The 1153433-nt window shown below is 43.9% G+C and overlaps 4 protein-coding genes, 3 long non-coding RNA genes and 2 other non-coding genes across 26 annotated transcripts; 6 read left to right on the top strand and 3 right to left on the bottom strand.

Annotated features, from left to right (window-relative positions):
• The first annotated feature begins 24949 nt into the window (after positions 1-24949).
• IGSF5 (immunoglobulin superfamily member 5) lies at positions 24950-84017 on the top strand. Of its 14 annotated transcripts, none has more exons than XM_073231320.1 (10): positions 26909-28207; positions 31512-31590; positions 43532-43849; positions 48395-48694; positions 56345-56485; positions 59271-59295; positions 72672-72754; positions 77372-77445; positions 78103-78245; positions 83623-84017. In XM_073231320.1, exons 2-9 carry the CDS (start codon positions 31533-31535, stop codon positions 78196-78198), a joined length of 1095 nt encoding a protein of 364 aa, XP_073087421.1. In that variant the 5' UTR covers positions 26909-28207; positions 31512-31532; the 3' UTR covers positions 78199-78245; positions 83623-84017. The 14 variants fall into 14 exon arrangements, 13 of the variants coding, with proteins under 13 accessions (XP_073087420.1, XP_036870712.2, XP_073087422.1 ...); XR_012129115.1 differs by lacking the exon at positions 78103-78245 and adding an exon at positions 73058-76267 and having other exon boundaries at positions 26910-28207; positions 83623-83681; XM_073231319.1 differs by lacking the exons at positions 26909-28207; positions 78103-78245 and adding an exon at positions 24950-25062.
• A 9131-nt stretch (positions 84018-93148) lies between these two features.
• Positions 93149-106395, top strand: LOC118971723 (uncharacterized). Of its 3 annotated transcripts, XR_012129114.1 has the most exons (8): positions 93149-93257; positions 94270-94344; positions 95289-95418; positions 95874-95977; positions 96355-98732; positions 99028-99460; positions 100210-100301; positions 100394-101542. It is a non-coding gene; the product is annotated as an uncharacterized lncRNA (long non-coding RNA). The 3 variants fall into 3 exon arrangements; XR_005060314.2 differs by lacking the exon at positions 100394-101542 and adding an exon at positions 103258-106395 and having other exon boundaries at positions 96355-99460; XR_005060313.2 differs by having other exon boundaries at positions 96355-99460.
• A 22606-nt stretch (positions 106396-129001) lies between these two features.
• On the top strand, positions 129002-184504 carry PCP4 (Purkinje cell protein 4). Of its 2 annotated transcripts, XM_037014781.2 has the most exons (4): positions 129090-129149; positions 144053-144191; positions 158341-158392; positions 184108-184504. In XM_037014781.2, exons 2-4 carry the CDS (start codon positions 144063-144065, stop codon positions 184233-184235), a joined length of 309 nt encoding a protein of 102 aa, XP_036870676.2. In that variant the 5' UTR covers positions 129090-129149; positions 144053-144062; the 3' UTR covers positions 184236-184504. The 2 variants fall into 2 exon arrangements, with proteins under 2 accessions (XP_036870677.1, XP_036870676.2); XM_037014782.2 differs by lacking the exon at positions 144053-144191 and having other exon boundaries at positions 129002-129149.
• Positions 184505-260641: 76137 nt separating this feature from the next.
• Positions 260642-978846, bottom strand: DSCAM (DS cell adhesion molecule). Of its 2 annotated transcripts, none has more exons than XM_073231316.1 (33): positions 978715-978846; positions 875158-875475; positions 860039-860185; positions 576382-576528; positions 568512-568790; positions 564787-565062; positions 556890-557186; positions 555881-556156; positions 521333-521611; positions 506628-506747; positions 493700-493873; positions 394471-394667; positions 393373-393469; positions 392669-392797; positions 383839-384006; positions 373490-373560; positions 356302-356542; positions 354666-354812; positions 349184-349339; positions 340186-340319; positions 324243-324396; positions 320465-320582; positions 319011-319174; positions 317381-317479; positions 314234-314422; positions 312834-313124; positions 309364-309540; positions 298849-298879; positions 292926-293041; positions 289418-289567; positions 281472-281669; positions 279815-280117; positions 260642-263035 (listed from the first exon to the last, which is right to left on the bottom strand). In XM_073231316.1, the coding sequence occupies exons 1-33, from the start codon at positions 978755-978757 to the stop codon at positions 262683-262685; spliced, it is 6039 nt and encodes a 2012-aa protein (XP_073087417.1). In that variant the 5' UTR covers positions 978758-978846; the 3' UTR covers positions 260642-262682. The 2 variants fall into 2 exon arrangements, with proteins under 2 accessions (XP_073087417.1, XP_073087418.1); XM_073231317.1 differs by lacking the exon at positions 260642-263035 and adding an exon at positions 277970-278096.
• Positions 667537-667667, top strand: LOC118971765 (small nucleolar RNA SNORA18). The gene has a single exon (XR_005060420.2). It is a non-coding gene; the product is annotated as a small nucleolar RNA SNORA18 (small nucleolar RNA).
• Positions 978847-999632: 20786 nt separating the features above from the next.
• On the top strand, positions 999633-1000643 carry LOC118971721 (2-iminobutanoate/2-iminopropanoate deaminase). Its single transcript, XM_037014602.2, has one exon. The coding sequence runs from the start codon at positions 999710-999712 to the stop codon at positions 1000121-1000123; it is 414 nt and encodes a 137-aa protein (XP_036870497.1). The 5' UTR covers positions 999633-999709; the 3' UTR covers positions 1000124-1000643.
• Positions 1000644-1038467: 37824 nt separating this feature from the next.
• On the top strand, positions 1038468-1041145 carry LOC118971752 (uncharacterized). Its single transcript, XR_005060390.2, has 3 exons — positions 1038468-1038491; positions 1039024-1039271; positions 1040740-1041145. It is a non-coding gene; the product is annotated as an uncharacterized lncRNA (long non-coding RNA).
• Positions 1041146-1079590: 38445 nt separating this feature from the next.
• LOC118971769 (U6 spliceosomal RNA) lies at positions 1079591-1079697 on the bottom strand. The gene has a single exon (XR_005060424.1). It is a non-coding gene; the product is annotated as a U6 spliceosomal RNA (small nuclear RNA).
• Positions 1079698-1081106: 1409 nt separating this feature from the next.
• LOC118971720 (uncharacterized) lies at positions 1081107-1136500 on the bottom strand. Its single transcript, XR_005060311.2, has 3 exons — positions 1136404-1136500; positions 1087930-1088111; positions 1081107-1081759 (listed from the first exon to the last, which is right to left on the bottom strand). It is a non-coding gene; the product is annotated as an uncharacterized lncRNA (long non-coding RNA).
• Positions 1136501-1153433: the final 16933 nt, after the last annotated feature.

Here is a 1153433-nt window from a genome sequence, read left to right as displayed (position 1 = left end):
TGACATAAACAAAGCAAATCTATAATTACCATCCATCTCCAGTGAAGCCAAGAAAACCATTTAGGCACCCTAGGCATTTGTGAAAATTTATCTATGATATGATGGATATTGTCCAACTGTACTTGAACCATCAGACAAATTAAAGCAGCCCATTTCTGGGATCTGTTCACATCCCATATGTTCTTTTAACCATAGATAGTCTATAGTCATGAGATTTTGGAGTGCTACAACTTGCACCCCTCCCAACTCCTGGTTGAGTTCCAACAGTACAGATCCGGTCAAATTCGTTGTCTCACTGTATGCACATGCCAGCCTAGACATCTCCCTCCTCATTCCTATGGCAAGTCCAGGAGATGGTGGGCTGGATGCAGCCACAACTGCAGCATCGTCTGGATCCCTGTGGAGGCTTTTTGATGATCATCCCCCGGCACAAGTCCTCCAGAGAGTGCTGATGCCGGAAGCTCCTCCTCATATCGTATCTTAGTTCATTTTCTGGGTATCCAAGCTAGGCCTTGATCTCCTGCATAGAAACAAACAGACCCTTTGCCCACACTTTGACATGCCCTCTATACCACTGTGCAGAACTCATTGGAGGTCAGCACACAGTAACTGCTTTTTTTTTTTTTTTTTTTTAATTAAGAGAAAGGAATATTATCAGAAAAGAGTACCTCCATAGCTGATCATCTGACACCCTTTAAGTGATCAACATTAAGGATATTTAAAGCATGCATTGATCTTTGATTTACCAATAGTTTTATCCTGTTAAGGAGTAATCCCCCTTTTCCTTCTTTCTTTCTTTCTTTTTTTTTTAAATTTTTAATCTACACTTACATGAAGAATACTATGTTTACTATGCTCTCCCCTATATCAGGTCCCCCCTAACAACCACATTACGGTTACTGTCCATCAGCTTAGCAAAATGTTGTAGAGTCACTATTTGTCCTCTCTGTGTTGTGTAGCCCACCCTCCCCTTGCTCCCTCCTCCCCATGCATGCTAATCTTAATAACCCCCTTTTTCTTCCCTCCCCTTATCCCTCCCTGCCCACCCATCCTCCCCAGTTCCTTTCCCTTTGGTACCTGTTAGTCCATTTTTAGGTTCTGTAATTCCACTGCTGTTTTGTTCCTTCAGTTTTTCCTTTGTTCCTATACTCCTCAGATGAGTGACATCATTTGGTATTTCTCTTTCTCCGCTTGGCTTATTTCACTGAGCATAATACTCTCCAGCTCCATCCATGTTGCTGCAAATGGTTGGATTTTTCCACTTCTTATGGCTGAGTAGTATTCCATTGTGTATATGTACCACATCTTCTTTATCCATTCATCTACCGATGGACATTTAGGTTGCTTCCAATTCTTGGCTATTGTAAATAGTGCTGCGATAAACATAGGGGTGCATCTGTCTTTCTCAAACTTGATTGCTGCGTTCTTAGGGTAAATTCCTAGGAGTGGGATTCCTGGGTCAAAAGGTAGGTCTGTTTTGAGCATTTTGATGAACCTCCAAACTGCTTTCCACAATGGTTGAACTAATTTACATTCCCACCAGCAGTGTAGGAGGGTTCCCCTTTCTCCACAGCCTCGCCAACATTTGTTGTTGTTTGTCTTTTGGATGGCAGCTATCCTTACTGGTGTGAGGTGATACCTCATTGTAGTTTTAATTTGCATTTCTCTGATAATTAGCGATGTGGAGCATCTTTTCATGTGTCTCTTGGCCATCTGTATTTCTTTTTTGGAGAACTGTCTGTTCAGTTCCTCTGCCCATTTTTTAATTGGGTTATTTGTTTTTTGTTTGTTGAGGTGTGTGAGCTCTTTATATATTCTGGACGTCAAGCCTTTATCGGATCTGTCATTTTCAAATATATTCTCCCATACTGTAGGGTTCCTTTTTGTTCTATTGATGGTGTCTTTCGCTGTACAGAAGCTTTTCAGCTTAATGTAGTCCCACTTGCTCATTTTTGCTGTTGTTTTCCTTGCCCGGGGAGATATGTTCAAGAAGAGATCACTCATGTTTATGTCTAAGAGGTTTTTGCCTATGTTTTTTTCCAAGAGTTTAATGGTTTCATGCCTTACATTCAGGTCTTTGATCCATTTTGAGTTTACCTTTGTATATGGGGTTAGACAATGGTCCAGTTTCATTCTCCTACATGTAGCTGTCCAGTTTTGCCAGCACCATCTGTTGAAGAGACTGTCATTTTGCCATTGTATGTCCATGGCTCCTTTATCAAATATTAATTGACCATATATGTTTGGGTTAATTTCTGGGGTCTCTAATCTGTTCCACTGGTCTGTGGCTCTGTTCTTGTGCCAGTACCAAATTGTCTTGATTACTATGGCTTTGTAGTAGAGCTTGAAGTTGGGGAGTGAGATCCCCCCTACTTTATTCTTCTTTTTCAGGATTGCTTTGGCTATTCGGGGTCTTTGGTGTTTCCATATGAATTTTTGAATTATTTGTTTCAGTTCGTTGAAGAATGTTGCTGGTAATTTGATAGGGATTGCATCAAATCTGTATATTGCTTTGGGCAGGATGGCCATTTTGACGATATTAATTCTTCCTAGCCATGAGCATGGGATGAGTTTCCATTTATTAGTGTCCCCTTTAATTTCTCTTAAGAGTGACTTGTAGTTTTCAGAGTATAAGTCTTTCACTTCCTTGGTTAGGTTTATTCCTAGGTATTTTATTCTTTTTGATGCAATGGTGAATGGAATTGTTTTCCTGATTTCTCTTTCTATTGATTCGTTGTTAGTGTATAGGAAAGCTACAGATTTCTGTGTGTTAATTTTGTATCCTGCAACTTTGCTGTATTCCGATATCAGTTCTAGTAGTTTTGGAGTGGAGTCTTTAGGGTTTTTTATGTACAGTATCATATCATCTGCAAATAGTGACAGTTTAACTTCTTCTTTACCAATCTGGATTCCTTGTATTTCTTTGTTTTGTCTGATTGCCGTGGCTAGGACCTCCAGTACTATGTTAAATAACAGTGGGGAGAGTGGGCATCCCTGTCTGGTTCCCGATCTCAGTGGAAATGCTTTCAGCTTCTCGCTGTTCAGTATAATGCTGGCTGTGGGTTTATCATATATGGCCTTTATTATGTTGAGGTACTTGCCCTCTATTCCCATTTTGCTGAGAGTTTTTATCATGAATGGATGTTGAATTTTGTCAAATGCTTTTTCAGCATCTATGGAGATGATCATGTGGTTTTTGTCTTTCTTTTTGTTGATGTGGTGGATGATGTTGATGGATTTTCGAATGTTGTACCATCCTTGCATCCCTGGGATGAACCCCACTTGGTCATGGTGTATGATCCTTTTGATATACTGTTGAATTCTGTTTGCTAATATTTTATTGAGTATTTTTGCATCTACATTCATCAGGGATATTGGTCTGTAATTTTCTTTTTTGGTGGGGTCTTTGCCTGGTTTTGGTATTAGGGTGATGTTGGCTTCATAGAATGAGTTTGGGAGTATTCCCTCTTCTTCTATTTTGTGGAACACTTTAAGGAGAATGGGTATTATGTCTTCTCTGTGTGTCTGATAAAATTCCGAGGTAAATCCGTCCGGCCCCGGGGTTTTGTTCTTGGGTAGTTTTTTGATTACTGTTTCAATTTCTTTGCTTGTAATTGGTTTGTTTAACTTTTGTGTTTCTTCCTTGGTCAGTCTTGGGAGGTTGTATTTTTCTAGGAAGTTGTCCATTTCTTCTAGGTTTTCCAGCTTGTTGGCATATAGGTTTTCATAGTAGTCTTTAATAATTCTTTGTATTTCTGTGGAGTCTGTCATGATTTTTCCATTCTCATTTCTGATTATGTTGATTTGTGTTGACTCTCTTTTTCTCTTAATAAGTTGGGCTAGAGGCTTATCTATTTTGTTTATTTTCTCAAAGAACCAGCTCTTGGTTTCGTTGATTTTTGCTATTGTTTTATTCTTCTCAATTTTGTTTATTTCTTCTCTGATCTTTATTATGTCCCTCCTTCTGCTGACTTTAGGCCTCATTTGTTCTTCTTTTTCCAGTTTTAATAATTGTGATGTTAGACTATTCATTTGGGATTGTTCTTCCTTCTTCAAGTGTGCCTGGATTGCTATATACTTTCCTCTTAAGACTGCTTTCGCTGCATCCCACAGAAGTTGGGGCTTAGTGTTGTTGTTGTCATTTGTTTCTATATATTCCTTGATCTCTATTTTGATTTGTTCATTGATCCATTGATTATTTAGTAGCATGTTGTTAAGCCTCCATGTGTTTGTGAGCCTTTTTGTTTTCTTTGTAGAATTTATTTCTACTTTCATACCTTTGTGGTCTGAAAAATTGGTTGGTAGAATTTCAATATTGTGGAATTTACTGAGGCTCTTTTTGTGAGCTAGTATGTGGTCTATTCTGGAGAATGTTCCATGTGCACTTGAGAAGAATGTATATCCTGTTGCATTTGGATGTAGAGTTCTATAGATGTCTATTAGGTCCATCTGTTCTAGTGTGTTGTTCAGTGCCTGTGTGTCTTTACTTATTTTCTGCCCGGTGGATCTATCCTTTGGGGTGAGTGGTGTGTTGAAGTCTCCTACAATGTATGCATTGCAGTCTATTTCCCTCTTTAGTTCTGTTAGTATTTGCTTCACATATGCTGGTGCTCCTGTATTAGGTGCATATATATTTAGAATGGTTATATCCTCTTGTTGGACTGAGCCCTTTATCATTATGTAGTGGCCTTCTTTATCTCTTGTTACTTTCTTTGTTTTGAAGTCTATTTTGTCTGATATTAGTACTGCAACTCCTGCTTTCTTCTCACTGTTGTTTGCCTGAAATATGTTTTTCCATCCCTTGACTTTTAGTCTATGCTTATCTTTGGGTTTAAGGTGAGTTTCTTGTAAGCAGCATATAGATGGGTCTTGCTTTTTTATCCATTCTATTACTCTATGTCTTTTGATTGGTGCATTAAGTCCATTTACATTTAGGGTGACTATTGAAAGATATGTACTTATTGCCATTGCAGGCTTTAGATTCGTGGTTACCAAAGGTTCAAGGTTAGCTTCTTTAGTATCTTACTGCCTAACTTAGCTCGCTTATTGAGCTGTTATATACACTGTCTGGAGATTCTTTTCTTCTCTCCCTTCTTATTCCTCCTCCTCCCTTCTTCATATGTTGTGTGTTTTGTTCTGTGCTCTTTTTAGGGGTGCTCCCATCTAGAGCAGTCCCTGTAGGATGCCCTGTAGAGGTGGTTTGTGGGAAGCAAATTCCCTCAGCTTTTGCTTGTCTGGGAATTGTTTGATCCCACCATCATATTTAAATGATAGTCGTGCTGGATACAGTATCCTTGGTTCAAGGCCCTTCTGTTTCATTGCATTAAGTATATCATGCCATTCTCTTCTGGCCTGTAGGGTTTCTGTTGAGAAGTCTGATGTTAGCCTGATTGGTTTTCCTTTATAGGTGACCTTTTTCTCTCTAGCTGCCTTTAAAACTCTTTCCTTGTCCTTGATCCTTGCCATTTTAATTATTATGTGTCTTGGTGTTGTCCTCCTTGGATCCTTTCTGTTGGGGGTTCTGTATAATTCCATGGTCTGTTCGATTATTTCCTCCCCCGGTTTGGGGAAATTTTCAGCAATTATTTCTTCAAAGACACTTTCTATCCCTTTTCCTCTTTCTTCCTCTTCTGGTATCCCTATAATACGAATGTTTTTCCTTTTGTATTGGTCACATATTTCTCTTAGTGTTGTTTCATTCCTGGAGATCCTTTTATCTCTCTCTATGTCAGCTTCTATACGTTCCTGTTCTCTGGCTTCTATTCCTTCAATGGCCTCTTGCATCTTATCCATTCTGCTTATAAATCCTTCCAGGGATTGTTTCACTTCTGTGATCTCTTTCCTGACATCTGTGATCTCCTTCCGGACTTCATCCCACTGCTCTTGCATTTTTCTCTGCATCTCATCCCACTGCTCTTGCATTTTTCTCTGCATCTCATCCCATTGCTCTTGCATTTTTTTTGCATCTCTGTCAGCATGTTCATGATTTTTATTTTGAATTCTTTTTCAGGAGGACTAGTTAGGTCTGTCTCCTTCTCAGGTGTTGTCTCTGTGATCTTTGTCTGCCTGTAGTTTTGCCTTTTCATGGTGATAGGGATAGTTTGCAGAGCTGGTACAAGTGACCGCTGGAAGAGCTTCCCTTCTTGTTGGTTTGTGGCCTTTTCCTGGGAGAATAGCGACCTCTAGTGGCTTGTGCGGGGCAGCTGTGCGCAGACAGGGCTTCTGCTTCCTGCCCAGTTGCTTTGGGGTTTATCTCCGCTGTTGCTGTGGGCTTGGCCTGGCTGGGGCTGTTCCTCCAAAATGGTGGAGCCCCGTTGGAGGGGGAGCGGCCAGGAGGCTATTTATCTCCGTAAGGGGCCTCTGTGCTCCCTGCTGCCCAGGGGGTTAGAGTGCCCAGAGATCCCCAGATTCCCTGCCTCTGGTCTAAGTGACCTGTCCTGCCCCTTTAAGACTTCCAAAAAGCACTCTCCAAACCAAAACAACAAGCAACAATGAGAGAGGGAACAGAGAGAATGGGAAAAAAAAAAAAAAAAAAAGGAAAAAGCAAGCGATTTTTTTTTTTTTTTTTTTTGTCCTCAGGTGCCGGTCCCAGGCACTCGCTCTCTGGTCCTGCTGCCCTGTCTCCCTAGCACCAGGGTCCCTGTCCTTTCAAGGCTTCCAAAAAGCACCCCCCCACCGGTCCCGCAGGGAAGGAACGCTCGATATTCTTTGTCCTCAGGCACTGGTCCCAGACACCCGCTCACCAGTCCCGCCGCCCTGCCTCCCTAGCACCGGGGTCCCTGTCCCTTCAAGGCTTCCAAAAAGCACTCGCCAAAAAGAGAGAAAAAAAGGGGAAAAACGCGCGATTTCTTCCGTCCTCAGGTGCCGTTCTCAGGCACCCACCCACCGGTCCCACAGGGAAAAACGCGGGATATTCTTTGTCCTCAGGTGCCGGTCCCAGGCACCCGTTCACCAGTCCCGCCGCCCTGCCTCCCTAGCACCGGGGTCCCTGTCCCTTTTAGGCTTCCAAAAAGCACTCGCAGAAAAGAGAAAAAAAAAGGGGAAAAACGCGCGATTTCCTCTGTCCTCAAGTGCCGGTCTCAGGCACCCGCCCACCGGTCCCGCAGGGAAAAACGTGGGATATTCTTTGTCCTCAGGCGCCGGTCCCAGGCACCCGCTCACCCGTCCCGCCACCCTGCCTCCCTAGCACTGGGGTCCCCGTCCCTTCAAGGCTTCCAAAAAGCGCTCGCCAAAAAGAGAAAAAAAAAAAAAAAAAAAGGGGAAAAACGCGCGACCTCCTCCGTCCTCAGGCACCGGTCTCAGGCACCCGCCCGCCGGTCCCGCAGGGAGAAAAGCGGGGTGTTCTTTGTCCTCCAGCGCCGTTCCCAGGCACCTGCTCACCGGTCCCGCCGCCCTGCCTCCCCAGCAACGGGGGCCCGTCCCTCTAAGGCTTCCAAAAAGCGCTCGCCAAGAAAAAAAAAAAAACCGCTCCGGTTTCTCTCCACCCGCCGGGAGCCGGGGGGAGGGGCGCTCGGGTCCCGCCGGGCCGGGGCTTGTATCTTACCCCCTTCGCAAGGCGCTGGTTCCTTGCAGGTATGGATGTGGTCTGGATGTTGTCCTGTGTCCTGTGGTCTCTATTTTAGGAAGATTTTTCTTTGTTATATTTTCATAGCTCTATGTGTTTTTGGGAGGAGATTTCCACTGCTCTACTCACACCGCCATCCTGGCTCCGCCCCAGGAGTACTGCCTTTTTGAACAAGCCCACCTACCACCTCAGAGAGACCTAGGTGTCATCTACTTAGGCTACAAGCATCCTCCAGAGGACACGTCAGTAAGCCACAAGCCCACCTTTCCCCTGACCCCTCCCCTCAAAGAGTCTGCCAAAAACCCTGACCATAAAAAGCTTCTTAGCCTGTAAGAGATGCCTTTGTTCTGCTGGCCAGAACAGGGAGGTCCCTCTCAGGTTCAGCAATAAACCTGCTGGGACTGTTGAGTTCGCACCCCCTTTTCTTTCAAGTCAAAGGGAGGAATAAAGTTTAAAACCCGTTTATTGCCTACACACTGCTGTCCAGGGCCGTGTCTCTCCTGCTCTGGCAGAAGCAAGTGAGGCCCCCCCTCGCAGCCTCTCAGGTTCAGATAAGGTCGCCCAGGCAATTACCCCTTGACACGGAGATGAGCTACTTCTCTCCCCACCTTGGAACGTCTGTTCATATGGCTATGCACTAAAGCCGGGTGAGAGATTCTGGACTACTACAATTTTACTCACACCTACCTATATTGTGTGTGCTGATGATAATGCCCCTTAATCCCCTTCTCCCTCCCTCCCGACGCACCCTCCCCAACCCTTACCCTTTGGTAACCGCTAGTCCCTTCTTGGAGTCTGTGATTCTGCTGCTGTTTTGTTCCTTCTGTTTTGCTTTGTTTTTATACTCCACAAGTGAAGGAAGTCATTTGGTATTTGTCTTTCTCTGCCTGGCTTATTTCACTGAGCATAATACCCTCTAGCTCCATCCATGTTGTTGCAAATGGTAAGATTGCTTTTCTTCTTATGGATGAATAATATTCCATTGTGTATATGTACCACATCTTCTTTATCCATTCATCTATTGATGGTTATTTAGGTTGCTTCCATATCTTGGCTACTGTAAATAGTGCAGTGATAAAGACAGGGGTACATATGTCTTTTTGAATCAGGGATCTTGTTTTCATTGGGTAAATTCCTAGGAGTGGAATTACTGGGTCAAGTTCTGTTTTCAGTTTTTTGAGGAACTTCCATATTGCTTTCCACAATGGTTGACCTAATTTACATTCCCACCAACAGTGTAGGAGGATTTCCCTTTTTCCAAACGCTCGCCAGCATTTATTGTTTAATATCTTGGTATTTGGAGGTGGGACTTTGGGAAATAATTAAGTTTAAGTGAGATCATGAGGGTGGGGTCCTTAGGTGGGATCAGTACCCTTACAAGAAGCAGATGAGAGAGTCTCCCCTCCCACCTCCCCAGCCCTGCGAGGACACAGCCAGAGGGTGGCATCTGCACGAGGCGAGAGAGCACTTGTCACACACACAGTCTGCCAGCACCTTGATCTTAGAATTTAAGCTTCCAGAACTGTGACACATTAATGCCTGTTGTTTTAAAAAAGAAACAGCAGGTCCCAAAAGGAGTCGTTTTCCCCCCCAGAACAGCAAACCAAGACTTAATTACAATTTTTGACCTTTCCCAGGAATGTGACCTTTTACCCGCCAAACTGAAGTTTCTTGATCTGTGCTGGTGATGTGGTCTGCATAATGAAAACCTGCTGTTCCGCCCACCCCCCTGAAAAGGAGAAGTCCCGGCCTAAAACAATCCCTTCTTTCTTTCGCTAATACCTTCTTGCCCCACCCTCCTTCCTCTAAAGGCCTTCATGTACTAAGCGAGTCCTGCATCCAGCAGCATTCACTCTAGCAAACAGGCATCTGCCTGTGGTTCTGGGAGGAATTGTTGATATGAACTCAGTGTTCTTTGTTCATAACAGGTTGTTTCCTTAGAAAGAGAAATTACTGGATAGAAGGTCACATTGGTTTTTGACATTCTGAATGTAAAGGTTGGAGATTAGCCCACTTGCTCTGTAAAGCACCAGATAGCAGATCTTCTCGGCTTTGTGGTCCATAGGTCTCTGCCACGGCTGCTCCTCTCTGCTGCTGAGGGGGGCTCTGTGCTCGAGGGGGCAGTAGCCAGACGGGGGCAGGGAGGACGGGGAGCTTCGGAGGTGCTCCTGTTTGACTGGTGTTTACCTTCAGCTAGTTGCTTGTTTACATTCTGAACATTCCATGTAAGCTGTTCTTGTGGGATGTGAGGAGCAAGACGATAGACGATAGACCCGCCCAAACTGGCTTGTTCCCCATAGAGAAGCTGGTCCTGACTTCACCTCAAAGCACATTATGCGCTCCTTGGCATTCAGAGGTCACAACCCTCAGCACCATGGCAGTTCAGAGGCGGAACATGTAAGGACAGAAAGAGGGCAAATCCCCTTGCGATTCCAAGAACACTGCATCTATTCCCATGAATATTCTGTCCCCTGCTTCAGCTCCAGCTGTCAGGCCACCAACCTGACCCCCCTGCACTGCTCCCCTCTGGAGCAGGCCCGTACCCCCTCCTTGGGTGTGTGCTCCTGCCTTTCTAAGCTACTCGTTACTTGTCCCCGCCCCTCCTGCCGGTGCAGTCCTTCTCCATCGGAGTCAAGAGCCCTCTCCCGGGCTGAGGTCTCACCTGTTGTGCAGGGAGACCTCCCTGGACTGCATCTCCTGACAACATGTGAGTAAATGAGCATGGCTGTACTCCAATAAAGCTTTATTTACAAAACCCAGTGATGGGCCGGACTTTGGCCTGACGTAGCCCAAGGAACAGGAATGTTTTTAGAAAACACTGGAAATGGAAAAGGAAGCTCAGAAGAGAAGCAGCTGAGGACAGGTGCGGAGGAAAGAGGCCGGGCGTGCGAGCAGGGCTGGGGAGACCGCGGCAGCCCCTGAGCTCCGGGGTGTGAGCGTGCTGTTCGCCAGATGTGCAGTCTTCCTCTTACAAGGCACATGAGCTTCCCTGCGTGTTTGACACTAGGTGTTGCTGTGTGGTTTTATTTTGACAGTGAAATGTAAGCAGAAATGATGTATTATTTATGGGATGGGCACTTTAAGAGCCAGCACATGATTTGCCACATTTTGTCCTGGTGCAGCCATTTTAAGGCGAAGTGTCCATTGACCCAGGTGTGAGTAAGCACCGTGAGCAGGATTCCCTTGCCCATGTTATGACAGTGAGATATAACTGGGGCTGTGTTAGTCCAAGATTTGGAGATTGTTTGTTACACCGACGAAGCCTGGCCTATCCTGACTGATATCCTAGCCTTATACACCGATACTCTGATAAGCTTTAATTGAAATAGTGTCCCCTGGTATAATCCTCTTTTGTACCCTACCTCCTTTGTGTTCATAATGCTTAGCACCACTCAACACACATTTATTTGTTCGTTTATTGATTGCCTGTTTCTCCCTCTAGAATATGAGCTTCCCTGAAGCACAGAATTTTGTGCTGTCCGCTGTCAAAACTCAGTATGTATTTATTATGTGAAATAATCAACATCCCTGAGAGCATTGACAATATAAAAAACACTTACTAAGCGTGGGGGATTCTACCAGGAGTTTATGTGCATATCTCATTTAGTCCTCACAAAGCTCTATGAGGTGGGTAATGCTGTTACCCTCACTTTCCCTTAGAGGTGAATTATTCTCCTTTTACTATAGGAAATGTATTTGTTAGTTATTGCTGTGTAATAAGCCGCTACAAAGCAGCTTGAAACAACATACATTTATTATTTCCTAGTTGCTGTGGGAAAGGAGTCCAGACACAATGTGCTGATTTCTCTATTCAGGGTCCCCACAGATTGCAGTCAAGGTGTTGGTTAGGGCTGGGGTCTCATCTGAAGGCTTGACTGGAGAAGGATCCACTTCCAAACTCACATGGCTGCCGGCAGGACTCAGTTTCTTGTGGGCTATTGTGGGCTATCAGTTCTAGCTGGCTACTGATTGGAGCCTCAGTCCCTTGCCACTGGTCCTTTCCAACATGACTGCTTGCTACATCAAAGTGTGCCAGCTGAGAAGGCAACAGAGAACATCTGTTAGCGAGATGGAAGTTGCAACTTAGGCAATCATAGCAATGACATCCCATCACCTTTGCTGGTCTAATATACTGGTTAGAAGCCACTCAGAAGTCCCTTTCACACTCAAAGGGAGGAAATTACACAAAGGCATGGATACCATGAGGCAGGGGTTATAATAGCCATCTGGATTCAGAGAGGTGAGGTCCCTTGCCCAAGCCACATAGCAGGTAAGTGGTAAAGAACATGCTCCCCAGAACTTAACTCACTGAGATGTTATTTGAGCCATAGGTGATTAATTATGGGTCAAAAAGTAGTTTGTATTTCCTGATGCAAGATACAAATACTACTTTTGTGTCTATTAGGGTCAGAATCAGGTCTCTAAACACACATCCTCTTCTTTTGTTTTTATGTGCAATCAGAAAACTCAGATTCACTTTAAGAAAGAGATCAGCTTTTAATGGCATGAAATGATGAAACAGTTTGCTTGAATCTAAAAGGACTTGTGTCTTTAGGTCATGTAATAAATTCCTATCTCTGCACCGATAATAGAGGTCAGTGGAACCATTTTCACTCATGCCTCTGTGTCCTAAGTCCTTTTTGGGGGCAACAATGCACCCAGCTAAGAGAATACCTTTCTCATCCTCCTCTATAGGCAGCGTGGACGTTTGACTCAATTCCAGTCATCACATTGCAGGGGGCTCCCTGGAAGGTGCCTGACAGTGGGGGGACTCAGCTGGCCAGCACATCCTCTTCCTGAGCCAGCCAGCAGCTGGGCAGTAGAGGAGGCTGAGAATCAAAGCTGCAGGCTGAGGGTGGAGAGAAGGAGGAAGGAAGGGCCCTGTGAATGGGTCCAGGACTGCTTTCCTCTGCCGTCCCTTTGTGAGAGAACAGTGCCTTCCATGCATGAGTCCCTGTTACTTAGGGTTTCTCTTCTACATATTTTAATCATATGTGGCTGCAACCAGTCCTGACTCAGTAGGGAGTGCTTACAACCTAAACAGCTGTACTAGAGAAACTATTTGTCATGTCCTCAGGTTGGGAACAAGGCAAGGTGCTCAGTAAGCCTGCGCTGGACACAGATTTTGTTCTTAGCTAAATGTTCCTGACTTACCCGTTGTGAAGTCCCACTCTTCCAAATGAAGAGATCAGCATTCCCTTGCCCCACAGCATAATTACAGAGCCCATTTTACCCATCTGGAGTGCAAAAGCCTGAGATGTACAACTCTACTTTGTGGGTACCAAGATGCTAACACATGTCTTAGATGCTTTTTGGAAAACCACCAAACATGGCTAATGTAGGAAATGGTAACATTTCATAAATACTTAGTGCTAATCACCTCAGAGGTAACTAGAGCTACTTAAAATGGGACCAGCATATTTTCCCTTTTCTAGTAGAAAATCAAGCCCATTTGTTCCCCTAACATTATAGAAACCCCCAGTGATTTTCAGCATCTTTTTCTTCTCTGCTGTGGTTAAAACAAAAGAGCTTCTGATTGTCCTCAAAATGTGAATGAAAAATGCTAGTTTAAAAAATGTCAGCAGGTCCAAAAGAAGACAGGTTTCCTCCTCCAGGGACAAAACAGGGCTAAATCTATAAAACATGAGTTTGGTCAGGTGACTATGTTTCCTACAGGTGGCTCACAAATGATTCTAGGAAGCACAAACAATTTTAATTTCAGTACTTATGAGTTTATTTTAGTGTGAATTGGGAAAAAACATTACATCATGTCCATAATTCCACAGATGTTAGGATTTAGGATGACACTATAGTAGGTAATTGTGTTTTCAGCTGGAAATCAAATTAAAGAAAACTATGCAGTGAATTTCAGTTGTTGGTGATGGCTGCAGTGTCAAAACGCTGGACTGGAAGGGGAAAAGGGGTAGAGATGGCAAGATGCCACAGCCTCAGGAGCCTGGACGCAGGGGCCCTGCAGACACCCACCAGGGAGGGCAGACAAGGGGGGCCCCAGGGAGTCGCTGAGGCTTTGCACCATCACTGCATCTGATTGATATGAGATGGGGTTGTGATTTTCCTCTACTGCATGCTGTCTGGCTCTTAACTCCCTGCCACTACTGTCCCTTTGAACTGTGTGTGTACATGCATGCACATGTGCACTCGTGTGTGGATATGCATGTTCAGCTACAGTGGGCAGGGGGCAGAAAGGGAGCTGGACCAGGAGAGATGATGTGGAAAGGCCTTGATTCATAGGTAGGAACTTTGAGAGAGTTTTCACCCTCATTTGATTGTGGATTGGAGCGATTCAAAAAATTAATGTTCAGGCATTGGATAGGGACCTCTAGTGGAGGCCTGCAAGAAGTGACTTGGGAGAGCAGAGACTAGGTGCTAGGGATGGAAATGTGTCCTCCCAGATTCCTGTGTTGGAGCCCTGACCCCCAGTGTGATGGTATCGGGGTGGGGCCTTTGCAGGTAATTAGGTTTGGATGAAGTCATAGGGGAGGGGTCCTTGTCATGGCATCAGTGCCATCGTAAGAGGAGACCAGAGCTAGGTGTCCCCCACACCGCTAACACATAGCCAGAAAGCACCTGCCTGCAAGCGGAAACAGGCTTCTCACCAGAACCCTGTGTCTCATGGTGATGTCCCCAAGAGCCTCTGTGCCTCTACAGCTGGGAAGATGGGGTGGCTGGGCTGGTGGCATCAGCGCCTGTGTCCTCAGTCGCCCCTGCAGTGGCCTGTGGGTGGAGCAGCCGAGCTGGCAGGGATGTGTGGGAGTCACCTGGCTCCTTTCCCAAGGTTGATCTCGCTCCCGACCTGCTGAATACCTGCTGTATTTGCCGTTCCCAGGTCTGGAGCGGAATGATTATGTTGGAGTCCTTCAATTGCACTGGGAGGTAAATTTTCCTTACTGGAACTGACACCTGTTCATATTACAGGTTTTCCTTCCCTGTCTCCTGTCCTGCCAGCACCACCATCTGGGGACCTCAGGATGAACAATTTATTAAATAGGAACCTGCAGCTCAAACTAAGAATCCATTTTTAGCCAAAGAAGCATGTCATGAGTGCATGACCATGGGATCCATTTTCTCTGCTGTATGTGTATTACCTGGACGCCAGCAGCCTCAACAAACGATGGGCAGGCCAGCAAAGGTGCAGCTAAGGTGCCAGCCAGGGCTGACGGCCCCTGGGGTTGGACACCGTCCTCTGGCACAGCCAGTGTGCGGTTCTGCAACAGTAGCCATCGGGGGGGCTGAACCCGCAGCCAGCACGTGACGCTTTGTCGGAGTATTCAGGTCAGGAAGCCAAACCTCAGAAGTGGGGGCTCTCTGCTCACTGCCGCTCCTGACAACTCTCTAATGGATAGATTGCCAGAAACCTTATGTTCTATAGGATTAGAGATCCTGGTTCCTGAGGGAAGGGAGCTTCCGCTCAGGTTCACAGTAAAGTTTCACGATTATCCCTGGTCACTTGGGGCCTCCCCATTTGAGGTCCAGCAGGCAAAGAAGGAAGTGACTCTCCCAGCAGGGGCTGTTAACCCTGGTCATCACTGCCACTCACCTCTCAGTGGTAGTGACCAGTGGCTGGGACCGGCGGAAGTGCTGACAGGCTGCGAGGGAAGTCTAGGACCAGTGGCGGAGGAGGGCGATGGCTCACTCCTCATGGGCCCGGGTGGCTGCGGGCTGCTGGCTCACCCACACCTCTCTGGAGTCGTCTGTACAGAGGGTGGCTGCTCACCTCTTGTGGACGTGGTGACAGGGGGGAATTAAGGAGAGCAGGAGCCATCTGAGAGGTGCTCAGCGTGTCGTGCAGCAGACGTGTGCCGCGCGGCTTCTTGCCCTCCTGGCCTGACCTCTCACTTCGGCAGCGGCCGGGACGCATTCTGCTCTGTGTTCCAGCCACCTCACGCTGATACTTGCTGACAGCACCCAGCATGGGCTACGGGTTTTACTTTCCACTCCGGGGTCCCTCTGATGCTCTGAATGGGAAGCTGACATGGGGAGCTAATCCCCTTGGAGGAAGCCCTCCACCTGCTGGGCAGAGGCTGCGGAGTAGGGCACACGTCTGTCCTGCAGGTGAAGTTCTAGGGGCAGTCTGAGCGCAGCTCAGGAGGTCCAAACAGGATGCAGTGCCATTGTTCACAGCGGTTTCCTCGGCAAGACCGTCCCTTCTCCCTTCCCTGTCTCCCTGCTGTGGGTTGACTGTGTCCCCCACAAGGTATATTCAAATTTCAACCTCTGCTACCCGTGGAAGGGACCTGATTCAGAAACAGTCTTTGCAGGATGTAATCTGGTTAAGACAAGGTCATTCTGGAGTCAGGTGGTCTTCATCCAGCAGGACAGTGTCTCTGTAAGATGATGTGAAGGTGGGGAGGGAAGGCGACTTGACAACAGAGACGGAGACTGGAGTGGTGTGGCCACAGCCAAGAACACCAAGAACTGACGGCAAACACCAGCAGCCGGGGAGAGGCATGGACAGATTCTCTCCTGCAGCTTTCAGTGCAAGCATGGCCCTGCTGACGTCTTGATTTCAGGTTTGCGGCCTCTGGACTGTGAGAGGGCAAATTTCTGTTGGATTAAGCCCCCAGCCTGTGGCTGCTGCAGGCTGGGAAGGCAATACACTCATTCTTTTTGTTTCTGCTCCCTGGGGTCACCTCCCAAATAAGCTACCTGCTCAGTAGCCCTTCTTCCCCAAGGTCTTCTTTTTTTAGAAACCTAGACCAGGAAATCCCTATGCTGTTTAAAGATGGATACACTAGTGTCTAAATGAGACAATTCTCTGAATGAACTCTTATTTGTATGTGAAATATTTAATTATAATGCTACTTATCATTTGCTGGCCACCTATTATGTGCTTGGCACTTTATAAACAAATCAAATTTAATCCAGCATAGCCCTGTGTGGTAGATATTAGTCTCCCTATTTTACAGAAGAAACTGAGTGTGGTTATGCATAAGTAACTTGCACCATTTGTGACTCCAAATCCATGTGTTTTCTCACTACTTAGGACCAAAACTTTGTCCGGTAAATCTTGAATTTCCCTAATGGTCTCTAGCTTTGATCTTTGAATCCTCTTGTATTAATCTGTATATAGGTTTGGCTGCTATAGAGACTGAAATAACAGTGACTTAAGCAAGGCAGACATTTATTTTTCCCTACAAAAGCCTACATGAGGGTCCGTCCTGCTCTTCAGAGCCCCTGAGGGCTCAGGATCCTTCTGCGTATTGGTACAGCCACCTCTGGGAGTGGTTTATGGTGGCTCATGAGCACTGGTGCTCTCCAGCCAGGAGGAAGGTGCAGAAAAGGAGCGAGGAGAAGACTTCTCTTTGAGGGCGGGATCCACTTACCCCCATTGACCAGAATTTAGGCACGTGGCCGTGCTTAGCTGCCAGGTGGGAGGAATGGGAAGGCAGTATGTGCCCAGCTAAAGAGGAGGATCTGTCGCCAAAGAATATGGAAAGATGGCTGTTGGGGCATGCCAGTGGGGCACCCATGTGTGGCAATGTATCAGGCTTTGTAGGGAATAGAACGATGGGCACACTGCAGTCCTTGAGTTCAGAAGAGGAAGACAGGAAAGGTAAGGCTCATCAGCAGGTAGAGGGAGCCGGGGTGGCCCGGGGAATGACTGGGGCGCAGTATGCGACTGTGAGTGGCCGGCAGGTCTTGGCCAGGAAAACGCACCGAATAAACAAGTAGAGAAATCAAGAAGAGATGAGAAAGGAAATATCCAGCTTAACACTTAAAATACAGGTCTCCTTGGTGCATTATGAACCCAACAACCCTCTGACCCTGACTTCAGCTTTTGAAGGAAATACACCAGGTGAATGAGGCAGAGTAGGGGGCCTGAGAAAGTGGGGGACTGGAGAGAGTTCACCGGACGGCGGTGTTTCCGATGGCTGGAGGAACACCTCTAGAGGACAGTGAGCTCAGCAAACGCTGCTGCCTTTCTGAGGGCTGCGGAACAAAGCCTCCCACGCTGAGTGGCCAAGAAGAACAGGTACTTCCTCTCTCAGTTCTGGGGGCCAGATATAAGAAACTGGGTGTCTGCAGGGCCACGCTCCATCTGAAACCTGTAGGGAGGACCCTTCCTGGCCTCTTCCAGCTTCTGTTAGACCCAAAGGTTCCTTGGCTAATGGCAGCATCATTTCAATCTTTGCCTCCGGGTCCGCGGGGCCTTCTCCCTGGGCGTAGTCACATCACCTTTCTTCTATCTCTTCTGTCTCTGTGTCTCCTTTTCTCCTTTTTATAAGGACACTGGCCATGCTAGGTTAGGCCCACCCTAATGACCTCATGCCAACGTGACTTCTCTATAGCAGATCGTGTCTCCCAGGAAGGTGCCATTCTGAGGTCCTGCATGTGTGGACTTCAACGCATCTTTTGTGGGAGACACGATTCAACCCATAATGGCTTGCTCAATGGGTGTTCATTCTGAAGTCAAAGTAATTTTACCTTTCATCTTCAGAGGCAGGAAGGACTCCACTACTGAAGTCACCACTGGCATCCAGGGAGTTTCATTTCCCAAGGCAGTGGTGGGCCCTTGGCAAGGGCTAATTCCCAGAAAAGGGCGATGCACTCATTTCTCAGCCACATGGGCCTGTGGTGTGTCCAGGCATTCTGACATGCCTAAGATGAGAATTCTGCAGTGAAAATAGAAGAAATCAGATGATGATGTTCCAAAGGTAATATACACTTTTCTGTGCTTTGGAATTCGTTTTCAAAACCACTTATTTGTCTTTGAAAATCTAAGTTTGCTGCAAGGGCCACTTTTATTTTGTTTTTTGTCCAACCTTTAGTGTGTGACCCATATTAGGGTATGCACAGGATAGTAAATCAGTGGGGAACTCCTGGCTGAGGACCAGGGTAGCAATAGAAGGCCCCCCAATTTAATGACTGCTTTGAAAAGATTTAGCACGTTTTAAAGTCTTCTCACCCATCAGCAAACACCACTCTTTGCTGAGCGACAAAACCAGATTGCAAGGTGCCTTGTCACCTGGGGGGACAGCTGACACCTGACACCTGAGGGAAGCCTGTTTGTTCAGGATGCCTCTGTAAATGCAGGTCATCCGCCCATCCCCTCATACCTTCTCCACACAGCCCACATGATTGGAAGATGCTGTGGTTTTAAAATATGACCCTCAACTTCTGATATTCCTTCTCTGAGGGATCTGAGTCCCCTCTCCTGATCTGGACTCTGTAACTTCTTGGCCAGAAGAAAGCATAGCAAGTATTCTAAAACCCTCAGGACCCCCATCTTTGTATGCTGCCGCCTCCCCTCTGAGTGTGGGTGGCACCTGTAACTGTGCTGTTTTCACTCCTGTGATTATGTTACAGGGCAAAAGGGAGATTATCCAAGTGGGCTTCAATCTAGTCACATGAGCCTTTTAAAAGTAGTTTTCTCCAGCGGGCAGTGCAAGGGGAAGCCAGACTGGAAGCAGGATGGGGATTCAATGCACCATTTTGGCTTAGGAGATGGAAGGGGCCATGTGCCCCGGAGTGTGCATGACCTTTAGGACCCGAGAATGGCCCTCAGCTGATCACCATCAAGGAAATGGGAACCTCTGTCCTGCAACCACAAGCAAATGAGCTCAGCTCACAAACTGAATGAACCTGGAAGTGGATCCAGCCTTCCAGATAAGGATGCAGGCCTGGCTGACCTCTTGATCTGTTGGAGAACACAGAAGAGTCAGCCCAGACTTCTGACACACAGAGCTCTGAGAAAATAGTTCTATTGTTTTAAGTCAATAAATACATGGTAGTCTGTTACCCAGTAACAGAAAACTAATACTGTGACACTGTGCCAGTTCTGTGGTCCAGGCTTTAAAAGACTAGCAGCTCCTATTTTCAGTCTAATGGAGTGTCTTGCCAAAAGGTTTCAGCTCTGGCAAGTTCACTATGGATCCAATGTGACCAAATAAATGACAGTAGTTCTTGGGGTGAAAGGGTTTTCTTATTCCCTTTATTTCCATGGTGGGAGGTCAAACACTAAAATATTGTTCACTTGGAGTGAGTGTGCATGCAGCAAGCCAGTCTCTGCCTCTGGGCCTCTCTACCTGCACAGCTGTCCTCTGGGCCTCTCTACCCACACAGCCATCCTCTGGGCCTCTGTCCTCGGTGCTGCCACCACTCCAGCCTCTGCTCTGCTCTCCTGCAGCCTTGTAGCCATGCCACCGTGCCTGCAGAGCACTGGGCAAGGGTCTTTATTTAGAGTCAATAATGACACATTGCTTACACGTGTGTAGTGAGCTAGCCAACCAGGGCCAGGTGAGAATCCTGACCACAGGAATCTTCATTTTATCCATGTGGAGCAGTTGCTCTTGGAACCCAATTGCCATGCTGCAAGGAAGCCTAAGCAGCCCAGAGAGGCCCCACAGAGAGGAAGGAAGACCCTTCTCCCAGCCAACAGCCAGGATGCCCAGCCACCCGAGAGATGGGGCCTCTAGCTTCAGTTGACCTGTCCTGGCTGACACTGTGGGAAGCAGGACAGGCCAGCTCCACTGGGCCCTGCCCAGGTGGCAAAGTAAGTCACTGTCCTTGTTTTAAGCCACTACGTTTTTGGGGTGGGATAAATGAAGGGTGGATTTCCTGCTGTTTGCTAATTACATCACCTGTGATATGATTGGTATTAAAGACAACTTAAAGCCTTAGCTACTTTAAGGGCACATTAATCTACGTGGCTTTCCTCATAGGATTTTGTGGATCCAGGAATAGACAAAGAGAATTTTGCAAATCCCTACTTATAGGGGGCTTATTAACTTTGAATTCCAGTTGACCCCACTCACAAGATTAACAATATTCAGTCACGTTGAGGCTGTGGTGAAATAAGTCAGCTCAAACACTGTGTGTGGGATCATACACTGCAGTACTTCTGAAACTCCTTTAACTTTGTCAGTACTTTTAAAGTGATTAATGTTTTGACATATGACTAATGAAGAGGCTAATGTAAGATACAGTACCCAATGCAATCCCCCCTGCCCACCACCCTCTATATAGATAAATCTCAGTATTACCTGCAATAATGAAATGCTGGAAACAACATAACATTTAACCACATGGGTATTCTTACGGTCTTATGATATATTTATATTTATAATGATATTGTATTATGTATCAAATGTAGCATATCATTATGAAGCCATTAAAACAGTGTTCATGAATGACTTTTAATGATATGGAACAATGCTTATAATGTGGTGTTAAATTACAGGATGTAAAATTGTATAGACAACATTATATTCTCCTACATAATACATGAAAGTACATATTGTTCAAGTAAAAGATTTCTAGTAGCTGAAATAGAGCTGCAAATGAATGTTTAATAATAAAAAATTCTTTAAACAGCCGATGGTACATCTATGAAGCAATACTTTTTAGCCACTTAAAATTATTTTATAGGAATACAGAAGTTTATGAAAAGATATTTAGGCCATTTTGGTTAAGTGGGTGTATTACTTTCCTACTCTTGCAAAGTACTGCAAATTAGGTGCCTTAAACCATCACACATTTAATTCTCTCTCAGTTCTGGAGGCTAGAAGCCTGAAATAAAAATGTGGGCAGGGCAGTGCTGCCTCTGAAGGCTCTGGGGCAGGAACCTCCCTGGCTGCTTCTAGTTTCTGGGGTTGCAGGCAATTCTTGGCGTCCTTGGCTTGCAGACATGTCCTTGCAGGTGCTGCCTGTGTCGTTCGTGGCCTTCTCCTGTGTGTCTTCCCGTCATCTTCCCTCTGTGTGTGTCTCTGAACAAATTTCTCTCTTATAAAGACACCAGTCATACTGGATTAAGGCCCTCTGTAATTCACTACAACCTCACCTTAATTTAACAAGTTACATCTGCAAAGACCTTATTTCCAAAGAAGGTCACATTCTGAGGTTCTGGGTAGACATGAATTTTGTGGGGATAGTATTCAACCAAGTGTAGTGGGTTAATTGAAAAATACAGATATCATGTATAATATTAAATATAACACTTTAATAAAAAGTTCAAAATTGTACATCACACACACATACACACTCAGACACATGGAGGCACGCACACACACACACAAGAATGGAAGGCTTTAACAAACACTCTAGTGGGTCTCTCTTTTGGGTTCTGCTTAATGATCTCTGTATTTTTCTGAATTTTCCACATTATCTAAATTGACAACACATTCATTTTATAATTAAAACAATAATTAATTAAAATTTTTTCCATTTAAATTGTTAAAAATACCACAGCTGATGGTATTGATCACATTGAATATTAGCTGTTAAGGACATTATAACTATTTCAGAGAGTCTTCTGCTAACCGAGGATATTTCAGACCTATGCACAGGTCTTCTGATCCAGTGATTGCATTTTTTGAAGAGATAGACCTCATTTTTAGATAAAGAAAACCATGTGCCCCACACCTGTATAGTCTCCCTCATTGTCAACATCTACCACTGGATGGTACTTCTGTTGCAGATGATGAGTTGACATTGACACCCCAAAGTCCATAGCTGACCTAGGGATTCGCATTCCATGGGTTTGGACAAACTTATAATGACATGTATCCACCATTATAGTATCATACCAAGAATCGTACAGCTTTAGAAGTGCTCTCTTCTCTGCCTATTTATCTCCAGCTCCCACCCCACCCCAGCAATCACCTGGCTTTGATTATCTCAGTAAGAGCAATTGCACTTCCTGGATTGCCCCTACAGCAGTCTTTAGGAGTAGCCTCTGGCGCTCAGCGTGATGGTGCCCACGGCCACCAGGCCTGTGCGTCCAGCAGTGGGCCCCTGCTTAGGCAAGGGATGCGCTCTTCAGCTGATGAAACTAGGCTTCGTCGTTAGAAATAATGGACTTACTGACTGTAAAGGGGGCAGAGGAGTGTAATACATTAAGTAAATAAAACCTGGTTACTAAACACTAGGTACAGTATGAACATTTCTTTATCAGTACATTCCATGCTGTAAACAGTGCTAGTCTCTGAGTGTTGGGCTGAAGAGCAATCTGTTTGAAAATGTTCATCCTTTTTGATTACTAGCATTTTCTAATTTTTTCATCATAAATATGTATCACTTTTGTAATAAGGAAAATAATAGAAGCTATTTGTTAAAAATTCATGATGCTTATCTATGGGTGATACTGAGGTTATCAAGGGTTTTTATTTTCTTACATTTGTTTGAATCTAATATAGAATTGCTGTTTCTGTAGGTGAAAAAGTTAAATGTGGATACTTATATGTGATTCGACCTAGTACTTTGACTATTTAAAAAATACTCTATAGAGATTATGCCACTTGTTCACTTAAATTCTTCAAAGTGCTCCTGTTGGGGAATTTAAAAGTGTGACTCTCATACAAATCTGAAAGGAGTGCGTGTCCAAGATTTTCTTTAGCTCACTAATTAATGAAGCAACAAGATATCCCAACAGATTCAATGGAGAATTAAAAATACACAGATATATATACTATCATGAATGTTGAAAAATTTACAAACATGCAAAACTGGCCAATATCTGAAGGGCAAAAATCAATTGTATCTTCACCAAAGTTCTAGAATCATTTATACTACTACCAGATTCTTACAACTTTGTGTTAGTCAGTGTTCTCTGGAAACAGAACCAATGGGATGCACACACACATTTATTTATTACAAGAAATTGGTTCATGCAATTACAGAGGCTGAGAAGGCCCATGATCTGCTCTCTGTAAGCTGGAAGCCCAGAAGAGCTGGCTGTGCAGTTCCAGTCCAAGTCTGTGGCGCTGAGAACTGAGGACCTGGGGTGTGAGTCCCAGTCTGAGTCCAAAGGCCTGAGAACTTGGAACACCAGTGTCTGAGGACAGGAGAAGATGGATGTTCTAGCCAAAACAGTCTGGCAGAGAGGGAAAAAATTTATTCTTTCTCCATCCACCTTTTTGTTCTATTTAGACCCTCAGCTGATTGGATGAGGCCCACCTCATGGGGGAGGACAGTCTGCTTCACTGGTCTACAAATTCAGATGCCAACATCTTCTGGAGACACACTCACAGACACACCCGGAAATAATGTTTAACCCGATATCTGAGCATCCCATTGATGCTGGGGTTCTTGTTTGCGGAGTTGAAGTATGAACTTAGCAAGCACCCAAGGAAGGAGAGCCAGGGCAGAGGCTTTTATTTAAAAATAAAGTGAGAGGAAAGAGCTCCTGGCTCACGCCAGGAGGGGACACGAGAGCCTGGGGTGGTGTATTGTCTAGGGGATTTATAGGCAGTTGAGGACTTTTGGGAACTGAGGGCTTAGGGTGTGGACTTGTACCACCTGCCCTGCCCTCAGGGTGGGCTGCGTTGTGTTTCCAGGGCTGTTTGCAGTGAAGTCACGGGTTCTGCTGAGATACCCTTGCAGAACACTCAAACATTCCAGGCTAAGTTGCTCCTGGCCTTTTGACCTTTAACTGATCTCACTGAAGATCTCTATATTCCTAGTCTGGTATCTTTCCCTAGAGAATTAGTGTGGCCTTGACTTTGCATAATGCTGAACACAGAGTTCCGATAGGGATTTTACATTGTTACATTGCTCTGACTGTAAATATCTTGCCTTGCTTTTCCCGGAGGCCCTCACCCTGCTCTGATCTAAGCCCACGGTCCCTGTTTCACCATGGCACAGACAAGGGGACATATAAAATTAACCATCACAAAGTTAGAGTTGTCAGCTCAGTGACAGCTCAAGTCCTATTAAATCAGATAATCCCAAAGTCTTCTTTGCCCATTTCAAAGTTTTTCACTGCTTTTCCTAAAATTCCTTTTTATATACTGAACTGTTTATGTAACTCTTGGTTTGGATCCTGCCTCCCCTTATCTAGGCCCATCTAAGGCCCCCCAAATCCGCCACTTCTTCACATTCAGGTCCCACAAGCCTATTTAATTTTCTCACACATACCAGGCCTCCTGCTACCCACCCTGCTGCCTGGACACATATTGCTCCCTCTCTTCCCTCCGGGTGGTCCTCCTGGAGCGCCACCTTCCTACCCAACTAACTCCTAACATGCCTGCCTTCCCTCTGAGCTCAAACTCAGCTTCCTCAGGGAGTGGTCCCCTCAAGCCCCTGCAGCTTTATCAAAGCCCTCTTCAGAGTCTGTGATATAACGAGTTACAAGAAATAGATATTTGGTCATTCAGATGACCAAAATATATTTCTCAGGTAGATTTGGTCTTCATCCACAGTTTTGGAAAATGCTTCAGAGCCACAAAGGTAAATGGGTGTCTTGCTATGTTAATGGAGTCTCTTGGACCCCACCCAAGGGTTGGGCTTCTTGTTAGGGGGACCAACCCTGTGATTAGAGGGTGGCAACTCCCAGTCCTCAGCCCTCAAGCCCCAGGAGGGGAGAGGGCATAGGGCAGAGGGCTGAAGGCTGATTCAGCCAGTGGCCAAGGATTTAGCCAATCATGATTATGCAAGGACGTCCTCCCAAAAACCTGTGAGAAGAGCACTTTGATCTCTCTTCTGCACCCTGCTTCTCTGTCAGAGAGGATCCGCATGCCTCCCAGCCAGGAGCCAACGAGGTTAGAAGCTCCTTTCTTTGGGACTTTGCCCTGTGTATCTCTTCATCTGGCTGTTGACTTGTATCATTTACAGTGTCCTTTATTAAACTGGTGAACGTAAGTGTCTTCCTGAGCTCTGTGAGCCACTGTAGCAAATTCACCGAACTTAAGGGGGAGGCTGTTGGAACCTCCAGATCTGTAGCCTGTTGGTCAGAAGCACAGGGAACAGCCTTTGGCTTGCAATTTGCATCCGAAGTAGGGAGTAGAGGGAAGCCTTATGGGATGGAGTCCTTAACCTGGGGATCTGGTGCTGTCTCCCAGCAGAGAGATCGGAATTGAGTTACGTTTCACACACCTGCTGGTGTTGGAAACTACTTGGTATTGTGTGTGGAAGCCTTCTCAGCCCTGCCTTCCCCTAACTCACACACAGTGCAGCTGGGTCCTGAAACTGAAGGGAGAGCTTTTACCACAATTTGAATTACAGCATGAATATGGTTTATGTAGATTTGAACTTTACGATTTTAAAATAGCATAGGCTAAAAACATTAGTAAATTCTCTCTTTATGTTTGAACTTTGAAATAATACAAACTTCCCAAATAAAAAATGAAAAAAATGAAAAAAAAAAACCCAACCCAAACAGTCCCTTTGGACCATACAGCTTCAGAGCTGCTCTTGTAATGACTGGTGTTTCCACTCTTGCCCTGGAGGGGCTGCTCCATAACTGGTAGACAGGGGCACCCAGGGCCCAGGCCAGCAGCTGCACTTTTATGGCACTTCTGAGAATGGTGTTACTGTTACATACGCATTTTGGTATGACACTGGTAGGAAATCAGAATGAGCCATCCCCAAATATGCCATTTTGCAGAGGATTGTTTTAAGCTTATTGATAAAAGCAGATACCAAAGATTATTGATAAAAGACACCCTCTGCCCTTCCCTCTTGTGCCAGAAAGGACAAATGATCTTAATGCCTGTGGAATTTAATCAGATTTCATGTAACAAACCTTACCAAACAGCCCTTATCTTCCACTAGTCTGCCCATGTATTTACGTTCCCACAGAGTTGCAGCCCTTAAGGCCTACATTCCTTTTCCTTTGTTTTGTCACTTCTCTCCAGATGTATTGTCTTGTTAAGACCCCTTTGCATTACTCAGCACCAAGTTTCTCCCATGTGTATGTGTGTGGCATGGGTTGACCTGTTCTTTTTAATCTCTTGCTATTCTCTTGTTAATCTGTCATCTGTCAGTTTAATTTTCAAGGCCCCAAACACAAAAAAGTGTTTTTTTCCTTCCTACACATTCACTGTTATTATAACTTAAACCTTTCTAGGAGCTCTAATAAAATATTCCAGTAACCGAGCTGGGCTGGGGCTTGGGCTGGGAATTTTGGTTGATACTGCGCTTTGTAGCCAAGTCCTCATGACTTATGATGTTCTAAACATTAGGACTGAAGCTGAGAATACAAGATATATTTTGGCCTTCTGGGACACTCATGGATAAGATGTTATGACCCTGTGTATGTTTGTGAAGTTATGTGACTCATATATTGACTCCCTGTGTCTATGTGTTTTGCTTACCATTTTTATGACCATCTTCTAGCACAGTGTCATAAGGGAGAGAACAACACTTTTTCTCTATGCTCTTATGTGAAGTCTCTGGGGCCTGTGAATTAAACTGACAAAAGACAGATTAACAGGAGTATAGGTTTATTCTGTATGTATATGGGAAACCAACAAAGGAAGTAGCAGTTTCACTAAATGGTCAGAGTTAATTGGTTATATACTGTATTTAGTAGAGGAAAGGTAAATGGGGAGAAAAGGCTTATAATGGAAAGAACAACTAGTTTTTTTTAGGAAGGACAAATAGATTTTTAGAAGAACAGGTAGGAGATAAGAAAGCTTTGGCAATGTTTGTCTTTGCAGGTATGAGTGGTGTTTCCATCTTATCCAAGGTCATACAGTCCCTGGCGAAGGGATGCGGAATAGGTTTTATTGATTTCTCCCTTCTGGGAGTAGATCCACCCTGGAGAAGAATTTATGGCAGCCGTATTTCCCAGAAGTCGCTGCTTTTAGTTAGAAAAGGGAAGCTCTGAGAAGGCCTTTTTTAGACCTACTAAATCTCAAACGTCTTTACTTCAAAATAATCTTTATGCCAAAATGGCATATTTTGGGGTGGCATATTCTGATCCCCTCCAGCTGTAAGGAGCAACATTCCCCTCTACTTATTTGCCTTAGGGTCTTCCTTTAAGTATATGTTCCACACCTTCTGTTGATGCGTCTTCTGTGCAGACATTCTAGATGCCGAGTCCCCTGACACGATGAAAATGTAGCAGGAGACAATCCCTGTATTCAGAAAGGACCATAAGAGCATAGTTCAACATGGTGCTGCGCATCAGGACTTGGGGAGATGGTCTTTTCCAGAAATTGCCACAGTGCTCTGAGGAGCCAGTTCCTGTTTACTGCTGAGGAGCTGGACGTGGGTGCTCAGCTGTTCTGCAAATGCCCACAGGAAGCTCACTTCACTCCGAAAGGTGGCCACATTCTGGAGGACTTCCCCAGTAGGACTTTTTTCTTTCACGAAAGAACCTGTTCTTGGGGATGTGGAGGTGCCTGGTTGGAGAAGGAACTGGCTTCACCTGCTCCTGGGCCAGAAGCCAGAAGGAGGCAAGGTTGGCCAGGCTGACCTCTACGCTGTGGCAGGCAGGGCCTGCCAGCCTCCAGCTGGTGGAAGCGGATGACCGGGCCGGCCGGCTCTGCAGGCCTTGAGAAAGGCTCTGAGGAGGATTGGAGGCTGGAGGCAGAGCAGCAGACCAGTGTTGGCCCTGAGGCCCCAGGCGGCATTCTCAGCTCTCACCTAGACTTCCCGAGCTGTGCTTTGGGGCCTGGCTAATGATTAACAGGAACTATGTTGCTCTGAGGTGCTCAAAGCTTCCGGGAGTGAGGGGCCTGTGGCAGGTGGAGGCCACCTCTGTATGTACGGCCCAGCCTGTGATGTGACAGAACCACTTGGTGAGGGACAGACTTCCTGTCACCTGGTGAGGGCGGATCAGAATTCTCCGGTGGCTGCACAGGTTTGTTCCTGCGTTTGTGCGGAGACAGGACAGAGGCCAAGAAGACTCCTGGGAACACCGACCCTTCCCTGGAGCCCTGCAGAGGCCAAGCTGCCGAGGTAGGAAAGCTGCAGGGAGTGGCTCCCCAGGGGCTCATCTGGGCCTTCCTCCCCTGGGCCCAGGGCCCCAGCTAAGAAGCAGGTCGCCAAGCCCGTGTAGGAACCTGTTGAACAGACACATATTCTTTTGTTTTCAGTTTCCACAAAGTTAAAGTTTAAAGGAGCAGCTGTTCTGACAGTTTGGGACCTGGAGATGATTTCTAATCAAGTGACTGCCCCTTTCACAGTGGCCTGTTCTCAGGGATGAGCTGAAAGCCGACACTTGGCTGGAATTCGGGAGGTCAGGATTAAAGTGCTGGAAAATCACTGTGGCCCATGTTGTTCGTTTGATGAACTTTAAATGCCATTTGCTCTCCCCGGCTGAGGAGGCCTGTGGAAGGGAGGAGGGCTCTGATGTCCCGAGGTCCTGAGGCTGCCCCGAGTCAGTAGGCAGTAGGCAGCGCCAGGGCCCCTCTGGGGTCGGCGCCCCGGGGCCGGGTGGAGCCCTTGTGCAGAAGCCTGGGTGCCTTGATGTTATCACGCTGAGGTTTACAGTGAGCCCCTTGCTCTCCTTGCAGCTGATGTTCCCTGGCCCTGAGGGGTACTGGCCCTTCTTTCCTTTGAGGTCTAGGCCTTGTGCTGCTGCCCGAAACAAGATATTTGCGGACACCTTTGGATTTTATGGTGTTGGGTTATTTCCAAGAATCCAGAAATAAGGGTGTGCTTATCCTGGGTGTGTGTGTGTGTGTATAATTAAGTGCTATTATCAAATTCAGCAGTTTTCTTCCTGGGATGACTAGCTGAGTGGGTCTACATAGATCTGAGTGTTTTTGCCTTGTCAGGAGGAAGGAATCAGTTGGCTTTTAAGTCCTATGTGTTTAATACAATTTAATAAGATTTAAGATTTGAAGAAGACTGGGGGATTTTGAACTCAAAGTAGGTAATTCAAGTCTTCCATAATGTCATGTATAACTATCAGGATCTACCAAAGTATTCCGTAAAGACATGAATGCACAAATTCTCTGGGTCCTCATTTAATTGAAGTGACCTGTCTGATTTCAGTTAAAGCTTGACAGCTCCTTCCAGCACACACCCTTCAAAGACCACCATCCCCTTACAAACCCAAGTCTGTGGTCAGCTTTCAGCTGGGTTCCTGTAGCTCTCAGGGTGTTCCGGGGGGTTCTGCCGGCCTCCTTGGAAATGGCATCATCCTCTCAAGCAGAGTAATCGAGAACGGTGTGCGTGGACGGTGGCAGAACAGAGCATTTAACAACGCGAGCAGTGTGGCCTCTGTCCGCGGCCTGACCCAACTTGGTCATCAGGGATAGAGGACTTCCTCGTGGGCCTCCAGCTCTTGCTGCAGCCTTGGTAATGCTGGGTCCAACTTTGTATTTGTTGCTTTTGATAAAATGAGTAACTTTTTGTAATTTGTGGGCTCCATTTCTCCTTCATCCTCGGCTGGGGTCCAGGGTTCTAGGTGACTGGTAGAGTGAGGGACTTGTCGGCTGTGTTCACTGAGCCCTGAACATTAGTAAATGATTTATTGGATGCTTTGATGGTTCATAATTTGGGATCTGGAATCAGTCTTGGAAGGCTGTGATGTCAGTTCAGTTTGTGTACAGCTGCTACTTATAACTTACTGGTAAGGCATATTTTTAGGGACCTGTGGAGTCTTATTTCCAGTTATTCCAAGAGGCAGGGTTTCACGTCCAGGTGGTACCACAGCACAGTTACCTGGGTCTCACATTGTGTGAGTGGCTGTAGTTTATTACACATGCTGAATTTTGCTTTCCATAGACACGATAGACACAGAGAGATGGAGACCCCATGTTCTTCTCATGAGCTGTGTGTACCCAGCAACCCAGTGGGGGTTTCGGGCCTGAGCACCTCTGCGATCCTTCACGCCATCACTCTGTTTTGTTCAGCAGCTTGTATGGGGCTTGTTCTGCAGCCTGAGGGGTGGCAGTTATTTATCTGTGCCTGGTTCAGTTCTTGTATTTCTGCCTGTGGGTTGACATGTTGTGAGGGCTGCTTCCTTCGGCCTGTAAGAGAAAAAGGAGGCCAGAGCCCTGGGTGGGCATGTCTGCTCATTACAAAAGCCAGTACAGGGTCTTTGGTGGAAACTGGCACCCCACATCTGGAGCGATGGGGTGGACCCCCCCAGCAGGGCTGGGATCTGTGCAGATGCCAAAGCCAAAGTGAGGACCGAGGTCAGGTCACTGAGCTCCGCAGATTGATGGTGCTGAAGAGTGTTTGAAACAAAGAGACCCTTTCCTGAGACTGAGGAGTGGACCATTCGTGATGCAGTCAGTGGTGATCTGTCCCTAAGTGCTCCAGGGGAACCAAGCAGTGTTGGTGACCTCAAGGGGTGGCCTGGGGCAGGGAAGAAGGAAAACTAACCAGGATAGAGAGTGAGCGAGATGGTTATCAAAGAAACAAGGGATTGGGAGGAAGGGCCAAGGGCTGTAGGGTCCCCATGTGATGCCAAAGGCCAGCCAGGCCTTACTTAGTCCACCCTGACCTTCCTGCCTCTGACCTCTGCCCCTTCCACTCACCCTCACTCTGACTCACCCAGCTCTTTAGTTTCTCAAATATGCCAGGCATGGCTCCGCCTCAGGGCCTTTGCACCTGCTGTTCTTCTGCCTGGAAAGCTCTTTGTCCAAGATCTACATGGCTGTCACCTCCCTGTCTTCACTGTTCATTGAGCACCTTTTAGGGGAGCTTTTCTCCAACCTTCCTATTTGAATCAATAGCTAGCCCACCCCATGCACATAGCTAGCCCACCCTTCCCCACGTGCTCCCCTTTTCTATTTCTCTCCATATCTCTTGCCACTTTCTGATAAGCTTACCATCCATTTCTTCATTTCCCCCTTGATAATGTAAACTTGTCATGTGAATGATTTTTTCCCTTCAGTGACTAAAGCATCATGGCTGACATGACTAGCAGAAAGCCCTCGCTCCTGCTCGTTGGCCCACCGTCCCGCAAGATGGGATACCATTTGCATCTTGTAATGTGTACATGGGCTTGGGCATCAGATCACTTAATACATAATTCTCTAAGTTGAGCACGTACCAGAACTGGTACACTGTTTGATTGTGTAGACAGGTTTTTGGTCTCGTCCTGGATTTTTCTGATCCAGTGGGTCTGGGGTGGGCTCAAGAGTTTACTTGTCTAACAAGATCCCAGGCGGGGCTGGTGCCAAGCACACTGAGAAGTGCTGGCTAATGTGCCCACAGATACATAGGCACTGGCAGGGGCTCTGGGTGCTTCTGGGTGGTAGACGCTCGTCAGTGATGGACTGTTTGCTCCCTGATGTTTCTCCAGGGCGAGGAAGACCATGAGGAGATGGAGGGCAGCTGGAAGGGCATCCTGGCTGTGCTGGTCGTCCTGGCTGGGCTGGCAGGTAGGGATCGTGTAAGCTTGGTGGGATGTTGGGGCGCATCCACTCGGAGTGGGTGCAGGAAACCCAGAGGCCGCTGCGCAGTGGGCTGCCGGAAGCTTCCCCTCAGACCCTTCCCCCTGCAGCCCCTCCCACAGTGGGCGGCTCTTCTCTTCTTTGGGTCCATTTCCTGCTGTGCCCACTTAGCTCCAGGGGGGTCCTTCAGGTGGGTCTGGCCCCGCTGTCCTCTTCATCCAGGTTCTTGCTGGACTCGCGCATCACCTGTTCTCTGAAGCCTCCCTGACCCTGTGGCATTTGGGGTGATGATCTCAGTGGCTGTTTAATGGCAGAGGGAGGGCCTGTTGCATGTGACACTTCCATTCCTCCCAAGAGCTCCTGTTGTCCCAGAATTTCCCAGGTATCTGCTGGGGTGGACTCCGGGTATCCCAGGCCAGAGTCTCCCAACCAGGCTGTGCTTCCCAGGAGATGGCGCATGCAGGCCCGGGTCCATAGGGCAGTGGGAGTTTGTACCCTGCTTTGGATTACATTGTGTCTAGATTTCATTGCTTCGGGCATGTTTGTCTTGTTTTCCCAACTAGGTCTTGGACTCCTCAGGGTTTCATCCTGGGTTAAATGCCAATTCTAAGGCATTGTTTTGTAGAATAATGTACATATAGAACAGTATACATAAAGGTGTTGCCTGAAGAATCTTTACAAACTGAACACCTTGTGTACCAACAAGGCCAAGAACATTCCACAAATGTCCCCTTCTAAGTCACTCCCCTCCCCCCGCCCTGAAGAGTGACTGCTATTCATATTTCTAACTGCATAGATATGCTCCATGTTTTGTTCTTCATACACATACGCAGTCTATTTCAGATGGCTTGTTAATGTTTTTTAATGTTTAAATGTTTAAAAACTCTGTCCATGACAAGCTCGCATTGCAAAGACATAGTAGAATAAAAAAGCGCAGGGATTATCAGAGTGTGTTATGTGCAACAAGGACTGTTTTGTAAATTTTGGTTTTGGGTAGGTTGACTCATAAGCCAAGGGGACCCGGCTGCGGTGGGAAATGTATTTGAGGGCAAAGGCATTTGGAAGCCCATGCCTGAGTACCCAGGGCAAAGCATTCAGTCAGTGCTTGCTAAGCGTTTGTTTGTGGAGTGGAGACCATCCTTGCTTGTGTGGAGCTTGGGGACTTGTGTGAGGCTAGCAATCCATGCTCAGCATTCATTTCAGGGTCATCTTCAACATGGCTATTTCAGCCATGGTTGCAAAAATCTCTTCCAACAGCTCAGTGGGAAGCTGATGATCCATGGGTGTGTGGCTTTTCTGAGACCCTTTTCCTAAAGTTCCATTTTGAAGGAAGGGATGGCTTTGGTTGATGTTATTCCAGGAGGGGATGGTATTGTGGACTAATTCTCATGTCCCCGGGGAAGTGGGATCCATTGTAGAAGACTGAGCCCTAGGATGCTTCCTGTTGGGAAGTCTTGGGGGTAGAGACACCTTCCTTTGCAGACCTGGCTCTGAATAGTTGAGGTCAACCTTCATGTGCACATAAAGGGCTCCTGCCAGTGAACTTTGCCCTCTTTTACCTTGCCTCCTGTGTGATAGATTATATAGAACCCACTCTTCTTATTTATTTGCTCACTGAGGACCTGCTAAATGCCATTTAGTTTCAGGCACTGGGATGCAACCAGGCATAGTGTCTGCTAACAAAGAGTTTACTGCCTAAGGGGGAATTAGGTGTCAAGTGATAAAATCTATAGAAAATGGAGGAGAAGATGATTTGGCTGGAAGCTGAGGAGTGAGACTGGCCATTGCTTGTGCAAAGGGCCTGGGGCTGGAAGGAGTTGGCGAAGTTGATAAATTAAAGATAGTCTGGTGGCCAGAGGGTGGAGTTTGGGGCAAAATGAAGTTGTGAGACTAAGTAGGGTCTTAAGATATAAGGTTAAGGGTTATTTGGTCTTTATCGAAAATGATGGAACTCTTTTGAGTAAAGTCTGGGGTATGAAGGTGGGAGGCTGGGGAGGAGGAGCTGGTTACATTGGTGGGCTGTCGCGTGGGTAGCGGTTTTGGGTGGGAGTGGGAATGGTGCTTCCTACCGTCCATCTCTGCAGGACTCAGCAGGCAGCTCAGACCTGCCTCAGGGACCCCATTGCCCACCTCTTGGTTTCCTTCTGAGGGTCCTGGCTGCTGATGCATTTTGCCTCCCATTTTCTCCTTTGGAATTCCCTCTGCACAGCAGTTCTGCTGCCATCCCCTCTATTTCTCTTTTTCCTTTCTGCTTTTGTCTGCTTTTCTATTCATTTCCAAAGTTAAGTAAGAGTTGGGAGAAGGTGAGAGGTCTACAGGGCATGGAGGGAAGCTGGAAGAGAGTGGAAAATAAAAGTGTCCATACCCCTGAGGCCATGGTGACAACCAGCTGCTATTCCAGGGAGGTGATAAAAGGCCCTTGCAGAAAAATGTCCTTATGTTTAGGGTCAGCTTATGGAGGACTGGTGGCCACTGAAGTTGGCAGACATGTGACTACGAGTGTATCAGTTTTGTGGACATTAGGTTGTAGCAAATAGAGAAAGAGAAGCTTTCCAGTCCTGGGGGCAGGCAGTTGATTGGGTGTAGATGCCTGGTGGATCAGGATGCACAGGACAGGAGGGAAAGCAGACGGGCAGGGCTGGAGGTACAGGTTTGGGAATGAGAGTGTGTTGCTGTAAACAATCTTTTTTTTTTATTAAGATGCTATTGATATACACTCTTATGAAGGTTTCACATGAAAAAGCAATGTGGTTACTACATTCATGCCTATTATCATGTTCCTCCCATACCCCATTGCAATCACTGCCCAACAGTATAGTAACATGCCACAGAGTCACTATTTCCCTTCTCTGTGTTACACTGTCTCCCCCATGATCCCCCCCACCATGTGTGCCAATCATAATACCCCTCAATCCCCTCCCCCCTCCCTCTCCACCCACCCTCCCCCTAACCCTCCCCTCTAGTAACCACTACTCCCTTCTTGGAGTCTGTGAGTCTGTTGCTGTTTTGTTCCTTCGGTTTTGCTTCATTGTTATACTCCACAAGTGAAGGAAATCATTTGGTACTTGTCTTTCTCTGCCTGGCTTATTTCACTGAGCATAATATCCTTCAGCTCCATCCATGTTGCTGCAATTTGTAGAATTTGTTTCTTTCTTATGGCTGAATAGTATTCCATGCATATATGTACAAGATCTTCTTTATCCATTCATCTACTGGGCACTTAGGTTGCTTCCATATCTTAACTATTGTAAATAGTGCTGCAATAAACACAGGGGTGAATATGTCTTTTTTTTTGGTATCATTAATCTATAATTACATGAGAAACATTATGTTTACTAGGCTCCCCCCTTCACCAAGTCCCCCCAACAATCCCCATTACAGTCACTGTCCATCAGTGTAGTAAGATGCTGTAGAATCACTACTTGTTTTCTCTGTGTGGCACAGCCCTCCCTGTGCCTCCCCCAACATTATACATGCTAATCGTAATGCCCCTTTTCTTTTCCCCCACTTTATCCCTCCCTTCCCACCCATCCTCCTCAGTCCCTTTCCCTTTGGTAACTGTTAGTCCATTCTTGGATTCTATGATTCTGCTGCTGTTTTGTTCCTTCAGTTTTTTCTTTGTTCTTATATTCCACATATGAATGAAATCATTTGGTACTTGTCTTTCTCTGCCTGGCTTATTTCACTAAACATAATACCCTCTAGCTCCATCTGTGTTGCAAATGGTAGGATTTGTTTTCCTCTTATGGCTGAATAATATTCCATTGTGTATATGTACCACATCTTCTTTATCCATTCATCTACTGATGGACACGTAGGTTGCTTCCATTTCTTGGCTATTGTAAATAGTGCTGCAATAAACATAGGGGTGCATATATCTTTTTCAAACTGGCTTGCTGTATTCTTAGGGTAAATTTCTATAAGTAGGATTCCTGGGTCAAATGGTATTTCTATTTTGAGCTTTTTGAGGAACCTCCATACTGCTTTCCACAATGGTTGAACTAATTTACATTCCCACCTGCAGTGTAGGAGGGTTCCCCTTTCTCCATAACCTCGCCAACATTTGTTGTTATTTGTCTTTTGGATGGTGGCGATCCTTACTGGTGTGAGGTGGTATCTCATTGTGGTTTTAATTTGCATTTCTCTGATGACAAGTGATGTGGAGCATCTTTTCATGTGTCTGTTGGCCATCTGAATTTCTTCTTTGGAGAAGTGTCTCTTCAGCTCCTCTGCCCATTTTTTAATTGGATTATTTGCTTTTTGCATGTTGAGGTATATGAGCTTTTTATATATTTTGGATGTCAACCATTTATCAGATCTGTCATTTATGAATATATTCCCCCATACTGTAGGATGCCTTTTTGTTCTGTTGATGGTGTCCTTTGCTGTACGGATGCTTTTTAGTTTGATGTAGTCCCATGTGTTCATTTTTGTTTTTATTTCCCTTGCCTGAGGAGATGCATTCAGAAAAAAGTTGCTCATGTTTATATTCAGGAGATTTTTGCCTATGTTTTTTTCTAAGAGTTCTATGGTTTCATGAGTTACATTCAGGTCTTTGATCCATTCTGAGTTTACTTTTGCGTATGGACCTAGACAATAATCCAGTTTCATTCTCTTGCATGTAGCTGTCCAGTTTTGCCAACACCAGCTGTTGAAGAGGCTGTCATTTCCCCATTGTATGTCCATGGCTCCTTTATCATATATTAATTGACCATAAATGCTTGGGTTTATATCAGGGCTGTCTAGTCTGTTCCATTGGCCTATGTATCTGTTCTTGTGCCAGTACTAAATTGACTTGATTACTGTGACATTGTAGTAGAGCTTGAAGTCGAGGAGTGCAATCACCCAGCTTTATTCTTCCTTTTCAGGATTGTTTTGGCTATTCTGGGTCTTTCGTGGTTCCATATGAATTTTGGAAGTATTTTCTCTAGTTCGTTGAAGAATACTCTTGGTATTTTGATAGGAATTGCATTGAATCTATAGATTTCTTTAGGCAGGATGTCCATTTTGACAATATCAATTCTTCCTATCCATGAGCACAGGATGTGTTTCCATTTATTGTTATCTTCTTTAATTTCTCTCATGAGTGTCTTGTAGTTTTCAGGGTATAGGTTTTTCACTTCCTTGGTTAGGTTTATTCCTAGGTGTTTTATTCTTTTTGATGCAATTGTGAATGGAATTGTTTTCCTTATTTCTCTTTCTGTTAGTTCATCATTAGTGTATAGGAGTGCAACAGATTTCTGTGTATTAATTTTGTATCCTGTAATGTTGCTGAATTCAGATATTAGATCTTGTAGTTTTGGAGTGGATTCTTTAGGGTTTTTTATGTACAGTATCATGTCATCTGCAAAGAGTGACAGTTTATCTTCTTTTTTACCAATCTGGATGCCTTTTATTTCTTTGTGTTGTCTGATTGCCATGGCTAGGACCTTCAGTACTATGTTAAATAAAAGTGGGGAGAGTGGGCATCCCTGTCTGTTCCCTATCTTAAAGGAAAAGCTTTCAGTTTCTTATTGTTAAGTATGATGTTGGCTGTGGGTTTGTCATATATGGCCTTTGTTATGTTGAGGTACTGGCCCTCTATTCCCATTTTGTTGAGAGTTTTTATCATGAATGGATGTTGAATTTTATCAAATGCTTTTTCAGCATTTATCCAGATGATCATGTGGTTTTTGTCCTTTTTGTTGATGTGATGGATGATATTGATGGATTTTCAAATATTGTACCATTCTTTCATCCCTGAAATAAATTGTACTTATTATGATGGATGATCTTTTTTATGTATTTTTGAATTTGGTTTGCAAATATTTTCTTGAGTATTTTTGCATCTATGTTCATCAGGGATATTTGTCTCTAATTTTCTTTTTTTGTTTTGTCTGCCTGGTTTTGGTATTAGGGTGATGCCGGCCTCATAGAATGAGTTTGGAAGTATTCCTTCCTCTTCTACCTTTTGGAAAACTTTAAGGAGATGGGTATTACATCTTCACTAAATGTTTGATAAAATTCAGTGGTGAAGCCATCTGGTACAGGGGTTTTGTTCTTAGGTAGTTTTTTGATTACCAATTCAATTTCATTGCTAGTAATTGTTCTGTTCAGATTTTCTGTTTCTTTCTGGGTCAGCCTTGGAAGGTTGTATTTTTCCAGAAAGTTATCCATTTCTTCTAGGTTATCCAGTTTGTTAGCATATAATTTTTCATAGTATTCTCTTATAATTCTTTGTATTTCTGTGGTGTCTGTAGTGATTTTTCCTTTCTCATTTCTGATTCTGTTTATGTGTAGTCTCTCTTTTTTTCTTGATAAGTCTGACTAGAGGTTTATCTATTTTGTTTATTTTCTCAAAGAACCAGCTCTTGCTTTCATTGATTCTTTCTATTGTTTTATTCTTTTCAATTTTATTTATTTCTTCTCTAATCTTTAGTATGTCCCTCCTTCTACTGACTTTGGGCCTCATTTGTTCTTCTTTTTCTAGTTTCATTAATTGTGAGTTTAGACTGCTCATACAGGATTGTTCTTCTTTCCTGAGGTAGGCCTGTATTGCAATATACTTCCATTTTAGCACTGCCTTTGCTGTGTACCACAGATTTTGTGGTGTTGAATTATTGTTGTCATTTGTCTCCATATTTTGCTTGATCTCTGTTTTTATTTCGTCATTGATCCATTGGTTATTTAGGAGCACATTGTTAAGCCTCCATGTGTTTGTGGGATTTTTCATTTTCTTTGCATAATTTATTTCTAGTTTTATACCCTTGTGGTCTGAGAAGCTGGTTGGTACAATTTCAATCTTTTTAAATTTACTGAGACTCTTTTTGTGGCCTAGTATATGATCTATTCTTGAAAATATTCCATGTGCACTTGAGAAGAATGTGTATCCTGCTGCTTTTGGGTGGAGAGTTCTGTAGATGTCTATTAGGTCTGTCTGGTCTAATGTGTTGTTCAATACCTCTGTTTCCTTACTTATTTTCTGTCTAGTTGAGCTGTCCCTTGGAGTGAATGGAGTGTTGAAGTCTCCTAGAATGAATGCATTGCAGTTTCCCCTTTTAATTCTGTTAGTATTTGTTTCACATATGTAGGTGCTCCTGTGTTGGGTGCATAGATATTTATAATAGTTATATCCTCTTGTTAGATTGACCTCTTTATCATTTTGTAATGTCCGTCTTTGTCTCTTGTGACTTTCTTTGTTTTAAAGTCTGTTTTGTGTGATACAAGTATTACACCACCTGCTTTTCTCTCCCTATTAGTTGCATGAAATATCTTTTTCCATCCCTTCACTTTTAGTCTGTGTATGTCTTTGGGTTTGAAGTGAGCCTCTTGTAGGCAGCATATAGTTGGGTCTTGTTTTTTTATCCATTCATTGACTCTATGTCTTTTGATTGGTGCATTCAGCCCATTTACATTTAGGGTGATTATCGGTAGGTATGCACTTATTGCCATTGCAGGCTTTGGATTCCTGGTTACCAAAGGTTCAAGGGAACTTCCTTTCTATCTAAGAGTCTAACTTAACTCACTTAGTATGCTGTTACAAACACAATCTAAAGGTTCTTTTTTCCCCCTCTCCTTTTTTCCCTCTTCCATTCTTTATATATTAGGTATCATATTCTGTACTCTTTGTCTATCCCTTTTTATTACCTCTGGTGACAGCTATTTAACCTTAACAACACTTCCATCTATAGTCCCTCCAAAATACACTGTAGAGATGGTTTGTGGGAGCTAAATTCTCTCAGCTTTTGCTTATCTGGGAATTGTTTAATCTCTCCTTCAAATTTAAATGATAATCTTGCTGGATGCAATATTCTAGGTTGAAGGCACTTCTGCTTCATTGCATTAAATACATCATGCCACTCCCTTCTAGCCTGTAAGGTTTCTGCTGAGAAATCTGATGATAGCCTGATGGGTTTTCCTTTGTATGTGATCTTATTTCTCTCTCTGGCTGCTTTTAATTGTCCTTATCCTCGATCTTTGTCATTTTAATTATTATATGTCTTGCTGTTATCCTCCTTGGGTCCCTTGTGTTGGTAAATCGGTGAATCTCCATGGCCTGAGAGACTATCTCCTTCCCCAGATTGGGAAAGTTTTCAGCAATTACTTCCTCAAAGACACTTTCTATCCTTTTTCTCTCTCTTCTTGTTCTGGTACCCCTATAATATGAATACTGTCCTGTTTGGATTGGTCACACAGTTCTCTCAGTATTCTTTCATTCCTAGATATCCTTTTTTCTCTCTGTGCCTCAGCTTCTTTGTATTCTCTTCCCTAATTTCTGTTTCATTTATCATCTTCTCCACCATTGAATCTGCTTTTAATACCCTCCATTGTGCTATTCAATGATTGGATCTCCATCGTAAATTCATTCCTGAGTTCTTGAATATTTTTCTGTACCTCCACGAGCATGTTTATGATTTTTAGTTTGAAATCTCTTTCAGGAAGATTTATTAATTCAGCCTCACTCAGTCCTTTCTCTGGTATTGAGATTTTGCTTTGAAACAGGTTCCTCTGACGTTTCATATTTGTATGTGGTGCCCTCTAGTGCCCAGAAGCTCTCCTCTCTGGAGCTGCTCAGCCCCTGGAGTGATGTTGGGGTTGCAGGGGAGCAGTGTTGGTGCCCTGTTCTATGAGGTCTACTCTGTTCTCCAGGTGTATGCAGTCTGGTGCACCCCTCTTTCCTGTTGCTCTTTCAGGATTAGTTGTATTAATTATATTTTCATATTATATGTGGTTTTAGGAGGAGGTCTCTGTCTGCTGTAAATAATCTTGCAAAGGGATAAACTCCTACAAGAGAGGAGAGCTGGTGTTGGGTGATCATTGTAGCTGGTGGGTGAGGGAGGTTCCTGGAAGGGTGACACTGATGTTTCCCATGACTCTGCCCCTAATTTGTCTTTGCTCTACAAAGTGAAATGGAGAGCAAAAGGGAGAAGGAGATTTTGTGTGGAGGTAGCTGATTGTTTGATTAAAAGTCTTATTTACAATTTTCTCATATTTGTTCTGTGTAGAGCAGGTTTGCACACATTGCCTACTGATAGCATACAGGCAAGAGAGGAATAAGATTCTAGGATCTCACATTATAAGAAATAATGTGGCAGCTTCTGAGTCACCAGGCAGAGTTGAAGGGGAGTTTACTTAGGTGCCAGCAAAGATCATAGGTAACACTGTCAGGGATATTTAGTGTTTAGGACTTGGGATCTCCTGTTTAATTTAAAGGTCAAGTTCAAATTGGAAGTTTCCATTTGGCACAGGTCCCTCCCTCCCTCAATCTTACCTCCTCAGTTGTAAAATCAGGTAAGTAGCCTTCATGTATTGTTGGTCACACATGCAGTCTGCAGGGTATTTGAAAACTGCCTTGGAGCAAATGGTGTTCTGCAGTGGAATGATCTCTCTACTTGCACCAGGCAGTGAAGGGCCTCTGGTTTTGGATGGGGTTGCTAAGCCCGTTGGGGTTGCTTAGACTGAGCTCCTTGCAGAGCAAGCTCGCATCTCACCCACACTTGCACACCAGACCCACCCAGCTGGGATCTGTATAGTTAACTCCCACTGGCCTGGGTCAGGAGTACGGTGAGAGTGTTGTCATCACAGTGTGGGGTATGAGGGCACATCTGAATTTTCTTCCCTGAGGCATGGATTTGGCAATTTCCTTTCTTTTTCTTTTCTTAAGATGCAATTCAGGGCTCATGGAAAGTACCACTTCGCACAGCAGCTGTGGCTTCTTTGGGGGATTATTTCTGACTTCCTTTCCTGAAGCTTTTTACTTTTTTTAAATCCCAGATTAAAGGGATCCTTGGATCAGGGAGACTTACCCAGGGGTGGGAGAATACGCAATTTGAGTTGCTATTTAGAGTCCCACTTTCTCTTCCTTTATCATGTCCAGAGACAAAACAGAATAATGATCATGTTTACCCAAGAAGGGGATTAGTGTTGGTTAATGCTGACCTTCCTTCTGTTCTGCCTCTTTGGAGCCAGCAGGCCCCACTTCCTTGACCCGGCCTGCCCGACCCTGCTCGCCTCTGTGCACCGGTTCCTTCTGTCCCATGAACCTGCACTGGGCCTGCATTCCTGCAGTGCATTCAGGGGCTCAGATGATGTGTTAATGTGCTAATGCATGCCCTGTAGTGTGGTGACCCCCAGAATGCTTTAGGGGGGCTGAGAATTTTTTAAAATGTGCCTTACAACTTGACTTTGTAAGGTTGGAAGGAAAGCACAGCTGCAGCTATGTGGGGGTACTCAGTGTATATGGCAGGCTGCCTGATGGATGTACAGGAATCACACACACCAGACACATAGGGACCCATCGTAGTCTTACTGAGAAGAAGCCAAGCTAGGTAATCTGTCCAGATCTTTTTGCTATAAATTTAGAATGAGGCCAGAGGGGAAGGAGGGAAAATTCAGAGCAGGAAGGTCTGAGTTTGTATCACCACTGTGATCACAAGTGGGATATTGCTGATCTTCATTTTTTCATCATTAAAAAGTAGGTGGTAAAATGATGAGAATAAGAGGTCTTGAAGACTCTTCATTGCTATTCAATTTATACTTCAAATTTTTATTACAAACATGGGAAAATCTAGGGAAACTCTGGCCACCAATTCACTCTTCTAGGATGATTAGAACATCAGTCCTAAGTGGCCAAGAGACTTCTTGAGTCCTTTAGGTGTAGAACACGTGCTGTCCAAAGTGATCATGACTGCATCCATGTGAGCTGGAGGGCCCTCGGGGCGCTTGTTGGAGGGCTGGTCAGAGCTGTCATCCAGCCTCAGCCAGGGTCAGGGGCATCTGGTGAGCTAAGGCTGGATTTTGTGAAAGGTATGAAAGAAAAAATTTTACTTTAATCTATGACTTTCTTGGCTTGTCTTGCAAGGTCAACCCATCCCTTCTTGTAGGTAAACCCATGCCTTCTTGTAGGTCAACGCATTCCTTCTTGTAGGTCAGGTAATAATGTCTGTTTACTGAGTCTTGAGGGTCCTATTAAGGTCTTTCCGTGTAGCATCACGTTTAGGTCTTGAAACAAGTCCCTGTAGTACTGGTGTCCCTGTTTTTCAGCTTTGGGGGGTGGGGTATTGAGAAGTTGAGAGAACTTGACCAGTGAGTTGGGACCCTCGCTCTGGAGAGTATGGTCTTGTGCCCTAAAATAGCTGCCCACCTTTTGCAGTTTGAAACTCAGCCCTAGATGTGGTGAGGTTCTTTATCAGATTGCCAGATGCATCCCTAAGCATCCTCATTAAGGATTCCCCCTCCCCTACACCCCTCTACCTATTCTCCCTCTCTCGGTATCTCCCCAAGTCTCTCGTAGAACTTAGGAGGAGAGGCGTGGCCTCAGTGACAGCACTGTCCTCTGGACACTCGGGGACTGACTTCCCTAGCTCTCCAACTTCTGTCTCTCTCCTCTCTCAACCCTGATCATCCTCCAGCCCCAGACACTGTCTTAAGCACCCCTTAGAGCTCTAAGAGAGCAGGGGTATGCAGTGGCCATGATCATAGCATGCTGGGCTCCCCACCCACTGGGCCTGGGGCTTTCCTGGGAGGCAGAAATCAAAGGTCTTTACCATTTCACTGGGAGGGAAACTTGTTTCATAGTAAGGCTGGAAAACTTGCCTGAAGTTACAAGCCAACCTGGGCTGGCGCTGGCTTTCTGGGCCAGGCTGGGGTCGGGTAATTATGGTAAAATCTCTCTGGAGGTGGAGGAGGAACATTGCTCCCTGTGCCCCCAGTCGTGCTGGAATCTGGGAATATGGAGGGAGGGCAGGGGGTAAAGAGGAAGGAGAGAGGTGGCTTCCTGTGCACTGGAAGCTCCAGTTCCACAGGGGGAGACACAGGACCTGTAAACCTGGAGTCTGAGCCATTGGTCACCCAAGGCTTACAGCTGGTAAACTACAGAGGGTTAAACTGTACAGAGTTGATTTATATAGACTCATTCACTTACCACCTTGAAAAATCGGTTGTCTTCCAGCTTCTGGATCCAGCTATCAAATCATAGAGGGTCCCAGGAATGCCACGGTGCTGGAGGGCTCGGAGGCCAGCTTCAATTGCACCATCTCGCCGGGCTGGAGCCTCATCATGTGGGCTCTCAACGGCACAGTGGTTCTGAGCATCACGCCCAAGGAGCCCATCATTACCAATAAGCGCTTCACCTCTGTGAGTTACGAGGAGGGTGGTAACTTCATCTCTGAGATGATAATCCACGATGTGCAACTCAGCGATGCAGGGCATATTAAATGCAGCCTCCAAAACAGTGACCGGGATGGATCTGCTTTCCTTTCAGTCCAAGGTGTGTATGTAGGGGCCTCCAAAGTGGAGCACATGGAGTACATTGGGTCAAATGTCAGAGGAATGGAAGGAACCTTTTGAAGTTCAGGTCACATATGATGACATATGGGTCTGCTTTCAGCTGGTGTTACGCTTAGATTTATTCTGAACTGATGAATGATGTGATGTGCCTTTATTTGTCACCTCTCTCCCTGCTTCCTTCCCTTCCCCCTGCTTTCCTATACGGTCTAGCCCTGAGTTGGTACGGTGCTTAGCATTGTTCTGAACTCACCCTTATTGCTCTGATTTAGCTCTCTCTTCTCTTGTCATTGATTCTACTTCCTTTGTTCCTGCTTCTCTCCTTCTCTCTTTTCCTCTTCCCTTTTTCTTTTATTAAGACTCTTAAAGACAGGTCTTACCACTTTCTCATCAAATCCATTCCAATACCTAATAGCTTTTCTGGACAAATATCTTGGAATTCTGGCCAGTTGCAGCTACTTTTCTTTCATTTAGAGATAGTTGACAATCATTGACATTTCTCTAGTTTTTCATATACTTGACTCTATATTTTGGCCTTACATCATTTACACAGTTTGAACCATGCTTTAATGTCTTCCTCTTTCTAGCTGAATTTCCTTAATGTATTACTCTTCTCTGTCCCTAGTGGTTCCTGCAGTCAAAGGTGTGCATTCACTGAACATACTAAGTCTTTTAGAGAAAAGAAAAGAATAAACAACATTTATAATAATAGAGAACTTATTTTTCACTTTTAAAGGTAATTTTGAGGTGCTGAAGATCATGTTACGTAGTGAAAAAAATAAAGGATGCTTTACAAGGACTCAGAACATCTTTATCAAAGTTTAATCACTTGACATGCCTTCAAAATATAATTATGTAGTTATAGATGTATTGGAGCCAGAAGATATCTGGATTTTTGTGGTAGCATTTGTTATAATAGATTACACCATGTCTTTGAAAATGTCCTAAAGTCTATTTATTTGCTTGTCAAGGAGAAATTTCCAAAGATCTGGTCTTTATTCGTATTTCATCAAATCAAACTTGATAACATTTGGTGGAGTTTCTCATCTACCTATTTCTACTTGTATTTTCCTATTTAGCCAGGTGGTTGTGTCTTTACTTTTATGTGTCTTTAATTTTGTGTGGTTTAATTAGGGGCATCATGATATTTTCTAAATAAGTGATTTTATGAGGCTACCTGGATTATTGGCCTAGTTTGCATGACCAGATTCTCATGATAATAATTTGTGGTATAAGGGAAAGAACACTGGGAAAGGAACCCAAGATATGAGTTCTGGTTTTGGTTTCATCAGTTGCCACCTTGGTGACCCCTGAGACGGCTCAATTTCTTCACCTGTAAAATGGGGGTAAGGCTCCCCTGCCCAGCCCCCAGGTTTACTGTGAGGATCAGATGGTTTGAAGACTCCACAGTCCTGTCCCACTCCATTTACTGCACATGAGGCTGGGATGCAGAGTGGCCAAGTGGTCTGTCATGCATACGTGGGTAGGCCCTGGCAGAGTAGGCCCTGGCTGCCAGGTTCAAGTTGCAGTTTTATCACTGACTGTGTGACCTTGGACATGATATTTAATGACCTTGTGCCCTAACTTCCTTCACTATAAGGCTGTTTACAGGATTAAATAAGTAGGTCTACGTAAAGCCCTTGAACAGCACCTGGCTCATAACAATCTCAATATAGTCATTTGCAATTATTTATTGCATTTCAATAGAAACACAATATTTGGCATATAAGGGGGACTCAAAGATGAACAGAATAAGACACAGCTCTGCCCTTAAGAACCTTACAAGGAGAGTGGATGGGCGAGTGCATGAATAACAATGGTGCAATTTAGATGCTGGCAAGTGTGATGGGAGGGAGACAAGCTCAGGTTCAAATTGGGAAGGGAAATGAGGGAATCAGCAAAGCCTTCAGGGATGACTCCTTTAAGTCACTTGAGATGTGCACCAAAGGTCTGTAGATGATAGGCAGAACTGGGAAGCAGGACTGGAGGAGAGCAGCCCTGAATCCAGGAAACAGGATTCAAAGGCCTAACTAACTATTGCTATGCTTACGGCATTCTGAATTCCTCAGTCCATGTGGTTTTATAGCATCTTTTTCCAAAGCTACATATCTGTAAGGTTGTCTAAACACCCCAACATGTAGACTTACATGTTGGTGATCACTGAGGCTTTGGGATTCAATGCAGATGGAAGAACGACTGTGTAGGGAAGCTACAGTCTTCCCCGAGGTCATGTGGAAGGAATGCACACAACTTGATATTTTTACCCTTATTTCATTGGTCTGAGTGGCTCTTTGTTCTTAGTGGAATAAAAGTTCTCTGAGCACTAGGGTCTCTTGAAAGGGAAAAAGAATCTTGAAAAAAAAGGAAGCATTCCATTGATTTTGAAAGTGAATCACCCAGAGATTGCTTTTCTAAAAAATGTACCCCTCCTGTATTAACAAGAAAAATAAAGAAAGCTTATCTAACTCCATATTGAGGCACCCAAAATCTATGTGAATATTCTAGTCACCACCCTTATGTAACTGTTTGTCATGCTACTGCATAACTTTCGTGAAAGTCAATGGTAAAAATTGAATTGTAATATATTCAGAAAAGGAAATGTTTCATATTGCTGCGTTTGTCCATTTATTGGCCAACCCACCAATCAATCACACTTAACTCTAGACCTCTTGTGTTCCAAGGGCCACTAGGACTTGAGTTTAGGGTTTTCTGTTATTAACTGAGACAATACTTGTCCTCCCAGTTCCTGTCATCTGAAAACTCTCCAGCAAACAAAAGAGTGAAAGAACAAAATAGAACTAACACAAAACCCTTTAGTCTTAAGAGACAAATCTGTTTTCCTCTTATTGTTGCATTTATAGTACAGTTGACCCTTGAGAAACATAGATTCAAACTGTGCAGTTCTACTTAGACACAGATTTCTTTCCCAATAAATATATTGGAAAATATTTTGGAGATTTGCATCCATTTGTAAAAATGTTTTCTTCTCTCAGCTTACTTTATTGTAAGAATGTAGTATGTTACACATGTAACTTATAAAATATGTGTTAATAACATAAACCATTTATGTTATTGGTAAAGCTTCTGGTCAACAGTAGGCTATTAGCAGTTACGTTTTTGGGAAATCAAAAGTTATACACAGATTTTCCACTGTGCAGGGGGTTGGCCCTGCATTGTTCAAGGATCAGCTGTAATCCTTGAATTAGCAAGGGTGCTTTACTTACTGTGAGAGTCTATTCAGGAAAGGAGCAATTGAAAATCTTAATTCCGGGTAAGAAGAGTTTCGGAGCGGATCAGTTCAGCCCAGTCTGGGAACTGCCAGGCATCCCCTAGACCCTGTCAGCATGGTCTGTGAGGTTGCAACTATTTTCATTATCATACTAAGCTGTTAGTTGCCTTTGCCAGTCCCTGTCTCATGAGTGCACAGGGAGTTTTCCACTGCACAAAACTCAGTGAACCAGCATTTTCTAGACTGTAATGGGTTATCACTGTTATTCTGAAAAAAATATTTAATTCTAATTTCAAACATGTAAATATTGATAGAGAAAACCCACGTAAACAAAAGGTCTTTGGAGTCCTCAGTGATTTTTAAGGCTGCAAAAAGGTACTGAAACCAAAATATTTGAAAACTTCTGATCTTGTCAAATCGTTTCATTTGGCACGGAGGAAAAACAGAGGTCCTGACCATGTCAGTGACTGCCCCAGGTGATGGGGATTCTGGGAGAAAGCCAAGGTAGAGAACAGAGGTGTTGACCCTCAACCTAGTGTTCTTTCCATTATATTACACAGCAGGGAATTTGAGGATATTTTAATTTGAACATCTCAGTGTTTACATATTTCACTATGGCGTTGTTTTTATCAGAGCCAGTCCTCAGGTGATGTTAGTACTATGGGCACACACCAGCATTATTTTCAGAAGAGTTATTTATGGTGTGAACACTGGCAATTATTTCTCTAATTAGATCAGATTAGATTTTGAGGTCATTTGTAACTAGAAAAATATATTAAGACAATACCATACAGCATTATTTTTAAAAATGCGTGACCCCCAAAATTATTAAAATGAATCTAACTGACCAAAGACCAGGAGAAACTTGATTCCTATGAGACAATGAGATGTATCCTCTTCACAGTGAGAGGAATGTAAGGTTATTTCCCTTTTTGCTCTGACTGCCGGGCAGCCCAGGGCAACTTTGCAACTCTCCATCAGGGATTGTGTAGCAGACTATGGCAAGCTCACCTGCTCTGTCTTCCCCATATTATTTATATTCCCTGGGATCCTGATTGTTATCTATTCATTTTCTCTGGAATTATGTTTCTCCTGGTGAGCAACCTCACCTTCTATGAATCTGGCAGGTGTAAATAAAGACACAGATAAAACTTGACTTAAGGCTCTTGATACAGATCCAGCCAATTTGGGTTTGGGAAGAAAACTGTCATGAAATGTGATTTGAAGGAAAAAATGAAAGAAAACACAGAACCAAGAGATATGACCATTGCTTCCGAATGTTTCTCTTTTCTTCTTCAGTCATGGGGGCGCTGCACATCCCTGGTGGCAGCCTTATAGTCACTGAGGATGAACCTTGTAATGTGAATTGCTGTGCAGTGGGCTGGTCCCCTCTCCCAGATATTTTCTGGGAGGTCGGTGTCCAGGCCAGCCATTCAAGCTATTATTCTGTTCCTGAGCCCGACGACCCTCAAAGTGCAGTGAGCATCCTGACCCTCACACCCCAGGGCAATGGGACTTTGACTTGCGTGGCTAACATGACGGGGCTGCACACCCACAAGTCCGTAACTGTAAATCTTACTGTGGTTCAGCCTCCCTTGGGTAAGTGAAGACCTTTTGCTTTATATCAAGTCATGATTACTGCATGCTTAGATTTTATGTGCTGTGCTACTTGATCAACAATGCCCAGGGAGATCCTTGGGTGACCTTGATTTCAGGTAGGGGTGGTAATTGAGGCAAATTACATGCAGCTACAGCCTAATGACCCTGCAATTTCACTTGCTTTTTAAATTCTGTCTTCAAGTATTTCTCTTTCCTACTTCCACACAAAGACCATTAAGAACCTTGACAATTATCATCACAAAACAGCATCAAGTTCAGAGATAAATACTTGAATTCAACATTTTCCCCTAGCTTTCACCCATTGTTCGGATTTGATCCCATCCCCTGGGCCAACAGGAAGCAACTTCTTCCAGTATTTGAGGAGGGTGTTCAGGTCCTTTTGGGTTTCTTCCAATCTTAGTGCAATTATGATGTTTCATTTTTTACCTAGTAAACCCACAGTGCTTTTGAAAATACCAAGTCTATATATTTTTAAAGAACTCAGCTAAATGATCTAAGTTTAAAGTTTAGATCACCAAGAATCTACTGTTGGGTCCTTGGCCAAAAAATGCTGAGCACACACCTTCCTAGGGCCCGCAGAGCCTGCTGGAGCCCCGGGTCAGCCTGGGCCGACTAGAAAACACGGGGTCAGGCACTGGAGATTCGCTTCAACACCTTCGTTTCACGTAAGAGGGAAGGACGGGGGTCGGTGGAAGTGCTGTGCTCTATTCCAGGTCGCACGGCTGGGCAAGGCAGAGCAGGGCCCAGGGGCCAGGACGGCTTCTCTCTTGGTGCCAAGTTCTGTCCATTATGAAAACACCTTTACTCAAGATTTTTTGAAGTTCAAAACAAAGCCACAACCAAAGCAAGATTAATAACAATAATGATAATGATGATGTTGAATAATAAAAAACAGCACTGTATTGCACTTGCTATGGAAAGACTGTTTCAGGTGCTTCTTGGATATTCACCAAATTAACTGGTGCCAGAGCACGATGAGTGGGTGCCGTTATTATTTCTGCTATAAAGGTGAGGTGACAGGGACACGGTGTGGTCTGGGATCTGCCCACGTCTGGAGCACTAGGAAACCATGGCAGCCCTGCTCGCCTCTCAGCTCTGCCCTCCACAGTGTGGGCGGCCACCTGGAGGGCGGAGGAGGGTCCGGGGCTGCCAGAACCGAGTGCCGCACAGTGGATGGTCTGAAACAGAAATGCATCCTCCCACGGTTCTGGGGGCTGGATGCCTGAGGCCAAGGTGTGGGCAGGGCTGGTTCCTTCCGAGCTGTGAGGGAAGAGGCTGCCCCAGGCTTTCTCCCAGCTCTGGTGGTAGGCTGGCGACCTTTGGTGTTTTCTCCGCCTGTGGAAGCACCCCCTGAACTCTGCCTTTGCTGTCACATGCTGTTCTTCACGTGTGCTTGCCTGCCTCCAAATTTCCCCAGTATAAGGACACTGGTCACATTAGATTAAGGACCTGCCTGATCTAGATAAGCTCTCAGACCTTACCTCAATTAAATTTACATCTACAATACTTTATTTCCAAGTAAGGTCACATTCTGTGGTATTGGGGGTTATTATTTTAACATAAGGATATTGGAGGATGCAATTCATCCCTCAGAGATGATGTCTGTGTGACCCTGCAAAGGCCTTTCAGAGCCTAACCTGTGGGCAGCAGCAATGACTCTGGGCTTTGCCCTGCAGGGATTGCCTTTGTGTCCAAGTCACATGCCCCCAGAGATCAGGCGGACAACAAAACGAAAGTGTGAGTGAATACCGTGTCAGGTGGAAGACGGGAGTGGAGGGGCCACCAGGAACCACACAGCACATCCCATCCACACAGAGCAGCCATACCAGCTCCTGCTGGTTGCTGCTACCAGGAATGGGACCCAGGACTGCCATATCTCTGATGTGGTTTTGGAAATATCAATGCTTTTGAGGGTAAAGGACAGAGAAATCTGTGTTTTTTGATTTTAAGTCAAGATTAATTTTTTTAGCTTATTAAACTCCAGGGAATTTAGCTTATTCCCTACCAAGACTATATAAGACGAAGCTAGAATTCAAACCTAGCTTGCTTTTCTTTCTCCATCTTATTATTATGAACAATTGAAAACCTTTAGAAAAATTGCAAGACTAGTACAACGAATGTCCATGCACCTTCACCCAGGTACAGTGAATGGTATCGTTCTGTCATCTTCGCCTCTCAGCATTTTTTTCCTGAAGTATTTGAGGGTTTGTTAGAGATGTTATGATACGTAAGCCCTAAATACCTCAGCATGTACATCATAAGAACAAAGGTGTTCGACCTAACCCTCTGTAGTTGGCAGTCAGGAAATTGAACATGGATGCAATAATGTTCCATAATATGCAGCCCATATTCAAGCTTTCCCAGTTTTCCTCTACAGCTATTTTTTCCCCAAACCAGTATCCAGTCAAAGGCCCTGCCTTGCCCATGGCTGTCAGATCTTTAGTCTCCTTTAATCTTCAGTGGTTCCTCCACCTTTTTTGTCTCACCTGAAATAAACATTTTGAAGTTCCAGACCATTTTTGCAGGATGCCCTTCAACTTGAATTTGTCAGAGTTTTTCCAACATACTTTGATTCAGACTAAATAATTCTGGCAAAGCATGGGTAATGTCATGTGGGCACGTGATGCCAATTTCTCTACTTTTGGTGGCAAGTGGTCATTGGTTAAAGGGCGGTCCCTGGATTTCTCCATAGTAAAGGTACCTTTTTGCCTTTGTAAATAATAGTTTGTTATCTATGGATACCATGTGAACATCTTGTTTCTTGAGCATCTTTTCCCTAATAACTTTTGAACTCATCAATAAATAATTGCCTGAATCAATTACTTCTATAGTGGTTGTAAAAGAATGATTTTTTTCCTATCATATTTTTTCTGTCACTGGTTCAGTCATTTTTCTATATTTATTAGTTGGCATTACTGTAAAGAAGAGACTTCCTCTCCTTTTCTCCCTTTTTTAAAATAACAATTTAGAATGGACTCATTATTATTCAGTACATTATACTTTGCTCCCATCATTATTCATTTTGATGCTCAGATTGCTCCCGATTTGGCCAGTGGGGAGTCCCTTCCAGCTGGCTCTGGTGTCCTTTTGACATATCCTATTAATTTTTGGGCATTTGGCCCAATACAATGTTCCAAAACCCTTTGTGTTTCTCCTGTTCTGGCCCAGAATCAGCCATTTCTCCAAGGCGCCAACCCAACTTGCTTTTAAGCTATTTAAAGATGATAAAGTATCGTCCAAGCTTTCAGAGGGAGGATGGAAAAAAGTTCCATTAGCACCAAATGGAATGAAATTGACTGTGGGAACCACACATCTTAACAAGGTAATGATGCAGCAAGGAGCTCTGGTCTGATTGATGGTGCCCGTATAAATGGATTAGAGAGATTCACTTGCCTGCAAAGTTTTTCTTTTGTAGGAGAAGGGCAAGGGGCACTTAATTTCCCTTGATCAGGTTTAATTCAGCTGAATGCTTCTTAGAGTAGGGCTAGTGAAGTGAGCGGCCTTAATTATGGCAGCTGGAGTTCCTACAGCCTCAAAGAGGAAAGCTCAGTGGGTGTGTTGCAATGAGTCTTACTTTATGGGACTCATTTGGAAAAGGGTAATTTGTTTCTCAATTATTCATCAAGATCCAGAGCAGCTGGTGGCTGGCTGAGTGTTGTGTGTGTTTTATGCAAGTTTTAGTAGCTGAAGACCTCATGTTAGCCTCGGGCTGGTGGCGCTGGTGGCTAGGTGGCTTCCAGGAGCACAGCCAGGTTTGCGGAGAGCCCAGGGCGAACGAAGCTCAGCCTATGCAGGCTCCTTCAGGAACCAGATAAACACCAGTCCTGCCACCCATTGCATAACAGTGCAAGGAACCTGTGTTCATTTCTGGAATAATCCCAGAAAGATGGATGACTATGGCAATTTAGGAAGCCTCATTATTTCAAGCCGAAAAGTTGGATAAAGCACTGACTGATTCTTGAAAGAAAAGCCTTTTGAAAGGGCTAATGCTAATATTTTTTAAAGAATCGATTTTCTTGATTCTGGAAATAATGCAAACTTCAGGCCTTGCAGACATACATTAGGGAAGACATACAGCTGGAAGCTGACAGCCCCTCTCATGCCCGCCTGGAGAAAAGCACCACCAACCCTCTGCGTGCCTGTCTGCATTGTGTCTGCATGCTGGTCACTAGGCTGTGAACTGTGATACCTTGCAATGTTTGTAGGGCATCTGAGTACCTTGCAGAATGTAGCGATTCCTGGTTATAGTCTTAGTTTTGTGAGAAGTGACAATTTTGCAGGCAGACAAGAGTGGTGGCAGTGACAGTCCTGGATCATAGAGCTGGCACTAGCTGTGTGACTTTGGGAAGTCACTGACCTTTGGGGCTCAGTTTTCTTGCTTGTGAAATGAGGGGGAGAAGAACAGGCAGATGGTCTCTCTCCTGGCTGCCTGCCAGTCTCCAGGAAGTTTTAACACATATGCTGATTCTCAGACCCTGACCCAGAGCCGATGGTTTAATTGATTTGTGTGGAGCCTGGGAACTGGTATTTTAAAAGAAAGTTCCCAAGTGACTCTGCTGGGCAGTGAGGACTGGGGACTGCTGAACTGGAAAATCTCAAAAGCCCTACCCCCTGACCCAACTACTATCCACACAGATCTGGACACCAGATGGACTGGGATCAGATCCCAGCTTGCCTACTTACTTGCTGTGTGACTTTGGGCCAGTGACTTAACCTCTCTGTGCCTCAGTTTTCCTATTTGTAAAACTGAGATAATAATAACACTTAAGTGCTATTATTGCTGTTAGTGTGAGAAGTAAGCATCTGAAAGGCCTAAAGCACTTCAGCATGTAAGACTTAAACAGGACAGGAGAGTGAATGATTATCATTTATTTCATTGGTTCAGAGAAGTCCTGGGTCCCTTCTAGCTGGCACCACTGGTGGTGACATTTTGTATCAGTCCAGCTGCTTTTGAGAACTTCTCTGTGCCCTTAGAAAACTGAGCATTCCTGAGAAAGCCTGGGGGGAAAATGATTTTCCTTTCCTTCACAGATGGAAAAAGAGCAGTCTTGAAGCTGAGATGGAAGTTACACAGTGAAGTCAGTAAGGCAGCCCTAATGTGCACACAGTGGTGTGAAGGAACGTAGAGAGGAGGCCGGTGGTGAACTTAGAGATGACCTTCCTTAGTCACTGTGTGGGGCCTGAGGCAGAGTTTCCTAGACACTTACCTCTCCAGCCGTGCTGCCCTTCACCTTGAGCCACCACGCCCACACCCCATGAAGGTGCACGACAGGGAGCACGTCCCCCTAGACTCTCTGTTTCCCATGAGACCTGGGCTGTATCATCCTCAGCAGGATTATTCTAGATTGGAGCAGCAGAGTGAGCAGACATGAGTCTGCGTGCCTGGGGTTTCCCTGTCCTGAGCACCCTTGTCTGGCTTATGGACGCCCTTTGTCCCAGGTGTCTTATCTGCATAATGAAGGGGTTAGATTATGGATGATCTCATTCCAGGATTCCATGCTTTCTGTTCACTGTTACTATTTTTTGATATATCAATATAGGACTATTAATTATTTTTCTTTCAATCCACTGTTAAGTGTACTCATTAAAAAATTTGCTTCATGCTAAGCAAAAATATCCATGGTATATATGCATGTGTGTATACGTATGTTGTATACATATGTACATCATAAATGATAAACATTCTTATTAAAATAAGAACGTTCTTCTATGCAGCTCCAGTACCAAATTATGCCTCTCCATACACGCCACATTTTCCTTTGGGCTGCACTGGAGTAGAGGTGGAGTGTAAATCCTTCCTAGGTGTGCAGCTCTGTGGGAGATGCACCCCCAGGGGAGTGTGGCCATAGTGACAAAGAATGACCCATGTGGTCCCTGGTGCGGTGCTGCGTTACTGTAAGTTTGGGGCTTTTGGTGAGTGCAGGCTTCAGTTTGATGAACTTGGTGGTTGAATTTAGGGATGAGAGAGCAAGATCATAATATCACTTGCTTTCTCTCTTGTTTTGGTTGCTAACCTAGCGAGGTGGCCCCTCCCTTCCTTTAAACAGGCCCTGCCTGGGGATGGGCAGCTGTTTCTCCGCTGATCAGAGGAGAGGTTGTCATGCCAACACTCTGTTGACAAAAGCTTGGCCTGCTGGTAGCAGCAGGAGATGCTCCTGATAGGGTCTGTTTGAGCAAGTGAATGTACTTGTTGACTTTTTCCAGTATGAATTTCAAGCCTATCTCTTGAATCTTGAGTCAGACCTTAATGTAACCCCAGCTGGCTCCCTTTTTATGAAAGCTTCTAATATTTGCAAACGTCAATTTGTGAAAAGTCCATCAGACTGAATTAGAGCCACCCCAGCCATCTCTAGCTCACAAGGCAGACTGGGCAGCCTTCTCAGCACTTCAGTAGGCATCTCCCGAGAGGCTGGGCCGTCTGCTGGGGCAGCATCCGTACTGATGAGCCAGAGGCCAAAGGGTACACAGGTAAACAGCGGCGGTGAGATTTCATGGTTCCACTGACATGAAGCCCCACGAGTCAGCGTCCAGGCGATGGATGATTGTAGACCCCAGAGTCTTAGCGATCGTCTCTAACCATTCCCACAACCTATTCTGAGCATTTAACTTTGACGCAGGAATAGCAGACTGTGATTTCAAGGTCATTTTTCAAGGAAAACCCTAAGTAAGCACTTCAGCATGGTTCAGTTGGGGGAAGTGAGTGCCGGCCGTGGGCCGTCTCTGGAAAGTCAGTGCAGGTCCCCTGAGCCTGTGGCCGGACAGCGCTGTCCAGCAGGACTTTCTGTGAGGAAGGCAACGTTCTACATCCGTGGCAGTTGAACACTTGAAATATGGCCAGTCTGACTGAAGCACTGAGTATTTAATTGTATGTAATTTTAATTAATTTAAATGTGAATTTAGATAACTGCATGAACTGTGTTGGACGGCTCTGGCCAAGACTTGGCTGTAAAAAAATAAAAACGGGTTATTCTTCTCTTCCCTCCCCTTCTTCCTGCCTGCTCCTTCCCTGCCTGTACTTCCTCCCTTTATTCTTTTCTCTCACCCCATGGCCACTGCACAGAACAAGAGGGCAAGGTGGGCCCTGAAGAGGCTTGTTTCCCAAGAGCCGTGGAAAAAGCAATTACTAGCTGTGGACTGACCTCTGTGGGCAGGGCCAGGGCAGCCCTGGAGTGAAGGGCTGCATGAAGCTCCCTAAAGTGACTCTGTTTCATTTTGCCCTGATTTCCTTTGGGCTCTGGACTTTCATTGGTGGCGGGGTCATGGACGTGAGAATGAAATGTCAGTCTTCAGTGTCACCCAGCAGTCACTGCCCAAGAAGTATTTGTCGACTAAATTCCTTGCCCAGAATGGCCTTATCTATCTCTCAGGAACAGTAGGGGCATTAACCGCGGAATACTTGGACTGTGTAACTAAGTGGGGATTTATCTGCTGCAATAAGAATTGTAATGCAAGATACTGTAGGCCTGAATATTTAAGCACACAGAAGGGAAGCCTAGCCAGAGCAGGCTGGATAGCTACAATATTATTGGAAAACATGTCTAATTTATAGTGTGGCAGGATCAGTGATTATGTGCCCCAGACAGTGGCAAGCATCACTAAATATTTTTTTTTCTCCTTTCAACCTTATAGGCAGTATTGATAAACCAGGTACATCCTTGCCTACCTGGGCCATTATTCTCCTTGCAGTATCCTTTTCATTGCTTTTCATCCTGATTATTGTTCTGATTATAATATTTTGCTGCTGTTGTGTCTCCGGGAGAGAGAATAAAGGTAATTTTTTTGCTCATATAGATCTCTATATATATTTGAACTTTGGGTACCAGTAATTGAAGTTCACTAGTTCAATAGCTCTTTCCAAAGATTTGCTGGCTTCTAGAATCCTTGAAAGGAGATGGATGAAATGCACAGGGAAGGAAAGGATTTCTTAGGAAGGAAGACACTCCTCTGGCATCTGATGTGCCCCCCCCACCCAGGACTCCTGAGAGCTTCACACTTTCTCACCAAAGACACTGACTACTTGGGTTCTGAGCTTATTTGCAAGGATGGAGGGCTATTGCAATCTGCCATTTAGCTGCTACTTTTTTTCTAGAATAATACCTACCTATCTGAGCCTGTAGAACAAACAAGGTCTTATGTCAACAAAAATAGTACAAAGAAAATTAATAAAAATAATTACAATTCCTTCTGAAAGAGGTCTTTGGAGATACTCCAAGATATATGAAAGTAGTCATCTTGTTTAGGGATCAGGCTAAACACTGGGGCTCATCAGCACTGGGGTGGGCTCGTCCCAGAGTCGGGCAGTCTGTGGCTTCAGGAGCCAGAGGGTCTTTGTCATGTGGGTGGCTCTCGACTTTCCAAGTGTCGGACGCCTGTGTCCATCCTTATCTTTTTCTCTTGTAAAATCTTCACTTACTCCTGTCTGAATAATTTCTACAGTTAAATTATTTTTCTTAAAAATCATTTAATTGCATTTTAAATTTTATTATTTCAAAGTGCCATTTGGTGAGCACTTTTTGTGTGTATGCCAGACATTATATTAACCAACTCTTTTACATGGACTGCTTTCTTAATGAGGTATCTCAAGCGGAGTGCGTGGTCAGGCCTTACCTAGGCTTTGGTCTAGCCTTAGCTCCTGTGTATTTAGTTTGGGATTGTGGAATTAATTCTGTGATATAGCTTTATTCCTTAGGAAACAGAAAATTAAAAGTAGTAAATTCCTGTTTGACCCAAAAAAATGGGATTTTTTTTTTACCTGAGAGTTACTCTATAATATTATAATTTTTTTGCTATAGGTGATTATAATTTTATGCTATAGATGATTACTCAAATAAAATACACTGGATTTTAAATGAAAAGCATTGGATAAGTTTAATTTTACTTCAGGAGCAACTGGGATTGTTTGGTGCCTTCAGATTATTATTTTCAACATTAGCTATTGTGGTATCATTTGAGAACATTCTGGTTATTAGGACTTTTGCTTCTCTTATGCTTTTGACTGGTCCACCCTATCCTGGTGAGAAGGTTTGGGATGGTTGGTGACCCAGGTAGGATGTGCAGCAGGTGATTCTCTGATCCTTAGCTTCCTCATTTACAACATGAGAGTAAGTATTGTCCTGTAGATTGGTTTGGAGAACTAAATACATTAACATAGTAAATATTTCTGTGATCTGTCCTATGTTTTATCCTTTATTTACCTTTGAGATGAAAAGCCCATGTAAGAGAGAGCTGTTTTTATTCCTCTGGTCTGTAACAGGTGCAGGTAAGGGCTGAACAGGGCTTGTGACAACCCATTTATGAAGACCACCTGCATCAGATATAACTCACAATGGACAAACACTTTTCCTCAACATAAATCTAAAGGATCCAGTCAAACCCTAGATCATGGTTCTTATTTCCATGCTTAAAAATATTAAACATGAAGCATCTTCAAAAGTATTTTCTGGTACTCTGCTTTGCTGGTGCATGGAGAATTCTCAGCTCTGACCATTACTGGAGACTGACTGAGGATCGCTGAGGACCCTGCTCAGCATGGCCTGGGGGCCTTAGGGTCCAGGCTGCTAGAGCAGAGGGTCCCAGAGACCATCTCCAGCAGCCCAGCCCTATGGGCATATGAGTGGCATTACCCTATTCCTGGAGGGAAACAAGACAGTCTCTCTCCTTCGATTCAGATAAGATTGCTTCCAAGGTTCAGTTTGGGGTATGAGTTGGCAGGTGTAATTACAACTGAAAATAAGTGAGGACATTGTCAAAAAAATAAGGAAAACAAGTATTTTTTAAAGATGTTAATGGATAGAAGGCCTAGACAGGAAAGCAGAGTTATAAAGAACACAGGCTTTTGAGACAGATGGTTGGGGACTCATATGTGCTGTTACCCCCTATTTTCAAGTTCTATATTTGCTCCAGTCTAAGAATCCATTGATTAGAAACATTGGCAACTTAATGACAGCTTTTAGGGGGTGGACACAACTCTATATGAGTTGATACAATTGGTACATATTAATTGAAAATGTATCTTACAATTAAGGAAATATGGTGCTTAAACAATATAATTTCTTATCTGTTAAAAATATGGTAGTAATAATAAAACAGTGTCTAGTTGTTAAAAAATATGACAACACTAACACCTACCTCTTGGATTGTTGAAATGATTAAATGAGATAATATGTTGCACAGTGCTGGCAGGATGCTGGCACATGGTAAGTACTGATGAGTGACAGGAGGGATTGGGAATGAAGGGTACTTGTTCATGTGAATATAGTCTTTATAATGTTGCTAGTCCAATTCCATATTCACTAAGTACTTACTGGGTATTTACCACATTTTGGATATGTAGGAGTTATTATTTTGAAGGTTAATAGTGACTTCTACATTCCTTATGCTTAGAAGTCATCTGATAATTTGATGTGGGAGAATTTAATATCCCATGGGTCACAAATACTCAGTAATGAGAGTATTTAAAATCAGGGGAGCTATATAAATCAATGAGATTTTATTTTCAGAATAATTATACTGATTTTGCTTATGTAATTTTGTTCCTTTTTTTTTTTTTTGGCAGAATCTAGTTATCAAAGTGAAGTAAGGTAAGTCTGAAATGACATCAGTTTTCTAAAGACAAAAGCAAACAAGTGAAAAACAACTGAAGAGCCACCCCACCACCACTACCACATACACAATGGGGATTTTAGGATTATGGTGCTCAAAATTAAATACCAGAAATGGACAACCCTGAAAAACACATATGCCAATCACAAACTCATATGGCAAAATTAGTTGTAGAATAAAATTAGTGGGTGAATACTGCCTATGTTTGCTTGCTCTGGTTCACTTAGAAAAATGGAGATTTTCTACTCCACTTTCTGGCATTTGCAACTCTTTCCACAAGAGGACACTATGCACCATGACATTGTCCCTCCTACTTTGAGTCAAAGCTGGGGACTGGAGGACCATTTCAAGGACATTAAAGAACCAGGCAGAGGTCCTGCTGGAATATCTGGGGTGATGGGGAACAGTGAGACCAGCTGGATGGCTTCAGGCACATGACACTGAGCAGGAAGGCAAATTAGGTAGCATTCGCGGCTTGTACCCCCGATAGGGGAGAGGCTGAGACATCCCTGTCATTCCCAGGGCCTTCCAGAAGTAGCTGCAAGCTCTTTTACGGTAACTATGTCAAGGACTTAAGATAATACAACGAACAGCTTTAATGTCTGCAATGTTTACATAGTTATACATGCATCAAAGGGAGGATTTTTAGACAGCTGTGGTTTTGTTGGGGGTGTTGTAGCAAATCCTCATCTAGTGTTCAGTATGTTATTAGATAATTTTAATTTGTGAAACACTGCAATTTGAAAATATGTTTAGGTCCCATGTGATGAATGAAGAGGTGTATAGACATCACGTAACAGATACTACCTGTTCTCCCTGTGACCCTGGCTACTCCCTGGTGGTGACATGGTTTTGGAGAGGCGGCTACATTTTCTCTGAGGACACCACAAAGCAGCAATCTGAAAATTTACCTCCTCTGGGGCCTGGCCGAGGGCAAGAGGAGAGGAAGGATACCTGACTGCGTCAATGATTTCGGCCTTTCTCTTGACTGCTGTCCCTAGCGAGGCGGCACCCTGAATCCCTCCGTTCGCCATTACTGACTATGCACGGCTTTCATTTCTATTCTTTGGGATCATAGGCAATGTCTGTAGGACAGTGACCAACAGCTATTCAGGGTGATAGGAAGAGAATCACCACAATGACGACAGCAGCAGTAATAGTTACTGCACACTCAGTGCTCACACACACAGTGGCCAGGAGAGTGCTGTACGTGTGCCAGGTACCGCTCTACACCTGGGACAGGTTGTCACCTTACTTAATTCTTGCAATTATTTCTTGAGGCTATTTTTCTGTGTTGTGGTTGAGGAATCTGAAGGTCACAGAGCAGTGAAGTAGGGTGCCCAGCACCTCATCCTTCATCTAGAGAGCGGATCTGCTCAGGGCCTGCACACCTGTCTATGTGCAGCTCTCACACTTAGATCCGAGTACCTCAGGTCCAGGGAGGAAAGACAGGCAACTCGCTGAGACCCTTGTATCCTGCTTTCCTCTCTCACAGTGCCAGCCGTGCTCATCCAGCTGCTCGGAGACTTCTGCATTAAAATAACACACGTTTTTTTTCTATAGAATTCATGTATATTTATTATAGAACAAATTAAAAATAAGGAGAGCTTTTAAAAGATGACTTTTAAATCACCTCAATAGTCCAGAGTAATTAGTGTTATCTAAGTAGGTATATACTATCACCATGTGTATTCACATAGATACACACAGAAGCACAGACATGAATTTTATGAAATTTGGATAAAATTGTTGTAGAGCTTCCTCTTCTCATTTGGCAATATTCTGAATATTATTTCTGTGAACAAATATTTGCCTACAACATTTTGCTGCATTTGCTTAGTAAATTATGTTATTGAAATACAACATTCAGTACAGAAAAGTACACAAATTGGAGGTGTGCAGCATGATTAATCTTCAGAAAGGTTATGTGCCTGGGAATTGATTGGCAATGTACAGAACTGGAAGGCCGCCAGCGCACCAAACTCCACCTCAGACCCCCGTTACGTCGTTGCCTGCCCCTTCTTCAAAGTTCACATCTATCCCCACGTCCCCAGAGATTTGATTCATATAAACCTTACGTAAATGGAACCATCGTGTATACCCACTTCTTCAGCTTCCCACTGTAAGACTGACCCAGATGTCGATTGTAGGCTTAGATGGCTTACTATTATGTAATGATACATTCTGGGCACATATGCAATTTATTTTTCCTTTAAATGGGCATTTGGATACTCTTTAGGTTGAGGTCATTATGAATGTCTTTGCACTAAGCAATCTATTATGTATCTTTTGGTGACATGTTCATAAATACTTATTCCTGTTTTGTATTCAGTTGGGTTTATGTCGACTAGTGAAAGCTGGGTCATAGTGTAGGCATATTTCAGCTTTAGATGACATTGCCGTACTTTTTTAAAGTGGCTGTAGCAGCTCACACTTCCACCATCAGTGCTTGAGAGTTCTCATCTGAAAAAATTTTTACAGGTGGTATGGAATTCCATTTTAGAGATGCATTATCATTTATTTTATTGGTCCCCTGTGGTTGGGTGCCTGGGTTGTTTGCAGCTTTTGCTGTTATAAACAGCTCATGGATGAACATTCTTTCACGTAAATCTTTGCACATACTTTTGACTATTTTCCTATAATAAATTTTTAGCAGTTGAGCATAAATATTTTTAAACCTTTAGATATCCATTGCCAAACTTCCTTCCCCTGGGAAGCTGCACCAATTTTTGTTTTATCTCAAGGGTTGGCATACTTTTCTGTCAAGGACCAGATAGTGAATACTTTTGGTTTTGCAGGCCACACGCTGTCTGTCACAACTCCTCAGCTCTGCTATCATAACATGAAAGCAGCCATAGACAATACGAGAGCTGACTGGTGTGGCTGTGTTCCAATAAAAATTCATTGGTAGAAACAGGTGGTGGGCGGGCTTGGCCGGCGGGTCAGAGTTTGCCAACACTGTCTTATTTGGTCACTGGTTTCTGAGCACTGAGTATATCTGGGGAATGGACTCCATGGAGTGTCCTGATCCAGTTCCATTGTGTCCCTGTCAAGAGAGTGTGTGAGCACGTAGTTGTGCCCATGGCCATGAGTGTCTGTCCTGAGAGGCCAGTGACCCAGCTGTGGCCTGTGGTAGGTTCAATGTATAAGAGCCCTCTGGGCAGAACACTGTGAACTGTGTTAGGGTCCAGGCTTCGGAGGCTTCTCCAGAGAACAAACTACACAGGCATAGAGATGTAAATTCAAGCAAAGTCTTTATTCAGCCAGCTAGCTGGGGTCCAAGTCAGCCCGACGCAGCGGGTCTCAACAAGGACCCCGAGCACTCAGAGCCAAGGGTTTATATAGCATTTTCAAAGCACTTAACTCATAGTAATTTTCCACAACTATACATTATTATTGCAAGACATACATCCTGGGGTTAAGCAAGGGCAGGGTAAGACTACTCCTCAATGGTTAGGGAGGTTCTGCACGATAAGCCTGGTATGTAAGATTAACTGACCAAGGTTAGCTGACCAAGGGTCACAGCTGCCCACCACCCGGTGCTCATGATTAACTTGTTTTTCAAGGCCTTACCCACGCCCAGGTTTTTTTGTTTTTTTTTTCTCTTCTTCCTGAGTCACACCCTCAGAAAATGGTTTCTAGGATTCTAAGATGGCTATGCTTATGCTAATTTACTAATCTTACTAATGCTTAGATTCTACATTTCCCCACTTTCCTTTGACCATTCCAATCATGGAATGTTTGTTTCTTCCTGCTGTGTGAGTGAATGATACTGTGGTCTCAGCATTAGCACCTGAACAGCACTCACTCTTTCCCTAACAAAGGCTATTAGCCGGTTTAAGATACAGGGACCTAAAGTGAGAAGCAGTATAAAAATAAGCAAGGGCCCTGCCAGGGTGGATATCAGGGTTATAAACCATGGGGATTTAGTAAACCAGGATTCAAATAGCCCTTGGCTGGCCTCTCGCTCTCTCTTCCTTTGATCTGGCCTCTCTCTAAGTTTAGACATTGAATCTCTTACTATTCCGGAATGGTCTGCTGTTAAGGTTTAGCTAAGTTTTATTAGTTCTTTTTCCTGACTCTTAATGCTCTCTGCACTCCTTTACATTTCCCCCCTTTTCTTGATTAGACTGTGGAATCTTCCACAGCGGCATCTGGGTCCTGATACCTTTGATGAAGGACTAAGAGTTGGACAGTGTCAATTCTTTCTTGCACAAACTTAACAAGTTTGTTAATTATGCACGGGCCAATCGTAAACAGCAACAGCAGGATGACGAGTGGCTCTGCAACTACCGAGAGAAGGGTAGCAAACTAAGGCTTGTATTTGAACTAAGACTCAAACCAGCCTTCGCTACTTTCATATTTTTTACGCCTCTTCTCTAAATCTTTTTTTAGTTTGTCTAAGGAATCTCTGACTGCACCTGTTTTGTCTACATAGAAACAGCACTCTTCTCTTAAGGCTGCACATAATTTACCTTCCTTTAAGAACAAGAGGTCCAGGCCTCTTCGGTTCTGTAGGACTACTTCGGACAAGGAGGTGAGGGATTGCTCTAGGTCTGATATTGTCTGTCGGAGTTGTTCTAGGTCTCTGTCGATTGCCAGCCTCAGGGCTGTGAGCCCCTTTTCTCAAGTTACAAGGGCTGCAACTCTTGTGCTTGCCCCTGCCATCTCTAGGGTGAAGAGGGTCTTAATGGTCAGGGCGGTAACAACTTCTCTTTTGTTCTGGTGGGGGCTCAGCCTTTCTTCCCAATAAGAAAGGAGAGATTCATGAGAATGATACATTAGGCGAGGTAGAAGGGCTACTAGCACACAAAACTCCCTGTTAGCATTGAACACAGAGGTGGATAGGGCCGGAGTGAGGCCTGTCTTTGAGCAGAGCCACCAGCCCGAGGAGGGTATAATCTACTTTCCCTGCTCTCACGTAGTGTTATTATAGGAGGAGCATAACTGGCTCTGGGTCGTCGGGACTGTGCCTACACAGTACCAACGACTGAGACTTGAGCGATTGTAAGTCCCCACGGTCTCCCATCCCAGTAAGTGGGATGGGAGTTGTTGATAGTGTAGGAGCCATTTATCTCGATTGCTTCATAGAAGGGGGGTGAACCTGGGTAGCATAGCCAACAGGGATCGGTGAGGGAGGAAGTGGTGTGGTTAAGAGTCTCTACAACTGCCTGCACTATTTCCCACATGGGATTATCTAACCCGGAGGGGGTGTGCTGGGCTCATAACTCAGAGGTCGATGGACTCTGTCCTCTCGTGGGCTCTGGAGCAAGCGTTCTGGTTGGCATTTTCTCATCTTTTTTGCTCAGGCCCTTGTCCTGGATTGAAGGTTTCTGGGGATTTATAACTGAGTTGGGACCTACGGCAGCAGTGGGAGTTGACATGGTTAATTTAATGATGAGGGTCGAGCTAGCATGCCCCCCATATTTATAATACACTATTCTCCACGCTAGTCTATTTATCTAGCACAATACTTCAGTGTTTTTGCCTGTCTTGGTGAATTGAACTCTTACCCAATCTTGGTCTGTTTTGTCACAAGCCTTGGTTTTGTAAAGGGTCATAGGCTGGTGACGAGGGATGCTCTTGTTGACATAAGTAAATTTGACAGAATCGATTTTTGTAACTGTCTATCTCTAATCTCTATCGTTCGAGGTTACACAGTCTCAGCTGGCACAAAAGAAGTCATGCCCCCCCCCCACAGTGCCTTGCTTTACCTGTTCCTGGGCAAGCATAAAACTCATGGGAGCGAGCTAAATTTGGAGGGATGGATCGGTAAATGGGGTTGATCTGTCGAAAGCAGAAATACAGGTCAGGCTACCAGGTTCCGATTGGCGCACTGTGTTGTGTGGAGTTGATGACTTCTCCATTGTCACTATCAATCAGCATCTAGGTCAGGTTCTTTGGTTGATGGGGGTTGGTGCCTCTGATCTCTACAGATGTGGCTCTCGTGAAGATTTATACTAAGGAGCTTATTAGCAGGATCTCTTTCATCTTCAGCTTAAGTGTAGTTTTAGGGGATTGGCAGGATGCTGCTGCACCTTCCACTTTTCCTTACGGGCCCTTGGGTCTTTATGAGGCAGGACTTTCCGAACGTGGGTGTGGTGTACCCAGGGAGCGATACCATCAACTTTGAGAGCAGTGGGGGTGGTAAACAATACAACATAAGGTCCTTTCTACTTGGGCTCGAGAGTCTTCACTTGATGTCTTTTGACCCATACTATATCTCCTGGGACTATGCCATGTTCCGGGCTTGGAATTTTCCCGCCCTTATAATATGCTCTGATCAAGGGCCAGATTTCTTGCTGCACTTTAGCAAGAACTTGCAACACATTCAGATAGTCAGGGGCCGGGTCCTCTGCATCGGGAAGCTGCACTCGTCGAGTTATAGGTGGAGGGGCCCTATACATTATCTCGAATGGAGTTAAACCATGTACATAGGGGGAGTTCCGAGCACGGAAGATGGCTAAGGGAAGGAGAGTCACCCAGTCCCCACTAGTCTCTAATACTAATTTAGAAAGGGTCTCTTTCAAGGTCTGATTCATTCTCTCTATCTGCTTAGAGCTTTGTGGGTTATAAGCACAATGTAACTTTAAATCTACTCTTAAAGCTAGGGCTAGTCTTTGCAGGACTTTGCTAACGAAAGCCGGGCCATTATCGGAACTTATTGCTTCAGGGACTTCATATCTGGGGATGATTTCTTCAATTAATCTTTTTGCTACTACTTGGCTAGTCTCATGCTTGGTTGGAAAGGCTTCTACTTACTTAGAGAAAGTATCTACTATAACTAGCAAATACTTGTATCTATACTTCCCTGGTTTTATTTCGGTGAAGTCTATTTCCTAATTCTTCCTTGGAGCCCTCCCCCTTTCTTGGGTACCTGCTGGGTGCAGCCCTCTTGGGGCTGGTCTTAGCATTGCACAACTACTGTATTCTTTTGTGATCTGGCGAGTTATCTCATTCTGGTGGGGAAACACCAACTGCGCAGACTGGAAAAGGCTGAGCAGTTTTTTTCCACCTAGATGGGTGGACTTATGCAGATTAGCAAGCAGGTACTGTCTTAATGCTTCTGGCAAGATCAATCTACTCTCTTGGTCCCTACCCCAATGTCCCTCTCCAAACACTTCTCCCGGGACTTGTTTCTTAATCTACTCAAGATCTTGAGGGGAATACTCAGGTTTGGGCGGCAGTGCGGGCAGTTCAGGTATGGGTATTTCGAGGGCTGCAAGCACAAGAGAGTTTGAGAGGGCTGCCCTCTTAGCTTCTGCATCTGCATGGCTGTTGCTGATGGCCTCGGGTGTCTTCTTTGATTGGTGGCCCGGTACATGTATAACTGCTACCGCTTTAGGTTTTTCAACAACAGCTAATAGTCTTCGGACTTCTTGCAGATTCCTCAGTCTTTTCCCTTCTGCGGAACGGAATCTTCTTTCTCGGTAGATGGCACCGTGGACATGGACAGTGCCAAAGGCGTATCTGCTATCTGTGTAAACGTTGGCCTGCTTTCTTTCTGCTCTTTCCAGGGCCTCAGCGAGAGCAATAAGTTCTGCCTTCTGTGCTGAGGTGCCAGGGGGCAGAGCTGTGCTCTAGACAACTTCCCTGTCGTGGGTTACTACTGCTGCCCCTGCTCTCCTGACCCCCTCTTGCACAAAGCTGCTCTCATTTGTATACTAATTTAGCTCACAGTTCAGTAACGGTGTGTCTTTCAGGTCTGCTCGCACCTGGATAATTTCGGAAAGGATATCTCTACAGTCATGGATGGGGGTCATCAGATCTGGGTCCGGCAGAAGGGTGGCAGGATTTAGGGTTACTGGGTCAGAGAAGGCGATTCGGGGAGAATCTAGTAGGAGCTCTTGATAGTGGGTGAGTCTTGCATTCGTCATCTATTTTCTCGGAGGATGCTTGAGGATCCCCTCCACGGTATGTGGGGCTGTTATTCTCAGATTTTGGCCAAAAGTCAGCTTGTCTGCCTCTTTTATCAGTAGAGCGATTGCTGCTAGGATACGCAGACAAGGTGGCCACCCGGAGGCCACTGGGTCTAGCCGCTTGGACAAATAAGCTACAGGTCTCTTCCACGGGCTCAGCTGCTGAGCCAGAACTTTTTTAGCTACTCTCTTCTTTTCATCTACAAACAGGATAAAGGGTTTTTCTGGGTCTGGCAGAGATAGGCCGGGGGCCCGGAGGAGAGCTTCTTTTAGTCTGTCAAACGCTTCTTGTTGTTCCTGCATCCATTGCCAGCCCGGCTCTTCTTTGGTTGCTTCATATAGTGGTCGGGCTATTTCTGCGTACCCTGGAATCCAGAGCCTGCAAAACCCGGCTGAGCCAAGAAATTCTCTCACTCCCCGGGGTGAGGAAGGGACGGGGATAGCCAGGACAGTTTGCTTCATGGCCTGTGTTAGCCACCTGGCCCCATTAGATATTTTGTACTCTAAGTAGACTACTGACCTCTGACAGATGTGGGCTTTCTTGGCGCTGGCTCGATATCTCAGTTCGCTTAGTTCAGCCAGCAAGTTCCCCGTGGCTTCTTCGCACTCTTCACGGGTTTCTGTGGCCAGCAACAGGTCATTTACATACTGCAACAACGTCACGTGGGGGTGGCTCCTGCAAAAGGGCTCCAAGTCCTGGCTTAGGGCTTCATTCAATAAGGTGGGAGAGTTCTTGAAGCCCTGAGGCAGTCTAGTCCAGGTAAGCTGCCCTTTTCTTCCTCCCCCGGCTCTTGCCACTCAAAGGCAAACAAAGGCTGACTAACTTCAGAGAGTGGAATACTAAAGAAGGCATCTTTCAGGTCCAGAGTAGTATACTACACATGCGTGGGTGGCAGGTGGCTGAGTAAGGTGTAAGGGTTAGGCACTGTAGGATGGATGTCTTCTACTTTCTCATTGACTTTCTGCAAGTCTTGCACTGGCCTATAATCTTTACTGCCAGGCTTCTTCACTGGAAGCAGAGGCGTATTCCATGCAGATTGGCAGGTCTTAAGGATTCTTGTCTTTAACAGTCTATGGATATGGGGTGCTATCCCTTTCCTAGCTTCTTCTGGCATTGGATATTGCCGGACTCGGATGGGTAGAGCTGCGGCTTTGAGTTGAACAATGACTGGGGATAGGTGTTTAGCGAGACCAATTCTTCCGGTCTCGGCCCATGCGGAAGGGAACTTCTGTACCCAAGAGTTTATCTCTCTCCGGCCCCCCTTTTCTTGATCTGCCTGAAACAGACGATGTTCATCGGCCAGGGAAAGAGTTAACACATGCGCCGGTTGTAGGAGCTGCCCTTCTTTGTCCATGATTTTTATCTCTTCGGGTTCAAAATGAATGCGAGCTCGGACTTTGGTTAATAAGTCTCTGCCCAGCAACGGTGCGGGGCTTTCGGGTATGACCAGGAATGAGTGACAGACCTGATGCCTTCCTAGGTCCACTTTTCTGTTAGTAGTTCAGGCACATTTCTTGGACCTTGTCGCTCTCTGGACTATACTTGTGCATCCTGAGTTTAGGGGGCCGTGGGCCTGGTTGAGAACTGAATACTGTGCTCCAGTATCTACCATAAACTCAATGGGAGTCCCCTCCACGCACAGGGTTACCCAGGACTCGGGGAGGGGTGCCGAGCCCGGTCCCCGTCAATCCTCCTCTCCTAGGTGCAGGGTCTTAACAGGGTTCCCTCTCCCTTGTTCTTTCCTTTGGGGGCACTCCCTCTTCTAATGTCCATATTTCTTACACAGGGTGCACTGATCTTGTCCTAGTCAGGATTGACGGGGTCCTGTTCCTCGAGGTGGCCTAGGGCCCTCCTTCACCCCGGCCAGGAATATCCTGGTCATCTCCTCCCTCTGCTTCTTGTTCTCCCTTTTCTGAAATTCTCTGTCTTCCTTCCTATTTTTCTCCTGCATTACCCATTTCTCTTTCTTCAGTTTTTCTTCTCTATCTTCCGGAGTTTCTCTAGCATTGAAGACTTTCTCCACCTGCTGCAGCAGTTCTCTAATAGAGATCTCCCCTAGGTCCTCCCGCTTGTGGAGTTTTCTCCGGATATTGGGGGCTGCCTGGTTGATGAATGAGAGGACTACAGCTGACCTATGTTCCTCTGCTTCCGGGTTTATGGGGGTGTACTGCCTGTAAGCGTCAAACAGCCTTTCCAGATATGCGGCTGGGCTTTCCATTTCTTCCTGAACAATAGTTTTTACCTTAGCCAAGTTAGTGGGCCGTCTGGCGGCCGCCCGGAGACCGGTCATCAGAGTCTGGCGGTAGACCCGGAGACGCTCCCTACTTTCTGCAGTTCTGAAGTCTTAATCTGGGCGCGTAAGTGGGAATGCTTCGTCGATGATGGGCTGGAGGGTAGTGGGTCTTCCATTTTCTCTGAGGACATTTTTCCTGGCTTCATTGAGGATACGCTCTCGTTCTTCCATTGTGAAGAGAGTGCGGAGTAATTGCTGGCAGTCGTCCCATGTGGGACAATGGGTAAACATAATGGACTCTACTAAACTTATAAGACACTTGGGGTCCTCTGAGAAGGGAGGATTCTGAGTCTTCCAATTATAAAGGTCACTAGATGAAAAGGGCCAATATTGATATTGCTGAGCAATGTCGGTACCGATGGCATACACAGGCAGAACTGGCACTGCTCCTTCTGAGGTGGAGGAGGGAGCCTCCCCTTCTTGTTCCCTGGCCCCTCGAGACCTTAGCTGCATTCTTCTAGTTCTACCTAGCGCCCAGCGTGGGGCCAGAGCGGGGGAGTGTGAGGAAGCTCTTTCCGGCTTCCCGCCTCCCTCTGCTGAAGAATCTGGGGAAGCTGCAGCTGCCTGGTTCCCGCTGGGTTCCCTAGCTGCATTTTCTATCCCCCCGGCAGCTTCACCCCTCTCCTCTGCATACGGGGGTGGCTGCTCAATCGGCGGGAGGGGGTAAAGAGGAGAACTGTCAGGGAGGACAGGTGGCGCACTTGGGCGCACAGGATTTCTGGCCCTGCGATCAGAGGGCTTTAATTTTTCCTGGGCAACTAGGATGGAGGTCTTTTGTGGGTCAGTATGAGGTTTCTCCACCAAAAAGGGCTCTAACTAGGAAGGGGGATTCTCGGCCGAATTTTCCCAGACAAGAATATAGGGAAGTTGGTCAGGGTGGCCCTCAGGACTTGGCCGGGAGATAATGGCTTTGATCTTGCCAATAAGATCTAAAGAAAGAGACCCCTGGGCCGGCCAGCCTACTCTGAAGGAAGGCCACTCGACTGAGCTAAAGATGTCGAGCTTACCCTTCTTGATGCCAAGGCTCATACTTAAGGCCTGTTCCTTGACCTTGGGGAAATGGGAGAGGATCAGACTCTTAGGAGTAGCCTGAGTCTGACCCATGGTGAGAAAGAAGAAGGAAAAAGAATATGAGGGAGACAAAGGCGAAGGATGGAGATGCCACTTCAAACAAAATGACTGTTGTATGTGCTTGTGAACGAGTGCCTGTCATTGCACAGTTTTTCTTCCATGGGGGACGCGAATTTATTTGGGATTCATGGCTGTGACCCCCTTATCCTGTCACGGGAGTCTTCTAGTGGTGGGCGCCCTAATGGCTCTTAATTGCCCAACCTGTGCCCGCAGGGAATGATGTAGTGGCAGAAAGGAGGAACGGACAAACAAAATGACTGTTGTATGTGCTTGTGAACGAGTGCCTGTCGTTGCAGTTTTTCTTCCGTGGGGGATGTGAATTTATCTGGGATTCGCGGCTGTGACCACCTTATCCTGTCATAGGAGTCTTCTAGTGGCGGGCGCCCTAATGGCTCTTAATTGCCCGACCCGTGCCCGCGGGGAATGATGTAGTGGCAGAAAGGAGGAACGGAGAGAGCAGGAGAACCTTAGAACAAGGAAACTTAAAATGAGAAGTGCAAAAAGAAATATAAACCAAAACCAAAACACAGTAAAACAATCAATGATAACACCAAGCACACACACCACATCTGATCACACTCGTTCGGACTGGTCCTTCTCTCACTCTGGTGCGCACCACACTCACCACTTTCAGGGTCCTCAAAAACTCTTGTAATTCTCCCAAAGGGCGTCCACTCGGACTGCCGCAGGGTGACGAGCTCGATCTTTTCCTCCTTGGGTGCCAGTTTTCTGCCGATAGGATTTGCTTCCTAAGGCCGAGTCACTCGGACCCTAGGGCCAGGATTGGTTACCTGGACTTTTACCCAGGGTCGCTAACCTGGGGGTCAGGACTACCAGCCCGGACTTCCTCACTCGGGACCACTAACCCGAGACCATACACGGGATGGCGACTCCCGCTTTATAATGGATTTATGCAGACACGAGGGGGCGACCCTTGAATTACACTGCCCTGTCCGGACAGTTAGACCTTGCCTCTAGCCGTCCTTTGTTCTCAGGGAAGCCGCTCGTATCCCGGACGAGCCCCCAAATGTTAGGGTCCAGGCTTCCGAGGCTTCTCCAGAGAACAAACTACACAGGCATAGAGATGTAAATTCAAGCAAAGTCTTTATTCAGCCAGCTAGCTGAGGTCCAAGTCAGCCCGACGCAGCGTGTCTCAACATGGACCCTGAGCACTCAGAGCCAAGGGTTTATATAGCATTTTCAAAGCACTTAACTCATAGTAATTTTCCACAACTATACATTATTCTTGCAAGACATACATCCTGGGGTTAAGCAAGAGCAGGGTAAGACTACTCCTCAATGGTTAAGGAGGTTCTGCACGATAAGCCTAGTATGTAAGATTAACTGACCAAGGTTAGCTGACCAAGGGTCACAGCTGCCCACCACCCGGTGCTCATGATTAACTTGTTTTTCAAGGCCTTACCCAGACCCAGGTTTTTTTGTTTTTTTTTCTCTTCTTCCTGAGTCACACCCTCAGAAAATAGTTTCTAAGGTTCTAAGATGGCTATGCTTATGCTAATTTACTAATCTTACTAATGCTTAGATTCTACATTTCCCCACTTTCCTTTGACCATTCCAATCATGGAATGTTTGTTTCTTCCTGCTGTGTGAGTGAATGATACTGTGGTCTCAGCATTAGCACCTGAACAGCACTCACTCTTTCCCTAACAAAGACTATTAGCCGGTTTAAGATACAGGGACCTAAAGTGAGAAGCAGTATAAAAATAAGCAAGGGCCCTGCCAGGGTGGATATCAGGGTTGTAAACCATGGGGATTTAGTAAACCAGGATTCAAATAGCCCTTGGCTGGCCTCTTGCTCTCTCTTCCTTTGATCTGGCCTCTCTCTAAGTTTAGACATTGAATCTCTTACTATTCCGGAATGGTCTGCTGTTAAGGTTTAGCTAAGTTTTATTAGTTCTTTTTCCTGACTCTTAATGCTCTCTGCACTCCTTTACACTGAGCATCCAATGCTGATGAACATTTGTTTTTTTTAAATTGGTCTGATTCTAGGAAATCTGCAAGTATGAAGACAGACAAAGAAGCTTTTGAGACAAAGTCAAAAAGTGGAAATGAAAACTATGGATATGTCTCAGGTGAGCCGAGAACCACTAGGGTGTGGATGGTGGGGCAGGAGAAAGTCCTGGAGAGAGGCTGTCAGGAGAGGGGGCACCAACCCATCTCCAGCTTCCCCAGGCAGACATTGGCCATAAGCGGTCATTACATTTTGGGTAATTTTTAGAAGAAGGAGAAATTCCAGAGCTAAAAATATTCTAGGAGTAGATTAACAGTAAAAATCTACCTATTTATCTAAAGTTTAAGATATTATGAGATGGAAATTTTAGAGTTTAAAAAATAATTTTTCTGTTTTTCTCCCCATGTTTTCTCTTTTGTGAAAGGTTTCTCTCTTAAAAGTGTGTGAGGAGGCATGTTAGTCCATTGAGGGTAACTTCCCCCAAAATTCAATTAAAACTGAAAAATTCAGTAGGAAACATGTTCTTAATTAACGTTGCAGGGTGAGGGAGAACGCTGAAAGATTAAACTCAGTTTTGAAAGTCTTTTTGTGGCACCTAATGTCTTACTTTTCGAGGATACTGTCGCGACCCTTCAGGGACCGAAGCAACACGCCCAAGGTCTTGATTCTTCTCTAGGCTTTATTGTCTAATCTCTCACGGTGGTTACAGCAGTTGTTGGGAAGCTCCTCTCCCTCCTGGCGGGCTCCCTTATATTCAGTCACCCAACCAATCCGGGACAGTATCATGCGTGACCTTTAAGTGGATAGGTGTCACACGCCACTCTAAGCGGGCAGCACGAGCTGTGCACGGGTACAGAAGTCTGCTGGGCCAATCCCCAACAGGGAAGAGGGGAAAGGGTGGTGAGCAGGAAGCAGGCGCCATCTTTAGGACGTTGTCCAGCTAGAGTGGGGCTCAGCCTCAGCCGTAGGCCGGGCCCCCACATCTCCCCCTTTATTGTTAACCAAAGGGCTGTCGGGATCATGCCTGTCTTAGATCGTCCAGAGTCTGCGGCATTCCTACCTGTCCTCAGGCAACAGACAGCTTAGGTCTGCGCCCTGTCTTACGTTGATACGCGCATCTTCCGATCTTACCCGTCCTTGACTACTGATCCAGCATATTAAGCCATACTCTAGGGGAGATGCCTTCCTCTAGCACTGCCATGGCCTGCAACAGGACCTTCTGTTCTCCCCGTTGCTGTTTTTGTATGGAACAGACTTTCCTCCCAAGCATGAGGAGGCCCACAATTAGCAATATTCCTATGACACCTACACCTGACCAGGCTTTGGTGGCGTTTAACACAGCTTCAGCTATTTGAGCTACGGAGCAAAATTTCTAACCATAGCTGAGTGGTGAGCTTGTCAAGCTCACTGGACCAATTTGTGGTTAACATCTTGCCTAACTGTCTGGACAAGTTGGCAGCTTTAGAATAATTATGAATGGATGCAGCCCACAGACAAAACCTCCCCCAAGAGGTCCAATTGTTCTTGAAGAAGGTTCATGCGTTGGTTGACCAAGGCCATCCCATTCTTAAAATGCCCGTTGATGACGTTCTGTGTTGTCATTGCTGAGGCAGTGGCCTGGGACAGACCATTCAGCATCTCTGCCATAGGAATGGTGATAGTCAGCGCGGCGGTGGCTGCAGCTGCAGCTCAGCTCCGCCGTCGCCTGCTGTAGGATCCATGGCAGGAGCAGAAGCAGTGCAATCTTGTACCTCTGCTCCGGGGTTTTCCACTCTGCGTCTGCTGGTCCTGTGGAAAAACACAAACCGAGCCTCGGGTCCAGATTATCACTGCGTCCGGGCCTTTCCATGTTCCTTCCAACACATCCTTCCACAAAACTTTAGGCATGTGTTTTGGATTGGATTGTTGGCCGTGCCACTCTGCTGCACTGCGGCCATTTTTGTCCAGTGTTCTAAAATCTTCTCCTATTCCCCTTTTTTGTTTATATAAGGCATTCTTGAGGGTGAGGTGGGTGTGTTCCACCATACCCTGACCCTGAGGGTTGTCTCTAGCTCCCTGCTGCTCTCATGACACAAAAGGATGTCATCCATATAATGATAGATGATTATCAGGGGAAACTGTTTCCTGACAGTTTTTAAGGCCTTCTTTACATACACATGGTGGGGCTATTAGCCATGCCCTGTGGCAATAAACCTTTGACAGTCTCTGGGGTGAAGCGGGATGGAGAAGAAACAGTCTTTGATATCTATCACTATTGAATTCCATCCTCTGGGCAGGGCCACAGGAGGAGGAAGGCCTAATTGTACAGGTCCCATAAGCTCCATCTGTCCGTTCACTGCCCTGAGATTCTGGAGTAATCTCCACTTGCCAGACTTTTTCCTAATTACAAAAATAGGTGTGTTCCATGGTGAGGTAGAGGGCTGGAGGTGACCAGCTGCTATCTGTTCTTGTACTAAAGTGTGGGCTGCTTCCTTCTTTTCTTTGGTGAGGGGCCACTGAGGAACCCACATGGGCCTTTTTGACTGCCATGTTATTTCTATAGGCTGTTTTCCCTCAGTGGCCCCGAAGAAAAACCCAATCCTGGTCCTTCGGGCCCTTTGGGCGGTCTCCCTGCTAAAAGGATTGGTTATTCTTTCCCTTGGAGATCCTTCCCTAGTCCTCTAGTGCCCGCGTACCCCTGTTTTTTCATTATGGCATTAGACTGCTCACTGTAAAAAGTCTCTGTGGTTAGTTTAACTCTGCTATTAAACCTGTTCTCTAGCTCGTCCCCCGAAAGTTCCCCGTCTTCATCCTCATCAGATGGCAGTCCCTGTTCAGATCCCCCTTCCGATGCCTTTGCGGAGGCATGCTCTTCTCGTACTTCCTCTAATATATCCTCCCCCTCTTGGATGGCCTCTCGGCAGCTTGGCTTCTGTCCCTTCAGGCAATTTTTTACTCGACCCCAAATAGGGATTGTCCCTGGTGGAAGGGGCTCCTTCTTGTCTGCCCGGCGTAGGTCATCCCCCAGCCTGTCCCATAAAGGGCTGGTGATTTTTCCTTCATCTAAGAACCATGGGGCATGATTCTCTATAGTGTTCAGGAATGCCCTGGCAGTCTTCATTTTCAAAGGGGTTCCATGAGCTCTAAGGAGCGCTTTCAGAGGTTCCTTGGCCCTAACCCTAGAGGCCTCCATCCCCATCCTCTCTCTAAAGGGGCAAGTATCCTAGTTATGATTTAGATGGACTATGTCGCTAATTCCGCGAACCTTTTGATTTCGTCGCCACTCTGCGAACCTTTTTATTTCATTGCCGCTCTGCGAACCTTCACTGGCGCCTCCTCATTCCATATATTATAATAAACAATGTCACAAACACAGGACACACACACTACACATAAACACCCACCGCAACTGCCTGCTGTCTGCCCTGCCACGTATACTTTCAGTTTGCTCGCTGATCCACTCACCCTCCTCGGTTCCCTCTCCCGGTCTGGCCAGCTGACCAAACGGCGTCCAGCGACGTTCCTGAAGAGTTACAAGCTCTACTTCATCGGCAGGCACCAGGGTCAGCGGATCAGGTCGTGACAAGGTTTAGCGATTCCCGGGTTTCGGCACCACTTGTCGCGACCCTTCAGGGACCGAAGCAACACGCCCAAGGTCTTGATTCTTCTTTAGGCTTTATTGTCTAATCTCTCACGGTGGTTACAGCAGTTGTCGGGAAGCTCCTCTCCCTCCCGGCGGGCTCCCTTATATTCAGTCACCCAACCAATCCGGGACAGTATCATGCGTGACCTTTAAGTGGATAGGTGTCACGCGCCACTCTAAGCGGGCAGCACGAGCTGTGCATGGGTACGGAAGTCTGCTGGGCCAATCCCCAACAGGGAAGAGGGGAAAGGGTGGTGAGCAGGAAGCAGGTGCCATCTTTAGGGCGTTGTCCAGCTAGAGTGGGGCTCAGCCTCGGCCGTAGGCCGGGCCCCCACAGATACAGTCCTGGGAGGGGGGTGATCTCTAGTTAGCAGCAGGGGTAGGATTTGAACTGAGATCCTTTTGTAAGGCAGAGGAGAGAGAAAGGTGTTCAAAAGACTCCTTAGCAGTTGGAGAGGGAGACATGGCCCTTGCAAGGTGCCTGGCAAAGCAAATTCCTTGGAAAGACCTTTTTTGTTAATCAATTCTTGCTGAAAGGCCTGAAACCTTTTTTTTCTCACCAGGACTGGGATTCTATTCCTGGCAGCCCCATTCTCCCATGTTACTCTGCTGCTTCCCATGTACATCGCAAAGTATATGTTTCAAAAAAAAAGTCCCCCAAAGCATTGACTGTTGCCTTTCATAATCTGACCACAGCTTGCAAAATTCCCTCTGAGCAAATATACATTCATCTGTGTTTAGAGCAATTAATCAAGTAGCTTGATCAAAATTGTGGCCAGAACCAAACCTCCCTGTCTCTTTTTTTCCCTATTCTGTGTTTATTTTCCTTGATTAGCATGAAGCCATAAAGCTTATGGATTTATCTTGTTTCTGGATTGGACTAATGTGTCAGGAAAGAAACTGATTTTCAGTTTGTTTGCTATATTTTTATTTCATTAGCAAGATGAAGTTCTGAAAGTCTGTAATCTCAAGGGAACTTGAAAAACAAGCCTGTTTATGGTTAAAGGGTTAAGGATGACCTTATGCCAGGAGTACCATGCATTCCTTTCTAAATCAGAACTGTTAGAATAAGTGGGTTGGTTTCTGCTACTTATTATATTCCAATTCTTCTTGCAGACATTGCTTCCCTCCCTCCAAGGTCCTCTGAAGCCAGTGTTCCAGAACAACGCAGCAGTAGGCAACCTCATCAGGTGATTTAGACCATTTTTCCCCTTTATGCCTTTTATTTTCTTCCCCATTTAAAACTCTTTGCCTTCCAGTAGGTGATTATAAAATAGGGCTTGTTTTAAGTTTGTGGTGGAAGGACATGGCCTTTGCTTGGCTCCACATGAACAGGTCAGCATGGAGGGGGCAGGGCCGGGACCTGTCGGAAGCAGCTCTTGGCCTGTGGAGTGGGCTTTGCAGGGAAAGATAAGAAGTGTAACTGGGGGCTTCTAGATCTTGAGGCATCTGTTAGGTGTCCACATCGAGATGTTGGGTGTAGTGGGGCATACAAGTCTGAGTTCTAGGGAAAAGCACAAATTGTAGACATTGTTAGTTGTTTGGCCAATTTTGACAGGCACACCCCCTTCCACAGAACATTAACTTCAAGAAACTAGTCCATTAGGAACTGTGAGGACATAATCTATTAATTTTCTGACACGGAGTCAGCACTGGTTGTCGCACATGAATGAGTTAGAGTTTATATGCAAAAAATGTGATTCTTTATATCTTAAGTCATAGTGGGCAAAATATACATAGCTGGCAGCCTTTTCTGGCCTGAACAAAGGCAACTTCAGATAAATATTCCTATGTGATTCTGTGACGGTGCCCCCATAAGTGTAAGTGTGGATGTTGTCACCTTTCAGCTTTTGGAACAGCCAGACTCACAGATGGGGTTCCTGATGGCACCTGGGATCAGATGGTCTTGGCCTTGTTCTACCCCGGGGTTGCTGTTGGCCTGAGGGGCTGTAGCTCAGATGTGTTCACAGCTCCATCATTCCTTCATGGGGTAGGTACTTGAGTTTCCAGGCAGCTCTGGGCTCTAATATTCCTCCTTACTGTGGGGATTCAGCTCAATCCATACATCTTGCCGGTGATGTGTGCCTCCCAGGCCTTTGAGGGCAAGAGGAACATTGACTGACGCTCAACTGTGTCTCGAGAGAATCTATGTGATGCTATTAGTGGCAACCAAGGTAGCCAGGCAGGAAGACATGCGAGCTCAGCAGCACAAAAGGTGGGCCTACGTGACAGATGGTGAGTTCCCAGTACAAGCTGCTTCCTAAGACTGGCTGGAAAGGCAGATGTCCTCCCCTCCAAGCTGCTCTCTTTGGCACGTGTATCTTTTGATGCATTTAATCTTGTTCTGCAAGGGATGGTGGTAGAGATGCAACAGGATTCCTTTGAAGAGCCAATCTCTTGACTAAGAGGTGGCCAGCAAAAGGGAGTAATGGCCAGGCTGTGAAGCGTGCTCCCTCTCAAACCTCCATGACTGGACCTGAGCAGGGGCCATGGCTGATGTAGGGGCTCTCTCCCACCCAGCACCAGGCCTGGTCTCCCAAGAACACATTTAAGGCAACCATTACATCTGAGCTTTTCTGTGCTCACCTTTTTCTGTCGGTCTCCTGTCTTTCCACCAAACCAGCCCAAGTGTTCACATCTGAGATGGGGAGACGGGGCAGGTGAGGAGGAGGTCAAGCAGAGGGTCATGTCAGATGATTCCCTGTGAAGTATGAATGAATGAATGAGGAACAAGGGGAGAATGACATTCAGAGCTCTGAGTGCATGCTTCTTAAGCTTGGAGTGTTTGAAAACCACACAGGGAGAGAAATTTAAGAAGTTTCTGCTACTTAAACATATAATCAGCTAAATAATCTGTTAGTGGAAAAGCACAGTGGCCTCAAGGTACTGGCAACACACCTGTGTTTCTGGCAGCGTCTGTGAGGCGCTGTGTGTGCCTGGGCAGCGTGTGTGCCGGCCCAGAGCAGGAGGCTCCCGAGGGAGCACATAAGCTGAAGGTGAGCTGTTTGTCCAGGGCTACAAACTGGTGAGGGGTTATTTAAATAGCTAGATTTTTCTACTTAGAGTGCAAGGGACTTTTGGACATACACAGTTTCAAAGGGTGCCGTTGTGGGTACGGGCCCAAGCACCAGCTGCAGCTGCCCATTTGGAGAGCCTGGATGTGAGGTGTGGCCCGGGCTATGCTTCCCGTGAAGCGCTTGCAGAAGGGAAGGACAGGTGGGCAGTGGAGGAGGGGACCAGGCCTGGGGGCATGGCAGCTCCCTCCCATGCTCCTGGCCCAAAGAGGACATAGCCTCTCTTAGGGTCCCCTGGCCTCTCAGGAGCCAAGTAGCCCAGCTACAGTTTGTAGAGGTAGGTCAAGGTGCCTGCCAGCACAGGCCCAGGAGAGGCCACTGAGAGCTGCACAGAGCCCTGTTACCTGCCCTTTCATCCTGTGCTTCTCTCCGCGTGCCTCAATGTGGCTGCAGTTTGTTGCAGAGCCATCCATGCTGCTGTGGGGCGTCCACATGGGCGCCAGCTTGTTAGTGTTCAGGGTTGTTGGCTACAGACAACACTATTTTGCAGAGTAGCCTGTAGATTAAACAGAGATTTCAAGCTGCAGGTCAGCAGCCTTCAGCAAGAGCCTTTTCCGTCTCACTGCTGTGGAGTTGGTCAGGCCGGATGCATGTCCTCCCCGCGGAGCCGTGGCATGTGCCACAGCAGCCAGAGTGGCCGTTCTGCATCAGCAGGTTAGAGCACAGTGATCTTGGTTTTGTCAACAGAACAGCGACTGCTGAGGACGTGCCTGTCTGTTTTCTTCATGCTGACCTCTTAACTACCCAGCCGGTGGTCTGTCTTTCCCTCAGCATTTTTGGAAGCTCTTAACTGGAGGCTGGCCACTGATGACACACATGGTCTAGCACAGTGTGACTGGGTGCTCATTAGCCAGTCATTCATTAAGGGGTGGAATCTTCAATTCCCAGTGCTGTGCTCGCACAATAAGGTGATTCAAGGGGCACGTGTACATGCAGACAGGGTCCCTTTGCTGGTCATCACAATCCAGTCATGACCAGATATACGAATAGACCAGAGGAGATGACTGTGAGACATAAAAATAACATATTTTGCATCATTGCAGAAAGGTGAACAAGCCCATGTCAAATTGCCATGTCACTCCTGTGTGTTCACGGGCACTTGGGTTTTCCTTAAGGTCTCCTAGGAGTTCAAACATGATCAAGGGTAGGAAAACCTGAAGGGCTAGGGGCTACATACATATGTCCGCATGGCCTTGGGGATGACCACATTCTTGGTCCCCACATATGGACCTCCTGGTTCAGAAGAGGTGGCTTGAGCATCTTGCCTTTTAGAACAAGTTGGGGTGGCTGTCTAGGCAGGTGGGCCTCAGGGCTATTGGCTATCTTAGCAAGATGGACGTGGGGGTTTACTGGAAGGAAAACACCCAATAATTATGATTTGTTCCATGTCTCAAGGCATTCATGGAACCTGTGCTGACTAACTGGGTGGGGGTTGCACAGGGCCCCTCTCAGGGGGTTGACGGCGCCTGGACTCTTGCTGAAACCGTGAGGTCTCCCCTGCGAGTAGAGGAGGGACCGGCCACGGAGCCCCGGAGTCTGTGAGCGCGCCTGGCTCATGGCGAGCACAGCGCTGTCTTCGAGGCCACGCCTCTGTTCTCATCCCTGCCTTCGATGCCACGACTTGCAGTCTCACTCGGAGTTCTGCAGTTCTGCGTCTCCGTCTCTGTCCCTGTCTCTGTCCCCTCTGCAAGTCACGTCTGCATCATGCTTCATCAAGCATGGTTTTAATTACATTCTACACTCAACAGTTACTAAAACAGGAAACTGGAATTTTCATACTTTATGAAGGGGTAGAAAACTGCTTTTCTGCTGTTGGCTGCTGCACCAGCCCCCGTAGCTCTTGCCCCTTTGATACCTTCTGATTAGGGCCAAGAATGCCAGAGTCCCACATGCACCATGGGAAAGATTAAGACGAAATGTTGGGGGGACCCTCTTTTTTCAGATCCCTGGTTTTCTTGTGATGTCTTCCTTGCTGACAGTCCTCAGGAAACTTCAGAAGGGGTTGGGCTCATCTCAGGGACAGTGTCGTTGGGGACAGGCTGTGGCCTGAAGGTTTGCCCCACAGAAGGCCAGCCACCGTGGTCAGAAGCTGCAGGGCAGTGATGGCTGACATGGGTCATGTCCGTCAGGTGATGCCGGGTTGTAAACTGTGGGAAGAGGCCCTAGTTGGCTGCCTGGAGCTCCCTCCCTTGCTCATTCCCACTGCAGCCAACTCCCCAGCCAGGGTCTCCTGAACACAGGACTCTACCAGGGGCTGAGAGATGGGGCCACCTTTTACCTGCCATCAACTGGCAGAAACAGGCGATGTGTTTCCTGTGGTTCAGATCCCAAAGAATGCTTGCTGAGCATGGAGGTGCCCCTGCACCGACGGGTATGTGCGTCCTGGCACCCTGCTGGTTTGGCATAGTTCTCAGTAGAGTGGTGTACCAGGAACACTTTGGGCGCTTGTTCGAATGCAAAGTCCTGAGCCTCTTCCAGGCTTTCTGGGTCAGGATCTCTGGGAAGCTGGGCCAAAGAGTGGGCATTTTTTACTATGTTCCTAGGTGATCTGCATTGAGGAAATAGTTTTGTGGTTTGGGGTGAAAACAATGGGCACATACAGCATTGCTTCTAAGGGAACGCCGTCTCTGAGTTCTGGGGATTTTCTTACAGCTGTGCATGGGGAATGAGCTGTACTTTCTGACCTCAATGCTCAGCCAGCCACAGAGCCCAGAGGAGAATCTGAGCTGCTCGTGGGGTGTTAGAATGAAGATCACATGGCAGAGTCTTGACCCTGAAATACTCCACAACCCACGCAGCACTGTAGTTGGGCAACACTTTAAACTTCCTGTGTTCTAGGTGGGCACGCTGCATTTACTATGAAGAAAATAGGATTTTAGGCTGTAGAGACCTCAGACCATGTGTTAAATTATAAGAAGGATCAGAAGGGAAAAAAAACCTGATTTTCAAAACTGATATATACTAAAACATGACACTTCTCTTCACTGATTATTTCACACTGGGATGAATTCACAGTTAGAATATATAATACTGACATAATTCTCTAGATAAGAGTTTCTGTTGGTAAAGTACAGCTAACTGAGGTATAAACTGCTCACAAAACACATTAGGACGACTAATAAATATATTCTTACTAAAAATTACAGTGAGAGGGAAGGCAAGCACTTCTTATTTTCCTGCGAAGCCAGAGGATTTGCAAATGTTTTTCATCTCCGTGAATATTTTTAAAAACATCCTCCTTTCTTCTCCTCTTTCCAAGCTTCAACTCACTGTCAGTCAACTTGGCTGGTTTATTTTGGGTAACTCTGTCTCTTTCCTGAGTCTGTCAATTTTGGAGGGTGAGCGTATGAACCGCTTGCAGTGTGAATCAAGTCTTCCCCACTGATTGATCTCTCCCCTTTTGAGATAAACAGAAATAAACTCTTGTAACTTTAGAAAACAGCAATGCACTTGGGGTGACCCAGAAGGGACAACAAAGAGCAAAGAACAAGAGGAAAGCTCTCACAGCAGAGGCACAGACTCTTCAGTGCATGGCTGAGGTAGCGCTCCCGGCCCTCCTGTCTTGCGTGACAGGGAGTCAACAAACTAAGACATAAGCCAGAGTGACTCTGTCCTCACGACTCCCTGACATTCCATTGCGTAAGTTATGCACGGTGCCCAGTTACATTATTGAAGATGTCCAGTACATCTACAGTGCCCTGGAATCTGAGCGGCAGTCTCAGGAGAGTCAGGAAAACACGCTGCAGCTGTTGTAATAGGGCGGTAGTCTCAGGCGGGCACTGGCCGCTCTGGAGGAGTGAGTGGTTTGCTGGGGACTACATTCCCCAACAGGAGCGGCAGTGTCTGCCTGCATTCCTGGCGGGCGGCAATGTGCATGCCCAAGGGGACAGATGGGTGGTCTATGTGGAGACACTTCCTCATGTTTACCCCTCTTCTTTGGAAGAAAGGTGTGTGATTTAATGAAGGTTAGAAGTAGGTTACATTTTTATATGAAAGCTGGCACTGCCATTGGAAAGTTAAAGAAACAAAACAAAATTGTGCATCTTTGTGGTCATTGTCTTCATACAAGCAAAGATTGGATTCTTCAAGTTGGATTACTCTTTAGGCCCTGAACTTTGGCAACTTGAGTGTATGTTTTTGGAAATAATGCAATAAAGGAAGGCCGTGTGTTGCCGTTTTTGTTCCTCGCTGGGCTCTCAGTTCACATCATCTGATGAATGGAGCTTTCTTCTCCAGTGTGTCTTTTGCACTGATCTCAAGGGATTAAATCAGCCCTTTTCCCTTTGTTTCCAGACACCTGATGACCACCAGCCAGGCCCAGCAAGTCGCCCGCAGGTTTCCTTCAATGTGGCCAGTCCTAGGAAGGTCAGGAATGTGACTTTAGTATAGTGAAGATGACTTGCATCTCGATGGCCTCATCTTCCTCTCCGTCTAAGGCTGGACCCCAGCTCTGCCAGCATCACCTGGAAGTAGCCACACTGGGGTCACCGGAACAGATAGTTTATGGTGAGATGGGGAATCGATTTCTCAGCTTCCAAAGTAGACTTTGTTTCTTCACATGTTTCCGGATTTCAGTGAATTCTACAAAGTTCCTGAATAAAAGCTGCAATCTCAACATGGCAATTGTTTGTTACTTGACACTCTTGGCTAATCCAATAAATATCAACATCCTACCATGACTTTAAAAATGTTTTTATTATCTTAAATCACATGAAGATGGTATTTATGTATGGGAGGCATTAGTGTATATTACCAGTGCCGAAAGAGCATAACAGTGAGGATCAATGAGAAATGTAAAATTGTCTGGAAAGTCAGAGCTCATAGGTTAAAAATAAGGTTAAGTTCTAAAGCTGACATGCACATTGTGAAATATCTCCTGACTGGATATTCACACGAAGACGTTGTCTTCCATCTGCTCCCTTAGCAGGCTTGCTCTGTGCCCTCACGTGAGTGAGGTGAGGATTACGCTCTGCTGGGGATGAGCCCCACAGGGCACAGACGCTGTGAAAAGCCTGGAAATGGGTATAGCATGTTCTTTAATAAATGAGAGAGGAAACACCAAGAAACTTGTATTGCCTTTCTTAATTCTTTATTACTTCGGTTGTAGTTTAAGGAATCTTAGTGTTTAGGAATTAGGCATTTTCTAAAAAGCAAATCAGGAGGAATCTGTAAAAAAAAATCACATCTTCATGTTAGTCTTTAACTGTTGTACATTTGCCCCATTTAAAGTTGATATGAATGTTGTTATTAAGAATGAAATTGCTGCCTATTCCAAATATTCTTCTTTTCTCATGTAGATATTCTCAGTTAATGTATTTCACCAGCCACCCCATCTCTTCATATTTAACCCAGAATTAACCAGTCTTAGTACAGGTTGCTGCCCTCGTTGGTGCAGGTTTCTATGATGGTTAGTAATTAGCAACTGCTCTGAGCCCCCCTGCTCAACCATGCTATTGGTAGATTAGAATTTGGCTTTTCAAGTGTAAGAGTTCAGTGAATTCCTCAAAGTTACTAAGTAAAAAGATGTAAATTCATCGTGGTGATGTTCTTCATCACACAACATTCCTGCTTGCAAATCCAATCCATGTGGACAAATTTTATCTTACCATGGTTTATAAGATATTTTTATGATCTTAAATCACATTTAGCCTCTCCCCTGGACCCCCTTCTATGAGTTAGCAGCTGACTCAGGGGTATTAGCCAGCACATGAGGGGCTGTGGCAAGTGTTCCTTCTGATGGGTAGGTGTCCACACAACATCTGTTCTGATTGGTTGGTGTGCATACAATATTCCAATTGGGTGGTGTCCACACAACATCTATTCTGATTGGTTGGTGTTCAGGCCTTACTCTCAAATAGTTTGAATTTCACCAATGCTTGGAAGATCCTGGAAAAAAATGTAATCTTTTCTAGGACTGTGTCTCTAAAGAGAAGGAATCGGCTGCCTATTTTCTTTAGAGTAGAACTACAAGGTGAAATTAAAAAACCCCAGGAATATTGCTCTATCACTTTTCTGAGTCCTTCTTATGAAAAAAAATTGTGAACTCAGTGCTTAATAATGAGACTTGTTTATTATCATAACTTCTCTACTCCTTGCCAGTGTGGTTCTATGTCCCATTACCATCCTTGAACAATGCAAGTCAAGGAGAAAGACAAGGTTCCTGAGCTGTTGAGTGAGTAAGCTCCATATTCTTCTCTTGCTGGTTTACTCTCTGCAAATGACCACAGGCCCCAGGCCCTGAGACACGGCAAATGACACGTCACTGATGCCTTTTGCAACCTTTACAGAACCTAGCATCCTGTGGGCATTTACTAAATTATTGGTATCAAACAGGTCAGTATTGAGAAAGACAGAACATCAAAACATAACGATTATTTGCCATCTTCCTGCTATAAAAATCATATTTCTGCTATTATTTTAGGAGTTGGGGGTTGCACGTAGACTATAATGGAACTTTATGTTTTGAACTCTGGAGAACAATGCCAAATGATTTCCGTAGAAATGTCTCCAACTTAGCATGTGCTTGTCAAATCATTCTCAAAAGATTTTTTCATTGATCAGATTCTGTGCAGTTTTCCTATGTTACTAATGAACAGGTTCTCAAAGTAGCTTATTCCAGGGGTTAGGTTTCCCAGAGGGATCCCCAGCCAGTTTTTATTTCAAAGGAAGTGAATAAGTTATTTGAACAGAACTGTCTAGAGCTATGCTGTTCCCCATCACAGCCACATGTGGCCATGTACAGCTAAATTATTTGAAATTAAATAAAATATAAGATTCCTTTCCTTAGTCCCACTGGCCACATGTCAAATGCTGACTAGCAACATGTGACTAGTGGCTACTTACTGGAGAGTGCAGATGGCAGGTTTCATTGCTGCATAAAGGTCTTTGGGTCAGGGATGACCTGGAGATGGCATCCTGGAAATGACCTTCATGTGTCACCGAGGGCTCTTTTACACAAACACGCCATCTGTGTTCTCTCTCAGTGTTATGTCTGTGTACTTGCCAGTTTCTGTTTAGGAATCCTGAAAACCCCAAGGCAGCCCTCAGCTGAAATGGTGTTCTGCTGATGTGGCCTCTCACTTCTGCAGGGCAGAGAGCTGAAGCAGCCTCGGGGGGAGGCGGTGAGAGTCAACCACAGCAGACACCAAGGCCAATGGTGTTCTTTGGAGGAGAGAAATGGCGCTCTGCTAATGAATGCTTGAAGAGGCTGCAGATTTAGTTAAACAACTATTCTCCAAACAGTTGTGTCATGAAATCCTAACCAGTGAAACCACACCTGCCCATCTTTCCCAATGTCCTTGAATTTGGTTACACTGCCAGATTCTATGCCTGTCGAAGATCTTCCATAGTTTAGAACTTCATAGCATGAAGATAATTAGCTTGAATAGAAGCATTTTCTTTGCTCTGTGCAGCCCTGACCTTGGAAAACTGTTAGGGATGCTGAAGTTGAGGAGCCAGTTCCTGGGAGTTTGTAACCTAAAAGGTGAATGGATGCAGCCAAGTATACAGGAGATGCGGTGTCAACACCTGAATCCTGCCACTTGAGTGCTGTTGATGTCACTGAGGAAGAACTCTCCATCCTGTGTAAAGAGGGAGTATAGTCCTCTCTGTAGAACAGCTGAGCACTTGGCATTGATGAGAGAATTAGGTGAGAGGCTATCAGAAAGGAGGGTCTGAGGGGAGGGTAGAAGGGGGTCGATGGTGGTCTCACAGGCCTGGGCAGGACCTGTGGGCCTGAGGGGCTGTTACCATCCATAGCACTGAAGGGGCAGGGAGAGGTGGGTCACCTGGACGGAGGGGCCCTGGCAGCTGCTGGGCCTTAGGAGGAGCATGGTCAAGCCACAGAGGCCGGGTGGCGAGGGAGTCAGGTGGCAGGCTCCATTCCCCACTCCCCTGCTCAGGCCTCCTACTGACCAAGCCTGATGGGAGCCAGGGGTCCAGGGAGTCCATTATCATCCACCTGGGATGGAGCAGGGTGGAAAGGGGTGTGGAGGGGTGGGCAGAAGACATCCAGCCAGGAGGATCTGGCAACATTTAGGAAACAGAAATTAGGCAATGGAGAATGTGTTTGTAAAGTCATGGGGAAAGACCTCTTGCCTGGGGACTCCACTTTTTCCTTGCCTTAAGGATGAATCCATTTACCAAGAGGAACCCACTTGTAGCAGAGGACTTTGGCTGCATTGAACTTGAGGAGGTCAGGTCTTTGGTGGTACATCATGAACGGTGGACCCCTGAAGTCCCTAGAGGTGTTTGCACACATGCACACACGCACCTGTGCCCTGTCTTCCTCTGCCATGGCCCGGCTGTTGGGACTGACATGCTGTCTACATGCAGGCATCACTCGTTCCTGCAGCATTAGAAGGGAGCAGCTTTCATCTGCAGATGATAAATATTTAATTCTCACTTAGCTCAGCGTGTAAATCACGCATGAGCCATGGCTTTGGGTGAGACTCACTCTCCCACATTTGTGAAACAGACGCTCAAACACCCCAGCCGGGACCTGGACAAAATTCAGAGTTGCAGGCAGCAGCCTGGGTCCTGAGCTGAAAGCAACCCCACAATTATCTTCCTTCTTTTGTTGGATAAGACATGTTATTTCTAAAAACACAATGAGATTCTGAACCTGTGGTCTGGTGGAAGATTTGCGAGAATTGTTGCCCAACCAGCGACTTCAGACAGAGGGATTCATGCCCAGCTTCACGATGATGCTGGGTTGAGAGAGCAGAAAATTTATGATTCCAGTAAAGACTAGGCGGGAAATGCAGCCCAGAATATATTGATTTCATTTCTTTTCAGAAACCTTAAGGATGTATGATATTTCATAAGGTGATTTAATTTGGGAACAATTGGTAATATTGTGTTTCAATTTCATGGCTAATAAAGCCTGAGGTAGTTCAAGTGATAGTGAATTACTGTCAATGTCAAGAACTAATTTAAAAAATTACAGTGATGTAGTTTTTTTCCACAGAAAGTGCAAATGGCCTGGACTAGGTGAAATACAGTCAGCCTGGAGGGTTGTATAGTGGTGGTAGCTGGTGATGAACAACGTGCCCCCCTCTGCCTTTTCCCTGTGGTGACATGTACGTGTGCGTGTGCATGTGCTTCTGTGTATGTCTGCATGTATTAGTGTGTGCCCGTGTGCCTAAGGAGTGGGGGAATGGGGCAAACATCTTCTCATGTCTACTGCAGGGGCAGCAAGCTGTAGCCCGTGAGTCAGATTCAGCCTGCTACTCGTATTTATGTGGCCTGCAAACTAAGAATGGGTTTGACATTTTTAAGTGGTCAAAAAGTAGTCAAAAGAAGATTAACATTTCATGAAATGAGAAACACATGAAATTCGAATTTCAGTGTCCATGAGTTTTATTGGATCCCAGCCAGTATTTACTTGCTGTCTTTGGCTATGTTCACACCACAGTGGCAGAGCTGAGCAGCTGTGCAGAGGCCCTGTGGCCCACAAACCTTTCGTGTTTACTATCTGGCCCCCTGCAGAAAGGGCGCAGCCTTGTCTCCACGATCTGACACTTTCAGGGGTTATGCCAGCGAATCCTCACTTGGTTCTCTGGTGCTCTGCTGTGTCCAGTGTACCAAGGGGCAAAGGGAGGACATGTTATGGGGCCACAGAGTGACACGCATGTCGTCTGACCCCAGGTCTTTTTGACAATGCTGGTGCTCTGTCTTCTTTGTGCGCTGGGGGGCCATCTGCCCTTGGACCTCCAGCCCTGTGGGGAAGGCCACCAGCTTCTACAGTCGCCCGTGTCACTGGAGTTGGGTGAGCTGAGAGAAAGGCAAGGGTCCCAGGCCCACATCTGATCACTGCTGATGAGCATGTCATGTCCAAAGTCCTTGCTGGCAGTGGTCACTGCAGACCATCCCGGGTGCAGGGTGGCAGCTGGCTGGCGACTTCCCATGAGCCTCCTTTCTCCTGGTGAGGGACTGTTTTCTCATCCCCTCTCCTTCCCCTGCTGGGCCTTTGCCTCCCCAGTATCTCCTGTGATGGTGTGTGGTGGAAATCCTGCGATGAGTCTCTTACTCTCTATCACTCAGACTATTTTGCTTCCCTGATGGGACGTTAACATATTCCCTGTTGGATTAATGCCTCAACCATATTCACACGTCATCTCAGACTCTTCCTTCATCATGCTGACTAATGATGTGATGTGTGTGGCACTAATTACTGACTGCCTCCTCTCCCGTTAAACTGTGAAGTGGGCAGGCCCCATGTCTGCCTCATTCCCCCTGGGCCCTGGCTCTACCCCACCAGGGCAGGCATGTTCCTCATGGCCAATAAATACACGTAGCATGGATTTATCCCCAAAGCAGTGAGGGGATATGGAAATCGGGCTGCTGTTAGGCAGTCGTCGGCATTGTTTTCAGCCCTAGGCTGTCCAGGCACATGGACCAAAGCGTGTTAGTGGCCACTTTCAGCCACGTGCACCACAGCATCTCAAGCCAAGGTGGGGACAAGCAGCCACCTGTGCTCAAAGACACACCTTTAAGGTGATCACCATGAGCCTCCCAGTCGGGAGTCATTGTAGAGTTGGATTTTCCTTTTCTGGAGTCTGGAGGCCTCAGAAGCACGGTGCAAAGGACAGGCCTGGTGGCAAGTGGCTGGAGCGTGGCCAGCATGCCGTGTGGCTCGGGGCACGTGCCTGGGCCGGGTCCTGCCTGCTGAAAGGGGCGGCTCTCCTCCCTGTGTGTGTGGTGAGGGTGCTTGAGTTTCCTAATGATTGACTGGTGCTGGTGAGTTTCAGCTGAGGGCAGGTTCCCAGATGTCCTGCCCCACTTGGGAAAAGTTGGCAAAACTTTCCAATGTCCCATCAGACGTTCATGTAAGTGTTATGTCTGTTTGTCTGGTATTTTCCACTGTAAATATTTCTCAATAGGTAAGATCATAAACAGGTTTATCGTGCATGTCAGATATACCAGGTTGTCCATAAATCCATCAGCCTTGAAAATCAGAGGAAGGTTGGAGTGGTTTTCTGAGGGCTTTGTCAAAAGTTGTGCGCTGTTTTGGAAAACTGCTTCACCAATAGCTGTGTCACTTGTGGTATTTGTGTTCTAATATGACACTCAGGGTCCTTCTAGATCTATGGCTGTGATATTCTGACCGACTCCTTCATGGGTCTTCTGGGGGAGTCCTGCTGGGCATGGCATTTGTGGTCTTATAGACAACTTCCCTTGTGTATCTCCTTTCTGTCATATGCAGGGCAGTCTGTTGGAGTCTTTGTATCTTGAAATTTAGGTATCTAGGTAAGTTATGTTATTGTGAATTTGATTTCGGACTAGCACAATGGACATTGCAGAAGAGTTGTTCAAAATGGTGTTGTCTTTGAAAGGGAAAGAGACCTGTGAGTGTCCTTTCAGCCTTAAAATACCTCTGCCTTTCCCCCATCCCCCTGTGCCATGCTTGACTTCTGAAGAAGGTTTGGCAAAGGGGAAAGAGAGGACTCCCCCAAAATAACATGTTTAGGTACCGATTTCTTCTCTTTCCATCTGCTATTCCTCCTAACTGGATGCTTATGTATTCCTTGAGAGTGCTGAGTGACAGAGAATTAACAGTGACTTCTGAGGTTCATGCTGTGCTTGCTGTGGTCTGGTTTGCAAAACAAGTTTCTGCCGGTGCTCAGTTCAGCCTTTACAGGCAACAGACTGGCCACTTAACATTGGATATGGGTTCTAATTCTGCCTAGAAAGTAGAAAGCTGGAAAGTATCCCTCAGACTCTAACGAGTAAAAGTCAGAGAAACCACAGACTCATAGCTGTTCCTGAGCTCATCAGAGTCAGAGAGCTGAGATCCCAGCGCAAATGAGCAGCCTGATGACCAAGGAGGCAGCGTTCCTCCCCCAGGAAAGGCAGGATGAACACTGACAGACACAGGGGGAAGTCACCTCTGCCAGAAAAGTGTCTCAAAGAAGTTGGCTAAAATTTGAACTAATTGCTATGGGCCCAGTGTGGACTGGCATGGCGGCAGAGAGACCCCAGGAGCTCCGGACATGAGGGGGAGTCATACCCACTCAGACTTTTCGGTGGGCCTCCACCAGGAACTCTCTAGAAGGCAGGGTGGGAGGCTGGAAGGAGCCTGTCAGTGGTGCAGGCCTGTTTGGTCCCATTACAGGGCTGGTGGGGAGCAGGGGGAGAAGCAGAGATCCCACCCTAATGTCTGAACCTCCACTCACAGCAACAGTGGGGAGGGAGACAGAGAGACACGTGGCCCCCAAGGTGCAGGTGCAGAGCCATTGTTGCTGAGGGAAGGAGGGGAGACAAAACCCCTATCTGGGAGAGGTGGAGAAGGCCATGGGCCCCCCGTCCTACCTGCAAGGGAAGAGCAAGAGCTCAGAGAAGCTCAGAGAGGCAGGCATTCAGGGCTGGGTGAAAGTGGAGGGTGGGCATGAGCAAGAGAGAAACCTTTCCACACTCCACACCCACCCCGAGCAGCAGGCCCAGCCTCTGGTTCCTCGGAGGTACCTGGACTGGTCTGTTCGCGCTGCGGTCACAAAGCACCACAGACTGGGGGGCTTACAGCAGATGCTTACTCTCTCTCAGCCCTGGAGGCTGGAAGTCCAAGATCAAGGTGTCAGCAGGGCTGGTTTTTCCCGAGGCCTCTCTCCTTGGCCTGTACACCCTGTTTCTCCCTGTGTCCTCGTGTGGTCCTTCCTCTGGGTGTGGCAGGTACTTACTGCTATAATAGAAGAAATTATTGCCTCTTCCTTTTCTTACAGGGACACTGGTCAGATTGGATTAGAGTCCACAATTATGACTTCATTTAAACTTACCTCTTTAAAGGCTCTATCTGCAAATACAGTCACATTCCAAGGCCCTGGGGGTTTAGGGCTTTAACAGGTGGAGTTTTAGGGGGAAACTTTTCAGACCAGAGTGGTAACAATAACTAAAACAACTCACATCCAGCTCAGTCCTAGAGCCCACCCATTCCGAAATTGCCCGTAGTGCACTCTAGGTGCATTCCACACTGCTGCACAGTTTCTTTGAGTGGGTCTGCCACTTTCACGTCCTTTCATGTTGCTGCACATTTTAGGTTAGTTTCTTTTTTTTTTTTTTTGCAAGGAAAAATCTTTAGGTGTATGTTTTTCTATAGCTTGGAATATCTCTTAGGATAGATCACATAGAACAGTGTGACCACTGTCATGGGGTCAAACTGTGCCCATCCCAGATTGATGTATTGAAGCTCCAACTCCCAGACAATGGTATTTGGAAATGGGTCATCAGGAGGAAATTAGGGTTAAGTGAGGTCATAGGGTAGGTCCCCAATCCTATGGGATTGGTGTTTTCTAAGAGCAGGAGGAAACGTGAAGCGCTGTGCCCCCATCTCTCTCCAGGCACGAGCCCACAGAAGGCAGGCCATGTGAGCACCCTGCAGGAAGGTGGCCTTCTGCGAGCCGGGAAGAGCTCACCAGGAATCGAATTCCACAACATTCTGATAGTGGACTTCCAGTCTCCAGACTGAGAAAATAAATTTCTGTGGTTTAAGCTACCCAATCTATGGTGTTTCGTACGGCAGTCTGAGCAGACTATTATAACCCCTTTTATACATGTGCATTAATTATCTATAAATGCCCTCGCCTGTATTAAAAGTCATCTGTCTTTTTTCTGGCTGTTTACATAAACTCCTTTATTCTGAATCCACTTTTCTGTCATCTGTCAACTTAACCTATTCAAATGCACACCGTTATTTAAATAATATATGAAGATACATGTCATATCCTAGCTGTGGTATCTCATAATTTGAAATTATGAATTTTATGTTTTTAGGCTTATCAGTAACAAAGCAGTACTCTAATTCTGGCATTTCTTTCTTTCCTTTTTTTAGAGCATCCCTTTTGGGTACCAGAAGACACACACAGGATCAAAGGGCCATGTGACCAAACCCCAAACCTGCAGACCCAACCTCAAAGGCCAAAAACATCCTAGAGGTATAGAAATTCCTGCCTCAGTCCTATAAATATTTTAATAGGGACATTTCCCAAAGTATGTTTTTATGTATCTTAATGCACACACAAGTGTTATTTAAATACTTACTGCTATGACATAATCTGTTAGTTTAAAAAGTAGGGAAACTTCAATAAAGCATTTTTCTGTTATGTGAGTCAGCACATACTGTGAATGAAAGTTATATAGAAATTAAACATGAGGAGAAGAGGAGAGATTTACTATTGTTGGGTGATGTAAGATAAGCCCTTGGTTCTCGCCAGGACACAGCCTCTTTCCGCCTGCAGAAGCATTGCGCTGCGGGAGGGCCCATTTGCTCTGGAACTTTTCCTCTCTTCAATCAAAGCCCAAGACTCAGTCAATAAACATTTACTGATTTTCCAAGATTCTTCTCTGCATAGACTTTTCAGGGCATTGGTTTTGTCGAAGTGCAGCTTTATGTGTGACAGCTGCTTGTGTGGGATTCCCGTGGGCTTGCCTTTGGGGCCTCACATGAGCTCATGTTGTCTGAAAGAGAGAAACAGCTTTGCTCCTGAGGTCTATCTACTTTCTATTTCTTCAAAGATTGTCTATATTGCGGCCCATATACAGATCAATATACAGGGCTTTTTGAGGAATTAAGAAAATTTTCAGATGATGCAAAATGATCACTTAACATTAAAATTGGCCCCCAAATTCTGTTACTTCCTCACCCAATTTCCTAAAATATGTATGTAGCAAAGCAGCTGGAGAGGAGGGTTTTAGCTCAGGTTTTCTTCCTGCCAGAAAGGTGATTCCAGGAAGCAGGAGTCCAGGGCGGGGAGCATGAGGCAGGGGAGGAGAAGCCAGTGGATGGGTATGGAAGTCATCGGTACACTGGATGAAGCCAGTAAGTGCTGCTGCTGTGACAGTGATGGCGCAAGGCTGGGGCACCTCCTGAAGGACGGCAGGCTGCAAGGCTTATCACCAGCCCCTTTCCCATTGACTGGGGACATTAGCTTCCTCTTCTCTCCCCAGTACCGAGGAGCCCCTGGGGCACAAATGGGGAGGACACACAGTGGCTGCCTGAGGCTGGATGCTGCGAGGTGCAAGGTGAGTCTGAGCTCAGCGTGAAACCTTCACCCCATCTGTGGATAGTGGGTCAAGGAGATGGTACCCTGGGCAGCAGACACATCTACCTTATGGAGCTTCATCTCCCTTTTCCTATTTGACTCCACAATCAGACAAGTAAAGATCAGGACAAGAGTAGAAGAGGAGGGCTTGAAGAATCTCAGATTTGGTAAACACAGCTTCTGGTACCCAGGGTTGAATACTTTAAGTCTCTCTGATATATTGGCAAACTGCTGAGAAATCAAGCAGAACTTGCAGCTGCTCTTTGATTAGGAGAATTATAAGGAAACCAATTAATGAAGAAGCCTGGGGGTATTGATGAGCATTCTTCCATTGCCAACTGATATGCAAGTGGTTCTCTTAAAGACCTATAGCAGTAACTATGCTTAAAAATTAATGAATGTGATATGCTTTACATTTCATTTATCTTTTCAGGGCAAATGTGGGCAAGTGCAATAACAGCCTGCAAAATGCAAAATTTGTCTCTGTTTTCTGGAAAATGCACAGCTCCGACCTTCAAAGATCAAGGGCAAATTATGGAGTATTGGTTATTGTTGACCATGTTTTAGGATAACAGAAGCATACCCCTGACTTTTTACTTCATAATTTAGATAAAAGTAATAACATCTGTCTGAATGTGACACTACATGATATAAAGCTGTGATTTACACCTTCTTAAAAGCTTAAGATATATACCACACTGCTGAGGTGAGAGATTAAATAATGAAGAGTCAACCATGAACACATTTAAGTGAATGTTCTAAAAAGTGAGCTATTAGCCTCATTACCAAGTAGGAAGACAATAAGCACAGTTATGAGATTTCATGCTTACTTAGGAGAGGGTGGGCTGGGAGATTTTGCTATTGTTTTCATGTAGCAGTGAGTTCTTTGGAAGAAATGGATTTCAAGGACTTCTTGTATTTAAGGAAGAGATAATGACAAGAGGATGGCTAGACTGGACCCCAAAGGTGACTTGGAGATGGGACTGTGCCCGAAAGGACATCAAGTACATTTCCCAGAGAAGAACACCTTCTTTAGAAAGAGTATTATTGGAAGGTGGGTTCTTAATAATGTAGAACGAATGAAAGAATAGACATGGTGAGTGATGCGAAGGAGCCCGGGAAAGGTTGGACGGATACTGTGAAGTGGCGGGTTTTGTAGTGATTCCCTGAGTGAGGAGGTGAGGGATCCCGGGCGAGAGGAGCCACTGGAAGAGGCAGGGACATCGCCGGGGAGCAAAGCATAGCCCGGGAGAAGCTCAAGCAGCAGATGGTGGCCTCCGGAGGAACAGGTTCGGTGAGGAGCAGGTGGAACCCAGAATGGAGATGCTCGAGATGTTCTGCAGGACCTGCCCCTAGACTGGGTCTTCCGTAATGTGTGGGTGATGGCTTCCTGAGGATCTTCTGGGGGAGAGGTTCTGAAAGACCAGATTCTCTTCAGAGAACTTTGGCTGTGAGCAGTCTTCCATTTGTAACCAAAGTGCCGATTTTCTTGGCCCATTCTCTTTGTAGTGAAAGGGAGCAGCGAGTGTCCTAAGCAGAGTCTATGTAGAAACGAATCTCCTGGTGAGAGTCACCTCAGCCCTGTCCAGGTGCAGCACCAGTGATGCCTGCAGGTGGGAGTGCCTCTCTCTGGCACATTGTCACACTGCGGCATTTAAGGGTGGGGGGTGCATAGGGCATAGTGCTCCCTGCAAGGCCTCCCCTCCCCCAGCTTCCTTGCCTCAGGATGTTATCAGAGTGCTTACTCACTTGTTTCTAGAAGACCCTGGGGAGTAATCTCATCACTCCGCATGTACATCTCAGTCTCCACCCCAGAGCACCATGCCTTTGAGATGGCTGTTTCCCACCTTGATTTGTGCCCTTTAAGGTGCTTTATATCTCCTAATGGAATTCAATTCCCAAGCCTTCCTTACTATTCAGAACCTCCCACTGTGTCCTCTGCAGCCATCTGTGATCAGCACAATCCCCTGTACCTTCAATCTTTTTGCAGAACTCTCCCTCAGAATGAGATCCACTCTTCCCGGAGGATACTGAGCCCTCCTGTGTGGGGGCTGTTTCTTCTTCCCGGTCCCCATGGAGCACAGGCCTGGGAGGTGGGATAGGAGTCTTTTTCATTTCTCATCGTGTCTTTCTGACCATTTCTTCCTGCCTTCCTCAAACATTCTGGCCTTTCGAGGTAAGTGCCATTCCCATATGTATTCATCTGGAGTCTCCAGACAACAGGACCGGTTTCCTGTACCCTATATATTATGTATGTGTCTTATATATTTTATATTTTTGTATTTACTATAAGCAATTGGCTTACATGACTAATGAGGCTGAGAAGTCTAAGATGGGCAGTTGGCAAACTGGGGACCCAGGAGGGCTGCGGGTACAGTTCCAGTGTGAATTCAAAGGCCTGACAACCAGGGAGCCAATCTGTGGGAGGTCCCGTCTGAATCCGAGTCTGAAGGTGGGAGGGGACCGATGTTGCAGCTCAAACACGGAGAGGCGGAAGGGAAGGCTTCTCTCCTTCTCTGCCTTTTGGTCAATGTTCTTTGCCTTCGGTGGGTTGGAGGAGGCCCACCCACACTGGGAAGGGCAATTTGCTTCACTAAGTGTGCAGATTCAAACATTGCTTTCATCTAGGAACACCTTCACAGAAACACCCAGAGAATGTTGGACCAAATATCTGGGCGCTCTGTGGCCCAGGCAAGTCAGTACCTATAATTAGGCATCACGCCATATTCATTTGTCACTGTCCTCTGCCTGTCTTCTGGTCACTTCCTGTTCTCTGAAGGTTTGGAAACTCACTTCATTCTTATTATCTGGGGAACTGTGGAGTTCCACTCAAAGCCTCCTCAAAACTTGGGACATGGGCTACAAGTGTGGTCAGAGAGTGAGAGACTTCCAGAGAGATGGCCCCTCTGGAAGGGTGGGCTTGCATTTCAAGGGGGAGGGTGCGACCCAGGGCCACTGCATGTTCCTGTGTTCTAAATCTGGAGACACTAATCATCTCTTCCTCTTAGGGTAATTTATGCACATTTCAAAGGGTGAGAATCCGGGATCCTTCCCAGGGAAGATTTATTTATACTAGGAAGCGACAACCTCCATCGCCGTCACCCTGTCAAATGCGCCGTCATCTCTTACTGCTGATGGTCTCCCAGTTCCTCCTACGTCACAGAATAATCAGTGATATTTTAAGATACAAATCAGATCGTATCATTCTCTGCTCTGAAACCCCTAAAGCTTCTCAACACATTTAGAAAAAGTACCCCCCTTTTTTTTGATCATGGCCCATAAGTCTCTACATGTCTGTATAACTTTATGATCCTGAATTCCTCCATACTCCTTCTCTCTCATTTTACTCCAACCTCATTGGTCTTGCAATTTCTGAAACACGCCAAGCCCGTGCCTGCCCCAGAGCTCCTATCCTTGTAGCACCTTCCCTTGAATCCTTGCTCTGTGCCCAGATCATCAGCAGGCTTGCTCCCTCAGGACAGGGCTAAACTGGCACCTCCATGGGCAGGACCTCTCTGTCAACCATACCTGTAATTGTCCCCTGCCCTCCTCCTGCCCCCTCTATCCCTTCACCTGCCCTATTATTCCTGGTAGTGTTTAGTAGTATTTAAAATCAGTATCATAGACTCATTCCTTTGTTAGCTTATTGTCTGTTTCTGCCAGAAAATGGGCATTACAAGGGGCCTTAAAAGTTTGTCTTGTCTGTTGATGTTTTGTGCATTACTGACCAGTACAGCTCCTGGCACATAAAAGGGCTCAATTTTTTTTGATGAATGGATGAGTGAAGGGCAGTATCTGAGCCTTTGATTCAATAAACCCATCTCTTCCACATCTTAAGTTCTTGGAGAGGGAATGAAAAGAGGTACACTTCCAGTTTTCTACATGATTCATTCTTTATCAGACAGATCAACACACCAGCAAGCGTACAGGGTGAAGGGTCTGTATGGAGCTATGGGAGACAGGGGTGCTGGGCCGGGCTGGCATGTTGCATGTTCCCCAACACAGCAGAATAAGAGCCCACAGGGCACATCATGCAGGGGGAGTATCTGATGGGCTGGTGGCTGCTGCATCATGGAGGTCATGGCCCTGTGCTTGTTCCTCTGGTTTTCTGCTGAACCCACATAGTTTTTGAATATAATGACAGCTGGAAGAGGGTTCTCCCCTCCTCCTGTTTACAAAATGAGCTGGTACCCTGCTGTTACAGTCTGCAGGAGAAGTCACCAAGCATGACCTTCCAATTAAATCATGTATCCAGCATCTCTCATTTCTGATGACATCTTTGAAGTGCTGAGACACCCCTGGGCATGTGATGTGAAAGAATACTGGTCCACAGAACAACTCCTTCATCCAGGGAGGAGGTTCTAGCAGGTGAGTCCCTGAATTTATGTGAAGAGCAGAATGGCCCCCTCTCATCCCCTACTTCCTCCCAGCCAGGCTTCAGGACCCAGTAGGTCCAGCAGGGCTCACGCTTCTGTAGCCTTTGTTTAACATCATGAGTTTTTTTGTAGCTTTGACCAAACATTTTTTTATGATTGCAAAATTGAAATTTACATTTATTATGTGTTAAAAAATAGTTACTTTGTCCTGGTCCGGTTCCTGCACTGGCACCCTGGGTGGAGTAGCATTTCGGAGTGCATGCTGACTTTATTGTTTCTACCTGCAGCAATTGACAGCCTTGGGGTCACATGGAGCTGCAAATTAGAGGTGCCTTATGGTGGATAATGATACGCGAGAGCATTTACCGGAGCTCCTATGTGCCAGGTCTGTGCCGAGGGCAGCACTTTGCATGCACACTCACTCCTCACCCACCCTCTTTTCATTCTGTCCCCAAGGCAGCAGGGAACCGGCTCATGTCAAGGTCACCAACGACTGCCATCTTGTGAAGGTCCAGGAAAGCTACCTCAGTTCCCTCATGCATTCTCTTGGAAGCGTCTGATTCCCGTGACTACTTCCTTCTTCTTCAGCTCCTGTGTTGTTTCATTGTCCTGATTTTCCTCCTCGCCCAGATTGCCGTCTCTGTTTTCACCAGATCACTTGCTGGAGAACCCCTCGTCTGTGGCCTTCGTCCTGTCTGTCTGTTTACATTTTTTCCTCAGGTGAGTTGGTACGGTCCCGGGACTTTAAAGACCATCTGTGTGCTGATGGCTTCCAAATTTATCTTCCTCCCTGACTTCTTTCTTGAGCTCTAGCTTCACATAGGCAACTTTCCACTTGGCATCTCTACTTAACGTCTTCTAGGCTTCTCAAACCAAAAAGCCCAGAACAGAACTTTTGATCCCCCACTACAAAATGAAAAAAATATGTAGAAATAATCCTTGATACATGTCTTTCCATTATTGCCACATCCAACTCCACCAGCACGTGCTGCCAGCTGCACCTCCACGATCGTCTCCCAGCCATCCACCCGGCTCATCCCACGGCGGCTGCCCTGGTCGGAGCTCCCACCGCCTCTTGCCTGGATGCCCGTCCTGGCCTCTTTCCTGGGCCCCTGGCTTTCACTCTAGCTCCAGTCCAAGCAGCAAGAAGACTTTAGAAAAAATATAAGTCAGATAATATCCATTCCTTTGTTAAAACTATCCAATGGCTTCTCATTATACATAAGGATAAAAATCCTCCAAGCTTTCTTAATGTGGCTGTACCTCACTGTTCTGACCTCGACTGGCATCCCCTGCCCCTACCCCACCCACCAATACACATATAAATGGAGTGCCACGCTGCAGACACCCTGGCCTTCTCTGTCTTCCCCACATTGGTTGATTTTTGTTTCCATCTCAAGACCTTTGTATTTGCTGATCCTCGGCGCTGAACACTGTTCTTATATATATCCATGTCATTTGGGTCTCAGATTTATGTCACCTCTTCAGAGAGGCCTTCCTTGCCTGATGGGGAAACCGAGACTCAGGGAAATCCAGTAACTTGTGTGAATCTCCTCTGCTGGTAAGTAACACGTGCAAGATCTGAGCCAGCTGGTCTGACTCCACATGCTGGGTTCTGGATACTCTTTTCTTTGTCTTTCTTCCTCGCAACAGAATTGAGAACACAGTGCCATGCAGGGCTTATAAAGGACCGCCCTGCAGAGGCTACAGGGGATAGAAGGAAGCAAAAGAGGTGGGTAAGGAGGAAGTGAGCCCATGAGCATCTTTGGCAACAGCCACAGAGCCCAGTCACGGAACAACTGGATGTTAAATAAAATGGGGAGTGAGCCTGCTAACTCCTCGGTACAGCCAAAAATACGACATTGCACTGTAAGCCATAGATCACAAAATCAGGACTGCAAAACTAACCTGCTGTCCCCACCAGAGGAATATTATTTATTTCTTAGGGAGGTAAAGTAGGCACATGACCCTCATTCATACCTGTATCTGTAGTTAGCACCTTATACTTAATTTAGCAACCTAGTTAATACTCAACAATTGTTTGCCCCTGATTATTCTCCATAAGCCCCCTAGTTTAACATTGCCATTAAAAAATCCCGGTGGGTATTGCTTGAAGTAGAAATATTTGAAACTGGTGACCAACATTGTTACAGGCTTGGAATTGGAAAGATTCCATTAAAAGCAAGAATGGATGTATTAACTCTTGTGTTAGGTCATTTAGGTGGTTCTGTTAGGTGCTTCTCTACCCAAACCTTCCTGGGAGAGAGAAAGACAGGAGATCCTTATGATGGGCCAAGAAAGAAGGTTATTGCATGAACAGACTCAGCTACCAGCATGTGCTAAGTTTAATAGTGTCCCCCAAATTCATGTCCATCTAGAACCTGTGAATGTGACTTTATTCAGAAATAGGGTCTTTGCTGATATTATCAAGTCAAGATGAAGCCATTAGGATAGGTCCTAAATCCAATACGACTAATGTCTTTATCAAAGGGGAAATTGGACCAGGAGATACAGACACGCAGGGAGAAGGCTGTGTGGAAGCAGAGGCAGAGACTGCAGTGATGCAGTGGTGAGCCTTAGGAGAGCCCAGGGGTCCCAGGGGGGCCGACCACCACCAGAGGTCGGGCAGGCACGAGAAAGGGTCCCCCGCTAGTCTTCAGACAGAGCATGGCCCTGCCGGTACTTGGATTCCCCGTGTCTGGCCCCCAGAACTGTGGGAGAATAAACCTGTTTTTATAAACCACATAGTCTGTGGTAATTTGTTACGGCAGCCCCAGGAAACTAATACAGTGCATCTAAATAATTGGCCACTATCAGATGCTCAATAAGTAAAAATCCCCCATAGTCACTTTTTTGTTGTTGCTGAAACAGCTTATTTTTATTAAAAAAAATATTTCCTAGTCATCTATGTGAACAGACATGTGTTTCTATAGCTCTTAAATAAAAAACAGGGAATATGTGAAGCGAATTCTTCCCCTGTTCCTGTTTCCCCTCTTCACAAACATTTTTTTCTTAGTTTTTGTGTGTTCTTCCAGGAGAATTTTGTGCATACATGCAATTCAAGGACATATTCTTCCCTCATTTTTAAAACAAAATATAGCATACCATACATTCTGCTTTACATCTCATTCTTTTTCACTCAGTAATTTATCTTGGAAAACTTCCTGTGAGTGTATGAAGAGCATCTTGATTCATTGTTACAGCTGCAAAGTTTTCCATTGCATGCTTGGAATGATAATTTCTTCAGCTGGTCCTCTCACGATGGCCGTTTAAATGGCATCCATTATTTTGGTATTAGGAACAATTTCTTAGAAAGCAACTTTATACATGTGTAATTTCATGTGTTTGTGATGATACGTGTAGGGTAAATTCCACAAAAGTGAAATAGCATTATCCTAAGGCCACGTACATATGTTTTTTTAAAAATATTTATTCTATTGCAGTAAAATTCACACGACATAAAATTTACTCTGTTAATAATTTTTCATTGGCCTTAAGTACAGTGACACCATGTTCAGGGTACAGTTCTGTGGCATTAAGGGTATTCGCAATGTTGTGCAACCATCACCAGCACCCCCATCTCCCGAACATTTTCATTTTCCCAAACTGAAACTCTGTCTCCGTTAAACCCCTTTCCTCTTCCCCCAGCTCCTGGCATTCCACTTCTTGCCTCTAGGAATTTGGCCACTAGGTATCTCATACAGGCAGAATTGTATAATAGTGACTTTTGGTGTTTGGTGGATTTCACATGGCATAATGTCTTCAAGGGTTTTTCGTGTTGGAGCAGGTGTCAGAATTTCCTTCCTTCTTAAAGCTGAAAAATGTTTCATTGCAGGAATGTATCACTGCAAAAATGTTTCATTGCATGTATGTAGCACATTTTGTTTATCCATGCATCCCTGAATGGACATTTGGGCTGTTTCCACCCTTTGGGCTTTGTGAATAGTGTTGCTGTGAACATTGGTACACAAGTACGTGTGAGTCCCTGCTTTCAGTTTTTGGGGTGTATACTCAGGAGCAGAATTGCTGGATCATATGATAATTCCATGTTTAATTTTGGGGAACTGCCATACTATTTCCCAAAGGCTGCACCAGTTTACACTCCCACCAGCAGTGCACAGGGTTTCCAATTTCTCCACATCCTCACCAAGACTTATTATTTTCTGTTTCTTTTCCCCTTATAATAGCCATCTACTAGGGTATGAAGTAATATCTCACTGTGGTTTTGATTTGTATTTCACTAATGATTAGTGATATTAACCATCTTTTCACTCACTTATTGGCCATTTGTATATCTTCTTCTTTGGAAAAATGTCCATTCAAGTTCTTATCCACTTTTTAATTGGGTTCTTTGTTTCTTTTGTTGTTGGTGTTGTTGAATCCCCCATAATTGTTTTTTATGTATTTAAACTTAATTTTGTGCTATTTTTGATAAAAATGTGTAATAGGCAGTAGTTATAATATAATTGTGTTTCTGCCTTACATTGAACAGAATTTATCTTTTTTTCCTAACTCAGGGTGTCTTGCCTCAGTTATTCTACTTTGCAGTATGAGAAAAACTTGAGATGTTGGCAATCATCCAAATATCCAGGCGCTGCTATGATTGAGCCAACATTTCCATCTCCTTGGTGTAAGATTTTCAGTTCATTTATTTAATTAACATTTAATAAGAACCTGCCATATAGGAAGCACGTTTCTTGGGGTTGATGAAACACAAAAGAATTAGGAATCATCACAGTATTTGCAGAACTTGCAGATGAATAAATAATGATTGTAACAGAGTGACAGGAAGGGCTGTATGTCATGGGGAACCCAGGGCATCTTCTTGAGCATCACTGAAATCAGGAATGTCTCAGGCTCTATTGCACGACTCAGAAGACTTAGCGGAGTGTGACTCCACCAGATAATAATAAACTAGAACTAGAACAAAGGCCTTTTGTAATGTCTCTATCCTAAAATCATCCTTCCCATGGATGCTTCAGCTACAACATGCTGCAGAAAGTGTGGCATGAATTCACTAAGTGAACATCACTAGGGTAGAGACTGAACAATCTAATTAAACTAAAGTAAATCTGTCCAATATTGTGCCAAGGCAGGGTCAGAAAATGCTTCTCTGGTCTTCTCTTCATCAGCCCTGTGGTCATATCCACCTCCTAGGATGGGACTGACAAAAATACGGCAGTTCTGACAGACACTGATTGGCAGTGCCTTTTCTAGCTTAGCCTGGAAGAGGCTCCTTAACCCATAGCTAAGAGATAAAAGGTGTTGGTGCTGGAGATCAGACCCATTTGCTATTTGGTTGCTGAAGGTCTCTGTGTGTAAGAACTGTAGGGGTCTCTATTAGCAGCTGCTGCTTGGAGAAGAGAGAAATTTGGTGCTGAAGGGAGTGAAATCCCAGAGACTGCTCCCCGCTGGGCCTGGATACGGGTGAGTCAAGGTTGCTAACTCTTTCTTTTTTCTTCCTAAGTTTATAATTTTCTCTTTTTTCCTACTGTGCTTTAAGAGTGAAAGCTTCAGTCTGCTTGCTCCTGAAAGGAAACAGTGTTGGTGGACTATGATTTGACTGATGTGTTCACACATTTGTTTGCAGCCAGTTTGTCTCCATATCCCAGCTTCTTCTATAGTTCTTGGGACATGATAGGGGCTGGATGAACGACTGAATTTACAGGAAGCAGAGTCCTGAGCCTGCCCACTTGGTTGAATAAAAGACCAGGTGGACTGTAGACTGATTACCAGGTAACCAATGTCCAAGCAAGGAGGAGATCGCTCCAATAAGATTGCTGCTTGGGTAGCTTGAATCCACTCATGTATTCAGGTATTCATATACTTGCTTATTCATCCAGAATATGTTTATCTGGGGTATTTAGCGATGTGTGGCACAGTGTCATGAACTTACATCTAGTTGAAGAAATGTACCTTAGACAAGTAAACCCATAACAACAAACTGACAAGTAGTAGGAAAGAGAGGGCGGGAGGAATGCAGTGTAGACTGGGTTTAAGGATTGGCCTGTGGAGGGGCAGGGTGGAGCTTGGCACTCGGTCGGTCACCCTGCAGTCCTGCAATCCTTGACACACTTCTTCAGTGGGAAGGGCCAGGGAGCACGCTCATCACCCGTTCTTGCTGCCGTAGAGGCCCTGAGTTCTTGGCGTGAACCACTCTCCTCCGTGAGCATGTGTTCTGTTCGCCAGCGCGCTCTGCGGGCGGAGCCAGCACCAGATGCAAGTGTGCTTTCTGACATCATTAAAATTTTAGCTGCTGAGACTTTGGTTCCAAAGAGGCAATAAACTAAATATTTCAGGGAGCCCAGAACTGAAATGGACAGATGGACCCAAAATAGTCTACTTTGTAATAATTCAAATTAGCATAATTTCCACTTCATAAAAAATGTACACTTCCAGGGTTTATTGGCTTACATAAATGTAAGCACTCAGAGCTTCAATTCTTCAAAGTCCTGTAAAAATAGTGACTTCATTCTGGTCTATTTAAAACTTTAATTTCTTTTCTGTATTTTACAAAATGATGGGCCAGATCCCAAATCCTGATAAGACTTTGGAATGCTTCATCTATTTGATTGGTTTCTTTTTTTTTTTTTTTAGTGTTCTCTCTCTGCAAGATACAGAATTGAACCCTAAAATAAAAACCTTAAAACCAAGCCCTGGAAAAAAAAAGAGTTAGAACCATCTTCTGTTTACCAACACAGTCCATGAAGTATTCTCGTCATCTCCAGGATGAGACAAAAGAGGCCACTGCAGAGGCCTGTCCCCCAGTAAGGGTGTCATAAGAAGCAAATGTTTACAGATAATTGTCAGTAGTTATCCTCACATGACGATCATATTGATTTCAAATAAGCCAATTTTTCATTCGTTATTGTACAACCAAGTCGGCCTGTTATCTGTGTCTCCTCCTCCCTGATGTCTAATATTTGAAGTGCACTCATTGCTTCACCTGCTTTGGACAATTTTTCTCATATGTTTCTCTCACTGTTGTCTCTGCAGCAGAAAGAGAAGCTGCATGTCCCTGAGGGTTTGAAGGATAACCCACAAAGGCTTACCCAAAGCCCCCAATTTTTGTGTGATGTCATATTTTGTGTGTTTTGTATTTTCCCTATGATTTGTATTTTTATCCTCCTCCTCCTAGTTTTGATATACAAATGTCTATTTCCCCAAACCTTTAAGTAACATGGATGCTCTGATGCTGTATTAAGCACATGTGCCCTGCAGTTGTGTGTCTGAGGAATGTGGGGGTACTTGGCCCAGATGAGCTCCACAATGTCTGCAGATGAGATTTATCACAAGGTCTGTCTATGCAGCAGGGCGAGAGCCAGGGCCTGCTCTACCCCTGCTGCTCCACTTGTGTGCACACTGCTACTTCCATGTCTCTGCTCACAGGTTTTCTACACAAGCCTGTGGGAAACTGGAGAAAGGAGTGTCCAGCCAGGGCTCCCTGCTTGGATTTTCTGGGAGTAGTTCTTTCTTAATATAAGGCACCAAATGCAGCTTTGCAATCTCCTTCCACATCTCCAAACACCATCTCCTTCTGAGATTTCCTTTATTACCCCAGTTAGAAATGGGATCTCCTCTCAATCAAATCCACCTGGTAAAAGCAAAACAGAGCTAAACAAAAGGAGGAGGCAGAAAAGATGGAAATAAAGGAATTGGAAGGTCATTATTTTGCAATTATTACTGTAACTGAGTCAGGTGGAAATCACGGGGTGAAAGCTGCTGGGGGACAGGATCATCACACTGCCTCAGAGGAACACTTCCAGGTTATTTATTAATTACAAGGGAAACATCCCTTCCCAGCCCAGCCATCTGCCAACATCTGAGTCAAAGGGGAAACTGACATCCCGGGCTCTAGCTCTCATGCAAGAAGGGCACAGTATCAAATATTTAGTATTCTGGCTCTAAGTGTTTACCCTGAATCTTACAATGAGGACATAATCAGACAAAATCAGACTGCAGGACATTCTACAAAACAACTGGCCTGGACCCTTAAAACTGTATTACAAATGAGTACATGAACAAACAAAAACATAGGCAAGGGATCTGTTCTAGGTAAGAGGGGATTGAAGAGACACAATGATTAAGTATGTTATGTGATCCTTGATAAGGTCCCAGATGACTGGGCAATTGGAATATGAACTGTGCTTTGGACAATATTAGCTATCAGTGTTAAATTTCTTGGGTGTGACAGTGATATTCAAATTATGTAGGAAAATTCCTTTTTTCTTAGAGGAAACATGGGGATGAAACAGAGATAGTGTTATGACTTCAACTTACTTTCGAATGATAGATAAGTAGACAGGTAGAGGTAGAGAGTGTTCATGCATGTACATGTTAAATTGGTGAACTGCGGTCAAAGGTATATACAGGTGTTGTAACCTTTGACTGTTTTTGGAGGTTTAAAGCTTTTCAAAACTTCTGTAGAAAAGAATGCACATAGCAATGTATCTATGTATAGCTGTCATTTGGCGATTTTAATCTTGTGGTGCAGTGTTTGTGGGTGCCCTGCTGTCCGGAATGGGATGTTGATTCTTCAAGGATGAGGTCCTATTGTCTGCATTCTACAAGCACCCAACAGGCTAACCTGTAATAATACATATTCACACAATATGTATTTGTAACTATTACCTGCATGAGTACTCATGTGCCTTGCACGGAAAATGGCGGAATGAGCCTGTCCTCCACCCTTCCTGGGGCAGCAAGACGGCTCCGGCTCTATCACACAGAGAAAGGCATTTCCACCTTCACGAGTCATGAGGATCACTGGAGTCCTTCCAGCTTGCAAGCCCCACACTGAGGATGTCAGTCTTCCTGGGCTTGCAGGCATGACCTTTATGTACAGGACGATGGGAATGCCGGCGTGGGTGGCTTATGTGAGGGAGCCGCTCAAATCAGTTGCAAGTCATAAAAAAATAAGGCTTTTACAATGGAGGAGGGACGACATTACAGATGATGTTTATGAAGTTATGTTTTAAGGATAAAGGACGTGACCCATTGGAAGGAAATGTACATTTAAGTTAAAGCAATCAAGTTTTTCAGAATTACATATTTATCCAAAGTTGAGGGACATTGTATATCTTTCTCATTTTCATTTGACTTGGGAAGCATCGGTTTATGTAATAAAGGGGCTCCCCCGATGGTGAGGAGGGTCCTTTAACTTCTGCATCAGATCCCCACAGAGTTTTTGCTACCCTTTTCTTAAGTACCTCATAGTTTATTGTTTCTATTAAGCCATCCTGGGTGGAGATGGAGCACACAGTTCCTTTGCTGAAGAGTCAGGTGGATTGTGGGGTGCCACTCCCCTCCCCGTAAGAGGCCTGGGTTTTTTCCACTGTGGTCCCTGCAGGAGGCCTGAATTCTGAGCACCTCCCAGGTGGGCTGGGCGCTGTCTGGGACTCCCCCTGCTGCTGAGGCCCCCGGGGGAGGGGTCAGTGCTCTTCCTAGAGGTGCCCAGGAAAGCAGACACCCCACCTGTTCCCCCAGACGGGCAGCTCACTGCCTTCATAGCCCACCTGCCACGTAGGCACACCTTGCCAAGGTGAGTGCTGCTTCCTCTTGGGGACAGCACAGTTGGTCTCACCCAGTGACAAGGATGTCGGTCCGGTGACACGACCTTGCTGTTGCCCTTGCTAAACAATGAACCCTGGCATCACTGAGCCCAGGAGTGTCCAGCTTCTTCCCAGGACCAGCTCCCATTACAGATGCCTTCCTGCTGGCTGTGCACGGGTCTTTCTTTGTCCTCAGGGAGGAAGGCATTGCTCCGACAGACTGTCTGTCTCAGACCTTCCCCAGTCATTGGAGCACTGGGGGGTCTTTCCCAACTCATGTGCCCGTCGGTTACTGGGGCTCCTATAAAGTAAGGCGACGGCTCCACACTGAATCCCATGGGCCACATGTTCTTTTGTTTTTCCATTTTGATTTTTGATTCTACTCTGGACCATGGAGAGATTCTCCCCTTCTTTTCCCCTTTCGTGGACCAGTGGACATGTATCCACGAGGCACACTGCTGTCTCTCTCATCCTGTGTCCCTTTGTGTTCCTATGATAGACCTGAATATTTAAATTTTACTTTGTATTGTTTGTTTGAACAGGAAACACATTTGCAAGACTTGAAGTTCAAAGCACTGCAGGAGGGGAACACAGCCATGCCCCTGCCCTCCGCAGCCCACCCTCCCCATGCTGTCACGCCTCAATGTCCCTGAAGTCCACTCTCTGCCCTCTCTGCCTGCTCAGCCCAGCCGGACCTCGGATGTTTAGCTGGGAGATGGCCAAGAGGCTTGGCAGGGCGCTGCAGCCTCCCTCCTCCTCATGGTTGGGGCTCTGGGCTCCTCTGTGGCCATAGGTGCTCCAGCACTCTGGCCTCCCTTCAGGGATCTGCCCCCGGGACTCAGGCCGGGCACGAGGGGGAGGAGCGGTGATGAGAACAGTTTCCTGAAGTCGTTGCTCAGGTGCTAACTTCCTCTGCTGCTCCCTGGTTCTGCCTACACTTGGGCGCAGTGTCTCTAGGGCTCGGCATCAAACTCTGTTCCATGAAACTGCTAATCTGAGCCGACCAACAGCCGTGGTCAGACCTGAGATGGTACGTCTGCCTTTCCTGCACCCTGGAGGGAACTGCGGGCACAGGTTTTCTCTGTGCAAATGTAAGATGTGGGTACATAGTGTCATCTCTCCCTTTCTTAGATCAATGTGGTGACACTGTGCCCAGGAGGTGCATCCTTATTAGTCCATTAAGACCCTCCCATCCTTCTCTTCCTCTCTCCCCTTTCTCACTCTCTCCTTTGTTCCTCTTTCTGTCTCTCCTGCTTCAGTTCTTCCTGAATTAATGAAGTTTCTGTTTGCACCTGTTGTGTGTGTGTGTGTGTTGGGGGAGAGTGGTTGCCTGTCCCCTGATGTGTTCCATGAATGGGACAAGGAATCTGTGGCTGGGTTTGGCTGTTCCCAAATCCACCGTCTTAAGGGATTCAGCACCAGGATACCTGGGAGCCAGAGAGGAGAAGAGATTGGCGAGTGGTGGGGAGGAGTGGGGCTGGGAGAGGGCAGGAGCAGAGGGGGACATGGTGGCGGATCGTCGAGGTCACAGGCTACGCTTTTGGGTGTCTCAGTGTCAGAGGTGCTGGAACGCAGAGAAACCCAGAACGTATCTCATATTAACCAGATGCCCAGGGTCTGGGTCAGATCAGGGACGTGTTTCATTTACTTACCTGAGTGAGTGGTCCTCTTCCCTGGCTACAAGCCTTGTGTTCTACTGAGTGAGAAAAGCAACAATTCTACCAGCTGTGCTTGCGGAGCCTGCAATGAAGGCAGGACGAACCGCAAGTTCCATGCAGTGTTCTGCCTTTGTCATTTTCTTGGAGACTTTGGTGTCCTGGAGATACTTTGGTGGGTTTGGGTGGGTTCATCAGCTCAGTCCCTGTAGATCTCAGAGCTCGGGCTGGGAGAGGAGGTGAGGCAGACACGTGCTCCCTGGCTCCTGGTGTGTGGGGAAGGGGAGCCATGCTTTCCAACCCTCTTCTCTCCACTGCCTTTCCTGTTGCTGGGGGAAACTGCTGGGGTCATGTGAGAGGATCCATGACTCTCCCAGAACACCAGCATTTTTGCTCCTGATTGGCTGAAGGGGAATAGAGCCAGGCTCAGAGAGGTCACTCAGCTTTCCACCAATCACACAGCTCACTCACAGAGCAGAGCCTGATACGAGCTGAATATTTGTGTCCCCCCCAACCCCAGACTCCTATGTTGAAGCCCTCACCCGCCGTGTGATCGTATTTGGAGGTGACTAGGTTTAGATGAGGTCATGACGGGGAACCGTCATGGTGGTGTTAGAGTCCTTATTTGGAAGAAGACACATGGGAGCCGGCTCCTCACCGAAGGCCGCGCGGGAACACCGGGAGGCAGCGCTACGCAAGCCAAGTTGAGCAAGGCACCGGGCAATCTGGGCACCCTGACCTCCCAGCTCCAGACCCGGGGGAAATAACGGTCTGTGGCAGAAGTGTCCAGCCTGTGGTCGTCTGTTGGGGCAGCCAGAGCTGACTGAGATGGGCCCCAAAGCCAGGAAGGGTGGGCAGGGCTGACCGGGCACCCCCCCTCCCGAGAGGGCACGGGGGTCTGCACCTGCTGGGGTAGCTCGGCCGTCTGGGAAGAAGCCCTCGGCCTGGTGACGACTGGTTGCGACTCCAGCCCCTCAGCAGGAGGCGCCGGCAGATTGTCCGAGGAGGTGGGGGGCGTGGGGGCAGGTTTGGAGGGCAGCAGGGGTGGGCGGGCCGCGGGCTGAGGGACCCGTGCGGGGGACAGAGGCATAGCTCTGGGTGGCACGCGTTTTCTTGGTTCTGGGCAGGAGGGTCTGGCCTCAGGGGTCTACGCTGTCTTCGCTTCTCTTTGCAAAGCTTCCTCCTCCGCCTTTTGGTCTGTAGGGCTTAAGCCCTGGGAGTCCTCAGTTCTGTGACCTCAAAACGTCCTAGTGGCCCAGTGAGAAGCTGAGAAGCAACCTGCCTTGGGATCTACCAAACGAAAACAATGTTTTCTTTAATTTATTCATGGGGTTGGCCCTCCAGCACTTTGCGCATCTGGCATTGCCTCCAAGGAGCTAAAAGCCTTTGATCCCAGCTTCTATTTTCCATTCTCAGGGGCTGACTTACTCTTATAGTTACCAGTCCAATTTCCCTTTCAAGGAAAGAAAGGAAGGTAAGAAAGTGCCCATTCTGGAAAAAAGTGGGAGACTTTCCTGGAAGGAGGTTTTATAGGGGGACAACCAGAAGGTATAGGGAACTCAACAAGGCCAGAAGGAAAGCATTGTTCTCCACCAGGGGTCTCTGCCAACATGACAGGACAGAAGCCCCTTGTATTCTTACCTGGGAATGTTTTTCTCTGGGCTCTAGCAATTTTTTGAGAGGGGAGAAAACCCATCTTGGCTTGGAGGTGAGCAGCATGAACCATCCACATCTCCATTCACTTAGAGGGCCAGGCTCTGGGGGAGGGCAAAGCAAGAATGAATTTAAGACGAGAACAACATGGAAACAGCCTTGAAACAGGACACCAAAGGCGACCAGCTTGCTTTTCTGCTGGGGTTCATTGCCGTCCTCCTCAAGTTATTCAGGACAACTGCGCCCTTAAATCTAGAGCTCTGGCAAACAGGTGTTGAGTATGGCCTGTTCATCAGGGTCTCCCAAACCCAGAAGGGAAGAGTGGGAGCAGAGGTATATTTTTATCATCACCGTTTTCTAAACTGTAAGAAATAATTATCAAGGCCTTTTTAAAAAACATTAATTCCCTTGTCTGAATAGAGAGAGAAATTTGTTAGCTGATAATTAATGTCTTTTTTACCTTTTAATTAAAATGTAACTGCCAGTGGAACATGCCAAGCAAAATTCTTGTGCTGTACCCAGGCGGTTAATGCTCTCTGTGCTTTCTTGACCATCCGCCAGCTGGAGGGCCAGAGGGGGGCATTTGTGAGCAAGCGACAGGTTAGGGACTTGGGAGCTCAACATAAAGTTGTTTATTTTATTGCAAAATTATGCCAAAGATAAGGCTGAAACAATTACAAATGAAAACCATTTCAACTCCATAACCCCTCAGCTACCAATCCCAGTCCCATTTCCTGCTTGCTGGAGAGGAGGGAAGGCTTTGTTGTATTTCTCAAGGATGTCTGATGAGTCATCGCAGATAATAGCTTTCTCAGCATCTTCCATAAGTGAAGGACAGCTGGTCACCAAGCTCTAAGACTCCGTTGGGGCCATACCTCCTCATTGCCCTTCTGATTGTCATGAACTGTCACATATCGTATTTAACTAAAATTTCCCCAAAGGATACTTTCTTCCCACTATTGTTTACACCTTTGTAGATGACAGGTACTATATTCTGTCCAAGGTTGGCGGGGGCAAGACACAATGTTCTTACCCAGGAATTTTTTTTATTGTATTTTGCACAATCTAAATTTAACTTGCATCCTTGTGGGATTCATATTTACCATTTATTGTTATTATATAAATTATTATTGCTCCCATGAACCAGGCACTGTGCTAAAGCCTGAAAACGTTGATTTAAACCCTATGAAATTGCAGATAGTCAACCATTTGATCTACAAAGTCAGACATTTCCTGTGGTTCAACCTAATACCCGATTTCACTTAATTCTCACAGTAAGTGTACGGAGGAGGTATCATTTAATTCATTATTTGGACAGTGAAGAACCATGGCTCAGGGAGGTTATGGTATTTGCTTACGGTCTCATGGCCAGTAGGTTGGTGGAGTCAGCTGTTTTATTCCAAATAGCTTGTGCTATTTTACATTGTGCTTTGGTGCTCAGGACACACATCTGTGTGTTTCCAAAAGCTTGGACGATAAGTCAGTGCTTTTCAATAGGATTCATTGCTGTGTTCTGTGGAGGCACTTAAAGTGGTCTGGTGTAGTGTCACAGTGAGGGAGACATGACTTCTGGCATTTACTGGGTAGGACAGGAGTGCTAAGTATCCTGGGGTGGTCCAGCCAACCATCAACCCTTCTGCTCCAAATGACAGTTTCTTTAGAAACATGACCCAAATGAACCTCAGGGTTCTTTGGGCAATAGAATCTGAGCCTTCAAAGACAGGAGTCCCTTTCTATGACCAGCTGACAGGCCCTCTGAGCAGCCACCTCCTGAGGATGTGCTGGACTGGCCATGCTCAGTGCTGGCTCCTGGGGCCATAATTCTGTTAGGTTACCATACCCCCCAGGCACAGTCAGTCCATCCAGGGGTGGCACGTTGCCAAGATGGGCTAATTTCTGGAAATCTGATCGCATGCCACATAGATACCCAAGTGGCAGGAACAGCATGTTAAACACAGACACCCTACATGGAAGTGAACTTGGATTTGTCGGTGGCCATCTTGCATCTACAAGTGGCCTGAGTTCACAAAGATGAGGGTGGAATTTATTGATTCTTCCAGGTTCCCTAGGGTCTCTGGGTCCCAAGTCCAGCCTTCTTTGCTGGTCATCTGCCCTCTTGTCCCTGGGTTCTAGGATGCAGCCTGCTTCCCTTCTCTTTGGCTAAAGCCAGTTGGAAACGCTTGATGTTTTTGGAAGCCAAAATAAGCCTAAACAAGAGAACTCTTATCTTCTCTACCTTTGCATACCCATCCCAGATCGAATGTGAAAGATGAGCTCTGCTTTGGACCCTGTTTTTAGAAAATAAAGTTAAACATCATGCAAACGTGAAGATGCTTATCTTAATTTGACTCTACAGGAAGTTAATATATTTAGAGTAGAAAATACAGCTTTCATTGTTTAAGGTGATTTTTTTCAACATTAAAAACGCAAATTACCTGTGAAACTATAAGCTCTTACTAGTTTAAACAAATTCCAAAAGAAATTTATTGGTTTCCCAACTTAGAAACATTTCTTCTTTCTTGAAATCCTTCTTTGAAATTGGTCTTATTATTTGTATGGAAATTTGTCCAATATTCACCTATTGTGCAGCTAATAAAATGGAAATGCATCATTATAATTGAACTACATTTTAAAGTAGTTCATGGTGCTTTTCACATCAAATAACTACCTCCTATGAATGTTTTTTGTCCTTTGGCCTTTTGTGGGCAGTAAGAGCAGCTATGTTCCTTATATTCTCACTGCTTATGTATCCCAGCTTAATAGTCTTCAAGAGTTTATCTTTACAGAAGTCACTGAACTACTTGGAAATAATAGTTTCAACATCAATCAATAGAATTATGCATGAAAAAACTCCACATTCAGATGCTGAAAGGAATGAAGAGAGCAGTAGACATCTACACTACTCTTCTTTTATGTTCATAATTATAAGCATTAGATCCCATTATTATGAAAAAAGAATACACTTAATTTATTATACAAAGTAGATTGTGCCTGTTGCACAATGGGAGTCCGAGTCTCAGCTCATCAGACACCTGGGGAAATTCTTTGACATGAGAGAATTTTCTGGAACTTTTTTGCCAGAGTTGACTTTCTGGGGGAATCATCAGCACCTTAGACAACTTCCAGTGTTTTGTAACTGTAACTCCTCCTGCAGAGGCCCTGGTTTTGCCTCAGGCCTTGGTCAGATTATTCAGGTCTGCATCCCATTGATTCATTTACCTTCTCTCACACCTTGGGAGACTGAGGGAAGGGCCTGTTAATAGAGTGGGGATTTCTCATGGTCTACAACCTCATGACAGCAGTGTGTGTGCGTGTGTATGTGTGTGCATGTGTGTGTGTGTGTGTGAGAGAGAGAGAAAGAGAGATAAAGAGAGAGAGAGCGGGAGAGTGGGAGAGAGGGACAGAGTGGATTTAAAGACGGGGGCTGGTGGGTGGGGGAATGGCCCCCTGTCTGCCCAGGAGCCCTGGTGCACACACGTCCATGCACTAGTCTTCTCTACTCAGGCATTTTAGCTGCTATTGTGGTGACCCTGCTTCTTTCATTTCTGACTTGTGGGATGGGGCTGTGTGGGCAGCAGAATGATGACAGCCACACACAGGTCCATGTCCTGATTCCAGGGATGTGTGAGTATGTTACCTCATATGACAAAAGGTGCTTTGTGATGTGATTAAGTTAAAGATTTGGAGATGGGAATGTTTTCCTGGATTATCCGTGTGGGCCCGCTGAGGTCACTAGAGTCCTCGAGAGGTGGGAGGAGGAGGCAGGAAGGTCGGAAAGGAGGAATGGCAGCAAAAGCAGAGGTCGGAGTGACGCAGGGCCAGTACCCACAGAACGGGCGGCCTCTGGGAGCTGGAAAAGGCAAGGACGTGGCTTCTCTCCTGGAACATCCAGAAGAAATCTGCTCCAGGGACCCAGTCAGAGTTCTGACATCCAGACTGTAAGATAATAGAATTGTGTTATCTGAAACCGCCCGTGTGTGGTGATTTGTTATAGCAGCGATAGGAAACTAATGCCAACAGGTCACTTCAGTCCTCTGAACTTGCTTTTTTTCATATTTAAATGGTCTAATTATTCTTAGATCATGGTGGAATTAAATGTCATAAGGTATGTGAACGTGCTTTGAAACTAAAATAAGGTGTTTGGCCACTAAAATCTTTCCAAAGTGATCTCTGTGATGCCAAGGGTCAGCAAGTGTAGCCATGGAGCCAAACATGAGCCAGTGACCCCTTGATTTCTGGTTTCCATGCTGATGCCCTCCCTTTGGTTTTGGGGGGCTTACTGACATTCAAAAAGCAGGCAGACAAGGACAAGGGAAACAAAGTCTACAGCAGCCGAGATGGGCTGGTGGCCCAGGCCCTTGTGTTCATGCAGAATCACACAGGGGTGAGCTGAGGCTTTGAGTGGGCTGCCTGGCAGTGAAAATCAGGACCTGCTAGTGTAGAGCCAGTTTTCTACCCTCCAGTGTGACTCAGATGCGGTGAGATGTAAATGAGATGACATGCAGGAGTGCTGAGTGCAGTCGGTCCTCTGGAAGCTGGCCACTTTTATCACCCACCCTGCAGTGCCTCTCTCTGCTCTGTGGAGCAACCTGCCATCCCTGCCTGGGCCCAGGCTTGTATGCACTCCACTTCCTCTCGACTCAACTTAACTCAAGGATGTGGGGGTGTCTGGGTAGGTGTGGGATGAAATAGCACCCTCATCTTCCTGAGGGAATGGTTATACTCTTAGTCATAGGTGTGAAAAGGAAATGCCTTCTACCCAAACAAACCGAAATAAAACCTGAAACCCCCCAGGACTGACACTGGGAGAATAAAGTCTTGTTCCTTTTTACAGAGGAGTGCGCGCTCCCTCACGATCTCTGGCTGACCCCACGGTCATCTCTGCTGCCTTCAGGGTGCACGTTCTCCCTTTACCATCTGCACACAAAGGACCCTTTCCTGTAATCTCTCATGCTTCAACAGGAAATTAATGTTCAAGAAGACTTTAGGCTGGTGGATATCACAATGAGAATGAACCCAGAGGGACCAGGAGTCTCTCTGATTCATGAGGTATTAAGTTCCCCAGCAATTATCTAAATCCCTACCCACCCTAGGCTGGAATTCTCACGTTTCTCTCATGGGCTCTGCTAATAGTTCAAGGGCCTCATGTAGATTCCGGTATTTCTGATGGCCCTAGAGACCTAAGGATGAATGGGACCTGGGAGAATTACATGTCCCCGTGGATCTTAATAAAGCATTACTCTTACTGTTAAGGGATATGTGCTTGAGGCAGAGTGGGCAGTGCACTGGTCTAACTTTAATATTTTGGGTAGCATTGTTGCTGTAATGGTGTTCTGGCCTTTGGATTGTTCAGACCAAAAGAGGGCCACTGAATAGCATGTTATCATCCAAGATATTTTTGACTTGCAGGTGGCTGGTTGCAAAAGCTATTTTTCAGATAAGGAATGAGGGTTTTTTTCTGGTTCATTTCTCTACACGATGAAAATGGCCTTGCCTTTTGGGATCCAAGTATATGATGACATTTACGCATTTTTAGCTTCATTCTCCACAATTATGCCTTAGTCAAAATACCTCACTTATGAGGCAAGTACGTCTGTGGCTGTTCTGGGGGGAACATGGTTCTTGCAATCCACCCCTCAGCTGCTTAATTAGGGAATTAAACTTGTCTAAAGACTTTTAATTCACTGAATTTAATTGAGATTTTTTTTTCTAATTTTACAATATTGGTAATAAGTTCCCCAGCATGATTTAGTATTTGAAATTATTTAAAGCAAGAATTCGTATTAAATGGAATGAGCATATCACTTTTTACCCTAACATTTTCCAGTCTTCCAGTAATTAAAATGACATGGAGGTTTTGAGGATCAATTTTGGACATCATTTTTGCTTTCATCTTGCAAGATGTTAGCACAGTTTCCCAGCATTCTATGGACACATGAGTGAGTCCCCAATAGTGGTAACCACATATAATTTTTCACTCATGACTCACTTAAGTGCTGTACAATTTCATGCAGTAGAAGTTTCCTCTTGGAATACACTTTGGTTCTTTACTTTCTGTCTACCCCTTTCTCCAGCCCCCACCCCAAATCTTTGTCCTGTGTGCTTGCCTAACATAACCTCTAATACAGAGCAAAGACTCTATTAAGGAGCATGAAAGAACCGTGGTATCCACCATATTAGTTATACTCAAAGAGAAACACCATCATCCAAATTTTATATTTTGTTGCTACATAAACTATTTTTCTTGAGAGAAAATTATTGCATTGTCTGAATTCAGGGAATTGAAAATTAATGTTGTGGGTGAGTAACAGCAGCTAATTCATCTGTTTCACTGGTGTTTTTATTTCCAGATCCCTTGGGGAGTCTCACATAGGCATTGTCTGAGGTGTACGACTCTCTCTTCCCACGTGACCCACGTTACCTTCCCCTGGATGTCCTTGGGGTCACGGACTGACCCCATATGTAGTATTTATGACTCCTACCAACCCTTTTACTCTGAATGGACATTTCTCTCGATACCGATGAATCTAGGCATATTATCATTATCATGCAGTCAAGCACACACATTTTGGAATCAGACTGCTTGTTACTAAAAGCAAGACTTCACAGTCACTAGCTCTGGGGCTTTGGGCAAATTAGTAGCTACTCTGAACCACATGTTCTTTATCTGAAAAAAACAAGGCTGATAAAATTACCCACATTATTCACTTTTGTGAGCACTAAGTGCAATAAGGCATCAGGGGGCTGCACAGGCAGGCTTGTCACGGGGCAGAAGCCACACCAGTTCTTGCCCTGACAGGAGTTAGTATACGAGCTGACAGTGAGGTTTAAAGATGTTGACCGGTTGACCAAAGGGACAGGAAGAGGACTCTAAGTGTCACAGAGGTAGCGATTGCAGGAAGCAGCTCCCACTGGATGATTATATGCCAGATCATTAAAATGTACAAGCTTAGAGGAAGGACCTCGGGGGCTGAAGTTCAGACCTCTGCGGAGGGTGCAGTTCAGCTGATGCTGGTGTCTCTGGGGGGAGAGGGTGACGCTGGTTCCGAGAATGTTGGAAAAACCACGAACTACTGGATTCTTTTAAAGTGTGTTGGGTCACTTACCTGGCATGTGATGAAGTAACCTGTGGATCAGTTTGAGTCTTCTGAGGCTTGCTGTTAGGTTTTGTTATGGCAAGCCAAGAGCAGCCTTTGTCCTGGGACTCATTTATCCTTACCACAGGCAGGGCCCGATGAGGCCTCCACCCAGGGCCTGGGTATTCCAGGGCTGCTCCACTGTGGCTGGTGGGAACAGGAATGATTTCCAGTTCTGCAGGAGTCATTCAGGGCTCTTTCCCCAGCATTGGGGAGTTTCCTCCATGCTGGCTTCAGGGATTGTTCTCCTGTAGGTCAGTATTTAGTCTGAGATCCAAGGGGACCCTCTGCAGGTCCGGGCAGCTCTCTCCCTGCAGTGACCTCCTTTCTTCTGCTCAGTCTTGCACACCTCGGTCTGCCTACTGCCCCTTGGTGCAGGTAGGGCCCTCATTGTGTTTTCGACTTGCAGGGTATATCCACTCTAGCCCTCTATCATACCTCAGTTGACATAAAATGGATTCTTGGTCCAAGGTGATGTTATGCAATATCCTGTGTGAGTGGGTCAAACACTCTTTAAACCCCTGGATAGTGGTGCTGGAATTGGGTAGATAGAGGCCTGTGGGCAGGGAAGGAAGCTCACACCAGAATATGTGCCAATTCCAGTTTGGGTGAATTACTGTCTCTTCCAGGGTGGAAAGGGTCTAAAGATGCCAACTTGCAACCAAGTTGCAAGGGCTGGCTGATCTCCTTGAGGGACAGTGTCATGTCAAGGTGTCACACCTCCTGATCCTCTTTCCTAATAATGAGGGAAGATGACACATTTTCAGGTCAGTGACCACATTCCATATTCCCAAGGCCACTCTAGCCTCCTCCAGCAGAGATGCCGTGTCTGGCACAGCGGTTGCAATGGGGCCGCTGCTGCGGTGCGTTTGCACTACTTCCCTGACATCCTCCGGGATCCGTTGGGCTTTTGCAGAGACCAGATTGGTGAATCGAATGAAGGTCAGTCGGGAGCCATTTCTCCAGCATCCTTTAGCTCTTTAAGGGCGACACTCATCTCTGTTCTTCTGTTGGATATGCTACTGTTTGTTGTTATCACTTGGCTGAGGTGGGGGTGAGATCTGTGTGGCCTTCCTTATTAGGAGAGCTCTATGCCACAGACCATGAATTGAATGTGGAGATACTGCCAGTTGCCAAATATGTCTATTTCCAGTGGACCCACTTTGTGTCGAATCTGTGCCAGACTCCGTTTGTACTCAGCTTCCGTCTGCCCTGACTCTTATGAAGAGAGGCTATCCTTTAAGTTCCAGTTTCCACTTGGACTATGTATTTAACTATCTTCTAAATATTTGGGTGTTATTTTTATTGTACAATTACTCAAGAAAGGGCCAAGAGTCCTTTTGAGGAATAGCAGGGAGGGTTTGTTCTATGTGCAGTGGTCTGGATGGTATGAGTCCTTTTCCTGGGGTCCTGGCCCCTATCAGTCCATTGCTTCTGAGTCTTAAAACGGGGTTGGACTGGGAAGGGTCTTCACTTTTTATTGGGATGGATGCCCTCAGCCTGTTGATTATCCATCTCTGGTTTCTTGTACAGATTTATATGTACAGGTCCTTGTCTAGATCAGGATTTCTCAGCACTATTGTTGTGGGAGAATGTGAGGAATATTGTAAGACATTTAGCAGCGTTCCTGTTCTCCACACACTTGGTGTCAGTAAGACCCTCCCTGACCCCAGGTTGAGACCATCAAAAAGACCTCCCAGGTATGACACGCAAAGTGTCTCTAAACATTTCCAATGTGCCCTGGCTGGAGGGGGTCCCCTTGCTCCTCCTTTGAGAACTACTAGTATAGGCTGGGCGCTGCCCTAGTTGGCTGCCTCTGTTTTGCTTGTGGGGGCGCTGTGTGCAGGTAACATCTATCAACATAGCGCTTTGCAGGTCAGGCCCACTGGCTAACATCAGGCCTCTGCACTCATGATTGTTGTACCCACCTTGTTTTTATGGTCGAATGTTGCCACTTGGCCTGTTATTTCTGCATCATCCCGTCCCCGTTGCTGTCAGGAAGCTTGGCTCTGCATTTCCGCATTGGCTTTGCCTACCACCAGCCCTGGCCTGGGGAGGGTAGACACCATGAGCCACTCACTCAGGGTTGCTGGAGCCCCTCATGCAGCTCATTCCTTATTGGCTGGTGAAGGCAATGCCCTCATCGCGATTCCCCAGAGCAACGGGGTACATCCACCCTAGGATGTCCTCATCTGTGAGCCTTTGGCCCCTTCCTCTTTTTCCCATACTGGCATTCCTACTTCATTCCGTGTGGGCCACCACTTTCTGCAAGGTCCCAGAGCCATCCTAGCAGCTGTAGGTATCACCCCTGGGGGCTTTCCTGGAATGTGATGTCCGTATCATAGGGTAGTTTTCCCATCTCAGTAAACTTTCTCTCCAACTGGATTTTCTGCCTCCACCTGTGCCTTTTGGCTTCAATCCAGCTCTCAGAACCCAGCTGACATGTTTTCATGGCATCTGCCAGTTGGCCAAGTCCTGCAGCTTCTTTGGGTTCCTTCCTTTACCAGGCACTGTGCTTCTCCTGCCAGTGGCCTAACTCTAGTTTGGTCAGGATGGAGGTGGCAGATCTGGAATAGGCGTGGTCTTTTCTGCAAGACAGATGCCTCGGTGTCATTCTCAGCCCCTGAGCGCCAGCCTTCAACAGGGCAAGGCTGTGCTGTGGGCCCAGAGTGTGCAGGGAGCCGGGAATGCAAGGTGTTCAAGTGCATCAACCCATGACTCAGGATCCTTCTCCCTCCCAAGCACACCCTGACTTTGGTGCAGGTGCCTGCCAGGCTGAGAACTGAGCCTTCTCAGGTGTGCTCCTACCTGAGGATGCATCTTGGGCCCATTCCTCGGCCTTTCCTGCCTGCAGCCCTGAGAGAGAATCTCTGTGTTCTGCTCAGGAGGCTGCCGGGTTTCACACTGTCTTCAGTTGCTGAGTCACCATCCTCAGCCTCGCCTCATTTTGCTCTGTAGCCCTGACCTCCCTGGCGGCCACCTCATCCCGCTGTCCTCGGCATTATCTTCCCACCTGTCTCTCAAATGTCTGACACCTGGCTCCCACCTGCGCATTAGCTTCCACAGGTGCACCCCTCTCTTTGCAGGGGTGAACGTGCTAACCACTGCCCACTGCTGCGGGTCTCCATGCTCCACCCTTGAGGGGCTCTCATGGCCAGGCAGGCCGCAGGTGAGCCAGCCCCAAACCCAGCAGGGCCTGCTTCCTCCCAGCACCCCTGGTATGGCCGTCAGGAGGCAGGCTCTGAGACGTCGGTTAGAATGCAGGACGATGTGGGGTCGTCATGCTCTGAGGGAGTGAAGGGGCAGGAGGGGCAGATGGGTAGTGGGCTGGGATTCGGGCAGAGTAAATGCCTCCAGTGATCCCACAAGCAGCTTTAGAGCTGGGGCAGGGGACCCTGCAGTTGTGCCAAACTGGGACAAAGGGGCCAGCACTGTGTGGGATGAGGATGTGTCCCCTGAAGGGCGTACTGGCTTTGGTGAGGCAGCTCCCCTTGGGCAAGAGCAGCCCCTGAGGGGACAGAATCAATAGCTGAGTCCATCACCAACACTCGGCCGCTGGGGAGAGAGCGCTTCAGGCCCGGGAGGCTGGGGCCTGGGGTCCTCTGTAGCATCTCCTCCAGAGAGAGCCTCAGCCCAGGTACAGATGCCTGGGTCTGCTTGGGCTGCCATGACCTCAGACCACAGCCTGGGCGGCTTCAACAGCAGGAATTCATTTCTCACAGCTCTGGGGGCTGCAAGCCCCAGACCGAGGTGCCTGTGGGCTGGGCTTCCGTGAGGCCCCTCTCTGCGGCGTGTGGCTGCAGCCTCCATCCTGGGCCCTCACTTGGCCCTTCCCCTGGGGTCTCCTCTCATCAGGACACCGGCCCTACTGGGTTAGGGCCCCCTCACCTGTATGACCTTATAACCTTAATTATCTCATGAAAGGCCCTATGCCCAAATAAAGTCACAGTGGGGGTTAACGCTTCAACATATGGATTTTGGGGTGGGGGGGACACAATTCAGCCTAGACACCCGGCAAGTGGGCTGGCTATGCAGAATCATTGCTTTGGGATTTGGAGAGTGGTTGCTGAAGAGGGTCTGGCAGGAGTTCCCTCGCGTGGGAAGGGAGCACAGGGAGAGTGATTAAGGACTCAATGAAGCACAGCTCTGAAAGCGGTCTGGCTGCAGAGGTGGGACAGCCCATCAGCGGCCCAGGGCGGGCCTTCAGCCGGCACCCCATGTGGACGCGGCGGGACAGGGGTGCTCTGCATACAGACACCCCCTCACCTCTTTAGAGAGAGAGAGAGCTGCCAGGGGTGACACTCGGGCCCTGCGAGCCATCTGCCAGTCCCCACTCCAGGACAGGTATGGACACTTACTGGGGCCGAAGGGACTGCGGGTTATTAGATGACCTTTTCACCCACAAACAGGGAGGCATTTAGGGCATAAGAGTAGGAGCAGCGTCAAGTAAGTAGGCAGCATTTTAAATCTGAAGATGAGACAAGACAGTCCCACAGAACATGGCAGACAGAGTCGCGCTGGCCACGTCTGCCTCTCCTGCTGGCTGGTGCCCTTAAAGGCGCAGTAACCACATGGAGGGTCAAGTGGAATGTAAACACAAGTTATTTTAGGTGAGGGTGGGAAGGGGAGAAGGAAAGAGAGGGAGAGAGAGGGAAGCAGCACCCAAGGATAACAAACATTCAGTCCTTCAAGAGATAATGAAATGGACCCTTGCAGCATCCAGAATGGCCAGATAAGGGTGACCCCCGGAGAAACATGTGGGTCACGTCAGGAATGAAGAGGCCAGGGCGGGGTGGCAGATGTGCAATATTACTTGCTAAATAAAACCTTGGAAGGCCACAGGTGACCATTTCTGTTAATCCATTTTTCTTTTAAAAAGGCAATAAAACACAGCTGTCTAGGTTTAAAGCAGGTCCGTTTCGCCAGAAAAAAATTTAGCATTTTACCTTTTCTCATTGTCAAAAGAGAAAATTCTTATATATTGACTTGGGAAGGTGAATCTAATTTCATAGGAAAAAAGAGCTTTCTTTATACAGAAGATTCACGTTTATTGACGACAGAATACTCATTTGTCAGGTGTAGCTTTAAGAGGGACCCAGTGTCAGGTATGGGCAACAGAAGAGAGAAATCAGTGGGTGGCCTCACCCTCTTTCAAGATGTTAAAGTCAAGGAGAGGAGAGACAAAACGTGTGTAAACAGGCACACACATGAATAAATCATTGCAATAAACAGACGCGTCCAGGGGAGGTTTGCAGAATGCCACCTTTCCACATCTGTGAATACAACATGGGTAGCCTCCTGGCTCTGTGCCATGTGACCTCTGGAGTTTGGCAGAGTTAGAATCTGTAGGAAGATTTACAATGCAAGGCAGCAGGAAACCAGGTGGGGGGTCAAGGCATGAGCCCACCAGGTTCATCCATTTGGGGGGAATGCTGAGCCCCAAGGGTGGGGCCTCAGCAGACTCACAAGGACTAGCAGGTTCTGGTAGGGGAGGCTGACAGGAGGGGGGTCGGAAGAGCCTGGCCACTGATGGTGGGCCATGAAGCCTCTCTTCTAGGCGTGTGACCACATGCTCTCTGTCCTGAAGCCTTCCATGTCAGGGGTTAGGACACCTTGAGGCTGCACCTGGTGGCAGAGAAGCAAAGGTGGGAAAATGGAACAGGAGGTGGGTTTTTTTTAAGTCCCCTGAAATCATATACAAATGATGCATCTGGTGTAAAAGTCTGATGAAAAGCCCTAGGCCATCAGTATGTAGTGTCCCTATAAATAATCTCAAAGGACGATTTTGAAAGATTGCCTAGTCCAGCTCTGCGTCTTCAGGCAGGATGCTTCCAAGAAGATGAAATAATCTATCCATATTATATATATATTTTTTCATAAATTATAGAACCACATGTCTGTATTTTAGTTCAGCAAGGTAGAAATATTCCCCAAGATCTGAAGCTGTAGATCTAATTCTCCTGAAGTTCCTTCAGAATTTATCCTGCAGCTCAATATATTTAGTGTATATATTTTTACATAGGTTGGCAGATGTGCAGTTTGAATATTTCTATATTACTAGTGCAGGAAATGAGACAATGAGCAATGGAGAGACTGCACCAGGGTCATATGGAAAACTGTTGCTCACGTCCAGGATTTAAGTCCTAAGCTTCTGTTCATGACTCCATCTACCACATGGCTGACATAAGACAAGTCGTATGATAGGGACGTATTGAAGCTGTTTAAATAGGATTGGTACATGTACCAGTCAACAATGGCCTTGCAGATCCTAAAAGGAGGGATGTGGTAGCTGGAGGCAGCAGGGAGGCTGAAGTTTTCAAGGAGTGAGTGATGTGTGTGTGTGTGTGCGTGTCCGTCCTATTGCTGCTTCTAGCAGTAATTTTCAAACCTGACTGCCTATAAGAACCACATGGAAGGTTTAAAGACCATCTATCCTGGTGTCTTGGGAGCTGAGATGAGGTCCAGGGAGTCTTTGCAATCCTTGGTCTGATGGCTGTTTGTTTAGGCACCACTGTCCCAGGAGAATGGATGGGTGTGGGAGCTGTGGTCCAGTGGCCCACACTGGGAGATGAAGGATGGAGCCTGCAGTGCCAGAGAGCCTGTGGAGCCGGCCAGGGGGCATACGTGGAACCATGTGGGGCACGCACTCTGATGTGGGGCACACCACACCATGTGCGGTGATGGGTACTGTAGGACACTGGCTGCTCCCTCTGTGGCCAGACTCAGCATTATCCTTTGTGTTCTCCCACGACTCTGTAGTGGGAGGAAACTATTCACCTAAGGCTACCCCGGGGCAGTTAATAGGGTCAGACTGCACGCCCCCTGGCAAACACGGATCCCACTCCCCATGAGATCCTGCTACTGTTTCCCTGAAAGTTTCCTCCAAGAGCTGCGGTGTCCCCTGTCTGAGCTCTGGCTGCCATAGTCAAGTGCCACAGACCAGGGCCCTTAAACAGCAGACATTTATTTTCCCACAGCTCTGGAGGCTGGGGGCTGGAAGTTTGAAGTTGCTTTGTCCTGAGGCCTCCCCCTGGTTTGTAGACAGCTATCCTCTCCCTGGGTCCTCACATGGTCTTCCTTCCATAATGTGTCCATGTCCAGGTTTCCCCCTCTTCTAAGGCCCCCAGTCCTGTTGGATTAGGCCTATCATATGACCTCATTTTACCTTAATTACCTCTTTAAGGACCCCATCTCCAAATACAGTCATATTCTGAGGTACAGAGTTACAACCTCAATATATGATTTTTGGGGGACACAATTCACCCCTTCACATCACCCACCCTCTCTCCATGGCCTTTGTGACCCCCTGATATGTCCTGAACAATTGTACTTTCCACTCAGCAAAGCACAGCCCAGCCTGAGCACCCCCAGTCCTGCCCCCTTCAGCAACTCCAGCAACTGTTCACTGCTCCTCAGGCCCGGAGCTTCTGCAAATGTGCGTCTGTTATGAGAAATTTTATGTCTGCACAGAGCCTGGCCACAGAGCACAGGCTGATTCTCTGTGTCCCCTCGACTTGTTCCCCTTGCCTGGGCACAGACTGCAAATCCACACCTGTCAGGGGCCCACCGGGAGACCTCATCTTCTACCTCCAAGAACTGGGTGCTCGACATCCCCTATCAGATGGGGTTTGGGGGGTGTGCTTTGCTCCTGCTGCTGAGAAGCCAGCCCTGCTCCCCTTCCCTAACTCTGCTGTCCATCTACAGACCCGCTTCTGTCCTGCTCCCACCTGCGAAGTCCTAAGGCCTCCTCCCATGTGAGGGATGGAGGGGACGGGCTGGGGGTGTGGGAAGATAAGGAGATGCTCTAGGGTGTGCTGGCAGGCACATGCTCTGCTAGTCTGCAAATTATTTGTGTGGTTGAGATATATAGATATGTGTAATTTATATAGAAAGAGTCCGTTATATAGAGAGAGTCCATTATATAAATATAGAAGGAGATAGAGTCCATTTCTGTCGCTCCATGGACTGTGAGTTGTTACACTGAATGTATACCTTCCCATTGAGAGGGGCCTTTCCATAGAAAAATTCCTGTGTAAAGTGGCTATAAATTTAGCAGACAGGTCCCCACGTGCCTTGGGAGGCCTGTGCTTGCTGCCGCCTGTTTGTGCGCAGTCATGTCCACGCAGCCCGGACGAGGGCTCTGACCAGGGCTCCTGGCCTCAGCCACTGCGGGAGGCCTGTGCTCCCTGGTGGGGATGTTGGCCTTCCCCTCACTCCATGAGCTGGACCTGAGGAGGGTGGCTGTGCTGGGTGTGGGGGCCCAGGCTGGAGGGCTGGAGGTCAAGGGGAGAAGGTCTTGTGCTGAGCAGGGCGGGAGGAGGGTTACCCGTGCGATGTGCCGCCCTTCTATGCCCAGGAGCACGGGGCTGGGGGAAACAGGGGCAGGAAGGTGTCAGGGGACACTCGAATCTTCTTGCTGGACCCATAATCCCCACTCCAGGACCAGCTGGGTAAGAGAACACAAAAGCTCTTTGGATCTCCCTCTCTGCCATCCCCCTTCTCTGCCTCCTGCAACCTTTGTTGAAAAGCTGTTGTTCATTGTCCCAGGGGTGAACCAGGTTCCCCAGAAAAACCCACACTGGGGGAATGTTTTCAAGTTTCAATCAAGGACTCACACTGTTGATTTTAAGTATCCATTCCTGGTTCTATCTTGAAATGTCCATCAGTGAGACTGTTCTACAAAGAACCACGTTCCTAGCCCCTGCTTCCATGGTACCCTAGGAGGGCTCGCCTTCTCTCCTTTTACCAGATTTCACTCTTTGGTATGAAGCTCATCAATGCTCTCCCAGGGATCAGGGAGCTGCCAGCAGGGCAGGGCCAGGGCACACAGTCTGGGGAGGCACAGGCTCGGCACCAGGCAGCAGCCGCCACCTGTGTGTGAGCCTTAGGTTGGCACCACTTCCTTCCTCCTCTTCCAAGCATGGATCCAGCTATTTGGCTTAAACAGCAGGTGACTCAGGTATTCACAGGTGTCCCGAGGGCATTTCTGTCCCAGGGCGGCTGTAGAGCCGAGACTGCAGGACTCTGCCCCCGACCCATTGCTTCCTGAGCCCTAATGAAAGAGCAAGGAGAGAAGTAGAGCTGTCTGATTGTAGGGGTGGAGAGGTGGGGGTGGCTGCTGGGAGCAGAAAGCCTGGGGGAGGTGGAGGGCCTGGGCGGGGCTGGAAACCACCTGCACGGGTGTGAGTGGGAACAGCTGGTGGAGGGGAGGCCCCAGTGATGGCCGCATTAAGCCATTGGGAGGACCTCCCTGGGACCACAGGTAGCTGCTGAGTGTCTCTGTGTTGAGGGATGGTGAGGCCCTAAGGGGCGTCTTAGGATTTGTACCAACTACCCAGTGTCTCATTCACGTATCCCCGGCAGGCAGCTTTTGCATCTTAGGAGGCCGCTGGCATTTGAGGAGTTACGTCACCATTTGGAGTCTCAGTACGACAACAGGGCAGCCTGTGCCCCCCTGTGTCCCTCAGGGGTCAGGGCCGCTGGGGCTGGCCTGCTGCAGGAGGTCGCCCGGCCAGTGACAGGCCAAGGAGACAGGCAGCCTCGTGCTGCTCAGCTCTGTGCATCGGCCACAGGCCCGGGCTGTAACGTCTCCCTGTGGAATTCAAGGGGCCACTTAGATGCTGTGAAGACTCTTCGGCTCTCATGAGTTTAGGAAGGGGTGAAAGGACTGAACTTCCTCACCGAAAGGTGTGACAGGCTGACGCAGAGGGCCTTTGGCAGATTCTGGGGCCGGAGCCGAGGCCTCCTCCCAGCGCTGGTGAGGTCGTGACAGCTGCAGGGAAGGCGGGGTGCTCCCTGCTCCATATCCATGTCCTGGCCCTGCTCACGTCCCCAGTCAGGGGATGGAGGGTCACGGGTCCGAGCAGGCTGGCAGATTTGGAAGCAGGAGGCAGGAGTGGAAAATGTCTAACTCCGAAGGCTGGGACTGTGCCGCACAGGCCAGGGGAAGGTGCACCGCCGGAGAGGACAAGGAGAGATGCTGACGGCACGCGCCGGTGTTTTCAGAACTGCACTACCTTGGGAAAACAAACCTTTCTGCTGATATTGAACATGTATTTTCCACGTGTCTAAATCCGTGAATTAGTGAACACTGGCAAACGTGTGATGATCTTGACTCCTCTGTCTCAGACTCGCTTTTGAACCTAGCAGACCCTCCCCTGCCTAGCAGAATTTGGAGCAGTGACCCAGCCCGCCTTCCTCCTTTGTTCCACTAGGTGGCCCTTTGTGCTCTCGGATGTCTGTGCAGTATTCAGACAGGTGAATGCATCCCATTGGCTTACGGGAGGCATGATGCCACAGGGCAGCCCTTTTTAAGAGAAAAGCCAGGCCTGGTGGAATAGCGGCCCCTGAGCGGTGTTCTTGGAGCTGAGCGGCAGGGATCCCGGAGCGGCCGTGATAAAGAAACATGAGCGAGGTGAGTGCAGCTCCCGCATGAGGGGGGCACTTGGAGCCGCCCAGCAGTCAGTGCCAGAGAACAGGAAGGTGTCCCAGGGCTCAGGAGAACTGACCTGCCCTGCCCTTAACTGCATTGAAGACCCACAGTACAGTACTATCTTGGTTAGAGTGGCAGATGCAGAAACTGGTGAAGTTTTTAAGTTTTTAAAAATTTGCCTTAGAAATAGAAAGGCATTAATTGTTTGCTTCTGATTTAATTGTGACTTTGGAAAGTGCTTTGGATTTTGGACCTGAGGAGAGAAAGCCAATTGTTTTAGTTTCTCACGGGAGGGGTGCCTCTTACAGCGTGTGTGCGCGTGTTTGTGTGGGTCTGGAAGCCTTTCAGAGTGTTAGCAGGCAGGCCATCTGGTGAAAGACAGCCTTGGAAGAGACGTGGGGAGAGGATTTCTCCACCTGGCTGTGGGGAGGCACCGCCTGTGTGGTGTACAGGGGCAGCTATAAGAGCACCCGGGCAAGAGCAGCCACCCTGGTGAACCCCGAGAAGCCCGTGTGCGTAGGGAGGGGCTCAGGCGCGGGCAGGCCCTGGCAGAAGGGGATCTCCGATTTTCCTCTGAAAGTCGCTTGTCTGAATAGGTTTACACAGAAGGTATTTTGTCGGGGCAAACTGATAGCTCATTTTATTTGTGAAAAGACCCTATTCTCTTTCTTTTAGAGGAGGCAGATCTGGGTTGGGACAGCACCACCCTCTAATTCAACGTGAAAACCCAGACAAGCCCATTTTCATTTCCTTTGTGTTGGCACTTAAATAATTACTTTCAAAGATCTTTTATATTCTCTTTTTTTTTTTTTGACAGATGGATGATCTTTTTTTGGAAGTCTAGAGTAAAATTAACAACTTCAGAAATAAAATGCCTCTTCACTGCTTTTAGCTCTGATGGATGACTTTTGATATAAACATAATATGATGAAGGAGTGGGCAAAGCTCATAAAAGACAGGAGGGGGTTTGGGATGGAGCAGAGGGCTGACGTGAGGAGGAGGGCAGGTGTGCGGAGGGGGACAGGAGGCTAGGAGCCTCCCGTCAGTGGCAGCACCAGTGACCGCACGCTGCACGCTTGCCCTGCCCTCCCAGTGCCCAGTACAGTGTCTAGGGCTCCCCTTGGGTTCCGTTGTTTGAGCCTCTCAATGACTCTGTGAGAGAGGGGCTATTATTATTGCCACTTGACAGATGAGGAAACAGAGGCACAGAGCAGTTCAAGGTCAACTGGTTCAAAGTCACTAGGTAGCGAGGGAGTCAGAACTTGGGCTGCAGAGCTGCGTGGCAGACCACCAGGTGGATCTTGATGCCCCAAGGCAAAGGGTGTCCTCAGAACAGTGGGTTTGGAGGGGGGGTTGGAGGCCAGGAGAAGGAAGTTGGGGCTGCGAACCAGAGACAGCGGTGAGCACCAGGGTGCCACGTCCTGCACGTTAGGTGGGGACTTCTGCTCCCCCGAGCTTTCAGAGCTTCTGTATTTGTGAAAGCTCACCTTACTTCCAAGGAGGGAGGTTGTGTGGGGTGCATTTTTAAAAAATATACAACTCAATGGTTTCATATAGAGGAACTTGGAAACGAGGAGAGCCCTGGGGTCCCCTCTCTTGGATGTGTGAGCTGCCCTGGGACTCTTGTGGTGTGGTGGCCCTCCTGCTGGCTCTCCCTGCGGGCTGTCACCCGTCTTCAGCTGGGGTCCTGTCTAGTGGGGTACTCATGAGCTTTCCAGAATGTCTTAGCTGTGTGGTTTCTGCCTGACTGTAGATGTCCCCAGCCCATCTCACCACTAGGTCACAACCTCTTTTACTGAGCGTGGCATGGGGGCATCTCTGTGGCTGTGGCTTTGCCCCAGTGGTCCATCAGACACATTCCCAGGCCCTCTGCCTTAGTTCCTTTAATGCTGATAAAATCTCACAATATGCACACCTCGCTTCTTTCTTCTTTGCCTCCCCTTCCTGCCTGCCAGATCTTTCCAGCTCCTGTCCCTTTCCTCCTGTCCCTCTGCACCCATGCCCCACTCATGTTGGGGGTATCCCCTGGCCTCTGGCCACCAGCTGGGGGACCAGCTCTTTGGCTGATCTCCAAGTTTCTGGGAATGTGTTCCTCAGAGAACAGGAATTTGTCCTTTGACTAAAACTTAAATCTGCTTAAAACATTTAATAAAATTGAACAGAAGCTCCTTTCTGGGTAGAGAACTGGATCTGTCCTGCCCCCACTAGCCCCAACCAAGCTTCTTTAATTGGATGACTTACATGTGGCTTCTAGTATTAATAACTCTCCGGCAGGGATGGATTTCAGATGGTCACTTACTGGTGTAACTAATCACTGCAGAGGACCACAGAAATGGGTGTGCATGTTCCTCTGACTTCGGGATTTTTTAAAAGTCATATAGTTTCTGCTCCAGCTGGCCAGGCTTAGTGCCTGCTGCAGAAAGGCCTCACATCTGCTCCCTTGGACCAGAGAGTGAGCCAGGCTGGGAGGAGAGGCCCCCAAAGGGCTAAATGCTCCCTAGGGTGGGCTCTGGTCTTCCAGATCTTTTAGCCTTTAAGGGGAAGGCAGTGGGAGGGGGTGCTTAGCCTACAGCTGGTTTTCAGTTGGACAACTTTACAGCACAGCATCTTCTTTATCCCTTGTGACAATGGTTTTTTGGGGGAATGGCATGTGATTGAAAAGAGCAATGCAAGTATGGGGAGGAAAGTAAAGTCCAAATTTAGGGCACTGTGAGAGAGTGGAGGTGGTGTGTGGGGGCGTCTAATTTACATGGCAGTATTAAAGTACGTCAGATGTGCCTGGAGCAATCTATGAGACGAGCTGGAAAATAATTGAGCAGGGATCAAAATGCAGGCTTAGGTGTCTTAGCTGGATCAGAAATCCTAACTGCCAGGGCTGGAGCGTATGAAATACATTTCTCTTCTCTCCCATCTGGACGCCTCACAAGAAGGAAAAGAAAAAAGACTCCTTTTGTTCAGCCACCTAATATGGATTGACAAAAAGGGCCCTAAGAAATGACACTCAGTCCCATTTTCTCATTCAGATGTCTGCTTTTAAGGTGCTTTTCAAAAGAACTGACTTAAGACAGCCAGGAGCAAGATTTTAATTGCAATACAAACCTTTGGAAGGCTGATTTGAAAAATGCCACCTACCATTACCCTGTTTGTTGAGGGGCTGGGGGAGGCCCCTGTTGTATAATGCATCAGTGGACAGCTATTAATTAGACTTGAGGCCCCTTTGGGAAGACATCTTCCTAACACTTGCTGACACTAACAGGAGACTGGCTGTCACGGGTCTCCTGTGTTGGCTCGGATGGGATGTTGCAACTGGACGCCAGGGCTACTGGCCTCCCTTCCACCCAGATGATGGCCACACACAACGGCTATGCCTGTCGGAGGCATGGTTCGAACGCCAAGAGGACATGTAAGGTTGAATCTCAGATTCACATGTTTGTCCTTAACCACATAGTCAGAAGCTACTAATTAAGCCTTAGATCTCTGAAGAAAGAAGAAAGCAGTGAATGGCAGTGTTCTAGACAGAGATTTGCAATGGGAGGGAGGGTATGTCCACCTACATCTAGGGCTGGGAGCCCAGCAAAGACATGATTTTTTTACCCCCCAAACGTAGCCATTGGTTAAAAAATATTATGCAATTCTGGCTTGGGGCTTACCAAGTCAGGCATCTGGGTAACCTGTTGGTGAGACAAATAGTAAGGTGAGACTGACCTGAAATGAGAATTATCATAGCTATGTGCTTCATGTGATGTAATACCGAACGGAAACAAATGCCAACAGATGGATGACTAGGCTTGTAAGGAACTGTGTATTTTAGAGCAGCTCAGCACTGAGGGTGTTCTGCATAGATTCTGAGGGTAACTGCTTAAAATGTGGATTTTGTCAGTGGTCTCAAAGGCCTATCAACAGAAGGCCAAATGGCAATTCCATTTCTTATGTAATTGTAACCCCATTCAGGGGTGTACCTGCAGGGAGATACGGAAAATCCAGCCAGATCCATACAGCTGGTTTTGCTGGATTGTACAGGGATAGGCTTTATTGTATCTGGAGACATTAGGTCCAGAGAGACACCAATTGTAACTGGCGTCGAAGTTCAACATTTCCTAAGTGGGAGAGCCACAGGTGAGCATGAAAATGTGCTGGGGGACTGACTACAATGGGTTGCCATGAAATGTGTTTCCCCCATCTTGCCTTTCATTAATGCCCTGGAATGAGAAAGTCTCATTGTTTTTCTCTTTTGAATTTAAGAATGACAGAATGCAAGATGTATTATTTTTCTGCAGAAAGAAAAATCCAGCAAGTGATTCACAATTGCTTTCATTAAAGGATTCGTGCCATGATGGGATCAAGGTGAAAAAGAAACATGGCGTTTGTAATGGAAAGTGCCCTGAATTTATGAGGAACCTATTCTCGGCATTCTTTTTCAAAATTCTAATTTCTGCCCTCAGTGCTTTCTGAGAGGCGTTGTCCTAGGTGTGAGGCACTCACACTTTGTCTGTGGTCTTTCTGTTCTCTGTCCGCTGGACGCATTGCACTCTTTCAACTCCTAAAGAACGTCAGGAGCACAAGCCCCAGGGCTTGTCATTGGTTTGGAGTGGCCTTCTGGGAAAGGCTTCATATGGGGGGAAAGGATTTCAGTATGCGTATGCACAGGCTTTTTATATTTGACTGATGGTTTTAGAAAACACAGCATTAAAGACCACAGTTTTTAAGTATTGTCTTAGTCTGTTTAGGCTACCATCATAATGTGCCACAGACCCAGAGGCTTATGGACAGAAATTTATTGCTCACGGTTCTGGAGGCTGAAAGTCCGAGATCGGGATGCCAGCATGGTGGGCTGAGAACCTCCGTACTGGTTCATAGATAACCGTCCCCTCGCTGTGACCTCACGTGGAGGAAGGGGCAAGGGAGCTCTCTGGGGTCTCTGTTATGAGGGCTCTGAGCCCACTCATGAGACTCCACCTTCAGGACCTAATCACTTCCCAAACACCCAGCCTTCTAATGCCACTACCTTTGCATGTTGGGGTTTCAGCATATGAGTTTTGGGGGAGCACAAATACCCAGACCCTAGCAAGGATTATGGATTGTATTTAATTTATCTGAATTGTCTTACCTACACTGTCAACTTCCTGAGGACAGTGATGTCTTTGGCACTTTGTGAGCTTCCGTTACTGGATGAATAAATGGATTTCAGGGTGTGAATTCAACAGTTAATACGATCCATGAGCCAGACGCCCTTCTTCTCCCTAAAAGTTAAGATTTGTGGTCCAGATGGGTTTGGAGAAGGAAAGTTCTATCTTTTGTTTTTCACTCCTGGTTTGAAACCTGTGTTTGCCATTTAAATCCTTGTGAGTTGGAAATGGATGCATTGTTATATATGCAAAATAAATGATTTTATGGCAGGCAAAGAAATGAGAAAAGCTGGGAAGAATCTTGACAGAAAGAACTCTTGACATTTGGAAAATGTCAAGGAAAATAGGGTAGCTGACAGGGTGGGGGTGAAAAGAATTCTAATATCCTGTAGTTCAGGGTTGTTTCTGCTGAGACTATTACACTTCAGATAAATTCTATGAAATTCAAACAGAAGGCACTGTAGCCATAAGAGCCGTGAATACCTTGAAAAACGGTTTGCTGTGCTGAAATAGGAAACCAATCTGACTGTGCCGAGAGATGAATAAGAAAGAGTCTAAACAGATCTTTGGTAAGATAGCACCTCATGCAGAATCATACTCGCCAAACTGCAAATGCTGGCATATTGTTGAAGGTAAAATATATCTAGCATACAGAAAGCAGATTGTTGATTTAAATATTTTAATTCATATTTAAAAGTCAACCATGGGTGTTAATATTAATTAAAAGAAATAGTTTAATTTGTAGTTGAATGTTTAAATATTTTAAAGTAATTTATATTTGAAATAAGGATATATGACAATTCCCATGCCAAGAGAGATTGATTTGCTTTTGTTCTCCTGGGACGTTAGACACTGAATTGTGACTCCATATGCCCTGTGCAATCTACCAGGGCTTGTCTCCACTTCCCTATTATCCCCAGGAATAAACTATTTATCACCCTTTTCCAATCTTTGGAAAGAAATGAGGCATGAATAATGTATAGAGAAACATTTTCCATTTGATTTGGTACAGGTGCCTTTTGGGTATGGATATGAGAAGGTCCTACAGGTCATTGTTTTATACCATAAGCCAAGCAAGCTTGCCATACCCATCAATAGCCCCAACCTATAAATCCAACATCTATTTCTGTGCTGTTTTACATGAACTATTCAACACAAGTTGTACATTCCTGGTATCAATCTGCTTGAATATTGTTTGTGCCTTGCAAATAGCCTGAAAATTATGCTTCAGAATCTCACTGAATTACTCCTCATTCCATTTCTAAAAGCGAATTGCTTGACCTTATTTATAACAGTGCCTGTGGAAAAATCAATCACCCACTAAATGCCATTATTTATATTTTACTCTTAAACTGCCACCTGATAAATAAAAGGAAGACAAATGAGAATCATAAAGCAGGAAGGTAATCACCCACAAATTGAAATCTCCCATGCAGAATATCTAAGGGGAAAGAAGCCAAAAAGTGTGAACTGACAGGACTCTTGAAATGAGGTAATTTTCATATTGTAATGGAACTAGAAGGGAGAACGGAGTGTCCGTTTCTCTGGAAGGTTTCTGCCCCCAGTTGAGGGCAGTCGTGGACTTTGCCAAGACTGAAATATCTCATCACCCATACTTCAGTCCTTCACCCAATGGTCTGGAATGTCTTCTGAATGTTAGTTTTGAAATACTTGTTTATGATTATTTGGTAGCTGAGATTGTATCTGGATTGACTTGAGATAATGCCTTTCCTGCTGTTATAATCCAAGAGCGGTACAACAAAAGACATGGTCATCCACCACACCTGTGGCCCCACCAAGGTTCTAGAGAGGAGACTAGTTATTTTTAATTTCATATGACATGTAAAAAGAGGACTCCAGAGGTTGGTGATACTCAGTAACATTTATCCTAACCAAACAAGAGAGTAAAATTATAACAAGGAAATGTGTTTTCTCTTTCCCCCAAGATTTCCCTTTCTTTTCTTTGTTTTTTAGCCAGTACACTTTTCTATTCAACATGTGGCTAAGTTTCTAAGATTTAAAAGCAAATTAAGAAATTGCACCTGTTTTAAAAGTTAAGCTTCCTAAGTATATAATTTCCTTATTAGGTAATATTTGCTGTTTCATTAAGGGTCCTTAGAAAAATATCACTTCTTTTCTTGAGCCTGGCAAAATGGCGAATCATCCCTAGGTTTTTCTTTTTCACATTTCCTCCCACTTGTTTGTTGTGCAGGAAGTCCGTGGGGCCATGAGTTCTCGTGTGTCTGAGAGTGGGTTGCCTTGAAGCATCCCTTGTGCTGGTCTCTTCCTCTCTCGGGGGGTGAGTGGTCCTCGTAGACCTCCTTTAAAAACTGCATCTGTTCCTGCGTTTCAAAGAGTTGTAAAGGGAGAGAGCAACAATCCAAGCATGCACCATTATGCCACAGTGTCATCTTCCCCCCCACACTATTCTGTCCATGTATTGAGCCCATGGCTATCCTGTTTTCTTCCCTTCTTTGACTCTCTCAATGAGCTGTCATTGTTCTAATAGTAATCATCAATGAGTCTTTAAAAACAAACATTCAAAGATTTTCAACTTTTTGGAAACTGTGTCTTCAGTCCTCCCACAGATCCAGGACAGAACAGTAGAACGGCATCCACAATGACCCCGTGAACCAGTCCTCTGGAATAGCGGTCTCCTGCGATTCTGATAGTGTGCTCTCTCAGGAAATGATTCTGAACTTGTATGCATAATACATTTTTTAATTTTAAAATTATGTATATATGCTAATGTGCTAGTATAGAAGTGCTCTTATGAAACATACACAAATGTAAAAAAGTAAAAGAATGAGAGAATGAATAAATAAATAAACCATACTTTTAGATATCTTGTTAATTGTGATGGCTTTATTAACCCTAGACAAAATTTGAAGGCACACTACGTATCTTGTGAAAGTTGATTGTTGATGGAAAAGTGTGGAAATCTATAATTCTATTTTGTAAATAAAATAGTCTTGCTAACCGGATTTCTTTTTGAGCCTAAATTGATGACTGTGGTTCTGAAACTCGGACTGACGTTCATGAAGATGTTCTAAGAGTAGAAGGACTAGTTAGCATTTGTATTGTTCCCTTGTTGTGTTTGCTGGCAGTATTACTATTTTTCCAATCTGTGAAAATTTTATGCAGGAATTCTTTCTTTATTGTGAGAAAACACATATCATAACATTTACCACTTCACCCATTTCTAAGTGTATAATTCAGTGGTATTATTTTACTTACTTTATTGTGAAGCAGGTCTCCAGATTTTTTTCATCTTGTGAAACTGAAATTTGAACCCCATTAAACATTCCCCTTCAGCCCTCCTGTTTTCCACCGGTAACTGCCTTTCTATTGCTATGAATTTGACTCCTGTAGGTACCTCATAGATATGGAATCATGCGGTATTTGTCTGTGACTGGCTTCTTGCACTTAGCATCATGTCCTTGAGGTTCATCCATGTTGTAGCCTGTGACAATACAGGACGTTTTGAAGGCACTTGCCCACTGTGGGGAGATTAGTTTAGTTAAAGGTAGGTAGTATAATCTGCATGTCGGCCCACCAGAGCCCTGGAACTGCAACGCAGCACGTGGCCATATTCTGAGAGAAAGTCAAGGGCGAAGGTGTCCTGGTTGGTCCTTGGCGGTGGGACTCTAATTCTTCCTGACCCACCAGGCAAAGATGGCAGGATCAGTCCAGATATTAGCTCTTGATAAAACCTTTTTCTTTGATATTACACCTAGATCCTAAACAGACAGAAATAGAAATTCTACAGTTCTCTTCACTTACAACCCTGGATACTCCATTCATACCATGATCTGTGTCAATGGCACCCCTGGGGTTGTGCTGTACACAACCTTTGCAGCTGAACATGGTGCTCTGTCCCTCTTTAGGGTGCAGTCAGTCTGCCTGAAGACCACTGCCCTAGAGGAAGACCATGGTTTGTATGGTCCTGCTTAGAATTCAGAGAATTAAAGAAGGCCATAGTTTTCATTTTGTTCAAGCAGTCATTTTAAAATAGGGATCTGAGTGCCCCAAGGCTAGTTTTGTTCATGATCACAGAGCTTCTTGAGGAAAAGCCAATCTAGGTTTCACTCGCACATTTCTTATCCTATTAACTTTCTTATTTCCTGTCATATCCTGGGTACGACCCAATTTCTTTTACACCTGCCCCAATTCCATTTAGGACTTGGCCATGGAATGTATTAAAAAATAATATTGTCCTGGATTTTTTCTATTAGTCTTGAGTGAAAAAAAGAACAACTACAGAAATCTTGACAAGTCATTCTGCCCTTCACCAGGTCTTCTACTGTTTATCTAGAGGTTCAGGCTTCCATTCTGACCCCCTCACCTCCCCATCGCACATGGAGAGGTTGGTATATGTCAGCATTGCTACTCCTATGAAATATCTCATTAGAATCTCTGTTGACAAAATGTTCTTCTGCCTTGCCTGGCAGAGTTTCCTTGACTTTGAGTTTACACCAGTCACCTTCATTCCTGGTCAAACCCTCTATGGCTGTTTGAATAAGAAAGAATATTCTGAACACTCCCCACCCCCACCATGAAACTCTCAGAAAATATTCACTCAGGGAATGGTGGCCCTTTCTGTACACATGTTGAATGTATGCTGGGCAATCTCATATTTGTTAGTCACATTTCTTTCTGCATTTTGGATTATGCAACTTTAAGACAGAGACTATGTCTTCCATACTTTTTCATCTCCCCAGTACATACCATCCAACCCCTACTGATGGAGAATCCATTATGTGTTGGACACTGTGTAGGGTGATGAAAAAGACATGGTCCCTATCCCACAAAGAGCTTATAGGCTAGAGCGGGAGACAGATCACATAGTATTAGCTGGACTACAGGATGCATACAGAGTATGAGTCCATTCGCTGTATAAGCCAAATGCCAGGGAAGCACTGGTCAATGTTGTTGTGCAGGCCTGGGAACGGGAAGAGGGAAGTATTCAGGAAAACCTTCCCTGTGGAGTCAATGCTTACATATCGACTGATGAATAACCACCACAGCAATGGTTAATCTTAAAAGTCGTAAACATTAAAACCACATAAGAGTTCAGCAATCTTCAAGCCCAATGAACAGATACATGTCTATTATACTATAGTTGACTTCTGACACCTGCTAGTGATATAAAAAATAGCTTTAAACATGTTGGACATCTTCTCACCTTTATCAGTGAATAGTTGGGTTCTACTGACTTGTCACATCTGCCTTTAAAAGTGTGAACTGAAAAGAAACTTGTTCAGTACACTGGAAGCAGACCACACAAGGTCAGTCAGGGAGACTTGGAATTGTGCTTATTATTTTGTTTTTAAAGTTCTGTGTTCTGTGAGAAGTGCTGAGTTTAGATGGATGCCTGTAATCTACCTTCTGTTGGGAGTATTAGCTTTCGTCCATGGTGGAATATCCTGCATACTTTGTATCTCAGAGCACCTGGTGGTTTCTTAGATATTATTGTTATTTCTTCTCTTTGGAGTTTATTCAAGGCATGGACTAATCCCTATATTTATAATTCTGTTCTCACATAAGCATAAGTCTTGTCAAAATATAGAGATAATACAGTGCCACATCACAGATATTATTTCTGGTGATGTTCTATACCTTAGAAATGTGGGCTATTTTACCTATTCTTGAAGATAGTTTCTTAAAATAGATGGAACAATTTGTCAAGTATGTCCACCAAATGCCTCCTGCAAGTTTATTGCTATTTTTTCATCTAAATCTTTCCTATCTTCAAGGTGGATTCCTTTCATTTTTGTGAATTTTGTGAATTTCTATGTCATCATTTTTTTGCTGAGTTCTTGTGGAGAGCCAGATTTAGCTGAAATTCATGTGAGAGCTCCCTAACTATTGAATCTTGGATGAGTATTTTGAATTCTCACATGACAAAAATACAAAGGCACTGTAATGTAAGTTTAGAGGTACAAGCAGTGCCCTCAGGGGACCCGCTCTCACTCTGCTGTCCCTTTAGTGTTACAAGGAAGCGGGGCAGGAACTCAAGAGTCAAGCAGATCTCATTAGAAATGAGACAATTTAAAAACAAGCAAGGGTTCTGTAATTGTTCACTCGTGTCCAACTCTGCAATAAATCTTGTGAGGTGATGGTAGCTCAGATAGAGTTGGGAAGACGGAGTGAGCTTGTGATTGGCTGATGGGGACAAGGACCAATGACACAATTTGTGGGGGCCAGTGAGAAACAGAAATGTGGTGCCCCATACTGGACATTGTTAAGAACTTCAAACAGTGATGACAGTGCATTAGCTCAAGCTTGGGGCCCTTCTGAGCCAAAGACCCCAGGTGACTGCATGGGTCACATGGGGTCCATGAGGCTGGCCCTGGGTAGGGGTGGGGAATGCCTTATTGTTTTTTAGGGAAAAAAAGAAAGGAAAAGAGTGAACTAATGAAACCCAATTCCTGCTCCGAGCAGAAAATTTAGAATGGCCAGCGCCTGACCACAGAAGCAGGTGGCTTGAGAATCTTACCCCCCAAATCAGATGGAGGGGCCAGGATGGCTCTGCGGAAGCTCACCGAGCAGAAAGCTTGAACAAGAAATTGGGCAATGCTGGGTGACTCGGCAGGACAGCTGTGAGGACAGAGCAGTACACTTGATTCAAAAACACGTGGAAAGTATATATTTTTAAAAGACCATATAGATGCTAAACTGTCACCCCAGTTCTGATTCCAAATGCCTTTACTAAATGTTGCCTGTTTATTCACATGAGGCTTTAGCAGCCTGCATTGTCCTGAGATCTTTTCTACACCTAAGTCCCCTGTCTTCGCCTTCTCTCCCTGAGGGTGTGATGGCAGGGGACTTGGTCAGCTAAAGAAACATTTTAGTGCTTGGGAGAGAAAGAGTTCTTACCAAAGTGAGAACCAGGGTCAGTATGTGCAGGTATGAAGCAATTTGATGGCGTGAGCCCCAGCCCTTTGTGACGACCCCATCCCTGGAAGGCAACCTTTCACTAAATTACAACTGCGTTTGTTTTTCAGCAAATGAAGTTGCTCTAGATTTCAGAGGGATTTGAAACTAAAATAGGGAGCCAGTATCCAGGATGAAGGAGGCAGGACCTTTACATTGAGGTGGTGGGTGGTGCTGGTAGCGACTGTCCGATGTATGCATTTCATTTTAAATGGGAAGATGGCTAGAACTGCCACCTCTCCAGGGAGCTTTTATGCTGTCCTCTGTTCTGTCTGAATGCACTTCTGGAGCTGTGGCAGCCGATTTAGGACAAAGCATTCCCCTTTCTTCCCGAAGTATACAACCTCAGACTTCTACCACATTCTGAAGCTATTTTCCTTTCAGTTGAGTGGAGGAAAAAACACGGCTGCTTCTTTATTACCAAAAAAGAAAGTCTCTAGCTTCTGAAGCCTCAAGACACCCCCTCTTGGAGGAGCACACTGAGTAGCTCACGGTGCCAAACCAACATCTGTGCTTCATCACCAGAAGTCATCGCGCGGGGACTGAGCTTTAGCTTAGAAGTGTGCGTACTGGAGTCTGTGAAGCTAGTTACAAGTGTGAAAAATAAATCAAGACACCCGGACAGAGTGAATTGCCAAGAAAGAGAGTTGTGTGCATGGCCCTGGGGCCCTGTTCTCACAGATGCGGGATGCATGCCTGCAGATTTGGCTTCCCAGTGGACTCTGAGTGCCCTGTGGTATATCGCCAGGGACCCCAACAACCTCATGTTCACCCGTCTTTCCTGAAACAGTCCACGCATTTTCACATGAAGAAGTTTGCATGATGTCATAGATTTTCTGCAGTTAGAAGGGTCTGGAAGCACGGTCCTCACTCTGCCACCAGATGGACTGGTGCCTAAAGTATCCGTGTCATTGATGGCAGAGGATCATCACAGGTTTCCCATCTTCCAATGTGTTTTCCTCTGGATGAGCAAGATGTGGCGAGGGCCTAACTTCCAGGCTAGGTGCAAACTCCGTCCTCTTCACTTAGCAGCTCCATGTCCTTGGGCATGTTACTAAGCCTCTCTGTGTCTCAAATTTTGTATCTATCAAACTGGAGGAATTGTTATATCTGCTCCATAGGGTTGTCGCCATGGAAGTGTTATGCTGTTGTTATCGAGAAAGTGTAGCTGCTTGTATTTGCAGACTGAGCCTCGTGCCTTGGGGCAAAGGAAGGAAAATGTCTTTGCCAAACTTGGAGACATCACCTTTCACTTGGCCCTAGATGTGCGCTTCTCTTGGCTAATGGTGGATTTGGCCTGCGTCCTTTCTTCTGTGTGCAGTTTTGTCCCCTTGATGAGGACGCTGAGTGCAGCAGGAGGTCATGATGGGCTCGACCTTGGTGGGACCGTGTGGCTGTGATGAGTGACTGTTCAGCGCCAGCAGGGAGGACGGTGCAGGTGCTGTTAGGGTAAGATTCTCCTGGCCACAGAGGCATTTTCATTCTGGGATGGTTGGCCACTCTTTGGCCTTTACTTGATTACACCCAGACGTGCATTTTACTAGCCATCTGGGGAAGGGATGGAAGAGTGGATGGGTGTTACTGTTTAAGAGCAAAGGCACAGTTTTCTGTGCCCAGTTTCATACCCTCGGGACACCATGTGTGGGTTTTCTGACCTCACATCAGCTTCTTTGGCCTTCGAAATAGAAAAGTGCCCCAAGTCACATGATTCTAGGAGAGACAGGCAGGTGTGGTGTTTTCACAGTGATACCATTTAGGTTTCATTTAGTTCTAGAAAACTGGCCTTGCTGGCTGGTTGGTGTCCCCCTCATCCTCTGCATAAGGAAGATTTGTCCTTAAATGAGTTGGGTTATAGGCACGTCTGTTTCCGCCTTCACATTATCTTTTGTGGACAGTTTTCTATCCTTTTTCCTTTTCTAGTCAGTCATAACTTCTAGGGACAGGGAGAGAAAGCAAATCTCTCTGTCCTTTGGTGCCGTGCTTGAATCTGGGGCCTTCTGTGTATGCTGTGAGAAATGACCAATGCTGGGGTTCTGTGTCTGGGAGCCCACTGTTGTCTTCTGTCCATCACAGCAGCTGCTCGAGAAGGCATGTGGTCTTTACATCAACATTTATTCTGCAGTAACCCGGAACCGACACACATTAGGAGGACAAAAAGGAAGTTGGGCAGATGGAACGGCATTTCTCAGAGTGCCGCCCAGATGCGGCTGGTGGATGGTGACACCCCCGCTCAGGGAGGGCCCAGCACCTCCAGTGTCGCGGGGCTTCCGGAGTGGCGGGACGCAGCTTGACTCGACATCGTTGGTAAAATGGAGCAGCTGTGAGCTGATTCACACGTCCTTGTCTCCAGGTTCATGGAGAGCCTGCAGAGTAGTGGACCGCGGGGCGCCCCCAGCCCTCTCACCCTCCTCCTGCATCTTCTCTTTCCAGAAAGAACATGAGTTGTGACTTGTATGAAACACACAAACTGCACCCATGCTGGGATCAGAGGCCCAGAAAGCTTCAAATGAACTGAATAATTTGATAACTGACCGGGAGAGGCGGCACACTTTAGGAAAAAGTGGTCACAGACACTAGTATTTTCTCTTTGGGTTCTCATGATAGTCATGTGAGATATGGGTTTATTTTATTTTATTTATTGTATTTTATCTTACTATTTTATTTTAATCCTTTATGAAAAAGGAACTGAACAGATGAAGCAGTCAAGGCCTGGGGAGGGAAGCCACTTGCTCAGGTCCTTGTGGCCACATGGAAGAGCTGGGGTTTCTCCAGGCCTTCAGATTGCTGAGCCCAGTGTACTTCTGATCCCTTACGTTACTGCAGGTTACATACGATGGAAAAGAGAGGGCGATACCTGCTTTGGAGCCTCTTTTACCATTACCTTTCAGTCCGATTCCTTCCAGGGACCATATCCATGCACTGTGACTGTTTCTATCTCATTGAATCCTCGCAGCCTGATGAGGTAGGTGGCTTGTCATTCCCATTTTACAGAAGCAGAAATGAGACTCAGAGAAGTTAAGTGACCTGCACAGGGTTGCACAGCTGCTAAGTGACAGGGCTGGGCAGTCTGGTCCAGGATACTCTTTCCTTCCTGTTCTTTCTTTTTTGGTCATGTTTATTAGGGTGTAATTTGTATAGAGTAAAAGTGACCCTTTATGTCGTATGGATGTTGACTTTTGACACATTTACTGTCTTGTGATGGAGATACAGACTACTCTGCCCAGAGGAAGTTCCTTGGTTTGCCTTGGAATCAGCCTGTGCCTCCACCCACAGGCCCAGAACTGATGATTTTCACTATGACACCCTAAATAAAAATAAACCCCATCCCTGAAATGCAGTATAGTGTTATGAGGGTAACTTGATCTCATGTGCTTGCCAATAAATTAAATAACATATTGCAACAATTTCCAATTGGTGATTTATAATTATGGCTAAAATCTTAGAAATGTAAGTGAATGACGCCAGGGGAGGACAGTTCTGTCCTGGCAATCAGTTCAAGGCAGCAGGGAGGGTGTTCGGTGAGTTGGACAGCCTCAGTCCCCCTTTAAATGGGTTTCTGTCCTGGTCCTTAAACTGACACTCCCTTCACCAGCTCCCATGTGGGGCCCAGGGCTGTGGCGGCTTCCGTTCCCCCACAGCAGCCAGGAAGGAGTCGCAGGTCACCAGGGGTCCTGTGGTGGTGGCTTTCTTCCTGCCACAGCCCCTCCCCCAGCCCATGCTGGCTCCAGGCTGTGGTGGTTCTGAGCCTGTGGTTGAAAGAGGACACTCCCCTGCCTTCTAGCAGGAGGCAGCATCCTGCTGCTTTGTGGTTTGGGTTCAGGAGAGAATCCAGTCCCTGCCCACGGCATCTCCCACACCTTGGGGAGTGGGGGCCCTGGGGACGTGGAGGAGGAGGCCCTCCTGTGGGCTGTCCTCTGAGACATGGGTTCTGGTTGCAGGGCGAGGCCAGCAGTGTAGATTTCTCTGAGTGCATCGTGTGTTCAGCCCACGTGGAGAAAACTGGGCTTTCATATATGGCTGCCGGCATTGCTGGCTTGCTGGGGCTGCCTTAACAGGGCACCACAGGCTCAAACGACAGAAGTGGATTCTCACCATTCTGGAGACTGGAAGTCTCATATCAATGAGCCAGCAGGGCTGGTTCCTTCCGAGGCCATGGGGGAGACCCTGCCACAGGCCTCTCTCCTTGGCTTGTAGCCACTGTCTTCTCCTTGTGTCTCTTCATGTTGCCTTCCCTGTAGGCATATCTGCATCCAATTTCCCCCTTTGTGTAAGGACACTAGTCATACTAACTTAGGGCCCATCCTAATGACCTCATTTTGATTTGATTACCTCTGTAAGCACCTGATCTCCTAATAAGGTCACTTTCTGAGGTCCTGGGGGTTAGGACTCCAGTGTTGGGGCATATAATTCAATGAGTAGCATGGCAAATATTGTGGCTTCCATCCAGTCTCAAAGATGGCTCAGAACCTTCCATGCCATTCATTTTCCAGGAAAACTGGTAGCAACGCACTTGTCACTGTGACTCGAGCTAAGTTGAATAAACAAAGCAAAGTCATTTTATTGGCATATTTGATATCTGTGGATTTAAAAATTTAGAGCTGTTTATAGTATATGATCTTCACAGGGTATGAACTTATCCTATGATAAACTCATAGGACACATGGTCAAATCTATAAAATTAGAGGATCCCACACAGAAGCCATTGAGTAGCAACTGTGCTTTAAGTTGCAATATATGTCTGATATGAAATTATGTGTGTGGTCCACAGCCATTTATATAAAACAGACACTATATTTATATAGTCCACACAGAAAAAAAGATGGTAAGGAAGGAAGTATTCTGGAATATTTCATGGAATATTAACATGGATTAACTCTAATCAGATTGGATTATACATAGTTTTTTGCTTTCCTCCATGTGCCTTTATTTTCCAGAATTTTTGTAATTTTTATAAGGAGAAACCTGTTATTTAAAAAAGAAAACTGGGACAAAGAAGGTTTTTTTTTTTTTGAGGAGAGGGCATCTCTCATATTTATTGATCAAATGGTTGTTAAGAACAATAAAATTCTGTACAGGGGACTCAATGCACAATCATTAATCAACCCCAAGCCTAATTCTCAACAGTCTCCAATCTTCTAAAGCATAATGAACAAGTTCTTACATGGTTAACAAGTTCTTACATAGTGAATAAGTTCTTACATGGTGAACAGTGCAAGGGCAGTCATATCACAGAAACTTTCGGTTTTGATCACGCATCATGAACTATAAACAATCAGGTCAAATATGATTATTTGTTTGATTTTTATACTTGATTTATATGTGAATCCCACATTTATCCCTTATTATTATTATACTTTTTAATAAAATGCTGAAGTGGTAGGTAGATGCAAGATAAAGGTAGAAAACATAATTTAGTGCTGTAAGAGGGCAAATGTAGATGATTAGGTGTGTGCCTATAGACTATGTGTTAATCCAAGCTAGACAAGGGCAACAAAACATCCACGGATGCAGAAGATTTCTCTCAAAACAGCGGGGGTGAGGTTCTAAGCCTCACCTCTGTTGATCCCCAATTTCTCACTTGATGGCCCCCCTGCAACTGTGCCTGTCTTAGGTTGTTCCTCCCTTGAGGAATCTTACCCATCTCTGGCTAACCAGTTATCTTCTGGGGCCATACAGGGAAGTGTAAAGTTGGTAAGTGAGAGAGAAGAAATATTCTTTGAAAAGGTTAGCTTTTTACTTCTTTGCAGATTTATGCCCTGTGGCTTCTATGCCCAGCATTTGTCTTGAGGTATCTTTCACTTGGAAGAATTATGATACTCGGTAATTTCGATATGAGGCACGAATTCTACTAAAGGGTTGTAATTAGGAAGGAAGAAGAAAAGCTATAGAAGTAGCAGACGGAAGAAAACATGGGAAGATTGATTATTTCTTTGACATATCTTCTTGTAGAGTAACATAAGCATGTAGAGGTTTTAAAGTACTAATTAAATTGTGTGCACACATTAACATAATAGGAATACAGCTACATAACCAAAGCAGACCTATAATTACCAGCCATCTCCAGTGAAACCAAGAAAACCAGTTAGGCACCCTAGGCATTTGTGAAAACTTATCAATGATATGATGGATATTGTCTAACTGAATTTGAATAGTTTGAGAAAAATCAGACAAATTAAAACAACACATTCCTGGGAACTGTTCACATCCCATATGTTCTTTTAACAGTAGATAGTCTATAGTCGCACAATTTTGGAGCGCTGCAACTTGCACTTCTCCTAATTCTTGGTTGAGTTCCAACAGTATAGATCCAGTCAAATTTGTTGTTTTACTGTATGCACAGGCCAGCTTAGATATCTCCTTCTTCATTCCCATGGCAAGTCCAGGAACCGGTGAGATGACTGCAGCTACAACTGCAGCAGCGCCAGGATCTTTGTTGAAGTTTTTTGATGATCATCTTCTGGAATGACTCTTCCAGAGGATGTTGATATTGGAAGTTCTTCTTCGTATCGTATCTTAATTCATTTTCTGGGTACCCAAATTAGGCTTTGATCCTCTGTATAAACACAAACAAACCCTTTGCCCACACTTTGATATGACCTTTATACCATTGTGAAGAACTTATTGGAGATCACCACACAGTAACTGCTTTTTTTTTTTTTCAGAGTAAGGAATATTATCAGAAAAATGTACTTCCATAGCTGATCATCTGACACCCTTTAAATGATCAAAATAAAGGATATGTAAAGCATACATTAATCGTTGATTTGCAGTTAGTTTTATCCCATCAGGGAGTAATCCCCCTTTTCTTTCTCTTTTTTTTGTTATCATTAATCTATAATTACATGAAGAATACTGTTTACTAGGCTCTCCCCTATACCAGGTCCCCCCCACAAACCCCATTACTGTCACTGTCCATCAGCATAGCAAAATGTTGTGGAATCACTACTTATCTTCTCTGTCTTGTACAGCCCTCCTCTTTCTCCCACCCCCCCATTATGCATGCTAATCATAATACCCCCTTTCTTCTTCCCCCCCTTATCCCTCCCTACCCACCCATCCTCCCCAGTCCCTTTCCCTTTGGTACCTGTTAGTCCATTCTTGGGTACTGTGATTCTGCTGCTGTTTTGTTCCTTCAGTTTTTCCTTTGTTCTTATACTCCACATATGAGTGAAATCATTTGTTATTTCTCTTTCTCCACTTGGCTTCTTTCACTGAGCATAATACCCTCTAGCTCCATCCATGTTGTTGCAAATGGTAGGATTTGTTTTCTTCTTATGGCTGAATAATATTCCATTGTGTATATGTACCACATCTTCTTTATCCATTCATCTACTGATGGACATTAGGTTGCTTCCAATTCTTGGCTATTGTAAATAGTGCTGCGATAAACATAGGGGTGCATCTGTCTTTTTCAAACTTGAGTGCTGCATTCTTAGGGTAAATTCCTAGGAATGGAATTCCTGGGTCAAATGGTAAGTCTATTTTGAGCATTTTGAGGAACCTCCATACTGCTTTCCACAATGGTTGAACTAATTTACATTCCCACCAGCAGTGTAGGAGGGTTCCCTTTCTCCACAACCTCGCCAACATTTGTTGTTGTTTGTCTTTTGGATAGTAGCCATCCTTACTGGTGTGAGGTGATACCTCATTGTGGTTTTAATTTGCATTTCTCTGATAATTAGTGATGTGGAGCATCTTTTCATGGTCTGTTGGCCATCTGAATTTCTTTTTTTGGAGAACTGTCTGTTCAGTTCCTCTGCCCATTTTTTAATTGGATTATTTGCTTTTTGTTTGTTGAGGTGGGTGAGCTCTTTATATATTTTAGATGTCAAGCCTTTATTGGATCTGTCATTTACAAATATATTCTCCCATACTGTAGGGTACCTTTTTGTTCTATTGATGGTGTCTTTTGCTGTACAGAAGCTTTTCATCTTAATATAGTCCCACTTGTTCATTTTTGTTTTTGTTTTCCTTGCCCGGGGAGATATGTTCAAGAAGAGGTCACTCATGTTTATGTCTAAGAGATTTTTGCCTATGTTTTTTTCTAAGAGTTTTATGGTTTCATGACTTACATTCAGGTCTTTGATCCATTTTGAATTTACTTTTGTGTATGGGGTTAGACAATGGTCCAGTTTCATTCTCTTACATGTAGCTGTCCAGTTTTGCCAGCACCATCTGTTGAAGAGCCTGTCATTTCCCCATTGTATGTCCATGGCTCCTTTATCAAACATTAATTGACCATGTACGTTTGGGTTAATGTCTGGATTCTCTAATCTGTTCCACTGGTCTGTGGCTCTGTTCTTGTGCCAGTACCAAATTGTCTTGATTACTATGGCTTTGTAGTAGAGCTTGAAGTTGGGGAGTGAGATCCCCCCCCACTTTATTCTTCTTTCTTAGGATTGCTTTGGCTATTCAGGGTCTTTGGTGTTTCCATATGAATTTTTGAACTATTTGTTTCAGTTCGTTGAAGAATGTTGCTGGTAATTTGATAGGGATTGCATCAAATCTGTATATTGCTTTGGGCAGGATGGCCATTTTGACGATATTAATTCTTCCTAGCCACGAGCATGGGATGAGTTTCCATTTGTTAGTGTCCCCTTAAAGAAGTTTTTTAAAGGTCAAAAATACTAATTAAAAAAATATGGCTATAGGCTAAATTATAAAGTGAATTTTAATAAGGCAAACCATGAATCCCTAAGTATGAGAGTTCTTTCACAAATGTTCTGCCTAAACTACAGCAATGCTAATTATCTCTGCTGCCATCAAGGTCAGAATAAAAATGCTAGGAGCAGAATATGGCCTCTGAGGTAGAATTTCAGACTCTGGGCCTTTCAGAGGAGAACAAGTGTTCAGAGGAAGAATTAGGGAGAATTATAAAGGTTAATGCACTTGTCCTTGAAGATCTTATTATTTTTTTTAACCAACTATGAAAAAAAACATTCTTCCAGCTGAAGTTCTCTTTTGACATTAGTTTCTATACCTTTAGGGATTAAATTAGTGGAGTTTTTAATGCTCAATTTTCAGAATGTTGCTAGGGGAATTATAGACAATTTAAAAATGTCAGTGGCAAGAAATTAAATCTATTCTGTCCTTATCACAAAATGGCATAAAAGTCTCTTCTGCTCTCCAGACAGATTCAGGGACTTTGATTTGGAGGAGGTTTTAATGGTGTGCTTTTGATGCTAGTGAGAAACCCCTCATTTAGTGATTTCGGTGGCTCCCAGCAGTCATCAGCTACCTGCTGGCTGGCCCAGCGGTTTACCCCTCTTTGCTGTGCAATCACCGCAGTTTCTCTCTTCTGTTCATTTAAGTCTGATATTTTATCAGGAGACTCACAATTCTTTGTCAATAAAACATTAAATACAAATCATAGGAACCTGACTTTCTGTTTTTTTAATAAACACAGGGATGAGAAGAAAGCACAAAAAACCCATTTAGGAGCTTGGGGGATCTTTGGGGACAGAGGACTGATGTCACTGGCAATCCTGATGGCTCTGTCTCAATGCAGGGTACTGATTCTGTGAAGAATATGTAATTTCCAAAACTTCATGGTCCCCAAGCACAATTACTGCCAAAGACGTGCACATTTGTGTTTTTCCTCTTATTATGACCCATATGAGGAACTGCTTGTCACGATGCTACCATTTCAGTCTCCCCCAAACCCTGAAACCATTAGAAATCTGCATATCAGGATGCAGCGGCCCAAAAGGAAGAGAGCACCATGGGGAAAAATAACGAAAGAGAAGACACAGCACCAGAGGATGGACGGCATTAGGTGGCACTTCCAACAAGAGCTTCCAAGCCACCATGGGAATGAGATGGAATTTTCTTACCTTCTTGTGCTAAAATCAAGTACTTGGTAGACAGAGTCCAACAGAGGCCAGGTGTTGGGCACAGAGAAAAAAAAGCTAAAAAGTGCCTTGAAACAAGTTCTTTTCCCTGTTTTGATATAGAGATGCTGTCCCCTTGATATCACTGAGTAATGCCTCTTCTGGTGAATGGAGAGGCAGGGAGAGCATCCTTGCTGGGGGCCAGGTCCCTGCATGTGGCCAGTAGGAGCCAGAGGCCATCATCTTTCCTTCTCAGAGGGCGGGAACAGAGACTCCAATAAGCCGTGTCCCCAGCACTGCACAGCTGGTGGGGGTGCAGTGACTCATACTCTTCCCTCAAGATGTGGAAACCCCCTTTGACCTCCACCCACCCTGGTGTGTTGGGGCCCCTCACATATCCCTGATCTTAGTCATCTTGGGGCCCAGCTCTTACCCACCATGATTGAGATGGTTGGTTTATTTTCAGTTCTTCCAGGTCATGAGCCAACCAAAGCCAGGGAATGTGCCCTTCCTTCTCCCGGGGACCTTCAGGGCTCCGCCCGGTCCCTCGTTCATAGATGGAGAAGTTAGTCCAGACCAGTCACCCTCTGGGGTTGAGCCTGGGCCTCTGACGCTGAATCCATGGCCTTCACTGCCCGAGGTTTTGCACATTGGTGAATATATTTATTTTTGATACTCTGCTTTTGAACAGAATCTTTTATTTCTTAGTCTTAGACCAAATCCTCCAACTGGAGAGTTTTGCTTCTGCAGCAGCCATGCGAGCTGACCCCAAACCAAGAGAAAGGCCTCTGTGAGCCGAAGGCTTGTGCAGGTCCCCTGCGGACCTGGCTCCCCCGGGGTGTTACCTCTTCTCCAGGACTGGAAAAGCACATGCACATGGAGAGCTCTTTCCTGTATTTGATGGCAAAGTGGTGGCTCTCTTGGGGACATGGGAGAGGAGGTGGTGCAGAGTCAGTGCAGAGTCCCAGGGGCTTTGGAGGCAGTGATCCTCTCACAAGTCGTATCTCACCAAGTTGAATACGAAGCCGTGTTCTTGGAGGGAAGACTGGTTTATTCACTTAAATGCCATAGGTACAGGTTTGGAAAATATTCCTGGAGTTCACTGGTACCCCAAATTTAGCCTGCTGGAATTCATCTCACGTTTCATTCACTTCAACCTTCTGGGATGAAAAATAAATATTGAATGGGAGCTTGTATTTTATCCTAAAGATGAAACAATAGGTACTGGTGAGTGAGTGTCCGGCTGGACCTCATCTGTCCAGCGTTCTCAGTTTGCCTTAATGAGGAAGCAGGTTTTGGTAATTCAGTTTCATACGTGACATGTGATCAGCAAAAACAATTTTATGGGTATTGACAGCAAAGTATGAGAGCTGGTTTCCTCCACTGCACCATTCTAGAAATCGTATAATAAAAACTCACCAAATGACAGCACGATACATAGCCTATAGTCATGGCCCATGAAAAAGCTGCAAATGAAAGCGCTCAAAGACTGAATTAGAACAATTTCTTAAATCCTTGAAATTACTCGACTGCTTGAATCTTTTTACTTCCTTTAGGGAAACATCCTGAGGTGGAGCCCCCCAGGGGCCCCAGACCTAGGGGAATATTGGTGGTATGGATTGATCCCGTCTTTATGTAAAATGTCGATATTATGTTTATCATGAGTTTATGCTATATTTTTGATTTATGAAAATACTGCATTAATATTTTTCTTTTTTCTAGCTTATTTGAAGTATAACTGACAAATAAAATTGTAACATACTTAAGATGTATAAATTGTGAAAGATTCCCACCATCAGGTTACGTCCCTCCATCTACCTTTTTTTTTGGTGAGAACACTTAAGTTCTACTGTCTTAGCAAATTTCAGTTATACAGCGCTGTACAATATATAGTTGATATGTTATCAACCATGGTCCCCAAGTTATACATTAGATCCTCAGGCCTGATCTTATAACTGAAAGTCTGTACCCTTCCACCAGCCTCCCCCTTTTTTCCCAACCCTCAGCCTCTGCTTCTATGAGGCTGACTCTTTTTTCCCTCCAAATTTCACCTATAAATGGTCCCGTGTGGTATTTGTCTTGATTGGTGAGTTTTTATTGTTCTCTTGAGTGCTTCACTCACCTCACTCAATGGTGGCGACTCCAGGAGCAGTCAGATTTCTGCAATAGATTTCACAAGGAGGAGCAGTAGACTGAGACGGCGTCGAGTCACTTTCAAAGGAAGGGTAGGTTTCATTACGAGCATGCCCTAAGGTTCTTTTTGAGTTCTTATGGTCAGGATGCCAGCACACCTTCTAGTCAAGACAGCAGTGCTTAGACGCAGGGGTTTATATGATTTTGTTTGAAAAGAGTCACCTAGCCAAATTCATGTGCTGACTCAGACACCTCTCATGTGTCACTTCAGACCCTAATGTGAGGATGTGTGAGGGTGGCTGGCTCAGCGTGGGTTCTGCAGTCTTCAGGCAGGTGTGAAGTGGCAGCATGTGTCACCTCCCACCTCCATCTCCTGCGCTAGGGCTTTCTCCCTGTCCCTGGCAGGTGCCAGGTGCATGACCCTGCCCAGTGGTGGCACATGTCTGGGACCAGGGGGGCACAAGAGCTGGTGAATAACTCACCTGCCTTCCCTTGCTGTCTGTCCTCAGTCGGCCCAGGTCTCGGAGGGGGCAGGGTCAGCATCTGGATGTGCCTGGCAGTGCCAGCTTGATGGGCAACCCCACTTCCTGTCCTTCCTCCCTGCTTCCTGGCAACCTCCCTCTGCTGGAGCATCAATTGCCCTGCTTTCTGGAATATCAAACCAAGACATATTCTTTGCTATTTTCCTGTAGCCCTTGGTGCAGTGAAGCACTCAGGAAAAATGATGTCAAGCATGTCTTTAAATTCCAGTCCTGCCTTGTTATGGATACTTGGCACCTATGAGATCATCAGAAGGAATGACGCATCCTCACTCATTAACTGGGGGCTCATTACATTCTGAAGCGCTGTCTTTTAATGTCGCCAAGGAGGGAGGCTCCCTTCTGGGACCCTGTGAGTTGCCTGGTGAGGGATCCGGGGCTGAGAGCCCAGAGGAGTCCTCTCTGGGCAGTGGCTCGGCCTTGTCCCCTGGATTCCCTCACTGCCCTCTGTGCACTCCCCAGTGTGCCTGCCAGCCGTCTGCGGTGCAGGGGAGACGGTCACCCCACTGCTGTCATGTCAACCTCCTGTGCTGCACCCTTAGATGGGTATGTAGCATTTCTTAATGGCAAGATTAGAATATTCAAAGAGGTTGTTTTGAGAAAAATGTGCTTGCATTGACGCGAGCTGAGTAGTTTTCTATTTGTGATCATAAAGACCAATGAGTGGAATACATTCCCTCAGGCTGGACCCTCTGTCCCCTAAAGAGGAGCTGCGAATGATGACAGGGACGCTGTCTTGATACATTTGAAGAGGGGAAGCCAGTGTGCCCGAGGAAGAGCTGGCTTGAGTAGCTGGGACGCTGGTTTCAGATGGCCAAGAAAGGGAGGAACTATATTCTTCTAGAGTCTTCTTTCTGTGATTTTCTAGACTTGGTAGAACATGGAAGATGGTGCTGGGTCTGTGGTGGGAGCAGGTGGTGGGCGGTCCTAAATAGGGGTGTTTTATGAATGTGAAGTCAGTAGGGTGAGAGTGGGTGGAGCTGACAGGGGGAGGACCTGGGTGAGGCCACTGGTGCCAAGTGCCATGGCAAGGGGCATCGGGGAGCAGCATTACCAGGAGATCTAATGGCTCTCTTGTTGGGATTGACGTTGATTTTCTTTTTGCCCTCACTAGCTCCTCTCTGCATCACCCCCCCAAAGACAAAATAAGCAAAAGTCCATGTATGTCAACTCTGCTGGTCTTAAGGGCCATGATAACACCTCTCTAGATGGGTTTGAAAACAGCCAAGCAAATTCCTGCTTACAGAAAAGTATTGAAAGCTGTAAGCAGGAATCTCTCAGTAAGTTGGTGGGTGGTCTCCTAGAAACTTTTGACGATATATTCAACACATTTGCATTAACCTGCTAATTATGGCTGTATATATTTGGTCAGGGAGGACTTCTCCTGCCTTCTGCATACCCTGACATATTAAGTTGTATTGATATGCAAACTGAACGAGGCTGGGGTGGTATTCATGGTATCAGTGAATCATTTCTGGGATTCCTAGGGCTTGTTCTGAAGACAGTTCACCATGCCCTTGTCCTTTAACACTTAATCTTATTTATTAGTCCAGTTAGAATAGATGGTATTCTTGAGGCAAGGTGACTTCAGTTCAGCAAGCAATGCAAGTTCTCAGGATGCTGAGCCCATGGTGGGGTCAATGGATGGAGGGTTTTCTTTTGTTGTGGGATGAGAGTGGGTAGGGGTACAACTTCTACCACCTCATGAAAAACAACTTTTCCTATTGAACATTTGGAGGATGACATTCACCTACCCACCCACCCATCCATCCATCCACCCACCCATCCATCTACCCATTTATTTCTAGCACAACCTAGCTCTGAGTTCTTGTGTTATTTAAACTTTAAAAAAGATCTCATGACTGACAACAGAGCCCTGGGCTATTGATTTGACTGCTTCTTCCCATAAGTCGAGTGTTCTCAAAACTCTCAGCCTGTGGATGGTGTTAATAGCATCACATTGACCTTCACCTGGGAATCTTCCCGCCTCATTACCCCCACCTGGGAAGCAGGCTCTCAGGAGGAATGCCACACACAATACCGACATATGCTCCGTCTCAGTGGTTCAAAGGGAGGACTCCAGACAACCTGTCTCTGCTTAGCTTAGAGATCTGGCTTAGCCAACTCCCAGTTGGGTGAACTTGAGCCAGTTCCTCTCTGTGCTTTAGGACACAATCTGCAAAGTGAGGCTGATGAAGGTAAGGATGGTATCTTCCTCAGCAGGGATGTTGTCAGCTGAGTCAGTGATGCCCGGAAGCACTTGGAGCACGTCTGGCCTTGGCGGGTGTGAGTTATACCACCCCGAACACTCAGACTGACCTAGACTCTTTGCATTTCAGGAAAATTTCAACTCCTCATCTGGTGATGATCCAATTATGTGTGATGACCACCATTTACCCCAGGAATAGGAAAGCTGTTGGGTAATTTCCCCATTGCTCTCAGCCTTCCCTTAAAAATGTCTCAGGGTCTCAGAGAATTTTGAAATGAGACGCTTCCAATGTGTAGCTTTTTGTCAGGATCATTTTCTGATCTGAGACACTATCTCCTTATGACATCCTTCCGCTTCACTTTGCTTCTATCAAGTAAGACCTGACACAATAACCCTGTCTTAGAAATCCTGAAAAAATGAAATCCTTTTCTCTCTGTGAACATTTCATTCTGGTTTTCCTCGGTTTCTAAAATGTGATCTTTTATAGAAAAAGGTATTCATGACATTTGAACGGCATCCATGCTTAAGGTATTTAAAGTTGGTGGGGCTGAGCGTGCACCTATTTTGCACTTGCATTACATTTAATTAGGCTTTATTCAATACAAAACACTCTCCTTTTCGTACATGGGATTTGCCTCTTTTTTCCTGAGCTGTCTATGAATTATGCAGAGAAGGATGGAGGATTTATATTCTGGAGTAGTGCCGCTGTCCAGGGCTGCTGTGCAGCAGCTTGGCCCTCCATTATGGTCAGATTTGCGTCAGCTGCGTCAACCTTACGGGCTTTGTGTTGGAAAAGAGGAGACATCAAAATAAGCACAGATAATGACGGATGACTCGGGAACCTCAGTGGACTTTGTTGAAGAACAATGATGTTTGGCTAAGAACTACAGGTTTTTCCTCCACGGGAGCACATGGGGTGGGTTTCCCGTTCTGAAAATTAAGATGTTGCAAATTAAATATGAAGAAGGGACTCAATTTATGTACCTGTTCCAATTTGCTTTTACTTCCGCTTCCTGTCAGAAAGTGGTGGTTTTTACTTTCAGAACCAGACAGAATAGCCCCTGACCTGGGTGGGCGCTTGCACTTCACGTGCCCTGGGACCGGGGGTGTGCACGCATGTGTGGAATGGCTGGTAGCACACAGGACACATGACTCTGCCTCTCCCTCGGGTATCAGCTGTGCAAGGTAGTAAGAGTACACAGGGGAGGTCAACTTTGTTACCTTGTCTTTATCATTCACCTATTTATTTATACTAATCAGAACCTGAAAGCAAGATTTTCCCAGATGCTCTCTCTACTTATTGTTAATCAAACGTTGACTAAGGATCTGGGAATTTCTCATGACAACATTGAATGCTGACAGGAACTGATTATTATTTTTATGATATTGTTTTTAGGCTGAAGTCCTGGACCCAAATATAAATTTTGAGGACACCTTTGTAGTTTTCGTCTTGTTCAGCTCTCTGTCTTTCCAGAGTCGCCTTCAGGTAGTTATGTAACAATGGCAGTTCTTGCAAGATTCTAACTTCTGGGCAGAGAAAGCCAGTCTCCAGTCTCGACTCTGCCATCAATTAGTTACATTACCTTGGACAAATCAGCCTCTCTACCTGGCTTCATTTTCTTACTCTGAAAGTTAAGGACCTTACAATCTCTTCAATTCTTTTCAACTCTGAGCATATTTTCTCATAACGGCCAGAAAAATTTGATTGGCAAAATACTTCTCCTTCCGTGGACTAGAACAATTCTAAACACCATGTTATTTAAAGACAGTAGCTGGGTAAGCCTTGAGGAAACATATTTATATGGTTACATACGTAATGCATTTCATATAATTCCTCAGACCTCACACCCAAAGAACCTTGCCCAAAGATTCAAGAGTAATCACAAAATATTCATACTTTTGGTCAACCTGATGAAATGAAAATGCACAGGATAGGCATATACCATGACAGAAAAATAACCCAACAACAGGAGAAACTCTATTGACATAACATTTTTGTAGTCGATTAAAATTTATTTGAAAATAAGAGTTGGGCATTGTGATTGGCATGAGGATATCGCAGTGTAATGGCCATTACTGACAACAGGGACAGTTCTGATCTTGCAGTTAGCACAAACCCTTGGCTGTTTCCCTAATATTTTAGATGAGGTTATGCTCCTGCAACAGTACTCTCCTACCTGGTGTCCCTTGGGTGTGGATGGGGAAGGCGGTCTTGCAACTTCAGGAGATCCTTCCTGGGGTTGACCCAGTCCTGGTCCCCTGAGTACCACATTTCCACCATTCGAGCTAAGGTAACATAGACTTGATGTAATGCAAGAGATATTTGAAACAACAGAGGGGACAAAAATAATCCTGAATATATCTGATAACAATGTTTTCTCCTTTTTTTCATGTCTTTAGCGACAAGGTGCTGGGGCGACCAATGGAAAAGACAAGACATCTGGCGAAAATGGTAAGATGATATGCAGAGTCTACCTACTTACTTTTTTTCCCATCTGCAGCCTGGGGCACGTGGCAGGGGCAGATCATGCCCTCCATCCACATCAGCTTACTGTATATGTCTGCCCTTCAGTGTTGAGTGGATTTTAGCAATTCACAGTGAGCATCACGGTCTCGTTCTCTAAAGAAAACAGAGTGAGCTAAACACAGTGATAAGAACAGTTTCCTTCCCAAAGGCGGACTCCCATTTTGGGCAACATGATAATTACAATACAAATATAGTTCTCTGCTTTCTTCATTAGGGCTGGTGAGAATAGCCCGAGTTGTTGTGAGGATAAAATGAAATCAAATGAGTTAAGTGCTCTGAAAACTGTGAAGCTCTCAGCTGCGGAAAGGAGGCTTTAAAGCCTGCTCCAGCCTTCCCTGGGGCAGAGCACAGCACTGGGCCCAGCAGGGCTGGGTCAATGAGTTAGCTGCAGCGACACACCAGCCAAGAGAAATCGTAATACACACCAGGGCCTTTGCATCCTCTGACTGCCATTCTCTACCTTGGCCTTAAAGAGGAATGATCATCCTATTTTATGGATGGGGAAACTGAGGCTTGGAGTGGGGGAGCTGGGTAGTGACCAGGAATAGGAAGAGTGTGGACTTCGGAGGAGACCAAGCTGGGTGGAAGCCACCTCCCCAGCTTTAGTGGTTGTGCTGGGAGAGGACTCATAATAATGAAAAAAATCACCAGTAAGCGCTGAGTACTGTCATTATGGTTCTGGTGGGTGTTCTTACTTTGTGTTTATAAAATGAACTCACCTTTGGTGGGAAACTCCTCCTGCTTCCTGCTGGGTGGCACCCACGCTGGTGCCTGCTCACCCGGCTGGGGATAATGCCAATCTTAGGTACCAGCTGTGAACCTTCCTAGGGGCCTGAAAGCCACTTTGGGACCTCCATCGTGAGTCGAAGCTGGGGCCTGAGCAGATTCAAGTGCTAGAATGCCCCTCGGTGCTGCGCTCCTCTGTGGCTTGTTGACCCACCCACCTGTTTTAGGCCAGGCAGGGTCAGTGTGAAAAGATCATTAAAGCAATAAATAGATTGGTGGCCAAGAATGTCCCAGTCAGAGCTGTGGGGGAGGGTGTGGAAGGAAATGAGCTCTCCCAGCGCTTCTCTGTGTGACTTGGGGTGGGTGTGGGATCCTGGCTGGGGGGTCAGAAAGCAGAGGAGGCACTGCTCAAACAAAGGGTTCCCTGCTGTTCAGGAGCTTCCTGCTGTGCTCAAAGGCTGCTTTCCCTCTGTTCACAGATCCCCGTCCATCTCCCCCTGGAGTTCACTGGTCCTTCACACCCTTAGAATCATGGGCTTGACAGCCCCCAGATTTCCCAGAGACCCTCTACCGCAGGCTTCTCAACCTTTTTGCTCTCAGCACTTCTTTCTCTTCAGGAAAATTCTCAGACCCAGAGAAGTTTTGGTTATGTGGGTTATGTCTGCTGACAGTTTCCTTATTAAAAATTAAAACAGAGGAACATAAAAAGGTTTTATTTATTAATTCTTTAAAAACAAACTGATAACCTATGACACGGTAACGTAAGTGGCATTTTAAAATGAAAAGCAATTATATTTTCCAAAGCAGAGAAATATTTAGTGAAAGAGTAGCAATGCTCTACATTTTCCACAAATCTCTTTAATGTCCAGATTAATAGACTACAATGGCGTCTGTACTCAGCCTGACAGGACTCATCATATAGCCTCTGGAAAATTCCACTGTGCCCTCAGGAGAGAATGAGATTTTTTTAAAAAGCAAATAATACTTCAATAGTGTAAAAAGTAATTTTGACCTTGAGGCCTCCCTCAAAGGAGGGAGGCATTCCCAGGGGAGCTGATCCGCCCTGGAGTCTGAAGATCGGGCAGAATGGTGGTCAGGACAGGACTAGGTCCCCGTGCTCAGCGCCTGTGCCGCTGCTTCAGCCTAAGGACTGTAGACCCTTCAGGGCGTGTCTGCATGCTCCGTGCTTGGCGCCAGGTGGAGTATCAGCTGTTGCAGAACACGATATTTTCCCCATTCTAAGGCATGGAATTTCTTTACAGCAAAATCAGTCCATTCTAGTGAAAACTGAGTATGTCTTTTCTGGAGATATAAAACTTAATTGAAAGGAAAAATTCAAGATGCCATGGATAAAGCTCTTCCTTATATAATTCTAGATGTTAGAGGATATTCAATTCTAAGTAGAAAAAGAGACACTTAGAAGTAGAGATTATTTCACAGTTACAGAATAATGGTGTGGTATAAATTCAAATTATTATTAATATGTGCACCTTAATTTCAGATAAAACTACTCATGTGATATATATCCATGGTATTTTATGATAATATTAAGTTGGTGCTTTTGCCTCTAAAAATGAACGAAGACAAAAGTTAATAACAGCCCAACCAAGATCAGGGTAAAGACTTCAAGAAGTCATCAAAAAGACATTTTCTTAAAAACTATGTTATTCAATTCCTTATTCTTAAACTTGAAAATATGAGATCATCTTGGAATTTCCATTTTAACCTAATATTACATTCCATGGAAATTCAAATTATTTTACTCTGTCACCACAGGTATCTGGAGAGATCTTTTATCTTAATGTGTATTTCCTATTAATAAAAATGGAGCTGTCCACACGGAGCAGGGACCCATGCGAATAGTGATACAAAGCACAGAACATCAGAATGCTATGAGGTTTGGGGAGTAGTCAATTAATCATAAAATGAACACTCTCAAATTTCACCAGTCATCTGTGGGCCAAAGTGTTCTTATCTCAAGTATTATAAACTTAGTGTAGGTCTCTGTTTAACACTTGAAGCGATGACGACTGTGGGAGTGAATTACGGGTGCCCTGAAATTCTAATTCACATCACAGAAGATACAAGTCAGGTCCATTTAAACTCCACAGGGATCTAAATTCTTGGGCTCTGATGGGATTTTGCTATATTAAATATTATCATAAGTGGGTCATTGGCTGGGAATCTGGATTCTTGTCATTCCGAGATTTGTTTTTGTTGTTCTTGTTGCCGCGGTATTCATTGATGTGAAATATGACATTTATCCACTCCAAACCCAGAATGCCCCTGAAATACTCCTCATAACCTCTGGATACAAAGCGCATTTACAGTATGGAGACAGGCTTTTTTTCCCCCCTCAGAAATATTAGGATTCTTCTTATTTTCTAATTAAAAAATGAATTCATTAGGATCTTAGTGGTTCAGAGATTTTCATTCCCAAATGAGCAAAGTACCTCCATTATTTGATTAGTTAGGCTGAGAACTTCATCTTGATGAGATGCCCTATTTGAATGAAACAATAGTTCACAGATCCAGTTCTATTCTAATTTATCTGCAGGGGTAAATCCAAACATGTTTATAAATGCAGATATAACCCTCTGAACCTAGATTATTCACCACCGATCACCAGTTTAGGCACAACTAAAATATTCTTTTGCGAGACAATAATTTTGCTGGCTATCTTGAGCTGTATCATAATACTTGTCATTTAGAGAGACTCCAAGAGTTAACATTTTTTATTGACATACAAAAGTAGGAAAATACTGGAAGGAGAGCGGCTGCCAAGAGACTTGCAATCTGAAGCAAAGATTTATGAATAATAAACCTGGCAGAGCTCACTTCCAGAGCTTGGAGGCTTACCCAAGCTAAATTGAATTTCTAAAACTGGAATGGATTTCTCTTGCCTTAGTGAACTGTGGTAGATTTGTTTCCAAATGCCTGTGTCTTTGGAGAGAAAAGGCATAGATGCACCTGATTTTAATAAAAAAATCCCTCCGATCCAGGTAAATGCCCAGATGGGGGGTACTATTCTGAACTCCCTGTGGGGTTCACAGCAGTTGTAGGTTCTTTGGGGTATGATCACCTGACAAAATCTCAGGTGTCATACTTGAGTAGGTATGCTCCTTCTTTGGGAAGGAGGTTGTGGCTTGAGAAATTTCTAGTAGGTGTGGGGATATGCCAGGAGCAAGTAAGATTTAGTTTGCTTTAATGTGATTATATGGTTGCAAACAATGAATAAGATTAAATGTTGTGTTGAACCACTGTGTTGTATATTTGAAACCAACATAAGATCGTATATCAATGATACTTTAATTCAAAAAAGATCAAATGTTGTTGTACTGAGGTACTCTCCTCTCCTTGTTTTGAACAAAACCCCAACCACAGAAATTTGAATTATCTTCTTTTTGGATTTGAAGGAGCAGGCACACACACACACACACACACACACACTCTGTAATTTTATTTTTCTGCTATCAAGGAGGTGGAGAGAGACAGAGAAGGACCTGCATTCACAGACAGATAGATAGATGCACTACCATGAATCTGATTTTTCAAATAAGAAGTGGATTTAAATATTCATTCCCAAATAATAAATATTTATTAAAAGATATTACTAAATATCTATTAATAAACAAATAAATAATACCCCTACTCAACCACCCCAGATCACACAGTAAATACAGAAAGTTTTTCTTTTGGTGGTTTTAGCATACAGTGATCATCTGATACCTACACGCTGACGTGGGCAGATTCTGCCTAGGGTATCTTTAATCCCTCCCCACTCCCTGATTTGTGGGAAGCGTGTGGAGTGACGTCTCAGGAGAGGTGAGGATGAGCTTGGAGTAAGAAGGAACTGACAACAAAAGGTGACGGGGTGTGCACTGTGGCACCCAAGACTGAAGGTCATTTCTGGCAGGAGGCTGGGCCTGGCTGATCTTGCTCCTGTGCATGGAAGTCTGGGGGGATGGCAAAGGAAGGAATGCAATTTCTAGAAAGGCTGCAGAGGGATCAAACCATGTGACTGCCTAAAGCAGTGATGTGATTCGATTCTGCTTCAAATATGGGATTTGACAGATAGGACCGTTAGAGAGGGGTCCCCAGCCTGCGTCTGGTTTCATGGTGTTCCTGTGGGCTGGCGTGTGCAGGCATCTGGAACCAGGGATTTGCAAAGCTCAACTCCACACAGAGGATCTAATGTGCCAGTTCTGCAGAATCTTGGTAGCAGTTTAGGTGGGAACTAACCACCCTAAGCATAGCCTCTTTGAAAAGGGAAAATGATAGCTTAAAATGTTGAGCTGCAACACTATTTTCACAGGCTTCCCCTGGCTGTGGAAAAAGCACCTCCCTAAAGTTATCAACCTCTAAGGCTGCAACGATTCCTGGCCAGAGAGCTCTAAATCTGTTTCCTGCTCATGTAATAAAACAGCAAGCTGCATGGAGCCTGGAATCCACCCATACAGATAGATCAAACGCTGCCATGAATACCAGATATTTGACGCTTTCAAGGTGAAAAATCAAATGCCTCTGGTCTCCATCTGGGTCTTTTGGCCCTTTTTCTCCTTTTGCTGTATTTGAAACAACCAGAAAAAACAATTCAAAACAAGAGTGGATGAAATACTACATGGTTTTCCAATACTACTAGTGTGATCCGTCCTTGGTGTCGTTCGCTCTGAGCACGCTAAGGAATCTATACTCCAGGAGGAAGGTACAGACACACAAGGTTGCTGCTGATATTGATCCAGCTGGGGAAAGAATGGAATTGGAGTTGCTTATTAAGGCAGGCCTTTAAGCCATCAGGGTCTCTATCCAGCCCTGGTCAATGGGTAGTATTGTTCAACAAGTGAGTCGCTTCTGTATGAAGGTTATTTTAGGGATTCATGCTGCAGGGAATTTATTATTGTCAATCTCAGTTATAAAAGTGATTTTTTTTGCCCTTCAGGTTGTACATTATAATAACTTCAATGTGCAAGTAATATCTTGGGTAAATGTGATGCTCTTAATCCACTGTCTTCTGAGTACACATGCTCGGAGGATTGTCCATAGGACTGGAGATCTGTACCTGCTCCTGGTTACAATGCACACCTTCAAATGCTCTCACCCACCTTCTTCTGTTTGATTTTGTGGCAGCCTTGGGAGGCAGGTAGAGAGGCCATTCAAGCAAAGTTCCTGTGAAGTCAGGTGACTTGTCCAAGGTCACATACATCTGAGAAGGAAAGTTTTGGTCATCTGGCTTGCAGTCTGAACACACCAGGCTGTCTCCCTGTACACTCTCTCCCAGTTCGCTCTTGACCACGAGTCTTGGTTGTAAACTGGTAACCAGGGTGGGCTGTGGTCTGAGCCCATGGGAGCAGAATGAGGTTAACAGACTGTCATGGTGGCCAAGCTGGAAATTGTCTTAACAGCACCATTATCTCACTAATTTAGTTAACTAACCTCTGCCAAATATGTGTGTGCTGAGACTAATTTTGGGGACTAATTATAGGCCACGTTAATTTTCAGAATTAAAACACTGAAGCAATAAACTAATTTGCAGGCTTATTCATATTTTTCCTCTCCCTCCCTTCCTCTTTCCCTTCCTTCTTTCTTTTTGAGATTGAATATTGGATAACTTCAGACCAACTGAAGATAGAATTTGCTCCCTATCATAAAGAGAAGGACCACACAGTTTAGTGAAAAATTGCAGTTATAAATTATGCTAAGACAATTGCCATTTAAGATCCTTTTAAGCCTGCGAACTCACTTGTACCAGGAAAATGGTGACCCTTCTAGACTTTGGAATCCTGCTCCTATCCAAGAGCTAGGAACATTTCATATGCTGCTTGTCAATTATTTGTATGGAAATAATATTTCTCAAGTGCTTGAAAACATTTTGCTTTTTTAAAAAGGTGAAACACTCATAATTTTATTTACAGAATTAATTTACACAGCAAGCAGTTTTTCAGAAGAGAGCACCAATTTGAATTTCAGCCTGGGCTGTACAATAAGATGGTTTACACCTGCAGGTTTCGTATTAGTGGGGTTCATCTGTGATTACAGGAGAGCGTAGAAATGCTAATGTTCCTTCTTGGGAAGTGTGCTCTTGGTAGATCAAATGGGCTGAACTGTTTTCAGAGTTGGCCCTCCCTCTTAGGCTGGTAACGTGTTGTGCAGGGCACAGGAAGCCTGGTGTGCAGATAAGCATCTCCCAGGGCATCCTTAGAGCTTCCACAGAACTTGCTTCAGCCCCCCCGGCAGATGTCTCCCTGTGTCTCACAAAAAAGTTCTCTGCGAGCCAACTTAGAACAGACCTTTGGAGGGGGCACCTGGGGCCCGTTGAGAGCTTGTGAAAACCCCACTCAATGCTATTGATTGGTTTCTCCCAGCATTCTTAATCAGTAATGCGTTGGGGTTTCTGATCAATACTAATTAATTGTGAAGATTTGGCCTACTTTGGACAATTCAATCAAGAAACAGTGCTATTTCAGTCCAAGTACAATTTTTATTTTCTCTTGAATGGGCTTCTCCTTGTTTGCAGGAAGTGACCGGTTGTCATTAACTTAGGGGTGCTGAGAATAGATTTGACTCTGAATCCTCTTTTGGAGCGTTACTTCAAAATGCAACAGTGGGTTTTTGGCCTTGTGCTAAAACCTAGTCTAGCAGATGGGCTGTGCCACCATGGCCAAGGGGAGGCACCTCCTGCACTCACTTACTTGGGTTCCTACCCCCTGCGTTCGTCTCAGTTTTGCCCAGTCATGCGCTCCAGAATGAAAGACCTAGAGAACTCAGTTACAGAGGTTCGCCCATCGCTGCCTCCTTTCCCTTTTTCCTCTCACCCGAGGCCAGGGCCAGCTGTATGGACTCTGCGTCCAGCTAAAAATGAAATCATGGATCCCTTGTTAAAAATTATTAAGCAGAGCATGAAATCAAGCCCAAGCCCTTCTGAGTGTGGGGCCCCACATACGTTGCCTGGCTGTGGAACCAGCTCGTGAAGGGGGCCAAATCCAAACTTCTATTTTAAAACAATGAAATGTGCTTCATTCATTTCACATTTCCTTTCTGGCACTTTCTAAACTGCTATCCCAGTTTAAGCACCATGGATAAATAATTTTAAACTTTTTAGTGTGAAAAATCAATCTGAATCTAAGTAATTTTCCAAATAAGGGGAATAAAACTTCCTGCTCTATATTTTCCTTACTTTTTAATGTACTTGGCAAATATTTCTGGATCACTTTGTATGTTGGCTGGCTGTAGTTCTGTCTGATTTCTGATTTGGGATCATACTTTGTAGAGGATTAAAGTTGGTTTCACAGTGTTTGGGCCATGGAGAGGGGTTCTGAGTCCCTCCTTTTGTGTGGAGACAAGTTGCAACTCCTTAGAACAACAGCAAGCAGGAAAGGGGAGAAGGGATGCATGGGAGTTCCTGGGCCAGGATCTTAGGCCACTCGCGGTTTCCATTTTTTACCTCTGGGAACCCTTGCCTTGGGAGCAGCCAGTTGCTCCCTGAGCAGGCTGACTATCTGAAACCATCGTGCTGTGAGGAAGCTGGAACTAGCTGCGTGGAGCCGCCGCTGGGAGAGATGCCCAGCCGGCCAGTGGCTGTGCCAGCTATGCCAGCCCTGACACTGGACATGTGAGTGAAAGTCCTCCTGGTGACTCCACACCAGGACCACTGGCTACAAACACATGGGACTCTCTAAGCTAGGAGTGCCCAGCTAAGCCCCCCAACTTACTGAACCAGGGGAAAGAATGACCTAAATGTAGGGGCCATTCATCCCACAGCAGTAGTCAACGAGAACATTCCTAACCCTCTTGCCTTCGCTAGCCTGTCGGTTGGTTTTCCTGCCACTCTACCCCTTCTTCAAGTACATCCTGAACTGTTTTCTGTCCTTTGTGATTGCAATATAACCTCTTCATGATGCAGACCTTTAAGGCCTTAATAACCAAAGAGGGATGTTGCAAAAGCAGTATGGACTCGAGCTTTGCTTTGCTCATTCATTCAAGAAGTATTTGCTAGACAGCTGCTATGTGCTAGACATTGTAATCAAGTTGTTGATGGGATATTTTAAAAGAGCAATGCTAGGAGAATAGGCTTGGAAGTCCATAGTGATGGATGTTATCAGTCATGGTCCTGGGAGGAAAGGGAGGCCACATTCCGCCAGAGTGACTTGAGGAGAGTTAACTACAAAGGGACTATTTGCACAGTTGTGTGCAAGGTTTAGAGGAACCCACAAAGCATACACTAGGAGCACCTCAGACTAGCAATGGCAGGGCCTGATTCGGGCAGGCACCAGAATCCAGAATGTGTCTCTGGAGGAGCAGCCTGATGGGGGCTGTGCTCTTCTGTCGATGGACATACCTGAGCTGCAGCAACTTTGCCGACTTGTAGGACTGCCAGAGTTAGCTAATAAAAATACAGGATGCCCAGTTAAATTTCTATGTCAGAGAAGCAAAAAATTGTTTAGTATAAATATTTCCCATGCAGTATTTGGGACATGTTCTAAACATTTTTCGTTGTTTATCTGAAGCTTGAGTTTAACTGGGCAGTCTACATGTTATCTGGCAACCCTTGCAGAGAAGGGGGCAAGAGAGTGAATACCTAGATCTCTCTCCTTCTGTCTTCTGATTGCCCCTAGTATCACCCGTTAGAGGAACCCAACTAAAGCCACAGAATGGTGTTAAGAAAAGCAGAAAGGGTGGAGAGTAAGTTGGGGTGAGCAGAGGATGAAAATGGCTTTGTATCTTGCCGAGATACTTCCCTCACTGAGCCCTTGACCCTGGGCCCTGTGTCCCTCTTGGTCTACCCTAATGACAAAATGAAGCTTGTGAAACTATAAATGACAGCAGCTTTACAAAGACAAAGCAGGCATGGTCTTTGGAAACTGACTCTGGATTGGTTTCAGAAAAAGGAAAGGAAGAAAGGAAAGCATCCTATCAATTTCATCCTCCTCTTCTGTGTGGTGTCATTAGTGGGCTTAATATTTTTAAAAGGAAGGAAAGCTGTTAGATCTGTTTTCGCAAGATGACATGTTTACCATTCTTAGAGCAATTAGGCCATCCCAAGAAGCCATGTGTGGTTGCAGCAGACAGTTTAAGCTCCCAGCGTGCCTCAGGTGTCACTCAAGAGCAAAGGGAGGTGGTTAAAGGTTGTGGGGGGTGTAATAATAGCAATGCAGTGGGTGATGGTGGGGGCACAGCTGTGCACATCTCAACCCAGTCGGAAGAGAAATCCCGAGGGACTGAGGCTGGGAAATGGGGGAAGGTGGAACAGGCATGGTCAACACCCTCCCAAGTCAGGTGTTTCAGAGTGGGAGGGAGAGGACGGCAGTTTCAGCCTCCTGAGGTTTGGGGCCACCAGGGACCAAATGGGTGGGTTGAGGCCAGGTACCACCTAGTGATCTGGGGCTGAGCACCACACACCTTGGGTTTTCAGAATAACTGCCTCCTGGGGGCCCAGTGTGTCTGTAGATAACCCGCTCAGCTGCCCTGGGCATTGGGAATGGTGGGGAGGAAGGGCTGCAGGTGACTGTAGGTGTCCCTGGAGGCCTGGAATAGTGGCTGCCAGACTGGGGCTGAGATGTTGATCTGGAACACTGCACAGCTGAGTTCTCCCAAGCCATATTTTCGACTGAGAGAGGCTCAACCCTGTCTCTGCAGTCCTAGAGAGGAATGAAGGCACAGATTTGTTTCATTGGGTTCCTCCTACATTCCTTAATTCAGAACCTTGAATGAAACTTCAAACTTATGACTGCAAGATCAGCTTTCTTTTAATTAAGGACAAACTGGAGCCAACATCGTCATCCTTTCCTTTCCCCTGCAACCAGGGGTGTTATCCGTTCAGGCATGTCGTGAAGATATCTCCCAAAGAAATGAGGATTTGAGTCCCTTTCAAATAAACCATACTCTGAAAGTTCAAGAGGGAAGGATAACCAAGACTGTGGGATCACTGAATTTAAAATGCAATTATTCATAAACTTTTCCCAGCATGGATTTAGAGGAGAATTATTATTATTGTTCTTTACAAAAATTGCCACTTGTCATGAGTGAGAAGGCTAATTATTTGCATATCGCTAGATTTAATTTAATGAGGAATTAAAAAATATATTTCCTGTGAAAGTTACATCCCTCCACTCAGAAAACTAAACAGTCTCTGCTTCTAATCAACCTTCTGGGATTGCTTTGGGTTCTTGCCATAGTTATCCTTCTCAGCAGCCACATTCCTTATTCCTGGGGGATCTGGAACCGAGTAGACCAATGACCAACTGAAATATGTATGAATTCCATAGACCCGGGGGTTGGGTGGGGACGGGAGGACTGCGATCCCCCTTTTCCATGTTTATGAGAACACGCCTTCCAGTAATTTGGGGTTGCGGGAAATGGAAGCTTGCTGCTATTTTTGTGCTTGGCAAATGGCTTCTTCAACATTTCTAAAATACATTTTTCTCTCTCTACTGGTCCACTGCCCCAGACCCTCTAGATCACTGAAAACTGAACTGTGCTCCAGCGTGCATTTGGAAAGCCGAGTCTCTTCGGATGTCAGAGAGAGGCTTTCATGGCTAGGCACTGATGTGAGCTAAGTAGTTTGCAGTTGTAATTAGCTCACAGACCCAGCTGCACCGGACTGACCCTTGTGCATGCTCCCCGCATCTCAGAACCACTAACTGTACTAATCACGAGATGAGTCTCTCACCTCTGACCTTTCTTAAGATTAGGGTTTCTGAGTTTCAATACAAATGTAAACCTTTTGGCAGTTTGAATCGATGTGTACTCACTGCAATTCAATTTCCCTCCAGTCCATAAAGAGTTTCTGTTGTTGGCTTTGAAAATGGGCTGGGTCATCAGAAATGGCTCAGGAAGAGGTCTGCTGTAGATTGTAAATTATTATCTGGCCATGAAAAGTGTTCTAAATGTTCCTCCCAGGTAGTTGCACTCAGCTGTTTTCCAGGAATTTCAGATAAAAATAGAGACGTGTTAAGAAGCGTGTTTTTGCTGGGTTTATCCGCGGTGTGGCTGCCACTGTGCTGCCTCCTCCCAGTGCTTCGGCACTTTGAGCGATGGCACTTGGCTTCTTTCCTTTTTAGCCACTGCCCTGATTGTGGCACCTCCAGGCCTGTCTGGCTTCATGGTCTGGCAAGAAAATCACTGTTTTGGCCATTTGCTGGTGGGTCACCTGCAGTGAATCATTACATCTCTTGGGTCCCAGTTCCTCACGGTGGGATGATGCTTCTTATTCAGTTTTGACACTTTATGACCCTGTGGCTTTCCCAGGATCCTCTAGGATGTTTGAGATTTTTTATTTAATTTTCTGTACGCAGGGAGGGAGTGTTGCCTGTGAGTCTGAAGTTGAAATCTGATGCTATTTCTTGGTGGAGACAGTAGAGGGGAAAGAAGGTACAATGGACAGAATCTGAATAGGATTGTCATCAGCTGTGAACATGTGATAACAAACAATATAACTATTTCAACAAAATGGGTGAAATGGGAAAATGTGTTCTTTTTATCTGAACAAATTGCATTTCCATCTAGCAGACCATGAAACATGGAAGGAGGGCTTATTTCCCTGGGCATTTCTGTGGGATGCATTCAGGCTTGCAAGGAGGCTGCCTGACCAGTGACTGGCCTCCAGGTGAGGACAGGTGTAGACAACACAGTCTACTCGCTGCAGGAACACACAGGACAGAGGTGGCCTCCTAAGGCCAAAACAGGCACATCTGCGCAGGAAAAGAGATTGCCGTCAGCCTTCCCATTACCATTTAAGGTAAATTGTTACTGCAACTTTATGGTCAGAAAGCATTCCAATTTTCTGGAAACTTTGTAACTATCTCACTTGTGGGTGTAGCACATGCTGCCTGCTGTCATGTGGTTTTGGGACCATGTGTGAGGTTGCTGGTGTGACCCTCTCCAGCCCCATGGCAACTGAATATTGAGTTGTAGCTATTTTTTGAAAACTACTCACTTGCATTTTCTATAAATCCAGGCCATTGACACTTCAAATTCTGGCAATGTGTGGAGGAGATGAACTGCAATTTGAAATTAGGAGTTAGATTATTTGGAATGCTAGAATAGGGTGTTTGAAGACACTGAGCTACCTGCAGATAAGATATACAGTCTCATTCTGTTCACAGGTCTCAAAAGTTGAACCAAACCACGACATCTTGCTAATTATGTATCTGGGATGGCAGTAGCCTATTAGGTCACCCTGGCCATTCACAGCTGGCAAAACATAACTCCCTGGTGTGCATTTCCTCAGTTCAGTTTAAAATGACTTTAGTGAAAGGTCAGATGCTACTGCTCTGGGGAGGGCTTCCATTCTCTAATAGACTGATGTTAGATGCTTCCCTCTCCCAACATTCTCTCTAAATTCATTTCCTCCATCAGTTTCTTGACATCAGCCTCTCTTAATGCTCCCTTGAGCTCCTGCAGCCAAAAATGGATAATCTATAACTGATTAAATTTATGATCTCGATGGAGATGCTTCTACTGCTTCTGTTGGTAATTTGAATGCTTCAAGGGATGAGATTTCCATGCTGGTCTTTTGAAAAATGATGTATTTTTGCAAACCATTTCAAAACTGAATAATTTTGGATCATGTTGCTTGACACTGGAAATTTCTGTTTTTGGAGTTCTTGATATAAAAATACTCTGCTTTATTTTTGGTCTGTAAGATGGGCAGAGTATCGCCCTCCTGTCATAGTGTCACATAAAAGGCTCTGGTCAAACTGTGATGATGGCTCATGGGACCAAGCCAGCCCACATGGCAATTCTTCCCTGGCCGTCACCCACAGGAGCCAGCAGGAGAGCTTCAGGACATTTCCACAACCTCGGAAAGCACTCTTATTCCATTTCTCCTTGAGAGTAGTTGTCAGAACATGATTATTACATAATGCTTAAAACTATAACCAAAACTCTTCTACTGGTAGCTAGTCCTTCTAAGTCTGGGGTAGTGTACGTGATTCAACCATCTACTTCAGAAACCCCGTAATTTATTTTTTCTTGGGTATTTGATTTTACACCCTTTTTGCAAATATCTGAACCCATCTTCCTGGTAAATGGATTAACAAAGCCCAGGACTTAAAATGACTTACCTCTTAAAAGCTATTTCCCACAAATCAGCAAGTGGTTGGTCATGAGCTCTTAAGAGAATGTCATTTTAAAAAAGCAAATAGAAGAGATGTGTCTTTACCTCAAATACATGAAAAAGGATGTGGAGGCTGTGGCATCCAGAAACCAGAGGGAATGGAGTTTAAACACACAGGCCTGTGGTTCCTGGAACCTCATGCACATCTTTGTTTATACATATATACAGTTTTAGGAAAGAGGCCTGTGGAAGACACATCCCTGTCCTTAGGACATTCTGAAATGGAATGCTTGGTCACGAATGTTTGAAGGGTGTCTTAAAATATGGGAACTTGGGGTGCATGTGGTCTCCTCTATTTTTGCTCCTCTTTTCCTTGTGGCACGTTGAACGTGCACAGTGAAGTGAAGCACATGAAACATCACTTGATGGGGAATCCCGGTTGGTGGCAGCCTCAGGTTTGAGATTTTGAGCACAATGGGCATTAATCAGCCTGGCCACAACTGGACCTGGCAGAAAGCTGGCCCTGGCTTTGCTTCACGGACCTCCTTTCAAGGTGTCACTCAGAGCTTTAGCCCCAGAGTCAATTCTATATACACAGCAGATGCATCTGCCCAATAGTCTCGTGCATTTAAGAAAGCTCGGAGTCCTTGACAGTCTGTGAAGGAGAATGCCTGTCCACCTGGATTAGAGGCACAGGGCTGAAGAGCCAGAGTGGGAATGTGTCTGGGGAGACAGTGCGGCCCCTTGGAGGAGCTGCCGGCGGGGCTTTAGGAAAAAAGCAGAACCAGCTGCCAGGGCTGCAGCTGGACACAGGCACACTGCTGCAGAGCAAAGGGAGGGGAAGAGGTTTGTGGTCTCTAAGCCTCAGAGCAGCTCCGGTCCGTCCCTTTCTGGTGTGCACAGATTTTTCAGTCCACAGTGCTGTTTGCTTGCCATGAGGCTCGTGAAGCTGACTGATCATTCCACCAGAGCCCTAGGGCTGGTCTGGCTTCAGTCTTATCAGCCTTTCTCCCCCCCCTGCACTGAGTCCTGGAAATCATTCATTTACTTTAGCTTCTACCTTTTCCTGTTAAAGTCATATTCTCCAAAATGATGTGGGCAGGGTAGTTAGACACTCCATAGCTGAAGCCAGGTTGTTATGTTAATGAGGCAAAGTAATGCTCCTTTGAGGCCACTTGAAGATGTCCTGTAGGTATGATTGCATTTGACTTTTTTTTTTTTAACTGGACAACTTCATAAAATTCACCATGGTGCTGACATTTTTCAGAGTTTAATCCTCTAAAACTGGTATTTTGAAGTTTAGGAGCTAAAAAGTGAGTCTAAGAGGGCTCTATTCTTCTGAAATGGTAAAACTAGGAGATAAAAGAAAGGAAATAAAAGAATGAAAGAAATAAAGGAAAAAATTCCTTACATTATTTGAAAATTCTGAAAGGAAGCAAAAAAAAATGGACCTGGAACAGAATGAAGGGAGTGACTAAAACCTGATCAGGGGAAAAGACTTCCAAGGAGCTATACATTCATTTCCTCTATTTTCAAGCACTGGAAAAGCTTTGTACTTTCCAAAAGCTGGAAGGGGAAGGTCATAGATGGGGAGGCTGATACCCTGTAAAGAGAAAAAGGATAATATGCGGCAGGGAAACCTGAGACTGATGGTTAGCAAAGGCTGCTGAATATGCAGGAAATTCTTCTGTAAAAAAAGTGAGGTTTTTAAAGTATGAAGTACTATAAAGAAATGGCCATCCATATCAGAAATTAGACCGCTGTATATGTCAGAAGAAAAATCAGGGAGTTAAGGAAGGAAAATGAAGCCATACTATGTACAGTGATGTGCATTTAAATTTCTGCTATCAGCTTGAACTGAAATGTTTTCAAATGAATTATACACTTATTATAACATAGGTGTAAGTAGATGAGGTTCATCTACAAGAAGTCGAAACCCTAAAATAACAACAGCTTAAATGATGGAATTTATTTATCTCTCACATAGGTATTTGAGGGCAGTTCAGGCAGTTTCACAGAGCTTCAAGCAACTGTATTAGTTTTGCTATCCTCAGCATAAGACTCCCAACTTATGGTCCAAAAGAGCTGTTTAAGCACCAGCCATTGCATCTGCATTCCAGCTAGTGAGAAGCAAGATCAAAACAAAAGGGAAAAGGGTGTCTATAAGCTTTTCTCTTTTTCAATCCATATCATGGCCAGAACCTAGTTATATAGCTACACCCAAGAGCAAGGAGGATGGAAACCTTCTTTTGGGTGATCATGTACTCAGCCCCAAATATAGCTAAGAGAAAAGGGTAAGTGGAGGCAAGGAATAGACTCAGCCATTATACATTTCTGCTCATGGAGTTTCTTGAGCATGTGCATGCAGGGTTGGTCTAAAGTGTTAGATGACTCATTCCTTCTCCATCCCACCAATCAGCTTGAAGTTTTTCTTGCTCGGAGTGTAAAGGAAGGCAAACTGTGGTTTTACTGTTTTGTTTTTATTTTGAGGGGTTTGCTGTTAGGGAAGTTATCTGCTATTTCCTGGGAAGGAATTTTTGTTCTATTCCTGTGCTTAGAAGAGGAAAGAAACATTTGATATGCTATCTTCACCTCTGAAAGGTTTTCCATTTACCTACTTTAAGTTATTCTCCTACTGGAGAATACTGGAGGACACCAGTAAGTAAATAATTTTCTATGCAATAAAACAAAAGCCTTCCAACTGATCCTGAAAACTACAGGGTCATCATATCCTTACAGAGCGTCCCTCTCCTTCTGCAGCCCCCATGGAAGCTAGGCATGGTGATGGTGCAGGAGAGGCCTGTCTCTCCATCTCCTGCAGGAGATGGTGGCGACACAACAGAATCCACTTTGGCTAGATTCTGTTGAAAGGGGTTTATTACAGCTAGCAGCACCTCACAGAATTTCTGGGAGACAGACAGCCCAGCCTGGACCATGCACAGCCAGGAACAATGCGTGTGGAAGCATGACCAAAGTGGCGGGTCTTTCTAGCAGAAGCTGCACTGTTGCTCTTGCTGCTGCCCCTGTGGCCACTGGGCACCGGATGGCGGATGTCCCTGCAGCTGCCCTGGAGAAACCCAAAGCCTCACCTTTGTGCAGCCAGAGGTGGGATCATCCTGTGTCTGGGTGCCACCCCCTGGCGTGTACGTCTGCCTTGTCACATCCTCCAAAGGCACCCCTACCTTTGGGCTTTAAACCTGGAGGTGGGGTCTCAGAATACTGCTCCCAGGATGTCTGGGGAGGGGTTTCCTCCAGCTTCCCAGTGTCTGTGGTGGAGGAAGAAGTGGGGGGAGAGGGTACTGCAGGGCCAGCCTGTATGCCACTGGCTCAGGTAATAATCCTGCATTTGTGATTGCTCTGCACACATTACAGAGCAGGCCAGGGTACACTCTTTCCTTATGCCTCTAAACATCTTGAGAGAAACAAGTCTCAATTAATTAATAATTCCCCATTTCAAACTCAGGGGAGGATCTGAACATCCGGAAAGACAATTGTGCCACACTCAACCAGTTGCAGCTTGAATCTGAGCCTCCTCTAGTGAGGCTGTTTCTAGCCCCATCTGCCCGCCTTAATTTTTCTCCTAGAAAATGCAGGCACTTTGAGTAGCGTTATGGGCTAAGTTGTGTCCGTGTTTTTAATGCGTGTGCTGGTGAACTGTGGTACTTCAGAATGTGACTGTATTTGGAGAGAGGGTCTTTAAAGAGGTAATTAAGGTCAAATGAAGTCTTTAGGGTGGGCCTTAGTTCAAGATGAGTGGTGTCCTTATAAGAGGCGAAGACACAGGTGTACAGAGGGACAGCCATGTGAGGACACGGGGAGCGGATGGCCATTCACATGCCTGGGAGACAGGCCTCCAAGGACACTTGTGAACACCTTGTTCTCAGACGTGCAGCCTCCAGGACTGTGAGGAACACACTTCTATTGTTCCAGACACCCGGTCTGTGGTGTTTTGTTCAGGCAACCCAACAGACTAATACAACTAGGAAACAATTGGCCTTTTCAATAGAAAAATTATTTTTTCCCATGATATTTATACCTTCTTTTTGTTCTCTTCCTAGGCTTAACTAATTGGGGGGAAAATCTGATGTCATCAGTGCCCATTCTTTTCATAGATTCCCACAGACATGCATTCAATGGATTTCCTAAATGCCACAGCTGGGTAGTCATTTCATATAAGCGAGGTGCATCCCGGCAGTGGCCAGAGAAACAGCTAGAGAAGTGGGAGGAAGCTGTCACTTTCAGTCCCCAAATTAGGCTTTGCGGTGACCACAGCCCAGTTCAAATGGTGGATTTTAGATTGCCTCTCTTTTAGGACAAGAGAGAATTTCTCTGTCTTGGAAGAAGCTTTAAGTACCAACAAGGTGCTAACCTGGTAAATGGAAAGTTAGAAGAAATGGGAAATGCATTTTTATTTGGTGTGAGAACACAATACGTGTAGAAAGGCCTGTGCTCACTGCTGCTAATGCCTAACCCTGCTCATTAATCTCTGCTGCTTAGCAAAGACCTGGAAAATTGCAATTCTCTGCACCAGCAGCCCCGGTTCAATAAATCCCAGCCAGCAGGAAGGGGGGAGAAATGGCCCCGGGCTGGGCGCTCGGAGCTGGCTTTGCTGGAGCTCCACACTCCTGCCTGGATGTGGGAGACCCCAAACTCAGACTCAACTGAACGAGGGGTACTGTGGCCCCTTTACGCTTCATTTCTGGCTCCTTAAGAACGTGTTGTCTTTCTCTTTCACTGGCATTTCATGAAGTGGATGCTCTATGCCAGCATTTTTATGAACTGGGTATATAAATGTATTTTTATTATCATTTTATTCTTGGGAGGAATTGACCTGTTCCCTAACACTAGAAGCCTTGTTCTCTGGGTGTATTTTGATCCAATTTGGGCCTCAAGGGATAAAAATTCCAATCCTTTCTTTTCTTGTCTCTTTGCTTCCCTTGCTGGAGGCCCTGAGTTTGGGTCCCAATAAAGGCAGCCACACTGGCTCTCCTTGGCCAATGGGTGGCCCTGGTGCAGGGGGGTGGGGGGAGTGACCCTTTACTTCAATTACCTTAAGTCTATCAAGGGTAATGCAACTAACATGTTAATTCTTTCGGAGTTAAGAGTTAATATTACACTTTGAAAGAAGGTAGGGCATTTTGTAAGAACCTTGGCATTATAATACCCCATTTGCAAGGCATACTTAAGTTAAATGACTGTTATTTCTTTATGGCATGCTAAAACTTAGGGCCTTTTATAGCAGCTCTGTGCTGCGCCTCCTAATCAAGGCAAACTCCTACTCAGGACAATTATATCCCAATTTACTGCTTATGCACAAATTTTTGATCTACAGGATTAGGCCATAGGAGGTAATTTGTTTCTATAAAATAAATCTTTACCTGTGTGTGTGTGTGTGTGTGTGTGTGTGTGTGTTTGTGTGCGCGTGTGTGCAAGGCCCTGTATGCATGACTTATTGGCAGTACCTCTAGGCAATGACTTTATATCACCAGAACTGAGAAACAAATAGATTTCAGAGCTCCCTTGATCAAGTCTAGGGGCAGGTATGTTTTTGAGTGATGCTGAGCTTCAAACTTTTTATCATCTCTCGGGCTATTACAGGATCCACGAATAGCTCTGTTGTGCCCTGGATGACTACATGTCTGCTAATTTCTAAATAATTTATGCTATAATTATTTCAAGTCTGCCACTTAGATTGTGAATGCATGGGTGAAGAATAATTTTTCAAGAAGTCTGCTTTCTCGTCAACAAAGGGCCCCTAGCTGCCCCTCCCTCCGGGGCAGATGGGTCTAGGCTGGCTTTGGGGAAGGACCTCCTCCCCCAGCCTGCCTCCCCCTCCACCCTTTCTTCTTCCCAGAGGCCTTCCTTCCCTACAACTTGAGTGCGTGCACACACATGCTCTCCCACTCAGCTGCTTCATTTTTGGAACTTCTGAAATTTCTTTCCTTACCTGAGCATTTACCTTTTTATTTCCTCTTTTCTCCAGGAGAGCTGAGCTCGGGTTTGTTCTTTGCTCTCTCCCAGCCATACTAGGCATTCATGGCCAGACTAGGCATTCCAGACCACTTGCTGAATGGTGGAATTTGATATAAATTCTCCTAAAATGCCTGGTAAATAAGCAGATGTTGCAAACATGTGGTAGGACCTGGACCAGTTAAGATTTTTTTTCCCATGAGCAACATTAACTAGTCCACAGAGAAGGCTTTCAGTGTGGCCCGTGTCTAAGGATCTGAAAGTAATACAACACTGCGGAAAAAAATCAAGATTTGGAGCAAGACCTGGATTCCAAATCAGCCCTTGGCGACACTCACCAGGCGATCTTGGGTGACACACGTCATGGTTTCTGTGCCTTTGTAAGATGGAGACAGTGGACGTTTCCTGCAGCTCTTAAACGGTTGCAGAAGCCAGACAAGACAGAGAATGCAAAGCTACTTTAAAACCTGCAGAGCCCAAAGTTAGGTGAGGTACTATTATGGATTGAAATACGTTTCTCCAAATTCATACTCTGAAGCCCTGAGGACTGGTGCTGTATTTGAACATATACCCCTTAAAGAGGTCATTAAGTTACAATGAGGTCATTGTGTTGTGGGGTCTTAATCCAGTTTGGTGTCCTCATAAGGAGAGGAAGAGACTCCAGACTGCAGGAGCCCTCAGCAAGGAGGTGGCCGTCTGCAGGCCAGGGAGAGAGGCCTCAGGAGAAACCAGGCCAGCCAGTGTGTTGATTTTGGACCCCCACTCTCTGGAGCCGCATGACAATAAACGTCTGTTGTTTAAGCTGCCAGGTCTGTGGCACTTTGTAATGGCGGCCCTACAGACTCATGCTTGGGGCTTGGTAAGAAACTCTTAATAGGCTGTAGGACTAATTTGGTAACCGTGTCTCTAGTTAGACTCTGTGTTTCACAGAATGGATGCATGCAAATGGGATTTTAGTGTGTGAAACCACTTTCCCCTTTGATGGATTTTCATGACAATATCAGATTCTCATAATGTTCATTTGGGATTACCTTCAAGTGGTAATAGTTCCTTCCTTTTATATTTATGATTCTCCATTTGACATTTGCCATCAAATGATCTGTAAAAGAAAATCCACTTAAGTCTATGAGGGAGGGTTATTTAATGCTCAATAAAGGACGGCTCTTATTACCATGGCATTTTTAAGAAGGGCTGCCTGAACATTTCTCTTATGACATAATAAAATGCAAAATAGCAGGGCCACTTCCTGTCTCAGTTTCTGCAAGGAAACGGCAGTATTTCGGGAAAACAGCATAAGAAATATCTGTAGTAGTACAATGTGTAATTTGAATAGGGCTGGGTTCCCTCCTGGTGGGGAGGTCCGGGCATTACACTGGGAACATCGGCAGAGCCCTGTGTTGTGTCTTGGTTGTTGGATGAAGGTTTTGCCCAGCAGGGAAGTCTAACTACCTGGGGCCATTTTGCTGCTGTGCTCTTTGTTCTGAGAGAAAATGGATGCATGGAGAGATGGGTGATGGGTAGGTGCACAGATAACGGTAGCAGATGATGGCAACTGCCCAGCCTGACGGACTTTGATCCTCACTCCCCCAGGCTGCCCCACGCCTCTGAGGCCAGACCTCCCCAGCCCGCCCAACCACGCAGGACTTTGCAGTTATGGTTGTGGGGGTCCTCGCACCTCCTGAGCTATTTGGCCAGGAAATCAGGTTTCCTCTCTTTTTCCAGGGAGTTGGCAATCATGATTATTTCACATCAAACTTTTACATACCTTTTTTTACATTAAAGAGGTATGAATAATCTCTTGACATTCTCCTGGTTGGCTTCAGAATTTTTTCATTTAGGGATACAGAGAAATGATAAAATTCCACAATCCTAGACACAACAGACACAAATAATGACTGTGCAGTCCTGGGCCATTTACAAAGTGTTCTGGTGAAACACTGCTCACCCAGGCTGACAAAAGCCACTGTCAGGAACTGGGGGTGCCTATGCATTTTGCCTACTAGCAGAATCCTGGATAAAAATGTCAGGTAAAGCTCACCCAGTCCAGACAGAAGCCTGCAGATATCTTTATGAAGCCACCAATGGAAGGATGGTGTGAATGGCTGCAGGGTGATTGGGAAGTGGGATGGGTGCTCATTTATATCTACTGTCCCTCCCAAGGAAGAAGCTGCAGAGGCCCCGCGCCTGCAGCACCTCCTGGTCATCGAGCCTGGGGACACTCTTCTTTTGTGCCTTCTCAGGTTATAACCACATGCCCCATGAGTCGGGGGCTGCACTGCCTTAGGTACAGTCTCTATGCCTTGTGCTGCTGAGCGGGGCTCACACCATCCAGTGACAAGGCCAGCAAATGCCACCTGCCAGCCAAGTGCCTGGGGAGGGCCTGATGCCTGGGCACCCCTGCCTCGCTGTGCTCGTCAGCCCCTCTGGAAAGCACCCCCTTGCCCTCTGCATCAGGGCCTACGCACCCGAGGCCTCACCACTCAGCAGATGCTGGGCCCCAGGGCTGGGGAGCCATGTGGCTGCCCCACACCCATTTGCAGCTCTGGCCATCTTGCCCAACACCGCTGGGCCTGCAGCTTAATTGACAGCATGGCCTTGATCTGATGTAACACCGGAAGCTATGAGGAGCAGGCTTTTTGGAAATGGTTTTAATTCTTCACTTTTGACATGAGCAAACAGACCCAGACAAGCTGTGAAACTCCCAGAGTCACAGAGCAGTCGAAGGCCCCCCAAATCCACTCTAATCTGGACCCACCCCCTGCTTCTGCAGCTGCCTGATGGGGAGGGGAAATGAGGGCTCGGAGGGAGGGAGGGAGTCAGCCTCATCTCCGAGGGGCTGACGGGCACTGCTGGCCAGGTCTTGGTGTGGGCACTGCTGTAGGCACACAGGGGCTCAGGAGCCCACGCAGAGCTCCCTGGCTCGAGAATCCATCAGTGGGGGCTCCCGAGGAGCTGCACACCTGGAGATGCCCACCCTGGATGGCCCCTTCTCTCTACCCCAGCCATGCCTGCAGCCCGCCCCATTACACAGCACCCCCTTACCTCATCCAGATGGGCTGCGTTTTCCATCAAGGACAGAGCCTCCCCTTCTTCATGTGTTGCCTGCAGAAGGTGCCCTTTGGTGGCCTCGTGGAGGCTTTGCCATGGCACCTCCTGGCCTCCCTGTGTAGAGGCCTGGGGGTGCAAGTGGGCTTCTCTCCCTGGGCTTCAGCAGCAGAAAGGGTCCCTGGTGCTGCTGGTGGGTGCCCTACCTCTGCCCGGTGGTTACGGAGAAGGGAGGTGCTCACGTGGCCACCTGCACCTGCTTGTGCCATCAGCCAGGTCATGGGAGGGGCCTTTGGCAGGCAGCTTGACTACTCGGATTTTAACACTCTTTTTTCAAACAAGGGAGGAATCTATAGATCACTTTTGGCTGAAGATATTTGTTTAAGATATAATTTGAAGTTTAGTCTTATGACCTGTCCTTACGGTTACATTATATATACCCTAAATATACATAATTTTCTGCATCTTCCTTTATCAGTTGTCAAAAAATAATAATGCTGTTTTTCTCCATTGTTATAAAAGGGAAAAGGTGAATCAGACTCTTCAAAAACTTCAGGTTGCAGCAACATTTTGAATCTAAAAGAGAAATCTACCATCTCGTTTGAATCAGGGCTAATTTTTTCCATTTGCCATCGCGACACAGTAAATGTAAAGGGGAAAGGATCTGGGATGCCGAAGACATCCTAAGACAATTCCTAGAGCTGAAGGGGCTGCTTACCTGCAGATGTTGCTGGTATTAACACGTGGGTGCCTGGGATTCCATGAGCTGCAGCCACTCCCGGTCAGGTGTGGCAGGGACGCTCCAGTCTTAGGTCCACCTGATAATGGGAAAATGAACGTGTTTAATGTATGGACTTGCACTTCAGGGAGCTCCCCGCTCCCAGTGGGACCACCCCTCAGCAGATCCCTGAAGAGGGGGTCCTGCCATGTAGGTTAGAATGTGAGCAGCTCCCTGATGCAGGAAGAGAAAATCCCACTCGTTCTTCCTGTCACCGGGGCTCATGGCTTAGAAACACAGTGCCAGGACATTGGTGCTCACTGTCCCTGCCTTTATGGGCATGGACAGCAACCCTGGGGTAGAGGAGAACAATTCTCCTGATTTAGGTCATGGACTGACCAGTCTGCTAAGGCTCCCAAAGCCAGCGTCCTTATCCTCTCCTCCCAGACGGAGGTGTGTTGGAGGCTCTGTGAGGAAACTGCTTGTCTCTAGGACTGAGAGGAGCCTGCCCCAGGGTCTGCAGAGGTAACGTCACACAGTGAGGGGCACCTGAAATATGGGCCAGGTCATATATGTGTGCGTGTATGTTCTCACCAATCCGTATCTATCTGTCATTTGTGTAGCTGTGTATCTGAGAGACAGAAAGCACGAGAGGGAGAGAGAGGAAGAGGGACAGAGAGAGAAAGAGAGAGGGAGGGAGGGAGGGATGGAGGGAGGGAAAGAGACTGAGGGAGAGAGAGAGACCAGGGCAGGCAGGAGAGAACAAGCTGCCTCACCTGCAAGTAAAAGAACCCCAGTGCTCTCCGCCCTCCTGGCTGTGGGCGCTGCCTGATTGTTATTAGCCAAAGTCACCGAAGAAGGGAATGAATGGACCACGTTTAGGTTAAATGATGAACTCAGGCTGCCTGGTGACAAAGTCAGGAATGGAACCCTGTCCCTGCTCCTGGGCTGGGGCTTTCTCTCCTGCCTCTAATGCCCCGACTCCCCCCTCCCAGGCTGGGCACGCACCTCCCCTGCCAGGCTCCGGGTGAAGCCCAGGTGGCAGTGACACTCTCAGCCCAAGAGCCAGGAGGTGGGTCCTGTTTCCCCGAAGCTAACTCCAGGGCCTAATTTTTTGCTTCATATGTACACCAAGTAGCTGGATCTCAATGCTGGCTGCATCTTAGAATCATCTGAGAACCTTTAAAAACACGGGACTATCTGGCCCTCCCCCCAGGATATTATCTATCTAACTTGGCCTTTCTCTTAGGACCCTTGCCTTTGCAGCGGTGCAAAGAAACAGCCCTGCGAGTAGAGTGGGGACCCATGCCTGAATTTCAAAAGAATGATGCCTTTGGTGATTCTGGTGATTAGCACTCACACTGGACTGAAGGCATTTTGAAGCTTCTATCCTTCTGTGACTACAGGATGTCATTTATTTATTTATGTTCAGTATTTGACTTGAAGCTGGCCATTGCTCAGTAAGGTTCACAGCACAAAGGGAAAATCAGCACAAATTTGACTTTGCTTTGGCTTAATCCTATTTTTAGCTATCATTACAGTTGACTTAGTTAAATCTTTCTGGTTTAGCAAACAAATTGCTAAGCCTACTCCAGGGAGCAAAATGGAAGACTTGTGAAAGTTCAGTCTGTGAATGTCAAATGGGGCGTCCGTTCATGACAATGATAAACGCAGAAGTCCTAATTCAATAAGCAAATCTCATTGGCAACAGAAGTGTACACAGAAACTCAATGACTGATACAACTCAGAGCTGTTGCGTCAGCCCCCATTGGGTCCCTATCTGTAGCCCCATTTAACTGTATCTACAGGAGGTATCAGGACAAAGGAACAGCGCAGTACTGTTAACATGTGAAATACGGCCTGAGAAATGGAAAATCACGTAGAGAAAATCTCTGAGATGTTGAGCCTGTTCTTGAGTTTCGCCGTCTCTCACAGTTGTGGAGTTGGGGCAGCCAGGAAACAGCTCCTAAGCTCTGAGGAGGGTCTGGACAGCTCCACTGGAAGTTAATTGTCGACGAGGTCTTGTGCTGAGGGTGGTGGTTGTGGGCGGCCTGGTGGACGGGTGGCTGTCTGCCTTCCTGCTTTCAGCTCAGTGACTGTGTCATGTTTGTGTATTTCTTGGTACAGACGGGCAGAAGAAAGTTCAAGAAGAATTTGACATTGACATGGATGCGCCAGAGACAGAACGTGCGGCGGTGGCCATTCAGTCCCAGTTCAGAAAATTCCAGAAAAAAAAGGCTGGATCCCAGTCCTAGCGGGAGAGCCCTTCCTAGTCTGCCAGAAGACACCAACTCCAGCTATCATCTATCAAGAAATTAAGAGAACAACACCTAGAGAAACATTATCTGCACACGATACACACATGCACAGCAGTCCTACAATGCATGTACAGAGACCCACGATATTTACTCCCTTACAGGAAGGTGTAGACAGTGCAACTGTGACTGGCTTAATCTCTATGTCTATTCCCAGTTTCATTCCTTCCTCACTTGATGTTGTAATAAAATGGAGTTAAGATGCGTGATTGGAGTGTGTCTCTCCATTTGTATTAATTTAACAGCTGTCACGGTTAAGATGACTCCGAGTCTTTTAGGTCTCCATCTGCCTCCTTTGTGAGTTAGAGCGGAAGCAAGATGCCTGCTGAGAAGGAGATGTCCTGTTTCAGCCAAGCCTGTCCCATTTGGAGAGCATTAACTGCCCACTTGCGATGGTAATACCTTTTCTTTGAATAGTGCCGGTATTGGAAAGCGGTGGGCAAAGATTCAGAAGTTTCACTGGGGAATTATGATTCATCCAGGAGAACAAGGCAGGGGAGCGCGTTTGGCGGGTGTCACCCAGGTTTACGCAGCAGGCGCCTTTCGGAGCTCGGAGGGTACGTGCCCACCGTCGAGGACAGATCTGCTGCTTACCTGCAGTTCTCTGCATCCGTGGGGCTCCCCGGGGAGGAGTCTCCCCAGAGTCCTGACTCCTTGCACTGTGACTTGCTACCCATTAGGCTTATTTACGGGCACTTTGGAGAAAGTGTCTGGCTCCTCTGCCTCCCACACCTCTTTACCTGCAACCCTCGCAGGTATATTGTTTGGCACACCCCCAAAAGGGCTCTGCAGGCAGCGGGACAGATCTGTCAGTGGAGGCGGCAGCTCCGAGGAGTCAAGACCTAGGGGGTTGGGTGTATGCCTGCTGGGCATATGCCTGACACCAAGTGTCAGGAAACCCCCCAGCCCCTGAATCTGGCAGCTGTTTGAGCTTTGTCAGGTGGTAACCTAATGTGGCATCGTCAGCATCCCCAGAGAATCCGTGACAGAGCAATGTGCCGCGTGGGGCATCGGCTCCTTTGCCAGCTCCTTAACCAGGGTCAGAGCAGCGCAGTGCGCACGCGCGCTCTCTCACACGGAGCCCGCTGTGCGGCTGTGCAGCACGGTGGGCGCCCCGGCGGTGGGGGAAGACCGAGGCGGGGCCAGGCACCCGTCCTGGGCCCTGTTTGCGGTCCAGCGGTACCGGCCTAGAGGGACTGGCACACTTGGGAGAATTAGCCCTCAAAAAATCCACCCAAAAGTGTTTATTGCCTAGTGTAAGGAGACCCCTTCTGCTGGACAGTTCTCTGGGGTCATCAGGGACAGGGCGGGGGACACCTTAGGGTTCCCCCAAAGGGTTTCCAGTTAGAGAAGCACTAGGATCATTTGGGCACCAGCAACCAGCCAGAGATCCTGGGGCTCCCTACGGCCTGAGGGCTCCTCTGACGACAGGATGGCTGGCTGGGGGACACTCCACGGGGAGCTCCCTGAACAGCAGAGATCAGACAGATTGTGATGTGGTCTTTGGAGGCCCCCATGGGACCGAGGTAAAGAAAGTTGGAACAAACCAACTGCATACACAATTCAGACGACCCATCTACACCCTGTCCTTCAGCACCCTACTGTCCCCTCCTCCCCCGAGCATTTCACACCAAGGAACCAGGCCCCTTACTGGTGTGTCTGGCCCTGATGGCCAGTGTGGTCCCCTTTGACTCTGATCCTTCTGGAAGCAAACCTGGTTTCATATTGAGGATGCCTTCCCTGTAGGAGGCTCCATGCAAAGCAGGAAATCCTGGGGTATTTGTTCTCCAGTGGGAAGGGACAGGAACCACCCCTGTGGCAATGCTGGCCCCTTGGTGCAGAAGTTGGCGAGAGGGCTGAGGGCCGGGATGTTGGAAACGGTTCTTCAACTGTCTCGACACACTCCCTCATCCAAATTACAGAAATTATAGAACAAATGTGCATCTGACTTACTTTGAGCCATGGGGATGAATTTAAGTTTTCATTTCCCAGGTAAATTCATCAAAGTGTAAAACTCCAGCTAAAAGCAAAGGGAAGACTCTGAGCACACCCCTTCTGCATTGGAATTAGGTGTGTGGAGTCCATGGCCTCATACGGCCAGAGGCCGAAGTGGCTCATGGCACCAGGCTTGGAGGGCCCTGGGTTCCCGTGGGCTGCAGTGCTCATCTCAGAGAGGAGGGAACTCCCCAGGGTACATCCGAGCGGGCTGCCAGGGTCAGCAAGCTGCAGCATTTCTAATTCAGTTTTGTTTCATGCATATTTCTTGAACTCCTACTATGTGTATGTACTTGGTGCTGTGGCCATCCCTTGTCAATGTGCCGGCAGGCTGGTGGAGAAGAGGCCTAGATAAGGAGATGGCAAAATGGAGAGATTTGTGCTGTGGTGGAACAGAGGGACAGCAGCTCAGCCAGGCTTGGAGAATCACTCAAATCTTCTGACAAGTTGCCACACCCAGCAGATATCAGAAAGATGATGGTAGTAGGTAACCAGGGGCAGGTGGTTGGCTGGTGGAGTATCTGGGCAGGACTCAGGAGGAGGTGTCCAGTTTTGTAGACCCAGAGGCATAGTTAATTAGCACATACCAGCCTGGGAGTCATGGCTGTGCAACACAAACTTGGGTGGGGCTGGAGGCAGGACCCCAACACTGGAGTCCAGGAACTGGATTCATTTTTGACTTAGAGTTGGCCACATAATTCAACTGGACTTAGAGTTGGCCAAGTAATTGCAGAGAAGTTGCCTACCTTGAACAGCCAGTTTCCTTACCATGAAGGTAGTGATAAAAATCTACTTGGCAAGGTGAATGGGAAAATGTTAAAAATTTGAAATGAGATAAAATACTTGAGTGCCAGGCTCAACGTAGGTGCCTGATAAATGGAAGCCATTAATACTTGTAGGACTATATGGTAAAGGATCAGTCATTGCCTCCATCACCAACACCCTCTTTAGGGCCTCAATCCAACCCAGAGTTCTGTGGGCCTCTGCTTCTCTTGGCTCAGCCAGCTGGGCCAGTGGTTGGTTGTGACCCAAGAGGTGGGATCAACCAGTCAGAATCCTTCTTTTGTGAATATGAGCTAATGATCAGAGGAACTGAGCCTGTTAATGGGAAGGAGAAGTTGAGTTGGGGCCAAAGCTGGTGTTGTGTCAGGATAAAGCTGCAGAAAAGCTTTTTGAAAAAGAGCAAAACAAACTTTTTTTTTTGCAAAAAGCTGCAAAAACCCATTTGGAGAGAGATGCAAGAAGATGCACGAGAGGATTTGAGACCCATGATATATAGCCCACAAGAGATGGAGGGTAGCCTAGGCTGAGTTAGTTATTTCGTGGCAATGAGCGAAAACCCACTCACATGAGCTAAAAAAAAGAGAATTATTCAGGTCTCACAGACACTTAAGAATAGAACATCTAAGATGTTGGAGAAAAGAATAGAACTCCATGGGAAGGCAAAATTACATTAAATTTATAAATAAACTGAGACACAGGGGGGAAGGATTGACATCTTTATGTGATTGTCTTTATGGGATTTCATGACTTTCAGTAAACTTGTATAGTTTTCTTCATATAGGTCTTTCTGTTCTATTTCTAAGTATGTCATGGTTTTTGTTGTCCTAAGTAGACTCTTTCCTTAAAGCACTCGAGTTGGTTTTCTGTTACTTATGACTACCTGTATCAGGATATTTAATTCTGTAACTACTCATTTTGCTGAACTATAGAATATCTGATCATTTCTCAATAAATTCTTTAGGGTTCCCAGATAACAGTCCTATCATCTGTAAATAACAATAATTTTGTCTCTTCTTTCCACTGTCTTCAGCGCCTTTCTTTTTTCTTGTCTTGTAATCCTTATATTCCATTCTCGTGTTTTGAGGGAGGCTTAGGGATTGTTTCAGTCTCAAGTGACAGTGACAGATCATCCCTAGCCCATCGGGAAATGAACCGAAGAGTTCCAGTTAGGTGGTTGTCTTGTCCAAAGCCAGGCTGAGATTTTGACTTGTGAGATGCATGGAAACACCTGGACCCAGGTGGAGTCATTCAGTGTTCACCTAGACTGGGAGGGGTCCATGCTTCCCTGATGTGTTTCATGTGAACCTTACTGATGTCAGAAATATCACCCTGAGGCCAAGGCCACTGGGGTCTCGTTCCTTTAACCAATCACTGTGCTTTGGAAGCCATCCATTGAGTGTGTCCCGCCCAACATAGGAGAGCCTGTGGCCCACTCGAAGTAGCGACTGGTCCAAAGACCTCAGGAGAGCTAATGACATTCTGCACCCATATTTTTCCACTGGGCATCTCTCTGATTTCTCCGTTTTGTATCCACTTTCCTCTTTTTAGTACATTTCTCTGTGGCAGCCAGACTCCTCTTTTAAGAATGTCATCTTTTCTATGGCTTCCTGCCCTCAAGCTTAACATCCTTCAATGGCTTCACTGTGCTCTTAAGATGAAGCCAGTTTCCTCGGTGTGGCCTGTGATGGTCTATGTGGGGTCGTCGCCTTTCACTTTATGGGTGTTTCAGTTCTTTGAATGCTCCCACATCAGCTCCTTTGAGTGCCCCTGTCTTTACTCGTGTTAACTGCCCTCATTCTTTAGTCCTGAGCTGACATGTTACTTCCTGGAGTAGTTGAGATGAAACTACTTACTGTGAAAGATAAACCCCCAAATCCTGGAGGCTGCACCCAACATAAGTGTATAATACAGAGTGTCTCTGATGACACAGGTGTTCTGAATCAAGGCCATCCTCCATGTGGAAGGTTTCTAACGGGCCAGACCGAGAAGTGACTTAACATCACTTGTATGAAGTGATATAAAGTGACTGTGTATCACTGGATGGCAGGCATGTGGCCATACTGATTTTCAAGGGAAGTTGGAAATGTGGTCCATCCGTGCATCATGAGGTAGAGATACAGGCTTTGGTGAACACACTATTGTTTCTGACACAACTCCTCCCCTCCCGCCCCCACTCCCCCACAAAATCCTGCTCTTCAGAGTACTTATTAGAGCTTAAATTTCACATGTACTTACGTGATTTTTTGATTAATGCTAGTCTCCTCCACTCGGCTCCATGAGGTTAGGGATATCAAATTTCTGGCCAGTTAGTTGCTTAGCCAATACTTGTATGAGAATGAAGACCCCACACATGCCCGTGTTTGCTGTTGGCACTTCAGAATGCATCCCTTCCATTGTATTTAGGGCAGGGGACATAAAGAGATGATGCTGGGCTCTCATTCAGTAAACAGCCAAGGAAGGCCCTGATTTGGCTAGAATTCAGTCAGCCTGTGTTCAGTTTTCCATTTTCCTTCCTGAAGAGGGTCTTTGAAAGTCAATGTGTTGTGGATTTCCTTGTCATCCCCATTCATAGTGCATAGATATACATTGGAAGGCAGGACAGACAGGCACCGTGGCACAGGTACCTTTCCAGGCCACCTCCTCCTAAAAAACAGAGTAAACAAGTCTCCATGCCTGGGGTGGCCTCAGGGACACCAGGTGCCCAAACCCTGCAAGCCCAGGATCCTGCACATCATAGCTTTGTCATGTCATTTCTTCTGTCTAGGATGCAGCCCCTCCTCTCCACCTGCCCTCCCTGGGGAGCAGACCGCCACGGATTGGAGGGCAGCAGAGCTAGGCTTTGACTTGGGCTTAGTTGCTGAGCCTGTGTTGCCCTGTGCAAACACCACGGCTGCCTCAGGCCTCAATCCCTGCACCCTCCTCTGTAAAGTGGGCACAGTAAAGCTCCCAGGGCAGGCAGGAGGGAATGCGCTCCTTTCTGCATGTCAGGCTGAAGCAAGCTGCTAGCTCTTTATGTGTATTATTCCATTTAATCTTAACAGTCTTATAAAGTGTATACTTTATCCCCATCTTACAGATGAGGAAGCTAAGGTCCAGCAGGGACAAGGACGCACTCAGGGTGGTGCAGCTGAGGAATGAGGTGGAATTTCTCTTCTAGTCTGATCTGAGACCTGCAGTCTTTGACATCCATTTTACCCAGTACAAGGCATTGACTACCAATGTACCTTGTAACTAACAGTATTTCTTATCCCCATAGGGTGCTGTGTGGGTCTGCAGTGACCCTTATGATGCCTCCCTCATCTTTCAAGTTCCTAGGGGTCTTCAAGCCCCTGAATTCTGAGACTGGTGGTGGTAGATAGAATCATGGCCCCAGTGTTATTTTAACCCCAGGAGCCAGTGACTAGGTTCCCTCATGTGGCAAAGGGACTTTGCAGAGGTGATTAACTGATGGATCTTGGATGGGGTTATGCTGGTTGTCTGGGGGCCCCAATGGGACCCCTTATAAGAGGAATGCAGGAGGATTGTGTCAGAAAAGATATGATGATGGAGCAGAGGTGGGAGTGAGGCTCTTTGAAGAAGGAGGCAGGGCTGTAAGCCAAAGGAGGCAGGTGTCCTCTCGAAACTGGAAAAAACAGGGACACACATCCTCCTGGAACCCCCAGAAGGAGCTCGGCCCTGCCAACACCTCCATCTCTGAAAAGCTCACTTGAGACTTCTGACCTCCAGACTGGGAATTCTGGGATGTTTTAGGCTACTGGGTGGCCGTGATTTGTGGCGGCAGAAAGAGGGAACTAACACAGTGGCTATCTTCTGTGCCATGTCCCTGGCACCTTCACACGCTGTGCGGTCTTGTGCCCTACGGTTCGGCATGCATTTTCACACCCCTCCCCCCACCCCGGTGGAAACTCCCTTGATGTGGGAGACCGCCATTTATCCCTCCCCATAAGGATGGTGCAGACACCAAGGAGGGGTAGAGTAAAAATCTGTTGGGGTGCAAAATCATGGCCTGGTGGTGGGGCCATTGGGATGGCTTGTGGATCACTGTCACCAGCCCCATCTCTGGGGGCCAAGCTGTACCACTTCATCACACACCCCATCTCCAGGGCTCTCCTCAGACAGGGGTGTGTTGATGGCTGAAGCCAGCCGGCAGCACCGTGGCATCTACTGCTTCCGAGACCAGACACTGTGGGCGAGCTCCACACATACACATGTCCTGCCTCGGAGGCGGGCCAGTGTGGGCTGTCACCACAGATTTTCCCATGCTTCAGGTATAGCTCAGGCTCTTCTGTGTGATTTGTTTGCAACCAATCCAGCAGCCTCTGCAGCACTGGGGCACTGAGCCAAGCCGATGAACACGGGGCTGCGGAATGTCTTTGCTGCCGCTGAGCTGTGAGCCTGGAGGGAGCGATGCAGGCTGCGTGCCGTCGGGTCGGTGATCTTCCTCCAGCACAGCCAACTCCCACGGCAGCCAGGCTCCAAGCACAGGAAGGTGCACATCACTGTCATCCTCTTGGTGTAGATGATAAGCAGGATGCAGGGCACTTTATGAGTTGGAGAGCCTTTTGGTGGGTGTGTGATGGTGAGGGGAGCACGTGGCCTTGGCAGAGCAGCTGGCATTCTGCGGCCCCCTGGTGGTCTGTCACCTCTCAACCCAGCTCTCATGTACTGGACCCTCTCACTCCCTCTCCTACCCCTTATGACCGTTATGCTCATACGTCAAACAGCGTTCTGCGCTTCAGGCTGCCAAGGGATCTCATCTACCCCTGCATTTTGTAAACACGTAAAGTAAGGCTCAGAGAAATGGAGTGCTTGTGCGTGGCTGCTGGCCCTGAGCCCTTCAGGGATGGTGTGTGCTGACGAAGCTTAACCCACAAACAGGGCTGATGCATCTCTTTGATTTTCCATCAGAGATGTGAGGCTGTGCTTCCCTGCGTTGCTGGCCAGGTGGCACAACTTTTTAGTGAAATTCCATAGGATTGGAAATGTAAGTAAGATGACAAGCAAACAAATAGTGGTCTTCTCCTGAGCTATTTTAGTCCAAATCTCAGAAGAGTGGAGGGGAGGAGGTGTGGCAGTCGGGATTTCAGCCCAGCTGCTTTAACCAACACCCCCAAGTAATAGTGCTCCAATACGGGGGCTGTCTCACCAGTCACAGTCTGGTGGAGGCCTTCCAGGGCTGAGAGCGCAGCTCCTGGTGTCTGAACAGTGTTTCTTCATCTCATCGTGCCACCATCTTTCATTTCTGTCCTTTCTTCCCTAGTTTAAGATGGGTTACCTTGGTGTCCGCATTCCAGGTCCAGGAAGAGGACAGGGGGATCACTGGGAGGATGGATATAGATGGATGGCACACAGTCTCTGCCACTTGGACCACCTTTGTGGCCATCACTATGGAGCTGGGCATGGATATGGCCCAAGTTTCCCAGGTGGTTGGCATCTGTCCACATTTCTTCGTGTGAGTGGCCTGGGGATGTGTGATTGATGTGAGGGTGAAGCAGATGCCCTACATGGCTGCCACATCTTCCCATGCTGGTCACTGCAGTTGATGCTGATGACCTCCTCCTGCCAGCTTCTGGGACACTCAGGGACTCCTCCCAGCCTACATGCAGGACGGCTGGGACTGCCCGCTGCTCAGTGCGGCCCCAGCCAAGGCCAAATGGTGTGGCTGGAGGAGGATTACCCAAGCTCCTTTGCTCCTCAGGCAAGATTGCTCTGAAGCTGTTCCATCCTGCTTCCCAGAGTTCCCTAGTGGGGCAGGTCCTGAACAGGCACCCAGTGACCTGCTCAGTGACTCTCTATTGGCTTTGCTCCTTCCTGTGTCATTGTCCCCTTCCCATGCTCCCTCAGGTAACCTCCCAGCTAAACCACTTACACTTAGATTCTTGCCTCAAAGATTGCTTCTGGAGGAACCCAGCCCAAGACATATGGCAAGGGAGATGTGTGGGCATTTTTTAGCTGAAAGTCTAGGTTCCAAGAATTCTGGACCATATGGACCATATGTTTTGTTTACATGATATTTTTCACAATCTCCTTTTGTTAAAATATCAGCCTCAGGATGAACACAGACAAGAATTGACTTAGTTCTTAATTCATCAAGAGTTGTTTTCTTCCTTTCCTTGAAGGAAAAACTTGCCTTTAAGTGTGAAGGCAGGCAGAGCAGGATGGCATGGACAATCTGCTTTGTGTCTGGCTCTGGCCAAGTCCTGTGGATAAGAAATGAGACCAGCACCTACTTCCCCTGTGAGGCTCAGTCCAATGGGAGATTTAAGGTGCAAGTATATGAGAAGGCAAATGAGAGCCCAGGAGAGCAGTGCAAGATGAGGCCCAGGGGCTCCCATGTTTATGGAAAACTGGGAGTATCCTTGAGAAGTGGAGAGGTCTCCTCGGGCCGCTGGGGGGCCAGAAGCTTCTAGAACTGGACAGGTAGAAGGGGGGAGAAGAGACAGCCCAAGACTGAGGGTTCCAATGTCCATAACAAGACCACCTGTTTCTGGACTAGTCTCACCTACTGAATCACAGGAATTTCGGTCACAAAAGCTTCCCTTCTGCTTCCTTGGGAATTGCGTGGGGACTTCCCTTCTGTGTTTTCAGGTTAGCAGGGCAGGAATTTCAGGTAGCTTCAGGGCCATTGCTCTCTTCCTTGCCTTGCTCTGACTTGGTGTTCAGGTCGCTGGGATATGCTTGGGTGCCTTCTGCAGCTCAGGTTAAACAGGCACGGTGTCAGTACACATGTCCACCCCACCACTGCCCCCAGCAACGTTGCCTACTCTCTGCTTCTTTCAGATGCCCATGTGCTTGTTATTTGTTGAAACTTTGGCCCCCTTAACCCTCCAGAATGTTTTCAAAATGGTCCTGACCCCCTAGAACAACTCCTTGTGTTGTCCAGTCTTATTTACCTCAAGGCTCTCCGCCTGAGAGGGAACTGCTTCCCAGGGGGCTCCGCAGTGCCTTGTGACAGTACTTCTCTGATGGACACAGCTCTCAAGAGAAGCCTGTCTCCTGGCACCTCTGCTGCTCTAGGTCCAGGAAAAGCTATTTCAATTAAATCAGTTCAGTTTGGGGTGAGACCGATTGCAATGTGGCCCCTCACAATGTCCTGAGTCCCATCTCTCCTCTTTTTCTACAGTTTCTAAGCCTCCAGACTAATTTCACACTTTTCTTAATGGCCACTCTAACAAGCTGAGTTACCTTTCAAATTATCTCACCTGTATCTTGCTTTAAATGGGTGCCTGACCTGGGTTGAATCAGTCTTGGGTATGCTCCTTGGTTTCCTCTAGCGTGGGACCACACTCATCCCCAGTTGGAGGCTTTCCTAGGAAACTAGTTCAGTGTCTCTCCATGAGGTCCATACACTTTACAACTCTGTTTTGCAGTAAGTGGTCTGACTTAGTCTGAGTCAACAGTAACTCTAGGATGTGTTCAAGGGAAGGTAGGACTAGCAGGGCCTGTGTGGGTCATTCTCCCTTGGACCCATATCCATAAGGGAGATGCAGAGCTTGATATTCCTGTGAGGACGAGCAGGTGGAGCTGCCTACCCCCTCTTCTTTCCACCTCTCCTGCCATTCAGAGTGTTGTCCAGATTCCTCCATTAGATCCCTAATAGTGATAGTTATATTCCTCAGGATAATCCGCACTGGGTGCTATAACCAACACTCCTCATCTCAATGGTTTAATGCCCAAGAAGCATGTTTCTCATCCTATAAAGTCTGATGAGCATTGTGTCGCTCTCCACCCAGGGGTGACTCAGGGATTCAGGTTCCATCTCTTGGGTGACTCTGCCATCTTTGAGTCATTTGCTCCTGAAAGAAAGAGCTTGAGTGATAACGATGTATATTAGTTTCCTAGGGTTTCTGTAAAAATGTCTACAAACTGGACAGCTTAAAACAGAAATTTATTTGTTTTAAATTTATTTATTTGACTTAAAACAAAATCAAGGTGTTGGCAGGGTTGGTTCCTTCTGAAATACTGAGAGATAATCTGTTCCAAGCCTCTATCCTAGAGTCTTGTGCTCCTGGGAGTCCTTGAGCTTCTTTTGCTTATAGACACATAACTCCACTCTCTGCCTCCATCTTCACTTGGACTTCTCTGTGTATCCATGAGTCTTCTCTTTCTCTCCTCTTAAAAGGACACCTGTCATTTGATTTAGGGCCTACCCTAAACCCAAGATTATCTCATCTTGAGATCTTTGACTTAATTGCCTCTTCAAAGACCCCTTTTCCCAGATAAGTTCACCTTCACAGGTTCTGGGAGTAAGAATTATATATATCTTTAGGGGGGGCCACTATTTGACCTAGTATACATAGTTTGTTTCATTGTCAGCCCTAGGCACACAAGTCCACCCATATTCCACTGGCCTGCACTAGTATGGCCCTAGTTGCAAGGGAGCCTGGGAAATACAGTCTCCTTATTTGTCCGGAGGGAGGAAATGGAGGTGGTGGCACTGGGCCTGTCTCCAAACAGGTAACACTCAAGGAGCATTCACTCTGTGCCAGATGCCCTGCTAAGGACTTCGCATGGATTAATCATGTTAATCCTTACAAGGAACCTCTGAGGTACATTCCTTGAACTATGCAACTTTCAGATAAGTAAACAGAGGCACAGAATCCTTTGAATAATTTCCCAAGCTCATTTGTAAATGGTGGTGCCACCATTTCCATCCGGGCAGACTGTTGTCTGAGCCTGTGCCTTTAGACCCTGTGTGTCGTGGCCTCTAACTGCACTGACTCCTGGCTGTTCACTCTTATGGGACACAGTCACCACTCTACATGTCCTCAGGCCTGTTCCCGGTCCTTCCTGCTCCTTGGGCGGGGCTGATCTGGTTGGAGCAAAGTGCCTTCTGGGTGCTGCCTTGCCCCTGAAATGTTCTCTCCATGCTGGGAAGTGTCAGCTTTCTTCTCCCCACTACAGTTTGTTCAAGGACACCTCAGTGGATGCTGATGAAATGGCCAACATTCTTACCTTCTAGTCCAGTAACAGGATGACACCCATTAACAGGAATGACAAGGCAGATGTTCCAAGTTGGTTGAAATAAATTTTGACAAGTTTGTCTGCCAAAGAAGAGAAGCTGGCTAGGAGAGCCTGACTAATGTTTGTACCCCAAGTACAGTTATTGACTTTTGAATGAGGGATGTTGCAAATGTATTTCTCTTTTGGCTACTCAAAGAGCTGCATTCAAGCAGCTCTAACATAATCTACATCTGGCTGCAAAACATCAGTTGGAAGTTTGTTTGAAGTTGGATGCAAACCACCTTGTCTGAATAGAGCAGCAATATCTGTAAGGAAGGAGGCCTTGGGCTCCTGCACGTGGGCAGGAGGAGGTCAGGGTTACTCTCCTCACTGCTGCCCCTTCTGTTCTGGAAAATTTTCTGCTGGCTTGCAGAAGTCCAGAGAGGGAAAAAGAGGTTTGTGTAATTTTGTACTTCATACTGATTATCGACCCAGATCTGTCTTGTACATTTTAAAGAAATAAAGTCCAGGAGAGGACTGAGGTTGGAGGAAGGATAGCAAGAAGGATGAAAAGAATCAAGAAAGGAAGATAGCCAGGAAGGGAGGAGAAAAGAGGAGTGAATAAGTAGGAGGAGAGAAAGTGATTTCCTTCTACCTTGGTTCTGAGGTAAGAGAAGACATTTGTCACTGTGCCCTTGACTAGTGCATAGTTAGGGGGGATATCCATGCCTGCTAACAGTTGTTAAGTCTCTCAGTTTCTGCAGATGCAGCAGGTTTCATTGTAGAAGCTGGAGGCCTGTTGTCAGTCCATGGATGGGGGACACCTGAGGGCATGGCTTGGCACTGGTTCACTGTATCTGTTGTGTATGGGGCATTGTATCAATTCCATAGGGATACAGAGCAAATGATGCAATTAGGCACAAATAGTCCTTGCAGTCTCCTTCAGTTAGGCTCAATGGTAAGACATGACCATCTGTCTTCAGGGAGCAGCTTTTGATGCCCAAAGGTAAGGTTAAAGTGCCAAGTTCTTTGCAAGACAGATGATGAATGGGAAAGGAGTGAGGTCGTGTTCAGTCAACAGAACACTCTATGGAACTGGCATGTGGAGATAGGGAAGGGACATTTCAGGAGGGCAGACACAGAGGCAAGAAAATACTAGTTTGGAGAATGGAGAATAGCAGCTACTCCAATTTGGGAAAAGCATAGGGAGCTTGGAGTGGGGAGGTGGAATTGAGGCCTGGAGAGGTAGGTGAAGGCCAGGCCAGATTTCAAATGGATGTTGTGGCAGGGATAGCTAGCTGGTCACCAGCCTGTCTTCTCCTTGTCTTGGGAACATAGCCAGGGTACACTTCCCAGCCTTCCTCACATTACATGTGGCCACTCTCACTACCATCACCACCACTACCATAACTATCTCCTCCACCACTGCCAGAACCGCCATCACCATCACCACCACCATTGCTACTACCATTACTGCTAACAGGAGTATCGAGTATACACACTATGCCAGGTATAGTTCTAAGTCTTTCATGTTTTAGCTCATTTGACCCTGACATTGACTCCAGGAGGTGAGCACTATGATTAGCACTATTTTTAAGATATATTTAAAGCCATTCGTTGCATTCTAGACTTCAGGGATTTTAGCCTATCTGTATTTTTGAAGTTCTTTGAAGTCAATTCTTCAATCACCATATTCAGATAATGGTTTAGGCTTTGTTTTCTTTATCATGTTAATCACAAGTCTTGTAGTATTTTAGTTAATCTTAATTAGTAGACCAGAGTGTTTAAAGATAAACACATTCATCTGCAGATAGAAGAGTGTCCAGCAAAGTGCTACAGCATATAAGTGTTTATTGTCATGTGATTCTTTAAACCTTGGGTAATAACAGCTGTTGCTTTGATAATGGTCCTTCATTAATATGACTTATTGTATTGGTAAAATTATATAGAATAGAATAAAAGGGACATATTGCTTGAGAAAAAAAATTAGGTGTTTTGAGACTTGACCTACAGAGGAAGAGAAAATGGATGAAATTGATGATGTTTTTCAAAACAAAATGTTCTGATATGAATGTCAGACACCTGTGCCACCTCTATTAATTCCTTTCACATCTCTACAATCACCACCATCTATTGACCTTGCTTTTTATCTATACCTCTGTCTCTCATCTCTCTATTCATTCCTTCCAACCATCTCCATTTTACCTTCACTTTCTTTTTAGCCTCTGGTTCTATCTCAGCTGTTTATCAGAGTACAGATTTCCCTTCCCTTCTTGATGCATTGCTTGCAATTTTTTGGTTAAATTTTTCTTTAAAAAATCTTTCATAGTTCTACAAGGCTTATAACAAAACAGCAATGCTCTATCTCATTCTTCCCAATTTCTAAAACATACTTACACAAGTCTTAAGATGTATCTCCTTTTTCATCTTCCCCTTCTTTTATTCTCTCAACATGATTATGTTTCAATCAATTTTGGTATTTTCATTTGGTCTGTGTTAGTAAAACCCAGAGCTGAGTCATTCAATATACTGTCATTGCATTTTCTTTCCCCAGAGTTAATAATTGCCTAATTTTTTCTTTGCTTGGGTTTTATGTCCTTACCACTATTTTAATCCCAAGTGTATCTCTTCTAAATATATTCAAACACTCAAGTAATCTGTCATTTCCTTCACTTTTTTTTCCTGACATGTTCCCTTATCCTCTTGCTCTAATAGGACTTCAGCATTAGGCTTTGTTTTCTTTTTCCTTAAAGCTTTCATCCTGGAGGATCTGTCTATGTATCCCTCAGACACTTAACCTGCCCCCTTTGTTGGAGTTCCTGTCTCCTGGTTCTCATATGTTCCTCTTTCTTGGTTAATTTCTTCATGTTGCTGGACCATATCTTTGGGTTCCTACTATGTGCTTGAAAGGTATTTTTTGAGACCATGCATTTCTGAAGACATGCTTTTCTTAACTCTTATAAGTGAATGATAATATGGCTAGGTATAAAATTCTAGGTTGTAAATAATTATGTTCAGATTTCTCATAACTTTTTGACCCCAGCTTTACTGATGTGTAATTTGCATACAATAAAATCTATTCATTAAAACTATATAGTTTTATGATTTTGATAATTATATATAATTGTGTAACCACCACTATAGTCAAGATATAGAACAGTTTTATCACTCTAAAAAGTTGCCCCTATACAATCAATCCTCAGGCAACCATTAGTCTGATTTGTGTCACTATAGTTTTGCCTTTTCCAAAATTTCATATAAATGGAATCGTACAGTTTATAGACTCTTGTGTTTGTCCTTCTCACTTAACATAATGTTTTTAGATTCATCCACATTGTTATATATATTAAAATATACATATTTTTTATGGATGAGAATTATCCCATTATATGAAAATACTACAATTTGTCCCTTCACCAACTGATGCATATTTGGCTTGTATCAGTTTTAGAATATTATTAATCATCCTGCAGCAAACATTTGCATACAACCCTTATGTGGACATATGTTTTTATTTCATTTCTTTCTCTATGAGTGGGTGAGATTTTTGGGCCATATGGTAAATTTATGTTTAGCTCAATAAGAAATGGACAAACTATCTTCCAAAGTGGCTAAGCCATTCTGCATTCACACCAGCACTGCATGGTGGTTCTACTAATTCAACTTCCTTGTCAACACTTGGTATAGCAAGAAAAAACTTCTTAAGGTTTTTGAAGGTGTTCTTTACCATGTCACAGGCTCCATCATTGCTAAAGAGAAATCAAATTCCATTCTGATTCCTATTCATCTGTCTGTGCCTCAGTTTTTGCTCTGGAATCTTTAGGTTTCTTCTCCTTATTCCAGTTTTCTGAGTATTTACAGTGATGTGCTTTGAGGTAAGTGTCTTTCATTCTCTTATGCTGGATGTTTAAAGCAAACTTTCCAACTGGAGCCTCATGTCCTTCAGTTCTTGGCAATTTTCTTTACTTATTTATTTGCTAATTTATTCACCTCTATTTTTCTCTGAACTCACTTTCTAAAACATCTGTTGTTTGGATGTTACCTTTCTAGAACAATCCTTTCATCTCATTTCTTTTTATCTCCTATTTTTTCATTTGTTTTGTCATTTTGTTTCACTAGCTGGAAGATTTTGTCAGTTTTGTCTTACAATACTTCTATTGTGTTTTCCATTCTGATCTGATATATTTAGTTTCCAAGGTCTATTTTTTTGTTGCTTGAATATAATTGCTTTTGATCATACTTTATTCTTATTTTGTTGAAAGAGTATCTACCCATATCTATCAGGATATTAATTGTAGTCCCCCCAACAAAAATATATTATTATTTTTCTGGGATTAGCCCTGTTTCTTTTTCTCTATTTGTTTATTTTAAAATTTGTCTTTCCTGCTAGATGAGTGATTTTCAACTTGGAGAGTTTGGGGGAGGAGGAGGAGAATTTTACTGTCAGGGGATATTTGACAATATCTGGAGATATTTTTGGTTGTCATACCTGGAGGTGGGTGCTAACTATCCCTTCCCATGGGTAGAGGCCAGGGATTTGGCTAAGTATTAAATAATGCACAGGATAGTCACCCTTGACCTCACAACAGGTTATCTGGCCCAAAATGTCAATAGTGAGGAGATTGGAAAACTCTGGGCTGCTAAATGATTTTGTCAAATGTCTGCTGGTCCTGTTAGTTCATATTTAAATGCAATGTATTAAAAAGTGTCTATCAGCAGAGCTTGTTGACTGGTGGATCCAACATAGATTTACTATTTGTAGGTCTTGTCAGAGCTGAAGAGAAATCCTAAACTCCTCTAGTGGGAATGTAAGAAGAAGAGTATAAGGGTGGAACCCACATGCTCCAAACTACAGAGGGAGGGAGCCCACGGGCCTCACCATTGAGTGTGAAAACTTTAATGGTTGTGTTTCATTCTATTCCCTGAGATCAGTTCTCTATACTCTGTCTCTGTTTCAGTCTGTCTAGAGAATAAACTTCAGCCTTCTGCTAGGTCAAGATCGATAACTCAGGATTTGATGCCCATACATGGATTTGCAGTCACTGGCCCTCTTTTCCAGGACATTCTGCCTCCCCACTGCTCAGTAAGCTCTAACCCTGGCCCATCCTCCCTGGGGCCCATTCCCTCTTTCAGAGTCAACTCTGCTTTTCCACAGCAGCTGCCACACACCCTTTAAACTCTCCTTGAACACCCATCCTACTGCCAGCTGTTCCCTAAACTCCTAGCAGATGATCTCATCTCCCATCTAACTTCTCAGACTGAAGCCATTCCAACAAAACCTCTGCCTCTCTTCCTCTTTGGACCACATTTCTTAGCTGGCACCTCTTTTTTCAGTCCTGCTTATGGAGAAATATCTATCCCCTTTCAAAAGTTCACCATCTCCCCTCGGTAAGATCAACTGCTTCTGGTCTCTTTAGGAAAAGTGCTCCACAATTTCCCTCTTTTTCTTGAATTGTTATTTTTCTCTCATCATAGCTTCTTTTTTCCCTGTAAAAATATGGTTAGGTCTACTGTCATTAGCAACAAAGTTATCCATGACCCTTGTATTTCCTAAGACTCCCACTTTTACCTTCATAGACAAATTTCTTTTTAAAAGTTGTCTATAGTTCTTGAAAGCATTTACCCACCCAGCATTTTTCCTTTCCATCCCCTGCATGTGCCCCTGGTGATAATTTGCCTTGCCCCTTCTTAGAGAGAGTCCCATGCCTCTCTGCCCTCTCATCACTGCCCCTTTTCCTTGCTGATTTCTTCTCTCTCTCTGCTGGATCTTCCTAGTGTTCCCACACTGACAAATGCAGAAATAGCGTAAGGCTTTACGCTGAACCTTTGTTTCTCCTCCTCAGGATAATCTTATTTATACCCATGGCTTCTATCAGCTGGCTCTCAAATCACCATCATGGCTTCCTGGTTTCAAATGCTCGAACTCCGTATAAGACATAGTTGAAAGAAATAACCCTTTGTTTTTAGATTGTGGGGGGAGAAAAAGATGGTAGCCAAAATATTACTGCAATGTCTAGATACATATGGGCAGCCAGCCTGCTGTCAACCAGCTGCAGCTTCACTGGTGGGCCCAGTCGTCCAGTGTGGAAAATAGTCTCCTCCACGTCAGCTAAAGATTCCATATCTCTGCTCTTCTCCCACACTAAATCCTTAGCCTACTCTGTCTTAATCTGGGATCTTTTTTACATCTAAACTATTCATACACTTCTGTTTCCCAAATTACTCTGAAATTGCATTTTGTAGTCTATCTGTAGCTAGACCAAAGAAATATGGTCTATTCTTTTTAAGCTAAAAATGAAAACAGTTTTGTTTATTCTGTGACTCAGAGCACAAAGGAGGGAGGCAAACCTTTTCTGAAACCCACGTTCTCTCAGGTCCTCATTAAGCTGCCTCTGATCAAGTCTGTGGCTTAGGTTCTTGGCCCTGGCCACAGTGTAATCACCTGGGGAGCCTTGGAAAAACGCTATTGTTCCGGTTCCACCCTAGACCAATTATGGGGCTTAGGCATCAGTGCTTTTATAAAGCTTTTCTTGTGATTCAAATGTTTTGCCAGAACTGAGAGCGACAGTCCCAGTTGGGTGTCCTCTTTGCCCAACTTTTATTTTGCTTTGGCCAAGACTCAAAACTTATTCCAGCAGTTCTCAAACTTTAGTGTATATTAGAATCTCCTGGAATTTCTGATTCTGTAGGTCTGGGGTGGGGCCCAATAATTTGCATTTCTAACACATTCTCAGGTGATGGTGATGATGGTCTGGGGACCTAACTCTGCTAATGGTGTTAGTCTTCTTTTGTCTGTTCTGCTTCTCAGAGTTAGGGAAACACCTACTCTTCATGTCAGCACTGAAACGCCCTGGTCTTGGGAAATCCCTCACTCCCAGGAAAACTGGGACAGTTGGTTACCAAGAAGATATGTGCAAGTCCTAACCCCCAGAACCTGTGAATATGATCTTATTTGGAAAATGAATCTTTGTAGATGTAATTAAGTAAGGATCCTGAGATGAGGTGAGCATACTGAATTAAAACTGGGCCCCCAAGTCAGTGACTTATATCTTTAAAAGGATCGGGTAAAGGGAAATTATCCAGGCAGAAGAGGAGAAGGCCATGTGGTCAGAAGCAGAGGGTGGAGCAATTCAGTTACATGCCAAGGAATGCCTGGGCCACCAGCCACTGGAAGAGACCAGGGATGGATTCTCTCCTAGCTTTCATTGTGAGTGTGGCCTGTGACACCTTGATTTGGACTTGTTCAGAACTGTGAAATAATGCATTTCTTTGCTTTTAAGCCACCAAGTTTATAGTAGTTTATTACAGCAGCCACAGGAAATTAATACATTCGCCCTAATGACTGCTCATCTGTTGGGGGTGTTTCTTGTCTCTTGTACCACTAAGATATTCTGAAAATGTACTGCCTCCACAAAGACTGACAGATTGAATAATGAGTTTATTAAAATGCTTTCCAGAGAGAACAGACTAGAAACCAATGGAGTATAGCTAATCTGATATATTAAAAGTTCTGAAGATTATCTACAGTAGGTCATTAAGCAGCAAATGATGTAAATAGAAAATCTATTAATATTAAATGTGCCACTTTTGTTATGCAGGATATGGCAGCCCAATAATTGTGGGTATCTTGCCAAAAATGATCTGTAGCAATTGTGCTCTGAGTATAAAATGGAGATGACCTGGAGAAACCTGGGCAGTGTTAGCAATGCTGACCCCTGGGAAGATACCTCAACCCTAGGGTTAGGTGTTGAAGGTTTTCTGTGTTCTGAAAAGGTGTATCGTTGGGCCACACAGAGACAGAGCCCAGGTGAAAGGGGTTGGGGCATGCCCAAGACACACCCTGTCCACTCCAGATCAACCCTAAGGCCTGTGGCCAAAATGCATGGAAGACGAAGGTTAAGAGTCACATGAAAAGCTCCAGAAATTCTAGGTTGTCCTGCAGTGGTCTTTGAATTCTATGTCCCAGGCTGGTTCTGTCCTGGAAAACCAGGTATGGATCTATTTGGCCTTCCCTGACTTACATATGCTGTCTTCTCCATTTCTTCCCAGTGTTCTACTGGCTGCTTCTGAGGAGTCTCTGGCTCCCACATTTTTGCCAATGTGTGAGTGATGGTTTTCCTGAGATTCAGCTTCTGGACTATTCTCTGAATGTACTACTATACAAACCATGTCAGCCAGGCTGCCCATGCTTAGCATTTGTTTGTGGATGGGCATATACTATGAGGTGTCTGTTTTTCCTTCTAATTTTTTTGGAGGTGTTCATTAATTGTCTGATGTACACTTTGTTGTACACTGAGATTGCTAATGATTTAAAGACAGGAATGAGGCCATCTGCTTTCTCTCACCTTCAAAACACCCAGTCCCAGCACCAGCCCTCAGTAGGATCTCATCTGGTACAGATGAATTCACAGTTACACCCATCATTTAAAAATTATTACTGAATCTAAATATTAATAAAAACCATCTGGTTCAGCTGTGAGATGAATGGGGGCAGGGTCCCTGGATGGGCTTCAAAAGCCAGTGAAATGTTCTAGAACATGAGGAGAAAGGATCAACATAGCAGACCTGGGGGAGGGTTGTGAGGCTATGTGCACAGCTCAATATCTGGAGACTTTGCAAATATGCAATGGATATTTCCTGAATAAATGTTGCCTGAGGGAATTTTCAGTGTCCAGCATCTTGTAATAGGACACTTTTTGGTGTTCTTGTACCACAGAAAAAATCTGTGTTAACGCTCAAGTTTTGCAGTGGCTGTTCTTATAGAACTTACTTAGCTTCTGAGTTCATGCAAGAGAAACTCGAAGGTTTATTTATGTCGTGTCCAGCCCAAGACAAGACCAACCCCAAGGCCCCAAATAGGTTTAAAAGATGGTGTTCTAGCATAAAAATCCACATGCATCCAGGTTCATTCCATTTTCAATTGTTTGCATTGTAAATTACCCACCCGAGAATGAAATCAGTCTTCAGGGAACAGTTAGCCGTGTGCGTTCTTTTGTTTCAGTCCTCTGAACCCCGGGTTCAGGGTCCTCATGCCCGCTTTCCAACGTATCTGGGGCAGAGTATAACTGTAAGGCATTATGTGAAAACAGTGATTTTAAAGAGGGAGTGATTAACATAACTTATAAAATGTAAAGATGTAAGATTTGATATTTAATTTACTTCTCCCAGCTAACCCACAATTAGCTGTGGAAGATGATCTCCGAGAAAGTTTCAAGTGCTTGTTGCTAAAAATAGAAGCCGCCTGTCAAGATGCAATCAAAGGCCTAGTGTTTCAGGCTCTGCAACCTTTTCCGTGTTAGGCTCACATGCTGCGGGATTTTATTTCACAGGTTTACTGTGGAAACTTAAAGTGGGAAAGCTAATGTAAAAAATTGCTTTGCTTGCCAAGCTATCAATACTTTAGATGATGATTTCTTTGGGATTTATTTACTGATTTTATGGGGACTTTGCAGTATTGGAAAGAGAAACCGTCTGTTTTTGAATATTGGGAGTCAGGCTATATACAAAGACTCTAAATTGGAGAAAGTAAAGCTTAAGGGGAAATACAAAAGATCTTGCATTGGTCACCTGGGTGCAAAATTAGAAAAACATTTATGTTGGTTCTTTATAAATTTCAGTAGGCATTGGTATGGCACTTTATCACTAAGTCCCAAATCTAGAGTGAATTTGTAAATGAGTTTATTTAGCTAAAACAGAAAAAAAAAAGTGTATCCAAGGAGAGTCAGGAGTGTTGCTGATAAAAACTGACCATGTTCTCTTAGTTACTGTTCTGGAGAACTATTTCCAGGAGCGTACTAATGTCTTTCAAACTTAGAAATGCAAGCTGATGTCATGAAAAAATCAAGCTTAAGAAAAACTAGTTTCTTTCTAGTTTTAGCACTCAATAAATGCTGCAAGCTTTTTAATAAGTAAGTTCTGACCTTGAGGAGTTATGGTACATGGCAAAATATAAACGAATATAAATAGTACTTCAAAAATTATGTAACTTTTATCAAGGACTGATAACTTGGTCATTGGATTTAAAGGTGGATATTGGCTTATAAGCACTCAATTTAAAGAAACTTGATGGTGAGAAACTAAGTTTCAGGAAAAGAGCTGGCACTTCTGAAGTTCTCAGAATTAAGTTTATGTGAGGCTGACGACATTCTGTGAATGTGTGATTAAATCATGGAGCCCCATTTTGAGAGGCATCTCACCTAAATTCTGTTACACAACTGTGTGTCCACAGAACACTTCAACACTTAAGTTTTCACAAATCAGCACCCTGACTCCGGAAGGTATAGATTACCATTAGGCAAACACCCAGCATTTTTAACTATTAAGTCATTCCTGTTGCATTTCCCAAGTCACCTTTTCTTGAACTTGTTTCAGCAACTTCCTTCTATCAGTGCTGATGTTTTATGGAAAAGCTGAGCTGCCAGGTTGAGTTAGATACTCTTACTTGCTGCTTTTTTTGAAACATGTTTACCTGATGGTTTCTATCTCAAATTTCCAGAGCCAGGTGGGTTTTTTTGGAAGTTCAAATTCTGTAAGTGGGTGTGTTATCTTTAGCTAGGGCTCAAAAAGAAAATAGGCAAGCCTTTCTAAAAGGGTGGCTTTTCCAAAAGTGCTATTTTCTCTTTATTTTCAACAGTTTGAGTAGACATGTACAAAGACTGCTTCAGGTCAGCCAGAGCTCACAGGATGAAACGTTTTTTTAAAAATTAGAACTTAACTTGAAATCCCAGAAAAAAAATACTGCATTTCAGTGAAGGTAGGAAGCTGAGGTGAGGAGAGGAAGCACAGGAGCATGGCTGCAACCGCTGGTCTCTTTCCCTGTCTCACTTGAACGTTCTTTTCCCCCCATCTGCCCAATAGTCTTGTAACTAGGAGAATAATTCCTGAGTCCAACTGTCTTCTCTCACCTTAGTTTCCCCACTTGGTCTGGATCAGACGACCAGCCATTTGAACTGTTCACTTACTAGCTTCCTAAGTTTCACTATCTGCCTGAATTCCCTCACTACTCATTTTGTTTTTGCTTAAGACTGATAAAATTCTTGTGTGGTGCATGTGAGTGTGTGTATGACTGTGTGTGTGTGTGTGCCTGTGAATATGCATGTGTGTTTACAGTCTCAATTTTGAGCCTTTATATCTTACTAGAGAAAGACACTCAATAATCCTTACTCTCACAAAATTATTTTATGTAACCTCAGCTGAGACCTCCTTGCTATTTGACATTTTAAATAATTTATTCTAGTTAATTCCCTAATGAGTTGTCCACATGGGCTCATCTATCCTTTTCCTATTGAAGTTTCAAACTTATTTCCTTAAACTGCCTCATTCTCTGACAGTGAACTTGTATTCTACTCCACTGAGAAAATGTGGCCGTGTAAATTCTCCCTCTCTCTTGGCTTCTTACACCTTGGTATCAGACTTCTTCATCCTCTACTCTTCTCTTTTGCTAATATTTTAGAAGATGAATGAACCCTCTTCTTTTTTCATTATTGGAACATTTTGAAGCTTTATCTCTTTGACCATTATCTATTACTTCTGTCCAATTTTCCCTCTTTCTTTTCATCTTTGGGACACCAGATATATGTGTGTTAAACCTTGTGAGACTGTTTCATATGTCATTTATGCTCTTAATAGTTTTTCCCAGTATTTTTTTTCTGTAATTTGGGTGGTTTCTTCTAGCTCTTCTTCCAATTTGTTGTGTTCTGTATGTCCAATCTGCTGTTAACTTATCCACCATTATCTCCAGATATTATATATTAAAAAAAATCTCAAATGGTCACTTGATTATTTATAAACAAGTTTTTGGCAAAATAATTCATCTTTTTGTCTATATTATTCTTTACCTTCATTTACAGAAAACATATTGTTAAAATTCCATTTTCTATCTCCATTCTCTAGCTAATCTGTGTTTCTACTTATATTGAATGTTTTTTCTACTGAATACTGTCATATGGTGTTCACTGTTTGCATATCTAATCTTTTTCTTTCATGTTATATGCATAAAAGAACAGTAGAGATTCGAGTTGATGGGATCTCTTCCACCGAAAAGACTTGTTCTTTCCCTTGTCAGGCAGAGAGGATAAGAGACTGATCACCTTAGGATGCAGAATTGAGCTGAGTTGGGTGTTGAGCTGCAATTTGCATAAGGCTCATTTACATCTGGTTCACTACTGTTTCAGGCTTTTGCTTGAGAGTCCAGCTGGTCTACCTCAGCCCTGAACGACCAGAAAGTTAAGTTCTGCCCTTCAGAGGTTTCCAGTTTTGTCCTTTAACTTCACATATGTGTTAATTATCTATTTCTGCATAACAAATTACCCCAAACTTAGAGGCTTATAAGAGCAAATATTATTATCTCAATTTCCGTGGGTCCAGAATTTGGAAGCATCTTAGCTAGGTGATGCCGCCAAGGATCTCTCATGAAGTTGGGTCAAGGTGTTGGCTGGGCCGCCATCAAGATGAAGATGGAGAAGCTGCTGGCAAGTTACCTGCTTGGCAGCTCACCTGTGGCCTTTTTTCCCTCGCTGGCTATTGGCCAGAGGTCTCATTTCCTCACCATGTGGGCTCTTTATAGGGCCCTTGTGTGTCCTCATGACATGGCAGGTGGCTTTCCCCAGAGCAAGTGATTCAAGTGAGCAAGGTAGTCACAGTTTCTTTTAGGACCTGGGTTCCAGTCATACACCTTCATGCCTGCCACATTCTAGTCCTTGGACAGGAGTCATAGAGGAGAGCCCATGCTCTAGGGCAGGGGAATTTGCTCCACTGAAGGAAAGAGTATCAAAGTGTCTGTGAACATATTTTAAACCACCACGCTTGCACACCCATCCTCAAAATCCGGCAGATGTGCTCAGGGAAGATCTGCCTTGTGTTAGAGGTCAACCCCCTGGTGGACCTTACTTGCTAAGCATGAAGAAATATGGGAGAATTGGTTTATAGTTGTTCAGAGCTCTTGGCCAGCCTCCCCATCTTTCTCAAGGCTGCAGAGCTCAGAGACTATCCCAAGGCCACTCTTATTTTGAGTCTGGCACAGCAGCTTCATTTGTTGCTAGAAGTTTTGCTGTCTCTTTCTCCCGGCAGAAACCCTCTGCTGTCCTGACCCCCAGCACCGACCAAGGCTGAAAGTCTCCAGGGCAAGAGGGGATGGCCATCATAATTTTATCTCAGGATGGCTTTCCCATATGTGGCGTCTGAGGTGACTCAACCCTTATTACTTCCACAGGTCTCTGATGCTTTAAAAACACAATTTTATAATTTATCCATTCTTTTTGTGGTTATTGCTGGAGAAGCATCTGTCTGTTGCAAAGACTGAAAATTCCCTGGCACAGCAGCTGTGACTCCTCTTCTCTCAAAAAGGAAGCATCCCCATTTGTTTTCTTGTTTCTGAGTCCTCTGAGGCGCTGCTCCATGAAATGCGTGCCCCTCCCTGGAACGCCCCGATGTTCCTGTCCTCATTCAGCTTGCAGACAGCTCTAGTCTTTGCTCTCCTTTGTTTCAGCCCTGACTCCTCTTTAAAACCACCTCCTGCTTTTTGAAATCCCTGTGAGGTCCTCAGTGACCCCTTGACAAAATCCAGAAGCTTCTCAGTGTTCCCCATGCTCAGATTTCCACTGTTTTTACTGTTAAAAACTCCCGCTCTTTTTTTTTCTTGAGGTACCCTTTTGGGGAACATCTTTTGCTGCTTGCTCTGTTATTTTGCCTCCTTACTGAGGTCCTCTCCTAATGTCACTAAAACCCAGGACCACAATGCAACGTCCATTTCTATTTGACTGACCCTAAAATTTGCATCTGTGGTTTTTTACTTTTCCCTTGGGCAACAAAGCAGATTTCCTGTGCTTATCAGACATCTCCATATGATTGGGTCATTATTGCCCTAAAAACAATATTTAGACCCAAAATTTCATTTTCATAGTCTCCATTTATTCTTCAGGCCTCAGGGTGTGTTGCCCTTCCACCTGACATCCATCTCTGGTCCCTCAGGCTGCCTGGTGTAGGACCGGGGGTGGGGGTGTTGGGGGGTGGTCTGTCCTCTCATCATGTCTTCCTCTGCTCTCCATTGCATCAGGCACTGTCTACCCTGCTGTCCTAGAGCAGCAACCCTCAGCTAGGGGGATTTGCACCCCCTGCCCAAGAGAATTGGGCAATGTTTGGAGACATTTTATGTCATGACTGTTGAGGGCTGCTACCAACACATAGTGAGTAGAGGCCAGAGATGCCTCTCTACACCTTATAAATACACAGGACAGCCCACACAGCCAAGAAAGGTCCAGGCTGAAATCCAGTTTCCAGTGCTGAGAAACTGCACTGGACTGTGAGCCTTAAGGAAAATAGGGGCACATTTTCCTAGTCTGTGACTCTACTGTGCTCAACTCACTACATGCTCTCCATACATGTCTGTGAGATGCCTGAAAGAAAAGAAACTCATTAAATACACTCTGTTGCCTTATCTTCTTTGCTAGATCCTGTAATACCTTCTTTCCGTTTTGTTTGCTGAAATAATATGTTCGTCATGGCCCAGCTCACTTGCTAGTAGCTGCCCACCAGACCTCCTGGCTTCTGCCGGAGCCCCCCTCTCCTGAGCACCCTCGCGGCAGTCTGGCAGTACCCCTCCTTCTGGAGAAGATGTTTACTTACTTCCCTGGTCACCTCCCTAAGGAATTCACAAGGACCCTGGGGTCACTGTCCCTCTTTTTCAAATGCTTCTCGGGCCCAGCACAGTTGCCTCAGGACAGCAGGTATATTTTTCATTGTTAATAAATTGACTCATGCTGCCAAATGGCTCTTAGTCCTTCCCCAGATCCAGAGTACTTTCTGTATACCAGGCTGATCCCCTAAAATAATGCAGAAACCGATGGATGATTTGAACTTCCTGTTTGGTGCTGTTTGTTATCTGCCGAGTGCATTGGAACCTAATTGAGAACTTCTGCTGGGCTGGTGATGCCCTGTAGCATTTGTTAAATAAATTCCAACAAAAGGACTTCCAAAAACATCTTGCTCAACAATAGCATCACTGGAATTAATACATCTCTTTCCATAATGATGGACAATTTTTATTTCAATGTATAAACACCTAGATGTTTGCCACAAAAAGTCAAGCATATCACTAAATAGACACAGTCAGCCCTGAAAGGTAGGAGAATGTGCTACTTTCACACATGGATCATTTTGAGCTCAAGTCAGAGCAGATACAAGAAAAGGTCTCTGCTCTCCCCCCATTTGTACAAAAAAGGACATACATTTTTAAAGGTGTCCATCTTCCCCTCACTAAAAGGAAGGACAGAATTTAACCCCCTGAGACAACTCTGGACCTTTAGCAGCCCAGAGCTGGCCCTGAGTAATCTATAATCCACATAACAAATCTTACTGGCTAGCCCTATCTTCCTTAGTTCCCCCATATATTTATTTTTTCAGAATTTTCCACCCCTAGAAGCTCCAAGTCCTTTCCCTGTATCTCATCACTTCTCTGAAAATGTGTTGTTCTTTTGTTAAGATGCTGTATATGCCCAAGTTCTGACCATCCATTCAGGCTTGTTAACCTGTCTTTCGTTGGCCTAATTTACGGGATTCCAGCCAATGAACCTAGGTGGGTAAAGGAAAAAAATCTTAAATTTCTCCTCCCCTCCAGCATACATACAAACTGTCATGAGCAAGTCTGGAAGTACGGCCAATTATTTAACATGCCCTATGGGTTGGCATGAGGCATATAGTGATAAACAAGTTCTTTCGAAGACAGGCCCATTCTTTTCACTGTTGGCAAATGCTTGCTTTTTGATGATAGATTTAAGTATTTGAAATTGTCAAAAATCTTTCAGAGCTGAAATAGTGAGTAAAGGTAATTAGCCACAGGCCTTCTCTGCAAGTTAAAAATGGGGTTTAAATAAGTAATTTAAGCCTATATATCTTGAATCACTTATAAACAAATTCCAACCTGGCTTTATATGTTTCAACATAACTGAAACAGCGTCTGGAGATTCATGCTACTACTCTGAGAGTGTCAAACTCATGTTGACATATGCATTCTCTCATAGTCTCATGATCTTTCATTCTTACCTTGTTTTGAAAGTGTGTTTAAACACGTTGTGAGGAGGCAAGGGTTCCCACTCTATTTGGAAAGGCTAGCATATTCAGAAGACCAGGTAAAAGAAGAATGCTCAACATCCTTCTTCTGAATGACCCATTAAGGTGCTTCTATTGCTTTAAGTCATGGCGCCTCTTTTCTGCCTCTGGCTAAGAATCTTCCAGGCATTTAGGTTTCTTGGGTTTCCAAGACAAGCATATCATTAGGGAGCTAATTTACATTTAGAAGCTGCATTTTTATTTTGATGATATATTGTTGATTGACTTTGCACTCAATTTAGTAGAATAATCTTCTTGCTCCTGGGTGGCTATAAAAGCTCAATGCCCTAGGCCATAAGCCAGAATCAGGATCCTGCTTAAGAAAGTTGTAAAGCTCTTTAATGGAGGGAAGAAAGATAACAGATTCTCTGCTCTACACCCTCCAGCCCCACCAGCTGTTTTGAATGCATTTTCATTTGCACTTCAAAATTAATGAATTGTCTTCTCCAAAATAGCAATATCAGTTTATACAAACTGATGTGCCCTACATGAACAAAATTGGGGTTTGTTTGGCAACAGGAAAGGGATGACTTCCAAGGTTATAATTTTAATGTTAGACATGTAGTCTCATTTTCCTTTTCAACACACACACACACACACACACACACACACACACACAGCAATTGCAATGAAAACATCTAGAACATCTAATTCTACAGTCTACATTACAGTTCTACATGGCTTCACAATTCACAGCACACATTTTTAGAAAAATTTATTTAACTTCTAAAACAATCACTAGAGGCGAAGTGATTCGCCAGAGATGAAAGAGTGGCCTACCCAAGACTTGAGAGCAAATCCTTTGACCCGGTTCTCCACTCTCTTCATTCCAAGAGTTCCTCTCAAGCTCAAGTACCGTAAAGATCCCTTGGCAAAGGAAAAAGCCTACTCCTCCTGATCACCTGGTCTAATAACGTCCAGAGGCAGACGTGAGTATCCAGGCTTTTAGAATATGCTCATGCTTTTAAAGGGGAATATCAAAGTGAAAACACACAATAGGAAAGATATATGTGATTATGGGACTTGAGGACTTCCTGTGAGTTCATGGACTCCAGACTAAAAAAGCACCATGACTTAAGACAAAGAATATTGTTTAATTTTACTGGGTGAAGACACAGAGCGTGCCATCTTAGTGCATAAGCTTCTGTAAGGAGCACGGGCCACAGTCCTCAGACCCAGCACCTGAAAGGCACCCTCGTGTTCATGCGTGTTGTCCACTCTTGTGAGCTGCTGAGATGCCCATGTCCTTGTTTAATCAGGGGCCACTGGTGCCCCCAGATCTTTCTACCAGCAGCCCTGGCACGCAGCTTGTCCTCCCCTTTGGCATCCACTGAGTGATTCTCAGCAAGGAAGGTGTCATGGTCAATTTTATGTGTCAACTTGAATGGGCTGAGGGATACCCAGACAGCTGTTAAAACATTATTTCTGGGTGTATCTGTGAGGGTGCTTCTGGAGGAGATTGGCAGTTGAGTCAGTGGATTGGGTAAGAAGATCTTCCCTCACCAATGTGAGTGGACATCACCCAATCCACTGGAGGCTCGAATAGAACAAAAAGGCAGAGGAACGGCAAAATCTCTCTTGTTTTGAGCTGGGACACCCACTGCCCTTGGACATCAGCTGCCTTGACTCTCCAGCATTTGGAGTCTGGGACTAACTCCACTCTCCCCTGGTCTGGTTCAGCCTTGGGCTGAATTACACCACCAGCTTTCCTGGTTCCCCAGCTTACAGACAGCAGACTGCAGGACTTTTCAGCCTCCATGACCACGTGAGCCAATTTCTATAATAAACCTCTTCTAATATTTATGTCTATATATCCTATTGGTTTTGTTTCTCTGGAAAACCCAATTACAGAAGGGACACTGTCTTGTGCGTCACTTCTTCTGCATCAAACCACTTGGGGTGGATGAAAAGCTGCAGATGTTGGTCCCTAGCTAAGAAATAAGGTGCCAGTCACCTCTGCTATTGGGTGTCCAAACTTCAGGTGCGGAGAGGACATCTCTCATTCCCCCCTTGCATTGGGTCAAAGAAACAACCAATCAGAACTCATGTATATATATATATATATATATATATATATATAGACAGAGAGAAAGAGGGAGAGAGATGGAGAGAGAGAGAGAGAGAGAGAGAGAGAGAGAGAGAGAGAGAGAGAGAGAGAGAGAGAGAGAGAAAGGGAGAGAGAGAAGGAAGGGAGAGAGAGAAATTTATTTTAAGGAACTGGTTCACATGGTTGTGTGATTGTGAGGACTGGCATGTCTGAAATCTGTAGGTCAGGCCAGCAGACAGGAAATTCAGGTGAGACTGGATGTTACAGTCCTGAGCTCACGCTGCAGAGAGCAGCTGGCTGGAATCTCAGGCAGGAGTTCTACATTGCAGTCTCAGGTCTGAATTTCTTCCTCTCCAAAAAGTTTTGCTCTTAAGGGCTTCAACTGACTGGATGAGGCCACATTATGGAGGGTCATCTTTATGCAAAGTCTACTGATTTCAGTGTTATTCATATTTCAAAATACCTTCACAGCAACATCTAAGCTTGTGTTTGACCGCACAGCTGGGCACTGTGGCCCACCCAGGTTAACACATCACATTGGCCCTCCCTGCCTGGCTCGTCTCCAGGGGACACACCGGCCTGGGTGTGGGTACCCTTCTCAGAACACTACTGACCCCTTGCCATCAGGCATCCTTTCTTGTGCTCCTTCACTTTAATCTGGGGGCATTTAAAAGCTCTCCCTTGGGTAGGAAAAACTGGCTTTTACTTTCTCCTATGTTCTTCCAAATCTGTTGTTTATGGCATAAAATGTATTTCCCTGTGTCCTTCAGGATTATGTTCCTTTGACTCAGATGGCTGTTCTTGTAAACTGTGGTTTCTCCAGTGAGTTGCAAGGGTTTTATTTTTAAATTCAGAAGCTGAGGGTTGATGCCCTAGTTCTGCTGTGCCCCGACAGCAGGAAGGGGATCCCACAGGAGAGGATCCTCTGATGTGCCAGCTGCTGGCTGACCCAGGGGAAGCAGCACAGGGCACAGAAAGAACCACCAGACATGGAAGAGCAGACCTCTGCAGACGGAGTGCGGCTGAGCATGGCCGAGATCCCGCCTGTGCCACGTGCGCCAGGACCGCAGCCTCCTCTGGGGCCACCTCTGCAGCTTCTTCATCTTGCACCTACCACATGGTGAGATTTCACTGAAAGGCATTTGAATGCAGTGGAAGGAAGCTGACCACCTGAGACAGGCTCAGTGATGCAGCAAGAAAAAATATGCTTAAATAAGACCTGGCGTTTCTTCATCCTCTCTGGCTGGCACTGTTCGTTAGGGAATTGAATGTTTCTGCAACCGCTGAGATGAAGGGCTTCATGAATTTGTACCTCTCTCGATAAAGCTTTTGCTATGCTTGGATTATAAAGCCAAAGCCCATTTATTTTGTCACTCACATCAATTATTATAATTATGTTTTGAAAAAGAAGACTTTTGAAGACAGAATAAGTGATCTAACTGCATCACTTTCAGTTAGTCCTCTGTGTCTTTGCATGAGATTCTCATTTGACTCAGAAAAAGCTGGTTCTGTGATACATGGCATATCTTTTAATTGCTGATTAAGACCTGCATAAATCTAAGGCTCTCTTTGTTCCAAGATATACCAGCTTACATAACTAGCATAGAGAAGACTCTCAGTATTATTTGTTGAATGAACGAATAGAAGTTAATAATATAGGTGTGCATGTATGCTGTAGACATGTGTCACTGCCCCACAAGAGGGATGCTCACTCATCCTTGTGGCTCAAACCACTTGGCATTCTTGGCCCAGTTATTACCACATCCATTTTCCAATCTTCAGGATTGTTTTGTCAGTGAGTGAGCCATCAAAACCTCTGTGTTTTGGATGAAGCAGAGAGGAATTCACCGGAAGCTTCCAGCAGTAAAGGGAAGACTAGAGAATCTGGCTCAGGAAGGGCAGGGGTGAGGTGGGCTCAGCAGCAGGGCTGGAGCCAAGGGTCCTCTAATCTGGACATCACTGATGGCTTGATGGCCATTCTTGGACACCTAATGCTAGTGCTGCCCTGTGAGCAGTGTTCTCCACCATCCTGGCATCCTTGGGTCAGCCTCCTGGATGCAGAGGCCGGGCAGGAGTCTCTCATGGGCTGAGCGGAAGTCACATGCCCATAGTAGTCAGGGTGGCTATCCAGCCTTGCGGCCTACCAGGAGTCACCCAGTGCAGCAGCATTCCTGCAGAGAACTGTGTTCTGAATCCCAGTGAGCAAAGCCTCCCGCGATGTCCACTGCCATGCTGTGACTGAGTCACCAGCTCACGTAGCTTCGCAGGAATGAGACCAGCGCGCTGTCAAGTAAACAACATTACATCTATGTGGCGCCGCTCAGCACCAGGGGGAGCTTGTGACAAACACTCAACAAACATTGAGTATTGTTGTTATTGTATTCTCATCATTTATGAGCAATATGGAATTGTCCAGATTCTTAAAATAGGAATTGTCCATGGGCTGGCCCTCAGTAAAACTGAAGCAGGGGAATTGTGTCCCAGACGTCAACACTCTCCCAACTGCCTCCTTTCAACCCCTGCTTCCTCTCCTGCGTTGCCCGTTCCCCTTTCTCGTGCCTTGGGGTCTTGTTCCCTGTGGTCAACTAATGTTCATGAAAACTGTGAAGGCTGAGAATGGCTTCAGCCCCAGCTCTGCAGGGCTGTTTGTCTACACCATGAGCTTGCCGAGATCTTAAGGTTTGCAAGACCAAATGAATGAGTCTTTAGCAGTGACACTTGATGCTGCCCGAGTAACTAGCATTTGCTAAATAAGCACCTACATGTTGGGCACTGAGCTAAATGCTTCGAATGATTATCTTCTGAGCACGAATGCATTTAATCCTCACAGCTCTTTGAGATGCTATTATTGTTACTATCCTGGTTTTCAGATGGAAAAATTGAGGTTTAGAGTTAAGGCTTGAGCCCAGCTTTGACTGCTCTGCAGCTCACACTGCGAGATATAGGACAAACCACCGCACCTTCAGCCTAATTTCCCGTGCTCCCAGTGCTGGTTCTCGACACTGCTGTTCACTCGAATGATAAAGAAAATAACATAAGGAACATCAAGAAGTCTGCGTTAGTCAGGGTTCTCCAGAGAACGGAACCTATAGGATCTAAATATACGTACATACACACACACACATATATATATCCTACAAAACCAGTAGGATATACACACACACACACACACACACACATAACACACACATAGATATATAAAATGAAGAGTCAGCTCATGCCATTGTGGAGTCTGAGAAGTCCTAAGATCTACAGTCAGCAAGCTGGAGACCAAGAGAACTGATGGTTTAGTTCTAGTGTGAGTCCTAATCTGAAGGCAGAAGATTGATGTCCCAGCTCTACAGTGAGGCAGAAATAAGTTCCCTTCTACCAGAATTTTTGTTCTTTTCAGGCCTTTACCTGATTGGATGAGACCCGCCCATGCTGGGGAAGGTAACCTGTTTTACTGGTCCAAAGGTAGACCTCACCCAGAAACATCCCCACTGACATGCCCAGAATGTTCGACCAAATGTCTGGGTACATGGGACCCAGTCAAGTTGACACATAAAATAACCATCACAAGTCCTAGTTTTCTAAAGTGCTTTGAATTCCTCGAGGCCAAGAACTAATAGTTTCTCTCTCTGACATTTTTTTGTTATTTGTGACTACGCAGCATCCAGCTAGTTGAGCTGACTACATGTAGCCCAGACTTGTTTCAGTGCGTGGTGACAGTCCCAGCAGCCCTCGGAAGGAATCTGTGCTCAGTGAGTCCAGGGCGGAAGGCCCAGAGGGTCTGGCTGCAAGACCCCCGTCTGCAACTAAGCAAGAGATTCGATGTCTGTAAGCCGGGAGATGACAATGCCTACTTCCTAGAGGTGCTGTGAAGATCAGAGAATTGGCAGCAGAAAGTGCTCAGTAGGCCTGACGTAAGCAGGTGCTGTTATATGTGAGAGAAGGAAACTGAAATCGACTTTCCTGGCCATGATCAAAGATGGAAACTTTTTACTGGTTGAGCCCAGAGCAATTTAGGGGAGAGGATCCTCCCCCCAAAGTCACTGTCCATCAACTGGCCATTTAAAGGTTTTCTTATAATCTATTCTGGATGGCTTCAGTTAAAAGACACCCAGCGTGTCTCCTTTTAAAAGATAAATCACTGAAAATATGACCTTTGTGTTCTAAAGTGGCTTTTTTTCTGGTGCAAACAAAATATTTGAAATGCTCAGAAAATCTTTTAAGTGGATATGTTTGCTGCAGACTGGCATAGCCAGGATAGATGGCCTATTAATTGATGGCGTACCAGGCTCTCAGAAGTCAAATTCAAAGTTAATTTGTCAAACAACACTCCTTTAAAAGTTTGGGAGCCATGATTTCTTTTTTTCTAATTACAGCATAGAGGTGTTAACTTTTTAGTGAAGTATTTGCCCCCTCTTTCAACATCCCCACCTCCCACCAGCATTTCTGGGTTTTGACAGAAAAGTTAATTCTCTGTGGGTTAGGGCCTCTGCTGAGGTAACCCAGGGAAATAGATCAGCTTCTGAGCCTCACAAAGACTTACAAAGAGTTCCTGAAGAGGCAGAAAGATAAATGATAGGTCTGACGTTGCAGGGCAGTGAAAATCCATTTTGGTATGATGATGCTATTGAGTCTTCCTGCTGAATTCCCCGTGCTGAGTCTTCATGGAATGCAACAGTAAATCAAGGCTGTCAGTGGGAATGCTTGCCCCCAGTCTTACCAAAGCAAACAGAATAATCACTTAGGAGGAGTGGGTTTCAAGGTATCTCATCAGATTTGAAACAGACATCAGCTTCCTCACTGACTGGGCAAGCCACCCATGTAACTGGATGTTCCTTCATTTTGTGGGTGTGCATTCAGTCTGAGCTCTCTGGCTACCTCAGCTCTTCTGCAGTCTGAGGGCTTATTTCCAAAATCCCATCCCTCTTAATGGGGAATTTTCTTTTCCTTTTAGTCGCCAATATTTATGCAAGAATTCAGATTTGTTTAGTTATTTAGAGTGTGCTTTTAAAAACCAATAGAATGTTTAACTGTATGGGTTTCTAGAATGTTTCATTTACAGATGAATTTATTACCTATGTCTGGTTTGTCTCTAAAACACCAAGGCAATGAGTACGGATGGTGTGAGGGTTGGCCAACAATCTTTCATCTATCCAAAGGCATGAACCTGGAATGTTTGCCCTTCAGGGCCGCCTCTAGCCTGGAGTCATCCTTTTAATAAGTTCCACATGCACATATTACCTGTTCCAGGAGAAGGTCAGGGTCTCTCTAGTCCTGCATCTCCCTCCCTCGGGTACCCACTGAGTCAGGGCACTCACTTGTTCTTGGGGCCCCTGTCCTCCACCCAAAGCACTCCTGCCCCAGATGGTTACCCCCCAGGGTCCTGTCTCCATTCTAAAGCTTGCACAGTTGACTTTAACAGGAAACTGTTTCAGCTCAATGTATTTTTGGCTCAAACTAGCTGAGAGCTATGAATGTTGATTTATTTCTTGATTTTTTTGTTTTTTGCCAGAAGCCCATAGCTGCCTCTTTAAATTATTTCAGCTAACTTCCGTTGATGGTCTGTGGATAAACAAAAGTGCCAGTTGAACTGAATTTGTGGGGTGGTTTCACATAGAAGAGGCATGCCATAAGTAGGAGATCTGTACTCCAGAGCATCTAATTAGGAAAACCTAACAACAGCCTCGGTAAATATCTCCCAGGGAGCTTGCATCTGGGCTCAATGCATCAATTGCATATTAAAGATTCAAAGCTTCTGTGAGTCATTAAAAGCTATGAAACAATCATAAAGGCACGTTGAGCTCTTGGGGAAAACGGAAGGTATGGTTTTGGGTTTAAAAGTCATTTGCTTTATTGTGTGCGTGTGTGTGTGTGTGTGTGTGTGTGTGTGTGTGTGTGTGTGTGTATGTGACACAAAGATGTTCGGTAGGTGTCCTTTATTTCACATGCCTCCTGTTTGTGCCTCTACCGGGCCCCTTGGCCTCTACCTCGAACTCTGTGTCTCCCCTACAGGCACTGACATGGGATTTCATGCCTACAGATTCTTGCTATTTTGCTAGCTCTCGTGTTTGGAAAATTAATATCCACTAAACTTTTTAACACTTAAAGGGAACACCGTTTAATAGGCAGCTTCTGAAAAAGGAAATCCTTCCAGGACTTTCAAGGATGCGTGTCAAATAGGGGCACGGAGGCTTCCCGAGGGGCTGGCGGAAGGCTGCTGCGGTCAGGGGTGTCTGCTCTTGCTCCGTTGAGCCTCCTGCAGTTGCCCTAACAAATCATCACAAACTGGGCAGCTTATAACTGCAGAAATAGATTCTCAATTCTGGAAAAGAAGTCCCAGACCAAGGGGTCAGCAGGGCCGTGCTCCCACTGCTGGCGCCCCGGGAGGGTCCTTCCGGACTCCTTCAGCCCCTGGTGCTCCTGGCGTCCTTGTGCTCGGGGCTGCGTCCCTCCAGCCTCTGCATCTCTGGCCACATGGCCTTCTCCTCTTCTGTCTGCAAAATCTCCCTCTGCCTTTCTTTTAAAAGGGCCCATGTCCTTGGATTTAGGCTCCATCGGGGTAATCCAGGGTGATCCCATATTGAGATCTGAATGTAATTACATCTGCAAAGACCTTTTTTCAAAATAAGCTCTCATTCACGGTTCCAAGTGGAAACAGCTTTTGAGGAGACACTAATCAACCCATTAGTCCTCTCCTCCCAAACTACCCAATAAAGAGAAAGGCCGCTCTGGTTGGAGCTTGGTGTCCAGGAGATGTTTGTCAGGAAGGCGAAGACCTACCCGCGGAAGCATCGCTCTGTGTCGACCCCACCGCCTCTCTTCCCTCCAGGATATCGTTTTGAAATTCCTGGACTGATTCTTAGAGGGTGTGAGATTTGGCAGAGTGCTGGAATGTTTAGTATTTGCACATAAAAATTGAGACTTGGGGGGAAATCCTTGAATGAGGTATTACTACTCAGCCAATCTCTCACTTAAAACAAGGTATCTTATGAGCAAAAATCCAACACAATCATTCTCCAATAATGGTATTTTTGCTCCCTCAAGAATTAGTGTGGGAGATCTTTGTGGTCAGAAGTGATTTCTCCTTGCTCCTCAAACCGCAACGCATGGACTTCCCACCATAGACCGGAGGGCGACCCTGTTATCGATTTTGGTAGGAGGGGAGGGACGGGCAGAGCAGCCCACATTCTCCCAATAAGACCGTCAAGGTTAGTGGGGGCAGCTGAGGGGAGGTGGGGCAGGAAGGAGACGGCAATGGCTACAGAACAAGGCAGGTGTGGAGGAGCCGAAGGACCAGGCTACAGCCCACAGGGAATGAGCCCAACTAAGGGGACAAGTGGGGAGAAGGAGCAAATGGAAGCTGGCAACAAAGCATGGAAAGCATGGTGAGGATGAAGCTGTTGGCGTGCACTGCGAATCCCGTGGCGTCCGCTAGGGGCCGCACTCGTCTTCCATGGCTAATTCTGGCCTTTGGAATCCTCACCCTGAGCCACGGAGCATATATGCAATAAATATGTGATGAATGAAGGAGTGAGGGGTGACCATCAGGCTTTGTTTGCCTGTATTTTATTCAAATATGCATCTTTGATTTGTTTTGAGCTCTTACTGCCTAGTCTTCCCTGGCGTTTTGATTGCCCCCTACTCATTCCATTGGTGAGGGACGGATCGTGTCTCCCTGCAGGGTCATGAAGAAGTGTAATCAGTTCACATTATCCATGGAGCTCACGTGTTAGAGGTTTACTCGCATGGGGGTCACCTTTCCTAGGGAGAAACGACCAAATAATAACACAATAATATCATTATTCTTTTCTTTTCTTTTTTCAGGACAGTATAATGTGCCAGGAAAAGAGACTCCTGTCTTTGGAGTGAGACTGAATGTAGTTCAAACACTGTTGAGTCATTTCCTCCTGTGCTTGACGTAGAGAACATCACTTGACTGCTTTTAGCCTCAGTTCTTCATCTGTGAAGCATGGAGTATAACATCTTTAATACAGATTAACTGTAAGGCAGCAGCAGGCACAAAACCCTGGGCGTACTAGGCACTCTGTGATCGTGATCATCGTAATCCCGACCCTGTGGCCGGTTCCTTTGAGAGGTTTTAGCATGAGACTTCAATGGCTATTCTTAAGAACACACTAGTTTACTTGCATGCATTTTAGAAGATGGAAAAGGCTGCTGGGGGTGGGGGAGCAGGTATCATGGCCACATGGTGAACTGTAAGGACTTGCTCCCTCACAGAAAGTTCTGAGCACTCCTCCTTCCTTCACAACTATGCACACCTTCGTAACTGCCTGGGGGTGGAAACTGAAGCCTCACACACTTTATCTGCCCATGTGTTGGCCACAACAGACTGGGCCAGCCCTCCCTACTGGGCCCCAGGGAGGAGCACATCGCGGCTAGTCCAGGCTGATTCTCTGGATGCCTCAGAGACCCTTTCCTTTCTTCTCCCTCCCCACCTGTCCTCAGCCAGCTCCCCCTAGAACAAGGCAGCCGTTAGTCAGGGCAGATAAAAAGAGCTCAGTGGTTACAGCTGGACAGCCCACTTGGGTAATCTGTGCCCTTTCTCCAGGTGTTTCCAAGTTCAGTTCTTTTTACTTAATCTTTTACACTCTGAACTTGCTGGCAGGCAATGAATTTCCTTCAAGGCTGTTGTAGCACAGAGCTTCTATTGGCAGAAGTAATTCGGAGCCATAAAAATCTTGACAGAATTCAAGAAACACACTGATAGTACCAGCCCATCAGTCCCAAGGGACCACTCTACTAAATTCCAGGAAATAAACAATTTGGTCCAGGCGTTGACTGCTATCATGCAGTTGGAATTTATGATACAGTTCAGAAGCCGAATGATCTTGGGAAATCAGGAAAAAATAAATAGAGCTTAAATTCCCAGCTCTACAGCATAACTCTTCCAGTGCATGGATACTATCTCTTAGTGTGAGCTTAAAAGACTGCCTTTGAAGATTTAGAAGTTTCTGTGGCTGTTGATGCTACTTCAAAGAGGTTGGTTCCAAAATTATCAAGTGCTCCGTTTGTAGAACAAATGGAGTTTTCATGGCCTGTGGTGCCATTTGAATATTCATGCTAATAGGTAAATACCATTTAGGAAATAAGTACATGGTAACCAAGAATTAATTCCCATGGCTGGCCATTGTTATAGGCAACTAATTTTACACTGATTCTTGACTAGAAGAAGCAAACTGCCACATTCATTAAGGAAGTTAAAGGAGACTACGTTTTTTCCTTCACCTGCACCAGCCAGCAGCCACCTTCCCGTACATCAGCTGGGCATCCAAACGCCTTACAACTGTGCTTACCTGTTTTATTCCAACCACGAAGTGCTGTTTTCCATTTACTGTTACTCAGTTAACAATAAGGGAACTCAACATGAAGAACAGATAAGTAAAAAGAGTGGAATACTTATAACACATTAACTAGGTCCTTCAAATAAGAATGAAGCCTTGGATTTGACACAGTACATCTTGTAGGTCACTACTGTATACATCAAAACTATTGTCACTAAGCCTAATTAATTATGCAGATTTCAAAATGTATAGAGCTGATTGGGGGAGAGAATAGATGTTCTTTATTGCATAATTAGACAAAGCAACAGCAAAGGATGCTCAAGAAAGAAAAGGATGGCCCTTCCAGTCTTCAATCAGGGTCACCAGAATCATGTCCAGACCCACCACACAGGTCACCTTGTGTTTAGATCCGGTTCTGCACTAACCCATTTGGGGAAATGCTGAAAGTTTTCTCAACATCCTTACACCTGCAGTATAGACACTGGACAGATCATTTTCGGGATCTATTTCTCTTTAATTCTGAGACAATGATACTCCCCATTAGTGAAAATTTGTACCACTGCCAAGCTGGAAAAGACACTTAAGGTGCTCTAACAAAAAAATAAAGCAGAAGAGCAAAGTTCTAGAATCTTAATGGGGAACTAGAATGTGGGGTGGGACATACACCCCACATGCTTTAATGCAGGCATTTCCCCTATTGTCTTCTCTATGTAAAATCCAGTTCTACAGAAAACCACCTCTTCATTCTGTGCCATATATGCACAGCCTTGGAATCAGTCCACACACATTTCTTCCAAGTTTTTACTCACAACACATCTGACACCAAATGTGTGGGGTTTGCCACACCCAGCAATTTGTTATTTTTCTGAAGGGAACCAATTCAATTCAATTCTGACACCAACCACTCAGAGTGAGGTGTCAGACCCCACAGTCCCATTTCAGACACCAATCCCAAGTCCAGACCACCTGCCCTTCTTATAGACCTGCTATACACTGGGGGTGCCCACAACCCCCTCCTTAGGTTTGTAATCAGCTAGAAGGGCTCGCAGAACTCAGGAAATCACTTTACTGATGTTTCCTCGTTTATTGTCAGGGGCACGACTCAGGAACAGTCAATCAGAAGAGACGCCCAGGGCCAGGCAGGGGAGGTCTGTAGGAGGTTCCATACCCTCTCCACTTCTCCAACCTTCCAGAACCTCACTGCGGATGTGCCCCCACCCAGAAGCTCATCAAGTCTTGTTGTCCAAGAGTTTTAAAGAGGTCAGCCTCCAGGCTTCCATTCCCTTTCTCCCAAGTCAGTGAGTGCATGGGGCTGACAGTCCAAACCTCCAGTCACCTGGCCCCATCAGAGGCCATCCTGGGCCCCGCCCACAGCTACCTCATTAGCATAAAGTCAGCAAAAGGGGCTTGTTATGAATATAAAAAGGCACTTGTGTCACGCAGAAAGTCCAAGGGTTTTAGGAGTTCTGTGCCAAACTTAGGGACAAAGACCAGATTCTTATTATACCACATCCACACTTCTCAGCTACAAAGTTGGGGATTCCTACAACCCCCTTCCTTTTCAGGTTCTATAATTTGCTAGGATGACTCACTGAATTCAGAAGGTGCTTTACTTGCTGTATTTTATATGGTTAAATATAAAAGATACTACTCAGAAAGCCAAAAGGAGAGATGTTTAGGGCAGCTGTGCAGATGGGGTACACGGAGCTTACAGGCCCTCTGGGCATGTTCTCTTCCCAGCATCTGATGTGCTCCTCAGCTTGGAAGTTCTCTGAACCCCATCGTTTAGGGGCTGTTAGGGAGCTTTCATTACATAGGCATGACTGATTAAAGAATTGGCCATTGATGATCACACTCAACCTCCAGACCTTCTCCCTTCTCTCTGATCATCTCTTAGTCTCCCTGGTGACCAGACCTGAAGCTATCAAGGACCCCCAATTACCAGTCGTTTCCCTTAGCACACAAAAGACCCTCATCACCCAGGAGATTCCAGGGGTTTTAGGAGCTGTGTGCCTGAAACTGGGGACAGAGACCAAATATTTATGTTTCATTATACCACACTACTCTCATGTTGTTTATGAGAAGACGTTTTCATGATCAGTGAAATAATTAGCCACGTTTAGGTTCTATTTCACGAATATATCTTCTCTCTATAATATGTGTATTGTGTGTATAGCCATTGTTCACTGCTAAAGACTCACTGCCTACACACGGTATATGTGTGCATACTTACATTATGGAATATGTAAGTAAATGAATGAATATTGTTTTTATGTGGGCCATGTGCTGTTGGGCATAAGATGTTTAACAGTGAAGCCCTGGACTGCCATTACTGGGGAGGGAGAAAGCATTATTCTCGATCTGTGACACAGAAACACATCCTTTTTCATCATGCATCCTAGACATAAGTCACTCTTCCAACCAAAGAGTGTCTAGAGCATCCCACCACTGCCACCCATGTCAGGGGGGGGCCAGTGCTAGTGACGCCTCCAAGGATGTCATGGAGGACAGGCCACTGGGGGGCTTTGTCTTCTCACATCTTTACTGTTTCCTAGTAACATAGGCAGCCTGGATATTGTGCAGCAAAGGAAAGAACTTGATAGGACTCAGTCAATGAGATTCAGAACTTAAGCATCATTCTTCCATGTACTTAATAGATTTTTAAAAATTTGTTTTGCACCAGGGACTATGTTGTATGCCAGGGGTGAGAACATGAGTAAGATAGGGTTCCTGTCCTTGAGGTTTTGGGGAGGCCCCTCATTACTCACCGTTGTTCACAGTGTCATGCCACAAATGTACAGCTACACTGTGGGAGTTTATCCTAAACTTCAGACTGAGGTTCAGGGCCTAAATTATTTTGTACTTAGTCATCAACATTGGTGATTTTCAACACCATGTCCCCTTCTGTGCCACTGGGGATCTGCAAAGAGTGATCAGCAGCTGTTGCCAGATTTTCTGCAAGGGAATATGGTACTTACCAGAACTGGCCAAGGGAAGATTTCTACTTAATGATGGTACTTGTTTCCATCACCAAATGATTCTTAACAAGTTCACTGGATAAAACATCAAAGAGAAAGAAGGGGGAAGCAGCAGATTTTGAAAACTCTGAATTTCCCATGAAAACACACAGAACAACTAGGATAACAAAACTAAAAACCCATGCATACCAAAAACCATGAGATTCGGTGGTAAGATAGCCCACAAATGCCAACATCTAAGCGAGTCAGAGGCTCATGGCAACAGATGCCATCACCACACCCCTTCTGCATCAGGTCCTCCTTGTGACCTCCACCATCTTTCTATTCCTTCCTTCTTTCCTTCCTGCCTCTCTCCCTCGCTTCTTTCCTTCCTATCTGCCTCCTTGCCCTTCTCCTTCCACCTGCTCTGTTCTCTGAAACTGAGATCAAAAGGAGGAAGAGAAACTAACATGTACTGGGCTGCTGCCCTCTGCCCACCAGGGGTACCCACTGGGATCTCCCCAAGCTTCCCCAAACATGTGTGAGACTTTCCAGAATCCCTGTGGTTTCACATAATTTTGCCCATTTCAATAAAATCAATTTGCTAAGAGGCCAAAATTAAATGCTATTTTTGTATGCTTCTAAAAGTCTCATAAATAAATTCATAAATCATAAAAATAATCTTATTTCTAAATGTGTACTGTGATTTTGGTTTGGGAAATACAATTTTTAGAGAGGACACAAAGGGACAAATGTAAATTGAACAGCTGGAGAAATAAGCTAGAAAAAAGATTCAGCCTCTAAATAAGACAGAAGGATTTGAAGGAGTGTAGTTGAATGAAATTTGAAATGATCACGTATAAGCTTCTTTTGTGTTGGCTTGTGTTCTAGAGGCACGACCTGGGGCCCTATGCAGTTCTCTGCTACTGGGGGCTGCTGCTTCACTTTGCTGACCCCCTGCCTCTCCCACTTGCCTGTGGAGTGCACGCTTCCTTCCATCTCAGCCCACAGGACTTCCCGCTCTTCCGCATTCCCTGGGACTGTCTTGTCTTCAGTTCTCACAAGTTTGCACAAAAATTTGGTGTTGACTCCCAAGTGTACATCTCTGGCTCTGACTAGTCTCTGGAATTCCAGACCCGTATTTCCAAATGCCTACAGTGGGAGCCCACTGTCGGCTCTAGGAGGTCCATGTGTGTTTTTCAGAGGTTGGGGGAGCACACAGATTTGATCACATTTTCAAAGTGGTCCCTGGTGCCTCTTCCCTCACCAGAGCCAATGTGCTGTGAATGGTTCCCTTGTGCTAGGCACTGTTCCTAGAGTTCCACTTGAATCATTTTGTGTAGTTGCCGCCATGCTCTTCTGAGGTATGATGTGCTAGTGTCTCCCCTTTCTGCATATGAGGAACAGGAAGATTAGTGAGACTGGTAAGCAGCCAAGGTTATAGGCAATGGATGTTAAAAGTAACTTCCAAACTCCTGTCTTTTGGATGCCAAAATGCTGGTTTTAATCCCAGGGCCCTTCTGTCTCCTTTGTGCTCCCCAAAGATAAGAAGCCCGCTCCTAATCCTGCATTCCTCACTGGGCCCTGGCACTGCGGTAACCTACTCAGACCTTCGCCCTCCTCTCCCCCCAATTCTCCAGGGATGGATTCTGTATTTTGGGTTAGTTTTTCCTCCTTTGCCTCCCACATGTCTCTCATGGCCTCTCCCCAGATTGAATCCCAAATACCAAGCTAAGGCTCTCCCCATCCCAGACAGGGTGGTCTTCACCTTGGCCTCCCTCCCCTTTGCACCCCCACCATCCGCCACCTGCTGCCCAGGCATCTCAGAAGCAACAAGTGGACTACAAGGTTCACGCTCCCCTGCTCAGGCATGACTGTGTCACCATGAACTGCAACCTGGCCTTTTTAGTAAGATGTCTTGTTACACCATGATCAAGATCACTCTGACCTTTCCCCGTCACAGCTCTGGGCTCCCCCTCCCCATCCGCCACACACGGTCCAGGCACACAATGCCCTCTTTCTCTGGATTTAGACCAGTCTTTGTTGATGCAGTCCCATGTCCCTGCCTGAAACCCCCTCCAGAACCTCTCCCCGGTCCATCCTCCAGGCCTCATAGCATGAGCCTGGTGTCTTGCATCCCGCAGTGTAATTAGGGGTGCATAGCTCTTTCCTCCCTGTCTGCCGCCACCCCCGCACCCCCAGACCCTAACTACGATGGAATAGCCTCATCATTCAGTACAACAGCCAGCACCGGTATGAACCATGCTGATCTTGAGCGGAGCAGAGTTTGGATGTGGGTTTCGCCTGGAAGCGTGTCTGGGAGGAGGACTGGGAGTGGCAGGCACCTCTGCTTAGCATGTGGTGCAGTGACCGTGCTTCTGTGGAGCTGCCCATCTGCAGGCAGAGACGGCTCTTCACCGGGGCACTGCAGTGCAGCGAACCCAGCCCCTGGTCCCACCGGCTGTCCTGGCACCCTGTGCTGGAAGAGGCGCAGGGCCTCGAGGCCACCCCGGGTCCCCAGGGTGACCGACACAGGTTGTCAGTGGCCTGATGGCAGGAATGTGGCCTCCTTTTCTGCCAGCCACATCTTTTACGGGTGAGCGCATGGTCAGGTGGGGGTGGGGTGAGAAAGGCGTGCTGGGGGCACCTGCACAGACTGGGAGTTCGGGAGCTCCTGATGAGAGAGCTGAGACTCTCCCTGTCCCCTGGTTCCCGGCCTCAGACCCTGGGACTACTGGGTGGGGAGAAGGGGGGCGGGGAGGGGGCTGAGCAGCCCTGTAGAGTGGCAGCCGCCCCTTCCTGTCCCTAGTTTCTGGGAGTGAGCCGCTCAGCCCGTCCCTTGACCTCCAGCCTGGAGCCCACGACGGCGACTCGCTGGCTGGGCAGGCCCTCAGTGTGCCGGGACGCAGGGGTCCCGCAGCCTTCACAGATGAGCCCCAAAGGTCACCTTGGACCTCCTGGCCAGTTCCTCTTTGCTCCCCTACTGCCCGCCCCTTGCCCCCCGTATCTCACCCGCTTTATGTCAGCCCTCCCATGTCCGGCTTACCGCTGCCCGGCTGCGGCTTGTGGGTGGGCTCCAGGACACAGCGATGAGCACACGGGGAGTTCTGGGGCCTCCCATCATGGGCTGGGGGGAGGGGACCGAGGCAGAGGAGGGGAGCCCCGGAATGGAGATGCATCTCAAGCCAACCCCCTTGAGGCAGGGGCGCTGGGCCTTCCCTGACCTCTTGGGGCAAGCTGCCCCCCGGGAAGGGCATGACCTCCGGCGAGGGGCTCATTGGACCCCCTGAGTCCTCCAGCCGCCAATGGTCCCGGTAGCTGGGGGAGCGGGGACCTCAGTCCTGTAGGGGGTTCTGGACGACCCATCACACCTTTATAGTTAAATCACTTTAAAACTCCCCAGACAAGAATCTTGTGGAACTAGTAAGGAAAGAAGAGACCGTCTAGTCCAAATGTCTCACTTTGTAAGTCAGAAACAAGGTCCAAGGAGAGGAAGACTGCCTGCCTGAGCCTGCCATCTACGGCTCCTCAGAAATTAGCCTAATTGGGGGTATTATGACATAACACCAGTACTTCCCCAGAGCAGGTCCCATGGGGAGATGGGAGCAGCAGACTTGTTTGGGTGTGTTCTTGGGAACAGCACCTGTAAGGGAGGGGCCCTGGAAGGAGGACCTGGTGAGCTGAGATAAAGTAGAAAGATAGCCCTCAGCTAGACTCATGAGGGGTTCTGGAATTGGGGTGCCCTTAAAGTCCTCCCAAGTCAAGGTTGAGGGTGAAGCCTCTGTACACTGCACTGACCTTGAATGCCCAGGGGTGGGAGAGCATCACAGTGGGACGCTCCTGCCCCACCTAGGGCCAGTCCTGAAGAGCATCTTGGCTGGGAGCCACCGCTTGGGTCCTGAAGGGGGATTAAGGGGCACACATCCTCTGCATTCAGTGATTTGTTAATCCATCGAAATAGGGCAGATAGACACTGTGATCCCAGAAGCCATCAAACAAAAGACTGATATTCTCAGCACATGTCAAGGGTCACACTATGGCCCATTCTGTGGGCATCTAGTGCCACCTCTGCTCTCAGCCAACCCTCAGTCTTTCCCCCATTCCCAAGTTTCAAGGGTCTGTTTGTGAGGTCAAGACTGCTGCACTTTAAAAAAATCCTTCCTTCACGTCCATTCTTTTGTGTTGAATTTCTCTCTCTCCCTTCTCATTGAAATGTCCTTCAGTAGCAACCTGTGTTTCTTGACTTCACTTGAACATTGACACCCTTAACTGTAAAAAAAGCCAGAGAGAAAAAAGGAACTCAGGGTGGCAGATACCTCCTCCTCCTCCAAACAAACAAACAACAAACAAACAAACAAGGTCATGGTTAGAACCTTGGTAGAACTCTAACAAGCTCCTCAAATCATCTGGATATTTTGAACATGAATCAGGGTCCAATTTGATGTTATCTTTTAAAAATGGCACACTTTCCATTTAGTTAGGAAATAAAAGCCTAGTACTCCCACAGTATCTGGACTCCTCTAAATGCTGTAGTTGCACCTACCTGAGTCTCAGCCCACTGCCACCTGGCTTCTGCCTCACCCCTTGGTCCAAGTCTGGCTTTCTGCCAGGCCATGCGCTGCTGTGTCCGAGGGGCATCTTCCTCCATTTCTTCTCTCAGCTGCTCACTGGCTTTCATTCTCTTCTCACTCCCTCTTTGGAAACTCTCTCCTTGGCTGCTGGGACACTCCGCCCTCCTGGCTCCCATAGCTCACTCACCACTCTTCTCTCTGTCATGCTCTGGCCCGTATTTTTGGTCCCCTATCAAAATATCGCCCTTCTCTTTTGACCTCATGTACTTCTCCAGCTGAATTCCATCCCTTCCTATGGCTTCAAATGCTGTCTACATGCTCCTGATGCTCAAACCATCCCTCCAGCTGGGACTTCTCTCCTGAGCTACAAACTCTGACACACAGCTGCCTCCTGGATCTAGAGGCACATGTGCACCTCAAACAAATATGTACAAACACAAAAATTCCCCTGTGAAAATTCCACCTACAACCCTATCAATATATCATCTTGTGGAGCCATCATTCTGCAGACCTGTGGGTCATACTAAAATTTTTATCTTTTTCACCTCTCAGGTGATCAATTATCCAATTCCTCTTATTTTCCCTCTTAAATATGTTTTTAGAACTCTCCATTCCTTTGACTAGTGTTCTAATCAAAGGAAAGGACTTCTGTGGCTTGTGTACCTGGACAAGGGCCAGGCTTGCAAGGAGCTGCACAAATGCCTAAAGAAGGTAGGAGTGAGCCCCTTGGGCAGCTGTGCTCTTGGACCCGCTGTCAGACTAGTCTCCCACACTGTGATATTCACACATGCAGCATACACATGTACACATCTCTGCTAGCTTGCATACACTCTCTTGTACATGCACTCCTGACTCTACAAGCCCTGAAGGTCATTTTTTTACTGAAGGGTTCTTGGAGAAACAAGAAGGAAGTTCTGTTGGGCGTCACACAGGAGTTCCTTCTTAAACACCCTTCCGGTGTCTCCTTCTGTCTCCCTCAAGCTCTTCTCCTGAGCCAGTCCCATGTCCGGTGTCTCCTTCTCTCTCCCTCAAGCTCTTCTCCTGAGCCAGTCCCATGTCTCTTGCTCATCTCTCTTTTTCTTGCTCTTCTCTCCGTCCACCATTGCTCCTCCCCTGCCACCCCCCAGGCCTTTCTGGTGTTTTCTGTCTTTCCCACATAGAGATATCTGGTCTTTCCTTGTTGCCTATATTTAATCTTCCACGCACGGCTTTACTTAGTGAACACACTGCTAGTTGAGAAAACAAAGGGCTGCTCCTTCTGAGCAAATGCCTTAGTTTCCTGTGGCTGCTGGGACAGTCCCACAGACTGCGAGCTTAAGCAACAGAAATTTATTGTCTAACAGTCTGGAGGCCAGAAGACTGACATCAAGGTGCTGTCAGGACTGGCTTCTCCTAAGGCCACAAGGGGGAATCTGTTGCCTCCTCTCCCCAGCTTCTGGGGGCTTGCAGGCCATCTTTAGCTTTCATTGGCTTATGTAAGCATCACCCCGATCTCACCTTATCTACATATGGCATCTCCCTGGTGCACGTCTGTGTCCAAATTTCTCCATTGTATGAGGACACCAGTCATATTGGATTAGGGGCCATTCTACTCTAGTATGACCTCATTTTAACTAAGTACATCTTCAATGATCCTATTTCTAAAGAGGGTCACATTCTGAGGTATTGGTGGTGAGGAATTCAATATAGGAACACAATTCAAACCATGACAAATAGTGGGTGGGAAAAGGGATTATAAATGCTGTTCCTATAACTTCATATGCTTTCCTCCACCTCCTGCTCAAGTGAGCAAGTCTTGGAATCTCAGTTGGCCCTGGATGTAGGCAACGTCAGAAGATAGAGGTTTCTGGTGATGGCCTAATAGTATCTAGGCCACAGAAGGGCTTCTGAGTTTGGTAATCAAATAAGCCCCTAGACACCTCTTTAGAGGGCAGAGCTCTCTGAAGCAGATGGAGGTGAACTGCTGTGTTCGTCCATTGGTCTCTAACGTGTGTCTGCTCTTTCTGTCCAGCCTGTGGTAGCTCAGAGGTCAAAGCTGGCTGAGGGCACCTGTAGCTACAGCAGGTGGTCTGTTCTGTCATCATTCACAAAAAGCAATACTGATAATAATGATGGTTCTAACACTTGTTAGGGCTTCCTAGGTGCTGGGCCCTGGGTTCAGTGCCTTACATGTGTTATTTCATTCGTGTTAGGTGTGGACACCAAGGTCAGAGGGGTTAGGACAGGTACCCAAGGGGTCCAGAGGGTAAACCACTGGGTGTGCGTTGAACTGCAGCACGAGGGGCCTTGTGTTATGATGGGGCCACCCTGTGGGGCAGGGGCTGCGGGCAGAGCAGTGGGAGCCAGGGCCTGCCTCTGCTCCATGCACCCTTGCCCTCCTGCCCTCAGGTGTCCCCTCAGGCATCCTTGGCCTGCTCCTGAGGTGACACTGCACCCACTCCTCTGTCTTCTGCCATGATTCCCAAAACCAGGGGTTCTCAAAGAGGGGTGCCCGGGCTAGCGGCGTCAGCATCGCTTGAGCTCTTGTGAGCAATGCGGAGTCTCGGGCCCCACCCTGGACGGCCTGAGCCAGACGCGCTGGGACAGAGCTCCCAGATCTGTGTTTATGCAAACCCTCCAGGTGATCCTGATGTTCTCAAGTCTAAGAAGCACTGAGCTGAAGTGCAGACCTAAAAACCATCTGCCAAGAGTTCATAGAGGGACTGGGGATTTTAGCTCGGAGGGCCTTCGCCCTGAGCAGAGAGGACCCTGCTCTGCTTTGCTCAGTGGCCTCAGACAGCTCCCGTGGAGGGCCAGCCCTGATCTCGGGCCCCCAGGTCTCACCCAGCTCTGTCTGTCGCCACCTCACTTCTCACCCATCTCATCCCCTGTGGCCTCCTGTAAGGCCTGCCTGCTTCACACACACACATGCTGCTTCCTGTCAACAACCACATTTTAATATTGGCTGTGAAATTAATTTTAATGAATAGAAACCCCTTAATGCCTTGTGATATGTGATCTCACACATAGATAAGTGTCAAGCAGGAACACTTGTGGTGAATTAGTTAACATTTTGCAGTTAATCCAGAAATCCCAAGTTCTAAATACTTGATTCCCAGGGATGCTGTACGCATCCTGCTCAATTATTTGTCTGGAGGGGAGGGACTGTCTTTGCTGTGGCCTTGACCTCAGAGAGCTGTCTTCCCAGCTCTAAGGGTGTGGGGACCCTCCACAGCACCTGGCCACAGAGGGGGCAGTGCTCAGGACCGGAGGGTCAACCTGGGGCAGGGGGGCCCCATTCTGCATCCCAACAGGAGGGCTCAGAGTTCTCAGACTGCTCTGGAATTCATGAGTTTGGAGGGAGCAGGCCCAGGGCCTCAAGTCCCTGACCTCCTGTGATGTTCTCCTCCTGGGGTGCTGGGGGCAAAGGGTCTGCTCAGCACTGGGTGCTAGTGGGGGTTTCATTTGGAAACCCAGACGCTGTCAACTTGACTGCACTGTTTGATTTAATGAAATGCTCTACCTCAAGGGGCCTTTGTTTGAGAGTTACGGGTCCTGAAGTTTCCCCAAATCCCCAGGCTAAGTGCTGAGAGCTGCGTGGGGGCAGGACGGGAGCCGTCAGACCCCAGCAAGCCCATCTGCTGGAAGGAGGAGCTGCGAAGACAGGCGGGGCTGCCCAGCGGTCAAGCTGCTGCCCCGGAGCCTCGGCGGGGTGCCCAGCCCATCTCTGTCCCCGGTGAGCTCCGCTGCCCTCCAAGGCCCTGGGTTTCCTTACCCAAGCACCAGAGCGACGGCAGGGTGACCTGCCTCAGAGCCGTCTCCTTGCAGCTCATGGCTTGGTTCTTCCGAAGCGCTTCGAGCAGGGCTGGGGAGGACATGTGCTCTGGGTAAAAACAGAGGAAGTCAGGAGACTGATGCGTTTTCTTAGGATATTTTTCCCCTAAAAGCATAAGACAGAAAACAGAGTCTGGTTAACAGAAATAACCGAGAGCTTTGGATGACATGTGTATCAGGCTCCTGGTGCTGCCGTAAGAAAGCACCACAGACTGGGGGCCTTCCCCAGTGGAAATTAGTTTCCTCCTGGTTCTGGAGGCCGGAAGTCTGAGATTGTGTCAACACAAGTGTCAGCAGGGCTGGTTCTGCCTGCAGCTTGAGGGAGAATCTGGCTCATCGATGCCATCACCCCTGTCTCCTCATGTGGTCTTCCCTCTGTGCTCGTCTCTGTGTCCCAACGCCCCCTTCTGTAAGGACACGCTTGTGTCGGATCAGTGTCACCCTAATGAGCTCACTTCTCCTTGATCACCTCTGTAGAGGCTCTGTTGCTTAGTAAGGCCTGTTCGTTCTGAGGTACTGGGGTGAGAGATGCACTGTATCTTTTCTGGGGGAACCTACAATCCAATACACAAAAGCATTTAGCCATGATTGTGGTTCTGTAACCACCTCCAGCTCTCAGGAATTAGCTCCAGAAGGGCCTTGCTTTGCACCAGCTCTTGCTTCTCCAGTGTGCACGACTGACATTTGCATCTGTGCTCTGACCCCATTCGGTCTCCAAGATTTGGAATCCTAAGTGACATCAGATTTTTACAGGGAAGCTGCCCTTCTGGTTTTGAGGTTGTCTCAGAGTGGTTTTGCTTTAGCCGGTCCATTTCTTTCTTGTACCAGATTGCTGCCAGTGCTCGGTTTTCCGGACGAGCTTTTGGGGTGCTCAGGTGTACCCAGCAGGCCAGAATCTGGCCCGTGCAGAGGGTGTTACTGGGCTGGAGGTCAACGCTGACTGTTAATAATAAGTATCACAAGGTGACTGCTCAGAGTCAATGTCGTATTCAGAATCGTCATTCCCCTCCGTGTCTGCTCACATGAAATACAGGCGTGGGATTTTTAAAGAAGTCTTCAGAATATGCCTCTCTTCTCCCCTTCTGAGGACCTCAGATCACCTTGTTGCTAGATCTAGTGTGACTCTGCTTTTCATAGGCACTCATGATACTGTGGTAATTTAACGAACTAGGGAGTCAGACGTAGTTGTACCCTGGTTTTTGGGGTCCAGATAGGCTCGGGTGATCCACAGGCAAGATGCTCCATGAAATGGCAAGGACACAGCATGCGAGCGCTTCTGACTCGTGTCCCTCATTCTGACCTCTAGTCACACCGTATTTGGGCTGGCCAAACGTGGAGACATCCTTCACTGCCAGGTCCTCCTCTGCACTGGAATGCATATCTTCTGCAAGGGCTTCAGGGAACTCTTTGTGTGCATATATTACCCATCATTACCCTGAAGCACATGCTGGATTTTCCAAACCCTGACATGTTAGGGTTGTTCTGCTTTGGCCAAACAGATGCCAGGGATGCCTGTGGCCAGGATCCAGTGTGCAGTGGGCTTGGTGGGCCCAGATGCCATTTCTCTTTCCAGATGAGAGACCTCGTGCAGCCTTGAGCTGAAGAAGATGCATGTGGGGCTGCAGGGAAGGGTAATGGGATTGCATTTCCCCTGATATTAATGAGCTTCAGCAAGGGAAAAATGGATATCAGTGAGGTTCCCACTTCCAAAACATGTGTTTTCTAGTGAGAAAACTAACAAACAAACAAATAATAACCTAGAACTGATGCACCCTGTATTAGTGTCCTGGGGCTGCTGTACCAAAGCACCACAAACTGGCTGCTTAAAGAATAGAAATTTATTGTCTCACAGTTCCCGAGGCCAGAAGTCTGCAATCAAGGAGTTGGCAGGGCCGTGCTCCCCCTGACACTCCAGGTGGAGCCTTTCTTACCCCTTCCTGATGCTTCTGATGGTGGCTGCCGACCTTTGGCATTCCTTGGTTTACAGCCGCGTCACACAAGCCTCGGTCTCTGTCATTACATGGCGTTGCTATGTCTCTGTGTTGCAAATTCCGCTTTCCTCACAAGGATGCTAGTCATTGGATTTAGGGTCATCCTGACTTTATCTTTATATCATTCCTATTTCTAAATCAGGTCACGTCCACAGGGATGAGGTTCTGTGACTCCCACATATCTTTTGGGGGAACATAATTCAACCAGTATACCTCCATTATTCACACACACATATCCAAGTGTCTGGTTGGTTTTCAGAGGCTTGATTATAAGAATAAGTGTTAGAAAATATTAAAAAAACTGACCTTGGGATTTTTGAGGTTGGGTATGCAGTGGTCACATGTCTTTGTTGATAATTTGGAATGGGTTTTGGATTTTAGGGATCAGGTGAATTGCCCCAAAGACAGCTATCAAGCTGGTTTATCTCCAGACTTTTGCCATGAGAATGGGTAACACAAGCTTCCTCCAGTCCAGATGCACAGCTGTGTGTCATGGCCGTGGTGGAAAAGATTTCCTTACTGCTTCTGTGTGTGGAAAGGGAATAAAGACAGGATCAATATTAAATTAAAAGGTTAGCAAAAACCACTGATGTTTTGTTAATAACGTACTTTAACTTTCACTGGGAGTTGGGAAGTTTCATACAGAAAGCTGAATAACTTGGGAGGCGACTCACAGCTACTCCTTGTCAGAAGTGACTTATCTACTGTCCAGAGTCATGGTCTGCGGAAAGGAGACCCTATTATCTGCATGGCTTCTCTGTGCCCTTGACATTGGAGGAATACATGTGATGGAGCCTCACGGTCCTCACCATGTTAAGAAGCCATGTGGACACTGGACTGGCAAGATGACCAGGACCATGCCCATTTCATCTTTTGATGCCCTTGTTTCGTGACCTTGGGCAAAGCAATCTGACTTTCTCTACTTTCCTTTCTTGCACTGAGGTGGAGCTGATGAGAAGTAAGCTCGTGCAAGAAAGGCTCCCTTTTTTCTATGACAAAAACAAATAGCAGGACCCTTAGAGGAATTTATTGGGGTCTAATGTGAATGACACTGCAGGCACTCACAAGGAACCTTTGAACATACTCATTAATGTTTCCAGAGTACCAGGGGCATTACTGAGCAAATTGCAACTCCAGGCATAAAAAATAAAATACAACCAAAAAATAATTACAAAGATCCTAGCAATTTTACATGGACATTTTTTATAGGCAATTGGGACTTTCTGAATATTTGGGGGGCAATGATGCCCCCATTCAAGCAATTCTCCCACAATTAAAGTAACATTAGTTGTGGGACCTGAATCCTGTTTTGTAGTAAGAGGCAGAGTTTAAACGATGCTACTTTATGCCAATAAGGCTTTTTGTATATATTTTTAATGTCTCTTTGTAAGCTAAAAGTAATGTTCACCAAAACAACCATTCTCAGCTGAACTGAGATCACTATGGATGAGGGAAAACAGCTCCTGCTGTCACCTGAGAGCTTCCCAGGGCCACAGCAAGGGGAGAAGAGGAAATAGCATCATGAGTTATGTATCTTATGCTCCTTTTATCAAGCTAATGATTTGCTGTTTGTTCTTCCTTATTCCTTGGTTTCTTATCTGGCAAGGTAATGACTAAGCTTGAATCATAGGTGTACGTACAAAAGTAAAGTCTGAACATTTGGAAATTTGCTCACATTTACAATGAAATTAACTTCTTGTGAAGTTTCAGCACATTGAGAGGATGAACGGGAACCTGTAGTTTTATTTTTTTTCCATTATGTGCCCTTCCCAACTCTGCTAGGGTGAACTCTAGGCAGCAGCTACCTGAACAGCCCCCTGGCCAGAGCCTGTACTGCTTTCTCAGCGACTTGGATTCTCAGAACATCACCCTCTGGTGCTCAAGACCAGTGCTGTTACCTCGCAGAGATCACTGTCAAATCTGACTCACCTCCTTCTCCTCCCCGCCCTGAGCAGGGCCCACCTCCTCTTCGCCCGCCTCCTCCTCTTCTCCTAGGCACTGCATCCTCTGAGGGTGGGGCTGGGAACATGACAAAAAAGGCCAAACGCTTCCTGGGTTGACTGGGTGAAATCACAGTCCACCCTATCAGCTATTGTTGCCTCTCTGCTAAGGCTGATGACCTGTGGGGCTCTTCTCAAGCTGGGAATCCAAACGCTCCATCCCTCATGGGGTGGACACTCAGGCGATTCTCTGGAAGACCACAGAGAGATTTCTATCTCCCCAGCCCCCTCCACAGGAGGTCCCACCCTCAGACTCTTACTGCTGTGTGACAGATCCCCTCTTGAGAGGGCCTCTGCAAGTCAGCACACCGGTGAGCGGCTCACTCAACCCACAGGGAACTCCTGGATTCTTGCAGCAGCTAGCAGTGGAGGTTCAGTCTGCTCCAGGGGCTCTATCTCAAATATGTAGGAGGAGTGTTGCTCTGCTTTGGGGAGGGTGAGGAGAGGAGACACAGAAGCTGTGTCCATGGAAGACCTCAAGGACTCTGCTCCCACCCCGAAGAGAGCCGTGGGGGTGCAGGCTTCTGGGCGCACCTCCTCATGGGTTGCAGAGAGTCCTCCTCACGTGGGCCCCTTGGTTTCCATCTTCATCAGTCTTGGGTGGAAACACACCATCTACCTGCATTTGCTTCTCACAGAGGCCCCATAAAGCTGAGGAGGCCGATGTCCTCACTGAGGATGAGAACATTCCACGTGTCATGACTCCCTCATCCACCTTCGTGCATACTCCTCATCTGTCTTTCTGAGGCTGGGGTAACCACCTCTTGAAGCCTCCCACGGTTAGGTTGACCTTTATGGTCCTTCTCCCTGGATACTTCATTTGGCACTAAGTTAAATTTGTTTTGTCTCATTTTATCTGTTAATTGTATTAATCTTGTTTCTCTAACAAGCTGGTAAAACATTTGAAAGTGGGAATCATATCTCCCATATTCTCCTTTGAATCAGAATCATATATTCTCCTCTTAATTGGCTAGAAAATGCTGGACATTTAGTAGGTACTTAAAAATATTTCTTGATTGCTTGGAAAGAGCTACTCAAACTAGTTTTAAATGTTTGGATTTTTCAGGTATTTTCTTTAATCCCTTTTTACTGAGAAACTCTGATATGCTTGAAGAGATCTGTGATTGATTCCTCCATTTCCTTCATTTCATTTTATGGACATGATTTTGGGGTAGTGCAATCAAGGGTAGGCCCCATTTAAATACACTAATAGAGGAGACTTCCCTGGCCCACCTATTCTGAGATCCAGAGCCTACAAACGGTGGCTGGGGTCTCCTGCTCCATAACCTCCTTAGTCTCCCTGGGAAGGATCTGTCAACAGTGCCTTACAGAGAATCCAAGGAAATGGTTGACAAGGGGACCAAAGCCATACAATGGAAAATATATACATTGTGTAATAAGCAGGAAATGCTGGCTATAATATGTGCATGAAGCCCCAAAACACCATATGGTCATAAGAACGGTGTGGTTCTGCTGCTGAGCACAATTTGTTCTTTCCTAAATGTTGAGGAAACCTGACAGACCCCCTCTCTGTTCCACTCTTTCCCCTCATCTGGTCCTGTGACATCCCTGGTGGTCTTCTTTCCAGCTCTTCACTGAAATATATTGGAAGCGCAATGACTTTGTGGTCTGGATGATATAAAAATGGCAGCAAAGCCTTCATCTGTCCAGGAATTATTGCACCAGGTGCTGACTTTAAGGTACAGAGTTTTCATAAATTAAACTCCCATCACCATTTGGGCTGAGGCTGAGGCCCCTAAAGAAGCTGAAAGAGGTGCAATCACCCCAGTGCACGTACTGCACGGCCAGCTGCCATCTGTGACTGCTCCTTCCCGGGAATGGTTTTCGTCGTCTCCTCCATGGCTGGGGTTCTGTGATCCACTCTGGGTTGTGAGCAGACAAAAGTAAAAATTGGAGTCAACCAGCTGTGAATTCCAATCTCTACAAGGTTGCTTTCAGCGGTGTATGACTTTGATGAACTCACCTGACCTCACAGTGAATTTACAATGACTTCTGCCACCAATCATTCTGTATACATAGAGAGTAGACAAGAGTGCTAAATTATCAAAGGTCCCCAGCCTGAAGCAGCCCAAGATTTGGGGAGGAGACAAGGGACACTGTTGTTGTTTAATGTGTTTTTTTGCCCACTTACGGTGACTTACATTTGCACAACAAACCAAAAAATTGTGTCACTCCACTGGATGTGCTTGTCAAAATACTGATTCTGATGAGAAGAAAACCTGACGTTTACACATACAAAACTTTCACGTGTACCATTAATTGGATTCTTTCTGTGATTACTGATTTCTTTTTTTCTGAGTGTGTTCACAAGGTTTCCATGAAGGCATTCATGTTGACATCTATGTGCTTCTACTTACTCCTCACTTGCATTCTAAGGAAAATCAGGGGTGCGGTGTGCCGGTGACCTCTCAGTGTCCTGAAGGGGTGGTAAGCTCTGCCTCTGTGGTGACTCTGGTGTGGGCAGTGATGGTGGCACCTTGCATGTAGAGGACAAAGAGTACTAATTCATTAGATGAAGAAACAGAAGGCAAGCCAGCCTTTAAGAAAACTCAATCAATGCGAGACCCAAGGTACAAAGAAGGAACAGAAGTAAAGACATTTAAAAAAATCCTCATTAAACTGGAGGCATTTGGACAAAGCAAGCCTAAGTCTCTCACACATTGCTCATTTGGGCCTCAGTCCCAAAGAATCCTTTGGTGAAAACTACCAACTTGAATAGTTACTGGAAACCCATGGATCATTAGCAGTGACATGTTAATGAAAAATAGCCATTGCTGGCTCCTGTGAGAGAACTTGCCTCCTAATAGGAGGGTCCTTAAACTGTTCATTGCACCAAATTTGCTTTCATTCTAGGGATAAGCCTTTAAAACCTCTAGAAAACAACAACAGAAAGTCCTTATTAGCTCACAGGGCAATGTCTATGAATAGCCTCTTCTGCACTGGGGAGCCGGTCACCCCAAGAAGCAGCTCATTCTCCCGAAGTGAGGAGAGTGGCGGCCTTTCTGGAGCACCTCGGTCCTGCTTCTGTGAAACCTTTGTTTAATCACACATTCTTTCCAAGTAAAACCGGTGTGAATATCCTTTTTATTAACCCTGGGCTCTTTGCAAAATATGTACTGTTTTTCCTTATTCATTAAGCTGTCGATTCTCTTCAAGGCTGATGAGACCCCCATGAATTCATAACTGGTCCTAACCCCAGCTGGCTAATTTCTGTAATTGAGACCTGAATTGTTAGTGACTTAACATGCTCCTTCATTAAATAACACCCTGATGTCTCCAAAGAGCCTATAGAGCTGTTTATTTTAGGTAAGTTAACCCTTGCTTTGCCACGGATCCTAGAGCAGCTTCCTACATGCTGAAGGCCCCAGTCAGCTGCTCAAAGTGTTGCATAGTTAGCTCCCACCATGGTGTGGAAGGGGTTTAGGAATCCAATTCCTGCCTCTGCCTCTGATCAGTAGTGTTGGAGAAGTTACTACAGCTCTTTGCATCTCCGTTTCAGCATCTGTAAAATAAAGATTGCTCTCTCTTAGGGTTACCAGGAGCATTCTGAGATAATACTTAGGAAGGGCTTTCTAGGTGCCTGGCATATGTGAAGGACTCAATTTGCAACAGCTATTTTGTCATTATTTTCATTCTGCAAACCTTTGCTGAGACCCTGCAATGCAGCAGGCACTGGACTAGACCAGCTGGGGTGTCGAGATGAGTCAAGAGTCCCTTGGTCTCAGAAGCTCACAGTCTGGTGAGAGAAGCACACAAGTAGATCATGAGCATTCAGGTGTTTCTGGTTTGATGAATTTTCTCCAGAGTATTTGAGAACATCTTCCCAGATGAGGGCTTGGGGTCAAAGCATGTTCTGAAGGTTGGGTAAGAGTTGGGCTTAGCAAAGTGTTCCCAAAAAAGTGAGAGCTTGAGCAAAGGCCCTGAGGTATGGAGGAAAATATGGGGCACTCTGGAGTCACTGGCAAGGGGTGGAGAATGGGGGTTTGAGTCTGGGCAGTGGGCCGGCCAGATCAGAGCAGCCTCAAGGGTATTGTCCAAGGGCAATGGTGAGTCACCATAAAATGTAAGTGGAGGAGTTATTTGATGATATTTGATTCAGGAGGTTGGGTTTCCCAGGAATGTGGAGGGACTGGAGGCAGCAAGGCTGGGTCCATGGGGCTGATTGTTTCACGAGCATCTTGGGAGCTTCCCAGGTGTAATCTGACACAGCACCCATCTGTAGAGGGCAGGGACAGCCTGAAGAAAGAGGCAGGCCACCCCAGATTGGTAGGTTGCAGGTTTTTAAGCAGAGGAACAGACGTACAAGGCTTGTCTTGGGTGGCCGCAGGAAGGGCAGATCTCCACACCCAGCCACCCAATCTCAAAAGTTTTGTAGAAGCCTCAGCGAGGTACAGTCACATACACCACCCAGAGGATCTCACTATTGCAAGGCTGTGTCTTTGGGGCAGCCTCTAGGGGCACAGAAGGCAAGTGGCAACCACATTCCAGGGACAGGGAAGTGGGGAGGAGCCTCTGATTGCCAAGGATTTTAGTTCTCAGATCAACCGGTGGTCACATCTTCTTGACGAACCTTCACCAACACACCTGTTGAGAAATGAGCAGCTCTCATCATCTCGTGCAGAGAATGGGCTACTACTGTGGGATGGCAGGTGGGCAGCAGAAGACAGAAATGGGAGGAGGTTGGGACTGGAGTGGACAGTGTTGGCAACCATTGGAGGTGGGGCACAGCTACCTGGAGGAGAGGACAGCAAGGTGGGAGTGGGGCTTGGCGGGTGTGGAGTGAAGCCCGCTGCCGTCTGTGAGGGGCATTAGGACCAAGAGGAGTCTCGGGAGGGGATGGGAGTTCTGGCTGCCTGAGACCCCAGCCCCTCTGCTTTACCGTCTCTAACCTGCAAGCCTCAGTTTCCTCACATGTAAAACAGGGTTCATAACACCTTCCTCTGCGGCTGGTGTGAGCATCAAAGAGGGGGATGTGTACACAGAGCATGGCACCAGGGGCCTGAGGCTTGTTCAGTGGGCCCAGGCCAGACACCTGGGAAGTGCCATTGATTCATTTGAAACAATGTGCATAGGGAGGGGTCTGCCAATGCTGATTGCATGGCAACTTGAGGTTTTCCCTATTGCAATTCCAGTCCCTATAAAAAGGGTCTTTTGCTTTGCACATGGGGAAAGGATGTGAATGGATCCATAAGACGTGCTTATCCTGTTCAAGCGACAGAACGAACTACCATGAAAGTTGCTCAGATAAAGAGCAGCCCTGCCCCGAGCAAGTCTGAGACGCCTGGATTTGATGCCCGGCATCGCCGCTGCCTCGGCTCACACTACCTTGGGCTGGTTTCTCACCTCCATGAGCTGTGTCTGTTCACCTGGGAAATGGGGATGATGATGGTGTTTTACGGGCCTTTGGAGGATTGGAAGTGACACACGCTGGATCTGGCAGGCAGTGGCTTGATGATCTTCACCAGGGGCATAATGTGGGTAGTTACCTGGCACAAACTCAGGAGTATTACCGGGGAGGGAAAAGGTATTTTGGAAGTTCAGAGGAGAAAGGGGCCATTTTCAGGGGAGATAATCAAAGAAGCTTCCCTGGAGGGCAGGGGGCTTGGGCTGGGCCTGCTGGAGCGGCGGGGTTGTGTAGAGGCTGTGCCACATGGACTTGGCCACGTCGGACCTCTGTGTCCCACGGGTCCCCTCCGTAGGCCTTGGGTAGGCAGGCACTGGGTGTGTGCCCGAGGCTCTGAAGGGGAAGGGGAAGCAGCAGCCACCTTCCTCCAGCCTGTGGAGGTGACGCAGAGGGCCGTCCCACTGCGGGTGGAGCACCTCGCTCTCCTCTGCTGACTCAGTGGTGGCCCAACCGCGCCAGCTCCCACTGAATGCCTGCTCTCTGCTTCAGCTCCTGGGATGGGTGGACTTAGTGCCATGACAAAGAACACCAGCTCCTGCAGTATACCCTGCCTGTCCCTGAAATTGGAGGCCTAGAGGTGCAAGAGGCTGGTGAAAGTCTTCAATTATGTGTGCCTTCACACCTGGGGGACACAGGGGGGCCTCAAACAGCCCAGCTGCGAGCTCCCCTCCCATGGTGCTCCATCCCTGGGTGAACCCCTCTCCTCATCACGCACCAGGCACAGGGCCTGCTCACTGCTGGTAGCAGGCCTCAGTTCTCCGCAGCCTGCAGTTATTCACACAAGCCCATCAGCCCCTCCTGTGGGAGCCAGGGGCCATCCTGTCCCGTTGTCGCTGCAGAGCCTGCCGCCCACGCCCCTGGCTGCTCACTCTGTTCCTGAGGGCACTCCATGTGGCTTGCATGGTGTGGGGTGTCCTCCGTTCCTGGGCCCTGAGTGCAGGTGAGCAGCAAGCTGCCGCCATCTCGTCTGTCCATGTGGTTGCTGTGGGGTCTACCATCCCTTAACCCCATGGAGGGAATGCCTCCCTCACCAACTGGGTGAAGAGGCGATGTTCAAAGCAGACACCCAGTCAGGGTCCAGACTGTCCTCACGGGTCCTGGTTCCTGCAGGTGGCTCTGCTTGTGCACATTCTCTCCTACCCGATACCCATCCTTCCCCACCACCTCCCCTGTGGACCGTAACCACCAGCACCAGGCACAGAGACCACATGCAGCCTTGCAGGGGCTGTTGACGCAGCTTCCAGACTCGCATGCGTTAGTGTTGGGGTCAGGTAACTCCCTTCCTCCCTGAAGGTCCTTTCTGCAAGGAGCAGAAACATTATTTCCTTAATTCATGACAAACACAATTGATATTCGGGTTCCTTTCCTGATCTTCCTCTCTTCAAAGGGGACACATTCATTCTCGGGACTAACATGGTGGCATCCAGGTGACAGGGGAGGGCTTGGGCCTCAGTTGGCATCTGTAGATGTTGGTCTCCCCTGCAACAAGCACATTCAGCCAGCTCTTCTCAGTTCTGGCTGGCCAGTGCCCTACCCATGGTGCAGCGAGCCCTCCCCAATGCTGCCTACTGCTATGTCTGATTCCTCTGCCCTCCGTCTGGGCTCAGGGATTTCCTGAGCCTACCTTGTGCCCCTGGCCTTAGCATTCCATGCAGATGTCTGTTACGTGCCCAGGAGCCTCCAGATCTCTTCAACTCTTGAGCCCTTAAACACATCAGAGGTTTTCTTGCCTCCTCCGCTTAGGACCATTCCCGGGATGAGTTGACGGCTCCTTCTCCAAGACCTTGTCTGCATTTCATTCTTTTCCTTGCTCTTTCTTTCTTCTGGTCTAAAGAGTTATTGTTCCCTCTTAGGAGGGGCAAATATTTTAAAAATCTTTTTATCTTTTCCTTGGGCTAGAGCTTAAAAAAAGAAAAAGCAACCTTGAGATCTTAATACCTTGACGTTTTTCTTCTCTCCGTCCAGCTGACCTGATGACTTTGTTCTGGAGCAAATAATAGCCTCTGGTTCCAACTGGATAGGGTCATGGGGCTGGTGGGGGTGGGGGGACGCATACCCCACACAAGCTTTCAAAATCCCACATGGAGGATGTGAGAGGTGCAGAGCCTAGAGTGATGGACTGGGTGTCTGTGCCCCACCCCCCACTCATCTGGAGCTCTAACTCCCAGTATGGTTGTATTTGGAGGTGGAGCCTTTGGGAGGTGGTTAGGTCAGATCGGGCCATGAGGGTGGAACCCTCATGATGGGATTAGCGCCCTTACAAGACGATGGGAAACGATGCGCACTCACTGAGGACAGGCCGTATGAGGACATGGCACAAAGGCATCCATTCACAAGGCAGGAAGAGACGCCTCCCTAAGTGTTGACTCTGTGAGCAGCATGATTTGGGCTTACAGGTTCCAGAACGGTGAGAAATAAATGCTGTTTAAGCTACGCAGTCTATGGTGTTTTGTCTAGTGGTTTGAACAGACCAAGATGACAAGGACCCAAGGGTGGGAGAGGATTCGGAAGGGAGGGTCCTGGCCATGGGCTCCTTCCACAGAGCATTCAGGAAGGCCATCGACTGACCTTTCAGAGCATTTTTTGGGAGAATGGCAGAAAGATAACCAGACTGTGAAGAGCTAAGAAGTAAAGCAAGGATTGGAAATACAGGAGTGTTGAGATCTTACATCTATGAGATCTTAATAAATAGAAGAGGGGATAGATGATGGAGGCTTTAGGGCCTGCAGGGCACATTCAGCTCCCAGCAGGATGGAGGGAAAGATACGATTAGGATGAGGGAGACGTGGGTATTTTGGGTGACAGAGGAGAAACAGCCAGAGTAAAGGAGAGATCAGACATGCAGTGGAAGTCTCCACATGGAAACGGGAAGCCTGTTTGGAATCGTTGCTACACTTTTTGCTAGCTTGGTGACCTTGGGCAAGATACTAAACCTCTCTAAGCTTCACTTTCTCCACTTGTATAACTTCTGAGGATGGCAAGTCTATGTCACAGGCTTGCTTTGAAATATTTTACTACTAACTTAAAGGCACTTGGTGTAATATGCCACTACTTTAAACAGGGGCACACACGCAGTGTATGCTCTGCTCAGGTGCTGCTCTCCACATGTAATGCACATTAACTCCCTGAATTGTATATTGTAGGTGTCTTTCAACTCAATTCTCAAAGTAATATTGTGAGATAACTACTTTTTTTTTCCATTTTACAAATGAGGTGGAGACATGTTAATAACTTGTCCAAGAGCACAGAGCTAGCAGTTGGCAGGGATACCAGCCCCATGACCTATGCTCCCAGCCACTGCGCCACACTGCCTCATGCTGAAGGAGCTTTCAGGAGAAGAACTGAGTACATGGTGGATTGATTGGCTGCATAGGGAGAGAGGGAGGAAAATGGCTGGAAAACAATAGCAAAGAAGGAACATGGGACCAGCAGCCCAGGTGGAAAGGTTGACCTTGAAGGATGAAGGACAAGAGGAGGAAAGACAAAGCCGTAAGGTGATAGTAACACTGGGTGCACGTGTCTAGCCACTCCTGAAGCTGATGAGATCTTTTGCCTGACTTTCTTCTTGAGCCAACAAAATCTGTCTTGCTTAAATCAAGACAGGGCAGGTGTTCACACATGTGCATCTGAAGGATGATAACTGATGCACTCCTGGAATTTGGAGTCTGCTGGAGGAGAAGAGAAGTTGTTGGACTGTCATTTCGCTATAGCAACAAGTCCCTCTTTCCCTGTCTGCATTTGTGTCCTAGGGCTACCAGGGCGAGTGACATCGGCGGGGGAGTAAAACAACATGTTTATTCACTCATAGTTCTGGAGGCTGGAAGTCTGAGATCACGGTGTCAGCAGGGCCATGACCCCTCTGAAGGCTCCAGGCAAGCTCTGTGCTTTGTATCCTGGTTTCTGATGACGCTGGTCATGCTTGGCTTGCAGGTACATCGCCCTGACCTCTGTCTCCAGCCTCATGTGGCTGTTCCCCTTATGTGGCTGTGTCTCTTCTAAGGGCACTAGTCGTGTTGAAGTAGGGCCCACCTTAATTGAATATGACTTCATCTTAATTTGATTGCATGCTGCAGAGTCTATTTTGAAATAAGCCACATTCATAGGTACCATGATTAGGACTTGAACATACTTTTGCGGAGAATATAACCTGCTGTTACACCCTCATGTGTTATACATGGCTTTGTGTACCAGATGATCATCTTGATATTTTCCTCTCATTTCCTTCTATCTTTCTGCAAGTGTTCAGGCAGCTTCCTGCCTCCCAGGTATCAAGGGAAAGGATGATCATGTCTTGAGCAAAGGTCAAATTCTTGACTTTGAGTTCCAAAGCTGGTTCTTAAAATCCGCCATGAAGATAACAGTCTGGAAACCAAGGGAGTTTTGATTTACAAGAGCTGAGTTTTGCTGAGATGAGAGTCAAAAGGATTTGTGCATTTCAGCAGGGAACTCTGGGGGGCTGTGTGCAGAAAGCACAAAGCTGGAGCTCTGGAGAAGGTGAAATACAATGCAAGGGCAGCTTTTCAACTACTTGCACAGGGAAAAAAGGATTCAACAAGCGGAGTGCTTAGGAGACATTGAGGTTAGAACAGAACTGTTGGTAGGTGTCTGAGAAGACCCCTGGCCCACAGTCTGCCTGGAGTTGAAGTTCTAAAGAGGCAAGAATCACGCAGACAGGTCTGAGGAACCCCAGAAGCATAGTTTGGAAACACTGCAAGCCTTTTAGGAACAGAACATATAGCCCTGGGGCAGCAGATGACCTAAGGGTAAAGCAGTCATTGAGCCAGACAGTTCCCAAGGCAGCTCAAGGTGCCATGCATCCCAGGGAGGGGCAGGCCCCCGGGCGGACCGGAGTGCCCAAGCAGCTAGAAAGGAGGGGGGGTGGGGACGGGACATGGCAGTGGCTGTGGGCACAGAATAGCCGAAAGCCCTGAGGGGCCGCTTCACTGAGATTGAGGCAGCATCCGGGGCTGGAGGCCTGCCCTCCCCCAGCAGCGTGCTCTGAACCATGTGGGTGTTTCCAGGGCACATCCTCTGCAGGACTTAGACTGCCCCAAAGAGAGGAAGAAGAGAAGGGGCAGGAGGGAACCCTCCATTTGGCAACCACTTACCCCCAAAAGGCTGAGTTCTACATTGGAAGTGACCAATTTCCTTAAATTGGATTGTTATTTTCAGTCACCAATTGAAATGGCAGCTGAGTGCATTTATGGAGAAATAGAATGGCTGCATCTTGATGCACCTGAGGCTTCTGACCTGCTGCTGCATTAAGGATTCACTGCAGACCTAGCGGCTGGAAACCATTCATGTTTATGATCTCATGGTTTCCATCAGTCAGGATTTGGGGTATGTATGGCTGAGTCCTCTGCCTGGTGTCTCAGCAGGCTTCTGGGACGGGAGCTGAGGGCTCACCTGAACACTCCATGGGAGGAGAATCTGCTTCCAAGTTGGCTCAGGGTGTTGGTAGAATTCATTGCCTTGTAGCTGTAGGACTGTGAGCCAACTGCTGGCTGTTGGTGCCCACAGTTTCTTGTCACTCGGTCCTCTCCATTGGCACTTCACAATGGGGCACGTTACTTCTTGAAGGAGAGTGAAAGCGAGGTGGCTGCAGGGTGAAGTCTCACATGATGTGATCACGGGAGTGGTCGCCTTTGCCACATTCTGCCTGTGGGAAGAAAGGCACTCAGTGGTGGGGGTTGTGTTACACAAAGGCATGAACACCAGGAGGCAGGGATCTTTGGAGCCACCTAAGGGTCTACCTGCTAAAATATGTCAATTTTCAAACTTGCTCTTCATACACAGTTGGCTGTGAATGGGTGCATTGGTTTTCAATGATGACTTCTGTCAGCTTCATAAAGTTTTGCTGAAGAACATCTCTATCAGGTTTTCTATACAGCTGGGTAAGTACTGTCTAATTGTTGAAGGATGGGAACACTTGGTTAAGCAGGACTCTGTAGAGATGGCAAAGAAGGGTGACTTCCAGGTGGATGTTCCATATGTTAGAGTTCCATATGCAGTTAGGGTCCAAATGGATTGTTTTCTTTATTTACCCAGGTGTTACTCAATATAATTTGGCTATTAAAAAATATAACATCTGAGAAACAAGAACTTGCTTTTATTACCTTTATTAAGTCTAATAAATAAGAAATAAATGAGAACATGGTACATGATGTTAATGACTGTTTAAAAATTTTAAACATGCTTCTTTGAGAGTGCTAAGGAAACAGATTTTTTTGAAGTTTAACCAATAAATGCTGTCATTTATACATTTTTGGTAGGCATCCTTTAAGAAGTGGCTTTAATTAACTCCTTTTCTCTTTCTTTCCCCTCCGCCACTAGTCTTCCTCTCCCTCTGTCTCCTTTTTCTTTAATGCATGTTAACATAATTAGCTTTATGAACCAAACTGGCTCCAATAAGCAGAAGACATGGTATAAAATTGAAAAGGAATTGCACAACTAAACATTTAAACATGATCACACACAATCAACACTCGCCTATATGCAGTTTGGGGCTCAGACTTAATTTCAGTACCATGGGCATCCATCCAGTCAAAAAAGCCCTATGCCGATATATACAAATATAACAAAATGACCCTTTTCAGCCCAAATGTCAAAGCAGTATTTGGAATGACTGAGTGGGATACTCTTGGGGACAATTCTCCATTGACAGGTATTATTCAGCATGCATTGTCTCAAATAAGTTGGCCAAAGGAAGAGCCAACCACAATTGTTAACATTTATTGAAAACTTATTATGTGGCAAGCGCTATTCTGAACCTTTTAAATGTAGTAACTCATTCCACACTCACAACATCCCTGAAAGGGGTTGCCACTATTTCCCATGCTTTATGTATAAGGAAATTGGGAAGTAACTTGCCCAAGTTATAAGCTTGTCCATGGAAGAGTCCAGATCTGGACCCAGTAGTCTGACCTGCAGATCTCACAGTCTCAAGAACCACTTTGTTGAAGTTTCCTGTAGGATTAGTGCATGTGGGTAAGTCAGTGCAAAACTCTTTGGGATGATTAAAGAAAAGTAAGTAAGGCCTATTTGAGCAGCTCAGCTAAGTCTCAAGGTTAGCCACTTAATCAATAGACCGGTGTGGTGTGTTCAAGGTGTCAGAATGGTTTCCATCTGTATGTGGGAGCAGTTGCTAATGAAGCACATTCTCCCATATTTATTAGTTTGGGTCCAAAGACTAGCTACCTCTGTGTAAAATGCCATCTTTTTTTGGCCCTCTTTTGAAATAATGTGCTCAGCTCAAGTCAGCAGTCTTTTGCCCCAGGTGTCAGAAACATTGCGTCTTCTTTGCAGGGAGCTGGAAAGATGGATCAGCCACAGAGTGGCGCATCATAAAGACGCCTTCAGAGGAAGCCGAGCTCAAATTTCTGGAAATGGTGTTAAAGGGTCTGCCTGTTTTGTTAAGACCTACGAATAGCTCATCTCCTGTTTTTGAAGGCCCTTACTGCTAGTCCAAATATTAATCCTCATTTGGTTATAAGCCTGGAAAAGACTTTGTCATCAAAGCTAGTGCTAAAATTGGATGCTTCCTAGCTGAGTGTAACCCTGCTGAAGAAAGCAGATGACTTCCCCCGCCTTGGATTCAAAGCCTGGGCTGACTTTCCTGTTCCCCAAGCTTGTCAGTGCAGATGAAAAGTCCTTTGTAGAGCGCCTGCTCCAGCACCATTGTGCCAGCTCTACACCTGGGAGAGGGCTGGGAGGTAAGGTTAAGCCCAGGGCAAGCTTCCACCTAGCCCTCTGTTGGGCACAACATCAGGGGGCTGTGGTGCTGGTCCCCATATGCCTCCGCTTGGCTTGTGGGCAATGGGGCAAAACTCCCCAGGGTTGGCTCACATCCCCTCCAGATTGCAGAAGAGTATTTTGCATCTCAAACAGAAAGCAAAGGTGGGAACCAGGGTATGGGGGGTGGGGAATAAGACTGATGGTGTTTAAGGGTGCATACTTGTAACTAGACTAAATAAGCCACAGAGATCGAATGTACAGACTACTGAACATTGTCTATAAGGAGCGTATGTAATGTGATAGATATCATTACAATGGCAACAGTATCACACCATGTAAGTGTATCAAAGTAACACGCTGTACACTTTAAATTTATACAATCTTATATGTAAAATTCATCCAATAAAAATTTTTTTAAAACAATATAAAATAAAAGAGGATTTGATGTTTCACTTTCTCCTTGATGTTTGGTCAAGATTTGGCACCACACACTGAGAAGTTCAGCTAGCATTCAATAAGCATCTCTCCAGAAAAATTTGAACAGGAGTAATAAAGAGAATAATATTCCTCAGTGAGAATAAGAATGGAGTTATTAGGATTTGGAATGCTGCCTGCTCTTATGTATTTATTGTCAACTATTTATTGACTAATATATACTAGGCTCTAGAGCAGGTTCTGTGGACTAGAATGAAGAATAAGATCTCACATTAGGTAGGTGTCCCTAGAAACGAAAGTCAAGATATAAATTCATGTGCGAATGTGCGAATAAAGTACTGGCAGAAGAAAGCAGAGAGTGGGGAAGACAGACTGGACAAGGGGGAAGGAAGGGCGTGATATCTGGTGAAGCCCCAGCTTGAGGCTGATCCTGCATGGAGCTCTGGAGCACAAACTGCCTCTCAGATTTTGCCCCAGGTTGAGGGAGGGGAGCTGGGCTGCTCTACTGCTGCATCCGTGCATCGTCAGCCAAGTTACCTCCACGGGGATGTCAACTCACAGGCATTTTGCCCTCTGTGCCCGAAGGAAGGGCAATCCGGTACTCACAAGCAGTCTGCTGAAGAAAGTCACAGGTGCTGTCACTAGGAGGAAAGCGCACAGAAGCTGGGACTTGAGCAGGTGGAAAGCAAAAAGGGATCCGAGGGGTGCGGTGGGGTGGCAGGCCCACTCCACAGCCACGCAATCCCCTGAGGCACCCCCTCTCACTTCAGCTCACTCCAGCCTGTCATGGCTTCTTCGCGATTGGGGTTGATTTCAGTTTCTGTGGAAAGCGCTGTAAGAGGAGAGTCAGTGGGACGGAGTGCAGCTCCTGCTGCCACAGATTCTGCTCCCCACCAGCAGCCTCTGGTGCCCGTCATCCTTCTCTTCTGGTGCCCGTTCCAGGCTCCTTCACCTTGTGCGTACCCCTTGGCTAGTCTGGGCGGCTTGTTTGGTGAGGTCACCAAGAACCTTATTCCTGAGAGAGAGACAGGAGGCCCTGGCTACTATGCCTATTTAAGGCCAGTGTTTAAGGCTGTTTAGCTGCTCATGCACAGATAAAAATGGGCATCAGAGCACCAAGAGGCACCTTGGGAGCTGCCTGAGAGGCAGATAGGCTCTCTCTGCGCTCATTAAGTGGAAATCCTGCTTCCTTGTGACGATTAAGGCCAATTGCTCCTGCCAGGATGGTAACACCTTTATTTTTCTGCTAACCTGATGGTAGAGAGAACCCCAAACGACTGGGCAGCAGCTGTAGCTTTAAGTTTAATGTGACCTTTTCTGTATCTCCGGGTGGAAACATCTTTCCTCTGAGAGGTAACTGGGGCCTCTGGAACCCACAGAACCTAACGTTATGAGGGTGAAAGCGCAAATGTCCTTGTGAGTTATTGGGGGTGATGGCAAGTAAGGTCACTTCTGCTTCCAAGCTTTTGTTTCTGGATCCACATATTCTGCCGCTGGGGGCTTGGCACCACAGCATGGCTCTCGGTTTATGCTGCACACTGCATCCTGAAGCACGGTGTCCCTGCCTCACAGGGCACCATCTCCATTCCAGCATCTCAGTGGCCTCTTCCAGATGCCATGAGCGTGCTGTGGTCTCTTCTGGATCTGCAGCGACCTGTAGATCCTAGTGGTATTTCTCTGCCATAAGCGGGTCCCTTGCTTCCAGACAGCATTTTGTTATGCAGGACCCCATGCTGGCACATTTCTCCCTCGTCAGGTCTCAGACGTGTGCGCCTCGGCACTGGGGCAAGAAGGCAGAACGATGCATGTAATCCCTGCCCAGACTGCTACCTTTTCTGGGCCAGATAAGAGGGAAGGTGTTAAATGGGGTGCAGCTTCAGGCAAAGTCCCAGGCTCAGCCTAGTTGCTCAGGGAGAACCGAAGAGGAAGGTGCAGCTCAGCAAATGGTCCTGCTCGTAGGCAAGCGGCCTTGGATTCCACACTCCTGCGGTCAGTCTGGCTAAAGCCCCTTCACCCAAGGAGCACAAACTCCAGGCACCTCCTGCTCTCTTCACTTCAGGGCAAGGTGGCTCTGGCAGCCCAGAGGGGTTCTTTGAAAGACAGTCACATGTATAGACACTTGCAGCCAGGCGATGGGCTCAGGGGATCTGAGGGACTGCAGGAGGTCTGGATGGAGGGCAGGGTCTGCTATAGCCCTGGGCTCCTGCAGCACACTGCTCAGGGAGGCAGGTCCTAAGCAAATCGTTCTAATTCAGAGTGGTAGGTGCCAGGACAGAGGCTGGGAAGGGCAGGTCTAGGGGCACTTAACCTCGGTCTCTTTCCCAGGCCCAGGGGTATGAGAAGGGAGGAGGGACAGTTACGCCATAGGGAGTGAGTCCGGAGCTGAGCTCAGGAAGAGGAGTGGGGATTATTGAGGCAAGTGGGTTATGGGAAATGATGCTCCAGGTAGAGGATTGGGTGTGGGCTAAGTCACGAGGGTGACAGCCAGTACAAGTGTTGAAGCCTGGTGGAAACATGGAGAGAGAGAGAGGGAGAGAGAGGGAGAAAGGCACAGTGTGTGGATGCAAGGGGTGTTGGTAGATGTGAGCTCTCTAGTGTGGAGGGACAAGACAGGAGCCAGCCCATGAATGCTCCTGCATGGCACACTTAGGAGTTTGGATTTTTTACTTAAGGCGATAGAAAATCATTGAAAAATATTAAACAACAAAGGATCCAATGAGAAATGCATGCTAGGAAGATGAATATGGCACCGGTATAGAGAATGAGATTGAAATACTGGGGCCGCATTGGAGTGCACAAGACCTATTTCAGGAATTCAGTGCAATAATCCATGTGAAGAAGGACCTGAACCAGAGCAGCTGTGGGGACATTACGAAGTGCAGGGAAAAGTGTGAGAGACAAAGAGGCATGGTCAGTGACTGTGGGGTGAAGCAGAGATCTGGATGGATGGTGAAGCCATCCTTTGGCGAGGGATTCAGCAGCTGGGGAGCCAGGGTCCTAATAGCCATCAGTGTTGTGTAGCCTGAGTTTGGGGTCTGCATGGACTGTCCAAGGGGAGCCGTGCAGGCGGCTCCTGGATGTGGGCTGGGAGCCCAGGTTAGAAGTTCAGGCTGGAGATAGAAATTAGGGATTAGCAGAATATAGATGGTAATGAAAGCTGTGGTTGCAAGTGAGATACTGAGATTATTCAAGGTGAGAAATAACTGCACAGGTGTGAGGCTGGGAGTCTGGGAAAATACACGTTTGAAAGGAGCTTTGGAGAATGTGAACCTTACCAATGAAATTGAGGAGAATTAACCCAAAGAGGAGCAGAACCAGGAACCAGGAAGTAGACAATGTCCCCAGTGCTGCTGAAGAGGCTGACCAAGAGGTTGACTGCCAAGGGGCTGTGGGATCTGGCCACAAGGAAGTCACCTGTGACCTCAAGCACCAGGGGAAAGAACAGATGCAAGAAAAACAGGTAGTGAGGATGTGGGCCACAGTGTACACTTGCTCACAATCGTTAGGAGAGGGAGATATAGGATAGTGTCTACAGTGAGTGGAGGGCAGAAGGAGAGATTTCTTTTTTCTAGATGGAGAGATCGGAATATCTTTACATCTAAACATGAGAGAAAATATGAGTGACGGGTGGGAGTCAGGGTTTTGTAAAGGTGTGAGAGGTTGAGATCCAGAGAGGTGGCTGTGGGTCAGAGGGGGGCACTTTCCTACTGCCCCAGGAAGGAAAGGTAGGTGGGGCATAGGCTCAGAAGAGAGGCGGTGCGTGTGGAGAAAGGAAGACATGCTCCATGATGACTTCTGTTTTCTTAGTTGTCTGTCTTCTGAAAGTGGGGAGAGGACATGGGCTGGGGGCTCTGCCTGACCCTGTAGCACTGGGGTGGCATTGGTGGTGCCTCGGTTGCAGAGCTCAGGCTTACGTTCCCAGGAGAAGTGTGATGTGTGTGCAGACCCATGTGCTATGCAGGAGAAGCAGCCTGGTAATGTGAGTGACTTTGGCTGCGGCCACCAGGGTCAGGCCACCAGCCTTGTTACCAATTATCAACAGCAAACATCCCTTCTCTGCTGATCACGCAAAGATTCTCAGCACGAACTTAGTCATCTGCTAAATGGGACCTTTGGAGAGAGTCTACCTGCAGAGGAGTTTTTATTTAGAAAGGCTTAAGGGAAGGTCAATCTTTTCAAAACCAGTATATGAGATTTTATGCAACATGCAGTGAGGTCTCCATTACCTGAAACCTTCAAATAATCAGGTTGTTTCTTTATTTTCCCCACCACCAGGATAAAGGGCAAACAAAGCTGAATTTAGGAGTTAATTAAAAAAGTTAAAGTCGGCTTTATACCTGGGCTCAGGGACACTTAGAGCATCCTTTTTATACTCTACTAAACATCTGCATGCCTACATCCACTTTATCGTTTAAAAACATTCACCAGTTTTGGGTGATGCCTGGCCTGGGTGTAGGGACACAAAAAAGTGAGTGGAATGCAGCCCCCACCTCTCATACACTTCAAGGAGCTCAGATATTTACCAGTGTGACTGATGCTGAGAAGGTTCATCGCTTTGTTGAGCTGGAAGGGCCTTAGAGATTGTTTGGTCGCAGCAGGTTGGTGTGCAGATGTCCACACCAGATGACCAAGCACAAGATCTCACGGTGAGTTCCTGAGTCGTTGCCACTACATCTGAGGCTTGCAGTGCGGTGATCTTGCTATTATGCCATGTGCTCTGCCAGCCCCCAAATCCTCCTATGGTCCGGCATCACTAAATAAGCAACAATTTTTGATATTCAGAGGAATGCACACATGGAGCAGGGAAGCAGACAACCACATCTTGAGCACAGTGTTTGACCAGGACGGACACTGCAGGCTTTTCAGTTAGCTCCATAGCTGTTAGAAGGTCCCTTCCCTGCATGCTCTGATAACCCCTGTTGGAAGCATTTTCATTATGCTTTGATGCAAAAAACTCTGAACGCCTCTCAATGGAGACACCAGCACCTCGGTGTTGAGGGTTGACCCTGACCACGTGAGGGCGCTGAATGTCGTTTCCTCAGATCTGCTAAGCTGAGGATCAGGAAAGAATTAGAAGCGAAAGGAAGTGGGAGTTTCAATAGCACAGAAATGTTCTCTTGTCATGTGGCCAAGCAGAGAAATAGGTAGTGTTGGGCTAACACTAGGCTGAAATAAAATCAGTCATAAATATGCACCTTTTCCTGTGCTTTACTTTGCACGTGCAAAGTGCTTCTCTTTAGACTGTCAGCACGTCGTCTTCCTGGGCAAAGGCAGAGCGACCTCCCACCTTGGCCGGGGAAATAGGCATTGGAAGGCTGTTGTTTGGTGTGTGGGTGTGTTTCATTGGTGTGTTACTCAGTGTGGGCAGTGGACACATGGAGGACTGTGCTCTTGCTCCAAGCAAGGGGCTTTGCTCTCCACATACCTGAGGGTTCAGTGCTGGGTCAGTACCCAGGCACCATTGATGCTCCATCCCAGAAGCTGCACCTTTGTAAGATACTTACAATTCTGGATCTAGAAACAGGAAGCATTTTTTAATAGGCAGCTAAAATATGTCTCCATAGAGTAGCAAGAAGTCCATTCTGTTTTGTGAGACACTCAGCCCTTAGGGAAGCCTCAGAGGATGAGATAAGTGAGACAAACACTGAATTAACTCAAGAGCATTACCTTGTGCCTGCACTCGGCAAGGTCAGAAATGCCACCTTCCTCCCATTGTGATGCCCAGGTGGACGTGGTGCCCTTGTGGTGATGGTCTGGCCCTGGGCCCTGCAGTCTCGAGGACCCTCCTGAGCACCTTCCTTCTGACACACACATGAGTGCAGGCCCCTGTTGTTTTCTTCTCCATGGAAGTGTTATCTCCCTGAGGCAGAGTACAGCCCTCTTAGGGAGGGCACAATGCCAGAGATGATAAACATTACCTTTTCTTCTTACAGTTGGTTTGAAGCTTCTGGAACACAAAGAGCTCTCCGGCTTTGCCAAGCGTGTCTTGGGAGATGAAAGAGGCATCCCTCGCCATGTGCTCAAAGTTACTTTTTCCAAGTTTTTCCTCTTTATTTCTGAAAGTGAGAGATTGAGAGGAAGAAAGAACAAAACCAGATCCAATTGCAAAAAATATGCGAGCGAGTGGATCACACCCAGAAGGCTAAGCTGCAAGTGGTCCTGCAAGAGAGTGGAAGGGGGCACTCATGCTGCCAATGTTGAGTTTGTTGTCAGGAAGCAGAGAGAGCTACAGATAACCCGCATGCTTGAGTGCGAACAGGCTGGCCTGCCACCATTCCTGGGTGCTGACGGAAGACACCAGCCTCCTAAGTCAGAGACTCAGCGTGACATGACTCACAGACAGCAGTTGGCATGAGTGCCATGTTCTCATCAGCGCCTTTGTGGCCCCAGGTCCACGGGGTGATGCAGAGGAATTAGGTGATGCTGTTCACATGAGCGTCATGTGCCTAGGGAACCCCAAACTACTGATTTCCAACTCAACAAGTATTTGCAGGATGCCCACATGGGCCAGGTGCTGTCTCGGAATGGAGGGTATAATGAACAAAGCAGAGTTCTGTCCTGGCGACTCACCTTCTAGTGGGAGAAGACATAACAGCCAATATCCACTATGCATAAGTGAGTTACATAGCAAGTCAGATGATGATAAGGGTATGGGCAGGAATGCCAGGAGGGGAAGTGGTGATAAATAGGGTGTTCAAGGGGGGGCTTCATCTAGAAGATAACATTGGAGTGAAGATGGAGGGAGGGAGGCGCCTGAGACCATCCGGGCAGTCAGGGAAGTCTCAGAGTTTGAAGGCCTGCATGTAATGCCTAGGACACCCCAAACTTTTTAAAGGGGTTGCTGGCAAACCTGCCAAACTTTGCCTCTGAGGAGACGTTGGTTTTATTATCCTGGTAAGCAAATCTGCCTTTTGCCCAGCAGAGACACAAACCTCCGCCTTCCAAGGTCATTGGCTATGCAAACACCCTTGAAAAGTCAGTACAGAACAGAACCCATGAATTCCCCTCTCAGCGGACATGTGCAGACTGTCTCTCCATGTTCACTCCTGACTCCCATGCCTGGGGACCCTTGAGTGATCCACATCATGCTGAGGTCTAGCCAGTCTCCACTCCCACCTGCTGGGGCCGAGGTGCTCAGCCAGGCCTGTCCTAAGGACTGTCTAACTCTGCTCCTGTCTAGGCTCATCAGGCTCAGAAATTCCATACGCTACTCAAGAATCTTATCCTCGAACCTATGAGATCAGACAAGCACAGTTTTACATAGGCCTGAAGACCCCATTTTAAGCCCGTTAGGACGGCAACAGCTGTGTCTCTAAGAACTGAAGACAGCTTGATTCCCCTGACTCTGTTGTTTGACAGGTCATGTTGGAACAATGGGTGGTAAAACAACATGGGGCTCAGGACCCCTAGATAAGAAATTGTTGACACTTAGTCTCCCCAAGTCACCTTAAGCAGAGGAGCCTTAACTGAATGGTGATCTGTCACTTATTTTAAGAGCAAGTTAAGCCACAGTGTGTTTTCTTTGTCTGAGGATATTATCAAGATTCTCTGCAGCAAGAGCACAGAGATGATGGAGATGAGGGCCTAGCACTGACCCGGTCTAGCCCGTGACCAGCTGTCTACATCTTGCCCATCCATGTTTTCTCACTGCCATTTTGCTGCCCTCTCCTCTGCATGGGAAGTCACGGCACATATGGCTAGAAGGAAGTGGGCGGGCAGACACGTGAACTAACGGAGGCACCGGGGTTCCTGTAGATACAGGAGCTCTGGGGGGCTTACTGGTTGTATGTGAAGGGAAGCCCTTGCCCATTTCAGGAAGGTAGGGATTTTTCAGACTGCCAGCCAGATGGATGCTTCAGAGGAAACACAGTCCACTGACCCAAGAGCTATTGTCTATTGACCCTACCGTCATTGGCCAGGGGATAAAGACTTCATCGAGTGTCACTCCTCTAAGACACAACAATCTGGTTGCAGACTTAGGCTAATAAGATGACATCTCAGAGACATTATAAATCAGATTAGAGACAGGCAGTGGTCCAGAGGAAACTCATTATTATTACTCTCAATAATGGTCTTTTTAATACAGGGTGGTCCTTTAATGCATAGACCTGGATCTCTCTGTGGACTTTAATACGAGGCCCCTTCATGAGAGGTAGGGAGGGAGGCTGTTGGATACAGTCCCTGTGTGTCAAACTCATTTTAGGAAGCATTTTCAAGGCAGGGTTATTGAAAGCAATCCACTCCAGAAGCAGACATGATGTAGAATTTTTTTATTTTTCCACAGCTTGAGAGAAAAACTCAAAAAACAAAATTCAAAATAGTTTTGGAAATATATGTTTTAGACTGATGAAAGATAAAGCTTTAATGTTTTTCCCCAGAAAGTAGCATTTCATTTCTTTTGCATAAAAAAGCAGTCTGTGAGACTCTGAAAGGCTGCAAACAATAAGCTATCAACATGGTTTAAATTTTGAAACTATGGCAAGAAAAAAATGCACATGTCATGTCCATGGAATCCTCTAATATTTGTGCCACCAGGTGGTCTTGACATGCTGGACCCGTTCTGCAGGTGCTCAGTGTCACTGCACCTAAGCAGGCAAATGGGCTTGCCTGGAAAGTATATGGAAGGAAGAAGTGATGGAAAAGTGGAGGGAGAGAGGGAGAACAGGAAAGAAATTTCTGAACATGTTCCCAGATGGTGCTGTTACCAGCTTGTGCTGGTGGCTGGGACGGAAGCCTGTAAAGAATATTAAGGGAGTGGAAGGTACTTGTGCAGTCTGTTACCTGAGCAACTGAGTAGCCATGGGAATTTGATGGAGTTTTTAGTCAATGTCAAACCTTTGACATGGAGACCTAAGAGAATGGGATGTGGCGGCTGGCGGAGGGGGGGATCCTATGCTCTTTCTAACACACACTGTGTATGGGTTATGGGACGAAGAATGCAGTTCATACAATTAAAAAGTAAGTTCTCTGCTGGGATGAGCCACATGATAAACAATTTAAACTGAGAAAGGAAAAGAAAGTTAGATTTCAGAGGAACATCATTTACTGTTGACGTGGTTTCCTCTGGGTACAGAGTCAACATATACAGCAGTGGTCTATTGCGCATTTACGTGCCAGTTATGGTGGTGGCAGGTCCCGGTGGGCAGGGCACATAGACTTGTAGTCTTTGTTCCTTTCTCCCGCCAGCTGGGGCTAACTTTGGGACTCTAAAGAAGGGTTCTGCACATTTTTTTGTGAATGGGCGAGATGGCAAATATTTTCAGCTTTGCAGGGCATACCACTCTGCTGTAACTACACAACTTTGCCCTTGTGACACAAAACAAGCATAGACGAATGGCAAATGGTGCTGTGTACCAATAAAACTTTATTTATAAAAACAGCAGTGGGCCAGATTTGGCCTGTAGGCCAGGGTTGGCTGGTGCCTGGTCTAGCTAGAAGGCCCGGTGCCGTGGGAGGGCAAGGAGCAGTGGGGGGCTTAGAGAACCTGGCCAGCCCCTCACTATGACGGAGGTCTGCGGCACCTCCTGTGCTCTTCCCAGCCATGCTCAGGGCGTCAAGAGTGCTGGTCTCCTCTCTGCTTTATGCAGCCGGGCTCTGCGTTCAGTCCTGGTATTTGCAAACACAGGTATCAGTAAGGAGGAAGACCCAGCAACCAGTGGGAGACAAGAGAAGTAGACGTCAAAATAAAGGCCGACAACCTTTCCTTTTTTATTTCACTTAGACAAAATGCAAAGAGTGTCTCATTAAATTAAAAAACGAACAAAAAGGAAAACCAAACCGATTCCCCCCCACCCTTTCACTGATGGCACTCATCCTAATTAACAACAGAAGAAGGTCAAATTGAGGACCCAGTTTCTAATGGGAAAGAAAGGTGTGCAAACGTGACTAAGGTTCCCCCCGCCCCCAAATCGATGTTCCTTTTAAATTCACAAAGAGGGTAATTCTTTTTCCCCTGTTTTCTTTCTTGAATCTTGTGTGATAGAACTTCCAGTCAGAAGATTGAATTAGTCCCCCATGCACTTTGTAGAAAATCGGTAAAAATGCAATAGCCTGTGAAGATCATAAAACTGGACTTCTTTCCCAAAAAATCAGATGCCCAGGCAGATGGAGCTCACACTCAGACAGAAAAAAAGCAGGAGAGTCTTTGCACTGTCTGTGGTTTCAGTATTTTCTCTTTTTTTTAATATATTTTGGCAATTTTCTTTAATTATAAATATTGGAATTCCGTAAAAAAAAGGTAGCTTTGATTGAATTTTTTAAATTGTATTTACAACGGCTGTCCAGTCATGCTGTCTGTTATACCAGGGTGTACGATTTGGCGTAGGGATTGTTTGCTTTCAAGTGGCCCCGGGAGTCGAGCAGCGATTCTTGGGAGCTGCTCATTTTAGCTGCCTGTCCCAGCTCCGCCCCGTCTCGCTGAGGTAATGTGGCCGTGGCCCCCTGTGGCCATTGCTGTCCCTCTCTGGTGGAGGCTGTGGAGGAGGGGGCCTCCATGGGGATCGGCTCGAGGACCGTGGGGCGCTTCAGGGTCCGACTTTTCTGAGGTTCCAAGCATGCTTGCCCCAAACTCAGGTCCCTGCTGGTGCCTGGACCGCTTCGGTTTAACAAGAAGTCCATCCTAAGGTATGAGGGCAAATGTATGAGGTCACCTGGAAAGAAACACAGAGCAGTTAGCCAGTGCCGTCACTTGGCCAATAGGCACCAAGTGGCCCTGTGTGTGTGCGATCAGCCCCTCAGGGCTCAGAGATGGAAACGTCCCTGCACCTGGGAGCCTTCTTCCTGGCCCAGCGGGGCCCACTGGAAGGCCACGGAGCCATCCTCACATTTGTCCCACCTGGTACAGGGACAGCAGCTTTTCTACACACATTTAACAACATAGGCTCTTAATGTCACACTTGAACTGGAGAAATAGAGGTAATGAGATCCTCTGAAACCCCATGATGGTTGGGAAATCACACCTCAAAAGCCACATGGAACATGGGGTGTAAAATGTGATGGACTGAACCCTGTGTGGGATCAGAAGTGCTCGGAGGGCCAGGGGGCTTGAGGAGGGAAGAGGAAAGGAGAACAGAGCTAGTCTAGGCTCAGCAGGCCCATAGCTGAGGGACCTGGGCTGGCCACGCAGTTCCTGGGCTTCTGGGACTCTTTTGGGGACAATCCAGAGAGAGGGCCTCTTTACCAGGAGCGGCCTGCCCGCGGAACTCGGTGCGTGTCTTCTGTTTCAGTTAGCGCGGTGTGCAGAGGTAAGAACAGCTGAGACTCACTTTTAGTATTCCTACTTCCTTCTCCAGACTACTCACTCTGGTTTCTGCGATGTCCTGCAAATGCCCCCTTGGGGTTCCTTCAAGAGAACCGGCTTGGGGGAGAAGGTTGGCTGGCTGTCCAGGACACTGAGGCCTGGAGGCCAGTCCTCTGGGGGCCTCCTGAGCCCTGCCTGAGCCCATGGGGTTCTCTTGATGGCCATGCCCCTGCGGGGGGCTCCCGAACAGGCAGGGTCCCCAGCGTCCTGGCTCAGCCTGCTCACAGTGCACGGCAGCCTCTGGCTCTGCCTGCCCATCCTCCGTCCCTTTGTCTTCTCACAGGTGTCGATGTGTAACCTGGCCTCTGGACAGTACCCCCTGCTCCCACTCCCTCTTTCTCTCTCGTCTTCCTAAGAAGTTCTCCAATAAATCCTTTGCATCCTTAATCCACCTGGGCATCTGCTTCTTGGAAATCTGAACCAGGTTTTTTGTCTTGTTTTGTTTTTGTTTTATTTATTTATTTATATTTATTTATTTATTTTTATTTTGGTATCATTAATCTACAATTACATGAAGAACATTATGCTTACTAGGCTCCCCCTTCACCAAGTCCCCCCCACATACCCCTGCATAGTAAGATGCTGTAAAATCACTACTTGTCTTCTCTGTGTTGCACAGCCCTCCCTGTGCCCCTCCCACACTATACATGTTAATCGTAATGCCCCCTTTCATTTTCCCGCCCTTATCCCTCCCTTCCCACCCATCCTCCCCAGTCCCTTGCCCTTTAGTAACTGTTAGTCCATTTGTGGGTTCTGTGATTCTGCTGCTGTTTTGTTCCTTCAGTTTTTCTTTGCTCTTATATTCCACATATGATGAAATCATTTGGTACTTGTCTTTCTCTGCCTGGCTTATTTCACTGGGCATAATACCCTCTAGCTCCATCCATGTTGTTGCAAATGGTAGGATTTGTTTTCTTCTTATGGCTGAACAATATTCCATTGTGTATATGTACCACCTCTTCTTTATCCATTCACCTACTGATGGACACTTAGGTTGTTTCCATTTCTTGGCTATTGTAAATAGTGCTGTGATAAAGATAGGGATGCATCTGTCTTTTTCAAACTGGGCTGCTGCATTCTTAGGGTAAATTGGCAGAGCTGGTTTTTTACAGAAATGGTTTTTTTGAAGGTCAACTATGCCTTCTAATCGCCACACTCTGTGGTTTCTTCTTGGGCCTCATTCCACCTACTCCGGCTAGAACCCTTTGATGCCACTGATCTTTTTGTTTTGTGAGCTCATGGCTTCCAATGCACTTTGTGCTCCCAGATCTCTTCCTGCCTCTCTGGCTGCCACTGGTCTCCTTTACAGATCCTTGTCCACTGCCCACCCTGAACTCAGGGTTTCCCTGGGGCCTGTGCTCTGCCCTCTCTCCCATCATCTCTTTATGAATAGCTCTCATGTCTACTCTTTTCATTTTTCTCTCTCCTGAGCCCAAATATTGTATTTCAGATGCTTTGCTAGACATTTCCCCACAAATGTCCATCCTGAATATACAATGCCACAGTCTACAAATCTAGCTTGAAAAGGCCTGCACACGCTGCCAACCGTGCCCCCAAATATCACTTCTCCCTGTGTGTGCCCAGTCTTGTTTAGTGTCATCCCCATCCACCCAGAATGAATGCTTGAAACCTCAGTGCCTGCTTGACTCCTTCCTCTTCAGGTCAGTTCTTCTTGTGAAATGTCTCCTGACACCTTTTTGTTCCCCTCTGCATGACCCTGGTTCAAGGCTTTAACACGCGTCACCTGCCCCTGCAGTACACGACCACACCTGGGACCTAGCCGCCAGACATAGTTTGCACCCAACACTCCCCTGGACTGAAGCTTGGTCTTGGACTGAACCTGATCTTCAGGCAGATTGGCAATAGACAGTGCTCATCACCCAGCGAGCGCTGCCCACCTTTCTCACATCAAGACACATGCAGACAAGGGGTGTTTGTGCAGCCCGCTGGGATGATCACCGGGAGCTCTTTCTGACCCTCCTGGGGGCTGAGGAGCTCACTTGTCACTCCTTTATAGCCTATCCGGTGGGCAGCTCTGGTTAGAAAGTGGGCTGGGGGCATGCGGTCCTGAAGACAAGAGACCGGGTAGGAGGATGTGCAGGTGAGGAAGCCAGGATGAGGCCTGAGCTCAGAAGACTTTGGCGGAGTGCTGTGGTGAGGAGGCCTGGGGATGAGGGCTTCAGAAATGACGACAGGTGGGACGGTGAGGCGGAAGTGTGGTTAGGGACCACTGCCTCAGATTTCAGGCTTAAGAAACCGGGTAGCCGTGGGGCCATTCATTCATTGGAAAAAGATCATATTTTGTTGGAAAAAGACAATGGGTTTGGTTTCAGATATGCTGTTTGATGTGGTTGGGGGACACCCAGGAGGAGGTACCTTGGGGGCATTTTTAATCTTAATAACATATTAGGGCATAACCCATTCCTTAACATATTCAATCTAAAATGACTGTCAGTTCTCATTTCTTTTGAAATATTCCCTGCTTTCCTTGCTGTGGATCCTGCCTGTCTCAGCCTCCCGTTGGGCCCTTGAGCTCTGAGGACAGAGTTGGGGTCGAGGAACCCCTTACCATGAAGTTCTGGCCGTGCTAACAAAGGAATGGAAACTGCATGTGTTTAGACAGTGACTTAAACTCCAGAGCCTTCGGAAATTCAACTTGACTCATTGGAAGGGGATAACCAGTAAAAGAGCAGAGAAGTGCTGCTCAGAGAAATTGGAAAACGAGACCCCATACCAAGACAGCGGCTGAAAACACATTTTGTACAATTTCAATGGGCATAAGAATTTTCATGCTATTACTTTCTGTAAGATTCTTCCCCCCAGGATAAAATGAACAGTGACCTAATTTGGGGCACATTACCTAGTTGAGTTCTGTGTCCTTGCATTATACTCTCATGTCACTTGGTATTTATAGTGCAAGAATCACTTAGCATTTCCCCATTGGCTTTCTCAGGATGTCTTTATCCCACAGAGTGATGGGGAGTAATGACATGATTTCATCAATGTCTCTACCACACATTTCACTCCCATGGCCCCAGGGACATTCTAGATTGGCTCACTCAAACCAGAGGGACTCTGATTTCCCGTTGGCTTCATTCAGTGACGTGGGTCAAAGGAAGGCCTTATTGATAATGAATCCCTGACAACAAACTGACCGTAGTCCTCTTGGAGAAAGACATTACAGAATTTGGCACAATTATGAAAAGGGTTTTGGTGACTTAATGTATCTGGACTTCGACTTAGAAAAAAGTGATGGCATGAGGTCAGGCGTTATGGACCCTAATGTTGAAGGTACAGGTCCATTTTGCCACGTGTATTAGCTTTGCTCCTAAACAAGTGGGAATATACAACTTTAAAAAATGAAACATTATATCCCTTATGCCTTTTATGATGGCATTAAAATTACCAATCTTCACTTACGGTAGTGGATGTATGCTTCAGTTTCTCTATTGGGGGTTAATTATTTTGCAAACAAATATTCTGGAAGCATTAACAGCTGCCACTAAAAACTAAACTTTGGCTGAAGAACATTTTGTATATGAATCAACACAACCTAATTTAACAACTTTGAAACTGGTGGATGTTTTATTTATCCAATTTCCAAGAAGTGATTCTCTGTCTTTATTCTTAAGAGTTTAATAAGGAAATTATATTAATTTGCCTTTTTATTATTTACATGACTATTACTTTAAAAATTCATTTTCTGTTCAAATATTTGAGAAAATGTCGAGTTCATTTACTTCCATGCTTATTTAAAAATGTAAGTCGAGACTGTCTCATGTTATTTCTGAAACTCAACTAAATCATGAACACTTGACATATCTGTAATGTGTTACAATGGATCTGGGAATGAGTCTCTATCCCAGCAACTCCCCATTGAATGAATAGGGCTTATTAAACCCCTAAAAAGCAATAGCATCTTGGTCCCAGCTGGACTGCAGGATACTCAGGTCCTAGATTAGATGGAACAGATGTGATTGAAATCAAAAGACAAAGCCCATGACATTGCCCTCTGCCTGCAGGTGTTCCGACTTTAGATTTAGTGATCAGAAGGGTGAGGATAGGGAAGCTGAAAAAGATTGGTGAGAATTGGAAATCCTCAGTGATGGAAACAGCTCGGCCATATCTTTATATACATAAGGGCTACTTGTATTTGTTGACTGCAAATCTGCCAAGTATCTCTGAATATCCAGTGGCTTGGAGTGATCCAGTTTTTTGCTTTATGAGGTTGCTTTATGAGGCAATGGTTTATGAGGTTGTACGATGCTCTAATTAGTTCTTTTGACAGTAGGTATTTTCTGATTAGCACCAAAAGTGGCCCTATCAACAGTGTGAATTTTGCAAATGAGCTCTCTCAATAATTCATGCACTTATGAGGAAGAAAGCACCAGAATAATTGGTGGTGAGCTTTGTTTATTAAAGACACTTTGTGTCCAGTAAGATCCCACATCATGTGCTAATTCCAGGACCACTTTGGGATACTGGGTTCTCTAATCATCTGTCCATCTTCTACATTCTTCAGACACCTGCAGGTACTGAGACAACTCATGCACTTATTACTCCAGAAAGAGAGAAACAAAATGAGAAAGTGTGGTGACAGTCTGGATATTGGTACACCTGCTTCTCTTAACGCCTGCCCGCCATTGGACTGCTTCACTGGGAGAAACCAAATTATGACTCTAATGGTGGCAATTACGAGAAGTCTGGGTGATGTTGTCTGTATTTAATCTGGCTGGTTTGGATATGGGCTCAGTTTCCTCATTTGTGCCAGGAATAATAGACTGCCACGAAGAGTGGTGGTGAGGATTTAATTAGGTAGTGCATGTGAACGTTTCTGTCAGACCTCTCCCTTCCCATTGGATCTGAAGTATGGACTGCAGATCTGCCAGGGAACGAGCTGCCAGCTCTTCCTTATACTTGGCTTCTGTCTCTAGGGGGTTGGTTAATGTCCCCCGGAAAGATTTGTCCATGTCCTAACCCTCAGAATCTGTGAATGTGACCTTATTTGGAGAAAGTCTTTGCAGATGTAATTAAGTTAAGGATCTTGAGATGAGATCGTCTGGATTTAAGGCAGGCCCCAAATCCAATGACATGCGTCTTTACAAGAGAATCGCAGAGGGAGATCTGGGACCCAGAGAAGAGGAAGAAGGCCACGTGAATGGAGGCAGAAGTTGGAGCAGTGCAGCTACAAGCCAAGGAGCTGAGCCTCTAGAAGCTGGGAGAGGCAGGAAGGGATTCTTCCCTAGAGGCCTTGGGGGGAGCACAGCCCTGCTAACACCCTGATTTTGGACCTCTGGCCTCCAGGCTGTGTGGACATAAACATGTGCTGTTTTAAGCCTCCCCATTTCTGGAACTGTGCTACAGCAGCCACAGGGCACCACACAGATGCCCCTTCTTCTCGGCTGGGATGGGCTCGGGGACCTCACATGAAGCTCCTCCGGACACTTCTACTGTAGGGGAACAGTCTCTGCTCACATCAGCCAGGCAAAGGGGGCCATTTCTCTTTAGCGACCAATGACACAGTCATGATTACAGTGTCCCCACCAAGCTCTGCACTAGTAGTGGCCCCTTAGTGGGCTGGACTGTCACCCATCCTTCCTTCTCTCCTGAGGCCAAGACAGTGTCTCTTCTCCCAGGCCATCTGCTCCCTGGATAAGTGGACCCCTGTCCAGCTGGTGACAAAGGGCCCCTCAGGGCCAGGCCAGGCTTTCTGGAGTCTTCCCTGGAGGGAACAGAAACTTCTTTGAAGCATCTTTCGCCATAGGTCCCTCACCGTGCAGCCCTCCCCAGCTGACCTGGCCCAGCTGCTGACCCCTCTCTGGCTCCGTGCAGCAAAACAGCCCGAAGCTGCTCAGCCAGGATCCCTGGAGGTCTGCAATGTGTTTGAAAGTAGCAGGGGCCCAGGAGAAGTTCGAGGATCTTTTTAGCTTTGAACTCCTGAGTCACGTCTGTCAGGTACACGAACCCACTGATGTCCTTGTGTGTAAACCCCTATCTGCAAACACAGGCATAGTCCTGTCCCAGGATCAGCGCTGTTTCCAGTAAAACCAGCTACAGTGGGGCCCACCCCTGCTCCTGGCAAGGATTCACATCATCTATTATTTATCTTCTCTTTGCCTCACTCAGCTCACCTCTCCACTTTGTCTCTTTCTTTCTTGTTTTCCCTTGTGCTGAAACTTTCATCCATGAAATAAAAGGCATAGGGAGGAGGTAAGCCAGAGAGGGTGCAGGTGGAAGAGGCAGGGAGCTAGCAGGGTGCAGCACGGCAGCCGGGGTGCAGACAGCGAGGGAGGAGTGCGTACGTGTCATGTGTGAGATCACACGTGTGTGTGTGTGTGTGGCAGACAGGCAGAGCCAGGAGAACAGAGGGCTGAGCAGGTGCTGCAGGGGAAGATGAGGCCTGCAAGGCAGGGTGGGGGTGGGAGAGCTGTGCGGGGAGGGGTCTGGGCCTGGTGCTCCATCCCACAGCTCCTGTCACCCTGCTTACCTGGATGCCCACACTTCCTGCACCTTTCTAGTTAGCTGCTTTCCCGAACCCAGCGCCAATACAAACAGGATGGCAGTGGGCTAATGGAGTCCCATGGGGGCTTGGGGGCACACTCTGTCCACCGACTTCTGTGGTTTTCATTTGCACATTTGTATGCCAAGAACAGTTACCCCACTGTGCTCTGCTTCTGCGGTCGATGGCCCTTGTGTCAGAGATGCAGGGTGGGGGCGAGGTGAAGGAGGCTGACACCCCTGGGCAGGCAGAGCTCTGAGACCCCAAGTTAGGGGCTGAGATGCTGGACCAGATGGGGTGAGAGGGGCTGGGGGTTATGGGGCAGGGCTGGGGTGAGCGGGAGGGACAGAGAGATGGACACACACACACACACACACACACATGGAAGCAACGTGCAGACCCACAATAGGCAGAGATGAAAAAGGGAGACAAAGAGCCACCAGGAAGATGACAAGCAGCCAGGAAGGAAACCCACCCACTGGGTCACACGGATGAGGCAGAGAGGAGTGGGACAGAGGGCACCGCGAGGGGGCACTGTGAGAACGGACCCAGGTCATGGAGGAGAGCGCCTGGTCCCAGTAATGCCCGACCACGTGCCCGGGGCCTCTGCGTTACTCTGGGCATTTCTCTCTCTTTGCCTAATCAGCCTGCGGCCCCCCAGATCATAGGCTGCAGTACCCCCAAAGGGCAGGCAGCACCCAGCCCCACAGACCACGGGCTAAACCTAGTACCCCCGGAAGACAGGCTATATCCAGCACCCCAGATCACAAGCTGCCCCCAGCCTCACAGATCACTGGCTTCCCCAAGACCCACATCGCAGGCTGTCTCCAACCCTCTGGATGACAGGCTACCCCCAGATCCCGGATCATGGGCAGCACCCAGCCCCTAATTACAGGCAGCCCCCCAGACCCCCAGATCATGGGCAGAACCCCAGATCACAGGCAGCACCCAGCCCCCCAGATCAGGGGTGGCCCCCCACACCCCAGATTACAGGCAGCACCCAGTCCCCAGATCATAGGCAGCCCCAGACCCCCAGATCATGGGCAGCACCCCAGATCATGGGCAGCACCCCAGATTACGGGCAGCACCCAGTCCCCCAGATCACAGGCAGCACCCCAGACCCCAGATTACAGGCAGCACCCAGTCTCCCAGATCATTGGCAGTACCCCAGATCATAGGCAGCACCCCAGATCATGGGCAGCACCCAGTCCCTCAGATCACGGGCAGCACCCAGCCCCCAGATCACGGGCAGCCCCCCAGATCACGGGCAGCACCCAGCCCCCCAGATCATGGGCAGCACCCAGTCCCTCAGATCACGGGCCACACCCAGACCCCCAGATCATGGGCAGCCCCCCAGAGCCCAGATTATGGGGCACCCAGCCCCCCATATCATGGGCAGCACCCAGCTCCCTAGATCACAGGCAGTACTCAGGCCCCCAGACCCCAGATCATGGGCAGTACCCAGCCCCCCAGACCACAGGCTACACCCCTTCCCCTCTGCTGGCCAGAGCCCAGGCATCTGCTTTGACCTGTGCCTCTAGGGATGAGGGGTGATTTAGTCATTATTTCAATGTTACCCCTTATTATTTGACATAATGGTCCATTTCTCACCCTCCTATCACTGCCCTCTGGGGTCTTTCAGTGCCACTAATCTCTGAAAGTTCACACTTAGTAAGACTTACCGCTTTCTCCGCAACCACATCGTCCCTGGTGCCATGACAGCTCCATACATCCAGCCCTGAGCCTGCATGGATCCCCTGGTGGCCCCACACCCTTCAGCAGATAGAGCTCAAAGCCCCTGCCTGCCTCTTCCCATGGGACCCTCAAGCCATGGTCGGCCCCACTGTGTGAAAAGTACTGTGTTAAACCTGAGAAAACCAGGAAAGTCCCCCTTCCTATCAGGAAAGCAAAGCTTCCTGAGCTTTTTCAATATATTCAGACTCATGGGAAGTTTGAATGTGTTTTAGCTTTGGAGGAAGGATGGCAAAATCAATACTGAAACGAAACAAGAAGGAATTGATTCAGAATATCCATAATGGATATGAATTCCATGGACCTGCTCTCAGACAGAGGTTCCTGCCATTCTCCATGCATGCACTGGGGGAAAAATGCCTCAAGTCCAGACCAGAGGTTCTTGGGAAAGGATGATTTTGCTCCGGGGGTAAGTGTCAATGTCTGAAGACATTTCTGGATGTCATATTGGGGGTCGTGGCTACCTGTGGCTTCTGGTGGACAGAGCCAGGGACAGTGCTCTATGTCCTACAACACTCAGGACAGCCCCTGCCGTAAGGAATGATCCGCCTCAGATGTTGACTGTGCTGCTGCCGAGAAGCCCTCGTTTAGATGTCTAGAGATCATAATTCCAAGTGGGTCCTTAGGTCGCTTTAATTTTACTTGGAAAACAGAATACAGCATGGTGCTTCCCAGCCTCGGCTGGCCCACAGGAGTTACGGCCCCAGTTCTTAGGGGCAGGTCTGATGGAATGGCAGCCGGGAGGGCTTTTTCCAGCCTCACCTGATGAGGTGGGAGCTTAGAGCAGCGGAAAGAGTGTGTGTAAGAGTTCGGAGCTTTGCGTTGAAATCCTGCTTCTGCCGCTGAATTGTTCTGTGTTTGAGTTTGAGATCTTCGCGTTAGTCAAGTGAAGGGGCACAGTCATTTCCAAGGGTTCCTTTGAGTCTAAAAGACTCTTTCTTATGCTCTGAACTATCTCATTTATGGAAACTGGGTAAACACATCCGTGTCAGGAATTTGGGGATAAGAATGGGACAAATGAATGCCCTTCTGGGAGCCTAGCATTCCGAGGCACACTGAGGTGGCCCCCCACCCCCCACCTACATACTACTCATTAGCCAGTGACTGTGAAAACATGCATGTGCTTTCACAATAAATTCGTGTAGCAAATGTGTGCGAACGAAAGTGCATCAGAGTCCCCAGGGGCTGGAATCTTCTCTGGGGCCACCTAAAAAGGCTTTACATCAATTCCTAACAAGGCTGACATCTATGCTTGGATGGAGCTGGACACTGACACACAAAGAAGCAAAGGATGCTCACCCTGAGTTCTGGCAATTTCAATAAAAGCCACACAGATCAGACTCGCATTGACTCTCCAGCACTGAGAGCTGCTGATAAAGGGGAGCGTGTAGCCCGCCCATAGCAGAGGCAGAAGAGATCTAACACTTTTTTAGTTTAATATTAATGTTGCAGCATAGTAATGAAAACTTGTAAATGAACCTCTCTTGGTAAATGAATCTTCACTCCCAAAAGGCAACCAGGAAAAACCCTAAATAAGTAATGTGAGATTGATACCAGAGGAGCATGTACACGGACTCTATTACCAGTCTTGGCTTGTACCTAAGGGGCCTCATGCATTTTTCAGAGCTAACTGGTGTTCCCATCCTCCCACTGCTGAACTTAAAAAACTATGCTGAGGGATGGAGTGGGGCTCTGCATTTGCTGCTGCGCGTGGCTGTTCTGAAAGCAAGTAGTTCTGAATAAAGGCAGGATTGGAAAATCTGCCCGGGCATTTAGGCAGGCTCAGAACTCGTTAGCAGGGATTTGGGGAACACCCCGTGTGGGAAGGTCCATGAGGGTCCGAGACAGCTTCAGCCCCCATGTGAGACCCACAGGGACCCACATGCTGGGGACCTCTGGGGAGGAGCTCTAGGTGCAGGTTTGCACCTGCTCCTCCACAAGGCTGGCAGGCCTGCCTCGATAGCCGTACGCATCCAGAACCATTCCACAGGACAGTTAACCCAAAATGCAAGGCTTCCAGGCAGAGGGAACACGTTTGTGGAGTTCAGGAGGCCAGAGAGCAGGAGGCATGACTGGGGAGGAGGAGGGGGCTGGCCTCTCAGAGCCTCATACGTCTTTATCTTGAGAGTGGTGAGAAACTGTGCAAGGGATTTCAGCATGAGAGGGTTGACTACATCGCTGGAACCATGGCTTGCTGCTTCCCAGTTTGGAGCATCGAATGCATTAGAACTCGGTGCCAGCTCTATCCACACAGGCCACCTTGAAACTCAACAGTCTTTGCTGTCTTCTTCCTACCTTTTGGCATATGTTCAGGCCCTTCAAGGTGCTCCTGGCTCAGCATGGCACTGCGCTGGGCTGCACATGGTCTGGCTGTGTGCATGTGCGTGGGGGACGGGCTGGAGTCTGTCTTCTCTACGATGGGTTTCACCTTGTTTCTTGGCCCTCCTTGTTGCTCTGTCTTGTGTTTTCAGGATGCTTTGTCTGCTGTTTATGATACTACCTGCTATTATGACATGTGAAGGAGGCTGTGGGAAGTGCTGGCTTAATAGCTTAGCAGTTTTATGTCTTAGGATAATACCTGGTACACTATCTTTTCACAGAGAAGGTATTCAATAAATATGGGTTGAATAAATGAGTGTAAAATATCTGTGTTCTAACAGGGCTTTTCCGGAGATGCAGTGAATTTTCAGTCACTGTGGTGAGCCTTTTTGCTTGTCATCTGCAGCCCTGGAATCTGGAAGCTTCCTTCTGATCCCTCAGCATGACACAGGGGCTTCCTGCCTCTCCTTCCCAGGTCTATTAGACACAGGCCTCTTCCTCACCTCTCACACCTGACAGGTGAGGCTCACACCTGTGAGGCTTCACAACCATGACAGCTGAGCCCCAGCAAGCTGACTGAGGAAAATGGTAAGCTGTCTAAGGGGCTCAGAAGTCAGAGCAAAGGCGCCAGAACAGAAGGACAAACAGCCGGATGGATGCAAACAGCAGCTACCGCTGTAGGAAATCAGCAGGGGCCCCAGGAAAGATTAGGAGGCTCCTGCACCTGTAAATAGTGGGTGTGAGAGGCAAGCGGGCTTAGAGGGTACATGAGCTCTTCCAAGCTCGGATCCTTCAGGACAAGTCTCACCATCACTCTTTGGTCCACAGGGACACACGTCCAAGGGACATCAGAGTAAAATGACAAGAGAGTGTTTAAGAAGATGAAATTGCACATGCACATCAGAGGCTCTGTTTCCTAGCAGGGAGCCAGGATGAGTGCATCTGAATATTTAGGACTAACCCCAGGAGGGTATGAATAGCAACATGTCCCAGAGTCCTTCTACCTTTAGATTCTACGGGCCTATTAGAATGTTTGTTTGTTTGGCAGCTCCCAGGGGACTCTTGCTCCATGTGCTGAAGGTCAGGCTCACTCCTACCACTGGCCTGTGTCTTTGCTCCTCCCCCTCCCTTACCCACCACCTCCTCGGGCTCCCTTCTGGGCTCCCTCTACCTGTCCACTGTTCAGATCCCAGCTCCCTCCTCACTGCTCCTGGAGGCCTTTGCTGCCCGTCCTCTCTAGCCCCTGGTAGACTTCACCCTCTGCCCCAGTTACTTCTCTTTCCAGCATGTAATGAGCTGCATATCCCAGGCAGGTAAGCTCTTTCAGAGTGGGGTCTGTGGGTGGTCTTTTCTGTTTCTTCCTCAGCTCTGAAAGCAGGGCCAGTGTGTGTGGGCACCCAAAAACTGCACGCTGGTGGAAGAAAGGGAAGCCGGGAGTCTGGGAAGTGGGCAGCAAGGCTGTCTCTAGAAGGGCCGAGGACAGAGCAACTGACATAGCGTGTGTGTGTGTGTGTGTGTGTGTGCACATGTGTGTGTGTACGTGTGTTATGCATGCATGCATGTGCACATGTGTGAGCATCAAAGATCCTTGCACTTGAAAGGACACCCTTTCCAAAGCTCTTGGAATAAAATTCATGATAGGAATTTCAAAATCCAATTTTAATGGTGTGCAAACAGGAGGAGAATGCAAGCCCGAGGCATGGGGCCACAGTTGCCCCACCCAAAGGAGTTGGAGGGACAGTGACGTAACTGCTTGAGAGGAACGAAGGAACGAAGTGTGCCACCGAGCCCATACCCCAGCCAGCAGCAGGGCGACAGCCCTTGGGTGGTGAGGCTGCAGACAGAGCAGGGCTGTGGGTGGGGGTACTTGGCACTGAAGCTCTTTGGAGTCTAGTTTGATTCAAGAGCCAACATGAGGGCCACACGGGCATCAGATGGCAAACAGCATGATCACAAGGACAGCTGAGGGCAGGAAGGCTGCCTGAGTGGAGGCCAGTGTGTCCTGCAGGTGAGGGCCCACCTCTCACTCCACACGCTTCTCTTCAGTTCAACACACATTCCCAGGGGAGCGGGAGGGATGGGGTGAACAGATTCTAAAGTTAAAAGCTGCTTCATGTAACTGGTTGTTCAGAAAACCAAGTTGGTAGCAGGCAGTGACCATTTCCAGCCGGGAGGCCTCACCTGTGTTCATCAACAGGAGGGCTGGTGTGCATACATTTAAGGCTGGGGTCCTGATGCTTCCCTGATTTGGCACAGCCAGGCTGTAGGAGGTTGCAAATTTGAAGCTGTAAATTGATTTAAGTAGCCTTGTGCAATGGCATCTCTGGGTTGCAAAGGATAACCATCATACATAATGAAGCAGCAGTAATTCAAGCATGTTAGAAACTGGCTCAAGATGCTACCTGAAACCCAGATGAGGTACGGTAGCCAAAGTACTGGAAACCACCTTGACCAACAAAGAAAAGATGCTTTTAAACTTTCCAGCTCTTTCTCAGAGGAATAGAGAGCTTTGTTTGTTTTGTTTTTAAAGATGGAAGTAGCCATCCCTTACTGAAGAAAACAAAACAATCACACAATTGGCATTTTGTGGAAAATATACAAGTCCTAAAAATGCAGCAAATTCAAAATTCAGATATTATTAAAAATCTAAAGCTAGATTCTGATGCCTGCCTTGTGTATGAGTTGCCCACATTTTGTGATGAGCTCCCCTTTAACTGTGGAAGAGATTTCCTTTTGATTTATTTAGAGCAAGAGTAGAAAATAAATTGCTTTGTTTAAAGTTTGCCTGGAAGATGGAGTTAGACTTCAAATGTCCTCTTGTATTTTACTAATAATTTCTAATAATTGTAAAATTTTAACTGACTGGCTAGTTTTGTTATCATCGCACCTATGATACATTCATTCATCTATTAACTTTTATCAAGCACCTACTATATGTCAGCCACAGTCTCAGCAGTATATATTCAATGCCGTTTAGTCATCAAAATATTTCTTGAACACTCACTATGCTGCAAGACACTGGGAGAGAAATACAAAGGTATGTTTTCTATGTTCTTGGAGCCACAATCTGGCCGAGTTCATTCAGGTCAATCCTAATTTGCAGGGAGTTTAAAAGCTTGGTTTAAAAATGGAAAAAAAGATTTAAGATTACAAAATCAAGAAAGAACTGGTGACAAGGAGAAAGATACCCGGAGATTTGGCAGACTACACGGAGACACATCCAGGTGCCATCTAGAACCACGAGGGAACACCAGAGAAGATCTGGGGTGAAAGCATAGCTCCAGGACCTGCTAACTGACACAGTGGCCAGTCAGCAGAATGGGACATGGTAGCCTTGGGTTTTGTGCTCAGTGTGGACTTTTGATGCATTATAAAAAGGCCACAGAAAGGTTTCCAGAAAGATGAAGTATTTTTCTAAAAGCACATCAAATGTTCAATAATAATACCGTCATCTAGGGTGGACAAAACAAAGTTTGTGGACATTAGGGCTCACACTGATTTAAAAATACTCATTCCTAAGGTTAGGAAATCATTTCAGCCTAAAGAGCATATGAAGACAACGGCACCTTCCTGAGCTGTGAACCTTTCAACTGCACTGACAGACCCAGGCAACGATGTCATGAAATAGTTCAACCCTTTTTCCAGTATTAATCCGCCGACATGGATGACAAACCATCAAAAAGAAACTTAGCCCTTTAATCACTGCAAGGCTTGCACAGGCAGGACAGCCACTGAACCCAGCACCTCATCCTACATGAGGACACAGGATGGGCGTGGGTGTGTGAAGTGCTTCATGGGGTAACACACAATGAGGCAGGCGCTTCCCAGGATACCCATGGCCCTGGAAGGGAATAAGCAGAAGGAAGAGGGGAGCCAGCAGCATTATCACCAGACCCCCCACTGGAGTCACGGCGGGAATCCTAACAGGGACATGGCCACCACAGAAACAACCAGTCTAGGTGCTTTCCCTGCATCATGCTTCACATGCCTTACCCACTCGCCATGTGGTAGGCACTGAGGTTGAGCCCGTTCTACAGATGAGGCAAATGAAGGCCTGTCCTCCTCACCCTCAGGCTGTACAGCCATGAAAAGCTGCGGCTATCCTACGTGCCTCTGCATTTGCCTTGCAAATGAATGCCAGCAACAAAAAAGACTCAAAATAAAAGCACCCACAGATTACAGCTCATCTTCTCCCTGAGGAGGGAGACAGAATGAAAATAAATGAAGCCATCATTTTTTATTGTACACCATCATGTATTTTGAGTCCATTTGGAAGATTAGTTGCCAGATAGGCAGTTCTTGTTTTATATGTTTTTATGCATTTATAAGGTTCATTTCAGCGGGGCCTTATGCCACAAAACCCAGGGGAACTGTCGTAATTTAAAAGTGAAGATAAATTTTTGAGATAGAACTGTATAGTGGTTCAGAAAATGCACAAAAGAGAAATTGGATTCACCGAGAATGGATGGGCGAGTCCACGAAGGAATCTACAGGCAGCCATTTCAGGGTGAAAAAGAATAAGTGGCTCTTCGGATGAGAACTGTGGCTGGCTGCCGTGGTTTGGATTCATTCTAAAGGATGCATTTTACTTGCCCCTTGCAGTGGTTTGCATATATCTCAGGCAACATTCACAAACCATGAGCCTCCATGGAAAACTAGATTTCTGACTTCTCTTAGGATCCTCACCCATACTGAGCCTCCATTTCTCCTTGGGATCGGTTGGTGGCCACTCGCCGGAGTCTCTCTCCCAAGATATTCTGTGACCCTTTAAGCTGCCCATGCCCTTCACCTTGCTTCTGTCCTCTTTACCCGTTTCCATGCTCTGCCAGGCCCTGCAGGCCTGAGTATGCAGCTCCCCTCCACACACCCAGACCGCCCTCCCACATTCCAGCAAAGGCCAAACTGCTGGCCGACCTACCATCAGCCAGTTATTGCCATTCTGGGTGACTCAGGGAAGTCAAGTCCCAAACACTGGCTCACTGGTAAGACCGCTCCCCTTCTGTGAGCCCTTGCCACAGCAGTTTTAAAACATAAGCCCTGTGTTTCTGAGGCTCCCCTCACCAAGCGGTGGGAGTCTCCTCTTGAATCTCAGCTTCTTGGACACGTGTGACCGCTTGAGCACTAGAATCATGGCAGAAGTGATGTGTCATTTTCCAGGTCCAGCCTTAAGAAACTGGCTATTTCTACTGTGTCTTGGGACACTGGCTCTTAGAACCATGCTGCCATGACACGAGGGAGCTCAAGCTCCCTACTGCTTTGGAGGACATGCCCAGCACCGTGTCACCACATGAGTGAGCCATTTGGGAGGTGTCTCCTCCATCCTGACAGAGCCTCCGCAGCTGGCATGGCCAGGGCAGAGATGAGCTGTCCCTACCAAGCCCTGACTGAATTTCAGATTCATAAACACAATGAATGGTGATGCTGTATGCCAGTAAGCTTTAGGGTGGTTCATTCTGCAGCAATCAAGAAACAGGATGCCCAGTCTAAACACCAAAACGGGAGAGTGTGAATCAGGAAGATGAGCTCTCCTAAGCAGCAGTCCCTGCATCCCCCTCTCACCTGGCCGATGTGCCTTTGGGACCGCCATGTTTGCCACTCGCCCTCCATCCTGAGGTTTTGGGGGAGATGCGGTGAACCTGCAGATCCCCGATTCTGAAGGGGTGCTGGAGGTCAGGCTGTCCGTGTACTCGTTTGTCCCTGCCGTCAACTGTTCGGAGGATGTGTCTGATATGAAGCACTCTGTGATGGTGAACTTGGCGTGCCGCAGCTGCTCTTCCATCTTGGCGTGCTCGTAGGCCCTGGCCAGTTCTTCATACGTGGAGGAGGCACTTTCTGTGGAGACCATGCTGCTTCTCGCTCGATCTGCGTTGTGAAAAAGGGAACACAAGGTGGATGAATTACTGCCTAAGGTTGCCCAGACCGGACGGCCCTTCTGGCTAGTGGCCACTTCTCCCAGGTCACGGCACAGCCCAGCAGGGGTCCTGAGCCTCTGTCTGAGCACTGCCATTGGCAATGCAAGGCTAGCCTCGTATGCCTCAGCAGAATGGGCTTAAGGAGCTTTGTCTCAGCGGAATCACTGTCGGCAGATGTCCCCAGCCTGGGACATTTCCATCTACCAGAAATGTGTCCCCCTTAAAAAATTCTGACTTTAGTTGAAATACTTGGGACTTCAGTGAAAATGAACTGTAGTGTCCCCTTTCCCAGCTCTGACTTGCGAATCGATCTGTGCCATAGAGACTCTAATTGGCAGGAATGATTTGAGCTCTGCAGTTCAGTGACTCTGGCCTCTGCTTGGCAAGGAAGATGTGATGATTTCTGGAAATGATGCCATGATTTTGCACAGAAATCGGCCGCCAGGCAGAATGGCCCCTGATCCCTGAGACCCATCATTGCGTTTGCCACTCTCTGTGGGGACTAGAAAACCTCCAGGGAAAAGCAGGTGCTTTCTGGTCAGAGGGATCTACATCCTGAGACCCTAGGAAGGTCTGAAGTTGCCTCTGGGGACCTCTGAAACTCCTCTAACAGAAATATCAGCCATAAAAATAAATGCGCATGGTGATACTCCACCTTAGGAACACTGTTTTTGAAGTATATCATCTAGAACAAAAGAAAATGAGTATGAAAATTTTCTACAGCTATTAGGTTTAGATATAATTTCTTTTCAGAAGTTTCGACAGGGGCTGGGGCTGGGGTGGGCACCCCAGTGCTATTCTTAGGCCCTGTCTTCTCTCAGGGGTGGAACTTGGTGGCTGACAGCGTGGGTTAGATGACTTACCTTATAATCAGCCCCCGTTTAATTGTCAAAGGGATCAGCCTCTGTTTCCTATGGAGGGTGCTATGACCTCGACATGTAATTTCAGATGCAGTATCTTAAACCTCGGGGTGATAGTGTGTCCACCGCTCTCACAGTATAATCAGGAATCATTCTCACCGTGGGGGTGAAAATAAAAACTTTTCATGTTTCTCTTAGTGGCATAGGAACTAAAAGGAGAGAAGGGCATGACTTTGAGATCCAGGACCCCTACAGACCAGATGCCCTTGTCTCATGGAATGCACCGGGGCCGGGATGTCCTCAGTGTTACATTGGTACTTGTTAGGTAAATGACCCAGCCGTTGGAAGGTGACCTTGAGAGAGAATGGGCAGGAGCCCTTGAGGCCCATGCATGGGCCACACTCGTCCTGGACATCAAGGGGGTCGAGGCACGCAGGTCCCTACCTGTGTCTTGTGAAGGGCTGACGCTGTAACTGTCACTCTCCTTGTCCATCGATCCCACAGCCCTGGGCGTCGGCAGCCTCCAGTCTGTGGTGAGGGTGTGTGCTGAAATGGTGGGGTGGGGTCTGTTGAGGGTCCACTGGCTGGCGTACCGGTTTCTGGCTGTGGGCCCAGCCTTTGCATTCCTCCTGGTGGTGGGATCTGTGAAGAGCCAGGAATAATGTTTGCCTTTGTCCCTGCAGGAGCATGGTCCCCCACAGTCAGCATGTTGAGTACGGCTCTTCTGCCCCTGCCCAGTGACTGATGCTTCCTCCAGGAAGCCCTCCCTGACTGTCCCTGTCCAGAGTACCTGGTTCCTTTCTCTTATGGTGAGACATGGGATACTTAAGCATTCAATAAAGCCCTGTGGGGGAAAGAATATTAGGTTTGGAGTCAGAAGTATGAATTTGAACTTCACTCTTGGCCTTTATGCATGACCCCATGCATATCATTTAAACTTCCTAAGATTAAGCACCATCTTCTGTGAAATGAGGGAGTTGGGCCAAACGTGCTCCAGGGCAGCTTCCTTTCTATAGTTCTCCTGCCCTGAGGTGGTGTTACAGGGTGAATCATGTCTCCTCAGAAGATATGTCTACACCCTCACCCCCAGGACCTCAGAATGTGATCTGATTTGGAAATAGGGTCATTGCAGTCGTAATTAGTTAAGATGAAGTCAGACTGCAGTAGGGCGGGCCCTTCACCCAACGTGACTGGTGTCCTTATAAGAACAGGAGACAGACACAGGGAAGGAGGACGCCATCGGAGGCAGAGAGGGAAGGGCCACAGCAGGAAGCTGAGGGACGTCAATGACTGCCGGCCACCACCAGCAACTAGGAAGAGGCCAGCATGGACCCTCCCCCCAAGCCTTTGGGGGGGGCAGGGTCCCGCTGACACCTTGATCTTGGACTTGAGACAATACATTTCTGTTCTTTTAAGCCCCAGTTTGTGATATATTACAGCGCCTCTAGGAAACCATACAGGTGTCTCCTGTGTTATTGTTGTTTTGTGTTAATTCATTGTCTCAGGTATGATTGTTTTACTCATCAACTAAGCTGCAAGTTCCCAGAGCAGAAGGATGATACTTTCTGTCCTAACACTTTCTTAGTCCTTTGCATATGGCAGTGTATTTCTTCAATGGAATTGACAGATTGTTGACAAAGACTTGGAGCATTCAAGGTGGAGAACAAAGGGTTAATGGGCACCTGAATTTCACATGTTGAGCATCTTACAGAAACACAAGGGTGTATGTAAGCATAGGCTGGTGCCAGAGGGGTTTCATTTTCTCTGAATTTTGAACCAAAGGCAGCAGGTCAGTGGGATTTGGTTCAGCTCTTTAGTGAGCTAAGGAAACAGACATTCTTGCAGCACAGAATGTTGGACACTGGCGTGGATCACAGCATTGCCTCTTCTGGAATTCTGTGGAAAAGCGGACCGGCTCAAGGACCTGGAATGACTTTTCTGGGCCTCCAGTCTGAAGGCTACATAAGGTCCTAGATGGGCCTTGTCCACCTTTAAATTGTCTGCTTCTCAAAGAGTTTATGTAGTTATGTCTCAAAATGGCCTGGCCACTTCTGGACACAGCAGCCTATAGTCACTGCTCAGCACTAACGAGCCCTTCCAGAAGACCAAACCTAGAGGCCCCCTGCGGCAGGCTTATTACACTGATTTGCTGATGTGCTCGTGTGCTCGTGTGATCCAGGGCCGGGCCGAGGGTGCGGTATCCGCCGCAGGGTCTGCTGTGATCCCCGGCACACACAGCTCCCCGGATGAATACACAGGCCCGGGGGCACTTTATGGATGAGGCAGGCAATGGATGCTCAGAGAGGAGCTACCCAGCTATTAAGTGATAAAAAAAAGGAGCCTAGGACTCTCTTGTCAGAGACTACGTGACCGCACAGGTTTCACCCTGGATGTCTAAATGTTCTCATACGGCATCTGCGTGACACGGGCTCATTTTTAATTCCTTGTTGGACCATGGGAGGCAGACACCTAAAAGTCGTGAACTGACTTTCTTTTTAAATGGGGGCTTTTTCTCTTTGTGAGTCTCTAGTTACTGCACTTTGAATCTAATCCATCATTCTCCAGTATTGGAAAGAAGCATTCAGATGGCAGTCAAATCAATATATTTTAAGATTTCCCGGTTCATCAAAATTCTCTGTCTTGGTGCATATTCCCTGGGGCATTGATTTTAGGACACATTTCATCCCTTCCTTATAAAATTCCACAGAAGACTTTATTGGAATATTCTTTTTTTGCCTTGATTAGAATGTAAATGAGTTATGCTTGAGCCCCAAGCTCTCCGGACAACAAGGTATGAATGATAATTGTGTCTCTTCACTGAGATGCCGGGGGAGAGGTACCTCAAAGGTTCTCACCTGTAGGAGGCTAAATGTCTTCCAAGCATTGTGGACTGGATAAGTAGAGCTTCGCTAAGGAACTTGTTATTTAAATGCTAATAAATCTTTCCCAGAAAATTACCCGGTCCCTTATGTAAGATTTGAGGGTTCTCATTTTTATTCTTTAAGTTTCTTGCAACTACAGCCATGGATCAGGTTTACTCCTGGCACGGATGCTTGAGGGGGAGGGATCAGCTTGATGGCCCAGTTAAAGGGCACAGTTTCTGCAAACCCCCCAAATCAGGGCCTGCGTTTCCTCCCCTCTCGCCTTCCCACCAACGCTGCAGCACGGACCTTCCCCACTACGGCCTCTCTTCACCCTGAGATCACCTTATTTGGAAAGCCCCTGGGCCAAGTGGCCCTTGTCAGCCTCTATTCAAAGCCAGAACTCTTTTCAACTTAATTTTGTTCATTATCCTTCTTTTCTAGATGAGGACAGTTTTACCAATGGCCTAATAACATTGAAAATATAGGTCACAACAGGATTTTCCTTGAGCCACTGCCTGCAGTTCTGTTCTGCTCTGAGCCAGCATCCTACAGGCAAAATTGTCTCAGTAGGTAGAATATGGGGGTGGTTGACACAGTTTTTTAAAGAATCAGGTTTTCAGAGCTGTTTTGTGCCTGAATTGAGCTCTTCTGTATGATAGCTCTTGAGATAGCAGCTAAAATAAAATTTTTCCTTGGATTTCACTCCCAAGCTTCCTTTGTAGATGTTACCAGTTAATCTACTAATGTCTTCAGTTTGGGGATTTACTGCCTTTGCATGGAAGGTATTTTATTTAGCTCCCCAATATTCTAATACACATAAAACTTAGTGGTGAAGCATCATGCTTACTAAACAGCTGACAAATTAGAGGGTAAGTGATATAAATAACTCTTGGCCTTTCCACACTGGGTCTGAACCTAAATTAAGCTTTTGCCCATTGAATCAAATTATTTTAGTCATCCTGAATTTGAGATAAGAGAGGATTTTGTGGATAATAAGGTTATAAAACACAGCCTTAATCTTTTTTATTCCCTGCTATGGGTTTTCATAACTTGTGGATGGTGAGGCCTTAGCTTTCAGTGACGGACCTACCAGTTGTCTCGAAGTGAGGATGAACCTGGTGGGCTATTGTTTAATGAACCAATGTTTATTAAGGATTTACGATGCCCTGGGCAATCCTCACCCCCATCAGGGTTTTTCCTGCTGTATGATGTCTAGTATCATTCTGGGAGATAGAGTGCATTTTTTTCAAAGTTTCCACAGAAAGGATTCAATAATCCATGTTGTATATGCTTCCTGTTTAATTTACAAGTCCATTTAGTTCCTAGGTGTCCTGTACGAGGCTCATTGCTACTTACAAGGAACAAGGAGTGGTTGGGAGAGGGGGCTTTGGAGTGAGGGTGCTCGAGTTTGATCCAGTTTCACTGCTCATAGGTGGTGAGCTCATTAGGTGCCCATTTCCCTCATCTCTGGGGGACATCACCACCCGTGGGGTCATTTTGGCACATGGGTGACAGAACAGAGCAAGGGCTAGAACTTTAGGGGGCTAGAACCCTGCAAGCACCTGGGAGGACTCACTAGGCCACAGGGCCTAGCTCATGATTCCCGAGTGATGAACACATGGCGAGGGATGGAGCACCCCCGGCGTACTGGGAAGATGATGGGGGGATTTGATGATTGGGTCAGTAAGTAGGAATTCAGAGGCAGCTTGCCAGAAACAAAAAACATTAAAAAATCATAAAACTAGCTGCTGGAGAATCCCTGTGATCAGAATGGAGTTGAATAGTAGTGGGTGGGAGCAGTGAACTAGCCATCTGCCAGGCTAGCCCTATCAATGCCAGGGGTGCACATAAATGTTCTTTGCACAAATGAATGAATGGATGATGAATGAATGGGTGACTTCCAGGCAACTAGACCTGAAAAACCCAGGTCACGTCTGATATTTGCCGCTTCACATATCTTTGTACCCTGTACATTCTTTAAGTAAAAATGTTGATTTAGGTTCTCCCAGATAATCTCATTGATAAGTGTCTGCAAAGCATCCTGGGGGTGACTGTACATATCAAAAAGGACATTTCTTACTGGGTGAGGGCATCCACATGAATGGATGTCTCCAGAAACAGAAAGCAAAGTGTTTGACCAAGTCTGTTTAAAATACTAAGCGTCCTTTTTCTCCCGTCCCCTCTGCTATGATTTCAGAATTTGATGTCGGTTGGCATTTAAATACATTTTTTGAATGGCTATGGTGTGTCAGACTCTGTGGCTGGAGTCGGAGCTCTAGACATAGACAAGAGTGAAGTCCCCACTTGCAAGAGCATCCCAAGCCATGAGAGGGACACACAGGTAAACAGCTGCAGATGCAGTCAGGGTGTGGGCTTTCACAGCGTGAAGAAATAAATAGCCAAGTGTTCTGACTCCTCCCATCTTTACAATGAGAATTTGTTGCAACTTCGGCAAGGTAAGCAAATGCTTGGAAACATAACTTCTATGATGCAGTCATTCTAGTGTGCAAACAATCCATTTTAGATGCTCTTCTTAAAGCTAAAGGATTCCTCCAATGACAACATGGCCCTAACATAATTGGAATAGAATAACGTCTTCTGTAGCTGAGGAAACAGACTATAAACGCGTCTCTGCAAACATGCCAAACTGCAGTGTGAAGACCCTGTTGCATGGAGCCGAGGTGACACAGGTCTAACACTTGGGCAGAGGTGACAGGCTCTGGGGTACAAGAAGCAAGCAGAGAACTGGGTTTGGGAAAGCTTGCAGGTTTGACGCCTGCAGTGATCCACTGGGGGGTGAGCCACTCACCGTTTCTACTTCTAAATAAAAAATGGAATGCCAAGAGTCCCTCACAATAGGGCTTTGGGGGAATCTTTAAGGAAAAAATGATTCCAAAGGTCTACCAATACAGAATGTTCTACAGATGCTAAATGAATAGCTCTATTTTTTTTTGGAACTAGAGTAGATTTACCTAATATTTGTAAACATGACTCAATGAAGCTCATCACAAGTGAAAGAAACATCATTCTAGAGAATGTGGTTGTTTCAGTGTGCTGTGACCACAGGTCTATAGCCCGGGGAAGGCATTCCCGCACAGAATGAAACGCGAATGCCCAGGGCTGGCTTATGAGGTCCAACGAGGCAAGGCCAGCTGTTTCTCCCTGCATTCCAGGGTCCTCTGTCCCCAACAGGATTTAGAGTTTTGCCCTCCTGTTCCCTCTGCCTGGCAGGCCAGCTTCTGGCTGTAACTCAGATCTACGTTCAGGCCCTCTCAATGGAGGTCTTCCCCGAAGACTCAGATCTGACGCAGCGCCGCCCTGTGCCCACGCCTCCACCTGCTCACTGGCAAGTCCCTGTGTTCTATTTCTTCCTAGTACTTATTGACAAATGAAGAATGCTTTAGTTCCTTGTTTAATGTTTGACTTACTGCACTAAGATGAAATGAGTATCTTCTTGCATCTGACCATGTATCCCTATCACTGAGCACTGGGCCATTAGTAAAGTAAAACCTTCATAAATGTATTTGAGTCTGGATGACTGAATCCTGAAAGTTCCCCATGCATGCTTACAACGTTAGGGCCACCAAAGACACGAGGTGCCCTTCCCGTGCTCCAGCCTGCCCCTCATCTCTCACTGGCTATAGTCTCTGCCTGTGACTGAGATTCTATCTCTGTTGACATTTGAATGTCACCAGATCAGCTTTTCCATTATTTGGGGGCTGCTCATGCAGCTGGGAGGTTGCCAGTGTGATAGCTGCATGGATTCCTCTCCTGTCTTGTTATTTGGGACCAGCCTCTGTGCATTTCTCTGCTAGTTGAACCCTGAAAGGCAGATGGGCATGTGTGTTCCTTTTACTTGCAGGAGGAACTGATATACTGTGTGCGTGGTGAGCTTGGGGGCAGGTGAGGCATGAACACATCTACCTGGGTCTACAGGACAGGGGCCTAACACTAGGGAAGCGTTTCTCAGTGAGAGGTCTGACCACCAGCATCGGAATCACCCAGAATATCTGTGACGATGCAGGTTCCTGGGTCCTACCCTAGATCCAGGGCAGCAGACTCCTTGGAGGTGGAGCTCCTAGAGTGGGTCTTTTAAACAGGCTCCCTGGCTGATTCTGATGGACACTGGTTGGGAACCACTGCCTGGGGCCTCTGCCCTGTTTTCTCTGCCTCTTTCCTTTTCTCTTGCTAATGGCCGCATTAACTTCCATGCTGCCTGGGTCAGAGGAAAAGTCAAGGATCTAACCATCTAAGTCCTCTCAAGGTCTATAATCTTTCTCTGATTTAATAGCAATAAGTGGCTCAGAAACCCATCAGGGCAGCATCTTGTAGCAGCCAGAAGCTGGACCAGGCAGATCGTGATGGGAATGCCGACATCTGGTGAGAAGCCCCAGGAGCCTGAAGTTTTAAGGGCAAGGCTGTCATCCATTCACACCCCTTGGCAAAGCTGTTTCTCACCCATGTGCCACCCAGGTGTTCAGGATGTGCTAATGTGATCCACAAAGGAAGGATGAAGGGAGAAACAAGACCTCTTCAGCATGTTCTCAAAAACAGTTTTTCAAGTGCAGTTCAGTAACAGAACTGGTTTCCTGCACACTACAAGGCTGTTAAGGAATCAAACGGTTTGCTTCACAGAGCTTAGTGCATTTCACAAATGCCTTAAAAGGCAGGAGTTATGGAGAACAGCTTTTAACATGATAATATTTGTTTTTCTAAAATTAACACTCGAAGAATGTAAATTTTTGCGAAGAGATGGTAAGAGATTTAAAAGCTAGACATCAAAGCTTCTGAAAAGATAGTACTCGGGACATCAATTTCTAAGTCTTTAAAGAAATTTAGGAACAATTTCAATTATAAAGGAACAAGAATATCTAATTAAAAAGCTTTAGATACACATTAGGGGATTTAATTTCATCCCAGTAATTAATTTCCATATATTATGATACAAATATTAAAAACTAAAGCAAACATAATCCCCAGATTCACCAGAACTGTAACCTCTCTCAAACATTGTGTTCTGCTTCAAGGACAGACAAGTCTACAGCTAAATTTTGGTTTCACTGTTAGGTGTACAACTCTGGACTGTGTACCTAGCTTCTTTGAGACTGTTTTCTCATCTACAGATGAAGTCCACAATAACTACTTTCTAAGTATGTACCTTGCACAGGGGTGTTGCACAGCTAACACATATGGCATCATCTTTCTATGCCAATCCTGGCACATAGTAGGTACACATGAATGTCCATTACCTTCCTCTTTTTTGTGTTGTCTAAATAAAATAAATTCACTTGACTTTAAATTTGCACCTGTCATAGTAAACCAACAGTTACTGGCTTCAGACACAATCTTACGAATAGGGAAGGCCACACCAGAGAAACTCCACTTCTGAATTAAAGATGTTATCCTATTTCTCTGTTTCTTAGGCACAGGGCTGAAAAGCCCTGAGCTTCTGCCAGACAGGGATGGAGCCACAGGCTGTCAGCCCTCCTAACACCCACACAGTTCCAGTGCAATTAGACTACTCACTCGTTCCTGGCCGAGCATCCGAAACATCCACCAAGGGCCCAGTGGCCTGAGACACTGACTGGTAGTGGACCGTGTGTGTCACTGTCAGGGACTTCTGTTTAGCTGCCTCCCCAAAGTCAGCATCCGTTAGCAGGACTGTGGAGCGGTCGTCTACACAACAGAGAGAGCACAGAAAGCTGAGCATGTTTAATCCCCATTAAATGACTCCATTGCTTTTCCTTCCCAGGTATCTGTGTCATTGTTAATAGCAACAACAATAATAATAACCTGATCCAGACCAGCAAAATAGCTAGAGGTTCAAGCACTCTATGAGGATTCTCTGGGATGTGGGAATAGAAGGTCATGCTTAAGGGTTGCCTTTTGGAGCATGAGTTAAAGGGAGTGACCGCAGAGAAGGTCGCTCTTCTCCCGAGGCTTAGTTTCTTCTTAAACAATCACTGATTTGGGGAGACACGTTGCGGCTGTCCGTTTAATAGAGGTTTGGATTTATGTGTTTGTCAAAGGTTCCCCTGAGGCCTCCCCAGCGGACAGCACCACCCAGGGACAAGCTGCCCTTTAAAGGAAGCTGTTTGCAGTACTAGAAAAACCCCATCCCTGGTCTGTACTGGGGTGGCTGTCACACTGAGCTGGGCAAATGTTTGGGGTGGGGCTGGGGTTGGGGAGGAGAAGAGAAGGGCCAGTCTTCAGAATTAAGCAATTTCTCTGTTTTAAAAATGTTGAGGTACGTTCCTTTTCTTCCCACCTCTTAATTACTCTAGAATGTTTCTCAGAGTGACTCACTTGTCAGATACCCAAGGTCCTGCTGGCAGAGGCCCTTGGAGGTTGGAGAACCAGGGGCCCGGGTTTAGGTGGGTTTAGAGCATTTTAGTGCTTGGAGAGGACCAGTCATTTGAGACTGCTTGGTTGTTTCAAGATTTTCATTATATTGTTGTGATGCTTTTCACACTTTCTTAAGAGCTTTTTCACTCCAGGGCAAAGTGTGGTTAGGATGCATGCATTTCTCATCCATTTCCCAGCACGGCAGCCTGGGCTGACACTCCTGAGTGTCTCAGTCAGCTGGGACTGCGCCGCAGCGCGCCTTGACACGGAACGGCAATGTGAAAGTCATAAACAACACAGCTAGATGTCTGTGCCCAGAAAAGGCTCTGAACAGAATGAACCTTACAAAATCCAATTACTCAGGCTCTGGCAGGAAAGGAAAGACTCTCGAAGTTAGAATAAAATTTCTTGGCAGAGAAATAGAGGAAAGATTGCCAAGATGTCTGTTGGCATGGCAGCCCAGGGCCCGGCGTGGGCTGGGGCCGCAGCGGGAGCCCAGCTCGGCTTGGGGTCCGGCCCTGCAGCCTTCCCTTGACCCTGAAATCAGGCAGCCTTTCTGCAGAGACAGCTCTTTACAATTGGACCTGGCACCTGAGGCCTGATATCTACATTGGTTTTTCATTAATAATACTGATGGCATTGTAGCCTGCTAAGAGTGCACCAGGTTATCTGCAGGGCTAGGTTATACACTTTTAATGGGAAATTTCAGGTGCCTGTCAGTTTGTGAGGATAACCATTCATTCCGGCTAGATGGATGGCACTCTCGTATTGGATTCTTGTAGTCAGAGCCCAGAGCACTTTAAAGCAGCACATTTCTACTTCCCCAATAATTAGAAAATGCCATTAACCAACTGTCAGCCATCACCAGGAGGTAAACGGTACTTGGTGACAGATGATCTTGTGAGGAAGGTGGTGCATCTCTGGCTAAGAGTCATTGTTACATACAGAAACGAGGGGCAGACCTTTGCCTGCTGTCAGGCCAGCAATGATCAGCTACCTGGAGGTGATACACCATCCCCAGGATCCACCTAGCTTCCTATTTTAACAGCCATCAGTAGAATCATTGACACATCTAGTGAGGAACATTTAGCAAATATCTCAACTGTATTATAAGGGCAAAGGCACTGCATTTTAATTTTGAACTGACGTTTCAAAGGAAATTGTAGTTTTAATGTCCAATCTATTAAGCTCAATAAAAGAGATTGCGGAATCACTACTGAAGAGAAAAGATTATAAAAAGCAAAACATGGTGTTTTGTCCTGATGTGAGCAAGCTAATAAAATCTTGCATATTTTAGGATGAGCTGTAAACCCCTCATATATCATGAGTGGTATTTAACTGAAGCTGGTTGATCGAGGGCCACATGACCTTGTCCAACTTCTGTAAGGGTTATTATGCCTGGTCCAAACTTGTGTACAGCAAGGGCAACCCAGGCCATAGAGTTTAGGAGCCATTAGGCCCAGATATCTCCAATGTTCTATTGGAACATAATAAAGGCAGGCTAGGGGCCAGGGGCAATAGAGAAGTTCTGCCAATCTGGCCATTGACCATTGCCTTCCTGGCAGAAGGCATCTAGGGGATGTGCCAGGAGTTGGGTAGTTTGAGCTAAAATTCAGGATAGGGTTGCCCTGGGACTGAGTGCCAGCAAACACCTTCCAGAACAAACTCAGAGCGAGTTTGAAAAGAGGCAGCATTGGCGACCTGCCTGAGTCTGTTTCCGTGGGTACTAGAAATCTCAAGAATACTTCTAAGGTGAGAGGCTCAGGGAAGCAGCCTTTTGACATGGAAGCAGGTGGTGACAGCCAGTCACAGAGGGGAAGCAGGCAGCTGGGCGGGGGCCCTGCCCTGGTTCTGCTCTTAATTGTCTGTGTGACCTGCCAGCTATGTAATCTCTTGATGTCCCAGTTACAAAGTAGTGCCTTTTTCCTATGTTGATTGGGAGGGTTAAATTCAATAATGCACAAAAAGTGCTTATAAAAGTACGTGACATTCAGAGGGCTCTCAATAAATATTCTGATAATTACTGCAATGGAAATAGAAGGTCTCTGATTCTGGAATAAATAGAACCATCTAGGAAGGTGGTGAAGGACACTGCATTTTGAGTGGAAAGCGGCAGGGAGGGGTCAGGGCACAGGGTTCTGGGTGAACAAGCCACAAACGTTCTCCAAGTGTCTGTTTCGTGATTGTGAAACAAGGGAGCTGGGTGTTTCCCAAAGCACTGCTCAAGCAACCATTCCAGGAGGTTTACGGGGTGCCAGGGAGAAAAGACATCCTGAGCAAAGACATATGTTTGTTAAGTGTTAAGTTAAAAATTTTGGTAATGGAGGCCTCATTGGACTTGACGAGGAGAGCACAGACTAGATTTCCAAGACAGGACTTTGGTGCGTGACTCTGTTAGGTTTATTTGATTACAGGTGTTCATTCTTTGCAGTGGCACCAATAACCTCTATTGGAAGACCTAGCATGGATCATCATTGGGGAACTCCTGTCTCAGGTGACCTCTGAGGTGCATAGAAGTTCATTTCCCCTCATATTTGCTAGTACTTGTTATTCTCCTCAGTAACAATCTCTATTTTCTGACTTCTTTACTCATGTAGCATTTAGACATTCCCCTATCAAATGGGGTTTGAGCTGAGAAGGCATGGCTGCAGCAGCCATGTTGTGCAAAGAGGCAAGCAGGGCTTCTTACCAATGGTTTCCATTGTGTCTCTCTCTTCAATCAAAAGCTGAGCTCTGGGGATGTCAATGTGCATTCTCAGCGTTTGCTGTTGTTTGCTCAGGGTATCTGAAGTCCGTGTATTCTTGCTGGGAATAAAATGGGAGTGGGGGTGGCGGAGGGATGCATTAATAAATACAGTTCAGTGTTACATTGTAACAACATGTGCTTGTACACCAGCTTGGCTTGTTATCTCATTATGTGAATGCCTTGTGAGAGGAGGGAAAAAAGCACATGATAAGAGATAGTTCCCCCTATATTCAAATGATATTTATTAATATTAAATTTCAGCAGTGAGTTGTGAGGCTCAGAAAATATAGACTGTCAGTAGAAATTGGTTCTGTATTGATATAGATCCTTTGGGATTTCTCACTTCTTGTGTAAAAACTAAGAGAAACAAAAAAAAAGTGATTTTTAAACCAAACAATATTTTTGTCTGTCAGATATGTGATATCTCAATGATGGGAAGGGAGGAAAGCACGTGCCCTGGCTGTTCATTGGATGGGGATATTAGCAATGCATCTGTGTTTACATCTGGTGTCATTCTATTTTCATTCCACTAAAAAATCATAAACCTTGTTAGTTTCCTTGGCATTAGTTTAGTTTTCCTAACTGATACTCCATTTTAGAATAGAAGAAGAGCAATTATTATAAGAATTTTATCTCAAAATTTGTGTACCAGAAAATTCTTCTTAGAATGAGCTGTCTTCTAAAAGTAAGGAAAATAGGTAGTAAAATTGATTGCACGGTATAATCAAGCTCAGTTATAGCTTGTAGTTGAAAAAAAATGCATGTTTCACAAAAGTACAAAAAAGCTGATGAAGGCTTTAATTAGCAATCTATATTAGAAGAATGATTGTTTAGTCTTTACAGAACTGTAAGAATTGAGTAGATTTACAAAAAATGTACCCAAACAGCCACTGAGTCATTGAGATAATTCAATCAATGGTATAATCTATGGCATACATAAATCCAGTTCAATTATTGTCAAAATACATTTTGAGAAAGATTTCTGGAGCCTAGTTCACTCAATGATTTACCTCTGTATTAGTTGCTTTTAATAGAGAACAATAAAGGGGTCTCCATACTACAGCTCAAATGCTTTTCTTTCCAAGCAGTCACCAGGAGTCCCAGATACCTCTTTGTTGATGAGACTTATTTACTCTTGTACCATGTGGCTGAAGGGACATTCATAATCTGAAGGTCAAGTTCACTCAAGAACTTGCATGTTCTGTAGAATTTGCATGTTGAGGTCTGTGTTAATATTCTGAGTATTTTAGAATGGCCCTTCCTTCATCTGAGTGTAAACAACAACCTATGAAAATGACAACTTCTGAAAGGTGCAACATGCCTACTTAGACTTGCTCTTGAACTAGATTTCTTGCTCTGTGTATGAGTAACTGGGTCATGTAGCCAGATCATGCTAATTACTCAGAGCCCAAATTCAAATGTTTTGACCTGAATTTTTCACATGGTCTATACACTTCTAAACTACATACTTAACTAAGTTCTTGCTTGATCTGTGTTTTTTAAAAAAGCAAATATCCATATACTTGTATAGAATGAAGAGCATTCTGATGACTTTGGAGCTGCAGCTCTGTCATCCTTAGATAAGCTCTATTTCCACAACGACATACAGGGATAGTCCTCTGTGAATCTCTGAAAGATCTGTTCGGAAACTTCACTAGGGACTTGAGCTTGTCCTTGCACCAAAAATAGAAGTGTGAGCTAGTTCCTCCTGCTCATCATGAATAGTTATGAGGCAGTCAGCGGTGCTCTATTAAACAGCTACGAACCCAAATGCAGGCTATGCTTAACAATAAGGCATCCACTGTCAGACTAACATAGGAAACAAGCTAAATAACTGCTGGGCGCCACTGCAATTGGCACAAGGCTTAGAATATGATTAAACTTTATGAGCAAAGACAATCAAAGCTGGATGTAAACTCTTCCTCCTCAAAGGACTGGGTGCTGCCCAGCTCTGCAGCAGGAAGGCAAGAAATGGCCCAATAACCCTTTAGATTCAGGGGCTAATTGTTCCCCCCTCCCTCTGCATTTGCTTTCCCCTTTGCTCACAACACACTACCCTTCCCGCCACCACAATACCCATGTGGTTCGCTCCCTCCCCTCCCTCCAGACTCCATGCACATACAATCTTTTCAACAGCCAGGCTGGCTATGAGAACTCATGTTTCCTCCCCTAATTCTCCACTTAATTCTGTCTCCTCAGCACCGACTACTCTCTAGCATACATTTAATTGAATTTTCTTATTCATTATCTGTGTCTCCCACTGGAATTTAAGCTGCACAAGAGGTATTTTTCATCTGTTCTATTCCCTGTGTATCTCTGAATGCATGTGGCCAAAGTAAGTAGGTGCTGAGCAAATATTTGTTGAATCTTGTTGATTAGATCATGCTGTTTTGGGGGGTACAATGCAAGCTGAGTGACATGTCCCAAAGACTTTCCTTGGGCATAATAATATTCTCATTCTAAAAGGGTTGTTGGGTCCCAACTACACTGCTTGTTTATCTTAATGTTGTTGCCGTATTTTATAATCCTATTGGTATATGAAGGCTGATTCTCCAAATATTGTAACAGTTGGTCATTGGGAAAGCAGCAAACCTTAAAATAGAAAAAAAAGTTATTTGAAGAAACCTCATCTGTGACCTGGAGAAAGATTCTGAATGTTTTCACCATGGAAACAAAATTGCATCTTTTATATGATATGGGATCATGCTACACATATTAGTTAGTTATCACTAAACTATAATCTTTCTCCATCCATTTGCTACCTGGTTGCCTGATTAAAATGTCAAGAGAGCTGACCTGGGTTCATGCAGACGGTATTTCTGGGCTTAGCCAATTAATTATTTGCCATTGCTACAACTCTTTAAAGTCTTGAGATTTCTTTCAGCTTTGTGGAAAAAAAATAGTAAAGATGTCTACACATTACCTTCACTACCAAATATGATATGGAGCATTCTGTAAGTATAAGACAACAGGGTCATATTTCATTGTAATAGTTGTTTTTTTAACTCTGTGTATAAAAATATGAACATTAAAAAAGCTAAACAAATTTAAATTCTCAATTTGAACCCTTCTCTACTTACAACTAGCTCTTACCAATACTGGCTGGTCTTTGGACATTAACCATGTGTTGGTTAGCACCTGAGAACAGGCTAGTCTCACCTCTTAGAAGGCTGGTATTAAAAAAAATAATTCTCCCTTAATCATATAAAAGGAAAATCCTTTCTACCTGGGCATGGTGGGTGAAGTCTCTCATCTCTTCTCTGGGGTGATTTGCTTGGGTGAAAGATGAGTATCTGGAAGCCTGAAGCCCAGCCATGGGAGATAGCCCCATGTAGGGGCCCCCTGGAGGGCTCCAGGTTGCCTATGTTTGTCCTACTATCACACCTGTCTGTGTGGCCCCAGGACATCTAATCCCACTGAAATATTCACAGATTTCTCTGAGGAACATGGTCAGAAAACACGTGTTACCTTCACCTGGATCACAGAATGGTAAAGCTAGGAACAATCTCTAATAGTGTTTTGATGAGGAAAGTAGGACTCAGACAGGGACTTGCCCAGGATCACAAAACCAGTATTAGAACCTAGACTTGTGGTTCCACATTCTCACTGCCCCAGCCTGCTAAGTGCTCAGTGTCCCAGGAAAGCAGCAGAGAAGATCAGGCACAGCAATTCCATCACCTTCTCTACACCAGTGCATAAGGCTTTCCTGAGTCACATTTGAAACATGATTGGCCCTAAACTTACCAGGTAGATGACAAGGTCTTTTGTTGCTTGTCCCATTAACCTGTCAAACTCAGACTGAACTGATCCTTTGTGATGAAAAGCGTTGCCTTTACTTCTAAATTAATCCCACAAAAATTTACCTATGTGAGCATCTTGGAAATCCTCTTCCTTTTTCATCACTTTTACCCTTTGAAGGAAAACCACCCCAACTACCTTCAGGGGGAGCAACTGCTAGTTTGAATTTTCCTAATTTCATGTTGGCCAGATCCCATGCATATAAAAGATGTAATTTTGTTTCCATGGTGAAAACATTCAGAATCTTTTTCCAGGTCACAGATGAGGTTTCTTCAAATAACCTTTTTTTTTTAAGGTTTGTTGCTTTCCCAACGACCAACTGTTACAATGTTGGAGACTCAGTCTTCGCGTAACAATAGAATTATAAAATATGGCAACAACATTAAGATAAACAAACAGTTGAGTTGGGACCCAACAACCCTTTTAGAATAAGAAGAATATTATTATGCCCAAGGAAAGTCTTTGGCACATGTCACTCAGCTCACATAGTACCCCCAAAACAACATGATCTAGTCAAGAAACCCCAAGTACTTGCTCAGCTCCTACTTACTTTGGCCACATTACATTCCAGGGATTATACAGGGAATAGAACAGATGAAAAATATCTCTTGTGGAGCTTAAATTCCAGCGGGAGAGACGGATTTCCAGACAGGTATCCAGACTTTTGCAAGAGCATGGACTCACAGCATTTCATATGGACTTCCATAATCTTCTCATACAAGTGATACCCTTATGAAGGAGATTATTTTACTGGCTATTTGCATCTCTGAGCTCTCTGAGCTCCAGATTCCCACTACCAGCTCTCTATTTCACACTTTCATTGGATGCTTAAAAAGCATCCCAAACTAATATGACCTATACAGGTTTTCTCATTCCCATTAACATCCCCTCTCCTATGCTCTGCAAACAATAAAAAAAGAGTCCATATCCTGCATATATCTTCTTAATCTTGGCAAATGGCACCTACATCTATCTAATTGCTTACACCAAATATTTCAGAGTTATTCTTCATTCTTCCATATCCTTTACCTACAATTCACATTGTTTATAACATACAGTTTGGCTAAACAAAGATGTCTGAGGGAAGTGTAATCCATGGGCTGATGAGAATGGACTTATGCGTCTTCAAAGATACTGGTGATACGGGACATGGGCTCTTTGTGAATAATAAAAAGCACCAATTTTATATGCAAAGGTAGGGAGAGAAGGTAAAACCAACCTTCGAGGTGGGGTACGGAGTGGGAGGAGATACCACACCCCATCCTCTTTCTCTCCTACACTGGACATCCTAAAATGTGACCTCAAATTCACTGTCAGGGTTCCTGACATTTTTCTTATCTGGTTCCTAGACTCTGATGATTCTTTTCAATTTTGGTTTAATTGTTACAGTATAAAAGGCTTAAAATGCAAATATTGTGGTATCTTCTACAGCTGTAAACATTCACTTACTTATTCAACTACTGCTAGTCATCCATCTACTTAACACTTGTGAGTGAATCAACTACATACAGTGCTGGCACTCCTAACACGATGATGTCCTGCCGGAGTAGGACTTCCAAGACCAGACAGGGGACAGATATTTGCAGCAGAGGCAGCTGAGTCCCCTACTTGGAGGAGCCCCAGGCACTGAGGGCAAGGAGAACCTTTCCTGGTCAGCCCACTGCCTTGCAAGAGGGCACTGCACCCCACATTTCCTTTAGTGGTTTTCTTTACACTCAGCTAACTCTGCTAGGAAGACTGGACCTAAATGTGTTATATTTGGGGGAAAGCAAAACCAAAGGTATTTACTTATAATGCACCATTTTATTCCCAGTTTAAAGGGAAACATTCTATTGGTTGAGTCCAATCAACAAGAAGACAGCCTGTGGCCTGGAAAAAACTGTATTATTTGGTATCCGTAGATACCCAACTAGACATTACATAGATACTTTGGTACATAGCATGGAAATTATATGTTAAAAAGAAAATGTCTTATCAACTTTAGGCTGTCATTTAAAAAAAAGCATTAAGGCAGCTTGGAAATTGTTCTTTTAAATATCATCCCTGGGATGCTAGGTCTTGTTCTTACCTCATGAGCATTTCAGCTAAACTCTTTGCATCTGGGGAAAGAAAGTTAATATTAGTACATGATAAGCAACTCATTAACATTTAGGCATTTATGACAAATTCTACAGAGTCAGATGGCGACAGTCAATTTAAAGTAATTGTATACCTATATGACCACCAATAAACAAAAAATTAGTGGGTTCTTTTTATTTCTTCTACAAGGGGTATATAGATACAACTGATCCTTGAAAAATACATGGGTGAATGGTTAGGTGAGAGCCCATGTACAACTTTTGACCCCACAAAAATTAACTACTAATTGCCTACTGTTGACAGGAAGCCTTACCAATAACATAAACAGTTGGGTAACACATTTTGTATGTTACATGTATTATATACTATATTCTTACCATAAAGTAGCTAGAGAAAAGAAAATGTTTTTTTCAAATTGTCACAAATTTTCCAATATATCTATTGGGAAAAATATGCAAATAAATGGATCCATGCAGTTCAAACCCATGGTTTTCAAGAGTCAATTGTGTATATATATATAAATTATAAAAAGAGCATAACGCATAACACTTAGGGGCCATAAAAATTCTCAGACACCTATTAAATGTTTCATTACAACCCTTTTATTTACCAGTGTTCAAAAACCCAATTTATTTTCAGTAGTTGGAAAATTAACATTTTGAAAGTCGTTCATTTATGTAAACTTTCTACTCTTTTTGCTATCAAAATACGAAAATTACAAAGCTCATGACAGCACAGGTCCCTTTAAAAAGGCATTATTATTGCACTGTAAATTGCTTAGGTTGATCAGAGATGGACATGAATTGTATAGCACTGTGTCTAGAAATGTTCTTATTTCAAGCTCAGAAATAAAAGCTATTCTTTGTTTTTTTTTCTCTGAGGACACTGTTTATCAAGACCTTGTTATCACTTCTGACAAAAGAAATCCTGCCTAAAAATGATATATAAAGTAATTCTGCTCTTCTGGTGGCATTGCTTTGAAATTCTCATTTCCCTTAAAATAGAATTTGTTCTTTTTATTCTGTCCTGGCAAAAATAAAAGTTTCCTTTCCTAGAACACAAAGGCCTTCTTTCTGTGTTTCTTTCATTGTCCTCTAAAAATTCTTGTTGTGAAAAGTAGTGTTCACTGAGCAGAACTTTCCAGAAATGGATTCAGCGGTCTAGGTGACTGGCTATAAAATGAAGAAATCCTATACTGGAGCATTTTCATCTCCTCTTTCATTTCTGGGTTTAAATGCAGTTGCGCCCTGTCAGTGAGCAGCCTGCTATGACTGAGGGGTGTGGACGCCAGCGGATGACCACCTGCGGGCTGGCACCCCAGGGCCAAGGCGCAGTTCGTCAGCTCCGCTGGCTCCCACTGTAACCTCACAGAGCGTCTCAGTGTGGGAAATGAAACAGCTCCCTGCTACCCTACCCATATGGCAAAGCAAGGAAAACCAAGCAGAATTTAATTTCCCAGCTTATATCTTTATATTTATCTGCAATGACAAGGTAAATGTGAGTTTCTTCTCTTCCTGAATGATTTAACACATGCAAAGGAAATACACACACGTTGCCAGAAGCGTGGGGTCAATTAGCTGTATGTAGCAACAAGCACTGGCTGGTTCAATACACTAAAAAAGAGGGAAGCGTTCCAAGGAGTAAACACTGCCCTTCTGCTCACAATCGGAAGGTGACTCAGACTCAGACGTCTTCTGAACAGACCTCTCTTTCCTCAATTTGCCCATTACTATCTTCTTTTTCTGTTCCTCAAGTGAGTCATCGCGGTTTTCTCTCCTGGGTTTTTATTTGCATATCACTGCTCTAAAACTCCAGCTTCCGAGTGAGGACAGAGCTCCCTCAAACACCGAGGCCTGGGCATTATCACGCCCTCCCTCAAATACCGGGACGCGGGGACCCAGGCGGGTTCAGCCATTCACTGCAGCTGAGTGGGAATCCATGACGGTCTAACTCGCTGGCACGGGTGAGGGGCTGTGAGGTCGGGGTAGAGGGCTGCAGTGAGGGCCGTGCAGGGGAGCAGGTGACACCGTAGAGGCGCCTGCAGAAGGCAGGGGCCTGCCAGGTGTGGAGGGGCTGGCAGAGGGGTTGCAGGGAGTCCAGGGAAATGGCACCGTTTGGGATCTGCAGGGCTGGGTGTGTGGCAACACAAGTGGCAGAAAAGGAGTCTGGAAGGACTTGGGGGCAACAACTCGAGTGGAGCTGAGGTGTGGGGCTTTAAATCTGCTGGAGGCTTTAGTATATTACAGTTAGTGGGGGACATTAGGGGAAGCTGTTCAAGGCAGATTTGGAGTCAGATTTGGGAGAGAGGTCAGGACCCCGGCCTGAGATGGGGTCGGGGTCTTATTCGTACTCATACAGGGAGAATGGTAAGAGATGGCAAAATCTCAGACATGCTTTTGTTTAGGGCCGGGAAGAGAATCTGGGACAAGTTAAGAACATTTTTAAAAATCATGGACTCACAGAATCTTGAGAGAATTGAAGATTTTCAAATCAGCCTTCGATAACTGTGCGTCTCCCACAGTGTCTCGGGCAGCAGAGGGTGGGGACGCTGCAGGGACGGAGACGGGGGCGCTCCTGTGTCTCATCCCACCCCAGGACAGGTCTGCCTGCCGGCAGGGATCCTTCCCACCGCCCCACCCACGTCAGGAGCTGCTATGCTTTGTTCTCTCTCCCATTCAAATCTCATTTACTAGGCAACAGCCCCCTGCCCGTCTCCCCAGCTCCAGTCTCTCGGTCCTTAACGCACCTCCGTGCTGCAGGCGGTGGATCTGACACCCCCCCTCCCCGCTTCCTGTGTCACACCTGCGCCCTAGAACCCTCAAAGGGGCATCCTGCCAATGGGACCCCTCAGCTGGGAGGAGGAGCCTTTCCACGGCGGGGCGCGGGGGAGCTGTCTTTCCACTTCTGACCTCTAACCCTCTTTCCAATGTTCTGCTCCTGCACTCTCCGCAGAGACCCCTGCGACTCGGCTCCTATAAGACGGTCCTGTGTCCCACCCTCCCAGGCAGACGCGGCTCCCTCTGTGCTCCTTCCCAAGCCTCCCAGGGGAAGTCGGTGCCCTGGTTCTCTGGGCTTCCGTGGACCTCTGCACCATGTCACATGGCCGTTCCCACTTTCCGTGGTGACTTCCTGTCTGGCCTCGTCACCTCCCCCTGGGCCTCCCACTCCTCCTTGTCGCCAGCCCAGCTCAGCTCCTGGTAGACAGTGAAAACACACAGTTTTCCTGAGGATACATTTAACGGTGAGAAACATCTCCCTTCTCTGGTGTTGAAATCCCCTGGTGTAATTTCTACTTGGATGTAACCAACAACACCTTCTGGAACCATTTGCAAGCAATTTGCGTATTTCCATGCAGCTGCCATGGCTGCTGCTTGGCGTCAGCTTTATCTTTCAGGTTGGGGTCTGATTTTCTCAGCCACTCCTCAGATGGCATAATTTCTAGGTAATTCTCTGCTTGGGACTCTCTTCTGTGAAAGAACTGTGATTTCTTATTGTCCTTTATTAAATGAGGCTGAGCACAGAACTGGCAATTTTTTGATCCTCTCTTTCTCGTACACCGGTGAGAACACAATGATCCCTGCATATGTTGCAAATGAATTTTCACAACTTATGTAGACTTAACAATCATCCCTATTAAATCTGTTCCCTAGGTTCCAGGCTTCCAAACTCTGTTAATTTGGATTCTTCTCCCTAATACGTGCATTTTCCCACCTGCATTTGTGCCACTTCAAACATGCATTCAGCCTGCCTTTCAGCTACAGCGTGGTACTTACCCCCTTATCAATCACTGTCAAAATGCAAATGGAGTTTGTGGAGGTCTTGGGTGGTCTCTATCATTTCCTGCTTGCTCACAAACTGCCCTTTCTATAAACGAAACTGATTTATTTCAATCTACAGCTTCTAGAATCTGTTGTTTCCGAAAATGGGTATGAAATATTATCTTCTCTAATATTTCCCATGGGAAAAAAGCCTATTGCTTCAGTGGATTATCATAGTGTTTATTGGGGCCCATACTACACTGCTCATCATTTAGACTTGTGTAATAGTTTGTTGTAAACATGGTTTACCAGTAAGGGATTGAAGTTATTTTATGCAACATTCCCTCTCATCCCCCTATAATGACTAGGACACAGTAGGTTTGAAAGAATAAAACCATTTAAAACATCAGGAGCTCTGAGTATTTTCTCAAACAACCTGAGTCTTTCTTTCCTCTCTCCCTCCCTCCCTATCCCCTTGTCCCTTCCTTCCTTTTTTATAATTCTTGTTCCACACTTTCTGGTTTGGACAGCACTTCTGGTGTACATCAGAGCCAAGCAGATGTTGAGTCGTTCTTCTTTCTACCTGCCATCTGTTAAAATGAGAGAGCCATCTCAAGCCTGGCCTTCTTACCCAATACAGCTAGAGAGCCTCTTGTGTTGCCTGCCAGTTTTTCACAAAGTTCAGCTCAGTATTAGACTCTGACTTTGGGACACCTTTCCTAAAGCCCCTTGCTACTACTACAGTACCATCCCTGGCTCTATGTTCTGCAATTTAATCTTCTGGGCTGGGAAATAGTAGAGAAATACCCCCAGAATAATTTAGTGACATTGAAACATGGAAGGAGAGAGTTTCACAAAATAACATTTGTTAAGACTCTGAATGTGCTAGAAAATGACAGTGGAAGGGGAATTTGGTGACCTGAAGGTAACTGGTCATCTGCCTTCAGGAGGGCAGTCTCGTTGGAAGGGCAGGAGTAGAAGCGAGACTGAAGCTTCAGGAGCTGCTGGGAAACAATGTAGACGAGGATGGAACAGTCTTTCATGAATTCAGCAGAGCAGAGAGTAGACAGAAGGGCAGTAGGTGAAGAAAAGCAATGAAGGAATATCTTTTTTTTTTAAATATAGGGGAAACCTATATTTAAGCCTATATCTAAGGTGGTGAATATAGAGTTACAAAATGAATACTCCAAATATTTCCGATGGGCAAAAATAAACTTACGTAGCAGCTATTGAGTCCGTGTTAATATATTTTCTGACTTCATGTTTCATGGACCAACTTTTTAAAGCTAACTTAATATTGATGGGTTCACTTATTTCTCTCTTGAGTCTCCCAAAGCATTAAGAAGTTTCATGGGATGAGAAGTGGGTTAGGGACGTGGGCTCTCCTTGTTCTGCCCTATGTAATACAGGATTTCAAACAAGTTCCCTTCAGTTTACATGTAATATCAAGGTTATACTTGATCTCTTTGCACAGCTGTTGAGCGCCTGAAACAAGACAGCCTGCGGTGCATTGCTATGGGAGAGGAAGAGGGGAAAACGGAGAATGCTTGCCCTCTGCTGATGAAGACATGGCACAGGAAGTTCCTGGGCAGAGGCACGCCCGCTGGCATCGGCACACACCATGTGCTCCTGCCTAGTCCCTGAGTTCCTGGGGACCACTGCTTCCATGTGGGGTTGGCACATGGTGGGAAGGTTCTTCCCGAGGCGGCACACGCCGTGCTGCGGCAGGGGAGAGCACAATCCCCAGGACATACCTGTGCCAGCGCTGAGCCTGAGCCACCCCATGTCTCACATGCCCAGATGTTGCCCATTCATGGCCATGTGGCTACATTTTCATTTCTGAAGTTCTACTTCAGTAAAATGTCACATGCTTAGCAGAACACCTCCAATGGCCAGTCACACGTACACACTCTCAAAAACAAAAAACCAGTTTTGGGGGAGCTGATTTTACTCGGCTCTGCCATCTGTCAGAAGCTCTGTGCAAGCTTCCTCGCAGCAAGCCCTGCTTTCCTGTGGCACTGCCATGGGTCTCAGGAAGTAGCTGTTTCCACAAGGGCTGTACACCTGCATTTACATCTCTGGAAGATGACGAATAGGATTTCCAGTCACCAGCACATTCAAATGAAAGCTGATCCAAAAGCCATGACAGAATAAACATCCAAAGAAGAAAACCACGTCTGCTTGTGACCTGAAAAAACCGCAAATACAAACCCAGGCAGAGCAGAGCCCTGGGCAGGGCGAAGTGCTCACCTCCTGTTCCCCACCGCCCCTGCCCCCTGGGCTCGGCCCTGCTGCCTCCCCAAAGTTCCTTTTCTCCCCACTCCTGCACAGAAACCCTTTACTTAGTTCTGTCAGAACAAGTTGGAAGATTTGAAAGGATAACTTCAGTAATGAATAAAAGCAAAAGAAAAAAAAAGAGAGAAAGGAAAGAAAGAAAGGAAGGAAGGAAGGAAGGAAGGGGAGAAGGAGAAAACGCACAGCACAGAGCTACAGTTTAGAGTGCAGCTTCTGATCCCATGAAGACCACAGTTTGGGCACTTACCTGACTTGGCAATAAAGTCCCTGGGTGCACATTCCCCATTTCGTCACTAACAAACACTGTCAACTTCTCACATGTACTGAAGCTCTGCACATGGGTGCCTTGGCTGTCTTTATTTAATTTAATCTACCTGAAGTCTATGTGTCACTGGGCTCTTGCACGCACACCCCTCTTTCTTTAGATTTTTAAAGTCCAAACTGATGTTGGGTCTTAACAAGTGAGAACACTTAGCTCATTTACAGTGCAGATACGTGGCATATTAGAGCATGGAATACGAGGACGATTCCGCATGGCCTACCCCTGAAAAACTCCTCTTCTAGAACCACAAGGCCTGATTCTCTTTGGGAATGGCCTTCTGGAACTGATCAGTTTTATCATATTAATCTGTTTCAAAGCATGTTTAAAATAAATGTTTCTGATCAAGGGAAGAAGGGCAGTTTGCTACAGAAGCATGGTCAAATCTTGTATCACCCATTGATTTTTATCTTTATATTATTTGAGGTCTTAGAAGAAGCTTTTGGGCCTGGCAGGCCAGCTGACCCCAGCTGGTTAGTGCCAGCATAACTTTGCTCCCTCCTGGGGAGACTTGCATGAAAGGAAGAGGCTCTTAGTGATCCTGGGGTCGATTACTTGACAGGGGACTCAAATGTTTATGAGATCGGGGCAGCTAGCATCGTGTGCACAGCCAGGGATTCATTCTGTAACCTTGCACTTCAGAGGATTTACAAGTGGGGAAAAATGAGGGCATCATTAAAAGCAAAATGTGGCTTCTGAACTTCTGAATAAGGTTAGAGATTTTTAAAAAATTGTGGCACTTGCAGACAATTTAGGCTTTAGGAGGTTGCTATGCTCTAAAATTAGAAAGTACTCAGGAAGGAAGAATATAGGTTTGCTAAATTTTCTGAGTCCCATTTTCTTTCCTTTTTTAAACAATTTTTTACATAAAAGAACGTTATGTTACATTCACCTAACTAGGTTGCTTGTCCATACGGTAAAACATACCCTGCTTACAGACATCTAGTAGTTTCCAGCAATCAAACAAGGTCACAATCTGAACATGACCTGAGGCAGTAGCTAGCAGTGTTCACTGGGAACCCCAGTGAGTATTTTTTTGTAATCCAAATTTTCTTTTTTCCAGTTTTGACCCTGGTCGGTGGTTGCTCCAGCAACATTGAACATATTATTACAAATGTTCTTATTTGGGGCAATAAAACTATTATATGAAGCAACTGTTTCTGATGAACGTGTAAATATATTTGAACTCATTCTAATCCAGGCACGGGATCTTTGCCTTATGTGATCAGGTTATAATTGGGTGATTCCTCCAGTGAGCTCTGTTTAATAGACAGGCACCAACTGCATTCAGTTCTGGGGCTGCAGTTTCCCTCCATGAGCGAGTTGGAAACATTTTATGTCATTAATGAACATTGTAGTGGCTCTGTGGGGCAAAAAGGTAAGGTCTTTTGGGGGCAAGGCCTGGCTTTTCAGTACTTGCCCTTAATAATCCTAGCCACTTACTCTGTCCTTTCATTACACACTTTTCACAGTTATAGAAAGACGACTCTGTCCCTTGTAAGCCTTTACTCACTGCCACGGAGTGCTGGCTTCTGTAGTTCTGGAATGGCATCTTAGTAATTTATTTTTCTCTCTGGAACCTAGCCAATATCTTATGATCAAATAGAAATGGTTAATAAGAACATTTTGCTGTAGGTGTTAAAAAATGTTACACCTGGCACATGGTAGATAATCAGCAATGGTTTGCTGAATTGAATTTATTTCAGTGCTTCCACACTAAAACTTGCCATTAGGAAGCAGATGGGGTTGGGTGCCCAGGGCTTGGTATTATTGCTGCCCTCTTGTCAGGCTCTTGATTTGGAAGTTGAGAAGCCTTTATAAGCACGTACAAAATGCAAGCCTGCAAATGCCTTGCACAGCAAGCTACTTCTCTGGAAATCTTCCCTCTTCAGCCTCTATCCTGAATACATGCTCTTCACTACAGCCCTTATTTTCTTCCTACTGAACCCTTGTGCTGTCTCTATCTTTTCTCTGCCCAAAGAAAACAAACCCATTTCTGGGGAGTGAAAGACCAAACTCTTTGATGTATGTATTGCTTTCTTTACCAAGACCCACTACGAAATACTGGTGTCTACAAGTAGAGATGATAACAAAAAAAATGCCAGTCCCAGGCTAGTTTCTGGACAGAAACTTTGTGAAGCAGTAAGTAGATTACAAGGACCTAAGAATGAAAATAAAGGAAGCATGGACCAGTTAGCTGTCTAACCCAGACGTGGCAGTAAGAGTCAGCACTTTAGCATTTTTAGAGGTTGGAGTGCTTAAATTATAAGTAGGATAGAGACAATAAAACCACAGCTGGGAGGAAGGGGTAAGCAATAGGAGCCAGGGGAGAGACGGCTTTAGCAGAGGTGGGAGAATGATGGGAAGACATGCCTTGATGTTGAACCCATTTGCTGCAAAACCTTGTGATCAAGTAGAAATGATTAATAAGAAAACATTACTGTTGGTTTCAAAATATATTACACGGACAATTGATAGCCTTGTGAATGCAATGAGCTAGATTTGGCTGTCTAAATGCAACAAGTACAGACCCCTTGATGGTCTGTCTACTACTGGACCCTAATAATGTCTCTAAAGTCCAGACTATGAGGTACTGTTTTCTGTGAAAGAAGATTGTGAAATGACTTTTTGGTATTTGAGTGATGAACACTTGTGAATGGAGCCCAACACAGCTCACCTTGTATGGAATTTCCCAACATACCAGGCAATACTGTATTTTTGTAGCACTACTCAAGAAGCTCTTAAATGGCACTCCCTTTCTGCCCCAGCTGGAATTAATCCATCTATCCTTTGTGCTTAAGAAGGATTTGTTTGAAGCCCCATTTTAGCATTCATGACCTTTTTTGTTCTTTTCCTGGTAGATGTGTATCTGTCTGCCTCCCACACTAAACCTAGAGTTCAAAAGCTCTTTCTTTTCATCTTTGTACATCAAGCACCTAGCATGGAGCTTAGGATATTAGATTCACTCAAGTAAGTCAGTGAAATTAAAAGATAAAAAAGTGATTTAGAAAAGATATTTCAATGAGATTGATGGTTCATCTGAATTATTGGGCTGGAAGGACTATGAAAATGCACAGATGGAGTAAGATTACTTCAGATATTTCAATTTGTTGGTAAAGTGGAAGCAAATTCATAGTAATAGCTGTCAGGGTCACATAAAGAGGAGTTCTTTGGATAAATAAAGTCAGGAGAAAATATTGCCACTTTCTGCTGCTCAAACTGGATTATGGTCAAACCAAGTGCTTACAGAAGAGGTTAGTGTTTATGTGTCAGTGAGCTGGGGGGTATCACAGGTAAGTTTTAAGGGAATGCTTCCAGACTTGTTCCTCCAATGTGACTTCAGATGCTGTACGCATGACTCTACATTGCACTGATATTAAAATATAAATGTCTTATATATGCATTTTACCCAAAAAGCAGCTTGGTTAAATACCCTAACAGGTGAAAAGCAAAGCCCTGGGAAACACTGGTCCCACACAGCGTTCCGTGTTTGATAGAACACAGCGTTCTCACGCTGCAGACCAAGGACAAGTAGGGGCTGCTGACCAGAAGCTGGAAGCAGCTTCATCACCAGAGCTCTCCAGAGCTGGATGGTGTAATAATGGTGCTGCTAACAAAGGGTCTCATCTGGCCTATGTTCTCATCTTCCATTATTTTTTCTTAGAGTGAAATGCTCACACTGAGCTTCAACTCAAATTTCTAATTTGGGAAACTGTATGTCTTCTGCCTTCCAATGCTTTCCCAGTACCATAAGCTCTCAATTTCTGCTTCCAGACAATGAAGTGGTTCTCATTTCCAGAGCACACCTGATAGGTCTCTTCAAAGAAGGCCATAATTGCTGGAATGGCTAATAATTAAAGAAAGTGGGGTTGAAAAATCCCTGAGAAGATAATTTTCTTCACCCACCAATGGAATCTAGACTTGTTTGTGGTTGACTTCCACTCAGTTTCTCATTGAGTAATTATGTTTCTATGACTTTTCCACAAACGTCTTGCCGCAGGCATGTGACAGAATCAGGTGGTTGGGGGACTTGGCTCAGGAGTCAGAGTCATTCTGTGGGGGGTCGGCTCCCTCCCGACGGGCTGCTGAGTGACAATGGCATGTGTGGGGGGGCAGTGGAGCCTCCACTCACCTCTCAGCCTCTTCAGCCTCTGCTCCCGCCTCCTTCTCCGTACCACCAGCAGGAGCACGAACAGCAGCAGGACCCCCACCAAGATGCAGGAGATGGTCACCAGCATCTTGAGCCCCTCGTTGGTTGTCAGCCCTTCTTCGCTTTGGACAACAGACTTAATGAGTGGAGGGATTGTACCTGAAAACAGGGCCATGATGTTAGATGGCTAGTAATGATGACAGCATGGTGGAGTTTTAGGGATGATGGGTTACGGGAATCATGTCGGGAGAACCAAGGGCGTCCAGTGTGATGGGAAATGAGAGAAACTTTTTCTCTAGGTCCCTGCTCATTTATTGTCTCACTCACTCTCTCCTCTGCCCGGCTTCCAGCTCCCTCCACAGTGCATCAAGTCAGGGGACTACACAGAGGGCAGAGCGCATTTATTTGAAAGGGACCTCATTGTGCCATTTACTGCTGGGTGCAGGCACTTGAAAGCATGGTGTCCAGGCTCGGTGCTTAAAAAAGCCACATGCGTTTACCAGGAATTAAGTGTCACCCATAGTACAATTGATAGAGGCTGTTTGAAAAATCACACATCAAAGGAGGAACAATAGGCTTGGCAAGTGGAGAGAAGAGAATCTGTAGGGAGACTGTACCAGATCCACTGGCTTAAAGAGGTTTAAAATCCCTTTTTGCTTTGCTATTCACTTGTTTTTTATCACAGATGTGAGAGCTAAATCTACTTCTAAAACTCTCATTTTAGCGTAGAAGCAACTTTTCCAAGGGGAGCTGTCCAGGTCTCTAAAACAGGCTACTCATTGACCAGGAATTGTTAAACAATGCCATGAAATTCAGATTATTTAGAATTGTAAGGAAACACCTAATGGACTGAATTCTGACTCCTATTAAGCAGACTTCTATGCAGAGGCTGAGTACATGAGCACAGAGACTCAAACGCAGACATCTGGTTTGTGCGGGGCCTGCACTTTGGTGCCTTCCATTATGTTAGCCGCTCCATCCACTGTATTTTCTGTGCAAAACAATGACCAGGAAGTCAGCGATTTAGGAAAACAAATGTAAAAATATTGTAATCTCCCCTTGAGAAAAAATGGACTTTGTCCTACAGTTAGTGAGTAAAGCAGGGATAATAGAATCTGTCACCCACGTGTCTGCTAAGGCCAAGAAGAGCACCCTTCCAACCTTACAGAGCTTTTGGCTGGAAATCCAGGTCTGTGAATGCTCAGAACCCAGGTAGAGGCACAGAGGAGATGCAGGTGAGGATGGTCTGCAAAGGTACAACACAAGGGGAGTGGAAACATACAGCTAAGGAAACGGCAGAAGAAAGAGTCAAGTAAAAAAATGGAAGACACTGAAATCTGACTGGTTTAGATCTGAAGCTGTCAAGGCTTTTTTCCTCAAAAATGAAAAGAATTCTTCAGGCAGATGCGATGAAAGAGATATTAAAGCTATATATCCAGGAAATTGGTTCAAAGAAATCTGTGATGTTTTTCAGGGAGAACATAAGGAAATATTCTTATTTCCTAGTGTAATAGAACCATTTCAGATCTCAGAAAATTGTACGTAGCTCACAGACCGTTTCATGATCACAGTCTAAGGTCCTGGATAAAGTGAGAATATTCATTTCTTTTTAGAAGACAATTTGAAATCTGCAGAGCACTCTAAGTTAGAATCACAGTGTCCAGTTCTGCACATGAGTGTCACTTGGTGAAATGATTAGCTCGGAACAAATCACCAATGTGCGCATTGGAGCTGAGCACTCTGGGGCCTCTGCAGGTTGTAGAGAAGCTTTGTGCTAGACTCCCACTGTCCTAAGTCAACTAATGCAAGTCGGTAATCTAAAGTCAAAAATGCACTTACTGCCTGAATGTGTACCTGTTGGCAGAGGACTTTGGGGAACCCTTCAATGCTGAGTTAAGCATTTTGTAATTACCAAAGTCCTTTATTTTGTGAGATTGAAGAAGTAACCCATGTTGGAGGAGAAGCCGGTCGCAAGTGCGGCTCTGCCTGAGGGTAGAGCTCTGTGGTAGGACAGCTTTGAATGAATGTCACACATCACCAAGAGCTTGGAAGCTGAGGAGAGGTACCACAAAAAGCATCTGCTCTTGAGGAATAGGGGTGCCATCCAGGATCTGGGCAAGCTGTTCCAGGGTCCTGGGGCAGAATGCCTTGCAGATGTGGGGCCCAAGCTGGTGAGGCCAAGGCCAGAAAGACTCCAACCCCAGAACCTTCCTACATTTGCAGGCTGTAGGCCTGAAAGGCTGGCTCTGGATGTGGGCTGAGGAGTGGAGAAATGGCCTTGGGCAGGAGATGTGGGGGTGGGTTTGCCAGCCAGAGAGGGTGGGGGGCAGCTCCAGGCTACTCAGGACAGTGCAGAAGAGAGTGGCCAAATGAGGGGGCCTGCCCGCATCACCTTGTTAGCTGCCCTTGATCATTTTAAAGGACCTCATAGACACTCTTTCCTTAGGACAGTATAACTGGCACTCCATGGGAGATCCCTCAGGACTCAGGGGAGCACCCCTTCCCTGCCCAGCAGTGAAGAAAGCTTCAGGCTGTTTGCTCAGGTGCAGAGTTGCTGGGCTAAGTCATCGAGCATCATGGTCCAGCCTGGTTGGGGGAACGGACAGAAGGCCCTGAGGGGAGCTAAGCCAGGAGCCCGGAACATTCTGATGAACTGCAGACAATTTTACCTTGTGAATAGGGCACTAACTCAATCACTGCCTTCTCTGAGTGAAAATCAGGGCAAAGCTGCGGAAACTAGCACTTATCCTCAGCTATTTAGAACTTCCTAAAGTTCCCTCACCAACAACATTCCCTGGCGCGCCACCTTTCAGCACCACTGGGTTGGCGTTTGTTCACGTATCAGTAAATGGTCCTCAAGATTAGTTGTAGAAAAAGAGGATAAAAAATTTACATCAGTTCTTTTCAGTCAACTAAACATCATGAGGCACCTCACTTAGTTTTCATGCAAATCACACGTGTGTGCACTTGCTAACATCCTATGACATTATTCTGCCCATTGGTGCCTCTATTTCTGCTCAGAGAGGAATATAAGCTCATTTACCATGGAAAATTGTTTTTGCACATGCAGTTTAAGGGCTTAATGAGAGCAGAAAAGAAAGTTGTTATGTGAATCAGGATGGGGTGCAGACAGGGGAGGGAGACAACAAAGGCATGGTTAGCTCCCAGACTTCAACAAAGCACAGAACTACGTGGTAAAGAACCTTCAGCCCAGGAGAAAACAGTCTAGCACCGAGACTCCCTACGGAGATGCCTGTCAGCCCTCACTCCCTGATTTCCGGAACACAGCTGTGGTCACGTGGGTACAATGGACCAGGGAGCCCTGGAGGGAGTTGCCTGAATGGCCCTGAAGCCTGACGGGCTGTGCCAAGGATGATTGTTCAACAGGAAAGGGAGAATGATTGCGCGCACATGTCCTGAGACCCAAAAGCGGGGGATAGCAGCCGACTTACTGCCGTCGTAGTTCAGCGTGGCGAAGTTGGCCTGCTTCTCCGCACAGCCCGCGCTGTTGCAGACTCTCATTTGCAGCTCATACCAGGTGGCTTCCTGCAGGTCGTACAGGATGTACGACTTGGAGAGTGAGGTTCGTTGAGCTGTGGTCCAGACTGTGGTCCCGAAGGGTCTGTACTCAAGCGTGAATGAGGTGATGGGACAGCCGCCATCATTCCAGCCGACAAGGTTCAGCCTCACGCGGGTGGTGTTGATGCTGGCGAAGAGCTCTTGCTCCTTGGAGAACTGGGGCTCTGCGGGGAGCACACAGGGGGTTTAGTCACAGCCTCCATTCACGGAGGCCCTCACTGGGGCCCCCACATTCACCTCCCCTGGGCTGCTGTCACCACCCAGGCCAGAACTCGGTCCAAGTTGGGGTCCCTGGCCACTGGCAACATAGGAAACTCCACCACAATGACAACTGGGTGTGTCAAGGTCATTTCTGTGTCTCTCAGAGTCCCTGGAAGAAGGAGGCTGTTTCCATGTGTGCGTTTCCCTGGGCACATCTGAAGGAACCAGGGTGGGGGGCTGGGCCGACCCTCCCCTTTCTTGTGTGAAGGGCCTGACTCAAGAGAAGACAGACTGGACTTGGGAAGAGCCCCAGGTATCCCTCACTCTGCAAATGCCTCCTGCTGGGGTCCAGGGCCCTGGCAGATACACTTCTGCACAGATCAATCCCTTGTCATCTAACCCTTACCACCTGTTACCAAAACTCAAGCACCAGATAGCCTCTGCCTTCTCATCTTGCCTTCCTGCCATGCAGCCCAGGCCGCCAGGTAAGACTCAGATGTGAGGGACACCTGCAAAGACCTCCCCCCTTACACACACTCGCAGCTCCAGCCCTCCCTGTCTCCCGTGTCCTCCAGGCTGCAGATTTCACTGCTGAACATCATTTCTCTGGGACTCATCTTCTTGAAGGTCTGTGTTTCAGATAAAAACCCAATTCATATCAAAGGCTAACAGAGACTTCCCACCTGAAATGCAGGGCCTGTGGGGCAGGTGGAAGGGATGGATGGAGGGGGCCTGGGGGACTAAGGGAGCAGGTCACACTAGAAGGTGGTGAGAGGACACATCTGTGTGTCACATTTCATGGCTGCCCAGCCTGGGCACTTCATGTTGGCACCAAAGCCCTTGACTTTCGAATGGCACCCTTCTTTTTAGCTGCAAATGAACTAATGAGAAAAGAACCAGAATACTCGGTAAGGCCTTGTCATCAATCTTGTAATGCTGGGCCACTGCCAAGCCCATTTGGGGAATAACCAAGTTCAAATGCAGACATCCAAGTATATGATGCATCTTCTGGGTTTCCAATTTCTCTAACCCAGAAGACTGAGCAAGGCTAGAAGCACGGAGGCGCACGTACCTTTCCCGAGTGTTTTCGCTTCTATGATCTCACTTATGCGCCCTGGCCCCACTCCATTTTGTGCGGTGAGAGTGAACTTGTACCATGTGCCACACTTGAGATTCTCCAGGCGGTAAGAGCGCTCACTCGGGCTGATGGGAAAACTTCCCCATTGCTCACTGTTATCCTCTGAATACTGCAGTATGTATCCTTCGGAAAAACAGACACATTCAAGAGCGTCATTTGCTTTCTACCAGAGGTTGGCTGGTGTCTGCATTTTGTATTAGATGAGAATTCTCAGAATCCACACACCTTGGGAACTATTAATGATTCTAGGAAATCTGGCCCTGGCTGCGAGGCCCGTGGGTTGATGTATTGATTACTGAGGTGTTCAAGCTGCACCAGACATCACTGCAGTGGTGCTGAACAGAGTGGTCAAAATAAGCCCCCTTCTGCCCATTTCCTTTTAAAAGGTGTCCAGGGAGAGGACACTATATCTCTAAATATCTGCCCTTCTGACCATATGTGCCCAAATCCTTGGGCCTGGGTGTGATCTGGTGCTGACTTATTTGTAAGAGAATCAAAGCTCTGGAGGAGGGATATATTATCCCTTTAGGGGTAGAAGTCTCTTCAGCCACCCCCAGGCAGTCCACAGTGACTAAAGGGATTGGCTCCGAATCCTGCCGCAGTCCCGGCATTTCAATAACAATCTGGCTTCTCCTTAGTTTGAAGCCCCCTTTCAACAATGCATTTCTCCATGTGACCACCATTACGTCTACTTCCACCACTGCTAGCAGCGGCTGGCCCTTTCCTGAGCACTCACTGTATGCCTGCTCCTTATGTCACCTCAGTAACCCTGGGAAGCAGTGATTATCAGCTCCACAGTGCAGATGAAGACCCCAAGGTCCCGAGAGGTGACCGCTGTAGTGTCCAGTAAATTTCAAACCCTCCTGTCAGAATCTAAAGCCTGTGCTCTTCTCCCTCATGACCACGGAGACATTCCCTCCTGTTACAGCCTTCGTGCTGTCACCCCAGCCACCTCGGGGGGCAAGCGTGTTCTCAGTGTTCTGCCTGTCCTGTAAACGTTCACACCCAGGCAACCCAGGACTAGCCCGCCATGTGCATGGTGTCCTTTGCCAGTGGACTGGTGTCTCCTATCCAGCTGTGGAACTCCACTGTTAACGTAGGAAAAGCACCTCTCACCTCCACACCACACAGGCTCCCAACCCCACACCGGCAGCACTGAGTGCCTTCCAACCACTCACACGGCGAGCACCTGTCTCTGACTTCCTCCCGTGGTCCATGGTCACAGCCTCCCTGCCCCCTTTCCTCCTCCTGCCTCCGCCGGGCCTTCTGCAGCCCTGGTTCCTTTGTCCCTCTTGAGGCTCATGTTCTCTTCTGGGTCCTGATCCACCCTCCTTGCAGTCCCTCAACACCCGACAGGTGCACTGTGGCTCTGTGCGTCCCAGGCTGCCATGTCACGCCCTGGCTTCCACTGCAGCTCTGCCGAGCCATGTCCTCAGTGCCCTGAACATCGTGGGGAGCACCCTTTCCCTCTGATTTTCTCCATCTCAGCTACTTCTAGGAAGCCTTTCCACCCTTGGCGATGGGAACCCCCATGTCAATGGCTTATGGCCATCACTGCATTTCAGGGACCCCCGGCTGCCTTTGCTTAGAAACCCTTTCTTACTAGACTGGGCTTCTTCTCCAAGACCGTCCACTCTGATGCACCCCTTGTGCTCCCTCTCACTGCTCCCATGTGGACAGAACCAAAGCTTCACTTCCCTTGTGCCTCGAGTCCTGGGGCCCTTGAACTCCTCCCTCAGTGGCTCATTGTTTTTCCCGGAAACATCCCGGAACCAGCCTGGAGCCTTTGGTGGACCATTTCAGTGAGGAGCCTGCTCTCACTCACTCACTCTTCTGACTTCAGGCCACATACCCTGCCAGTCACTAGCTCTGGTGCTTTTTCACCCACTTTTCTCCCCAGCTGTCCGACATCACTTGAGAAAGTCATCGAACTGTGATACTTGTGACCATGGAAATCTGCACTGTTTCTGCAGCTGGGACCTCGCTCCCGCTCGGCAATGCTTTTGCTCCTCTATGACGGCTCGTGCATTTCACACAGCAGTCGCTACAAATCGTTCCCATGCTCTCAAACCCACAAACATATCCTCACCCCTAAAAATCCAACTATTAAAAAAATAATCTCACCTTCTCTCTTCCCCTTCACCCAGTGGAGTGCTGATGAATGTTTAGCAATAGGCTCTTAATAAAACAAAGCCTGACTGGTAGCATTTCCAGCTTCCATGGCGTGTAAACATCCCCAGCCTGGCTGTGGTCACTGAGTGCAAAGCTGGGAAGAGGTGGTGGCTCATTCTCATGAACCGGAAGGAGCTGGCTGCAGCACACTGCTGGGCTTTGTCCTAAAAACAGCCCTGTAGTCCTTGTTGTCCTCTCAGTACCTCTTCCTGCTCAGAAGGGGTGTCCCCTGCCTTTGGCCATTCCCTCCCTGCTTCGGCTTCCTTTGTCTCTCAGTCCCCTCACCCCTGTGCATCTTCAGTCTCTTCTTCTCATTGTCTCCCTTTCTGGGTCTATGACTTTCTCAGAATGAAGTTCTCCCAACTCCACTGAGGCTAGAATTATCATGTTATTTCATCCCCGCAGTGTAAACTCCTTTATTGTCTTCTACTATCCCCTATTTGCCAAAGTTTTGTGCCAATCAACCCCTTCTCATCGAAATGCTGGGTTCTCCAATTTTTAGTAGTTGATAAGTTGGAACAATAACTGTTTACTTGAATGAATGACTGAGTACCTGCATGAATGAATGATACAGTGTTGGCGACATGGGAAAGAAACGGTATGCAGCATCTCTGGGAGAGAGTGCCAAATTCTTTTTTTTTTCTTTTTTGCATTTGTTAATCTTTCACTCAGATTGGGTGTAGAAAAATAATTTTGTGAATGAGAATCTGGATGAATGATTAGTTCCAACAAATACCGTAAAAATGGAGCTGTGGTTTCCCGTGTAGGCAATGGATGAATCAATTTCATGATGTAATTTTGGGGAGGACCAAACTAACACATAGTGATTATGTGATGAAGAAGTGTCACTTATCAGCCTGTGGATAATGACAACCAGCCAGTTATTGTGGACAGCCTGTTTCTTATTACCTCTGATGGAACTGCCCCCATTGTCCCCAGGGAGCCAGGACAGGGTGATGGAAGAGGAGGTGGTTTTGGACACGGTAAGCCGAGGCTGATCTGGCGGCACTAGACAGGAAACAGTTTTTAGAAAACAAGAGTTAGTTTATCACATCTTTAATCTTCCTTTACAGTCATTTACCAAATCATTTTTAACAACCATTTATTAAAGAAGTGTTTTAGGTTGCCAAAATATGCAATTCACTTCTGTCAAAATGTCTGTTTAGTTGATATCTTGGGCTAAAGAGAGAGAACAGAGTGAATCTATTATTTAAAGAAACTTCAACCACATTTCTACTTGGATTTATATCTAACTCATTTCCTCACTGATTCCTTGAAGCTCTGCATTGTGCATCACTAATTGCAGTCTTCTTTAATCTTACTAAGGACACACGCATTATTTTATTCTGAATTTCAGCCGTGTCTCAAGTGAGAAAGATGGGATTCACTTAGCCATTCTGTACTCAGGGATGCAAAGGTGGGAAGGGAGAGTGGCCAGTGGGAAAAAGAATTGAAAAAGATGTCCACTTTTTTGCTCCCCCAAGACACAACACACACACTCACACCAAAAATCAAACTTGCGTGCTTATATGTTTGAAGTATACATACATCTAAGCAATGGGTCTCAGTAATATTTTGGATTAAATCTGAGGACAGAAATGCTGAAGAAATTCAGAATCAGGTTATCCAAATTACATAGGAAGCATCCTATAAAATGTCCATCTCTCTCCCTCCTAAGCAGCCTCATACGTTGACCCAGAGACATGAAAAACTGACCCATCTTTTCAGAGACATAATACAATACTGATATTCTGAAATGCCCTGGACTTCTCCTGTCTTTAATTTACCTGACATTCCAGATAAATTTTGCATTAGATTTTAAAAAGATAGTTTCTCCTCCTTTTCCCTCCCACAAAATTGATTTTATTTTTACTTGCTGTGATTTATTCATATGACACTTAAATCCAAAGCGGCATATACACTTTGACTTGTTGACTAATAGGAATATCACTGTGCATATTCAAATCCGAACCCAGTCAACAGTCCCTTGGGATTTTACACATAATTTTAATATGACCGTCTTGAATTTGTCATGTACCTTTTGTGTATACCATGAAAAAGTTACATATGCTGTACCAAATACCCAATTAAATATTGTAACAGTTACTTAGAATTTCAGCTAGTGTCCTTTGGACATACCTTGTATATAACAATTTAGTCAATTAGCAGGTACAAAAGACCTTGATTCAGACTTATTTCCTGTTTGTGTTTTGGGGTTACTTATACGTATATAAAGTAAACCATGCAATTACAAGTTATTAGGAAGAACTTTTTCAGCAATGTTCACATAAATCAAATGAGAGTAGGTGCTCTACATGCAAAAATGTAAATAGTGTGATCTCTGGGATTATGAAAGCTTTTAATTTTCTTTGATTGGCTTAATTATATTTTCCAAATGAACATACCTTTTTTTTTGGTAATATGAAAACAGCAATTGGCTCTTTATAAAGGATGACTTTCAAATTTGTTCTGTTTTACTCTTGGAATATAGGCATATATACAAAAGTCCATCGTTAAAACAGGCCACCACATTTTGTACCTTGTACTTGTAAATTTAAAATAATTTCATCTGATCCCCAGTTGTTGTTGGCAATGCAGCTATAATAGCCGGAATCTTCTGCCTTCACCGTGCGGATAACGAAGCTTCCGTTGCTGAAGATGCTCCTCCGTCCATCGATCGTTACCAGGCTGGGTGTCCCGTTACTACCTCACAGGAAAAAAAGGGCACAGATTAAAGAAATTACAATCCAAATTAGCTGAGGTTGGGGAAAAGCACACAGACTCTCTCTGAAGCAAACAATACATTTGGAAGCTTGTCCCAAGTGGGAATTAAACTAGGGTTACATGACAAAAACAATCCAAGAGCTAAACTTTGCTCCTGATACATGTCGATGCCCGTCCTATCCCCAGGGGGCCTCCCCGTTCTCCACCCTGGTGATGTCCTCTTTTTGGAAATTCCTTCTGTGGACAGAAATGCTGTTTTGACCATATCACACAGGGACAACTATATTATGGGGTCTTTTGTATGTATACTTAAAGTTACAGTTGTTAATGATTCTGCCATTAGAAAATGAACTGTAGTATCTCAAGAGGGTGATGAGCTGACCCAAATACAAAGAGGGGTCCATTGGCCATTGTCTCCATGCGGGGTCACCCCGCACCAAGCAGAATGCCACTTGAGCTTGAGGGCTTACTTATTTCCTTTGGAATAACAGACTTTAAGAGAGATGATAAAAGCAGCCACTTGGTCACTGGACCAAGACCATTAGTTCAATAGTTTATGTCTCCGAAGTGCTTTTGTTTGAAAACTAAGGACTCTTGTGAATCCATTTGATTGCAAATCTCTGTGCTCACTAGTGAATTCTCCACTCGTATGTCCTATTTTCTTCCTCTGACTAGAGAGAAAGCACTTAAAAAAGTTACATGGACGTAATACATCTCACCCGCTTTCTGCCTTCCGTCTTGGCTGCTATTATTTTAACAATTACTACAAAATGCAAAATCAAATTTTATATTAGCAAAGTCCTCGTGTACTCCCTTCCTTAAAGTTACTTCTCAGAGCATCTGATGTAGGATCAGTTGGTACATTATCTTGGAAGGAGAAGAGATAGGTGCTAAGTCTTATGTAACCTTGGGTACTTTCTTCTAAGTTATAAAGGAAATTTACATGCTAAAGTACAGAAAATGCCCCAGAGAATATTGGTTTGGGTAGAGTATTTTTCTTGCAAGCATTCACTTATGAATTTAATGGTTTTGCATTTATAGAGGAATGACATAATAGATCAGATCCTTTTTAAAGCCAAGATTCTGTGTGTCCACCCTCACTCACCCCCGCTGCCCCCGACCATCTCTCTATCTCAGAAGAGTTAGCCGGTTTCTTGGAGCATCTGCTAGCATAAATGAATACAAAATCAGACCGCTTAGACCCAACTCAGCACATCTGAGGTAATCTCTATGAGGCTCACTGATGGCATCCATTGGGTTACTGGTTACCTGTCTTTCATCCATTTCACTGCAGGAGAAGGGTCCCCAACAGCTTTGCAAGGCAGGGCAATGTCTTTCATCCACGGAGTGGTCACTGTGCCGCTGAAGGTCAGGATTCGTGCGGGCGCTGGAGCACCAAACAGAGCAGAAGCCCAGTTACTCCACAGACTTGTCTGGACAGAGGCCAAATGACCTTCCCCAGTATAGCAACACCCCCCAGACAGGTGAGAGCAGCACTGCCAGTTAGCCTGCGGGAGCTCTTCTCTGGTACCTGGCTGTGCAGAAGGGATTGTCATTGTAACGACATACAAATAGCTGAAAATCCCTCCTGTAACATTTTCCCCCTCTATTGACTAAGCATGAAGAACCCAAATTAAATATTTGGGGCTTCATAAGCTTCACAGCTCCAAGCTGTGTTTTCTATGAGACCAATTATTTTTCAAAACACTTTATTAAGCAATTTATTTCAACACCCAAAACTGCACATTAAAATATACTTTTAATATCTGAGAGAATAGACAATACACAACACAAAGCCCCAGATGACAGGAAGATGTAAAACTGAAACAACTTCTATTTATCAAGTTTGTGGTACTTTGCTGAGTTTATTATATCAACTTGATCTTCAGCACACATTATGGAAAATGAACGTTTTCTGAGTGTCCTGTCTTGAAGAACAATGGTTTGCCTGGGCCAGTGATTCAGATGCTCATATGGGAGCATGCCCATGGGACTTGGCACTGCAGCAGAGAGGAAAAGCCCAGGGCAGACCTGTGTGAGCAGGGGCCTCCCTGAAGACCAGAGGATCCAGCACTGACAGGTGCCCAGTGCCACCTTCTTGAGTGAGACACCAAAGCTGACAGACACACCAAGACACAAGTCGTCCGGAGGCAAAGCCATTTGCCAGAGCTTTGCCATACACTGGGGCAGTGTTTTCTGGGGTGCTTCCTCTGGAAGCTCAGCCTGGCCAGGTACACAGACATGGAGCCCGCAGGTGGATGGTGGCCTTGATCTGATTCTGGACCCATGAGAATGGGATCGGTGAAGGGACCCCTGCACCATTTCAGGCTTGAGGGTTTGGACTGGCCAAGGGGCATGGGGGGCAGACTGAAATTCCAGTAAAGTTGGGGCCTCTGGAGCCAACTCATCACAGTCATCCTGGTCTGGGACACAAAACTTAGTCATTAAGGTCTACCAGTCAACTCTGATTTTTGTTTTCTGAGCATTGTGGGTAAAGGCAGAAGGGAAGAGGAAATGCCAATGGGCTCAGAAGCTGGGCCTGTTTTGTGCAGCCAGGGGGATGGCAAAACCCAGCTATGTGTTTGAAGCAACGTTTCTGACTGCCGGGGACACTGAGCTTCTCCTGCTAGAGGCAGGGGCCTCAGAGGACAGCTCAACGGTGGCATCCTTGTGCCGGTGGAGGACTCTAGGGCACAGACTGTGTTATCAATGCATTGACGTTTCTGATTTTCCATAGTAACAGACATATCCTGGTCAGGTAGCATGGCATTTCTGGCCTTGGTAGTTTGGCATTTTCCCTTTCAGACCCTCAGACCATCCTTTTAGGTGATGAGGAATGGTCTTGCAGCAAAAGGGGGCTGTAATAATTCAGGAAACCCAGAGAGAGAGTTGGGGACTTTCAAGTTCCTTTCTTAGCCCCTTCCCTCCATGTAAAGAAAGGTACTTTACATGGAATCCCAGAAGCTACACACATACTGGGATGTGTGAGAGAGTGAAAACAAAATTCTATGAGTAATACTGTGTATGATGCATTCTGATATTTTCTTTTTTTTCTAGTTTAGCCCAGAGTCTTTGATTCTATTTCATTCTATTACATTTAGTTCCTTAATATGTTGACTATAAGTCTTAAAATTAATTCCAGGACTGATGAATAATTTCTCATCAGCACTTTGAGAAACATGGCTAGACCTACTTCACCTTCCAGCCCAACACACCCAGTTTCTGGAATTAATGCCCATTTGTGGAATTTAAAGGGCTGAAATCTGATATTCACATCTAAGCTACAGAATATGACAGCTCTGGTTTTCAAATTGGAGCAGGCAAGAGAATCACCCAGAATCTTTGTTAGAAATACAGATCCCTACACTGGCCCTGTGATTTAGTGGATCTTTGGTGTCCCGGGGAGTCTGTCTTTTGACAAGTCCCTCCAGTGATTCTGATGAAAAGCTGTCATCCTCCTGCAGCCTGGGGTCCCTTCCGGTCTCTGCTGTCTGCCACATGGCCGTGCTCTCTGGGGCGACCTCCAGCCCAGGGCTCCTCCAGGATGGCATTGCCCTGGGACTGGGTCCGTGGTTCTACTCTGCCACTCCCTCCACCAAAGGAGCAGTGTGTTCATGAGCCTGACCCCTGTCTTTGGATCCTGCTCCCTGCCCACAGGTTGCCACTGCCGCCAGGTGATCTCCCAGCAACTACCAAAGAGCCTGCCCCAGTCTCCTCGGCCTGCGGGCAGCCCTGTCCCTCCAGCTCAGACCTTTAAAGCTTTATAGTTTGCCAGTGTCTGGGGCTTCTGGGTGATGCCTGCCAGCCTGAATGTCTGCTCCACACCTGAGGTGCCCCTCAGCTCAGTCCCCTTCCAGAAAACCCACCCAAATCAACCATGACTGAGTGAATCCTACTTGAGCAGGAGAAGCTGCACATTTCTGGAGAAATCCACAGTGCAGAGAATCTGGGAACCACTCTGGATTTATGATCACCAACCTCACCTGGGCTCTCAGAGCTCCCTGCCAGTCTGTTCCCTTAGTAAATGCCTTCCCGATTCTCTGCAGTGATGATTTCCTACAGTCTCTCCTCTTCTCAAACATCTGGTCCTTCCTCTGCCATCCCCACCTTGCCTAATACTGACAGAGGAAGGAGAAGACACGGCTGGGAGCGCTGCCTCTCCTGGCACCCAGTCTGGAAGTCACTGTGTTTCCTTCTCCAGCCTTCCCTGCTGCAGCCACTGGCTCTTCCCCCTGTATGACCACCTCTCTCTCTTTGCTGACCTCTTCCCACTGCCAAGCCAAGCAAACATGCTCTGCTAGCTGGCATGTTAAAAAATAATCAAAGCAGAGACCTTGCTGTGTGAGACCCCACCCCCTGCTCCAGATTTTTGTCACTTCTTGCAGGTGCTGTGTTTAGAGAGTTTCTGCCGAGCCAGTCTGCTTCCTCCCCTCCCATCCACCTTCTCTCGTCTGCTGGTCTCCCCTCCCCACCAAGGCTGCTCTCAGGAAGGTCAGCGACGTCCCCTGCAGTGCCAAATCCAAGGGCACCTTATTTTGGTTTCTCTGGCCTCTGAGCTTCAGCAGCCACCTCTGACCACCCCCTCCTTGGTGAGGCTCCTTATTGGACTCCTGATCCTGCCCCCCAGGCTGCTTTGCTGACTCTGGCTTGAGCCTTCCTCTCAGCCAGCACCTGCACCTCTCCCTCCCTGCTGCAGGCTGATGGTCCTCAGAGCGACACTTGGGCCTCATTCTGATGACAGCAGAAGCCCTTGGGAAGCTGCTAGCTAGTGATTTTCACCCACCCACAGGGGTGAATGGGGCTCCTCTTCCTAATTTCCCCAAAGACACTTTGCACTGTAAAGCCACACATTCTTAGCTCTGTGTTCACTTCTGGGAGCATTCTTTTCTGATTTGCACAAAAGCCCGGGGCCAGCTGATAGCAACCCGATTTCTTGGGCTCGGGTGTGACAGCATGGGATGTCCTGGTTTATTTGGTTTCTAGGGCACTGAACGCTTTGCTTCAGCCAGACCACAGTGGGAAAGGGGGCCCCGGCGCAGAGGCCCACCTTTGGCTAATGGCTCCACTGTGATGATTCCGCTGCTGTTGCCTCTCCCAGCTGACGTCACGGCCACCACCCAGATGCTGTACTGACGATTCCGACTCAGGTTAGGAATTCTGTAGGAAAACGAGTCAGGAGAGGCTTCAAACTCGCTGATCACCTGTGAGAAGAGACATAAATGTTCTCACTTCAAGGAGGCAGACAGCACAGACGGGCTTCCTCAGGAATGGGTATTAACATGTTACCTATTATAGGAAACAAAAGCCAACACCAATCCTTCTCTAAAAGGCTGGTGTGGTTATGCATCTCCCATTGCCCACTTTTCTCCATGCAGCAGCTTTGGCAGCCTCCAATAAGTAATTTAACCCTTTAAGTTAGGGGTCATGACACCGCTGTCCTCAGGCTAGATGTGGTGACAGGAACCAGATTTACCCTCCTACCCAAAGCAACCAAAGAACACGCATCATACATGAAACGACAGTTTCTCAGGCATTGCATGCCAAGTGATGAAGTTCAGGGGTCTCTGACACACGGGACAGAAGAGTCAGGACTAGAGCTGCAGGGGCTTCATGTATCTGTGAGTGTTGCCAGGCCACTGCAGAGAGAGGAAGGCCAGGAACAGCCCAGCATCTTCCCTGAGTTGAGGAGGCAGAATGGAGAGACGCAGAGGGGGCTGACACTCACAGCACAGAAGACTGGAAAGAAGAGAGTTACGCTGGGAGAACTCTGGACACCTGAAGAGGGTCCTGCAGGGTATGAGCTGAGCAGATCTGTGCATATGTGTGAGGAAACTGCCCGAGGCGAGAGAAAGGAACACCTGAAAGGATGGGTGGGTGTGGCCTCCAGCAGCCACCCAGGGCTGGGGAAGGCGCCTAATCCTCCAGCCAGATTGGGAACCCTCAAGATTCCAGTAAAATGCAATGGGTAAAATTGCAGTATTTCCAGAATCTCTTGCCTGGCTTTAGTGCATCTGCATATCAACAGGTGTTTCAAAGAGTGGAGAGAAGGGGCCATCTACATATCAATAGATAATTACAAGGGCATGCCAGGGTTTATCTGGACCAGAGAGGTTGGGTGGCGCTCTCATCTGCTGCAGTCTGGTCAGGAGAGAGACAGGGACCACTGCTTCTAAGAGATAAAAGGGTTTCTTAACTTTATTTCTCCCTTTGACTGATTTCAGTTTTAAGGGCATTTTGCCCCAGGATTTTCCCCCTGGAGTTACAATTGGAAAGGGGAAAAAAATGTAAGCATATTATTGTAAGATTCTTATATGTGAAATGTACAGTATCACTTGAAAGTATAATGTGTTAAGTTGAAAGTATATGCTATTAATCCCCAAAAAACCCCCGAAACTATAAAATAAAGAGTAATATAAAGCTAATGAGTCAAAAAAAGAAGTAAAATGGAATTATAAAAAGATTTAATCCAAAGAAGGTGGAAAAAAGAGTAAAAAGGAATCAGGGCAGAAAAAAATAAAAGCCCTAAGTAGCAAGATAATAGATGTAAGCCTATAACAATTATATTAATTATAAATGATCTAAAATACTAATTAAAAGCATTGATTGTGAGACTGGATATGAAAGCAATACCCAACTATATGTTGCCTACAAGAAATATTTTTCAAATACAAAAATACAAAAAAAAAAGGATAGAAAAACTATCCCATACTAACACTAATCAAAAGAAAGCTGGAGTGGCTATATGAATATCAGAGTGGATCTATGAGTAAAGAATATTGCCAGTAATAAAGAAGGTAATTTCATAATGACAAAGGGGTCAATTCATCAAAAGGACATAGCAATTCTAAACATTTATAAACTTGCTAACAAAGCTTCAAAATACATGAAGCAAACACTGATGGAACCTCAAGGAGTCATAGCCAGGTGACTGTGCTTCCTTAGAGAAGCCCTATAAAATAGGTAGGCTGGCACTAGATCTATTTTACAGATGAGGAATGCTAGGACTGAATGTTTGTTTTCTCCCAAGCCCCTATCTGGAAGTCTTAATCCCTAATGTGGTGGTATTTGGAGATGGGGCCTTTGGGGATAATTAGGATTAGGTTAGGTCATTAGGGTGGGGCCTTCATGATAGAATTAATGCCCTTATAAAAAGAGGGAGAGACCCAAGAATTTTCTCTCCCTACCATGTAAAGACACAGCAAAAAGGTGGCCATCCGCAGAGCAGGAAGAAGGCCCTTAGCAGACCCTGAATCTACTGGCACCTTGGTCTCAGAACTGTGAGAAAGAAATGTCTGTTGTTTAAGGCCCCAGTGTGGTATTTTGTTACAGCAGTACAAGCTGGCTAATATAGAAATTGGTACCTGGAAGTGAAATGGGAGTGTCTGCCTTATGCCTGTCCAGCCACTGTGTTTTGGAAGTGTGTAGCTTGTCTGGTTTCACAGGTTCACAGCTGGAGAGGAATCAGACCCCCGTGAATAATACATGAATGTTTCACCAATACCTGACTTAGATGTGATTGAGATGAGACCTTGGGCTTTGGAGTAGATGCTGCAATGAGTTAAGACATATGCGACTGTTGGGATGGAATGAATCTCTTTTGCATGTGAGAAGAACATGATTTTGTGGGGCTGGGGAAGAATACAGTGGACTGAAAGCTTGTGTCCCGTCAAATACATATGTTGAAGACCTAATCTCCAATGCGATGGACCTGGGAGGTGCTTAGTTATTAGGGAGGAGCCTCGGGAATAGGATTAGTACCCTTATAAGGGGCAAGAGACCAGAGCTCTCTCTTTCTGCCATGTGGATACAACAAAACACCAGGAAGTGGATTCTCACAGACACTAGATCCACAGGTGGCTTGATCTTGGACTCCCGGCCTCCTGAACTGTGAGAAATAAATATCAGCTGTTCAAGTGCCCCAGTGTGGTATTGTGTTATAAAAGCTGACTATAGCAGGGAAACTAAGGTACAGACGGAGTGTGACTTCTTGAGGTTGAAATGCCAGACAAAGGTGAGCAGAGGTTCAAGGTCAGTGCTTCTGGTCCCCAGTCCTCACAATTCATGCCGCCAATTACAAGGTGCCTCGCCTTACCCTTGCAAGCTGCTAAGTCAACCTTCTGTAGGTCAGTAGGCTGTATAAGCCACAATGCCAGCTCTGCAACTTATCAGGAGATGCAAATGTTATAACTCTTAATTATCCTAAATCCTATACTTCCTTAATAAAAAATTACATGTTTCCAATTGTCAAATATTAACTTATAGGTACAGGGCATCAGAGGACTAGAGGGAGATTACAGGGCTTTTGCATAGGTTCCTCAGATGGGCACACACACTTTGGAGTGCACACATGCCTCTGTGAGCATGCATTTTCCCTGCTTTACCTCCCTGCCTCTTACACCTAACCAGTTGTGTCTTGTCTTCAGAAAATCATGGGAAAATCTAATCCCTCTAGAAGTTCTGAGGGCATTTGGTTTGTGTCCTGGCAAATCAAGGAGATAATCCCAGGAATGTGTATTCAGCAATGTTCCAAGTCTATCTTGTTGCCAACTTAAATTTTACAAAGCTTAATGATGTGCAAATTATAACTATTGCTCTTATTGAACATTAAGCATCAACAGAGCATTAAAATATATTCACAAACTAAGGACTTCCTGTGAAGGGTACACAGCTTCTAGTTAAAACTCAGTAAGTATATCCTGTCTATAACGCACAATGGGTCCTTGACTACCTCCAAAGTAAGCATTTTATTTAATTTTTACTTAGAACACAAGGGATGGCTAAATTCAATGATAAAAATATGATTGTTTTTGAGGAATATTTATTTCACCATTTATGTAGAAGATAACCCAAAAGCTGAAGTTCAAAAAAAAAGCTTATTTATAGAAACTTCCTCCAGTTAGAATGATATTTCTTTATAGATTAATTTGGAAAATACTAGTCAAGCTGTGCAGGGGGAATTTGGGGAAAGTTGGTTATTTGGGGAAGTTGTTGCAGTGGAGTTACCACCCTCTGATGCTGCTATTTTCCCCTGTGACTGCAATAATTAGGTACTATTTTTCACGGTCTCAGTTGAAGGGCAAGCAGAAAGTTGCCAAATGACCACTTTAAACAATTCAAGAGCTGATTCACTTTCTTTGTAATATATGGAATTGTATATTAAATGGGACTTTTCCTGTTGTCTTGAAGTTTTAGCAATGGCCTTAAAAGGTGAGACTCGTCCCGAAGGTGCCAGTACATTCTTTCCAAGCAAGAAATGTGAGGCCACCAAACCATCAGAGGGCAGGGATTTCTGATTCTGATCATCCGTCTCTGAGACCCACAAAAGGCTGAGTCAGGAATAGGGTGCTTTTGTTGAATGATGTCTACAGGCACTCCCACCTAGGAATGGGAGGGGGCTTTGAGCTTCAAGGGAACCCCTAGGAGAGCTTGGGTCTGGAGGACATAGAGATTGGCGAGTCACACTTGAGGAGGTCCAAGGCTAGCCAGAGTGGCCGCGGCCGACCCTGCTCGCAACAGGAGAGAAGGCTTGCTTGCTTGAACCAGCTGTCATGCCCACCTTGGTGAGTTAAGGATGCTTACCACCTGACCCTGGAGGGGAGCAAACTGGGTGCCTTGGGAGGGATGCCCGTAGGTGTGAAATACTTCTTACGGAAGTGTACTGCAAATTATATAACATTTATTTTAATGGCATCACTTATCTATAGATGGTGCATAATTCAACTATTAATAATTTCAAGAGGTGTCAACAGGAAAGGAAAAAAGAGCTAAATGGGGAAAAGACTGTCTTTTTACCAGATATCAAATTTCCCAACACAATGATCTAATAGTGTTTAAGCTGACTTGCTAATTTCCAAATGCATTTCAATTATGTGACACTCCCTTCCAAATACTGGGAATGGCTCAATGACAGTTGATTGATTTTATTTCCAGATTTCTCCTGATACTTTAGCTAGGTTGATACATCAAAGACTTTGAAGCACTAAATGAGCATAAAGGGATTAGAAAGGAACAAAGCAGAACTTGACTCTCATGGGCAAAAAGATAAAGAACCTGGAGGCTCAGGAGAAACAGAAGCCCCAGGTAGGTTAGGAGTTAATCAACCAAATAAGGCAAAGGAAGAAACCTGTGGGAAGGGGGAAAGACACTCTTCTCAGTATTTAAATATTAACATCTAAATATTTAATGTTCTTCTGGTAGCTCTTTAACTCTCTAGTCTCATCACCTTCAGAATTAAGACAGAGCTATTAGCCAGCCAGTCTAGAAGATTTTATTAGGCCTAAAATGTGAATGAATCTTGAGTGGATTACTATAATTGGGCTGAATATTTGTTTTAAGGAAAGACTTAAGTGCTACTGAGTGACATGTGTAAATACAGAAACAGTCAACATGGACAAGGCTCTGGTGCCAGGCACATGGCCGGGGAGGCAGACTCCTTGATGGGGAATTCTGCCCCTAGCTCATTTTCAATTCTGATCTGCATCTGTCACAATGGAGTAGAAAGAACATTTGTGGACTGGGGTTGCCAATTATTCTGCACTGACTTTTTTTGAGGAAAAAAAAAAAGTCTCTTCTTCCTCATCTAGAAAATATTTAAAATGTTGATTCTATCAGAATCCAGAGTTGACCTAATAAATTTATTATTAATCAGTCACTCCCAAGTGAAATGTCCTGTGCCGTAGCTAAGTTATTTATTTCTTGGCTTGTCAATGACTGTGGAGTAAGAAGAAGAGCAGGGTATTTCTTTTTAGCTGATGTCACATAAGAAGGACAATCCAAAGGGGAGACTTTGGTAGTCTGCTTGAGACACACACTTAAAATATAAAAGATTTATATGGTGTATATACTGAGCTATCACAAACACTGTGTTTACAAATGGCATGCTCACGGTTTTTACTGTGGGAGGTAGCTGAGGTGGTAGTTGAGGACACCCCATGTAGCTTACAGATAGATTATCATCCATCTCTGAGACCTTGGGAGGCTGTAGGCCCACGGCCACTGACGGATGGCCAGAGGTCTGACACCTGGGCCCAGCCACATAAGCTTGCTGGACTACAGACCTCGTCTTGGGTGGTGTAGGAAAATTTTATGCAAAAGCTCTTAGTGTCCTGCCTCGTAATACCAAAAGCTCCTAAATAGTTGCTGAGCCTGAACTCATCGGCCTTCATTGCATTCGATTCTAATGTGTAGATTATAAGGTAAGTTCCTGTTCCAAGGAAACAAGAAATAACCATGGCTTGGCAAATGGAGGGTTAATTAAAATGAGGTGGGGCTGGATTAAAACAAATTCCTGCCAAAATCTAGAAATAAAATCATTTGAATTCTCTTTCTAAAGCTATTCCAGTCATAGTTTGAGGACATGATTAATAATTGGTGAGATGCCTAAGAAAATAAGTGGAAGCTTCGTGTATTTGATTAAAAACATATTTATAGCAAGTTTTTTTAAATAAGACTTCTGATGTGTTTGCCTCCTGAAAGTTTTACCCGGAGTGGAAAATGCAGCTAAAGGTATAGACATTACAATACCCAAGCGGGACAGCTCCCACGCAGTGTTCTGCCTTTCTTGTTACTGCTCGAGCTCTGGTGGGTGAGGGCATGGGTTTCTGAGGGACCCCATGGCATGTGCCTCACAGGCATGTAAAGGGTGCTGGGAGGTTAGCCTCTCGGTGTCTCTGCATCACCCCACGGAGAGCCTGGGAACAGTGGCTTCCAGACCTACTTTCACACCTGAATTAATTTTGCCTTGTGGTTTGGGTGTGTACTTCTTCCTTTCATGTTTAAGATACTTTCTAGTCAGTAAATAAGATAAAATTGGCCACAATGAGTAACTTTAAATGCTTGTCAGTAACTTCTATAAAACTAGATGCTTACCCAATAATTGCAAAATTCATTTCCAAATCCCTCAAGCTATTTAGTTCAGTGAATGAACTTGTAAAGCTTTATAAGCCTTTTTTGATCTCAGTCAGGTGTCAAATCTGCCCGATGTTTATGCACCGTCTATGACCTGTCTTTGTTCCACATCAGATGATGGTCTTGCGCCGTCTCCCCATCCCTCCCCTGATGCGAGGTTTCAGGCTCTCTGAGGTGGGCCTTGACCCCACCCTTCCTCTACATATTCCCCAGGGGTCCTAGGTCAGAGCCCTGCAGTCAGGAAACCACCAACCACTAACTGGGATGGACCGAGGAAAGGCCTATTACACTGAGTAAGTTTTATAATGACCTAGAAATTAAATGACACAATAAGAAAAAAATGTGTTGAGAATGACTATAGAGTCTCAGGCTGCTCAGATCAAATTATTCAGCATGTCTGATGGATATAAAAAGAATTCTGCTTAAAAAAATTCCAATTAGCTTTTTAATGAAAAAGTAATTCTACCAAAGAAACATGGCCCTTTAGAAAGCTCTAATATCTAACGATTAACATGCAGTTAAACAAAAACTTGAATTCTTTGATTTTGTAGGTAGAATGTTCACAGCAGTGATTTTTAAAAAAGGCTCCCCCAAAGCAGAAGAAACAAAATGGATAGCTCCTTAAATCATTGGGCAATGACATCTGCACAATACATAAAATCTTTCTGTTTAGTGGCAGAGAAATGACCTGGATTACATTAAGAATAAGCAGTTAGCTGGATCAATTTAAGATTTGCATGTGTTCTTAAAATTCTTAAGTAGAATACATTTTGATCCAATTTTCATTTTATTTCACTATTTTAATCCCTAACAGGAGATAATATAGCACAAAGACAGGGATAGACAGGGATGGCCAGCATTTATAGAAACAATAGCACATTAAAGCTACTTGTTTTATCTGAGTCAATTTTGGTGGTTCTCTCTGCACTTTACTGAGATCACTGTAGCTGCTATTATATATATTATATATATTATATATATATGACTGTGGAGTACTTTTTAAAAAGCCTTCTGAATATAACGTATGTTACTTTTTGGCTTTCCAAATACAAAAATTATTGTTATAATGTTTTGCAAGTGAATTCAAGTTGATATACAGAAAAGGTATGAAAGAAACCTTTTCTTCAAGTATGTGTTGTTTAGAACTGGGGCACGGTCTAGTTTAACCAGACTGGCATTACAGGATCTTTACATTTACCAGGCTCTTTCTAACAAAAGCACCTCTACTTACTACAATTTTGCCTCATCTCTTCTCGGTTGTCATACCATCTGCCATACAAATAAGTTATCTCTTAAAGTGCTTTATTCTTTTAACTTGATTGCTATCACCTACTCCATAAATTCTGCACAAGAGAACTGGTTTAGTTTCATATAAGTTCTCACATGTCAGGAAGAAATTAGTGAATAAGGCTATTCTTAGTGATAGAAATAACATGCATAATGAACAACATTGGAAAAAATGCTATTTCCATTAAGGCTTAACTGAAAAAAATTTGAAGCTAATGTATTTCCTTAACTATAGTCATACATCTGTGGCAGGCCAAGTCAAAAAGATAAGATGCTTTCAAAGCTGGAATTCTTCAAAGCTGGTTGGTCGAAAGGACATTTCAATCTATGATATTTGGGAAGTGGTAAGTGGCAATGGAGTGGCATACACCAGCCGTCTGGTCTGAATGAACGCCATTTCAAAGTGAGAACGCTTATTGGAAATTTATCTGCAAAACTGGGCAGGCAATTCTTGTGATCTTGAGCTTCAAATGAGATTTCCAGGCCTTGTTTCTGTACAGAAATTCAATTTGAATATAGGCCCCTCTCTTCCTTAACTCTGTAAGTCCAAGATTAGATTTCAAAGGGCATGCTTTCTCCCAGCTTTGGAGTATGCACTACCTGCCTTTTGACCAATTATAGCAAATGGACAGTTTCACTTGATGACCAGTGAAACTGAATGACCACTAGGATGATAAAAAAAAATTAAAATATGGACTCAACAGAAAGATTGAGTTGTTATTGGCTGGTTCATTGAGGATAGATTAATGGGGAAAAAGAAGATCGTTTTTGAAGGACTCAAGTATAAAAGAAAACATGCAGATCCCCCACTCCCTAAAAGGATGAAAGTCTAATAAATAGATGGGGATTGCAACATGTGAAAATTAAAGAAGATTGCAAACCATATTCCAACAGAATTGGCCATGAAATCCTCAGACATTTCCAAGCAAGCTTCAAGAATATGCTTCCCAAGAGTCTGTATAAAATCAGAATTGGTTGTCATAGGTCTGGGATGCTTAGACGGGACTTTGCCTCAGGGAAACTTCTAGGTTTTATCCCTGCTGAGTGCTAGAGTAAAATCTGGCCGACTGCAGGAGCACACATAGCCCTGCACATGCCGTCCCACAGGAGCCCTCACCAAGGCTCCGCCGAGCAAGCGATTCCTTGCAAGCCTGGACATGCACCATGCCTGTGCATTCTTAGGCCTACTCTTGGCATCTCTATATTTTCTAGCTTTGCCATTACAGAAAAAGACCTACCATTAGGTCACGGAAGAAGGATTTCCATGTCAGTGATTTAAAAGCATGGGCATTTTATCTAACTCCTGAGATAGAAAGCATCCCACCCTTTCCTGGGTGTAACACCCTTTCCTGCCTCATGAAGTAGAAACTTCATTAGACCATCTAGCCTCTATCAGGCGACTCACAGCCATAATCCATAAAATTTAATTCCACAAGTTTGCTGAGCATCTACTACCTCAGCCTAATACTAGGTTTTCCAAATGTGTAACAGTGACAGATTGGTTCCTACACATAAGAAACTCACAAGCCGCTCTGGGGGCCCAATTATGCCCCTGTCTTCCAAAAATGGAGCACATGGTGGCTACGCCAAGGGGGAAGCTGAAAATCAGTGCTGGGGTCTCTGAGGCAGGATGGAGCCAGCTTCCCAAGGAAGGCTGCAGGCTGTCAGGGCGAAGAATTTGGATGGACGCTCAGCTGGGGGCTGTAGACTGCTCTCGACCTTGCTAAGCTGCGTGGTCCTAGCCAGCTTGCAATTCTCCAGTTCAGTACCAGTTTGGTGAAGATAAAAACAACCCCTCCTACCTAGGGTAATCATGAGAATTAACTGATTAAAAAATAGTATTTTTAAAAATGTGGGTCATAGAAGCAGTTTAGTGGGTTATGACAATCATTTAAAAAATAACATCGAGGAGGAAAAAAATCCAGTAGAACAGATGATGTGAGTTCACCACATGTAGTAAGTATAAGCTTTGTTTATTAAGTTTCTGTTGTGTGTATGTACTGGAGAGTGATTATAAGATGTATTTCCTATTGTGAGTCATGAAAAACAAGTTCAGAAAGTGTAGGCATAAAGCAGCTGGCACATGATGGCTAGAATATACAAGTGCTAAAAATGGTACGATACATAATACAGCATTTAAGTTGAGTTTTAAGAATATTTTTACATAGGATGAGAGAAAAGTCAAAGAGAATCCAATACACATGCGTGTGTGTGCGCGCACACACACACACATACACCACACACACATGGCCTGGCTTAGATATTGGATGGGGGAAGGTTAGTGGCATATGAGACTGGACAGGAGTTGGAGCTAGACTCTAGAACTCTGCACAGGTCATCCTGAGGATTTTGGATTATTATATTTTTAGGTGAAAAATGAGAAATCATTCAAGAAATTTTCACAAGGGAGTGATATGATCAGATCCCCAATTTTAAAGAATAACTGATAGCGAAGCAGACAGGAGGCTAAGAATTGAGACTGGTGGTGGAAAGGCTTCTGACTTAGTTTTGGTCCCCAAGGTGTGGATTTGAGCTGCCACAGCAATAGCAATGGGCATGAAAGGAAGGGAGAGGAGTAAGAAGGCATTGCACAGAAGGCATCCTTATGGCACCATGTCACTTTACATATGCTGTCTCCTCTGGCCATGTATCTTTTGATCAGATAAAGTTCCTCCCCTCTGGCAAGCCAGGGCTGTGTATATGCCCTAAGAAACTGTCTCTGACCCTCTTGTCTGAGTGACACCCCCTCACCTGTGCTCCTGTGTCATCCTGGGCTGTGAGTGATGCTGTTGTGTCCTGTGCCACATCACACAGAACAGTGACAATCTCTGGTATTTTCTGCCCTCCCTAGAAAAAGGAACTCCTCAAAGCAAGACACTCTCTCATTTATCTTTGCAATCTGTGGTTATTATTAGAACTATTCTGCAAACATTCTGGTTTCCCTGTCTTCTGGGTATGTGTTAGGATTGTACTTCCTGGTTCTCTTGTGGCTGAGTGAGGCTGTGTGATGATTCCTGCCAATGATTTCTGCTGGAGCATCTAATGCCTAGGTCAGACCCTCCAGAGATGCCTTTCCCTCTGCCACAAAACCTGCAAGCGTCCTTCCTGGAGGCAGGATAACACGGAGCAGAGCTACTGCCAACGCACAATAGACATGCGTGTGAAAGGTAAAGCTGTTGGTGTAGGTCACTGAGAGTTAAGCCTTATTTGTTATGTAGCATAACTCAGCTTCTCTGTACTGACACACTTCAGAACCTGGCTCAGCCACTGGCAGGGTAGTGCCCAAGGCAGATTTGCGTGTAAATGAAGAGATGATTTTCACCAGTCAGGTAATTAGTGGAGAGGGAGAGGAGAAGTAACTCTAAGGCTTCTGGTCCGAGGACAGGGATATTGCCAGATCATCAGCTTAGCCGGGAAGCAGGGAGAGGAGGAGGCGGAACTGAAGTTGATTCTGGACATGTGGGATACAGCGGGGTCTCCATGGAGACACGGCGGGTAGGAAGTTGGAAATATAGGACTGATGGGTTCTCTAAGATTGCCAGGGGAAAAGATGGGCATTTTGAACTCCTTAACATTAGGTGATAATTAAATTATGAGAATAGATTCAATGATTCATGGAGAGAGTAAAGAATTTGAAAAGAGGATAAAGGAAGAGCATTGAAAAATGCCTCCACTTAAGGGTGAAGGGTCAAGGGAGGGGGAGCAAAAGAAGAGAAAGAACAAAAGGATAACAGAAGCTAAGAAAGAAAGAATTTGAAAACAAATAGCTATTTAACAGTACACTATGCTGAAACTTAGAATAAGAAGAACATCACCTCCTCCTACCAGGTGACGGAATTTTACAACGAGGAGGTCCATGGTGACTTCTGACAGAAGAACAGCACACACTGCAATGAATATCATTATAAATTCAGGTAGTCAAGCTAGGGACTACCTGCCTGATTCTGTATTGCACCATTTTTTAAATTGAGATTCCTGAACATTTCTTGTTTTCTGGAGCCACGCTCTCTCATCTTCAGCCTTTATTGAAAATCACTAATGGCTTTATTCACTGCAGTCCTGGGAGGCGTGGAAGCCAAATGCTCACCTGCCACCTTGGATTTAAAGCTGTCTGGACCTAGTGAAGGTTACTTTCCTTGCTTCCCGGAAGACTTGCTAATTCTAAGTTGTGGGCTACACTGTGGACAGTGCTGGCTGAGAGTCTTCTTCTGGCATATTCTCATTGGCTCATTCAGCACCACCTATTGAGCACCTACTGTGTGCAAGAACTGGATAACATTATCATTTGGAACTGGAACACCTGATGTGGGTCACAGCTCACTGATGTAATTATTTTAGGCCTTCTGATTTTATTCTCATTAATGAGAAGTTTGTGCTAACTCCACATTTCTAAGTTCTGCCTTGATGAGCTTAGTGTTGTAAAATAGAGTCTTTCCACCCTAGTGCTTATTCCCTAGGCAGCATTTTTCACGGCACTGCTTGTCCACCGGGAGGAGCATTAGGAGAACATCCATCCGGCTTAGCTGCTTTCTGCCGGGGACCTTACAAGGTGAGCCCACCTCTTTGCATTTCCATTGCTTATCACAGTTTGTGAATTGCCCCTTTGAACCATTAATATTGAACTTAATAGCCATGGTACAAAAATTAAAAGAATGAGTTCCTGAATCAAATGAATTTTGAGATTTTGTTGTTTAAATCTCTGGGGAGGCTGATGTTTCCTTATTTGAAGGTCCTCTTGGTGAGATTGACGTTGGGTCTGCATCACCTTTAGACAACCAGTTTTTAGATGCATTGATAGTTTCTTGTCCGGCCACAAGTTTTTGAATTCTAACATCTTTTATAACGTGCACTGAGAGAAGACCATGACAAAAATGGCTATTCTTAGACAATGTATCTCACACACTAGAGAAAAGAGTCTTTTACCAGGAAGGGAGATGAATTGGGATTTTGAGAGAATATTTTCAACAGTAAGAAAGTTAGCTGAGGAACTCTTATAAAGAAGATTAAATTACAGGGTGTGCTGTGTCCTGATTTACCCTCTGATGCTCTACATTCACTTGAAATCATTTCAAAGAAAAAAAATCAGAGGAGCAAGAAAAATATACAGAATGAGGACTGCCCTCTAGTGTCTATTTGGACACATAGGCAGAAATGCGGAAGCCTCAGAAAATTTGACAGCACTCAGTTTCCAACCTAAAATTGATTTACAGTAACTAAGGATATATATAAAAAAAGGCCCTTTCCAGTAATTTATAGTTTCTTATTAGTTCCGTGTGAAGAACAGGATAATAGATGGTACTTTCAAGTGTTCACCTTGGAGGAGAAATGTATTAATTCTGTCCCATCTATACTCATAGTGGTATTATTTTATTTAAAAAATTGGTCTCATATGGAAAATCTTTACTTCCCACTCTGTTTTGCTATTGACCTAAAACTCTAAAAAATAAAGCCTATCGAAAAATTAGGCCTCGTGGTCTTAAACGATATTGACACAGATGAATAGCAGTGTGGCTGTGGGGGTGGAGTACCCCACACTTTGTTGGCTGTGGGTTTCTGGACATTCCTTGCACAGTTTCACAAATGCTGCTGCTCAGAAGACTATTGGTGTTTCGTGATAATCACATGTTTAGATCTATAGTGTTTTCTAATATGGTTAAAAGGCAGAACAGAGACACCCTGCCAGAGGCTGTCGGTGAGAAAGTCAGATGCCATTTCCTATTTTCTGGTTGGTTTGATCTCATTACTGTTGTTTTTAGAAGGATCTTGTTGAGAAGGTACTGGGTGGTCAAATCCCGTTGTTCGGTGCATGGAGAGAGCATGGAAATCCCTGGGCAGATCATTTCTACCCCATCCTAGAGACTGTCTTATCATGTTTTCAGGACATGTAACTCTTCCTTTTTAAATTGTATGTAATTCATAGGCTAGGTGGATGGAGACTAATATGGCCCCACAATGGGGGCCCCCCCACCCAGGCGACAGTCCCTCAGCACTCATTTCAAGTGAGCCAGGCTGGGGCTTTTAGTTTAGAGGTAAAGACAGATGGGGAGGACAGAATGAGTGAGCTACTGGCATTCTCTGTGCCCTGCTAGTCTCCTTATGGCTTGTTGGAGTCAAAGAAGCAAATGTGAGAACTTTAGCAAATGGGTAAATGGAAGTATGAATGAATGAAAATAAAGAAGCATTTCAAAGTCCGGTGGAATATGGGTATTCCTTTGCTTTGCATCTCTGGGCTTTGATGATAGGATTCAGCAGGTAAAATTAACAGTATATCTGAAACCAAATGAGGATCCCCCACAAAACCAAATGGAACCCCAACTCTGACCAGTTTACACATAAATCTTTACTTCAACTCCAGAGGAGCTGCGGTGACATATAAACAATGGAACTGGATATTTTTCAGCAGAGATGGACCTCTGTGAGCTGAACACATGGGAGATGGGACCTCTGTGAGCTGACCCCCTGGATCCCCGCTGTTAATCATGCTATCTGGGTGCATGATGAAGCCTTGAGCTTCCCTGTAGACTCTAGGCTTGTTGATAAAGTGATGCTCTAAAATATCTCACTTTGATGAAAAGATTAGTAAATTAGTTCAGAAATATTATTTAGCCTTAAAAAGGAAGGAAATTCTGACACATGCTATGACATGGGTAAACCTGGAACACATTATGCTAAGTGAACTAAGCCATCAACAGAAATACAAATTCTGTAGGATTCCCCTTATGAGAGGTTGCTAGGGCAGTCAGATTCATAGGGACAGAACCTAGATGGTGGCTTGTAGGAGCTAGGGGAGAGGGATGGAGAGTTGGTGTTTAATGGGTAGAGTGTCAGTTTGGGAAGATAAAGTTCTGGAGACGGGTAGGGGTGATGGTTGCACAACAGTGGGAATATACTTAATATCGCTGAATAGTATGCCTACAAATGCTAAAAATGGTTAATCTCATGTAAGAGTATTTCACCATAATAAAAACAAAAATAATTTGTGTATTCACTCTACAAATACTTCTTGAATGACTGTATATGTCAAGTTCTGTGTTGAGAGCTGGGAGAGAGAAAGATGTATTAGATGTGGTGACCTCAGAAAATGCCATCGACATTTCTGTGAAGATATGACACATTTTGTTGTACGATTTTTGTTTTTTTCTCTCTGAAATTTCCCTCTGGGGTACATTTTTGTATGTGGTCTGAGAAGCAGGTTAACTCTATAATTATTATTTGGTAGTAATGATATTAATGATAATAAATATCATACTTGGAAACATTAAGCCCTAACTTTTAATTCCTTCACAATGTACCAAGCAGACTACTGTAAGGGTTCTAGGTCTGCAGTAAGCCCCTGATTTCCAGCCCAAGGGGGCTGTCTGCTGCTGGTTCTCAGAGGGGGAGGATGCCACCAGGGAGATAGGGCAGGAGGTGAGAGCAGAGGAGGGAGGGGGCAGGGCAGGGCTTACGTGCACGGAATGGTGAATCCAACAGCAAAATCAGTAGGTGCTGCCCACTGACTATCAATTAAGGTGCAATCAGGGCCTTCGGGCTTTGACTTTGGTAAGCCGGCTGGCAGTTTTGTGGGAAGCCACCAAATAAACAATAATTCCAGCCGATTATGTCCCTTGTAATGATTCAGAAGTGTGTCTTCAAGTGAGGTCAGTGAGGACGTTGGTTTGTAGTGGAGACAACGGGAAAACGTCAGACCACTGGGAGACCGGGCTAGTGGGAGACAAGGCCCCGAGCTGCCCCAAGTGAGCACGCACAGCTCGCCTCTGAGCCACCCGAAAGGCACGCGGTCACTGCCGACTTACTGTGGGGTAGGGGTGGGAGCAGAACACGGTGTACTTCCGGATCACGCCGTTCAGCTTGAGAGGAGGGAGCCAGGACACGAAGACCATGGAGGCTGAGGCTGCCGCCGCCTTGACTCCCGCGGGAGGACCTGGAACTGGAAGAGCCGGGCGTGTGGTCACACATGGAGCTTCCGTGCGGCGCTCAGGCCGGCTCTGTCTGTCCCCCCTGCCCCCGGCCCCAGCTGGGCCCGGGTCCACTCAGAATCCGTACGATGAAGCCTCAGAACGTGGCCTTACTTAAAGATGGGGTCTTTATAGAGGAAATCAAGAAAAACTGGTCATTCGGGTGACCCTAACCCCACAGGACTGGTGTCCCTATAACAAAGGGAAATTTGGACACAGATGCACACAGACAGAGAAGTTGGCACCCACAGGCCAAGGAGGGCAGCCGGGGACAGACCCTGCCGCCTGGGCGCTCGGAGGGAACCAGCCCTCCGCCCCCCTTGGCCCTGGGCTTCCGGCCTCCAGAGCCGGGAGGCGATTTCTGCGGCCGAAGCCCCTGGCTTGTGTGCTTTGTTACAGCCCCAGGTCCTGACAAGGCGTCTCTCTTTGTCCAATAAGCCAAAAGCCCCACAGGGCCCAGTCCTTGGGCATGTCCTTTAAGAACCAAGCTTTAGCAAAAATCTCACTAAGTCAGTTCAGCCAGAACCCCTTCAGTATCCACCCAATCACCCTGCTCTCCCATCAGCGTCGTTCTCCACCATCCCCCAGGGAACATCTGGTCACCCCAGCCTGCCTTCAGCCGAAGGCCTGTTAGACTGACTCAGTCAGAACAGTCCTCACCCCTGACGTTTCATCCAGCAACCCTGGCCCTTCCCCTCTCCTCCTTGGCTATAAACTCCCGCTTTTGTGCTCAGAGTCAAGCCCAGTCTCTCCCTTACTGCACGACCCCTTTGTGTAGACGCTGCACCTGCAGCTCGCCACGATCCCCTGAACAAAGTCCGATCTTTGTTGCTGTGCTTTAACAAGGGTTGGAGCCTTCCCAGGGTTGGAATCCAGGCAGTTCAAGTCCCTTTTTCCCAGGAGCCTTTTCTGCCTTCAGTCTGGGGTGATTTCCTGCCTCTGAACAGCTGGAGCATTTAGCTTCTGGGCCGTTTGTCTCTGCTACAGTGTTTGGGTCTGAATGGGCTGGGGGGATATCTCACCTCCTGAGTTAGAGGAGTGAGGGGGAACCGCCCCTGTCACCAGACGCCACTATTCCTTCCCCAAAACACTGTGCAGTGCCCTTCAGCTAAGGGGAAACAGTCTTCAACAAACCCCCTCTGGAAACCACCTAAGGAGGCTGACACTGGTGCTAACAACATCAGGTACAATTTGGGAGTGAGACCGGATGCCCGCACTCCTCCCCCATTCTTTTGTTCCCTGGGCTGTAGAGAGAGGAGGGGGTGTGGCAAGTGGGACCCTGGGGGAGAGGAAACAGTGTCATTGTCGCCCCGGGAGACACCTCCATGGGGGCTCTTGCCTGTCGCTGAGCTAACTGTCCACGCGGAGAGTGGGTCCCCCTCCATGCAGGCCTTGAAATTCAAACCAATATCAGTCCCTTTTGAACCCTTGGAGAATCTTTGAGACTCTTGTTGCTCCAATAACAACATAACTGCTTAGTAAATAAATATTATTGGAGTTGAATGTGTGTCTCATGATTGTCCTCTTAAGTTAGAACAACAAAATCCAGCACCAGCAGTGGGAGTGAACTTGGCTTAGACACGGCCACCATTTGAAAGTATAAAATATTGGGACCAATTTCTGGCAAGCCCCACCGACAGCAGAGGGGCCAGAAAAGGGAACACATGTGAGCGATGAAGCCTGGCTTACCACGTCCATGGCAACAAGACACCACGTGTTGCCATGGAGGACATGTGCTCAAGTTTCCAATCAATGAGGTCAATAGCTGAGACACCCCCAAACTCACAACCTGGCTCAGAGCCACAGGGCTTCTCCTGAACACCAGCAGTAGAGGAGACATTTGTGTGAGGGGTTCACCCTCACGGAGGACACCCAGATCAGCCATCACCCTCCATTCCTTCTGGTTGGCGTTCAATGTGCCTTGTTGCCAAGGACGTGGTAACCCAGGCTTCACCACTCACATGTGTTCCCTTTTCTAGACCCTTTGCTTTTAGTGGGACTTGCCAGAAATTGGTCCCAAGATTTTATACTTTCAAACGGTGGCCGTGTATAAGCCAACTGCACGGCTGGTATTGGCCATGACGAGCATCCCTCCAGCCCGTTTCTTTTTAGGAGCCCAAATACTTGGTCAAAACCCACTTGCATGGCTGCTTAACAGGAGCTGGTCACACTTGTTTCCACTCTCTTTGTGACAATTGTACTTGTTATGCAAACCAACATAATAGGAGTGTAAAAGAAAGCTGATTCTGTGACAACTGGTGGGACTTCTTAGGAAAGCTTTCTTAAAGGTAAGTTTAAAAAAAAGAGGGCTCAATTAGGTTTGGGCCACGGCCATGGAGAAAAATGGGACATGTGGCAAAAATTGAGACAAAAATATCCCAAAAACAATTCATGCAAACAGATTTTTGGCAAGTGGCAACATGCTTTTACTCTACTATCAAGGAACTTAAACTGGAAATTGTAGATAATCCATAGTGAATATAGTTCATGGAATAGAAGATGACATAGAATTCTACTCTCTTCACCCAAAGCTTAAAGACATGAGACCAGACCATTTGATTAGACAATGATTAGAGAATAAATCTATATTTGAAGGTTTTAAGTTAAAATACAGTGTGTAAGGCATGTCTCTTGGTCACTGTAAAGTGTAGTGACTCATCACGTTAATCGATTATTTCCAATAATTTGTGTTGATCACATTAGATTAAAGGCTGTTTAACTGCACTTACTGTCTCAGCCCCCATCTGGCTCCAGAAGCACTGATTTGGCACCTCTCTTGTGCAATCTCTCCTTTTAGGGTTACTAGAATTTTGCACAGCAAAATAACTACATAGAAACTGAGGACCAAGACCTTCTGGAAAAGTTCCCTGGATCATCGAGCCAACATTCTGAGCTGGAATTACAAATTTCAGTTCTAGTTTGGATTCTGCCACAATGGTTAAAGTGTGGGCCTTGCAGGCCACTGCAGGCTTTTGTCCAGCTCTTCACTTAGTTCTATGTTCTGGGAAAGTTCATTCATTCTTCTAATAAGCCTTCATTTCCTCACCTATGAGGCTGGAACAATAACTGTACCTCTTCATGGTTGTACTATGAGAGATAGTTCATGGAAAGAAGGCATATGGTAAGCACCCAATAAACTCTAGCTGTCATTTGTAATAACCATCAGCACTTCCTTACACTACACGTCACGAAAGGATCCTGGCCTTTACTCCATGACTTAGTTTTGAGTGATAAACACCAGGTATCGAGAATGTCAGGTATCAAAAGATGAGAACTCTTGCTCATCTTTCAGGTCCTACTAAATATCACTCCCCCACGATAATCATCCCCAACCACTAGCCAAATTGGTCAGGGCTCCTTGCTGTCTCCTAAGATTCTTCTCCTTCCTGCTTCTTGTCATCACCACTCAGATGGATTGCTAAGTCTGTCTCCCCACCAGCCTGCAAGGCCCACAGTGACCTGTCCTCTGCTGTGTTCCCAGTGGCTGGGCCAGTATCTGGGACACACTAGATCCTCAACACAGACTTTCTAAATGAATTCAAGATGGTCTTGTCAGCTACAGTGAGGTAGGGAGAATGTTAAGATGGTGCCTAATATTCTCACTCTCTCGTAATTCCTCCCCCTTGAATGTGGGAGGTGCCTATCACTGATGGGTGCATCATTCCCATCATCAGGTTATGCTATGTGGCAAAAGTGTAGACAGTCTGAAGGTAGAGCAAAATTCTAATCAGGCGACTTTAAGTTAACCAAAGTGTGAGTATCCTGTGTGGAGGTGAAGTAATCAGACAAGCTCCTTAAAAGAGGGTCTAGACAGTGACCACAATGGAGGGGGTGAGGTCTTGATAATGTGGGTGAAGGTTGAACCACTGTGCTGTGTATGTGAAACCATCATAAGATTGTATATCAATGATATTTTAATTAAAAAACAAGAGGGTCTATGAATCACCTCCTCTTGGCCTTGAAGAAGCAAAGTGCCCTGCTGTGGAGGGAACATGTGACAGGGAATGGCGGGTGGCCTTTGGGAGCTGAGGAGATGCTTTCAGCCCTGCAACCACAGCAACTGGTTCCTGGCAACAAGCAGTGAGCTTGGGAGAGGGTCTGACCTCAGATGAGACCCCAGCCCCAGCCAACACCTTGAATTCAGTCTGCGAGACTGAGCAGGGGACCCAGCTAACCCCTACCAGACTCCTGACCCATGGAAATGGTGAGATAATAAAGCTGTGTTGTTCCTGAGTCTGTGGTAGTTTGTTGCACAGCATAAAAAATGAATCCATACAGAGGTCTCTAATAAAATATCTTAATGTAAAACATCAAAGACAGGGCTCTGAAAAAATACTGCCTTGGGTTTAAGTGAGACAAAAGTCTGACTATGTATGCATACACTCAGTCAGTTTCATTTCTGTCTTATTGCTTTCTGGTCTTAGAGATCAGGCATAAGAAGGTATGTGTGTGCATGCATACGTGCGTGTATGTGATCCGTCAAGGTCAAACTCAGATCTACCCGAGCCCAAACTCTACAGTGGCCTCCTGAGCTGTGGGCAGATGGCATGACGTCGGGTGGAGGCATTCACAATCCCGCCTGTCATTGTGGCCAAACCACACACGCGTGGCTCTTTTTTCTTCCCATTTCCACAAGATTCCCCTACTTTGGCCTTTGCTTTTACTAGGGAAGTGGTTTCCAAACATTCTTTAAAGCAGACAGATCTTTTAACTAAAGCATCATGTGCGAAAACAGTATGTAGCACATTTGGAAATGGAGTGGCTCTTTTTGAAGCAGAGCGGGGAGCGTGGGGTTCCCACTGGGCCTTTCGCTTGCCACTGGGTGCCACTGAGTCCCACCCAGGAGTCCAGGACTTCCTAGGAATCTGTACAAGAATCACTGAAGTAGGGGAGCTTTGAGACCCACGCTGCAGAGGCCTCTGGGGCATCCTGGTCTGTGGCTCTGTTGGTGAGCCTGCTGCTGCCCAGAGCACACACAGCACTGCCCTGTGCTGGATTCCAAGCACTATTGATATCCATTGATCATTTGATGGGTAGGCCTTCCCAGGGCACGTAATACCTTCAGTGCCCATTGGGGGACAGCACTGCTGGTGGTTAGACACATGGACACACAGTCCGTTGCTGTTAAGGTGCACTGAGGTTTGGTTACACACCTGAGAACACACCATCCGTGCATTCAAGAGAATATATGGCTCAGGATGTGGTGGCCAGAGGACTCAGAGATCCCCTGATGTCTGCTTACATTTCACTCACTCTCAGCTCTACTCTCAGATGTTCTTCCAAAGAGATTGTGGATCGTGGTGGGGAGGGAGCAAAGATGCACGGAGCTGTGTGCGTCAGTGATGCGCTCAGCAAATATTTGACCTTAAACACCAGCACCTCTATTTATACATATAAAATGTTTACTTTTGCAGAAAAGGATCAGGGCCAAAACTACCTTATGCCTGCAGAATGAAAATAGCAATTGGAAAATTAGTAGATTGTGTTTTGTGTTTTCTTTTCTCACGGCCTAGCTCAGATTATAGTCTCAACAAATCAAACAGTATTAGGATTTCATAAACGTTTTAGAATTCAGAATTAGTTATCGTGTGTTCAGAACCAGAAAGCCAGATCAGCAAATAATCTTTTGCATTCTTGCAGAGTAATAAAGGTACAAGTTCTCATCGATTAGGTAGTCCTTGGAAGAGAATCTGAAACTTGAGCAATTCTCACAGATGCTCAGAAAATGCCCATGGACCAGAGACTACACTTATGAATCTGGTACTATGTCTATAGGCCAGAGAATATGCTTATAGACCCAAGAATATGTCCACAGGCCCAAGAATCTTTATAGAGGCTGGGAACCCACTTAAGGCAGGCACAGAAAATGTGCTCACTAAAAAGTATTTCAATTGCAAATTATCCCCTGCAGAGGTAAACTTGTCTTTTTTGTTTTTTGTTCTATTTACCTATTTATTCTATTTTTTGATTTATTTATCATTTTATTCTATTTTGGAATGTTTTACCAGGAATTTTTCTTTTAAAGGTGATCAGTGACCTAATTACATAATTTAAAACTCCAGGCCTGCTGACACTGAGGAGTTAGGGACCCTAGTTTAAGAAATGTGTCGAACATAGAGGACCGAGTTGAATGTTTGTTGTTAATGTATTAAAATTTTTTTACTTGTGATAGCATCAATAAACACTGAAATTTCAACAGTGCCTTAGTGAGGAAGAACTTAATAAATGTTGGCAATTATCATTATTTTACTGCAATTTTATCTACATGTTTACATAATTTAAATGAAGTTGGCAGTGTAATCCAAATTTTAAAATGATAAGATTTCATAACAGAAGTATAAACAGGATCTAAATTCTTAAGTTGATTAAGCATTCTTTCCATGATAATTAGCCTTTTTCCTTTCTTCCAATTGGATACAAAATAGCATTCGGTTCTATAAACTGCTTAAATGCCTGTTTATGTTAGATACTAGTCTTAAGGGTGGCTGGCACCATTCTTTGCCATTTCTAAACCAGTGGATTTTTTAAATGTGAATCTGTGAGTAAAGCTCATTATTACACTAATTTTTCCCTTTCCAACTAATCTCTGCTCTACTTTTTTAAAAAAATGATGACGATTTACCCTAAGAAAATATTGACCCTCAATTCAGCATCATTCTTAGTCCCACACACCAGCATGAGTGGAATTCTTCACCTCATTCCCGGGCTAAGGGGTTATACCTAAGGCAGCTCGGCTGCAGTCAATCATATTTCCATGTATCATCGGTACCAGATATGAAGGCAGTGAATAACTGATTGACAAATTAGACTGTGGGGCTCAGGGTCAAGTTTTGAGACAGAACTCCATGATTTCTAAAACTGGAGGATTAATTAAAAATTGATCCAAAATTACCAGTCAATAAGGGGCTGTGGAGACCCTTCTTTTCTTAATGGATTTCTGTACATCCCTCTGAAAATTGCAGGTGTCAAACTTTATGTTGCTGATCAATTTATTCCTTAAATAGTAATTCCAGTGACATTTGTGTTATTACTTAGCAGTGCAAAAGAATCTTCCACCCCTGCTCTGAAGGAGTGCAGATCAAATAATCAAACATCTAGTGTCAGTAATGATCCCTCTGTGTGTCAAGTTAAGTGTTTCCACACATCACTTGGCTTTTTATATCTTAATTCCATGCATTCTGATCATTACAGTAATTTTGTATACACAAGTCCAGTTCAGAGAAGGTTAGGTAAGATGTCCAAAGTCCTGCAAGCTGCATGCAGGTGACAGGGCCAGCATCTAGATATGGCTCTTTATCCATAACATTTTTAGAAATTAAATTATGGCTGTCTTCACCTAGGATATAGCTTTGCAGAGCTCTCTATTCATGTGTGACTTTTCAGTGGCATTGCGTTTTGACCTTAGATTTCCCTAAATCATCTAATTTTCTTGAACGGAATTGGTTGACAGCTGCATATTCCTGGGAAGAACTATCTTCCTGTGCTAGAAAAACTCAAGCTCGTGAGGATTAATTTGTGTGCAGGCCCTAAAGCAAGAAGGACTAGAAAGAGGGTGAAGATACCATGTGAGGATGGGCTCCTGTACTGTTTGGGGGAGCAGGCCGGGGTTTTCTGAGGTGAGAGCAGAGTGAGGTGGAAGAAGGCAAGAACAGCAGAGAAGCAGTGCTGGGGAACAGAAGGGCTGAAGAGAGGAACCCATCCAGGCCTCGTGCAGGAGTCCCTGACTTTGCTGGCACAGGATGGACATGGGGTGGAACCATAGCACGTTTCATCTTCTCTGTAGTGAAGGAGGTTGCCTAGGCATCGAACCTCCCAATACATGGGCATTTGTGAGCAAAAGCTCTCCGACCCCCACCCTGCTCAGCTTCCTGGGGAATAGAGTTCTGGAAAGAAGACAAAATAAATTGCAGAGCCAAAATCAGCACCAAATTTAGGTGTATGGTCACCTATTTAGGTTCCATGTCGACCCTTCCTCTAGTATAATTCTGTGCTCTGATTTGGAGAGTCCCATGTGGGTTTGACATCAGTTGCTCCTTCCTTTGTTGAGGTGGAGAATGCTTTCTCACTATTGCTATCATATTTACTGCAACTTTAACTGTTTTTCAAACAGGCTTGTATATGGCCCTCATGGTTTTCCTTAATATAATGTGGAAAACTAATTGCCATGTAGTTTTTGTAGGTATGGAAAATAGTCCCATAACCAAGCCCAAACTATGGAACAGCAAGAATTAATGGTCTGAAACAAAATGCTTTGTGATTCAAAATTTTACTAAATCATCATGAATTCTTGTATTAAATTTTGAAAATTAGCATGAAGTTCTCAAATTAAGGGCTTCTTCTAAAGTGAATCTAAAGCTGGCATAGGATAATATGACTTAGGCTATTACATAATTTTCACATGGCAGGATGGAAATAATCAGAACTTACCCTAATACCAAAGGAGCCACTAAAATGATCATAATGGGACACAAATCAGGTATGGCATGTGTTACAGCTCTAGAATAAAAGGCATTTTTGTTTAAAGTAATACTGGGCCAAAAAATCAAAAGAAAAAGGAAGAAAAATTATAGGGGAAGAGAGAAACAATGGATAAATCAAACAGAGGTGACACAGGAAGTCGATGGTCTGAATCGTGCTGGAATATTCTGGGAGGGCAGCAGAGGGTTCATACAGGGCAAAGCCAAGAACAGGTGATGAATTAATGGTGGGCTCTCTGACCCAGCTCCCCAACAATAGCTTTAGCCCGGGAATGCTGCCATTTGGCAGGAGCCTCGTGAGTCCCCTGGCCTTTCAGGCAGGAGTGCGGTGTTGCACCCACCGCCACCCCATATCTCACCGTCCTCTTTGGTCCGGGTAAAGGTCTGCTCACTTCTGACACCGTCTCCGGCGCGGGTGAAGGCCAGCACCTGGATGCTGTAGTTGGTGTACTTCTCCAGCCCATCCAGCTCCAGGGAAGGCTGTGTCGTAGTGACGTTTTTAATCTCGCCCAGCTCTAGAGGACAAGGAGACGCAGTCGGGTTACTGTGGCCATGGACACGCTTCTTCTCCTACAGTGTGCTTGCTGCCTGGCACCGGGCCGTGGGTCTCCATCTGTCACACCCTGGAATTACTCAGATGGAAGGTGCATGGCCTTTGCATGACATTGACACTCTGTGGCCATTTGGAGCAGATCATTCACACCCAACTGCCACAGAACACTGGGTGCAACATTGGACTGAGAAACTGAGCAATTCACTCCAAGCTGAGTGTTACAAACCCAACATCAGCCCGCAGCTGCCACTCCCAGAAGTCCTCGGGCCGCGGCTAACCAGCCATGCCCCTCACACCCAACCTGAGCCTGGGAAGCCTAGGCCACTCTGTGGATATGATTCCAACTGCTTATCAGGAAGCTTCTGCAAGTTGAGTTTTGTTTTTTGTTTAAAAAAACAGACTCTAACATACATGTCTTTTTAAGTACTTAACTTCTTCTCAGATATTTGGGTTGAAATGAGGTGGCTCAGCAAACTCCTCCTTTTACCTGGAGTGAACCTCTTTCTTGCTGGAGTGACATGCTGATGTGTCAGAAACTTTGTGTTAGCTAAAAATGCTTCATTTTCTGGAGTGGGATCAGCTAATAATATTCAAAGATGGAATGTTATGCTCTCCCATGTTAAGCATATTATACATGGCAATTTGAAAACTTACACTGACGTGCTAAATAGCCCCGTGGGTACTCTGGATTCTGCAAGGAGCCGCTTGCAGAGCAGCCAGAGGAGCTGCTGCCCTCAGGGCGAGTGGCTGGCCGGGGACTCTGGGGTACCGCCTGCATGCCTGGGCACAGGTTACTAGGAGAATGAGGAGGAGGCTGCAGTCTGGGAGGGATTCCCCTGAAGGTGGCTGTAGTGAAGGCCACCTTTGCAGCAGGTTGTCTGTCAGTTTTGTAAAGATAGCTGACAAGCCCTGCATGTTTACTTAGATGCCAGCACTGTTCTGGGTTCAAATGGGAATGCATTTAACCAGCACAGCAATTCTGTAACTTCCACAACCCTTTCATGTTACAGGCAAGGAAACTGAGGCAGAGAGAGGCCCGATACCTTGCTGAAGGTAAGGGAGCCTCACGTAGCCACTGAGGGCCTGGGCTGAGAGGCACAGTGCGTGGCCTCATGTCCACCGTGCATGAGTTTGGCACTCTGCTGTGGCCACTGGGTGAAACCGTAACGTAGGCAGGATTCATGCAGAGATTAATGGCTACCCATTCTGTGATTGTGATGACTGTGGAATGTCTTTCTCGATTTTTTTTTTTGTTACCCAAAGGATCAGGGTGAAACTGGACATAGGAGAAAAGTTGAAGTTAAAAGAGTACATAGGTGGCTAGGATTTGGCACACACATGCCAGGGACCCTGTGTGGGGAAGTGGCATGTAAGGAGTGTTGGGTCCCAGACATGGCCCCAGAACTGACTGCAGGCCAAAGGCCTGTTCTCACCTGGAGCAGACTGTGGGCAAGGTCTGGGGGCAGGGCGCTTTGCTGGGCAGAGAAAGCAGTGCAGAAGAGCAGTCCCCAAAGGGTACCTTTGGCTTAGGGCCTTCTGGAGATGTCCCCAGGGCGCAGACTTTAGGGGCCACAATTTAGAAGCCTCAAGAGGCTTATGGAGATAAGAAAAGTCTGCTCGTGCGTGCGGTTGATGTGCACAAAGGTCACCCATCGTTAGCCCCAAGCGGGTCAGAAGTGCTCCCCTGTGAAGGACGGGTCCGTCCCGTGAGCACCGGGTCTCTTTCCATTGTGTTATTCATTTACACTTTTCATTTCCTTGAACACATCTCATTGAGGTCAACTGAGTTGGGTGAAAGACTCCAAATGCTAATGGAAAAAGTTTAAGTGTAGATCTCATCAAGAGCTTTCCAATTTAGGAGCTTCCCACCGTGCCGGAGATCTCACAACACACCTGCGCACTCGCCATCGGGGAGTGGGGTTATGCGGGGGTTGTGCGCCGGGTGCTAGGGACAGGAACCTTGCTAAAACATTTGACGTACTGGGGCCTCTGCTTTTCTGTTTTTGCTTTTTCTTCTCTTTAAGAAGGGCCCAGGGGTGTCTACCTGGCAGGGAAAGTGCGCTCTGACTTTAGGAAGGGGGAGAAATCTGTACTGCTCAGCTCTGCTCTTCCTGAATGAGACACCTTGATGAGAAGCCTGGCTTGGGGCAGGGGGACAGAGGCAAGCACCCTAGCCATCCCTGACCATTTTAAAGATGCAACAGTTCAATAACAGAGTCACATCTGCTCACGAGTTACTATCTATTTGGAATGAATATTTAGATGTTTAATTATTTAGGGTTCATACCTCTTTAATGAACGGATTTATCACGAACCAGGAGGACGATTGCAGTCAGAACTCCTTCAAAATTACCCCCAAGGATTTCTAAAACTACCTGTGTGCCCCACAAGCACCTGTGCTCTCTGGTGGGAGGACGTTTTCCTGACCAGCAGGTGCCTAGTTAGATTAGCAGATACAGAGGAAAAAGAAAATTACAGAACAAGCCCAGGGCGCACAGGGTGCTCCATCCGCCTCTCCTGGTTGCGGCTCTTTTTCTATGGGTTAAGTAAGAATTGTACCGTTTACCTTCCAGAGCCCCAGTAAGGTAACTTTAAAAAACCTAGGAGCTAAAGAATAATGTTGAGTTGAAGTTATGAGTAAAATAATATAAAATGAATACATAAAATAAACTTAGAAATCATACTGATGCTATTACAAGAAGTTTTTTTCAATTTATATTTTAAAACAATTGTTTTATTGTATTTTTTTATAGCTTCCCTCATTCTCAAAGGGTTTTAAGGCAGAAACCAAAATGGCGGTGGAAATAACTTCTGTGAAGTGCCCCCGTCCGCCCCAGCAGCCCAGCACGCACCCTCACTGGCACCTAATGTTCCTTCACTTCAGAATCGACCATTTTGGTCTTGAAGAAAGATAAGGCATGAAAAGTTCCTCAGGTTCAGATGGAGATGGTGACTTTCTGAGATACACTGTTTTCCTAGCAATCTAGGTGAACTGCTTTCATCAGGTCTTAAAGAGTATTGAACTTTCTGATTATGACACAATACTCAGAAATTTCACAGACATACTGTATATTTTATCTGCCCTATCAAATACATTAACGAGTTTTATTTTATCTGTTCACATTAACAATGCCAAAATGCTTTCTTATACATATTTTTGATAGCATTTGAGGCAATTGCTAATCACAGAGGTAGCAAAAATCTGTCTCTCCCAGCCCCCATGAGTGTGTGAGAGCATGTGTGTGTGAGAGCGTGTGTGTGTGTGTGTGTGTGAGAGAGAGAGAGAGAGAGAGAGAGAGAGAGAGAGAGAGAGAGAGAGAGAGAGATGTTTCCACAGGGCTTGGTGGGTCTAGTCCTTTACACAGTCACTACATGCTTTCTGTCTGCGGGAACCTGGGGCTCTGACCTGAGGGTGCTTCAGCAGAAGTCGCCTGTTAATTCAGAATGTCATCTCTTACAAGCAGCAGGTACTGGGTGACTGTTTCTAAGTAGGTTTATGTTTCTGAGGGTTTCTTTCTTATCTTCTGGAGAGTAAGTGTAGAGCCTCTATATCCCTTTAATCTTAATACAGGGAGTAAAAGTATCTTTAAAATTGTATGCATTTCCAAACATTCATTATTTAAAGACTTTTAAGTTTTTGAATAGTCAAGCTTTTGAAGCCTTAAAAGTATAAAACTGGTTATATCTTAACCACATTATCCATCATAGGTCTAAGGTGCTAACAGGCAATACTGGCAGACATGAATGACTGTGAACATGGATGCCATGGATGAACAGTCACCATGGGACTCTGGAAATATGTCCAACAAGAACAGAAGAGAAAGATTTCAGTGCAATTGCCTTTAGGTGAGTGTGTTAAGGTGTTTAATGTCATCTTATTCAAGATGAGGTTTAGGAACGAGAACAGGTATAGACAATCATACCCTATTTATTGTGTCAATAAAATAGATACTTCAACAAACTTTCATTGTTCTACGCTTTACACCTATGGTGTAAAGTATTTTTTAAAGCTTTTCTGGGGAATGAGAGATGTTAAAGAATCACCTGTCCCTCTGCGGGGCAAGCGGAGCATTACTGGGCTTTGACTCTCCATGCATTAGATTCTCCCTGCACGCTGGCCTAGAGCGCCAGCAGGGCAGACTGTGCAGTCCCAGCATCTTGCATGAGCCCAGCGAGGAGCATCTGCCCCATTACCGTGTCTGCTGCGGGTCAAGGGGGTGGGTCTGTAGCATGCCTCTAATGCTGGGTGCTACACTGGACATCAAAAGCAGCTGGGCCTTGTCCTCGGCCCTGAGAAGCAAGTCTGAGATGGATGTAAACAGATCAGGCTCCCACACTGCTATTTATTTGCAAATTAAGCTTATTTTGCTAATGTGTCTCCCTTCCTTTACCCTGGCACCAATAGCGGTGCCCCCTGCAGTCTCCAAGGCCCTATGTGTGCCATTTATCTGGTAGCCCTGAGTGGGGATGGGAGGTATCTGGAAGGCTCTGTCTGTGCTTGTCCTAATTCAGGTGAGCGTGTCCCAGAAAGCAACCCCAGAAAGAGGGGCAGCACCCCCAGGGATGGATGGGTGGGCAGGGGAGGGCATGTGTGTGAACAGCCCATCTTGGGACATAAGCAGAGAGCAGATCTTGGAAGGCCTGTCCTGTTAGGGGTGAGGCACAGGTGTGCACCTAACATGTTCATGGAGTGGGGCTCAGCCTCCCCACCACTGGAAAGACTGAGCTGTATCCTCCCCAGAAATTCTGGCTCCCATGCTGCCACCACCTAGCAGGTACTCACTCATTCAAAGTCTTGCCCGAGTGGCAGAAGCATTTTGTCCTACAACTTGAAAGATAGAAACATAAAGCAATGAGTGTTTCGAGGGGTATCATCTTCCCCTCAAGGTGTTCTGACATTCTTGCTGAACCCGCTGAGTTCTACTGGGGAACTAGAAGAGGTCAGCCTTTTGGGATACACCTCACATAGAACTTTCTAGATACACCAAGGTTTTGGTGCCACCTGCAGAGACTTGACATACATGCTCACAACTAGGGAAACACATTCTGGATTCCCCAGTGCCATCTCCCTCCTATACCTCAGATTGCTTTTTGGAAGATGCAGGGTGTTCTAAACAGCTGTATATGCCTGTTAACATTTTAGATGAAAGATAAGAACTGAAGAGCAGGGGAAAAGAGGAAAGCATCCATGATAAAGATGTGCTCCCACATCCTGAACCCCATATTGGGAGGCGGTTCCATCGATCATCCTTTGGGGCAAACTCACAATGTTCCTTTAGTCCTCTTACCTCCGTCCATGAGGTTGGCCCAGTAAATGACTCTGAAGCCCTGGAGAATTCCATTCAAGGCTTCCTTGGACAGTGTGGACCAGGAGATCGATATGCTTTCTGGTGATGTTGCTATGGCTTGGACATTTTCAGGGGGGTAGCTGGGCACTGAAATTAAATAATTACATCTGTAATAACTGTGGGCGGTTTGCGTAGCAAAGTGATCCTCAATAAGCAATATTCGTTTAATATTTCAATGTGCAAACAAAAGAAAAACTTGCACTCAATCCCCCAAGTTAAGGGAAAACAATGAGTATCATTTCCCTATACAAATATCGTGATAAGTCAGTAAAATATCATGAGTTTATGCATATGTCCTAATAGATTTCCACAGTCTCCCCTTCCAGCTTAACTTCTCCACTTTCAAGGAGGTCCCCCCGGGCTTAAGGAGTTGGGGAAACATCTGATCGTACTTCACGAGTAAAAGACCATTGTTTGTTTGCTGTGTTTTCCCATCACTCTTGTAAGTTGCTGTTTTAAGTTATGTTTACTTTATACAGTACATTCCCTCCTTATTTAGTAATATCTGGCATCCAAGCTGGAAGCCTTGCTACTGAAAAGTGCTAAAATGCAGACACAATCACAGTGCACTCTGCCCCATCGCCACCAAGCCCCCTTTCTGGACTGTAACACTGTCAGACGGAAGAGAGGAAATGAGGTACAGGACACACGAATATTTGAAGTATTTTTCACATTGAGTTTGTGCAAACCTTAAAAGTTGTGGCTGGGAGAGGGGACACAGTATTGACTGAACCACAAACATCAGTGAAAAATCAGCATCGAATTGAAAACCAGAAGGTATATTTAACCATGACTGCAAAGATTCTCAACATGGAAAGGAAATCCCAGTCTTCAGGCTTGTAAATTGCCTGTAAAAATGATTCCGAAATTATAGATGTAAGTCGTCCTCTGCCTCAAACCTATGATCGAGTGGCTAATTGCACAAGAGGCGACTGCAGCACAAACTTGCTGCCTTAAATTTAATGCTACAATTAACCCCGAATCTTGTCTCTGCACACAAACGCCTGTGGCTATGGAACCAGGGTTCTCACTCCTTTCAAGCACTAATAGAAATAGGAGCTTTTGAGTTTTTTCACTGTCACCATGATGGTTTTCTTATGGCCGCTAGAGGGCGCTCGGTCACCGCGCGATCTGTCCAGAAGTCGGCGCCTGCCTATTCTCGGTCCAGAATGCTCGAAAATAGAAAGCAATCATACAGAAGGAAAGAAAAAAAAAAAAATCCTCCTTAACACAGATTTGGGAGAAATTCTTAGAAAATCGGGTTTCTACATTCTGGTCAGACTCCCTCTGCAGTCGTAGGGAGAGCCTGGTTTGCACTAAAAAAACCCCGATTCTTGAGTTTGAAATGAATGAGAAAGCTGCCGGCCGGGAAATGGATTTTGGCCTTGCAGTCAAAATCTTTCAAGGGTGGAAAGTAACCAAAGTGGTCCACGAGCTTCCTCACGGCGCCCCCAGCCCCACGGGCCCCACGCCTCTGTCACCGCGAAGCCGGCAGGGGGCCCGGCAGGCACCACTGCGGGTCCCCAGACAGACCTTTGGGGAAGGAGAGGTACGAGCTGCGGCCGCCAGAACCTACCATCCTCGAGCGTGGTGGTGATGATTTCCTGAGAAGAAGGCCCCGTCCCAGCCCGGTTGCAGGCCTGCACCACCAGCCCGTACTGGGTGAACTTATTTAGGTTGTCCAGGGTGTAGATCTCACTGTCCCCGGTGGTGTCAATGCTGATGATGTTGAACTGGAAGTTGCCCCCAGTGCTGTACTCCCGGTAACCTATCTGGTAGCCGCGGATAATCCCATTTTGCAAATGTTTCTTGGGAGCCTAAACAGGAAAGAAAAGAGTACGCTGAAGAATGCTTGAGTATGGCAGGGGGGACCCGCCCCCCGGCCCCCGCTTCTTAGGGAAACACACTAAAATTAGAAGGCGTAGTAACAAGAGAAGCGGGTGCAGCAGTGTCAGCCCTCCAGGAGTCAGTCAGTCGCTGACTGTGCAGCGGCCCTTGACAGGCGCCAAGAGCACCCAGCCCTCACCCAGCCTGGGAGACGGGACTACAGATCGTGCTACCAATGACCCTCGTGTGCCGCAGGAGGCCGCACAAACCTAAGGCACAAGGGCGATCTGGCCCCAGAGCCCGAGCTCTCAGCCCCTCCGGCATGCCGCCACGGCCGGAGTGCTGGAGGACCATGGCGTACCCCAGCCGGCACGTGGGGACACCGATCTCTGTGCATGCGGCCGACGAACTATGAGCTAGCCGCTCTGCCAGAACGCTCTAGGTGCTGGGGGACAGAATTGATTTTTTTGAAAAAGGTCCCCGGCCTCATGAAGCTCACACTGTAATAGAATATTCCAGAATAAAGGTGTTTCCAGGGTGAAAGCTGGAGCGGAAAGGGCATCCACGTCTGGCAGGAAGGCAGACCTCTTTCATTAGGGCCTAAGACGTTTTAGAATCACTTTCTAGTGATGGGAACTGGGCAAGCGTGAGGCCGGAGTGAGCTTCTCTTCGCAAACGGTAAAGGGTCTGTTGAGGGGATGACAGAGCAGTGCTGGCTGACACACTGGCCTTTTTGAAGAAACCAGCTTCTTGCCAAATACAAGAATAACACCGAAGTGGTACTATAAAGCCATAAAAGTTTACAGACTTTCCCGTAGTCAAGAGAGATATATATATATGTGTGTGTGTGTGTGTGTGTGTAAGTTGTACATGTATTTGTATTGTCTGTGGGCTATGTGTGTGTATGTGTATATATGTGAGTATGTGTACATGTGTGTGAACATGTGTGTGTGCGTATAACTATAAACCATGAACTTAGGTCTCTCAGGGCTATGATAAGCTTTCTCTTCCCTGACAGTCCAGTTGGAGAGAAAAAACCGTAGAGAAATCTGAAGTGTCCAGGTGTAGGCACTGGGTGGTTAAGGCCAGTGGGCATCCAGAAAATGGGCAAATTTGAATGGTCTGTAGCAGTCAGAGGAGGCCAACCCCAGGTGAGCACGGAAGGATGGGCCGGGGTGGGGGACAGATGATGAGGATATGGAATCTTGGGGAGGGTGCCTGGGGCACAGCAGGAGAAATGGCAGAGAACAGACAGGGTGGGAAGCATGGTGGGGTGTGTCCTCCACCACTGGCAAGACGTGAACCAGGGGGGGACTCACACAGTGAGAAGGCAGAAGGTTCTAAGCAGATATGCGGCATTAGTGAATTGAGCAAATATTTATGGACTTTGATATGCCAACCTCCCAATAGGATGAACTGCCTCTGGCTGTCTTTAGGTGTGAATCTGAGCTATACAAGAGCAGTGAAATCACATTTCTTTTTAAAAGCATCATTCCTCATTTACGGCTTTCTTGGATTCCAGTTGCTTTGCTCAGCAACCAGTCTGATGTGGTGCATTTCCATGGCTCTAATAGAAATCAGTGTGAACCATTCCTTTCTAGCCAAGTTGGTTAGATCCTGACATAAGAGCTCAGACCTCCTTATTATAAGCAAATATCTATGCAGTCCTGTTTTTGCATTGATGAACTATGACTTTTCACTTTGCTCTGAAATCAGATCTCAAGGTTTTAGATTTTGAGAATTCAATTACATGGGAATTGTTTGATCACAACCACTGAAATTGCATTCATGTCATTTAATTAATACATGAAATTGTTTCTTGCAAAAGGCATCTATGAGTCAAATTTAAAACAAAGATATTTCTACTATTTCATATAGTTGTCCAGTGTTAAATACAGTGACCCAACTATACATGACAAATATTTTTAAAAATTACTTTGCGTGCATCAAATATCCTAACTTTCAACTGGCTCCTTGTGAAAGTTTAAGCCTCCTTAAGATACCAAGTCAGGGTCACCGTCGAGGGACAGGGAGTCAGGTCAAGCAGGAAGTGCAGGCAATGGAGGCAAATGCCCATAAGAAAACGTGTCCATACTGCAACCAAGTCAGCTACATGTCCTGCCAGTACAGAGACCTGCTTGCCAATACTTGGCCCCTTGGACTTGGGGGACTGATTGTGCCTGTCTTCTGGTTGCACAAGCAACATGGAGACATCTTGCTTTTTTCCCCCCTCTCCATGGGTAAAATCACATTCTAACTGCTTAAGTATGATAGAAAACACAGGTGTTTTTATTCTATTCCACTTCAATATTTTGTTAAAAATTAATAGAACATTCTTAACATTTTTTTAAAACTAAATTTTAGTCCTGCTACTCCTAGAAGAACATAAAGGTTGTTTTTGCTTACTGGGTCCTTCTGCAAAATATTTCGTAGAAAAATTATTTTATGTTGTTTTATAATAGAAGTATGTAGCCATCACTCCTAAGCAATTGCTATTTATATTTTTGATACAGTTCTATTTATCTAAGAGAAATTGAAGATTTGGTTTTTTTTTTAACACATGGTTGTCTTCATATTCTGCACAATTTGGTGTCCAGCTTTTTTCATTTCACATGCTTTATGATCATGTTCCCATGTTTACTTCAGTCTTTAAAAATCATATTCCATATATTGATGTTTTATTTCATTTAACCATTTTCCCATTGTCAGGGGTATTATCATTTTGTAATTTATTTTCTACCACAAATGCTGTGTTAAGGACTTCTGTAATATACTTTTTCTGCTTTTACGTATATTTATTGGAACCTAGTTCCTGAACTGGCTGGCTATCTTATTTCAGAAAGGTTGTGTTTCAACTGGCTGTTAATGAGATAGGATTTTTTTGTAAATCTTTTGCATGTGCAATAAATATGCAACTTAAGAAACGGTATTTCTCACAAGGAACAAATGAGAAAATCATCTTCCAGTTTTCTTGACATGGGACATCCTGGTTTTGAAGAGATAAGTGTGGAATAAAGTGGTGCATTTTCTGAAGGTAGTGGTCCTTTCTTTTCAGGGTTCTGGTGTAATCTATGGCTATCTTGCAGAGTGAATAGCGCCTGAGAAAGAAGTGATTGATGCTTCTTACAAATGGAGCACAAGCTTTTCATTCCTAGCTTGCAGGCCCCCAGAGGCTTTTAAAACAATCTCACCAAGGTTGTATGGGGGTGGGGAGTGACTGGTAATAGGTATGTGACTCTGTTGTGGGGCCCTGGAAAGGTCCTTGAACTAGTTTCTGGTGATGGCTGCACATATCTGTGAACCTACGAAAGACCTGAGCATTCACTTAAAACTGTGAAGGAAAGGTACATTAATTCCATCTCAATAAAGCTCTTTCAATAAAAGATAGTGTGTGGAAATCAACTCTAGGTTATTTGTCTTTCTAATGGAATCACAAGATCCCCCCAGGTCTTGCCCCCCCCACCATGACTGCCACTAAGCGATTCTCACCACTTCTACCACCACATCTCTGCCATCACAGTCACCACCACCAAAGTCAGCACCACCACATCCGACAACCGTGGCCACTGCTTCCGTGTCCCACCACTAGCCTCACCAGCGTCACCACCGTCATCACTGCCTTCATCACTGCTCCCACCTCCACAGCCTCCACCTGCTCAGCACCTACTTTCCTGGTCAGTGCACAAGTGGGATCTTACACATACATATATTCCCATCTGCCCTCACAACCACTCCAAGAGGTTTTGTTATCCTTCCTTACAGATAAAGAAACTGAGGTTAAAACATCCTTCTCAGGGTAGGTGAGGAGCTGGAATTCTACCAAAGGTTTTCTAAGAGCGGAATTTAGTTGCCATTATTCACAGAGCCTCAAATAATTGTTCTCCTTTTCGCAAAGTTGGTTAATTAGGTTTGTAAAGTTACAGTAAACAAAGTATTTTTAATCAAAGAAAAATTTACCAAATGATAGCGAAGAGAAAGTGTTACATTGTCATGCACAAAAAACAAGCCAACATTTTTATGTTATGTGTATTTTACCAGAATTAAAACATTTCTTAAATTGAAAAAAAAAAAGCCAACATTTAACTATATCAGGCAAAGTTAATGTTTTGTTATTAACTCATAGGCTGAATGGTCAGATTTCAATTTAGGGATATGTTTACATTAAAGAAATCCTTAAGGACATACTGAAAAACAGAGATCTCTTTTTGAAAAAATCCATAAACAAAGGCATTTTGTACATTAAGTGTAGGGGATTTTAGGGCTGTGGTACAAATGCTAAAGTGTTTTGGAAGTGACCCAGAGGCTCTCTCTGAGTTGTGTGGACAGCAAGCCAGTGGAGGCGGGAGGCAGGGTGTGGGGGTATCCGTGAAGGCACTTCAGCCTGTCGGCAGTGGGCTTCCTACTTCGCCAAGACAAGTTAGTACCTAACACCCTTTGTTCTGAACAATTGTCTTGGATGGTACTTTAAATCATTAGGCCCTGGAGCACGTGTTGGTTGGTGTATGTAGAGGAGAAAATCCTAAAGGGGACTCAGTTTTTGGATACTACCATCCAGCTGTTAAATATTGATGAAATGGGCAAAACATAATTACTGCTTTCATGATACTAAGTGAATGGACTTAATGGTGGCGTAGGAAGAAAAGAAAGAAGGAATCAGGTGGGGATCTTGAAGCATTTTCGAGTGTGGGTTGCATGATAGTGGAGAAGGCAGATTTCCTGAGAAGCTGGGTTGATCACGCCCTCTCCCCACCAGACCTCCTCGTTGGCTGTTGGGAGGTTTGAGCCCTGGGGTCATCTTTCCAGACTAGTGTCCTGGATGTTTCTGGGTGAGCTAGGATCCTCTCTGACTGCTTGAATAAACACGGAAATTCCAGCTTTTACGTTTTCCCATCTCACGGAAGCCCCATCAGAGACTGCTCAGTTTCCTCCTATGACCAAAACCCAACTCATCCTGCACAGCCAGCTCAGCTTCCAGCTCATCTGGAAGCTTCCCTCGACTGCCTCCGCCCAGGGAGTCCTCTCCTGCCGTCCACGGCCACTGGCACTCACTGATCTACCTCCACTAGTCCAGCGAGAACAGAGCGCTTCCATCTTCCTCGGGACCACCACTACATATCAAATTACACCTTTCCAGCCAGCCATTTGTCCTGCCAGGTTAGAATCTGGAGAGGAAGTGAACAGGGGAAAAAAAACTAAGTGGAGGACAGCTCCTTTCACTCTGTATCCAAGAATTGAGCAACCTGAGCCCCTTTCCACGCAGGAAGACGTTGTTAAGTACAGACCGCTTTGATTTATGAGCGTTCTGTTTTTACCTTCTCTCAAGTGTACTACAGTTCTAAGGGAAGGCTTATCTATTCACTGTTGTTTCTCACGTTGAAATTTTCTCTTCCTTTGGTTTCCTTTTGGATGATGCTGGTCCTCCTCACCTGCCTCATTTATCTGCCATTGGCCACATTCCCTCTCCCCTTTCCAGCCCTGGTACATTGGTACATTATTATTGCCCCTTGTAGTCTCCCTAAACAACTTTTCTCCATTCTTCCCGGGGCCCTTTGCCAGCTTCCGAATCCCTCTCAGCCCCTACATCCTTTAAGACACTGTCTCCTTTGCCATCCAGGACAACTGCAGCGTTGCTTCAATGCATTTGTGTGGTGTGTAGGTGCCTGTATTTTATGCTTCAGAACCAGCCTGCAAGCTGCCTATGGCAGATTCAAAGATCTTTGAAAGGACCGTAAAAACAGGGATGTGCAAATGCTACTTAGGGCTCCATCACACCAATCAATCATGGATGTGAGTGACTAGAACCAGTATCTCTGCTTCCAGAAGCCACCAGCCAGGTCCTGTCTCTGGCACCCTGCCCTCTCCCTCCCCACTGCAGGCAAATGGACTTTGCTCAGTGCCAGGATTCACCTGCTGACCAACCCTGGGGGTGACTGCCTCAGCTGCAGAATTCTGCATTCCAAGAGCACTGTGCTACAGGGCACATTGAGTAATTCAGCTGAAAAATAAATTGAACATCTGTCTTTTAGATTCCTCCCAATTCACTTAAAATGTAGCCTATCCTCATTTCCCTTGTATTACAGGGGTGGTGGACTGCTGTGAACTTCTTCCAGCCCCTCCCTGCTCCCCAAAGAAACAGAAGTTACTCAATAAGCGAAGGGGGCACTTCACCAGAGCCTTCAGGAAGCCTGACCATGGCTAAAAGGGGCAACCCACAGGACAGCAAACAGCATGCACAGCTCACACAAGTGCAGAAACAAGACACGGCTCAGGCATGGGAGGCAGCTCAGAGTGACCCTCATGGAGGGATCTGTGGTGTTTGTGGGGCAGAGGATGGCAGGAACGTACAGGAGGCTAGGGAAACACTAGGGCCCCACCTAGACCTCCTGGACTAGAAATACATGCCCTCTAGGGGATTCTGGCACACACCAGTGTCTGAGAATCACTGTTGTCTTGGGGGGTTACTGAAAAGTCTGGTTGGGGTGGGCACCTCCTAATGTAGATAGCTGCCAAGTCAACTATTCTTCAATAGAGAAAAAAGAAATATGAATGTAAAAAGAAAGAAAAAAGGTCTGGAGTTGGTCTCACTTGGGATAGATGATTTACTTCAATCTGCCCATTCTCAATTTTTCAGGTCATCAGTAAAGCATTTTCCTGGTCTCTTTGCAGAACAAACGTGAACACATGTAAATAAGACCATAGACCTTTACGGTCCCGTGAGTCACAAAGAGATTCTGCTGCACATGGGCCTTGGCGGGAGGGGAGCAGCTACGTGGCTGGACAGAGAGTTGGCTGTACGCCGGGCTGGCAGGGCAGCCTCTCTGGGTGAGGATGATGATGCAGGAGTGATGTCAGAGAGAGGAGAGTGCTGGCCTTGCTGCCTCACACATGCTCTCCTGTCTATCTTTCCCCTTAGAGCTGCATGGCACCAAATGCACCCACCCCACCAATCCAACTCACAGGCAGGGCATAGGTGAATCCCACGGCCCCCACCCCCAAAGTTATGGTCCACAGAGGGGCTGTGTGGTATGAAATATTATAAAAATAAGAAGTGGGCATAACTGGATTATGAGGTGTGCTTGGAACAAAGGAGCTACTTAGCTCAGGTTCGGGAAATAAATGGTGAACGACAGGGAGAGGCCAATGACATTGTTGTGGTTGACGGTCACCTTATCTGTCAGACGTGGTAGCTGGCTGCCAAGGATGTATGTGGAAAGAGGACACAGATGTAGATTTTTAGAAACAGGTTCTTGTCATTTTATGGGATAAAATTGAGGTTGAGATCTGCAAAATGGGACTCTATTAAATTTCTAAGTGTTAGGTGGCTCCTCTTTCATTAATTCATTCACTCATCTTTCATCCAACCAACATTCATTAAATAGCTTCTCTTGCTGGATCCCCCTTTTTCTGAATTTTGTTTTTCTTTGCATAGCACACTGTCTGGTGACCACAGATCGCATTTCTTACGAGCCATAATAGCTTTTCTCCTGGTTTTGGCCAATGACCTAACAGAGGAATCCACGGCCCATAGGTGGCCCGGCTTGGTTTTGCGTATGTCAGCTGGGAGCTGGTCTCTGGGAATATTCCCATCTGATGTCAGGGCCTCTAGGGGTCATGACTCCCTCTAAAGTTTCTGTTTGGCCACTGCCTTCACCATCAGGCCCTAGTGAAGATGGGAGGCGGCTGCTGCAGCTCTGTGAAGCTAGTCAGGACTTCCGAGAAACAGTTGGCTGGGAGGGTGACAGCTCCGAGTCCCACAGCCCGGATGGAATCCCTCAGAGAGGGTGGCAGGCAGAGCTGAGGCGCCTTGGGTTAGACCAGGGGAAGGGCAGGAGAGCGTGAAGGGGCACTGCAGGAGAGGTTTCCATGGACCCACTGGGGTGAATCTAGGGCCCAGCCAGGGAGGAATCCATTCGGAGACTGAGGTTTTGGGAACCTGATCCAGCCTGTGTGTCTACCCAGTGCAGACAGTGGGGGTTCAGAAGGAAAGGGGCTTGGCTCGATGCTGAGAGGGAGTGTGTACTCGCCTGTAAGCAAAGGCTGGGGCCCCAACCAGTAGTGGTGGCTGAATGACCCAGAGGGCCTGGGGCCCCCTATACAGACTTGGGAGGGGTCCGACCTGAGGCCGAGGATGGCAGGGCTGACCCGGAAGAAGGCCTCAGAGGCCTGCGGGCACAGTGGACCCAGACCTGCTGAGCAAGTGCAAACTTTGGTGGCATTTTCAAAGACACAGAGACGTGGTAAAGGAATGGCCCACCTCCACCGTATGCAGGATTGGGAATGTTGTGGTTCTGGTAACTTCCGGGAAGGAGGGTCTGTCCGGGAGAATGAAAGATCTGGAGTTGGAGGACCTGCTGAATGAAAAGGTGCTTTGATCTCACATCTGGGAAGAGTTTCTCAATGCTTTAAAGCTCTGCTGAGAAAACCAGTTAACAAGGAACTACTTGTAATACATTTCAAGTGAATATGGCTTCCCAGGTATCATCTGGGTTCAGTGAAGCATGGGGGACAAACTATGGTCCTGGGACCAAATCTATTTGTTCATTTGTGTTCATATGGCCCTTGGCTAAGAATGTAATACATCTATTTAAACATTATTTAAATACTTTGAAAAATCAAAAGATGAAGAATATCTTGTGACATATGAAAAATGACATGAGCTTCAAATTTCAGTGTACCTAGCGAGCGTCACTGGGGTTTGGCTGTGCTGGCCCCTTTGTGTATGGCTGTACCTGACAGCAGAGTTGAGTAGTTAAGAGAAGAACTATGGCTACAAATCCCAAAGCATTTTCTCTCTGGCCCTTGACAGAGACAGACTGCAGATCCCTGTAGTACACAGTGTTGAGGACAGAAGCAAAGTGCAGGGTAGAACTGATTGACTGGGCAGGCTGAGGTTGGAGGTGGGGTGGGGGTGGGAGGTGAGCGTGTGGGAGGTGAGTGGGAGAAAGGCCAGGGTTCGGGCCAAGTGTTTGAGAGATCAGGCAGCCCCTCGCTGGGATGGCAAAGTTCTAATCTGTGTCCTATCTGAAGAAGACACATAGCGCTGCACTGACATCTGGTCATGGACTTCATATCTGCCCCCTACATCTTATACGATGACTTTAAGTGTGGGACGGCATTGCTCCCACAGAGCTATTTACCTTAGCCTCTTATCTCTGCTGGGGTGATGAAAGGCATTAGCCTCAACTAAATGAATTTCAGGTATCAGCACTCATGAATGGGTAATGCAGGAGAACACTGAAAGGTTTCTACAGGCTACTCTGCCCTGCCAGGAACACTGTACAAGCTTTTAGACAAGTGGCCCCCCAGGGAATGCTCAGTGCTGACATGGGGGATGAGCCTGACACAATCGACTGCAGACAGAGCCCCGGACTGTGCACAGATGCCTGGGAGTGACTCCTTCCATCATACTGACCTTTGTGGGATTTCTAGGTACCGGAAGTAAGAGTATGCCTCCTGAATGCCTGTTACCTATATAAGAACAGAGCTTATTTTCAACTTTACATTGTGACTGTCAGGGAACACAAGAATGAGAGTATCCCTCTAAAATGTAGCATTGTTTCATTTCCCATATTTCTACGATTACTCAAAGCACACGGGACTCTTATTTTCAGTCTCAACTTAACATTTTCAAAATAATATGCCAGTGGGAGGCATTCATTACAGGAATTAAGAGAATATAAAATTAGTTTTCAAAGGTTTTGATACAAAAAGGAGTTTGGCCTTTAAAAAAATTACCAAAGGCTGCCTCGAAATAGAGTTGGGTGGTTATTTTGTGGTGCATTAAGTTAAATGCATTTGTATTAGTGTATTAGTGAAACGAATCTGAGAGAATGAATTGTGGTTTTCTGTTCTGCCCATGTCACCAGGAGAATGGAAGGTGGACATTAGTTGCAGAAAGTCTCCTGGGGCAATTGGCTCAATACAGACTTGGGAGGGGCCCAAACTGAGGCCGAGGAGGGCAGGGCTGAACTACATCAGCATCAAAGAACTCTGTCCAGCCTAGTTCTAAGTGCTAAAAGCAGCCCCACTTTTCCCCTTCCTTAGGAGACATGTCCATGATGGGGCAGATAGCATTTGGTGTCTATGAAAGCCTTAACTGGGTATATGTTTTCCTTTCTTCTTTGATCATTGATTCCAACATCTGCCCCGTTTATAACTTGTCTAGCTTATCTGATCTCTCTGGGAAAATGGGAAATGTCATCAGCAAGATGGCTGAATAACTGCTGTCTCAGAAGGTCAGGCCCATTAAATAGCATATATGCATTTATTCACTCACTTGGAGGTCACTCAAAGCCATATTCGCTTCAGTTCGATCTTCTGATTTGTTCTCTGCAAAGTGGAGTTAGTATTTTCTGAAAACCACAGAAGCTATGCATAAGACCATCTTTTGAATACTTTCTTGAAATTAGTATTGTTAGATTATTAAATAAAAATTGAATTCAATTTTTTTTGGAAGGCAAATTTCACAATATTTGCATTTTTGAGGATGCATTTGTTATCAGAAAGGACTGTGCTGGCCAGATGCATCAGAGGGTCCAAAGTGCAGAGATCAAAATCAGAGTTGCCATCCAGGGGACCAAGCTATGTGTCCTAAAGTGCTCTCATATCCTTCATCCTCCATGGTGACCGCATCAATGCCGTGAGATGAGCAGGGAAGAAAATATTCATTGAAATAAGCTGCTGTTTATTTGTTTATGGTACAATGAAAAGGACACTCCAATTGGAACTAGTTCAAAGGTTTTGATTTCAGCCATGACACATCAACTTGTTCAAGGTCATCCTTATTAGGTGTAGAAATGGGAGTAAAGTCTAATTTTCCTGAAGTCCAAATCCAGCACTTTTTTTTTATTTTGGTATCATTAATCTACAATTACAGAAAAAACATTATGTTTACTAGGTTCCCCCCTTCACCAAGTCCCCCCAAATCCAGCACTTTTAAGGTAGTATTAAAGTATTCTTCTGTGCAATTTACTTGCTATCTATTATAATTAAATCTACACATTTAACTTATATCAGTCTTACTTTATACATAATGAAAGGAAATAGTCAAGTGATATTTTTGCATATATCCTCATTTTTCACTGTAAATACTACATATTCATACATATATGTCCCTGTAAGGTTTCACAACTAAAATTATGCTTAGTGTGCTTAATAGACAATTAAAAAGTTTTTAATATTATTCTGGCCATAGGTAACTTTTCCCCTCCTGTCCCAACGTCAGACCTAATCCATGTGTAAAGTGTGACGTTGATACACTGAATAAAAAAAACCAAAGGCAGGGCATCAATACATGTTCAGAATGCTCCCTTGGTTGTAACTTTACGATTCCTACTGATCATTCTTATTTGCATTTCTGATACGTTCTCTAAGTCAAGGCAAAACTGCCATCCTTGCCTTCTAACTTACATAGCCTGACAGTTGATTACTAACTGTTCTAAAGCAGAACAATGCCCCACGTCTTACACTGTGCCAGGTCCATCCAGGCTCAGCGTGAAGCTTGCAGAAGAAACCATCTGAAAGGATTGCCAGCTGGTGAATGGACATGGCCTTGGTCCTAGTCCTTAATCCAAGTTCAATTTATGTCCTGTCAGGGTCAATTAGCTGGTCAGGTACAGCCCTTTCTCTGGGACCCAACTGAGATATGCTTCCTGGGCTGAGTCCCAGCAAACGTCACTTCCCAGCATGCCTGGGGTCAGACCCGGAAATCCCGCACTCCTGGCGGCTGAGTAGCCTTTGAAAAGAGGACCAGCATCTTCTCACTGCACTCAGAGGGTGGGAATTGAAAAGGACTGCCTGCTCAGTTTGGGAGGCCGGCCAGGACCCTTTGGGTGTGCAGCTAGAGGCTCTCCTCTGGGACAGAGAACTGAGGTCACTGGATGAGGCTAGCCACATGCTGAACCAAGAGGGCTCATTTGATGGGTGGGGTGAGGGAGATGCAGAATACATCCCATACATCCCGAGTAAAGCAAATTAGCAATGAACGATTTTGTTAAAGGGGACTGTATATTTTATGCATGCACAAAAATGTCAGATGTGAATATAGTTATGTAGGGAAGTCTAAGGAGTCCAGAGGTTCCCAAAGGGAAAGGTATCCCCCTTTGATATGAATATTTTCAAATGAAAGTGAAGACTGGCAGTGGTTATGTATTTGTCCTTAAAATATTTCCTATACTTCTACTGGAGATGTAGTAAACAAAATACGCCCTCTGCTCCCCCAGAGACTGCAGTCTAGTCAGCTGTGAGAAGCCAGGGGGACACACTCCAATGCTAAAGGATGGCCAAGAGGTTTTGAGATCAGCCTGGATTTTTCTTCTCTCATTGTAAGGGGAAGAGGTTGATTTGTTAATATGAGAAGGGCTGACATTCCCTAAATATCTGTAAGCATGTTGGTCATAAGGATTTTTTTAAAGCTTCTATAAATCCAACTTTAGAACCAATTGGTTAGTTCATAAAAGCAATGTAAATTTTGTGATTTTTCATAGCCTAAGGATTAAAGAGCTAAAACACTAAAGTTAACTGCAAGGCAACTCTCTTGAATGTCAACTGATGTAGGAAGAAAGGGTGTTGATTTGATGCTCAAGTTATGCTGTAAAGTATACAATTTGGAAAGAAAGGGGTGACATTTTCTCTATATGCCTATTTTCTCTAACTTCAGTGGGATTGGGTAAAATTTATAACATGAGGTTGGAAAGAATAGGAAAAGGAAGTAATCTGTTAAATGTTATTACTACAAGCCACAACCTCAGCACTTTGCATACCCTAGCTTATCACATGCTTGGAGGCAGGCTCTAAGAGCCTGAGCAAATCCCCCCGACCCCAGGAGCTTGTAAAAGCTAGGTGCACCCAGGGTACAGACCTAAGGGCACCATGCATGCAAGAGGTGGGCACAGTGCCTGGTACAGAGGGCAAATGGTCAGAAAGATGGCTTTTCCAGGAATCCCAGCCGGGAAAAACCAGTGCAAGAAGGCACTCTTTTTCCAATGTGGCATGCCATTTCCTGGAGGGGGAGGGAGTTGGATGTCGGCATCACGTGGAGCCTGCGGTTTGTTAAACCATTTCTATTGAGGTCACTTGCTAAGGCAGTTGTTTTTTTAATGATGAACTAGGCCATTTTCTCATTCTAAGAGCTCATCTGTAAAACATACACTAGATTGTAATTGTGCCTCTCTTAGTTGGGATTATTGGGGATTGTGGAGAGGTAGTACTCTAGTTAAAAGTATTATTCAGATTAATTTAATTAAATCCCTGAATACACAATGTTCATATTTATGGAAATCCCATGACTCTCCTGCAACATTGTTCATTCTAAATAAAATCTTGGTCAGTGAGTATGATAGGGAGGGTCAAGAAAGGTGAACTCATTCTCAGGATTTTTATCCTGAGTCATCAGTTTGACAGTTGTTTTCAGCACTGAAACATTAAAGCAATTGAAAATTTCATATTTTTGGGATAGCCTAGGGCTCTACAAAGATTTCTCATTCAAAGCAAAACATTTAGATCAATAGGGAAAAAAATCTCTGCCTTAATTTACATTCTCTGGAGAAACGTTTTTTGAGATATCTATACAGATTAAATATTCCAGATACTGAAGGTTTTATTTTGTGAGTACACCTAAATAGCAGACAATCAAACTTTCCTTGATTTGCATAAAATAGGATCAGCTGATTCTCAGACTGACCAGAAGAGAAGGTGACAGGCTCACAACAAACTTGTTCTGTCCATATTTTAACACTTAGGAGATAGACTAAAATTGGAGTTTTCTGAAAAACCAAAGAATTCTCCTTGGTTTTTACAATTTTCAGGAATTTAGTCAACTATATTATTAATAATCTGTAGCTTGAAATATTCTTCTTCTTTTTGAATCACTCCAGGAAAGACATGCAGTAAACTAAATTGTACTTGCTTATGCAAACTTTTGTTTTTCAAAGACCTAGAAAATGAATCTTTATTACCCTTTACTTTATTTTTATTTTATTTACAAGCTCTTATATTATCTCTTTAGCTCCTGTTGAGGCACTGCTTAGCATTTTATTTAAATCCAAATATGCAGAAGTGTTTAAGAGCCCTTTCTGAGCCTTCATCCTGCATAATACAGACAATTTAATCTGGTTCTGGTTCAGAATGTCTTCCCAAGGAGTTACGTTTGAAGTGACATGTACATGGCCATTTCTTGTAACACTTATCACAAATTTATTGGACCATTCTGCTATTTAGTTTTCAGTAAGTTATAGTAGAAACCCTCATATAAAGTAGTTGGTCTGTCTAGTACTGAGCATGCATCACTTCTGAGGGTATCTACCATTGCAGGCTCTGTGGTATTTACTATCGTGTGACTTAGGCCCTCAGCATAGTATAACCTGGTGTTTGGAGATCTTAATAGCTAGGGTGCCTTCTCCATGGCCATTTCTGGAAGATGTACTGCTTTGGAGGCTGTTGTGATATGGCACACTTGTGCTCTAGGCCTCCTCATTCCCAACGCATAGATGCCCTCACCTGCCCTTTGCTCATGCATGTATGCATTCATGCCCACATGCCAGCCATTGGGGGTGAGCGATGAATGAGCCACTGCCGGACCTTAGGGAATTCACAGAACACAAAAGAGATGCAACCAAATGGCCTGTAGCACCCATGGGATGGGTGTGTCCCTGAGCTGTCACCCAGAGTAATGGATGATTGAAGACAATCAAACAAACAATTACTGTGCTTTGGAGAATCACACCTCTGCACAGTCACACAGGACCAGAGAGGCAGAGGGGGATTGTGACAAAGAGTGTCAGCAGTGGCAGCAAAGAAGAAAGGAAGATGGTGGCTGGGGGCACTGAGGGGCCCATCATAAATGGGGGACGGGGGGGCCACAAACCTGCAGCCTAATGCTGAGAGGCCTGGGAGTCCTATAGGTTTGGGTCCATAGGGGGCATGGGCCACAGGCAACTGCTGCCAGACCTGAGATTTAAAAATGTGGAACTTTTCTGAGGTCAAAAACAAAACTGAAATAATAAAGGAGAGTTGTTTATTTTGCTCAGGAGAAGGTGTGTGTCATAGAAGTGTTGCTTGTACAAAGGTAACTAAACAAAATATCTAGCTCCAGTGCTATGGAAGGGCTGCCAAATGGCCCTGACCTTTCAGAGGTTAGGTGCCTAAAGTGGCTGTTTTCCCTCCCAAACTGCACTGCCATTCTCCCCTCTGTCCCGTCTCTCCCTTGAGCTCAGCCTTCACTCCTGGTCAGTGGCCCTGTGACCCGGAGGTACCTTCTACCCCAGGCCTCCTGCAGCTCCGCCCTGGTGGGCTGACCAGGGCCCCTTTAGGGGCTAATGTGAGCCCCCCTCCTTCTTAATTTCCTTCTTTCTCCCCTCTCTGCTCAGTTTTCTTACACAAAAATGTAAATCTGGAACTTTTACATCATAAAATAAAAGTATATTTTATGAAACGTATCATACTTTACATACACTTATCACAGATAAAAGCAAACAATTTGGTTGAATCACTGATATCCTTTCGTTATGCCATCAGGCCAACGTGCAACGACAAGCCCTTACTCCCTGGTGGGTCACATCACCCCCATGCTGTGTGGTGTGCCAGGCCATGCCCCACGGCCACCACTCTGGGATGATGCACTGTCCCGTGAACAGTATCTTACGCTTGGTTCATGATCTAATGGAAGGAAGGCTTTCCTTTAATAGTTCACAGCATGTTCACCCTTTTGACATTAAGAACCAATTTAACTCCAGTTTACTGATGTTTGCTGTTCTGTTTCTATGAGACAGAAAGGACGCAATGCCTTTCAAAGCCTCAAAAGTTTCCATTTTTAGGTATATGAACTCTGTGGACAGACACCTTTCTCAGGCAGGACCCCCAGGCTTTAGGGATCTTGGTAATAGCTGGCCTTTTCTGGTGGCAAAATGCAAGAGAATGTGGAGGGCCAGTGGTGAAACTTCAGAGTCTTTCATTCAAGACAGAGTGAGTCAGCGTTCGTTTGTAGAGTGGCCGGGATGTGGAAGGGGTTACGGCTGGCTGAGTGCCTTTTATTATACAGTGTGTGATGCTCACAGCTGGCAGATGTGCTCACAAAGGCAGGGGACGCCCCTTTCCGCACTGCTCGGCCTGCACTGTCTGAGCGGCTAACAGTCATTGCATGCGGCCCGCTGGAATCCCAGCTCACTGGCTGGGCTTGTAAAAAGCTGACACAATGGGGGCTTGCTGCATTAATGTGTGTTAACACCAGAGGTGGCATCCACCCGGACAACGAAGATCCTTTTTTGTTATAGAGGCTGGTCGTTATGAAAAAGCTGATAGGAGAGGAGAACCCAACAACCGGCTCAACGATCAGGTACATAGCGGTTACAGGGACCTGCTACCTGAGGCCTCACTGTGGACGCTGACATCTTGTCTGAGTGAGAGCGCAGGGGAAGGGGTGGGGGCACAGGCCATGCCTGGGGGACAGCTGCCTCGGAAGGCAGCTGGCCCCACAGCCCGCCTCATTGGCGAGGGCATGAGGGGCATGCTCCAGGACACAGCCAGCTGGTGGCACAGCACGGCCGTCTGTCCCCTTCGCCCGCTCGGCGGACTATCTACCACACCAGGATGTGACACTTGGGAAGAGCAATTATTAGAAGTCTCCACTGGGAGGGACTTAGAGAGTATGGTCAGGCACAACTCTTCTGTACGAGTTTGAAGACCAGCACGTGGGACCCAAACAACATTCAAAGAATGAAAACAAATGCAACAACCTCATTCTCTGTGGAAACTGAAGTCGCCGGAAAAGGATTCAAAACGTGAATACAAGTACAGGATTTTGACAAAAGGATTTTTGACCTAACTTTGCAAAACCAAAGTTTCACAAAATATTAATGTGTTGGCATCCTAACACTCAGCATGAGTGAAGTGCTCACCCCCACCGAGAGAGTTCCAGGAATATAAGCGTGGGCTTGGTTTACCTTCCAGGTGACCCTGATGCTCTGCGATGACATGGGCTCCAGGTGTACTTCCTGAGGTGGGCCATCAGGAGCTGGGGAGAACAAAACCCACAGGCCCGTTAGAAAGGGGTCCCAGAGCGAATCAGAGCCCGCACAACAGCAGGCAGGCTGCAAGGCCGCCCTGGCAGGGCGGGGAGGCATTGTCAGCTCCAGCGGGCCAATCAACCTGGCAGACCCACTGTGCGCTAGCTAGATCCATCCTGTGCTTACTCGCACCAGGAGAAATGAATCTTGAGGACCTGTCCTGGTATTGTCCCCAACCAGGTCTTGGATGACATGATTGATAAGCCTCAAGTATGACCAAGTTAATGCACAAAACAGGAAGTTGTGAAACCACATTTCTTTTGTAAAACACTGGTGGCTGTTGATGGCCTGCTCTTTGTCTTGTTTAGTGACATGGCACTGGGGTTGCTCAGGTGGCTCAGAGCCGAGGGGCAGGTGGGGGGTCAGGATTCTCTGCCTCTGCGTCTCCTTGCTCTCCCTGTTGCTCCGTGCTTTCTGAGTAGGAACCCTTGTTAACCAGGGACTGTGGCGCAGAAGCAGAGTGGAGCAGCCGAGCAGAGCGTGCACTTACACCAACCAATTTCCAATTACACTCCAGTTACAGTCAATTACTGCGGGCTAGACACGTCCTGTGTACCGTGCAGCAATAAGAGATATACAACATTTCTGGTCACCGAGACTTCGTAATCTGATCAGAACGGCCGAACGCGCCCACTGAGAGTAGAGCAGTGACGTAGGCGGCACACATTCAAGCATCTTCGGTGAAGGAGAAGCAGGTAGTGACCGAGGAGTCAGGAGGGAGAGACTCCTTTGGATGAAAACGCGTTGATGACAGTTTTGCCATCACTGCCGAGTTGCGGCAGGGCTGTTTCGGCTGAGGCGGACAAGCTGGCTTGCAGAAGGGTGAGGAGCTAATGGGAAACAGGAAAGCGGAAGGCATGAACTCTACTAATTTGAAGCGTTTGGAAGTGAACCAAGGGAAAGTGAAGGTTGGGTTAGGGGAGAGGCAAGATCCAGGGGAACGCTTCCCTTTCTCAGGGGAAGGGGTCTTGAGTAAGACCTGTCGCAAAGGTGAAGGCCGTTTCAGTCTTTATCACTCAGTTGCTGGGTGGCTTCTGCTGGTACCTAACTTCTCTGTGCCTCAGTTTCCTTTACTATATGTATAGAAGGACAGTAAAATGGATGTCATAGGGTTGTTATGAAAATAAGGTACTCAATAAATATAAGCAATAATAATAGTACTTATTATTATTTTACTATATCTGAGCAGAGGTGCAGGAGAGAAGTAGGAGGGGATGGGGAGTGAGTGGGAAGCAGGAGGGAGGGGGAGACCCTGGGAGGCTCTTGGGACTTGCTGGTTGAGGGAGGCAGGTTTAAACCTGACTGCATTTCCTCAGCAAAATATTTAGAAGCAAGTTCAGGAAATGAGAACAGCAACACGATGGGGAGACTGTGGGTTTAGGACACACGGAGGCTTGGCAAGGCGGTGGCTGGTGGAGGAGCGTGCTCTGTCCGTGTGCCGGTCCCGCAGGCCATTCTGCTCAGGGACACACTCCCACGCGGAGAAGCCCTGGGCCCTTCTAGGACTTCCTACAGGGTGTGGCGGGCATGGCGCTGGGCGGCCAGGCTTAGGCAGTGACCAGGAAAGGAAGAGGCCGATGCTGGTGTTTCTCCCTCAGGGAAGAGTGTAACATAGGAAAAACTTGTCACTTCTGCCCCATGCTGTGTTTGTCTCCTGTGCTGCCTTAACCTTTGGGCCAAAAAACAAGGGCTTCTGCTCAGCCTGCAGCCCTGCACACAGGCTTGTAAATCATCAAAAGGAATTTCGCTTATGACTTGAGATTCTGCAAACAGCCCCTTACCTGAAGTGTGCCTCCTCCAGGAGACAGGGAGATATGCATGAAAATAATGATTGTCCTGCCAACGAGTTCTAGGGGCATTGTGACCAGACCTAGGCTGCTGAGAGTCAGCTACCTGAGGGCAAGGACACAGAGCCTCTCAGCTCTCTTGGGACCCTCGCTGGTGCCCAGGTATCTGTGGCCGTCAGTCACCCCCTAACCTGTCCCCCCATCTGCTCCCTCTTTCCCAGCATAAAAGAAGCTTGCAATCCACCCTGAGTGAAGATGGGGCCTTAGGACATGAGTCCACCATCTTCTTGGTCTGCTGGCTTCCAAATACTGTTGCTATCCTGGCCCCAGTATCTTGTCTCTTGACTTCCTGGCATGATGCGTGGCGAGTGGCACAAGGTTGGGCTCTGTAACAACAAGACCCAATGGCGGTGCACATACACGGGGAAGGAGGCTACGACACCGAAGCCACAGTGCAGGCTCGGCAGGACGGGAGAGGTAGGACAGGAAGTCGGTTTCCAACAAACGTGATCCATTCCAATTCAGAAACATGACTTTGAGGGCAAAGGGACATTGAGGGGTCTGTTAAGCAGCCAAGGAGGGAAGGGAACGGTTAGGCTCCCTCTCCACACCCCTCATCCAGTCTGTCAGGGCAGCCCCTGAAATCCCCTTTGTGCTCTTGTCTTGCACTTTCTCAGGCTCTGTCCTCTCAGGGTTCCAGCCTCTCACCTGACAGCCCTCCAACCTAGTGTCTGTGCCACACTGGCTTTGGGTGAGTACCTAAACATGCGTTCTGGTTCCCACTACACCCTCTGAAAAGGATGTGACCTAGGGCACCCTGCACACTCACCTACTTCCTTGGTGCACTGTCCCGTGGGCCCCAAACACCCCTGCTCCAGGCAGACCTGAGCCTTTATCCCTGGATTTCCTCTCCCTCCATCAGAGCCACCTGCGCATGCCTGTGGCCCCAGCCTGTTAGGCCCGTGGGATGCACAGCGGTTTGCAGAGCAGTCTTTGTACCAGGCTTTCTCTCCTTCCGCTAAAGACTCGAAGCTGTGCGGCCTCAGGAACAGGGTCCAGAGCAAGTCCTGGCTTTAGAGGGTAAAGCAATGTGCAGATGCTGAAACTCAGAGCACACCTCTCTCCCTGGCAGGTCACGGGGACAGTGGCTTTCTGGGGGTGCTACAGCCTCTTGGTCATCCATTCCCCAAGTGAAAGGCTGCGCTAGCGTTGAAGCTCATTTCCAGAATGGTAACCAGGGGAGAGGCTGACATCCTGCTCACTGTGATAGTTGCTGCACCTCTGCATCCAATTTCTGCTCACAAGGCCAAGCCCTTTGTGTGGGAGGTTTCCTACATTCCACGCAGGACAGACTTCTCCCACACGCTAATTCTGTGGCCATCAGGAAGCATGTGGCTCATCAATAAAAACTGTTCTTGAAAAAGTGTTTTGATGTCTCACAGCTATACTGATGCCCGATTATTTTAATTATGCTAAATCCGATTTCACAAGGAGCCTGTTAGCAATTGCGGGCAAGGCTGGGCACTGTGCCCCTGTATCTTTGGTTGTGTCTGGGTGTGGCCCTCTCAGGGGGCAGCAGGCATAGACTTCATATTCTTGTTGAGATATATTCACAAGTGAAAACAGATTCTGGGATAGTGTGCACCAAAAAGCACTGGATTCCATCGGAACAGAGGCAATGATGCAGAGGTGAATTGGGAACCATTTGTTTTGCCACGAGGTCTGGATTTTACGAAGGCCCCGCAATGTGCCAGTGGGTAGATAGGGGGCAGTCCTTTCTCCAGGACAGACGACCACTTTAGAGGAGAGCACACTTTCTAAATGGGGTCCCTCACTACTTCAGGGGTTTGTTAGTAATTAATTTATTGTTCTGCCCATTTCCTGACGTGAATGCATTCAGATCCCTCCTCTCATAAAAATAAAGTGAGAGAAACAGTACCAAAGCTGGACACCGAAACAATACAACGTATATACACACACTAGAGCTGTACCCAACATACTTCAGGAGAGTTTTTGATTGCATGGGCACAGAATTTTCCACTCTAGGTTTCTGAGCCATTCTTAAAAACACTTAAAGTTATGGAAAAAAATAAGTTTTCTTTCAGAATTTTCATGCTTTCCTGTGGCCCCTGGGCTGTCATTTTTTCCATAGGTCCTCATCTTATCACAGACAATTCCTGTAAAATTACAACCCCAGGCACATTGAATTCCCAGTGCTGGAAGGATGGCAGATCAACTGCTAGGTATCCTCTTATTTAAATGTATTTGAAAACTGTGTTGACATTTGACATTTACGAATTTATTTACATACTCTCGAATTGAAGCTGTACTATACATAAAAAGCACAGCTTTTTTTCTTCTTTAGCCAAGGTATTTAGCTTTTTCATACAGCAGGAGAAGGTTAGAGGTAAGAATTCACAATGAATGTGATATTCCCAAATAATCTCTGAATTTTACAGAAGCCCGAATTCTGCAAAGCAGTAATAAGTGAAGATCTTGTTTACAGTTTGTAGTGCCTTTCCAGGCAAGGTAACATGTGCTAATTCTGTTTGGCTGGGAATACAGGGATGGTGGACCCAGACTGCCGAGCACACAGGCCTCTGCCTTAGCTTTCTTCTCCCGGTCACCAGGGCTGGCTCTGCATCCCCCACTCCCGAGCTGGGAACTCCTGCCCCCGCCTTCTCCGATAGCCCTGTGTGGCTCCCCATGGATAGCCCTCTCTCGCTGCCAGGCAGAGGACACCAAGCGTGAAGCCTCAGCATGCTCTTCCGCCCTCAAAATACTGTCTCCCCGATGTAGCCACATCCTGGCTCAACCCTGTGTCTTGGGGCCAAATCAATCATTTAACTGGGCCAAATCACCCCAGTGGGAACCACTCCCCAATTTCTACCTCTGATTTTTTAACTGGGGAGCTTACTGAGGACCTACTGTGTGCCAGCTCCAAACACTGACAAGGACTAGAAAACAAAAATGGGTAAAAAATTTAGGGGCACCTCCATGAGTCCACAATCATGGGCTCGTTTCTATTGAAAGCAGTGCCAGTGAGAGGAATGTTCTTTGCTGGACAAGGGGGACCAAGACGCTGTTTAATAAGAATCAAAATAAAACAGGAACAGCTGACCCCTAGATGGGGAAAGGATGGATTCACTTAATGACTATCGATCAGATAAATAGCTTAGATATTAAACTACTTAATTAGCACCTGTTTTGTGCCAAACAATGTTGTAGGTGGCTGGGATTTAGCAGCAAACAAAATAGATAACTATCCCTGCCCTGTGAGAGGCACCAAAAACAGATCATAAACAAATAGTGAATTACATGCCATGTTGATGGTGATGGATGGAGAATGTTCAGGGAGGGAGGGGACCAAGTGGACCTGGATGGGCAGTGGGTTGAACTTTAAATAGGGTGGTCAGGGTAGGACTTGTTGAGGAGATGATATTCGACCACACACACCTGAGGAGGTAAGGGAGGATGGGGAGGAACACCCAAAGCACTCCAGAACCATACCAGAATGTTCTGGAAAATTCCAGAACAGCTGGAGAGGGTATAGAGGGAGGGCAGGAAGGAGGAACAGCAAGAAGGTCAGTGGTTTGTTTAGGTTTAATTTCCGGAGTCTCTGGATGGAAGCTGGGTTACCAAGTGCTCCAGTGCATGGTGTGGCTGGTCCTTCTCGGTGGGCAGAGTCTGTGCATTTGACTCCTTGGAAAAGCCAAGTTGATGCCACTCTGAGCCCTACATGTGACTTTTATTCTTTAAGCGGCCCGGCCCCCCTTTAGCTTCCAGCTCAGCAGGAAACTCTTGTGATCAGAGTTGGAATGTGATGGAAGACGGTGCAAGGACCATTAGCAAGTGCCAGGTCCAGGGGACACCCAACGGCTCCAGGTGGTGACCCTTCCATAATCCAGACCTTCCAGTCTCTGTTGTGTCTGTGAAAATACAGTGGTTTTTCAAAGAGCTCCCATGTAAATGACTTCCACCTTCTGTGGACAGATTCATAATTACAATGATGAAGGGATCAGCCACCCCAGACTTGGTTACAGGCACTGACACGTGACCTTCAGGGCACAGCTGCTAATGGGGAAGTTGGCCTTAGAGGAGGGTCAGCTGTGGATGCGACTTGCTGATGGGTGTCAAAGAAACCTGGCAAGTCAGTGCATTTCTGGTCCATTAGGAGCTAATCTCGTTGACTCTTGGTAGTGTCTCTACTTTATCTCTTGACTTCTCCCCTTTGGGGGGTTAAGGGTTGCTGAGGGGAATTGCCAAAAGTGTTATTTTTGCATAAAGATAAACTCATGTTGCAGAGTTGGACCAATGTTATTTTCCAACATCAGGTAGGGATGCTACGTGAACAGCAGTTCTTCACTGAGCTTTGCAGTGGATGATACAACAGGAATCCCACACCCAAATGCCCACCATGGTAAGACCTGAATCAGGGACCTGCATACTTTCTCTGTAAGGGACCAAATAGTAAATATTTAGGCTTTGGAGGCCACATGAAACTTATATTTCATATTCTTCTCTTTAAAAAGTAAAACCTATGATTGGTTGTAAGTGGGATTTGGTCCATGGGCTGTAATTGGCTAAATCTTACATGAAGGGAGGGTGGGAATGACGGTTACTTGAGGGCATATGGCCAGCCTAAAGGGTACCCATTATGTTCTTGGCTTTAGCTGACTATGGCCAGGTAGCTACTCAAGAGGAACTCAAAATTTAGGTTTTGGTCTGAAATTTCCAGATTCTAAAAATTGACACCTAATTGGAAAGATCTGTACACCAATAGGCAGACCCAAGCTAAACACATCCGCAGGCCTGCTCTGCTGTAGGCTGCAGTTTATGCCTTGGGACACACCCCCTGATGTCAGGACAGACTTCAGACAGCCCAGATTGCTGGCCCACAAGCCTCCTGTGGTCCAGTTGGAGCTCTCTTCTTTCCCCCTCTCTGTCTCCCTCCAACTTCCAGCCTACCCTTAACCTTTTCTTTAGTTTTCTTTCTTTATGAGTCCTTTCACCATTTCAGTGTGAATATTCTCTTATCACACACACACATGCACACAAGCACGCACATAGAACTCATTGTCACAACCACTCTACCCTTCCTCATGAACTGACAGCTCTCCCTTGCGCCAGGCACACATGAAGGGTAGTGAGTCACACTGTGGGGACAATGGAATGCCTGTGGCCAGGATCCTCACCTGACCCTAAACTACTTGATGATGTAATTGGCCTGCTGCTAGGCAAATGCTTCCACACCCGTAGGCAATAAGCTATTATTGACTGAGCCACTATATAAAGAGCTCTGCCCAGTGCTCTGGGCAGAGGCAGAGATAAAGGAGGATTATAGACCTGCAGACTATTGGGTGCAGACGTGATTCTAGTGCTCGACCTGGAGAATAAAGCCAGGTATAAACCCTCTTACCCTAAGCACATTCCATTGCCATGTTTCAGTCTCACTGAATCCATAGTGAACTTGCCCAGGGCTGACACACACATAGGCCCTGATGTGAGGGGTGATAACAGTGTAATCCAGGACACTGAGGTCCGTGGGGTAATGATGATATTTCTCAAAACCAACAGTCAGAAAAACTTCTGCTTAGTGGCAGGGATGAAGCACTAAAGTTATCCAGGGAGGCTGGAGGAGGCAGCATGCCTGGGAACATCTTTGACCTGGCTTTTCAAGGAATAGTACAGAAGAGGGGATATGAAGCTCGGACAGATTTCCAGACAGGGGACATGGCACACACACAAAGGAGGGGGACAGGAAAGGGCCATAGGAAGTTGAGCATAGCTTCAAAGTAGCAGGGCAGGGAGACCTGCGCCTAAACACCTCCAGACTCATTTCCTTGGCCAGCTGGGCTCAGATAGGTGTCCTCAGGTACCTGAGGCATTCTATTATCATAAGAGTGAGTGGGTCTACAGCTTCCAGAAGCTTCCATCAGAGGATTCTCACTGCTTGAGATATGACGTCTTTTTATGTAGGGAAAGGGGGCACTCAGGGTAGAAAAAGGTCATCGCAAGATGGCCATAGCTTCTGAAAACTGTGCCTTTGGGCAGGCCTGCCAGGATGTGGTAGGAGCAATCAAAGGCCACTGCAGGCAACGCTAAGGAGTGTATTTCTGGTCAGGAGAGTTGCCCTCTGTTCTATGTGAGCCACATGTGGGAAAACAAGGTTTTGATTTCAGTCCTGCAAACCCAACATCAACACAGAAAAAATCTGTTTTGGAGACTGACTGGGCTCAAGCCTGTTCCTTTTCTTGTATTTCCCCTTAGCCCTTCTGAATAGTAAACGAGAGAGGCTGTGTGGGGCTGTCAGCAGCCTGCTCCCTGGTGGAATCCAGAAGGCCAGGCCCAGGCACCAAGAAGGTGGCTTCTACGTCTGTGTCTGCAGAGATGACGGTGGCCAGGAGTGGCTCTTCACCTGGCCTCCTGGCTGGGAGACAGACGCTGCCATGGCAACTGCAAGTTGCTGCAGAGGTCACAGAGGAAGCAAAATAAAAAGCAACAACACAACAGCAGCAGCATTCATAATGGCAATCAGGGAGCAGCCGCAAATGCACCACCGGAGAAATACAGTTGCCTGGAGAAGGCTGTCGAGATGGGGCACAGTTAGAAAAGGAAATGCAGCAGAGGAAGGGAAGGTTGAGTGCTGGGATTACATTCTGGGGAGTTTATCCCTCCCTAAATATCCACCATAAGGAAATTCTGGGACGTCAGTGCATTGTTTAAATAAATGTGTAAATAAGATTCTATTTTTGCAAGAGCATGTTACTACTCATTTCCCACTTATTTCTGCAAGATGCAAAACACTTTTAGAGCTTGAAATTTTTTTTCTAGTATCCAATATGTTTGTGGTAAGGAAGAGAAAGGCATTATTATGTCCATTTTGCAAATAAGAAATCACACACAGTATCCAAGTATTAATTGGAAATGGTTCATCCTCAGAAACTTAGGAATAAAGTTATGCTATCAGCCACCTTCAGAAATAATTTTCAAGAACTGATGTGTTGCAGGGTGGAAAAATGAGTGTTCTTCCATGGTTCAGGAAGAATCATAAATTTTACTGTCCTTGAGGACAGTATTGATCATGCATTAGCAAAAGAGTTAAATTTTTGCATCGTTCTGCTTGGAAGTTAACCTAAGAAAATAATCTTAGAAATGGCAAAAGTTATGCCACAGGATGCTTATCATAGCAGTGTTTATAAAAATGAAAAATAAAAAGCAACTCACAGTGATATGGTATTTGTTAATGGTGGAAGATATCATCACAAATTGTAGAGAATTCCTTAAGAGATAAGTAAGAGTGCTACCTATTTAGCATTAATGCTGGTAACAGGGAAGTAGGTGGTAAGAGGGAAGTCAAGAACAACCCATATTCCACAGTTGAAAGATGAAACTAGCCTCCTACAAACTCTTACCCATTTGGGGATGATCATCTGAATCCTGGGGATAGAGAACTAGAAATCTGAGACTAAGCTTCCCACTTCACCTTCAGCAGAGGTAATGGTTGATTAGCTCTGATTTGGGGCAGGAAAAAAATAGCTAAGCTTGGAGTTGGACACTTCGTCCCCTAAGAGATGCACCAGGTCTTGATCCCTTTCCTTTCCTTCCCCAGAGAAGCTCAAGGGCAGCCTGCTTGTTCCACTCCTCTGGGAGGGGGGTTGACAATCAGCATTCATCGCCACTACCTAATTGCTGGGTCCTCTACACACCAGTTAATTTCCCCCTGGTAACCATGAGCCAACCAGGTGTTGAAGGGCGTCTGCACGTGTGGGGAGCACGCATGCGTGTGAGTGATGAAGTGTCGGTAGGTGATACCAGCAAGCTCACAGGGAGCTAGCTCTAGGTGGTAGGATTATGGGACATTTTTGCTTTCTTCAAAATGCTCATCTCTTTCTTCTAAATTTTCAACACTGAATATGAAATACTTTGTAATAGGAAAGAGAACAATAAAGCGTATTATAGGAATATTGGCATTTCTAGTCAATAAAATTACCTGTACCACCATCCCCCCAACTCCTCACACAGAGAATATGCTTCTTCCTGGTTATCGTTTCCTAGCCAAGTGGTCCTCCCACACCTGGACTTGCCACCCTTGGGCAAAACGTAGGCTCACAGGTCTCCTGTCAACCTGGAGTCCATGCATGCAAAGGAATTGTAAAAATGGCATGATTCTTGACATCTCACCACATGGTTAGTCTCGTATATCTTCCTTTTAATTCTTGGATGTGAGAACCACAAACTAAATGCTGTCTGAGGAGCAGTGCCTCCAGAGGAGGGGGCAGAACACTGTCCGCGTTTCTGACGGTGTGGGGAAGTGAGGCAGAGCCCTGTTCCACGGCCGCCTCCGGGCCTGGGCCAAGGCCCGACCCGTGCTGACCGTCTGGGCCCCGGGAGCCAGCTCCGGGCTCCGGGCGCGCGCCTCCCCCCCGTCAGACCCACCTGCCTCGTCCGCGGTGATGGAGAGCTCGTTGCTGGGCTCGCTCTTGCCGATCCGGTTCTTGGCGTACATGCGGATGCTGTAGGTGGAGGAAGGGTGGATATCAATGATGGTGGCCGAGTTCAGCTGAGGGGAAACATCTTTGGTTCTCTGAGCAGAATCCCAGGAGTCTTTGGGGTTTTGTTTTTCAAAAAAGAAGAGATAGAGATGTGAGTTTTTTTTCTCTGCTTTTGAAAGTCCACAAGTAGGAATTAAACACACACATGAAAAAAAAAAGAGAGAAAGAAGGAAAGAAAAGTTACAACTCGAAGTGAATTAACGCCAGGCTCCCAGTGTTCAAGCTCTGGCCATTGGAGGGGGACATCACCCACTCATCATCCATGCTGAGGGGGACAAGGGCTGGACAGCTGAGCTCAGGGAGGGACGCCTGAGGCAATACAACAGGTCTAATGGCAGAGACCACGGAGGATGGCGCGGGGGTGAGGGGTGGCAGCTCGTGTCAGTGAGGTGGAGAAAGGCCACACGTAAGCACGCATTGTGCAGGATAACAAAAGGAATTGGGGTTTGGATGTCCCTCTGCCCCCTCCCCCAAAAAAAGAGTCTGTTCCTAAGAGCTATTTGAAAACCAGCAAAACCTCTAGCCATGTCAGATCCTGTCTTTTGCAAAAGCACAGTGGTAAAAATGAAATGCTTACATAAAACCAATCTCGGCCTCCAGCATAAATTTACGCTGCTTACCAAATGTATTTCTCAGTTCTAATATTTGAAACCATTCAGTCTCAAATACTTTATCGTAGGAGTTCTTTTTCAACCACAGCTACTTTTAAAAAGGGCACGTGCCTTGTATGAAGAGTTCTCATTGACTATGTCACATTTTGTGCCTGCTGGTTCCTGAGCTTCAGCCAATGAAGTGAGTGTCAGTAAATAGTTCTTATTTCAGAAGGAGTTTGGGCAACTGCTGATCAGGTAGGTGGTCAAGAGATGATGTTGGTTGTGGAAAAAAAGGACAAACCCCTGCAATCATGGACAGAGGAGACGCTGATGCATGCCCACACCCCCCAGTGGCCTTTGGTGTGGTGTTCATCACACTTGTAAGAATTTCCTTGTCTTCTCTGCTGGATTCTAAGCTCCGTGAGGGCAGAGACCCTGTTCAGTGCTGTATTCCCAGTATTTACCCAGTGCCTGGCACAGAGCAGATAACAAATCCTTGTTATGAATCATTCATGTGAATATCATAACACATATGTTACGAATCACTAAATTCCTGTTTAATAGATGAATAGATAAATGGTAAGTACACAGACTTCTGCATCCTGGGAATGGTCCCACTCTGTTTTCCACATTAATGCTGAGTGTGGAAGTTTCTAAGGCTGCTCAGCCCAAAGGTAGCCATAAATGCTAGAGATTCTTCTGGACTGGTAGGAAAAAGATGTTGCTTTAAGTCTGTCTTTGAATACTCTGTCTTATCAGGTGATGGTCTACAATATAAATGGACAGTGAATATTCTGGCTAAAAGAAAAAGTATTTGAATCAAGAAGATTGAAGGGGAGAACATGGCAGGGAAAAAGGAGTCACTGAGAAAATCAAACAGGTGAAGAGGAGAAGAATGTGATTCAATAGACAAGTGATGGGGTGGGGATTTAAAAGCAACAGAATAATACGTGAATGTGGGCCTTGTTCCACAGGGAGAAAGCCAGACCTTCAGGAGATGTTTAGGACAATGGAGAGGAGCCCCAGGCTTTGTAAAACGAATAGAAAGTGGCTAGAGAGGCCCAGGAGGAAGGAGTGGCTGATGGCTCTGCCCACGGTAACCTGGAGGTGTCTGGGACCAACAGGACCAATGAAGGCATGGCCATCTTCCCCGAGGGTGTGTCTGGGAGGGGCTGAGAGCCTGAAAAGGCACAGTAATCAGCTCATGGAAGGGCCCTTGGGGGGAGTCTGAGGCCGGAAGCATAAGTTCTCTGGAGAGGGGCTGTGTTTGGGCTCCTTCCTTGCCAAGATTATGCTTTCAAAGAAAACAATGATGCTGATGATCATGGTTATTAGAATACGGTTCAAAACAACACAGGATGGATTTTTAGCTAGAAGTCAAGAAGATGAAAAAGAACGTGTTATCTTGGATGATTTTAAAGTAACTGAGTGGAGAAGAAGAAAGTCTACTTAAATCCCCAAACACACTCTGGCAGATGATATGGCATCAAAGGAGCAATAAAAACAGGGCAGTGACTACCCAGGAGAGAAGAGTCAGGGAAGGGACTGCAGATGCTGCTTCTGATCTCAGATGCTGCCGTGCAAACAGGCAGGTCATGGATTACTAACAAAGCCTGCTGCAAAATGTACCATGGCGCATGAAAAACAACCGCAGAGAGACCCTGACACTTGGGAGGATGAAACTGCACGTGGAAATACAAATATAACTACGAAGAGTATATCACAGATCAAATACAGAGACTTCTTAGGAGTAAGTCACCAACAGAAAAGCATGCTTGTGAACCCAAGAGCCGGAGCATGCAAGCAGGGATGGGGAGCGGTTTGCTAAGGACAAGAGCAGGAAGGGCAAGAGCAGAAGTGTGGGAGCGTTGACCACAGGCCTCCTTGCCCAATGCAGGAAGGGGAGGACAGTTTCTGGATGCAGACCGCAGACGTGGCATCAAACAGGGCTTAGAAGCTGCACTGGGAGATTGTTTACCAGGGGACCATTTACTGAGGTGTGGCTGAGGTCTCAGCATCCAGAAAGAGTGGGAGCTGCCCCCTCTCAGGGCCAGGGAGGCCAAAGAGAAGGGACAGTGCTTCTGGAGATCAAAGAGGCCTGGAACCTCAGCAAAGGGGCCCCTGACCGAAGCTGCACACAGAAGCCTGCCTCTGCTGGGATCCTTGTCTGAACCATCCTCGGTCCTGCCTTCAGGCCAGCCCAGTGACTGGAAGTCAGAGGGAAACGGAATCTGCGGGATGCACTGTGGAGTTGAGTGTCCCAGAGAAGGACGCACAATGTGTTCGTGGGGGAGGTCAAGGCACAGTCAGAGAAAAGCCAGCAGCAAAGGAACTCAGGCTTGGGGAGTGGCGTCTGCTGGCTGGGTGCTCTGCTACGCATTTTAACAAAGTGACCTCTGCCGTTCCCAAACCGGTGGGCACACTGGGAATACCTTGGAGCTTTCTGACAACTGCACTTCCAGAAGATTCTGACTCAGAATCTCTGGGGATGGTGGCTAGAGACCTGTGCTTTTAAAAGGCCTCGCTCTCTAGGTCATTCTCAATGCACAGCTAGAGTTTGGATAGGCTGCTTTATTTGATTGAATTCTTATGACAGCCTGGTGAGGTAGGGATTTTTATTTTCATTGTGAAGGTCAAGAAACTTCGGTCCTGTTACATAGCTGGTAAGAAGTACACCTGGGATTTCACCTCACCTGTGCTACCCTGAAGCTCCAGGTCATTTTCCCATGGCACACGCCCTCCGCACACTCTGTGCAGTACACCCAGGGAGACCGGATTCCAATTTCCCAGATGTCTGCTGAAAGTCTCTGAGTAGGCGAAGGCTTTCTGACAAGTTCCTGATTTGGTTTACGAATAAGGAGAAATGCTGAGCATGTGGCCGAGGGCAAGAGAGGGAACGATAGCCCCGAATTAGTGCAACCCACGTGTGCGTGTGCAGCTAAGGCTGGGGGAACTGGGCACGGCACGGTCAGACTTGCACCTTGGGTTAGAGAGATGCCGGAAGCATTTGTTGAAAAAATAGGTAGGATTCCATTTGCTGTCCATTACCCCAAGAGAGATGTTTGGTGTAAAAGGACGGGGAAGCTCAGAATCACATTCCTGATTCCGAAATTCCAAATAACCCCTGTGGGAAAGGGCTGGGGGACCCACAGGGGCCAGTGCGGTTGTGCTGGGTGCTCGCTGATGAGCCCAGTGTGGGAGTCAGGAGGACGGCAGATCCCCAGGGACCCATGCGAGAGGGTGACGTTGATCTGAGGAAGCGCTGCTATAGGCAGAAGACCAGAATGAATGAGGACGACTGGAAACAACACAAAAGAGTTTAAAACCTACAAAGCAGCTCAAAGCAGGATGTAACTGCTTTCACTGGCTGGTAGAAGGAGGCACAGGGTATAGGGAGGGGCCCCTTTGCTCCATGGTCTCCATGGAGGGGAACGATTGGGGGCATGGAACGTGGAGCCCAGGAGCGAGGCACAGAGGGCAGAAGATGGCATCTGCCTGGGTAAGCATCTGGGCTCCCTGCCTGGAGGGCTATGTTCCAGGACACAGGGGAGCATGCCCAGGCCCAGAGGCCTCTTCAGCGATCTTTTGGGGATCATGCTGAGGGAGACAGGTGCCAGAAGAGGTGACATGGGGACAGGTCAGGTTGCCTTCCTGAGTGGGGAGTGAGTGGAGGCAGCCAACCGGACTGAGGAGCAGAGTTGCTCACGGGGCGAGATGCTGGAGCCGGCACTGCAGGGACGCTTGGTGTCCATCTGGAGTGGAAGCAGTGGTCACCAGGAACCACGGCTGTGACAGCCAGAGCAGCCCCAGGAGCTGTGGGCCACACGAGGAGAAGCCAGGTATTCTGAACGAGGGAGGCCTGGCTCCGTGGTGCTGTGCCCTGTCAGACAGCACTGGCAGGATCAGAAAAAGAGGGGGTCGGGAGGGGTCATTGGAGATACAAGGGAAGGGACTCAGGGTGTTTCATTTCCCGGCAAACAGAAACCCAAGCAGAGTCCCTGTGCTCGAATCCAGGACGTGATATCACTTGCCCGAAGGCTTCAGGGCTGGGAGGAGGGTCCCTGTGGGTACAGGTGCCAGAGTCCCAGGGGTCGGGGCCCGCCCACGGGACAGCCACTTGCTCAGCACCAAGGAGCTTCTGGGGCTGGGATTGTTCAAGCCCAGACTGAACTATCACTTGCAGGGGCCCGTTTCAAGAAGGATGGTAATATATTGCGTGCTTAGCAAATAACAGAAAAGTAGAGGAATGCATTTTTGGAGGATGATTTCACAGCATAAAACAGAGGTTGAGAGTCAATAAGTCAGCAAATGTTTATCATGAGTCTAGTATGTGTGCTGGTCCTCATGGGGGATTCGGGGACACAGCCCAGTGTCTTTGGACACGATCCTGCTCTGGGGGGCACTAGCACTCTCAGGGGCACAAGCACCCAGCAGGGGAGGCAGACATACATATCTCCTAGTAGAGGAGCCAGGTAGTGAATGAATAGTCACAAGCCTACCAAATGTTCCAAGGTACACGGGATCCCATGTGAACATAGAAGGGGCATACCAAAAAGGGGAGATCAGGGAAGGCTTCCAGGAGGAAGCGGCATTTAAAGGATCAGCTTTCTATGTGCTCAGCCTACAAGTTGCACTCACTAAAATGATGGTGAAACTCTTTATACATCCAAAACTTATTGAGGAAGCAATCAATCCATGCAAACGCTGACTAATGTGCTTCTGACAGCAGTGAGCACATCTACTGCCTTCTATGAGTGAGCACCTTCCTCCCAGGCCTTTTAGACCAAGAGTGATGGAAGTCCTGGAGTCATGGAGCTGGGTCTGCCTGTCCCAAGAGCTTTTCCCCAGGGACTTCCCTGGTGCTCATTCGAGCCCTGTAACTGCCTTGCTCCAGGGCTGCATGAGGGTCTTAGCCCCACAGCTGGCCCGTGTGTGGTTGCAGTAGAGTATAAAGGATGGAAATGTATCCTTCCATTCTGACTGCACCCAGCTTCATGGACACGGAGCTTTCCTACCTCAGTCACATAGGGTCTTGTCTATTTATACACTTGAAAATGCCATAAAGATGATTCTTAGATTGGGAATTGTATGTAAATTAAATGCCACAAATATTTACGGTTCACTCTATACATGTCAGGCACTGTCCTAGGGATCAGGGACTCACAAAATCAGAGTTCTTGCTGTTGGGAAGCTCGTGGGAGATACTGTGGATTCTTGAATGGAGAACAAGGAGTTTAACTAACACACATGGGTTTAGCAGTGTTCTCCTTACAAGCATCTTTGGCATGCTTGAGTAATACTAAAGGCTCCCATTTATGAGATGTTTACTATGTGCCAGGCACTGGGTAAAGTGTTTTAAATGCATTCCTTTCTTAAAGAGTATTCCCCAAAGGCCCACTGAGGGTCAAGCACATATTAGGTGCTGTACCAAGTGCTAGAGAAATGGGCTGGGCAAAGCTAGACTAGTGGGCACAGGAACTTCCAGCCCATGGAGGTGACACGTGAATCATAATCACAACCACCACGACCCTATTCCCACACAAGGCCACATTCTACCGTGCCAAGGGTTAGACCCTCAACATGTCTTACGGTGGGCACAGTTCAACCTACAACATCATGAAAATACCAGTTCTCCCTAAGCTAATTGACATATTTAATGCAATCGCAACTAAAATAACAAAAACATTCTTTTGGAGCTACTTAACGTGATGCTAAAGTTTATATATGGAAAACTGAGAGGACACTGACAAGTTTCAGGGTGACTAGCCTGGCCATCCCTGCCAGACACTCAAACTCAAACATGAAGCCCCTACGAAGAAACCGTCTATGCCGGTGCACTGACAGACATGCAGGCTGACGGAATAGAACGGCAAGTCCAGAAGCAGACTGAAGCACACATGGAGAGTCAGGACATGATAAAGGTAGCATCTCAAGGCCCCTGGCAAAGGTGGGGTTTTTAATATCTGATGTCAGGGCAATGGAATACCCATTTGGGAAAAGATAGAATAGGTCCGGATCTCCAAGCATGTACAGGAATGAACTCCAAATACATTTGAAAGAAAGGAAGAAATCACACAAAGTACTAGGAGAAAACAGGGTGAAGTTATTTTATAGGAGGAACAGATTTTCTAACTTGACTCAAAATCCAGATGCAATAAAAGAAAAGCATTGATAAATTAAAAACAAACAAACAAACAAAAAAGCAGTTACAGAGATTAAGTTTAGGATTGCTGGCGATGGCCCCGCGGGGAAAGAGAGGTGATGTGCAGGAGCGCCTGAGGGTGAGGCCTGGCTGCAGGGGGCCAGGGGTGTGCTCCCAGGGAGGCCACAGGGGGAGTGGGGCCCCAGGAGCAGGCGGGGGTAATCATGGTAACTGTGGGTACCCAGGGAAGGGGGCCCGTCCAGCCGGAGGGCAGCCTGTGGCCCATGAGGCGCCCTTGCACAGGTGGCTGCTGTGGCACCCCATTTCACAGAGGGGAGCGCTGTCATGGGGAGCCAGTGGAGCTGCACAGCTGGTAAGACGGGGACAGACCGCCCCGAACGCAGTGGAACCCCGGGATCGTCCGCAGCCGCAGGAGCACGGTGGCCGCGGTCTGCAGTCAGCTCTCAGCCAGGGACTGGGGCGCCCGGCCCTGCCTTGGGGTGATTGTCCCCCTGGGGCGCACCTGCATTTCCCCTGAGCTCTCCCTGCTCTCATCCGTTTTCAGGCCATCCTCAGCTGGAATGTGCCTGACTCACGTAAGGAAGAGGGACAGCGTCCCTGACTTCCAGACCTACGCCTCCGAACCTCTGAATCTTAGGCTCCATCCTGACCTTAGGTCTTCAGAACAAAGGCAGGGGGCCTCCTCTCCTCCCTTTGGCCTGGGGAAGCCTGTGCATCCTGGTTCTGAAAGATCCCTGTTTGGGTCAGCATGTCATCGGCCTGCTGCCTGGGTCGCCTGCCCCCGCCCCACAGCCTGGGCGGTGCTGTCCCATTTCCCCGGGACAGGGCCCCCAGCGGCTACTGTGCTCCTCTCGAGAGGCTTCCTCAGGCCCTGTGTGAGCACCACCTCTCGCTGGGTCTCTTGCTGTGACTCTGGGGCAGGCCAGATGAGGTGCCCCATCTCACATCATTTCCAACCTGCTACTTAGGCTACTTAAGTCTCAAGGGCTATTTCTAGAACCACTGCTCTTTGTGTGAAGCATCCTGGAGGTCCTCACATATTGCTTCCTTGAAGCTGTCCCCTCCCAGGTCCCTATGTTCCCTTCAGCCCTGCCCTGCTCTGCCCCTTGCCCCCTCTCACTGACATAGGAGGCCAGACCTGCTCCGAGCTGCCTCAAGCTTAACTTTTTACTACAGCTTCAGCTTGAAAGATACTAAATTGGTCTCAGTACAGAAAGTGACGCATCAGGCTACTTGTGTGACCTCTGATCTTATTAACCCTTCACATGCTGATGGTGTTCTAATTGTTCATCTCATTAATGAGACATGGAAAAGTCCAGGCTAGAGGCCACAGAGGTGATGTCCTAGCCTCAGGTTGGTGGGTCATAATGTTCAAAGGGACCGTGGCATTGCAACTTAAGGGAGAAGCAGACATACTTGTTGTGGTCCTGACAACTAGGTCTGTTTTATTTACGGACTCTTGGTCCACTTAGCCACATGCGGGCCCAGAGGAAATAGAAGAGGGTTCTGGGATGCAGTGCCCCAGGCCCTGCAGTCCATGCCTAGCTCAGCAAACCACCACCATGCAGCTCAGCCTGGGTGCCACTGAAGCCCAGGCCCTTGAGCAACCATGCGGCTGGGGCAATGGTGCAAGGGGAGGTGGGAAACCATAATGGTGACGATCCTGTCAACAGATGCCCACGTGCTGATTGGTGGCATGCCGAAGTGGCCCGCAGGAAGCCAGCATGAGGTCCGGCTGGCTCAGGAGGAAGGCGGGAGAGCTGAGCAGGTAAAGGGCATCTTGGCCCAGAACTCCATCCCACAGAAGAGACCGGCTAGACTTTGAGCAGGGGAAGACACAGACTAGTAAAAAGAGCCCTCTCTGAGTCTGATTTATTCTTACAGGTAATCTGATTTAAAAAAGAAAAACAAAGGACTTTTTGAAGTGGGAATATAGCTGGAGGACCTGAAGGACTTACCTGATTTATTTTTGCACTCAATGTCATACCCCGTGATGGGGCTGTTTCCATCGAACCCCATCGTCCACCGGAGGGTAATGGTGCGTGCTTTCACGTCCTTGATCTCAATTTCGGGAGGGTCTGGGGGCTCTGTGCGATCAACAGGGAAAGCCAGGCTTAGTTCAAACAGTTCAGACCTCAGATACTCATCGAAATGCTGAGTGTGACTCACAAAAGCACTGCCAGCACGTGACATTGGCAGATGCATTTTACCTGGAAGGGCTTTGTTCCTGATTGCATTTTAGCGGGGGAGAAACTCCACGTTTCCCAAACTGCCAATTTCCAAAGCACTTGCAGAGCTTGGCCAAACCTGGATTTGGATTTAAATGTCACTCTTCTAGTTTGGAATCTATACCTCAACAATATTTTGGCCCCAGATGTCTCATATAAGGATTCCTAAAACTGAGGTAAGAAGGCGCACTGCTGTGCATTCAGTGGGACTGCTGAGTCATCGGACGCAGTTCCCTTAAGGACTTTGTTCTCTGTGGTTTGGGTCTGCACCTTGAGGTCATCGTGGGCACTGCAAAATACTGCATTAGCACTGACTTGCACGGACTCAGAACACCTGAGCATCAGGAAGTTACGCAGCCCCCACAGGTGCCAGCCTGGGTGCACACTTACTGCCCTAAAAGCCATGTGTTTCTCCTATGCTGACTCCTTCCTACCTTGCACTGTGAGCTGAATTATTCCACGGTCCTCCCCATAAGAATTGATAGCATGACAGGAGAAGAAGCCAGAATCTTCTCTTACAGTTGGCAAAATCTATGTGTAAAGCAGAAATAAATCCATCTTATCCAGGAGCATGGATGAGAAAATAAGCAAAAGAGCTTTTGGCCATAAAAACCTTCTCTCCCCTCTCCCCCACAGCACACACCCATGTACACACACATACACACACACTCCCTGCTCTGAGAGCAAATCCTTTCAGTGCAATTGTAATAGTGCAGGGGGATAAGCTCAGTGTGCGCTAGGGATGTCAGCTGCCAGCTCATTAAACTGGATGTGTGATTAACGCAGGATGTCACATTCAGGTTGATATTACTCCACACACACATTGTTTCCTCATGGTGTGCCTTCCAAACAAAGCAAGCCTGCCTAAAGAAACCAGTCTGTAAATACCACAAGGAAGGCTGGGTCTTGCCTGAGCCTCGTTAGCCTTCTGCTCCAGAGGTCTCAGGAGGGGACCTCGTTAGTGAGTCGGTATCAGTGTCTCAGACACAGGGTCTTCCCATGTGTGTGCCACCATCTCTTCTCCCCACACTACAAACACCACTCAGCTCACTACCAGCGGAGCTGAAAATATGACACTAGAATACCTTTGTTTAGCTTTTGGGACCCAAATGAAGGACCAGTTGTGTTATGCCATATTTTCCCAAAGAAGCAAAATATTTTTCCTTATATTTTGTCCCAAAGCCCATCCAATTTTTCTTTTTACAGGAAGTTAAAACACATGCACAGGGTAGACTGTCATTCCTCCAGGACTAAGTGTCATTAAGAGACTCTATCTGTCACATTTTGTTTATTACAGTGGGGTTCCCTGCCGTGGTCATAATAATTTCGCTCTGAATAACACGTATGATAAGAGCATTTTGCAGGCTGCTCAGTAGTCTCCCTGTACAAATGGGGAGAGAGATGGTGCTTCATAAATAAGTCCTAGAACATGATGTGCTCTGTATCACCTACATGCACCCACTTCTGTGAAAGGACAGGTTTACTCTGCCAGTGAGTTAGATTCCAGCCTGTTGTGTCTGCCATGCTTTTACCTGCAGAGTAGAAATCACCTCTTCCCCCACCTCCTTGGTGGACACAAGGTAGCGGGCCATTTCAGGGTTGATGATCCGGTCCTCCTTCTCCCAGCGAACTATAATGGGCTTCTCACCATGGGCCGTGCAGCTCATTTCTTTCTTTTGACCCTGAGTGGCCAGGGTAGTGTTTGGATAGGATGTTATCATCGCGGGAACTGAAAACCCAAGAGAGACACAACGTACTCAGCGAAGCAGGGTTCTTGATGCCCCCTACCATAACACACAGCTAGATCATGCTTAAAGGGATTTTTAAAAATAAAATTTATTCAAGAAACTGCTGAGCAAGAATCATGAACAAAATTCAGGGAAAGTGGCATAAAAATCAAACTTGACCAAATGAGCCCTAAGGAGAAATGCCATGTGGTTTCATATGCAGGGAAGTTGCTTTCTTCTAATCCCTCGAGGGCAGATGTGGGGGGGTGGGGCGTGGCCCCCATCCCCTGGGTCACACAGGAAAAGGATTTTCCTTGCTGGTTAGACTGGAAAGGGGGATGCCATTAAGAATGGTGCTCCTCCCTCTGTGATCATCCACATTTCTAACTATCATTTCCAAGTATGGAACTATGAAACCTTATCAATCAACTTGGGTGGGGCCTGGATGGCAGCTGACCAATCCTTGAAGTTATGTGGACATGTCCCCATCCTCCATAGTTGTTCCAAACTTTTAGAGTAACTTGAGAACCTCAGACCTATCCTTCTCCCATAACTTATGGCAGGGAACCTCTTCCCCCACTCTCTAAGAAAAGGGAAACTTTTATTTGGGAAACGTCTCAAGGTAGCCTCTCCCCTGCCTCAAAATTAATCTAAAAACTTCCATTCTTAATGATACGCTGGGTGACATAAGACCTAGCTCCCATTCCATAATCCACACAGAAGTGCTGACATCAAAAAACAAACACCTTTTTAAATGCATGCTAGGCTTGTAAGGAAGTGAGAGAAATCTCAGGAGCCAGAAACAAAGGTGGATGTTGAAAGGTCCAAGGTACAGGGTGCTGGCGGTGTGATTAGCAGAGAGACAAGCAGTTACAGTGAGACCTCCAGACCGGGGTCTTCAAGGGCTCTGACTTCAGAGCAGGTGTGACCAAAAATATTTTAAATAAGAAAATACAAAAATCTGCAATGGCAAAGGGAGATGCAAATTCCCTTGGCTTGCTTTATGAATGAAGAAATAAAATGTGTCCCCTGAGAATTTGCAGCTGTTCTCACTCCACATCGCTTTGGAGTTGAATTCTTGCTAAAGGATTAATGATGGTGATCCTAGTTTGGCCATAGGCCTGAGAAACCTAGCAAAAGCAAACACACACACATTCTAGAAGGCGACACCCTCCATCCAGGCCCGCTGGCATTCTCCCAGATAAACCTGGGCTGAATGTGAGCTCACAACCCAAAACTATAAAACACATGGGAAAACTGTGCCCCATAACTGAGAAACATCTCTCCAATGACTTCAGGTGCTAGAATTAGCAGATACAGGCTCTAAAATAATCACACATAAAATTTTTAAAGGTGTTTTTAAAAACACTTGAGTAAGGAATAAGATGTTATCAAAAAGGACCAGGAGATTTGAAAAATAACCAAATCTATTTGCCTGTAGTGCCTCATCTTCCCAACCTCCCTCATTACTAAGGTCAAGAGCGCACTTGTGCTCTTTATTGCCTACCTCAGAAGCCCTCCAATACTCCCTGGGCACTTGACTGGAAGCCAGGGCCTTCTTCTGGGACTCGCACATACGGGGTCATGATCCCCTCATGCCTCCCACAGTGGTTCGGGACATACCATAGGTCAAAGGTTGACCAGTTCTAGAGCCTGAACATCCAGGAAGAACCTCTTTAACGTTCTCTATAGTCAGCAGGCATGTGGTGGAGATAACAAGGTGTGGAGAGGACAAGCTGTGACTGGGGAAAAGAGGCATGGTGAGCCTCATACTGCAGCAGTGGGGGGGTCCTCTCTCAGGACCCTGAGAAGCAGAAATCCTGGTTCTGCGTTCCCAGCCCTTGGCCTCCTCACTCCCTTCCTCTACATGACTTAACAAACACGTCAAATGTGATTTACAGCTTGATTGAGGTGTAATTTACATAGCATAAAATCACTTCTTCAAAGTGTACAGTTCAATGGTTTTAATATTGTGTTCATTTCCTAGGACAGCGGCAACGACTGCCACAAGCCGGGTGGCTTACAGCGACGGAACCTCACTCCCTCCCAGTCTGAGGCCAGCCCTGCACCAGGGTGGCAGCCGAGCCACGCTCCCTGGAAGGCCCGAGGTGGGGATCTTTCCTTGCCTCATCCAGCTTCCCGTGGCCCTGGGCATCCACTGGTTTGTGGCAGCATAACTCCAAAGTCTGTCCCCGTCTTCATATTGTGCCCTCCCTTAAGGGTTTCTCTCTGTCTTTACATGGGTGACTTATAAGGACACTAGTCACCAGATTTAGGACCCACACTAATGCATCTTAACCGATCATATCTGCAAACATCCTATTTCCACATAGGTTCATATTCTGAGGCTCTGGGTAGAAATTAATTTTTGGAGGGCAATACCAGTATATTTACCTTACCCAAAACATACACACACACACACACACACACACACACACACACACTATACACACTATTACAGCCTAATATAAGTACATAGAGTTGAATAATTATCACCACATGAAATTTTAGAGCATTTATATTACCCCAGAAAGATTCCTCTTGCCCACATATCATCCTTTCCCACCCCCTGCCCTAGGCAGCCACTGATCAACACTGTCCCTCCAGATTTGCCTTCTCTGGATGTTCCCTGCAAATGGCAGACTAGAGTAAGTATTCTTTTGGTCTAACTTTGTGCGCTTTTTTTCACTGAGCATGTTTGTAAGGTTCAGCCCTATTATCACATCAGTACTTTATTCCTTTCTGTTGCTGAATAGTATTTCGTGTATGGAATTATTACAATTTGTTTATTTGTTCACCAGTTGGTGCACATTTGAGATGCTCCCCTTTTTGGACATTATGAATAATGCTGCCATGACATGAACAGGTTGCTGCGTGGACTTATGTTTTCATTTTTCCTGGGTAAATTCCTAGGAGAGGAACTACTGAGTCACATGGCAATTATTTGTTTAACACTTTGAGATACCAGCACACTGTCATAGTGACTAATAAAGATATTTTAAGTATCCAAGAGGGTAAGAGAAATCAGCTCTGTGGACATCTTACTCCTGTGATGGTGCTGAATGAACTCAGCATTTCCCTATAAGCACCTGTGAATGTCTTCTCAAAAATACAGCCACAAGGAAGGTGGTAGGGTTATTTTCCAGTGAGTGATTTGGAGAAGAACCAGCCATGTCTGTGGAGTACTGACACTGCACGCAGTTCCACCACTCTTGGCAGACTGAGTCGGAGCCCCGATGTATTAGCTACACAGGGTGTATTCAGGCATGCTCAGTAGCACAAGGCAGGGTAGTCGCTTCTGGTGAAAAATCCTTTTCCGTAATAGTTGCAGACCCCACATATGTATACAACATAAAATTACTTAGGAACTTGAAATGCAGTTGAGGTTTTGTTAAAAAAAATCTATGTTTTGAGGTGGAGCCAAGATGGCGGTGTGCGTAGAGCAGCGGAAATCTCCTCCCAAAACCACATATATTTATGAAAATATAACAAAGACAACTCTTCCTAGAAAAGAGACCAGAGGACACAGGACAACATCCAGACCACATCCACACCTGCGAGAACCCAGAGACTCACAAAGGGGGTAAGATACAAGCCCCAGCTTGGCGGGACCTGAGTGCCCCTCCCCCCAGCTCCCAGTGGGAGGAGAGGAGTCGGAGCGGAGAAGGAGATGGAGCCCAGGACTGCTGAACACCCAGCCCCAGCCATCCGGACCAGAGCGCAGACACAGTGCATGCGTGAGATGCTGGATACTAGGGAAAAAGGGCAGCAAGACTGGTGAGTGGGTCCCTGAGACCAGTGCCCTAGGACAAAGAAAAGTGACTGGCATTTTTTAAAAAATTATTTATTTAAGTTTTTTTTTTTTGGCGAGTGCTTTTTGGAAGTCTTAAAGGGACAGGGACCCCAAAACCGGACAGAAATGTCCCAGGACACTTAGTCCAGAGGCAGGGAATCTGGGGATCTCTGGGCACTCTAACCCCTGGGCAGCATGGAGCACGGAGGCCCCTCACAGAGATAAATAGCCTCCTGGGCGCTCCCCCTCCAATGCAGCTCCATCATTTTGGAGCAGCAACCCCAGCCAGGTCACGCCCACAGCAACAGCGGAGATAAGCTCCATAGCAGTGGGGCAGGAAGCAGAAGCCCTGTCTGCACATAGCTGCCCAGCACAAGCCACTAGAGGTCGCTGTTCTCCCAGGAGAGGAAGGCCACAGACCAACAAGAAGGGAAGTTCTTCCAGCAGTCACTCATTCCAGCACTGCAAACTATTTCTATCACCATGAAAAGGCAAAATTACAGGCAAACCAAGACCACAGAGACAACACCAGAGAAGGAGACAGACCTAACCAGTCTTCCTGAAAAAGAATTCAAAATAAAAATCATAAACATGCTGACGGAGATGCAGAGAAATATGCAAGAGCTAAGGGATGAAGTCCGGAGGGAGATCACAGATGCCAGGAAGGAGATTACAGAAGTGAAACAAACTCTGGAAGGATTTATAAGCAGAATGGATAAGATGCAAGAGGCCATTGATGGAATAGAAACCAGAGAACAGGAATGCATAGAAGCTGACATAGAGAGAGATAAAAGGATCTCCAGGAATGAAACAATATTAAGAGAACTGTGTGACCAATCCAAAAGGAACAATATCCATATTATAGGGCTACCAGAAGAAGAAGAAAGAGGAAAAGGGATAGAAAGTCTCTTTGAAGAAATAATTGCTGAAAACTTCCCCAAACTGGGGCAGGAAATAATTGAACAGACCATGGAAATACACAGAGCTCCCAACAGAAAGGACCCAAGGAGGACAACACCAAGACACATAATAATTAAAATGGCAAAGATCAAGGACAAGGAAAGTTTTAAAGGCAGCTAGAGAGAAAAAGGTCACCTATAAAGGAAAACCCATCAGGCTATCATAAGACTTTTCGACAGAAACTTTAAAGGCCAGAAGAGAATGGCATGATATATTTAATGCAATGAAACAGAAAGGCCTTGAACCAAGGATACTATACCCAGCATGATTATCATTTAAATACAATGGAGGGATTAAACAATTCCCAGACAAGCAAAAGTTGAGGGAATTTGCCTCCCACAAACCACCTCTACAGGGCATCTTACAGGGACTGCTCTAGATGGGAGCACTCCTAAAAAGAGCACAGAAAAAAGCAACCAACATATGAAGAATGGAGGAGGAGGAATAAGAAGGGAGAGAAGAAAAGAATCTCCAGACAGTATATATAACAGCTCAATAAGCAAGCTAAGTTAGGCAGTAAGATACTAAAGAGGCTAACCTTGAACCTTTGGTAACCACGAATTTAAAGCCTGCAATGGCAATAAGTACATATCTTTCAATAGTCACCCTAAATATAAATGGACTTAATGCACCAATCAAAAGACACAGAGTAATAGAATGGATGAAAAAGGAAGACCCATCTATATGCTGCTTACAAGAAACTCACCTCAAACCCAAAGACATGCACAGACTAAAAGTCAAGGGATGGAAAAACATATTTTAGGCAAACAACAGAGAGAAGAAAGCAGGGGTTGCAGTATTAATATCAGACAAAATAGACTTCAAAACAAAGAAAGTAACAAGAGATAAAGAAGGACACTACATAATGATAAAGGGCTCAGTCCAACAAGAGAATATAACCATTCTAAATATATATGCATCCAACACAGGAGCACCAATATATGTGAAACAAATACTAACAGAACGAAAGGGGGAAATAGACAGCAATGCATTCATTTTAGGAGACTTCAACATGCCACTCACCCCAAAGGATAGATCCACCGGGCAGAAAATAAGTAAGGACATGGAGGCACTGAACAACACAGTAGAACACATGGACCTAATAGACATCTATAGAACTCTACATCCAAAAGCAACAGGATATACATTCTTCTCAAGTGCGCATGGAACATTCTCCAGAATAGACCACATACTAGCTCACAAAAAGAGCCTCAGTAAATTCCAAAATATTGAAATTCTACCAACCAACTTTTCAGACCACAAAGGTATAAAACTAGAAATAAATTCTGCAAAGAAAACAAAAAGGCTCACAAACACATGGAGGCTTAACAACATGCTTCTAAATAATCAGTGGATCAACAAACGAATTAAAATAGAGATCAAGGAATATATGGAAACAAATGACAACAACAACACAAAGCCCTAACTTCTGTGGGACGCAGCAAAAGCAGTCTTAAGAGGAAAGTATATAGCGATCCAGGCATACTTGAAGAAGGAAGAACAATCCCAAATGAATAGTCTAACATCACAATTATCGAAACTGGAAAAAGAAGAACAAATGAGGCCTAAAGTCAGCAGAAGGAGGGACATAATAAAGATCAGAGAAGAAATAAACAAAATTGAGAAGAATAAAACAATAGCAAAAATCAATGAAACCAAGAGCTGGTTCTTTGAGAAAATAAACAAAATAGATAAGCCTCTAGCCCAACTTATTAAGAGAAAAAGAGAATCAACACAAATCAACAGAAACAGAAATGAGAACGGAAAAATCATGACAGACTCCACAGAAATACAAAGAATTATTAAAGACTACTATGAAAACCTATATGCTAACAAGCTGGAAAACCTAGAAGTAATGGACAACTTCCTAGAAAAATACAACCTTCCAAGACTGACCCAGAAAGAAACAGAAAATCTAAACAGACCAATTACCAACAACAAAATTGAAGCGGTAATAAAAAAACTACCAAAGAACAAAACCCCCAGGCCAGATGGATTTACCTCGGAATTTTATCAGGCACACAGAGAAGAAATAATACCCACTCTCCTTAAAGTTTTCCAAAAAATAGAAGAGGAGGGAATACTTCCAAACTCATTCTATGAAGCCAACATCATCCTAATACCAAAACCAGGCAAAGACCCCACCAAAAATGAAAATTACAGACCAATATCCCTGATGAATGTAGATGCAAAAATACTCAATAAAATATTAGCAAACTGAATTAAAAAATATATCAAAAGGATCATACACCATGACCAAGTGGGATTCATCCCAGGGATGCAAGGATGGTACAACATTCGAAAATCCATCAACATCACCCACCACATCAACAAAAAGAAGGACAAAAACCGCATGATCATCTCCATAGATGCTGAAAAAGCATTTGACAAAACTCAATACCCATTCATGATAAAAACTCTCAGAAAAATGGGTATAGAGGGCAAGTACCTCAACATAATAAAGGCCAAATATGATAAACCCACAGCCAACATTATACTGAACAGCAAGAAGCTGAAAGCATTTCCTCTGAGACTGGGAACAAGACAGGGATGCCCACTCTTCCCACTGTTATTTAACATAGTACTGGAGGTCCTAGCCATGGCAATCAGACAAAACAAAGAAATACAAGGAATCCAGATTGGTAAAGAAGAAGTTAAACTGTCACTATTTGCAGATGACATGATATTGTACATAAAAAACCCTAAAGACTGCACTCTAAAACTACTAGAACTGATATTGGAATACAGCAAAGTTGCAGGATACAAAATTAACACACAGAAATCTATGGCTTTCCTATATGCTAAGAATGAACCAATAGAAAGAGAAATCAGGAAAACAGCTCCATTCACAATTGCATCAAAAAGAATAAAATACCTAGGAATAAACCTAACCAAAGAAGTGAAAGACCTATACCCTGAAAACTACAAGTCAATCTAAAGAGAAATTAAAGGTGACACTAACAAATGGAAACTCATCCCATGCTTGTGGCTAGGAAGAATTAATATCGTCAAAATGGCCATCCTGCCCAAAGCAATATACAGATTCGATGCAATCCCTATCAAATTACCAGCAACATTCTTCAACGAACTGGAATAAATAGTTCAAAAATTCATATGGAAACACCAAAGATCCCGAATAGCCAATGCAATCCTGAGAAAGAAGAATAAAGTGGGGGGGGGATCTCACTCCCCAACTTCAAGCTCTACTACAAAGCCATAGTAATCAAGACAATTTGGTACTGGCACAAGAACAGAGCCACAGACCAGTGGAACAGATTAGAGAATCCAGACATTAACCCAAACGTACATGGTCAATTAATGTTTGATAAAGGAGCCATGGACATACAATGGGGAAATGACAGGCTCTTCAACAGATGGTGCTGGCAAAACTGGACAGCTACATGTAAGAGAATGAAACTGGACCATTGTCTAACCCCATACACAAAAGTAAATTCAAAATGGATCAAAGACCTGAATGTAAGTCATGAAACCATAAAACTCTTAGAAAAAAACATAGGCAAAAATCTCTTAGACATAAACATGAGTGACCTCTTCTTGAACATATCTCCCCGAGCAAGGAAAACAACAGCAAAAATGAACAAGTGGGACTATATTAAGCTGTAAAGCTTCTGTACAGCAAAAGACACCATCAATAGAACAAAAAGGTACCCGACAGTATGGGAGAATATATTTGTAAATGACAGATCCGATCAAGGCTTGACATCCAAAATATATAAAGACCTCACCCACCTCAACAAATAAAAAACAAATAATCCAATTAAAAATGGGCAGAGGAACTGAACAGACAGTTCTCCAAAGAAGAAATCCCAGATGGCCAACAGAGACATGAAAAGATGCTCCACATCGCTAATTCTCAGAGAAATGCAAATTAAAACCACAATGAGATATCACCTCACACCAGTAAGGATGGCCACCATCCAAAAGACAAACAACAATAAATGTTGGCGAGGTTGTGGAGAAAGGGGAACCCTCCTACATTGCTGGTGGGAATGTAAATTAGTTCAATCTTTGTGGAAAGCAGTATGGAGGTTCCTCAAAATGCTCAAAATAGACTTACCATTTGACCCAGGAATTCCACTCCTGTGAATTTACCCTAAGAACGCAGCACTCAAGTTTGAAAAAGACAGATGCACCCCTATGTTTATCGCAGCACTATTTACAATAGCCAAGAATTGGAAGCAACCTAAGTGTCCATCAGTAGGTGAATGGATAAAGAAGATGTGATACATATACACAATGGAATATTAGGCAGCCATAAGAAGAAAACAAATCCTACCATTTGCAACAACATGGATGGAGCTAGAGGGTATTATGCTCAGTGAAATAAGCCAAGCAGAGAAAGAGAAATACCAAATGATTTCACTCATCTGTTGTGTATAAGAACAAAGGAAAAACTGAAGGAACAAAACAGTAGCAGAATCACAGAACCCAAGAACGGACTAACAGGTACCAAAGGGTTAGGGACTTGGGAGAATGGGTGGGTAGGGAGGGATAAGGGGGGGAAGAAGAAAGGGGGTATTATGATTAGCATGCATAATGGGGGGTGTGAGAAAGGGGAGGGCTGTACAACACAGAGAAGACAAATAGTGATTCTACAACATTTTGGTATGCTGATGGACAGTGACTGTAAAGGGTTTTGTGGGGTGGACCTGGTAGAGGGCAGAGCCTAGTAAATGTAATATTCTTCATGTAATTGTAGATTAATGATAACAAAAAAAAAAGAGAAGGGGGATTACTCCCTGATAGGAAAAAACTAACTGTAAATCAATGATTAATGCATACTTTAAATATCCTTAATTTTGATCATTTAAAGGGTGTCATATGATCAGCTATGGAAATATATTTTTCTGATAATATTCCTTTCTCTAAAAAAAAGAAAAAGCAATTCCTGTGTGACGATCTCCAAAAAGTTCTTCACAATGGTATAAAGGGCATATCAAAGTGTGGGCAAAGGGTTTGTTTGTGTTTATACAGAGGATCAAAGCCTAAGTTGGCTACCCAGAAAACAAATTAAGATATGATAGGAAGAAGAACTTCCAACATCAACATTCTCTGGAAGAGTCATTTCAGAAGATGATCATCAAAAAACTTCAACAAAGATCCTGGCGCTGTTGCAATTGTAGCTGCATTTATACCACCAGTTCTTGGACTTGCCATTGGAATGAAGAAGGAGATATCTCAGCTGGCTTGTGCATACAGTAAAACAACAAATTTGACTGGATCTGTACTGTCGGAACTCAACCAACAATTGGGAGAAATGAAAGTTGCAGCGCTCCAAAATCTTGCCACTATAGACTATCTACTGTTAAAAGAACATATGGGATGTGAACAGTTCCCAGGAATGTGTTGTTTTAATTTGTCTGATTTTTCTCAAACTATTCAAATTCAGTTAGACAATATCCATCATATCATTGATAAGTTTTCACAAATGCCTAGGGTGCCTAACTGGTTTTATTGTTTTCACTGGTGATGGCTGGTAATTGTAGGTCTGCTTTGGTTATGTAGCTGTATTCCTATTATGTTAATTTAATTAGTTGTTTAAAACCTATACATGCTTATGTTACTCTACAAGAAGATATGTCAAAGAAATAATCAATCTTCCCATGTTTTCTTCCATCTGCTATTTCTATAGCTTTTCTTCTTCCTTCCTAATCACAACCCTTTAGTAGAATTCGTGCCTCATACTGAAATTACCGAGTATCATAATTCTTCCAAGTGGTAAAGATACCTCAAGACAAATGCTGGGCTTAGAAGCCACAGGGCATAAATCTGCAAAGAAGTAAAAAGCTAACCTTTTCAAACAATATGGCTTCTCTCTCACTTACCAACTTTACATTTCCCTGTATTGCCCTGGAAGATGACTGGTTAGCCAGAGACAGGTAAGATTCCTCAAGGGAGGAACAACCTAAGACAGGCACAGTTGCAGGGGGGCCATCAGGTGAGAAATTGGGGATCAACAGAGGTGAGGCTTAGAACCTCACCCCCGCTGTTTTGAGAGAAATCTTCTGCATCTGTGGATGTTTTGTTGCCCTTGTCTAGCCTGGATTAATACTTAGTCTATAGGCACACACCTGATCATCTACATTTGCCCTCTTACAGCACTAAACTATGTTTTCTACCTTTATCTTGCATCTACCTACCACTTCAGCATTTATTTAAAAAAAATAATAATAATAATAAGGGAGAAATGTGGGATTCACATATAAATCAAGTATAAAAATCAAATGAATATTCATATTTGACCCGATTGTTTATAGTTCATAATGCATGATCAAAACCGAAAGTTTCTGTGATGACTGCCCTTGCACTATTCACCATGTAAGAACTTATTCACTATGTAAGAATTTGTTCACCATGTAAGAACTTGTTCGTTATGCTTCAGAAGATTGGAGACTGTTGAGAATTAGGCTTGTGGTTGATTAATGATTGTGCATTGAGTCCCCTATACAGAATTTTATTGTTGTTAACAACCATTTGATCAATAAATATGATAGATGCCCTCTCAAAAAAAAAATCTATGTTTTAAGGATACAAACTATTTGATAATCTTTCAAGATGCTTTCTTTTGCTCTTAAAATTACTTAATCTCTTAAAGACAGGAACTGGTGGCCTGTTGTAAGATTCACTAGATAAAATGGGGCCAAAAATGTAGATAAAAATAGGAAAATTAGTTCAAGTAATCAAGAACTGGACAGTCTCTCTTATGTCTAGCCCATAACTGACCACTCATTGCTGAAGATGTCCATGTAACAAAATGTATTTTTTCACTTGGATGTGTGGTGATGTTAGGATTTATTTTCAGTTTAAAGCAAGGAGTTGCTCGGCTGCTTCGCCACCACTGGGGCATGATGATGGCTGTGAACCTCGCTCTGACTGATGCTGAAATGTGGGATGTCTGGGGTGAGGCAGGGAGCCAATGTGTATAGGTGGGGGAATGAGTAATTCTGGCTGGTGGCTTCTGCATTTTAAACCCAATGGAGGGTGGAGAGCCCGTGGGAAATGCCCAGGGCTGTAGAGATTTGAGGTTTTGGATGGGCTTGTCTTCGATGTCAGGTAGATATTGGTAGATTTGTGTAGAATGCACAGACATTATGGGAACAAGCTCTTGTCCACTTTTGTAGAGCCCACATATCAGGGCTCAGTTTGTTGTTAAATTGTTTGTGTGGATTTAAGAAAAGATGGAGAAAAAGTTAATAACAGAAACAAAATGTCTGAAGCCAGTACATTGCATATGGCCCCAAATATTAAAAAGTTATTTTTCCAGTATGCAAGATTCAGCCAAGAAATCTGATTCATCTGATTCAGCAGAAGTCACTTACACCATTGACAAATGCGTGAAGTTCCCCTGGAAGTCTCGGTGGTTCACTTCCATCCTATTTACTTCTATAAACGGAAGTACCCATCACCCTTTGCGTTGGAACAACACTGGCTCACCAGAGCTGCAGCCACAGGGCGGCTACAGACATAAGGGTTCATTGAAAAGCCATGAGTATGTTTTATGAACATGAATTGGCTACATGGAATTATGATATTGAGTATTGTATATTTCATTATTATTTGTACATTTTTTGGAGATTGGGCACTGGTACACTTACTAGCATCCTACTGCAAGCAGAAGAACTTGCAGAACAGAAATAAAATAATAATGTCACAAAGGAAGTAAGGCCCCCAAAATATGCAGACGATTGTTGAGGGAGATGTTCCCTTCTCCTTACATCTCCACATGCAGGGACCTGCTATTAGAGCTCAGCCGTTCCTGAATGGAGGGGCAGCGACCTACCTAACCTGAGAGTTGGGAGGACTGACAAGTGTGACCCAGTCCCTTCCAGTTCCTGTTGGCAGAGGACATTGCTCATATCTGCAAACTTCCCGTGGTGAAAGGGGGTGTGTCAGATGAAGGGGGGTTTGTGTGTCTCTGGCTTTGTCAGGGACTGGGTGGGTAAGTCTTCCCACTTCTAGAGGGAAGGATTTGCAAACCCACATTCTCCAGAAAGCTAGTATCAAACTATCTTACTCTTGTGTCTCTCTTGCTTGATTCTGACCTCAGAGGTATTATTTGCTGGGCCATCTCAAGCTCTAATAGTAGATATAGACTATTGGCCTTGAGCAGAGATTTCAGGTACCTTCCCAAGTCAATTTTTCCTTTCTCCAGTTTTTAACAGGAGCTATTATAAAAACTAAACAGGAATTCAAGAATGTGTTTCTGAGACTTTCTTATAGCTAGGTGTTACCATCTAACTGAGCTCAAGGCAGGGAGACATCTAGGACTTCTGGTACGCAAACTCAGCTGGTTGGATTCCCTTCAGGCTTTCTCTCTTTCCTCCTGTGCTAGCCTGAAATCAAGACCTGACAGCAGGAGCATCAACAGCCCTTGTGCACCATGAGGAGACTTTGAAGATGGATGCTTGGGTCCTTAATGACACCATGAAGATGCCATCCCCAGGCTAACCTGCTGAGTCCCAGGAAATATTTAAGTGAGAAGTAAACTATGGTGTCTATCCATTATTATTTGTGTTTTTCTGTAATAGGGGATGGGGAATTGTTTTAAGCTGACCTTGATTATAAGTGTTGTAAGTGTACTCTTTGGGAGAAGATGACCTCTAAGTGTTACATTGAAAAAACAACAATTTCTCCCGGATGCTCTGCAGAGAAGAATGCACTGGGCAGTGCATATAGTTTCCAAAGCAATCCCCAGTTGCACAATCACTGTTTTACATTGGGTTGTCATCAGCCTGTATACCATGGTAGCTGCCTGAGTTTGAATCTTAGGCATGCTACATGCTCACTGTGTGGCCCTAGTCACTTAACCACTCTGTGCCTTTGTTTTGTCCTTTGTCAAACGGAGATAATGACTATTGAGAGGATTAAAGAAGCCAGCCCACAGCACAAAGTCACTGCTCTACAAGCATATAGTGGTGGCATCTCTATGCATCTGATGGTAGGGATTTATTTCTTCATTCCCTGGGGGAAATGGGGACTTCAGATGAGGACTGAGTCTGGGCTTTCATTTGTGGTCTGTTGTCTACTCTGGCCTTTGAGCACATCTCCTTCCTAAGGCTTCGTTAGTGAAGACACTTTCACTTTGGGCTCAAACCCACTAATGAAGATTTTTTTATCACAAGGACGAAGTTATGATAGAGATCCCAAAGCCACCAAAAGTAATCTAAATTGCAAAACTATGAATAAAACTGTTGTAGGCCCAAATGAAGTAAATATTTACTTCTCATTGTTCCTCTTAAAGGTGGGGAACATGAAAATGGTAAAACCCACATATATTTTAGCTTTGAAACATGACCCCCAAGGCCCCCACAGTGAGGAGGCTGATTCTTAAAATCCCCTGTGCTGAGCAGAGAATAAACTGGTGGCAAAGCTGAGTTCTGGAAACCATGCATGCTAATGTCTCGTGGAGTCATGGGCATCTTAAGGCTCTGGAGAGCAGCATTTGGCAGGGACTGGGAAGGCACCTGAAAAATCTCTGCTCAAGGCCAATAGTCCATATCCACTATTAGAGCTTGAGATGGCCCAACAGATAATACCTCTGAGTTCAGAATCAAGCAAGAGACAGACACAAGAGTAAGATAGTTTGATACTAGCTTTCTGGAGAATGTGGGTTTGCAAATCCTTCCCTCTAGATTGGGAAAACTTACCCACCCAGTCCCTGACAATTGTGCAGATTTGCAAAAAGAAAAGGAAATTTGTAAAATGTCAGGGTATGAGAAAATACAGATCTCCTGTAGGGCCATGTCAAGTGTGATCAGTTCCCAGGTGTAGGGCATTTTATCACTCTCACGTCTTCTTCTTATGAGAGGGCACCAATTCTGAAATAAAGGCTTTTTTTTCTGTCTTAGCTCCTCTGCAGGGGAGCAAATGCATTGTGAAGGGTGGTGTTCACCCGCAGTGTAATTTCCTGCTACTTCAAAGCAAGTAACTGGACAAGCACGTTATTGCTTGAGGGCTTCTTGCCTGTCCTTTCCTTTTCTTAACAATTGTGTTGCAATCTGCATGGGAGGAAAGCTCAGCCCAGTCATGGACCTCTGGCTTGTTTATGGTTTGTCTATCTTACTCTGCAAAAAAAACATGCTTCTCTCTTTACTCACCTTCTCCTTTGGTGGAGTGTCCCACTAAAATGGTTCTTTCAGTTCTGGGTAACAAATTCTGTATTTAGTGAGACATGTTCTGACAAGCCCATGTTCTCTTTCCCAGCCAAGTATTTTTAGCCCTTTAAAGGAATGGTGAAGAGGGTTTTTAGAAATCAGATCATAATCATGGCTCTTTGCAATGCCAATGTTGGAAGGCACGGCCTCTTCACCTGTCACAGTCCTGGATGCTGAGGGGTGACGACAGGTCAGTAGGGCAGTGCTTTCTGCAGGGATTCCTGAAGTTTAGCAAATAGGGTAATTGAACAGAGATTGGTACCCAAGAGGCTGCAGGCAAACCCTGTGAGCAGGGACAAAGGAAATTCAGCCCAAGGGGGCAGTGCTCAAAGGCTGTGTGCTGTATGCTTCTCCTGCAAAATTACCCACTTAAAGAAGGCGTTGTTCTACACTGTGATACATGGGTTTACAAATTTCCTCCATAAACCACAATATCCTCTAACAGCACCTCAATGTTCAGCAAATCTGCTTTGTGTGGTATAAGGTAGCATCAGCTGACCTACTTTCTTGCAGCCTAAGGTTGCAGCAGTGTAGTGGGGCCGCTGCCACCGGCCAAGGAAAGCTGATTATGCACATCGTGACCCAACTCTGCAGTTCGGGGTGTCACCTATGGAGCCAGAGACTGGGAATGGTTGGAGGCTCCACAGCACTGACCCTGGCAAACGCTAGAAAGCAGGGCTTTCTTCCCTTTTTCTGTCCCACAGCAGCTCGTTGTTTAACACTGACCAGAATAGTACAAAGAGAGTGTTGCTTCAGTGATGGTTTTAAAAGGTGTCCCCACAGCACCAGAGGCACTGGGGAGGTGGCACGCTTACCTGGGAACAGTAACTTCCCCTTATTCATAACAATGAGCCCTATAAATATGAACAGCACATTTTTGTGTTTTAATGGATAAATCAGCCATAAGTTGATGTGTATGTTGATTTCTTAGCAGAAGGATACAGAGAGGATGAGAATGGAAACTTATATTAATAAATCACTGATATTAAAGATTAGTTTCAAACTCACTCTCCTCTTTTAGTGGCTCTATCAATAAGACAAATCTGATTCAGATACATTTTTATGTCTTTTCTCCCTCTCTTCAGCTCGGCTGAAACCACCATTGGCAAAGAAACAAAACAAAATTCCCAGCAGCCTGTGTAATCCCAACTGAGGCAACCTGCTTGGCTTGATGGTCTAGCTCAATCCTTTCATTTTACGGAGAAGACAACAGGAAGTCAGAAAGGAGGAATGGGTGTCAAAGCCCAGTTACAAGAGTCAACCAGGATCTGACCCTAACGAGTCCCGTTCTAAAATCATCATTACCATGGTCTGTAATGACTCACAACACAGAGGGCGGCCAGCCTGCGTAGGACGGTCCATGTGTGAACAAGAAAGCCCCTACCTTGGGAAGTCCCTCGGTCCCTCCACTCTGTCAGGAAAGAGGTGGCAAAGGATGGTGTGAGGCCACAAGTGGGGCAGCAAGGCCACACCATTGCCCAAGCTGGAAACCAAAGGCAGGGACACTAAGGTTTCCAGCTGGGAGGGCCAGCGAGGCAGATGCACTGCGGCAGTAACACTTTTTTTAAGCTACTTCAGCAGCTACTTTGTTTACATCTCCCCATTTGACTAGGAAAAAAATGCAAACATTAAGAAGTTGAATAGCCGTATATATATATACCCACTGCCTGGATTCCACAATAAACATTTCAAGCACAGATTTGAATCAAAATTGATTTTTGCTGTTATCTCATCAGTCAATCAAAATCATCTGACTATGTAATTTTCATCATTCTATTGTAAAATACACTTAGGTGAAACAGTGAGCATCTCAAAGGTCAGGCACCAAGCCTGCAGCCCTCTCCCTGAACCTGCTGCCCAGGGCACAGACCTACTGCGAGGGCTCATCGTGGGGAGATGGAGGCGTTGTGACGTGGCATTAGCCGCTGTTGACCTTCTGACGCTACAGCAGGAGGATCATCTACTTCCAGACCCAACTGAGGATGAGTCACCGAAACTGCAGATAGTGGGCGGACTTCTGCGTATAGCCTGGATCAAAACACCTCGACAGGATGCCCTCCAAGGCCTTTCCAGCTGTGACCGTCCTCCGCTTTCCCTTTCTCTCTTCTTTCTCTTCCCTCCGTCTTTCCTTCCTCGTTTTTCTCCATTCTTTTTTCTATTTCTCCCTCTCAATTCCATAATAATAACACCTTTTATGCATGCTGGCTGTGTACTGGGAGCTTTCCCATGTACTATGCATGCATTTACTCCACACAACAACCTGATGGCATGGAAACTCTGACCATAGAAATGCCCCAAGACACACTTCTAAGTATCATTTTAAGTACATTCGCAATTATGTTATAAATAAGCGTGAAAGATATAGAAATACCAGTTCCAGCAGATTCACTGGATTTCAATTTATATTAACAGATGTTTTGCAGACAATCAAAGAGAACCAGACACCAAACACCTATTCTGAAGGTGGAAATTTTTTAAGATTCGAAAGAAGAGAATTTAAGAATTCATTTTGTATTTGACACCTTCTTCTCTTTGCCTTTATTAATTAAGTCAGGAAGCAGAAAACTGAAGGGTTTAAGACTGGCTAAACTACAGTGTCCTTCCTTTATGCCCCTCTCCTACCCCTAACCCAAAGCCCTATTTCATCTCCTAAGAGTTTTAAAACATCAGTAGCAACATAAAGTCATACAGTAGTTACCTTCCTTAATCCCTAAGGCATGGACCTTTCCCTACCCTCCCCACCCCTCCCCTTTCCTTTCCCTGTCTCCCTTTTTTCCTCTGGGGTCTGGGACAGCCAGGTGGATCTAAGCTAAGCCCCTGGGCCTCTGTATTGAGTGTCAGAGCACCTCCGCATGTGGCTCTCACATACACCCATGCTCTCTGTAGGGAAGGAGAGTCTTAATTCTGCTTACCTATAACAAAATAGGGTCAGGGATGATGAGTCCATACAACTACTAAGTGGGCCATCTAGAAGGAGAATCCAGGTCTCCTGAATCCAAGTGTAAAGCCTCTTTGCCCAGCCCTGGTGGAGGCCTGGAGATACACCCACAGGGCGTTGGGCAGCCACAGTGCCCTTGGAAGCCCCTCAGCCTGGGGTTGGCTGCGTTCAGGGGAGGCTCCCCATCACGTGCTTGGAAGCTCCGTGTCCTCAGCTGCAAAGTGGGACCTGGGGCCAACATCTCTCCTGCTAGCCTACTGCACACGGGCAGCATGCTGCCAGCAGGACTGGCCATGTGACTTACAGGACCCAGAGCAAAGTGAAAACGTGGAGACGTTCAGTTAAAAAGAAGGAAAATGTGTCATCAAAATTCTAAAAAAAAGATTTTCCTTCTGCAGTCTCTCTCTCCACATGTCACGATCGTTTGTATTTTCTATTTAATACTGCATTCTCTTGGGTTTGGGGCTAGGCAGGTGCCGACACTCCCAGGCACCAGGACACAGCCTGGGGCTTGACGTGCATGTGCTCGTGCCCCACCAGCTTCCAGGTCCCCCTCCTGCCAGAGTGCCCAGCATGCCCGGGTCTTGGATGGGTTACTCCAGTCACTGCTGGAAGTCCTGTTGTGCTTCAGCCTTGGGGCTGGAGGGCAGTGTTGTGCCCACACAAAGATTCCTTGGGAAGCCCCATCCTGCTCTTCCGCATGCATGGGGGAGGACCATGGGGTGTGGGAACAGGGGCCTGGGGTCCCAGGCAGTGGAGAACAAGCCGCTGGGAATGGATTCTGGGGAGGCAGGCAGTGAGATGAGGGGGGGATGGGGCCCCACTGTTCTTTAGACTTTACTTACATCAAGGACTTGAAGAAAAACTTACCAAGAATTTCTTATTAAGATAGTGGCTGAAAAACATTAAATCCCAAGTGCAGGTCTCTTGGGACCTGGGGCCCCATGCTACCACTCTGGCCACATACCCAGGACGCGGGCCCGGAGGCTGGTAGGAACCCAGGCGAGAAGGCACCGGCTGTGTCACCAGCAGGGAAGGGCAGCATGGGTGCCTGAAGGGGATAGGGAAGCTGGGAGGGGCCAGTCGCTGGGGCAAGACTTGGCAGGCCTAACCACAGCCCTGCAGATGGAACGGGAGCCAGCAGCCCGCCCCTTCTCAGTGATTGTGATGGCTGTGTACACGAAGGTGAGCCCCAATGAGAGAAGGGGTGAGTCCCTTTCTAACACATGCAGCCCACCCACATTATCGTCCATTATGACCGTGGCCCCTACCCTCACACCACCTGGGGTCATCCAGAGACCCTCAGCTGCATTTCCCAGGCACGGCAAACACAGGCTGACCTCCGCAGACCTGGCAGGGCATCTAGCATCCGAACCACTGCTAAGTGCACAGCTACGTGGCATCACTCTGTTGTGCATTCACTGTGTTGTGCAACCATCACCACCATCCATCCCGGAACTTTCTCATCTTGCAAAACAGAAACTCTGTCCCCATGAAATAACAACTCGTTCTCCTCCCCCAGCCCCTGGTACCCACCATCCTACTTTCTATCTCTAGGGACCTCCTATCCATGGAGTCCTACAGTATTTGTCCCTTCATGACTGGCTTATTTCACTCAGCATCATGTCTCAAGCTTCACCCATGTTGTAGCAGTGTCACAATCTCCTTTCTTTCTGAGCATGAATGCCATCCTATTGTGTGTATTCACCACACTGTGTTTATCCAGTCATCCATTGATGGGCTTTGTGGCTTTTGGCTATTGTGACTGAGGCTTCTACATTCATTGCTGTAAAAAGCATTATTCTTGAAACTGTTTGCTGCACTTTGCTAGGGAAAACGGTTTGCAATTCTGTGCCTGCTTCTCCAGGCATCCAAAGGCCAAGTGGTTTTTCCTCCATTTGGGGTCTCTGCCTCTCAGCTTCCTCTCTGCTTCCTCATCTGTAAGAACAAGGACACCTCCAGGCTCCTGAAGCTGCAACGAGGATTAATGAGATGATGTTAGCGGAGCCCACTGAGTGTCGGGAGAAAGGCCCGGCAGAAACACGAAGTGTTATTACTACTGCCACAGACTCAGACCTCCCTCCTGTCCAAACACTTATTGTTCATAAAAGTTTTAGCAAGTCAGGCTGCCTACTGGGTGGCTCTAATCCTTATAAAGAAGATGATTTCTCCAGCCAGGAATTAATAAGTTCTTAGCATATGCTGAAATACCTCCTTGGCTGGGTTATTACACTTACGTGATGAAGTTACTTTGATTACAACCATTAATTAAATACGTGCTTCGAAGCTGCAGCAGGCTGTATACGACGTTCAGCTTTAACAAGAATGAAACTGCTCCACTTGTGGCAGCTTTGACGTGATTCAGTGGGTCAGGGTCAAGAAGAAGAACATTTAGGATCACATTATAGTTACACAGAACATGTTTCAATAGGAAGAAAGTTGATTTATTTTGCATTACAAGTAAGAAAATTAACCAAAAATATTAAAAACAGTATTTTCAACAAATTCACACTGAGATAGGTGTTTCTTTCATTTTTTCCCCTGTCCTGTCATGTACATAGATGTTACATGTTGCCTAGTAACTTCCTGATAATCATGTAAAAGGAAAAGAAAACAGTATGCAGACTTTGATTTCCTGCTGACAGTCATAATGAGAAGTAAATATAAGAAAACAGACTTTGTCATCATGAAAAATTGGATGAGGTCCAGAATATTAATCAGAAAAAAACATCAGCAGCGGTTAGCCATCTTCCAAATGACCCACAGTGATCCCTGTGTCCTGGCATCACGTCCTCGTACAGCCCCTCCCACATTTCACCAGGGTCGCTGGTCTGGGTGACTGACAGGAGACAGCAGGAGTGGTGGTAAGTCACTCTGAGGTTAGATTAAAAAAATACTGCCACTTCTGTCTTGGGCTCTGGAGTTCTCTCTGTCTCTGTCTCTCTGTCTCTGTCTGATCACTCAATCCAGGGAAGCCTGCCATCACGTCACCAGGACACGCAGGTGGCCTGTAGAGAGGACCATGAGAAATGCACATGTCCAGCCAGCAGCCCCATGTGGGAGCTTGAAAGTGGATTCTCCTCTGGTCAAGCCTTTCCCCTCCTAAAGTATCCTGACACAGTCCTTGGAAGGCAAGAAGTTTCCATGGAAACAGAACCCCCAGTTTCCAGTGGCTTGGGGACAGATACTCAGAGGAGTTAGGCCCAAAGCCATATTCTAACATTCGAGCAGGTGTTCTTTGTACGGCTGTTTTTCATGGAGTAGCAAAGAGAGAGAAGCTAAACCATCATTCCCACCGACCCTCGTGGTGGTGAGCCACGCCGCCTTCTGTTGCTTTCAGCTGCGAGCGCCCACTGCCCGGTGAGCCCTGGGATTCCGGGCCGGGCCTCCTGGCAGCATGCTCATGCCGCTTCCTCTTAGGACGTCTCAGGGGATTCTTCCCCTGAAGGTTCTTCTCCACGACAAGCCAATGCCTAGGACTTCGATCCTGCCTTCAAACATGCAATGGTTTAATTTTAAAACCACATTTTAAATTTCTGATATGTTGCCTTTTCCTTGAAGCCATTTTGATCACTTGCTCTTCATCCTGTGTCAGGATTCATTCCCACAGCATGCTCTTCATTTGTCCCGTGATGACAGGCCCTCATTTGCTTGCATACAATGCTTAGGTGGATTTGTTAATTTGGTTGTCTGGATTTGGTTGTAATACGCGGTTTAATGTAGGTCTTATTTCTCCCCCCTGCATGTCTTTATCTTTTGACTATGCTAGTATTAAGGACATAAAACGCCCTTAAAAAGCACTTGGTGAAATAATGACGATGATAATTAACATGTGTGAAGACTTACTGAGAATTTTATTGGCTTTTAATCTTTACAGCAACCCTAGGAGGTGGGTGCTATTCTTACCCTGATTTTAGGAGTGCAGAAATTGAGGCACAGACAGACTGAAGGACCACTCAGGGTCGCACAGGTAGTAAGTGGTGGAGGCAGAGTTCTAACACAGGCACCTCTTCTTTTCCCAGCGGGGTATGCAGTCCTGCCTGTCTTGGAATTGTATATACAGAAGGATCATGCTGTCTTAACCTTAATTGCTGTATAGCATTTCTTTGCGTGACTATTCCACAATTCATTGATCTAAGAGGTTTTGGATTTTGGCCATTGCAAATAAAGCAACTGTGGACATTTTCGTACATGGACCCTGGTCACTTAGGCATGAAATTTCTCCAGGAGACAGATAGAGAAGTGAAATCTCCAGTCAAAGTAGACACATCTTTAAATTTATGAGACAGTGCCAAACAGCTTTCAAACATATCTGTACAAATATCCCCTTCTCACAGACCATTTTTGTGATTAATGTGTCTCTAACCATGGGTCTCTGAACTTGCAACAGAAGCATTATCTGGGAACTGGGTACAAAAGCAAATTCTGGGGCCTGCAATCTGTTTGAACAAGTGCTCTAAGTGATTTGGGTGCATGCGAAGATATGAGAACCATGGCTTTAGAGCTCTCCTTCGCATAATCCCTTCCTGTCCACCCAACACCCAGAGCCTTACACTTCGTCCTGTGAAGGTGCTGTGGAAAAAGGACAGGGTTTGGAACCAGAATTGCTAGCTCTCAGTGTTGGCTCTGCTGATTCATGCGCCATAAACTCAGGTGAGTGTTTACACCCGGAGTCTGATCCTTCAGTGGGTGCCGTGTGACACCTGCTTTAAGAGCAGCTGCAAAGATCAAATACGTGAAGAGTCCTCTGCAGATGGTACAGGGTTTATAATGTTGGCTATTTTTTCTTTGGGTGACATGTGCACCTGTGGCTTGTTTTCTCAACACGGTTTATATTCCAGTGAGGCTGGAGAGCATTTCATATACATGCATAAGGGCCAGGACCAGAGGGGGAAAGCGAAGTGTTAGGTGAGGGGATCATAGAGATTTTGAAGATTTAAGCACACTGTGTGGTTCTTATAAAGACTGAGAAATAAATAAAACATGCTTTAAAGTAAATTTCACTTTTGTAAGTTCTCTGTGAAATATTCATGAATACGGTAAATAATATAAACTGTATCCATCATCTCACATAGAAAACTGACAGCATGGGTTTAAAAGAAAGGAAAAAGGGAGTGTTTTTTAAAAGTGCTAAATTCTGGTAACTTGATGTGAAAAGAGTGGGCTGATGATCTGCTCGCTTTCCAAGAAAAGGGTTTCCTGTGGTGTCTTCAAAGGGATTATTGCCACAGGTCTCTAGGAGGGCCAACATGTGTGTGCTTGAGTGTGTTTGTGGTTGTGTGCATATGCATGCATTTTTCTATGCATGTGCATGCGTGCATATGAGCACACCTCTACATGTGTGTGCTGGAGGCATAGAGGACAATTCCTGGGCCACTGGAACGTCTGAATTATCTTAAAAGTTTTCTCCCAATTTTATGTGAAAGTGCATTTTTAGTAATGTATGTTAGGAAAGAAGTATACCATTATATATTTCTTTTTTTAAGAGCTTTCTCTCTCAAAAAGAAAAATTCAGAGTGCTCAGATAGTATCTTGTCCTAGTTTACAGGTTTGCTGAAGCGATGGCGGAGAGACGCTATGGAGATAGGAAGTGACACCAGTAACTTTGCAGATGGAAATATATCTCTTCTGGAGGAACAAACAGCGCAGCTAAACCCAGCCTGTGGGAGCCCAAACCAGCTGCCTTTTCTCTCTTGATTCAGAGTTGGGAAAATTCTCCTCATGTGCTGAACTGTACATTCATGATACCAAGTGGTGGAGGTCATGTCCCAGCTCGAGAGTATATGCCAGGATATGTAAGTACACACACACACACACACATACACACACACACCTGAAATCCGTGCTTTTTTTTTTCTCGGTGCTGTGGGCTTAGGAGTTCCAGATCCGGGTGTAAAATCAGTGAACCCTCAGATGGGACTCTTGTGGGGATATTGTCAATGCACCTGCTGGCAGGTAGCATCTCTCGGTGTCTTCTGTTTATGGCGGTTGATAAATCTTACAATGGGGGACACAGAAAGGAACAAGGGATTCCTGGCAAACAGCACTGTTAATCAGGAGATATTTTATGACTGAGCAGCTCTCCAGGGGTTTTTAGATATCAGAGGCTTGTGAAGTGAAATGTGTAACTGTTCCTCCCAGGGGAGGCAAGCAGGCACTAATTGAGGTATTGATGGCTCTAAATGAAGCAGAAACCCACTAGGCACATTTGGCTCCCACGAAAATGAGCCCTGCCAAGCAGTGCATGCTGGGACATTAGTGGTTTTCATTCACCGCTTGCTCATGCATGTATGTGCACACGTAAGCACAGTTGATGTGGTCTCCATAGCACACAGGCTGAGCTGCAAAGCCATGAAAAATGGTCTGTTAAAGGATTAAAAACATCTCCTTAGTGATTTCCCTTATTTGTCTTCAGAGATGCATATTTATACTGTGTATTTCTCCACATAGATAGGTAGAGAGGGGAGGGGAAGAGAGAGCAGGTATAAGAAATATTTATGTATCAATCAAAATATTCAGGCATATTAAAGAACATTTAATGGTATCACATAGAGCTGCTATGAAGAAAGCCTGCAATTATTTTCTCCATCCCACTTGGAGAATTTTTATGCAACAGGCGCTGGAGGTTTTACCTCATGTGACCTTTCATATTTAATGTGGAAACAGGTCTGCAGAGGCTTCTGGTGCTGGTAGCAGCATTTGCCTCCTTCTCAGAGTCTTGGATGCCCAAAGGGGGTGGGCTGTGACTTCTGATTCAACATCCAGCCTGGGCTACAATGGTATCTCTCTTTCTGGTACCCACCCAGTTCGAAGAATAAGTAATGTCAATGTACATAGGTCACTAGGGTTTCAAACGTGTGTGAGTTTGCATGTGCGTGTGTTAATAGCAAGTGCACTGTAATGAAAATGCTCTCATCTGTATGGGTGTGTCCCTAATGACAGGGATGGAGTATAAGGGTTAAGCCCCTGGAAGCTACTTACGGGAAATGCTCTGAGGTCATGGGCACAGGTCTGTCTGCAGGGGGCACAGCAATGGTTTTCAGATGTGAGCCTGCTTTCAGAGTCACCTGGTAGGCGTGGTGCAGCCCAGATGCCTGCACGTAGCTGAGTGTCTGATTTAGCAGGACTAGGGTAGGGAGGAACTCCCCCCACCCCCCCGAGTCTGCACATCCATAACCAGTTCCCGTGAGACAATGGTGCTTGTGTCAGGTGACCACACGCTGGGAACCACTGGCCTAGAGGAACGGGCAACTTTAACACCAAAAGGCATCTCCTGATCCCCTGTGACATGACTGGATGCATTGGATGAGCAAGTATAAACACTGTTTTCTTTTAATTATAAATAATGTGTGTAGCAAATATTCTTAAACCCTGCATTTCCCCTGATATTTACAAAATTCTTTACAAGAAATTTAGGTAAATAGTTTGAGCAAAAGAGAAAAATTGTGTGCACAATAGCCAAGTCAGAAACTGTGAGGTGAAGCTTAGTAGATCTGGCTACATTATAATTTAAGGATTCTATACGGCAATAAACTAAGCAAAACAAAATGAAAAGGAAAATGGGAAATGGGAAAAGATATTGTAATACATAACAAAGAAAGGATTATCATGTGATCACAGGAGTTTATAAATATTCAGGAAAACACAGGGATAAGAAGTATAGCATAGGGAACACAACCAATAATATCATAATACCTTTGTATGGGGACAGATGGTAGCTATATTTATCATGATGAGCATTTCATAATGTATATAAATGTCAAATTACTATTTTGTACACCTGAAAATATAATTTGTCAAATATACTTCAATTAAAAAATTACAAAAATTTAATAAAATACCCTGAAACACCAAAAAATAAAAAGCAAGCAAAAAATCTTGAAAAAAAATGAAAAAAGAGAAGTTATTTAAAAATAAATAAATAGAAGCTATTTAAAAAGAAGACATGGGAATTTCAATAATCAAATATCAACGCATCAGTTTTTTTTATTAGAATATAGTTGATATTCAATATTATATTGGTTGTGCAACAGTGTTCAACACAGTGATTTCATATTTACATATATTACTAATGCTCACCATGGTAAGTCACCCCGTTACCATACCAAGATATTACAATATTATTGGTTATATTATCTATGTTGAAATTCCATGACTACTTTATTTTATAATTTGAAGTTTATACCTCTTTATCCCCTTCACCTATTTCCCACATCCCCCATCCTCTTCCCCTATGGTAACTGACAGTCTATTGTCAGTATTTATGGGTCTATTTCTTTTTTTTTTGCTTTGTTTCTTAGATTCTACATATGAGTGACATCTTTCTCTTCCTGACTTATTTCACTTAGCATGTTACCTCCTAGGTCCACCCACATGTTCACAAAGGACAAGATTTCTTTCTTTTTATGGCTGGGCAGTAATACTCCATCTTTTTTATCCATTCATCTTTTCATGGGCACTTAGGTTGCTTCCATATCTTGGTCATTGTAAATAATGCTGAAATAAACATAAGTGTGCATATATCTTTTCAAATTAGTGATCTTGTTTCCTTCTGGGGAATTCCCAGAAGTGGAATTGCTGGGTAACATGGTATCTCAACTTCTTTCATCATGAAGTTGAATGGCCAATTCTGCTCACAAATGCAGAGCAAGTTAAAGACTGAGGGTCCAGTTTGGTGAGCGGTGAGGATGCTGGTGCTCGAATCCTACAGTTGGTGCAGCCTTTGGGAAACTAGTTTGGCCACATGTATCACAATTTTGCTTAAGCACATTTTTAGACTCTGAAATTCCATCTCAGATTTTATCCTAAAAACTGATTTGATATATGTGTACAGTTTATGTATAAGGATGCTCACCACGACCTTATTTATAGTAAAAAACCTTTAGGTACAACTAAGCGTTCATGATGATTGAAATAAGTAATCACACAGCCATAGGATGGAATATTATTCAGTCATTAAAACACTGAAAACTCTATTTAAAATCCCATAAAAATATTTGTATTAGTTTGCTTGGGCTGCTATAATAATAATCCAAAGACTGGGTAGCTTAAACCACAGAATTAATGTTCTCATGGTTTTGGAGTCTGGAAGTTCAAGAATCAAGGTGTCTGCAAGCTTGGCCTCTCTTTGGGTTGCACATGGTGGCCTCCTGCTGTGTCCTCACATGGTCTGATCTCTGTGTGCACATCCCAGCTGTCTCTTCCTCTTCTTAAAGGACACCAGTTCTATTGGCTTCGGGCCCTACCCTTGTGACTTCATTTAACCTTAATTACCTGCTTGAGGGCTCTTAATCCAAATGCAGTCACACTGGGGGTGAGGACTTCAACATACGAATTTTGCTAGGACACAATTTGATCCATAATAATATCAGTGATATATTATCAGTTTAACAGAAAAATCCTATAAAGCATAATCCTTTCGTGTTTTTGAAAAGTATGTTTGTGAACCTCTCTCTTTCTCTCTTCCCTCCCCTATCCTTCCACACAAGTGTACAAATCTATCTGTAGGAATAAAAATTAAAATGCCCTAAAAGATAGTAAATATGCCCACGGTGGTGAATAACAGATAGTAGTCACTTTCTACTTTATTTCTTTCTGATCTGAATCTTTTAGACTAAACTTTGTGTTTATAAAAATTACTTTTACAAACAGAAAACAAAGGCATTTTGTCTGTGACATAATAATATGAACTTAATGGCTTGAGTTTAAGGTCTCACTGAAATATCCCAGGTTCCAACGTGAGCAGCATAGTGACCTCCTGAAAATAAGGTGCCCCCAAATGTCGTTGAGCCCCAGCTGAGGACTCCTGCAGAGGCTGCACTGCTGGGTTAACTCAAGCCACAGCTCCATTGTCAAAGCAAACAGCAGCAAATCTCAGAAGGCTCTTGGTCAGATACCCAGACTCTTGCGTGGAGTTAGTATTTTCAGTGACCTTGCACCTTTTATTCAAGGAGCTCAAATGGCTGCTCAGCCCCAGATTCCTAAACAGGCAGGGGTTCCCATCAGTTGTGGAAAGCTGGGAAAAGAAGCAACATTTCCTCTCTAACCTACGTATGCAGGAACATTTCCAGCATGGAGAGAACCCACAGAAAGCTATCCTTAGATAACTGGTCTCTCCAGGAAAATCCAAATGAAATTCCCTTGGGTGGAGCAGCACAGATACGGAGCAGCAGCTGCAGCCTCCTGCTTGGAAAATTTCCCATCTGTGCCTCCCACCCTCCCCTCCTCCCTCTCTTGTTAAAAACGGAACAGCAAGTTAAAACAGGCTGATCTGACGCTCCAGGGAAAGCAAAGAAATGTCTGCTGCTGATAGGAAGCATCTCTCCACTTCCAAGGAAGGCAAAAGCCCTCAAAACAAATAGCCCCAAAGATAAAATCTGAGCTACTGTAATTTCTTACTGGAAGCTCTAAGTGCAAGGAAACTGACAACTAAATGAGAGGGCACAATTCTGAGACCCTGCAATCAGGATTAATTGTAGAGATGGAAATCTGTAGGCTTAGAGAGGCTGCCGGTAGCCACTCAGACCATGAGTAATTGTCCCTTTTTCGCTCACGTGCATTGGGGGTGCTGGGCGCTGGTTGCTAGGGGTGATGAAGTGTGCCGGCTCCTGCCTTGACAACAGCTTGGTGGGAGCTTGTTAGGGAAGACGCAGTAAGAGGATGCAGGCGAGGTATGCAGCCTGTCTGGGATGTTATCAGGCTTTGTATGGTGACAAGCAGAAGGAGGAGGGTTAAGTGAAGGACTGTTTCTTAATTTCTAGACTCTGTACCAGGCATGTCTGCACACAGATGCTTCCCCGCCTCTCTCTTACCCTGCAGACCTCATCTGCGTGGGCTGTCCCCACGATTTATTATAAAGCCCTCACCCACCCTGTTTTCAGCCAGCCTCTCACCTCTGAAGGTCAGCCAGGTGTTCCCAGCAGGATGGCACCCCACCACCTCAACATGGGCGAGCTGAAATGCGGTAACTCTTCCCCCAAATTCCCTCCCTCTCCCTGTTCCTGCTTCCCAGGCTCAACTGTGGACTGACCTCAGGTGCTCATGGCTAATCAGTGACCTGGTTCCTTTTGGTCAATGTTCTAGCATGTTTCAAATCAGACATGTGCTTTCTTGTCCCACGACTGGCCCCTGAACTCAAGCCTGAGTCGGGATGCCTGTGCCCCTCTGGGGCAGTGGTGATCTAATTGGCTCATCCACCTCCTCCAACTCCCATTATTCTAAATCTCTGCCAGGTTCAGCTTCGTAAAATGCCATTTCCAGTGTGACATTTTCTCATTTGCAATTTCCAATGGCTTTTGACTGTCTACTCTCTTCCAAAGCTTAAAATGCAAGCCATTGTAGGATTTTGCTATAGCCTGTTTCCAATGACCAGTTAAGACCTTTAGCAAAGCATCCTGTCTCCCCACCTGCTGTGACCCCCTCCTCCTGCATCCTGTATGTGTGGTCTAGGGAGCAGACTTGTCCTTTAACATCGTGACTGGTCAGCACTGATTTGCCTTTCTGAATGTCATCTCCACTCCTCCCTTCTGATTTCCACCCATTGGCTGTGCAAAGCTCATTTTCCACCCGCCTCTTCCCCGTAGGGCCTTCCCAGAGCTCACCTCTCCAAGACCTCTCTTCTCTGAACTCCCACAGTGTTTTCATGTCACTCTCACACAGACTTTACATATCCACCTGCTGCCTTTTTGTCTTCCGTCATTGCTTGCTTTGGGCATTACTGCATTCCTTATTATAAACTATTTTGAAATATAGACTCACAGGGATTTGCAAACATCGTATTGAGCCCTGTGTGCCCTTCATCTAGCTTCTCCCAATATTGGGGTTTTATGTAGCCATGGCACATCAAATCCAGGTAATTGACATCAGTACATTACTATTAACTAGGCTGCATATCTTACTCAGTTTTCACCATTGTTAAACCCACATTCATTGGTTCATGTGTGTTTGTGTGGGTCTATGTAACTTCACCTAATGACAGATTTGTGTGCCCACCACCACAGTCAAGATACAGAGCTATTCCTTCACCACAAGAGGAGTCCCTGTTGCTACCTTTTCCTGTTTGCACCTGGCCCCACCTTCGCCTCTTTCCCTGTGCACTGCTGGTCACGACCTTACTCTCCACCTCTGCAGTTTTGGCATTTGAGAATGCCGTAGAAGCAGAACTTTTCAGATCAGCTGTTTTCACGGAACCTTGCCCTGCAGGCCCATCCAGGATGCTGTGGGTGTTTACTGGTCACTCCTTTGTATCACGGAGCAGGGTTCCATTGTATGGATGAACCAGAGATTTCCAACCATTTCTGTTGAAGGACATTTGAGGTTTCCTCATTGAGAAAACTTTATCCAGACATTGAGTTTCTGGATAAAGTTGCTATGAATAATGAGGTACAGGTATTTTTGTGAACCTAAGTTTTCAGGCCACCGAGGTGGATGCCCAAGAATGAGGTTGCTGGCTCAGGTGGTAAGTGCACATTTCACTTACAAGAAGCTGCCGAACTATTTCCCAGAGTGGCTGCACCATTTTACATCTCCAGCAAAGTATGAGATCTGTTTCTCCACCTCTTCCCCAGGCTGGTACAGAGATTTCCTATATACCTCCTGCTCTCACACAAGCACAGCCTCCCCTATTGTCAATATGTCCATACGTGGTAGGATGACTGCCTTTGCAATAATTATTGCTGTTCTTATAAATACGTAGTGAGGCACATTATGCTTTTGATGTGCAGATCTATCTGCTCATACATCAGCTGGTGGGTTGAACATTTCCAAAGGTAGCAGTGTGTGCTCTGTAGCCCATAGTGTTCAACACACATCTATGGATCAACTGTAGCTGACTGGAAGCTCCTGCCACACATCCCAGGTCATTTTAGGCCAAGTAGGCATTTTTATCCTTCCTTACCTCTTTCCATCCATCTCCACCCTCCAGGCTGTGAACTCCTTGAGGTCAAGGATTTTCCCTTAATTGTGTGGACTCCAATTCTTGGCTCATAGTAGCTGCTACTTAAATACAGATATTTGTTGTGTGAAAATAAGATCCTGGAGCTTTGATCCAGGGGAGAAGGCAGAGAGATCAGGGCACTCAAAGGCACAGAGGTGGAGCTGTATGACTAGTGTGAGCCATTGTCCCTATATCTGAACAGCAGGGTAAATATCGAGAAGGGGTAACCATGGGGTCTGGGATAGGCCAACATAATTGGGTTTAACATGAAGGTAATGAGTATCTAATTAAGAATTCTAACCAGGAGTCAAACATCCAGCCTTTCATGCATTGGAGCCCAAGAACAGCTTTGGCGTTTTTTGTTTGAAATGGAGTTTCTCCTTAGTCTTTGATATTCTGCTATTAACTTTACACTAGATGATTTAAGTCCTTTATGTCTTTGTTTTATGGAGACTATTTTTTAGAGCAATGTAAGGTTCACAGCAAACTGAGAGGGAAGTACTGGAATTTCCATGTACCTCCTGCCCCTTCTTTACTTTTGTTTCAGTTGGTCTATCAAAGGTTGAGAGGCATGTGCTGAAATCTCTCATTTCCTGTTTCCATTACTTCCTGTTATATTCTAGTGGGTTTTCTGACATTCAGATACAACAGTTGGTGGAGAAAGTCTCCCTTCCTCACTCTGGATTATCGTCAGTGCATGTGGCCAGTACAGACCCTTCTACTTTGTCTGGATACATGCTGTCTTCCTGGGATTCTATTTTGTTAGAAATAAAGATTGCACCGTTTGCCATTTTGCGGGTACGTTTCCCTGGCATGTCTTTGCCCACCACTTCTGAGAGGCCCTGTTTCTTCTCCAAAGGTTTTCTGTTTCTGATGTGGCAGATTATCTGAGGTGCAAAAAAAAAAAACATGCTTCTCTTTGGATTCTTCTAGGTATCAAGTTTCTTCTGAGGTCCTTACCAAAGGGTGAAGACTCCTTCTCTCTGCGCCATGGGTACTCTTGTACCCCCAAAATATGACAGAGATTTAGTGAAAGAGCTCCTTCATTTTCTTACAGCACAATTCCAGCCACACAAGACTTTGACCCTAGTCCATGGGGCGCTGAGTCAGCAGATACTGGACTCGGTGCCCTTTAGGGGATGTTTATGGCTTCATTTACTCATCAAACTTACCTGCCTGCTTTTTCCCCCTGATAATATAGAGTCTATGAAGCCCATGGTGCAAAAAGACTACTGGTGAATTTGCTCCACCAGACCTCAGTGTATTTGAAGTCCAGCAGCTGATGTAGCCAGTCAAGCTGAGCCTTCTATTCAGAGAAGTCCGTGAAGTCAGCAAAGAGCTCCGTATACCAGGTGTCCTTGTGTGAGTCTGTAGCTTTCCTAGAGACCAGCTCTCTGGCTCTCCAGGAGTTTTTATGGTGGAAATGTGGGGGATCACGTTTCCCAGTAACAAAATGAATGCACAGCCAATTTGTTGTATTTTAATATTGAATACTGTTACATGTACTCTTATAATTTATTAGGAAATATTTCATCCCCATAAAAAGAAATAAAGAATAATAACATCCATATGTCTTATCAGATGAACAATGCTGTCATGTGACCCCCCAGGTGACTGCTTATCTCTGCTTTCCTGGCCCTTAGTTTTTATTGGAACATCAAGGCCATGTGGTCTGGGTACTATGTAGTGAGAAGCAAATGTGATTTTTTTTTTGATGCAATATTGTCATGTGACTTTTTTTAAAGAGACTTAGTTTCTTAGAGCAGTTTCAGGTTTACAATATAATTGAGAGGCTGGTACAGAGATTTCCTACAGACCTCCTGCTCTCACACAAGCACAGCCTTCCCTATTGCCAATATCAAGCATCTGAATGGTACATTTTTTTTTTTAAACCAAGGATGAACTTACATTGACACATTATAGACACCCAAAGTCCATAGTTTACCTAAAGATTTACTCCTGGTTTTATCCATTCAATGAGTTTGGACAAATATTTAATAACATATATCCATCATTATAATATCATACAGAGTATTTTCACTGCATTAGAAATCCTGTTTTCTGCCTATTTATCTCTCCTCCAGCCCATCCCTAAGAACCATGCTTTATTGTTTCCATTGTTTTGCCTTTTCAAGAATGTAATATACTTGGAATCATACAGTATGTAGCCTTCTCAGATTGGCTTCTTTCACTTAGAAATATGAATTTAGTGTCCTTTATGTCTATTCATGCCTTGATAGATCATTTAATTTATAACTGAATAATATTACATTGTCTAGATGAACCACAGTTTACATATCCTTTCACTTGCTGAAAGACATCTTGGTTGCTTCCAAGCTTAGGCAATTATGGATACAATTGCTATAAACATCCATATGCAAGTTTTTGTGTGGACATAAATTTTCAACTCCTTTGGGTAAATACCGAGGAACACGACTGCTGGATGGGATGGCTCAGGATATGCTTATTTTATATGAACATCTCATACAATGTATGAGAGTTTCTATTGCTTCACATCCTCACCAGCATTTGGTATTGTCAGTGTGCTGGATTTTGCCATTCAAATAGGTATGCAGTGGTATCTCATTATTGTTTTAATTTGAATTTCCCTGATGATAAATGATTTGGAGCATGTTTTCATTGCCATCTGTATATATTCTTTGGTAAGGTATCTGTAAGATCTTTGGCCCATTTTTAAATTTGGCTATTTTCTTATTGTTGAGTTTTAAGAATTCTTTGTGTATTTTGGATAACAGTCCTTTATCAGATATAACTATTACAAATATTTTCTCCCAGCTGTGGATTGTTTTCTAATTCTCTTGATGTAGTCTATCACAGGGCAGATGTTTTCAGTTTTAATGAAGCCCAGCTTATCAATTAAGTACTTTTATCTAATGGTGTTGTACCTAAAAATGCATCACCATACTCAAGGTCATGTAGGTTCTCTCCTATGTTATCTTCCGAGGGATTTATTGTTTTTCATTTTACATTTAGGTCTCGGATCCATTTTGAGCTAATTTTTGTGAAGGGTGTATGGTCTGTGCCTAGATTCACTTTTTTGCATGTGAACGACTAGTTGTTCCATTACCATTTGTCAAGAAGACTCTGCTCTCCATTGTCTTTGCTTTTTTGTCCAAGATCAGTTGACTATATTGGTCTGTTTCTGGACTCTCTTCTATTCTAGAAATCTATTTGGTGTATTCTATCATCAAAACCATATCATCCCGATTATTGAAGCTTTATAGTAAGTCTTGAAGTTGGTAGCATCAACCCTCCAACTTTGTTCTTTTTCAATATTGTGTTGGCTCTTCGGGGTCTTTGCACCCCACATAAACTTTAGAATTCATTTTTCAATATCCTTAAAATAACTTGCTATAATTTTGACTGGGATGACACTGAATCTATAGATCAAGTTGGGAAGAACTGATATCTTGACAAAATTGAATCTTTCTATATAATTGAACATGGGATATTTCTCCATTTATTTCATTCTTTGATTTTGTTCATATTTTTATAGTTTTTGTCATGTAGATCTTATATGAATTTTATGAGATTAATACCAAAATATTTCATTTTTTGCATGGTAATGTAAATGGCATGGTGTTTTTCAATTTCAAATTCTACTTATTAATTATTGGTGAAAAGGAAAAAATGATTTTTTATATTAATCTTATATCCTGAAACCCTGTTCTAATCACTTATTAGACACAGGACCATTTTTGTCCATTCTTTCAGATTTTCTACAGAGAGAAACATGTCACCTGGAAACAGTTTTATGTTTTTTTTCCCAGTCTATGTACCATTCATTTACTTTTCTTGCCTTATTACATTATCAGGAACTTCCAGTAAAATGTTGAAAAGAAATGGTGAGAGGGGACATCCTTGCCTTGTACCTGATCCAAGTGGAAAAGCTTTTTGTTTCTCACCATTAAGTATTATGTTAGATGAAACTTTGTTTTATAGATAGGCTTTATCAAGTTAAAAAGTTCCCTTCTCTTCCTAGTTTACTGGTTTATTGAGCTTTATCATGACTGGGTGTTGGATTTTGTTATTTTTTTTCTACATCTTTTGATATGGCTCATGTGATTTTTCATTTTTAGCTTGTGGATGTGATGGATTACATTAATTGATTAAATGTTGAACCAGGACTAAATCCCATTTGTCAGTAGGGTATAATTACTTTTATACTTTGAAAGATTTAATTTGCTAATATTTTGTTGAGAATTTTTCCATCTATGTACATGAGAGATATTGGTTCTAGTTTTCTTTTTTTGTAATGTTTTTGCCTGGTTTTGGTATTAGGGTAATGCTGGCTTCTTAGGAAGTGCTCCCTCTGTTTCTAAATTCTGAAAGAGATTATAGAGAACTGGTGTATTTCTTCCTTAAGTATTTGATAGAATTCTCTGGTGGACCCCTCTGGGTCTGGTGCTTTTTGTTTTGGAATGTTATTATTGATTAACTTTCTTTAATAGATACAGGCCTACTCAGATAATCTATTTCTTTTTATGTGAGTTTTGGCAGATTCTATCTTTCAAGGAATTAGTCCATTTCATTTGGCTTGCCTGGGTAGAGATAAACTAGGGCAGATAGGAACAGAGAGAACTGATCTTACTTCACGGCCTGTGCTCAAAACTCATGACAGGTGGGCCATGGCCAGATGTGTAATGACCATGACACACTGATGATGCATACAATGATACAGCATCCATGCTTATGCCCACCTAGAACCCTTGGAAGACATGATTAATCTCATGTTTCCTGAGTATTCTTTCCTAAAATTATTCCTCAGCTCTTGCATTATATTCTCAAAACAGAATTTAAACTTTCTTTCTTCTTTTTCTACCCTCAAAAGTAAACTGTGCACAAATAAATTACATTTGTTAGATGTAATTTATTTTAATTTATATACCTAGCAATCTAAAGAGGAACTAATCTTTATACTTATTCAGATTTGATACTGGTAGAGAGAGTATACAAGGACAGAAATGAAGGGCCCAGGAGTCAGAAAGTTGAGGGACTTGTGAAACAGACCATCCTGGCTAGAGGAGAAATATTTACTCATGTTAGGACCCAGTGTTCCGTGGGTCCTTAGGGGATCACAAATGGAACTCCAGTGTTTGATTTTAGGTATATGTATATGGGTGATTTGCTATAGCAAGAGGTCATAGATAGATGCTGATGCCCAACAGAGTTCATGACCCCCGAATTTCCTAAATTTTGTCTTAAAACTACAGATTCACCCAGAGGAGCAGCATTTGGCTATGACCTAACTATAAAACTATCAAGGAATCTAGAGAAAGAAGGTATCAGTATGAAGGGGCTTGACAGCTATAAAAGCAGAGAGAAAAGAACAATGGAAGCAAGGAAGGAGCTGTCCACATTCCTTCCAGAACAGAGGAAATCTCGACCCTAAAATGTCAAGCATTAAGGATGGACTGGCAAAATATCAAAGCAGAAGGCTGTGCAGAGCAGCCCGACACACTGGCCAGCACTATTAAATAGTATGATCCCTCTGTTCTGATTCTAGTCATGCCTAGCCCTCTCTGGCTATCCTTTGGCTTCCAAGTTGGGTCAATCTACTGCAATGGTAGGCAGCTACACTTTTCATTAAGTAATTAGTCTCATATATTTGGATGATTTGAGGACAAATCAACTACAATGCACAAACACAGGCCTGCAATCTCATTGCTTAATGTGATTGAAAGATGCCCTGTAGGACTTCTTGGGAGGAGATGGTACCTATAGTGCATGGCATCACTGTGGAGTGAGCACATTTTCTAGAAACTTCTATGGCTGTGTGACACATAGGGGTATTACATAGTGATGGTAATCTATTACTGTTTGTAGACCTGACATTTACACGGATCTTATAATAAATAATGATGGACTTTCTGGAGATCCAAAAGAAGGATGTCACTTTAAATGCCCTTTTGTTACTCTCTCCCAACAGGGTCCTAAGGCACATCAATCCTGTTCATTTTCCAATGAACTTAATGCAGTCAAGCTGCTCAGACAATCAACACAGTGCAGAAGGGAACAGACAGTCAACTATGAAAATGCACCGTTTGGTCCAGAATTTTGTCTTAAATTTTTAAGACACCATCCTTACTGGGAAATGTTTTCAAGACAGGCTTCTGTTGCTTTTCTTCATCAACTATAAGAATGTGTGTCAACCATGAGAACAAGATGACATGTCCCTGCATGTTCTAAGCTGTTTACCTGATTTCCCATTCATTCTCACAGTAGAACACATATCTCTGTGAGGCCCCTGTTGTTTATAGTGACACTGAGGAATTCACATGCTTGGCAGTAAAACTGTCCTTTTTGGGGGTCGATACTTTCCATTTTAATTTTCATCCTGTGGTGTGGTGACTGAAATTGTGAAGTCCAAAAGATATGTCTACCTCCTAACCCCTGGATTCTCAGAATATGGCGTTTTTTGCAATAAGGGTCTTTGCAGATGCAGTTAGGGTAAGGAGATCTGGGTGAGGTCATCGTGGGCTACGGCAGGTCCCAAATCCATGAGGAGTGTCCTTTCATAATAAACAGGAGTGGAGAAGACCCGGAGACAGGGAGAAAAGCCACAGGAAGACAGTGAGAGATCAGACACATGTTCCCACAAGCCCAGGAACACCAAGGATGGCCAGCAGCCGCAAGGAACTAGGAGAGACTCGGGGAATGAATTCCTCCTCAGAGCCTGCAGAAGAAATCAGCTCTGCTGACATCTTGATTTCAGACTTCCAGCCTCCAGAACTGTGAAAGAATACATTTCTGTTGTTTTAAGGCCCCCAGTTTGTGGTAATTTGTTCTGGCAGCCCTAGGGAAAGAATGCCATGCCCTAAATAAGTTAAATTGATACATGACATTTCATTTCATCATTTTTAAACTTATTATTTCATGTTTTTTGTTCCATATTGCATGTTTTGCTTTATGTTGTGTGTCCAGATTTCCGGAGTATATTTTTCCTCATCCTAGAAGCAAGAACATAAAAACACATGGCTAAAATGTGCCCCCCGAGCTAGGAAGAAGTGAAGTAACCCACTGCTTCTTTGTGGCCTCCTGCTTCCCTGGGCACCACACGGGTTTGGAATCAGGAATACTTGCAGGATCATAATGAGGTTGCCGGAACAAAGAAGCTTTAGAAATGACTTTTAAGTTGCTACCAAAATACATGTTAAGAAGTTTGCACCATAAATTTCAACTTACTTATATGCAAATATGAATATCTTCACACAGTACAGACATGAGTAATGTTTGATGATCATAGAAAATTCCACTTAATTTAATGAGTTTTTACCTGGGTTCACTGCAGGAGGCATCTGAGGCAGCCTCTGCAGATTCTATCTAGAAGCTAAGAGATGCCACTAGGCTGCTGGTTTGGAGATGGAAGTGGGGAGAAGGATAGGATGCAACTCATTAAAGGAGACATAGAAGGGTTCCTTCTCTTGAAAATAGGCTGAGACAAAGCAGGCTCCAGGAGGCATGGGGATATGGAGGCCACTCCAGGAACAGTCCCTGCCTTTCAGTTTCTCTTCTTTATTGGGACCCAGAGCTGTTCACCTGGTCATTTAGAGTCACTCAAACCTACAGCTCTAGGCAGGGAACTTTTGGAAGAAAGCTCCCCTTAACAAACTCCAAGGTGCTGGCACCCAGTCTCCCGGTTTTCAGTGATTAGGCACAGGTTCACAGCATTGCACACTCCCTTCCGTTTTCACTTTCTTTCCAGACCCTCCCTTTAGGCAGGTGTGGGGGAGCAGAGAGAAAGGGAAGCAGCCCATGGTTCTTCTATTTCCACCCAAAGCCTCCAGTCCTCTCTTCCAGAAATACACTGTGTATGAGCAAGAAGGTCTGACTACCAGGTTTTCTTCGGACTTTAGTCTGAGTTCACTGGCCCTTTGACTTCTCTGTACATGGGCTTGGCTACAGTGCTCATGTGAGTTCCGATGGGGGACTTGCCTTCTTAATCTCCCCACAGTGAGTCCTGATGAACAGGGCAGTCCCTCGACAGACGTCCTCCCACCCTCTGTGGGGCTTCTGATGAGGACCCTGGCATCCAGGAGTCACATGAGCCCAAAAAATACTCCTGTCTTGATTAAATCACCGTTCATCTAATTTTTGTCCTTTAAATAAGTAGCTACTGAACCTGAGCCCTAACTGCTGTGTTACTTTCTGTCTCTGTTTTGGTTTCACACTATTTTTCAGGGGTGGGAGCAAGAGCTGTTTCTCATCTTCAGACCACGCCCTGCCTTGGTGGGCCCCAAGCCTCCCACATCTGCCTTTCTCTTCTGACCTGCCAGCTCTCTGTCCCTCTCTGCCTACCACCCCTGTGGACATACGGGGTTTCCAACTTTGGTTTTGCATTCAAACGCCTCTCTGGGTTGTTGCTGGGCTTCCACCAGTAGGCATGCACCGGTCTGCAGAGCTTTGCTACGAGGCATGAGCTTCCTCATTCAGCTAGTTAACTCAGCCACCTAGTTCCTCAGCCATTCACTCACTCACTCATTCACTCACTCATGCATTCATTCATTCAGTTTTACAAATATGTATTAGGAGTCCACTTTGTCAGGTGCTGAAGCAGGTGCAGGTGCCACGGCAGCTATCAAGGTCATCGTAGTCATTCACAGTCCCTCACCCTCTGCAGCTTCCTGTCCTAGACATATAATAAACCAACAAACACCTAGGGTGAGGGGCCAGGCAGTGAGTGACTCCTGGGTATGGAAACAAGGCTTCCCTTCTGTTCAGAAGGCTTTTCAGGTGGCCTCTGTCCAGCCTGCTTGGCGGAGCTCGTGCTGCTTTCCGTCCAGCCAGTCACAACTGTCAGCCAGCATGGCCACTGCAGAGCCAGCCCCCTGCAGGGCTTCCCTAAGTTAAATATTAGCACAGTCTTTCACTATAGATTTGTAAAATACCAGAGTCTATATTTCACATTTTATCCTACCCATGTATCCCCTCTCTCAAGTCTTGCCCATGTACTTTCAGAGTAGGGACATCCTTAGAACACAAGCTCCCCATTTCCATGAGGACTTTTCATTTTTTTTTCTTAATGAGCCATCTTTTTTGGGTCCAAGTTCTCTATTTTCAGAAACTTTAAAGCTCCAATTCTTCACGATTTGTCCCCCTTTTACATCCATACCATTCTCTCAATAACTCATTTCCCAGCTCTCTCTCGGCACGGAGAAATTACCCCCTCCATAATTTTAGAGAGCAAGCAATTCATTGCTGTAGACCCTAAAGTCACTTGGCTTTTGCTGAGGGTCTGATTTTTGGCCTTAGGAGACAGAGTGCCTGAGACTCAACCATAGCACCCATGGGGCACAGAAATTCTGACCTGATGGAGGCAACTAAGGGAACCTCACTCCCCGTGAACCCTTCCTGCCAGTGGTTGTAAACCAGCCATAAGTGTCAGCCACAGGGTGGACTGACTCCCTGTCCCCACTGCTGGGGCCCAGCATCTAGAATAGGACCTGGGAACACTGCTGACCAATGAATGCATGGCTGAAGCACAGGTTCTGGGAAATTCATGGTGCCAAAGTGCACATAGACTGAAGTAAGGGGATGCAATTAACTCGAGTCCAAGATGATGACACAGAGGAAACAGAGCACTGGCTTTGGGGTCCAGAGAAGTAGGCTCTCTGCTGTGGCTGCACCTCCTGCTGTGCGGCAAACTTGAGGGAAGCCCTCCACCTCTCTGCATCTCTGAGATGCAGAGATGTACAGTTTGCTTGTCTGTACCATCTGGGGCTTGACTGGTGGCTTTAAGGCCCTTCCAGTTTGAAGTCCTGATTCCTTTTAGTACTTAGAGCCTTCTGCCAGAAGGGATCTGGAAGCAGTCATTCCATATTTGGGATGAGTAAGGTGTCCACCTTAGCAGAGGGGAGGGTCACCACCCAGCCTGACGTGGGCACAGAGCTGGCTTACGCCTGCAGGAGGTAGGAACTAGGGCAGTACATCAGAACTCATTCTCATATAGCAGGGCTCATTCCACTTATGGAGGCATGGATCCCAGGACAGACTCCATATAACACAATTTTAGTTGGATTTTGCTTCTTTTATTCTCAGAGTAAAGATTCCAAAACTTCTTATGAAAAATGAGATGGAGACTGTCTCATCTCTTATTGACCAATAGTAGTTTATTGAAGTCTCAGATGATTATAACCTGGCTAAGCAAAAAGGCCAAATCAATAATGAATTACTACAAGTTGTCCAAATGCTTTACACATAGATGTTTGTATTCAAGACTTTCTAGAGAAGAACTCAGACATTAAAATGTATTTCACTACAATTCCTTCTCTAGGATAAGGGATCAGCATAAGTGGGCCAAAGCATGCCATGGTTTCTTTTTACCTCCTATCAAAACCATGATCCATTTTTTAAAATGAAATTTATATGAAATCAGCTGCTTCCTACAAAGCTTTTAACAATGTCCAGAGGTGAGGTATGCTGATTTTAGAATCTTGCTTGAAATCACAGAATTATACATGTGGAGATCCATAATTGACACTTTACATTAATCTATAATCAGTTACAATACCAAAGTGAGAGCTGTGGGGGTGGAAAAATGTCAATTCACTGTATGGAACTAGATTTATACAACTGTGAGTGACGTCACTGGAGTATTCAATCACAGGATAGCAGAAATTTTGCCCCTGGCAAGACAGAACTTTGCTGATCGAGCAGCATGGGTGACACCTGCCAGTAACTGGGAGCCACTTGTGCAGATGACCACAGTGGCCTGTGGACAAGAGGCAGCACGGTGCTTGGCCTCTTGCCTGGAGCTGCCGCCCTATTAGAATGTGACTGCAGTGATGAGACACCTTGGCAGGGCTGAACGACAAATACCTCTTCCCAGCTGAGAATTTCATGTCATTTGCCTGATTTTTCAAAGTCAGTTTCCATCAGTGGAAACAAAGATCACTGGGTCTGAAAAATTGAACAGAACTAATGATCCCCCTACATGCCGGGAAAGGGCCTTGTGGCTAGATTTTTCTCATCTAACTGTAAAAGGCACCATGACTTTTTAAAAGAACATTTCTTATCCCTTGCTCAACAATGTTATGACAAAGATTTTCATCATTTTAAGATTATTGCATATTCAATGACTAGAAGGAAATGTATATGTCCTAATATTTTATTACATTTCTTGATTAATTTTTTCTGATGGCAAGCTAGGAGCTTGATCTAGAAAATTTAGAAAATGCAGAAAAATGTAAAGAAACATGTCTTTGAATTTGGTACTGGCACAAGAACAGACCCATAGACCAAAGGAACAGACTAGAGAGCCCTGATATAAACCCAACCATATATGGTCAATTAATATATGATAAAGGAGCCATGGACATACAATGGGGAAATGACAGCCTCTTCAACAGCTGGTGTTGGCAAAACTGGACAGCTACATGCATGAGAATGAAACTGGATTATTGTTTAACTCCACACACAAAAGTAAACTTGAAATGGATTAAAACTTGTATGTAAGTCATGAAACCATAAAACTCTTAGAAGATAACACAGGCAAACATCTCCTGAGTATAAGCATGAGCAACTTCTTCCTGAATGCATCTCCTCAAGCAAGAGAAACAAAAGCAAAAATAAACTCACGGGACTACATCAAACTAAAAAGTTTCTGTATGGCAAAGGACATCATCGACAGAACAAAAAGGCAACCTACAGTATGGGAGAATATATTTGTAAATGACATATCCAACAAGGGTTTAACATCTAAAATATATAAAGAACTTACACATCTCAACACCCAAAAAGCAAATAACCCAATTAACAAATGGGCAGAGGATATGAAGAGACAGCTCTCCAAAGAAGATATTCAAATGACCGACAGACATATGAAAAGATGCTCCACATCACTAATCATCAGGGAAATGAAAATTAAAACCACAATGAGATATCACCTCACACCAGTAAGGATGGCTAGCATAAAAAAAACTAAGAACAACAAATGCTGGTGCTTGGCCTTTGGGGAGAAAGGGGAACCCTCCTACACTGCTGGTGGGAATGTAAGCTAGTTCAACTATTGTGGAAAGCAATATAGAGGTACTTCAAAAAACTAAAACTAGAAATACCATTTGATCTGGGAATCCCACTCCTTGGAATTTAACAGAATACAACTTTTCAGACTCAAAAAGACATATGCATCCCTATGTTTATTGCAGCACTTTTTACAATAGGCAAGATATGGAAGCAACCTAACTGTCTATCAGTAATGAATGGATAAAGAAGATGTGGTATATATACACAATGGAATACTATTCAGCCATAAGAAAGAAACAAATCGTACCATTTACAACAACATGGATGGAGCTGGAGAACATTATGCTCAGTGAAATAAGCCAGGCAGAGAAAGACAAATGCCAAATGATTTCCCTCATTTGTGGAGTATAACAATGAAGCAAAACTGAAGGAACAAAATGGCAGCAGACTCAGAGACTCCAAGAATGAACTAGAGGTTACCAAAGGGGAGGAGTGTGGAGGGCAGGTAGGAGGGAGGGAGAAGGGGATTAAAGGGTATTATGTTTAGTACACATGGTATGGGGGTCACGGGGAGAACAGTGCAGCACAGAGAAGGCACATACTGAATCTGTGGCATCTTGCTGCACTGATGGAAAGTGACTGCATTTGGGTATGGGTGGGGACTTGATAATATGGGTAAATGTAGTAACCACATTGTTTTTTCATGTGAAACCTTCATAAGAGTGTATATCAATCATACCTTAATAAAAAATTTTAAAAAACAGAAACATGTCTTTTTTTTGGGTTGCCATAACAAAATGCCATAGCCTTGATGGCGTAAGTAACAGGAAATCTTTTCTCACAGTTCTGGATGGTGAAAGTATGAGCGTGATCAGGTCCTGGTGAGGGCTCTCTTCCTGGCTTGCAGAGGGCCGCCCTCCTCACACGGTAAAGCAGGGTGAGCTCTGCTTGCTTCCTCTTCTTATAAAGACAAAATCCCATCATGGGGGGGTCCTAGCCTCATGACCTCATCTAAATCTAATTATCTACCAAAGGCCCCACCTTCAAATACCAACACATTGGGGGCTAGGGCTTTAATATATGAACTTGGGGTGGGGACAAACACACAGTCCATAATGAAGCACAAAAAGGTGTCAGCCACAGTTGCAAGCCAGAGAGAATGACCATTTCCAACAATGGCATTTCCTTCTCATCTTTTCACATGCTTTTCTCACACTGTCAAGATTACACCAGATACACATTTGAAAACCTTCTTCTTAGAAATTCAACTGTATCACATGACTGCCCCCACATTAAGAAAACTTATTTAAAAACATCATTTAAAATGATTAGATAATATTCAATTAGGTTGATGCACCATAAAGGTCACACAAATTCACTTAATTTGGCTATTTAGAGAGAAATTTTTTATTATAAAGTGTCAGTGTCAAACATAAATCTTTGTCTACACATTTTATTTCTTTGGTACAGATAACTAAGGATGAAATTAGCAGGTCAAAAGACATGAACATTGTTACAACTTTTGATGTATGCTGTCAAATTGCCTTACTGAAAGCTCCTCACCAAGTGGTACATCAGGACCACTTTGTGTATCTCTGCCAGCATTCCATATTATCAGTTTTTTGTTTCTTACATGTTTATAAATGAGGCCAGTGCTCATTAAGTTGTGAAGTTAAGGGAAACTCTCTTTAGACAGTATTTACTTCATAAACAATGTATCTTTTGTGAATTCATACTAATGTCAGTATGTTGAAATTGGCCATATGTTCTGTTTTGTTATATATACCAAACTGTATTTTTTTCATATGCAGGATGTGGATCAGACATAAATTTTCTTTCTCTCCAAAAAAGATACTGAGGAAATTAGCTTGCAGCCTCGCTGGAACAAAAACTCTTGGAAAATCATCCGAGGAAGAATGCAGTGTGCGCTCAGTCGTGCAGTAACGAGGAAACTGGACTCACTTGAATGTAAAGAGTCAATGTCTACACTTTTTCTAACAAACTGCTGTACATTTTTTATGTTTGGTGGGTTTAGATTGTATTTTTTGAGAAAGCCCTTACATGGAGGACTGAGCCATGTTAATTTCCCTTTCAGCCTTGCCTCATATTTCCACTCCCTTCTGTTAGAACCCTGGAGGCAGGTGTGGGAGGACGCAGCCACTGTGTGCCCCAGCAGGCGCGAGCTGATGTCTGTGCAGCTGCCTACCTTTCTCCTTGAACTGACCTCAGGTGGCTATTTTCCAAATACAGCCAAGTCAAAAATCAGGAACGTTTCACTTAACCGACTACACAAGTTGGATTTAAAAATTAAATGTGAATGAAAGATGCTGAATGGAGGGCACAACAACATATCAACTCGATTCTCTGCTTTCTCTCCTCTAGAAACCCTGTGTTTTTGTAAGCCCAGTCTTAGCCTGAGTTTCGAAGTTAAGACTTTTGGGATTCAAGAAGGAAATGAGGTAATTCTACCTTTCAATAAAAATCACTGTTCTCATGATGCAAAAATCGACGGAAATTGATACTATGCAAACTCGGCTACGACAAACTCTAATACTTGATAATCCTCTTTAAAAACTCTCCATGTTGTGGTGCCAAACGACAGCTCACTCTTCCGTGACCACGGAAATGGATGGGGCCTGATTCTTCTGTCACACTCAAGTGGACAGGGGCGCTAGTTCACAGAGAAGCTGGAGGGGACAGAGCATTCGCTCAAGGGCCTGGCCCACCGCCCAATCGAAACATGGCCATTCACGCAGTTGGCCTTCCTCTCTGCCTCACTGGGCCCCGAGTCTGGAAGGGCTACTTGTATTATCAGGTGCCTTCTGAGGCCCTCTGTCAGCTGAGTGGTGCCTCATGAATTTTTGAACAATCCTAGGAGTTAGCTTCCTATGTCTCTATTTCACAGAGGCAGAAACCTAGGCTCAGAGACTTTCGGACACATGCTCCTTACAAATCTCACAGCTGGGAAGAAGCAAAGTGAGAATTTCAGTGCCTTTTTATCTGTCTTTTATCTTATTACTCTAGTACCTCTGTAATTATTGGGCAAAAGGACACAGCCCTATTCATACCACAAACACAGGAAATAGGTCCTTCCAGCACTGCACTGCCTGCCCCACTCAGGGCCCCCACACTACCGCCTGCAGAGAACACTGGAGTCCAACCTGTGGGATTACTCAAATTCCATATTTGTATGACTTGAAAAAAATATACATATATATGCATATATATAAATGTTCATAAGCACACAATAGTCATAGTGTCATTCTGTATCAACTCTTCCCAGATGATCTCAGGCATGGTCAGCAGGCACCTGGGGTCCCTGACAATCTTTCATGGGATCTGTGAGACCAGAAGTTATTTGGGGAAATAATACAGTTAACTATTGAAGAAAAAGGGTTTGAACTGCACAGGTCCACTTACACATGGATTTTTTTTTTCAATAAATATTTTGGAGAATTTGGAGACTTGTGACAATTTAAAAAGACATTTTCCTTTCTCTAGCTTCCTTTATTATGAGAATACAATGTATAATACATGTAACATAGAAAATATGTGTTAATTGATTGTTTATGTTATTGATAAGGCTTCCAGTCAACAGTAGGCTATTAATAGTTAAGTTTTGGGAGAGTTATATGAGGATTTTAGACTGTTTTGGGGGTTGGTGCCCCTCACCCCTGCATTATTCAAGGTTCCAATTTAATAAGAAAGTATTTGCCTTTTAAAACTGATGGCACAAAAGCAATAGTGGGCCACATGGCTGGAGCATCGGTGTGACTCATGGTGGTGACTGCCAACTGCCTTGGTAACCTGTGGATGTCACCATCACACTCTTGCAGCAAAACAAACCCACGAATTGCGAGCTTCACTTAAGCATGTGCTTGACAAAGCAGTAAAAAAACATTTCATGTTGCTCCTTCTTGCCTGGCGAGCACAGGTCTTTTTAATACTGTGTGTGAGAGAAGGCAGGAGGGTCTGCCAGCCGTGTGCACTGGGTGCTTGGGAGAGAGCCCTGGTGGGAGGCGGTGCAGGCGGACCTCCTGCTTTCTGATGGAAGCCTGTTTTACTTGAACGAACACTGACAATTGAACATTTTCTAAAAATGAATGAAATGAGCCATCACTTCTTGGAAAACTGAAAGTATTTGCTGCCATTGAAAAAATCTGAGCTTTCAAGCCAATATTTAGTTTTGAAAAACTTGCTCTTTCCATCATGCACTTAATAAACCTTCTTAATATTTAAAGGCTTTTGGATGATATTGGTTGGTGATATGAAGTACTGTGCTTTTAAAAGCTGTTACGTAATGAAATGGGTTCACATTTGGAATATCCACATACCTAAGGTAATCAATATTTCTCAAAGACAGTAATGCCGGGTGTTGTTAGAACATTGTGCATGTGCAAAAGACCCAGTCAAAGTGTAAGGTAAACCTGTGGATTTGACTGTGACAGAGTATGAAAAAGGCTGTTGATAGAGTTTCTGATTCTGTGTGGCAATTAACCTTTAAAAACTACCATCGGTTGAAATTGGGTTTAGGATCAATGACCTCACAAGGCTATCATGCCTCCCTTGTCCATCTCCATGTGCGTGTGTGGCTGTATTTCCTTCATGCACTCCAACCGAAGCAGCATGGAACAGAGGGGACTGACCAGGGGAACGCAGAGGCAACTATGCTGTCCTGCTGTAACCCAGATATTTAAAGAGACTTTCAAAACATGAAATAATGCCTCATTAAATTTTTTTTGAAAATAAAGTTGTTGTTTTTGTTTTTTCATTAAAAAGTGCTGTGTGTAATAACATCTTGGGTTTATCGTCATTGAAGTGCTTTCAAAAAAACGTTTTAGTTGAATTTTGAATACAATAAATACTGATAGCTATAACCTACATAAACCAAAGCTCTTTGGGGTCCTCAATAACTGTTAAGAGTATCAAGCCATCTTGAGACCAAAAACTTTGAGAAATGCCCTTCTATATAATTGAGAAAGTTTAAAGGTTGAAATCTGTTTTGATGTGCTTTCACCAAAGCCTTGAAGCCTGATGGAAGTTTCTTAGAAGGAGGGCCAAATCTCAAACTGAACTGTAATCCCTGGGAATGGTCTTGGCTCTGTATCCTTTAACCCCTTAGCACCCTCGCACCCAGCATAGCCCAGCAGGCTTTGTTAGTCATGATGTTCTCCTTCTGTGTGCAGCTGCAGCCTCTCTGCTGGGTCTCCAAGTCTCTCCCCCAGCCCTGGGAGACCTGCCAGGGTGCTTTGCTGAGAGTCCCGTGCTACACTTCCTTGTACCCTATGCACCACCTGAGTATAAGGCCCAGAGGCCAACCCATCACTTGGCCTGAGAGCCCCACTGAAGTCTTCACTCAGCCGCACACACTGCCACCAGTCCTTTTCCATCATCTGCCTCTATCCTAAGGGAAATGCCATTCTCAACTCTTAGAAACTTTTCCAACTTGCCTATGACATGTGGGTTGCATATAAACAGGTCAAATAGGCTCCCACAGATAAAGACAGCCAATCTCAGAACCAGAAGGGTGTTTTTAAAAATCCTCAACCAAACAACCAATTATGTTTACTGCTGTCATAGCACACGTTATAATGGGGAACATCCATGTGTCTATCAAATGGATTTGATTCCTATCTTCTAAGCCACCAAGAGTGGTTATCAGCACTATCTAGCAAAAAACACCTAGGGAGCTTTTCAGTGTAAAATTTTAAAATGTTACAACATTCAAAAAAAGATTACTCACATATGTGAAGACCAGCAGTCTTCTGGACATGAGAATGACAGCATGCATGTGGACATACTGAAAGGCTGGACAGCTGATGCTCAGAAAAGCTGTATCCACACTTCCCATCTGCCCAGACACAGACAGGCTGGGGCAAGAAGAACTAAGGGCTTCAAGATGTCCCCAACCCCCACACTGTGGGTCCCTGGGAACCGCATTGCCACGTCCCAGATTTCAGAGAAGTGAAGAGTGAATGACGTCGAGAGGAAGCAAAATAGATTTCTCAAAATAACCCACTGCATCATAACAACATCTGTACTAGGTGACTGAGGAAACATTTGGCTAAGTACAAACATGATGTGGATCTTTTTTAATTGAGAAAGGAAATCTCTTTAAATATCCTATAATCCAGTACATTTTCCTCCCTAAGAAATTAGGGCATATAATCATTCATTAACTAACTGCTGATGCAGTATTAACACCAGCACTATTTAATATGCCATTTGGTTAAACTGCACATGAGAATATATCTGGTGACATATGTGACATATCACAGACACATACTTAAATATTCCTGGCAGTTTTGGACTTAGCTAACCATTTTAGTGCATGTTAAGAAGAAAGGAAAGAAATGTATTTGGTCTTCTATGAAAACAACCTGTTTTGCAATGTGTTTATCTTTCACAACAACACTTAATCAGAAATGTAAGATGTCAAGATGGAGAATCATGATATCTAGAGGATGACTCCTCTGACCGAGAAAGACGACTCAGGGGACCCAGCCTTCCACACTGTTCACCAAGGTTATCCACCCCAATGATAAGCATGATTTAATTCCATGAATACATGTTTATGCTTAAAGAGACAGAGTGCAATCATTGGCAATAAACACCCCCTCAAATTCTTAGTGGAGGTTCTGATATTGTCACAAGTTAAAAAGCTGAAACTGACTTTTCATATTTTCTAAAATGTGTACCTGATATTTTAAATCACTTCAGAAGACATTAATTAGGATAACTGTCTGAAGGGCTAGACACACACTCACACAGACATGCTGGAAAATTCCCAAACAAAAATGCCACCCGCTTCAAAAAGATACTAATGTTTCTCGTCTTAAATTGAATTGCCAGTCACTTAACCATTCAATCCCAAGTGTTGTTGACCATGGGCTCATGATAAGTATAAATTGGACTGAATTAAAGACTGTCTTTTTAAAGCAGTTACCATGTGTACCATGATGTGATGGGGTGTCACACACCTCTGTCATCGCACCCCACACACTCATGGTGTCTGTTGGTAAATGATGACCAGTCCCAGTCCCCGGGGGTCTGGATTGGCAAACCCTCCTCCTCACCCTCAGGCCTCCCTTCCAGTAGTTCCTGTGAGTGATCAAAGTGCTTACACATACGGCAGGTCTCCTCTTCTGATTCCTGCCTTTCTTCCTCTTTGCAAAACATGCGCTGACCATGTCTCGTTGCTGTGTCATTAGGCGGCTCTTTGGGTCGAGCCCAAGAAGTCCACCTTGGGTTTGGAAGCTCATCTTCATCCCAACCCATCCCTCTGGTGACCTCAGGCACAGCCCCTCGAAATCTCCCAGCCAACTCACTCCCACTCTCACAACCTCTGCAAGTGGTCACTGTCCCACCTTCCACCCTTACACCTCCTCCTCATATCCTCAAAATGCCTACTATCTACCAGATGTGAGAGAAGTCATGGCTTCTTCTTTCCCACCCCATCCATGTGTGGGCTTGACAGCTACCCTCCTGAGTTCCTCAGGAAAGAAACCCCCCACCCTTGAGATAGTGCAGACCTGGGTGATAAAAGTGTGGGGCTCCTGGGAGAGGCGGAGGCAAGATGGTGGCGTGAGTAGGACAGTGGGAATCTCCTCCCATAAACATATAATTGTTGAAAATACAACAAATACAACTAATCCTAAAAGAGAGACCAGAAGACACAGGACAACAGCCAGACTACATCCACACCTGCGAGAGCCCAGCGCCTGGTGAAAGGGGTAAGATACAAGCCCTGGCCCGGCGGGACCCGAGCACCCCTCACCCCAGGTCCTGGCTGGAGGAGAGGAGTCAGAGTGGGGAGGGATAGGGAGCCCAGGACTGCTGAACACCCAGCCCCAGCCATCCGCACCAGAGCGCAGACACAGTGCATGCATGGGGTGCTGGAAACTAAGGAAACAGGGCAGCAAGACCTCTGAGTGGGTCCCAGAGCTGGCGCCCCTGCAACAAAGAAAAGCTAGTGCTTTTTGAAAGTCTTAAAGGGACAGGAACCTCACAGCTGGATGGAAGCATTCTGGGTCACAGTCCAACAGCTGAAAATTCCAGGGAACTCTGGGTGCACTAACCCCCTGTGCAACAGCTCTGAGAATCATCACAGAGGTAAACAGCCAAACAGCCCCCTGTCCATTACCCCTCCCAGGCCCGCGATAGCAGAGCAGCCACCTAAGGCTCACCACGCCCACAGCAAGGGAGCTTCATCCATACAGGCGGGGGAAGATACAGAGACCCAGTCTACACGCAATTGCCCAACACAAGCCACTAGGGGTGGCAGTTGTCCCAGTAAAGAAAGGCCAGGAGCAACTGGAAAGCCTTGGCTCTCCCAGCTGACAGAAAGTCAATAGATGACCATTGCACCTATCAACATGAAAAGGCAAAAAAATTTGATCCAGACAAGACTAACCCAGACAGCTTCAACATCTTCTACTTCTTCCCCTGAGAAGGAACCTGGGGAGATAGATTTAACCAGTCTTCCTGAAAAAGAATTCAAAACAAAAGTCATAACCATGCTGATGGACTTGCAGAGAAATATGCAAGAACTAAGGAGGGAGAATACAGAAATAAAACAAGCTCTGGAAGGACTTCAAAACAGAATGGACGAGATGCAAGAGACCATTAATGGACTAGAAAACAGAGAACAAGAATGCAGAGAAGCTGATGCAGAGAGAGATAAAAGGATCTCCAGGAATGAAAGAATTTTAAGAGAACTGTATGACTAATCGAAATGGAACAATATCCGCATTATAGGGGTACCAGAAGAAGAAGAGGGAGAAAAAGGGATAGAAAGTGTCTTTGAAGAAATAATTGCTGAAAACTTCCCCAAACTAGGGGCAGAAATGGCCTCTCAGACCACAGAGGTACACAGAACTCCCATGACAAGGGATCGAAGGAGGGCAACACCAAGACACATAATAATTAAAATGGCAAAGATCAAAGACAAGGACAGAGTATTAAAGGCAGCCAGAGAGAAAAAAAAGGTCACCTACAAAGGAAAACCCATCAGGCTATCATCAGACGTCTCAACAGAAACCCTACAGGCCAGAAGAGAATTCCATGATATACTTAATGTAATGAAACAGAAGGACCTATAACCAAGATTACTGTATTCAGCATGATTATCATTTAAATATGCAGGAGGGATTAAACAATTCCCAGACAAGCAAAAGCTGAGGGAATTTGCCTCCCACAAACCACCTCTACAGGGCATCTTACAGGGACTGCTCTAGATGGGAGCACTCCTAAAAAGAGCACAAAACAAAACACCCAACATATGAAGAAGGGAGGAGGAGGAGTAAGAAGGGAGAGAAATAAAGAATCATCAGACTGTGTTTATAATAGCTCAATAAGCGAGTTAAGTTAGACAGTAAGATGGTAAGGAAGCTAACCTTGAACCTTTGGTAACCACAAACATAAAGCCTGCAATGGCAATAAGTACATACCTTTCAATAATCACCCTAAATGTAAATGGACTGAATGCACCAATCAAAACACACAGAGTAACAGAATGGATAAAAAAGCAAGACCCATCTATATGCTGCTTACAAGAGACTCACCTCAAACCCAAAGACATGCACAGACTTAAAGTCAAGGGCTTGGAAAAAGATATTTCATGCAAACAACAGAGAGAAAAAAGCAGGTGTTGCAATATTAGTATCAGACAAAATAGACTTCAAAATAAAGAAAGTAACAAGAGATAAAGAAGGACATTACATAATGATAAAGGGCTCAGTCCAACAAGAGGACCATTATAAATATATATGCACCCAACACAGGAGCACCAGCATATGTGAAACAAATACTAACACAATTAAAGGAGGAAATAGAATGAAATGCATTCATTCTGGGAGATTTCAACACACCACTCACTCCAAAGGACAGATCCACCAGACAGAAAATAAGTAAGGACACAGAGGCACTGAACAACACACTACAACAGATGGACCTAATAGACATCTACAGAACTCTGCATTCAAAAGCAACAGGATACACATTCTTCTCCAGTGCACATGGAACATTCTCCAGAATAGACCACATACTAGGCCACAAAAAGAGCCTCAGTAAATTCCAAAAGATTGAAATCCTACCAACCAACTTTTCAGACCACAAAGGCATAAAACTAGAAATAAACTGTACAAAGAAAGCAAAAAGGCTCACAAACACAGGGCGGCTTAAAAACACGCTCCTAAATAATCAATGGATCAATGACCAAATCAAAATGGAGATCCAGCAATATATGGAAACAAATGACAACAACAACACAAAGCCCCAACTACTGCGGGATAAAGCAAAAGCAGTCTTAAGAGGAAAGTATATAGCAATCCAGGCATATTTAAAGAAGTAAGAACAATCCCGAATGAATGGTCTAATGTCACAATTATCGAAATTGGAAAAAGAAGAACAAATGAGGCCTAAGGTCAGCAGAAGGAGGGACATAATTAAGATCAGAGAAGAAATAAATAAAATTGAGAAGAATAAAACAATAGCAAAAATCAATGAAACCAAGAGCTGGTTCTTTGAGAAAATAAACAAAATAGATAAGCCTCTAGCCAGACTTATTAAGAGGAAAAGAGAGTCAACACACATCAACAGAATCAGAAACGAGAAAGGAAAAATCACGACGGACCGCACAGAAATACAAAGAATTATTAGAGAATACTATGAAAACCTATATGCTAACAAGCTGGGAAACCTAGGAGAAATGGATAACTTCCCAGAAAAATACAACCTTCCAAGACTGACCCAGAAAGAAACAGAAAATTTAAACAGACCAATTACCAGCAATGAAATTGAAGCAGTAATCAAAAAACTACCAAAGAGCAAAACCCCCAGACCAGATGGATTTAACTTGGAATTTTATCAGACATACAGAGAAGACATAATACCCATTCTCCTTAAAGTTTTCCAAAAAATAGAAGAGGAGGGAATACTCCCAAACTCATTCTATGAAGCCAACATCACCCCAATACCAAAACCAGGTCAAGACTCCACCAAAAAAGAAAACTACAGACCAATATTCCTGATGAACGTAGATGCAAAAATACTCAACAAAATATTAGCAAACCAAATTCCAAAATACATCAGAAGTATCATACACCATGACCAAGTGGGATTCATCCCAGGGATGCAAGGATGGTACAACATTCAAAAATCCATCAACATCATCCACCACATCATCAAAAAGGAAGACAAAAACCACACAATCATCTCCATAGATGCTGAAAAGCATTCAATAAAATTCAACATCCATACATGATAAAAACTCTCAACAAAATGTGTATAGAGAGCAAGTACCTCAACATAATAAAGGCCATATATGATAAACCCATAGCCAACATCATACTGAACAGCGAGAAGCTGAAAGCTTTTCCTCTGTGATCGGGAACAAGACAGGGATGCCCACTATCCCCACTGTTATTCAACATAGTACTGGAGATCCTAGCCATGGCAATTAGACAAAACAAAGAAATACAAGGAATCCAGATTGGTAAAGAAGAAGTTAAAATGTCACTATTTGCAGATGACATGATATTGTACATAAAAAATCCTAAAGACTCCACTCCGAAACTACTAGAGCTAATATCGGAATTCAGCAAAGTTGCAGGATACAAAATTAACACACAGAAGTATGTGGCTCTTCTATACACTAACAATAAACTAATAGAAAGAGAAATCAGGAAGACAATTCCATTCACAATAGCATCAAAAAGAATAAAATACCTAGGAATAAACCTAACCAAGTAAGTGAAAGACCTATACCCTGAAAACTGTAAGACACTCTTAAGAGAAATTAAAGAGGTCACTAACAAATGGAAACTCATTCCATGCTCTTTGCTAGGAAGAATTAATATCATCAAAATGGCCATCCTGCCCAAAGCAATATACAGATTCGATGCAATCCCTATCAAATTACCAACAGCATTCTTCAATGAACTGGAACAAATAGTTCAAAAATTCATATGGAAACACCAAAGACCCCGAATAGCTAAATCAATCCTGAGAAGGAAGAATAAAGTGCGGGGGGGGATCTCATTCCCCAACTTCAAGCTCTACTACAAAGCCACAGTAATTAAGACAATTTGGTACTGGCACAAGAACAGAGCCACAGACCAGTGGAACAGAACAGAGACTCCAGACATTAACCCAAACATATATGGTCAACTAATATTCAATAAAGGGGCCATGGACATACAATGGGGAAATGACAGTCTCTTCAACAGACGGTGCTCACAAAACTGGACAGCTACATGTAGGAGAATGAAACTGGACACTGTCTAACCCCATACACAAAAGTAAATTTGAAATGGATCAAAGACTTGAATGTAAGTCATGAAACCATAAAACTCTTAGAAAAAAACATAGGCAAAAATCTCTTAGACATAAACATGAGTGACCTCTTCTTGAACACATCTCCACGGGCAAGGGAAACAAATGCAAAAATGAACAAATGGGACTATATCAAGCTGAAAAGCTTCTGTACAGCAAAGGACTCCATCAATAGAACAAAAAGGTATCCTACAGTACGGGAGAATATATTTGAAAATGACAGATCCAATAAAGGGCTGACATCCAAAATATATAAAGAGCTCACACACCTCAACAAACAAAAAGCAAATAATCCAATTAAAAAATGGGCAGAGGAGCTGAAATGACAGTTCTCTAAAGAAGAAATTCAGATGGCCAACAGACACATGAAAAGATGCTCCACATCACTTGTCATCGGAGAAATGCAAATTAAAACCACAATGAGATATCATCTCACACCAGTAAGGATGGCTACCATCCAAAAGACAAAGAAAAACAAATGTTGGCGAGGTTGTGGAGAAAGGGGAACCCTCCTACACTGCTGTTGGGAATGTAAATTAGTTCAACCATTATGGAAATCAGTTTGGAGGTTCCTCAAAATGCTCAAAATAGAAATACCATTTGACCCAGGAATTCCACTTCTAGGAATTTACCCTAAGAATTCAGCACTCCAGCTTGAAAAAGGCAGATGCACCCCTATGTTTATCGCTGCACTATTTACAATAGCCAAGATATGGAAGCAACCTAAATGTCCATCAGTAGATGAATGGATAAAGAAGATGTGGTACAAATACACAATGGAATATTACTCAGCCATAAGAAAAAAACAGATCCTACCATTCTCAACAACATGGATGGAGCTAGAGGGTATTATGCTCAGTGAAATAAGCCAGGTGGAGAAAGACAAGTACCAAATGATTTCACTCATATGTGGAGTATAAGAACAAAAGAAAACTGAAGGAACAAAATAGCAGCAGAAGCACAGAACCCAAGAATGGACTAATAGTTACCAAAGGGAAAGGGACTGGGGACAATGGGTGGGAAGGGAGGGATAAGGGCGGGGAAAAAGAAAGAGGGCATTACAATTAGAATGTATAGTGCTTGGGGGGCATGGGGAGGGCTGTGCAACACAGAGAGGACAAGTAGTGATTTTATAGCATCTTACTATGTTGAAGGACAGTGACTGTGAACTTGGTGACAAGTAGTGATTTTACAGCATCTTACTATCTTGATGGACAGTGACTGTGAACGGGGATGTCGGGGGGACTTGGTGAAGGGAGGAGCCTAGTAAACATAATGTCCTTCATGTAATTGTAGATTAATGATACCCAAAACCAAAACAAACAAACAAAAAGTGTGCTGCTCCTCCCTCCCTCATCTCTCAGCCCTGGGGTCCACCGCCCCTTCCCTGGGACCGTGGAGAGAAGATGCAGACAGCAGCCCCTTCATCACCTACTTAGGTGCTGCTCACACCACTGGGTGGTAGGGAGGGGAGGACAAGGCCGCGCCTCCCCCTGGAACCCTTCGTGGAATCACATACAACTTCCCTGGTGCTACTCCACAGCCGTGAAACCTCAGCACCCCCACAGTATTGACACATTCTGATTTTTAAAGATAAAGATTCCAATGCGGGAATATTCCATTCTCATATGGGTTTGAGAATAATCTCTTACATGTAAATAGAACTTATCTACTAAGTGCTTTACATACATTATCTCATGTACATCTATGTATCAACCCAGGGAGGTGGGTTCTTTTCTGACCCTGTTGTATAGTTGAGGAAACTGAGGCAGGGTGAGATGAGGTTAGTGTATGTAGATGTTGGGTACAGACCAGGACGTTTGGCTCCTAGAATCTGTGCTCTGGACCTTACCTCAAACCGGTGGCTGCTTCTGAAATTCATAACATGGGTGAGTTACACCAGGAGTTTGGGGACAAAGTATAGATGTCAATGTGTCCCATATCATTTCACTTATTAAGTAGATAATTCAGACAGGAAGGCTGGAGGGGTAAGATTTCCTTTCCATAGGAGGGGCAAAATTTCAAGATTGAGCTGTGGAAAGGTCCCTTTCCCTGCAGAGTAGACCTTTGAGACGGAGAACATTCTGGGCATATTTCCCAATGGTACCTGGCCCATCTCTCTGCAGAGCTGTGCAAGGATCTGTCTTCAGTCTCCACGAGAACCTCGTAGGGGTCCTAGATGGAACGTCTGTGAACTAGATACATATACTGAACACTAGGATTTGTGAAGTTGAAGTAAAAGTGAAAGGAAGAAATAGGGTTTTTCCATTTACAACTTAAATAAATGGCCAGTTAATTTTTAAAACCAAAGTAACATTTTAAATAATATTTTTCTTCACTGATAAGTACCTGAAAGCTCCAACAAACTTAAATACACTTAAATCTGAAGAAGAAAAAAATAATGGCTATTTAAAATTCAACCAATTGAAGCAATTCCAACCAACACTTTGCTGACGATGTTGTTAAGGGCACTTTTTGTGCACACATGGGTGTATGCAATTCTGCATAAGTGGGATGCATCATATATGCTTATATGTTTATATATGTGTATACATGTATGTTTATTTACAGGTATATTTGTTTATTGATAAAAATACCCAGGCCCATTTTATTCTCTGTCCCCTCCACATGAACATACCCTCTGTCATCCCTACCCTTCAGGCTGCCTCTGTTATAACTTCATATATGTTCTTTCATATTTTTCTCTGTAATTATATAATCCACATGCACATGCATGCATGACACATACATGTGTGCAGCACAGAGATTTTTTGCTCAGAGGTTGTTGACAAATGGTTATCTGCTACATATATATTTCTCTGCATATTATTTCTTCCACAGAGCAGTAACTCATGGGAATTCCACAAAACCTGGTATAGCACGGATTCCCTTTTTTCATGGCCAGGTAATATTCCTTGCATGTTAGATGGCCCCAAGACAGTGTCAACATCTGACAGCCTTGGGCTAGGGCTGCACACTCCTGTCTGTCTCACTCTGGCCACTGTATGACCCACTCTGCCCCATCTGCCTCTGATCTCAGTTCTCAGGCTGCAGATGCCTGCAGGCCTTCCCAACCCAAAGGCCCACACTTTGAACGCTTGCAGCATGAGCAGCCTTTACCAAAAGTCAACCTGCAGGGCAGAGAGACCTAATGTGTCTGTCCTGAAACAACATATTTGATTTAGTTTTCCCTTTTAGACATAGGTAATTTTTTGGATGGCTTAGTGTTATGAGTCAAGGCAAATTAAATTATTTTGTTAAGGCCAGGTGCATTGTAAAGAGGGTGGGCTTTGAACCTGTATAGCCCGGATGTCAAACCCAGTCTATGGTATAAAATAGCTCTGTGGCTTTGGGAAAGTTGTTCAGCACCTCTGAGCCACGGTTCTTCATCTGCACATGGAGATCATGGTCATGTCCATTTCAGAGGCTAACAAGGTATAAATGGGGTCCTACAAGCAGAGAAGTTCCCACTAGGCTTGGCTCTTGGTTAACAGCTAGTAAATTAAGCTATTACGTGCATTCCCATGCTTGGTGAGACTGATGTAAGACGTGGCTGATTTTTGATCTTTTATAAAATACGGCAGATGAAGAACTCCGTGACTCCCCTGACTCCTGTCTCTTGTGGCCTTATCACTTCTGTTCCTGCTCTCTCCTCACTGGGGCTGTTCTGTGCTGTTCTCCCTGACTCAGCTCACTGTCTGTTCTCTCTTACTCCCCTGCAATCTCATGGTCCCTGCCATTCCTTCCTGGAGCACTTAAAAACACTCAGGAATTCCTTGGATACACTTGTGTTTCTCCTTCTACGTGATACCACCTCATGTGCCCTGAACTGTATCCCTGGGTTGTTTCTCCCGAGGCATAAACAATATGAGTAAGCCATGTGCCTGCGAGGCCTAGGACTGAGGCAGGTCATGACCACAGGTACTGGCTTAGCCTGGACTTCAGTCTCCTCCTTTTTCAAACAGGAGGCTCCAATTTTCCAAACTCTTGGTCTACACGCAGCTCCAAATCTTTATGTGCACATCAGAGATACCATGATTTAAGTTTTCCTAAACCTACAGCAATTGTAAACCTTGCTAATAAAATCACTACCAGCTCTCTCCCTGTTTGTGTGAAACTAGCTTTTACAGAAATGCAATAGTGTTGGGCAATGTCCTTGCTTGTGGAGCTGAACAATCTACTCCAGACTGTACACAACAGAGCCAAGCCAGCAGAGTGCATGTCCTCACGTGGAGCTACCCGCCGTCGGTCTCCTGGGGCAGCAGGGTCGTTGGGTCTGACGGCAGCCACAGGACTAAGACACGCATGCAACCGCACTCAGCAGCCTCACATCAGCCTGTGTTTCATGGAGACCATCTGTAAGAGCCACCATTAGGTGACATATTTCACGTATGAACTAGGCAAGTGCAAGACAGAAAAATGTCAGGTTTGCAATAACATGGAGTCTTCTATTTTCTCTCATATTTAATTTGAAAGATGTTATGTAAGTGCCAATAACTGAGACTAAATGAGTTGCTTCTTAAGCCTCTGTAGAGCTTTTTATGACCTCTTTAGTCACCTTTCCCCTCTTCAGCCAGAAAGCCCAGTCAGTGCAATGGGAACTGGAGTTGAGTCCACTTGGAGGGACTGTTTGGAGGGAAGAAAATGCACTACATCCATGAAGGTCACCCACTGCCCTCCATTCAAATCTCTTTTCCTGGTCCCCTCCTAGGACCCCCTCACCGTTACTTCCTCAAATGCATTCATTTACAAGCAAATTTAGCCTCACTTTCAATGAAAATGCAGCCCGAAAGTTAATGATGAGGCAGCAGGCTTTCATTTCTTTCCAGAAAACAATGTCAGGTCATTACATGGCACTAGATGTCATCATCATTATATAGAGAACTCCCCTATATTAGATGTGATAAACATACAACTGTGTCATCAGTGGGACGGAGTAAGGGAAGCAGTTGGCTACTGCGAGGGCAATTTCCCCATTATTGAAAAGGAAGGTTGTTTTGCTAAAATAAAAATGACCAAAGCCCCAAGTGATGAAGTAACAACATGGCTCCGTTACCAGACACTACGACAGCGGAAACACTGTGGTTGAAAATAACTTCCCTCTGTACCTTTGCTTTAATCTGCACACCTGAATATAAAACATGTGGTTTCTCCTTGCACAGCTGCATGTAACAAAGGCAATCTAAATCTTGAACTTGGCTGCCCATGTTTCCTGCTACATTCGAGAAACAGCTTCCAGAAAGTAGCCAGCAGGCTGCCTTGATCTGTACGGTATTCCAAGCACGGAGTGCAGGGTCTGGCCCAGAGCGGAGACTCAATCAACATCTGATGACTATGTCAAGGTGTGCCTCCCAAAGTACCTGATCCGAGGGCACTGAGTCTCAGCATCTTGTTACCATGGTGAAAGGTCACCTTAGCCCATGGCTTTCTGGCCCTTTCCTATTTCGATGAGTATCCACAGGTATGGGCTAATTTATCATTCCACACTTCACAGAAATTCCAGTTTTGTGGGGTGTCACTTTAGTGGGACAAATGTGTGGAGTAAGAACTTTGACCTCAGGAGCCCATGGCTGCAGGAAAGAGATGCTCCAGCCCAGCAGGGGCACAGCAAGAGAGGGTCCAGATTGGGACCCCTGGGGACAGGCTGCTTGGACATGCACCCTGATTGTACTTCATACAAGCCCAGTGGTCTTAGGTAGGTTGTCTGAGTCCCAATTTCCTTATTTTTAAAATGGAGTTAATAGTAGTACCTGTGTCACAGAGCTAGAATAATAATTCAATAGGTTGATATTGATAAGGAGCTTAGGAGAATGACTGGTGCACAGCAAGCACTAAATAAGTGTCTCCTGAGTCACAGTCAGATAACTGAAGCACAGATGCTCCATCTTAACAGTGTCTGAGGGCCGTGGCCGCCAGCGTCCCTGGGCTGGGTGTACGGGGAGAGCTGGGTGGGAAGCCATGGACAGCTTCATTACATCACTGCCATCGAGCTTCCCACAGTGACTGTACTGCTGTCAACCCCGGGAGCACAGGTGTTCTGGTGCCACCACACACCCCCAGTGCTATCTGTTGCATCAAGATTGTTCAATCAGGGTTTGCTGGGAAAAACGCTGCAGAAACGCTTGTGGGTTGTACTAGTTTCCTACTGCTGCTGTGATGAGTTAACAAACACTTAGAGACTTAAAATAATGCAAATGTATTCCCTCACAGTTCTGGGGTAAGGGGTGTAAAATCAGGGCATCCCGGGGCTGTGTTCCCTCTGGAGGACCCGGAGGAGGCTCAGCGCCCCTGCATTCCCCAGGTTCTGGAGGCCGCCTGCATTCCTGGGCTCAGGGCCCCTCCTCCGCCTCCAGACCCCCGCTCCAACCTCTGGCTCCAGTGTCACTGCTCTTTTTGCCTTTGACCCTCTTCCCTCTCTCTTACAAAGACCCCGTGGCTGCACTGGGCCCACAGATAATCCAGAATATTCTCTCCATGTCAGAACTCTTGATTTAATCATAGTTGTGTAGTCATAGTGCCGTGCAAGGGAAATATTCACAGGCTCCATGGATTAGGACTAAAGGTCAGGTCCTTACTCTGTCTACCACACAGGATGTGGGAGTTTGAGAGAAAAATCCATTTAGCTGGCAGCAGAGGATGGAGAGATGAAGTTGTAGGGACAGGATTGACTCAGAGCTGGGTGAGCAAGCAGGGAACACACCGTGATCAGTACATCTGTGCGTGAAGGTCAAGGTGACTGCCAGCAGTACAGCTTAACCTGAGGCCAAAGGGATGACTGAGAGCCAGGGCCTGGAGCTTCTCTAGGAACTCTCTAGGAGGAGCTGGAGGATTGCAGATAATGAAAGAATAGGTCAAACCAGGCAGAATTTGCTCACGAGAACTAGCAAGGGTCAGGTTCAATACAGAGGCGAAATACCTAGAGGAAAGGAGAACTGGGGAACACAGGGGAGACACAGCAATATATGTGTGCGTGTCTTTGACTGACCCAGTCTGGGAATGGGCAGTAGCCCCCTGCACACCTTGGACTGTAGTAAAAGAATGGGGACCCCTGGGGACAGGCTGCTTGGACATGCGTCCTGGTTGTGCTTCATACATTCATCTGGAATGTATTTCATATGTTGTAAAATGGGATGGACCCCTATGAGGGAGGTCACAGCTCCTCACTGTGGCGAAACTAGAAATTACGGGAAGGAGATGGAAGCAAGAGCTGACAGGGAGGCGGGCATGCTGGGATGGGAGCCTATGGGTCACTTTTGCCCAGGAATAGTTCATAACAATTCAGCTGCCAGGCCTTCAGGGAGTACAGAGTGCTCCGAATACACAGCTTCATCTCTAGGGAAAGAGGACTTTGAGCAGTTGTTGCGATGGCTGTCATGGACTCGCTCCCACCAAACCTGGGCTGGAAACCTGGCTGTGCCTCTTGTTGGCCGAGTGACTTTGGAAAAACCCCCTCGCCTCCCTGAGTTTCACAGGTACTGAACATGACACAAGGCTGATCATAAACCTCATGGTACCAAAATTATGAAGATAAGATGCCATTAGTTTATAAAGTCTATCTTGGAGACCCCTGCCATTTGCCTGACAGTTGTTGCAGTGACTGGACTGCCTGTGATGACCACAGTTTGAACAGCGCCCTTGAGACGTGTGACACAGTCTCACAACCTTACGCTGTGGCCCTGAGAAATGGGGTATCTGAGAACTGAAACAAGACTCACATATTTTAAATCCATGTTTTGTTGTGTTTCAAAAAATATATTCATATAAAGGCTTCCAGAGCTTTAAAAAATTCCAGATTTCATTATCTCTTTGTTCAAATATCAGAAAACATGGATTTTAAAAAACAATAATGCCCACAAGACTCAACGGGGGAGCCTCTGAGAATGGAAATGGGACCCCTGCCTGGGAGCCTGACTGTAGGCTGGAAAGCTGAGTGGGGTCTGCTTTTGCACTTAGCCCCTTTGACCCCAATAAGTTTGGACAAACATGTTGAGGACATAGCTACCCAGACCGAAGGCCTGCTATTTGGGCTGTATGCTGGGTCACACGCTCCCCCTATTTAAATGGTAATGCACAGCCCTCTGCATTTTGGAACCAGGCTGGTGGGGAAGCTGGATGACTTCTGGGGACATTAGGCCTGGCAGCAAGTGAGGAGGGGTCGGGGCAGCTGAGCAGGAAAGGTGAGGGAACCGGACAGAGGTCATTAGGTGCTCCTGTATCTTCCTTCACCTGCATCTGGGATGCTTCCCTGGAAGCAGGAAGGAAGCAAAAAGAATAAACCCGTGTGTTTTTGAGTAAACAATGATGTCAAGAAGCATGTCCTACCTTCTCCATGCCTGAACTAAATCTAACTCCTGGCTTTGCATGGTCTTAATGAAGTGCCGCTATTCTTTTTTGTGGCAGCTACCAGAGGTGACAGCACAGGGTCTGGGAGGAATCAAAGGCCCTCCCATGATTTCCTAGGACCTTGCCACTTTCAAGTGGGAGAATAATGGTGCCCTTCTCACCTGACTCTCTGATTGTGATGGAAGCCCCTGTGCGAGGCGATGCTCTCACTTCCCTTGACCTGAGGGGCAGCAGTCCCTCTGCAAAGGACCGGATTCTAGTATGTTCATCACACATGCCAGTCTCTGCCTGATTTACAATCTTTTAAATTCTCCCCACGTATGACTCCAGAGATAAAGAGGAGCTGTGCATCCAGAGTGGAATCTGGCAATTATGGTGGTTTTCATTGATCTGCCATCTGTAGAAGGTCTGTTTCAAAGGTCCTTTCTGCTGAGTGGAATATGCAACATTTCAGGATGTCAAAATCCTAAATATGTTAAGGTATTTGAAGATGATTGTGCTCCTTGTAGAGAAGAAAGAAATTAGGTTTCTTTTTCCCCCAAAATGAGAAGAAATAATGAGAGGACTTATTAGAAAGAGAACATTTGACATGATGGATTTCTCTGGGAGGGAAAACAATAATAAAGAATGCTCAAGCTTACAAAGATGCTGCTTTAGATCACAAGGCGGAGAAGAGGACCTACTTCACATGTGCCGTTTTGGAGACAAATCTTAAATATGAGTCAGTTACCTCAGGTACAATGTGAAATCAGCACAAAAGCAAGGCTGAACCAAGGGGCACCTTCTAAGTGTTTAATGGAAATACCTCACACAGGTGGAGAAACAAACTGTGATGCTTCCCTGGCCTGAGGCGGATTGTATTTAGCTTAGATAGTTGTCCTATTCTGGGAATAAGTTATTTAACTGAGCGTAAGTGCCTAGAATCCTATAGGAAACTTCCAAAGGTGTCTGATCTAGAAGGATAGACAAGATCCAATATGACTGTTTCCCTCATAAGTGGCTTAGGAAACAGGGGTAGTGAATGTATTCCAGTCTCTGAAAGAGTCCGCGAAACATCCTAAAGTTGGTAATCACAAATGGAGAAAGATCGATACATTGAGATATTTTAATAGTGATCTTGGATACTCTTATTTTGGCTACTTTTTAATGTCTTCAGTACTTATCTAATACCTGTCGATTTCAGGGGTTCATCTGCAGGGCCCCTCCATTTGAGACTTACTTCATCTATTCCAATCTATCCCGAATAGGGACAGATGTTAACTGCCTTTCTGTAAGCATTTCTCTGATTATATTGTCTCTTCGCTCAATAGCATTCAACATCTTCCACAAGTTGACAGAAAATTATGTTTTCTCCTTTCCCAGCTAAAATATCTTGTTTTCCAACCTCCAGGTTTTTTTTCAGGCTATTCCCAGAGTCAGGAGGGCCTTCCCCATCCTCCGTGTCTCTGCTTATCACAATTGTCTAAGTTCTTAATACGCAGCCCTAACATCACCTCTTCTATTAAGCATCCATTGATTGATCTATGTGAAAACACTAGCTTCCTACTCAAAACTCGCACAGCAAGTTCTCTACTTGACATGGGTGACATCTTTGACACATGTCATGACACCCCTTCTCATGGGGTGTTTGTAGCTCTCCCAATAGATGTGTTCTCTTCAGGTACAGAGACCCTGATGACTCCATCAAGACTTAGCACATCTCACACACAGTAAATGACTCTTAGAAGGACTCCTAGAGAAATGGATGGATGGACAGATGAATAGTCAAAATAATAAAATAAAAAAGTTTGAATTTAGGCCCTGTGGTGGTCATGAGTATTGCTCACCATATGATCCAGGTCCTCCACCTTCTAAGTACTTGGAAGACGTGCTCTTTCTTGTCCCTTGTGGTAGGGGTGGAGCCAGACAACCAGCTGTAGCCAATGAGCTGTGGGCAGAAGGGACATGCCATATACATGGCTTCCAGCCAGTGGGCTGTGAGTAAAAGTTACATGTGCAGCTTCCAGGCTGGACTGTCTACTTGTCAGGACGAAACCTTCCAGAAGACACCTGCCTATTGACCTGGTGACAGGTGACTTTGAGATGGTGCTGGCTTCATCTGTCTGGGAGTCCGAGAGATTCCTGCTACAACAGGCAGGCCCCCGCTTCCTCCCCGTGGTGAGCTGATTGCTTGAGGGAGAAATCAATAACTCTGTTTTAGGCTGCTGAGAATTTGGGGCTGCTTGTTACTCAGCAGAACCTCTCTATCCTCACTGGTGCAGGCCCTGTGGGTCTGTCTTCCTCCTGATCACCTGATCATTTTCTCCTCATGCTGAGCTCTTCCAGCCATAACCCTGTCCCTCTCCCCCACCTCTAGCCTTGGTCGGGTGACCCCTCAACACCCATCTTAGTTTGGTAACCTGAAAGGACTCCGCTAGGTCTGAGGCATTGCTTCCTATTTCCTGTTTGTAGCTAATGAGTAACTGGGCCCCCAGCTCACAGCTGGGCCATGTGTCCAAGCGTAGAGAACATGCCTGAGTCTGAGTGTGCAGCAGCACCTGATGTTCTTGTGTGTACATGCTGACCCTGAAACATTGTCACTAGGAGGTAAGGTCTTCCTGCAAGAGTCTTGTTATATTTCACAAGTTAGAAATACAGCAAATGAATAAATCAGAGAGAATGAGGTAAAAATACCAGTGGGTTTTTTCCCAGAAAAAAAAAATTAAATCTTTGGGAGGGAGATTTGGGCAGGGGGATGGGGTGGGGGTGGCACTTTTCCATTGGCTCGTTTTGCTTTGGTAAAGAGACCTGGGACTCAGAGAGCCAGAATCTATTCTTTAATGTACTTTCTTGCTGGTTTAACTAGTGAAGGTCATGAAGAAGGAAAGAAATTAGCCTTTTTTAGCAAAAATGCTAGTTTCACACATATTACCTCTAAACAGGAAATATAATTTTGGAGGGCTCAAGGCAAAATGAAAATCTGGAGGCCTTGTGATAAAAAATTATGACAGATTTCCAGACAGTGAGTGCAGAGCGCTGAGTCAAGCCTTTCTGAGCATTGGGCACTGTAGGAAAGCCCGCATTGCTCCCCCGGAAAGCTGGCTCTGCCTGGAACACGGAAGCCTTGCGAGATTCTAGAATGTGTTTTTCTCTTGCATGCTATATTCCTGCTTCCAGTCGATGACCTTGGAGAGCTCAGGGCTATGAAGGCTGAATGAGACCAGCATCTCCAGAGGAAAAGGTCATAATGCAAAGAAAGAGTGCTCCTGGTCCAGCAGCCACTGTTACTTGTGTTCCATTAATTCCCCCAGTGCCACGGAACGGGCCCGCCAGGACAGCAATCCGCAGGGCAGCAGAGGGAGGGGCCTCTCGGGACGTCCACCTAGCATTTGCCAGCTGTGATGCTCCTTTCAGCCTGTCAAGCCTAGAATGCACAGCTAAAGGAAAGCATGAAATAAATGCACCTTTGTGCCCAAATAAATGGATTCTTCTTTTCACATTCAAAAAACACACGGGAGAGACCATTTCTCAACGGGTATGCAGCCATATGGAAATTGTCCATTCTCACACAATGGTCTAATATCCTACATCTTTTATCACACAGGCTGCAGCTGAACAGTTATTAAGATTCACCATTGTGCTGCCATCGACTATTCCCTGTTAAATCATTTTCTGAAAACCGTGCCCCTGTTTTGCATTTTGGTTTTCACAGTGCAGACCTACAAGTCTCAGAGAGAAATTGCAAAGGAATGGGGGCCGAATGCAGCTGCTGATGGTGTCCTCTAGCAAACCTCAATAAGCTGGAGCTTCAAATAGGAAGGTGCAGAGCCGAAGGGAGGAGCCACTGGTGGGAGACCAGGGGGCTGGGGTGGGGGAAAAGGAGAGGCAGAAAAGCCACAGAAGTAATCAGACATGCAGTTTGTAACAAGCCTCGTTTTTCTCCAGCAGCCCGTGGTTGGGTGAATGGAAGCAGCATTTTTAAAAAGCAAGAAAGATTTGTGCTGTCATGATTTGCATGCAGAAGAGCTTGAAATTCTGCCCTGGCCAGTACTGAACAAAGCAGTGCTCTCTTCTGTCGACCTTGTAGGATACAAGTGCGAGGAAGCCACAGGAAGGAACCCGGGAGAGAGAAGGGGGTGTGCCCCCGCTTCCCACCAGCTCCCCCGAAGCCACTCCCTTCCAGCCTCCTGCACAAGGCACGGTGTTGTCTCAGCAAGGGCCTGGCTGCCACAGAATGGCTGGGAGCCAACCACTTGCGGGCCAGTGACTGGCGCTCGTGTCCTGTGGCCGCTGCCACCTGCCAGGGTGATGGCACATGGTGGTGATTCAAGAGCACAGCCTTAAACCAAAGCTGGGTCCACAGGGGCAGGCAGCAAACAGCCCTGGGAGCTTGCTCATTCCTCTGAGTGGGAGGACCTCACTAGGACACAGAGGGGCCTGTTACTCTAACAAAGGCAAGTCTTAATCTGGGAACCTTCTCACATTTGCAGGATTTATGGGAGCTCCTCATGGGTGCCTGGGAAAAAGGAGGGGCTGGGAGCCTGGTCCGGTGCCCCAGAGCCTCCTGGGCATGTGCATGGCCATGCAGACCCTCACCCCACCTGTCCCTCAGGAGGGGAGCAGGCAGGAGAGTTCACCAGGTGTCTGCCACAGACTCTGCCTCTATTTGGCTCCCTTTTGGGCTGCCAGGGAGACTGGCTCAGGTGGGCGGAACTCATCATTTCTCCTTTCCCTTGATCCCAGCAGCCAGTGAGTGAGGAAACACTGTGCATGGCCTTCGGGAGCTGGGAAGTGTGCCTCTGGTTTTCTGTGGGCTCTTATGCTTTGCATCATTTTGAAGCTGGACAGACCAATGACATTTTCAGCTTTCGTGCGGGCCTAGCCAGGGGAGAAGAGGGCAGTGGAGAAAGGCCAGTGTTTGAAGTTGGGTGAGATCCAGGTTCCCGTTCCTTAGAGACCCTTCAGAGAAACATGTTCGGGGGCCTGAGTGAACACCAGCAAGAACCCCACACCCACATCCCAAATGCCCAACAAGAGCAGGGCTGTGGTCGGCTGACAGGGGGGCCCCGGCAGGACAGGACTTTGCAGTGGGTTCCTCTGCCCTGCGCAGGACCAGCTAGTGGGGGGAGAAGCAGTAATGTGCATAAGACTGGAGAGCTCAGAACTGGTAAAACAGGCAGCAGCTGGTAGCGTGTAGCCTAGAAGAGCAAAGGCTTAAAGCTCAGCTCCTTAACTTCTGGCTGTGTGAGCTGGATTTTTAATGTTAGAACCCAGAGACCCAGGCAAACAGAGGCAGTTGATCACCCGGTGTGTGGCCTTGAGGCCATCTTTCACCTTGATGAGCGCCAGTATCCTCATCTGAAACAGCCAGCACAGTGATCCAAATTGCAGTGTGGCTGGGGGTTAGCACGTGATACACGGAAAATGTCCTGTATATTTCCTAGAACACAGGAATTCAATGATAGTACTATAAAAATAATATTCACAATATTTAAATTAGAGTAAGATACCTGGAAAAGTAGTGAGCTCTCCCTTAATACACATTAGATGAGACCCTTCCAGGGAAGCGGAGGCAGCTGACACCCCGAGCTGGGCCAGAGGACAGCTGGAGGGCCCTTCCCACCTAGAGTGCAGGACGCCCTGGATGGAGGGTCTGCAGCATTGTGAACAAGGACACATATGAGCCCATTCCCGGAGGCTCAAGGAGGTTGTCCAGGAGGCCAGCTGTTGCTCTGAATGTGGGATGAGCTGGTTTTCTGGTGGCAGGGCTGAGACGGGAAGTCTTTTGCAGCCTAGATGCTGGGACTGAAGTTTGGGGAGCCCAAACATGGGGTAGTCATTAATTCCTGGGGAAGCGCAGTAGTCCTGCAGCTGGGAGAGGGGAGAACCCCTCTGCCTCGCTGAGGAGGCAGAGGGGAGGCGCACAGCCCCAGGCTGGAGCCCCACGCGGGGGAGGCAATGAGGCTCGTCATCTGCAGGTGGTGAGTGAACCCAGGGATGGTGCTGGCTCATGGGCAGGAGCTCCCAGCCCTGCTGGGGGCTGCATCAAGGGACAGTCCCCTGGGAGACAGACAGGGCTGGGCCAGGCTGCCCAGCACTGCCCCCCGGGGGCGGGAGGCCTCTGCACTGACATGGGTTTCAGGCCTGGGCAGAGCTGTTTAGAGAGGATGCTGTGGTCTCCGTGCGGATTGGTAAGCCCCAGCACACCACCACGTCATGTTGTTTCTGCAGAGATACTGTTCACAGTGACCTTTGCTTCATGACCTTTGCATTTAAGTCTGAGGCTGAATTTAAATCCTGGCTGGGTTTGCATTTCCAGGTTTCAGGCAGCAGGACCCCCTGGAAGGGCAGGGGTCACAGGGAACTCTAACATTCTTCCCGTGGTCTGTGATCTCTCTGAAAGATTCCTATAGGGGTGAGGGATTTTGGGTTTCAAGGAAAGTCAGGGGCATGGACTAGGAATGTGGCAAAGGGAGGTGCAGACCATTGCATTTAAGGGTGTGATGCGGAAGGAATGGAAGGTGTAGGGGAAGGTTGGTATGTGGTTCTATGTGGGGAGCTGAAATAAATATTTAAGTCAGCTTGGTGCATCTTCGGCAGTTTATTTTATAATTGTTTTAAAATTCCATCTCACACTTGGCACATGTGATGGATGGCCTGCTAACGTAATGCAAAATGCAGGCATTGCACATTTCCTCCAGAAGAATCAACCCAGAATTTCTGAGTCCCCAGACAGCCTCACCATGGCCTCCTTTCATCTCCGTTGCTAATCAGGGAAAGGGCACTGCTCACATTAAGACACTGCAGATGTGCCCGGGATGGCCCTGGATGGCTGCTGCGCCGCGCTGGGCCTGTCGCCTTCCCAGCCTCATTGCTAATGAGAACATTTGAAAGATTACTGACATTCTATGTCCGCAGAGGCTGCTGGGAGTAATTAAGTACCACTTCAATGAAGAGCTACATCGGCACATCCACCACTCGGATGGCAAAACAGTGAGGGCTGCGTGGTGAGCATGCCTGTCACCGGCCCAGTGTCTGCAAGCGCCCTCCTGCCTGGCATCCTTCCCTGCTTATCAGGCCAGTTCCAGGGGCTGCCAGGAGTGCCACACGCTAGCTCAGCCTCCCTCCTCTGATGCTCTGCAAAGACAGCCCAGGCCTGTCTGCAGATTCCCAGGCTCCTGCATCCTTGCTCTGGAGCAGGCTGCCTGTTTTCTTCTATCACCACTGAAATATGACACAGGATGCCATGCTACCCATGCAGATTGGAGGCTGTGAGAAGGCAAAACTGGCCACCAAAGCCAGGGCTTGGCAGAGCCAGGGCCAGCATGGGAGCAGAGAGAAGACCACTAACAATGTCAACAATATGCAGATCAGAGTAAAGGATGGGATATTCCAGATTAAGTTCAGGTGTTTTCAGTTGTAGAAAAATGTGGGAGCCCAGATATAAGCAGAGATTTCAAACAGACCACAGATGACCAGCTGTGCTTCCACAGGGGCTGAACTGTAAGCCTATTCCCATAACACTCCTTACCCTTCCCTATTGCCTCCTTTAATTTCAGTTTAGGGGAGAAGGAGTGACTTACACTTGATAGTCAGTTTGGAAGGAGGAACTAGGCAGATATTACTCTGCTCTATCTTCTGCTTTTCCTTAGAAGCTGGCAGCCCCTAAAACATGTGCCTCATGGTGGGCATTTTCTACCATGGCCCCCGAGGACCCTGCCTCTGGCACTCATGCCCTAGTGGAATTCCTCCCCTGGAGTGTAGGCAGGATCTATGACCCTAACCAGTAGAGTATGGCAAAGGTGACAGATGTCACTTCCATGCCCAGGCTACACGAGACTCTGACCTCCATTCTGTGGCTCTCTGTACTGCTGCCTCAACTCGCATGTTCTGCTAAAGCCAGGAGCCATGCCAGAGACATCCTCATTGTAAGGAGCTGAGGGCAGCCTCTGGCCAACAGTCAAGTAGGAACTGAGGTCTTCAATCCAACAGCCAACAAGGAATTCAGCCCTGACACCAACCACATGGACTTCTCAGTCTGGACACCAACCCCATGAACTTCTCAGTCCTGAAACCAAACACATGAACTTCTCAGTCTGTACACCAACCCCATGAACTTCTCAGTCTGGACACCAACCCCATGAACTTCTCAGTCTGCACACCAACCACATGAACTTCTCAGTCCTGACACCAACCACGTGAACTTGGGTGCAGAGCCTTCCCCATGTGAACCTTCAGATGAGCCACAGCTGTGGCTGACATCTTGAGGGCAGTCTTGAGAGAGACACTGTAGGCGGCCCAGGTAAGCTTTGCCTTAACTCCTGACCCACAGACACTGGGAGGTGATAAACGTGTGCTGTTACAAGCTGCTAAGTCTGGGATAATTTGCTATAAAGAAGTAAAATACATCTTCATGCCATAAAGTGTACATGGAAGGTCTATGCTTTGAAAGGATGCTGAGGCTGTCAGGAGGCCAGGAATGCCTAGGGCTGCCTGGGTGAGTCTGTTGGAGTCTTGGCTCAAGGTAGGAATGTCATCTGCCCATAGCTAGGCAGCACTGTCTCATATCCATTTTTTCAATGACAAATGAGATGTTACTCTTTGACTGTTTTAACTCTCACAATTTTTAGACATTCACAATTTTTAGACATTGGGTAGGAAAAGGAGAACTATTTCTATTAGGTCTCTAAGACACGATCTTTGAGTGCTGGGATCAGAGGAGATTTTTCTACCTTTTCACTTATTCCATTTTAAGAAGACCTGGGAACATGTGAAATTAATATAATAAGAAAAATTATTTTACTATTGCCCCACATGTAGTTTCTGTGAGTCAAAGCGTCAAGTCCTCGAACTTTCTAAAGAGTACTGGGACAAGATTCCCACTGGGGACTTACTAAGCTTGGCTCCTTATAGTCATTGCCCCAGACCCCATGCCTTGCCAGTGCATAACATAACTTTGGGGTGAATGGGGGAGGAAGAGGGAATTGTCTTGAGTTACGAGAGTGCTGAGGCTTGTGTAACCCGTTCCTCCCCAAACCCAAGTGAGAGGGGGTGCAAGAGAATCACTCACAGAGGTTGGGCGCGCTAAAACGAGGAGAATGGAATTCAGGTTCCTCAATGCTACTTTCATTGGGAGGTAACATGTTTACCTCCCTTACATCTACCTGAGCAGGAAGAAATAAGCCAGAGAAAAAGCAATGTCAGATGGAGAGCAGGGCAGTCAGGGCCATCAGCCTGAGTTTCCATGGACACTGCAGAAACCAGCTGGTCCTGGTCGGTACCTCATGTAGGACAGCTGGTTACCACTGTGAGACTCAGCAGCACATCTCTGCATGGGAGTGGGGAGCACTGGAGGGAGAAAAGCAGGTATATGCCTCTGTATCGGACCCCTAACTCACATAGGAAGCCTGGGAATTCCCAGCCAAATAATGCCAGGATTCCCAGGACAGAGCCAGCAGTTGGCTATGTGATATAATAAACAATACATCTGGTCTTTGGCCCGGGGTCTTGGCACAGAACTTCAAAGATCTTTGGAAATTCCTTGGTGATAAGAATGCCTGTGGTTATTCATAACAAGCCACTTCCTGCCATACCTGAATTTACATTAATGACAGGGTGTCCCATGGTGGGCACTCAGGTAGTTTTGCTGGCTGCATCACAAAGACAAAGCATGTGACTAGAGGGTTGGAACTTTCGGTCCCATTCCTGACCTCTGGGCAAGGGAAGGGGATTGGAAATTTAGTTTGGTCATGGTCTAATCAATCATGCTTCAGTGATGAAACTTAGACAAAAACTCTTAAGTGTTTGGAGAACTTCCTGGTTTTGAACATTTCAATGTACAAAGAGGGTGACATGCCCCAACTCCCTGGGCACAGGAACTGCTGTGCTCAGGACCATGCCAGGTCTTGCCCTGTGCACCCAGCATCTGGCTGTTGATTGATATCCTTTTTAATAAAACAGTAGTTGTTGAGCAAAGCACTTCCCTGAGTTCTGTGAGTCATTCCAGTGAATTATGAAAGTTGTGGGTTGTTGGAAGGTCCTGGTTTGTAGCTGGCTATGTGGAAGTGTGGGCAGCCCTGGGCTTCACTTACTGCTGGCATCTGAAGAAACGGGCAGCCTCCTGTGAGGCTGAGTCATTTACTTTTGGGATCAGACAGTATCTGCAGGGAGTGTCGGGAATGAACTGAACTGGAGGACACCCAGCTGGGGCTACAGAATGGTAATGGAGTGCAGCCTACTTGCCATAAGGGGGCATTGATGGGCACTGAGTACTGGAGACGTAACCATAGCCAAGGTAAACGAGGGCTCCTTCATCCCTCACCATCTCATCCTATAACTCCAACTCAAGACAAGCAGGTGACCCAGAAAAACCAGACCCTCCAACCAAGGGGGGATATGGAAGGTCACAGTTTACATCTGACTGGCCATTATGATATGAGGCATCAGTAGGAAAAAGTAGGAAGTAGGAACTGCCAGAGAAGCTGTCACAGGAGATTCAACAGAACCCACTGAAAGGAGTGATGGGAGAAAATGACACTGATTCATTATGCTCTCTCCCCACCCCACCCTCAAGGCCAGGCTTTTTAATAGTTCTCAAGCACATAAAGTATATAGTCAACAACATTAAATGTACTTGATTATTAAAATCAAAAGTCTTTCTAGTCACTAAAAGGATGCATCACATCTACTTCCAGGGGATGTGAAGCACATTCAACTAAACGCACAGGGTCAAGGTGACTGGCTGATAGGACAAGTGTAAAACCTAGCCTCTAGCTCCATCTCAAGATGCTTCTGAAGGGCCAGCTCAGCTTCTGGGTTTTCTGTGGGGGCAGTTCTGGCCCTGCTTGTACCTGCACCCCAGTTTCCATTTGCCCCTTTAATACTTGCTACCCTCAAGGTGCTAATTCCATGCACCCAGTTTCCTGCACATGAATCCCCACCTGGGAGCCTGTTTCCCCTGGGCCAGCCTATGACACACCTTCTATTTTTTAGCTTTTCACTTAAAAAACAGCTTCCTCAGAGGCTCCACCTTATCTTGCATATTGACATTTATGGTAAGCTGTTTGCTGAGCATTTGGTGCATTTCTTTCACAGCAATATCCATGTTTTTAACTACACATTTATCCTTCTGGATAGGTAATCAGTGCTTGCCTTTAATCTCCATGAGAGTAAAGGTCCCCTAGCTTATTCACCATTGCATATCTAGGGCCCAGCACAGAACACAGCACAGAGTGCATTCTCAATGTGTGCTCATGGAATGGACAGGTGAATAAAGGATGTTAAATAAAGCACACTGAGAGATAATCTCAGTAGTTTCAGTCTCTAGGTCAACTTTCCTTTCCACTCATTTTTTCAAGCATTGAGCACCCACTGCATTTGTTGCAGTGTGTTGGGTACTGTGGGTCAGGTAGAGATGACTCAGACAGCTTCTGTTCTGGTCTTTGTGTGACTTACGAAGCCAGTTGCTGCTCTGCAGCCCCCTATTATGGTCTTTGGTGGCGGGACAAATATATTGCTGGTGTGTGTCTCTTTTCTCCAGCAAGTCTGTCAGGGTCGTGAAGGCAGGGACATTCGTAGTCCTAGCTCATGGTAGGTGTGCTAGGCAGAATAACCATGTCCCAAAGATGTCCGTGCCCTAATCTCTAGAACATGAATCTCAGTGACTGACTCTTCCTATTCCATTTTTGAGGGCCAGGGTCCATGTAGTTACACTGGAACAACCCAGATAATTCAGAATCATCTCCCTATCTTAAGATCAGATGATGAGCAACTTTAATGCTACCTGCAAAGTACTTTTGCGATATAAGATTTAAACCATTTACATACATAATTGCTATATATATGTATATACATATGCATATATCCACATATACAAATGCCAAACGCACTGCCTGGCATCTGCCTTTCCTGGAGGGACAGTATTGCATGAGCAGAAAGGATTCACTTAGAATCAGTACAATAGCAATAACAACTTGTGAGGTGATTATTACGCTCCCTATTTTTATAGCCACAGAAATCATTTTACATGTGAGTTGGGTTGCATGTGAGAAAGAGAGTTCTATCAGAGGTGTCAGGAAGTAATGCTGGAGACATCTGGGGGAGGATTCATGTTTTTAATGGTCACATACTTGCCCTTTCTCCTTTCTTCAACATGTGGCCAAGGTAACGCAGAATGGGTGCAGCAGCCACCACGCAGTGTGATGGCAGTGACAACAGTCATGGTAGTATGTGCCCATTAATGCAGTGGGTGGTCACTGAATGTGCTTTGCTCCTCATTCCTTTCAGGAGGAATGTGTCTTCCCCTTGTTGCATTATCAATAGGCTTTGAGCAAATGTGCTCTTCTCTCCTTTCTACATTCAGAATGAATGGCAATCGATTCAGATTGCCAAGTGCTTGACCCAACCGTGTTTCCATTTTCTAGCAATGGCTCATTCTGTATAGGATCCACGAATGTGCACTGAAGATCAGGGTATTAGATTCAGTCTCTGGGGAGAAAATAGTTCTCTAGGAACACTCAGTAGCATATAAAAGATGGAGAAGTGATGAAAACCTAAAAATATATATTCTGAAACTCCCCCTTCAGGGCCTCAGCTTCCCAGTGTATTCCCTCCTCTTCTGCCCTTGTGGACAGTGGTGTGATGAATACCTTGCAGGAGGGAATACAAACAGTAGGCTAACTCAAAGGACACAAGCACATGGAAGTGTCTCCAAGCTGAATGTCCAATAAGAAAATGGGTGCAGAAGTGACACCAAACTGCTTGGAGGAAGGTGCTGCCCCTGTTAAAAAGAATGAGATGGAGCTACTCCTTCACCTAGAAAGACAACTCAGATACACTGTCAACTAGAAAAGCAAATGCAAACCAACTCATGTTGTATGCTTTCTTTTATTTAACCAGGAAGATATACTCTTTCAGAGAAAGACAGACCCAGAGCCTGTACTGCTCATCCACACTGCACTGTGAAGTCACTGCTGGTCTGTAGGGCTCTGTTCCCTCTTTCCTGAACTCTGTTTTTTCCAACTAGCAGTGCATACCAAGCTTTCTCCTGCCTCAGGGCCTTTGCACTGGCTGTACTTCTTCCTGGAACGCACATAGCTTCTTCCTCTCTCATTAACAATAAAGAATCCATTCTGAGCAAATACAGAAGCTAAGTAATGAGGGTCAGGAAGCAAGGTGGGGACTTCCCAGTAGGGACAAGATCCCACGTACCACCCGGAGATGAGAATCAGGCCACACCAGCAGGAAGCAATGCCTCTGGGACCATAAATGAAGAGCACTCTCCATTTCTCTAGGGAGAAGACTAAAATTCAAATCAGATGCATGCTGTTTATCTGATAGTTGTCCTTAGAGAGAATGAGAGCACTGATGCATTTGCCATGCTTATCAAGGCTGTGTAGTGCTTCAGTGTCTAATGCAAAACACTGAAATTCAGTTATGTTTCTGGTACTCGGAATGAGCTAATAATCAGGTGGCATCTTATGCTCACCCAACTTCACAATGATTAAAGAGGCTCTTGTCTGCCTGTGTGCATGAAGGCTATCCTCCTTCATAAGAGGCCTTAAAATCAATGCTACATGGACAGGAGTGCCCATGTGAACACCTCGCTTGAGGTGCTGGAATCCACTGGCTCAGAGTATAGGGATTTAAATTAATAGGGGGGAAAACTGTACATTCAAAAAGGCCCCCTGCCCACCCCATCTCCGTGTTTCTGCTGCAGCCATTGCTGGGACTGCACAGAGCAGATGACTAGTCAGCGCCCCGGTGGCCACGGGCATCGCGCCATGACCTGCCATCACATTACAAATGTTCATCAGCAACTCTTCTCTGGGGCTGTTATATTTGGATGCATCCTAACATGAGTAGATCAGATTGTCCCTGCAAGGGTCAAAACTGGGAGTCCCCAAGAGAATAGCCAGCGTCACAGCCTAGGCTCTGAGGTCTAGATCAAATTGTCAGAGGGATTTCCAACCTCCACCTTTCCATAAGCTTATTTCCATGCACTTATTTCTGAGGTTCATGGCAGCTCAGCGATCTGTGAGCTTGTTTCAGCTGAGCTTACAATAAAGGTCCCCAGTGGCCCCCTGAGGACATTAGCAGCTGCTTTGCTTTAGTTATGCCTCAACAAAACTATCTACGGTCTTCTGCATCTCTTTCAGGATAAATTACATTAAAATCCATAATGGACAGTGATGAATAAAGAAGTGAGAGAAAGAAAAGCAGGGCCTGACAGAGCTGGCTAGGAACACCCAGCTGGGCCTTGGTGTTCTCTTGGTAAGTGTAGATAATTTCACAAAACACTAGCATGGTACAAGGCCTTCCAGAGCTGAGATGCATCAGGGTAAAGCAAGCACATCATCATGTCTGCACACAAACAAGGGCATACATTGTCCAAATAAAATATCAAACGATCAACCATCCACTATCTTGGCTAATGTGAGCGACTGCTGCATTTGTCCTGACCGCAGCTTCAGCCTGGCCCCATTCGTCCCTCTCATGGAAAAGACTCATTATGATACCCAGTCATAGGACTACCTCCTACCACAGCATCCAATCCAGAGCCAAGGGCTGCTTCCTTGACCCCCATCACCTGACACAGGTCCATTTACATTACAGACCCTTTCCCACACTCTCTTTGGGGGACACTCTGCTGGTCCTAATGGGGAGGTGTTCTCTCTCACGTCAGGAATAAATCTGGCTTGTTCTACTACTGGAGTGTGGCTGCTGGGTTATGGCTGGTGGGCATTGACAGAAACAAGATGGGAGCATAGAGGTAAGTGAATTCCAGCTCAGATGCTTGACTGACTGCCTGGCATGTGGTAGGAACTCAGCAAATGATTTCTGAATGAATGAAAGAATAAGGAAGTTGCTGTTGAATCTGATCTGCCTGCATCTCTGAGCCTTCTTGACACCATCTCACCATGAGGTTGTTAATGCTGCAAAAACATTCAAAGACATATTGGAGTCCAATAATAATATAAAATCATTAAAGTATTGGTCTTTGACTACACAAATAAAAAGGAAAAGCAAAATGTCTACTTAAAATAGCATACAAAATTCAAAATTCCATGGGAAGGAATAAAATATGTCTAGGTCCCAAGGGGAAAAACCTGTGCTTCTCCATGAAGGGGTATGCAAGTAGGCTGGGGAAAATGGAGAGGAGCCTCACGTTTCTGGATGTGAGGACTTGAGAGTGTAAAGCTGTGGGTCCCTCAGCCCAGACTATTCTATAAATTAAGTGAAATTTAACAAACCTGTTACACAGTTTACTAGAAGTTAGATATTTGGGATTAAAAAAATAGCTTTACTGAGGTACAATTCATGTTTTGAGGTGTACAGTTCTGTGGGTTTTAGTATATTCAGAGTTCTTCAACCTTCTCCACTATCTAAGGGCAGAACACTCTTAGCACCCCAGAGGAAACCTTATACCCATTTACAATCTCCACTGGCCCATCCTCCCAGCTCTTGGCAACTGCTGATACACTGTCCTTATGGCTCTGCCTGTTTTAGCTCCTTCACACACAGGTGAGCCTTGAATGGCACGGGTGTTTTGGGCACCGAGCCACCGCACAGTCGAAAATCCAGGTAAAAACTAACTAATAGCCTACTGTTGACCAGAAGCCTTACTGATAACATAAACAGTTGATTAACACATATTTTATATGTTATATGCGTTACATACTGTATTCTTACAATAAAGTGACAGAAAAGAAAATCTCTCTTCAAATTGCTGCAAATCTCCACAAATTTCTCTAATATATTTATTGTAAAAAATAGTCATATTAGTAGACCTGACCCTGTTTTACAAAGATTAACTGTAAATGGGGTCATAGGATATATGGTCATTTGCGTCTGGCTTATTTTACTCAGAAGAATGTTTTTTTTTGTTTTTTCTTTTTTAGGAGAGCAAGGTACAGGCTTTTATTTAGAAATAAAGTAAAAGGACAGAGCTCCCAGTTCACACCAGGAGGGGACAAGAGAGTCCCAGAAGAATGTTTTTAAGGTATTCTTGCTATTAAGACTGTATTGCTACTTCATTTATGGGGTGAATACTATCCCATAATATGAACATACTAACATTCTGTTTATCCATTTACCAGTTGATGGATATTTGGGTTGTTTCCACTTTTTAGCTATTATGGATATAGGACTACTGTGAACACCCATGTCCAAGTTCCTATGTGGATATGTGCTTTCATTTATCTTGGGGATACACCAAGGAGTGGAATTATCGGGTCCAATGGTCACTCTGTGTTTAGCTTTTTAAGGAACTGCTCTACTATTGTACAAAGTGGCTGCACCATTTCACATTCCCACAAGCAATGGACAATGTTCCAATTTCTCCATACCCCTGCCAACACTTGCTGTTTTTTTTAAATTTTAGCCATCCTAGTGAATGTGAAAAGGTATCTCATTGTGTTGTGATCTGCATTTTCCTGATGACTGATGATGTTGAACATCTTTTCATGTGCTTTTTAGCCATTTGTGTATCTTCTTTAGATGATGTCTTTTGAAATACTTTGTCCATTTTTAAATTGGATTATTTGTGTTTTTATTGTTGAGTCACAGGGTTCTAGATACAGGTACTCTATCAGATATATAATTTACAAATTATTCTGCTGCTCTCCTTGCTGTCTTTTCATTTTCTTGATACATAAAGTGTTTTAATTTCCATAAAATCCAGATTATGTGTTTTCCCCCATGTGACTTACACTTTTGCTGTCATGTCTAAGAAACCATTGCCTGACTCGCAGATCCCATTGACTGGAATCCTGTGTCCTGGGAAATTTATATGTTTACATGATTTCATTTAATCCCTATAACAGCACTCTGAGCTAATCTGAGAATTAAGCAACCAAGGCTCATGTAACAGAAAATTTATGTAACCTGCCCAAGGTACACAGCTACTGATTGGCAGAGGTAGGCAGGAAGCTTGACTTGGGACCCCATTTCCTTAAGCACCTTTCCCTAAAATGAAATGATGCTTCCAAAAGCAAGGAGTGGATGGGATGTTCAACAAATGATGTTTGCATTTGTAGAAAATACTTCAGCTTTTATACATAATTTAAATCACAACCGATTCCTTATATATTAAAAAATTAAGTAAAAATATAGAATATTAATATTCTTAGGGTAGATAATAACTTTGTAAGCATGGTACAAAATGGGGAAAACCTGCTAGATTTAACTGCATAATTTTTTTAACTGTATATCAAACACTGTAAAATAAAATGAAATGTTTCAGACTTGTAGTAATGGTAGAGAGCTTGGATAGACTAACCTTTCCACATGGAACTATAAAATGTAGATTTTTGATTGAGCAATGTGTGTTTGTACAACGTTCATACAGCATGTGTGTGTGTGTGTGTGTGTGTGTGTGTGTATTTAGGCACTGAAGGCAAGAAGATCCTGAACTAACTGAAATGAAATGGAATCTTCTCTTAGAAGATGAACCTCAGTGGGTAGGATTTGTGAGCTTACTGGGGACCTATCTAGATTGGTGTATGAATTAATAATAGAAGCCTTTTAGCATCATCTACTAGAGGACTCATTTAAGGACTGTTAGAGCAGTCAGAAAATCAGAGGGAAATCTTATAAAAAGGGAGTCACAGAAAGTGTAAGTCCCAACCTTTGCATATACTATCTGCTCCAATCTTGGACAACCACCAAGCAGTGCAGGAGATCACAGTGGGCTCAAGGAAGGGCATCAGCTGAAAGAACTGATCAGATTTCAGCGGCTGCCTACTACAAGGGAGAGTGTGCAGTTTAAGTCTAACTAACTAAATGTTCCCTAGGACAAAAGCCACTCTTTGGAGGAACATAAAGGAATCCAGAATTTCTATACAAAATATCAATTATAATGTCCAGTATCTGATTTAAAAAATTACCAGATATGTAAAACAAGAGGAAACAAGTGCCCCCTTCTGCTGAAACAAAGGAAGTCAACAGAAACTCACCAGAAGAACACTCAGATGTTGCAAATAGCAAACAAGGACTTAAACCGCTATTGTACATATGCCCATTGCCATGAATATATGTGCATAATGAATAGACTGGAATCTCAGCAAAGAAACAGAGAATATTAAAAAGAAATAAGTACAATCCTAGAGCTGATGTGCAAAATATCTAAAATGAATAAATTCAGTGCATGAACTTCATACATATTGGAGATAGCTAATGAGAGATCAGTTATGAAAAAAGTAGATTAAAAATATGTGATCTCATGAGAGAGAGAAAAGATTGAGGAAAAATGGCCCAAGAATCAGAAATGTTGGTATTACACCTGTAGACTAACACCTGTTTTCTAGAATGAGAATCAAGAGAGAATAGGCCACTACCCCCAAAATTACTTGAGGAAATAATGGTTGAAATGTTTTAGCTTTGAAGAAAGATATCAGCTTAAAGATTCGAGGAGATCCTCAATCCAAATCAACATAAATATAAAGGAAACCATGTATAGGGACATCACAGTCAAACTCGGAAACCCCAAGAGAAACAACATCGTAAGAATGGTCAGAGAAAGGGGGCTTATCAAGGGCAGGGTGGTGATCTGGTCTTGGAGAACCAAACACTATCCTAGTCTGCCAATTAGAGTGGGGGCTTATGTAGGTCAGGAATCAATGTGTTTTGGCACAGGTCCAATTTATATGGACCTAATAAGTCTTCAAATCCATCCTGTGGTTATATATGGAATAGATAAACACAGTAACTGGCAGAATACACACGTGGTTGTCAGACTGCTGAGTGACGGCAATTATGAAGGCCAAGTGGAAGCCACAAGAACTGCTTCTTCCTATCAACACAGCAAACCAAGAGGAAAACTTCATTCTTGGGGATCGTAGACATTAGGGCACTGAGGACCCTGGGGGTGGCAGGCTGGAGATAGAGGACAGTGGGACAGCTAGTCACTGGGAGGGGCCTGCAGAGGAACCCTGAGCTCAGCCCGGGGTCTGGAGGATCTGTTTCAGTTTCTGAAAGGTGCTCCCGCAGCCACAGGCAGAGTCAAAGCAAACGTATGGAACACGGATGCAGATGCGGTTGCTCCTGCCCCCTGGAGGGGCTGAGGCAGTAGCCCCACCTGCTCTCTTGGCCAGCTCCCCTGCCCCTGTGCTCTGCCTGGGAGTCAGACACAATACAGAACTATAACCGTCAGAATCAGACCAGATGCTGCAAGTGTTGAGAATAAAATGTAGCTACAGTCTGTTAAAGTGGTTTTCCTCTGCTCAAAATCCTCTAATGGCATCCTATAAAATCATAGCAAAGTCCCATGCTGGATGAGGGTCCGGTCCCTGCCCAACTCTTTCTGAGCCCTGTGCTCTGCTGCGGGCCTCTCCCAGGGACTAGCTGCCCTGCTGGCCTCATAGTGTTCCTTGCACCGCAAGCACAATGGTTTCCAGGGGCTTCTCAAACGTAACTGATTTGTGCAGGATATTCTGCCTTCACTTTCCCAGATCCTGGAAAGCCCTTTACAAGCATATGCACATCTCGAATCTTCACTTCGTTCTGTTCTCTGCTGGGCATTGTGTTACGCACGCCACGTGTGCTGCTCTCCCCGTGGAAATGTATGCTCCACCACTGGTAGCTAACACTTTGGTTCACGGAACATGCAGCGTCTAGAGCAGCCCTGGGCACTAGGGGGGCACTTGGTGACCATTGGTGGGTGGGAGACCAGCCAGACCTGACAAGGGGCAGCCAGAGGAACCGAGGAAGTGGCTCCATGGCCAGGATAACAGCTGGGAATGCGGGCATCTTGGTGGATGCCAGCATGGAGGGTGACAGCTAATGGGGAACTCAGGGCACTGATGCCACCACCCACAGAAGGCCGTGGGAGAGGCGGGACCTAAAATCAACAAGAACCCTTGAAATAGCTGAGATTACCCCAAACTGAAAGTAACTTTCCAGCTGCTGGGTAGCAGGGAGCCTCCAAACAGAAAACGGAGGAAGAAGCACGGAAGTAAAAAGGAAAGGTGCTCTCTTCTTCTTACAGGAGTACAGGCACAGGCAACACTCTTTGCAACTGCTTTTGGTATTTGTCACTCTCCCTCCACCAGGGCCTGACCTTCCTATATAGAACACCAAATGTGCCCAAGGCCTGCATGGTGCCATTTACCCTCAAATGTCATTCCTCCCATGGACCTGGCCTACCGCACCCCAAGCATCATGCATTATGAATCCCCATAGTTCTTCAACCCAAACGAAGCTCCTCCCTCCCTCAGAGTTTTTCTTTCAGTCTGAGTTGCTGAGGGCGGCAGTGGGTCCTATTGAGCCCATTCATTGCTGATGATGTTCTTTACTTGCCCATACAATTTGACTGTCCTGAACTGCCGGTGAGAAAACCCTGACCCACACACTGGTTTAGACAACATCAAAGGCAGTCAAGTAATTGGTCATCTCACAGAACTGCAAGTTCAGAGGTGGGCGAGTTCCAGATGCACTATTTATAAGAGATAAAACTCCACATTCCAGGGAAGAGCCAAGAAGGCGGCGTGAGTAGGATAGTGGGAATCTCCTCCCAAAAACATATATATTTTTGAAAATACAACAAACGCAACTAGGGCTAAAAGAGAGACCAGAAGACACAGGACAACAGCCAGACTACAACCACACCTGCAAGAACCCAGCTCCTGGTGAAAGGGGTAAGATACAAGCCGCAGCCCGGCGGGACCCAAGCGCCCCTCACCCCAGCTCCCGGGGGGAGAGGAGTCAGAGCGGGGAGGGAGAGGGAGCCCAGTACTGCTAAACACCTAGCCCTAGCCATCCACACCAGAGTGCAGACACAGTGCATACATGGGGTGCTGGAAACTAGGGAAGCAGGACAATAAGACCTGTGAGAGAGTCCTGCAGCCGGCGCCCCTGGGACAAAGAAAAGCAAGTGCTTTTTGAAAGTCTTAAAGGGACAGGGACCCCACAGCTGAACAGAAGCATCCCGGGTCACAGTCCAGCAGCTGGAAATTCCAGGGAACTCCGGGCACACTAACCGCTTGGGCAACAGCTCTGAGACCCCTCACGGAGGTAAACAGCCAAACAGCCACCTGTCCATTACCCCTCTGAGGCCCTGCCATAGCAGAGCAGCCGCGTGAGGCTGGCCACGCCCACAGCAAGGGAGTTTCCTTCATACCAGCCAGGCAAGATACAGAGACCCAGTCTACATGCAATTGCCCAACACAAGCCACTAGGGGTGGCAGTTGTCCCAGTAAAGAAAGGCCAGGAGTAAGTGGAAAGAATCTTGGCTCTCCCAGCTGACAGATGAGTCAATAGCATACCACTGCACCTATCAAAATGAAAAGGCAAAAAAATTTGATCCAGACAAGACTAACACAGACAGCTTCGACATCTTCTACATCTTCCCCAGAGAAGGAAACTGAGGAGATAGATTTAACCAATCTTCCTGAAAAAGAATTCAAAACAAAAGTCATAACCATGTTGATGGACTTGCAGAGAAATATGCAAGAACTAAGGAGGGAGAATACAGAAATAAAACAATCTCTGGAAGGATTTAAAAGCAGAATGGACTAGATGCAAGAGACCACTAATGGTCTAGAAAACAGAGAACAGGAATGCAGAGAAGCTGATGCAGAGAGAGAGAAAAGGATCTCTAAGAATGAAAGAATATTAAGACAACTGTGTGACCAATCAAACCGGAACAATATTCGCATTATAGGGGTACCAGAAGAAGAAGAGAGAGAAAAAGGGATAGAAAGTGTCTTTGAAGAAATAATTGCTGAAAACTTCCCCAAACTAGGGGAGGAAATGGCCTCTCAGACCACAGAGGTACACAGAACTCCCATGACAAGGGATCGAAGGAGGGCAACACCAAGACACATAATAATTAAAAAGGTGAAGATCAAAGACAAGGACAGAGTATTAAAGGCAGCCAGAGAGAAAAAAAACATCACCTACAAAGGAAAACCCATCAGGCTATCATCAGACGTCTCAACAGAAACCTTACAGGCCAGAAGAGAATGGCATGATATACTTAATGTAATGAAACAGAAGGGCCTCGAACCAAGAATACTGAATCCAGCATGACTATCATTTAAACATGAAGGAGGGATTAAACAATTCCCAGACAAGCAAAAGTTGAGGGAATTTGCCTCCCACAAACCACCTCTACAGGGCGTCTTACAGGGACTGCTCTAGATGGGAGCACTCCTAAAAAGAGCACAGAACAAAATACCCAACATATGAAGAAGGGAGGAGGAGGAATAAGAAGGGAGAGAAATAAAGAATCATCAGACTGTGTTTATAATAGCTCAATAAGCGAGTTAAGTTAGACAGTAAGATAGTAAGGAAGCTAACCTTGAACCTTTGGTAACCACAAACTTAAAGCCTGCAATGGCAATAAGTACATACCTTTCAATAATCACCCTAAATCAAAAGACACCAATCAAAAGACACAGAGTAACAGAATGGATAAAAAAGCAAGACCCATCCACATGCTGCTTACAAGTGACTCACCTCAAACCCAAAGACATGCACAGACTTAAAGTCAAGGGATGGAAAAAGATATTTCATGCAAACAACAGAGAGAAAAAAGCAGGTGTTGCAATACTAGTATCAGACAAAATAGACTTCAAAATAAAGAAAGTAACAAAAGATAAAGAAGGACATTACATAATGATAAAGGGCTCAGTCCAACAAGAGGATATAACCATTATAAACATATATGCACCCAATACAGGAGCACCAACATATGTGAAACAAATACTAACACAATTAAAGGAGGAAATAGAATGCAATGCATTCATACTGGGAGACTTCAACACACCACTCACTCCAAAGGACGATCCACCAGACAGAAAATAAGTAAGGACACAGAGGCACTGAACAACATGCTAGAACAGATGGACCTAATAGACATCTACAGAACTCTACATCCAAAAGCAACAGGATACACATTCTTCTCAAGTGCACATGGAACATTCTCCAGAATAGACCACATACTAGGCCACAAAAAGAGCCTCAGTAAATTCCAAAAGATTGAAATCCTACCAACCAACTTTTCAGACCACAAAGGCATAAAACTAGAAATAAATTGTACAAAGTAAGCAAAAAAGGCTCACAAACACATGGAGGTTTAACAAAATGCTCCTAAATAATCAATGGATCAATGACCAAATCAAAATGGAGATCCAGCAATATATGGAAATAAATGACAACAACAACACAAAGCCCCAACTACTGCGGGTACAGCAAAAGCAGTCTTAAGAGGAATGTATATACCAATCCAGGCATATTTAAAGAAGTAAGAACAATCCCAAATGAATGGTCTAATGTCACAATTACCGAAACTGGAAAAAGAAGAACAAATGAGGCCTAAGGTCAGCAGAAGGAGGGACATAATCAAGATCAGAGAAGAAATAAATAAAATTGAGAAGAATAAAACAATAGCAAAAATCAATGAAACCAAGAGCTAGTTCTTCAAGAAAATAAACAAAATAGATAAGCCTCTAGCCAGACTTATTAAGAGGAAAAGAGAGTCAACACACATCAACAGAATCAGAAACGAGAAAGGAAAAATCACGACGGACCGCACAGAAATACAAAGAATTATTAGAGAATACTATGAAAACCTATATGCTAACAAGCTGGGAAACCTAGGAGAAATGGATAACTTCCCAGAAAAATACAACCTTCCAAGACTGACCCAGAAAGAAACAGAAAATCTAAACAGACCAATTACCAGCAATGAAATTGAAGCGGTAATCAAAAAACTACCAAAGAGCAAAACCCCCAGACCAGATGGATTTAACTTGGAATTTTATCAGACATACAGAGAAGACATAATACCCATTCTCCTTAAAGTTTTCCAAAAAATAGAAGAGGAGGGAATACTCCCAAACTCATTCTATGAAGCCAATATCACCCTAACCAAAAACAGGCCAAGACTCCACCAAAAAAGAAAACTACAGAACAATATTTCTGATGAACGTAGATGCAAAAATACACAACAAAATATTAGCAAACCGAATTCAAAAATATATCAAAAGGATCATACACCACGACCAAGTGGGATTCATTCAGGGGATGCAAGGATGGTACAACATTCAAAAATCCATCAACATCATCCACCACATCATCAAAAAGAAAGACAAAAACCACATGATCATCTCCATAGATGCTGAAAAAGCATTCAATAAAATTCAACATCCATACATGATAAAAACTCTCAACAAAATGTGTATAGAGAGCAAGTACCTCAACATAATAAAGGCCATATATGATAAACCCATAGCCAACATCATACTGAAGAGCAAGAAGCTGAAAGCTTTTCCTCTGTGATCGGGAACAAGACAGGGATGCCCACTATCCCCACTGTTATTCAACATAGTACTGGAGATCCTAGCCATGGCAATTAGACAAAACAAAGAAATACAAGGAATCCAGATTGGTAAAGAAGAAGTTAAACTGTCACTATTTGCAGATGACATGATATTGTACATAAAAAACCCTAAAGACTCCACTCCGAAACTACTACAGCTAATATCGGAATTCAGCAAGTTGCAGGATACAAAATTACCACACAGAAATCTGTGGCTATCCTATACACTAACAATAAACTAATAGAAAGAGAAATCAGGAAGACAATTCCATTCACAATAGCATCAAAAAGAATAAAATACCTAGGAATAAACCTAACCAAGGAAGTGAAAGACCTATACCCTGAAAACTATAAGACACTCTTAAGAGAAATTAAAGAGGTCACTAACAAATGGAAACTCATTCCATGCTCTTTGCTAGGAAGAATTAATATCATCAAAATGGCCATCCTGCCCAAAGCAATATACAGATTTGATGCAATCCCTATCAAATTACCAACAGCATTCTTCAATGAACTGGAACAAATAGTTCAAAAATTCATATGGAAACACCAAAGACCCCGAATAGCTAAATCAATCCTGAGAAGGAAGAATAAAGTGCGGGGGGGGGGATCTCATTCCCCAACTTCAAGCTCTACTACAAAGCCACAGTAATCAAGACAATTTGGTACTGGCACAAGAACAGAGCCACAGACCAGTGGAACAGAACAGAGACTCCAGACATTAACCCAAACATATATGGTCAACTAATATTCAATAAAGGGGCCATGGACATACAATGGGGAAATGACAGTCTCTTCAACAGATGGTGCTTGCAAAACTGGACAGCTACATGTAGGAGAATGAAACTGGACACTGTCTAACCCCATACACAAAAGTAAATTTGAAATGGATCAAAGACTTGAATATAAGTCATGAAACCATAAAACTCTTAGAAAAAAACATAGGCAAAAATCTCTTAGACATAAACATGAGTGACCTCTTCTTGAACACATCTCCCCGGGCAAGGGAAACAAAAGCAAAAATGAACAAGTGGGACTATATTAAGCTGAAAAGCTTCTGTACAGCAAAGGACTCCATCAATAGAACAAAAAGGTATCCTACAGTATGGGAGAATATATTTGAAAATGACAGATCCAATAAAGGGCTGACATCCAAAATATATAAAGAGCTCACACACCTCAACAAACAAAAAGCAAATAATCCAATTAAAAAATGGGCAGAGGAGCTGAACCAACAGTTCTCCAAGGAAGAAATTCAGATGGCCAACAGACACATGAAAAGATGCTCCACATCGCTTGTCATCAGAGAAATGCAAATTAAAACCACAATGAGATATCATCTCACACCAGTAAGGATGGCTACCATCCAAAAGTCAAACAACAACAAATGTTGGCGAGGTTGTGGAGAAAGGGGAACCCTCTTACACTGCTGGTGGGAAAGTAAATTAGTTCAACCATTGTGGAATGCAGTATGGAGGTTCCTCAAAATGCTCAAAATAGAAATACCATTTGACCCAGGAATTCCACTTCTAGGAATTTACCCCAAGAATGTAGCACTCCAGTTTGAAAAAGACAGATGCACCCCTATGTTTATTGTTGCACTATTTACAATAGCCAAGATATGGAAGCAACCTAAATGTCCATCAGTAGATGAATGGATAAAGAAGATGTGGTACATATACACAATGGAATATTACTCAGCCATAAGAAAAAAACAGATCCTACCATTCTCAACAACATGGATGGAGCTAGAGGGTATTATGCTCAGTGAAATAAGCCAGGTGGAGAAAGAGAAATACCAAATGATTTCACTCATATGTGGAGTATAACAACAAATGAAAACTGAAGGAACAAAACAGCAGCAGAAGCACAAAACCCAAGACCAGCAGTTACCAAAGGGAAAGGAACTGGGGAGGACAGGTGGGAAGGGAGGGACAAGGGTGTGAAAAAAAGAAAGGGGGCATTATGATTAACATGTGTAGTGTGGGGGGGCACGGGGAGGGCTGTGCAACACAGAGAAGACAAGTAGTGATTTTACAGCATCTTACTATGTTGATGGACAGTGACTGTGAACGGGGATGTGGGGGGGGGACTTGGTGAAGGGGAGAGCTTAGTAAACTAATGTCCTTCATGTAATTGTAGATTAATGATACCAAAATAAAATTAAAAAAATACCAAAGCCTAATGTATTGGGGTGGAAAGAGAGCAATAACTACTAATTGAAAACCTACTATGATCAAGGTCCCAGGCTAAACAAAAGTTTGTAAGACATCGTTCAGCATCGAGGACCTAGTGATTTCATTAGGGAGGGAGCTAACAAGCAAGTAACTAAAGGACTAGGACAGAAAACAAGCGCTATGTAGACTTAGAGGGAGAGAGCTCATGGGCAGGGGGATCTAATCATGTGGAGCTTAGTGGGCTGTGATAAATCATGTGGATTTAGTTTCCATGCACTCAGGATGAAATCTAAGATCCCCGACATGGCCTACAAGGCCCTGCATGGTTTGGCCACCTGCCTCTCTGGCCTCATTTGGGGCCAAGCTGCCTCTTACTTAATCCTCTCTTCTTCGGTTCCTGCAGACCTCAAGCTCTTTCCTGCTTCAGGAGGTGCTTGCACAGGCTCACCTCACTCAGCTGTGCACCCAGACCCTAGATGGGACACAAGCTGCAGCTGCCTGCAGGGAACAACTTGTTCTAGTCTTGCTCTGCCTCCATGTATGCCCTTCCCTCTTTCTAAAAGACCCTTCCCACCATTCTTCGCCAACTCTTACTATCCTTGAAGTCTACACATAAATGTCGGTTCCTCAAAAGGCATTCCCTGACTGCCAGTCTGAACTGGGCTGTGCTTTTCCTTCACACTCCTTTCTCAGTTTGTATGTACAGGCTAACTTGTCTCTTCATCTGTCCATCAACTACCCATCTGCTAGCCTGTAAGCTCCAGGTCCATGTCTGTTCTCCCCCAACTCTATCTCTAACACCTAGTGTACTACCTGAGCAGAGTAGATCTCTCAACAAATATTAGTTCCTTGCCTTCTAATCTCATGTATAAGGGGAATCTAAAAAAAAAAAACCTCAAAACTCACAGATTCAGAGAACAGATTGGTTCTGTTCTGACCCCCCTGAGGCAAGGGGTCAGTGGGGGTGGCAGGTGGGCCAAGTGGGTGAACATAGTCAAAATGTACAAACTTAATGACATCATGGGGATGTCATGTCCAGGATGGTGATTATAGTTAACAATACTATACTGTATATTTGAAAGTTGCTAAGAGAATGGATCTTACAAGCTTTTATCACAAGAAAAACATTAGTAACTATGTGCAGTGATGGATGTGTTAACTAAACTTGTGGTCATTTCACAATATATTACATATATCAAATCATTATGTTGTACACCCAAAACTAATATGTTAACTGTCAACTATAGCTCAATAAAAAATTGCTTCATTGAACATTTTCAGAAAATGAAAATAATAACATATTAAAAAAAAAAACTCCACTTTCCTGGCTGTCTTGACCCCACCTTCCTCTATGCATTGGTCTTATCTTCAGGGGAATGCCAGAATGACTGCCGTGAATCACAGTGTCACCTCCAAATGGGGTCAAGAATTAAAAGAGATGACTATCTCTTGCAGTCTCCTATTACAAATGAGGCATTCTTTTCCAGAATTATTACAGGAGATCTCTTCTTACATTTCATTGGCTAAAACCAGGTGGCGTGCCCATCCTTAAACCCATATGTTCAAAGGAATAGGCTGCCTTTGATTGGTTCAAACTAGAGTTCGCATCCGCTGGTATGGACAGATTAGGATTTACCTGCTGGAGCAGGTAACGGAGCTTGGAGTGAGCTTCCCTGAAAGTGCCTTATCCCAAGTGCATTAGCGTTCTATGGCCACCATAATGAAGCTCCACAAACTGGCTTAAAACAACAGAAATTTATTCTACATAGTTTTGGAGGCCAAAAGTCTGAAATTGAGGCATTGGTAGGGCCATGCTCCCTCTGAGGACTCCAGGAGGCCAGCTGTGCCCCTTCCAGTTTCCCTCGGCTAATGGGCTAGTGGCAACATAATTCCGGTCTCTACCTCTGATGGCATACGGCCGTATTTCCTCTATGTGTGTGTCCAAATGCCTCCTTTTTAGAAGGACACTGGTCATAAAAGATGAAAGGCCACCCTCCTCCAGTGAAACCTCACCTGAGCGAATTGCATTTGTAAGGACCTGATTTCCAAATAAGTCCACATTCTGAGATCCTGGGGAACAGGACTTCAATATACGAATTTTGGGGAGCACATAATTTAACACAACACTGAGAGAGGAGGGAAATTGAAATTAGAGTTGGCCACAAACTGCAGCTACCATATTATTAGCTCGCTTTACAATTTCCTTGTGAACCCCATGGGATCTTTAGCTGGTATAATTCCAGGTTCACTGTGGGTAAAATTGCAGTATTTCCAGAATATCTCGCCTGGCCTTAGCGCATCTCTATATCAATAAGTGTTTCCAAGGTGTGGAGAGAAGCAGTCCATCTGCATATCACTGGGTAATTACAAGGGCCAGGGAGGGCATATCTGGACCCCAGAAGTTGGGTGGGGTCCCTTTTTCTGCAGCTGGGTCATGAGAGACACAGGAGAACAGAAGTGGATGACTTCTTGTAAGCAATAAATTGGCTTCTCCCACTTTATTTCTCCCTTTGACTAATTTCAGTTTCAAAGATATTTTGCCCCCAGATTTTCCCCCTGGAGTTACATTCACTTAGAAGTGAAATGCCCACGTTTAGCGGGACCCACAGCTGCTCCATCTGGGTCCTCCATCAGCATGACAGCCACTGAGGGTCTTCTAGCAGCTGACAGTTTTCCCCACACCTGTCTATGCTTCCTGCCCTCCTCTACTTGTGCATCCAGACATTCCCATGAAAGCCGCAGATAACACTGGGCTTCAGAGGGGAGGGGGTATATGAGCGTGTGTGTACGGAGGACAGACGGGGTGGGGGCAGTGGATTCGAAAGTTATGGAAACGTGTAAACTGAGGAGTTTGAAGCAGGGACCCTCAGATTCCATCACAGGCACTGACTTGCCTGGTTTGGGGGAGACATGAGCTGTAATTCGGGAGTGATGCTGATAACAGAACCTCCATTTCAGCAATAGCTGCCATTAGTCTGTGGCTCCCATGCACCGGGCATTTTGCTAAGGGACGGTATATGGCCGCTCACGTCAGCCTCACTGTCTCTGTGAGGCTTGGAGAGAGGATAAGGCACCTGCCCCAGGAATCATGGCTGGGGAGGGGTGGGATCCGGGCAGGGTGAGTCTGGGGTCATAATAACCGGAATCACACCATGTCACTCATTTCCAACACTCAGCCCTCAGGCTGTGGTCAGGGTGTGGACACGCATGCAGCCAAGGTAACTAAATCTCAAAACCCAGCTTTCAGGGGAATCTGGTCTGCTGCCTGATTCACGGTTGCTTCCTCCTCCTCAGGCCCTTGTGACCATGTGGGCTTGGTCTCAGCTGCTCCCAGCCCAGTGCTCTGAGATACGCTGCAGGAGAAATGACAATGGCCGTCATTTCAGGCCATCCAGGCTGTGATTTTCTAGAATAGTGGTTCTTCACCTTTGCATCATGGAGTCCACTGAGGATATCATGAAAGCTATGATGTTTCTTGCCAGAAAAATGCATACATTTTTGCATGTGTTGTCAAGGGGCCCCAGAACCCTCAAGGGGTCCTGTAAGTATGCTGGGGCCCATGAGCCGAAGTTCAGGAGGCCTGATTTATAAGGCTCCCAAGTTCAAGTAACGGAGTGAAGCCGCATTAGACTGAGACACACTATCAAGCTATCTTGGCAGGAGCCATCTAAGGAGCAAGAAAATTGTAATTTACTAATGTTATGTGTTGAAATGTCCTTTGTGTGAGCAAAAGAAAGTGAAAACAAGCCTCATCCCTGTTGTCAGATGAAAGGGTGGCCTGTAGGCAATCCTGGGGAATCTGGAGAGCACCCTGTGGGGTTACGGCCATCACAGCTTCACCACGGGGCAGCCAGGGGCTGTACTCCCCCTTGGAGGAGTGTCACAGAGCAACTGCAGGGGCTACATGAGATTTTTTTCTAGATAATGAGGAGTGGGTGACGCTATGTGGGTCCTGGAGGCAGCATGTGAGGGCAGGAAGGCAGGGAGGGTGAATGGAGTCTGGGGGTAGCTTTGGGTCTGTGGCTGGGGGGCTTACTGTATGCCATGCCCAACACCCTGGCAATGGCAAGCTTGAGAGTGGCCTGAAGTCAAAGCCTGTCCCCAAGCCCTGTCCAGTATGGCCAAGGCCCTGGGGACTGTCTGAACGGGGCTGACTTGTGTTGGTGTGTGCACAGCATGTGCATGCAAATTCTGGCAGCAAAGAGACATGAACCTGGCCTCCAGGGTCTTTCCCTGGGCTGAGCCTGAGGGAGGGTGGCTCAGGACCAGGCTGGCCTGGGGCCGGTGGGCTGGCTCTGGGAACCAGGGGGGGTCCTTAGATCCCAAGAGTAGCTGCTCTCCAGGGAGAGCCTGCTCCTGTTTGATAAGGGATGCTCTTGTGTGCTGCAGGCTGCGATCAGACAGGACCCACACAGGGCAGCGAGGAGTGGAGAGCCGCTTGTGCACCATGGGCCACAGATCCAAACAGAAATCAGTTCTTGGAAACACACAGGCTCAGATCAGCCAGGGACAGAGAATTGGAGGGGGGCTGCAGTTTTGGTGCCTGGAGAAACATTAGGGATGGCTCACCCGCTTGAGAGATCCAGTGGCGTTTGGAACTACATTGTTACCATGAAGGACCACATTCCCCAGACCCCAGATGGTCCCTGTGCAGAGGCGAGAGGCTTCTGCAGCCCTGACGGGCTGGGTGAGGGGTGCAATGCTGTCCCCAGATGCCAAATTTGATTGACAGTAGAGATAACCCCTCTGTGTTTTCTGCCAAAGGTTGTTAGCATTATCTGATGAGCTGGGTCCCTATTCCTAGGTGACAGTTGGCAAAAGAGAAACTAGAATTGAGCTGGTAACATAGAATCAGGAAGTTGGAAGGATTTGCGCTGATTAGTTTCCTATTTCACTGTTTTTCTCTGACCATTCATTCCAAACATGATGGCCTGATTTCTCCTCTGCCCACAGAGTCCTCACATCTGATTCCAAAAATGTGTGTCTGTTAGGGGGATAGGGGTGTGTGTAGTCAGTTAAATTGTTCTGTTACTGGAGTACTGGTTTCTAAAAGCATCAGAGTGAGAAAACTTCTCAGATAGGAGCCTCAGAGAGTTCATGACCACTGCCTTCCCAGTAAGTCCCAGCACCAGGCCCTGACAGCAGCAAAATGTACACAAAACTCAGTGCCAGCCATCCTGGGAGTCCAGAGTTCTCACCTGAGAAGCTGCCTTAATTTCCTGACCTCTCCTGATCAGGCAGAAAGCTCTCCCCTGTTGAATTTAGAAATATTTGCAGCCCACATTTTAAAAAATGACTTGTAAAAAAGGGAGAGTACTTCTTTACTTAAGCAGTGCAACTTCTTTTCTATTAAAAACTTTTTTTTCAGCTTGAAATCCCCACTTTATTGATTATCCTTAAACAGCCAGGGTTAGGAAAAAGACACTGGCTGTTGGTTTCCAAAGACACCACTTCTGTGGACCCCGTAACACAGAGGATGAAAATACCTCCCCGTGGATCTTGGAAGCCACTCTCTCTCTTCCTTCCTATCCTATAACCTTCTAATTTTCTTCTTCAGAACAACTTTCTGGAAATATTCCTGTGTCCGGCACTGTCTACACATGTGTTTTTTCCTTCCCTCCGACCAATAGGGTCACTTGCTATTTGTATGTATTGGGTTATGTATAGAGAGCTCGTATTTTACAACGTATTTTCACACGTGTCATCTCATTTAATTGTCACGATAACCCTGTGAGAAGGCATAATTCTTCCCATTTTACTGACTCAGAGAGGTGAAGCACTTCCTCCGCAATCACAGAATCAGAAGTGGTGGAACCAGAAAGCCAGACTGCCTGGGGCATGCACGGAGGCCTGCTCACCGCACCCGGGCCGCCTCTCGGTCACATCACCTGCCAGCCCTCTCCACGGCCGCCACGGGGAGCCTCTGAGGACTCCCTTAACTTTGACCCAGACATAAAAGATTCCTTTCTCTCCCAAGGAGGGTTTTCACTTGGAGGCCCCTGCTTGAAGTTTTCAAAACTGTGGTTAGCACCTCAAGGAGACTCGTTTGCATTTTTATGTAACACATTTCAACAACACTGCAAAATTCTTCAGCGTATACAAGATCAAAATCAAGTGTTGGGAGGGAAAAGGGGGGAATCATTGTCCCTTTTTAGCAATTCCATGCGAAGCTTTCCCCCAGGGCAGCCCTCTTTTGCTGTCATTCTGTCCTGCCGCATTTTGGATGGAGGGCTCGAGTTCATCTGTGATGGCTTTTCTGCGTTTGTACAGTCAGGTGTGGGAACGGGTGATTTTTAGGACCACGTTAAGAGATGAACATACAGGATGATGAAATGATGGTAATTTCTTTTTTGCGACTACCTGGAAGGCAGGTGGGTATGGTGTGTGTGTGCATGCTGTGTGTGCACATGCATGGCTGTGTGTGTCTGCACTGTAATGTATCCCATTATCTGTTGAAATAACAATAAAACATTTAACTGCACCTGATAGAAGCTTTTCCAGGTCAGATAAGCAGAGAGCAGGAGCTCCCTTGCTGTGGTGCCTGGTATCACCCCGTTGCCACTTCTGGGGACACGGAATCTGCCTGGGCAGGGCATCTGGGCAGCAGCCAGGGCACCGGCTCCACCCGGGGCAGATGGGCACCAACATCCGCGCTCCCCCTCGTCCCCGGTGCTCATAGTGAAACAGCCGTGTGCCCTGCAGAGGCGCTGCCCTGGCTGTGTCCTGCCTCGTTGTGACCGTTTTCATCCACTTCATTAAGAGTCAGCCAAACAAATATGCACAGGACAAAAGGACAAGAGAGAGCCAGCCCTGTGTTTGTTCGTTGTTTCTTTTTCTTAAGGCACCACTGGGCAACAGACAGGCTCACTGTGTGTCTTCTATCTTCATGCTTCTATATCTTTTTCTTAAATTATTTTTTTACTTTCCAGTATTTAAATATGACTTTGAAGGGTTAAAAATTTCAGGCGCTTGAAGCTGAAATCCTTTATAAAGCCACCCAAAGCTTATGAAGAACTGGTAAGATTAATTATGACATAATGCCCCACTCTACTAATTAGTTGGTGTGGTTTGAGTTGGCTGTATGGGAGGAATTGGCCAACTCTAGAACTGTTTCTCTGCGACTCATGCTCACGTCTAATCCCCTCCACGGGGCACCTCCTGGTCCAGGTCTTGTGCTTCTTAAACCCACTCTCTGCTCCCTCTCTGCCTAGGGTCTCTATGTACTTTCAACCACCCTGCCTTTTGAAATCCATTGCATGTTTTAGAATCGGACTTGAATACCACAGGTTTTCATTCTGTGGTCACTGATTCTACAAACAAGTGGGAGTTACACTCTCATGGGAGGACCTCAGCTCTGTGCTCTTGTCTAACCTGAGTGCCTTCTGCTGGAGGGGAGCTGTGCCCACCCCAGGCCGATGGGGAGAGAACCCATGAGAGAAGGCTGGCTAAGGGCAGGGGCCAACTTCTTTGTGGCCCTCCCCCAACACCAAACCATGAAGAGAGGAGATGTGGGAAAATCTTCAATGTCTGCATTTCTAAATTCCACCCATCCTTTAAGATTTTTTTTCCCCCATGAGTTTTCCTTAATCCTGAAGCTGAGATCTGTGCTCCTGTGAAAGGCACATCCGCGACACACACTATGCTTCATCACCGATTGAATTAGTAGCTAGATAGGCTTCTCTGTTACCTCCTCTTCCAAAACACAGGTTCCTTCATTCGTGAGGGTAAAGTCTCTGGTTGATTGTACTTACATCTTTTAGAGGGCCTTGTATATTAGAGCCTAAATATATATTTGTGGAATAGAAAAATGTTTCATAAATTTAAAATATACCAAAACAATTGCAAATATATTCCTTGCATTAGGGGAAGATGAACCAAATTGGTCAACGTTGGTCGTTCTCATCTGTGGTTTCCTTAATATTTCATCAATATGTTATTATTTTTTAAATTGCCATTTCAACTTTGGATTTCATTGATATGACAATTTGTCTTAAGATTCTTGCTAATCAGTTCCTCAAGAGCATAGAATTTAGATGTCAAAATTACACACTGGGTATGTGTAACACATATTTCAAAGCAACCCTACTTCAGAACTATGATTTTTTTTCATCATATAAAAGTATAGAAAACAGCTTGATGTTTTCATTGTCCTATTGGAAATGAGAGACTAACTAGAATAATTTCTTAGTGAAATAGGATAGATACTGGTTATTGTGTAGGTAGCCTTTGAATATCTCACACACACACTCACACGCATATTGAAATTCACTTATAAATCCACTCCCTTGACTCAACAATATGGCAGAGATACTTTAAAGCCAACCTATCAATACAACAATTAAGAAGAGGAAATCTGATCAAAGCCTTGTAATCAGAAAGAAATTTAGCCAATAGAACATTATACAAATGGAGAAAGACGTAAGCCCTTCACTGTACACCAGATGCACAACCATTGACTGATAAGCAGCATGCAGTAAAAGCTGGTCCACTTGAGGCCCTTTCTTTGCTGGTTTAGTTACAAAGGAATGAAAACAATGTCATCATAAGATGCCCTTTCATATAAAATAGTTGGCAACATGGATCCTAAACATGGAGCTGGACATTTCTGTCTCACTGTAGCTGTGTGTTTCGGTGATGAGGTTTCTGGTTGCTTGATTTCATATGTATTTTCAAAAGGAAATCTATGGGCAAGCCAGCATGCAAATAACAAAACGCATGAAAGCAGACCTCTGAAAAGAACAAACCTGAGCCCATGAATTGGGCTCTTCCACAGGAAAAGCAGGACAGGAATGGGAGTGCTAAAGGCGGAGACCATCACTGGCTAGGCTGCCCAGAGCCTGGCTCAATGTCCATGGGAACCCGAGTGAAGCATGTGGCTCCGCATCCCAGACACAAGGGCATGTGGGCATGCTGCTGACAACTGGCTGGATTTTTACCTCCCCTTCCACTGTGTGTCCAGCCCAGCAAAAGGCCAAACCCCAGCTGTAGCCAAGAAATGGGTTGTTCTGTTTTGTTTTAAACAAGTGTTTATGGAGACAATTGCAAATTTAAGCACAGAAAGACCTCGTTAGGTAAAATGAAGCATTCTTCTTCCTTACTTTTCACCGTGAGGTACATGGACTTGCTGACGTCCGCGCCCACATCGTTGCTGACCTTGCAGAGGTAGTAGCCGCTGTCTTCTTCCACGACGTGCTTGATCAACAAAGACCCATTGCTGAGGACCTGGATTCGGCCATTCAGGGCAATTGGTTGGAACTGGGGAACCCCAGCACCTGGAACAGAATGGAAAGAGGAGCATGAGTCAAACAGGGGCACACATGGGGAGACACGGAGCTCAATTTCCCCTAGACTAACAAGGAGGAGTGATGGACACCGAACACCCATCACAGAGGACAGTCACGGCATACACCACAGTTTTATTGTTTCTTTCCTCCAAGATTGAAATTCTTGTCTGGAGAGAAACATATTTATTTAAAATGACAGTATTTCAAATAAAGAATAAGAAATCTTACAAGTAGTCTCTACATAAAAAGCCAAATTTGATGAGTGTTAAGTAGCTGATAAATTATTCAAGGACACATCACAGTAGACTACAGAAGTAGACATTTCTCATGGGACTCAATACATTCCTTGTGTTCTCAGGGACTTAATATGACTGCAAACAAGGAGTGCTCCAGGGACATGACATTTGAAGGCCTTGCTCGCTGCACACATCTGAGTCCATGAAAAGAATTCAAATATTGCAGACTTCTCTTCTCAGACTGGTTGTATTCCAGTCTAGAAATACAGCCACTGTTAATATCACTTAATGTTACTTAAATAAATAAGTCAGATCATTGCACTAAGACAGCACAGAACTAAGGCTCTGTTCTCTTTAGAGTGCTTGCTTTCAGAGATGATGGCACCGGTGTGATGTGCTATGATCACAGACATGAGATTCATAGGGAGCATCCATATGGAACTATTCTGAAAAAGACATCTTTTAGAAATAACAAAATAGGGGATTAAGTTCTTGAGAGATCTCTGGGAAGACAGTGGTTTTATTAACCTGCTGTGTTGCTTGACCCTCTTCTGGGGGCATTGGATGGGACCAGGAGGGCATGAGGGCTGATAGGGCCTCTCTCTTCTGTAACCTGAGTCTAAGAATTTGGGGAGAAGGGTCAGAACTGAGGGCCAATTTCTCCTTCCTGGAGAAACCCCAAAACTGGGGCCAAGGATGTTACTTTTGTTCTTGTTTAATCAGGATTGGATGCTGAATATTATTAGCTACTTTTTCATCATATATTGAAATGATCATATGTTTTTTTCCTATAAAAGTTTTAAGGATTCAGTTTTATAAATTATTATAATCATTCCTGTGGGTAGCATGTTCTTTAGGGAAAGGATAAAGGATATTACTGAAACTTAAAAATCAAGGAAAAAGCCTTTAATTTTTATTTAAATGTTTAAATTTTGCCCACAAAATCTATAAAGGCTCTTGATGCCTTTCTCAAAGTGAACTTCAAGTTGGAAGTGAGATCTAGACTGATACACAGGACCTGAAAATTTAGCCACATGTAGATTAAAAAAAATATATCCATAATGCAGCAAACCAGGAAATCTGAAAATGGTATGGAATTGATAAATTATGCAAAACACTGCTATAAAACCCTAAAAATCTGATGAAATGCTGATAGAATGTAGTTACAGGATCATTCATGTCAAAAACACATCTGTTTTCCTTTCCTCAAATAATTTTCTCAAGAAAAATATTTGTAACATTTGACACATTTATACTAAAGAATTATAAAATTTAACTATACTGCTAAGCTGTCTCAATTAAATAGCTGGAAAAGAAGCCTCTTCATTACTAAAAGGTTATAATGAAGACAGAAATAGAGTATTCGTGCATTTGAAAAACTTGAAATCTTTCTTTTTTATGACAAAATTAAGCTAACATGCAGGGTTGCGCAGCTGATAGATCCGATCATGCTTGCTGAACAGCTGTAGTGAGCCAGCCCACCTACCCTGGGGAAGCACTGGTTTAATCTGAGGAAAGTGGACTTTGTCATGGTTTGATGGAATTATTGGTCACCTACTTCAGATTCATTATTAATTAAAGAGAAATGTTTAACACAGTGCATATAATGTTCAAAAATCTTGTTGGCATAAGGAAAACACTTTGGGTAATTAGATAGAAGACACACTACAGCAACCAGAAGCCATTAATTAAAAAGATGCCAATTTTCTGAGTAACTGGGGTCAGTGGGGACAATTTTAATGTTCGATTACATGCAAAGAAAATGTTAAATCATTATGTAAGGCACATACTGAGTTCTTGGGCATGTTAACACCGTGTGACCTTATTTATTGAAATGATAGGCCTCATGGGAATGGGGACAGTGGAACAAGGGTGGCTGAATGTTACCCCTTGAGTCACTCCGAAGGCAGCAGCAAGGGTGGCTGGTAATTGTTGCGCCTTTTCTCCACTCTGAAGGCTGTGCTGGTGCTCTAGAGCGAGAGCACTTGGCTGAGAGTTGTCAGCAGAATTTGGCACTAACGTTATCTCTTAAATGTATGAACTGTGCCCCTGAGCAAGTCGTTTATTTTCTCTGCATCCTTAATTTCCTCAACTGTGAAATGGGAAGAACAAGCCATTTACATGCTATATAGCTTGTTGTTTGCACCAAAGGAAATGAGATTGCATGAGTGCAGGCATGCAAATGCCCACACACAAGGACCAGAAGTTAGTCAGTGAGCACCTTCAGTGTGGAAGAAGACTGATGTGAAGGTAGGAGAAGAGCAGATAGGAGAGCCCTGTGCTTCCTGGGTGGCCCCCACACGGGAAGCTGTACACTACTACTTCTCACCCAGACACCACAAACACAGTCCCCATTATCCGTGTGGAGCAGGTGGTGTTCCTGTTTTTCTTGCTCAGGAAGAGGTTTTCCTTCTACGAGAGTAACTGGCATGTTGCAGGGAGTGAGTAAGCACAGAAAGAGATGTGGATGCGGGGAGGAGAGAGCACGGAGGAGCAGCCCGGGCAGCCTCATCTGCTCAGGCTTAGCATCAGCGTGGAGCCCTTGCTCGGCGGCCAAGGGCTGGGTTCTGGGTGCCCTGCTCCAGAGGACAACCCAGAAGGGCGCTGAGGCACTGGTCCAGCCCAGGCTGGGGAGCTGCACTGACCCAAAGAGAGCAGCTTCCCCAGGGCACAACAGGGCCCCATTTTGTCCACGTGTGTGCATCAGATACTGTGTGCTGATCCTTAACACCACTGTTGCCCTTTTAAACGTCCAGATTGCAGGGACAGGAACCTGCAAAAATATTTCCCTGGCTGACTGGTCACCCGGTGCTGGTTTGTATTTCACCAGGAAGAGGCACTTGAATACGATGTGGAATGTGGAAGGAAGGAGAGCCCGTCATTCTCTTTCAGAAGCAGAGAATCGAGGCATGAGCAGATGCCAAACATCCAATTCCAGGAGACAGATGGCTGCTTTAGGCGTGGAGGCGGCTGTGGCCACAGATGGGAGAAGCTTTCGTGGCCTCCACATTTCTCATGTTCCTGAAAGGTAGTTGAATTTCTCTCATCCTTTCAAAAATTCTGTGTGCATCCAATTCCCTGTATTAAGTCCCTACTTGATTAAACACGACACGGTAACCGGAACAGCATCAGGCTTACTTCCTGTGTAAATCTGCAAATAATTATGCTCACTGTGCAATTCTGTTTTCTTCCCTTGGTCCCTTTATGTTTGTTCTGAAGAACCCTATCCAATGAGAACAACTGAACGTGGGTGGCTGAGATCAGTGCCCGCCGAGGGCAGGTTACAGTTTGGTATCCACTTGTTTAGTGTGCTGATTTCGTGGCTTTAACTCTGTCCCTCATCTGCAAGGGTCCTTGATCATCATCCTTGGGGGACACTGGTCCCTCACTTGCCAGCAAATGGAACCATGAACACAATGAGGTGGGAGGCAGTTTAAGTGGCTTGATTATGCCAATGCCACCACGACCTTGCACTGGGACTTGGGCCTATGAGGAGCTGTGTCCACCATATGAGGTCTTCAGCCACCTCCTCCCTGAAGCCAGAGGTCCCCAAACATTTGCCCTCAGTGTGGCCACCTCTGTTTATAAGAGGGCTGCTAGAATGTTCCTGGGGAAAGGCAATGAGAGAGGCGTGGAGGAAAAAAGGGAAAGTGAGGGCAAGGTGGGCCCCAGTCTCTCTAGTCCTGGAACCCTACTAAGGCTCAGGGTGATTTCTGCTTCCTTGGGCCCGGGGTCTATGGTGATATCGGAGCAGCTCCCAGAGCCACTGGGAGGCCACAGAAGGGTTTCACTCCGGGTGAGTTTTATTCCACTACCAAATGGACAAAATAAAACAGTATGTTGCACAGTGTTCCTCTTTGCTCTGCTCACAGCCCCTCCCCACGCATGCAGCATGGCTCAGTGAGGCCCACTGCCCTGGCCCAGGGGCGCATGGCAGGGCTGCTTGGCTGTAATGGGGGAGCCATGCTCCCCTTTGAAGCTGGGTTTATTTATACCATTTGTGTGAAACAGGAGGGAGGTGTTGCTTTCTCCGTTTTAGATTCTCCAAGCTCTTTCCCTATATTAGTTCAGGAGTTATATGTTGTCACATAGTTGTGTGATGGTGGGGACAAGGAACACTGAGTGACAGGTGAGACCCGATAGCCTGAAAGAGCCTCGTGCACACGTTTGGAGCAGTTGCTGCTGGAAAGACCTAAGAGGGTCACTGCAGGTCCAGCGAGCCAATGGCATGGGAGAGGCTGGACCCGGGGGTCAGAAGCTTGGAGAGTCCTGTCCCACAGACAGCAGGGCAGTGGTGAGCCCAGGCACAGGCACAGTTAGAGGGGCAGGCAGGCAGGGAGGGGGCCAGTGGGCTGGCAGCCACAGCTAAATGACTGGTCTCAAGGACACAAAGGCAGACATCCAGCTTCCAGGATAGGGTGTGAAGCGGACTCTTCTTCTAAGCAAAGGCTGTGAGCTGGTGGTCAAGGTAGAGGAATAGGGCTAAGTGCCCTTGACTCTGGACCAGGGGAACTCAGACCCAGGTCAGGGCAGAGTGAAACCTGCAGGGATACAGGGAGCAAGATTAAGGGGTCAGAGCTGGGAAGCAACTTCGGGGGATCAGAGAGGCAAGGACCATCCTGTCTGGGGCACACAAACCTCCCCCGCTGAGTTATTTCAACAAGAAACCTCTCCTTCCTAGAAGGCAGGCAGAGGGCAATTTTGTGGGAGGATGTGTTTGTCCTGATCAGACTTATCTTCTGGATGGAAAGTGAATGATCTGCAGCGTGGCTGCCTCATGACGTCAGAGGAGGAGGCGGCCTTGGGCATCTCACCGGGGAAGTCTGGAGCTGGTGTTGTCAGGAAATATATTCTGGAAGTAACCTGCTTGAGGGACTTGGGCTTGTCCCATGCCACGTGTTCTTCATGGCATTCTGAGACATAGGCCTTAGGGACTACGGAGGGCCCGAGGATGTCAATTTGACCTTGGGAGTGACCTTGGGAGCCAGGCCAAGGTGAGGCATTCTGCGGCAAGCCCTTGAAGCGAAGGAGGCTCTAGGGGGCCCTGTGAGCTGTTTGGACAGGTATTGAGCATAGAGCTTGTTTCTTAGTCTGGAAGGGAGCACACTGCATGGGAACATCCAGGGAACTGTTGTGAATGCCAGGTTTTGTTTCTATGGATTTCTAAACAAAAATTCATGTCCCTGTTGCCCCTTGTAAAAAGTGTGTCACAAGAGGGGAGGGTTTTGGTAGGTTGATGCCAAGCAGAAGAGGACGCTTCAGGGACCTGGGTAGTAGGGGACAGACTGCTGTCTACCAGGTAGTAAGGTAGACTGCATCTTGAGGGTACAGAAATGGCAACCCCCAACAGCTTTTTGGGGACAGTGGAGATGGCTGAGTAAAAATAAAATCTGTTGTGCACCAAATAGTGATGGATTATCTCAAGCTCCAAGGAAAACTGGACTTGGAGAAACTTTGATCTTAGGATGTGTTACAGCTAAGAGCAGGAAGGACACAGGAAGAGGAGTGGGGAGAAAGCCAATCTAGAGAGAAACAGGCAGGAAAAGGAGGGTTCCCTGCCAACTGCAGCCTTCTGTGGGCACTAGAGAGGAAGAAAATAGGAACTCCCCAAATTAAGGCAACCTCTCCCTTGCTGGGAGAAGAAAGAGCTGAGGACAGCTGCAGACATTGGCTACAGATGTGAGATCTTTCCACCTGGAAAACCGAAGAGCATCAAAAATGTGGTAGGCAGAAGCTTATAAACACGCACTACTACAGATGGAGAAAGAAATCAATAAAATTATGGTGGACATTAGAAAAGATTTGGATAAGTGAAGAGACTGTCCATGATATTGGCTGGATATTTTAGCGGGGTGTTCCCATGCAGTGTGCTCCCTTCCAGACTAAGAAACAAGCTCTATGCTCAATACCTGTTCAAACAGCTCACAGGACCCCCTAGAACCTCCTTCTGCTTCAAGGGCTTGCCTCAGAATGCCTCACCTTGGTCTGGCTCCCAAGGTCACTCCCAAGGTCAAATTGACACCCTGGGGCCCTCCACAGTCCTTAATGCCTATGTCTCAGAATGCCATGAAGAACATGTGGTATGGGATAAGGCTCAATATTTTGATGATGTTGATGTTCTCCATGTTAACCTTTACATTTATTACAATCTCCCACAGTTTTTCAGAAAAAATTTTTGGGAACTTCATAAAATTACCTAACATGCATCCAGAAGAAACAAGCAAACAAAAATCCATGTGCGTAATCTGGGATATTTTTGAGAAAGAAAAATAAAAATGTATTGTTATACTAGGTGTTTAAATATTTTAGGAAGAGATAAACCTCTAATATGGGTGGCTCTGACTCAAGAGCAGACAGATCACTGCAACAGAGGGATAAAACACAGACTTCAGTAGAATCATATTTTCCATAGATGATAAAGTAATTCACGTTAGTGGGAAAAGGTTGGGCTATTTGATTAATGGTCATAGGACAATGGGCTCAGCGTGTGAGATAGTGACAGTCATGATGATGACAGCTAATGTGTATTCTAACTGCTATGTGCCAAGACCATAATCAATGTTTTCTATGAATCATTTTACTAAATCACTCCATTAATCCCCTCATTTTATCTGCTTCACATACAAGGAAGCTGTGGTTCATGCAGGTTGAGTATGTTTCCTATAGTAATATAGCCAGTGCTGAGGGTTGAATTCAAGCCACTCTTTTAACTGATGATTTCTACTACTTCTCCTAGATTCCTTCTCCTCTTATTTTCTAAGATAAAGTCCACATTAATAAACTTAGGATATAAAGAATAGTATTCAAGATTTAAAGATGCCAGTATAAAACCAGTATTTCTGATCCTCCTGGGAACACAGAGAAGCAAATTGGAGGGAGAGGAATGGAAAATACAAACTCTAATTTGCACGAAATTAGGATATAACTAAAATCTCAAACACAAAATAGGTAAGTGGGCAACCAGGAGTGTATACTGAACAGATAATACATGAAGAATTATAAGGAAAGATAGAATATGACTGTGATTCTGAGCAAGCATCAGAAAAGTACGCATTGTGAAAGTTGGGGGACACACCAAGGGGCAAAACTGACATCAGAGACCACAGTGTTCACAGGCTGGGTGGACAGGAGCTTCCCTGGACCTGGTGTGGGTCTTAGAGTCAGAGAAGTAGGATTAAGTGAGGAGCCAGATATTTACACAAAGCAATCTCTCTCCAGGGATATGAGTTTTCTTCAAATGTGAGTTCTCAAAAGGCAGCCAGGATCTAGCAAAGTAAGAAAATGGAAGTGAGAAATAGAAGAAGAAATCAGTTAATGAAATCTCACCAGAAAAGTTTTGCCACATTTAAATGAGAGCTGTGAATTAAACAGTCACTGATCTATGAAGTAAAAGCTTAAGAAAGAGTGACAGATGAGCTGGCAGATTCAGAGAAAGATGGGAAACATGAGATGACAAAAATGAAGGCAGCCCTGGAGAGGGCACAGAGGACAACACATTGCTGGGGAAAAAGACACAGAGATGAGACCTGAAAAAATACCAAACAAATGCAAATTGGAGTACATGAGTTGGAGAACCAGAGAGCAGAAGACAGCTATGGCAGACAGGTGAGGCAGTCCCATGGCCCCACATTGGAACCCCTAAAGAAGAAAACCAAAGTCATGGAAGAGAGAAAATATTTATAGATGTAATTCAGGAAAAATATTCTTAAAGTAAAGATGAATGTACATATTTAAATAGGCATACCACATGGGTGGGAAAACTGACCCCCAGTGAATAACATCAAGGCATAGCTCATCCATTCATGGGACTTTAAAGTCAGCTCTGTGGTGCATGCAGCAAAAATGGTCAAGTTTCTCCCGAGGGAAGGTCGGGCAGCTTCTGTTCCCTCCCAGGAATGATATGAGCCACCAATGTCCTATCAGCTAAACTGACTTTATGTGTAAAAAAGGAACAGACAAGCCATCAGGACAATGAGCCTGGAAAACTCACCCCTGGGGAGACCACAGCTCAGGACTAGAGGTGAGCGGAGGACCCGCCTCACCTGGCAGAGGCCGGGCAGAGGCTGGGCATTCAGCGGCAGATGCAGTGGGGATGGTGGCGGGGCGGGCAGGTGCCCTGACACTGGAGGAATCACTAGCAGAAAAAGGGGGACTATTCAGAAAATGCATCAATGCTCATCCTGGAATTTATGGTAGCGTCTCCGGAGAGGCTGACTCCCAATACTGATCCCAGCCTGACTTCCTCTCACGGGTGCTTGTCTCTGGAAGTAGCACTTGGGCTCTTCCCAGAGGCCTGGGCACTGCCTCTAGCTGCTCCAAATCCAGCCACTCGTCCTGCCTCCACTGCTGTCACCCTGTCCAGGCCACTGCCCAGCACAGGCCCCCCAGCAGGCCGCAGATGCCGGTCCCCGTACACTCAGTCCCCTTTCCCCGAGCAGGGCAGTGGGGTCTGGGCGAAGCCCCAGCAGGTCACCCCACTTCCCTTGGGCGCAGCCTCCTGAGTCTGGATCAGCCTTCCTGCCACCTCTGAGCTGCCTGCCTCCTAGGCAAAGGCCCATCACTATGGTGACTGATGGTGCTGCTGACCTCCTGGGCCTTGAGGGTTTCCCCTCTCTCACTCTGCCCCAGCTTCAGTGTCTTCATGGGCATTTCTGGAACATTCCAGACATAAACCACCCCCTCCCCTAGCTTTGGCACAGTGAGTCCCCCCACCTTCAGCGCTCCCCACTGCAGATGTGTACATGCTAGTCGGCCCCAGAATTACCCTCTCTGGGCCTTCCCTGACAATATTATTTTAAATGCCAACCACTGCCCACTCCTCTCTCGCCCCTATACCCAGGCATTGTGACTCTTGCCCCTGGACAGTCCCATGACCACAGGAGGGCAGAGGTGGCCTGTGGGTGGAAGAGCACAGATGCCCAGCAGGCCCCAGGCTGCTGCGCTGGCTCTCTGGTATGTTAGCAGGCCCACTTTGGCTCCCAGTGGCCCTGGTCCAGGACAGGCGCAGAACCCTTTCCCTCCATTATAAAGGACATGCATGCTTAGCTGCGGGTTTCTGGGAGCATCGGTGAGCCCACCATGTATTAAGCCCTGACTGAGAAAAAATCTCTTAGACAAAGGGCCTCATCTGTGCATATAAAGGAAAAACAAATCAGGAGGCAGAATTGAATGTCTTTGCTTTCGTGTAGCTAGACCCAAGGTCAAAAATGAAATAACATTATTTTTTGGCAAAGATTGTTTCATTACAGAAATAGCTGCCCTTAAACTACTGCAATTTACCCCAGAATTCTGCAGCCCCAGGATTAAACTGCTGCATCTCTCAGAGAAAGAAGCTAAGTGTTTTGTTTGTGTCTTCTTGTCACTTATGAAGGAGCTGTTCTTAAGCTCTTGGTGAGTATTTCATTACCGGAAACACATTCCAAAAGCAAGACTAAATTTTTCTTAAGAAATGTCTTTATTACTTGTATAATTAAAATAATAATATACAATTTCCCCCTATTCTATTGGAAAATATTAAAAAACAAGCATAATGCCCAGTATTATTTTGGTTGTAGAAACAGGCAATACTGTAACTGCAGGAGGTGTATAAATGAAGAAAATTCTGGCAAGGGGCCCATGCATATTGAAACCTATAGAAATTGCTTACTCTTTGAGGCAGCATTTCTGCTTAGATAAACTTATCCCCAGGGGAAAAACAGAGACATACAAAGATTAATAAGATAGAAGTCACTGTGACATATTTAGAATCATGAAAAAACAAACACATATTATGCAACAGTAGCATTGGCTATCTAGTTGCCAGGTATCCATCCTCCTCTTTCACTTAGAAAAATAGCACAGGTTGCAGCCGTGACTGCAGTGTGCTCCGTGACAAGGCAGCTGCGGACCCCCTACAGCAAGGGCTGACCTGGCCAGTGGATGTGAGCAGAACCAACCTATGACACACTCTGGAGAGGTCCTTAGGGAGAGCTGAGTCGGGGAGGAGGGGCAGCTCTCTCGCTTTGTTCTCCTTACTCCATGGAAATGTGGAAATGTGGAAGTCAGTGGCTGTTACTTAATGTTGGGAGATGTTTGCTAAGAGCTGCAGAACGGAAAGATATAAGCAGTGTGGGTCCCTTATGGCTTAGGGGAGAAAACAAACCAGTCCTGAGCCATCTATGCCCTTCTCTGAGGAACAGTAAACCTTTGTGGCTTTAAGTCACTAAACTCAGTCCTAACAGAAATAGGAGAGAGTAAGATGTACTTACTATTGTAATAATTTAAACTCTACACAGACATTCATATTGAACACCCATATTCGTTGACATGGAAAGACATTCATAGTATATTATTAACTGAAGAAAGATTAGAAGTTAGGAACACACGATCAAAAAACAAAATTATATGTGTATTTATAGATATATATATATAGCATAAATATATTTATATATTACATATTTAAACATATCTGAAAGGCTAGATAAAAATGTTTACAGTAGTTATCTTTGGTGATCTTTGAATAATATTTGGGAAAAATTTAACTTTAAAATTTTGTTGCAATTTTAATTTATTCTCTGCTGATTTTTCTATTGCATATTAAATTTAAAGATAGAAAGGCTACTATACTGAATTTGCACATTAGTGCTAGGGAGGAATACAATGCCTCTAATATCCATGACAGACAAACCATCATCTAATATATGAAAAACACTCTTACATATAAAGATGACATGGAGATAAGGGTGCAAGTAACATGAGTAAGGAAGTCCTCAAAGGGGAAACATATGTGGTCACTAAACAGAGGATAAAACATTTTTCACATCATCAGAAATCTAAATATGCAAACTAGAACAGAAAGCGACTTCCTTCATCACATTGTAAAGATTAAGAATAAAAACATCGCATCTACTTGGTAAGGATACAGGAACACACACAGCCTTACATTGCTGGTGGGTATGTAAACTGTCCTAGTATTTTCCAAAGGGCCTTGGGCCAGTAGCAGCCACAAACTTTACACATGGCCATGCTATTTTCTTCCAGGAAAGCAACCACACGTATGTACACTGCATTAACATGCAAGGGTGCCCATTGCTGTAGTGTGTACAGCAGTGAGGGATGGGGCTAAGGGAGAGAGAGAGAAATCTACACAATGGCAAGCATTAGAAGTAATTTGGAAGAAGATAGGGGTTACAGAAAATGTTCATAATATCATATATGCACATCTATATAAACTCAATTAAATGTATGCTATTTGTTTCCTTATAATGCAACATGGAGCTGCAAATAAGCCTCAAGTAAAAAGTCACCTGGGCAGATACTATGAATAAGTCTTTGTTTTTTTAATAAAGTGCTTTCCATATGGACAATGTGTGTGATGTGCTACAAGGGATGTTTAAAAAGTTTAATTGATTCCCCTGCAATCAAATGGTGTCCAGCACCCTCTTCTGTCCCTCTTTTTCTTCTCCCTCAAAGGAAATACACTGGCAGGAATTGTGGCAAGTGCACCATTTGTTTTTCTTATATTGTTGTTATTTTCATATGAAAAGGCACATGTTATTTAAAAAACCAACATCTGGAATATAAGCTATGATTAAGTAAACAAATAAATACACTTATAACAATTAAACAGACATAGTGGGTATTAGATTGTCAAAAAAAAAGAGATCATGGTTTGTTTGTTTATCCCACCAGTATACATTTGGCCCTCAACTATTTGGTTAATGAATTATTGAATTAAGATGAGTGAATGAGAAAAGAAAATAATAAAAATAAATTAAAAAGTTCCAACATGCTTGTAAGCACTGTTAAGGAATCTTTTCTAGAGAAGATGGTTGGATGGACATGAATGATTTTTTCAGTGCCTAAAATGGGTTTCCTCATTAGTTTGCACATTACACACTTGTTCATAATGTTAACAGTGTTATCTTAAAACTGCGCAATGCTGCTCTGCCTTTGAACAGAAAGCATGATTAGAAGTGCAAGCAGGATGCTCGTGATAGGGCATTGGCTGTGTTTGCTTTTAAATGAGCATACCAAGGAGATGATGTGTAATTTGTATATTCTACGGTAACCAGGTAAATAAAACAATCAACAACTTTATGTGTAACCTTCTAAAACCACTTAATCACATACGACTAAATAATTAGGGAAATCATTTTCCAACAATGAGTAATTGTGGCAATTTATATTCACATCTTCTCATAAGGGGGTTGCAGTAGTCTCAGAGTGGGGCATAGCTGTACATTTTAAGTAGGCAATGGAGAACTTTCCCAGGTGTAACTTACATGAATAACCTGCCTGCCCATTCCTGCTCTTTCCTGAGGATGTTATACAAGAACAGACACTTTCATGGTCCAAAGAGAAATGCTGAGGTGGACTACTAGAGGTATATGAGAGAGAAGGATTGACTTGGTAGAGGTCAGGGCATTACTTGTAAGAAACATCTCTGGAAGGACTAGAGATGCTCATCCAATTATTTAGATGATAACATAGGTTTGGCAGATAATGCAAATCCAGCAACTTCATACCTTTAGAGAACTTCCACACTATGGTGGGTACCGGATACCCCTCGGCTGAGCAATTGAGGATCACAGCCTTGCCATAAATCCCGTCCTGGTCTCGTGGCTGAACCACGAATTTGGGAGGAACTGAAAAGAGAGAAATATCATCAGTAATTCAGACAAGACTACAACTTATTAGAGGTGTGATTTTAAGAATTCCAAGAATTTTAATGAACATTAAAATACAAATAATGTTTTATATCTATGGAAAATTAAAAAACCAGTTTGCAATTTGGGACAAATCAGGGCAAATTAGGGCAGCAATCTCAATGCAGGCAACTTTTCTTATTTACATCAACGAGCTTCTACAGACTGAAGTTACTTTGTACTGGGGAAAACTGGACATCTGAGGGTGGGAGTATGACTAAGCCACAGGTCTGTGACATCCTGTTCTTGATTTGTGCTATGGAACATCTTTGGGAATCCATTCCATGGAAAATGGAATCAGAACCAAATTTAAAGAACAGACACAGCATTTTGGCTTCTTAAAGAGTAATTATCAAAGGTAACTATTCCTCTTGGGTTTAAATTGCTCAAAGCATTTGATGTCTATTCTTCCTCTAATAAGAGATGAAAGAATTACTAGCCTTCCCCAAAAGGCAATAAAGAACAGAATATCTTCATTGAGCTTTACTGAACTTCTCCCAAAATATCTGTTGAAGGCACATAGATGATTGATTATTCCTGATACCAGCAGCCTTCTGGGCCAAAGCAGGACAATGGTGACTAGTTGAAGTGAGGTATCATGATGGATTTTTATATAGGGCAACCTATATTTAAAAAGCAAATTATACTTCTTAGTTGCTGAGTTTTGTGAGGTGCTGAAGAAAAACCATCCCTACCCAAAACATACATATGTCTTCTGTCATACCTTAAAACATACCTGTCAAGGGAAAGTAAATGCTTTGAGTTAAGTTATTGTGATTTTAAGAGTATTTGAGTCTTCTCTTCAAGAGAAGATACAGATTCTTATAGGAAAGGTAGCATCTGAAGGTATAGAACTGGAGAATCTCCTCCAGGTGATCAATACTTGACTATGAGATGGACTTTCAATGAGAGAGTCAAAGGATTATATGAGAGGAGGTGGATTATGACCACCGTATATCAGACCCTTAGCAAGTGTGGGTGCTCTTCCTCTCCTTTCTGTGTAAAGCTAATGCTGCCCTCTTTGCAATTTGCAGAATTCTTCGCTTTGAGACAGAAACATGCATTACAGAGACACAGGATCCCAGGCCTGACATTAAATGGGCTGGTGGGGAGAGCAGAGTCTAGGTTTAGCTAGGGACTTGGAAACACTTTGAAATGATATGGACCACAGTGAAGATCACTTTGGCCATCAAACAGCCAAGGAGGAGGGGAGCTGCTGGAGGTGGAACTGCTGTGTCCCTGAAAGGGACAGCGGAGAGCTATAGACACGAACACAGAGCCGTGACCTAGACACCTGGGTTTGACTCCCAACTCTGCTTCTTCCAGTTGAATAATTTGTACAAGCTACTGAATGTCTCCTGGCTTCAATTTCTTTATCTGTAAATCATCATGGGATGATTACAGCACTGATTTTATGGGATTAATGTGGGGATCAAATGAATCAAGGTTATAAATGTTCTCAGAACAGTGTATAGAAGATATTAGATGAAATAGGAGTGCTGGTTAATTTAGTATATGCAAGTATGTCCAACTTTAACATATTTATAGCAAATAACTTGCAAATTAAGTAACATATATAGCTAAAGGGTCTCTTCAATATTGCTTAACTATTAAGTAATTTTACTTCATTTGGATGGCATTCTGAGATGAACATGTTCGGTAAAATGTTTTTTGGATATGTTTCATGTATATATTTTGTATATATATATTCACATACATTTAAAATAAGGTAATAAGGGATGACTATGTCATGCCAAGAAAATTACTTCTTGGAAAAATGATAGTCATTATGTAAAGCAAAGTTTTCTTGAAAAAATAATCAATCAGCCTCAAGGATAGTTTACAAAGTGTAAGACACTGTGCCAGAATCATTCTGCCCAGATGGAAGGTAAATATGCATTCATCTACATTGTATATTCCATTTGGCTCAAATTCTGCTGAAAGCAGGGAACCCCTTGTCAAATGACAGGGAAACTAATCTTTTGCATTTCCTCAGGAAGAATGTCTAATTGTAATTCATCCATGACCCCTCACATCAATTTGGTTCTAATCCAAAGGTTCTTACTTAAAAACTGATCAAAGAGGCTTACATGGGAAATAACCATTGACATAGTGGATGTATAAGTATTACAGATGGAAATCGTCCATAAAATCGACAATTATCTTTCATATTCTCTTCTTTCATCTCCTGTATCAGGTACTGATGAGTCTTCCACAGAAATGTATCAAATACCCTCGAATTCTTTTCATCTTCACTGCCACGCCCCGGCCATGACTAGTAAGTGGTGGGTGTGGTGACATGTCACATGCTCTGTATGCATCTGGTTTCAGCACCCCAGGGGATGGACAGATCCATGTACTTGGCCAGGGTACCACCCCAAGGACAGCGGTCTTTGCTGTCTCAGGGCCTTTCCTGAATGCTTATTTACCTGCATGCAAACCCAGAAATGTAGGACAGAATCATACATTGATGAGGGACAGGAGTCAAGATAAATGGCCCACTTCTCCATCCTCCAACCCTGAGGGACAATGCTGAGGTATGTTCTATGCCTGTGTTCCTCAAATATTAGAGGGCATCAGGAACATCTGAAGAGCTGCTTAAAATACAAGTGGCTGAACCTCGTCCCCAGAAATTCTGACTCAGTTGATCTGAGGTGGGACCCAAGGTTCTGCCTTTCTAATATGCTCCCAGGTGATGCCGAGGCTGTGCTGCACAGACCACCCTTTGAGAACCACTGCTCTATGGGATTGTTCAGATGATTCCAGTATGGGTGAACCCCAGCTGCCCACAGTGGCACCATCCTCATTTACACAACTTTTCCTGTTGTTTTCCTCCCTTTCTGATCTCATTTCTTCCCATTCTCTCACTCTGGGATCCAGGAATTACATCTCAGAGAAGCAATCTGCAGTCAGTTTGTATCCCTGGCTCTGCTTTTGGAGGAACTCGATCTGAGACAAGGCCAATGTTGGCTCTTACATGGGTTCCTGAAACAGCCTCCCAACTGCTCTGCTTGCCACCTGCTGCCCCCCTTGAGTCCCTCCAGAAGGTGGCCTGATTCTCCTCAGGCACACATTGGATGATGCGACTTCCTAGCTTACAGTCATCAGTGCATTCCCACTGCCCCTTGGTGCGATCCAGACTCCTGCAATATTCTGAAGGTTCTTTATGACCTGGGTCCTTGCTCTCCAGCTTCTCTCTTGATGTTCCCCTCTCGCTGGCTTTGCTCCAGCTTTTCTGAGATCCTGTCATTCTCCAGGACCCATGATTTCTTGCAGCTGGGTGCTCACACATGCTTCTGCATTTCCATGTGTAACAAATTCTCACTTCATATTATTTACATCTCAACTCCAAGCCCGCTAGTCTGTAACATCGTTTCTGATCCTTGGACAAGACTCAGCGCCCCCCGCAGAACCCTGCATTGCCCTGTCATGGCTGTTACCACACTGGTTGGGGGATTCTGGTTCATTGCCTGTCCCCCACATGAGACTGGACCCCCTCTGAGAACAAGAACCATTCCTTTTCACAGACCACTGTATCCCCAGCATATGGCACAGTGCTGGAACATAGAAAGTGCTCCAAAAATATCTGATGACTAGACAAACAAATAAATGGATATCATTATTCCAGTTTCATGGAATAGGGGAAGAGACCTTGTCCAAAGTAGCATGGCTAAGTTACTAACTCAGGTCAGAGTGACCCCAGTGCCCACGGCCATTAAGTAGGATGGGTCCAGCAGTATGTCTGAGAGAACAGAGCAAAGGGCACTGTGGGAGGATTCCAGCTGAGGAGCTAGTGAATCAGAGGTGCCACTGAAACTCCCAAAACTTATGATGGACCCCAAGACTGAATACTCTGTCTGGGCTGTCATTCCCCAGAGTTGCTGGTTTCTTTTCATTCACACAACACCCTATTTGGAATAGTGCAGTGTGCATATTTTGAAGATATAGTTGGCTTTCCAACAGGGAGACTTTTCCCATGGGGATGAAGGTGATTAAAGAGATATAAGGAACTGGATCAACCAAATAATTATGTCACATCCCCAAAAGGAAATTCAGGTCATTCTTGCCATACATTTGTCTGAATTATAATTGCATGCACATTACCCTTGTCCCTCTAAAGGAGTAATCTGAGATACATATGTTCTCAAATATGCAAATCCTACCAAAGGACCCGTTATTCTGACAGTACCTGACGTCTCAAAGTCCTCTGAAGACGTTTCCTGCTCATGTTGCCTAAATGAGGTTGGTTTGAATTACAGTGGTCTTTGGCTTGGTCTGCCTACCAAAGAGAGGGCTTATTTTTGAAGTTTTTATGAGAGGAATAGTGTGTTTATAATAGGCCAGGTGTTTTTCAAGCTTAGATTCAGTCCACTGTTTTGGGATGGGAATGCATGGCCTCTAAATAGTTATTTATTTCCAAAGAATGGATGTAGATTTCCTAATTGTCAATAGGGACAGGGACTCACTTTTATTGAAGGTAAGACTGGAAGCTATTTGGTGGTGGCGTTGAGGGGATGGGGTGGGAGGCTGTGGATAAATATTGCATTCTCTACTGGATGGCATTTAGTCATGATGGTAATTGACCAAAGTCTAGGTGAGATTTAATTGATGGCACAGGAAAGTAAAATCCAATGACTTGGTGTTATACCCAGGATGATGACCTGGCCTCTGCCTTAATCCCTTCCCTCCTTTCTTATGGAACAATGAACACATGGGTCTCTTGCTGCCCTTGAACACACAAAACTCACTTCTGACCCAGGATCTTTGTTCTTGGGTTCTCTCTGACAGGAGCCGGCTTCCTACAGAGAACCCTGGGCTCACTACCTCACGTTAGTAAAGTCTCTGTTCAAAAGTCTCTTCAGCAAGGCCTCCCTGTCCTCCCAGCTATGATACCTCTCCCGTCCTGTCACTCTCTGTTCTCACACCAAGCTTTCGTTTCATAGCATAGGCAGGTGCCTGACACGATTTGTTTATGTGCTTGTGCGCCGTCTCTCTCCTCCACTGGAACGTGAGTTTTATGGGGCAAAGACCTGGTCTCTCTGGTTTGACCACCGCCAGCCCCAACACTTAGAATATCTATTATAAAATGGATGAAGTAAAATAATAGCATGAATGTGGCATCAAAAGTTGGATCAATAAGCATAGTAACAAGACAGTGGCCTTGTATAAACTATTTTCCTTGCCAAATGAAGTTCAGCTAAAGGTCTTTTTGGAAGTTTGTTTTCCCACATGGAGGCTCATCATTAAAAGCTGGAAGCAGACCCATCACAGGATATAACGGAGCATGAGACGGCGGACCTCCTCTGGAATCTCGGACAGGCCCTCCCTGTGTTGGCAGCTTGCCTCTCGGGGGTGCTGAGGCAGTAACAGGGACCAAAGGATGGGTACGTTCAGTCATTAAGTCCAGCACTTTCCCTCCAAATGGCCTCATTAATGCCAAGGTCGCCCTGCTGAGCATGACGTTAGGGAGACCACTGGTCCAGTGCCAGTGGAAGCCATGGGGTACAAAAAGACCCAAAGGTTGTGTTTTTTTTTTAATTCTTTTAACTTCCCTTACGATGATAACAGCAAATTTATTTTAAATTAAGTTTTTATAAATCTTCCCAATGACCCAGGCTATCAAAAAATGTGCCAAGCTTTACAATGATCAGGGTCATAAGACTGTGATGTAAGGACTAACTAGGAATTGGACCCTAAATTCCATTTCTGTTTTAGCCATTTACTCTACACCTCAGCTTAAATGTCCCAGTTTTCACCTCTATCTCCCACATGCAATTTGTCCCTAACTGCTATAGTTTATTAAAAAACATATTGTACTTTCACCTTTTTTGACTATATGCTCAAGGCCATCACTCTACTTAATTGCCTTGAATCACCCTGTCCCCTTCTATGTAATATGCATCAGTCACGTTGCAAAGTTGTGTATGGGAACAGAAGGGAGGGAGGGGGTGTTACCAGCCCCTGAGTGCTCTTTACATTGTCAGGCACTGGGATAAGCACATTATTTTATATAACCTTCAGAAAACCCCTATTAGGTATTATCCCATTTTATGAATAAGAGAACTGAGGCAAAGAGAGATTAAGGAATTACCCAAGGTCACACAGCACATAGGTGTCCAAATCATGACAGGGCTGCATGGAAGACAAGAAGGACGGAAGGAAGCAGGAGAGCCGTCTGCAGGGTCTGGTGGGGGCCAGCAGGCCCTCCCTTGCCTCTCTTGTCTGCAGAGCGCAGCCTGTCAGCTGCATCCAGGCAGGCCTCCCTCCTTTAGGGATTCGCCCAAGGACATTTGCAGTTCCCATCACTTCCTCCATCAAACCTGTAACTGCTCCTGGCAACATGCACATGTGCAAACTGACCGCAGCACAGCCTCTATGAGTCCATCACCAAACTCAGAAAATATTCCTGAACACCTCTGTCCCCTGCTTTACTCATTCACAGAGAATAACGGGGGGCCCTGCTACCAGCCAGATGCTGAGGCCAGAACAACTGTTACCTGATTAAATCTTTCAGCAACTCCAAGAGGTAAGTCTCACTGTTTCTATTTTATAAACAAGGAAACTGAGGTTCAGAGAAATTCATTCATGTTCCCAGAGTCATATGGAAAATGAACAAACAGAAATGTGGACCTTGGTTTTCTTACTGAAAGTTTCAGTGTTGTATTTTTATTTTCTTTCTAAACCCTACTTACACATCGAGGCTGATGGAGCTCATTCCTTCCACGAAGCCTTCTTTGAAGTTACTGAACAACACTGGCCCCTCAGGAGAGTTCATTTTCCTCTTGTAGCTAGTGATCTGTCACTTGGAGCTTCCAAACCCCCCTCTCTCTGAGCAGGCAATTCCAAGGTCTCTAAACTCCTTTTTCTAGTTCTACTTTTCCCAAGAGACATCTCAGGCCAAAAACTTTCAAGTCTTTTAACATTTCTCAACTCAAATGAAAGATTTAAATAAAAACCCATGTAATGATTCTCTCATGCTGCCTGCTATTTTTAGGTGGGCTGTTTCCCAAACAGTACCTTTCATTTCTTCATGAACCAAATGGCAAGTTATGTTCCCAAGTTAAGGGGTGAGCCCACAGCTGGCCATATGGAATGCTCTTTATTCTAAAGCAGCAATAATAAATGATAAGATTCTTTATGAAAGATAAATAAGAGATCTATTTAGCTTACTCAGAATATGCTATAGCTAAAGTGATACAATTCAATTATGCGTCCCTTCAAATTAAAGATTGATATTCTGAGAGCCGCTGCCTGATCTCTTCCAATCAAAGACAAGAGGCTGTCACCCACAGCGGGCATTAGCCACCCACAGAGAAAGTTCCCTGCCCCAGTTATCCTGGACTCAGGCAGAGGGAAAGTGGGCGAGGCAGGGAGATGTTCCACGGCATAAAGCAGCTCCCTGCTCCAGCGCCCACACGGTCCTTGGCCAGCTCCTCTCGGGGAGGGCGTCTGTCCCCAAGCTTGCTTGCCCATTTCCCTCCAACAACTGGCCAGCAAATCCTGCCAAGTGTCCTCCAGACTGGCCCCATCCTTGCCACCACTACTACCATCACCTTGGCTGGAAGCATCGCTGCTTCCCACATGGACTACAAAGGCCCCCCTCTAGGCTTCTGTGCCCCTCATCTCACTGTACATGGATGCACCACTCATCCTGCTAGGACCACGAGGTTTTCCTGCTTTCAGACCCCCTTCTAGAGTCCCATGGCCTCAGGACACACAACCTGCAAGTTGCGAACCAGAGGCAGCTCGAAGTCTCATTGCTCTGCCTCTGCCCCCCGGCCGTGTGCAGGTGAGCCGGTGCACCTGCCCTTGGAAGCCTCCCTGCCCCTGTGGGTAGAAGACCTCCTTCCAGGAACATGCTGACCTCCTTTCTTCTGAACTACTTGACATCTTTTCTAATGCTTCAGGAACCCCTTTTTTCTAATCCTTCAGGAACCCCCTCCCTCCAGAAATCTGCCTCATGGATACCCTTATCTAAATTAGGCAACTGTCTCTTTCTCGTTCATAGTTGCACCATCATGTGAGATGGTCACCTGTCTTTCTCCCACTAGAGGGGACCTCACAATGAGAAGAAATGAGCTTTCAGCACCCAGGGACAATTCCAGCACCTGGTGATTATATGCTAAGTACATTATATGCTAAGTATATAATATGCTATGTACATGCTAAGTACATTGCTGCTTAACGATGGACTGAGGGAAAGAGTATGGACAATGAAATCCCAGGCATCGGGGAGGGTGTCGCCTTGCAGAGGTGCCGCTCAGTCATTTTTTTTTCTTTTCCTAGCAAGTAAAACAAGAGAATACTGAACTCATCAGACAGGAACCTTTTAAGAAAATAAGCAAAATAAAGATTGTTATACACATGGACTTTTAGTAGCTTCATTAAGGGTTAAGGGGATCTTGTAGTCCTTGTCTAATTAATTCATTTTAGCCATTATCATGCCAGTTGAAATTAAAAGAAAAATTGGCTCAAAGGAAGTTGCTTTGACATTGGTTAGGATTTATCTGAGTTGATGATGACCTACTATTGTATCATACAACACACATGCCAGAACTGGCCCAATTTTTAATTTTAGTTGAATGAATCATAAACCTATATTCAATGTAGGATGGGTTAAAGGAACTTGTAAGCATCGAGTGCCCTATATATATTCTATAAAGTACAACTGACAAAGAGATAGATTTACTAAAAGTCATGTTGAAGCCACAATATTATCCACATGATTTATAAAAGATACAGCCTGTGAAAAAGCAGTATAAATAATAGCCTTTAATTTTAAACTGAACATCAGAGCCAGAAGGGCAGCTACAATTTATTGAACCCAGCCACTAACCTGTGACTTCTATTTCCTTCATTCAATCCCTTCTAAAATACCATTCTGTTTTTGACATAACTCAGTTGGCAGGAAAGTTATTATTTTGCAAGATTACTTATTTCACTTTTGAAGAATTTTGAACATCAGAAGGTTTATATTTTAATACTTTTAAAATTGAGGTACAATTCATTTGCAACAACGTGGATGGAGCTACAGGATATTATGCTCAGTGAAACAAGCCAGTCGGAGAAAGACAAGTACCAAATGATTTCCCTCATTTGTGGAGTATAACAGCAAAGCAAAACTGAAGGAACAAAACAGCAGCCGACTCACAGACTCCAAGAAGGGCCTAGAGGTTACCAAAGGGGAGGGGTGGGGGAGTGCAGTGGGGAGGGAGGAAGAAGAGGATTGAGGGTTATTATGAGTAGCAAACATGGTGTGTGGGGGCTTTACAGGGAAGACTGTGTAGCACAGAGAAGACAAGTAGTGACTCTGTGGCATCTTACTACACTAAGGGACAGTGACTGCAGTGGGGTATGGGGAGATTTGATAATATGGGTGAATGTAGTAACCATAATGTTTTTCATGTGAAACTTTCATAGGAGTATATATCAATGATACCTTAATAAAAAAATTAAAAATTAAAAGTTAAGTGACCAAGACAAACCACACACACACACAAAACTGAGGTACAATTTATATATAGCAATATACACAGCTTTTAAGCATATAGTTTTGTAGTTTTGACAGATTCATAAATCCATGAAACTAAACTGCCATTAAGATTTAGAATATTTCCATTGCCCCAGAAGATTTCCTCTTGTCCACTCATCATTTGCGATCCCCCTTCCCAGTGGCAAACACTTTTCTGATTTTTGCCTCTATTGATAAGTTTCCTATCCTAGAATTTATTAAAAATGGACTCATAGAGTATGTTGCTCTCTTCCGTGTCTGACTTCTTTTACTCAGCATTATTGTTCCTCAGATTGATCTATGTTTTGTGTATATCAATAGTCTGTTCTTTTTATATTTAATTACTGATAGAGAAGGACTTATTGGCATGAACTAAATGTTTTCTTTTTGTCTTGTTCTTTTATTTTTCTTTTCCTCTATTACACTGTTCCGTTTTTGTGTTGACATACTTTGACACCTCTCTTTTCTTTTTGTGTATTGGTATATTGAACATTTTTCTGTACATGCCCATGTCATTTGCAAATGTAGGTATATTTGTGCTTTCCATTACAAATGTTTCTGCCTTACATTTTCTTTCTTGTTTAAGTGCAAAGGCTATAACCTCTAAAGCAATGTTGATCGAAATTTTGAAAGCAGACATCTTTTCTTGATCCCAGTCATGAGAATAAAGAATATAAAATACTATGGATTTTTCATAGATTTTTCATTGATTTTTCATTCATTATTTTATCTAAATTGTCAAATATATTGTCATAAAATTGTCCAAAATGTTTCTCTATCATCCTTTAAATTAATGTCTGTGGGAGCTATAGTATTCTTCATCTTTGTGTTAGTTTTCTATGGCAGCTGCAAGAAAGAACAACAAACTTAGTGGCTTTAAACAATACAAATTTATATTCTCACTATTCAGGTGTCACAGTCCAGACTGCATTCTGCAGTTGGGTGTAGGATCTAAATACCAGTTAGGTTTTCTTGGTTGATAATGTTGCTTACATCTCTCCATTCTCACTGATTTTCTGTCTACTTACTCTATTAGTTACTGAGAAAGGAGTGTTGAAACTTCCAATTATTGTGTTTGTTATTTTAGTTCTGTCAGATTTTATACTACATGTTTTGGATTATCTGTTATGAATTGTACCCATACTTCAGACTTTCATGTCTTGATGAATTGACCATTTTATCATTATGACATGTCCTTATTTTCTTAGAGTAATACTCCTTTCCCTGAGGTTTATCTTGTATTAAAACACCAAACAATCTTTTTATGATTGGTGTTTTATATCATTTTACTTTTAACTACATATATTTAAAAAGTATGGCAGCATGTATTTGAATCTTGTATTTTAATTAAGATTGACAATCTTTTTCATTGGTATATTTATTCCATTTATACCTAATGCAAGTATTGAAATGGTTGTATTTAAGTTTTCCATCTACTTGTTTTCCATTTTTTCTATTTTTTGTTACCTTTTCTCTCTGTTTCTACTTTTTTTCTAGTTAATTGAGTGTATCTTAATGTTCTCTTTTATCTGTTCTGTTGGATTAATAGCTATATCTATTTGTTTCATTTTTGGTTAATTGCTCAAGAGTTTACATTGTACCTATTTAACTATCAATATCTATGTTCAAATAATATTATACCACTTCATGTATAACGCAGTTTTATAATAGTAAAATTCCATTTTCCTTCTTCCTGTCATTTGTAATATCATATATTTTATTTTCACATGTTATACATTATTGTTTGAATATATTAATATTTTAAATGAACTAAAAATGACAATGAAATCTTTTATTTTTAGCCATAAACTTATATCTAGAGATTTTCATTCCTCTTGTAGATTCTAAAAAATTGCTTTATTTTAGCTTCAATAACGTTCTTTACTATAGTGATTTATTTATTTTAGCTTCAATATTTATTGTAGTGAAATCTTGCTGATGATTAATTAATTCAACCTTTGTTTCTCTAAAAATACCTTTATTTATCTTCATTTATGAAGAACATATTTTGTTGGTTATAGAATCATAGGCTGAAAAGATTTTCTTCCTTTACCTGTTTTTTTCAGTCCTTTAAAGAAATTGTTCCATTCTCTTCTGGCTTGAATTGTTTCCAATGAATAATCTAAAGTTTCCCTACTTGGTTTCCTTGTATGTAACAAGTCTAATTTCTCTGGTTGCTTTTGATATTTCATCATTAGCTCTTATCAACTTGATTATAATGTGCCATGAAATGGTTCTTTTTTGTATCTATTTTCTTGGGTTTAACTGGTCACTTTCATTTATAGATTTATATTTTTTTCATCACATTCAGAAATTTCCCAGTCATTATTATTCAATATATATTTTCCCTGCCCCTCCTTCTAAGAATCTATATAATATTAGATGGCTTGACATTGCCCCAAGTTCACTGAGGCACTGTTTACATTTTTCAGTCTAGCATCTCAGTGAAAAAATATGGATATTTTCTTTTGCCTTCTTTTCATGCTCAGTAATCCTTTCTTTTGCAGTATCCAATATCCTATTAAATAGATATGGTGAATTTCTCACTTCAGATATGTTTTCCAGATCTAGTATTTCTTTTTGGTTTTAAAAAATGTTTTACAGACAAGTAGTGATTCTATAGCATCTTACTATGCTGATGGACAGTGACTATAATGGGGTATGTGGTGGGGACTTGATAATGGGGGGAATCTGGTAATCATAATGTTGCTCATGTAATTGTATATCAATGATACCAAAATAAAAAAATGTTTTACATTTCTCTTCTTGTATTCCCTATGTATTCACTTATTACACACATTTTTTCCTTTTAATCCTTGAATATTTATAATAACTGCTTTAAAACCTTGCCTGTTAATTCCAACATCTTCATGTTTATTAGCCTGTTTCTTTTAATTTATTTTTTCCTTCTGTTTATGGCTCACATTTTTCCTGTTTCTTCACATATCTAGTAATTGTGTATAAGACATTGTAGATATGATATGCTATTCAGAGTGTGAATTTTATTGACTTCCTTTTCAAGATTGTTGAAAATCTTGATTCAAGATTGTTGAATGTTATTCCTGAAGACAGCTAACTTCCTGGTGGAGAACTTTTGTCTTGTGAAGGCCCTTTTAAGGCTTGGTTAGGGCTTGGTGTAGAGTAGACTTTATTTCAGGGCTAGCTTAGCCCTGCTCTTAGTGTGCGACCTTTCTGAGATTTCAACTGAATTCCTCATGCATTTTCTAATATGGCTAATCAGAACTCCAATACTTCCCAGCACTGTGTAACCTCTCATCCCACTGGTAGTTGTTCTCTGATGGGTTTCCCAGAATTTCAGCTAGGCATGTGAAGTGTAATACTCAGCTAAAGTTTCTGTGTGAGCTCTATCGAGATTAGAGATCTTTTTTCTGAACATCTTTGTACTGTCCAATATTCTGCCTTGCAAAATCTAGCATCTCAAGAGTTCTAAATTTGTCTCTTTTATCCAGCCACCAAGATCGCTGTTATCTATTTGGGTCCTATATCCCTTCACCAAGGCTTGGAAATTGTCTAGGCAGAAATCTGGAGTGAATGTGGAGCTGAACTCGTATGCTTCCATTCTCTCAAGAAACACAGCACTCCACTGCCTGCTCTACTACCAGATAATGGTTGCTTTATTAATTTTTCCCAGTTTCATAGTTGTTTATGATAGAAGATAAATCCATTACCTGTTAGTCTTTGGTGGTGTCACTGGATAAATTTATAAATTTGTTTTTTCAAGCTACTTGAACCAAAATCTGCCTGCCCCAAATTTCCCACCGCTTCTGTTGATTCTCCCTTCTGGAGACCCCGTTGCCCCATCTCTTCATGGTTATTACTATATTACTTTGAACTCTGTTGGTGTGAAGAACCCAAACCTGACTGACTAACTCAAAGACTTTGATCCTGTAATCAGCCCCTCTTTATCTTGCTACATGTTTCTTTCCTGCTTCACTTTCTTTTGTTGGCAAGTAGATAGAAAGTACATTACTTTTAAGCCAGAAAGGAAGGAGAGATGGCATGGGGATAAGATTCAAGGATTGTGGAAGCACATGGGGTCTACTGCTCAAGAAAGAATCTGCTAAAAATTATCGACTGTCCTAAAGATAATGGAAATCATCCTCTTCCGACAATAGAGGGCCCAATGTTTGGGAATTTTAAAATGTGAATAATCAACACTAATATAAATCTTTAATTTCACAGAGTTACTTCTACAATGTGGCTAAAAATTGTACTGGCAGATGAATGCATATAGCTCCTAAAGAATCAATAAAATCACAGAGTATCTATACTCCACAGACCTTAGAGAACACTAGCTGCTTATTCTGCAGATAAGGGGTGGAACTTTCATCCAAACTTGGACACTTGAACAGAGATGCTTGCATTTTATAAGTACTGAGTCCCCTGCTAATGTTTTTTAACACAACAGACTACCCTGTTTTTAATTTCTTTTCATAAATATTACCCACTTCACTTAATTTGATAAATGTTGCAAATATGAGAGTTAATGCTAAACAGAAGAAAGAAGCAAAGAAAATGACATTTCTAATGAAATAAAAAATGTAAAAAGGTATTATTTTATGACTCTTTAGAAAAACTGTGATACATGGCTTTGACAAATATTATTTTCTAAAGATACAAGTCTAAATGACACCATTACAAAAAGTGCTACATACAATAACTGCACCAAGAGCTCATGGACTTTAGTCCTCAAAAATCACTGAGTTAACACAGGGAAGCTCTATTTCATGAATAAAATTCAGTGACACCCATCTCTTCAGTCACACATTTCTTAGCTGCATATTATTTGAAACTTCATGTTTTAGGTAAATACAATTTTGACTTGGAGTTAGGGGAGCTTGTAGTTGGTTTCTACAGCTGTGTTTTTCCTAAATGGGATAAGATCAAATTCTATGAATTCTAGTTATTTTCATCATATTTTAAGCAGGTTATCATCTGTGAGCACTGCTGAATTTATTGCAGTGATGACACACGGCCTATATTCCTCCCTTACCTCTCACAATTAGCTGGCTTTGGTGCTCCACGGCCGCAGCCTCATTCCGGGCTATGCAGGTGTAGTTACCATTGTGCATCAGGGAGAGATTGGAAATCCTTAAGGAGCTTGTGAAGTCGATGTTATCAATGGTCACCCCAAGGCTTGCTGGGATTGGCCGGCCATCCTTCTGCCAGGTGATCGTGATGGGTAAGTCCCCTGAGACCACAACACATGGGATGAAGACGCGCTGTCCGATGGAGAATCTTGGAAACTCAAAAGGTTGGATGAAAGGTGGAACTGAAAGGGAAGAAAAAGTAACAGAGGAAAGATGATAATGAACTGCATGTATATTCAGCATTCTCTAGTCCTTCAACCCTTCTGCATGACATTAAAAGAGCAATACAACCACCAAAATCATATAAATACAGGAACCAGTGGAAGACTGGGAATTGTGCTCTCTAGGTATTTGAATTTTCTCATCCTTCTAGATGAAAACCATGGCTTGATTTTTACTTTAACAAATATACTTAATCTAATTTATTTCAATAAGTTTTTTTAAATTAAAAAATCACTTTTGAATGAAAAAATTTCAGACTGCACTCTTCAGTGTAAATATTGTGGAAGAAGCATTTGGGTTTGGTTTTCCCTTAGAAGCTTTGACAAATGACATGCATACTAGGAGCTTTCTTTCTTGCTTCACTAATACTAGCACCGAGACGGCTGTTCCCCTTCAATTCATTCCATGACTTGCTAATAGGCATACTTTAGGCCTGTTGAAGAAGCAGATTCCAGATTCATTGCTAAACATGTTTTGTGTCCCATGTCCAATTAATAGCAAATATTAATTAAAAAGACTTATTTTATGTCAGCTAATTGAATCTTTACTCTATATCCCTCAACTTAATACATTCTCTGTACGTGACTTTAAATTATGACCTGGCTAGTTTCCTGAGTTGTTGAGATGTGTCGCTCATAGAATAGGTCACAGCTTTCAACCTGGCCAGCCATGCACACAGATAAGCTCAGTCCGGAAAGCTCTTGCCTTATTCAAGTTCCCTGATAAACTCCAATTTACCTCCTTAGCTCAGGATAGCTCTTCCTCAGTGACTCCCCAGATGTCCGTACAGGGCTTTAGCATCATGAAATGCTTGGCATGAAGCCAGAGAGCCAACCTGCAGTCTTATCTTGGTTATTTACTGATTATGGTTTGTGGACAAGCTCTTCATATGCTTTGCTTATCAGCTTTATGGATAATTCAAGGTAATTCAAAGCCTGACTTTGTAGGGAAAACTGAGACTCTAAGATGTTACTTTGTCCTTGGTCACAGAATTAGTTCACTGAGGAGCGAAAGTTCAAATCCTGTCTGTTTTATTTCAGGGGCTGGAAATAAGGTCGCAAACTAAAGTTATTAAGTATGCAGTAACCTAAATAAACTGGTTATTATACTGGATTATTTTACAGAATGGAGTTATTAAAGAGCAGACTATCTTCAGAGTTCGTTCATTCAATCAAGTGTAGGTCCATTTCAATTATCAGCTTGGGGGAGATGTAAAAGATCCAGCTGAGAAACATCTAACTGGAAACCACTCATTAATTCATTTATTCTCTCAAGAAGTGTTTATTAAGCACCTGCTATGTGTTTGACAACACGGTGTGTGCTGGGCATACAGCAATGAACATAATATGCCAGTCTCTGCTCATTGAAGCTTTCAAGTGTAGTCATAGAGAGCAGACTTCAAAAGAGCATAGCTGTGATTATTCTGTTATTCAATATTATTATTACTCCTACTATATGCTTCCAAAAGTGGTTCGGAACTAAAATTCAGATTTGCAAATTCGGCCAGAGTCAGAAGGACTAGTAGGCAGATAGCTCAAGTTAGGGCTTACCAAAGAAACAAATAAGCAAGGAAACAAACACAGATAACTTCAGGTGTCAAGGGCACTAAGAGAGGAAGGCGTCAGGATGAGGTTCCACCTGGTGCTGGTGGAATAGATCAAATTGGATGAAGCTGTGATTATTCACAGTTGACATTAGGTGGGGAAAGTGCCACGTCATAGCAGAAGTTTAAATCTTGCCTGAAACTGCATAAATGTTTACTAGATATGTAAATACCATTAACACTTAATAAACTGCCTTGCTTGAGCATTGCATTTTAAGCAAATTATAACAATCTGAACAGTTATAACAATTCACAGTCATCTCAGTTCGTAGCCTAAACCAGATGCTGAGAATTCAGGTATAATGATAAGGGCTCAGTAAAACGTCACAGTTGGCAAGCTACGGGGAGTGAGAAACTCAATATAAACTGTAGAGTGACTGAAGAACACAACACACACAGTAGCTGGGGACATATTCTGTGCCACGGCACACTGCCTTTAATCACCAGCTTTTTTGCAATTAATACAAAATCACAGTACAAAATTGAAGTAAGTGCATAATTAGGTACTCTGACTCATAAGTTGTAGTTAATACAGTAAATGGAAAAAGGATACATCTAAAATATTTTAAAACATATATAGAAAATACACCTATCCAAAGTAGTTAAAATAATAATTTCCATAATGATGAAAGATTTAGTTAGAGAGAAAGGTCATTTTCCCAGAATAACATCAAAAAGTCAGGTTTGTTATTTGTTATGCTTGCCACATTCCATCAGAATGCACTTCTTTAAACCAAATTAAATTATCAGACCAATTTGCCAATCAGTTCACTTCTCTGCACATTACATATATTGCCTCAATTCAGCCATGAAGCACAAGGGCACTACAGAAAAATACTTTCTCGACTTGTAAAGGGTCCAAAATCTTACATTTAACATCATTAAGATGTAAAATTGGAGATAAAAAGCTAACCAAGTGATTCAAAAACTCTTATACTGATGTTGGTAAAGCCAAATCACCTATTTGAGACATATATATGCCTTATTTTATATGGCTCATTGCATCACCTTTGAAGGTAAATTCTCTGAGTCTGGCTGACAGTGAGAGCTTATAATGTTACAGGAGCAGAAATTCTGCATGTGACCTGCACAGGTTTTGACCCAGCTTTCCGGCATGAAATATGGGAAAATCTGCTGGATGTCGCTTCTTGCCAGGTTTACTCACTTCATTCTCCACAATGGGGGGATTCCTTTCTCTGAGGCAGTTCAGAGCCATCAGATGCTACCAATACTAATTTGGACTCTTATTTTAAACCCTTAACAAGAATGTTAATTCAGGATGATATATTTCTGTCTTGCCAAGAATAATTGAATATTGTTCTTCATAGGGGAAAATAAGAGGTTTTTTTAATTTCCCCCTTCTGAGGGGAGTATGACATATTGAAAGAAACATGCATTGGGCATCAATCCTGGGTAATTAGCAGTGTTTTCTTGATCCAGTTTCTTTAACTCTATGATTCTACTTCTTCATGCCTAAGATGGAGGTGATGAAACACAATTCAGGAGAGTGCAAAGGGAGGTCTTTATATAACACGGCAGATGTAGACGCCCACATGGTTCACAGAAGCTGCTCAACTAGCTCAATTCCCTCCTCCGAACTTTCTTTCCCCCAAAGACCCATAATTCACTGAGAAAAATCAAACGCATCACATGAGCGTTGATTTGCACCGAGGCCCTGTTTGGATTGCCTGTGTGGTTTCATCAGCTCCACATTCTGTCATTTCTTTTCTAATGTGATTTACCCCAAGGGCCTCCAGACTGTGTTGACGGCACAGTCTCGCTGCTGAAAGAGCCTGCCCCAGGTCAACGTCTTCTGAGTTATAGTAACATTATTTTCATCTCTAGATCTCCTTTTCTCACCCACCTCCCTTTTTCCATTCTGTCTAGAAGTTTTCTCTTTTTCATGTCTTACCTGACTCATGAAATTTCCAAAAATTACATCTGTTATGGGAATGAGAATGCCTTGACCGATCTTTGAGAGTTCAGTCCCAGTTGCATGCCCATCCTAGGTGCCCCTATGCCCTCTGGCTGTGCCCAGGACCCATGCAGGCTGACAGCTCAGTACCGTCCAGTGAAATGCAAGTCATGACTCTAAAACCATGAGGCTGGTGAGCACGAGTGACCTGTGAGTCGATCACATCACTCCATGGCCTTTCCACCCACAGGACTGGTGATTCATCCAATTCTGCTACTTTACAACATGCTCTAGATTCCCTCTGTGATATAGTTCTCCACTCTGTTCACACAACACAATTAAACTTTTCCGGTACCCACTCCTGGGGCCTATTATTCAGGACTCTATAATGGAAGGTATCACAGTGTGACTCACATAAGCAAAGTGATCTACATACATGTCTATTTCCTCGAGTGACCCAGGATGCAGGCAATGCATCAAGCTTATCTTTTTTACTCCTCACAACTAGTGGAATAGAAAGTGCCTTGTACACTTTAATTGTATAATAGTTCTTGAAAATACCTATTTTGAAGGGATGATGACCCCATGTTGATGCTGTGCAATTTAGACAATCCTGAGGTTATGAGCAGAAAGAGAGATACATTCAGGATATAATGATGATGAGATGACAGGGACAAAGGTGAAGCTCTGTTTTACACTCTGATTAGCCTAGGGGCCCAGGACTTCGAATTAGTGGCTCTACTGAGCCATCTCTCCCCCTCCTAGTAGGCAAGTTGGGGAGATGAAGTCAGGACGAGCCTTGCTTATGCAGGTGTGGCCATCCATGCCAACTGTGCACTGCCAGGTGAGATTGTTCCCTGCAGCTCGGTGACTCCCAGGCAGGCAGCAGGCAGAGCTGCTCCCAGCTCACTGTGAATGAGGCTGCTGTTCCTGGAGCCTGTGCCTGATGGAGGAGGAAGAGCTTGAGGCTGAGATTCAGGAATGAGGACATTGTTGAAGCCAACAGGTGCAAAAGAAACCAGAGACTTCAGTATGTCCACATAACTGTGGGCTCCTTTGAAAGCCCTTCCTGGTCTCTCTCTCTAAGTTCCCTTTGGGGTTCAGTATAAACCTTTAACTGACACCCAGTCATTGACCTAGGAGCAGAAGGCCAGAGTGAACTGTCAGGGCTTTCCCTGGCTCTGCTACCAAGTGGGAAGGGCACGGAAGGAGAGAGGCATGGTCCCTGTGGTGTGGACATGACTTTTAGGGTCTAGCTCTACGATTTCCTTAAGGAGTTATATTTTGGACATATTTGTGACAGCCCAAGTTGTGTAAAACATAAAAAAAAAACCTGTAGAAAAGTATCTATTTTTCTCTAGGCATAGATTGGAGAGACATTTAAATTTCTGTGACTCAGTGGGAGATTGGGTGCACTTAGAAACATTTCTGCCCCTGAATCACCCAAGGCTGCTCAGATAGGAGGAGTCCCTGTTTGGCTTAGTGCTCTCCAAAGACAGGTGTTATAAGCAGAAAAGTGAGCTGAAGTTTTGGGAATTACTCAGCTATACCACATCCGAAATCATAAAGAAACATTTTCCTTCATGGACAGAAAACAATCGTGGGACCAAATCACCCATATATACCCCAATTTCAGCAAATCCTAGGTTCAAGGAAACTGTCATGACTTACAGGACTGTTTACAGTTAAGAACAAATAAACAGAAAAACAGAATCACATAGACCAAATTTCCCAATTCTCACTCAAGACAAGTGCTGACAATCTGTAATCCCTGCATGTCTGCCCCATGAGCGCCAGACCATTTTCTGCTGTGGACACTGCTGTGGTAAAACGCACCTTTTCTCCGATTATTTTGCAGTTTTTATAATGGCTTGGAACTGCTTCATTTTCTGGTGTTGTATCTTTTTTTTTTTAAGATTGGACTTTCTCCAGTTTTATTGAGAAATTATGGACCTGTACCACTGTTTAAGGTTAAATCCAACAGCATGATGGTTTGGTTTACATGTATTGTAAAATGATGATCACCATATGCCTAGTTAACATCTGTCATCTCACATAGGTAGAATAAAAAGAAAAGAAAATAAATTTCTCTTTGTGATGAGAACTTTGAGGCTCTATCCTCTTAACTTCCTGAGGTACAATATAGCAGGGTTAGCTAGGCCATCATGCTGGATATTACAGCCCTAGTATTTCTCTGTTGTGTAACTAGAAGTTTGTACCTTTGACCACCTTCCTCCAATGCCCCTCTGCCCTGTCTCTGGTAACCACAAATCTGATCTCTTTTTCTATGAGTGTGGTATTTTTGTTTGTTTTTAGATTCCACATATAAGTGAAATAGTACAGTAATTTTTTTTCTGTCCCACTTATTTCACTTAGCATAATGCCCTTTTTTAAAATTAAAGTATCATTGATATACAATACTATGATGGTTTCCAATACACAACACAGTGGTTCAACATTCATCTGTATTATCAAATCCTCACCTTCTTCAATGTGGTCACTCACTGTCCATCAACGTAGTAAGGTGTTATAGTCATTAACTGTATTCTCTGTGCTGTACTACCATCCCTATGACCAACCTATATTGTGATTGCAAATTATTGTGCCCCTTAATCCCCTTCTCTCTCCCCAACCGCCCCCCCTGGTAACCACTAGTCCCTTCTTCTTCAATGAACTAGAACAAATAGTTCTAAAATTCATATGGAACCTCAAGAGACTCTGAATATCCAAAGCAATCCTGAGAAAGAAGAACAAAGTTAGTGGGGATCACACTGTCTGATTTTTAAGCTCTACTACAAAGCCACAGTAATCAAAACAATTTGGCACTGGCACAAGAACAGACTCATACATCAATGGAATAGAATAGAGAGCCCAGATATAAACCTATGCACATATGGCTAATTAATTATGTGATAAAGGAGCCATGAATATACAATGGGGAAAAGACAGCCTCTTCAACAACTGGTGTTGGGAAAATTAGACAAAGAGAATGAAACTGGATAATTGTCCAACTCCATATAAAAAAGTAAATTCGAAATGGATCAAAGACCTGAATGTCAGCCATGAAACCATAAAACTCATAGAAGAAAACACAGGCAAAAATCTCTTGAATATAAACATGAGCAACTTTTTCCTGAACACATATTCTCAGGCAAGGGAAACCAAGTAAAAAATGAAAAAGTGGGACTACACCAAACTAAAAAGCTTCTGTACAGCAAAGGACACCATCATGAGAACAAAAAGGCATCCTACAGTATGGGAGACTATTCATAAAAAATTTATTCAATGAGGGGTTAACATCCAAATTACATAAAGAACTCATATGCCTCAACACCCAAAAAACAACCTATTTAAAAAATGGGCAGAGCATAGTGCCTTTTTGTTTCATACATGTAGTTGCAAATGGTAGGATTTCCTCATTTTTTATGGCTGAATAATATTCCATTGTATATTTTATATATATACATTAATATGTATTATACATATATTATATACACACATACCAAAACTTATTTACCCATTTACCCATTGAAGGATATTTATTAAGTTGTTTCCATATCTTGGCTATTATAAATAATGCTGCTATGTACATGGGGGTGCAGATATCTTTTCAAGTTACTGTTTTCATTTCTTTTGGATATATTCCCAGAAGTGGAATTTCTGGGTCATATGCTAGTTCTCTTTTTAATTTTTGGAGGAGCCTCCATACTGTTTTCTACAGTGGCTGTACCAATTTACAATTTCACCAACAGTGCACATGGGTTCCCTCTTCTTCACATCCACACCAGCATTTGTTATCTCTTGACTTTTGGATGGTGGTCATTGTAACAGATGTAAAGTGATATCTCATTGTGGTTTTCATTTGTGTCTCCCTAATGACTAGTGGTGTTGAGCATCTTTTCATGTACCTGTTGGCCATTCATATATCTCCCTGGAAAAATGTCTTTTCAGGTCCTTTGCCCATTTTTAATTGGATTATTATTTCTTCGCTTTTGAGTTGTATGGATTCTTTATATATTTTGGATATTAACCCCTTATCTGACATGTGGTTTGTAAGTTTTTTTCCTTCCAATAGGTTGTCTTTCACTTGTTGATGGTAATGTTATTTTTCTATCATTTTTCTATGATACATAGATATATACAGACACATCATTTTATATGACACATATAAAATGAAACACATATCATTTTTTCTATGTAGAATTATTATCTTCATTTCTTCAATAAAAATTCCAATGTGGCCAATGACATGTTAGGCTTTTTTCAATGATTAGAACTGAATTACATAATATTTGTATGGTAAATATGATTTGTAATTCTTTCTAAGTTAATCAAATAAACCAGTAACAAATTCTCAGGAATAGTAAATGTTGTCACCAACTCTACTTCCTTATAGGTATTTATAAAACATAGACAAGTGTTTTAGAAGAGTGTATAAGAGTTCATAGTTCCCATGGCAAAGGGGTAAGGAAGGTAGGGACCTCATTCATTTGAAAAGTTCGCATAACAGATTATGAAAGATTAAAAACCTTAAATAAGTAGTTCAACAATTCAAATGGAGACTGTGTGCCCCTTACTAATCATATGCTAATGGAGACATTAATCCTCTATTTCCCTGATGGTCCTGTTTACCCACACGGTCCCAGTTGTCACCTTGATGCTCTTTATTCCCTAATCTACATTTTCAAATAAAAACTCCTTTTCCAGCTTCATGCCTACTTGGTCAGTTGTTCACTAATGTCTTCATCTTAACAGCCTAGAAGCAACCGGAATCCCAAGCCAAACATATCGTGTTTCCCTTTAACCCAAGCTTTACCTTCAGTTTTCTATTCCTTTTAGTGTTGGAAAATTGTGCAGCTGCAGGAAGTGCCCAGTAACAAAAGCGTCTAGTTGTGCATTACTCTCTACCTCCAGCACTTCAGTGGGTCTCTGGGTCTTATCTGCTCCACTTGCCCATATCTCTTGTGTCTGATTCCTTTTTTCCAAACACACAACCATCACCTCTTTTTAAAACTTTTTAAATTGTGTCCTAAACTTACATTCTTTTTTTTTTTTTCTGCACTGCAATCCATCTTATTATATACCTCAACCAGATTGATTTTCCTAAAACACAGTTTTGCATGTTCCACTGATTCAACTACCTCTCTGCCTTTAGGGTCAAGCAGGAGGTACCAAATGCTACTAGATCTGATTCTGGGCCCTGTGCCAACTCATGCTGTCTGCCTACGTGTATCCTTTGCCTCAGCTGTACTGGCTCTGAATGTTAGGGACTGAACCCTGTCCCTACTTCTGTCCCTACGCCCTGTACCGTCTTGTAGTGTGAAAACCCAACTCAGCTGTAACTGCGATGGAGACGTTTTCAGGCTCCAGCTCCCTTTGGGACTCAACAAAGTTCCCTTTGAAACCTTTGACTCTAGACTTCCCACCCCACTTCACGTCCAGAGCTGGCCAGATGTCCATCCTCTCCATTTCTCAAACATCTCATAAGCATTTCTTTGATGGTGCTGTGCTGAAATCAGGGTTCTTCTTATTTGTCCACCTGCTCTTCTCCCACAGCTGGTTGCAATGTTTCACACCCTCTGCTGCTTCTTTCCCCAGACATCTGCTCCTTCCTCCCATGTCTGAGTTGTTTCTCTGCAGCTCCCTGCACTGGCCCCAGCCTCTTGCTCTCATTAACAGGAGAGACACAGATATGACATCTGTGAGTAAATTAAAGAAATCATAGGAATCAAAGGACAAAAGAGATCCTTTGGATGAAAATCACTTTGATGACCACGGTCTAGTCCAGTCATGCTACTGTCAGACACTGCGACGGTTTTCATTTCTTATTTGAAATGTTGAATGAATGTTATTATAGGAAATGGGAGTGAGCAATGTAATGAAAAATATTTTTTATGGAAACATATCTAGGATGCAGATCTTTTGACATCTACGTAAGTGGTAGGAGATGATGTACATGGAGACATGTGGCCCAGATTTCTTTTCAAGAAAGGACATGTGCCCCAGATTCCGGGAGGGATGTCAGGTGGCTGCCTTCCATTATCAGCCACTTCAAAGACTGTCCCAGCTGCAGAGATCCATGTCACCAAGGATGGGCCCTTCCTGAGGGGCCTACATCGACTGACTGGCTAAGGAAGATGGTTTTGTCCCTGCTCAGGACAGCTCGGAAGGCCATTCTTTCTGCACAGCGCCCTGTGGGTGGGATGAGGCTGACATCCACCTGCACTTCAGCTCATCCTCTCCCTGGGCCTGATCTCTTTTCCTGTCCCCCCACCCCACAGCTGTCCTGCACCAAGGCAGTCCCTGGCAATACCCTGCACACTAAACTCCAGGAAGCAGACTGCCACCTGCAACAGTTTGCTTCATCAGAAGTAAAACATGGATTCGCTATTCATAATACAACCAGGCCTATTGGAAAGTACTGCCTCTGTATACAGCCTCCACCCATCCACTTTGCCTTTCTTCACTTGGGTTGTGACCAGAGGGGTGTGATCATATGTACTGATTCTCTCTTAACAAGACCCTCTGTCTATGATTAACAGTTATCACCCTATTCTCCTGCAGAACAGAAAAGGGATGGTAGGAGCAAGGAAAAAATAGTTGGAAAGTTCCATTTTAAGATCGCTGCTCTTTACCTAAAAAACGTCTGTGCTCATTTGTTTCTTTTCACTCATTTACCTCCCCCAGGTTCAGCCAGTGTCCAGAACTGAGACGTTGCCTTTACCTTTAATGTGGGTGGGTTATACATATTCACAAGCGCAGTTAAGTGTGAATCAAATAGAACTAAAATGAGAAAATGTTCAGTGCTAATATCAGAATTTGAACTCAAGGAATCTCAAAAGATTCAATTCAGAAATACATGAAAGCATGACAAATATCAATCAAAACACACATTGTAGAAACATCCAAGAACCGCACTCCACCTACACTGGATAAAGGGTTCCCAGTAGGTGAAGCTGAAGGCATAGGGCTCAGTAGCTGAATACCAGCCAACAGGGTAGCATAAGATGGCGTAATAATAGTGATGTAAAAATAGTGTAACTTTGGAACAAACTAGGGATAAGAACAGGTAACTCTTCTATGATTTTTAAACAAGGGATTTTGGACTGCCAGGGTGTGAGAACTGAAAAGCCATAAACATGACAATGTAAGTGGAAAGGTTAAAAAAAAATTTTTTAAAAATTGTTTAAAATTACCCATTTTGTCTATGGGAGAAAATATAATTAAAACTTATTAGGAAGAAAAGAATTATTTACAATTACCCATTTTGTCCATGGGAGAAAATACAATTAAAACCTGTTAGGAAGAAAAAAGTCCTTAAGGTATGACATAAAATTGTAATGAAAAGAAAAAGGAACTTTTATTTTTATCAGCTGGAAAAATGCAAATTAGACATAAAGAAGAAAAAAGACAACCGGTTGAAATTGGGGATGAAAAACACTAAGACCAACTGTGAGAAGCATGAGAGTATCTCCTTCCAGAGCACTTTTAAGAAAAATAGGTCACCTATACTGTGTTCAGCCAGATGCCTGCAGGGGGATATGGTGGAAGGAACCAGGTGGTTTCTTGAAGTGATTATGGTTTTTAATCATACGAGGTGCTTCTCCAAGGTTTCTCATGGAAAGTGTTTTATCGACATAATCATATTATGTTGAAATAAACAGCATTTCTTTAACATTGAAAAATGATGGACAACTTGAGAATTCATGAGAACTGCTCTGCTATATTTAATACTTGGAGTCTCTTCAGACTAAAGAAAATGGCAACATGTTTATGTAGAAGTCTTGGTAGTGAAACTAAGTGGTTTGCTGATGAACCCAAATGAACCTGAATCTCTAATATTTAAAGAAAAGCCATTTGACTCATTATAGCATCAAGAAAGTGAAACATAGCTCAGGGTTTACCACTCCCAAAGGGGGAGAAAAGACTCTTCCAGATGCGTGCAACTATTCCATTTTTGTTTATATGGACTACTGATGGAAGCAAAGCCATATGACTCTGACCTGAGGTGATGACAGCCTGGATGAATGACAGGGACAACCAGATGCATAGAATCACTCGTATTCATTTGAAAACATTCTCTTTGCAGTTAGCTTCTTCACAAGGATTGTTAGAGATAGCAGGGTATTAACTTGAGAAGTATGTTCCATGACCTTGACATAGAAAGGTCAGCCTTATTTAGAACCTTGGTTATTATCTATACCTGACTTGAAGTGGATGATTTTTTTGGAGCAAAATGCTGAAATATGTCATAGTGAAGACAACGGTACCAAAAGGTAGTTATGATATTTCCACAAAGCTGTAAGTCAATTAAATTATTTTGACAAATTTCAGGGCACTAAATTAGTGGTGTAATGAAGGAGCAATACTGCTACATGCCTAAAAATGGACCAATAAAATAGCTGTCCCTTTATATTCTATCCACACAAAATTCCCATCAGCAAACATCCACAGAACGGATTGTAAGGACCACTCTCTGCTCTTTCAGGATGGCTGTGTCCAGTGCAAGTCTCCTCAATTCTCTGTCTCAATTTCCTCAGGCTGAGGAATCAGACAAAATGGCTCTCAGCACTGACATGTTCTGATTCCTTGAGTGAAGAGTACACAGCGACATATTCCAGGTATTTTTGTCACTTGCAGACAGATAACTTAAAACAATTCAGGTCTGTAAAACCAAGATACTTTGTTTCCATGCCTCAATGAATCCTCATAACAAACAGCTTGCTCTTTCTTGAATGATTAACACATTTTGTGGCTAAACTGAATAGTTAGTAAAAGGAAATTCACATGCATGAGATAGGATTGCAGCCTATGTATGACCACTTGCTATCAACAGAGCTGATAAACCTAATTATCTGACAGTACTTCAGTGATTCTATCTAGTGCAAAGTAAAGAGAGAGAATAAGAAATAGGGAGTAAATGGAAAATATGGAACTACTGATTTAACTAAAATCTAAAATGACTAAAATTATTTTTGATATAAGATTAAACACGTATGTGTTAAACATGCATCAAAAGTCATACACATGCACTGGATTAAAAACTGATTTCAGGCAATATCAAAAAACAAAAGCTACAGAAAAACAGGAGTTGAAGAATTGGGAAAAGCTCTCCCAGGGAAATGTGCAATAAAGAAGCAAGAAGAGTAATTTTCAAGCACATAATAGAAAATTCAAGTAAAAAAAATCAGAGATTATAGGAGAAAACAGGTAAATCAACAATTACATTTGGCAATATTAACACCCAGATTCATAATTAACCAATGAAGGAACTAATAATCCCCCCAAAAATCTAGAGATAAAACACAATATAATTATTAAATTTAATTGGACACATATTTTAGGCCCAACAAATATGAAAAACAAACTTAAAAAAAACAGATGAAACAGTCATAGAGAAAGCTTCAATATATTTCACAGATGTAAAATTGCCTCTAACCACAACACCATGTCATCTTGGCATATGAGGATAAGTGGAAAGCATGGGTCATTTAATAAATGGTATGAGGAAAACCGACTCAATATCTAGAGAAAGAAGAAATTGGACACCCCCTTCTACTATATCTGCAACTCTCAATGTGCATTGAAGACCTGAATGTGGGCACTGGAAATATAAACAGAGTAAATACAGAAAAAAGAATATAGGCATGTACTTTTTGTAAGCTCAGAGACTTTGTAATCAAGATCCCCATAAAAACAATCAAAGACAAAGTTAAGAGACAGAGACAGTCTTGGAAAAGCTACTCATGAGCATTTCTAAGTAACAAGAGATTCACATTTACATTGAATAACTACGACAAAGCAGAAAGAAATAGCAGGAAGGCTAATGGACAAATGGGTAAAGGAAATGCACAGAGGGGAGACCCAAATATCTAATGAGAGTATGAAGAGCTGCTCAATGTCAGTGATAATGGGATAAAAACAAATTAAAATAAAATGCTACTCTCTATCCATTAGATTTGCAAAAGCTGAAAAGGCAGATACTATCAATTACTAGAAAAGATATGGGGAAATGTGACCTCTCATGCATGGCTGGTGGCAGTATAAAGGGGCATTTTGGAGGCTGTGATGCAGTTACTAGTGAAATTATGATACATTCTATGATCCAACAATTCTAACTCTGGTCCTGTACTTAATACATGGGAACATCTGCAGGGATATGCACTGTGCATTATGTACAGAGCCAAAGAGCTGGAGGACCACCTAAGTGTTAACTTTCCATGTGTTTATTATATACATTTTTATACATATCTTAATGACACAGAAAGTATACTTAAAACAAATGTATTATGTATATATAAATATGTGCCTATGTGACAAATAGACACCAGAACTGGTAGATGGTTAAAAAAAGAAAAGGATCAATTAAAATAAAACCAAAAGGAACTTGCATGGCTGGATGATAACTATGGTGTGATATAAACAAAATACTGACAAAACAAAATAGATACCTACTGACCAGTCAGCAGCACCTCCAGCACCTTCATTCATTCATGAACCCAATGGAGGGATTCAACAGTGGGACATGGGTCACAAAAAAGAAGTCTTATTTTCAGGATGGAGGGAACACTCTTACCCTCATTTAGACATCAAAATGCTTAGAAGACTGTTTCTCTACGAGTAGAGAGAGCCCTCAGTGTGTCCTACAGAGGAAAGGGGTAGCTGAATAGTGTGTTAGAAAACAGTAGAACAAGTGGGTGTGAGAGGCGGCCAGGCAGAGGGCAGCGGTGCACTGCTGTCCCCATCTCGTAGGCCTCTGTGGAGAAGGGGGAGGGTTGTTCAGGGCTTCCCTGGAGGGAATAATGGAACCAGAAAGGCAGGAAAGAGCTAGAGAAGGTAGATTCATATTCAACAGGGAGAAGAACTCTCTGGTGCTCATGGCCATGTGGAATTGGGAGGGGCTTAGAGATGAGTGGACACTGCCCAGACCATGTGCAGACAGTCTGGAAAAATGTGGGTACACAGTCACGGGGAAGGTTGAGAATCACATGGTGATCTTGTCCAGATGAACTCCAAGTTCCCTGAGGTTCTATCACTGTATCTTCTGTTTATATGATATATGTACCTATTTATGTCAATCTACACATGAATATGATACAGATATTTATACAGATTTTAACCCATGAATGTACATTTATACATGAATATATTTATATAAATACATATAATACCTATAAATATTATTATTATTTTTAAATTTTATTTTGGTATCATTAATCTAAAATTACATGAAGGACATTATATTTACTAGGCTCCCCCCTTCACCAAGTCCCCCCCACATGCCCGTTCACAGTCACTGTCCATCAACATAGTAAGATGCTATAAAATCACTACTTGTCTTCTCTGTGTTGCACAGCCCTCCCCATAACCCCCCACACTATACATGCTAATCGTAATGCACCCTTTCTTTTTTTCCTGCCCTTATCCTTCCCTTCCCACCTGTCCTCCCCAGTCCCTTTCCCTTTGCTAACTATTAGTCCATTCTTGGGTTCTGTGCTTCTGCTGCTGTTTTGTTCCTTCAGTTTTCTTTTGTTCTTATACTCCACATATGAGTGAAATCCTTTGGTACTTGTCTTTCTCCGCCTGGCTTATTTCACTGGGCATAATACCCTCTAGCTCCATCCATGTTGTTGCGAATGGTAGGATCCGTTTTTTTCTTATGGCTGAGTAATATTCCATTGTGTATATGTACCACATCTTCTTTATCCGTTCATCTACTGATGGACATTTAGGTTGCTTCCATATCTTCGCTATTGTAAATAGTGCAGTGATAAAAATAGGGGTGCATCTGTCTTTTTCAAACTGGAGTGCTACATTCTTGGGGTAAATTCCTATAAGTGGAATTCCTGGGTCAAATGGTATTTCTATTTTGAGCATTTTGAGGAACCTCCATACTGCTTTTCACAATGGCTGAACTAATTTACATTCCCACCAGCAGTGTAGGAGGGTTCCCCTTTCTCCACAACCTTGCCAACATTTGTTGTTGTTTGACTTTTGGATGGTAGCCATCCTTACTGGTGTGAGATGATATCTCATTGTGGTTTTAATTTGCATTTCTCTGATGACTAGCGATGTTGAGCATCTTTTCATGTGTCTGTTGCCCATCTGAATTTCTTCTTTAGAGAACTGTCTATTCAGCTCCTCTGCCCATTTTTTAATTGGGTTATTTGCTTTTTGTTTGTTGAGGTGTGTGAGCTCTTTATATATTTTGGATGTTAACTCTTTATCGGATCTGTCATTTACAAATATATTCTCAAATACTGTAGGATACCTTTTTGTTCTATTGATGGTGTCCTTTGCTGTACAGAAGTTTTCAGCTTGATATAGTCCCATTTGTTCATTTTTGCATTTGGTTCCTTTGCCCAGAGAGATATGTTCAAGAAGAGGTCACTCATGTTTATGTCTAAGAGATTTTTTGCCTATGTTTCTTTCTAAGAGTTTTATGGTTTCATGATTTACATTCAAGTCTTTGATCCATTTCAAATTTACTTTTGTGTATGGGGTTAGACAGTGTCCAGCTTCATTCTCCTACATGTAGCTGTCCAGTTTTGCCAGCATCATCTGTTGAAGAGACTGTCATTTCCCCATTGTATGTCCATGGCCCCTTTATCGAATATTAGTTGACCATATATGTTTGGAGTCTCTATTCTGTTCCACTGGTCTGTGGCTCTGTTATTGTGCCAGTACCAAATTGTCTTGATTACTGTGGCTTTGTAGTAGAGCTTGAAGTTGGGGAGTGAGATCCCCCCCACTTTATTCTTCCTTCTCAGGATTGCTTTAGCTATTCTGGGTCTTTGGTGTTTCCATATGAATTTTTGAACTATTTGTTCCAGTTCATTGAAGAATGCTGTTGGTAGTTTGATAGGGATTGCATCAAATCTGTATATTGCTTTGGGTAGGATGGCCATTTTGACAATATTAATTCTTCCTAGCCAGGAGCATGGAATGAGTTTCCATTTGTTAGTGACCTCTTTAATTTCTCTTAAGAGTGTCTTATAGTTTTCAGGGTAAAGGTCTTTCACTTCCTTGGTTAGGTTTATTCCTAGGTATTTTATTCTTTTTGATGCTATTGTGAATGGAATTGTCTTCCTGATTTCTCTTTCTATTAGTTTATTGTTAGTGTATAGAAAAGCCACATATTTCTGTGTGTTAATTTTGTATCCTGCAACTTTGCTGAATTCCGATATTACTCTAGTAGTTTTGGAGTGGAGTCTTTGGGGTGTTTTATGTACAATATCATGTCATCTACAAATAGTGACAATTTAACTTCTTCTTTACCAATCTGGATTCCTTGTATTTCTTTGTTTTGTCTAATTGCCGTGGCTAGGACCTCCAGTACTATGTTGAATAACAGTGGGGATAGTGGGCATCCCTGTCTTGTTCCTGATCGCAGAGGAAAAGCTTTCAGCTTCTCGCTGTTCAGTATGATGTTGGCTGTGGATTTATCATATTTGGCCTTTATTATGTTGAGGTACTTGCCCTCTATACCCATTTTGTTGAGAGTTTTTATCATGAATGGATGTTGAATTTTATCAAATGCTTTTTCAGCATCTATGGAGATGATCATGTGGTTTTTGTCTTTCTTTTTGTTGATGTGGTGGATGATGTTGATGGATTTTCAAATGTTGTACCATCCTTGCATCCCTGGGATGAATCCCACTTGGTTATGGCGTATGATCCTTTTGATGTATTTTTGAATTCAGTTTGCTAATATTTTGCTGAGTATTTTTGCATCTATGTTCATCAGGGATATTGGTCTGTGGTTTTCTTTTTTGGTGGGGTCTTGGCCTGGTTTTGGTATTAGGGTGATGTTGGCTTCATAGAATGAGTTTAGGAGTATTCCCTCCTCTTCTATTTTTTGGAAAACTTTAAGGAGAATGAGTATTATGCCTTCTCTGTATTTCTGATAAAATTCCGAGGTAAATCCATCTGGCCTGGGGGTTTTGTTCTTTGGTAGTTTTTTGATTACTGCTTCAATTTCATTGCTGGTAATTGGTCTCTTTAGATTTTCTGTTTCTTTCTGGGTCAGTCTTGGAAGGTTGTATTTTTCTAGGAAGTTGCCCATTTCTCCTAGGTTTCCCATCTTGTTAGCATATAGGTTTTCATAGTATTCTCTAATAATTCTTTGTATTTCTGTGGGGTCCGTCGTGATTTTTCCTTTCTCATTTCTGATTCTGTTGATGTGTGTTGACTCTCTTTTCCTCTTAATAAGTCTGGCTAGAGGCTTATCTATTTTGTTTATTTTCTCAAAGAACCAGCTCTTGGTTTCATTGATTTTTGCTATTGTTTTATTCTTCTCAATTTTATTTATTTCTTCTCTGATCTTTATTATGTCCCTCCTTCTGCTGACCTTAGGCCTCATTTGTTCTTTTTTTTCCAATTTCGATAATTGTGACATTAGACCATTCATTTGGGATTGTTCTTCCTTTTTTAAATATGCTTGGATTGCTATATACTTTCCTCTTAAGACTGCTTTTGCTATGTCCCACAGAAGTTGGGGCTTAGTGTTGTTGTTGTCATTTGTTTCCATATATTGCTGGATCTCCATTTTGATTTGGTCATTGATCCATTGATTATTTAGGAGCGTGTTGTTAAGCCTCCGTGTGTTTGTGAGCCTTTTTGCTTTCTTTGTACAGTTTATTTCTAGTTTTATGCCTTTGTGGTCTGAAAAGTTGGTTGGTAGGATTTCAATCTTTTGCAATTTACTGAGGCTCTTTTTGTGGGCTATGTAGTATGTGGTCTATTCTGGAGAATGTTCCATGTGCACTGGAGAAGAATGTGTATCCTGTTGCTTTTGGATGTAGAGTTCTGTAGATGTCTATTAGGTCCATCTGTTCTAGTGTGTTGTTCAGTGCCTCTGTGTCCTTACTTATTTTCTGTCTGGTGGATCTGTCCTTTGGAGTGAGTGGTGTGTTGAAGTCTCCCAGTATGAATGCATTGCATTCTATTTCCTCCTTTAATTGTGTTAGTATTTGTTTCACATATGTTGGTGCTCCTGTATTGGGTGCATATATGTTTATAATGGTTATATCCTCTTGTTGGACTGAGCCCTTTATCATTATGTAATGTCCTTCTTTATCTTTTGTTACTTTCTTTATTTTGAAGTCTATTTTGTCTGATACTAGTATTGCAACACCTGCTTTTTTCTCTCTGTTGTTTGCATGAAATATCTTTTTCCATCCCTTGACTTTAAGTCTGTGCATGTCTTTGGGTTTGAGGTGAGTCTCTTGTAAGCAGCATATAGATGGGTCTTGCTTTTTTATCCATTCAGTGACTCTATGTCTTTTGATTGGTGCATTCAGCCCATTTACATTTAGGGTGATTATTGAAAGGTATGTACTTATTGCCATTGCAGGCTTTATGTTTGTGGTTACCAAAGGTTCAAGGTTAGCTTCTTTACTATCTTACTGTCTAACTTAACTCACTTATTGAGCTATTCTAAATATCGTCTGATGATTCTTTATTTTCTTTTCTTCTCTCCCTTCTTATTCCTCCTCCTCCCTTCTTCATATGTTGGGTGTTTTGTTCTGTGCTCTTTTTAGGAGTGCTCCCATCTAGAGCAGTCCCTGTAAGACACCCTGTAGAGGTGGTTTGTGGGAGGCAAATTCCCTCAATTTTTGCTTGTCTGGGAATTGTTTAATCCCTTCTTCATATTTAAATGATCATTGTGCTGGATACAGTATTCTTGGTTCGAGGCCCTTCTGTTTCATTGCATTAAGAATATCATACCATTCTCTTCTGGCCTGTAAGGTTTCTGTTGTGAAGTCTGATGATAGCCTGATGGGTTTTCCTTTGTAGGTGACCTTTTTTTTCTCTCTGGCTGCCTTTAATACTTTGTCCTTGTCTTTGATCTTTGCCATTTTAATTATTATGTGTCTTAGTGTTGCCCTCCTTGGGTCCCTTGTCATGGGATTTCTGTGTGTTTCTGTGGTCTGATAGGCCATTTCCTCCCCTAGTTTGGGGAACTTTTCAGCAATTATTTCTTCAAAGACACTTTCTATCCGTTTTTCTCTCTCTTCCTCTTCTGGTACCCCTATAATGCGGATATTGTTCCATTTCGATTGGTCACACAGTTCTCTTAAAATTGTTTCATTCCTGGACATCCTTTTATCTCTCTCTGCATCAGCTTCTCTGCATTCTTGTTCTCTGTTTTCTAGTCCATTAATGGTCTCTTGCATCTCGTCCATTCTGTTTTGAAGTCCTTCCAGAGCTTGTTTTATTTCTGTATTCTCCCTCCTCAGTTCTTGCATATTTCTCTGTAAGTCCATCAGCATGGTTATGCATTTTGTTTTGAATTCTTTTTCAGGAAGACTGGTTAAATCTATCTCCTCAGGTTCCTTCTCTGGGGAAGATGTAGAAGATGTTGAAGCTGTCTGGGTTAGTCTTGTCTGGATCAAATTTTTTTGCCTTTTCATGTTGATAGGTGCAGTGGAGTGCTACTGATGCGTCTATCAGCTGGGAGAGTCAAGTCTCTTTCCACTTGGCTCCTGGCCTTTCTTTACTGGGACAACTGTGACCCCTAGTCGCTTGTGTTGGGCAATTGCGTGTAGACTGGGTCTCTGTATCTTGCCTGGCCGGTATGGAGGAAGCTCCCTCGCTGTGAGCATGGCCAGCCTCAGGCTGCTGCTCTGCTATGGCGGGACCCCAGAGTGGTAATGGATGGGGGGCTGTTTGGCTGTTTACCTCTGTGAGGGGTCTCAGAGCTGTTGCCCAGGGGGTTAGTGTGCCCGGAGTTCCCTGGAATTTCCAGCTGCTGGACTGTGACCCAGGATGCTTCCATCCAGCGGTGGGGTCCCTGTTACTTTAAGACTTTCAAAAAGCACTCACTTTTCTTTGTCACAGGGGCACCAGCTTCGGGACCCGCTCACATGTCCTACTGTCCTGCTTCCCTAGTTTCTAGCACCCCACGTATGCACTGTGTCTGTGCTCTGGTGCTGGGTGTTTAGCAGTCCTGGGCTCCCTCTCGCTCCCTGCTCCGACTCCTCTCCTCTCATTGGGAGCTGGGGTGAGGGGTGCTCGGGTCCCGCTGGGCTGCGGCTTGTATCTTACCCCTTTCACCAGGTGCTGGGTTCTCACAGGTGTGGATGTAGTCTGGCTATTGTCCTGTGTCTTCTGGTCTCTCTTTTAGGATTAGTTGTATTTGTTGTATTTTCAAAAATATATATGTTTTTGGGAGGAGATTCCCACTGTCCTACTCACACCACCATCTTGGCTCCACCTCTCCCTATAAATATTATTTATGTCATATGTACATGTGTATAAGCTATATAATTCTGCTTGGAAAGGAGAGACAGTGAAAGTTCACCACTTGGTCAGCCTTTCTTCATTGCACTGGGATATTAAATTACACAAGAGAATAAAAATTCCAATTTGAAATCATCAGTAACCACAAAAGGATTCCACATTTAGTGTGACCCCTTTATGTTCCCATTCTAAATCTATTTTCTCCCATATTAATCATCATAGAAACTATGCATCTTATAAGTGACTAAAATTTATGGCCATACAAGACCCCAGCAAACAGGACTCCGTATTAAACATTGCTGCATTTTAATGAGGCACCTAGAAGAGAAAAACCACCTTGAAATGCAATGTTTTCTATCAACAGTGACATAAGTGACTCCAGTAGCTAGAGAGCAGGAGAGTGCACAGAAGTGATCAAGAGAAGACCACCCACTCCTTACGGCCGGGTTTGGAACCCAGTGAAAGCTGGTGGTGCTCTGGTTGGAAGAGCAAGTGAGCAAATGTGGGGATGTGGGACGGGGAGCACCACCCAGCTTGTCTCTGGGCACAGAGCTGTACCTCAGCCTGTGCCAGGTGACACCAGCTCTCAGGAGCCCTGAAGAATGACACCATTGGAAGGCGGCCCTCCTGGCTGCTCACCCAGTGATGGGAGGAGAGCAGACCACTCTCAGCGCAGTTTGAATTTAGCATCATTTCCCCAACTGCACCAACAGCAATACTGCAGGATGCAGCATAGGACAGAAAGCCGTGGGGGAAGCAGAATTTTTATGTCAAACTGTGCAGCACCTTGTCCCAGTTAGGGGACAAAGTACAAAGATAGCACAGATTGCCAATGACACCTGAATTTTCTTGAGGTTAGAGCAGGGCATGATAAAAATTTGTCTTCAATTAGAATGGGAAGTGTGGCAAATATAAAAATGAAGTGCTATAGGAAAGCTAATGTGTGGGATCCCCAATGGTGCATTTTTAGCACCATCACCTCATCTCATTACTAGCAAACTTTAATATTAAAAGCCCATATAATTCTGAAAATTTGGTGTTTCTTACACACTCTTGCCCAGTTACAGTTTCAACCACCTGCCTCCATGAACTATAGCCCTCTAAATCCGTATGTCAGGGGTTCCATGGTCTGAATCCAGAATGGCGGTCCACAGACACTTTTAGCAAGCCTTACCCTTCAGACGACTTGCCTAAGCCACTCATGTTTAGTAGGTTCCCTAGCTCAGCCTCTCCATCCTCCAGACTAGAACTTCATAGTCTTTGTGGGTCCTTACCTCTTCTTGCTTACCAAATGCATTCCTTCCTTCTTGTCTCTTCCATGTAAATGTGACCATCTCTCTGTCTCTGGCATTATGTCATCAGCATCTCATGTCCTGACTTTAAATAATCTCCTTGCTCCAAGAAACCCAAGTCTCTTCCTGGGTTATCTGCCTTCATTATCTCCTCACTTTAACCCTGGCTTCCCACTGCAACACCAATTAGTTTTCTAAAACACACCATGGGGTTGCACTGGATCCTAAAGAGTGTATTTGAGTCTTGAATACATTACTGGGCAACTTTGAGCAAGTCTCCTGCTCTCTCTTATTCTGTTTCTCTGATGATTCTTTATCTACATTACAGCCACTGTGAGTATTAATTAAGATTACACATATCAAAGTGTTTTGTAAACTATAAAGTTTTATATAAATATAAATAGAAGGTGACATTTTTATACAGCAGCCAATTAACTTTCCTGGCAGTGTTGGTCCCTAGCAATTAGAATAGTCAATTAGGCACTATTCAAGTTCAATATAGCACCTGACATGAGAAAGCAAAATCTTGGCAACGTGTTAAATGTAATGCGGCTTGTTAAATTGAAATGACGTGAAAGAAGGGGTTTTAACTTTATTTTCTCCCTCCATGGCTGAAGGTAGCAAAACTGTGCTGCTGGCGAGCTTACTTCAGAACGGCTGATGTTTCAGGTATTTGCAATGTTATTTACATCAATTTTTGAGATTTTCTTCAAATTTCCCAATATGCTACGAAATAAACAAAGGGTCATGACTATTACTGAAAAAGATATGACTAAAAAATAGTATTGTTCCAAGTGTCATCTAACTCTAAACACTCACGCACACAGAGGCCACTCTATTCAGGGTCAAAGAAGAACTTCTTAGAATCAAGATAAATAGGGTTTGATATCACAGTGTACCACATTATTGATGGTAAAAAAGTGGCCCATTTCCAAAGGTAGCCAACTTTTGAGGCATTCATATTCCATCTTGTAAAATTTTCACCGTGTAGTCTAACGGGAAAGATAATGGAGCTATATTTGTGTGAGTAAAATAAGGAAGACTGTCTTTCAGTCTGGAAATGCAGGGAGATCCAAGCTTCTGTCTTTCCCTGTAATTCATTTGATTCCTTATCTTTCCTCTGATCATGATTTTTATCATAATTGAAATTAGTCAGGGTTATTAAATTTTCTAAAGCTTTGATGGACTAGCATCCTGACCACTGGAGAATGATTTAATTTATATATTTCATTTCAAAACATTTTAAAATTCAAATTTAAATGTTCAGAAGTCAATTTGTTTATGACTTTTCTAATGACATCTGAATAGAGACTAAGATCATTAACAGTGTATAACTGTTACATATATCGAAAGTTAGAAGTCATTTTAGGCAAAAAATGCAGGTGGCATCTTAAACCAAATTATTCTAAACATCTTAGAATGCAATGCATGTGATCATGACTAAAGAAAAGAGGAGGCCCTGAGCTGACATACAGGAGTCCAGAACTTACTCTTTTTCACCAAGGAAGTTCTTAAGCAGGCTTAACCCTGTCCATCCAGACTGCAACTTCCCCTTTTATTATCTACAGCTTCATTTTTCTACACAGAATAAAATGAAAGTAAGGTGGAATCACAGTATTAAGAGTCAACAATTATATTTAGTTTAGAAAATTCCCTTTCAAATAAAAGAACACTTGTTTTGAAGCAATGATTAACAAAAAGTATATGCTCTCTCCTCTGCCCAGATGTTTGCACAAAAAGTCAGTTTACATCTAATGAACACCCACTGAACACATTTTTTTTTTTAGCAAAGTCTATTCCCAACTTCTTGGCAAACCCATTGTTAAAGTCAAGCACATGTCTGGGTGAAGCAGAATTTTTATGCCAAACTGTGCAGCACCCTGTCCCTGTTAGGGGATAAAGCACAAAGATACCACTTACTATCTTCAACACTAACCACCAAATTTGTGTTAGTGTTGATAATCTCATATGGCGGGGTCCGTGGACAGATCTGATCTGTCATCCATTGTTAGAGACTGCCAGGGCTATCTCTCACTCGGCTCACTTGGCTGTTGTAAATTTCACAGAGATCTATTTGGTTTCAATACCATCTTGCATCTGGAAGACTTTGTCTTCCATTGTCTAATATTGTCTAATATTAGTTTCTTAGGCAGAATTGTTAGCTATTGGATAGAATTGACTTTCTGAGGTATGGGCCTGCTCAAGGGCCTTTCTTTATTGAGCACATTTTAATAAGTCAAGTGAGTACTCAGTCTTAAGTCACTATCATCCCTGTTCATATTTTAATTCACTACTTGAGACAGCATGTAAAGTCTGTTGTTTTCAGGGTCTTCCTTCTTTTGATAACTCAATCTCCTCCCTGGCATGGGGGGGTGGGTGGAGGCAGGTACCCCATAGCTCTGGCCACAGTGACAGGCTGAGGAATGGGCCAGTGGCCAGTAGAGAGCCAAGCAGAGTCCCACTCTAGGATTTTCCTATGTGAAATTGTCAGGAAAGGTCTCTATTCTTTTCCATGATAGGTTGTGGGCTTTTGAGTCCAGACATATCCAGAGTCAATTTTCCTGCCACATGGAGAAGCTGCTCTGAGGGAATTAAGCCAATGTGCAGAGGAAGGATCAAAGAGGCAGAGAGAAGGTTCGGATGCCAATGAAGGGTCTGGATCAGGCCTGCCCAGGGCCTATGCTCTCTCCACCCCTCCCAAAGTCTGCTTCGAATGCACCCTTGATTCTCCATCCCATCAGTAATCACTTTTACACTAGTTTGATTTAGGCTCCTGCATTTTCAAACAACAGGGTTGTGGTCAATACACTGGTTCTTTATAATCTAGAAAATTTAAGGACACAGATTTAAATTTCAAACAGTCCTTGTTTGAATTTTTGTCAGATTCCACCTTCAGATACTCGGTAAATAGGTTTCATTTTGAGTCTAAGAGATTGATAATTCTGATGATGTGAAACAGCCATGGAGGGAGAAAATAAAGTCAAAACCCCTTCTTTCACGTCATTTCAATTTAACAAGCCACGTTACATTTAACACATTGCCAAGATTTTGCTTTCTCATGTCATAAAGGGGTACAGAAAGTCCTTGATGGCCACACCTAGGCACGTGGTTTTACACATTATCTACTCACTGGTGGCTCCAAAGCTACAGCCCAGATTCCTAAATTCTACTGTCATGCATCCAAGTTCCTACCTAATGGGTCCACTTATTTGTCTACTGTCTATTTCAACTTCAACACATCAAAAACAGGTCTCCTAATTTCTTCCTTTAAACTGTATCACTGAATCTTTTGCTGAATTAATTGATGCCAGTGCTATTCTTTCCATTTCTCAGGACAAAGTTTTATCCTCTCACACCTCCATCCAGTCCAGTAGGAAATCCTGTTGAGTAGACCTTAGAAATATCCAGGATCTGTCTCCTATTTGCCATCTCCACATCCACTGCTCTCTCTCTGGTCCAAGCCACCACACCTCTCACCTGGACGAGCCTTTTAATAGCTGGACCTGCTTACCCCTTCTTTCCCTTTAGCATATTCTCAGCAAAGAAGTCAGAAGCAAAACCTAAGTCAGGCCCTGTGACATCTCTGTTTAAAATCATCCAATAAATGCCTCTAAGGGAAAACTCAAGTCCTTATAACCCAAGCCCTGTTGTACTAAGGCCTACATGAAATGGCCCTGCTAATTTTAGCCTCATTCCCTACTGACATTCCACGGTTCAGTCTGCTGCAGCCACATTAGCTTCTCTGTTATTCTTTAAAGTTGCCAGGCACACGCTTGTTTTTGTTCTATCCATCCCCTTTGCCTAGAATATTTTTCACCCAGACATCTGCTTGGCTATCTTGTACTCCTCTACATACTTGCTCAAATCTCACCTTCTCAATGAAGCTTTCCCTGATCATCCTGTAAAATACTACAAATCCCAAATCCCAAGAATGGCCCCACTCACAGCCAGCCATTTCCAACCAGGCAATATAATGAAATATTACACAAAATAATGTTTTCCTTCTTTTGTTTAGTAGTTCTTGCAAAGGAGCTGAAAATGATTATGCTACATACTGTATGCTTAAAAGAAAATATACTCCTAAAAACAAAATTATTCTATTAAATTTTTCCTAAAATCATAAATATATTGGTTATAAGAGTCAATAACCTATCCTTTTGGGCATAAGCTAATTTGAATTAGTTTCTGTCACTTAAAATTAAAAAGCTCAGGATTAATACATTGGTTTATGCTGGTATGTAAAATTTTAAGAATAAAAGTTAATGACTCAAATGTTATTTGTTTCCTAACAATTGGCTTTAAAGTAACTATATCCTTGGGAGGAGAAAAAGATGGTGGTGTGAGAAGAAAGGCAGAAACTTCCTACCAAATCCACACATAACACAAAAATATAGAAAATACTATTTATCCTGAAAGAGAGATGCAAAGTCTGCAGAACAGACTGCCTACCTGTGGGGAAAAGAGAAGGCCTCACAGAAAAGGGTAAAGGTTGCAATCCAGCAGGACCCAAGTCCTCCCCCAACCCAAGTTCACAGGTGGGAGGAAGAGAAATGGAGCAGGGAGGGAGTAAAAGACTAGGACTGCTGAATACCCAGCCCTGGAGATCTGCTCTAGGAGTACAAACCCACATTACATGGTGCTCTGGAGATTAGTGGGGTTGGAAAGCAAAGACAGGCAGAATACTTGGAGGGACTGAGATTCCAGCCACTTGTGGAGAACAGGTACCCACAATTGGCCACTCCAGGACAAAAGAAGGGAGGGCACTTGAAAGACTTCCCAACAGCGAGAGGGGTGCTAAAGTGGCAAAGATTACCAGAGCTTGCTCTTCAGGAAAAAGGAAAGATGGACAAAATCATTCCAGTACACTCAGCCCAGCAGGTTAGGAACTTTCAGGAGCTTCAGATGCTCCATCCCCCTGGCTGGCAACACAACCCTGTAGCCCTCTACTGTGATACACAACCTGCCACTCCTTCCTCCCAGCAAGCACTGGTCTGCACACCTGCTGCTGCTGCCCCTGTCATCACGCCAGGCCACCTCGCCTATGGCAGCTACAGGGGTGTAATACAAAGGCTCCTCCCTGCTTGCACAGCTCACTGGACCTGGAAGCGGAGGTAGACACAGCAGCTGGGAAGCAGTAAAGAGCTCTTTCCTCCCAGCAAGTGTTGTTGCCACATGCTTGTGACCCCTGCCATTGTTCCAGGTGCTGGGCAGCTCCAGAGAGTAGAGCTTCTGGGCACTAGAGGGCGCCACCTACAAGACACATCTATATGCTGTCTACAAGAGACTCATTTCAAACAGAAAGACTAAGAGTGAAGGGGTGGAAGAAGATATTTCATGTAAACAACAGGGAGAAAAAAAGCAGCAGTAGCAGTACTTATATCAGACAAAATAGATTTCAAAACAAAAGTAACAAGAGACAAAGAAATACATTACATAATAATAAAGGGGTCAGTACAACAAGAGGAGATAACCATTATAAATATCTATGTACCCAATATAGGAGTACCTACATATGTGAAGCAAATACTAACAGAATTAAAGGGGGTAATAGAATGCAATCCATTTATTCTAGAAGACTTCAACATACCACTCACTCCAAAAGACAGATCAACCAGACAAAGAAAGTAAATAAGGAGACAGAAGTACTGAATTATGCATTAGAACAGATGGACCTAACAGTCATCTACAGAACACTCCACCCAAAAGCAGCAGGATAAACATTCTTCCAAGTGTGCATGGAATGCTTTACAAAATGGATCACACACTAGGCCACAAAAAGAGCCTCAGTAAATTCAGGAAGATTGAAATTGTGCCAATCAGCTTCTCAGATCACAAAGATATGAACTGGAAATAAATTTTGCAAAGAAAACAAAAAATCCCACCAACACATGGAGGCTTAACAATGTGCTCCAAAATAATGGATCAATGACCAAATAAAAACAGAGATCAAGTAATATATGGAGACAAATGAAAATGACAGCTCAACAAGGCAAAATCTGTGGGATGCAGCAAAGGCCATTCTAAGAGGCAAATATATTGCAATACAGGCTTACCTCAAGAAAGAAGAACAATCCCAAAAGAACAGTCTAAACTGACAATTAAAGAAACTAGAAAAAGAAGAACAAATGAGGCCCAAAGTCAGTAGAAGGAGGGGCATAATAAAGATCAGAGCAGAAATAAATAAAATGGAGAAGAATAGAGAGAATCAATGTAACAAGGAGCTGATTCCTTGAGAAAATAAGCAAAACAGATAAACCCCTAGGCAGACTTATCAAGAGAAAAAGAGAGTCTACACACATAAACAGAATCAGAAATAAGAAAGGAAAAATCACTATGGACACCACAAAAATATAAAGAATTATTAGAGAATACTATGAAAAATTATATGTATGCTAACAAATTGGATACCCTAGAAGAAATGGACAACTTTCTAGAAAAAGACAAACTTCTAAGACAGATCCAGAAAGAAACAGAAAATCTGAACAGATTTTTACCAGCAATGACTGTGAATGGTAATGAAAAAACTACCTAAGAACAAAACACCTGGACCAGATGGTTTCACGGCCAGATTTTATCGAGCATTTAGAGAAGACCTAACACTCATCCTCCTTAAAGATTTCCAAAAAGCAGAAGAGTTTGGAATATTTCCAAACTCATTATATATCTATGAGGCCAGCATCACTCTAATACCAAAATCAGGCCAAGACAACACAAAAAAAGAAAATTACAGACCAATATCCCTGATGAACATAGATGCAAAAATACTCAACAAAAAATTAGCAAAGCAAATTCAAAAATACATCAAAAAGACCATCTATTATGATCAAGTGGGATTTATTCCATGGATGTAAGGATGGTACACTATTCAAAAATCAATCAACATCATACACCACATCAACAGAAAGGACAAAAATCACATCATCTCAATAGATGCTGAAAAAGCATTACACAAAACTCAACATCCATTCATGACAAAAACTCTCAACAAAATGGGTATAGAGGGCAAGTACCTCAATATAATAAAGGGTATACGAAACACCCATAGCCAACATCATACTCAACAGTGAAAAGATTTTCCTTCAAGATTGGGAACAAGACAAGGATGCCCACTCTCACCATTTTTATTCAACATAGTATTGGAGGTCCTAGCCCTGTCAATCAGACAAAACAAAGAAATAAAAGGCATCCAGATTGGGAAGGAAGAAGTTAAATTGTCACTATTTGCAGATGATATGATATTATACATAAAAAATCCCAAAGAACCCTCCCCAAAACTACCAGATCTAATAACTGAATTTAGCAAAGTTTTAGGATACAAAATTAATACACAGAAATCTGTGGCATTCCTATATACTAACAACAAACTAGCAGAAAGAGAAATCAAGAATATAACTGCATTTACAACTGCACCAAAATGAATAAAATACCTAGGAATAAACCTAACCTGGGAGGTACAAGACCTATACCCTGAAAACTACAAGGCATTCATGAGAGAAATTAAAAAAGACACCAATAAATGAAAATACATCCCATACTCATGGATAGGAAGAATTAATATTGTCAAAATGGCATCCTGCCTAAAGCAATCTATAGATTCATTGCAAGCCCTACCAAAATACAAATAGCATTCTTCAATGAACTAGAACAAATAGTTCTAAAATTTATATGGAACCACAAAAGACCCCAAAATTCTGAGAAAGAAGAATAAAGCTGCGGGTATTATGCTCCCCAACTTCAAGCTCTACTATAAAGCCACAGTAATCAAGACAATTTGATACTGGCACAAGAACAGACCCATAGATCAATGGAACAGAACAGAGAGCCTGACACGGGGAGGGCAGTATAGCACAGAGAAGAAAGTAGTGACTCTATAGCATCTTACTACACTGATGGATAGTGACTGTAATGGGGTATGTGGTGGGGACTTGATAATGGGGGGAATCTAGTAACCACAATGTTGCGCATGTGATTGTATATTAATGATACCGAAGGAAAAAAAAAAGAATAGAGAGCCCAAATATAAATCCACACATATATGGACAATTAATATATGATAAAAGAGCCATGGATATACAATGGGGAAATGACAGCCTCTTCAACAACTGTGTTGGCAAAACTGGACAGCTACATGTAAGAGAATGAAACTGGATTATTGTCTAACTCCATCAAAAAAACTAAACTCAAAATGGATGAAAACCCTGATGTAAGTCATGAAACCATAAATCTCTTAGAAGAAAACATAGGCAAAAATCTCTTGAATATAAACATGAGCAACTTTTTCCTGAACACGTCTCCTCAGGCAAGGGAAACAAAAGCAAAAATGAACAAATGGGACTACATCAAGCTAAAAAGCTTCTGTGCAGCAAAGGATACCATCAGCAGAACAAAAAGGCATCCTACAATATAGAGAATATATTCATAAATGACTTATCCAATAACAGATTAACATCCAAAATATATAAAGAGATCACACACTTCAACACCCAAAAAACAAATAACCTGATTAAAAAATGGGTGGAGGATCTGAACACACATTTCTCCAAAGAAGAAATTCAGATGGCCAACAGATACATGAAGAGGTGCTCCAACATTGCTAAATATCAGGGAAAAGCAAATTAAAACTACAATGAAATATCACCTCACACAGTTAGGATGGCCAACATCCAAAAGACAAGACACAACAAATGCTGGTGAGGATGTGGAGAATGGGGAACCCTCCTATACTGCTGGTGGGAATGTAAATTAGTTCAGCCATTGTGGAAAGCAATATGGAGGTTCCTCAAAAAACTAAAAATAGAAATACAGTTTGACACAGAAACTCCACTCCTAGGAATTTACCTGAAGAACACAAGATTCCTGATTCAAAAAGACATATGCATCCTTATGTATATTGCAGTACTATTTACAATAGCCAAATGGAAGCAACCTAAGTGTCCATTAGTAGATGAATGGATAAAGAAGAGGTGGTACATATACACAATGGAATATTATTCAGCCATAAAAAGAAAACAAGTCCTACCATTTGCAACAATATGGATGGAGCTAGAGGGTATTATGATCAGTAAAATAAGCCAGGTGGAGAAAGACAAGTACCAAATGTTTTCACTCATTTGTGGAGTATCACGACAAAGCAAAACTGCAGGAACAAAACAGAGCAGACTCACAGACTCTGAGAAGGTACTAGTGGTTACCAAAGGGGAGGGGTTAAGGAGGGTGGGTGAGCAGGGAGGGAGAAGGGGATTAATGGCAATATAATTAGCACACACGATACAGGTAGGTCACAGAGAAGTCAGTAGTGCATGCAGAATATAAGTAATGACTATCGCATCTTACTACGCTGATAGACAATGATTGCAATGGGGTGGAGGAGACTTGATAATATGGGTGAATGTTGAAATCACAAAGATGCTCCTGTGAAACCTTCATAAGATTGTATATCAATGATACCTTAATTTTAAAAAGTTATATCCATTTATCCAATGGTCATACTTTTGGCAATTTTTCCTGAAAGAATTAGTCTTAAATGTAAACAAAAACCTTTGCATAAATAAGTTCATTTGATGCATCATTCATAATGGTTAAATATTAAAAGTAAATGAAATATTTAGCACTGAAATAGATGTTTTCTGAATGTAGTTTGAAGACCCCTGAAGATCGCTGAGACCATTTTAGGGGGATGCAAGAAGACCACCATTTTCATTATAATGCTAAGACATTTGACTTTTGCATTGTGTTGTTATTTTCATAGATGCACAAAAGTAATGGTGGGATAAGACTTAGCACAAAAAGACCTTAGCACAAACATGATGCGGATACCAAAATTTACTAGTAATCAATTGTATTGTTCTCCACTATAGTCTCCTAGTTTTGTTGTGTTTTTTAACCAATTTAATTAAAGACACTGTATGAAGCCATAAAAAAAATAAATTTTGACCCTTGAGTTCATGTCATTTTCAATGTTCTATGTTCTATGTAACAAAGTAGGAAGAATGCCAACTTCTTCTGCCTACTAAGCTGGGTAGTTTCTTAAAGCAAAGTATTTGTAAGATTATTTGAGTTACAAGCTCAACTAGCCATGTTTTCATAGAATTCCATTTTTTTTTTCCAAAGAATGGCTCTCTAAAAACTATAGTTATTCAGCCTTGTGTAATTGGCAGAAATTTTCCTGAAAAAGAAAAAAAAAATGAACCTGTCATTCCTATGGTCACAGCTGACTATGTTTATTGGAAATAATTAAGTTCAAACTTCCAAAAGAAAAAATAGAATTTTGGAAAACTCCTATCTGCCACCATGAGTTTGACAGCTTTCCAAAACTTAAATCCTTTCTGATGAAATCAGGTTTATATTTCCATATTTTATAATGAATGTGCCAACATTTGGAAAATCTGCATAGTTCAATGAACCAATAATTTCAAAATGATCAACTTATCATGTTACAAAACAATGTGTGGTTAGAACAGTCATTCAAAGGGCATCACAGACCAGTGAATTTTGGTGCATAGAGAGTTGCAAAATTCATTAACATGGCTTCTAATTCTCCATTGCAGCTAATCTGTAAGATACTACCATGTTTTATTTCTCTGTATAATGTTGAATACTGTAAAGTATTTTCTGGTTTATTCACTTATTTTTTTGCTGTTCATCTCTCCTCATGGAAGGAGATCACCAAGATGGAAAGGACTTTGTCTATTTCTACCATGTTTTCCTCAATGCCTATAAAAGTGCCTGACATAGAGCAGATGTTCCATAAATGATAGCTGAAGAAATAAATCTAACCACAAAATGATATGGCTGTGGTCAGTCCGTTACCAAGAGTTTCTAATGATTTGAGAAAACTCTTAGAACTTGTGGTTATTTAATAAAGATTCAAATTATTTATATGAAAGTGCCTCTAATATATAATACATATCATATAACATACAATACATTATGTGTATGTATTTTATATATATGTTTGTGTATTTATAGGAGTTCCTAGAAAGGTAAATTTGCATTTGATGTTCAGCTGAGGAAACTGACTTGGGAAATGCAAAAATCAGGTTACTTTAAGGGTTTATCACTACACAGCTATGTGTCCTTGGGTGGGTCTTGTCACTTTATTGGTCCTTACTGAGAAGAAGATTGGGATTGAGTTGCATGATCTCGAAAGTCCATCCTGATGGTTAGATTCCATAATAGTCCGTATTATGATGTCATGATGAAAGAATAATGTGACAAGAAAATTCTCTACAGGGTCCTTTAATCATAAATTCCTATGCTGTTGCTTCAAAATGCTCATCTACTCAAGATGAGAAGTTTGTTTGTAGCCTTTATCCATTACAGAAAATATCTCCCAGTTGGATTCTAAAACAACTTGCTTTCAGGAGTTTTTAGGAAAAAAGATACAGACAGTTCTCAACTTATAATGGTTTGACTCAACAACTTTTCAGTTTTATGAGGGTGTGAAAGCTATATGCATTTGAAATAAACTGTACTTTGAATTTTAAATTTGGATCTTATCCTGGGCTAGAAATATGTGGTGTGACCCCTCTTGTGATGCTGGGCAGCAGCCATGAGCCACAGCTCCCAGTCAGCCCATGATGCTGAGAATGAACAACGGAAATGCTCATAACCAGTCTGTCCCCGTGCACCCATTCTAGTTTCGGTTTCAGAACAGTATTCAATGAATTACATGAGGTATTCAACACTTTATTATAAAATAGGCTTTATGTTAGATGCTGTTGCCCAGACGGCTAACGTAAGTGTCCTGAGCATGTTTAAGGTGGGCTAGACTGAGCTGGGATGGTTTGGGGGTTAGGTGTAGTACATGCATTTTTGACTTAATGATTTTTCAACTTCAAATTGGTTCATGGGGACATACCCCCATCATAAGTCAGAGGAAATGTGTCTGTGCTTTGAAATGATCTGTCAGACTAGATAACCAAGCCAATGGAGCATTTTTTTTCTACAGTAATGTTACTAACACATGTCTCCTGGAAAATCAAGCCAAAAATTCACACATAAAGGAAATGTTCTTGTGAAGATGCAGCAATAAAGGGAACAGCACATCTCCTGTACTCTATCATCCCTCGTTTTTATAACTGTCCTACTCTAAACATGCAGATTCTTAGATGAACCTGGTCTGAAGAAAGAGCTGAGCTAAGCAATGGTGAGACAGAGAGGAAGGCGGCCGTACCTTTGACTGTCACGTGGACACTTTGACTGGTGGAGAGCTGCGGCTGAACCAGCACATTGCATGTGTACTCTCCCTCGTCCACTTCCTTTTGCACATCTGAGAGTTTGAGAGTTCCGTTGTTCTCAAATGCTACTTGGCGGTGGTTAAAAGGAAGCAGATTAGAGTTCTTGTACCATTTGATGGAGTAATACGGATAGCCAATCACACGGCAGTGAATATATGTGTCCCGTCCTGCTATTGCTGTGATGTTTTTCATTGGTCGAATGCTTGCGGGCCCTGGAGAGATGCAAAGAGACTCTTGAAAATAATTTAAGGGTACATCTCATGTGCGGACATGGGTACACTTTTCCTTGAGTAAAAAATGTGGATTATTTTCATATAAACATCTTCAATTGTTTTTTCTGCATTTGGAATTTTCTACCGAGAAGGATTTTTTTCCCCATTTAGTTTCATTACTTTCACATGAATTGAATGTGTTAAATATTTTACCAATTACTTCTCTTCCAATGTTGTGAATTGCAAGACAAAAGACAATTTAATCAATAAAGAGTAGTCTGCACTGAAAAATCAGGCTCTTTTTGTGAAAACCCTCAGAGCAATTCAATTGTTTAACTCTCTCTATAAAATAGATTATGACAATGGGGGTTATGTCATGTTGCACTATGAATGTAAGTTAAAATACCATGTACATGAAGGTTTCCCATGAATGCAGTAGAACAGAAGAGGAGGGGGAAGGGAAGAGCATGCAGAGGGTAAACCAGGAAAGGAAAGACCACGTGGACAGATCTAAGAGTAAAACAAGGAAACAAGCTGACTAAAGAAACCAAAATGCCCTTTACAATGTTACCCCAGTCAGTGCCATTCCTGAGTAGGAAGGAAAGGGTAGGAAATGGGAAGCAACAATTAGTCTGTTTTGGCATTCCAAGACTCAGCTCGGTGCATGCAGAGAACCTCCTCTCCACTCCAATGAGTTATGTGTGTTTTTTTGAGGAGCTGATTTGACAAGCACCTCTTACGTTTATTCGAGCCTGGTACAGGACGACTCCCGCTGAGTTGTTCGCGGTGCAGCGGTAGACGCCCCCGTCCCGGACCTGAGAGCTGGAGATGTTCAGGTAGCTGACCACGTTCCCCTCCGACGTGATCATCTGGCTGATGCGGTGACTGCCGCCCTTGAGAATTGGGTCATCGTCCAGGGTCCACGTGATCGTGGGCAGTGGTGTTCCCTTCACGTTGCACATCAGGGAAACTGGTTCCGCAGGACTCACCACTTTTTCACTGAAGGCAGAAATAATTTTGGGAGTTCCATCTGCAGGAAAACAAATGAGGGAAGGAAGTGGCACATACAGATAATTAAACAACTTCCAAGTGTGCTTTTTTAATGATCAGGAGACAGCTGCGGTGGTTATTAAACACTACAAAACAGTCTGGTTTTATTGATAAAGCTGAATTCCAGTCAGAACAAGATTGCATTTTCAACATAGGCAAAAATAGTTCTAGCAAGCTTTAATAAATTGCTTATATATATTTCCTGTTTGTCTTAAGAATAATAACACAACTCAGATGTTCGTGTGAAACAATGTCCGCTCCCAAGAAATCTACAACTGAGAACCATTAGGTCCTCACACTAAGTTACAGACGTAGAGGAAATCCACACCCTAAAAGGTCACTTTAGCTTTCTACTTCTCCTGAGTTCATACGGGATTGCTTACCAGGGAATTATTGAGAAGAATTAAGGAAAAGCTGAGACTTAGCTCATCTTCTTCATTTTCTAATAATAAGTATGCTTTATAGTATTAATGACAAATGGTAAATGCATGTAAATTTCCATGACAGCTCTGAGAATGGATAGGAGCGAAATGAAGTTTGACCCTTCCAGCATATATTAAATATCTCTACAAGTATCTTAAGTAGGGTGGTCATATATTTATCATCTCATTTGGGACACTTTTGAGAATGAAGCAAAGAATTATACCAGGAGAATAGGCACAACCCGATACTGTCCCAGGCAAACTAGGATCTTCGTCTCTTAGTCTTAGGGAAGTTGCTGCATTCATATTCTATTATTTTTGTATCGCATATGTGGCCTATTTCCCTCCAACTGTATGGTAGTAATCACATATGCCTTTTGTGGGGGAGGGGGTTTACCATTAAAAAAAGAGAGGGATACCTGTATATTAAAGAAAAATGTATGAAAATCAAGAGAAGAAAAGGTCACCAAAAGATACACCCACTAGTCTCAGGTATAAATCAACATTGTTATCCTTTTTTTAGGCATAAGTGGGTCATTCTGACATAATTGTGATCACCTGTACCAGGATTTATGAGGCTTGTAGTAAACTTTGCTGGGGGAGGTATTTTTTTTTAAAGAAAAGTGTGCTCTAAAATGTTAAGGGCTTATCTCATAATGAAAGATAATGATTAACTTTTTTTTAAGTTTTAAATTTTTATAAAAGCTCTATGTATTCACTGTTGATGAATTAGACAGTGTAGATAAGCAAAAGAAATGGCGGACACAAAATTGAAGATAGATTGCTGTTCTGTCACAGAAAGATAGCTGAGCTCTTCTCAGCACCCAAGAAGAAAGAGCTCTTCATCACCGAAAACAAAGCCTATGTCATGGCCACAGGGCCTGCTGTGCTGGCTCTCATGCTGGGGGTGCTGCGCTGGGGTGCCTCCCTGCAGCCCTCTGCCACCTTTTCATTTGCACATTCCTCAATCTTAACTTCTTCATTCCAACTCATGGGGGGCTGGAGAGGGCCCTCAAATCTGTTTTTTTCCCCCAGATGCACTTATAAGTAGCATATTTCAGTGTCTTTGGATTGTAAATATCTTACTTTTACTATCAAAGATGAAAAAAATTTCACAATATTAAAATGAAGAACCTATGTTCTTGCCTTTAGAACAGTACAGACGCTGCTTCAACATGCTCTGCATTTAATTTACAGAGAAATTAGACGTCATCATGATTGTTATTTTTTGTACATAACCAGCCCTCGATGCTTAGCAACGTTGATGTTATTTTCTTGGACTTACAATTTAACTTTTATTCAGGATGTGTTCAGCTGTAAATTTCTTGGCACTGATTTTTACACTAAGCACTGAAAATTCAAGTCTTTTTTAAAAATCTGTTCAGGAAACTGTTCTTTGGTTATATATATATAAATAAAGTTTACATACAGTGAAATGTACAGATGTTAAGTGTACAAACAGAATGAGTTTTGTTAAATTTATACACCTGTGCAACCAACAAGATGATCAAGGTGTAAGACATTTCCATCACCCACCACCTTGGGGAGGCGCCTTTCAATCAGTCCCCACCTACCACAGGCGTGCATTCTTCTCCATCACCGTGAATTAGTTTTGCACATTCTTGGGCTGCAAATCCATAGTCAGAATGCATACTCTGTACATGCACATCTTCTAGCATGACCACAGTACAGTTATTAAAACTAAGAAATGTAACTTTGGAACAGTATGATTATCTACAGTCTAGTTCACATTGAAAGTCTGCCAATTGACTAGTTATGTCCCTTAGGACTGTTTTCCCCTGTCCAATGAGGACCACAAATCATATTTATTTGTCATGTCTCTTTAGCATCCTTTTATATGGAACATTCTTTAGTCTCTTCTGTATTTATTGACTTTGATATTCTTGAAGAATTTGTAGCCAGTTGCTCCAACCAAGTCTGTCTGTTTCTTCATCATTAGACACAGATCATGCATTTTGGGAAAAAAACACCATGGAAGTTCATGTGCTTATTGGTCATTTGTGTGCCTCTTTTTGTGAAATGTTTGCACAAATCTTCTGCCCATTTCTAATCTAGATTCTTTTTCTTTGTTGTTGATTTGTAGGTCTTTATGTATACTGAATTTAATTATGTATATTATGTCATACATCTTATAATGATGAAATATATCTATCTGATAAATTACACATTTGTTACACACACACACATATATAGTACATATTATATGTGTGTCTGTGTGTGTGTGTAAAATACTTTCTTCCAGTCTGTGGTTGTCTTTTCATTTTCTTAAAGACATCTTTTTCTTTGACATTTAATGTTTTCTTTATTCTAAGTAAGCTTAATATACCCCAAAATGATAATTCTTCTTTCCGTTTGAGACCTTACAGTTTTAGATTTTAAATCCTGGTGTATAATTCATAGCAAATTAAATTTTATGTAAGATATAAGATGTGAGGTAGGGATTGATATTCATTTTTTTATCATATATTCTGTGAGTAGTTTTAATACTGTTTTTTCAAAAAGACTTTCCTTTACCTCTTGATACCTATGCATTCTCTTGCAAATTCATTCATTATATTTGTGTGGGCATATTTCTGGCCCATCTTTATGCTCCATTGAGCTATATATATATATATATCTTGTTTAATATAGTTCTCTAGTAAGTCTTCAAACCTAGTAGTATAAATCCTTCAACTTTATTCTTTTTTTCTAGATTGAGTGATTCTCAGTCCTCTACTTTTCCACATACATATTTTTAAATCAACTTAAACTACAGGACTTCCACTTTTCTATATAAATTTTAAATCAATCTATAAAAACTGTTGGATTTCGATTTTGATTACACTGATCATTTTAGAGAGAATTGTTACTTTACAAATATTTGGTTTTCTAATCCTTGAATATGGTATGTATTTTCCATTTTTTAGGTCAACCTAACTTCATATTAGCAATGTCATATGGTTTTACATGTTGAAATCTTTCAACATGTTTATTCCTTAGTGTCTTATGTTTTATGCTAATGGAAATAAAAGTTTTAAAACATCATTTTCAAATGGTTTGTTCCTGCTATATAGAAATAAAGTTGCATTTTGTATATCGTTCTTACATCCTATGAATTTCTGAACCAGCTTATGCCTGTAGAAATTGTTTTATAGATTTCTTGGGATTTTCTATGTAAACAACAAAGTCAGTGATTAAAGACAGCTGAAGCCTTACCTTTCCCAACATTATACATTTTATTTCCTAACCATGCCTGGTTAGGACTTTCACTATAATGTTAAATAGAAAGGGTAGATGTGAATATCCTTACCTTGGTCCCAATATTAAATGAAAAATATTGAGTGTCTAACCATTAGGCATAATTTTAACTAGATTGTTCATAGATGCTGTTTATCAGGTCAAGGGAATTCCCTATATTCCTAGTTTGCTAAGAATTCTCTATTCTGAATGCATGTTGAATTTGTAAAATGATTTTTTTCTGGATATGCTGAGGTCATCAGTTGGTTTTTCTCTATTCTGTTAATATGCTAACATATATATATATATATACATGTCATTTTTAAAGTTTTGCCAATCTTACATTTAGGAGATAAACTCAAACTGAGTTTTATACAGAGAGATACATACCCATATAAATATCTATATGTATATTAATACTAATATGTATATGTGTATGCATGTCTATAATTTTAATCACATGTACTAAAAGTTAAAATTAAGTACTTCATGTGAAATATAAGAACCTTGGAACAAATAATTTTAAATAACTAATTTATATTCTGTCCCTTGTGTTATTACATCTGTTTATGTTATAAACTTTATAATACATCATCAAAGTTTAAAATTTTATAATTTATTAATTGTTTAAAGAAATTAAAAGAGAAAAAATAATTTTGTTAAAGTTTACTAACACGTTTACTGCCATTTTTCATGTTCTTTGTCCCTATAGATCTGAATTTTCATTTTAGGTCATTTCCCTTCACCGAGAATTATTTCATTTACCACTTTTTAATGTGCAGGCCTGCTGGCATCATGTTCTTTCAGTTTTTGTTTATTGAAACTATATTTTTCCTAATTTTTAGAGACTTTTTCTTTTTTGATAGATGTAGGAGCCTAGGTGGACAAGTTTTTTTCAATATTTTAAAGATGGTTCTCCACTGTCTCTGTCCTCTAAAATATCTGATAGAAGTCATCCATCATTTGTACTGATATCCTTTTTTACATAATATTTTTCCCCCTTCAAAATTTTGAGATTTCCCATATATCTTTGATTTTCAGCAACTTGACTCTGATGTGCCTGCATGTGGTACTATTTGTATTTATTCTTCTTGTGGTTTTTTGAGTTTCATGGATCTGTAATTTAATTTTTTTATACCAAGCTTGGTGAAATTATTTCTTCAACTATTTTTTCTTTCCCATTTTCTGTCTCCTATCTTTTTAGGCCTAATTATATAGATGTCAGGCAATCCGATAAATGTCTCACATGTCACTGATTCTCTGCTTATTTTCTTCTCAGTGTTCTTTCTCTCTCTGCTTCAAACTGATCATTTATTTTAATTAAACTTCAGGGTCACTGATCCTTTCTTTATCCTTCTCCAGTCTTCCACTAAAGCCAGTGCAATGACCTTTTCTTCATTTCTCTTCGTTCCTTTTTATGGTTTTCATTTTCTCTGCAGATCTTTCCCAGATGTTCATTCATTGTGCTCATATTTTCCTTTGTTTTTAACCACATTTGAAACAGAAGCTTTAAAGCCCTTACCTATTCATTCTAACATCTGGGGTCCCTCAAGATCTTTGTCTTTTGGCCTCTGGTCTTGGTATATTTTTATTTTGGTTTTGTTTTGTTTTTTATATATTTAGTTATTTGTATTGTTTACTTGGATTCTCCTTCACATTTTTGCCATTTAGGGGTCAACCAAATTTTTCAAGAAAGTATATTAGGTCTCAGGATTCCTCCTATTATGTCCTCCATGGAATTTTCATCCACGTTCCTCAATTTGCAGGTGATAGGACAGTGCAGACCTCTGTCCTTCTATACCTCCATCCATTAACACCATCATTTCCTGCTTTTTTTCTAGTATTCAAGGTTTATTCTCTCCACAAAGACTGAAGACTGTTCTCAGGGAAGTGGTGTCAAAGTTGGTATCACCTAAATCCTTTCCTTCCCCTTTTTTCAAGGGCCAAATATTTTCTACCTGCTTTTGGGTACCTCTCCAGTGTCTGCACATAGTTTTGCTTTTCCCAAAGTTCATAGTGTTTATCTTCTTGCCATTAGTCTGATGCATGCTATTCTTTCATTTCCAGAAATAGGACCTGTTGTTATTCTTTTTATTATCCCACTTGCCAGTTATTCTGGATTGATCTTGAACCTGTAATTATTAGATTCTAGCTTCTTTCGACTTCCATTCCAGTTTCTTTGACCTTATAGGAAGTATTCCTAGATTCTGCATTATATCAATGGTTCATAGTATTGTGAGTTTTTATAAATTATGTTAATCCATATCTATTTTAGTGTGAATATTAGGAGGTTGTATATGAGGATACTCTTTAGACACCATTTTAAGGCAGATATGTATTTGTAATTCATTTCTGCTCTCTTTTGCTACATTAGCACTTGCATCTCTGAGAAGGGAAAGAATAAAGTGAGGCTTCTAGTCCTGAATGGAAACTGACCTGCAACAAATAAACCCATGAGTATGCTCAGTATGCTCCTTTGCCCTCTTTTTTCATTCAAGTGACAGGCTTTTTTGGAGATGAAAGCAGACATTACTTTCCCAGTGAGACCTGAGTGTCTTTGAAATCTTTCTTGCTGCCAGTCTCTGATAACCTGAACTCTTCAGGCATCATTATGGATTATCAATATGCTCTTTAGGTTTTCTTCATCACATGAACTAGTTGCCAGGGTAACTAGGCCTAGACAGTAATCTCTCCCTCTTCTACAAAGAATCTAAAAATGGTGACTATGTAAGGACTAAAGTGCATCATCATCAGCAAACTGGTTGTCTACAAATTGATTATTTTCTGTACCTAATTATTATGTGGAACACAGCATCAAGCATTTAATATGAGTACCTTGCCTTCAGCTAATTTCATCTCTGTTGTAAAAAACTCACTGTCTGTGAGGAAATATTTGAATCAAAATAAGGATCTCCTGTGAAGCCTACTTCTTCTTGAAAATTAGCTAAGATTAAAAGACAATAATAGAAATATTCTCTTAGCATCAAGACATATTAAACTTATTTCCATAGATAATTTTATTTTTCTCCCTTTAGGCTATAGAAAGTCATGCAATTATTTTAATCAATTGATAACAGATGAACTTTATATATAAAGAGCCAATTTCCAACAAAACACACAATTACACAGATAAGAGCTATTTCAATTATCTGGTGATAAGTCTATGTTTCATTTGCATATTAACCTTGGAAGTGTTTTTACCTGGTTGATTAATAAGCGTGGGGACATAAGTAGGAAGTTAAGAAATGAAATCAATATAACATACCTAAAACCTATTATAATATCACAAGGAAATTCCTCACAAATTCCATTCACCTAAATCTGGGAATATTAGACCCAACTGTGGACAGCTGTACAAACCAGATGCTATTTTTTCACTCCACCCAACACTATATTGAAATTTCACCCTGTATTTTGCCTCTAAAGCTGTGCTTTTCACCCACGGTCTCAACCCCCTCCACAACTTGGAGAGAGGCACTACCAGCATCCAGTGGGTGGAGGCCAGAGATGCTGTGCACCATCCTACGGTGCATAAAACAGTCCCCCAAACAAAGCATTACTGGGAAACTTTGGTCTATTGTCAACCCAACTGTAAGCTTCAAGTTGCTGAAGTCTACATCTTGACAAGGGATGTCAAATACACGAGGGGCAACGTTTATGTTATTCAGCTTTGTGTTAAATTATGCTACTTAATTTATGTGTTAAATTATGTGCTTCTGCCATGTGCAATTTTCATTTCATCAGAACTTGGTATTTTATCTGCTTGATTTAGCCTGAAAAATTAGGGTAGAGTTATTAGCTGATCAGATATATAGAAATCTTAAAACTGGGAGTTCTCAGCACTGCTTCACCCTTAATCTTCTTTGAGTGTTCTGGGTTTGCATTCTTTTGCAGCTGAAGCCCACAACGAGGCCCACTGACCTTCAAGGACCACCTGCACATAGTCTTGAGCGGACAGCTTGTCCTTGCGTGCAAAGCACTGGTACGCGCCCCCGTCGCTCCTGACCATGTGATCCATTATAAGGTGTTCGTGGTTCAGCCCTGTGATCCTCACATTTTTTCCAGGGTTGAGGATTTCACCGTTTCGGTACCAGGACAGCTCCTGGTCCTCACTTCCTGTCACGCTGCAGGACAAGGAAACCTGGCTACCCACGCTGCTTTTAACTTTCCTGGGGCTGATGGTAGCTTTCAGTGGCTCTGGAGGTTTTGGTAAGAGAAAAAAAGAAGGTAAAAACATCACATATGTAGATCATTGCAACAACATACTGGGCAAATACACTACTGCAAGCATACTCGGAGAAGTTCTTAGATTCAGTATTACCTCTTGGTGTGCTGTTTGTTTGGGAGCCCTGTTTCTGGCTATCAATTTTTTCTGGCCTTCTTTCTCTATGTAGCCAATAGATTAATGTTGGTGAAATTGCCTTCTCCCTCCATAAATGTGAAAATTAAGTCACTGACAATAAGAAATGCAATGTGCTGGTTACATAAGGATGAAGTATTTGAGTATTGAATTCCTATTTGCTTTGTCCCAAGGTAGCTCTAACGGGTTTGTTCTGGGCCATTCTCACACACACACACACACACACACACACACACACACACACACACACACTCACTCACATCCCCTATGTGGTTTGACCAAGGCCAGTAACACACAACTGTAAGAAAACAGGTTGATATTAGAATTTGTAGCCACAAAACAGGGTGTCTTCTTTAAAATGGAACTTTCACCTTTGGCTTCTTATGTTTTCATTCAATAAAGAATTTATATAGCATCTACTATATGCCAAGGATGGAGTTAAACTCACAATGAGACAGAGATAAAAAATATTTGTGGTACAACTAGAAAAGTCACCAAGCATCTTTTGTACATTATTTAAGCCCGTCTTCCCACAGTCATTCACGTTCTGTATTGTCATATTCATTTTACAGAAAAGGAAATGGTTATGCAGAGAGGTTTATTAACATAACCAAATCTACTCAGCAGGTAAATAGCAGAACCAGCTTTTTTACCCCATTTATTTATGCCTTATTGTGCATTACACTGTGCAGTCTTTGGTTCCAAGGAATCTAGTCTTCCAGTTGGATAAGACAAATACATGAACGAATATAGTAGCAGGGCAGTGAGTGAGGGTCCACAAAAAACATAAAATATGGGGAAGAGTGTTGCTAGAATGATCAGAAAAGTTCTCAGATACCAAGGATAGCTAGAAGTAAGGCCAGCTGGAATAGAAAAGGGCACTGTGGAGAGTGGGGACTACTTGGGTCAGGCCATGAAGCACGCTCATGTCTCAGGAAGAGCGTCTGGTAGGTTTCGATGAAACATAGTGTCTCTGCAGGAGAACTGCAGGAGAAAAACATGCAAAGTCACCTGGGACAGAACTGTAAAGGGCCTGGAGATTTTGGAATTAAATTAGAGGGGCTTAAAGGAAGCATCATGAAAGCATTTCAGCAAGTGTTTCTAGAATTGATTTAGTACATTGTGCTGGACAAATTAAAGCAGAGGAAATCATCAGAAAGGGAGCATTGCAAAAGTCTAGTAGAGGTACAATTCAGACTCAGTCTCGGACAAGACAGAGGTGGACAGAATGGCTGAGAGACACGTGAGTTAGACTCTCTGGGACTTGGCAGGACTTGGCTGTGGAAAGGGGGGGCTTCAGAAGGACCCAGAGGGGCAGATGTCTCAAATAACTATGGGTGCCATTTACAAGGTAGAGAGGATAGAGAGTTCAGTTTGGGATTGTTCCTTTGAAGTGCCAGTGAAATACCTGGTGTAAAATTGGGACACATGCTCACCTGACACTCAAGAAGGAAGCCCAGGCTAAACATGCAGATTCAGAGCTTGTTTTCAGATAGGAGGAATTTGAAGATATGTGGATAAAAGGGCACCAAAGAAAAGAAATTGAAGAGAAGAACATTCTGAATTTAGAACCCAAGGAAATGCTTGCCATTGAGAGAAGACAGGCAAAACAAAGGAGCGGTTGAAGGGAGGAAGGGAACATTCGAGAGGCTTCTGTGAACTTGTCCAGATGTGGCAGAAGTATGCTAGGTAGAAAACAAGCACAGCCAGAATTAAGACTTTCCCACTGACAGTTTCTAAAAGGCAAATAGTAGTAAATGCCCCTACAGAGGGAGCAATAAAATAAATACTGAGAGTTGAGCAGAAGGTAGGGAATGGAATGTCTTTGGGGAGGGGCATTACATCAGACTTAGAAAGGTGGGCTTGAACGTTCAAATATTTGAAAATCATCCTCCAAGAGCACCTGTAAACAGGGTAGGAATGGATTTGCACAGGGAACAGGAGAAAGTTTGATTAATAGGGGCAGGCTTTTCTGAAGCAAAATAGTGGGGATATGACAAGACTGGCTTACTTCATACATTTGATACTATTCTGATACATAAACTTTATTCAACAGAAAATGGGGAGAAACAGAAAAACACCATGAAAGATGTATTAACATGGGAGATTTTGAACCTATAGGGAAGATTCTTACTTGCTGTTCAATGCCACGTGACTGTATCCACACGCACCCCCAGCTGTAGAAACATAACTGCTCAGGCGCTATCTTCCATCTCTTTCTAATCCCAGCCACAGCATGTTTGAGTGTCATTTGTAGTGTCACCCTGTGCAGCTGGCTCTAGGCAGTTAGTGGATTATTTATATTAAATGCATTCTCTTGGGCTGGTACTGTGCTCAAGCAGTGTACATGAGGGCGACATTGCAGAGGCAGCTCCGTAAGCGGGCACGGGGTTAGAAAAAAGCCAAGGGCAAGAAAACATCTCTTTTCAATATCAGACTCTTGAGATTCAGTTTGTTTATATATATATATGTTTCTAGTTATAGTTCATACATATATATATATATATATATATGAAACATCAAATATAATAAAAGAACATTATATTGAGAAATAAGAGCCATCTGTTTTGACCATAGTTCTGCCCCTGAATTCTGGCCATGTGATCCTGGCTAAATTGCTTTGATTTGGTTTCCCTGTGAGTAAAACTGAGGGTGTTTGACTAGACTGGTGGGCCGCCCCTGTGATCATAGCCCTCCTTCCTCTGAACTGGCCTTCAGCATCCTTCTCAACACATTTCTTAAGATAGTAATACAAATCAACTGGAAATGAAATATATTCACCACATATGGAATAAGTGGCTCTAATATTGAGTCCAAGCCCAATATCTGGATAATTTAGAGCCCTATATTTCTGCTGGTAAAAGCCCCATTTAGGGATTTTAAGTGTCACCTGGAAACAGGCCAAGGACAACCACTTTCATCAGACTTCCTTGGCTTGTACTGACAGCACAATCCTATACCCTTTCTTCCGTCAATTTTCAGACAGGATGGCCATTCTTAATCCAACAGCTAGGTAATGGTATCATGGAAATGTAGTCTGTGGCCTACTGGAAATCCTGGGGGTCTGGTGATCAGAGAGATCCCAATTCAAACCCTATGTCTCTCCACTATGTAACATTGAGCAATTTGTCTGGGCTTAAATTTCCTCATCTGCAAAATGGGGTGGCACCACCTTGGCAGGACTGTTGTGAGGATATGGAAGGCTACAGACACAGCCCAGAGATCCTGCAACAAGAGCCCGTCAGTGGAGGGTCAACGCACCATTGCAAGTTACCGTCCAACTTACGTTTCACGTACAGGTGGCCTATCACCTTAGCGGTCCCATATCTGTTGGATACTTCACACACATAGCTGCCCGAGTCTGAGGGACGAGTGTTCTCAATAAGCAGCCCTGTCACGGTTTTCTGGAACCTTCCAGAAAGTTCCAGGGGCATGTTGTCCTTTAGCCAGCGGTAATCTGGCTCGGGGTGTCCAAGCGCTTTGCAAGGCAACTCCACATGCTGCCCTGCCATGGCTTTGCGATGGTCAAACCCATCCAGTATGGATGGGGCTGTGTTCGCTGGGTCTGCAGAAGAAAGAAAAACTCTTAGATAGGGTGAATGACTTGAAGTGGTCTTTGAGAATCACTGGGCCTTGTGTATAATAATTTACATTCTATATATCATACCGACTATTAATGCAGATCTTTACAATTTTACATATGAGCAGAAAAGAAAATCCTATTCATATATATTTCTTCTGCCAAGAATTTGTAAAAACTTAAAGCAATAAAACTTCTGCTTCTCATTTCCCATTAAGTAACTAAGAACTCCAGAATCGGCATGCTTCCACAGGAGTCACCAGCTTGGACTGAGAATTGGATTGCCTTATAACCAGAGAACATAAGACTGCCCCTTTCAAAAAAAGCAATAGTGGCAGAAATAGTTAACATTAGTGACATTTATTTCACAAGAATACGAGTTTGTACATAGTTATTCAATTTAAAAGTGTTTCATGTATACATTTCACAATACTGTTTGAACCCCAAGTCCAGGACCCACACAGAGTCAGGAACTGGAGACACAGTGTTGGGCAAGACAGGCAAGATGATGCCCTCATGGGACTTACATCCTAGTTGCATGTGGTGGGGATGGAAGTGGATAGACAATATATAAGAAAACAAATACATAAAGGTGATTCAGCTTGTAGCAGGTGCACTGAAGGAAACAGAAGAGGATGACATAATGGAAAGGGAAAGTGAAAATGTTGGGGGGCTTTGGGACAGCCTTCACGACTGAGGGGAGATGAAGGGATGGAGACCATGAAGGATTAAATAAAGAAAAGCTTCTACATTATCACTTACGACATGGCCCTATTTTTAAAAAGCTCCAAGCAACACATAAGGAGTCTGTTCTACTGCACGATGTTCAGCCTGCATTATATTCTTGAGCTAGATGAAGAGAAAGATTCCATGTGCTCAAGAACTGGGTCAGTCGGAACCACTCAGCTCCATGTCCAGGCTTGCTTAGAGGAATTGATGTTCTTAGTGATTATTGATGGGGATTGTAGAAATGGAGACCCCTGACTGGATGCTAAAAATAAAACACAGTGATCTCTCCTTGTCCTCTCTCCTGTTTTCTCCCGTTCAGAACTTGCACAAGGTCACATGAGTGAGTGGCCACACTGGTCTCCACAAAGATGGAACAGAACGGATCTGGGCCCCTGGACCCTCAGATGTTCTTACTGTTGCCTTTGTCAGAGAAGCACTGTAGCTATTTTGATTCACCTGCAGTAAACTGGAAAGGAAAGGCGTGGCGATCCTCTATCCTGTCTAATAAACCACGTGGAAAGGCCCCGTTAAAGTGCTGTGATTCCATAGGCAGCCACCGGGGGCAGCCAGCAGGCACGAGAGAAAGCCCGACAAACGGCCAGCTGACCCTGCTCCTGTGCCTTCCTTCGCGATCCTCAGAGATCAGGGTCCGTGACAAACGTGCTGCTCTTGTCTCTTTGCAGGTGCTTTATGAGAACAATGTGGATGTCCTCATGGAATATGATGAGAGAACCTGAATTCTCTCCTTAGGAATGTGGGACTGAGTTGCCAGGATTTTTCTGCAGTTCCCTTGTTCACTAGCTGCAGAATTCTGTATTCTATAATTATGCTCATGCACATGTCTGAGTGTGGGGCTCCCAAGGGATTAGTGACATAAAAAGCCCATGACACCAGGTACAGAGCCCTTGCCAGCACAGGCTTTACTGCTTCATTCCACCCCTGAAGGAAATTCCAGATGGACTGAGGAGAGTGTCACTTTGAAGAACAAGTTACTTTCTTATGAACTAACTAGTTACAAAATACTTAGAGTAGGAGGTAGGCTTAGAGTTGGAAAAGGTGACACAGGGAAGGCATCAGTCCTTTGGTGGGGTGGTTAATAAAACTTCTTTGCAGGACAAGCTACAACTCAGAAAACAGAAAGTGCCCACTTCCAATGCCTGTCATAAAAAAACTCGGTACCCCGTGATTTGTACTTAAATTTTTTATTCTAATACTAATTATTGGTAGAAATTTCTTAAATATGCTTAGATAATGCTGTATAATTTTAGTGACTCTTTTTAAAGAGAATGGGTAAGACAATTGGATATGCATATCAAAAAGAAGAATTTATACCTTTACCTCATACCGCCTACAAAAATTAACTCAAAATGTATCATAGATCTAAATGTAACAGCTAGAACTCCAAAACTTTCAGAGGAAAAAATCTTCATGACCTTCGGCTTGGCAGGGCCCTTAGAAACCACACCAAAAATATAGGAGGCAAAAAAATCAGTACATTAAACTTCATCAAAAAATTTAAAATAGTTAAAATAGTTTTCTGAAAAAATGAAGATACCATTTAAGAAAAGAACATATTTGCAAGTGGTATTTCTAATACAGACTTATATCCCCCAAATAAATAGAACCCTTCCATCTCTATAAGAAAAAACAACCCCCATCAAAAACTGGGCAAAATATTTGAATAAATATATCACCAAATAAGATATACAAATGAATAATAAGCACATGGAAAGATGCTCAGTATCACTGTCTAATAGGGAAGCACAAATTAAAGCCACAGTGAAATAGTACATCACACCTATTACAATGGCTGGAATGAAAACTGAAAACAATAGGTACTCATGGAAAAGAAGTGGGAACCCTAATTCTTTGTTAATGGGAAAGCAAAATGGTACAGACACTTTGGAAAACAGTTTAGCACTTTCTTACAGTCTTAAATTTCAAGTTACTATAAAGCCCAAAAGTTTCACTCCTGGCTATCTAGCCTAGACAAATGAAAACATTTGTTCCCTCAAAGATGAGTACACAAATGTTTGGAGCAGGATTATCATAATAGCCAAGAAGTGGAAATGATCCCTATGGCCATTAATTTAGTGAATGATAAATAAAATGTGTATATCCATACAATGGAATATTACTCAGCAATAAACAAGAATGCACTACTGGTACATGTTAGAGCATGGATGAACCTCAAAAGACTGTGCTACATGAAAGAAGCCTGCTACAAAGCCACATATTTTAAGATTCGATTATATAAAATATGCAGAAAATTCAAATCTATAGAGGCAGACAGTAGATTAGTGGTTGTCTGGAGCTGGAGATGGGAATTTGAATTGACCACACATGGGCAGCTGGGATCGTTCTGGGTCAGGGAAATGTTCTAAAATTGGATCACAGGATCACAGTGATGGTTGCACAACTCCATATATTTACTAAAATTATTGAATTGTATACCTAAAATTAGTGAAGCTTATAGTTGCTAATGAAATCTCTAAAGAATTATTTTACAAAAGAGGAATGGGCATTTATTTTTTAAGTACACAATTGATGCAATGCTGGAAACAGGTTCTCATGGGGGTATTTGGTCACATATAAAATTAATGCAACCAAACAGCACTGTACTTAGTTTTCATTCCCTTGTCCTCAAACTTTTTATCTACATTAAAAAAATTATTTTTTATTACAAAAGTTTGGAAACACACAATGGCAGAAAAAGCAATATACTGGATCTCACATATTCATCCATATGCAACAGGGGTCACATATATTTTTATCTTTCAGCTATCGCTTTATTTCTTTATAGTCTTTGCTTTGGTGCTAATATACTGGAGTCACATTATAGAACCTGAGTTATCACTATGTCATTAGTATGTTTCTCTAATAAAAATAAGAATTTTCTTATAAACCCACAATGCCAGTATCACACAAGAGTAATAATAACCTCTTGGTAATGTCTATTCTCTACTCTATATTCATTTTCTCCTGATGAGATTAAAAATAGCTTTATTAAAGTTATTATTATTAACAGTTGAACTAATTAAATCAGATTGTTCTTAGTTAACAGTTAGTCTCTTGATTCCCTTTAATCCAGAGCAGACCTTCCCTCCTCCTGATTTTCCTCTCATCTTTGACTGGTTAAACAAACCAGGTGTGATGTTTTTTAGGAAATCCCACATTCTAAATTTCTTTCTTCATGGTGTTGTTTAACGTGTTCCTCTATTGCCACTTTTCTTATAAACCTGAATTTAGTTCTAATGGATTGATTAGATCAAATACAACCTTTTTTCCTTTCTCACTGCATCTGCATTATGTGTGGCTTCTCCACATTCAGTGATGTTAAATTGATTAGTGAGTTCATATGACGATGTTTGTCTGAATTAGTCATTTTTTTAAGTGTTGAAAATGGTGCTTTTCTAATTTTCTTACTGCCTTGGTATTCAGTACATGTAATGACTCTAAAAATAAAAACTTTCTTCCTGAACTGGGGTTATTTGGTTATCATGAAATATAGTAGCTACAGAAAGACAGGGAGAAATTTTGTTGTTCTCTTCAATCACCTATTATCAAAATGAAGAGTGTGTATTCTCCCTCCGTAGACCAGTGAGACTTATTGCTTTTGTTATCATTAAATGTATATGTATGTGTGGACTTGAGAGTATATATGCACGCAGGTATGTAAGTATATATGTATATCTGTGTGTGTATGTGTTCATAATGAACTGAGGGATTTTTAGAGTATTTAGTGGTTATTGATTAAATGCAATCACAACTTTTGATATTTAACTCATCACCCCTTTGGCCAATGAGAGCCCCTTCATTCAGTTGCCCCCTGTATGACTTTGACAAGACCCCAGCAACATTGCAGGCTCATGTTATATATTCCCTGCCCCAGAGCTACAGTCCACCATTTTTCCAAGGAGCCCTGGTCTTCTCGTGGGGAATGATATTTAAAGGAGACTGTGATCTAGGAATTAGAGGTGCTTGTTGCTATTGGTTGCCCCTTCCTTCTGGGCCTTTTCAATGGAAAGACCTTGGAAATACGTATTAAACAAGTGTGTACTGATAGTTTCTATTGGATATTTCGAGGATTTTACTTAATTCTCTGATGTTATATTTTCATCTTTTCCCTTGTTCTGAAAATATTGGTTCCAAATAAAAATAGCATAAACATCAATTTCCCTGGTTACAGTATTTTATAGGATGGGATTCCTCCTGGGCACCCCCCCACGCTACCTGATCCTTCTGTCTGTTCCTCTTAGCACTCTACTTTGGCTCGGTTTGATGCCTAAACCCAGTAGTTTCCCTCAGGGTGCGTCTCTGTTCTTCTAAAAGGAGTTTTTGCCGACTATCTCTGACATCTCCCAGGAGTCAGACCACCACTGAGTCCTGCGGTCATTACCGATCATGCTCATGGCCTTCTTGCACTCAGTTTGAACTCAGAGCCCAAAGGGGTCTGTCCAAAGGTTGTGAATATTCTTAGACACATTTCCCAGGTCTCCACTCAAAGGACAGTCCTCTGCTTTTGGAGGTGAGCACTTCTGGGACTATCTTGCACCTCTGTGAGTATATCAGGTCCTGGTAGATCTTCCCTTTCACCACCCACCACCGCTGCTGCTGTTCCTCTGTTCCTGCCCTGATGCCCCGGCTGTCAGTACACTGTCCACATCCACACATCTGCGAGGGTTGCTGGTGTTCCCCCGTCACCTAGCTTTGGTGGTGATGTCATCTGAGTGCTTTCTCCTTCGTTATCCTATTTACTCCATTCTAGTTTCAGGAGGAGTTGGCATCATCAAAACCTCTTTATGAACATGCCCTGCTGTGGCCCAAATCCCATGCACACATTGTTCAATAAATTTAAAATAAAAATAATTTCTCTTTTCCTTCAAAGCTTAGAATTCTAGAATATAATCTGTGCTCAGTGTCTACGTTCTCATCTTTCAGCATTAACATTTTCTCCCTCAACTATTTCATTAAAATTTCTCTGACTCAGAATTTTAAGTGTTCATTGCCACATGCAGGAGACTCTTAGAAGGCTTGTGATGGCTTGTGGCTCTGTTGACCCCTCCCTTCTCCTTGCAACTACGACCCCCACCTTTAACCCCAAGTGTTGAGTCCCATGCCCTCTCTTCTCTTCTGCAGGTGTCTCAGTGTGGGATACTCCTCCCCTGATTACGCTTGGGTCTCCGCACTTCCCTTTACAAGTGCTCAAGGCCCCCATGGGCCCCCATCACTTCCATGGGGGCCAAACGCTCATGAGTCCTGCTCTCAATTTTTGAAACACCAGTGAAGCATTCTTGAAAAAACAAAATCAAAACAAAGCAAACTTTGGAAGTAAGAAAAGTAAATGTGTCCTTCCAATCCTGAGGGAGAACTGAAATTCAGTACCTAGTGGTTTAGGGGACAGAGAAGCAAGCCACCTTTCGGGGGTTCTCCCCTTTCTTGGGGTTTCCTCTTTCTTTTTAAGTTTTTCTTTTCAAGTTTCTCTCTCAAGAAAAATGGGCTCCCAGATTATCATCACTTAATTCACATTTTTGGGTGGAGAAATGATTATGTGCTTCTTTTGCTGAACTCAGATTAGTCTCACACCCAGTTTCACCCCCTCCCTGAAACCTTCTCCTTTCTTGTCTCCGTGGGTCATTTTGAAGCTCCTCTTTGATGCAAACAAGACCTTTTCTTGTACATTCTGAACAAGTATAGCATCCCACTGTCCCTAAAGCTACCATGGGCTTACATGTCACACTTCATTCATTTTCTAATTCATGTTTCTCTACCATTTTTTAAAATTTAGTATATTTTTATTGTACTGATCATTCTTGCCTTTACTGGAGGTGACAAAACACTATAGAACAAGGGATAAAGTAATAATTGACATGGTAAAGAACCGGTATTTTCAAGTTCAGAGGAGAAATCACTTAATTCTGACTTATGTTTGTGCTGTACCTTAGCATACAGGTGGGTTTTGGCTATTTTAAGGATGTGCATGTGAACAGGAATCCAGGTAGAGCTTTATTAAGGACAGTAAGGGGGTGTCCAGGTGACCTTGCTTTTAATCACCCAACATTTAACAACTTCCCACCTCTCCTTCCTTCATAAAGCATCATTATGGATAAAACAGAGCTACTCGCTGTGTGGAGCAATTTTACATTCTACAGCCACAAAGGCAAAGGTCAGCTCTTTTGCATTTGATCTCTAATTCTGAGACAGACCTTCCACACTTCCACACTGCTCCACGAGATGCTACTGCACCACCATGTGAACAGATTTTTTGGTTGCTGGACTGATGGGCCAGTAACCAGCCGATGGTGAAGACCATGCAACAGGTTGCTGTTTCCTCAAAGAATAAATCCCAGAAAAGAAGTCACAAAAGGGACTTATTTGCCAGGGTAGAGTCATTGCTTCCTGGCTCCCTTCACTTGAGGATCATCCTGGAAGGGGGTGGGAGGGTGTGAATATCCTAACTTCAGAGGTGGGTGATTTCCAACCTTGTTGGACACAATATGGGGAATGGAAGATGTGTTCTGTATGAGCCTGCGCTTCTCCCTTGGAGCTGTGTGCTGGGATGTATGGCAATGTCAGGACAACACACAAATACGTAGGGCCAAGAGCGATCAAAAGAGCAATCGTGTTGGATCAAAGGAATCTGGAATTCTCCAAAATGTGACTTCACTTGGAATATCTGTATCTGTATTGGCATTGGTTTTTGAAAAAACTTTTGGCTCTAAAGTATTTGGGGAAAAAGTCACAAGGGCTTCACTTCGGTCGTGAATTCCACAGTTCTGTTGAGTCATCTCCAGATGCTAACAAAGAGATACCAGCCATAGTAAACACAGCCTTTGTGAGTTTGTACCTGACACAAAAAGGCGAGCGCTGTTACTCTGTCTTGTCTCCCCGGTGTATCTGTGCCGCGTGACACAGCGGTAGTTATACAATCCGTCTTCATTCTGTACATCTTTAATATACAAGGCTCCCGTGGATGTGATGAGAAATCTAGATCCTGAAATAGAAGAAAACGATTACCTGGTTAGGTCAGAACCCTATTGCATAAACAAAAAAACAAAAAAAGTCACTGAATATACATATATGTATTATTTTTTCACCTGAAAGAACTTCATGCAAAGGCTATTAGTATGTGTGTGTGTGTGTGTGTGTGTGTGTGTGTGCATGCACATGTGTGCACATGGTGTGTTAGTTTAAGGGTCCAAACTTTTTTAAGTTTTCAATTACTCAGAGCTGTAGTAAGTATGCTGCACAATAAATATATACTTAGAAAATCTAATCTCACGAATTAATTTTTTAGGTCATGATCTTAGAGCACCAGACTGGCAGATAATTGGCATGCAGCTAATTCAGCAGATTTTCTTTGATCGTCACTTTTCTCTCAGAATGTGATGCGTTAAGGGAGTATTAACTTTTTTGTAAATTTCTAACTCATGGAAATAATCAACTTTTGCCACAGTTTAAAGTATTTCAGTTAAACAAAAATGTTAGATTATAAAGCAATAAATGTTCCACAGATTTCCTTGATAAGACTGTCTTTTGTGATAATAATCAGCACTTATTGCTATATGCTAACATAAAGATCATTTCATCCTGTATTCATTGCATTAGAATACTCTGCTAATCTTCACAACTCCTCAAATAATTGACAAAAGCTATTTTCACCTCGGGGGAGAGCAATTCACACTAGTTATTCGCCCTTCACAGGTGAGCGTGCAGCATGGGCGTGGTGTATGCTGGTGGGTGACTCTGATGTCTGCCTGGGCTCCTCCAGTGGCTCAGAAACAGCTAACAGAAAGGGATCGACAAGAAGTGTTGCTCTAGGAAGGATAAAGACAACTTCTCCTTTGAAACATAAATGCGTAAATGTCTACAGATAATCTTCTCAGTTCAATTATAATTTGCTGATAAGCCACATAAAGGCAGAAAAGTAAACCCCAAAGTGAGCTGTTACGACTACACAGGGGGTGACTGACGTGCCTCGCAGAGCACTGCCTGCCACCTCTAGCCTCTTTCCTGTGGGGTGTTTCTGCATCTGATGCAATTTCACCTCAAAAACAACAAGGTTTCCTCTGTTTGGGAGAGGACTAAAGTGCCAGGAGGTCGCCTTATGTTATGTTTGTTTTCCTTAGGTTCATTTGAAACTGCCTTTGGTTTATTTTAATCAGAATTTAGTAGAAGACTTGCCTTCATCAATTTCAGGTCTCAGATATCTAAGTTGTGAGCATCACCCCTACGTCCCACCATGTTCCCTTACCCCTGTCTCTATGGGGGTTTTCTCATTTGAGGGTTTGGAGTTAAGCAGTCTCAAAATATTGTTATTGTAGATATCCTTGTACCTGCTTTGCAAAGTGGCAACATGATCCCTGTCCCTGTTCTATGTTTCAATGTTTGCATTTTATGTTTTAACGTTCATTTGAAAAGAAGCATTTGCCATGTGAAAATAACAAAAAACAAAAACAAAACATCTCTAGGGTATTTCATGTAAGGACTATACTTTATTCATAGATCAACTACACAAATGAAATAACAATGGCTTATGATTTTGGTGCAAGAAAAGAGCAATTCAAAAGGACATGGATAAGAAAAAAAATTATAAATACTGAACTTGCATAAACTTTTCAGAAAAAAAGAACAAGCTGTTAAAGTAGTATGCAATATCTTTAATAAATTCACTTTTTAAACAATTCTATTTGTTAATTATTTAAAAATATACCCCAAATACACTAAATATTAGAATAGCTGGAAAAATGAATGCTGTAGATCCTAGTTTTGCTTATCCTCCCTTCAAAGAAAGCAAGTAAAAATACCTTTTACACACTTGTCATATGTCACTACACACCAAGCATTTCTAACCAAAATACATGGTGCATAAATGAAACATTTTTCCTTCAGTATATGTTGCCTATTCATATAATGTTTTAATAACCAGTTTCTTTAAAGTACAGAGTGAGTGACAGAAGAGAGGGACAAAGAAGGTAATGTCTGTAATTCCTGGCATTTTTCCCACGTGGGGTACTTACATTAAGATTGGCAGCCCATCGGCAGAATGCAAGCGGAATGCACTCCACAGGCCGGTGCTCAGAGTGCCAGGGGGCCCGAGGTGCAGCCTCCGCCCCTCACTACCCTGCTGGGCCCTGGGAGAGCGCTCTTCTCCAGGCATATTTAATATAATCATTTGGTTTGCTCCCCTAATATTGAACTTTTTTTACTCACTTAGCATGCTAAATAAGACTCTTCTATGACGTTTTTTCAGGAGAATTTGAGCCTTGTTTTTTCAAACATTTTCTGAGAAGTTCACAGGTAGGGAGAAAGGTTGACCGAATTCCTGTCCTTAACTGGAACTCTCTCTCCCTAACTCGTGCTTCTTATGGAAACCCATCTCAAAATCGATCAATATTTGGAGCCATAAAACAAGGCTGAAAGCCTTTGATTAGGAGAGGGCCACGAAGACCCAGGGTCCCTGGGTACAGTCCGGAGCCCTGAGACGCGAGGGTACACCATGTCACTAGGGCAGCAGGTGGCTTGTCTCGATGGTGACAAGGAATTGTCCCCACTACTGACTCACCACTGCACCCCACATCCTGCCATATAGCACCAGACATTTGGGTATCATACAGAGTAAATGGTTTGTTCACATCCTTAAATGGGACTGAAGAATATGCTTCTGTTTAGTATAAGCAAATATTCAAATATAAAATAACGATACAAATCAATTGTACACATACAAACACTCTATCCTTGTCCCTGTCTCTGTCTCTCTCACAAACACACACACACATCCCTGTACTAACACACAATTGTGCAAAGCCAACATTTTTTTAGGTAACTTTATTTCCCTTGGAAGATCATTAGCACTTTGGATGCAAACTTTTCTAACATATAGTTTATACATTTTGCATATTACACCCATGGCAAATCAGTCAACTGAACAATAGTGAATGAGTTTAGGGTTCAGGGTCATCACTGTGGACACTGGTCCATGCTGCTCAGTTATTAGGGGCTCCTGCTCAGAGGCTGTCCTGGCCTCTCAGCATGTACTCAATTGTCCCCAGATGTTTAGGCCCTTGGCTCTGTCTTTAATAGCTATCTGCTCCCCCTTTACTTCCAGGTTATCAGCTCTTACTGCTCTCTGCTGTTAGTACCCCTGTCCACTCACTCACAATGTGATGCATTCAGCATGCCAAGGTAGAAACCAGACATACTAAAGCTGTTAGAGGTTTGTGTAATCAAGAGTAAATGGGCTTTGAGTTAAGCGCTGGTATGGTTCTCTGATTTTGGTTGACATGAAGTTGTATACTGATGCCACTAAAATAAACCCACAACTTGGTACCAGTTCAGTCAGCCTGGCTAAGCTCAGCACAGAGGCTAGATAGCAAGATCTTTCTATCTAGGGACATAAAACCACCAAAGAAAATGGGGCATTTTCACACTTGGCAGTGTGGCCAGGACCCTCAGGATGGGAGTCCTATGGCCGCATTCCTTCCATGTGGCGGTTCTGAGCCGTGGAGAGCACACAGCAGCTGCTCTTAAGGGGCCAACATGATACCCTTTGGGGTTTTCTGTACAATAATGTCAGAGGCAGAAATTAAAATAGCAACAGTTGTAGAAAGCTGTTTACCCATCTGTGGGTAGTTGAAGATCTGAGCTGCAGAAAGCAGGCCTGTGCATCTCCAGAAGTGAGCGAATTCTGGGAGATGCGATGTATGAGGTGCCAGAGTGGAGAGGTACACCCAGTCACTGGGCCAGCAAAGGGCTCCGGGAATCCAAGGAGGAATGACACATAGCCTCTGTCTTCAGGGAACTTACAGTCCAAACAGATTTCAGTCTTAGGGTTGGAGATGTGGCAAGGTGAGGAAATGGCATGGGACGGAAGAAAATGGAGTGTGATCAGGAACAAGTATTATCTTCATTTCACCTCCATGAAGGGAACAACCAACATCCAGGGAGGAAAACTGGTATTTATCATGAAACCGGTATATATCGTTGTGTATTGCTCTGATATGGATAATTAACTATATGTAAAAGCATCTTTTATTGGTCTGCTTGTTCAATGTACTCAGCTAATTTTTTTCACTTTCTTGTAAAGTATCAGGTTAAAAGATTTTTCCTTGGTACAAAATAGAGCAAACCCACATTAAGATTCCTCTCAAATATGGAAGAAAAGGCTGGGTTTTGGTATCCAAGGGATCTGGATTCCCAACCTGTCCCTGTCACCTTCCAGGTGGGACCTCAGACAAGACACACAACCTCGTGACACTCTGGTGTGTTCATGTTTGATAGAAAAATGATGAGCAGCCTCCTCATTCTCCTACTGAAGCTGAGATTCATACATGGATGCCACCTCATAGCAATACCTTAGAGATGGTATCTACAAAAGTGAACATCATGTTTGTTATTCTGCTGTTCTGCTAGGACAGATCGGTCCACAGGATGCATATCATGCTGCACAAGGCCAGTAGGCCTGCCTGAGCCACACAGGCAAGAGTCCATGGGGCACAGACACAGTAGGGCTCACTTTTACTCATTCATGTATTTGCTTACTTATGTGAAGCAACCTCATGTATTAGAAAAAGCATCAAAGTAGAAGTGACATGGTTGCATTTTACACCACACTCCTGCCACTTGGGGCTGCATCACAACAGTGCCCTGGCAAGGCATAGAAAGCCATAGCAAGGCTGGGGTACCTTCCCACAGCCCAGTGAGGAGCTGTGGGGAGAGGAGGGCCACACAGCCATTGCCTTCAGAAATCTGGTCTGCAGTAGAAAGACATGTTGATAGGAACTCAGGGACCTCCTCCCCGAGTTTATCTGAACTGAACATTTCCCGGTATCAGATGAGTTGTCAGCATCTGAACATAACATGCATATTCCAAAGCTTTCCAGATTAATTGTCCCTCACCTCTCACATCTCATCTCTGTTCCTACTTCCAAAACACATCGTGAACCACCTGCTTCCCTCTCTCCCTGCGGCACCTGCCAGCTCTAAGGCTCCCAGCCCTGAACACCCCATTTCCTCCGCACCTCCTCTCAGCCTGCTCTTCCAGCATCCAGGGTCATTTAGCACAAGGAACCATGAAGATCATTTACCATCTTGACAAGAGTCCCACTGGACCAACTCACTCATGGTGACCTGTGATGGCATCTGAGAGCTCTTCATCCACTCTCTCCCTCTTCCACCACTTCTTTTAATCACTCTCCGTGGAGGGCTCTCAGTTCAGATCCCCACTGGTTGGCTCCTTCCTGTCTTTCTGGCCTCAGATCCTAAGTCAATTTACAGCAAGGTCAGCCTCCCCGAGCCTAGGGTTACTCGTGCTCAGAGCACCTGACTTTACATCTCTGTGCAGGCACCTTGTGTGTGTTTGAGATTCCCTCAACATTTCTCTCCTCCAGCTAGAATAGCAAGAATTAAGGCTTATCTTGTTCAATTTTTCCTCTCCATTATACAGAACAAGACAGTGCTTGGCTCTACTACCCAAAAGTATTTGTTGAGACGGGTGGTTGAAAGAGTCTATCGCTGCATGTTTACAAAATGTCTCTTCTTAGGTCTGGGTGAGAGGGCAGCAAGCCAAAATACCTCTTTTTAGATTTTAGCCTGAAACTGCCTCATGTACAATTTATGGAAAGTATTTTCCCCCTCTAGGAGTGAGTATAATTTATTCTTATATGAAAATGAGCATATTTTAAGATTTTGATGTTAATTATTCTTTCGTTATGCTCTCTGGCTTTTTCCTGCACAGCCAGGCTGTTAGATCTTCAATAGGGACAGTATTATTTTAGGATGATTTTTAAAGCACATTTGATTTTTTCACTTAGTCAGACACATGTCTTAGGGTTTTGTCTTTTTTCTTTTTTTGCTATTGCGATTGGAACTGAGTTAATAGTAATTAAAGAACAGATGGTTCTCCTAATAAGATGCCAAATGGTGGCACAACACAATGAAACTTGTATCAGCTGTGTCTGCCACCTCCGGCAGAGAGCCAGCCCATGTAATGGGACCAAGCTTCCTCCTGGGCAGTTTTACAAGTTTTTGAAAAACTCGAACATGAGACTGAAATATAAGTTCTAAGTATACAGCATTAGAAATGAGATGAGCCTCTGAATGCACATCTTACCTTTTTTTCATTTGCAAGGGTAAATTGGCATTAACTGAAATACAAGTAGAAATAGAAATAAATGGATAATCTATGATAACCTTAAAGTTATCAGTTTCTCTGGATTCAGGCATAGATGAGAATGGCATTTACCTTGCCATCTGGCTGTGACGTGCATCTGTTCTGTGATGTGATGGGTGGGGGCCAAGCCATCATTAGATAAAGGCATGAAGGCACCACAGATATTTCTTGGGCATTAAGTGGCCTAATAAAAGCGATTGTTTAAAGAAAATTATGTTGAAAGCTGCATATAAAGGGAGAAAAGAGTAGCCCTTAAAATAAGAAATCTAAGCTGGTGTTATGGGTTGAACTGTGTCTTCTCTAAAATGTGTCAGTTGAGTCTTAAGCCCCAGGACCTCGGAATGTGACCTTACTTGGAAAAAGGGTCATTGCAGATATAATTAGCTGGGATGAGGTCAGACTGGAGTAGTGTGGCCCTCATCCAATGTGATGGTTGCCCTTATACAGTGGACATTTGGATACTGAGGCATCTGGGTTTAATACTCATTGTAGTCAGAGCCAGTAATATTGCATGCTTAGTATGAGCCACCATTGCTCTAAATATCCTGTATTTTGACCTACTTTGTTTTCACAATGCCCCCAATGGCATTATTCCCATTTTCACAGACAGCAGAAGTAAGGAACAGAGCTTAAGTGCCTTGCCTATTCACAAACTAGAAATATCCCAGCCAGAGCAATTCCTTAGCATTCTGGTAGGGAGCCCATGTGCTCAGCCATTGCTCCCTGGCTCTGCGTCATGGCCCACGTGTGTACAGTAAGGCCTGCACTCAGTGCAGGAACAGCACCAGTGGAACAGAAGTGATGCGTGCAGAAACATGTAAACTAAACAATGAACAGAACACTGCCGAGGGCTCAGTTGGAGGGACCATCAGGATGGTGGCCTCATCAACAGAGCAGGGAAGTTGGGTGAGGGGCTCTCTGTTCTGGGGAAGACAGGAGTTCAGCCCTGATACGCTGGCCACTTGGAATGGGTGGTACAACCAAGCTGCATGTCAAGGAACCCTTTATGGGACCTGATGCCCAGGGACGCCGTGGAGGGGGGGTGTCCAGAGGAAACACACCAGCAAAAGACACAGCAGGAGAGGAGGGCCAGAGGCTCAGGATGGCATGGGGTCTGGATGCAAGGAAGGAGGGGATTTCCAGTAAGTCAGACTCCTCTGCCCAGTGTCTTCCTGTTGGCGCAACCTAGAATACACACACAACTTATAAGAGCCTCAACTTCTTATTCTGTAGAAGGAGGCAATGTTACCTCTTAGGAATATTGTGACATTAAATAAGAATGTCCATGTGTGTGCCTGTTGGCAAAAGGCACTCTGCAATAGCTATACTCAGTAAAATATAATCATAAGCTTTCCTACATGCTAGATCAATAAAATATTAAATATTTAGCTACAAAGAACTGGAAATATATAAAATGAACTTAAAGGGCACTATGAATCCTTACCAAAGGGCATAATAGAAGGCCTGGGGAAATGGAGAGGCACATCAAATTGCAGGATTAGACAAGTTGATTTGCAAAAATGTCAATTTTTCATAAATGAAGCCAATTATATTTTAATTGGTTTCTGAACAGAATTTCTGTAGATCTTGACCAAATCAATGCAGTTTAAGACAAGATACTATTTTTCATCTAGGAGATTAAGAAAAAAATTAAAATGTTTAATAAAATGTAATCTTGACAAGGGTGTGGGGGAATGAACACCCGCTGTCAGGAGTATAAATTAGTGAAGGCTTTTGTTTATTGGTGGACAATCAGTTAGCAAATTCCAAATGTGAGAGCTGCATATATTTCAACTCAGCTTGTCCCCACCGAGGACTCTATCTTGTGGAAATACTCAGACATGTGCACATCAGTGTATGCCCAAGAAGTGCACTGCAGCATTGTTTAAAAAATGAAACATTGTAAATAAACCTAAATGCCAATGGAGGGGTGAATAAATAAATTTGGGTGCATACATATTATGCAGCCATTTAAAAGATAGTAAGGTAAATGTATACATATTCCTCCATGGAAGGAACTCCAAGACATAACATAAGTCATTACAGAACAATATATAGTTATATACAAAAGGCCACGAATGTGTGTATGTGTGTATAAAGTTGCATATGTAAATGAACAGAGAGGAAGATGTCAGCAGATATCTATCCGAATGTCAACTGTCAAATGCCTCTTAAGTCATGAGTGACTTCGGAGAAGGAAAGACAGACTTGTGTGTTTTATTTCAGAGTTTCATGTATTTCAATATTTTCAAAGAAGACTCTATTAGTGCACTACTTGTGCAGTTAAATTTATTTTGAAGAAGGAGTCAGTGGGTGGTGAGCATATGCACACAGCAGGCATAGACCAAACTCATTTGAGCAGCACAGCAGAAGCAAAGGAGAGGAATCCAGGATAATATTTACAGTGGGAGCAAACGCATCAAAAGCTGGCCTTTTGTTTTCCTCTGTCTTCATCTGATCCCATTTGCACCTGCTTAAAAGCAGAAGGGAAGGCTTTCAACATTTACTCTGGTCTTTGTAATCCTTCCCCTCCAAACACTTGTGCAAAGTCTAACCCACTAGAAAATCTCCTGAACCGCTTTGAAAACGGACAACTTCACACCTAATTGCACTCAATCTGATTGGCTTGTGTGTGTTAATGCTGCCTCCCGCAGACAGCAGCCTCTCTGAGCACAGAAAGTAACCCCCATGTTTGCCTCGCTCACCTGTTGTTCCCTCCACCTTCCACAGCATTGATTTAAATGTTTATTTGGATATTGAAGATGTACGTGTTTTGAATTTTTTTCTGAAAACAAGCTCAGGACAATAAATCATCACATTTTGGGGCTTGCTATGTTTGTGAAACTATCATCAAGATATCCAGGGAATCATGAAGCCCCAGTTGGACCTTGAACTGCTTGGAAGGAATCCGTTGGCCAGAAAGAGTGATGTTACCTGTGCACATGGGGCACAGAGAACAGGATAGCTGCACTGGGCTGTATTTGATAAGGAAGGAGTGATTTGGCATAGACATGCTTAAATTCTCTTAAAGCAATCTAAAACATTTTTCTTATGTAAATAAAATTCTCTCAGTGAAATTCTCCTGCAGTTAAATGAGGCTCAATTATACACTACTAATTTAAGCCTGCACACTGCATTCCGACTGTATAGCTAATTACCCTATTTAGGCTGTTAATGATCAGATCTTCGTTCTTGAGCAGATACTCGAGTCTGTCATTAATCTTTCCTCTAGTTAGATTGCTAGTTACTTAAAGGAATAAATCCTTAGAAAGAAGAGAATGTGGTTTTTGAAGGAATTATTTTAAAGATTTTTTTAAAAGAGCCCAAGAAGCTTATAAAACTTGTATTTATTCATTTGTATGATGAACACAGCAGTGCCAGTCCCGGACCTGTAGAAGCATGTATTTTAGAGACAAACAAGGGAAAAGACAAAGACAAAAATTACCAAATGTGATAAACGCTCTTGGGAAAATTGAGACTTAGAGGCTGAAGCTAGATAAGGAGAGTTACTGTTTAGACAGGGGGCTGAGTGTAAGGGTTTCTGTGGAGGCTGCGTCGCAGAGGAGCCCCAGGATGGAAACACAGGGCTGAGAACAACAACGGGAAGTCGTGTGCTGATGTCTGGTGGTGGGAGAACCATATCCGAGGAACTGAAATGAGACACTTCTGACAACAGAATTAACAGGACGTAGCATCGGCCTGGAAGCTGGGGTGGGGCAAGGGGATGAGGTCCAGGGTGAGACCTTGACTGGGGAGGGCAAGGAATGGGTGGAGGAACGCCTTTGCTGGGAAGGAGGCCTGGGGTGTGGTGTGGGTTGTCCAGGGTGCCTTAGGTTTGACTTGGGGATTAAAAGTAGCCCCTGACAGGCTGTAGGAAAAGTAAGAAAAAGGATGTCATTAGGTCTGCTCCCTGTTATCAGGGCAACTGTTTAAACAGGTGCATCCACATCACCTCCTGTCCCGTGAGATAGCTGACTTAGAGGCGGAGAGGGAAGGCCTATTTCATGCCGATCGTCTGTTCCAGTTATGGCTGTGCAGTATCATGCTTTTGAAAAAGCAACATGTTCAAATAGGAAAAGACAGAGAAGGAAGAGCAAAGCGTGCCTTTCGACTCACAATGAATGCGTTTATCCTGCCTACTGGTGTCAGAACCCAATTGGAGCTGACGACCCTGGGCTTGCTTACTGGAGAACACGCTGAAAATCAATCATAAAGTTGGTCTGCCTATACAGATGACATATGGTTATGGGAAGGACATCAGAAAAGCAGGAGCCATTGAGAATGAAAGTAGACACTATGTTGTGGCTACTTAATATTATGGGGTAATGATTTTCCACATGGTGGGTAGTGACCTATTAATGGGTTGTGAATCAATTTCATGGACTGTGACTTTATTTTTAAAAAATAAAATGGAGTAGATAAAACAAATAGAGTGATGAACGGGTGCCTCACCCACAATAGTGGTGTGTATATTACAAAGGCTTTGTTTTAGCTTATATGTGCCTGCATAGGACTGTGTACATGTTCGTGTACTGTATGTGTGCCTGTGTGTGTCCACGTCTGTGTTTGTGTGTACTGAGTGCCAGTGTAAAGTGTATTTTGTACTCTGTATTTCTTACTGTGGGTCAAAGTAAAAGATAACTGCTCAACATCCTGGAAATCTAGCTATTTATTTTTTGACTAGGTTTCTGGTGTTCCAGCAAGTCTAATAGTCCTTCCTTTGGGATTTTATATTTGGGATTCTTAAAGTCTTGCCTTTAAACACACTGACTGACAGGTCTATAAGGCCACACACTTAGCTGCACTTATGGCAACAGTGGCAGATAAAGCAACTGATTTCTTTTTCAAGCCACATCACTTGAAGGTTTGGGATTTTGTCTGTTTCTGATGATGCATGAAGATGTCTAAGGGAATTATGGTGAGTTTATTGAGCCATTCACCAAAATATGTATGCCAATATATACTTATAAGAGTGTCCTGTGGTATAAATCATGTCACATGGGTTCCTAGGGTCACTCCCACCCCCAGAACCTCTTGGTTTCAAATGGCCTGACCCAGTGGGATTGGGTAGAAGCTTTAACACCAGCTCCCACATCCCAGAGCCTTCCCCTGGGAGAAAACTCAATTTCCCAAATGGCTTGCCCAGATCTACCCAATCATGGAATCCATTGTCTAGCCGTATCTTTGGTAACAAAGCAGTCACCTAGCAGTTGGTGCCCACGATATATAGAGCTGGTATAGGGTTGAAGGTAACCCCATTACTAAAGGCTGAGTCCTACTTACAGGGACAGCAAACACAGCATTTAAAAAAAAAGGCACAAATCATGCAAAGCAGGGTGAACTAGTCCAGCTGCAGATACTAAGTGTTGAGATAAAGGAAGCACACACACAGGGTATCTATGATGATTAGCGGTGGGACAGGAACAGCCGTTGGTTCATGGGCTGATGAGGTCATTCAGGGAGGTGCCATGAGAAAACGTGATGAGAAGCATTTTTCTCCATTTGTTTCCTTGAACCTGGTTCTTTCAAAGAGAGAGCCCTGGGAGAGTGCCACTTATCTACCCACCAGCTATGTGCCTCTCTAGCTAGAATCCCTCCACTAGGATTCTCACTATGTTTCTGCAGAAATAAGTTATCCCTATCAAATCTCCAATACTTTAAGACTTTTTCTTTTTCTTTTTTTTAAACATAGGAAAAGTAAGCCATGGACTTAGAGCCTTTGGGAGGCAATTGCATCTGGCCAGAATTTAATACTATTGTTTTGCTCTCATTGTATTTTTGTTTGCATTATATGACATATAAATGGCTAATAATACTATTTAAGGGTGGCAATGCAAATTTTCTTTATAATTACACTGCTTTAAGAAAATATGAGTTACTTAAGAAACAGGAATAAATAGTAGTGTAGCTGGTATTCAATGATGATGGAAACCATACAGTTCGTTCATGAATGACCCAAATCCGAGAAGCACTGTCTTGGTGGTGGATCCAAGAAGAGGCAAGTCATGCCTTGTTCCTTAAAGACACGCAGAGCTTGGCCTGGGAAGAGGGAAAGATGCAACCGCTCTTCAGGACAAGGTAACAAGAAGTTGGCAAGTCGGCTGCAGGCTATGTCTCTCCATGTTGATACAGGAAAATCTGGGCTCAAAGAAGCCAGGCCAGGAGCACAGTGTGACCTGGGGTCAAACATGGTGGTCAAATAGGGAAGGCTGCTGAGATGTGAGCGGGAAAGATGTAGAAGATGTCACCGAAGCAGGGAGCAAGACAGGTGGCCCACAGGGAGAGCCTCCAGGCGGCCCAGAGACGCTGGAGGTCCAGGGCAGGGAGAGCCACTCACAGATCTGCTCAGCCTCATGACAGGGGACACCAGGGACTGGGCCTGTAGTTCTGGAGAGTCCTGGCCTCGTGATGATTCATGTTCTCCACCTCACCCTCCTCCCTCCTCCTCCTGTCTTTCATTTAATTTAAAAAGTACAAGGCATCCACTCAGACATAAAATGTTCGTCTTTATATCCTATACTCAGAATTGATTGTGGTTAAAACTATTATTTGCTTTATTTACTTTAATGAAAAAAGTAAAACTTTACAGACAAGATAAATTGTTCCCTTTGCTCATTCCCCATTCTATCTTCTTCTCCTAAAAAACCACTGTTATCAGGAATTAAGTGCACATATCCCAGTTGAACCATTATATATCATATTAGTCTGTATTTTCTTTTTTTTTCAAGTTTGTGTAACAACTTTACTATTTACCAGGTAAAAACTTCTTTTTTCCATCCAACATTATGTTGTCTTAAGTTATGTCCATGCTGATATGGAGAAATCTAGTCCCTTCTTTTTAATGGGGATATAGTCCATATTGCACAAATATAACTCATGCCAGCCACTGCAATGGAGCTCAGTTGAGGATATGTTTTTCTAAGTTTTTCCTTGCTGTAACCCCAGCACCTAGACTAGGGCAAGACACATACATAGTAGTTGTTCATTAAACACCTGTCACACGAATGAATGAACCCATTCATCCCATGACTGATAGATGTCAGGATTGATGCCAACAGTTCAGAAGTACAAAAAGGTCTCCTCAGACAAACCTTGATGAGATGTCCTCAGCACCCACATGAACCGCACTAATGTGTCTATACAGATATGGAACTATTGTGTTAAGAGATTTTGTGTTTTCCATTTTCCCGATCCTCTGCAATGCTATGTGACCTATGACACCAGGTCACTGCTCTGACTGAGCTGACTGGGGTCAGGAGACCATGCAAGACAGGGCCGGACTGTGTTTCCTCCCACTGCAGCTTTGGGTAAGGTTTGTCTTCCCTTCTGAAGTATAATACACATTTTTGAAAAACTGATACACCTTTATCAGAAAGAAGAGGTTGAGTTATTCCAATAATGAAATAATCCTAAGGATAAAATAAAGAGGGTGGGATGATTCCCCGTCAGGGATGGGGCCTGTCCGGGCTGATGGGGTTGCTGCTGGCAGTATCAGCCTCAGAGCCTTAAGCAGAGTCCCTTCTCTCTAGGCTGTTGGTGGCTACAACAGGCTCAAGGTGGACGTAGCCCTTACGAGCAACCATGCCTGCCCCTGGATGAACATCAGCATGCATGGCTTTGTAGTCACCGCATCATGCTCTACAAGTCACACTGCAGCAACGTGCGAGCCTCACATATCTTCCCACCCTGCTTTTATCTAGTTTTGCCATGGGCTGCCTCCTAGGCAAATATAGATGAAACCAAGCCTTTGAAAAGGAATAAACACTTGAAGGACACATTTGTTTTTCATTGCACAGCAACTCTTAATTGGTTTTGTCACCTCTTTGGAAATATTAAAAGGAAAACACGTACAGGACCCTACGTCTCTTTGCAGATTTTCAGATTTCGGCGCTGGGGTTGAAGGCCACTGCAGCACGAATGAAGCTGTTTCTGCCACCGCGGGCAGTGTCACTTAGCGCAGAGGGCCTGGTGTGGCGCTGAGGACTCCTTGCAGGCGTCCAAGCTGCTGCCTGCTCACTTCCTCTGCGTGCAAGGCACCAGTGCCTGAGGCCCGGCAGCCTGGCCTGGAGGACAGGACTGAACACACACAGTGTGGAGAGTGGACACGATCTCAGAAATGAAATAATGAATCCCTGCGGAATTTGCACAACCTTAGCACTTCCTTGTCAATGCCATACAACTTCTACTTTATTAATCTGTAACCAATTCCTATGTTTACTCCTTCTTGGGATAGAAACTCATAAGCTGATTAAAAAAACTAGTAATCAGCAAAATTTCATTTTTCAATGGTATTCTGTAAAATTACTTTTCAGCCTAAAGTGTAAACAATTATTATTCTCAATTCCACATATATTTCTTATCCATTATTATAACTAACTGCATTTTTGTTATACAGCCATCTAAAAGATTTTCTCTTAGGATATTGGGATAAAACTCCTCCTTGCATGGACTTTCAGTGATTTCTGTCCTGAAAATATGGAATATTATGTGGAATTGTATTTTCCCATTATTTCTTCAAGGAGTTTGATATGGTCAATAAGCCAAAAGGGAGTTATAGCAACTTGCATTTTTGAGGACAAAAAATTAATTATTATGAAATACTTTCTGGTATAAGAAACTTAGAAATGCTTAGTAAATATAACATCAATTTAAATAAACAACAGAGTTCTCAAGTACAGGAAATCCTTAGGGATCTATACATGAAGAGGGGATTGAACACTCCGGAGAAAAACAAAACATCTCACCAATGCTCGGGGTGCTGTGGGACACTTGCCTTCTAGGAAGCCATGAGGGAAGGAAAGAGAAAGCTTTTGTCCTTCACAGGTGAGGGGACCCCTGAGAGAGCGACAACCTCATTGAAAGAATGAACTGGAAAAACAATTATTTGCAAATACCCTTGCCTGTTTCTGCCTGAGCTGTGGGCAAGAAATGTCTCTGACCATAATCCTAGCCCTGCTCAAGTCTGGGGTTTGGATTTACACTATCTGCAAGGCCTAGGAACCTCACACCAAGAAAATGACAAATAATGACCTAGTTTCCAAGACTGTGTGACAGAAGCAAAGGTCAATCTTCTCTGGACAACTGAGCCACCAGAGATGTTTGCAGATAAAATCCAACTCCTCCCTTTCAATCTTGAGCGCCCAGGCCAAAAACATTGGCTATATTAGGGAACAGTTTTCCATAAGAAAGGGTCAGAAAGAACAACAGAGATGTCAGAAAGCAGAATAACAATACAGATTAATACAGATTACTCAGTAAGTATTGTTGAGATGTTTGCAGAAATATAAAATTGAATGCAGAATCAGAGAAAGGAACAAAAAATGTCAAAAAAGACAGATATGTTAGATAAAGACTGAAAGAGAATGCCTAGAAACAAAAAATATAATACTTGACATAAATATTTAGATTAGACACAGTTGGGGAGATTAGTGCACAGTACGACAAATTTAAATAACGTACCCCAGAATACTGCCTAAGGAGGAAAAGAGAGACACCAGTGGGAGAGACTTGGAGGAGGCATCATCTCCATGGCTGATTAGGATTCCGGAAAGAGAAAATAGAAAAAATGGCAGACCGACAATATTTGGAGAAAAAAAATCTGCAAATTACCCAGAATTGATAAGAGTGGACAGTTTACCAATAACAGACACTCCCCTGGAACTAGATGTGCTTCAGGAAAGACCCAGTGTATTCACGGGAGGAATGAGATACACGAGGAAGGATAACCAAAGCAATTGGGATGAACGAGTAATTCTAAAAATAATGACTGTACAGTGATCATAATGGTAATGACCAATATGGTAAAATAAACAATAAGTTGTACATAGAACACTGGACAACTAGAGCCTTTAAGATGGGAGGGATGTCGCAGGAGTGGGGTATTCTGGAGTCCTGTGTTATTCAGCATTATATCGGCACCTGAAGTAAAGCAGCCTCTTCAGTACGTTATGATACTGATCCTGAAATGCCATTCCACGCCGCGCTTCACCTGGCGGTGCCTACCTACTGTTTGAGAAGCCAAACCATGTGCATGGCAGTTTGCAAAGCGGTTTTGTAACGGAACCATGTGCTTTAGTTTACAAAGGAGTTTTATGGTCATTACTTTATTGAATCTTCATAACAAAACCATGAGGATAAAGGCTATTTTAAGGTCCCTGATTCTGCTCTGATTAGTCAGGCTGCGCTCTTTGAAAATATTTGGTAAAATTTTAAGCAGTATCAACTTTACATTTTGAGAAGTGGGTCTAATCTCACTGAAACCTGCTAGAATGCATTCCAATGCGTGGGAAGTACTTGGGCCTGGCTGTATGAATTCATGGCTCTAGGGTGAGCAAATACTGTTTTTTTAAAAAAAAATTCCCCATGTTTTCTTCCCACATTTTCCCACCTAGTAACTGTTTGTAAAATCCATGTAGAACATGTTCATTTTATATTGGCTTGTATAAGCAATCCTCACGGTAAACAGTGTACAGGGTAACCATCTTGAGCCACTCAGAAACCCATGGGAATCAAATGGTAAATTCACTCTTTCCTTCAATCTAATTCAACATGTATTTAATAAGAGTAGGATATTCCTTTACAAAGGAGGCATAGAAATTCCTTATGGTTTAAGATAATTGGCTCTCTTCTTGAGAGAGAGTAGAAAAGGGTTTTCTCCAATGTACATTTTACTCATTTTTGTATCTTTGATAAATTATTCTCATGTCCCGCTGAGAAAACTTCAGCTTGTCATTTGATCAAGGGTATAATAAAGTCATTATAAATGCCCAGCATTGAAGCCATCTTTCATTTCTTGATATTAAAGTTTAATTAGAGACTATCCTTTAAAATAACCAATATTTTATGGAGAAAAAAATGGTATAAGTGAAGGCCATGAGGAGAAAGCTAATATTATGAAAGAAAATCTGACTAGTGGGCACCACTTTTTTCTGCGCTGTTCTGAAGATAACTCTTCACTGTATGGAGCAATATCAGAGAAATCATACAAAGCCAATACTGGGTTTCCATCACAGATCTTTTAGCATTAATGCTTTCCACATATATGCACAAAATTCTTTGTTAAATTCCCCAAATCATTTCAACCACATGATCCAAGCTGGCAAGGATCTTACTTCAAAACCAGAGCCAAAATGCAACAGAAATCTGGGTTTAACAGACTCAGATCAATGAAAGGAGTTAGAGCATACCTTTAACTCTCATTCCACCAAGAAAATATAAGCTGTGATAATCACTGGATGGACATGCACTTCCCACACAGTCTTTTTTCATGTATATTGGCCTCCTTTTCACCAGCACTGCTTCCTATTCAATGGCCACCATGCACATGATCATGTTTGCTTATCAGGAAAGAGAAAACTTGAGAACAGACTGTGAGAATGTGGAAATGAGAGAACCCGTGTGTTCTTGATGAGAAGGGAAATGAGTAAGAGTGAATGTACCCACACAGGATGACAGACTGTATGGCCAGAGATGCAAGCCTGCTGCTCATTGTCTTGGGGATCATTATCATGTGTTACTGAGAACAGATCCTGGTTGTTACCTGTTCATCACATGACTCTACCTCCTGCCCTTATGAAAGCCTTTGGGGTGGGGACTGGATGTACGTGGGGGACTGAGAGGCTGACGGTGTCTCGGCTCACTTTGCTCAGCCAAGTCTCCTTTGAGCTCTCTTGCCCAGTTTCATATTCAGCCCTTCTCAGCAGGTGTGGAGGCCTTATTTCAATATTCAGTCAAAAGCTCAATTTTTCTTCATTTTTTTCCCTCTGCTGCACCGAAGAACATGGAGTCTGTCCATCATCTGTTAGACAGCAACGATTTTAGAAGGATCTGTAATAGCTAATCAGGAGATGACAATCTTTGTTTTCAAACTGACAGGTATGAAAAGAGGATCTGAATAATCCATGGCAAGAAGGTGGAGAGTGTTTGAAGCTCTGATGGCCAGTGCGGCTTCCTTAGTGCTTTCTCTTCAGCTTCAGCTTTCAGTACAGCATCTGGGTTAGTTTCTTAGGGCTGCCATGACCAAGTACCATGGACTGGGTGGTGGAAACCTCAGAGATTTCCTGTCACCTGGCTGGAGGCCAGCAAGATGAAGTCAAATGGTAGCAGGGCCATGCTCACCTTAAAGCCCATAGCAGGGTTGCTTGCTCACTGCGGCCAGCTGCTGCTACTCCTGGTCATTCCCTCACTTACGGTGGCAAAACTCCAGTCTCTGCCTTCTCATGGCAGTGTCCTCTCGTGTCTGTGTCCCAATTGCTCTCCAGTCCTATTGTATTAAGGGCCACCCTACTCCAGTCTGACCTCATCTTAATTCATTATATCTGTAATGATCTATTTCCAAACAAGGTCACATTCTGAGTTACTGGAGGGTGAGGGCTTCAACATATTGCTTTTCAGAACACAATTTAATATATAAAAGCACCTCAAAGCACTTGCCCATTTCATGTAGAACAAGGTTAAAATAAGGGTGAACAAGCTGTGCCTTAGTTCTTTGCAGGGGAGTGGAAGTAGAGAGTTTCTCCTAAGGGAATAGCTCTATGATGGAAAACGATTTCAAGATATGCAACATTTCATACCAGATGAGTTAGGCTGCATGAAATTGCGGTACTCTTGAACACACTCCATGCATCACTGCTCACCTTAGCGGCCTCTGCTGGATAAGCAGTGTTCATACACACAGGTGGAATTTCATGGCCATTAGAATGAGCACCAGTGTCTATTTACTCATTCAGATGAGCTTTAAATAAGAAGCCGATTCTATATTAAAAAGTCTGTGGGTGCATAAATACAAAACACAGAAATCTTGAGGGAAGCTGCATTTTAGACAAAGTGCCACCTCCCCTTTGAGATAGATTGTCAACCCGCTTGGTGCAAATTACGAACAGTGCAGATCGGTGAGAACATGAAAGAACCCTTAGCTAATCAGATGAAATAACATGCTTGCAGGGGATTAAAAAGTACAGCTTCAAAGTATTCTAATTTTTCTTTCTTTTGGGGGAAACACTGAGTTTTGTCAGCTCATACTGAGATTTACCCCTCTGTCGAGTATTTGCCCCCATCATGGAGTTTTTCTCCCAGCAAGTGTGAGTACAATGTCCATGACAGGCCATCTCTAGAATGCAAGCTTCTTGTGAACTGGGACATGCTGGTATCCCCCACGGCAGCCTGCATGGCAGAGGGTGTGTTCATTCAATAAATACTTGCTCACTACCAATATTTAGAGAAGTATATCATTCCACTGTTTCTTTTGGAAGTTCCTAATCACAAAAACTGGAAGAACTGTGAAAGGCATAATGTCATTTTGGGTATAGTATGTTATTATAGCTTGCATATACCAGGAGCAGGAAGGGCATTCTGGGTAATCTCAAAGGAAAGGAATGGTGACCAGTCTCTTCATCCTTCCCCACAAAGGGTGTGGCAGATAGGCAAAGGAGAAGGGCATTTGGGCTGTGGGCACCCACACGCATTAAAACCAGTTGAGGATGAGTCTTCACTTTCTTATCACTCTTTTCAAAAGGACCTTCCTGCTCCCCTTGTTATCTCCATTTATTCTAGACATCCTCAAAACATTCAACGTATTTCTCAAATCTCATACTGCAAGCTCGGTAAAGGTGAGGAATTCCTGAAAAGCTCACCCCACTGCTTCCTGCTCCTGCCATCCTAGTAACAGTACAGATGATGCCGAACAGCATGGGTTTGAACTATGCGGGCCCACTTATCCATGGATTTGTTTTCAATAAATATATTGGAAAAATTTTTGACGATTTGCAACAATTTGGAAAAATCATTTTTCTTTTCCCTAGCTTGCTTTATTGTAAGAATAGAGTACATAGTACATATGACATACAAAATACATGTTGATTGACTATGCTATTGGTAAGGCTTTGGTAGTTAAGTTTGTGGGGAGTCAGAAGTTATATGTGGATTTTTGATTGTGTGGAGGGGGTCGCACCCCTGGGCCCCATGTTACTCACAAGTCAAGTGTATTTTTTAAATACCTGTAAGCACGAAATAGTTATACACATTTATCAAGACTCTTAAATCATTTATTATCCCAGTATGGATTAAAGAGAAACAACATTTGATAAGTACTTGGAAAACACAAGCACCTATAAAACCACCTGAGATGACCAGATCAGAGGTTCATCTATAGGCCATACTCTTCCTAAAATGAAATGTATTTAAAAGATAGAACAAGAGTGGATTAGAAAACAACAGTCCTGTAGACCACAAACTTGCAGCTCTTTTCTAAGACACTACTTCAATAAAACCTGGAAAGTAATGATCACATGAATTTATTTTAAGTATCACTCAGAGTCACAAAGAAGGACAGAACACAAGTTCTGATAACCTCCTAAGTTTGGGATGGAGAATGTGCTGTGCATCTTGACGTGGGGAAAGAGCGGCCGTGAGTAGGTTGGAGAAACCCCTGGATCTACTCCAAACACAGTTGCTCCCTTGGCTTGGGCCCTGCCACGGTCGGTGAGGTTCACCTGGAGAGCTGCTTCCTACGAAGGAGCAAACTACACCTTCAAGGTGACTATAACCTCAGGAGCAATGACTATGACTGTAAGATCTTTGAAAACGGGACCCAGGAGAAAAGACAGAGTGGGCACGTACACAAGGAGCTTCTCTCTTCCAATGGTATCAGTCTTAGCCGAGCCACCAGGGCAATTTTTAATGATGTGAAAACATTTTAAAAATACAGACATTCAAAAGACAATAAAATCTATCACCCACAATCCAAGCATTAAGAGAGCCATGAGACAATGCATGTGTACAGAACTGAACATTAGTGTGTCAGCTGGGTGTCAGACTCTGCTCCCTTGAAGTCAAAGGTAAGACCGCCTTGATCACGCACTGTGTGCCCGGCAATGTGTGATTCTCTGACACTGAGTCCAGACTGAGACCATTGAAGTCTTCTTGCATGAAAGGTGTGGAATGCCCTCCAATCCAAAGATTTCAAATTCGACAACCTAGTGAATAAACTGACTTCTCCATCTCTCCCACTTCTGAGAGGCACTCCCAAAGAATCAGGCAGGTACCCCTCACCCTTTTAGAGTCTCTCAGGACCCAAGCGCCTAGCATCTGGTGCAGAGCAGCATTCAATACATATCAGCTACAAGCAAAGTGGAAAATGAAATGAATTTCCACCGAGAAGAGAGCTGGGATTGCGACAGGGAATGATATATTCCCAACCCTTAGGAGCTTATATTTTATAGGAGGAGAAAATACAAAGACAATTCAATCTTGATAAAAACTTGATTAATTTTTATCAGCCTACGTTTATTTAAAAATCAAGGTCTATAGAAATCCGTATTTTCATTTTTATAAGGTTTTTTAAATCGTATGTTTTCTGATTCCAAATATAATACAATGTGAAAAATATGAAATAAAGAAACTCTAAAGAATGAAATATAAATCCCTCATAATTCTATTATCAAGGTGGAACAGCTGGCTAAGAGTTGACCACTATTAATACTTTTGCTTGCTTCCTTCTATACCTTTGTCTACATATGTATGTGGGTATATTCAGAAAATTGAGAGTATATTGTTCTTTAAATATCTTTGCATTCATTTTATTTTACTTGATATTTTTATTATGTTTGCACTTAATGGGTATTGTATGAATATAGCTAAATCATGAATGATTTCCTGTTACTAAAGGATTTTATACATCATTTCAATACTGTTCAATAACCCATTGGGTAGACACACAATAATTAACCTATCTACTGTTGGGTGCTTCTAATATTTTACCATTGTAATTAAAATAAAATAAAACTCTCCACATAGATCTTTATCTGTATTTCTAATTATTTCCTTAAGTAGTTCCCTCTCGTAAAGTTTCGGGGGCCAAACCTGTATTTTTTAAGCAAAGACATTTCAATGATGAATTTTTAGGTATTTAAGGAATAAATGCTACAATATATTTGTTGAGTGCTTTGACACAAAGGCAGTCCACTTGGGGTCTCTGACAGCAGCGACTCCAAGCTGCCTACGCCATGCAGAATGTTTTGATGGGTGATCTTGCTTGATCCGAGTGACCCAGGCATTCTGTATCTCGCCTCACTCAGTCTCCCAGCACCCTCACGAGCAGAATGAGGGGTCTGAGGTCCAGCAAGGCTGCACCACCTGTGGACGACGGGCCCAGGCTTGCCTGACTCCCAAAGCTGCATTCTCCCCAGGGCGCCCGACCGCTTGGCTTTTACACAGCAGAGATGAAAGATGACAGACCACCGCCCTGCACCGCCCACCATGCTCCCCACGGAAGCCATGCCCTCCCAGAGCCCTGGCGGCACTGGCGTCGGGAGCGCCGCGTCCTGCCTCTGAGTCTCAGCCCAGCAGGCAAACCAGAAGGAGGTGGGCATGCCCGGGGAGTGAACCAAACCCTTTGCTCAACAGAAATGCTTACGGAAGAGGGAGCCTGGAGGAGAGGATGGGGGAGCCTCTACCTTGTGCTGGATTTTTGAAAAATGGATGAATGTCACCCAGTTTTCAACACAAAACTGTAGTACTAAAGATACGCCAGTATACCTTTGGGGCGTGCGTGTAAATGAGGAGCCCTAGGAGGGATTAGAACAGACAGGGGTTAGAACAGATGGCAAAGGGGCTCAAAATTAGCGAACACTAGTATCTTTATGTGCATTACTCATTTCCAAGGGGACTCTAAGGCAAATTTAAAAGAAAGGCAAATTAGATAATTTCCACATGGTTAAATTGGTGGCTCAAACAAAGCTTATCATTATAGTTCATATAAGTATATTGAGTCGTTAGTTTACTTTGCGAAAAGACTTGCAAGATTTTTATAGAAACCGATTCCAATGAGAAGTGGTAATATATTTGAGCTCCTTCCTCCTTTTCCTTTCTTGGCTGGTACCAAAAATAATTTGATGTGGTTCTGTATTTTTAACTTGAGAAAGGGCTATTCTGGGACATTCCTTTTTACCTTATTTTTATTTTTTATTTTAGTGAAAGCAAATGAAGGTCAGATTTGAAGACAAGAAATGTCTCTCTTCAAAGGTCAGGTCTATTTTTGCTCTCAGAATTATTATGATTTTTAATAAGAAGTCCAGTCTTTTTGGTATTCAGCTTTAAAATCAAGCAAGTTTTTCTACCTGGAGATGGTAACCTTCTCTATCTTAGGGTGGAAGGGTTGAGAGCAATTTTTAAGTTCACCACATTTTAGAACAGCTGAAATAAATTACAATCAGCTTAATAAATTTGGAGATCACTGTGTAAATTCCATAGTTGTCTTTATAAGGCATTTCTCCTTGCTTTCTCATAAATCACAAAACTTAAAAAAAAAAAAACCTCAGAAATACTGAGACCTTGCTACTGGTTTTGTTTTCTCTTTGTATTAATGAGCACACACAAAAAAAGGACAATAAAGCAATTTTATGAAACAATCACTCTCTATGGACAAAATTTCATGAAAGATTCTTTGTGTTTGAAGTTCATTTTTATTTTTTTTGCTCAAGGACCCTCTTGGGGAACCAGAGGAGTAGGGGTACTGGCACTTACTGCGTGGTTGACTGTGTGTCCTGATCATTGGCCAAGTCTTTTTTAAAAGCTCCTGAAATCACTGCTTATCTCGGCCCTGACACTCATTGGATATCAATTCAGAATGTCACACCTGATGACAAGGACTGTCTCCAAAGCCCTTTCTAAGCCATTAGTGGAGGGAAAGCTATGTCTTGGTGTCTGCGTGTATGTAAATGTCCCTCCTCAAGGCTTCCAACTCCAGGGCAACACATTATGCTTCAGAATAGCATTGACAGTGTTAACTTTAAATCAAGGGGATGTTTGCAATTTAAAGTTTTAATTTACTACAGGGATTTTGCTTATTTTAGTCTGCATGGCTACCACATTTTACCAAAAGACCACATTAATTCAAATTCTAAAATACATATTTAGTTCACAGGAATATGTGAAGAGGATGTTGAATGGCAAACAACAGTGTCACAGAATTTCACTGAATATCACCCATAAAAGAGACTAGGTAGAAGGGATTCTTCACAATTTTGCCAATTTCCAAAAAAATTCTGACCTTGGGAGTTAACTAAATGTAGTTAGGTCAGATTCAAGGCTCATTAATAATCCACTCTAATAAAGATAATTTTCACAAAAAAGGATGGCGGTTGATTCATTCTGGTGGTTTCAGTGGAGTGATGTGGTCAGTGTACTGGTTAGGAGCAACTCACATTCAGTGTCCACTGGCATGTTCTGGAAGCAGGAGCTTCTCGTGAGTAAAATACTTAACTTGAAATGGCCCTGCTCCTGCTGTTACCACCTCTATTAACGCTACTAGTTCTATGACTACTAGTTAGAGCAGGGCATCGTTAGCAATTTAATATTTTTTTTAACAAATGCAGTGTACAAGGCAGTGTCACAAAAATACCTCACTGAGGATGTTTGTATTCAGTTGGCTGTTGCTGACAATACTCACCTAAATCCCCTGGTACAGGGGCTATCACCGACCTACAGCATACTTGCCCTGTAGGCACTCATATACTCTTAGGTGACATGCCATTTCATTTCAAGAAGCGACTACATTTTCATGGTCCCTCAGTGCTTCTGAGAACTGTAGATCATTATCCCAAAGCTCAAGGTCACCTTCAGCTTGACATTATCCTAAACCCTTACCTACAGCCTGTATCTCTCCGGCAGTGGGATCCACATGGCTCCCCAGCACACCCTGCACTTTCTCCCCCACGGTTTCTTTCTCACTGTTCATTCCCTCCTCCTAAGATGTTAGAACACTACCCAGCCTCATCCCATGTTTAAAATGGTAAATAACCTGCTCATGGTCATGCACCTAAAAAACTGTTGGTGCTGGACTTAAAGTAAGTCTCTAGGTCTCTGGGGTTCCAGGTCCGTGCTCTGTCCCCCATGTTCATTTTGGAATCATGTGTACATACTGAGATCTGCACTCTGAGCTTAGGATTTTCTTACAAGAAAAGGCAGTGATATCTTCACACCTAAACACTTACAGCTTGAGGAGTGAATGACTCAGTCAATGGAGGCCAAGCATCCCACCGAACAGTGCCTATCTCTCACTGCCTGTGGGGGTGTGTGCAGAAAGGGGTTTCTGTATTGGAAGCTGAGCCACTTTTGGTTTCTAAACAGGCTGAGGGCTCCTGAGGGAACCTACCATCTTAAACTGGAGTCAGAATTATTAATTCCTTCTGCGCCTGCTGGTTGATCCATTTGGCCTTCTCTAGTCTTTACATTTCACCATGTTTGAGACACAGGACTTCATAGAGAATGCCCGTTGGAACTCAGAAATCTAAAGGTGTCCTTCCCAAACCTGGGTTGGACATACTTCCTGAACCGCTGGGCTCAAGAGTCGCATCAACTGACTTACATGCCTAGCAATGTGATTGGCAAGTATGTCATCACTGCTTGCTGTTAAGCTATTTATTCATTCCTTCATTTTCATTTGGTAGTGACCAGGTATGTTCTAAGTGCCTTACAAATATTAATTCACATAATCTTCACACTGCCCTCGAGAGGTAGGTGGGTAAAATAATCATACCTTTTTTTTTGGTCTGACAAGTGAAACAAAGTAAGGAAATTTTTCTCTTGGAACTACTCTAGGGAACATATTTTTAAATTTTCCCAATGGATTCTTCCCATGGGATTTTACATAGAATCCCAGCTGAAACACAGTAAATTCACCAGTAAATCTGCTTTTGTGGAAGAGGCGCAGGGCCCCACTCTCACCTTTCTCCCCCCACATTCCAGAGGCACCTTCCTCTGATGTCTTACTACAGCAGGTCTCCAATGTTAGGATCTTGGAACGTCTTTTTACACTCTTACAAATTATTGAGGCCCTCCCTGATTATGTGATTTAAATCTATTGCTATTTAGCATGGCAGACATTTTTAAAGGTTGTGAAGTATTTATTTTACTAAATCTTTCAAAAACAGAATAGTAACCCCTCTACACATTCACAGAAATAAACATAAAATGAAAAACAACAATACAGTGGTGAGAAGGCACTGCAACCATTCTGGTAAATCTTTGCAGTGTCTGCCTTAGTAGAAGATGGCACAGTTTTTGTGTCTCCATCTACAGTTGGTCTTGCGTGGTGTGTTATTTTGGTGGGATAAGTATATGAAAACAAATTGGCTTCACGCACATGTAGTTGGAAAAGAAAGGAGTGCTTCAATAGCTTTTGCAGATATTGTGTGTATTCTTAAATTGTTTCTAAATGGTTAGTTGCAATGGTCTATCCACACCCTGTTACATTAAAAGCCATTGTTCAAAGTTCTGCTTGTACTTTGAAGGAACTTATTACTGATACATGACTTTTCTAACATGGTGCATTAGTCATTTGTGAACTATCAGTTCAGTGAAGTGTCAGAGCTTCCAAATATGGACACTTTTCAATATATACTATCAAAAAATAAATGTGATTATCATCACTGACCTGATCAGAAAAGTCTTTAAATACTGGGAAACTGTAGAGGACAAGATGGTGGATATAAGTCTTTCAAAATTTTAAGTTTTCTTGAAAATTCAAATTTTACCACTGAATCAAATGCTGTCAATTATTTCTCTTGAAGCAATGGGCTCACCTTGGTTCATTTTAAAGAAAATATCTGTTAAATATCTATAATCTGAATTATCACAGTTTTTCTACCCATTGTCTTTTAGATAAAAGTGTGTTCCATAAGAAAAAGATAACTCAGCTTATACTCGTAAGTGCTTTCCCTTGATACAACCATCCTACTGGGGCACACTGATGAAGTGCTCGTGAACTTCCCATTTCTTTGCATAGAATACTGATAGGTACTCAAGGGTTGACATTTATTAAAATCAATAGTTTTATGGCTACATAAAGAACATGCTTACATTTTTTTCTTGTGTGGCTGTGAAAAATATGACACAATACTCGTATAATAGGAGTACAGCTGGTCCCAGGTCTTGATTTGTACTATGGCACCAGCAGTTTTACCCATCATTATAAATATTAACACAGTGAAGGAGGCAGAAAAAATGTGAGTATTATTTGGAAAATACTTTTGGCCTTGTATGCCTACAGGATTGTTAGAGACCCCTCAAGGGTCCAGGACCACATACTGAGAACTGTTGCACTTTGGCACTACGATTCTCAGTGTGCTATGGGATCACATCACAGTTAGAGAGGATATAAGCAGAGCAGACGTGGTGATACTGTTACGGCACACTCCCACCAAGGTCATGTGCAGACAGCAAAGCCCAGTCTTTCTGAGGCTGTACCTCTGGAATGTGCCCCATGTCCTTCTCTGGAGAACACACACCTGGTGACCTACCAAGGGCCGGTTTTGCTTGCTCTCCTATTTGCTGTCTACAGAATGCCATCCAGCCTTGCTGGCAGTAGTTTACAGACAGAGCAGTATGGAAAATAATCAAATGGCTCACGTTTGGAAACTCTCAGTGTGGTGGACAGGGAACCACTATGATCTTTAAAAATGGTCATGTAGATTTTATTCTTTCTAGGACAGATGGTATTTGATTCCTAAGTGATTTTAGCTATCTCAGATTAGTATAAAAAAGTAACTGCTTTGGGAAAAAGAAAGCTTTCTAGAGAATTTAAATATGAAATAATTTCTAAATGGAGAAAGGACTATTTTTCCAATGACAGTAGAAATCTGTGTATTTCCCATGGATATTGGTTTTCTTTTCCTGAGATAAGGCAGATTACGGCTCCCTCTAGGAAACAAGAAAAAAACTGGAACCACCTCAAAATTGGCATTGGCTTGGTCCATTCATTTTTAATAGCCATTTATTAAGGGAAAAGTGCTAAGTTCAATTGACTCATATATATATATGAGTCAAATATATATATATATATATTTGAATTTGAATTGTAGGGAAATAGGTGCTCACTATATTAACATTTTTTTGCCTTTTAAAATACAAAAATGGAAGGCTTAATTTTAACGAAATGCTAAAACTCAGAGTAATAGAGCAGCTACCAATAAATCATCTCATCACATCACCTGATAGAGACAAGTTCACAGGAAAAAAACTAACAAATTTGAGGAAATTTGGGAGTCATATTATACCTCTCTGCCCCTGTTATAGCACTTCCCTGTCACAGCCCATTTGATTATCTATCCATCTCCTTCACCTCTGAAATTAGCACTTCCTACAAGGTGCCCACCATTGTGTCATTTCCATTAAACACATGCCTGACACATGGCATGTGGATGTGTACTCAACAAAGACATCCTCAGAGATGTGGCATGATCAGAGTGGACATAAAATTTATAAAAATTATCATTACATACTACCAATGAGCCTTTAAAATACCAAAAAGCAAAATGTACCAATGAACTACCATACTTCAATACAGAATTTACATTCATTCATTAACATTACACTATAACAATTTTTTTCAGTATAAGTGGTGAGTAAATCTATTTTTCAAGGAATAAATTAGAGACAATGCTCACTGGAATTAGACACCTTAAAAATCAAATTTGTGGTTTGCCAAACTCTGCCCTACACAACCCTGTCCTTACATGGGTGGTTTCTGGTCTGATGTTATTAATACACAGGCAGCTGTAGATAAGAGAAGGCTGCCCTCAACAGCGAAGCGATCTGGGTATGAGCTGCCTTCCACTGTGACATCCACTTCATGTTGTGACATGGACACCACCATGATGACCAGTGTACACACATACATGCAGCATGCACACACACCCTCGCATACACACCTGCACTTACCAGGACCACACATTTTGTCATGATGATTGATACCTATCAAAAATCTGACAAAATCCATTTGAACCTAAAATGTTGATAAGGAGCTCTGGACTTGAATGCTGATGAAGAATCTCAGAAAGCTTGAGTATTGGCTTTTCTCTTGAAATTTTTCAAGGGCACAGTAGTTACAGTTTTAAGTGCTCAGAAAATTTGACTAATGCAATATTTTAGAGAATAGTATGAAACTCAGGCATTGTGTATCATAACATTAATGATCATCATCGTCACAGCTAGTTTATTGAGCTATCTGACAGACATAGTGCCAAGTGACATACACAGATCATCTAATTTAATTCCCTAATGTCTCTGTCCATTTGGGATGCTATAACAAAATACCATAGACTAGTGACTTATAAACAATGGAAATTTATTTCTCATAGTTCTGGAGGCTGGAAGTCCAAGATCAAGGCACCTATAGATCGGGTGTCTGGTGAGGACCTGGTTCCTGGGTCACAGATAGCATCTTCGTGCTGTGTCTTGACAGGGGGATCAGGGAGCTCACTGGGCTCACTTCCACAAGGACACTGATCCCATTTATGAAGACTCCACCCTCATGACCTAATCAGCTCCCAAAGGCTCTGCCTCCAAATATGGTCACATTGGCAGTTTGGCTTCAACACCTGAATTTTGGGGGCATGCAAGCAAACAGTCCACAGTCCATTACAGACATGAGTAGAAGAGTTCTGAGATAAACTGCAGTGTCTCATGGTGACTCCCTCTCAGCTCAGACCTTGGTCTTACATCTTGTTTGTCTTCTGTGAACAGAAGTTCCCAGCATATTACTTGAACTGTCTCACTGAGGGTTAATTTTGAAGGGGTTGATCTGTGGCATAAACAAAATGCTTCTGTGAAATGCTTTACATTTGCAAAATGTTCTGGAAATGCGCATGAATAGCAAAAGGGAAAGGATTTAGACACCAAATTTACATAATCTTTCAGATTCTGTGAACAAAGAAAAGGTTGGGTATCTGTTAAATCGGAGATTTTAGAGGAAGTTTGTGCCAGTAGGTAAAATTGTGCGGATGAGCTCCTAAGACTCCGTTTCTGGATTAGAGACAATCGTGTGCTCACGTGACCTCTGGAGGACTGGAGACCAAAGGCTGAGTGCAAGGCTGGGTGTTTCCTTGGAAACAAGGCACTTCTTCAGTCTGGCAGAGCCCTTTCCAATGCCACATATTTCCCAAGCACCTGCTGTGTGTCTAGAAATCTACTCTAAGAATTGTACTCCATTGAAATAAATAAACATGGGGAAGAGTTCAACTTTTAGACATCCTTTTTAGAACGTTCTATCACTGCTTAAACTCCAGTCAAGAAATAGGGCCTCTCATCTACCAGTTTCTATGCCAACAGCTGGGAATGGAAGAATGGGCAGAGAAAGGTGTGGTCTCTCCTGGACTGGGGCTTCTCCTGTTGCCACCGTCTAGGAAGGGCTCTTCAATTTGTGCTCCTGACATTGTTTTGTGTTCATATCCATTTTGATTTGAATAATGGGTCCTCTTTTCTAGAAAGACGGATATCATGAGGCCTGCCAGCACACACAGAGCACATGAGCACAGCTGTTTTATGTAGCAGAAGAGAATTGCTGGGTGGAGCTCTACTTCAGCCCTGATGTCACTTAGATCAAGAGGAGAAACCTTCTGAGTCATGGCAGACAAGCAGCCCTCTGTGTGATACGGAGAACGCAGAACAAGATCTTAGCTGCTTTGGAAACATTATTTTTCACTCTTACGTTACATTAAAAGGCAGGGAAGATCCGGGATCTAGGAGTTGTGAAATAATTTCATCTGGGAAACAGTAAGGACTTTAATTCGGTTTTATATGAGATACTTAATTTAAAGTAGATTTATTTTTATTCAGTGAACAGATAGTTCTATATAATAGGAGTTGTGCAAAGTGTAGGAGATACAAAGGAGAACGGAACACAGCCCGTGGCTCCCGGAAACCGAGAGTCTAGGAGGGGAGTCAAGCAAGGGAAAAGGCAATTTTCCTACTGAGTGAGATGGATGTTCTGAGGGCCCCAAGCACAGGGGTTGCTGGGAAAATGTAACAGGGGCTCTGCCCCCTCTAAGTGGGATCAGAGGGGCTTTCTTGTCATTGTATCCTGAGATAGAGTGTGTATAAATGTTATGTTTAAATTTAGAAGGTGCGCTATTTATCATGACCTATGATTATAATCATTGGCACAGTTTTGGGATGAGCCTTAGTGAAAATTGTTAAAAATAGTCTTCAATAAATAATAATAAATAAATAAATGGTCCTCTGTGTCAGCACCCCCTTTTGTGATATGACTCTGCTTTGAGTCCCAGATTCAAGGGGTGGAATCGATGCCCCTCACCACTTGAATCTGGGGTGGCCTGTGACTTGCTTGACCAAAAGAATGCCATGCGCATGGCATCAGGGGAATTCCGAGGCCATCCTTGTAGAGGTCTTAAAGATTTCACTCTGGTTCGTGGAATCTGGCAGCAGGTGAAGGAATTTAAGCTTCTCTGGTGGAATGAAGCCTGTGGAAGGGAGACTCTGGGGTACAAGATGCTCCATACGAAGACAAGGTCCCGTGAAGGAGAAGCAGGGCCCCACACTCCACGAGCCTAGCCACTTGAGCTGTCTGAGCTGGGCTCCAGACAGGCAGGAAGGCTGCCTTTGATACTTGAGCCCAAGTCCAGACACTAGGAGGCACAGAGACTGGCAGCCCTCCCTGTGCCCTGCTCAGTTTCCTGTGCCAAAGAATCATGAGCTACACAGTAGCATTTATCTCAGGCACAAAGTTGAGGGTGGTTGCTTAAACATCTATTAAGAGCTGACACAAACTTCTGTGCACCAAGCAGATCACAATAAACCACTGACTGGCACAATACCATCTTCCAAGAACTGCCCTAAAGGAACCCAGCTCTTTATAAGGCTGCCTGGCTACTTGGAGGGCTTGCACCCACTGAGTTGTGAACAAACAAAACAGCAAAAAATGCTCTGCGTGTTTGCTGAACGTAGGCTATTGTCCTGCTACTAAGGGCACAGAGAGCAACTTGAGCTCTGGGCCAGGGGACTGCCCAAGATGAGAATAATAAGGAAAAAAATTAAGAAATGTTAATAAGGCATATAACAAGAGAAATAATAGAGGGCACCAAGCCTAGACTCCAGGCTGGCACTGACGACTTTCATCAGTGGTGTGGATGGTGCAACAGACAGAATGGTTGTCGAGTTTGAATGTCTGCAATGGTCTGGGTGGGCAGCACGCTGAAAGACAAGCTGGAATTTAAGGTAACTTAGTAAGGTGGCTTGGAGTCAGAATTAAAAGCAATTAATGCAGTGGGAACTATGAGGCTTCTGTGATTGAAAAGTATTTACAAATAATATGGAGGAAAAGGCTAGTTTTGAGAAACTTGTCGGAAAAAGCTCTGGGCTCAGAGGATAATGAGAGAAGGTCACTGCTGGGCATCACATTCAGTTTTGGGGAGACATTTAATGAGGGACATTGACAACCTGGAAACTGAGTATCTTCCAGCTCTGACATTAACAGCAGACATGCAACAGTCTTAAATTGCTATGAGTTCTTGCTGGAAGTTTCTTTTATCCTAAGACCCAGTTAAAAAATTTATGGAGTAGATGTTTAGTAGGCTTTGTATTGCTTGTCAGCTTTGCTGAGCTTTTCCCTTCCCTGAGCCTCTTTTTCACACGGGAGGATTTGTGCTTGGCTCCCTCCCGTAGCCCTTCCAGAGTGACAGCTGACTGAGGCGCCCACTCGTGCGTGCCACACCGTCTGCTGTGTGCTGTGACGTCAGTCATGATTTTAAATGACATGACTAGTGTTCTTAGGCTGATGTGGCTTTGATGGATGAAGCATTTACTCTGTGTCAGGGAGCAATTTAAAATAGTCCATTTTCAGTGAGTTATAAATGGGATTTGAATATTGCTATCTGACCTTTGTAGGTGTTTAGGTGATTTGTGATTATTTTGTTCACAGAGAAATCACTATTTCTTTGAATAATGGTGTTATGGCCTAATGTTAATGTCTATGGAGGGAAAAACACGGTGACCATATAAAGACTAATTTAAACACTTTCGTGTGAATTTAAATATTACTTCCAAATGTCTATTCCTCCTACAAAAGTTCTGCAGTAAATACTGGTGATATTTTTAGTTCTCGGATAGTAAGAGTTTTAGCATTAAAAAATTTCATTAGAAAGTTATTTGGATTTTCAAACGTTAAATTATGTAATGATCACTTCCACATTCAGCCACCATGGAGTGACAAGGTCTTTATTTACTCTGTCATCTTAAATGACTTGAGACATGGACCAGATCCATGAAACAGCAGTTCACAGAACCGGAAGCCTGGCGGAACAGCACAGTGAACCCCACGAGAAAGAAACAAGCGAGGTGACCCGTGGCTTCCCAGCCCAGTGCCTGGAGGCAGGGCCCACCGCAAGGCAGGGAGGAGAACCCACACCACCCGACACCCGATGGTCTCTCCTGAGTGTGGAGCACATCATCTCAGCCCCAGGCCCCCAGAGCTCAAATTTACAGGGCAAAATACCAACGTAGCATGCTCAGGGACATAAGGGCCTGGTCATTTGCTTTTGTTGCCTGTAGCCTAAGTGCCTGACACATGCCTTTGATTGCTGAGGCTTCCATCTCAGAGAAACATACCGCCCGCTATACAACTAGACAAACAGCCAGGCTGCCCCACCCAGGAAGGTCCCCTTTCAGAGGGCCCTGGGCAGCTGACTCCTCCAGTGACCTCGCTTTTCCCTCCTTACACTTTAATTCCTGTTTTTATGTTTTTTTATTTTGATTTTTTATTGGAATATAGTTGATATACAATATTATGGTGGCTCCAGATGTACAAAGTAGTGACTTGATAATTATATTCATCACTAAATGCTCACCACAGTAGGTGTAGTTACCCCGTTACCATATCAAGATATTACAATATTAGTGGTTATATTCTCTAGGCTGTACTTCCATTCCTGTGAGCAATTTATTTTATAATTTGAAGTTTGTACTTCTTTACCCCCTTAACCTATTTTGCCCATCCTCCCACTCCTCCCCTATGGTAACCAACAGTCTGTTGTCAGTATTTATGGGTCTATTTCTTTTTTGTTTGCTTGTTTTGTTTTTTAGGTTCCACATATAAGTGAAGTCATGTGGTATTTGTCTTACTCTGCCTGGCTTATTTCCATTAGCATAATACCTTCTAGGTTCATCCATGTTTGTGCAAATGGCAAGATTTCATTTTTTTTATATGGCTGAATAAGACTCTATCATGTATGTGTACCACCTCTTCTTTATCCATTGATCTGTGATTGGGCACTTGTATTGCTTCTATATCTTGGCTATTGTAAATGATGCTGAAATAAACATAGGAGTGAATATATCTTTTCAAATTAATAAGCTTGTTTTCTTTTGGTAAATTCCCAGAAGCCGAATTGCTGGGTTGTATGGTATTTCTATTTTTAGATTTTTTAGAAACCTCCATACTGCTTTCTACAGTGGCTGCACCAATTCACATTCCCACCAACAGTGTAGGAAGGTTCCCTTTTCTTCACATCCTCGCCAACACTTGTTATTTCTTGTCTTCTGGATAGTGGCCACTCTGAATGGTGTGAGGTGACATCTTATTGTGGTTTTGATTTGCATTTCTCTGATGATTAGTAAAGTGGAGCATCTTTTCATGTGCCTCTTGGCATCTGTATGTCTTCTTTGGAAAAACATCTATTCAGGTCCTCTGTCCATTTTTTAATCAGAGTATTTGTTTTTGTGGTGTTGAGCTATACAAGTTCTTCATATATCTTGTATATTAGCCCCCTTTATTGGATGTATCATTTGTGAATATATTCTCCCATACAGTAGGCTGCCTTTTCATTTTGTTGAGGGCCTCCTTTGCTGTGCAGAAGCTTTTTAGTTTGATGTAACCTCCAAAACTCTATGCACTCCACCCTCCACCCAACCCAATAAAGGCTGAATTCTAGGTCTGCTTGCTTGTTCTTTCTTTGTCTTTCTCTCTCCGTCTCCCCTTTTCCCCCACCTTTATCTCTCTGTACCCATGACCTTGCTGTATGGCCCTAGGCATGCCTATACCCTCCAGAATTATTGGTAATAAACCTAGGTTTTTAGAAGTTCCCTGATGGTAGTCGCTGAGGTGCATTTTGCAATCACACTAAGAACCATAAGGGCTAGTCCAGTCTTAGCACTGGGGCAAGGTGTGTGGGGACTCGATGCAAGTAGCAGGTCCCAGCTGAGTGCTCCCGGGCACTTCTTCCTGATAATATCACTATCAATAAGCTGCAGTGAACACAAAGCAGGTGAGAAAGGGATCCCCAGTTCTGCAGAGGGCCCCCCCAAATCTATTTGAGCACTTTTTTGTGTATGCATGTGAGACAATTAACCAAGTCTGGGGAAAGAAACATCAGAATGGAGCATGCAAACAGTCACTGGAGCTCCTGCAGAACAGTCTGTGTCCCCACCATCCAGAGTGATGTGATCTGAATGCACAGGGAATCAAGTAGAAAGCACAGACGTGCACTTGTATTGCCGTAGTAAGGGACTAAATCAGCTCTAGATTGGAATTATGCTGACAATGTTAACTAGGAGCAGAGTGATGCTAAATAACTCGATTGCATCCTGGAAAAAAATCCAATAATACTTAAGGAAAACATAAAACTCCAGCACCCAACAACATAAAATTCAAAATGTCTGGCATCCAATATAAAGAAATTCTGAACATGCCAAAAGCAGGAGTATTAACTGCCCAAGAAATGACACACATGATGGTTTAACAGATGAAGAAATTAAAACAAATAAAAATATAAGCCATTTGTTCCAAAAGGTAGACAAAAGGATGGGGAGATAAATGGAATATATAATTTAGATTCAAGTGAATCTGTAAAATGAGAAATACAAAATCTGAAATGAAAAATATTACTGTATGGGATTAGTAACACCCTGGACAATGCAGAAGAACCATCAATGAACTTGAAAATATAGCAGTAGAGACTATCTAAAAATGGAATACAGATAGAAAAAAGCCCCCCCAAGAAATGAATAAAGCATCAATGACTTCTGGGACCATATCAAGCTGCATAGAATATGTGCAATTAGGACAGGAAAGACAGAGATGGGATGAAAAAAATATAAGAAAAGAAAAGTATTTGAAGGAAATATGAAGACAAATAATTAGACATTTCATGAAACTATAAAGTCACAAATCCAAGAAATGCAGTGAGCCTTCAGCCAAGGACATGTGAAGAAAACAACATGAAGACACATCATTATCAAATTGCTGAAACCTAGTGATAAAAAAATATTTAAAAAAACCAGAGTTAACATGACATACAGATGAATATATAAATGACAACAGACTATCATGCAAGCCAGAGACGGATATCTACAAAGTTCTGAAAGAAACACTATCAATATAGAGCTCTCTACCCAGTAAAAATATGCCAAAAAATAATACAAAATAAAGATTTATTATGACTAATGACAGTTGAGAGGATTCACTGTCAGCAGGCCTACATAATGAAAACTGTTAGTGGAAGTCTTTCTTGCAGAAGGACAAGGACATTGTATGAAAACTTCAATCTATATAAATGAGTGAAATGCAACAGAGATGGGAAATGTGGTTAAATATAACCTTCTTTTCCCCTCAGTTTTAAAATTTATTTAAAAGATTAATTGATCATTTAAAAATCAAAGCAATAAGAATATATTGTGGAGTTTATACCATATGTAGAAATAAAATGCATAACAATAATAATAATAAAGCCAAGGAAGGAAAAAATGAAAATATACTGTTACAAGATTCTTATAATATACATGACAAGGTACATTACTTGAAGACAGAGAGTGATGTGTTTAATGGGTGTATTTTAACCATAGAGAAAACACTAAAAACAAGTAAACAAGCAACAAAAATAAAACAGTAAAACAAAACTAATAAGCCAAGAGTAAAGATTAAGTGAAATTTTATACAATTGATAAAATAAACACCTAATCCAAAAGAAGGCAAAAAAAAAAAAATAGAACAAAGAATAGATGTGGCAAATGAAAACAAATAGCATTTAAAGCCAACATTGTCAATAATCACATTATTACATATAGATGGCCTACTATTTCAATTAAAAGGTAGACATTAATGGACTACATAAAAAAAAGACCCAACTCTATGATATATGAAAAAAATGGACTTTAAAGTCACAGAAAGATTAAAAGCAATAATATTTTTTGAAGAAAACATATAAACATTACTTATCAGGAAATTAGCCTAGCCAAAACCATTGATATACAACTGATAGCAAACAAAATTAATAAACTTTTAGCAAGATTGACAAACTGAATAGGAGAGGAGGCATAAATTTTCAATATCAATAATGAAATGAGGGATATCGCTGAGACCTCCTCAATAGTAAAAGGATAATAAAGGAGCAATGTGGACAACACTGTACACATAGATTCAACAACTTAAATGAAATGGGTCAAGAAAACCCACTAACTACCAATATTCACCCAATATGAAATAGATTACCTGAATACTCCCAAGTACTTGATCTTATAGTTATAAACCTTTCACAAATATGCGCAGGCAAAGATGGTTTAGCCTGTGAATTGTATCAAGCATTGAAAAAAAGAAATAACACAATTCTATGTCATGTCTTACAGTAAATAGGAGGGTAGAAAACACTTTCTAACTCATTTTATGGGTCCAATATTAATCTTATTCCAAAACCAAAGGCAAAAATCCTCAACACAATGTTAGCAAGTCGAATCCAATGATATATAAAGAGAATAATATACCATAGCCAAGTGACATTTATTTTGCTCAGGAAAATTGGTTTAACATCTGAAAATCAAGCAGTCTAATTTCCTAGACTTTCAGTCTGTCAGCATTAGAGATGAGGTGTGTGTCAGCTAGATCTCCCATCAGCAGAATCTCTGCTGTGAGTGATGGATTTTCCTGACTGCCATCACCTGAAATGACTTTGGATATGCTAGCATTATTGCAGGAGCTGCTCAGGCTGCTCCCAGAAAATGATTGTGTACGGGTGGTACTAAAATGGGTCATTTCTTCTAGATGTAGGACACTTCAAATGGACAATTCTTGATCTAGAGTCCCTCACTAGCTTGGCTGAGAATTTTCAGAAATGCACTGCAGTCTGAGGCTCTTTATACTCAACCCTGCCTCCTTCCCCCTATCCTTTTACAGGTGTCAGACTTGTATTGTGGTCTGAAAGGTCTTTCCACCTACTCCTACTCCTGATGCTCTTTATTCTTAATAGGTATTTCCCCAATACATTTTTTGCATGTCTCTTCTGTTTTTTCAGCTTCTTAGAAAACTCCAAGTAACACAGACTAAAGAAGAGAAGACATATGATCATCCCAACAAATGCAAAAAAAAAAAAAAAGACAGTACCTTTTCCTTAAGATCTAGAGCAGGACAAGAATGTCTGCTCTGAACACTTCTTTTCAACATCATAGTAGAGGGCCTAGCCAGTGCAATATGACAAGACAAAAAAAATGTATGCAGATTCGAAAGCAAGAAGTGTAAACTATATTCCTAGGTGATTTGGTTGTGTAGATAAAAAAAAACTCTTAAGTAAGTTACCAGATAAAATACCAAAACTAAAAAGTGAGCTTAATGAGTTTATACCAAAAAAGAACATGTTTTTATATACTAGCAAAAAACAGTTAGTGGATACATTTAAAAACAAGACCATTTGGATAAATAATATGACATACTTATGTAAAATATTTTAAATATACAAGCTCTATATACTAAAATCTGTAAAATATTGAAAAGAGACAAGAAAGCAGACTTAAATAAATGGAAGGATAAATCGCGACCATGGGTTAGAAGAACCAATATTGTTAAAGTGTCAGTTCTTCCTTAATTTATCTTTGGGTTCAACACAAAACCAACTATAATCCCAAACTACTAATAAGTTAATCCTAAAATTTGTAAGGAAATATACAAGATATAGAATAAAGCTGAAACACTTTTAACAAGAACAAAGTTGAAGGCCTTAGACTACCTGGTTTCAGACTAAGTATATAGTTGTGCAATTGAGATAGTATATTATTGGAATACAAATAAACATTACATCAATGGAACCGAACAGAGCACAGAAAACTGACATATTTAGTCAATTGCCTGATGTACCTAGGTAATTCAATGGGGAAAGAAAATATTTTTTCAGAAAGTAGTGCTAGAAGATGTAGCTATCCATATGCAAAATAACTTATATATCCATATGTCAAAAATGAACCTCAGTTATTACTTCAAACCATATACAGAATTTAACTTGAAGTGGATCACAGACCAAAATGGAAGAGCTGAAACTATCTCCACTTCTAGAAGAAAACATTGAAGACAGTTGGAGTGACCTTGGGCTAGGTAAAGTAGTTTTGTCAAAAACAAAATAAATTATATGAGAAAAAAATTGATAAAAGAAATTCCATTACAATTAAATACCTTTGCTGTTCCAAATCTATCAAAAAATGAAAAATCTAACTGCAGATCAAAAGAAAACATTTACAAAGTATCTCTCTGATAAAGAACTTGGATCTAGAATATATGAGTAATTCTTAGAATTAAGTAGTAAGAAGACAAATACCCTAATTACAAATATCCAAAATATTAAAGCAGACACTTCATCAAAGATGATATATGAATGGCCAATGAATATATATGAAAAAGTGCTTTAGCAGGGAAATACAAAAAAAATCACAATTAGATACCACTACATAGCTCCTAGAAAAGCTAAATATTAAAATGTGCTGGTGAGCAAGTGAGACAATGAACCTCTCTTTATTACTTGAGAGACTGCAGAATGTTCATAAATATTTTATTCTTTCTACATGAGATGCACTCTGAGATTTCTAGTCCATCCTTTTCTCTCCTATATCTTTTCCTTTAATGCTTGTCTTAAAACATTAAATTTACTTTATAACCCAACAATGGGTTGCACCTTTTGGTTTGAAATACATTGATCCAGTTAGCAATTTAAGCATGTCTTAAAAATCAGAGATTATTATAATCAAAGTGCAAAGAAGATTTTGAGCAAGTTACTCTCCTGCCAACAAAAACATGCCTAAGGCTATGAAGTGTTCTGTTAAAGTACCAGGTAAATCACCAGGCCTAAAAGCTAAAGAGATTTGTCAAGACATAGTAGAAAGAAAGGTGGAGATATTTAATAGTTTCAGTGTTACTCAGCATATAAATATTCATGAGCAACTGAGGGAAAATTTTCTCAATCTCAATAAAAACGCATATTGCAGGATTTGTGACATGTACCTGAAACCTTTTCCGAGATCAATTCTACAGACACAAGGTGTGATTAGTGGAAGCCAAAGAAAGAGACTACTCCAGGGTAACAGAAGACACCAAGAATTTGATTTGGATATGTTTTGTACACGTTAGTCACTCAAAAAAAACCTTACTTAGTATTATTTACATTAAAGAGTATAAAAAAGAGATTGTGTCCAACCAAAGGTTTTGTAATCATAACTGAATGTGGGGGTCATGATTTTATAATAGTTATTAGAAGACAGAGAAGACCGATGGAACTGAACTGATTCATATTCTAGTACAAAGTAGCAGTGCAACATGCCTGACTACGAAAGGGTACTGTCTTCCAATGGTCTCACTCACAGAACTCCCCAGCAGGAGGTAGCACTATTTGTAAACTGTTCATACTGCAAATGGCAGTAATATACTAACTTCTAGACTTATTTGAACAGGAAATGGATAAATAGTGGAGAAACACAAGAACTGCCCAGGGATTGGATGGTAGTGTGCAAGACCCTAGGGAGACAGCCCAGCTGTTTGTAAGAAGCACAGTATAGTAGGGTGTGTTAATTAGGAGACTTTGTGGGGACTATCAGAAAGAAGGTCCAGAGTCCTGGAAGAACAAGGGAGCTGGCCCAGGCCTTGACAGGCAGGTTGCCAGTGTCCAGAGGAAGAAATGAGCTCCTAGCTGTGAAACAACCCACTTCTCTGTAGTGACAAGGTCATCATCAAGAGGCACCAAGGGCACTCTTCTTCACAGATGTCCCCTGAGAGGCCTTCTCACACTCCCCAGCCCACTTCTTTTCTATACTGCCTGGAACCTTACCACAATTCCTATGCACACCTCCAGCCCATCCACCCCTATGAGGGCACAACCATTTATGCATCCTTGTCATACTATCCACTTTCCCTCCAGCTTTACTGAGGCATAATTAACAAATAAAAATTATACATATATTTGGGTGAAATAATACTATATACTTTTATTAATGATACATGTAAGCTTTAGAGCTCACATTTTCTTATTTTATGTGAAAAAGTTGAGACCTTCTGACACAAAAGATTGTACTCAAACTCCTAAAGCTGTCATGAGAAGCCATTCACAATCCAGGCCCTGTCAATCTTTCTGGGCATGCCAACATATTCTTCTAACAAGACAACTTACACACTGTGTTTCACACATAACCTGAAAAGGTCTGCCTTGGCTGGAAACTGGGATTTTTCTTTATTCTGGATGGAGAATTTCTTATTTAACTTTTTGATTCCTACCCATCCTTCAAGGCTGGATTCCCTCCCACATCCCTCCTTCTTCTGTGGTATCTTCCTGACCTGGCTTATTTCCTGTCCCCATTCCCTGGTCTCCCTCCTGTGTGCCAATTTCTTGACCCACTACATTAAGATTGAGGGTACATCTTCATTTATCTGAACATGCTTTATCAAATAATGAGGGAAAAGCCTTGCAGATATTTGTAGGCATACCCTAATAGCATCCTGAGCCTGGTAGGTTCTTGGTATTTAGAGATGCTTGTTGAATTTATATCTCATAAACAAAACAGACATTCCTCTGACCATTTCTTGCATAAATGTGGTTGTTTTGCCAAAATAAGCAAGCAATTAGTATGGAAATAGGACTGAAACATATTCTTTCTACTTCCAGACAAAGTAGGATAAAAATGAAAAATAATAGTTTTTCAGGCTCTCTCATGGGGGGAAATCACATTCAACTATTTGCAGAGAGAATGACACACATTGATATTAAGGTCAATTGAACTGCTTGAATTAGTAAATCAAAAGTAAATAATACAGCTACTATCTTAAAAATTACAGTAATATTTCATGATGGATGGTGTCTAAGTTTAGTATTACAGTACTCCCTATTGGTCAGATTATAGAGCAAGATGCTTTCAGAATAAATCCAGGGTTTTTAGAAAGGCAAAGAGGGCAATGTACACAATACTTAAAATATCATTATTTAATGAACATTTTGTGGGGAAAAACGCTGTTTAATTTAAAAACTCATAAACTTCTCATATAACTAGATATCATTTTATATACAAATCAAAGGACTCTGAAACACTAACTCCTTTAGGGTTTTTCAATCTAATATTCTGTCATCTGAAAAGGTGTCTATATTTCCTATGTGGCCATTCCTAATGGAGTCGGAAATTTCCTAAAATTACTCACCAAGGATCAGACAAAATAGATTTCAAAACAAAGAAAGTCACAAGAGACAAAGAAAGACATTACATAATGATAAAGGGGTCAGTCCAACATGAGGATTTAATTATTATAAATATCTATGCACACAACACAGGGTCACCTACATATGTGAATACCAACAGAATTAAAGGGGGAAATAGCATGCAATAAATTCATTTTAGGAGACTTCAACACACCACTCACTCCAAAGGACAAATCAACCAGATAGAAAATAAGCAAGGAGACAGAGGCACTGAATAACACATTAGAACAGATGGATATAATGGATATCTACAGAACACTCCATCCAACAGCAACAGGATACACATTCTTCTCAAGTACACATGGAACATTTTCAAGAATAGATTATATACTAGGCCACAAAAAGAGCCTCAGCAAATTAAAAAAGATTGAAATTGTGCCAACCAGCTTCTTAGATCACAAAGGTATGAAACCAGAAATAAATGACACAAAGAAAATGAAAAAGCCCACAAACACATGGAGGCTTAATAACATGCTCCTAATAATCAATGGATCAATGACCAAATAAAAAAAAATCATATAATATATGGAGACAAATGACAACAATAATTCAACACCACAAAACCTGTGGGATGCAGCAAAGGCTGTGCTAAGAGGGAAATATATTGCAATACAGGCCTACCTCAGGAAAGTAGAACAATCCCAAAAGAACACTCTAAACTCACAACTAACAAAACTAGAAAAAGAAGTCAGTAGAAGGAGGGGCATAATAAAGATTAGAGCAGAAATACATAAAATCGAGAAGAATAAAACAATAGAAAGAATCAATGAAAGCAGGAGGTGGTTCTTTGAGAAAATAAACAAAATAGATAAACCCCCAGTCAGACTTATCAAGAAGAAAAGAGAGTCTACACACATAAACAGAATCAGAAATGAGAAAGAAAAAATCACTACAGATACCACAGAAATACAAAGAATTATTAGAGAGTACTATGAAAAATTATATGCTAACAAACTGGATAACCTAGAAGAAATGGATATCTTTCTAGAAAAATACAACTTTCCAAGGCTGACCAAGGAAGAAACAGAAAATATGAATAGAACAATTATCAGCAATGAAATTGAATCAGTAATGAAAAAACTACTTAAAAACAAAAACCCTGGACCAGATGGTTTCACTGCTGAATTTTATCAAACATTTACTGAAGACCTAATACCCATCTTCCTTAAAATTTTCCAAAAATTAGAAGAGGAGGGAATACTCCCAAACTCATTCTATGAAGCCAGCATCACTCTAATACCAAAACCAGGCAAAGACACCACAAAAAAAGAAAATTACAGACCAATATCCATGATGAACATAGATACAAAAATACTCAACAAAATAATTAGCAAACCCAATTCAAAAATACATCAAACAGATCATCCATCATGGCCAAGTAGGATTTATTCCAGGGATGCAAGGATGGTACAACATTAAAAAATTCATCAAGGGTGGAGCCAAGATGGTGGCGTGAGTAAAGCAGTGGGAATCTCCTCCCAAAACCACATATATTTTTTAAAATACAACAAATACAACTAATCCTAAAAGAGAGACAAGAAGACACAGGACAACAGCCAGACCTGCGAGAACCCAGGTCCACATCCACACCTGCGAGAACCCAGCACCTCGTGAAGGGGGTAAAGATACAAGTTCCGACCTGGCAGAACCCGAGCACCCCACACTCCAGCTCCAGGTGGGAGGAGAGGAGTCAGAGTGGGGAGGGGGAGGGAGCCCAGGACTGCTGAACACCTAGCCCTAGCCATCTGCACCAGAGTGTAGACACAGTGCATGCGTGGGGTGCTAGAAACTAGGGAAACAGGAGAGTAAGACCTGTGAGTGGTCATCGCAGCCGGCACCCTGGGGTCAAAGCAAAGCGAGTGCTTTTTAGAAGTCTTAAAGGGACAGGGACCCCACAGCTAGTCGGAAGCATCCTGGGACACTTAGTCCAGCATGAGGGAATCTTGGGAACTCTGGGCACTCTAACCCCTGGACACCAGGGAGCACAGAGGCCCCTCATGGAGATAAATAGCCTCCCCACCGTTCCCCCTCCAATGCAGCCCCACCATATTGGAGCAGCCCGAGGCAGGCCACATCCACAGCAACAGTGGACATAACCTCCATAGCAGCCAGGCAAGAATCAGAAGCGCTTTCTACACGCAGCTGCCCAGCACAAGCAACTAGAGGTTGTTGTTCTCCCAGGAGAGGAAGACCACAAACCAACAAGAAGGGAAGCTCTTCCAGCCGTCACTCGTGCCAGCTCTGCAAACTATCTCTATCACCATGAAAAGGCAAAATTAAAGGCAGACAAAGATAACAGAAAACACCAGAGAAGAAGACAGACCTAACCAGTCTTCCTGAAAAAGAATTCAAAATAAAAATCATAAACATGCTGACAGAGATGCAGAGAAAAATACAAGAGCTAAGGGATGAAGTCTAGAGGAAGATTACAGACATCCGGAGGGAGATTACAGATGCCAGGAAGGAGATTACAGAAGTGAAACAAACTCTGGAAGGATTTATAAGCAGAATGGATAAGATGCAAGAGGCCATTGATGGAATAGAAACTAGAAAACAGGAACACATAGAAGCTGATGCAGAGAAAGATAAAAGGATCTCCAGGAATGAAACAATATTAAGAGAACTGTGTGACCAATCCAAAAGGAACAATATCTGCATGATAGGGGTACCAGAGGAAGAAGAGAGAGAAAAAGGGATAGAAAGTGTCTTTGAAGAAATAATTGCTGAAAACTTCCCCAAACTGGGGGAGGAAATAATCGAACAGACCACAGAAATACACAGAACTCCCAACAGAAAGGACCCAAGGAGTACAATACCAAGACACATAATAATTAAAATGGCAAAGATCTAGGACAAGGAAAGAGTTTTAAAGGCAGCTAGAGAGAAAAAGATCACCTATAAAGGAAAAACCCATCAAGCTATCGTCAGACTTCTCGACAGAAACCTTACAGGCCAGAAGAGAATGGCATGATATATTTAATGCAATGAAACAGAAGGGCCTTGAACCAAGGATACTGTATCCAGCATGATTATCATTTAAATATGAAGGAGGCATTAAACAATTCCCAGACAAGCAAAAGTTGAGGGAATTTGCTTCCCACAAACCACCTCTACAGGGTATTTTAGAGGGACTTTCTAGATGGGAGCACTCCTAAGACTAAACAGATGTCACCAGAGAAAATAAAATCACAGCAAAGAAAGCAGACCAACCAAATACTAACTAAAGGCAAAAAATAAAATCAACTACCCACTAAAAGCAGTTAAAGGAAACACGAAAGAGCACAGAATAAAGCAACCAACATATAAAGAATGGAGGAGGAGGAATAAGAAGGGAGAGAAGAAAAGAATCTCCAGACAGTGTACATAACAGCTCAATAAGCAAGCTAAGTTAGGCAGTAAGATACTAAAGAAGCTAACATTGAACCTTTGGTTACCACGAATCAAAAGCCTGCAATGGCAATAAGTACATATCTTTCAATAGTCACCCTAAATGTAAATGGACTGAATGCACCAATCAAAAGACACAGAGTAATAGAATGGATAAAAAAGCAAGAAAAATCTATCTGCTGCTTACAAGAAACTCACCTCAAACCCAAAGACATGCACAGACTAAAAGTCAAGGGATGGAAAAACATATTTCAGGCAAACAAAAGAGAGAAGAAAGCAGGGGTTGCAGTACTAGTATCAGACAAAATAGACTTAAAAACAAAGAAAGTAACAAGAGATAAAGAAGGACACTACATAATGATAAAGGGCTCAGTCTAAAAAGAGGATATAACCATTCTAAATATATATGCACCCTACACAGGAGCACCAGCATATGTGAAACAAATACTAACAGAACTAAAGGGGGAAAGAGAATGCAATGCATTCATTTTAGGAGACTTCAACACGCCACTCATCCCAAAGGACAGATCCACTGGGAAGAAAATAAGGACACGGAGGCACTGAACAACACACTAGAACAGATGGACCTAATAGACATCTATAGAACTCTACATCCAAAAGCAATGGGATATACATTCTTCTCAAGTGCACATGGAACATTCTCCAGAATAGACCACATACTAGCTCACAAAAAGAGCCTCAGTAAATTCCAAAAGATTGAAATCCTACCAATCAACTTTTCAGACCACAAAGGCATAAAACTAGAAATAAATTCCACAAAGAAAACCAAAAGGCTCACAAACACATGAAGGCTTAACAACATGCTCCTAAATAATCAATGGATGAATGAACAAATTAAAATAGAGACCAAGCAATATATGGAAACAAATGACAACAACAACACAAAGCTCCAACTTCTGTGGGACGCAGTGAAAGCAGTCTTAAGAGGAAAGTATATAGCGATCCAGGCACACTTGAAGAAGGAAGAACAATGCCGAATGAATAGTCTAACATCACAATTATCGAAACTGGAAAAAGAAGAACAAATGAGGCCTAAAGTCAGCAGAAGGAGGGACATAATAAAGATCAGAGAAGAAATAAATAAAATTGAGAAGAATAAAATAATAGCGAAAAATCAATGAAACCAAGAGCTGGTTCTTCAAGAAAATAAACAAAATAGATAAGCCTCTAGCCAGACTTATTAAGAGGAAAAGAGAGTCAACACAAATCAACAGAATCAGAACCGGGAAAGGAAAAATCATGACAGACCCACAGAAACACAAAGAATTATTAAAGACTACTATGAAAACCTATATACTAACAAGCTGGAAAACCTAGAAGAAATGGACAACTTCCTAGAAAAATACAACCTTCCAAGACTGACCAAGGAAGAAACACAAAAGTGAAGCAAATCAATTACGAGCAAAGAAATTGAAACGGTAATCAAAAAACTACCCAAGAACAAAACGCCGGGGCCAAACAGATTTACCTCGAAATTTTATCAGACATACAGAGAAGACATAATACCTATTCTCCTTAAAGTTTTCCAAAAAATCGAAGAGGAGGGAATACTCCCAAACTCATTCTATGAAGCCAACATCACCCTAATACCAAAACCAGGCAAAGACCCCAGCAAAAAAAGAAAATTACAGACCAATTTCTCTGATCAATGTAGATGCTAAAATACTCAATAAAATATTAGCAAACCAAATTCAAAAATATATCAAAAGGATCATACACCTACTTACCATAACCAAGTAGGATTCATCCCAGGGATAAAAGGATGGTACAACATTCGAAAATCCATCAACATCATCAACCACATCAACAAAAAGAAGGACAAAAACCACATGATCATCTCCATAGATGCTGAAAAAGCATTTGACAAAATTCAACATCCATTCATGATAAAAACTCTCAGCAAAATGGGAATAGAGGGCGAGTACCTCAACATAAAAAGGCCATATATGATAAACCCACAGCCAACATTAAACTGAACAGCGAGAGGCTGAAAGCTTTTCCTCTGAGATTGGGAACCAGACATGGATGCCCACTCTCCCCACTGTTATTTAACATAGTACTAGAGGTCCTAGCCACGGCAATCAGACAAAACAAAGAAATACAAGGAATCCAGATTGGTAAAGAAGAAATTAAACTGTCACTATTTGCAGATGACAAGATATTGTACATAAAAAACCCTAAAGACTCCACTCCAAAACTACTAGAACTAATATCGGAATACAGAAAAGTTGCAGGATACAAAATTAACACACAGAAATCTGTAGCTTTCCTATACACTAACAATGAACCAATAGAAAGAGAAATCAGGAAAACAACTCCATTCACAATTGCATCAAAAAGAATAAAATACCTAGGAATAAACCTAACCAAAGAAGTGAACGACTTATACTCAGAAAACTACAAGTCACTCTTAAGAGAAATTAAAGGGGAAACTAACAAATGGAAACTCATCCCATGCTCCTGATAGGAAGAATTAATATCATCAAAATGGCCATCCTTCCCAAAGCAATATACAGATTTGATGCAATCCCTATCAAACTACCAGCAACATTCTTTAATGAACTGGAACAAATAATTCAAAAATTCATATGGAAACACCAAAGACCCCGAATAGCCAAAGCAATCCTGAGAAAGAAGAATAAAGTAGGAGGGATCTCACTCCCCAACTTCAAGCTCTACTATAAAGCCATAGTAATCAAGACAATTTGGTACTGGCACAAGAACAGAGCCACAGACCAGTGGAACAGATTAGAGACTCCAGACATTAACCCAAACTTATATGGTCAATTAATATTTGATAAAGGAGCCATGGACATACAATGGCAAAATGACAGTCTCTTCAACAGATGGTGCTGGCAAAACTGGACAGCTACATGTAGGAGAATGAAACTGGACCATTGTCTAACCCCATATACAAAGGTAAACTCAAAATGGATCAAAGATCTGAATGTAAGTCATGAAACCATAAAATTCTTGGAAAAAGACATAGGCAAAAGCCTCTTAGACATAAACATGAGTGACTTCTACTTGAACATATCTCCCTGGGCAAGGAAAAGAAGAGCAAAAATGAAAAAAAAAAAGAAGAAGCTATATTTAGCTGAAAAGCTTCTGTACAGCAAATGACACCATCAATAGAACAAAAAGGAACCCTACAGTATGGGAGAATATATTTGTAAATGACAGATCCGATAAAGGCTTGACGTCCAAAATATATAACGAGGTCACATGCCTCAACAAACAAAAAACAAATAACCCAATTAAAAAATGGGCAGAGGAACTGAACAGACAGTTCTCCATAAAAGAAATACAGATGGCCAACAGACACATGAGAAGATGCTCCACATCGTTAATTATCAGAGAAATGCAAATTAAAACTACAATGAGGTATCACCTCACACCAGTAAGGATGGCTGCCATCCAAAAGACAAACAACAACAAATGTTGGCAAGGCTGTGGAGAAAGGGGAACCCTCCTACACTGCTGGTGGGAATGTACACTAGTTCAACCATGGTGGAAAGCAGTATGGAGGTTACTCAAAATGCTCAAAACAGACTTACCATTTGACCCAGGAATTCCACTCCTAGGAATTTACCCTAAGAACGCAGCAATCAAGTTTGAGAAAGACAGATGCACCCCTATGTTTATCGCAGCACTATTTACAATAGCCAAGAATTGGAAGCAACCTAAATGTCCACCGGTAGATGAATGGATAAAGAAGATGTGGTACATATACACAATGGAATACTACTCAGCCATAAGAAGAGGGAAAATCCTACCATTTGCTGCAACATGGATGGAGCTGGAGGGTATTATGCTCAGTGAAATAAGCCAAGAGGAGAAAGAGAAATACCAAATGATTTCATTATCTGTGGAGTATAAGAACAAAGGAAAAACTGAAGGAACGAAACATCAGCGGAATCACAGAACCCAAGAATGGACTAACAGGTTCCAAAGGGAAAGGGACTGGGGAGGATGGGTGGGTAGGGCAGGATAAGGGGGGGGAAGAAGAAGGGTGGTATTAAGATTAGCATGCATAATGGGGGCGGGATGGGAGAAAGGGGAGGGCTGTACAACATAGAGAAGACAAGTAGTGATTCTACAATATTTTGCTATGCTGATGGACAGTGACTGTAAAGGGGTTTATAGGGGGGACCTGGTATAGGGCAGAGCCTAGTAAACATAATATTCTTCATGTAAGTGTAGATTAATGATAACAAAAAAAAAGAAAGAATGAAAGAAAAGGGGGATTACTCACTGATAGGATAAAACTAACTGTAAATCAATGATCAATGCATACTTTAAATATCCTTAATTTTGATCACTTAAAGGGTGCCAGATGATCAGCTATGGAGGTACATTTTTCTGATAATATTCCTTTCTCTTAAAAAAAAAAAAGCAGTTCTTGGGTGGTGACCTCCAATGAGTTCTACACAATGGTATAAAGGGCATATCAAGGTGTGGGCAAACAGTCTGTTTGTGTTTATACAGAGGATCAAAGCCTAATTTGGCTACACAGAAAATGAACTAAGATACTATATGAAGAATAACTTCCAACATCAGCACTCTCTGGAAGACTCATACCAGAAGATGATCATCAAAAAACCTCAACAAAGATCCAGCCACTGCTACAGCTGTAGCTGCATTCATCCCACCAGTTCCTGGACTTGCCATGGGAATTAAGAAGGAGATATCTAAGCTGGCCTGTGCATACAGTAAAACAACAAATTTGACTGGATCTATACTGTTGGAACTAAACCAAGAATTAGAAGAAGTGCAAGTTGTAACGTTCCAAAATCTTACAGCTACAGACTATGTACTGTTAAAAGAACATATGGGATGTGAACAGTTCCCAGGAATGGGTTGTTTTAATTTGTCTGATTTCTCTCAGACTGTTCAAGAACAGTTGGACAATATTCATCATATCATAGATAAATTTTCACAAATGCCTAGGATGCCTAACTGGTTTTCTTGGTTTCACTGGAGATGGCTGGTAATTATAGATCTGCTTTGGTTATGTAACTGTATTCCCATTATGTTAATGTGTGTGCACAATTTAATTAGTAGTTTAAAACCTATACATGCTGAAGGTACTCTACAAGAAGATATGTCAAAGAAATAATCAATCTTCCCATGTTTTCTTCTGCCTGCTACTTCTATAGCTTTTCTTCTTCCTTCCTAATTACAACCCTTAAATAGAATTCGTGCCTCATATTGAATTTACCGAGTATCATAATTCCTCCAAGTGGTAAAGATACCTCAAGACAAATGCTGGGCATAGAAGCCACAGGACATAAATCTGCAAAGAGGTAAAAAAGCTAACCTTTTCAAACAATATGGCTTCTCTCTCATTTACCAACTTTACATTTCCCTGTATGGCCCCGGAAGATGACTGGTTAGCCAGAGATGGGTAAGATTCCTCAAGGGAGGAACAACCTAAGACAGGCACAGTCTCAGGGGGGCCATCAGGTGAGAAGTTGGGGATCAACAGAGGTGAGGCTTAGAACCTTACACACCCTGTTCTGAGAGAAATCTTCTGCATCTGTGGATGTTTTATTGCCCTTGTCTAGCTTGGATTAACACATAGTCTACAGGCACACACCTGATCATCTACATTTGCTCTCTTACAACACTAAACTATGTTTTCTACCTTTATCTTGCATCTACCTACCACTTCAGCATTTTATTAAAATAATAATAATAATAATAATAATAATAATAATAATAATAATAAGGGAGAAATGTCAGATTCACATATAAATCAAGTATAAAAATCAAACAAATAATCTTATCTGATTTGATTGTTTATAGTTCATGATTCGTGGTCAAAACTGAAAGTTACTGTGATATGACTGCCCTTGTGCTGTTCACCATGTAAGAAGTTATTCACTACATAAGAACTTTTTCACCATGTAAGAAGTTGTTTGTTATGCTTCAGAAGATTGGAGACTGTTGAGAAATAGGCTTGGGGTTGATTAATGACTGTGCATTGAGTCCCCTATACAGAATTTTATTGTTGTTAACAACCATTTGATCAATATATATGAGAGATGCCCTCTCAAAAAAAAATCCATCAACATCATCCACCACAGCAACAAAAAGAAGGACAAAAAAACACATGACCATCTCCATAGATGCTGAAAAAGCATCTGACAAAATTCAACATCCATTCATGGTAAAAATTCTCAACAAAATGGGCAAAGAGGGCAAGTAGCTCAACATGATAAAGGTCATATGTGACAAACCCACAGATAACATTATACTTAATAGTGAGAAGCTGAAAGCTTTTCCTTTGAGATTGGGAAAAAGACAAGGATGCTCACTCTCCTCACTTTTATTCAACATAGTTCTGGAGGTCCTAGTCATGGCAATCAGACAACACAAAGAAATAAAAGGCATCTAGATTGGCAAGGAAAAAGTTAAACACTCCCTGTTTGCAGATGACATGATATTGTTCAGAAAAGAACCCTAAAGAATCCACTCCAAAACTACTAGCTCTAATATCTGAATTCAGCAAAGTTGCAGGATACAAAATTAATACACAGAAATCTGTTCATTACTATACACTAATGATGAACTCACAGAAAGAGAAATCAGGAAAACAATTCCATTCACAATTGCATCAAAAAGAATAAAATACCTAGGAATAAACCTAACTAAGGAAGTGAAAGACTTATACTCTGAAAACAACAAGACACTCATAAGAGAAATTAACGAAGATACCAATAAATGGAAATACATCCCGTGCTCATGGCTAGGAAGAATTAATGTTGTCAAAATGGCCATCCTGCCTAAAGCAATCTACAAATTCAATGCAATCCCTATCAAAATACCAACTGCATTTTTCAACAAACTAGAGAAAATAGTTCTTAAATTCATATGGAACCACAAAAGACCCCGAATAGCCAAAGCAATCCTGAGAAGGAAGAATAAAGTGGGGGGATTATGCTCCCTGACTTCAAGCTCTACTACAAAGCCACAGTAATCAAGACAATTTGGTACTGGCACAAGAACAGATCCATAAACCAATGGAACAGACTAGAGAGCCCATATATAAACCCAAGCATATATGGTCAATTAATACACAATAAAGAAGCCATGGATATACAATGGGGAAATGACAGCCTCTTCAACAAATGGTGTTGACAAAACTGGACAGTTACATGCAATAGAATGAAACTGGATTATTGTCTAACTCCATGCACAAAAGTAAACTCAAAATGGATCAAAGACCTGAATGTAAGTCATGAAATCATAAAACTCTTAGAAGAAAACATAGGCAAAAATGTCTTAAATAAAAGCATGAGCAATTTTTTCCTGAATGCATTTCCTCAGCCAAGTGAAACAAAATAAAAAATAAACAAATTTGACTACATCATGCTAAAATGCTTCTGTACAGCAAAGGACACCATCATCAGAACAAAAAGGCATCCTATAGTATGGGAGAATATATTTGTAAATGACATATTTGACAAGGGGTTAACATCCAAAATATATAAAGAACTCATATGCCTCAACATCCAAAAAGCAAATAACCCTATTAAAAATTGGGTGGAGAATATGAACAAACACTTCTCCAAAGAAGAAATTCAGATGGCCAACAGGCACATTAATAGATGCTCCACATTGCTGATTATCAGGGAAATGCAAATTAAAACCACAATGAGATATCACCTCATACCAGTTAGGATGGCCAACATAGAAAAACTCAGAATAATAAATACTGGTGAGGATGTGGAAAAAGTGGAACCCTCCTACACTGCTGGTGGGAATGTAAACTAGTTCAACCATTGTGGAAAGCAATATGGAGGTTCCTCAAAAACTAAAAATAGAAATACCATTTGACCCAGGAATTCCACTTCTAGGAATTTACTCTGAGAATGCAGAAGCCCAGTTTCAAAAAGACATATCCATCCCTATGTTTATTGCAGCACTATTTACAATAGCCAAGAAATGGAAGCAACTTAAGTGTCCATCAGTAGAAGAATGGATAAAGATGAGGTACATATACACAATGGAATATTATTCAGCCATAAGAAGAAAACAAATCCTACCATTTACAACAACATGGATGGAGCTAGAGGGTATCATGCTCAGTGAAATAAATCAGGCAGAGAAAGACAAGTACCAAATGATTTCACTCATCTTGGAACATACGAATAAAGCAAAAACTGAAGGAACAAATGGCAGTAGACTCAAAGAACCCAAGAATGAACTAACAGTGGCTTAAGGGAAAGGGACTGCGGAGGGTGAGTGGGAAGTGAGGGAGAAGGAGAATAAGGGGCATTATGATTAGCACACATAATGTGGAGGGGGGCACAGGTAAGGCAGTATAGCACAGAGAAGACAAGTAGTGACTCTGTAGCATCTTACAAGGCTGATGAACAGTGACTATAGTAGGTTATGTGGTGGGGACTTGATAATGGGGGGAATCTAGTAACCACAATATTGCTCATGTGATTGTATATTAATGATACCAAAAGAAAAAGAGAAAAAATTACTCACTAAATAGCATTGTAAAGTTATAAGAATTGAGTGGATATCTATATTTGTTTTATGTTTACTTTAATTTTTGTGTTGCCAATATATATTACATTTAGATTTTGTATCTTCTGATCAAAAACCATTTTTAAGACAGAAGACAGAAGAAAGAAGTGTTTCTAAATAATCATAAAGATTTTTCAAAGAAATAATGAATTTCTGAGTACAGAAGAAAACACTAGAATTAATTTCAGAAACATGAAAAGTATTATTGTGTCCAATACAATATTGGGTTTGACACTTGACAAAGACAAGAAAAACAAAAAGATATATAGGGCCATATATATGCCCATATCAGAGAGTAAATAACTCAGATTTTATCTTACTGCTACAGAAATTTAGCTTTAATAGTCAGCCAGATATTTCTCAATGGTTCATGATATTTCTAAGTGGTTCTAAGCATAGAAAGCATATTTACTTCAGTTTAACTCAGTAAATAAGAATCGCTGTGCTTAACAAATGTTAGTCACAAGAATAGAAAGCCTTTTAAAGAAATACCCCTGTCAGAAGATTAAGTCACCCAAAGTAATGGACATGGATGGTCACAATAATAAAAAATAACCAACTCTGTCATAATCTTATTAAGAAAAATGTTTTTCCTTTCTTATGATCCCCATGTATGCAAGAGGAAAGTTAGCTTCCCATGATTAATTCTCTTGCCTACAATTACTCAGTGAGTCAGTGGCTCGTGAAGACACAAACTTAGATCTTTTACTTGAATATATGTGCTCTTTCTTCTATACAAAAGGTTTCTCAATAAAATATGGGAGAACTTTTTTGGGAGTAATCACGCACACAATGTAGGGCTTTAGAAGAGAGTGAAAAAAAAAGGCTTTCCATGAACACAGAGAGGCCAAATGAGACCAGAGAATCAAGTGTTTGGGGAAGGTTTCAACACTATCCACCTCAGGGTCTGACAAATGGTCCAGTTTGGAAGATAGGAAAGTAATGTCCAGAGAAAAAGCATCCAATGGACTTACTCTAAGCTTTCACATGCTAAGCAAAATACCCTGCATAAAAAAGAACTCATGTTTTAATCAACCAGTCAATTTTTCCTGAAGCTCAAATTAAAGATAAAGATATTCAAATAAACTATAATATCTGTGAATCTAATTCTTATAGTTTTACAGCTAAGAATAGAGAAGGTAAAGTATGATTATTGCTACAAGAATATGAGATTTATTTTCAATTAAGATGAGTCCTCTTCTGCTCAGGAATCACAATACTGGAGGCCAAAGTATGAATTTTTTAGTGAACAGCACAAGTAGTAGATGGTTTTTTAAAACATGTAATTAATTATTCCAACATAGACATATAGAAGGCATTGCATATAGTCAATGAAACTAGAACAACCTGCTAAAATGAAGGGAGAAGCTTAGATAAGGACAAATTGATTGGATGGAGATGATTATTGAATTAAAACTATAAATAGAAGATTATTGCATAAAATTGAATGAGTGGGATAAAAAGGAAATTGTAAAATTTCAGTTTGACAATTGAGTGAAAAATGAAAACACTGATGTAATTAAAAACTAATAACTCAGCATCAATATCTAACCTACACTGGCCATAAATCTCAGTAATTGTTATTTTTTAAAAAGGGAAATAATCAAAGAAAATGGTTTTAGAAAAAGTATCTAGGAGCTCACAGAATCCTATGCTTTCAGGTTGAAAGACCTCATCAACTATAAGGCAATTTCAAGAATTCTTAAATATATACTGAAGCCATTTTAAAATATAATGATAAAGAAAATCTTCTAGTTATAAAGACTAATAAAACAGGTTATCTTTAAATGGAGCAAATGTATAGCTCTCTGAGAAAACTTCTATACCCAGCCATACTGTCTTTCATCCCACATGGAAGATCTCTTCAGCTACACCATCCACATACTTTTCCTAGATAAAAAGACCACCATATTCCAGCTTATGAAAACATGAAATAAAGAACTCAATAACATATTGCATGACTTACAATAAACTCACTTAAATATAAATTAGGTCAAAATATATGTACCACTTCTTTTTTATCCACTTATCTCCCAGACACTTAAGTTGCTTCCTATCTTGCTTATTATAAATAACTTAGCAATGTAATAACTATGTTGTACACATGAAACAAATATACTATTTCATATCAACTATATTTTGGTAAAAATGTGTTACTGTTATGCTCATAAAACACTAAAATAATGAATCAGTTCTGTTGTCATCATCACCATCATCATCATCGAATGAACTCCCAGAATTGTTGTTACGGAAACAAGGCCCTGGGAAGAAGAGAATGACACTGTTAAAAGCATGATGAATTACTCACCTCACACTCAAAAATTTTTCAAGTACTTTTTTTATTCTTGGCACTTACAACTGGAAAAATATGTTTGCATGTATCTATATAAAATTTAAGAGTAATCATTAAAACAAAACTGAATGCATGCCTTTCAAATCTCTAGAGAAAAAGTAGTTATGAAAACAAATATAGAAAAGTTAAGAAAACAAGGGCACATTAAGGGAATGAAATAGAAAGCAACAGAAACAGTACACACAAAACAAAATAACAGGTGACCAATTGTAATGACTTATAGCTCAATGAAAATATAGGACACATTTTCAAAAATAGTAAATAATTTGATGAAATAATCACAAAATAACAATTGGGTAATAAATTGTATGTACAACCCTACTTTTCACTTTAAAATAAATCTATGTATACAAAAGACTGAAAAGAAACAGGTCAACACACATATGCACTTGACTGTGTCTCAGGATTTGCAATTGGGGGTCTGTGATTGCATTTACCTTACCCTTTCCAAATGATTCCAACTTTGCTACAATGAGAATGTATTATATTTAGAGTCAGGAAAATTACTCTCAACAGCTTAAGTAGCAGGTTAACCATAAACATAAAAAAAAATTTTTTTAACCCTCAAAATTAGTGTTTTTGTTATTTCAGATGGCAATAACTTAACTCCTAAGAAACTGAAGGAATGAAGTTGAACTTTATGGAATGAGCAGGAGGATCAGAAATCTGCAGAGCTGGGAGAAGAGAAAAATATCACAAGGTTTGAATTTCCCGTAGATGTTTTTAGGGGTTCAATTATTTCCCCAAAGTTCATCTGTTGCATCCGTAACCCCCAGGAATTCACAGTGTGACCTTATCTGGAGGTAGGGTCTTTTGCGATGTAATTAGTTCAATGAGATGAGGTCATTAGGGCAGGTCCTAATCCAAGACGACTGGAGTCCTCATGTAAAGCAGATGCGGACACACACACAGGGAAATGCCAGGTGAAGGCGGAGGCAGACGCCGCGCTGATGGGTCTACGAGCCATGGACCATCAAAGCTGGCCGGTGCGCACCAGAGATGAAAGAGGCCTGGGGCAGATGTCCTCTCGTGGCGTCAGGGAGAACCAGCCCTGCCAATGCCTTAAGCTCAGACTCCCAGCTTCCAGATTGGAGTTTCAAATCTTTCACTGTTTAAACCAGTTTATGGTATTTTGTTAGGGCCGTCCCAGCAAATTGACACAGAAGTTTAATTAGAAGAGAACCTGGGAGCCACTACACCCACAGACATAGTCTTACAAATGTCACTTTCTCACCAAGTTTTAAGGTGATATGTTAACCTGACAATTCTAACAGCTCTGAAGAAAGACAGAGGACGTTATATGTGTTCACGGCCTCAAGCAGCGGAGAATAGCTGGCTCCACCGCCTGTAGACCAACCATCACCAGCACTCTCCCCTCGGTCGTCCTCTCTGAGGTGGCTTCACCATGGCCCTGATCTTAGAAGCTGAACATGCCTCCGGAACTGGAGAGGCAGAGAGAGAAGCCAGGAGGACTGCCCATCCTCTCTCGTCGAGGACAGGCTGATCTTCAGTGAGCTCAGACAAGGCAGGGTGAAGCTTGCTTGAGAGTTCTCTCTGCAAGCCCAGGGCATGACAAAGCAGCTCCTTTATGCAGAACTGCGTGTGCTTCGGACACACACATACAGGTGTGCATCCTTTAAGATGTCTCACCGGGTTAGAAAAAAAGTTGGATTTCAAAGAGATCTGGTCTCACAAGGGCTGCCACGGCTGTGTGGTTTTTGGGAGACCGGGAACAATGGCCCAGCTCCGAAACATTACCTCTAGTACTCCTGGTCTTTGCTCTTCACCATTAAGGGCCACGCGTTTGGGTATTAGCAGTGATAAACTTAGACAATTACCAATGACTGCTTGAGCAGCATTAGTGCCTGAAAAGATGGAAACAAAGTGGAAAAGAGCAATAGAAAGGGTGTGGATTCTAAAGGTAGCCGCATGATTCTGCCAGTGACAACACCCGTACTAACAGCTCCGTAGGAGAGGACACTTACGTCTTCTCGGGTCCCCTGCAAAAGGTTCCATGACATAAGAGATCCCCTGCAAAAGGTCAGAACTGCCCCTCTGCCATGGTGGGAAACATCACAGGGCTGTGCTCACCTGGCCTAAGAGCAACCGTGAATGGGAAGCCTCTGAGTGTGGAAAGCCCGAGGAAGAGACCGAGAAGTTTCTTTAAACACAGCAAGGGTTCCATCCACACCATCGTTATCTTTCTCTTTCTATGGACTGACACCAGGCATGGCAATATGGGCACGTCCATAGCGCTTGCCCAGTGTGTGCCCATGGCAGACAGTCCAGTCAATTACCATATGCCTTTCTGGTGAGCTCAGATGGGACTTCAGAGTGCTTCTCAGCTCTGCATGGCGGGCAGCCTCTGCCCGGAAGATGGAGCTGGCACTTGATATGTAACCTATTTCCAGTGTTGTAGAGGGTACATGCTCCAAATGCCCAAAAGGTATCTAACATATTAAGTTGTGTTAATCTCATGTTCATGGATAGAAAGCCTTATTTTAAAAGGATGAATTAAAGACATACATTTTTAAAAAATTTTCAGTAACAACTTGCAGAAACCACACTTCTTTTTCCACAAAACCAAAATAGTGGTTTTTCCAATAGTTAAGTTCTTGCAGAAAAGGCAGACTTCTAAATATGCCATTGGTATAACATGTAATAAACTTCAGTAAAATGTGTACCTATAGACATAGAATACTATCACCTAATGAGGTCTTTCACTGAGTAATTATAACAACACAATTTTATCAATAAAGGTTAAGTATCTTTATCTGAGCAGAACCCAAGGAAATTAGTCCTGATGTAATAAGTACCATTTGTCACTATTAGGGCAAGAGGTGTTGACAGGACTTGGGTGTCTCTGTGGCAACCCCAGTGTTTCATTTCTTTTGTTTATAACCTCAGCCACTACCAAGGTGTAAAAGTCCAGAGGGCATAGAAGGTATTGCCTCAGTCATTTATTTACCTTTTTCTGACTTTGCAGCAGTGGCGTATGTGAGAATTCTGAGGCATTTCACACCCAGTGGGTGTCTGCTCCAGGCGCTGTTGACTCTGCTGATGAACATTTTCAGTGGAAATATTGTATACAGGCTTTCGTTAACAAGGAAAAATTCTTAATTTTTAATTGACTCAGTATCCATAAGGCATAAGAGAGAGAGAGAGAGAGAGAGAAAGAGAGAGAGAAAGACATATGTAAACAGAATATAGATTTATCCATTTCAGGAATGCACAAGAGTAAATATCCCTAAGCAATGCTACATGTTCCACTAAAATTAAGCAGTTTTAATGAAGTGCTAGCTACAGCTATGTCTCAAATAAGAACATGTTCGAGGTAGAGCATCCCATGGGGGCACATTAGTAGCTATGCTTGAAGTGGCAGGAATTTCTTAAGAGGCCTGAGACAGCACAAGGATACTGGGACTCGTGTGTTATGAAATAAATCTCAGATTTAGCGGTAGCTCAGTTTCCAGCCAGAATTGTACCTGTAAACATGTATGTGCAATTTGAAGGCTTCTATCTGGGCCATGATTAGTGGTGAAATAAAATTAATACTGGCATGTTATAAATGTTCCTGTTGTCAAATTTCCTGGGCAAACATCCAAGAGTGGAAGGTGGTAGGATGGGTGGGGGCCATGCTGGGATAAAAATTTAGAAAAATATGGCAAACAAAATGTTATATTTCCTTTGTTACCCATTGTCCTTTGTCTTTTTATAAAGAGCAAATACCAGTTTTTCCCACTTTAATAAATAAACATGAAAAGTGATAATTCATTTCTAAAAAATACGGAGTTAAAAATGTAATTACTCTATTTGTAAAATTTGTAAATGTGAATCAGCAGACGTGGAACATCGTTTCCATGCAGATACCTTACAGCAGGGCATACCTTTTAAAATAACAATTTTCTTTCATCTTTCTATTTAGAATTTATCTTATAGATTGAATTGTGTTCCTTCCTCTTCAACATGTGTTGAACTTCTAACCCCAGAACCTCAGAATGTGACCTTATTTGGAGACAGGGTCTTTAGAGGTGATCATGTTCAACTGAAGTCATTGGGGTGGGTTATAATCCAGTATGACTGATGTCCTTATTAAAAGGGAAAATTTGGATACAGACATGCACAGAGGGAGATGATGTGAAGACACAGGGAGAAAATGGTGGCCGCGTGTGTCGAGTAGTGCATCTACAAGGCATGGAATGCCAAGGACTGCTGGTAACACCAGAAGCTGGAAGAGGCAGGAAAGACCTGCCCTAGAGCCACCAGGGAGTGTCGCCCTGCCAACACTGGGATTTCAGCCCTCTGGCCCCTGGAACTGTGAGAGAGCACATTTTTGATGTTGTAAGTCACACAGTTTTTGTAATTTGTTTTGGCAGCCGCAAGAAACCAATGCAACATGCCTTGGAGTAAAGAAAATAATGCTAAGACTTCAACAATGGAGGATGCCGTCCTGCCACACAGTGAGTGATAGTGGATTGCATAAATGAAAGTCAGGGTCAAAAAGCTGATGCTATAGCTGAGATTAAAATTCTCTGTTCCTTAGTTTCTTGCTCATTTCATAAACTTTAAGTCAGATTACAACTTTTTTCTGTTTTACAAAATTCTACGGTACATATTTACTTCAAATCTTGTAGACACTAATCAACCTTTTGTATGTATATACATATACATACATCTATCTATATATATACACACTTAGAAAACAAAATCCAACCATGTAAATTTGAAGATCTAATTGACTCTATTAAATAAGTCATGAATCAGGCAGCACAATATACATATATATATACACACACACACACATATATATGTATATACATATACATGAACAAAATGTATGTATATGTTTATATTTTTGTGTATATATTTAAACATATATGTGTGTGTGCATGTATATATGTATATATACATGCACACACACATATGTATTAGTTACAGTGTGTGTGTATGTTTTGGCAAAAGGGAGGATAAGGAAGCTAAACTTATCAAATAAACCTGAGGTCTTCAGAAAGGTCATTTTGCCTGTTGGTCAGAAACAGCCTCCGTAAACCATATGGTTGATTTTTACTTCTGTGGACAATCATGGGCACAGATGAGAATGAGGTTGATCAGCTCTCCTCTCCTATAAGCACCAGAAGGAAAGATCAGGTGGAGGTTGCGTCCTGTAAGCTGGTGCAGAAATAGAGGCTCATGTCCGGGGCTGGTTCTACACCAGGGCAGCAGTCATGGGTAATGTGACTTGCAGACAAGTGTGCCTAAAATGGCCGCAGATGGTCTCACCTCCAAGGTCAGGGCACAGTTTTCTAGAAAACCTTTGCCACCTCCCTTTCCTGTCAATTCACCCCTGCATTGGCCATTCAATTATTTTGCCAGGTGGCATCATTTAACACCAATAAACATTTAAAGGATAACAACAGAAATAGCATCAAAGATGTCAAGGACCATGATTTAGTTTAAATGTGGATTGCACAGAGGTTGATTGTTCCAGATAGTTCCATGACATGAGAGATCATGCCAAGAGCTGGATAAATTCCCAGCAGCATGAAAGCCATGGCTGGAACCTGTGGAAAATACCCAGAGAGCGTTCTTCTCTGCTTCCTGGGCACACCAGCTTGTTACCACAGTCAACATGTCACCAAAATGGCATCATTGTGGGGGACCTAGAGCAGCACAGCCGGGAAAATGTCCAGTCCTTCTGCTCTGTCCTTCTCTTCAGTCAAACGCAAACTGTCACCTTAGCTCTCACTGGTCTTCCTTCATCAGTGCTTAATAACATCAGTGAGAGAAATCCAGTGTGTAGGGACACCATACCCCATGGTGGGGATGTTTACTAGACAGTCATATTTTGCAGGAGAAACATCCCTGAGTCGTCGCTGGGTGTCACTCCTGGCCCCTGATGCCATTAGTAGTTTGAGGTAAGAAGCAGAACTCGTGTTATGAGTCCAGGTCCTCCGAGCAAACTTCTGGCCAGGCGGCTTCATACGATGAGCCTCAGTGAGGGGGAGCAAGGCACCACGGAGAGGGCCTGTCCGTTCCGGCTGACTGGTGCCTGGGCACGCACCATTCATACACAGGCGTGCTGCAGTACTCAGAGGCTTCCACCTGCTTTGTTAATGTGAGCCAGAGTTCCCAAATCCCGTCAAATCTGGGTCAGATTCAGAATTGTTTCCCGATTCTAGAAGGCTAAGGTCAAGGCCTCAGGTAGGAGAGATTTGCTAACACAATGGCCCCTTGTTCTCCCTCCGGGACTGAGCCCCCTGCTCCCATACACTGCCTACCCTGTAGCATCTTAGTAGGAATCTCCCAGCGCAGGAGCCTCAGGGGAAGATGGTGGGGAGATCCACCATGCCCACTCCCGCTCACCATTGCAAGAATGTCACAGATTCCTGTCCTAATACATCAAGATAAACAAAACAGAAGCTAGGGAGGCCACCCTCAGTTTTTGTCAGCTGTATACTAACTGGGTGGCTGTTTCTTTCTGTGGGATTTGGTTGCTGATAAGATTAAGTCAGCCAATTATTGTGTTCCAGGGCAACATGGACACTCTAGGCAGAGAGCCCCATTTCTCTATAAGGAATTCTCCAAATGATACTGGTGAATCTAAACACCTGCTGTTTTGTCAATGGGTTTCAGTCCTGAGCAAGTTCACTATGGATTCAGTGTGACCAAAGAAATGACAGTAGAATGCTCTTGGGGTGAAGGGGTTACACCCAACTTTATTTCCATGGTGGCAGGTCAGTCACTAGAATCCCGTTTGCTCAGAGAGAGTCTGCATGCAGCAAGCCGGTCTCTGCCTCTGGGCCCCTCTGTCCTCACAGCCATCCTCTGGGCCTCTGTCCTCGGCACTGCCACCACTCTAGCCTCTGCTCTGCCCTCCTGCAGCCTTGCAGCTGTGCCACCGTGTCTCCCAGACCACTGGGCGGAGCTCTTTATACAGAGTCAATAGCAACGTATCGCCCCCATGTGTGTAATGGGCTAACCAACCAGGGCCAGGTGAGGATCCTGGCCACAGGAACTTTTATTTTATCCACACCTGCATATACATTTTAGATTTGGAAATTTGGTGCATATTTTTAACAATACAGACAGATTCCTGATGCTTCCCGGGGTTTGTCTCTCATTGACCCAGATGATAAGAAACAGTGCACGTTCCTCAAAATACCTATCTATGAATTTGGAGGTTTGAAATCAAGTGGCTGAACTCAAAATCCTCCAGAACCGTGCTCACTTTGGGATGGCTGCTCAGCTGGGGGCTGGGTGCACAGACACCCGTAATTGTTCTTCATAATGGCACATTATGCAGGGAAAGCGGTGTGAGCAATTTTCTTAATCAGGCCATCAAGTGGAAATAATTAAACAAAATACCATGGCAGCACCTCAATTACAATTACAAAAAGCAATTCCAATATGCCCTGTGTTTGAAGAAGTGAAAGGAATTTTGGATTTGCATAGTTATTTATTCTTGTCAATAAACTTACATTGATCATCAGCAATACACTAGGTGTCCCAAGAAACACCTGAGTAGACACCATATCAAGATTTTGTGGAAAGTGTACCATTACCAGAATTATCTACAAAACCTAACCCACCTATCATTAGACTATTTTCTCAAAATGTTGAAAACAAGCTATACTCCTTTGTAGATGGGACTAGGAGGAGATGGAGAAAGACTGCTATAATTTTTGTTTGATCTAGTCAGGACTGTGTGTTAAACAAAACAACATTTACAGTTTTACATTTTACATTTAAGCCCATGATCCATTCTGAGTTAATCTTTGCATCAGATATGAGGTTAGGACTGGGTCCATGGGGTTTGTTTGCCTGAATATGTAATCACTCTAGTACCATTTATTGAAAAATAAGATGATCTCTGCTCCACTGAGCTTCTTTCACACCTTTGTCAAAAATCAGTTGGGCACATGTGTGTGGGTCTATTTCTGGGTTCTCTATTATCTTACACTGATCTATGTGTCCATCCCTTCACCAAAATTGTGGAATTTTTAAACTCACCTTTGTGCCAATTCAAAATGCTTCTGTATCAATTAAAATGTACGTCTTCATCTACAAAGAGGAACAAGTCAGAAAGTACATAAATGGGAATCTGGGGAATGTCTCCCTTGAAATGCTTGGCTTATACAAATTACACTTCATTTGTATCTTCTGCTTTAAGTGGCCACTTACAGTCCTTTAGGGGAAGAATCCAAAAACTCTGGTTCTCAAAACAAGGCTAAGCTGAATTTTACCTGGCCAGGTGCTCAGCAGTGCTGGCTCATACTGGCATTTAGGGTGGCATACATGTACATTTTAGATTTGGAAATTTGGTGCATATTCTTAACCATCCAGATAGATTTCTCACCCTTCTTTGAATTTGTCTCTCACTGACCTAGATGACAAGAAACAATGCATGTCTGGGGCCCAGGCAGGCCCAAGCAGAGGCAGCCACTGGAGTCTCACCAGAGACTGTGGGTGACAGTGTGGGGAAGATGGAGTTCCTATGGCCAGGATGCTCACTGAACTTAAATCACCTGATGATGTAACTGGCCTGTTGCTGGGCTACCGCTTCCACACCTGTAGGCAATAAGCTATTATTGCACTATATAGAGAGCTCAGCCCAGTGCTCTGGGTGAAGGCAGAGATGCTAGTGCTCAATCTACCACCAGGAGAATAAGCTGGGTAATAAAGCCTTTCACCCCAAAAAATGTTTTGCTGTCAATTTCTTTGGTCACATTGAATCCATAGCGAACTTGCCTGGGGCTGAAACCCATTGGCAAAATAATTGGTGTAGTAAGCAGGATTCATTGTTGACCAAGGAAAAAGACAGGCTGCCCTATGGGAGGGGTGCTTCAGCGGGCTGCCCCTGTGAATGGGGAGACAGTGGACTGTGCCCCAATGGGCCTGTGGTCAGACTAAAATAATTATAGTATACCATGTGACAGGTCATTTACCACTGGCATCCCCAGGAAATGATGAAGCAGATAAATTGCCCCAGATATGTTGGTTAGAAGGAAAGCCTGCCTCTGATGTAGCCCAATGGTTACATCAGCATTTGTTGCATGTAGGGTAATAGACAATGTGGGCTGTAGCCCATCAGTGAGGCTTGCCTTTCACCTTTGAAGAAGTTAGTAGAGCCTGGCAGGAGCATGTCAGGTACTCCAAAAGGGACTTACACTGAGTTCCACACCAACATGAGACAATAGCTAAGGGGCCTATACCTCTCGACAGGTGGCAGATAGACTATATTGGACCTCTACCTATGTCAGAAGGATATCAGTATGCTATGAATTGTGTGGACACAGCTACTGGACTTCTGGTTGCTTTTCCTACCCGTTGTGCAGACGAGCAGATGACCAAAAGAGGCCTGGAGCATCTCTTTGCAGGCTATGGCCGACCACAGGTAATTGAGAGTGATCAGGGCACCCATTTTACTGGACATGCACTGCAGGAATGGGTATGACAGCTGGGAATCAAATGGAACTTTCATGTGCCATACAATCCTACTGCAGCAGGCATGATAGAGAGGCACAATGGCTTGTTAAAATCTGGACTAAAGTCAGATACCAATAGTCTGCGGGGATGGTCAGTCCGCTTATGGACCGTGCTACGGCATTTGAATGGGAGACCCTGAAAGGGAGCCCTGAGCCTGTAGACATGGTAACACATATGGTTGCCTCCCCTATACAACTGCAAGTACAAACCAAGGAAGAATCACCAAAGCCGAGGTTTGGCCACCAGAATAACATCTTGCTGCCAGCACCAACTGCACTGAACCCCGGAGACTCCATTGAGTGGACATGGCCTTGGACCTTTCGACATATGGACCAATGATAGCTGGCTCTCCTGGCACCCTGGGGACAAGGCCTGGAAGCTGGCCTCCTGTGTTTTCCTGGAATAACAGCAGAGCAGCCACCAAAGGTCACAGTAGTATATCCTGAATGGCCAGAAGGTAGGAGAATCTTACCAGGGAGTTTTGTTTTATCATTATGGCCAATGCATTTACCTCCAGTAGCACTATATATAGACCCTTCAGTAACCCCCATGGGGAAAGGAGTAAAAGTATAGTATACTAGATCTGGAAGGGACCCCCTTCCTGCTTCAGTCCTATCACAGGACCACTCTCTTGCATGCATCCTACCTGATGGACAAGATTTGCCTATGTTGGTGGCATTAAAACATGTGTCTTATTGCCCCTAAGGTCTTTGTGGATTGGCAACTTCCTCTGGCTTGAGGATTATTACAATTTTTGTTACCTATATCAAAATCTTGCTGCATCTTAATTTTTATTTTCTCCAAGTTGTTGTTATCCTATGTTGCTATTGTGGAATCTGGTTACAGCACTCCAGCTTTCTTGCACAGGGTCCATTGCAGAAGATCGAAAGCATGTAGATTGTAAGGCGAGAATCCTGGAGGGGTGGAGTGTGGGGAAGTTGGGGTTCCTATGGCCAGGATCCTCACTGAACTTAACCACCTGATGATGTAACTGGCCTGTTGTTAGGCTACTGCTTCCACACCTTTAGGCAATAAGCTATTATTGCACTATATAGAGAGCTCGGCCCAGTGCTCTGGGAAGAGGCAGAGATGCTAGTGCTCGACCTACTGCCGGGAGAACAAGCTGGGTAGTAAACCCTTTCACCCCAAAGAACGTTTTGCTGTCAATTTGTTTGGTCACATTGAATCCATAGTGAAGTTGCCTGGCGCTGAAACCCATTGGCAAGACAGACAGAATGCCAGCTCTGTGGGCTATGGATAGAGATGACGTGAAGAGCTTCAGAACTTGCAGGATCCAGTGGAAAATAATAACACACAGCCCGTCATTTAAAAATTATTCAGAATTTCGAGATGGCAGCCACAGAGCTGTAAACCAAATACTGGGTCCTCCAGAGCGCACAGCCCTGGGTGGCAGCACAGGTCCTGCACCCATGCAGCTGGCCCCGTGGTGTGTTTATTGATCAAATAAGCTGTGGGATTTAGCTTTCTTTACCTCAGTACTTTCCAGAGCTTTTCAAAAGCTGTTGCCAATTTTGAGTTTTCAGAAAGGCATTGTACTGTTTTCTAAATGGAGTTGGCTGTGTGCCCGTGAGTGTGGCAGGACAGCATTCTGGGAAATATGCATTACAATCGCTACCAAAACACCTCACACTTATAGTAAGATGTAGTATCTGAAGGCCAGGAAATGGGGTACATTTGACTGAAAAGATAGGAATTTATTTTCAGAACTTCAGAATTCCTGAAAATGGTCAAAATCAGGAATGTGAAATTAGGTAACTTTTTGGGAAGGCTCTGTGTGTAGATGGCGTCCCTCAGCCTGTAGGTGTAACTAGGCTCCACAGAAGGGGCCTCAGTGTGTGTTCAGGACAGTTCAAACAAGGGGGGGTCTGCAGTGGAACCTTCCAACCTGAGGGCCTCCAGAGCAAAGAACTCAGCTCTGGACCACACGGTGTGCACACAGTCCCAGGAATGGGAATAATACAACAACAACAATAATAATAAACAATAGCCAAGCTTCACCAAGCACCCCCCATAGGGCAGGCATGAGGTTTCCCAGGCACAATCTCATAATCGTGGTGAGAAACCTGTGTGAGGTGAGTGCCACCATCACCCCCATCTCACAAGCGAGGAACCGAGGCACAGAGCAGTCAGTAACCTCCCCAGGCTGTGCACCAAGGGAGAAAAGGCAGAGCAGGAACCCAGGCGGACTGACTCCCTGGCCAGGACCTGATATATCTTAAGCCTCTGGCAGTAGTAACAGGCCCAGGACTAGGAGCCTGGGGACCCAGGGCCTAAGCTGGGCTCTGTCACAGACTGACCATGTGACTCTGGGGGTGTTGTTTTGTCATTGAGCCTAAAATGAGGAGGACAAAATAGTATCTGAAGTCCATGTCAACCCTGAAGTTTCATAACTTCACTAATGATCAAACACAGTAAATTATAACTTGCAGTTTTGTGCAAGGCAAAATAGTCTAGAATATAATTTATTGAGGGCAAAGATTTCTTGTGTTTTTCTTGGTATCTTGAAGTCTACAATGGTACCTGACACACGGACAGCTCTCAGACATTTACTGAGTTGATGAATGAATGAATGAGTGAAAATGATTGAAGGAGTGAATAGTGAATGAGTTAAATAGATGAGAGAATTCAATAGTCCAACATAGAGCGAATGACCACTACGTGTTTTCAGAAGCCTCACAAATGGCACCAAATAGAATCCTGCAGCTATAGCCCCATCTCGGCCAACCTCAGTGTCAAAAGTCCCATCAGCATTTAGTTACTGGACATACCATCACTCATATTAGGATCTATGTGGTGCCTTTAGGTGAGCTTCCACATCGGCCTAAGGAAGAGCTTCATTTGTCCTTCATCTGGTGCTAACAACATAAGGAATGGGAGTTGATTGAGATGATGTAATTTGGTCCCCACAATCCTTGTGCCTTCTGGCTCCCTTTGATAATGAGCAGACCCTTCCTCTACCACGGGTCGCCGTGATGTAGATGCAAAGTTAGACTCCGTGGCTTAACTGCACACTGTAGATATCAACATTCTAATTCATGTATGTTCATGACATCTTGTCTGGAAGGTGGCAGTAGAGTAGGATGTTCTTTTGTAATCAGTAATATTCTGATAAGTATTCAGCAGATGAAAATGAGGTATCCTGAGGCAGGAATTACTTCTCCTTGTACAAAGTCACCACACGGACTAACAACAGACCTGTTTACCATGCATTAGCTGTGTGTATTTGGGCAACTTGCTAAACCTCTCTGGGCCTCACTTTGTTCATGTCTAAAATGAGGAAATTAATATTACTTCCTGCATCATGGAGCTGTTTGAAAATTGAGAAAATAGACATTATTTTCTCATCTAATGTAGCATCTATGATAGAGTGTGAAGAAATGCCTTAATAATCAGTTATCAGCATCTACACAGGCAAAGATAGATCAGAGCTGAGATCGCTTTTCAAAGATCCTTGTGAAAAAATATTATTCCAGCCCAGCCCAGGGTCAGACAGTTCAGTCATTTATATAGATGGACTAGTGCTAAGTCAGAGATTTACTAACCTCTCTCCTACTTCGAGGTCTTTGCACACGTGGGTCCCTCCAACTGAACTGTTCCCTAATTCTGTGGCCCCTCATGTATGTCTGTTTCCAGTCTACAGGCTCCCACCCTGCCATTGCTGTCTCCCATGGCATCCTCCTATATTTCTCTGGCAACATTTCTCACAGTTTGTCATTATGCACTTACTGATTCATTACTTAGTGATGGCCTTCTCCTCTAGACAGAGTCCAGAGGACAAGGGTGGTGAACACAACTGAGTAATCTCACCTACCACGGTGCACTTGAAAGAGACCAAAAATGTTTGCAGAAAGAGTGAATTGCTATCTAGATGTATTTGTTAATAGAGAAAGGTGATTTATGATTTTTGTTGACTTAAAAAAAGTACATTATCAAGTTTTCAATACTATGTGATCCCTTTAAAATCTATATGCACCATACCCATGTGTTGAATGTTTTCATGCCCTTACATGCATATGTGGAAAAGCCAGGTATGGATGTCAAGAAAATGGTCACAGTATCCATTTTAGGTTAGTGGCACCAAAGTGATCTGATTTTATTATTTAGATTTACTAATTGTATCTCCTAGTTTTTCAATATGGACATGTATTATTTATGTATTAAATATATTTTTAAAGAATAAAATACATTTTAAAATCCCTGAGTTAATTTTTAATGTCTAGACTCCACAAATGCAATATGTACTCTTTGATATAAGAAACCATACGATACATCCTTCCTTCCCAGTCAGTGTGTGTGTGTGTGTGTGCTTGTGTGTGTGTGTGCATGAAACAAAAACACATAAAACAGAAAAGAAGTGAGCACAATTCCTATCCCTGTAAACTGGTAGATGGGGAAGTTCCAAGAGGCATAAATCAGCCCTACAGATTTCTTAGTTCATGCTGCTTGAGGTGTGATCACACATCTGTAGGCCATGCAGTGTTGCTGAATACGCACAGGAGTCTCTATTAGTGGCAGAAGACTGTAAGACTGTGGATCCTCTGAGTGGGGTAGAGCATAATAGAGGATCTGTAAAGCTGTTGAAAATCTGTTCGTTATTTCAGCAATATTTCATATCTCATAGTACTGTAACATCTTCTAATGTTCATATGGCCACCTTGAGAGTTAGAGGGTCAAACCCACAGATGGATTGTGGGATTCCACTCATGGTGGGTGGGGGGTTCTGTGTTTGCATCCATTTTCCTGCTGGGAAGCTGGTTCCCCATGGATCCACTTCTCATCGCATTAGCAATCTACAACTTCTCATTTGAGTCAACATAATTGCCCTCACAAAATCAAGAACAAAGAATACGAAGTACTAATAACAAATACTTGCAGAGGGAAGAGAGGCACTATTTTCTCTGGCTTTACCTCAGTCCTCCTGTTACAGTGATTACAGGTGACTACAGTATGAAATATTTCAACATTTTAATTATACTATCAGATTTACAGTGGCTTTACATCATGTGTACATTCCTGTTCACTTTACAAAGTTGACAAACAGGCATTTGCACCAAGATTTCTGGCTGTTAACCTAATATTTTCATGGAGAGTTTAAAAGAAGTCAGTAAATAAAAAACACTTCAATACCTTGACTTTGCACAGATGGAGGGTTTCCTTAGAACAAGAAATAATATGTGGTGCTAGATAAAAACAACTGCTTTTTTCTTTTCTGTTTTCCTCTTGCTTTTGTAATATTAACATAGCTACTCTTTCCTTTATCAGCCTTAAAATATGCCAAAACCCACTCCTAGGAAAATTAACAGCTAAACTGAAAGACTCAGGATACTAGACTGTGGTCGACCCATCATTGTCCATTGTATGGCAGGAAGCATGCATTTCTCAGCACCATTAGCATTAGACTTGAACATATGACTTACAACCAAGATCATGCTAGCATAGTGTCTGGAAAAGAGGTTTGAAATGTGCTGTGTGGCCTGACATGCTTCTGATACTGCAGTGATCTTCCCTGACTAAAAGCCAACTCCATATCTCCACTGTCCAAGGATAAGGAGAATCAAGTGGAGTTGACCTGGCTCAGTCCAGTACCTAGAGACAAGCCCAGCCCAGCCCAACATTGTGGAGGTTAGCCAATACCCAGCAAGCTAGGAAACTTGCTTTTAGACTCATAGATACATGCTTTTAGACTCAGGGGCTATTTGTTACGCTGAATTATTACAGAAATAGCTGACTAACACACAACTTGTTGAAAGCAAACAAACCAACTGAGTTGTAGCATAATATGTTCAAAGACTGACCAGGAACTGAAGCAATCATCAGGACCTGACCCTTTCATTTGGTAGATGAGAACACTGAGGTTCAAAACTTGTAACTTGCTCTAAATTAGAGAAGAGGAGAGTAGAAACCAGGTCTCCTGATTCTCAGTGCCTTTCCAAGGGCAGATTCCAGATTAGCGTGGATTTCAGTATGAGCCCTGGGTTATACTGCCCACCTTCCCGCTCTGTGTATCCCTCCCTTGGACTGGCCCCGTCTCCTCCTCACCCTTCCTACCTCTCCATCACTGACGTGCATTGTCCTCAGAGTTTGCTGTGATTGCTACTCAGTAACCCCATAAGCCTTTATTGCATGCTAGCCTCAGAGCTGGGAGGTAACTCAGCTCACCGTGGGGTAACACACAGAGCGTCTCTTCCGAGACTGGCGATTTAAATGACAGTCTCTTTCAGTCACAGTACTTTTTTACTTGTGTTGTTGTGGTTATACTAAATCACTTTCCAAAGTTCATATTTAATTCTTAGAATTACAGAATTTCATAACTCCATGGGGTCATCAGCACCTCCTTCCACATCACTTTAAGGGAGAGAGAAGGTGAGTTCTTAACATTCTTAGCATACCTGAGGCCTGATATGACATGTCTAGAAGTTGGTAAAAATTCAACACAAATAGATTTTGCTTTCGTAAGTAGAGTGGTAACAATACTATTCAACACCAGAACCTCCTCTCTCTCCATTTCTTTGACACCTCGGCCCATTGAGGACTTTCCTTTCTCTTGTATGGCTTTTCTTTAGTCATTTCTTTACTCTCTTTAGGGCTGCAGCTCTGGTTCAGGACCTACAAGAACTCCTCAGTGGGAAGAGAATCTCCATCTCCTTCAGATTACCTTTACTACACAGTAACTAAGGTACTTTGCAACTAAGAATATATACAACATGCTTAATTTTCTTGGAAAGAGAGCATTTTCTTGTTTCTCTAATGATTCACGTTGTGCAGTTCACATTGAATGCAAATCATCACATGCTGTTACTTCCAATGCACAGATCTCCAGTTAGCTAAGATACTGGTTTCTGTTTTGGAGAAAACTGTGTATCCGTTAAGAAGAACACATTGCTTAAAAAAGGGTCAACATGCCTGCATGTTAATGTCCACGCAAAACATCTTTAGCTCTGGAAACAAAGGTTGAACAGGACATTTACTTTGTATTCTGCTTGGGACCTTAAGATCCAATAGATACAGAGACGTAGCACCAGATACCCGCCAAGCTGAATGCGGCTTTCTGCAATGCTCCGGAAAGATAACTCCATAGACCAAACAGTGCATGTTGACATTAAAACACAAAAAATCAAGGCCATTAGTATCATCTGTGAGAATGTTTTGAGGTTCAGCCCTTTAGGTTCTCCCATTTACATTAATTATGACAATCTTTTCAACAAGATTTAAAAAATCATCATGTCTTTGCTTTACATGAACTTTTCTTAAAATTACAAAGCAGGACAGAACTAAGTCCCCTCCATGTCACTTAAAGGCCTCTGAGGAACAGTGGCCAAGGAGCCCAGGGGCCGACCCACCTTCTCCACCGAAGCACATGCAGGGTGCTCAGACACTGCCGGGGGATGCCCCGGGAGGGGGCGCAGGGCCAGGGGGGCCCCAGTGTGTGTTCACAGGTGACTTCACTCTATTACTTGCAAGTTTCAAATGCCCTGGCAAATAACATCAAGCATCTTTTCTACAGTTTTATACATGTCCATCTGACCTCTGCCAGCCTTTGCCTTTTGTCTCTAAGAGCCCCTGCATGCCGTATGCTGCTACCACCGCATGGACTGGTTGGAGGAAAGGACAAGGCCGTGGCTTGGGCAGAGTAGCCTGCGTGGCCAGTGCCCACTGGAGCCCCTGCTCACTGTGAATCCCCCCAGGGAGATGCTGGCTCATGCACAGCAGGTACTGCCCACACTGCCAGGATGCCCTGCTCAGGTGGGCAAGGAAATGCTCGGCTGCATAAGCTGGACCGCAAGGTGATGAATGAATGACAGACATCCCCTTGCTGTTGGACCATCTGAGGGACTTGTCTTCCCCTAAGCTTTGGCCACCTGAAAGTGACAGGGAAGGGGTGGACATGGTGATAGAGAGGGGTAGACACAGTGATGGGGAAGGGTGGACACGATGATGGGGAGGGGTGCACACAGTGATGGGAGGGCTGGATATGGTGATGGGGAGGGTGCACACAGTGATGGGAGGGGTGGATATGGTGTTGGGGAGGGGTACACACAGTGATGGGGAGGGGTGGACACGGTGATGGGGAGGGGTGGGTAAGTGGTGGGGAGGGGTGGACAATCTTGGCACACTCCTAGCAATGGAGGTGATATGAACATTTCCCTGCTTTTTTAAAGAGAGTGGCTGGACTAAGTGAATGTTACTATGTATCCTAATAACCATCTATGATTCTAGGGTGTAGAAAATACCTATTTCTATGAGAAATACCAGAAAGCTTACTTTGCTAAGTGCGCATCCTCACAAGCCATCCTCTGTGTGTTTGATGACCCTGGTCAGGTAGGTAGGACGGTCACCAGTCAGGCAGGCCAAGGCTGACTGGCTAGAGACGGCACTGAAGGACTGCCTATTGAGACCAAGGGGAGGGGCTGCTGGCAGGGCCCCTGGCAGGTAAGGTGGGCACACCCAGCCACGCAACATGCTGGGCCCTTAGCGAGTGGGGCAGACATGGCTCTGCCCTCGTGCAGCTTAGCGCCCAGTCGAGGAGTCAGATATGCACACGCGCTGTCATGAATTATTTCATAGTTAGAGGTTATAATGCTGCAAGGGGAAAAAGACAGGCTCCCACAGGCAGGAAGGTCCTTCTCTCTGAGCCCTATAGGCTGCATGGGGGAGGTGGTTAGACAAGGGGCTTGGAGAGGGAGGGGGAGCCACATTTGAAAAGACTGAGTCCAGGAAGCCTGGTGATTTGGGGACCAGGAAGTAGTGAGTGTGGCTGGGCCTGAGAGAGCAGGATGTGGGGTGCTGGGGAGGAGACCCGGAGGATCCCACTAGGAATCCTGGTTTACCCTGAAACTGAGGAGGAACCAATACCGTTTGCCGTGAGTCAGGGAGAAAGGCATACCTGGAGGAGATAGTGACCCAGACACCGGGCCAGAAGGTCAGACCCAGTGGGAAGAGTGGAACAGAGGCTGCCACGGACGAGGCTGCCACGAACCAGTCTCCTCCACCAGGACCACGGCCCCCAGCCGCTCCCAGGGCACCTGTCCTTGTGCAGACTGTGCGGAGGGCAATTCCCCCCCACTATGCCTTTTTGGTAAGGCATCCGGACATGGTGACAAAAGGCAGTGGGACTGCTGTGCACTGTGCAGGTCTACACAGTCATAGAAAGTGGCCAAGTCATGGTTTATAGAAATGAAGGACCACAGGCCTATGCAGAGAGTAATGACAAGGTGACAGTCATGATGAAATGACATGCCTGCCTTTCTGCTCAACTTTACTGTAAGGGCAACACTGGACTCTGCTAAGGCCATGCCATGGGACCCCGTGATGGGCTCAGTCTCAAAGACCCTGGGCCCAGGAATGTCAGCCCATCATGACGTCATCAGTGCAAATCTGCACCGCACACAGAGCTTCACTGGAAGTCATGCACAGTCCAGCATCCTCCCACTTCATCTTCCATTAAGCACCCTGGCCCCTCTGCAGTGTAGCGGATGGTCAACCGCATCAGGGAGGAGCCATGGCCAGTCAGGGCTGCCATTGAGAAACAGTAAAACCAGCACAAACTAAAGCCCTCATGTGCGGCCTACAAATGGCCGGACTGAACTCCAACCAAGCCGAAGAGTGACTCTCACTTAAAAATCACCCCCAGCAGCTGAGGGGACATGGTTTCTCCTTTAGAGGAAACAGTTCCAGTGACCACCACAGAATGCACGGTGTTTGGGTGCAACATGAGGCGGAGCAGCTGCGCCCCCTAGAAAACCTGGAAGTCTTACTTTGGAAATTGCATTTCAGAACGAAACAATAAATCCCAGTTCCAGGGGCAATGCCAGCTCCGAACGCAGCAAGGGTGACACTGCACACACAGCAGGAGAAGGGCTGAGTGGCACTGACATCCCACTGTCTCCTCCTGCATATGGCGCAGCCCACCTGTGGGCAGGGTCGCCCCTGTGTGTCACCTCCTTGCATGTCTGCTCCTTCCTGTGCTGGCAGGTGGGTGCACAGGGCTGATGGGCTCCCCAGGACATGGTAGGACCATTCCTGCAGTGGAAGATGTACTCACCAGGGTAAGGTTGGGTGTGTAGGTGAATGAAACTCCACCCCTACAAAGACCAGGCTCACAGCTAGATGGGGTCTTCCCTTGGGAGCATGGGAGACCTCTGTATTACCAATGCAAAATCTGAGATGCCCAATATTCTTCAAAAAGCCCTATTTCCCAGTTTGAGTTCTAAAAGATCTAGTATAAGTAAAGACCAGAACAATTTAAAATACATTCTATGCTATTTTCCACAGACCTGTAAAATCTTTGTTCTTTACTTGCTGTGGACCAATACTGTTCCATGTACATTATGGTTTAAAAAGCATCAATGATCATTAACATTCACTTCTAATGCTGAAGTAAGATGAAAGAAATCCATGATTAGGAAAATCATGCTCAAATTGAGAAAAATATCTGAGACATCCCAGAACTACTGGGAGCATTGGTTCTGAGTCACATAGCCAAATGGTATGGCAAACATTCCTTTTTGTTGTTTTTCTAGTCAAAGCCATATTCACCACATAACATATCCCATCACTGTGCTTATGCATACCCTGAATATGCTGCATTTGTACTGTTAGCAACAGTAATCCTTCTAGAAAGAATAGCTACATTTCTGTTGGTGTTAATTGACAACTTTTTTCTCCTAAATTAGACAACCTATTTGTAGGGAAAAAAATGTATTCTCATAGAACATATCCCATAAAGCATAGCTTCTTAACAGGCAGGTGTGAAATGTTCATTTCACCCAACCTCAAACCTACTTGGAGTTTTTGAGAAAAGAAAAAAGTCAGCACTGTGTTTTTGTGCCTGCTTTGCTCTTCAAAATCCCTCTGCTTCACTCAAGACGAGTTTGACCCTGCAGAATCTTGTCCCTGTAGTTGCGGGAATATTGGCCTAACAAATTTAAATGCTTCTTGCATATCCTAAACAAAACACAATAGGAAAAAGAAGTCCCTTCATTCAATCAACACAGAGGTGGATGGTGCTGACTCTGTTTAAAACCTGTTTCCAACCTGACTCTGTGGTTCTGAGGAGCTGTATTCCCACCACCACCTCTAAAATGCAGTTCTTTTGGTTTTGTCTCCGGCTTGAGGAGAATGCTAAACCATATCCATGTTCATACAGGTTTCCTAATGCTGTTGTAACGTATTACCACAAACCTACACGCATAAAACAACACAAGTGTATTATTTCACATTTCTGGATGTTGGAAGTTGGACCTGAGTTTCACTGGGCTAAAACCAAGGTGGGCAAGGCTGTGTTCGCTATGGAAGCTCTGGAGGGAAAACAGTTTTTTTCCCTTTTCTAGCTTCTAGAGGCCACTTGAATTTCTTGGTGTGTGGTCTCTTCATTCACCTTAAAATTCAGTACCATTGCATCTCTGACAATTTCCCCCTGGTCATATCTCCCTCTGACCACACCTGGGAAAGGCTTTTTGCTTTTAATAACTTGTGTAATTAGATTGGGCCCATCTGTATAATCTAGGATAATCTCTCTTTCTCAAGGTCATTTAATAGCATCTGTAACCTCAGTTCCCTTTTGCCATGTAACAAACCATATTTTGGGGATGTGGGCATCCTTGGGAGGCCATTATTCTGCCTACCACAGTATCTTTATAAACACAATTATCTTTCCAAAATATTGCCCCCACATAAAAATTATTTCTTCCACAATATCAAATATAAGCTCATTGTACTAATCTGTATTCTCATGTTCTCATCAATCAAAGAAGGCAAAGAAAACATCAGGTCCTCACATTCACTTTTTATTTATTTCAGGAATCAAGGTAATGTTTCACCTGCCACAGATTTTCACACAGCCAAAATAAATGATTTCTCCAGTCATCTGTGATGTATTCTTTAATGTTATATTCTAAACAGTAATGGAACAGATTTTGTAAAAGATAGTTTAACTGAAGCACATGAGCTTGTGCCTATATTCTCCTGCTGGTAGTTTTTGTTAGAGGCACAGAGACACAAAAGCCTTTCAGTTAAAGTAACCAGCAGCAGGCAGTCTAACATACCCGTTTCCCTATCAACCTTGATTAAAGTTCCTTGAGGAAAAGAAACTGTTTTAATGCTCATAATAAAGATTAGGCTTACCTTTCCTGGTAGGAATTCTCACACCTACGTATTTGATTTAACCTTATTTTCATTAATTTTGTAAATCACCCTAGTTTTAAGTAGAATGCCTCTATTTACAATAGCTAAAACAATTAGGATTGTCCCTGAAAGGCAGAAATAAAATCAAATGTATTAAGTTTGATTTTTTTTATTGTTTCTTTTAAGCAAGTTCGGATGTGGGATATAGAGAATTACAAGCCAATGAAATGGTTAATGACGTTTCTGCATATATTAGATGCTAATATGTGCTGGAAAGTCCTAGAATGCGATCTAAGAACTGGTTAACAAGTTCCTCTGATAGTCTTTCTGGATATTTTTGGCACACCATGGGACTACAGAACCTTTATAAACCAAACCAAACAACATAATGTAAAATAATATGTGTGAGGATCCCTCCTTGGTTTGAATATTGGGAAAACAGGCAGCGCAAGCCAGACTTGGTTTGCTTGAAGAGCCCATTAGTCTGAATCTTTCCGAGGCCTTGGACCCACACTAGCACTTGAAAATGGACCCCAAATGTCTTTGGTACCCCATTGTCTACTTGGAATTCTGGCCAAACTCTCATTCATTCATTCATAGCTGCACAGTGATAGTCAGTACTTTGCTTTCAGTAATACAAAAAGGTTCTTTATCCATAAATGCAAGGTTGCTGGCCTTGAAGAAGAATGCGTACAGGAATAAAGTCCTGGGCTTCAGATTCCATGTGGCTGTCATAAACAAAGACTTCCAAACACTGGACTAATTGCTCATATGCTTACCTAGGTTATGACTCAGAAATGAAGTTTGTTTGCCAGTTTGCGAGATTTTTGTCTTTCATATGTACTATGTTCTTCTATGCTACCAGGGCTCATGAGTTCATGTTACATATGGTTTTTATGGAGCAGATGGATTTAACTGAAGGTCCATTTTGTTATTGCTGTTTTGTAACTACAGATACCATTTCAGCTCTGAAAGGAAATGTTTAGGAGGCTTCTTAATTGATATAGGATTCATATGCAAATATCTGGCAACGGTTTATATGTGTGTATGTGTATGTATATGTGCATGTGCGTGTGTGTATATATACATTCCTTTTGCATCTTAGGACTTCAATTGTATTTTGTAAGTTTGTGACTCTCCAGTGGTTTACCTACCCCTCTGCCCAAGACTTTGTCCCACTGGGGTTGTGGCCAGTTGACTGAGCTGGGCCACTGCAGGATACATGAAAACCTACACTCTTGTCCTTCAAGGCCATTCTATAAGTAGTCATGCAGTTGTCATACAGCACACTGGAGTGGAAAGAGGCAAGAAGGTGGAAGGTTTCTGAGATCCTGAGCAAGTACTCTCTGGGCATTTAGCCTCATCATCCAGAGATTCTGCACACCTGGAATTTGAGTCGCCCATGGACTGGCTGACATTAAACTGTTCAGACTCCAAAGAGCCATGATATAAGATAAGGCCAGGCTCCTGATTTATGAAAGAAAGCAGGTGGAATGTTAATGAAAGGAGAGCATTCAACTATTATAAATCCCCACAGTTTTTGTTTGTTTTTTTTTTTACCAGCTAAGCCATCCCTTCTCTTTGAAAGAAACTTAAATCTCCATTAAAGATCAGTAGGGCTGCTTTAACGGTGTGTGAAAGGTCACAGACTCCGGGTGGCAAAAGAATGTACACATCAAATAGGTGAGATAACTAAGTGTTCGCTTGTGCCACGTCCACATGGTATATTCATAAAACTCGTGACTGTGCACCCACGGCTCGAATCATATGGAGTCTGTGGCAGGTATATACAATTGTCAGAATAAATTAAACTAAAATTGCTTTCTCAATTGCATCAAACATCCGTGTGTTAAAGCTCAATAATGATAGTAATTTAGCCACAACTGTTTTCAAGAGAACACGTGCTGGCCTGCATTCAAATGTACAAATAAATCAAATCATGATGGTTAGAATTTCAGGTTAGCGAAAAGATGTGTACATACCAGAAATAATTTGGATGGTTAATACAAATGTAATATTTGATGAGGAATTACTGTTTCACTGTGGATTCTGGGTATGATAGAAAGTCCCCTCAATACTTGCTATCATTTCTCAAAGATACCAATTATATGGCCTCCCAAGACGCTGAAGTTTTAAGAGGTCCCTCAATTAGGTGAATTTCAAGAATAAAATTTATTTTTTGTCTATTTGTGCAAAATCAAGATGATTAATTGTGGAGAAAAATGCACGAGAGATGTTGGTACAGAGCGCTAAATACATATGCCAAGAAAATAGCCTGTAAATGTCTCTAACTTGTGAAATAAAAAATTGAATTTTTAAAATCCATTTCTGAGCAATTATTACATTATACAAGCTGGCTTGGGAGACATGTACACATAGACAGTAATAAGTTTAAGATATTTTAGATATTTTGGTGAAATTAAATTAAACACTGATATCACATACAGTTCTAATTTTACAAATGTTTTGTAAACATATTTTACATTAAAATGAGTTCCAATGGTTATTCTAATAACTTATATATATATACAGAGTATTAAATATGTCATCTAGCTATTGGTATAAAACTATATTGTGTATTTTGCTTATGTAAAGTTCACAATATGGCTTTATATTCAGGGAAGCAGTGGAAGGCCGCCAGGTTTGGGGCATCGGTGTGGATGAGGTTTCTTGACCAGCAGAACAGAAGAAACTGGATGTGTCAGGACCTATTTTTTGATGCACAATTCAAATCATTTTCTATCAAGGCTAATAGCCGCACAGCTGTAAAGAAGGGCTGATCTAGGATTTGTGCCAAATGTTATATTCTACAAAGAAAATGGGGCAAATCTGCTAAACTCAGGCTGAAATTAGTAGTTTATATCTCAGTTGTTTAATTAGGTATAATTAGATAATTCCTATTAAATTCAGAATGACATTTAAAATGAGTTCTGATATTTTCAGTCTTTCCTTTTCCACCATGAGACAGAAAGATGGCTGCCTCTCTTTCTGAACTTTACAGGCTGGGTGTGAGTGTATGCAGACGTGTGTGTGTGTGTGTGTGTGTGTGTGTGTGTGTGTGTGTGAGTGTGTGTGTACATGTGGTATATCTATTGACTCACAAGTACTATCACACCCTCATGTATATGACTGCATAAAATAACAATTAATGTATAAACTTTCTGTCTGATTTCTGAGCTCATGGGATTAATATGTCCTTTTTTCTCTTTCAAAATGTATTCTTTCTTGAGAAAATAAGGAGGATGGAAGACTTACTGGAGAAGCAGGGCACAGTTCTGTCAAATTGTCTTAATGTGACATAAAATTCCACGGCATGTGACACTAGAAAAGGTCACGCTGACAGGCCGACGGCTGCGATATTGCAGGATTTTGTAGTAGGACTGGCGACTGACTTTACGTCCTTACTGTGCAAAACGCCTGCAACTACAAAAGGTGGGCTTTCCTTTGCATTTTCACTAAACCTTCAGAAAGCTTCATTTGCCCCCAGCCTCCTGGCCATCCTCAGGGACCATTGCCTATCTCCTGATCCAGTGCATTAGGATGAGCAATTTTCCATCCATCTGCATCTTGGTTAATACAATGTCAATAAAGATTTACTATCACTGATAATGATAAGAGATATATTAAAGTAAGTCAAAAGTGCTGCAACCCTTTCTTTAAGAATAGACAGCATGCTGTTTAAGAAACATTTACCCAGCAATTTTAAATACTTGAAGCACAGAGCTTGTATAAAAGGCAAATGGCACCTGCCCTTCTGTAAAACCCTAACTAAAAAGATCAGGAGATGAACTGATGTCTCCCTAATAAGACTGAAAAAGAAAGAAAAGCTCCAGTCCCTAAATTAGCCAAGGTATTCCTCATGTCTAAGTGCAGAGAACAGGGAGGAACTCTTCCTTGGATAGGACTATTCACAACACATGAGAGCCACTGCACTTCCCAAACAGAGCCCAATGTGGGGACAAGGTCCACATATGGCCCCAAGTCCCTGGGATGAAGAGAACTGCATACTAATGAGCAGAATCATATACTGAAGTGGAAAGATATATATGAGCCAGTTAGTCTGTCACCATGGCAGAGTCTGCTTATGATATATAAGGGCAATTTTCTATATTCTCTAATCTATTTCAAATAGCTCTGGTCACACTCCGAGGGCTGCTCCTCTTGTGCTCGGTTCTGTTTCTAGTTGTAAGAAGTTGCCTACTGGGTGACGGAAGCTGTCAGGAGCTCAGCTCTGCCGTGCATTAGCCACGTGACACTGGCCGTGGCACGTGCTCTACCTGAGTTTCTATTTTCATCTCGAAAACAGGGGTACCAAGGCCCACTCGGAAGGACATTGAAAGGATGAAACGAAACTAAACATGTGGAAGTGTTTGGTCAAGCCTACTCTGAAGGGTGCATCCAGTTTTCAATTATCCAAATTTCCCACCTTTACATAATGTAGCAATAAAACAGAAAAAGCAATATAATGACTTTAAAGACACTATGTATGGCAGAAAGGAGCTCTATTAGAAGTAAGAGGAAGAATGGCCATGTCCATACTTCTCATGAGGACAACACTTTTCAAATGGAAAAAATTCATCAAACGCCTCATACCATATACAATTTGTCTTCAACAAAACCAAACCAGGAGATTCTGTAAACTCAACTCACCTTTTTAAAGCAGGGGAAAACAATGGGGGAAGGGACGACAATAAAATACCTATAGCAACTCTGGCAGAGCCAGCAAAGCATTGTTCTAAAGCAGGAGGATTCTACCAAGAGGAATAGCTGCTAATGGCTTCATTAACCCAAACCTCTAGTTATATGATGGGCTGGCAGTAGGTGCTTCTCCAGAACTTGTCTGGCACTGTGGAATAGCAAGAGAGGTAGGAGTGGATAATCTCTACCCTATCTCTGCAGGAAATGGGTGAAGAGAAGATATTGAGAATTGGGAGCAGCCCAGGATCTGGAAAGAAGTGAAGGCAAATAGCCCACTAATACAGCCACATGTCAGAAGTTGTTGCACTGCACATGCGGAATGATTCCTGCTAATCTTGTTATGCTTTTACTCCTGAATAAATCTTTTCTACGGACCTAAATCTAGAAAGGTCTTCCATCAAAAGGTGTGAAGTAAATTTTAAAAGGTTCCCAACATGGAACTGTTTATATAAATATAATACAAGAAAGACAAGGTTAGGAAAGCTCTAGAAAAACAAATGGAACATGAACACTCAATCAGGAAAGGTAGTTGCTGAGCCAGCAAATCATTTCAACAAATTATGTAACCATGAATGAAAATAATTTAATGAAACAGATAGCCCAAAGCAAAAGTAAAAGGTGAAGTGCAGACAAGGAAATGGAATATAAGCTATTTAAGAGTGCAGAAAAGAAAAGGAAGGATTTATTTTTTACTCACAAGCTGACTGTTATCTGTGATCAGCCCAACAAAGTAGACATTGTCCATCGTATATAGGACTACGTCAGGAAAATGATTTAGGGAGATAGATGATAGATACAGAGATGGATAAATTACAAAGGATTGAGACAGATATGGGAGAAGAGGAGACCCAAAATCCACATAACTGTTTTGCATGGGTGAGAGATGCATATAAATGAACTAAAAAAATATTAAAAATATTATATAGAAAGTAATTCAGAAATATCAGGAAAAGAAGACATGAATATATAAATCAAAATGGTCATTGTGTTCTAAGAATATTTGACATAGATAACTCAACAAGAACCTTAACTCCATAGGGATTTATTTTACAGGATTTTAGATGATACATAAACTTTTTATAATTAGAAAAAGAAAAAAGACCATGATGCTTATGCTCAAGATGGCACCATGGGTACGGCGGTGGAAATCTCCTCCTAAAACCATATATATTTTGAAAATACAGCAAATACAACTATTCCTAAAAGAGAGACCAGAAGACACAGTACAACAGCCAGGCTACATGTACATCTGTGAGAACTCAGCATCTCATGAAGGGGGTAAGATACAAAGCTGTGACCCGGCGGGACCTGAGCACTTCCCCCACCCCAGCTCACCAGTGGGAGGAAAAGAGTCAGAGCAGGGAGGGGGTGGAAGCTCAGGACTGCTAAGTAACCAGCCCTAGTAATCTAGACTGGGAGCACAGACACACATTGCATGGTGTACTTGGATATTAGAGAAACAGAAAGTAAAATCCGAGATGGAGACTGTGAGGGGGACCCCACAGCCTGCTCCCCTGGGACAAAAGAAAAGCAGGCACTTTAAAAGCCTTAAAGGGACAAGGGCTTAACAGGTAGACAAAATCGTCTGAGCATACTCAGCCTAGCAGGCTGGGAATTTTAAGGAACTTCAGGCGCCCTAACCCCTTAGGTAGCAATGAAGCTCCAAAGCCCCTCACGATGATAAGCAGCCTGCTGTTCATTCCCCATGCCAGCACTGCAAGCAAACCAGCTGACCTGCCACTGCTGCGAACCAGCCAGGGAGCAGACCTGCCCACAGCAACCATACAGAGTCTCCTCCCAGTGTGCAGCTTACCAGACCAGACCCAGACGATGCTGCCAGCATGTAGCTTCCAGGCAAAGACAGAAGAAGCTGGTGAAAAGTCCCGAAGGCATGAAGGGGTGCCATCCTTGCAGAAGAATACACCCCATGTGCCTGCAACCCCCAACAGTGCCACAGGCCATCCCGAGGGCTGCCCCTCCCATGGCAGCTCAGGGAATTGACCCAGAGACTGTTCTCTGAGTGCAGGTAACCAGCAAAGGCAGTGGAGAAGGGCAAGGTGACCAGTAAGCAGGAAGGGACTTTGTTTGCAAAGCTGACACATGTGCCACACACCGGCGATCACTTCTATTGCATGAAAAAGCAGAAGGACCTGGTCCAGTCCAAAATCACTCAAACACCAGAGAGAGGGTCTAGTGACACAGATATAACCAATCTTCCTGAAAAAGAATTCAAAATAAAAGTCGTAACCATGTTGATGGACCTGCAGAGAAATATGCAAGAGCTAAGGGATGAAGTCCAGAGGGAAATAACACAAATGAAACAAGCAATGGAAGGACCTAAGAGCAGATTGTATGAGGTGCAAGAGACTGTTAATGGAATAGAAATAAGAGAACAGGAATACAGAGAAGCTGAGGCAGAGAGATATAAAAGGATTTCCAGGAATGAAAGAATATTAAGGAACTGTGTGACTAATCCAAACAGAACAATATTCGCATAATAGGGGTACCAGAAGAAGAAGAAGAGAGAAAAAGGAGAGTATCTTTGAAGAAATAATTGCTGAAAACTTCCCCAAGCTGGGAAACAAAATAGTCTCTCAGACTATGGAAGCCCACAGATCTCCCAACACAAGGCACCCAAGGAGGACAACAACAAGACATATAATAATTAAAATGACAAAGATCAAAGACAAGAACAGGGTATTAAAAGCAGCCAAGTAGGGAAAAAAGATCACCTACAAAGGAAAACCCATCAGGCTATCATCGGACTTCTCAACAGAAGCCTTACAGGCCAGAAGAGAGTGGCATGATATATTTAATGCAATGAAACAGGGGGGCCTTGAACCAAGGATACTGTATCCAGCAAGATTATCATTTAAATTTGAAGGAGGGATTAAACAATTCCCAGATAAGCAAAAGCTGAGGGAATTTACCTCCCACAAACCACCTCTACAGGGTATTTTAAAGGGACTGCTCTAGATGGAAGTACTCCTAAGGCTAAATAGATGTTACCAGACTAACCAGGGAAGAAACAGAAAATATAAACAGACCAATTATCAGCAACAAAATTGAATCATCAATCAAAAAACAACCCAAGAACAAAATTCCCAGGCCAGATGGATTCGCTGCTGAATTTTATCAGGCATATAGAGAAGACATAACACCCATTCTCCTTAAAGTTTTCCAAAAACTAGAAGAAGACGGAAACCACCAACCTCATTCTATGAAGCCAGAATCCCTCTAATACCAAAACCAGGCAAAGAACCCACAAAAAAAGAAAATTACAGACCAATATACCTGATGAACATAGATGCAAAAATACTCAATAAAATATTAGCAAACCGAATTCAAAAGGGATAGAAAGTGTCTTGAAGAAATAATTGCTGAAAACTACATCAAGAGCATCATACACCATGATCAAGTGGGATTCATCTCAGGGATGCAAGGATGGTACAACATTCGAAAATTTGTCAACATCATCCACTACATCAACAAAAAGAAGGACATAAACTGCATGATCATCTCCATAGATGCTGAAAAAGCATTCGACAAAATTCAACACCCATTCATGATAAAAACTCTCAACAAAATGGGTATAGAGGTCAAGTACCTCAACATAATAAAGGCCATATATGACAAACCCACAGCCAACATCATACTTAACAGCGAGAAGCTGAAAGCTTTTCACCTAAGATCAGGAACAAGACAGGGATACCCACTTTCCCCACTTTTATTCAATATAGTTCTGGAGGTCCTGGCCATGGCAATCAGATAAAACAAAGAAATAAAAGGCATCTAGATTGGTCAAGAAAATGTCAAACTGTGACTACTTGCAGATGTGATGACATAGTTCATAAAAAAACCTAAAGAATCCACTCCAAAACTACTAGAAATAATATCTGAATTCAGCAAAGTTGCAGGATATAAAATTAATACTCAGAAATCTGTTACATGCCTATACACTGACGATGAACTAGCAGAAAGTGAAATCAAGAAAACAATTCCATTCACAATTGCATCAAAAAGAATAAAATACTTAGGAATAAACCTAACCAAGGAAGTGAAAGACCTATACCCTGAAAACTACAAGACACTCTTAAGAGAAATTAAAGAGGACACTAACAAATGGAAACTCATCCCATGCTCTTGGGTAGGAAGAATTAATATTGTCAAAATGGCCATCCTGCCTAAAGCAATCTACAGATTCAATGAAATCCCTATCAAAATACTGAGTGGTCTTCAACGAACTGGAACAAATAGTTTTAAAATTCATATGGAACCACCAAAGACCCTGAATAGTCAAAGCAATCCTAAGAAGGAAGACTAGCTGGGGGGATTACGCTCCCTGACTTCAAGCTCTACTACAAAGCCACAGTAATCAAGACAATTTGGTACGAGCACAAGAACAGACCCACAGACCAGTGGAACAGAATAGAGAGTCCAGATATTAACCCAAACATACATGGTCAATTAATATACAATAAAGGAGCCATGGATATGCAATGGGGAAATGACAGCCTCTTCAACAGCTGGTGTGGGCAAAATTGGACAGCTACATATAAGAGAATGAAACTGGATCATTGTCTAACCCCATACACAAAAGTAAATTTGAAATGGATCAAAGACCTGAATGTAAATCATAAAACCATAAAACTCTTACAAAAATACATAGGCAAAAATCTCTTGGACATAAACATGAGCAACTTCTTCATGAACATATCTCCCCAGGCAAGGGAAAAAAAGGCAAAAATGTACAAGTGGGTCTATATCAAGCTGAAAAACTTCTGTACAGCAAAGGACACCATCAATAGAACAAAACAGTATCCTACAGTATGGGAGAATATATTCATAAATGATATATCTGATAAAGGGCTGACATTCAAAATATATAAAGAGCTCACCCACTTCAACTAACAAAAAGCAAATAATCCAATGAAAAAATGGGTAGAGGATCTGAACAGACACTTCTCCAAAGAAGAAATTCAGATGGTCGACAGGCACATGAAAAGATGCTCCATATTGCTAATCATCAGAGAAATGCAAATTAAAACCACAATGAGATATCACTTCACACGTTAGGATGGCCACCATCCAAAAGACAGACAACAACAAATGTTCGTGAAGATGTGGAGAAAGGGGAACCCTCCTATGCTGCTGGTGGGAATGTAAATTAGTTCAACCATTGTGGAAAACAGTATGGAGGTTCCTCAGAAAACTAAAAATAGAAATACCATTTGATCCAGGAATCCCACTCCTAGGAATTTACCCTAAGAATACAGGAGCCCTGTTTGTAAAAGACGGATGCACCCCTATGTTTATCGCAGCACTATTTACAATAGCCAAGAAATGGAAGCAACCTGAGTGTCCATCAGGAGAGGAATGGATAAAGAAGATGTGGTACATATACACAATGGAATATTAGTCAGCCATAAGAAGAAAACAAATCCTACCATTTGCACCTACATGGATGGAGCTAGAGGGTATTATGCTCAGTGAAATAAGCCAGGTGGAGAAAGACAAGTATCAAATGATTTCACTCATCTGTGGAGCATAAGAACAAAGGAAAAACTGAAGGAACCAAACAGCAGCAGAATCACAGAACCCAAGAATGGACTAACAGTTACGAAAGGGAAAGGGACTGGGGAGGATGGGTGGGAAGTGAGGAACAAGGGGGAAAAAGGGGCATTACAATTAGCACATATAATGTAGGGGTGGGTGCACGGGGAGGGCTGTGCAACACAGAGAAGACAAGTAGTGATTTTATAGCATCTTACTACACTGATGGACAGTGGCTGCAATGGGGTATGTGGGGGGAACTTGATAATGGGGGGAGTCTAGTAACCATAATGTTGCTCATGTAATTGTACATTAATGATACCAAAAAAACAAATCTATGCTTACATGCAGAAGAAAGAAAAACAAAGGAAGAAGAAGCATCACATCATTTAAAAGAAGAAAGCAAATCATAGTTAGACTCATCCTTTTCACAACAACATTGCATGTTTGAAGAGAGCAAGATGTAGTAAAATATTCATGGAAATAAAATGTTATACCCAGACAAAACAGCATTCATTATACAGATTTCGGAGCACACTTTCAAATGGTAACATAGTCAGCAATTATACTTGCTATGAAACTGCCCTAACAATTCTAAAAATAAATATTAGTTAATAGAAAAACTGAATTAGTACTACTAATATTGAACTCTAGTTAATGGTGTGTATGCTGAAGTATTCAAGAGTCTGTCAATATCTCTAAATTATTTTGAAATGCTTCAAGAAATAAGATGGATGGATGGATAGAGGGATAAATAAATGGATAATTATCTGATAAAGCAAATATAGCAAATGTAAATTGTAGAATCTACGTAGTGTTTATGGTGTTCCCTATACAATTTTTATTTTTCTGTATGTTTCAGTATGTTCATAATAAATAATGTTAAAATGAATCAAGAAGTCATAGCAAAAGGATTGGCCCCCTGTGTTAGTTCTATTTAATTTAGGATTAGAATTTAAACTGAGAATTATAGAATTATTTTAAATATGGCAATTTAGAACTACTGTAACTAACAAAAATTCCTAGGAAAAGGGAGATAATAGATGGAGAAATGTTTACGATCAGGGATTAAATACGGATCCTTTAATGGGGTAGGTCAATCAAGATATTAATGGAACACCAGAAAAACCAACATAAATATTATCATGTAAAGTTGGCGGTGGCATTCTCAGGGTACATGGTGATCCCTTCACAGGTCATTGTTGAGCATTGATGCTGCTTTTTTAGAAAAAGAAGATCAAATATACCATGTAAACTTTTAATTATAGAGTTGGCTGTTATGAGACTTAAAACTACCCATCAACATTCCATAACATAAAAAGAAATAAGCACCCACAAAAGAAGAAGAAGACGATGATGGTGAAGGCAAAGAAGAAGAAAAGGAAAGTGGGGAGAAAAGCAAAAGAGGCAATATAAAGAGAAACGTAACATAAAACATGATTGAGTACAACGTAAATTTGCTGAACTTCCATATTGGATCACGAATTTAATTACACATCATTTTGGTGTGTCTTCAAGTGATTTAAGATATTGAATACTAAGGGTGTGGAAAGGCATATCAGGCGCATGCAAAGAATGAGAAAGCATCGGTCATGCTTTTAAGTAGCACACAGGTTAAAATTAGGATGGGAGGTATTAGTGTGACCAGGAACAGCCCTTTTGATGACAAAGGGTGTGATCGACAACAAAGACATAAGAGGCATGAATGTCCACACACAGTAATAATATCACATCAAAATTCGTAAAGCAAAACCCACAAGAAATTAAAACAGGCACGAATATGATACTAGCAGGACACTTTAATTTACCTGTCTCAGCCCATAACTGATCAAATATACATGAAAGTAAAGATAATGAAGATTTAAGCAACATAGTTAGTAATTTAGACCTATATGTAATTTATGTAACTGTATAGCCTGAAGATGTATAATCCATCTTCCTCTCCAGTACCCGAGGAAAAAGAAATTACCAATCTTGTTGAAGACACACTGGGCCACAAGGAAAAATCCATTGTTTTTGCAAGTACAAATGGTAGAGAACAGAACATTCTCTGAATTCAATGCAACAGATCTGCAATTAAACAGGATTTCTCACATGGAATTTGCTCTTGAGTCACACATGCACACAGGAACGGAGATGGGGGAACATCTGGAAAATAATGTTAATGAGTACAGCTCATATCAGAACCTATGCAATATTCCAATATTTTATATGGAAGAAATTTTCAGCCAAGTACACTTCTGTAAATAACAAGAAAGAATGAAAATCAGTGGATTGAGGATCCCACTTAAAGAATTAGAAAAAAGATCAATAAAATATATAGAAGTAAAAACAAAAGGAGGGAATGAATTAAAAATAAGTACAAAAGTTACAGTCTATCCAATGAGGCTTTTTCTGTAGATCTACATGGTTGGAAAAGCCTCATAGAGTATCTGTGTGGTTTCCTTTACTCACAGAACTGTGTGTAGGATCTGTGGGAAAGAACTACAAAGACAGGTCTGCTACACCTATGAAAGACCAAATAGACAAGAAATTTTTTAAAATCTTAGATATTTGTATATTACAATGATCTGTACTATTCCTAGGGTATGACAGCTGAGGAGTGGATAGGACTTGAACTTAATTCGTGGTTAGAGGGTGTCTGAAATTGAGCACCAGGCAGATCCATCTACTCTGACCCTAAATGCAGCCCCAAAGTAAATTGCTTCAAAAAATTGGAACTCAGGGATTACAGGTAGAGAATTTTTGAAGCATGTCCATGTTCAAGTGGAGAGCAAAGAAGCTCAGATGAAAGAATATTGGACTGACTGGTGCACTCAACAAAAGTTGATTTTTAAAAGGACTGGCTTGAAGATCATGACTCAAACTTTGGAGGAGCGAAGGCGATTGGCAGGGGGAGGAATCACAACATATGAAATTCTTTAAAAATGTATTGACTAATTTGCCCATGTTACATACAGTAACAAAATCCTTAATGAAAAAAAAAGGGACGTGCAGGAGTCAATGTATTAGAAAGCAGGCTGAGGTTTGAGTTATTAAATAGATATAAAGTTATAATATAATTAGCAAGATAGACAAATGGTTGGTGAAAAATAGCAAGAAAACAGAATGCATAACTTAGAAATGGTAATAGGGCTCATATCACTGATAGTGATGAGACTAACTGCTACAACATACAACTTAATAGAGGAAGGAAATTAGAACAATGCGTACTTTAAAAAATGAGGGAAATTATCATTATTTACACACAATACAATTGTATAACTGAAAAATTCATGAGAATCAACTAAAAATCTAGTACAAGTAGTAAAGATAACTGTGAAATGGCTGAGTAAAATCTAAAAGATAAAAATAGGCTAAGTATACACAACCAATCTCTTTTGAAACCAAGATCTTAACCACAATAGGAATACAAAGAATACATGCAGTAAATGTGCACAAACCACATGAACAGCATGTGAAATGCTCCTCAGATATACAAAAGGACATCCGAGTACGTGTAATGGCAAACCCTGTTTAAGAGGAGAACACTTAATATTCTAAGGAGGGCATTTCTTGAATTAATCTATGTACTTCAGACCACACCAGTGAAATACCAAACAGAATTTTTTTCTAGATACATATTCTAATTTTAAAGCAAACTTGCATAAACAGCCAAAAAAAAGTCTTCAAATTTGAGTAAATAAAGCAGAAATAGATCTATCACATACTTAAATGTATTTCAAGGCTATGGCAGGGTACATGAAGAGACAGAAGAATGGAACAGAAAGGAGAAGCCAGAAAGACATATAAATATATATATATACACACATATATATATGTGTGTATATATATATATTTGAGTATTGAGTGTCAGTAGAAAAAAAAACAATTATTCAATACATGGCTTTGAGGTAACTGGAGCAACTGGGTAAGATTGAAACTGTATCCCTACATAACTCATTGAATCAAAACAAGTTCCAGAGATTTAAACAACACAAATGATATAATGCAATTGTTAGAGAAAAAATGAGAAATTTTTGTTTCATGTAACGTATGACAGGGACTGTCTTTCTAAGTATGACACAAAACTATGATGTCATGAACAATTTTTAAATTCAAACACATAAAATCAAGTATTTCTGTCATCAAAGGCAAGCAAAGTGAGAAAATTTTCTGTAATTCATATCATAGAAAAGAGATAGTTTCCCAAACTGTGATGATATCCTATAAATTAATCATTGAGGAAAAAAATTAACCACCTAAAGAAACACAGATGAAAGACATAAATGGATGGTTAATTGAAAAGGAAATGCAATTACACAGGAACATATGAAAAGCTGTTTGATGCACTCATAATGAGAGCTGTCAATCAAATGTCTTATAAACTGTTTTCAGCTGTCTCAATGGCAGAAATAAAAATGCACGCTGGCATGAGCCAGCTCAGGATGTGTGGACACTCAGAGCGCTGATGGAAATGAAGATGGAGAAAATTTCTGGAGAAACAAATCTGGTAGTATATATATCAAGTTTTAAAATGTACATTACCTTTGACTCAGAAGGTTCACTTCCAGAAGTCACACAACAGATACACCAGCCATGTGCAAACATTAATGAATTAGTTTGTTTATTAGTTATAGCCCTGTTCATAACTGCAAAAGGCCAACACTAAATGTTCATCAACTGAGGACTGGCTAAGTAAATTGGAGCACATTCATGAAGCAGAAACTCTACAGCTGCTTGAGAGGGTAAGGATGCTGACATGAATTAAATTATGATTCGGAAAAGAGTGACTTAGAGCTTACCACTTATGCAAATAAGTTATATATTTGCATATGCTTGCAAATGCATAGACTGTCTCTGAAAGGATACTTAAAGAATTGGTAACAGTGTTTGCCTATGATGTGAGAACTAGGTGACTGTAGGCACAGATAAATAACTCTAAATAATAAAATGATGACAATTATAACCATAATAATAGTAATAGTTAAGATTTTCTAAAATCGCTTTGCCTGGATCTGGCATATCTATTTATCTATCAACCTACCTACCCATCTATCCATCCCATCCACCCATCTATCTATCCATCCATCCATCCATCATTTATCTAATTAAATATCCACATATTTAGTCTTGCCTTAACACTGTACAGTATGTACTTTAATTCCCTTATTTACAGCAAATTAGAGAAGTTCTATAACCTGCCCCAGGTCACCTTGCCCAGCTATGAAGTGGTAGAGCTGGTTTCACACTCAAACCTTCTGCCTCTGGAGTCAGGGTCCGGAAGGCAGGCCCCCAAAGATGTTCACATCCCCATCCCCAGAACCTGTGAATAAATCAGCTGATCTTAAAATAGGAAGATTGTCTTGGGTTATCCAGGTGGGCCCAGTGTAATCACAAGGGGACTTAAAAGTGGAAGTGACAAGTGGAAGAAGCATCAATGTCAAGAGTGATGTGACGTTGGAAAGATTTTACCGCCTGTTGCTGGCTTCAAAAACAGAAGCAGTTGTGAGCCAGGGAATGGAGGCAGTCCACAGAAGCCAGAAAAGGCATAGAAACAGATTCCTGTCTGAAGCCTCCAGAAGGAAACACAGCTTTGCTGATACCTTGATTTTCAACCAGTGAGACCCATTTAGCCCTTGGACTTTGGCCCTCCACAACTGTAAGATAATAACTTTGCATTGCCTTAAGTTACTTAGGTTTGTGCTAATTTGTTAAAGCAGAATCAGGAATTAATACAGAGTATAAGAATGGAAGAATGACCACAGGAAGATAAGAAAGCACTAGGAAGCAGATGGGACTTAAACCTGCTTCTTTCCTCTCGGAAGTCCCTTCCTGCAAGTTTCTAAGGGATTTCATGCAGGGAATACCTGAGATCCCAGCCATACCACCCATCTGCAAGCAGACCCAAATGTTCCTCTAGCCAAACACAGTGATTCTCATGGTGTGGTGCCCAGACTGGCAGCAATTCACCTGAGAACTGGTTACAAAAAGCACATTCCTGGGGCCCTTTGCAGATATCTGGAATCAGAAACTCTGAAAGAATCAACCAACCATCTGCTTGAACATGCCCTCCAGTAATCTGGACGTGATTCATGTTTGAGAACCACTGACTGAACGTACTTGTTGGTTTAGGATGAGCAGTGGCTCCCAAACGTCACAGGACGTTGGAATCACTTGGGACTTTGGAAAAATTCCTGATGTCTCACTGGCCCGTCAGAGCAACTGAATTAGAATGTTCGAGTGTGGGAGGGAGTTATCAGTGAAATAAGCTGTTCGAACTGATACAGATCAACACTAGAAACTGGGTCTGATTAGAAATGAGTTGAGTTCACTCATTTTCGCCTAAGGAACAAAATTATGTTCTTTCTTCTACGGGCATTACAGCTAACTCTTAAGATTTTTCAGGAAAGAACAATGACCCCTTGCTTAACTTGTTTGATTATAAACACATTTAGTAAAAAAATATTTTCTGCAAGATTGTCAGATTCTAAGGTCTGTTTGTTTTTGAAAGCATAAAAATAAAAGAGGAACATATATCCTTGCTGTTTGGCGTGACAGAATCACGCTTGCAAAAATCTCAAAATGACTGTGAAATATGCAGATGTGGTCACAAGAAGTGCAATATAAATGGAACTGTTGCTCAAAAAGAGACGCCAGCATCCCACAGACATGTGTACAATCCATCTGTGATTTTTAAATTCACTGCTCAGAAACAGCTAGAGAGTTGCTGGAGAGCAGAAGTGATCTGTGCTTTATCCTTTGAGCAGTAAGGCACCATACAGCCTGGACACAGCTAACCTTCTGAAACTTGAACAGCATTCACCCTGTCTAGACCCACCTTTCACACTGACACCACCTTCCATCCTGAGTCCCTTTGATTTAAACAGACAGCCTCCAGGGCCTTCAGTATCCTCCACACGACTGTTGATTAGTAACCAACACGGTCCCAGGTTTCGGAGGATTGGAAGGTATCCTGTAGTCCAGGCCAGTCCTGAGAGCCTGAATCCCTTCCATGGCACTTCCAGAAAGCAAGTCTCCATCCTCTGCTAAAATGCTCACAGTGATAGGGAACTCACTCCCTACCTAGGAAGCCCATTCCATTTTTTGAAGTACTTTTATATAGAAAAATATAAAATATTTTATGCATTTATGCAGATGAAATATTTTTAATAGTTCTTTCTTACATGGACCTGAAATTGCTTTTGTTTTCCTAGCTTCTATTTTCACCTTCACTGGCCAGGTAAGAAATGAAATCGCTTGTACAAATGTGGCCTTTCTGTCCCTTGCAGAAAACTAACACACCTCTTCTTCTCCCTGGCTTACATTCCCTCACTTCCTTCAGGGAAAAGCAGTAGCAATTTCTTTGGGGCTTTTGAATTGCAAAGAGTGGGCAACAAGGCTCCGGGGATACTGGGATCCCTCTCTGACCAAACACACGGATTTGATTCCTGTTGGTTTTTCCAGGAACTCTACTAAGAACTTGGTTGAACTTAGTGGGTCATCATCTCCAAAAATCATCATTTGTCCCCAGTGTAGTTATATTTAAGAACTTTAAACATTTTTTAGCTAACTTTGTTCATATTTTAATTAAAATTATCTTCCTGTATTTTCAAGAATTTTTAAATAACTGCATCTCATGAACCTGGAATTTAAGCTGAAGGATAAATATACTAGTTTGTATCTGTAGGCATTTTCACCACTTTTCACCACCAGAGGGCTCCCATATTTTGGTCATTAGTATTTGTATTTATGCAGTTAAGAAAATTAAGGGGATTTGCAGAAACAGCAATCAAATTCAAATAGAAGCTGTTACTAATACAAAGATACATCAGAAATTTTTTGAAAACAATTTGATTTGTCTATTTCTTAACCTCTGTACACTATCTCCTTACACATAGACACAGATTTAATCTATAAAGTAATTACTGAATTCATTATCTTTACTCACAAATTTATTTTAAATTGTTATGACTTATTTGTCCATAGTGGTAGATACTGTAATATGTGTATTTCATGTGAAGGAATGAATGCTCTGTTTTCAGAAACGTAGTTTTCTGAAGGCATATATTAACAAGTACAAATGATATGAAATTAATTTGCCTATTAAGTTGAAAATGATAAAAGAAGGTATTGCTTAGTATTGGGAAGGGTGAGGAAAGAGTCAACACTCTTATAACACACTTACTAGAATGAAATTTATGCCATTTCAAAGGGTAATTTGGGAAATAATGGCATGTTGTAAAATGTGCACACATTTTGATTAAGGAGTAACTCCTCGAGGAGCTGATTAAAGACATATACACAAATGTTGGATCTGTTAAAGAGACTAATTTCAGACTGTAATTCTGTAAGAGGGAGAGAGAATGAGAGAGAGAAGGAGGAGCAGGAGGAGGAGATGGAGATGAACAACAACAAACCAAACACCATTTCAGAGATTCGTGGCAGCTCTCCTAGGAAGTATCCATATTCCCAACCTCTATTCTCTGAAGCCAGCAAATAGACAGAAGAGCAGGTGTGTGCATGCAGGGATGAAGAGAGAAGAGGGCTAACCAAGGAGAACTTTTTTTTTGCAACACACAGAACCCTGGAACAACTCAGGAATCGGGGCGCCAGACACCTCTGAATCACGTAGTGAGTTATGGCTGGACCGGAAGGCACTCCAGAAAACCCCTTCCTCATACCTTGCCCTACACATCTGTGTGACATCCCTCCCCCAGCCTCCCAGGAGCCTAAAGGTTTATTCTTTGGCTAAACTGAAAACAGAGCTTTTGGGTATTTAAAGCATAAATAGAGATTTTTTTTAAAGTTAATATGAAGAAGAAAAAGTTGAAGAAATTTTCTGGGATGTCAAAAGAGACAAAATTTAGACAATAAAAGAATGAAGATTTAAAATATTATTATCTCAATCCAGGAGGTCAAACACCCCAACAATAGGATTCTGTTGTGGAAGAAGGGTGGGTGGAGGGGGGAGGGAATTATCCAAGAAGCAGGACCAGAAAATCACGTACCTTGAGGGACAGAAGTGTCTGCACAGTAAGAACATACTGGGTGACCAGCACAGGGAATGAAAAAGCCACACCTAGGCACATCCTCCTAACGTTATGGGAATATTAGGGGTTGAAAGAAAGGCCTAATGTTTCCAAAGAGAAAACAGAAAATGAATTTTTACCTACAGACCCAAAGATCAGGAATCAGAATGGCAACATTCCTGGAAGCTGAAAGAACAGAGAAATCACGTCATATGAAATTATTCTAACTTGGTGAGAGAAAAATGATCCTTAAACAAATGCTTTTTGCAAACATCAGTTTTTAAAAATGGTCTTCTCATGCACCCCTCCTCAGAAATGACTACATGGAAGCTATGTCCCTCTGAAGGCAGAGAGAAAGAGAAAACGGAGGATTAGAAGCAGGGAGACCAGCACTCAAGAAGGTGGACAGCACACCAAGGTGGTCCCTGGCTGGGGCTGCCCAGGAGCAGCCAGTCTAGACAGGGAAGGGCGTAGGAGGGCCCTCTGCGGGGAAAACAGGCTGGAACTGATAATTATCTGCCGAACATGACCAGGTGGAACGCTGTCCGCCCTTTGGAGTGTGGAAGTCTTAGCTGTTTAAAGCAAAAGGGGAAAATGCAGTCATACAACACTCCCTGCCTTAGCAGTTCGTAGTATGTACATGTTGTAATGGATTTGACTAAACACGGGGAAATCCCAGGTGCTTGGGGATAGAAGGTAAGTCACTACATTTTTCATCTATCATAACCTGAAGTCAGTAGATACACAGATATTTTTTTTAATCAAGGTAAATGCCAACAGGATGAGTAAAAAATTATGAAAGCAACTGCCTCGGTGGAGGGAATGAAGGATGTTATATGCTTCTTGTAATGACATGACATTAAAATCTTTCCATGTAGGGTTTGATTAAAAAAAATACCAATGAGGCATATGTGCTCTATAGAAAAGTGTTTTAATAGGTTGAACAGGGGAAAAAAAGCTGTAAAATAATGTGATCCCATATATTATTATAGGGAAAAACCCAGATAAATGTATTCTAATGTTTTAAATGTTCATCTCTGGGGCATAGGATTATAGGGCTCTCTCACTTGTTAATAATCATTCCTGTTTTCTGAATATTTCACAGTGCATCTTTTTTCTTACCTAAAAAATAATGTAATATAAATGTTATAATTAATATAATGAAATTGATATGTTTTATTTCAGGTTTGGCCACAAAAAGAAAGGTTTTGTAACTTGATACAGTACAGAGAGTTTTTCAACCAATGAAAATTCCACAAATATGACTAAAACCAAGAGATCCACTAGGCCATTCATTTCCTGTTTTGGAAAGAAACATGGAAAGAGTGTCTGAAAGCCTGAATCCTGCCATTTGCTCCAGGGCAGGCTCACGATGAAGTCACCCCACAGCCCCCTGTAACGTCGGGCACTTCCCTCCCCTAGGCACGGTTTGCCTAAGGTGACGTACAGAAGTCGAGAGCTTTGGGGCACCCCGTCTCCAAAGGTCTCAAATGTTAAGTGACATCATAGGTCAATTTCCTACCCACCCTTCTTAGTCTTCTCATTTTGAACCCAGAACTGTTACTCTTAGTCATGAGGCTCGAAGGGATTTTAAAAGAATTAATATGATTAATTTAAGGCTAACAAAGAACTCATCATCTTAAATCAGGAGCCTTGGAATTCCACAGAGACGAGAACATTTTTTACATATCATGCTGCTTTTGTTCAGCGGCGTCATTTTTATCACGGGCATTTCATGGGTTTCCTTCCCTAGACCCTGGCGGTCACGCCCAATTGTATCTTGCCATTTCTTTTCTCGTATTTCCTCCTTTAATGTGCCAGAGGGGGTAAAATTGGTTAAGATCCATAAATGGCAACTCTCTTTTCACTGGTTTAGCATAATTCACATGAACTCTGACCAATTAGTAGCAAATGATTCCCTCAATTCAAGCCCTTTACTTCCGAAGGTCAGACCCGGATGCGGGAAAGGCTCTCTGTTGGCAGACCAGCCAACCCAGGGCGGGTGGGGCTCCGGGACTGCTCCCCGCAGCAGGGCGGGGCCGGTTGACCTTCCGGGGTGGCGTCCCGGCCACACCCCCATCGCCCCTCTGAGAAGGATGTAGCTCTCGCTGCCCAGCTGGCGGCCCACTCAGCTGCAGCTAGTGATTTCTAACCCAGTGATTTTACAGGCAGCAGCAACTCCCTCCGCATGGAGTGGCACTAGGGCCCCAGTTTTGTTCCAAGTGTTTTGCAGGGATTGAATAACTTAATCCTCCACAGCAACCTGATTGGCTGGGCACTGTTTTTCCCTTGCAATGTATAAACCACCTGCTCGAGGACACGGCGCTGAGCCACTGTGCAGCCAGCCCTCACATCCAGGTCACTGGGCTGCACGGCCCACCCACCTGTCATCACGTGGAGGTGACCTGTCCCGTCCCTTCCAGGAGGGAAAGCTCAGAGAAGTGGACACTGTCCATGTACCTCTAACCGGTCCGATGATAAAGCCGAATTGGAACTCACTTCTCCCACCGTAGTCCCTTGGCAGCAGCTTTCTGTTCTATTATGTCATGTAGGCGTGTTGAAAAATGAGTATGTCTGTTTAAAAATATGGGAATATGAACACTTCAGCCATCAATTCTTAAATTTAGAACACAAGATTACCTCACATTTCAAAACATATGTTCCTGACGGGATGGGTATGAATTTCTTTCATACTGAATCATATTTCAAATTCACGAAGAGCTATTTAAAGCAATCCTGAAATAAACCATTTTTTAAATTAAAGAACTTTTAGGAAATAATCGTTTTTTAATCTATCAGTGTACTAGTTCTAATTCTCATAGATCTCTTTATATTAACTGGGGATACACATGCATCTTGTTGTACTGGATATACTGTTTCCTAAAGTGGAAAAAAAAAGAATGGTAAAGCATCGTTCAGAGAGGATTTTATCTTGGATTTTTAAGCACCAGTTCGGTGGGAACTGGCAGACGTTAGAGGATACGGAGGATAGTTCAAAATCAGTCAGAAGAATAGTGGATCTGATTTGTTTCCTGTGTGTTCTTGTATCAGAGGGGGTGGTTTATTTTCAGTTTGTGTGTGTTAAAGTGTGTTTTGTTTTAAAAAAAGAGCCACTACTACTCATTTCTCAAAACAATTATGTAACATGTCTCCTATCCTGCCCTTTCTAGAACACTAGCTCTCCCCAGATGTGTGCACAACGCAGAAACTGAGTGCAGGCTAATGTGTGCCACGGGGAAGGGAGGAGGGAGGAGACAGGATTCAACTCCTCCGTGCTCATTAGCGTGAACACAGCAGTGCACTTGATAATTTTGTTGCAAAGGTCATACCGGTCAGCCCCTCTCAGTGGGCTCTGAACCTACTTCCCAGAAAACAAGACAGTCCATACAGAGCACTAATTGATTTGAGTAGAAGTGCCAGTGTCATTCTGGGGAGCAAAGGGGTAGTTCCCTCAACTGGCAGGAACCTTGCTAAAAGGCAGCTGAAGTAACTCAGTTTACCTGCTGGTGAGGACTGCCAGCTAATCTCAGTTAATGGTTATGAATCTATCAGCCAGACTGAAAGAGAAGCACAGAATGACCGGCACACATGAGAGAGGAGCACATTCTTTTTGGACCTACCAGTGGTTAAGGTTATTATCAGATATGCAATTTGGGTATAGTGAGACAAACATTGGAAATTGTATTGAAGCTAATTGAGGAACTGCCACAAAATATGCAAACCTAAATTAAAGGGGACAAGTAAGAAGTCATTCTGACAGTAAAACAGGCCAAGCTAAAGGCAGTCCTGCTTTCCATCATGCTGGGGATGAAACATGACCACACCCAGGGGCTTTGAAACGGACCACCGTCATCCACCGTGTGGGTCAGGAAATGTACACGCAACTTCTTAAAGATGATGGGCTGACTTGCATTCCCCTAAAGTTATATGTTGAAGTCCTAACACCCAGTACCTCAGAATGTCCCCTATTATTTTTATTTGGAGATAGGATCTTTAAGGAAGTATTTAAAACAAGGTCACTGGGGGTAGGCCTTAATCCAACGAGAAGAGAGATGACGACACAGGCCTGCACAGAGGGATATCCATGTGAGGACACAGAGAAGGCGGCATCTATACTCACAGGGGGCCGGCCTCAGGAGGGGCCGGCCCTACTGACACTGTGATCGTGGACGTCCAGCTTCCAGACAGTGAGAAAATGTGTTTTTTTTAAGCCCCCAGCCTGTGGTACTTTGATAAGGCAGCCCTGGAGAACACATATAGATGATCATCAAAACAAACATGACACATACAGGCCTAGAAGATTCCAGAGAATGGTCCAGTAACTCCTTAGCATATCCTTTGCTGCACGTAATACTCCATCCTATTGTTTTCTGATTTTTTCTTTTGCAGATGACACTTTCTTTTCTTCAACCAAAATATTAACGAGAATTATAGACAAATAAACACATAAAATAGCTAAAACTGGAGCAGCAGCCGTGAGAGCGGCCGCTCTCCCCATCCCCACCTTCCACCCTGAGCCAGCGCAGCCCCTGGGGCTCCAGCAGAGCAGTTTGAAAAATGCTGCTTCCATTCTGGAGCCTCCCAGAGATCTAATATGTCAGCAAATTACCTCAGGTTTGCACATTATCATTAATCACGATTGTCATGGGGGATGGTAGCATTCCCCCAGACATAATAAATAATGATGACCTTAAGGCTTGCACAGGCTGAATGTGCATGTGTGTGTGTGTGCATGCTTGTGGGCACGTGTACATGTAAGGGGAGGGAGGTCTGAGTCCCTTAGAGACAGAGGGAGAAGTTACTTTTGACATGTCCTCTGAGGGTCCTTGCAAGGAGACCCCTAGGGTTCCTACAGACACCTAGAGCAGGTACATCAGTGGTACCTGGCCTAGCAACCTTCAAATTCAAATGCTCTCAAGGGCATCTGCAGATTTGCATCTCTGCAGAGAAAAGAGGTCTGTCACCCCAAACAACAAGTAGGCTGTGCTCATCTCCCCCACCCTGGATTCCAAGCACCCAAAACTTTCACAACTCACCTCTCTAGCAGCAAGATGCTCCGCATTCCTCCCTCAGCCAGCCAGGCACAACTAATGACACGCTTTCATTTCCGACGGCATTAGCACTTTGGTTGGCTCTCCTGGGGCACTCCTAAGTTCACTCTGCACTTAAGCCTTCAAACTCTGCTTTGATTTAGGTCCTAAGATTCAGACCAGTGCCCTTCTGAAGGTTGCATCTTTGAGTGCTCACTTGTCCAGCAAGATTCCGTTGCTCATAAAACTCTTATTAGATGCAGTGGGAAGGCTTCTCTAAGAATGAGGCTGGGACCAACTTTCTCTCGATTGCAGATTAAAGTTGGGGGCTCTTTCTGCCACCTTCATCCCAGTCTCGTTATTACTTGAGTCATGTTACCCAGAGTTCCAAAATCAGTGTGTCTGTTAATGAACGTGGTTACCTATGCATACAAAATGGTCAGCCTATTCAATTTGGGTAGTTTCAAGTTTCCTTGGACTTCCGTTCTTGATTCTATAAAGCATTCAAAATGTTTATTAAGCTATTAATGATCCAATACTATAGGCTACTTTATTCCATACCATGTTTCATCTTTGTATGGATGCTGCTTCACTGCCCAACCAGACTAGAGAACTCTTGGAGAAGGAACTATCTCTGAAACTTCATTTTACTTCTATTGAAAGGTCCCCTTTTAAAGGCGTGTAGTTAAGAGGTATTGATAAACCATAGGAAAGCAGAATAGTATGGGAAAGGGCAGTCAACCCGGAGTCTGAACTTCCCCTCAGCCATTCACTACTGATGTGAACTTGGACCATTGCTCAGCCTTAACTCTACTGAGACACAGCTTCCTCCTCTGTTAGATGGAGCTAATATCACCCATTGGGCTGGTATAAGGTTTAAATATTTAGATATTGCACACAAAATGCACAGCTAAGTGCCTGGCACATAATGATCAATGTATAAGGACAATACTGATGATGATAACAATAAAGATGATCACAAATATTTAAGAAAAGGTGGGTTTAAAATAGAGTTTACTCACAATTCTGTCAGCAGAAGTCTTTCTGGTCTTAACTAACCAAAGAGCTCTTGAGTGTTCATGGAGGTCAAAGCAAAATGATGAATGTGTGTACCCATGAACTCAGACGCAAACTCGGGTGAAGCCCAGAGTGAGCACTGAGAAGTTTGCTCCCACCGCTTTAGCCCAGTGACCTTGGTCTTGACAAACCTAGGCCCCCCTAAAAATAGCATCTATTTATTTAACTTTAAATGACAAAGTAATATCTTTCTATCGCATAAAACTGGGTTATTTGGAAGAGCTCAACGAAGAAAACAAAAGCTTCTAGAGCTTCTTAACAAGTGTTTTAATGAAGACTAAAGCCAGTCTTCATACATGTAGGACCTCAGTGTGGAAAGGTATAAATTTTATTATAATTTATAAATAAATGTCAACACATATGTGTTCAAACCTCAATGATACAATACTCAAAAATCAAGAGGAATATGAAAATAATCCCTTTTCACTGAATAGTCTAGGAAAATAAAAACAGTTCTCTATGTGCCATAGAAAATTAAAGTTTGATCTAAGGAAAGATAAGAACCAAAAAAAGGAATAGGGGAAAAAAAAGAGACCCACCCTTTAAAAAAAAAGTCAAAGTCAAAAAAATAATACAATGATAATGGATAAAATATTATCTGCTTCTCTTTTCTATAGCAGAGCTCTTTAATTTCTCTGCTGTTTAGCTCTGGAGTTGCAAAGGAATAGTTCATTTCCACTGGTGCCCATGAATCTCCCATAATTATTTCTACTGTATGTACTTAGATCCTCTCCACCAAGCCTACGTCTTACTAAGAGCATTCCAAACTTAATGTTTCACTTTCTCTCTCTTTTTGAAGGAAGTGATCACCCACAGTATTTGATATGCTCAGTTACATATATTATCATCCACCCTGAGATGTATGCATCTAATCTGAGCACAAACTTATGACTATTTTAAACTTTTTAAACTTGTATCAAAATTATATATTTAATTTAAAATCCAGACATACAGTGTTCTGCCTGGTCAGAAGATGTCAGAAGATGTAGGAAGGTGGGATGTGGGCCAAAAGGAAGCCCAGGACCCATTTCCCATGAGCCAGTGCGTAAACGTCACTCCAGCCTTGCAGCCCCAACATGTTTACTTATGCATAGGTCCAGGCTCCTGTTAAGAAAAGAGTCTCTCTCTAGATGTGCCTTCATCCATAACTTAAAGAATTGTTAAAGCAGAAGACAAGGCTTTTCCCAAAGTATCTGCAGGGTATAGATCCCCCCTCCCAGGAGCCCTCCTGTTAAACACCCAAATTCTGTGTGAACAAAGAGCATGTCAGAGCCAATAGAGTCTGCTCATGGGCTCCCATCCGGTAAGGCAAATTCCAGGTGTCAAAAATCGGCGCTATTTTTAGAAATATCATAGCCATTGTTTTCTAAACACCTGGGATACGGTCAAGATGAATTTCAAAGCACTGTAGAAATTACTTATCTCTCACACAGTCTGTATTAAAACATGTCTAGATATGCGATATATAGAGTATTGATGGTAGACATCTGGTACTTTTTTTTCTGAAAGTTAGTAACGTGGGGCCTAGGGAAAGATCATATTATTATATTATAGCAATCTTGTGCCATTATTACAGGACTACATGCCATGCAGCTTTAGTGCAGAAAGTTGAAGTGACAGCACATAGCAGCACACACACTAGGAAGGCTCTCTAATCCCCACTGAGGCTTTGAAATACTGGACCTTTAAGGTGATACTGGCTCAAGGACAAAAGATGCTCTGGATATCAGTATTTATATATTTTCTCTCTAATGCAATTGGAAAGTGTTTTAGTTAACCTACCAAATATGTTGATTTGGAAAAGAATTAACAATGTCTATTCATCTAGAAAAAAACAATTTCAAAGCTATTGAATTCTTGTTTAAGTCTCCCAACGGAAGCCCCTGCAAGAGAAGCCACGTACTGTAGAAAGCTCACAGGAGTGAAGGAGAGACTTGCTCGGGGATACTGAACAACACACAAGTGCCCCACATTGTTCAGTACTGGTGGACATGGCAAAAAGAATTCAACTATGCTCCAAAAGCATGATTTTCTCCTATTCCTTAAAATGTCTGATACAGCCAGAACCACATCATATGTAGTAAATGATGCTGACAGAAAGCATTGTTCTGACTCATGTGTGGTGCTAAGACTTTGTTAGAATTTGGGATTGGGGCTGCCATAACCCTGAGAGGTATGCTTGGAAAGAGGAGCAAGTTCATGAAGCCACAGGCAAATGACTGACAGAGCAAAGCTGGCCCCTTCACCCCAGGGTCCATTCGCAGTTGAGCATCGAACAAGAAATCTCAGGAGTGGCTGCAGTCACTGTAATTATTATGAGAGCAACACAATTCCCCCAGGAAGGACAAGAGTGGTCCCTATCCTTCCTGAGAGCTTACTCTCCTGTATTCATACATGCAAATGGCTTAGCGTCCCCCTTTTGGGGGCATTCTTGCAGAGAAATGAAAATCATTCCCAGCCCCTTTATGCACATAAATGAATTTCTTCGTATTATTTCATGGTTTTTAATAGGGCCACATTAACCAGTATTCTAGACATAATGACTATATGTATCTACTCTATGAAGCACCTTTTCTAATAGATATTTAATTTTATGCCCTTAGAACTATAGATTAGGATAACTAAGTGGGGCATGTTTTCTTTGAACACATTAAAAACACATGCTTAGCCCCCAAAATAATAAAGCCAGCAATTGCTGTTGTCCCATGTAGATATTTCACTCGGGCCTTTCCTCCCTCATCTTCTCTAGGCTCAACTTTTGTTTCTTCTCTTTTTTTTTTTAAAGTAGAGAATTTCTCAGATTTTTCATCACTGCAACACAGGCATCATTTGAAACAATTTCATGTTTTTGAAACTGGAGTGAAGGAACACTTCACTGGTTTTCAGAATCAAGACCAGAGAAATCACTACGATTTTCCCATTCTAAGGAGCCTTTTCCAAAAGGATTCAAGCAAAAAGTTACACATATTCCCAGAAGTTGGTTCCTGACAGGAGGAGGCACGGAACACTTTGATTCTAGAATGTTTGATTCCTTTTGCTTATGCTGTATGTGAGGCCTCTGTGTTTTTTTCCCCAAAGAATTTCAGCAAAACAATTTGTAACTCTCAGCACTCTGCCTCAGCACTTGGGGAGGTGTAAACAGGAAGGAGGAAGCAGAGCACTTTGCCTCCAACAGATGGGTGCTCGAAAATGAGGTGACAAAATGCAGAATGCTATCAGGGAGGCTAATGACATACAGCCTGCCTAATTGTGAAAATGTAATTAAGGCAGAGTTGCTGTGCTGCGGATGTAATTATTTTCAAAAATATATCTGACTTGCTTTTTATATATTGATCGACTGAGTCAGTGGAAGGCAGCTCATAAAATCTGACAACAAATTAGTTGTGATTAATTAAAAAAACATGCACACACGGTTCTTCTTAATTTCTAGAAGGTTAGAAACCCCTAATGAAATGCAGTTTTGTGGAAAAGCAAATACATGTGTGCATAGACACATAAGGACAAATTCCTAATAACTTTGCACTACTTAGAAAATAGCAAATATCTGTGTAAACATTTTCAAAAGCATTTCACCATACTGAGATTTTATTATCATTTAATTTTGATTCTATTTGCAAGGTAAGGAGGAAAGAGCAAACATTTATTGGGAGCCTGTTATAGATCCAAGCGGTTTTAGTAGTTTAAGGTATTACTAAATTTTCTTTGTATTTTATTTTGAGAGAAAATCAAGCTGAATGGGCGACATACTGATTTAAGGGATAAGTTGGCTTGGTTTTATGTCACTGGCCTAAACACTTTGGCAAGAAATTACAATGGGAATTATACCTTTATTAGCTACTTTTCATAACAATTTTATTGCATGGCTTAAGGAACCATGTCTTTGCCCAGTTAAAAAACAATGAAAACTTTCTCTTTAGTAACATCTATTTTCCTATATAAGAGAGGCATATTATGATTAAACATAGACAATAAACTGTTTAAGTTGGTTGTCAGATGTATTTTGTGCTATGACTCATTTAACAACTATGAATATTCATGAATAACCAGATTACTATTTTTCCATTTCAAGAGTCTCATCTCTGGGCTGGGGAGGGAAGTGTGTCTGGTTTCCTTATCATTTCAACAATAAAGCTGAACCAGCCTTTGCTGCCCTAGAACACAGCTATCTCTTGAGTATTGGTAAGGCCTTCTGTGCAAAGGAGATCTAAGAAAATGGTTCTTTTACAATTTGAATGGGAAGTTTAAACATTAGGTATTTCTTTCCCTATCAAGCTACCAAGCAAACACTTCTAATTTTTCCAGGAATTAAGCTATTTAATCTCAACAGTTCTGCTACTGCCCAATATTTATGACTTATTAACTCTATACAGTGGAAGAGGGTCTCAGCGGATGGAAGACACACATGGTTTTTCTGCCAAGAACGTCCCAGCCCCACGAGTTCTTCTGACCATCCGCAGTCTTCCTACTTGCAAACGAAGCCCAGATTTAAAGCCTGTGCATTGTGGTTATGTTACCATTTCAGGTATGCTGTCAGGGAAAATCGTGTATGTAAGGCTGAAATGGACCAAAAATGATAAAGTGGGCACTGAACGTCCTACCTGTTCATCCATCCCGGCTTTCTGTACGTTTGCTGTTACCACTCCGTACAGACAGAAGTTAACTAATAGGAGTCTGAGAACAACACAAAACATTTCCTGTCCGTAAACCATTAAAGATTCCCGTTTTGGGAGATGCACGTGGATTCTGTCCTGTAGAGAACACAAATCCCTAGGAGTAAAACCCTCAACTGAACCAGTTGCAACATCTTACCAATGCCCTCATTAATGAATGGGGGAAATAAAATCCTCGACTTGTGTTCATTTTAGGCCTTTGTAAGAGTCATGATTTTACTTCCTAAAAAAAAAAAATCTGCTAATAGTGTTCATGGGTAGCTTTTTGCTCTGGCTCCTGGCTGGGGATGTCACCTCTTCTTGCAGTAGCTGCTCTCTGTTGTCCATCTGGTGCGACACGAAGAATGACACATGAATTCCCCAAAACACTACTGACATAAAGCTACCATGATTACCTGGCTTTATTTGGGGGTCTGGGGTCACAGCATAAAGGGGCCCACAACTGTACAAGACGATATTTTAAATTTCATATTTTAGCCTTGAAATGTACACACATCTTGCTCCATCCTAGCTCATCATACAGCAGTGTTTTAGCATTAAAACTAATGCTTTGAGTTTCCATGGACTAAAGTGGTACTCCAGGAAGCCGGGCAGTGCTTCCTTTCTAGCTGAATGTGGCCCCGGCATGGCACAGGCCTGCAGTCCTCGTGCTGGGTAGAGTCAGCAAACAGTGCTGGGAATAGGCTGACGTCAGGGTGGACCCGTGCAGAGCAGCTGCACCCCGGGGGCTCCTCCAAGCTCCTGCTTGCCTCCTGGGATCTCTGCTCCTTCCTCAGCCCCTGCCCTGGCTTGGTGGCATCAGGGTTGCCTTTAGCAATCCCGCTCTGGCTAGTCCTCATTTTCTGTTCCTAATGGGGCCGGCGCTCCAGGTAAACGAGCAGGTAGCAACCATATGCCACATGAGAGGACAGACCATGAGGAACTCTCCACCACCCGAAATGCAGAATCATTAGCACAAAAGCTCCATCTTTTCAACAGCCTCTCATGGGCCTTTTTCTTTATTTAACTGCTGGCTCTGGCCTTTCTACTGGCACCTCAAGGAAAGTTCAGGTTGAAAGTCGGAGAAAGGCATGTGCAAGAACCTACTTTGCACATGGGTTAAAGTAAGGCCAGAGTTTTCATAGTCTTCAAAGAGTGATGAAATATACACATCTACAATGGAATATTATACAGCCATGAAAAGAAATGAACTACTGACACAGGCTACAACATGGACAAACCTTGAAACATATGCTTAGTGAAAGAAGCCAGAAACAAAAGATCACATTCTGTTTGTCTCTATGGTTGCCAGAGCTGGGGGAAGGGAAAAATGGGGAGCCTCTGCTTGATGGGTACAGAGCTTCCCTATAGGAGCATGACCATGTCTGGAACTAGTTAGTTGCTGGTCACGCAACATTGTGAATAGACCAAATAAGTCTTTCTGTTTACAGGTGGATGGTACGCAGGCCAGGCAGTTGTAGGCCTTCACCAGGTAAAGCACCCCATCATCCTTTCTCAATTTCTTGGGTGTTCTGGGTTTTGGGTGAGGTGGGCTGCAGGGGTCCTTGGGCTGGGAAGGCACCCCAAGCAGTGTGGATGTGCCCTGAGAGCCATGGAAGCCACTTGAGACTTTTCAGCAGGGGTATAACATGACCAGATTTGGATTTTAGTAGAATCAGCATGCCTGCAGGGTAGGGCACCGGCTGGAGGGGGCCAGAGAGGAGGCTAATGTGGCCGGGGGAAGGCCAGCAATCTGAGAGGGAAGAGGGCCGCAGCAAGGAGGAAGAGCAGCTCTGAAAGCCTGCGGGGCTGATCCAAGACAGTGGTGTCCAGAGAGACGTCCAGGCTTCTGGCCTGGGCCAGGGAATGGTTTTGCCGTTCACTGAGGTAAGGAGCCAGGGAGAGAGCAGAGTCCAGGGAGCAGGGAGGTCATGGTCAGTAAACTGCAGTCTGATTCATACATTGTGGTCCCTGAACCAGCACTTCCCAAACTCGACTGCATATTTGAATCTCCTGAATTCCTTTTAAACACAGACTCTGATTCCAGAGGTGCAGGGCAGGGTGCAGTTTGTGCCTTTCTAACGGGCTCCCAGGTGATACTGACATTGCTGGTCCAGAGACCAGACTTTGAGGGCAGGCTCTAGACTCATCAAGCCCTTTCTCTTGTTAGGAGCCAGTCTTCAGGGAACACCGTGAGCTCGACGACTGTGTCCCCACCTCTGTTCTCCACGCCTAGAAGAGTAGCAGGGGAGGCTGGCCTGTGGTGGACACACAGCAACTCATTCAGAGCACCGGCACCCAGGCCCTCACCCTGCGTCCCTGCTCCCACCCCCAGGAGTCATGGGGCTGAGCCGGCTCCAGGGAGCTCACAGCTCCTCCCCATCCTGGGGTCACGGGAAGAGGGATGTTGGGCTCTGTTCACTCAAGTCATGTCTGAAGTTCTATTCCAGCATCAGAATATTTGATACTTTGATTGGCAAAACCTCTCAGCTCCCAAGATCACCTCTACTGCACTTCAGGGGGAGGAATAAACATTTTATCCTTTTCTGGCTTCATGGACACCAAACCACCCCTACACATAAAGAAGAGGAGAGAGCAGCCCACCCAAAGGAGAAGAGAGGAAAAGGCACAGCATCCCACCAGGGATGCCATCCGGTAAGAGTTCCCGTCAAGGGTTACAGCTGGAAGCCTGTACCTTGGGAGGGCAGGGTGTTACTATCCCTATGGTAGGTTGAAGAGTGAAAAGGAAAACCTTCATTTTGTTATCTTCTGCTCCAATTCCATGCACATTCAAAGAGTAATGAAAGTTCACTTTCCCTTAGTTTCATTAGCAGATACAATTTAAATTCTAGATATTTCCCTGCCAAAAGGCAATAAAGACATGTTCTGGAGAGTTCCCGGAGACTTGAAAGGAAGTTTGCAGAGATTCGCCAGCTACGTGCAATGAATTTACATGAGGTGCTACCATGCCATACTATACTCATGTGTAACTGGGTAGTCCCAAACCACGGGGCACTCCTCTCTAGATCTATGCTAAAGAAAAATAAAGCTATGCCATTAAATAGGCATAAAGAAAAATAACTTCCATCTCTTGAATTTTGGGAATGGAAGTGATGAAAAATACATTATTTCAGCCAGGAGATACAATGTGAGATTTTGTAGGTCTGTCTGATGTGCTAAGAATGGTGTTGTACAGGATAAATGTAGTTCCTTTTTAAAAAATTTTGGGTCTAAATGCAGTCTAGACATTTAAATCTTTTTGTTACCAAGTTCACAGAGTGTGGCTGAGCTATCACAGATCTGAATGCTTTTAGTTTCCCACTTTGAGGCCACTTAGTTTCTCATCAGGAGGCCCCAGGGAGTGAAAAGAAAGAAGGGGTGTTCCTGGGGCCCCTCCTCCCTCTGCTTTACTGCCACCCCCTTCCTGAATCTGTCACATTCCAACTGGAAGTAGCATGTCCCACCTGGACATCCCAGCGAGGTCACTGGGGTAAATGAACCAGGGTAGGCAGGTTCCTGCCGCACACTACGGGCTGGACTCACTGTAAATTTCCTTTCTTTGCTCTTCTCTTGGCTCCATACTCTTTGCCATCATCCTGGGATTATGTATGTTTCAAATGCAATTCTCTTTACAAGAATAAATATTTTCTAGTGAAAAAAAATCTATTTTTCTCCTTGCTAGCTAATGACCCAAAGCCTTGGGAAACTATCATTAACCCTGTCTTCTTCTGATATCTCATAGCCAGGTCATCCACAAATCCTGTTCATTCTACCTGCAAAATATGTCCAGAAGGGGGTTCCTCTGCCCACCTCCACCACTGTCACTTCCGTACTGTCCTTTACTGCTGTGACTCCTGCAATCGCCTGCTCGCAGGCCTTCCTGTTTCTAGTCTTGACCTCTCTCACCCACTACCATCTTTTCTCAACTCAGGAGCCCCTGGAGTTCCTAAAACAGAAGTCAGAACCTTTGCTCCAGTCCCTGCAACAGTTCCCCATGTCACAACAATCTTACAAGGTCACGATGCCCTGTAACACCTGCTCCCAATTCCTCCCTGAGCTACCTGTCACCCGACTCCCTCCCCATTCATGCAACCTGCCCAGCACACTGGCCTCTGTGTTCTCTCAGCCACATGCCAGTCCTGGTCTGGCCCTAAGACCTTTGCCTAGCTTTTCTCTGCCCAGAAAGTTCTTCCTCTAGGTACACTTCACCTCTTTCCTTTATGCATGTCATCATTTCCCTCTCAAGCAGGCTCTTCTGGACCACCCGTCGCTATTCAGTTCTGCTGCCCTCCACCACCACCATTCCTATCCCTTCCTTCTCTGCCTCCATGCTTCTTTCATCCAGGGCTTATCACCTCCTACCATGCAATATCATTTCCATATTTATTATGTTTAATGTAAGTCCCCCGCCCCCCACAGAATCCCGTGAGGGAAGATTTTTGTCTGATTTCTCACTAAAGTATCCCAGACCCTTGGAAGAGTGACTGGGGTATAAGAGCCACTCAACAAATATCTTCTGAATGAATCAAGTTTTTTCACTGTTTTATGAAAAAAAAATTATTCCACAGTTTCAGAGTTGTTGATAAGTTCTACTGTGTAATGCATATATTAGCAAGTGTATAGTATACACCATGTGAATAAGTTCCATTTAAATTAAGAACTCAGTTTGCTTAGTATTTGTATTGCCTTGAATAGTAACATAGGTCGGTGAAGGCTAATTATATAAACATAAGACAAGGGAATAGTTGACAAAGGCTCACTTCCCATCCCCCAGAACAGATGGCCCCGCCTGGGCTCATCCCTTATTTTGGTCACATGTCTTTTCATGGCAGGATGTACCTTTCCTTCAAGCCCTGACATAGGAGACTAGTGGGTCCCTTTCACCACCCACATAGGGTAGGGAATCTCAAATGGGCACACTATAGGGCTCCCAAGTCAGTTGGTTTTAGATTGCTTACGAAGATCTCCTAAATCCACAGAAAGCCAGCAAAGAGACATAAATGAGAGAAACAGAGCAGCAAATCTCAGCTGTGGGTCATCCAGTGGCCAGAAGACAATAATGAGTGTCTTGATGCAAAGACAACCATTCCCTTCACACGGGAGCGAACCAGGAATCCTGTGAGTGGGGTTTACTTCCAACTGGTCATTCTCCAGCTGGCATTTAGCTAATTTATTCTCCATGACTGAATAAACATAAACAATTCAAACCATGCTTTCAAATTTGCTGCAATTAATGTTTATTATATATGTCACTCTTCTCTCAGCAAAAATTCAACATCACACACTTGTGCTCCAAGGAACTCGGATCTAAAGATAATTAGGATATTTACTGTCTATACAAATCAGGCACTCTCATTGCTTTTGCAAATCTCTGTCACTAGAAAGAAACCTATTTCTAACTCATGTTCCCAGCTAACATTGGGAAAAGCTAACATGGTCTGTCAAAGGACCATGGATTTTCAGACCAGGGCAATATTGTGGAATATGAAGAATCTGATTGCCAAAGAAGAGCATCCTTGGTGTGTCACCCAAAGTACTTTCACAAGTGAGTGCACAGGCCCCACAATGCAGGGTTACGAGCGTGAGCTTTGGCATCAGATCTGAACTTGAAATCTGCATGGGACTTAAACTTGCTTGGCCTCAATTTCCTCATCTCTAAAATGGGATTGAATGACCACATTTGGTTATTACCATGTTGCCTACATGTTCAGCACAGTGCCTTCTTCACGGTGGGTATTTAGGGGCTATCAGCTATTGTTATCACAAGAATTGCTATTGTCATTTTTATATGAATTCTCTGATGCCATCATTGCTGGCTCAGTGACCTTGGAAGGCTTACTCCAGTGAGCCTCAGCTTGCCTATCAAAAAATGGGAATAACACCATTTGCATTGTGAACACTAAATAAAGTAATGTTTGTAAAGAACTGAACATCGTGACTAGCCCATTGACTTCTATTTAAGTCAGTGAAATATCAAGAAATAGCTGTCTACCATTGTTCAGAATTTATAAGCACATTACACAAACATATATTATATTACAACATATAATATTTTATATATGTTTCCATCACCAATATATGAGAAAAAGTTGCAAGTATTAGCAGGAGAATAAACACTGTTGTAATTCTCGAACAGAATTTTGGAACCCACAGAATGCCCAAACCTGTCAAAGAGGGAAGACTAGTTAGAACAAAAGAGTTTCTTATTAGAACAATATGATATGCACCTCATTCCTCATCAAGTAAAAGAGATGGAATTTTACATAACATCATGTAGAATGGGTAATAATTCCTGGACAAATGATCTGGGAATAAAACAGACTGTTAACTCAAAATGAAGTGAAATCATCTGAATTTACCTAAACAGACTACTAGATTGACATAAGTTTTGGGATACTTAGGAACTATTAAAGATTGAGAGGAAACTATTGTATCATTTATGTGTTCATAGCACCAGAGGTTAAAGCACAATATGCCAGATATGTAGAAAACTTCTGAGGAATCCTAACCATACAAATAATTCCAGCCACAAAATGTATCAGGTTGAAGAGCTTTGACAAGAACAGTCGATCTCTTCCCTGATTGCTTTCCTGCCCTCCTACCATTTTGCTCAGATACTCGAACAAAAATCCTAGAACTCTACCTATAGAATGATTGCAACTAAAACCTTCTAATTTGCATAAAACTGGATCTAGGTAGAAGATCCCTGTTTTTAACTAATAATCTACCTACTGGCAAGGTGTTTGTCTTTTTTACTATTTGGGACTGGCCCTGCATCAATATGCCTTAATTCTCTGGGAAAGTTTAGAGAAATAATTTAGGAATTTAACTATATTTCTCTGTTGCTTTTCTCCCAACCACATCTGAGACAATTAGATCAAGGGAGCAGAAATGCAATTAAATTTAGCAAGTATTTCCTGAAAGTCTACTAGATGCATACAAAGGAGTCATCCAGTCTTCTCCTTGGGAGAGGGAGCGCCCAGCACAGTTCTTTGAGAAGAGAACTCAGTAGCACTGTGACAGGGGGCAGGAAGGCGTCGCGATTGCAGGAAGAATGCTCCTCTCTAATTCATGCTTTCATGGTCATAGATCGTATTCTTGACCTTGAATATCTATCTCATATCCTTTACTGTGTTAGGGTTCCAGTAGGAAGAGGTGGTGCCCTTAAGCCCAGTAATTTGGGGAGCATCTAAAAAAGGGGCAATTCACAGAGTCAGTGTGGTGGCCAGCGGCTAGTAGCAGTTCAGAGCTATTTCCTCCCCTAGGACCAAAGGGTAAATGGGAGCCCAGCAGGAGCCACAGCAGCCTAGCAGGGAAGGGGCTGGGGAAAGAAAACCAAGGCTCTGACAGCACTCTTGGCCTGCCTTCCAGGCTCCTGGGGGTGCCTGCCATTAGCTAAGCCCAGTAAGAAGCCAAATGATCAGGAAGCCCACTTATGCATCCAGCCTCCTGGGGCCCAGGTTGGGAGACAGGTGGAAGCGTGAGCTGCTCAGGGAACGCATGTGGAGGGGGTGCAGCCCAGGCTGCTCCTAGGACAAGGTCAAAGACAATAAGACAATGGTGGTTGCAGGGTTACTCAATGCAACTTCTCGCTGCTACTGCAAAAATGACTCACTTCTCCTGGCCTTCTTTTTATAGGATTGCCATATTTAGCTAATAAAGATACAGGACACCAGTGAAATCTGAATTTCTGATAAACAATGCATAGTTTTTAATGTATGTCCCACACAATAGATGAGCTATGCTTATGCTAACATTATTATTGACACAATAGATGAGCTATGCTTATGCTAACATTATTATTGACCAGAAACTCAAATTTAACAGAGCGTCCTGTATGAAATCTGACAACCTTATCTCTTTGGATAAAGTCATTCCTTCTGTCCCAGAGGATGAGGGCAAACAATGAATTTCCACCAAGTGTGTTATATTTAGTATGAATCCTGTGGGCTTCATATTTTTGCTTCCCTTACCAATTTAATTCTTGGGTTCTCCCTTTTTAAAAATTATGCTATTTTTATTCATTGTGACTTAAGAAGAGTGTCTCTATTCATTGAGAATGTACTGATTTTATTCTCATTGAGGTCATCTGTGAATTGCTTGTTTTCTCATGAGAATATGTTTTTTAAAAAGGCATGCAGCTTCATTGCAAGACAGTGAAGGTTTGTTACGCATCTTCTGTGTACAAGAGGGAAATGTGGACTTTTAAAATGAGCCCTCATTTAGGAACCTTAAGCATGTTTCCAAAGATAAGAAACATATGAATTGGAACCAATACAAGAGCAGACAAGACATTGGGGCCACCGCTTCCAAGGAGTCCAGGGGGTAATAAAGGCAGGTAATCCCTAGGATGGATCAGACATGAACATCCTCGGAACCCTGACTTCCTGATGCCCACACTGTTCCTGCCGCCTCCAGGGTCGGGGGGATGCTGAGAGAGAAAAGGGGCCCCATGGCCAGGGCTGTGGGAAGAGGGGATGTTCTATAAGATGCCAGAGACGGCGTCTGCTTCTCCCTCCCATTTAAAAAAAAAAGAAAGAAAGAAAATAAAAGTTTAGTTCTGTTGACAATGTGGTGGCTTCTCTTAGACACATATTTTTCATGCATTCCAGTGAAATAGTTTCAGTGAGTGGTGTTTCAATTTTACATTGACTCATTCTGGAAGTGTATATGTCCACAAAGACGAAATGATCCAGGGGACTCACACACAGAGACACAATCTGTTTTTTAATGATGTAACCCATGTATGAACAGTTCTAGGATCCCAGGGTTTTAGGGCTGGAAGGGACCACAGACGATGCAGCCCCACAGCTTTCAGAGGTCCCAGTAATTGGGATATGTGAAGATGTGTGGCCGAATATGAACCCAAGGTATAAGCATGGTCCATTATCTTAATGCTTCAATGTTATGTGATGATAAACAATTTCAAATATTATTAAATATTAAACTAGACATACAATGTGGTCAAGAATAAAAACCCATATGAATTTTCAAGATCCGATGCATGTTTCACCGATGGCTTAAGCGGGCATTGGGCTTCTTTGGGCAAATCCCAAACTCTCTGGGGTTTTATATTATGCTGCCCTTAGATGCAGGCAAATGGAAGATCTCAGAAAACATGAAACCCCCTCAATGAGCAGAAGAATAAGACTTGAAACCCAGATAAACGAAATGACTAATAAGGATGTTAGAATTGGCTATTTGAAGAGAGGCCATGACTCTCCTGCTTTTTATGGGGTTGCATGCCTCGTGTCTGGACTGACTGAGCACCGTGGGCTGAACTTGGCTAGAGCATGTTAAAGGGTAATATTAGTTAACTATGAATGCCGTAACAAAGTACTGCAAACTGAGTGGTTTAAATACAAGTTCAGCACAAATGAGAGACCAAATAGTCAGGGGCACCATGCTCTCCCTGTGAGCCCAGGGAAGGGACCTGTCTCAGGCTTCTCTCCTCGCTTCTAGTAGATCCTTGGCTTGTGGCCGCATAACTCAGTCTTGAGATGGGGGGTGGTGGTGGTGGTGGTGGTGGTGTGTGTGTGTGTGTGTGTGTGTGTGTGTGTGTGTATTGTGTCTGCATCTAAATTTCCCTTTTATAAGGACACCAGTCAGTTGGGATTAGGGGCCACCCTTCCCCAGTATGGCCTCATCTTAATTTAACTGATCATACCTGTAATGACCTTATCTTCAAATGAGGTCACATTCAGAGTTAGTAGGGATTAAGACTTCAACATATGAACTTGGTGGGGAACATAACCTTAACCTACAGCACAGGTCAAGCCCCTTTTGACTCAGACTCAATGAACCAGTGGCTCTGAGAAATGGTATCCAGGTTCAAAGACCAGGAGGAGCCTCTCTGGTGCCCATCACTAGGGCTTCTTTAAGTTCAAAATTAACAAGTCAGCTCATCTCCAGATTTTACTGCCACCATGCACAGTCTAAGATTTTCAACTTGATACATATCTGTGCAATTGTAAAGAGTACAGTTAGTGCACTTTTGCTGGTCTTGAGTTAAGATACATGGGGAAAAACACAAAGGGGATTTGAGCCCATTGCCCACGAGAGAGGAGAAATCCATCGACTGGCGCTGTATTATCAAATAAGGCCTTTTTGAGATCCCTGAATAGTCATTAAGGGATAAGTAAGAAATGGAAAAATCCCAGCCACTCCTGAGTAGTTTTTGTGTAAGGGGTCTAGACTGAGATTTGTTCTCATTGTCTGTGGACTGCTTTCTTGGTGAAGGGGTGTGGTCCTGCACTAAAAGTGAATACCCAAGACCTGGTCTGAGGGAAGCATCGAGAGCTGGTGCCAATGTTACTGGTTTTAGTGAGATTTTAGCTTCTACCCATCATCAGGTGCCAATTCCCCCGGCCGGCTCCATGCCTGCCTCCACTGTCTCCTAGCACTGAAGGAATGAGACTGTTAAACAATTACTACTCTCACTCTTCCATGAAGCTTTTCTCCTTTTATTGAAAGTAGAGCCTTACAATGAACAGAATGTGAAAAATGCGATTTCTACTTCTCAGCACAATTAGCATACTTTTCCTCACAATAAATATGTCACCAAGAAATAAGGGTTGTAATTTCCAGGCAGTAACTTACACCAATTAGATGTCAACTCAGTTATGTTTCTACGGTTCTAGGAAATGAGAATTTGAAAAATCATCTCTTAAAATAGATTTTAGTGTCCCATTAGAGTATTTAAATTAACAAACTCAACAATGGCCATCGTTCAGAGTAAAAACGATTCTTTGACTCAGCAAAATTGCAAAGTTCACAGATATTCAGAATCCTCTCCTTATGTCAAAGACAGCTGATTAGCAACCTTAATTTCATCTGCAAACCTCACTGCTCTTTGCATGTAACAACGTGTTCCCAGGTCCCAGGAGTTCGGGCATGAACATCTTCAAGAGTCATTCATTATTCTGCATACCATCTATATTAGTACAAATCTGATAAATAACTCCCTTTATAACACGGTTATACAGACACTTACAAACACTGTCTTGAGGAAGACTCCACAGTCTTCACCAGACTGCCAAGTAGCCCCACGGCACTCACAGGTGAGACTCCCTGATCCCAGGGAAACTGATAACCGACCACTGCTTCCTCTAATGAAGCATCTGCTGCAAAGGCATTTGCAGTGCAGACCTCCCAGCAACCATTCTCAGTAAGAGGATTTTTTAGGATATTTTTATAGATAAAGAAACAAGAGTCTCAGAGAATGATTTTTCAAAGGCCATGCTGCTGATGAGTTGCAGAGCTGAATTCAAAGATTTCTCAGCTGTCCAAAGAGCCGAGGATCCCCTTCCAACCTTTATGCATCTTAAGTGTTGACTTACAGATACACTTAACTAAGAAAAAAATTAGTGTTAATATCAGCCCACAGTGTTATTCCTTTCTTACTAATGTATCTAAGCAGAGTAGAAAAATATTTTTGAAAAATAAATTGAACTCCCCCTGACACTAGCTTCCTGGCTTATAAGAGATTCACTTCTTCACATACATTAATGACAAGAGCAGCTTGCTTCTCTTGCTGACTAGTGGCCAGAATGAGCCAGTGAGCAGACATGCATGCTCTTGGGGCTTCAGATGCCACCCACTCTACCCACCCATGTGGTTTTGCCATCCATTACCTTCCTTGGTAGCTGTAAGAACTCTCAAACCAAAATACATAGAAGACCTGGAAACTGAATCTTCATATCACAGATGCTCAGTGTCTTCAATTGAAGAATTTAATCAGGATTCTATCTCCTCTGCATTTTTCAGGTCACAAAGATTGAGATCTTGTTCTTTTTTTTTAAGCTGGATAGCATCTTCACCACCTAACTTGGAACCCTAGTCCATGCACTGACATTCAGCTCTTAATTCAACACTCACTTTCTGTGATTGCGGATTATTATTACCATTATAGTTTATCATTGTCACTGACTGACTGACTAGTAGACTTTCTCTTCCAGGCTTTTAAAGGCAAGGTACTATTATATATTTCATAGCAACTCCAGAGTTTCTCATTAGAAGCTCTCAAAAGTGTGGTTGAACCAGGCACAGATGGACACAATGCCATCTGGCCAGCTCCAGGGGCTCATGTGTGCCAGGCCTGGAAGAGTGAGGAAAGGAAAGAGGAGAAGAGAGGAGAGAAGAGGGGAGGGGAGGGGAGAAGAGGGGAGGGGAGGGGAGAAGAGGGGAGGGGAGGAGGGAAGAGGGGAGGGGAGGGGGGAGGGGAAGGGAGAAGAATTTCTCCATAGTTTCTGAAGTGTATGATGGAAACACGTATGATAGTATTAACAGGAAGAAAAATTCTATTTAAAAAAAGTTCTGGTGGGAGTTCTATGTCACACCAGCTCTCAAGTCTTCCTCTGAAATGTCCCCTCAGGGGCATTTTATGTGATCCTCTGGTGCCCTGTGAGTTAGAAGATTTGAATTAAGAAATCAATTCACCCGCTGGAAGGTGAGGCCCTGCTCAGCACTTGGTTTCGTGGTTGCAACGATGTTACAACCGGCTCACCTGTTTCACAGGTGGCAGAGGCACAGGGGAGCCTGAGAGCTAAAGGAAACAATGGAAGTGGGGGTAGCCCACCGGCCTCACCAAGTGCAGCTGGACCGCACTATTACTGGCTGCTGAGTCCAGACACTATGGGAGATTCAGCACAGTTTTTAAATTGCGATGTTGTGCCACTTGATCTCACAAAGGTGAAGAGGAGACAGAGCTATCTCTATGGAGGTGAGTGTTCCCACATGCTAAACTTTATTCCGATTATTTTTAACTGGTTTGTTTGCTATTTGGTTAGAATAATAAAGTCCAGAGATGCTCATAATTCAATCATGACATTATGATAACAATCTGGTAAATTCTAAGAAAACATCTATTTCTCAGGCCTTTCTCAGTCCACTTAAAACAGTGTGTTGCTTCCTCAAACTCTGCCCTACAGAGGTTCAGAGAACACCTCTAAATGGCAAATGCTATCATAAGCCTTTTCCACTTGATGAACACTTGGAGCCTCTTAATTTCCCCACCTGTTTACAGGATTTAACGTTACCAAGAGAACAGGCCGTTGCTAAGATGTGAGGTGGAGTCTGAACCTCCTAGCTTCAACTGGGCTGATCACATTGCTCTTTGGGGGTCTGGGCTCATCATGTGGAGCCGCCCAGGGAGCTGCTGAGTGACTGCGGGGTGCCCAGCTCCTCATTTAAAACTCCACTGCGCTTCCCACACCCAGCCCCGCTGTGGGTGGTAAGAGCAGTGTTCCTGACTTGTAACCCTTCACTAATAACTCTGCTAATCAACGGGTATGTCTATGAAGTGAGTAGGGTAGCTCTGCATGGCTCTTTTTTACCCAGGGAGATGTTTACAAAGATGCAAAGCACCATTAAAAAAACAAGATACAAAACCATCCACTATAAAGTAGAAATTGAATACAATACTCTTGAACTGACTTGTGATTCTTTGGGGACTCTTAAAGCTTTACTGGGGAAGCTTTGTAATGAATGCACTGCATGCTTGCATTTCAAAAATATGTACCCAGTGTTGTAAACTGCCCTGTTAATCTCAGAGACAAATGAGAGTGGTCAGGGCCCCTCACCGCTGATCTCAGCCGCTGCGCTCACATGCGCTGGGACAGGGACAACACCCACAGCATCTGGTCTTCACACACAAGCACTGAAGAATGAGTATTCCAGCTAATTATGCCTCACTTTGAAGGCTTCATGCCATTTTGCAGAACCCTCTACTGCCCGCGGCTTCCCTGAAAAACAGGAAAAATGGCAGTGTTTGCTGCTGACCTGCTGACTTCACAGAGAAAAGATGAATGAATCCAAGTTCATTGTTTGACCAGTTATTTGCTCCACCTCATTTAATTGGGAAAATCAAGTGGTTCAAACGAAATCTGCTTCATTCACATATGAAGCAGTGGGCAGCATCTGAGAATCAATTACTGACTGAAAGTGGCAAATTAGGGGGAGTTAGGAGCCCTCTCTACACCTCTGACACCAGGCCTGTGCACCAACATGTCAAGTCCATCCATAGGGCCAATGGAAACAGTGGTTATCTGGGAGGAAATGATATTTTTGGCCTTATGGTATTAGTCAAATATTAATCCCAAATATAGCATTGATCTGGTGGTAAAGAAGGAAACATGTATTTTTCCTTATTGAAACATTAGCCACAAATGTAAATTATCTCTAAATATTACTAGAGAAGTTACATTTTACTTTGAAAATAGACTTTTCCTGTTAAAATAATAGCAATGATTGTTAAATATCAGAGCCTGATTTCAGAAAATAGTCTTACACATCTTGAAAACATGCAGCTCTTCAGCTGACTTGTGGATGATAAACAACAGTAACCTATATACATATCAGCCCATCTATATAGCAGCATGCACTCTAGTATACAGTCCCCACGCTTTAAGAGAACCTGCATTTATAGGAGATGGTTAGAGCTGCTCTTTGGACAAACTGTAAGGGGCTACTTCCTCTGTGCCCCTCGACCCTGGCCTCCCTTCCACCTTTGCACTGATGCTGGCCTACAAAACCACCAACCCCTGGACTATTATGACCAGAAGTCCACAACATTTGCTAAATGTAACTGTGGAAAAAGGGGTAGAGTTGAGTGTATTTGAAAGGTAGTTTTGAGCATCATGTGAGATAAAATATTTGCAATGTCTACTACCCTTATATTGTGGTTTATTTCTCTAAACTTGACTATAATGGCAAATGGGAATTATACATTAACTATAATAAAAGTGACATTCACAATGCTAAGCAAATAGATGTGCATGTGTGTGTGCTTTCCTTAAGTGGAACAACCTTGAATCAGGAGGTCACATTAACCTGGGTACAGGGAGAGGTGTGGAGGGAGACACATCACAGATTAGGCAAGGAAGGAGACCGCTAATGCTGGGACTTCAGCACTCTGACTGAAAGCCAACAGGCATTGCTCTGTAACTTCTGGAAAATAAATTAAATAAATCTATAATGAAATTGATAAAATGGAATATGTTGAAGTTCACATTTCACATTTTAAATGGGCATTAGCATGCTGCTTATAACCCAAAAGAAGGAAAGACCCCAAAGTCTAAATTAGCTTATTAGAATAACTCAATTATAATTTTTAAACACAAACTAGTAATGGTAAAAAGATCTCAAGCATAGGTTAATTTAAATCAAATTAAAAATATGATATCTAACTAGTTTGAAATTTAAATATGCAGATAAACAACATTTTGCTAGAAGGAATAATGGCAAAATGACACATTTTTTAAATAAAGCTTTGGTGATTGTGTATTAAACATTTGGTAGAATTTGAATATTGAATATTAAGAATTCAGGGACCAGGGCCTGACTATGGGGTAAGCAGCCTAATGTCTGAGCACAAAGTTAGCACTGCTTCCTCTTCCAACTGCACCTGTCCTCACCGAAAGAAGTTGTCCCCCACTGCATCTGCCCACCTGCCAATTCTGCCTGTTTTTGGAAATTGACCATCTGGTGAGAGCCAAGTACTACACTGGAAAGGGGAAAGCATCCACTCTAACCCCAGTTTTCAAAAGCACAGACTGGAGCCACAGATCCAAGAAAATAAATCACTGAGTGGAATTTAAAAGGAGTCTAGACAGGGAGCCCAGATGCCCAAGATGATCTCAAACTTCCACCATCTCCCAGTAATCTCTCGATCAGCTAATGCCAATACATGGAGAGCTCTGACTGACAGACCAGAAGGAAGGTCTGACAGAAGGCAGCCCAGACACAGACACAGATGTGGCCAAGAAGCAGACTTCATGCACAGCTGCTGGCTAGTGAAAAGTTTGTGCTAACAAGAGGGTGAGTGTGTCTGGGCAGGGTGATCAGCCCAACCTTCATCTCCTTCCAATTAAACTCTATTCAGTGACTGCAAATGAGGAGAAATGCATTTGTCCACTCTACCCCAAATGAGCGCTGTTCTTTCTTACTCACAACAAGGACTGAGTCTATTTTCCATCGTATCTAGCCCTGTACAAATATCTTCTCAGTGTGGGCACCCCACTGCGCACTGGAGATGCAACAGCATGTATAATCACATTAAAAATCAGGCATAAAGGCTCAAGCACAAGGACTTCACACTTTGTGAAGTTCTAAAAATTTCACATGTGCACCAAGAAGCAAACCAAACTAGAATACAAATTTTATAAGAAATGCTTGGAAAATTTTTTCCTGAAAGACTATAAAACTGCCCCCAGAACATTCCAAAATAAATACCATAAAATCACTATGAAATCATTAATGAATATAGCTATAGAAATAAACTCAATATGTGCTATACTTTAATAAAAGGCAATCAAATTTAGTGGAGAATTTATTAATTTCATTAGAACTAGTATTTTTATCACTAATATTCTAGTTGCATAGTCAGACATGACTAGACCTCCTAATAAATCCTCCTTTTAGGAATTAAGATAAATCTTAAATTAAAAAATAAGTATTGAAGATATTAGTATGCTAATTCATACATAATAATAAAAGCAAGAAATTTATGATTTTGAGAAAATCATGTCATATTTGTTCTGAAGTCTAAAATTTCCATGAAATTCCCATCTTTAAAAAATGTATCAGAATTGTTTTGTATTGTGCACAAATGCATTAACAATAAAGGTTAGATTTAATTGAAAGGATAATGAAATTCCATTAGCTTATGTGATTCTGTCCATGGCACATTGCTTACAGCTCATAACATCTTTCACACATTCTCAGTTGCTCCTGAGGAAGGAGAGGAGAGTAGGATATAGTAGAGCCATATGCATTTCACACATAAAGAAATCAAGAGAAATTACATAATAGTCCCTACAAAAACACAGCTGTGAAGAAGTGATGTCAAAAATACATTCACATACAGATATAATTAAAAATGTGAATAATTAAGCTTAATGTAAGATATTCCATGGATTTCTTTATTGGAGCAACCTGAGAGTTCCCATTGAAAAATAAATAATATAAATTCAATGCATGTCACTTAATTGCAAAAATAATCACATGAATGTGATCTTGTTTGAGTGCCTTTACCACATCTCAGAGAAAAGTCTTCTCTAACTAAAAAGAAGAAGAGGATTGAACCCAAACTCGATCACCAATGACCTTTTCGGTTCAAACATTCCATGAGTCTATGAACTTTATGATTCTCACTGAATAAAGGGGAAGCCTGGACTTGCACCAAAACAGGCCCTTTGTACCTCCAGCCACCCTTTCCTCAACCTAAAAGGTTTCTGACTTGAGAATGTTTCTGAGGAGAAGACTTACACACAGAAAGAAGTACTCTAGGACAAGAATGGAAGAGGAGATGGTGGCCTAGATTTAAAACAAGAGGGTGAGTGTGTCTGGGCAGGGCGATCAGCCCAACCTTCATCTCCTTCCAATTAAACTCTATTCAGTGACTGCAAATGAGGAGAAATGCATTTGTCCACTCTACCCCAAATGAGCGCTGTTCTTTCTTACTCACAACAAGGACTGAGTCTATTTTCCATCGTATCTAGCCCTGCACAAATATCTTCTCAGTGTGGGCACCCCACTGCGCACTGGAGATGCAACAGCAAGCGGCAGGCACCCTCACTGTCCTTCCAAATCTTACATTTATCTCATTAAGTTGTTGGAGTTAAGGGCATCTTGTGATGTTTTGGAGTCTAAACAGCTGAGACAGTGACATTTAATGATCTGCAAAGTTTGTGAAAGAAGAGGTGGAAGAGAGCATGTGAAGCTTTCTTTGCCTTGCGTTATTCTGTGTGCAACCATTGCCAAGACCAGATAGATCTCAGAAGGGTTCATATATCGGACTCTTCGGAAAGCATCAAGTTCTGATTACTTGGTTGATCAGTATTGGAAGTGGTAGTCAATTTGCCAATTTGTACCTTTGCACACAATCTTAAATATACCTGCACATTTGATCTTTTATAGTGAATGTTTACCATTTTATAGTTCAATGTGTTGGCAGTAATAGTGTTTTAACCGCCCACGTTCACACCTGGCCGCGCCCCTCCATTAGCGCTCGTCACTGTGCAAGTCCGTCCCTGCTGGCCACTCTCCGAATTGAAGGAAAGGAACCCAGACACTCCGAGCTGAAAAGTTTGCCTATTTCCTCCAAAATTCTCTAACCACAAGTCTCAGGGACCCATAGCTGGCAGGTGGGGGGTGGGGGGTGGGGAGGGATGGCCCATGTTCCCCTCTTCCACCTCTTTCCTACCACCTCTTTCTTTTTTCTGTCACTCCTCTTTCACTGTCTCCCCACCATCCTTCTCTCTTTGTTACCATCTACTCCATTCAGGCAGCCTTCCCTTCCTGTCTTGCCTCTTTGGCATGAATACTAAATTCTACCCTGAGAGGTGTAATTCTCAACAACAAAGAACACACGGATCATAGCAGGACACACCAGTGACTCTTCTCACTCATCACCTCTAAGGAGATGTAATCTGCCCCTGGGCAGAAAGAGGTGAGTGCTTTAGGCCATTTTATCAAAATAGGTAGGGATTTAGCACCCAAAACCATAAGTGCACACTATTTATACCAGAGTACAGGGACTACAGTCGTTAAGAGAATAAAATCCATCTTGGGAACAAACAAAAATCTAAGAACAAAAAACATGCATATGACTACTAAATAAATGGAGAGAAAACAAGAAAAATAACATATTTAGAAGAATTTTAAAATTCCATAATGTATATAACAATAAAGAAAACAAAACTGCTATTGAAAACTATTTCCAAGAGCCAGTCACAGATAGGAAGAGGAAGGAGAAAGGCACTTCATAAATTTGCAACACTTCTGTCTCAAAATTGCCAGGTGAATGAAGGCAGTGATAGATTGTACACAGAATCCACATGGAAAATCCAAGGCCATTTGTGCAGGCAGACACGCATCAGCTGGGCATGAAAGAGCAGGCACACATTTATATTCAAAAAGCTGCCTTTCAAAATATGAAAGCAAGCTCCTGAAATAATTTGAGAGAAAAAGGGCAAATACAGAGCCAATCTGACAGATACGGCCAAGCATACTCCCTGTTCCCAAAGGGTTATATTAGAGTGGTTGTCTCTGTCCTATGTCCTCTACTTACAATTCTGAGTCACCTTTCGTCCAACTCTGTGTGGTCACTGAGCCAGGGAGCCATGCAATGTTTCATCATCCCAGGAAAAATGAATACGGTTGTCTTATTCACTTTACTACTATATACTTAATCCTCTTAAAACACAGACTCACTGTTGGTATTCTGGATTATTAAGAAAATGTGCCAGGCTCCAACTCAACACATCGGAAGATACGAGTTTATCTCCTTACTCAACATAAACCATGGAACCTGTGGATCATTGTTTTCCCTCTTGGCATTGCAGAAAACCAGTAAGAGATTTCACTAAGCAACTGGTCAGACAACCCAGGTTGCATCAATGTATATTTTAATGCTTTGTGGCAAGAGCTAATGATGTAAATAAGACGAAAAGCAGCAACACTGATTTAAATCTAAAAGCAGGTTTTTTTTCCCCTTATGGGGCATAGTGATAGCATGCACAAATGGACCCTGCAGATCAACCTGTCTTCATTGCTTGTTTTCTCTCCTGCACTATAAATGTCATATAAATACATAATGTGCATTAAATAATAGTGGTCCTGAAACCATTACTAATACAGGTTTGTCAATAGAGCTTATCAGTCCCCAGGTATTCTTCTCCAAGAGCCTTGGGAAGGTTACAGCTCTGGTTCAGGTATAAGGATGTCGAGTGGGTCACCTGATCATTTGACCCCAAAACAACAGCAAGGGTGTAATCTGGGTTAGAAGAGGGAAAAGAGAATGAAATACTGTTTCCAAGAAGAGGCAGCATGCTGTTCACTTTTGCTTTTCCTAAAGAATGAGTTCCCAGCCTTTGCTAAAATCTAGAACTTTGATGCTAACAAGTTCATCACCTACTCTAATTCTCAGGATAGAAACCACCCCGTTGCTGTTCTGAAATAGGAAATACCCTTTCCTAGAGGGATCAAATTTTGTGAAGTAGGGCCACTTCTAAAGTAATTTTTTTTCAACTTCACTTCTGAACATTGAAAAAGAATCATTTCATCAAATCCTATGTACTCCATTAATTCTTAACTTAAAATTTTGAAAAAGCACAAACAAAGGAAGAGTCTCAAAAATAGGATGGTGGCCTGCCGCACACCTTTCACTGGCCTCGCCACTTGGTCACGACTTGTCCCTTTCTTTCCGTGTCTTCCCCTTCCCTCTGACGATGGTGACAATTAGTTGTTGCTGTTGATGGTGATTAATTTGAGAGTAAGCAGCACACATGATGCTGTTTTCCCCCTCAATGCTTCAACATTATCTTCTAAAAATAAGAGTAGGCTTGTACATACCGCAGAACAAGGACTCATTTTAGAAAATGAAGATTTAACTGTGAATGATTTTGGTTTTAATAATTTACAAATGGTAGTGCCATAAAACTCCAAACAATGATAAAACTAATGTTCCTTTATTATAACCTGTCTTTTCTGAGCCCTCACACCAAGCAACCAAACAGAGTAAAAGCTACCGAAGGCAAAGATTTGTCTTCTTTATTCCCAGGTGGCCGGGAGCTCCCAGGAAAGCCTTGTGCCTAGCACTCACGTACACAGTATTTGCTGATATCAAAAATTATTCCTCAAACCTGTTGTAATTGCACGTGTCTAGAACAAATACAGGAAGTGATTCTCCACTACATTTAATATCAGCTGCATTGATATGCCCAATATATTTGGGCAAATTATATATTTTTTAAAGGATGATACTGATAATTATTATTCCCCACAGACAATCCTCAAACATTACCATAACTCTTGATTTATTTTGAAATACACTCAGCAATTATGCCATTGATTTGAGTTCTTAACATCCAGTGGGAACCGCCAGCAATAAAGTTAGTTCTGATTTTAGGTTGATTATGGGATCACTGAATGGTGTTACCCTTTTATCTCCCCCCACTGTCAAAAAAGAAAAAAAAATATTTCAAAAGAAAAGCAAGACTCTCCAAACTGACTTCCATTAAAATTAATTTTTTAATAACTGCTTGGTTTTATCACTACTTCCCCAAATGCTAATTAATTCTAACTCTAAGCTATGTAATTATAATACTTCTGCTAAAATACAAATTATCTGGTGCCCCTGGGGTGAACAAGTTAGAATGTATTTCATGTTCCATTCAGTATTTCTGAGACCATGGAAACAATGTAGCAGCCCCTGGCTGGCTCCCCTCCCCCCAGCCATTTGCAGTTGCTGTTTCTCTTCCTTTTTAGCAAAAAGACAGAACTGGAGCTGACAGTTGGCATCCAGTCAGTCTAATGCCGCTCTCCATGGTGCTGGGCGAAACAGTGGCATGCCAAGTTATTTTTGGCCAGGCACCCGGGATACACACAACCTTCAGGATCCTTCATTTAGTCAGTGGCCTAAGTGGCCGCTGATATACCTGCAGAATGTGAATTGGCGTTGCCATGGAAATAGAACAACTCTTCCTGGTTCTGTCAAAATCCATTTCTATCTGCGACCAGGCAGGGGTCAGAAAAGGAAAGAAATGTCAGCTCCAGGGAGAAAACACGAGAAGGGATGGAGTCCACAGTGCCCCACGGTGTTGGAGAAATCCAACTGGCTTTTTCTGCTAACAGATTCACACACATCATTGCCTTTGGAATCCAGAACTCTCTCTTTTGTTTCATTAGACAGTACTAAATTCAATCCCTTTTTTCCCCCTGCTAGAACCCAAAGCCAGCCTTCCCAGGACTGCAGCATGACACCTTTAGGGTCCTGTTTTCTCTGCCATCACAGGGGACATTGACCCAGATGCTCACTGACCCTCTGATTTGAGTATTTCTATGATACTATTTAAAGTTCTGTTCTCAGTCTTAATAGGCATTAGCCCATTCTGCCCAGACCCTGAACAAAAATGTCACAATTTAAGCCTGTTTCTGCTTTTGACCTGGATCCGGCCCATTGGTCTGACTGAACTTCCTGTCTGGCCCCACATGTGGCTCCGAGCCTCAGCTCCCAGCCTCTGAGCCCCACGCTCTGCTGGCCCTCCCTGGAGTGACAGACTGGTTCACAGAGATAGGATGCTTCAAGCAGAGGGAGGGTGTGCTCAGCGTCCAGTGTGCAGGTCCTGGTATCTACACAGACACATAAACATCTGTGTCTCTGGAGAATCCTAATACAATATATTTTGCTTACCGTTTGTACAACAACCAAAAAAACCCACAACAAAACAAACGAAAATGGAGAACAATAATAAAAAGACAGCTTTGCAACGTAAATTACCTGTGGAACTTAGATTCCAAAACAGAGGGCTTGCCTTCTTGCATCATTCTAGATAGACCCGACCTTTGGGACCCCTGCCTTCTAAGACAAGTTAACACTTACATTACTTCAGATCTCTTGTCTATCCAAAGGCATTTAACTACTCCAAACTAGTATTTCCTGAGTGACCCCAGGTATTCGTCCTACATTCTGCATGAAGTTAATTAGTGTGCAATGCATGCACACATTTCTACTAGAAGAAATTCTGTGAGCCATAAGCCTACATGCTTCAAACTGAATCTCAGCGCTACCCTGAGATGACCACTTTCAGGAGGCACACGTGGCCTTGCTTGGCTGTACCGCAAATACCTTCCTTCTTCCGAGAAAGTGATTCACTGTAATCATTAGAGCAAGTTGAACGGAAGACGCAAGATTTCATGCAAGGCCATTGTGACCCAGCAAATACATTTTCCATGAAAGTGTTTTGAAATCAAAAATTGCCGTCAATAGTTTAAATGCCTCAAGGATGCTTAAAATTTTATGTGTTCTTGAGGAGGAAAAGAAATACTAACACTAAACAGAGACTGGATGAAAAAGTTACAGTATGTATACAAAGCATCACAAATAATGGAATTTGAGCAGACACATGATAACTGGGTTGAAATGGCTTAGGTTTGCTCAGCTTCTAATAGCTCTAATAAAATAAGGTTGCAAGAGACTCCAGGACTTTGCCTCTCTATGGCTTTAAATAATCCTACAGCCCATACTGTATCTACAACACAGGGTCTCAACTGGGGGCAGTTTTGCCCTATAGACGACATTGCAAAAATATTTGGAGATATTTCCAGACACAATTGGCAGTGGGAAGGTGGGTGATACCAAGATTAGTAGGTAGAGGCCAGGGTGCTGCTGAAGAACCTAACATGCCCAGGACAGCCTTCCTTACCCCAGAATAAAGAAGTATCTGGCCCAAAAAGTCAGTAGTGCTGAGGCTGGAAAATGCTCTAGAACAAAACTAGGCATAAGGTACGTGCTTTCCACAGGGGTGTGTTATAATTACCTGGAGAGGGAGCTAGAACCCTTGATTAAAGCAAGAGATGTGCTCACAGTTAGTAGACAGAAAGCTGGTGTAAACTCCAAGGGCAGAAGGCGTGCAGTTCTCCTGAGGAGCAGAGCTAAGCAAACAAAGCCCATTTCAGCTCAGTTACCATGTGCTGACTCACATCAACATGAAGGGGTAGCAGGGATGCAATTTGTTCCACTTGATTATAGCTCATTTGCTCAACAGGGAAGTCAGATTCAATGTTCATGATCGTCAAGCACAAATCCTATAAAATGTATTTAATAAGAATGCAGTGTAGTTTTATATGCCTTCATTAATTCAATTTTTCCCCTTTTAAAACAATAAATATTGATAATTAAATCTAAGTCACATTCTGTCTTTGGGCTTCAGTTCCTGATGTGAATGGGGAGAAGTCTACTTGGCCATTTCAAACTGGAGTTCGTGAACCTTTGCTTGTGCACGACGAACATGTTTCCTTGAAAAAGAAACAATATTGACTGGCTCATGTCTCTGGTTGGTAATGAGCAAAATAAATTTCATTGTAGGAAGGTATTAAATCTCTGTATCTAAAGGTATGTTTTTTTAGCTAAGGGTTTGTAGGACTCAGATGCTAAAGGCTGGCAGTGGGCCACCTTCCCTTCTGTCTCCATTCTCAATTCTCCTGCCACACTGGAACCCGCTGCTGGCCGCAGCCCTATACTCAGGAGTCAAGAACAACTGTCACATAGCATCAAGTCAGTAAATCAGCAACATGGTAACATTCGATGAACAATGAATGCTGAAGGGCAAGTGCTTTCAGATTTTGATTACACATAGTACCATCAGCTTTCAACCTGGAAGTAGGAGACCAAGGCTGAGAAGGCTTTGTATTTACTAATTGTGTTGATTTTCTGTCACCTAAACACAGAATTTGACCTAGTTAGCTAATTCATTCTTTTTTGCTTGAGTTTTCTGGTAAATGTGACTTATTAGGCTCAGGGAAAGTTTTTTTATAAAAGTAGGTAACAGAAGCCTTTTTCAAAAATGTGCTGTCAAAACTAAGTAATGTGTTACGCTCTTATTTGAGTTTGCTAATGAATAAAGTTTGCAAACACCCAAATGCTTTCTAACTTCTTAAAACACCGTATTTAAAAATTAAAATAATACTATATCAACTATACTTCAATAAAAAATTGCATTATTTCTAATTAATCTAGGGAGAATGTCTCAAGACATGAATGAATGGGAAGGCTTGATCTGATGAAAGGAATTTAGTTTAACAAACAATGTCAACATATACCTTTTGAAAAACATCTTTGGTGGCAGTTTTGTTTCCTAAAAAAATTCAGATCAGGAGCTACTTAAAGTTAGAATGTTCATGAACAAATTCTTTAAAAATTAGCTTTACTTTTTATTTGGTATTTCCTATATTATTTCTCAGAAAAAAATCTAAAATTTGGAGAAGTAACAAGAAATATTTTAAAAACTTTTCTTCTTCATGTGGTTTTGGGAGAGTGCCATATATAAGCATTCATTCTTTTCCTTTTCTATGTCTTCATTTCTAAACTTTTCCATCAACTTTCCTAATGCAGGTATACTAATGCACAGAAGTAATATAATTACTATTTGTAAAGTGAAGTCTTTCCCTTTCTTTTCTGCTTTGATTGACAAAGGAATTCAAGAGATCAGATATTTTTTTCAAAGCCTATATAATGTGAAAAATTATATTAATATGTAATCATAAAGTGCTTATATATATATTTACCTTTAAATATATACATATTATATATAAGCACTTCACCTAGAGTTAAGATTTTTTAGCATCTTGTGTAAGGTTTATATGTGTTGCCATGTGTTAACAATCAGTACAAACTCTTCTATATAATGTGTCAGCTAAACACAGAATTTGGACTACTTAACTAATTCACTCTTTTTGTTGTTGGGATTTTCTTGTTAAGGAGAGGTTTTTATAAAAATGGGTGAAAGAAGCATTTTTAAAAAAATGCATGATCAAAAATTCACAAATCCTGTGAAACTCAAGTATATTATGTTTAACTCATATGACATTGATACCAGTAATATGCCAGAGAGATTTCAGGAAGGTTTATCATACAAATAACCCAATTAAAAAATGGGCAGAGGACCTGAGTAGACATTTTTCCAAAAAAGAAATAAATATGGCCAACAGACACATAAACTGATGTTCCACATCACTAATCATCAGGGAAATGCAAATCAAAACCACAGTGAGCTGTCACCTCACACCAGTCAGAATGGCCACCATCCAAAAGACAAGAACTAGCAAGTGTTGGTGAGGATGTGGAGAGAGGGGATCCTCCTACTCTGTTAGTGGGAATGTAAATTGGTGCAGCCACTGTGGAAAGCAATATGGAGGTTCCTCAAAAAACTAAAAGTGGAAATACCATTCAACCCAGTAATTCTACTTCTAGGAATTTATCTGAAGAAAACAAAATTCCTGATTCAAAAAGACATATTCACCCTATGTTTATTGCTGCATTATTTACAACAGCCAAGACATGGGAGCAACCAAAATGTTAATCAATAGATGAATGGATAAAGATGTGCTTTATTTACACAATGGAATAGTATTCAGCCATAAAGAAGGAAAGAAATCCTGCCATTTGCAACAACATGGATGAATCTAGAAGGTATTATACTCAGTGAAATAAGCCAGGAGGAAAGAGACAAATACCATATGATTTCATTTGTGGAATCTAAAAACAAAATGAACAGAATAGCAGTAGACTCAATATAGACATATAATAGAACACCAAATGAATATATTTTTATACTTCTGAAAAATCTGAAGTGAAGTGTGTTGCCATGCCTGCCATTTTTGAGGAGCCCAACGCCCTCTTTTCAGTCTAGCACTGGGAAGGCATGCAGTTAGAACCAGACCAAAATAGATGCCATCGGGAACCAGCAGAGTCAGTGAGGGACCATATACACAGCACTGTTGCCATTCATCCTAGAATGTGGGGTTTTGTGCTATAGGCCCCAAGCTGACATGAAGCAAATATTATTCAGGTGAGAAGACCAATTCCATATGGCTGACAAGCCTTTCTCTGAACGCATCAGGGGTTTGCTAAGATATTAAAATGATAAGTTTTCCGAGTGAGTTTGATTTTCATCAGCAAGCCCTCTGTGCACCTGGCCCTTATCCATGGTCAGTGTGTTGGTGCAAACAACCCTTACCTACCATTTCCCTTCTCTCCTCCTTTTTCTGTTTGGCCAACCTACTCTTCATTTCCATAATTACCCAGCTATTTCCCCCTTAGAACCCTCTGCCCCTCCAAGCTCTCTGCCCCTTCCCGCACACCTGCTCCCAGGGTCACCTCTGTCCCTGTGGGGCATCGTGCGCTCTGTGGTTGGAGTGACACCTGGTCCAGGAAAAAAGCAAGGACTTTAAAGTCAGGCAGGGACAGGTCCTGGCTGTGTGGCCTCACCAAGTCCGCTTAGTGCTTTGAGGTTCCCTTGGTCCACCATGGCCAGCAGGGGTGCTGCTGCAAACTCCTGTACCCCGCTAGCCTTCTCTAGCCAACAAACAGGACAGGGAGTGCTGGGGACCAAGTCCCCAGGAGCAGCCCTCGGTATGGCAGGGACCTCAGTCAGCCCTCAGGGGCGGTCATGCTGAGGCTGCTTTGCCAGGTCTCTCGGGCTTCCAGGCCGGCTCAGTCCCCACAGCCCCTGACAGGAGCCTGCTGGACAGCGCTCGCTTTACTGGTTTTTTCCCTGTCCCTTCTCCCTTCCCCAGTTCCTTAGGAGCTTTGCTGGGACTGCCTCTGAAATTAACTACTTGTTCTCAATCACTTGTCCTAGTGCGGTCTGCTTCTGGGGATCCCAGCCTCAGAGAGGCCCCAGCAGCTGCTTAGAGGGGGAGTGGCCTCCAGACACAGAGCTGTGGCCTCAGAGGGCTCGGTGGCTCTCACCTGGTCCCCTCTGAGCACTTGGCGGGGACACATTTTTCTGGAGATTCCTGAGTATAGAGGAGAGGGCAGGGTCACAGAAACTCCTGCTGTGACTAAACACAAGACCACACCTTCCAGGGAAGTGTCACTTTCCCAAATGACCTCCACTCTGGTTTGTTCAGGCCAGGCAGGAGGGGGATCCCCCTGGGGTCCTGGCATCATGGCCACTGGCCATGCAGGGAGAATGCCAAGCAGGACCATCCCACTGACTTTGCCTTTTCAGCTACACAGAAGACAAGGCCTCTTCCGGGGAAGGTGGGGTGAGGGCCACTGTGGCAGGTGGATGGGATTTGGGGCACTGAAGACAATGAGAGCAGTCAGAGCACCTGCTAGAGGGGCAGGAACTTTGCTGACCAGATTTTGAGGTGGTTCGGAAAGAACAACCATGCTTTGTATCTCATATTGACCTACACTGAGGTAGAAGTCACTGCGTGCTAGCACTGACCCAGGCTTCAAGAGGCCTTAAACCTTCTGCCCTCTGTCTCTGAACTGCTGAGATGCCCTGTGGCTGCACCCAGGCTAGCCTGCTGGGTAACAGGGAAAACTGGCTGCCTCTCCCATCACCCTGACACACAATGGGCCAACCCCCAATGCAGAGCCAGCTTCCTGACCAGCAGGTGGTCACAAACTCATGACCCAGCCAGCTGAGCCCAGTCCAAATGACCAACCTACAGAAGCCTGTGCTAAGTCAACAGCTACTGTTTTAAGCCACTGAGCTTTGGGGCAGTTTGTTACCTAGAGAAGGATCACGGCCACAACCTGAACATAGCCAGTGTGCCTGTCTTCAGTGCCTGCTGCAGCTACAGGCACAAAGGGAACGTGAAGCCACCCCTGCCTGTCAGGGAGGAAGCATGTGTGGAATTCTGAGACAGGAGCCTGCACGTGACTCTCCTTTCCTCACCTCTGAGACCGTGTCCCTCAGAGCTGTGGGAATGTGAGCACAGACCGCTAGTCCAACATCTCCGAGATTTCCACCCTGTGAGCTGACACATGCTGGCAGCCATTCTCCAACTTCATGTCCCCAAATATCATGGCCCCATTTTAAAACTCTAAGACAAAAAGCAACCCTTCAGCACTGGGATGCCCAGGGCCAAAGGCCATCATGTTCCCACAAAATCCTGATGATGATTCAAACTCTTGATTCAACTCTACAAGGATCTCTGTGATGTACGTGTAGCCACGGCCATGAGTCCTGGGCCATACAGATTGGTGACATTCCAGAATTCCATTATACCTGGAACTCTCCTCTACCTGTCTTCCCCTGGCAAGATACTCTGTGTTTTTTTGCCTTTACTAAGGTGGCCTCAGGAAATCACCATCTATGTCAGTGTCTCCGGTGTCAGAATCCTGAAAGGCAGAGGGTGTTGAACAATTAGCTGGGGTGAGAAACAGCTCAGGAATCCTCATAAGCCTGATGAAAGATCTACCCTGCCTTGGCCAAGTCAATGCTTCCGTTTCTGGCACCTCCTTCTTCTCAAAGCATTCCACAGCACGCTCCTTTGGGAAGGTTCTTGAATGGGCCACCAGAAGCTTTCACACACCCTCTGGTGCTAACATGTGCTGGCATACATCTGTCATGGGATTTGCATGTTTCTATTAAAGACCACGGTGGGGTTTCTTGGTGGTTGTTAAATGGTTTTTACTCTTGAATCAGAATTATGCTTCAGAGGTTTGACTCCCAGCTCCAATATTTGCTTGTGTTGATTAGGAGTAACCTTATCTTTAAAGCCTGGGATCCTTTCAAAGCCTTTCAAAGCCACATGGTTCTCTGTAATTCTAAGTATTTAGCCAATCAAAGGTGTGCAGCCCAAACCTCAAAGCCTGGCGGTCACTTCTCTATGTAGGGGGGTACTGTCCCCTATCTCCCTCACAGCACCTCCTCCCTGGACCCTAATCTGATTGGATGAGAAACATCCAAGGTAAAATTTCCAAGTTTCTTAGTCTTTTAGACATGAACGAGCTTTATGAATGTTGCAGACAAGTCTTTGGGTTTGGAAGAACATTCATAGCCCACTTGATAACCTACCTTTCTTCATGGAAGAGATCTCTTTTTCACTATAAAATATCAGAACACTAGGATAACCCCTGGCCACCCATCCTTTCCAGTTCCCCTCTTGTTTCCTCTGTGCAGGAAAACCCAAACCAAGAACCTGCATATTTACCTAGAAGCAGTTATAGACGACAATAAGCTTATGGAGACCGGCTTGCCATTTTTCATTCCTCAGGACCCCCAGCAATACTTAGAAGAAGCAATTTCGACATTACAGATATATTGTTTTTGTTAGGCTGGAGGAAGGAAAAACAAGGACATGCAAACAGAGAGAGATGCCATAGGGGGAGAACAGACCAGACCCCAAGGTCCATGCCTTATATGGAAAGGAGACAGCTCTTCCTGAATTCTATCCTTCTGATGTGCCAACTAAGACCCAGATGTCAGCCTCCTCCCTCTTGGAAGGAAAAAAAGTGTCTAGTTGTCTATTATGTCACCTTTAGCCAATCATACCTCTCCATGCCCCCTAGGATAGCTTGCCCACTCCTCCCCCTCCTAATCCCTTATAAGCCCCACCTCCCTGACCAGGTGTGACCTCCTCGGCCTGTTAATACCCAGACCGGGGAACATCACCCAGGAGTTGCACTGAAATAAACTACCTGGCCCTTTGTTGCCTCTCTTCACCTGCTTATTTCGGCTAAAATTTATCTTACAGTTTTAACTTTGGGGGTGCTGTGTATTCCCAGGGGTGCCTTACTTGAAGGCTAAAGTATGAAGAACTAAATATCCTTTCTCATTGCCTCCTCTTAGTCACTCTGGGCCAGATCCATGCTGCCCCAAAAGGGACTTGACCCAGCAGAATACACCAGAACATGGAACGAAATACAAATTCTCTATATAGAGTGAAAGCACCACAGATTCTTCCTAGAATGCTTGTCTTTTTAGAGTAATTGTTCTGATTCTGGAAGTGAACCTGCTTTTCTTCTCTTTAGAGTCATATACAGACTTGATAAGCTCTCTCTTCTCAATCTGACTTTGTTGAAGCCAAGACTGAGGGCCATAAAATGCTCTCACAAGGTCAAGAAGAGGAAGTCCCAGCCATTTGGTTGACCAGCTGTTTACAACTTGTCTATTGTGAGCTCTGATTTTAGGTGGCCCCTCTAATTGCTCTCACACTGTAAGTAAACTATGTGCATTCTATGCCTTGGTAAGAAAATTCTGAATTATCCCACATCCACCCTACTAAAGGACTCAAATGCCTGACCAATTTACAACAGCAAAAAACCTAAAATAACTTCTTTTTGACATTAAAATCTTCCAAGAGAAAATACATTTTCTCATGTATAGTCTCCTCTCCACCAAGAATCCCAGGTACACTTCAAAATCAACACATCCAATACTGGATGCCTGCAGCTCCGCCCTCAACACACATGTCATCTGGTTCCCTCCACATGGGTCAGAGCTTCCACCACCCACCCTGTTACCTCATAATGAAGTCACCTCACCTTGCCTATATTTTCCTCCTTTTCTCTAGTGTCAGCAAATCTACTTGGTCTCTGTCATAGCATCTCTCAGCTCCACCTGTTGTCTCCATCCCCACATCCTCTGGTTCAAGCTTCTCCCAGTGCTCACCTGGATTTTGACCTCAGGATCACCCTACTTCTGGCACTGGCCAGCCCATTCCCCCAGCATGGGCCATGCTTCAGGCAGAGAAGTTTATATTGCAAAGGTGATTGTGGCTCTCTCCAGCAACGATCTGTGCCATTTTGCTACTAATGGGCCCATTACCCTGGCTAGTGGGACACTGTAGGGCAAGTGTGCCTGTGACTGCAGCCTCTCCTTCTGCCCCTAAGCCATGGCCTCCTGCAGGATGCTCAGCATCTGAAGTACACCAGGCCTTCTCTAGCCTCCAGGTTCCATCTGCTTGATGCACCGCCCCTGCCATCTCGCCTATGTAACCTAGTTCAACCATTGTGGAAAGCAGTATGAAGGCTCCTCAAAAAACTAAAAATAGAAATACCATTTGACCCAATCATTCCACTCCTAGGAATTTACACAAAGAAAACAAGATCCCAGATTCAAAAAGACTTATGCATGCCTATGTTTATCGTACACTATTTACAATAGTCAATAAATGGAAGCAACCTAAGTGTCCATCAGTAGAGGAATGGATAAAGAAGAGGTGGCACATATACACAATGGAATATTACTCAGCCATAAGAAGAAAACAAATCCTACCATTTGCAACAACATGGATGGAGCTAGAGGGTATTACGCTCAATGAAATCAGCCAGATGGAGAAAGATGATTTCGCTCATTTGTGGAGTGTAACAAGGAAGCAAAACTGAAGGAACAAAACAGCAGCAGACTCACAGACTCCGAGAAGGGACTAGCAGTTACCAAAGGGGAGAAGTGGGGAGGGTGGGTATGAGGGATGGAGAAGGGGATTCAGGGGAATTGTTAATTCTCAATCGCAATATAGGTAGGTCATGGGGAGGGCAGTACCGCATGGAGAAGACATGTAATGACTCTAACATCTTACTACACTGATGAACAGTGACTGCAATGGAGGGGGGCACTTGATAATACAGGTGAATGTTGAAATCATAAGGTTGCTCATGTGAAACCTTCATAAGATTGTGTATCAATGATACTTTAATAAAAAATATATACACACACATATATGTATATACATACATGCACAGCCTTGGCATACATGCACCCTAGTGACCTGTATATCTATCTACACATAGTATGTTTCTCCATTCCTTTATATAGCTGTGTTATAGTTTCATGTAGTGATTCTATTGTATTTTTATTTATTCAGCTAGTTTCAGGGTATTCAAGTATTTTCAAAATATTTTCTGTTATTATTTTGCATGACTAACATTATTATTATTTCACATCCATTATTTTGCATGAGTAACTATCTGTCACCATTATTTTGCATATGTACAAGTATATCTGTGAAAAAAATAGCAGAAATAGGATGTCTGGGTGAAAGGTAAATATAATTATAATTTTGACAAATATTGCCAAATTACCCTTAGAACATATTAGTTTGAATCAATATCCATTCTCACCATATCCAGTCCTATCCCCTCTGCAAATGAAAAAAAAAGACTTCATGGCGAAAAAAATGCTAACCACCATCTGACCTTTTAGCAAGTCCTAGTCTTTTTCTGGGGGAGGGTCTTGCTCAGTGTTGATGGCTGCTGACTATTCACGGTGGTGGTCACTAAAGGCCGGCGTGGTTTGGGCAATTTCTTAAAGTGAGACAACAATGAAGTTTGCAGCACCGATTAAGTCTTCCTTCAGTGAATGATTTCTCTGTAGCATGTGATGATGTTTGGGAGAGTTTTACCCACAGTAGAACTTTCTGGATTGGAGACAATCCTCTCAAACCCAACCATTGCTTTCTCAACTGAGTTTAGGTAACACTCTAAATCCTTTACTGTCATTTCAACGACCTTCATGGCACCCTCACCAGGAGCAGATTCCATCTCAGGAAACCACTTTATTTGCTCCTCTGTAAGAAGCAGCTCCTCACCCGTTCAAGCTTGATCATGAGATGCAGCAGGGCAGCCCCATCCTCAGGCCCCCCTTCTGATTCTCCTCCTCTTGCTGGTCCCACCACACCTGCAGTTACTTCCTGTACTGAGGTCTTGAACCCCTCAGGTCATCCACAGGGGCTGGTCAACTTCTTGCAAACTCCGGTTAATGTTGATATTTTTACCTCTTTCTGTGAATCACAAATGTTCTCAATGGCATCTAGGATGGTGAATCCTTTCCAGAAGGTTGTTAGTTTACTATACACAGGTCCATCAGAGGGATCTCTATGGCAGCTATACCCTTATGAAATGCATTTCTTACATAATAAAATTTGAAAGTTGAAACGACCCCTTGATCCATGGGCCGCAGAGTGGAGGCTGAGTTAGCAGGCATGGAAACAACATGATTGTCATTGTCCATCTTCTTCACAGCTCTTGCATAACCAGATGTGTGTTGGCAATGAGCAGTCATATTTTGAAAGCCGTATTTTTTTCTGACAGTAAGTCTCAACAGGGAGTTTAAAATAGTAAACCATGCTGTAAACATTCATGCTATCACCCATGCTTTGCTGTCCCATTTATAGAGCACAGGCAGAGTAGATTTAGCATCATCTTCAGGGCCCAAGGACTTTCAGACTGGGGAATGGGCAACGGCTGAAAGTCTCCAGCTGCATTAGCCCCTGACATGAGAGTCAGCCTGTCCTGTGAAACTGTGAAGCCAGGCACTGACTTCTCCTCTCCAGCCATGAAAGTCCCACATGGCATCTTCCTCCAACAGGGGATGTTTTATCTATGCTAAAAATCCGCCGTTTAGCACAGCTGCCTGCACGAATGACCTGAGTTGGATCTCCTGCATGACTTGTTGTAGCTTCTCTGTCAGCACTTCCTGTTCACCTGCACGTTTATGTTATAGAGACATCTTCTTACCTTAAACCTCATGAACCAACTTTTGCTAGCTTCAGACTTTTCTCCTGCAGCCTCCTCACCTCTCTCAGCCTTCACAGACTTGAAGAGAGTCGGGGCCTTGCTCTGATGAGGCTCTGGCTTAAGGGCTGTTGTGGCTGGTTTGCTCTCCTATCGAGACCACTCACACTTTCTCCACTTTAGCAATAGGCTATTTTGCTTTCTTATCATTCCTCTGTTTACTGGAGTAGCAAAATATTCACAACCTGGCTAACTGTCTGGCACAAGAGGCCAAGCTTCCGGCCTATCTAGGCTTTCAACTTGCTTTCTCACCAAACTTAATTTCTAGCTTTTGATTTAGCGTGAGAGACATGTGACTCTTCCTTTCACTTGAACATTTAGAGGCTCTGTAGGGTAATTAATTGGTCTAATTTCAATACCGTTGTGTCTCAGGGATTAGGGAGGCCAGAAAAGAGGGAAAGAAATGGGAACAGCCAGTCAGTGGAGCAGTCAGAACACACATAACATTTATTGATAAAGTTTGCCATCTCATTTGGGTGTGGTTCCTGGTGCCCCAAAACAATTACAATAATAGCATCATAAATCAGCGATCATGATGTCCTAACAAATATAATAACAAAGAAAAAGTTTGAAATTTTGCAAGAATCAATATAACAGAGACACGAAATGAGCAAATACTCTTGGAAAAATGGCACTAGTGGATCTGCTCAATGCAGGATTGCCACAAACCTTCAGTTTGTAAAAAATGCAATTATTTGTGATGCACAGTACAATAAAGTATGCTTGTGTGGTGGTCAGACAGGTCTCATGGAGGAGCACAGGAAGCTGTAGACCAAAAAAGAACTCAGAGAAAGGAGATCGGTGTGCTATTAATATGACAATGTCAAGGTCATCCTAGGAGCAGAGACCCAAAGACAAAAGCTACAGAGTCAGTGGGACCAGAGAGAGAGCTTTCTGAGCAGAGCTGCACAGAAAGGAAATGGCCCTGAGGCAGGAACATGCAGGGAGATTCTGGAAATATCCAGATTTTGGGGATCCAAGGAGAGAGGGACAAGAAGCAAAGTCCAAGAGCAGGGGGACATGCACAGGGCCTAGGGCCCACCGTGAGAGCCTCAGTTAATGATTCTGTCAGACCCATGCCTCAATGTGCATGTGTGTTTAAAGAAAAAATATCATTTGATTTGACTGACTTTGCCAGAAGGACAGAAAAACCTCTCACATGTAGCTGGTAGCAAGGGCAGGGAAGCTGAGTAAAAAGGGACTTTAAGGATCCTAAGATCATCTCAGGATATTGTAAACATAATGGTGCCTCATTATTGCAGCTTAGGGATGATGAAAATTACCCTCCTCTCCTGCCTGGGTGTGTGATTGGATCTGCTCCTGGGTGAATGCATGTAAAAGCCATTTCTTTGTGTTGAGCTACAAACTTACAGACATGTGATATTTTAAATATTCCAAACCTATTTAAAATGGATTTTCTTTACCAGTTTCCTAAAAATCTAAAGTACAAAACTTAGCCAACATGCAAGCATTGTACAAAGAAATAAATCCACTTATCTAACCATTTTCCCATCCATCCTCCACCCACCTATCCATCCACACACCTACCAGTCCATCCATCCTTCCATTTAACTACCCACCTCCCCCTCCCTTCACTAGGTTTGGAAATCAGGCCCGATGCCTGTTTAGATTATAGCATGTCATCCCTCACAATATTCTGGCTGCTCAGAAGTTAACTTATTGAAGCAGTTTCCTTAAAATGGGTGCTTCTGATTGTTTTTCATAGATCTTCTGTTATGGATACCTGGTTCATTTTATGACTGAAATTTAAAGTCACACAATATGTTAAAATTTACTTGAGTGACTTTACTTTTACTGATTCCTATGGAAGATCATGACTTTATAAAATAGAGGATAAGCCCTTAATACCAATGCTCTGTATTAAAATAAAAATTTAAACAGGCAACCATATGCCTTTTATATCCTTCAAATTAAGATATTCCTAAAGTATTGCATGTGAAATATTTTTATGAAAATTGACTTTTATAACAAGGATAGAAAATTTGACCCCAAGTGGCAAAATTAATTCAGATTCCTTTTGACATTTTCTAACCTTCAGATTTCTCTAGGAGCAAAATAGTTGTATAAAGATTATATTCTTGGATATTAATTATTTCTAGTAGTTTCCACAGGGAAAAAATAAAAAATGTCATTTGTGACAGTTCAGAAGAAAGTCAAGGCCTTACTTTCTCTCATTTATAGAAAAAAGGAAAAATAGCAAGACTGACTAGAAAACGCATGCATCTGAAATGCAGCTGAAGGGGCCGCCCACATCCCCGAGGACTGAAGGCGGCTCAGCGCATGGCCTGCTTCTAGAGGCCGCCCCGAGCTCCTGCAGGCACAGCCCTGGATTTCTCCCTTTACACCACATTTATCATTATTTGTTCATTTTTAAGAACACATTTCATGAGGTGCTGCCTTAACCCCCATTCTTTCCACTTGAAGAGCATTTATGTTATCTACTATCCGTGGCAATTATTTGGGAGTGATATGTATTATGTAATTTATTCATCATTTTACTCGATACTTAATGCTTTTATATAAGGGAATTAGCCCATATCATTTTCTCTGTTATTGTCATTGTATGTATTATTTATTATCCTCTGATGGGAAATAATGTATACAATGGTGTCAGCTAATGACCGGCTACAGGATCTCTCCCAGCATTACCTCTGCAACCATTATAGCATTTTAATTGAGTCTCTGAACTTATGTGGAATTATTTAATACAGGATAAGAAGAACAGAGGGTTCTAATTTGGGGGAAGAGGATGGGCTTTTGTGACAGACATACCTGGGTTTGACTTGGTTCCCCAAGAGAAGGTCAGGGTTAAGGGTATAACCTTTGATACCATGACACTAGGTTTTAATCAGGGTCTGCCACTCATTATCATTTAATCTGCACATTTACTGACATTCTCCACACCTAAATACCCATATTTGCAAAGAGGATGTAGTAATGCTTGTTATCCTAAAGGTTTTGGGAAAATTAAGTAAGATGCTTCATATTAGAAGGCTTAGATCAGTATTTCATACAGAGTAAGCACTAAAATATAAGAAGTTTATTCTTCTTATTATACCATGAATGAATCCAGAGAACAATTTCCCTAAGATTTACAGCTTCATCCATAAAGTCAGACAAAACTAGGAGCAGAGTTTAGGGGGGTGGGATTAGCTGTCTGTGTGCTGTGTCCTGGCAGGTACCCACCATGTGTCCTATATCTCAATGAGCTTGTTTCCCTATAACCTTAATTCTGCATATTCTATTTGGGACGTGAGATTTATGATGTTCGATGCAGTCTAAAAATAAATTATAACTACCATAAATACTGTGGAAATTCAATTAACTTTAGGTAGGAGAATATGTTTTTCAAAAATGTACTGATCTCGATTCTTCACACACGTTAATTGGGCATCTCCTATGCATTCTAGACATTGTACACAGCAGATGGGTGCATAGGATGCAGGGATATGTGGGAGACAACTTCCATCCTTGGGAAATTCGAAGTCCAGTGGAAATGACAGGTAGAGAAATAGGTAACACACCAAAGGCTGATGGGTGTGATGCGGGTACATCATCTAGTACAGGGGCTGAGCAAGAAATGTTGGTGAGGGCAGAAAATAAGTTATCTATTTCCCCTGGTCAGAGCAGGATTGGTCTGGAACAGAATCCCACTTCGGCAGGCCTGGACATGGTTTTAAAGAAATTATTCAGAAAGAGGGATTGTGGCCGGAAAGGAGATGGCTCCAAGCAGAACTGTAATTGAAGTTGTACCTCTTGGCATGATTTCAGCCACCTTCTAGTGATATGATCTGGGGGAAAATATGAGCCTCAGATTCTGCATTATTAACAATGAAATCAGGTATAACATCCTTTGGAACTGTTTTAAAGATCAAAAAGGATAACCTATGCTTTTAAAAAACTTATACATTTGAAAATACAATGGTAAGATGGGCCATAGACTGCATAATGGTAAGGAGTTCAGTTTAGCATTGTGAGGCATGCTATCACCTCGTAGTGTGGTGAGCTGCAGGGAACCCAGGAGTTCTGCTGTGCCCACAGCCTGCTGTAACTCTGGTGACCAAGTCCCCTGGTACAAACCCACACCCAGAACAAAGCTCTTGGGCACTAATACTTAATCCAGACATCATATGAGCATTATTATTCTCTTCTTTGCTGTTTTTTCTTTTTTTTTTCTTTCAGTGCTACTCTTGAAATTCTGATTCATGTTCACAATAGAAAACTCCAAAAGGAGTAAAGTAGTTAGCTGGTCTCACCTAACCCAGGTGCTGACTTAGAGCTGTACAATGTTAACTATCAAAACCTCTCAGTCACCACATGAAGCTGGTACAATTTTGTCCCCATTTTTCAGAGAGAGAAACTGAAGCCAGTGGAGATGAATGTGTCCATAGGTCAGAAGTATACTCTGCAAATTATCATGACTCCTGTGAGTCCCTCCTGTATACCCCACCTCCCAGAGGCTGTCATAGTCCACATGCAGATATTCATCCTTCCAGGTGCTAATGCCTTTGTGCACTCACTCTGAGAAAGCACTAACTGCGCAGGGACTGTCCCACATGCTGGGGACAGAGCAGCCAGTGCAACAGTCGACAGAGCGGTATACCCTCAGTGGGGGGCGGCAGATAACAAACAAAGGTGATGTACAGTAGGTCAGATGGTGGTAAGGTTATGGAAAGTCAGAGGTGAATTAATTTATACAGGGCAGTGAAAGAAGAACTTTATAGAATGTTGACTTTTCTTCTAATGAGCAAGAAAGCCATCAGCAGAGACTGTGATCTGACCTATATGTTTTTAAAAAAATCACTCCATCCATCCATCAATCCTATGAACAAAGTGCCCAGAGGGAAGGAGGCAAAGAGAAATTATTCTCAACATCTGAAGGGACACAATTCAATCCTAAACAGGTAGCGTTCTCTTCTGTAAGTTAATTTCTTCTTGTGACATTAGATCTGCCACCACTGAAAGAACAGTTTTAGTTTTCTCACAGTTATTCAAAAGTAGTGCCCATTTCTGGAAATGTCTGCAAGGACAGAAGGTAATCATTGTCCATGGGTAAGCCAGTCTGCTGTCTCCTTCCCCTCCCCTCCCCGCCCCAACTCTCTTCCTTTTTTCGCACATATTGGCCAGATTATACGAGTGAATATGGTATTTCTAATCCCTAGGACTTCAGACCCTTACTTGAAAGCAGGACTGTCATCTAAAGATGTAATTAGATACAGTGAGGTCACCCTGGAGTGGGGTGGGACTGACACCAAGTGGAAATGGAGGCAGAGATGATGGGGGTGACAATGTCTACACATCAAGGAATACTGAAGACGGCCAGCACACACCAGCAGCTGGGGGAGAACGGAGCAGATTCTCCCTCACGGCCTCAGGGGGATCCCACCCTACTCATACATTGGTCTCAGACTTCTGGCCTCCAGACTGGGAGACAAGACATTTCTGATGGGTAAGCTGCCCAGTTTGTGAACTTTGCTGTGGCATTTCCAACAAGCAAATGCATCTCCAAAGCACCTTTTGAATTATATAAATATAAAATACTCCTCTATCTTCCATATGACTTTAGAGCTCCTTGAAGTGGGCCCAGGGGTCTTTGGACCTCTGACAGGGCCCTTGATAAATTCTAAACAGCGGGAGGGAGGGAACTAGACAGCAAGGGAGTGAAGGAGAGGAGGACCCAGGGCTGGGCTGACACCGTGGCAGAGCAGGGTGCCCGTCGGGTAAGGGAAGGACAGCCTGACAGTCACGTCATGCAGGGTAACCCCTCCCCCTCGGGTCATTCATCCTCTGCTTTCTCCACTGAGAGGCCAGAGGTGTGGTAAACTGATTAGATTCTGTGCTCCTTCATTTCCAGTTGAGTGGGATGATGGGATCCTTATTTGATCCAAAGCAAATCACAAGGAATGGTGGAATAGCGGGCACCTAATGCAGTGGGACAGGCCCCATCAATCCAGCGCTAGCTTAGAGGAGCATGAGCCATTGGCTGCACCAAAACGGGGCAGCTTCTTCGAAGCCAGGGCTTATTACAGCAACCCCAAACTGTACAATGTCCAAGGTTCAAATCATTCTTGGGAAGGACCTCACCCTAATACAGCATTCTGTTTCCTCCATTTTGGTGCTAAATAGAATTTGGCCCACACCTAAAAGGGAGTAATTCCTAGGTACAGAATGAAAATGGGCTTTGATGTTGTGCTCGCTTTCTGTGTTTGCCACCCTGTGAACCCTAGAGCAACGATTTTATTTATTTTTCTGTTTTGTTGTTTTTCTCTAAATGTGGACTTTGGACAACCTGCTATTACCATCACCTAGGATGTTGTTTTCAAATCAGATCCAAGGTCTCAGACCGACTTACTCAATAAGACTGGGAAGCAGGGCTCACAGGGGGAGGGACAGGACAGTGGCTGGCATTTTAATTGACTATTCAGATGGTCAATTCACAGTAAAGGTTGAGAGCTAAGTCTCTGTGTTCCATTTTCTTACACAGGCAAAGTAGGAGAGGATGAAGGTGGCATTAACATAAATTAATACATATGCTGAAGAGAAAGACTTGCCCTTTATAGGATGAAAAGAAATCTAGACACAGACATTTTATAGATTGGGATTTTTGAGAAAGGAAAATACGGCAAAGGTAACCACGTTTAGATCAAGGCATGTTCTCTATATGTGGATACAATCCAGGGTATTCCTGGTGTGTTTTGTTTTACCTAATGGCTTTATTAATAAAAATAATTCTTCACAAGCATTTTTATGTTCCTATTTTTCTTAGTTTTATGGAAAAATATTTTCCATAGGACAGATAAAAAAAGATATACTGTCCTCATGCTCATAGATCTATAATTTTTGCAAATGTTTTTATATCAAATTGCACTACACATTTAGGAATACTTTATTTTCATGTGTGATCCACCCTCAACAACCTTATTAGAATTCATGAATTCTTAGCAAATATTGATTAATGATCGGCTGTCAGCTTATGGGCCCTTCCCACTACACTCGATGCCTGCTCACCTCCCCTTCAGATACACAACTAAAAAGCAGAAAAACAAAACTCTCCTTATTAATTCATTCACTATACATTAATTAAAGTCAGTTCAGATTCTCAAGAAGGTAGAGTACAGATCAAACAACGTTTCCTCTAAGAACCTTCATTGATTTTCCAGACGGAACCAATTTCTCTTCTCCTGCTCCTGGAGGACTCAAAGATTTCACTTCACACATGAGCGACCTTTCTGTCCGTCTTCATTACCAAGTCCGCTCTCCCCCCAGGTGACAGTCCTAGGTGCACCATCTGAGAATCACCAATCTAACTTCTGCAGTGTTGGGAGGAGACGCTGGGCCAGCAGATGCCTTCCTAACTCTTCTTACCCCTAAACATTTTCTTTCATTACAGCTTCAAATCCGCGTTGACTAGGTCATTTCTAACCATGTCTATTAATAGCCTTTAACTGTTCTCCTTCGAGATTAAATATTTATTTTTGAAACATTCTATAGATTTTGAATAATCAAGCACCTCTCTCAACTAATAAACCAGAGAACAGGAAAGAGATGGTCTCAATGAGAAGGAAGACAAGTAAATGCCGTGTGTTTTCAGACAAGCGGTTTCCCTTGTTAAATCTTCAAGCTGCTCTGCCTTTTTTTCTCCACCTTCTTTTGTGTGTCTCGCTTGGTTCTTTGTTTCCAGCTACTGACTTTTGCAAAGAGCACACGGGCTACAACGTGATGCCAAACTGATTCCTCCTGTTTTAAGAGACGTGCTTTAATGCCACAACCAAATACCATTGCTGTCCATGTGACAGCTATCAGGCCCAAAGCAAAGACAATTTAAATTTACCCCAAATACCTACTTTTCATTACTTTCAGGGCAATAAATGTTGCTGAATTTGGATGCATTTCTTTAAAGTCTTTCTGGACATGAATATACTGGAAACACAATTCTTCCTTAAGGATAGTTTCACTGTTTTACTTATTCAAGTTCATTTTGGTAGATTTCCTACCACCACAGCTTAGGAAAAATTGGTCCATGTCTTGCAATACGTATATTTACACGCATCCATGTATGCATGCATTCCTGCACCTAAAGACCCACAGGATTGCAGATGTTAGCCCAAAATATCTTTTCCTTAGCTATGTCTTGATATTTTTTTATTCCTGACTCCCTACATTCTTTTACTTCTAATAGATTTCAAAATTCATATATGCAAAGTGCTTCAGACTTGAGACCCTATCATAAAGGAAAATCCATTCCTATAAGTTATATAAACCCACTGCCTAATAATGATGAGCACACATTTCAGTGTTCTCTAGTCAGCATGTTTAAAGCTTCAGTTCTGGAAAAGAATTCTGTGCATTGAATTAGCCACAAAATAACTTTCAGTTTATGAAGTGAATTAACTGAAAGGAATGGTGCCAACAGCAGTTAGTGAAGAGCACGGCTGTTACAGTTCCTCTCTTCAGTGCTTGGATTTACGCTTTGCAAGTTACTCTCATGTCCTTTGAACATCTATTACTACTGCTTACTGGTGGGTGCCTTATTTTGTTTGTAAATTAACCTTCCACCCAGGTCTCCTTTCAAAGAAATATTTAAATGCACCTGGAACATGACATAAAGGGTTTCATTTTTAACATTCGTTTTTTAAATATATTTATAGTTTCTTTGAATAGAATATGTTCTTTCAATGGCTGGGTATTTGGCTCCGTATTATTTGTTTGTGGGGTCATGTGGCTAAAGCCAGACTGGAGGGCCTCCAAGAGGGAATGGGGTGGCAAGGAAGAGGAGGACCATGCTTTGGGGACATGTTGGCATAGAGCAAAGTCTACACAATGGGTGGCAGACTGGAGGGTAGCTGGTTTCTTTTTGTATCGTTATCAATCTTTTTCTGATACATGTTTTTTAAGCTTTTGTATCCTAAAAAAATTTACTTGGAGGGCTCTTTTCCCAAGCTTCATATGATTTGGAAGAAGTAAGGGCAGGTTGAGAACACACAAAGAAAACACGGCTGGTTCCCTCTGAAGGGGAGACTTCGGCAAGGAAAATTCAGCTCAACTCAGCTAGAACATCTCTCTCTTTACACATCTGTGCATTTGGTGTTCGATTAAAAGGGCAAGACTCCAGATAGTTTTTGGTTTGTAGGTTATTTTCATACCTTTGGATGGAGGCCATTCATTTTTAAAAAGTGACTTATTTCATAAAAGTCTGTATAAGAAGAAGGGAAGACACACAGAGAGACACAGAGGAGAACACTGTTAGGATGGAGTGGATACTGGAGCAACTTACCTACAAGCCAACTCCAGGGACGCCTGGAGCCTCCAGAGGCAGGCAGAGACCAGGCAGAGTCTGCTCCCGGAGCCTCCAGCTGGCGTGCCGCCCTGGCTGCACCTTCATTTTGGACGTCTGGCCTCTAGACTGTGAGAGAAGCCCTTTCTGTTGTTGTAAGCTACCTAGTTCAGGCTAATGGGCTTTGGCAACCACAGAAATACAGCGGCTATTACAGGTGGTGGAGTTTTTGAGTGTCAGGTGAACCTTTCCTGGGAAGATGACCTTTCAATCTGCACTTGATAGTCCAGCTGAACTTGAGCAGCAGCTGTCATTTTTTTTTCCAATTAAAGAATCTGAGACATATATTCACTATCATTGAATTAGAAGCATGCAAAATAAGTCAGAATGCGGGCCAGAATTCAAAACATAAGAACCAAAACAAATGATTATAAATCTTCACAAATCGGGGAAAACATTTCTTCCCTGAGTCTTCCGCTGGAAGTATTAGGCCCTGGGTTTCTGGAATTTCCCTCCCCCGAGTTAAAATGCCTCTCTTGCAAGTGCCACCTATTCTCCAAAATCTTTGTTTTAATGTTTTTCAAAAGCCAAAATTGTCGTGGGAAGCCCCAGAGGCTGCAGGGCAGTGGTGAGAGGCTTGGCCTTTGCACTCACGGCTAAGGAGCCTCAGTTTCCCCACTGGTATGACCAGAGCAGGGGTGGGGCCCATGCAGGAAGTGCCCTTCCCAGCCCTGGATGACAGGCGGGGTGACAGAGTCATGCTGAGAAGCATGAGCCATCAGTTTCCCACACTTTGTGCATGAAGGGAAGAGGAAGGGCCGACTCAGAAAGCTGACAGCCTCTGTGACTTCCAGAGTGACACCTGAGGCAATTCAGAGGTGGGATAGGTGTCTCTAGATATCAGTGGCATTTCTGAGCATTTGTTCCCAGTTGTCCCCTACAGTCGTCTCAGCCACCCACCCCTTGGGTGCGGCCCGAAGAGGCTATCATGGAGGCAAGGTGACAACACAGGGCTTTAGGGGCAGAAGGTCAGGTCCCCTCTGGGCCTCCCCTGCTGGCACGTGACCTTGGAAGTCTCCTTAACCTTGCTGAGCTTTGTGCCCTCCTCTGTAAATGGAGATAATAGTGATCCCTAATAAGACAGTTGGGAACGTGGACAACGGGACACAGTACGCAGGGCCCACCCCGTGGTGGGAGTGCATGTCCATCTTCTCTTCCCGGCATAAAACTCAGCCTGGGACTCTTCCCCTTCTAGAACACAGGTGTTTTTAAGAGGGCTAATGTGTAGGAAAAGTCCACTTCCTGGGTAGAAAGGATTTCAGGGGGAGATACGTGCATAGGGGACCATGGGGGAAGCAGGGGTGGCTTCCAGGAGGCAGCAGACTTGCACAATGGCAGGGGCATGTGGGCCATGGGGGATCTGGGCTAAGGCAGGTACATTTCCCCCAGTGTGGGGTAGGGCAAGCTCCTGCCAGGAGGGCAATGCAAAGGGGCCAACAGACCACGGGCTTCGGGTGGGACAGATCTGGATTTGAAAGACAGCCACCTCCCAGTCTCTTGATGTCGCGCAAGTTGCTATGACCTGAGCCTTGGTCTCCACGTGCAGGTCATGGGGCCATAACACCCTCACCCCAGGGTCTGGTACTGGAGCACAGCTCCTGACACAGAGGGAAAGTAAATAAATAGGGTCCCCCTAAGTCAAGTCCATGCACAGGCCTCAAACGGCCTTTGGTTTGTAGGTTATTTTTATTCCTCTGAGGTGCAAGCCATTCATAAAATAAACAACACTTGATTAATTTTTTTTAAGTCTTTAGATGACATTTCCTAAGGTTGGATTTGTGACTCATCTGATATTTACCGGGATTAAGTCACTGCAAGCCTGACCCCAAAAGCCATCTAGAAACAAAAAGAAGTCGGGTCACCTCTTGTACTTATCCCGCAAGACCTTTCCAGGAGGGTGCTAATGAGCAGGGGTCTGTGTTCTGGGCGCCAGGCCTGGAGCCGGGTCTGGAGGACTCTTCAGAAGGCTGACCCCCAGGTCTGGGGGGGTCACCGGGACACTTTCTTCTTGAGGCTAAGTGGACTCCATCCACATGCTGGAGGAGACCAAGCAAAAAGCAAGCAGAACGGTGGCCAAGAGCAGCCAACTCTCCATCAAGAAGTGTCCTGCCTGTCCTCTCTGTCCTCATGCCCCACCCATCCCAGAGGGGACATGACCTCCTTGTCCCTAGGGGAAGGTCCAGCTCAGCAGGGAGGCAGGTGCTGAGGTTCTCCGCTCCCTTTCTGCGGCACACTCCCCTGGCAGCCTGCCTTCTGCCTTCTGCCTTCTCACATGCCTGCTGATAGCAAGGTCTTAATCCCAGTAACCGAGGGTAACATGAGAAAGTGGCTCAAAATTAGGTCAGCCCAAGGAGCCCTGCTGCACCCAGCCCATCACCTGGAGGGACCCGCAAGCTCAGTCCTCAAAAGCCAAACATGGTCATCTCCTTTCTAAAGCCCTGGGATTCAGCTGTCAGGCTGCATGAAAACCCTTCTCCTCAAGGTTAAAATTTTAACGCACTGTTCTCACATTGAAGCCAAAGAGGTTTGCGTAATTAATAGAGCATACAAAATTGAGAGACCACAAGCATGTTTTAAAGAAAGCAGGTTGTGAACAGGAAGGCTGCCCTCCTGACTTGTCCTGCACGACTACAGAGAAATCAGGGGGACTGGAAGGCAGGTGCCTTTCCGGCTTCTAAAGGGTGATGGACTGAGCCACTAACGACTGACCACTGACCCCATTCCAAATGCTGCTGCTGCCCAGCAGCAGGCACAGGGAAAGAAAAACACAGGGCCTGGCCAGTTTCAGCAGCAAAGCTTCTACCATCCTTCAAAAGTGCAGCAAATTGTTCAAGCAAACTCATCAGGTGCCTGCCATATCTCTTGGAGCACTGTGATGTCCTTGCAGGGAGAGGCAGGGAGGGAAGGGATAGGTAGTGGGGCATATACATCTCCTCTGCAGACATGGCACGGTATCCCTGCAGTCCCTGCTTTGGGGAGGAATCCCTTGGTGTGTCATCCGCAAAGGGCACCCGGCAGAGGCAGCCTGGCATATGGTGTCTCCAATTTTTTAGTGACAAGTGGCATGTTAGCAGAGCAGTGGAGGAGCAGGGAGAGAGCCGGTTGGCTAATCACTCCCCGTTGCCTGCAGCCTCCGGCAGAATTGTATTGCTTTATGCAGATGAGTTCATAACAGTTTCTTCAATTTGGCTTTTCTATAAGGAAGTGCCAGCTCCTCACACTGCGTCAACAGCCACCCGAGGGCCTACCACTTTACAACGGCAAGTGTATTACTATTTAAAGACAAGCTTTTAGCTGAACATCAGTGCTGCCTTCAGAGTTTAATTACCACCCTCCCCATGGGGCTCAATGAGCCAGCGACTCTTCCCAAGGGGCTGCTGCTTGGTGATGATCTTTAACTAAGCTAGGAAATGCCAAACCAACTCGGCTTAAAGTGCCCGCGTCAATTTCCCACTCTGCTGCAGGATTATAGGTGCCTGGTAAAGAGGTGTGAGCAATTCAGAGACCTGCCGTAATTAATTTCCAACTGAAAAAAAAAACCCAAAAAACTACTTGGATTTAGGTGCATATGTATATAATAAACTAACAGAATATAACATACAAAATGTGTATATATTATTATTCATAATATAAACATATATAGTAAATTATATATGAAGTTTTTATTTCTTCTGGAGCTCCTGAAACCACTTCCAATTTTATTAAAGCAGTCATTTAATTCTGGCACTGTAACGGTGTGCAGAGAGCATCAAGTCAGGAAAAAGAACTAATGACACTTAACCTGACTGCCTAGAGCGAGAGCCACCCAGTCTTTTCTTATGTAAATTACCCGAGGCTTCTGAGAAATGCGCCTACCCTAAGTTAGATAACTAGAAGTGGGCAACAGCCTGGGAACCCTGGGGATGTAACCCATGATAAGTCACGTAGACATGCTTGGGTAAGCAAGAGATAACAATTGAAGCGGGCAGGCAACTGGCGCATTCCCTAAAAAGGTTACAATGTTTCCCATTGGTTACAATATAGAGTGTGTTTTAAACCTATTGGTTGTAGAACTGCGCGGGCTTTGGTGTAACGGCTGTGAAGATCCTATATAATCAGTACCCAAAGTTGCTTCCGGGTCGGCAGCTCGGACTCGGCCTGCGTGTTAGGGGAGGTGCTGTTAACCCCAGCTTGCTGGCTGAATAAAGACTTTGCTTGGATTTTCATCTCCGTGTCCGTGTGTCTTGTTCTCTGGGAAACCCCGGAGTTCTAGACCCTAACAGCACCAAAAGAGGGCCTTCTTTTCTTAAAGTCTTTGCCAAGTTTGCTGAGCTGAATGGAATAGGATTGTCAGGCAGAGGTCGGGCATTTTCACTCCTCTGCAGTGATCGTTGGCCTAGTCCTTTCTTCCCAAGTGCCATCGCGTAGGCACAACCCTGGTATACATGATTATCTTTTAGAAGACAGAACCACATGTCAAGAGCAGTACACATTAAACTTTTATCTGAAAGTGGTCCAGAGAGTTAAAAATCAAATGCATTTTCCAAAAGCCATTGAAGAGCTGAAATAGGGCACAACATCAAGAATGTCTTCTATCTTCTTGTTTTGAGAAAATACACTTTTGGGAAAATTCAATTTTTAACTAAACCAAGATTGGCCAGAATATCCCTAAAGCATTCACTAAGCTCCAAATAGACCAAGGTCGTGAAGTTTCATCCTGGAGAATTCCAGAAGTTTCTTCGGTCCTCTCCTTGAGACAAAACAAGCATTCAAAATAGTGAAGTTGTGCTGGCGAAGACAGAGGCTGAGGAGGCCAAGTGGTGGTCACTGTGACTGTCTCAGCACTGGCATAACCAAACTAAATAACATAAAGCTCCTGGGAAAGCTAATTTTGGTCCTGAGCCAAATTAGTTATGAGTTTCTTTGAATATGTTTGAGGTGGAGAGGCAGAATGAGAACTCCCCCTCAGGACTGGGAGACCCGGGTTCCATTCCACCTCTTCTGTACATAAGGTGCGTATATTTTGGGGTAAGTCCTATGCTGGCTCACATTCCTCCTTATTTAGCAACGAGATTGTCCCCCATACATTGAGGTTTTGGAACTCCAACTAAGCAAATGGAGAGAAGAGAGGATGGTGGTGTGGGGGATGGGAAGACCACCTGGAGGTATGTCCTGTAAGACGCTGCTGAGAAATACCGCCCTACAAGCTGACAAGGTTTCACCAGATCCCCTCTGTGATGACATATAAAAGTTAGTGAGTGAAATGTTGAGAGGAATAAAATAATGAAAAGCAAGACTCTGGCTTTATTGGATGTCTATAAAGTATCAAGCACTGGGCTTGGTCCTTTGTGTTCCGGATCTCGTTTGCTTATGAACAGGACCCCACCAGAATTCTAACCTGGTTCTGCAGGAAGTGTCCTATAGTGCCCAGCTGGTACTTGGTCACCTGGATACCAGCTCTAGACCAACATCTGGCCCAGGCTGGACACTCAACAGACTCAACCTACATCCTTCCTCGGAACTGCCCCATCCCCAGTGTCTTCTCCCTCCCACACACTTGAGTTAACAAATATTTTACTAAAAGCTCAAGAAAATTTTGCATAGTCTGTACTTTTTCTTCAAAATTGCTTTTTCTTCAAAATTGCTACCAAGTAACTCTGGACCCTCACCCCCCTCCATGAGATGCTCCCTTCTTCCCACTTGATGAGATTCCCAACCTATGTATCTCACACCCTGTGCACAACTATTGTGGAGTACCAGCTGCCCAGGCCTGTGACTGCAGCAGCCACACTGCAGAGGTTTTGCTGGGGAGCACCTGTCCAGGCCAGCAGGTCACAAGAAAGGGACATGCATGGTGACTGCTGGGGAAGGGGTGAAGTGGGGGCAGGGGACAGTAGGCAGCACCCGAGGCTACACCAGCCATGCAATCATCAGGCCTCAGCCTCCTCACTCTGGGGAAGGGGCTGCGGGTCCCTAAGTCAGGACGACCATTCTGAGCATCATCTGAGTCTGTACTCCCCAAAGAGAACACGTCTCCAGGGACACTCACCTCTGATGGGGTTGCCAGCAAGGCCAGGTGAGATGGAGGTCCACTGGCTCAGGGAAGGTGTGCTTCCCGGGTTCCTGGGAGTAGGGGGGTGTGGTGATCTGGCCACAAACACCTGCCCAGCCCCCCTAACTAGCCTATGGAGAATTCTGCACCGGGGGTGGTAGCTGGCGAGGCGAGACCCAGAAGTATCAAAGTGTCTCTGTCAGGGAGCGGTGGTGTCTCCCTGAGGCTTTGTGTCTCCTCTTCCTATCTACCCTACACGAAACCCAGTGATGACGATGAAGGTCATATCAGGCTGCAGCTCATCATGACAATGGAAACCCCATCTGTCACCCTAACAGGGAAAATTCAATATCAAGAATTGTTGACCGGGTGTTGGAGAAGGGAGAAGGCACCAAGGAGACACCGCACCTTGGAGAGCTGGGCTGAGAGAAGGAAGGAACACGTGGGCTTATGGGAGCCTGGAGGCCCCATAGAGGGACATACATAGTGACGCCTTGTTGGCGGCAGATGCTTGGACCTCAGAAGCTCCGAAGAGGAGGATAAATGGAGGATGCTGCTGGCTGGTGCTTGCATCTCTGGGGGCCCACTGGGTGCAATGAGGCTGACTTTCCACGTGCAGAAATGATAACTCTGCAAGTGAAACTGCGCATGGCTCGAGGAGTCAGCTGCCACTGAGGTGACAGGTAGAAATTCACCCCTTTTCTCTCTGCCAGCCTTCCAGACAACCCCAGTGGCCTGACCAGCAGAGACCAATGGGGCAGCCAGTGAAGGGCTGTGCAGGATCCTCATATGCTGTCACGGTGCAGAATAGAGAGGGTGGGTGGGAGCTGGAACACAAGTCCAGGGCCAGCTACACCAGGCCTGGGTCATAGCTTTCCACTGCCATGAACTAACCCCTACGAGCTTAGCAGTTTACAGTAAATAATAACACTCCGATCAGCTCACGATTTTTCTGTACCTCTCATGCCCGCCACAGTATGGCTGCATCCTCTGCTCAGGATGGCACAAGGCTGGAATCAAGGCGTCTGCCAGGCTGGATTCTCATACAGAGGTTCTGGGGAAAACCCCTCCCCCGTTCCTCCTTATTACAGGCAGGATTCAGTCCCTCGGGGTTTGGGAACCCAGTTCCCTACCTATGTTCTTGCTGGATGTCAGCTGGAGGCTATTCTCAGCTCCCATAGGTCACCCACATTCCCGGCCCTACATTCTGTGGCCCCCTCTCCTCAATTTCTTCTCAGGCTCCCGCCTCTGACCTAAATGTAAAGGCATCATGTGATTAGGTCAGGCTCACCCTGGTAATCTTAAGGACAGCTCATTTGGGACCTTAATCACATCTACAGAATTCCTTCTGCCATATAACATGACACAGTCACGGGTGAGGTCTCATACCCACAGATGCTCCCCTGCTCACTGGCAGGGAGTCACACGGGGGCCAGGGCTTGGGAGGCTACCCTGGAATTCTGCCTACCACAACCAACATATAGGAAATCACTTCTGCCCTTTTAATTCAAAGAATGAGAATTCACAGGGAATTTTGCCAGGCATATGAGTTAGGCCCAAGTTAAGTTCTGGTCAAAGAAAAGGCTAAATTGTTAGAAGAAATGCACTCAGATCAAAACTTTACCCTCTTGGAATATTTTGAACAAGAAATTCAAGTGTGGAGCAGGGGAAGTTCCACAGCTCTATGCTGTAGCCTCCTGATGACCCTGCCAGAGTCCCCAAGACACACCCACGGTGTGTGTGGGCAAGAGATGCATGGGTCACCAGCATTTCTTTCTCTGTATGTGAAGACTGCATGAGGCAAGTAGATCTTAGGTCAGGTTTCCAAGGATGATTGGGAGGCAGGGCTGAGAAGATGAGGCCTCGCATGATACAGCTCCAGGGCTCCGCTGTCACCATCCTGTCCTCAGAGAAGCACCAGGGCTTCAGAAGTGGAGGGAGAAATAGCCAAGAGGGACATGAAAGCTCCAAAGAGATAGAGCCAGGAAAAGCACAATAGGCCCTTTCCCGGACCTATCCAAGGGATGAGATGAATCCTCCTGACCAACAGTAAGAACTGGGATGGGGGCTTTCACACACGGCATTTCTCAACTCTGAGTCAACTGGGAACTCTCAGCTCTGGGAAGCAGAGGTTCACTAAGGAGTCTATGTGTATCCACCTATTGTTTCCAATGAGAGCAACATCTAGAATCTGTTGCATTGTACTGAAATCCGCTAGATGCTAGAAACATTTCTCTTGTCTTCAACAACCTAATATTCTACCCCACTGATTCCACCTGCATGCTGCTGCAGAAACTTAACTGCTCAAACTTCCCATCTGAACCAGATGGCAAAGCACATTCAAATCCAATATGGTGGACCAACTTGTGGGAAAATCCTTCTTTTTTTTTATCTAGAAAAATTGGCATTTACACAACCCTCAATGCATTTTCACATTTGTACCCACCTTTGTGAACTGATTTCACTATAGTTTATGCCACATGAACAGTTTTGAGACTACAATTATATTCAGTGTTCTTAAAAAGTTTTCTCTTCACCCAACATAACAGTGGGCATTATTTCTTATGCTTAAGGATGCCTGAAGTACTTTACCGATTGTTGTAAAAGAATTTTACAGATCATCTGGAAACAGTTTTCTATTATTTTGAGTCTAGGATTAGGATGCAAAGCCAACCCGGAAATTGAACCATCCCTAAATTGCACAGTTGCTTCTCTGATTACTTCTGAAAACCATCTGCACTTCATTGTAAGACCACAAATTGTGTACCAATCGGCTAGGATTAAAGCACAAGCCTCTTAGGAACAATCTCTATTGGTGGACTTTAAAAATTAAAGAAGAGACAACCCACATTCCAACATACTTTCTGGATTTTAAAACTCCCCCTGGGCTTTGTCGATATATTTAAGTGGCACTGTTTGTAAAGTACCTAAGTGCTTACGTCTTCTATGTCAGAAAGGGCATAAGCCCTGGACCAACTCCTCCCTTCTGAGAATTTCCAGCGAATTCTAGGGACCCACACAAGAATGGCATCTCGTTAGAACTGGACTTTCACATGGAAGGGCCAAGGGAGATTCAGCAGGAGTCCCGAGGGCACCTGAAAGATGAGACAGGCATGGCCTGGGGCAGACCCAACTCCATAGTCCGCTCTTCTCTAACCAAGCCTTCCCCTTCCTCTCCCAGCCAAGAACTGTGGTGAGATACAGAAAGGCTTCACACTCTTAGTTCTCAAGGAAGCACACCTGTTTGCACCAGGACATGTATTGCAAATGCTTGTCAGCAATTCCTACTTCAATTTCCACATCCAGCTCAAACTGTAATCATTCTTCTCAGTTACTCCTCTTAGTGACCTAAGGCAGAGTTGTAGCACCACTGGACCAAGGCCACTAGAAATGGAAGGTGCCTGAGACGGCATCCAGTTCAGTCTCCTCATTTATCATATGGTACAACTGAGGCCCCAGAGATCACGGGACTTGGTGGGCCACAGCAGGTGGCAGAGTCACGCTGGGAGGGGGCCAAAGATCCCAAGTCCCCTAGCAGGTGCTTGATGCCTTGTTGTTTGTAGAAGTTTAGCTGCTGGTGTTTGTTCACTTGATTGTTGGGTTTTTTGTTTTGATTTTTTTGTATTACAAAGTGTTACATGGTCTAATTTAAGAATTTCTAGAACATAACTGCAAGCTGAACAAAAATGGGCCATTTTCTAGTAAAGTCTTATTTAGGAGGAAGATCCATGGGAAAGGATAGTTATCACTCCTACAGAAGTGAGGACAGCATAGTTCAATGAACCTTGAGGATGTCCATTCCTGACTGCAGGAATTTTTGCTCTTGGTTGGCTCCGGGGAAAATGTTCCTGTGCAGACCCAGCCCCTGAGGGGCCATCCAAGCCTCCCCTGTGTGGGCAATTCTGGGGAAATTATACCAATTTTGGCAGTCATCTGGTCTATCTACCCATGTACAAAGACACATACTCTCCTCATAGGCTGTATTCCACTGAATTACATTTCTAAAAATTATAGAAGTTATTCCTGTCTTTAGCTATTCTTGGAAGATGGCTGACAAAACTGCATGTGACATATAAAATGCATTTCAATGACCTTCTGAAGGATACAAAGTATAACCTCTCCACTCTCATGGTATCTCATAGCTTTTTTACAATCATTAACATGTTGTATTGGAATTTATCACTTAGCACATTGTGCTGGAGCTGTGTTTACTTTTCAGTTTCCCCCATTACACTGAAGCTCCTTAAAGACAATCTCTTATTTATCTTTCAGTATCTCAGAACAAGATGCTAGCCCAGATGCTAGTACACAGAAGGCATTCAATAAATGGTTGACAACTGAATGAATCAATAAATCAATGACTGCATAAATTAATGAGTCAATGAATGAGTGAATGAAATGATACATACTTTATATTCTAAAACACTTTGTAAATCACTAACACGTACATTTTAAAATCAAGTATTCAGGCATAGCTATCTCCTCTTTTCGTAAAGATGGTGGGGTTGAATGACTAGCTCAGATTTGAGCAGCCTTTAGATCAGGAAGATGAGCCCAGGGAGCATTCCATCTGCTTAAGGAAAACCCAGGAAAGATAAGGTGCACGTGACCTGGAGTGCTTAAAACACACAGACCTTTATTCTAGCAGACATTTTACAGATGTATGTAACAATGCTTTACTAGTAAGACCCAGAGAGCAATAATCATTCCTCACTACCAGAAACCCAGCACATAGCACATCCACAGGTGATTAACTTATTAAAGGCAATGTTTAATTGGCTTCTGAAATCTGCTTAAACCAAGATTCAGTTACAGTAGTACTTTTTATTAATGACTTTTTAAAGTACTTTTAAAGTAGTACTTCAAAGATAGAGAATGAAAATGTGATCATTTGTCTAAATAATGTGCTATTTACTTATAGAAGATAAAATATTAATTTAATCTCATGTAAAATAATTATCCTCAATGTGAATGCAGGACACTTTGACAAATTTTAAACTAACTTTTGTTCTGATAGTAGAAAGTTTATTAGTTGGGTGAGAGAGGTACCAAATGGATGATGCTATTAGATAATGAAGAAACACTCTGTCAGAAAGAAAAACATGTATAGAATTAAAAGTGATATGACAAATTTACTTCAATTTGCTCTAAATGTTATTCCACTTCCAAATCAAGATTGCTATACAAAATTACCACTGCTAAGGAAGAACGTATGCTCGATGTTAATAAGGATATGACAATCAAAAGATGAAATTACATACACATAGAGATTTTCCTAGAAAATTCCAGAAAGATCCAAATGGATCAACAGGGTTTGACTATATTAGGAAAACCTGTTTTATGATCCCACAGTATTTTGACTTATAACTGCATTTAACGTATGTGCTCTTGTGCCTATCTCAAAGACAATGTTTTAAAAAGATGTTGTGTATATTTGTATAGATGACACAAATCTAGGTAAATTATTAGAATCCAAGGATCATTAGATAAATGAATGCCCATCTCTTCCTGAATTCTCAGAAACCTTCTATCATAGATTTATATAACTGAGAAAAAGATGTCATCACTTGACTGTATCTATATCACGTGTCATTAAAATGACCTAAGTTAACTGTGTGTATAAAGTACAGGCTCCTATCCAATAGGACAACTTGTATCATGAGATGGTGACTATGTTCACACTTAAAGAAAAACAGACTGTAAACTGACACCCCGGGGATCCGGGGTCCCCAGACTTGTCTCATTTACAGGAAGACAGAGAGACTGACAGTTCTCTCCATAACTCAACACAGACAAAAATAACTCTTGGAACTTTTCTTCTCTACATTTATTTTAAAAGAGGTGGTCTTTCTCTATGAGACACATGCAATGTTATTTTTACAGTTTCCGTCCCTTTTCACAAACCATGCTGGTTATTTTATCACCTTTGGAAATGATTTTGAACCTTGATTGTTCCTGGCAACACATGAAGAAATGTCCTTCACTAGGAACACCAGGATAAAGTGAATTTATGAGCCCATACATAGATCTGATAAGCAGGCAGAAATCATTTTTATTATGTACATAAAGCAGCATCTGATTAAAGGACAGCCACACTGTCCCCTGACAACCTGCCTTCGTCACTCCAGAAAAATAGGCTTTCTTCTTAAAGGTAACCTTCTAAGAAATTAAAGTTTAAAATGAAAACCCTTAAAACATCAAGGTAAGAGATGTGATTAAGCAAAGAAAAGCCCTAACAGGAATATTTGGAGCACATACTAGATTTTTAAGCAGAATAAGAAGCTAGGAGAAACATCCTCTCGTATTTTGAGTACCTCACGGAGTCTTCAATCTTGTCAGTTTTGAGGAGTGAATTTGTTCCTTCCCAAGTAAAACAACTTCGGCAGACCTAGAGTCCAAAGTCATATGTAGAATTTGAGACCATCATAATTATAAACAAACACCTATGCCATAATTATAAACAGATACCTAAGTAAGACCACAAGGCACTGAAGATGGCCCAGGTGAGGGCCTGTCAGTACCTTCTGTGGGAGAAGAGGAAAGAAAAAGAGACAAATGTTACATTGTTTCTTTTCTTTTAGGAATTAAGAACATTTATTCATAGAAAAAGCTGTCTGAAAACCAACAGCTAACAAGAAAATGAAAAAAAAAGGGACTATGGTCTTCAGATGACTATCCAATAGAAGAAAATGGGTGGGAAAAAATGATATACTCAAATGGTAATGGCCCACAACTGAGCAAACACATTGCAGAGATTTGGGGGAGTATTTTTAAAGCAAGTACAGCTATCTCACTGCGGGCATACAAAAAAAAAACCCCATATATGCATCTTTCTTAAATGATATGTATATGAACATATGCACAAACATACATGTTAAACGGTTAGTGAGATGATCATTTTTTCCCACCCATTTTCTTCTATTGGATAGTCATCTGAAGACCATAGTCCCTTTTTTTTTCATTTTCTTGTTAGCTGTTGGTTTTCAGACAGCTTTTTCTATGAATAAATGTTCTTAATCTCTGAAAAACATAAAACAAGTCCTAACTAGCAGAAAGGATCAAGGCCAGAGAGTCTCAAAGGTGCAGCTGGGGAGCTAGAATCAATATTCCTAGTCCTTCGCTGAGAATTTTTCAATCTGTGTGTGTGTGTGTGTGAATGTATGTGTGTGTGTCGGAAGGAGAGCAAATCTAGGCACTTGCATTTTTAGAGTTCTCTGGATGATTATTAGGCAAAAACCACAGTTTTAATGATGTCAAAGCTCCATCTGAATTTTGCCAAGACATGTGCATGCAGCAACAGTTCACTTTGAGAAGCATGAGGGTTCCCTGCCAGGCAGGTCAGTTCACTCCCAGGTGAGGGAAGCTCTCTCTAGACAATCCCTCTAACCTCCTTCTCCTTTTTTCCAGTGAAAATAATTTAGTATCTGACCTTGAAATTCTGCAAAGGTAATTTCTGTGAGTGAAGCTGGGAAGGGCTACCCACACCAAGAAATTACCATGGGCTGTTCTGTGAGTAGATTTGAGCCGGGTGTTTTCAACTACGGGGGACTGTCAGTCAGCTCTGCGCTCAGCTCCTGCCCCAGGGCCCCCATTTTCCTTTCCAGTTCTTTGTGGGCACTGAATGTAAAAATAAACCAGTTTCCCACTTCCCCACTGGCCATTTTTGAGAACTCTCGATGACTCCTTTCTCTGTGGGAGGTTCTTTTTCCAGTGAGATCACAAACCAGGTGTTGTAGGAAGCCTCTAATCAAGTAAGTCAACTTAAATATTAGAATTGGTCTCATTTTATTTTACTTCTGTTTAACAAAAGCAACAACAAGCAGTTTATTACCCTTTCCTGTCTCTTAGAAATCAGTATATGGGCAAGAAGAGAGAAGTATATATCTTCTATCTCATGCCACCAAAACACACTGGAATTGCTAGAACATTCTTTTTTGGAAATCATACTAAAAGTTTCTTTTTAGTTATTATTATTTTGTCTTTATTTCTTCTGCCACCCATTTGACAAATCAGTGCATTAGTAACAGAAGAGAAAAACTGCATATATAAGAATTCACCATTGAAATTGCTGATTCTAGTTCTTCCCATTTTGCTCTTAAGTGTTGATGGCATTGTAAATTGATAGCGTTTTTTCTTTGTGGGTATCAGTAGAAAGTATAAAAGAAAGTGATGAAAACTTCACCTGCACTGAGCAAGTGAAGAAAACTTCTCTTGCTCAGTGGATTGAGTTCTCTGCGGACTAAGAGCTGCTGAGAAAAGCTCAGAATTTATTACTTCATTAGAAGCTCATGTTGTAGTTTTGGGACCTGATGGTCTCATTTGTATAACAGACAAGAATCTGCAAGCACAAAGTAGGATTCAGGCTGTACAAGCCACACAAAAGGCATTTATTACAGTATCTCCGGAAATGGAGCTGCACACAGGTGCTTATGTACTTTGTTGATCCCCTTTTAAGACTGCCTTTGTACTTTCAACATTTTCTAAGTTTTAATCTCAAATATGTCGGAGCTGAGGGGCCGACTTCACAGGGAGTCCACCCATGCTGCCTCATTGCAAGGAAGGATCTTCTCTTGCTGAGTGGATTGAGTTCTCTGCGGACTAAGAGCTGCCGAGAAAAGCTCAGAGCAAGACTGGAAGACAGGCAGTCAAGCAGGCACCCCCAGCCTTCCGGGAACTCTGCGCTGGGTGGGGAGCTGGAGGGTATGATCTGAAAACTCCTGGCCAGCTCCAAATTCCATGACCCCACCTGCCTATGAATATCCACAAGCACCCGGAGGGCTGATGTCTACTCAGGCTGCACCAGCTGGGGACATGGGCATTTTCGGCCCATCATGCTTAATATTATGCTAAGTCCTGTTTGTTTATGGTGATTACACTAGGGGTCATGAGTTAACAAACCCTGGTGAAATGCATCTTTGAGGAAAGAAAGAAAAATCTGGGAAGGCCTACTTTGATATTATCAGCATTAGATTGCCTTTGGATTGATACGGAGTGGGCTAGAGCCCTGGGGGCCTGACCTCCATTTGCACACCTGTCCACTGGTGACAGCAGCCAGTCTACAATGGAAATCCGGTGGTTCCAATGGAATATGCACACACCCAGCACCCTGTGTGGCAACGTATCTTTTCTGGGGTACATAAATAAATCCTTTGAAGGTATAACTGACAAAAAACATTTGTGCACATGCATATGTTGAATACACATTATTCCGTCACTTTCCCACAGGGAGGACATAAACTGCCTTGTGCCCATTTAAGTCTGTTCTGCTAACTCCGTTTCCTCGACAACAGACCACTCATTCTGGGCTGCCATTTGAGGCTTTATGGTCACCTATCAGCTTTCGTTTGGCTCAATGACACCTTTTCCTCTATTTTCCTCTAGCTTATCTTCAAATGGTTTACACCGTGATACAATACGGAGTTTGTGAAGGTTTTTCACAGTGAGATGGTTTTCCTGTTTTTTCTCTCTTTTAGATTTTTATGTTTGTTTGTTTGGTTTGAATGTTAGTTCACATCCCAGATCTCCTAATGATGGTGATATTACTTCATGAAACACAATAATGACCAAAGCAAGCAGACAAAGCAGTTGTTTCCAGTTTGGATATAGGAAGGCAGGTACAGGGAGTAGCCAAAATTGCTTACAGGGAAAGAGAACTGGTGGTGAGAGTCTAAGGTGATCCTGGATTCGGGAGCCCTTTCTATATATTTCAATTTTAAAAAATAACATCCAGGCATATTCACTTTTTAAACTGTTCAATTCACGTATTTTTCATGACTTAAAAGGGACTTCAGTCGTACTTGCTAAAACGTGGAAGCGATCAATATGCCCTTCACTAGGTGAATGGATAAACTGTGGTCCATCTGGACAATGGTATATTATTCATTCATAAAAAGAAATAAGCTATCAAACCATGAAAAAAACATAGAGGAAACCAAAATGCATATGACTAAGTGAAAGGAGCCAGTCTGAAAAGGTTGTATACTGTCTGATTGCAATTACATGACATTCTAGAAAAGGCAAAGTTACAGAGAAGCAAAAAAGATCAGTGGGTGGGGAAGACGGGTGGGTGAAACTAGGGGGCATGGAGGGTTTGCAGGGCGGTGAAACCAGGCAGCATGACATTTCAAAAGCCACAGGAGGTGTGGCACCACGGGTGAGCCCTGATGTACACTGCGGACTCTCCGTGATGCTGACCTGTCAGTTCAGGCTCACGCACCATCTGGTGGGGATGTGAATCCTCGGGGGTGCTGGGTATGGGTGGGGGCAGGGGGATGTGAGAAATCTCTATACCTGTTCCTTAATCTTGCTGTGAACCTAAAACTGCTCTACAAAAAGAGCATCTCTAAATTTTTTTAAAGGAAAATGACTTTGCTGACCTTTTCAAAGGCTGAGCAAACCTAGACACCTGTCCCCTTTCCTGACTCTCCCACACATTGCCCTCTTTGTGAGGCATGCCCAACTCCTGCCAGTCGTCTTTGGCTTTCCTCTGTCCTCTCCAGGCCCTGAGGACGCCCTGCCCACGCGGGGGCTCAGAAGAAGCCGAGCGCCACGTTCCCACTGATGCCTCCTCACTAGTCCCTCCTTGGTGTTCTCCACCTGCCCTCCTCTCTCCTAAACTAATTTTTCTCCTATGTCTGAAAATAACTACTCATTAGAAAATGATCAGAGATCGAGTGAGCAATTGAATACAATTACACAGAATTACACGGATCCTAAACCAGGCCCCGATTGTGTGTCTGAGCCTTGGAGGCCGAAGCCTGTGCCAGCTGGCCCCCTGCTGCCCAAGGCCCTTCGATGGCCTTCAGGGGAGAAGGGAATGGTCCCAGGATGTGGTACACACAGACCTCACTCTTTCCTGCACACCGCCCTAGAGGAGGGGCCATCAGAGGTGGGCCACTTGTTGAAAGTCAACAGGCAGCCGAACAAAGCTAACAGAAAGCTGGCTGAGAATCTGGTGCGTGGAGGCCATGGCCGACAGCTGCCAGGCAGGCTGCATTCTCCCCAGGAAAACCTTATGCAGACAAGGAAGAATGGAAGAGAGTCCGTCATTAGGCCACAGCCTCTCAAAATGACAGCACTGCCAGGGTATTCCTGCTAGAAGCCACTTTGAAGGTGGCCGACTCTCCGATTTGCCCAGAATTGTCCAGAAGTTTTTTGCACTGGCAGTCATGCATCCCGTTGACCTCTCTTCCCAATGGACCAGGATGGCTGGTCCCCCTTGCTTAGAGTCACCTGAGACGGAGAGACCTAGTAACATGCTAGAGAAGCAATGGAAGGCTGCTCGGGAGTTGGCAAACCTCTACCAGATCAGTAATATCACCTAGATGTTACCTAAAAAATACAGATGCATTGTAAAACCTCTGGATGGATGAACACCTCTGGCTGACTTGGTGATTGTTGTCATTTGCTTGTTTAGAAACAGAACTGAAAAGGCATGTTCCAAGGAGGACTCAGGAGGGAGAATGAACCACGGAAGCTGGGATGTCAGGGCCCAGACCCTATGTGGCACACCGGTGGGGGTTCCCAGATGCCCGGCCGTTCCCTCCCACTCCAGCAACACCCTGCCCTGCTTTCTGTTTTTAAATGTCAAACGTTGAGTGATTCCCACAATCAATGTATTTGGCCAGGCTTTCCAAATGTAGACAAAGAAATCATCGTAAAACATCTCTGGCAGTTTTTCCTCCCTGAAACCTTGTATTAGATGCAAGTACCAGTTCCCACTGCACACAGTGTGCACTTCAAAACAGACTGGCTGCAGGGAAAAAACAAAAACCAGCATAAAGCATCAGTTTCCCAGTGAGGAACAGAATGGAAATGATGGTACGTTTGTCTCATCAAAGTTTTCACAAAGGTTGAGTAATTAACCTTCAGAATAAACTGGGGGACGCAGTTCTGATTTTACACATACATGAGCTAGAGCAAAGGAGGCGGGGCTACCTTATTCATTCAGTGCACCTGCCACCCCCTGTTCCTTAGGCTCCTTTGCCATCCTCATTTCTGGATTTCCTTTGTCCTGGTTTTAGGCACATAGCTGGAGACGGTGCCAAGCAACCCATGTCCACGTCCTACACACTAGGCCACTTTGACCCAATTTGCTCTTCTCTCAAAGCCTGTTCCAGTGCATGGAACTGTCAAGGGTAAAGGAAATGAGCACCACAGCAGGCAGGCACATTATAAACGGTCAGTACATATCCATCCCTGCAGGTTCTGTCAGTACACTTTCAATGGGGTGGTACCATCCCAGGGGCATTCTGGAAGCACAGGGGGACTCCATGCCTCCACGGTGATGAGTGCCCTGGTGAGGCTGCACTGCACAGGAAGGGGGGAAGCAGGGGTTCCGGTGTCCGGAAGGTGCAGGCCAACCCCACATGGCAAATAATGGTGCCAAGTTCCCCAGGCCTTTTAATGCCCTGTTCTAGGATTATAAAATAGGGCAACTGTTATTCATTGTCAGAACCAAGAATCAAATTCTACTTAGCTTATCAACATGAATATTTTGTGCCCGGTTCTAATTTATTATGGATATTTCAAGAATGTGTCTACTGTGCAAAACAAAGGTTGTATGTTCTTCGGGTCTGGACTTTCCTAAGAGTCTGTTATCCTTTTAAAGGCACCAGTGGCACTCATGAAAATAATAAAAAGCATTCCCTTCTTGTCCGAGTTTAAACCCTTGTAAAAGACTTGTATGCAACTGTTGATTTCATCGCCATTTATAACTCATGAAAGGATAAACAAAATGCACTGTAGACACAACAATGGGATACTATTTGACAATAGAAGGAACCAAATATTAATACAACCTCAGAAACATTATAAATAGGAAATAATAGACATAAATGACTACAAATATTCTGTGATTTCATTTGCATGAAATGTCTTAGGTCAGAAAGGAGATTAGTGGTTACCTAAGGCTGGGGCAGGGTGGGGAGTGACTCCTTGTGGACATGGCATTTCTTTTTGTGTTGACAGAAATGTTTCCAAATTAGATTTTGGTTATGGTTTCATAGCTCGGTAAATATATTAAACACTACTGAATTGTGCATGTAAAAGGAGTGAATTTTATGATATAAAAATCCTGACTGAATAAAGCTATTAAAAATTCAATGAGTACTTAATTATAATCTAAAGACAAAATGGCATGGAAATTGTTTTTTAATAAAATACGTAATTCACTATGTCCATGCTCAGACACAAGACGCTGGAGGTTGGAACCTCTGCACTGAATCACCATGAATGTGATACCTCAGAATATGGGGAGGGACGTAACATTATTCATTAATTTCACTTTAGGAAGCGAAGGGTTGTTCCAAAATATGTGTTGTCAAATGGGGAGCTGGACATGATAGTGTTGGGAACCACTGGTGTTATTTCCTTGAATCTCAGCACACATTCTTGCATAATTTATTGTCCTTATTTGAGAAATAACCTCAGAGAGGTTGAATGAGTTACCCAAAGCTCACACATGGTGCAAGGCAGACATGGACCCATTCCTAGATTATCTGCTTCCCAAGGCCAGACTCTTAGCACCTGGCTGCATTCGGCCACCTAGGTACCTCCACTCCAGGAAGCATCCTCAAGAGCTCACATCTCCTGGTTTGCATTTTGAACAAAGGCATCTGGCTTTCAAGGCATATGCAAGGGTGAGACCCATAGCCTATGCTGCCAGGTGAAAAGACAGGACGATATTAAAAACTACACCAAACACATAGAGAGAAATTCCCCCTGGGAAGGGAAAGGTAGGGCAGAATGGAGTCTGAGGGGGTATGTCAGACCACGCACTGGGGCGTGGCTGGCTCCCTGCCTCTGTCTGGGCAGCTCCCAAAAGCTCCCTGGATCTCCCCTGTCCCCACAATTTCCTTTGGAAGGGCCAGGCTTTGTTCTCGCGACTCTGCCTCCTTGGCCACAGCTGTTGGGACCTGAGGCTGGCTGGTGGGGGAGGGGCGTACCCTTTGCAGCCTGTGAATAGCAGACCCTCTGCCTGGGAGTCTGACTTGAAAAGGTCATCAGCAGACATGGTGCGGTGCAGGCAGACGCTGGAAGGCGGGGGTTAGACACACAGTGCAACAGCTCTGCTGTAGGGAGGAAAGAAGGGAGTCGGCTTTGGCAGGATGACGAAAAGAGAAGCAGAAACAGCTGGGACACATGGTTGTAACAGTGAGGGGACCCGCCTCCAATGCCCTATCATGGGTACCACATTGCCTGAAATTTTGCATCTTGACTTAAACATGGGTGAGGCCACATTTTACACATCATTAATGCATAAGTATGCATAGTGTTATGAAAGCTTATTTTAGTACAGAATTAGGGTGAGAAATTCTTTGGCACTAAGGAAAATCAGGGTGCCTGTAAGATGCACCATACTGAGCCGGTTGGCTTCCATGCCTCCCCTGTGGGTCTCTGAAATCTGCAGGAGAGGGAGGCGGGGAACGTAGCGCACTAGCTTCTCGGCATTCTGTTGGGAGGGACAGCAATCCGATGGCTGACACTCATCAGTCAGAGTCAGTTCAAAGACTCATGATCACCCTGACCAATGACAGTTTATTATGTAGCTACGATGGTTTCTTTTTCTATAAGAGTAAGACCTTCTCCTTGATCTCTTCTGCAAGTTATAGTGTCTCGCCATCTTTAATTTATCAGGTCCCTAATTTATCAGGTGAGATAAGCCTCCGTGCCTGCATCGGAGAACGCTGTCCCCCTCAAGCACAGCACACCCATGTGCTTCCTTTCTAATCATGCTGGAGGGTAACACGGAGTGAAGACGAGAGGGCAGCCAAGGAGTGCAGCCCCTGCTGCGTGGGCTCGCCTTCCAGCCGCGGTCTGCGCGTCTCCTGAGTCCCGAGCTGCTGGCGTTTAAGACGGAACACCAATGCAGGCACGGAGGCTTATCTCACCTGATAAATTAGGGACCTGATAAATTAAAGATGGCAAGACACTATAACTTGCAGAAGAGATCAAGGAGAAGGTCTTACTCTTATAGAAAAAGAAACCATCGTAGCTACATAATAAACTGTCATTGGTCAGGGTGATCATGAGTCTTTGAACTGACTCTGACTGATGAGTGTCAGCCATCGGATTGCTGTCCCTCCCAACAGAATGCCGAGAAGCTAGTGCGCTAATGGGGAGGCCACATGGCACTGTCCCGCATAGGGCCACCAAGGATAGGAAACCTAGCAGATTTAAATTGGGATTTATTTCCACAAAACTCAATTTCTGTCCCTACCTTTTAAATGGCTTCTGAATGATCACCAACGGCCATATGTTTGCAATCAGAGCCGTGGGGTCTTTAACACGGACTGGGACCAGCAGCTGAATTTCCTTCTCTATGGAAGGGCTGGTGGTTCCTGTCCGCACTCATTTAATGTTACATTACAAAGGTGAGATGTAACTTTAAGGGAGGGGAAACACATCCTGATGAATCACTTTCTGCCACATTAAGGTCTTCCTCCAAAACTGGGCTCTGACTTTATAAGGAAAAATTGGACCATTAGAGCTCCTGTCAGTTCTGCACACACGTCCCCCACTCACGGCACACCACAGCATGTATCCTTTTATATAAACTTGACACACCAACTACTAGAAACTTCATGGAATAAAGGAACATCAATATAGGTAAAATGTGAATTCTCCATCCGGAAGGGTAGACATTGAAGTCCAGATTTAAACTTGGTTCTATTTCCCCTCCTAAATGGATCATTTGGTTATCACCTTTTCCCACTTGCCTATGTTATTATTGTCCTAGATTTCATGGTTCAGGGCTTTCCAGTTAGCCTGCCGCAAGCACGTGCTTCAGGAGACAGAGCAGAAGCACTTGGCAGAGGGCAACAGCTGCTCTGGAAGACGATCATGTCTGGGCACATTTCCTGAGATGGTGGCAGGACGCCACAGCCCAACATAGCCTAACACTTCATCACACGGGGAAGGAAACAATTAAAAGTAATATACTGAAATCTTAATAACCTAACCAGGGACTCCTGCTCTACACTAAAAGACAGGGGTAGCTGAAACTTTGACCCTCAACTGCTCCTAAATACTTGAAGGTTCTCGAGGTCATCTGCCTGTCGAGGCTTGGGCTCATCAGTCTGGCTTCCCACACAGCTGCTCACCATCCAGTACATTTTCTGCTGCTCAAAAGTAATTTGCATGCATCATGGACTGGACTGGGAAGATTTATCTTTAGCTGAGTTCCAAATTATTTCTAATTCTCTCATTAGTTCAAGGCAGTGTGCATGATGTGGTCCAGAATGCTTTTAAAACAATCGCATTGCCTGAAACATTCAGTAGATTGAGGCCACACTTCTCTGAAGAAAAAGTCAGCTGGAGAGAAAAGGAAATAGCATCACCACCACCAAGGCCATTGCGGGTTCCATCCAGTCACTCACACATTCATGCATTCATTATCCACTCATTCATTCATTCCTTCATCCATTTATTCATTCGTTCATCCACTCATTCCCTCACTCATTCATTCATTCGTTCAGCCACTTATCCATTCACTCATCCAGCCACTCATTCATTCATTCACCCACTCATTTGGTGACTCATTCATCCATCTACTCATTCATTCATCCACTCCCTCATTCACTCACTCTTCCACTCACTCATTCACCCATTTAGCAGATGGGCATCATCACACCATTAACTGTAAGGTGACAATCTTGCGCCCTCCCACCCCACCCCAGCTCCTTTGTACACATCCCTTTATGGCACACAAGAAGGAGGCATGGGTTAAAAATGCCCCCAGGGAAAATGTCCAATAACAAAATAGAAGGAAGGAGAGTGTTGGCAATAGTGCTTTGAAAGACATGAGTCCTGGGCAGGGCCGCAGGAGGACCCTCAGGCATCCTTCCTCCCTAAACACAGTTAGACATTATATTTTACAACTGCATCAGTACAAAGACAAATGTACTCTGGGCTGAATTATGTTCTTTTTCTTCTGATTTTAAAAGAAATTAAAACATTTAATGGGCTTCTAAAATCATCATGGCCCTAGACCCTTTGCCTGCGTGATAGGGACTAAGCTGGCCCTGACTTCAGGGTTCTCACACCGGCCCCCCAGCCCCCCAGCACCCCCTAACCACAGTGCCCTTGCTCGGGCTGCTCGCCTCCTAATGCCTCCTATCTGAGTGGCTAAGATGGAGGAAGTAGAAATTAAAGCACCTGGTTTAGTGTTGGGGACACAGCCAGGCTCTTGCTTCTGCTTCTCCAGCGATTAACAATGATGATAATAATACCCTCTGGAGGCAGATGAACACAAAGGGTGGCAGACCCCAGAACTGTCCTCTGAGGAGCTCACAAGACTGGACCAGAGCCTTTAGACTAAATAAGTCCCATGGAATTGGGGCTGTTTCCCTCATTTACCTACTACTGAGTGCACAAAACCAAACAGGATCCACTTCAAGGGATGTATTAAATCGGACCTTCATTTCATTGCTTGTAATAATTCTCATTTTACCCCAGACTCCACTTCCCCACTTACCATCTGCTTACTTATCACTTTCAACATGCTTTATAAGTGGCTTGCTTATCACATGGATAACCTCTCCCCTCGCGGGGACTTTAGGGCATGAGATGGTGTGTCTTGTTTCCTACCCGATCGTTATTCCTGACATGCGGGTCGGCGCCGGCACAGCACAAGCACTCTGTGGGCATCGCCTCTTATACAGAGTTGATTGGAAAATTATTAGAAACACTAGTTTGGAAAACATTAACATTTATCCCCTAGGATATTTTTGTCACTTTGATGAGATTTTTTTTTCTCTACAGAACTATAATTTTTGGTCCAGTGCTCTTGATGGTGTAGAATATTTTTTCAGTCTATTCCTCTTTCTACTTCTGATAAGAAACTATTTTTGACTGAAGGGCTCAGCCAGGGATGCAGAATGCATGTGTAGCATTCCCTTCCACCCTCTCATATTCTTCTTCAGATACCAGAATTTCTTACCTAAATGTTACATCAGTTTGGCAGTTGCCTATAAAGCAAGGAAAACAAAGAGAGTAGAAGTTGCCCCATAGCCCGCCAAGGGGAGCTCTCGCAGGGCTCAGAGATCCTCTGCTGTCCCCGTGGGCCACTGCCACCACAAAGAGACTCCAGATATACATTTAAGAAGATGCTTGGGGTAATTCTAGGTTGAGACTCATGGAAAAGGAAAAAATATTAAGAATTCGATTTTCTTCCTGATGGAATGCAAACTCATTTCCTTTTTTATTCAAGATGTTAATAACTGTATTGAACATTTTACTAAATGCTAGAATATTCACATTATAAAACTTTAGTTATATACAAAAAGGTAGGGGAAAATGAGCCATAATCACATAATCATATCTTGAAAAGCAGAACACCTATGCTAACATTTTGATGTGCACACTATAAACTGTGGTGGCTCAATGAACAGGATGGTTCAAGCTGGCTGGGCCAGTTCACGCAGGGTGGCCTGGGCAATTGCCAACTGGGAGCAGGCACCACCTTTATGCTGGCATATGGGACTGCATCTTCACAGGGCTGCTTCCCCCTGACAGGAGGGACCACACCTTCCCATGGGCCTCAGGGGCTCCAGGCCTTGGGTGGCTGGCTCTCCCAGAGAGCTCCAGCAGCAGCTGATGCCTAAACCAAGGAGGATTTATCCCCTTGTTTAGTAGGATTCCTCCCAGGCTTATGAGACAAGAAAGCTGTGGGATGCAGTGGGTCCCTCAACCAGCCCGTCCAGGATGCCTGGCCCCAGCATCCTCAATGTGGACTGATGAGCACATAAGGAACCTGTGTACTTTCGGCTGACATTTACCTTCTTCCTTTCCTTCACACTCACTGTGCCACACTGTGGAATCCATCCTTACTTGTGGCAATAGTCAATTTTATATGTCAACTTAAAACTAGGCCCCAGGCCCCAGTTACCCATCAAAAGCTAGTCTGCATGTAGCTGTGATGGTGCATTTCAGCTGTGCTAACATCTGTCAGTTGATTTTAAGGGAAGATTATCCTGGGCCAGCTGGGTTGGCACCATCCAGTCAGCTGAGGGGCTGCAGGAACAGAACTGAGGTTTTCCTGCAGAAGAAGAAAGTCTGCCTGTAGATTCCAGCCTCAGCTCCTGATCCAGGGTCTCCAGCCTGCCCTTGGCCATCCTGTGGATGTCACACTTGTCCAGCCTGCTCTGGAATTGTGAGAGCCAATTCCTTGAAATCTATCCTCCTTCCTTCCTCCCTTCCGATCATCTATCTATCAACCATCTGCTTATCTCCTATTGGTTCTGGTTCTCTGGTGCCCCCTGACTGATACATTAACCTTACACCAGAGCTGTATGTCTTCCACAAGCTTAAGTTCTGTGTAAATGAGAAATGGCAGAGTTTATGATAAAATTTATGAAACTTGTTCCCCCCCCACTTATTTGCTTTTTTGTTTCTCTATGCACCGCACCCCCCCACCACACACAACACACACACTTTTCTCCAATCTGGATTTAAGATATCAATGTAGCAAGATAAATTTAAATTTTAAATATACATTTTGAACATAAAAATAATACATGGAATATTTGCAAATACATAATTAACAAATACTAAGGGGCAGTTTATGGTAGACAATAAGGAGGCAAGAATATATTTAGCAAACAGAAATTAATTCCCAAAACTGGGAGGACAGGAGACTTGTACAAATCCCTACAGAAACTCCTGGACATTCACCCGGGGCACTGCAGTGGCCCTCCAAAGGCCGAGACCAGTGACCTATGGTGAAAAGAGATCTCCCCCAGGTGCTGAAAGCTAGCAATGGGTCTAGAGAGCAAAAAGAACTCTCTGGAAACTCCGAAAGCTGGTGGACAGACTATAAACCAGAAAAAGAATTCCCATGGTTTGAAAACCCAGTGGCTGGCCCTGTAATGCACAAAGGGATCTGAAGAGTCTGGCTGGTGCTCAGACCCCGAGCTCTTTTGAAGGCAAAGTCACAGCCCCTCCTTCACAACATGGGAAGCCCATGGGGAACTGAATCTGACTATGGATTCCAACTCTGCATGGGAGTCCAGACCAGTTCAGCTTCATGCTTGACTCAGCCTCACATCATCAGCCTGACAGAAGGGCATGCCCTTCTCAGGAGGTAAATATCCCTGACCCCAACACAAGGTTTGGCACAAAATTTAAAATCACAAGATACACAAAGACGTAAGAAAATTGGGCCCAGATTTAAGAGGAAACAGTTCATAGAAGCCAATGTAGAAATGGCCCAGATGTTTCAATTACATCACTCAGGGATTTTTAAATAACTGTGCTGAAGGATCTAGAGGAAAATGCTGGTGACAAGTGGAAAAGATGAGGAATTTCAGCAGAGAAATGGGAACAGTAAAAACAAGAGTCAAACAGAACTATCAGAATGGAATAGTGTGATGTCAGAGGGGAGTTCAGTCACTGGACTTACTAGCAGCCTGGACACAGCAGAGAAAAGATTCATGAAATTAAAAGCAATACAATAGACACTATCTAAACTGAAACACAAAGAGAATAAAAAATGAAAATAAAAGAAATCATCCAAGTCCTGTAATATACTATCAAGCAATATAAATAACTGGAATCCCAGAAAAAGAGGAGTAAGACGTAGGAGAAAAAAATGTTTTAAGAGACAATTGTGGATAAGCTTTTACAGTGATGAAATGCATCAACATACAGATCCAAAAAGCTCAGCAAACCATGCACATTATACGTTCAAAAAAATTTGTTTTAATAAAATTTCAAAATCACACATAGCACATCAGAGGCAAAATGTTGAAAACCAAAAAGGAAAACATAGCCAGAAAAAATAGCCCACGCCATGTGCAGGTCCTGGAATGATGGCTGACTCTCTTAGAGAGGAACAAGGTTTTCAAAGTGCTGAAAGAAAAACAAAAAACACAATGAAAAAGCTAGATATAGAATTCCACCAAGAATTCTATATCTAGCCAAAGTATACATCAAAAATGAGAGCTAAATAAGGACATTTTCAGCCACAGAAAAACTCGGAGATTTTCTAGTCAGAAAACCTGTGCCACAAAAAGATGCTAAAGGAATTTTTTCAGGATGAAGGAATATGACAGAAGACAGAAGCTCTGCCAAAGAGAATGAAAATCACAGAAACATATTTTTTGGGTAAAAATAAAGGACCTATTGATTATCTCTAGTATGTCTGTGTTTGTGCATATGTAAATATATATGTACCATTTACATATATATATGTGTGCATGTGTGTGTATATACATATATATATGTATATCTTATGTAGATTTAAGATGAAATTGTTGAAAGCAAAAATAACAACATGTAGGGTTTTTAGATTACAGAGGAATAAAGGACTCCAAGGGATGGGGAGATAAATAGAATTATTCAGCTGTGAGATTCTTGCTTTTCTAAAACAGTTTAATATCATTGGAAATTAGAGAGTGATAACTTAAAGATATGCATGATAATTTCTAGCAACCCCTAAAAAATGTCATGAGATTGTATATTTAAAAAGTAGAATTAAATAATTACTCGATCCTTCCAAATAAGATAGGAAATAAGAGAAATACATACCAAGGCGAAAGACTTGAATACAATCATATTGATGATTACATAAAACATAAATACACTAAACACCATTTAAAGGTTAGGTTAAAGAGATCCAAATGTACACAATTAGAATTACAAGAAACACAATTAGAACATACAAGAAAAAACCAGATGGTTGAAAATATTGAAAAATAACAGACTAATCCAACCACTGTTCATCATCATCTGGATGACGATGTTTATATCAGACATAGTACAATTCAAGACAAGTAGAAATGCCAAAGATAAAGATAAAGAATATTTTATTATTTAAGAGTCACTGCAACTAGAATAAATAACAACCCTAAATTTGTGTGCACCTAACAACAGAGCTTTAAAACACATAATGCAAAAACTGACAGAACTAAGGAAATATATATAGCTTTACAGCTCTACATTCGTAGGGGGAAGTTTAAAATGTTCCTCCTTATGGCTGATAAAACAAGGAGACCAAAAAATGAAAAAAATATATAAAACTTGAGTAACGCTTAACATAATTAACATTTATATAACACTCCACTTGACAATTGCATAATATAGATTCTTGCCAAGTGCACATGAAACATTCACCAAGATAAGTCATATTCTTGGACATTTAAAAAAAGCCCTCAAGTTATAGTAATTCATACAAAGTATGTTCTCTGACAATAATAGTATTAAAATTAAATCAATAAGATAACTTTTAAAATATTCAAATATTTGGAAGTTAAACAACACATTTTTAAATAGGTAATAACCTATAGAAAAATAGAAAATATTTTGGATTAAATGAAAAGTTATAATGAAAACACAACATATCAAAATGTGTGGCATGCAATGAAAGCAGTATTTAGAGGGAGATTATAGCTTTACATGTCTGTTCAAATAGAAAAGAATGTTATAAAATAAAAAATTTAGGTTTCTAGCTTAATAAGCAAGAAAAGGAAGAAACCAAAGTAGAAGAAAGGGAGTAATAATTTTTTTAAAAAATTAATGAAATAAAAACAGATGAAAAATAGTTCCTACAGGTATTTAAAAAATAGTAAGAGGATTATCAACTATAAACAACTTTATGCCAATAAATATAACCATTCATATGAAATGGACAAATTCCTTGAAAAACACATGCTACAACGATGGAAGAAGAAAAATAAAAACAAACAAAAACCAAACAAAAAAGCCTAAACAGCCCAATAGCTATTAAAGAAATGGAATGTGTAATCAGAAGCTTACCCATAAAAGCAAAACAGAGAAAAAAAAAAGGTCAGGTCAGATATCAACATTTAAGGAAAAAGTGATACCAATCCTTCACCATTTCTCTTAGAAGATAAAGGAAGAGAGAACACTTCCCAAGCAATTCTGAGGCTGCATAGTCCTGATACTAACACCAAACAAAGATGATAAGATTGAAAATAATAATGAATATATATACAAAAAATCCATCAATATATCAGCAATTGAATGTCATAAACATAAAAAAGGATATACATTATGACCAAGTAGTGCTTATCCCAGAAACACAAAATTAGCTCAAGATTCAAAAGTCTGTCAAAACCATTCATTACAACAGAATAAAGGGGGAAAAAGGCATGTAATTGTCTAAATACATATAAAAAAGCATTTGACATAATTTAACCCTATTTATGATAAAATCCTCAGGAAACTAAGAATAGAAAGGAATTTTTTCAGTCTGATTAAAGGACATCTATGGAAAATACACAACTAACATTATCTCTAGTGGTAAAATACTGAATACTTTCCCCTTAGGATTGGGAACAAGGCAAAGACGTTCACTTTTATCACTTTTACTCACTTGCAGTCAACAGTTAACATTGTACCAAAAGTCCTAATTACAGTAATATGGCAAAAAAATGAAATTTAAAAAGCCAAAGCAATCTCAAAAAAGAAAATCACATATAGCACTTGAATTTTAAGGTTACAAAAAACCTTTAATAATCAAAATAATATAGGCAAAACTACCTCAAGAAATTATATAACTTGAATTTTAACCCAACCATATATAATTAAAACAGTGTGGCACTGGCATAGAGCAGACAAATAGATCTTCAGAATAGAGTTCTACAAATACACGATAAATCTTTTCTTTTTTAAACCAAGGTGCAAAGTCAGTTAAACAGAGAGGATGGAGAGGAGAATCTTTATCATAAAGAATGCTATAGGAATCAGATACATAGATGGAAGGAAATGAACATTGAGTCCTACCTCATTTTTTATGTAAAAAATATTTGAAGATGGATCATAAGACAAAAAGAAAAACTGGAATCATGCATTTCTAAAAGAAAGGCTGGGAAAATATCTTTACAATGTTGGAATAATAAATTTTAGGGGGCACCAACCAAAAAAAGAGGAAAAAAGAGTCAAAGAACTAGACTTCATCAATGTTTTTAATTTGCTAATTAAAAGCATCATTAATAAAATGTATAGGCCAGCTACAAATAAATGAAATATTATACCTGGCATATTAGTCACATCAAAAAAATATAAAGAATCCTTACAACTCAACTATAAGAAGAGTTTATTAGACACAATACTTGAATAAGCACTTCCACAAAAGAAGATATGCTGTGGTGAATGACCACATAACATAGCACCATTAGTAATCAGAAAATGCAAATTCAAACTATAATAAAATACTATTTCATATACATTAGGATAATTAAACTATAAATACTGTCATAATAAGAGTTGGAGAGAATGTGGAACAATAAAAACTATCATACATTTCTGGCAGAAGTTTAAATGGTACCTTCTTGAAGTTTCTTACAAAGTTAAAAACAGGCAATCCCACTCCTAGTATTTAGTCAAGAGAAATGCTGACATACGTCCACAAAAAGACTATGAAAATATTCATACCAGACTTTCTCATACAGGCAAAGACTGGACACAGTCCAAAAGTCTGACAACAAGAGAATGGGAAATTTTTTTTTAATAAAGGAATAAACTTCTGAAACTGGCAACAATATATGTGAATTTAATAGGTATTATATTAAGGAAAGCAAACCAGGTACCAAAGGCATACAGGTTTATTCTATTTATATGAAGCCCAGGAATTGGTAAAAATACTCTGTGTTGATAGGAATCAGAGAGGGTCACATCAGGCGCTCCAGCAGGTGGGACATGACTGGGAATGGGCAAACGTCCTGTGGTGATGGGTAATTGAAACACTGTACATTTTGTTTTGGGTGGTGTTAATATGAGTGCATTCAAATGGTAAAACACATTAAGCTGAAAAATCGTCATCAGTGCATTTTATCATACTTAAAAATTAAGTAAAAATCTATAGATTTCTGTTTAATGCAGAAGACCATGGATAAAGGTAAATAAAGAATAATGACAGAATAGGACAAGATATTTTCAATATCTAAAATCAACAGTACTTAAAATTTAGAATATACATAGAGCTTCTGACAATCAAAAAGAAAAAGACAAAAACCCCAATAGTAGCATAGCAAGATATGAATGAGCAACCTTTAGAAAAGAAAAAATGTAAGGCTTAAATGAATATAAACAAATCTGAAATTCACTAGTAATCATAAAATATAAGAATTAAAATAATGAGAAATCATTTTACAGCTTTTCATCTACCAAAAATTATAAAACCAAATATTTCCAAGGGTTGGCAATAATATAGGAGAATGGGAACCCTCATGCCTTGAAAAGAATGTAGATTAATGTAGCCCTAGTACAGAGCAATCTGGTAATATTTAGTCAAGCCGTTCCAACACAGGTCTAGGAAAGGACAAAGAGGAGAGATTTCATTGTAGTAACATTTGTGGTGGTGGGGCTTGAAGATAATTTGGGTAAATAAAAAGTGGATAAATAAAAAGTGGTGATTATACAGGGAGCATAATGCAGCCATACAGTACAAGAAATTCAATTTACACAAAGCAACATGGAAGAATTCTAAACACCATAGTATTAATGAAAATTAAGAGATTATACCCTTTGATTATGTAAATCAAAACCAACATTCACACAAAACAACAACACACAGTGTATAAAAATAGCTACACAAAGAAGCACATTAAATCCATTAGGATATTTCAAATGATGGGGGGAGCCTAGAAGGAAGTGGGTATTGGGAATAAAAGGAAATAAACAGAACAAGGGGGAGGGATTCTCATTCAGACCCATGACCACACAATGTGCCACCAAATGAGAGCAGAGCACCTGAGCCTTCTGAAACCTGGTCCCAAATAATCAAAAACTAAGCAAAACTTCAACTGGACATAGAAAGAAAAGGAATCATGAAGAAGAAAGTTGATACGATGAAATGATCCAAAATGCAACACAGGAAGTAAAGAGGGAGGAACACAAAACAGAAGTTAAAAAAAAAAACAGAGAAAAGGATAACAAATTCCAAAGTATTTTTAATAGGAGTCCTGGAAGAAGACAATGGGAGAGACTATATTCCTAAAGGAAATTCCAGAATTATGAACAATGTGAATCATCAGGGTCCAGAAATATTGCAAGCCAAGCAGTATGAATATTTTTAAAAATTCATATCACAACTATACATAACTATGGACCATCACAGGGATAGAAGAAAATATTACAGCCTGTCAGAGGGGAAAAGCCAGGTTACTAGCAAAGTAAGGACAAAGTTTGTCAGCGCACTGCTCATCAGCAATAAAATGTGTAAGAAAATCACAAGACAATCTCACATAAATTCTGAAGCAAAGTAAATGTCAATAAAGAATTCTACACCCAGATATATTATCAGCCAGAAATGAAAAACAAAGATCTTTTGTGACATAAAAAGAATGAGAGAATTTACCACTCTCAGACTCTCACTGAAGAAACTATTGAAGATTATACTTGAACAAGAAGGAAACAAATCCTGCAGGACCAGGTGGGCCTTCGGCCAGCGTGAACGGCATGCTCAGCCAGGCCTAGGCGGACTCGTCGTCTGTCCTGATTGGCTAGGGTCCGTGCCTCACCAGCCCTCAGCCATTCAGACCACCCCACCGGGATTAATGGTGAACAAGAGCTCCATGAACAGGCTGCTCCATCAAGTAAGTATTCACTTTAAAAAAGACTGAGAAGGTATTAAAGAGAATTAAATTTCTAGAAAAAACAACATGAAAAGTAGGAGAAAGAGAACAGAATTAAGAAGTCAGGTTCGGGAGGATAGACCTGGTCATTAACTTTAAGCTTTGTAAGAGAGGCATTTAGATTAACAACAGCAAATAATAGAAATAGAATTTGTAATTTGCATACAGCAGAAGACTTAGAGAACCCTGGCACTCTAACAGGCAGCAGGGAAGTTCATCGGGGTCGGAGAAGAATCAATGACCAAGTGTGATATGTGGAACATACCAAATAGACCAGAAATTCAAGGAAATACAAATGTGCTTAAATGACGGACCACAAACAATAAAGTGATTTAAAAATATATCTTGTGGAGAGCAGTTGCTGTGTTCATTAGAGAAACGTGGAGCTTTAAATGTCTTTCTTTTTAAAAGAGAGAAAGACTGGAAACAAATTAGCTTAATATTCTTTCTATAACCCAGAAGAATGAAGTCAATGGTAAGAAATTAGAAGGAAGATATAAATTACAGAACAAGAAATTCAAATAAAATGAGGGTTGTGTTTTTAAAAAGACTAATAATATAGAAAAATATTTTAGCAGGGAACAAATAACTAATAGGAATGAAGAAGGAGTCATAACTGTGAGTGAACTGCGTCCTTCTAAGCCATAAGAAAACCCTTGAGAGGAAGAGAATGACATTTTGGTCCTCTCTCTCCAAGCTCTGGGGGTTCCCTGTGGGGGCAGGAACCCTAGTTTCCATCTTAACACCCTGAGGCCCTCTTCTACCAGCCACACACCACCACTGCTTGAATGCAGATGAGTTACCGGCTTTGCGGCAAGCTCTTAGCCAGAAGCATCCGCACATCACCTTTCTAAATCTTTCCTTCAGTAGCGAAAGGTGAACATGATCACCCCTGTTTCACAGGTGAGGAAACAGAGGCTCAGGGATGTCAAATAAGCATCCACACTAGCTCAGCTAGTTATTGGGGAAACCAGGCTTCAAACTCAGGTCTGTCTCATAACCCTAAAACTGAAGAAACTTAGAGTTTCTCCCAGCTGGACTGGCTAGAGAATGAGGCAGGAAATGTACAGTCAGGATCTGACTCTGCAAAATGTGACTTTCTGGTTTCATCAGGCTGGCACAGGGTTTCCCCACTGCTAAGAGGGCCCAGTGGGTCCTTCAGGGCACCCTGGAATCTGGAAACATAGGCCTTTCCTAGAAACAGATGGAAATGCATTCACATTGGTAATTCATTGCTCACTCTCTCACTTTACTCTGTTTTAGAGATTAACAAGGTATCTTCAGATTAGTAGAATTTATTTCTTTTAGTTTTACCTTTAAAAAATAAAAACAAGTAATTCAGTCCAAAGTCTTTCAAATCCAAAGTCCATATTCTCCTCTAAGGAAACTGTGAACAGTAATTTATTTGATCTTCTTATTTTTAATTCCCTGATCCCGTATGCTGGTGAGATTAGCAAATACCAGTGAAATGTGGTTGAGTCACAAGGTGATTGCTTTAGACAAATATCATTCCGGAGTTTAGGATTATAGTCCTAAATCCAGTTTTTAACCCTCCTTTAGCCTGTCAAGCCCTCCCTGGACTCTCTATATAGTCCTGGGGACCGCAAAGCAACTCATTCATAAATTGGTTCTGATATGTATGTCCCAATGGCTGATTTCATGTTCAAATCCAAATCTTTAGGTCAGACATAAGCAAAAAGAGATGAATAAGTACAAACAATAGCATTTACATTATGAGAATGTCTAGTCAAACAGTATACATCAAAACCACCACAAACGTTTTCACTGCGACTTTCAGTTTGTAGGTGTTTTATTTTCTTTTTTTGTGCCAAAATGGGATAAAACACACACAAAAAAATTCATACTCTCACACATAAACACTCCAGATCCAGAAACCAGGATAACATTTCCAGCAAGAAGGAACAAGAGCAAAGCATTGCTAGGTTATATGTCACAACCTTATACGTAGTAAACATAAAACCATGGTAACAATCCCCAGAAAGTGGTTTTAAAATGCACTAAGCATAGCAAGAGAGATAGCAATGTGGGAAAATAGATATGGGCAAACATAATAAATATTTCAGGGATTTCCAGTCATTGGGATTCTGTACATATCCCAGGCACATGGCGATAAGACCCAGAGAAAGGGAATCTCTGCTTAGATAGCATGCAGCTTTACTCATAAATACTTACTAGAGGTTGAAGTGGTGTCCTGGACATTGCTTAACTGAAAGTAAAATGTCAGTGTTTAGAACACAGTGCTCCAGATTTGGAAGAAAGCATAAATGAACAGAATCCGTGCCTTGGGCCAGCTGCGGCAAGAGTCATAACGTGGAGTGACCAGCCATCAGCAACAGGAGCACCTTTGTGGAGACTGCATGCCGGCATCTGAGCAATGGGAGAGCATTGCCAGTATTGGAACAGACTATTAAAGTCCCAACTAAGGGAGAGAATAAAATTGAACAAACCACAAAAGTTTAGAGAGCAATAAAATAAGAGAACAAGACCAAGGACAACGGACTTTGGATGAACTACTGAAGAAGGACCACTTCAGAATTTAGAAAAGCACAAGATGGAATCATAAAAGGATGTGCATAAAATGAATACAGTTGACCCTTGAACAACATTGGGATTAGGGGTGCCAACACCCTGTACAGTTGGAAGTCTATGTACAACTTTGGAGTCCCTAAAAACGCTACTAATAGCTTACAGTTGACCAGAAGCCTTACCAATAACATAGTTGATTAACACCTATTTTCTATGCTATATGTATTATATACTGTATGCTTACAATCAAATGATTTTTCAAATTGTGGCAAATCTCCAAAACATTTTCCAATACATTCATTGGAAAAACCTATGCAGTTCAAACCTGTGTTGTTCAAGAATCACCTGTACTGTATTTTCCAAGGGACCCATTTTATAAATGGAATGCAATGGTATGTAATGGGTCCAGTCAGCAATGCAAAAGGCTACTGGGGCAAGCACACACTGCACCATCTCTAAAGCATTTTCTGGTTTCTAGGTTGAGGACAGATGATATTACCAATTCCAGGCTAGTTGGGTTTCCAGTGATTTAATGTTTGGTCAATTCAGCTCCCAGAGAGTCACATTTGTGGCATATCAACTTTCAGAACTATGAGCCACAAATGAACCCACAGACACGAATCTGCTTCTGAGTGTGAATGGAGGGACTGTGAACTCTCCCTTGGCCTCCTCTCCTCTACCACACCCCTGTACCTGCCTCAGCTGAGCCCATGCCCCTTCACAGCATCACTCAAATCCTGCAGGTCCTCACATGAACCAGGGCAGTGGGCAGAAGGAAATGGAAAACTGTGAAGAGCAAGAGGATATAGTCTTCTTAAAAAATGTGAATTTCTTTTTGGTTGGCCAACTGGCTCTAAAGGAAATTCCTTGAGTCTTTCAAAATTTTCAATGAAACTAATATAATAATTCAGCTTGTCTCAGAATACTGAAGAACTGTGCTCATCTGCATGCATCATGAATGAGCTGTCAAAAAGAGCCCAGAAGGCAGAATATAGAATATTCTATTGTGCCACTTTGTGATACAGATGATGGAGCTAAACCCCAGAAATGTTGACTGATCTGGGTTCAGTCTTCTCACGTAGTGTCTTGTGTAACTGATTAGTATGGTCAGTGATGGAGAAGAAGCTCTCTTTCATACGGAAGAAAATCAGCTCATTTGTGAAAACAAATCACCAATTTAAGAAAAAAAAATGTTCCCATCCCCTCCTCTCTCCATTTCATTCTTGAAGGAGGTTGTAGGCTCAAGTGGCCTGGAGGCAGTGTTTGCAGATCCCATGAGCAAAGTCATTGAGCTTGGGATTCATGTTCAAAGCGAGTGCCAACCATCTCAAGCATGACCATCGGGCATTGCTCTGAGCTTGAGAAACAGCAAGTAAAGGATCAAAGGGGAGACAAATTCAGTGATGAAAGAGCTTTTCTGTGTTTTGAAAGGCAAGATTACTATGCATTAAGAAATGGGGCAAAATTGCTAGGGTGGATGGAATTATGCCTCAGGAAAATTTAGAGAAAAAATAATTCTTTATCAGTCAGAGAAGACCTACCACTTGACCTCCACTGCCCTCTTGCAGAGAGAAATCAGTAAGGAAAGGAGCACGGGAAATTCGCCCTTCCTCTCCTGTGCCCTGCTGGGGGTGCCTTTCTGCGATGGGTTGTGGGAGGTGGGCACAGCTCAATCGAGGCACCAAGAGCAACAGCTTCAAAGCCCTCGGTGTTTGGGACCTGGGGGTGGGGGCCACTGGGTCAGGCCTGGGCAATAAATGAATGATTTCTGCAAGTCAGATGAAAGACAATTTGGAATTAACTCAAGGCACCAAGCCGGAGTGCTATAATGTCAAGGACTGAAGTCAATCTCATCTCAGAAGCGTCAGCCAGAGGTGCTGGGTCAAGGACAGACCTGTGAAATCAGCAAGAGATGCAGAATGAAAGGGAAAGGCCCAGGGTGCCCATGGCAACGTGCATCCTGTGGGCGGACTGTGAAGTATGTTTACATGCACCAGTGCGAGCGGCTCGCACTCCATCCCCACCCCCAACAATGGAATGGAGGCTCTGCCAAGGCAGGTCAATAGGCCTCAAACAGGGCAGATCACCAGCCTCCCCAAAAGCTTTTCACAAGGACCAATGTCAGGGGCCCCGTGCTCCAAGGCCAGCCCTGGAGGTGGCAACGTGGGAACTGCGAACCTGGCATTGTCAAAAGCCTGTCTTGGTGGTGGTGATGATCCACAGGGATAAGAACACAAGGGTCAGAGGCCTGGGAAGCATCCAGCCCATTAGATCCATGAGGAAATGCTATTAAATGTTAAGAAAAATGCTTTAAAGGACCTCTATTCAATAAATTATGAGTATTCATACATCCACGGGGTTTTTTTTCCCGTGTGTCAATACAATAGCAAGAAACACGGCTGACTTCAAAGCAGTTTTTCCTTGTTTAATGCTAAAGGAAAAAAATGCCATGCACCTTTCATCAGTCATCCTGATGAATGAGAGGGTCGGTTTGATTGTTCCATGTCCCAGAGGCAGGCCTGATTAAGGAGAACACAGAAATGCACCATAGAGAGGGCATTCAGAAACGACCGGCCCAAGGTTGGTAGGAAGGACAAGGACATTTTAGCCCAGCGCTTCTCAGACTTCAGCGAGTTTAAGAAGCGCTTGAGGATTTGTTCAAGTGCCGTCTCTGATTCGGGGAGTCTGGGGCAGGGTCTGAGGGTCAGCCTTCTGACCAGCCGCCAGGTGGCGCTGACGGCCGTCGGCGGCCTTGCTGGGGAGCAAGCTTTGTGGCCACACAGCGAAGATACTTGCCTGGAAGGCAGGAGGGTGGACAAAGACCCACGTGCGGTCAAAAACCCAGTGACCGCGGCAGAAAGAAGCCTTGTCTCCTCATTTGTTTCTGAAGTAAATCTCTGAACCTAACAATCCCATATTCCAATCACAAAATCATAAAATTGAAGAAAATTGGACTCTAAATGGCAGCAAAGATGATGTCTGGGGCCATAACTACATTACATGATATCTAGAAAGAAAAACAAGGCATTGATGCCTTTATACACACACAAAAAAGAGCAGACACATGATTCAAAGTGTCCATTAAAGGACACACTCTTTTTCAAAAATTGAAAAAAATCTAGTAAAGTAATTCTGCATTAAAAAAATAAACCAAATAATAATAATACACACAAAATGGAGAATGATAACTTTGGGGACAAATTAACTACAACACCTGCAATAACCTCACCAACGAACAAGAATCCATTGGAACAGAAATGGGAGAGACCACAGGCTGCAGACCTTTAATTAGAAGCTACCTTGAAATCATCTAATCTTTATCTACCCATTTTTCTGACCAGAAAGTCAGGGCCATGTCTGAGCCTGAAATTCATAAATGTCATGAAAAAACCTGGGCTAATACCTCATATAATTACATATTTTTCCCAGTATAAACTAATCCTCACGTTGATTTTTTAAAATAAGGCACTCATAATTATAGATTAATTGTAACATGTATTCATGTTGGAAAATGTTTTCCATGTTTATCAAGTTTTATACAATATTTATTAGCATCAGTTAACTAAAGAAAAAAGATGATGTATAGTCCATAACTGGCTGCATTACCAAGAGTGACAATACATGATCTGTATCCAAAAGATCACATTTGTCATTTGATAAAACCTTCCCAAACCCTCAAAAACCTTGACATAACATTATGTCTAATTCACAGTTATCTACCAATGAATTCTTATTAAAATAATCATCAGCTACATAATAACTAAAAAAAAATTTAACATGTTGCAATTTAAGTTTCAGTCTGTTCAAATTGGAAGGAATACTCTGTAAAAATCAACATTTTCTGATTTACAAGCCAGGGCTTTTGGCGCTCTTGCAAAGCCTTTGGGCGTGAGCTTGAGTTCAAAGTGAAACATCTATTTGCATTTGGTTTAGGAAATCCTTGTCACCTTCCCATGAAATTTCAGCTGTTTCAGTGGATCTGGTGAAGATCAAAGCCTCAACAGCCAGTGAGCCTCGGTTTTTAAATCCCTGCCAACAGTCAATCATTCGATTCTCAAGTACAAAGAGCTACCCCTGGCACAGTGCTGCCCACGCACTTATGATTCCTACCATCTTGTTTTCACCTGCTTCCATTCAATGGGAAGCATGGATTCCAAGGACAGCAGAGACTTTGCAAAACTGATACAAGGAGGATCTAAAATGCAGCCTCATGCTCAGAATTCAGTCATAGGAAACATGGTGGAAGCCTTTCCCTTCTCTTCCTGCCCCATGAGCAACCCCGTAGTGAGAGCTACCATGTGTGGGCTTCCATCCCTCCTGGTCCCTGTACCTGGTAGACAATCCATTCTACCCAGGGTCTTTACCAGGCCTCTTGGCCACTCCAGGAAGAGATACGGTCCACCTGACTTCAAGTCCACATTTTTTTCAAATACATTGTGTAACCTCATGATATTATGTATTATCATGTGTTCAGGGAAAATTACTTTGTAAATATTACTTGGCCAGAGGCAACATTGCACAGAACCTCTTTAAACAGGAGGAAAACACACTTGTAATTCACCTCAAACGGGGACCAGGATGGTAAAAACTTTTACGGACCGAGTGAATGCCTTAATTTTCAGATAGAAGTAATGGGGAAAAAGTGTAGTGAGACTGTCATCTTTAGAGCAAAACATTCTCTTTGTTGTATTTTTAGTTTTATTTTAATACAGATTCATAAAAAAGGATTGATAAAAATTACTGATTACCAAAGTAATAAAAATGACAATTTAAAATATATTGTTATAGTATAGAAAGCTCCTGAATATTCTAGTCTTCCATTCTCCTGAGAAATAGAAAAAAAATTGGACCTTTTTTTCTGGGTATACTATTCAAATGGTGCTATTCTACATGTAGAAAAATGTTCAGCTAGAAAAGTAACTGAATAAGAACAAAGGAAATTATTTTGACTGAGGGAGAAGAAAAACTTTATTCTCCTAGAAAAGGAAGTGAAGGTGTTTATGTGGATAAAACGAAATCACAATCAGTTATTATTATTCTGGAGTCTTATTTTCAAGAGCCGAATTTTCCATCTTCATAATTAGGAACTCAAGACTATATTAATATGGGGGAGAAAAAACAAGACTAGGCAAGTTATCATGTGGCACACCACTGCTCTGCTAGGATAGCCCTCTCCACTTCTCTGCGTCGTTTTTCAAAGATCATAAAAATAATGATTATTCACAATGGAATTGCAATCTATCAACAAGTCACTTTTTCCAAGGAGTAATCAATGAAGAAAGAGCAACCTACCCTGAAGCTCTCATTTCCTTAATGCAATGTCTATATGTTGGCAGCCAATGGAATACAATTAATGTTTTATTCATGCTTCCTCGCCAAACAAAATGAAAAGGAAAACTAAGCTAATGAATGACCACCCTTTGAACACATAAGGCAGCCCCCAGAGGGAAGCTGAAGAAGCTATTTTTGAAATCAGCAGCAGCAAAGAACATGACATGATCAAATGTCTACAAGAGACGAAGTTCAGAGCTTGCAGCCGGGCACCTACAATCATCGCAAACCATTCTCATTCCTGAACTTCTGAATATAAACTATTTAAAAAATAATAGATACATATAGCCCTGTGTCCTCTAGTAGCTTATGTCTGGATAATATGGCCAAAATTTCCATACAGATGAACTGGCTCTCTTTTATATTTTAATCCACCACTGTAAATTAACCTACCACTCTCCTCCACCTACAAGTTTTTTAAGGATGCAAAAATAAACCTAAATATATAACTCTGCTTCCCCAGAACTGGATTGATAGGGGCTAGCAGGCAGTTTCTGCCATTTGTAAGGTAGCTCGGATACTTGATCTCAGGCCCTAGTGAACCTAAGAAATAGACCAAAAGTGAAGCAATATTTGTACCCAAAGAGCAAGCCTGTGATCAAAGGCCTACATTCACATACTGAGTCCACAGCTTATTGAAAATATATAAATATAGAATATTAATATAATGCAGACAATGGCACTTTGACAAATGTGAGTTTCTAATATCCTGTATTTGGGGCTCTGCCATCACGCCCACTCCGCTTACCCAGGCCTGGGCGCATTGACCGCTTGTGGGTCACCACAAGGCTCCCACTCAATGCATAGGAGACTTGGGATCAAATCCTAGCTCTCCCATTTTGCTAAATGCATCAACACTGGGAAGTTATACTTCCAGACATTAGACTTTTCATTTATAAAATGTGTGTGGCGGGGGACACCTGCCGGTTCTTGCTGGGCTGTGGGGAGTGGGCAATAACCATCCTGGGTTCCCAGAGTAATTGAGCAGAGTACCCAATACAATAAATTCAAAAGACTCAGTGTAGTACTGGGATAGAGGTGGTACTGCTGGCTGGCAAAACCAGTAATAACGTCAGTTATTAGTACTTTGAAAAAAATATATCTTTATGTAAAAAAAATACTGAAAAACTAAGAAGGGGCTATACCTAGTGTCTTCCTTTTTAAATAAACTCTGAATACTATCTCAGTCCTGGAAGTCCTGTACAAATGCCAGCAGCCCATTTCTCAGCTGAGGAAAACATTTTTGAAGGTTCCTGTCTTGTCCGAGTGGTCCTTTCTCCTTGCCTCTGCCTCTGAGAGATGCATTCTCAACCACCTTTCAGGAAGTGGTGGTAATGCACGTGAAGCTGTCACCCAACCGTCACTGATCTTACAAGATGACCGAGCACCTGCTCCATCCAGCCACTCTTCTAGGGGGACACAGCAGAGAGCAAAGCAGAGCAGGTCCCTGTCCCCAAGGAGCTTCCCTCCAAGAGAAGATAGTTAGACTCACAAAGATGCAGCAGGTAAGCCCGGAAGTTATCACTGCAGAATGGGGAAGGACAAGACGAATAGTGACAGGTGCTGGCAGCCAGGGCATGGACGGGGCTGCCAAGGACTGAGCGAGACTCGAGTGAAGCCATGGCTTTGCACAGGTAAGAGAAAAGTTTGGGCTCAATTTTCCAGTTCTTTCAATATGTCCTTTCAGGTAGTTTTCCGAGTTTGCCTGTTCTTTGACACCATTCTCAATGCCACGAGTGGGGCGTGGAGAAATAGAATCCTGGGGTTTTGACAAGTAGTGTGTCACTGGGGAAAAGGTGTGGCCACCTGCTGGTCCAGTGGCCCTTGCTTTAAAGTCAGCCCTCTTGACTGCAAACTGGACAAGTGAAGTCACCTCATGTGTGCCTGGGATGGATCCTTCTAGCCTCAGGTTCAGGGCTGGAACTTGAGTCTCTGGACTTCTGATTGCTGCCTGGTTCATTTTTCATCTTGCCTATAAAGGTATAAAGGTCTCTCACATAGGTAAGAATGCCGACTGTGAAACATAGATTCCTTCCTCACAGCCCAGGAGGATGGTAGCTGAAGCCTGATTTCAACAAATTTATTCTCACAGGAAGAAAAAACACAACTGCAAAATATTAAAGAAGGCAACTGCTGACAGGGGCGAGGTGGGATGGTGGCTGACCTTACTCAGCCAGGACCCTGCCTCACAGCCCGGCGCCCCATTTAAGAAGGTCTACACCACCCAGGAAGGGGTTGGATGATATCCCAATAGAGTTTTAGCTCTGAATGTCATGTTTGGTTTTGGTTTTTTAAATCTGACTTCTGGATACATCAATTACATACTTTTCAACAAGGAAATACCACTAAAACATGACTGTCCCCCAAGAAATTCTGATGTTTTTCCTAAGTTGGGGTAGTGGTAAGACTACTCCAAAAGCATAGGAATCACCACCTAGAGAGACAGACAAAAAACTCCATTAGCTAAATGTCAGTCAAACATCACCCGGTTGCATATGGGCTTGTGCATCTTAATGACATTTTTAATAAGCTGAAGAGACTCAAATTGGCAACAGAAGGGCAAACTGTTACTTGTTTTGGGTGATGGTCTCTGTTGCAATTAAAATAAGATGCAAACTCCCTGCCTTGGCTGCCCTCTCCCACTCCACCTTCAAGCATCCTCCTCCCCAGCTGTTCTCTGTGAACCAAACATTCTCTGCCCGCCTGGTACACCCAGCCCCTTCCTGCCTCTGTGTGCCTGCCGATGCGGTTCCCTCTGCCTGGCTTCTTCCTTCTCATTCAGGTCTTAACTAGAGTGTCATTGCTCAGTGAACTCCTGGCAGCCAACCTCTCCGTCACTCCGACCCTGGGGCCTCTGTGGTGCCCACCCCAGGTCATACTCTCTAGCACACTTGTCCGTACCTGCTTTGGTTGTATGTTTATTGTCTTGTCTTCCTCACAGAATGCAAGTCCCATGAAGACACAGGTCTGATTCTTACAGAATCAGTGCTGTCCCCAGCCCTTCAAAGAGTTCCTAGGAACTTATCATAAAAACTCAATAAATACTTGTTGAGTCAATGAACTGCAGATAACGTGTTAGTGATTAAACTGAATAAGGTTGGGAAACATACAAACCAAAATATGTCTCACTAATTTACACACATAAAGAACCAAAATAGGTCCTGAATTGTTGTTCCCAAATTAAGACAAAAAATATTTTCTGCCTCAAACTGAAATTTGGAACTACCATCAAAACCTTTTGATTAACTTTAAACTACGCTGAATATTGATGAGTTAAGGTGTGTGCTGGACTATCACACAAAATTACTTGTCATTTTATTCTAAGCCTCTGCCATTTAATAATTTTTAAAATTACTGGCCCATGGAATAAAGTCCAAATCCCTAGCCTATGTCAGGGTTTGGTAGTATCACCTGTCAATCCTGCAATCTCCACCCTCTTCTGGTTGTACTTCAATATTATGAAAGTACTTGAAATGCTTTGAAATCATCATTCAGTGTCCTCCCCTAGGAAGGGAAAACTTGAAATGATCAATGAAAAGGACTGTGTTTTGTCCAAGACCACTGGTTAGGCAAAGGTGAAGCCAGGATTAGAACCCTTGTCTGGGCTGACTGCACAAGCATGTTTTTCCACCAGCAGGGTTGCCCTAGAGCTTCATGCAGTGCAGAGGAGAAACAGATGACCTTGAAGATAGAATACATACTCCCTGGCATTCCAAGAATGGGAATGATGATCGGGAACTGCTGTGCCATGCAGGCACGGCCAGGGATATGTGGAGAAACTAGATGGAGGGAACAGCAATGTGGTAAAGCAGCGATGAGTTAATGTGCCCAGGGTGAGTGGGGAGAAAGGGATGTGCGCCAGGCACATGGCTTCTGGGCTGCTCTCAGTGTTCTGTTGACTTCCAGTGGCTTGAGAATCTGTACTTATTTAACTTGCTAGCTCGCCTCACAACTGCACCACCCTCATGAGAGTTTTTAATTGTCAATGAACTATTCAGAGCTTGAACTCCTCAAAGAGGGATCTGAGCAGAGTTAGCACCCTCTGAATACCTGACAGAAGAATTGAATTTCCAGGTAACCTGTTACTGATGTTCATCGGTAAGTTGGATGGAGCTCTTCATAGCTCCTGACATTTGGTACCTCTCTGCAAATGTTTTCCACTGAACTTAAGGTGTATTATCTGTTGGTCTGTTTTTTGTTTTGTTCACAAAATCACTTCAGTTCATGCAAATATCACACAATATATGATACAAAATTCTGCCCTCTCTCCTATGTCCCTTTTCAGTTAAACATGAGTGCTATAATATTGAAAACTGCAAAAAATTATTTCTATCTGTAAAGCCTAAAGAAAAATGCCCCTTCCCCAAAAATGACTGGAATAAGGTCAAGAAAGGGTCACCTTCTACAAGTCTAAAACAGGAAATAGTGACCAAGTCTAGATCTGGAACAATAATCCACTGCACAGTGGAATCTGGGAGTGTGTGGTTGGGGGATGCTCTGCCGGGCCATGAGTCCCTAGGAAGTGACCAGCACATGCATGTGCACAGCATGGCACAGGCTGGCAGGACCCCATGGCAGATGGGAGTCTGGGATGGAAGTCAGCTCCCATGGGTATTGAGCCTGGCTCTGTCCTGCCCTGAGAATGACCTTGGGCAAGAGACTTGTATCTTTAAGTCCCACTTTCTATCATCTGAAAAACAAAACCACGAATGACTATGTCATGAGATTGTCATGAAAGTTAAGTGAAATGACATTTGTTGGGCCATGGTCACATTATTGGGCAAAGGGTGGGGAGCGAATAAGTAGGAGCCTCTGTGGTAACATGAGATGAAAATGCATCAACGAGGTGGAACAGTAGCTGAGACCAGGGTGCCGTGTTTCACCCAGTAACCAGCCACCCACAGTATGCAGACGTGCTATTTCAGCAGGCTGCAGTGACAGACACCAAGGGGAGAGGACAAATCCTGTGTCAGGGGTGCCCAGGGGATGTCAAGAAAGCACCACAGTCCTCCGGGAGAGCATGGCACGTACAGGAAGGAACTCACGTGAGCTTCCTGCTTGTGGCCGTAAGTGTGCGCTTTCAGATGGGCCTGGGCAGGTGAGGTGCCTGATACTCGCACCTCCTCACACCTCCCCATGGCAGGCTGCAGGGAGCACACCTTGTCTGGTACCACCACATCACCGCGTTCACTGATTTTACCACCCATTATTCATCACTTCCCACAGCCATCCCTCCATCTTGTATGGACCAAAAGTTGCCTTTCTTCAAAATTTAATCTGAAACACCACCTGACCCCTGGCAGGTGTGGCACAAAGGATAAAGAGACAAATGGATGGTTACATTTGCCTTCTCTGCAGTAAAACCTGGACCGGAAGGGCACACAGCAGGGTTTTAAGAACCATCTCCATTCAAAGGTAGGCCCAGGCTCACGCGGCTAACTGCTCAGCTACGCTACCACACACAGCACAGAGCCAGCAGGTTCAGGCTGGCTGAGGAGACGTACTGCCCTTTCCTGGAATCAGGACGCTCTTCAGAATGCCCCCACCTAGTACACTCTTCCTGACAATTTGCACCATAAACATTAGAACCACTCCTTGTTTTCTCCCTCAGGATTTGGCATAAACCTTCTTTTGGGGTAAGTCCAAATATGTTAGTGAACGCAAGTGAAATTTCTTCCTTGCTGTTAAAGACCCCTAATGCTGACAGAATATATAAAGACCCAGTACTCTTTGATATATTTGGAACAAGGTTATTTAAAATAGATTGAGCTTCTGTGTGTACTTGCTCATATTGGAATAATAGCATGCACTTACTAAAAATCCTTTAAGACCTAGAAAAATGTAAATTTGTTGACTTCTGTCTAATCCATACCAAGTGTAATTTCACAGGTACTTCTTAAGTGAAACGGCTCCTTTCTTTGGGAGGAAAGCTTTCAATATTTTGCTTATCAGATCAGCTAATGTTTAATTCATTGCTGCTTCTACCAACTCAAGTTAAAGGAAGAACACTTATCAACAGAGAAGAGGATGCGAAAGTCAGTCACATCCCGGTTGCAGGTTCTAAGAATCTGGACCAGATCCAAATGCTGTTAAAGGTCATACCGAAAGGAATGTCTGATCACACAATATTCCTAACAGAAAGAAAAGAAGAAAGGAAGCAGGTAGGGTGCAGCGTGACAGCACTGCCAGGACACGAAGGCCGCCAAGGACAAATTCTTGAGGCAAAGCAGCATTTATGACATGGTTGAGATGGAGTTTCTGGCATCTAATGTCCTCCTTACTGCCAATGGGATACATGTTGGAGAAATTGTGGCCACTTCGTTGTGTGTGTGTGTGTGTGTGTGGCCTTTTTAAAATTTCCCAGATGGTTTTACTTTACAAAGACTCCCAAGTGGAGCCCCCAGAGCAACCCTTTCTTAGTGCAGTGGTTTGCTGAGCCCATGGACTTGGGACAAGCCAGGAGCATGGAACGAGAGATACCCTAATACTGTATCAGCACAGTTGACTCACTTGTTCTGTAAAAATATATAGCTACTACTTAGAAAAGTGGGTATTTTAGAAAGGTTGCCAAAGTAACTTTATATCCACAGGATTAGTAACACTATCAACCTTTCTGCTACTTCCTTTCAAACACAAAAATGGCCCATCTTGAATGACAGCCTTTTAAGGAAGCATTGGCTTTAAAGCTTATTAAAGCCAATATTCTGATATTCACTAGTAGGTGGGAATTAATGAATCTGAGGCCACTCAGAGGCTCTTGATGCTCATTCATTGTCAAAGAGTTTATTGAATTTTTCCATTATTAATTTATTTAGTTCAGATGAAAAAAGAAAGTCCTTTTCTCTTCAAAGTTCTGTCACACAAGGAACCAAGGAGTTTTTATTGGAGAGGTTGGAGTCAATATTCTGTATGCTCGACAGGAAAATGTCTGAGGGGAAAAAGCCAACAACAACAAAATAAAGCAGAATACAGAATTACAGTGATGCTTTGCAGGAGGAAAACGTTCTTGAACATTAGCCCCCAAAACAATCTGGGTGATACTATGTGTATATATTAAAAAAAACTATTGAACTCTAGTCAGACAATTTTTAAGAGAAATAGAATGCTTTTTCTGTGATTTAAGGTCTGGCTCACATTACAGTTATATAGCTGAAAATGACTCTTGAGGAAAAATAAAATAACTCATGTATGCCTCATTTCCTGAGTGCATCATGTAAATATATATATATGTGTATGTGTGTGTGTGTGTGTGTATGTTCCTCTGTGTTCCAGAATCCACCAAAAGATAATAGGTAAGCCAATGTGATACTATATTAAAAATGAAATAAAGAGCATCATCTTCTGAATTTGTCCTTGTGCTAAAAACAAAACACTTTAAAATTCTTTTTGTAATTAAGGTTCTGCTTTTTCTTCTATTTTTTTGGATACTTTTTGCTAACTAGTTTTTTAAACCAATCCTGGTCATTTAACATATTTTAAGAATACACAATCAAATGACACAACGAATGACCCTTTAATACATTGTAAGCACTCACAACACACAGTGTATTTATGCCACTGTTTCTAAACTGGTTTGGCTGTTGCTGGCTTAAACTAGCTTCCATCTAATAAGATGTCACCTTATGTCTCAAGTATAAGTAGTATATAGAGCAAATCAAAATAATCTACCTTCCCAAAATAAAATGACCTTGTATATTTTATATTGAAGTCTGATTTCTGGGGAAAATGTCCTCTCCAAACAAATGAAAAGTCTCTTTTGTTGGTTTGATTACAGAAATGGGATACTGAGCATCTCATAGAGTTTTAGGACGAACAGTTCACGGCTCTAGACCAAGGCTGGCAAACTGTTTTTTCAGCTATCTTTTTCAAATTAATAGGCTTTATTTTTTGAACACTTGAAGATATGTAGAAAAATTGAGCAGACAGTAACTTTTACTTATCACTCCCCTATTCCCACCACAATTTCCTCTCTTATTAACACCCTGAGTCAGTGTGGCAAATTTGTTGCAATTGAAGAGCCTCTATTGATACGTTATTATTCACTAAAGTCTGTTTTATTAAATTCTTTTTCTTGTACATTCTATGTGTTTTTACAAATCCATAATGTCATGTGTTTACTACAGTATCATACAGAATAATTTCACTGCCCTAAAAACCCTCTCTGTTTCATCTATTCATATTTCTCTGTCCTCTACCCCCAAAACCGGACCTTTTTATTATCTCTCTCATTTTGACTTTTCCAGAACGTCAGATAGTTGGAATCATACAGTACATAACATTTTAAGACAGGCTGTCTTCATTTGGCAAAATACATTTAAGGTCCCTCTGTGTCTTTTTGTAATTTGATAGCTCATTTCTTTTTATTACTGTATAATATTCCACTGTATGACTATACCACAGCTTGCTTATCCATTCAATTATTGAAGGACATTTTGGTTTGTTCCAGTTTGCAATCACTTCTGAATAAAGTTTCTATAAACATTTGTGTTCAGATTTTTGTGTGGAATAAATATTCAACTCATTCTGGTAAGTACCTAGGAGCATAGTTAATAGATTATATGGTAAGACTGTGTTTATTTTGAAAGAAACTGCCAACCAACCTTAGGAAGTAGTTCTATCATTTTGTATTCCTGCCAGCAATGAAAGAAAGTTTTCTGTTGCTCCATTTCCTCTTCAGAATTTAATATTATCAGTGTTTTTTTTTTAGCCATTTTAAAAGACATATAGTGTTATTTCACTGTTATTTTAATTTATAAGTCCTTAATGATACATGATAAGGAGCATCTTTTCATATGTTCATTTGCTATCTATGTATATGTTCTTTGGTGAATTGCCTAATCATATCTTTTGTCCTTTATAAATTAGATTTTCATACTAAGTTTTAAAGGTTGTTTGTATATTTTGGATACAAGTCTTTTGTAGATAGGTGTTTTGCAAAGATTTTTTTTTCCCACTCTGTGGCTTGTCTTTGATGATTTTAACAGTGCCTTTTGCAGAGCAGAACTTTTTAATTTCAGAGAAGCCCAACATTAACTTTTTCATTCATGGATTGTGTTTGTGTGACTCTACACAAAAAGTCATAACCAAATCCAAGGTCACATAAATTTTCTTCTATATTGTTTTCTAGAAAGTATATAGTTTTGCATTTTATATTTAAGTCTATAATTCATTTTGAGTTTGGGTGAAAGTGGTGCAAGTAAATTTTGTAAAATTTTTGTTCAGCTTTTGTTGCCTATATTCATTTTTTTGCTTATGGATTCCCAATTATGTTCAACACCATTTGTTTAAAAGGGTACCTTTTCCTCATTGAATTGTCATTGCTCTTTTGTCAAAAATCAGCTGAATATATTTGTGTAGGTCTATTTCTGAGCTCCTCATTTTATTCCATTAATCTATTTATTTATTTAAATGCTAAGAGAAATGATGCTGGGTTTTAAATTTTGAATTTCAATTGTTTACTGTTGTTAGGTAGGAAAGCAATTGATTTTGTATATTAACTTTGCATCCTGAAAATCTGTCATAACTGCTTATTAGTTCAGGAGTTTTATTATGAACTTCTGGAATTTTCTAAATTATATAATCTGTAAACAAAGAGTTTGTTTCTCCCTTCCCAAACTGTGTTCCTTTTATTTCCTTTTCTTATCTTATCACATTAGCTATGATTTCCAGTATGATGGTGAATAGGAATCATAAGAGAGGAAATCTTCACCTTGTTACTAATCTTAAAGAGAAAGTACTTAGTTTCTCATCATTAAGTATATTTGCAATAGTTTTTTTTTAGATATTCTTTATCAAGATGAAATGGTTCCCCTGTATTCTTAAATGTCTTGGAAGTTTTTATCATGAATGGGTATTGGTTTTATCAAATGTTTTTCTGCATATATTGTTGTCATATGATTTTTTTTCTTTACCTTATTAATCATGATGGACTATAATTGTTGATTTTCAAATTGAACCAGACTTCCATACCTGGAATAAGCTTGGTTGTAGTGTATAATTCTTTTTATACATTGTTAGATTGGATCCACTAACATTTCACTGAGGACATTTTTATCTATGTCCATGGGAGATGTTGTTCTGCAGTTTTCTCATAATATTTTTTATCTGGTTTTGGTATGTAATATGGGTCTCCTAGCATGAGTTAGGAAATATTTCCTCTGAAAATTAGTTAGAAACTATAGAAAATTGGTATTATTTCTTCCTAAAGTGGTTGGTAGAACTCACCAGTAAAATGATCTTGGCCTGCTGCTATTTTGGAAGGTTATTAATTGCTGACTCAATTTCTTTAATATTATTAAATAAACATAAGATGATCTTTCTCTCTGTGTGAATTTTGTTAGTTTGTATACTCCAGGAAATTCAGTTCATCTAAGTTACCAAATTTGTGAGCATACTTTTTAAATAATATTCCTTTATTATCCTTTTAATGTCCATGGGTTCATTAGTGATGATACCTTTGTTTCTGTTATTAGTAACGTGTCTTCACCTTTTTCTCCTGGTAACCTAATTGGAGGTTTACCAATTTCATTGATGTTTATAAAGAATGAGATTTTAGGTGGGCTGATTTTTTTTTCTTTGGGCCTCCTGCTTTCAACTTTATTTTTGCTATCATTTTTATTATTTCCTTTCTTTTTGCTTTAAGCTCATATTGCCCCTCTTTTTCTAGTTTCTAAATTTGGAAGTTTATATGATTAGTTTCAGAATTTCTCTCTTTTCTAATATTTGCACTCAGTGCTGTAAGTTTCTGTTGAAGCAATGCTTTTACTGTATCTCACAAACTTTTTAAGTTATATTTTCATATTCATTCAATTCAAAGTGTCTTTTAAATTTTCTTTGAGACTTTTTATTTGATTCTTGTGTTATTTAGAAGTGGTTTTTATTCTTCAAGTATTTAGAGATTTTCTGTGTATATTTCTGTTATTGAATCAAATGTAATTCCATTGTAGTTTAATTCTATTGTAGTGTGAGACCATGTTTTGTGATTTCTATGATTTTCAATTTTTTGAAGCATGCTTTGGCCCAAGAAGTGTGCTTGGCTAATATTCCATTTGAAAAGAATATATATTCTGCTGTAATTGCTAAAGTATTCTATAAATATCAATTAGATTCAGTTGTTTGATGGTAATGTTCAGGCCAACTATGTCCTTACTGATTTTCTGTCTGCTGACTGTCAATAACTGATGGAGAGGTGTTAAGATCTGTATAATAGTGAATTAGTCTACTCTACATGGTAAATTTTATTTTTCAATCATTTATTCCATGGTGGTCCTCCCTATTTTATGTAGATCTGAGTTTCTGACATGTCATTTTCCTTCTCTCCAAAGAATTTTCTTAACAAGGCAGGTCATTGGTAGTGAATTCCGCCAGTTTTTGTTCATCTAAGAAAATATTTGTCCTTCACATTTTTTGTTGTTGTTGTTATCATTAATCTACAATTACCTGAAGAACATTATGTTTACTAGGCGCTCCCTTTCAGCAAGTCCCCCCAACAAACCCCATTATAGTCACTGCCCATCAGTGTAGTAAGATGTTGTAGAATCACTACTTATCTTCTCTGTGTTGTACAGCCCTCCCCTTGCCCCCACCCCCCACATTATACATGCTAATCATAATACCCCCTTTCTTCTTCCCCACCCTTATCCCTCCCTACCTTCCCATTCTCCCCAGTCTCTTTCCCTTTGGTAACTGTTAGTCCATTCTTGGGTTCTGTGATTCTGCTACTGTTTGGTTCCTTCAATTTTTCCTTTGTTCTTATGCTCCACAGATAAGTGAAATGATTTGATACTTGTCTTTCTCCACCTGGCTTATTTCACTGAGCATAATATCCTCTAGCTCCATCCATGTTGTTGCAAATGGTGGGATTTGTTTTCTTCTTATGGCTGAATAATATTCCATTGTGTATATGTACCACATCTTCTTTATCCATTCATCTACTGATGGACACTTAGATTGCTTCCATTTCTTGGCTATTGTAAATAGTGCTGCGATAAACATAGGGGTGCATCTGTCTTTTTCAAACTGGGCTGCTGCATTCTTAGGGTAAATTCCTAGAAGTGGAATTCCTGGGTCAAATGGTAAGTCTATTTTGAGCATTTTGAGGAAAGGAACCTCCATACTGCTTTCCACAATGGTTGAACTAATTTACATTCTCACCAGCAGTGTAGGAGGGTTCCCCTTTCTCCACAACCTCACCAACATTTGTTGTTGTTTGTCTTTTGGATGGTGGCCATCTTTACTGGTGTGAGGTGATACCTCATTGTGGTTTTAATTTGCATTTCTCTGATAACTAGCGATATGGAGCATCTTTTCATGTGTCTGTTGGTTGGTCTTCACTTTTGAGGAATTATTGTGTTGGTTACAGAATTCTACATTGGTAGTTTTTTTTTCTTTCAAAAAACTACATATTTCATTCCAGTCTCTTGCTTGTATGGTTTGAGGTAAAAAGTCCAATGTAATTCTTATCGTAATTCCTTTATAGGTAAGGATCCCACCTCCAGCTACTTTCAGAATTTTCATTTTATTTGGTTTTCTGCAGTCTAAATATGATATGTTCAGGTGTAGAATTTGGGGGCATTTACCCAGCTTACTGTCCTCTGAGACTCTTGGATCTGTGATTTGGTAGCTGTCATTAACTTTGGAAAATTTTCAGCTATCAGTTCTTCAGATGTGTCTCCTGTACCTTTTTCTTTCTTCTCCTCTGGCATTCACATTATGCATATGTTATACCTTCTGTAATTTTCCCACAGTTCTCCATACTCAGAACAAAGAGTTTTTCCTCTGATTTCCATGTGAAACATGAGATTTCTTGAGGCAAAACCTAGGAAAGTATATGGTGATTCCTAGAAATGTTAGTTCTCATGCCACGCACACTAAGCTACTAGGAATTTCTCAAATTTTCACTTAAGTGTTCTCACCACTTCTGCTCCCAATAAGCTGATATTGGCTGTCACTCATTGTTTTGGCCTATATTTCCAGATTTCACAGTGGCAGTGTGCCCTGTGACTTCAATTCTCTGAGGGATCTAAGAAAAGTCACTGATTTTCAGCTTGTCCAACATTTGTCTTATTGTGAAGGCTTGAATACCTTCCAAACTCTATATAAGTCAAAGCTGAAACTGAAAGTCAGTGAACTTTTTCAGTAAAGAGTCAAACAATAAATAGCTTTGCTTTCTCTAGATATAGACTTTATTGCAGCTATTTGAGTCTGCAGTTGGAACGTGAAAGCAGCAACATCTAATATGCAAATGAGTGGGCATGGCCATATCTCAATAAAACTTTATGTACAAAAACAGGTGGTAGGATGAATTTTGCCTGTGGACAACAGTTTGCCATCCACTACTCTTGACTAAAGGCCACAAATTGAAATGCCATCAGGGGCCAAGATGCAGATACCATGAGTGAAGTAGATGGGTCATCAATAAAAGAGTAAAATACTGTTTACTTGTATATTAAATGCATATTATTTATTTTCACAAAAAAGCCATATTCATTTTTCTTGAAGTAAATATTTTACTTTGGGTAGAGATGTGGGTGCCATAGACTACTTAATATTTCTAAATTACTGTGAGCACACAGCTGCACATTGTGAATTGGTGAGTGGTAACCTTGTCTCAGTGCAGGGACCCCTGGGAGTGGCGGGGATGTGGATGAACTGAAGAGGACAGTGCTAGAACCACAGCCAGCTGCTGCCCAGAGGGGAGTATCTTCATCCCGTATGTGAGTTTCCAAGGGTAATATTAATAATCCTCATGCCCCGCACACTAAGCTACCAGGTAGCTCCTAAGTAGCTTTTAAAAATCAACTATATAATTGTTTCATGTTTTTTCAAAGAGCACAATTATATTTCACTTAATCACCAAAGAACTAATAGAACAATCACAATCATGTTTGTGCTGTGAAATCATAGCAAGATAAATTGTTCCCATCAGGTTCAGGAAGTCTGCAGAGAACATCTTATTCCAAAAATGCACTTCACATTTTCTGGATCCCACTTCTCTGTGCCACACAGTCCTGTTTAATTCTGAATCGGTCTAGAAAAATAATTTATCTTCCTAGGGATTTCAGATTACTAGAAAGCAATATTAAGAATTTTAGGAGCAAAATGAAAACAAGCCAATGGTTAGAATAGCCTCACCCTGACAGGTCTCATTCACTGCACACCATTGCAGATGGAGTAGGAAGCTGGTGCAGAAGGGCAGGGCCATCGTGACTTTACAGAGGCTGGACATGAAAATGAAGGGACAGTGAGGAGAGAAACTTTCAGCTGCAGACCTGCAGCAGGTCCCAGGCTTGCACACACTGTCCCCCACTCTACATCCTTTGATTTGAGGCTCTTCAAAAGAGAGAAGGATAAACTCTACAAGGCACCAGACATGGCAGGAAGAACCAATTCTGAACTATATGCAACCATAATGAATTCAACAGAAAGATTGTCATATCAACAGCAGGAAAAGAATTATCCTAAATACCTGGTGACATCACAGCAGGTTTCACTGCTATAATTTTGGAATGTTGTTGATGCATTTTTTAATGGAATTAGATGTAAGGACTGATCATCAAAAATATATTTTGGGCTGGAACGGACAATAAACTATTCTGCCATTAAATGCAGTCAATAAAATTAGGACAAGATGGATAGGTCTGCTGAGCAAAGTAACAAAAATAGGAACGATCTTATCGCACATCAGACATCAGTGTATATTTCATCACTTCCTAAATGGGTCTTCTAAGGAAAAATAAGAGGTACGGCTCAAAACAAATTGTTTTGTGCCCAAATAGGTTCTGGAAATGCAGCTTTGAGTTAAACAGGTATTCTTACTATAAAAATCTCTCAGCCCTTTTACAATGCTTGCATACATTGTGCTCTCAACAGGAGATGCCTGCTGTGAATTAATTTGAAATCTGTTGACCGTCATAGCCTGTGTTCAAATGCACAAGCTCCAAATTCTCCCCAAGAAGTGTTTAGTGGGAAATTTGGGAAATACAGATGTATTTTATTTGTTGGCAAATTGAAATAATAACTGTAAATGTGAAGATAATAAATTTGATATTTTCTTCAATGATGCAGCAGTTTGGTTATAAGGCTGCCAGGCCCCCTTTTCTTCTCTCCTTCCTTAAATTTGGGGTTTCAGTTCTAGGAGCTACCCCTGGCTCACACCTAGGATGATCCCCATGTCCTTTCTGTATACACTACTTTGAACATAATGAATTGCTTCAGATTTCTAAAAATCCGTGTTCTCTTTCCATTTGGGTCTAGGAAAGAGTTAAAATATGCACATCACATGAAATTTTCAGTGCTGGAAGAAGCAATTAAGCAAAACTGTCGTCATAAAATTTATACTGAAGAGAGATAGAACACCTGGTTAGTTATCAATTAATACCTTTTTATTACGTTCTGCCTGGCTTTCTTCCTTCTTACGTGAGATGATACTTGGGCTGGGTTATTTATGATTTATAGCAAGGATGGCAATTAAGATTTATGCTCATAGGAAATGCTTTGCATCTCTGCTCTGTGCAGAAAAACACAACACAATGTTCCTTCTAATCATACAGCAGGGACGGGAGCTGAACCTCAGGCAGGGAAGAAAGATGGGGAGCTTTGCCAGGGGAGGGGGCAGAAATGACCTGTGAGGGGAAGGAGAACTCTATAGGGAAACACCACACTGGGATTAGGTGGTAACAGGAGGCTGGTATTGGTTTGACAAAGAGGGTGGGCAGGCCTTGCCTAGAAAAGGCTGGTCCCAGGATGAGCAGGAGGCCGTGACCCCATCAGTGGGCTTCCCTGGTTGGAATTTGTATCCCTTAGCACTCTTGCATAAGAATGATTCTGAAAACCGTCCATCAAAGAGGGTTACAGTAGTCTGGGGAATAATTTCTAAGGTGCTTCAGTTGGTAGGGGGAGTTGGATGATGTCCTAGGCTGAAAGGGCCGTAGAACACCTTTCATGAGGACCTAACACTTTAAATCGAAAGCAGGGTACAGGAGCCTCTTTGCCCCCCAGTGGCAATCTGCAGGAGTCTGTGTTGAGAACTGGCACATTTACAAGTCTTGTCTTTCCCATCGAGAACAAAGTTTGGAATACCCACCATTTATGGTAGAAAGAATAAAAATGCCCCTATTTCTGGCAGCCAGCTCAAGGGACTTGCAGGATGCTATGGCACTGGTGAAGGTCTGCATTTCTTTCCTCTAGTCCCCACCTCTCCAATGCTCCTCTCCGCACACATCATCTCCCTGAAGCCATATGCTACTGCAGGTTTGCCCCATCCACAAACTAAAGCAAATTAGAGAAATAAACCAAGAAAATCCCAGACCTCTGTGGAGAGTCCCGTGGGGGCTGCTCAAACCCTGAGGCCAGTGATGCTTGGTCCCCTGAGAGAGTATGTGACTTCCAGCACCCAGGGGAACATTCACGTTTTGTGAGATTTTATGCAAGGGGTTGTACTCCCTGGGAGGGTCCTTGAATCTGTCTTTTTTCTGTATGTCCCCCCACCCCAACCCAGCCCCCCAAAGAGAGTCCCTTCGTTAGGCTCTGCTGCTAATTCCTGCGAGGACGTTCCTATTATGGGAGCAAGGCCCATGGCTTCAGGGCCAGGCGTCCCCGCAGCATGCACCACCCAGCTTCCCTAAGTGTGTTTCATGGAAAAACTCCACAGTGTGCTGAAAAGAATGGATTCTGTGCATGATCAACTCCCTTCAAAAAACACAGGCTTAAAGTGCCGGCAGCACTTTGAAGGGCCTTGGGTGTGCTCATTATAAACTTTCCCAAAAATGAGCATGTGTGTGGCATTTCTTCAAGTGTATTTCACCGCAGAATCCTCTGTCTAGAGCAGCATGATTCAACAGGAATCAGGTGATCCAAAAATGAGAGCCACTTACATGATTTTAGATTTTAAGTCATATTAAAAATGTAAAAGCACACAAGTGAGATTAATTTTCATAATATAGTTCAGTAAACTCAGCATATCAAAACTAGTATCATTTTTACTCGTAACCTATATAATAAAATATTGCTCATGAGATCACAAGTCTTTTTCTGTTGTGCTAAGCCACATGATTAACATAAACACTGGGCACTGAGAAAAGATAAGACAGACGGTCTGGCTGAGAGAAGTGAAGGCTCCCCTAGCACGCGGCATTTAAGTGGATGGAGACCTGAGAGATACTTTGGCTTTAACTAGGCAAAGAGAAGGACACACGATTGTAGTCCGAGGAAATAAAGGAAATTTGGAAGGCTGACGTACAGACAGCAGAAGCTGGGAGGGCCCTTGTCTGAGGTGAGCCTGGCCTGCAGGAACATGCAGGGGGTTTCAGGGGGTTTTATCTGAAAGGCAATGGGAAGCTTTGGAGGGTTTTAAGCTAGAGAATGACACAATCTGTTGTGGTTTTGTGAGAAATTACAGACAGATGCAAATTCTTTGTTACACCCTCATCTAGAGTTGGAATCTAATTCTGCTCCTTGAATTCAAGTGGTCTTGGTGATATGCATGACTAAGAGCATTTGGTGGCTGTGAGAGTCTGGGATTCCCAAGGCCGAGGCGGAGACGCCTCGCAGCTTCACCCTGACCATCGGGAACACTCGCCTCGGAGCCCTGAACCACCATATGAGCAGTCGAATTACTCTGAGAGCCACACCAGAGATACTGTGGGGGAAAGACACACGGCAATCAGCTGAAGAGGAGAAGGAAGGAGAGAGGTCAGCCCATGAACGAGAACAGTCTCGACAAGTCCCTCGATCAGCTTTGCCCCAAGAAGAGACCAGGTTTCCATCCTGCTGGCTATCATGCCATCCCTGCTTCGGTCCAAGCATCTTGGAGCAGAGATGAGGCGCCACACTGAGCCCTGCCCGAACCTCATGCTCATGAACAAGGTAAATGGCAGTTATTTCAAGCCTCCAGGTTGGGGGATGCATGTTACCTAGCAATGGATGGCTTAACACACATGCCTTGGCTGCAGAGGAGATGGACCACAGGGGAGCAGGACACATGTGGAAAGGAGTGGCTGAGGCAGACTGCGGCCATGGATAAGGAGGGCAGCGGCAGCAGGGAGAACAGAAAATCCTGTCTGCCTTGCTGGGAAGGGGAGACTGGACACCATATGTTATTTTCTTCATATTTGTTTTCTTCTCCATCATATTTTTCTTACAGCACCAGAGAACTAAGGTATCCACCTTTAATTCTCTTCCCTTTGCCACCTTTCCCTGTTTTCAGGGGCTCAAGAGTGTCTGTGGCCGCCTGACCATGAAAATTACACTTGGAAGTTGAGAGACACCTCGGAAAGACAAGTCTGCATTTACCGCAAACTGGACATCTGTGGGCATGTGGCTTAAGAAATAATCAAATTAATGAAGAAAAAATGTGAGCATTTACCTTCACTTCAAGTAAAAACAAGTATCACTAATGGTGAAAAGAGTGGAAAGAGGGAAAGAGTTCCAACCACTGACTTTCCACTGGGTAAATCTGCCAGGGGTTGGCGCACCAATGCAAAGCCAGCTCCTGCCACCCTTCTGGAAAATACAAGTAGTGGAATTTTGTTTAATTGGGTCATTTCACAGGGATAGTTCCGTCTGTATCTATCTATAATGATTTTAGACTCTTAATTCTTAAAGAAGCTTTTCCATGGTGAAATCGAGGCTAAAGTAAACAAGAAACTCTCTGAAGTCTATAGGAAAACCTCTGTGTTGATGAAGGCCATGGTTTTTAATTCATACATGTAATGCAAGTTAATTGCAATCACATTTTTTCAGGAAAATGGTTAGAATAGAGATGGGGATGTAAAGCTGGCCCTCGCAGGCAGTACCACCGAGAAGAGATGTTATGGCCCACTTTTCCACTTCACATTTGGGGGATCTGTAGCTATTATTTCTTATTTAGGAAGTAAAATTGGCTGCACCTGGGCATATTATTAGCTGCTCACCATGGGGAATCCATACTGATGGGCTATAATTTAGCAGAGAAGGGAAAAATAGGCAAGCCAATTAAAATGGAGCACATCACTTGGTGCCCACCCCTGATTGTGTGTCAGAATTTATTATCTGATCTTGAACAAATAAGGGATAATTAGAAAAAGAATACATGTGACATAACCAAAATGCTTCTCCTGCACCTGAAGAAAGTGTCTCTGAGTCCTAAAAATCAGTCCTACCCACAGAGGAAAGCACACTGACCGAGGCCCCGCAAGATTCAGGGGGGCTTAAGGGGAATCCCATCAACCAGGGCCTGATCCCAGAACCCAAAGCTGCCCCACTGGCATGCACACATCTGGCCTGCTCAGTGGCCCACAACTGGCCCCTGACCATGAGAGTCCAAGAAGTCCAGGCTCTAGGCCACCCTCATGGTTTCTTTAGGATCAAGAAACTGGTCTATTTTGTTTTCTTCTTTACATTATTTGATAAATTTGGACAGGCTGACATCCCAGTACAGAAAGAAGCCAATGAGGTTTCATTTAAAAGCCTAGTGAAAAGCTATTTATGCACACCAAACTGCTCAGATGCAAAAGAAAAAGAAATTATAATCACTAAGATCAGTAAGCTTGTGAGAGAAGGGGGCTGCAGTGTGAAATCTGGAGCAAGTTTAAGGAGGACAACTGGCTGAAAGTTTCAATTGTTTAGAAAAATGTGCACACCCTTTAATTCAGCAATGCCACCAATACGAATATAGTCTTGAGGGAAAATTATATGTGCACTTGGATTTTGATGAAAGGTTTTCACTGCAGCATGACATGTGACTGCAACCAGTGGGAACAGCCGTATGTCCAACGATGGTGGTACTAACTCCGGTGTAACCATATACAATGGAGGGAACGTGACAAGGCCATTTGACATCCCTCAACTACATGAAAGACTTACTGTTGACACAGTGTCACTGAAACAAAGCACACATTACAGAAGAATGTCAATGGGATCCAAATGAGATAAATTGTATGTAAATTACAACTAAGTGTACGCATATTCCTAGACACATTTAAGGATACATATATACATCTACATGCACATATATACACATACACGTACAATCCTCCAGGTGTGTGGGTATGCCTTAGAAGTGCATGGGGATATTCTACACTAACATGCTGACAGTTTTCTCTGAATAATGGAATTATGAATTATTTTTATGGTCAGTTTTACATCTTCCTGTGTTTTTGTATTTTTACTAATAACTGCATTATTTTTATAATTTGAAAAGAAAGAAAAATGAGTATTTTCTGAGCAGTCTCATCATGGTTATCTTTAATCACTTTGAAAGAGACAGTGAGCTTTGGTGTGTAAGAAGGTCAGGCAACATGGCCAAACACACCCGCCGAGTCTCCACATTTCACACTGAGCGTTGGCGCTATTTTGAGTGATAATGTTGCTTTCCTTGAGGATTATGAGCCTTATGTACATGAGCTATATTTAATGTATACAGAAGCAAATCTGGCACCTTTAGCCACGACCATGCAGACCTGTACAGAAGCATGAATAGCAATGCACAGGACAGCTGAAGTCCCCCTACACACGGAGCTACACAGTGACCAAGGCCCAAAATGTGATATGGCGACACCTCTGCAAGTGTGCTGGGCTCTGTCTCTTTAAAAAGGAGAAAGAAAATACTTTGAATAATATGTTTAAAAACCAGAGGGAGATAAACATGACTGCCTATTACACTTTCCCTGTAGACTCATGTATGACTGTCAATACAGTCTTCAAAAAGCTCACTTTCCAATGGAAATGATAAAGGTAACAGCTTGAAATAACACACACACACAAACACTGCAAAACACAAAAGTTGTCTTGGTGGTTATTTCTGGGATTATACCATGTGTGTGCCAGTCCTGGCTGTTGGTTAAAGGCAGCAATGAGCTCCATCTGACTTAAGCAGAAAGGGCTTAAACAAAAGCCTCCTGGGCTGCACAGGCTCACTGGCGGATGCTGATGATTGCAGCGTGCAGAAAGAGCTGGAAGCCTGACATTGCTCACTTCACACATCTTCAGGGACGTGCTTGCATAATGGACCTTGGCCCTAGCCCTCAAAATCTTCCCTATGCTACTAATGAATCAGGTGGTTTTGTATACCAGGGGCCCCGAGCCTGCTGCACAAGCTCATCTGGTTGATTGTGCCAACAACGTGCCTTGGGGTGGTCATGGCTGGCCGTCTGTGACTAGGGTCCAGGACTCCGTGGCTCCCCAGGAAAGCTCATGTCTCCTGGGGCTGGGCTGAAGGCATCATTGTGCTCTGGGCACCACTTAGGGAGGAATGTGGAGGCCAGTGGCAGGTCTCCGCCAGACTTTGCCCAATGTGTCTCTCTCCTTAGTGACCCTGCTGTACATTGTCTCAGTGTAACAAATTCCTCTGGGTCTTCATGTGAGTGATGGAACTTGAGCTGCCCTGGGAGCCCAGAAGTAGACAAAGAAGTCCCAGTGGACTCAGTGGAAGTCAGGACCCAGGATCAAAGAGAGTCACAGACCAGCCGAGGGGACACCACTGCGAGCGTCACTGAACGCCAGCATCACTGCCCCTCCCAGGCCCTGCTAACGCCAGCACTGTTCACGGAGACCCCATGGCTCTCTATCCCATCCCTGCCCTGGACACACCTTGGCCTGCAACCAGGATGGGCTTACGGCCCCTACTTCAGGACTGCACAAGCTTCCAAGCACTGGGACACAGAGCAGGGCTTCTCAGCCTCGGCACCGTGGGGTAAGCTGATTCTTTGTGGTGGAAACACTCTGTGCGCCATAGGACGGTCAGCTGAACCCTTCCCCTTCCCCTACCCACCAGGCGCCAGTAGCTCCCTCCCAGCCACATCTGGCTTTGCCACAGGACTTCAGGGGGCAAAACTGCCCCTGGCTGAGGACCCCTGACCTAGGCGAAGCTGGGTCAGGGGTCAGATAGTAGCTGCATGCACATCTGGACACAGAGACTCGGCTGACTCAGCTTCTATTTCCTCCTTCTCACCAAAACCCAGACGGCAGACAAGTCCCCACAGAGAGGAAGGGTGTTCAGAGGTGAGGCCTCTGTCCACTTGGCTGCACCACCAGAGTGTGTGGCCACCTTCATTAAAGTAAAGAGTCAAAGGCAATAGGAAGTATTATGTCTGTTTTTTAAAGAACGTTTTCTTTACTCACTTTCTGGATTCCAAATTAAAAGCTGTGTGGGACAGATTAAAATATGGCACTGCATTCAGAAGTTAAAGCATCATGTTTCAATAAACATCTCTGATAAGAAGAAAATTGCTAGCTACTGCACATAAAATCAATAGGCTTCTTGACACCTTTCAAAATCTGTGCCCTATTTCCAAAGAATCTAAATAAAGAGTGAAGAAATGCATTTTAAAAAGTTGCCCAATGAAATCCACGCACAAACCTTCTGTAGTCTTTGTCCTGATGGAGCTTCCTCTCACGTAACCTAAGGAGGGCTGGGGGTAGGGGGAGACTGGCCGGGGCCGATGCACCGTGCAGGACGGCCCCAAAGGCTGCCTAGTAATGCCGTGCTCGGCATGTGCCACCTTAACTTTCACATCTGTGGCTGGGGAAGAGCCCATTGGAGGGGGGACCATAAGCCTATGTATTGGACATCTGGGTTCATTCTGCTTAAGGTTTTTCTGCACATTTGTACTCTGTCAGACATAATCTACAGGACACTTAGTAAATTCTGGATAGCAATTTGAATATCATCAGTGAGTAAGTTATACTGGGTTAAGAACATCCTTCTATGCTGACAGACTCAAAAAAGTCAGTATTTGGGAATAATATTTTTTCAATACAGTATAGTCACTCTAATTTTACTGTTATGCAGTCCACATTTCTCAATTTTGTTCAGTTGTGAAACAGAATATTATATATATTAAATTATCCTTAGATACAACTTAATTAACTCATCAAAAAGAAAAAATCAGGTCTCTTGGCATAACTATTCTTAATGAGGGATTCTGTTGATTACCATTTTATTTACTATCTAATCCTAAAGGATCTACAAAATAATCTGTTCCAGAACTTCATTTTCCCATCATGTCCACAGGCATTGTAAATACGCCAATCTATAGTTTCTAGACTTAATGAGTCCTTCTTCCATGAAAGATAAAATCTGAATTGGAAAGCTATTTTTAAGAAGTCCACTCAAGAAGATGTGGTACACATACACCATACACAATGGAATATTATTCAGCAATAAGAAGGAAACAAATCCTACCATTTGCAACAACATGGATGGAGCTAGAGGGTATTATACTCAGTGAAATAAGCCAGGCGGAGAAAGACAAGTACCAAATGATTTCACTCATCTGTGGAGTATAAGAACAAAGCAAAACTGAAGGAACAAAACAGCAGCAGACTCACAGAACCCAAGAATGGACTAACAGTTACCAAAGGGAAAGGGTCTGGGGAGAATGGGTGGGAAGGGAGGGATAAGGGGAATAAGGGGCATTATGATTAGCATGCATAATTTGGGGGGGTAGGGCATGGGGAGGGCTGTACAACACAGAGAAGACAAGTAGTGACTTTATAGCATCTTACTACGCAGATGGACAGTGACTGTAATGGGGTATGTGGGGGGGACTTGGTGATAGGAGGAGTCCAGTAACCATATTGTTGCTCATGTAACTGTATATTAATGATACCAAAAAAAGTATTTGAACAGTTACTTGAATAAAGAAAATATACAAATAGCAAATAAGCACATGGGAAAAACATTCCAACCTATTAATCATTAAGAAAATGTGATTTTAATCATGTGAGACAATACTACACCACCTATTGGAATGGCATCATAAGGAGGAGGGAGGGGTGGTGGGAGGGAGAAACTGACAATTCTGGTGAGATTTGAGGAGGTGAAGCAACTGTGACTCTCAGGCATTGCTGGTGGGAACTCAAAATGAATTAGCCATTTTAGAAAACAATTGGACAGTTTCCTATAGAGTTAAAACGCAGAAAACTCTACAACGCAGAAAATCCACTCCTAGGTGTTTACCCAAGTCAAATAAAAATGTATGTTCACACAGAAACCTGTAAATGAATGTTTGTAATGGTTGTATTCATAATCTCCCATAACTAAAAACAGCCCAAACGTGCATCCCCAAGTGAGGTAATGAGAACCCGTACACCTGCACAAGGGGATCAACGGACAGCAGGTGTGAGGTTGACTGTACCGGTGCATGCAGTGGTGTGGACAGACCTCAAGTGCATCATGAGAGGAAGAAGCCAGGCACAAAGGGCCACCAGCCTGGGGCTCATGGGGGTGGGGATCCCTGACCACGATGGGGGCTCTTCAGTGTGCTACAGCTGCCTGTAGCAATGCTTACATGACTAACCCACTGGAGCAGCTAGGAGCTGCTCTTTAGGAGGGCCTGAGGCACAGAAAGGGGGACCAGGGGTCACATGGGGATGGGCGCTGAAGGAAGTCCTGGCTCGGCCACAGAAATGGCCGAGCCCAGGGTAAGCGGAAGGAAAGGAAAGTCATGTCTCGCATCAGGTACAACAATGACAAAATCTCTACAAAAGATTTTTAAATACCTAGTTGGCGGGTTGCTTATTTTACGCTGAATTTCTTTTGCAAACCCTGATGCTATTGGAAGCCTACCATGATCGCTTTCCCCCTCTTTTCTTACCCCTTAACCTTCACCTGGTCTCCTATGTCAGGGTGCTTTCCTAACTTTAAAGCCAAATAAAGGATTGAGCATCAGTACCCTGTGGGAGGTGTTGAAAAAAAGGTGCTTCTGTGGAAAGCTGAAAGGTGTGCTCGCCATCGCACTCTGGGTTTGCATGACTTTTGGCCTATCTCACAATCCTCTGTGGGTAACGGGGAGACACAGATGCTGCCCTGTCTGGTAGGGGTTTGACGACCTTCCTTCCACCCCTCACCCTCCACCCCCATGCTTTGTCCACAACTGCATGGCTGGTCAATATTCCTGATGAACATACGATTCTGTTCCAATTCTCTTTTGACCTGGTTGAAACATCTCTGCTCTTTAATTGAATAAGCTACCTAAAATCTTTAACACACGTTCCCTTTTACATCTGTGTGCAGGGCTGGGGTGGAGGTGCAGGTAGACTCCTTTAGGCTGAGATAGGACTTGACCAAGCCAGCTCTGTCCTTCCGGAAGGGCTTTCAACTGAGCTGGCTCACAGCCCACCCTCAGGAAGTATTTGCTTAGCATTGAAAGCACTTCACACTGATTTGAATGCACCCAATCCAAAAAGCAACATTAGGACTATAGTGGGCTCACTCCTTGTAATACAAGTGGACCTAATAGAGAAACTTCCCATTAGTTATTGTAAGTAAATTTCCATTTATTACCAAATTAATAGCTATCATCACATACATCAAATACTATCTACACTTTCCTGGAAGTGCATGCCATCCACAAATGTAACCCAATTAAATAATTAATTGAAGTCAAATGACTCTTGTCCAACAGAACAGATATCACACATGTTTCCTCACTCCATCAATCCCTGTTCTTCCACATCACACCGTTTTCTGAGAAGGAGACCTGAAGGCTCTTTCAATGAAGACTGCATAAAATATTTTGAACTTATTCAGAGGGAATACACTAAAAAAACCTTTCATACTGGAGGTTAAGCGGCACAAGTCTTTACAGAGAAAAGCTCCCTTTGTTTCGTATGCTATTTCCTGAGTGCAGTGAACTTATCAGGCACTTTGATGTAGCAAAAATTGTGATGTGCATATGTACAAATGATCCAAACACAGCAAAAAGCAGCAAAAAAATCAATAAAGCAGCTTTTTAACAAATGCATTCTGAACTGGATCAAAGAGATAGCCTCACAGCTACATGCTGCTGATCTAACATTCATTACATTTTCATTTCAAGGAAACATCTTTTGCAATGGCAAGGTGAAGTCTATCTGTAATGAACTTCTTCTAAGGCAAGAGGAAAGCTTCTTGTCAAATGAGAGACTAAATAAATACAGGGCCTACGTGGCTCGCCTTTGAAACAGAGGCTTCTAGAAAACAACTAGGAAGCCCAGGGTGAGCTCTGCAATCATTTTCCATCTTCTTCCTCCCCCATGTTAACAGAATTAACATGGAAATAACGTGGCCAAGAGGAAACACTGGCCTAGAGAGAGTGAGTCCTTTGTTTCATTGTGTTGTTGTTTAGAGTAAACAGTGGACACCGGAGGTCTCTGGAAGCTGACCTCGTTCTGATCACATAGCCATGTGCACCACACATCCTACAGCCCAAGGGATGCTCTCCACTCAGATTTTTTAAGACATAGGATTTTTCAAATGAGTTTACTCAGGATTGTGGGTTTTCCAATATCCATGTACAGCTGGGCTGTGAGGGCGATTTCTGGGCTCCGTGTTCTCAATACGCACACCCATTCCGAATGGTGTCACCCAAGGCTGCCTGCCTAATACAGCAGCATGCCGTCCTAACAAAACACCAGGCCTCTCGGTTCCATCTGGACCCCTCAGCTTACACACACCTCATTTTCCATTTCACAAACATGGAAAATCGTCCTTGCCTATATTGCTGGACTAAAATGAAATAAAACAGAACTGACTCCCAGTTCACTTCCAGCAATATTCCACAAGTAGGAAATAGATGAATAAGGCACAGAGATATAAAATCTTTTTTCAGATCTGTCTTATCTCAACACCCATCTGGGATCATATGTCCCCAGCATCACCATAAGATAAGATTGAAATAAACAAGGTTTTTCATCGTTTGTCCCCAGGCCCTTGGAATGGAGGCAGAGGATGCCAGAAAGTAGGGAAAGATAAGAGCCTCACCTGCAGATGGGGTGGTGGGCACCCAAATAGCATGACCACAGTCAAGATGCACAGAAGCAGGTCGCATGGAATACTGAACACTCTTCCAGTGAAAGGAAGCAAGTTCAGAGGAAGATGAACGTCAATACTAGTGACTTTTGTGCTCTTGACCAGTGGCCTGCCAGAGGGCTCAGGTGCTGTGCGGGGCAGTGAGGCCAGAGGGCCACGGTATCTGAAGAAGCTTCTAGTTTGCTTTCTTGTTGGATATATTTTATGTCCATGGGCTTTTATTGACTCAATAGGTAATTTTGTATTCCAAGGACATGTTGAATTCAGAAAGAATCTTTGTACGCACATGTACATTCATGCATGCTGACCTTTTGGGTAAGTGCAAATTATGAAATATTTCAAATATATTTTGAAAAAGATGAGAACATACAATTTACTGAACAATGTTCCAAACAGCTTAGTCCTACCAATCACTTCATATGTAACCTAAAAAAGCAATCTTTCATTATATAAATTAGAAAGAGCTTTTATAATCTAAGATATGTTTATGTTAGTTGTTGTTTTAATATATATCATACAAATACATTCTTACCACAGAAGATGCTAATAACATATGCATTTGAAAGTACATTTTTACTTTAAATCTTTATTTTTTAGGTATCCCAATTTGACAAAATGAACACTCACACAATTTCTGAAAAAGGAATGAATGACCTGGAAAAATGAAAGATCTTTATGAAACTCAACAGATATACAATGCAAAGTACAAATAACATAGAAATGAGAAACCAGAGATAAGTTTTTTCCAGTTTCTCCAAAAGGAAATAATAAGAGAAAAATATTATATAAGATGCACTACAAAGCAAGCTGCTTTCTATAGCCTCAAAATGTGATTTCCAGTTTCTTATCTCTACCTGCTCTCCTACAAGCTCTCCCAGGCTGTTCCCACTCTTTCTCTGAGCAGAAATCTCATGTTAAACATCCTCATTTAGAATCTCCCTCGACTCCACACCCAGTCGCTCTCTCACAGCAGATGCCCCTGCTGGGGTGCTGGGGCCCCTACCCTACGGCTCTCATGAGGACTTCATTCCTTCTGTTTTCTTCTTGCCCTGTGACTGCCCCTCAATTTCTTACCCTCTACTGGTTCACTGTATTCATCATGCAGACCTGCTTGCTCTATCTCCTCTTTCTAAAAACACATAAGCGAATAACAATAAAACCAAACACCCTTTACTAGACATTCTCCTTTACTGCTGCCCAATTTTTCTGCTTCTCATGATAATCACATTTCTCAGAGAACTAGATCACATATTCATCCTCACATCCTCACCAGCCATTAACCGTAAACCTCTTCAATACAGCTCCTACCCCACAACTCTGCTGTCCAGGGATCTGACAGCACCAGAACCAATGGCTACTTCACGCATCCCATCTTGACCTCTTAGCAGCATTCAGTACAGTGAAAGCTTCCCATCATTCTTCTCTTCATGTCAAGACCACATTCCTACGTTTCTTCCTAACCCATTGCATGCTCCATTGAAGTCTCCTCATTTTTTTGTCTGATCTCTAAGTGCTTTGGGAATTCATCCTGGGCTCTCTTTTCTCTTCTGCATATAGTAGTTCATTCACCCAATGACCTTTAGATACAATTACATAGTTGATGACACACAGATTCATGGGGCCAGACAAAATGCATATATACAACTGCCAACCTGGCTCTTCCACATGAGTGTCAATGATAATTAAAACTTACCCTTTTTAAAGGCATGCTTGATTTCCCCCATACAACCTTCCTCACATTTCCTTCTCCAGGAAATGGAACTGCCATTAACCCAATTCCTCAACCCAGGAATCACTCTTGATTTCACCGTCCTCCTGACTTAGAGTTCCTGCTGCCCTGCCAGCCCACATCAGCACATCCTTCTGCAGATCCTATTTCTTCTATCTCTAAAATGTATCTCAAATCTGCCCATTTACCTCTACCTCCAGTCCATGTGGCCATCAGCTATCAGGTGGACATTAAATAGCCCCCTAACCCTCTGCGTCCACATTTTCTCCTATACAATTTATTCTTCTTTACATTCATTAGTAAGTGACTCCCCTAACCCAGTGTCAGATCATGTCATGTTTCTGGTTAAAATTCTTCCCCAAATTCCCATTGAACTTAGAATCAAATCAGAACTCCTTCCCTCACCTCCAGCCCCTGGGTGGTCCAGGCCGCTGCTCTCTGTGACCTTGCCTCCTTTTCCGTCTCACTCGGTGCCAGCCACACTGTCTTCATGCATTCTTCATGGATGTCACCTCTGCTCCTCCTGCAGCTGGTTCCTGCCATTCCTCAGGACACAGAGAGACTTCCCCATGCCCTTAACTTACAATAGGTGCTAACAGCCTTTCTCAGAATCTTGCTCGCCCTTTCTTGTTTTCTTTAGAACATTTCTAACCATCTGTAATTATTTCTAATTATTACATGTTGCACTTATTATTTTCTTCTCTATCTTTCCCCACTAGACTGTAAGCTCCTTAAAGGCAGGAATTCATGGCTCTAGAATTTGCCATTCTATCTCCAGAATGCCCCTTACACTGCAGATGCTCAGTAGGTATTTGTTGCTAGAATGATAAAGAATGAGGAGGCTAGGGGAAATAAAACCTCCCAAGGAAGTCAAAACAACGCCAATTCTGTTGAACTTGAAAACTTCACTCATAAAAAGACATCCTGGGTTGTTAGATTCTTTCTTTACATACCAGGAAAACAATAAGCAAAATAAATTGCACATCTGGATTCCAGACCTTCAGCAAAGCAGGAAAGGAGAAAGAGTTCCTGTCACTCCCCAAATCATCCCCGTCTTAGCCAGGAAGAGAGAGACATCTGGGAAGTGAGGACAGGAGCCGTGTCTATGTCATATTTCATGGCTTTGTTTCCCTAACAGCTAGTACCTTGCCTGACCCATAGCAGGCAACTGCATATTTGTTGATTAATGAATAAGAAATGAACTCTAGTAACTTCTGATAAATAGCAGTAAATACAAAAGACTGGAGAAGGACAGATGAATCAGGGATAAACGTTCCTGGGAGATCATCACCACCAAGTGAACCATGTCTTGAAAGGTCCATGGCTTTACAATAAGCAGAAAAGGCAAAGAAGGTGCTCCATGCAAGGGGATCCACAGGAGCAAAGCGGACTGCTTCTACCGCCGCTTTCTGGGCGAAGGTGCTTTTTTTGGATCCTGGACAATTCTGAGTCTTCCAGAAAATCACATAAGATTTAAAGAGCTAGTAATTTTCCTTAAACGAGTACAAGCAATTTGCAATTAAACAACTAGACTGCAGTTACTATCTATTTGGAGGCTTCTTTCTCTGTATGCCATCAACCACACTTTAGTCACCTAGAAATACAGCAAAAGCAGAAGCCCAGCCCTGAGGCCAGCGAAGGCGAGGACCCCTCACACGTGTATGGGGTGTTCCAATTACTGAAGATTTCCATTTGCCTAAACTCCTCTATTATTCACAGCACCCCTGTGAGTAGATAGCTTATCTCCATTTTTCAGTTTTTTGAGAAGGCTCAGATTTAGAGAGGCACGGGGACTTGTGCCAGGTCACACAGCAAAACCACCTGCTTCATTCCATCGCAGCCCTCCTGGCTGGCTGTCCCCGCTCCCACCATACCATGACCCTCCCTCATTCTTGGACAGTTTTGCTGCTGCATTTTTGCCTTTTATTCTACCCTGGTGGGGAAGCACTGGAAAGAAACCTGAAGGCCCCCCAAGCTGTGCATTGTCAGAGTGACAGAAGTCATTCAGGTGGTTCGTTTTTACCACTTTGTGCACTACCCAGGTCTGTATCGAGTGACTTAACCCAGGCACACAGTGCCAGCACCACAGAAGCTTGAATAACTTGTCTTTGCTGAGGTGGTAAAAAGGATCACCCACTAAAAGGGCAAAGGGATCCCCCATAAAAAGGGATGGGAAGCCATCCATTTTTTTCTGATTTATAATTTGATAGCCTTTCTGAATCCCCCAGAGCAGTGCCACCAGAGAAACCACACATCCTAATGGCTAGGGACACAGACCCTAGAGCCAGACTGCCTCATCAAAGCCTCACACACCCACCCAGCAGCTGGGTGACCTCTTGTAAGCTACAGCACCTCTCTGAGCCTCAGCTTCTTTATCTAATAAATGAGGACAAGAGGATTGTCATAGGAAAAAAACAAGTTAATAAAGGGGTCAACAAACTATAGCCCATGAAGCAAACTGGCTCACAGCCTGTTTGTGTAGACAAATCTGTGTTGAGACACAGCCGTGCTCATGTGTTTACACAGGGCCTGAGGCTGCTTCTGCACTATCATGGTGAAGTTGTGTAGTTGTGACAGACATATCATGGCCCACAAAAGCTAAAGTATTTAGTATCTACCCCTTTACAAGAGTCTGCTGATGCTTGAATAAACATAAGTAAAATACTTAGAACAGTCCCTGGCATGTAGTAAGCATTTCACCTATCTATCTACCTATCTATCTATCTATCTATCTATCTATCTATCTATCTATCTATCTATCTATCTATCTATCATCATCTATCTGTCTGTGTCTGTGTGTGTGTGTGTGTGTGTGTGTGTGTGTGTGTGTGATATTACTTGGTCTGTGGGTAGTACTAGGGCATAGATGGTTCTGCTTGCTCTGAAATAATTCATCCCCTGCCCCCACACAGAGGTCCAGGGGTTGAGAACCATGGGTGACATTCCTAGAATTGGATGAGATTGTCCTTATAAACTTCCTTGAGCCCATTGGTTCTGAGAAAATCAAAATTAAACTGAAATAATATTAACAGAATTTACTTCTTCAGAAGGACTGAGTCTTATGAAAATGTGTATTTTTGTGTGTAGACTGCATATCCAGCCATTGGGGAAGATTATATACCCATAATCTGCTAATGACAGGACAGCCCATGTGACTGCTTTGGCCAATGATGCAGTATTACCAGAAAGTGGACAGATAATTACAACATAATTTGTTTTTTAACCAGGGTGTTTAGAGGGCATTCAGTTGACAAATGATGAGGACACAGTCCATGGTCTCTGACCATCTGTAGGAGGAAGATGAGTGAGTAGTCAGTGTTAGTGGGCCCTGGGGGTACAGAATGCCTGAAAGTCAGATAAAAGAAATGGGTTTTAGAGGCCATCCAGGGAGAGAAGCCCCTGCAGAGAACCTGGGTCAAGGTGCTGACAAAATAAAACCCCAGGAGGTGAAGCATCTTTGTAATAAATCTGGAAAATAAAAGTATATCACATTCCAAAATAAGATAGCATAAGTCTCCCCAAGGCCCCCCCGGCTGTTATGGACAGTAAATATTGACATCATTGAGTAATGAACCTCCCGCTGTCAAGTCACGCAGAGTTATTTGCCAAGCTCAGCCCCCAATGCCACCCTATGCCCTCTCACATGGCTCAGAGGCTCTGCCCACCGGTCCCACCTGCTGGTCAGCTGCACCTCACCAGGTGTCCTGTGCCACCTCCTTTGTCTCCCATCCTTCTTGCAAGTTTCTCTACTTGGTCATTAAACCAGTTACTTATCTGCTCTGCTAGCTCACATTCCCCTCCCGACATTCTGATCACCTCTAGTAAATGGCTCCTGTGGCTGGCTCATCAACCACCTTTGTTACCTCTTTGCACTAAGGTTTGCCAGCTTTCTTGGGCATGGTGAGTGGGTGGGGTTCTGGGCCCCCATGGCACTCAGGGCTCACCTGAGTGGTTCAATTTTCTCTGGCTGACTGGGCCCCTTTGTGACCCCGGAATTGCTTCTCCCTCCATCCTGCCTCTGGTGCCCTATAATAATGGGGTGGGGGGAGGGCTTCACACGCTGCAATCTGCCATTAAAACAGATAATGGTTGTGTTCACTCAGACCCAATTTAGGTAGTTTTCCTATTTACCCCAGCAAACCTGAATGATGAAAGCTCAGAATAGGGGGCAGGGAAGTCGTCAGTTATCATCCCTGCCCCCAACTCAGAATTTATGCACCAACAACATGGGATCGCTCAGCCTGTGGGCCCCTCACTCTCCACCAGGCCTTCCAGGCTGACATGAGATGCAGGCTTATGCTGCAGAAGGAAAAATAAATGCAGAAGTCCCAGGGGGAGACCTGGGTCTGATGCCATCCCTGCAACTGCGGACAAGTTCTTCAAACCCTCTGCTTCTTAGGGTCTTGCTTGTAAGACAAGGATGATGGAAATGCCAGCACGGTCCCCTCAACCACCCCCCAGCCTCTTGCACTGGAAGTTTCCATAGAGCCTTTGGAAGCACATGTTCATGCAGCAGAAGAGGGCGTGTCTTTCCAGGTTTGAGTTGGCAGGGCAGCCCCTCCATGTGCAGGCTTCCAAGGAGCTGCACCAGCTTCCAGAACATGGCCAGTCCGTGGCTGTCCTAACCACCCTAACCACTGTGAGGGCCACAGGGACACAGGAAGGCAAAAATAATAAAGACAAGCACCCCAAAACGTTGCTGCTGTTGCAGCCCGCTAATGGCATTTGCCTGTGCCTGGCTGTGTTCATATTATCATTCCATAATCAAATGAAGCTACAGAGAAAGCCCTTCACAAGATTAAAAGGAAGTCTAGCAAGGGGGTGGGAGAGAAGGGGCCCAGAGGAAGAGAGGAGGACCAGAGAGGGGGCTGCTAGTGGGAGTGGGGTCCTGCATTGAGCTCCCCAGCGGGGCTGTCCAGGAAGGTGGGGAAGGCCAGGAGCAGCTGGTCCGGACCTTCAGGAGCAGCACATCCTCTGGGGCTCAGGAGGCCCCCTGCCTGAGGCTAGCCCAAGGGCCAGCTGAGCCCACCCGGCCCAGAGAGGGCACCATCTGTCAGCATCCTGGAGTCAGAAGGCAGGGAGGTTGAGGGCCGGGAGCGCTGAGTGGTCAAGGAGGCAGCAGTGGGGCGCTCTCCTTCAGTCACCTCCGACAACGCCTCTTGGGTTGGTCAGAGAGACAGTTTGCCCTTCTGGCCGCATTTAATTAGATACCGTAAAGAGAGAAAATCTACCTACTTCTACAGTGGCCCATGGGTCTTGCCCATATAGAGAGGTGAAGTATGATTTCTACAGGCTTGGGTGGGGAGTTCCCAGGTCCCCACTATGAAAACATGGGCAAGTGGGTTCCCCATCTGTAAAATGGAAGAATAAAAATGCCTTCTCAGGAAGACACTTTAACACACACAGGCTGTCTTACATATGTGTGCACATGTGTACATGCATATATATGTATATATGTGTATATATATACAATCACCTATGCATGTACAATATACATTTGCCAACAGGTTATATTATAAATGCACATACACAGAAAACCTATATATATGTGTGTGTGCACACATATATTAAAAGGCATACATATATGTGCACATATTAAAGGTTTGTTTTATACACACACATATTAAAGTGTCTTTTATGTACAATGCACACACAAGTTGTCTTACGGTACATTAAAGAGTTGTTTCGCACACACACATTAAAGAGGCAAAACAGGTCCTGTTAGCTCACCATGATATGCGTTATGATAACCACCCTTAAGATATCAAATACTAAGTCCCAAATGCAGTGAGATGCTGTGTCTGGCTGGAAAGACAGGATCACATGGCTGCACTGAATGTGCAGCTAGAATCGGCAAGGGGCTCACTCACTCTGTGTCTAAACCTGTGGGTTGTAGTCAGTTTTGATTATGTGTAGCCCTTTCAGAAAGAAGGAGCCGCACAATTGCACTGGGTTGACATGAAGCCCAGCAACTCTGGAACTTAAAGGACATGGCACGTGGCAGCGTGCATCCCCTTCCAGGGCTGTGTGTTCCCCTTGCACTCTGTGATGCCATACATGCTGGAGTCACTGTGGGTACAAGCACGTGGATCATCTGCTTACAGTTTTCATCACTGTTTCATTTTACATGTCCTAAGGGAATTTATTCCCAGAGCTTTGGGACAACAGCATGGAGGAGACATACTTATCCATTTCCTGGTCACTGCCCACTCTCACTGTTCCATATTGATTTGCTATCCAAAACCACCCTTGACATTGTTTATTGATAGTCTTCTCAGTCTGTGCTTCTCCCCTATTTAATAGACCATCATCAGAGAATAAAAAGAGATGCTGAATGACAGTTGGTTTAATTAACAGATTCCACCTCTGAATGTGATACTTGGGTTTTGGAAGTAAAAGGTAACTGCCTGAAATGACATTTTCCATAGCATCTGTCACAGGCCAAGGAGGAAAGGAATGCAAAACCCAGACTATCAAGCAGTGGAAGCCCTCAGATGGGAGGCACGTGATGACCCCACAAGACCCACCTGCACACCACTGCCAGGGGTGCAGGCCCCTGCCCCTCAGACACAGCAGGGCAACCGTAATTCCAAACATGTTCCCTCTCCATCTCCTGGTAATTCCTGTTCTTGGCAAATAGCATCTGAAATAATCAAGTAAGCAATCAGTAAAATAAAATTAGCATAAATCAGTTATTTGGAAAATCCCAAGTTAAACAAATATATTAATTTATATTAGTTTAAGGCCATATATCCATTTTTTATGCCCTTAGCATGTATACATGCAGATTTTTCTATTTGGGCAATTAACTGAGTAGGAGGGAAGGAGGGGCTTAGCCAGAAACTGGGGAGAAGACTGTTCCCCATAAAGGGCATGAGTTAGGACTGCATGGTAAAAATAATTTGATGGCAACAAAAAGAGCAGAAACCCAGGGCCCGGAGAGCTGCTGGGGGGAGTGTTCGGTGGCGCACTGGGTCTGACGGTGTAACTTGGAGAGAACCACATACAGAAAACACAAGCTCTCTCACAGGAAGGACATGATGAATTTTTCATTTCTTTTTCTTAACTGAGACACATGAACTAATTTTTTAAAAGTGAGAAAACCTCACAGCTACTTCTTACGTATATTGGGATATGTTCCTTAAAAAGGTCTCCAGGGTGCAAAAACGTAACAAACCTCTTTACCTAACGATTGCTGGAGAAGGGCCACCTCCTTGCGTGACCCATGGCCGAGAGGTCCGCTGTTGGCGGTGTACACGAGCCTGACTCCAGCCTTCCCTCCCACAGCGGGTCCTCATGACTGCAGCTTCCCATGCTCAGGGTCTGCACTCCACAGCCACAGGACCTTTGGTGGCTTCTATCGAAATACAATAGTCTTAATTTTCTCCTTTGTGCTGCCAGAAGCCTCTTCCTCCAAATACACTGGCATCCTTTCCCTGAGGTCAGTTGCCCGCCCCTCCAAGAGGCCTCACCTAGCATCATCTCAAGCATCCAACAGCCTATAGCTCTTACCCTATCCTGACTTACTTTTCTCTCCAGCACATGTCAGCAGGCGGATGTTTCTTGCACATTTATCTGAATAGTGGTCTGTCTTCCTCCCCCTGCAACGCAAGCTCCCTGAAGTCAGGCACATCTGTCTTTCTCATTCTCTATCAGCTCCCCAGTCCCCAGAACAGCACCCAAGACATCCATCTGCAGGCTCAGTACAGGTTTAGGGAAGGAACGAATGAATGATCGTCAGGAGGTCACTCTTTAAGGCAGCAGGAACAAGAGGAATCCCGTTAACAGGAAGGGAAGGAGAAAATACAAAAGATAAAAGGAGAGAAATGGAGGAGAGCGAGGGAGGGTAGGCTCCCAAGAGAAAAAGATTCACAGCAACAATGTCAAATGCTATACAGCAAGAGCTCCAAAGTGTTCGTATCAGATTTGAAAATTACACATTGTTAGTGACCTTCAAGAAAACAGTTTCAGTATAGAATGCTCCAGGCTGCAAATTGCCAAGGAGTTAAAGGGAAGGTTTAGAAAATGGAGCTAATGATAAAAAATAATCCAATTAAGAAAGAAAGAGGGAGTGAGGCAGGCAGGCAGGCCAGTCAATCCTAGCTGAGCAGAATCTGGAATCTTCTATGATAGGTGTTGTGTGCGTGTGTGTGTGTATGTCCAAGTGTGTGTGTTGGTTGAGAGGGTGGTGGACAACCCAGGACTAGTCCTTTGATCTACATGAAAGCTAATTTCACCATGTTTTCTTTTGAAAGTAAGTGGAAAACATTAACATGGAATTGAAATGTCATTGACACTGGGAATTTTAGTTTCTTTATTTCAATTCCAGGAGATAAGATATCACAATGCCCACACTTAATTGTTCAGGACCTTTTTAGATAACTTTATGATGGCACAGAATTAAGTCTCCAAGTCAAAAGAATTGATCTAACCATATGCTGTTGACTCCAACAGAGAACAGAAGGAATGAAGTAGAAAAAAAAAATTCCCTGCATAAAAAAAGTTAAAACAAATGTAAAGCCCTATAGGACCCAAAGACAGAAGAAAAATGAGTTCTCTGAAGGAGAAAATACATTTCATTCTAATATTCTCTTAATAGATTTTTTTAAACATGATAAGAAGATTGAAAGAAACCTGGGTAACTCTAGATAGATTATGCAAATACGCATTTCATTTCTCCGCTTTTGGGTGAAGTGTTGGCACCATTTTTAAAGCTGTAAACCCCCAACTTTCCCTATCTCTTCTCCCCAGCTGCCGAGCACAACGAAAGGATTATGCATAATGCGCTCGTGATCCTGGGCAATAAGAACATTTATGTGGAGTGCAAAAGAATCTGGGATACTGCCGTTCTCAGGGGCTTAGAATGAACATTTTTTAAATACAGTTCCATGATTTTCACTAGCTTATCTCAACCAAGAGGTTAAATATTCTCTCTTCTGCAGACAGAGAGAGGGGAATATGTTGTTCCTGCAGCTCGGAATGGAAATGACTTTGATTCCTTGGTTTTAGGTTATCTATAACAACTAAGGCTTTCCCTCACCTCCCCTCTCTCTGAAAGTCTGAGGCTTACACTGATGAATATTCCACACCAAATTTTACCATAACCATTCTTCTTACAGGGTTGCATCTCTAAGATGGAAAAATATGCTCTGCTATCACACTGGCTAAGAGGAGCAAACTGAACATAATATACTACATTTCCATTGCCTCCTCTTCTGTATCTCAAATGACTTGACTCACTAAGAAAAGAAATACTGCTCCAGTCTGAGTATTTTAGTCTAGGGTTCTCATGAGCTCTTTTCACAGCATCTCATTCCGCCAATACTCTCTAGCTTGAGAAGACGCCCCTCAAATAAATGTTCCTGTCATCGGTGTTCCCAGATCAGAGGCCTGTGGAAAGTTAGGTTTCATGAAGGATGCCTGCAGAACCCGCTGATCAATACAGAATCAAGCCTACCTTGCTCACTCCAACACTGTCTTTGTCTGAAGGGAATGACAGTTACGTTTTGACCCAAACAGGGATCCAAATAGAATTAACCCCCCAAAACTGACTCTTATTAGAATAGTCCAAGGGAAAGGTATCTAATAGTCTCATTTTTTTATGAGAACATAATCCAACCTAGTCTTTCTTAAGTGACCCTCAGAGATGAGATGATATATTTTTAGGAGAATAAATAAACTGCAGCTTTATTTGCCTTATAATGCTCTGGTTTGTATTCAACAGAAATGACCAAGAAAGATTCTTTTCTATATTTGCTCTGCTGTATCATATGTACTGTCAGGGGTTGACTACCCACATGTAATCCTGAACGTTCAAAAGGAATTTGCTTGATAACAAGATTATCGTAACCTTAACACGTCCTGTATATAAATGAATTGTATACGATACAAAGGATGGCAGTCTGCTTGGATTATTTCTAGCAAAAATGATCTCATGAGTTCATCACTGGAAATGGATTCAAGACTATTAGCCTAAAAATAAATCATAATTACAAGCACTTCAGTTTAATATTTGGGTGGCCAGGGAACCCGGAGTTTATAAAATTCAAATTAAATAGACAGTCACAATCCTGTGCAGTCAGGGTTAATTCAGACCATTTTCTCTGCTCTCATGATCCCTGATTTCAAGCTCAGAAAAGCTGGGCTGTAATTAGGGAATGGGTAGTTTTCAGTGTTCACCAGTTGGGTGTAAGCTTTAAACTAATAACTCAGCAATTACGAGAAAAATGAGCAGTAATTACACCCATTTCACTCGCGGCTAGACAGATGGAACATTTTCTCCTCGTTATTGGCAAATTGTCACCACATTTATTTCATTTTTACTGTTTACTATTTGTTGTACTTTGATTAAGAGTAATTACAGGCTAGGAAAATATGAAAACCATGAATGCTGGGTATTTTTCTTTTAATAGGAGGAGGCCCTTCTCACACTCTGTATTGATAGGACTCTCATTTTGATGAAACGATATCAGCATTTTCAAAATATCTAACGGCAGTCTTCATTTCTGAGAAGGCTTTCAGCAGGGTTTTCCATGTTGACTAGTTATCAGGAGTGTTCCAGCCCAGAGGGTACCCTGATTTGTTCCCTTGCAGTGGTCCTCATGTCCCTCACCCTCCTCAACTCTTTTGTGTTCAAGGAAAGCAGAGATTCACCTATGCCTGGAATAAAACAAATAATGCAAAAATATATCACTACTATTCCATTTCCTTCCCATCATTGTAAAATAGCTTCATGTACATCGTCCAGCAAACAATGATTTTGAGTTCCCTAACAAAATTTCCCTCCAAAGCCCCTGACTGTAAATTACATCAGTGTTAAGATCACATGACTTTACATTTTCGTTACTGACAATCAGAAGCAGCATTCCTAACCCAAGTGGGAAAATACACTTCAATTCATTTTCAGGAACTATATTTCTAGCTGGGAATTACTAATTTTTAATTTATGTGGGATAGAAAATTGCACTATTTTAAAAGAAATGTTAATGAAAAAGCAAATATAGAATTATCATTCATTGAACATAGATTTTAGCTACTATTAAAAATGTTACCTGCGTTAGAATAAGTCCCTGTGTGTAAAAGAATGCATTCTGCATTTGTGTGCTTCTTTGCGATGGTTTGAAAAAAAAATGTGAATCACGATTACCAAGGGTACAGGCCCAAATTCTAAATCCTGGATGACACAGGGGGGGGTGGTGAGTAAAAGACATCATGTCACGGTCCACAACTGACCCACACAAGAGCATGAGTTCTCAAGAAAAGAAAGTGTTCTCCCTCTTCCTAAAAGGCATACTTGAAAATATCTGAGACGTTGTTTCTGGCATCCGTTTTTCTTCATAGAAGAGAAGGCCCACGCCTTGTTCTCCATGAGCTCCGTATTGATTCCTGGACATGCCGTGTGTTAATGCACCGCCTCGCTAATGGCTCTGCCTGTGGGGTAATCTGCTGTGCTCGCACAATGCACAGAATTGATTAGTTCCCTTAATGAGCCTTAGATCGTGCTGCTGCTGGTACGCGGAATGCAAAGCAGGGGTGAATGCACGGCTGGAGAAAACCCACCCCAGAGCAGCCATCAAGAGGGAAGCCAAGAAGGGCAAGAGGCAGAAAACCAGGGCAGGGCTAGGCCTGCAGTGGGAGCTGCAGATGGGATACCTTTTCTCTTTAGAGATGCTGCTGCAGGTTCTGTCCCAGCTTTCCCCCAGGATACCTGGAGAACAGGGGGGTGTTGCTCAGACCCCACTTGGCAGCAGTAAGCTTGTGCAGCCCCCAAACCAGCTAGAGTCACACAGACCTGGAGGGGACTCTTGTCTCTGCTCCATACCATTTGTGTAGCCTAAGCGTCCTTGGGCCCTGGGAAAGGGGACTGATGCAGGCACTCCACCTTCCTTTGGGTGTCAACTGCAGCATAAAATTTTAGCTAGAAATGGACTAGAGAAAGTAAATAATAGAAAGCTGTTAAGACTATCAGTTCAGTTCATGGATAGCCAATGACTGATGAAAGGATAAGTGGGAGAGGTGGGGGGACAAGTATTTTAGGGAGCCCATCATTAACGCGAAGGGGAGCACTGGGAGGAAAGAAAGGAGGTGTGGATAGGAGAGGTGTCTAGACTCAATTGATATATGCAAGGGTACAACCTGCTATTGGTCATTTGTATAAATATCCTAAAAGTTTAATAGACAAAGGAAGAAGCCAGAAAAAGAATAACAGAAACAAATAGCTCCACCTTTCCCCAGGCCCTTCCTACCCATGCCACACACACACACACACACACACACAAGAAAACAACATGACACACAACACACACACACACAACACAAAACACATATACACAAATACAGCACACACACAACACATGCAAACACACACAATACACAAACACAAAACAACACACACATATATATACACAGCACACATATAAAACAACACACACATAAAACAACACACACACACACACACACACACACACACACACACACACACACACATACACTCCAGTAGAGAAGGGAATGTTAGGTAAGCTGCTAGGAACTTCTACAACTTTTTAGAGCAGTATGTGAAAGCAGTTTAGGAAAGCATTTCTACTTTCAGAAAGAAATATAAAGTGACACAATTACCGCTCCATTGTGTCCATGTCAGAGAGACAAACTGCACAAGCCCTACAGCCGTGGGAGGAGAAATCCCCCCACCCCAACTGATGCGTAAGGGGGCACGCAGCATCAAATTTTGTACATGCAAGTCAGTGCTCATATTTCCTCTTGCCTTCATTAAGCACGAAAGCGTTTTCCTAATGAGATGAGCAGCGTGTGCGGCAATGTGGGTGAGATGCACCTGGTAAGCCATGTTCCAGTCTCGTGGCTGCATCAGTGTGGTCTGGCTGGTGGACATTTAAACTTAGATCGCAGCTCAGCACAGGAGCCAGGAATGGCAAAGCGCAGACAGAAAAGGCACCTGAGCTGACTGCAGGAACAGGGTACCAGATTAAGGGTTCAAGGATGCTTCCTTTTCCTCCGGCTGCTCAGAGGGGCTTTGTTTTGTGTATTAATGCCCATTTGAAGGATCATATGAAGTCAAGCAGATGATCATTTGAATGAAAAAAAAATAAATGCTTTTCTCTTTTTAGTTGTTTCATTTGGATAATTAGAGGCCACTGGCTTTCAAAAGAAGCATTCTTATTCCTTTCTTTTAAATATGTGATACAGAAGACTTAATACGATTGAAAATATCAGTGAAGAAGTTCTAGAACACCCTAATCTTAAGACTTCAGGTAAGAATGTATTTGGTTCCAATTCAGAGGATTTATTGGCTCTGAAATGGAGATGCTTAGAGATTGATCAAAGCCAGGTCAATAACGTTTCAAAGATGTGCAGCAGCCAAAAGAAATAATTTAGTTGAATCACTGCTTTGGCCCTTGTGAAGTATAAGCAACAGCTTCAGTTTCCAAAGCACACCCACGTGTTATAAGGCATCAACTGATGAAGGGTGTTGTACAAAGTGAACTGGAAAGGCGAGCTACACCTCGGGAAGAGGGGTTCCCCGTGCTAGTGCTGTCATGTTACAGCCGTTACTGTACCTTCCAGATACACCACAGGGCACGTCACTTAACAGTGTAAGCTAAACAGGCACTGTGAGAACAACCAGGAGGTATGGAATTCCTCCTTTAAATGAATTTATAATATACATGGAAAAAGAAGGCCAGTTTTCACTATTTTTTTTAATGGTTCAACTTTTTTTGTTGTTAATTTTTTTTGTGTTGGCAGGGGGCACTGTTCAAGTTCTTTTGAATTAGAAAATAACAGAAGGCAGTAAAATGCAATCCTGGCACAGATCATGGTAGAAGGTGTCATTTCCTGGGGACCTCCTAGGTGCCAATATTCCACAGGATGATTTATGAATGCTCTCTCATTTAGCCTTATGGCATCTTCACAATACAGGGATTACTGTTCACGCTTTGGTTCTGAGATGGGGAAGTGGAGGCTCAGAGAGATGAGGTAATTGGTCCAGGGTCACATGTCTTGTCATGATGCAGCTGACCCCTGGCCATCAGACTCCACAACCCAGAAGGAACCCAGAGGTGAAAATACTAGTATTGTCTTTAGCCAAAGTAGGGGCCCAGGCTGGTTCGCAGAACGAAGAAAGGCCAGAGGAACGGAGCACTGCAGTGGAGGCAAATGGCAGGGAATGACTGGCCTGGGTCACAGCTGAATGCACCCACTACAAGCATGAAGGTGGAACGGGGAAGTGCCGCGGTCTAGAGCTCCAGTGTGCAACCCACCTGCCCCAGAACCACCTGGAGAGCTTTTGAATGATGAATATTTCTGCCCCCAATCATAGGAGATTTTGCTTCTGGAGGTGAATGATGAACTTAGGGAGAAGCCAATTTATGAGCTCCTCTATGGCTGTGGAAACCATGGTCCAGAGGACATCCCCCCACCAGCTACGTAGGGGCTCCGTATTTGCTCTGACTTGAGCCTGGAGCCTTGACTCGGCTCGGTGACAGCAGAGGCTGGGCTGCTGTGTTTCTAGAACTCAGCACAGTATCCAGAGCAGAATAAAATGTTTTCCAGCGGATACATGAGTGAATGAATGTGTGGATGGGGAAATGTAAAGAGTAATAGGATAAAATTCTTCTTGAATGTAGCTCATGCCTGTAGGAGTTGGATTTGTGTGATGGCTACTGCCTGTACATTGACACTTAAAAATGTGCAATATCTTGAATTGAGAAAGACATGTTGAAATTCTCATCTAACTCACACTTGGTTGGCCTTCCGTCAGGGGACTGAATTCTTGTTTTGTTTTCTCTAATTTGGAAGGACAACACATTTTAAAGTGAGCAACATGTTAGCAATAGGACTTTCGCCAACACTGTAGCATGATGGTCCAGGAAGCTTGGGACACCCTGCGTTAAGTTCAGTTACACAAGCCTCCTTGGGAGGAATTCTCAGAGCCTGAGCTGAACTCTCCCGGGTGAGAAAAACATCTCCACAGAACACCTACCAGCATCTCACAGAGCAGATGGGGACGCACCAGCGGGGGTGGCCAAGGGTCAGCTAACCGGGCCACTGCAGACAAGGGTGGACTCTTCTGCCCTGATATGGGCTGAACTCTGCCCACCCCCCCCAATTCATATGGCAAAGTCCTGACCCCCAGTCTCTCAGGATGCGAGTGCATTTGGAGACAGATGCCTTAAGGAGGCGATTAAGTTAAAATAAGGCTATTAGGATTGGACCTAATACAATCTGATCAGTGGCCCTATAGTAAGAGGACATTTGGACATGTGGAGAGATAGATACCAAGGGCACATACACAGAACAGGCCATGTGAGAACTCACTGGAAGGCGGCTGTCTGCAAGCCCAGGAGAGAGGCCTGAGGCGAAACCAACTCTGCTGACACCTTGGCCTCAGACTTCCAGCCTCCAGACCGAGACAATGCATTTCTGTTTGAGCCCTTGGCCAATGCTATCTTGCTATGACAGCCCACACTGACTGGTACACACTCCATTCCCTCCACACCTGCTCTCCTGAGACAATCAGGCTCACCATGTGTGAGTATCACTGGGGCAAGAGGAGGAATTGGAGGAAGGTGAACAAAAGATAGAAACTTCCAGTTCTGAGATAAACAGTCCCAGAGGTGGTATGCACAACACGATGACTGTAGTTGCCACCACTGTGTGGTATATAGGAAAGCTGTTAAGAGGGTAGATCTGAAGAGTTCTCATCACAAGGGAGTTTTTTTCTTGCTTTTCTTTCTACTGCATCTGTATGAGATAATGGATGTTAATTACACCTATGTGGGAATCATTTCACAATATATATAAATCAAACCATCATGCTGTATATCTTAAACTTTACAGTAACGTGTCAATTATTTCTCAATAAAAGTGGAGCAAAAATAAAGTGAAAACGAGTCATTATAGACTTTGTTAAATTCCCAACTTCTCAAGGCCCAGCCGAGAGATTCTGATTCAGTTGATACAAGAGAATCACCCCATGAGTAGTTTCAGAACCCCACTCAGGTGTCACAGCATGGCAGAGGGAGAAAAGCCAGCACACAGCACCTGCTGGATAAATGGATGAACGAATTTCCTGGATGGATGAATGAACTAACCCTGTAATAAGACCATAAAGCCAAACTCAGATTTTTATGACATTCCTCACTTCAGCAATTAGTGTTCTGGGAAGGAGCGAGGCGATTTACCTGCAGGTAGGACCCTCATTTGCATATGTGCAAATATGAAAAGCTGGGGACATGAAAGAATCGGATGTGCGATTTTAAAAACTGAGGGGATCTACAATATTTTTCCTTTTAAAAGTAGATTTAAAAAACTAAAACTGAAAGATTTTAAAAATTATATTTGAAGTAACTAGAATCCAGGCACACACACATGTGAAAAAAAGCTTCTCTTTGTTTCAGTTTCCGGTTTAGCCGCAGAAGCATCCACAAGGAGCTGTCACAGCCGTGCCGTTCTCCTGAACTAACGGTGTAATGGGCTCTTTAGTGAAGAATTCATATACTAGCCTCCTGTATTTTTTCCACTAATATTGTCCTTTCTTCCTTCTGTGGCAATTATTTGGTGTCTAGGAAGCTGCTACAATGAAGGAAAACATTATTGGGCACAGGAAAAGCAAAAAGTATGCTTCTACTGCTATTGATAATTTAATGTGCTACATAGGCATCTAATGCCACAACGTCAAATAGCTGAATGTGAAGTTCCTGATAAAGACCGGTATAATCATGAATCAAGAACCAAAGATTTTATTAGAGGTGATGATATAGAAAGATGAAGTTCAGCTGGAGTGTAGGAGCCTGTTAGTTGAATTATGGGAAAGCAGTGAGAATGGAAATGGATCATATTTATAAGAGTGTCCTTTTAAGGCATTCACTTGTGAATTAAGGCCTATATCCATGGGTAGTAGGAAGACGCATCTCCAGATCTCATGGCCAGTCAGCCTCCATCCTGTTTTATGTGACAAGCATGTGTTCTCTGTCCACGGTACACATTTTCCTAATATGCAAAACACTGTCATATCTGGTGCTATGGGTCAAGGGCCTTAAACACCATGTGGACATTATAGCTATTTTACACCATTCACTTGCAAATCCAACTCAATTTAGCCAAGGGAAAAATGGAACCTTTTAACATGAAAGTGTATCTATCTTGGTTTCTTCGTAATGTAAAGGAAATTCATGGGGAAGAGAAAGAAGGGTGGAGGAAAAAAGGGAAGAAATCCTATTTAGGCTGGAAAATATTTTGTTTGGTACATGGAATATTCCAAAGCAATGGACTATTTAAACAGTCTTGTGACATTAAAGATATTTCCTCTATAAAGTATAATGGGTGCAGGATGGATAATGCCTGGTGAAAAGCACTCAGTATCTATTATAACCCTGGATGCTTTGGGCCATAAAATGAACATCATTAACTAGAGAGATACCCTTGTGGGGAGGAGGCAGGGGAAAGTGCCATTCTACTGTTCCAACCAGTGAAAGAAGTCAGCTGGGCTACCAGGACCGAAAACAGAGAAATGTGCATGGAACATAAAGCCTAGATCTTAATTTCTATGAAAATGCCTTTGAGTGTTCACCTGATATCCTGACTTCTCATTTTTTTTCCCCCAAAGAGAAATAACGAGTCACAGATCCATTCAGAGTCAGCTCTGCTGCCCACTGAACAAACACAGTTCATCTTAGCATTTCTCCTCAGCTGAACTAGTTAGAGGTGACGCAAATACCAGCCGCTAACATAAAGAATCTAAGAGGGAAGATGAGCAGGCAGAGAGGATTACAGGAGAAAATAGACACAAACAAAGACCTCATGCTTGTCACATTAAACAGGATGGAGGCTGACTGGCCACGAGATCTGGAGTTGCGTCTTTCTACTACCCATGGATATAGGATTCATGAGTGAATGCCGTAAAAGGACTCTCTTATAAATATGATCCATTTCCATTCTCACTGCTTTCCCATAATTCAACCAACAGGCTCCTATACTCCAGTTGAACTTCATCTTTTCATATCATCACCTCTAATAAAATCTTCAGTTCTTGATTCGTGATTACACTGGTCTTTATCAGGGACTTCACATTCAGCTACTCGACATTGTGGTGTGGGATGCCTATGTAGCACATTAAATCATCAATAGCAGTAGAAGCATACTTTTTGCTTTTCCTGTGCCCAGGAATGCTTTCCTTCATTGCAGCAGCTTCCTAGACACCAAATAACCAGGGAGCTCCTCTGAAGAGGGCGCCCAATGGCTTTGACTCTTCCTTCCAAGCTCTTCTGGGGTCTCCAGGGACCCTGGCTGTCCCCCCCAACCCTGGAGCCCATCAGAGCTTCTGAGCAGCCCATGTCCCCTTCTGAGCATGCATCACCACACATACCTGGGATGGGGAGCTGCACACCCACCCAGACCCCAGATCCACCTCCAGTATTTTCTTCCAAAGCTTCTCTTTACTCTTAACTATAACACTGCATTCCTGTTCAGAATCCATAACATTGTACAGACACAAAGTTACTTAAATTTATTCTGGGTTCTTAAAGGAAGAAAAATTCAAGCCATGAATATTCACTGGGCTCTGCTAATTTATCATTGTGAGGATTTTTCCAATTCTATCATCATCACTTTATTGGTATCTGCATTGTAGGACTTGTTAAAATTCACAAGACTGACATCAGCCAAATCTTACTGTAAAGATGTATACACCACAATTATAGCTTAGAAAGGCTCTTAAATCATAAATGCAACAATCTCTGCCTTAGCCCCTATGTGTACAAGTGCTGTTTCTCTGATAATTATATTTATAACCCTATTTCTACAAAGTATCTTTGAGTTTTCTGTATTGTTTCATTATCAACCATGTTTGAGAGGATAACTATAAATAGCGTATTATATATTCCAAATCTAACAGTTTAAAAAAATCTGATTAAACCTCAGTTTTAAGATTTATGATCCAAAGTATCATTAATCCATCATTTGATGAATGGTGGTAAATTTTATATAAGTTTTTATTATTATTAAATAAATTTGACTGACCTACAAGAAATTCCATTATATAAACCATAGTCCAAAGTCTGGTTCCCCTGTCAAAAAAGGCAAAATGACAAATACTTAAAGTGCCAGCATAGGTTTAAGACAGAAACTTTGGCATAGTTAGAATATAAACTCTGTATCACTTGAGAAGTCACGTCTGTTCAAAATATTCCTTCTGCAACTATTTACCTTCAAGACTCATCAGATTATAGCAGCAGCTATTTTTCATTTCATGACTCAGAAAGCCTCAGACTTTCAACAAGAACAAAAATGTGGCTGCTTTATATTATCATACATCTACATGAAAAGTAAGATCCTGAATGCCACCCAGCTGTTTCTAAACATCCAGATCCCCTAGAACAATCCACCCACGTGTTCTGCACATTGAGAGTGCCAAATCATGACGTTCAGTGGGCAATGAGGTCCTGCACAGGGGGAGGGAAAGACGTCCACATCAGTGAGAGAAATAATGAGTTAAGCTGGTACACACAAGAGAACGGGTACAGACTGACCAGAAAAATAAAGAGAAAACAAAGATGGGAAAACTGGTACGTTTTGCATTCTTACAACAATAAAAAAAAACAGATTTTGAAAAAGTAGGAAAAGGGGTCAGTAGCTCTTGCACTGGAGCCTTGGGGACAGGCACCAGAGGAGCCAGCGGTCCCACCCCCCAAGTCTGGCTGCTGTCCTCTAGGCCCACAATTCCCAGGGAGTTGGTGGCATTCTTTCTTCAGGGGGAGACTTACAGCAAGTTGGAGGGTGGAGGTCAGACTATTTCTGGTCATGAGCATCAGCCTTTGTCCCGCACCTTTCAGGCACTCGTCTATGGCCCGAACAATGGATGTCGGAGGCTCTGTGACCAGCCCCAGACAGTCTCTCCCACCCCGGACTGAGTGACGAGCCACGGTCTGGGAGTGGGGACCCTGGGGGTGACTCTGAGAAGAGGACCCGCCCACAGGAGCCCTGTCTGATAACAGAAGAGGGCACGCAGGGGCAACCACACGCAGGTGCCTGTGTTCAGTAAAGGGCTCACACACCAGGGGTGGTGCTGTTGGAAGCCTGCCCACGCCCAAGAAAGGACTTGCCCTTGACTGACTCCTGGGCAATAACCTCTAAGCCCTTGGACAACCCCTCCCAAAACAGCACCTTTGTATACATGGGGGTAGTTTACGCTAAGGATGTGATTTAGGGGAAGTGCCTGTGTCCGTTCTTCTGGGTCCCTGGGCCACACTGCATCAGTTTGAACCCTGGGTCAGGGAGGCTGGAGACTGAGCAGCTCAGGTCAGTGATATGACAACTCCGTATCTCTATGAGCGACGCCCAGTAAAATCCCTGGACACAAGGCCCAGGTGAGCACCCCTGGCTGGCAGGGCTCTGCAGTGACATTGCACACTGCTGCCGAGAGGACAGCTGTCCCTGTGACTGGGAGGGGACAGCTGGAAGCTTCCTCCTTCAGAAGGGACAGAAAAGAGAGAACTGCTCCCCGCTCTGGCAACTGCCCTGTCAGCCTACGCTTTCCCAGTGAGCTGGTGGCATTCTCTCCTCTCCACTACATGTCTTTCCTTTGCTATTTTCATCTGTATCCTCTCACCATAATGAACTAAAACCGTGAGTATAGCAGCTCTTCAGAGTTGCATGAGTCCTTCAGTGAATCATGAAATCTAGGGTCCCCCTGACAGCATGGCTCGGGAGCAGGGCAGAAGGATGCTGCTCTCCTGTACCTGGTTGGGACGGACCCATGGAGCAATTACTCTAGCAGGTGTGGTGAGCAACCGAGCATTTTCAGGGTGCCCAAGGGCGTCCCTGCGGCTGCTGAGAGAACCCTTTTGAGAGGGGCTCTGCATTAGCAGGGAGACCTCAGGAGGCCGCAGGGAATCCATGAAGACTGATGGGGCACAGGAACTCCTATGCTGCCGCCACTGATGATGACTGACATCCTGATGGAGGGAGGACCACACCCCGTTTCCTGTTCTGACACTTCCACCCAGACTAGATGGCTGGAAGTAGTGGAAGTGCCCCAGAGACAGGCTAGGAAAGGCCCTGAATTGATTATGATCATCATGAACTAAATAAATTTAGACCACACCACCCAGTGTCATGAAGTTTACATTACAAATTAAGGAGCTACCCAGAAATATCAATTCTAACACATGATGTGTGCATGGCTTCACACCCATTAACACCTAAAAATATGTAAGCTTTTCAACCCAATCCCCTATGCAATAATCCTAAGGTTGGTAAAAAATCTTTTCAGTTTTCCTTAAATATCATTTTGACTTCTGGGAGAATGAACAGAGACACCAGATATGCAAACCAAACTTGCCTTTAAGAACTTAGAAACAGAGCCCTAGGTTGAGCTCATGGCAGGCATTTTCTACTTTCCAGTGCTGGTTTCATGGTGCTGCCTTGATCTCGGCCTGGCTTATGGGTAGGGCGGGAATCCATCCCATTTTGGTTGCTTACTGTACGTGTTTCCTATGGCTGCTGCAAGAAATCACCACAACCTTGGTGGCTTAAGACAGCACAAATGTACTGTCTTATGGACTTCAAGATCAGACTCCTAAATGGCTCCCACTAGGCTAAGGCCAAGGTGTTGGTGTGGCTGGGTTCCTGCTGGGGCCCCAGGACAACATTGGGTCCCTGCCTCTCCCAGCTTTCAGAGGTGGCCGGCTTCCCTGATGCACAGCCCCTTCACCCTCTTTGCAGCCAGCCACGGTGGGTGAGTCTTTCCACCTCAGGCCCCTGTGAGTCTGGCCCTCCTGCCTGTCTTCCCCTTACAAGGCCCCTTGTGCTGCCAGGGGCCCACCCAGGTAAGCCAGGTCCTCTCCCCAGCTCAGGAGCCTTATTCTCATCTGCAAAGTCCCTTCTGCCTTGTCAGTTGACAGAACCACAGGTCCTGAAATGAGGACGCGGGCATCTTTGGGACCAATTATTCTGCTGACCACACTCAGTACGTACCAGATAAAGCCATGAATTAAAACATCATCTGTGCCATCAAGGCGCTCCGAGTTAGGTCAGGGAGATAAACATGGAAATGCATGTTTATGCTATGTGATCCCTGCTTTAGGCAGGTTCTGAAGCAGCTAGAGGGGGAGAGGGACCGTAGTTCCTGCTTTCTTGCCATGCGCCCTCCAAGGCCCAGGCACGTACAGACATCCTGCCAGAGGATTGCCCTGACCTCTGCTTTCCCATCTCAGGAAGCCAAAATACCACTCGTTTCCTTTCGTCATCACCCTCCCTCCACTTTCAAAGGCTACCTTCTATCTTTCTTAGACTTCCTATTTCATTTTCACACACAAATGCTAATGACCTCCAAGTGCCTCATGAGTCCCTTTAAGATCCTTTTGTGAATGACTGTCATCTATTTTTGCGGACCTCGGAGCCATGCCCTGCTGTGCGTGAGCGAAAGCTATTGTTACTTGCTCCATCAGTAGCCACACTGCCAAACAAGCTCATGTGTTATTCCTTTGCTCTGGCCTCAAGCTGACAGGGAAAAAAGCTGAAACGCACTCTTAGACGCTTCCTACAAAGAGCACAAGCCTGAGATGTTCTTCTCTTTTGAAAGAACAAGAAGGATCATTTTGCACGTTCACCGCCACATTTCTGCCTCACTGCTGTTGTGGCTTCTACTCAGGACCATGACTTGCAATAAGATAATTTTTCTCCTAGCTGTCTTTGATGTTGGCACTTTAAAGGCTGAAGTCTAATTACACATGACATGTGGCCAAAAATGGCCATTCCCAGTAATTTCAGGCCCACAGCGAGGACAGCAAGACACAGAAACCAACAGAATCCTATGAGCTCAGGTGGAATAAGGGTGTGATGGAGGCACGTACCTTATTCCATCTTAGCCAGCATAGGTCACAGCTGAGGACGTGCATGTTGAGTACTAAGTGCTAACTCCCTAGGAAGCCCAGGGTGACAGTAATTAGTGCAGGTAGGGTACCCCTCACCCCCAGATTTGAAGTTTATCAAAAAAATAAGCAATTGTTTTAAAAACTAAAATACATGTTTAATAAAGATTTTTAAAGGTTTCTGAATGACTATTCAAACAAATCTTGTATTATAAGAAAGCTTTGTGCAGGAGTGCCTTGATTTGCAATCTATATTCTACACACGGGTGGCTATCTTTCTGGACCATAATGAAGGGTATACATCACCTTGGCATGATGATGGGTGGAGGGACTGAAGCTCACAGGGTCACAAGCAGCCTTTGTTCATCCCAGAAGTTACATCAAAAATTAGCCCTTAAAGAAGCAATTCTCTGTTAGCCTAATTATTCAGGCCATTTTCACAGACAATAAAAGCAAATAAACTACAGCACAACTCTTTTTTTTTTTTTTAATGTAAGAGGAATTAAAAGTAACATCAGGGGGCTAGCTCAAGTGCCTTTCAAGCTGTAAGAAAAAGAAAGTGAAATGGAACGAGTCCAGGGCTCTGTTTTCAGCAGAGGACAGGAGAGCCAGCGAGGTGCTTAGAAGCGGCTGACGACCTGCCACAGCCACTATTCCCTGAGAATCACAAGGATTTCCTTGCTGCCTGGGATGTTTGGAGATATGGGAGAAACGTAGATTCTAGAATGTGCCAGTGAAATGGGAATGCTCAGCAGAGAACCAACACTGCTGATTCGGTGTTCGGCGAGCACCAGCGTTCAAAGACAGACGCTCTTACTGTTTGCTCACACAGAGTTTCAGGAAGGACAGAAAACAAACGAATAACATAGGTACCTACTGGAGGGTGGGGTAGGCAGCCCCAAGAATAATGGGGTGAGGAGCCATGGCGGGACTAGAATTTTCTCTACATTCTCTTTTTATACTTTTGACTTTGGGATTATGAATGGATATCCTATTTCCAAAGTAAATAAAATGACAGGAGCCAGTCAATAGTGCTCTCCAGTTCAGAATGCACTGCTCGTGGGAACAGACTGGCAGGCTGGTAATCCACCCATTTGGAGCTGTCGAGGCAGGGCTGCCCACGAGGAAGAAACCCGTTTCAGCTCATCCTGAGATTCTAGCGGGCACAAAGCCAACCGCAGCAGAGAAAACATAACAAAGGCAGTCCCACAGACGTCACCTCCTCCCAGGTTCAGGGCACTTGCGTCTAATCCCTCAACCTCCCAGGACCTGCGAAGACAATGACCTTCTCGGTTTCCATCAAAGCCCTCTGGGCAAACACGCTCTCAGGCCGCTTCTGCCAAAGCTTTAAAATGATCGAATATGTGGTGTGCATTTCGTATAAGTAAACATCATGTTGCCATTGAGCCAAACTGACACTCTAATAGGTCACAGTGAGCTGAGAAGGAATTTTACTGCCAATCCTCACCATGGGGCGTCACGGGAATTCTACAAGAATCTTCATATTCATGAAGCTTAATTACAGCAAAATTGCCAATCTGTAAAATACGGCTGCATTTGAATACTACTTTCAAGTCGGAAACATGAACAAGAAGACTGCGGGTGCCTGGAGACACCCCTGCAGTCTGTGCAGAGAAACCCAAGTGAACAGGAATTAGGGGGAGAAAGGGAGACAAGCGCAGACAGATCAAAAGGCACTCTGTTTACCCAGGAAAATGGCAATGCCAACCACAGAAAGGGTCTTATTATGCACTTGCAATCATCTATAATATTCAAATTGGTGAATAAAGAATCAAATGAAATCACAAATTTAAGACATTAGTCCTAAAGATAATCCAGATTCTCGTTCCTGGGATGAACAGAAATTTGCACAGGCAGCACACACGCCTGTCTGTCCGTAACAGGCCCCACAGGCTCAGTCCTTCAGCCCCTGCAGTGCTCAGCTTGAAACCCTAACTGCTACTTTGGAGAGGAGGGAAAGCGTCTTGACATAACCTAGACTGAGGGGCTTCAGCAGCAAGGGCACAGAACCACCATAAGAAACACTTTGCCCGCAGAGATACGCCTATGTGACTGCCGGGATTAAAAATACATGCATGTTTCCATTCGATAAAAAATGAGGCAATTAAACTCTGGCAGGGCTATGATTTCCTAGCAAAGAAATAATCTCTACCATATGAATCCCTCCTTTTCCACACACAGATTCTCTGGTGTGCTCTGGTCCGTGGTCAGTGCAGAATCTCATGCTCTTTCATGGCACTTCCTGTTCATAACAACTGGGGTTCAGATGAATGCCTGTCTGCTTGTCCATCTATTCATCTATCCATCCATCCATCACCTCTTTATCATCCATCTCTGTCTATCAACTACCTGTCATTTATCTATCCATCTATAACCCCAGGGCCCTGCAGGCAGGCCCCACACATGGTCAGGCATGGCTGTACGTAACATACCTTCAGATAACATTAAAACTAAGGCTGATGAAGATAACCACAGTGGATGACATTTTTATACAGGTACTGCCACATCATTTACATGTAAGCAAAGACGAAATGCACTTCACAATTAAAAAAAGATACATGTGAATAAATCCATTATTTAAAAGAGAACAGAAAATGTAGTGGGTCAGTGCACAGCATGACAACAGCCGCAGTAAGAGCAGCTGCCATTCACGGAGTGCTTGTTATATGCCCAGAACCATGTCACGTGTTCTCACACCCACCACCTCTGTCTTCACAACACCCCCCAGGAGGCAGATGTGATGATTCTCCCAGGACTCAGGCCCCAGGAGCTTCGTGGAAGAGTGACGTGGGACAGTGACCACGCAGGAATGAGCAGCAGAAACAGAACGTGGCCACAGATCTGCCTGACCTGAAATTCCTGAGTGCTTAAAGACCCTCCCCTGCTACCTCTCTCCACATCCTGATGAAATAACCAAAGGGGAGGTGGAAGGGACGGAGGGAGGGAGAAAATGGAGTCCGCTGGAAAAATACGCTGATGCCTTCACTAGCCAGAAAGTGTAAGAATTTGTAATGGAATAATAATCATAAACATCTATAGTCTCTTGCCTGCAATCCCAAAATTGAAAAATATCTATAAACTGAAAGAGTATTTTCATAGTCCACTTGCCAGCAGAACCTGGCCTGAACTGACAGACAACTCTACTTAGTCCTTGCTTATCCCACTCAAAATAAAAGTTCCAAAGTTCTGCTGCAAAAATGAGTAGTGCTTCCCCATGCTCCTCCAGGGCAGGGAGGTTTGAGGGGATAGGGGGGTGCGGGAGTGAGTGTAGAACACTTTCAGAATATGCACAATATTACCTTCCTAAAATCTGAGAAATTCTGAAATGCACTTGGGCCCCAAGGTTTGGATGAGGGCTGAGAGCATGCGGTATCCACAGACCCAAAGGATCCCTTTGCTAGGAAATGTCCTGACGAGCAAAGACACCAGAGAGCAACTTGTGGTCAAAGCCCAGGTCTCAATGATAGCAACTTAATGAAAAGAAAATGCACATCTCAGAAACCCGGAAAGGGCAGCCTGCTCTATGCAAGGAGAGCCCGTGGCCATGTTATCCCATTAAGATCGGACATCATCCTCTCTCTCCCCCAGGCTAATTTCATAACCCAGTTTAGTTTGAGCCCAATGACAGCCCCTGCTGGACCCTGATTTCATTTGTACCCCACAAGGCACGCCAACTTTTGACAAGGAAATAGAATATTTCTGTGTACAGTTTCTGTAGAAAAATAAGGAGGGCTTGGAGAAATCATTTATAAGAAACTAAACAGGAATGTTTACATGTAGGATAACATTTGTATATATTTTAAAACCCAGCAAGTAATAGCTTCTGTAGTTTATGGATTTATAAATAAATGGTGAAGGTATCAAAATATGCACACAAAATATGAATGGGACTTCAGTGCAATTTAACATTATTTTTGAAAACAATGAATAAAACGTGGCAATACATTTGGATTTAAGTGCCTGTTTTCTCTGTCTTTTTCTGTTTATCTGGAATGCATTCATTCATTCAACATTTGTTTCAACACACACAGTCTTTACTGAATGCCTACTCTGTGCCAGAACGAGATGGGGGAGAAAACAGACAGCATCCCTATTTGAAAGGTCCTTTAACTGAACTGAAAATTATATTCTTTACTGTGTCTTCTTAGGACTAGGAAACAAACTGGCTTTTCTTAGGATAAATAAGAATGGTGGTGATTTGCTTATTTGCCTCTATTGGAGTTTAGATTCATAAACTAATTAATCATAATATATTTCCTTAACAAAGAGGACATACCCTCAAACTATGCAAGAACATCAGGGTATTATCAGGAAAGGCAAGGAGACTGCTGAGCTCCAGGCTGTCTGCTGGAGCTCTGCTTTAGAGTATACCCGAGGGACAAAAGGAAAACAGATGACCGACTCCACTGTCCAAAATGGGGCTAGTTTCTTTGAGTAAAAATTCCTTGTTTGGCAAATAAATGTAAACAATAGAGTAAATAAATATTTGAAGAAATAAAACTCTAATACTGAGATCTTATTACTTTAGGATATTCCTGCCAAGATATTCTTATTGTTTCAAAGTATTTACTGTACACACATGATAGAGCACAAAATCAAGAAACCAGTCTCAGTAGTCTGTAGAGTTTGAAGCATGGTACCTGCAACCCTGATGGTATAAATGTGGTATAAATGTATAAAGCATGGTATACAAGATACCCTGATGGTATAAATGTGTGTGTTAAGTTGTAAATATATATATATAGTAATGAGACAGAGCACTAGAGTTCATGAACATCTACATTTACATAAAAAGCAAATGTCTAAAATGAATTCACTGTTGGTACTTCTTTCTCAAAAGGTATAACCTGGCTGTCTTTTATCCTTCAGTTCTACAGGTTTCTTTCCCTTTGATTTATCATTTATCAAAATGAATCTCATGACAGTTACATCAATCTAAACATGCGCTTTTCTCTAACATAATGAGATGAGTCCTGCTTTAGTGTGAGTAGCATATTTGAATCTGGGAGCAGACAAGGGGAGTCCAAGGTGAGTCGGAGGTCCCAATCTTACCTCCAAATGCACCTTTGTAGAACAGATACCAGGCACAGTCCTCTCTTGCTTTACCCCAATATACCACTAGGTTGAATAGGAAAAAAATAAATAAAAGGGGCAGAGTCCTGGGGCCCATTAGAAGCCCAACTTTAGGGGGCTCAGGAAACACACAGGGGCTTTCTATGGTCAGTGATGTGTGTGTGTGTGTGTGTGTGTGTGTGTGTGTGTGTGTATGTGTGTGTACGGCCTGTGGGCATGAGTGCTCAGGGCCTCCCACCATGCACCCCATCCCACACACCGTGGAATTGTCCACATTGCCAACACACCCCTCACATGCCTTATGAACTGTGTCGTGGACACCATAAACACCTGCCATTTTTGTCTCAAGGCATCCATTTCCCCCTCTCAAGGAAAGAGCACCTGGGCTTTCTGGGGAGCAGCCTCCATCACTGCATGGGGACCAAGGTCACCCCCCTATTCCCTAGACTCAGCGAATAGTCCACAGATGGCATGTGACATGAGCCCATCTCAAGGATGGTGAAGAAAGACAGTTCAAGGTGCTGAGCTGCTGCTGTTGGTAAGCAGTGTGCTCTACCTGCCTGCCAAAGGGCCAGCCTAACCCAGGGGACACCCCAGTGCAGAGAGACTGACACCCAGAGTGAAATGTGCTCCTATCAGAGCTGTTTGAACACCTTGATCCAGCTGGACCTGAAGGCAGTTACTCCTGGAATTTTCAGTATGGGAGCCAAAAAATCCTCTTTGGTTGTTGCTTGTCACCTGCCATCAAAAAGTCCTGACTAATACATATCAATGCTAATAGAAATCCTGAACTCAACTGCTGTAAAAATAAATTATAATACTTCTGAATTAGATGTTTACAACATGCTTGTAAATATGTATTCAGATGTCCATCTCCCCAAATACTATCACATTACAGTATATGCACAAATTACAGATTCATATTTAAAAGCCAGTGCTCCCCTCAAGCATCTGTCTGCCCCAGAAAATGACCTCCTTGGCCACAGCCTGAGATAAAAGAAGAGGATTCCTCTAACTGGCTGGGAAACCCCTCCCCATGCCATCCCATGTATTTAGAACCAGCCTGCACCTCTGAGGGAGAAAGTGGGGTCCTTTCACCAGGCTCCCTGGTTTTCTCATGTTTGTTAAAACCTGATCACTGTCTATACATCTAGTCATCAAGGCCTGCATTCTTTCTGCATGAGTTTGTTTCCTTGCTTCATTAGCCACTGAGGAAGCAGATTGCTGGCCATTTCCCCCCTGGTGCAGGTGTAGACTCCCTGGACTGCGATCCTGCTTCTGAGAACTGAAATCATCCCTGTCAGCCTGTCAGGGGGCAGGGGAGGGGACAGAGCAGCAGCCGCCTTGAGGTCCCCCTCTGGAGAGAGGCCTTTTCCACCCAGAGCCTTCTGTGCATGGAGAGTGAACTCGGGTGGAATGTCTGCAGGCTGCAGATGCCGGCTGAGACGGCAAGCTCCCACCCCTCCCAGTCTGGCCCACCCCTGACTTGTGCTTTGCAGGCTCAGTTCCCAAAATAAGTGACCTAAACCAGCCAGGCAGCCGAAGCAAGGCAGCCCTGTGCAGAAGCGCCCCTCAGCCTCATTCTGTGTGTTTGACCTGTGAATGGAGGCACAGTTTTTGTTGTTATATTACTGAAACTTTGGCCGTACCAGGAACCCATCCATCGTTTCTCAACATTCCATGAATGGTGAGTGTTACTGGGTGCCAGGCACTGCTCTGGATGCAGAGTGGCATACTGGATACCACAAAGCACCTACTCCAAGGGCTTCCTTCCAAAAAAGGGGCGGCAGGTGGTAAGCAAGGGAAGCCTTAAGTGGAGGGAGAGGAATCCCGAGCGGTGGTAATGGCTGCAAAGAAAACAGGAGTGAGGCTGGGCACGGGGGGCAGCAGACAGAGAGAACAGGCAGATGAGCCTCCTGGGTGGGTGTGCTCTGAGCCCCACCTGAATGCAAGGTGGGACCAGCCAGGCCCTGAGAATGCCTGGGAACTGAATATTCTGGGAGGCGTCAGCACGAGAGGGAATCCCAAAGCGGGAACAAGGGGATATGACTGGTCTCAATGAACAGAATGGGGCTGTTGCTTACTCACTGACGCCACAGCAGGCTCTGGCTTCACACCTCCTACCTCAGGGTCCTCACACATGCTGTTCCCCCTGCCTGGAGTGTTCCTGTCCCCCCTGCATCTCTCCCCACCTAACCAACTGTTCGCCACTCTCCAGGAGACACAGGCCTTCTTTCCCCAGGCCAGTCCCCATGACTCCCTCTTACAGCTTCCCCCCAACACCGCCCACAGCACGTCTCACAATTATAACCGAGCAGTTATTCACACAGTTACTCCATGCTCCCAGGACCCCAGGCTGCTGCTTACAGGAGCCCTGGAGATTTTGTTCCCTGTTCCAGCCTGTACACCATCCATGCAGTGCCTGCTCCACGGCCATGCCCATTACACACTCCGCAGATGGACAGATCAACAAACTCCACCTGACATGTGCTGGCCTGTCTCTGAAGGACAGAGCACATTGGTGGCGAGGGCACTGGATGGGGAGATTTCAGAATGCTGTGCTGCCCTGAGCATCTGTGTCAGCCATCCTGTCCCTTTGCCCCAGAGGGGGTCAGGTGTGGGGCCCTCCCCACTGCCCTAGCTGCCCGCTCCTGCCCACCCAGGGCCTGGGGCCCACAGGCACTTGCGCAGAGGCTGGGGATATCCAGGCACTCAACGGTGACTCAAGGAGACCTACCACCCACAGAGACTGCCCAGTAGGGGAGCCAGGGGCTTTCCCCGACCCCATGCCCAACCCAGACCCTGGTGATAGATGACAGCACAGCAGGCAAAGCATCCCAATGAGGAAGATGCTGATGGCTGCTCCCACACACAGGGGGACACTTCCATGCAAAATCCCATTTAATCCTTCAAACAACCTCTAAGAAGGGCAGGGGCATCATCACTGTTTCCCAGAGGAGCAGCCTGAGGTGCAGAGAGGCTAAGGGACTGGGCCAGGGTCACACAACAAGGGAGTGGTGGGCCTGGACTGCAGGTGGCCAGACGCAGAGCATGGCTCTCTGACCCCGGCAGGACACTGCCCCGCTCCTGACCCTGACCCCAACCACGACTGGGGCCCCCTCCGTTCTCACCTTCCCTTCGTCCCCCTGAACTCACAGTGGTTCCTTCTGCCCCCGTCAGGACAGCCAAGCTTCCACACGCACTGGTTCCTTGTCACAAGCACGTGGAAGCCCAGGGAAGGTGTTTCCCTGTCGCTTTTGTTCCCAGCACTCCCACTGGAGCAGGTCTCTGTCCCTCCACTCCTGTATCTATGGCAGGTCTGCAGGCTGACTACAGTGGGACAGAACAATAGGACATACTCTGACCACATGTTCCAAGTGTCGGAGCAAGGACCCCGTGGACTATTTCAGAGTGATGTGCGCCCAGGCACAAGCATTCCCAAAGGCTCTCAGCCAGGTGCATCTCTTTCCACCTCAGTGCCTTCCTGTGAGCCGCTTCCTTGTCGGGCCTCAGCGCTTTAGCCCCAGCATCAGGGACCAGTGGGTGTTTTGTGAGCCACACGCAATCTTGAGAGGAGCTCTCCTAGAGGAGCCCTCTGTCCTCAGAGGCCCCTCACCTGGTCCTCCCTAAAGCCATGCAGGCAGTGGATTCTCTTGCTGACCCGGAGCCTCCCAAAGAAGCAGGCCAGCCAAGGAAAACATCTCCCAACATGTGTGTCAGGAACATAATTAAGAAGACAGAACCACATGAAAGCTACTTCCTGTGTGGGTCTTACAGTGCAATAAAAATAGTAGCTCAGAAAAATGCCAGACAGCACTTTCTGCTCAAATGGAAAATGCCACGTTCTCCCCTCCAGCCAAACAGTGAGGTCAGGCCTCTTTGAGAGTCTCCTGTAAGCTCTGCAGTGCATGGACAGAACCCAAGAAGAGTCCTTAGCAAGAGAAAACATATTTTCATGCAGAAGCTATTTTTTTAAGCCTTGATTTCTATTTTTATTTACAGAAACTATTGAAAAATAAATGCTTGTTTATTTTGTTGACTTTCTCGAAACTACATGCCTAGTATACATCAGCGGCTTCAGAATTAGCCCCACGAAGCCCCACCATCGATTTATGCCTCTCTATTCTGAAGTGTGTATCTTTGTCCTTCTTCTAGCCATCTATCACCTATCTATCACAGATATAAACTTATTTTTCCACTGCCTTCTTTCCAACACCCTCTCCAGGTTTTCTCGTGGAGCACAGGCCCCTTTCTCCCTTCATTAGGTCAGGGGCTGGGGCACTGCCCCACAGCAGGGTCAAGTCCCCAGCCAGAATCTACCCTGCCTGAAAATGGCCCCTCACTTGACCAGCAAACACAGTCTGAAGCCCTGTCCCTGGGCTGGGTTCTGTCTGCGGATGATTTCCCCAGCATCTTTAAAAACCTTCTATGTACCCCTAAAAGATGCTGTCATGCACCAAATCACATCAGTGGATTCTGTTGCCCAGGGTGACAGACAAGTGCCTGGCATGCTTGTCCAGGGAGGTGGTCTTTGGTGCTGGCAGCACATTACACTTCAAAATATGGATGCTGGGGCCAAGCTCAGGCCAATTAAAGTGAACCTCTAAGAACAGAGCATCAGTGTTTATGAAAGTCCACCCAGGTGGCTATAACATTTAGCCAGGGCCTTACCACTCATGGTGCAGCCCTCGGACCAGACTGGGCAGCACCTGGTCACTGATTAGAAATGCAGAGTCTCAGGTGCTTCCCAAAACTGCTGAATCAAAATATGTTGTAACAAGATCCCCAGGTGATTCATGGGCACATCACAGTTTTAAGAAACACTGTTCGAAGAGATGAGAAAATAAAACCATATTTGTTGAATTAATCGATTGCATTACAGTAGGCTGCCAATCGGATCATTTTCAGAAATAATAACTGTATAACAATGTGTCTATAAGATGTAGATCACTTCAGACCACCCAGACAGACCAAAGGGCCCTACTTTTTTTCTTTAGGATAATCCCACTAAAAGACTAATTGCAAAAAAATTAAGAAGTACAAAAGTCAGGGCTAAATTGAGGCCATGTTACAGAGGGGAGAGAACACCAAGTTCAGGAAGTTACCATCTCCCCTCTACATATGCCAGGTTATCAGCTGCTCGAACGCAGGGATGGAGCATCTCTTCTCCATGGACTCATTCACAAAGCCACGCCCGGGCCTGCACACCCAGCGGGCTCACCAAATCGGCCTGCCTGAGATGCCCGACCAGAGCACAGCTCTGCTGCCCCTCATTCTGAGACAACAGACCAATCTCTGCACCCTCTGTTTTTCAGAGGTTTCATCTGCATGACCTGCTTACATTATTTACTTGGAAACAGAAAATACTTAGCAACAGAAGTTAAGTATTGCGTGATGAATGGATACAGGAGTCTCATTACATCTACAAGCACTTCATCAAGGGCCTCCTCTCCCGCATAACACACGCTCAAGTGGCCATGACAAGATACCCTGGACACGCACTCATTTAACAAATATTCACTGAGTTTACACTGTGGGCCAACTAGTATTCTCCACATTCACATACAGATCAAAATCCTTGCTTTCTTATAGCTGATTACCCCAGTTGTATATCATTCAGGCAACCACAGTGTTAAAAAAATACTTTTTAAATTACTATCATGTTTTCCCACAAATGTTATTACAATTTTCAAGTCTACTTGTTTTTTCATTTTTGAAGGGCTTTTCCCCACATATGGGTATAATAAAAAAATTTCAAACCCAATGTCCTCCATCACAATATTTTTAAAAATACTAGGACAAAATAGTTCTTATGATGATTTTTGAAGCTGTTTGTAAGGTACAATTGCATGCATACTTCTTCAAGTTACTTCACCTGGGTCTTTATGAATGAAATCAATTTTCTGTTTGATTATTAAAAGGAAAAGAAATGCAACAATTTATTTAAATTTTTCATTGTGGTTAAGTATGGGTAACATAAAACTTACATTTTAACCATTTCTAAGAGTACAGTAAGGAGGGTCAAGTATATTCGCTTTATTGTTCAAGCAATCTCCAGAACTTGGCACCTTGCAAAACTGACTCTCAAGAGTCCCCTCTCTTCCTCCCCCAGCCCTTTGGCACCCACCATTCCACTTCCTGTGTCTATGAATGTGATTTCTCTCGGGACCTTATATCAGGGGAATTCTATGGTATTTGTCTTTCTGAGACTGGCTTCTTTCACTCAGCATCATGTCCTCAAGGTTCGTCCATGTTGTAGCCTGTGTCAGAATTTTCTTTCTTTTTAAGGCTGGATAACATTCTCTTTCCTGTATATACCACAGTCTGTTTATCCAGTCATCTGCCAATGGACACTTGGGTTGCTTCCATCTTTCGGTTGTTGTGAATAATGCTGCCATGCATGTGGGTGTACAAATATCTCCTTGACATTTCAGTTCTAAAAATTAGTCTCCAGTTGCTTTTGCATAAGTGACTCAACATTCCTATTTGACACATAATCAGTTAGAACAAAGAGAAGACAAGTCAAATGTGTATTTTTCATGTAGCTTGTATGAGAGAAAATACTTGGTCTTCATCAAATAGAATTCTATTCCATGATGAGAAAACACATCCTGACTTAAAGGTAGAAGCTCAGAACTAAAGAACATTACTCGGCTATACAAAAACACAATGCAGATCAAAAAGGGCATGATTCATATCCGAGTTCTAATTCAAAACCAAGCACATAAAGTTTCTCTGAAGAAACTCAATTATAGTCTTTGACCACCTTTACTTTCTTGAGGAGATACAGAAGTTGTTTTCCTTACAGCATGACTTCAGAAGAAAATTTATACACTGTCCTTAATGGAGGAATATTTGGAGAGAGATCAGAGAGCAAAGAAAATGACCAAAGTTTGGATATTATAATACTTACAAGGAAAGGCTAAAATAATTTCTCCCGAAGAAGAGAAGGCTAAGCAAGAAGCCCAGGGGGGAAAAAAAGAAGTCTCCACATACTAAATAAGAATAAAGATGGGAATGCCAATGGGAAGGTGGAACCACAGTTTACACTTATAAAGATGAACTGAAATCAGATGGCTCAGAAGCCTCTATGGAAATGGAACACAGGAGAAGGTAAGATAGCACACACCTCCAAGAAACCACCTTCAGACACATGAGCAGGAGGTGCTCTCCATGCTTTTACATTGAGCTTAAATAAATTAAGCAAAACTGAACAGTGACTGATACAACTGTGGGATGTCAGCAGCTGTACCCACAGTCTCAGGGGAGGGCAGGGAAGCAGAGAATCCCACATCTCCCTCTTCATCTCAAATGCCCAAACTATTCACTTTCCTTTATTTGGACTGACCTGAAGTCAGTTATGCAGTCAGAATGTAGTGATGTCGGTGGTGAGGCGGTCAGAGCAGGTCAGATACACAGGCCGCGCTGACACAGAATACAGAGAAGGGTGTGGGCAAAGCCAGCAGGCAGAAAGAGCATGTCTTGTGAAAAGCACATGCCAAGCCAGCTTCAGAAAGACATTTCTGGGAAGTTGAAGGGGCTGGAGGGACTCTCACCCCCAGACCAAGAACGCAGCTCCAGAAGGGCTCTGCCTGCTACTAAAGCAGTTCAACTTCTGAATGATAAAATTAGACAATGAAGTTCCCCCACTTGTTCCTCATGCCATCCTCCACTAAATTCCTTCAGCCAAACACCTGAGTCATCCTGATGCCCATCTTTCCTGCATCCCACACCCCATGTACCATCCAACATATCAGATCTTCCCCAGACATTTCCCAAATCTGTGCCCTTTCCCTGTCCACATGGTGCTACTTCAGCCAAGCCCAGACAATCTCATAATCACTCACCCAATAACACCTTTTGGCCCCACTCTTCTCCACATGGCCTCCAAAATCACATGTCCCCCTGCCCTGATCTCCTCAGTTGCCCACTGTCCCTACAAAAAATTCCAAACTCCTTGACTGGGCCCACAAGGCCCTGCACACACAGGCCCCATACACCTCTCAGGAACTCCCACACACTCCTTAGGAGCCCTGCACACAGAGGCCCCATGCACCTCTCAGGAACCCCCACACACTCCTTAGGGGTCTTTGGCCCCTGAGGGCCCACACATGGCTGGTTCCCTTTGCTGTTCCAGGTTGGCATGACCACACGCCCTTTCCTCCACCTTCACACCAAGCCACAATGGTGTCATGCTTTAGAGGGGTAGGATGAAAATGAAGCCCAAAAAGGTACAAAGTAGAATTCAAATCTGATTAAACCTGAGACAGCTATAAACTAGATCCATAAAAGAATGTTCAGATTTGTTCTATCCATAAGTGGCGTTTGGTCCTATGAAAATATCTAACCAGTACTTAACATTAAATCATTGAATTCAAGGCTTAAAAGAACACTACTTTTATATAAATCAGCTTTAGAGGCCTTAAATTCTAATGCATTGTTTCCCAAATTGTATTCTAATGAATATCACAGATGTTTTTAGGAGATAGAAGTAATTAAGAATAAAAATTGCCATAGCCACTTAGGATTCATGATGCATGGTCCTATAGGAAAGAACTGTTTTGCTATTGTTTAATATGTTCTTTCCTAACTTTTTTTGAAACCAGAATCCACATGACCTTTTTCCTATACTCAACCTCTCCATGGACACAGCTTGGGAGATGCTAATCAAAAACAATCCCATTTTATTAACTGGGAAGGAACACTCTCAACTTGGAGAAGCATCACTAATCTTAAAGGGCATTTTTTAATGGTCCTAGTGCTGTCCCAGAATCTCAGAGCTCATAACCAGCAGGAAAACAACACTTCACCTAATGTATCATTAATTTTTAAAATATGACATTCATAATCTGCCTACTCCTGGCTTGATGATATGCCAATTGTTCATGTTGAACCATGTACTCTGAAGGTTCAAATAAAAAGTAATATGGTTTGTTACACAGGTGTTTTTTCCCTCATCCTTTCATGTAGAATATTTTAAACATACACAAAAGATAAAAAGGAATATAAGGAACCTCCAGTACCATCATCCATTTCAACGATGATCAGCACTTGCCACACACCCCCCCACAAGCAGATTAAGGGGAGGCAAACCCCAGATATCATAAAAACATTTGAAGAACTAAACGTTGGCTAATGTTTGTTTGTTACTAGGACTATAAAGGCCACAACTCACACCCCACCATTTATATGTAACCTAGACACACAATGCACATTAGTTACAACACATAATTCCAGCTGCTTCTGATTTTCGGCTGGCATGGGATTTTATTCTCTGATTATTTATTTATTTACTCTCTGTATTTCATGGCACGGCGTAGGAAGGTGTGTTCATGGCTCTCTTGTGCGTTCAGTTACTGCCAATAAGGACCAGTGAAAAATAAAATATTTGTTCCAGACCATGGGGACTAATCTGAGAGCACACTTTTCACTGTCAGATCCGTTTGATCCACACAGACCCGCCAACCACAGCAGGTCAGCAGGCTGGAGCAGAGGAGGGAAAAAAATCAATAAACCGTTGAATTAATCATGCAGCCATCATGGCGAATGTGGGCGCACGGGCTGATGTGTGCATGCTGGGCCAGCCTGCTTGGCTTTTCTTCCAGCCATTCTTTCATTTCCACCTGATGTCCGTCCCGCCTGCAGGATTCCCACTCCGATAACCTCACCTTTGCACCTCAACTCATACAGTGTCCCAGACTTAGAGATTCTGTCCCACCTAATTCATTTTTTTAAAAAAGGATTCAAGACTGAAGATAAATGAGCCAAATTTAAATGAAAGGAAAAAGTGCATTCTAAATTGCTTTTTCCTACCAGTCTTTACATTCTGGTCACAAATGATATTTATTAGTGAACGTCTCTGTTAAGTTGGGGTTTGGGTCCTGGGTAATAACCTGACGTGCACAAAGAATTTTACTGGACCCTGACATAGGTTCTGCCTCTCATCCCTCGAATAGCCTTGCTTACACACAGGTTTCAAGTATTTGACACGCAGGCTGCCGCGTTTAACGGACCCTCCAAAACAGAAACAGCCAAAATTACACATCTGCAGGCCTTCCTAGTCTACCTCTGGTCAACCATTTCACAAGGGTACATAGAAAAGACTGCTACATCAATAGCTACTATTCTTAAAAAGTAGCTTAATCTTATATCCTGAACTTAAAATAGAAACAACTATGGATATATTTTTCCCCACGCACAGCAAACAGGTACAAAATTTGAGATTATCAGTGATGATGAATATACAATAAAAGTGTATTTTAAGTACATGAAATTATTTTCCAGCTCCACTTTTTTCTTTAAAAGATAGTAATTACTCATGCACTTACCATCTCCAAAGGATTCTTTTTTAAAATCTCAATATAAAATTAAAGACATTTAAAATAAAAATGTTGGTAATTGTGATAAACGAAGAGAGGGATTATATGCATTCATCTTTGGTATCAACAATCAAACCCAGTAAACAAAGAGCAGGAGATTCAAGAAAATAAACCTGCACTCATGTGTTTGGAACAATAAATAAATCATGCAGGGAGGCCAGGAAATCATTTCTCAGGCCTCAGAGAAACCAGAGGCTCTGTGTCTCTCACAGAGAATACAGACTTCAAAGTGTTGTGTAAACCTTTTCCTGGAGAATCACTGAAAGTATGGCCAGCAATGAGATGTTTAGCTTGGCTTCCCTTTATGTTGGAATGGCAGAGAAGTCAGCAGAAGAGGAAATGACTGAAGCATATACTGGCATATTTTGTCCTCACTTAATGGCAGATCATAGAGTAGAATTCAGCAGATGAGGGAATAATTAGGACACAGACTGACAGAAATTAATGGCATGCAAGGTTTATAGGCCCTGAATAATTTTTGTGGATCATTTAAAAAAATACCCTTTTATATACTTTACTTCAACATTTGATTATTCTGGGTAGGAATCTGTAATCCAGACAGTTTTTCAAAATCATGGGTCTCCAGATAATTTTTTAAAGAACAAATGATCTAACTCTGTAATGGGAGCTGTAGAAATGGGTCACGTGCACCCAGATGGCGTGTGCTCCGGCTTTCCCTGGAGGACTCAAGCCCGGCTGTGTTCCCTCTTGGGAAATGGCCCTCCTCAATTTCAAGTTCGTTTGGCTTTTTCAATGATAGGGTTTCAATTCGAACAGATAAAAATGCCAAGAACTAAAAAATTCACCATCTAATTAGGGAGCGGGGAGCTCAGTCTGGCCTTTCTTTCCTAATATCATCTGTGGTTTGAAAATGACTTGATGAAGCCTCTTTATAAAAACCCCTTACTTTTCCTGGTACAAGAACAATGGCCATGAAAGTTACTAGTACAATGCAATTGGCACAGGAGAGAAAAACGTGTGGATAACAAAGGGAGAAGAGGGTGCCAGAGAAATAAGAGGTCAGGAAAAGGGGGAGGTGGAAGATTCCAATATGAAACTCAGTCCAAAAAGAAGAAAGAGAGACATCTACACACCCAGATCAATGTCAGGGGGTTTCAGCTGGTGTGAATACCCAGTTAATGCAGGTTAGGGGAAGTGAGCAAGGGTTGGGAGGGCACAGATGGACTGCAGGTTTCAAGGGAAGCAAACAAGGCCTGGAACCCACACAAGGTGGTGAGCTTAGGTGTCTATCTGGGGTTCTACTACATGGGGCTCCACTCTCCACAGTCATCATTACCTCCTCAGCACATCCCTACTCCAAAAGAAGCCAAGGAACATTGATCTAAGGTCACTCTTCTCTAGAAAGGAATATTTTTTCCTGAAACTACCAGTAAACATTTCCAGATACACAACACATCGTTTGCATCAAAATGCACTGTAGGTATATTGATACCAAAATAAAACTCAGAAACTGAATTTTAAGTCTATTTCAAAATGGTTCATTCTGAGAAGGACAGTTTCCCATGAATTTCTTTTAAATCAATAATAAAAAGCCCTGCATGGGCCTCAGCAGCTCCTTACACACAGTGAGTGCACTGACTCCAGGGAAGTTATATCTGTATGCCTCTGTCTCACCCAAATGGGTCATGGAATTACAAAGGGCAACTTTAAAAGCAGTGCCTTGGGCATAGCAGGGACTTAAAGGACACAAGTGAGGACATTTAAGCTCCTCATGCAAATCAACCACAACCACGTCCCACGTTTGAGTCCCCTTTTGTCTCCTCATTGTCCAGGGGACTCCTTCTTCCCCCATGAAATAGATGTTCAGCGCAGAAGCTGATCTTGTGACAGAGGTGGAAGGATGCGGGAGGCGACCTCCCTGTCCTCATCAGGCTCACGGTGGGCCCGCCAGCCAGGCCACTGCACTTCCTGCTGCCTGCCTGTGACCTTTCCAGGGCCCCACTGTCCAGGTCAGAAGGATGCTCTGATGCTCTTCCACACGGGAGGTTTACAGTTTTCAGAGCAGCATCAGTTGATGGAGCACGCTGACCCCTACATGAGATGGCACCGCCCCCTCCGCCAAAGCCACCTACAGAGCTGACTCTGTTTACCAAGCATGAGTGTGTGTGTATCTCCCTTTAGATAAATGACTAAAGTCAAATCTGACAAACAATTGTGTGTCATAAACCAAGGGCATCAAGAAATAACGCCTCTAAAGGTCTTGGCTTGTAAGGATTTCTGATGTCTTGTGCATCTTCCCATTACTCACTGCTATATTTTAACAAACACTGCAGTGTAAAGGTTACAAAGAGAAAATCAGTTTATGAAAATAAAAGAAGACAGTTTTTGCTTTGGAACTAATAAATATTGGGGATTTGGGATATCAATCTAATCTCTCTTAGAAAAGCATCATTTTTTGAAAGTCAGGTGTGAAGCTCCAGGGTGCCTCTGATGTGCCTACCTTGACACTCTGCATTGGAGGTGAGAGTATGTGAAATTGTACTTTGGAATGGTTGAGAAAAATACAGGAAAATAAAAGTTTTTTAAAGCATCAAGAATTATTTGAAAGGAAATTCCATTATTCTGATGGAAAAGTTGCTCATTCAACATTGCTTCAATAAATATTTACTAAGCTCCTACTATGTCCCAGACATCATGATGCTATGCTCAAGGTCAGTGGACAAGGTCATTTGTAAATAAAATTGAAATTGAGAAAATTATTTTTATTCTAGATAGGTTCATCTATTTTGATTTTTCTTTAGTCACGCAATGTTGTTTTAAAAAGCATGAATTTAAGCATGTTGTTCTCAAATCACATGAAATGTCCTAAATACGGCAACTCTCCAGAAGGTTAAGCCTCGCTGAGGTCGTTCCGTACTTGACAATTTTGCTCTTGTTTAAGTAAGACCCCCACCCCCTGGTTCTGGCTCTCATAAGCTCTTGCCATTTAATTGATAACTTCTGTTGACTCTTGCACACTGTGGAAAACTGGAAGTTTTTTTATTAAAGACAAAATTTCCATTTTCTGGAGAGGAAGAATTGCAAGACAAAACTGTGGGCAAGTTACTGAAGTTCTCTGGACCTCCATTTTCTCATCTGTAAAGTGGGGCTGAGAGAATGCCCGCCTCTGGGATGTCATGACACTGTTAGATACAGCCTGACATATGCTGTCAGCTATTTCAGAGCCCAAATGCGTTGCAGGTGTTTTCATGTAAGTCCAAATCTTTCCTGTGAACATGTATGCTGATTCATCTGTGATACTTAAGACAAAAAATAAGATCTTCATTCTGGTTCATCATTCATTTTACCCCACCAATTTCTGCTTAAGAAGATATTGTAAACACTTAATAAAGTAAGTGAAGTTTATTTTGATAAAACTCCAGCAGACTACTAGTTCAGCAGCACTGCAATGCTTTTGGATTGAAATTGCAGGATTTCAGATTATTTACCCATGACTTCTTCAGCATACTCTGCGTGTTAGCATCTTTCCTAAATGGAATTACTTCTGCTTTTACTTGCTCACGAGTGCACTCAAGCAATTTCTTACTTATTTTGAAACCATGGAGTCCTAAGCACCCAGTTTCTGGAGTAGGAACAGGTGAGGTAGATAGAAGATAATGATACCAGCGACAGCAATGGCACCATTTATGTCAGACCCTAGAGTTCTAAGCACCTGCCACCTAGTAACTCATTTAACCATTCCAACAATCTATGTGCTGCTATTGTCACTGTTCTCATTTTGTGACTGAGGAAACTGAGGCACAGGAAGGCTCTGTGATCAGCCCCAGGTCGCAGTGTGGTCTGTGGTGGACCTGGAATATGGACATACACATCAGCTCCAGGGTCCATCCCTGTACCTTCAGACTAAAGAGAGGAATGCATAGCTAGACATTAAGAAGTGTCTAAGTATCTATAATTCATGAAGCACCTTCCCCAGCATTTCTAACTTTTACAAAAATACCATGTCTAATTTCACAGAGAGGTAATTAATTGTTGAAGCTCTCACAACTCTGAAGTTAGGAAGAAAGCTATGTCTTTTTGAGTTCAAACCCAAACCTTCTGGCAAACTGTTAGCAAAATGTAAAGTGCACAGAAGCCTTGAAGTTTCCCTGGAAGAGCAGGTGACCTGATTAGGAGATTTTTTTTAAACAGTCTATATTTGCTTTATTTATTTACTGTACTTGCTTATTAGCTTTGCCACAAAGAACATTGTGACTATCCTCTACTGCAGAATGTGCTAGAAATTTTCCACCCTTTAAACCCAATTTGAAACTGTCAATAGGGTGTACCATCACTATATTTCCAGAAACTAAACAGACTGAAACATTCTGTAAATAGTCTCATTATTTCCTCTCACATGGACACAGGATCAGTGCAGTTTTCCACTGTGCTGAGAACCTAGTTGTAGACACTTCACTCGTAAGTGATTGTCCAACAAAAATAGTTACTCTGGGGAGCGGGAGCCAAGATGGCGGCGTGAGTAGAGCAGTGGAAATCTCCTCCCAAAAACACATAGAGCTATGAAAATATAACAAAGAAAAATCTTCCTAAAATAGAGACCACAGGACACAGGACAACATCCAGACCACATCCACACCTGCAAGAACCCAGAGCCTTGTGAAGGGGGTAAGATACAAGCCCCAGCCCGGCGGGACCCGAGCGCCCCTCCCCCCGGCTCCCGGCGGGTGGAGAGAAACCGGAGCAGTTTTTTTTTTTTTTTTTTTGGCGAGCGCTTTTTGGAAGCCTTAGAGGGACGGGCCCCCATTGCTGGGGAGGCAGGGTGGCGGGACCCGTGAGGAGGTGCCTGGGAACGGCGCCGGAGGACAAAGAATATCCCGCGTTTCTCCCTGCGAGACCTGGGGGCGGGTGCCTGAGACCGGTGCCTGAGGACGGAGGAGGTCGCGCGTTTTTCCCCTTTTTTTTTTTTTTCTCTTTTTGGCGAGCGCTTTTTGGAAGCCTTGAAGGGACGGGGACCCCAGTGCTAGGGAGGCACGGTGGCGGGACTGGTGAGCGGGTGGCTGGGACCGGCGCCTGAGGACAAAGAATATCCCCCGTTTTTCCCTGCGGGACCGGTGGACGGGTGCCTGAGACCGGCACTTGAGGACAGAGGAAATCGCGCGTTTTTCCCCTTTTTTTTTTTCTCTTTTCTGCGAGTGCTTTTTGGAAGCCTAAAAGGGACAGGGACCCCGGTGCTAGGGAGGCAGGGCGGCGGGACTGGTGAGCGGGTGCCTGGGACCGGCACCTGAGGACAAAGAATATCCCGCATTTTTCCCTGTGGGACCGGTGGGTGGGTGCCTGAGACCAGCACCTGAGGACGGAAGAAATCGCGCGTTTTTCCCCTTTTTTTTCTCTCTTTTTGCTGAGTGCTTTTTGGAAGCCTTGAAGGGACAGGGACCCCGGTGCTAGGGAGGCAGGGCGGCGGGACTGGTGAGCGGGTGCGTGGGACCAGTGCCTGAGGACCAAGAATATTGAGCGTTCCTTCCCTGCGGGACCGGTGGGTGGGTGCTTTTTGGAAGCCTTGAAAGGACAGGGACCCTGGTGCTAGGGAGACAGGGCAGCAGGACCAGTGAGCGGGTGCCTGGGACCGGCACCTGAGGACAAAAAAAAAAAAAAAAAAATCGCTTGTTTTTTCCTTTTTTTTCCTTTTTTTTTTCTCTTTCTTTCTGTTCCCTCTCTCATTGTTGCTGTTGTTGTTTTGGTTTGGAGAGTGCTTTTTGGAAATCTTAAAGGGGCAGGACAGGTCACTTAGACCAGAAGCAGGGAATCTGGGGATCTCTGGGCACTCTAACCCCCTAGCAGCAGGGAGCACAGAGGCCCCTTACGGAGATAAATAGTCTCCTGGCTGCTCCCCCTCCAACGGGGCTCCACCATTTTGGAGGAACAGCCCCAGCCAGGCCAAGCCCACAGCAACAGTGGAGATAAACCCCAAAGCAACTGGGCAGGAAGCAGAAGCCCTGTCTGCGCACAGCTGCCCAGCACAAGCCACTAGAGGTCGCTATTCTCCCAGGAAAAGGCTACAAACCAACAAGAAGGGAAGCTCTTCCAGCGGTCACTTGTACCAGCTCTGCAAACTATCTCTATCACCATGAAAAGGCAAAACTACAGGCAGACAAAGATCACAGAGACAACACCTGAGAAGGAGACAGACCTAACTAGTCCTCCTGAAAAAGAATTCAAAATAAAAATCATGAACATGCTGACAGAGATGCATAAAAAAATGCAAGAGCAATGGGATGAGATGCAGAGAAAAATGCAAGAGCAGTGGGATGAGATGCAGAGAAAAATGCAAGAGCAGTGGGATGAAGTCCGGAAGGAGATCACAGATGTCAGGAAAGAGATCACAGAAGTGAAACAATCCCTGGAAGGATTTATAAGCAGAATGGATAAGATGCAAGAGGCCATTGAAGGAATAGAAGCCAGAGAACAGGAACGTATAGAAGCTGACATAGAGAGAGATAAAAGGATCTCCAGGAATGAAACAACACTAAGAGAAATATGTGACCAATACAAAAGGAAAAACATTCGTATTATAGGGATACCAGAAGAGGAAGAAAGAGGAAAAGGGATAGAAAGTGTCTTTGAAGAAATAATTGCTGAAAACTTCCCCAAACTGGGGGAGGAAATAATCGAACAGACCATGGAATTATACAGAACCCCCAACAGAAAGGATCCAAGGAGGACAACACCAAGACACATAATAATTAAAATGGCAAGGATCAAGGACAAGGAAAGAGTTTTAAAGGCAGCTAGAGAGAAAAAGGTCACCTATAAAGGAAAACCAATCAGGCTAACATCAGACTTCTCAACAGAAACCCTACAGGCCAGAAGAGAATGGCATGATATACTTAATGCAATGAAACAGAAGGGCCTTGAACCAAGGATACTGTATCCAGCACGACTATCATTTAAATATGATGGTGGGATCAAACAATTCCCAGACAAGCAAAAGCTGAGGGAATTTGCTTCCCACAAACCACCTCTACAGGGCATCCTACAGGGACTGCTCTAGATGGGAGCACCCCTTAAAAGAGCACAGAACAAAACACACAACATATGAAGAATGGAGGAGGAGGAATAAGAAGGGAGAGAAGAAAAGACTCTCCAGACAGTGTATATAACAGCTCAATAAGCGAGCTAAGTTAGGCAGTAAGATACTAAAGAAGCTAACCTTGAACCTTTGGTAACCACGAATCTAAAGTCTGCAATGGCAATAAGTACATATCTTTCAATAGTCACCCTAAATGTAAATGGACTTAATGCACCAATCAAAAGACATAGAGTAATAGAATGGATAAAAAAGCAAGACCCATCTATATGCTGCTTACAAGAAACTCACCTTAAACCCAAAGATAAGCATAGACTAAAAGTCAAGGGATGGAAAAACATATTTCAGGCAAACAACAGTGAGAAGAAAGCAGGGGTTGCAGTACTAATATCAGACAAAATAGACTTCAAAACAAAGAAAATAACAAGAGATAAAGAAGGCCACTACATAATGATAAAGGGCTTAGTCCAACAAGAGGATATAACCATTCTAAATATATATGCACCCAATACAGGAGCACCAGCATATGTGAAGCAAATACTAACAGAACTAAAGAGGGAAATAGACTGCAATGCATTCATTGTAGGAGACTTCAACACACCACTCACCCCAAAGGATAGATCCACCGGGCAGAAAATAAGTAAAGACACACAGGCACTGAACAACACACTAGAACAGATGGACCTAATAGACATCTATAGAACTTTACATCCAAAAGCAACAGGATATACATTCTTCTCAAGTGCACATGGAACATTCTCCAGAATAGACCACATACTAGCTCACAAAAAGAGCCTCAGTAAATTCCACAATACTGAAATTCTACCAACCAATTTTTCAGACCACAAAGGTATGAAAGTAGAAATAAATTCTACAAAGAAAACAAAAAGGCTCACAAACACATGGAGGCTTAACAACATGCGACTAAATAATCAATGGATCAATGAACAAATCAAAATAGAGATCAAGGAATATATAGAAACAAATGACAACAACAACACTAAGCCCCAACTTCTGTGGGATGCAGCGAAAGCAGTCTTAAGAGGAAAGTATATAGCAATCCAGGCACACTTGAAGAAGGAAGAACAATCCCAAATGAATAGTCTAACATCACAATTATTAAAACTGGAAAAAGAAGAACAAATGAGGCCTAACGTCAGCAGAAGGAGGGACATAATAAAGATCAGAGAAGAAATAAACAAAATTGAGAAGAATAAAACAATAGCAAAAATCAACGAAACCAAGAGCTGGTTCTTTGAGAAAATAAACAAAATAGATAAGCCTCTAGCCCAACTTATTAAGAGAAAAAGAGAGTCAACACAAATCAACATAATCAGAAATGAGAATGGAAAAATCACGACAGACTCCACAGAAATACAAAGAATTATTAAAGACTACTATGAAAACCTATATGCCAACAAGCTGGAAAACCTAGAAGAAATGGACAACTTCCTAGAAAAATACAACCTCCCAAGACTGACCAAGGAAGAAACACAAAAGTTAAACAAACCAATTACGAGCAAAGAAATTGAAACAGTAATCAAAAAACTACCCAAGAACAAAACCCCGGGGCCGGACGGATTTACCTCGGAATTTTATCAGACACACAGAGAAGACATAATACCCATTCTCCTTAAAGTGTTCCACAAAATAGAAGAAGAGGGAATACTCCCAAACTCATTCTATGAAGCCAACATCACCCTAATACCAAAACCAGGCAAAGACCCCACCAAAAAAGAAAATTACAGACCAATATCCCTGATGAACGTAGATGCAAAAATACTCAATAAAATATTAGCAAACAGAATTCAACAGTATATCAAAAGGATCATACACCATGACCAAGTGGGGTTCATCCCAGGGATGCAAGGATGGTACAACATTCGAAAATCCATCAACATCATCCACCACATCAACAAAAAGAAAGACAAAAACCACATGATCATCTCCATAGATGCTGAAAAAGCATTTGACAAAATTCAACATCCATTCATGATAAAAACTCTCAGCAAAATGGGAATAGAGGGCAAGTACCTCAACATAATAAAGGCCATATATGATAAACCCACAGCCAGCATTATACTGAACAGCGAGAAGCTGAAAGCATTTCCACTGAGATCGGGAACCAGACAGGGATGCCCACTCTCCCCACTGTTATTTAACATAGTACTGGAGGTCCTAGCCACGGCAATCAGACAAAACAAAGAAATACAAGGAATCCAGATTGGTAAAGAAGAAGTTAAACTGTCACTATTTGCAGATGATATGATACTGTACATAAAAAACCCTAAAGACTCCACTCCAAAACTACTAGAACTGATATCAGAATACAGCAAAGTTGCAGGATACAAAATCAACACACAGAAATCTGTAGCTTTCCTATACACTAACAACGAATCAATAGAAAGAGAAATCAGGAAAACAATTCCATTCACCATTGCATCAAAAAGAATAAAATACCTAGGAATAAACCTAACCAAGGAAGTGAAAGACTTATACTCTGAAAACTACAAGTCACTCTTAAGAGAAATTAAAGGGGACACTAATAAATGGAAACTCATCCCATGCTCATGGCTAGGAAGAATTAATATCGTCAAAATGGCCATCCTGCCGAAAGCAATATACAAATTTGATGCAATCCCTCTCAAATTACCAGCAACATTCTTCAATGAATTGGAACAAATAATTCAAAAATTCATATGGAAACACCAAAGACCCCGAATAGCCAAAGCAATCCTGAAAAAGAAGAATAAAGTAGGGGGGATCTCACTCCCCAACTTCAAGCTCTACTACAAAGCCATAGTAATCAAGACAATTTGGTACTGGCACAAGAACAGAGCCACAGACCAGTGGAACAGATTAGAGACCCCAGAAATCAACCCAAACATATATGGTCAATTAATATTTGATAAAGGAGCCATGGACATACAATGGCAAAATGACAGTCTCTTCAACAGATGGTGCTGGCAAAACTGGACAGCTACATGTAGGAGAATGAAACTGGACCATTGTCTAACCCCATATACAAAGGTAAACTCAAAATGGATCAAAGACCTGAATGTAAGTCACGAAACCATTAAACTCTTGGAAAAAAACATAGGCAAAAACCTCTTAGACATAAACATGAGTGATCTCTTCTTGAACATATCTCCCCGGGCAAGGAAAACAACAGCAAAAATGAGCAAGTGGGACTACATTAAGCTGAAAAGCTTCTGTACAGCGAAAGACACCATCAATAGAACAAAAAGGAACCCTACAGTATGGGAGAATATATTTGAAAATGACAGATCTGATAAAGGCTTGACGTCCAGAATATATAAAGAGCTCACACGCCTCAACAAACAAAAAACAAATAACCCAATTAAAAAATGGGCAGAGGAACTGAACAGACAGTTCTCCAAAAAAGAAATACAGATGGCCAAGAGACACATGAAAAGATGCTCCACATCGCTAATTATCAGAGAAATGCAAATTAAAACTACAATGAGGTATCACCTCACACCAGTAAGGATAGCTGCCATCCAAAAGACAAACAACAACAAATGTTGGCGAGGCTGTGGAGAAAGGGGAACCCTCCTACACTGCTGGTGGGAATGTAAATTAGTTCAACCATTGTGGAAAGCAGTATGGAGGTGCATCAAAATGCTCAAAACAGACCTACCATTTGACCCAGGAATTCCACTCCTAGGAATTTACCCTAAGAACGCAGCAATCAAGTTTGAGAAAGACAGATGCACTCCTATGTTTATCGCAGCACTATTTACAATAGCCAAGAATTGGAAGCAACCTAAATGTCCATCTGTAGATGAATGGATAAAGAAGATGTGGTACATATACACAATGGAATACTACTCAGCCATAAGAAGTGGAAAAATCCAACCATTTGCAGCAACATGGATGGAGCTGGAGAGTATTATGCTCAGTGAAATAAGCCAAGCGGAGAAAGAGAAATACCAAATGATTTCACTCATCTGAGGAGTATAGGAACAAAGGAAAAACTGAAGGAACAAAACAGCAGCAGAATTACAGAACCCAAAAATGGACTAACAGGTACCAAAGGGAAAGGAACTGGGGAGGATGGGTGGGCAGGGAGGGATAAGGAGTGGGAAGAAGAAGGGGGGTATTAAGATTAGCATGCATGGGGGGGAGGGAGAAAGGGGAGGGTGGGCTGCACAACACAGAGAGGACAAGTAGTGACTCTACCACATTTTGCTAAGCTGATGGACAGTAACCGTAATGTGGTTGTTAGGGGGGACCTGATATAGGGGAGAGCATAGTAAACATAGTATTCTTCAGGTAAGTGTAGATTAAAAATTTAAAAAAAAAAAAAGAAAGAAAGAAAGAAAAGGGGGATTACTCCTTAACAGGATAAAACTATTGGTAAATCAAAGATCAACGCATGCTTTAAATATCCTTAATGTTGATCACTTAAAGGGTGTCAGATGATCAGCTATGGAGGTACTCTTTTCTGATAATATTCCTTTCTCTTAATTAAAAAAAAAAAAAAAAAAGCAGTTACTGTGTGCTGACCTCCAATGAGTTCTGCACAGTGGTATAGAGGGCATGTCAAAGTGTGGGCAAAGGGTCTGTTTGTTTCTATGCAGAAGATCAAGGCCTAGCTTGGATACCCAGAAAATGAACTAAGATACGATATGAGGAGGAGCTTCCGGCATCAGCACTCTCTGGAGGACTCGTGCCGGGGGATGATCATCAAAAAGCCTCCACAGGGATCCGGACGATGCTGCGGTTGTGGCTGCATCCAGCCCACCGTCTCCTGGACTTGCCATAAGAAGGAGGAGGGAGATGTCTAGGCTGGCATGTGCATACAGTGAGACAACGAATTTGACTGGATCTGTACTGTTGGAACTCAACCAGGAGTTGGGAGGGGTGCAAGTTGTAGCACCCCAAAATCTCATGACTATAGACTATCTATGGTTAAAAGAACATATGGGATGTGAACAGATCCCAGAAATGGGCTGCTTTAATTTGTCTGATGGTTCAAGTACAGTTGGAAAATATCCATCATATCATAGATAAATTTTCACAAATGCCTAGGGTGCCTAAATGGTTTTCTTGGCTTCACTGGAGATGGCTGGTAATTATAGATTTGCTTTGTTTATGTCACCGTATTCCTATTATGTTAATATGTGTGTGCAAATTAGTTAGTAGTTTAAAACCTATACATACTTAAGGTACTATACAAGAAGATATGTCAAAGAAATAATCAATCCTCCCAAGTTTCCTTCATATGCTACTTCTATAGCTTTTCTTCTTCCTTCCTAATTACAAACCTTAAATAGAATTCGTGCCTCATATCGAATTTACCGAGTATCATAATTCCTCCAGGTGGTAAAGATACCTCGAGACAAGTGCTGGGCATAGAAGCCACAGGGCATAAATCTGCAAAGAAGTAAAAAGCTAACCTTTGCAAACAATATGGCTTCTCTCTCACTTACCAACTTTACATTTCCCTGTATGGCCCCGGAAGATGACTGGTTAGCCAGAGACGGGTAAGATTCCTCAAGGGAGGAACAACCTAAGACAGGCACAGTCGCAGGGGGGCCATCAGGTGAGAATTTGGGGATCAACAGAGGTGAGGCTCAGAACCTCACCCCCCCTGCTTTGAGAGAAATCTTCTGCATCCGTGGATGTCTTGCTGCCCTTGTCTAGCCTGGATTAATACTTAGTCCATAGGCACACACCTGATCATCTGATCATCTACATTTGCCTTCTTACAGCACTAAACTATGTTTTCTACCTTTATCTTGCATCTACCTACCACTTCAGCATTTTATTAAAAATAAAAATAATAATAATAATAGGAGAAATGTGGGATCAACATATAAATCAAGTACAAAAATCAAATGAATATTCATATTTGACCTGATGGTTTATAGGTCATATTGCATGATCAAAACCGAAAGTTTCTGTGATGAATGCCCTTGTACTGTTCACCATGTAAGAATTTATTCACTCTGTAAGAATTCGTTCACCATGTAAGAACTTGTTCGTTATGCTTCAGAAGATTGGAGACTGACGAGAATTAGGCTTGAGATGGATTAATGATTGTACATTGAGCATTGACCCCCCTATACTGAATTTTATTGTTGTTAACAACCATTTGATCAATAAATATGAGAGATGCCCTCTCAAAAAAAAAAAAAAAAAAAATAGTTACTCTGGAATTTGGAGGACATTTTTGGGAAAAAAATTTTATTGCATGTAAGTTTTCAGACTACTAGTCATTAGGGAAATCTATCATTCTTTTTCCGTAATAAATGTTCCACTTTCCTTTAGAGGCAATAAACAAAGGTCTCTAAGTTACAAAAAACCTATTGCATCTGAAAATAGAATCAAGTAAGTCATTAAAAGTGTGAGAGCTCATTGCATTATCAGATTGCTGCATGTTATATATTTATATTATATGTTATATATATATATATAATACAAATGCATATGTATTATATATACATACATACATATAATACGTAATGTATCAGTGTGACCCAGAGAGTTGGGTAGGGGGGCAGCGTGACATGTGGAGCTCAGAAGTTGCAGAATTAGATTTAGAAAGTGAGTTACATGTATATCATCTGTACCAGTCAGCTGTGGCTGCCATAACAAAATATAATAGACTGGGAGGCTGAAACAACTGAAATTTATCTTCCCACGGTTCTGGAAGCTGGACGTCCGAGATCAGGGTGCCAGCATGGCTGGGTTCTGGGGGCAGCCCCTTTCTTTCTTGCTGGGTGCTCTCATGTCTCTCTTTGTCTTGATAAAACCACAGTCCTACTGGATTAGGCCCAACCTTTAAGACCTCATTTAACTTTAATTACCATATAAGGACTATCTCCACATATGGTCCAGTGGTTAGGGCTTATGACTTTGGGGGGACATGCTCAGTCCACAGCATTATCTGAACTGGGAGTCAAGCAGTTTGCCTACAGTGCCTGGTGTCTTGGCCCAAAGCATCTTGACCCTGCCCCCCTCCTGGCCCCCAGCCTAGGGTGACCCAGGGCAGTCTTCCACAGACTGGCGTGGACACAGCTGGCATGCAGCATGCCGGGCAGGGCTCAGGTGCAGCCAAGGACACAGGGATGGGTGCTTCTTGCTGAGGCTTCCTGCTGTTTGTTTCCTTCTCTTTAAAATTACTTTTATTTGAGGACCTCATTTAATACACATTCGTCAGTTGTCTCTTCTGCATCCAGCAGGATAGAGAATGATATGAAGTATGTGCCAGAGAGGGTCAGAAGGAACTGGAAGGATTTGTTATGCATGGAGTTGAACAGCATCCTCCCAAAAGTTGTGTCCTTCCCAGAACTTTGAAATGTGAGCTTATTTGGAAACAGGGTCAAATTAAGTGTAATTCGTTAAAATGAGATCATCCTGGCCCCTTAATCCACGATGAGCCATGTCCTTATAAGAGAAGAAGAGACACAGAGACACACAGAGGGGAAGATGGCCATGTGAGGAAGGAAGGGACTGGGGTACTCCATCTACCTACAACCCGAGGAGGGCCAGGGTCTGCAGGAACCACGGGAAGCCTGGACAGGGGCAGGGCTCAGACACTTTGATCTTGGACTTGAACCTCCAAAACTGTGACAGGTAAGTGTCTGTTGTTTAAAGGTGCATTTTTAAGGTGTGTTGTTTATCAATTGGATTGTGATACTTTGGAAGCAAGTGGTTATCATCTGGAAGAAAACAATAAAGTACAGCAAAGGCAGATCCATCTGCAGTCATGGGCGGTGTTGGCTCTGCATGGTTCTGTCCTGGTGGAGGTGGCAGGAGAGGAGCAGGCAGTGGGGACAGCAAGACCAGGAGCAAAGACAGGCCTGAAGTTGGGATCCCCTTCAGAGAGGTGAGGGATGAGACCCCCGGGAAGGGACGACATGACCAGTAGGGTGGTGGCTGAGGGTGTAATGGGTGAGGAATGAGCTTTGGGGTCCACTTACATTTTTGAGCAGGGAACAAAATATAAGGAAAGAGAGTGAAGAAATAATTAGGAGAAACAATCAGCCAACCAGAACCACGTAGTGTTCTGGTTGGAACGCCAGGCAATGGATGGAACAGGAATGTCAACTGTGTAGATTCCTCAGGGAAGTCAGAGAGAACCTGCACCAAGAGGCAGCCTTGGGGTTGGACATTAGGAAGTCGTGGGCAACCTTGGAAATGCACTTTTCAGGACAACGCAAGAAGCAGAGCCCAAACCATGAATAGTAGTGAGTAGGAGGCTATTCTATCAATATGTTTGCCAGGAAAAAAGCAAATGAACAAATAAAAGCCAACAGCCATATGAAAGCTGGCAAAGGGAAAGCTTTCTTTAAAACAGGGTGCCTGAGCATCTGTGTCCTATGAAACTCGGTAATTGCTAAAGAAATGATAGCACAGGACACAGTAGTAGAACTGATGAAATGAGTCCTGGAAGAGCAAGAAGCTCGTGTCAACATCACTGGTAGGAGGCAAGGGGAATGGAAGCATGGGGACAGATACAGTGTGTGAGGGAGGCAGGTCCTCAGAGAGCACCGGCTTCAGGCTTCAGGAAGTGAGAACACAGTGTCTTCTGGGAACTAGAGGACAGTCCATGAGGGGCTGGGGATGGGAGGCAAAGAACTTTTCTGAGGAAAACTCAGGAAAACCACATCCAGCAACACAAAGGGGCCAACGGAGACACCAAAGATCTGGAGAAACAGGGAAGGGCCAGCTCAGGCCGATTGGCATGAATGGTCAGTGTCCCCTGTCCAGCTGTCTGGTGATGTTCAGCAGGGAATGAAGTGGTAGCAGCTGCCTGAATGGGGCTCCTGCAGGCAGTGGGGCTGCAGAGGCAAAGGGAGTCCCTGGAGCTGGAAGCTCTGTCGTCCTGTCCTGTCTGCCCAGAATGAAGCCTCAAGGGGCTGACAGTCATCGTGACCCTGCCTCGGGTTTCTTGCCTCCAACCTCCCCAGTGAGGGACTTTCAAAGGACGCAGCCCCATGGACCCAGGCTGATCTGAGGTCTTGACCTTGAATTCACGGGGACCTCTTATTCTGAGTCAAAATTTAAGTTTTTAAGTCTTGAATCCTGCTTCCTTATGCTATAGAATGCTGCCTGAGCCAGTTCTGAGTCATGACATGTGTTTAGACTGATGATGCTGGTCATACCAACAGAATTGTTCTCCTGGCCTGATACTATTTTGTTAACCATCCTGAACATTTTTCTCTCCAATGTTCCTGAAATGAAATCTCACAGGTGAACAAGAGACTAGGAAGTGCACTTGGGCCCAGATTATACCTGCTTGACTTGGCCAACTATCTGGAAAGAACCAAACTTCACATGGAAAGAGGGCAGCAGGCAGAAGGTCCCAAAGGCTGAAGGTACAATGAAACTATGTTTGCATTTAGGTGGAGCAAGGAAAGAAACTGGCTCAATGTATTTGGGGATATTAAAAAAAATGTCATTGAAATCTATCTAATGGCCGGGAATAAATATATGCACGGCAAAATCCTTACAGTATAAACTGTCTTATTCACTTGCTTTCTCCAGCATTTGGTACTGGCCATATCAAAATACACATGTTGAATGAATGAAACAAAGTTAACTGTATCGCTGAAGAAGCTGCACATACAGAAAAGAGTTTTTTTTATCATGGTAGGTCCAGGACAGCTCTCCTTAGATAGGCCTGCTTGCAAGGTTGACCCTTGGTCGGTGCCCGGGAACCGGGATTTCGGGAGGGCCCCCACCACCTCATTGTGTCTGAACTGTACAACAATATGGCTTATTATACACCTGAACACATGCTTTCCTTCTGGGAGTCTAGAATTTTGGTACCTGCCAGGCAGACGGTGCCTACATGACCGGCCCCCAGTATATCCTCAGGTACAGAGTCTCTCATGAGCTTCCAGGTGGATGGTGTTTTACCCTGTTGTCCCCATTTCCTTGCTCAGGGTATAAAGCGCGTCTTCTGTGCCCCATGGGGAGAAGACTCCTGGAGGCGTGTACCCAGTTTCCTTCTGATTTCTCCCTGTGCCTCTTTCCTTTGCTGGAACAATCACAGCGGTGAGGACGGCTAAGTGCCCAGTCCTGAAAGTCCTCCTCGCACACCACCGGGCCTCTGACACACACATAAAATAAACATTCTACGAGGTTAAATATCAAAGGGAAAAAAATTCCTTGGACAGCAGCTGGCTTGAGAAATGGGATGTCTGATTTGGAATGTTAATATTCTGCCATCTTACTGGGAGGGTACCCATGGAACCGCCCTCACCACATGAGGAAGCCGAGGCAGAATAAAGAGAGAGGCCGTTTCCGTAGCTGCCCAGCTAACCCATGTCAGACCTGCAATCAGAAGCCATAGTCTCCTGGAAATACTTAAAGTGGGAAATCAAGGGGCATGTTAGGCTGACCTCATGCCCAATGCCACCACAGCAGGGGGGCTGTTTCATACACACGACCCACTCCCGAGATGCTCCCGGCTAAATTTGCTACCACACCTTCCTTTCTTGTTTTTCTTTCTTTCTTTTTTAATATTATGTTAACATGTCTTTCACTATGTGTCCACCTACTTGTCTCAGTAGTTCAGAAGTCAAAAGCATATTGTTTCAAAATCTGTAATACAGTTCCCATTTCTGAGAATGGGAATTCGTCTCCTTGCCAAAGGCTGACACTTAGCAGGCTTCTGGTCTACTCTGGATCTTTCGGGATCTCACTAGTGGATTCTTCCTGGAATGCCAGACTTGAGCCCAGACCCCATCTAACCTGACCTTGGTTCTCAGCGCTATGTAGTTTCCGCTAAATCAGCAAACATCCCTGTTTTTAATTACTTTCATGTGTCTGTGGAATAGTACGTAAGAATTAATTTAGTGATCCACAGACTTAAATGGCAAAATTTCAATCAAAAGTTGTAACTTTCTATAAACTTTCTGTTCCCTTCCTGTAAACTTTTATGTGGAGTATATTTTTCAGTTATTTCACTTCCCAAAAATAGGGCCCAGTGAAAACCTTATACTTCTCTGCACCTTTCTAATTCCAGTCAGCTGCATACCCCCTTTGCTAAGGTTAATTCCCAGTGTCTGAAATGAGGTTCTTACTCGCTGAAAATCAAGATACGTCAAAAGAAGATAGATATATAGACAGATGAAATGTTCCTTTTATAGTTAGTCCTACAAATTTCTTTTCAGTGACTGTTACAGAAATGCTTCCTTAATCTGCCTCTCCCTGGCACTTTTAAAATCAAAACTGGGGCTTTCAGGGGACCCCAAGTCTGTTCCCCAAGTCCTTTGGGTATTGCATTTGTTCCCTTCCCTCATAAGCACCTGTGGGCAGAGCTGGAGCTCAGTGCCACAGCAGCCTGAGCCGTGATGGAACAGACTGCCTCGACAATGCCCAGTGACGGAGTGAAATTACACCATGAGTGCCTCCAGAGAAGGGACATGGGCTCCAGGTCCCAGGGTCACAAACAGTGACACAACTAACCAGTGCACAATCCTCCCTGCACCCAGTAGCTGGGCTCTCCCCTCCCAAAGAGAAGCAAGCCCATCCAACCTGCTCTGAATTTAAGTTTGCTGGGACATGCTTAAGGAAAACCTGGCCAAACTGAGTTGACTGTATCAATAATGCAATTTTTTCCCCATCCTAAGATGCCAACAAAGACTGTCTTAAAAGGCTATCTTTTTTGTGAAATCTCCCCTCCCTCCCTGGATAAATCACGCAAAGCTGTGTGTTTCTGGAGCGTTTTGCCCATGCGGCTGTCAGAGCACACACACACACACACACACCACACAGGGCACAGTATGCTCTCTGCGGGGCCCTGAGAGCAGAAGCCCTCTTTGCGGGGCCCCGAGAGGGGTGCGCTTCTTAAAGCCCAGGTCCTGCCTTATCTATGATGACCAGACCCAAATGCAGCATCTGAAATTTGCAACACATCTCATGTGAAGGGCCAGGCTGATGTCTTTGATATTTAGTGTGGGCAGAAAATTGTTCACTTTTACCCAAAAAACAGGAAGAAGATAATCATCCATGGACTTGAACTCATGGATCCTGAGAGACAAAATTCTCCTTGAGTCATCACTAATAGACGTGCCCAGATGGGAAACATTGTAACTGAAAATTGGGCCAGTGTTAAAGAGGGAGGAGGCAGATTCTCTGGGAGTAGTAAAATGTTCACTTTTTCCGTTTTCCCATTTTCTAAGTTACCCTTGGGCTGTGTCTTTGATGTTAATATAGCTGAACCCCCAGTGAGATGCTCAGAATTTTATCGGAGGAAACAGACACACAGTGCAGGCCTCTCTCTTTGCTGGCTCCCTAACATGGAAGAAATTCACAACAGGCCATTGAGTGAAACCCAAATATAAAGCACTGATATTGTCCCTTTTCCAGGATGGGTCTGACGTACCTCTGCATTAGCAATGCCTCCCACCCATCCAAACTCCTACATTTGTATGGAGCTACGTTAACATTCTGATACTTGAAAGGCTCTCCTTTTTTGCTTAGGAAGAGAAGTGATGCAATGTGTAACAGATGTATACAGACACTGGTACTCCCTTTTCCGGGCTCACTTTAGTTAGGGAAGGAGGCAGAAGTCGGCATCCATCACCTGAATTGAGGACACTGGATGTATGGCGTGTGCCTCTCCCTGCAGTACTTTCCCTCTACACGTTTGCAAGCTTCCTATCACCCATCATGCTGGAGTCTGGGAGTGAAGGTCCACCGTGTGGCACACCAGGGCCCCGCTGAAGAGACCAGGTAGGGGGCAAAGCAGAGGGCAGCCTCAGACGTTAGGGGCCTTTCCTGTCCTGGGGGAAATTTATGGGATTCCTACTTGTAGGCCTGTCTTAGGCAGCTCGGGCTGCTAAAACAAAACACCATAGCCTGGAAGACTTAAACAACAGACATTTATTTCTCACAGTTTGGGCTGGGAGTCCAAGATGGGAGTGTTGGGGTAGGGGGCTCTGGTCAGCTCCCTCTGCTGGGTTCAGATGCCGCCTTCTCTCTGTGTCCTTACACGATGGAAAGAGAGCTCCAGGGCTCCCGTAGGGACACTAATCCCCTCATGGGATCCACCCTCATGACCTCACCTAACCCTAACCGCCCCCAAAAGGCCCCCCGAAATACCACCACCTTGGGGGTCAGGGTTTCCACACAGGAGTTCTGAGGGGCACAGACATTCAGTCCATAACAAGACTATTGTAGCATTCTCTCCAAGGATCGCTCAAAATAAATGAGCTCATCACTGATCTAATGACCTCCCTCATATGACCAAGAGGCACAAGTGGATTCCTGAGTGCAGATCAGGCCAACTTAGACCTCTGCTGCACAGAGGTCGCTGTGTGATGTGAGGTGCAATAAGCTAATGGAAGAACTGTTAGGGCAGCTCATGAAACTCCGCAGGTCGCCAGATAGGGACTTCTCTCCCCTACAGGAGCAGAGCCCGGTCATTTATTTGCCCAGCTAAGATAAAGGGCAGAAAGTAGTAAGACATGCTGATGGAAACCATGTTGTTTCTTCATATAAGAATACACCAACATTTTCATTGAAAAGGAATTCCTGGACACCAAATACCCACTAACCTCAGCCAACATTTCCAAAGAGCCCTAGCCTGAAACATTGGTGTAAGCCCAGCACTCACCTCTTCACCAGGAGGCCTCTGCTGCTCTGGCCCCCCCGCCCCAGGGGTGCTCTGCCCTGCAAGGCTGAGTGCTGAAACCCAAAGGTGGCCCCAGAAGACAGGCCCCAGCTCCCTGCCCTAAGCCCCGAGTGGGAGCAGTGGGCACTGATCCTTCTTGATGCCATTAGCTCCCAGCTTCCTTAAATCAGCTGCTACTACAGCTCCTATTCCTACTCTCAACTTCCAGGTCTGTTTTCACAGGCAAGTTTCTTGAGACCAATTTCCCTGCCATATTTACAGGGGTATCTTGGAATCCCAGGAAGAGATGCAATGATTAACCTTAAACTAGTTCAACAAGGAGTATTCAGTTTATTTACAAAATAGAAACAAATTAAGTTTTCACAGACCATTTGCTATGTATGCACAGAACATTTAGGAGGTCTTTTCTGGAGCTCAGGAAAAGCCCCTTGGTCCATGGGACCTATGCACTGTACAGAGGCAAGAATCCTCAGGCTTCTCCATCGCTCAGCCCTGGGGCATAGCTCAGAGCATCCCAGGCTTGTCCTGAGGCTCCCTGCCTCCCTGGTGGAACCACACTCAGGGCCCTCCCTGGCCACCAGAGAGAAATGTCTTCACCTAAACCATCTGAAACTGGTATATTTATTGTGATCCCCAGTGTTTTTTAACCATTTGTCATCTCCAGTGGCTTCACGACCTACTCCCCTAAGCATTTTGGCAGCCTCAGTGGGTAGAGCTCAGGTCCCGGAAGCAGGGTCCAGCAGTAAACCAGAGCAAGCTGCACTGCAGGGCTTCGTCTCCAGACGTCCTCTCTTTCCCTCTCTCTCTCTCTCTCTCTCTCCACCCCCCCCCTCTCTCTGTCTGTGTGTGTGTGTGTGTGTATGTGTGTGTGTGTGTGTGTGTGTGTGTGTGTGTTATGTCTACTATGTGAAGCATCTTGGGAATACCTTGCATTTGGTTAAATGGCTTACTTACAAATAAACAAAACTTGCTGTTGATGTATTCCTCAGGGAGATAAAAGCTGAACTCTATTGGTTTTCTAGATGCTTTTGTGAAATAAGAAAAGAGAAGTGTTTATCCATGGTACATGCTGTTTTTAAAATTTTGCCAGAGGAGAAGCTCCAACACCTGCTTGAGGGGAGGGTGTGGGAGTTGTAGGTTCCTATCAGCAAGATCTCAGCTCTGTGTACATCCTCTCCATTCACCAGAGATAAAATGCCTCTTATCTGATTGAGTGATTCAGGATCATGTTTGAAGGAAAAAGTCCTATTCACATAGATTGCAAAAAGATGAAATCTTCATGTGAGTGCAGACTAGTCAAATATGTCTAGGAAATATAAGAACATACACATTTTTATATAACCTATCTTAAAGACCTATAAAGAGATGAATCTTCCACATCACTAATCATCAGGAAAATGCAAATTAAATTAAAACCACAATGAGATATCACCTCACACCAGTTAGGATGACCAACATCCAAAAGACAAACAACAACAAATGATGGTGAGGGTGCGGAGAAAGGGGAACCCCCCTATTCTGTTGGTGGGAATGTAAATTAGTTTAACCATTGTGGAAAGCAGTATGGAGGTTCCTCAAAAAACTAAAAATAGAAATACCATTTGACTTGGGAATCCCACTCCTAGGAATTTACCCTAAGAATGCAGCAGCCCAGTTTGAAAAAGAGAGATGCACCCCTATGTTTATCACAGCCCTATTTACAATAGCCAAAAAATGGAAGCAACCTAAGTGTCCATCAGCAGATGAATGGATAAAGAAGATGTGGTCCATATACACAATGGAGTATTATTCAGCTATAAGAAGAAAACAAATCCTACCATTTGCAACAACATGGATGGAGCTAGAGGGTATTATGCTCAGTGAAACAAGCCAGGTGGAGAAAGACAAGTACCAAATGATTTCCCTCATTTGTGGAGTATAAGAACAAAGCAAACTGAAGGAACAAAACAGCAGCAGAATCACAGACCCCAAAAAGGGACTAGCAGTTACCAAAGAGAAAGGGTGGGGAGGGAGGGAGAAGGGGATTAAGGGGCATTATGATCAGCACACGTAATGTAGGAGGGGCACAGAAAAGGCAGTAGAGCACAAAGACAAGTAGTGACCATAGTATCTTACTTTGCTGATGGACAGTGACTGCCATGGGGTGTGTGGGGGACTGTATAATATGGGTGAATGCAGTAACCACATGTTGCTCATGTGAAACCTTCATGAGACTGTATATCAATGACAACTTAGAAGAAAAAGACAGAATCCTCAAACTTCTAGTACACCCCCTCTCTGAGGTAGCCTACACTCTCCTTTCTCCAAGTGTGAACCTTTTTGCCTTAAATAAAGATGTATAAAACCTCATGGAAGATATTTCCGCTTCTCTCCTACCAGGCACATGTCCCACTGAGGTCAGACATGGCCATGTGACTTCCTTTGACCAGTTAAATGCTTGAGCAGAAATGACATATGTTGCTGCCAAGTAGAAGCAGGAGAGGCAGTTTGTAACTCTCCCCTGCTCTCTCCCTACACAGGGCAGACGGTGCAGCTGTTTGATGGCCACATTGCCCCAAATTCCCTACCCCCCTGAACCCACAAGCCCTCACCATGTACATTTGAATGCATTCAACCAGACAGACTTGTCATGAAATCTCTCCATCTGCCATTGAGAAACTAAAATAGACTCTAAAGGGAAGCAATTAAGAACATTACACAATCAAAATTAGCAAATAAAAATGTACGAGTGTCTCTATTCTGAGTATGGCAACCATATTTCAGTTCTTAAGCTTAGCCTTTTTCAGTACTCTAACAAATTACGATGATTAATCAACATATCAACAAGGAATTTACTGCTCAGTGAAGTGCAAGGGACTTTGGAGTCACTGTAAAGATAATTTTAAGGAAAGTTGAAAAAATCTATCACATCCTACTTTAAAGTATTTTGAAGACCAAAGATTTAATTATTGATTTTGACTTTTTAGTGGTTAATAATTTTTAATGGTCTTTATATAGTAACCTTTACTGTCTAGCAAAGCAGTAAGTTGAAAAACAAAAATGCTGTGTCACCATGAGGCTTTAGTTACAATTTCCTATGTCTATAAACTGACAAAATTTTATGGTATTCAAGGACATTAAAATGTGTCTGTGTGTGTACTTGCACACACATACATAAACACATATAAGGAAAAGCAATCGCTTATATTCTGTTACACCACACTCAATGCTCATCACAACACTCCTCCAAAAAGCAGACAGTAGTCATTACCCAAAGGTGTGCAAAACAGGAAAAGTGAACACATGCCCACAAGCCTTTTCAGGTAAATAGCATGAACAAGAAATCAACTTACGAACTGTGAGAAAAGAATAACCATAACTTCAGAGAAGTTAAATTTCATTTGTATCACCTTCAGATCCCAAAAATAAGCCAAGAAATTATTTATATATAAATATTTGTATCTCTATGCTGAATATATATTCTGAATAGATCTTCAAGAAGGAGGTCGGAAATACTACAAAATTCTTAAGACATTTGAAAGGACCAAAACAGCATCAAATCAGGGCTTCCACTTTCCAAATTACATCTTCAATCAATCAGTCCTAAATGTATCACTGAGGTCTCTCCAGATGCAACAGTCCTACATCCCTATTTCTAGGAGTAGAATCTGCCAAAACATCCTCATGAAAGTCACATAATGGCAATATGTATAGTACAAGTAACTCATTCCTCTCCATCAGTCAATTCACTGAAGAATAGCTGAATCAAGCCACATAAACCAATATACAATAGTGATGTCACACAATCATAAAATAGCATCAACCTAAAGTATACTAATTCTTAATTATGATGAATACTTAGAAACCTGACTCAGTATCTGAAAAGACCTCTCAGAAGAGGAGACCAGTGCCCGGAAGCGCAAAGCCTACCTGAGATGAGTAAAACAGTGTCTTTCTCCCATGAGACGACGGTGATGTAGGCCTCCACCGAGGAGGGGATAATGCACTTGAAGACCGCAACATTGCCTCTCATGGTTTTCTGGTCCTCCACACGGACTGTATAGGGCTCCCGTAAAACTGGAAGGCAAGCACAGTACCCTTGGTGAGACACACGGTCAATGGGCTCATTTTGGGAGAAACTTATCCAAATACACACATTGCAGTTTACATATATTAATTGCATGAAATCTATTTTTTGGACAAAAAGTTTAAGAAGCCTGCATGTCATTCATACCATTAACAATAAACAACACTGTATACTAAATGGCAAGAGCCTGTCTAAAAAAACCAATTCATCTGCCCCCTATATTCATCTGGAATCGGGAAGTAGCTTCTTATAAGAATGTGTGATGTTGGGAATCTGCTCTCCATCGTCCTCAGGGGAGAATTTTCTGGCTCTGAAGGAAAGAATTAAACAATTCAAGAAAGGCAACTTCACCTGGGAATCCTTAAAAACTATGTGACAATTAAAATAACTCTGAATAAGTGATTTTTTTATGACACTTGCAAAGCAGTCTTAGAAATGATTTCTCTGCTTCCTATGGCTTAGGGAAGGATGCTGATTAGGGAGCATGCCCAAATGCTCCCAACAGCAGGAGTACCCAGAAAACCCTCAGAGGGACCTTCCAAAAACCAGATATCTAGGCTAGAGGCAGGGGGTGCTGGGGTTCAGTGCCCACTGGGCAAGCCCAACTGCTGAGTTCATATCCAAGCCCAACCACTTTACACAGTGAGGGAATTCTCTTACCATATACAGAGGGAGTTGATGATGATATCCACCACATGGGGGACTCAATGTAATGGGTCTGTTGGTTAATATGGACCAAGTCCTCAGAATGGTGCCCACCATGAGTAAGGCTACGTGTATCTACAGCTAGACCTGGGTCCACACCATCCCCAGTGTAGGGAAGACCTCTGTCTGCAGGGTAAGGAGAAATTAGGGCTCCAATCCAACCTCTCCAGCTCTACAAATATGGGTGCAAGCCTTACTTCTCCAAAACTTTTCCTCAAATTTCAAATGAGGGGGTTGGTACAGGAACAGTATCAAGGTCAGAATTCTGTGAGTCTATCACTTTCTACAATATCCGCAGAGATAACTTTGCTCATCATCCGACCTGCTCTCTCAATGTTTTAGTCATTTATTGGATACACACATGTCAAGAAAACTGGCCATGGAATTCATTTTAAAAGAAATTAACGTACCAACAAAGATAGGAGTCAGTTTCTAAAGAGAAATCTCTCAGCAGGCAGAGGTAAGCCCCCTAGAAACAGCATATCCAACCCAGCATACTTAAGAGTGGCACTAGCTCTGGGATATGCTGAGTACTTTAGTAGTAGAGAATGTCAGTATGAGTATTGCTCCCCAGTCTCCATTTTTAATATTAGCATTTAATATTTTCCCAACTTGGAGACTTTTTTTCATTTGTGTCTCAAACCAGAAAGATTTTCAGAAATTCTGGGAATCTTCTGAGACTCCCCAGTCCCTGCACTCCATTGCAGTAGGATGTCATGTCCCAGGTGGCAATTACACTCCTCCTACAGGAGGTCCCCTAGGCCGTCATTCAGGTGCCCAAGAGCCTGACCTCAGAAACAGCGTTGTTATACACAGAGGCAGGAACTGACTTTGTACAGGAAAACACCATGATCATAATACTTTGGGAAGACCGGGGCACCTGCACACACGCCGTGGAGTGCCCTCTCCTGTCCGGCTGCCCACTGGCCTCACCTGGCCAGGACCAGCACCAGGACCACTGCAGCTGTCACAGGTTAATCTGTGACTTTTGTTCCTCCCTATTTCCCAAGCTAGCCCCAAAGAGCCTAGATCTTCTCTAAGCAGGAATACAGCAGCACACTGAACCCCATTCAGCTCAAAATGGGACAGGGGGCACTCTTGGGTCCCCTCACTAGATTATTCCCTCCATAAGGTTGCAGACCACACACTAAGTCTTTAAAAAACTCATGGAAGGACTTCAGCAGTGCTTGGCAGCTAGTAGGTGCTCAATACATACTTAGAGAATTAACAAATAGAAATGTGCAGCTTGCCTTTTGCAAGTACTCCTAGAATGTAGACTTGCATGTTTATCCCGAGGCCCCAGTCCAGTGGGGTGGACCTCTCACAGAGTGAGTCCCCTGGGGTTCCAGTAAGCTCCCCAACAGACCTGTACAAATTCAGTCCTAACTGCCACTGATATTGTCACAGAGCCTGGGCTCCCCACCTCAGGTACAGGCAAGGACAAAACATTCTTCTAAATATGACTGGTGTTTGCTTTATAAGAGAGTGACCTAATAATGAGCTGTGTGTCCCAAGCTGGGTTCTCCCCGAGGCAGACCCAGGGTGAGAAGCTGGGTGAAGGGGGTGATACGGATGTGGTGGCAGGAGCCCCGCAGGCTGCAGAAGTGGGCCAGGCAGGGAAAGCCCTGAGCCCGTGTGATTCAAGGGGGCCCAGCCTTGCCCACCTTGCCAGGAGCTCTGATTCTAGGTCACGCTTCAGAGCATCCCTGCCCTCTGCCGCTGAGCCGGGGTGTGGCAGGCTTATGGCCCAGTCTGTCACTGCGGGGCGGATCCCAGGGCCACGCACTCCCGGGCCCTTCCCACTTGACTCTCCATAGGAAGCAGCTCCAGGGCACCAACAAGCCTCTGCAGGCCGCTGGCCCTCCGCAGGCGACAGGGGAGCTGACCTGGGGGTCCAACAGCGTCCACTGTGTCCTTTTAGTCCTCCTTAGTCACATGTACAAGCTTTGAAACCTTCCCATACGATCTAATGTGGTAAGGGGAGCAGAAGAGAGAACCTCCCAAAGCAATGGGGCTTTGAAGCAAAAGCAGGCACAGTCACGGGGCAGGAGACGGCACAGCTGATGCACACCTCCGCCTCAGCCTGACTTCGTGCTTCCAAGTGTAAAAAGCCACATAAACAGTAAACAAGGAAGTCTCATTTCATACTTTACCATGAAATGAATACGAAAATGATTTAACCAAATCAGGCCAACAGCTTAATTTGTGGGGCCCAGAGCAAATTGAAAACCCAGAGCCCGTTACTTAGATAGGAGAGGAAAAGTGCCACTAACAATACTAACATAGGAAACTTTTTCCTTCTCTGTGGTCTTTCTCTCCACCTATCACAGTGTTTTTTATTTGCCACTTAATGTCACACTCCCTAGGGCACAGGCATACTTGCTGAGCAAGGGCAGACCTCACGGGCTTCCTGGACCATGTTTCTCTTGGCACACACAGCCCACCGGCAGCAGGGCCCCCTCCAGCCAGGCTCTGGGCTGATGTGCCACGGCCCAGCCAAGGATGGGAAAGACAGCTGCCCCTTCCCACGTGCCCCAACCACAGTGGACAGGTGACCTCTATGGGACCGCAACCTCCATGCCTGGACACCCTTGGTCTCTGGACGACAGGCAGGCAAGAGGCTCACCCCCGCAAACTGCTTGCCAAACGCACTGTGGTGCTGCTACCTTGGCGCAGGCACAGCCTCCACTGTCCCCCGCTTCAGGGTGCAAGCACCCCTCTCTGCCCACACCCAACAAAGAGTGCCTCCCCACCCCCACAGTCTGGGTGGCCGTGGTCATTGGTGGGTTAGGGACTTAGGAGCCACATGGAGCCCTGGGCACCAAGAGATGGGAGGTAGGAAGACTGAGAACCCATCCCCAGAGGTGGTGTGAGGCAGAGCCCTGCAAAACTACGGCACCAGGCCTGCAGGGCATGCCCAGTTGCACTTCACATTCGGAACACAAAGGGAAAGAGAAAAGCATGAATGTGTCACGTGACAACAGGCAGAGCCCAGGGACCTGCTCTGCACTAGTACCCTCCCATGAGGTCAGCCCTGATCCAAATTCTGTCCACGGGCAATCAGTGGATGGTGGAGGATGGGATAGAGGCGAGTGAGGAGAAAGTTTAAAGCACCGAGCACAGCCAGAGATGTGTCCGAGTGGCCCTTCCTCTCCTGATAGGCCGAATTCAGATTATCCTAACCCCTTTTATTCCTATGTCCAAAGTGACACAAATGCCCACGTGCTGGATTTCTCTGGCACACCAGAGGACTTTGGGCAGGGAAGAAGGCTGATGCTTCATGTCTTTCCTGTTTGGGAATTGGTGATCTGAGGCACAGAAAGACCTCAAGTCACATCAGTTTTATAGAAACTGTTTTTTTGCTTGATATTTTGCAACCAATTACTTAATAAATTGAAAGATGCCTTAAGCAATCTATTACATATTGAACACACCCTCATATAAAGCACTGTCTCAGGGACCGTGGAGATCCTAACATTTATGGAATGGTTAGCTAAAGAAAGGAACATGCACATGGCAGAACAACTAGAAGAAAACAAAGACTGATGGGCATGGGACTGAGAGTGACCAAAGGTAATAGGAATTTAGGGAAGGAAGGAATGTGATTGGTGGGGAAGGAGGCATTTGAGCTGGACCTGAAGGGCAGGAGAGACTGAGAAAGCAGAGAGGAAAGAGGCTAAGATCAAAGGTGGAAATGAGAATATTCCAGAGCCTGTGGGGCACTGGCCTAATAGTTTTTTTTTTTTAGCTAAACTTGCTTCCCAGCCACAACTCCTGTGAACAGCCAGCAACAGTCTGCAGAGGCCTCTTTTCCTTCATCTGAAAATGGAAATAATATCTACCTCACATGACTGTGCAGATTAACACAGAGACTGTCCTTAAAGTCCTTGGCAAAATGTCTAGCATATAATTACTTGATTCATTGTGTCTCTTTGACTGCTGGCAAGAGGAGCCTATCTGAGCTACCTTAAATTGAAATAAAAGACATCCTTTGAAGACACTAGGAGCTCTGGAACCTTCACTGAGCCCTGGGAAGGATACCACAACCTGAATCTCTCTAATTCTGGCCTCAACCTTTTCTTTTACCACAGACGGTATCCTCTATTTTTCTGGTTCACATGGAGGAATGAGGTGACCAGCTCACAGTCCCCAAGCACCTGAGGAGGGATGGACTGTTTCTCAAGATTTCAATGTCAAATTTAGAGATCAGAGGAACTGATGAATCAGCTTGGCTAGCTGTTCTTCCTCCATTCAATCACCTCTGACCAGAGGTTCAATATAATTTTGTGTGATACAGATGCAAGAGACAGCTAAGGGGGTCACTGTGGGCTGGTCAGAGAGGTACAGAGATGCCCTCCATAGGTGTAGGCATTATTAGCTACTGTTATTACACGAACATTGAGACAACTCTCTTAAGTAATAAGTCAGCCAAATGTCATCACTTGCTTTTTCTTAAAAACTTTATCAAGGTGGCATGCAATAAGCTGAACACATTTATCAATATACTGTCCATGATTTCAGGCATCCACTAGGTGTCTTGGAACGCACCTCTCATGGATAACGGGGGACTACTGTACTCCATTCCTTTTCGTCCAATTATATGGATAAGCCACAATGTGTTTATTCATTCATCTGTTGATGGGCTTTGACCCATTTGAGGCTATTACAAATAAAGCTACTATGAAAAAGCCTCTGTGTGGACATATGCTTTGGGTAAGCACCCAAGAATAGAAGAGCAGGAGTATATGCCAGGTATATGTTTATCTTTTAAATCAATCACCAAACTGTTTTCCAAAGGGTCTGTACCATTTTACATTCCTACCAGAATGAGAGGCTCAGTCACTGCACATCCTCACTAACACTGGGTCTGGCCATTATCTTTAATTTTAGATATGTTCGAGTACTGCATTGCGGTTTTACTTTGCATTTCCTTGAAGGCTAATGATGTTAAGCAGCTTTTCACGTGCTTACTAGCCACTGCACATCTTCACTGGTGCAGTGTTTCTCCAAACCTTTTACCCAATTTTAAAAATAGGATTGTTTATTTTTTATAATTTATTTTTTAGATTCCATTATATTTTAGGCTAAAAGCCCTTTAAGCACATAAATATTTTAGAGGTATTTTGTCGAAGGCTGCAGCCTGCCTTTTTATTCTCCTAACAGTGTCTTTAAAGAATCAAAAGTTTTAAATTTTGACAAAATCCAATATAGCAGCAGTGTGTTCTTTTATAGATTGTACTTTTGGTGTCATATCTAAGAAATCTTTATATAATCCCAGGTTGCAAAGACTTTATCCCATTTTTCTTCAAAAACTTATAGGTTTGTATTTAGATTTATAATCCATGCTGAGCTATTTTTTATATGGTGCCAAATATGGACTGAAGCTCATTTATTGCAAATAGATACATAATTCTTCTAACCTCATTTATTGAAATGACTACTTTTTTCACTGAATTACCTTAGCCCCTTTTTCAAATTTCAGTTGTCCACATATGTGTGGGTCAGTACCTAAACTCTGCTGTATTACTTATGTTTATATTACTTATCTTACTAATAAGTCTTAAAGTCAAATAGTGTTAGCCCTCTTAAGTTATTGTTCATTTTTTAGGGTTATTTCGGCTATTCAGGTCCCTTGTATTTCCACATAAATTTTAGAACTGACTCACCAGTTTCTATTTCTTAAAAAAAAGAAAATCTGCTGGTGTTTTCATTGGGGTTGTATTGAATCTAAACACTATTTTGGGGGGAACTGACATCTTTACAGTACTGAATCCTCCAAGCCATGAAAAAGGAAACATCTTTTATTTACATCCTCTTTAATTTCTCTCAGCAGTGTTTGGTAATTTTCAGTGTTCATGTCTTTCATATTTTGGGTCAGATTTGTCCCTAAGTATTCCTTATTTTTTGATGTGCTATTATAAATAGCATTTTGTTTTAAATTGCTCTCTATAGTGTGTGTGTGTGTGTGTTGCTCTTGTATACTGCCATTTTGAAAAACCTACTTGTTAGATCCAGTAGCTATTCTGGTAGATTCCATCAGTCTTTCTACATCTATGATTGTCATCTACAAATAAAGACAGGTAAAATTCTTTCTTTGCAATCAGTATGCCTTTTGCTTATTTTTCTTGCCCTATTGCAGTGGCTACAACCTCCAGTACAATGCTGAATAGAATTAGTAAAAGCACACATCCTTGTACTGTTCTTCATCTTTAAGGGAAAACACTAAATCTTTCACCATTAAGTATGATCTACCAGATGATTGTTGGAGTTGCTTTTTTATCAGTTTGAGGAAGTCTCCTTTAACTCCTTGTTTTTTGAGAGTTCTTATCATAGGTGGATGTTGTATTTGTTGATGTTATCCTACATCTGTTGAAATGAACACATGGTTTGTATTTCTAATAAGCTAATTTAGTGAATTACCATGATTAATTGTCAAATGTGAAATTAACCTTGCATTCTGAAGATAAGGACCACATGGTCACCATGTATTTTTCTTTTCAGATGTTGTTGGATTCAAGTTGCTAAATTTTGTTTAGAATGTTTTACATCTATATTCGTGAGACATGTTTGTCTGCACTTTTTTTTCTTCTCATGTCATGTCTTTGTCTTGTCTTAATATCAGGGTAATCCTGATCTCAAAATTACTTGGAAAGTATTCTCTCCTCTTCATTTTTCTGGAAGAAATTGTGTAGAATTTTCATTATTCATTTACTAAATATTTGGTATAATTCAATAGTGAAGCTGTTTGAGCCTGTGATTTCACTGTAGGAAAGTTTTTATTACAAATTCAAATTATTTAATAGAAATAGGGCTTTTCATTTTATCTATTTCTTCTTGAGGCTTTGATATTTTATCTTTTAAAGAATTTCTCATTTCACCTAAATTGTTGAACTTTTTGGCAAATTCTTTTTCTTAATATTCTCTTGTTATAATTTAATATGTGTAGGATATATAGTAATATAACATTCCTCATTCTTGACATTGGTAATTTGTCTTCTTGTTTATTTTCCTTTTCAGTCTGGCCAGAGGTTTATCGACCTCACTGTCTGTTTTTTGGGTTTTTTTTCAAGGAATGAACTTTTGGTTTTAGAGATTTCCTTTGTTTTATAACCTAATGATTTTTCACTCTGATCTTTATTGTTTTATTCCTACTTATATTGGATTTGGTTTATTCTTTTCTAGTTTTAAGATGGAAGCTAACTATTTAGGCCATTTTCATTTCAAATGTAGATTTTTAGAGCTATAAATTTTCCTACTAAGTATTGCTTGAGTGGCATTCACAAATACTGGGCTTTCATTTTCCTTCAGTTCAAAATACTTGCTAATTTTCCTTCTATTTTTTATTTTACACAAATCATTTAGAAGTATGTTATTTGTTATTTAAATATCTGGGGATTCTCCATAGATTTTAATGGTAGTGATTCTAATTTAATTCCATTGTAGCCCAAGACCATACTATGTCATATTATATGACTTAATTTATTTTTAAATAATATGAGACTTGTTCCATTGTCCATAATATGGTTTATAGTGGTAATTGTCTGCACCTCCTTGAAAAGAATATGAATTGTGCTACTGTTGAATATACTGGTCTTTATTTAAATATCAGTCGAGTCAAACTGATTAATAGTGTTGCTCAAGAATTCTTTCTCCTTACTGATTTTTTATCCACTTCTGCCAATCACTTACTAGATTATTAGATTACTTTATTGAAATTTCCAACTCTAAATTTTGATATTCCTGTTAACCCTTGCAATTCTATCAGTTTTTACTTCATGTAGTTTGAAGTTCTATTATAAGAGGCAGAAACACTTAGAATCCTCATATCCTTTTAATTAATTTACCCCATTTATAGTATGATCTTCATTAGCCCTGGGAATATTCTTTGCTTGAGAATATGCTTTGATATTAATGTAGTTACTCCAGCTTTCTTCTGATATTTTCTTTTGATTAGAAGTATTTGATTTAATCACATGACATAATTTCCCATCTTTTTGCCTTTAATATATTTGTGTATTTATATTTAAAATGCATTATTTTTAAGCATTGCTTGAATCTAATATGGCAATTTTTGCTTTTTAATTCAGATTATTGGAACATTTACATTTAATGTGAACATTCATATGGTTAGGTTTAAGTCTATGTTATTTGTTTTCTATTTTCACTATCTATTCTTTGTTTCCTTCTCATTTTATTATTTGTTTTTATTATTTTTAATGATACCATATTTTTTTCTCCTTTGCTGGCTTATGGGCAATAACTTCATTTTATTATTTTAGTCATTGTATTAGGTTTTATAGTATACATCTGTAACTTATCACATGTATATTGATGTGATATTATACAACTCCACATATAATAAAATAACTTACAGTATTATACTCCCAGGTCTTTACTCCAGGCCTTAATGCTACTGTTATTATACATTTTACTTAATATGTTATAAATCCCACAGACATTGTTATTATTTTTGCTTAAGTAAATAAATGATTTTAACTATCGAAAAAAATCACTTGAAAAAACAAAAATTCAATGCAATCCCCATCAAAATACCAATGACATTTTTTTTATAGAACTAGAACAAAGAATCCTAAAATCTGTGTGGAGCCACAAAAAATCCTGAATAGCCAAAGCAATCTTGAGAAGGAAGAATGAAGCAGGAGGTGTCACACTCCCTGATTTCAAACTATACTACAAAGCCACAGTAACCACTGGCATTAAAACAAATACACAGCTCAAGGAAATAAAGATTCTAGAAATAAACCCACACATATACAGTCAATATATCTATAGCAAAAGAGGCAAAAATGTACAATAGTGAAAAGACAGTCTCTTTAATAAGTGGTGTTAAGAAAACTGGACAGCCACAAAAAAGAAAAAAAAAGAAATTTGACTACTCTCTTATACCATATACAAAAATAAATTCAAAATAGATTATAAGACTTGAAGATAAGCCCTGAAACCAGAAAACTCATAGAAGAAAGCACAGGCAGTAAGTTCTTTGACACTGGTCTTAGCTATATTTTTTTGGACCAGTCTCCACGGGTAAGGGCAGCAAAAGCTAAAAGAAACACATGCCACTAAATTAAACTAAAAAGCTTCTGCACAGTGAAGGAACCCATCAACAAAACAAAAAGACAACCTAACCAAATGGGAAAAGATATTTGCAAGTCATACATGTGATAAGGGGTTTTTAATATCCAAAATATATGAGGAATTTACATAATTTCATAATAAAAAACAAACACCCCAATTAAAAAATGGGCAGAGAGCTTGAACAGACATTTTTCAAAAGAAGACGTACAGATGCCAACGGGCACATGAAAAGATCATCCACACCACTACTCATCAGGAAATGCAAACCAAAACCACAATGAGCTGTCACCTCATAGCTGTCAGATTAGCTACAATAAAAAAGACAAAAAATAACAACTGTTGGTGAGGATGCGGACACAAAGGAGCCCTCCTACACTGTCGGGGGGGATGTAAACTAGTGCGGCTACTATGGAAAACAGTATACGAGTTTCTAAAAGAAATTTAAAATAGAACCACCATATGATCCAGCAATTCCACTTCTGGGTATTTATCTGAATACCAATTCAAACAAAGAAACCCTATGTTCATTGCAACATTAGTTATGAAATTCAAGATATGGAAGCAACATAAAGGTCCATCAATAGATGCGCAGATGAATAAAGAAGATGTAGTATATATATATACAATGGAATATTACCCAGCTGCTAATAAAGGATGAAATCTTGCTATTTGCAACATGGATGGGCCTAGAGGGTATTATACTAAGTAAAATAAATCAGAGAACAAAGGACAAACACCATATGATTTCACTTTATGGGAAATCTAAAAAAACAAAGTAAATTAACAAACAAAACAGAACAGAAACAGACTCATAGATACAGGAAACTGTTGCTTACCAGAGGGGGAAGGGACTGGGGGTGGGGGCAGGGGAAATAGGTGAATGGGATTAGCAGCACAAGCTTCCCGTTGTAAAATAAATGAGCCACGGGGATGTCATGTACAGTATGGGGGATACAGTCAGTAATACTGCAATAACTTTGTATAGTGATAGACAGGGACTAGACTTAATGTGGGGACTATAATGTATAAAAATATCAAGTCACTATGATGTACACCTGAAACTAATAGAATACTGTATTGTCACTTGAAAAATATATATGATTTATCTACACATTTTTATTGTTCCTCCTTCCTTTGAGTAGATCCAAGACTCCATCAGATGCCATTTTTCTTCTGACTGTAGGACTTGAAGACTTCTGTTAGTGCAGGTCAGCACCTGATAAATTCTTTCAGCTTTTATGTGTCCAAAAGAGCTTTTATCTCACCTTTGTTTCTGAAAGATACTTTCACTGGCTTTAGCTTTCTAGATTTACGGATAACTTTTCTTTCAATGTTTTATAGATGTTTCTTCGCTGTTTCCTCACACTGGTTCTGATGAGAGATCTGTTCACTCGGTGTGTGATTCTCTGCCATTTGGCCTTTGGACTGGTCCTGAGAAATTTGACTACAGTGTGTCCTGGAGTATTTTTCTTTATGTGTCTTGTGCTTCGGTTTGTGGATCTCCTTGGATCTGTGGGTTTATGGTTGTCATCAAATCTGGAAAATTTTGACCAGTATTTCTTCAGTTTGTTTGTTTGGTTTCACCATCCACTCCTTTGGGGATGCTGTCTGCTGAGTAAGCCACTTGATGTATTTCTCAATAATTTTTTGGAATAGATTTTCTTTTTTAGAGCGGCTTTAGGTTTATAGAAAGTGCAGAGTTCCCATACACTCCTTCTACCCACCCCCTACATTTCCATCATTGTTAGCATCTGCATTAGTTTGGTATATTTGTTATAACTAATGAACCAATATTTATCCATCATTATTAACAAAAGTCTAGAGTTTCTAGTAAGGTTCATTCTGTACTGTACAGTTCTATGAATAATACCATGTATTCACCACCAAGGTACCATACAGAATAGTTCCACTGCCCGAACAGTTTCCTGTGACCTGCTTATTCATCCTTTCTTCCTTCCCTACCAGCCCCAGGCAACCACTAATTTTTGCATTTTCCAGAATGCCATCTAGTTGAAATCAGACAGTGTGTAGCTTTTTCAGATGGGCTTCTTTCATTAAGTCATTTGCATTTAAGGTCCTTCCATGTCTTCTCATAACTTGATAGCTCATTGCTTTCCACGACTGAATAATATTCCATTGGATAGATATACCACAGTTTGTTTATTGTTAAAGAAAAATTATTCTCAGACTTGTTAAAATGTAAAGAAATATTTTATTCAAGATAATTGTCTTGAATAGGGGTCATGACTATTCCAATAGGGGAGAGAAATTTTTCTCAACTCTGAATATAGCAAAGACAAGTGGAGATTTATAGCCAAAGAGCAAAGCGAGGGTTTCAGTCAATGGAAAATCACTGAGAGGAGACATCAGGCTAGGGAATCCTTGCTAAAGGCAGGGCAAAGACTTATACATGGAGGATAAGATGAGGAGCTTGATCAGATGTCAAGAGTGAGCAGATATTAAAGGTCGGGGAATGACTTAGCAGGATTCTTACTAAAACTGGGCTGGGGAGGACAAACAGAGAAGGTCAAGGTCAAGGACTCATCAAGAGAAGGGATCATAGGAGCCTGACTAAAGCTGAGTCAAGGGGAGAGCGTCACTATCCGTTAGCAAGCTGAAGAACGCCTTTGTTGCTTCCTATCTTTAGCAAAATCACAACTAAAGATCCTATAAAAATTCCTATGCAGGCCTATGTATCCTCCACCTGGAAATAAGGCAATGAGCTGAGATGACCATAGGCTCAGCTATTTGTTCCATTTCTCACGACGACTTTCCTTTACTACCTGTTGGCTAGTCTTGGAATCCATTTTTTTTTTATGCATGTTATCTACTTTGATGCTTCAAATAAAAGGGTAAGTTCAGTCCCTGCCACTCCATGTTGGCCATAAGCAGAAGTCCCAGTCCATTTCTCTTAACGATAGTGTAATAAAAGGGAAACAGTCACTAGATTTTTTTTTTTTTTACTTCTCAAGGTTTTTTTACTGCTGGTTACTGTTTGATAAGTAGCACCCACAGCATGGGCAACAGGTGATCCTAGCTCAGTGGACCATCTGCAATCCAGCCCTTAGAACAGAAAGAGCAAGAATTTTACGTGGGAGAACAAGGATCGCTGATTAATGAGACAGGACAGATGAACCATCCCTGTTTCGTTGACCCCTAGTCCCTGAGCAAAGTTGTTGAAAACTCTTAAGAAAAAGAATTGCCTATATTACTGAAAGGGAGATTCTGAGGCCATTTTCCCTACGGGCTCATTCCAGGAAAATCCCGACGCTGATAGGGAGGGACATGTAGACTTTCAGAACGGCCTGACGCACAGCAAGTACGCTGAAAGTTCTCATCCTGCACCAGTCCGCACAACCACCATTGGATGACATTAATACCCCTCTCCTCTGTTCCTCTGAATGGCCATCCAGTTCCTACTGGCATCTACATAAAAACGGTGAGACCAAATTTTCAAGTACCCAACAAAAAAGCTCAAAGAGATGATTATAATCATAATATGCTCATAATAAAAGTAAAATTAAGTGAGAAAAAATTTTCATTTGGGCAACGTGGCTGTCTATCTTGTAAGTTCAAACAGACACAGCGATCATATATGCTGGCCTCACATTCAATAGGGCTTCCGATGGCCAGAATACCAGCACAGAAGCAGTGATGGTGTAACTATGTGGGAGGTAGTTGGTTGCTTAACTGCCAGACAAGATGATGCAATTTCCACCCCTCTAAGATGTTCAGTGGCATGCAAAAACAATCAGTTCCATGACAAATATTTAGAAAATAGCAGTTAAAACAGGAGTAAGTGTTTAATTCCTTTATGTGACAGGAAACCCAAGTAAAAATAGTGGATTAACACACACAAGCTTAGCTGTTTGGAGTTTTTCTCTGTGTGGTACTTGGAGATTATAAATAGGTTTCTGTAACCCATCATTAAAATTTTTAGCTTGCCAAGTAAAAGACATGCACTATATCTTCCTGCTTGTCAGGTTTAGAGGTCTCTATATAAATTGCATTTGCATTATTTTAATTACTTGGGGTATCAATTTTTCATATCTCTAATGAAAGCTAATCTTTTTCTTCCTTTCATAAATGCATTCTTGTTCAGGACTTGGAATTCATGAGCATGTCATGTAGATCAAAATATAATTGGGAAAATGACTACCTAGCAGAATGAGTCACAGTCTAATGTTTGATTGCTTACATCAAAGAGCTCATATGCGGGGATTCAGATACATTTCATAGTTTGCTCATGTTGTGATGTCTTCAAGCAGAATCTCCTCACTTGCTGCAGAAATTATTATAAAGCTCCCCCAGCTACCTGGTGTATAAGACAACAATCAAAGTCACATTCTCTTTGCCCTGCCATTATATTATGTCAGTTTACCATGGTATTTTAAAAGCTAAGCTTAAAAAAATATACTTAGCACTGTTTGCTAACTGGAATCCAGCTGCAAGTTTGTTTTCCAGAGCTTTGTTAAATCTATAAAATGACACAGTATCTGCTGTACTTGTAACTTCTGATGTCTGTGAACCCAAGGCTATATTCCTGGTTTGACTTAAAGCAATGCAATTAAAAATATATACACAGCAGGTTAAAAGAAATATAACTAATTCAGGATTCATTCCTTGACAACATTCCAGCAACATGTGATATAGTCAAAAATACTACAATCGCCCTTCTCTTTTAAATTTCACAAGGACAGCACAAATCCTACACTGACTCTGTTTCAGCTACATTACCCCACAACGCTAAGGGTTTATTCCAGTTGAACCGTCTGCCTTCTTTTCCCCCAGCTCTCCATGACCTGCCTCCAGGACAGGGGAGGGGCAGGGGAGGAGCAGGGGGGCAGGAAGCATACACACTGATCTGAGACACCGGACGTTTGGGTCAGAGTATCAGTTAGTCACAATGCAATAGGTTTGGGACATAGTTTAGACCCTACCCACTAACTGGATATCACTAACTTCACATCTTACTTCCAGCAATATAAGGCATTTTGAAACCCACTAGGGATGCTCCGCCACCTCAAAGAAGCCGCCAGCAGTGTCAGAATGAACTAATGGTGGCTTTTCTTTGGTTCTCCGCCTATGGAGAACCATCTTCGACTCACCCCGCCCCACCCCAAGCAGGCAGAGGGAATAAGGCCCGAGACGCAGTACTCACCAGCCTTGATGCGGACATCCTGACTTCTAATTTTCCCTGAAGGATTTTCAGCTGTGCAATAATAAGTATTATCATGGATTAAGGTACTAAAGCTTGAAGGAGGGAAGGGGAAAATTTGGAGAGTGCCGTTGGGGTGGACGTGGCGGATCCCGGGGACATCGTAGATCTCCTCGCCCGTTGCTAGGTACCATCTGAGAGACACAGGAGGGATGCCTGCAGCGGGGCAGGGCACCAGGGTCCCCGTGGTGCTCGCAAACACTACCTCTTGCAGAGATGCATTGACAAAGTAGAGGCTGGAGTGAAGGTCCTCACTGAAAACTACAAGAAGACAACACAAGAGTCGGTCAGTAAGGCGCGCCTTCTGAACTTGCCCTTCCACCAGCCTGGCCTCGGAAGGTCATTTTGAGAAATAAGCACGAGGGTTGACTAAGGCAAAATGAATCAAATTTGCTCAGCCTACTATGGACAGAGCACAGGTGCTGGAGAAGAAGGCACCACCCTCATTTCATGTTTTATACACAACTGAGAAGTTATCCAGGATCTTAACTTTGAAACAGATTGCTCTTCAGCCCCATGCCCTGTTCCACTTCCATAGTACTGATCTCTCTGAGAGTTTATATTATGAATTTTGTATTCACTTACTGTCTGTCTCCACTGTGAGAACATAAGTCCCATGAGGACAATGTCATGATTTGCTCACACGATTACCTAGAGGGCAGAGCCCACCCCTTGGTGGGCACTCAAGAAGAGAAGCTAAATGAATGACTAGACCCCATTGCCAGCACCAAATTGTCCTGACTGGTAGGTACCTTGAGAGATAGTTTTGGATGAAACTAGCCATGTTTTGATTAAAACTGAAGATCATACGTAAAGCGTTTTTGGAAAGTAAAATTGGTTTTCTGAAAATAGGCTCAAATCCACAATGCAGTTTTTATTAACAATACATAGCAATAATGAAGAGAACTTTGACAGAAGTATCATTCAATTCCCCCAGCCTGTGACAGTTTCGGTTCTGATTTTATATTTTCTCTTTTGGTCCATCTGCCTATTTGTCTCACCTATCTAATTATACTATGTTAAAATGCACATACATAAAATATGTAATTGTTATAGACTATGCTTCATTCTCTTAACCTTATTTCACATACATAATTCTCCGTTTCTGTATGGACTTTGCAAAGAAAAAGCAGTGGATGCACATTTCATATCATATGATTTTCTAGCCTATTTTCCTGGTCTTAGTTATTTAGATTATTTCTGCTTTCATTACTACAGATAAAATATCTGCAAGCCTTTTTAATTCATTTCCTGAGTGCCTACACTGTACTCAGTAACAAATAGTTACAGAGTATCATTTACATGAACAAGAAAACTCAACTTCTAGAATCTGAATATCCAACAGGATTTGTAAATTCCACAAAGCTCTACTTCTTAGACATCTGTGCTTACATGTGATTTCTAACCACAAAGCACAACCAGTCACATGTTCACAAGAGAGAAAAGAAGCCCTAGATATAAACTAGGAATTAACTTCTCTGGGCAGAGATGAGCATAACATTAACTGAGGACCTGTTCCATACTAGGCAATGAATGTCATGACACTCGAGGTGTTATTTCATGTGGTCATGTGAATAGCAGCTTCCAGCTAAGTGTGAGCTGCACTTTGCCGAAGACAGCCTGGAAATACAGAGGGGTTTTCACTGGTGAAAGGGATTTTCACCTTTCAGAACTGGAAGGTCACAGAGCCAAGATTCAGTTTTTCAGATGAAGATTTTATTTCATCATAGGTCTCCCTGTATTCCATAAAGCCAATTCTTGGGGAAGTCATGCTCAAGAGATTTAGCACCCTCTGGATATCTTACTTGAACATGTACCCACTTCCTCTTAAGGTCTAACCCTGGTCCACTCTGGGGTTAGCACCAACTATCTCTGAGCTGGGAAGCAGAGTGAATGCCATTTGTCAAAAGATGGCCAATGGGTGGGAATGTAAGCTAGTTCAACCATTGTGGAAAGCAATATGGCGGTTCCTCAAAAAACTAAAAATAGAAATACCATTTGATCCTGGAATCCCACTCCTTGGAATTTACCCAAAGAATACAACTTGTCAGATTCAAAAAGACATATGCACCCCTATGTTTATCGCAGCACTTTTTACAATAGCCAAGATATGGAAGCAACCTAAGTGTCCATCAGTAGATGAATGGATAAAGAAGATGTGGTACATACACAATGGAATACTATTCAGCCATAAGAAGAAACAAATCCTACCATTTGCAACAACATGGATGGAGCTGGAGGGTATTATGCTCAGTGAAATAAGCAAGGCAGAGAAAGACAAATGCCAAATGATTTCCCTCATTTGTGGAGTACAACAATGAAGCAAAACTGAAGGAACAAAATGGCAGCAGACTCACAGACTCCACAAATGAACTAGTGGTTACCAAAGGGGAGGGGTGAGGGAGGGAGGGAGAAGGGGATTGAGGGGTATTATGTTTAGCACACATGGTGTGGGGGATCATGGGGAGAACAGTGTAGCACAGAGAAGGCAAATAGTGGATCTGTGGCATCTTGCTGCATTGATGGACAGCGATTGAATTGGGGTATGGGGGGGGACTTGATAATACGGGTAAATGTAGTAACCACATTGTTTTTTCATGTGAAACCTTTGTAAGAGTGTATATCAATCATATCTTAATAAAAAATCTAAAAAAAAATAGATGGCCAAGGAAAATACACTTTGTAAAGGTAACAGATTTACTCAAACAGAAGATAGGTGGGGGTGTTCTTCTAGTGGTTTGAATGGTTTTCTCTCCTAGCCGCAACTAGAGTCTAGCAACGCTCCACAAATCAGAGCATAAAAACTATTGCTAACTAAGAAACCGGTTCAGATGGGAGACGCAGTTAATTGATAAACACTGCAGCTTTGAATTCAAATGAAAATGCTGATAGAAGTGCCATGATTTTACATTTGCGCTTTCCAGGAACCTGACACCACTCCGAACATTGTTAGGGATGAGGAAACTGTCACTCTTCGAGGCTAATTAATTCCACCCAGGTTCTTGTTTTTTTTTTTCCTCCCCACATCACTCTTCTGTCAACTGGAGTATGGGTAATCTGAGCTAAATAAAATTTTAGTCATATTTGAATTCATCCTCTTGGACCATAAAAGTAGCCTTGCTAAGAATAGCAAGACTTTGTAAATGTATAGAAGAAATATTTCTTCTATAATTGTGAAATCATTTAAATGACTATGAGAAAGATGTAAAATAAATATTTAACCCTAGTAGTTAAAAAGATAAGTAACCTATGGGGGATTACTGTCACTTCTCCTAACATTTCGAAGGTATTTTACATTAGTCTTTCTCTTTCACAACACTGGGTTTAATAGCGTAACATAAACTCAGTCTCTGAGATACACATCATACAGCCACAGGCAAAAGAAAATTCAAACTACATTCTAACAGCTTTTGTTTCCTCCGTCTGAGGGACCATCCATCTGCTTAATTAATAGTATTTTGTTTTATAGAGCACTGCATGTGCTTTAAATAGCGCCATTTCCTCCTTTCGGGAAGGGCACAGGCAATCTTAATGTGAATTGTGTGTGTGTGTGTGTGTGTGTGCAAATTTGTTGAAAATAACCGCAGCTAAATGACAGAAAACTAACCAAAACATTTGGCATCATCTTGCTGTGAATGTCAGGGTACAAAATCCTGGGGTGAGCACACTGGGAGCTGAAGGAAAGGGCTTGGGGGATTGTTCCTTTGCAGATCTCTCCATGTTTTATATCGTTACGACAGACGGTACAACCAAGGCTCCAGTGACAACCTAAAGAAAAATGTTGTGCTAAAAAGACAACTAAGTCAAAGTCAATATTGCTCCCTTTCAACTTCAAATATGGCAAGGTGAAAAGAAGAGATGACAGAGAAGCTTTACAGAAGCAGTGTAACCATCATTCATTCAGGCAACAGTATTTATTGAGCACCTGCCATGTGCCAGGCCTTGTGCAAGATCCCACGACTGCCAATTTGCATGAGTCATGGCACTGTTCTCAAAGAATTTTTTATCTAGAGGGTACCATGGTCAGTAAAGACACGGAGGATAATTTCTTCGCTGAGTGTTGTGACAGAATTATTCACAAAATGGTGCAGGAGCATCGGTGATAGTGAAACTAATGCAACCTGGGGAAGATGAGGAAAGCTTCCCAGAGGAGAAAAGGAAAGCAGGTTCTAGGCAGAGGGCAAAAAATATTAGGACACACTGAGCTGTGACAGGTAGGAGAGAAGGGAGAAGATACTGGTAACAAGAACTTCAGGGTAGAACCAACCGCAATGTACAATTTTGGGGAGGGAGCTTGAAGCCCTTTATACACATTTATTCTGTAGGTACTGAACACCCACTAATTATCTGGCACCCTGCTAAGGCCTGGAGATAAGCTAACAACCAAGGCTTGGAGGGTGAACTCAGAAGCTTACATTTCAGCACTTAAAAGGTCTAGATCACAAGGGGTGTCAGATCTCATGCTAAAATGTGTGCACTTAATCCTGAGGCCAACAGGAGTCCCATCCCTAGGTCTACACCCAAGAGAAATGAATACATTTGTCCAGCAAAGACTTGTACACAAATGTTTAAAGCAGCATTATTCATAATAGTCAAATGTGGAAACAATTCAAGTGTCCATCACCTGAAGACCAGATAAACAAAATCTGGAATATCCATACAACGAAATTGTACTTGGCAATAAAGAGAAATGAAATGTGGATGCATGTGTAAACCTGGATGGCCCTTGACAATATTATGCTAAGTGAATAAAGCCAGTCACCAAAACCACATACTATATGATTCCATTCATATGAAATGTCCAGATGGGGAACTAAAGAGACCAAAAGTGGATGAGTGGCTTACTCAGCCCTGGAGGGGGTGGGAAGAGGGTAGGAGGGCAGTAGCTACAGGATGCATTTCCTTTTGAGGTGATTAAAATGGTCTAAAATTGACTTAGGAAGGTTGTATGTATCTATGAATTTACTAAAAGCCACTGAATTGTACAAATGGGTGAACATTTCTGTATGCAAATTATATCTCAATAAAACTATTCATGAAACAGGGAGTTAATGACAGTCTTGACATAAAGCAAGGAATTTCCCAGAATGGTTTTAGAAAGTAAACACTGGGTAGATGAGAAGCCAAGCCTAGAGGCAGGATGTCCAAGTAGGCTTCTGAGGTTGACCTAGACCTTCCTGGGTACTGGTGATGTGGGAGGAAGCCAAGCCTAGCTATACAGATATATCTGATATGAGCTCACAAGAATCTGTGGGCAGGGGCATGGAAGTGATGAGAATGAGAAGGAAAGTCTGTATGGCCCAAATTTAATAGCTTGTATGCCTGGTGCATAATTACACTGGGAAAGAAAATAACGAACATACAAGGCAGAGCTGATTCAGCAGAGGAAACAAAATGCCAATTGTAGTAAGGTTAAGTGAACACCCCCCTGGGACCACCACCTCGCAAGCTGGAATAGGGTCAAGACTCCAGAGAGACAGTCCACAATCAAGACTCCAGAGAAATCAGAAGCCCATCATTGGGGAGATATGCCAGCAAAGTGTAAAGAATAAGAAAAGACAAAAACCAGTGATAGTGAATATATGAAAGGTGAGCAAAAACTACCTGGCCAAGGACTTACACCCAAAATACATAATGAAACTCCTATAAGTCAATAAGAAAAAGATAATCCAATTAAAACAGGCAAATGACTTGGATAGTCACTTCACAAAGGCCAAAATACACATGAGCTAATACACAAAGCTAATAAACACATGAGAAAGTATTAGCTGTCACTGGTCATCAGGGACCTGCAAACTAAAAGCACAAGGAATTACCACCCCATATCCAACTGAATGACTAAAGTGGACACAGCAGAATACATTGACTTCCTCAAGAATATGGAGCCACTGGAACCTCACATGTTGCAGGTGGGAATGTAAGTTGATAAAATCGTTGTAGAAAACTGTGCATCAGTACTGACTAAAGCTGAACATATGCATACCTATGACTTAACAGTTCACCTCCTAGGTATTTAGCCCACAACAATACATGCTGTGTTCACCTACAAAATACATGCTGGAATATTCATAAAAGTACTCTGTGTAAGAGTCCCAAACTGGGAACCACTCAAACATTCATCAGTAGTAAAGTGGATAAATGTATTGTGGAATATTTACAGATCAAATCATTATATAACACTAAGAGTGAACAATCTGTAACTATAAAAAATAATGTAAATCTCACAACCATAATGAAAAGCAAACAGACACAACATGGGTGCATGTTGTATTATTCCACTTATGTCAAACTTAAATACAGGAAATGCTACTTGCAATAACATGGATGGAGCTAGAGGGTATTACGCTCAGTGAAATAAGCCAGGCAGAGAAAGACAAGTATCAAATGATTTCACTCATCTGTGGAGTATAAGAACAAAGAAAAAAACTGAAGGAACGAAATAGCAGCAGACTCACAGAACCCAACAATGGACTAACAGTTACCAAAGGGAAAGGGACTGGGGAGGATGGGTGGGAAGGGAGGGACAAGGGGGGAAAAGGGGCATTACGATTAGCACACATAATGCAGTGGGGGGGTATGGGGAGGGCTGTACAACATAGAGAAGACAAGTAGTGATTCTACAGCATCTTACTATGCTGATGGACAGTGACTGTAATAGGGTACGTGGGGGGAACTTGATGATGGGGGGAGTCTGGTAACCATAATGTTGCTCATGTAATTGTAGATTAATGATACCAAAATTAAAAATTAAAAAAATAGGAAAGGTTAATCTATGCTATTAAAAGGCAAGATAATGGTTACCCATCAGGGGGGAGGTGGGCATGGAGAATTGAAAGAGCATGAGGGGCACCCAGGCTTCTGGCTGTGTTCATTTGCTTGACTGGGGTCCTGGGTAAACTGATGTGTTCAGCTGATGAAAACTTCATTGAACTAAACTCCATGATATGTATACCTTTATGTTTATTATCTATACTTCAAAAATTAATATTTAATTTTAAATATCAAATATTTAAAGAAATAGGAAAAGAAAGAACCATCATAAAGATAGATGAAATTAGGAGATCAGTAGCCCAAATCCAAGAGAGAATGATGCCTCAGAAATGAAGGACAGCACTTGGGGAAGTCAACCAGTAGTTTCCAACAGTGTCAGTTGCTTCAGAGAGATCAAAAAACATAAGAACTAAAACAGACCATTATATATGCTAATTGGATATTTTATTTTGTAGGGAAATGCCATTTAGGACCAAAATACTTATACTGATTTTATAGGGATATGTGAGTGGATATGCTTAGTAAAATGAACTGCTTCTGTAAAGGTCTTCTGAAATGAAAAGGAATATAACTTAGCCTTAGGGAAATATTACCTAGAAAACATAACCTTTAGCTGATTCTGAGACTCCACATGTTTTCATATTTGAATAAATTCTGTGGAATTTACTGTTACCCGGATTAGACAATCTGAAAGCAGATAAATAAATGGTGCAACAATGACTTGGAAAGCATTCCAAACTTTCAGGAAATAATTCCAAGTCAGGTTATGAAAATATGCCCATATATTATAGCAATTATGCCCTTAACTCTAATATATTTCAACCATTCTATCTATTCCCCATCATGGAAGCAAAGGTGCAAGTGTCCTCATGAATAAGAATTGGATAAAACTTCATGATTACATAGAACTTAGAAATACAAAATTCTGTCTCTGTCCGTGATAAAACAAAAAACAAACAATACCCAGAAACTGGATAATTCAGGCACTATAAACAGTGAACCATGGAAGAAGGAAGAAAACAAGGCAGGCCTGACAAGTTGTGGATACACTGAAGTTCCTACGGCCGGGATCCTCACCTGACCCTAAACTACTTGATGATGGAACTGGCCTGCTGCTGGGCTACAGCTTCCACACCTGCAGGCAATACGCTATTAGTGACTGAGTCACTATATAAAGAGCTCTGCCCCGGGTTCTGGGTGGAGGCAGAGATGAAGGAGGATTACAGACCTGCAAACTGTTGGATGTAGACATGATTCTAGTGCTCGACCTATTGCCAGGAGAACAAGCCGGATAATAAACCCTTTCACCCCAAGAATGTTCCATTGTCATTCCTCAGTCTCACTGAATCCATAGTGAACTTGCCTGGGGCTGAAACCCGTTGCAAGACACAAGGGCCCATCTCACTTCCAGGAGTGAGCCTCATCTCATTCCAGAAGGAGGAAACCTAAATAGAACTTAGTGGAGTTTCTGAGTTGAGGAAACAAAATGTGAGGCTGAGGAGGCCAAGACCACTGAGTTTACAAAGCAGAGAAAAGGAACACAGAGAGGGAGCTACAGAGGCGTGAGGAAAGTTCCCTTTGATTAACTTTAGCTGTGCACTGATATTTGCATGCCTGTGGAGAAACTACCAGTGTTTGATAAGAAACACCAGAAAGGAGCAGGTGTAGAATCCCCAAAGACCACATGGGGAAGGAACTAATTCACATCCAGCCAGGCAGAGTGGAAAGAACTAATGCATAGGGTTTCAGGTACAGCACTCAGAAGCCTATCACCACAACAGCGGGGCCAAATTCATCATAGCAAAACTTAAAAGGGAGCCCAGAATGGATCCCAGAAGGGATTAAACTGATGCCAAATAACTTCATGACAAATAAACCTCAATACAAGTTAAAGGAAAAGAACAGAACCTAATAATCAATAATGTAAAATTTACAATATCTTACATCCAATAAAAAAATGGATGCAAGTGGGAAAGTGTGACCTATCGTCAGGAGTAAATCCATTCAGCAGGAACAGACACAGAGATGGCAGATGATAGATTTAAGTCTAACCAAATCTATGTTAACATTAAATATAAATGGCCTAAACAATCCAATTAAAAGGCAGAAATTGTCAGATTGGATAAAAAATCAAGATCTAAGTATATGTTATCCAGGAGAAACCCATTTTAAATATAAAGAAGCAGGTCAATTAAAAGGATAGAAAAATAAAGCTAATCAAAAGTAAGCTGGAGTGCCTATTCAATATCAAAGTAGATTTCAGGATAAGGAATATTACTAGGATGGTATAGGGAAAATGGAAGTTTCCATGGCCAGGATCCTCACCTGACCCTAACTACTTGATGATGTAATTGGCCTACTGCTTGGTTAATGCTTACAAACCTGTTAGCAGTAAATCAGTATTTCCTGTGTTGCTATATAAAGAGCTCTCCCTAGTGCTTGGGGCAGAGCAGAGGCTGCAGGGGAAGGCAAAGCCTGGAGAGGAGGCCCAGAGGCAGAGACCAGCTTGCTGGCTTGCTGCATGCAGACTGCCCCAGAGGTAGATGGGATTCTAGTGCTTGACCTGCCACCACAAGAATAAAGCTGGGTAAAAACACTGTTACCCTCAACATTCCATTGTCATTTTTCGGTCTCACCAAATCCAGAGTAAACTTGCCTGGGGGCAATCCCCCATATGTGAGACAGGCGGTTATTTCTTAATGATAAAGTGGTCAATTCATCAAAACAACCTAACAATCCTAAATGTTTATGTACCTAATAAGAGAACTTCAAAGTACATGAAGCAGTTCTGCTAGAAGCAGAGTGAGAAATAATCAAATCCAAGGGAACTGAAAACTCGGTTTCTTTCTTTTTTAGTGCTAACTGCTATTCAAATAATATATCGATTTTTTTTGTTGAGATTTAATCTGCCTTCTTGTATTTTGATGTTAATAAATTGTGCAGAGAAAAAAATCCCTTCTTGCCCCCCACCTATGGCTCACCAGGGTCCAGCCACACGGTCTCCTCTGTGTCTTGGGTCCCAAACCTCTTCCCACCTCCGGGTCTGAGCAGTTACTGGATCCTCTGCCTAATTGGCTGCTACTCAGCTTAAACTTCAATTCCTTAGGGATTTATTTCTGGTCTTTCACCTCCCAGATGAAACCCCCATCCTACCTGTCAGTTCCTGCGCCATTCTATCCCAGCTCTGACTTTAGTTGTTGCATGTGTGCCCCACCCCAAGCTATCCTGTAATCTCCAAGAGGGGCACAGCCTATAGACAATGCAGCCTTCATCCTGGTACTTAGTGCACAGACCAGTACATAATAGAAGCCCTCCAATTGTTATTGACTAAATGAATAAATGCTTAAAAGAAAAATATTATGGTTTTCATATTATATATAGCTAAAAACATTCCTTTTAAGGAATAATATTGAGTCTGTATTTCATATGATTCATCTATTATAATCTAAATTCCATTATATAGATGTCAAGGGACAAGCATAAGTGGCTGGGAAAAACAATTTCTCAGATATTATAAGAAGAATATGTTGAAGAGATTCTAGCAACTATGTGTAAGAATGAGAATGCTCTTTTTATCCAATATTTGTACTGATTTTGCAATAAGGAAAAAAATCTTACTCTTGCTATATGTTTTACAAATCTCTGGAGAAAAAAAGTAAGGAAAATGTTAATGTTTTGCCCAGAAAATGTCTAAGTATTGTTTGTAATATCCTTCCAGAGAATGATTTCTGTATGTGTATAGGGAATTCATTTTAGAGATAAGGTCTCCCTGTCCCTTAGGATGGATGAAAGTCACTTTCAGTAACATTGCTGGCAGTTAAGTGTGCATTTCCAGAGAAGAATGAAGACTCTGTAATGAATAATATGTATGTGGTTTTCTATGTTCCACCATTTACATTTTAAGCTCAAAGCTTGCAAACGGCATGAAAGTGGCTAGTGATTTGGGAGGAGCAGAAGACACTCTGGGAATCATGATCACGAGCAGTAAGGCACATGAATAAACCAATATGATGTAGAAGACTCCTCAGGATTGGGAGCACACAAATTTGGGAGCAAAAATAGAACAAGCTAATAAAGAGGCATGTGTGCAGAGTCACATAAGGAATTATAAATTAAGAAAATCATCAGAAAAAGAGTGGGAAATGAAACTAACATCATAAAAATGTTGACAAAGCTGTCTCCTGCCGATTACAAGGCTCAGAGAGAGGGGAAAAAATTACAAAAGAGAATATCAAAAACACAGAACATAGCTAGAAACAAAGCAGCAAAGCAACAATTCAGGCTATCAAAGGGAGGGGGAGAGCGAAATCCGTGGAAGCCGACCGAATCACCTCGTCCACGACTAAAGAACAAAATGAATTAAAACCAGAGGTGTAATGTAAACGTAATATTGAAGTCCAGTTCCAAAACCTTAACTCCATGCTAAGTGGAGGCACTGGAATGGAATGATAAAGAGACACAATCTTCTTATCTCAGTTAATCTCTTTGGTCACAACCATGCTCAGCATCATTTTCTTTTGCTAGAACTTCGCCATGCTCGTGGGCACTCAATCTCCCATTTTCTCTGGCCTAAGGACTTAACGTAGATCTAATTTTTAAACTAATTTATTTTCTGAGCTAAATTTTACTCTGTGTTTCAATAATAAAATGAACGTCTGCTCTCATAACTACAAATATATCCAGAGTGGTAAGTGATGACAATCTTTTGAATTGGAAAGACTCTTAATAATTGGCTCCAGTCTAAATGTCCCTCCAGGTCACCAGCCTGAGTCAGATGACTGCTCATTGGCTTCCTCTTATGTGACCTCCTATAACTTTCTCCAGTACATTAACCCATGGGCCACTTGTCTACTACCATAGCATGCCATGGCTGCCACAATCTCTCCTGTCTTCCTCTTTGTCCATAGGATGATGTATAACTTATCACCACTTTAATGGAGTTTTGGGGTTGGACGGGTGAACTGTAGCAGACATAGATGCTCAGTTTCCTTGGACTACAGCAATGCTTACTGTCTCCAAAGCAGCAATTGGAAAAACCCATATCTGAGTTCCAGGGATGATATCCCTTCTATCTTCCCACAGAACACTGGGGAACAGTGCACAGAGCTCACCCCACTTCATCATCTGTACGTTCTTTCCAGCTGATCCAGTCTAGCATTTCTTCCCTTGCTTCATCAACATGCTTCTCATATATGTGGCTTTATTCATAGCTAAAACATTTGTACCTTGGGTGCAGCAAAAGGGCCACTATGGACCTTGCACACTATCCACTGAGCCAGCACTGAGCACCAAGAAGATGCACTGAATGCTTACATATAAGCTGAGGCAGGAAGGGCATGCCTCAGGGACAAACAGGGCCTTTCTCCTTGAGGTTTTCCGTAGCTGAAGCCTGCTGTCAGCTGCTGATTTATGACAGCAGGGAGGCCCAGGGCCCGCTCTGTCACGTCTCTGGACCTCAGTGTGCCCATTTATAGAAAAAGACATGGGACCAACCTAGAATCCTACACCTAGAGCATCAAGCAAGTAAACAAAGACATTTTTTAGATAACGCAAAGCCAAAAATTTCACCTCTCATGCACCCTATTCAAAAAGCTACTGGACGATGAATCAAAAGGATGCAAACCAAGAAAGAGGACTATTTGACCTACAGGGAACAGAGGCTCAAACCAGGAGAATCAGGAGGGATTTCCAGGGTAACTGAAAGATTCCAGGATTACAACTGTTTAGCAGAAACTCATCCAGACTAGTGGGGAAGAAGGCTCCCGTAGAGGGGCTGCAAGGGAAATACCAGCCCTTCAAAGCCCCCCATGAATCTGAACATATTAAAGGAGCACTTGGCCCCCTTGGTGTGTTTGAGGGATGAATTTGTTATGCAGTGAAAACTACATAAACAAAAAGTGAGTGATTATTAATCCCCAAGAAAACACAAAGTTATAGGAGGAAGGAAAGTGCTCACAGTACACTATGTGGCTCAGCGGCAGCTAATATTTACACGGTTATGTTAATGTAGACCCTTAATATTGATTTAACCCCAAATGGTAGCATCATTACCTGGAAAAACAGGAAAAGATAAGGAGGGAGAACACTCATAGTCTGCAGATTAAATGGATACCTAAGCCTGAAAAATTAAATGTTTTAATGTAAACAAAGAATTTGAAAATGCAGATCTAAAAAATAGGAGAAAGAGCTCGGGTAAGAAAAAAAATACAGAAAGCAAGGCCTGTAGGGAAAGGTGCTTCTGGAGAGCATGTTTCATCCCGGTCATGCTCCAGGGCAGCCCTCACCCACCGGCACGCACGACCACGCCTCCCAGGGGCACGGATCTGTGTCCTTGCCCTGTGTCAGCCCTCAAGGATGCATGTAGCCATAGAAATCCCACCTACACAGTTTATTTGCGAGTCTCAAGCATGTAAGACTTCAGGAAAAAAACACCCTGTTGATTGGCACCTGGTAAGCCGTCACCCCAACTTCCTGGTCTCCTCAGTCACACCCATATCCTGGGAACCAGCGTTCTTACCACGTCTCATTCAAAAAGTTCTCTTACCATCCTCCCCTTCCCGGCGATTCTTTTTCACTTTTGTTAACATTTTAGAAAGAGATAAATGAGAATCACACAAGGTATACAGAAAAGTACAAAAATATTCTACCAGTAAAATATTCATTTTTAAATAAAAGAGCTAACGGCCACCCATTCTCACAGTTGCTCAGACCAAGCTTGGGGTTCTCCCTGGGATCCCCCTTTTCCATATATTCACTGCATTGGAAGTCCATGAGCCGAGACTTCAGGATATACTCAGGACCAGCTACCAGCCACCAGACCTCTGTCTGCCACCTCCCTGGTCCAGACCACCATCCTCTGTTCCCTGGATTTCCACACTGGTGCTCCAGGGCTCCCTGCCTCTACCGTGACCCCTACCCACACCCTCCAACCCATCTGGCAGAGAGGTCCACTTAAATATGGCAGGCCATATCTGCTCCCCACCCAGCACCTGCCAGGGCCCCCGGGCCCTCGCATAAAAGCCAACCTTTCCCTGTGACCCACACTCGCTGTGCCTTCTCTGATGTCACCTCCCGTCCCTCCCTCGCTCATTCCCTCCAGCCTCACTGGCCCTCTTGCTGTCCCTAGACCATGCCTGCAGTTCCAGCCTCCGGGTCTTTATCTATTTATTATTGCTTTTGTTTTGGGTGTGACTGAAGAGCTGACATTTATCGAAAGTGTTTTATGTCCTGGGCTATGCTGAGTACTTAAATACAAAATTTCATTCGTCCTTCAAACCAAGCTCAGAGGCAGCTGTTGTCGCTACTTTCATATTAGAGGTGAGAAGCCATATGAACTTTGAGCTCTGAGATGAGGAACCGAGCTGGGATTCGGTCCCAGGAGCCCTTTAAGCAGAGACTGTGTGTGGGCTCAGATCCCTCAGAGAATGAGATGCAGGTCCAGCGCCCTCTGCTCAGAAGGGAGGCAAGGCACCTCCAATTCTGTGTTCAATTTCTTAAAGGCCAAAATCATCCACTAGACACCTTTGCTCCGAAGATCATTGCCCCATAATAAGTTACAATTCTTGTAATAAGATGTGCTTGGCTGGGCACACTTATTTCTTGGGGCTTAGTCCAAAATCTTGTAAACTGAGTCTTTGTCATCCCTCATCTCTGTGATTTCTTACCTGTAGATAGATTGAGGCTTAGTAATGACATCCTTAAACTAGAACTGCACACACACACACACACACACACAACCCCAGAGAAAACAGAACTGTCACTGAAATGTCTCTGATGACAGCACTTTTCTTGTCTGTTTTTCTTTCTTTCCTCTTTTTTTCTTTCTTTTTACTAGACAATCTTAATTCTCTGCCCTGTACCACCTCTTCCCAAAATTGAAACTGTGATTAAAGACTGGAACAACCAAACCAGAACCCAGGATTTTCAGAATGGTTTCCTCTAAAGACTGCCTCTAGGCCCCCATCCCTGGGGAAAACACAGCATGTTCAAAATACATTGTGGCATTAATGCTAATTTATAACCGCACTAGGCTTTTCCCTCGAGGCACCCAACTTCAGCTGGGATTCATTACTTTTGACAGTGTGCCTATCACACTAGAATGGATTTGCTGAGTCACAGAAACTTCTCTAAAAGAGAGGAATCACATTCTCCTTGCTATTAAGTATTCATAACAGACTGGTGTTTGAACATTCTCAAGGCAACTAGGCACACCATTAATAACCTAGGAAATGTGGCTTGGGCTTCACCAAGCAAAAACTCCATAGCCATGCAGGTCCCTTTCCTAATATGCCTAATATACACCAACCAGCTGTGTAATGGGCCCAAGCATCCCTGGGGCACAAGAGAAAGTCATAAAATAGAGTCCATTATCCCCACACTGGAAATTTGACTTGAATTTGACACTTCATTTGGAGAAATGTCCTGAAGGCATATCTTTTCTAGAAGGTTGGGGTAGGAGCAGGTGGCTGGCTATTGCCAAATTAATTCTGCAGAACATGTTTAAACTTAAAGGACTAAGACTTTTAAAATATGCCCTTCATGATGACTTCTGAAAAGCAAATTGAGTTGTAGCATCTGAAAGTTATTACTGGAATGTTTTAAATTAAACCAATACACGATCACTCATTCCCAAGAGGGAGCATGAAAACCGTGCCAGTCCCAGGACTCTCTAGGGTTTGATAAAAGCCAAATCTTTGATAAAGACGATATAGTTCTAACCTTAAGTGGTATCGTAAGGAGGAGATAACTCCCACACAGTCTATCAAAGGATGCCTGAGCACCACAAGGCTGGCATGCCCTTGAGCCCATCATGGCTGTCTCCACGTGAGAAAAACCTGGTGTGAGATGCTGGCAAGGAGGTTGCCAAAGAGCACAGCGGGCCTGGGGCTGGAACCAGACACACAGCCCTGCAGCTTCTAAATCAGCAGCATCTGCATTTGCATGCTTTGAGATGGCGACAGTATCCTATTGATAATTTAGTGCACACAGCTGGCCCATGGTTACCAAAGCCCAACGTGGATGCCACGAGGAAAGATGAGAAAGCAATCCTATTACTATTTGAAAATTTCTGGCCGATAGAAAGTAAATCCATGATCCCAAATAACCATCACAAGAACTACTTCCACTTTTGCATATTTGGACCAACTCTACATACTTAGATACAAAATAATTTTAAAATTCTGTGATTATTTCATTAAAATATAAGCAGTCAGTAAAGTGGGAGAGTGTTTGCAGCAGGAAATCTAAACTCATTAAGGGATGTATGGACAGGACCCCAGCAGCCCGACTATCCATGTCTGAAGAAGTGTTTGGAATGGATCAAAGTCAGCCTTACAGAAATTCTGAAACATCGTGACATTAGACTGGGCCTAAGCTTGTCTTTTTTAACATTTTTATTAGTTACTTAAAAATAATATAAATATAGGAATATGTTATAATGTAATAATACTAACAAGAAGTAACATCTGTTGCATCCTGAGCCAGACACTGTTCATCAACTCCTGTCAGGTCCCATCAGCCCCAGGGGGCAGGTGCTGCTGTCATCCTCATGCCCAGAGGGAAAGGTGAGGTGGGGCGTGGGCAGGTCACACTGTAGCAGGCACAGGGGAACAGAGCATGCGTCTGCTCAGGTCGCCGGAGCAAAATACCGCAATGGGGGCTTAAACAACGGAAGTGGATTTCTCACAGTTCTGAGGCCGTGAGTCCAGCAATCAAGGTGTCAACAGGCTTGTTCCGCTTGAGGCCTCTCTCCTTGGCTTGCAGACAGCTGCCTGCTCGCTGTGTCCTCACATGGTCCTTCAGCTGTGTGAGTACATCCCCGGTGCCCCTGTGTGTCCAAGTCTCCTCTTCTCATAAGGACACCAGTCAGTGGATTAAAGCCTCACACTAATGGCCTCATTTTCACTGACGCACAAAGGCTGTTTCTCCAATGTGGTTACCTTCTGAGAAATTAGAGCTTAGAGCTCCAACATATGAATCTGGGGTAAGGGGCACACTTCAGCCTATCACAGGGAAGTGAAGATGTTGGAGGCATGAGAGACAACTTGGGACAATATGACAGAAGAATTCTGAAGGGGACAGTGACGGCTGTTGGCAAGAGGCTGTGGCGTTCTCTGAGGCCCCATGACTCAGGAAGGAAGTTAAAGGCAGGCAGTTTACCTCCACGTAGGGTAGAACATTCTGACGATTGGACCTGCCTGGCACTGAGGCTCATGTGGGAATGTTTCGGTGGGGAATGACGTATCGGTGCAGCCGAGGGCCTTCAAGGTCGGTTGGGCAATGTCTGCATTCTTATATCTCCTATGAGGACACCTGAAATAACTAGAGGGATGTATATCTCTACGCCTTGGAATAGATATATTGATTCTATTACTTGATCGCCTCAGAAGCTCCTTTTCTGAGTGATGTGAACAAGAATCCTGTAATTAATTACATATTAGTGCTAGTTCCAAAAATAGCTTATTGAATTATTGAGACAATTTCCCATGAATGTGCTTTGTGAAGTTACTTTTTGCTAACTCGTTCTAATGAGCTACATGTACCATATAACTGGAAGATTATAGCTTGAAGCCAAGATAAAAGTATAAGAATGATGAAGAAAGAACACTTTTTGAGAGAAATCAAAATATGAAGAAGGCAATATATGTGATTATTATCACTATTCAATGATACTTTGTGCTAGGACTGGGCTTGGAGCCAGCACCACAGATACGACGATTACCTGCTGGTTTTCCCACTGTTTTCAGAGTCTTTGCTTTTTGTGCTGGGTAAGAACCATGCGCTTGGCAGGTCATAAAATGATTTTGGGGAATTACATTGACAGCTAAGTATTTATATGCAAAGTGTTCATATTCATCCTTCTTCCAACATCTGGAAAAATAATCCATGAAATCAGTGCCGCCCTGCACACACAGGCCACACAGTGCCAAGGGCTGTCTTGGGCTCCAAGTGGGGTGGAGAGGTGCATGCGGGCACTCGAGGAAGACAGGTCACGGAGCAGCTGCCCTGGCAGTACCCCACCCATGACGGCAATTACAAGCAGGAAGGATGGAGAGGATGGGAGACCACGTAAATGGGAAGCTGCGATAGAGCCAGAGGGCAGTGTACTGGCCTGCCAGGCCAGGGTGGGTTAGGGGGCACTGCCGGCAGCCTAGGCTGCAGCCCCAGTTCCCCACTCTGGGTCTCTCTCCATTCGGAGGGTCCTTGTATCAGAGAAGTGGCTCTCCACTAGAGCAATTCGCCCCTGCAAGGAACATTTGGCAACGCCTAGAGACGCTGTTGTCACAGCTGAGGGGCTGGTGACACTGTGGCATCTACTGAGTAGCGGCCAGAGGTGCAGCTGAGCCCCCTACAGTGTGCAGGCAGGCCCCACCGGAAGGAATGAGCGAGCCCCACCAGCCAGTGGCGGGCAGTTGAGAAAGCCTGAATCAGTGTGCTACCCATGGACCCTCGCGCCTTCCCTCTGGCCCCCCAGACAAGAGATGAGTTTGGGGGAAGCAGGTAGCCCTTCTCACTCTCTCCCCTGTCCTGCTGGCACCTGTCTGCTCTCACCCACCTGGCGCACTGAGCATTCTGGCTCGGCCTGGCTCTGGCGTCAGCAAAGAGACTTCCTCATGAAATGATGCCATTTCATCTCCATCTCAAGCCACAAAAGAGGAAATCATAGTAGTTAAGGAACATATAGACTTTATTGTCCTCTCTATTAGTCTCCCCTCCTTCCCTCCCTCTCTTACTGTCTCTTTCCTAATTGGTTCCTGGTTGGGAAGGGACCCAGGAGGTCTCAATGGCTTCCTTAAAATTCCAATAGCAGATACTCTCAAATCTAAAATACATGACAGGCCTTAACTAAATTCTCCAAATGTTAGCACTAAATAAATAGTGAGTAGGTTAAGCTCAGCAAGTATTATATTGGCTGTGCAACAACCTGGGTTCGTCAGGGGACCCACATTGCCCTGAGGAGTTCTAGAAGTGGCTGAGGATGAAATTGGGGACCCTAAATCTGAGAAAACCCTAATTCAGTGCTCTCAGCTTGAACAGCTTCTAAAGAATCAGGCCTTTAAAGGATTGCCTTTAAAGCATTTTTTAAATTAAAAAATTTATGTGGTGATTGATGATAACTAGACATGCTGTGGTGATCAGTTCACAGTACAGACATATATTGGATCATGTTGTACACCTGAAATTAAAATAAGTCAACCAGCTCAATTTTTCAAATTAAAGTTTAAAAAAATTTTTTTTAATGATCCATCACCATGTTGGAAAAGGCCCCTTTTAGAGACAATAGGCAGAGCCCAGAGACAGCCATGCATCCAGTCCTTTCCATCTCTGGGACAGGACATATGTAGGCCACACTCTTTCTTTTCACTTTATTGTCCTGTGAACCTGACCTGCCTCTGTGAATGTAAACAGAATTGTTTGCAGTCTGCAGAGACACAGGCAGCCTTGTCTCTGATGATTCAAGTAAGCCCCCCACCCACCACCGCAGTCTGAGAGCTCCAAGCACTGCATTCACACCTGCTTCCCTGGGCTCACTTCACACCAACCATTTCCCAGGAACATGGGAGTAGATGAGGGAGGTTGTGCTCCTGCTTGCATGCTGTGCGCCCGCTCTGCCCTCCTCCGGCCTCACCAGCTCCACCTCCTAGGGTCCCAGAGTGGCAGGCACTGCCTCATGCAGAAGGAAAACCGCCAGACCACACTTTTAGAAATGAAAAGAGCAGACAAAATAAGAGAATCTGGGGCTTTTACTCATCATCGTTACTTGCACCTATGACACAAAATAGAAATGCTCATTGAAATTTAAGCTGGTCAACTATTCACTAGTCAATTAAAAAATTACTGAGGCATCCAGAGATAAAACAGCAAAAGGATTAATCCCTCTCTCCTCTTCCCTTTCTGTGTGCCTGGCATTGTGTTTCACACTGAGTCGTCAGGATTCCTGGGCTTGTCCTTCTCCCCCACTAGGAAGTTTCAGAGCAAGGACTGTGTCCCAATCACCCTGCATTCCTAATGCCGAAGTGCCGGACTGACCCAAGCCAGATACTCCGTAATTGTTTACTGAATATAATTTAATTCAAAGGACACATGAGCAGACAAGCCACAAAAGAGGAAATTATAGTAGTTAAGGAACATATAGACTTCATAGCAATTAAAGAAATGCCACAATAGCCACAGTGTTTACAAGGCACTTGCATTCATTTGAAGTGAAAGTGTATACACCTCTCAGAAAGCAAATAGTTATAGGTATCAAGATCCTGAAAAGTATTACAATCTATCATCCAATATTTCTGCTTTGAGGAGCCCGGTTTATAATACTAACTGTGCCACTGATGAAGTACTTAACCACAAATGTGCTGAGAAACTGTCACTGTATTCTTAATCCTCGAAAAGCAACAAGGATGACAACAATTTTTGGGGGAGGCAGCAGTCCCACTTTAGGAACAAGAAACAGAGATTCCTTGACATTAGCTAAAATACAGGAGGCTGTGAGACCAGGCAACTGGACAGGGGTAGAACCAGTTCTGTTCAGAGCTGTATCAGTTCAAACCAGATCTATGTGCTTTCCTTTCTGTAATGCATGCTGAGGTTGTGATCTTAAATAGCATATATGTTTTCTGCACCAAGTTGTTCTTTTCAACCTTGTATAAAATTCTAGAAAGTTAGAAATTACCTAAATAAACCATAAGAAGAAAATGACTGTGAAGCATTAGCTCAGGGGACTACAAAGGATCAAAGTTATATTTTAAAGGACTATGAAGTACTATAGAAAATATTTAAGATACAATGTTAAGTGAAAGCAAATATTTTGCATTTTTTTATTGCACCATGACTTCAACTAGAAAAACAAGTTTATATGTAGGAAAAAGGCTGTAAGGAATATTCTAGAATTTGGACTATGAGAGATAGTTTCTGTTATTTTAGTTTCTTATATTTACTAATAGATTTCTTGAATTCTGACTGTTATAAAGGTAGATTTTTATTTCACTGTAAGACAGAAATGATGTGTAGGATCACACACTTGCTAAAAAGAAACACACAGCTTTACAAGGAAATAAGTCAACACTTTACCCTGCTACTGGGGAAGTCTGCGTTTAAAAGCTCCACGACCTCTCTGAGTAGTGATTCCTATGCCATGGATCAACAACTAATTATAAGGCTGACGGCACTAAATCCCAAGCAGACAGGAACAATCCTGGGTCAATATCAGGTTGGTCTCCTCTGATGAATGGAAAAGCCAGGACTAAGGAGAGAGGAGAGAGCCTGGGGCACCTTCTTCCCAATTGCGTTTGCTGTACCTGACATTTACAGTACTGAATAACTTCTTGCTGAAGTTTATGGACCATCCTGTTGCTAAGTGGTTATGTTTGATCACTGTTTAGCTTAACAGCAATGGGACTTAAGGCAAATTAATTTATCCAAGCCTCAATTTGTTTTTCACTAAAATGGGATAATAGTAACTGGTTTGTATTTATGTAAACCACTTAGTATACCTTCTGGCCAGTAAATGTTCAATGAAGAGTAGTTACTATTATTAGTATTAACATAATAACAATAAAGAAAACAGTACTGATATAATATAGCCACCTAATTAAAAATGAGTACTGAGTACATTTTCAATGGGTGCAATGCTATCGATGGATGTTATTTATCAGCAGGAGTCCATTTCTAGCTCTTTTTCCCCTCCCTCCATTTGAAGAAAAGGGAATCTTTCTGCCTATCTGTTCATATCTTTGGTTACCCAAACACACACACCCTGATTCCTTCTATGAGACCACAGACAATGGTGGTAAAGAATGTTCCAGAACTAGACACCAAGGTTTGCATCTTGGCTCTATCCTACTTCAACCACGTGACTGTGGGCAAGGTAATGGCCTGGGTGCCTCTCTTTTTTGTCCTTAAAACTGAGATAACAACAGAACTGACTTCGAGGAGTTACACAGCCATCACGTGGGCAAGCATGAGGAAGCACTCAGAATGGTGTGGGCATGTTGCATGTGGTTTGTCGACACTGTCTTTCATCTTTGTCAAGATGCTGACCATTATAACAGGGAGACAGCCTGCAGCTGTTAGAAATGCTTCACTTAATCACTTTGACAAAAAAAAAAGGGAATAAAACTAAAAGAATACAAGAAGCCTGTGATGGTTAATTTTATATGCCAACTTGGCTAGGCCACCATACCCAGATATTTAGTTAAACATTACTCTGGATGTTTCTGTTAAAGTGTTTTTTGGATGAGGTGAACATTTAAATCAGTAGACTTTGAGTCAAGCAGATTACCCTCCATAATGTGGGTGGGCCTTATCCAATCACTTGAAGGCCTTAATAGAACAAAAGGTCAAACTTCCCTGAGCAAAAAAGGGATTCTGCCAGCAGGTGATCTTTGGATTTGAAATGCAATTCTCCTTGGATCTCCAGCCTGCTAATCTGCTCTGCATATATACTTACAAGCCTCCACAGTCACATGGACTGATTCCTTAAAACAAATCTCTGTCTCCATCTATACACACACATCCCCCTGGTTCTGTGTCTCTGCATAAACTTCACTGATACAAAACTCAAAATCAGCTTGGCTTACAAAAGACAGATGGGATCTTGTCCAATGCTGGCAGCCTAGTCCTGAGCTCACGGGCTCACCTTTCTGCACCTTGGTGCAGGAGAACACCTCATAAGGACCAGCCCCTGGAAGGCAGCAACACTCTGCCAGTCTCTCCGAGGCTTCTTGTGGTCACTTGTCACCTAATCCAATGGCTCTCAAACTGGAGGATGATCGAGATCCCCTGAGGGTCTGGTAAAAGGCAGACTGCTGAGCCCCACCCCAGAGCGTCTGCTTCAGTAGGTCAGGGGTGGGCACTGGTCCCCACGTGGAATGGCTGCTGCTGGTCGGGGGGCCACACTGAGAACCAGTGCCCTAAATCCAGCCAGCAGAGGAGCAAGAGGGCTGCAGAAAGCACCTCCTGCCTAACTACCAAGGCCCAGAGGTGACATCAGTTCAGTTCACTCTCCAGCAGCCGGGGCTGGTCACGTGGACCTCCCATCCCCAGGGCTGGGCCAGCAGGAAACATGGTCTATGGCAGGGCAGCTGCTTGCCAGCACCAGCTCTGTGGGCTGGAAGGGACAGGAGACCTGGATGGGAGGGAACCACCTCTGCTACTGTCCACCTCCTTCCATGGATGTTCTTGTCATGGATCCTCCTGGAAGCTCACATTCTGCTGCTCTGGACCACATGTCAAGTGTTTGCTCTGCACACTTAGGCTGGGGGGAGGACTACATTCACCCCTCTTGTCAGCTTTATCTTAGCCACTGACAAAGATGAAAGAACAGTGCAGCCAGATCTAGACAGGGGAGGGAAGGGAGGGTCCTGCCACTGCGGACCTGGTGGAGAAGTCCCACCTACAGGGGGCAGGGCAGCGGTTGGGAAGAGCTGCAGAGGAAGGGGTATGTATTCACTGCCACTTCCTGCCTTGTTATTTATTTAATCTGAGTGTATCACTTTGCTCAGACCGCCAAGCAGGGTGCTACAGATGAGGCAGCTTAACAGAGATCATGGTTCTGGAGGTGAAAGTCCAACATCAGGAATATGGGCCGGGCTCCTCCCAAGGCCTCTCTCCCGGGTGTGCAGATGGCCATCCTCTCCCTTTGTCCTCACAGGGTCATCCTTCTGTGTGTCTGTCCTATTCTCTTTACTTTTTTATGAGGACACATCACATTGGAGTAGGGTCCAGCCTACTGCCTCATTTTTACTTGATCAGACCATTTTACATCCAGTCCCATGTTGCAGTGCTGGGGCTCAGGGCTTCCACATAAAAATTGGTGGGGGAAACACAATTCAGTCCATAACACCGAGGATAAAATATAGCTTTTATTTCCCACAGTCACTGTATCACTCACAACATGGATTAAAAGTTTTCTCCAGCAAAGGAACTCTGCTAAATCCAACAGGTTGCTTAGTCTCAGCCACTTATTTCACTTTGGTTTACAGTTTTCAGATGTGATTTTCAACAGCCAGCCCATTGTTCCAACTGGAGACATTCTTCAGGAAAGACTATCTCTGGGAAACATGGGTAAAGGCTTTTTTTTGCAAACATCTGAACCAAGAGCCACAGCCAACCTTGACTGAGCAAACTTTGACAGGTCACCATACAGCTGACAAACTTTGACCAGTCACTATACAGCTGACAACCCTTTATAGCAGCTGCTTGAAAGTAACAGTGCTGTATACATTTTGATAAAAAGGAAACTTAAAGCCCTTGTAGGGAGAAAAAAACAATACAGAAGGCCTTCCAGATTTAAGATGTGAAGTTTCAAATATGCACAGTTAGCTTGGAGTCATGCCAGCCTCCTTGCAAAACTACAGGGAGTGGAAGGCAAGGATGGTTTGGTCAGACACCTAAAGCTGTGTGTTTAGTCCCTGCCAGACAGACCGAGGGTCTGGATATCGAGGTCAGGAAATTGTCCACGGCACATGCTGTCCACAGGTGCACCCTGCCCCATGTATTCCCATGGATGAGAGTCAATGCAAGCTCCACTTTAAAATTCAAGATATTTACATCTGCAAATTTAATCTTACAATCTTCTGCACTGAGGGCTGCTGTGTGTTTCAAGAATGGATAAAGTGGATGGAAGGGCAGTTTGGGATCCATCTGGGGAGGGTCAAGGTCTTTGATCTGAGCAAGGCAAGCTGGGGACCACAGGCTCCTGGATGGTAGGGACACCAGGGATTAGTGGGGTCTCAGAAAGACAGGGCGGGCAGCCAGCAAGGAGTGACTCCTTTGAAAGCTGAACTCACCTGAAGGCTATGAGGTAAGTCTCATGGCCTGGAAAATGTCTTCTGTCCTAGGCAAGGTCCTAGTCAAAATATCAGAGGTTAAGAATGATGCTAAATTCAGCAAATCTCCAATTGGTGTCATTCCCTAAGTCTATGTTAGCCAGCAAGCAGTCTCTCTGTTCCAGTTGATTCAAAGATTTCTTAGCTAAGTAGCCACTTTGTGCCATGGAGGAAGGACAAAGGATGCTCCACTTACACAGAAGTTAGGGGTGGGGAATGGGATGAACTCCAAGGACCTGGTCCTGGCAGCACCTAAGGTCAGAGCAGGGACGTGATCAGAAGAGGAGACAGAGGGTGAGCACAATAATGAAATGGTCTCAACTCACGTGGAGGATGTGACTTTGTGACGTACTAAAAAGATCAAGCACGGAGTGAGCAACATTATTTACCTCTCAGGTTTTCTAGTTTGGCAGCTAAAATACTGAAGATTAAATATGTCTTCCTTGAAAGGCCTTAATAAAATGCACAGAGTAGGTGTTTGACATCTTTTATATCTGCATAAACATGGATTCACCCACTCTTCCAGAAAGAAGTCTCCAACTCTTTGCCCCTATGCATACTTACAGGACATCTCTACTAGCTTTCAGAGCAGCAGTTCTCAGGTGGTTCTCCACATCAGTAGCATCAGCCTTACCTGGGAGATTGCTGGAAATGCACACATCACCCCTCAAACCCAGACCCATGGACTCAGAAAACCTGTGGTTTTAATGAGTTTTCCAGATGATTCTAATGTGTGCTGATTCCAGGCCAGTGGTTAGCCACCTGCCTGCACAGTAGATTCACCTGGGCTATATCTAAGATGACTCATACCATGGCCCTGCTCAGACCAAATAAATCACAATCTCTGTGAATAGGATGCAGGCCTGGAGTTTCTTTTTTAAGGTCTCCTGCACGTGATTTTAATGTGCAGCCAACACTAAGAAACCACTCTTCCAGATACCACCACTGAGGAGTTACTTGATAGTTCTCATACCGATTACCCATCTGTTCATTGCCTTCTTCCCTAACGATGAATGCCTACTCTACACCAAACTGCAGCAGGTAACGGGGGTGTGGGACAGATGTGGGCCACACATTTCTGGAATCTGGAGTCTGATGGGCACCACAAAAAGTTCACCATTTACAGCCACATAGTTGTGCACTGCACAGCTCCAGGGGGTGCCCTCCACCTTATACAACCTGTAAAGCCACATACACATATGACATCTGAGGTGGAAACCCAAGATGGTCCTGACACCTTAAAATGGAGGGATTATAACTTCCAAGCATCTTTAGTCTATTCCTGGCCCAGCCAAAGCCTCCATGGGGTGCTCCAGTAGGACCAAGACCAGTGCACTAATTTCCTATCACTCTGTTATGTACAACATTACATTGATTGATTAAGGAGGAACATCATGTAGCGTATGACTGCTGAGCATGGTGGTTTTATTTTTGTAATAAACTGGTACCAAAATTAAGTGACTGACTTTTGAATTTACTTTACTCTTAGGTGGTAGGCTGAATAATGGCCCCAAAGGCATGCAGGTCTTAATCCCTGGGACCAGAGAACATTTCCTCATTTGGCACCAAGGACTTCGTAGGTGGGATTATGTTAAAGATCTTCAGATGGGGCGACTGTCTTGAATTATCTGGGTGGACCATAAATACCATCACAAATGTCCTTAGAAGAGAGGCAGAGGGTTGCCAGTTAGAGAAGAATAAAACAATGTGAGCACTGAAACAAGATGCTACCCTGCTGGCTTTAAAGGTGGAGGAAGGGGCTGGGAGCCGCAGCCAATGAGGAGCACAGCCCTGGAGCTGGGGACACAGAGAGCGGACTAGTGGACTCTCCCCCATGGCCTCTGGAGGTACACGGTCCTCCCAACACATCGATTTTGGCTGAGCAAAACTGATTTTGAACATTTGACCTCCAGAACTAAGAGAGTTAAATGTGTGTTTGTGATTATTTGCTGCAGCAGCAATCTAAAACTGTACACTTGTATGTACACAAATAAAGAAAATTCAGAATAGAGTTAGAAGTTTGGGAGAAAAGTTAAGGGCAGTTGAAATGTAATGAACTCCCCTTAGTGGGCTGGGCGCTGTGCTGGTTAGGTCTCAACCGCCTAACGATCATGGGAGAGAGGCGACATCCTCATCCTCACCATCTTCATGACACTTCTCGGCACCCCCATCCTCACCACCCCCACCACCGCTGTCACCATGATCATCCCACCATTACATTCGTCATTAGCATCATCCACATCATTATCCTTAACAACATTTTCATCATTTCAGCTTTAAAGAGAAGGAAATGAAATTACAAAAAAAGTTAAGTATAAAGTTAAGTATTTCCTCCCAATCACCCACGTGGTAAGCAGCAGTCAGAATTTGAACCCATGTCTGTTTGACTCAAAGGTACAATTTCCAAAAGGCACTTTCAAATTAATACTTAATACCACTGAAAGATTTTGCATTGAGTCATAAAATTCTACTCTAATTGGAATTATCAGTTAATGATCTTTATTGCCTGAAAGCAGAGTGACTGAAGCAACCACTTCCGAAGGCTACAGAGCAGATTTTCTGACAGCAGCCTGCAAATGGCAGCCCATCCTACAAACGAAGGTGGTGGGTGTCCCCAAAGACATGGTCCATACAGAAATCAACATGGTAAGGCGCCACCAATACAGCCCCATTCAAGGCCATCTTGCTCAAAATAAACTGTTTCTGCAGCACTTCTGCTGTATCTGAGTTGCCTTTCTCACAATAACGACCTTTTATTCCACTTGAGGCCCATCACCTGAAATAAATATGATCTTTACAAGTCTCAGGAAATGAGAGAACTTTCTCCATGAACTATGCTTTTCTGTACCTGTTCTCTACCCTGACATAATACAAGAGGTAACCTGCTGGAGAGGCTGAATTTCACATCCCCCAAACACGCAATGAGGAGTTGCTCATATAGAAAGGGAAAAATCCAATTATATAAAAACGTAAAATCGGAGATGAAAAAAACTTTTAAATAATAAATACATTTTATAAATTTTATTTTATCTTTTACAATTTTATAAACAAAACTTCTTCATGACACAGAGAATTGCTCAGATCCGATATTTCTGTCTGGGCAAAGGCCTCAAGATCTCTTACAAGCCCTTGATCTGAGAAACTCTCTCTTTCATCCCTTAAAATTTGTCTTTGTTCCTGTGATATAAAGAGGCCAAAATTCCCTAAACTGATCAATCAATTGCACATAACGTCCAAAAAAAATAATCATCATGACCCGTTACCCTTCCATAGCGATTCCCACGCACCAGGCGATGCTCCCGGGCTGCTTGGGCGGTGAACTCTCCAGTGCCCCTGTACTTTCAGCAGCCCTGTCTTGCAGCCCGAGCACAAAGCTAGTCAGAAGTGGAGCCAGAATTCTGTGCTAAGCACTTGGCGGCAGAGTCTGCCTTCTCAAGCACAATGTCACCATGTCCCATCAAAATTCTCAAAGGACTATCAGAGAAACTTGAGTATCTTGAAAACTTGCATAAAAATCTAAAGAGGCAAGAAGAGCAAGGACTTGTCCTACCAGAAAACGAGACTCATTATGAAACCGTGGTCATGGAGCCATTTTTCCTTTTCTCTTAAGTTATCACATTTCCCTTCTCTGCTACATTCTCCCTGCAAGCATGTAAACCTGAATTGCGGTCATTTCTCCCAACCTTCCCTCTCCTCTCAAATCCTTCCTTGGCCCGGGCCCATTTCCCCCTGAGCACCACTCCACCCAAACAGCTCCCCTACGAGTCACCAGTGACCACGTGCCGCCTCAGCAGGGATACTGGACACCAGCAGTCAGGCCTGGCTCCCCTCATTTCCTGATCCCACATTTCAAAGTGTCCCAGCCCTCAGTCCTGGACCTCCTTCCTCTTCCCTGCATACACACTCCCCGGATGACCACACCCACTGGAAGGTTTGTAATGGTATCTCTTGCCTGGCATCTCCTACATTTCTGTTTCTAGCCCAAACCTCTCATCTGAACTCCAAATTGTGCACTCAGCCCCCTGTTCTCAGGTCTGCCAGGATGTGGGATTTCCATCACAGACTGACCACCTTCTAACTGAGCCCCTGGCCTTGCCCTTCTCCCTGTCCTCCTGGCTTCTCTCTGTCTCTGTCACCAGCACCTGTTACAGGAGGAAGCGGGAGGCCCAAATCCTGGGGCCTGCACCACAGGAGAGGGTTCTCGGCTATGCACAGGACAGACGCACAATGCAAGCCAGGTGCAGGATGAGGCAGATTTATTAGGAGCTGGAACGCACAGGCCATGCAGCCACTTGAGGTGGTCTCTGTCCCAGTGGCAGAGCGGCCCCATTGGGGGTCTGTTGGCCCTTTTGTTGGAAGGACAATGCATATGCAAAATAGGGGTCAGACTAGTGGCGATTTCTCTGGGGGATCTCAGAAGAGGGGGTGCCTTTCCTTATTAGGTCTCTTCCAGGGTTTGTCATGTCAGTGGTAAATTGTAATTGTCACGGTGCTGATGGGCATGATTTTACTAGATAAGTGAGATTTTAATGAAGTGAGAGGTCTATTCCCAGTCAAACTGGATGTCATCTTGGCTCAGCCCAGTTCCAGCCAGTTCCTGCCCTGTGTTGCCTCCCAGCCTCCGGCCACCCTGACTGCTAGTCCCTGACCTGGCTGGTCAAGCTGGCTCAGGCCCTTTGTCTGTTTCTCGCTGCCACCCCTCTTTCTGACCTCTCCTCGCTGTCCTGATTGCTCAGCACTCCAGTTTGAAAAAGACAGATGCACCCCTATGTTTATTGCTGCACTATTTACAATAGTCAAGATACGGAAGCAACCTAAATGTCCATCAGTAGATGAACAGATATAGAAGATGTGGTACATATACATAATGGAATATTATCCAGCCATAAGAAAAAACAGATCCTACCATTTGCAACAACATGGATGGAGCTAGAGGGTATTATGCTCAGTGAAATAAGCCAGGAGGAGAAAGACAAGTACCAAATGATTTCACTCCTATGTGGAGTATAAGAACAAAGGAAAACTGAAGGAACAAAACAGCAGCAGAATCACAGAACTCAAGAATGGACTAATAGTTACCAAAGGGAAAGGGACTGGGGAGGATGGGAGGGAAGGGAGGGATAAGGGTAGGGAAAAAGAAAGAGGGCATTACAATTAGCATGTATAGTGTGTGGGGGGTACAGGGAGGGCTGTGCAACACAGAGAAGACAAGTAGTGATTTTACAGCAATTTTACAATCTCCCCTCCCAAGAGGCCACGGTGTGGTGGGAATGGCAGAACCCGAGGGTGTGTAGGACAGGGCTGGGTAGCACTGGAGCTCCCCATGGCCTGGGGTGGTGTGCAGTGGAGCTCAGCATTCCTGTGTGAGCCCCCAACACACACACACACACACACACACACACACACACACACACACACACACTCCACACACACATTAGCTGACGTGCAAGTTCAAGAGCAACGAGAGCTTAGTGAGCAGTTGCTTATATTTAGCAGTTGCATTATGTCAGTACTGCACTAGATGATTTTCCTATTTTAATTCATTTAATCCTCATTAACCACATCCCTGGGAGCGGAGTTTCATTCCCATTTCACAGATGAGAAAACAGGCACAGAAGCAGGTTGGTCAAAGGCCGACAATTTGTATGCCTTGGAGCTAGAATTGCAACCCAAGTGATGTAACTCACAAGCCTGTGCAATTAAGTTCTAGAACATTCTACAGCTTTGTAAGAAAAGCAACCCCCTATGTGACAATATGTACATATTTTCATTCTACTACATGTACAAGCAACCACATCCCTCAACTTCTAGGCAGCGTATTTGTGAAAAACGGCTGCATTAAATTCTCCCTTTGTGATGTGACTGCTGTTCCTCCCGGGAAGCCGCGAGTCTGGGTCTCCAGTCCCTGCATCTGGGCTGGGCACGTGACTTGCTTTCATCAGAGGGATACTGACAAATGTGATGTGGGCAGAGGCCCGGAAGTGCTCATGCATGGGGACTGCTAGACACATGGGATGGCGCCCTGTGGACAAGTCCGGCCAGACCACCGGAGGTAAGAAACAGAAACAGGGGCCCAGCTGTCCCAGACATCCCACCAGAGGCCCACACAGGCAGCAGAGTCCAGTTCCCTACACAGCCTGCCCTTACCACAGGGACTGCCTGGCTGACCCACGGAACCATGAGAAATCACGCTGTTTGCTTCTGTAAGCCACTGAGTCCTGGCGTGGCTCGGTCCACCATCATGAATATCTGATAACAACTCCTGAAACTTCTCAGACCCCACTATCTGGCCTCAGCCTTATCATTCCTGACCTCACAGGGACCAGCTCATCCTTCCAGTGTTGCCTCCCTCCTTACGTTCTGCCCAGACACAGTCTTACCACTGTTTCCCAAGTACACCTGTGCTTCCAGCCTTCACTCCTGGCCCCAGGATGATCTCCCAGCCTAGAGATCTCCTCTGACCAAACAACCCTACCCAGCTGTAGTTGGCTGAAGGATGGCCCCTAAAGATGAGCACACCCTGATTCCCAGACCCTGGGAAAATGTGACCTAACATTTTAGGTCAGTTAGATTTTGAGAAGGGAAGCTCATCGTGGATTGCCCAGGTAGGTCCTATATGCTCACAAGGGTCCTTTTAAGAAGGAAGCAGGAGCGTCAGTTTCAGAGGAAATGTGACAATGGTAGAGATCACGTGGATACATCTGCCAGGGGCCCACTGCCATGGGATGCAGGCGGCCGCCTTGGCTGGGAACAGCAAGGGACAGATCCTCCCCGAGCTCCCAGAGAGGAACACAGGCCTGCTGAAACCTTGATTTTAGCCCAATAAAACCTCTTCTCAGATTTCTGATCTCCAGAATTGGAAGGTCATACATGTGTATTGTTTTAAGCCACTAAATTTGTGGTAATTTGTTAGAGCAACAATAGGAAATGAATGCCCTATCTGCTCCGTGAACCCACCTCTAGTTCTGAGGATCAGAAGTGATGGCTCCTTCTGGGCACCCACGCCTACACGCTGCTTCAGCTTCAGCTGGTGGCCTTGATCTGGGGTGTGTAACACGCCTGGGCCCTGACATCGCTCATCATGCATAGACAGGAAGCCTCAGTTCCAGGCCCAGCCCTGCCCCCAGTATCGAGGGACCAGGAAAGTCAAACCATCTCTCAGAGCCTCAGTTTCTTCATCTGTAAAATGAGATCATGCTCACAGTGGAATAACCCTTTTTTTTATTGAATTTACCAAATTTACCTTGAATCATCTTATACATGAATAATTGTTTCTATAATTCAAAGTAAATAGTGTGGTCTTGACTGAGAAGAGTCACAGGTAAAGGGCTCACACATGCCCAGGGAAAAGCCTGGCCATTGACAGTGAGGGTTAGGTGCTGGGGCCAAGCCAGGATGGCTCAAGGAACAAACGCAAATCCTACAAAGTTTTAAAACTGCCCATGCCTCTAGATGGAAGTTCAGAGGCTAATCTGCAAATGAAAGGGCAGGAAATTCCCAGACTCTCACAGAGATATTTAGAATACCTATACTTTGAACTAAGGTCTAACTGAGTAGTCCCATGGCCCACTGAGCAGAAAGCCAGACATTTGCTTGAGCGGTGCCAAAGCCTTGCTCAGGAAGACGGGGAGCTGCAGCAGGAGGCCGGGAAGGCACCCACGCTGGGTGGGGAGCCATGGTGTCCAGGGGGCATTTTCCAAAATGACTTTTCCATATCTGCCTTGGTGACAGACATTTATTCACAAAACCTTTTATTTAAACCAAGTGGTTTAATGGGGCACTGTCTCTGCAGCTTTCCAATGCCTGGTCTCTGACCCTGTGCTCAGCAAGGCCGGTGGAGCCCTAGTTTTGTGTGGAGTGTGTGGGGTGTGGTGGGCAGTACCAGGCCCCCAAAAGGTATGTTCAAGCCCTAATCCCTAGTACCTGGGAATGTGACCTTATTTGGAAATAAGGTCTTTGTAGATATACCCAACGATCCAGAGACGCAGAGACAGACACACCAGGAGAACGCTATGAGGTGCCAGAGAGATGCAGCCAGAAGCCAAGGGTGGCCAGCACCCATCAGAAGCTGGGATTGAGGCCTGGGAGAGATTCCAGAAGGAACCACCCTGCCCACACGTTGATGTCAGATTTGTAGCCTCAGGACTGTGAGATGATCAATTTCTGTGTTTTAGGCTGCTCCATTTATGGTACTCTGTCCCAGCAGCCCTAGGAAACTATCATGTATATATAGATACAGATAGATATATAACTTATAACATGTAATAGAACATACTACGTATTTTATGTATATATATTCATTCTGGGAAACAGAGAAAAGGCCTGGGGAGGGAAGGAAAACAAGCACACAGCACGAACCAGAGCCGAGACGCAGGGTCGGGGCGCAGGGGCTCCTGGCGTGGAGTGGAGTGAAGCACGTGGGTCACCCCTCTTCATCTTTGGGCCAATTCTGGCTTTGCAGTCAGCTGTGTGCTTGCATGACACCTAAGAGGGCCAGCTCAGTTGCCCTGAGAAAGCAAGATGCTGACCCAGCTCCTGAAACAGCCTTCGCCCTGAAACTTTGCATCCTAAGTGGTGTTGTCTTCTCCCAGCCAAGAGAGACCCAGCGGAGATTCAGAGAAGCAGGCTACTTCCAAGGGCCTAGTGAGCACATGCTCCCCGCCAGCAGATGTGCGAAGGAAATGTCTTTTTTGCTCTTCATCTGACCTGCATCCACAAGTTACCCCAAACCAAGAACCCAGTTGCGCTTATGACATTCCTCAGAGTGGGGGGTCATTCCTCACAGGGCAGCCTGAATGGAGTGCTGGGATGTGGGGAGGTGGGGGGATGGAACCACGCGGGAGAGAGGGAGGGCAGAGAGGGGACAGAGACTGCCCGGAAACACGGCGCTGCTCCCTAGCCCACCTCCCTAGGGTTGAGTCTTCCTGGAAAGGAACAAGAACTAACTGTTCAGATGGACCCCAGGCTCAGTGCCACACTCCTCAGGCTTTTGACACCCCCCCAGACTCTAATCTTGTGTGTTCCCTCTGGCCTCCCACTGCTGCACAATCTCCATCAGCCAGGCCTCCCCACAGCCCTGACTCTTCCAGCACCACAGCCGCCCATAAGCCAGCTGCATTCCGTGTTCCTCTTTGCCCTCTGGACTCTGTGGGTTGGAGCTCTTCTTTTGGAAGCCTGAATAAGTGTGTATGTCTCCTCCCTGCCCCTCCAGCCACTGACAAATGCCATGATCTTCAGAGCAGCCTACTGGCCAACCGGCCTCACCTGCCCCTGTTCTAGTTAAGGAACACAACCCCCTTCAATGCTGCCTTCAGCAGAAGCCCAGTCAGGCTCACAGGTTGCTGTGTCATTTGTTGGGCTGGTGGCTCCAGGGCACTTGCTAAGTGAGCATGACAGCTGCTGTCGCTGGCTCAAATCCCAGGGTTTGAAGCCAACCCACATCCCTTCCCCGCCGTCCCTGTGAGACTGCTCCCTAGTGGTGGCCGTCCATAGCATGGGTGACTTCTGCCTTCCACATGGCCCTGGCTGCTTCCAGGCTCCTTCCTAGCATCACTGTCCCAGACATAAGTCCAGAAATCGCACCTCCAAGGGTAAAGGTGGTGAGAGGTGACATTCACCTTCTGGAACCCCACTAGGAAGCAGGCACTGCATCTGACATAGTCAAATCCATCAATTCCATTGGTCCTTGCCTCAGTCCTGCTCCAAAGTGGCAGGATTAGCCTCTGAGGCTGAGAGCGTTGCTGTAGCTTGCCCAAAATTCGTGATCACACAGAACAGAACTTGGGTTTCCTTCCTCACCAGCCTTACCCCAGAGACAACACTCTTCCCATCAGACCACGGCAGCCCTGGCTGCAGGCTATTCATAGAGTAACAAAGTGCCACTTGCAGATGCACAAAGCCACCAGGGGCATCACTGCATTACTGCAGGCAGGCAGGCAGAGCTGGAGAAGTCACTGCAGCTGTGGCATTTTGCCACAGAGGTGAAGGAACCTTGCTTTTCTACCAGTCCTCTCCCGTCCCCACCGGCTGATGCCTTGCCTGTGTCCCCTGACTGTTCCTGGGAAACTGGATGAAGCTCCTGGGCCCAGCTGGCCTGGCCAGCACCCCGGCCCTCCAGCATGTCTGCCCCCTGTGCTGACCCCCAGCTGCCCTTCTCATCCATCCCCATCCTTCCAGCTGGAGCCCCTGGCGTGATGAGAACAGTGTTGCCTAAGACAGCCACAGGGGGTGTGACCCTTGGAGCCTGGGGCTGCCTTTAGAAGGGGTGGAAGAACTTACTTCAAGTCTGAGATTCCTGGATCCCAGCTCAGGATTCAGCTCCTCTCCCTTCTCATGGGATGCAGGAACCACGGCTGCATTTCCACCTCCCAGCTTCTGTGCCTCCATCCTGGCTGCCACCAGCTAACTCCCTGGGCAACAAGCTGATCTGCCATGTGAACTGAACGGACCTAAGCAGGGGCTTGGAAATTGCCTGTGAGTGACTGAGTCAAGTGTAGACTTTGTCCGTGCTTTTTTCAAGGAGTGGGCTTTGTCTTCCTTTACTCTGCGCAGTTTTGTTAAACTCAATATAGCTCGGGGCTCTTCCAAGTTCACCAGCTTGGTAGACACCTTAGTTTCCTCTTCTATTGTAACCACAGACTTAGGGGCTTTATTATCTGGCAGTTCTAGAGGTCAGAAGACCAAAGGGCTCAGCGGTTACAGTCCTCTCAAGGCTATAGAGGAGAATCTGGCCTTTGCAGGCTCCTAGAGGCTGCCCGCACTCTCGCCTGTGGCCGCTGCACCCGTCTCTCTGCTCTCTCTCTCTTTCTCTCCCCCTACCTTTCCTCCCTCCTGCTTCCCTCTTATCAGGACCCTGTGATCACAGTGGGCACACCCCATCTCAAGATCCTTAACCTAGTCACAAAGTCCCTTTGCCATGTAAGGTACCATATGCCATATTCACAGCCTCCAGAATAGGCACATGGATGCTTTGGGGGTCCACCAGGCAGCCTGCCACACTGCCCACATGTGCCATGACCCACAGAGGGCTGTGTGGACTCTAAGGGTAGCAGTGTATCCTCTAAAGGATTGTATCTTACAGGCCCTTGTCCTTGATGGCCACTGGCCATGTGGCTCTTGGATAAATGAATAGGTACAGTTGTGGGCTGAACTGCATCCCTTCTAAATTCATATTTGTCATATTATGTCCTAACCCCCATTTACTCAGAATGGACCTCATTTGAAGATAGGATCTTTGCAGAAGTAATCAAGGTAAAATGAGGTCACTGGGGTGGGCTCTAATCCAAAAGGCTGGTATCTTTGTAAGAAGGGAAAATCTGGACACAGAAATGCACAGAGGGGCAGCCATGTGACCTTAAAGATGGTGTTTACCAGTCAAGGAGAAAGGCCTGGGGCAGGGTTTTTCCTCTCGGCCTCAGAAGGAACTGACACCTGACGTCTGTTGGTTAAGCCATCCAGCTTAGCAAACCGATACAGAGAATAAAGCTCCTAATTAAAGCATCCCGGTACATTGAAAGTCAGATTGTTTTTTAAATGCACTTGTCGGAAGATTCTGTGCTACCAAAAATATTTTACCCTAATAGTTTGGAAGGCAGGGGGTGGAGAGGGCCATCTGCCAGTATGCAGACATTAAGCGAAGATGGATAGCCATCTGCCCCTCCCCCAGGGAGGAGGCCGGGCAGCAGCAGAGGATGCTGCCCCTGGGTCCCTGACTCGTACCTGTGCAGAGCTCAGCCAGGCTGGAGACAAAGTGCAACGGAGCTGCTGGGCCCCTTCCTGCTCCTCCTGCAGCTCTGTGGGACCTCCAGGCCTCCACCACACCACATGCCCGGTGTCAGGCGTAACCCTCCCTCCATCCCTCCAGGTCTCCAGCCCCGAGTTCTGTGTGAGCCATCGCACCTTTACTATGGCTTGTTTATTTCCCAGAGTGTCTGTGGTCACAAGTGACATCTCCAGTCAAACAACAGCAAAACTGTGCCCTAAGAAAGAAATTTAAGGCAATAGAGAATTGGGGGGTAGGATTTAGGGGTATCAAATCACTGCAAGTAGGGGACGGTCCCTTGACAAGACCATCCTCGACACCTTGTACGATTTGCAAAAAGGTGTTCCCTCCAGAAGAAATTAACTGGAGGTCATTCTGCTAGAAACAGGCTAAGTACCTCCTTGCAGGCTACCGGGAAGATATGTGTGCATTTGTTTTGAGGTTTATGCCCAGAGCTGACCCCGTCACTGCACGGACAGTGCATTTGATTCGAGGCAGCCGAGGGTCTTGATCTCTGGCTCCCCTTTTTCTTCTCCAGATGCCCCCTCATTTCTCATCCTACCCACCACTGGTCAGTTGCAGGGAAAATAATTAGCTCCTTCGACCCTGTGCTAATTGTGGAGAGCATCATTTACCCAGCCCCACGCAAGTGCACACGGCAGCCCACCTCCACCCTGCTTTCCCAGGCCCGCGGGGAGGCAGACGGCAAGCGCGTTCCGGTGGCAGCTGGCAAGCCAGCCTCTGGGAATAAAACATTTTAGCACTTCATAAATTTCTAACAAGGTTTCAAATTGCCGCCATTTCCCTCCTCTCAGCTCTGTCAACTAGCAAAAGGGAGGGGAAAAAAGACTAATTAAATCTACAGTGGGAAAGCGCCACTGGTGAGATTGCTGCTTATTAAAAATAATGAACTGTTAGGACCAAATTGCAGAGTAAGGTGAAATTCTCCCCATTTCCCTCGTATATAGTAATAGAAATTGTATCCTTCCAACGTTACACGTACTTGGTATTTATGGATACATATCAAAGAACTGAATACATAGCAGAACAGAATGTCTGATGCATGACATTCTTACACCTAATGGGAAGTGACACCTAATGAATGAAAATGTTAGACTGTATATCAAATCAAGCTTGATATCATTTATAAAGTAGGTCATTCCAATTTCTTTTCCTGTATGATCTTTACTGCAAGGAAATTGTTGCTGGTGAGGCATCAACTAGAGAGAAACATAGCATTGAAAACCTCACTGAAGTGACGCGTCCCAGGTTTTGATTACCATCACTAAATTTAAAAAGTAACACCAGTAAAACCTCTTAATTCTTTTACACTCCATTTTGAAAGGAAGGATGCTCCCCTGGGAATAAGTAACAGTTATGGGCAGGAGGAGCTGTGGAGAGGTAGAGAAAATGGGAAGTGATTCACAAGGATGTTTCCCTGCTCACTAAAACAAGCTAGCAGCCCGGTGGGAGGGGAGTTCTGGAAAACAAAAGATAAGATTTTCAAGAATCTCACTCTGAGAAAAGCAACATTCTTTCCTTGATGAGCACAAGAAAGTAAGCAGGGCTGCCTGCAGTCTGCAGGCGTTATCTCAGCTGACAGCTACTCGGCCTGAAGTGAGGGGACAGAATCGGGCAGAGCCAGTGTACTGCTGACAGAGCCTGCTGGAAAGTCAGGGTCCACCCTCTCTGAGCAAGCATGGGGCCCAGCAGGTGCCAGGCGATGGGCAGCTGTGACACAGAGGATGACTGACGCCCCCAACACCCACCCGAGGTGTGCCTGGCACTCCCTACACACGGGCCGGCCCACCGCACCCAAGCCTGCTTTCCCCTCCAGCACGAGTAGACTGGCCTTCAGGAGGACACATGCAAGTAAGCTTCTGCAGCTGGTGTGGGAGGAAAACGCAAGGGACGTGCACCCTGTCTACACCTGAGACTATAAACACTCCTGTCAGCCTAGCTGATAGTCAGAAGAGCAGCCTCAGGATCACACACTCACAAGGGCTCCTGAATGCGTCTCACATGCAAAGGATCACTTGTTAACAATTCCAGCCTTGCTAATATTCCATCCTGGGCATCACAGGTCAGTGACGGGGTGAACTGCCACTTCTGCCGATGGCGGCCCCTGTGGCATTTGGGATCTTTTGAGCAATAGCACCCACAGCAACGTGACGTGGCCGGTTTGCCAATTATGATCTTGGATACACAGCTCACCATTCTGTCTCCTCCCACCTCTCCCTCCCCACTCTGTGTGTGTGAGTGTGTGTAGTTGCACTAAGAGATTGATCATACTGTATTTCCCCACATACACCGAGGCTTGGGGAGAGGAACAAAAAGAGAAAAATCAAGAATAAAGTGTGATCAAGTGAAAAACTACTGATACAACACTCTGATGTTGACGAATAATGGCAAACAATATAAGAGTGGATTTTAAACAAAATTCATCCAGGCTTTTAACACACAGGCTGTGGCTTCACTAAAAGAAACAAGGTTGCCCAGGCCCACTCTGCACCAACTGCTGCCCTGGGCCATTAGAGGGGACCTGCTCATCTGCCCCGGTCCTTCATAGTCACTCCCCTTGGAGGCTACAGGGTGACCATTCAGTGACAGGCACAACCTAGATTTGTCCTGCACTTCTATGCAAGTTTCCAAGTGATTTTACGGGCTTTATCTGATCCAACGCTTGCCACCTTGTGTCTTGTCTTCCACCAATGGAAACAATTCTTGTCTGTCCCTTCCAGCAATTTCCACAGGGCATAACTGGGGAGGACAAGGCTCCAGGCCAGCCAATATCTTGGACTTAATAAATATACGCATCCTGAGTTCATTCTCAGCATACTCAATTTCCATTTGCAGGTATTTGTGGTTCGGTTCGGTTCGGTGAACATCATGGAAGGCCTTTCCTTGGTAAATTTAGAAGCCCAGCTGCTACTAGAGGCATGATGCATTTTGATCATCTGATTGGAAGTGTTTGAGGACTCAGGCAGGCTTCCCAAGGATGGTGTTGACTGTAATCAGAGTGAAGCCAGAAGTTACCAGGAGGCGAGGTTGAGGTCTGAGGCATGGGCACGGCCTAGGGATGGGGAGCTTGGGAGAGGAAGCGAACACTCTTTGCCTCTGGTGGGGGAAGGGGAGGTCTCCTGGGATGCTGCAGAAGTTTATTCAAAAGAGGATGATACCGGAGGGATTATATTAAATACAGCAGGTAGAGACTTCCTTCAATGTCAGAATCAAGTAGTTTTGGGGCTAAAACTTAGACCAGTCTCCAGAGGTCAGATGGGGGGTATCTGCTCATATGAAGTCACTGGAATCTATGGCTCAAAGCTCAGGGGCTCCTCTAGCGCTGTGAGCAGCCATGATCAGTGCCAGATGCCCCTCCCAATCCAGGGAACATTCCAGAACCAGTCACATTTATATCTCTGTGATAAACTACTTGTTCACCTATAAATACTCTTAAGAGTTTGAATTTTCTGAGCAGTTTTCTAGAAAAGATGTAGCACCTTAAATGTACAGAATCTTGGGGATGGGCCATCCTGGCCAGAGACTCATGGATGACCTCAGGTAGAAGGGGCGAGCCCTGCATGCCCGGGCCCTGGGTGGGCATCTCAGCATCAGTGTGACCCAGAGAGATTCAAGGTACTGAGGCCCAACCGGCCCTCCTTCCATCACCCGGAAAGGGAGGCCTCGGGGCTTCACAGGCATCCTGTGTTCAGCCACATGGAACCCTAAATTATATCCACTCTCTTCCTCACAATAAAAGGGAGCTGTCACTTAACTGGTCTTCATTATCCCCAGAAACAAAACAAGAATGGCCTCTAACATTTCTTGAAAGACTCCATTTTTTCAGTTTTTCAGTTTCTCCTCATACTTACTGAATTATGAAAACCAAACTCAGAATCAACTCCCCACTCTCCCCAACATGTTTTTCTCTCCAGGCACAGTAGGGTCACAGCATCACGGTGGCATGTGGGGACTCCGCTCCTGCGTGCAGGACGTGGGTAAACTTGTGCACAAGTCCAGGACCGTGAAACACAGAGGGTCATGCACCAACGTCAAAACTCACCCATAAGCACTTGTTATTTGAATGTTCTCTTGACATCGGAGTACAGTACCGTCTGTCACAGTTGTGGCCACTTCAGGGCGTGAAGCCCTCTGCATCTTCTCAGCACAGTTAGAGAGACGGAAGAAGAAACCAACATGCACCACCTAACTGGCCAGATGTTGCTCTAAACCTTTGAGTGCATGAACACAGAGCAGCCCGACAGGAGGCAGATGCTATGATTATCCCCACTTTCCAGGTGAGAAACCAAAACACAGATGGGTGCAGGTGGTGAGCTGTCCAAACCATACAGCTGGGAGGAAGGGGAACAGAGCTTCAAATCCTGACATATTTACAGCCTAATTAGGAGCTTTTCTAAGCAGTTCCTAAGAAACAAAGCATGCTGAGGGTATAAGTAAAGTATGAAAAATTAAAGAAGGCATCAAAAGTTGCCAAGTTGAGGAGAACAAAAACACCTAGGGAACCTTTTCTTCTGGAAACTCCCAGAAAGATTTAGAATGTCTGGAAAGGGAAAAGCCAGCCATGGAACAAGGGGAATGGGACATAGACATATAAGGTGGCTTGGGGACAGGTGTGGGCAGCCAAAGCCCCCAGGCTGGCTCACTGCTGAGGGCACCTTCTAGGTGTCCCATGAGCATCACCCATGATTGGAGCTGAGCAGGTGAACAGGTGTAGGCTTGATGCTGTAGCAAAGTGCCAGCCAGGTATGCTGAGGACAGGAGGGGCAGAGGCTGCTTGAAGACATGTGTCTTCATCAGCACAAGAACCACGTAGCATGTTTTCCCAGGTGTCCCCTTTGAGCAGGCACAGGGCTGTGTGTCCTTCAAGGGCCTCAGCGCACACTCACGCTGCTAACCTAGAGGAGACCAGGTAGATGGGGTGGTACTGGGGACAGAAAAGATTGAAGGTCATCTCAAACACCCGTCTGCCTTTTGAAATTTTTCTGAAATGCAGAGATTTAAAAGCAGAGCTTCAAAATGTGTACCATGCGTGCTACTCCCTAGAACTGTGAGTGAGTGATCTCTCGGCACCTACACCTGGGAGACAGGGCACCTCCTTGACCCCATTTCTGCAAGGCACATGGCTGTGTGGGGTGAGCACCAGAACCAGATCAGCCTGCTTTATCGTCCCTCAATGCCTGGTTTATTTCCACCTGAGCTGTGCCTCTGTGTAAATCAAGCACAAGATAAAGAAAGCATGAAGACATGATGGGGAACCCCGAGCAATACAGGTTTCATTCTTAATTACTTCAGGCAAAACTCTAAAACCAATTTGTTTGATTTGTGATGCTGTTGTTACTGCCTCAAAAACTGTTTTTGATTTGGAATGATATTCCAGGGAGGTACCCCAAGAGCATAACCTAAAATAACCTGGTTAATTTAATTTCACCTGCATGTTTTATTTCCAGGGGAAATGCATATGTTGCACACAAAGGAGAGGGAACAAAAATGGAGACTGGAGTTTCTGATGTCATCTTTATGTGAGTGTTCTTTATTATTACGTAAAATGTGACCTTGTTAATGAGAAAGAGGCCATGAAAAATATTCACTTTTGGTACACATGCTGATAACCGCAAAGTAAGATGGACAGAAACTGATACAGAATTTTCCTAACAAGGGTTGATACAATGTCCCTTTGTATCAACACACATTCACTTCCTAGTTTTTCTTATTTAATGTTTTGCAATAGATGAAAAAGCAATTTAGTGGTTATTGCTGTCTTGCCTGAGGGCTTCAGCCCTGGGCAAGTTCACTGTGTATTCAGTGAGACCGAGAAATGACAGTGGGACATTCTTGAGGTAAAAGGGTTTACACACAGCTTTATTCTCCTGGCAGTAGGTCAAGCATTAGAATCATGTCTGCATTCAGCAGTCTTCAAGTCTATAGTCCACCTCCATCTCTGCCTCTACCCAGAGCACTGGACAGAGCTGTTTATATAGTGACTCAGTCAATGATAGCTCATTGCCTACAGTTGTGGAAGCAGTAGCCTAGTAGTAGGCCAATTATATGATCAAGCAGTTTAGGGTTAGGTGAGGATCCTGGCCATAGGAACTTGCATTTTCCCTACAATTGCCTCTTTCCTCTCGGAGAGAGGTATTTCAGACCTGCAGCCGGCACCTTCCAGTGTTGATAGTTCTGTACAGAGCCCAGCCAGCCCAGAGAATGGCCCAGCCTGCCCATCTCCAGCTGCCTCTGTGGGTTTAGGAGCCTCTCCAACCAAATTCCCTTTGCCTCTAAAGCATGCAACTTCCCCCTTCCTGGCTGCAGAGACCTAGAGGAGTGGTGGGCATCTGATGTGCTGTGCAACACAGCACCCTTCATGGGTGTCTCCTGGTACACAAAGTGGTTGCCACTTGTCCCACTTCAGGACCTATAGTAAATTCCACAATATCATAGGATTTGGATTAAGACATTATCATTGGCATTATAGAAGCTGTGGTATCCCAGCTCAGAGCCCTTTTCCAAGCTGATGTACCCATCTCCTAGCCACTATGAGTGTTACAGCTAATGCCTCTAGCTTTGCCACCCCCTCATCCCAGAGAATTGTCTCTGCCAAATGAGAACCAGCTCACCCTGGAGGATACCCCCTTCTTCCTTGCAGCCCACATTTAAGAGCACACTGAGCTAGGGTTCAAAGGTCGGCCCCACTGCCACAGGTGAAGCAAATCCTGCAGAACTTGTTCCCGCCTGTGAGGTCATGGGGGCCTAGGGTCCAGCTGGAACCTCCCCTTGGCTCACTGGCTTCTCATGCTGCCCTCCTGCAATCGATCCTCCCACCAAGGGACAGGAATCCCCCTCTTGGTTCCACTTCTGGGGAACCAGCTGTATCAGGTTCCCAGGGCTGCCATGACAACTGAGCACAGACCAGGCAGCTGAGAACGACAAGAGTTTGCTCTCCCGTAGTGTGGGAGCCCAGGTCTGTAACTCCCGTGTGGGCAGGGTTGGCTTTCTGGGGACTCTGAGGAAGGAACCCCCCTCTGCCATTCCAACATCTAATGGGTGTCAGCAGTCTTCAGTGAGCCGCAGCTCAACACATCATTCTGACACCTGCCTCCATTGTCATATGGCCTTTTTCTTAGTGTCTCTTTGTCTAAATCTCCCTCTACTTTCATATATAAGAACAACAGTTCACCCTAAATCCAAGATGACTTCATCTCCATATCCGTACTGGGTCTGGAGACCCTATTTTCAAATAAGGTCACATTCTGTGACTCCAGGAGAACATGGGCTTGGGGGAACATTATTCAACACACTGACCAAACTAAGACATGTGAGCAAAGTACCTAGAGGCCAAAGTTAGCAAGATAAGGCACAGGTCACCCAATCTTCACTCTGACCCCACAGAAAGGCGCCTGGGCTAGGACACTGTGATGAGCACTGTGATGAATTCCAGAAAGGGTACCCTGCACTCTGCTCCTCTCCCGTCCTGTAAGCGTGAGGGCCATCCTGTAAGCAAGGGATCCGGCTGCCAGGGTGCAAAGCAGTGTGGGTTCAGATGCCAGCTGTAAGCAGCAGTTGTCTGGGAAGGCTAGATGCCCAGCATATAGAGGCCTTGGGGATCCATGGGAAGCTGGCTAGGCTCAGGGGCACCCCAGAATAGGAAGGGGACCACTGGTCCCACAGGAAGCTGAAATTGGGTTGAGCCCCCCAACTGGGAACAAGGGACACGTGCCCACTGAGACCCAGTTAAGCACGCAGGAGAGAGCTTCCAGAGCTCCCAGAGACACCACCTCCGGCAGGGACACAGCCTGCCCCTTGGTCACTGTGATGGCTTTGCCGTAAGACCATTTTTTTCTCTCCCAGAGGCTCTACTAGGAAACACCGACTCAAAGAGCACCAATGTGATAAGGAGAAAGAGCAAGTGCACTTCACAGTGGGCAGTAAAACAGAAGACACGTGGATAAAGGCAGGTTTGCTCAGAACCTCACTGCATGGAGTTAGTGGTGGGCACCAGAGTGAAGGACCCTGAGCTGCGCATGGAGGCCGATGAGGCCACACGGACTCCAGAGCTGCCTGAGAGCCTCTCCACCTCCAGCTCTAGTGTCCAGAAGGCCTGCCTGGGTGGCCGTTCCTTTTCTTTCCTGGTGCCTGTCACACAGCAGAACACCCTAGCATGCTCACTCCCAAATGTACCCTTTATGATAAGCTCTCATCACCTGCAGTGACATGAGTCAGCCTGATTCCAGCACACGAAAATGAGCCAGCCCCATATCCCACAAAGTTAAAAAGATAAAATTAGTCCAACTATGTGACACCACATTAAAAACCTTAGACATAAATAAAGCATCTTTGCACTGGAAGCCACATTAATCATTACTTACTCTCACATGTATCTCAGAAGAGTCTGAGATTCAGTTTAGTTAAACATCTCACCATGATCATTCAACAGGCACAACTCAGAGTTCCTAAAATAGCCTCAGAAAACAGGCTGGAATAGACCCTCCAGGGTCCCTTGCTGCTGTTCCTCATCTATCATTCAGGAGAGCATTTGCTCTCTCAATAGAGACCAGGGAATAAAATGGTGAGCCAAGTCAGACGTAATTACAACCATTATGGCACTTACATTTCTGGGTGAGACATATTTAAACAAATGATTGTAAAAGGAAAAATCACATCTCTGATAAGTGCTGCAAATAAAATATGATGCTAGGAGGCTATTTACAAGGGTAATTCTCTACCCTGGAATTGCGAGAGTGGCTCAAGGCTTGAAAGATCCACAGAGAGATGAAGCCCTTTCAGACAGAGAGTATAGGATGTGTGCAAATCCCTGAGACACCAAAGGAAGCCAAAAGAGCTCTGAAGTCAAAATGGAATGTGATTTAAGATTGAGCTAAAAATTCATCTGGAAAAAAAGCTGTTTAGAACCTTGGAGATCAAGGTAATTAAGGGTCCTGGTCTTTGTTCTTTGGGCAATTAGCATGCTTTAAGCACGAGATTAATATGATGAGACTCTTCTTAAAAAAAATCATACTGGCGTTTAAACTCAAGATGGCAGAATAAGGGTACTCACAGACCCTCTTCTCCCCTAACACTTCCTTTGAATAAGAGGAACGGACTAAGAAAAAGGGTAAAACAAGTCATTATTGTCAAAAAATAGAGCTATCAGCAACTGAGATTGCAATAGATGCTGAAGTGCACATCCCTCTCACCTCAAGCAAAGAAGCCTAGTCTATAAGCCTGACCACTTACATAATACTCCCCATTTCTCTTCCTATTTGCCCGATCTTGAATATACATAGGCAACCAACAGCCATCAGATATGCAAGGAAAGCTCACATCATAAAAGAGTAAGACCAAGATAAGGAAAATATTAACCTTGGATGAGACCTAGAAGAATACAAAAATTAAGATCATCATCATCTCTAATAAATATCCAGCAAGGAATTCTAGAATATAACTTACTTATAAGATAAGTAATAACAGAACAGTGATGGAGAATACGAGGGACATTAAGAAAAACAAAGAATAGAACAGTAAGACCAGTTATCTATCTGGAACCTCAGGAACATAAAAATAACTGGGAGAAAATAATTACAAAGAAAGTGATGGTAAAAGTTCCTGAACTTTTACCATGGGTCAAAAGTTCCCAAAGTACAATATACTAAGTTAAATGAAAGTAGGGTATAGGAAAATAAATTCGTATCTAAGCACACTTTGATAAAATTATAGAATATCAAATACCAAGAAAAGATTTTAAGTGCAGACAGAGAAAAAGGACAAATTACCAATGGAAAAGGAACAATTTACATGGCATATTCCAATAGCATGATGAAAAGCCAGGGATAGTGATAGAATATCCTCAAAGTGCAGAGGGAAAATCATGGTCATGTGGAATTGTATTCCCAGCCAAGTACTTTCAGGTAAAGGATGAAATAAGGACAGTTAGAGGTAACATAAACTAAGAGAGTTTATCACCAAGGGACCTGAGATAAAGGAAAGTCGAAAGGATAGACTTCAAGAGAAAGGACCATGATTCTCCCAGGGTGGCCTGAGATCCAGGGAGGAATGAACAAATGAATTGATACAACTGTAGGTAAATCCAAACAAATACCATCTGAGTAAGGTCGTAATAAAGTAATGCCTCATTTCCAGATTAATTTCTGCAGAAGTGCATAAAACAGGACAATGTACATCTTGAGATGGGTGACCAAAATGAAAGCGCTCCAAAGCCCTACTCCCATAGATCAGGCTTCTCTAACATAATACCATAGACTGGGTGGCTTATAAACAACAGACACTTATTTCTCATAGTTTGGGAGGCTGCTGTCTGAGATCAAGGCATCAGCAGATTTGGTGGAGCTTGATTCTGGGTTCAAATGGGCCTCCTCACTGTGTCCTTGCACAGGGGGAGGGGTGAGGGACCTTTCTGGGGTCTCTCTCATAAGGGCACTAATCCCCTTCACAGGGCTCCCCCCTCATGAGCCAATCACCACCCATTGGCCCCACCTCCAAACACCATCATACTGGGGGTTCAGTTTCAACATATGAATTTGGGGGGTGGGGGCACAAATATTCAGTCCATAGCATCTGTTTTGTTCTGTTTTTCTCTTTTTCATAGAAGAGGGTGGCTAGGTTATTATTTAACTGTAGACTTCTGCTAGTTTAATGCACATGGTACAATTCCAGGCTAACATTTAAATATATAGAAATAGAAAACATAAATCCTAAAAAGGAAAAAAGAAAAACTTATCATGCAGAAAGAACAGAGAAAATTTAAATAAAGTCAAAAATGTAAATTAGGAAAAGGAAGTTCAGTTTGGCAATCATCACAATGAATATAAGCAGACTTAACTTGAGTCTGGATAATCCTGTCCTAAAAGGGCTCAGGAGATATGGGACAGCAACTATTGTTCTTCCATATACTAGACTTTAACTTTTCATCCATGATCATTTTGATAAGAGTATTTTTGAAAGGGAAAAAAATATTCTTGACATAAGTAAGAAAAAAAAAGAATGGAGAGATGCAAGACTGGCTAGCAGGACGTTATTACAGCCGTCTAAGTGAATGATGATAAACATACTCGAAGAAAACTTTTTGAGGACGTCCTCAGCTATGTCCGCAGAATAGATTCTGAGGAAGAAAACTTTTGAAATCAGACAGAGGCAAGTATTCATAATTTTTAGTAGGCACTCTCAAGGTTTCCTCCAGGAAGCTTGCACCCTTCAACGCTGCTACACTATTTACAAATATTTTTGTTAAAGTTCCTATTGCATATAAACCAAGAGCAGGTACTGCCCTAGATCATAGTAGGGAATGAAAGAGACAAAATCCCCACCCTTGTGGATCTACCATTCCCTGCAAGAAGGAAAGGAAGGTAAATAGTATAAAAAGTAAATCAGCAAATAATAATTTCAGATAACACAGAGTAAGGAGGAAAATAAAATCGGTGAGTTGATGGGCAGTGACTTTGAAGCGCGGAGCCAGCAAAGGCCTCCCTGAGCCAGGACTTGAGGAACAGGAGGAAGGGCTTCTCTCACAGAGGGATGGCTGCGTGGAGCTGTGAAAGGGAACTCCCCAGGCATGGCCACTGAATGGAAAACCGCCACTGGCCTGGGCTTGATGAGGGCTCAGTGGGCTGTTCTTTCAGAGGGATGGCTAAGATTTATATACACCATGCCTGTGTGGAGCAGGGGGCCATAGATAGCTGGTGTGCAGATCAGGCCCCTAAGCGTGTCTTCCTTCACCCAGGTGGAGGTCTCACCTTTAGTGAGCATTACTACATGCTTGGCACTTTAAATACACCAGCTCTTCAATTATAACAACATCAGATGAGGACAACATCACCACCATTTTATGCTGATGACACAGGGTCTGAATGAGACAAGTCACACGGCTTGTAAGCAGCAGAGTCGAGATTTAAACCCAAGTTGTGCTGACTCCAAAGTTCGTATTCTTTCCACCATGAACAAAGGGACATCGACTTGCACAGAGACATTGGGATGAGGCTTAAGAAACTGACATAAAGCCTCTTGAGCTTGTAAAACTTGTAAAAGTGACATGGTTTTTGTGACTTTACTACTGACAATTTTATGGACTGCTTGTTTCCAAATTATACATAAGAATTATAATACATATGTACATATACATGATTTATTATACAACTTACATGTAAATTAATAATAAATATTTTGATAAGCTAGTGAGCAGAGAAAAATAAGTATTGCCGCAGCCTAGGGTGAATCAGTCATTACAAGTAAGAAATGAATTAGTGGCAGTAAATCACTGTCTCATCTGTGCTCAAACTAAATATTCTTGCATCTGGTAAGTCTTGCTACCTCATAATAAACTCTGATTCTACTAATTACCCACTCATCTTTAAATCCAGAATAATACTAGTAGTGACTATCTCATAGTAAGTTTTTAAAGAGAAAATTGTGCTCCTTTTAGGGAATTCTGAAGTTTTATATTTAGTTGTAGTCCTTCTAGAGGTCATATATGTAACTGTATATAATATTAAATATTCACTACTGTGTTGAGTGATTTTGAGTGGTGTCTTTTACCTTTATTTCTCCTCACCTCTAGTTTAATATGTATAATTCCACAGTTTCACATTTAAAACATTTAAATTCTATAACCATAACTCTGTAGTCATGGAGCCTTAAAAGCTCACCAACACTTCTCTCACCATTGCACCGTTGCACCTCCAGCCCTGAGTTCTTTTGGATTCTGTCTTAGTTGACTGGGTTTTAGCAACAGTCTGCTTCTCTCTACATTTGGCAGAGATCGGAATGTTCCTGAGGTTTTTCAAAACCTTGCCCATCGAACTCTCCTGGTCCTATAGCTTGGGGTAGGGGTTATTTCCTGAGATAGAGTGCCTCTCCTTACCAGAGAGGACCCACTTTTGGAGCATCAGTCCACTACCTGCTGCCGCATGGTCAGCTGGTGCCCACACACACTTTACTGTGCTTAGTGCAAACAGGTTTAGGAATGGGAGGTTCTGTGACCCAGCCTCATTTTACTGTCTTAACCCAGATCTCATCTCTGGTTTAACTACTCTGAAGTGTCAGTGAAATTTCAGAAACATATAAGCACATACACAGAGTTAGACCTGAGCCCTGGTTGCATTCATTTAATGTGTTTTTAAGATAGCTTCTCAGACATGTTTGTCTAGGTGAAGGATAAAGATGCCATTCTCCTAAGTGCACAGACTCAGTTTAGGAGGTTGGTGACAAAGATTCATTAGTTGTAGGATGTAAAATCTCAAAAGGTAATCCTCACAAGTCAAGAAACATTAATAGGAATCATGCTTTTTTGCAGGACTTAGCACATATTACACATGTGAGTACTAGAATGTTCCAGAAGGTCTGAAACATCAAGGTGAGGCATTATACCAATAGACAACTGTTAATAGTGGCCAAAATGTATGTAGCCCTTACTATGTGCAATTACTGTTCTAAGTGTTCTAAATATTTATTCATTTAATAATCACAACAGCCATATCAGAGAATATTACTATTATTAACCCCCTTTTACAGACAGGGGACCCAAAGCACAGAGAGATTCAGTAACTTGCCCGTCATCCAGCCTCTCAGTGAGATGTCCAAGATTTGAAGCCAGGAATGCTGGCTCAAGGGCCCCTGTTCTCTACTGCCATGCTGTGAGGTCTCCTGAGTAATAGTGGGGTGAGGCGTGAGTTTTGTAGGAACTCTTCCATTTGTACACAGAATGACCTAAGCATGCTCTGATCACAGCTGCCACCTGTCATCCACCTCAAGCCTGGGCTGGGCCTGTTCAGATAATTATGGAACACTGCCTAATTTACCACAGAATTAGGCTGGGAAGAGTTCCAATTGGCTTCCATCATCCATCTGCATTTCTTATGTAAGGAGTCAGAGGTCTCAGCTTAAATATACAGCATGCATTATTTATACCAAATGTCCACATTAACCCAGTAGAGTTGTAGAAATAGCAGAGTGGAAGCAGATCAAATTACTAGGTTTGCTCTCACGGCCTGTGAGAGTATGGACAGGTGATTTGTCATCCCTCCGCCACCCTTTGGGCTGCTTAGAGAAAAAGGCACCAAGGAGCAGAGGGTTCTATTTGTGGCCTTTTGGATGGGTGGCTTTCCTGACTTGGAAAGACTGAGTTCAGGAAACATTCTTCGGTCTTTCAAAAATGGAACACTGGTTTTCATCGTCAAGTGTTAATGTTGGCTAAAACATGAGATGCGCAATAGACTTTTTTTCTCTTTGAAGGGAGATTAAAGAGCGGAGGGGAGTGAAGAAAAAGAAAATGAAGAAAACTCCAAATGCACAACCTCAGTTTATAACAATTTGATTTCCTATGTATTTGCTCTTCAATATGGAACCAGCTTCCCAGAGGTGAACACAGGAGCGTGTTTGGTAGTAATCAATCCTTATCTAACGGTTCCATCCGAAACAATGGGGAGATGACTGACCAGGGGCTGGAGCTCCATCTGGGACAGCAAGCCAGGCCACCTGCCCCAAACACCAGGTGGCCCTTTGCATTGCCCCCAGAGGAGGAAGTGGAGGGGCTGCTTCCCTGATCCCATAGAAAGACCAGACATGTTACATGAAAGTCAAGAATGAATTCCAGATACCCATATTCAGACTGACCTTCACAGAGGAGACTTTCCCCAAAATGAGTACTTTGACTTCATTATCACAGTCCCAAGTAGGAACATATAAGGTCCACTAGGCTAATGGCTTCCTCACACCAACAATTCACTTTCTGTCAACATTTCAGGCAATAAAAAACCAAATATGTGGAGTGCTATGGACAGATTTATGCCCTCTCAAAATTTACATGTTGAAGTCCTGACCTCCAGGACCTTAAACTATAACTGTATTTGTAGATACAGCCTTTAAAGAGGTGACTGAGGTAAAATGGGTTCACCAGAGTGGGTCCTAATCTGATCTGATCGGTGTCCTTATATGAAGAGGAGATCAGGACACAGACAGACACACAGAGGGATGACCCTGTGAGGACACAGGGAGAAGACAGCTGTCTACACTGCAAGGAGAGAGGCCTTGAGAGAAACAAATCCTCCTCCATCTACCTTCAAGAACTATGAGCAAATAAATTTCTGTTTCTAAGCCACCCATTGTATGCTACTTGTTTATGCCAGCCCTCGTAGACTAATACATGGAACATGTATATATTTGATGTGCTATACAGTATTGGAATACAGCTGAGTCCAATTTTAAGGTAATTTTCTTAAATTCTACAAAAACAAAATAGGTTGTCAAACATGTATCTTTTCAATTATTTTCAGTGTTTTAAAAATAACTCAATAGGGACACTTTCCACTTATTTTTGTACGCTACATCTTCACTGAGGATGCAGGCGGGACACAAGTTAACCTTGCTGCCCCACAGCTGAACATGGCAGCCATTAAGTCACCTGCCTTCCTGAAACACGTGTGAAAGGTTCGGACCACGTTGCTTATGCCCTGAATCTGTCAGGAAAGTATCTGGTGGTTTTATTGGTATTGTTCTCCATCCTCTTGACAAACAGTGTAACCAAATTACTGCAAGAAAAGAGAGAGGAGGAAGAGAAAGTGGGCGTTGGAGAAAGCCCAATGCAATAACAATGTTCTAGTGAATGAGTCAGAAACTGCTGAGACTGTCACAGGGACTCATGAGCAGTTCCCAGTTCTCACTCCAAGGAGGCAGTCTATCCTAAGGCCAACGTTGATTTACAACTTAAAAGAAGTGGCTCCTGTCCTTCTACTTTTGACCTACACAAGTCATTGCAGTAACAACCTGCAGTAACACCTCTATTTATTATTATAAAGCTGTAACCATGCATTTGTTAAGCAATAGGCAGGGTGAGATTGGATATTGCATACTTAGCTTTAAACTTAGTACTGTGTGTGTGTGTGTGTGTGTGTGTTTATAAGAGAGACACAGAGAGAGAGAAAAACCATTAAAAGTTTTCAGTTCTGCTCTTGGAGAAGGGTCACTCTTTAAGAGGACTCTCAGTGGGAGGCAAGGACACTCATGGAGTCACGTGGAACATAACCAGCAAAGAACACTGAAGGGCCAAAGGCTTCTTCAGTGGCTTATGGCAAACTGGCACAACTGACTGGGATGAACCAGGATGATGTAACTCTTGGATGGCACTTTTAACCACGCACACATGAAGTGGCATAAAAATGCCCTCCACATGCCCATGAGCACTACATTGTTGAAGCAAACATTGTGATGCCTTAAGGATTCTCAGTTTGAAGACTGGCTTTCTACCGGTGTTTTGGGGTGATATCTCAAAATAACTAAAAATTGTTAAAACTGCTTTCCCTCTTTCTTCTCAGATACCCCTTCAAAATAATGGGAAGGCAAAACTTGAATCTGTAGACCATCTAATGAACATGCAATACTTGGGGAGTTAAGGAACAATTTTGTTTTAATGTAAGTTTTTTTTTAATAACTCATGTGCCATATTTTATGAGACAATATACAAAACATGCTTTGGACTAATGTCTAGAAGTAAGTCAGCATTTATTCAAATCACTTTTGCATAAACATACTCATTCTAGAAAAGGCCATATCATGGCATATATTAGGTTGATGCTTTTAGTTAACCACTTAAAATATACTATTTAGCCTTCTAGTTCATAAAGTCTCAATGCACAGAAAGACAATTTCCATATAAACTGAATGGTTCAGTATTTTTTTGGAAGTAGAGACCAATGCAATTAAAGTGGAAATACTTTACATTAGGGCAGAGAAAGTTTTTTTGCGCTACAGGCATCAACTATATTTGGGGAGGTTCAAAGCTGTGAGCAGGAGCCTGCCCCATACTTGGGAGCAATCGGTGGGGAATTTTGGCCTGAGGCCTTCCCCAGTTGATTGTTTATTGTCCTGCAGGTGTCATGATAACATCATGCAGGGGACCAGAGCAGAAGTGAAGGGGCCCATTCAAGACCCTTCCACGGGCTCACAGTGGAAATACACTCATAGAAAACTGCCTTTGTGCACTTACCTCTTCCCGGCGCTCCTGAAGTTGCCTAAAAGAAAGGGCACAAATGGCCTCCACAGGCCAGCACTCATATTAAAAGAATATTAGTAAAGATCTTTACCTGACAGAAAATAGAGAATAGTGTCACCAAATGACTTACGGAAGTAATGCCTTTGTTATGTCACCAAAATCATAATCACGTCTATGTCTTTCAGTCACCATAGTCTGGCTTTCCCCCAGTTCCTTGGGTGTGGCATCTAATGCCCAGGAAAAAAGGCTCAGAGTCCTTTCATTCACTGATTCATTCATTCACTCATTCACTCACTCACTCACTCACTCATTCATCTGGTCACCCCATTCATTCATCTGTTCATTCATTCACTCCTTCAATATGCAATGATCCGCCTGTGTGATGCTGAGAGAAGCAGCAGGCACTGGAGACACAATGGTGAGGAAACCAGAATGTTCCTCCCCAGGGAGCTTCATTGAAGGGGGAGAGACAGTCATGTGCAATCGTGACTCAGGAGTCTTGTTCCTGCCATTCCTGTTGGTGTCTTCCCCTGAGATGTCATCCTGTCCCTACACTGATAGAGGATTATTTCATCTTGAAAATCTTTAATAAACACTTTAGGAATGCAGTTACAGTCTCCACATGCTGAGGCCTTGCTCCGTACCCTGAGATCCATGAGCCAGCAGCGTCAGCACTGATTGGGAGCTGCTCGGAAACAGACTGGAGCCCACCCTGGACCTAATGAATCAGAATCTGTACGGCAACAAGACTCCCAAGAGAGCTGTTTGCACATTACATTTGGAGAAGCAATTCTCTAAGATGCCTTTCCCAAAATGTGTCCCAGGGAACACTGCATCTGGGTGCTAGGTGAACAATGAGATTTTTGGTCAAATAACATGGGGAACATTTGGTAGCAAATCACCAATTACTTCACCATGGGGTTTAAGAGTCTTTGATGTTCATTTTAAATACTCAGGAGGAATAAATCACTAGCAATTGTAGCAATGATACTAATAAAGATAGTGATAACTAGTACTTATAGAGTAACTATAGGTAACTATAGGCTCTGTACTAGATACAGCTATAAATATTATACATATACATGGAATCATATTAATCCTCAAACAAACCTAAAAAATTAGGTATTATTGTTTTCTCTTTTAAATGGGGAGTATGAAGCTCAGAGAAGCTAAGAATTTCCCCAACTTGACATAGCCAGCAATTTGCCCACTAGGAATAGAACCTAGCCCTGAGTGATTCCAAAGGCCAAGGACTCAGTTTGAAACTTACAGCAGTTTTCTAAATATATTTGAACACTGAACTTCTCCCAACATGGATACAGCTGTTTTCTATTTTGTAAAGATCATATAGACCCATTCCATGAAAAACAGTTCAGGAAAGTCACAGAAACAAAATTTGCCACAGTGTGTCAGACTCATGCCCTAGGGGGAGAAGACCCCAGTGTGAGGTCGGAGAACCATTAAAGGCAACATAGTTTTAAATGTGAGGCCTGCATTCCAGCCACTCAGCAGGTCACAAAACAACTTACGGGTTTCCTCCAGACATGGCACATTGGTTGTATCCTGCCAAATCATCCCTGTCTTTATTTGCAGGCCACTATTACGTATAAGAGAAACATCACACATGGCCTAGTCCTGATACATAGCGGACTTCTGTAATCTCTTCCCACCACCGCCAAGTAGCTGGTGCAGGGGGATCCACCACTCACACATGCCCTGCTTGGGACCTATACCCCCACCATTCCTCACTCAGCCGCACACCACCACCTTCCTTATGTCAAAACACTTGGGTTGTCTTCTATTGTTGAAAATTGAATGGTGGCTCATCTTAGAGTCCACTCAGTCATGGTGTATTCATAGGTATCCACTGTTAAGTATTCCTTCTTAAACCTATTTACTGGGTTCCTGCTTTGTGCCAAGAAGCAATTCAACATAACAAGGGGCTCTTCACATTTACAACTATGATCTACCCAACTGAAAATTAATGCACCTCAACAATGGCAGACATTCAAGCGTATTCTGACACAACATTCTATCCATGGGCAGACACAGGGGTGTGGAAGGGTCAGGAGGCAAGGTCAGATGCAGAAGATACTAGGGGAAAGTGGCTCAATGTTCATCTTCCCCACTCCTTCAATTTCATGGTGAGGAAATCAGTTTTTAACAATTGTTAACAGCAAACTGAAAGGAGGAGAAGAAGCTACAGAAAAAATGGACATTATGGCATGCAAGCAAGGAAGGAAAATCCCCCCTCAGGCTGGCAAAGTTGGCCCAGGGTGAGGGTTTATTTTGCTCTACAGAAAGCTGCCCTCCATCTGTGTGCGACACCAAATGATCTGATTACCAGAATCAAAAACGCCTTCTACTCCCCTCACCTCTCTTCCAAGAACCCTAAAATACCCACAATAAACTAAATGTGCTTAGTTCTTCAAGGGACACATGCTATTCACTAAGAGAGCATGATCACACCAATGGGCCTGGATTGTTTTCTAAACGTGTGTTTCTGTGTTCTGTATAAAACTAATGTTGAACCAGCACACATTTCTTTGTGATCTAAAAGGACAGCATGACAAATATTCAGGCGATAAGGACGTGACCCTGCCTATCCTACTGTGTTGGTGAGTAGATCTGGTTCCCCTTTGGGGTAAAGTGTGACTCTGGTTGGTGAGACAAAGAACCTTCATTTTGCAGCTTCACTGGAGGACCCACGGTGTGTGGTGGTCCTGGGCGACGGGGGAGCAGGACCACAGCCGTGGGAGCCCCGTGCACCTCTCCCATCTGCTGTGTCAGTGTTTTAGGATCACTGGCTCTTGTCTTCAAACTCCCCTGCCCCGGAGCTAGTAATATTCAATGACTTCAAACAGTAGCTATTTTTAACCACTTTCTCCAAACTGTGTTTAATGTCCTAAAAATGCAGTGATTTGGGCACATGATCTGTATAACCCCCTAAAGAACATCACATGTGGATTTCGTTTAAATATTAGAATCCATAATGATTTAAATCTAAAGTCATAATTCAACTTTTAATTTAAGCCACATCAGAAAAGCATGCAGTAATCAATTGAAAAGATTAATTTAGCGATTTATCTCTTTATACTGTTTTATGGTATAATGTAAAATAGAGCTGCGCCATGGTTTTAGATTTGACCATTGAAAGAATTGTGTTCTACTTAGCCATCAGAATACAGGTCTAGAATTTCTAGAAGAATATTAATATTTTTAGGTGATTGCTTGGCACATAGCTGCCCCTCATTAAAGCTGAAACAATAACAACATATGGCTAAAGACATACAGAAAGTATTTTATTGTAAGTGCTTCATTTTATCCTTTGGGATAACTAGAAAATATTACACACCCATCTTCTGGAAGAATATCAGTAGAGCAGTGAGTCTGATAAGACTTTAAGAGGCCATAATGAAACCAGAGAAGGACTGAGACAATCAAAACGATGAGGAGAGGCAGCTGATGGCAGAAGATAACTGAAATAAAAATGGGTGCCACTTTTAGAGAAAAACTCAAATGTCAATCCTTAGGCTTCAGAGGAAAAGGGACAGAGATGAATCAATAATCTGAGCTGGACAGTAAATCAGGCCCAACACCTGCTCTAGAACCAAAGCATGCTAGATGTGACAAGGACAATATTTAAGTAGCAGTGCAGCTTTTTAAATAATTGGGACAAAAATTCCATAATCCTAGCAGCTGTTTCATTATGTCCTGATAAGCTGCCTAGGTAATTAAAATGTCACACATGATGCAGAAGAGTAGACTGATTTTTCTGCTCTACTTCTTAAAGTCAGATGTTCATTCCCAGCCTCAGCGCTGGGAGCCTGGACAAGCTCGCACTGTCCCCACAGCTTGGGTTGGTGCCCCAGCCACTGCAGCGCCAGTAGGTCTTGTATTGCCCAAATAGGGCTGAGCCCTCAGTACACAGATGGGTGATCCATATTCGTCCCCACTATCAGAGGTTTACAAGCCACTGTCCAGAACTCATAGGCACCTCAAACCTCTTAGTTAAAAAGCCCCCCAACCCGAGGATGTAAATGTTTACCTTTTTACATAAAGGTAATATAATAAAATACTTTTTACATAAAAGCTTATCATAAACAGCTTTTCTCATAAGCCCTGATTAAGTCCAATTTATCTTACACATAATGGAACTCATACTGGTCCTGAGAGCTTGCTTTGGTTTCTTCAAAGGAATTGCCTCAGGGAATTGCTAGAATTCCTTACCCTTCCCTGTGCTTGAAATTCATACAACGCTACATGGAATAAATCCATGCCAATTATTTCTGTCAAGGCTTTCTGCTGCTTATATTCCCATCACCTAATATATGGAATCACCTGAATAGACACTGGGGTTGGCTGGCTCTTGGAGAGATGAATCTTGTATGCGTGCATGAGTGTGTGTGCATGTATGGGCACACATGTGCATGCAGGCATGTGAGTACACTGTCTCTGGTGCAATAAAGCATCAAAGATATCTAGATGCCATAGGATAGAACACAACAAATAACCTAAATAAGAACTTATAAAATGTTCTAAGCATCATATAACAAATAAATTGGATACTCCACTCATATTTCTCATATTTGTTATTTGCCCAGACTGTATATTTTGATGCTTTAGGTGACAGGGAAAACATCTTTATGCAAATCTGTGTAGCACTGACTGGCTGATGGAAGCAAGAGCCTTTACACGTGCTCACACAGATGGATGGAGGGTGGGATGCATTTATATTTATCTTCTAAGAGGCCCTAATAAATCAAGGAGAGAAACAGTGCGCAATACTTGGACAATATCTTCTTAAGTAGTCACAGCATTGCTAGTTATTTGCATAATAAATAGAATAATAAAATAGCAAAATACGTCATTTTTATTCTTGGAGTCAGGATACAGTGAAATGGTTTCTTGTCCATTCCTAAGAGGCTACATAATCATTTGAGCTCCAAATACCTGTGCGTGTCCTCACAGTCCCAACCTCTGGAACCCAGGCCACGGGGCACAAAACTGCAGGCATCGCCTCAGCTCACTGCATGTGGGCTGGCTTGGGCCTGCTTTCCAAGGTGTTCTGTCCCTCTACCCCTTACAACACTCAGCTAAGGGAGCTGAATAATGCATCTTTCATGAACACAAATCAGAAAGGCAAACTACACACTCATTGCATGTGTGGCTTATTTGATTTCCTTTCGAGTTACAGAGGATTCTTACTGAACAGTTAGTTGTTCAGTACACATTTCAGCATGTGCTGTGGGTTGAATTATGCCCCCAAAATTCGTATGTTGAAGTCCTAACCCCAGTCCCTCAGAGTGTGGCCTTGTTTGGAAATCAGATTGTTGCAAATGTAACTAGTTATGATGAGGTCATACCAGGGTAGAGTGAGCCCTTAACCCAACATGACTGGTGTCCTTATAAAAAGTGGAAATGGAGACACAGAGGTATGCAAACAGGGAGAATGCCGTGTAAACATAAAGGCTGAAACCTGCAAGCTGAGGCCAGAACTGCCAGCAAACCACCAGAAGGCAGGAGAAAGCTGGATTCTCCTTAGAGCCCTCAGGAGGTTCCGGCCCTGCCAACACCTTGATCTTGGAATTCCAGCGTCCAGACCGTGAGACAAGACATCCCTGTGGTTTGAGTCCCATCTGGGGCACTTGGCCATGGCAGCAGAGCAAACTGACAAAGCATGTCTGTTCCTGGTTGATTTAATTATACAATAACCACCTTCGACCAGATGACCCATTGCGGCCTTGGCCTTTCACTCCTTACAAGTTTAAGAGCAACATTATTACTGCTGATAAAAAACAGGTTCTTCACATTTGTGAAACTGAGGTAACACACTGATCTTGCAAAGGCAAGTATTTCCTCCTAAAAAGAGAGGTTGACCTGCAAACAGAAGGCCAAATGCCAGATTGCAAAGGGTCAGAAAACCATTGTTAAAATGAGACTTGTTTAAAACTAGGAATTGGAAAACCTTTCTTTGTTTGGTTCATGCCTGATATTATATGGGGTCAGTCCTATTATTAAGCCCACCAGAAACCAAAACACATTTTAACTTTATACATGGACACAAACACACAAACATATATGCATGGGCGAATATGTTTATCCATGTGTGTGCATGCACATGGATACAGATGTGTGTGTGTGTGTGTGTGTGTGTGTGTGTGTGTGTGTGTGTGTGTGTTTCTGTTGAATAGCCTGCTAACCATGCCCTTATCATGAATCAAGCAGAGCAAAGAAATGCCACCAGCACATGAGGCTGACAGGCAAAAATAGCAAGTAAAATTAAAGCTTTACTGAAGTCTCTGGGAGCATGCCAGAGGGCAATTACACTCATTATACAAAGTCAGAAAAAATTTAGAGTCCTCCTTCTCCCTCATAGCCCTCCAACACTCACACACAGACATACACAGCAGCTCTGCAAACAAACGGCCTCCAGCCCAGCCACACAGGCCTCCCTGGGCCTCTCCCCTTTCTATAGGGTTCTTCTCCACCTACAGCCCTGCATTTCCCGGGTATAGAACACCCTAGATTTCTGGGTCCTCTAATTTTTGCTTGATTTTGCCCAGGCCACCCCCAAAAACCTCAAGTCAACATCTTCTTGTCCAACACAGGCATTTCCTGAGCAAGCAGAGAGAAGGAGGCAGGGGGCTTGGGGAAAGGAATGCAATTGCTTTTAATCCCTTATCTTTTCCTTTGACCCTGCCCAACATTCAAAGTAAAAATGTTGTCACCCTTTCAAAAAAAATCCGGTTTCATGCAAGAAGCCCTGAGGTCTTTTAGACTTTCAGGTGGGACCCTGGTTGCGCAGGCATCAACTGGTTCTTTAGACCCTGTGAAAAAGAGAGAAACATGGGGATGTTCTCAGGGGTGAGCCCCAGTGCAGGTCCTAAGCCCAGCTCTGGGCCAAGCTTCCTGCATCCCGCCCAACCTCAGGGCTGAGGCAGGCATCTGAGTCTGCCAGCGGCCCGCACAAGTACCCCAGCCGGGCCGCTCAAAGGCCCACTCCTCACAGCCCTGAGGCCTCAAGTCCAGGTCAAGGAGCCGGGAGGCTGGTTTCCCCCGAGGCCTCCCTCTGGGCCTGTGGATGGCCATGTTCTATGCCCTCAGCAGGCCCTGCTCACACACAACCCTGGTGTCTGTTCCTCTCTTGTAAGGACACCAGTCCTACGGGTCAGGCCTCTTCCTTAGGTCAGACCTCAGTTAACCTCAGTCACCTCCTTAAAGGCCTCTCCTCAAAGCCCATCACACCGTGAGTTTAGGGCTCCCTGGGAATTTGGGGAGGACCCACTTCAGCCCACAACAGGGTGAATGGGCAGGGACTAGAACCAGAAAGGACAGCCTGCCGCGAGTAGCCACAGAGCCAACTGCCCCCGACGCCGCCAGGGTCATAGCAGCGGGCCATGCAGGAGCCAGGCCATCCGGGGAGCAGGGGGCCCACACACAGGCAAACTGAAGGAACAGGAAGTAGACACTCCACTGGCTGAACAAAACACATCTTTGGGCTGAGGACTAGTTTCCAACCCATCGTAGATTGTCTGGCAACTTTTAACATTCAATGAAAACTGCCTGGACTGCCATGGGTGGCCCAGACACTTGCTTCATGAGTGCTTTTGCTGGGTGATGAGCATTCCATCAGGTCTGAGGTGGAGAGTGTTAGGCTGGAGGAAGGAAAAACAAGGACATGCAAACAGAACAGAGAGATGCCATAGGGGGAGAACAGACCAGACCCCAAAGTCCGTGCTGTATATGGAAAGGGGACAGCTCTCCCTGAATTCCATCCTGATGTGCCAACAGGGACCCAGATGTCAGCCTCCTCCCTCTTGGAAGGAAAAAAGTTTCTAGTTGTCTATTATGTCACCTTTAGCCAATCATATGTCTCCACACCCCCTAGGATAGCTTGCCCACTCCTCCCACTCCTAATCCCTTATAAGCCCCCCACCTCCCTGACCAGGTGTAACTTCTCTGGCCTGTGACAAGAAGGCCACAGAACCTCACCCGGGGGCATTCAAATAAATTACCTGGCCCTTTGTTGCCTCTCTTTGCCTGCTTATTCTGGCTAGAATTTATCTTACAGAGAGTAGACGGGAAGCTGATTCTAAGCACATGTTTAGTCCCCTCGGAGGTATATGTAGGTATGAAAGGAAAGGTACGTATCTCCCTTAAAAATTTAGTTCTGCCCCTTACTGTCATTGTCATATATAGGTTTTATATATATAAAAAGGCAGACAAATCTTAGTGTGTCAGACAGAGGTTGAGCCTTAGTTCTTCAGGTCCTCAGACAGGCAGGGAGGTTTCATGCCACATGCCTGTTCTGATCATCTGGCCATGACAGCGAGGAGTCCGGGGATGAGAAGGATTCTGAGGATTAGACTGAACACAGAAAAGACAGGGCCTTGGTCAACTAGCCACATGTCTCAGGAAGGGCAGAGGGAGGGCTTTGCAGCACCAGAACAGGGAAGCAGAGAAATCGAACCAACTTCCTAGGATCCGCTGGTCTTGGTAAGGTCCAGGGTGGCTTCAGCCAGCCCGAGCCCAAGCTTTACAGGTGCAGCAAATGGGAGAGTTCTCTGCTGACTTCCAGGAGGCCAACACACCCAGAACATACATCTCCTTGGGCACAGAAGAAAATTAAGACCATGTGAAATGTAAGCACACCCTTTGACTTTAGTGAGACCCAGAGACACAAATATTTGTTTATTTTGTTGTCTGGGAGGTTGGGGTGATCAGTATTTTGTGGTTTTGATTTTTTTTTAAATTATCTTTGTAATACGCCTATTGATTTTTCCCCCTAAAATAAGCAATATTCTGTGGGAAAAGGCCAGCCTTTCTTGGCACTACCTCTTTTTTCTGGAGGTTATTAATTTCTATTTAATAGACCTCATCTTACAAAATCAAATTTTTATATCACAAAGGGATTCACATTTATCTTGAGCTGAACACTCTGTCGTCTATCAAACTGAGTTTAAGTTTCTAATTGAAATAATTTTTCAAGTGTTGAGCAATAAAGAGGCAATAAGTGATATATTTAAATTATTTATTCATCTTATTTATAATTAATTCGGTTTTGTTCTTTGCTGCCCAGTGAGGCTAACCCGATCCCTTTGATTTTCAAATCTTTTCTGTCATTAGGCGACAACAGAAGTGGCTGCTTTTTCCACCCCACTTAGGTTTCATTGGTCTCTGGGGATTCAGGCAACATCAATTTAAATCATAGTTAAATTTAATGCATTAACTTTGTTTTGCAACATGCAGCTCCAAGAACAGAGTTGCAGACACGTGTGCCTATTCTAAGTCAAGCTGGAAAAAAAAATTGCTTACTTGGTAAGATGAGCCATTGCATTAACAAAGATCTCATCCTCTAGTAAGAACCCATATGCCTGGGTCTACACTCTGCCTTCTATAGAGTAAGAGTGATATATCTTTAACATGTATTATGTCTTGGGTCCTAAGTGGTTTGTAGATAATCAGAAACCATTTTTCAATATCTCAACTCAAACCCATGCTGCAAATTGAATGTATCATTTCCTCACTCACCTAAACCTTTTTCCTAATTGCAATTCCTCTTTCTCATTATGACATCATGATCAGCCTCAGAGGGTTTAGGTCATTGGTCACTTCCTTCTCCCACATCCACACCTATCCCAGCCCTGTTCACTCCACCTCTCTCTGGTCCACACCTCTATAATCTCTCCCTCCCCCAAGTTCTCAATCACCAGACACTCTTACAGCCTACACATACTACCTAACTCTTTTACCTGAAAGCCCAGGTAATGTACCTGCCCTGCTCTCAAAGCAGGAATCCCCCTTAGCTCAGAGAATATGCCCAAGCATCCCAGAGTCCCATTAATTCAGGCTGGATTCCCCCTTTGCAGCCCCATCCTCCACCACCTGGCAGTTCGACAGTAATCAACAAGGGCTTCCATGGAACAGACACCTGTAAGCCTTTATTTGATGCTTTTTTTTATATTTAAATTTATAGGTTTCTTTGCTCCTCACACAACATTTGCATACTGTATACTCATAAATACCTGCAGAATAAATGATCAAAAAATGAGTCATAAGACAAAATATGAGAATAGGCCAACAGAAATCAAGCAATCTGAAATGCAGCCAAAAACTCAGAAAAATGTGATGGGCAAGAAGATGAAGCCATTGCCTAAAATTATTTAGAAACTGATTGTGTGATAGCCCGGCCATCTAGAACTGCAGGTGAGTGCCTGACTGACCAAATGTCCCAGGTGGCCTGATCACTGGGTCCGTGGTGGACCTCCACAGGTGCCACATATCCTGGCAGGCAGGCAGAGGGAATTTCCTCAGCCCAGATGATGCAGCAACTTGGCAAGGAGGATCAGGGTGAGATTTAGGAACAAAAACAATACTGCTTATGATTACATTTACTGAACCCGTCCTGTGTGTCAGGTGCCAGGTGCTATCCATTTCAGCTCATTCAGTCCTGAAAACCACCCTGTGGAAAGAGCAGCAATGCACAGCTGCTGAGGCTGTGGAAGACTGTGCTCTTGAGCCTCCCATCCACTCCATCCTGCAGGGGGCAATACATCCCCACCTGCCCCTTGTGGGAGGAGCCTACTTCCCTCCCTGCTGACATCAGGCTCTTTGATTTGCTCTGAGCAACCAGGAAGTATGCAAACCTGAATAGCAATTTTAAGAGCCATTGCAGGTTCCCAACAGATGTGGAGAAATGTCATACCCAAAATGAGGCTGCCTTCAGCATGGTCTGGACGCGAGCAGAGCTGTGGCCAACACCCAGCCTGACACATCATGCGAGCAGAAAATAAACCTCTGCTGTTGTCGGCCACTGAGCCGTCAGGGTCGGGGGTTGCTGCACACACTTAGCGATAGCAGAGGCAGGATTCACACCCAGAGCCTGTACTTTTATCCATTGCACTCTTTACACTCTCAGCCCCCTTCAGCTCATGCCCTGTTATTAGAAGAGGCCCCACATCTACCTCTGTTCCCTCTATTCTGCAAGCTGGAATCAGCACACCACTCAAGGGATAGCCCAGGGGCCCGCAACACTTTGAGCTACACCCGGGACATGGTTAGAGGCGCAGAGTCCCAGCCTCTCACTACAGAATCTATAGTGTACCAAAATCCCCAGGTGATGAATGTTCATGGTAAAGCATGAGAAGTGTCAAAGTGACACATGGGCATGAATGTCCCCTCACGAGGGGGCAAGACCAGAAGGCCATGAATCAGAAATGGGAAGGCACAAGCACATACTTAATTTCCTTGCCCATTAGAGATCAGAGGGGGTCTCATGCACTGCAGCCGCCATGATATTACCAGAGTGCATTCCAGGACTTGCCGTAGCCACCCAATAATGCCCTCGGGTGGAACATCTCACTCACTGCTGGCAATTCTGAGCTCTTTCACAGCCCAATGGCTTGTTTATTGAACAAATAAACATAAGAACCTATTAGTCCTCATTAGGGGCTGTTAGCATGTAGAAAAAAAAATGACACATTGTGCTTATCTTTACCCCTCTGTTCCAAGATCCCATTATTGGTTTATCACCCTTTTGATGAGTGACACTGACCTGAGCCGTAACAACGAACACCATGGCTTCCCACGCACAAGCAATCACCGTTATTAGAAGAGGACTATAGCCCTTACCTGGGGCTACACGGCTGAGAACTCAGTGTCATGGTCCCTCTCCGCAAAGCCCTAAAACCCAGGGGCAGGGAGCCAAACTTCCAAGCAGCCAAGGAAACAAGTGATGATCTTTCAAGATGGCGGATGACACAGGTGGAGCATCAAGCCATGCATCCGAGACACGTTCTCCCTGGGGAAAGTTAGGTTTTTGACAGCCTAGTTTATGAATAAATTCATGACATGAGACATTTCCAAAATGTCTGTTAAGAACCGTTTCAAAATGAAGTCATCAAAATTACTGTGAAATGTATACTTTAAATTCAAACAGCCGGGGGAAAGAGTGTGCTTGTTATGTAGAATTCATTATCAGTATTTCGGAGTGCAGCCTCTATAAACATTTGTTTAGGATTGCTTTTATGCAATTGTTTGGAACTTAAGCAGAGAAAGAGCTAAATGGGAAATTCCAGAAGCCCAGTGCTTTTCCAGCTTGGTGTTTCTCCTGCCTTGTTAGAAAGACATCATTTCTTTTTCTTCAAATTTAATGCAATTGGAAGGATCTGATTTTTTTTCCAGTTTATCAATTTGTGTTATGAGTAGGGACATCACTTTAATGCAGGAAATGGAAGCCATGTACTAGGAATTTGCTCATTCAAATAAAAAAGACCCATCTTCAGATATAAATCACTTTTCATAGGTACTGAACTCACAAATGTAAGCATGTGCACATTCACAGGCCCCCATAGTACTGATTCCTGTAGATTCTGAAGTTAGCTTGGAGCTGCTAAAAGATGAGATTACATGGTCAAACAATCAAATTAGCCAACAGAAGAGATTTGGGGTTGAAAATATGCTAAAGGAAAAGAAAACTATTAAAAAATGAACTAAGTGGTTAGTTAAGGATTAGAAACGCTACTGCTCCACCACGAAGAAGGAAAGTTGCATTTAATCTAAGAGGAGAAGCCAGCTAAGACCTGGACTGCCATCAGATTTAAGAAAACCAATCTGTAAATAACACAGAATAGAAATCACTACAGACCCTCCCAAATTGGAAAAGCCAAATAGTTTAGAGCACATCAAATTCAATAATATTTCTACATCAAAAAAGATCACTGCAAACAAAAGTGAAGTGCAGTGACATTCAAAATTGGACATATCTATTTTTTTTAAAAACCCTATATACAACAAAAAAAAGTTTCTAAACCTATTTTTCAAAAAACATACAAAAAATGGGCAAAGCATGGGAATAGGTGACAATAAATTCCAAGGACAAACTAAATGCACAGCAATGGGGAGATAAGCTAAGTAAATGGTAGGTGATACATATAATAAAATAGAACACTGCCATTATAAAGCCATAGCATAGAAATATATATACTGATGTGGGGAAATGTTCAGGAGCAGTAAAAAAAAAAAAAAAAATTCAGCCAAACACTTAATTCTGAATATCTGATAAAAAATACCCCATCATGTGAACAGTATCTACCTCTACAATGTAGAACTAAAAATGGTTTCTTGTCTTTTTGGCTTGTACACTTCAAATGTTTTACAGATTTTAAACATTCAGTATAAATTGTTTTTCAATTATAAAAAATAATCAACATTATCAAAAATTTTAAAGGATTTAAAGCTGGAGAAGTTTTTAAATCAAAGGATTGTTTTCATGCAATGGTTTGGAACATAAGCAGAGAAAGAGCTGATTGGGAAATTCCAGGAGCCCAGAGCTTCTGGAAATCAAAGAAACTTAAGACTTTAGCATAAATGAGGGAAAAATTCTTCCCACTCCCATAAACTAATAGCCTAAAGCACTGAAATATCTGACCTCCAAGAGCAAACTGGCATATCATGGACAATTGTGCTTATCCCTCACTGACATTTTTAGATACCCGCAGCTGTGTTTGCAGGCAGAGGACAATGTTGAGTCACATAAGTAAGGAGAAAGCTTGGACCGAAAGGAGAATTCCAAGTCCTTAATTCAGTCTGTGTTTGCACTATTGGTGACTCTCTTGCTGGACTATCTGCGGTGTTCTGGAGGGAGCTGGGTTGATGGGTCCAGACTGCAAGGGCTCTAGATGGATGGTGCTCCCCACCGCCTTGGCACCTGCACTGCCAGTAGGTAAACGGGAGCAATCTGCTCATGTTCACGGCTTGCGTCACCTCCCGTAACCAGGAAAACCAGCCATGTAAATACATCAAGGCAGCTGATCATGGACCACAAGGGAAAAAATCCTCAAAATAAATTACCCTGCAGGTTTAGTTTCTTGTTGCCACTGTAGCAAGCTAACACACTGATGGCTTAACACAACACAAATGTATTGTCTTTCAGTCCTGGGGACCAGAAGTCCAAGATCAGTTTCAAGGGGCTGAAGTCAAGGTGTGAGCAGCTCGGATCCCCCGCTGGAGGCCCCAGGGGAGCCCCTCTTCCTGGCTCCCCCCGCTCCTTGAAGCCATCCGCACACCTGACTCGTGCCCTTCCTCACACTCCTCCCTGCTATCAGTCCATCGTCACGCCCGAGGACCCTCTGCTCTCCTGCCTACATCTTAGAGGGATTCCTCTGCTTATATCAAGCCTAGTAGATAATCCAGGATAATATCCATCCAGAGACTTAATTTAAATCCATATACAAAATCTCTGTGGCCACACAAGACCATGTGTACCCATTCTGGAGGAGGAGAGGGACATCTGGGGACGTGGCGAGATGGTCCGCCTACCACACCCACCAAACCTCCTGGCAAGGCCCGCCCTGCAGACTCCACTCCCTAGAGCAGCAATTTGGCACAGCGCTGTTGACATATGAAAATCACAACAAACTCTGATTCTCCTCAGACATACTAGCCGGAAGGAAGTCAGATGCATGGGTTTCTAAGAGGAAAAGGAACATGCATTCTTCAGTCGCTTGTTCTTTCCCCAGGTCTCCAATGAGTACCGTGCAGCTGAGAACTCATATGTTTTTATTATGGCACATCTGCCATATGGTAGATACAGATGTGATCAGCAGCTTTTGTTTTACAAATGCAAATGGCTTACACATGGCCTCTCTCTGCCGAGAAGGCATGAAATGATGAGGACGCCCTCCACGTGAGCCCTTGTGTGCCACCCCGGGGTCACCTGCCCCAAGGCCGAGGAGACCACGAAGGACAACTAAAGTGATTCACAGACAGGGCTGAAAATCTGTTTGAGGAAAACAAAACCTTCAGGTTCTTCCATGTGGCAGGGCTGTGGCATGTTCTACATTGCGACAGATCTCACCTGGACTGATCACCTGGACACATTCTACATTGCGATAGATCTCAGGTCCCCACCCCTCCCTTCTCCCTCTTCTGGTGAGTTCAGCAGCTGTAAAGTGACAGACTTGTGTTTCTACAATCACTAAACCCCTGAGCTTTGTAGTGAGTATAATTGCTAGAATATGTAGACACTGAAATACTAAACTCCAATTTGGACAGATTAGGAAGGGAGAGGTGGGAAGGGGATGGGAAAAGCCTCCCTCATGCCCACATCTGGACCCTTGAGTGCTGTTGGCGAAGATCACTCAGCTGGGGAGATCTGCAACATGGCAAACACACAGTCCCTAACCTGCACGGCCCCCACGTCTCCAGGGAGTGGCCCTGTCCTGCCCTCCAAATCGGCCCTTCCACCTGCTCTAAGCTCCCGGAGCCTCAGACCCCGGCTCTCAGGGGCCAGTCTCCCCTCCTGTTTTACAGCGGAGAGGAGAAAGGAATCAAAATTCCCTTTTGCCACCTCGCTGCCATCACACATCTGTGCCCGAGTCTCAGGGGTCCTGCCTCCCTGGGGTCCGGGTGGGGAGCAGAGCGGTTTGGTGTCCGCGCTTCCCCGGCTGTGTCTCCGGGGCAGGGGCCCCAGCCTCCTGGAGCTCTGAGGTTCATGTGGTCTTGTTGGTGCTGAGCTTGGCTCAGAGCCAGGGGAGCCCTGACTCTGCAAGCCTTTAAGGGGGAGCCCAGATCATTCCTCCAGAGTGTCGGGCGGCCTGGGGTGAATGCTGGGCGACTGGCCCAGCTTGTTCCTCATGCCAGCCTGTCTCTCGATTATCTATTTCCTCTTGGACCCTTGTCCGCTCAGTTGCCATTGCTTCTCTGCCGATGCTGCTCACCACATAAGCATACTCTGGACCACTCGCTGGACAGGCCTTCCCTAGGTGCGCCACCATCCCACTGCCGCCTGGGGTCTCCTCTGGCCCCACAAGCCCCCAGGGCAGGTGCAAGCCCCCCAGGCTCACATCCCCATTTCCGCCTCTCCACAGCCCGGAGCACCCGACTTCCTCCTGTCTGTCTGGATTTGCTGCCATTTATGGCCATCGCTTCCCATCTTCTCTGAGTCCTCTTTCTCTGTCCAGTCTCCTAACGCTGGCCTTTTTAGGGCTTCTGACCTAGGCCTTCTCACTTCACTCTACCCTTCCCCTGCAGAGACCTAGCCACACCCATGGCTAGATGAGCACAGAAGAGCCAGCGGCCCACTCTACCAGGGCCTGCCTGCGGAGTCGCACAGCTGCCCTTCCAGCCGCTACTGATGCCGCACTTGAGTGTCCCCATGGACCAGAGCCATGCCTGCACTCATGCTTTCTCCCTCCTCACTCCCAAACTTCTCCGCCTCCGATGTTCCCCACATCAGTGAAAGGCATGTCACCCAGCCATCCAGACCAGACTCTCCTGATACCCCTCAGCTGGCGCACTGCTGCCCAGCCCCACTGCCAGCCCCAGCCCAAGCTCCTGTCATCTCTCCTTGTGAGCTGGAAGGACCTCCTAAATGACCTTCCAGGATCCTCTTGCTGGTCTTAAGCCTGTCCTCTACTCTGCTACCTTGTAACCTTCCTATAACAATATGATCATATCTCTCCCCTGCTTAAATGCTTCGATAAGTGCCCAGGAGGCTCTGAATAAAACTTAACCTTTCACATGAGCCGACTGTCCCTGCAGTCTGGCCACCACCCATTTCCTCAGTCCTGTCTGCGTCTGTCTCCCTCTCCGGGAAGATCCCTTCTGTTTCCTCATCTGGGTCCCTCTCCAGCCTGGCCCCTTGGGGCTGACCAGAACTGACTGCAGCAGTGAGCTGCCCGTGCGCTCTGCCTTCTGGTGGACTCGGCTAGATTAGGTCTGCAGCTACATGCTCCCAATATGCAGTCTGCTTGGCTGCAAAGGCACTCTGAACTGCTGCCATTATTGACATATCTCTTTAATGTCAGCTCCACAAGGGCAGGGACCACATGGGTGGCACCCAGTTCTCCCAGTGCCTGGTGCCCTGGGGGTCCTCAATAAATACTTGCTGACCAACGCACTCATCTCTGACTCTACCTAGTGGAATCTGGTGATATTTAATGTTTCCTTCTAGCTTTTGTATTAGACATGCAGAAAAAGCTACACACACACACACATGGCTTTGGATGACCTTGGGTAAAAAATGACATCATTTCCTTCCAAATCCTAGAGGTATTCAAAACTCATCCTTCATTTTGACAGTCACAAGGTCCAAAAAAATTTATGAACATGACAATATATACAAATACATTTGAGGGCAGACTCCCACTAGTTTCACAATTCTAAGAAATTAGTCTGGCCTAGCAGACCCAAGGTAGTATATAACGGAAAGCATTATAAATATTTGATCAGTGGTTTATTCTTACTGAACTCTGTTGCAGGCTGACCACCTAACTATATGGAGTCCAAATTCCTTCCCTATAAGGAAACATCTATGTCCTACAAAAAAACCTGTGATCTAAACTCCAGTCCTCCTATCCACCTCCCTCCAGGTCAGCCCCCTGAGCCTTGGGATGGCCAGGTGGGACCTGGCTCTTGTCCTTGGTCTCTGGATTATCCGTAACCGCCATCAACCAAAGTGCAGGCTCTTGGTAATCCTGCCTCCACCCCGCTCAGGGGGACACTTCCGCCCACCTCCTCTGAAAAGCTTCATCCCCTGCCTGGCCCTGCTCACTCCTGACAGGTGAGCACAACACTCCTGGGGTTTCTGCCAACACCCCACAAAGGGGGAAACCTGGACTTCCCCACAGTGCCTGACAGCACATGAACCCAAAGGTAACAAGAGCCTGAAAGGGTGCATCTTGCAAGTGGGCGGGGAAGTGATGAGAGCAGAACCAGAACCACAGGGGTGCCAGTCACAAGAGACAGCGAAGAAAGCCCACCTGGGGAAAGGGGGTGGGAGAGCGTGGCACTGAGGAGGGTTCAAAGGCTGCAGCCCCTCCCAGCCCCTCCCACCATCCATCCGAGGGTGCTTTTACAAAGTACAACATGTGGTAAGAGATGTGTTGCATCTCGTAAGCCGCCAGCGCCCTTCGGCCCTGGCTTCTGTGGTCTCTGATGGATGCTGTCATCAGCTGCCCACTTCCTGCGTCAGGACCAAGGCATTCATCCCGTCTCCAGGCACGCTGCCCGCTGATTGTCCACAGCCCGTGGCGGTGCGGGAACCCAACTCAGGGCAGCTCGGGATGGCTGCTCAGCTCGCGTGATGCTCCTGGGGTCCACTGGGGCTCTGGCTGCCTCTCTGAGCAGCTATTCCTCACAAGCAGGGATGCTGAGAACACCCCCCAAATTTCTCACAGCAGATCTTCCCAGGGACTGTCTCCTGGGGGCAGAGCCAAGACATCAACCCCCCGCTGACATGCAGAAGCAATGGGGGGCCCATCCTCACTGTCTTCCTTCAGCCAGTCAACCTCTCAACTCACTGGGCCTCTGGGAGATCCACAGGCCCAAATAGGCCCACCAGAAGAACTTTGACCTGAGATCCTAGGCAGGCCTGGCCTTCATACAAGCAGTGCTGTGGCCTGAAAGTGGAAAAATACTGCGGGTCACACATTCTCCTGCTGTCCGCATGGGTCGGAATCATCCCCAGAGCACAGGCCATCCAGACGGCTGCCCCTCAGCTGGTGTAGTGGCATGAGGCTATCGAGTCCAGCCTCCCCAACCTGCCTCAAGCTTCATCCCACGCAGTTCCCTACCCCCATCCACTCATCCTTCCCACTGTCAACCCGGCCAATCCTGAGCAATCTCTGAGCTCCCTTCCTCACTGGATGGACCTCAGCATCAGGGTCAGTGTGCATCCACCCTGCTTCTTGCTGGGACCCATATCAAAATGCCCAGGGCACCTGAGGGCAGCACCACCACAGTGGACACAGGAGGGAACCACGGCCGCTGTGTTCCAGGGCAGGCCTGGCAGCCTGTAGGACTGGGTGAGGCACAGCATGCTGGCATGGGTTCTACAGAGGCAGATCCTAATTCAAGGGTTCAAGGGCAAGGTCTCTGCTGCCCCTGCCACCCGGGGAGGGTTTGCTTTAAAGGCTGCTCTCCAAGTGGGCCTGGAGCTTCATCCTGCAGGGAAGCTCTGGGAAATACTACAGATACATACCCCGGAACTGTTACTTGTGGTTTGGGGGAGCCAGGTGGTTTATACATCCACCACAATGGACTGGTGTATGTGCCGCCCACAGTTCATATGCTGGAATCCGAGCCCAGTGTGGGGGTGTTAGGAGGGGTGGCCTTGGGGAGGCGACCTCGTCATGAGGATGGAGCTTCATGATGGCATCAGTACTGTCATAAAAGAGACCCCAGACAGCTCCCCCTCTCTTTCTGCCACGTGAAAACACAACAGGAAGACAGCAGTCTGCCACCCAGAAAACAGCAGCCATTGCCAGAACCTGACCGCATTGGCACCCTGACCTCAGACCTCCAGCCTCCAAATTCATGACAGATAAAAGTCTGATGCCTATAAGCCACCGCGTCTATAGTACTTTGCATAGGAACCCAAACTGACTTAGACCCACCACCACAATCATCAGTTGTTGGGAAAGAGCAGCTATGGAGGGGTTAATCCTCTGGCACTTCCAGCCTGCCCTCTATGGACAGACCAGTCTTGTGGAAAAGCCCACAGGCAGTAGAGGGCAGGTGCTGACAGCTGGAATCCTCAGATCACACCAACACAATAAGGCGTGGACACCACACAGGGTGGGAGAACTGACAGCATCGCTAGGGGCAGGTGGCATGGTCGATGGCCAACAGGCCCCGCATCCTGTCCACTGCCCCCTCTCCTGCCACGGTAAAGACCAATTAAGTCTCCATCCTGCCATAGTCAATGAGCTATGCAGGTTCTAGGATGGACTTCAACAACCAGCTTCAGAAGGAGCCAGAATGTCAGGTGTGCTACATGGGTGCTGATTTCTAAAACTGATCACCCACACCTGGAGATGTGCACACTCCTCAGCTTTCTCTACAACCTTCCTTAAAAACACAGCAGGAAAAAGGGAGCAAATGATTGAGTGGATATTTCCCCTAAGAATATATACAAATGGCTAGTAAACACATCAAAAGATGCTCTACATTATGTCTCTAGGGAAATGAAAATGAAAACCACCGTGAGATACCACTTCGCACCCAGTAGAATGGATATAATAAAAAAGATAAACAATTCCAGCATTGAAAAGGATGTGGAGAAGCTAAAATCCTCAAACACTACTGTTGGGAATGTAAAATAGTACACTCATTAGGGAAAAGCATGGTAGTTTCTTAAAAAGTGAAAAGTAAGTTTGCCGCGTGACCCAGCAGTTCTACTCCTAGGAATAGACCCAAGAGAAATGAAAGGATCTGTCCACCCAGAAACCTGTACATGAATTTTCGTAGCAGCAATATTAACAGCAGCCAAAAATCACAAGAAATCCAAATGTCCATCAACTAGAAACTGGATAAACAAAGTGGTACATCCATATGATAGAATATTACTTGGCAATCAAAAGGAATGAAGCCTGACACAGGCTACAACCTGGAAGAACCACAGTAACATATGGTCGACGAAGCAGATGGTGAGTGAAAGCAGCAGTCAATAGACCACAGACTATATGTTTCCATTTATATGAAACAGACAGAAAAGGCCAATCTATTAAGAGAGTAGAGGTTGTTGCTCAAAGCTCAGAGTTGGGGTAGGGGTTGGGGTGGGAGTGGTGAGTAACTGCAAATAGGCATGAGGGATGTCGCTGGGTGGTGGAAGAATATTTTGGGGTAGTTCTAAAACTGGACTGTGATGATACTTGTACAACTCCACAAACACTAAAATTCAATGAATTGTACCCTTGAAGCCAGTGAATCCTATGTTATATAAATTATGCCTCAATAAAGTTGTTAAAAATCTAAAAATAAAATTAAAATGCATATCACTGGCCCACACACTAGGCCTTGTAATCAGCCAGCACAGACCCACCTGCCTTGGACTGGAGTTTGTTGATCCATGTCCGTGTCCCCCAGAGGATCTCAGCTTCCTGTCAACTGGCGTTCTCATCTTTGTTAGAGTCGCAGCACAGTCCCTTGCCTATCGCCATCTTTCAATAGTCATTTGTTGAACTGAGCTCTAGTGGAAGGAGAAAATGGGCATTTTTCTGGATATCAAAATAATGCTTTAAAAAAGGTTTCACAAAATCCACCCTTCAAATGGCTCCTCGTTAAGTGACTCACAAGCTTCACGTCTAGGAAAAGTGTGATGACGCAGGTATGAGCCACAGACGTGACATTTAGCTAAAGACCCAGCAAACTAGTCTTTGGGAAAAAAAATATCAGCAGAGAACATGGTGTGGCCTCCTGATTTCAGGCCAGCTGACAGTGGCCCTCCAGAAGGGGCAGCCATCCGTCTGCTGCTTCGCAGTGCCAGAAGCTTCTGGCTCTTCTGCTAAAGCTGTCAGGTTATGGCACATGGCTGAGCTTGTGGACAGAACAGACAGCTGAACCTGCTCTGCCTTTCAGTCTAAATGCTGCTATACATTTTCTCGCAGAGCATCGATGAATGTTCTGCCATCCTGATGGCCTCTGTCCCTGGGCTGCCAGAAGTTTCTGAGTGGCTATAGTCCTGCTCCCCAGGACTGCACACAGAGGGGTAGCACAGTAATATTCAGAGGGAAGTGTTCTTGGAAGAACATAAGTTGTTTTTCTCTGGGGGTTGGCTGGAAAGCAGTATAAAACTTACATCAAAAGAGAAGGATCTGCTGGAAACTTTACTGGGCCCAGGAGGCCAGCCTACTCTGATGGGTGACCTTTGAACCAGGAATGTAAGTGGGTGGTAGAGTGGTTAGGCTTTGGGGTGAGAGAGATCTGGGCTTGGATCCTGACCACAGCAGTTACTAGCTGCCTGCCCTAACCTCCCTGACTTCGGTTTTCTCACCTATGCAGCTGAAATAAGAATAAACTCTTCCACACAAATCACTGGAGAGCTGAAATGAGAGGATGTGCTGTGACTGTCTCCAATGTGTGGGGACAACTCGGGGTCATAGCCCCCAGGGACAAGCATGCCATTAAGTCAAATGAACACAGGCCCTGGCAAAGCTGGACATCAAACAGAACAGAAGGCTCAGTGTGCCCTTGGTTGGGGTTTTCAAAGTCCTTTCCAGGGGGCATCTGCCAGGGAAGGAAGTCTGATCTCATCATTTTCATACCATGATGTGCAGACTCAAGGAGGGAGAGAAAGAGCCCCTGGTGATGCGTGAGACACAGACTGACTCCCTGAAGGTATTATATCTTAGCCAGAACCCCAAAATCAGTACATGTACCTCTGCAGTTTAGAGAGCCAATGCTTCAGCAAGCTTTTCTTTTTGAAACTCTTAACCTCCAAAAATAAATCCTGGCTGCACTCAGTCACTTGGCTGATACCTACCAAATGCTTAATAACACCTGCAGGATTTTAATCGGCTGATTTCTCCCACAGGTTCACCAACGTGAAGCCTGAGGAACAAGCACACTATAAAGAGATTTAAATTCACCCAAAGATGGACCCAAGCAGGGACATATTCTTTCCTCCAGGAACTGGGTAGGGGGCCCTAGGACTGCACGGCCAGTGGCCCACACCAGAGAAGCAGCTGAAAGAGGTCAGCAGAGACAGAATGAGTCCGAGACTCACAGGAACTGGGCAGGTGCCGTGGGAGCCTGGAGACCGAGAGCAGCCAGCTCAGCTTTGGGTGGTGTTCAGGTCTGGCCTTATGTTCTTGTCTTGGGGAATCTGTATCTCCCACATAACCTCCCTCTGGGCTGAGCCAGGCTGCATAGCTGTCTTGAAGATGCACATGGGATCCCATGTAGGACAGGCCCCTGGGACCACTGCCAGCCCGACTTGCTCAGGGTTCTGCTCTTTCTCACTTCTTACCTGCTGTCAACGGTGATTTCCAAGCACCATGTCTCCATGTGAGGCACTGGTGCTCCAGTGGAAAGAGACTATTCCTTCTCCATCCTCCAACCTCCTGGCATTGGGGAGTGGAAGACATGGCTTAGGAGAAGGACAATATACTGGGAAAAGCTCTGAGGATTACAGGGAAAATGTCACTGAAAAAATGCAGAGTAAATTTTCCTTAGATTGGGGGAAATACCCGAGAAGGGGCAGGAAGCGGTTCCAGAGTGATCTACCAAATAAGTGGCAGGCAGAGACCCTTAGCACTGCCCCACGAACTCCCCACCCCCAATGACCATGCTGAGGAAGGACAAGCCCTTTCACCTCCACTGCAGGTGCTCCCATCTGAGGCCTTCCTACCAGAGCCAGGGAAGGAAGGCGATGGCCAGCCTTACCAGGCAGCCTCCTGGTGCTCACACCTGCAGCTCAGCAGCCACGGGCCACACCCCCACACTGCCTCGGCAGCCAGACAACCATCCCTGCCACGTGGCTCTCGCCAGACAACCACACCCGCAGCTGCCCTGACCCTGAATTCCATCCCACCTTCTGTGATTTCTGTACGAATACGTCCAAACAGTTCTTACCCACTCCCTCTGGCCTGGCTATTTGGTGGGGGGATGGCAGAGGGAGAAGATGGAATTGGGTTCAGCCTATTAGCTGTAGATGTGACTCTGAAAGCGCCAAGTGGATACATCTAGATAATTGACTATACAGGTCTGCAATGCATAGTGGGACCAGAAGTAGTGAGTTATGGGCATGCATTTTATCACCCCAAAGCAAAGTTGAGAATAAAGATAGAGCTTAGGGTCGAGCCTTAAGGAATTCTAACACCGAGAGGCCAGGCACGATCTGGCAAAGATGACCAAGGTAGAGGCAAGGAAAACAGGAGAAAGCAGGAGAGTGACGGACGTGGCAAGCCAAGGAGGAGACTGTGGCTTGGAGGGAAATGGTCACCGTGTTGAGAACTACTGTGAGGCCTAAAACTGCCCACTGAATTTGGCAACACGGAAGTCATTCGTGATCTCCAAGTCAGCTGTTTTAGTGACGGGGAAGGGCTCATTCGAGTTGACAGACTGGGTATTGAGTGAGTACAAGATAAGGACATGGGTCAGTGAGTATAGACATGTATTTAGAGAAATCTGGCTTTGTAGTGTAAGGAAAGAGAGAAGAGAACAATAGAAAGTGAAGTAAACAACAAAGGGCAAATTTGCATGAAAATATATACTATTTACAGCCAAACATATCCTAACAAATGTATCAGATGACGACAGAATGAGTAAGCCAAAGCAGCATTCTGCAAAGGGCTGGGGGACAGGCTGGCCACATTTGAACCCACACTTCTTTGACATAAAGACCATAGTTGAGCAAGAGAATAGAAGCCAATGAGACCAAACATACGGTTACTAATCTCAATAACTGTGGCACGTGAAGACAGGGCTATGAGGTGAGCCTGACTCCCTGAATCTTTTGGTCACTTGAAATTTTCCAGTCGTTGCACAGATACAGTTGAAATTCACAGCTGCCACCCAGGAACCACATAATACCCAAGAGGAAGCAGAGAAAAGGCGCCCATAAGCCTATGCGACCAGAATAACTGCAGCGGGCTGAAAACAGGTTTTTGTGCCCCCCAACCCAGGGGCTGGGTATGCCAACCATTCTTTTTTCACTCACATAGAATCCACAGAACCCTACCATCTCTCCAGCTAGTATACCGCCAGTCACACCTTTCAGAACCCTAGAAAATGTTTTCAATATTTAAACTCAAGCTGCAATGCTTAAAACTTTACTAGTGTTGTTGCTGGAAATCTTAAGAATAATCAGTGTGACAGCCCTACCTCTTAACATAGCAGAGAAAGGATCAAAGTCAGACGTGCTGAAATCTCTCCTGAAGAGACACGCTATGAAAAAGGGCAGTATTACTTTTGCTCAGTTACATCTAATAGCTATTTTAAAAGCTCACACAAAGAAGTGCATGGATAAGGAAGGGAGCTGTTTATCTCCATTGTGTTGGTACTAAAGGCTTAGCAGCCACACTAAGAAATAAATAGTTCATTGACACTGAGAGATTTTAGTTAATCTTAGGGAAGAGTGGGAAAATGATGTAATGTTGACCTGCAGATGTGACTGGCCCACAGAACAATGTTGTTATTGTTAAAGCAACACAGAGGGCTGTCTTCAGAACAACCCTATTTCTTGAGAATATATGCCCTGAGTCTTGAGAATATGTACTGGTATTATTTTAGTTTTTGCACACTCAAATAATGTTTCTGAGGGTTTGACCGCGCTAAGATCTTCACAGGATATAACCAGAAGATGTCCAGGAGAAGAAAATTAGAAACAAAAATCTATGCATGCTTCCCTGCCCTGCTCCCTTTGGAATGTCTGTAGTACATCTGACGCTGAACATTGGAGGTGAACTTGACCGCACTTAAAATCAGGACATTTGCTGATGCAATGGGTAGGGACTGAAATCTGGCACAGCCAAAGAATGGGTTATCCTTATTTAAAGATATGCAAAGAATTAGATTTTTTTTTTCCTGGTGCCAACAATTAGGAATGCATACTTCCTGTTTCTGAGCAATTTCAGGTTTAATTAGGATTCTCTGAGCCCCATTTGTCTTAACAATTTGACAGCTCCGGCTTCCCCTTCCACACCCACACTTTCCCTTTTTTTCTACATTTCCCTATTTATAGTATTTTATTCCACAGAAATGCCAGGAGGGAACAGGAAGCAAGTGGAAGCGCAAATCAGATCACTTGTTTCTTCTCTGAACATGCCACTTTCAAGGCACCTTTGATAAAAGGTTATTTTCCCTTGACTGGCAATTATCTCTAAGCTAATTACTAAAGCATCTATTAAAATGTGCCTGTTTGAGGGGCTTCCATGAGAGGCGGCAATGAAGCCCTGCAAGAAGAATGTGACATCACAGGACTTCTGTGCAGGGGAGAGCCCTGTTTGCCATTTAAATTAGTTTCATCATCCATAACAGGTGTTTAAAAAGCAGAAAAGCAAGCGTGATGCATAATGCTCTGTGCCATCATGATGCATAACAATTAGGCTGCTCCCTGCCACCCCAGCTCCCAATACTCAAAAATCTCTCTGAGTGAGCATTGTGGTCTAAAGGCTTTGACAAAAATGTCATCTGGGGACTTTCAAAGTTTCAGCTAGGCAATTTGTCATCATTTATATGAGAGGGAAGAAGGTAAAAGGGATAGAATGCCAAGCAGATCGTCACTTTGCCAACCTCTGAGACCTCCCGAGGCCACATGCTGGAGGAAGGGCAGGCACCTGTCAGGGCAGGACGGCATGCATGCAGATCCTCCCCATGCAATTCACTGCTTTTCTTTTTAAAAAATGATAAAGCCATGTAAGACATTTATCCCACGCTCAGACACGAGCAGGATGATTTGCTCTTGAATAGCCAAACTCAACTGAATGTTTGCAAATAAATCCCCAATTCGATATATATGCTCCTCCAATTCTCTGAGCCTGGGGTTGAGGGGGGATGGCATTAAATACGTTCTTTATTCTAAAATATCATTTTTCAAAGACATAATAAAATCTAAGTGAAACTCACTGGGAAAAAGGAAGAGAAAATAGATGTTCTTTGAAATGAGATATTACTTCAAAATGACCAATTATTTTATAAGAAAGAGCTTTTTCTAGATTTGAAATAAATTTAGATCTGAAGTAGGAATGTGTTATTCCTTGTTGAAATAGAAAAAGAAATCAGGGTATGTGCTCTAGTAAGCCTTCTATAGCATGTTTTCCTTCTTCCTATTCGCTCCATACCAAGCACCTAATGTGTTAGATTCTTTACCCAATACCCAGGGCTATTTGTCAAGAAAACTAAATGAGGAATAACAGAACAGTAAGATATCTAAAAGCTGTTTATTTTAGGATTACTAAGAAAGGGTTAATGTAAAGGATTTAATGAGGGAATGATTAATGGAGTCCAAAAGGCAAACTCAAGTAACCAGAAAAATTCTTTTTCAGCTAATTTAACATTTTACCATAATTGAACACAGATCGCCTTGAGCCACAGTGTTGTGCAGGGCTGCACACAGGGGTGGGCATTCTCCAGCCCTGGCTTATTCTATCCAAGACAATAGGGGTAATCCTTGTCGTTAAAACATCTTCCCGGACTTTCCCAAAGGATATCTAGTCCTTGGAGAAAATGTAAGGACCTGTTTCCAATTGCAGCCATATTTAGCACCCATTAACCCATGATTTTAGGAGCACAGAGCTAATGCCATGTAATTACTAATCCTCACACACTTTTAGTGTGAAGAACCCACCTCAGTCCACCAAGCAGATCGTCATGGGCCAAGCCGTTACAGGAGGTGATGAGATACAGCAGGCACATACCAATCTGCTTGGACCTCTACTCCTCTTTCCAATTCCTCCAATGTCTTTCCCATGCATGCATTTGGCCGGATGGAAATTATCTAGGGCTGGGAGACAAGCCTTGGTTTGAATCCTAGTTCTGTCCGAATCACCTTGTTTCTTATGATAGAAGCCAATTCACATCTTTGGTCCTCACTGCCCTCTTGTCCCTGAAACAAAAGTTTGAGAGGTGGTGGCCAAAGTCTCTTCCCTCTCTCACCGCCAGTGATTCTAGGACTTGGATGTCACTGTCACAAAGCTAGTGGGGGAAGGTGAAAATATGCTCAGGAAGATAATGTGTGTTGAGACATATCAATGAAGACGCCCTTCATGTGACCAGAAAGATAAAAAGCCTCTTGGGTAAAAGACTGGAGCCATAAATATGTATTGAGAAAAAAATGAAACATTATTTTAAAGTTGAACTCATAAGCCTGAGGAAAGACACAAAGGAAAAACAACAGGAGGGTCTTGCGATGAGGAGCCCAGCACGCTGGAGTCCAAGTCCATCCAGGGTTGGTGCGAATCTCCATGTCAACCTACGACCTCACAGGTTCCAGTGTGGGAATTAGCATTGATTTCTTTATTGAACAAAAACTTCTCTAGCGCCTACTAATATATTGTAGTTTCTGGTGCCTTTAACCTAGTAAACTGCTTTAAAATCTACTATCAATAAACTAGTGTCTTTACCCAACATGGCAAACTCATTTGCTCCAATTTCTTGAATCAGCTCCACCGTTTTGCTTTTGTCAAGTTGTCTTTTCTGACTTTTCACTCTTACAAGTCAGGACATTTTCCATTTTAGCTTCCTATCTTCCTTGCAATGATCATGACTCAGCGCAGACCTCATCTTCTCATGCCACTGGCTGTTACAGCGTTCACCCAGCTAAGTTTTCTCCTTCAAGCCTTCCTATGGTTCAATCATTCCTTTACACCACTTTCAGACTATTTCTCCAAAAACACCATTCAACGAGTCACCACTATAGAAATGTAAGAAGTAGAAAAATCACTCTCTTTAAGAAGGGAAAATATGAAGTATGAAAGTTAAGTCTTTAGGAAGTGAGTCTACTTTAATTAAAGGAAAACTACAACAAATCATTTGGCCATTAAGATGTGTTGAAAGTTAAAAGACATTGTGCATTTAGAAGTCAGAGAACTAAAGTATAAATCTTATTTGCTTATTGAAACAGTTACAGTGAAGGTCTCAGGTAAGACTAAATTTGACTAGATTTTAACTATGGTCAATAGTTATAGATGACTTTTTTCCCTGACACTTATCATTTAGGGGTGTGAGGATCTTCTCCTGGTCAACCCATCTTAGCACAGACTTCACCTTTATTCATTCTGTCTGCAATATAAACCTCTCCGTGTGCACAGACATCAAGGTTTGTGAAACATGTTTTAGATAGTTATGGAATCATAAAACAAGGCTGATGTTAGAATACTAAGAAGTCATAAATTTCACCTTTTATAAATCTTTTCATTTGTAACTGACAGGGAACTCAGCTAGGTTTTTCTTATTTTATTTCTTTCATTCATCTTTTCCTGCCTTAAACTAAAACCCTCTGCTTTATATGTTGTAAAAACTTTTCCCAATTCTGAGTTTGAAACAGCTATAGTCATTGCTGCCTCCGTATCACAGCTGTTTTGCCACAAACATGAAGCTCATGGAAGTGCTTCTGACCATCTCTGAATGCCTCAGTACAATGTGAAACTGAGTTTTCCGTACACAACCTTGATCTGAGAGTCTTGGAGAGCTTCATGCTGCAAGCTGATTTTTGTTCCTTAACTTCCTACAGCCCTGAAGACCAGTCTCCAGGTTTATATTACCCACCCCTACTTCTAGGCCTGCAAGCTGCACGCACATAAACATACACATTGTTGTCAACACCCATTCCTCAAACTGCTGTCCAGGCCGGGTAGGATTCTGCTAAAGTTATTACTCTTCCATGAAGCCTTCCTGATTTCAGTTAACAAGGCTTGCTCCCTTCTCTATTTTTAAATTTAATGTCTTTTCTGAACCACCAGCAACATAGTTTTTAATCTAACTATATTAGTTTATCTTAGTTTATTAGTTTTTAATATCTTGGCTTTAAAAAGATCATGTTTCCTTGTACTTGTATGTCATTATTTCCCAATGAAATGGCCAACTCTTCAAGGACAGAAATCATCTTTACACTTTTCTTATCTTATACCATATTCCCAAAGGAAATAAAATAAGCACAGTAAAAGAAACACTATCCTTCTAAGAAAGCCCATTGGTGCATTTATGTTGGTTTTATAATCAGTCATTAGTAACATTGTGTTACAAATGACCAGCCAATTTAACATGATCTGTACCATGTGGGGACATGTATTTATATATACAGGTAACACTTGAACAAGGTTAACTTATACACAGATTTTTTTCAATAAATGTGTTGGAAGATTTCTTGAACAATTTTTAAATTTGTGATAATTTTAAAAAACATCTTTTCTCTAGCTTACTTTATTATAAGAATGCAGTATATAATACATATACAAAATATTTATGTTGTCAGTGAGGCTTCTGGTTAACTATAGGTTATTAGTAGTTAAGATTTGGGAGAGTCAAAAGTTATACGTGGATTTTCAACTGCACAGGGCATCAGCACCCCTAATTGCTGTGCTGTTCGAGGGTCAACTGTATGTACAAATACAGATATCTGTGTGTGTGTGTCTGTCTGTCTGTCCCCTAACCCCTTATCTCAATTTTGAAAATACAACTCTTTATCACTAAATACAAAAACAGAGGAATTTTTAATAAACTTATTATAAAAATAATGTTTAATCTAAAGACACACAGATTGCGTGCATGAACAAGTATGTAAGGTGAGAAGAGAAAGGAAGAGAGGAAAGAGGATGAAAAAAACATAAGTCATAAAAGAAACCCTATAAGTTACACCACAAAAAAATTGAGACCACAATGCGGAATATAAACGGAGTTGTAAATTATTTTGAGGTTGAAGTTATAACTGAGTTGAATTCTGCTAAATTATTCTGACTTGTTTAAACACAGAGGGACTTTGGAAATGGACAACATAGAATATTTAACTTAAAATTTTTAAGTCAATTAAAATTTATTTCTATGGAGCCATATAATATATGTAGATTTCTATGGCATCATAGAGTACATAAACAAGTGAAAACGGGTGTTCAGGTGATGACACTTTAAACTGGTGCATCTTAAAGTTAATTTAGTTATATTACATGACAAAAATTAAAAGTCTTCATACCTTTGCTTAACTCTTCCTTTTCTGCTGCCAATAAAACCCAAATAGGCTCACATTAAAGGGAACCAAAATTTAGCCCAATTATCTATAAAATAATAGGTGGTGATTGCTACAGTGGGACTTTAATGCAAACTGTCAATATTAAAATTTTGTACACTGCTTTCAAGAGAAATACAGAAACTAAAAGAAATCAAAATTGTTATGACTTGATTTACATTGATTAGTCAATATTGCAGGGGGTGCCCTCTGATCCGTGCATGCTGGGGTCCAGCCGCAGCACCTCTTGGGTTATGCTGTGATGACTAATACAGAGTAGCTCTCACCAGGTGCTACAAGATCCTGCCCATGATCCCATTCCAGCACACAGCTTGCAGGCAGGTGAATTTCATAGAGGCTCAAAAAACAAACAAAAAAAAAAGGATTCAAAGAAAGTAGAAGGGGCAGTAATAAATATAGAAAGCTACAAACCCGTTCATGCCTTGAGTTTACCTGTAAATTCAAACTAAGATGCTCCCATGGGGCTAACTGAGCCCTGACCTTACCCGCATCAAGCTTGGGATATCCTCGCCCACCACACCCCCATCAGTGCCCAGTCATCAACCATCACCCTGGGAGCAGCCCGGCCCCTGCCCGCACCACTGAGGCAGTCTCGGTTTGGTCACGCGTCCACCAGTTGTCTTGGCTCTGCAAAATCTCCGGTGCACCACAGCGAAAACACAGCATTGAGTGCTCACCTGACTTCGAAATTATCATTTTAACACATAAACCTTAAACTCAAACTTAATGTGAATTTGAATTAAAACACCTCCATACTCTCCCCCTACTCCATTTTTAGACGTATCTTCCCCTATGGCTTTGCACAGAAGCTGAAGGGAGCGACATGCCTCCCCCTCCACATTTAGGAGCTTCCCTACCTGGCCCCTCCACTCCTGCCAATCTTTGCTGCCCACCTTGTCCAATCAAAAACAAACACATCCTTAAAAACCAACTTTTGAAACCTACTTCTTCTTGAAGCACTTTTTGAATAGGCCAGTCAGAAGTTATTTCCACTTCCATAAGCACTCGGAACTTTCTCTGTATGGCCCACACGGCCACATCATCACACCCAGCCTTTCTGTGGGTGTGAGACTGTCCTCTCTTCCTGGGACTTACCCATGAACTTTAAAGAAGAAAGGGTCTTGTTTCTTGCACAGCCCTCAATATAGTGCTTCTCCCTCATTTAGCCATTCAACACATGTTTGTGGAGAGCCTGCACGGCCCTGCCCTAGGATCTGGGGGCACTGAGATGGCAGCACAAACTCCTGCCCTCTTGAAGCACATGGTTTAATGCATATCACAGGTCCCCGATAAACATGTGATAGAAAATTGCTGAGCCAACTATCCTTGTATTCCCCAAGTTATGTACGATATTTCTATAATGACACAGATATTCAACAAAGATTTTTTGAATTAAGGTGTTTTTATTGTTATGCCACCAGGAACAGATTAGAGTTGAAATTCTAGGGCACAAGGATTGTCGCCTTTCGATCAATATGCATGTCCAGCTCATCCACAGGAAGAAAATCCTGGTGTCCAGGGACATGAAGTCACCCCATCAGGAAAAAAATATAGTAGAATAAAATAAGAGAGCGATGACATCAGCCCCCAAGAGTTACACCCTGTAAACTGCATTCATTGGTTTCATCGTTCCATCGGTCTGTCCTCATGGGGCCCCTGAAGGGGTCAGCAGCTCTCCCAGGAGTCCAAGGCACAGACGTGAGCCCCACAGGTCCCTGCTCTCCAGGTGGAGGAGACAAAGGTAAGTGAGTATGTTATTCCAGCCCCCACAACTACTACAAAGAAACATGAAGCATGGCAAGGAGAAACGGAGCTTCAAAGAAGCCACTTTATTTAGATCAAGTGGTCTTAGGAGGGCTTCCTTAAAAGATATTTAGGCAGAAAACCAATGAAGTAGAAAAGCAGAGCATGAAAAGGTCCAGGGTAGTGCATCCCAGGAAGAAAAAGCAGTCAGTGCAAAGTTGCTAAGCATGTGCAAATCCAGCATGTTGAAGACAAACCGGGAAGGCCAGTGTGGCTGACATGGAAGAAGCGTGGCGTGACCAGCTAAGCCAGATCGCTACACCTTGAGGGTGTACTGAGGAATGTTGGGTTTACTTAAGGGAGAATGGGTGCCCCTACAGGCTCAGAGCCTGGGAGGACACAGTCTGATTGCTGATTAAGCAGGTCCTTGGGTGGAAATCCAACTGTAAAGGGTCCTTGGGTGGAAATCCATCTGTGGATGCAGAGAGACCTGTCGGTGGATTTTCCTGAGACCCGCAGGAGAGGGGAGTAGCCGCACCAAAGTAGGGGTGGAAGCAGTGGCTGTGCTCTGGAAGTAGCATCTACAGGACATGCAGATGATTGTGCGATGGGAGGCAGGAGGGCCATCAGGGGCTGTTCCAAAGTTTTTGTCCCAAACTGCGGATGACATCAACGCCCGGCTTGCTGACAAAGACCTAGGATGGAAGCTGGGAAGGGGGGAAGTTCAGGAGGTCTTTTAAAGACAGGTCAACACTTGACAGGCCTGTAAGATTTCTAAGGAGAGATGTTGAGTAGGCAATCGGATTTGGGGGTCTGAATATAAGCTCTGAGGGGAAGTCAAGGACAGTGATACGAACGTGGGGCTCATCGTCAGCATGTAGCTGGCACTGAATGACTCAGCCTAGAGTAAATCATATAGCATCAGTGGGGACCAGAAGCAGAAGGGACGGGAAGGAGCCCTGGGCTATCATGTCACTCAGTGTTTGACCAGAGGGGAAGTAGCAAAGACGACAGGACAAAGAAACCAGTGAGGCGGAGAGCGAACCTTGTCTAGGAGACCTGGAACCCAAGGGCAGCTGTTTCAAGAAGGAAAGAGCATCTCTGGGTCAAAAGCTGCTGAGAGTTCAAACCAGATGAAGACCAGACACATAGGGGGCCATCTAGGTGGTCTCAGTGGAGCTGTGAGGAGACACTGACTGGAGAATAGTTAAGAGAGAGTGAGGGATGATGATATACAGTGAGTTCAGATAGCCCTGCTCGGAATGTGCACAGAATTATTCAAACAAACCCACCGCACCCTACTATGGGAACCCACCCCAACCTCTTGTTCCTACACAGCCTGCCTTCCACGCACCTGTTGTTTCCTCTGTTCCCGAGTGCACCCCCAGTGGCCCTGCGTGGCATGGATGTCCCCTCCCCTGGGCTGCGAGTGGTGTGGCTAACAAACTGTGTAGATCTCAGCTGTCCGATGGCAGGTGTGCACTCAGCTCAGCCCGATGGCCAAACCCCTTCCTCACCAATGGGAGGGACACACGACACACACTTACAGAAGGGTGCACTTAGTGTGTTGGGGGACAGGATACAGCCCAAGTTCATGTGATCCTTAAGGGTTCTTGCTAAAAGAAAAGAAATGAGGTCACTTACTGGGTGTCTGGACAGGGAAGGGGAGTCTGGAGTCTGGGGAGGAGGGAGATGCGTTCTGCAGTCAAGCCACTCTGACGGCAGCTTCGAGGCCAGCTTGGGTTTAGTCAGGTGTAGGCTGAAGGCTGAAGTCTCTGAGACAGGGGACTTGAGGGTGCGTGAGACTCTGGCGACGTGGGCCGAAGGCTAAGCATGCTGGAGACAGGCATGCCGCACTGCCAGCTGTCGGGCAATGTGCAGGCAAGGCCTGGAGGTCACCACCCAGCACTGCCTACCGAAATCTGGGGGCTTAAATTTTGACCCAAACATCACAGAAATAGATATGAGAAGCTCTGGGATACATGCTACAGGTTGGAAAGTGGAGGTCAGTGGTACTCAGTACAGGAAAGGCAGCACGTGCTTGTCAATATTTTGGTGACCAAATATCCTTGGCTCAGGAATAAGCTGAGATTCTAGAAATGTGATTAAAACAAACAAAAAAAAGAAACTCTGAAACCCCAAACTGCCTGCATTGCCACACTTTTCCAGCATCTTCTTCAAGAAAACTTAAGAAAGCAATGCTTGCTGTGAGGTCCACCCCAGCTCTCTGGTGCATCTCTTATCTCCAGTTCTCCAGATAAGTACTGCCACTTAAAACAGTGCATATGCTCGAGCCAGCCCAGATCCCAGGAGCTCGACAACGGATGAGTATACCCGGTGGTCAAGTGCAGAGTTGTGGAATTAGACTGCCCAGGCTCAAATCCTGCCTTCACCATTAGCTGGATATATGACTTTAAGGAAGTCACTGCCCCTCTGTATGCCTTGATTTCCCCCAAGTAAAAAATGGGGATCACATGAGTATCTCAGACTTGTCTGAAGATGAATGAGATGATGCAACAAAGCACTTATTAGCACAGTGCACAGCACAGAGTGGAGGTCAATAAGCATTAGCAATTATTAGAAATAGGCCATTCAGCACTCTATAAAACAGTAACTCTGTAGACATAATCATACCCATGAACTTTCAGCTGCTTAGCCAGGAGAAAGGATGCCAAACATGTTTTCATCTCTCCACAGTCTGGCCCTCCATGCAACCACTACCCAAGGTTTGTGAGATGGCCTGCTGGGTAGGAATGAAGTTAAACTTCAGGGTAGGGGTCCAGCTGGGATACCCAGGCCATGGCTCTCTCAGGACCTCATACTAGCAAGCCTCAGGCAGCATGTATAATGCCAAGAGGCCATCCAGACAATACAGGAGCCCCACTATGTTGCAGCCACTGGCTAGGCTCTGAGCACGGACAGAGCTGGGCTATTCTCATCACATCCAACAATGGAGTTTCCCATTTCCATACAAGGCAAGTATGTCCTATATGAGTAATTCGTTTGAGCATTACCCAAAGGTCAGAGGACAATAGGAATGTCCTGTGTGTACACACACACAGAGGCATGCACACACTTATATAATTCTTACTTATTAACAAGAGCTTTCATTCAAGCTTGGTAAGTGAGAATGTCTAGGTGGTATTTTCTAAACTCTTCAAGAAGTATGTCCAGTGGTAAAATAATTTAGCTGCAGCGGTAAGGTGCAGACTTACGTGCACAAAACTGATTTGTGTTTTTTTTGTAAGAGCCCCAAGTAATATGAAACTCACATCCACTTTCAGCCTACAATTACAAGCTTTAAAAAATATTTATATTCTAATATTTTGGCACTGAGAAAATGAACGGTCAGATCAGGATGAGAGAAATGTAAAGACAGACGCACAATTTAAACCTGGGGATCGGGAAGACCCCATCATGCAACACAAACGCAACACAAATGACATCCGTCATCAGATGTCACTCTGAAACACACTCACAATAGAACACACCATCAGAAATAGTTCTACCAGTAGAAATGGATAAAAGTTAATTAGCCTGTCTCCCACTTACTTAACTCTAGTGAATAAATGGGGATTGACAAGGAAAACTAAATGAATTTTTCCCCTTTATATACTGGTTCTTAAAAGCTGATATTTCCCATTCTCAAAGCCACTCTTCATTGCTCAACTTCAAAGCAAATTTAATGTCATCATTTTCAAAGTTTAAAAAGGGCAAATGAACAAATGTGGCTTCATTTGGAAGATTTGAGGCTGCTCATGACATGGAGAAAACGAAGCCCCCGACCACAGGTCTCATCTGACCACAGGCTGATGTCCACATCTCCAAAGCCTGCTCTCATATTCTGTAGAGTTGAGATTAAAAATACAGACTCTTTCGACCATTTGAGGGCATACAGTCATGTGCTTTGGTAAGCAGACCTTAGCTTAGCCCATGCCCTTCACTTAACAGCACATGGCTTGCTCGCACCTATTTACAATGGTGACAGTAATAATACATACCTCCCAGCTGTGAGCACTACGGGGAAGACCTTGAACTTAACATGGTACCTTGCATCTAGCAACACACAATGCCAGCTGTTATTACTGCCATCATAGTCACTATTACTACTGATGAGCATATACTACAGAAACCATGTACCTGCGTACTTCAGATGCTCAATAAATGTGAGTTTCCTTTCACTCACATTCTGTTTTTATGGGAAGACTTATAAGGGTTTCTTTCTTCAAAAAAAAAAAAAAATAAGAGATTTTAATCTCTACAAATGACATTGCACAATTTGAGAGTGGGGAAGATGTGAAAATCTGAACAGATATTTAATCCCTATGTTGTCATTAATTCTATGGCCCAGTGGTTTTCAGGTTGAGCTACACAGGACCAATGACATAGAGAGATGACCCTTCAACAACATGGGTTAATGTTGTGCAGGGACCCACTTACACGCAGATTTTCTTTCAATAAACACATTGAAAAAAATTTTTGGAGATTTGCAATGATTTGAAAAAGCATTTTCTTTTCTCTACCTTACTCTATTGTAAAAATATATACATTCATGTGTATACATACAACAAAATATGTGTTAATCAGCTACTTATATTGCCAATAAGGCTTCTAGTCAACAGTAGGCTATAAGGAGTTAAACTTTTGGGGAGTCAAAAGTTAACTGTGGATTTCTGACTATGTGGGGAGGCGTCTCTGTTCAGGGTCACCTGTAGTACCATCCTGTGGCCTGTTCTCCAGTTAACGATGCCATAAGTTCCAGAGAAATCAAAACACATGCACATTTTAATTTTAAAAAATTCCTATACTAAATATTCACATTTCTTGTAATCAGATTATTCCATTGTGCTAATGTAACAGGAAAAAAAAATGAGTGATGTAAAGACAAATCCAATCACTGTTGAGCAACCTGAACTACAAAATCAGCCATGGTAACCACTCATCCCATGGTAGAAAACCATTAATAACGGCACTACTAGCAATGTTTTCACTCACATTCTTTTCTCTGCATTCTCAATTTGCTTATATCTGAAAGCATTCGTAAGCATTTAGCTCAGCAAAGCTCAAAGTCATCCAGACTGAAGTGCCCAGCCTGGAAAGGCAAACTAACTAACTGGAAAGAGGGCTGAACCCCAACACCTTCAGCCATGCTGTCAATGAAGAAAACACACAAAAACAAAATGGTGGAATGCTTTTTAAGGACATATACACTTGAAATAAGCACAGAGAACACACTTTCACGACCACCCCCAGACACAAGAAGCTTGTGCTTACATGGCCTTCAGAAGGGAGGGATTCATATCCTGGGAAGCTGCCTCCAGAGCAAAAAGCATGCAGCCCTTGGGGCCAGGCAGCTCCCTCTGCATGGAGAAAGCCAGTCCAGCATTTCTCTGCATTGTTTCCAATAACTGATACTTGCTAACCAGGTTTCCATATTTCCCAGAGGCCTCTGCAGTCCAGCCCGTGCCTGGGAGAACAGGTTACAAAAATATCATCCCTCCTTTTAAGAGGATGTGCAGTGCTTTGAAAACAGGAACTCACATCCTCAGGAAGAGCAGGCTTCCATCAGCCTGCAGAACAGGATGCTCCAGGCACAAGGTAACCAGACAAAAGAAAATGCATTCCCAGCACTTAGCACACAGGATTAATCGAATTATGATTTAACTATCTGATCAAACACTAATTAGCATAATCACCTAAGGGAAAATGGCTGGAGGAACCCAGGAACAACTCAGCACTCATGTTCTTAGTGACAGTACAGAAAAGGGGTGCAGATTTGGGGATTTTTCTTTTTATTCATGAAAAAATGAAAAAGAAAACAAAGCTTCATCAATGACAAGCATTACCAGCTATCACTTTTTGTAGCCAAAGGAATCACAATTCAGATTCGGAACATCTTCCTTCTTGCTTTCTCTCCAGGACCAGTCTGTCATCATCCCTGCAGAAGGGCAAAACTGATACTATGTTGTAACAACAAAGCTCCAGACTGTTTAACTTGGGGTTTCTCACCCTCAGCACCATTAACATTTGGGACCAGATATTCTTTGTCATGGGGGGCTGCTTGGCACACTGCCAGGAGCACCCCTCCTCCACGTTTCATGAGAACTGTGACAACTAAAAATGTTCCCAGATAGTGCCCAATGTCCCCTGGGGGATAACATTGCCCCTTGTTAGATCCACTAGCTTAACTAAAAAATGCAATTTGTTAGAAGCATATCTCTTTTTTAAATGATCAAATCACAAAAGGGGGTAGTGGGGAGCCTTATTTGCACCTGCCAAAAATAATGCATCTAAAATAAGTTGCATGGAGTTGCATGGAGTTTACTGTATAAACTCAAGCTTCTGTTTAGAGCTTTATAAAAACCTGTAATACCTACGCTTGCACACTTCAGAAAAAAATAATTAAATACCAGCTTCCCCCATTCAAAGACGTCTAGAGAGTCACACCAGACTGCCAGGAGCAACCAAGAGGGGGCACCCACAGGCCAAAGGATTCCGCCCCTTGCTTCCAGGCTTCAGGTGAGGGGGTCAAAGCAGGTACCCCCATCTGCCCACATGGAGCAAACCCCTGTGAGGAGGAAATTTAGAGCCTGCAAAGGCCTCCAGGGGAAGCACATGAACAGTTCTGCTATTTGCTCCCAGGCTCCAAGGCAGGAGGAAGAACAGAGAGGATAAGGCCAAGAAACTAAATAAATAAAGCCCGTGCATTCTTTGCACATTGATCTCCAACACAGCAGATTCACTGCCTCATCCCAAACTTCCTGGCCACTAGTCAGACTGTACCTAATAATGCTCATTCTTATAGGGAGATGCCAGAGCCGATGGAAAAACCCCCAACACTTACTAAAGCATGTACTAAATATTTCCTATGGGTGAAAGTGATTTGTTCTAATAATAAGCCTGAGTCACACCATCTCTCATTTTTATTTTTTCTAAGGAAGGTTTAACCATTTACAATTATTCACAGGTCTCTCACAGGTTATTAAATTTGATGATGGAAACACATTGCCCTTTCCATGAAGGAGAGATGAAGAAAGGTTGACCTACTCTGCTGCAAAATTTAAGAGAACAGTCAGTACAACGCTGTGCAGGTTATGAAAACTCCAAATCAGAGAGGAATTGTGAGCTATTTTAAACTGATTCTGTCTTCTACAAACTCCCTCGGCAGAGCTTGTGACTTCTTAACACAATGCCGCACCCCCCTTTTAAAGGAACACAGGTATGGGAGCCTCCTGGTGCAAAGAACCTACCCTGATGTATGTAGCTATGAGTAAGCAGAAAGTACATGTCAGCCTACAAAGCCTTTCATACTGTCTTCTTCTAAAGCTAAAACTCAAAACAGCCACTCTGAAAAATGTCTGTAGTAGATCACAGCAAAATCGCCAAAGCATTTTAATATCAAACTTGCTTGAGATGCCTAGGAGGGAAAGCTATTTTTAATATTGTCTAAAATAAGATCTTAGGACATAAAAAAGATATTTTTTAAGGTTCTGTATTTAGGCCTCTTTCCAACCACACATTCAAGTCTATTTTAGTTCAAAAATCAAGGACACGGTCTTTTGAAAGGATTATTTTGCCGCTAATAACTGTCCTCAATTTTAGCATCTATGTGACAAGGTCTAAAGTGCATGTATGTCCTAATACTCTTTTTGTGACAACTTAGGGTAACGACACACACTTTGTATAATAAATACAGTCAACTTGGGGTGATTTACCTAAAAGAAGGAAGAAGAGGCCAAGGAAATCCCAAAGAGCAAATGATTCCCAAGTCACTTCTATGTGGCTTTGGAAGGAGCCCGTGCACGGCTCTTTGGATGAAGGCACGTGCCATGTTCCTGGGTTGGCATCAAAGCAAAACCTCCAGATGCAAAAAGATCTACTCTCCTTCTGGTCTTGTTCTGCCCTTCCTCATCTCTGCAGCTTATTCAACTTAGTAACCCAAATGGTTTCCCACTATGGACCTCTTCCCTGGAGCAGCACTGTTGCATTTAGGTTTCAAAGGGCCTCTCTGCTACGTCTCCAGCTGCTGGTAAAGAAGGGGTCAGTGTGAGGATATCATGTATACATGTGTATCAGAATAATATCCTTATGTACACACATATATTTAGATGCTAATTGACATAGATATTAGATATTATAGAGATGATCCTCAAGCCACCAGCATCCAATTAGAAGTGCCCCTGCTGGGATCACACCTTCCTCTGCTCAGGGTCTTCCTTGTTACCAACCCCAGTGCCAGCTCTCCCCAAACCTGTCCAGATCCTCATGGCAGTCAGTGATTACCTAGCCCCACACATAAATCACCACCCAGTACAGAGTGCCCCAAACGATGTGTTGGCATCCACTTAAAACTTTATCGGGTCGGCTTTCCAATGAGTCTGATCTTCTACCTCAAAGTGGGGCCAGGCAGCCCCTTTTCAAGTGTGTGTTTTCCCAAAGGTGAATCATGGAACACCTAGATCAGAATAACAATGCAGATTCCCAGGCCAAAGGCTGCAGAACCAGACTCTAGTGCTCAGAGCTGAGAAACTATACAAACTGTACAAACTGTCAGGTGAGTCGTGGGCACATCAAGCTGAAGGGCCCCAGTGGGGCTGGAGAGGAAGAGGACAAAGGTACCTGTCGGAATTAGGAGAGGCTTTACAATCCACGGCCCATTCCGGAAAGGTTCTGCCCCAGAATCCCCAGGGGGAGGCTCATGAGCGGGACGCTCTCCAGGAAATTCCCGGAACTGCTTTCTTGCTGGCCCAGCCCACCTGCGCATCGAGAACCCGTGGCCCGGACCCGTCCGTACCTGGGGAGGCCCAGACAGAGACTCATTACCTAGAACAGGGTTCAGGGTGTCAACGGCTGTGGCCCAGAGCAGCCTGTATCCTTCCGGCTCCATCTCTCGCGTTCCTATCATCCCGATGTGGGGCTTGCTGCAGCCCCCTCCTCCACACTCGGTCCCATGACCTTTCCTGCCGTTGCCTCGGAGCCTCTGATACCACAACACCTGGCGGCATATTCTCACACTCCTGTCCCCTGTGATGGGGCAATGGGGGCAGCAGGGAGTTCCAGGGGTCTCTTGTGATTAGAACAACATATGGGGGGGCAGTAATGGTTGGCTGCGATGTGAAAACCCACAGGCATGGATGAGCTGCCCTCTAATCAAAGCAATTACCCAAAACAAATACCAAGATCACATCTAGGTCAAAATTTTTCTACCCAGGTTTCTATATAAATATGCATCCAGCCTATTGTAAAAGACCGGCCACCAAAGATTTAACATCTCTTGATATGGTGAGTCATATGCTCACACACATCTGGTGATCCACATCCACTTGCTTTCTGCTATCATGTCAACGTACCAGAGATGGCTAACTCCCGTTCTACCAACCTGAATACTTTATGAAAAAAGAATTCTGTTCCCTAGAGAGCTTTTTGCATTTTTTACGCACTTGCTTTTTCCTGGCCAATGGACTAGACAGATGACTACCATCTGCAGGAACCACTCCAGTAGGTGACAAATAACTCCGCACCCTCATCACAGTGTCAAGCTGCCCGTTTCCCTAGTAAAGCCCGGTGCTGTTGTAGTTGAGGGGGAAGGGGAGGTCTCAGCTCCTCCCTGAAGCCTCACATGTAATGTTACAAAGCCTTGTTATTTCTACCCTGGCAGATACAAATCAGTTATTAAAAATGCTCTACAGCTGATATTAAGAAATAAACACTGTAATTAAGCAGACTGGGATTTGGGGTTTTCAGTGTCCTAGGGGAACCCAGGATCAAATCACGTCACATGGAGAGAAGAAATGAATCTCAAGTTTCTCTAATGAGAAAGAATGTTTACTCAAAAGTTTCCACAGCATAGCTCAAATCCTTTAGGTAGAAGGAAAGAGAATACACTTTAAAAACACAAGGAATCGCAGTGCTTCTAATTATGTTCACACTTTGCCTTTGTCTTAGGATATAATTGTAGAAAATCTGCCATCACCCTGAAGTTCACGCCGTGGGTGAGAACACAGGACCCGGGGGAAAACCAAGGCTTTACTCACTATCAGGAAACCAAATCAGCGATGGGGGTCTCCACTGCCCCCAGCCACTTCAAATGGCATGGCTCCTCAGCGTGTGATACAGGCTACCTAAGTCAGAATCCTGTGTGCCTGAGGCAGCCCATCCTGCCCCGTCAGTTCTCACCCCAGCTTACAGTGATCATCCTCGCGGCCCCAGGAGGGGGCAGAAGGCCCCTGGGGTCCCCCAGGTCAGCAGGTTCTCCCCTGGGAATGTCATGCCCCCGCTGTTTTTCAGAAGCATTCCATAATTTGAGAGTTTGGGTGTTTAGAGATAGTTATAAACTGACTTTCAGTGTATTTTTGCACAATGGGCAAGAAGAACTGCTTCTCTTCTATATAAAACTAAGCTACAGACAGTTTTCTGATTCCTCATTTAATATAAAAAGAGCCAAGGCTCACAAGAATCTAAATCCATAATTAAATGGCACAAAGCTCTTTCCTCCACCTTATCAAACATGCCCATTCTGCAGTCTGGCCAGACTGGCTAGAAAATGACCCATTTTACAGATGGTTTTTCATTAAGGTAAAAGGCAAGTGGTTTTCAGAGCCTCAAGTTCAGGGGTAGGTCAGGAACTGGCTTTTGTCCAAATTCCCAACCTGTAAACCAGCAGTATTTCCATACAAATTCAGGGATTGCACTCTTAATGGAAGATAAAGCCCACTTGGGACTAGTAAAACCAAAATGTTACAACAAACAGATGCAGTCTTAGAAAGAAAAACTACTTCATTTTTTAAGAGCAAATGTGTTTTTTCTTTGTCCAGTAACATTTATGTCAATCCAGCAGCCTGTGGCAACTGCCTGCCCCATCTGCACAGGTCAATTAGAAGAGCATATAACACAGTGGAAATCTCCAGAATTCGTTTCTGGTTAACATGAGGAAACTGTGATAGTCCCAAGTTCCTAAATCTGCACCCTTTTCTCAGCAATTGCTCTACTATATGTATGTGTAGTACATATAGTACTACATGTATGTGGATTCTGCTCTCCTACTTTTTGCTGTTGAATATCTTCAGGAAAGGCAACACTTATTGCCAAATAAATATTTGTAGCATAGCTGCACATTTCACATCCTCCTTCACATTGCATCCCCTCTTCAGACCTACCCAAACCCAGTTTCCAAATTAAATATATAAAAGCTCCTCACCCTCATCTCTCAAGTCTGACATGGAACTTTAACCCTGAGAGTGTTTCTAGAATATTCTGCAGAGTACCCAGTGATTCCTCAACATTTCAGCAAGTGTTGGTATGCCTTTTTTTTCTCCTCCCCAAATTCTGTAGGGTGCTGGGAAGCTGGGGGAAGCCGGCCTTTCATATGGAAGTGATCTCTCACGTTTCAATCCTTTCTTCTGCGCTCTCAGCGGCTGTATTTAAAAACAGCTTTCTATAAATAGGACTGCTTGCTCACTCTTAAATCTTACTGTCTTCTGCATAAAAATAACTTAAATAGAGATGCAGGCGGGATTCATTAATCCCTGTCCTTCTGTCTCTATGTAGTGGCCTTGGACCTTCCTCTTATCTCAACATATACCTTGTCAACACCATTCATCCTCCCTGTTAAGCCAGGATGTATGCACGTGATACAGGGGCTTAAACACCAAAAATTAATCCAATTGAATGATTTTTTAAATATCAGAAGTATTGACAGCATAGAACAGATACAGATCTCCAAAAGTCAGATGATGATAAATATTGTGAGCTAAAGACACCTAATCTGATTCTCGTATTAGAATAAAAATAAAAATTTCAACAGTGACAATGTATTCTTTTCAAGTTACTTTGATGAGGGTTCTGCTGCAAAATAAGAAAAAAAGAATACTGAAAAGCCAATAAATCAGTAAGATACTTAAGGAAATAGTAAAGTGTTTTTTTCTTTTAAAGATGATGAAGGCCTCAGAAACTGAGCTTTGTTTTAATGTCCTGGGTGGTTCTTCGATGAAGAAATGAGTTCCCAGGAATCCCTAGGGAAGCATAACGTATCAGTCTGATGCTTCTGACTGGGATCTCAGAATGCAACAGGGCATTAGACATTGTGTAGGATTTTCAGATCGGACCACTTAGCAAATTCCCTTGAAAACGACAGGTCTGGGCATTTATGAACTTACTTTCTGTGATCTCAGTCCAACCTGATCCACTTCAGGAACAGCACCCAGAGCAACTGTGTCACCGTAATGTAACTGTGATGACGTTTCATCACACACTCCAAACAAGTCCATTTTGGAAAGTAAAAGAAAATGCCCCAGCATTTCTGGACGATAAATACTTCAACCGCCACCAAGTCAGTGTATTAGGATGAGATCACAGGAGCCAAGGGACCCTCACCGTTTCTCCAGAGCATTTCTCACCGAAGTTTGTACATTAGGATTAGAGACTGGGGCCCAGAAGGAGCAGACGCAGCAAGGAAGGGTAAGAGAGAGGCGGGCGGCCAGGGAGGGAGGAGGGCTCTTTCATGGATCCCTTCTTCCACGCAGTCCAACATCTGTTGCCACCACTCCGTGCACGCGTCTGCACGTGTCTAAGGACACTCTCGAGTATCACACAAGTCTCAGGGAGGCAGCCAGTAGCCAAATAAGTGCCCGATAACAGGGTTACACGTTGCCCTAGACACTGTCAGGGGCCCATCCAAGGTCTTAGGAGAGAGGATAATGCAGGAATCTGATCTGGAGGGCAGGTCTCTGAATGCAGCCCTTCCCAACATCCTGGTCAGAATCTATCTAACTTCTAAACCAAAAACCGGTTACTGCACTAACGGGGCAGAGCTCCCTTCTGCTGCCCTGGTGGATGGCATGGCACCTGCAAAAGGCACCCCGTGTGCTGCGCCCTGGGAATTCAGAACTGCACAGCGGGTTGCTGGAATCTTCCATTCCCACTGTCTGATCTTAACCCACGAATTTGGCTCTGAAAATGCAACTTGCAATTTTCTCGCATTTTCAAAACACTGAAGAACATAAATACGGGGCGGGAGCCATAAGATGAGGCTGGCTGAGCCAGCCCTCTGGAATGTGAAGTTACCGCGGGGCCAGGTGAGCAGGTGCTGCCCAATTTGCTGGCCGCAAGGCGGCCGGACTGCAGCCCAGCAGCAACGTCACCGGGTCCCCAGCGGCAGGGGAAGCCAGCGGCGCCTCCTGGAATGACATTGAAAGGTCAGCCAATCAGGCGCAGGGCTGCTGGCAGCCGCCACCCCCGCGAGGCGCACGCCTGGGCCGCCCGGCTGCTCCGAAGGGGGTCGCGAGGCCCTCTCGCCGGCCCGCCAGCCTCAGAGACACCTTCTTTCCCTTTCTCTGCACCTTTCCGATTGGAAAACATGGCTGGACGCGTGGTCCCCTCTGTAAAACCGGACACCAGGCTGGGCGGCCCCTCCCCCTACGCGGCCCGCCCCCGGCCGAGCCTCCAGCCGCTCGGTCCGCGGGGCCTACGGGGCAGAGAGCCCCGGGCGGGCGCGCGAGCCTCGGGGGCGGTGCCTCCGCCGGCTCTGCCCAGGCTCGCTGCGCCAGCCTAGTGAGGTTTGCCGCCCACTAGTGTCCCGTGACAGGGATGCAACTGACGTGCAGGTAGCACCACCTCTTTCCCTCCGGGCCGCCGATGAGCCTGTCCCCAGGAGCCAGCGCGCCTCCAGGGCGGCCGCCGCCAAAGTGCCCAGACTCGGCGCGCGCCAGCCACACCTGCCCGCCCTGTCGGACCAAGGCCGGGACATGCTCGGGGGCGGCGGCCTGGGGCTCCCGGGGCGCTGCTAACCCGATGCGAGAGCTCGAGTGTTTCCCTATTAATTATTTATGAGCACATTCATAATCTCACCCGTACAGTTCTGCTAATTGAGCGAAATTTGGGTGTCATACGGTATGGAAATGCACCCACTGAGAAACCCACCGTTTTGGTTTCGAAACACAAATTTCCGGACTCTTGCAGTGTTCCTGGGCCCTCTCTACAGAATGACCTTCCCCATCTCCCTCCCTCCGCCTCCCTCTATACCCCCCTCTCTCCCCTTTACGGGAGTTTCTGGGCACATTGCATCAAGTCTCTTTAGGAAATACGAACTGCACCTCATTCCAGACACATCCATGATAAAACACTTTGGACAGCTACATGGAGGTCCAGGAATTAAGGACTTAGACAGGCAATTTTTTTCCGTCAAAATGATTCCCTACCAGTGTGTGGTGTTGTCCTGGTTCTGCCCAGTGAGTCACTGATTCCCCGAGGCAGAACCAACTGTGGTCACACCAAAGGGCATCCAGGAGGGAGTCCAGCAGGGGAAGAAGGATCGCCTGGCATTTATTAAAGGTCTGCATGGCATTTTTGTTGTCCTACAGAGGACATCTTGCAGGAGCATACAGTTTAAGAGACTTAGAAATTTTCGATGAACCCTGAAATTCTGGGAGAGAATTTGAATCTGCTTAAGAAAATAGGGAGGGAGAGGAGGAAGGAGGCCTGAAATAATTCACCTGATGGCATTTTTTTTACTTACATATATTTCCATGCATTAAAAATCATCTTGAAAGCCCTCAAGGTGCATTTATTTTGTACTCACAAAGGTCTGCTTCTAAACTGAAATAAATACTAAGCTTGGAATATGTAATCCTTGTCAAGATGAACTGGTGATGCACGCAAGGCACTGAGCACCCCACTTTCTCTTTGATGAGCACCCTTCTCTCTCCCACCACCTCACACTCACTAATCTCCACAAGTTCCCTGAAAAGAGCAAAGCAGCAGAGGTCAAGATTGCAGGGCTCGGGAAAAGATGGAGCCGGGGACACATGTGCATGTAAAGGCAGAGAAGCAAGGATATTAGCAAAACGTATCCTATATAATGAATCTGCTCATTATTCATTATTCTGCTTATATGGAGGCCCACCTTTGCTTTCAACAAAAGTTCCAAGCTAGAATATACTCTGCAGGGTTAAAACCAAGAGAAATTGTGGTCAAGCACAATGCAATATGATCCTATCCTGAGGAAACATACAGGGACGTGTGTCTGCACATATACGGACCCCGTTTCCTTGCACTGTAACCGAAGGTCTCCCATGAGTATTTCCAGAACATTGCAGAACAAGCCGCTGCTTTAAACACCATGGCTGCACCTGATCAGGTGAGGTAATTCACTCAAGGGTTTAACCCCTGAAAGGACGGCTCCCTGACTTCTGTTTTTCACCCCAAATACTGTCTGTAAGTCTATCCAGCAACCATGCTTTTATTAAGAAATAAATGTACATCCCATTACATCAGTAGAAAAAATACCGTTAAAATGCAGATATTTCATGGGCTTACTTTGTTAGCACCCCAAGATATCAAGCTGCATAATCTTTCACAAATGGATTTTTTTAAGTCATGTCAGACATTTTGATGTTTGAGGCCCAGTGGTAATCAGTTTAGGCATTAGAATTCATAATCTCTTATCACACATATTAAGAATTTTTCAAAATTAAGGTAGATCACAATATGTCAGTTGTTGACAAAAAATATATTTCTACATTTTTTTAAGTCTCATTCAGATGGGCAGGAACCATTTAATTTCACATCTTTCAAATGTGGTCCTCTGAACAGGCAGCACTGCCAATTGGACCCCTATTTTATTTGACATGACTATGCATTTTATGATCCTTAGCACAGTATACATTGATCATTCATTGAAAGGTTCTTTAAAGCTAGTTTTCCCACAAATGAAAGAGCCCAAAGCTCTATAGTCGGGCCTTCTTTTTTTTTTTTTCTTTTAATGCTTGGTCACATAAAGAGAAGGCCATTTTTATATAAGAGAGTTCCATAGCCTTCTGGTAGATGGGGTAAGAACACATAATACAGCAATGTAAAATATTCATTTACAGGTACAGTCTATATCTTATACTGTGAAATGTATCTAAAGTCATCAACAGTACCAATATTGGTGATTATCAATCAACTTGAAAGATCTTGAAAAAGGTGTACAAAAGATAACGCTCACAGGACTCACTATATATACACATATGTTTTGCATTATATTTCCCACATGGACTATTCTACTTTTCTCAATATACATGATTCCTTTATGATTATTTTAGGATGAAAAACTGATTTAGAAAAGAAGTCACATACATTTATAGCATCTCTGTATCAGAGACTGTACAGATATTCTTCCATACTATTTTTGTCATACGTAACTGTGAAACTGTAAAATAGGTATTGATTGACAAGCAGTAGCACAGCCTCTGTCGTCATTGTGAAATACGTACTTCCCAACAGGATGGAAATTTTATTCCATCCTATGATCCAGGCCTTTCCAAGAAGTCCAGACATGTACACCCTGACAGGTGAGACAGGCCGTCAAGGCTTTGTGGCACTGGAACATGTATGTGAGCATTTTTACATTTTCTCTGGGTTCACATTAGCAGAGCAGCATAAAGGGCCGACTTTCCTGATGCATCACCACACATTAGCTAAAGCAGATCTATCCCCCAAGGTAAGTTCCCCCGAGGCTGCAGAAGAGGTATAGTGCCCTCTGGGGAAGATGGGTGTCATGTCAGAACTTGTTGCAATTCTTTCCTGCTAGGAAATCTCTGAATGAAAGTTTCAAACACTTTGCTTTAGGTTATATTAGAGAGCAAAGTATCATCTTAATGCTGATTTGTGGGATTCCTTCTTTCAGCTCTACCTTTTCTTAATTATCTTTTTTTTCAATTTTATAAAGTTAATGCATTTCCTCTGGTCTGTCTGGTGTGTTGATTCTTTAAGTACCTTCTAGAGAGGCGAAGAAAATACACTCCTATGCAGCTAACACTTAGAGCTTCCCTGTGCTTCTTCCAGGAAAATCTTCGAGCCTCCCCTTGGCTTCTGGTATTTTCTCACAAGGGCGAGATTTCCTTCCTCCATCTCCCTCTCCCTCTGTCTCTCTCTCCCTCTCTCTCTCTTTGAATTTCTCTCTCTCCTCTGGATAGGGGGTTCTGCTTAATGGTTTAATTTTAACTGTCAGCAAGTCATACATTTTATGCAGATTTGTGTTCCACAATTTGAAATGGGAATTTAAGCTGTAGCTACTCCCAGGCAATGCCAAATGATGACAGTTCCTTCCGGTTCCCAAATGAGAGGAAGCCATTCATACATGTAAGTTCATATTTACACGATGACAGGCAAACTGAGGTGCAGTCACACTTATTAACTGGGTCTGATTCAGTCAAGAGCAATAGCTTTGCAAATACCCAGGAATAAGCATTTCAAAACATAATGTTGGATGGGCATGAGGAAAAGAATGCTATTTACAATATTCACTGATTTCATTTTCACAACTATACAGGTGCTTTTAAAAATTTGTCAGCATTTCAGATGATGTAATGCTTATGAGTGCATATTTTTACATAAATGACTGTGAGGGATATGTAGTACTAAGGGGTGTGGGGAGGTCAGATCTTTCTTAAAGGTTTCATTGCTGCTGGAGATGAATTGTAGCAAAATTAGAAGCACATGTTTTAAAAGCTCAGGAGCTGTAAATCTAAAAGCAAACGCTCCTAATTGACCCCTCCACCTGCCTGCACTTGGAATGTCATGTCCCTTTGAGGCTGTAATGTGTCAAAGTGGCGATCTTCCCGACTCACCTCCTCTCTCCAAACCTGATTTATTCTGAATGAGGTAGCTATCTGGTACTGGAGTTAGCTCAGAGCTGTCACTTTGCTAGGTAAGCGCCTTTAAATGATTACAGAGCAATTTTCCCCCGGCCTCTCTTCATTGCCTCCTCTCCACCCCCCAGAAAATAAAAATATTTTTAAAAGAATACAAGCATGAAATTCTAAGCACAGATAGGGGAGAAAAGGGAAAGACTTCTCCCACGCATCCGATTACCCCCCCCCCCCCCCATACACACACACTCCAGTCAATACAAGCAATGAAATTCATCACAAACCGAAAGGCTCACCATTCGCGAAGCTCTGGAACAAGGAGAGAGCCAGTATCCACATGCCCCTGCTGCTCCCCGGCCTCCCGCGAGCGACGCGCCGGCCTCGCCCCCCGCGCTCCGCCCGGCTCGGCTCGCCCGCCACCTGCCCGGGGGCCGCCGCCCGCCCGCCCGCCGCCGCCGCCGCCGCCGCTGCTGCCGAGCCGCCCCGGCACGCGGCGCGGCCGGGCTCCGGGGCGAGGGCTGCGCTGGCCGCGCGCCGCGCTCCTGCACACCTGCTCCCGCGCGCCGCGCCCAACGCCGCGGCCAGAGCGGGCCGACGGGGCTGCAGCCCAGGGGCGCCGTCGGTCAGAGGGCCGCCCGCCGGTCGGCAGGTGCACAGCGCGGCAGACGCGGGCGTGAGCTCATCCCGGGCAGCCGGCGCCCGAATGCGCAGCGAGCGGCCTCCCGTGCGCCAGGCTCAGCCTCCACATCCAGGCAGCAGGCGGGCGGCCAGGCTCATCGTGCCTCTCCTGCGGCCGGATCACATTGATCCCTCGCTCACCTCTCTGCCTGGGAGGCGGGCGGCGGGCGGGCGGGCGCTGAGCGAGCGAGCGGAGCGGAGGCGAGCGGGCCCCCTCCCCTGCCTCTGGCCGCTGGGGCGCTCTGCAGTCTTAAAGCAGCAGCGGAGAAGTGGAGCCGAACTGGAGGCAGGACCGGCGAGAGCGCGGCCACCGCACAGTCACGCACAGTCATCGGGACGCATTCTTAGAGGCTTAAATAATCATTTCAACAGTCGATTATTTTTAGTGATTTTTCTTGCCGGTTGCTAATAAGATACGGCCAGGGTGACTATTCCGGAAGGTTGACAGCTAAGCAGAGGTGACCATGAGATTTTAGCAGTTTTAATAAAACGTGCAGCTGGATTCAGATGTCATATTTACTCTCATAAAAGTCCAGTTCATTTGCCTGTAGGGAAATGCAGCCTCCAAATCCTTGCTGCTACTATAAAGATTTCTATAGTTTCACGGGCTAATTTTTAATTAACTCAAATACATTGCAGAATACAAACATAGGAAATCCTAATTTTGCTTTCTGGATGGTGCAAAAAAAACAACCCTGATTAAAATTGCTGATATTTTGAGTAATTCTGAATATATAACCCTTTTCACATTACTGTTGAAAAGCCAGTATAACATTTCCTGAACGTTCTGTATGGTTGTTGAAGTCATAATAATATTCAAAGAAGAGCTTTAAAAAGGGCATGAATCCAATTTCACGTCTTTGCAAAATAATGACCCACAGGGCTGGAATGCACCCCAATTTAGGATCCAAGATGGAATGCCCAGAGGCAGGGCAATTAAGACTGAGGAGAAGCACTTGGTGGGGGTGGGTCTCATGAGAAGTGTGTGCATCCCCTGGGCATAGCACATCTTCTACCCAGCTCCAGGTGCCTCTCCAAATGCAAAAGGCGGAGGAAGCACACCTCCACAAAATAACAGGAAAAGCAAATGGTGAGGCAGAAACAAAATGGTGCTTTACCAGAGTCAGGCACAAGATGGCCAGGCCCTGCATACAAGGAAGGGCCAGCTGAGCCAGGGATGCGTGCTCTCCATTGCTCTGCAGCTGCGGGTGGTCACGTGCGGTCACGTGCGCCGGCCCCGTCTGTCCTGCCGCGCAGCCCAGTGTCCTCTGGTTTTCACGCCGAGTGCCCACTCACTGGTCTTTCCTAAATGCAGCCCAGGAAGGCAGGTGATGGCTGTGATTTCTGTTCCCGTATCCAGCTCCTCCATCCACTCATTCGATTCACAAATTCTTAACTGCACACCAGCCCTGGGCAAAGCACCACTCAACCTTAATATTAGGCGCTCAAGCGCTGGGGTCAGACACACCCAGGGTCCGAGCACAGCTTGTCCACTCATCTGATGCGGGGCCCGTGAGTGTTATCTGTGCTCCAATGTCCCACATATTTACAGAATGAGGTTTCCAACTCATACGGTTGTGAAGATCCAATGGCATATTCTTAACACATGTAGTCACTGTAATAGGTGATGGTTCTGGGTATTTCTGGGTTTGGGAGCAGGACTGGCTACATCATTTGCAGGGTTCAGTGCCAAACGAAAATGGGGAGGCCTTTTTTCAAAGAGGAAAGAAGCGCCATTAAGGGTACAAAAATATAAAATGTTTCCCTTTTTTTCTCAGCCTTTTTATTTGCAGTTTCAGGTCACCCTCCCTTGGGCATGGGGATAGTCCCAGGTGAGTGCATTTCACTCTGGGTGGCACCCGTGCCCACATCTCCCACCAGTGCTCTGTGCCCGAGCCCAAGGGTGGGGAGAAGTCAAACTCCCTTTCCTGAGGACCCTTGCGCGGTGGCAAATCCCCAAGGGGCTGCAGCCTCCATGCTGGAAAGATCATACCTAGATCAGAAGTGGCTAGAGGCTCCTCTGGCTCCAGTGTTTGGAATACCCAAGGAAGCCTGGGGCAGGGACAGTCACCACTGCAGCCACGCCCTAAAAACACCACGTGATATGTGATGCGCATGCCTAAACTCAATACTCCCAGCAGACAGGTCCAGGCCCCCACCAGGCGGACACAGGACAACAGAACCCAGGCCTCCTCTTCCAACACGATCCAGTTGCCACCATACTGGGAAGCAGCAGCGATTGCAGGATGGACAAGTGGAGGCTGGTCATGGGCCAGGGCACCATGGAGTAGGGCAGCAGGGTGTGGGCAGCCAAGAACTCCCCAGCAGGTGGCAGGAGGCAGGATGGGGCAGGAGCCATAAATGTGGGAGTAAAATTAAGTTTAAAAATAAACAAAAATTCAAAATGGCAACTACAGGGCATTTAACCCCCTTCTCCCTCCCTGCAGACCGATGGGAGACGTGGGGTCCCAGGGCAAATGCATCAGCCCCACCCCCTGGAAGCCAGCCTCTGGAATTGTTGATCTAATGCTCTGCCACAGACTGAACTGGTTAATGATCTGAAGTGGGCCTAACAGAGCCCCAAGCTTTCTTTTCACAAATCGTTTAGAACATACTTCCTTACAGACACATACTTGTAGCACATGCAACTGTGAGTAACATGAGATAAGACAGTGCATCTCTCCTGTTCAAGAAGCTGTGCCCAGTATGTCACGGTGCCTAGCACATGTACATACTCAGTGAATATCCCAGCAATGGAAGGCAAACCCATAATGCGGGTAGCAAGGATACCCACTCTGAGATATTTACACGTGAAGTGCTGTGGAAATTTAGGAAAGAAAAAGCAGTTAATACTCACCCTCAGAGAAGTCTTTGGAGGAAATGGTCATCTAGCTGAGCCTGATTCAAGTTCAGTTAAGATACCAATGTGCCAAGTGGAAGCAAGGAAAGGGACCATTCTACCCTGATGGAGTAGACATCAGAAAAAGCCACCTTATCAGAAACACTCGGTTGTTAATGTGTAGTGGTTCAAAACCTCCTTGGGAGTTCCCTGGGATGATGTTGGGAACTGGCTGCTGGCACGTGCAGGGTGAGGAGAGATGTAAGATAGAGGCAGGCCAGGCCGGACTGGTAGGCGGCAGGTGGGATAAGCAAGGAAACTCACTTGCTCCGGTGGCAGCAAGACAAAGGGAACGCAGCACCCACCAGAATCTTCAAAGTTCCTGTGGCAATCCGAACAGGGTTCAGCTGTGTACACCACCCAGTCCTGGTGATCTCAGCCATGCCCTGCTCTCTCCAGGTTGCATCTCAAGGGTTCATCCTTGAAGAAGCTCCTAGGAAGGGAAGGCTGGGGGGCTGGGGGCAGGGAAGGAGCCTCTGAGTGCCTGGGTTCAGCTTGCCAGGCAGCTGGTGCTCATGTCCTCTCGATGGCCTCTCCCAACAATATAATTGTTTTTTATTCCTAATTGCATGGCCTCCTGAAGATCAACATTTGACCTGAAACAACTCCTTGTGGAATTGCCCTCCCACCCCAACTCCGTCTTCCTACTGCTCTGAGGCAGCCTTCCCAGCCAAACAGGGGCAGCCAGAGAGGTTTCCTTGTACCCACCTGGTGATGCTGCACAGGAAACAAGCACCTCGGGGAGCAGCACCATTCCGTGACCTTGCCTCTCGGTCCTCAGTTGTCTGCTGAAGGACCAGCAGAGCCTCTCGGCAGCAGTGGCGGTGGAGCCATGCTCTCCAGGAGGGCTTGGGGCTGCATGTGGCTGGTGAGGAGTGAGGAGGGCATTTATTTCGGTGGAATGGTTCAAGGGGCTGCAATGGAAGGCTCGCCCCTTTCTGACCAAGGGGATACGTAGTTGCCCAAACGGGACCTATGTTAGTGTAATTGGGCTGCTGAAATGAGGTCTATAAACCAGATGACATAAGACCACAGCAATGTGCTGTTGCACAGTTGCAGAGTTCCAAAGTCCAAAATCAAGGCATCAGCAAGACTACACTCCTGACACGTGTGAGAAGAATCTTCTGTGCCTCTTCCAGCTTCTGCTGGAGGCCGACTGCCTCCATGTCCCTTAGCTTGCCAGTGTGTCCCTACAGTCTTCACATGGCCTTCTCCCTCTGTGTGTGTCTGTGTGTCTTCTCCTCTTTGTCTAAGGTCAGCAGTCATAGTCAGTGAGGGACTCACCTTCATCCAGCATGTCCTCATCTTAACTAATTATATCTACAATTTGTAGTGACCCTACTTCCAAATAAGGTCACATTCTGAAACACTGGGGGCTAGGATTTCAATATATCACTTGAGGAATACACAATTTGACCCATAACAGGACCCAAGATGCCTGCAATCAAAAGGCAAGAGGCAGGGGAAGAGTTTCTGGAGATAAATGAATGTGGACTTGGATGAGGACTCTGGAAACTTGCCCCACGTGTACCAGAGGCCCATTCAAGGTGCATATGCACAGCAAAGGAGTCCAGACTGGACCCTGGAGTATCGGCCTCTTCCCTCTTCTCTTGGGAAATGAAGTAATCAGACCCACATATCTTATCTTAAAAGATTGTTGAGATGATCAAATGAGAGATGGGAATTAGTTTTGATAAGGATCACCCAGACAACAACTACCTGCAATCATTACTGTTGATAACTGGACCTCTAGGAACATTTTGAGTGAATTTATCACTTGACAAAGCCTCACTGTGGCTGCTGTGTTTTGATTCAACTGAAATCAGGCACTGCTACACGTCTGGTCTCAACCACCAAGGGCAGAAATGGTCAAGAGTGTGAGCAGTGGCTCATCGTTTCTTCCTCCTATGGAAGATGGAGGAACAAATGAGACCTTCCACATGTATCTGGAGCATGTCTGCTGCCTACCAGTCACTATAGTAGCTCTGGAACTTAAAGGCGAGTAAGTATGGATGGGAAGGATGCCTGGGGAAGTTACAAGGATATATACACATAGAAAACCTCATCAAGCTGGGCACTTAACATTAATGCACTTTATACACTTCAGTGTATGTGAAAAAGAACAAGATGACTAAGACACTGTCCTTATCAATCTCACAACTTAGCAGGAGATTCAGATCATAGTTAAAATAATTTGATGAGATTAATTCTACAATCTGGGGGTGGCATATCTAACTCAGCAACCTGGCGTGTGTGTGTGTGTATGTGTGTGTGTGTGTGTGTGTGTGTGTGAGATAGAGCAGGTGTGGCAGGAAAAGGAATGAGAACGGAAGGAATGGTGCACTTTATCCTAAAAGCAAGAGGACACCTGCGTGTATAGTAAGCAGGAAGTGACCCAATCAGATTTATGTTTTGGAAAAGAGTCCATGCCACGTGCTGTGTCTGTGCACCAGATTCACTGCTCGTCTGTGAGGTAGATGCTCCTACAGCCAGCCCACACCTCGACAGGAAGTCGGGGCTCAGAGAGGCCCAGAAACTTGCTCTGGAGCAGTGACGGTGCCTGCCGTCGAAGTTGAACAGTCTGAAGGGGAGGCATGGAGCTGAATATATGTACAACTCACTCTGAGAGGACACCCCACGTTTGGGCGCCTGATGTAGTGTGCCGCTCATCTTCTTTGGGTGAAATGAGAGAACAAAAAACACAGACAACACAGACAGACAGACAATGGCTGCAGCCCCGATGTGGCGCAGTACCTTTATTTTTATACTGCCTTTCTCAGACCTCAGCCAAGTGCTATACTCATCTCTCCCTTTTCAGGAGGGGCAGGCCAGAAGTAGGGGCAGTGTTTTCACACATCCTCAAGGTCTCCCTATTTCCAGAGTGAGGAGTCTTGGCTCGTCTTCGAGGACAAGATATGTTTTTGTGGGCAGATAACTTCCAAGGACTGCACCAGCTGTTCTCAAGCTTGTGCTTTCCCATGCTGCGTTCAGACCTGGGAGAAGGTGCTTTCCCATTCTGCCTACAAACATGTGAGAAGACAAAGGCCATCCCCAACATCTCCCCCTTTTTTCTTTAATAAAACAACAAGCCTAACTCAGACTGGGTCAAGGCATGTGCCTGTCTTAGGTTGTATGGTTGAAGTAAATCCTTACCCGTCATGGGGCTATAGTCTTCTGTCTACCACTCCCTGTCTTAGGTTGGTATTTACAATTCAACCATATCTTACCCATCATTGGCTACTATACTTGACTTTAGAACTTATGATTTACAAGTGGGGGGGCTGTCTGCAATTTCAAATAATGCAGGTCTTTTAAGGCTTGTTGGATGAGTTTCCACATACTGCCAAGGACACAAGGCCTTAGTAACAGTAATAAAAGACATAAAATGCCTAGGGTTAAGAGAGGTGTGACAGCGTGCCAGAGACTATTCAGGGGTTCTTTGAACATGTCTTTTATCTGATTTAATATATCAGATGCAGTTTTGGCTGCAAATAAGATATGATTTAAATGGTTCTGGGGTGACTGAGGATATAACTCCCCATTTTTGTTTTTTCCAATTGAGCTTTAAGGGTGCTATGGGCATGTTCCACAATGCCTTGGCCTTGTGGATTATATGGTATCCCAGTTTTGTGTGAAATATGCATTACATGGCTGAGATTGAACATGTCGAAAGACAGACATAACTTGAATATATATATATAGGTTTTAACAAACTACTAGTTAAATTGCATACACACATTAACAGAATAGGAATACAGATACATAATAAAGGCAGACTTACAATTACTAGTTATATCTAATGAAATTAAGAAAACTAATTAGATAGCTTAGGCATTTGTAAAAACTTATTGACAATATGATGGATATCATCTAATTGATTTTGGGTAGTTTGAGAAAAATTAGACAAATTGAAACAGCACATTCTTAGAAATTGTTCACATCTTACATGTTCTTTTAACAGCAGATAGTCTATAGTAGCACGATTTTGAAGCACTGCAGCTCGCACTTCTCCCAGTTCTTGGTTGAGTTCAGATAATACAGAAGCAGTCAAATTTGTTGTTTTACTATATGCACAGGCCAGCTTAGATATCTCTTTCTGCATTCCAATGACAAGTCTAAGAACGGGCAGGAGGAACGCAGCTGCAACTGCAACAGCGGCAGGATTTCAAAGTTTCAAGTTTTCAGCACAGTCAGATGGCAGAGCTCGGAGAAGTCTCTTGCGCTTATATCCAGGTGGTCTATTAGAGCAGGAAGAATGAATCTCACACTACAAACACCTTGATAGTGTGAAGAAAGGGCTTGATATGTTTTGTCATTACACAAAAAATACCCAACTATTTGGAAGTCTATATCCAAAAGACCATTTTACATTGATTGTAGAATTACAGTAAGAGGGTACATGAGTACAATTAATACATACACAGTCAGTGATTATAGTAGTACTAACAGGTAAATTTAATTGGGCATCAAGAATAAGCGCTTTAGGGGGAAGAGTGATATTTATGTAACATGAAACATTCAATAATAAAGTTTAGCATTATTCTTTTTGACAGCACTTTTTAGGTAAGTATATATCAGGTAAATAAGCCAAATTAGTCAAATGTTTTCCTTGATGAGGAGAAGAAATTCTTCTGACATGGTCTAGGGGCCCTCTGGAAAATATCAGAGTTAATTGAGAGGTAAAAATACCTTTTTTTAAATTTGGTCTTGGGAAGTTGTCAAAAGTTTTTAAGGCACTTGCCTAAATAAAATTACAGTTATTAAATAACACTTATTATTTAACTAGAATGATAATAAGAAGGTCCAAAATCAAATGCAGAAGGTTACACAGCTAACAACACCTAGCCTAGTCCTTCCAATATTAAGATGTCACCTTCCCAAACACTCAGACAACTCATTGAGACTTTAAGCATAAGAAATTGCTTTAATAACTAACTAGAAAACTTTCTACAATCTTTCAACATTAAAGGTAGAGCAATAAACTTTTGTTCTTTTAACAAGCAAAAATTCTAGTCCTGCTGTGTACTTGATATCAAGATCCATTTGCTTTCAATTTCACACAGCAAGACCATATCAATCTTTCAGAAACTTCTCACAACTTTCTTCTTACATTCAGTGTTTTCTTTCCTTGAACAAACAGCTGTACTTTTGAATAGTTATCTTCTTTTACTTTCAACACAATGCATTTTTATTCCTTATACGTTCTCTTATTAAAACATACATTCTTTAGCATACACAAATGTTTTCCTTATTATATTAAGTAGTTTTCCTTAGAACTTAAAACTGTTTGGTACCTTAACCTTCAGTGAACACTGAAAAATAGGCCACTGAAAACTGTTACACCAGCATTCTTCAGATTGATACATTTATTAAAGTATTTTATCATTTTTGGAAATGTGCTTTGCAGCACAATTTCTCATTAAGTACAAAATATGTCTATATAGCTTAGCAAACTTTAAGAATTTTGGTTACCACAAAAATTCTCAGGCTGTTTGCAGATAAACACATTGTTATACATTAATACAGTATTATTATTAAAAAGTTTATTTGCTGTACTTGTTTACTTATTTTTAGCAACCATGCCAGATTACTTACAAAACTTTTTCAAACATTAGACAAAGTTAAGCTTTTCTGTAAGCATTTTCTTGAAATATTTAACAGGTAACATCAACTTAAGTGACTTTGAGTACACTTTGGCAGCTAATAACTATAATGACATGTCCATATCAGTTAAGCTTAAATTAGCATTAATGCTTAATATTTTTTATTAGATTTTCTGGAAATTTTAGAATGCCCAATTTTCACAAGTGCTTGTTTTTAAATTAATTTTTATCAATACTATCCTGAGGTAGAAAATATTTTTTAGTTACACACTTAGACACACAAACATACAGACTGAGACATAATGACTACAGTTGGCAATACTTTTCATATAAAAACATATACACAGACAAACTGACATAAAGATTTGAGTTACTAATATTTAATTGCCTTCCTTCTTCTTAGTTTATTTGATTAAAAGTACTTCAGTTTTCAAGAATACACTCTAAGGGCAAGCAGTTTACATAACTGGGTTAAGGTTTAGACGGCTTCAGTCCAGGGGGCTTTGCGCTGCGTGTCCGCAGCATATGCTTAAGTATCTGTGCAAATAGGACTCGGCTGTTTTCGGTCCCCGTGTTACTCTCAGAGGTTAAACAATCACCGCCCCTCACCTGTTTCGTGCGCGCACTGCTATCTCGCGGAGGCTCTCATGTACTCCTCCGTACTTCAGGTCCCTGTTCGGGCGCCACTTGACGGTGCCTGCCTGCAAAGTTGAACAGTCTGAAGGGGAGGCGTGGAGCTGAATACATGTACAACTCACTCTGAGAGGACGCCCCACATTTGGGCGCCTGATGTAGTGTGCCACTCATCTTCTTTGGGTGAAATGAGAGAACAAAAAACACAGACAACACAGACAGACAGACAATGGCTGCAGCCCCAATGTGGCACAGTACCTTTATTTTTACACTGCCTTTCTCGGACCTCAGCCAAGTGCTATACTCATCTCTCCCTTTTCAGGGGGGCAGGCCAGAAGCAGGGGCGGTGTTTTCACACATCCTCAAGGTCTCCCTATTTTCAGAGTGAGGAGTCTTGGCTCGTCTTCGAGGACAAGATATGTTTTTGTGAGCAGATAACTTCCAAGGACTGCACCGGTTGTTCTCAAGCTGGTGCTTTCCCATGCTGCGTTCAGACCTCGGGGAAGGTGCTTTCCCGTTCTGCCTACAAACTTGTGAGAAGACAAAGGCCGTCCCCAACAGAGCAGCCAGCCGGCAAGGGGCAGAACCTAACCTGAATCCAAGACAACACTCAGGACTGGTAAGGACTGCCTCCTCTGACAGGAAGGAGAAGAGGAGGAGGCATTGAGAGATAAGGAGGAGGTGATGAGAGGTGGGCAGGAGGTGGTGAGAGATGGGCAGGAGGGTATGAGAGATGAGGAGGAGGTGATGAGATAAGGAGGAGGTGGTGAGAAATAGGGAGGAGATGGTGAGAGATTGGGAGGAAATGAAGAGAGATAGGGAGGAGGTGATGAGAAATGAGGAGGAGGTGATAAGATATGGGCAGGAAGAGGTGAGAGATAAGGAAGAAGTGGTGAGAGATGGACCGGAGGTGGTGAGAGATGGGCAGGAAGTTGTGAGAGATGAGGAGGTGATGAAAAATGGGCAGGACATGGTGAGAGATGAGGGGGAGGTGATAAAAGATGAGCAGGAGATGGTGAGAGATGGGCAGGAAGTGGGGAGAGATGGGAAGGACACCAAGAGGACTCCCAGGGTTCCATCTGGAAAGCTGGGTGGACAGAGGTGCTGCTGACCAAAAACTGGGCCACCGTTATCTCTTGGAGGCTTTTCGTGTTCCTCTCCATTCCCACCCTCACACCCAGTCTACTCTCTGTGGAGCAACCAGCATGACCTTTTACTACACACTCACCCCCCAGATCACAGGAGGCCCTGTTCACAACTCTGATCTCTCACTGCACAAAATCCAAAGTCCTTCCATGGCCTGGGTCCTGCACCCTCCGCCGCTGCCGCCCCTCTGACGCATAGGTCTCCAGCTCCCCCCACTTGCACATTCAACCCTGGCTTCCTTGATTTTCCTGCAGGACAGCTGGCATGTTCCCACCCTCCACACATGACCCTTCTGCCAGATGCCCCATGGCCGCTGCCTTCAGCCACACCGGCTCCAGCGCCTGCTCCCAGAGAGCCCTTCCCGGAGCTGCCCCGCCCACGGCTGTTCCACCCTGTTGCTGGGCATCCTCGGTGTCCATTATAAACCCGCATGCCCATCAACTGGCCCACCCCCTCGGAACACTGGGGCTGCCCTTCTCTCACCAGCGCAGCCACCACACCCCCAGTACTGCTTCACAGGCAGTAGGCACTCAGTGAACACCTGCTGAATGAGGGAAAAGAAAGACTAGGTCTTCAAGGGAAAGTTCATATGAGCTAAACCTTACAGACCCTCAGTTCCATCTCCTCGGTCCCACATCCTGGGGGGCATCTAGAACCAGAAGAGCAAAAATGACATGGTGTTGGGGGGGAGGGACAAGCATCTCCCATGTCAAATCATCTCATGGTGATAAACATTTCATCAAAATAAATATTTCTTTACTCCCACTGGGCAGGTGGTTTGCTGATAGGCACTCTAACAAGTTATTTTTCAAACGAAGGGAGTTACTGAGTCTAAATATTTGAATTCTAATAGAAGGTCAAGGTGGGGTTCATATAAACTGCATTTAGAAGCAGAGAACACTTCAAAGGGAAACAAGCCCATGGGGAGCGATCGCCTGGCCTTGGGGACACAGTGCAGTTGGGGGGGGGGGGACAGGGCTGGGCCCAGCCAGGAGGGGAACAGGTCACATTGCCTGAAGGACCCAAGTTCCAGCCAGCCCCTGTGTCTGCCTGGTCTGAAACCAGGAGTGCCCACTGGCCCCTCTTGAGAGCCGAGAATTCACATAAAATTCCCAGAGACTAAGAAGTTCAAGGCAGCTGGATGTGGGGCCTCAGTACAGCAGATGCCCCAGTTCTGAATGGGGAAAAGGAATCCATCCTTCTGGGTTTAGCTCGGGGCTTGGGCATCGTGACATGACCTGCTGGGACACTGAGGGCAGCGATAGGGGAAGCAGCCCCATGGCCAGGTGACCCCTGCAGCTCAGCTCTGTGGCTTCCTGGACAGCATAGCAGATACTACTGGAAAGAGTGCTGATGAAATGCCTCAGGGCCACCACCATGATGGGAGTTACTGGGCAGGGAGGGACAGCGTCCCAGAAGGAGGGGAGCAAGCCTTGTGTCCCATGATGCTATTGGGTTGGGAGTGCAGTGGTTAGAACAGAGAGTCAGGCCTGGCCCAGCACCCCCGCTGTGTCCCCTGGGCTGGTGTGACACTGGGCAGTAGTTTAGCCTGTGGCCTCCAAAGGCTGCTCTGTTAACCCTACTTATGCCACAGGGCTGCCGGGCAGAACAGATGAGCTAAAATGTGTGAAGTGCCTAGAGCAATGCCTGGTGCACGGAGAGCAAAAACCATCCAGGAAGTGTAGATAATTACTATAAGATAAATTCTAACCAAAATAAGCAGGCGACAAGAGGCAACAAAGGGCCAGGCAGTTTATTTGAGCGCAATTCCCGGGCGAGGTTCACCAGTCTGCAGGAACGCAGGCTGGGGAAGTCGTGCCCAGCAGGGGAGGCGGGAAGTTTTTAAAGAAGGTAGGGGGAGGCAAAGCTTAGATTTACAGTGGCGCGAGGATTGGCTTGCCTAAGGCACACATTTCAGGTAGGGAGGGGGCAGCAGCCAGGAACTTTGGCACGTCACCAGTGTCCGACATGCTCACCCCTCCCTCCAGTGCCTCCAGCCTTACAATTACTTGTGTTGTTGTGTGCTTGGTTGTTGTGTTTGTGAGGTTTCATGTGAGGTTTGTGAGGTTGTTTCCTTATTGCTTGAGGCAATAAGGAAAAGCAACAGAAGAGGGTGGGTGTCAGCATGGAGAAGACAGGAAAAGATACACAGAAAGCAGAAGGCGGTGAAAAACTGAAGAAAATTGTCTGGAGGTTTCCTTTTGATTTACATGAACCAAATTTTAATGGATTTAAAGAAGTCAGACAAACTGGGAGCAAAATAAAATTGGATGCTTACCTCATTTCAGATATATTTAAAATGCTTATTTTAGAAACTAAACAAGAAAAAAATCATTTGAATGACACACACACACAAAAAAAAACAGAAAATTAAACCAAGCAATTCAGAGAGTAGACTATCCTGGAGAAAGTATATATAACCTAGGGGCCAGGAATACACTTGTCAACATGATAGAAACCCCAGAAGTTATAAATTAAAAGACAGTCAACTACAAGCATTTTTTGAATGGCAAAATACAGCAAAACAAAGTGGAAGACAAATGGGGGATGAGTTCGGCGCACCTTCACTACCCACAGGGCAGCTGAAGGCCTAGTACCAACCAAAGATTGAACACCTACCAATTGGTAACAAAAACGACAAGCCGGCTAGTGGAAAAACAGGAATTTTGATCCCAGAATTCTGATCTGACCCGTCACAGAAGGAAACAACACAGCCAGTAAACCTGAGATGTTCAACAACATTAACAGGCAACAAAATGTAAATTTAAATAACAATTAGATAATTGCTTCTTAGCTGGAAATCAAAAGGAATTAAAAGAAGTGGAAATCCTAATGTTGTCAGGATCAGGAGAGAAAGGGACCTTTCAGGGGAAGCTGGTAGCAAGGTGATGCTTTTGTAAGCTTTCTTTATTTGTAACAGATTCTGGCAATATGTATTTAAAGAAAACAAGAGGAAAAAATACACCTACCCTTCAATTTAGCAATTCCACTCCTGGGAATCTGTCCCAGTGAGGAAAAAAGCAGCTAAAGCTATTTGTACCATGCTCTCCACTGCAGCAGCCTTTGCTGAGATAACAGAAAGAAAAAAGTAAAAAGGAAGAAAATCATCTGGTGTCCATAAGTGAGGGATGTGGAATAAATTTGGGGACCTGCAAACACTGCAACACTACAGTAAAAAAAAAAAGCAAACCAGTGATGTGAGGACATTTCCATCACATTTGATTGAGAAAATCACAATGCAGACGGGTACATAAAAATCCCATTTTTGCAAAAGAAACCATATCAGAAACCTTATATCTTTGTCTGTATAAATGTGTATGTATGTGTAAGCAATCTCGTAAAGGTGGAAAAATGTTGCACACCAAACACAAATGTTTGTTTCCTGACTAGGCTAAGGTGGAGAGAGGGTAAGGAAGAAGGGAGAACATAACTAAAAGGACAAAGAAAGGAGTTTGATTTAGAAAAAAACCGCACTTGTAACATGAGCCCTTTTATGTAAAAAATAAGTGTTACAATGCAAATGTTAAAGGGAACTGTCCATGTAATAGGAGTTCTATTTTTTACTTATTTTGATCCTTTTTATTCTTGATAAGAACATCTAAAATGAAATTAATAGACAATAATAAAATAAAATAAAGTCAGTGAGAAAGACTGACCATAATACAAGGGCATGCATAACAAGTTCAGGTGCTGACCCTGGAAATCAATATTCTCTCTCTAATCTTCTCTCCTGACATTTTGGCCTGGCCTGGGTGAAACCCCACCACACCTTTAGGGATCGGTGCAAACCCCTGTCCTCTATCTCTGCCCTATTCAGGGCCTGCTCTTCCCACATCATTTGTTACTTCTCCTTGTGTGGGTAAAATTGCAATATTTCCAGAATCTCTCACCCAGCCTTAGTGAATCTCCATAGGTGTGTCCAAGGGATGGCGAGCAGTAGTCCATCTCCATATCAGTAGATAATTACAAGGGGGAATGAGGGCATATATGGACCAGAGAGATTGGGTGGGGTCCCTTTTTGCAGCCAGGTCCTGAGAGACATGGGTGAGCATAAGTGGACAACTGCTTGTTCGCAATAAACAGGTTTCACCCACTTTATTTCTTCCTTTGACTGATTTTGGCTCCAAAGGTAATTTGCCCCTGGGTGGGAACTTATTTTCCCCCCAGAGTTACACCTTGTCAGCCACATCCTCATGGAGTCTGGCTGACAGGAGACTTCATTTCACACTGCAGCAAATGAATTGGCCCTTTTCTCATTCTAAAAATCCCTAAGCATCAAAGGGCTGAGCCAGGAGAGGGGAAGGGTCAGAAGCCAAAAGCCAGAGGAAGTGACCAGAGAAAAAGAAGCCTGTTTCCAGGGTTCACCTGGCACAAGCCCTTGCAGAGCTGAGCAGTTCTGGGGACAGGGAGGGATGCTGGATGGTTTTAGAAGAAAGGGAAAAGGGTGTTCATGCAGATCTGGGGCAGAAAAAGCTAGAAGAGAGAAGGCCAAATTCAAAGTCTACTAGGAAATCTTGTGCAAGATCAACCACACGTCAGATTCCACTTCTATGCCATAGTCCTGCATAGTGCCCTGCAGAACCATTGCATGCATGATTGCAGCCAAGGGCATGATCCTCTCAGCCCAGAAAGTCCCAACTGAGCAGAGCTCTTAGTCCATGAACTGGGCAGTGATTGCTTTATCCACACCAATTTCCATGTGATTCACCAAATTTTAAGAGAAGTTTTGAAAAACAACTCTCAGTATTTTAATTCCCTCATCATTATTTCTCTAGGGACAGTAATGGGTATTATTTCAGGAGTGGGTATAAAGCAAGTAAAAAATATTTGATTGCCACAGCTATTAATAGCCTCTTTTATCTTTGACAAAGGTCACCCATTCAGTCCTCAGCAGATGCTTTCCAAGGTAGGTAAGAGACCTCAGAATACAATCTACAACTAGGACATCTTGTTCATTTAACAGGGATTTATTGAGCTCCTGCTGTGGGCTAAGATTGTGGGCATGGGAATTCATAAGTGAGTGACCACTTCTTTCATGGGCTTATAGTCAGCATTACATTATACCCATTGAATGGAATCTGTGTTCACTCTGGTTTATTTCTGAAAGCAACTCAAGGAAGAGAACTTATTAAGTCTTAGATGATTCTTACCTGGTGTCATCTTCAAGAGCTCCCTAATGCAATTTGCTATCATGGAAAATACCAACCACACACAAGTGCAAAGATGTAAATGGATGTGTGGTCATTAAAGTGATGTTTGCAATAGCAGCTAGGAGTAAAAATCAAAATGTCCACTACTGGGGGCCAGTTAAATAAATAATCATGTGTCTAGACCATAGAATACTATGCAGCCATTAAAAAGACAGGGCACCTTTAGAGTACATACACCAAGATTTCCAGGATGTTTTGAAGTGAAAGAAGTAGGGTAGGGAAAATAGTGGGTAATGTATGTTCCCACTTACATAATGAAATGTGCAAACAAGATGTTTACACATACACAGGCAACTCCAGGAGAGATATATAAGAAGCTATTATCCAGTGTTGCATCTCAGAAAGGGGACTAGAGTAGGACATTATTCCATATCCACTAGCAAGGGATACATGATTCCATGAAAGTATTTCCTTTCAAACAGATATTTTCTTGTTACTTTGAGTTCATTTTACTGCGCATACATGTACTTCTTCAATTAAAAGTCATTAGCATAGAAAGATATCAATAGCCTTGAGACATTTTTGCCTATAATTCTGTCCAAAATGTCAGAATCTGTAAACCACTAAGTCAGAACCAATATTACAGCCAACAGCCACATGTGGCTACTTATATTTAAAAGTGAACTAATTAGTGCAGAGCCGGAGCTAGATGGTCAGAGGAGCTAGGCAGCCCCAGTAGCCATGAGTCACCTGGCTCACAGACTGACTCGCACAGTGGAGAAACCACCTCAAAAACAGAAAAGCAGAAGACAGATGGGACACATCCTGGGATTGGCTTAAAGATGGCAGCGTGAGAAGACAAAAACTTCCTCCCAAAACCATGTATGATATGAAAATATAGCAAATACAATGAATCCTGAAAGAGCAACTCAAAAGAAGCTGGTGACAGTCTGACTACATCTGGGGTAAAGAGTACCTCATAGAAAAGGGTGAAGTAGCAAAGCCCTGAAATGGCAGGACCCAAGCCCTCCTCCCACCGAAGCTCACCAGTGGGAGGAAGAGAAACTGAGTGAGTTGGGTAGAAGCCCAGAACTGCCGAACACCCAGCCCTGAAGATCTGCTCCGGGAGCACAAGCCCACATTACACGGTGCTCTGGAGATTAGTGGGGTTGGAAAAGAGACAGGCAGAATATTCAGAGAGAGACTGAGATTCCAGCCGCTTCTGGAAAACAGGTACCCACAACCAGCCTCTCCAGGACAAAAGAAAGGTGGGTACTTTGAAAGACTTCCCAACAGCAAGAGGGCTGCTAAAGGGGCAAGGATTACACAGAGTTTGCTACTCAGGAGAAAGGACAGGGGGACAAAATCATCCATGTGCACTTAGCCCAGCAGATTAGGAACTCTCAGGAGCTTCAGGCGCTCCATCCCCCTGGCTAGTGATGTGTGCCGAGGTGCCCCACTGTGAGATGCAACCTGCCAATCCCTCCACCCAGCCGGCACCAGTTTGCAAACATGCTGCCCCTGCCATTGCACCAGGCCAGCCAGAGGGTGGTTTCGCCTATGGCAGCTACAAGGGCATAAAGCAAAGGTTTTTCTCTGTGTGCTCAGTCCACTGGCCCTGGCATTGGAGGCAGACACTGCAGCTGGGAAGCAGGAATGAGCTCTTTCCTCCTGACAGGCACCAGTGCTGCTCACCTGTGTCCCACAGCATCACTCCAGGTGCTGGGAAGCTTCAGAGAGTAGAGCTTCTGGGCACTAGAGGGCGCCACTTACACAAAATTATTATTCCAGAGTAATCAATACAAATACAAATATGAAATGGCAAAAGAGCCTGGTACAAACCAAAATTCCACAAACACCAGAAAGAGGGCTAAGTGAAATTGAAATAATCAATCTTCCTTATAAAGATTTCAAAATAAAAATCATAAAAATGCTCATGCAGCTACAGAAAAATATTCAAGGCCTCAGGGAGGAATTCAAGAAAGAGACAGAAACCTTGAAAAATATAGTATCTAAAATGACACATATAATGGAGGGATTTAAAAGCAGATTTGATGAGGTCGAGGAGATGGTAAATGAAATAGAAATTAGAGAAGAGGAATACAAAGAAGCTGAGGCACAGAGAGAAAAAAGGACCTCTAAGAATGAAAGAATATTAAGAGAACTGTGTGACCAATCCCAATGGAACAATATTTGCATTATGGGGTATCAGAAGAAGAAGAGAGAGAAAAAGGATAGAAAGTGTCTTTGAAGAAATAACTGGTGAAAACATCCCCAATTTGGGGAAGGAAATAGTCCCCCAGGCCATGGAAATGCACAGATCTCCCAACACAAGGGACCAAGGAAGACAACACCAAGACAAATAGTAATTAAAATGGCAAAGATCAAGGACAAGGATGGAGTATTAAAAGCAGCTAGAGAGAGAAATAAGATCACATACAAAGGAAAACCCAACAAGCTGTTGTCAGATTTCTCAGCAGAAAACTTACAGGCCAGAAGGGAGTGGTATGATATATTTAATGCAATGAAACAGAAGGATGTCAAACCAAGAATAGCCTACTCAGCAAGATTATCATTTAAATTTAAAGCAGGGATTAAAGAATTTCCAGATAAGCAAAAGTTGAGGGAAGTTGCCTCCCACAAACCATCTCTACAGTTTATTTTGGAGGGACTGCTACAGATTGAAATACTCCTAAGGTTAAATAGCTGTCACCAGAGGAAAAAAACTATAGTAAAGGAAGTAGATCAATTAATTACTAAGCAATTACAAAATTAAATCAACTACTCACAAAGTCAGTCAAGGGATACACAAAGAGCACAGAATACAACACCTAATATATAGAGTGGAGGAGGAAGAAAAAGAAGGTAGGGGAAAAAAGAACCTTTAGATTGTGTTTGAAATAGCATTCTAATGAGTTACATTAGACTGTTAGATAGTAAAGAAGCTACCCTTGAACCTTTGGTAACCAGTTATCTAAAGCCTGCAATGGCAATAAATACATATCTATCTAATCACCCTAAATGTAAATGGGCTGAATGTACCAATCAAAAGGCATAGAGTTACAGAATGTATAACAAGCAAGACCCATCTGTATGCTGCCTACAAGAGACTCACTTCAAACCCAAAGACATACACAGACTAAAAGCAAAGGGACAGAAAAAGACATTTCATGCAACCAATAGGGAGAAAAAAGCAAGCACTGAGGTACTTGTATGAGATAAAGTAGACTTTAAAACAAAGAAAGTAACAAGAGACAAAAAGGATATTATATAATGATAAAGATGTCAGTCCAAGAGGATATAACCATTATAAATATCTATGCACCCAACATAGGAGCACCTACTTATGTGAAACAAATACTAACAGAATTAAAGGGGGAAACAGAATGCAATGCATTCATTTTAGGAGACTTCAACATACCACTCACTCCAAAGGACAGATCAACCAGACAGAAAATAAGTAAGTACACAGAGGCACTGAACAACACACTATGACAGATGGACCTAACAGACATCTACAGAACTCTACACCAAAAGCACTTCTCAAGTGCACATGGAACATTTTCAAGAATAGATCATATACTAGGCCACAAAAAGAGCCTCAGTAAATTCAGAAAGATTGAAATTGTGCCAACCAGCTTCATAGACCACAAAGGTATGAAACTAGTAATAAATTATGCAAAGAAAACAAAAAAGCCCACAAACACATGGAGGCTTCACAACATGCTCCTAAATAATCAATGGATCAATGATCAAATAAAAATGGAGATCAAGCAATATATGGAGACAAATGAAAACAATAACTCATCACTGCAAAAAAAATCTGTGGGATGCAGTGAAGGCCATGCTAAGAGGGTAGCATATTGCAATCCAGGCCTACCTCAGGAAAGAACAATCCCAAATGAACAGTCTAAGTCACAATTAATGAAACTATAAAAAGAAGAAAAAATGAGGCCCAAAGTCAGTAAAAGGAGGGACATAATAAAGATCAGAGAAGAAATAAAGGAAATAAAGAATAAAACAATAGAAAAAAGTCAGTGAAACCAAGAGCTGGTTCTTCAAGAAAATGATCAAAATAGATACAACCCTAGCCAGACTCATCAACAAAAAAAGAGAGTCTACTCACATAAACAGAATAAGAAATGAGAAAGGAAACATCACTATGGATACCACAGAAATACAAAAAATTATTAGATAATATTATGAAAAATGATATGCTTACAAATTGAATAACCTAGAAGAAATGGTCAGCTGGAAAATAAAATCTTTCAAGGATGACCCATGAAGAAACAGAAAATCTGAACAGACCAATTACCAGCAACAAAATTGAACTGATAATAAAAAAACTACCTAGCAACAAAATTACTGGACCAGATGGCTTCACCACTGAATTTTATCAAATGTTTAATGAAGACCTAATACCCATCCTTCTTAAAGTTTTCCAAAAAAAAAAAAACATGTAGAAGAGGATGGAATATTCCAAACTCATTCTATGAGGCCAACATCACTCTAATACCAAAACCAGGCAAAGACACCACGAAAAAAAGAAAATTACAGACCAATATCCCTGATGAACATAGATGCAAAAATACTCGACAAAATGTTAGCAAACTGAATTCAAAAATACATCAAAAACATCATCCATCATTATCAAGTAGGATTTATTCCAGGGATGCAAGGATGGTACAACATTCGAAAATCCATCAACATCATCCACCACATCAACAAAAAGAAGGCAAAAATCATGATCATCTCCATAGATGCTGAAAAAGCATTCAACAAAATTCAACATCCATTCATGATAAAAACTATCAAAAAAATAGGTATAGAGGGCAAGTACCTCAACATAAGAAAGGCCATATATGACAAACCCAAAGCCAACATCATACTGAACAGCGAGAAGCTGAAAGCTTTTCCTTCAAGATTGGGAAGAAGACAGGGATGCCCACTCTCCTCACTTTCATTCAGCATAGTACTGGAGGTCCTAGCCATGGCAATCAGACAACACAAAGAAATAAAAGGCATCCAGATCTGTAAAGAAAAAGTTAAACTGTCACTATTTGCAGACAACATATTGCACATAAAAAACACTAAAGAGAGGCTGGTTTAGTCGGGTGGGCACCAACACGGTCAGTGTACGGGGCTCTTTTCTAGGAGCGGCAGTAGAAAAAAAGGGTTTGCCATGTCGTCTCTGATCAGAAAGGTGATCAGCACTGCGAAAGCCCCAGCTGCTATTGGTCCCTACAGTCAAGCTGTATTAGTCGACAGGACCATTTACATTTCAGGACAGCTAGGCATGGACCCCTCAAATGGACAGCTTGTGCCTGGAGGGGTGGCAGAAGAAGCTAAACAAGCTCTTACAAACATGGGTGAAATTCTGAAAGCTGCAGGCTGTGACTTCACTAGTGTGGTAAAAACAACTGTTTTGCTGGCTGACATAAATGACTTCAATACAGTCAATGAAATCTACAAACACTATTTCAAGAGTAGTTTTCCTGCGAGAGCTGCTTACCAGGTTGCTTCTTTGCCCAAAGGAGGCCGTGTGGAGATTGAAGCTGTGGCCATCCAAGGACCTCTCACAACAGCATCACTATAAGTGTTATTTATATAACACATAAGTATAATACTTATTTCTGGAATTTTAATAATGTTTTTAAGTTAACATCTGATCTTTACAATTGATGTTGAAAAGTGTAAGACTGACTAAAGTACCTGAAGCTATTTTGGAAATACCATATATTAAGGGGAACTGAACATGAATTGACGATTAGATGATGAATCCAGTTACTGATGTTATAAATTAATACTTATGTGTACTCATATTCCTGGATGTGGGAAAAGAAATGTGCATTACAGATTCCCAAATAAATAAATGGAAACGGAAATAACATGTAGGAAAGATGAGTCAGTATTGCTGAGAAATAATAAAGCACACATTTAATTCATTAAATCCTATTAATTGAATGACGTGAAATATTTAGTTCTCATGTCAGATATATGATTCTGCTTCTACTTGAGTAAAGTTAAAGTATTTAACTTTGAGTAGTAAAGGGAATTAAAGGAGAAAGTGGACCAAAATTTTATATAGATAATATTTTTCTAATGGAAATAAACATGCAGATTTAAAAAAAAAAACACTAAAGAATCCACCCCAAAACTACTAGAATAACTGAATTTAGCAAAGTTGCAGGATATGAAATTAATACACAGAAATCTGTTGCATTCCTCTATAGTAATGAAGAACCAGCAGAAAGAGAAATCAGGAAAACAATTTACAATTGCATCAAAAAGAATAAAATACCTAGGAATAAACCTAACCAAGAAAGTGAAAGACCCATACCCTGAAAACGACAAGACACTCATGAGAGAAATTAACGAAGACACCAATAAATACACTCCATACACATGGATAGGAGAATTAATATTGTCAAAATGGCCATCCTGCCTAAAGCAATCTACAGATTCAATGTAATCACTATCAAAATACCAACAGCATTCCTCAACAAACTAGAACAAATAGTTCTAAAATTCATATGGAACCACAGAAGACCCCAAGTAGCCAAAGCAATCCTGAGAAGGAAGAATAAAGCTGGGGGAATTATGCTATCTGACTTCAAGCTCTACTAAAAAGCCACAGTAATCAAGACAATTTGGTACTGGCACAAGAACAGATCGATAGATCAATGGAACAGAATAGAGAGCCCAGATATAAACCCACAAATATATGCCCAATTAATACATGAGAAAGGAGCCATGGATATACAATGGGGAAATGACAGCCTCTTCAACAACTGGCATAGGCAAAACTGGGCAGCTACATGCAAGAGAATGAAACTGGAATATTGTCTAACTCCATACACAAAAGTAAACTCTAAATGGATCAAAGATCTGAATGTAAGTCATGAAACCATAAAACTCTTAAAAGAAAATATAGGCAAAAATCTCTTGAATATAAACATGAGCAACTTTTTCTGAACACACCTCCTTGGGCAAGGGAAACAAAAGCAAAAATAAATAAATGGGACTACATCAAACTAAAAACTTCTGTATAGCAAAGGAAACCATCAGCAGAACAAAAAGGCATCCTACAGTATGGGAAAATATATTTGTAAATGACTTATTTGATAAGTGGTTAACATCCAAAATATGTAAAGAACTCACAAACCTCAATACCCAAAAACGAAATAACCTGATTAAAAAATAGGAAGAGAATATGAACAGACACTTCTCCAAAGAACAAATTCAGATGACCAACAGGCACATTAAAAGATCCTCCACATCTCTAATTATCAGGGAAATCCAAATTAAAACTACAATGAGATATCACTTCACACCAGTTAGGATGGCCAACATCGAAAAGACTAGGAACAACAAATGCTGGCAAGGATGCAGAGAAAGGGGAACCCTCCTAGACTGTTGGTTGGAATGTAAATTAGTTCAACCATTGTGGAAAGCAATATGAAGGTTCCTCAAAAAACTAAAAATAGAAATACCATTTGACCCAGGAATTCCACTCCTAGGAATTTACCCTAAGAATGCAGGATCTCAGTTTCAAAAAGACATAAGCACCCCTATGTTTATCGCTGCACTATTTACAATAGCCAAGATGTGGAAGCAACCTAAGTGTCCATCAGTAGATGAATGGATAAAGATGATGTGGTACATATTCACAATGGAATATTATTCAGCCATAAGAAGAAAAAAATCTTACATTTGCAACAACATGGATGGAGCTAGAGGGTATTATGCTCAGTGAAATAAGCCAGGCAGAGAAAGAGAAAGACAAGTACCAAATGATTTCCCTCATTTGTGGAGTATAACAACGAAGCAAAACTGAAGGAACAAAACAGCAGCAGACTCATAGACTCCCAGAAGGGACTAGTGGTTACCAAAGGGGAGTGGGTGGCGAAAGGTAGGTTGGGAGGGAGGGAGAAGGGGATTGAGAAACATTATGATCAGTACGCTTGGTGAAGGGGTGGGTCATGGAGAAGATAGTGTAACACCAAGAAGACAAGTAATGACTCTGTGGCATCTTACTAGCTGATGGACAGTGACTGTGGTGGGCTGTGCGTGGGGGGGTACTTGATAATATGGGTAAATGTAGTGACCACAATGTTTCTTATGTGAAATCTTCATAAAATTGTATATCAATGATACCTTAATAAAAATAAATAAATAAAAATGAAAGAAATCTGAGCAAAGGGGAACAAATTAAAGGTGAAAGGGCAGAGATCCTTTAAAAAAAAGTGAATTAATTAAAATAAAATAAAAATTCAGTTCCTCAGTTGCACTAACCATGTTTCTAGTGCTCAGTAGTCACATGTGGCTTGTAGCTAGCAAAGTGACAGAGCAAACATAGAACACTTCTATTACTGCTGACAGTTATTTTGGGTGATAACAGATACTCTTCATGACCTAGTGACAGAGAATTTTTCTTGAAATATTTATGCCTTTGTTCTTCACAGTAGAATTCATGCAAAAGAAAAATATGGAACAGATTTTACATTATAGAACAAGATGGGCACTGCCTTCAACTTTATGTACACCTTTCTCTCACCCTCCTTAACCAGCAGGAAAGTGAGAAACTCATCCTTTCAACCATTTGCAGGGTCATGATGTAAAGCTCTCAGTTATTTTGCATATATATTAAGTATTACAATGTCTAGAAACTTTTGTTCCATGGCAACCTAAATTAATCAGTTTATTGATGCTATTTGTAAGCATAAAGTAATCAAATAAATAAGTAACAAGCCAAAAATCATCTGATTTTTTTCGTTATTGTACAAATACTGGTACCTCCTTGCTTTTTCAGATCCCTCACCTTGAACTTGTTTAGGTTTCTGAGGTCCTTCTCAGTACTGAGAAGCCACACATGTGGTGGCAGCTGAGAGTCACACTTGAATTGCCTTGAGGATTGTTATCAGTATATTTGGTTCAATAAACCAAAAGACCAACAAGTCAGTTAGGGATTGCCTATTCTATTCTGAAAATTTAATTTGCATTTCTTAATCAGCCCAGTATGAATTTAAATCTTTTCTAGCCACTCAAACTGGGGCCTTGGTCAGTCAAATGCCAAGGAAGGAACCTCTTAAGACTTAGAAGTTTTTCTAATTAGTGAAAGATGAATGCAGAATTAGCTCTTATCCTTTGCCCTTCAGAGTGAAAGTAGCTGATTCTAGAATGTTCTCCTCGATGCGTGGAGCTGCCTGAGTATCCACCTGTGGACTATGAGAGCATCATCCAGTGAAGAGGTGCTCTCCTGAGAACTTTCTGCAGAGGACACGTGCATTTCTTGGTAATCATAGTGCCTTCAACACAGAGCTCCCCCCAGCCATCTGGCCCGCTGGGGGTTTCCGTAATCACCCACTAAAGGAGAAAGGGTGAATGAATACAAAACGCTCTTTCACTCAATTTCTTTTTTACATCCTTGGACTTCCTAGAAGAAATTGCAGTGACCCACCTTAGAGAGAGCCTAGAACCTGCGCAGAAACCACAGAGCTGTGCATTTACCTGAAAGCAGATGTCCAGAATGGCCTTCTCCCTGCTATGAGAGGAATACAAACCTCCCAATGCTGCAAGCTTCCCTTTTTCTTATTGTAGAGAAAATGAAGGCTCCTGTGGCCAGGATTCTCACCTGCCCCTGGTCGGATTGCTCACTGCACACATGTGGGCAATACGTTATTACTGACTGTATATGAAGAGCTCCACCCAGTGTTCTGGGCTGCAGGAGAGCAGAGGCTGGGGGACAGAGACTGAGCCCCAGAGGCAGAGACGGGCTCGCTGCACACAGAGGAGAATGGGAGTCTATCCCTTGACCCGCCGCCATGGGAACAAAATTGGGTATAAGCACTTTTACCCCAAGAACATTCCATTTGTCATTTTTCGGTCTCATTGGATCAAGAATGAACTTGCCCAGGGCTGAAACCCACTGGAGAGACACTTACTCGCAGACATTTATGAGAATCGGCTTATATTAGCAACCTGATCTGGACTCACCACACAGGAAAGTGAGGCAAAAATCAGACCCAGCCCAACTCATGAAGAACAGCCTGTCCCAGGCCAGGCGTGTCACCAGGATAGCCCAAGACAGGCCAGTAAGGGAGGATGTGGCAAAATAGCATATTTCTGCTATTCACTGTACTCAGACTATAGAAACCTGGCAAATATAACCCTGTTATAGATCTGCCTCAATTTAGAAGGTGCAAAAGAGCAACACATGATAGAATCAGTTTTATTTTTCTCTATTCATCAAAATGCCCTGAATACAAATTAAATAAGAATTGGAAATTTCATATTTGCTGGCCATTGTCCAATCCATTCGTGTATTTGTGTGGGTAATTTTTAAGTAAATAAAGCAAAGGCTCATTAGTATGGTGCTGACAGGCAATGACGTGTTCTTCGTAAATGAATTTTCCAAACAAGTTTGCCTTCTGTGTGAACAGAAGTGACTTCTTCAAATAGAGATTAAGATCATCAACTTCATATTTGGACAGATGAGGGCTAGAGTCTGTTCCTCCGACTACTAGTAAAGGAACGTTGAACAACTCACATCTCCCAAGGCCTCAGTTCCCTCATCTGCAACATTGAATGTCAACAGAACATAACCTTTAAGGTTCTTGTGAGGTTGAAACAAGGCAGCATCTCTGTTTAGAGCTGAGCCCAGAACATTGTAAATCCCCAGTGTGACAGTACTGGTGATTTATCATGTCCTGCCTTCTCGAACGCATGTTAGGCATCACAGAATGTTCCTGATGATGTAAGCCCATCATTATGAACATCGTGTTGTAGGTCTAACCTAGTGTTCCTGTCGCATTTGGGGAACTCCATTGTTTGGTGTTTGGGACCAATTTCCAGCAACTCCCCCCTCCTGTATTCATTTATTTCAATCTGCTATGAACCGGGAATCCCACATAACCAAATAAGTTACCATTCTGCTTAAGAGATGTATAAATGGTCTCAGGGTCAGTGATTCTCAAGTTAGAATCACCCAGAGAGATCAGTCTGGAGTGGGTCCAGGCTTCGGTATGTCACGAGTTGCCCAGATGAGTCCAATGGGCAGGTGGGAAGCATGGCTGTGTGTAAAGGTCAGGGCCCTCATCCTCTGCAGGCATTCCAGAAAGTGCTGTAGGTGACCAACTTGCAGCCAATATGGTTGGAAGGCAGGCTTAGGGCATCCTGTGCAACAGAACGGCCAGAGTCACAGACTGCCTTACAAATCCAGAGCAAGAGGGGCACTCTAGGCAAATTGAGTCCTTCACCCACTAGTAACTGAGGTCACTATGTGCCAGGTCTGATGGACACTTAGGTGGTGTCAGTGAGTAAGACCAGACACAATCCCTCTCCTCTTCATGTAATAGATCAATGCTGGACAAATAAAACCAAAAATTGCACAAGTAATTAAATAATTGGATAATTAAATAAGTCAGTGCAACTAAGTAAGCTTTGGGAAAAGTGCAAGCTGCTGGGAGTAATATCAGAGGAGTCAGTCCTTCCCAAGGGTGGGAGCTCAGCAAGGCATCCCTGAGCAGGACCTGAAGGGAAGTGCACACGTTTGGTAAGGCCACAGTAACAAAGCACCCCACACTGGGCAGCAAAAACAACAGGAGTATATTCCTTCATGGTTCTAGAAGGCAGAAGTCCAAAGTCAAGGTGTTAGCCAGTTGGTTTCTGTCTGTGCACTGTGAGAGCCTGCCTGTCCCAAGCATCTCTGTTAGCCTCTGGTGGTCTGATGGTCATTTTTGGCATTTCTTGGCTTGTATCTGTAACATCCAAATTGCTGCCTCCATGTTCACATGGTGGTCTCTCTGTGTGCATTCCTGTCTCTGTGTCTGAATTTCCCCTTTGCATAAGGACACCAGTCATATTGGATTCTCCCTAATGACCTCAACTTGACCATTTGCAAAGACCCTATCTCCAAATGAGGTTAGATTCACACATACTGGGTGATAAGACTTCAACATCTTTCCAGGGACACATTTCAACCCTTTGCCTGTGGCAAGGAATTAGAGTAGGTGAAGGAAGATGGAAGAATAAAGTATCACTAGAAAAAAGCTTGCAGCCAGGCTCTAAGTCAGGAGGGCTGCTGCAGTGCCTAGGCACTGCTGGGAGCCCATGGTGCTAGGGTGAGGGCAGCAAGGAGGAGAGGCGTGGGAATGCAGGCAGGAGCCCAACCCTGCAGGGCTTCCATAGGCTCTGTTTGAAATGTGGAAGCCAAGATGGGGACATGGAAAGTGAGGGTCATGGAAAGTGAGGTGTAGCAGAACCAGCAAGAGGGACCAGAGGGAATATCTCCTCTGCTGCTTGACCAAAGACTGAAGGTTTAACATGGAGAAGGATACACAGTCTCTGACAGCCGGCACAGTTGGAACTGGATAAAAATTGGAAACAGGCGGTTAATGAAATGTTTATGAACTGGAGGCTGAGATTCCCAAGCTTTTTCTCTACTCAGCCTCTCAAAAGTCTGACAGCCTGAGATTACCCTGCATTCTCTGTCAGTCCAAAAAAGGACATAAAGATACTGACATGCAGATTTTCCCCCAATGAAACCATCCAAGCAGACCACCCTGTACTTTTGTTCTTCTCAAACTTTAGCATGAATTAAAATCATGAAGGGAGAGAGACATTAAAATTCAGATTCCAGGGCCCAACTGCCAGAGGTTCGGATCCAGAAGGTCTGGGAGGGGCTCCAGAATATGCATTTCTAACAAGCACCTGGGAATGCTGACACTGTGGGTCCAGGGACCGCACTTTGAGAACCATGGCTCTAGGTGAGAGTTGATAAGCTTCCAACTGACATTTAGAATTCTGCTTTAAAACACAAACACAGATTAAGTATTCTGAAGGCCCAAGACATGTGAAGAAAACCTTTATTATGAAAGACAGAGAACAAAACAAACAGGAAAAAATAGTGTTTTACAGGAGAAAGTCTTAGGAAGAAGAAAACCTCCTTAGATCAACCACTATTCTCAGAGAGAAAAGAGATTACATCCATAAAAATAAGAACAGATGCCATTTTTATAAAAGGAACAAAGATCAAACTTAAAGTTCTTAGACTCTAAAAATATGATAACCAAACTGAAAAATCCAAAAGTTAATAGCAAGGTTAGAAAACATTATCTAGAAAGAAAAGCAAAAATTTAAAGAAAGAAAATTAGAGAGATGAGATTTTTTTATTTTTTAATGAAAGGACCAGTCCATGGACCCTGACATGCAGATTAAAGGAGTTCTACAGGAGAAAAGAGCTCACGGAGGGAAGAGAGTCATCCAAGAAATAATTCAAGAAACTCATTTAGATCCAAAAGACACAATGTTCTGGACTGAAGGGGACCAGCTACATCCAGCACAACTGATGAAAATGGACCTACACCAAAGCATACTTCCGTGAAAACGTAGAACACAGCAGCAAAGATACTATAAAGTTCTAGTGAAAGAAAGTCAGGCTTAATACAAAAGATTGAGAATCAGCTTGGCACTGAACTTCTCAAAAATGGTATTAGAAGTAAGAACACAGAGGAACATGTCATTCAAAACTATAGGTAAAATTATTTCCAATGTAGAATTCCATGCCAGGCAGACCAACTATTAATGGCTAGCATAAGTATACTTTCATAATACAAGGCCTCCAAACATTTATCTCCCCTCCACCCTTTGTCAAGGAGTTACTGAAGGATGTGCGCCATTAAAATGAAATTGGAAACCAATAGAGAAGACATGACATGCAGGAAGCAGGAGGTCTCACACAAGACAAAGATGAAGGGAATCTCCAGGATAGTGGCGAGAACCCTGGGATACAGCTGTGACACCCGCCTGGAAAGCAGCAAGTCCAGGCAGTCAATACCTGGTCAGAAACTCCTGGAGAGATGGCTTCCCAGAAATGAAGTCGATAGAACATCTGGGTGTTTAAATATATTGAGAAGAGAGTTACACAAATGAGAGAGAGTTTGGAATTAATAATAATTCCTAATTAATAGGAAACTGGACAAACAAGGGACCCAAAGAAATATTAATTCTAAGGAAAACAAGTGTTTTAAAATGGGCAGAAAAAAACAAAAGTAGTGTATGGTGCAGCTCAGTTGCATGATGGTTCTCCAAAACACTGGATATTGAAAATAGAAACATGAGATTTTGGTCTAATGAACATTACAATTATTTTGAAAAAGGCATGATGGAAAAATACATGTATGCAGGAAGGTTAGAGTGAAATAGAGCTCAATCTTCATCTGCCATCATGGAAAGTTAACTGATATGTCTGGATGTTTTTTAAAGAAGATGTTCTATAAATGTTACTTCTAAACAAGGAGATAATTTTTTAAGTCAATTAAAAAGAGTTGAATGCTTTTCTCCAGAGAGAAGGAGAGAGAGGGGATGGGGATAGTGTTTTTGTAGTAAACCTTGCAAATTATATGAGTCTGAGAAAAATTTTAAAAACCATACATACCTAAAAATCTAAGTAAAAATAAACAAATTATAACATATAGAGGAACCTTTCTGTAATGATGGTATGAGAAACTTTACGGACCTTCTCCCAGGTGAAAAAGCCATAAATGGTAAAAATTCTCTGGAAATTGTTCTAAAAGCATACAGCAGAAATGTATGAAATGGAGAAGGATTTATTCAAGAAAATCTCAGTAAGATCAGTGAATGTTTATAGCATCTGAGCCATCCCTTCCCACCTTCCACCTTAGTATGATAGAAGCTCTCCTCCAGGTGGGTACAGCCAAGTACATGAGACTTCCACTTCCCTAAATTCCCAACCAAGAGCTACAATTTTTCCCCGGGGCAAGAAAATCACCAACATTTCACTTCTCATCCCCCTTTCCTCCAGCTCTGTGCTGCACAAGTTCTATTCCAGGCAAGCCCGGCCAATATGTTTGGGGCTCCCCTCCTCCACCCAGCCCCAACTCGTATGATGGAAGTTCTACCCCTGGCAGGCAAGGCCAAGAATACTGGGCCCTGACTGCCCTCATCTCAGTTCACTGGTAAGGTGGAGATTCCACGTCAGGAGAAGCAAGCTCCTGAGATTACAAGGAGAGATGTCTTCAAAGAAATGAAACTGATGAAATGAAACTGGGAACCAAGAATACCAGAGGCTACCACTCCTACCTAGCACCTCACTCATAGATCAGGGGTGTCATATTGAGAGAAGCAAGTCACTGTTCCTACTCTTACCTGCAGAGCAGCATTACAGAAGCTTTTCCCAGGGGTAGAGGCGGACTGTAAAAACAGAGAGCTTTGGAGCTTTCCCTAAGGGGAAGCTCCCCTAAGGGGACTGATTTTATTTAGAACAGATCATAGGGAAATTCAAGCCAGAGGGTGCTGTTAAAAACAATGGAGATTTTGGTGGTGAGCAATTCAGAGGAGGCCCGTAACTTCATTATAACAACAAGTGAAATGGGAGACAAAAAAGAAGTTTCGCAGAGAGAGGAATGGAAAGAGACTGTTAAGAAGAGTCATTCCAGAGTTAGAGCAAGCCTCAAAGACTGGTTTCAAATATTATCCCTGCAAAGGTGTTCAGTATTAATTGGATCAGACTGTGGAGTAATTTATGCCCCAGCATGTTGTTAAAAGCAAGAGTGATCAGCTTGCAACTAGTGAAGGCTAATAGCTGGGTATGATGCCAACAGAGGCAGAGCAGTCAGAAGCTCAACAGGGAGATCAAAGAAAGAGATGTCAAAGACAACCTGGCTAAAGCCACTGTCATACCTCAGGTGACTTTGCACCTGCCCAGGGCTGTACCCCTTGAAGAGCAACATCAAAGGTGGCACATGCAGAGGCCACAGACTTTACTGAACTTGCTCAGCCAAGTCACTAAACAGATGAAAAGTCAAACAAGCCTCAGGGGAAAGGGGGCCATATCCAGGAAGGGGGCCAATATCCAGAATTACTACATATATTACCTGAAATGTCCATGTTTCAACAAAAAATTATGAGATGTGGGGGGAAAAAAAACAGAAAAAGTGGTGCATACACAGGGAAACAAAACAAAGCCTCGGCAGCAAAACCTGCCTTTCGGTGCCCAGATTTAGGATTTAACAGATAAAGACTTGAAAGCAACTCTTATTAAGATGTTCAAAGAGCTAAAGGATGCCATGCTTTAAGAATTAAAGGATGGTGTGATAACAATGTCTCATCGAATAGAGAACATCATCAAAGAGATACAAATTATTTTTAAAAATGAGAATCCTGGGGTTAAAAGTATAATAAAATGAAAAACTTACTAGAAGGGTTCAACAGTAGATATAAGCTGGCAGGAGAATGTACCAATGAACTTGAACATAGGTCAAAAGAGATTATGCAATCTGAAGAACAGAGAGAAAAAAGAATGAGAAAACTGAACAAAATTTCAGTAAATGTGGGAAATCATTAAGCGCTCTAGCATAAAGGTAATGAATACATTAGAAGAGCACACAGAAAGGAGCATAGAGGATGTTTAAAAAAATGACTAAAACCTCCAAATTTGATGAAAATATTTCATCTACATATCTAAGAAGCTCAGTGAACTCCAAGTCAGATAAAAGCAAGAGCTCTAAACTTCGACACAATATAGACAAAATGTTGAGGGCTAAAGACAGAGATGCCTTGAAAGCCAATTGTTCACATACAAAGGAACCCAAACAATATTAACAGCTGACTTCTCATTAGAAACAATGGAGGCCAAAGCAGTGGGATAACATATTCAAAACGCTAAATGATTTTTTAAACTCAGCCAAGGATCTTATGTCCAGCAAGGCTATCTTTCCAAAGTGAAAGTGTAATGATATTCCTAGAAAAGACAAGATTGAGAAACTTGTTGCTAGCAGACCAGCCTTATGAGAAATACTAAAGGAAGTTCTTCAGACTGAATGGAATTGACACCAGACAATAATTCAAATTCATACAAAGAGACAAGATGTATCAATAAAGGTAATCACAGAGTTAATCATAAAAGAGAGTATAATTGCATATTTCTTCTAGCTTCTCTTAACTGATTTAAAAATTAATTGTGTAAAATAATATAGATGTGATTGTGTCATTAGTCCTATAACCTATAAAATTATAATATATTTGACAATAACAGCACAAAGGAGGCAGGTGGGAATAAAATTGTATTGGAAGAAGAAAGTGACCCAAGACGGCAACTCAATCTACAGAAAGAAATGAAGGGAATAGGAAATGGTAAATAAAGTTAAGATAACAAATCATAATTTTACAAGAAAAGAAAAAGAAGGAAAGAAGTTACATAGGGATAATGTTTCTGTAATCTCCCTCAAATTAAGATGGCATAAATCTAAAGTACATTCTAATAAGAAGATGTATATTGTAAACCCTGGAGCAATCACTAAGAAAAAAAATCCTAAGAAATACATAATGAAAAATCATTAAAGAAATTAAAATGCTGCATTAGAAAACAATCACTGTAAATGAAAAAGGAAGCAGTAAATTAAGAATAGAGAAACAAAAAAGATATGAGACATAGAAAACAAAATAAAAGGGCAGACAAATCCAAATATACCAATAAATAACATTAAATGTGAATGAATTAAACCATCTAACCAAAAGCAGAGATTGTCAAACTGGACAAAACAAAAGCGAGATCCAACCATATGGTATCTACAGAAGACACACTTTAAATTCAGAAATATAAGTGGGTTTAAAGTGAGAGGGTGCAAAAAGAAGTACAGCAATACTATATACCAACTGGAGCAGCTCTATAAATATCAGATGAAATAGATTTTAAAACAAAAATGGTTCTAAGGATAAAAAGAGAAATTTTATAATGATAAAACTTCAATTCTTCAATAAGATATGAGTTTTAGGCATACATACCCTAACAGATCCCTAAAGTGAGTGAAGCAAAAACTGACAGAACTGAAGATAATGGATAGAACAACCAGGCAGAAGGCCACTGAAAATATAGAGGATGTGAACACCACAGATCAACTAGACTGAGTAGACATCTGTAAAGCATTCTTTCCAACAAAAGCAGATTACATATTCTTCCAAGTGCACATGGAAAATTCTCCACAGAAACCATACATAGGGTCATAATACAAGCCTAAAAAATTTTTAAATGACTGAAATCATACAAAGTAGTTGCTGACCACAGTGGAATAAATTAATAATCAATAACAGAGGGAAATTAGGGAAATTGCAAATATTTGGAAATTATACACATGCTCCTAAATTACCAGTGGGTCAAAAACAAAGCAAAAGGGAAATAAGTAAATATTTTGAGATGGAATGAAAATGAAAGACACAACATATTGACACTTATGGGATGCAGATTAAGTGATGCTTAGAGGGAATTTTATAGCTGCTAGTGCCTATGTTAAAAAATATGAAAGATCTCAAATCAGTGATCTAAACTTCTATGTTAACATACTGGTAAAAAAAAAATAGCAAACTAAACCTAAAGCAAGCAGATGGCAGGAAATAATAAAGGACAGAGAGGAAATTAATGAACAGAAAATAGAAAAACAATAAAGAATATCAATAAAATAAAAAGTTATTTGAAAAGATCAACAAACCTTAATTAGATAGACTAAGAAACAAGAAAAGATTCAATTACTAAAAATAGGAAAGAAATGGGAAATTGTTGATCTACTAAAATGTGTTATAAGGGAAACTAGTAACAAATATATCCTGGTAAATTATGAAAATCAGATAAAATGGACAAATTCCTAGAAAAACACAAACTCCTCAAACTTAAAAAGTAATAGAAAATCTGACTAGACCTATTACAAGTAAAGAGATTATATTACTAATCAAAAACCCATAAAAATTCTCAGGCCCACAGGGTTTCACTGGTTAATTCTACCAAACATTTAAAAAATAATTAATACTAACTATTTATAAATTCTTCCAAAAATTAGAAGAGGAGAGAACACTTCCTAACTCATTGTTTTAGGCCAAGGTTAACTTGATATCAAAACCAGCCAAAGGTACCACAAGAAATAAAACTGCAGACCAATATCACTTACGAATATAGATATAAAAAGCCTTGTCTAAATACTAGAAACTGAGTGCAGCAACATGTAAAAATTATTGTATACCATGAGCAAATATTTATCTCAGGAATGCAAGGTTGGTTTAACATCTGGAAATCAATTAATGTAATACATGTCAATAGAATAAAGGACAAAAAACACATATCAAATGCAACGAAAGTATTTGACAAAATCCAATACACTTCCATTATAAAAGCACTCAAAAAGCTAGGAACAGAAGGGAAATTTCTCAGTCTGATAAAGGGCATCTACAACAACCCACAGCTAGCATTAAAATTAATGGTGAAAGACTAAATACTTTCCCCCCAAGATCAAAAACATGGCAGGGATATATGCCCTTCCCATTTCTATTCAGTATTGTACTAGAAGTTCCATCCAAGCAATTGGGCATGACAAGAAATAAAAGGCATCCAGATTAGAAATAAATAAATAAATAACTATCTCTGTTTGCAAATGACATAATCTTGCATTTGGAAAATCCTGAGGAATCCATTAAAAAACTATTAGAACAAATAAACAATTTGAGCAAGATTGCAGGATACAAGGTCAATACACAAAAAATTGATGTAGTTCTATACAGTTTCAATGAACAACCCTAACATAAGAAAACAATTCCATTTACAATAGTGTCAAAAGGAATAAAATACTTGGTAATATATTTAAGAAAGGAAATGTAAAACATGCACTCTGAAAACTATGAAACTTGTTAATAAAAAATAAGTAAATGGAAAAAATCCATATTCATAGACCAAAAGACAATATTATCAAGATGACAGTACTCCTCAAACTGATCTACAGATTCAATGCAATCCCATCAAAATCCTAGCAGGCTTTCTTGAAGAAATTGACAAATTAATCCTAACATTCATATGTAAATGAAAGAGACACGAATTGTTAAAACAATCCTGAAAAGCAAGAATAAAGTTGGAAAACTCACACTTCCAGATTCCAAAACTTATGAGAAACAGACTTGAATCTTAAAAATTCTCATCATAAGGAAAAAAATTTGTAACTATGTGAGGTGATAGATGTCAACTTAATTTATTATGGTTATTCATTTCAACAGAAATGAAATTATTATGGCAATCATTTTGCAATCATACATATGTCAAATCATTATGTTGTATACCCTAAGCTTATACAATGTTACATATCAGTTATATTTTAATAAAACTGTGAGCAGGGGGTAGGAGAAATGTACTACAAAGCTACAGTTAACAAGACAGGGTCATCTGGAAATCTACTGAACAGACTTGAGAGCCCAGAAATAAACTCTTGCATTTATGATGAGTTAATTTTCAACAAAAGTGATAAGACAATTCAAGGAGGAAAGAAAGACAATTGGCTATCCATGTGCAAGAATGAAATTGGACCCCTTCCTCACACCACACAAAAAGTTTAACTCAAAATTAATCATAGCCCTAAATATAAGAACCATAAGCATAAAATTCTTAGAAGAAAACTGGAGCAAATCTTTGCAACTTTGCATTAGGCAAAGTCTTATTGTGTACTTATCAAAAGCACAAGGACAAAAGAAAAATGTATATCAGACTTTACCAAAAATAAAAGTTTTTGTGCCGCAAACAACACCATCAAGAAAGTGAAAGCACGGCCCACAGAATGAAAATATTTCCAAATCATGTAAGTGGTAAGGTATTTATACCCAGAATATATAAAGGACTCTTATAACACAATGATTTTTAAAAATCCAGTTTTAATAATGGGATCTGATTAGACATTTCTCCAAAGAAGATATGCAAATGGACAGTAACACATGAAGTAGCACTCAACATTATTTGTCATTAGGGAAATAGAAATCAAAAGCTCAATGAGAAACCATTTCATTAAGTATCAGTAATGGTTACTTACTTTGCAAAACATTGTTATGACAATGTTTGCAAAGATTTTAAGAAACTGAAACTCTCATTCACTGCTATTATAAATCTAAAATGGTATAGCCACCTTGGAAAACAGCTTGTCAGTTCCTTACAAAAAATTAAATATAGAGTTACCTTGTGACCCAGCAATTCCACTCCTAGGTGTCTACTCAACAGAAATGAAAACTTATGTCCACACAAAAAGCTTGTGTGTGAATATTTTAGAATTATCCATGACATTAATAGACTAATAGATCAATTCAATACGAAACCTAGAGAGTATTATGCTGAGTAAAATAAGTCAAAGAGGGATACCATATGTTTTCATTTATGTGTGGTATCTGAAAAACAAAACAAATGAACAAACAAGCAAAACAGAAATAGACTCATAAGCACAGAGAATGGATAATTGGTTACCATGGTGGGGGTTGGGGGATGAAACAGGTGAAGGGGATAAAGAGGTACAAACTTCGAGTTATAAAATTATTTAGTCACTGGGATGCAAGTATAGCATAGGGAATATAGCTCATACTATCATAATATCTTTCTATGGTGACAGATGGTAACTACACTTACAATGGCGAGCATTTAGTAGTGTATATAATTGATAAATCACTAGGTTGTTCATCTGAAACCAATGTAATATTGTATATTAACTAGATTTCAGTTTTAAAAGATTATAATGAAAAAAATAATAAAATATGGGACAGCCATATGAAATACGATATAATAAAAAGGAAAGAAGCACTGATAAATAATAATTTGGATGAACCTAAAAACATGAGGTTAAGTGAGAGAAACATATGGCCAGTCACAAAGGGCCACATATTGCATGATGCCATTTATACGAAATGTTCAGAATAGACAAATCCATAGTGAGAAAATAAATTAGTGGTTGCCTAGAGCTAGAGAAGTTTCTGTAAGGGGAGAGTGGGCACTGACTTCTAGTGAGTAAGAGGTTTCTTTGGGGGTGAAATTTAGAACAAAACTGTCCTAAAATTAGACTTGGTGATGGATATGCCTCTCTGTAAGTCCTAAAAACCAATGAATTGGACACTTTAGATGGGTGAATTGCATGGTATATGAATTAGATCTCAACATAGCTATTTTTTTTTAAATACATAAGCAAGAGACAAATAGAATGTTGCAGATGATATTTGCCAAAATTTCTTACTGAGCATAGAGGTTCTTTCTCATTTAATGTTTTCCAAAGCCATGATATTTTTCGGGTGAGACTAAATATTTCATAGCTCATGATCTCTTATAAATATAAGTTTAGAACTACACTAAAAATATACATTGCAACTAATTTCTATTTATTACATTAAGAATGGAATAAAGATGCAGATTCAATGGTACATCCGAGGCACTGTGTAGTCCGTGGTCTTCACTTAGCCCTCTGCCCTTCCCTGCACTCTGTGCCTTAAGCATGCGACCTTTATGGCCTGCATCACTCAGGTTCACTGATATTCTAGCTTCCAATGGGTTCAGCCAGTAGAGATATGACAGGAGACCAGATGGCAGAGGTCTGATTAAATAGGCCCCCTCCCCTCCCTAGCACACCGTGGGTTTGTTGTGCGTTCCTCACGCCACAGCATCCAGCTGCAGCTGTGTCTCCTTACTGCCACAAGGGTCCTGTGGCAGTAAGGAGACCCTTACTTGCTCCCCTGATCCCTTCATTCTTAGACGAAGAGCAGCTTTCTGCTGGGACCATTTCTTCATTTTGATGCCTGCCCCTTGGTACATGGCCCTTCTCTGTGCTTCTATCTGCTTCCTGCCAGGGTTTCAGTGGAGACAGGTGTATCACATGAATTCCTTACTCAACACAACCCTCTGGGGTCAAAGGGATGAATGAGTTCCACTGTCAGACTTGTCACGGCACATTCAGGTAGCCCTGACATGGCAGATCCACGCTGGCAGGACGGGATGCATCATGTCCCACAGGGTGCCCTTTTGTTGCTGGTTTTCATTAGATTAGAGACCTTCTTGCAAGCAAGTGAGTTTTCATTTAAAAGTCAAGTTTTTCCTCCCAATGAACTACCTGTCCATAGCATCTGGGTGCCTTTTGTAGTCAGTCTCTCAAGCACAATAGTAAGAATCAAAGTGATTTTTTAAAGTTAATGGTGATACACAAATTTGATATGCAAATACATAAAGCACATTGACATGCATTTCTGAAGCAGAGACCCAAGTCTCTGGCTCCCAGATCTGGTGCGTGAATGTGTGTGCCTTGGTGCCTCATCTGACTGTCTGTGAAACAGCTCTCGGATCCACTGGAGGTGGCCCGGCAGCCATCTGCCATCTGCTCAGCCATAGTCAAGCCTCGGTCTTTCCCCAGGATGGGTAACAATTTACCCAGTAGCAAAGCCATAGATAAGCAATACTTTGCTGAGTGTGCCAGATCCCTGAAGGACTGATTTAAAAACTATATTAAGTCAAATAAAATCTTGTGCACTAAGAGCTACATTGCACTATCGTTCCCAGCTGTGTTAGCCATGGGAACATTTGTGCCTTTCCTTCAGGTCATAGAATACCAGATCCCACCATTAACCTGCCAGCTGAAGATGTATTCAGAAACTTCTCCTCTGTAGCAACAAAAGGCCCTGTACAAGGACTGTCTATGGTGTCCCATTCATCAGGGGTCTGTTTCAGGCCTCCACAGAGGCCGACTTGAGAGAAGTCGGCCATGGGGATGACGTGACTGAGGCAGACTCCTCATCTGTGAATATCAGCCCCTCTACTGGCTGTGCCGCAGTGACAGGGCGATCCCTCTACTCAAGGTTTCTTTATATATGTGTGTCCACATTTGTGTGAGTGTGGGGGAAGGCACGGGCCAGCCTCCTGACATTTGCAAACTCAGGGGAAGGACTGGAAGGGATCTGGGGAGAAGAGAGATCAACCTTCTGTTTGGCATTATTTTATTTGTTGCAACAATGTGTATCAGCAAGGTAGTTCAGCATTTAATACCAAGCACTCATGAGGTAAAAAGTAGTCCCATAAAATTCATGTTCTGGGAGCACATGCTGGGAACTCTGCTTTAAACCGGTTTCCCGTGGAAGTCCAGGCTCCTCCCTAGAGCACAGAGGGCCCTGGAAAATGGCACCCCAACCTGGACAACCATCCACTCCCAGTGGTTCCAGTACAGGCATGCTGAGTGTCGGCTCCACCACACATTCCCGGGCTCCCCAAATGCCAAATGCTCTCTGCCGCTCCCCTTCCTTCCTTCTGCCTGGGGAGAGCCCATCCTTAGCCCTTCCAGACCCACTTCACACGTCACCCCCTTCCTGCAGGCCAAGGTCTAGTGCATTTCTGGTTTCCCACGTTTCCCACATGGCTGGTGGTGGCCCATCTCATGCTGGGGACCCACCTCACACTGGGAGCCAGACAGTGCTCATGGGGCTGGATCCTACCCAGGAGTATTGGGTCTCTATTGAGCATCCTTGCCCTGCCCCCAGAAGCTCTTTTCTAGGTTCTCCCAACACCCTAGGGAATAGAAGGGATTACTTCCCCATTTTACTGACCAAGAACCCCACCTTTGGAAAAGTTACAGAAACCACCCGAAGTTGCATGGCTAGTGGCTGGTGCAGCCAAGGTGCTTGCCTGCCGGGTCTCCTCTGGAAGCCCTCATAGAGCCTGGGAGCCTGGCCTCCAAGCATGAGCTCCTCACGAGGCCTGCAGTGTGAGCCTCTTATCTCTGTGCCCCCGGGGAGCTGGCAGGACTGCCACTTGGTAGATGTTTAATAAAGCCTAGTCCCTTATCAGGTTACCTGAGTGAGATAGCCTTTGTGATCAACTCCCAGCCAGGTAACCGTACATAAAATGCCTAAAAGCATGCATGACGCTCAGCAGACTCAGCAGACGCTGTCTTTCCTCCCACAGTGCAAGGAGGTGGTTGATATAAGAGGGTCTTGTGTGCAGGGAGGGCATCAGATGTAAGCCTCGTCCTGCCCCCCACTAGGATTAGCCCAGGCTGAGCAGGTTATTAAATCAAGGCCATCTGACATCACTCACTCACCAAAATGCCTGCTGTGTCCAGTCACATGTGGCTTAAGGGTTAACATACTGCCTCCGAGTGCACAGCCTCAGAATTCTCAGCAACCCAGCTCCTGTTTGTCAGTGAAAATAACCAAAATTCAGAAGGGTTCCATGGAGAGGATGGCCCCCTGGTAATAGAGTGGAGGGAACCCAGGTCTCCTGACCCCACTCCAAATCTCTCTCTCTTCTCACAGCACCCCCAGTCTGGGTGTTGTTTCCTCTCCAGAAGGGGATAATTAACAGGAAAAATGGTCTCACATGGCCTGTTGCCCTCATACATATATATGTACATGGCTCCATCTCTCAGCTAAAAAAACAGGTAAAGAAATAGAAGAGACCAGTACATGGGCCTCCAGGAAAAGCACCATCCTTTTCCAGACCCTCTGCCTCCTGGAAGAGGTGATCTGTGCTTCCAGTCCCATTTGTTCTGGGCAAGCTGAGGGGATCCCATAAGGAGAGATTTTATCCAGGAGCAGATGCTCACTTTTTCCTTCAAAACCTTCCACATGATTTTTTTTTTCTTCCTTCCTCCTATTTTCTTTTTTTTTATTAATTAATTTTTTTTTATTAAGGTATGATTGATATACACTCTTACAAAGGTTTCACATGAAAAAACAATGTGGTTGCTACATTTACCCATATTATCAAGTCCCCACCCACACCCCAATGCAGTCACTGTCCATCAGTGCAGCAAGTTGCCAGAGATCCACTATGTGCCTTCTCTGTGATACACTGTTCTCCCCGCGATCCCCCACACCACTTCCACATGATTTTTAAGAGCATGAATTCATATGGAGTTTGAGGACTAGGATTAAAGAGGATTTTATATATCAAATCAGCTCCATATATGTCTGTCTTTGGGCGTGAGGATGGGGAAATAAAGCCATTCACTTTGTGTTAAATGAAGCAGCCCACTGAAATAAAGCAGGGCCATGGGGCCCTGGATTTTAGTCTCACCTTGGTGAATTGTATGATTTAGCATAAATCACTTAAGCCTCCTTATCCCTGATATTACGTACCTGTAAAATGGGACTAATACTGTTTTTGCTATTTTCCTCACATTTTTTAAACAAAAAAAATACAACATTTAGAAGTTTTTAAAAATTTATAAAAGCCTATGTAAATGTCAGACTATTGTTATTAATTCTCTATTTTTATTACTATGAATTAGGAATCAGAAAGAAGGAAATATGCTTTGCATATTAATACTTAAATTCTAAGGGTTAAAGTTTTTTCAAATAATAAGGCACTTTTTATTCCATGGTATTCCAGGAGCAATCACTTATTTGTTGCTCATTGAACCAAATTAAGGAAGAAGTTATGTGAATTGATTATTGCCCATCTGTGCAAATACAGCTTAATATTTTACTCAGTAAAGAGGGGTCAAAACTTTTCAAATCCATACTCCTATGTGTCAATAAATCCACAAAAATAATAATGGCTCTGAGATTCCAAAAGGGCACATTCTTTCTGCTCCTCTCTTTGACAGGAAGGTATTGTTTCCTGAGCTCTAAATCACTGCAACTTCCCCTTTTGCACATGTCGGCTTCCTGAAGTTTATCCTCCATTAACCATGGCCGGAAGAAGATGATTCTCCTCTGACCACCATTCAGAAGGTCAACAGCAGCCTAATGCTACGTCACAATGTCAGTGCCGCTCACCTCACCCCATCTCATGCTGTTGGCATTTTTTATCATCTCACATCGTCAGGGGAGGAAGGTTGAATACAGTATGATGAGTTATTTTGAGAGAGACAGAGACTACATTCACATAACTTCTATTACAGTCTATTGTTATAATTGTTATATTTTATTATTACTTATTGCTGTTAATCTCTTACCGTGCCTAACTTGTAAATTAATCTTTATCATAGATATGTATGTATAGGAAAAAACATAGTGTCTATAGGGTTTGATATTATCAGCCATTTCAGACATCCACTGGGGGTGTTTGGAACGTATTTCCCTTCAGAGAAGGGGGCACTACTCTGCATTCAACATGACCAAGTGATTGTGACCTATGGAGCTGATATTTTTTAAAAACAGCATTATTGAGAAACAATTCACATACCTTACATTTGACCCATTTTAAGTACACAGACCAACAGGCGAGCATGTATACAGAGTTGTGCAACCATTACCTAATCTAATTTTAGAGGATTTTTGTAACCCCAGGAAGAAACCTCATACCCATTCACCATCCCTTCCCATTTCCCCCCATCCTGCAGCCACAGGTACCATTCTACTCTCCTTCCATATGTATTTGCTTATTCTGGACATTTCCTGTAAATGGAGGAAAAGGTCTGCAGGTGCCCTTTTGTGACTGGCTTCTCTCACTGAGAACAATATTTTCAAGGCTCACCCATGGTGTAGCATGTATTAGTACCTCCTTCCTTTTTATGGCTAAATAATATTCCACTGTGTGGAGATTCCACAGTTGGTTTATCTGTTCCTCAGGTGATGGGCCTCTGGGTTGTTTCTACTTTTTCACTATTATGAATAATGCTGACATGAACATTCATGTACAAGTTTTTGTACGGAGACTTCTTTTAATTTATTTTGGCTATATACCTAGGAGTGGGATTGCTTGGCCATTGGTAACTCTATAATTGATTTTTTGAAGAAATCTAAGACTGTTTTCCAAGGTGGCTACATTCCTACCACAATGTATGAGGGTCAGGGCTGACTTTCAAGATCCATCTGTAAGCCTCTCTCTTAGATGGCATGTGTTCAGATCCCACTGTTGTGTGACCCTGGGCATATTACCTGCCAATGACAGCTAATAGCCAACAGCTGTACCTTAAGATCCATGTGCACATCAAATGAGCTGATACCTGCAGGGCACCACCCCAGGGCTGGGAACATACAGCAGGTGCTCAGGTAGGTGCTCTAGCAGGAAAACAAACAAAAGCGACAGAAACATATGAATTTAGCAAAACGATCAACATTACCCATTTCTCAAACTAGGCAGGCCCACCACAGGAGGACCAGCAGGCTAAAGCATAGGACTCAGGCTGACAAGAATGAGTGTTTGAATGAGGAACAGCGGCTGCCTTTCTTCTCTGCCCCAGGCAAACTGCAGGGAACAGTGCAAGTCCCTCGGGAAAAGCAGATTTTTTCCAAGGTATTTGCCAGGGGAAATGCATTGAGTAGACTGTCCACAGAGCAGACCCAAGCCAGCCAGGCAGAACAAAGTGGTAGTATTCTGCCAGAACTTGAAAAAAACGGCTTCACCTGGCTACCTTTCCCAACATTTCAACATTTCCTTTAAGATGCAGAAGAACTCAAGTTTGCAGCACCGCGTGCTCCATAAAAGACCAACCTTCTTGGAGGTCCAGAAACAGTCCACGTCACTTCCTGATCTGTCCTGGAAGGACTGGTCCCTGAAGCTCTCAAGCCACCTGCAAAGGCAAACCCCAGAAATGGGTGAGAGCAGTGACGGCTGGGTGGGGCCCTAAGTCACGCCCAGCATGGAGGGGAGACCCCACCAGCAGCCCCTCGCCGGACTCTACCCCCACGCCACCAGCAGACAGCTGAGCCCCTACGCTCAGCGCAGCCCCGGAATCAGTGACTGTGGCCCACCGCGAGGAGCAACCTGCGGGAAGTGGAGACGCGTCTGAAATGTTCGGAGAGAATGGACAGCTGCAGTGGCCTGCTGAGGAAATAAAAGGGACGCATGTTGGGAGTTCCCACAAGCTGCGGCTTTTCAAGCAAACCTAACTAGAAAGGTCACTTCGTTGCTTGTGATTTATCAGCTGGTGACACAGAGAAGGGACATCGCTGAAATCCTGGTTAGGTCGATGCCCATTTTGTGGCGCTTGTGAATAAGCAGAAACGCAGCGAGCATGGCCAGCGGGGCGCCGCCCACCTAGGCTGAGCCCGGGGACAGCTGAGGGCCCCGGTGCCCGTGCCCCTGCCTCCCGGCTCTGCTCCCCCACCACCTGCCCGGGGGCCGCTGCCGCCGCCGCTGCTGCCCAGCCTCCCCGGCACGCGGCGGGGCCGGGCTCCGGGGCGAGGGCTGCGCTGGCCGCGCGCCGCGCTCCTGCACACCTGCTCCCGCGCGCCGCGCCCAACGCCGCGGCCAGAGCGGGCCGACGGGGCTGCAAGCCCAGAGGCGCCGTCGGTCGGCGGGCCGCCCGCCGGTCGGCAGGTGCAAAGCGCGGCAGACGCGGGCGTGAGCTCATCCCGGGCAGCCGGCGCCCGAATGCGCAGCGAATGGCCTCCCGCAGGAAGGTATCCAGCCCAACGCGAAAAATGTCCCTGGGGACCAGTCTCCCGCTTGATGCATCCTGAGTCCTTTATCGACATCTAGGCTGGCAACCTTGGTCATAGCAACCATTTTTCAAAAGGCTTAAGAAATACTACATTACACTCATAAATATGCCAACTTTAAGATAGGTAATCAGAGCAGGCCGCATCCAGTGCAGCGCTGGCCGCTGACCTGCGTCAGCCCTCGCTGTGGCCCCTCCGTCCCAGTCACTGTGCAGCGCAGGTCCTAGCAGATGAGGCTCATTTTCGAGAGAAGAAACGAATTGGGATAAACGAACCTTCTCACCAATAAGCCAATGGCTGACAAGTAAAGGTCCATCTTACCACGCAGCCTGTGTTCTAAGGCATCCTTATGTTCTCGGGGTTTGTACACACCGGCCTCACGTTCCCTAACTTTATTAGGGAACATTGTCTAACTTCCTTGTAGATGTTCCCTAAACTGGACACAAGGTCCCCTCAAGAACCTCACTCAAGTGACAGAAAATGGATTAAGAAGCCAAAAACAGGACAAGGAGTGTCGCGACCCTTCAGGGACCGAAGCAACACGCCCAAGGTCTTGATTCTTCTCTAGGCTTTATAGTCTAATCTCTCGCGGCGGTTACAGCAGTTGTCGGGCGGCTCCTCTCCCTCCCAGCGGGCTCCCTTATATTCAGTCACCCAACCAATCCGGGACAGTATCATGCATGACCTTTAAGTGGATAGGTGTCACGTGCCACTCTAAGGGGCAGCACGAGCTGTGCACGGGTACGGAAGTCTGCTGGGCCAATCCCCAACAGGGAAGAGGGGAAAGGGTGGTGAGCAGGAAGCAGGCGCCATCTTTAGGGCGTTGTCCAGCTAGAGTGGGGCTCAGCCTCGGCCGTAGGCCGGGCCCCCACAAGGAGAATGGACGGGAGGTGACTGCTGCCAACAGACGCCAATAGACTTGGCAAAGCCATGGAGGAGATGGTGTTTGCTGACTGACTTCATGAATGAGAAGCCAGTGCCTTTGCTGGGGGCAGTCAATTAGAGGCAAGGTGACTGTGCTGTAGGGCCCCTGAATGGCGGGGGGCCTGGAGGCACCAGGTGGTCTGAAGGGAGCATTTTCAAGGAACAGGTGGAACCCCAGCTACCCCTTTCCCCAGGCAGCCTTAAGTGGGGGCCTCCTGGATCCTGGCAGGAGACAGACGTACCTCCAGAGAGCACCTGGACTCAGTCACCAGGAATCCTGTGGACTTGGGTGGGTTACCACTCTAGAAGAAAGGGAATCAGTTGAAATCAGTTGAAATGAGCCTCCCTTCCCCTGCTCAGGCTCCAGAAAGTGGGCAGGCAACTTACACTGCCTGCCTGACCCCTCCTCCTGCGCACACAGCAGACGGCTCTTTGGGGGAGTGATAACTGGCATTCTGGGGCTTCCCAGTGGAAAATCCCAGGTCTCCCGCTAGTTACCCCAATCAACAAGCCTCTCCCTCCCACCTCCTACACATGGAGTTTCCTATGAACACTTTTATTCTCTTTCAGAAACATGAATGTACAGCCCAGGATTAGCAGACATTTTAGGTAAAAGACAGACAAGATTAAGTAGAAAGAAATGGGATCTAAAGAGCAGAAGGAAAAGAAATTCTACAATTTTTTGTTGAATTGTAAAAAATTCTACAGTTAATGACCCCAAATAAATATCCAAAACACCTCCAACTATGAAACAAGAATATCATGGTCTGCAAAGGATTATTGAACGGGGAAGAATGAGCTCTGAAGAGTGGAAAATATGTGAGCAGAAACTTTAAAAAAGGAACAGGATGACTGTCAGATTAAGTTGTGAGGAAGTTTCCTAAAGAGTAGAACAAAAAGAAAAGGGATGGAAAATAGGAAGAAAAAAACAATAATTAGAACATGAACCCAGGGAATCCAATATCTGAATTATAGGAGTTTCCAAAAGATAAAATAAAAATCACAGAGAGAAAAATATTCTCAAGGAAATTACTTGAGAAAATTCCTGGAAGGAAGGACATGGGCTTTTGGAATGAAAAGGCATGTACCCAAGAAATAAATTAATTAAATAGAATAAATAACTCTCAAGCACTTCCTTATGAAATTTCTGACCTCTGGGAATAAGGAGAACATTCTAACAGTTCCCTAAAATCTTCTGCAATAAAGGACCATGGTTCAGAAGGGCACCAGGCTCCTCGGTAGCAATCCCAGATGCTCAGACACAGAGGAGAAAGCTGTAAAAATCTGAGAAAGTATGGGGCGCCTAATGCAGTCCCATAGCATAAGGAAGAATACAGGAAGATGAGGTCTCTAACGTGTTGTTAACTCCCGGGAAGCCTTTCTTGCAAAGCTACTGGAAGACTTCCTTCACCAAACGGAGTGAGCAGGAGCAAGAAAGACATTGCCCATGCCCTCCCGTGCCCACAGGAAGCAGGGGTCCCCTCAAGAGAAAGGCACAGAAAATCCCCAGAGGAACCAAGAAGGCAGACCCTGGGACAAGGACTGTCGCCATATTGGAGGTGCAGCCAGTTTGTATTGCAGCACCGCACCAAGAGCCCCAGAGCGAGGTTTCCCAGGGAAAAAAAAAAACTAGTGGGTGTTTCTGAGTGAATGGGGAGCATGATAGTTCTTGAACGTGTAGGACTAACTAGCGATAGTTTTGTAGGAAACAAAGCAAATGGCAGAAACAAAGCACCTGTTTATTCCCATCAGGAGTGACAGCATTTATACAAGAAAGGAAATGGCACTGTAGGACTCTAATGGCTTGTGACTGCACGGCGAGCCCCCGTGAAGCCCCTTAGACTCCTCAGGAACAAGGGGAAGCCCATATGCTTTCATCAGAATCCAGAGTATAGGAATCAGCCTGAGTAATTAGAGAGGAAAGAAAACAGGAGCCTGCAAACCAAGGTAAAGCACACTTAACACGCACGCAGGCCTCTGGATTCCCCCTTAAGGCCATCAATAAACCCCAGACTCCTATGTCCTTGAGCTGTTGTATGGGAACTTAACCCCCCACCAGATGGGACACCAACTGACCACAGGCACATGGACCCCAGACTGGGTGGAGCCAGAAGACTGATGACTTAGGTTCCTGAAATAACCCCGTCCCCTCACCACCGATCAATCAGAAGATTGGGCACCAGCTGACCACACACCCTGCAACCCTTCCCCATAATTTTCACTTTAAAGTCAATTACTTGTAAGCCAACGGTGAGTTGGAAACCTCAGGCATTGGCCACCCATTCTCCTTGCCTGGGACCCTGTGGTAAACAGTCACCTTCTTCTATGACACCCCGTTGTCAGTGTTTGGCTTTGCTGTGCATCAGACAAGGGGACCCAGGTTTGTCTGATTCAGTAACAGGCTCATCTGCGACCCAGTGAGTGTTCCCATGGAAACATGGGGTTAACCAAGTCATACACAAATGTGTTGGGAGGAAGTGGGAGAGGTGAATTCTTATCACCAAGAAGTAGGTAGGTCAGGGAGAAAAAACTCCTTTACCCACAGGAGGATGTCAGGGACAATTTCTCCAACTGAGCAAAATGAGGAAATCACAAAATAAGCAGGTTATTGAGAAATATGAAATACATATGATGGGTGGGAGACTTAAAAATTGAAAATAGCCTCAGGGGAGCACAAGTTGGGGGTAGGTAGGAGTGGAGTAATGTATCCTTTATTTTTTTAAATCTGGAATGCTGGAGTATAATGCCACTTAAAAAAAATGGTGTTTAAAATAAATCAATGGTATCAATGCAGGGTGGCATTCTTTCAAGGCTAATGAATGACCAGGGTGACCTTGCTTGCCCAGGGAGTCTGGGCCACGGCCAAACCCAGCCACGTCCTTTGTGCGGTTGGGCACCACCTGGTGGCCGCTGCGTGCTCAGGATTGCCTGTGGACCGGAGGCTTGGAATACAGTCCCCCGGTTCTCCCAGGTAAGCGGCAGTTCCTGGATTCTCCTGGTGACTGGGCTCCTGGTGGAGGGACGTTTCATCTGAGGAAGGTGAGCTGGCAGAACACTGGGAGCAAGGAGGCCCATCTTTGATCTTCACACCTTTTGAACTGGGTCTCCTGCCATTTCCTCTCAAACTTCCTTCCAAGTCCTTCCTCCCCTGGGCAGAGGAGAATCAAGGGACCAGGACTCATGTTATATCTGAATTTTCCAAAATCACTTTTTATTGCTAGCACATAATAGAATTATTATTTTTAACTGTATCTTACTCATAGTACCTATATTACTCTTAAAAATATGAGAATATTTAAGGGACAAAGTGTCATCAGCCAGAAGTAATAAGTAAATATTTGAGGAAAAAGAATCAGCAACTAACCCAGCCCCAACCATCAGTCTGGTCGTGCAAGGACAGAATAAAATAAAGAGCTGCAAAGTGTTACCTTCCAAGGAACCTTTCCTACTTCCTAGCAGATTTCAGACACATTTTCTCAGCTAAAAAAAAAAAAAAGTGACAATGTATTTTATTAGCAGCGCAAGGCAGATTGCATGAATGTGTTTTTGTTATCAGTCTAGTATTTAAGAAATCTTTCCTTAGAGAAAACAAAAAAATTGTTCTTTTTTTCTTCCCCCAGCTCATTGTGCATAAAATGCCCTAGAGAACCTTGGGGATGGTTTTAAAGTCGCATCCTGTCGTTCTCCTCAAGGGCCGCAGTCCAGGTGCTCTCTCCTCTCGGAGTCTGCTGTCCCGGATTTTAGGCGTTTTGGTTGACTTCTCCAGCAAACGCAGGCCCTCCGTTGCCCCTTTGGGCTGCATCCCAGTGGCCCTGGAAATGTTTGCCCTTTGTTGGAAAGGATGGCCCATGGGTGCCATGGACACCAACCACATGGGCAGGAACTGGCACCTTTGCGGGCCCAGGTGTGAATACTGGTCAGGTGCCCTCCTGGACCCCCTTCTGTCACGCTAGTTGTTTACTCCCGTTGCATTTACAGTAACAATACCACCAACTGACGAATTGAAAAACTTGACCAAACTGGGTATCTGACAATGTGACTGAATTTTACTTTATTTTCTTAGAATCCAGCGAAATCATGTGCGAGTGGACAGAGTCACAGTATAGTTTCGTTCTTTCTTTTTTTTTGCTTCATTTTAGTAAAAATCAATATTTTGAATTTATGTATTTTTTATTTTTTTCCTTTCAAACAGATCTATATCATTTCTTCCATTTCTTTTTAAGATCTTCTATTTAATGTGTAAAACACTTCATATGTAACAGTTTTTCGAAAGTCATATTATCCAAAAACCCAGAGTGGGGAAGCTCTGGGGCTCCCCTGGCTCTGCATGGCCGCTGAGGCCCAGGGAGGCCCAGGCCTTGCCCAGGGTCGGCACAGGATGAGCTCAAAGGAGTGACCTCAGCCCAGGGGTGAGGTCAGACGAGCAGGTTTGAATGCCACTCCCCCCGTTTCCTAGCATGAGACCTGGGCCACGTGACTCAGCTTCTCGCTGCCTGGGTTTCCTCATCCACCGAATGACGACAATAATGGCACCTGCCTTAAACAGGTGCTTCCAGTTATGAATGAGACACGGAAGAAGCGCACTGCCTCTATCCTGATGGGTTGGTACCGCTCACATATCAAGGACTGTGAAGGGGCTGAGACTTGAGCACATTTACAAGCCAGCACATTAGCCTATTGCCGGTCCACAGGCGCTGGCAGAAGACACAAGACCCGGGATCTTGGGGTCTAGGCCAGGCTCCTCTCCCAACTGTGGAGATCAGCATCAAAGTCACCAGACATAATGCTTTTAAAACCATGGAGCAAATAAAATAATGTGGCTAATGGAAATGGTTCATTTAAAATAAAAAATAAATGTTGCTGGGCATTTGGAAATTTTATAAAGCCCATAAATCACTGAGATCTGACCATCACATTCAGTCAACGTGGAAATGAATGGGCATGACTATGCTCTAACACTTGATTTGTGGACACAAATCTAAACTTCATATTAGTTTCACGTATCACAAATAAACTCCTTCTGTTTTTTTCAACTATTTAAAAATGTTAAAAACACTCTTGTGGCTGGCTGGCTTTGGCCCATGGGCTGTAGTCTGCTGACCCCCTGGGCTGATGTATTAACCACAAACATAATACTGTCCGGAAGCTGAGGATCATGGAGGCAGGAGAGGTTTAGAGTCACTGAAGGTCAAGGACTTAAGTGGACCCAGAAAGAGTTGGGGGAGGGGGAGCACCAACATCTGGACACATTCAGGAGTTTTTTAAATGAGACAACAAATATGCAAAGACTCCACTGATGCAGACTTTTAAAAAAATCATCACCCTATTTAAGCAGATCATTTTTTTTTTAAATGCAAGAGACTGAATTGAATACCCCACACCCCAACCATTCCAATACAATTCAGTCTTTATGATTCAAAGGACATTTTCAGAATGGGACAGTAGTCTGCAACAGGGCTTCAGAGATGCAAGATCCTATTCCTGGGATGGCTTCCCCTTCTCCAGACCCACCAAATACTCTCTCTACAATGCAGTGGTGCCTGGAATTTCTTAGTGTTTCATTTATGGGACTTGACCATCTATCTGCCTGCAGATGGCTCTCAATTAAGTCCAGAAGGAGTTGCATGTCACACTTTAACATATGCACTTCTTGCTATAAAAGCAGAACTTCCCTGGGAAAGGAAAGAGACTTAAGTTCTGAGGGAAAGGAAAAAAAAGAAGAGGAATTCGGAACAGAATCCTGGGAGTAGAATCCAGAAGGTCAAGTCAAGTCTCTTGCAGTCAGACTCAGGGAGCTTACCTGTTCATTCAGTAACATCGTCATTATTTTAGACATCAGTGTTCATGGTGGAGAGTTTTTTTTTAAAAAAAGGTTAATAGAGAATTCTAGTTAAAAAAGATGTTGGAAAGCTTGTTATGTCTAAAACACCAGTACTTTATAAAGCCAAGGCTAAAGATTTTGGTTTATCATACCAGAAATTTAAAATCTTATCCAAATGAATAGAAATAATGGATTAATTATTAACGATTTTCAGACTTAAAATATTTAGTTCAAAGTATTCATATTTGGATGTGTTATTAAGATTATTTAATTTCATTTTAAGTGGTTTAATAAGATATTTTAGGCTTCTGAATGATATAATATTAGCACCAAAGATTTTTACCTCATCCCTACCTAAGATGAAAATCATCTTAGAACTCATCCATTGCCAAGTAATTACAATATTAAAAATATCCTGAAAACACCATGCTTTAGTGTGTTATTGTCTCAATTATTACTTCAGAATCATCCCTGTACACCTTCCTTCTGATCCCATTCATTTCAGGCCACCAGCTCGCTTGATGGCTAAGAGGTCTGTCTCTGGAAGGAAGGAGAAAACGTGATATGTAAAGAACCAAAAACAGCTTCAATTTGATTTGGAAGCCGAGTGCTTCTAAAATCCATAAGCCACCAAACAACTTACATCACACAGCAAACATGGAGTGTGCAGTTTGCACAGTTCAGGTCCATTCCAACCCCTGGACTTTTGAAGCAACGCCATTATTATGCTGAAACACATCACATGCACTCTGAATTCTTCTAACAAATCTTCATGTTTTAACTTTGAAAACAATTTCTAAGCTGCCATTTCTGCTTGAATTTTAAGTTGAAGGTAAGGTTGAATCAGGCAGCCATCTGTGGACCTGCTCCCACTACCATGGCTCCCCAGAGCTCCCCAGGATCCACAGTTAGGCAGACTCTGTATCGTCGGCTGCTGTGATTAGTGTGTTATGACCACACCCTGATGCCATAGGTTAGAAGCACAGAAGACACTCTTTTTGACATTGCCTTAAAACTTTGTTGATGGCCTGGGGTGCAGAACTATGAATCACTGGTAGCTCTTTGTTAAATTCCACTGTAAGTCAGGACGTTTTGCCCAAAGACACAAGCTTTTTATTTTATCTTTTTAGCACATACATGGATTCAAATATGCAAAGCCGAATAAAAAAGGAACACAATAAGGTATCTTAAAACTAATATTCAGTTTTCCACTGCACTATTCCATATTATCCTCCCCATACTGTGTTTTGAAAAAGCTCCATCCCAAACTGGTTTATATTATACCAAATCCTATTTTCTCCTAAATGTAATTCATATGCTTTTGAGAACTTTTTCATGGTTGCTGTGCTTCAGGGCTGTAGGCATGCCCCATGGACAAAAAACATGTGACTTCCAGCATTGATTTAGTTTGATTATGAAAAACGTATAAATATGGGTGGGGGAGGGAAGGGACTTACAATTCAGTGATGATGGTGGTAGTGGAGGTGCCGAAGGTCATGACGACAATAATAATGATAATAGTTATAATATGTGGGGTGAATCTCAAGGGCGAGTAGTTATGCACACGGGTTTAATACTGAAGATGGTGAAAGGAAACTGAAACACTGCAGCCATAAACACCCGGGCACTGGGGCAACAATAATCGTGTCAAAGCCGAAGTGTCCGGTCACTGGACCAGCTCAGACATGGTGTTAGTGCTAGTCAGCCTTCAGATGTAAGGCTTAGGGAACGTCTGCGCTCTTAGCGAATAAAGGACTTTTCTGACCACAGTCTCCTTTCTTTGGCTCTAAGCATCAGACTACCAGGTGCTGTGGACTCTGACCTGTGCCCCTGTCCTGGATGGAACTCACTCTGGAGTGGCTGTCTTTCCACTATTTGATGTTCACAATTTCTCCTTTTTCCCAACTGATTGTTGATCCCTGAGGGATTATTGATGACCCAGTTCTGTCATTTCAGCCAGGTCCCTTCTCATGCCAACCAATAAAACACCACCTTTAATGTCCTTCTGAATAAATCAATGTCAGAACCAAACATAAATTGTACCTTGGATTTTTGATCAAGTATCTCAATCCATGGCTACTTCACTAGAATATGAATGATTCATGAACTACACACCAGTTTCTCAGTAAGTGCAAATACAATCACTTCCATTCAATTATATCAAAATACCTTGGCGAGGGTCCCACACCCAGCCAGAGGTAAACCCACCCGGGAGAGCAATCGGCCAGTGCAATTGCCAGCAGTCTTCATCCAGCCTCCCAGTATTGACCCAACTGCCCGTGTCTGTCCATCTGGTTTTGTTTGTGAGTCTTGTGACATCACAGCACGCGAGGCAGTTAATGCTCGGAGCCTCAGTTTTCTCACCTGTAAAGCAGGATCATGACCTCACCTCGGTGTTCTGAGAGGATGGAGGTTGTGATGTCTCGTAGCCAGGTTGTGGAAGGGGCTGCCTGCCAGGAGGGTGTAATCCAGAAACAGCCTCACTTTTAATGCCCCACGATCCTCACACCTGCCTTCAAGTCTCTGTTCTGCCGAGTTGGACATTGCCTCTGAGAAGCGCTTAGCTTTTCTCATTACCTTCAGGCATGTGTAAGGCCTCATTTTGGATATTATAAAGTCGGTCTGGCCTACTTCCTCAAGGCCAATGTCTGACTTCCTTTCCCACAGTCCAGTCATGACTGAGGTTTCATATCTGCCACAAGACAGCAGGCCGTCCTCTTCCCCCGATCATCTCCCCACTGCCTCCCCCAAAGTCCCCAGGATTCAGTGCAAAGGAAGCCCAGGCTGGTGCTGTCGGTGGCCCTTCAGTGCTCCAGATGCTCCAATAACCAGCTCCGTTACTCCCAGCCACGGCCATGGGATTTTCAGGAACCCACTTCGCACCCTCCACCACCCCTGCTGGCCAAGAAATCTGTGATGGGCACACACTGTGGCTCACCCAAACCACCGCTCGAGCTCCTGTCAGGCATTCTGGAGACTGTGGGAGCCCTTTCCTGACAACCTTGGCCCACCCTCCTACTGCAGAGAAAGCCCAGAGGGCAGGAGGCCGGGGTTCAGCCAACCTCTACTGTTTGGGAAGCTGCCCGCCGGCCCAGGCAGACCTTGCCTCCGAGGGCATTCCTGACGTACAACAGGCGACCAGAGTATCTGCCTCTCCCCGGCCTCCTGGCTGCCCTGAGGATCAGACGAGGTGGCCCACTGACAGCCTCAGCATCGCAGCTGTCATACCGGGCAGTATGGTCGGGGGTTGGGAGTGGGGACAAAGCTGATGACCTGGGTTCTGGATCCCACTTACCAGTGGAACACCTAGCACAGGTCACAAGTGGGTTGACCACTGTGTGCCTCAGTTTCTCCTTTGTACAATGGTGCTAACAGTGCTTCCAAGTCTTGTGTGTTGCCACCCAATACCACACTGCCCTCAAAGTGCTCCCTACTCCCTAAGAGCAAACCCTGGAGATTCATTTCCACCCATCTGCCCATGGGTTCTGGTCAGATTCCACAAATGGGAGGCTCTCATGGGCTCTTCAGAGTTGGCCAGGGATCAGCGAAGGTGGCAGCAGAGAGTCAACCCAGGACGGGTTGCAAGTCCACCAGGAAGTCTAAGCAGCCTCCTGAGGATCAAGCACTTCTTTGCTGCTGTCACGAGACTTCCCTGTTGTCCTGACCTCATCCCAACTGATACGTGGCACACAGGGTGCTAAGGGGATGAAGTGAGTCTGTACCCCTAAATTGCTCAGCACACCCTGTGCTCCGTGAGGACTCAATAAATGTCAGCAGCTGAGATGCATTAATTTGCATTTTCAGCACCACTGAGCAGCGTCTGCAGGCTATTTCACCACAGCTTCACCCTTAGAGAGGAATGGATATGGCAAGACAGCCCAGCCTTCCTCAAAGGCCTGGGCAGAAGCTGCTGTGCTCACACCACTTGCTTGGAAACATCAAAGACACTGTGAGCTCACATGCAAGTGGGGTGTGTTTGGAAACATGGTGAGAATATGTGCAATTAACAGATGGCATGCACAGAAAAGCCAGCCGAGGTCAGACCTGTTCATCTCTCACTTCAGCTACACAGGAGAGAAGTTCCATTAGCGAATGCAAAGGGCCCTTTCCAAAGACCCTTCACTATTTGGTACCCAAATGGGACCCATGCATGGAGGGCAAGTGTACAGATTCACCATGCTGTTGAACCATTTTTTATGTTTAATTTGAGGCCACCTTGTGTTGGCATAAACAAGGCAGAAAACTTGAATTTAATAATGGAATTACAGTCAGAGCAGAGCCCAGCTCGGAGAGCTGCCGTACTCGCCAAGTCCTGGACCAGTGACTGGGCTGCTTGTGGCTCTGCGGCCCGGACAGGACTCCAGGGCTTTTAGGATCTGCATTCTTTGCAAAATCCCAAACTGGCTGCATTTATTTCTGCTCTGCAGGGAATTACTGAAGGGTGCTGTTTGACTATGGTGGTGATTATATGGTTGTTTGCACCTAAGAGAAGACAAACCTGCATTGAGGCTTAAAATACAAGGGAGAACAAATACATAAAGCCCTTTGTGCCACCTGGACTTTTTGCTTGCAGAGAAAGAAACTGTTTTTTTTCCAGTAAGGCTCCTCTTGAATACATCCTCAAAACTTTTTCACCCAGTGACATTATCCCAGCTTTATTTTTGAACCCTGAGGCAGGTGTCCTTTAGGCGTAATCTCTTTAAGGATTTCCAAACCTTGTACAGCAGCATCCCTCCCCTCCCCACCTCTGAAACCAGAATAAAAATAAATCTTTTTATTTTGTATAACCTTATTATCCCTAGAAGGCTCTCTTTTTCTTTGAAATGTTCCAAGTCATCACCACCCCAATCCAAGGGCTCATGGCATCAGAGGCTGTTCCCTTTCCAGAATTATCATCTCCAATGAACAGATGGTTTTACCAGACACAGGCATGCATAGCATCTCCTGCTAACCCGGCATGAAAACATTCAGGTGAGCAGTCATGACAGATTTGATAATGGTTACATTCTACTCTTCCCTCCATCTCTCTCATTTTTGATGACACGTTGCCAAGGGAATGGACTCATTATTTGGGATCTGATTGGGTGCTTGAGAAAAGTAACAAACACGCACAGTTTGGGAAGAAAGAAAACAAACTATTTCTGCATATATAGCTATCTCTTAATCTTCTTAATCTACTTCTCCTTTTGCCAACATCAAGTACTTTGTGACTTAGTTTACACTTCTTGATTGAATTGTCTACATTTTTTCCTAATTAAAATTGATTTCACTGTCTGTTGTCCATATTTGACCATCATATCTATTTCCATTCCTTTGGTTTCAGCATATATATATATATATATATATATATATATATATATATATATATATATATATATTTATAAGTATATATATAAACCTTTCTCAGTCCAGGAATTTCCATTTCACTGTGCAATCAAACTTCACTCAAAGTGCAGGAAACCAGGGAGAAGAAACCGTCCATCTCGTTCTGGGAGGGAGGGCCAGGACCTGAGCTGAGATAAAACAGCCAAACCCCAAATCCGACGATTGGACCAAAGACAGGCCCACGCACAGGAGTGACAATGCTCGAATGGGTTGTTAATCTCTGTGCTGATATTGATGGGGTGACAGCCCGTCCTGTGTTCCTGCAGGGACCCTACTGTGCCTGCCAGTGATTTCTTCTTCTTTGAGCAAGTGTCTATGGAGCCCCGACTGGGTCTGGAGTTCCTGCCTTTATGTCTGTTACTTGCTGGTGGAAAAGACACAATAAATGAGTTGATGAGTATGATTCAAGGGAGCTGGGTGACAGGGCTCCCGAGGAAGCAGATGGCTGTTATCAACAGGGGGCCTGGCTGGTTCAGACTAGGTGGGAAACAAGATGTTCGGAAAGGTAGGGCAGGAGACAGAACACAGCGACAGGGTCAAGGGGAACCACTGGAGCCGCAACCTGATAATACAGTTCAAAGTGCTAATGCTGCACTGGCCCCAGACACCAAGACTGCCAGTGACCTGACCTGCCAAAACTGGCCTCCGGTGTTAGTGACCCATCCACACAGCACTTGGGAGTCATCGCAGCCCATGGTCACCCTGCTGAATCCAATCCATCATATCAGAGTGTCTGAGAGGCCGTTTCTTCATGACTATGAAGCACTTTGGTTTTACCCAAATATGCGTTTCCCACAGTACCCCTTCATCCTGGAGACTGGAGAGGCTGTGCCCAGCGAGTGCCTTTGAGGAGAGCAAAGGGAAGCTGCCAGTCTGGAGCCCAGCCTGTGTGTCGCCCTCCTGGGACACACCTGTTCGTCTCCTGCTGCCAGTGGGGCCAGGACCGAGCCTTGTCATGGCACACGGGCACTGCCAAGGCCAGGAGCGACAGGCCACTCACTAGTCACTGACCGGAAAACAAGAAGGCAAAGTGGCCTGGCCCTAAGTCACGGGCTGTGCATCAGGGAAAGCTTGGCCTCTGCGTGCCCGGGGGAGGGGGGAAGTCTCAAAGATGAAGCTCCAATGTGTTCCTTCTGCCACAGCATTGCTGGGTTGTATCCTATCATTTTGACGAGTAGTATCAAATGACACAAAAAGATGTTTAATATAAAAGGAGGTAAGACAGTGAGGGAGGGATGTGAAAGGACCCTTATGACTTATCCACATTTATAGCTGAACGTTCATGTCGGATGTGCGCCTGACCTGGGCAGCTATCTTGCCCACGCAGTTCTTCCTCACTTCCTACCATTCTGCTCCCATTCCTAGGGTGCCTACTCTGCCATCCCCTCCCTTGCCATCTCTCTCCAGGCCTCCCTTTGTGGTAGGCAAGCACTGTGCCACCCTGGCAGAGTTTGGCCTCCAAGACTGGTCTCTATGGTTTCCTTCTTTATCTACCTAAAAAGAAAATAGCCACTGCTTGGCAGCCCCTGGTCAGACTAATGGGCACTGGCAGGGTTCTGGTGCCCATCAGCTAGTCCCGGGGCCAACAGCAGCATTCAGAGGCCATATCTGGGAGGGAAATAGACACCTTGGGAGGTCAGATGCTTGCAACCCTCCTGCCCACAATTTTCTTTAAAAATCCCCCCCACAAGGAATCCTACAGGCCATGGCCCAGGCACACCCCCACCATGAGCACCAGCCTCCATGGTGAGGCCTGGTCTCTCCCATCCTCCAGGGCCCTCTGCCAGCCAGCTCTGGCCAGGCCTTCCCAGCTCGCTCCAGCCCAGACCATTGCTCCCATCCAGGATCTGCACCCTCCTGGACTGGCCACGCTGGCTGAGAGCCCTTGTACCCTCAGGAATCCATGCCTTATCTCCTTGCCCAAACTTTGAGGTCTTTACAAGCAAAGCGAAACACAGCAATGATCACATGGCAGGGACACATTTCATAATCACGTCATGTGGCAGGGCTCAGGGGATAAGGAAGTGATGCTGCCATGTTCTCACTTCTCAGGGAACTCTGCCTGATGAAGAACCAAACAACCTACCGGCCATTTGTTACTAGGTGTTGAAAAAAATGCATCCACTGCCCCTTGGTATTTACCCAAAGGAGTTGAAAACTGATGAACACACAAAAACCTGCACATGACATTTGCAGCAGTTTTATTCCTAATTGTCAAACCATGGTGTCCTCACTGAGCAACCATGCTGTCCTTCAGTAAATGAGGGGATAAATGACCTGTGGTCTGTCCAGGCAATGGGGGTTTCCATCACGTGAGAGCTGATGGGGTCCCAATCAGATGAATTAAAGGACAGTTCAGCACGTGCGAACATCTGCAGCATGGCCCTGCCAGCAGTGCTCAGAACTGTACCTCAGATGACTTACGCAGAGCAGGGGCCATTTAATGTAAGTGCCAAGAAAGAACTGGTTTGCTCAGGAGTCCCAGCAGAGCACAGGGTTGAGACCATGAACTCTGGAGCCAGACAGCTGCATGTGATCCCAGTTTGGGGACAAGTTACCTAACATTTCCGCAATCAATTCCTTATCTGAAGGTGGAGGTAATAAATAGCGCTTAGCTCAGAAGATTGTTATGAGGATTCAGGTTTAGAATAAGGCCTGGCAAGTGGTAGGTCTATGAAAATAAGTCAGGCATACAAAGCTGGTTGAGAAAAGATGCATCTGGGCCTACCAGAAAGTTCCAGAGGAATGCTATCACAAAAGAACTGGGAGGGTCCAGAGGTACCTAATGGTCTGGCAGGCCGCCTGAGGGGTATGAGGCCATGAAGGCAGCTATGGTGGACGGCGTGTACCAGACAGGGCCTGGCTGCAGGAGGCAGGTGGTGCCAGGCAGTGGGCAGCACTAGGACTCCTGAGCTGGGGGAGGTGGCACCTGCTTGGACACTGTCTCCAGAGACGAAAATGAGAGAGCACCTGTCATCTTATAGTACAGACCAGTGGGCCCTCAGACAAAGTTCCCTGATGGAAAAACTGAGCCCATGAGACATACACAGGCCGTGCACACATGTCTAAGAGCAACAGACAGAGATTAAGAGCCAGCACGCAGGCAAGAAGAGAAAGTCCTGCCAAAAGCATCTGAGATAAGGAGTGGGAGGTGAGATTACTGACCTGTTAGATCAGGAGAGTCTGTTATATTTCAGGGACCAAGATCCCAGGGGCACCACGGCTGCATTTCAGCAAGTCCTTTGACAAAGACGTGATGTTCCTGTGGAAACAAAAATGAAGACCAGTGAGAAGGATCTCTGAAGAACCGCAGGGATTGTGGCTGGTTGGACAACGGTTGCCAGCGTGCTGATGACAGGGTGTTACAGAGCTCAGTGGATTCCTCTGGGCCTATTGAAGGACCATCATCTTGACTTCCGGTGTTCATATTTTATCTACAAAAGAGGTGAGGACCTGTACTCAATGGCTATTTGAAGTGGACTCACCAGAGAGCAGAATCAAGCTTTGACCCATTGTTAGGATGGGGATGGCATTTCAGCTGAGGAAGATGAGAACGTTCTGGGGGTGGCTGGGGGTGGACACTGTACCTGATACTTACTGTCATGGAATAGTTCACAGGAAAATGGCTACAAGGGTACATTTTTTGTGATGCATATTTTATATAATAAATAATAATAAATAAATATTTACTTATTTAATAAATACCACAACTAAAAATGAAAAAAAAGATGTTACAACGAAGAGAAATAGTTTTATCGTATGTAGTAACATCTAGCAGAGGGGCTAAAAGCCAGTGTGTCTTACCTCTTGCTGTGGTGTGACCAATTTTTGGTGGTAAGTTTTCAGTTCACACATGATAGGTCTTGAAACAAACACACTTCCAGAGAAGGTTTTAGGGAGATACCATTTCATGTTTATGTTGGTTTGGACACACCCTGGTTGAAGCTCTGTGAAGGTATTTCACAAAAAGGGAAATTTAAACCTCATTTCAATATAAATAACACATTCAAATAAGAACCTGGTATTAAAAATAATTTTCATTAGCCAATTAATTTTTAAAAAATAATTTCAACAAATAAATTATACTAACAAAACATATGAATGACGTCTACTGACAAGTTTGACCATATGTATGGCTTCTTATGAATATATTTCATTTTGTATTATATTCTGAATCTGTTAACTTCATACAATCACTTTTAGTCTAATGTCTCCATGAAATTCAGAAATGTTACCTCATTATTTGTTTACAATCTCATAAAACTAGGTCCATTGTGAACTACTACTGTGATAGCCTGAACAATTTAATACAAATACAATAGAATTTAGAATCATGTGAAATTAAATGAATGATCAAAATTTATTTTTTCATTTCGGTTATCTGAATTGGAATACTTTATACTAAATTTCAGCATTTCAAAATTACGTCCATTTAGCTATTAAGAGATACAAAAAATGGGGAAATTGTACTGAAGAAATCAAAGAGAAGTCAGGAAATGAAAGAATCATAGAGGGGGAAACAGATATGGTCAGATGCGGTCTAGAAAGTCTGAGACCCTGAGTTTGTGCCTCAACTTCCCCCTTTGTCAAATGGCCTCGATACTCCAGGGATTGCTGTGAGAAGTAAGGCAGTATAGGTAATCACACCACACATACTGCTCAGCCCTGGGTCGTGGGAGGCAGAAAGGACTAGCTCTCTGTTGGCAGTCCTTCCTCCATCAAGACTGGAAGGGAGATGCCTTCAGCTTCTTCTCGTAGTTCTCTTTGGAAGAGTCAGTGAGAGGACCACTCCTGAGATGCAGGCAGAGAGGACGATGCCAGGGCACCAGGGACTGATGTGAAAGCCATTTCTGAACCTCTCTCTCCCCTCTTGCCCTCAAATCTTTTGCCTCTGCTATTGGTGACCCCATTAGGAGCTGGAAAGCCAAGTTGCATCTATCAAGGGGAAATGCATCCATGTTGGTCAGCCTGCAGCCCCAGCAGAGCAAAGAACACCCCCAGGTGGGTCAGCCTCCAGCAACCAGCTCAGCAAACATTTGGGGCTCTCCTGTTCTCCACCAGAACAGCAAGTCTCCACACCTGAACTTCTGATGGTGTTAATTTCTTCACTGAATTGTGATGAAGAACTGTTACTGTGGAACCATTCTGACCTCCAGCCGGGGGGCCGCTGCGGGAAGTGTCCGGAGGTGCATCAGGAGAACTAGTGCATTCAAAACATTCCCAGAAGACGGTGAACAGGTTTTTAGGGGAAATTAGGTTTCCAATGCAAAAATGTAAAGATTTGAATAAAATAAATACATAAATAAATTTGAGATAAGTAAATACACATTTCAAGGTAAATAAATATGTTCACATCCCAGGATTCATGCTCATCTGCAGCAAACAACAGATAAACCTGTGGGAAGTGCTACGGAGATCCACAGGCTGGGTGGCCCCTGCCAACCCTGTCACTTCCTGTCAAAGGACCTACTCTTCGCCTCACTCCGTGCCTCAGCTACGGTCTGTGGGTCCTTCCAGAAAAGACCACCATGACATGGTTTTCCCTACCTAGCACCTTCTTGAAGCCTCTACGTTTGCATTAGCCAGTTCTTCCCTCTCACCATAGCCCTTTATCTGGTTTGATCCTGAATTCCTGAGAGAGGCTGGACAGAAGACTGCTTGCTCACAGCCGGGGTCAGGCACATGATGACAGTTCAGGATGGGTCAGAGGGGAGGGGAAGGGGCCAGCCCCGAGCTCCCACCTTCCAGGGCCCCACACCTATGTGAGAGGGTACAGGCGCATAGGGAGCAGCCGCGGGCAAGCACCGCTCAGCCCACCCTTACAGAGAGCCCTGCAGCAAGGAGTGTAGTTGGCTGGCAGTTCCCAGCTTTGAGATCTGCTGCAGGGTTGATCCTGAGGCAGCAAGTCCCCAGGCAGCTCTGGTGGGTACAAGAGCCAGGCCATTCCTGCCCAGTGCAGGGATTCACTAAAGGGGCCTCTGCTCTGGGCTCCCTGCCAGCTGGCGCTGCCTCTCAGTCTGAGGCTCTTCCCACCCAGGCCTCCCCTCTCTGCGCCCTCCCTGCACAGGTGGCAGACCTGCACCGCGCTTGAGCCTCCCACCCCAAACCCCACCTGCCTGCTGCGCTCCTTCTCCCATTTATCCCTCGCAGACATCCCCGAAGAAGCCTTTTGTGTGTCTAATTCTGCTGGCACAGCTTCCTGGAGGACCCCAGAGCACACAAGGACCATGGGGGACTGGAAGCTCTGAGGCATCAAGCTGGACTAAGCACCCAGCAGGTGGGACCCCCACCTCACCTAAAGCAGAGACACCCCCTTTCCTCTGTTTATGCATCATGCTCTTTGAGACCATCTTCCTTTCTGCCTGCTGTCCCTTTCTGATAAATCCACCCTGTCTGGAGGGGCTAATGCCATCAACAGGCTGCTCATACTGGATGAATTGCAGCAAGTGGCTCCGTGTTTGTGAAAAAATAACATGGAAATGAGGAAATGTGTGGCCCTCACCAGTCCTCATGGGCTGGGGACTGGACCAGCCTGTGACGGTACCTCCACAGGCCACAGGTTTGACCCTTGGGCACTGTAGGAAATGCCCTTAAAATGCCCACATGTTTCGTGGCCTGCTTCTTTACACCATGTAAGCAGAAAGCACTTCGCTAACCGCATTCATTAGTAATTATACGCCCGTATCAGGTGAGAAGCTGCATGTGACCATCAGTGACAAGCTCGGACAGCAGCTGAGGGAAGAGAAGCAGGTGAGAAGCCGCCATGACCTGCAGTGGGGAAAGAAGGTCGGGAGGAGCAGGAGCGAACCCGAGGCAGCACGGCTGAGGCTTCCGACTGCAGGGGCAGGCGGGTTGCACTGCAGCCCAGCCGGGGCAGCCACGGCGGCGGCTGGGAGGTGGCATCCTGACTCGCAGGAAGGCTTGTAGCAGCTCTGCAGAAGGCCGGCCAAGCCTGACCGTTTCCACGTACTCGTTCAATTAGTAAGTACATGTTCAGTGCCTGATCGGTTCCAGACAACCTTCTGACCCTAGGGATACTGAGACAACTAAATCTCCACCCTGGAGAAGCTGAATTTGAGCAGTATTTCCACCAAAAGTGGATAAAAGTGCTCTGGGTGATGGCAGCTGAGCAGTGAGCTCCTGTTTTCTGGAAAATGCCTTAAAGCAGCAGACATCTTTCATGAGCTCCACCAACGAGGTGATACTGTGCCTACTCAGAGAGCAGGCTGGGAACAGGGCTGGGACGGCAGTACTGTTTCTCTCTTCCTGGGAAGGTCGCTCCTCACCCTCACTGGTGGGCAGCACAGGGCATGGAGTGGGAAGCCCTGAATGTGTGGTCAACGATGTCAAGGGAACAAGTGGTTCTGACCGCACTGTGGTTGGTGATGTTGGACGTCCATACTCGGACTCAGATGCAACTGTGTCACAGAAATAAAAACGCACAAGCCATCAGTGATGCCAGTCAAAGCCCTGTTCTGCTCACAGTAGCCCCAGGGAAGCAGAGCAACAGATGTCAAGGTGTCTTTCAAGGTTACAAAAGACAGGCTCTTCCTGGGAAGGTTCTCATGGAGGGCTCCTGAGTGCAGGGGCTTACTGATGCTGAGAAGCTCAGAGCACCTGCATGTTCAGTAGTCGGAGCTGGTCAGATTAGCTAAGATATATGTATAGGAGTAAGTGGCATAAAGAGTCTAAAAAAGGAGTTCATGACTTAGAAAAATGTTAATTACATAATATTTTATGAAATTACTTACAAACTAAACAACACTCTACAATATGACCCAGAATATGCCTATAGACACACACACACACATGCACGCGTGCACACACACACACACACACACACACACACACACAGGGTAGAAACAAAAGCCCTGAAAAAGAGAAAAACACCCAGATGTCAAAAATGGTATGATTGCTCACCTGTTATGTTATTTTCACAGTATTTAAGAGCATAGATTCTGGGGTCAGAATTTAGATTTAACTCCCACCCTGCCCCCTGATTTCAGGCCAGTGACTTATCCTCTGTGCCTGAATATCCCCATCTGAAAAAAAATGAGATAATAATAGTGTCTACCAACGATGTGAATGTTATGATGAATGGTCTTAAAATAATGCCTCAATGGGGGAAGCATTCTGTGTTTATCAGAATCAACCAAAAAATAAAATTCTATATTTTTCAAATTTTCTGCAACATACATGTATTGCTGTCATCACTTAAGAAAATAGTTATTTAGATAAACTTAGAATTAAAATCTTGATAAACTACCAAACATCTTTCTCCCTGCTTCTCTGCTTCCTCTGCTGGAACTCACCTGAGAATTTCCTGGCGTGGGAGCAGAAGTCCTCTCTGGCTTGAGTGAATGAATGTGAGTCCATAGCACTCTGAAGTCAAGAAGTCAAATGTGCCAACCCAATTGACTCTCCCACCAAAGAGCACCATCCCAAAGAGAAAATGATTTGTCAAGAGTGGCTGTGTGGAGTTGGGAGACGAAGGAGAAAGTGGTCATTTTGAGTAGAAGAATTATTTTTCCTTCTTTCACTGTAAAAGGCATGTTTTAAGGACCCTTGATTGCACATAGAAAGCAAAGAGACTTTGGAAGTGAATCCACTTATTTGGCAAGTATTTATGGAGCACGTGCTACATGCCAGGTGCTCTTCGAAGTAAAGGTGGGAGGCTATGAATAGAACAAATTAATGCTCTGTACACATTGGGCTCATGCTCTAGTTGAGGAGAAAAACAATGGACAATAACACTAGTGGAAAATATTACGGTACGTGACAGTAACACCATGAGGGACAATAGAGCAAGATGAGCAACACAGATGTCCAGGTGTCCAGTCACACAGGGCAGCCAAGGGAGGCTCCCAGATGCAGCGATGCGGAGGAGAGAAGGGAGGGACTGAGCAATGCAAATGTGAGAACATTCCTGGCAGAATAAACAAGAGTAAAGGTCCTGAGGTGCCCCACCTGAGTGACAGGTATTGGAGGGCCTAAGGGTCCCAAGGACAGGCCGGTTGGGAACTGTAATCTCAGTATGATCAGAGAAAAGTAATAATTAAAAGAGTTGGAAAGTCTGAGATGTTCCAGGAAAGGGGCGTAGGGTCTGAGGCACAGTGGGGAGACATCACAGGCACGGTGCATGTGGATCTCAGTTGGCCTGGCCACGAAGGTGGGGCCACCAGTGGGGGGTTGCTGGTGGGCAAGGTGAACTCCAGGAGCCAAAATAAGAAATTCAGAATGTTTCTGGGTAAATACGGCTGGGTAGAGATCAGAGGGGATTAAAATGAAGGCACTTTGCGTTGATTATGGGGCCCCATGGCAAGGATAGAGAAGATTCTGGGCTCTGCCTGCCTTTTAGGCAGGCCTGGGGCTGACAAACACTTGCTCCGTGCAGGGGCTCTGGGACCTGGCATAGGCTGCTGTTGTGATGGGATCTGCAGAGAAGGGTTTTCTCTTGAGCTTCTCATCAGATGTCCAGTTGAGCATAGGACACTCTGACCTGGAGGTCACACTGGCCCCTCAGACCAGACACATGTGATGTCTAGCTTACTGCTTTCCCCCCAAATACATCTCTTCCTCTATTTTTCATACAAATGTTAGGGTCTAGGACTCCGGGGTTTCCCAGAGAACAAGACACACAGACACGGAGATGAAAATCCAAGCAAAGTCTTTATTCAGCCAGCAAGCTGGGGTCGACAGCACCTCCCCTGACACGCAGGCCGAGTCCGAGCTGCCGACCCGAAGCAACTTTGGGTACTGATTATATAGGATCTTCACAGCCGTTACACCAAAGCCCGGGCAGTTCTACAACTAATAGGTTTAAAACACACTCTATATTGTAACCAATGGGAAACATTGTAACCTTTTTAGGGAACGCGCCAGTTGCCTGCCCGCTTCAATTGTTATCTCTTGCTTACCCAAGCATGTCTACGTGACTTATCACGGGTTACATCCCCAGGCATTCCCAGGCTGTTGCCCACTTCTAGTTATCTAATTTAGGGTAGGCGCATTTCTCAGAAGCCTCGGGTAATTTACACAAGAAAAGACTCAGTCAGGTTAAGTGTTATTAGTTCTTTTTCCTGACTCTTGATGCTCTCTGCACTCGTTACACAAAGAGCCACCAACTACCCAGTAGCTCAGTGCAGAAATCTTGGCACCATCTGGCACTGATCAGTCATTTTCAGATGGCCTTCGTGACCTACCACTGCAGACCCCGAAGGCCTCCCACCTGTGTCCCCACCAGTCCAAGAGAAGGAACCCCCTCCTCCCTCATTCTATCTTAACAAAGGGAAGATTGGCAATGGAGAGAGAAACCACAGGGGGGTGGGGGCGGGCAGCCAAGCGCTCTTACACTGACTCTTGTCCTTGACCTTTCAGTGGGGTTTCTGCTAACTGCCACTGCCACCCCTGTACTGGGTCCCAAGGGACACAGGCTTCCCCAGTGGTGCTCCTGCTTTGCATGGACGCAGAGACTTCCTCGCCATTCCATGTAGTTCAGCTGATTAAAAGCCAAACCTTGACAAGGGACTGTTGCAGGGAGTAACGGGAAACCAAATCTGCCTCTGAGGCTCCGAGACCCTCCCCATTCTGTAGCCCATGGCCCGTGGGTGCTGCCGGCTCCTGGGGATTCTCCCTGCTCTGGGAAGGGTGCTTGGACACAGAGGCGCACACCAGTGAACCCCATGGTCCCATCCCCCCACACCTTTGTTCTTATTGATCAGTCCAGGGATTGGCGTCAGACCCAAATAGGGGGAATCGGCTTTTTCTCTAGAATTCTTTCAACTGGAAGTATGGAAGCATTGTCTGTAGCGTGGTAAGCGGTGCTCTGTCAGCAGCCATGTGGTCAACTTGAGGAGAAAGCCAGCAGGGAAGGAAAATGGGCAGGAAGATGGCGCTGTGCACAGGGAGCAGCAGAGAAAACAGCCAGCCAGGCGCGCAGCTGCACTGGAGGCCCCACCTCTTGCCTCCTAGGGAACGGAAGGCAGCCTCCCCTCTCCCGGGACTTGCCGAAAAGGACAGTCGGCCCCTTCCTCTCAGGAGCCTGGGCTGGGTCCCTTGCTTTTCTGCTTCACACCCCAGGCCGTGGTGGTGCATCCTGGTCCCCCCACTTTGCCTGCTCCTTGTAAGGGACCCTGCACCCTGGCGCACTGCCCTTGAAACCCACCCTCCCAGGACAGATGGCATCCCTTCCCTGCAGGGCTCTGAGGTAGGAAGCAGTGGCCTTCCCATACTCTGTCACATGAAAACCCCGGGCTCCCTGGAACGGATCTTTGCCCCATGCCCACCTTCCCACATCAAGCACTGGTTCACTGGAAAATACCAGTTCACCAAACTGTGCATGATATTCACACAACATTAAAACAAGTTGCAATTGGTAAGATAAAAGTCTTTAAGTATTGGGAAAGTGTCAATTTTTATAACTTTTATCATTTTTAATTCTAATTTTTATTTTAAAAAATTAATTTTATTATTGTCAACAAATACTGCCAGCTCTTCTCTTCAAAGTGACAGGCTCAGCATGCTCCTTTGCATGACGTCTGCCGAGCAGCCCAGCCTGAGTCACCCTCGACTGTCTATCAGCTGTTCCTTAAGGTACAGGCGGTGTTCCATGGGGACGCAAGTGTGGCACCTTAAACTCCCAGCCCGCACGGTCACATGGGGCTTTTCTGGAAGTGGACAGCACACTGTGGCAGGCAGCCCGAGGGCCCTGTGCGTCTCCTTTTTCTGCCGCACCGAACATGAAGAGATGTGAACTTAGGGGTTGGAATTTAATTGAAGTAATTCTTTTTATATTTTATCAAGAATATTCTTAAGGGAAACTGGCTTCCTTTCTTCCATTCTTTCTTTCTTGCCTTTTTTTTTTCAGTGAGTGCACACTTGTGGAGAATTCAGTAGGTGGATTCTGACCCAGTGGTCTTCATCCATGCTAAGGCACCGGCAGTTCACCCGCTGTGATGGGTCATTTTAGGAGTCGACGTGGCTAAGCTATGTTTCCCAGTTGTTTCATCAAACACCAGTCTAGACATTGCTGTGAAGGTGTTTTTTTAGATGAGATCAACATTTAAATCAGGAGACTTTGACTAAAAAAAATTATCCTCAATAAAAGGGTGGGCTTCATCCTATCAGTTGAAGGCCTTCAAAGAAAAGACAGATCCTCTGAGGAAGAGGGAACTCTGCTTCCAGATGGCCTTCAGACGCCGGCTGCAGCGCCAGCTCTTGCCTGGGTCTGGCCTGCCACCTGCGCTGAGGATGAGGAGCATGCGGGCCCCACAGTGGTGTGAGTCAGTCCTTAAAATCCCTCTTCCTCCCTTCCTCTCTCTCTCTCTCCCCATCATGTGTGTACTCATCTACCTAAGTGCCTACCTATCCATCTAATCCAAATCTATACTCTATATGTATGTACTGTCCTGCCAAACAGCACTATTCCTATTTCTCTCTTTCTGCATGCTCTCACATTCACACACACACACACACACACACTCACTCACAAACACACACACACATCCTATGGGCTCCTTTTCTTTGGAGAACTCTAACATAACTACCATTGTTTCTTTATCACCAACGCAAAATTAATCCCAGTGAGAAAGACAAATAGCATCTTTGTATTATATTAAGAAAATTGTTTGAATAATACAATATCGTGAAAGTATTTTGGGGTCTAAAGATTCCCAGAGATCCACAGCCCACACACAGAGAATCGCTGTTCCGGTCCTCTTCCTCCTGACCTTTCTACAATCTTGGGTTTTCATGACAAGGCACATAAATGGACCTGAGCTGCAGGAGGAGCTTAGAGCCTGTGAGAAGAAGGCAGCAGCGCCATCCTGGAGGGCCCTGGGTGCTCTGATTCCTGGGACTAGCAAGCCTCTGGGCCTCAATCCTCTGAACCTCAAATGCCTGAACCTTGTGCTGCTCAGCCACTCCGTCTTCCCAACAGCATTTCCCCTGGGTGCCCTTGGTTGAGAAGCTTTTTCTGATATTCTATTTGTGGACAAAGTCCTAACAATTCCTGTTCCTCTTCTTCAGGTGTAACAGCGTGCATACCTCTTCCCTTTAAGTTGCATACCTCATCCCTTTAAGTTGTGAGCAATTGAGCTATCCTGCATGGGAGCAGATCTGGAAGTGTTCTGTATGCCCTTTATGTCTCCCCAAGACTCTGTGAGTGGGGGATGAGGCATGTCCCGGGCTGGGAAGGAGCTGAGCAGGTACTCCCATTGGCTGACTGCTCAGGACGCCCTGGACCCCAGCCAGGCCACCTCAAGGAAAAAGACAAAGGGAGAAAATCCACAGTTTGTGACAAAATGGTCTCCTGACCGGGGGAGCGTCAGCATTCAAGTTATTAAACAAAGCAGCCCATCTGGCAGTTGGCTATGAGAAGCAATTCATACCGTTGTAAATGGATTAGTGAAATGTAATGCTTTCCACATTTCAGTTTCAATTATTCCAAATGGGTGCACGATTTTTAACGTTCAGGAATGATTTGGAATGTCTCTAAAAATGCAAAAAGTAAGTGTGTTGCTTGCTTTGGGGCTTGAAGAAGGTTTCCCATTCTCATTCTTTAACTTACCTTAGAGTCAGGTTGACCGCCTGCCTTGTTTCATATACAGAGGAAGATTCGTTTATGTTCACTGGCAAATAAGATTTAAAACGCCAGGAGAACTCAAAGAGGATGGTCTGTGGTGTCCCTGCCTGATACTCTCAGCTGCTGAATTCTGAGGACAGCATGGCAAGGGCTGCCCCTGAAACCTGCATTGTTGCGGATTTCCTGGGACAGAAAGTGTAGCTAACATGCAGAGTATCTCTTTGGAGCATGCTTGTGCCCTACCTGATCCTTTCTGCCATCAGTGGCACAGCATGGCAGGGAACCCAAGGAGCAACTCTAGGGGTGATCATGGACCAGCAGTGAGAGTCCTTGCGGGAACCCCTGCTCATGACCCAAGGATGCGACACCTCAGGACATTCCTGCCTGCTTGGGAGCCGTTTTGCTGCAATGCATGTGTGCATTTTCATTCACACGTAGCCTCTAGCTCAAGGAGTGCCTCGATGCCCACTGTTTGCTCCCCTTCCTGCCAGGAGGCTTTGTAAGGCAGCAGACAGACAACCATGAGAGTCAAGTCCAAATGCAAACATTCTGTGAATTGTAGCTTGGTAAAGTTTCCCCTTCAAATGCAGTGCTGGGGGGTGGGAGAGGAATTCCCATTTGCCCTGGGAAGTCAGGACCCCATAAGTGTCATTTACCAAAGTGTCAGGAAAAAAGAAAGGCCAGGCCACATAGAGAAAAGGAAGACAGTGAGGAATAGAGCCTGTGGGATGGCACAGGCGGGGAGGAGCGGCAGCAGGGACTGCCAGGGCACGCCGTCTCACGGACAACCAGGCAGGGGCGGGGCAGGGGCTGACCGAGGCCGGACAAACAATGCTGCTGGTGCCTGACTGGCCAGGACCACCAGTGCTTGTGTAAGTAACCACAAGAAATGGGACTTCAGTGTGGGAGGGCCTGATATCTGACCTCTCTCCGCTCATACCTTTATTTATTTATTCCTATTGCATTCAAGTTGCCAGTCCTCACCACCTAATAAATCCAAATGCCCAAGGTATTGGAAATGTTACTGAGTTACATAGACCCTGGAGCCTAAATCTCTCCCAGCTCCTCAAGGAAATGTCTAGCTCAGAGGTTTCTTTTAATTATTGAAAGTCTCAGATGCTCCACATATAAAGAGATTAACATATGCTTCGAGGGACAAGGCTTACAGAAGTGCAATCTCTCTCCAGTTCATAGTCTGAGCTCATGATTTAAGCAGATTTTGAAAAGCATCTCCCGAAGCTGGAAGCAGTGACTAGGATTTTTGCCCCACCCCCCACTTCACCTCCAAATGAAAAAAGCCACTCTTACCAGCTTTCTAGCTTCAGACCAAAGGACAAAGAGGAAGGATCACACTGAGGTGATATTTTGAATGAACATCCCGTGGGAGGGTGAAGGAAGCACCCGCACCCCATGTGTGACAGGTGGGGGAGGCTTTCTCTCTCCTGCACGTGAGATCACCCAGAAGCATCTCAGTGGGGACCCTTCTATTTGCATTCCAGGGTCAGCCAGGGGCCTACAGTTAGGAAGACACAGAGACACGCCTGACCGATTTATCATCATATGTCAAAGAGCCCACCAGTCTTCCAGGAAGGAATGGGGGAGAAAAATGAAGCTTAGTGTTTCAGGACCGACTTCACAGTCTGGGGTTTGACTGTCGTAGTCTGGGAATGGATGGTAATTCAAATGGTGGGTGTGGGGGGAGAGACGATGAGACCCCTTCAGAGAGAGAGTAACTCATTTACAATCAGAGCAAGGCAAAGGCCCAGGATAGTTTATGATGTTTTATCAATGTTGTCACATGATAATGATAAGAATGATATAATATAAACATTGATGATAATAGGATATAAATATGGTGAGTGTAACATTTTATTTTTATATGCCAATCTGAGCTGCCAGTGGGATTCATTTCAAGTGCACCCTTATGTCCTCACGGGGTGGGGCAGGCCGTCATCTCCACCATCATGTGATTATCAATGACCTGTCCAGAATAAACATCATGCAGCTCAGTGGTGCAGAATAGCCTCCTAAGCTGCCTTAAGTCACTTTCTTTCCCCCTTTGGTGTGTTGACTCTTTGTGTGTGTGTGTGTGTGTGTGTGTGTGTGTGTGTGTGTGTGTGTGTGTGTGTGTGTGTGTGTGTGTGTCGCGCATGTTCTGTGTGTATGTTACCCGGAGCAGCAATTCTGTCCATGAGTCTGTATTCATGGTAAAGCCTTTGAGTGCTTTAAAGAGATGGTTGAGGTGCTCCAGAGATCATATGGAGTTTCTCTGAAGCTTGTAAGAACAGTTAAGCTTAGATCTTCAGTAAGCTATCACTTTATGAGATATGGTGAAACTATAGGGTAGGTTAAGTATAGATAATGAGTAGTTGAGTAGCTTGTGAAACACAGGCAAACTGGATTGATGAGTTAAATACAGGAAGTAAGTTAGTAACCTATGAGCCGTGTCAAGATAGATAGAATAAATCCATAAAATATGATGTGATAAAGAATACCCTGGGTTAGAGCAGGAAAGCGATGGAGAGCAGATCATGACCGCATCCCCACTGGGCTGACGACTGCGTGTTTCCCCGGATTCAGCCAGCCCTCAGACACGCATCATGATGTCACCACAGCCCCAGTGCCCTACCCCAGTAGCACACATGAAAACAGTGTCTTCTCAGCGGGCTGGTAGTGAGCTACAGCCAAGCCTACTTGACTTGAAAGAAATTAGGGAGCTAGTAGACCCTCCCCCTCTCCATGTCTCTCCACAGGAGCAGGGGTGTGCTGGTGACCCAGGGAACTTCCCATTTGTGGAGCCCACTGTTCAGACTCAACTCTAGTCCACACGACCACAGCCTCAGGGGGAAAGGTGGTGCCTCAGGAAGAGAAACAGAACCCACGAGCTCCGTGTCTGGAGGATTCGGGAAGTGCCCGGACTTGCCCGTTTCTCCCCGTGCTTTCCTCTGTGTGTTTAGGCTGATTTAATAAACTGTCTGATTCAAGCATCCTCGCACGGCCTGCCACTGCCTCTTCTCAGGGAGAGCCCACGTAATAGTGTGCTTGGGGACTGCTGGAGCACCAGGGCTATTTTCTTCACCATATGTTTTTTGAACCTTCTAATTTAATTTCATTCCATTGCAACTGGAATGCTATTAATTATTTGGCATTTGTTGAATACTTTTCCCTGTGACCAAATAAATGGTCACTTTTTTGCAAATGTTCAATATGAACTTGATAAAAATGTATATCCTCCACTTTTTCAGTGTAGTTTTTTTTTTGGTCAATTGTGTAAATGGTATTTTTCATATCTTCTCTGATATTACAATCTTCTATCAATTTCTGATAGACTTGCATCACATTTTCTCACTAAGGTGGTGCATATGTCAACTTGTAATTTCCTGAGATAGGTGATGGAGTGAGTTTTATAATTTGTTGTTTTCATATATTTTAAGTCACATATTCTTCAGAGACGTACAGGCTTGTAGGTGTTGCATGTTCTCAGGAAAATACATCTCTCTTTATCCCTAATGGTGCTTTTCACCTTAAATTCTATTTTTTTAACATTAATCCAGCATCATCAGCTTTATTTTGGAATTGACAGCTTTATCTTTTGGTCAACTTTGCTTCCAATCTTTCACCATGTTCTGGTGAGCCATGCTTATTTTCAGCATCATGTAGTTGAACTTTCAAAAATCCATTCCCTTATTTGTTGTCTGTTAGTGAGGAAGCATCGTCCTGTTTTATAATTAAATCATAATTAGTTAACCATATGCAATGACTAGTATTCAAATATCCTTACCTAAATAATGACAATCTCATGACGTTCCGCTGAATGTTTATTTGATGTGCTTGCGTTAGCACTTCCCTCCTGTTTTCAGTTTATCTCAACTTTTTCCTTTGCTTTATTTTTTTCTCCTTTTCTGCCTTTTAGCACATTGATTTCTCTATTATGTTTTCTTCACCAGCATGTATTTCCATTGGTTAGGAAGTTACAAATTATTTTCTGTGTTTTGGTTTTCACTCTAAAATTGCTAAGGCACAAACTGTAATTCTAACAAAGTATAAAGTTCTTTCTATTTCAATAGCTCCAGCCCACCCCTTAATAAGATGAGGATGTTGCCATTGTTATCTGGTTTTAATTCCACATTTATCTACATAAACAATAGTCATTTCACAGCTCTGCATGAATTAAATGTATGTGGGGTGGCTCCACATGCTCATCATTTTTCTTGCATCTCAGGCCCTCCTAGTTCACTGCTGTTTTGCCGAAGTGTATTTGGTAGTTGCCCTTTCAGCCAGGATCTGTGGAGGAGGGGGGCCAATACCTTCACTCTGCAGGGGCAGCAGAGAAATGTGCTCTTCCTTCAGGGCATGATGGGCCCAGCCACGGACGGCTTTCCCATCAGCTTAGAGGAAGGGGAGGTGCCCGACCGCAGCCCCCACCAAGCGGGTGCAGTGAGTGTCGAAGGACTGTGACATTCATTCCGGAAAGAGGAAACAGCACCTCAAATACGGATTCCCTGCTCATCTGAACAAGTAGAGAATAAAGCCTAAAGGAGTCACTTAGCATTCTAGGAACATCAAAAGTACAGCCACACACGTCCCAGGACATGCTGTTTGGGCAGCAGAGCGGCATTAGCAGCATCAGACAGAGCAGCTGCTTCTGCCCCCCGGTTTATGGAGTGCGCCCCCTGAAGTGCCCGTGTCAAAGCCCTACCCCTGGTATAGCTGTATTTAGAGTGGGGCCTCAAGAGAAGTCCTTAAGGCTGAATGAGGTCCTAGGCTGGGCCCTGAGTCCACAGGATGAGTGTCCTCATGAGAGACCCTGGTGGACTCACTCATTCTCACTCCAAGCCCAGGCCTGAAGGAAAGGCCTTGCACATGAGGATGCAGTGGGCAGTGGGAAGGTGGCCAGTGCAAGCCAGGAAGCAAGACCCCAGCAGAAACCTAATCAGCCAGAGCCTCGATCTTGGACTTCCAGCCTCCAGCACACTGATAAAATGAGTTTCTGTTGTCTAAGCCCTGGTCTGCAGTGCTTGCTCAGGGCAGCTGAGCAGGCTGATGCCCAGCACAGCAGCCACAGGAGCTAGGGTGCCTGGAGAGCACTGAGCCAGCACTTGATGCCAGCCTGCCCCTCCAAGAGTGTCTTTGACAGCAGGCCTTAGCCCAACACTTCCTTCATATGGCTAGAGGAACCCCAGTTTCCACAGAGCCGGTGGGGGCAGAACTAGGGCGATGCTTCCTGGGGACTCATGCTGAGAGCACATTTCTGCTGGGGCTGGGATTGCAGCCCCAGCCCGGCCCCCAGGTCAGCAAGATAATGAGCAGACATTGGAACAGACACACGGTGACTGAAGGAGCAGACCCCTGGGACTGGCAGGATGGAGAGGTCTACCCCTGGGGCTGCCCCGGATCCCAGAGCTGGCAATCTCCACTGACTTCTTCTTCCGTAGGTGGCGAGGGGAATGGGAATTCATCAGCAAGAATGAGTAACACTGGCTTGGGGCTTAAGACGCCCAAGACATCGACTCAGCTGGCCCCCAGGGAGCTAAGCACCCTGAGTGAGTCCTCGTCTGTCTCTCCTACAGAGAGCAGAGCTGTTGGACGTGATGACCACGGCCCTTCTCAGTAGTGGTATTTCGATTTCTCTCAAAATGTAAATTAGTGTGTTTCACTGGGAAGTGCTTTTCAAAGTGGGTTCTGGTAACCAAACTCTTCATGGTCGGGGCCATCGGAACCGCACGGGGCTCTGATGTAAACGAGCATGCATCTCCAGCCACGTGCGTAATCACAGCTTCTTGGCTTGACAGTCAAAGAGTTACATGTCCTCCATTTGGGATCTGGCAAGTATTTGAAACACTCCCATCATCTAGGAAATTGCCTCTCAGGTGTGTGATGGTGGCGGGTTGGCTGCTGGTTCCACATTTGTGTCAGGCTTGGTCCTGGGATGTTAGGAGAGGGGCCACCTGGGTTCTGCCACACGGGGATAGAATTAGAGGAAGTCAGAGTAGGTAGTTACAGAGGGATAATCGCAATATACCTGTCCTCTCTGGCTGGTGCCTCCTTAAAATGAACGGGGCAGGCAATGGCTAGGTGAGAAGGGCAGAGGGGATGGCCTTGCAAGAAGAGGAGGGACACAGCATATTTAGGGGACAGAAATGTGAGTAGCATAGTTTTGAGTGATGCCTGTGAGGCACCATATGCCCTGTGCGCTAAGAAATAGAGATAAGCTTGGACTTCCCCTGCCAGGTCTGGTCAACAGCCCCGGGGGTCCATCTGTGTCCGGTGGGCCATCGGGGCATGGAGAGGTTTTAAGCAGGAGAGTCATATGACAGAATCACGCTCATGAAATGTCACTGTGGCTGCTCTGAAGGCTGTAGGGCTGCCAGACTGACAGCCCAGGAGTCCTGCTGAGAGACGGTGGGATTACAAGGATGTGGGAACATGGCATTCGTGAGAGGAGGGCATTTCAGGGACTCCAAAGCTGCTCTGCACACTGCAGGTTAGGGGGTCCTTGTGCTCTAGGAGACTCACAGCTGGGGATAAGTAGCTCCACTTGGGAGCAGCTGAGTCCCAGTGGGGACAGGTCAGGTGAGTGGCCCCGCTTTGCAGGGTCGAGTGCCACTGGGTAGAAAGATGGGGGCTGAGGGCACAGAACAGATGAGAGTCATAGAAACAGAATCAAGATGCCTGTGAGCGAAGATGCAGACAGCTGTGGCCGTGGGCAAAACAATGTGGGCAAATTGCCTCCTAAAAGGAGAGGCACATGAAATGTTGTTGTTTTGTTTTTGTTAATGAAGGAGGGACTGAGTTGGTTTAAATCTCATGAAAATGTGTCAGTGGACAGGAGTCCCCTTGTGTCACTCTCCTGCTAAAACCACAGCCTGTCACCAAATACACCTGCCTCAGCATGGCACTGGAGACTGTCTATATGCCAGCCTATTGTGAACTAAATGGTGTCCCCCAAAAAGATATGTTGAAGTTCTGCTCCCAGGACCTCTGAACATGGTCTTATCTGGAAATAGGGTCTTTGCAGGTATAATCTAGTTAAGATGGGGTCAGAAGGGAGTAGGGTGGGCCCCCAGTCCAATGACTGGTATCCCTGTAAGAGGAGGGAAATTTGGGCAAAAGCACAGAGATACCAGGGGGATGCCACATGACAACAGAGACAGAGATTGGAGGGTGCATTGGAGGAAGCAGGGGGACACCAAGGACTGCCAGCTGCCACCAGAAGCTTGCTGAGTTTTCAGAGAGCGCACAGCCCACCAGCACCCTGACAGGAGCTTCTGGCTCCCAGAAATACGAGGCAGTAAGAGTCCTGCTGCATAAAGCCAGCCAGGTTGTGGAAATGTCTGTCAGCAGCCCCAGGGGACTGCTTCTTAGTCCTGCCTACCCTCCCTGCCCCTCTTTCCGTGCATGTGGCCCCACAGCCACACTGGGCCACTCCCCACCCCGCCAAATGCCCCTGCGCGGCCCTGCCTCTGCACGCATGCTCGTTTCCTCCTTCTTCCTGGCATCCTTTCACCACTTCACTGTCTTGACATTCTCCCCATCCTTCCAAACTGAATGCAAAGTAAGCCTGAAGTCTCTAGAAGGGGGTCACCTCCATGCCTCACAGCACCTGTGGGTGCGGGATTGTGGCCTCATCTCATTTTGCATTGCAGGGCATCCTTTGGTGCAATGTGTCCTCAGCCATGTGGTCAACCTCTGAGAGCAAAGATGGAGCCACCTCTTATCTCTGACCCCTTTCAGTTTTGAAATGGTGCCCTGTCAGGGTCTAGCCAGGAAAACAAAATCTCCATCAGATAATTAAATAGAATATAATTTGGAGAATAACATACAAAGATGTTTAGAATTGAAGGGAAGTGAAGTAACCCAGAGATTAGCAACACAAGAAGCCACTGCCACTCCTGGGGCTGGAGGGACATGGGGAGGGGACAAAAGCAGAATGCAGCCACCGCTGGAGGGAAGCCACAGCAGACACACAGCCAATGCCAGGAGCTCACCAGCCCACAGAGACGATGAGAAATGCCCAGCTTCACATTTCCTCCCATGGCAGGAACTCGACCTGCACCTGGCTGGTGCCTGCACAGCGTGGCTAGGGGGCCAGCTGCTCCGGATTAAGGAGCAGAGCTCAAAAAGGCCAGCGAATGGATCTGAGAACAGACGGTGGCCAGCCCATGTCCTAAAGGCTGCAAACATCTCAGGCAAATGAGTGAGTGACTAAAACTGATAGGTCACACCTACTGTAAAGGCCAGGCAGAGAGGAGCAGCCTGCCAGACACGGGACACCCCTCACCATGGAGAGCTGGTGAGCCCACTGGTGGGCAGAGCAATGCGGTCCCGAAGAGGTCCACATGCTAACCCCGGACCCTGTGAATATGTCACCTTGCATGGAAAAAGACACAGATGTGGAAAAATAGAGGGTCTTGCAATGGGGAGATTGTCCTGGATTATCCGGGTGGGCCCAATGGGACTATGGAGGTCTGCATGGAAGGGGGACAGTAGATGTGACAGCAAGGGCAGAGGGGCCCCATGCCGGAGGATGCCAGGGGCTTCCAGAGGCCAACAAAGGCAAGTCCTTCGTTAGTTAAGGCAGCTGTGCAGAGGTACACAGACTGGGGGCTGAACACCAAACACTGATTTATTTCCCCCAGTTCTGGGGCTAGAAGTCCGCGACTGGGTCCCACGCGGCCAGGCTCCTGTGAGTGCCCACTTCTGGAGGCAGATGGTAGACTTGTACATACTCCACATAGCAGAGAGAGCTGGGGAGTCCTCAGGGGCCCCCGGGCCCTGATCCCCCTCGGGGGGGCTCCCCTGTCATGACTTCATCGCCCCCCCAAGGGCCCTACCTCCTAATGCCATCACCCTGGAGGCTAGGATTTCAACAAGTAATTTGGGGGAGACACAAACATTCGAACAGAACAGCAAAGGAATAGTTCTCTCCTGGGGTCCCCAGCTCTGGGGCCGCCTCAATGGTAACCTATTTTTTGGACTTCTGACTGCCAGAACTGTCAGAAAATAAATTATTGCCATTTTAAGTCACAAACCTTGTGGTAATTTGTTGCAGAAGCTATAGAGGCCCTTTATGAAAGGGGGTTTAGACCCATAAGGAAAGGAGAAGGGTTTCCAGATCTGAGCCAAGGGCTTGTGGTTGAAATGATGGTGGTGGGGGCGAGGGCAGGAGGAAAGACAGAAATGGAAAACAGAAGAGCCGAGACAGGAAGGGGACTCACTGGTCAGCACAGGCAGCATGAGGCCAGACTGGGGCGCCTGTGAACTCCGGCTCAAGAGCATGGATTTTGTGGGATTGCTATGACAACATGAAACTCGCAGAGCTTGGCCTGAAGTCTGACCGTGCCACAGGGACCCACCAGCTGCAGTGCAGGCTGAGGTCGACACCCAGTGATGCTGGTACAAATAACTAATCTCATGACTTTCTGCTTTAATATCAGGTCAATTGTTTTTTGTGTCCCTTCAGAGTTTTGATTTTCCACTGGAAGACTTAAGGCAAATTAGGCTTTTTCTATGGATACTGGTTAATCTCAATCAAAACCATCACTCTTAAAAAACTCTAGGTTTAGTTTGCACCTTCATTTCCCTTGGTCATGTAAGTTTATGATTGTTTCAGCTGGTCCTCTCTGGTCCCATCATCCATGTTATCACTGGGAAGCCAGCATGGAATCACGCCACATTGGCATGTTTTGTTTGACTTTTTAAGACCACTCACTGTTGGAGACACTCCTAAAACTAACCTTGCTTTGTCTAAAATGCAGCCTAATCCACATGGTTCTGGAAAAGCCATTGTCTCTAACTTACTTTATTTTTTTTAAAGTACATTTGCTTTATTTTGAAAGCAAAGGCCTAATCAAATATTTCTCTAAGGGTTCAATTTGGAACCATGGTTGACAGAGACAAATGAAGGTTAATTTTCACATCATAACTTCAGTGTCCCGTGAGCACACCATGCCGCCATTGTTAACGCTGGCTGATGCACCAGCCATGGATGTCAGGTAAGTTCATTATTGCAAACAGGCCCCAATTCGTTGGCTGAATGTATTGTTACAACTGCATATAATTTTCTTAAATGTCTCTCTCCAACCATTCATTTCATTCTTTCAAAATTTAAAATGCTTTGTAACAGGCTCCCAAGGTCATCAATGGGCACAATGTACCTGAATTTTCTATTTTTCTTGCCACATTTAATCCTTTTTCTATTAGTGGCTTAAAATCTGTCAGCACTGAAATTGGCAAGTGAGTTCATATCTTAATGTTAAATCAGCTCAACCTCCTATGACCATGGTCATTATCACCATTGCTGTAGAAAAGTGGGAGAAATGAATTCAGATTTTAACAATATGCTTCCAGATAAACAGGAAACTAAATGAGGCCGTCCACTGAAACAGAAAAAGGAACCGAAAAATACTGAAACAGACCGAGTCGCCAGAAGCATGGGAAGTACCGCTGGTCAAACTTGGCAACTGGTGGGAATTCAAGAAATAGTTGCCGATGGAATGAATGAAAATGAGCCAAATTAACATTAGGAAAAATAACAGAGCGTTCACAGTTTATGGGCAGCTGATCAGATGACCGACTTGTTTGCTGATATTTCAGTCTACGCCTTAGAAGCACCATTTACAATTCAAAGGACACAACTGGTTAATTTTGTTCAATAGACACCCCCCAGAACAGTATAGAGCCTAATGCAGATTTTGACCAAAAAAAATCGATATATTAAATTGGGAACTACAAGGAATAATTTACTCTGGGATGAACTATTTAATTAATACTCCTCCATGAAATATTCCCTTCTATGCAGAAAGATAAAATAAAATAACAAAATAGGCTTCCTGGTACATTATGGGAGCATTCCAGCTCTATGCCACATGCGGTGACCCTTTTGTTGTCTTTAACAGGAGCGTATTATTTGTGACGTAGATGCAACTCTCTAAGGCGTGGTCTCCTCTGCCAGCCAGCTCCTGGCTCTCTGCTCTGGTGAGAACCAGATTTACTGAAGGGAAGGCTCAAAGGAGAACCAGAGACACAGAAAATCTGTTCCTCATTATGAGCAGAGACTAACGGGCGCAGCATATCAATGAGTGCCGAGATGCCCCGAGATATATCGGAATATGTTCCCAGCCATATTGTATTAGCTGAGTCTTTGTGGGTTAGACTCTCAGGATATGGAGCAACACCACTCCTCTGAACTCTTTCTGTCCTGTAAGGAAAAGACACATAAATCAATACAAAGTTTATTCTATTGATTTGATTTGTGTTCCCACCCTGCTTGGAGGGAACATTGTTTAGATCTGCTGCAGAAGTAGCTGAATATATGCCATACCAAACTGGGTCTTCTTGCTCTTGCCAGAAGGACCATCTCCATGCGGCGACAGTGTCAAAGAATCCCCAGTCTGGCTACCAGATAATTACTGAAATGCAATTTAAATTTTCAAATAAAGCTTTAAAAATTGCCAAAGGGAGATTCCATGCATGCTGGGCAGTGTGTAATGGTGCTTTTCTGAAATCCCTCTTTTTCTGAGTCTCTTTCTCTATTTTTTGCCCCAAATCTTTCACTTCCCTCCTTCTAAATACCTCATGCGGCTTCCATAACAAGTCACCACAAACTTGGTGGCTTACAACAAAAGAAATTTATTCTCTCATGGTTCTGGAGTCCAGAAGACTAAAATCAAAGCGTGGGCGTGTTGGCTGGCTCCTTGTGGAGGTGGGGGAGGATCTGCCCGGGTGTCTCCAGTAACTGCTGGCGGCTGCGGGCAGGCCTCAGGGCTCTTGGATATTCAGCTGAATCGCTGGGTGTCTGCCTCCTGCGGGCCATCTTCTGCATCAGCATCTCCCTATTGGTTCCCCTTCTCTTGTCATTCATCTAGGGCCACGCTAAACTACAATGATCTCCTCTGAGATATGTAATTCCATCTGCAAGGACCTTTTTCCCAAGTAAGGTCACACTTGTGGGTGACCTGGACATATTCTTCAGGGCCTCCCTCCAGCCCCAACTCCTATTATGTAACAGATGTCCAGTGCAAAACATCTCTGATTTTTTCTCCACAGACTCCCCGAAGTTCTCCTAACATTCCCCACACTGGCTCCTTTCCTCTTCCCTAGCAAATCCCTCTTTCTGTCCTATGCGAATTGATGCAGAGCATCTGAGTTCTGACAGATGCCTCTCTTCCTCAGCAGGCTTAAAAAGAGATCTCCTGCTAACAGGCTGGGGAAAGAAAAGGCAGTGGAAACCCATTCCACTCTGTTAACAGCATTGTTTTGCACATAAACAGGCAAATAAATAATTCAGAAGAGCATCATTTCTTACACTAGTGACAAGAGATATTCATACTCTAGCCCAACTGGTACAGCATTCTCCATGGTCATCGGGAGCCTCTGAATTTGAATATCAGGGTCTCAGGAATTATCATCTTTGGTATGGTCCTAGGGCTTTAATTTGAAGGCCTTCCCTGATTCCCAAAATGCAAAGATAAATGTCCAACTTGATAAACGATGGCCTTTTCTTGTGTTTTGTGGCCACATTCAGATTTCAGCTCAAGTGCCCTAGAGAAATAACAGAATCAAACATTTGGGGGTTATGTGTGTGTGTGTGTGTGTGTGCATATACGGATTTCCCCACTATCCAAAAGTAGAGCATTCCACAAAACCCTTCATAAGCTAAAACCAGAGTAAAGTGAAGAAGCGGTTACCATTAATTTATATATATACATATTTTTTTTAGCATTCTCAGACCCCAAAAATCACTTCTCTTAGGCTTTTCTGATACCTTAGGACACGTCTTGCTAACGGATGCACAAAACCAATCAAGATCAGGACCCACACTGCTCAGAGCCCTGGTCGCTTGACGCTGCACAGCTGAGTGTGGTTCTGGGGGAAGAAGCTTGGTGGGGCCCCTCTGCCTGCCCAGGTATGTGCGGCCTCTATACTGGCTCACTGCAAACCAACGCTGAGTGCTATTTCTGCTTTTCTCCTTCATAAAGGCAAAATTCCCCTCTGGGATTTTCTTCAGTTAGCATAAACAGGAACTAATGTAGGTCTTTTGAGAAAGCTGAGTGGTGTGTCTGGAACTTGAGAAAGGTGGGTACCTGAGTACCTGTGTACACGTGCAAGGTGTTACCAGTCTGTGGAAATCTCAACACTGATTCTTGCATTTTCCCCATATTTGGCTTAGATCCTCTTAATCTTCCAAATTTTTCTTCTCTAACATTCTTCACTCTCAAAGAGTTCCGATTTAGGGTCTAAGTGAGGAATTTAGACTCTCTTTAAAATATTGCTTAGAACAATGATGTCTGTATACTCATCCTCAATCAAGATGCTTCTGAAATTTTTTTCCTGTTGCCCTGTTAAATTTCCTGATTTCCTGCTCATTCCTCTGTTAAATTTTTATTGCTTTATTCTTAATTATGGCAATGTGTTTCCCTGATTTTAGGTGCCTCTCAATTTGCTCTTTGCCATTTATGATATTCTGTGTGAATGAATAGCTCAGTGGTCATCTTTTCAAATTTCAGAGTATATATTCAAGGATCAACCATGAATACATTTATTTTGTATCTATCTAATTTACATATGTGATATTTTATCAGTTATCTCCAAACAGTGGCTCCCAAAGTGGAATTCTCAGTGATATTTTGTAATATTTTTATTCATAGTATGAAATGATCCACAGTTGTGGAAAACAAATAGCAAATCCACTGCAGGGGCTTATGACTGCTGTGGTGTCCAAATTCTGTAACCACTAAAGTGAAGAAAGTCATATTACTTTCCCTCCTATTATTTTCCTAAAATCAGATTTCCTGAGATCAAGTTTACTTAGGACAAATGAACACCTGTGCTCTCACTTCACTCCTTGATTTATGGACTTAAAGTCTGCAAAAGAAACATCCTAAATGGGAAATTCAATGACACTAATTTTATGATGATAATTGGATCTCAGGATGAGGGATCCCTGAATGAGCCTTCTGTCCAATGGAGTGAACCCCTCGAACATTCCTGGGAGGCCCACAAACTTCTTGAGAATTTATTTCAGCAGAAGCAATGCCCGTTTTGACCAAGAAAGAGAGAGAGAGAGAGAAATGAAAGAAGGCTGTTGGACTCCACCCCTAGAGCTCCAAATTCTACTGACAAGAAGCAGATTGGCAAAACCATTCAGCTAAAAGCAGTGCTAAGTTTCATGAGGAAGCAAATTCGACTCAGGGCAGAGCTGAAGGCCACAGAAGGTTATCCCAGGTCTTGAAATCAAATAGAATTTGCCTGGCTAGATTTCAAAATTGCTTTGGACTGGGGACTTCTTACCTTTCATTTTCCACCGTTTTGAAAGGGAAAGATCTGTCATGGTTAAAGTTTGTCTGTCCCAACACTGTATGGGCAGGTAGCTCGTCTGTTTAGAGCGGAATTGTATCCAGGAGCTGTACTTAGTGGATGACTCACCTGACTTACATAATGAGATCCAGCAGTTGGGAACCAATGAGATTTTGGACTTTGAGTTGATGGGGTGGGACCTTCAAGGGCTTTAAAGCGTGAGGCCTGGGTGAGGTCTTGGAGACCAGAGCACAGGCTGCGGCAGGCAGAACTGTGGCCCCACAGCCCCTGGTGTTAAGCCCATGAGTAGAAACACAGCAAAAGGCGATTTTCAGATGTAATTACGGCTACTAATACCATGACCTTAAGCTAGAACGATTATGCTTCATTATCCTGGCGGGCTCATTAATCACATGAGCCCTGAAAAGCAGATGAGGAATAAGCAGCAAAGAGACTGGAAGCAGGGGAAGTATTCGCTGGGCCACTGCTGCCTCGGACGGTGGAGGGGCCATGAGCCAAAGAATGTGGAGGCCTCTGGAAACGAAGAATGACTTCTGGCCACCAGCCAGCGAGGACACAGGGACTTATGTCCTACAAATGCATGGAACTGAATTCTTCCAGGCCTGAACAAGCCTGGAGGAGTATTCGTCCACAGAGCCTCCAGATAAATGCCCAGCCTGGCCAGCGCCTTACCTTTGGTCTTTGGGGCCCCATGCTGAGGAGTGGGGCCCCACTCCTTGCTGGACTTCTGTTCTATAGGCTCTGTGATAGGACATACTGGTATGGTGAGCCTTTGATGTTGTGCTAAATTGTCACAGCAGCTATAGAAAACTAAAACCTTCTCAGCCAGTGTGGAGGAAGAGGCCCTTCCTCCCATTAGTTGAGACAATTTCAGGTTTACTGGCCAGCAGAGCTGCCTTGAAAAAAAGGCTCACTTGCATAAGACACAACTTCTGTGACTGTCCTCGTGCAGTCCACTGAATTCTGACTCCTTTGTTTAGAATATGTGCACTTTCAGTGACATTTCAGTCACCCTAGACATTTCCTCTTGGACATTTATCCACCATCCTAGGTATTTTCTCTCTAGCAGTTGCTGCAGGGTAACAGATTTTACTAGAAATAAGAATCAGACTGTATTTTTATTCAAATTCTTTTCCCAAGCACACTGTAAGCCTGAGGATTTCACCCAGGCTGATCCGCAATGGCTCAGTGGGAACTGGGATGAAGAAAGAGAGGGGAAGTTGCCCCAGGTTGGGGACCTACCACCAAAGTCAAGTGGGATGGAGTACCTGGCTTCAGAGGTGACACTAGGGATAGGCCAGAGTGGATTCCTGGGGCAATGGTATGCAGCTGTATCATTGTAAAATTTTTATTATTTTTGCTGCAAACCTGCTATTGGTCCTCTCTGGCTCCCACCCCTGCTCTATTCTCCTTCACACTTATTAATTTCCAACTCTCCAGACTATGAACTTTATGGGGAAAGGAATTCATGTCTGCTTGACCCACTGTGGCTTATCCAGCCCCTAGAATAGCACACATAGTAGGTTCTCAATAAAGTAGTCATTGAAAGAAAAGGTGAATGAACAAATTTGGATATCAAGAAGATCGGAAGGGACAAGACAAGACAGACATAAGCTAGCCCTTTAGGGGCCCGCCACAGTGGTTCATTTGAGAAATGAAAATAATCATACTAAGATAGTAAATTTTACTCTCCTAAAGGACTGTAGTTCACAATTTACAAATAACAATAAAAACATATATAATATTCTTCATCAATTCTACATGGTAAATTGATTCTCACAATGTGTTCTTGTTTACTTTGACAGAACTCTCATATCTGTAGAGAAACTGTGTTCTGATGAAATTTCTGACATGAATATTCATTGAGGTTTTCTTTTGCAAGAGAGACAAGAGTAAAATAATGGGAATGGATGTCAGAACTTGATGCATTGGTCAATGACCTGACCTATCCCTCTGCTGAAAGTGCTAATGACTTTTGAATACTAGAAGCCTGTTTCCTCAAATTTTTGAGTTATTCTTACCATAAGGGCTAAAGGTATGATACATTTTTAAGTTTAATCCACATTATTAACATCTCCCCCAACACTTTCTTAAATCTAGACAATTAACAAAGCAAAAAAGTCAAACTGCAGGTAATAACATTTGCATTTTCATGGTGAAAATGTGGCAGATTTCAAGCTGCCAGTGTGACGTCACTGAAGGCAGGGTTGGGAAGAGGTGCATGCTGGGTAGGATTCCCATCATTCAAATAGACAAAAACAATCTCAAGAGCATAGATAATAATAAAATGTAGTCAAATACTCAGGAAATGATGGTTTCAAATACTTACTACCCTTTCTTTAGTATAATTTATCTACTTGTCAGATAATATCATTCAATTTTTAATAATAAATTTCTATAATTTGATATGTAATAACCAGCTCACAAAATTCTGGAAAATTCAACAATCAGCTGTGATGAGTCAATACAAGCCAACTCCAGTGCACAATAGCACAGAAAGAGAGTGATTCTAGAAGCTTGACTTAGATGACTGGGTGGGTGTCAGTCCCCCACTTAGAGAGGAAACCTGGTAGAGAACACCTCAGCACGGACAGACAGGGGAGGATGCAGTTGAGATCATGACTTAGAAGCAGATATATAAAATTTGACATGTCAACAAAACTTCCAACTTGTGCCCAATTAGCAATTGGATACACAAGTCTCAAGCTCAGAGGAAGACCAGGGATGGAAAAATAAAGAGAAGTGGTGACTCACCATTGAGTGAATGATGAAGAAGCTGTGGGCCTAGGGGAGATTCCCCAAGGAGAGAAAAGAAAGGGGAAAAGGAGGAGCTAGCCTCGGCCTTAAGAAACCGCATGTAATGGCCAGATGAGGACACGCCTGTGTGAGGAAGGCCCACCCACAGGAGGAGAGGAAACCCAGACGCGAGGTGCTGTGGAGGCCGAGAGCTGCCGGAAGGAGTCAGCAGACCGAGAGCCCCCAAGAGGCCTAAGCAAGATGAGAACCCTGGGTCATCTTTAATAGGAGCTGTTTCAATGTAGTGCTGGGTAGAATCCAGACCACAGAGAACTTAGGCATAAACCAAAAGTCAGGAAACAAAGAGAGACAGTATGAAACTGTTTTCCTTCCAGAAGCTTGGCTATAAAAAGGTGAAAAAGTATAGACTAAGATGTGAAGGAATGTATAGATGATGGGGGGTATTACTATTTTTTTTTTTAGAAGAGCAATGTACAGGCTTTTATTTAGAGATAAAGTGAAAGGACAGAGCTCCCAGCTCACGCTAGGAGGGGACAAGAGAGTCCCTGGAGGGTATTATTTTATAAGAAATAAAAAAACTTTGCTCAAGTACAAAGCCGAGGGATAGAATCCAGTAGAAAGATTTAGATCCAAGGGAAAATAAGCAGTAATGTCATAAGAACCAGGGAGGATTCCAAAAAACAGATTCAAATGCTCATGAGATTTTTTATATGTTTAAGGTGACATTTCACATCATAGGCAAAACTTAATAGCCATGCAGAAAAAAAATGTTGTTATCTATACTTAGACCATGAATCAAAATAAATTTCAAAATTGTTTTTAAAAATAGAAATGATAAAAAGGATCATAAATGAGTGCGGATGAATTGTTTTAATCATCTTAAAGTTCAAAAGACCTCTTTATGTATGACACAAAACTTAGATGCCATAAAAGAGAAAGTGGATAAATTTGACTACCTAAATTTTTTTTTCAAAAATCTACATTGCAAACACATCATTAAAGTAAAATACAAGTGGAAAACTCTGAAAAAATTTTTGTAACTCATATCACAAAGGACTAACTGCCTGAAAATAGAAAAAGCACCTATAAACAAATTTAAAAAACTTACAATTTCACTCACATGTGAAATCTAAAAAACAAAAGAAAAATAGACTTATAAACACAGAGAACAAGCTAATGGTTGCCATGGGGAAGGGGAGAGGGATGGGTGAACTGAATGAAGGGGTACAAATTTCCAATTAAGAAAAGCAGCAAGTCATTAGAAAAATAAGCAGAAAATGTAACAGTTCTCAGAAAAGAAAACTCAACTCTTAACTGAAGTTCAACATACCGTTTATAAGATAAAAGTGCAAAATTAAACTACACTGACATACTATTTTCAATCTATAAGATTGAAGAAAAATTTTAATTTGTTTACACACTCATTTTGAGAAGAAGTGGGGAAATGGGCATATTCACACATTGGCTGGTACAAGTATAAATTGGCACAGTCTGGATGGGCACAGTTAAGTTTAAAAATTGCAAATAAGCCTATATTCTGAACTTCCATTCCATTCCTGGGAGTTTATCCTGCAGTCTTGAATGACCCTATACTGTATTTTATCAATTTTAAGATGCATATTGGAAATTGAGATGAGTTTTACAATCGATGTTGTGGCATGTTTTAATTAGCAGTATTTTTTCTCTGTTAATGGCACATGAAAATAATAGGACGTCTTGTTAAGGTATTTTAGATTAGCTGATGTCAGTTTGTAGAAGATTGTTCGTTATAGCAAGATTCAGGAAAAATGATGAAAGAAAATGTATGGTTGCCATAATACATGTAAAAATTCACAATCTGTACCTGTAATCTGTCTTATTTCTATATTAATGGATGCATATATTCTATACATTTATATGCATATATGTGCACATGCATGTACATCCCAATCCACTCACACTGTTTGCTATATATGTATATGAGATCTCTGGCAGGGGTCTGGGAACCTCAGCTGCCTGTAAGGAAGAGAGCTAAGTGGCTGGAGGATAGAAGTGGAGAAAAATTTCACATTCTCTTTTGCATTTTGTAAACATTGTGCAAATGTATTACCTAAAAATGAATATTATTAAAAACAGAAACAAATATTATTAAAAACCCACACCGTAAACCCCTGCTTTGCATTGGTCAAACTCACCTTTCACCCACTACATATACATTAGCCACTGAGCCTGGAAAGCAAGAAGGAAAGGAAATTCATGCCACAAGAATATTATTTATTCTGAGCTTAGATAGGGCAGGAGATCCTTAATTTAATAACTGAATGTCCTTTCATTCTTTCTATAGTATATTTATTACCATGAAATCCCTTTAAAGAGTGTGATGGGGAGGCAATTGGGCTGAAATTCTTTATAAGTGAGTCCAGTTCTAATAAACATTTTAAAAATCCTTATTACCTTTCTGATCATAAACACAGTACCTCCTCAGGAAAAAGAAACTCTATAGAAATTGCTATGGTAGAAAATGGAAATACCTTTTAGCAAGGGTGGGAGTTAGAGATGTAGTCAGGTCAGGAATGCCTGTTGCAGGCAGTGTTGGGTATTTTAAGGAAGAGTGAATTTACATCTTGACAGGGTCATCACGACCCAACTATGCCAAACAGTGGCATCAAAATGTCCACCAGTCCAACAGCTGCATCGAACGGTCCTGCTTCCCATGTGCTGGTCATGCCAGGACTGGAGCCACAGGCAGGACAGAGGTCCCGGGTCGGGTTGTAGGTTCCTTGAGGGTGTCTCTCCCGTCTCATCACCAAGCTGGGTGCCTGGCACTGTGGGTGGCCAATGGTACTGACTGAAGGCAATGAAGAGGGAGCCTGATGGTGGAAACCCACCTGGGAGTCAGACCCACCTCAGACCCCAACCTCAAAGCCTACAGGCTGAGCAGTCTGGGTGGGTCACCCACTGCCTCTGGGTCCTGGTCTCTGATCCATAAAGTGGCTGTGACAACACTCTTCCTCCTGTGGAAATTAAAAAGAGATCTATCCAGAGCTGGTCACACAGCTCCAAGAACAAAATTAGAGAAAATGTATTTTTTTAATTGTGACAATTACCCCTTGGAAGGAACTGGGCTGATAGGCAGAGTGGGGTGCACAGCCCTGGAGATGATGCAGTGGCAGTGACAGTGTTAGGGCATGGCGACCGTGGGAGGGCTCCCCCAGCTGTCCCAGCAAATAAGCCCCGCCCGCCACAGGGACGCACAATGCCCAGTATCTGTTTAAACTGGGAGGACACCCCATACCTTGCCCACTGAGCACTGCTGGGGAAACTGCATACCTGCATGGTCAGGGGTGACCACACGCTCTGGGATGCCAGCTGCACCCTGCAGGTTGTGAGCCTTCTCAGACCCTCTGCTTCTAGTCTCTGCTCATGGCCACAAGACTGTTTCAAACCTTTGTCTCCCTCCTGAAAGCTGGGCCCCCACTGCTTGTCCCATGGTTCTTAGGATACCGTCTTACCATCTGTTTCACAGAGAAATCAGAAATTGGGTGATGGAGATGACTCACAGACCATACAATCCCTCCACTTGAAGTGTACAATTCAATCGTTTTTAGTATATTCACAGAATCGGGCAACCATCATATCTATCAGTCATAGAACATTCTCAACACTCTGAAAAAAACTTTCTGCCCACTAAGCCCCTCCTTCCCCTTCTCCCCTTCCCCCACCCCAACCTAGACAGCCAGTCATCTGTTATGTCTCCATTTATTTGCCAGTTCTGGACATTTCACAAAAAAGGATCACACATGTGGCCTTTGTGACTGGCTTTTTTCACTCCAGAATGTTTTCAGGGTGCATCTAGGTGGTACCATATGTCAGGACTTCATTCATTTGCATTGCCAAGTAATATTCCATTTCATGAATAGACCACATTTTATTTATCCATTTTCAGTTGGTACATTTTCAGTTTGGCTCTTATGAAAAGAAAAAACTGCTGTAAACATTCTTGTACAAATTTTTGTGGGAGCATGTATTTTTGTTTGTCTTGGGTACATACCTAGGCATGGATCGCTGGGTTATACGGGAGCTGTGTGTTTAGCCCTGTGAGGGACTGCCAGATTGTTTGCCAAAGTGGCTGCACCATTTCACCTTCCCTCCTGCAGTGTATGAGGGTCCCAGTTCTCCTCATCTTGGCCGACACCTGTTGCCGTGTTTTGGATTCTAGCCATCTAGCTGGGGTGGCACTTCATCCCACTGTGGTTTTGGTTTGCATGACTAGTCTTCAGGTTCTCAAGCCTACTTATCTCACTACTGATTTCATATAATCATATTAAGCATACCATGATTATATTTATATACTATATAAAATATAAATGAAAACAGAAATACATGACACATAGAATCTGAGAAAAAGGTAGTGGAAAAACAAGTCCTGAAGAGCTGTATTAGGAAATATGTAAATCCATTAGGACTCATTTATTTAGTAGCAGCTGTTAAGGAGGATAAGTTAGTCTCCGGCACTGACATTGGGACATCTGACAGCTCGCCAGTAAAGTCACGTGCTGGTGGCATCAGTCTCCACCAGAGCCTTCCCTTCCCAAGCAAGGAGGGTCCTTCTTTCTGAACCAGGTCCATTCCGTCTTGAGTCCTGGACCACATCCCCATTTAATAATGTCTGTACATCATTTGTATCCCTTCTTACCTGCATTGTCCGCCATAGAAACCTTTCTGCTGGTGTTTCCTCCTCAAACATGCAATGCAGCAGAGACTGCTAGCAAGCGGCTAGAAGAACTCCAGCCCTGCAGCTCCTCTACCACTGTGCATCTACATCTGCTCCATCATCTGTAATAATGTGACCACCACCAGGTGCGGTGGGGAACCAGGTACAGGGCATAAGTCTGAAGTGCTTGGAGCCATGGCTTGGAGCCAAGTGATTGGAGCTCCAATCACCTTCCCATCCCAGGACAAGCCCTGGGACTAGCTGCCTGCAGATCCTCACAGAGGCAGATATTCTGTAATTAGACAAGAAAGTTGTGTGAGTGAAAATTATACACAGAATAGCCTCTTGAGCACAGTATCCTTGCTCCTGATTTTTTTCACTTCACGTTTACTTTGGAGGTGTCTCAGTGTCGGTACCAGAGCTCACCTCATCCTTTGGACCTGCCGCCACTAAAAGAATGCATCATAACTGATGTACACATTTCCTGATTCAGAGATTTGAGGTTTCTTTCTTTCTTTTTCTTCTGCTAGCTTTCTATTCTTAAAAAAAAAAAAAACCCCTGCAGATATTTGTACTCATGTGAATTCACACACATGTGAACGTATCTGGCTAGAAGTGGTATTTTCAAGTCAAAGGAGAGCTGGGCTGCAATTTTGTAATTAAACATTATAAATACATAATATCAAGATGTCATTAGTAAACAATATTGTTGATATGTTGTATTAAATATTATAAACATATAGTTACAAGCGTAAGTAAATATAGTTTAACTAAACAGAATTAGAACCGATGATAAACATTTGCCAAATTCACCTTCCAAAGATCTACCGAGTGACAATTCCCGCCACACACAAGAGTGTGTCTCTTGCCCCGTCTTCCCCAACAGGTGGTGCTGTTTTTGATTCTTATCAGTCTGATAGGATCAACGGCATCAGGATAGAGTTTACATTTGCATGAATCTTGAGTGAGGAGGAGCACGTTTCCCTGTGACCGGAGCTATGTGTATTTGTGCTGGGAGGGAAGTGGAAACCGTCTTATATACCCTTTACCCAATTTGTAGTTTACTGTCTTTTCTCATTGGTTTGTTAGAAAAATGAACCCTTTGATCATGATAAAAATCACACACACACAAAAATGTTTTGCATGTTTTTAATTTGTTTTTGGTAAAGTTTTTCCCAGCTCAGGGCTTTATGTGTCAAATTTATCAACCCCAGTCTTGTGCAATAGTGAAAGAGGGATTCCTCATTCCTGTGTACTCTTGGGCTTTTATTATTTCTTTTTTGTATACTTATGGATTGAGCTACTGAAAATTTTTGTTTACAATTTACTTTTTCCAAATGCTTTCTGGTTATCTCCACAATCCTCACTTAATCATTAACGTTTTCCCCTCTAATTTAAGATAACATCTTACATTATTGTATCTGACTTGGTCTATACATGGGTCATTTTTCCATTTTTCTTTTCTAACACCAGAATTGCATTGAATTCATTATTTTAACTTTATTTTAAAATGTTTTTCCAGAAAGTTTGTTTATTCCTCCCTTCAGAAAAAAACTATTAGGTTTTTATTGCAATGATGTTAAATGAATAGATTAACCGAAGGAGAGTTGACCTTTCTATAAAGATGAGTCCCACCCAAGCATTTTCCCATTTATGATGTCTTCACGTTCTTTCACAGTTTTAATGTTTTCTTCATCACGCTCTTCACTGTTTCTTCGTAAGTTTATCCCCAATTATGTCATGTTTTGTTGATGTTATAAATGGCTTTTACCTTCCACTGGAACCTCCCTCTGCTGTGGATAAGACAGCAGTTGGTATCTGCGTATTAATGGGTCCATTCCTACATGTTCTGGATTCTCTTGGAATTGTTTTTCAACTGTCCGCTCTTGGTTTTCTACCTTCTTCCATAGTGGAGTGTTACTTCCTCCACTTCTTTATTGAAACTGCACTGACTATCCAGATTAAGACAGCTACCTATAGAACATTAGAAGGCCTTTGGATTGAGATGAATATTTTAAAAATATCTTACCATGACCGTTTTAAAACATGCAGAAAATTAGGAAGTATAGTATAATAAGTATCATAAACCCAATAACCTAGGTTCAACAGTTGCTAATAACCCATCTTATTTGTTCTATACACACACAACATTACGGGTCTCTAAAAAACAAAGATATCCTCTACATAGACACAAATCACTATTGAACATAACAAAATTAATGATTATTATACCCAGCTCATTTTCAATTGTGTCCAGTTGACCCCAAAATGGCTTTTATGGCAAGAAATGATCAGAACTCACAAATTTCATTTGGTTTGTTATAACTTGACTTAGACATATTTCATATTGATAAGAGAGTGTATACTTATTCTTTTTTTAATTAATAATTTAGGCATTGAATTTATCAACTGTCTTTTCAGCCTCTAAGGAGGTCATCAACTTTTTCTCTTTTGCTCTATTAATGTGGTGAATTGTTACCAAAAGATTTCCTAATATTGAAGGAAATGTATATTTTGGAAACAAAACTCTCTTGGTATTATTTTTTCCAATGTGTTGTTGCTGGAGACTAAGTGAGATCAGCCTATGGTTTTTGTGTTTCTTTTTCTTTTTTAAGCTGGAATAACAAGGCTGTGTTTCTTTCACTTAAAAAAAAAGTATTTTATTCTTTCTCTACGCCCTGATGTAGTTTAACTAGCATTGGAGATAGCTCTGCTTGCAGCATGATGGCTTGTCCCTGCAGAGCCACCATCCCGCTGTGATACCAACAAACCCTGGGGAAAACCTGAATTTGATTTGCCTCCCCTCGGCTACTTTCACATTGACTTCGTCTCTCTCTTACTGTCTCTTCTCTGAGCTCTTGAATACCTCATTATTTTTCTCTTTTGCTTTATGTGGCTTAATAGTGATAATTAGATTTCAAAGATTCTCTGAAGATATGCTGCTGAGCCTCAGTCTCCACCTGTTCCATGGCAACTTCCTTCTAACGAGCATTCTTTATCAGCCATTTCTTCTCATTTATTCTTAAAGTGCTTCAAGACAGACCCTATGGTGGATTATTTTTTATTGTTCTTCTTGAATGGATGAGTTCTCCATGAACCACCTCCTGGTAGAAGCTGCCTGTAGCGGAGGGGTCCAGACCACGTTCTAAGTGAGGAGGAATTTTCCTACTTACCTAGGGTTATGAACATGGATTATTTTAGCCTTTGTTTCTGCTCAGACAGTGGAGAGCTGAAGCCACAGGCTGCTCAAAGATGTTTCTCTTCATGCCTCTCTCTGACCCCTCCTAGGCAGGTTTCTGAATGTGCCAACTCCTGGTTTGGAATAAATCACCTACCCCAACCTGGGACTGAGTCGTGGTACTCACCTTGGCATCTGTGTACTGAGGAAAGAAGAAGAAAGACGGAAAATAACATTTCTTGACCCTCCCATATGTGCCACACAGTCTCCTAGGCTGTTTGTGTATTTTATTTGATTCTTGGAACAATTTCATGAACTATTATCCCCAGTTTTCAGATGGACACCTTGAAGGAAGAGGAGTTAGTTCCTTGGCCCAGATTACAGATCCAGGGGGTGGCGTAAGAGGATTCTGATGCCTCCGAAGTTCACCCCCGATGGGCCCCCCAGGATCGCCCCAGGCTGGGTCTCCTCGGTGCTCCCTATGACTAAGCTGATCCTAATGCCAGCCAGAGAAGCTCCTGTGACCCCACAACTAGATGGCGCGCGTCTCCCCTGGCTTCTCGCCCTTCCTCCCCACGTGCCTGCCGCTGCGCTGTGGATAACGTGCTCAGTGGGACGGGGCTTCAGCCTTGCCACTCTGATTAAGGCGCGGCTCTGCATCCCTGTGCAGTTTCTGGAAGCCCAGGCTCAACCTTGCCAGGGACAATTATTTTTCTCAACCTGGCCTCTGCCCTGCGCGGCACGCCTCCTGGCTGGAACGTGGGGCCCAGCAGAAACAACCCCGGGCATCTGCCACCTTCTTCAGCCTGGCCGCACGCCACCGTGCCCCACCTGACCAGAGCCCCGCCACGTAGTACTGCCGAAACTTAATGAAGATGCTTTTATTTTTTGGGAACAGACGTCCTAGAACAGGAGAGGTATGTTGAACTCATGATGTGGGCAAAATGCACAGGCATTTTATTATGTTCAAAGGGCTCCGTTTCGTTCTCTTGCCCATTTGGCAAGCAAGCTTAGGTACCCTCCTGAGTTAAGCTCTTCTCCCATAAAACAGGCCTAAAGCATTCATCCCGCCAATCCCTGCGGCTGTTGTGAAGCTCGAAAAGGAAAGAGATTGAAAACTTTCTCCAGACTATAACTCAGTATAGCCAATAAATATTATAACATACTCAATAAATGTTCCCACCTATTAATAATATCATTGCAATTGATATTCAAGGGGTAAATGGGAAATAAGGGAGAGCTTCGTGGGCCACATCAAGTGGTAGCTGCCGGTCGAGGGCAGCTCGGGGCCATTTGGGGGTGGCTTCTGCTGGCCCAGCGTCTGGCTTGAATCCCAGCAACACCTTCCACTGCCTGTGTGAGCTTCACTGTCTCTGACTGTAAAATTTGGATTAGTCTGTGTATTTAACTGAGGTAAGGATGAAGGGAGATATTTCTACAATACGCAGCATGATGCTGCTCAGTGAATATCTGTTACTGTTCTTTTTTATGTCTAGTTGGACTGAGTCACTCGGCAGGATTAGGAGGAAGGCCCAAGCAGAGGACACATCCCCTCTCGCCACATGCAGGTCCAGGATCTTTACTTCAAAGGACTCCTTCTCACTATTAAATTGACAGGAGATCAATTCAAAACCAGGAAGGGAAATTCTTCAGCAGCAGTTGGGGACTGAGCTTGTAGCGCCATGTGCAGGGCGCCTCCAGGCACACGGGGCTTTTCAGTGGGAAGAAAGAAGAATCAAAAGCCTGGGGAAAGCCCAAGGGCTGAGAAGGGAGGAAGGGATAGTTCCTCCTGGGGCCAGCCCCCTGCCTCCCCGGGAATGCAAATGGTCTGCCCAGGAGCAAGAGGACTGAGTTCCCAAAACCTGTGTCCTTGGCTGGCATTTCCCACAAGACATGGTCCAACCTTCCTGCCGTCACCTCAGCCCTCCACTGCCACCTCCATCTCAACCAGCTTCCGATTGCACGCTGTGGTTGGTTAATTTCATCCCAGTTTTTGTCATTCATGACAGCTTGTTTTGGAACCATTTTGCAGAAGCCTCTAAACACAATGCAATGCCTAGTCCTCCTGACGTTTACTGCCGCAGCAGGGTCCCTCAGGTCCACCTCAGGGGGAGCAAGAGAAAGACACCTCTCCTGCTCTGCATGCCTTTGTTCTTACCTGACTCTTCCACATATCAGTAATTTACTCCCCTCTTTTTTCTGAGAACATTTCCCAGTATAAATTGTAGCATGGCAAATAGTGTGCTTCCTCTGGTTCCAGAAAAGGAAAGCTGTAAATAATTTAAAGTTCCTGCTGTGCAAAATTACCCAAACAGAAAGTACATTTTTTATGCTTGGCACTGAGAATGGCAAAATAAGAAATTGTGCCAATTTTCCTACAGGTGAAATTTTAGCTTCTTTATAACGTAAGCACTTTGACTCTGAAATAAGTAATGTAATGAGATTTCTTGCAAGGCATGCTAGCATTAATGTGAGGCCATAGGAGTAATGGCCCACATTTACCTTTCCCAAAAAAAAAAAAAAAGACACAAAATCACTGCTTGAAAATCATGCCTGGAACCAATCAGCTACACCCCAGGGCTAAAAGATTGTGCTGATAGCATTTATGTCACCACAACTGTCCAGGTAATCTTACCCAACTTACATGAAAATATATTGTTTCGTAGAAAAGAGTTCTGAAGTGTATGCTATTTGAACTGCTAGAAGCCATTGTATTGTGAAACAGCCATGTGACCCATTTTTCACCCCTTAAGTAGTCATCATAAAATGGGGCCACATCTAGTTTTGCCTGACCCTCTGTGCATTGTGAGCACCTCCAGAGACGCAGGAGTTTCCTGCTTTGTGCCCAGATTTGCACTGACGCTGGCCACGCTCCATTCTCAAGAATGAGAACATCTCAGAGCAAGGGGAGGAGGGAGGCCATGTTACTGGGTGTTTTCTCCCGAACACCTGTGTTGGCAGCCTGTAGTGGAAAGAGAACCAGACATCTGGTCTGCTGTTAAGGCTGCTTCCTGGACACCAGGCCAGGGGCTCCGGTTGCTGGCTAAGCAGTTCCAGGTCTCAGCCTTCCCCATCCAGAAGGGCTGGGCCATCAGGCTTTATAAGGACAAAGCCAATGATTAAGGGGCATAATAATTTGCAATCACAATATAGGTCGGTCACAGGGACAGTTGTACAGCACGGAGAATATAGTTAATGATTCTGTAACAGCTTACTACATTGATAGATAGTGACCCCACTAGAGGGGACAAGGATTTAATACTATGGCTAACTGCTGAACCGCTGTGCTACGTATTTGAAACCAACATAAGATTGTATATCAATGATACTTTAATTTTAAAAATAAATACATAAAGAGACAAAGCCAAGCATTTGCAGACAGGAGCCAAATACACACCAAGGAGCATAATAAAACCTGTTTGCCCACAGCTACTAAGTATCATGAAACACGTGGATAGCAAGAGTCCGGTCCTGGTGGTCGCTCTCCACCCCTCTCCCAAAGCACTGGCTTCATCCTCAGGTGCCAAACGCTCCATGTCCTCACCTCCCCAGCTGCAGGTCTCTTGCAGGATGTCCAGTGGATGGGCAGTTCTGAGTAGATATTGAAAGGCCAGAGGTGTGAGGAGTTAGGCTGATGTTCTCCACAGAAAAGATAAGAGAGGAAGGAAGGATGGGAAGATAGAAGGAAAAATGGAAATGTTTTTAAACACCACAGAAAGAGCTGCCTCCTGTAAATGGTCTCCACAGTTGCAGTAGGAGGGGTGTCAGGATTCCCTAACTGCAGGGGACAAAGACTGAATCCTCAGCTCGTTTGCCTAAGGAGTGGGCCCTTACCAGGATCCTCACCGTTGGGCATGTCCCTAGGCAGCAGCTGGCATCACAGGCTATGTGCTCCGTGAGCTGGCCCTCAGGTGTCCATCCTGTCAGTGCTTCTTCAGTAACACCTTCTGTGACCCCTGAAGCAGGCCGGCTCTCTCCCATGTATATGGTGGTGGCCACCTTCTACCCGTTGCTTTCTTCACTGTGCAGCCATGAGGTCCGTGGGGAAAGGGATTGATCTGTCTTGCTCATGGCCTCATGCCCTCAGCCACCTGGTCAACACTCAACAACAGTGGCTGAATCAATGAGCTCAGGGTATCTCACTGAAAATTATAAGCCCATTTACATGCAGGTGACAGGCTCTGTGTTCTCCTGAGACCAAAGAGGATATTGGCCCCTTTCTTAGATTCTCCTGGGTAGGCCATATATGCAGCTATTGCAAACATGGCTTGGCTGGACACTGGGATTCTTGAGGGGAGACCAGTGACCAGTCCACAGGACAGCTCCCCCAGGTGCCTGTCCTCAGCACTCTTCCCAAGCTTGATCCCAGATACTCTAAGCTTAATGGGTGGAATGGAAGAGCCGAGAGACCATCTCACCTAACAGCAACTTCAGGCAGGCCAGGTCTAACTGCTCCTCGAGACATGGAACCATTAGCCTTTTAAACTTTTCCAGAAAACATACCTCATCCTCAAACCTAAAACAATGGAAGTTCTCTAGTTGAAAATAAATCCTACGTGCAGAGGCCCAGCTTTCTCACTCAGTAACTTTTCTGCCTGTCATGGACCGGAGGTCCCCAGGAGGCGGGACCTGGGCATCAGCCGTGTAGTCATGTAACAGTCACAAGCTCCCTGAGCACCTTCAGACAACTGGCGGGTGTCCTCCCTTAGCTCAGAGCAAGGTGAATCCACTTCAAAATACACCTGCTTGTTACTTTAAGAAAATCCAGAACGAGTTCCTCATCATGTATGAGAATCACAGAATAGAGTGCTTGAGAGTTACTCTCCACAAGTTACTGGCCTTGTCACTCTCTCTATAAAACGGGGCGTGGTGAGACAGCTACAGTCCAATGCCTCCTGAAAGATGGATTTGGACTGAGTGGGATGCTGAGCATGGATGACAGAATCTGAACTCACTTCTGATTTTTCTACTGGGTGAATACTTAAACCCCCGAAACAGAGCGTGTGGGATATATTTAGTATGTTTCATCTCCAAGTTTCAGTTCTTATATTGTAAACACCTGTATTCTAGTATCTGCTAGTCAGTCGCCTCTATTCCAAGTCCTTGGTAGCAACTTAACAGCATTATTTTTTACCTCAGAAATAATTTAGAGTGCATTTACTCCCAAATAGTGCAATTTGAAAGAATCGTAGAATGACTTTCCCTTAATCTTTAGCACTGGTTTTTTTTTTTCTTAAAAATATGGAACGCTTCACGAATTTGCGTGTCATCCTTGCTCAGGGGCCATGATAATCTTCTCTGTATTGTTCCAATTTTAGTATATGTGCTGCCGAAGCGAGCACTTTAGCATTGTTTTTAATGATCTCCAAATGCTGAGGGTGTGTCCCCATTGTCCTTGAATAGAACCTCTGCCTGTGTGGGCCATGTGCACAGCAATGGCAGACAGAATCCAGAAGTCAGGGTTACCACGACAGGCACACCGACTGTCAGTCACTGAGGTGCGAGTGACAGTGCCCTCAAGACTGATTTCAGGAGAACTTAGAGGTATTCTTACTACCAATTAGTCTCAGGGACAAATTCCCCCTGGACATAATCGTTCAGGGGTACTGACTCCACAAGGTCCCTTCTAAACTATAAATAAGCCATCCGTAGAATGTCAGAAGGAACTCCTTAATCAATAGTTCTATCAAGCTCGGTAGAACTTCCCAGACGGATTTGTGGGCTGTGACTCAGGAACACCCTCTGGTTTTCCGGGTATCAGGAGAACCTACTTTTCATGGGGTGGTCACAGAATGCAAAATGGAGATCCTGGGCTCAGAGAAAGCTTAGGAAGCTAGCTCAAGACTGAGAGAATCCCAGAGAGATGTACTAACTGGACATATGGTTATGTTTCAAGGGGAAATGAGACCTGGAAACAGAAACATCTTGGGTCACAAAAGCTGGACACTCAGGGGTCACCTGGCCTTTGAGGGGATGGTTAAAATGAGAACCCAGAATCCTTTCTCTTCCATCTCCAGGGACCAAAGGTTTCCTCCTTCCTTTGGGGATGGGAGCAGGATGGCTGCCTCTTTTCCTGGGTGAAAGAGAAAATGCATCCTACACTTACATGCAGACTTTCACATTTGCATGTGTAGGACATGTGGTCTGGTTCGCATCCTATCACCCCAGGGGCACGAATCAGGCTATGAGGACCCATGCGGTCGTTGTTTGCTTTCTAAATGAATAATGATCCACTGTGTCCACACCAAAACTCTGGGGTAAAGCTAATAAAGATGAACGTTAAAACCTAACAGCAATGCAAAGGGGAAAAAGCAGCCCGCTTTATTTCTCCTGGAGCTCCACTTGTCGTCAAAGGGAAGGGAGAGCTAGTTGGGAGGGCAAGACTGGGGCAAGTGGAGGGGATTCTCACTTCAGATATTTTTGTGGTCTCTGCTGGCTTCTTTGCCAAATATATGGGGTTGAATCAGAGTCTTTTAAATCAGGGTTTCCTACTGTCAGCACTGGTCACAACCTGGGCTGGGTGACTCTTCACTCTGAGACTGTCCCGTGCACCGTAGATGGTCATCAGCAACCTTGCCTCCAGGAACCAGATGCCAATAGAAACACCCCCATCCCTGAGCTCTGACAAATAAAAGTATCTCTAGGCAGTGCCAGTTATCAAGTAGGAGGCAAACTCTCTCCCTTTGAGAACCTCTGTTTTATTTATTACTTTTTTATTGAAGTAAAATTGGTACATAACACTATATAAGTTTCAGGTGTACAACATACTGACTCGATATCTGCCTACACTGTGAAGGGATCCCCACGCAAGTCTAGTTATCATGGTGCAAGTGACCCCCTTACCTTACACCCACCCCTACTCCACAGCCCCTTGGTAACCACCCATCTGTTCTCTGTATCTGTTAGTTTGGTCTGTTTGCTAGTTTTGTTTTGTAGATGCCACATTTAAGTGAAATCATATGGGATTCCTCTTTCTTTGACTCTTTTCCCTTAGCATAATACTCTCAAGGTCCATCTGTGCTGTGGCAAACGGTGGGATTGTAGAATACAGTCTAGAGAGGTACAGGAGGTATATTAGTTCTCTGTGCCACTCCACACATCCCCACAAGCTTAGTGGCTTAAAACACCTATTGCTTTTCTACTTCTGTGCTTCAGAACTTCCAAGCACAGCTCACCCGGGTCCTCTGCTGAGGGTCTCACACGACTGCAAAGTGTGAGCTGGGCTGTGTTCCCATCTGGAAGCTGGACTGAGGAGGGGTTCACTTCCAAGCTTCGGCAGGGGGTTGGCAGAATTCCCTGGTGGCTCATGGCTGGAGGCTGGGGGCTGTCCACAGCTCCGCAGAGCCCACAGCTCCCTGCGCGCAGCCCAGCACCTCGCAACACAACTTCATGTTTCTTCAAGGCCTGTAAGACACCAAGAAAGAGGCTGCTAGCAAATCAGGGTCTTGTAACACAGCAATAACAGAGGAGACATACCACCACTTTGGCCGTATTCTACTGACTAGCAGCAGGTCGCAGATGTCACCGAAACCCAAGAGAAGGGGCATTTCACAAAGGCACGAGCACCAGCAGGCAGGGAGCCCTGGGGCTCACCACAGGATTTGTCCACCACAGGAGGGAATGAAATAAAAAGAACTGCAGTGATTCTCCCCTGCCCCACTTGCCTGATGCTGTTTTTACGGGACGTGGTCACCATCACTTTGCAGCAATGCTGACTATACCCCACTGAAGGGAAAGCCAAAGAGGAGGAAGTGAGCTGCAGGACGCTTTCCCCCTCTTCTGTGCAGCAAGTGACACTACGCTAGGTCTCCAGCCAGAGGGCATGGGATCCCCCCTCATCCATCCCTTTGACCTACTGTCTACACTGAATGTAGTGGGACAGGGGGAAGAAAGTCAGGCCCCTTCAGAAACCCTAATGCTGAAGTGCAAATCCCTAAACTCTGGATGGGCTGTGTCCTCCTTCTCTCCTCTTCCCCGGGCCGCACCAAAGCTCTTAGCTCCACCCCTGCTCATCGCCAACATCCTTTTAAATGAGGGGTCGGCACAGAACTTTCTGCTTCTGGAAATCCAGTCAGCCCTTCCCTCATCCATCTGACCAATTTCTTTTAGATTTTGCTTGGAATTCTTTTCTAACCTTATGAAGAGTAGGTTTCTTCCGTCTGCTGGTGTGCTTCCAGACCCCGTCCTTACACACTGTGTGACTAAACACAAAATGTTTCCTTCGTCAGACAAATATAATTAAGAAGCCAGTTACTCAGCAAGCCCAATCATGTCTGAACCAAAGGCTAAAAATAGAGGGAGAAAAAGTCCTCCCAGCTGTGGAAATGAAAGCAAATCACAGTCTAAACCTTTCTATGTGGTAACCCTTTGTCCAGGAGGAAGTAGCCACCGTTTCTCACTACCTGGAAGCACTGGGCTCCGAGTTTTCTCCTCTTTCTCCCTGACTTCCAATTTCCCACTGCCCCCAGAGGCTTATTTGGCCTGATTGCACAAGTTGGAACTGTGCCTCCTCTGCCTCCCCCACCCTCAAGTAGCCTCTGCTCGTCAGCAGTGCCGCAGACAAAGATGTGTGTCTGGCTGGTAGCCCTCTATGACCCCTGCATGGTTTTCCTCTTATTCTCACAGAAGTCATGGTGATTTGTATTACCTCCTGTTGCAGATTACGCTTGTACAGTTATTTTCTTACTTTGATCCTTTTTTAAAAAAAAAAAAACATTGCAAGGTGTTTCTTCATCTTAGACATCACGGATTCTTAGCTTTGTAAAAGTCTTCAATGATCTCAACCCCCTCATCGTAGAAATGAGGAGAGTGGCGTTGATACAGTTGATGACCTGGCCAGGGGTCACCTGGTGTCCTTGCTGTGAGCAGAATTAGATGTATCAACACTATGCTGGCTCGAGGGCAGGCGACAACGGAGACCTGGTCACAGCGTAGGGCCTACAAGGCTAGGTTCATTGACTGCATTGTGATCGGTGAGAAGACAGGGTTACGGATAAACCATAACTCAGAACCTGAAAGTGCCACACTTGGGGAACTGCCTCTGGGGGCTTCCCACCTGCGTCCTGCTCCAATCGCTCCTACCTGCCTAGAACCCGTGTTTTCTTGTAATACAAGCACCAGGCTCCATCAGCCTCTAACTCTGCTCTCCCAGCTCTAATCAACAGTGACCCCATTCAGGGCACACCCACTGCTGTCCCTCTGCCCTCAGCCTGGCATGCCAGCTGCACCTGATCATTCTTGTTCCCATTGCACCAGGCCGTTGGGAGAGCTCTCATCCACAGTACGCCTGTCTGGTCCCGAGCACTGTGCTCAGCATTAAGGACGTGTCACTTAATTTAATGACCACAAAAACCCTGTGAAGTGGGTGGTACCTCCACTCTGCACACAAGGAGACTGAAGCTCAGAAAGGCAATGACTTGCTCATGCTCAGCCATTAGTTAAATGTGGTGTCAGGATTTGAACCCAAGTCTGACCCCAGAATCCACATTCTCTCTACAGCCCCAGCACAGCATCCCAGTAAACCTTCGATTTTCTCGGACATCACTGATTTCAGATACTCTGTCTCTTGGGAGCCCTTCATACACATACACATATGTCAGATTATTTATTCTCATTGTGTTTGGAAAGGGGAGTTCTTGTATTTGTGTGTAAAGCTAATGACATACGATTCCTCAGCCTTTACTTTAGTGCACAGATACACACACCACAAATATATGTGTACAATACTCATCCATATTTTGAGCAAGCAGACACTGCAACCCTAAGAAACCCCAGAAACAGAGATCTCTTTGCAGTCAGAGACTCACACCGTCACTAACTCCTCCACTGTCTATCTTGCCCTCCTACTAAGCTGAACTCATGCAGACTATTTGTTTCACATTTTTCTCAAAGTATTTGACAATTTACACCCTTACCAGGAACACTGAAAAATTAATCTGATGGTTTTCTGCTTTTATCCTGCAGCATGCTAACCTAATTGGCATTATATAATGTTGAAACATTTTGAAATTTTTTTAACATTAACTTCTTTTTCCTTTTGTTTCTGAGTTTCTCTCCCTTGTCTACCATTTCCAGTATAATTTTTTTTTTTTGGTATACCTCTAAGTAGTCCTTTGTGAATCTACACTGGATATTTCCTGTTCTTTGTGTTGTTTCTAAAGAAATTGCAATTTTCTGGGTTCTAATTAAAGTGCCCCACAGGATATTCCAGTTTTCCTCTGCTTCATGTAATATTATGCTATTTTTTTTCTATTGTGCTTTCTGCTCCTGTTTATGGATGCTGAATTCTCCTCTACAGTGTAGCCTTTCATGCCCATAGGAACCATAGATGGGTGTATGCTTATTATACCTTGCAAAGTTTGTAACACAAATACTGAATTCCTCCTCTTCTTGACAGTCCAACACTAAACATGTGGGAGGTCACTGCATCCATCCAGCTCATTCGATGAGCCCACAGATGAGCATTAGACAGCTTTGCTGATATCTCCACTAGAGTGGCACATACAGGCAAATGCCACAATGAAAGAATTCTCATTTTTCTTATTAAAAACAATGATCTACAGCTGCTGATTCCAGGTAGATATAGCAGGACATGACAGACCTATGCTACCACTGAAATCTTTTATTTTCGAAGAGCTGGATAAATTACACAATTCATATTTTTAAAGGATTGAAGAGCTAGAGCAGTGATGAAGACAGGAAGAACCGAAGCCCAAGAGACAGAAGAGTCCCCCGGTGAGATGGTGCTTGCTGACTGCTTCCAATATGACTATCTCTTGGCATATTTGCCAGGTCTGAACATGATTTGCAAAATTAAGCTCAACCCCAACTGAGGGATGCTACTGGTAGGTTTTGGGCCATCACTTAGGGATGGGGTGATGGGTTGGAAACTAGGAGAGCCCCCAAATCCCAAATAGGCATGTCTTCCTGTTGAGATGTTTCCTGAGCTCTGCTGCAGTGCTGGGAACTCAGGAACCTGGACACAAACACAGGTTGAAATTTCACGCAATGCTTAAGAGACTAAGTCTCATTAGAGGGAGAAACTGCAACAAACACAAAGCCAGCCTCCCTTTCAAGTCATCAGCTCTATTTGAACTTGTGTGAGGCAGGAGCAGAGATCAAAAACTCCAAAGGAAAAACATTCAGAGCTGAGAAAAACAGAGACTTTTCAATCAAAAGTCTCGGGAAGTCATGCCTGATGAGGGGGCTTGGCATAAAGGCGTAGTGACATCTCCCCAGGCTCCCTTAGAGAACAACACCCCACAAGAAGAGGGAGAATTGCAAAGGACATACGACCTGTCAAGGCATTTGCCAGATTTCTGAACTTGTACAAAGTGAAAGGTTGAAGAACTAAGCTCTGACTCTGAAGGGTGGAACATCCTATGACGAGGAGATAAAGCAAGAGCCTAGGAGCACCCCAACCCAGAAAAGGGGATGTAACAGGTAGGAAACAAGTCTTGCTGAGATTCCAACCCAAGATCATCTTAACTGGACTGAAGTGATCAGTGCCTTGTCCTGTACGTCCCCAAGAGAAAAAAGGAGCTTATGGAAGAAGACATTATCAAAAGCATGTATGATTTAGTTATTTTTATGCAATGCCTGGGATATAATAAAAATATGATTAGACAGGCAGTGGAACCAATAACTTTTAATTTTTTTTAAATTAGAGGTAATGATTTCAGTTTGGACATGTAAAGCTTGGAAGTCAGCATCCATGCTTGAACAAAAGCAAAAAACCTGGACAAACTGAAAATCTGTGATTTTTTCTTGAACTTATCAAAAAAGTTGAGGTCATGGGGTAAACCACCACCCCAAAATCTGGACACAGGCAAATACAGGGAATTATATCCCAGACCTGCTTATCTGGAACTTAAGCCACTAGAGCCATAAATTGGTAGGAATGCTTCAACAGCAATTTTGATGTACTGCTAGACGCTGAAGAATAGGCTAGCTCAGGGGTGAGGAGCTCCTGGGGGTCTTAGACGTAGCTGGGGTGGGGGGCACACATCTGTGGGCTTTACTTCCAGGAACCAAACCAGATTCTCATGGTAAAGATTGGAGAAAGATGTTCTGCCTCTGCTGAGGGAAAGGCAATCATTGGGAAATGTAAGAATCTTTGCCACACCTGAGGACTACATCCAATGGAAAAGAATTTCACAGAACCTTATCTCAGCTACAGAAAGGACATTTCCCCCAGTCAAGTCCCATGTAGCCTTCTTATCTCACCTAAAGGGAAAGTTTTCTCCTCCCTCATCGGGGACCAAAGCTTCAATGACATAGACTTGGAACACTGCAGCCATGGGAGAGAGTAGGCAAAAAGAAAGAGCCAAGGTCCTGCAGAAGCCCTTGTGAGGGTCAGAGCCCATGGACACAGGCCCCCTAACACAGTGAGATTCTATCACAGGACTACAAAATGCTTCCGCTTCCCCGCCAAGTACCACCACACCAAGGGGCTTCAGCATAAAAGCAATGGCTTGTGTCTAAAACAGCTGCAGAGTGCAGACAACATAGGGAGGAGTCCCTAAGGAAGCCAAAGCCAACAGGGGAGACAAAACCAATGACACTCCAGCCTCTGGCACCCACAGTAAATACCAGACACAGTCTAACTCTTGGCCAGGCTAACATAAAACCTAACATGATAGCCCTATTTACTTGAGTTTCTGTTACCTGAAAGGTCACATCCAGCTTGCAACAAAAAATTACAAGGCATCCAAAGGACAAGAAGAAGCACAAACTGAAAAGATGGGAATTTAAAAATCTAGGATTATTATGTTAATGTCTCTAAGAGACAGTGTAGGCACAGGCAAGAACAGATGAATAATGAATTGAAACTTTAAGTAAATTTTTTAAATGTTAGAAGTAAAAAATACCATAAGAGAAATCAAGGCTATTTTGATGAGCTCCTCCATCATTGTGACATCACCAAGGAATTAGTGACCCTGAAGAAAGGCCAATAAAATTTCCCAGACAAAAATACAGAGAGAAAAAATAATGGGGAAAATACAACCCAAAACAGACTACCCCAAAATTGTGGGACAATTTCAAAAGGGCGCCATATGTGCAGTTGGTATACCAGAAGATGAAGCAGAGAGCTGTGCAAAAGGAACATCTGCAATAATAATGGCCAACACTTTTCCAAAATGAGCAACAGACATTAAACCACAGACCCAGGGAGGTTAGAGAACACCAAGCGCGATAAATACCTGCTCCCAACAACTAAAAATAAATAAATACAACTTACATAGGCATACTAAATTTCAAAGCACAGAAAATCAGACATAAAGAGAAAATCTTTAAAACACCAGAGGAAAAAATCCTCTAACTTATAGAGGAACAAGGATAATAATTATAGCAGATTCTCATCAGAAAGAATGTAAATAAGAGTATGAAGTGAATTATTTTAAAAAATTAAAAATAAAAATAACTTAAAAGCCTACACAAGCAAATTAATCCTCTAAAAGTGAAGGTGAGGATAGGATATTTTACATGCTTCAAGAGACACAGAGAATACATATTAGATGTTTTCATGTCCGGAAGGGACACTTGGGAATGTGATGGCCGTGTCATGTACTTACCCAGGGCTGGCCGTGGCGCCCTCCACCAGCTGAAGAAGGGAGAGTGGGAACATCACTGGGGCCCTCACGGTGCTGTGCACGGACTGGCCCTCTATTTGGACTTCATGAAACTGTTCTAATACTGTAATGTTGGATACATGGCGTGATGCATTTGTCACACAGCAGGAAACAGGAGTAATGAACTGAAAGACAGAATATTGAAAACATCCAGACTGAAAGATCTTAAAAACAAAAGAATGAAATAATAATTCAAAGCATAAAAACAAGTCAGGACCTAGTCTGAAGTTCCAGTAAATGTGTAACTGAAGCCCCAGAAAGAGGGAAGACAGAGGATGGGGCAGAAAATTATTTGAAGGGATGATAGCTACGAGTTCCTCAAAACTGATAAAAGACCTCAACCCATGTATTGCAGAAACTCAACAAAACATAAGCAGAATAATTACCAGGAAAAAAAAACACATACCAAAGCTTATTTGCTTAAAATACTGAAAACCAGAATAAAAGAGAAAATCTGTCCAACAAGAAAAAAGGCATATAACCTTCAAAAGAGCGATGCTGGTGACTGAAGTCTACCTTTTCAATAAAATATGTACAAACCAGAAACAGTGAATGATATCTTTAAATTGCTGAGAAGAAACAAAATAACTTAACAACCTGGAATTTCATTCCTTCCTAAATTCATAAATATCCTTCAAAATGCATGAAATAAGGATATATTTAGGCAAATAAATGCTAAATTAATTTGTCAGAGGTTGAAATTACAAATAATACTAAAGGAAGTTCTTTAGACTGAAGGAAAATAATTCTTCATGCAAGAACTTATCAGAGGTGGTAAAGGATGAACATTAAATTCCTAAAGTATAGCTGAAAAAATAATGAGGATATATAAACAAAAATCAAAAATAGTGAAGTAAAATGAAAAATATACTTAATACAAAAGAAATCTGGAAAGGATTAATGAAAGAACCAAAAACAAAAGTGATGAATAGAAAACAAATTAAATTCAACTATATTATTAATTACATGATCTATAAATGGACTAAGCAATCCAGTTAAAAAACAAAGAATTTATTTAAAACAGGGTCCAGTAATCTAATGTTTGCAGAAGACAATGATATATGAAAGCTGCTATGAGAAAAGAAGAGGTGATAATGGGTGTAACACTCAAGCATAACCAAGAGTAACTGCTCTGGCTACATTAATATCAGATTTTTAAGACAACAGTTATTAGAGACTAAGAAAGATCTATCATAATCATAAGTACCAATCAAACTAGAAGATATAACTATCCTAGATTAGTACCACGTAATAGCATAACTAAAATGTGCCTAAGGCAACATCCACAGAACTAAAAGAAGAAATTTAAAAGCCCACTATCAAATTTGTACTAAATCTCTCTTGGTAGCTGATAGAATATAAAACAAGCAGGAAAAATAAAATTAGTAAGGCTAGAGAGGAATTAAACATTGATAAACTATGTCAACATAATTAGCATTTATAGAAAACTAATCCTGACAAACAAAATACATACATTTTCAAATTTACATGAAACATTTACCAAAATAGACAACAGTATGGGCTATAAAATAGATCTCGGAAAACTTCAAAGAATTGAAGCCACACAGATTAAGTCCTCTGACCTCAGTGAAATTAACCTAGATATCAATAGCAGAAAGACAAAAGAATATTAACAAACACTTGAAAATTAAACAACACATTCCTAAATAAACCTGAGACAAACAAGAATCACCATGCAAATCAGAAACTATTTTCAACTGAATAATAATAAAGACAGCATTTCCAATTTTTGGAATGCAGTTAAAGAGGTATTTAGAAGAAAATGTATAGCTTTGAACAAATGTGTTTAAAAATAAGAAAGGTTGATTCATTATCTAAGATAACCTCTGAATAAGCTAGAAAAAAAATAATTAAACCCAACAAAAATCAAAGGAGGGAAATAGTGAAGTTATGAGCAGAAGTCAGTTTAATAGAAAACAAACATTTAAGAGAGAAAATCAACAAAGCCAAAACTAGATACTTTGGAAGGACTAATGATATTGTTAAACCCCCTACAAGAAAAATGAGAGAAGTCAAAAATTATTAATATAAGTCTTTTAAAAAGAACATTACTACAAATCCTAGAAAGTAAAATGTTTAAATGTTGAAGAAATTAGGTAAAATAGTCTTTATTCACAGATGACAGGATTGTATATGAAAAAGTCAAAATAAATTTACATAGGAAGTAATAGTATTAAAAAGTGAATTTAGCAAGTTTGCTGGACAAATGTAAATACACAAATATCAAATGCTTGATGCACTATCAATAAGGAATTAGAACATGAAAAACTTAAATATAATTTCAAATAGTATTAGAAAATGTCAAATGTAACAAAAGATATGCATGAGCTTTACACTGAAAACCAGACACTACAAAAGAATTTTTCAAATGAAACATATATCTCTTGTTTCATATTGGAATACTCAATATTGTTAAAGTATCTCACAAATTTTCTATAAGTTCAATAAAATTCGTATCCAAATCTCAGCAGATATTTTTGGGAAATAACAAGCTGAATTTAAAATTCATAGGGAAAGTCAAAAGATCTGGAATATTCAAGAGAATCATGAAAAAGAAGAGTGAAGTTGGAAGATTTATACCATAAGATAGAAAGTCTTATTATAAAGCTGCAGTAACTAAGAGTGTGATAGCAACTCAAGGGTAGACCATTTGAACAACTGAAAAGAACACAGTCCAGAAGCAAACCAACACCTCTGCTAACAACTGCTTTTTGGAAAAGATGCAAGGCAATTGAATGGAGAAAGAATATTCCATTCAACAAATAGTGATGCAATGATTGGATAGACACACGCAAAACAAACAAACAAAACAAAACAAAAAACTTTAACTCATACCTTCTATAACCACCTGATACAGAAATTAATCTGAGATAGATATTCAACCAAATGGAAAAAGGGAGGCTATTAAACTTCTATAAACAAGACAGGAGCATATCTTCATGACCTCGGGGTAAGCAACAAAAATTTAAATGTGATGCACAAAAAAACACTAACCATAAAGAAAAATTTTGTCTATTGGACTAAAACAATTAAGTTATGTCAATTAAAAGAACACCATTAAGAGAATAAAAGGGCAAACTCAGATTGGAAGAAAATATTTGCAATACTTGCATTTGACAAATGGCTCATGTCCAGAATATTTAAAGATTCTAAATACCAGTAAGACAAGAAAAAACAATCCATTATTTCTTTGGCAAAAGAATTGAGCAGACTCTTCTCATAAGAGGATATCCAAATGGCAATTAAAAATACTGAGAGGTGCCTAATATCACTGTTGGTCAGGGAAATACAAACATGGAACTCAAGGAGACACCACCACACACAGCTGAAGTGGGGTACATTTGCAGAGGTTTTTAATGACTCTCAGCCCTTAACTTTTTGCAGCATCCCAGCAAACTCCAAGGAAGGTGATGGGGGCAGGGAATTCATTAATCTCTGCAATTGCAAAATGAAATTTGGTATTTGGGAATTTAACCACATAAAGTGAAAAATGTAAATGTTACAAATGTCCTTGAACTCAAAATTTTATTTGTCTACAGTGGTATGGGAGTGGCATTTCCCATATGAGTGGCAACTTTGGATTCTCCTATATGACTAACCCTGGGGAAAAGAGGATTTCCAGAACTGGGACCATAGCTCCCCAGTAGCCTTGATACCACTCGCTGGTCCTCTGGAGGTGTTTTCCCCGCACATCAAGCCCACTGCCGGTAAATTGGTTGGATGCTGGTCTCTTGGCACTTATGTGAACTCCAGGGTTGATTTCTCTTCCTTCTCCTCTTTGGGTCTCCATCTCGGAATCTCATACTCATATAAATGTAATTAGTAAAGTTTGTAGATTATACAAATATAAGTACAGCTTGCATACTAAGTAGAGTATCTATGTTCTATTTGAAATTTGTAAAAGGTAAGTGCAACATGAAACACATTCTTCTGACAGAGACTAAATCACTTTTCATTTTTGTGACCCTTGACTGAATTTGTATGTGTCAACGTAACTTCGTAGAAAAATTTTCGCATTAAAAGGCAGTCTGAGGTATCGTTCTCAGGCCTGCAGCAAAATGAAAAGACACCCCATAAATCATTCATTTGGAGAAGAGGACACAGAATAAGCCCTCCTAGGACGGACTCCCTCACGGTGCACACGGTCGGGTTCCCAGTACCCATGAGCCGTTCTTGAAGCCTCTGCCCCCACCTTGGGGAGGGAAGTACTGCCTCCACACACACACACCACACACGCTCAACACACACACACACTCACACCACCTACAGTCATCACACACACGCACTGCAAACATACACCCATCACTCACACACACCACGCTCGCTCACACACACTCATCACGTTCACACTGACACCCAAACACACACCACAAACACACACATCACACGCGCGCACGCACTCACACACTCCCCACCGGAATGAGAAGCACGACGGCCCTGACGAGTCCCCACCATGTCGCCCTTTGGCCGCGCTGCCCGGAGGGCTCGGGGGCGGCACTGAGCAGAGCGAGAGCACGGGGGCGCGAGGACCGTGGCTGGGGGTCCGGCCCGGGGAAGGCGCCCCGGGACCGCAGAGCTGGCCCCGCGCTCAGCGGAGGGGTGGCCGGCCGCGCCCCGGCCGCAGGCAGGCAGCGGGCACAGAGTGGGGCAGGAGCGCTGCGGGCTGCGGGCGGCGGGCGGCCGGTGTCCACGAGCTCCGTCGGGAAAGAAAGCGCGGAGAATGAGAGATGCAAAGAGGGGTTTTCTACGCCAGCAAATGGGAAGGAGGCCAGGAAACCAGGGGCGTTGCCCACGAGTCCCCGCAGGAGGGACGCCGGCTCAGCGTGACTGCTCAGAAGCTCTCTTTGCATCACTGTGCCAAGGGAGCCACCGGAAGCCCGGATGTGGCTTTAAACCTGGCATGGCCCTCTGGACCAGAGAGCGCTGAGGATGAAGACAAGCACAGGGCAGCGAGGGAAAGCCTGTCTCCTGCCCTCTGACCGGGAGCACACGCGAAGCCTGGCCAGCCATGGGCCTGAGCAGGACCGCTGCAGGGGGGGAACATGGGGTGACCGCAGTGCAAGGTCGTAGGCAAAAACGGATTTCTCTTAAGCTTTCATTGCTCTTCTTTCTTAGGAAGAACTTCAGTGACTGCACCCTAGCTCTGTCGGGGTCTCAGGGGTCCTTTCCTAGGTAAAAGTATCTCTTCCTACTTGTCACAGGCCACACATGCAGGCAACATTCCCTAAATATTCATGCAGTGGATTCTCTAGGGGCATTTTTATTGGGAAAAGTATGGGTTAGAAAAATAATGACTCCAAATTGTGGACCCTGTTACAAGGTGCACATGCATATCAGAAGACAGCCTTTCCAGATATCCTGGAAGAAACTAATATTCCTCCAAAAAGAGCTACACTGGGGAAATCCTCCAATTGCTGCTTTCCTCAAGAAATAAGGGCACACTTGTCCTGCCTTCAGGTCTTCATCGCGTGAAGAAAATTAGAGGCTGCCTATGGGAACACACAAATTAAATAAAAACATTTCCTTTCTATTTCATGTGGTTGTAATTTTTCACTGATTCATCACGGTGCAGATCAGAACTGATGAAGGAGAAAACTCAAAATGTTTTGTAAATATTGGAGAACAGTGGATATTTCTATCCATTTTTCCAACTCTGTAACTTACTGTCTTTACAGTTCTAAGGAAAGATTGGGAAGCCAGCTGTTTAATGTAATGGGTCCAGATTTACAAGGCATTCAGTTCAGCCTGTCTGACGCAAGGGGAAGTCCCAGGCCAGCTCACACCTGTGCGGAGGGGTTTCTGCTCCATCTCTTTGAGGATGTGGTAGCTCCATAAACTAAATTTCTCCACAGGAAATTTGTCTAGAACTCCCATTTATTTATTTATGTATTCGATCACATAATTTGTATCAATGTGGACTCATAGATATTTCTTTTATATATATTTATGTTGATTAAGTCATTAATATTTTTGTTTATATAAATTTTATGATAAATATTTATTATAAGTTAAAGAGTTATGATCCAGTGTTCTGGCGTTTGAATGGTTCCCGCTTTGGCCATTGGGAATACTTTCAGTTGGCACATGTGTCCCTTCAACAGACCCTTCTTTTTTGGCACTAGAAGATACTCCCGGCTTATCTTGTAAATTTCCTGTCCCAGTTGTAGAATTATCCATTTGTCCGAGGAGTCCTGGTTCCTTTTATTGGAGAATGGTAGTAGGAATCAAGGGACCAAGATCTGGGTTACTAGGTATGCTTGTTGTTACAGGTGTTTCAGCTGACAGAGCAAGAAAATGTGTGTAAGTACCAACATACGTCTATAATTATTACTGTATGGAACCATCTAGGTCTGTATTAAGCTGAACATGATTTACACTGATGTCTCAAACCCTGACCCACTACCGCATGGAACATCCCAGCCTCCCCCCTCGCTTACCTCCTCCCACTTCAATAGTGACAGACCTGGCTCCCACCATCTGCCACCCGTTAATCTAATTGTTCAGTTCCAGCCTACTTGTAGAGCAGTTTTAGAGTCATTGATGCAAATCCCCAGGGGAATCAATTGCTATAGAGTAGAGCACAGTGCTTTGGGGCTTTCCTTTGCCCTTCATTTTATAGACTTCAGTCATTTACAAGGTGCCTGGATTGACAACTTTTCCCCACACTCCCTTCATTGAAGATGTTTCATGTATTTATGGTGCAGTTAGAGTCACTTGTTACATTCTGTGTTCCATCCTGGGATTTCCCAAGCTTCTAATTTTTTCATTTGCATTCATTAAAGTTTGCTCCTTATGATACAAAGTTTCACAGGCTTTGCTCAATGGATAGTGTCATATATCCAACATTACAGTACCATGCAAAAGAGTTCTGCTGCGCAAAAAAAAAATCTTCTGTGATTCACCTATTCATCCCTTCTCCCTTCCCCTGATACTTTGGCAACTGCTGATCAGGTTACTGTTTCTATATAGTTTTGCCTTTTTTAAAAAGTCATATAATTGGAATCACATAGTATGTAGCCTTTTCATACTGGCTTCTTTCACTTAGAAATATGCACATAAGATTCACCCAGGTCTTTGAGTGTCTTGATAACTCATTCCTTTGTATCATTGAATAAAATTCTGTTACATGGGTATACAACACTTCGCCTGTGGAAGGACATCTTGGCTACTCCCATTTCAGCAGTCAGGAACAAAGCCACTTTAAACATTTGCATACAGGTTTTTGTGTGGACATGAGTTTTCAAATCACTTGGGTAAATACATACATGTGTGATGGCCAATTTGTATGGTAAGACTATATTTCCCTTTGTAAGAAACTGCTGAACTGTTTTGCAAAGGGGCTGCACTGCTGTACATTCCCACTGACAGTGTGTGACAGTTGCTGTTGTTCCACATCATCATCAGCAATTGGTGATGTCGGTTTAGTTTTTAAGATTTTAACCATTTTAGTAGGTGTGGAGTTGCATCGCCCTGTTATAATCTGCTGTTCCCCTATGACAAATGGTGATAAGCAGCTTTTCATATACTTATTTGCCATTGATCTGTGTATCTTCTTTGGTGAGACGTCTGTCCGGATGTTTCGCTCAATTTTTAAATTGGATTGTTTCTTTATTATGGAGTTTAGAGTATATATTATGGAGTATATTTTAGGTTCTGCTTTGGCAGAAATGTGTATTTGCTAATATTTTCTCCCAGTGTGTGTCTTTTTGCATTCTATTAGTAGTAGTGTTTATAGATCAAATTGAGAGGAATTGATGTCTTAACAATATTAACCTTTTGAGTCCAGGACATGCACTCTCTCTCTCTTTACTTAGATCTTTGATGTTTTTCATCAGAGATTTGTAGTGTCCGTATATAGACCCTATACATACTTTGTTAGGTTTATATTGTGGTATTTATTTTCTACTTTCCTTTTTTCAGTGCCATGATGTTTTAATGTCTTCAAACTCCTCCAGCTCCTGTTTCTGTTCCCCTTGTTGTCTTTGTGTTTCCCTAAGAACGTCTCCTTAAATAGAGTCTGTGTCTCACAGTTCTTGCAGCTCTAAACCAATGTTAATTCACTGGAATCCTGTTGATTTGATGGCAAAATGTGGGGACAGGAAGCATTCTAAATATTCTGATGAAAGCTTAGTATTTTAGTGGGCATGTGCCCCAGGCTCCGACTGTCACAGGTGTTTCTCAGCTTGTTTTGCCCTTTATATGAAGGGACAAGGGCCCTTCATGTAACAAGAAGGTTAAAGGGCCAGGGAAGCGGGGTGCTTTCTCCTCTCCCGAGCTGGAATCAGCTCTGGTCTTTGTCCTTGCTGAATCATGGGGAAGGCCCCAAGCATTTTTCAGAATGGTTCCTCTCACTCCCCTTGCCCGAGACGCAAGAGGATCTTTCTTGGCTCTTCAGTGTGAGAAGCTGGTGGCGTTGCTGAATGTAAAACCCACAAAAGTTGGAAGCCCCTGCAGACTGCTGCTTCTAGTTTCTTACCCCCATCCTGGACCATACTCAGCTTCTAGAGATTCATCCAAATTAGCATTTCAGTGTTCTGCCCATGCTCGGCCCAGGTGGCTGAGTAGATCTTGACTGTGTCTCTCTAGATGCACCTGTCTCTCCAGTTTCTGGAGTGCCTTCCTCTCAGTGTCAGTTCTCTAACAGGGCCAAAAAAGTTGCTCATTTTCAGCTTTTCTAGCTTTTTTTCTTGTTAGAAGGATAGAACTAATGACTTTCAAACTCTTTACATTTTGAAGCTGGAACTGAAAGTCCTGGATGTATTTTTTTCAGGCAAAAAAATATCCAGGCTTCCTAGGAGTTAGCGATGAAGGTGAGGGAAAGTGTATTGATTGGGAATTATTTAGCTGACAATGCCCCAAACTTGTGTTCACTCGGTACAGTATTGGTGGTTTACAAACATTCCCTGATGTTAGAAGAACAGGCTATTACACATACCCCTTAGCTTGATTTTACATTCAGAGGCCCCAAGAAGTGAAGCTGACATTATTTCCATTACAAGGCGGCCCAGTAAACACTGTGCTTCTAGGTTCAAAATTACTTTGCCCTTCAGACTTACCCGAGGGAAATCTTGAGAAAAATACCTCCTAAATGGATAGTTTTAACAGTGCTGTGTTGTAAATATATCCTTAGCTCCAAATAAGGTGCTCCACAGCCTTCCCCAGCTCACCCGGTTTGGAATATTCTCTCAGCTACTCTTTGGGACTTACTTTACAAATGTCATTGACGGCATCCTCCAGACCCCAGGAACACCAAGGTGGCAGCTAACTTTTGTAACTAGCATTTCATCAAGTACTTACACTCCACCCCTATTATTCAGGGTCTACTTACCCATTTATGGGGCAACAGGACAAAAGGATCTAGATTTTAATCCCGTCTCTAGACAAGGATATAACTGCTTTGCCTGTTTGCATCTGTAAAATGGGCGTAGGAATAACTGCCTCACAGTTCCCATGGGGCTTACTTAGCCTGATGTATGTAACTTAAGTGCCCAAAGAATAGGAGCTCACATTCGGTGTGTTTGCGGTTGACTGCTCCGTGGTTTAGTAAAATTTCTACCAAGGAGTATAAACATTGGTTATTCTGCTTTTAAGTAGCCATCTCTGGGAGAGTTCCTGAGTTAAAGAAGGAGGTTTTTGCACAAGGATCTAATTAGCTGTATGGGTCTTGGGGTCCATGACCATGGACAGTTCCTGGGTCACATGACAGGGCCTGATCAGCTGGGCTCTGGACACCCCTTCTCTTGCCCATGCAGGTGTCCTCCTCCATGTAAGACACTTTCAGACCTCAGCCACATGTTCTTTAGGGCGCTGTGCTGTGGTGAGTACTACTGATACAACTGCTAATAAAACAGATGTGGTCCTCCTTTCCCAGAGTTTGGAGTCTGCAGAGAAGGATGGATTTAACCCCATAATCCCACAAGTATTAACTATAGCAAGTGTTAGGAGGACAAGACACAGTGTGTGGTCAGGAGGAGAGAGGAATCGCAAGAAAATAGGGAATGGGGACCAATAGTAAGCTGGGAGTCAGAAAGTCTTCCCAGAAGAAATTACACTGACTCTGAGATGCTAACGTGTGGGAAAGAAGTCCATCTGGCAGGCAGGCAAGGAAAAACCTTGGAGCGGGTCATCATATAAGCAAGGTGTTGGCAAACTTTTTCTCCAGAGGATTACCTAGAAAATATTTTCAGCTCTGCAGGCCGCCTCTGTCACAATCACTCAGCTCTCCCATTGCAGCACCAGCCATAGACAATATGTAAACAAACAGGAGTCGCTGTGCTCCAGGACTTTATTTGTGGACACTGAAATTTGAATTTCACATGATTTTCATGTGTCACAAAGCATTCTTCCTTTGATGCTTTTTATCAGCCAGTTTAAATTTTAAAAACATTCATAGCTTACAGGATACGTAATAACGGACAGTGGGCCAGATCTGGCCCGAAGCCTGTAGTTCGTAGGCCCTTGGGGTAAGCCAAGAAGGAAGCTGTGGCCAGCAGCGCTCAGCATGGCAGACAGGCCCTCAAAAATGGGGACTAATCTGGTGAGCCATGCATGGGAATGCTTTCTTCCTCAGAATAAATGCTGCAAATCGACACTGCCATTTTGTGAACTATTAAATGCTACACAAATACGAGGCATTCTATTACACTTGTTTATGATCCTGTCAGAGGTTAACGCTGGGGCCAGGAAAAAGGTATCTAAATTACCTCATTTGCATCTAAGGAAAGCTCAGGCTGCCAGAGGTCAGGAGAGCTGTCTAAGACCAAATCATTAAGAGACCTCATTTAAACCTAGGAAGGAATAATTTCCTCTCCTCTTGTGATAAATATGTCCCCCCGTTCAACCTGCTTAAGAATTCATTCCCAGCTGCGAATGCGTATCAGCTAGCAAACTACAGTGTATCACAAGATAGCCTTCTTTTCCTAAAGAAGAAAAGCTCAGGAAATCTTGAATACACTTTCATTAAAACCACAACTAGGTGCCAGGTAATAGTTCTGTGCTTCATTAATCTGCAGTCAGCCTCACTGAACAAGAGTGGGGCTGCAGGGACGGAAGTTAGAGCACAGGAAAACAGCCAACAAAAGAGGTGGGACCTCTCCCTCGGGGAACTTCCTGTTTATAGGGGAGACAGCGCTCATTCACACAAAGTGATGATTTTCATAACCAAGACAAGTGATATAAAGGGAATGTACTGGAAACCGTGAGGCGACCCAGCAGGGCTCCTCAGTCAGGCTCCTTTCTCTCTGTTGACAGGACAACTCTGAATACCTCAACAGCAGTCCTCAGGACCACATATACAGAAGGTAAATAGTCTTAGTCTTAAGCTAACTTAGTGATCTTCAAAGTTACCTTCCTCCTCAAAAAGTCAATTTGTTTCCATGTACAGGATAAAATTTTTAGGAAAATAAAAAAATGAAAGATCAGGATAGGGCTGAAGGAAGAATGTAAAGTAAAAATAATTAGCATTATGCATGCAAGGCCATGTCAAGAGAATTTCTTACAGAATCAATTTCCTGAATTTGAAGGTTAAGATGCATGTTCGGTTAATGAGAAGTGTAAACAGCCAAAGAAGTTATATTAAGCAGAAAGAATATTAGTGGGAAGACCATGTGAGTTTGCTAACCATATAGAGGTCATGCATTTCAAATATCAGATCACCACACATTTTAAGTCAGACTATATGTTCGAGAAATTTCTACCAGAATTGCTGGAATGCTTGCACATTGGGCCTCATACTGATTAGTCCAGAGTGATTGGTCTAGATGATTGAATTAGGCCTGCCTGGGCTTGTCAGGTGTCCAGATACCCATTTGATGTTCAATACTATCAATCTTGACAATCAATATTTTTGTCACATACATTTCATTTGAAATATTTGTATGAAAAGTAATCTACAATAATATTTTATTCATCTATTTCTCTTAGTTGAGCAGGTGGTCTACTCGTGGCTAAAGCTGAAAGGTTTGCACCCTCTATTGTCCTTTGAAAGAAGCTGGACCGCAGGACAGGCAATAAGCCTTAGTTACTAGGAATCCAGTTTACTCCACTGTCTCCTTGGAAATCAGGTGTCCGCTCAGCCAGCCCAGGTGCATAGTTGAACTGAATTGGCAAGGTTATTCAAAGCCTGAAATCACTATGATGGAAGAATGTTATTCATAAGGTAATCTTATTCTTTATTTTCAATTAAACTGTTTTGTTTTCCCCAGAGAAAATTAAAATGCATTATTAAAATAAAAGTTTAAGAAACTTCTGTTTGCAAGCATAGTACATACGCTGTAGGATTGTATTTCCTGGCTGTCTGTCCAAGGTCCAGATGGAGGCATGAAGAAACAGTTTCTAGGGCCCTGGCTACCAAGAATAGTCCTGTTGCCTCTGTCTGGATGGATTGCACACAATAGAATTTGAGGATGGAAGCAAGGACTCAAAAATATAAGGGGAAAACTGTGGAAGCAGCCAGATAAGTTAGATCATACAGTGCAGAGGACAACATTGGACAGACTTTAAGTAAACCCTTCATAAATTCTAACCAAAAAATGTGCAGGAAGGTGTACTTTCCTTAAAAGGAATTAACTTTTCACAGCTTTTAGGTCTCAATGTAAATAAGGTTTCTGAAAAGAAATGGGAAAAGGAAGCTCAAGCTGAAGTCTCTCAAAGGTCAGAAGAATCTTAGAGGTCACCCAGGACAACCCAGGCCTGGCCCACCCCTCCCAGGACATATATGAATTCCTTGCACAACATCTCTGACAAGCTGTCATCCAGCTGCTGAGGAAGGACACAGAGAGAGAGACCTAGAGACTTGAAAATAAATAACCTGTGAGCTGGCACTGGAAAAATGATAAATAAAGTACATCTTCATGGCTCCCTTCTTCCCTGCTCTATGCCCTTTCTCCTCTGCAGAAAATCTCTATACATTTTTATAGACCTAGTGCTCATTTACATCCTGGATGGGGAACTGCAGTTAATTTAAGTCCCAAAATGGGATGTGCAGTCCAATGTAATAACAAGCTCCTGGTTATAGGAAGAAACCGAGTCAAAGTCACATGACCATGAGCCAGGGAACCAGAGCGCACTGAGTCAGCAAGTAGGACTGAGGCCCTCCACCCACGCGTAGGCTGAGGTCCTTATGACATTGACTGTATATATTGAAATCGATTCAACAAATCTATTTACTTTTTAGGCAAATAGGCACCGTGCTGGGCAGTACCAAGAAATGACAAGCTCAGTGAGTACAAAAACCATGAATGCTTTTCACCACTCTAGACTCATCCTGTTGCCTAGAACATAGTAAACGCTAAGTATTTGCTGAATGAATAAATAAATGAAGGAATCATTAACCCACAGCTAAATAATTGTTCGCTAAGCAGTATAATGAATTTGCTGAACCCTCAGTGCCTAAATCTTCCTAAGTATAAAATAGGATTAATATTAACATTTAATCTCTTAGGGTTATAAGAATTAAATTTAAAAATACAAACTCCTGCTTCTTCACATGGAAAAGTAACTGAAAGTATTTTCACTCTTGCCATTAAAAAGGGCTAGAAAAACTAGACAGAGCACATGAAATAAATATTTTAAAATATGGATAATACACACGCAGAACTATGATTGCTGATGAAAGGGGAACAAGTGAGGTTAGCACCAGGGAGGCAATTTTCAGGCTACAGATGGGGAAGGGGAACCCAAACAGATCCCAGCAATCTGCTGAACTGAAAGCATATGGCAAGCTTTTGGAGTAGGATACCAGAAAGAAGGAACCTACACAGATAAATAGTTCCAAAAAGCACACAGGAGTCCCTGGAATGTGAATATCTAGGGTGAAAAGCCACAAGCCTGGGCAGAGAACAACTGCTAGGGAAAGAAAAATTATTTTGGTAACAATAGGCAAAAGAATTCCTGGAGTTCACACACAGTGGAATATTCTGGTACCCACTAGGCAAAGATTATTTGCTGAGTACATGTAGCATTCATTACAGACACCAGAATGATTGTGTCCTAGTAGAAAAGATGAACTACTCCTAAAAATAGGCTACTCTAGACCCAGCTCATATTTGTTTAAAAAGATCTTGAAAGGATCAAGTAGATCTACAAATAACTTGGTCATTTGCTAGAATAAAATCCAATGCTCTTTATAGAAAATCAGTAAAATCCAGCACTCAATAGCATAAAATGTAATGTCACCCCATGCTCATGGATAGGAAGAATTAATATTGTCAAAATGGCCATCCTGCCTAAAGCAATCTATAGATTCAATGCAATCCCTATCAAAATACCAATGGCATTCTCCACTGAACTAGAACAAATAGTTCTAAAATTCATATGCAACCACAAAAGACCCTGAATAGCCAAAGCAATCCTGAGAAGGAAGAATAAAGCTGTGGGGATTATACTCCTCAACTTCAAGTTCTACTACAAAGCCACAGTAATCAAGGCAATGTGATACTGGCACAAGAACAGACCCATAGTTCAATGGAATAGAATAGAGAGCCCAGATATAAATCTACAAATATATGGCCAATTAATATATGAGAAAGGAGCCATGGATATACAATGGGGAAATGACAGCCTCTTCAACAACTGGCAGAGGCAAAACTGGACAGCTACATATATGAGAATGAAACTGGATTACTGTCTAACTCCATACACAAAAGTAAATTCAAAGTGGATCAAAGACGTGAATATAAGTCATGAAACCATAAAACTCTTAGAAGAAAACATAGGCAAAAATCTCTTGAATATAAACATGACCAACTTTTTCCTGAGCACATCTCCTTGGGCAAGGGAAACAAAAGCACAAATGAACAAATGGGACTACATCAAACTAAAAACTTCTGTACAACAAAGGACACCATTAGCAGAACAAAAAGGCACGCAACAGTATGGGAGAATACATTCATAAATGACATATCCAATAAAGGGTTAACATCCAAAAATAAAACTCACATGTCTCAACACCCACAAAGCAAATAACCCAATTAAAAAATGGGCAGAGGATATAAACAGACACTTCTCCAAAGAAGAAATTGACATGGCCAACAGGCACATGAAAAGATGCTCCATATCACTAATCATCAGGGAAATGCAAATTAAAACCACAATGAGATATCACCTCACACCAGTATGGACAGCCATAATCCAAAAGACAAGGAACAACAAATGCTGGCAAGGATGTGGAGAAAGGGGAACCCTTCTACATTGTTAGTGGGAATGTAAATTAGCTCAACCATTATAGAAAGCAATATGGAGTTTCCTCAAAAAGCTAAAAACAGAAACACCATTTGACCCAGAAATTCTACTCCTAAGAATTTACCCAAAGAAACTGAGATCACAAATTCAAAAGGACATATGCACCCCTATGTTTACTGCAGCACTATTTACAATAGTGAAGACATAGAAGCAACCTAAGTGTCCATCAATAGATGAATGGATAAAGAAGATGTGGTACATATACACAAGGGAGTATTATTCAGCCATAAGAAGAAAACAAATCTTACCATTTGCAACAACATGGATGGAGCTAGAGGGTATTATGCTCCATGAACTAAGCCAGGTGGAGAAAGACAAGTACCAGATGATTTCACTCATTTGTGAAGTCTAACAACAAAGCAAAACTGAAGGAACAAAACAGCAGCAGACTCACAGACTCCAAGAAGGGACTAGTAGTTACCAAAGGGAAAGGGGTAGGGGATGCTGGTGGCAAGGGAGGAAAAAGGATTAAGGAGTATTATGATTAGCATACATAATGCAGAGGGGCATGGGGAAGGCAGTATAGCACAGAGAAGACAAGCAGTGGTTCTATAGCATCTTTCTATGCTGATGGACAGTAACTGCAATGGGGTGTGTGGCGGGGGACGTGATAATATGGGTGAATCTAGTAACCACAATGTTGCTCACATGAAAAGTTCCTAAGATTGTATATCAATATCACTGATGTCTTAATAAGAGAAAAAAATGCCACTGGGCAATAAGAAACTATCAATAAACCCAACAGCTGCGAGGGCACTTGTGGGAATTATGCTGAATAAAAAAAGCCTCTCCCCACCAAAAAAAAAAAGCGATGTCTAACTCCAACTAAAATATTACTAAGTAGATGGACAAGCAGGAAAATGTGATCAAGAATCAAAATAAAAATATATCAACAGCAACAGATCTAGAAAAGATATAATGAACAGAAAAGGATATAAAAAGAATTACTACCAATATTATAAATATGTTCAAGGCTTTAAAGGAAAACATGAACATTATGAATCAAATGGAAGATGTAAATATACGAAGAGGAAATTACAAATACTTAAAAATAACAGTATCTTAAATAAAAAGTTCACTGAATGGATGGGAGTGACAAGAGATTAGATACTATAGAAGAAAAGGTCAGTAAACTTGAAGACATAGAAATAGAAGCTATGCAAAATAAACCATAAAGTACCCCAGCCAGTTAAAAGATGGAGGTTAATATGGCACACAAAGCAATGAATTGAAATTTTCTATACAAAAAGCCACTTTAAACATAAAGACAGGTTGAAATAAAAGGACAGGAAAAGATAGATCATACTAACACTAAGCTTAAGAAATTGGGAGTCAAAACATTAATATTACTCAAGGTAGACTTCAGAATGAACAATATTACTAGACATAAAAAGAAACATTTTATAATAGTATTGAATTATCAAGAAAAAAATTATATTTATAAATGCATATCTATACAATAACGACTTCTAAATGCATGAAGGAAAAATTTACAGAGCAGAAGGGAAACAGACAAATCCACAATATAGTTGGATATTTCAAAACTTTTCTCTCAGTACAGATAGATAAAGCAGACAGTAAAGACAGGAGACAGGCAAGCAGTTTAAGGACATAGGAACATTGACAAACATTATCACCCATCTTATTTCATTGACATTAATAGCATACTTCACAAAACAGCAGCAGAAAACATATTCTTTTCACATATAACATTTACCAAAATAGAGCAAATACTGGGTAAAAAAAAATTCAATACATTTATAAGGATTGAAATCATGCAGTTATATTGTCTGATCACACAGAATTAAACTTAAGGCCAATAAAACAAAAGTATATCTAGAAAAACTCAAAAGATTTGGAAATTAAAATATCACTCCTAAATAACCCATGAATCAAAGAAAAATCACAAGGAAAATTAGAAAACATCTTGAACTAAGTGAAAAATATTATAAGTGGCATCAAAACGTGTGGGATGCAGCTAAAGAAACACTTAGAAATACGCAGCTTTCAATGCTTAGAGAAAAGAAAGGCCTAAAATCAATTATATAAATCCCCACTTTAAGAAACTATGAGAAGAGCAGATTAAACCCAAAGGAGGTCTACTTTCATAATTTTTATTCAATTTTGAATTAGAAATCCTAGCTAGCGTAGTAAGGAAAGAAAAAATATACACAGAAGGCATACAGGTAGGAAAAAATGTAAAAATGCCTTTATCTGCAGATGACATAATCATATACATAGAAAATCTGAAGAAATCTACAAAAATACTATTGGAAATAGCAAGTAAGTTTAAGCAGATAGCATAATGCAAAGCAAATATTAAAACCTCAATTCTATTTTATACTAACAATGAAAAACTGGGAGATAAAAATTAAAGATACCTTGTTTTCAGTAGTATCCAAAAGTTTGTGATAATTAAAGATAATTTAATAATTAAGTTCTATATAATTAAAGGTACAAAACATTGATGAAGGAAGTTAAAGAAGAAGCCCAAGTAAATGTAGGTATATACCATGTTCAAGGACTAGAATATCGATTCTAGTTGATATTAGAATATCAGTTCTAATTTAGAATATCAGTTCTCCCAAAATAAATACATAGGTCCAATGCAAAACAAATCAAAATTGCAGCAGGTTATTTTGTAGAAATTGACAAACTGACAAATTGACAAAATGTCTTGATTAATTTTAAAACTTACACACACACACACACACACACACACACACAAACACATGCATATATGTATAATTAGAGAAGGAGAGTTAAAAAATATATAATCCCACATGTATATGGTCAGCTGACTTTCCAAAAGACACCAAGGCAATTCATGGAGGAAGAGAAGAGTATTAACAATCGGCGCTAGAACAACTGTGTATCCACATCGGGGGAAAAAGAGTCTTTACCCTCACCTAAAGCATACCAAGAGTTAGTCTGAAATAGGTCACACATCTAAACCTAAGAACTGAATTTTAAAATATTATAGAAGAATAGATAGGAGAAAATTGTTGAAGGCAAGAAAATTCTTGGAGTAGGTAATGATTTTTTGGTACAAACAAAGAGAAAAAATTTATAAATTGGATGTAAAAACTTCTGTTTTCTTGCTCAGACAATGAAAAGGTATTTTGTTTGGGAGTAACTATTCATAACTTACATATCTGACAAAGAATTTGTATTCAGAATACATAAAGAACCCTTACAAATCAAATAACCCAATTAAAACATGAGCATAGGATTTGAGCAGATACATTACCAAAGCAGATTATGAATGTCCAATACACACATTAAAAGCTATCCAAGATCATTAGTCATTAGAATTATATGCAAATTAAAACTGCAATGAGATAGCATTACAAATCCAGTAGAATGTTCAAAAATTAGAAGACAATGCCAAATAGTGGCAAGGAGAGGGAGCATTTGGAACTCACCTGTGTTGCTGATGGGATAAGAAAGTGGTTCAGCCACTTTTGAAAATAGATTGGGTATTTCTTACAAAGTTCAACATATATTTATCACACAGCTCACAATTCCAATCCTAAGTATTTACCCAAATAAAAATGTGTCCAAAACTTTATCCAAACAAAAATTTATACATGAATGTTCATAGCTTTATCCATAGAAACCCAAAACTGGAAACAACTCAAGTGTCCAAAATAGATGACATAATGAAGTTCTAGGAAAGCAACACTAATTTACAGTAAAAGAAAGCAGGGCAGTGGCTACCTCTGCTGCAAATAGGCACCAGGGAACTCTGTGCAGTGATGAGAACATCTATGTCCTGATTGTGGTGGTGGTTACAGGACTATCACTAGTCAAATACCTTGAGCTCTATATTTTACAGAGGGCATTTTTTGAGGGATATAAATCATACCTCAATAAAGTTGACTTTTAAAATACATGCATAGTAAATGCTGAAGAAATGCTAGGAATAAGGAGGAGAGGATTCGGGGAGAGGAGGAGGCAAAGAAGAGGAAGAGGAAGTCATTATTAATATTAAATATATTTAATGATAATAGTTATTTAGTAACAACTTAGTAGCATAAGAATATCAAAGTTGTGATCATCAGGACATTGGTCTGCTCCTAATGAGGTCATAAACAATAGACGGAAAGATAGGTCTGATACTATAACCCAGCTACCCCACATCTAGAGCTTCACTGCAAGGATTCCTTCCTGAAGTTTCCTTGGAAATTTATGTTTTGCCAAATCCCCAAGTTCTAGAAAAATCGGTCAAGAAATTAGGAAAACAGAGAAAAGTATTAGAATTTTAGAAGAATAAGCTGAATAATTAACATAAAGATGTGACTGTTTTGAAGGAATCCATGACATCAAGTTGAGGCAGGAGCAGGAAATGCTGACATGAGGAATCGCAAGCTAAGATGAATATTTCTGCAGACCGGGGCCAGAGCTCCTCAGGGAGAAGCCATCATGTTCTGACCATTCCTTCGTGCCCGCACCTCTTGCCATCTCGTAGCAGTATGTGTTCCTGGCTGCTAACATTGGCATTCTTGGAAATAAATTATTGCCAACATGTTTGTCATATATTTACTTCACACAAATCTTATGAGTGGTGTTCCAAGGAATAATAAATGTTGAAAGCAAAGTCCCTAAATCGGTGATTTTGCAACCTGGATAGGACATCCAAGTTTTATATTAATTTTCACTTATCTTCTCCAGCATTTCCCAGTGTTTGAATATTTGCTATAGGCTGCAATCTTTGAAAATACTGAATTTTTATTTATAAATATTTTTTAGGTATTGACAACAGTTGAGTAGAGGGTTGAAAAATATTGTAAGTATTTTAAGAATAACTTATGCTCATGGGCATTCCTGAGAATTCTCCCACAGTGAGATTATTCATTCTCAAATGCCAAAGACTAACCATGTATTAGGACTTTGGAGACAACCAAAAATAACAGCTCCAGAGAGAACTATGAAATGATTGATCTGCCTGGGCTTCATAACTCAGTGGCATTTGAGCAAAGCATTACAGGTGAGCCTGGGCTGAGCAGGACACGGCTGTATGCATCAAGTGCCAGGCAGGTGGGAAGGGGCTGGGCCCAGCAGGGGTTCGCCCTCAGGTGGGCCAGGCGAGTTGAGGTGGGTGCTGAGAGGGGCTGACTCAGCCACTGGGGCACTCCAGTCTGCCAGGCAGGCCAACTCAGAGTCCAAGCAGCATGGCTGCATTCATTAGCAATTGAAGCAAGCTGCGGCCCGTGAAGAATGAAGATGAAACACTGGGAAGGTCTGAGCATGCGCAGGACACAGCACCGGGCACACCTCCGTTCTGGCTCTGGAGCCACTGCCGTTCTCACCAGGGATGCTAGAAGGTCACAGTGGAAGAGCAGCACCTCTGGCTGTACTCTTGTTCTGCTCAGACACCGCATCCCCTGTTCATTGGAGAGGGCCCCCTCCTACACTCCAAGCCAGAGTCGGGGCTCGTGAGTTACCTTTTGGGTTCCAGTTCCCAGGACCCGGGTCTGGCCTTCCTCCAATCAACCCTCTGGGGAGCCCCAGTTCTGCACTGCGAGGCCACCCAGCCCTGGGCCTGCTCCACTCACTCCTCTCAGATCCCCTCATCCTGCCTTCCTATCCATCAGAAACTGCACCCCACCCCGGACCTCTGCACGTCACTGAGGACCCCTGACATACCCCAGCCCATCTCGTCCAGCCTGTGGACTTGAACATGGACTCCCCCTCCTATTTCAGGAGGGTGACCAGCCTCCTACCTCTCTCAGTTTCAGTCAGAAGACAGAAGTTACCACAAGTCCCAGCCCATCCTGTCCTGACCTGGAACCTGAGTTCATCTGAGAGTCTGTGAGGAGTATCTTCGGGGCAGCCAGGGGACCGAGTGGGAACTTCCTCCCTAGTGCCAGACGGGAGGGAACGGCTTGGGGCAGATATCAGCACCCAGAAAGGGGCAATCTCCAAGGGGGTGGCAGACGGGACAGCCAGCGAGCCTGCCTGGGGATGACAGGCAGATGTTCCTGAGCCAGCCAAGCAAGACCGAAGGAGCAGAGCCACCGGACCTGGGGGCTTAGAGGGCACAAGAGCCCCTTCGCAGACCCCAGACAGCCTCCCCAGGCCCCTGCCGGCCCTGCAGTGGGCAAAGCCAGGGCAACCCCAGGCTCGGGGGGAAGGCGCAGCCCCTTGCCAACGGGTCTGCGGACCGTGACTCGTGGGGGTCCCTGCCTGCCCGGGCTGCTCCATCTGCCGCTCCTGATGGCCCCGCTGAGCTCCTGCATCCACAGCTCTGGGATGATCCTCAGTGACACCGCTTTTCTCTCACTCAATATCTTTTAAAGAGGATGAACTGTGTTCACGGAGAGGTGGTTGAAATTGGGTCTTGGAGCTGAAACGACCATGTCAATTGCCTGGATGGGCCACTGCGGAGACACTTCCCTTCAAGAGGCCCCACAAAGAGGGCTGCGCTGTGCCTCCCCGAAGGGGTCCGCTCCTCTGAGAGGCCAGGTGCAGCTTCCCTCGCTTTCAGTTAAGCCCTGCTTACCCCCCTGAGCCCTCTACTTCCACAGGTAATCAGACCTCCTACCATTGTGTTGAAAACGACTGGAGCTCTGGGAAAGGAAGCTGCAGAAGAAAGCGCAAAGCAGTAGGCTGCCCTGTGACCTCCGCTGGGACCGGCGCACAGAGGTTCCGGACCGGACCTCTCTGGACCAGGGAGGCGAGCATCACCAGCTCAGGCGAGACGAAAGCAGCCCCCTCAGAGGTGGGAGAGCCAGCAGCACCTGCAAACATTACCACGGGTTACAATTCTGGAAAACTCGCCCGTGTGCACAGGCTGTCTTGAGAACATTGATTTTGCTCCTGAAGACCTGGCTGTCTCAGTGCATGGAGAGCCACCGCTCATATATACAGCTAAATAGGATGGAAATGATTTACTTTTTAATTGCAGAATTGATGCTCTTTATTCTCTTTAAAATAGTGAAGGGTTCTGCCATTGTCCCTGAGGGGAAAGTAGATAATCGGGGCAGGATTTCACCCTGTAATTCAGTCACCAGAAACACAGCCCTGTTGCCCAGCCCTGCCGGGATCAGTTCCTGACCCTTAACGTGGCGTGAGGATAACGGCCTCCTAGACGTGCTCATGCCCTAGTCCCCGGTCCCGGGGGCTGTTACCTCACATGGCATAAGGGAATTGCAGGCATGATAGTGATGTTACACGAGGGAGCTGGAGGGTCGGAGACATGGAGAACTGTGGCACCAGAGACAGAGGTCCAAGGCAGAGAGGACAGAGGCCAGAAGATGCTGGGAAGCTTTTAAATGGAAGGAAAGGCCTCAAAGCCAGAAATGCAGCTGGCCCTGGAAGCTGGAGAAGACAAGGAAAAGTCCCCTAAAGACTAGACAAGGAACCAGCGCTGCTGACACCCTGACTTCAGGACCTCTGACCTCCAGAGCCGGAAGAAGGCTCCAAGACACCAGCTCTGCAGTCGTTTGCTCCAACAGCACAAGAAACTAACCCAACTGGGGAGCCCAGAGGAGCGGTGCAAAGGCCCTCTTCACATGGGCTGTCCCTGCACATGGCCACCGCCACTGCCATGTGCCCACATAAGACATGTCCTCTGCACCACCCACCATCCTGGCACGTCATAGCTCCCCAGGCTTTCAGTTTTTCACCCCAAACAATATATTTTTGAAATGAGACTAGTACTCATCAGGACCAGCTAAATGGAAACTAAACTTCAGGATAACTTTAAGCTTCTAAAGTGCCATTTTTAGAAATCACATCTAAGTATGACTGGGGGTGATATTTGGCCCTGTCTTCCAAAGCTAACTTTAAATGATACATAAACTGTTATCAGAAGGCCATGCTTTCTTCCAGCGTAAGGCTGCTAAATCAAGAGGAGGCTTTCTCTTTCCAAGGACTCAAGCCTAGAATGTACTTTCTTAAGGCTTGAGGGGATAACACAGATAACTAGAAATAAGAAAAATCCATCTTTTCAGACCCGTTTCTATGTCAACATGAGCTGTGGAGACAAACAGCTCCTTTCTCCTGTCATGTGGTTTGTGTAGGCCCCCCAGGACTCTGCTGATGCAAGAATGTGTGATAGGGAAAGCGGTTTAAAGGGGTGTGCAGACATGAATTCTGATGTGCAGGCACGTTAGAGAATCCCTTGACTGGCGTAGGTGTGTCTCTGGCCCAGCCTTCCTGCTTTCTCATATTTCACAGCTAGAATAAAGCGAGGTCCCCAAGCGCCCAGTTTGCCCATCACCTGCTCCCTTCCCACACGCATGGCTGACATCACTGGTTGATGACAGTGCCCTTCCTTCTCAGCCTGGGAACAGGCTCACATCCCCAACACAACTGTCCTTTACAATCCAGGCTGAATCTGAACTCTTGAAGAAATCTAATCTCCTATCCAGGGATGAAGCAGCCTTTCTATGGAAATCTCCTATGAACATGGCAAATCATCAAAGATGTTTTATGAGTGGATATTTGCCCCTCATGGCCTTCAGTATGGTAGTCCTGCAGTGCTTGAAGAGGAGGCAGAGACACAGCCTGAGACAGGTACAGCCTGGTTCCCAGGATGCCCGCTAGCAGGGTGCCAGGTGGAGACTCCTGAGTAGCTCTGACGCGGCAGGGCTAAGAGGCGAGAGGAGGGAAGAGAGAGGAGAGACAGGGGAAGGCAAAGACAGGCTTCCCAACCTGGCCATGGGGCCCAGTGCCAGCTCCCCTCTGCCGGAGGAAAGGTGGGGGTCTCCTGCCTCGCGACCACAGCCGTCCTCCTTGGCCCATGGGCCCATGTGATGCGTAGCATTTCAGTTGCCATGGAAACCTCTGGCCTCATCTAGCAATACCATTAGGGTTGTGGTGAGATAAGCAGTACAGCCTGTGGTCCGTCGGCCCTCTGGGCATACCAGTGCTCAGAGTCTCCGCTGAAATCATGATTTTTCATGATGATGGGTGTACTCCCTTCTTACGGAGCAATGCGCTGGGATTCCGGCTGTGAGACAGAGCATTGATTTAAGAGCATCTCCTGTAGAGGAAAACCTGGTTGCAGGTTTCTAGAATGTGAACGTCACAGTATAGTCTGAAATGTGCTCCCTGTGGCACCCCCTCCAGGTCTCAGAGAACAAAAGGCAGTGAGCTAACTGGCAACTGGACTAGGAAATCTGGAAAAGGAAAACAGAATCCCTCATCTGAAAGAGCAGATTGTGCCCACTGCATGCACGCACACTGCACTAGAGTCTTATTTTTCTTTCCTTCGTTATTTGCATATTTAAAGTCAAAGCAGAATTTTGTGTTGGTCATTCATAAAACTGCCATAATGCTTATCTAATTCATTTCTCACATTGGAAAACTAAATATCAAACAAGGGGACTGATGAAAATAAATTATGCAATATCCCTAAGGTTATCAGCTGATTGCGGTCATCAGCAGTGTTATAGAGCTACATCCAGGGAACCCAGTGTCCCAGTGTTAAGTGGAAAGTTTACAAAGCCATAAAGCATGAAGCGATATTCAGTGGTTTGTATGTGTGTATCACAGTTGGGAACTATATAAATGAAAGAACCTAAGGATAGAGGAGGTAATGGGGGTTATTTTTTTATTTCCATTTATTTTCTTTCTTTTCTGTTAAAAAATGCATTGCTTTTATAAAAAGGAAAAATTAAATTCTTTAATGGTCAAAAACATTTCACAAACCTAGTAAGCCTGTTTACACTAATAAGCCTGTTTACAAACTATAATAAGAGACAGGAGAAAAGCACCCAGCACTTTCCTTGACTAGCCGACGTTCACTGCCAGAACCAAGAGAACAATCCATCCCTCGCAAACTCAGAGAGGCGTCCTTAACCCAGTTGGTCAGAGTCCGCTGGGTTACCTGCGTCATCGCTGCCATGCCCTCCACACCCACCAGGATTAATTCTCTTAATAAGAGCAGCCCTCTGGCTAACGCCCATGTATTAAATACAATCAGTTGGAGAAACCAGGCTATTCCCAGAAACTGTTAAGGATATGTTGTTTTGCCCAAACCTCCTCTGGCCCCAGATAGATGAGAAACAGTTACGTTTTTCCCTATTCCTCCCAACATTTAGTACTGGTACATAGGAGAGGAAAGAGAAAGATAAGAACTGTATTTCTACCTAAGTCATCATGCTCTGAAAATGAGGTACAGACAGACGACGACCTCAGTCCAGGAACTAGAAAAAAGCTGTGGTCCCTGTAAAGAATAGGAATGAATTGGGGGAATCTAAGATCAGTGTATTTTGGAAATCAACTGAACATTTGGTTTGAGTGCAATATATATAAATGCACCCCTAGAGCCTTGTCTGAGATCTCAGCATTTGAGGAGCTGAACCCTTTTCTCAGGAGCTTGTGACATGCATGTCCATGTGTATTAAGGAGATTCTGTTTTAAATGTTTCCAAACTCTTCATGTAAACACACATACACCACAGTCACCTTCCTTTAAGGGAACTGACACAAAGAATTATTCAGTGGGCAGCAGGACAATGAGCCGCCCACAGTGAGGTAACCAGATGTCCCCTTTGGGCACAGCCCTGCATACTGCTGGCCTTGGTAAATTGTCGGGGTGCCAGCCAGAGCTAAAAAACAATGCAACACAGCCTTGCCAAGCCACCCAAGCTGCTAGCAAAGGTAGCTGAATGGAGAGGCAGTCTTAAGCATGCATGAAATTGACACAGGGAACGATGTGTTAGTCAAAGGCAGGAATGCTGCAGGGGAAAAATAGGGGGGATTTCAGAGCAAGAAGGGAACTGTAGTGGGAACATGCACTGGCTTTTTAAGAACATTTGCCTTTTGTGCCTGGCATTTAAATGTACCTCTGAAGTGTTTGTACTCTTTACAGTGAGCCTGCATATGTTGAAAGTTAACAGAAAAAATACATATTTAGATGCATATAATAGGGATACAAACCAAAGTGTGCCCCCCTCAGCTCTTTATTTCACCTCCATCTCTTCCTCATCTCCATGTCAGTGCTCATGCCCATACACCAGGAGGAGAATGGGAGGTGTTCTGAGGCCACTCCTCCTTTGGGGAGCACTCCATGGAATGGCCCTGTCCTGCCTTAGCCATCAGAGGAAGGGGCACTTTATGCATCACTCAGAAGGAGGCTGCCCTTCCTCCTGACGCTCAGGCCAAGAGTTGCTTCATTCTCGTGTCTTTGGACATCACCATGTCCTGTGGCGGAGGCTGAGCAAGCTGAGACAGATTCCCACCGTGGGGTCTGGATGGATGAATTTAAGGATGCCCATTTTTGCTATTTGTAGAAAAGAAATTATGAGCATGATGTTTTATGCTGTAGGCATATACACCTGCTTAGCCTAGAAAACACTTGTCTCAAATGCCAAGAAAGAGCATTGAATTATAAAGATGTATAAACTATGGGGGAAGTAAAAGCCAGGAACCTCCACCAACCACATTCCGCCGATGCAGAAACACAATTGCATGTGTCAGTCAATATACCTGTGTAACCACCTCCTTCGGTTCCATTTTGAATGTGATATTTCCCAAAGGGGAGCAGTCCACATGAATCAATACAGCATCATTTGTGACACTCAAATGCTAAAGCCAGATGTAGACATTGGGTGCTTCCTTCAGCCCACAGCCTGCCCTCTCCATGTGGGGACAGGTGTGCACTGTGAAATATGGGGCCATCACCACAGAAGTGTCCAAGGAATGCAGGCTTTATGGGAAGTAGAGCCACAGCTAGGAAGTTGCATGGGTAGAAAACAGTTAAAACAAAAAGGAAGGAGAAAGGCAGAGCTAGAATGATACCTAAGGAGATAATCACCTTAGGCAGAATCTGAGGGTGATAGCAAGGGAAATATGCCAAACAGAAGCCTGTTTATTAGTTCCCAAGCAGAACAACAGTTATTAGGAAGAAATGGGGACATTGCTGGAGAGCTTATAACTACAGGTGCCTATGTCCTCATTGTGCAACATTTATTAGTACACAATGGGAACACCAAGAAAATGCAGCAGTCAGAACACATTTATCTCCTTATTCTGGAACAGTATGGGGAGCAAACTAGGAAATAAGACATTGATTTTAAATCCAGGTTTAAACTCTTTCCAGACTGTTAAGGTTTTGCTTTTCCATTGCCAAGGTTAACAGTGTATACATCTTATTCTGCAACCATTATTGTGATTTGTCTCTAAATTGATTCTAAAAGGTAAAAATCTTAGTAACATAAAAAATAATGCTATAATCAATACCCCCTTTTGTGTAGTTTTTTTCCTGACATATTTAGTCATCTATCATCTATCTATTCATAATAATTTATCGATCATCTATCTTATAATGTCTGCTTTTATCAGATCCTTACCATCACCTAATGTTTCAAGGAGATTTTCAAATATGCAGAATCCTTTTTCTTCCTTTATCTTTACTGAGCCCTTTTTCTTTAGACTACTCTCTGTATAGTTCTGTTATAGAGCTATTATCCTAGACAAAAGCTATTCTGCTTGGAACCTAAGTCCTCCTCTTTGACTCACTCCCTTGTTTTCCTGGAGCACATCCTGAAAAAGGTTTCCCACAATGGTTGCCTTGAAAAAAAGCCATCTGGGTTCTTGTATAATTTATCTTCACACTTAATTGATAATTTAGTTGCATATAGAATTCTAGGGTGTAAACCCTTTACCTCAGAACTAACAGACATTCCTCCTTGTTTTGTAACACTAAGCTCATAAGAATTTCATGGGAATCTTGACTATGATTCGTTGTAGGTAAATAGTTCTTACTTTCTGAAGGCTTTCAGAATCTCCTATTAATTGGAGTATTTTGAATCTTTGTAACAATGCACCTTAATGCCATCTTTCTCATCCACTGTGCTAGGATCAGAGGACATGTGCCTTCTTCAGCTCTAGGAAATCATCCCCTAATATTCCTTCAAAAACTGATTTTCCTTTTTTCTTTGGTCTCTCTTCCTGGAAGTTCTCTTAATTGTTGGCCTTTTAATTGTCTTGTTGTCTCTTAGGTGCTTGCACATATTTCTATCTTCTTGTTTTCTTTTTGTTTTGATCCACTTTATAAATTTCCTTGATTTCATTCTTAACCTTCTGTTGAATTTTTCAGTTGGGAAATAATTTTTTTGTTTTCCAAGAGATCATTCTTGTTCTCTGATAGTCTTTAGAAAAATCCTGTTCATGTATTATGTATTTCATACCTTCTCAAATCTTTCTGAGGACACCAATTAGGGTCTTTTTAAGTATACGTTTATTCCTTGAATTACTTGCTTTCTCCTTAGTCATGTTCTCCCACTTATTTATCTCTGCCTTTCTCCTTTATGGAGCAGGCTTCCCTCAGATGTCTGTGCTCCCCTGTTATTTATTCATATTTTAAAATGCCCAGGGCAGAGCTGCAAGCTGTGTGTTGTGAACGAGGCCCCTTATCTGGACGATTTCACTCCAGCATGAGCAGGACAGACACAAGCCTTACCCCTGGGGTCCTAGAATACATTTCTGTGGGACACCATGATGGTGGGGCCACCACACTGCTCGTCTCAGTTTCTTCAGTTTCTCCAGTGAGGAACCCTTGGCTTTTTTGCCTGAGGGGTGAATATCTGCCTGTTGGCTGTTTTGTGCTCAAAGGATAGGAAGGGGTTTGTCGGGGCTCAGCTCTTAGCTACTCCTCCCACATCTCACTCCCACCCTTAAACGTGTCTCTGAGTTCCAAGCCTCTGTGGGATTCTGCCAGACACAGAGACATGTGCAGTTGGGGTCTCTCCTAGAACACCCACCTCCAGACCCTCCTCCCTGATTCATCAGTCACCATTCCTCTGCCCACGTCTGCCTTCAGGAAATGCATTGAAAGCTGTCTTCACTGATGGTTCCCTTCCAATTCTATTTTTGGTGGTAAGATAATTCATTTTTTGCTCCCTAACTCTCTTCTTAACAGGGTTGTTGGAGAAAAACCAAAGAAACGTGTTTGCTCAGCCTTTCGTTTTGAACTGGAAGCCACTGTCCTGAAGTCATCAACTCGCAAAAAAGAAATGAGATTTAGTTAACTATCCCAAAAATCTACTAAAGGAAGAAAATTTTATTCAATGACATTTTCTTGAGACCCTCTTTGTTCAAAGTATGGTGCTGGACTAATGGAGGGGATTTAACAAACAGGGGGACAGGGGACTTGTTCCCTGCCCCAAAGGAATTCACTCCCTGCTACCCACAAAAGATATTTATCAACATGCTCTAACTGTATGTTTCACTACACAATGACTTTAGGAAATAACTTAACATATCTGGATGTACCTACGTATGACTTTGAGTGCAATATTCCAATTTGGCTGCAAAAACAGCCAAAAAAAATTCACAGGCATGAATTACCAAAAAAAAAAAAAAAATGGAATGGCAGAAGGGCAGAAAGGGAAAGGAGGCAGCATCCCAGGGATAAAGGCTTTGGATCCTATGTGAGCAGAGGGAATTCACCACTTTTAAATCAGTCAAGGGGAATCTAATGGGGGTGGTGAGTCTACCATTCATTGTGATATTTATAGCCAGTCAGAATGTTTTGCTAAAAACCATGCCTACATACATTCAGATTTATTTTGGCATTTCTTAAAATCAGTCTACAGTCAAATATACATTGTATCCTCTTTTATAAAAAGTGTGTTTTATTTATAAATATCAAAATACAAAAAAAAGATAGTTTATAGGCTTACTTAAAGGTGGAATAATAACTGGGGAGGCACATATGAGGGCTTTGGGTGCAGGAAATGTATTTTATTTCTTGATCTGGGTACTGCTCACATGGGTGTGTTTATGTCAGGAAACTTTCTCCAATTATATTCGTGAATTTTCTATTATACAGTTCAACACACATCTATTTTAAAAAAGAAGAAGAAATAAAGGAAAGGGGGGACAAAATAATTCAAATACCCTTCTCTTCAGTGTTTATTTTGAGGGGACAATCTAGAATACAGACCAGAAATTCCTTGGAAACAGAGGTTTTGATCATTGTATTACCAGCATCTAGCATAAATGCCTGGCCCCTGGGGAGATGTTCAATATGTTTGTGGAAAAAGAAAAATAGGGAGAAAAGAAAGAATGAATAAACAATGAAAGAAAGAAAGAGAAAGAGAGAAAGAAAGGGGGAGAAGAAAGAAAGAAAAGACAAGGAAGGAAGGAAGGAAGGAAGGAAGGAAGGAAGGAAGGAAGGAAGGAAGGAAGGAAGGAAGGAAGGAAGGAAAGAAGAGACAAAAAAGACAGAAAGAAAGAAGAGAGAAAGGAAGAAAGAGGTAGACAGACCTTTGTGTACCCAGCTACTGAGGTCCAGAGGCTGGGGGTTTTGTTACTGTAGCTTAGCCTCACCTCACCTGACTAACACACCTCCCATGAGCTTCCATAGTACCAGGTGAACACATCTCTCACTCGCATACATCTCTCCCTCTCCTCTTGAAGTAGGGGCTGTTCCTTCACACCTTAAACAGCTCTTGACTCCTAACAGGGTTCATTAAAAGTGTGTCAAATGAAGTCATTTTTCAACCCTCCTGTTCCAAACAGAGTGGTTTGTATATGGCAGGCCCCAAACCAACAAACTGGTGACTGATTGCTGCAGGAAGTGACTGTCAAGAGAGTATAAACAGAAGAGACAAATATCAGTGATTTTCTTGGAAATTTCTTTCCATCCAACCTACCCTTGTAGCTATTGCTACTTTGAAAAAACGCAGCCTTTGAGGTCAGGACAATGAGCCGGGTAAGACTTGATCAGTTCAGTCTCATGAGTTTTCCTCAGTGCCTCCCCAGAGGACTATGAATCTCACTCCCCTCCCCCTGCCAAGCTATAATAACCCCCCAGGCTGCCACCCCGTCTGCTCGCAGGCTGGAGGACAGGAGCAGGTCTCCTGCTGGCTCACATGGAACCGGAGACAGCTACTCAGAGAAAGAGCAGGTGTAATGGTTTCCCTGAGCAGGGAGCATCCTGGGCCTGCAGAAGTTTACAGCTCTTCTTTATGCATTTTTAATCAATTCTAAGCTACTTACAAATATGTGCAATTACTTTCTGCACTTTGCTTTGTAATAAGATTTAATGACTCTGCTGCAGTCCTCTGGGTGAATATTGATAATCTAACTCAATGATTTAAAAATTAGCTTTGGCAAGGGAGGAGGGTATAAACCTAGATGAAGCCTTTTTTAGTTTTGGGTTTTATTTTTTAAAGGAAATCAGAAGTTGGAATTAAAAACTTTAACTTTCAAAATATCCCCAATAGAAGAATTTGGCACAAAGTGTCTGATTAAAATACAGAGAAAAAGAAAAGTTCGGGAAACAAAAGCTGTCTTTTTTAAAAATATTTTACAGATTATTGTAAACAAAGAGGCCCAGAGGTGCCCAGAGAGGTCATCTAGCTTTGCAAGCATTTTGATATGGAATGTCCTCCAAGTGTCCCTGACGAAAGGACATCTCCCAGTTCTCCAGTCACCTGGAGGACCCTGTTTCCACCATCCGGGTAAGTGCTGGCCAAGAGTAATAAATACAGCTTATCTCTACCGAGTGTGTGCTTCGAGCCAGCCACTGAGGACTTCCCTCTCTCCTGGACTCCAAGGGGCTGTGGGGCCTACCTGAGAAAGAGGAACATGGGCAGAAGACCAGGCCTAGTTGGCATCATCGAGTTGCTATGCAACCAGGTAGCCAATCGAGGGCTCATGTTCTTTATCTAGAAACTAAGGGGCTGAGAGACACCCTCAAAGTTCCCCTTTCAGCTCTAACATATCTGATTTTATTTAAAGGCATTTACTGAGAGTCAACTGTGTGCCAGCAATTAAAGATAACTGTGTTTTCTTCTGTGCACAAAGAAGTCTAGACGTTTTTTTCTGTGCAACAGTAACCCCATGACAAAAAACGCAGGCTCAGAGCTCCTCATCAGGGATGCCCTGAAATAAGGCAGATTTCTTGCTTCCCTGTTACACAGTAGAATGTCCTACAGTCAGAGGCTCCTTCCTCTTCTCACCAAGTATTCCTACCTGCGAAGAACTTGGAGATACTTCTCAGTGGAGGCCCAGACTAGCCATGGGATCTAAAGTCACTGAAGCAAGTCACATCTGGCTGGGCTCTACAAGCTGTTGGGACGTACAAGCCTCTGCCCTTGCTCTGTGGCACCCACGTTACTGAGCCATTGCATGAGATCTTCAGTCTGTCTGCACCAAGGCCGTTATCTGTGTTGAACTACTGACCGATAACACATTGCGAGAATGGCATTTAGCTTCTGGAATGGAAATGGCAGGGCAAGCCCCTGACTCCAGGTGGCTCCAGCACCACTCAGCATCCCGTGTAAAGAGTCCCTGGGACTTACACAACTCAAGGGTTTATAAATCATGAGGAGCTTTCTCTAAATTTTTTTTTCCAGAAGTGAAGCACAATTTAATTTAATAGACAATCGTTCATATCCTGAGTTGCTGAGCTTCCTATTGGAGTAATTGACTTTTTCTCTATTTTGACATGGAACACTGGTATTTAGATCTACAACAGTGTTCATAAAAGGTGCAAATACGAGGTTGAGTGAGTGAGTGTGCCAAAGTTCTGATTCTTCATCTAGTAGGTGGGGAGGCAGTAAGCAGTGTGGGACCGGGTGGCCCTGGAAAGGGGGCAGTGGGAGATGAATCCAGAGCAGAGGGCCCCAAGTGGCATGCAGGCCCTGTGTGCCTGAGCTTCCTGGGGTCGGGAGGCTTGGGGACAGGAGCTTTGGTGAGAGGGGGCTTCCCCAGTTGCGAGGCAAGGCTGAGTGCGGACAGGGAAAGGCCGCTTCCGGAAGAGAGAAAGGTAGGTCCCAGTATGTCATCCCCTCGATGGACTCAGCACCCCAAATGGCACATGGAGAAGCTAAAGCCCAATAGACATTGACAGGACAAGGTGGACGGGAATAGCAAGGGCCCCGTCAGACCTGGACAAGGGTCAGCGCGGCTGAGCAGACGAATCTATTTGCAGGAAGCTTATTTTCCGTTGCCCACAACCCACCAGGAAATACAGGCTTTCAGACCATTTCCTCTGGCTCTGCAAGCAATTGTCCACCCAACGCACACTTTCCAGAAACCCTGAAGGGGTTGGAGTTTCAATTACTATGATCAAAAGGAAACCATCTACTTAGAAAAATAACTCCTGCAGAGCATTTGCTCGATACATTTAGGCACTAAGTACATCCTAAACGGTGCTCATGAAGCAGAATGCATCTGCGAAAGGCAACAATTGGGCTCTAATAACAGCATCCTTAAAAGGAATTGCAAAAATTACAAATCAAGAAAATCTCTCCTCCCTTCCAAAAATTTGAGCACTTAAACCAGTAAGACCGATTCATTCAGGCATCTTGCAGAAAATCTCCCACTTTGAAGATCTGACAAATTGATTATCTCACTTAGAGAGAATCTCTTGCTTTACAAGGGAATGTGTGGAAAGGAACAAATAATTATCAAGTGTTCCTAGACCTTGGACCTCCAAAAGGCCTACAGCTTGCCCTACAGCTGAGCAGAGCTTTAGTATCTCTGTCTGGCACTGACGTCTAGCTGATCCTCTCAATAACAGTGGTGATGGAATTGTTAAAACTTCCTTTACAAGTGAGGAAATTGACGTGGGTAGAGGAACATGTCCAAAGACACAAAGCTAGTGAGTGAGAGAACTGGAACTCAAACCTAGGCTTCTAGAGCAATGAGTAATTTTAAAATGATTTTTTTAAAATACTATTTATAATAAAATAAAAAAAAATCTAGGAATGAATCCAACAAAATCTAGGCAAAAAACCACAGTAGTGAAAGCTAAACTACATTATTAAGAAGTTAAAGAAGACCTAAATAAATGGAGAAATATACCACAATCACAACAAGACAGCTGAGCACTGTGAAGATGTCTATTCTCTCCAAACTGAGCTATGGATTTAACACAATAGGAATCAAGACCCCAGCAGGTGTCTTTCCCCCACTGGACACTGACAGTGATCCTAAGATGTATGTGGGACAGCGAGGGACCTAGAAGGGTCAACACAACATGGAAGAAGAAGCCAATTGGGAGACTTAATTCATCAGATTTGAAGCCTCACTACAAAAGTTCATTAATTAGGGCATTTTGGTGTTGTCCCAAAGAGAGACAGGTAGGTCAGTGGGACAGAATAGAGAGACCATAAACTGACATGCACACATACATAGTCACCTGATTCACAGCACAGGTGCCACTATAATTGTGAAGAAATGATGACTGTGCCAATAAATGGGCCTGGAGTAATTGGACATCTGTGGAGAAATGAACCTTGGCCCACTTCCTCATATTATACACAAACATGAACTTGAGATGGATAATTATGACAGCTAAAACCTTAAAGTTTATACAAGGAAATATGTGAGAAGATCTTCATGACCTTGGCAAACGTTTCTTAACTCTGACCCAATGGGCACTTACTACAAAATGGGCAACTGATAAACTGGACTTCAACGAAAGTAAGAATTTCTGTTCATCAAATAACTCCATTTAAAGGGTGAAAAACAAACCATAGAGTAGGAGGCAAAATCCACGAGGCATACACCTAACAAAGGACCCACACATCGAAATACTTAAAAACACCTACAAGTATCAAATTTACAAGGTAGAAAAATGCCTTTAACAGACACTCCCTAAAAGAAGTATCAAATTGGCCAATAAGCATGTGAAAATGTGCTGAATGTGATTCCTTCTCCACATATATACAAACCCACAGAGGTACCCCTACATCTACCAAAAGGGCTAAAATGAAAATGAATGGAACTGTCAAGTAAATGTTAGCAAGGATGTGCTCAAACCTCACTGATGGGGTGTAAATGCACAACCAATTTAGAAAATGGTTCAGCATGGGCCACACATGCAAACGGACACAGTCTTTAAAACCCAGTCACTTCCCTCCTGGGTTTATATCAAGAGAAACAAATGCCTACATCCACACAAAGAAGTGTGGGTATACAGATGTTCATAGCAGCTTTATTTAGAAGAGCTGAAAACTGGAAACATCCCAAATGCCCTTCAACAGGGCAGTGGATAAAACAAACAGTGGTCTCTCTATTCATCGGAGGCCACTCCTCAAGAAAGAGCCAATTTACTGATACACAGAGCAGCTTGGATAAATCTCATAGATGTTATATTGAGTGGGAAAGATGTCATAATCAAGAGAATGGTCACCACATGATTCCACTTATTTTGAAGTTCACAAACAGGAAAACCTAACCGGTGGTATTTGAACTCAGGGTGGTGGTCATCTCTTAGAGGAGTATTGATTAGGAAGGATCATTCTGGAGCCTTCTAGGGTGATGAACATATTCTATATCTCAACTTGGATGGCTTTACACAGTTGGTAGATGTATAAAATGTCATTCAGTTGTTCACTTAAGATGTGTGCATTGTACATGCCTCATTATTTGTATTTTTCACCTCAGGTACAAAAACCTGTCTGGGGCAGGAATGGGGAGTTACCATTTAATAAATAAAGAATTTCTGTTTTACAAGATGGGAACAGTTCTGGAGGTAGATGGTGGTGATGGGTGTGCACAAATGTAAATGCACTTAGTGCCACTGAACAGTATGCTTAAAATAGTTAAGTGGAAATTTTTATGTTATGTATATTTTACCACAATTTTCAAATATTTTATAAAAATAACAGGATTGTCCCATGAGAGGTTATATGATGTGTATAAAGAGGAAGAGACTTCAACTGGAGCAAGAAATGGGATCGCCTTGCCAGGTGCTGGGCACAAAATACACACCCAGGAAATGTCCATGCCCTCCTTTCTTTAGGCCCATGTGGGCTCTCCCAGCCTTGCCCATAAATTTGTTTTGCATGCATCCCTACTGTGTGCCCTGATGCCGTAGGCATGAGATGATGGCTAAGAGGGACTTTGCGCTGAACACAGACATGCATACAAGTAAATATGGCACAAAGTAGACCACGGTGCATCATACGGTGCTAAGGAATCAGAGGAGCAGTTTGGGATGGAGCAATTTTAACCCTCAAAGATGCATTTTGCAGAGTGTGGGTAAAAGTGTAACATTTCCAGAGTATCTCGCCTGGCTTTAGTGCATTTGCATATCCCCAGGGGTGGAGAGAAGTTCATCTCCATGTCAATGGGTAATTGCCGGGGCAACAGAGGGCATGTCTGAACCTGAGAGTTTTAGGGGAGGGGCTGGCTTGCTGGCTTGCTTCTTCTGGAGCAGGGGGAGAGAGACGGCATTGGACTGCAGTTTGTAAGCAGTAAACAGGTTATAAACTTTATTTCTCCCTTTGACTAATTTTGGTTTTAGAGGTATTTTGCCCTAGGATTTCCTTTCCCTGGACTTACACAGAGTTAGCATGATTCACCATCAATTTTACTGAGGAGATCCAGACCAGGGTGTGGTACACAGGCTCACTTGCTTGGCAAACCGCCCCTTGGGTAGTACACTTTCATGACCTGTGTGGTTTTCACCTCCTTTTCAGATGTGGCTGAGGAGTGCCTGGTTCCATTGCAATTACCAGCACTTAGAAAAAATCACCACTCCCCAGGGTGCCCCTGTACGGGACCCTGAACAGAGCAGGTGCCTCACAAACACTAAATTCCATCACCCTGTTTTTCTTCCTGCGCCAACAGTGAGCTTTGAACCCAGAAGTACTCTGTGATCCAGCTCCGCGATAGGAAAAGATAGAATTAGTTCAACATCATGCTGCTACTGCATCTCAGGGCTAGGGTGAGACTACTGGTGTTCACCACCCACCGAGACCCCTGCCCGGCCCCCTGAAGCTCCACAGGTCAGGGTGACCTAGCGTTGGGCCCAATCTATGGAAGGTCTCAGGGGTGGGTTAAAGCTGAGAACCACCATGCTCTGACCTTCTATGACACATTGGTCACAGGAGCAATGAACTGTCCCCAGCACAGAGCACCGTGATTTCTGAGGTGATCCTTTAAAATGCACATGCTGGAAGGATCTGTAACTAGAGACTTGAAAAATCCTCACTCTGTTTCCAGAGGTACAATCACCCAAATTCCCCTACACGGGCTGATAGTCCATAAACCTAGCAGAGGGTGGTTCTGAGCATCTGAGAACCCGCATTGGTATACTTCATTGAAGGTTTCAAAATGACTTGACAGAAATGAGGAGTAGTATTAACAAGTTAAATGAACGAGCCCACGCTCTGAAAGTAGAAATTATCCTTTCCATAATACCGTGGAAACTTATTTAATAAAATAGAGTTTTCACATTGTGGTAAGACAAAGAAAAGCAAGATCATAGTGGTGGGAACTGCCTTTTATTCACAAAGAATAAAAGCCTGTGAAGGCTCATCTTGTTCTTATACGTATCAACAGATGAACCACATTGTACTTATCTCCCAGTGGAGCATGAAAGGGAAGTCTGGTCACCCCTTCATGAATCTCCAGAAAATTGCAATCAGCAGGCAGGCCCACAGGTGCTCCCAAATGGAGGTTGTGGGGTTTTCCAACCTAATTCCATCATGAGCCGATATTTTGAATTACTGAAAACCTTCTAACACATTTACCTTTAGGTAATACATTTTTTAAATCTGGTGATTATCCTAAAGAGAATGTTTCCAAGTTGTATTCAGACAATAAAAAATTCGATGAAGGTGATCTCACTGAGTCTTATTCTTAACTTAGTCACCCAAGATCCCATGTACCTCTGAGTGTATTTGTACCGAAGAGGCGAACTTTGTACTCAATGCTCAGAGCTGTCATTATTTTTCCAGCATAACCTTGTTCCCTGTAGCTATTAACTGATATGAAACAGAGTGAACAGGGCCTAAGAGACACATCGCATCTTGTTAGGATGGGTTGACACAGAAAGTTGGAGTCCACGTTAAAACAGATCTGATGAATCACAAACTGAACACAACCTCTGTTCTTTTGTGCACAGACTATTAGGAAAATCACCACATGCCATTTTAGAGGATTCTTACTCAACTTACTAAGTTTTCCTCTTTTAACAGCCTCAAATCTAATAGTAAAACTGTTTTAAAATCAGTGAGGTGCAGGCAAGAATCTTGGTATCATGTGTGGGGGGCTACATTATTCAGGACTGTGTCTCAAGTAAACTGTGAAACAAAGATAAACAGGATGGGAGGTTTTGCTAGGCCACCACTTTGACATCTATGTGCATTGTCTCAGCTGTAGTGCCCAGGAGCAAACCATTAAATGGATAGGAACCTGAAGCTCCAAACCTCTCTAAATAGCCTGGGGGCTCCTCACACTGACCTCAAACCACCCTGCCATCTGCACCTTGCTCAGGGGCTTGCTTTCCCGCCTGCCTGCTCCAAAGCAAATCCTAACCCCAGGGAGAAAGGGCCCGTGAATGTGTCATGGGCAGAACTGCATCTCCCCAAGAGCTGAAATCCTAATCCCCCAGTACCTGTGAACGTAACCTTAATCAGAAATAGAGTCTCTGCAGATGCAGTCAAGTCAAAATAAGGTCATCCTGGTTTAGGAGAGCCCCAAATCCAGTGAGTGGTGGCCTTACACGGAGAGGTGAATTTGGACAGACACAGCGTGGGGAGGATGAGAAGACGCACAGGGGGAGCACCCTATGATTGAAGTGACACTCTTATAAGGCAGGGAACTTCAAAACTGCCACCCTCCCAGGTCAGGGAAGGCAAGGAAGGATAGTCCCCCAGGGCCTTAGAGAGAATAAGGCCTTGCCCACACCTTGATTTCGGACTTCTGGTCTGAAGTGTAAGAGAGCAAATATATGTTGTCTTAAGGCATCCAGCTAGTGGTAATTTGCTATGGCAGCCCCAGGAAACTAAAATGATGTGTAAATCATAACATAGCTCTAAGAGGCATTTGCTCTAAAAAGGATGACAAGGCTTCATTCCAAAATTCTTAATTTCTAACCATGAATTTCTAGACACTGCTTGCCCTGTCCAGTCCCCTCGCAGGTCACTATTCATGAGGGCTTGGGCAAGTTCCTTCACCCCTCTGAGTTTGATTTCCTCCTCAGTAACCCGTAAATGATAATCTTCTCCCCCCAGGTCAACTGGCAGCATTCGCTGAGAAATTATACGAAAATGCTGGGATGTAGTAGAAAGTATCCTCATCAACAGAATACCTCATCTTCTGGGTGTGTCTGTGAGGGTGTTTCAGGACGAGATCAACATTGGAACTGATAGACTGAGTAAGGCAGAGTGCCCTCCCTAATGTGGGTGGGCCTCGTCCAGTCATTTGAAGGCCTGACTAGAACAAGGCCTGACCTCACCCTGAGTGGGAGAATTCTCCCACCTGACTGCCTTTGGACTGAAACACAGGGTCTTCCTGGTTCTAAAGCAGCTTCGGGCCTTTGGAGGCAAACCGTGACACCCACTCTGCAGTTCTGGGGCTTACCAACCTCCATAATCACATGAGCCAATTCCTCATAATAAGCCTTCTCTCAGTAGATTAGATCCATACACACAAACATGCACACAAATGTCTCCTATTGGTTCTGCTTCTCTGGAAAACCCTGACTAGTACAATAATGAGCATGGTGCTAAGCCCCAAAATCTGAGCACACATTTGTACTTTGTGCCAGTATTGTTTATGGAGGGTCTACTATGTCATAAGCACCCAGGAGACAAGCATGAGCAGACAAGTTCCCATTTGCATGATGCTCATACCCTCCTTCTGTGTCCTAAGTTGTCCCTCCTCAGCCTTGAGTACTTCCATTAACAACAGCATGTTAAAATTAGATGAGGCTCACAGTACCAGTTTGCTCTGAAGTAAGGGGCTAGTACCCATGAGGCCTTGCAAAGGAGGCTGCAAAAACCATTTGCACACTTAATACAAAATTCTGTCCCAGAGAACTTCTTTGGGGAGAGGTTTTGCAACACTGTAGCATTTTTCCTACCCTGCCCGCCATGAGGAAGGGTAGGAGACTGTGCTGTCCTATCACTTGAGTGTCCAATGAAGGGTCCCAAGGGGACATCTCAGAGATCTTACCACATTTCCCTTGGAACTGGGGGATCCAGAGAGCCTCGTGTCTGGGAACTGGGAACGTGTGGGTGGGGGGCTATGGTGAGGCTCTGGTGGCTGGACAAATAGCAGTGGCCAGAGGAGGGTGGACACACGTTTCCTCTCAGGCCTCCTCTTAGGTTGAGCATCCCCCAGAGCAGACCCAGAGACATGGACGTGAGGGTGAGCATTTATACAGGAGGTGCTCACAGGGAACGTGTGTGGGAGGGAGAAGTTGGCCAGGGAAGGGAAGTAAGCCAGGGTGTGGGACTGAACAGCTTACTTCTGTAAGCACTGCTGGGGACCCTCAGAGAGACGGAGGGACTCACTCCCCCTGCTGCCTGAGGAATGATGAACCATCTGGCCTCTGTGAGACAGTTGCAGGTATTACCAAGATGATGAGACCCCAGGGAACGGGGTCAGGGCTCTGAACAGCACCTGTAACATCCTTTCAAATGTCCACAGGGCTGAGACAAGGTCTGCAGAAAGAAGGTGGAGGGTACCATGGAAGGCAGAAGCCAAGGGAGGGGAGGCTGAGGTGTGAGAAGAGGGCCCCCATCACAGGGCCAGCACACAGATGCTCCCAGAAGAAAGCCTGAGGCTCTCTACAGGAAGGGCTCAACAATGACGATGGTGAAGCACAGGGAGCCCCAAACCATATCTCCCCCACCCCAGCCATTGCCAGCTTCTCCCCTCCCCACCCATGTCTCAGTTCCAACCCTGGAGGGGCCAGGGAGCGGGTGTGAGGAAGGTGACAGAAGACCAGAGGTGGACATAGGAAAGATTGGCCAAACCCCTCCATCCTCACCAGGGCTTTCCATTCTAAGGCGTTGCTAATCAGCGGTGGGGAGAAGATCCAACTTTGAACTCAGTGTGGGGTTTGGGCTGCTAAACTAGATTGGACATTTTAAATACTGAATCAAGACTCCTTGGGGATCTAAAATCATCTGGAATACCTTGTTATTGTCCAATAAAGACTTAAAGAGTTATTGACTTGCTCAAGATTTCATCCAAGAGCAGGGCTGTGGAAAATGAGGACACACTGGGCAGCAGAAGGGAAGGAAAACACGTATGATGTGTTTGATTTATTCACATATGACATACCTTGGCAGGGACGGGAGGATAAATGCTCTGACTTCTCAAACCCAAGCAGGCTCTGAACCAAAGCCAAGAAGCTGCAGTTCTAGAATTCGAATTAATAAAAGAAATAAAACCATACAGAAATTTACTCCACCTAACATTATCAGGCTCCTATCTAACTAGAAATGAAATTTTCCCCTCTAATCAACATTGTTCCCTACCATACACCTTTCTTTGATGTATTACCCAAAATTTTAATACTCAGTTTCCACCTCACTCTGTACTCTTCCATTTATGTTCCATCAAATGAAATTCACCCACTTGCAGGAGGTTTTTTAGTTCATCACTGGCACATGACCCGGGAGCTAGAATGGTGGTCAGGGCCATGTCCCTCCCTTGCACTGGGGCAGCAGCAACATATGGCAGGAAAGGTCAATGTGTTACTCGGGCTGGACAGTTTACGGTTCACATAAGGGGCTTTTGTGCACATGCCAGTGGCACCAGCTACCACTGGGGCCGCAGGTCTCCTGCTCTGGCTCAGGAGGCTGCCATCTCCTCCTGGTCCTCTGCCTCTAATGATTTGCTCTCTTGTTCCATGTTTCTCTTTCTACCCTTAAGGGTTGGTTCTTCCCAGTCATTTGCCAGCAGCCATTCCTTTCTCCCTCCACCTTCTCTCACTGGCTTTCAACCAAATCTTTACCTGTAATGGCAGCAGAGGAGCATATAGACGATGACTTTCTATCTGCATTTCTCCAGAAATTAAGTGTGTTGGGAGAAGGAAGTAATCATACCCTCAACATAGGTGGATTTATTGCGGATTGAAAAATTGCTCCCGTCTCCTTACTGGTCCTCTATTTAATAAGTCAGAGTGCTTTAAAACTCCAGCATAGGCCCCCACATAAAGGAATATGGTAATGAAGTTGAACTTCACAGACAAAAAAATTTTTAAACAGCAACTTCTGCCCATATAGCCATGCAAATGCATAATCCAAATCCTGCAAAATTCTAGCTCAGGTTTGCTTTCAAAGACTCATGGGGGGAAGGGCAGCTGGCGGGAGCAGAAGGGGGCAGGGAGGCAGGGAGCAGAAAGTCTCAGGAGCATGAGGAATGTAATGCATCCCTTAGCAATAATTTTTTAATCATCTCATGGCCCTATAAGAGAATAAACAGCTACTATTAATCACATGTTTCTAGAAGACAAATACCAGCATTTACAAAATTAAAGAACCTCCAAAGATGCAAAACTGTGGCCAATTACGCCAGCAAAACCCAGGGTGAGTGACAATGACCAGCAGATGGATGGGTCAACCTCTTGAAAAGGGCTGTAATAATTGAGCCACTGACAGACCCCTAACTAGGGCAGCGTGGCTGGGTGCCTCAACACCACGGTGCATTTTAATTGCTCATGCTGGCATTTCTTTGATGTATCTGATCTGGCTTAGCATCCTTTTATAACAATCCTATTTGACCACAAGTCAGGTACAAATAAAAAATCAGTCCCAACATCCTCCCTCCTAAAGGTAATTGCATAATTTTATAGATATTTGATGTTTAAATTTTAATGAAGGTAGAACCAGGATGGAATATGGACAGAAGCACGATGAGCAGAAAGGGAACTTGTTCTGGAATAAACAGGTTGACTGGAGGGTGAGGAAGCTCAGGGAGATAATGAGCAGACAGGGTTAAACCTGCACACGGATGAATGGACGGTGGCTGTTTCACCATTGGCCAGAGGCCGGCAGTCAGAGCAACAAGATGGCTTCGAGAACACAACAGGCAGGATGCGAGCCTGTGGGGGAGAGCATCGCATGAAGTCACCAAGCTACACTACGTGTTCCAATATTTCACTGCATCCTAAAGCAGCCTGCTCTCCGCAGAGGCAGCCAGATCCTCTGCTCCATCGTGAGGCTATTCTCTGACTCCAGGAGGGAGCCGCACATCTCCTCTCCCACCTGCTGGCAGCTTCCTGAAATGCGGGCGCACCTGGCCATCAGCAGAGCTTTGCCCAAATTCCACTTTACTTCCTCTCATTTGGAACCCAAAATGTGCCACAGAAACCACTCCAAGTCAGCCTAAATGTTTCAGATCACAAACTTCTCTCTTAAAATGATCTACGTGTTTACAGGTGTTTCTGGGTTGTATGCAAGAACAGGAAGTTATGGAATGGATGGTAAATATTTCACCATGTCAACGCTGCAGCAATTTTGAATGAGAACTTCCACCAAATTCCAGAAATAACTTCACTTTCTCATTAGAAACAATAGAAAGAGTCCTACTGCTGTTTGGGGCTGGGAATACACTGATGTCCAAAAAGCTCACTGTTTCGAGACACTGAGAAGGTATTCCTTCACCAGAATAGCCTTCTGGCCACACCACTGACCCTTCATGTTAGCAGCTATGCCTTCTAGAAGCAGGTGGCAGGGCTGAGAGATGTCGAAGAAGGTGAGGACATGTGGACACCAATGGGCTCTCAGACCAGACCAATTAGGCTTTGAGTCTTACCTAGTCAATGAATTTGACTGGCCTTGTGTCCTGTGTCTTGACCAGTTAAGTGGATGGGGTTAGCTGACTGAGGGTGGGGGTGCACCTGGGGCTCCAGACTGGGGAATTTGAGGTGGGAATTTTGTTTGGTTTGAATCCAGACAACATCTGGAATCTGGAGTATTTAAAGAGGCAAATAAAATTTGAGGAAGTGGGAAATTAAAAGGCAATCACAACATCATTGTTGCATTCTAACAGAAGGGAAAATCAAATCGTCCACATTGATCTAGGAAAGGGATATTTGAGTAAGAAACTGGCATCTTAAAAAAATAGCCGAAGAAGCTCTCATAAATCAGACCCCCTCAGCCCTCAAAGAGGCAGTGACATTTCGGAGTCATCAGAAAGGTTGTGACCACAGGAGGCAGGACGCGGACAGACCCCGAGTCCACACGGTGGCGGAGGTAGGTGCACACGACAGTTTTCAAAGGGACCAGCAATATTGGTGTCACCTGAGAACCTGTTAAAAAGGCAGGTTCTTGGGCCCCATCCCAGACCCACTGAATGAGAAACTCCAGATGGGGCCCAGCGACCTGTCTTGCAACGAACCCTGCAGTGACTTAGAGGCACCTCAAGTCTGCAAACCAGGGAGCACCCACCTGTGCCCCCAGCTCCTGGGTCTCATTCCTGTTCCCACTGTGCAAGGCTGACACCTGCCCCCAGAGAAAGCAGAGAAGATGCAAACAGTCAAGACGGGCTTTTTGTCTTGAGCAGTGAGCCTCTGTCTGGGACAGGCACCATACTAGCTGCTCCTTCCCCCTGGGGAAATGCTTCCTCGTTCCCTACAGAGAGAGGCTGGGACAGCCACGTGATTGACAAAGGGAGACATGAAGGGGCAAGTGCAGGTCCTATTCCTGGCCCTGCAGGCTGCCTCCCACCATCCTCGGGAATGGGCACCTCCATGGGAAAGCCCTCCCTGGGAGCCCTGAGCCCTTCTACAGGTGGGCACCCTCTCAGAGACCCAGCAAGGTGGCCATCTGAGGGTGGTGACCCTCAGCATTGGCCTGGGTGGGAAGGCGGGGAGCAAGGCTCACTCCGGTGGGGTGGCGTTCTTGCCTTATGCAGAGGCACCAGGGTGAGCCAAGAGCTGCAGCTGGGCAGAGGGAAGCTGGGCCAGCACACAGCCCACCCCTCAGTCCCATGCAGGGCCGGACTGGGCCACTGTGCAGAAGGGCAGGACCAGGAGCTGGGGCGCTCTGCTCACCAGGCACCATTCAGGGAGATTTGGGTGCCAGGACCCAAGCAGGGGCCTGTGCGGTGAGGCCCCCAGAGGCCAGCGGGCCCCAGGCAGAGGAGCGCTGACCTGCTCCAGAGCAGTTGGTGGCCAAGGCCTGCCCGGGGGCTGGTGCAGGTGCCCCAGCAGACTCTTCCTCTCCAGGTGCATGCCAGGGTTCCTGGGAAGGCCCAGAGGTCCGAAGGAGGCTGAGGGCCCCAGGGAGGCAGGAGTTGGGCTGCTCAGACCTCCGTAAGAGCCTGCCCCAAAGAGCGCTGTGTGACCCCGCGTCGGGGCTGCACCTCAGGGCTCCATCGGCACCCGCGGCCCAGCTCTCCCGGGGCCCCAGCAATGTGGAGCTTCGTGGGAGTAGCAAGGAGCATCCCCAACAAGCCGTCTCTGGTCTGGGGCTCCCTGTACCCCAGAGGAGAATCCCCCTCAGTGACGTGGCAGTCCAAGGCTCTCACAGCCCAAATCCATTCGCTCGGGCCCACTACTCACAGGTGGGGGCCCCGCGGGCGCTGAGCCGCCATCGAGCCCTCTCCCTCGACTTCCCTCCCAACCAACTCCCTGCACTTCGGCTCCACCTCAGGGGCTGTTCCCCAGGGCTGAAATGACACATCCCGTAAGGAGAGGGGGCCGAGAAGGCCATCCTGCACCCCGCAGGGCGCCCCCCGGGCACATCCAGGCTGGCAGCAGGAAGCGGCCACCCCCTTCCCACCGCGCACAGCCAGAGGTGCCGCACCCAGCGGGCTTACGCACCCGCCACTTCCAAAGGCCTCCAGAGCCCCCACCCATTTAATTCTTGGCACTGCCCCATGGAGAAGCTTCTGCTACCATCTCCGTTGTTACGGATGAGAAAACTGACATGCAAGGAGATGAGCCGAGTCGCCCAGCGTCCCGCGCTACTGAGTTCTGGGGGACCTGCAACCCCAGGCGGCACCCCTCCCAGCGCCTCACTGGTTCATACATGACCGCCTGCAGGCACGAGGCGCCTCTCATCCATCGGAACACGTGCGTTATCATGAGCGCTGGGTCCCCAGCCCTTGGGCGGCCACTGCCGGACTGTGAGATGTCCGTGGGTCTTCTTGGCCCGAAATTGACAAAATAATTATTAATTATTTCTATGTGTATGTATGCTTTCTTAATGTCTATAGCGACCACTGTGATGAATTAATTAAAATTCACTGTAACAGATTGGTGAGTTCATGATGGTTCTCTGTGCTGTTTCTACCACGGCAAATACTGGAAGTTTCTAGTATCAGACATCAGAACTATCAGGTGAGACGCGGTGACATTTCATCACATTACAAAAAAAGATTTGCAACGTTGGAACATGAATCAGAAGGAGGAGAAAAGAGAAGAAATTCTGGAAAGAAGGATTTGGGAGGAAAAGGAGGAGAAAGAGGGTGCAGAGAACCAATCTTTGGGTAAAAACTATCACGAAAACTACTCCTCCCACTGTATGATATCCTGTCTGCTTTCTGTTTTTTATCCCAACAGGGCTCACGTAAGAGAATTTTAATTTGATTCATCTAAGGACTGCCATCCTGATTGGCCACAGCAGATTTGAGCTTGAATTGTGTAGAAATGTCTTGAGAACCACATGCCATGTTAAAAATTATCAGATTTTCCTCATGTCGCTCTGGGACATAATTAATGAATCAGCAAGAATGGCAGCTCATGCAAGTCACCACAGGAAAAACGGGCAGAAGCAGAAATGCGATTTGCTTCCTGCATTACCAGCAATAAACAACCTTTTATATCATAATGTAAGATCTAAAAATAGTTCATTTTAAAGTTTGAGCCCTTGTACATAATGAAAGGAGTCTGTGCATAAAAGCCAGTTTTTCATTTATTCTTTACACTAAATGCTTCAACAGTAACAGCCCAATTAACAAAAAAGACCAGTGGGAAATTATACACAATACCTTTTGTTTATTATAGCACTGCAAGGAAATTGTATACTGACATACATAACTTACCCATGGCGTTATTCCCTCTGAATGCAGGGCTCTCACGGATGACCACGCAGAAAGAAATGAAATGGAAAAGTCGTAATTTTTAGAAAGATAGTGCTACTGTGTCATTAAGAGTTGTGGACAGCATTTACCATGGCCACAGGTCAAGCCTATAACCTTGGACAGACGGGAAATTCCAATAGCTGTAGTTTTTGAAGAAGCACCGAGTTCATGGCTAAGGAATTCTGGATTCTAGTCCTGGTTTAGGAGGGATCATTTCTCCATAGACTGTCTTCCTACTCCTGGGAATGTTACACTCATTACCTCTCACCTCCACACTGTGTCTTCATGCAGATAAGAAAACAGGATTTGTGAACTGTGGGGTCAGGGCTCTCCCACCAACTTTCTATGACGACTTCCCACCTCGAGAAGGTATTTAAGATACCCTAAGCCTTCTTCTATATGGCCACTTCTCAAGGAGGCTGGGGGCATGCCCAGCATGCCTGATAACTAAGGAGGAATAACGGACCACATCGCCCTTCAACATTCGAGACCGCAGTCTACTGTTCTTCCCCACGCCTGGTGGCCATGACACATAAATTGTTAACTTTGCTGAGGTCCATGTTTGGGTGCCAGCTAGGGAGCTGGCGTGTTAGAGTGAATCATTTAGCTAGGGAGTGAGCCTGCTGACCAGCCCCACCCCCATTTGCACACCCAGCTTGTTCTCTGCCCCTGTCATTGTGAGCAGCTCTTATGAGCTGATTGAACTTCCTTTTCCTAGAAGAATAGATGCCACAAAAGCAAGCTGATGCCAGTGACGGGGATGGAGCAAGAAAGGCCTCAGGAAGCACAAGTTCTCTCTCAGAGTGTAAGCACAGCATATATTGAACAGCAAGGTAACCGCACAGCAGTGTGGGGTCTCTGGGGCAAGCCCACCTTATGCGCTTCACAGGTGGATTATGTTATTATTGCATTTTAGAATTGGAGTTTGGATTAAGAGTGCAAAACGTGTCTTGTATGATTAAAATTGATACGCTCTTTCATGTCAATTCCTCCATCTGCATTATGCCTAAAATTGCCAGAAATGAGAATCTGAGTTTTTGAAATGTGTCTTGATCATGTGAGTATGATACAATTACAGCGTTCCACAGAAAGTGGGTGAGTGGCTAACTGGGACCACTTTCACAATTATGTAATGCTTCCAAACAGCTCTTTGGAATACCCAGGATGACTAGCAAGGCCTCTTCATGTGCTGGCATTGCCAGGGCACAGCCATACAGTTCAGACTGCACACACCTGGACTGGTGACAGAAGAGATGAGAAGCCAAGAGAAAGGGATAAATCTGACACCTTCCTTGGTACCAGAACACACGGACTTCCAGTGCCCCACGGGGCCTCAAGTCCCTGACAAGTTCTGAGCAGATCCAGTCTCCCAGCTGCCCCCTACTGACCCAATTCCCAGACCCCTTACCATCAGGGGAGCCACCTCTAGGAAGAGCTAGCTGCATATGGGGATGCCGAGAGCAAAGCCTACCCTTTCAGATCAGTGGCTTCCAACATGAAGACCCTGGAATGAGACACATGATTAATCAGAATGTGAGAAATAAATATAACAATTGTATTTATTGCCATTTGTACTCACCATACGTATATACATACATACATATGCATATATCATACATAAATATCTATTAATTACACATGTGTAACCATTGTAATATATTTTATACATTTTGTATTATTTTTATAATGTTTATACTTAATATTTTATATTATTTATATGTAGTTTATAATATATTATAATAAATATAAATATATCGATTTTATGTAAACATAATATATAGATATATAAATAATGTATATTTATGTAACAACATATATTTTATGTAGTATATATACAATTATATATATTATATAATATATATTATAAATATATAAATGTATTAAAAACATAAAATGTATAAATATGTAAAAGTATAAATATATTACTCTAGTTACATATATGTAATACATATGTGTGTATATATATATATATACATACAATGGTGAAATTGATACATAAAAGTAAAAAATATAACTATAGTTACATGAATATAATCACTCAAAATTGTTTCCAATAGTAGGACACAATCAAAAAATGCTCTAAAATCCTTCCCTTGAACTGGACACTGTATTTTCTTCAATTAATTTTAAGGTTGTACTGTCAGTATTTCTCCACATTCAGTTTGTGGTCAACTAAACAAAATAAAATGTTCTTCACTTCAACTTAAGTTAAGACAGGCTGCCTTAAACTTGTATCTGTAAAAATATTTGGTGAACAAAATAGCAGAATTTCCATTCAGCTTTATTTGAATTTATTTTATTGATTTCTGCCCACTAACTTTGCTTGTTAGGATAATACATGTGTTTGTTCCCAATTATGTTAAAAAAGGGAAAAGCATATAAGAAAAGGCTAGAAAGGAATATGCAAAATGTAGTCAGACGCTGTTCCAAGATGGCAGGTTTGGGTGACTTCTTACTTCTTTACACTTTTTCTTTTTTTGAAACATTCTGCAATGATCATGTATTTCTAAGATAATAAAAAGATAAATGTGTAAAGAAAATATTTCAATTCTATCATCCACTCTCTTCACTACTCCTGTGGCCCAAAGCCAATGGTAAATGCTCCAAGTTCTTATGTCCTAAGCACAATGCAGGATTTGATCTGTAGCTTTGACTTGGTTTTAATGATTCCTTTCCATTAAAATGTCACAATTTCCAATGACAATAGCACTTAAATGTATACAAAGAATGACACTCAACCAACACAGACAGTGTACAGTTGGCATGTCCTGTGAGGTGTCAGGCTAACCTCTCAGCAGGAGAATCTCACCTACTAGACCTGGTTTGTGTGGATCAAAGCTGGTTAGCACCTGGGGCTGGAGGCGCCTTTTCCAGTGGGTCTGCCAAACACCAGGTAGCCACGTCTTATCCTGATTAATGGCTAATTAGCTTCACAAATAATGTTTAGCGGAACCCAGACCTTTTACCTACTGCTGTTGTCAAGGATACCAACATTTTACCCTCATCATTTTACATGAACTTTGAGTGGAACAATATAGTTCATCATAGTTCCAATGTTTTTATATTTTCTGGAAATGACTCAAGATGTGACTGGTGAGACTGGCCAGGGCAAAAGTGGGCAAGGCCAGTGATTCCACCTTCCACGAGCCAGCCAGCCATGCTGCCTGCTGCTCCCCTGCACAGAGTCAAGAGGGGTTCCCTCACTGGGGGCAGGGATGTAACCTCCTCAGAGCTGAGGAGAAGCACAAGGTACCCTGCAGAAAACTGGAATGAGCAGAAAGTAGGCTGTGAGTGTTCTTCATTCTGAGAATGAGAGTATATGAGATAACACCAGGGCATCGGGACGTGTTTCCTGAATGCAGTAAATGCTAAGGTACATGAACATCAGTGAACTGACGACAATGAAGGTCAATGAAATCTCAGGAAATGGAAGCAAGGGGCACCAGAAAGAATCATAGACACGTGGGCCACAGACCAGGGAGGTTTCCCTGGCAGCCCTTGATGGGTGGTCACAGCACTAGGAGAAAGAGGATATCAGCAGTTGAGAAGAAAGTAAGGTCATATGGGGATTCAAAATTGGTTAAGAAGTATGTTATTGTGTTTCTAAAGATGCAAACAGTCGTAGCATGGATTACAAATACACAGCTGTTACTAATGATTCTGCATGAAGTGTGTTATTATCTAGATTATTAAACTAGCAGCTTAGACGAAACCATTATGAAATGATTGCACAGGAAGGATATTGCAGGATTGGAGCCTGATTAGACGGGATACAGGAAGGCTGATGGGCAGCTGAAGCTGACAGGTGGGTCTAGGGAAGGAGTCTGGACTCAGGCTTCAGTTTGGGTCCTGGGCTTGACCACAATGTCTATAATGAAGACTGTATTTTCAAACTCACATACAATGCACACATATCACTTTGTGCAATTATAGTAGATATATTCTGTACATTTCTGGAAAATTGTGTGCAAATCATTCTTTCTGGAAAACCAAATCATCCTTTAAATGTGCAAGGGGAAAGGAGGTACATACAAGCACTTTGCAACTTTTAAGGCCCCAAAATGCCAGTGATTAGTGGTAACTAAAGTTTGCACAGCTGACCCAGGACCACAGGTCTAATAGGAGTTTGAAAACTTAATATGTAAAATAAGTAATGATCATCTCTTTTGTAAATGAATTCTCATGTACAAGGACACTTTTCCATCGTGTTCTGCAGGTTGCATGGTTCTTCCTAAGAAGATGCATCTGGCTGCTGCACTCAGGGGGTGTCAACCTGGAGACAAGTTGACTGCAGAGCCCAGCCCTGACTTAGGCTATGAGCCCTTGGGAGCAGAAAAGAAATGCAGGGTTGCAGGGCTTACAGTGAAGAAGCAGTGAACACAGGCACAGAATCTGGTGGCTGATTGTGTACGAGAGATAAAGACCTCTGGCATCAGAAACCAAATGAAGGGAGCCCAGATTACTAAAGGACACCACTGTCATCATCAGAAAGCCAGCTAGTTATGAGCGGGGCCAGGCTGGAGTACGTGGATAGGGACAGGGGACCATAACTGATTTGGTCTCCTTGGAAAACCCAGGTTTTCAGCCAGACTCATTGAAATCAGGGTCTTCACCTGCCAGTTTGCACACTGACCTTGCGAGGGTTCAGTGAATGTAAGGTTTCAAGAGGCTAAGGAGCCCCGCAGACTCTGATGAAATTGAGTTCCTAGATCCAGAAGGTTGGGCAGGAGAGCTGGGGTCCCCCACCAGCCTGATTCTACGCTGTGTGCAAGATAAAGAACCAGGTTTCTTTGCATTCCTGCCTAATTCCCACCAGATGCCCCCAGGGAGCCTGCCCAGCCTGAACCCTCCACCTAGACTCAGCAGCATGCCAGCGTTCAGCCCACGTGCTTCTCAACACCCAAACACTCTCTATAACTTCCCTATTTTGCTGTTAGAAATTACTATAAAGGAGAAAAGAACCCAGTTCAAAAGAGAATATTTTCAGAAAACTTACTCATTGAAGAAAATTAGCAAGTCATTACTGAGAATTCAGAGTATGGGTTATTATTCTGGTAGATACTCAAACACACACAACAATGGGAATGAAATCAGAGTTAAGCATTAAAGAAAAGTGTACACCCCTAAGCATTCTAATAGAAAAATGTGATCTATGTGGGTGAAAATAAAACATTTTTAATTCAGATTGGAACATTTAAAGATTTGGGAAGAGAAATATATTGTGTTGATGCAGAGAATATTCTCTACCATCAAGAATATGGTGGCCTTTCAAAAGAATCAGTGTTGGACCTTAAAGTGTTTCTAAGAAATGGAAAAATCATATATTCCCATGGCCACTCTCAACATGGATAAGTTGCCACTTCTTTTCAAGCCCTCTCTGTACCTTCTTACCTAAAATTCATGTAAAAACATGACCATCTGAACTCAGAGGCTAGGTAAGAAGCTGCCAGCATGGCTGATGTCCACGTCAGCCATATGTCGCTGTCACCTTAGCATTAGTCATGTATTTTTCAGAGCAGGAATGACACACACCAGAAGTACTAGATCACTTACATGCTAATTGCAATTACATAGCAAAACATAATGTACTGCCAAAATATTCACAGGATAATTGCCCTGTGATGACAAGATAATTCTTCCTATTCTTCCAAACCAGAATGAGATGCCCCGTCTAATTGCTTTGCAATCTTCTGGGCAAAAAATTTCAGTAGGCCCCAGTCAGACAGGTACTTTTCCATGCACAGCTTCTGTCCAGGTGTCTTTCATCATGTCAAAGGACATGTGCGAGTATATACTGGGGTCTCAGCTCAGCACCTCTAGCATATGGAGGCAGATGAGCTTTTGCTGGGGGTGGGGAGTAGGAGGCTGAAGGGGGTTGGGGTGGTGGGCGGGGTGCAGGGGCTTCCTGTGCACTGTAGCATATTCAGCAGCACCCCGGGTTTCTACTAATTAAATGCCAACAGCTCTCCTCCACCCCCGGTTTTGACAACCACAAGTGTTGCTAGACATTGCTCAGTGAACCCTGGGGGGCAAAACAGCCCCCTCATTGGGACCCACTGGACTATGTGCAGTTGCCCAGTTGGTGGAGAGGTCCTGTTTGCAGAGCTGACCCAGGGCACAGACTGGAAGTGGGGAGATATGTCTGGTGACCCCCACCTCCTGTGGCCCTCCTCTGAATGCCTCTCCTATATCTCCAGGCGCTCAGCACCTGCTGCCCTCTTCTCACTTAAAGTCCCAGCTCGAAGAAACACCCAGGGCTTCTCCCTCCAGAGTCCCAACCCCAAAATAATTCTGTCTTTCTAGTCTTCCACCACACACTCCTCACCAGCACCACCAGAACCACACAGACACCCTCTCAAAGCATCCATTTTACCACTGTTACTGACCACAGATGAGAGCAAAGAGAAAAGTGCCTTGAAAAACAAAATATAAACCCATAATATCCGTAATACTCACAGGGGTATTGGATGACATTTTAGGCGGTGTGCACGAGTGAAGGAGGAAACAATTTGAGGTCGAAAAGCTGTTTGCAGTCATTCCTGCAGAAGCTAACCCTGCTGAGCCCTCCCTAGGCTTTGGGAAGCAGGAAATTCTTCAGATTCCAAGGACAGTCCAGCCCCCAGTAAAGGGAGCAGCCTGATTCTCAACCCTGTATGTATTTGGCTTAGGCTGTATCTGATTGTTTCAGGTGATAAAATTAGGAAACTTCCAACATCCTTGTAATTTGTTTTCAGATGTAATCACCAAGAGAAGACAAAATAGCCTTAGATCATGGGTCAGCAAAGATTTAATGTGAAGGTCCAGAGAGTAAATATGTCAAGCATGGTGGGCAATAGAATAGCAACTACTCAATTCTGCCTTTGTAGGGTGCCGTGGACAAAATGTATGTGGATGAGTTCAATTGCATTTCCAATAAAACTTTATTTACAAAAACAGGCTAGTGGCCAGATTTGGTCCAAGGGCCATCGTTTGGCATCCCCTGACTTAGAGAATCCCTCCTGTTCAAGCATAAAGCATTGACTAAGCATCAGCTTTGGGCCAGGTGTTGGGAGGGGTGCTGGCGATAAGAGGATAAATAGCCCACTGACCTGGATCTTAAGAAGCTTGCAACCTAATGAGGAGAGCAACATGCAAACAGCAGATCCAGGGAAGTGTAAGGGGGATGCTATGGGGGCCCAGAGGCAGTGACCAACTGCCCTCTGGGGGTGGAAGTAAAGGGTGTTTAAAGAAAGGCCCCCCTAAAGACGCACCCCAGATGTTATTGCAGCAGAGGCTGCCTCTGTGCCCGAGGTGGCCCATTCTGTTTCCCACCAGGTGGGGCTTCCTACTAGGGCCACGCCCAGAGGTCATCCATCCTTCTTCTGAGGCTCCTGGGCTCATAGTTAAGTGTGGCTGCAGTTCTGAAACATCTCACCTGCAGTGACTTGAACCAAATTCTTTGACCTCCTTACCCTGCTGCAGGCCTGTGAAAGAGAAGGGCCAGGATGTAGCTGCCTGGATTTCTTTCCCTCCCACCTCTGCCACTAAGCACTTAACTCTTAACTCAACCCAGATGCATCATTAGGTTCTCCCATATTACATTAACTACATAATATTTTCTTTGTTTCTATTTATGGACCTAATTGAAGCACTTTAGAGTTTGCAAATGTGTCTCATTCCCTAATATTTAGCAAAGCCTCGTGATGGGCTGCCCTTTGGACTGCCAAGCTGGGCTGGGATGGTATTTTACTCCTCTCTTTAGGATGGTAGCTTCCCATCTGACTTATGAGAGAGAGAACATGGAATACTACTGTTTTCCTCTGTTTCTAACTACAAAAGGTAGCAGCATTAAAAGAAGAAAGTTTATAGACAAGAAAGAAAACACTCACCCCTAGAGTTTTATGGGAAACATTCCATCGGCTCCATAGCCCCGACAGCAATGCTCTCATCCGTCATTACAGTACACATGGATCTCTGACAGTTAAAACTTCACCCATCACAAAATCTTCCAAGGATGCACATGGAGAAAATGAACATTCTAATTTTAGTAACAAAAACATTAGGGAAGGATGGCAGTTAAGAGCTTAAAGTAGTTTAAGAAGAGCAGCCGTGGTATAAAGCTGCCTAGTGCCACGCTTCCTGGGGCCACCTGGGACAAGTCCCAACTTCATAAACAGAGAAAACACTGTGAATCCCAACGAGGGGAAATGGAAGTCCTTTGGCCTGCTTGCTCTAAAGCCTAAGGCAGCCCCATCGACCCTGCAGACGGTATTGATGGAAACTTTATGAAAAGGGATAAAAAGATGGGGGTCAGTGCCTCAGCCTCTAGGGCATGGGACAGAGCCCAGACCTGAAACCGTTCCTTCTCCCATCGTGGCCGCAGTGCCACTGAAAAGACTCACTTTACTACGAGCACTGTCAAAACAAAGTCACAGCCGGGGCCAGGACGGCTCGGCCAGCAGCCTCGCTGCTCTCCAACATGATGCACACAAAAGGCGCTGTCTGCTCGCCATTGCTCTCAACAGCTGGTCCTCATCTGCAAAAGAGGCCTAGCCATCTGTAAGTTCCATCTCTTCATAGAATCAGGACACCATGTGAGTGGGAAATTCTCATAAAAGGTGTATTAGTCCCTATTGCTGCTGTAATGAGTACCACAAACTTAGTGGCTTAAAAAGCAACCAAATTAATTCTCTCACTGTTCTGGAGGTCTGAAGTCTGAAATGAGTCTTGCAAGATTAAAATCACAGTTTCCACAGGTCTCTATCTTGGGCAGAGCCCACTCCCTTGCCTCTCTGGACTTCGGAAGCTGGCCATGCTCGGGCTTACAGCACTTCCCTCCACCTTCAACACGTGTCCCTCCAACCTCCGCCTGCTATCCCCTGTCCTTTTTGGGTTCTGACCCTCCTGCTTCCCTCTTGAAAAGACCCTGTGTCTGCCCACCCAGAGGGTCCAGGATAATCTCCCCATCTCAACATCCTTAACGTAACCTTATCTGCCAAGCCCTTTTTGTCATATAAGGAAACAGACTCAGAGGTTTTGGGGATTAAGGTGCAGACATTTTTGAGCAGCTATTGTTCTTCCTGCCACAAAAAAGCTAGGGCACGTTCAGAATGAGCTATAGTCTATCAAAGAAGGAGTATGGAGTCCTTGAAAGTGGACTGACTAAAAGTCTTGCTGGCTGGAAAAGGAGGAGAAAGGTAGAGGCGGCCAAATTTGGCCACAGAGAGCCCTTGGGCCAGGAGTGGCAGGCTGGAGTCAGGAGAGCCAGTTGGAGAACAGCTCAGCTGCCACCTTCGTCCATGACTCTGGGTGAGTGGGTGTCTAGTCAATGGGTTTCAGCCCCAGGCAAGTTCACTATGGATTCAGTGTGAGCAAAGAAAATGACAGCAAAACGTTCTTGGGGTGAAAGGGTTATACCCAACTTTACTTCCAGGTGGCAGGTCAGTCACTAGAATCCCATTCACTTAGAGCAAGTCTGCATGCAGCAAGCCAGTCTCTGCCTCTGGGCCCCTCTGTCTGCACAGCCGTCCTCTGAGCTTCGCTGCACAGCCGTCCCGCACAGCTGTCCTCTGGTCCTCTGTCCTCTGCGCTGCCACCACTCCAGCCTCTGCTCTGCTCTCCTGCAGCCTTGCAGCTCTGCCATCATGTCGTGCCCAGAGCACTGGGCAGAGCTCTTTTTATAGAGTCAACAGCCATGTATTGTCCACAGGTGTGCAGTGAGCTAGTCAACCAAGGCCAGGTGAGAATCCTGGCCACAGGAACTCTCGTTTTATCCACAGTGGGTCTCAGGTCGCTGGCCTTCCTGAGCTTCCTGCTGCTCTCTTCCCCAACTTCAGCACCTCTCGCTCTGCCTCTGTGCCCACAAACTCCATCTTCCCTCCTGTGAGAGCTGCTTCTGCTCACCCCTCCTTTGGGACTCTGCATCCCTGCCTCTCACCTTCACACCGGAAGTCATCTCCCTGCTCTTACACATTCTCACACCCTCCCTTCTCCATGAGATCACGCCTGTACCCATAAATGTGCTGTAATACCTGTGCTCACCTCCATCTATGCCTCCTATCTCTCCTGCTCTTTATAGCAAAACTCAACAAAAGGGTGGTCTACGTGGGCTGTCTCCACCTCCTCACCTCCCATTCCTTGAACTGAAAGAATGAACTTCAACCATTCCTTGAACTTTAATAAGGGTTTGTCTCCAAGTACTCCTTTGAAACACCATTGTCCGGAATGAAGTGACCTCCGCTTGCCAAGCCTAGCGGGCGGTTGTCTCATTGACCTCTCAGTGCACTTGATGCGGGCGATCATCCCTTCCCTTGTGAACATTTTCTCTTGCCTTCCTTGACTTCAAGCCTTCTTAGTTTTCTTCCTCTCTCCCTGGTTGCACCTTCTAGCCTCATTTGCCAGTACCTGCTCTTCCTCTTTTGCCAGCATGTCAACCTTGCGGACCCCAGGCTCAGTCTTCAGACATCTTCTCTTCCTACACTTACTTTCTTGGTGAATTTACCCAGTCTTGCTGCTCTAAAAGCCCCCCTGCATGCTAACAGTTCTCTAACTGACATTCCCAGCTCAAACTCCCTCCCCAGCTCTGGACTCGTGTGTCCAACTTCCTAGTCAATATCTCCACTTAAATGTCAAAGAGGCACCTCAAACCCAGCACCATCCCAAAGGACAATCCTTGGCTTATCAGCTCCAGCCCTGCTTTTCCCAAAGCCTCCCCCACTTCAGCCAATTCATTCTCCTGGTTGCTCAGGCTCAATTTCTAGGCACCCTCTTTGCCCCCTCTCATTCTCTGCCCCTCACATCCACCTCAACAGCAAGACCTTTTGGTTGTGAATTCAAAACACACCCAGAAGCCTTTTGGCATTTTGCAGAGCCTCCACCACAAAGACCCCATGCCACGCCCCCATCACCCTTCATCCCAATTCTCTGTGTGGGTCCTGGCTTCCCCGCCTGCTCCCGCTTCAGTCTGGTTTGATGGGCTTAGCACTTTTCTTAAAATATATACATATATATATCAGCTCTTTCTGTTCTCCTGTAGAAAACCTTCCCAGACGTCCCATCCCACTCACACACCAACCACCCAGCAAAGAGAAAAGCCCAAGCTCCCTGAAATATTCACGTGGTGCACCTGCTCTGACTCAGCCTCTCTGGCCTCATTTCCAGGGGCTCTCCCCCCACGCACTGGTCTCCAGCCCCACCGCTCCTCAGACAGAAGGCTCTTCCTTGCTAGCACTTGCTCAGCCCACCTCAGAGAACGTGGCTCCTTCAGAGCTTCCCAGGGTTCACGGCCTGAATTCATTCCTGCCTCTTCTCAAATGTCACTTTCTCAGAGAAGCCCCTCCTGGCCACCTCACCCAGCAGAGCCTTCCTGTCCCCACCCCTCTCTGCTTTCCTTTGAGGAACTGGTCCCTGTCTGCAGCTGTGTCCATTCTTACTTGTCGACCTGTTAATTCTCTCTCCCCCTACTAGAATGGAAGCTCCCCGAGGACCGGGATCTCATTCCCTGTTGCATCTCCACACCTGAGAGTAGTGTCCAGCACGTAGGAGGTGCTTGGTATATTTGCACAATATTTGCAGAGTGGTTGTGTTCTCATAGCACATATGCCACCATGCTATAGTCTAATTGCTGTTGTTCCAACTGCCTCCCCAAATGGTCTGTAAGGTTCTTCTTTATCCCCAGCACCAAAGTAGTCCATATACCTTGAACACCTGGATAGAAGATGGACAGATGGATTTATTAGATTAGGTGAGTGAGAAGTATGCCTCAGACTGGCCCTGGGGTCCAAGGTTTGAAAGATAAGCTGATTTGCTTTTAGAAATTAATTCATTTGTCTCAATGGGCCACATAAATGACATCCAAGATGGTCATGAAGACAGGAACAAACAAAATGATTTTTGAAAAACTCTATCAATGGATACTTCCCATTTTCCTCTAGGTCGTATTAGCACTTGGGTTACTTTCTCTTTTCAAAGCCTCCTATTAGTGCTCAAGTCCACCCCCCAGACCTGTGTCTTAAACAATAGGAGGGAATGTGCCCTGGGATCCCTCCCCCTTAGAGCAGAAAACATAAAGGCCTAAATCAAGCAAATTCCCTCCCAAATCTAATTCTAACATAATGAGCAGTAAAGACAATGGATCCCTTTTCTCTAGGCTCACTACCTGATGTCCATCAGACATCAACCAGTTCTTTAAAGGCCCTGACCCAGGATCCATTTGTATGGATGATTGAACTCTCACTGTTATTTTTTTCCCCCAGAAGATTTCTTGCTAATTCAGGGCTGCCCAATAAAATTTTAGCAATCTTGCCTTTCTTTGGTATAAAAAAAATAATAATAATGAACTAAACCAGATAGGTTATTTAAAGAAGGCGAAGGGAGAAAATGAGGAAAGCATTTAAAATACAGATATTTTTAAAGTGCAGTTGAGAAAACTAGCGTCCAAGCCATTTGTATTAGAATTATAGTATTTTCCATTTAGAGAAGTGGGACAAGTTAATTGCATAGTTACCATGGAATAAACTACATCGTAATTACACAGAAACTCCTTTAGAAACTGTAGTAATTACACTGAACTGAAGCATTCTAAAATAGACCACGAGTTACCAAGCACATGTTCAAAGGAGAGTTGTCTAACCTGTACTCCGGCTCCTGGAGCTGAATGCAGCCCCGTCAATGACTTTCAATACCAATTTTTAAAGATAATGATTTTTAAATATAGATGAATTTCTAGAAATGGTCTCTGGCACAATATTTCCTTTCAAAAAATGGGAAGAAAAGCTCAGTTAACTACTGCCAGGCAGCAAGAAAGTTCACAGTAATTTCCTGTGAAAAGAGGTGACGATCTTCAAAGAAAAATATTAACAATCTCAATTTTAGAAAGGAGTTTTTGGTGATTGGCTCACATTTACATACTGTATGTCAAATGTGAAAGGAAACTATGTCAGAATAGAAATGGCTAAGTTGAGACGTGAATGGTACAGTATATTTTGCATAGAACAGCAATTTTCTTGGGAATTCAAAGGCCTGTTATGTAGCCAATCCCCCAAAAAGCTCAAAACAGTCTCCTTTTGTAACTCTTGTTTTACACAACCCAAATTATTCAGCTGGAGAAAAAAAGGGGAAGTGGTAAATATACCGATAATGGGGATTGTCAAGCCCTAAGAAACTTGGTAGAATGAATAGGCCATGGAAATAGGCTCCTGGGATTCTTGGTTCTCAGCCCTGGAGGTTTTGAAGCAACTTACTAACCCTAGGACCTGACTTTTACAGAGGCTGGGCTCTCTCTCCAAGCCTCCTTACATGAGGCTCAGGGCTAAGGGTTCCAGAAGAAGCAAGCTGAGGGTTTCCAACCATCCCCAGGGTTCCTGTGCACGTCAGCTAGCCTCCTACCAACCACCCACCCTACCAGGCAGAGGTCACATAGCAGGTCTACAAATAGGCACTCAGCTCCCGGCTCCCTCCCCATTTCCGGTTTCCAGGCCCACCAGTTGGCTGCCACCCATGGTTGAGACTAATTGAGGGCTGGATTTAGAACCATTGCCAAGGCCTTTGTGAATTTAATTTTATAGACATTGTTTTGATAAATTGATGCCAGGCTAGATGATGGGCATGAGAGTAAGAAATGAGATTAGAGATGAGCAAAACCAGATGAAGGGGGAAAGGGACGTTTCTAATTGCACATAATTTAAACCTGATTTGTGTTCAGCTCTGGCATGGCCAGGCCAGCTCCAAAGCCATGAGAAATATGTTTCCTCCCAAAATGGTTTTGTTAAATGCCGACCCAAGCTGCCTTCCACCTTTAAACACACACACACACGCACACAGGAATTGTATCCAGGACTGTGGGCATGTCCACTGAGTCATGAGATCCTTGAAGGCAGAGAAATATCTTCTGCTTCCTCTTTGAATTTCAACTAATGTTTGTTAACTGAGCAAATGAGTGCTCAGATGCAGGCCTACCACAACAACCAAGGATTCTTATTGTGTTTCATCAAAAAGACTGCATGAGACCTAGTGACTCCACTATCAGGAATTTACCCAAAGAAAACAAAAATCTCTGACTCAAAAACATAAGCACACTCCTGTGTTTACTGTGGCACTATTTACAGTAACCAAGCTATGGAACCAACCTAAGTGCCCATCAATAGATGGATGTATAATGAAGAAGTGGTACATATACATAATGGAATATTATTCAGCCATAAAAAAGAATGAAATCCTGCCATTTGTGCCAACATGGATGGACCTAGACAGTACTATGCTAAGTGAAATAAGTCAAGTAGAGAAAGACAAATACCATGTGATTTCACTTATATGTGGAATCTAAACACAAAACAAAACAAAATGAACAAAACAGCAGTAGGCTCGTAGACGCTGAGAAGTGACCAGTGGTTACCAAGGGGGAGGGGTTGGGGTGGGTGTGTTAAATAGGTGAAGGAGATAAAGAAGCATAAAATCTCAATCATAATATAAATTAGTCATGGGGATGAAAGTATAGCATGGAGAATGTAGTCAATAGTTCTATAATGTCTTCCTATGTTGATAGATAGTAGCCAAACTAGTTGGGGTGAGGACTTAATAATGCATGTAACTGTTGAATCACTATGTTTATACTTGAAACCAATATAATATATCAAGTATACTTCAATTAAAAAATACTAAAAAAAGACTTTGCACTGTCTACGAAGGGAAGAATAGCTACAAAGTGGTTTTTTTTAGGGTATGATAATCAGAAGAGAATAAGATTGTTAAAATTTAGTTTGAATTTAGAAATAAGGAACAGTTTAAAGTTGTTGTAATCATTTAAATTCATGCACTGACTAAAACTTAGGATTCCAGGGTCCTCTTTCAAAACTCACCATATTCCTTAGAGCTTGACCAATATTTATGCCATGCTAATGTTTCAAATGCAATGTGCCTCAAGTCAATTTAGCCATAATTTTAGAAGAACCTATGTCTTTAGAGAAACAGGTGGTTCTGTGGGTGTCCACAGCAGACAAAAACTAAACTGGCTTTCCTATTATCATTCTAGAGTGGTAACTAGTTAAAATTATTCACATGAAACTTCCCTCCAAACCTACAGTCAGGGAAGTATTTTTATACCAGCCACTGGATCTTTGTATTACCCAAAAATGAGTATATTGCAACCTTAATCCCAATGTGATAGCGTTTGAATGTTGGACCTTTGGGAAGTAATGAGGTCATGAAAGTGGGGCTCTCATGAATGGACTTAGTGCCCTTTTAAACAGAGGCCAGGGAGCTGGCCAGCTCTCTTTCCACCATGTGAGGACACAGACAGAAGCCACCATCTATAAACCAGGAGGTGGGCATCCGCCAAGAACCCATCTAAGCTGGCACCCTGAACTCAGACTCTCAGGCTTCAGAACAGTGAGAAATGAATTTCTGTTGCTTATAAGCCACCCAGTGCATAGTATTTTGTTAGAACAGCCCAAGCTGACTGCACCGCCATGCTCTTGATTATGGTTGTAAATCAGTCAATACGTTGTAGACTCTAGAAATATATTTGCTAGATATTAGCTCTGACATCACATAAGGCTCTTGCCCCCAGGAAAGCACAGAGGAGAAGGAAAATCTCGGGGTCCTTCCCACAGCCCTGCTCCTGACTTTGCCAGGGCTGAGCCCACTGGATACATCCCCAGCCCGTGGGTAGGTCCTGGACAGCAGGAGGCAACTGACTTAGAGACCCAGCCCAGGTCATCACTTTGAGTAGAATCCTGCCAGCCCAGGAAACCCAGCCGGACCCCACAGTCTCATGGAAGCAGAGGGTTGAGTGCTGGCTGCCAAGGGCTGGAGAGAGAGAGTGCATAGTTTCTATTCAATATGCATGTTTTGGCTGTGCAAGATGACAATGTTCTTTCTAGAATAGAGCTCTGCTGTGCAACACTGTGCTGCAGGACGCTTAAACATTTATTAAGAGAGTAGGTCTCACGTTATGTGTATGTGCATGTGTGTTTACTATAATGAAATAAATACACAAACAAAAGGGTTTACTGAATTCTGCATGTGGGCCACTGTATGAACAGTAGGTGTGTGGAGACCTGGGATGGACAGGCTGGCGTCATGTCAGTGCCCTGTCTCGGAACAGCAGAGGTGAGTTGGCGGCCCGAGAGCATCAGCCACCGTGGCTGGAAGCTCACCACCCCCAGGTCTGGTAGAGACTCTTCTGGAAGCGGACTCCATCCTTCCACTGAATCTGCCCAGGACTCTGCCTGGGTCGTCCACCTTTCTGTTGCTTTGTAACTAGAGCACCTAATTATTCCACTAGGAGGTCAAAGAAATGTCAGCACCCCATTACAGAGCCCTGAGACAGTCAGACATAAGGCAATAATTTGCATAAAGAACTTATTTTCCCAGCAAGGGATAAGAAAGAAAGAGATCTGCAAAGTTCAGTGCATTTCTGCTAATATGGAAGCAATATGACCTGGAGAATAAAGTGCAGTTCAATCAAGGATGACAAAAAACAAGGTTTTGGTGTCTGCTGTTGGGGGTTTTGTTAGTTGATTGGTCTTTAACTCCTGAAACTGTGCATACATAAGGAGTAGTGAATGGTCAAGGAGAAAGAGTTCTTCATCTGTTAGATAACTAGTTGTTTTCTTGTGAAGTTTTGTTAAGGATCATGGCTTTTTTTAGCTGAATTTTTTTTGTCCCTTTATATTGAGTTTTCTTCTCAACTCATTCTAAGTTAGCAGATTTAAAAATAATCGACCTGTCTTTTTACCTTCTTTGTTTACAATACCCGTCCATTTTTATGTAGCTAATTGTGGCTGTAATTGCCAGGGTTTTATTTTCTAAAGAATTCTTCCCTGTACTCTGGGTAATTTGCTAAAAATGTCCTAGCTGCTGGTGGAGGAGGCTGTTCCACGTAAACTCACCCTGCAAATGCACCGGCCTCCTGCTCTGCAGAGCTCAGTCTATTTGGGAGCTTGCAGACTGGAAGCCCTGATTTCTTTGTCTTCCCTGAATACTGTAATGAGCAGCCTCGGTGCACAGAGAAACCTTAATAGTGGTAATTCTAGGTGTTCACATATATGCCCCACACCATTTGGGGTACAAGAAATATGCACGCACACACACGTATTTCTCTGTTTTCTCAACAGCAAATTAAACTCCACACCAACGCTGGTAACACTCTGTGAGTCACTCTCCCTGACTTGGGTAGCACTGGGCACTCCAAAACCTCCCCTGGAGATTAAAGCACACAAATAATGCTGTGAACTGCCCTCTTCTGGGGCAAAAAGGCTCAGCCAGAAGAGAAGCGCCCTGGCAGAGAGGGGAGAGTTATTTTCCTTCCCTGATGATTTCTTTCACCAGTAAAACCTGATGAAGCGAAGTACTTTGAACAACTGAGAAGTCGCTCCGCCCCAGCTCGGCGTGGAGGGCTTGTTTGGTGAATGCACCGCACCTGCCCCGGCGGCTCCTCGGGGCTGGCACGGCCGCAAGGGCAGCAGTGCTACCAGGCCTGGCTCGCCGGCCCCCTCTGCTGGCGTTTAGTGGGAAATGCCCTGGAGCCTGCTCCCCCGAAAGCCGCGTAGGGTCCGGTTTCCGGGAGCCCTGTACTTAAGCCTCAATTTGTTTTGACCGCCCGGCTCTGCCCCGGCACCTGCAGCGGCTGCCGCAGCGCAGAACCTGCGTTACGGGGGCGCACAGATGGAAAAGGACGCACGCGGGATGGCGCACCTGGGACGGGCCACGGGACTGCCTACGTAAAAGTGGTTAAAATGGCACATTTACATCATGTGTATTTTATCCCCCAAAAAACTAACACGCGCCAAGGAAAAGTGGAACCAGTGAAAGCAAGTGAAATGCAGAGCGCGCCGTGCCCCAGATCTGATGTGCTCATCTACTTGAAGACCCCGAGCCCTGAATCGGGGGGTCCCGGCCTACAACCAGGGGCTGTCCCAGGAGGGGAGGGCAGTGAGGCAGCTCAAAGGGGTGCCTGGCCTCAGAGGAGGGACAAGCATTGGTGGCCAAGGACAGCGGGTCGGCCCCTCTGTCCCCGCCTGCATTACTCTCCACCCCAACCTGCCTCCTGACTCCCCGGGTGGAAAGGAGGTACTGGTGGTCTCCCCACAACTGAAGCCAGGGTGGCGGAGACCCGTGCGCATACGCCATTGTCCTAACAGGGAAAAGGGCTGACCCACCCTGAGCGGGTTGAGAGAGGAGGCTGGGGCCCTACAGGTGACCCTGCCCCAGAGTCACCTAAAATTCATCCAAACAGTGGAAATTTCAAACCCCAGGGGTGCAAGTTACAAATAAAAACTGGAGCTGCGGTTCATCCAGCTACAAGCCAGGCCTCTCCCACCCTCCATCTGTGTCACTCTCTCTGGGGGACAGGAAGCTCAGTGACAGGGAGGGAGAGAGGGAGGGGGCGTACCTGCGGGAAGGAGAAGGGAGAGAAGAGACTGGCAGGTAGGGCTGGGGAAGCGGAGAGCAGAGGCAGCC

Source organism: Manis javanica, chromosome 3 (genome assembly GCF_040802235.1).
Source record: "Manis javanica isolate MJ-LG chromosome 3, MJ_LKY, whole genome shotgun sequence".
NCBI classification, from domain to species: domain Eukaryota; kingdom Metazoa; phylum Chordata; class Mammalia; order Pholidota; family Manidae; genus Manis; species Manis javanica.
This window is presented reverse-complemented; position numbering and strand designations above follow the sequence as displayed.

What these genes read in the sequence shown, in the direction of transcription:
- DSCAM (XM_073231316.1), bottom strand. Translation starts at nt 978,757, where the DNA reads ATGTGGATACTGGCTCTCTCCTTGTTCCAGAGCTTCGCGAATG. An exon ending in GTTCCAGAGCTTCGCGAATG is followed by an intron (nt 875,476 to 978,714) that starts GTGAGCCTTTCG and finishes GTCTTCTTGTAG; the next exon opens with TTTTCAGTGAGGACCTTCAC. An exon ending in CACCACCACGCTCGAGGATG is followed by an intron (nt 354,813 to 356,301) that starts GTAGGTTCTGGC and finishes ATTTAATTTCAG; the next exon opens with TGCCCAGCTACCCCCCTGAA.
- PCP4 (XM_037014781.2), top strand. Translation starts at nt 144,063, where the DNA reads ATGGAAAAGAGAGGGCGATACCTGCTTTGGAGCCTCTTTTACCATTAC. An exon ending in AATCCTCGCAGCCTGATGAG is followed by an intron (nt 144,192 to 158,340) that starts GTAGGTGGCTTG and finishes TCATGTCTTTAG; the next exon opens with CGACAAGGTGCTGGGGCGAC. An exon ending in CAAGACATCTGGCGAAAATG is followed by an intron (nt 158,393 to 184,107) that starts GTAAGATGATAT and finishes TTCTTGGTACAG; the next exon opens with ACGGGCAGAAGAAAGTTCAA.
- LOC118971721 (XM_037014602.2), top strand. Translation starts at nt 999,710, where the DNA reads ATGTCGTCTCTGATCAGAAAGGTGATCAGCACTGCGAAAGCCCCAGCT.
- IGSF5 (XM_073231319.1), top strand. Translation starts at nt 31,533, where the DNA reads ATGGAGGGCAGCTGGAAGGGCATCCTGGCTGTGCTGGTCGTCCTGGCT. An exon ending in CTCCGGGAGAGAGAATAAAG is followed by an intron (nt 56,486 to 59,270) that starts GTAATTTTTTTG and finishes TTTTTTTGGCAG; the next exon opens with AATCTAGTTATCAAAGTGAA. An exon ending in AGTTATCAAAGTGAAGTAAG is followed by an intron (nt 59,296 to 72,671) that starts GTAAGTCTGAAA and finishes GTCTGATTCTAG; the next exon opens with GAAATCTGCAAGTATGAAGA.